Here is a 1,153,433-nt window from a genome sequence, read left to right as displayed (position 1 = left end):
CATGCTTTGATTCTCCTATGTATCTAAGTAGTTTTGATGGTTATTTTTAATGTGCCAGCCTCAGTGGGCTAAGGATGGCCACACACCTGGTAAAACATGATCTCTGGGTATGTTGATTTAAGTGTTTTTGGAAGAGATTAACATTTGAATTGCTAGACTGGATAAAGAAAATTGCCCTTTCCAATCTGTTGAGGGATGAAATAGAACAAAAAGGCTAAGGATGGGTGAATTTGCTCTCTCTATTGATCTGGGACATACAACCTCTGCCCTGGGACATCAGCACTCCTAGTTCTTGGGCCTTTGGACTCAGACCAAGACTTATAACATTTGTTCCTCTAGTTTCCAGGCCTTCAGGCTTGGACTGAATTAAACCACTGGCTTTCTTGGTTCTCCAGCTTACAGAGAGCAAATTATAGGACTTCATGGCCTTCATAATTGATTGTGCAATAAAGCTATTTAAAAATTATAGGAAGGTAGGTATATAGATGATAGATGATAGATAGATTGATTCAGAGCCCAATGCACTCTTTATGCAAATGACTACCTTCATTGAATGGAAGAAAGCCCTAAAGTAAGTAGGGTTGGGGGTTGGTCACCAGATTAAAGCTAGGCAAAAAAATATGAAATAACCTTCACGAAGTCCTAATGATATGCATTGACTAACTTTTTATGAGTCACAATTAGACTAGAAATGCCAAAATGTCATTCAGGTGCAAATTCATTTTATAAATACACAAGGTATTTATTTTTAGGTACCATGTTTAAGAATGCAGGGTTAGAGGAATAATAGCAGGAGTTGAATAGTGTTATCACTAAAACAGCCAGAATGTCTACATTACCTAAGCCCAAAAGTAACACTACCCTTCAGCAGATTCTGTTGATGATGGTGACCTGGATAATAAAAATAATTAGAATGGGATGCTAATGCCTGAGGCAGGGTACCTCCAGGAAATCTCCGTCCAATTGATCCTTGAAGGGACTGATCTGGAACTAAGGGGATGCCAACACATTCTGACATGCAGGCCTGCAAGCAGAGAGGTTTGACTTCTCTCCCAGCTGTCCAGGGGACTTTGCCATTAAATGATTCTCAGACTTCAGGGATTGAAGGACAAGCCACCTTTCATTAAGCTGTGACCTCCTCTGTATGCTTCCTGTAAGCACTGACACGGGAATAAGTCAGGTGTGCAGACAATTTAGGTAAAGCCTGTTTTACAGGGAAATGTTCATGTTGAAATTTCTAGCAAATCTCCTGGTGCCTGCTTAAGAGGCTTTTCCCAATTACACCTGGGGAATAATTTAAAAGATATTGGTGGGTAGAAATGATGTTATGCAGCAGCACAAAAATATTTAGCAAAATAAGCACCTGCCACTGAGCTTAAACAGAGGTGAAAATGCTGCAGAGTTTTGGGGTAATAATGCGTTCTGGCTTTTACTCTCTGCTTTTAGCAAGGGTTACAAGAAAAGATAAACTTGGAAGAGAACGAGTCTATTTATATGAAGAAATGAAAGTAAACAGGATAGTAATTTAGGGCTTTGAAGTGTTGGAAAAACGGATTGCCTCTATACTGCAAAAGAATGAAATAAGTTACAAGCAGCTTTGTGTGACAGTCTTATTAATATTCAGGCTGTGACATATATATGAACATGCTCTTTCACTTAATGCCATTATTTTTAATAACCTCATGATAGCTGCCTGTATGTGGAGAGAAAAACTATTGGGCCAGTGTGGGGAGCCGCTATAGGGTTAAACCTCGGACTGGCCTGTTGGCAAAGTCACAAACAAGTCCCAGCTTAGAGGGCACAGTCCTCTTAAGCATAATTAGGCTTGAGGTTATGACCTCCCTAGATCTTATCTGGGAAGCTAATGGGCTGAGGGAAGTGCAGCAAGAACAAGAACAAAAACAAGTGAAATTCACAAGAAGAGTGTAAACAAGTGAAACTCACAAGAACAGTGTAACTTTGATAACCACTACCTTGTTTACCTCTGACTATAAAAATAAAGGCTCAGCTTGCCTCAGGATCTTTCTCTGTGGCCTCCGCCAGGCACAGGAAGATCCACAGAGCCTAAAGAGAGCTAAAGAGTTCTGAACGCTGTCTCCATGTAAAACATTCTTCGCCGACTCCGTCCACACCTTGGGGAACCCCTGGACCTGCTGGGGCTGGACCCCAACAGGCCAGGAACTACAAGAAATAAAAAAAATTTAGTTCAATTACACTATCCCTGCTTTAATAGTCTGTGTTGGGTTTATAAGAATAAAGGTGGGGGAGGGCTCATAGTTTAAATCTTTAGTTTATAGGTAACTAGACTTGGAAGTTCCATATCTGGGGCCAATGAAACGGACTTGCATCCTTCAAAACCTTTGATCTGTGGTTGGATATAGGAATGAGGTATAGCCCCTATGAGTAGAAAGAAGGATGAAATGGTATTTGTTACCAGACTATGAGTCTCACTGATGTCTCATCAAACAAAACTGTCTATCCTTCCTGTACATAGAGCTAGACTAAACTTCTCGGCCTCATTTGCTGTTTAAACTGGGTAGCCGATTGATTCCAGTCCAATCAACAAAAGCATAAATCATGTGAGTTTCTGGCAGGCTTATCACATGAAAAGGTCCCATGAGTAATTCTCCATGTTTATCATCCTGAGGAATAGATATGGCTTCCAGGGTTACACAATGCTACAGACAATTGTTTGACCTGCCAAAATTATCAAGATTCTTTTATGTGACCAATAAGTTCTAAAAGGCACATTTTAGAGCAACTACTATGGCTTAGATCATAATTCTCTTTTCACGTGTCTTGTAAACTTCATATGTAGTCATTGGAATTGGAATTGTCTTAAGTTTGTAATATGGCCAAGAGGTTTGAGCAGAGTTGTGCATGCATGATCACATACTGTGACCTAGTTTTGTAGATAAAAAGAGAGTTAAAAGTCATTTTAATCTCATTTGATAAGCAGGTCAACATTCTCTTGGAGAAAGCCATGGGCTTCCCAAAGGTCATTCAGGTGCTAAATAGTGGAAATAAGAGCTGACGCAAGGTCATCAGGCCCTTGATTATTTCCCTCTAACTTCGTTATAAGCCAAAATATTACAAAGTAATACTAAGGCTGTGAATGTTAAAAGTAATATTATTATGGCTCCTACACAAGCAAAACCCACAATTCTGTTAATTGAATTGGAGTCATGCCCCTGATAAATAATGCTCTTAGAGCTAAAAAGACTACTTTTAAAAAGCTGTACTTCTAAAATATCAACACAATACAAATGATAGTTTTCAGAGCAACTACATTTCTACTAGCGCAAATTGCATAAACTGTGCTTTGGAGAAATAAAAGATTCATTCTAATACCCTGCCCACAAGTGACTGGATTTCCAGTGTGGTCATTTCCAAAACTTTAGATTAAATATTAAAATTTTAAAATTATTTTGGAGAGAAAAATCAAAGAAGATACAAAGCTGAGGAGTAGATGAGAATTCAAAAATAATTATTGATTCTTTTTCAAAACTAGATAAATTTCTGGCCTGTCAAGCATTATATTAACATGCAGATAGAGTAAATTCTCACTTCTCTAATTATTCATCTGTGCATTTTCCCCTTTCCATATCTGTAGTAAAAGTTGCATCCAAATTTGGATTGTTTTAGCCTCTCAGGACTCTACATAGAGACTTTCTTGGCTTCATCAAGTGACTAAAGAGAGGAAATGTAAAATATGTTAAACATTACCAGAAAGCTCGGCAGTAGGCAAATCTGCAGCAAAAGGGCCATATAATGATTTCCAAAGACAAAAGTTGATGCCTTTCCCATGAACTTATACACTTTCATTAGCCTGAGTATTGGAATATTTACAACCTAGACTCATAACTTGATACTCATTTTAAATTCCTGGCTTGTTTATCAGAGTTGCAAAATGGAAACATAGGTCTGCAGTTTTAGAAAAGCATGTGATTTGCAGCCATTCGAAACATTGGCAACATCAATGCAGCTGTTTAATATTCAACAAGGTGACAAACAATCATGTACACAGTTGCTACACTTCCTTCAACAACATTGTATCTTGTGCAGAACTCATGAATTGGACCCAAGGTAAAGGTGCATCACTGAATTCCTTATTAATTAAATTAATATGATACAACACACATAAAGGTATATTGACTATTTCATCTAGTTTTAACATTTAGACATAGCTATGTAGCATTATATTTTATCATAGAAATTTAGAGTTAGGCGAAATCCAGAAAATAACTAAGGTCATGCAAAATTAAGAGGATATCAAGTTATGAAATTGAAATACAATTTGTTATTTTAGAGCAGATAACAGCTCTTTTTAGAGAGAGTGCCAACACCATAGTTCAGGAGATTTGGCCACTTTATTGCACTTGACTTATAAAGCCAAAATTATGAGAGCCTGCAACCTGGGCATGTGCCCTTGACCAGAATCAAACCCAGGACCCTTCAGTCTGCAGGCCAATGCTCTATCCACTAAGCCAGACCAGTTAGGGCTAGATGATGCCTTTTATAACTTATGCCCTTCAGCATGCCTTCCACTGTGCTGTGCACACACAGGATGCCCATAAATACTTCTGGTTACTTCACAGATATACAGTTTAAGTCCACATCAAAAAACTTCGTTACATGTGAAATTTGACCTTCGTCAGAACACATAGCTCAAACTTAGTCTTCTAAACCTCACTGCTATTTCAATTATTCTAAAGCAGTTCATTTATAACAGACACTAGCCACACTTAATCATTATGACTGAGATCCAATATAGAAAAATATTTTTACTCAAAGAAAACATTAAAACTATTATTGTTACCTTTAATTTTTAATCAGGATAAAAGTCCCTTTGGGACAATATAAAGCATTACACTGATTATGTATTTCATTATTGTTCCTGGTACAGGGGGCAAGAGTTGGATTCATTTTTAAAACAGTAAGAAAAAAACAAAAACATTGAAGCGTGAAGCAACAATAGTAATTCAGAATAAAATGAGAAGAATGTAATTGGAAGACATAAGCCTCTGGAAAACAATAATCCAAAGGTGAAACCTATTTAAAATTATTCCCAACAAACACTGATTAAATGTACATTTTCTTATTAGAGGTCAGAAATTTCCATAGTTTGAGAGTTATGAAGAGGAAAGAGTGAAGTGATTGGTTCTTTGACCCACCTATTCTTGCTCCCAGCCATCTATATACAAATCAAGATCACCTAACAATTTCACCTGTGGCTTTTCTCATTAGAAAAGTGAAAACAATTGGATCACTATATGGAGAACTAATTGAAATGTTGTCAAACCATGAATGTCCTTACTGGAAAACAAAACAAAAAAACATAACTGTGTGCTATTATTGAAGCTTAAATATGCAGTTACCATGTATAGGAATCTCAGTAATAGAAAGGCAAATTCTGTCACTTGAGAACAAATGAAAGAAAAAGCAATGACACAACTGCCTAGACCTGATCTTTTGGTACATAAAGCAATTGAATTGGAAGAAAATTTAGAGATTATATAAACCTGTCTCTAATACACTTTGGGAATTCTTACTTGAATAGCGGGTAGCTAGTTTTTTCTCTATTTTCAGAAATGGGACACTCAAGGCTGTTACTACATACAATATGAGAATATGAGTCACAATGAATACTTATTGAATAGCTAGCTTGTAAAATATAGTAAACTATTGCATTAACAGGTTTTAATACATTCTAACAATAATTTTAGTAGTTCTATAAGGTAGGCAATGCTTCTTAAAATATTTTTGGGGAAATACTGTTTCTTGCTAATTTTCCAGTCCAACTTTTCTCATGAACATAGATGCAAAAATTCTCAACAAAATATTAGCAAATTGAATCCAGGAATGTTTAAAAAGAATTATATACCACGACCCAGTGGAATTTATTTCTGATGGGCAAGCCTAGTTTAACAGCTGCAATACACTAGTATACTAGCTATAGTATGCAAGATTGATATATAAAAGTCAGTCGCTTTTTTAAATGTCAGAAATGAACTTTTGGAATTTGAAACTAAAAACACAAATTATCATTTGTATTAGCACCCCCCCCTAAATATTTATGTGCAAATGTAATAAAATACATACAGCGTCTATATGAGGAAAACTCCAAAACTCTGATAATAGAAATCAAAGAAGATCTAAGTAAATAGAAATATATTCTATGTTCATTGATAGGAAAACAATGTTGTTAAGATGCTGATCCATGCAACTTGATCTATTGTTTCAGTGTTTCCTAACTGACATCCCTACAATTTGTTTTGTAGATATCAATAAACTGATCCTAAATTTATATAAAGAGGCAAAAGATCCAGAATACCAACATAATACTAAAGAAGCAAACAAATGCAGGGGACTCACACTATCCAAATTCAAGACATCCTATAAATCTGTATCAAGACAGAATGATACTGGCAAAAATAACAGATAAATAGGTCAATGAAACAAAATATAATGCTTAGAAAGAGGCCCATGCAAATATAGTCAATTGATCTTCACAAGAGGAGCAATTTAAACTCATGTACTGGAATTTCTAGTCAGTGCAATAAGAAATAAGTAAATAGAAAAGTTCAAAATTTGGTCATATATTCAATTAAATGTCACCAAGTTTAAAAGATTAAAATCATATTAACTATGTTCTCATACATACCACCACCAATTTAGCTAGTGATATATAGCTAAATTATATATATAACAATCCAATAGTTGGAAAAATTTATAGATTATAAATTAAGAAATATAGAGGTCAAAATAATTCATTGTTCCAGGAAGAAATCACAATGAAAACTGGTAACATGCTTTACTAAATGATAAGTGAAATGTAATTATTAACACTTGTAGGATGCAAAGCCATACTTAAAGAACATTTTACAGTCTTAAATGCATTCACTGAATAAGCAAACAAGCTAAAAAATTAGCTATACATCCTTCTGTGATTGAAAATAACACATTGCATCCACATGAAATAAAAAGAAAGATGATACTAATAAAAGTAACAGAAGAAAATAAATTTAAGGAGCTCAACCGAAGAAATACTGGTTTTTGAAAAGGACAAATAAACTTCATAATTTTTTGGCAAGATCAATTTCAGGAATTAAGGGAGACTTCACTGCAAATCCTATGGACATTAAATTAATAAAATTTGAAAAACTAATAATTTATAGAATATATAATTAAATACCTTCCCACAAACAAATTCATGGTCCAGTTGACTTTGTTAATGAATTCAACTGTTCATTTCAGAAATTAATCATGTCAATCTTAGACATCTCTTCAAGAAATAGGAAAACAGAAATTACAAATAGCTCTTTTTTCTAGCAAACACTTGATACAAAATTCTGATAGAAGAATTGGAAAAGAACTATGTGTACGTACATAATTTTAAGTGTTATAGGGGAATAAGTTATGAGCTTGGTAAATAAATGATTTAACACAAGGAACATTAACAATACAGAGAAAAATAGTGACAAATTAATCTACCTCTAATAGGAAATTCTCTCTTCATCAAAAAAAAAAATATTTTAAACAGATTGAAAAGGCAAGCAGGACACTCACTGAAAAACAACTTATGACCAGAATAATCAAAACACTGCTGGATAATTTCTTAAAACACAGACAACCCAATAGAAATAAATGCAAGGAACTTGAACAGGGAAGTGAACCAAAAAATTATGAACTCAATATCCGATAAGGATTTAACCCAAATGCTATCAGTAAATTCTACAGGAGTTATCATTATATACCCCCTGATATGGTGAAAGGTAAAAAGTTGTTTCCTATACCTTGAGCTGTCCAGGCTGTAGAAGGAGAAAACGATTCTACATGTCCGGTGCCAGGACCATTGGTACAAACACATTGGGTGACTGAGGGACAGTCCATACCATAAACACGTTGTGACTCAGCAATTCCACTCTTCAGTATCCTAGTATTTTCAACAGAAATGCATGCATGAGTACATCTGATTCTTACCAGAATGTTCAGACCTTAATTATTTTTAACAGCCAAACGCTGGGAACAATTAAAAGGTTAATCAGCGTGGTAATGAATTGCCTACTAATAAGGATTTGAAGAGCAAACAATAGCTATATGAAACAATTTAAATAATCTCAAAATCTTGTGGCAAAGAAGCGAGACACAAAACAATTCCAGTTTTATGTTTTAATTTACTTCAAGTCATAAACAGGTAGGAATTAGTGATATTTATGTGAAGAATTAATGATAGCTGTTTTCTTTCGAAGGAGTGAAGGGTTAATGACTGGGGGAGACATAAGAGGCTCCTCCTAGTGCAAAAAGGTTCAATGTTATGACCGGCTCTTGGTTACAGGTGAGTTCGCTTTGTGGTAATTCACTGAGCTGTTAAGATTTTTCTCATTTCTCTGTGTTTAAACTTCAAGTAAAGTTTAAAAACAGAAGAAGGATTTGCTATCTACTTCAGAATATCAGAAGACATTCGCTTTGCCCCTTTTTTACTAGAAAAAAATGTAAAATATTCTTTTAAAATTCTATATATTTTTAAAGAAAGAAGCAAGAGGAAGAGAGGTAAAAGGAAGGAGAGATAGAGAGAGGGAGAGGGAAGCATTTGGTATTTGTCATCCCACGAAATGCATCTGGTAGAAAAATTATCTCTGATAGAAAAATAGGCATATTATATTTACTTCTAGTAAGAAAATTAAATCTGACTCCATAGAACGTTTATAAGCAAACTATTTAAGGCATTGCTTTCTAAGCTAGACTTTATAAATGTAAAGTAAAATGTAAAATGTAAAATTTTTGAGATGTAGTTTGTTTTGAAAGCTTATTATTATTACTTTTATTATTATTCAGACTGGCATATTAGAGCATATACAAAAACGAATCTATACATTTTCTTGTCTAGTAAGAAATGGAATTATAAATAAATGTGTTCTGGTGAAAAACTTCTCATGAGACAACATATGCCATCTGTACCTGGTATGAATATCTATATATAGATCTACTTGTCTCCCTACCTGCCCTTTTACATATACATATCTATCATTTGTTGAACAGAAGTTCCTATTAAAATTATGCCATATTTTGGTTATATGTGTGTTTCTTTGTTCTTTCCTATTCTGGCAAATAATCAAATAGGGGAAAAAGACTAATTATTATAACACTTATTGGACATTAACGGAGCCAAACGTAAGGCTAGGCAAATTACTTAGGTTGACTGATCTAATTCTCACAATGACCCCATGGATTAGATAGCATCCTTATGGGAATTTTGCATGCAAATATTAAAATTTAGTCAATGTTAGAGCCAGGATTCCCACCCTGCAGTCTATATCTGAAGTCTGTGATTCTAAAGGAGACACTATTAGAATGTGCCTTAAGAGGAAATCCCTCATGCCTGAAGTGTCTTTTCCAATTTCATAAATGTAGTCATGTTTGTTTCTGGCGCTCTCTGCACTGTGGGAGGATGTGGTGAGCATATTTTCAGTTTATCACAGGTGTAGGTGTGTGTGAGCGCATGGGGGCATGTAGTTAACCTCATCCCCTATTTCCACCAGGAACAAGCCTCCTCCAACTTTTTTTGCATTTTAATTTCTCCCTTTCAAGATCTACTTCACTAATGACTTCTGTTTACAAGTGAAATCTCTTAATTCTTTACTCTCACATGCCCTTGCATTCAGGATGCTGCTGCAAACTGGCCAAGTTTAAGAACACTTGCTGAAGCAAATTTCTAGAGAGGCATCCTCAGGGAGAGAGGCTCATAGTCTGACCAGCCACCCAATCTTGCTTTTGTTTTGAGGGTGCCAGCCACCAAATCATGCAGTGTCATCTCAATCCCCTAAGCAAGGGCCACCTTGTCTCCACAGCCCTCCCCAAAGACATTCGGCCTACCTCCACTCCATGGCGGATGCCTGGCCACTTGGAGGGAAAGGAAGTTACAGCAGCAGCACCTCCTCCCCGGTGCAGGCACAGCTGATTTCTCTGAGACCAGAATGCCCCCATCCCAGGGCAAACCCCACAGGTGAAATGTCTTTTTCCATGATCAGGGCCCAATCTACCCTATACTTCTTTAACCCAGAGTTAGTTCCCTTCCAGTATTTTCAAACTTTCTAATGTTTCTCCTTTAAATGCTATGCCTGTAAATAGACTATTGCACAGGTTGTTTGAACTACAGAGATTTTTTCCAATTCATTCTTATCATTATATTGATTTGCCTGATTGTATTTCCATTATCTTAGTTCATGTTCTCTAGTTGTGCTTTCTAGTTTACTTTTTCCTTATTATGTTTTTGATTTTTTGGAACAAATGTTCTTTGTTTCTCTTCATCTCACATTTAAACATATATCTTAAGCATAGTCTGGAATTAAAATGCAAATAAAAGTTGGAGGAGGCTTGTTCCTGGTATCTGAATCTTACCTCTGAATAAGAAAATAATTTTAGGATATTTTCACTTTTCTCCCCTACCACTTCCCATTTTGAGATTACCTGGATTTCTTAGATTTTTTAAAAATATGACAATGATTAGTTAGACATATACTTAAGTATAATTGTATTACTATTAGTATTACTCCTTCAGTACTAGTATTTCTTCAGATGAAAATTTTCTTAAAACTATTTTTAAATCATTCTTTCCTAGAGATCCTCTAGTTAGTAAGAATTTGTGAACCTCTGAATATCAAAAAAATGTTTTCATTTGTCTTTTGCCACAAATTATAAAATGGTGGGGCGGAGGAATCTAGTTTCAAATTAATTTTTTTTCAATATTTATTATGTTTCTTTGTCATCCCACATTCAGCATATTAGTGAAAATTTCATTATGAATCCAATTCATATTCCCTTTGCTAAGCTAAGCCTTTTCACTCTGCTTTTCATCCTGTGTATTATATTTTTTTTCATTCTTAATTTGTTGACAGTAATGTTTTAAGTTTTGACAATTTTTTTCTATTTTATAAAAACGATATTTTTGGAGAAATTAGATCATGACCAATGTCTCTACACACATTTACTTTCAATCTCTAGATGCTTTGGGATTGTTCCTGAGCAGTCCTGGGTTAATTAATCATTCCGTTGCTAAAAGCTTATGGCTGTTTCAGGTTCCAGCTTTTCTTCAAGTTATTAGTGAGGTTTGCTTTTTTTACTTTTAGTTTGATAATATGTTCCTTTGTCTTTGAGTACAAATGCTATTGATCCCAGAATCTTCTTTCTTGTGTTTGAGTAGACTGGGAAAGGCACTACTGCCTATTGGGGTGAGTTGGCATCTTCATCTCTGTTCCTTGGTGCTCTCCATCTCCTCAAGGTGGTACTATCTTCCTGAGTCACCTCCTTGACTCTGCAACCAGTGGTAGCTGCTTTACTTCTTAAGCCAATACACCTGCTAACCTCAGCGTCTCCAAGCAGTGCTGGGATGCAGGCGAGGGAGTATCAGCCTCCTTCTCCAGATTACCTTTCTGATTAGTGTCCCTCATGCTTGTTCCCTGGCTTCCCATTCTAGTCCATCCATTGACTCTATTCTTAGACACGGCCTGAATTTCTGCCCCCTCATAGCTTTACTGTGTGTGTGTGTGTGTGTGTGTGTGTGTGTGTGTGTTTATATTACTTAGAGTGTGATCAGAGAAGCAGAACTGTCAGTGACATGCAATAGGGCATTGATTGTGATGATTAATCCTTACACACTGTGGTGGTGAGCCTGGGGCCAAGAAAACAGCTGGGTGTGCAACAGGGAACAGCAAAGACAAACTCAAATCCCTGAGGACACACCAAACCCCTCAAGAACAAAAGAGAACCCGTGTCAGTCTGGCAGTGCCTCCAACCTTGATCTGCAGAAAAAGCTGGCAGCCTACACACAGGTGCCTGGCTCCGGCTGTGGAGAACCTGAAGGCAGAGCACCTGGTTGGACTAATGAGCCAGTAGATCAGAGGATGTGTGTGAGTAACAGCCCCTCTGTGTCGCACAGTAATCTTCACACCATAAGGACTGCTGCTCCAGTTTTGCCTTCAAATCCTGCACAGCTTTCTCTAATCCAGTACATACAATAAAGATAGTTCTGGGAAACAAAGCTCAGTTGGCACAGCTCAATGCTACCAGTCAACCTCTTGTCTTGGCATCTGTGCATATTCCTTTTAAGCACACAATTTTCAAGTAAATAAAATCATGCTTTCACCTGCAATGGTTCTGCTTTTTCTCATACAGGAAAACAGTCTCACTGCTCCCAGAAGGGAATACACTGCTACACTGTCCACCTGTATGTGAGGTTCACTCCACTTTTAGATGAGTTATACACCTTTAATATGATGTAGCCCAAATACTAAGATATAAGATGACCGACTATTCACACTTCTATGTGAGATGACAGATGTATAGGAGAAGGAGGAAAAATGTGATAACCCTGTACTAATATATTCAAATCAGAATAAGGAACTATAGCATAACTATTACAATCTTAATTTCCACAATGGTCACATGGATATAGCTTCTACTACTTTGTCCTTTCATTGTCCATACCTTATTTCTTCACTGTCTGCAAGCAACTTGGCTGGTTGTGGTTCTTTGGTGGGGTGAGCCATATTATCATCATGTATAAAGGTTTTGAGCCATTAGCAGTCCAGCCTTGGCTCTTTTATGTAACTACTAGAGGCCCAGTGTACGGATATTTGTGCACTCGAGGGAGTCCCTCAGCTGGGCCTGCGCCCTCTCACAGACCAGGAGCCCTCAGGGATGTCCAATTGACAGCTTAGGGAGGGGGCCTAAGCCGAAGTCTGGCCTCACTCTGCGGGAAGCAACCAGTGGGCCAATGGGGGGATGGCACTGGCCAGTGAGCAGCTGACCCCACCCTTGATCACCCCTCTGCCACCACGGGTCGCCACCACCCCCCCTCTTACTGTCCCCTCCCTCTGCCCACCCGCCTTTGCTGGCCTGGCACCACCCACTTGCCAGCCTTGATTCCCACCAACCAGTTGTTCCGCCATTTGGTCGATTTGCATATTAGGCTTTTACTATATAGGATAATTTTCCACTGATTGTCATCCAAGTCATGGGAGAAATATAAGGTGTCGCAGAGGAAATCTTACATTCCCAATGTATGCCTCCTTACTCTCACTGTGTAGTAGCAACCATATTTTTCTTTGATAGGATCGGATTTATTTCTGTATTCAATTTAGTAACCCTTTCATCAGCATGAGAAGCCGAATGTTGCCAGGTGTCAGTGTCATCTTCCATTTTTTATTAAAATGAACTTTTTATCTTAGAATCCCTTTACATTTGTGAAAAAGTTGAATAGATAGTATAGAGTTCCTGTATACCACACAGTTCCCCCTATTGATAGCTGCTTACATTAGCACGGTACATTTATCACAACTAATACTCCACTATTGATGTGTTGTTATTAACAAATTGACTCAGAGGTCCCTGGTTTTTCCCTCACGTCCTCTTTCCTTCCAGGTCCCCATCCAGTGTACTACATTGCATTAGTTGCATGTCTCCTCAGCTTCCTCTTGGCTGTGACAGTTTCTCATTTTCCTGGTTTTATTGACTTTGAGGAGTCACTTAATGGCTTTGAAGATTTCTGGTCAGGTATTTTGTGGAATGTTTCTCAGTAGGTATTTGTCTGAGGTCTTCTCATGATTACAGTGAGGTTATGGGTTTTTGTGAGGATGGCCATTTTGGAGAAAAGACCTTCCACTTTAATGGATATCGTCCCCTGCTGGCATGACTTCTCCCTTGGGAATAAGACCTCCAGACAACAGATGTTGTCTTTTAAGCATCCTATTCTCACAATGCTATAGTTGGGACACATTAACATAATGTCAAAGTCCCCCTAAGGAATCAACTCCCTTCCATTTGTGATGAAAATTTAAGCATAAATATGTTCCTTTCCTACAAAGTATGCAGAATTTATTCTGCTGAACCAATCATCAAAAATCTAATCTGAAAACAAGTTTTGTGTCAAGTTCATATTTCAAAGAGGAAACTAACAAAAATAAAACCATAACCTATTTTAAAAGAAATGTGAATGTTTTCAAGATTTTAGCACATCTGAAAATTTCTTTAAACATTAAATTTGGTTAGAAGATGAAACATATTGATCTTGGTTACGAACTTCATTTATACAAGGAAGTACACTGTACAGCAGCTCAAAGGTAACTTTTTAAAATAAACACACTGTTACGGGTTGAAATATGTCACCCCACAAAGATATGTTGAAATCCAAAGCCCCAGTACCTCAGGATGTAGTTATTTGGAAACAGCATCTTTACCAGTGGTTCTTAACCTTGGCTGCACATTAGAATCACCTGGGAATCTTTCTAAAATCCTGATTTCTGGGCCTCATCCTCCAGAAATTCTGTTTCTTTGTTGCTAATGTTGTGGCCCCACCCCATAACAAAGAAACAGAATTTCCTGAGGATGAGTCCCAGAAATCAGGATTTTAAAAAGATTCCCAGGTGATTCTAATGTGCAGCCAAGGTTGAGAACCACTGGTCTTTACAAAGGTAATCAAGTTATAAAGAGGCTATTAGTATAGACCTTAATTCAATATGAATGGTGTCCTTATAAAAAGGAAAAAATGGGGCAAAACAACAACAACAACAAAAAACAGGCACAGAAAGAAAATGATATAAAAGTATTCAGGGAGAAGATAAGCATTTTAGGAAAGTGATGCAGCTAAAGCCAGGGAATGCCAAAGAATGTAGAAAACACCAAAAGCTGGAGAGATGAGAAAGGCTCTTCCCCTGGAACCCTCAGATGAAACATGGCCCGCCTGACACTTGATTTTAGACATCTAGCCTCCAATTTCTATTGCTTCAAGCCACCAAGTGTATGTTACTTTGGTAAAGCAGCCCTACCAAACTAGTACACATATTTAAGCAGAATGTAAGGATTATATATATATTTATATATACTAGAGGGCTGGTGCATGAATTCGTCCACAGGTAGGGTCCAATCGGGCCGGGCCAGCCGGGGGGAGGAGATGCAGGAGGTTGGCTGGCTGGACCTGCCCCTGATTGGGGTTGGGGGGGATCATCAGGGGCAGGGCCAGCTGGGGGGAGGGGACACGGACGGCTTCGGGGAGGGGCCACGGGCGTTTGGCTAGCTGGCCCCACCCCTGGTCGAACTCCTGGTCAAACTCCTGGTTGAGGGGACAATTTGCATATTAGCCTTTTATTATATAGGATATATACTAGTATATAAACATTTTCTAATAATATAATATCTATCTATCTATCATCTATCTATATAACTTATAGTTTCTCTCTTGTAAATGGTAATTAATAATTCAAAATATATCCAAACCAGCCCATTGGCAGTCAAATACATAAATCTGCTGTTGAGAAATAATTAAAAATTTTCCTGTTTATATTTTTGCCTTGAATATTCAAAATAGGTGTGAAAAAATAAAACATACAGTATATATTTATTGCAAATAGTTTAGATCTCAAACCGTGTATAGATGCTGCAACTTATTTTATATGAAATAATAAAAATAATATTTGAAGTAGATACATCATTCCACAAATACATTTGCTTCAATTTTGTAAAGCTGTGTACAAAGAACAACTGAATCAAATAACAATGAAAAATACTATATATATATGTTGGACATTTTAGATTTCACAATGATGGTCTGGTAAGTAGGGCTTCCAAGGGCTATGTCCTAATCATTTTTTATGCCCAAGAAATATGTAAAATTCCTAATGTAGACTGAAAGAATAAAAGAAATTAGAATATTTCAGATTCTGGGAAATTTTTATACAATACTAGTAGCCCAGTGCACAAAATTTGTGCACTGGGGTGGGGGGGGGGGGAGGGACCCCTCAATCTGGCCTGCACCCTCTCCAATCAGGGACTCCTCGGGGAATGTCCGACTGCCTGTTTGTGCCCACACTTTTAACAGATGACAGCACCATTGTTGTTTCTTTCTTCTCATGCTTAAAACCATTGGAATTAGTAGGTATTCAAAGTGTGTAAACATTTTGGGGGACACCCTATATATCTCTAGTCAGCAGTGAAAGGAACCAACAGTGGATTTGGAACCCCCAGACAGGGAACCTCGCTCACTCCCCGCATGTCTCCCCAATTCATTTTCCACCTTCATGGGCAGCGGGAGAATCAATGTGTTCTCTCATTAATTTGGAAAAGCACGTCCTGTCACCTGATGCCCGGCAGGAGTGCGCAAGGCCCCAAGCAAGCGAGGCTCAGTCAGGGTAGCCTTCGCTCATGGGTGCTAGCATCCAAAGTGCACATTCCTCCTCTGCAGTCGCCCTGACTATCCCACTGTTTCACTGAGAGGACGGAATTCCTCTCAGCCTCTGGGTTCTTGATCTTGAATGCTGACCGAAGGCACCTCAGGGAGGGCTGCCCACACCCACCAGGTGTGTCTGTCTGCACCTGCTCCTGCCTCAGCACCTGCATTAGCCCCACAGAGGTGATCTCGTCGCTGCACTGGCCTCCACAGGAACAGGGCGTCACCACCCCGCCCTCTCACTGTCATCTCACAGGCGCCCACCCTCAGCACCCAGAACACCCAGACACTCTCCAAAGGACGTGAGCGTGTCGGAGGGGATGTGTGCACATCCTGTGGGGGACTTAGGCATGCTGGGGTTGATGGAAGTGGGGGGAACTTGTGTGCCCCTTGGTCTGCGACTGTTGCAGGCGCACGAGGGTGACAGCATGCTGGGGGATGTTCACACGCAATGCGGGGAAGAGAGGATGTGTGCACCGGAGGCCTGTGGCTTCGCAGATCCGCAACCCCCCGTGGTGTGGCCAGGAGGACATCAATCTGGCCCACCATAGTGGCTGTCCCTGTGATCCCGCACCTTCTGGGCCAGGAGGCAGGACTTGGGCAGCCACTCCTTGGCGCTGATGGCCTGCAGGCGCTACTTCAGTTCGGCCCGCAGGCTCTGCTTGATACACTCACGCTGTCACCACCACCATGTGGGGAGTACAGGCTGCCCTCTGCTGGCCCACCTCCCCTGCCCAGAGGCTCTCCGTGCATGGCCCACAGGCTCAGAGCGGCCTGGGTGGGGTGAGACAGCGCGCGCTGCTCACCTGCCAGGAGTGACGGGGCGGGGCGGAAGCCAGGCATCCCACCCCGCCCCAGCCTCTCTTTGCCTCCACATGCTGAGCACTGGTCTGGAGCGACCAGGGCTGGGCAGAAGCCAGGCATTCTGCCCCGCCCAACCCCAGCCGCTCCGCCCCTGTGCGTGCTGCCCACTGGCCAGGATTGGCTGGGGCAGGGTGGTGCAGGACACCTGCCCCCAGCAGCTCAGGCGCCTGTGCACATGCGCACTGCCCACAGGCCCACCATCTTTGTTGGGTTAATTTGCATGTCACTCAGATTGGCTGGTGGGCGTGGCTGGTGGGCGTGGCTTGAGCATAGCAGAGGGATGGCTAATTTGCATATTTCTCTTTTATTATATAGGATTCCTTTATGATTTTTCTTTCACTTGTCAATTAAATCAACATGATTTAGCAACAGTTTAGTTATTCACCCATCTCTTTGCTAGCAGGTAGGAGTGTAATACAGTTAGGAGTGAATAAAACACAACAGATATAAAGAACAGCTGCACAATTCTTTGAGCAAACTTCTACCTTGTGTAATCAAGAATATTTTCTAAAACCAGTGGAAGATATACTAGCTTACCAGAAGAGGGTGTCACTCAGGGATTTTAACTTGGTATTTAATCATTTTATTTTCCTTCATGAGGGAAAAATTGTCTTGGTGATGGGTATAAACACAAACAAAGAAAAATGCAACTACCCATAATGAGTTCATTGTTCATCAAAATAATAAATACAAAAGGACTAAATTAGAGGGCTCATTTCAAGGCTAAACATTTTCAATCAGTAATCAAAGTTAATATTGTGGGTTAACTATGAAATAAACTGCACTAGCTGATTAATCTTCAACACTCCCCACTGAGTTACTATTTTTAACAATATTGAAATTAGGTGATTGAAGTGGTAGAGATTAAATAAATTTCCCAAATTTCTAAGGCATGTAAGTGAAGACCACCTGCCATGAACTTCACTTATAAGTAAATCAATGCCATAATCAACAGGTGCAAAGAACATTGTTTTTATTATATATCAGAAGATTAGTGAATAAAAATGGAGTGTCAGAATTGTCATTATTTGTTTGTTTTGTTTTTCCTGCCATTATTATTGCCTAGATATCCTAACAGATTATTCTGGTTTTGTTTCATAGATTCTATTCCATTTTAGGTACTATTTTTTCCCCATTTTCTATTTGTGGATTATAAATATAACTATTTCAAGTCTTCCCTGATACATTCAATTTCTTCATTCCTTTCTGAATTAAGCTGTGTTTGCTTGTTGTCTGTGTTACATATTGTTAGTTTTCTGTGTACATACAAATATGAAGGGAGAGGTTTTGTATTTATATTTGAAGATAACTTTGAGGATGCTATTTCTACTCTGATTGTTTCATAGTTATATTCTCCAGATTGTATGAGTCCCACAGTTCAGGGGTGGTTCTAAGTTAGCAGCTTGGGTGCTACAAATTCTACAGGGCTGGTTGAACTGTGTCCCCAACACAGTGATACCTTGGGTCCAGTCCCCGGCTGGGGGCAGTCTCCACTCCTTCTGCAACATCATTATTTTCAAGGTGAGGACTCTATTGCAGTCCCTGGCATCTCACAAAGGTCCTCTCCCAGAGTAGTCTTATTGTCCTTCCTTTCTTTCTGTTCATAGCGCTACTTTAATGGAGAATGTATATTGCTGTTGATTCATTTAGACAGAAGTTGGTATATGCATAATATATGATATATAATACATAGTGCTTATTAAATATTTATAGATCAGACATATGATGTTGCTAATGCCTTCATACACTTCATCATTTATTCATCACAAAAACTATTCTTCATAAATGAAAAGAATACAGTTTTGAGAAGTTAAATACATTCTCCAGTAACACACTTTTAATAATTGGCAGAGTTAGAGTGCTATGCTCCTCCAAGCTACTCTTAGTTTGGTTCAATTATTAATTTAATTATGTAGACTAAGGATTACTTGATCATTGGTTTATTTACTTGTGATCAAAATTTTATTATTACTTATAGAATCAGTATAAGTCACCTATCAATGAAAACAATCACATGACAAGTATTTCTTTAAGCAATAAATGGATTGATTAGCCTGGACCAGAAACCCTCATATCTACCATGTGACTGAGCAACTCAATCTATTGTCAAGAAGAAAAACCAATAAAAATGCCCACCAGGATTTCAGCTGCCTGAAAACACTATATACTCAGCTACTTCTTTGCAGTTTTCTGTAAATTATTCTGAAGCAATTTCCCAAATATAGTACAGTAGAAGAAATGTTTATTTATATATTTGTGTATGTGTATGTGTGTGTATTTATGTGTGTTATATAACACATATATCTATATCTTTGACTTCTCAAAAATGCTATGAGGCAAAAAGAGGTAAAGAAATTGCCTGGAAACCAAACCAAATATGCAGGATCACACCTATTGAAATCAGAGTAACTCTCTGCAATTGGTAGATAATGCAACAATTTCTTCTTAGAAAAATAGCAAGAAATTTTTTGCATTGTTATTCCTAGATAGAAAGCAATTTCTCTAAGAATAATGATAGTTTGCAAATTTGATAGATGTCTATACAAAAATTTCAAGAATAGGACCAAAGAGAAAAGGATACACACACACACACACACACACACACACACTAAATATAATCACATAATAAATCTTAGTTACTATGTGATGAAGCCAATTAAATACTTCTATCGATAGAGATATATGTGGGGATAGATAGATAGAAGAATGAATACACAAAGGAGAGAAAGACACAGTGAAAGAGAAATATAAAGGTATATTTAAACATATTTAAATATATGAATAAATGTAATATTTATTACATTAAAATAAAAGTATATATCATCTATAATAATAAAAGTGTAATATGCTAATTAGACCAGACATCCTTCCAGAAACCTTCTGGATGAAGCCAGGGCTACAAGGGAAGCCCGGGTACTGGGTGCCAGGGGGAAGCCAGTGCTAGCAGCTGGGAGAAGGAAGGCCTACTCTTGCACAAAATTTGTGCATTGGCCTCTAGTTTTAAAATAAAGACCCTAAACTTAAAGATTACATAAATCCTATCTAATAAAAGAGTAATATGCAAATTGAACATCACTCCAACACACAAGATGGCTGCTCCCATGTGGTCAAAGATGGCCACCACAAGATGACTGGCAGGGGAGGGCAGTTGTGGGCAATCAGGCCAGCAGGAGAGGGCAGTTGGGGGTGACCAGGCTGGCAAGGGAGAGCAGTTCGGGGTGACCAGGGGAGCAGGGGAGGGCAGTTGGGGGTGACCAGGCCAGCTGGGTAGGGCATTTAGGGGTGACCAGGCTGGCAAGGGAGGGCAGTTAAGGGTGACCAGTCTGGCAAGGAAGGGCAGTTAGGGGTGACCGGGCCAGCAGGGGAGGGCAGTTAGAGGCAATTAGGCCAGCAGGGTAGCAGTTAGGTGTCAATCAGGCTGGCAAGGGAGAGGGTAGGGGGTGATCAGGCAGGCAGGCAAGTGGTTGGGAGCCAGCAGTCCTGGATTGTGAGAGGGATGTCTGACTGCCCGTTTAGGCCCAATCCCACTGGGGTCCCAAATTGGAGAGGGTGCAGGCTGAGCTGAGGGACACACCCTGCCCCCCTGTGCACGAATTTCATGCACCAGGCCTCTAATGTAATATAATATGTAGATATTATGGTAAATTAAGGAATGTTTGAACTTCAATAAATGCTTCTTAACCCAAAGACACATTGTGTTGCAACAATTAAAGGTATCTGAGTTTCCCCAGTCTAACCTCTTTGAAATCAGAATGCCTCATACCATCAAGGACATCTTATTCATGTGTCATAGTTTATTCACAATCTTTATTTATTTATTCATATTACATAAAATAATGATGCAGCTCATAATTAATAGTTTCTTAGTCTTAATAAAATGTAATGTTAGCTATGAGGAGATCCCTTTAGAGCAGCGGTTCTCAACCTGTGGGTCGTGACCCCTTTGGCAGTTGAAAGTTCCTTTCACAGGGGTCGCCTAAGACCATCCTGTATATCAGATATTTACATTAGGATTCATAACAGTAGCAACATTACAGTTGTGAAGTAGCAACGAAATAATTTTATGTTTGGGTCACAACATAAGGAATTGTATTTAAAGGGCCAGAAGGTTGAGAACCACTGCTTTAGAGTCAAGGGAAAAATCAATTATGAAAAACATCAAGAGATGGGAATCTCTTCTGACTTTAATTTAGGCACTGTTTAGTGACCAGCTCCCTGTTTGCAATTATATTTCTTTTGATTTTTTTTTTTTTACTTCAAAACTTTGTCATTAGTTTATTGTCATTATTTGCAGTCTTAATATTTTACTATATAAAAATATTTCTTATAATTATTTAACTGTAGTTCTCCATATAAAAATGTAATGTTTTTCATTAGTCATTTTATAATTTATTTATAACTTAAATTAATTAGAAACAATATATGCACCCTCATGTTCATAGCAGTGTTATTTATAATAGCTAATATCTGGAAATAGCCCGAGTGCCCAACAGTAGATGAGTGGATAAAAAAGCTGTGGTACATTCACACAATGGAATACTATGCAGTGGTAAAAAAAAAAAAGAAAGAAAAAAGAAAAAAAGAAAGAAAGATCTGTTACCCTTTGAGACAGCCTGGAGGGACCTGGAAAGTATTAAGCCAAGTAAAATAAGCCAGTCAGAGAAAAACAAGTATCACATTATATCATTTATATGTAGAATCTAATGAATAAAATAAACTGACAAACAAAATAGATCCATAGACATGGAAGCATGGGACAGACTGACAAATCTCAGAGGGAAGGAGATGGGAGGTGGGAAAATATTAACCAAAGAAGTTATATGCATACATGCATAGCCAATGGATACAGACAACAGGGCAGTGAAGCTGGAGTGGGAAGGGCAGAGGGTGTAGGGTTGGGGTGGAGGGGGTCAATGGGGGGACATGTGGGGACACCTATAATACTTTCAACAATGAAGATAAATTTTAAAAATATTCTTTATTAAGTGTCCTCTAAAATCTTAAAAAGTTCAGGATATATCTTTTGACTTTATAGTTAAGAATATAAACCTCTTTGGACATACTTTCTTCATAAACTTGTACACATATCTCTAATCTTTTAGTATTAAAAGCTATTTTGGAAAAATCTGAGGCCATACCAATATTTCCTTAAAAGTTTAGATTCCTTACAGTCTAGCCATGATATGGCTTCTTTTTATTTTTAAGATATTTTTATTGATTTCAGAGAGGAAGGGAGAGGGAGAGAGAGACAGAAACATCAATGATGAGAGAGAATCATTGATTGGCGGCCTCCTGCACTCCCCCTATTGGAGATCGAGCCTGCAACCTGGGCATGTGCTCTGACCGGGAATCAACCAGGAACCTCCTGCCTCATAGATAGATGCTCATCCACTGAGCCACGCTGGCCGGGCGATATGGCTTCTTATTGAAGGTCTGTTTCAGAACATACCTTCCCGTCCCTCACTCAACCACCCACACCTCCTGCCATATGATAAGACTTCTGATCTTCACATTCAAGTCTGCCCTATTTCAGGAAGGTTTTTCTCCATCATAGGTTTGAATACATGATGACATTTTCTAATGCTTGGAGTGCAGTATCCCCATTTGGACCCCTTTTCTTTTGGCCCATAGTCACCGAGCTCTGCACAATTGCCTCATATTCTTGTTCTTTCTACAAGAAATAGAATTTCATTTCCCTTGTTATCATATCGCTGACTGTGTCATCTGTCATGATTATGCCCTTATGTTGTTTCTAGAGTGCTTTCACTTTGTGAAGGATTTACTATCTCTTTCTATTTTAAGTCAGTGCTCAATTTTTCTCTCCTTCTGTTGTTCTATATGATTTTTTGAACTCTTACACCTGAATCAGATCTCTCTTGTTTTTGTTTTAAGAAAAAATATGTTGTTTGTCATTTCACTAAAATTATGAAGCAATGTTTCTCTACACGTAAGTCCTTATGCGTATCTTAGTGAAAGTCCCCTCCTGACAATGTTTTCACTGGCCTTTTGCTAAAACTGTTTTCCTCACTTTTCTTTGCTTTGGATCTTCAGAGCAGATATGAATAAGCATGACAATTTCTTCTCTGACACACATTCAACTTTGATTGGAAACAAACAAACACATGGGGATGGTCTTGGGAAATGAAACTGAGCAATCCATCAATTAAAATCCTGTTTTGCTGTCCTGAACAACTTACCAAAACTCTTTCCTTTAGCTTACACCCTTTATGTTTAGTGTGGGATATTTAAGCAATCTGTATTGCTCATTGCAAAATGCGTATGGTGGTGGTTTTCTTAAAAAATATTTTTTTTATTGATTTTTTAGAGAGAGAAGAGGGAGAAGGATAGAGAGAGAAACATTATCATCAGTCGGCCGCCTCCCACACCCCCTCCTCCCACAGGGGATCGAGCCCTCAATCCAGGCATGTGCTCTGACCAGGAATCAAACCAGTGGCCTCTTGGTTCCGGGCTCAATGCTCAAACACTGAGCTATCGGCTTGGCTAGGTTGTAAGTTTGCACTGCAGTATGTTGACCTGTTTCTCCTTTTATGTATCTCTCATCTGTCAGTATTCGTAGACATGGATGGCAGATGTTTCAAAAGGTAAACAAGAGTCAGTCTGCTGTGTCTTTCCCTGACCACCAGCTTGGATAAACTTAAACATTTGTTTATATTTTAACTGGAGGCCTGGTGCACAAAATTCATGCACAGGTAGGGTCCCTATTGGAGATCGAGCCTGCAACCTGGGCATTTGGCCGGCAATCAGGGCCAATCTGTGGGGCAACTGGCAGGATGATCAGGGGGCCCCTGCTGGTACCCACCTTGGCCAGCCTGGTGCCACCTATTAACCGGCCCCATCCCTCGCTGCCACCAGTCGCCTTCCTCTGTGGGGTCCCCTGCTGGCACCTGCCTTGGTCGGCCTGGGGCCTGTGGGCTGGGGGCAGCTCCTGCAATGAGTGTCTGCCCCCCTGGTGGTCAGTGCACATCATAGCAACTGGTTGTTCCACCAGTCGTTCTGCCATTCAGGTTTTTATTATATAGGATATTTTGGAACTGAAAATTTATTTAAAAGCAGTTTACAGTTTTTCCATTTTACTGCTTTATTGAGGTATAATTTATATATGAAAAAATCACATAATCAATGTATACAACTTTATGAGTTTGGATATATGTATATATCCATGATGCCATCACCACAATTAAGGCAATAAACATATCCATTGGCTCTGAAAGTTTACTTGTGTCCCTTTGGGTTTTATTTTGTGCTGTTTATTTTTGTCTCTCTGTGTGTTAAGAACATTGAACATGAGATCTACCCTCTTAACAAAAGTATAAGTGCATATGACCATATTGTTATCTATAGGCACTCTGTTGTACAGATCCCTAGAAAGTATTCACCTTCAATAATGGTAACTTTATACTCATTGAACAACTCCCCATTTCACCCAGCTCAGATTCCCTGGTAACCGCCGTTCTATTTTCTGCTTGTATAAGTTTGAGTAATTTAGATTGCTCATGTAAGGAGAACCGTGCAGTGCTTGTCATTCTGTGACTAACTTATTTTATGTAGTGTAATATCTTCCAGATCCATTCATGTTGTCACAAAAGGTAGAATTTCCTTCTTTTTGAGGCTGACTTACATTTCATCAAATTCTCCTGTCAATGGACATAATGCTGTGAAGGAAATCAAAGTTTTGCCATCCTGAAGCTGCCTTTTTTGGGGGGTATTATTAATTTTAAGTTATTTGTTAAGAAACAGGACTCAGAGGGAACCTTTGACCCTTCCCCTCTTTCCTGCCCAGGAGATTTAGACAGAGATACCTGCTTCTAGAAGGAGATCTTAGGATGTCACTTCAGCCTAATTTGAATTAAGTCTGGTAAGTAGAGGGTCCCACTGTTTCTGAGTCCCCTAGCAAGAGTGGCCCTGCCATGTATGTTTCCCTCTCACTAAACTAAACAGCCCAATCTTACTTCTGAAATCTAATACTCCATTTCCCCCATTTTCTCCTTTATCTAAAAACGTCTGATATACCCAATGCTGCTTCCCTGTCTTTGGAATTTTCATGTCTATGTGAATTCCCCATGTGTATGTATTAAAACTGATTTTCTCCTGTTAATCTGTCTCTGTTAATTTGATTAACAGTCCAGCCTAGAATAATTTAAAAGTTGGGAGAAAAAGTATTAGTATTTTTTTAGTTTCCACAGCTACAATGAACATGGGATGCAGATATTTCTTCAAGATAGAGACTCCTTCAGATGCATATATAAGAGTGGGATTGCTCCCTGGCTCATATGGAAGTTCCATTTTTGGTTATCTGAGGAACCTCCATATGTTGTCCATAAGCAGCTACACCAATACATTTCCACCAACAGTGTACAAAGGATCTAATTTCTCCACATCCTCATCTACACTTATTACCAGTGGGCAAGTGGGAAAGTTATTCAGCATTCCGAAACAGCATTTTCTCATCTTTAAGGAGGGTAAACTACTTTCCTTATCTTGCAGGTTTTCTGTGAGGATTAAGTGAGATATTGCAGAGAAATCACATTTTCTGACTTCCAATAGGAACTACAAAGTTGTAGCTATAACTATTCTACAATCTGAGACGTGGCCCTGTTCAGTGTGAAGAGCAGAGACCCTGGAGAGGGGTAGCCTGGGTTCAGATCACAGTTGTGCCACTGATTTGTGTGGCTTTAAGCAAGCAAATAAATGTCTTTCTCTGCCTCTGTTTCATTTCTTTTTATTTTAATTATTTATTGTTGAAAATATTATATAAGTCTCCTTTTTCCCCCATTAACCTCTCCCTGCCCACGCCCACCCCCAGCACAAGCCCTCATCCTCATTGTCCATTGGTTATGCTTATGGACATGCATACAAGCTTTTTGGTTGATCTCTTACCTCCTCTCCCACCTTCCCCTACTCTCCCTTTGAGGTTTGAAGGTCTATTCGATGCTTCTCTGTCTTTGGATCTATTTTTGTTCAACAGTTTATGTTGTTCATTATATTCCACAAATGAGTGAGATCATGTGATACTTATCTTTCTGGGACTGGATCGGTTTCATTTCTAATGAGGTGATCGCCATGGTCTGTTTCTCACAGTGCTCAGTGGGTTTGAGGAGTTAATGTGCTCAGAACCATACCTGACACAAGTTAGCCTAAAGGAACCAAAAAGAAAATCACTACGCTATTATGGGTCAAGTTAAAATATGTATTTTATTATTAAGTTCAGTGCTCACATTCTGAATATAACAAAGTTAATGTATGCAAACCCATTTAAAATGCAGATCTTATATCTTATATAAATACTAATATGTAATGTTGTTTATTTAATATTAGTATAACACTAATATTTATTGTTATTTCAAGTATAAATCCACACCAATGAAGACAACACCCAATTCAGGATAAAGAAGGACATTAATTCAAAGATGCTATGATGCCCCTCTAAAACACATGCTACTTCTTTCTAAATCTCATTTTGCTATGTGGTATCATGTTTTGGTTTGTGATGTTAAAGCAAAAAAAAGAAAAAAACAAGTAGAAAGAATAAAGTCATTCAGTCCTTATATGGTGGCCTTATTTTACCTAATTAATATTTCTTAGAAACCTTTATAATGTTAAAAAGATGTTTTACCATATTAAAAACAAAGCTATTGGACATAATTTTCTGCCATTGCTTTGTAGATTTTATTCTAATTTTGGAGTAGAGATAAAACGATGAACCATAACATCCTAAAATGTTGCTTGACTTGTTATTCACTCTTTTAGACCAAATTTGAACATTTCCTTCAACTTCACACCTCATGGCAACCCTAATTGCTGCAATTTACTTACTTGCACCTTTCACAGAAGTCGCTGATTTTGAGTTAACTAAGGGACAAGAGAACACTGTTGTTCTCTGATATTCCTTAAGCATAAACAAGTTACTTTCTCATACATGGAAGCTAAGGGTAAAATAAAAGCTGCAGGAAACTTCCCAGGTTATTGGATTGTTCAATACCTTTTAGAACAGTTTAAAACTGTTACTGTTGTCTAAAAGTTGGCAGTGGGAAAATTAACTTAATAAATTATTTATACATAATGTATACATGCACAAAATTGCTTAGCATATTTCCTAGCAGTTATGACTATTTATAAAACAACATTAAACAGTTTAAAGAAAACAGATTGTGTGGGGAAAAAATATCAGTTTACACTCTGGCACATTAATTACTCTTTGGGGAGAAGGGTAGTGAAAAGAAAAATAGGAGGGCAACTTTGGGGGCTTATAGCCTAGTTCAGTATCTAGTTAAACAGTAATCTTACTGCCCCATTCTAACTGACTTGGGCGGAGCTGCAAAGCCCACCCCCAGGCGCCTGCCACAAGAAGATATATATCAAAACCTCCCACACTGGCAGTTCAGGCTTTGGATCAGAGTTCCCTGAACTAGCAGCGCTATGTAATAAGGTTTACTTTCCTGATTCCTCTGGGTGCTGGCTTTCCTTCTCCTGGGCCATTGCCACAACAGTAGGATTTTAGATTTAATTTTTTATTTTGGGTTAGATTTAATTTTTTATTTTGGGATGACTTGTTTTGTCTGACATTACCTCTTTTTTAAAAAATATATTTTTTTATTGATTTCAGAGAGGAAGGGAGAGGGAGAGATAGAAATATCAATGATGAGAATCATTGATCAGCTGCCTCCTGCAGGCCCCCGAGTGGGGATCAAGCCCACAACCCAAAATGTGCCCTTGACCAGAATCAAACCCAGGACCCTTCAGTCCACAGGCCAACTATCTATCCACTGAGCCAAACCAGCTAGGGCTGGCATTACCTCTTAAGAGTGAATTATTATTATTTTATTTTATTTTATTTTATTTTATTTTATTTTATTTTATTTTATTTTATTTTTTCCACCACCATTTATCACATCTATGCCCTCTTCCACCTCCCCGCCTACCCCCTGCCTCACAGTTGATATGAGAATTTTGGACTGGAACACTCGGCGTTCCCCCTGGGCAGGATGGCTTCCCCAGGCTCTTTGTCCGTTGAAGTCATGAATGAAACCACAGACAGAAGATGGTATAGCAAAGGTGGAAATTTATTGAAGAACAAGCACAGACTCCGGGGAGGGAGAAAGAGTCCCAAGGAGTTCCTTTTTCCAAGGTTTATAAAGGCTGCAGTTTTTTTGTGCCTTGCTATCCCCTCTGATTGGTCGCTATTCCCCTTTGATTTGGTTACTGTAGTAACTCCTGAGATCAAAGGTCAAAACCTCACATGGGACACGTGAGGCCCTCCTCCCTCATTGTTCTCCAATTCCCTCTGGGCTTTCCTTCTCCTTCCCTTTATTCTGTAAATGTGTACCTTTTGCTACTCCCAGTTCCCTTATCTTATGGAAATGTAACTTCTGCCTCTCCCAACTTCCCTGCCTTATGGAAATGTAACCTTTTGCAACTCTGTAGCCCTGTGTTTCTTCCATGGACCACCTTAATTTTAAAAATTCCTAAACCTGCCTATTTCACCCCTAAAATATCTTATTTCACAATCACCACACTGGTGTCCATGTCCATGAGGTCTCTCTCTCTCTTTTTGTTCAATCCCTCCACTGTCCCCAACACTGCTCCCCTCACAACAACCAACCATCTCTGGGAGTTATACATAGTCAATGAGTCAATACAGTTTCCTTTTCAATTCTAAACCATTAAAAAGTAATTTAGATCTCTGTTATATTTATTGCAAATTATTTCAAAATATTCTGTAATAAGTGTAAAGAATTCTGTATGGAGGTCAGTGACATAGGTATGCTTCAAGATAGTCTGAAAGGCTGAAACCAATTAGAAACCATTAGCTTGTCGATTGGAAGGATTAAAAACAGCATAGGGACAGGTGGACCCAGAAAAAGATGAAAGGAATGAGCAAATCCCTGTGCTACAGATAATTTTTCATATTATGATAATTTATCAAGTGCAAGAGATAAATATTACTATAGCCTCTTTTTCATGTCTTAAATGTCAGTACACCCATTTCCCCCCAAGTTTATCATTATTCTAATACCAACCCTTTAGTCTGGTTAATTTCTCCAAAGACTATATGTTCCCATCAAAGGCCGGATATCTTGTCAGGTTATGCAGGTTGCTTACTACATCAGTAGAGAATTCAACACACAGGAACAACAGCTCAAGTTTCACTTTTTACAAATTAATTAAACTATAAAGTCCAGGTTCTAATCCTATAAATTCAGGTTGAAGTGGATCATTACAAAATCAAACAGATTTGAACTTTGCTTGTACCCGAAGAGCAATTCAAGTGAGTGGCAATAAAAAGAAAGTATATTTAAATTAATGGGAGAAATCATTTCAACCCAGGAAAAGGAATACTAATAATGTCACTTAATTTCCAGTGGTATAAATGTTCCACCACTAAAAAACATATAGGTCATTTAAAAAGCAATGTACAATTCAAAGGAAGACACAGATCTGCATCAAAGCAGTACCTACACTCTCAGTATCCACAATAATGTTCTTCTAGGACAATAAATTATGAAGAAAACAAGCAAAAAATACAGTTTTGTAGTTGGAGAAAAAAGAGAATAGGCTGGTGGAAGGAGTGAACGCCTTTCTTAGCATATCAGCTTAGGTAAAATAAATGGCCAGTACACCTGGCATCTCATGGCCAAATAGCCCTTCCCATAGCCCCTGTCCTGAGGCCAGGGCAGTAGGACACTGTTCACCAAGAGGAGACTGTCTATGTGTCCAGATGCTGACAACTTAGCGACCTTTGGAGGAAGAGGAGAGGTTGACATTGTACGAAGAATCCAGTATCACACTAAGGGGAGTGGAGAGAGAGTGAGCCTCTGAGTGATACTGTGAAAATGGAAATGGTCATTCTATAGTTCAAGAAAGGTAACCTTATCGCTTTCAGGTTCATGCTCTACGTGTTTAGAAAAGTAACCACCGAATGGAGAATCATGGACAGCAGTCCTGCCACTGCCAAGGACCTCAGCGGAACTGGTCTCTGTGTGATCCTGGAGAAGTCTGTATTTAAAAGAGCATGGGAAGTGGTTATTTAACTACAAAAAGCTTCTCTCATAGTCTTCTTAGTTCCACTTTGCTGCCCAAATCCATTTTAAATAGGTAAATGAAAGAAAAATTAAAGTTGTCCCAGGGATTGCAATCATTTTGTATTCTAAACATGTATTTCAGATTACAATGTACATATGAATCATAAAAGTGACCAGAGAATCTCCATAGACTGACTCCCTGAGTAGGGAGGACATTCACAGGAGACGTCTGGCCATCTGTGCAGCAGTGCCTGCAGAAGTGACCACTGTACATTCCAAAGTGACATAAACAACCAGTCCTTTCTCTCGAAGGACAAGGGTAGGGCCTGTATGCACAGCCTTGTGTATACTTAAGTTGAATAAACAGTTTCACATTATATCACCTATCCAGGACCTTATATAATTTTTAAATGATTAGGTATTTTTTAGATTCCTGCTGTGCAGCTACCAAAGCTCATAATTTAAAACTCTGACTTTGGGAATCCCCAATAAATATTTATTAAGTGAATAAAAGAAAATAAAAAGACTTTACTCAAATGCTGCACCAAAATCATATAGTGAAATATTTTGAATCACATAAAGGGTTTCTAATAGGAATTCATAATTGAATCACATTATTAAGCGCCCAGGTGTGCAAGGCAGTGTGTCGGGCGCCAAGCAGAGCATAATGAAACCAGTCTGAAATCAGTTCAATGTTGTCTCAAAAAAAAAAAAATTAACTCACATTTGCAGAAATAAAATTCTTACAGTCCACCAGGTATGTTCCTTAAAGAAGTATAACATATACTGTTAGGAGCATAAAGATGCAACTTTCAACTACATACCTTTAAAATATATACACTTCTAGATGTGTACCCAGGGAGAACTTGATTTTATACCAGACTGATCCAGTTGAACATAAAGTCAATCTTAGGTTGTCTGTGGAAACAGCTGCTTTTATTGCCTTACTTAAAGCTCAATCAGAACAAGTGGCAAAAGCTCTAATTTTACTTGCAAGCACTTCACCACCCAGATGGCATCACTCGCCCCTTAAATCTGAGTGCTCTTATAACTACAGTGCAGAAGTAACACTATATGACTTCTGAGGATCCGTCTAAAGTAGCGGTTCTCAACCTGTGGGTCGCGACCCTTTTGGGGTCGCCTAAGACCATTGGAAAACACATATATAATTACATATTGTTTTTGTGATTAATCACTATGCTTTAATGATGTTCAATTTGTAACAATGAAATTGGGGGTCACCACAACATGAGGAACTGTATTAAAGGGTCCGCCGACCTGGTTGCCTCTTACTGCCCCCCCCTGCTAGTCTGGCCACCCCCAACTGCCCCCCTCTGCCAGCCTGATCACCCCTAACTGGCCCCCCTGCCGGCCTGGTTGCTCCAAATGCCCCCCCTACTGGCCTGGTCACCCCCAACTGCCCTCCCTGCTGGCCTGGTCGCCCCTCACGGCCCCCCTGCCAGCATGGTTGCCCCACGCAGCCTGCTGTTCAGTTGTTTGGTCGCCCCTAACTGCCCCCCTCTGCCAGCCTGGTTGCCCCTCACTGCCCCTCCCTGCTGGCCTGGTCACCCACGCAGCCTGCTGTTCAGTCATTTGGTCGTCCCTCACTAACCCCCCTGCCGGCCTTGTCGCCCCATGCAGCCTGCTGTTCGGTTGTTACTGTGAGGGTGTCCTGACCAATTTGCATATTACCTACCCTTTTATTAGTATAGATGTGTGGGTATCAGTATACGCATACATGCATGTGAGAGTGTGTGTCTGTATACATAAATGAATAGATAGATGAATAGATACAATACATACACATACGAATGGGATTTTTCTTTTGTTGAGGGTTAAGAGAGTTTCTGTTCATTATCACCTGGAGAACAGAGAACAGTCCTTACAGGGTATTAAAAAAACGAGAAACATAAATAATTAGAATGTGGAAGAGGCTTTTCTAAATTTCCACTAATGATTTCAAATTCCCAATCTTTCCATTTTTCATTCAAAGTTCATTGCTATCTTCAAAATGTTTTGTATTCCAAGAATATTACATAGATCAAAAATTTTTACATTTCAACAGTCCACATACAGTAGAGGTGGCTCAAGATCAGACTAATGTGAACTGTAGTTTTAATTCGTCCATTAACTAGCTGTGCAAAATTGCAAATAAATTAATTTCACCAGTTTCTCTTTATAAAACTCTAAATGGACATAAAGATTAAATGAGATACTATAAATGATAGCCACAATTATGTAGGGGGGTGTGGATAATCCACTATCTGCATGTTTTAATTAACTAATATGTTAATGAAATAAATTAGAAAATACTGAATTAAGAAAACATAAACGTCACATGAGAGAAAGAATTGTGTAACACTTTAATGTAAAAGGATGTCCCTCTTCAATTCATATTCAACAATACTATGATAGACAGAAAGAGCCAGATAACCAGAACATTGCTGTAATAATCATCTTTCCATTTCTTCCCCAAATGTGGGAACTTCCCCCACAGTCTTTACTAAAATCTCATTTAGGATCCTCAAGATACTTCAAATGCTACCAGTACTTAGTTGAGGAATTTTATTCCCAGAAATGTCTCCATGAACATAAATCAATGAAATCAAAGATTTATATAAGCACAACTTAGAAAAAATTACATCATTCATCTTTTCAAAACAGATTCCTAATTTATCAGTGAAACCGCTTTCATATGTCTTAAAAAATAACTTACTATTTTTCAAAAGAAAATATCACACAGTGTCAGAAAATACAGAAAATTTATTTAGTGTCTAATCAAAAAGTGATAACTTCTAAACTTGATATTTTACCCTCAATTTTTTAAAATGCTGGGTCCATTGGGGATAAAGCCTGGATGAGTTTAATTAAAACAAAGAAGAAAACTAAATGCAATATCCCTATATCTACATTAGTGTTTACCCAGAGGGATTCTTAATTTTTAAAAAAATATATTTTATTGATTTTTCACAGAGAGGAAGGGAAAAGGATAGAGAGTTAGAAACATCGATCAGCTGCCTCCTGCACGCCCCCCACTGAGGATGTGCCCACAACCAAGGTACATGCTCCTGACCGGAATCAAACCCGGGACCCTTCAGTCCACAGGCCAATGCTCTATCCACTGAGCCAAACCCGTCAGGGCAGGATTCTTAATTTTTAATTCCACTTTAGATTGTTTTCTTAATTTCACTTGTTCTCCCACGATAAACTAAATATTTCTATAGACAAGTTAGCTCTTAAAATTTTCCCAAAATCTTTCATAGCATTTAAAGTGCTTGCTTTCTCCTTAATATTCCGGACCTGCATGGCACACCTAGAGCCATATATAGGCCACTACCCTGCATGATCGTTCTTCCTGGATGTCAGCATTCCAGAGGCAACGATGAGAAACTGTTTCTCCTTTGGTAGCTACTGAATGATGCTTAGTATCATGGACTGGTTTATGTGATTCCATGTGAGGGCGGGGAGAGTATAGAGGATGTGAGCAGCACCAAACTTGAGCAGCATAATTAAAGAGGGAAAAGGGAAGGGGGAAGGCTGCTATTTTCACACCTTAATTTGGCTGCTGACACTAATGCCACTTTGCTACTTGGCTGTTAAAGAGAAAGTGACTGTAGCTTTTCTCTCTTGGAAACCTCAGATCAGAAGTTAAAAAACTGACAGACAGAGAGACCAAGATGGCGGCGTAGGTAAACACCGGAGACCGCTGCCGCAAACAACCATTTCAAAAATACAACTAAAAGACTGAACGGACATCACCCAGAACCACAGGAAGGCTGGCTGAAGAGAGACTCTACAACTAGAAGGAAAGAGAACAGCAAATCGAGGCTCAGAGGCGGCGCAGTGTGGAAAATACAAAGGTACCGAGGTGCGCGCGCAAAGCGGGCTGGTGGCTGAGGGCGCGGTTGTCGTTTTCTGCCGGGAGTGAGTCTCAGACTCTGGGCTCCAGATCCGGGCGAGTCTCTAGGGACCCAGACTCAAACGGGAGAAGCGGGACTATCCGGCATCAGTTGGGACCTGAGGGCAGCTTTCTCTCCGAGGTTTGCAGTGGCTGACGGGGTTCTGAGAAGCAGAGCCTCTGGGAACGGGACTGAGCGTGGCCATAACTGCTCCCTCCGCCCGCCCTGTTGATCCCGCCCCGCCCAAAACCTGCGCACAGCCATTTGCCGATTGCCTCAGGCAAAGGCTGGATTAGCACCTCCCCAGAAGGCAGACGTTTTCCACACAGCTGATTTCCACAGCCAGCCGGCCTGGTGGTCAAACCCCTCTAGTGTTAACTACAACAATTAAGGCTTGGCTAGAACAAGACTGCGCACAGAGACCACAAGGGGGTGCACCAAGAAAGCATAAAAGATGCGGAGACAAAAAAACATGACAGAAATGGAGGATATGGAGCTAAGAATCGCAATTTTGAGGGCTTGCCATAAATTTGTGCAGAGCCTCACGAAAACTAATGAGACCCTCGATGCTACGATAAAGAAATTAGAAAGTAAGCATACACGGACTGAAATAAAGAATATTATACCCAATAGCAGACCAGAGGAGTACAATAATCAAACCAAAGATTCGACAAAAAACACCCAATTGGAAAAGCAAAATGAAAAAAGAATCCGAAAGTGTGAAGATAGTGTAAGGAGCCTCTGGGACAGCTTTAAGCGGTCTAATATCAGAGTCATTGGAGTGCCAGAAGATGAGAGACAGCAAGATATTGAAAACCTATTTCAAGAAATAATGGCAGAAAACTTCCCCCACCTGGTGAAAGAAATGGACTTACAGGTCCAAGAAGCGCAGAGAACCCCAAACAAAAGGAATCCAAAGAGGACCACACCAAGACACATCATCATTAAAATGCCAAGAGCAAAAGACAAAGAGAAAATCTTAAAAGCAGCAAGAGAAAGAGGCTCAATTACCTACAAGGGAATACCCATACGACTGTCAGCTGATTTCTCAACAGAAACTTTGCAGGCCAGAAGGGAATGGCAAGAAATATTCAAAGTGCTGAATACCAACAACCTACAACCAAGATTACTTTATCCAGCAAAGCTATCATTCAGAATTGAAGGTCAGATAAAGAGCTTCACAGATAAGGAAAAGCTAAAGGAGTTCATCACCGCCAAACCAGTATTATATGAAATGCTGAAAGGTATCCTTTAAGAAGAGGAAGAAGAAGAAAAAGGTAAAGATACAAATTATGAACAACAAACATGCATCTATCAACAAATGAATCTAAGAATCAAGTGAATAAATAACCTGATGTACAGAATGAACTGGTGATTATAATAGAATCAGGGACATAGAAAGGGAATAGACTGACTATTCTTGGGGGAAAAAGGGGTGTGGGAGATGCGGGAAGTGACTGGACAAAAATCATGCACCTATGGATGAACACAGTGGGTGGGGAGTGAGGGTGGAGGGTGGGGTGGGAGCTGGAAGGAGGGGAGTTATGGGGGGAAAAAAGAGGAACAAATGTAATAATCTGAACAATAAAGATTTAATTTAAAAAAATAAAAAATAAAAATAAAATAATGATAGAATTCAAGACATTGAGGCAGACTATGTAAGAAGATGACTTTAGATGTTAGGCCTTCTGTCATTATACATTTCACAGGTTGTTGTTTTTTTAATTTAGCAAATATTTCTATAGACCTACTACACATAACACAATATTCTAAGCACTTTACAAATATTAATCAACTTAATCACCATAATGAATGACAGGACATGACCTTGGGAGGTCATCTAATGCAGCCCGGTCCCCTCAGATGAGAACAGTTATAATCCTTTTGACTTATGAGGTCAACTGAGTCCAAAGTAACCAAAGTAACTTGCCTAATAAAAATTAAACATGATGATGATAATGGATATTCTTTTGCACTGACTATGAGTCAGGTCCATTGAAAAATGCTTTATAATTTTCACACTTATTCACAGAAAGAGCAGTTATCCCATTTTACAGATGAGGAAAATATGGCACTACAAAGGTGAAGCAGTGGGCCCAAAGGCATGCAACCAGGATATAACAGAGCCAGGACTCAATCCAGGACTAGTTTTAAGTTAAAGCCACAACCCTACACAGTTTCCCAAGGTCACGTAAACTCATTGTGTTATACAATCAATATTAGTTTCCCATCCTCCTGGGCTAGGTAGATAAGAGCAACACAAGGGCTCATGGGTAATTGGCTTCTGGGGGTGTCTTTCACTAACTCTGGCTGCTCTTGTGTCCTCTTGCACTTGGCTCCTATTAAACTGAGGAGGTGGAGTGAGAACCAGTCTATTGCTTTTCTCCCCACAAATAGATCACCTATAATGAAAAGTATAGCAGGATAACTTGATATTGTGTGTTATGAGAACAGATTACAAATACCTGTGGAATTGATTTCTATTATCTATTCAAAGCAGCTATAAATGACTTAGAAGTTGGATGACCTTTCCATATACTATGTAGGTTACTGGTTATCACCGGTTACCTATTCAATGTTCCCATGCATTTTAAGGACATATTGATGAAGATGAATTCATTATTCAACCTCTAGTGCTTACTTATGAGATGTCTTATATGTAGCCAATTGCTAACACTGAACCACTAACTTAGAAGTTATAGCATAAATTGAAAAAAAGTAAACACTCAAAGAGCTTTATGGTACGTTAAGTTTTTAAAGGCTAACAATTTGTATTTTTCTCAACTTTATGAGAATGTGGTTTTTATTCATACAAATATTAGATGGATTTTAGAAATGATTTCACACTTTTGGATACTGGAACATGTGAAATAGTCATAAACCCAAATATTGCATATTAATATATGAAACATATATGTATGTATATATATACAAAAGGGCTGGCATATAACTTTAATATTAATTTATTATGGAGCTATTATTTATACCATGTGCTGGACAGAGAGTTCTAAGATACAGCAAAAGTAAATTGCATGTAAAAAACAAAAAAAAAAACAAAAACAAAAAAAAAAAACTGACAGACACAGCAGAACTGATTCTCTTCACACTGCTGTTGTTTACATTACTCTTTCTCTTCACGTAATAGATGCTCATTGTAAAAACATTACAAAACACATATGAACATAAATAAAGTGAAAAGAACCTGTGACCTCCCATACAGAGATCAGTACTGCTTTCCTTTTGGGGCATGGTCTTTCATGTTGTATGTGCACACATGGTATGCCAATGAAACAAAACAACACACATTTCACATTGTCTTCCTTTTTTGACATCATAATTTATGCTCCTTTTCTAAGTACTATCATCCTAATATATATAAAGAGCTAGGTGTCGTCACGACCGAATGGGTGACCGGTCACCATGAAGTGCATGGAGCACCTCTCGGTCCCCCCCCCCCCCCCCACCTACCCCGGCCCCTGAGCCGCTCACCATGAGGGGGGCTGGCAGTGGGGCAGGGCTGGGGACTGTTGAGCGGTGGTGGTGGGTTGCTTTGCGGGGTGGGCGTGAGCTTAGCAGAGCAGTTACCTGGGCAGCAACAAGTTTCACAAAGCAGTTGCGGGGTGCGGGGAGCCTCATGGAGTAGTGGCAGGGCGGGAGGAGTTTCGTATAGCATCCAGTGGCGAGCTTCACAGGGCAGCAGAAAGCTTTGCGGAGCAGTCAAAGGGCGGGGAGCGGGGTGTGTGGGGGGAGCCTTGTGGAGCAGTCGAGGGGCTGTGAGCATTGTGGAGCATCCCGGGGTGGGGAGCTTCACATAGCACCGCAAGGCGGCAGAGGCCATGCGACGGAGGCCAGGCTAGGCCTAGGTACCCTAACCGCGCACAATCTCGTGCACGCTGGGCCTCTAGTTTTTAAATAAACATGCTCTACCATATCATTATCAACAGTTGCAATAGTATTTCTTTGAATGGAAGTGCCACAATTTATTGTATGAATATTGGTCTTTAAACGTTCTTATTACCCCCTGGTAGAACTGAAGCTGATTTAAGGCTCTGTAGAAATGCTATAAAGAATTTCGAGTCCTGTGCTCTGAATGTGAGGACCAGGTGTCCCTATCAACACAAGCAGAACTCAGTGTATTGTCTGTGACCATGTCCAACTGTTGTGCATGTGCCACAGAAACCGCACAACATGCATAATCCACCAAAGCCAAATTGTATACAATTTTAATCCCACTCTAAGGTACCTATAGACCCTACACCTCTTTAATTCTCCCTAGAATTGATCTTCTGTCATTTTTCACATTGTTTTCAGTAACTTCATGTTATTTTTTCCCTTTATGTAGTCTCTGTCTTCACTTTCATCTCATTATTCACTGTGATGAGGAGCAGAGACATGGCTACAATGAGCTTTCCCACACAACACACACCAAGTAGTGCAGGTGGAGTGACATGGGGGTCTCGCTCTATCAAATTCGAGTGAAACTGGGGGTTCTAAATCCTCTTTCTCTATATATTAGCAGTAATTGTTGTGAAGTTTCAGTTAATGGCATGCAGCTATGGAAGAACACTCATGCTCTACATTCTTCACAACCACACTCTCTTCAAGACTGAATCTCTGGATAGTAACACAAGTTGGAAGAGTCTGTGCTTGCCACAGTTAGCAATTGAAGAATGGCCCCCATATCAAACCTCCCTCTCAACATAATTCTTCTAGCCACAAAAATGTGATACCCCCCCCCCAAAAAAATGTATTCTATGATGGATTTTTATAAGGTCCTAAATTACTTGAATATACTTGATGTAAAACTTAAAACCCATCTTATATACACCCAGAACATTGTATTTTACCTATTGAGTTTCACCTCTCTCACTATAATTCAAGCATTTTCAGTTTAGGTAACTTTTCTTACTATCATTTTGTTTTGTTTTTCAGGATCTAACATGAAAATAAACACACAGCAATAAGTAAAAACTGCTGAATTTATCAGCAAACTCAAATTACAAATCAAATTAGGCTATGTAATTCTCACATTTAAACTTATTTATGTAAAACATTCTAAAGATGGAATAAATAATCAAAAGGTTAATTTAATAAGACAGTTTTATTAATGATATATATTTATGAATATTTGGGCTGTAAGAAAGTAAATTATTCAAACTCTTCCAACTTACAAAATGTAGGCTTGTTAAAGAAACTAGAATATGAATTTCTTTCATTTTAGCCAAAATGCTGCTCTAATATATCCATAAGGTAGTCACCCCTTATTTTTTGGACCTTTAGAGTATTTAAACTCTTCCTTTAGATGATTATTTTTGTAAATGATACAAATTACTGACTGCTTCCCAAATTTGTGGTATCCAAAGAAGGAAACAATTGAAAAAAATTACCTGGAGATATCACACAAAGAACTGGTTTGTTTCCATCGTAACTGGCTAGCAAATATCAAAATAGGAAGAGAGCATAGGTGAGGACAGACATTATAAGCATGGTTATCTGGGCAGCTTCACCAGGAAGCTGAAGTTTCACACTCCCAGGGAAACCACGAGTCCATTCCCTGCAGATCACTGGGAGAAGGGAGATGGGCGAATGCACAGTGAGGTTGGGGTGACATAGGGAAGGTGCTTGCCTGTCAGTGTAACCTGGAACAAAGATCATTGGCTAGAAGGGTGAACTCCCAGGCAAGCCCACAAACATTGGGAATACATAGTCTCCAGACAAAGGAATATTTTTGTGCCTTTTGCTTTCCCCCTGCTTCCTTGTACTCACCTGTTCTCCCCCCCCTCCCCCCCCCCCCCCCCCACGCATTGCAATGTGGCCCTAGAAGTCACATGGCCCATGGCCACCTGGACCATACATGCATTGGACTGCAGCTGGGAACACAAGCTAACCTGACCACATGCTGGACTGGACTGTGCAAATATGGAGTGGAAACTCTGGGCAATGCTTTTAACCCTACCTCTGCTGAAGACAAAATGGGACTTTTCCCATGGCAGGACGGAGGGAGCTCGGATCTTGAAAACTCAGGGGTTGAATTCCACAAAAATAAAGCTTTCCATCCTCCCATCGGGCCCTCAAGAAGTTCTTGTGCCTGTGGCACCGCAAGAAGCCCACTTCTACCCACAACAAGTGGTGAAGCAGAGGACTCCCCAGCGACAACAGTTGAGCTAAACTTTTTTGCTGTGATGCAACTGCTATTTTGTCAAGATGAAAAAGAAAAGCAAGAGTTTGCTAAAAGTCTGCTCTCAGGTAGAAAATATTCTAAATGAATACTTTCTCTCTTCTTACTAGTTCAATTTGGAGTTTTCATGTTCTTTAGATTTCCTCATAGCTTTTCACTTTCTGTTGAAGCTGGATGACAGAAGGCATCCATTTAGAACCAGTACAGATGAGTGGAACCAAAGCTTATAAGAAAGGCAAGACACTTAGACTTGCTTTGTTCTCCCTAAATCTCTCAAAAGGAGCAAAGTACACTTGGGCAGGTGTTCCACCATCTTTTCTCTTTCCAATGAAGAAGTGGATTGAAACCCAAGGCTCATGCTAATTCTCATCCACAACTGGGTTGCCAATTTACATAGATCAACCCTTCTGATTCTTGGGGCAGCTCATTAGCATATGAGCTCAGCAAGGGTGAGGCATTCAGATTTGTGTTGATTGAGTGAACTTCAGGAGCAGAACAGGGGGGTTCATTAGCATAGTGAAGGAGAGCAATTAGATTCAATTAAGCACTTAAGAACTGCTTGCCCTTTGAATTACTTAATTCCTTTATCCCTACTTATCAGTTACTATTGCCCACATATTTTAGTGAAAGTAAATAGAATAACATTTATGAGGTGCTGAATACATAAAGGCTGCAATTTGACTAAATAGTATATGTTTAGTGATTGTTATTTCATTATTGTCTCTTATTATTAAAGACTAGTAGACTGGTGCACGAATTCATCCCTTGGCTTGGCCTATGGGATTGGGCCAAAACCAGCTCTCCAACATCCCCCGAGGGGTCCCAGATTGTGAGAGGGCGCAGGCCAGGCCAAGGGGCCCCACCGGTGCACTACTGGGATCGGGAAGGGATGCTGGAGGTTGGCCAGTAGGGAAAGAACCGCAGGAGGGCTCCAAGGCGTGTCCAGCCCATCTTGCTCAGTCCTGATCAGTCAGACCCCAGCAGCAAGCTAACCTACCGGTCAGAGTGTCTACCCCCTGGTGGTCAGTGCACATCATAGTGACTGGTCAACTGGTCAACTGTCTGCTCCCTGGTGGTCAGTGCACGTCATAGCGAGTGGTTGAGCAGCCTTAGCATATCATTAGCATATTACGCTTTGATTGGTTAAATGGCTGACTGGTTGACTGGACACTTAGCATATTAGGCTTTTATTATATAGGATGTTTCCATACATGACAGAGTATAAGCAATGTAAGTTAAATTAAATTAGGCATAGAATATGACTGACTATCTCAGGAGATATAGGAACTATAACTTGGATACTTGCATGCGATATTTGGTGAGATAATCTTTGAGATGTTTCAGTGAATTTAAGGTGGACCTAATACCTCTGAGAAAAGGTTTTCCATGAGGCTACAGGAAGAAGACAAACTGTTTTCTCTTGGGGTCAGAGACTAGGTGTTCTTTCCCAAAACATAAATGCAAGGGGAATTGTCATTTAATGAAATGTATTCTTTTTAACCAAATAGAAAAAAATATATAGATGTAGTTTTTACTGTTAGCAGTTGCTGACAAAAACAAGCTATGCCTGTTTTCTTAAAGTAATATACAAATACTTTGAAACTCTGGATCACTAAACTGAAGGAAGGCAAACATTATATTTATTTACTTAAGTGGAGAAGGCATAAACACAGGATCTCAAAATACACTAAAAATCTGACACAGCGGCAGAATAAGCTGTAAATCAAGAGTAGACAGCAGCAGAGGATTGCTTCTAAGGCCAAATAGGGTGAGGCCATGAGGCCCTTCTAACAGCTGGCAGAACTGTCAGGCAGGAATAGAAAGGAGTCTGAGCTGGTGGGGAGATTTTACTGAGCGACACAGTGAAACCTCAGTGGACATGCAGTACAAGTGGTTATTAAACAGGAAAACCTTATCAAGGAAAAGAAGACTGGTCACGTCAGGCAGCAGGAAGGAAGATCCCAGGGTAGCTCAGAAGAGGTTGCAAGTGTGAATCCTACTGGGCAGTGATGGCAGGAACTGGAGAATGTGCTGCTGGTTTGGAAAGTTAAATTATACATGGTCCTCTGGTAGAATGAATCTTTCCCTCTGGGTGAAAAAATAATTGTGTCCATCGATCAACTACTCTGAGTTCATTCATTCAACCAATACAGGGTGTGGCAAAAGTAGGTTTACAGTTGTGAGTATGTGAAACAAGTTTATTCTTGTATTATTAATTACTAGAGGCCCAGTGCACAGGGTGGAGGGGGCGGGGGGAGGATTGGTCTCTCAGTCCGGCCTGTACCCTTTTGCAGTCCGGGACCTTTCAGGGCTCTCACAGTCCGGAAACCCTCGCTCCTTACCACTCCACCTGCCAGCTGCGAGCCCAGCTTCTGGCTGAGCAGTGCTCCCCCCGTGGGAGTGCACTGACCACTAGGGGGCAGCTCCTGCATTGAGCATCTTCCCCCCGGTGGTCAGTGCACATCATAGCAACTGGCCGTTCCACCATTCGGACAATTTGCATATTAGGCTTTTATTATATAGGATTGTACTGTTTTCCATCTGAATAACTTTAAACCTACTTGTGCCCTACCCTGTATTTTCTGAGTACCTAACCAGGTTCTGAGGGTACCAGAATACAACAGAACCAAGAAAAAACCTGGCTCTCCTACTGCATACTTTCCAGTTTGGGAAGACAATGATAAATAAGCAAATCCATATGTAATGTGCAAGGTGGCTACAAGTGCTGGTATGAAAAACCAGGTGTGGTAATAGGTGGGGTAATATTTTATTTTATTTATTTTTTATTGATTTCAGGGAGAAGGAGAGAGGAATAGAAACTTGAATGATGAGAGAGAATCATTGATAGGCTGCCGCCTGCACACCCCCTACCGGGGATCAAGCCCACAACCTTGGCATGTGCCCTTGACCAGAATGGAACCCAGGACACTTCAGTTCGCAGGCCGATGCTCTATCCACTGAGCCAAACCTGCTGGGGCGGGGGGTTGATATTTTAGAAAGAATTGTCAGGGAAGCTCATTCTGCAAAAGTGAATTTGAGCAGACCCTTAAATAAAATGAATCAACTTCTAAGGAGAGGCTGCACCCAAGGAATTCTGCTGATGACTGAAGATATGAGGGTAACCATGGCTTGCATGAATACTAGTAACCAAGACAATGGCACATGAATGGCAAAACTAAATTCTAGAAAATAACAAGAGGGGCAGGCTCTAGGTTTTGTTCCACTACTTATTTGATTCTTAACCCATGAGTTTACATACAAATATACATAACCATACACACTTAATTTGTCATCCGGATATAATATTTTTATTCAGATTTTAAAGCAATATCTTACTGGTAAGCTTGAAATGTGTCTCTCTTTTCTCTTAAAACTTAATAATCATGCAAAAATAGTTACTGGCTTTGTAAGTGAATTTTTGTTAGCTATGATCTAAAATAAGTGCAAATAAATTGTGCCTAGGCATTTTTGTTTAGAAACTAGAGGCCTGGTGCACAGATTCGTGCACATTGAAAGGAAATTAATTAGAAGGTGGCTGGTGGGACGGGACTGAGCTAGACGGGCCAGACATGCCCTGGAGCCAACCTCCCAAGGTGTCTCCTGTGGCCAGCTGCACCTGGGGTGGCACAGGGGCTCAAAGGATGTCTGTGGAGTGAGCAGAGTCCCTCCGGAAGGTGGGGTCCCTCAGCCTGGCCTGTGGGGACTGGGCCGAAACCGGCAGTCCGACATCCCATACAGGGTCCCGGAGTGCAAGAGGGCACTCTGCAAAGTTGCTGTCACTCAGCAGCTCCTGTGTTGAGCATCTGCCCCCTGGTGGTCAATGCACATCATAGCTACCAGTTGGTCAGCCAGTCAGCTGGTTGCTTAGCCTTTTATATATATAGATTTCTGATTATGTTAACAGTTAAAGCTGAAGTTTCCAATAAGTTTTAATAATTTCCTACTTATATGCACAGAATGTCTTTGAGTGAGATTCCAATTGTAACTTATCTGTATGTGAGATGCAAGCACACACTACCTTTTATTTACAACAGTTAGAAAATAAATACATTTTATAGAGTGTTATAATAAACTAAGATCACAATAAAACATTAAATAAACAACAAGTTGATCCATAGCGAACTTTTGTTCCGCTAAATCATAAAGAGGCTATTCCGGTTGTGTAGCATACATATTCAATGACAACTCTAAAAACCATTTCAGAAAGAAATATGATGTGATTCCAAAATAGAATGTTCTGCTGGAATGTGATTTTAATTTATGGTATCTGATCATCTTTTCCTTCATATACATGCAGAGCCCAACTCCGAGTGAAAACTTTATTTTATAGAGACTAAGATTAGAATGACTAAATTATTTTCATCATCTAAATTCAGTGTATGCTTTGAATTATATTATTTGGTAAAGTGTAAATTTAAAATGGGCTGATTATTTTTTGCCTTTACTTAACAGGAAAAAATATTTCCAAAAAGCTTCAGTATACACACAACTTCATGATGATGAAAAATTGTGTCCTTCAATCAACTACCCGGAGTTCACTCATTCAACCAATACAGGGTGTGGCAAAAGTAGATAAAGTTCAAATTTGCTAGTAAAATGAAGAAAACTTTGCAGACATGTCACAAATGTCTTAATCTCAGAGGAAGGCAGACTGGTTTCCTTTCGGTTCTGTGTGTGTTCTCACCCTCTCCATGAGCCTGTGATGGTTCAGGAGAGACACAGAGAGGACAAGAGCAACCAAGAGGATTAACGTGCATTGGACATTTTTCCTTTGACCCTCATAGGTTTGATTGATATTTTCAGCACTTTAATTGCTCTTAATTATACGATTTTTCTAATGAAAAAGAATAATTTACACCTATTAAAACAGAGTTTTAATGTAAGTAATCATTTGGTTTCAGCAGTAAAATTTACGATAATACTTGTGCCATGCAAAAATGTTCTCTAATACTTCGCCCACACCTTCTGAACAAAATCTTGATATCCACTTTAATAAAGAAAACCATTACCTAGAGTTATCCCTGTTGGTGGTGTATTCCTACTGAATGCTGAGAAAGGAATGTGAGAGAAATGTTTATGAAACACTGCACCTCCCAATTGTAGAATACAGTCACTTTTCATATTTCTATGGTATGTTCACAAAGATGGACCACACAATGTGCCATAAAATAAGAATTTAAAAAAATATTAGGGTTAAAATAGTATGTTCTCTGAACAAAAACATTGAAGATATTTAGAAAAACCTCAAATAATTGGAAATTTTAAAATGCATTTCTAAATAATGCATCATTGGTGAAGGCATAAAACAAGGGATTAGGAAATGTTACAAACTCAATGACAATTCAAATGTAACATACAGAAAGTGTTAGGACTGTAGGGCAATACAATCCTTAATAGCCATTTGTAAGCTTCCGGCCACCGGAGAACAAAAGACCAGGAAAGATTTGCTGGACACCAGGAGTCAGACCATGTAAGGAATGGAAACGGTCCTAAAGACACCTGCTCGCACATCTACATTCCCTCCACATTCCAAGCCCACTAGCTCGGCCCCCAGACCCACTAACAACAACAGTTTCCCCCAGTGACTGCATATAAGGGTGAAACTTCAGCTTCTGGGTGCTGCCATCATCGATCCAATGTCCCCTTGGCTTGGTGCTGTGTAGCCCTTCTCTTTGGGTATCCCTTCCCCCAACCCCTTTATTTAAATAATTTAAAATGTTCTTCATCACCCTCTGAGCTGGCTATTTAACCTGCCCACATGCACCACCATGCTAGCCAACCATGTTAACCTTTCAGAAAGATGTTGAATTCAGCTAAAACCATACTTTTTAGGGTATTGATCACTTTAAATACTTAAATTAGAACTGAAAGTCTTAAATAAGTTATCTAAGCTTCCATCTTAAGAACATAGAAAAGGAGAGCAAAATAAATCCAAATTAAGTAGAAGAAAGAAAAATAAGAGCAAAGACCAGTAAGTTAGAAAAAAATACAGAAATTTAAAAAAAAAAGTTTGAAAAGACCAATAAAGTCTATAAAAATCCTAGCTAGACTAATCAAGAGAGATAGAATAAATTATAAATATTAGAAATGAAAGAGGAGGTTATTACCATAGGCACTATAGACATGGAAATAATAATTATAAATAACATTATGATACTGAACTTGATGAACAAGCTGGATGAAATGGACAAACAGCTTATCAAAGCAGACAGAACATGAACAAAAAATCAGAATAGCCTTACTCTTTTTTTTTAATTGAATTTGATTTTTTTTTTTAAATTTCCTACAAATGAAACTACAGGCACATATAATTGCAATTGTGAATTCTGTAAAGCATTTAAAAAAAGAAATAAGACCAATTTACGCAAACTGAATAGAAAGAGGAGGGAAACCATTTCACTTTATGAAGCCAATATAAAACTGACACTAGACATTTCAAAAAAGAAAAGAAATACAAATAAAGTATTGACTGATTACAGACCAGTATCATTTATGAAAAAAAAAAGGAAAAACACAATATTTGGTATACTAATATATACCAATATTTGGGTATATATATATATATATATATATATATATATATATATATATCAATAGTCAATAACCTGTTTATTAATTAACAGGAAAGGAGTAATGGAAGGCCAGATAAAATAGGCATGCCATTCGTATAGCTTTGCCAGGAAGCTGCAGTTTCACACTCTCTAGGTCTGTTACCAGCAGATCTCTGTGGGAAGGGACTGGACAATAGATGCATGCCCAGTAAGGTCTGGGTGACATGGGAAGGTGCTAGGCTGGCAGTCATATCTTCGGGAGCAGGGCATTGGCCAGAGTAGGCGTGGCCACTGCAAGGTCACAGAATCTGAGATACAGAAACTCCTGAACAAAGGGAGTTCTCCCTCTTAGCCCTCTGCCCTCCTGGTTCTCTTGTTGTAGGGGGCGGGCTCCCCTGCACTCACCCACATGGCTCATGACCATCTGGGACTCACACACAATGGACTAATGGATGACAACTAGCCTGATGCTTTGGCCATGGAACAGAAACTTTGGACAGTGGTTTTGCTTTTAGCTCTACTAAAGCCCCGGCTGTATACTTTCCAGGTCTGGTTTAAGGGAAATGGAACTTTGCAACCCAAGAGATATAATTTCATGGGAATAAATCTTCTTACCACATCTCATTCTACCGTGCAAGTCTTAGAAAATTATTTTTCTCAAGATATCGTAAGAACCCCACTCCCACCAGCAATGGAGGAATTTCACCCGTGCAATCCTCCAATAATAAAAAGAAGTGACTTTTAGAAGTATAGTACATCGTGACCTAATAAGTTATTCCAAAGAATTCAAGGTTATTTTCACTTCCAAAAATCAATCCCTATCACAAAGCATGCCATATCCTGCATGGATTCTACCTGCATGACTCACCAGCACGCTGATTTATCACTTTTATATTATCCTAATCTCTAATGACTTTCGACTGCACTCAATTCAGAACCTATTTTTAGTTACTTTCTGAAAATTTTTCATCCTCTGAACTATTTTGGATTTGAAATGTTTAAGACCATGAGCCAATTAACCCATTCAATTTTTACAAATCTTTTTACCCTATTAATTTTAGTCTCTAACTTAGTGTCCATAGCTGTAATCTCATCACTCTGTTGAGGATAATTTAAATTTGATTCATCTGTATTCATTCATGTTTTCTGGCAATATTTCCATTCTAGAAAAGCCAGTGATTTAATCGGTTCTCACACCCAGTTTTATACAATAAAATTTTATACAATTGTGATTCTCACACAATCACAGAATGAATGTTAATACCTAAATTCATAATCACTATCCTGAGCAGGACCCTCACCACTAATCAATACATTTTACAGGCAGGTAAACAAAACTCTTGGCATTCTATGTCAAAGAAAACACAAATAATCAGACTGTTATTTCCTTAACTGTTTCTTACTAGATATAAAAAAATTAAAATGCATCATCCCCCATCATTTCTCTCTCCATAAGATCCTATCTAATAAAAGAGAAACATGGTAATTAGCCGTACATCTGCTACCCTTCCCATTGGCTAATCAGGGAGATATGCAAATTAACTGCCAGTCAAGATGGCGGCCAGCAGCCATGCACTGAAGCGAACAGGGAGGCTTGCTTGCTCCAGTGACGGCGGACTCCAACGTTCCCCACCTGACTTGCCAGCCTCTCAGCTGCAACTCTAAGCAACTATGTTGCAAATATAGAAGCTAAACAAAACCCCAGAAACCTGCTTTAGTCAGCCGGGCTTCAGCCAGCCAGGCCGCAACACTGTATCAAATACAGAAGGTAAACAAAGGCCAGAAACCTGCTTTCAGCAGCCGAGGCCTCAGAGCTAAAGCTGGCCCAGAATAAAAAAAGAAAAAAAAGAAAAAAAGGAGCAGTTGGGAGCTTCAGTCACCCGCCAGCCTGAAAACAGCCCTGAGCCCCTCACCCAGACTGGCCAGGTACCCCAGTGGGGACCCCCACCCTGATCCAGGACACCCTTCAGGGCAAACCAGCCAGCCCCCACCCATGCACCAGGCCTCTATTCTATATAGTAAAAGGGTAATATGTCTCCCAGCACCGGGATCAGCAGAGCAGCGAGGCCTCCCGGCACCGGGATCAAGATGACAGGGGGCAGCGCCCAAACCCCCTGATTGCCCTGTGGCTCTGTGTATGACAGGGGGTGGGGTCACAACCTCCCTATCCGCCCTGCTCTGTTCATGACAGGGGAAGGTGCCCCAACCCCCTGATCAGCCCTGCTCTGTGCCTGATAGGGGGGAGCTCTCCAACCCCCTGATCGCCCTGCGGCTCTGTGTGTGACAGGGTGCAGCGCCCTAACCCCCTGATCGGCCCTGCTCTGTGTGTGACAGGGTGCGGAGCCCCAAACCCCCCCACCCCCCCACGGGCCCTGCTCTGTGTGTGACGGGGAAGAGCCATAACCTCTCCATCGGCCCTGCCCTGAGTGTGACAGTGGCGGCGCCCCAACCCCCTGATCCGCCCTGCTCTGTGTGTGACAGGGGGTGGTGCCCCAACTCCCCTATCAGCCCTACTCTGTGAGTGACAGGGGGGAGCTCCTCAACCCCCTGATGGGCCCTGCTCTGTGCATGACAGGGGGGAGTTCCCCAACCCCCCGATGGGCCCTGCTCTGTGCATGACAGGGGGCAACACCCCAACCCCCTAATCGGCCCTGCTCTGTGCGTGACAGGGGGTGGCGCCACAACTTCCTTATCGACCTTGCCTTGAGTGTGACAGGGGGCGGTGCCCCAACCCCCCAATCAGCTGTACCCTGAGCGTGACTAGGGGTGGCATCACAACCTCCCGATCCACCCTGCTCTGTGCATGACAGGGGGCTGTGCCCCAACTCCCCAATCGGCCCTGCTCTGAGCCCGACCAGGGGCTGCACCTAGGCATTGGGCCTGCCCTCTGCCACCTGGGAGCAGGCCTAAGGAGCAGGTCGTTATCTCCCGAGGGGTCCCAGACTGCGAGAGGGCACAGGATGGGCTGAGGGACCTCCTCTCCCCCCAGAGTGCACAAATTTTTGTGCACCAGGCCTCTAGTAATATAATAAGATCCTGTCTGTGTATTACAAAAAAGCCAACTCCACCTTCTGTATGCTGCTTTCCCACATCCCAGTGACCCAGGAAACTATGTTTTTCTATATCCTGCCTTCACAGTATTTTTAATCTGGCATAGTCTCTCTCATGCCTCATGTTCTGCCAAGAAACTCAGATGACACTTAGAGCTATTCATTAGGCTCACTGAGCAGTAACGTTGGTAAATGTGCATGGTGAAAAACAGATGGGCTCCAGCTGCAATTTGCCTACAAAATCCCTTTTTTAACCTTAATTATGTTCCTTATCATCTCACCATCATTGAGGAATAATTGGTGCACCGAGAGAGACAGGACCTAAGAATATTACATAACATGGAATTCAGGTAACATAATCTTTCCATTTTCTTACACCCTATGGTAAGGTTGTTAACTCACCCCATCTTCTTCCCCTTGCTTTGCTCTAAGAAATGAATTAAATGAAGCATGTATTGTTAGCATCTTACTCTAGTCTGTTCCATGATCTCTAGAATAGCTTGCTTAGCATACATGAGAGGGTACTAGGTAAATTTCCAAACAACATTCCCCTGTCATCTTCTTGTACTTTCTGTCTCTCTAAATGGCACCAGCATTTCTATAAACAAGTCTTCTTTAGAAATATTTCCAACAATGGATGTGATTGTTGAGTTCAAGGATTTATCTTACTTCTGTTTGGCATTATTGACTGAATCAGGACACCTTTCAATTTTCATAACCCTTAATTTGTTAGGCATTATGTCTGAGTGTCTATGTACCAAAGTACTCTGTACATTCTATGAGGCAGGAACTAAGTTTCCATTCCCAACATTGTATTTAAACATCCAGCAGAGCACTGAGAGATGCTCTCTATGTATGTCCGTTTGCTAAATAAACACTCAATAGAGTTCCTTTCACATAGTAGGAATTCATACTGTGTGCAGAGAGGCTGGACCAGAAATAATCTTTAAGAAGAATTTAGAGTACAGTGGCAATGTACCTTGAAAAAAAACGCATTGGCTCTATGATGGGACACATTGATAATAGTAACAGAAGTTGAAGAACAGCTTATCTTTGTTAAAAAAAAAAAAAAAAGCCACCTCATCCTTTGAAAACCCGACATGCAAATAAATGTACCAAATTCACTGAAAGTTCAACTTTAATCTATTTAGAATATTGACTCAGATGGCTGAGGGATTTTTTTTTAAAAATCTTCCCTTTTGTAGCAAAATAAGCTAAAAAATTACTAAAAATTAATCTTTTGCTTCATTTTTTCCATTGTATAACTGATAAAATATTCAATAAATTTATGTTATATTTGTATATTTAATTAAGATAAGATAAAACTGTGTGAGGAAGTTTCAGTGGGACCACGTATTCTTCCATTTTGAAGTAAAATTTTTTTGCTGCATATACCTGTAAAGGGAAATCTATTTCTACATTGCAAATCTTGTGCCAAAGTAATAATTTTCAAAATAAGACCTAATTTGAGGCAAATGTTAGATGTTTTCTGATGTTTCATAGGAAATTTATCATTTCAAAAATCAAATAAAATTAAATCTCATTTTCTTTCTTTACTTTTCCCTTTGGTCTGTTCACTATCTAATATATGATCTATTTAACTTGTTTTTTTCTTCTGTGTCATCGCTGATTCTCCAGAGTTAGCACAGTGACTGACACGCAAAGCAGAGTAAGAATGTACTCAAATCCATTCTCTTTAATAAATAATTGAATTAGTTAATAAAAAGAAACAAAATAAAGTTAAGATTGGAAAGCTATTAAGTAGAATTCACTCAAACTATGTCAGAACAAATTAGGAGGTTTACGAGCTGCCCAAATTAAGCATGATTGAAATATAAAGAAAAGGTGGTAATCAGCCATATAACCTTATGATAAATACATGCCTCCATACATATGCACACATGGGTACCAATTTTTCAAGGGAACATAGCAAATGCCTGATAAGTAACAAAGTCTGAAAGTTAACTTCAAGAAGCAGAAGAAAACTCCCTTAAGTCTCTTTAAAATAGAACTTAATAAAAATATAAAGCAATAAATCAATAAACCAAGAACTTAAAATTATGATAAAACAATGGAATGTGAGCAAAAGGAAATTGTTTGCCAAGAAAAATAGTTAATAACTCACATTACAAATCCATAAAATAAATTAGGAGCAGCAAAGAACAGGATACACAAATTTGAAAGGAACTTGAATCAACATAATATTAAAATTACTTTGAATTAATTTGACAGGTCTCCAAAGGGTTGCTTATAGCTAGTATGTAATTTCTGCCTGAAACTGACAGACATTTAGAACTTGATATATTCCACTGTTGAACATAATTCCTCCATGAGAACACATAGATGATCTATTTGCATTTAGCCCTTTTCTTCTTTTCATATTATTGTTGTCTTAAAGAAGCCTTATGTGAACTATTCAAGATGTCTATTTATATAATACTAGGGGGCTAGTGCATGAATTTGTGCACCTTGGAAGGAACTGTGGACCGCAAGGCTGCAGTGGGCACAGGGGTGGGTCTCAGCCCATCTCCTGCACCCCCACCTGGCCCCTCCCACTGTGGCCCCAGGTCTCCTCTCTGCCAGCAGCCTCGCTCCCGCCGCCACTCCCACACACTGATGGCGCCAGCCCTACTCTCACCCGCTAACAGCGCAGAGTGATTGCGGCTGGCGCCAGCAGTGGGTACAAGCAGTGCCAGCGCCATCAGTGGGTGCAAGCTGCGGTTGCTGCCCCAATTGCCCCTCAGGAGCAGGGGGAGGTGGAGAAGCCCTCAGGGGCATTTGGGGCCAGTAGCTACTGCTCACACCCACTGATGATGCTGAGCTATTGGGGCTGGCGCCAGGTGCTAGCAATGGGTGCAAGTGGGGCCAGCACCTGCAGCAGGTGTGAGCGTCGGGCGGGACAGCGGTGCACAGGAGCAAAGAATTTTCAGTAAGCACCACTGGCTCACCCCGATGACAGTGACCGTTGCCCCACCTCGGTCTGGCGCCCCCCCCTCGCCTGCTCCACCATCCTGCCACAGCCAACACCACCATGTTCCGCTCTCTGCCACCTACTGCTGATGTCCACCATGTTCTGCATATGCCCCCTGGTGGTCAGTGCATGTCCCAGCGACTGGTTGTTTGGTTGTTCCGCTGTTCGGTCTATTTGCATATTAGGATTTTATATATATAGATAAGTTGGTGATTTTCCTTGGTTATTCAATATAATCTTTACTTAAATATATTTTCTTTTAATTTGATTCTTCAAGTTCATCTTGTATAAATCAGAAGCTTTACTGTAGAATTATATAAGAGCCTTGTTATTTAATTTTTTTGATAATTAGTCACTTTAAGAATTATTTAAATCTAATTTTTTATCCGTGATTTTTAACATAAATTCAACCATTTGGAAAATCAGAATGTAGGTCAAACTTAGTACATTTAAAATAAATTCAAAATGTTTAAATAAAACGTCAACAAACCAAGGCATTCCATGTCTATGGTAACCAGAGTAATCATGTACTTAAACATGGTATTTAATTGAACATGGCATTAAACTGGCCAAAGCTTGGATTACCAACTTCATGCTGGTATCCTTCCCACCTCCACCTATCTGCAGTATCCTCTGACAAGAGCAATTCCTGAATATCCCGGAATTTTTTTTCTTAAGATGGATGAAGAGAATGCGGACGATGTACCATATTATTCTGCTTAGAGAAGCAATATAGTCCCAATATTAATAAGAAATTGCCTGAGACTAAGAAGTTTAAATATGTGCTGCCCTTCATTTGTCAAAACATATTTAACAATGGAATCGAAGCAGTACTCTTGAAGTTTGCTTAACAAATCTGCTAGAACACAGTGCAGGAATTATTTTTCTTATCTTGTTACCACAGGATCTCCAACACTTAGAACAGAGTCATGAACAAGTAGGCACTCTGTAAATATTTATCAAATACTATGTTTTTGATGTATATATGTAAGACATTTGTTTTTATTATTCCAACAAGTGGAGGAATGTTCTCATGAAATCACTGATGATTTTTTCTGGTTGTAGGAGTAAAGAAAATATTAATTTTCTTTGGGTAGCAGATGGGGATTTTTCACAACAATTTTAATCATCCACAATGTAACTATATTATAAAAATTTAATATTAACTTCTAATTTTGTTTTGCCTGCTAACAGAAAAATTACTTCTTTGACTCCAGGAAAACTTGGTGAATTGTTTTTTGATAGTGAAATTCTTTCCATTGAAAATGAAAACTTACTAGTAAACTCCTCTGAGTCCCTGTTCACATTTATTGCACTGTTGGCTGCAATCCTTGGACCCTGGACACTGTGTTTCATTCATCCACATGGATCCCCTAAGCCACTGCCGCCATATTGCTCACTTCTTCATAGTTATTCTACTTTCTGGCTCAGGATGGGACTTGCGGCTTCTGGGAATTACCCCTTGTTGCCTGTTGGTTACACCAGCTGAAGACAGGCAGGAGACTGAGCACTCTTGTATTCCACCAAAAGAACTTGGTGTTTCTTTGTCTAATCTGCCCCGCCAAAGTTCTGTCCGGAGTGAGTAACTTCAGAAACTTCCATCAGTAATTAAATCTATGGCTGCTTCTCCCAGTTCTCTATACTTAGCCAGCCATTTAAATTTTCCTCACTTGGAGCTGTGAACCAAAGTTCCTCATTGTTGCATAGTATTCCCAAAGCTAGCATTTAGTCTCCAAAACAGGACACTGAAAATGAACTCCATGTGAACTTCTACTCCTATTTTTCTATTATTTTCTTTATAATTGTATTTTTGGTATGAAAATGTCAATGTAAATAATATAATACTATGAAATATGCATATTGTTTATAGATAAGTGTATATCTACATTAGCATTGGTGCTCCAAGCATCAATAAAGTTGGGCAACTCAAAATATGACACTTGTGCTTTAGGGCACAGCATGTATGTATCAAAATCATAGCATTTAGGAATAAAATATAGTGAAAACTCAACAAGGAGTTTCCCAAAATCAAAACATTCTCTCCAGCAAGAGAGAGCCTTTTTCTTTAAGACCAATGTCTCCCCTATGAGTTTTAAGAGCCTATTTTACAACTCAAAGACTTGAGTTCTATTTTTTGGTTATGTATCTGTTTTACTAAACCTGGAAGAACAGTATCTAAATAAGCTGTTTTTGTCATTTTACTTTAGAAAATGATTATTTCAGCAGTTTTGTCTATAATGTGCTAACTTATTTTCTCTACTTATGGTTTTGAAAAATTTCAATGTTACAAAGGAGTTAAAAGAATAGTAAAATGGCTACCATTTTACCTAGATTTACCAGATTATTAGCATTATTAGCATTGGCAAATTTATGTTCTCTCTCTCTCATTCACAATTCTTAAAATTGAAGAATATATTCTTCAGACCATGTCATTTCACAAATAAATATTTCAAGATGTTTTAAAAAACAAGGACTTCCTTTCACATAACCAAAATACAGTCATCAAGTACAAGGAATTTAACATTGATATATTGTCAAAACTTCCCCAATTTTCCCAATGATATCCTTGATTACTGCCTCATCTCTCCCCAGGATTCAACTGCCACCTACTACACACATTTTGCAGTTAGTTACCACTTTCTCAATCTTACAGTGAACCCAAATTTGTATCAAAATCACTATTTCCATAACAGTACTAACAACAAAGCAACTAAGAAAAATTCAATATTACTTTGCAATTGTTTTCATGCTTAGAATACACCCCACTGAGAGTGAACAGTCAGAGCACTGAGATTAAAAGGTTCCTGGATGATCCTTTGCTTTCTTTATGCAAATCAATTCGATATATATCTAAGTGGTAACTAAGCCTGCCTTAATGTTCCCCTCAGCCTGACCTCCCTTTCCTTAGTACTTAACTTTAGAAAAATCATAATTATAAATTCTTCCTCTTCTACATCCCAGGAATGTCTTTATCACAGACCCTTTGAAATGTAATCATCAAGGAGATAGGGCTCCTATCTGTAGGTCTCTATGGGTGGGTAAGAACCCAACTTTCCAAGTTGCAAAGCTACTTCCTGTCAAGAAGGTGCAAGAAAGCTGAGTTTTCCTAGGCATGCCATTTGTGCAGCTTTGCCAAGAAGCCGCAGTTTAACACTCCTGGGAAACTACAGTTTAGGTGCATGCCCAGTAAAGTCTGGGGTGACGCAGGGAAGGTATATTCTGGAAACAGGTCATTGGCCAGAGTAGGCCTGGCCACTGCAAGCACAGGAAGATTTAAGACATGTAATCTTCTAAACAAGGAGTTGGCTCCCTTGGTTTGCTCTTGCTTGCTCACCCTCGACTCCTGACTTATAGGGCTCTCAGGTTCCTGCATTCATCCACATGGCAGCCATGTGGACCTCACACACAATGATCTAATAGACTGCAACTAGCCTAATGCTATGCTGGACCCAGCTCCAACATGGAACGGAAGCTCTGGATGCTGGCTTTGCTTCTAGCTCTACTGAATCCCCAACTATACATCTTCCAGGACTGGATTTTAAGGGAAACGGGACATTGCAAACCAAGGGATATAATTCCATGCAAACAAAGCTTTATACCACATCGCATCCTCCCATGGGGACCTCCAGAAATTATTTTAGCGGTACCCCAAGAATCCACTCCCATTAGAGGAGAAAGGCAATCCATATATTTCTCCAATAACAAGATGGCTCCTGAATCTTGTAGCATTTAATACGTGTCAGTCTGAATTTTTCCTGATATGAGAATTAAAACCCCTACTTCCTTACTATTTCCAGTTTTCTTTGTATCCCCTTATTCTTTTTCCCTTTCTGATTGCCTTCATTTTAGGGTTATCTCTTTTATACAGCATTTTAGAGGTTGTGTTTTGCAGGCTGATTGGAAATTTGATATTTTAATGCTTGGATGAAGCCCATCCACATTTATTTCTATAATTAATTTGATTGTTCTTACTCTAACAAGGTATTTTTGTTCATGTGATTGTTTTTAAATAATGAAGCCTTGAGTTTACTTAGTTATTCTGCTTTCTATTGAGTCCTAAGGGATGTCTGTCTTTTGTTCCAGAGGTTCTGTATATATACCAATGCAGTTACAAGGCCTTCAGTCCCTTTTCCCTTACCATGGCATCTAATATTGTGTTTCAGTTCCATGTGATTTATTTGACTCCCACTTACTAAAACTGTGACAATGAATAAATTTACATTAATTTTTCTGTTTACCCTACTCGTCACAGTTTTTACTCTGTAATATTTCTGTGTTGTTATACATATTGTCTTTTCACACATGAATCCATGTTTGTCTAAGTATGAGATCTACAATTTTATATATTCAGTTCTCTCCATCAATCCTTTTGGAAATTATCCATTTTAATTCTTGATGGGATAAACCAATCTCTGAGTGAGTTATGTGGTATTTTCCATAAATGAATGTTCTCTGATTTTTTTTGCATATTGAAAACTTTTCTAGCCTTGAATTTTGGATTTCAGCTTGGCTGGATATGAAATCTCTCTTCACACTTTCTTTCCTTTATTTTATTGAAAATGCTGAAGTTTCTCTGATTTGTATATTTAAGTCCAATGCCAAATAGATTTTCATTCCACTGTAGCTGACTTGTTTTTTTTTGCCTAAGGCCTTGAGTATTTACATTTATTATTAACATTTTTTCATAGTATGTCTTGATTTTGAAAGCTTTAGATCAATTTTTCCAGGTACATAGTGACCCTTTAAAAATTCAGGTCTTCTTTTATTTCCAGAAATAATTTTTGGATTAGAGTATTAAAAAATTTTATGTAGCATTGTTTTTTCCTTGTCAAAGTTTCATTAAAATATAATGAATTCTTGTCCTATCTTCTAGAGATAGAATTTGTTTTCTGATCCATTTTAAATCTTTAAAAATTTTTGTTTTCTTTATTATTTTTGTGCCATTATTATTATTTTTGGTGAAATCTAATTTCCCTTTAGTAATTTTGTATTTTTGTCCAAAATAATATACATATTTTAATTTTACTCCACTTTGTTATTCTATTATTAAATCAATCTTTCTTCAATTAATTTATTGGTTTGTTTAATTTTCATTTTGTTTTTCCTGATATTTTATTTATTTTGTTGTTTTCATTTACTTCCCTAGTTTCTCAACACTTCTAAATAGGGAATTTTATCATGCCTGCAATTGCTTAATTAAGGATAATTAATTCTGGTTCAGAGAGTTTGTCAAAAATTTTTCTTTATTGTGATTAGTGTTTGTGGAGAGTTTTTGATTAGCTGGGTTTTAATTCTCATAGCCTATTGTCTTCTTATTGTAGATACCATCTGCTAATTTCTACTTGCGTTGTAGCATCTTATTTTCCTAGATCAGTAAAATGGCTCTGGTTAGTTGGGGTGGAGGGGGCTTCTTGCCAGCTACATATCCACTGACTTTAGCCACTGGACCTTGGTTTGAAATTATTAAAAAGGTTTTATTCGTGATATAATGTGCTCCACAAATCACTTTATTTTACAGTAAAAGATGCAAAGCAGAAAAAGAGCACACACCCAAATAGTAGTTTCATCAGAAGTTTGTGAAAAATATCAGGTGTAAGTTCCAGACTGTACCACCCCTCCCCCCTCCATCCCCCCTACCCCGCCACATACACACACACTCACACAACACACACACACACACACAATCATCCTCAGCCACAAGAGGGTTAGCCTTGTAATACAGCTACCAACTATCTAGTAAGTCTCATTAGTAATTTTTATTTTTATATCTGGATATAGTTTCCTTGGTACTACATGAACCAGTGAACATAACTCAGCCATCTTACCAAATACATTCAGCAGGCAGTACTGCACCCAGGTAAACCCATAGTCATGTATGTGCTCTGCCATAAATTTGGTGCAAGGTTTAGGTAGTCAGCACTTTCTGAGAAACCTAAAATTTTCTTACCTAATTATAATAGAAGAGGATTTGTGCTTTAAAAGTAATTACTGAGAATGCAAACCTATTAAATATTATTTCAAAATATTATCCAGCAGTCATTACATTCCTCTGTTTTACTGCAACTTTACAAATAGACAAGCATCTTATCTATAATTAAAATTAATTCTTAACAAAAATAAACTTACTCTCAATATGGATGGCTATAAACCTGCCATATGGTGATACTCTTAGGTAAGTAATGTTATTTCTTGATAGCTTCTATAATCTTTATAAGTCTGATTGATTATAAATCAATCATTATATTATATTAATTATATTATTTATATTATTTATCAATATTTGCCTATGGTCAGGCATATTACAAACATTTAACACAGTCCCTTTACTTCTAGAAAAGAAAATTTCTGTTACTGAACTGCGTGAAGGTAAGTGTTTTCCTCTCTTGGGCTTACTATTGAATTCTGATTCTCCCAGACAGGCGACTGAAACATAGGCTTTGCTCACGAATCTTTTTTGTATGTTAAAAAAATAGTTGAATTTAATCACAATATATATATATATATATATATATATATATATATATATATATATATAGTCAAAATTGATTTTTTACAGCTATTAAAAAGAAAGGAGCCCTGACCAGTAGCCCAGTTGGTTAGAGCATCGTCTTAATACATCAAGGTTGTGGGTTCAATCCCTGGTTGAGGCACATGCAAGGAGCAACCAGTGAATGCATAAATAAGAGAATGTTTCTTATCTTTCTTTCTCTCCCTCTCCCTCTCTCCCATCCCTCCTCTCTAAGGATCAAAAATTTAATAAAGAAGAAAAAGAAAAAAAGAAGAGTCTGGATCTTGCCAATATCAATATACAATATCTAAGTTGGCTTAATAACTATTTTAGCTTTATAATATCCTTAGATGATAACCCAAAGGAAGTTTACCAACACAGCTGCATTTAATATTGGATAGAAACTGAGGGGAAGTTTAACTAGTTTACCTAGATAATACTCATGTAGTTAATATCTAACCCTTGAATTTAGGCAATCTCTCCACCACCAATTAAGAGTATAGTGTTAGAAAAAAATGAATTAATAGGAGAGTAAATATAGACATGAGTTGACACAGGGAGCTGTTCCTATAAAATAGTACCCTATAATCTAAAAGTTACACAATGCATAAAGAAGCACAACACAGGCTCCAGAGGACCTGAGTGAGTCACTGGAGAAAAAAAATCTAAAAGACAACCTGAGTAACATTCCTGAGGGCCTGGCAGATTAGGAATCAAATCCTTCCAAATGAAAATTACACAAAAGCTAAAATGAAAAGCTGTAACCTTACTGGTATCAGGAGGCTGTTGAAAATGTTGAAGGAACAGGCACCTGTTATAGGATTGTTCCAGGGGTAGGGGTAGTGGGGGGTGTCAGGTTAAAAATATCTCCCAGGCATGCCATGTGCTAAGATCGTTGTTACAGCTTTGGATGACTTACACTGGTGACACGAATCAGTTAGAAGCACTTAACAGCCAAGAAAAGTGATAGTTCCTGAGAACACCTAGTGCAGCCAAGAAATTCATTCTTCTTTCACACACGCTGAGACATTCTCACACACAGGATCTCAGTCTTGGAATGCCCTTTTGTGGATTGTCAAGTTTAAGAGAGTTGCTTTTGTTATACTGGATAAGCTTCACATGCAGAAGGAAACTATAAAAATCTCTTGTTGAGCTGCTGGAGGAAGGAGTATGCATTACAAGGTGTGAAATTTAATAACAAATTTGATATTCTGCTATGTATAGTTTGTCCTGATGACTATTAAGAACTGAAAAAATTTGTTTTTAGTCACTAAATATGCATTATATGTCAGTTTAGTCCACACACTATCAAGTAATTTAAACTGAAGAAGTAAATTGATGATACATACATGATTGTATTTTTGGTAGTTTGACATTGTACCTGTCTTTTTTTTTTTTTTTTTTTTTATTAGGAAACTTTCAAGCCATGTAAAGTTACTTGTCAGTTTCAGGCATTGGTGGGGGTGAGGGACAGCTTGTTTCAAGAACATTCCCAAGATGTCCACTTACCCTCCAATCTTTTCTGTCTGTTGTATCTTCTCCCACCATGTGCCACACTGTGCTGGTGGGCAACGCTGGGGATCACAGGGACACAGTGCCCTAAGTGAACGCTACTCTTCACCACAAATCTCAGCAAATGACTTGGTGCAGTGGTTGTGGTAGACTTCTCCCAGCCTCCTTTGCTTGCCTTGGTGATAATCATGAGCCATTAGTGTTCATAGAAAAGGAAGGAAACACTAAGAAAAGAACAATTTTAGATGGTATGCTACAGTTAGAATATGTGGATGGAACTGGTACGGGAAATCAGAAAGGAGAAGTCTGACACCAGGGTTGAGGGTCCTGCCTCTGGAGTCAGACTGTCCAGGTTTGAAACCACATCCTGGTGCTTACCATGCTGTGTGGTCTTAAGAAATCTACTCACTGCTCTGAAATGCAGTTACTCGTTTATAGAAGGGACTTCAAAGCACCAAAATCATGATGATGATTGAATTGTTGTGAGGATTAAAGATCATAAAACAGTGAAACAACTTTTAGCAAAATCTGGGACATACACAGTGATAAAGACTAATTATAATTACAACTAGAGGCCCCATGCACAAAATTCGTGCAAGGGGGCTTGGCCCTTGCAGCCACGGTGTCTTGCCTAGGCCCTCACAGCGCTGGCTTGCTCCAGAAGGTCATTTGGCTGTCCGGTCTAATGAGCATATTGCGCTTTTATTATTATAGATTATTATTATAGATTGTCCAAGGGGAAACATTCCCCGGTCCAGCATCTCTGCAGCAATAACTCCTTCAAGCCTCGACAGCAAGTACCTTTAACCACCACCACCACCACCACCACCCCCCCCACCACCCCATTTTGAGCGTATTTCACCTCATCACGGAGGTTGCTTTCCTGTAATCTGTTTGGAAGAATAGATGCCAAACTCTGGTTGTTCTAGACCAACTCTCCGGTGCAGCTGTATCAAGAGAGTCCAGGTATTTTGCTCTATGAATCCAGTGCAGGTTTCGCCAACACAAACCTGATACATATTTGAAGTCTCCTGCCAGAATGACAGAACTTTACTCACTTCAATTTCCACAGCTGATGGAGGGGGTACTTCTCAGTCGTGCATAGGTTGGGAAAATGTCTCTCCTCACCATGCCTGCCCCTCTCTGCTTTGAAATCTGCCAGGTCTTCCCCCTAGTGAACTCACATTGTTCAGATACACTCTTCTTGACAATTTCTCCTGCACACAAAACCAGGCTAAAAACTGCCCTACAAGCTCACTCGGCTCTTAGAGAAGTGCCCCTGTGTCCCCTGAGTCTGCCTGGGTGTGTGTGGAAACATCGAGCAGTTTTGAGGCGGTTGCTTTTTCTTCCAGCCTCAAACTTTTTTGAAAAATAAAAAAAATCACTTATTTATCTAATGTCTTTAAACAAACTGTAAAGTATAATATAGTAGTCCACTGAGTTATATAATATTTCTTAGATTTATTTCCTTTTGTGACTCCATTATCCACTCTCAACACCCAGTAAGGAAAGCAGGGTCTTATTATCACATTCCCTTACTGGAGAGTAAGGGAATTTTCCAGTGTCAGAGATACTCAACTCTGGCAGGAAATATTTGGTTATATAAACATTTAGTTTAGGGGTATTAACTAATTACTAATAAGTTATTTATATATGTAAATATATTGCCATTTTATGTTATGGATATAAAATCCAATAATAATAATGCATCAATATGAACAGCAAAGTGTCCCTTATTTGCTTTCTGGTTCACTGTGATAATTAAAACATTGGTATTTATCATTTCTTTATGGTACATCTTATACAATTTAACTTTTATTACTAAGTATTATGTTGAACCATGTGAAATTGTCATTTGTGATCATCCTTAACCTACATAAACTGCAATTAATAATGATTCAAGCTAATAATAATACTAAGATTATATAGAGTATACAAAAGTTAGACATCTTAGTATAAAATACTTCATTTAGGTGACACTGTGCAGGAGGAGAGAATGGACAAAGAGAGATAATTTCTCATTATAATTTTGCATCTTCTTTCACCCCAAACCTGCATCTTATGTGTAGATCAATTATAAAGGTTAGGGATAACATACATCCCTCAACATATAATTATTAAAGAGCTAAATATGTTCTATTACAAAATACCCACCAAAGAACAATAGTGAGGCCCAATGTATGCTAATTTACTTTTTTGAACATGAAAAATATCTTTGTCTTCATAGGAAATATATTGAAATATAGTTTCTGGACTGAAGTGTCAATTTCTTATTTTTAAATATATTTTTACTGATTTCAGAGAAGAAGGGAGAGGGACAGAGAGATAGAAACATCAATGATGAGAATCACTGATCAGCTGCCTCCTGTAGGCCCACACTGGAGATTGAGCAACCACTGAGCCACACTGGCTTGGCTGAAGTGTCAATTTCTTTATAGAAAAATAATTAAGTGTGAAAAGTGGATATGCGTTCTCAATAGTTTTATATAGAATTCAGCAAGTCAAACTGTTTTTATGACTTACATTAAAAAATACAGGGGAGATGTTAATAAAAGTCTACTTGATGACCACACTGGGTCTGGATGTAGGTAAACATTAGGAAGACATTTCCGACAGTGGTTGCCAGCTGTGCAGACCATGTGGGGAGGACACACTCCATGGGCCGACATAAGGAGAAAAATCATAAGGCCTGCTGTAAAAGTAGAAAAACAGCAACGTGGCTTTAAAATACATCTGGGAAATACAAGCCCAAAAAGTGAACTGTGATCCTTTGCAGTTGTTAAGTACTGACTGCAGAAAATGAATGACATATAGTTGAAGTCAGCAAAAAAAGGTTGCGATAGTAACTGAAACAATTACTGAAAATGGGAAGGTGAATCCAGAAAAACAGCAAATGGGGAAGATTGTCATTACGTTTCCCATTTCCTCCAATTTTTCATTCTATAAATGCTGTTTACAGACAGTCCTCAGCTTGCTAAACGACTTCTATCTAGAGAACAGAGAGACTCGCATTCCCAAACGGAGAGCCCACATTTCTTTACAAAGACAACAGCCCAAACTGATCCTGAGGGAGTAGGGTGGGGAAATGTACAAAGCACTAAAAAGCATAAACAACTTAAAAGAACAGAGAGCAACACTGTAATTCGTTGAATTTAAGACGCCATATATTTTACAGACCATCATTATTTTATGTAGCATTAAGGAGAAAAAAAAATCTAAGATAAACTATGGCCACAATGTTTCCTAATAATTTAGCTTTAGTTTTGTTCTTATTAAAAGAGCTCTTTCATAATTATTTAGACAGTGAGTTTTATCACTTATCTATGTCATTCATAGACAAAAATTAAAAATACCAAATAAATTAGATTTCTTTAAACCCCCAAAAAGAACAACAATGGAAGATAGTCTTCCTCCAAAGAATATTTGTCACTGAGAAATATTTGTCCATGGCTCTATTTCTGTACATAATAACTTTTCTTTAGTACCGAGTCAGTGTTGTCTTTGGAATATATTTCAAAAGGCAATTAAACTCATGGCATGAAGTTTACTTAACTGCAACTAAAGAAATGACGGTATGAACCCCAGGGGCTGAGTTTATCATTGCACAGAAGCTATGACAACTATAAATAACAGCCACCTATCTATCTACCTATTTATTTTTAAGGTTTTTATATTCCTTACAAGAGGCCCCGTGCACTCGGGAGGTCCCTCAGCCCGGCCCGTGCCCTCTCGCATTCTGGGACCCCTTAGGGGATGTCCATCTGCTGGCGTAGGCCCGCTCCCCGGGGGATCGTGCCTAAGCTGGCAGTCAGACATCCCTCTGGCAGCCCGGGAGCCCTCGGGGGGGATGTCCACTTGTCATCGGGGAGTAGGCCTAACCTTCAGTCGAACATCCTAAGGGCTGCTGAGGAGGCGGGAGAGGCTCCCACCATCACCGCTGTGCTGGCTGCCATCAGGCTGGCTTGTGGCTGAGCAGAGCTCCCCCTGTGGGAGTGCACTGACTACTAGGGGGCATCTCCTGCATTGAGCGTCTGCCCCCTGGTGGTCAGTGTGTGTCATAGTAACCAGTCATTTCCAGTCGTTCTGCTGTTAGGGTCAATTTGCACATTACCCTTGTATTATATAGGAGAAGAGAGAGAGGAAGGGATAGGGAGAGAGAGAGAGAAACATCAATGTAAGAGCAAAACATCAACATCCAATCGAACCAGCAACCTCTTGATGCACATGACAGGATGATGCCCAACCAACTGAGCCACACCACACTGGCCAGGGCAATGTGTTCTATATCTTAATCTGGTTAGTAGTTACCTGTGTACATAATCATGGACTGTACACTTCAGATTAGCATACTAAATATACTTTACCACAGGTTTGTTATCCCTTAATTTAAAAATATTAAAAATAATATATTTAAATAGTCTAACATGGTTTATTGGTGACTCAATTCAATATTCTTCACTTTGTTCCAGTTCTCAGATATATTTAAGTCACTTATTGTCAAAAGTAACGCTCCCAACAGACTTAGTCTGGTATAGGTCATTTACTCTTCAGTGGACTTGAGTTCAAGTGCATTGTTTTCCCTCCATCAGCAAATTGACATCAACAAATTAGTTACTGTTTTAGGGTCAATGAGCAGAACGATATATGTTCAGCATGAAATCAGCTGTGGTATTTGAGGTTTCAGAAGAGTAAAACAGAATCACAGAAAGAATTACAGAAATGACCTAGGAAGTTGTGCATTTAAAATATATGTTACCAGGATAGCAATAGAAGAAGAGAGATTTACCCACCTCCTACTATTCACTTTTGCAAAATTCAGTCTACTTTGAATACACTGGCTTAGATATATTATGAATAAAAATAAGTTTTTCAGAATGATACAAAAACATAAGCAGAAAGCATTAGGTTAAGTGCATTATATGAACAAATTAATTATTAATTTCACCCCTTCCTCCCCAAACAGCACTTTACAGTGACCTTTTTAAAAGTTCCTTGTAAAGTAGGGACAATACTGTACTAAAATACAGTTATTTCAAAGTAAACATGAAGTGTTCAAAGGGATTTTTGTCTGCATATATTATGTTGGTTGCAATGTGTGCAGGTCTGAATTTCAAGTTGGTCCTTGGAGAAATGTGTAAAAGGCAAAACCTATCCAGAGAATAATCGGGGATGTATAAAATTTGGAAATGTGCAGATGCTTTGATTTCACAATATAATTTTCAGAATATCTATCTATCTATCTATCTATCTATCTATCGAACATATAGTATATGTACTATGTATAAAGTATTTAAAATTTTAATCCATCAGCTAAAGTTTCTGTTGAGGAGTTTGGAGTAGGTTATCATGAGGACCACATTTGAATTTTAGAAAAGTAACTTTGACAGTAGTGTAGTTCAAATGTGGAAGGCCTCTGGTTAGACAGATGTTGGAAAAATGATACCTATTCAAGGTTTGAATCAAAAAGTCTGTATCAGTGATGTGACCACTGGAATGGAGAAGAGGAGTCTGAGCCAAGAGTATGGGGTAAAACAACCTAAATTTTGTAAGCAATTGGATGTAGGTATGGGAAAATAGGATACCTATGTTGACTGTAAGTCTTCTCTGTAGATTCAGTGGATGAATGCTCTAGTCACTAAATAAAAGTTATAATAGGAGAGAGAGGATTAAGAGCTTGTCTTACAAATGCTGAATTTCAGGAAGCTATGTCACTTCCTGGTAAAAATGATCTGTAAGCAGGAGGAAGTGCAAGATTCTAAATGCATATCTGCAGTTACCAGGAACTTTTTTTGAGCTGCAGCAAGATCTGCAAATAGAATAGGCATAACCCCATAGAAACATGAAGATATACTCGTAGATAAAGTATAATTGGTTGTGGCAAATTTTGTGGTTGACTCAAAAATCTCTATTTCTCATCATGGTCAGTCTAAGCAAGGTTTAGACCTGAGAGCATAGACCAGAAATGAAGAAGTGATTTTATTCTGTCTACTGAGCTGTGTGGAGAAGTTAGATGGTAGGATTTTTGGAAAAGCATTTCTTTACCTTAAGTAAGAGACAAAAAGAAACAGTTTTTTCTCTTCTGTCTCTGGGATGCAAGGCTTCAAAGTGCTGTAGCTACATTACTATAGGTTTTAGAATAAAATCAGCATAGAAAAACAACAGATTGAAAGGACAGAAAGAACCTGGTTCTACCAACACTGGGGTCACACTGGATTTCCTTGATGTGAGGTAATAAGTTTTCTTACTATTCAAGCCATTTGAATTTAGGGCTTCTGTCACTTGAAATCTTAGTTACTGATAGTGATAGTTAATTTTGTGTTAACTTGACTAAATTGTGGTGACAAAATGTTTGATCAAACATTTGTCTACATGTTTTTATAAAGATTTTTTTAGACATGATTAACATATACAATCAGTTAACTTTAAATAAAGCATATTATTGCCCAGCTGGCGTGGCTCAGTGGTTGAGTGTTGACCTATGAACCAGGAGGCCATGGTTCGATTACCGGTCAGGGCATATGCCCAGGCTATGGACTTGATCCCCAGTGTGGAGCATGCATAAGTCAGCCAATCAATGATTCTCTTTCATCATTGATGTTTCTATTTCTCTCCCTCTCCCTTCCTTTCTGAAATCAATAAAAGTTATATTTAAAAATAAATAAAATAAAGCATATTGCCTTCCATAATGTCTGTGGGCCTCATCCAATCAGCTGAGGCCTGAAGAGCAAAAGTGAAGGCTTCTTGAAAAAAGAAATTTGGCCTCCACATTGCAAAATAGAAATTCTGCTGCAGTTTCCAGTTTTCAGACTCAATACTGCAATGTCAGCTCTTACCTACATCTTCAGCCTGACAGTTTGCCCTGTGAATTTTGGTCTCTCCTATTCACATTCCTTAAATCTCTTAACATATTAGTACACAACTGATGCTGTTTCTAGGAAGAAATTGACTAATACTACTTTGATGCAGTAGCTTGATTTTATAGTTATTATTTCCAAATTATAGGTAATAATGATAATTTATAGGAAATAAATATAATTACATAAAATCCATCAATTGATTGTTTTTCTTTTAAGGAAAAAAATCTACACTTAGTATGTATCTGGAAAACTAACAGATTTAAAAAAATCTTAGTTTTAGGTTCATTTCATTAAATTTTTATTCATCTAAAACTAGTGTTTTCAAAAATACTAAGTGAATATTTTTATGATTATTTTTAACTTGAATTGGACATGGCCTATTTTACTTTGCTCCATTTCTTTTGTGTTCTCTGGATCTGGGTAAGTTTTTCATTTATTCTTTTATAATGGCAGAATTATCTTACTTTTGTTTTGTACAAGGAATTTTCCCACAATAAGATTAAAAACAATGTGAATACTCATCAAATTATGATGCCCATGTGAATTACTAAAATGGTAGGTTTTTTAATGCAAATGATTATTCTGTTTTCACTTTGTATGCTGCATTAAATTAATCATTGTAATTTATATTTGATGATACAATTTTAAAGTGTTTGCCAATAAAACACATGAAAAATGGAACACAAATCCAACAGCAATTGCCATGAGATAGGCATCACTATGAGGGAAAAAATCTATTATCCATAAAGTGAAAAATATATGAAAATAATTATACATTCTTGGTAAAAAAAAAAAAAAAGTACTATAAATTTAAGTGAATAATGAGATGTGGTGTTGTAATATGCTATATGAGTTAAGTCTCAAAGGAGGTGAAAACAATTTTGCCAAAAAATGATGAGATATAAAAATTTTCCAGTAACTACAGAATATAGGCAGTTTTATTATTTTTTTGCCTTAGGAATCATTAGGATATTGTAAATTCCACATAGAATCAGATGTATCTTTCATTTTCCTGATTGATCTCAATCTGAAATACCATCAAGTATATACTGAATGGGATTAATAACCAAAAGCCTCAAAAATGTAAGGCTAAACTACAAACATTCTAAATATCCATTAATGACTTTTCATGGATTTATAGAGTTAGTTTTTAAGTGAAAGTAGGTAGATATAATTAACAGGTGTCTATCGGTGTACTTTAGCCCGAAACTTGCTGGTGGCAAAAATGATGGAAGTGAAGCTGTCCTACTTTGGGCACATCATGAAAAGTCAGGTTCCTTGGAAAAGACATAATGCTGGAAAAATAGAAGTCAGCAGGAACAGAAAAGGACCAAATATGAGATGGATTGACTCCATAAAAGAACTGAGCAGGGAAGGAGAGGACAGGACATGTGGACATCATTGAATCTATAGTTGACTCTACTCATAGCACGTAACAGTAGTAACACAGATGTAATGGGAGCACATACTTAAAAGATATTGTGGGAAGCTGCAAAATCTTGATTGCCCTTACTTAATTGGCCAACATTTTCATTTTTTGGAAGGGTATTTATTGGCTAAATATATGCTAGTCGTCTAATTGTGCTGAACATTATGCTGAAGGGCAAAGTAATGGAAAACACACGTGTGCCTGCTTTCCCATGAGGGAGCCTGCCATTCATGATTGCGGATCTGGGGCTAAAAAACACATGGACATGCAGACATTGCAACTTTATGACAAATAAACGAGCAAAACAATAAAGAGGATGAAAATCAAGCAATTTATTTGGCAACAAGGGGCAAAAACTGGGTAAAAAATACCCTGGATAATGATATGTATCACTAGAGAGAAATAATGACTAAGCCTTCAAGTTCATATGAACACACATGCATATTCAAATACACCCAGAGAATCATGGACACATACACACTTTGATATTTCCCAGCATTAACCAGCCATATATGTGTTGGGCTTTTAATATGCCTATCTATTAATTTTGGCCTGTTGTGCATGTGAAGTGCTCTGAATCGACACAGATAATTATTTACTTTAAAAAGTGACCACATGTTTCCCCACACTGAAATTCTTATCCTGGGTAACACAATAAAAGCCAGGTCAAATGTCCTATGATAAAAATTTGATGTCTGTACCATAAGTAAGGAATGGGGTGAAATGAGTTATCTCCACTCACAATGGGGAAAGAGGCAGCTGCTCTTTTCCTCTCCTAACGGGGTCTCCTTGGAAATGTTATGGGGCTGGGTCCTCCCTCCAATTCTTTAGAATAGGAATACAACTCTCCAAGAGTTCAGTAAATTATGTATCTCCAATATCCCTGTTGTCATTCCTCCTTGAAAGGTGGGAGTTTTCCCAATTTCTAGAGTTGTAAATTAATTTTTTATTTTCAGGAGAAATAATTAGAAACTTATTCTTAGCCCAGGAGCCCATTTCAGCAAAATTAGTTCAGAAAACCCTGTGTAGAAAAAAAATGAAGACATTTTCTCCATGATGCCACAATAATTAAACAACCTAATTCATTACACCTGATAATAAAAATGGTAAAGAAAATTAATGGGGTGCTGGGGCGAAAATTAAAGGGGCATTTTTAAATGGTTAACAGAAACATGCCTGAGGAGGTAAATTTTAAACTAATACATGAAAGTGGAAAGGAGCAGACTATGAATTTTTAGGCAAAATTAATAGCAAATGAAAGAACTTCCTGAGACAGGAAAAAGTTCAGTATATATAAAATTAAAATAATAGTAGTAATAAATAAGATTATTGAAAATGAGGTAAGGGAAATATGTTTAATTTCCATAGTTTATTTTCTGGATGAATTTCCTGAGTTTTGACCCTGTTCCTGTGGGAGTATCATTGAAAATCTTTACTATCCTATATAATAAAAGTCTAATATGCTAAGTGTCCGGTTGTTCAGTTGGCCGTTCAACCAATCAAAGTGTAATATGCTAATGATATGCTAAAGCCACTCAACTACTCACTATGATGTGCACTGACCACCAGGGGGCAGACACTCCAACCGGCAGGTTAGCTTGCTGCTGGGGTCCGGCCAATAGGGACTGAGCGAGATGGATTGGACACACCCTGGAGCCCTCCCACAGTCCCTCTGGCTGGCCAACCTCCCGCATGCCTTCCTGGCCCCGATCATGCACTGGTGGGGTCCCTGCGGGGAGGAGACCTAAGCCATCAGTCGGACATCCCCTGAGGGCTCCTGGACTGCAAGAGGGCTCAGGCTGAGCTGAGGGCCCCTCTACGCCCCCCCCCGCCCCCCCTGCCCTGAGTGCACAAATTTCATGCACTGGGCCTCTAGTATTGTATAACAAACTAAGTTATGAGGAAATACTGTATGTTGGCTAAGAATACAGCTATTAGAATATGTTCTGCCATGAACACTGGCCTCCAGACCACCATTGGTATAAATCAAGTATAAGAAAACTGTCCCTTTAGGAACTTGTGCTTTAAGATACCTGTTCTCAAACAACTCTTTGCGTGCACCAGTATCACCTGAAGTACTTTTAAAACACAGGTGACTTGGCCCCACCCCAGAGCTTCTTATATAGTAGGTCTGGTTTGAAACTCAGGAATTTACATTTCTAAGATGTTTCCAGGTGTTGCTGCTGATGTTGCTGGTGGTGCAGAGACCACATATTGAGAGGGAATTCTAGATTCAAGAATTTTCCGAGTTTTGCATTACTGGCAGGAAGAATAAGAAAGCTATGGTATTTTCCAAGGTCCAGGAAAATCCCCATTGCACACTCTCCTCAACAATCACAGTCTTTTCATCTCATGTGTCATAAAGAGACCTTGCAGATTAATCATAATCACATGGGCATCGTGATGATAAGTCCAGGACACCAGATAAGCTCTCATCTCCTACACTGCAATTCTCCTATGCTTCTACACTTCTCTGTTTCACTTTCCTTAGCCTATCTTTCCATATAGGTCCCAAAACCCTTCCAAAGTGTCCTCTGAAACTCACTGTTTATCATCAACAAAACATTCTCTATTCTCAACCGCTTCTCTTTGACTTCATGTTTAACTAAAATTGGACTCTTCTCCACAGCCATTGCGTCCCCTGCAGTCCCCTCAAGCAAGAGATGTTTTGTCTTCCAGACCTCCTTCTATTTGGCATAGAGGTAAAGTAGATATCTCTGTTTCTCTTCATTGCCATTTCCAAACCCTTCTCCCTTCCTTTTTCCTAAACTTTGTCCCCAGCTTTGAATGTCATGTCAGCTGCCCACTCTGTTGCATCATTTCCTAATCAGCTGTTTTGATGAAGATTTTATCACCTGGTTCACTTGGTCTCTGACAAAAATTTTGACTTGATTCATGATCATTTCAGTCTATGAACCTTTCAGAATAGTTCCTTGAGAGATTGTACCCTCTATACACTCTCAGTCATTCATTCTCGGGACAAATCCCATATTTTGTTACTGATTCTGTTGAATTTAATTTTCTAAACAAAATGAAAATACATTCCTTGTATACCCCCCAAATAAAATAAATATTCTTTCAGATATATGGAGATTTGGAATTCAAAACTAAGCCATATTTCTAGATTAATGAAAATATCAGTATATAACATCATATAAAGAAAAGTCAAAGCAAACTGAAGGTTATTGAAGCTTAATAGGATCCTTTTCATAACACTCAAAGAAATTTGTTAATAGATAACTTTTTTATTGAGTGGTTGCATTCAATTTGGATAGCATACACACTTTATACTGCATATCAGAGACAATAAAATGGCCAAATACAGATGTTTCAGCCATCTGTTAGAAAAGAAAAAAATTATTTCAAAACTGTGATTAAAAGGATAATTAACAAATGAATAAAATGGAAATAGAGTCATTACTATTAATTTACGTTTAATTCCACATGAAAAATTGGCAGATTTCAGGTCTCATTAGTATTATTGAGACTGTTAAAACAGAAAAAAAAATCATTTTCTCATGAAATATTAGAAGACAGTCCCACTCAATAAAGAAGCAGGCTAGATTAATCTACTCATTTATTCAACAATCTCATCCAACAGCCCAGTCTGCAGCATTAGTCCTAAGTTTAGGCAAAGCTCCTGTTTCTGAACTTCCGACATTCACTGTCTAATAGTAGAGTGGCCCTGGAAAACACTCCTTTTCATTCATCCATCCATAAGAAAAGCAGTGGAAAATCTTCACAATTTATGTTTAGGTTTTCAATACTTTTCAGTCATTAAGATTTGCCTATTTTGCACTATGATATTGTGATTAGTAATAAGAAATAGATATTTGCTCCTCATTCCCAGTTCTATCTCAGAGCTTCTGAAACCCTTGGAATATCCTAAGTGAAGTGAGTCATAAAGGAGTGTTTTTTTATTATTATTATTTATGAGGTGACTTTTGTAATGCACCTACGAATGGGGGCAGGTTGCCAGAAGAACCAATCGGGTGAGGGGGGGGCTAGTGGTAGAATCAATTGCAAATGAACAATGATTTAAACAATCAATTTTATGTAACGATGTTGCCTCTGGTAACATCTAGAGATTTGGAGAGGGTGGCTTGCTCATAAAAGTATGGATGCTCCAAGCTCTTTCCCTATACTTTGCCATAGTCATCTCTTCCATCTGGCTGTTTCTGAATAACATCCTTTAATAATACACTGGTACTCTATCAGGTAAATGTTTCTGAGTTCCATGAGCAGCTCTAGCAAATTCATCGAACCCAAGGAGGAAGTCACAGGAAACTTGGATTCCTGGCCAGTCAGTCTGAAATGCTGGGGTGGAGTGGGTACACAGGCTTGTAGGGCTGAACCCTTAGCATGTGGGATCTGACTCTATCTCCAGATAAACAGTGTCATAAGTGAGCTGAATTTAGGAGAACCAGTTGGTGTCTCAGAGCATTGTTTTTTGGAGATGTAGGGAAAAATCCCCTCCACCCCTGCCCCAGTGATTAGTAGTTTAGCAAAGATTCAACAAGAATCTGTAAAATGGGGAATTCTTAGAAAACTGTAGTAGGCACTGCAGTACTACATAGAAAGATTTGATGGAAAGGGAAAATAAATATGTAAAGATAAATGTTTCTTTGTCTTACATTTATATAAAGCCAACCCTGTTGAAATACATAGCAGAAAACAATGCAAATAAATGTTTTGTGCCTTTATAATTTAAAGACCAACAACAGTACTCACCAATTTCAATTAAGCCAAGATTATATCTAAAACTGAGTTCAACTTGTATCTACAATAATCATAAAGTTGGCTGAAAATAATGGGTTTTAGTGTGAGGATTAAAATCTCTTTGTTACTGTAACAATCATAAGAACATAGTAAATTAAAACATAATTATAGAGTTTGATTAATAATACCAACAATTTCAATGACTGGATATATAAAAAAACAGAAATTCCATTTAGGTAAAATAATCTTATAAATACTTCATAGAACTAATATATTCTTACCAGGGTGCAGCTAAGAAATTTGTAGGAAGAAACAGTGCAACAAGAATTCCAATCATATTACAAAATTAAGCCAAATTAAATAGAAGCCTTTCTAATAAGACTTTTTTTTAAAAAAGTATGTGGGGCTAGATGACTGTTAAAGAACACAATTCAGAGACACAGACCCTGACCGGGGTAAGGAGTTCCTCGGGTTTGCTGGCGCCAGGAGATTTGAGATTTGGATTTTGTGATTGCGGAGAACTGAGACTAAAGGGGGCATCCTGAGGAACTGATCAGACCATGCAGTGCCCATAAGAGAGGAGCGTTTTCCAGACCATGCAGTGCTGGTAAGAGAGGAGCGTTTCCGCGGCCGGCCGGCGTTTGTCTGTTTCTTTGTTTTCACTGAACCCTGCTCAGAGGACAGTTCGGATACAGACACTCACCTGTGCTGAAGAGAGGGTGAAGGTGCAGACGAGGGGAATCTGGGGAGAGGCTGAGGAAAGAGGGGGAGCCGGAGGAGGTGGCAGCGAATTGAGTGCTGAGACCCCCCTGGGCCCAGGACTGGGGCAGCCATTCCTCCAGAGGGTGGAATTCCTCCCCCCAGCCCCCCAGGCAAGGAGCACAGCCACACCCAGATTCCACCCTGTATGAGATAAAGGATTAAAACAAGCTGATTAGTCCCTGGGAGTTACCAGGGTCTGGCCTATAGAGGGATTTTCAGTCCCACCAACAACACAGAGCAGGGTAAGGATTAAAAAAGGATAGAGAAGCTGTATAGCCTCAGAGGCCAACCCAAAAACACTGCCACCCAGAGGCTGAGCCACAAACTGACTCTTAGGGGAATACAAATTAAGGCAGAATGGATCACAAATACGGCCTGCTTTAAAATCAGGACTGTGATTTACAACATGGAGGAACAGTGTAATGCAGGCAAATTCAACACTCTCCTAAATACCTGGCAGGACTAAGGCGAACCAGGCTGAAGAGTAGAAGAACCGAAAGACCATCACTACTGCAAATATTTTCTTTTTCTTTTTCTTTTTAATTTTTTCACCTTTTTACTAAGAAACCAATTTTTTTTTCTCTTTTTCTTCTTTTTCCATCACCTGATTTTACCCTTTCAATTACCACATTTTTATTTTTAACCAGTATTATTACTGCTACCATTTTACCATTTTTTAAAGTGCCATTTTATTTTCTCTTTATTTTCTTTTGGGATTAGTGTTCTCCATTCTATTTTCATCGTTCCTTTAGCATTAATTTTCCCTATCTCAATTTCACCTCTTTGCTAAAACCCTCTTCCTTACTTTTCCCCTTTTGGTGTCCTGTTTCTCTTACCCTATTCCTGCTCCAGACTTTCCCAATTCCCTCTTTTTACCCCCTGTCTAATTCCACCCTACTTATATATCCTATTTCCAATCTACTGCTCTAAATCCTAATACACCTATTCTTTATCCTTCTTCACTTTCCAAACATTTTTTTCTCTCTTATCTTTCTATTGTTTTCTTGATTGTTGAATATATTGGGCTTTTTTTTTTTTGTTTTGTTTTGTGTTTTTTCTTCTTTTTTAGGACTGGTTGTGAGGTTGTTTTTCTTTTTCTTTTTCTTTTTCTTTTTTTTTTTCTGCTGGTTTTTCCCTTCCCTCCCCCACCCAACCCCGGTTATTTTTGTGCTTCTGTTTTCCCTTACCCCTCTGGATATTATTGGTGGTTTGTAGTTTGCATTCATCTCCAGGGATCTGTTGCTGGAATTTGTTGAGATTAGTGGCAGTTCTATTGGAGTTTGCTCCTCATACCAATAGTCTCTTCCCCGCTTCTACTTCATTCTCTTTTTTCGCTCTCTTTTTTTCCCCCCTCTTTTTTCCCAATTCTATTTTTGCACTCCTTTTTTGTTTGTTTGTTTTTCTTATTTTTCTTTTCTGTTCTCTCTTTTATCTTCTTCTCTTCTTTCTCCCTTATCCCCTAATTCTCTTAATTCGGGTGGTCACCTTTATTTGGGGTTATTAATATTGTGAATATACTTGTGTTCAGTGCCTGGTACGTTGTGCCTTGCTCTGTTGTATTTTGTGCCTTTAAATCAACGCAGCAGATCCAAGCAACAGCAGCCCCCTGATCACCGCAGCCTCCTGATCACCACAGCCTCCTGATCACCACACCCTCTGTCTGTGGAACAGCAGCTGTACGTGAAGCCCCCCCCCACCAGCCAGAAGAGCCAACACAGCTGTGAACAACAACCACCAGAGGAGCTGCTGCCAACTGGAAAGCAGCTGCTACCGCAACCGTCTGAGCAGCAACCACAACCCAAGGAGCCCCTGCCACCCAGGGAGCAGCCACTGAACATCTCAACATCTACATATGTCAGCGAGATCAAACATGGGTAGGCAAAGAAACCCCCAAAGGAAAGAAAAGGAGGACTCGCCAGAAAAGCAGCTAAGTGAGACAGAGATATGCAACATGACGGAAAAAGAATTCAGAATAAGGTTCCTAGAGTACATGCACCAGATGTTCAAGAAGCAAGAAGAAACAGATGAAAAACTCAACTACTTATGCAAGAAGCTAGAAGAAACAGATGAAAAAATCAACAACTTAAGTAAGTCCCAAGAAGAAATGAAGAGTGACATAGCTTCAATAAAAAACTCCATTGAAAGTATCAACAGTAGACTGGGAGAAGCGGAGGACCGAATTAGTGAATTAGAAGACAAGGAAGCAAAACACACTCAAACTGTACGGCAAATGGAGAAAAAAATTAAAAGACAGGAGGAGAGCCTAAGGGAGCTTTGGGACAACATGAAACGAAACAACATACGAATAATAGGGGTGCCAGAACAACAGAAAGATGAACATGGATTAGAAAACCTATTCGAAGAAATAATATCAGAAAACTTCCCTGAGGTGGGGAAGAAAAAAGTCACACAAGCCCAGAGAGTCCCAAACAAGGTGAACCCGAAAAGACCCACACCAAGACACATCATAATTACCATGGCAAATGTTCAGGATAAAGAGAGAATCTTACAGGCTGCAAGAGAGAGACGGAAAGTAACATACAAGGGATCTCCCATTAGATTATCAAATGATTTCTCAACAGAAACACATCAGGCCAGAAAAGAATGGACGGAAATCTACAAAGTGATGCAAAGCAAAGGACTGAATCCAAGAATACTCTATCCAGCAAGGCTATCATTCAAAATTGAAGGGGAAATAAGAAGCTTCACAGACAAAAAAGGGCTAAGGGAGTTTATCACCACCAAGCCAGCCATGCAAGAAATGCTAAAGGGACTGGTGTAAAAAGAAGAAATATCAAGCTCAGAAAGAAAACAGCCACACACACACACACACAAAGAAATGGCTACAAACAAGTACCTTTCAATAATAACTTTAAATGTAAATGGACTAAATGCTCCAACCAAAAGACATCGAGTGGCTGAATGGATAAAAAAACATGACCCATACATCTGCTGTCTACAAGAGACCCACCTCATTAGAAGGGACTCACACAGACTGAAAGTGAAGGGATGGAAAAATATCTTTCACGCAAATGGAAAGGAAAAGAAAGCTGGGGTAGCAATACTTATATCTGACAAAGTACATCTCAAAGTGAAGGCCATAACCAGAGATAAGGAAGGCCACTTCATAATACTAAAGGGATCAATACAACAAGAAGATATAACCCTGGTAAACATATATGCACCCAATGCAGGAGCACCCACATACATAAGAAAACTTCTGGAAGATATCAGGGGAGAGATCGACAACAATACAATCATAGTAGGGGACTTTAATACACCACTGACATCACTGGATAAATCCGCTAGACAAAAACTCAGCAAAGAAACAGCAACCCTAAATGACTCACTAGATCAGATGGACTTAATTGACATCTTCAGAACACTTCACCCCACAGCTGCGGAATATACATTCCTCTCAGGTGCTCATGGGACATATTCAAAAATAGACCACATATTGGGTCACAAGCAAAGTCTCCACAAATTCAAGAAGATTGAAATCATAAAAAGCTTCTTCGCAGACCACGATGGCATAATGTTAGAAATAAACTACAATAAAAACAACCCAAAATACTCAAACACTTGGAAGCTGAATAGCATGTTATTAAATATTGATTGGGTTACCGATGACATCAAAGAAGAAATTAAAAACATCCTGGACACTAATGACAATGAAAACACAACAATCCAAAACCTCTGGGACACAATGAAAGCAGTCCTGAGAGGAAAGTTTATAGCTCTACAGGCCTATCTCAAAAAACAAGAAAAAATGGTAGTCAATCATCTAACTCTACAACTCAAAGAATTAGAAAGAGAGCAACAAGAAAACCCCAGAGTGAGCAGAAGGAAGGAGATAATAAAGATTAGAGCAGAAATCAATGACATAGAGACCAAAAAAACAATACAGAAAATCAATGAAACCAAGAGCTGGTTCTTTGAAAGGATAAACAAGATTGACAAACCCCTAGCCAGGCTCACCAAGAAGCAAAGAGAGAGGTCCCAAATAAACCAAATCAGAAACGATAGAGGCGAAATAACAACAGACCCCACAGAAATACAAATGATTGTTAAACAATACTACGGGCAACTCTACTCCAACAAACTAGACAACCTGGAGGAAATGGACAAATTCCTAGAAAAATACAACATTCCAAAACTCAATCAGGAAGAATCTAAAAACCTCAATAGGCCAATAACTATGGAAGAAATTGAAGCAGTCATCAGAAAGCTTCCAGCAAACAAAAGCCCAGGGCCAGACGGCTTCACAGGGGAGTTCTACCAAACATTCAAGGAAGAACTAAAACCTACCCTCCTCAGACTACTACAAAAAATTCAAGAGGAAGGAACGCTTCCAAGCTCATTCTATGAAGCCAGCATCACCCTAATACCAAAACCAGGTAAAGACATCACAATGAAAGAGAATTACAGGCCAATATCCCTCATGAACATAGATGCCAAAATCCTCAACAAAATCTTAGCAAATCGGATCCAGCAGTACATCAGAAGGATCATACACCATGACCAAGTAGGATTTATCCCAGAGATGCAAGGATGGTACAACATCCGTAAATCAATAAATGTGATACATCACATAAACAAATTGAAAGAAAAAAACCACATGGTCATATCAATTGATGCAGAAAAAGCATTCGACAAAATCCAACACCCATTTTTGATAAAAACTCTCAGAAAGGTGGGAATAGAAGGATCATACCTCAACATAATAAAAGCCATATATGACAGGCCCACAGCCAACATCATACTCAATGGACAAAAACTAACACCATTTCCCCTAAGAACAGGAACAAGACAGGGATGCCCACTCTCACCACTCCTGTTCAACATAGTACTGGAAGTATTAGCCATTGCAATTAGGCAAGAAGAAGAAATAAAAGGCATCCAAATTGGAAAAGAGGAAGTAAAACTGTCCTTATTTGCAGATGACATGATATTATACATACAAAACCCTAGAGACTCCATCAAAAAGCTACTAGACTTAATACATGAATTTGGCAATGTAGCAGGATACAAAATTAACCCCAAGAAATCTGAGGCATTTCTATACACCAATAGTGAACTTTCAGAAAGGGAGATCAGAAAAACAATCCCATTTACCATCGCACCAAAAAAATTAAGATACCTAGGAATAAACTTAACTAAAGAGGTTAAAGACCTCTACTCAGAAAACTACAGGACGTTGAAAAAAGAGATAGAGGAAGACATAAACAGATGGAAGAACATACCATGTTCTTGGATTGGTAGAATCAACATCATTAAAATGTCCATACTACCCAAAGCAATCTATACATTCAACGCACTTCCCATTAAAATACCAATGACCTTCTTCAAAGATCTAGAACGAACTCTCCAAAAATTCATCTGGAATAAAAAAAGACCCCGAATAGCTGCAATGATCCTGAGAAAGAACAAAGTAGGTGGGATCTCAATGCCAGATATCAAGCTGTATTACAAAGCCACTGTTCTCAAAACTGCCTGGTACTGGCACAAGAACAGACATATAGATCAGTGGAATAGAATAGAGAGTCCAGAAATTAGCCCGAACCAATATGCTCAATTAATTTTTGACAAAGGAGGCATGAACATACAATGGAGCCAAGATAGTCTCTTCAATAAATGGTGTTGGGAAAATTGGTCAGACATATGCAAGAAAATGAAACTAGACCACCAACTTACACCATACACAAGAATAAACTCAAAATGGATAAAGGACTTAAATGTACGACAGGAAACCATAAAAATTCTAGAAGAATACAAAGGCAACAAAATCTCAGACATATGCCAAAACAATTTCTTCACTGATACAGCTCCTAGGGCAGTTGAAACTAAAGAGAAAATGAACAAATGGGACTACATCAAAATAAAAAGCTTCTGCACAGCAAAAGAAACCATCAACAAAACAACAAGAAAACCCACCTCGTGGGAAAACATATTTGCCAACGTCATATCTGATAAGGGCTTAATCTCCAAAATTTATAGGGAACTCATACAACTTAACAAAAAGAAGATAAACAATCCAATCAAAAAATGGGCAAAGGATCTAAATAGACACCTTTCAAAAGAGGACATTCAGAAAGCCAAGAGACATATGAAAACATGCTCAAAGTCACTAATCATCCGAGAGATGCAAATCAAAACAACAATGAGGTACCATCTCACACCTGTCAGAGTGGCCATCATCAACAAATCAACAAACGACAAGTGCTGGAGAGGATGTGGAGAAAAAGGAACACTTGTGCACTGCTGGTGGGAATGCAGACTGGTGCAGCCACTTTGGAAGGCAGTATGGAGGTTCCTCAAAAAATTGGAAATGGAACTCCCATTTGACCCTGTGATCCCACTTCTAGGAATATATCCCAAGAAACCAGAAACACCAATCAGAAAGGATATATGCACCCAGATGTTCATAGCAGCACAATTCACCATAGCTAAGATCTGGAAACAGCCTAAGTGCCCATCAGTAGATGAATGGATTAGAAAACTGTGGTACATCTACACGATGGAATACTATGCTGCTGTTAAAAAGAAGGAACTCCTACCATTTGCAACATCATGGATGGAACTGGAGAGCATTATGCTAAGTGAAACAAGCCAGTCAATGAAGGAAAAATACCACATGATCTCACTCATTCATGGATAATAAAGACCATTACAAACTTTTGAACAATAATAGATACAGAGGCAGAGCTGCCTCAAACTGATTGTCAAACTGCAGTGGGAAGGCCAGAGAGAGTTGGGGGGCAGGAGGGAGGGGAGTAAGAGATCAACCGAAGGACTTGTATGCATGCATATAAGCATAACTAATGGACATAAGACACTGGGGGGTAAGGGAGGGTAGGGATTTGTCAAGGGCGGGGGGGAAAAAAAGGACACTTATGTAATACCCTTTGTAATACTTTAAGCGAAAAATAAAAAAATAAAAAAAAAAAAAAAAAAAAAAAAAAAAAAAAAAAAAAAAAAAGAACACAATTCAGCCCTACCTGGTTTGGCTCAGTGGCTAAAGCGTCAGCCTGCGGACTGAAGGGTCCCAGGTTCGATTGTGATCAAGGGCATATGCCTAGGTTGCAGGATAGATCCCCAGTAGGGGGCATGCAGGAGGCAGCTGATCAGTGAATCTCTCTCATCATTGATGTTTCTATCTCTCTCTCCCTCTTCCCTTCCTCTCTGAAATCAATAAAAAATATTTAAATTTTTTTTTTAAGTAACACAATTCAACTTAGTAACTGAAGATCTAATTGGCTTTTTTAAACAAGTCATGAATCAAGCTTCATCCCACTTAGCAACTAGAAGGACATTCAGAGAGGTTGTATAAAATGGGAGGTTTTATAGAAAGGAGAGTGGGGCAAGGGAGCTATTAACCAAAGATAAGAAGGGATTGTTTTTAGATCAGGACATCTTTTGAGAGGAAGGAAAAGGGTAAAGGTTTTACCATGCAAATTGCCTCTTACTTCTAGAGGGATGGAGAGGGCCCAAGTGACAGATTACCTCTTAGGTGTTCAGAAAATTCCACACTGGTTGGTTAAGATTATATTTCTAGGAAAGGCTGAAACAGCAAGCAATTGGATCAGGTACTAAATCTGGTTTGGTATCATGAGCTTTAACTCAACTGAGGCCCTGTAGGGTCTGTGATTTTCTCTTTAATAATACTATATTGAAAAATTCAGAAATATCATAAAATGTAATTAAACCCATAATATAAACTCAGTAAATACTTGAAATAATGAATTGATTTACTGTTTCAAACTAACTAGAGATTTTTACATAAATTTACTTAAATCAGAGCCACTAATCAAAATGCTTCATCTCTGGATGCAGGACCTGAGTTACATCTGGCTTTATGTATAACTCAGAGCTAGACCACTATAATCCCTTCGACAATAAACTCTGAATTACTGAGTTTCCCTCAGTAACTGCCTCCTAAGGCAAGTCATTTAAGCTTATTGATTCACAAGTTCCTCATTTTAAAAAAATATTAAGAATATTAGCCCTAGCCGGTTTGGCTCAGTGGATAGAGCATCGGCCTGTATACCAGAGTCCTGGGTTTGATTCTGATCAAGGGCATGTTCCTTGGTTGAAGCCTCCTCCCCAGCCCGGGTCCTGATCAGGGCTGGTGAAGGAGGGAACCAATCAGTGTGTTTCTCTCACAGCAATATTTCTCTCTGTCATTCCCTCTCTCTTCCGCCCTTGGAAAAATCAATGGAAAAATATCCTCGGATAAGGAATGAAAAAAAAAAAAAAAAACACAATAAAATAAAGAATATCAAAGTTTTCTTATGGGTATTAAATAAGATAATGAACTGAAAATTTTTTTCCTGTTACATAAAGCACTAATTACTATAAAAAATCATAGTAATTATAAATAAGGTGTTAAGAACATACGTAACTCACCCCAATCAAATAGCCTAAAAAAATCTCTCCTCTCAACTCCAAAAAATTATCCAGAACAAATAAAGATGATCCACCCAACGAAACTAATTAAAATTTGTTTTAATCAAGTCCAATTGAGAGGCGTTAGAAACAGGATTAGGCAGGCAGGACAAGGGGTGAAAGGAAGGAGGAAATACAGATGTGACCTTTGGAGCCAGCTAAAACTGTTGCAGGATTCCAGGGCAGGAGGAATAGGGAAACTGAGACAAGAAAGTTAAAACAAGGCCAAACAACATGGGCAATTTGCAGCCAGCTTGTAACTAACAAACCATTATCTTCCCCAGCCAAGGACACCAGAGCAAATGGTTAAAAAAAAAACAAAACAAAAAACCTACTTGAGAGAATGCAGAAAGGGAGGGGAAAGAGGAAAGGAAACAGGACCCTTTTACCCACTAAGCCAGTGGTTCTCAACCTTGGCTGCACATTAGAATCACCTGGGAATCTTTTTAAAATCCTGATTTCTGGGCCTCTGGAAATTCTGTTTCTTTGTTATGGGGTGGGGCCACAACATTAGTAACAAAGAAACAGAATTTCCAGAGGATGAGGCCCAGAAATCAGGATTTTAAAAAGATTCCCAGGTGATTCTAATGTGCAGCCAAGGTTGAGAACCACTGCCCTAAGCAGAGAAGCCAGCAGTCTCAAGGCTTGGCAAGATAAAGTTGCCAGGTGTTTTTCATGAATTCTGGGAAAGCCACAACAAAGCAAAAAAGGAACCTTGAGAATTAATCTGTATCAAAAGAGTCAGCAGAGGAATTTTGAAGCCTATGGACAGGAGGGTGTATGATGCCTCGGACTCCCACCCAGCCTGCTCTTCAGATTAGCCAAGAGCCTGTCTGTGCTTCTTGAGCCACAATATAAACTGCTTGCTTTGCTTTGCTTTTTCAATAAAGATGCATGCTTTAATTGCTTTAATAAATTGGATTTTCACAACAGTCAGGGTCTCTCATATAAATTCATTTATATGAGAAGACTAAGAGCAAGGCTGGGGACAGCCCTCTCCCCTTGGCTCAGGGGGCTGCCCTGTCCAGTAACTCTTCTCTGGTGTCGGTGAGAGGTGCCTATAACAAAACCACAGAAATGCTGGTCTTGCAGAAAAACAGAATGCCACAAGACAAGAATGTTTATCTTACACGTGCAAAAGGTTGCAAGAGATAGGGGAGGAAGAGGGAAAAAGGAGGGGGAGCACCAGCTGGGTTTTAAAATTGTTGCTGGACAAAGAAGATAGAGGAACCAATCAGAAAGTGACCCGGGTAGATAAAGAACAGGCTTTGGGTAAATATAAAACCCCTAGACCAGTGAGCCTGAGTGGCAACCCATTAATGGGACCCATCCCCGTGTGGGGAGTTTGTATCCACTTACAATAAATGTCCACACTTTTGCTTAAATCTTCTGGTCTGTGATTTTTATTCTTCAATTTCGTGAGACACAGCCCATGGAAGAACATTGACTCACCATTCAGGTAACACAATGACATAAGCAGGAGGCAGAGAATACTCCAAACACCTAAATCCAGCAATTCCAGCTTGAGAGTCCATTCGGGGGCAAATTGGACAAGGAGATACTCTGTAGAAAACAAGGCAAGGAAGAAAGAACTAAAGATGCTCAGGTCACTAATCATCAGAAATGCAAATTAAAACCACAATGAGATAACACCTCCCACCTGTCAGAATGGCTACCATCAATAAAACCTGTAGATTATTCATCACAAAATACTTTAACAATAAAGAAAACCATGTGATCCAACTGAATGTCACCAGGTGTTGGTACAAACGCACATCATGTGAATCTAATCATGAGGAAACAGACAAAAGCAATTGTCTGACAACTGACCTAGGTTCTTCCAAATTATCAATGCTATGAAAAAAAAAAAGGCCTGGAGCATTACTCTAGATTTTAAAAAGTTAAAGAAAGATGAAACCTTAATATAGTGCATATTTAAAACGGATTTTGTATTAAAACAATGCTATAAAACCTATCAGGAAATTGAGCAATTTGAAAATGTTATCAGTGCTAAATTCTTTTAATGTGTTCATTATACTATTGTAATATCAGAGAGCATCCTTGTTCTTTGAAAACTCATGCTAAAGTACTTAGCAGTGAAGTGTATTATGTCTACAACATTTTCAAATGGTTCATCAGAGAAAAATATGAATACATATATTTATCTAAAAGAATAAGAAATATAACAAAATTTAAATAATTTTGGTATAAAGGATCCAAGGATGCTCATTAAACTATTCATTCAACTTTTCTGTGTATTTGCAATTTTTAGCATAAGTTACAGGAAAAAGTATACTTGAATTCTTACCTGGGCTATCCGACATCATAATACAATGTTATTAGGCTGCTCAATATATTCAAAACCAACTGGAAAGGTACAATAAATTTCATATATCATCAACTTTTCCAAAATAATAGTTGTAAAATTTGTCATTGGTTACAAAAAGTATTTTGAAAATAACTTGTTAAAATAACCCTTAAATTTCGTGGATTTATTTAGTTTTCTCTTAAGAAAATCACAACATAAGAAAACAGTATTATCCCTATCCTATATATTTTATAATGTTAACTGAAAACATGGATCCTGTCCAAAAAATATATATCTGGCAAAGGAAACCGCCATGTACAATAGTGAAGGCAAGGTCTTTGGATCATGGCTTAACTAAAATGTTGATGGGCTGTGGCAGTGGCACTCCCGGGGACTCAGCTTTCCTCCTTGCCAGTACCATCACCATGACAACCTCAATTACATGTACTCATCAGCTAATTGATACTTCATTGGGTTTTAACATCTTGTTCCATGTTCTTCACTGAGAACATCAGAAAGGACTTTCACTCTAGAAAGATCACAGCAATAAAAGGCCTTGACCCTGGTCAATCTGATGCTAAAAGTCCAGGGTACTAAATAACCAATCTGGCTTCTCTCCCAGCACAATAATCCATCAAAGTGTGGACCTATGTTAATACATCAATTTTTGAGTGAAGAATAAAATAAATATGGCCAGAAAAAAGTTCTAAAAAACCTATCAAATACATTAATTTTGGTGCACTTACTTCTCTTCTTCAATGTCAATTTTTGAAAGTACAAAAATTGCTACTGACATGGCATTCCTCCTTTGCTGTTGATCACAACTTGTCATATAATTTTTACTGGAATATTTTCATAATAATTTTCAATTTCCTAATTACTACTAACTTCTTAATGTGAACTATCTAAAATATATTTATTATACTTCATTCATTTTCCTTTGTGAAAATATTAGTAACTATTTAAGTGTGTATTGTTTTTTTCATATAAATTGCATTTTGTCCTATATCACCTTGCTAACATTTATCGAAATTCCTACTAGACTTGAAGTCCAGTCAGGGTGCCCAGCCTTTCTTAGTTACCATGGAAAGCCCAGTTGATAGCACAAGTTCAGGGTTGCCAATTGTGGCAGGATGAATGATAGCCCCTCCAAAAATGCTCGTGTCCCACTTTTCAGAACTTGTGAATATGTTGTCCTATATGACCAAAAAAAAAAATTGTATATCAGATAGTTAAGGATTTGGGGCTGGGGAGATGATCCTGGATTATCCCACTGAGCTCTGTGTGACCCCCTGGGATTTTATAGGAGGAAGGTCAGAGTAAGAGATCTGAAGAGGCTATGCCCCTGATTTGAAAATGGAGGAAGGGGCCAGCAGGAAGGCAGGTGTGTGGGAAAGCACGGGACTTATTTGGAAAGTCTGTAAGGAGCATTCTCCAAAAGGTCAGGGGCCTCTAGGGCAGTGGTTCTCAACCTGTGGGTCATGACCTCTTTGGCAGTTGAACGACCCTTTCACAGGGTCGCCTAAGACCATCCTGCATATCAGATATTTACATTACGATTCATAACAGTAGCAACATTACAGTTATGAAGTAGCAACGAAAATAATTTTATGGTTGGGGCACAACATGAGGAACTATATTTAAAGGGCCAGAAGGTTGAGAACCACTGCTCTAGGGGGACCTTGCTGAAGGCAACAGCCCCTGCCTTGACTTCTACAAACAAGTTCGAGCCCCTGGGTGTTTTACTGGAATCTCTATGTTTAGTCTTTAGACACAATCTTGTAGAAACATGTGCTTTCTCAAGGATGCTTACCCTACTGATAGTATTTAATAGTTAATTTTAGTTCAAGCTGTTGTTACAACAAAAGCCTAAAGAGGCAGGTGAACGGGGCTGCTTGGTTGATATAGCCAAGCAGTCCCTTAGCCCTCTCTTTCACAGAATCATGTGTCAGAGTAGTCCATTCATCCGGCGCTCAGGGTCTGCTGGTCAGCCCCAGCACAGGTGGACTCTTAAAGCTGAAAAGACAGGAAAAGAATTCTTCCCTAGAGCCTCCAGCCCTACTGACACACTGACTTTAGTGTGGTGAGACTGATTTTAAATTTCTGCTGTCCAGAACTCTAAGATAATAATTTCTGTTCTTTTAAGTTATAACATAATTTCTTATAGTACAAAAGTTAATTCCTCAATAAATAATTTTTGGGGATTTTACTGTTACAAACTCAGCTTTTATGCATGAAGACAATTCTTCTTAGATCAATATGTAAATAGAGTCAGGATCCAGATGAGATTTTTCTGACAATAAACCCTATGCTACTTTTATTAGATTTGCTGAATTATGACAGTCATTCCCACAAGACAGTTGTATGAAAACTGGACTCTGCATTTGGTACTGAAATATTTTTCCACATTAACTTTTTTCATTTTAAGTAAAATAGAGAACAGCAAATAAATGAGTTTTAGTATGTTATGATGATTAATATGCATTTCTGGATTGAATGTGGTAGAATCAAAATGTTATCTATGAAATATATTGGTACCACTTTTTGGTATACTTGTAATTTATGCAGAATGTTTGCTTTCAGATAAACATAATTAAAATGGTGGAATGAATGTTAAAAGTGATTTCATATATTAAGTAGTCATTTTGAAATAAGTTTTAGATCTTCTCATTTATAATCATTTAGTACAAATTCAACTTCTCTCAACAATTTCCATAATGTAAGGCATCAATTTTGGTGTTTAATGTTACAATTAATTATATATGTTCCAGCATCCACATCATAAAAATGCAAAGATTTCTAAAAATCCAGTTTATTGAAGTATAATTACTAGACAACACACCCTTAGAATGTGTGCTGTTTGTTGAGTTTTGATAAATGTATACTGTTCTGAATTCACTTCATTACTGCTGTGTATGTGCTCCACATGAGTGACGTAGGTGCTTATGTAGGTGGGTTCCGACTTACAGCAAAAATCGCATCATGTAGGAACAGATCTCAGACGTAACCTGAGGACCTACTGTAGATTTTCTTTGTAGATCCTTTAGGTTTTTTATATAATAACTAGAGGCCTGATGCACAAAATCCATGCAAGAGTAGGCCTTTCTTCCCCCAGCTGCCAGCACCAGTTTCCCTTTGGCACCCGGGACCCAGGCTTCCCTCATAGCCCAAGCTTCATCTGGAAGGACATCTGGTCTAGTTAGCATATTAGGCTTTTATTATTATAGAAGTCATCTGCTAATAAAGACAATTTTACCTCTTCCCTTCCAATCTGTATTTTTAAAATTTTTTTATTAGTCAGTTGTAAAGTATTTATTCCTCCTGTTTTTCAAGATTTCATGTAGGTTTGGTACTATTTATTCTTTAACCATTGGTAGAATTTATCCTTAGAGCCACCTGAACCTGAAGTTTCTTTGTGGAAGGTGTTTAGTTATATATTCTATTTCTTAATTTGATGCAGGTCAATTCATATATTTACTTTTTCAAGGTTTTGTTGTGGTAATTTTTATGTTTCAAAGAATATGTCCAAAGTTGTCAAATTTGTTATCATAATATTTTGATATTACCTTGTTATCATTTTAATATCTGTAGGAATTTAACTGATGTTATAACATTCATGAATTAGATATAATATGTGTTTTCTTCATAGTCAGTTCAGCTATAATTTTATCAATTTTATTGATCTTTCATAACTTTGTATTTCTTGGATTTTCCTAATTATTTGCTCACTTTTTTTTTTGCTTTAGCTAATATATTTATTATTTCCTTCTTTCAACTTTCTTGAGAATTAATTGGTCCTTTTTCTAGTTTCTGGATATAAAAGATTAGATCATTATATGAGATTTCTCTTGGTTTTTTTTTAATATAAATATTTAAAGTTATAAATTTACCTCTGAAACAGGAACTTTTGGGGGTGAAAAAGACAGGTTTTAGGAAATGTTGAAAATTAAGGGGACCATGGAGGAAGCACAGGGCTGCAGAAAAACAGAAGGTATATTTCCATAAAATAGGGGATCTGGAAAGCTGCAACAGGTACATTTCCATAGAATGAGGAAGCTGGGAACAGCCAATGGTCTACATTTACAAAATAAAGGGAAGGAAGCCCTTCATCCAGAAGAAGAAGAAAGCCCAAAGGGAATAGGAAAACAATAAGGAAGGAAGGGGAGTTACAATAGTAACCAGTCCAAGGGAATAGTGACCAATCAGAGAGATATCAAGGCACCAGTATCTTCAGCCTTTATAAGCCAAAGGGAAAAAGAACTCAGTGGGACTCTTTTCCCCCTCCCCACGAGGGAGTCCATTCTATGAGACTCCTCCCCCTCCCTACGAGGGAGTCTGTACTTGTTCTTTAATAAATCTCCACCTTTGCTATACCATCTCTGTCAGTGGATTCATTCTTCTACTCCGGCGGACAAAGAATCTGGGTTCCAGTCCAAAAAATTCATTTCACCTCTAACCACTGTGTTAGGCAAATACCACAAATCTTTTTATTTTCAATTACTTGAAAATATTTTAATTGAACTTTTCATTATTCAAAAGTGTATTTTTACTTTCCAGATATTTTGGTGTTCATAGAGATTATTTGATCTCTAATTTAATTCCTCTATATTCAGAGCACATACCTTGAATTTTTTTCTCTCCTGTTTCCCTTCACCTGTTAAATCCATCCAATTATTTTTGCTTTATTTCAGTTACTTAAATTTTCAGTCCTAGAATTTTTGTTCCTTTTTTATTGTTTCTAATTCTCTGATAAGAGACTTCCTGTTTTTATACATTTTTTTGAAAGCTAAGTTTCCTTTACCTTTCTGAGTAATTAATCACAGCTCTCAAAATCCTGATTTTCTAATTCCACCTTTGGGCCATCTCCAGACTGATTTCATTTCATTGTATTTTCAATTGATAATGCTACTTAATTTCTTGACCCTTTTCATGTTAGGAAATTGTTTCCTATATTTAGAAAAAAAATTGTATTTCAATGGAAAACTACGAATTGTCTAGAAGACACTCTCCAGGTTATATTCTGACTCTAGTTTTTCGTCATTGAGCTATTTTATAATTCTGCAAGTTTGGGGTAATTTATAGATCTACAAATTCTATTCTATCTGTTGAAAGTTCAATTGACTTTCTTCCTTGCTGTAGAAAAAAAAAAGTTTTGCCTCCATTTGGGAACACTTATTACAATATTCCTGATATGTATCTTTGGAACTGGTTGTAACATCTACCTGGTCCCTTCCTTGATGAGTGAATGAAATAAAATATTTGACATGTGTTCATTTTTGTACCTGTATAAGGCTCATAATTTTACCTTTTCTTTTTTGAAAATTATCTTTGACAGTGTCCTAGATATTATGAATGTTAAGATGTGGAAACTCTGAAATCTATTACTATTCTCTATAAGTAATGTTTCTTTTTTTTTAGCAGGCAATTAACTTGGTTCACCACAAAATGGAAATTGTTTCTTGGACAGTAGCTCTGGCCTCAGTTCTGACCTGTTGCCTCTGAGTCTGCTCCACTCCGGTGTGGTTCAAAGATCAGCCATAATGTGGTCAGACAGAAATCTGAGATCCCTTCTCTGGCCTTTCAGAGAAATGACCAGTCGTTGTGCTAAGTATCTTGCCCCGTCTTCACTGTGACTGAATTACCCTGACCTCTAAATGTGACCCTGAGGCGAGAAAGATGCCGGCCTTCTACCATGCCCATTTCCCGGCTCCATGTGAGCCCACTACTCGTGGACGAGAAACAATGGAAACAAACTCACTGCACAGCGTCCCTCGGAATCCGCGCTCCACACCGGCCTGCGTCTGTCCATTGCCCAGTGCTTTCAGACAGCTGTGTAGTATATCACGTTCAGATTTTATCATTGCTCTCTGTGGCAATGTTTGTCCACCTGGACCTGCTCAGTCATTATGGAAAGTCCCATTCTGAATGCGCTAGGGCTTTGAACAAATGTAGGTCTGCTATGAAAATGAGCTCTGTGCTTAATAATGTATCAACACACTTAAGTTTATCATATGCTTCATAATATTGGGATACATGTACATATAATTGGAACACATACACTGAATATATGTTATATTTCCCCACATTATAAATGCAGACAAATATTTGGATAATAGTGCAATTTTTATAATACAAAGAATTAAAAATGTAATATTTTTTCTTTAAATTGGCTGTAGTACATATTATGTCTAAAAAAATAAAATAGGTAAAAATTCGAACTTTTGAAGTTACATTCTATTGTGCCTTATTGAAAGAAAGAAATAGAAAAAAAGAAGACAGTGATTAAAAATCATTATAAATGAAAGCCTTGATATAAAAATAGAATCAAATTTTCATGAGCTGCTCATTTATCTTCATGCACTTTCGTTATCATCCTTTCCAAAATGCTCATCTTTACCTGTGACTACATCTTTTATTTCCCTTTCCTATAATAGCTTTGTATTTATCCTCTAGATGGGATTTTGCACTCATAACTCTCACACTCCTTATTTCCATGATGTAACAAAACACGGGCTGTTGCTATGGCAATGATCAGCATCTTGCAGCCTGAGCCACTGTGATTACAGGTCCCTAGTGCTAGACTCTTTTTCTTTCAATCAACTGCAGAGATCCCTTTTGTTCCTCCATACACTCCAGATTCAGTGCTTAATGTGCTTTGATTAATATTTCAAAGTTTAACCAGTGTAGGAAGGTGTTAAGTGGTAGTGCTTTATCTGCATTTTTCAATAACTGCATTGCTCAGCCTATATGATTATTTCCCTGAATCGCAGTAAACGAGGTGTATCTGAAATTTGAAAAAAATGTATTAATCAGTCTTGAAAAGGTAAATGTATTTTACAATGTATTTACATTCGATCTGGGTAGTCAGACTCGAATCTTATACATACAGATTGAATTATAAGGGAAATCTTTTTATTCAGTAGTCAGGTCATGACCCTGAATGTCTCCCTGCCAGAGGACAGGAAGGCTATTCAGGCCACATGGAGAAGTCAGCCCAAGCTGACACTACCAAAACAGTACCTTGCACTTATCAAGTTTCAGCCAAACATCTAGCTTGCAAGGTTAAATATGGGCATGAAATTAGACATAAATTCTGCCTTCTTTGCTAGGTATGTTCACAAGTGAAAGGCCCCTTCTCCATGGTGTAATATACATATTTATTGTAAAGATGTTTGTTATATAACAATAGATAACTAATACAAATGGAAAGCTCATTTTATGTTCATCATTATACTGTTTATGCCACTTCAGTGGTTGAAAGATGAATAGAGATTCATTGCAAGATTCCATGGAAAAAGACCTCTTACCAGCTAGAGATCACAGTCAGCACTGTTTCTAGGTCCTGGCATGTTTGGTATCTTTCCCTGCTCACCTCACATCTGAGGTTAACTCAAGGACTCAGTGTATATTACGAGGAGGATTATTAATGTTTATTAGAAGTAGACAAAACAATTTTATGGGCATAATCAATTCTGTGCCTATAAATGGTGAAGAAGAAAACAAAGGTTGCATTCACACTGCCCATTATTCCACTCCTCAGAATTAATTCTGGGACTATGATTGTGCTATTATTTTTAACCATATTTCTATTAACTCGCTTAACCAATAGAATACTTCATGGGTTAAGTATATGCTACAACTTGAAAACTGTTTTGAGATATGTAAAGGAGTATTATCACTATGCATCAGTAAGAGAAAACTTTTAAATAGTAAGCTTATTCAGATTTTCAGTGGGATGTACCAAATTTAGGTGTCAGTTTTAACTCCCTTTTCCTAACCCTAATGGGAATATGTCTTCATATCTTTCTATCCTTGGGAAAATATTTTTAATATATATTATTGATTTCACAGAGGAAGGGAGAGGGAGAGAGAGAGACAGAAAATCAATGATGAGAGAGAATCATTGATGGGCTGCCTCCTGCATGCCCCCCATTAGGGTTCGAGCCTGCAACCTGAGCATGTACCCCGATTGGGAATCAAACCATAACCTCCTGGTTCATAGAGTGATGCCCAACCACTCACTGACCCACGCTGGCCAGGCAGGAAAATCTTTATGGAATATAACTGTTACTGAATTGATAGAAACTTACCACTAATTCTTCTGAATTGCAGGGTAAATTTTCAAGAATTTCTATTTCATTTAGAAATAGATATATCCAAAAGATCCTTATATCAAAAAATATCTTCATCAACTGTTCAAATTTGGTGGAAAAAGTAATAGCAGCAAAAACCATTCTACGTTGCTGATTCTAGCAAACAGCAAGTTTAAATATATCCAAAAGGGAGAAAAAAATCAGTATTTTTGTTCAAAATGAAAGCCGAAGTGTAGCAAGCAAGTGAAGGCATGTTTATGAGGAATAAATATGCATGTGGCAGCTTAAAATGGTGAAAATGAAAATGCAATCAGTTCTCTAATGAATTAATAGGTACAGCCGGGACTCTCATGTTACTTTATGTGAAATAGCTAATGAGCAGAAGAGAAGTTGCCCAAACCAGGGTAGTCAGCACATTCCAGAAATCCACTTGCATTTTAAAAAGCAGTATAAATAGCATGTGGCTACAGCTTCAAAATCAATGTATTTTCCTTTCTCTTCTACATGTAGAATAGGTTGTTAATTTTTAAAATCTAGAGACATAATAAAAACAGGAAAAGCTTAAAACTACACATTGCATACATCGCATTTGCACTTTCTTTTTTTTTTCTTAATTTGCATTGTTCTTTATACATGAAATGTATAACTAGTTCCTCTTAAAGAACTCCTTTGTCCATCCCAGGAGAATGATACTTCTAAGAACCTCTTCGCTAACGCGGGTAGAAGTAGCACATGTTGGCAGGACCAGGTAAGTAACGTAAAAGACTGGAGTTCCTTATCTGGCACACTTGAAGGGGTAACCCCATCAAAAGGCCAACTTCTCTTGACTTAAGTCATTTGTGGACATGTGAGAATAAAAAGATAATATTGATTGATTAGGGAGTTTTCCAAGTGGGATTCAACTGCTTACTTAGAACCTCCTGTTTTTTAAATATTGATACCCAGGTCAAACAATTTAAAATATTGGGAAAGCTTAGTAAAATATGTCAGGTTGCAGGTGACTTGAAGTAGTTATAAGGCAATATACACTGCAATACTTCCCCAGTGGCCCAACCTGAACTCCCCCCTGGTTCTCCAGCTCAGAGAAGTAAGTGAGATGCTCATGGCCAAAACCGAACCAACCACACTTTCTGCTGGGGAGTTGACATATAAGAGAAACCGAGATAACTACTTTGGGGACAATTCATTTTATGAAGGATCAACAAACATAGTAAGAAGGCCCCAAAACTCTAGGGAATTATTCATTTCTAACCCTGCTTCAGTCTTTTAGGAGAGTTCCAGTAGTTCTGATAAATACATTTTCACTATTTCACCCCTCAGGTAGCCTGATTTGGGTTTTGTTGCTTGAATGGGAAAGCAAAAAAAACAAACCACCACCTACCACTTCCAACCAGAAAACCTTAATTGAGATGGGAATCAGTCATTTTCTTTACATACAACCCCTTTTTCTATTCAAGTGGTTTTCAACCTGGAGAAAGACTTAACTTCTAGGGGTGTTTGAAGGAGGGGAGCAGCATTTTTTATTGTGCCTGCAATTATGGGAGGCAGGTGTTTCAGGGGGTGGAGTTTGCAGACGTCCCAGTGATGGTAAACATCCTGTAATTAGAGGCACAGCTCTACACATAATGTTTTGTTCCATTCAAACACCAAAAGAAATATTGCTTTGTTTCTAGAGGATTCCAGGAGGAATGCAATGAATGATATATCAAATAACATCAATAATTTGCTGTTATCAATAATTAACATCAAAAATCCAAGATGTCAAATAACACCTTTTTATTTGTCTTCACAAACTTTACTTTTGTTCTTGAGTGGGTAGAATATGCAACAAGATATAAAGTGGCTTGGAATACGTTTTTTAAAGAGGAAGAAAAAAATAAAAGATATATAGTCTTGAGAATCTTAAAGCCAAAGATTATACTTTCACACTTATCTGTCTGCCAGCTTTTACAGAATGAAATCCTCTATCACCCATCTTTCTCTCTCATGTGATCACTAGAGAGAAACATGAAAATTTCTTCACTTTTCATTATCATTTATATTTGGATTCCCTACTAAAAGAAAATCAAAGTTTTCCCCTAAATGGCATCCACTTATTATTTAAGTAGAAAGCTAACCATTTTTACTGCTAAAATAACATGAATCCATTAGAGAAAGTATTTAATATATCCCTTTGCAGAAATTAGGTTATATGCACTTTTTGGTTCAGAACTCCTTGAAAACTTTGATGAGTATGCAAAGGTTGTGAGAAGTATGTTGTGTTGTAGGTTGCATTGTGATAAAGCTGAGTAAAGCAAGAATTGTTTACATTTCCTTTAGCCTCAGTGCATTCTCCTTTGTTATTCAAATTAAGCTACTTTCTTTAAATCCTTCAAACTCCTTCAAGTACATTTGTCATCCATATCAGATCTGGTGAACATGTGCTTACTGAACATCTGCCACATATCAGAAGACACCTCTCCAATGCAAGAGTTGTTGGTTATAAATAGAAGCACAGTAACATCACAGTCACAAAGAAACTGACAGGGTAGTATTTTTTAAAATATGTTTTTATTGATTTGAGAGAGAGAGGAAGAGAGAGGGAGAGAAAGAGAAACATTGATGTGAGAGAGAAACATTAACAGGCTGCCTTCTGCATGGCCCCTACTGGGGATCGGGCCTGCAACCCTGGCATGTGCTCTGACCCGGATTCGAACTGCAACCTTTTGGTGCACTGAGCCACACCATTCAGGGCATGATGCGGGAGTATTTTTTAATATGGTTGTGGGGGAAGGGGGGATATTTCAGGCAATCAAAACTTGATTTCATTAAATATTGTATAAGTCTCTTCTTTTTTGCTACAATTCTATTGTAAATACTCGTATATTTACACAACAGCAACTTCACAATATTACTAGTTGCCCAGAGCAGTCACCATCTCACAGCTTATAACTACATGTATAAGTAACTTGCCTGGAATATTGTAAAAACTAAATGTCTATGAATAAATATATGAAAAATTCTAAGTTATTGTTTTAATCAAGTTTCCTTCTAAATCATTGACTTCTCAAGATTTTGTACTGTATTTGGAGCACTAGGTAGGTGACTGCCTGGAAAATATATCTTTCACTAAAATAAAGAAGGAAGGAAGGAAAAAAAAGAAGGAAGGAAGGAAGGAAGGAAGGAAGGCAGGCAGGCAGGCAGGCGGGAAGGAGGAAGGAAGGCGGGAGGGAGGGAGGGAGGGAGGGAGGGAAGGAAGGAAGGAAGGAAGGAAGGAAGGAAGGAAGGAAGGAAGGAAGGAAGGAAGGAAGGAAGGAAGGAAAGAAGGAAGGAAGGCAGGCTAGTTGACTTGCCATTCTTTATCTAGTTAATTGATAAATGAGAGTTAAACTTGAAGACTATGCTCAGGGCACTCACGATATCATTCCTTAATTCTGAGAGCAAGAACTAGACTGTGGTAAATGCATGGGAGGAAATATATTCATAAAGACAGGATGATTTGTTGCTAAACTTGGTGTGAAATTCTAAGTGAAAACCTGAGTCAAGCCCAGAATTGTGTGAAAACAGTTGACATGAGATCCCTACACTTCTAACTAGAATCACAAATACAATGTTCCCACTTGGAATATGAGTTACCATTTGTTACTGAAAGATAACTAGGAAGGCATTGCTAGGAACTGCAAAACAGCAGGTGGTTTGGAAATGGATAAAACTGGACTGCTTTCTGATTCTGTCACGTATAATCTACAGAAAATCTCCTTAATGTTGCAGAGTTTCAAATTACTCATTTGTAAATATGTGAATGATTATAATATATATCTTAAATGATTTTTATCTTAAAGGATTGAAAAGTGCTTTGCCAAGTGCCTGACACACAATAGGTGCTCGAATATATTACTTCTGTCCCCCCATTGAAATCAGGACAGACCCCGCCTATCCAACTCCTATATATTTTTTAAAATTCAGCAAACATTTGTTGAGGACCACTTTGATAGGTATTATAGGAGATATAGGGCTGAAGTAGATAACAACTCTGGCCTTCTAGAACCTTAACAACTTGAGTTCAGACTCAATCACATATATAACAAAGAAGGTGATGACTGCAATGTTAAAGTTCAAGTAATGTGGTGGAGAGTGAGATTAATGTGAGCTAGACAAATATCCAAAGGTTCCTTTGAGAATGTGTAGGGCATACACAGCCTAAAGCTTTGCATCTTGTGTTAAGCCTTCCCTAGTCAGTGCAACCACTAGGGAAATCTATTCTTTTTATACTGTTGCTTCATGTGTGGTAGTGTCAATTTAGTTATTGGATTAAAAAAAAAAAATCTTGTCTGGCCAATGTCGCTCAGTGGTTGAGCATCAACCTATGAACCAGGAGGTCAAGGTTAGATTCCCAGTCAGGGCACATGCCCAGTTGCGGGCTGAATCCCCAGTGTGGGATATGCAGGAGGCAGCTGGATCAATGATTCTCTCTCATCATTGATGTTTCTATCTTTCCCTCTCCCTTCCTCTCCAAAGTCAATTATATATATATCTTGAAGTTAGTGATTTACATCAGGGTTATTCTAGTGCTGAATTACACAATGGTCTAGTGCTGAATTACAAAATGGGTTAATAGCAGGTAAAAAACCCCTAATTGGTTTGAAATGTATATGTAACATTGTTCATTCTAAGGATGCTTTTATCTATAAAATGTAGTGCCCATCTTGCTAATCCCAAGAATTGGTATGATTTAATGAGAAAGTATCTATCGTGACTGTCAAAAATTATAGAAATGGAGGTTATTTTTATTGTAAGTGAGGCTCAACTAGTAACTGTTGATTGATTAAAATTGTAATTATATGGATTTTCCATTCTCTAAGTGAGTCACCGAGATGTTTCATTGAAGACATCTAAATGAATTTTTAACATCCTATTTTAAAATTAGTCAACCATACAAGTGATATATCCAGACAACTGCTAGAGTGTATTGAAAATAGTAATATTTTCATTGTTATAGTGCTGATAATAGCTCAACTTTTGCTGTAGTAAAATGATGCAAAGCTTTGTTAAAATAAAAATGAAAATCTTATCTTCAACTCCATAGAAAACACTGAATTGAAAATTTTGAGAAAATAAGTTTTTACCTTGAAAAGTTCATTGTGATTCAGATTTTTGGGCAATGGCCTTGCAAATAAATGGAATTATAATTTTTTTGCATTGTTTTCATCATTTCCCTAATGAATCCTGTACCTCCTCATTCCTACAGCTGGAAAATTTAGAACACATAACTTTAAAAAGTAACTTAGTTTATCAATTGAGTTTTCATTGATTTGATATTTTTACTTTATTAAGACAGAGGCAAGCTGTACTTAAATATCAGTCTACAGAAAAGCAAAAGGTGAGATTTAATTTAAAGTGGGGGCAGGGGAGCATTAAGGAGGACAATGTTTACCTGAGCCACAACAAGTGGGTCTACAATATAGGTCTAATCTACTGGACTATATTACTTTGCAAGATGTACATGATTACTTTGGCTTTAATTGTTTTTTCATTAAAATGAAGCTTGATAATGCCATCTTTGTAGGAAAATTTCAAGTGTCAGTAAGACTCTAGTTACAATTATATTTTAAATGTTTATTGAAAGGTACTATTTATAATTCAAACAATAAGTTTTCAAGCTCCTTAAAAGTTTCACATGCAATTTCACAATAATATTGTCTAGGAAACACTACTTAAACCATCAATTTGCCGGTTACGAACTATTTATTCATTAAAACGAGGCCTAACAAAAGCCCTATTTAAAAACAATAAAATTAGGTTTCAAAGTGTATTTTTTAATGCCAACCTTGTGCCAAATATAAATCTCTGCTAAGGCACAGTTATTAATTAAAAAAATAATTTGTGGTTTTTACACTACTTTAGAGTTTGTTCAGAGTTATGTTCACATTTTAAAATCTCTGAAGGAACACCAAGGGTGGGCCTAAATGGAAGGCTGAATGAGGGGAGGACTCAGGAATCCAGAGACCATTGGTTCTAAGCTCAGCTCTGACTCAGTCAACTGGATACTAGGCTGAGAGCCACCCACCCTCTTCTAGAAAGCTCCTTTCTTCTACAACCATGAGCTGGATGAACTAGATCATCTCTACATTTTGACAGAGCTCAAAAAATATATTTCTTTAACTAATGGAGGAGTGGCAGTAAGGAGATTAGTCTTTATATATAAAATACAATTCAATAGTAATAAGTCCCAAGCATTTAAAATAAATTAATATAAAAATTAGCAGTTAATTTCTTGGAGCCCAATATTACATCGTTAATAAAAAAAATCATTTATCACAATAGTCATTTGAAAATAGAATCCCACCCTACCCAGTTTGGTTCAGTGGATAAAATATTGGCCTGCAGACTGAAGGGTCCCAGGTTAGATTCCAGTCAAAGGCACCTACCTTGGTTGCAGGCTCCTGGCCTTGGTTGGGGACATGCAGGAGGCAACCAATCGATGTGTCAGTATCACATCGATGATTCTCTCTGTCTCTCCCTCTCCCTTCTACTCTCTCTAAAAATCAATGGAAAAAATATCCTCATGTGAGGATATTTTAATTATAAAGAAATCTTCCTTCTTTTGGAATACCTTAACCAGGATCTGGACTAAAGGATTGGAATTCACCTAGCCAAATATTCACATCTTTCCAGACACACTATAACTGCCTCACTTCCACAAATCAACTGGTTTCCCACTTGAAGTTCTCTATACTTTTCATCATGTAATCATTCATAGCATACTTTCTTGTATTTGTCCCTAATTGCCTTCTTTAAAAACTTAAATGATAGTAGAAATCACTGAGATGATGAGAAACTTGAAGTTTAAATTAGGTACATTGTTCATAATCAAAGTAAAATAAGAGAATTTATCTAGTGGAGACATGCTAACTCTATATGGATAGTTTCAAAAATGTAAAATATACGAAGCTGCATATGTGATGCCTTCCTTCATGCCATTAATACAGGATGTAGACAATAACCCTGTACTGATGCTAGAGAAAAATTGTCACACAGTCTGTGCTCCCAAGGACTTTTCCCTCACATATGACCTTCATTTTCTTTGCAATGCTACCATCTTGGTTCATACCACATCGCTCAACACCTGGATTACTGTAATTGTTTCCTAAAAGTTCTTCCTGCTCTGCCCTAACCCCACCCACTGGTATTTTCTTTACATCTATTTTTATTGATTTCAGAGAGGAAGGGAGAGGGAAAGGAAGAGAGAAATAGAAACATCAATGATGAGAATCACTGATTGGCTGCCTCCTGCACGCCCTCTACTGGGGATGGAGCCTGCAACCCAGGCATGCACCCTGACATGGAATCAAACCCTGATCTCCTGGTTCATAGGTTGAAGCTCAACCACTGAGCCACGCCGGCTGGGCCCCACCGGTATTTTCTTTTTTTCTTTTTTTTTAAAAATATATTTCTTTATTGATTTAAGAGAGGAAGGGAGAGGGAGGAAGAGATAGGAACATCAATGATGAGAGAGAATCAGTGATTGACTGCCTTCTGCACAGCCCCTACTGGGGATCAGCTTGCAATCCAGGCATGTGCCCTTGGCCGGAATTGAACCCGGTACTTTTCAGTCCACAGGCCGACGCTCTATCCACTGAGCTAAACCAGCTAGGGCGTCACCGGTATTTTCTTAAGTCAGCTGGAAAGATCCCTTTAAGAAGACAGTGAATTGTGACCCTGTTTCCCTCAGAGTTTTTGTTTTCTGGGATGTCTCTGATCTCCTCTTCCAGTTACGGCCCTCTTGCTCACATTACTCCATCCACACTGTTGACCCTGCTTTGCATTTAAAACTCCTATCATGTTCCTCATTTATAACCAGCTCTTTCTTTTTCCTGAATTATTCTGCACCCAGGTAGCCACGTGGTGAAAGCCCTCCTCTGCTTCAATTTTTGTTCAAGTATTACTTGTCAACAAAGCTTACCCAGATCACTTGATTTAATAGCGTCACATTCTGCCCTCCTATGCCACTGCATTCATGTCCCATCTGTGCTGCTCATCTCCTTTCCTCAGTATCATTTCACCGAATAACATACCAGATTGTTTGCATGTTTATTATAAGTATAGTTCTTTGTTTGTTGCTTCCATTCATTCCCTGCTGCTAAAATTCAAGTTCCTTTAGAGTGGGGATATTTGTCTGCTTGGTTCACTGGCATTTCACAATCCCCAGGACAGTGCGGAGCCATAACTGACACTTAGGAAAAAATTGCTGAGTAATCAAAATGCAGTGAAGTTTATATGTAGGTACACGGTTAAATGCAAATATCCATTTAAAAGTAAGTCAACAATATTCACTATCAGATATAAATATGTAGCTATCAATGGACTCTCTTGAATAAAGAGAAAAAAATAGTGTTTTCTTTGAATTTCCTACTTAATAAAACAGGAGTTTCTCCCTCCACCCTCTTCATTGAATAACAGATAATGAAATATAATCAGTGTCCAATTTAACTCTATCAAGTTAAATTAAGCCTCTAACAGGCATAATAAAATGAAGTCATAAATGATAATCCTTCCACTAGGCATACGATTTTTGCAGGATTAAAAGTTTTGGTAGGATTGCAAATTTTATGGTTTATTTCAGATGTTTGCCAATTTCTACTAGGTATGTGATAATATAATGAGTTTTTTTCTTTAATGAAAAAGATGTTTCTGTCTTAGAAGGTAAATCTCACAATTTAGGGCTGTGTGAAGGCTCTAATTTTCATGGCCTACAATAAGTTTCTATAATTGATTATCTCTGATTTTGAAAAATATAAGCTCTTTTTTGCCTACTTTTGTGCTTCTACAGCCAAAATGTGTGGTGAGGCAGAACGCCAGATAGCAGATTTATTTCCTAGGACCTTGTAGTGGCCAAACATTATGACATAGACTTCATTAAATAGTGTTTTTTTAAAAATTCAGAAATATTAAGTTGATAATATGTTCTATTTTGCCTATTTTATTTGTATAGGGTCACCTATGATAATGACTAATATAAAACACTAGAGGCCCGGTGCACAAAAATTTGTGCACTCGGGGGGGAAGAGGGGGTCCCTCAGCCCGGCCTGTGCCCTCTCGCAGTCTGGGACCCCTCGGGAGATAGCGACTTGCTGGCTTAGGCCTGCTCCTGGGTGGCAGAGGGCAGGCCCAATCCCTAAGTGCAGCCCCTGGTCGGGCTCAGAGCAGGGCTGATTGGGGAGTTGGGGCGCCGCCCCCTGTCATGCACAGAGCAGGGCGGATTGGGAGGTTGCGATGCCACCCTCAGTCACGCTCAGGGTAGGGCCGATTGGGGGGTTGGGGCACCGCCCCCTGTCACACACAGAGCAGGGGCGGGGGGGGGGGGGGCGCCGCACCCTGTCACAGAGCAGGGCTGATCAGGGGGTTGGTACACCACACCCTGTCACACACAGAGTCACAGGGCGATCAGGGGGTTTGGGCGCTGCCCCCTGTCACGCTGATCCGGTGCCAGGAGGCCTCGAGGCTCCGCTGATCCGGGTGCTGGGAGGCATATTACCCTTTTACTATATAGGATAGAGGTCTGGGGGCCAGCTGGTTTGCCCTGAAGGGTGTCCTGGATCAGGGTGGGAGTCCCCACTGGGGTGCCTGGCCAGCCTGGATGAGGGGATGATGGCTGTTTGCAGCTGGTCACATACCCTTCAGGGTGAGGGTCCCCACTGGGGTGCCTGGCCAGCCTGGATGAAGGGATGATGGCTGTTTGCAGCTGGTCACACACCCTTCAGGGTGAGGGTCCCCACTGGGGTGCCTGGCCAGCCTGGATGAGGGGATGATGGCTGTTTGCAGCTGGTCACACACCCTTCAGGGTGGGGGTCCCCACTGGGGTGCCTGGCCAGTCTGGGTGAGGGGCTGAGGGATGCTTTCAGGCTGGTGGTTGTTGACTGAAGCTCCCAACCGCTCCTTTTTTTTCTCTTTTTTAAAATTTTATTCTGGGCCAGCTTTAGCTCTGGCTCTAGCTCTGAGGCTTCCGCTGGTTTGTTTGCGTTCTATAATCAAAACAATGTATAACTCCAGCTCTGAGATCCCAGGGTTTTGTTTCGCTTCTATATTTGTTACAAAGTTTCAAACTGCCAGCTCAGAGGCCAGCAGCGCAGGCAGGGGAACGTTGGAGTCCTCCTTCACTGCAGCAAGCAAGCCTCATGTTCGCTTCCAGCTGCCTGGCTGCCGGCCGCCATCTTGGCTGACAGTTAATTTGCATATACTCACTGATTAGCCAATGGGAAGGGTAGCGGTCGTACGCTAATTACCATGTTTCTCTTTTATTAGTGTAGATTATTCTTATGGTACAGTTAACAAAACTAGAACTATAAAATAATCTAGACACTTTTAAAGCATTAGAGTTATTTACTCAGCATGTTTTTCCTGCAAAATATAACTTCATGGTCCTTTTCTTGTCATCATTCCAAGGATGGAAACCAGAATCTCCAAGTTCAATGATATACTTGCCAAGAAATGGCATTCTTATTTCCTGTGGGGCTGAATTCTGTAAATCCAGAGTAGCAACACACCCTTTTAATAGGAGGAACTGGCAGACATAATTTCCATGTATGAAACCCAGCCTTTATTTCCTTAATTGTGGGATGTCATATCTAATCAAATGGCATTTTATTTTGAATATTACATCTCTGGCATGGCCATGGTTGAAAATTTGATTGTTGTTTCCCTATGCAAATAAGTATTTTGCCATAAAATTAAAGGACTCAAAAAATCACTTAGATGAATAGTTAACAGTTGTTAGATAAGAATTATGAATCTAATTCGTATTTTCAAAAGAATTATATCTTTTAGCAATTCTTTGTTCATTTATACTACATACACAATTTCCCTAAGGTAAGTTTTCATGAATTCTGAGTGATCAGCTAGAAAAGTCACCTTTAAAAAGTGTGTCATTCCCATTTTCCCAAGTAAATCCTTTGAAGCTGGAGGCTAGATTTTTTTTTAAGTTTTTTTCATAGTCCTACCAGAAAATAGAACATTAAAACAATATCAGCAATATTTCAAGGCAAATAAGTGCAGTTAAACTTTTCCTCTTTAGTTTCATCTTGACCTACATAACTAATTCTTATTCCCCTGATCTCTTGAATCAGCAGTTCATCTTAAGAAACCATCTGTTTCAGCAGAAATCTGGAAGCCATGGCTCAGTCATCTCAGAACATGAGATGTCTTCTGCTTACAGAGGCAATGCCATCTGAGCCCGAGCCTGAGCCCACGGTCCTACTTCCTAACCCAACCATCAACCTGTCACAACCTTTCCTGATAACATTCTGAGAAACTGGTCTTTTTTGTTATTTCTCCCATGAGATTTAATTTCTGATTTATAAGCTGTAGCAGGAGTTTTAAAGCAATAACAAGAGAATAATGTTGATAACCTATTGAGATAAGACAAGATCAGAATGGAGGAAACTAGCCCTAACCGGTTTGGCTCAGTGGATAGAGCGTCGGCCTGCGGGCTGAAGGGTGCCAGGTTCGATTCTGGTCAAGGGCATGTACCTCGGTTGCGGGCACATTCCCAGCAGGGGGTGTGCAGGAGGCAGCTGATCGATGTTTCTCTCTCATCAATGTTTCTAACTCTCTATCCCTCTCCCTTCCTCTCTGTAAAATATCAATAAAAAATATATATTAAAAAAAAAGAATGGGGGAAAATAGAATTCCTTATTGTCGCATGAAACACAACCAAACTATATGGAGTCAGTTACCCTGAGGAGAAGAAGATATTAAGACCAGTGAAGGCATTTTCTAAGTTTCCCAAACTTTCCAAACTTTTATGAAGCATGTGTTAAGATTTTCAACACTTACACGTGTATTTTATTTGTAGAAACAAAATTTTCTTAAAAATCAAATCACTAACAAATACCGTGCTAGAGTATGCACATGCATTATGATGAGGATATATTTATGTCAATTATAAAATATAATATAGCTGAAACATTTGTATTAAAATTATGGCAGTGATAAAGATAAATTTCCTTGCCTTATTGAGCTAATTCAAAATACAGAAAAATAAATGTTCTACATAGCTACTTAATTTAGCATCCCCCCTTACTCACGAGTGCCATGCCTCCCAGTAACAAGGGTCTTGACGGGGCACTACCCAGAAGCCACTTGTAAATCAGGGATTTTAGAAAGGCAATAACAACAAGCGTTATCAGAGGAGAGTTACTATGATGTCAATAGTTGGGTACAGTCATAGGTATCTCAGACAAGCAAGAGGTGCAGTCTTGTTTACATGGTTAATGTTAGCACTCTTCATCTGAAGAAAACCAGCATTATTACAAATTTTATCTGTGATTAAAGTTAGAACTTTTATTAAAAACAACTCAAGACCATGACAAAATCCAAAGCAAAAGCACAATAAGTTCATGGGTTCTTAGGAAATAAGAGTGTTCCGCTAAAAATATTTGTTTTCTGGGAAGGATACACTGATGATATGCACTGTTTCTGTCTAAGAACAATTTCCTCCTGAGTATTTCATTCCTCTTTACTATTATGTATTTTTAATTATTTACTTAATTTTTGTTATTAATAATTATGATATGCATATGCATGTTAAGTTACATAAACATGTAATATAACATTAGCTTTAAAATATACTAACTTAACATACTATAACTAATATATTACATTATTCAATATATATTACTAGAGGCCTGGTGCACAACATTCATGCACTGGGGGGGGGGGGGAGGAGCTCAGCTGGGCCTGCGTCCTCTAAACCAGTGGGTGGACATCCCCCAAGGGGTCCTTAGCGCTGCCATGGAGACAGGAGAGGCTCCCGCCACAGCTGTTGTGAGCCCAGGTTCTGGCTGAGCAGCACTCCCCCTGTGGGAGCTCACTGACCACAGGGGCAGCTCCTGTGTTGAGCATCTGCCCCCCTAGTGGTCAGTGCATGTCATAGCGACCAATCGTTCCACTCTTTGGTCAATTTGCATATTAGCCTTTCATTATATAGGATATTCAATATATATTATAATATATCACATTATCCTCTTATTTACAATTTACTATGTTTTTAAAGAGACAAGAAAAATAAGCAAAATGTTGCTTTGTGACTAATTACTTTGGTTCCAAATAATCAAAGTTTAATCAATTTTTAAAAAGCCAAAATGTTGTAAATTATACTTTGGTTTGAAGTTTCAGAGTAACACAGTCACTGAAACAGCAGTTTTCAGAGGGAATTTACCGATTTTGCATTGTGACTAGTTGCTGGAAAGGCGGTTTCTTTCACTTGAGAAGCGAAGGAAACAGGAGGAGGGCTTGAGGACATCCTGGAGGAGGTCTGAACTCCTGATGACCCTGAGCTGAGCCCTAGGAAAGAGGGGCGCCTCACTCTCTCCCCTGTCCTTGGAAGGTGCATTCTACCCACTGTTCCCACAGAGGCAGCCACTCTCAAAGCTGCGGCCTGAGAGAACGAGGTGTAATTGGGATCACCTGACGGTCTATGTGACGCAATCCTGCTACGGCCTCCATATGGAGCCAAAGAAACCCCAAACACTGAATTGAAGATACTTGCACCCGCACGTTCATTGCAGCGTTCTCCACAATAGCCAGTGTGTGTAACATTTAAGGTTTGGCGGGTGGGTGCAGAAAGCTACCCTTCTAGGTGCTCCCAAGACAAGCCTCCTACTGAAGTTGCTTATTAACCCTGCCACCTACCAGCCTGGAGTCTTCGTCGTTGTCTTTCTCCATCGTCCCCTTGCCCTCCCGGATGGAGGCCGCCTTTTGGAAGGAAACTACACTTGACCGTTGGACAACACAGGTTTGAACGGTGCAGGTCGGCGTATAGGCGGATTGGTTTCCAGCCAGCAGAGCAGACCGTGCATCCCTGGGATTCGCATCGCTAGATTCCACAAACCGCGGATCAAAAACAGTATTTGGGGTTTCGCAGCTGCAGTTTCTAAGCCGTGGACTCCCAGCCACAGGTTTCTAATACTGCTTTCACAAATCCGCGAATGCTACCGGTCTGACTATAATTAAGTTTGGATGAGTCCAATGGTGCACGGGGATTTTTGACTGTGAGGTGCCCCTAACCTCAGTGTTGTTCAAGGGTCGGTGGTAATAAACTGCTTTATCAAGCCAGGTATCAATGTCGGTCAGAGGAGCATAATTCTGCAACTTAATTTCAGGGAGCCAGTGGAAGGCACATGCCTCTGTGTTATCATATCCAAATCGCATGTGAGTCAGGTCAGGTGGGTGAATTCTTGGTGGGACCTCCAAGTATTCTATAAGAGAAAAAAAATAGTGTAAAAATAAGAGAAATCTCTACTCGCAGGTATAATGCATGTAGAGGGGGAGTCCAATTTAAAGAGCTACTGGCATCCAGAATGTAAAAGGAAGTTGTCACCTATAATTCAAGTCTTTGCATGGCGGTTGAAAATTTTGATTGGATAATGCCAGTTTCATTAAAAACCAGTCCTTACTACTTATCATGGCATATTTCAAAACAGCTTTTCAGGTACTCCTGTCGCCCAAACCTTCAAAAAATCGTGTTACTTGTGACACATCAGAATGCAAGGCTGTTAGAAATTTGTTTTCTGGGTTAGATAATATGCTAATATAATCCAAGTGGCTAAGACAAAGGGAAACATTAATTTTGCTTTATCATTTTCTTAATAATGGCAATATAGTCAAATAAAGTATACAATTGAAATGTGATATAAACATTTACATGAAATAGTTTTATATCAGTGTATTATTTTAAAATATTTTAAGTATCATAAAAGGTTAACATTTAGCTTAATATTAATGCTGAAAAGGTACTATCCATGAAAATAACTCATTTGAATTATGAGAGGATGAACAAATGCGTTTATAAAGATCTATTTGGCTTATGACTAAATTAGCTCATGCAGGAATACTCTGAGTATTGTAAGTAACTATTCTTCTATCTGTAGATAATAAAGTCATTTTGCAATTATATTAATAAACTAAATTTACAAGTTCAAATGATAAAGAAACACAAAAATAAAACAAAACTGCACTTCTAAGCATAAATATAGTAAATACACACACTTCACCTAATGTGATTTTTTTTAGAAACTGCATTATGTGCCAATCCCTCATATGTTCTCAAAAATTTTGCCACACTTAGATTTCTTAAAGATAAGCATTTTAAAAACAGATGAACTGTGATGCTGGGAGTTGGTTCTCTCTGGCTAAAATATTTCTTAAAGCAAATAAATGATTTATCCTGAAGAAATGAAAAAGTATTTCAATGCCATCTTTCTCAACAAATGAATAAATGGGTTGATTAACAAACGAAATTGTATAGGAACACTGATTTGAGCTTTTTAAGGAGGCATGATCAGTGCTCTAGAAAATCAGTCATTGGCAAATAATAAAAAATAGAAAGAAGTATTTTGAAGCCCATTGCATTTTGTTTATTTCATTTGATTTCTCCCTCTCCCTTTTCTTCCAAGGCAGAATTGAAAAGCTCTTTTCCAATGTCAGCCAATATCAGGCATTTTGCCAGACAGGCAAAAAAAGTGAAGGTAATATCATAAAGAGTAATGACTAAATTTATTTTAGAGCCTCTGCTTCTGTAGCTTTGCAAAGACAGTGATTCATTGCCAGGGAATCAGGATAATATAATCAAAAATCCCTGTGGTACCATTTTTGACCTTTGGAGCAAACACGTGTTTGCAGGATGGAAAGCTGAGCAGGAAGCTTGTGTTCAAAACGTAGTGTAGTAATGCTTGGCGTTTCACCTGCTAGACAGTGCTCCTCACCAATATGTCAGTCTGTGGAGCAGGTGCCCTTGTAACCAAAGGTCATATTAAGAACTGAAAAATAGAATGGCTTGAAGGATGTCATATCCAGTAGTACTAATCCTAGCTATCAAAGAATGTAGAAAATAATTTGAAAGGAAATATTTTTGGGGAAACATTTCAGAAATGGTATTCCTACTGCTAGACTTAAAGCAGAAGCTTCTAAAGCTAAAATGCTAATATATGTATGGGTTGGCTTATGACTAAATTAGCTCATGCAGGAAAACATATATATATATATATATACACATATATACATAGTTTAAACACATAGATGATTTTATAATATTGTAGAACTAGAAAAAATGTACATCCGAGCTATGTGAATCTGGAATTAGAAAGTGAGAAACTGATGCCATCGCTTCTTTTTATCTGTCTCTGACTGTATTATCTAATGCACTCTCCTACTTCTCTCAAAACACAAATTTGCTGATGAGAGATGGAGGGAGGAAGCTAAGGAAAGAGGGAAGAGAAAAGAGAAAAAGAGAAAAACAAAACAAAAGAAGGGAAAATGGCCCAATCCCTTTCTTAGAATCTGAAGTCAGATTAGAAAATACTTTGGCAGGAAAAAAAACAACACACGAGGCATGATGGAATATGAAATTCCAAGAGTTCCTGATGCACATAGGAGTCTGTGAATCCACAATTGGAGTCTGAGTGACTTATGGATTTACCAATTCTCTTAACAGAAGTCCATACTCCTGACTAGGGCCTACAAGGTCCTTCACCATCTACACCCTGCTAACTCTGCAACTCTAACATCTCCTGGCTCTACTGATTTATTTACAGGTCCCATGCAAAACATCCTCCTGCCTCCCAGACTTGGCACACCCTACCTATACTTCCCCTTCTGGATGAAGAAGTCCTGGCCATCTCTTCAGGCCTCCCCGTCTATAGGAGATGTTCCCTAACTCACACTGAAAGACCTCAATGACCCTTCATCCATGGTTTTCATAGTGGATTTTACATAGCATTTAGAAAACCATGATGTATTTCATTCTTGTATCTTTATGTCTCCCTGATAAACTGAACACACAGAATGTAAACTAGATGAGGTGTCATCTGTGTCCATATAGTGTAATAGTTTACAGCTGCTAAAAAATAACATATATGTAATTATAATATAAAATGCTTAAAAGACATTGTCTAATTGGCAACTGCAAGAATCAACAATAAGTAAAATAGTAAAATAATGGTTTAAATCTTCTCCAATATCAATGGCGATTATCTTTCAAGAAATTCCTTTTGAACAATTTGTAATTGGTTACATAGATAAGACATACAGTAAGTGTTAGATTGCTAGCAAAAAGTGCTGCTTCCTCTGCCCTCTCACCGTTGGTGACATGACTTTGGGATTCTTCCCTTTGAGTCTGGGCCGACCCTGTGACCTGCCTTAGCCCTAAGATGCTGATTCTGCTATTTTTCGTAAAGCCCCGCCCACATGAGAAGCAAGCTGGGCTGACCTCCTGAACCTGAGGGACCATGTGGAGCTGGGCACAGTCAAATAGACCCAGCCTAGATCTCCCAGACCAGCTAGATCCCAGAAAACCAACACAGGAGCATGACAACTCAGCCCAATCATAAGACCATCATAGCAATATACCGGTAAATACATATAAAATAATAACTTTTTACTGTTTGGGGCCTCTAAGTTTGGGGGGTAGTTAATTATTCAACAATATAGTTAACTGACACAAAACAACACACAATTTTAAAAGAAGAAAAATATCCCCTTACCTTAGAATAGGGAGCAGACAAATGCAGCTAAGATCAAAATGATAAATATTGAAATATTTTACATAGAATAACAGATAAATGAATCAGTACAAACCAGTATCTAAAGTAGGTTAAATAGTGTATTACAATTATCCTTTTTCATAGGAACATTTTTGTCAGATTACTTTACGAAAAAGTTATCACTAGCTCAGGTTTTTATATTCACATAAAATAATAGTGTCATAATAAAATAATTGTATTCATAAGAACATAAATATTTATATCAATTCCTATTACTATATTGCTGTCTGGAATCTAATATTCTTGTAAGTTATATAGTTAGACTAACAAAAAAAGTGATTGAAAATACGTCCTTCTTATTTGATTGCCTAGCTTTGCCATCACTAAGATGGAGAAACTGAAACATTAATTTCATTCTACTTCATTCCATTTTTTCTTTTTAATCTCTTGGATGAATGACTGATTTTTATCAATATCATGATTTATTAAGCTATTTCATTATCTGGAGTATTTAGATGAAGATTAATAATCTTTCTATTAAATAACTACTGTCTATCAATAAAGGTTTGGAAAAAGATATATCTTGTAGGTAAATGTCACCATACATATAATGAAGAACATAGTTCCATTTGAATCATGCTTTTTATCTCACAGACCAAAAAAAATCACATTTACCTTATTCTGTATGGGGATTTCAATATTGATTTGATTAATTTTGTGCATAAGTCCTCGTGTTTTTAAAATGAATCATGATGCATCTTTTCTTCTTTGTCCTAAAGAGTCAGGAGAGTAATTCAAGGGCCTTACCAAAGTTTTAAGATTAAGGGTTTTAAAGCCTAAGGACTTCAAACTAGATATTTGTGTTTAATAAATGTGTAGTTTATACACATTGGAAAATTCAGAGCCATGTATGAAAGAAAAATGTGGAAATGTAGAAAATTTTACAATGCACTTAATTTATCCTCAAGGCTTCAATCACAGGATCATAGAGCATATTGCTGAAGACTATAATAATATCACATATATGTTGAATCTAAAAAAGCCAAACTTATACAGACAGAGAGTGGTGGTTACCAAGGGCTGGGAGATAGGAACTGGAAGGAAACTTACAATTTGGTACATATTCCTAATATCTCAGGTGTGCAGCCGGAGTCCAGGAAATCACCTGAGCTCTAAAAGGCTACACAGTGAGCAGTTGGAAATAGCATTCATATCACCCACTGAAAACATGAGATCAGAGTTCTATTTTTGAGTGTGTGTGTTTTTTCTGCACAATTTATTGTTTAATTAAATACTATAGCAGTCACCTTCCCCCAAAAGAGTATATAAATAATATACTGCCTACAGAATGTATTCTATCCACTAGGTAAAAATTAAGAAGGTTCCTTGCTATATACATCCATTTTTACCACTGTCTGATTGTTTCCCTCAATAAGTATTATTAGTCTCTTAAGTTTCACTAGCAGAATTAACCTGCTGAAATGTCGTTCTTCTCTAAATGCCTAAATCATTATATTAACATGGCAGTGATTGGCCAATATAAATCTAAATAATAAAATTTTGTGTTAATAATTAAAGTCTTTCTGAGAAACCTATTTTTACTTAACTTTTAGAGAGAAAGCAGTAATTGAGGCATTATATTTCCTGCCAGCACTTTGAAAGCTGACTTATGGCCCACACTTATTTTAGGCTTGGGGGCTGAGATAATGTTCATTTAAATATAAAAAGTTTGCAATGCTTCACCATAAAGTTGCAATATATAAGCTTCAAGAGCCAGATAATACTCCTCTGTGGTAACAGAATAACTGCCTGAGAAAAAATTCTGGATTAGTCATTGCTTTGAATCTTTCATTTTCTTGAGCACTAAGCCACATTTTATAAGACTAAAAGGCATTTCAAACAATGAAAATGCTGTTGACTGCCATGCTTACTAATTTTGTTTCTCTATAAAATCGTAACAATTAAAAAAGTCATTTTTTTTCTTTTCTCTTCTTGTTTGTTATTGCTTTTGATAGGTAGGGAGAAAAAGAAATAAAAATAATTGTTTTCCTTTTTCCCAGTAATCCAAAGAAATTCATGAGACATTCCATGAACAGAATTTATGCCATAATTTTAATGAAATTACAGCCGTAGCTAGGTGATTGTCAGTTGTATTTTATATAAAGCCACTCCTGTATTTATGGCCTTTAGGGCATCTGTGTGTATATCACTTGAATATGGCTCAACCAACTTTCCCCAAAGTAAACAGACCCATGACACCAGCACCCAGGTCAAGAAATTAAAAATTACCATAATACCAGACACACACCTACACTTCTGGGCATTACTCCTACCCACAAGGCAACAATTATCCTAACTTCTAGACCCTAAGTACCTTTTGCATGTTTTTTACCTTCTCATAAATGGCATATGATAGGTTCACTTTTGTGCTTAGCTGCTTTTGTTCAATATTAAGTTTAAAATATTTATCTACCTGGGTGTATATAGTTGCAGTACATTCTCATTGCTAATTAGTATTTTAATTATGCATCTATCTTGGTGTATATAGTTGCAGTACATTCCCATTGCTAATTATTATTTTAATTATGCAAGCTTTAAAGAGTTGAAAAATCAATATAGTTTATATATAATACATATATTTTGTTCTACATGGGTATATTCTATGACAATAATGATATCTGCCAATTGACAAGTTTTTAAAATAAAAATAATTATTGCATTTTCCAATATTTTAAAATGTTGGCACTATTTTAAAACAGTGCCACTGTTTTCCTATAATGTTTTCCCTTTGCCTTTTGATTTGCTAAGGAGAAATATGGAAGAAATGTAGCAAGAAAGGACAAGTAGAAAATATAGGTTACCATCTCCACAGTAAATATTAAAATTGCTCTATCCAAAATAATTACATTTCAAATATGTAAGTTGGTTTGCATTACATCTATGTTCTTCAATATAATGAGATTTTATATTTTACGTTTGCATGATGCTTGAGATAATAGGTTTTTTCCCCATTTATAATCCATGTGACTTAGAAAGAGCAGTTATATGACTATCTCTTGTACAATACTGTGGTGGAATATTTTAAAAAATAAATATCATCTACAAAATAAGACTTGCTATCACAATTATGATCTTAAGGGAAACCGTTTTGGGACCTGAATATGAGGAAGGCAGGTCTGGAGAGGTAAGAGAAGCAATTAATCAAATAGGAAGGATGCAATAGTCCTGTTTTCACAATACCTTTCATTCTTTTTCTCCCTTTTGAAAATGTCAATCTCACATCCTAGCTTTTCACATCCCCTGCCTCTCCCTCACAATCATCTACATATGACTTTGAGGTTGAATTTGAACATGATATAGGCAGAACGTGATCATTAAGTTAGGCAATTATAGACAACACCTTTCAGGAGGATCTTCAAACTCAAAGACATATTTCTCTGTGATAACTGTCTGTAGGCTGTATGTCATTTACGGCATTTCCTTAGCTGGTAGGGGAGAGCCACATCCACTTCTGGGAGGGCTAGTGCTGGCCACAGGGAGATCCACAGAAGTGGGAAGTCTTTCTAGAGGAGTGAACTCTCAAACCAGATGGTTCGGTTGCCACCATCTGCGAGTCTAGGGAAGTGGTATGATTCAGTTATGGGGAATGAGAACCAAGGGTCCTTCTACAGGCCATGCAAATTTGTGAGAAAGTCAGGACCCATGTTCTAAAGGGCATTATGCGGGAACACAAGGAAACGATTTAGGTAATAGGGGCAAAAGTCACACATCCACTATTTTAAAAGCAGGGAATTGGCAAAGGTTAGAATTCTAACACTCAGCTGCTGGTGGATGGATAGTCAAAGTTTCAACATTAGAAATTCTGATTTTAATCTGAATTATTCAGTGCTTAGTCTACGATTTCTCATTCTTCTGCTGACTTGGGATACAATTGGCCTTGGACCTGCAGTTCTGCTGAAGGGAGACTTAGAGGATTTGACAGCCAACATTGGACAGATACAAGCCTAACTGTTCTTTCTCCACCTTCCTCTTTACAAAATTAGAAGGCTTATTAAGATCCTCCTGTCTCTAAGGTGTTTTCTTGGTCTGCCATCCTCAATTTTTTCCCATCTTTTTAACATCCCCCCCCCCACACACACAATCTTTGTAGAGGTTAGCATTTCTTAAATTCACCCCAATGATCTGATTCTGAAAATTCAGACTCATTGAAATAGCAGAATTAATCTAGCTATAAAAACAGACAGAGGTCAATAGTATCTAAGGCCAAAGGAAAAACTGAAGGAGACTGTGATGAGAAAATTATGCCCAACCTCACCTTTTTATTTCCCTTGGCTTTGGTTTTTATTGGATGCCATATTTCTGGGGGAACCATTTGCATTTGCTGCAGGTAAATGCTTACGTTCAGAATTTATTGAGACAGGCAGCAGAAGGCCAAGGTATAGGCCAAGGGTAACTAAAACAGGGAAAGAGCATTGGGGAATGATGTATATGAATATAAACTTTGTGGATTAGACAAGCGTTGGCATAAGGAGTGATAAGCATTTACAGAAAAATATAACAGACGTGCTTTTAAACAGATAGAACAAACGAAAGGACTGATCCAGTTTTTGGTTGTTTTTTTTGGGGGGGTGGGGCGTTATTTTCATTTTCTTCATTCCTAAAGCTATTCTGAGTTGCTACCAATAACTTCAAAAAAGAGAAGGTCCTTAAAATTGTAATGCATTGCATGTAGAAAGAATTTTTGTTATAGTCATCTAATAAGTTTTAAGGGGGGGGAATATAATTTATACTTAATATAAATCCAGTCTCTGGATCAAACTCTTAGGCAACACCTATGTAATTTACCCATTAGTATGATACCATTTCCCCCAATATAAATGCTCAATGATATTTTCCATTTGCAAACCTATGGGTTTAACTGAACACAAATATTCTTATGAAAAATGAATAAAGGAGAAGAAAAAGCTATGAACTAAACATATTTTACACAGCTTCCTTTATCACAGGTATATTCTGTTAGCACAGATTAACTATATCCTCTCCTGAATAAGGGAGTTACTACAGAAGTCACCAGACAGGGTCAAAACAGAACCAGGGAAAAACTCAAATGTCTTCTTCTCAATGAGGCTTACACCGACCATCCTATTTATAAATAGTACCTCCCATGCCTCTTGTTCTCTGTTTCCCTTGGCACATATCCCTTTTGATTCACTATATGATTTTCTTGTTTATTTTGCTTATTGTATTTTTCCTAACTTTCCAAGATAGAATGCAATGCACTGGATCAAGTTATTTTTCTTGGGTCAGTAGCATACCCAAAAAAACTATAGAAGTTGAATAAATGGATGAACAGTTTAATTAAAATAGAAATTGTGGAGCCTGGCTCCGGGCAAGCAGCCTGTATAATGATTATTCTGCTTCACCTCTGAATCCAGTACTGAAGGTAACTCATGAGAGTTAACCCTTTTGGGTGAGGATAAGAGTGAGGATGTGTCCCTGCTAGTGGATTATTTTAGGGAGCCTTCTCTCAAGCTATTTTTTAAAAATATATTTTTTATTGATTTCAGAGAGGAAGGGATAGGGAGAAATAAATAGAAACATCAATGATGAGAGAGAATCATTGATTGGCCACCTCCTGCATACCCCACACTGGGGATCAAGCCCACAACCCAGGCATGTGCCCTGACCAGGAATCGAACAATGGTTCGATTCCTGGTTCATAAATCAATGCTCAACCACTGAGCTACGCAGGCCGGACTTATCTAGAGGTACTTAATCTTGCTGCCTTGCAAACAAGAGTTCAAACATATCTGAAGACCATGATAGCCACCTGAGAATTACATTTTTCCTCTCTAAAAAGCCTCTGCCTTCTCACAATACAGCCTGAGGTTTGCCTGTGAAGAATAGACCTGCCTTGGTAGCACATGAGGGCCTAGGCCACTGCCTGACTAGACACAGAAGGGGACACAGCTCAAGGATATCCTGAGAGCAGTGCTCTTGCAATAGAGGAAACCTCTGCTCACTGGTGCCTGGCCAACCCAATTTCTAAGCAAGGTTGAATATTGGGGAAAAAAAGGAAGAAAAGAGATGCAGAAAGTAGAGAAACATACATTTTATAGATGTTCAGTTTTCCACATAAGGCTTCTAAAATTGTTTTAGCAATTATGCATGCATTGATAGACCTGAAAAGGTGAAATAATACGTATTTGCCACCAAAAGACATAAAGGATATCAAGGTTATGTATAACAATGTAATTATTTGATATTCTCTTACATTTGCAAACTGTTACAATAATTTTCACTGGCAATAAAAATTCTCTCACATTCTAGAATCAGATATAATTATAATAACTGCCATCAAATGTTAGCATTGTACCTTAGCAATTACAAAGAACTCCCTAGTATATTGCTGCATTCAAATTTAAGGGAGAAATTGACTGTGAACTTTGAACCAATTTTAAAGCAATAAATCATTTCTTTCTCTTTTTTTTCTTAAAATAAAGGATATCCATGGGAGTAGATGGGTTGCCCCAGTGTTCACTGCAGTAGTAACTTTATAAACTCAACTATTACAGTAATTTCAAAGTTAAAGAGATTTACCCTTCACCTTGAAAGATTTATTAGATATACTAGCATCAGATCCCATCTCAATTCTACTCCAGAAGTGCCTATATTTCAATTTGTGAACTGTTTTAGCGATCTTTGGTTGACTACACACATGATGTGGAGGACTGTGTATTGCATATAAAGTATTCATTTCTACCAGTTTCCACTATGATTGCTATTTCAAGTAATTACTTCTATTAAAAAAGATTTCATATATTCTCTTTCTATTCCATTTTTATAACATGGATGCAGCATTACTTACTTTGTATTCCAAGAAGACATTCAGTTTTCCCAAGGGTTTCTATGTTTCCTCCCACTTACATTGCAACCATATTGAGGACTTCAACAATTCATCAGGACTCTGACACCTTGCCAATCTGTCAGGAAAGGCAGCCGTTTTTTAATCAGCAAAGTGTGAGGGAAAGGAGAAAGAGAGGGAAGGTGAAAGAGAGTGAGGAAGGGTGAGAGAGAAAGATTTACTTTTTTAAAACAATTTATTTCAGTCACTCCAGAATTTATAGATTATATAAGAAATTATATGTGAAATCTAATGAACAAAATAAACTGATGAATAAAATAGAACCAGAGGCATGAAAACTTGGAACAGATGGAGGAATCTCGGGGGTGGGGTGGGGGGTAGGGGGGAGTAGGGCAAGAAGAGATTAACCAAAGAACTTATATGCATATATACATTGCCCATGGCTGCAGACAATAGGATGGTGAAGGCCTGGGGTGGGTGAGAACTGGGTGGAGGGAGGCACTGGGGAGAAAAAAGAGAGACATCTGTAATACTCTCAACAATAAGGATTAAAAAAACAAAGCTTTTATGAATTTGAAAAAAAAAGAAATACATTAGTCTAATAACTAACATGATATTGAAATAAATGAGGTTGCAATTTGTACACTAAGGATTTTCAGTGCTAATGTGAAGGAAAGGACTTAATTTTGTATTCATGACCATGAAGTATAGCTACATAAAAGGTATACTTATGGTATAATTGTTTCTCTAAAATTAAAAAAGATATCTAGCTTATCCTATATAATAAAAGGCTAATATGCAAATTGTCTCCTCAACCTGAGTTCCACCGGAAGTTTGACCAGGGGGTGGGGCCGGCATCTCTTCTCCCCCTCCACCTGCCCCCCCCACTGGCCCAGCCCGATCAGCCCCTAAAAGGGCCAGCCAGCCAGACCCCACCGGTGCCTCTAGTTAAATATAATGAATAAATATAATGGATATTTTTACATATAGTTATAATGGAGATGACAAAGAGAGTAGAAGAAAGAATAGCATTTTACTTTCTTCCTTATCAATCTTTGTTCCTTACTCCAGTCTAGACTCTAGATTCTTTTATTGTTTTTGTATTATTGGGGGGAGTAAAACAAAGCTTTTTAGTTAATTTTTGGTAAGAATGTATCCTGTTTTCAATAAATTAGAGATCAACCCAAAGCCGTGATACACTGACAAATTTATTCTTTTTTAAAAAAAAATATATTTTATTGATTTTTTACAGAGAGGAAGGGAGAGAGATAGAGAGCTAGAAACATCGATGAGAGAGAAACATCGATCAGCTGCCTCCTGCACATCTCCTATTGGGGATGTGCCTGCAACCCAGGTACATGCCCTTAACCAGAATCAAACCTGGGACCTTTGGGTCCGCAGGCTGACACTCTATCCACTGAGCCAAACCGGTTTTGGCTATATTGACAAATTTAAAAAACACTCTTGGTCCACCAGGCTGATTTCTAACAGCACTTTAATTCACTGCTGTTCTCTGGACACCAGATCATATATGTTTTCTACTCTTCTTTATCTCATTTATGAAAAGGTTTTAAGCAAAGCCTTGTATTATTTATGTCAACAATTATTATCCCTAGTCAAGGCTTCTCTCAAATGAAATGTATTAAAGATTTCCTCAAATAAAACCAGCCAGATATATTTAAATGAATGTTTTTCTGTGTCATGTGTTTATTACAAATTCTGGTCATTTTTGATAATTACTTTAATTAAATATGAACCATCCTCATGTGCCTTTGAGGCAATTATAGCTGAAGTCTCTGATTAGAAAACAATTACCATATGAAATATCCAAATGACTGAAGGGTGTTTGTCACCAACCATTTGCCTGGGAAGGGCTGGGACGTGAGTGTGCTGACGCAGTGGTGTTCCTCTGTATCCTCAGCACGCTGGTGTGTGTCGGGAGCACTCTGTCGTTGTGTGTCTCAACATTTTAAAGTTTTCTGAGAATTCCACCAGAAGCTCTAGCTTCTCTGATATAAAGGACACGTGAGAGCAGGTGAAATTGTCAGTGTACAGTGGAGTAACCTCAACGTGTGTTTCATTTAAATGCAAAGAGGAGACATTTGTTAAAGATGATTTATTAACACATTTATATAGTATAAATATGTTGGCCAAATATGAAGAAAATAATTACAGAGACAGGACTTGGCTCTAATGTAAGTTTTAAAGATCCACTCAACTATTCAATTCTGGGCTTTCCTCCATAATGAATAGCAGGTCTGATAAGTGAATATTAAACTAATGCATAGTAATAACAGTATTATGGTATACTTATTACCTATATATCTTATGTCTAAACTTGTCTTCTTCTAAATTCTTAGCTTCTCTGAGTCTTTTGAAATCTCCCATTGCCAGCTTTAGGACAGTTTCCAGAATTTCCCTAAGAGTGATTATTTTCTAAACCATTTATTTCACTACAATAACTGCAATTATCATATTTGGCACATCGACCTCCAGCTGAGAGCTGTCCACACTGATTCTCTTATAGTTTTCCTTTTCTAAATGGACTTTTTTATAATTTCTGTCACTTCAAGGTCATATTCTAAAACTCATGTAATTTAAATGGATTGTCCAAGCTATTCTTCCTAGTTTACCACACATAGGTTTTTCACAGATAATCAAGTTATTATTGGGTTAAAACAAAGTTCTACCAAAATGGAGGATCACAATGCTTGGTAGAATTTAGGGAGGACTCTTTCTAGAGTCCTTATATATTTTTTTCAGGTGAGCATAAAAATATATACTTCATTTCCGAAATTGTTTTCATAGTAAGTCACTCTTAATCCAAAATAGTAAAACTAAATTGGAATACAATTTATTCATTATTTTCAAATAACAACATTTTTTTCTATGTATGCTAAGTTTTTAGATTTTTTGTGCCTGGTTAACTTAGATTATATTGATCTAAATAACTTTTTCATGTTTGGACATCAGTTTAAAAGCATGAACTATCTGTTGAACTTGAGTTTTGTCTCTAGGAATTTCCAGCAATATTATAGAAAGGCAAAGATCACTGATATGCATGTTTTTCAAAGACCAGTTCCATATGATTAGCTAACATTTAGCTAATGAAATATTGGTACTTCAATCATGTAAAAAACAAAACAAAACACTGATCAGGAAATGATGAATCAGAGTAAAAACCTATATAAGTAGTCACTATTAAGCAATTGTCGAATATTTTATCTAAATGTTAAGGGCTTTTCTGTATAATGATTACAAAGTCAGAAAGGTTACCACTAAATTGCAGAATCTTAATGGATAAAGAACTCTGTGAAGTCTTTCTCCATTAAAAGGAAGAAAGACTTCACAGAATTCATAGATACCTCCAACTGGGATTTTGTTGAATTCAGGAAACACTATCACCTTTACCTTCTACCCAGTAGATGCCAGTGGTGCCCCTTCCCCAGTTGAGACAAACAGAATGTTTCCAGTCTTTTGCAAATGTCTCCCAGTGGGCAACATTTTTGGGAAACGTCGTGTTTTAGATGAAAGTCAAGAAAACTTTTCTAAATTCCTACCACGTGCTTCATGTTCCATTTGTTAACTTATCAATTCCATTTGTTAACTTATCTAATAGTAAGATATTTGACATTTTTAAACCTGTGCCTATAAAAATAGGGAATTTATCTAACACATTGAGTGTATAACTGGAAAAGTCATCCAGTACTTCCTGCCTGCACCAGCTCCTGCTCCAACAATGATTACCTTCCCAGAACACCAATCAGGATTTCTCCCGTGACCCTTGTTTACCACAGTATCCAGGTTTTACTTATTCTGCTTGTTTCAGAAGATATTTCCATTTAATTCTACAACTCATCTCCTGAACACTCTGATTCCCTATGCCAACTTCAGGAATATCTGCAGCACCTCAGAAGGCTGTTTCCCTGTTGTGTACTCCCTAAGCCCTGAATTTATACCCCTAAACTCAGGGCTGAGGGAGATTCACCTAAACTGTGAACAAGTGTACTGTTATCTTAGCTGGACTGTAACTTATTTGAGAACAGCTGCCGTTCAGTATTCAATAATATGTCCTTTGATGCATATCACATATATTAGGACATTATTTTTTAATAGAGGAATGAAAGAGAAGCATTTCAAAGAGTATAATAAAACACTCTAATGATTTTGTGCTTTCCCCTTACGCCATAAATTGTAGTCCTAAACTCACCTTTCCTGCTCTAATTCAAGGCCAATTGCCCATTGATGGGTAAGCTAATGCTCACCCTCAGGGCCACTACTGCAGTTTCACAGGGGATTCCCTTCCTCGTGGGTGATGCCCCTGGAGCTGAGTCCCTTGGTTTGGTCTGAAGATTGTGTGGTGGATTTCAGCTCCCACTGACTGCATAGGCTTGCCAGGTGCCCTGGTGGAGGGTAGTAACTGAACAATCAGTCTGAGACCTTTTACACCCTTATATAGTCCCCAAGGACAATAATATCTTATCATCTTTATCTCCATCATCATCATCATTTTGTGGAAATTATGCTATTTTAATGAGGGCATATGATATTTATGTCCTTCTAAATATTCCACTTGAGATAAAGCCCCCAGTTATAAGCATTACATAGTCCTCATGACTTAAAAGAAATTTTAATTTTGTATTAATTAGGAAATAAAGTTTCTTTAGTATCTTAAGAAGTGTATGTGATAGTATATCAAAACAGACTTCATATTTAGGTCAAGATATGATCTGTAAATAGATTCAAAATAATCTCAAACTTACTTTTTGCCTTTGCATTATTTCTTTTGGGATAAGTCAAAAAATGCCACAATCATCTGGAAATTCTATGAGATTAGAAAGAATTCATGCTTTTTCAGAGACCTACCATGCTGGGGACCCAGAATGCTTCCACATGCCTGTGTTCCAGGCCCCAAGCTCCATGAGGACAGAAGCTTCCTAGTTCAGGACCTTGCCCTCTGTATCTCTTCATTTGGCTATTAATTAATGTCCTTTCATACTCTTTGTAATAAATCATTAATCTAGTGAAAAAAGAACAAATCGTAAGTGCCTAATGTCTAATGTTCATATAGATTTAAAATCTGGGTCTTCAGACAGAATTGAAAATCAAAAGGACAGATTTTGAATAAATATAACATCACATCCTATTTTTATTTATTTTTATTTTTTTTAAATATATTTTATTGATTTTTTACAGAGAGGAAGGGAGAGAGATAGTCAGAAACATCGATGAGAGAGAAACATCGATCAGCTGCCTCCTGCACATCTCCTACTGGGGATGTGCCCGCAACCCAGGTACATGCCCTTGACCGGAATCGAACCTGGGACCTTTCAGTCCGCAGGCTGACTCTCTATCCACTGAGCCAAACCGGTTTTGGCACATCCTATTTTTAGAAGTTGGTGTTAATAATTCAACTGACTATAGCTGAATTTTATGATGCTCAACTCACAACAGTCTCACAGGTGTTAAAGGAGTTCCTGTTGTGATGCTCTTTAGATTATCAGAATTGTCAGCCCTGAAAAGATCACCAATTTAATTGCGAAAAGCGGTGCTCCAAAGGGACAGCCGTTGTGACTGTGTAGGCCAGTGGTTCTCAACCTTCTGGCCCTCTAAATACAGTTCCTCATGTTGTGACCCAACCATAAAATTATTTTCATTGCTATTTCATAACTGTAATGTTGCTACTGTTATGAATCATAATGTAAATATCTGATATACAGGATGGTCTTAGGCGACCCCTGTGAAAGGGTCATTCGACCGCCAAAGGGGTCGCGACCCACAGGTTGAGAACCTCTGGTGTAGGCTCTCTTATGTTTGCCTCAAGGATAAGACATCTGCTGAAATCTCCTTTCAAATGGTTCTTCTGAACATACACAAGTACCTGCTAAAACCTACCTTGTGTGACCACAGTGAGTAATAGCCCTTCCATACAGAAAGGTTCCTCTAAGTAGAAAAACATATTTGGATTAGTTATAATTTGAGAACTTATAATTTCCTACACTTGAATAATTTAAAAGTTTCAAAGTTCACTCCTATTTACCATGATTTGTCAAGTAACTGGCACTTCACATGAAATCAATCAAAGCCTTGGTGCCGCTCCCTTGAATTGGTGGCTATGATCAAGAATTCTTAGTCATCCTCAGGTACTGAAGGGAACAGTGCAAAGCACACTGCTGGCAGGCAGCCTAGTCACCTTTGATAATCATCTATGAACACCAAACGCCTCCTCACCTTTGTAATTTAAGACCTGAGCAGGCTACGGAAGCCTCCTTTGGGGGTACTAGTCTCCCCATGTGCCTTTATGAGGTCAAACCTTCTTAATAATAGGCAGCAAGGGAAGACAAAGTAAAAGTAGAGAAGAAGGTCACCAGCAGCCATCACTGCTCTTCTCCAGTGGCATCTATATAAACCCTACACACCTCTCAAGGAAAGCTCTACCTTGTACTACAAAGATCCCATCAAATTCTTAAGAAGTTTATTTTGTCTATGAACGTCATCTAATTTTTTTTTCTTTTTCAGGGTAACATTAATGAAGAGAATTTCTTAAACTTTTTGATAGGCAAAAGAAACGGGCTGTCTAAAATGGACATATAGATTGCATATAAAGGCCTGTTGATGGACTGTTAATATGAGCTTCTGACCCAGAATATAATTTTTCCCTCATGACTCATCAAAAAGACCTCCAAAATAATATACATATATATAAATACATATGTATATCTTGATATGTATGTATCTTATAAAATCAAGTTCATTAGACACTGCAGCATCTTATTAACAGATATCAGTAGTGTCCGTTAGGGGAACATAAGTGGAGTTATTTTTATATCTTGGGGGGTTGGTCAAGCAGTTTAAGGCAGGATTTTCAAGGTGGGGAGCAGACTGTCATTATTTGTGATCTAATCATATAGGATTGGTAACCATAGTGACTACATTCTTACAACAAATCTGATTGTTTGATAACTCAAGTGTTTGTTCACAATCTATTAGAATAATCTATTAATTTTATATGAGAACCTCTGGCCCAGATGAGCTGACTCTTGGCCTAGAATCAGTGTTCAGCAAACTCATTAGTCAACAGAGCCAAATATCAACAGTACTTCTTCGAAATAGACTCGCCCAGGCCGAAAACTGACTTCTGCGCATGGGCCACGAAGTTTCAATCGCACTATACATGAGAGCCTGCACGTGGTATTTTGTGGAAGAGCCACACTCAAGGGGCCAAAAAGCCGCATGTGGCTCACGAGCCGCAGTTTTCTGACCACGGGCCTAGATAAACTGTATTGCAAACTCTTCCTGAGTAAAAGTGATTTTTTCCATGAGATGATGTGTGGATGGATAATAGAAAGTACGGAGGTAATATTGGGGGCTGGGAGACCACTGGTTGTATATAGATCAAGGGTGTTGACTTGAAAAGGATGTTGATGGAGATACCAGTCAGTGAGCAGATGTGAAACACGTCTGAGAAACAGAATCAAGAGAGTGAAGATCAATGAGGGAGGTAGAAGGGCCAAGAATGGCTTCTGGATTTCTAGCTGGTACTCAAGATGGATGGTGATGTCATTCACTGAAATGAACACGGAAAACTTGAATCACCAACTGTTACAGAAACAGTTCTTGATCTTCACTAGTAATAAGACAAAGGCAAATTAATAGGAAAAAGAGCTATCCCATCATTTACTAACAACAAACACCTAACTTATAATTGGTGAGGGTGAAAAATGAGAACACTAATACTAATTGATAAAACCTCCTGGAGCCGTTTGCCAACTCTTAGTAAAGTTGAAAATGCAAACACTCTGAGACTCAGCAATCCAGTAGTGTGACTAAAGAAACTGCATTTGCCTGAGGACACTCATCCTCACATCTTCACTGTAGCCCTGCTTTTTTTGTTGCTGTTGTTAATCCTCATCTGAGGATATTTTTCCATTGATTGTTTTAGAGAGAGTGGAAAGGAGAGGGAGAGACCCAGAGACAGAAACATTGATGTGAGAAAGACACACATATTGGTTGTCTCCCACACAGGCCCTACCAGGGATTGAGCCTGCAACCAAGGTATATGCCCTTGACCAGAATCGTACCCAGGACCCTTCAATCCACGGTCCAAGGCTCTGTCCACTGAGCAAAACCGGCTAGGGGTAGGCCTGCCTTTTATAGCAAGTGAGGGAACCTGCAGAGTTCCTTCTCAGGTATTAGTTATAATTATTTTCGAACATTGAAGTATTCTGTAACAGCAAAAAGGAAATAAATTGTACCTATATGTACTAACATGGAAAAATAACTAAAATGTGAAGTTAAGTTCAGAAATTGCAAAAGGTTATGTACATTGTCATACTGCTTATGTAAGTTTTAAAGGCACAGAACAATACTATAAATTGCTAATAGTAATACAAATTACAAAACAATAGCCACAAATTACTAGCACTATTTGATGGCAGTGACTCCCTCTGAGGACGAAAGACGTAGGGCACCTTATATATGCAATGCTAAACAAACCAACAAATTCAAAATAATGATTTATCATGGGGGAAATTATCAGTGAATTTTATTATAATTTTCTGGGGTTTGGGGGACATTTTAATGATCAATAATTTTAATAGTTAATAAAGGTATTCACTAAAATCATTTAAATTATTCTGATTAGATCATAAATATAGCCATCCCTTACTATACTCAAATTATTTGAATATGGTGTTTTCAAAATAAGACATATATAGATAGAAAGATATATATATATATATATGTATATAGGCACCAGTATATGAAATGCCATGAATGTTAGTATTTGCCACTAAGCATTCAGAAGCTGCACACTAATAAGTTATTGTCTCACTTAGTCTCACTTGTTTCTGTTCACTTCCACCAGCTCTTCAGAAATGACCATGAAGAGTGGTTGTCTCTGCATTGTCAACTCTGAGTTCCAAATCTGCAATCTATCATTACATTGTAGTTTAGAAAACCAAAGGCAAGAGGTCGGGACTTGCCCAAAGTCAGAATAACAAGTCATCTTGTAATGCCTTCGCATTTCGAAAAGGGTGGCCAGCGGTAGACAACCCTGGTTTCCTAGCATGGCTCTGGCCTTCAGCCCCTGTGTGATTTTGCAAAAACTGAGAGCCTTGGCAAGTGCACTTTCCTCCACCAAAGTTTAGAATGCATCTCTGTGCTCTCCACGTGCTTCACATAATTTTTTTCTCACTTAATTCCTGAGCAACTCTGAGAGGAGATTTTATTGTCACCGTTTAATAGACTAAGGTTCCCAAGTCGAAAAGTGACCCAGCCAACACTTCCAAGATGTTTTCTGACCCTCTGACTCCCTACTTATCATCAAGACAACCTTTAGTGCAGTGGTTCTCAACCTTCCTAATGCCACAATGCTTTAATACAGTTCCTCATGTTGTGCTGACCCCCAACCATAAAATTATTTTTGTTGCTACTTCATAACTGTAATTTTGCTACTGTTATGAGTCATATTGTAAATATCTGATATGCAGGATGTATTTTCATTGTTACAAATTGAACATAACTAAAGCATAGTGATTAATCACAAAAACAATATGTAATTATATATGTGTTTTCCGATGGTCTTAGGCGACCCCTGTGAAAGGGTCGTTTGACCCCCAAAGGGGTCGCGACCCACAGGTTGAGAACCGCTGCTTTAGTGGGTTGAATGCACTGGCATAGATGCGTTTTGTGCAAAGAAAATAAAAGGAGTTTTCAAAAATGAGAACTTTAAAGCACACAATAATGATAGTATTCTAATGACAACCAGAGAAAATCAGCCAACTCCCAGGCAAAGCAGACAGTCTGCAGTTAGACTGGAGCCTTCTTCACTCGCCTCCCATAGGAGCCCTTAAATTAAAGCAATGTTTCCATGTCGTGATTATTTATTTAGTTCCATCTAATTTGTCTCACCCACTTCCTCATCATTTTTCCTCTCTTTCGTTTTTTCCTCCCTATAAATGTTTCTATGGAGATGTGGCTGGTGGAGGAATTACACTTAGAAAATAAAAGACTGTGATAAACGATAAATTATTTTGTCCTCTAATAAGTCTGGAATCATAAAACTAGCTCTAAGTTATACAAATAAAAAAATTAAAATGTATATATGCATAAGTACTGAGGTGTGAGAGCATCGAGGTTAGATGAAAGACACTTGGCCTGTAACTACGCTGAATACCTAGTACTAGGGGAAATCCCAAATGATTAAGTGTATTATATATACTTTAATCACTGAATGTGATCTTAAGGTTTCCTTTGTAAAAATATATGCCGTTAACACTTGTAAAATTATACATCTTCCTAAATCACCATAGCTCATTTCATGTCTGTATTTTAAGAACTTTTTGCCTTGTGTTTTGCCTCCAAGAATCTTTGAATTTTTGAAGATGAGATCAGTATGTCTCTGTAGAGTAGATCTTCATAATTTATATGTTTTTGATAATTTCTAAGCAAACAAATTCCGCTGTAGGGCAGACATCATGATGAATTTCATGTCCCAGAGAATATTAGTAATTTAAGCTCTCTGCACACTGAAGTTCTTTATTGATTTTACTTAACCCTTAGGATCTAATTTAAACTGAAGTTTTCTTCGCTTCTAATAGAGATATGGAAAGAGTTTTGAAATAAAGTAATCATGGTAGAACATGCCAAAATAGTATTTCAGTTTTTATTTCTCAGTTCTTTCTCAATCCTCTCATCTAGTATTTCTTTTGTTTTAGGCAGGAATGGGACCCGAATGCCATTTCAAGGATCTTGAAAAAAGTAGAATTAACATAGGGAACCCATCCTGTTCCCAAGGTTCAATCCTGATTTCAGTAATTCTCAAGAAGTTGGAGGATCTAAGAAAAGTCAGTACATTTGGGGGTTTCTCAGGACTGAAGTTATTTCTAGAACAGAAGGGAAGTCCTTGTTGATTCCTCTTTATATTGAAATTTATTTTTTGAATTTGGAATAAAAATGTCTCCACAATGCATTTTATTTATGCTTATTTAACAAGGACTACATAGGCATTGTTCTAAGAGCTTTATGTATAAGAACAACCATGGTTATCCATTTTTGAGGTAGACGCCGCTATATCCCCATTTTGTAAATTAGAATGGTGAGGAGCAGAGAGATTGGGTCATTCACCACCAGGTCACATAAGTGGTTAGAATGGATCCCAGGTATTCTGCCCTCAGGACCTGGGCCCCTGACTACATGTGATGCTGGGACAGGCACAGAATCTTATCTGAGCTTTTGGTGCACAATGCTGTCTACCATATTGGAATGGCTGTTGGAATGATCTAAAAATAAAGTGCTCTCCATGTTTTAAGAATTTTTAAATTGTACTTAATTTTGTCCCATTTATTAAAGGGATATTTTCTCATCTGCTAAGAATATGGTTACCTGCCTCTCTGTCTTTTTGGACTATAACACTGTCAATCCTCCCATTCTTTGTCAGGATCAGAGCAGGAGAAAAAATGATGCCTGCTCTTCTACAATGTGTTCAAACTTCGCCCCTTTGTATTTATTCCTGCTGCCCGGTATTAGTTCTATTCATTTTATTTTTCTCTTAGCCAAGTCTCCCTCCATCTATCATGGCTCTCTCTTGCTCAAAAAACAACTTTAAATACCAGTGCTTGGTTCCCTATCACTTCAAAAATGATTGATTTTTCCTAACAAAAGCCTGGAACATATCTAGACTCCCCTCTTATTGTTATTCTTAGTACCAATCCTGGTGAAGACAATGCTACACAAAGAAAACTTACCTGTGAGACCCTTCACCCTGACCCAACTCCACTTCCGTGGAAACACAATCCTCTAAACATGGTCTTATTTTACCTCGTCATCCCATCTTATCAGTCTGTTGTCTGACCTTGCTAGGCCCACTGTTTTTCTAGCATGACCTCAAACTCATCCCATGAATGTGTAAACAGTGGTAAAACTTACACCCCTTTAAATCTGAGTAGAGCCTTTCTTCTTTTCTCAGAATAATTTCATAAATACATGAAGTTGGAGAATTCTGACCCACTTTGAGGAAGTGTGCCTTTCTTTTGATGTATATTTAGTTACTAATTCATAAACAGTGTATATTTAAAATATCTCTCTATTCCATTTCCAGATTTTATTATGCCTCTCCTGAACTATTAGAATTGTTTTTAACTGACTTGTTTCAAGGCATTCTATCTCAACCCAACCATTTAATATTTTAACAAATATTCTCAATGCGTACTTATGCTTATATCCAAGCAAAGTTTTGGTAAAACGAAGTCAAATTACATATTGTTTCTTTCCTTTACAAAGCTCGATAGCCTAATTATGTGTATGTGTCTGTGAGTGTAGGTGTGTGTGTATGTGTGCTCATCTTTCAACATTGCAGCCACATTAACTTTCCTGACCATAGATTTGATTATTATATCCTCCTGCTTAAAAGGTTAACCCACACATATGCCATCAACTAATCTTGGACAACACTGCCAAGAATACACAATAGGGGAAAGGACAGCCTATTCAATAAATAGCATTGGAAACTCTAATATACTGTTGGTGCAACTTTTCAGGAGATCTGATTCCACTAGGGCCAGTGAACATGCAGGGGCAGCTTATCAGCTTGCATAGTGAAGGGCCCACACTAAATTGTCTAATGTTTTCAGGTGCCTCTATGTGGGGAAATTGTCAGCAGCTTATCTTTTCAGGTCTCCTTAATTACTGAAATTGAATTTCCTATAAACTTTATAGTATAAAGGCTCTTCTCTCTTTCCTACTGCATGCCCTGGCCCTCTGCCTAACCTACATCTTTTAAAATTCTGTGCAAATGTTGATTTGTATTATGTGTATAAAATACCCCCCCCCCCCCAAAAAAAAACCTCTACTTTGACTTGAAATTTTCATGTAATCAGAAATAAAATCCAATACATAGCCCTAAGGTCAGAGTTCCTGTCAGATATATGTGGATATGAGGCCAGTTTCCCATACATCCCTTTATAGACAAGCTAACCACCTCTACTTCCCACCCCCTGCATGCACACACATCTCTGCACCCACACATAGATAATCATGTACACACAGGAAACTTACTTGGGTTTTATTAAGGGGTTGAAAGCACTAAAGATCACATAATACATGCCAGGTAGCTTGTCATTGCTCTCTCATTTCTGGGTTGTACATGGATAAATCACAAGTATCTCCATAACCACATAAAGACATGCATGAATCATTAAGAGTATGTGTGTTTTTCTCAACAATTATAATTGCAAGTCATTTATATAGACAATCCCATTTAGAAAGATTTTCTTCTTTTTCTTATGTAACTTTTAAAATTCATTAAACATCTTTGAGAATAACTAACTAGTTGTATAGTTATAAAGAAGAAAATACACTATTAACCCATGTTACTGAGAATAACAGTCGGGTTGTATGTTTTGGTTGTGGATGCAAATGAGTAGTTCCTTGCTGATTCTAACCAGCCATCTGTAGCTGGCACTAGGGTTTAGAGATAACAATCCAAAGAGAGATTTTATCATTAATTTGACCATAAAATCCACAGAATCTTTACAGCCAAGCAGAATAATACAGCCCAATCTTCCCACTTTATTGGGAAAAACTGTAGCTCAGAGACTGAGGTGACTCAATTCAACTGGAATTAAATCTAGGCTAGCTGACATTCTTTTCCATAGTCAGCAATGTCTATAAAACAAGATTAACTACACATTTAGGCTGATTCATATGCATTTCTATGCTCTGCATAATTACTAAATTGTTTTGTGAATGTTTTTGATGTACATACACTGAATTTTCCATAAGTGTGATCAGAGATTTACTCTGCAATCTGCTACCAAAATGGTATATAAGACTTGTACTTCCTTTCAAACCTTGGAAAACTTTCCCAGTTGTATATGGATGGTGTAATGTCAATCATATTTTAAAACAGAGATATCTCCTCTCTGAATTTTTAAATATTCTGCAAGCAGAAGAGGTTTCATTGTTCTGGAGCCAACTATCTGAATTATAAATGCATTATCAAAATGTACAGTCACTTAAAAAACAAATTGTGCTTAAAACCAGGTGAGTTGTTTGCCTTGCAGATCGATAAAGTAACGTTGGTGATTGCATCGTGAAAATTACAAAGGAAATAAACACAAGTTTAAAAAAACCTAAGTGCACTAAACAAAGAAGCACCAAGCCAAAATTATCGAAATAAATGAATTATAGACATATGAATAACCACATATGTTTCACACATGGGTGTTTCCAGTTGCACCAGTTTAGAGTGGCTTTTGTAAACTTTTAATGGGAAAGAAGTTTAAAATGATATCATATTAGTTTCCTATAGATGCATTAACAGATTACCAAAAACTTGGTGGTTTAAAACACACACATTTTGTGTTACAGTTCCCAAGGCCAGAAGATTGCAGTCAGTTTCGCTGGGTTAAAGTAAAGGTCTTAATGAGGCTTGTTCTGCCCCAATAGAGGCTCTGGAGGAGATTCTGGTCTGGTTTCTTCCATTTCTAGAACTGCCCACATTCCTTGGCTCCTCGCTGCATCACTACAATTTCTGTTGCTATAGTTACACTGCCTCCTACTTTGCTGTAGTCAAATTTACCTCTGGCTCTCTCTTTTAAGGATACCTTTTATTGCATTTGGATAATCAAGGATAATCTTCCCATCTCAAGATACTTAATCACATCCCTTTTGTGGTAGAGGGTAACAGGTTCCAGAGATTAGGGTGTGGATGTCTTTGGGGCTATCATTGAGTTTACCATGGAAATGCTGGGATTATTTCTGATGAACAGGTTAGCAAATGCAGTTAGACTTTCCTTAAATCTCTAGACTAGTAAGACATTAACCCTCTTTGTCACCATCAGTCATCAATAGGATTGATGTTGGAAATCTTACCTTCAGTGATGTCAATAATTTATTGAATCTGTACCATCACAAGAAACAAGTTTTGTCCAGAAAACAGATAATTTATCTGTGAATCTTTTCCTAGACAAGCCTTGGAGAGGAACTTTTAAACTACATTAAGAGAATGCTAACATTGATCCTTGAAGCTATTCATTACTGCATTATTATTGGCATGTAACAGTCCCCTAATGAAATAATAAGCCCTAAATGCTGGGCAAAAATAGCCAAGTTATAACAAAGATTGAGCGATAATCTAGGCTTTGGATAAATAGGTCAATGGTAGATGCCTTATTATTTTGCTTTTTTAAAATTAAAGTATCACCTAATTATAATATTCGATCGTGTGAAAGGGTGAGAGATAAAAGGCATTTATTCCATATACTTATATACTACAAAGTAAAGCAACTATTTGAATAGTTCAGAAATTATGTATTAAGTTGAGCTTTTTGGTAAATATAATTTATTCAAGAGAAATATAACTGTTTTTAAATAGTTGTTTGTTTGTTTTGTTTTTTGCCTAAATTTGCTACACCTCATCACTTTCTCATGCAGGCACAGCTTTAGCAAGACACATTGACCTTTTCCCCAATTAGATAGGAAGTTCACATTTACAGATGCAAACTCAGTGTAAATTATTTTTCTAAGTTCTCTGTGCATGGACCTGTCCCAGCACCTGCAAAACAACTGCATGTAGTAGAACTGAGGTCCGGTCAACTAAACACTCATAGATGTTTAAAAGAAGAGGAAGAGGAGTAGGAGGAAGAAGGGGAGGAGGAGGAAGACCAGAAGGGGGAAGAAAGAGAAGGGAAGGGAAGGAAGGTTCATGATTATGAAATTAACTAAATTGGACTCCTCCAAACACAATTATCTGACTCATTCAAAAATGATGGCATCTTTAATGACTTCAGTAAGCCAAATCCCCAGAGAGTGGTAGATGATTCTGCTGATGGTGCATCCTCCCAGATTGCTTAAAGGCTTCAATAGCATTATCTATTTTCAGCATAAAGCACTTATACAAATGTTTTACACATACTGTGAGACTTACGCTCACTTTGTGCTGCTCTCGAGAAGATGCTTGAAAAGAAAAACATTTTGGTACTTTCTAATGGTTATTTCTGGGATAAAAATATTAATAATTTTTGTTTGTTATCTGTTTCCATATATTCACTGAAATCACTTTTAGTATGCTGTACAATTTCTTGAATTTTATATCATTTATAATTCCATTTTAATATTTTACCTCCTATTTTTCTAACATAATTTTGCTGCTAATATTTTAATAATTTAAATAATGGATTAATGTTTAATAATGTAAAATAGATATATTATTAACTATTAGATATTAAGCACAGTTTTATGTTTCTGACTTTAATGAACATGCTTGTGTTTTTCAGCACAAGTTTATCCTGTAGCACACAGTCATCTTGAGAATATCATGGCATTATTTTTTGAAAATTATCAGAATTATTTATATTTTTATTCTTATTTTGAATATATATATATATATATACACACATATATACACTGAGTGGCCAGATTATTATGACCACCTGACGTTTGTAGGTAAATTAGCTATAATTTCGCGCTGAAGTTATTAGAGGGCCAGACCATTATAAATAGGGAAGCAGGTTGTTTACCACAACAGTAGAAGTGATTTTTTTCTGAAGATATGGGTAAACAACGTGACTTAACAGCCTTTGAATGTGGGATATGTATATGTGTATGTATATACATATATATAGTATCCCAAAGAATGTATACACACTTTGAATGATTATAAAGTTAGTGTTTATTAATATTGAAAAGGAATAAAAGTTAAGTGAGTTATCAGCTATTAAAGTGTGTATACATTTGTTTGGGACACCCTATATACGCTGCAATAAGAAGCTTGTATCACACACCTTAAGTAACACACTGCTTACATTTTTTTCTATTCATTTTATAGATGTTATCTAGAATAAAATGTTAATTCTACTCAAAAATGCATGTCTATATTCATTTAGAACATTTCATTGATTGAGTTCAATTGTATCTTTTCCCACAAGTGTTGTGCCTTAGGCTTTGTTCAGATCATGTAAGATTTAATGTGCAAACAAATATACTGCCTGTATAATATTCTGTGCTAAAATGACATGCTTTTTCAGATTACCTAATTATAGCACTACAGTGACAACCTGTAGACAAAAAGAGCCTATGGGGTAAAAACCTATGCTATCAAGACTCCCATTTCATTGCTTCCAGAATGGAAATGTGACACCCTTTGAATTATAACTATTCTTTCCGTAAGTACAGTACATAAGCAATTTATTCAAATATGCTCACATAGAATAGCATTTTTAAGACACAATGTGTGAGGAGTTCCTAAAAGTGATGCAGCATTTCAATTTTAAACAATGAACAACTAGCCAAGATGTATTCTATTCTGCATGATAAAACATTAGTGTCTTAAACATGTTAAATTGCTTTTGAGACGCTTCAGTGGTCTTGATGATACCATCTACCCTACTAAACCAATCCATGTCTAGGGAATAAAACTCTATTCAGAATTCTCCTTTCAATATAAATATGATGATATTGGCCAAAGTAAGATTTCTATGTAAGTGAATTTAGATTATAACTCAATTTCAAGATTTTAAAATAGTGGTATTAAAATGGAATGAAATAGCATGCTAGAAAGGGTTTTCTGCTCCTACATGTGAAACAATGTTAATTAATTTTCAGAATAAATTACACAATTATTTAAATGTATAATATTTAACAAAAATATGTATTGTTTAATTAATGTCTAAATAACAAAGTTTAAATTCCATTTTTTTGTCCAAATTTGTTTTTTTATCTTTATTTCCTTTTCCCTTTTATTCTAGCAAACCTACAGTCAATTAAATATCATCCTGGAACAATTTCCAATAAATTCCTGTCTGTATTTATTTGCTCCCATTCTTCCCTTCACCAAAAATAATTTTCTTTTTCCCAATGTTTGCCAGACAGGGTTTACCCAAATGTCATATTGTCCTCTGAAAATACATTGCATTTATGAACATTTATTAACCAATTTTATCAGGATTACTTACTTGCAAACTACTTGAGTTCAAATTTTAGTAAATAGTAGATATATGCTTACATTTTATTTTAGAAAATATTCATATGAATTAAGAGCTTTATTTCCCCACAAAGATACTCAAGTTCCTTTCACTTACATCATTAGGTCATTTTCTTCTCATTCTCAGCCAGTCCCCTCTGGTTTTCATTGACCCCAAAGTGACCTACCTCTTAGTCAACCCCGGTATCTCCCAAGAGCCCACATCTCTATGTGTGCTTCGTTGTTGCAGAGTTTCAACCGAATGTGCCCCTGGAAACACTAACTTAATTAGTCTAAGTCTGAGTTCACAGTTCTTCTGCCATTATGATATCTGCTGTTGGTGGTACCACTATATTTTTAGTAACCAAGCCCAAAACTTGGACATCATTTTAATCTTCACTTTCTAACTTCCTTTGTTCACTTCGCCACCAAACCCTCAGCATTTTTCTTCTTGTCTAATGATCTCATTATTATTCTTTTTCTTCATTATCACTATTGCCACTGTTTAACTCAGAGCCAGAATATGTTATGTGACCACAGTAGCTTTTTACCTTCATTTTATCTTCCACTCTATAATTATCTATCCTACAAACTGCTTTTAGTTCAACCTTTTTCCAAGATGCCAATCTGTCTTTGTAGAGACCAGACTCAAACGATTATTAACTTTTTTATTGTCCTCAGAAAATATTTAACCTCTAACTATTACACATGGCTCTTTAGAATCTGACTTCTTACTTTTGCTAAATGTTTTCACAAACACACATAACCAGTAATTTTTTCAACATTTTAAAATACAACTTGATAGAAGTTAGAGTACAGCTTAAAAATCATGTTTCCATTCAGCGGTATGAAGTGAAGACCATCAGTGTTGCTGGTTAAGGATAATTCCTCCTCTGCTTAATGTCACAAAGAAGTATAGTCAATAAGGTTGGAATTATTTCAACAACAATTAACAATCATAACTGTGATTTCCAGATAAGTAGATGATCCTCTACATATCTTCAGTAGTGAGATAGACAAATGACCTTTCTGGGCCCATAGAAACGAAGTAAATGCCTGAAATCCCAATGGTTTCACACCTGACACCACTACTTAGAGCATTTGAGCCTGGAAAACTTCCCAGCAGGCAAAAGCTGTCAAGAGACCTGGTACTAGAGCAATCTCATTAATGATCTAATTTAAGTTCTGATTTTGCTCAGGATGGCTGGAAGAGTAAGTCAGCAGTGTAAAGTGGGGCAACGTTTCCAATGCTGTTCCTTTGGGGTTCGTTCATTTCAATACACACTTGCTGAAAATATTTAAATCAAGTTAGTTATTGAGGCCATTCCTCTCTTATCAATATATACAATCAGATTTATAATTCCAATCCCTATGATACTGGGATGTACAACCACATAATCTCAAGCCATTTTCAAATGATAAAGATACATGCCAAAAAGAATGTAGGAGAGATGGGTGTTATTACAGCCTTAAGATAATAAAGAAAATATATTTACCCTTCCCCTGTCTGCAAACAATGAAAACTAGGAAGGAATGGAAAAGAGGGAAACCTATAACCAAAACTACAATATCTATGTAGAGGAACTGCCAAGGGTGTTGAATATAAGGGCAAGGGGTAGAGAACAAAAGAGAGGATCCCTGGCTTAGAGAATCCAGTAAAATCTCAGAGCAGAGAGCTCCCCCGTAGGTGGCCTCACCCTCATCCTAAGGATAATAGCAAAGAACTGTTGTCTGAGACAAGACCTGAATAGAGAGAATGTTATGTGACCTACCCTGAACCATGTTGGATAGCGTGGCATATTTAGGGAGGCGAGTATGAGTCTAGAAATCTCTGGATGAGTCAACTTTGCAAACCACAAGGCAAGGAAGACCCCAGGTGGTTGTGCACAGCACTGCACTACTAATCTCGGTCAGCTGAAATGTACCAAAGCTAACTCACTTCTTTATTCACTCAATAAATACTTATTTGAATGCGCATTATGTGCCAAGCATTCGTCTTTTGGGTGTCATGAATGAACACAGCAGACAATATCTCTGCCTCTATGATCTCTCCGTCCCATGCCCCCTCAGCCTGACCAATCACGCAGACACACTCACATTATAGTAGGTTTTCATGAGGGGCTTGGGTCCTTCCTGCAGGCATTCCTGTACATTCTTATTTTTTGATATCTGTTCTAATAAGAATTCCTCCCATTTAAATACAAATAATGAAACAGAAATTAGACTTGAAGCTTAGTATAGGTATTCTGTAAGGAAGAAATGATAGTGAACAGAAAAAAATAAAAATCAAGGCACATTTGAAAGAAAAAGTGTACTTTGTCAGGGAGCCAGACAGATTGCTTAATCAAATCCTCATAGAGTCAAACAATAATAAAAATGACTTCAGTAAACAGAGCTCAAAACAAAGGCTCATGTAGGACATTATAAAACAACATAAAGGGATTTTTAACATAAGAAGCCAGAGCTCAGGAAAGAAGTCTAATCAAAATATAAAACCATCAGAAAACTTCTAGTCACATTGGAAGAGTGACAAGGAGAAAGGGTGCTTCATTTGAAAAAGACCTGGCAGAGGAGAATAAGAAAGTCTGTGGAATACAAAGAAACACACAAATAAAATAGGTTCAATATATGCTTAACTGTGTCCTTAGTGAATACAAAATAAATAAGACCAAATGATATAATTCAAAGAAACTTGTTTAAAATAAAGAAGACTTGACTCCATAAATTGAAAGATACTCCAATATCTGTCACACAATTAATGCACCATTATCTATATGGAGTCATGTCTCGTGATTTTATGAAATCTCCAAAGTACTTACAATAACTGGGTAGAAAAGTGTGAAAACATTAAATGATAGAATGCTAAGGTTTGTAGCAAAGTGTCAGAAATACAAGGCAGTTAAAAATAAGTCTTATGACATGAATTTTTTCACTCTATTGCATATTTAATTATGTAGAGATTTTCTGTGGATCCCAAATGCCCCTGTTACACCTCTTCCTCCTGTTTGTCATTTACACATTTCATAGTTTCTCAGCTCCTTGAGGATGAAGGGGCTCAAAGCAGTGGGTACACTTTCCTAACTGCCAACAGCTCTAGTTAAAGGTTAGGAAGTAGAGACATTTAATATACTGAGCTAAATGTGACTAGGGAATCACTTGTGAATTTCAATTCATTCTACTCTCGTATCTCATCATCTTGGATAATTAGAGTTAGCTGTGTTTATGTGATCAAGGAGAGATTCTGGCTGTGTTGTTGGTAAAGTTATTATTGAACAAGAGATAGCTACTAATAGAATTTGAAATTTGTTATATAATCAGTACACTTACTATTTTCTGAGCATAGTGTTCTTTACATGTATTTTTCAAATGTACCAGTATTGCTTACCTGTTCATATTATGCTGAAAACTACTAGTACGTCTCACAAAATGAAGAGTTGAGAAAACAGATTGTTCATTGAGATGAAGATATAGAAAAGTGAACTACCATTTATTCAATATCCACTTAAATTTTATTTAGCTTCTCCTAGATACCAAGCACTCTTCTAGGAGGTATGGATACAGCCCTCGATTAGAGACAGTCTCTTTAGTCATAGAATGGACATTCTGGTGGAAGCAACATGTACATAGATTGGATAGATAGATAGATGGATAGATAGATGATAGATAAATGGATGGATAGATAGATAGATAGATAGATAGATTTAGGAATCATTTTTAAATGGTTATTATTTTTGTATTTTCATCTATTATGGAAAGTAGTGTTCATTTATTTTCTAAATGTTTTCAGTCAAATTTGTTTAATAGATTTTAATACCCCCACCCCCCATTGAATACCTTTGGTATTTTCATATTAAAAACATGAAATTAGTCATAGCCAGTATGGCTCAGTGGATATAGCATCAGCTTGTGGACTAAAGGGTCCCAGGTTCGATTGGGGTCAAGGGCACATGCTCTAGTTGTGGGCTCGATCCTTAGTGGGGGGTGTGCAGGAGGCAGCTTATCAATGATTCTCATTATTGATGTTTTCACCTCTCTCCCTTCCTCTCTGAAATCAATAACAATATGTAAATTTAAAAGTTCTAAAAACAATACCCCCAAAAAAACACATCCATGAAATTACAAGTCTGGATCCATTTCTGAGTTCTCTTTTCTATTTCACTTATTTGTCATTTATTATGCCAGTAATACAGTCTAGATAACTTCAGCTTCAAAATAAGTGTGAGGTCAAATAGTATAAGGCTTCAACTCTGTTATTTTTAAAATTGCTTGAGATATTCAGGCCTTTTGCATTTACATATTAACTTTAAAATTAGCTCATTTGTATCTAAAAAAAAACCTCACTGCTCCTTTGATTGAGAGTGCATTGAATGAATCAAATTGCAGAAAAATGACATTGTATATTCTGATCTGTGAACACAGCTTATTTAATTTTTAAGTCTTTTTAAAATTCCCATAAGCAGTATTATATTACTTTTATTGTACAATGTTAATTTTATTCCTTAAGCATTTTATGTTTTTGAAACTATTTCATTTGCAACAGATTATTTAATTTTATATTCTATTTTTTGCTGTTAGTTTACAAAAAAATTTCTTTTTTACATACTAGTTTTGTATACTGCAACTTTATACCTTAACTTACTAGTTAGTGCTAATAATTATTTTATAGGTTCCTTAGAAATTTCTACATAAACAATTGTGTCATATGCAAATAAACAGTTTTATTTTTTCCTTTTTCCTCATTATAACATTTATTTTGTTTACTTACCGAATTGTAATAGCTAAGACCCAAGTACAATATTGGTCATAAGTGGTAAGAGGAAGCATTTACCTTGTTTATTATTTTAAGTGGTAAATACTCCACTATTGTTAATCATGTTAGACGTTGGGATGTCTTATGGCCTTTATTATATTCAGAAAGTTTGCTGCTTTCAGTAGTTAACTCAGAGTTTTATTATTATGAAGAGGTGTGAGTGTTTTTTTCCAAATGCTTTTGTACTTTTATGGAAATGATTTTATAATGTCTCCTCTTTATTTTCTTAACAAAGTAAATTGCATTGACTTTCAAATTTTATATCAAGCTTGTATTTCAGTGATAAACAATATTGACTTGATCATTATGTTATTAACTTTTTACATATTTTTGAATTCAATCTGCTAATGTTTTGCTGAGTAACTTTCAATCTATCATCTACTTACTCCTTTAACCCTTTCGCTTTGGCCAGACATTTTTTTTTTTTTTTTTTTTTTTTTTTTTTTAAATATATTTTATTGATTTTTTACAGAGAGGAAGGGAGAGAGAGATAGAGAGTTAGAAACATCGATGAGAGAGGAACATCGACCAGCTGCCTCCTGCACATCTCCCACTGGGGATGTGCCCGCAACCCAGGCACATGCCCTTGACCGGAATTGAACCTGGGACCTCCCAGTCCGCAGGCCAACGCTCCATCCACTGAGCCAAACCGGTTTCGGCATGGCCAGACATTTTTTAAAAATCTTATTAGGTGCTTCTATATTTATGATTGCAATGGACAGTTGACCCTTTTATCACTATTCATCTGTCTTTCCATTTTTCTATTTACATAAATAAATACCACCTTCTATGTGCCAGGCACTGTTTTAGTTGCTGAAATACAAACAAACAAAATATTAGAAGTGAGGCTTTCTCTAAGTAATTCACAATGTAATTATGGAGGAAAACAGCCAAACCAATAATCAAAAATTGGTGTAATAAGTCCTACATTTTAAATCATACATCACATAATATGTGAGCACAGAGGAAAATGCACCTTTACAGAGGAGTTGGCTCTTGACCCATCTGTAATCATGCAGTTGCATGTGTGCACAATAATGCATTTCAATGTGTCACTGTCCCTGATAAGAATAGCTACATAGATTTTGAGTAAAGATTTTATGATCTGCTTTGCTGATGTTAAAAGATTGATGCATTGTCTTAAACTCTTGTTTAAACACAACACATTTGCCTAACTACATCATTCTTTTAAAATATTTTTATGTGCCTGTAACCACATTGTGCAGTTGATTAATATGAAATTGTTCCGAACATAATCGTTTTCCTTCTTTAGGTTAGGATCTTTTGACTGAATTAATATTCATCATAGGTATTAGGCAGAAGAGAACTCTAATCTGGTTATTGGGTAGCAGTAATCTTGTACATTTGCCAATGCAGTGACTAGTACCTCCAGGACTTACACATCCAATAGGTAGTAGAGATGTTTTCACCGAGCAGCAGACAGGCTATTGCAGGCCCATAGGTATCACTGTAACTTATCAAATAAATGGAATGTTGGATGAAAGAGTTTCTCTCACAATTAATAACAAGAATACAAGCTTATTTCCGTATTGAGAAGCAATGAGAGATTGTGTCTACCTTCTCATGTGGGATTTCAATTTATGTCTAACCAACTGCAGAAGTATATTGCAAGTTTCATTGCTTGGAAAAGAAGCTGATGAGTATCATGTTGAAAATTTGTGCTGTCTACAGGCAGTTATAAGCTAGGCAGTAATATAATGAGTCTGTCACCCAAAGTCATCTATCACCTGTCTCATCATTAAGATAGCTTAATTTCCATAATTGCTAAATTACATAATCACTTCTCAATGCATAATTATTAAATGGAGTTAAGCATTGCCTAGGCAGTGTCTGGATCATCAGCTTCAGGTATTTCAATTCCTTAAAGATGAAGCCAATGGCTGTGTCACACGCATCTGCATGTTTCTAGAAAGAATTAGTAAATTGAACATATATGATAAATTGCATGGTTTTCTGTGAGCTCCAAATTGGTACATTTTGGCAATTTTACACATCACGTCCCCTTTTTGTGATCATTAAAATCCACTGGCATAATCATTCTATAAATCCCTGGAAATCCACAGCTCTCGCCTTCATGAAAATTTATGTAAACTTATTTTTTGAAAGTTAAAAAGCAGTAATAAAATATGAAAACTATACATCTTTGAAACTTTAGGAATTACATAAATATGATTATTAAAGTAGATTTGTGATAATACTATGCTCAAAATATACACTGTGTCATAAATAAGCAATTTGCTTAAAAGTTATGTGGTCCATTTCCTTTTATCATGGGATCATCAAAGATCATAAGACTAACATATGATGTTAAGACATGGTAGTTTACAGCCATTACTTTGCAGGACATCTCTAAGTTATTACATTTCTAATGTAGACTGTCATTTCTTACTAACTTTTGATGCTTTATGAGTAAGAAAAAATTATTTTTCTTGATTTATTCTGTTTGTCTAATATACAACACTAACTCTGAATTTTCATGAGTCTTGCTCAAACATCCATTGATATAGTGGATGATGAGCTGGTTTTTAGGTTAATAAATTTTTATGTGGGTTTATACAAAATGATTGGGTTCTAGAGTTTTCCATTTGGTAAAATACTGAAATAATGTTCTATATAACAATTTGGTGGGGTTGGAGGGAGCTGGTTTAAATTAAAAACATCAATTAAAAAATGCTGTAAAATTCATGTTCTTCCTCAGTAGTGTGTAAAACTCCTTACATACCAGTAGATAACATCTGGATGTACCAACCCTAATTAAGCAAAGACAGCAGGAAAAGACCTCTTTATTGTTACCCATTTGACACCTGCATATTCCTCATTAAACCATACATACCAAAGAAAAGTTTCCAGGACTACCAAAACCTACCTCTACCCTTCACTGTTAAACCTAAGACAAATCAGTAAAATGAAAAATCAACTCTGTATTACAATTTAGAGTCTCAATTGCCTTGCTTAACTTTAAAAGTTAGCACTTGCCCTGGCCAGTGTGGCTCAGAGTTTGATTCCTGGTCAGGGCACATAACCAGTTTGCAGGTTTGATCCCTGGTCAGGGAGAGTACAGGAGGCAATTGATCAATGTTTCTCTCTCTCTCTCTCCCTCCCTTCCTCTATCTCTCTCTAAAATCAATAAAAATGTGTCCTCGGGTGAATACATTAAAAAATTTTTTTAAGTTAGCACTAATGAATCTCAGAGAGAATGCAGAGGCGGGTGGTGGGTGTGTGGGAGGAGACTAACCAAATAACTTATATATGCACATATGCATAACCCATGGACATAGACAATAGTGTGGTGAAGGCCTGGGGTGGGGGAAGGGAGCAGGCTAGAAGGAGTCAATGGGGAGAAAAAGGGTACATCTGTTTTACTTTCAACAATAAATATAAATTTTCTAATTGAGCACTAACTCAATTTTCTAATTTTTAATGCACAAAATTCACCATAATAATTTGCATACTAATTTTATTATGTAACTGTTAAATTCAGTATATAACTTTTTATTCAAATATACATGATGTATTTTAGGCTTTGAGTTTTAATAACACCAGAAATAAGGCCAATTATTTTTTCCTTTCAGAATGTGTTATCTTTCTTCAAGAAAATAGGCCAAACAGGACCCACATAACTCTGTACTTGAGAAATATTTCCTGGGGGGGGGAAATGTTTTATCTACAAATAAGGTTTGGTAAACACTAAATTATTTTCTCTGTCTTGAATGGTCATGTTTCATACCAACACACTGCTGTCTCTGAGAATTGCTACAGCAAAGACTCTCGTTTTCTTTGATGATAGAACCTTTTTGTGTCCCACTGAAATCCCTATTAGTATAAACTCTTGTGCAGCCTATCCTAGAATAGTCTCTTAGTTTAATTTAGTATTTGTGAAGAAGAATCTCATGCCAGAAAGCTAAGTAGCTCCCCATGGGATACCAAGGCCCAATCCACTTGAAAGTTTGGCTTGCCTGGGACAACATGCCAATATCTGGCGGCTGGAAAAGTAGTGGGAAAAGTCTGAATCAAATCAGGCCATGTCTTTCAATCCCTAAGCCCTCTTCTCTTCACCTAAAAAATAAAAAGTTTGAAAATGCCTTTTAATCAAATGTTTTTCTGAATAATCACAGGGCCGGATAGAATAGCAAGTCTCTCGGGACCACCAGAATGCTATCGTTCCCATGCATTGGTTGGGTTGAAAAATGGCAGAGGTCCCTTCAGAGCTACTTCATTTATTCTACAGAGGACGCAATGACCTGTCTTTGTAATTCTTCACAGTTGCACTGTCCTTTGTCATGTCACCACAGTACTTCCTTTGATGGAGCACACAACTAAAAATTAACATTCAACATAATTTCATATTTTTATTGATCATTTTCTCCACATGATAATTTTGAGTGTAATACACAGTTCTTGAGTTTGCCATTCAATCAGTTTTGATAAATTAATACACTCACATAAACCACCCTCCTATTTTTTTATGTCTTTATTAATTTCAGAGAGAGGAAGGGAAAGGGGAGAGATAGAAACATCCATGATGAGAGAGAATCCTTGATCAGCTGCCTCCTTCATGCCCAGAGGGGATCGAGCCCACACCAGCCTAGGCATGTGCCCTGACTGGGAATGGAACCATGACCTCCTGGTTCATTGGTCAACACTCAATCACTGAACCACACTGGCTGGGCAACCCCACTGCTATTAAGATAAAAAATTATTTTGGGCTGTGCCAGGGGTCCCCAAGAACAACCCTCCCCCCAGGTTAATGGTTTTCTTGGAGGACCCCAGGACTCAGAATATAGTCATACTCACAACAGTAACTTATTACAGCAAAAAGATATAAAGCAAAATCAGCAAAGAGAAAAGGTGCCTACAGTGATGTCTAGAGGAAACCAGGCAAATCTTTCAAGAATCCTCAGTCAGTGGAGTCTCACAGGATGAGATTCATTCCCCCAGCAGCAAGTTCTGAGGATACATGTGGAATGCTGCCTGCCAGGGAAGCGCATGGCAAACTCAGGGCCCATGGTTTGTATTTGAGTTGTTCCTGTAGACATGATCTTCCCAGCATGTATGAAACGATTACACTCTGAGAAAGAAAGCAGGTCTTCAGGCATAAATCAATTATTTACATAAACAGTTTAGGCCAGTGAATTATTCTTATTAGAGATTTGTGAGAACCCTCCAGAAATACAAATTCTCACATGTCAGTCAAGGGCCAACCTTGCAAACAGTACTTGCTAAAGTTCAGATAAGATTCAAATAAATGAATGACTTCTCAATATTTTAGTAACTAAAAAGTACTATATTTAAATAAAATGCTTTGGCATTTTGTGGAAAGTAAATATGTTAAAATGAAACATTTCTGCCCTGCCTGCTGTGGCTCGGTTGGTTGAGCATCTCCCCTTGCACCTAGAGGTCACGTGTTTGATTGCCAGTTAGGGCACACGCCCTGGTTTCAACTCCATGCAGAAGGCATCCAGGAGACAGCCTATCCATGTTTCACTCTCACATCAATGTTTCTCTTTCTCTTTTCCTCTCCCTTCCTCTCTCTCTAAAAATCAATTTAAATATATATATATATATATATATATATATATGCTGTATATGGTCTAGAACAGTGATGGCGAACCTATGACACGTGTGTCAGAGGGGACACTGAAACTCATTTTCTTGGTTGATTTTTCTTTGTTAAATGGCATTTCAATATATAAAATAATTATCAAAAACATAAGTCTTTGTTTTACTATGGTTGCAAATATCAAAAAATTTCTATATGTGACACGGCACCAGAGTTAAGTTAGGGTTTTTCAAAATGCTGACACGCCGAGCTCAAAAGGTTCACCATCACTGGTCTAGAAGAATCATTTTTATCATATCTACTATTATAAAGTATTTGACATTGAGCAAGATAACACAGTTATTCTTACCTCTAATTAATGATGAAGAAACCAAGGCTTACTCACTTGCCAAGTTTATAAATTCCAGAAACAGAGCTCAAACTCGGTCCTTTGAACTTCAGATGAAATGTTTTTCCCCTTTATCAAATTGCTCCTTGTTTGATAAATTCTAGAAACACCACAGCTAATCCTTAATGTAGAATTAATTCATTATTGAGATGTCTAGGCTGCCACATTTCATTAACTTTCTGGGTGAGCAGGAAGGAGTGGTAAAATCTTAGAATGCTGATACTTTTAATTTTTAATGTAGCTGGTGCTTTTCAGGGCCTTAAATTGATTCTCCACAAGATGCAATATCTTGATGTCAAGGGTAAACAGCTTAGGTAATCCAAAAATCTAAAGTAGGAATTCTTTTTTTATGATATCTGCTTTTGTTTTTCATTTCCTAGGAAATTTAATATAACCCCAGTATTTCTCTGTCAATTACACATATGTACGTATTTGCAGTTAATCAAATGTATTAAATTGAATCTGCATATTTTAGATAGAAGCTTAAGTACTAGTATACTGTGACACCGACTGTGTCCCCAGCCCGGCTCACCAAATCTGTTCCACCCCAGCCTTCCACATCAAATCCAATGGAACTGATTAGGTTATTTTCCTGCAGCAAGTGTTGGCTGATAACAGCCTCCTTACCTACGGGGTTTTCTCTCCCTCACCTCAGAGGCTGCACACTCATCACATGTAGAGCTTGGCCAATGGTGACTGACACGCAGTACACATATCTGCTCACCTTGCACCAACCAAGGTAGGATAAGGAGCACTTCAGTCAGGTTCAGAGCTCCGTGGGATTAGAGCGAAGCCAGCCTTCAGCTGAGACCACATTCTGGCCTAGCTCCTCTCTCTAAGCTGTTGCACTGCCCTCATCCCCCCTCTGAGAGCACTCCCTCAGTACATCACTTAGAATAGAATCAGCATCTCAAGCTCTGCTTCTAGGGAAGCTGGACTAGAACAGCATTCAGTAAAACTCTTGTGAGTGAATGACTATGGAGGAATTGCCCAGCGAGCCCTGTTCATGAAGGCGGTGGGCTTCCTTCTACAAAGCAGAAGAAAATCTGGAGCATAGGATACATTGATTTGACTCAACTTTTCTGAAAGTCTCAAAAGGCGACACTATTTTTGAAAAAGGAGAAAAGTATAGAAAGGAGAAGGGGGAAAAGACAGCTTTTCTTGTTAAACATTCTTAATAAACATTACATGTATCACATCTTTATCCAGTCCTCTCTGGACCTTGAGAACATTATGCTAAGTAAAATAAGTCAGTCAGAAAAAGCTAAGAATCCTATGATTTCACTCATATGTGGGATATGAAACATGTACACAAACAGCGGTGTGGTGGTTGCCAGAGGGAAGGCGATAAGGGAGAAGGAGATCCTAATATAAGGAGACAGGAGAAGATTTGACTTTGGGTGGTGGGCACAGGGTGCAATATACCAATCTTGTAACATAGAAACCCACACCTGAAACCAACATGTCCATGTTGACCAATGTCATCCCAATAAATTTAATTTTAAAAAAAGCATTACATAACCTAATCATCCCACAAAAATGCATAAAAATCATTACAACATATTAAAATAGCTAATTGTTTACTAGTAAAGGCCCTATAAAATATCCACATACTAATTCCTGGAGTTTGTGAGAACGCTATTTGGAGAGCAAAGGAAATTGCAGTTGCAGATAACATTAGGTTTGCTAATCAGCTGAGCATAACATAAAGAGATTATCCTGGATTGCCCAGGTAGGCTGAAGGTAATCACAAAGATCCTTTAGAGCAGAGGAGGAAAGTAGAAAGGGGTTTGAAGTTGGAAAAAGATTCCCTGCCTGCTACCCTGCCTTTAACGATGAAGGAAGAGGCAGGTGCCCTAAAATGCAGGTGGGATGCCAGGAAGCTTGGAAACACAGAGTGAATTCTCCCTTGGAGCCTCCAGAAGAAACACAGCCCTGCTGACACTTTGATTTTAGCCCAGTGAGACCAGTGCAGAACCTCCGACCTCCAGAAATGTAAAATACCAAATTTGTATTGTTTTAAACTACCTTTGAAATAATTTGTTCCGCTGCAATATATGTGAAATAAATATATGCAGTAAATAAGCTGGTTAGCTTTTGTTGAATGTTTTTGAAATATTTTTATTGATTTTTCTGGAGAGAGAGGAAGGGGAAAGGGAGAGAGAGAGAGGGAGAGAGAAACATTGATGTGAGAGTGAAACATAGGCTGCCTCCTGCACACCCCCTACTGGGGATGGAGCCTGAAACCCAGGCATGTGCCCTGACCAGGAATCAAACCAGAAACCTTTCATGCACGGGATGAAGAGCACCAACTGAGCCACACCAGCCAGGACTTACTTTTGTTGAATTTAATGTTCACCAAATATATTGCAAAAATTATATTTTCCTTAAATACCTATTAACATTATTTTTTAAATGCAGGTTTAATAAATCCAATCATTATTATTATTATACCTAAATTCAGAAAAGTCATTTTTTACCAGATAATCTTTCTATTTCTATAAATTGTCCACAATTATATCACAAGGAAGAGTAACATTATGATTAAATATTTAAAGGTACATAGAGCAAATCTTGGTTTGGTGTAAATAATGAAAATGTGTTTATTGTTTCATGTCTTCTAAGTAAATGAGAAGTTGCAGAGTAGCCAATTAGAGCACATTTATACTTGACCAATTTTTTAAAAAACTTAAAGTGAAACTGCGTTTTTATCCCATTGATCATTCCTTTAATCAATTTTTCTTGGTGAAATAGCAAAATAATGACTTGAATGAAATTTATACTTTAGAAAACTTTAAACATAACTTCCAATTTCATGAGAAAATGCTCTAAGATCAAAATTATTGGTGTTATTTAATGGATGTTCTTGCAAAAGCCTGAGACATAGCCAGTCATGTAATTTGTCACTTTCTTGCTCAAAATTAAAAATTACATCTCAAACCTATTACACCTTTCCCACCAACATATTCAAAACAAGCTGTAAGGTCAGAATACCCAAGCAGTCACGCTATATTGCTAACAGCTTTATTATTGTTTAACCTGAGTTCTTATTTTTCAGCTAAGAAAGTCATTTTAGTATAAAATAGCTAACATTATTGTTAAAAACATTTAATACCTGTATTTATTACCAAAAAAATAAATAAGATTCCATATCAGCATATAAAAGTTTTAATATTTATGGACATTTTAATCTTATAAATGAAGACATGAAATTAGATGTGTTTTGCCCTAGCCAGTTTGACTCAGTGGATAGAGCGTCAGCCTGTGAACTGAAAGGTCCCAGGTTCGATTCTGGTCAAGGGCACATGCCCAGGTTGTGGGCTCAATCCCCAATGGAGCTCTTGCAGGAGGCAGCCAATCCATGATTCTCTCTCATCATGGATGCTTCTATCTCTCTCTCCCTCTTCCTTCCTCAATGAAATCAATAAAAATATATTTTTTTAAAAATTAGATGTTTCAAATATATTCCTTCTTTTTTATCTGAAAATATGATACAATGAAACTGGAACAATAATTCCATTTTCTACGGTTTGAATCAAAAACATTTTGTAGGAGTAGCTGAATGAAAATGTGAGGTGTCTAAACCAATAAAATTTATTTAATAATAATGAAGTTGTAAATATTAGTATTTTTCTAAGTGACAGTTGTCTTTTCTTATTACTTTTACTAGAGGCCCGTCGCACGAAATTTGTGCGCGGGTACGGTCCCTAGGCCTGGCCTATGATCAGGGCCATCTTCCCCAGCTGCCAGCAGCCACCGGCACCCACTCCTAGGTCCCCCTTCACCATCGGGGGATCAGAGCCTACCAGCCAGAGGGAGGGTTCGGTGTGCCTCATAGCAACTGGTGAAGCAGTCGTTCTGGTTGTTCCGCCGATTTGCATTTTAGTCTTTTACATATATAGATAAGTAGTGACTACTTGGTTAGACATCCTTTAAGCTGGTAATGTTACTTATAAATATTTATATAACTTTTGTTTCCAAAACCTTTTTTGAAAAGAAATTGTAGAGCAGAGGAAATATTCAAATCACACAAAAAGAAAATGAGATTCCAACCACAAATTGGAAAGTATAAAAGTTTATAATTGAGAGATTCCTAAAGAAAATGTAAAAGTGTGTTTTTTTCTGTAAGTTACAGAACTTTGCAATTGTATTCCTGCTGAGCAGAAGGTAAATTGACCTAAATTTTATATACTCTCCAATCTGTGTAGTAGAGAAAGGCTTGAGGAAATAAAGTTAGAGAATTATCTTTCAGTTTCTTGAAGGAACATGCCTTCGATTGCTGTATTTTATTTATTAATATTGATTTCTGTAACAACTTCACAAAGACACATATTTATTCTTCACTTCAAAATAAATTATTCTTTTTGGGGGGAGGGGAATGATATTTTAAGTTTTCCAGATGAAATGTTATCAACAAAATATTGAGCTCACAGCTTATGAAATCTATACTATTAGGCCGTAGAGAAAGAAAAGAGTAATTTCCTATCAAGAAGCATGTAGCCCAGCCGGCATGGCTCAGTGGTTGAGCATCGACCTATGAACCAGGAGGTCACGGTTCAATTCCCGGTCAGGGCACAAGCCCAGGTTGCAGGCTTGGTCCCCAGTGTGGGACATGTAGGAGGCAGCCAATCAATGATTTTCTCTCATCATTGATGTTTCTATCTGTCTTTCCCTCTCCCTCTCCCTTTCTAACTGAAATCAATACAAATATATATTTTTAACGAAGCATATAAATTAAGACAATATGAAGAGTGAGAACAAGAAATAGCATAGGTACCACTGTCCAGAGATAGAACCTGCTGGGATGTCTGAAGCAGATGCCTATGCAGTTGTAGGGTGAGTGTTGGGAAACCACAGGCTCCTGCACCCATTTTTACATCTACTCCAGCTTTCTACAGGTCCCTGGGCCTCTTTTTATCAGGCTTCACATCCTCAAACTACTTTCTTCCAAAAATCCCATATGTGGAGTCTAAAATGCAAACCCATCTGCAATAACTATGCCTCAGAACAATGTGGAAAATTAAATCATGTGGGGGAAGATGAAGAGAATAAAGAACTTACACCTTTCCCTCTGCCTCCATTTTTCTATAACAGTAGCCAAGGGATCTTCCTTCCAGGAGACCACCTTTCTGGCTGAAAGTTACAATGAGACAGAAAATGCCATCTAGGTGACCGGCCATTCCCTGTGAGAACACACCATCTCACAGGCCTCTCAGCCAGAAGTCCAGTTCCCTGGGCTTTGCTGGCTGAGGAGAATTCATCCAGCTAACTTACGTAATCAACCAGTGAAATGGCCAAAGTTTCAACATATTGGGACTAGGAAGGTAGCTGCAATTTACCAAGGAATACAATAAGAAGCAAAGCGAAGGAATGGAAAAGGAAAGGAAAGGTTGAGAATGTGAAGGGAAGACATGACTGTGGAATGTTCTCTGTGCAGACTCGGTGCAGAAGGTGGAGGTCCAGGCATTATAATCCAGATTCAGCAGGCCCAGCGCAGTGAGCCTCAGGGGTGAACTCTCATTCACCATAGCAGCTGACATCTGCCTTCTATCAGGAGAAGGATACCTGTATGCTTGCATGGGACAAAGAAGTCACCTCCTCAGGTTTCTCTAAGTACATATGGAATGTTAGGTTCTTGGTTCTTAGAAAACTTTTAATTTTTTTAAGAATTGATAAAGTTTGCATTTGATATAAATAAGGTTAGTAATATTTTTTTAAAAAATCTCAAGTCCTGGCTGGGTGGTTGGAGTAGCATCCTGTACACCAAAAGGTTGCTGATCCATTCCCAGTCAGGGCTCATAACTAGATTTTGGGTTAGATCCCTGGCAGCGGTGCACGCAGGAGGCAACAGGTGGATGTTTCTCTCTCACATCCATGTTTCTCTCTCTGTGTGTCCCCTTTCTCTCTATATATAAATAAATAAGCATATCCTTGGGTGACGATTAAAAAAATCAAATTGAAGATCATTACTATTTGAATAAATATAATTTAATGTATGATTTCATATGAGGTCTTTATATAGTGTCAACCTTAAAATTTGTTCTCTAATATGTATCTAAGTCTATCTTAAACATTACTTCAGTTTAATTGTACTTTGTAATGTTATGGAAAAGTTTTTATTTAAGTATTAATAGTGCACAAGTAGTTGGTTCTTCCAGATTTTCCATTTGGCCATGGGTAATGTCAGTCATAATGGGAGGCAGTGAAACATCACTGTTGAGAATTTCAAAATCCTGAGATGCCCTGAACAAAAGCTTGACAAAGGAGAAACACAGCAATAAAAATTTAGATGCTTGAAAAGCTACAATACAACTTTCCTTAATGAGAAGCGTAAATGATGTCATTAAAACCCTGGGATACATTCTTCATAATTCATATCTAGTTAATAATGCAACAAACTTTTATTTATACCAGATAGACATATGTGCCACAAAGAAGTGCCTACTAAGCCAATTAATGCTAAATTCTCACTACTGGAAAGGCAGACTACTGTACCAGTAATGATAATTATATTATTATTGTAGATAATATATAGCATTTGCTAGTTGCTAGTCTAAGTACTTGATATATGAGTTCACAATGATACTATGAAGTAGGCAATATTAGTGTCCCTGTTTTCAGTTAAGAAATTGAAATTTGAGAAGTTTAATTTGCTTGTCTGAAGTCACATAGCTATTACGCTTGCCAGGATTGGATTCCAGAGTGTCTGGCTTCTAAGTCCAAGCTACTAGACGATGTGCCATTGTGCCTACACTATTTATTTTTCTATTCAAAAAAGTTAATTAATTCTGCTATCCTTTATTTATATAACAAATTAAAATACAAATTACAATTTTAGAAGAGATTATTTTGATGGTATCTCTCAATAATAATGATATTTTCTTTCTGAGAAGAATTGATGTAATTACTTTTAAGAGTTTTGGATGATAATCATTCACATAAATATAATTTAAATTTAGAAAGCTAAATCTCATAGATTACAAGTTTATTCATGAGATTTCTTGTTAATACTGAATCAATATTCCTTTTCTCATCTAAATCAGCATATTATAATGGCAGTTGCTGATATTCATTTATCCAGGAATATTACTGAATACTTTTTTATGTACTAAGATAATTTCTAGGACTATCCAGCTGGATCAGACAATGAATCTTTAAATATATGGATGGAGAGTAAAAGACTTACTGAGAATTTAGAGGAAAAGATAAATACATCAATGCATTGCCATTCAAAAATCACTTGCCATAAAATTTAGACAAACATATTTGAGCTAAGTTTCACTTTCATTTCTCAATGACAACAGAAAGCCATGCGATGAGATTTCAAAATGCAAGAGTTTAAACAAACATCTCATTGTCCTCCAGAGGGTGATACTTTCAAAACTCCTGACCAGACGATATAACTGTAATTCTTTCAAAAGGTGCTCCTCATTCTAGTTATTTATAATGATTCTTGTTAAAATTCAAGAATATTGGCCACGCCCTAAGGTGCTCCTTTGTTCTTAGATGGAAGATATCTATGTTGTATCCTCAGTTTTCACAAAAGGGTGTCAATTCTACCTTAGTTCAACTAGTTTTTAAAAATGTGTTGTATACCTATTAAGTACCATATAATATCATTTTAGGTGCCTGTAAAGGGAATATGATATAGAACTGACTGCCATTCTGTATCTTCAGAAAGTTTGGTTGAGACAAACATATATGAATATGATATGTGAGATTAATAAAGACATGAACTTCATTAGATTTTACATCGCTAAAAGTATATAGAAAAATATCTTGCGTAAGTGTTATATGCCACCTTTCAATGTTCTCCCATAAAATGCTGACCTTAATTTCTCCCAGTTTTGTCCAAATCATGTTTTAAAACTTATTGATGCAACTATTTCTTCATGATTCTATGTCATGAAGCAAAATTAAGTTATTCCAGGCACAAGAGTTAATGGGGTCATTCTTCCACAAAGTCTGGAAAACTTAGTTATTCAATATTACTTAGAATTTATGTTTATGAGCACACTGATACTGGTATTGAACATTTGTCTTTTGGATTGAAAGGTAATTAACATAATCAGGTATGGTATTAATTTCTAAAACTTCTGCCCTACATTGAAACAGAGTAAGGAGAAAAAAAAGAAATATATTCACAGGCCTTCACTGATACCTTACAGAAAGGATATCTATCTATCTATCTATTTATTTTTATTTTTATATATTATTTATTTTTTTATTTTTATAATTTTTCTGAAAGGATATCTAAAAGCAACCAATATTCTATCACCATCCAAATGTACCAGTATGCTGATCATAATAGAACTGGAGTTCTGCACAAAATAAAGTTATAAACAAAAGATATTCTCTCCCTGCCTCCTGAGCACCAGCTCAAATAAATAATTCTTGAAATTAATGCCAAACTGGCTTTAATTTAATCATTACATAGGTAGTTTATAATACAAGGCACCAGTTATCTTTCATATGTTTAAGCCCCAAAGGGATCTAAGGATCTCGGTCAAACCAAAGAATCTATTTGTTCAAAACAAGAATATAAAGAAGTAAACATGTCTATACAAAGATGTCAAAGATTCTCATATTTTGTGATAATATTTTCCAGCCCCTTCAACTTAAAAAATGTCAGGGTAGTTAAATTTAAATTATTTTTTCCATATGTTCTCTACCAAACTACTCTTAAGTAATTAGAAATCCATTAATGACATCAGATTTTTCTTTACCCAGTAGAGGGCAGTGCTACATACAGAAACCTGTATATTAACTAAGTTCTCCAGACTTTGTGGAAGAATGACCCCATTAACTCTTGTGCCTGGAATAACTTAATTTTGCTTCATTAAATAGAATCAAATCCAGAGGAATTAAGAGGTAATCACGACATGAAGAAATAAAATGTACACATAGCTAAGCAATAACAAACCTGGCCAGAGTTGATAACACTAATCTTATTGTTTAATATGAGTTATGGAGGTGTTTTTGAATAATGGGTTAAATAGATATGAACATGAGAGTCATAAATTGGACAGTTTTTCAAAATTAATATTCAAGAGTACTAGGAAATATATAAATTATCTTTGTTTTCCTCCTGTTTATTGGAATTAAGATGGGAAAAGTCATTGAAGACTAATGTTCTGAATGACATCATATTTTGGTATGATGTAAATTCTAGCTGTTGAAGCTTTTACTACATTTGGATCCCCACATGAGTGACTCATTCCTTCAAATTGAAAATCCCAAATTTGTGATCTAGTTTTATGTCACTATATATCTTGTGATGACATCAACATACTAACACCAAAAATTGAAGTAATATTTCCTAACAAACCTCCTTCTCAAAGATATGGAAAGAAAAACAAAAAGATCATTTTTAGCCTTTGTGCACCTTCTTTAAAAATCCAGGAGATGCAATATGTGTGTCTGATCCTCAGGGGAAAATAAAATCTAGTCTTTTCTACTATCTATAGTTTTATTTATTTTTACTCAATATAAGTGTCAAACCTGTTCCTAAAAATTGCTACTGATTTGTCAATTATACAACTTTGATACATCTGGAGTGTAATGTTTACCTTCAAACATTTCCACAATATTTCTTTCCTGAAATATTCTTTTTAAAAATATATATTTGTATTGATTTCAGAGAGGAAGGGAGAGGGAGAAAGAGATAGAAACATCAATGATGAGAGAGAACCATTGATTGGCTGCCTCCTGCACTCCCCTACTGGGGATCGAGCCCACAACCTATGCATGTGCCCTTGACCAGAATTAAACCTGGGACACTTCAGGTCACAGGCCGACGCTCTAGCCACTGAGCCAAACCAACTAGGGCTGAAATTATTCTTTAAAACTTTACTTTATTTGTAAACTTTATTCTGGATGTTTCGTCTTTAGACTTACCTCTCTCTAGACTACGTTTACGAAGAAGGAATTTTATCTTCTTAATTTTGTGAAGTGCTTAGAAATATTTGATGATGAGGATGCTGATGACCATGAAACTTCCATGGGATTTCTTCTCTCCTCCATTATTTAAATCTCAGCTAAAAGGAATGTCTGAAGAAAAGATTTAATAAACAGGAGTGTGAGTTAGACATTCACAGCTAATTTATGTTGCAGCACCTAAGTCAACACTGCCGTATGCTGCCTCTCCTATTAAATTGCTCTGCGGGGAGGAGACGAAATTGGTAATTTGACAGAAAATTACTATTCAAAAGAGTTACTTTAAAAAGAAGACACCGTCCACCAAAATCTCCAGGAACCAACTACGAGTTGTTTTATGTTTAATCATTTGACCTGAAAAATATGAACCCATATTATTCTGCTATCATAAAAAATTCATTGGCATAACTATTAAATGAGGAGACAAGAAGCTAATGTGAATGAGAGGAAACTATCTTTTGACACAGTGAAATGCTCTTAGTTTAGTTCTAAGCTCTGTCACTTAGCTGAATTAACCCTGGTTCTTATATCATTTAATTGGTGGCAGCATTACTTGCCTTGGAAGATTGATGCTTGCATTGCAGGCAAAGGGAGACAGAGCACCTATCTTACTGGCCAGGCTGTGTTTGTTGCTTCGTAAATGCTGATGACTCTTATTAGCTCTGCAAATCACTTTTTGTTTGATGTTGGGCAAATTACTGACTTCACTGAATCACTTCTGCCACCCTCAAATTGGAATTATAATTCCCACCTATCTTACCAAGGAGTTTTGTTAATTTGAAAAGAGGTAATAAATGAGTAAGTGTGAAATCATTTTGCAAGCGATAAAGTGCTGTGTAAATATTAGGATATATAATTAATTGAGAATATATAGAGGAATTAAACTGGCATAAGAAAAGCTCTTTTGCATATTCCATCATCTGGGGAAATTGTTTAGAAAGATTATTGTCAATGAGAAATTTACATTGGCTCATAGAGAGCAGATTATTATTTACAGCACTGTTAGAATTTTTGTTTGTTTGTGGAAATCATGTTTATGTGTTTCAGACTTTAGCCTGAATACTGATGGATTGATTTAGGGGACTGGAACTAACCATGTATCAAGACTCCCAAGATACACTTGCAATTACCCTTGTAAATAAATTTTATTCTATAAATAGGCAAGTTCCATATTTTCACTCAAGAAAAGTTTTGTTACTAACATTTTACTGATAAGAAAACCCTGGTCAAGATTACAAGAATTATATATCCAGAATTGCTGATTATATCTATTACTTGGGAGTTCCTTAAGGAAATAAGGACATGGATGCCTTAAACCTATAGTCTCTGAAAGAGCAATGCAAATGAGAAAAAAATCCAACCTTAGGTCACTGTGAGGAGGGTCATTACATAACAAGCATCATCAAGAGCTAAGACCTTCTGAGGACCATCGTAGAAGGAGGTGTTGGAGAGCGTTTCAGCGCCTCTTCCTCCAGACAACCATGGCTCCCTTGTGTCTTCCAAATGCCCATTCACTCTGTCTTACTCATTGGACAGGAAAAGACGATGTCTATGCTTAAACAAACATTACTAGTAGTTGTGAGACTATTGTTAATACCTAATTTATCTGTCCACTAGTTTATCTATGATTCCCCAGCCTCCTAAACACAAACACTGATCAAACTAACATTTAGATATTGATAGATAGATGATAGATAGATAGATAGATAGATAGATAGATAGATAATTTGAAACTTGTGGAATTGTCAAGCCAAAGGCTTTATTTTTATCTAATAAGTGGTAACAGTCCATATTCATAAGAACAAATGGGGTATGAGAGAGGTGTATTGTCCACTCTGATGAGAAGATACCCTAAACAATGGTATCTTTAGAGATCTGATGTTTGAATCGGTTTGCCAATAAATACATAGATGAACATCATTTTCTACGGCAAGTCCAACTGCTTAATAAATCAGAGTAACATCATATTTTGTAGTTTCCCCTCTTTTATATTTACAAATCCTCTTTTGCCAGTTCCTAAAACATACCATGCTACTTCCTACCACAGGCCCTTTTCACATTCTGCTTGTTCAATCAGGTCAGGCTCCTCTCTGAGACCCTTCCCTTAGGAGTACCTACCTGTAACATGAATTGTGTGACCGTTATGTCTATCAATATGTATTTCCCATAACAATGGAAAAGACTAGAAATGCCTTCCCACATGAAAAGCAGGGCTAGTGTCTATTTTATCATTCTTGTGCCTAGAGACCCTTGTACAGTGCCATACTCATAGTGGATGCCCAGTCAATGTTACTGGATAAATGCAGTTGAGAGGTGTAAGCGATTTAAGCAAAGTAGGCATTGCATTCACTTTTACAAGACTTTTGGGTTATTATGTCTCATTTTTTAAAAAATATATATTTTTTAATATATTTTACTGATTTTTTACAGAGAGGAAGGGAGAGAGATAGAGAGTTAGAAACATGGATGAGAGAGAAACATCGATCAGCTGTCTCCTGCACATCTCCCACTGGGGATGTGCCCGCAACCCAGGTACATGCCCTTGACCGGAATTGAACCTGGGACCTTTCAGTCCGCAGGCCGACGCTCTATCCACTGAGCCAAACCGGTTTCAGCTTTGTCTCATTTTTTAATGAAAAAGATATTATGGGCTGTTTTATGGTTAGACTGTGGCAAAAGGAAAGAAAATCTGAGAAATAAAGAGGTACTGGAAAGCATCTCTTGAATGCCGTGTGTAGCAGCATCAAATGTCACAAACAGGGGGAAGAGTATGGCCACTGAGGGAGCTAATGATGTGGCAACATAAAGGACATTCTGTGGAGAACTTTCAAAAGAGCGTAAGGAACAGAGAGTACATGGAAAGTTCCTCCTTGAAGAGTGGGAGGTGATTTGGGAGTATTAATGGGCCCTTGTATACTAGGGAAGATGGTAGCAGAGGGTGATTATATAAGAAGGATGATAAAATAATGCTTGCTAGAGGATCCTTGTGACTGTGAAATCATGGACATTTTCTCATAAAACTAGATAGGTGCTTGTTTGATATATGTTGAACCAATTGAAAATAATAACATGATTACACCTGAATAAGATGGAACAAAAATATCTTCAATTGTATCCATGGAAAGACAGCAACTTCAATTCCTACTTGTTACAATGAGGAAATGTAGTGTTTTCTTCCAGAAGTGCGACTAGAACAAAGCTCAACATTTTTCACCAAATTTTACAAAGACTTATTAGCATTATTGAATTATATTGTAATATGAATTTCAGCATATGATAAAGGAATGCAAAGTGAAATGCCCTTGTTCTAAAGAAACTGCTTCTACTAATTAAACCATCATTAGTGAAAACCATGTAATTCCATTTAATTTTGATGATATGATATGCCTTTATTCTTCAGAGCAGAGAGAGTGTTTCTATAGCTATGCTCACATTTTTCACTTGGTAGGTATCCAAGTACAGCTCTTTGAAAGTTATGTACCATATAAGCTAAGGACAATGTCTGGGTGTTTGTTTCAGAATAGAAGCAATTCTAGATTAATGTGACAAGTGGCACTCCCCCAACTGCACCCATAGTGATTCCATTTTAGTTTTACAGTCAGCTCCAAGACTAGATGGAGTCCAACATGTCTATCTTAATGCACTTTAAATTTGTAGCATTCAGAAATTTAGGAATGGGAATACATTTGCTTCTCTGTGCTTTAATTCATAAGCATAATGGTAAATTCAACCTCATTTTCTTCATTTTATTTATTTGAGCAGCAAGTGAATGGTCAACAGCCAGGTGCAAAATAGGAGCCATGGGGAAAATTTAAAAAAAAAAAAAAATATATATATATATATATATATAATAAAAGTGTAATATGCTAATTAGACCAGAGGTCCTTTCTTCCAGACAAAGCCGCGGGGTTGGGGGTGGGGAGTGGGGGGCGGGGCAGAGGCCCTCGGGCATGGCAGCCAGCCAGAGCCGGGGCCAAGGGCCTTGCATGAATTTCGTGCCTCTAATATATTTTGTCTTATAGTCCCGTAAGGGAGGATGCCATGCTATACATTTTTTTCCATTTAAAAAATTTATTTATACTCCCTTGAAACCCACTTAGATATTGTTGCTATGCCAAGTAAGAGTTGAAAATCATTACTATTTAGCTAAAAATTCAATAACGGTACAATTACATTATTAATGGTTATAATTAAATTATTTATTTTCAATATTTTCTTCCACTAAATAATGTTTTCAATTAGAACCACAGGAGTAATTTTTAAATGGTGAATATTAGATTCAAAGAATATCTAAAAAAAAAACAATTAAAAATGTCCAAAAATTCCATTCTCAGATCCATGCTTTTAAAACATTGTTTTTCCCCAAAACATATATTTTCCACAATTTAAAATAAATCTTTCCAGCCAGCCCAGAAGTATTTCATTATCTGCAAGAAGAGTGAGCATTATTGTAGCACCCTGAAATATACCATCTGGGGTGTCAAGCTATGGCCAATAAATGGTTACTTATTTGTACCAAATCCCTGGGGCAATAGTGGGGACTGGTGTTGAGTAATCGCTGGCAGTGATGAAGAGCTCTACCATCATTTGCTGACTGTGACAGGGGCCTGGTCCAAAAAAAGAATATTTTACTTTTGGCAGGAACTCACCTCTGAACTAGCAGCCCATGGATATTCATTAATTTTAATTAAATGAATTGAATGTCCAGTCTAGATACAATGTTTCAAACCCAATTAATTAGGCACTTAAGGTGTTGGCAAAAGTCACCACAAGGCTTCTAGCTATAATTTTAAGAATTTAAAAGATGGGCAAGATGGCTAGGAATTATATGGGAGTCAATGCAGTAATTCTAGTTGAAATGGGGAGGGGATGGTGGTGATGCTGTATGCACTAGAAAGCTCAGCTTATTTATATACTTGTGCACAAGAAATTTAAATTAAAATGTCAGTTTTAAAACAACCAGGGTGAAGTCAGGGTAGTAGGGAACAAACAACACTGCCTAAAGAAAGAAAAAGATGTCAGATGTATTTTATTTCTCACTGTGAATAGGAGCCAAGTTAACATCTTGTGCTGGGAACACCTTTTATCTTCTCAAATCATATCTGACTTGTTAAGAATATTCATAATTTTTCTTCTTTTAGCAAAGTTTTAATATTTTCTCACCTAAATTGACCATCACTTACGTGTAGTCATGATGCTCCAAGCTACATTTTCCTGAAAGAGTGACTTTATACACTGTGGCACTCATTTTTAAAACTTCTATCACAATCCATGCCAATGCTGCCTGATATACTATCCAAAATACATACATTCGCACTGATCCTCACAACGTTCCCGCATGGAGAGCAGTGTTGGTTTTGCTAAGCCCGTTTTAAGGAAGAGACGATTCTCTGGGGGAAGAAGGAGGAGCAGGCGTTGTGGCGAGTTCAGGAAGATTCGGGGCTAAGGCCTCCAGGTGAGGGATTGATCCGGAGCTGATGCAATGAGGTTTGAGGAAAGCCGGAAAGACGGAGAGCGCCGATGTAGAATGAGGAGACTGATGCACTGTGTCAAGTCCAAAAGGCAACAAGATGCAGTAAGGGCAGGACGGGTCCCGCTGCCGAGACTGGCAGCAGATCAGGACGCTATGTGTACAATAAGTCAGAGCGGCATGCGGGACTCACGTGGAGAGTGGTGTGGGACAACGGCTGTGACTAATGTAAGGGTACAAAATAATTCTTTTAGGTTGCCCTGGCTCTAGGCTTTAGAGTAGAGTTCATGATCTATGAGACCCTCAGAGGACAGACAGAAATGGAAGCAAACAAAAGTGAAATGCTAGTGATTAACTCATGGGTTTATGTATAGTAGTTAATATCTATTACTGTATGTCATTTCAACAATATATTTTATATATTCTCCGTATGGAGACATAGAGACAGAGGGGCAGAGACAGAGACAGGGCCTGCTGTGTACATAGGAATGTGTTAGATTCCGATCACTTAAAAATAAAAGCCTACATTTTGGATGCATAGGTCTGAAATTGAATCTAATTAAAAGCCCTTTGAGAATGAAAGCCAGGCGGTGTATAATGAGCTCAGCCCTCCTGCTGTGGCCTGAGCAGAGCAAGGGAACTTTATAAGAGGAGAACAGGTGTCTCCGGGACTCAACGGGAGGGGGCAGCCCGCCTCTGAATGGGACTGGAACAGGGTTTTCCTCCTCCCACCTCAGCTCATCTTAGCTTCATTTATTTAATCTTCATCAGGGCTTGCTTCTTTTTTTCCTGCCGTACGGAATAGAGAACCAATGTTTTCTCCATTGCCGAACTCTGAGACGCAGGTGAAGTGAATAAGTAAATGCCTGAGGAACACATTTTGCTCAGCTGAGCTCAGTCCAGGCAGCTCTGCAGTGGGCTGTGCTCAGGGCATAACACCCTGCCTGTAGCCTCTGCTAAGTTGGAGGAGGAGAGAATTGAATAAAAACTGGAAGGGCCAAGTTTTAAAAATTGTTTTGATAGGGGTCTCACATGTTGTAAATTTTGCTCAGTATCTTATATGTCTGGATTGTGAAGTCATGTATATAACTCTGAAGGGTCAAATGCTGCTCAGAAACTTGTGGTAACTGAGGTGGGGGGCGGGATATGTGCTTTGTCAACTGCCACCCTAATAGGGACACAGTAGCAAAGATACAGGATCACTAAAACTATGGACGTCTCTATTGGAGGTTTTCCTTTTTCCTGAGTGAAGGCACCTGACTCCTGGTGTTTGTGAAAGGCCTGGGGCTGGAGGACCCGTGGCCTACACTTCTTTACTCCAAGTTCTCCTCCAGGTTCTCGTGTTATTGCTGCCCCTTGTTCCTGGCACTTGCCAGTCCTGAGCTGTCTGGGGAGCCAGAGGGATCAGCACGGCTGTCACTCCTGCCTTGCTCCGCACTCAGCTTTCTCCACCCTGCTCTGCAAGTGAGCCTCGTCTGCACGCTTTCCTCCTGCCAAAGCAGTGTCCTGTTGCTCTTCTGTTCACGTGCCACTCCCAGGCCCTGCCTTGTCACTGCGAGATGGGACCTAGTTTACACTTCGACTGTCACTTTAACAGCAGTCAGGTGGTGCTCAAGGGTCCCAGATATCAACCTCCCTTGGGACAATCACTGGAGGTGCACACAGGACAGCTGTCCTTTGTACCAGGGGCAGCAAGGGCTGTGCTTTATCACCGCACAGAGAGTGCGCACCAGCATCAGCAAAGGAAAAAGGGACTGTTGGAATGGTCATCTAGAAGACAGGGCACCTGCGAGCTGGACCCTGAAATCACAGGCCCCTCTGTCCACCCCGCCCCGTCCTTACACTGTGTGCCTGCCCACTGTCCCCTCAGTGGGCACTGCTCCCAAGGACACCGCCCCAAGGGAGCAGAGCGCTGTGGGGGCCATCTGGACAGGATACATGGCTGAACCCAGTTAAGGCCTCTATATAAACCAGTAAGATTCTGGTTGCTGGATGCAGAGATCGACTCGTCCGCAGTTGCCCATGAGTAAGGCTGGTGCTGCTGCTCCCTAGGGAAGTAGGGGTGAGGCTTGGGGTTCACTCTGGACAGAGCTGCCCTCTGACCTTGGCCTAGGAAAGGCAGCGTAGGAGGCAGCTGCTGGCAGATAGCACAGGTGTGGGTGCCACCCTGGTCCTGACAGGCATCCCCTTCTTTCTTCAGTCTCCCCTTGTCCTCCTCATATGGACAGTTTCAGTGTTTACCCAAGAGTCCCTGAGGTTTGCTAACCAACAGAGACTGGAGAAATGCATATCCAGGTCCCATGTCCTCTCCCCTCTGTGGGGAGCCGGCACGGCCATGGCAATACTCATGCCAGCTCAGCCTGGTTCAGTGGCCCTGAGTGGGGGCGATGAAGGATTAAGAAAAGACAGACAAGAGAATGAAAGCTGGGTCTCAGTGGGACGCTGCCCCTCTGATGGACAACGCCCGCGCCCACAAGCCGTGTCTTTATTTTATAGCAGATGCTGCCATGAGGCAAAGGAAGGGCATGATCAAGTTGTTTACATCATTCTCGTGGGTTTCAGTCCCACTCAACTATATGCACCTGAACTCTATCACTCAGGCACATGGGGCCACGTGTTCGGACCACAGGTTCAAGGTTACAGCTATAGCTGTTGGCTATAATTGTGCTGGGAAGGCTCTGCCCTCCAGCTGGGACTTGCAAGTGGCAATGAGAGGACTGTGGCCTCTCCTCAGGCCAAGGCCTGAACCTGTCCAAAACACTGTAGCCGCGCCCCACACCCCTCCAGCATGAAAAGTGTCCCAACAAGTGTGCTTTCTCCGGCAGTGAAAATGCAGCAACACCTTTGCCCTGTTTCTCCCAGGGGTCAGTTCAAGAGTCAGAGCTCAGGATTTTTATTAGGAGCTGGTCCTATAGGCACCCTCTGCCCACGTGTACACCATAAATTACATTGTTTGGACAAACAAACCAGGCACAATGAAACAAATTTATCCATTAGGAACCGAGAGACCATTCTGAGAAACAAGTTCCCAGAGGCCAAGCACAGGCCAGACCTGCAAACAGGACCTTTTAAAGTTCAACCCTGCCATGTTAACTTAACTCTTTCCTGCACAGCTGATAAAGGGAGGTACATATATGTTAGGAAACAACATGAGTAACAAGACTAAAATCCCTTTTGACCTAGGCAGCCACTCAAAAGGGAGGTTTATGCTATAATAAATCCATGCTAAAACCTGATTCAGGTAATAAATAATATTGGAAGTCAGAGAAGTAATTATTTTTTCCTTGGCCAGCTGAGTTAAATCTCAGATTTTTATTTGGATTTTGAAGCATGGGTGGAGGGTAAATGAATTTAGAAAAGCATAAAACAGCATGAATTAGCATGTAATTTTCTAAATAAATGTACATCATAGGGCAAAAAATAAAAGCATCCATTTCTCTAGAAATGGAATCACACTAGGAACCATATGGAGGTAAGAATTTATAGGTACAATAGTGGACAATGTTGAGCAATAAATGTTGACATTCTGCTATAAGCCAAGAGAGCTATGAAGGCTTTTTCAGGAGATGGACATAATGCAATTGATATTATTGACAGAAGCACCTGTGGCTGTTTCCTATGATGGTTCTCTTGGGTGATTCCGGAGCCTTATGTTGGGAACGAGTGCAGCCACCTGAGATTAGGTTGTTAAGAATTAACAGGTAACATATTATTCTAACGTCAATGCTAGAATGAAAGTATGCATTCAAATAACCAGCTATACCTACAGTGTTAGGGGAGGAGAGGAAGTGGTTGAAAGTAAATAAGAGCTTTTGAAGGGATGAAAATCAGAGTAAGTTCCAGATTTTGGTTCTCAGCGTCCTGACTACACAGTGAAAGAGAGCTGCGGAGGGTTGCTTGTTTAATTCTCAGAGTCACTGAAGAGAAAATATCTTCAAGCAGAAAAACTGTCCCTGGAGTTATCTTGATATAACTTTCTCATCATGGGTCTCACGTGAGAGTGGCATGATGTGTTCACCGGCAGACCATGCAGTAAGTTCTCACGGTGCTGTTTCCTACAGCAGCGCCTCATGGGAGTCCAAGGAAAACTGCCCCAGGGAGCTGTCATGCCGCAAGAGTTCAGGACCAAGTGTCCCAGATGCAAGGCTCAGGTGACCTGGTTTAATAAATGAGGAAATCTCAGGGGCTCCGGAGTCAGCTTGGTCTTTCTTCCCAGATCATCCATAGTTTATAACTTCTTCCAAATCATCCTACGACAATGCTAGACAGAGACAGTCCCCGGTTGTGTTCTTTCGTGAAGAATTGGGCTGTAAGTTCAACGAATCTGCCCACTGATAGTTAGCTTTATTTGATATAATTTAAAATTATTTTTATGTTATAATATGTATAAAACTGTATCCAAGATAGCATGGTTGCTTCCCTTGAAGGTGAGTTCCATAGTTTTTCTACCAAGGTCAGCAATTACGCCTTACCCTTTCTCATCTAGGTGTATCCCTAACCTTGCTCTGGGGGTGTACCCAGAGTGGTCTCTGGCCAACTCTCTGGATCGAACTACTAATCTCGGGGTAGAAAATTCAGGGTACAGAAGAAAAAGCTACACAAAATCACAGCCAACCCCAGATTGTGCTAAAATGTATAGCTCAAACAATCTGATTTCTTCCAACCAGTAAATTGCAGGATAAATAAAATTTAAAAAGGGTAGAGACTGAAAAAGGAAAAACAAAACTGTTTTATTTGCAGATAAAATGGCTCCCTACATAGAAAATCCAAGAGAATCATGGATGCTTGATAGAATATCAATAGAAAAGTTGTATTTCTCTGCAAAGTAATAAACAGAGAATCTAATTAAGAAATGCCTGCTTGTCATAGCAACAAAAATACAGTGTTCTTAGGAAGAAATCAAACGGAAGTTGGCCAAGGATTTTATATAATAACTTGAAAAAACAAAACAAAAGAGGAGTTCTCTAGTCAGAGGTTAGATTCAATTTTTAAAACAAAACTCAAAATGTGTTAACCATGAGCCATTCTGATTGTAGCTTGAAAGCAATTTTGACTCAAGTTTGAAGTAAAATTTGGAGAGCAAGTTCTAAAATAAGTATGAATATTCAAAAGCACACAAATGGCCTAGATACTTCTAAGGGAAGCAAGATAGGTGGGTTTGCCTGTCAGACACTAAAATATACTACAAATCTGTGGTCCAGGGATGAATATGTAATAACATAGAGTACAGAAAGAAAACATGAAATACAGAAACTATAAGAGAGATCCAGCATTGCAAATACAGGAGGGTGTGGAATTCTATACAAAAAACAGTGCTAAGATGATGGGCATTTGAGTTATTCCATCATTTTGCGTTATACATAATGCTGCTATGAGCAATTGTATGCATGTTTTTGCATGAAGATCTATATATATAAACACCTAAGCAACCGTTTGACCATTCGAACATTTGACCAGTAGTTATGATGTGCACAGACCACCAGGGGGCAGGTGCTCCAACCGCTAGGTTACCTTGCTGCTGGGGGCTAGCCCATCGGGACTGGGTGAGACGGGGCCAGACACACCCTGGAGCGGTCCCTCCCCAGTCCCCATCGTGCACCTCAGCCTGGCCTGCACCCTCTTGCAATCTGGGACCCCTCGGAGATGTCAGAGAGCCACAGGCCAGGCCGAGGGATCCCACCAGTGCATGAATCCGTCCACCTGGCCTCTGGTATGTAATACATTCTCTTGGGTATTTACCTGGGAATGCGATTGTTGGGTCCTATAACTCTATGTTCAACATTTTCACTTCTAACATTGATAAATGAATAAGCAAAATCTGGTATACCCTCAGTCTGGAGTATTATTTGGCAATAAAAAAATGAGGTACTGATAGACACTACAATATGGATGAACCTTAAAAACACTATGCTCTGTGAAAAAAGCCAGTCACACAAGACCACATTTTGTATGATTCCCTTCACACAGCATGTCCACAGATGGCAAATCTTTAGGGACAGGATACACATTAGTGGTTCTGAGGGACTGGGGATAGTGGGAGATGGAGAGTGACTACTAGTGAGTATCAGATTTATTGGGGGTGTTGAGAATGTTCTGAAATCAGAGTAGTGATTGTACAAGTCTGTGAGTGTACAAAAATCCCCACCAAGTTGTACATTTTTCAAAGACAACTTGAAGTTATGTGAATCTCTTAGAAGTTAGACTAAAAAGCATATTATCCCTGCTGAATTTTTAGATCCAGAGTGGGGCTTCCTTATCTTTTCATTTACTGAATTGCCCATTTTAGAATTAGCGCTCTTTGAACTGAGATAAATTATGTTTTTGAAGATGAATGAATCAAAGTCAAGTGAAAGAAATTAGAACTTTTAAATGATGTCCAAACTTTAAATTATAAAATGATATTACCCATTTAAAAATATATTTTATTTTCATTTCATGTTATTCCACTTTCCGATTACTAATAAGGCTAACCAGTCAAGGAAAATACTAATAATATATATTTCAACAGAAAGAAAAAGGAGAGAGTATCCTGTGCTGCTTGTACAATGCTAATTATAACACAGTCATCTTTTATAATCATGCAAATTCTAGTTTTTATTAATTAACATTAGACAGATTCTGCTCTCTTTGATTTATTAGAATGTTTTACATAAGGATGATCTGCTCACTGCACTATTTTTTTTTCAGCTAGCATAGGGTAGAAGTTTAAAATAGATTTCCACTTCATCTTTCTCAGTTGTAAATAAAATTCAACACAGAATAACTGTACTGCTGGAATGATGAAAAACAAAACACACCAAAACCAAAAGTATCTTCTAGAAACAAAGAAACTTTCTTACTGATGAAACAAATGGCACCTTACATAGACTGGGATTGTCTTTGGGATGATTTATCAATATGCTTAGAGATAACTGGGATGTTTTCAACATGAGTGCATTATATAAAAACTAGAGGCCCAGTGCATGACATTCATGCACTTGGGGGTGTCCCTCAGCCCAGCTTGCACCCTCGTGCAGTCTGTTAAGCCGGCAGTCAGACATCCCCTCGAGGGGTCTTTAGTGCTGCCTTGGAAGTGGGAGAGGCACTTGCCACCACCACTGCACTTGCCAGTCTTGAGCCCAGCTTCTGGCTGAGCGGCACTCCCACTGTGGGAGCACACTGACCACTAGGGGGCAGCTCCTGCGTTGAGCGTCTGCCCCCTGGTGGTCAGTGTGCATCATAGTGACCGGTCGTTCCTCCGTTCGGTCGATTTACATATTAGGGTTTTATTATATAGGATAATGGGATATACAGTTATATAAATAAAATCACTGTTGAGGTTTATTATATTTAAATTCCCTTTTGAAACCATCATTTTATAGTTGTTTAATTTGTATATATAGTTAAATAAATTGAATGATGCTCCCACCATGTTTTATTGACTTCGGATTTTTTAAAAATAACTTCTAACTGGGGGATGCTACAATCAACATAATTTTTTATTGTTTTCTTTTAATGTTGCTTTCTATTTTCTTATGTATTTGCTTCTGTTTGTTGTGCCTTGGAGGGCCCATTGATAGTCTGAGTTTTATTATGTGTTAAAGCATCTACTTAGTGCATATGTTATATTAGACTAATATCTTGGCCAGGATAAAAATAAATATTTCTGTCTTTATTGTGTGTTAGCTGGATTAAAAATTTGAAGGGTCATACCTTTTTCCCCTCGGAATTTTAAACATTATTCCATTATTTTTGCACACCTGAAATGGCTGAGTGGAAATCCTTTTATGATGAAAAACAAAAACACATCAAAACCAAAAATATCTTCTAGAAACAAAGAAACTTTCTTACTGATGAGAATTATTAAAGCATATATTATACTTAATAATAGCAAAGAACAAGGAGACTAAGAATAAATTTAATGAAATATGTGCTAGAACTCTATGGAGAAGATTATAAAACTTTATTGAATGACATTAAAGAAAGCCTAAATAAACAAAAAGCTAATTTCTCAAAATTGTTCCATTCTTTGCATAAAAGGAGTGGTTTGGAATCCCAAGCAATCCGGCTGATTCTAGGACATTTTGCTCGGCCTGTGCTGAAGAACTGTTTATTCTAGGGTGAAGGAGATTGGCACAGGAGTTTGAAAGAAGGCACAGCCTCAGTCAAGACTGCATAGTATGATTTTTAAAAATTAACTAGGACATGAACTGCCAAAACACCAGCCCTAACATATTCCTGATGCTCTCAAGAGCCTTTGCACCTAATACCTCCCCTCTCCAGCAGGCTGGGTTATGACTTGGGCACCGTATACGCATGTCAGTGTGTGCAGTAGTGACCGAGTTCTGCTCTGCTCCACCAGGACAGGCTACATCGAGGGCAAGAACCCTTTTGTATTTGCCTCGCGAAGAATAGGTGCTCAATAAATAGACGTAAAAAAAAAAGTGTCCTGGATTTGATCCCTGTCTTAACAACTACGTATGTGAGTTAATTACCAAAAATGTAAATGTAGATTTTTCTCATTTATAAGATGGGGTCACTGATCCTGCTGTCCCTACACTGTAGCATGGGTTAAAGAATCGAATGGGATCATATGTGAAGGTGAGCTACAGACTGCAAGTCACTCCCCAGGGCAGAGGCAAGGTATTATCTATCAATTGCAACCTTTGTATTTTAGTTAGTTAGTTAGTATTTTCATCCTCAGCTGAGGATATATTTTTTTGTGATTTTTTTGTTGGTGGTGGTGAGAAATAAGGGGAGTGAGAGTGAGAGCAAGAGCGAGAGCAAAAGACATTGATGTAAGAGAGAAACATCCATTGGTTGCCTCCCCTATGCACCCAGAAAGGGGATCAAACCCGAAACCTGGGTACATGCCCTGACTGGGAATTGAAGCTTTAACCCATTGGGGCAGGGAATGATAGTCCAACCAAATGAACCACCCAACCAAATGAACCACCCCACCCCAGTAAGATAAATGTACTTTATTTATCTTACAATTTTATTAGTGTCAGTTTTATTGTTATTATTGATATGCATTCCAGTGATTAAAACTTACATAAACATTTTGATAGTTTTTTTTTACAAATGATTCTTTTAAACATGAATTACTTCTAAACTTTTTAAAATGTCATGTATGTTATGATTCCCTCCTATTGTGATCTCCCAAGTGTGACACATTTAAAAAGATATACAGTGGCATGTGGGACAATATTGAGACATGCCAGACACTATCAGGACAGGCAGGCCAGACAATCTGGTGACATGCCTGACAATAGAGAGATAGCAAGCACAACACAGTACAAAAGGAGAAGGAAATGTTGAATTTCACTGCAAGACTCTAACAGCACAATTAAGGAATCAGGCAGAAGCAACCATTTCTCAAAGAATGGAATTAGGTATTTATATTCAATTGGGATTTTTAAAATCATTTTTTAGTTTCAATTAGAGTTGACATACATCATTATATTCATTTTAAGCTTTAAAAGTCCAATATAAGGAAGAAAGAATGAGGGGAGGGGTTCAGCTTATCTACAATCACCAAAAGACACACACAAAAAAGCACACACACACACACAATAGTTCAACCACATGAGAAGTGGAGGTTAAACCTGCCTGCATAGCCAGCAAATATTAAGAGCAAATGCAAGGCAGTCAGGTCTAAGTGTTGATGTCACAACAGGCTAAAAAGGCGCTTGATTCAACCATCAGCTGTGCATGGGACACACAGCTACAGGCAGGACAATATCACCATACACAGCTACAAGGGCCATGTTCATGAGAGGTAATAATACTAAGGAGTAAAAATACTCACAATATAGTCTCAAATGGAAAGAGCCTAATTGGTTTTTAACCCAATATTTTTTTATTTATGTTATGTTCACTACACTAATGCATAGCAAAAAGTTTGTAAGAAAATGCACAAGAAATGTTAGCCATATATTCAATAAAAATTTACAAAAATAAATTAGGAAAAGATAGAACAACAGGAGTGAAGGGTCATTGATAAAATAGTATAAACAATCTGAGTTTTGCCTCTTGTATTTAGTAATTCATAAATTATTATGTAAAGAGAATCAGATGTTTGTGTTGGTTCCAAGTCTTGAAATTTCACTGCTACAAAAGAACTTGGAGCATGTTCTAAGAAATTAACATCTTTATTTTCATTTACCACCAACTAAAATATTCCATTTCCTCAATTACAAACATGGGCAACAAAGCCCAGCGGTATCAGTAGTACTCTTGACTGTCACACAGAGAAATCGCTGATATTTTCATATCCTACTATGAACTTCATACATCTCAAATTATCATTATTGTGAAATTACAAAAGCTATTAGACACAATTGTTAGGCCTTTATACTTAATGTGTTAATAATAAAACACACATATTACTAAATAGTAAACTGTTACATAATAGTTTAATACAGATATTTATAATGCTTATTTTAGAATCTTATGTATTTTATGAACTTTCTTCTATTACTAGAGGCCCAATGCACAAAATTCATACAAGAGTAGGCCTTCTTTCACCTGACTGCCGGCACTGGCTTCCCTCTGGCACCCAGGACCCAGGTTTCCCTCAGGCCGCTGGCAGGCACCAGGGACCCGGGCTTCCCTCACAGCCCTGGTTTCATCCAGAAGGTCATCTAGAAGGTCATTCGGCTGTCCAGTCTAATTAGCATATTACACTTTTATTATTATAGACTAGAGGCCCGGTGCACGACATTCGTCACTGGAGGGAGTGTCCCTCAGCCTGGCCTGCGCCTTCTCCCAGTCCTGGACTCCTTGGGGGATGTCCCTGGGGAGCGGGCCTAAGCCAGCATCAGACATCCTCCAAGGGGTCCCTAGCACTGCCATGGAGGCAGGGGAGGCTCCTACCACTGCCACTGCACTCACCAGCCGTGAGCCAGGCTTCTGGCTGAGCGGCACTCCCCCTGTGGGAACACACTGACCACCAGGGCGCAGCTTCTGCATTGAGCATCTGCCCCCTGGTGTTCAGTGCACGTCATAGTAACCGGTCATTCCACCATTCAGTCTATTTGCATAATAGGGTTTTATTATATAAAATTTTGAGAAAATCCCATAGGCTTTATTAACTTCTCAATGGAGCCTATGCATCATATTTTTTAAATGATTGAGAACCCTGCCTTTGAGGACATCATATGCCCCATCCTCCTAGCCTTCCTCCTCCAAGGGGTGCCAGACACATCCACATCACCCGGTAAAATGCAGCCCCACCCTAAAACTGCTCAATCAGAACCTGCATTTTATCAATATCCTTGGGTGATTTTTCAGTGTGTTATTCTGTAATATTAATATATTTCCTATACTAGGACTCCCTTTAGCACATATACACTTTTTGTGATATTACCTAAACATTAGTCAATTCACCAGCATAAAAATAAAACAGAGAGACAGAGAGAGAAAGAGACAGGAAGAGAGAGAGAGAGAGAGAGAGAGAGAATAGAAATACTCATTCTATTGCCAATAAACGATGAACATTCTGGGTTTAATTAGAAACAGACACTATTTACCTGAAATAATTATATTAAACCCATGGAGGCAATAATATTTCTAGGTTCCAAAAGATAGGACTCTGGAATTGTCTAAACAAAAAAAAACAAAAAAACCACCTTGCTTCTTTTTAGTCGAGTTTTGGAATTTAAAAAAATCTATGAGAATATGTGCTTATCTTGAAGGCAGGGAAGAAGGAAAAAGAAATAAGTCGCTAGGGAACACTGGGTGCATGTGATGAGCAATAGCATCTATATTTAAGGTTTGTGAAATGAGGAACAGGAGAGGAAAGAGATGACTAAAGGAAAACAGACATGGGCATTTACTACACTTTATTTACCATCCAGTTTTGAAATTTAAACAGATATCTTAGCATCTGCATTAACTTGAAGGGTGCTTAGAAGTAGTGGTAATACCTACATTGATTTTTCAAAGAACTCCAAAATGATGCTGAACTTTCAGAATTCCAAGTTCTTAAAGTAAATGATGCAATATCTTTCTTTGAAAATTTTGACTCAGTAATTTCCTGCCAAAAACCTTTTTAGAAGTACAGCCTTCCAAGAATATAAATAAAATGATTAAGCACAGAATACTTTCGAAGTATGAGATAAGGCAACATGCTTATGTAATGACACTTTCTGCAATAAAGTTAAATGTGCATTTTTATTATTCCTTTTCAGCAATATTTATTGACTACAATGTCAAAATTCTGAGCAGCTTATTAAGAAATGAGTGGGTGAGCAAATACTAATGCAGCAACTTCACTTTTTAATCCCATTGATTACAGTTTTAAAAGCTATATTCAGCCAGTAATTTTTTAAATAACTGCAAATGTAGCACAGGAAAGAGTATATTATACCTTAAAGAGAACATTTTTCCTAAGAGAATCATAATTTATCATATCAGAAACTAACATGAACTTTTTCTTCATAAGAAAAAAAATGAAAAATATAGGTGAGATAAAAGATATTTGCAAATAAAATTGAATATTCATTGCCAACTTTACTATTAGAAAAACAGCTGCATAAATAAACATAAACAATGAGTGATTGAGTTACAGTTCTTTCCAGGGACAGAATTCAAGATTCCGTGTCACAGGAAATGGGCTTGCATTGTACACAGGCCACTTGGAAACAGGGCGGTGAGACCAAAATCACTCATCTTTGAGAATCAAAGAGTGACTACAATGGTGGGCTCTTCCCCACCTCACAGTGGTACCTGTGCCTTCGGGCAGGAAAGCGTCTCCTGTAGTCTGCCATCCTGAATTCTCTCTCCATCCCTGCTCCTGTCTTCTAAGCACACAATTTTATATCTCATTTCCTTCACTAGTCAATCATTTTGCTATAATCTGTTGACTGTTTACTGTTTTCAAGAGTTTGAAACTTAATGAGGACACAAGACAAGTAACCTGTGTGCTTCTGGTGCGATGTGGCAGCAGACTTCCTATCCAGGGAGGACTTTCCCACAGGGGGTGTCTGGCTAAGACACTGTGCTGAGAGCCCTTCAAGGATTATCTCAGCTACAGAGTCCTCTCTCCCAAGATTTTGGCCACTGTGCGCTGGTCTTTATTCAAAGACTTAGGTGGCTGGGCTTGAAGGCCTGACCACATGGAACAACTCTGCAGGTCCTTGTAGCTCCAGAGCACCTGTGGGCGTGGCCAGGATTTTGTCTGTCTCGGTGGCACCTTCACCTCTCCCTCTGCACAGCCCTACCTGCTTCCTCTACTGTAGGTGACGTTGAACACATGGAAACTCCCTAAGGAGCACCTTGCTGCTTGGCCAAGGCCTTTGTCTGAGACCCGGTTTTCTGGGACCCCCACTGAGACGCTGCTGCTTTAGGAAAGCAAATAGGCAAGACTGGGCTTTGTTCTCTCTCCCCCTCTCTCTCCTATTAAATCCTCTTTGTCTAGAAGTCTATTATTTCAGATGTATTTCAGTTATCTGCCAATTTAGTTGATGCTAAGCACCTCCCCGGAGTGTATTTTAATGAGGAGCTTTTTGAAGGTGACATTGCCTTGACAACCCAAAGGAATGAAGCAAAGATGCTAGACAAAGAGGTAGGGGTTAATATTTTAATCCAGGCAACTTTTTAGCACAAGGCAATTATACAATTAAGGGACCATTGCTTTAAATTCTAGGAAAGCCAACGCTCAGGAGGTCTCCGGCCTCAAAATTAACTCCTATGGAACCAACCAAAAGCACTGTCATGGAGCACAAAGCAATGCATTAATGAATCTCTGAGGATCATTTGAGGATCCACTTACCTTATTCCTTAATTGTTTCTAAAACCTCCCACACCCTTGCCTCCTCCTGAAACACACTTATAAGGATGTTCTATTGCCTGTTTGGAAATGTTAATGGATCACAGATGCTAGAATGCTTGCTGACTTTCCAGAATTGTCATCAGGGAGGGCCAGAAATCCAGGCCAAGGGAACAAGTTAAACGGGGCCATAATTTGGCCTGTACCAAATGCCATTTATATGAATATCTTGCAGGATCAGATATTCTCATCAGCACCTTACATAAACCATTTAAAAATCATTTACATAAATGATTCGGGATTTTTTCAAAAGCTTTTCAATATTTCTAAATTGTCTAAAAATCCTTAAATTCATGAACATGCTAACAGATCTGTTTAAAACCCAATCCTGGGTCACCGTGAATCAATAGTAAAAAGCAAACTAACTCCAAACTACTGTTTTGCTTTGCTTTTTAATTTACAGCTTCAAGGCAGTAGGAGTGGAGGGAAATCTAATTTACTTCTGGCAAATCTTGTTCCTCCTCTGAACTAGAACATGCGTCTCTTGAACATGTTCCTTTTTTTCATCCTTTTACTTTTCCCCCTGTTTTTTCCTCTTTGTCTTTTCACTTCCTTCCTACTAAGCAGAGATGTTGGGGAGTTTGAGTGTAAAGAAGCAGTTCAGACTTTTTTCATAACCCGAGTGTATTTACACACGTGTGGACAAAAGACACGTCTGTCTTTCCTTCATGCTCCAATTAAATACATATATTGTAAGTTCCTAATTCAATTAAGCATTGCATAGGTTGTTCCTAAGTACAACAACAATCCCCAAAGTTTTGCCTCTCTGAAACTGGCTTCACAAACAAGGTCTCTTGCACATTGCTTGTAAAGGACCACTGACATATATAAAGAACTGTTACTGGAAACCCTGGCTGGTTTGGCTCAGTGGATAGAGCATCAGCCTGCGGACTGAAGGGTCCCAGGTTCAATTTCAGTCAAGGGCACATGCCCGGGTTGTGGGCTTGATCCCCAGTGGGGGTCGTGAAGGAGGCAGCCAATCAATGATTCTCTCCCATCATTGAAATTCTATCTCTCTCTCCCTCTCCCTGCCTCTCTGAAATCAATAAAAATATATATTTTTTAAAAGTGTAGATGAGCATTAACCTGTTTGGCTCAGTGGATAGAGCATCACCCTGCGGACTCAAGGGTCCCAGGTTCGATTCCGTTCAAGGGTATGTACCTTGGTTGTGGGCATATCCCCTGTAGGGTGTGTGCAGGAGGCAGCTGATCGATGTTTCTCTCTCATCGATGTTTCTAACTCTCTATACCTCTCCCTTCCTCTCTGCAAAAAAATCAATAAAATATATTTTTAAAAAATAAAAAATAAAAAAATAAAAGTGTAGATGAGAATCTGAGAAAAAACAGCAATTTTTTTTAAAAAAAGAACTGTAACTGGAAAATGCATTTGCAGTTATCTTGTAAGCAATGGAATCACAATAGTGGAAAAGAAGAAATCACTCTTTACTAAGGTTATCTTATAGTACACTGGGTTGTGTAGTAACCTTTCTATAACCTGTTATAAAATTCAAATATTGCAAATTCACAAAAACTTTTTTTACACCATCTGACACCAGAATTATGAATATTATTGTTAGCAATATAATTAGTTGTATTTCTTGCTAATATAAAGAGATAATAACAAAATTTTATTCTTTATTCCTTGAGAATTCATGGATAATATTTAGTAATGAATTTAAATAATTATTGGAATTTTGATAATACATGTAAAAGCAACAGTAAAATATTTTATACATTTATGTATGTATTTAATGTTCATTTATGTATGTGTTTAAGCAATAAAGCTTAAATACCATAGATGTTTGAACTTGGTTTGTAACTTCAAACTGATATATATCCAATAATTTTTACTAATAGTAAAACATTTACTTTAGTGTAGTCAGTCCCATTATGTTATAAATTATCATTAAAATATGCATCCTTTTTTATAAAAATGTATTCATGGTAATAATTAGGATGTTACACACTACTGAATACTTTAATGAAAAAAGACAAAGGCTAGAAGTCCAAGTATTTTATACATAAACTCTCAACAGGACCTTAAAAATGTCTCTCCCACTTCATCTTTAATTTTTGCAGAATCAGATATTCTCATCAGCACAATTTAAAAATTTAAATGAATTAAATGAGCTCCAAGTCCCGTTGGTTGCTCCCAAAAATGTCATTATTCAAATGCATTCATTTTTAATCTATTTTGAAATATTCTAAATATCTATTGTTTCTCAGACCTATGAAACATGTGAAATAGAGCAGTTTATATGTTACATGATAAATATATATATGTGTGTGTATATATATATATATACATATATATATATATACACACATACTCTTCAGGAAAAGCACCCTGGTTACATGGAATAAAAAGCTTTTTTCAGCCTTAACTGGTTTGCTCAATGGATAGAGCATCAGCCTGCAGACTGAAGGGTCCTGGATTCCATTCTAGTCAAGGGCATATACCTTGGTTGCAGGCTCGATCCCCAGTAGGGGCATGCAGAAGGCAGTTGCTGGATATTTCTACCTCTCTATCCTTCTTTGTTCCTCTCTGTAAAAAATCAATAAAATATAAAAATATGTGGGGTTTTTTCAAATTGTAAAAATAGTTATGTTTCTTTTATTTCTTATTGAAAAGACTATATAATAAAGCAATATAAATTCATTATATCTAACCATTTAATTTTTCATTTAATATTTGTTAAAGCTCTGAGCTTTTTATACTGACTGAGAAGTGAGTCAATAGATTTCCAAGTCCTCTCATAACCTTATATGCAATGTATAGGTGAGAATTAAAGCACCAGATCGTGTTGAAAGACTATGCACTTGATCCTAGTTCAATAGGGGTTTTAAAAATATGTTTAGTTTTATTAACTTTTAACTTGAAATAAATTTAGACTTACAAAACAATTGCAAAGCTAGTTCAGAGATTTCCTGCAAACACTTTACTTAGATTCCACTTACATTTAATTCATCATACAATTATTAAAAGTAAGAGGTAAACATTGACACCACATTGTTAAGTAAACTACTGATCTTATTCAGATACCCCCAGATTTTTCACAAATGTCCTCCTTTGGTTCCAGAATTCAAGGCCAGATATCACATTGCATTTAGTTGTCCTTACTTCTTGGTTTTCTCTAGACTGTGACAGTTCCTGAAACGTTCCTGGGTCTTATCAATTGCTACTCATTGTCTGGAGCCTGAAACTAAACTCTATTGTGTGATTTTCGGATTTAGAACTTGGCTGTTGGCTAAAAAATCCATATAGATATGCACTCAACCACTTCTTCCAACCTACAGCAGTTATTTTTCATATCTGAGCTTTTCTTTGATTTGCATTGTTTGCTCACTGGCTCAAGGATTTGCAAAATTGGTCCCATGGAATATCATACTTGTTTTTTTAGCAGCTATCCTACTTTTCATTTCCCAAGTCAGCCCAGCTACTAAAAAAAGGAAAAAAAAATGCTTCCTCTACAGAACCAAGAATACATAGTCCTTTGATAAATTTCAGATGTTTTTCATTTGTTTGACCCCAGAAAGTTTTGCTTATAAGCTCGCCTTATTTTTTTTTTTTGTTTTTCCCCCCGTATTCTGAGTTGCCAATAGCCTTATGTTCCTCTGCAAAGGAAGTCCTATGGCTTAAGGCACCGCATGAAATACATAGATAATGGTAATTTTTCTTCCAACTATCTATTGGCCATTGCCATGTTAATAGTGGGAAAGATTTTCTCCATAAGAAAATCTTTTCTTTTCTTTTTTTATTTCGATATAAGAATTAATGTATTAAGATGAGTAGATTTAGGTAAAGATAACTTTTTTTTTTATTTTTTGCTTAAAGTATTACAAAGGGTATTACATAAGTGTCCTTTTTTCCCCCCCGCCCTTGACAAGCCCCTGCCCTCTCTTACCCCCCAGTGTCTTATGTCCATTAGTTATGGTTATATGGGTGCTAGGTAAAGATAACTTAATGGAAATCATGCTTTATTTCTAACTTATCCATTATGGAATCTTAAGTATAGAGCATTATTCAGTTTCTCATTTGATTAAACTAAGAACCACATTCATATTCAGTTTACTTGGAAACAATATCATTTATTTATATATCTCTACCTTAGAGTTTTCTTTTTAAGTTTTACTTTCCATATTATTTTTTATAAAGATCACAATGTTCTTAAAAACTTGCATAGACATCACTTTGGTTTTATTTTCCCACGGAAATAACAGAAGGTCTGAACCCTGAGATACATAGATTTGCTCTCTCTGCCTGTCACTTCTCTGACACTTTCTGAGGCTTATGAGGAGCTGGGTCATGTGCCATTTTTCAGTTGCGTCATGTGCACTACCAAGCTTGTCATGTGCCATTTTTCAGTTGCGTTTCATAATATAACACCATTTTCTGTATTGACACTTAACTGTTGAGACATTACTCAATATAAGCAGGTTCCTCCAGCATAAAACTCTCGCTCCCATGTGCAGTTTAAATCAGCAATGTCAGGTGTGGGGGCCAGGGCTTGGTCTAGATAAGAAGAGGGAAATAGACATGCACTCAAACGTTCAGTATTAAACCATAGCTTGAATCAATCATAAGAATTATACTTGCATCCCAAAGCACACTTGGCAAAATACAATTTTCTGTTACTCTTTCCAGAATCTCCCTTTCCATAGTCACAGCCCACTAGAGTTCTGAGTTATTTGCAAAACAGAAGATTTAGACCTATGATGTGACTGTCATTTAAAGATGTTATTTTGCTCTTCAGAGTCCCCAAAGCCTATATAATTTGTGCATGCAATTAAATGCTTACCATCATCATTTAATCATCACCCTTTCAAAGCCATAAACACTTATATATTATCATGTTTGTGTGGAAGAAGGGAAGTCATTTGGAAAATCATTATTATAAGAAAGATCAAATAAGTCAGCTTGCCTCTGTAACATCAGCATGTTGTCCTGGAAATTTCTATCCAAACTTCTTCTTTTGATCTCCTAGCATTTAATGACTCACTATCAGCAACAAGGTCTTTCCTGACATGTGGCACCAAATATTTTGGATAATTCCCATATCTAAAATCATCAGACCTAATTAATAGTAATGTTTCATACATGAAGCCATGGGGGGAGTACAAGTACTATGATAAAATAAGAATATAAGGAAAGAAGTTACCATACAGACATTAGATAAGAAAATATAAAATGATGTCCAACTCTATTAGAGTTGGACTATTATAACTCTGAACTTCTGAGGCTAACAAGGGACTCTCAGAAGAATGCTACAACCCAGTTAAACCATCAGTACTGACTGTTCTCAAAAACAGCACCAGTCAATGATCTCACTGTCCAGGAAACAGTGATACAGAAGTCACAAACAGCAGATGGCTTTCAGAGATTAGTGAAGCCCACTAGCGACACTTTAGCATGTATATTACAGTTACATCTTACTCCTGATTGAAAAAAAAAGACAGAACAGTGCAAGACACAGGGAAGAGAAAACAGTAGCCTCTGGAGAAGAAAAGTATAAAACTATAAAAAGGAAGGGGGGTGATGGGAGCTTGTAAAAATGAATAGAGCATTGAAGCTAAGCAATAACACAGAAAGATAGTGAAATTTGATATATTTTGGTCAGCGATGGAAGTTGGCTTACTGAGGAAGAGATGAAGATGGCCTTGGGGAGTAATAGAATCAAAGAAGCAGGGAAAGAAAAGCTGCTGTGTATAGTCTCGTCATTTGGAGGCTGAGTTTAATTTTTTAAAAGTCAGGTTTCATAGGACATAGATGTACAGAAGCAAATAAAATAAAAATTTCTAACATACAGTGGAGTGTATCTACTGCTCTGTTGTTGTTTTATTAAATACAATATCAAGTTAGATATAATACTAGACTTTACTATACAACACAAATTTTTAAAGAAAAAATAAAACCAGCCCTCAGCATTTTCCTGAGGAAGACTTAGGAAAAGTATGCAAAGACACTGTGTAGCTATTCTTAATAATATAATGCTGATAAACCTGAAGAGAAATGCAGGAGTGAATTGTCCACTCACTTTTGTTCAATAATGTCAGGAAATAAAATCTGTAGGCATTCTTAATAGAAAATAACCTTTATGTTCAGATTTCCAGTTGTCATTCCCTAAAGTACTGTAGGTATATCCATCTCTGCTCTATGATTCCTACATTCCTACTACTTTCCTCATCCCCAAACTCCACACTCACCCTAAATACATTTTCTTCGATTTTCTCCTGCTGACAACTACATTTCCACTCCAATTGCATTTCCTATTTCAGGCTTGGAGCACCCAGTTCTTTCTTGATGCTCTGCATTGACAATAATGGCCAGACACTTTACAGGTGAATGCATGGTAAATATTTAGTCCAGTTCAGATAGTGGAACAGGGACCAGTATCCTATATCATCTGCCCCCATACAAAAAGAGTCGCCTTAACATAATAATTTTTTACATATATTTTTATTGACTTCAGAGAAGAAGGGAGAGGAAGAGAGAGATAGAAACATCAGTGACGTGAGAGAATGAGAGAATCATTGATTGGCTTCCTTCTGCACACCCCACACCTAGGATTGAGCCCACAACCTGGGCATGTGCCTTGACCAGGAATCGAACTGTGTCCTCCTGGTTCATAGGTCAATGCTCAACCCCTGAGCCACACCGCCCGGGGCCAGAATAATTTTTTTAATGTTCATTGTCCACATGAATTTTGAGTCATTATACAAATTCTTATTCAGTGTTCCATAATATTGTAAGTAGAATGTCACAAGCCACACTTGTCCTTAATGATACATCAAGAATATTATTCCACTTTTGTAAGGTAAATTTATTTTCTTATCACCTATGTAAGTTATCTATTGCTGCATAACAAACTATCATAAACCTTAGCAGCTGAAAGCAACAAATATTTCTTATAGCATAGGTTCTGTGGGTCAGGAATCTGGACACAGATGATCTGAGTGTCACTGGCTCAGGTTCTTTCACAGGCTGTAATCAAGGTGCCAGCAGGGGCTGCAGTCTCATCTGAAGGCTCAACTTGGGGAGGATCTACTTCTAAGCTCAGGCACATGGTTGTGGGCAAGATTCATTATCTTTTGGGTTTTGGACTGAGGGTCCTAGTTTGTCACTGACTGTTGATTGGAGGTCTTCCTCCTTATCTGTGGGACACTGACTAGGGAAAGGCACAGCCCGGCAACAGCCTTCCACCAGAGTAATTACTGAACAAAAGAGGGTGAGCAGGATGTCTCTTTATAACCCAATCCCAGAAGAAACACTCTATTCTTTAATCCATATTCTAATTGTTAGAAGTGAGTCACCAGGTACAGTTCACACTTGAGACAAGAAGATTACAGGAGGGCATGAATATTAGGTGATGGAGATCTTGGAGGCCATCTCAGTGGCTGCATACTGCATCATGTTTAACCACTGATGTCCCAAAGCCACGTGAGAGACAAAAACTGAAATGGTCCAATGCCTCTGGCCTGTACAACCTCCTTTAAGAGAGGGAGGTTATCTGCATGGACCTACCTGAATCACACAAGCCCTTTCATAGCAGAACACTTTCTGCATTTGGTGGCAGAAGATGCACTCAGAGAGAGTAGATGTTTGAGAGGGATACAAAACAAAGGGGGTTATTTATTGTTGACTTTGAAGATGAAAAGGGTCACATGGAAAGAGACAGAGAGCAGCCTCTAAGACAGTGATGGCAAACCTATGACACGCGTGTCAGAGGTGACACGCGAACTCATTTTTTTGGTTGATTTTTCTTTGTTAAATGGCATTTAAATATATAAAATAAATATCAAAAATATAAGTCTTTGTTTTACTATGGTTGCAAATATCGAAAAATTTCTATATGTGACATGGCACCAGAGTTAAGTTAGGGTTTTTCAAAATGCTGACACGCTGAGCTCAAAAGGTTCACCATCACTGCTCTAAGACATGGGAGGAACCCCAGGCTCACAGCCAGGCAGGGAGCAGGGATCTCTGACTTATAGCCACAAGGAAGTGAATTTTTTCAACAGCAAGCATGAGCTTTGAAGCAGGTACTTCCCCAGAGCCTCCAGATGAAAACTTAACGCAGCCAACGTTTTGATTTCAACCTTGAGGTACCTGCAAAGGAGAATTAACGCACATCCTGCCAGACTTCTGACTTACAGAATGGGAGATGATAAATGGGTGTTGATTTAATTCACTTAGTTTGTGATAATGCGTTATGCAGCAATAAAAAAGAATATACCCAGATAATCAATGCTAGCCTTCTGAGGCAAATTCCTCCCAGAGATTCTTTGGTGTTAAGGGCATTTTATACAAACATAAGCATTTGTGTAGTAGTTCTGCTTTTATGGAATGTTAAAACTATATTTAACAGTACGTATTACTAATACAGATCAATATAGTATATATTACTAACACACACATATATAGAAGCATCAATGCATATGTACATACATATACAACAATATATTAAATATCTTATATAAAGAAATAGATATCTAATTTTAAAAATTAATCGCTGAGTATTGTTTCTCGTTTATCGCAGCATGGCCATTCCCCCAAGTTTGTAGTCAATATTCCCAATCAGTATTTCTCTAGAGTTGTGGGTGTTTGACAGCAAGCTCAAAATATTTTCATAATAATACTAAGACTTTGGTTACTTCCTCATTCTCTCACAAGTACATAGTATATTTTTCCAGAAGCTATAGAATATGTGATACCACAATAGTTGGATAGAGAAGCATATATGAAAATTCAGGTATTTTCTATGAAGAAATCCAGTAAAGAGATTTTCAAAATGAAAATAATGCCACTTCTCTGTTATTTTTCATTTCTGAAAATGGTATTTTCCATAAAATTTTTGTTTATCTTAACAGATTTATTATCATATTGTAAAATTAATTAATACATAATGATTTTGCATTTTCTCAATATTAATTATGTATATACTCAATAATTTTTAAAAATGTAAAGTAAACCTGAGAGAAAACATTTAAGAATTCCTTATCTAAACCTTTCCTTTTTGTAGGTGCTTTAATAGTTCACTGAGTGAATGAATCACATTTTATACTGGGATATTTGTTGACTTTGTGAATATAAGATCACAATTAAAAGTAAATTTGAAAAGCCAAATAAAATAGACCCTTAAGGAATAATAAAGAATAAAAATAATCCATAGAAATAATAAAGAACAGAATCAGACATCCTTCCCTGAATTATATAATTCAGATGATGTAATTTTTGAATGACAAATATAAATGTGGAAAATGTTTTTAAAAATCATAAGGAATCAAAAGAATAATGCCTTAGAGGAGTGATGAAAATTGAGCAAGTGTTTGCTATGGTACTTGAGTCATTCCAGCATCAAGTGTGAAGTCCAAAGTTTTATCCAAATATCATCTGAATCAGGTATGGGTGAGACTCAAGGTATGATTCACCCTTAAGCAAAATTTCTCTCCAGCTGTGAACCTGTGAACCCAGACAAGGTATGTGCTCCCAAAAATACAATGGTGGGACGGGCATAGGAAATTCATTTTCTCCAAAAAAGGAGAAATAGTAAAGAAGGAAAAGGTGATGGGGTCCAAGCAAGTCCCAAAGCTAGCAAAGCAAATTCCATCTGGAGCTCAAAAGCTCAAAACTGAACCTCTTTGGTTCAGTGTTCTGCCCTCCAGGACCACTAGGTGGCAGCATCTCCCCCACAGCTTCAGCTTAACAAGGTGCCACCCCTGTGTCTCAGTGAGGGCCTTGCCTCTGATCTCTGGGTGAGGACTCCCTGGCCCATCAACCTCAAAACCAGAGAGGCTGCCCCACACTTTGAAACCAAGAAGGAACCAGCCCCACTTCTGGTTCTGTGATGGGAATGCCCCGAGGATCTGTGAGTCCTCTTAGGCATCATTCTGCAGTTTTATGGTGCAGTTCAGAGCCAAGAAGGGCTAGGGTCCTATCTCTGAGAATCCGAGAATCCAAAGTCCTCTTTTCATTTTCTCCCACATTCTCTGTTCCCTTTAGTTCAAAATGGCAGTGTCTCTGCTGATATAATCACATTTCTACTCCTGGCTTACAACAACATAAGTATAGGGAGAAATAAAAGTTTAGAAGAAATACATTTAAAAATTTGAAAATCTCTGTTACCACCACTTCTATTTAACACTGTTTTTAAAATCTCAGGAAGTGATTTTAGTGGGGAAAATAAATAATATAAAAATGGGAAAATAAACCTGAAGTAACAAATTAGCATTATTTACAGATGTTCAACTGTTAAACTACTCAGAAAATGCAAGAATTTCTAAAAACAACTTAATAAGTAAGCAACGTTGTTGGCTAAAAAGGTAAATATGCTATATGTAAGAGCAGATTCATAACCTGGAAGAAAAATTAGAAGAAAAGTATCAAAATAATAGAATTTTTAGAATGCCACTTACAATAGCAATAAAATATAAAATACCCAGGAACAAACATGACAAAGGTTTGCATGAATTTTATGAAAATTAGTTACATTTTAAAAGAACTAAATGAATTGCATGATTGCCATAAGAAAAGATTGGAATACTAACATTTGTTAAGATGTTGGTCAAGTACAAATTGATTCATAATTATGGGCAAATTTCTGAATAAATTAGATGACTATGAAGAACTTTATATGGCCTTAGAAAATGTATTTTTAAAGAAGACAAAAGCAAAATACTAGTATGAATAATAACAGTAAAGATTAAAAACTGTTTTTTACCTCAAAAAACAGTTCTTAAAAATGAGAAATGGAGCTTTCCAAACAAAATATTTTTACTATTTACTTCAACAAATAATTTACTTTTCAAAATAATCTAGAGCTCCTAAAAATGAAACAACCAACCAATCCAATAGAAAAGACAAAATACATAATCAGGCAATTCACAGGAGAAGATATCCAAATAACCAATAAACATTTGAAAAGTTATTGTTCCACCCCTTAGTAACCAAAGACCAGCCAATTAAAACTAGAGGACAATTAAGTTAATGTTCATTACAATTTAATGCTAAACAGATTGACAAATACCAAGTCTGAAGATACCACGTGCTACTGAGGATATAAGCAATCAGATTCTTTATATCTACTTTTGGAAGTATTCATTGGCATATGATCTTTGAGAACCAGTTTGACAATATCTAGAAATAATAAAATAAAAGAAAAACTCAGAAATTCCAGACATTGGTATATCCTAAAGAAGCTATCAATCATGTGAACAAGTGACATGCATACAAATGCTCAGAGCAATATTGGTTGCCTTTGGAAACTATCAGAAATAATATTCATGTTCATCAGCAGGCAACTAGGTAATCAACTGTGATACATTCTTGCAAAATAATAATATACAGTGAAAATTACTACATTCCAGCCGCATGCACTCACAATCTATAATAATAAAAGTGTAATATGCTAATTAGACCAGACCAGACGTCCTTCCGGATGACCTTTCAGATGAAGCCAGGGCTGCAAGGGAAGCCCAGGTCCCGGGTGCCAGAGGGAAGCCGGTGTTGGCAGCCGGGGGAAGGAAGTCCTACTCTTGCATGAATTTTGTGCATCGGGCCTCTAGTAATGAATATAATTTGAGTGGAATAAAAATTAGGATACAAAAAACAATTTTGTAAAGCTTTAAAACATGCAAAAATAAACATATTGTATATATGAAAAATTAACACCAAGTAAAGGAACTGTTTGTCTGTAGGAAGAGAGAAGGGCTTCAACTTACTTTGGTGTTCAGTTCATGTTGAGGCTGAATTATTACAAAGTATAACACGACATAAGTAAATATGTTACAACCTACATAAAATTTAAATTTGTTTTCCCCCTTCCTTCAACATATTTTAAATATATGCAAGAATTTAAAATTACTTGAAATAGGTAAACCCTGAGTTTTAGAAGTTGCCTTAATTTTCATTATTACTATTGTTTTTTCTAATAAATAAAAATCTCTTGTCCTTTTCCCAAGGATATCCAGGCATTAAAACAGTAAAATGATTTCACTGCAAGCAGCATTGAACATTACTAAAATCAAGCTGTACTTCAGCTACCTGGAAAGAAAATAAACCATGATTTTGACAATTGTAAGTTAAGAATTTATATTTTCCTGGAAACGAATTAATAGTTATAAATTAGTGCCACTTTTTGTGCTAAATGAAATTGGGTATAATTTTTATTAAATTTACATTGACATCTATAAATTACATAAATAGTGATTATTTATATCTAAATTTGAAGTTTAAAGTAATATATGAGAGAAAAACCTGAAAGACATTAATCAAATGATATAATATTCAGTTGAACATGCATTCCTGGTTTTTCAGCCAGACATGGTAAATATAAATCTGTTTCTCTAAAATCAGTAAAACACCAATGAAATGATGAGGTATAATCCCAATTAATAGTAATTCAACAATATATTTGAAAGCAAATTGGTAAATTATTAACTTTGTTTTTAAATATGTATGTGACATTTTCTCAGATTTAGTAGATAGAGAAATGAGAATCAACTTACAGTATAAATTATAGCTCTTATGGATTTATTGTTACATTCTATTTTATTGCATTTATTCTCAATTTCAAATATTTTGAAAACAATTAAAAATCTTGATAATATATGTTCACCTTTATATTTTCAATAAAATGTGTGTTATTCCAAATTTATTCATGTAACATTTACCATATCCCATCTTAAAACTATTTATTAATTCAAAGTTTTTAAATTATCTCTAAAACTTGGGGCAAATAATATCAACCGACTATTTCCTCATCACTAAACATCTACTAAGCATGTTGTATCGTTTTCAATATATAAAAAAAAATTGTGCACATTTTTAGACTGTTAATGTCTTAGACTTGTTTATCTCCAGCACACACTTGTGACCTTTTCAAAAAATGTTCAGAGCCTCCAATTAATTTTGTAAGTAAAGACATTTTCACTCCTCTCTCTGAACAAAGGAAAGCAATAAAGGGCCTGCAGCATAGAAGAGGAAGAGGAAAGCATATAGTCAGTGTAACTAGGAAACACTATTAATTTTTAATTGTGAAGCGGTCCTCCCAGTGCCCAGTGGGAATAGGTTAAGAGAGCGTGCCACAAGAGCACAGTGACCTCCTCACCCCTGTTTCTGCGTCACTTACAGCTGTGGAACAAAACCCCTGGGCTGGGGTCTCTGTCGTAGCTTACTGACTGTAAGCAGGAGCTGGAGAATGAGGAGTTGAATGAGAAACAGATAACATTCTTTTCAAAAAAATAAAGGCTATTCACATGGCCATGTGGAGAGGGAAGCTGGAGTTCTGTGGCTGCTATTTGGGTTAGCTGAAGAGGAGTAAGGAGAGAGAGAGAGAGAGAGAGAGAGAGAGAGAGAGAGAGACTTTATTGCACAGTGAGCCAAAAATGACCTCCTTTTTTCTCAACTACATTCATATCTACCAGTGCAATTCATCATATTAATACAGTAAATAGAAAAAAAACTCATGAAAGTAATAATAATAAAACCCTCAGGAGAAGTGGGAAAATTACTTGTAAATTTTCAACACATTTATGATAAGAAAATACACTAGGAAAGTTCCTTATAGTGATAAGTGTATTATTAAAAATCCACAGCCAACACCACATTAAATGGAAAAAAAGAGAAGCATTTATTTAAAGTCAGGAACCAAACACAGGTGACCACTATGGCCAATAGTACAACATGAAAACATGACGAAGAGTATTATGTACAAGACAAAGTGATGAAATATTTGAGATTGCAAGGAAAAAATTAAACTATCATTGTTAAGAGGAAATATGTGTATTTAGGAGAGTATTACATACAATCTGTATTAGGAGATTACGGAGACAAAAATCCATTATATATTTCAACAATATTGCTAGTTAAAAGATCAATATGTAAAAATAGGTAGTTTTTGATGAAACAACTGTAACAATTAGAAAATTTTTTCAATAAAATAAAAATTTTGTTTTGATAGCAAAATGAAATAGAAGGTACCTAAGTATAAATCTTAACAAATGATGTATAACATTTCCATGAAAGAAATAATAAAGTATACATATAAATAAAGATGACTATACCATCAGAATTTATAATCTTCTATTCTGTGTTCTTAGAACTAGAAAATGCACATTTAAAAACCACACTACAGTCCTGGCTGGTTTGACTCAGTGGATAGAGTGTTGACTTGGGGACTGAGGGTCCCAGGTTCGATTCTGGTCAAGGGCACATGCCTGGGTTGTGGGCTTGATCCCCAGTAGGGGCATGCAGGAGGCAGCTGATCAATGATTACCATCATTGATGTTTCAATGTCTCCCTCTTCCTTCCTCTCTGAAATCAATAAAAATATATTTACAAAAAAATAAATAAATAAAAACCACATTATACACCTTGAGCTAGGTTTTTAAATATCTACTGATGCCAATATCCAAATAGTTTAAGATTGAAAATAATACTACTCTTGAGGTAATAAATTAAGTAATTTTTTGTCTAATATATATTTGATATATGGATTTATATGAAACAAGTTATTCATTTTATGGGTGTCATTAATGGAGAACTTTAAAAGCAGCCCAAAGACTCTACAAAATGTTTTCTAACAAGCAGCTCATTGGCCCTAATTTTAGATCCAGGATCTGATTCCTGAATATTCCAAATCAGACTGACAGCTCCTGTGATATCGGTTTTATTTTCAGCATGCAAGTGGAGCGTCCACTATTCTGTGGTCCTCCTTCCTTTTTACATTTTGTCTTTGCTTTTTTTTAAAAAAAAACAAAAAACACAAAAACCCCCAAACCATTGATTTCCCCAGGGTATGCCATTTGGCAATTTGGCTACTGTCAGAATCTTCTCTCTGAACTTTTGTCTCCAAATTGAATTCCACAACTAATGAGCAAAACTTCCCAAGGCTTAAATACTCAAGCTTCAAAGACCATTTTCAGGGAAAACATATAGAGATATAACCATTGGATTAAAAGCACAGGGTTCAAAGGTAGCCAATAAATATATATATATATATATATATATATATATATATATATATATATATATATTTGATTTAAGAAAGGAAGGGAGAGGGAGAGAGATAGAAACATCAATGATGATGAGGAATGAGAAAGAATCATTGATCAGCTGCCTCCTGCACGCTCCCACTGGGGATCAAGCCCATAATCCAGGCATGTGCCCTTGACCAGAATCAAACTTCGGGACCCTTCAATCTGCAGGCCAACACTCTATCTACTGAGCCAAACCAGCTGGGCCAAAGGTGGCCTCTTTAAAGGGACAGTACTTTGGATAGATAAGGTGACTCCAGGTCAATAAATACTTTTGGAGTGCTTCCTGTTGAAAGGAAATAAATTCTCCACCTCTGCCCAGTATAATCATTTTAAACACATTATTTTAGAGTCACCATTGATTTTTAAATTTAATTCATATGTAAATATTTATTAACATTTCATTGGCATCAAGGTGTGCTTATTTGTAATATTTTATTTAACTGCAAGAAAAACTCATGCACCTGGATATACAACTGTGATATTCTTACATCCCAAGTCAACTTGGACTAAAAAAAAAAAATTATTACAGATTAAAATATCTAAAATAAAATGAATTCCAAGATTGTCATCCATATTCATTTTGCCATCCAATTCAACCCTTCTGGATTATTGAGATATTTAGAGGACCAAGTTTAGCTAACAGAAGGCTTTGGAGGTGATGAAGGACCGACAAAAGTCCCATGAGGCTCCTTCACCAATAGGAATTGATGAGGTCCTCAAACCATTCACCTAAGGGCTCTGTCCTGAGAAAACTGTTTCTCAGCTGCTCTTTCTGCTATTCCTTTCAAAACTCCTTCTCCAAATTAACTAAAGAAAAATGGATACTCTAGTTAACTGGGTAATAATAAACAATATCCTATATAATAAAGATGTGATATGCAAATGGTCATTATGCCATGAAGCGTAACAACCAACCTCGTAACAACTGAATCATAGATCAGCAGGAGGGTGGGGAAGCAAGCTACAAGTGGGTGGTGGAGAGCTATAGGAGGGGGCAGGCCAGCAAGCTATGAGAGGGGGTCAGGGGGAGCTACAGGAGGGCGGGCAGTGGGTGGAGAGCGCCTGGAGGGTGGCAGCAAGCTATTGGCAAGCTACTGGCACATGGATTCGTGCGCAGGGCTACTAGTAGAACAATAAAAATCGAAATAAGTGAACTATAAAGGAAAAAAACAGGAATAGGTGTGTGCTTTTAGACCAGTGATGCCTCCAGTTTTTAATAGTCCATTACATGCTTTAATGACAATCCAGGAACTCATTTATTGGGAGTGGGTTTTTACAGGTTTACATACTTGTAATTCTATCAAAAAAATTAATGATGGTAGGCTAAAATATAATGTGAAGTAGAAAGTAAAGTTTATTTGTATGTACAAGTCTTTATATACTTGAACACTGATACAGTTTTTTTACACGAAGGCAAGCATGGATATTTAACGTGTGGTAAGGCAGGATATTTTCAAATTATTTCAAACCAATTTGGAATGCCTTGGAAAAGAACAGTCATTTATAGTTAAAGTGATTTCCTTATTTCTAGAAGAGAACAATTCACTCTTTACCACCATCACAGCTAATATTTCTGAATAAATAGGTCTGTCAAGAAATGAGAAGTCTCTAAAAAAAACCTCAAAAATGTTCAGAATGGTGAATATTCAGGAAAGATTGTCAATGATTGACTGTCCCATTTACATAAATTACATTTAAGACTCCTTTGTCATCTTCCCCTGGTGGTACCTTAATGTGCTCCCTCCCTAAGTAATACGTCATCAGTATGAAATTCATCAGTCTCAAATGCTCTTACTCAAAATTTACAAATGCTATAGTAGCATTACTAATGTTTTATGTTCAGTTTCCTTAATCATGTGAAAATTATTTTTAAATCCATAAAAAACAAAACTTCACCATAAATAATTTACTTTTACTTTCACAGATAACCTGAAATGATAGTGAGAGATAAGTGTACATAAAAGATGCATACCTTACAAATGATTCTGGTCAATTTCCATTTACTCAATTGGTTTATAGTTCTCTAATTTGATGTTTAATTAAGAGACAGTGTTGGATTTCAAGAAAAGAAATAAAGAAACATGAAGCCTATGATCTATTCTATTTGTTACATGTGACTTTTTAATTATAGCAGAAACGAAATATTCTAAAATATTTTAAGGAATTATAAATCTTAAAATTCAAAACATTCATGTCCCAGAAATCTAAAAATGGTGACCCTCAAGTATAGTACCCTCTATGTAAAGGAGTGGGCCATGGTGCAAACATCAAAATGATATGAAAACAATTACAATCAGGTTGAAGATACATTAAAAGATGATGGAAAATTATATCTACAGGTGAATCTACAGAAAATAAATCTTGTGGAGATGCTTTAATCTCCAGTCTTGAAGAATATTGTGATAATTCCTTCATGACCCTTCACATGAAAAATGTGAAAGAAAACTGATTCCCTCTGTCTTGAAAATTTGTTGGTTTGTCTTAATCATCGAATGTATCATTGCAGGAGCATTTATTAATCTTCATATGTGCAGAATTATATTAAAATAAGCTTAGAATTTTTTAAAAGTACTAAAACTGTTAAATTATTTACAAAGACCATATAATAGAGTTCTAATGATTAAACATGGTATCATAAACCTAAAGACAGGCATTGTTATTTTAACAAGACAATATTTTGTATAATAACAGTATAGAGACCAGTATAGAAATAAAAACATATATGATTCTGATGGATGAGCAGAGATGGAAATTGAGAGAGTATAATGAGAAATTAAATTTCGTGAAGAGAGGGTTATTCACATATTTTAAAACTTGAAGTAATGATATATCATGTTTTTTAAGAAATTACAGAAAAAGAGCTATTTTTAATAAGTTGGCATCTTTACAATATTAAAGTAAAATATTATTGCCAAAGGAGAGGGCGTGGAGTTGGGTATTAAAAAAGAAAAAAGAAAAACTATACATCAAAATACCATTTCTCATCTACCAGCAAAAATCCAAAAGTCTGAAAAAAGATTCTGCGGACAATGTTGTAGAGAAATAGGGTTGTTCATATATTGTTGTGCAAGTGAAACACATACATAATAACAATAAATACAATTTTTTAAAAACTCTACCTATAGAAATTGCTAAGCAGAAACTCTATAAAACATGCCAAAATGATCACTAAAATGTTACTCTGCCTAGCTAGCTATCTGGGGTGAAGAGACCTGCTCCCATGCCTAATTCACACTACTGTGTTCTAATTCCTGTGAAAACTCTTCAAATTCTTTCCTGTGCTGCCCGATTGTTTTGGGTGGGCAGACTCTACATGGCTGGCATATCTGAAAATGTAGTGCTCCTTTCACAACCCAGAAACAGAAATCAATTTCTTGACATGCAGGAAAGAGTGCCTGCTTTAGCCTCCCCTAGCTTATGCTGCTTCAGTGATTACAAGCTAATTGATCTTTTCTCCTCTGAAAAACCAGCCTAAATCCATGGTTCTCTCTAAGGAAGCGATAATGAGAAATGTTCTTCTGTCTTTGGAAGCACATATTTTAAGCCAATCTTCTGGAACAGATTTTTTAAGTGTAGAAGCCCCATCATTTCAAGAATACAGTTGATTTTCCCAATGATTTTCTTTGAATCAAAACCTCACAAATATTCTTCTCACAGGGTACTTAGGTGACGATGTTTCTAAGAGAGATTGTAGGGGGAGGGGAAACTATCCACAAGAGTATACAACTTAGAATTTTAGTGTTTTCTTTCATGTTTCTTTTGTGGAAAAGAAGTGAAACGGAGGTGGTAGAGAGTTGTTCTGTTGAGAGTTTGGGTGTGAGATTTATATATTTGTTTCATCCCTCTGAGCAGTGGCAATAGAGGAAAAGCTATCAAAACCTTCCTTGTGCAAGGTTTCGTGTGAGAGAATTTAATCTGAGTAGCAGATAGCATCAGGCTTGCAAGAGTCTAGACATTTCTGCCCCAGGGCTATTTTTAAGCAATTTCCCCTTTTCCTGTCAATAAAATTTGGCATAGTTCTACATGCTCCCTTAATAAAATAGGGGGAAGAGTAAATGGAAAGCCATTCTCCCATCTAATTAGACCTCAAAGGTGAAATCAACCAAACAAATAAAATTCTGACTTCCATATAGAAAAAAATGACATATTGCTCGTATTAAGTTTGTGTTATTCAGACTCCCTTTCTTCATCACATTTATATAAGTCACCAAAATCATGGATTAGGATTGTTTGGTTTTCTGTGAATTACCTAAGTCCTGATATTTTTCTTTATAAAAACATGTGAGCATTATCAGTTTTAGGATTTCTCCTTTAATAATATTGTGGGGAAAACAATTTGAATTTCATGATTTCTGTTAAGATAAAATAGCACAATGGAATTGTACCCAGAGCCATTAGTGAAATACACAAATCATTTTTCAGAAATGATGCCAACTGAAATGTTTCTTATGTTTTAAATATGGTCCTTAAACAGAAAATGTTCTTTACATCCAAAGACACAAACGTCTCTGATATTTGTTTAATAATATTTGTATTTGTTTATTTTAATAGCAGATTGAGGTTTTCTAAGAAATGTCCTTTTCATGGAAGCATGGAATAGAATGCGGAACCTCAGGGGAGGGTGAGTGGGTGGGAGGTAATCAACCAAGGACCTTGTATGCATATATGCATGGCCCATGGACACAGACAATGGGGTGGTGAGGGCCTAGGGCAGGGGATAGGGGAGGGCTGGAGAGCGTCAGTGGGGGGGGTGGGGGGGGGGAAGGGGACATATGTAATACTTTTAACAATAAAGAATTATTTAAAAAAAAAAAGAAATGTCCTTTTACCTATTGATGTAACTTAAATTATTTTCTAATAGCTTTGCTTTTTATTAAAAAGTGTTTATACCCAAACACCATACTAAAGATGTGTGGACAGAAATGCTGCCATAAAGACACTTGGAACTTGGGAGATTGTTGAATCTTAGAGGGAAGGCGGGGATGGGTGGGTAAGTGGGAAGAGATCAACCAAAGAACTTTTATGGATTTATGCATAACCCATGGACACAGACAATAGGGTTGAGAAAGCCTGGGGCAAGGGTGGGTGCAGGCTATATGGGGTCAATGGGAGAAAAAAGGGGACAAATGTAATACTTTTAACAATAAAGATTTTTTTTAATGCTGCCCTAAAACTGTTATTTTATTGTTAAAAAAACTGAAGCATAAAGTTACCAAGTGACCTGAATTTGTAGTAACAGACTGAAATATAACACATTTCTAGTATAACGTTCACTTGATTGATCAATGCTAATGGCGGTTACCAATGAAATACTTGCTATTTTGGTAATAGTTGATAAGTATTAATGAGAATAATCATAATAATTTGTTTCATGCTATTTACCTTTTGTATTTGTTTTGCTTCAAAGTACTTCACAAACACCCTCGAAATGAAAATACACATTATCTGATGTCAGAAATGGGGAAAAAATACAACAGGGAGAAATTTGAGGAAAGAGTCAACAGTAACTAAAGACTCAAGTCAGAATTACAACTTAGATATCTCAAAAAGAACTATAATTCTAAGCTACCTAGAAGGCAGGGTCACTATCTACCAGGTTACTTTTTTATTTTGCATCTTCTCTGTGCAGGAACCTCATTTACCAGATTTGCTTAAGGTCGGGTACAATAATAGATACAAAGACCATTAAGGTAAACATTGCTTCTGTTTCACTTATTTATTTGATAATCCTGTTTATGCAAGCCAGACCATGTAACCTTTCTTTAAGTTAAAAGTATAAATCCACCAAACACACTGACCCCTTTCATGAATACTAGCATAACATTAATATAATTCCTGGGGTTGTTTTGGGATATTATCATAGTGTTCATAAAGCAGCACATATGACAGGAGGTCACAAAGAGCTAAAAATAATAATTGGCAATCAGTTAAACCATTCTTAGAGTCCCAGGTGTAATACTGCAATATCTTCTGACTCCAAATCCTGAAGGGATTAGGACACATTTACAGCAATTAAACAACACTCCCTTTTAGCTCATGAAAGGGTCAAAATCTATTTTTGCAATCAACTGCAATTATTGGTCCATTATCCACTTACCCTCCTAGGATGGTATACGATCCTGGACCTCCTTAAACACATGTGCTCCCAACACATCAGCCTCAAGGGAACAGTCATCCAAAAGTAAAGACTACTCAGTAATGGCCAATCATAAGATAAAGTTAGAGCACTCAAGACAGGTTGCCTGAGAATATTCAAGTAAATATGCAAAACTATTAGAGGCAGAAATAGAATATTGGGGACCAGCTATAATTGTAAGAAATATTGATCAGGCTCCGTTAACCGTGATTGTTTTGTTCTGATTAAAGAAGGCACATTCTAAACGGCTGGGAGTTGCACAGGGGACCTGAGAGCTCGCCTGGAAATGCAGCCCATCCTCCCCATCAGGGAGCGGCCTAATACCAGGGAGAGATTAACAACCTTGTTGCAGAAACCAGAGCTGCCAGCCCTTTGAAGACCCCCTGCCTTTGCATATCTGCAGGCCTTAGTATTTGGAGAGTTGTGAGAAAAGTCACAAGAATTAAGATTTGGCATTTCAAACACAGAAACCATAGAGTGTGCCTGTCATGTGCAAAGCAAGGTGCTGGTGCTGCCTTCCTCTCCAAGTTAAGAGCAGAACTCTACCTGCCAAGAGATTTAGTGAGGTCCCACAGGTGATGACTTTGAGGTGAGATGTGGTTAACATCCTATCAGTGGTGCAAACTATGCTGGACCGCATAGCGACTTAAATCACTCCTGGCTGAAGTAGCCAGGGAACATTTAATTAAAAAATATATTTATTACAAAGAACATTTCATCTGATTGTCATCCTTTCTGGGGAATCTCAAAGTTATCTGGGCAAGTTAAACTTATGCCAATGCATTTTCTGAGCCAGGGAGGGTGGAGAGGCATCCCTAAGACCTGTACCCCTCTCTGTGTCAGGCTAGTATGACAGAGTATGAAGACATTATTCTAAGGAAGCATGCATAGCTCACTTCTCAAGCCAGTAGGTGGCAAATGACAGGGAATCCTTTGGTTCTGACAGAGCCAAAGATTGTTCTGTCCCCCTGATATGCTGTACTGCTTGACCTTCTTTGGGACAAAGCCAAAACGATTTGAAGTTCAGTGGCTTAGAACCACTTCTTACCTCTAGGAAAACTGACGACATTTTTATAAAAGAAATGGAGCCACGTGGCTAAGTGCTGGCTGAGTTCATGTGAGTCACAGCCATTTCCACATTTCCTGGAATATGTTTCCATTGGTTAAAGATTCCCAAGATGGGAAAACAATCTGCGATATCACAGCTATGCATTTTGTTTTCACCCAAGAACTTCCTCTCCAGATATTGATCCGCTGGCTGCTCATCTCTCCCCTGAGCCAGCTTGGTTAAAAATCATTACAGGGCACAGTGACAATGGTTTCCAGCACACACGAGGTAAAGCAAGTATTAGGAAGGCTAAAAATTTCCTATTTTCATTGTCATATCAAGTTTACCCATTCATTTATGAATTAATATTCTGGTTAATCAAGGTTTAGTTAAACAATCCTTGGGGATATTTCCTTCTTACCAAATGAAAGAAGAAAGAAAACGGGGCCAATCTTACATATGTATTTTGTTTATGCCAAAGTAAAACACAGATCTCATCAGAAAGTTTCTAAAGCAGTAACTTAAAAGCTCTTCCTTACCAAACTTTCCACAGTAATCATGTTTTTACTTCATTCTGAGGTCAGGAAGAAACTCATGTCTTACGTCAGCTTTATTCTCTCTTTGTCCCTGTCAACTTATAGTTATTTTTTACAACTTTAATTACTAATGTTTCTCACATTTAGTGCAAAGTATTTAAATTTGAATTACATGTTCAAATTATTACAACACTTTATTTACAGTTTATTGAAACTATAAATAATTGGATTCTCTATTATTTACCTAGATTAAGATGCTCATGTAACTGATGTCAAAAGATTTTCTGAAGTATTTCTTCTCACTAGCATGCTACTTTTTCTTGTTCCTGTGTAGAAAACCCTGCAGTTCATTCAAGATTCATTTCAAATCCAAACCTTGTTTAACATCTTCATTATAGAAATTAACCACTGTGACTCCAGGGCATAGAATTTTGCCACAGTTGCAACATTTACCAGATTTGCATTTTGCCACTATCCTTGCATTTTTATGACTTCTACATAAATATTTGCTTATTGACTCAGTTATCCAATGTCTATTGTTTAATAAATGCCATCAAGTATTCTAAATTTTTCAAAGAAGAAAAGATGACTCAGACATGGATATGTTACTCATAAATCTTTCTGTTCAGCATGAAAGGTAGGACAGTTACACAGATACCTTTGGTGTGGAACTGAGCATATAAAGGAACACGAGAGGCACAGATTAAGAGTTACAGGAGCTCATAAATAGGAAAGGGAACATCAGAATAAGATGAGGAAGAGTGCAGTGACCACATGTCTGGGAAGTTTGGGCTTTACTCTGTAAAGTAAAAGGAATAAATCCAGTTTTTCAACAGGAGAGTGAAATAGTCAGTTGTAGCCTTAAGGAGAATTAATCTGACAGCAATGTTATGTTGAATCAGACTGAGGATAGCTAGGCTGTGGGAGAGCACTATCCTATGTGAAACTTAAGAGAACCTAGGTTAGGGAAGCGTCACTGGAAGTACAGCGAAGAAACAGATTGAGATATATGTTAAGGGTAGTTAGCTACACCCCGGTACTATCAGTTGATGAGTTGTTGGAGGTATGGGTAGGAATCAGTGGTGTTCCCAAGTTTTTGGAAATGAATGACTGAAAGGTTTGTGGGAAAAGGAATGATACATACAAAGAAAAAGAAACCTAGTCTGGGAAAGATGGGAATTTGAGATGGTTCACTCAATGAAGGTTAGCAAGTCATCATCTAAATTTTAGAGGGCATGCATGCAATATGAGCAGGAATCTAAAGTCTATTTAGAGATATGTGAAATCATGATATGATAGAACTTCTAGGGAAATGCATAAAAAGAAAGACAAAGACACCCTTCTTTTTTAGGGAAATTCCACAAGGGAATTTACAGAAGGCTGTGGTTATCTTGGTTTGAATTCCTGGATAGAGGGGACACACAGTATTGACTTTGAGAGATTTTTATATGGAGACTTCAAACCACATTGATGATATGTAATCATTTCAAAACCTGCCCCAAGGATTTTATGTACTGCAAAATAAGAGGACTGGATTATGTGATCCAGACGTTTCTACTCTAATATTTGCTAGTGGCTTGATCTGTATGCACTTTTCCAAAATTTACTCTAATCATGGATCTTGGACTTTCATAAGATGATAAGACATATAAGAAAGACTGTACCCTAGAGTGCATAACCCCAGAGACCTCACCACAACTGCCTTCTTGTCTTTGGGGAAACTTCTTCTTTTACTGACCCTCTTTTTCTTTTCAATCTGTGAAATGAAGATCTTGGGATAAATAGGTCTTTTTTTCTTTTATTTCCTTTTTTTTAAAACCTCACCTGAGGATATTTTTCCATTGATTTTTAGAGAGAGTGGGGAAAAGAAGGAAAGACAACACAAAATATCAAAGTGAGACAAAGACACATGCTCTTGACCAGAATCGAACCCAGGGCCCTTTGATTCCTAGGCCAACACTCTATCCACTGAGCCAAACCAGCTAGAGCATAAATAAGCCTTAAGACACCACATGTCATGGGTCTAAGCTAAACAGCACCATGCCTACCTATGCTACCAGCACATTTATTTACAAACTTTCTATCACTTGTCAACCTGTAATTCTCACTGCTGATCCATTAGACTTATGCAACTCACATAATCTCAGTTTAAACGGGAAAAGATGAAGGTCTACACCAGGGATTTCAAAGAGAGCCTCAGTCAGCACAGGGAGCTCATACAAAGGAAAAATGACTCTCAGATGAATATTACTAATTAGATATAAAAGACAAAATGGAATCAGACATAATTCTGCCCGATAAGCCTAACATAATAATATTTGAAAACTATTGTATTTTTAGTAATAAATTAACTTTTAATATAGGTTTATAACACAATTATCACATTAGTATTGAAATTTTATTTATTAAAATAAGCTTGAGGCTTGATATTACCCAGTGTGTATTTTAATTGTGTAAATGTTTCCCATTTATTTACTGTTCACTGGTATTAAAGATTGCAAAAACCTCTTACAAAAGTACTCATTTTCAATTATTGTGACTACTTTTACCAATTTATATTAGAACCATAAAATTGAAAGCTGAAAATAATTTCATGTGAAAAAATCAGTTTAATAACTGTCATAGTTTTATAAACCTTGGTTTCATATTCATGTTAATAACAAAAATCTGTGTCAGATATTTCCTTTGCTTTCAGTAATCAGATTGCTATAGAATTGAGAGCAAAAGTACAACACTAACATTTATGATTTGTTCCAAGTGTTCCTTTTGATTATGTTGCTTTCTGTGGTGATGCATACTAATAAAAAATAATACTCAAACTAATTTTTTTTTTACTGGTTGATTTTTTAAAATCTAACCCAAAAGCATATTTTAGTCTATTTTAAAAGTATAACCTCCATTAATAATAATAAAAAATAATACATGTGATCTAAATTATTTTTCATATCAAGATCAAGTATGGAGGGCCCTAGCTGGTTTTACTCAGTGGATAGGGCATCAGCCTGCAGACCGAAGGGCCCTGGGTTCAGTTCTGGTTAAGGGCATGTACCTTGGTTGCAAGTTCTTCCCCAGCCTGGGACACAACCAATTGATGTGTTTCCCTCACCTCGATGTTTTTCTCTCTTTCCCGTTCTCTTTCACTCTCCCTAAAAATCTGTGGAAAAATATCCTCCAGTGACAATTAACAACAACAAAAAGATCAAGCATGGAGGGACCTGGAGAATATTATGCTAAACAAAATAAACCTGTCAGAAAAAGACAAGTATCACATGATCTCACTCATATGTGGAATCTAATGAACAAAATAGATCCAGAGACAGAGAAGCATGGAACAGACTGATGGGATTTCAGAGGGAAGGAGGGGAGGGTGAGTGGGTGGGAAGAGATCAACCAAAGAATTTGTATGCATATATGCATAACCCTTGGACACAGACAATAGGGTGATGAAGGCCTGGGGCAGGGGGGGCAGGGGTGGGCTAGATGAGGTCAAGGGGGGAAAAAAGGAAACCTATGTAATACTTTCAACAATAAAGATTTAATTTTTTCAAAAAATCAAGTTCAGCCCTAACTGGTTTGGTTCAGTGGATAGAGCCTCAGCCTACAGACTGAAAGGTCCTAGGTTTGGTTCCAGTCAAGGGCACGTACCTTGGTTGCGGGCACATCCTCAATGGGAGGTGTGCAGGAGGCAGCTGATTGATGTTTCACTCCCATTGATATTTGTAACTCTCTAGCCCTCTACCTTCCTACCTGAAGAAACATCAATTTTATATATATAATATATGATCAAGTTCAAATACATGAACTTAAAGTATGATCTTTCAGATTCCCACAAAGTTCGGAACACTTTGAAATTCTTACTTCCAAGCCAATTTATATGGAAAGGCAATAGAAACCAATAAACACATTAGGATCTTATAAATAATTCCTTGATAATGAAGGAATAATATCATTGATAACTTTTAAAACCACTTAAAGGGCACTAACTATAAAGCACTGTTCAAAGCATTCCATTGTTACTGAATCAATGGGGGGAAAAGGGAACCCCCTTTTTTGATGCGATCAGGTCAATACTACTGCTGTCCGTAGTGGGAAAAGGAGAAAACTGAGGTCCAGCAACATTTTTGTTTAGTTAGTTGCCTGTGGTCATGCAGCTGGTCTACATAATCCAACTAATTTCAGTCTGGCTAATTATAATTAAGGGCAATGCCTATTATATCTACTGGGAAGCATATTTACCTGTAAATTTTATTTTGAGCTTCACACACACACACACACACACACACACACACACACACATATACACACAAAAACAAAACAAAACAAAAAAAACCCAACCATAAATTAGATGAAATCTTATAAACATTAAAAAGGTTAGATTCAGTTTCAATAAGTTTGTCACCCACGCTATTAAGAGGCTTGTTCAAAATTAGACTATTTGTTATCTCTTTGTAGACTAGTTCATTTTAGATTTAAAAGAAAATATCCTGATGGAATGGGATTAAGGAAATTGGTACTTGTAAACTTTTTTACCACTTATTTTAGTTCTACCTACCCTGGGACTTTCACCTCTTTCTGAAATTAATTCAACTTCCTCATTATTAAAAATAAACCAACACTGAAATTATTAATTTCTAAAGTTACTTACCAGTGGCAAACCCTTTCTATTTGTATTAAAATCTAAAAAATATTTTTATAAATAGTAGCAAACTATAAGATAATTTCTGATTATGTTACACCTAACAAGGAAAATAATTGTATTCTTTTAACTATAGAACATTAATGCATCGAATTTGCTTTACACAGCACCTGCTACATATGAAACAAAAATATAATTTAATTGTAATATTTACTTCCTATAAGTGTATTATAACACTTTAGATTTCAACATAAAATCTCCTGACACAGGAGTAGAGTTTTGCTTTTAATTATAAATTGTCCAAGAGAACCATTAAACTATAGTGAAAAAATATCTTATGGAAACAATTTTGAAATCATCATTGCTATAAAACCACGATCTTTCCCAAGTTTGATACACAGCTTGTTTATGGACCACCTTTCATTCTCCTTCTCAGGGCCTCGTATCAAACATTCCCAGCTGCCTCTTACCCCGGAGATGGCAGCTCAGGCACAGACCAGGGCTGCACTTGGGCGAATCTGGATTCCTCTTTGTCAGTATCCCCTGGGAAGAAGATGCTCAATGGAGAAGGGAAGGGAAGAGGTAATTTGATTATATAGGCCGTGATTGCTATATAGGCCGTGGATACCAACTTTCTTTTAATACAGACCCATTGAAATGCACCGCCGCAGCCCTGGTGTTATAATTGTTTTTAAAAAACAGCTTTTGATGAGCACTTGTGTTGCTTCCATACCATGGCTGTTGTAAATAAGGCTGCAATAAATATAGGGGTGCACATATTCTTTCAAATTTCATGTTTTGGGTTTCTTTGAAATCACAGGGTCATAGAAAGGTTGTGGTACATATATACAGTGAAATACTACTCGTCCGTAAAAGAGAATAAAATCTTACCATTTGCAACAGCATGGATGGACCTAGAGGGTATTGTACTATGTGAACTAAGTCAGTCAGAGAAAGGCAAATTCCACATGATTCTATTTGTATGTGGAATCTAAAGAACAAAATAAAATTGAAACAGACTTATAGGCACAGAGAACAGACTGATGGTTGCGAGGGGAAAGAGGGGTTGGGGGCCTGGGTGAAAAAGGTGAAGGGATTGAGAAGGAAAAATTGATAGTGACCAAATAGTCAGGGGGATGGAAAGTACAGCACAGGGAATGCGGTCAAAAACATTGTAATAAGTATGTATGGTGTCAGGGAGGTTCTGAAAATATTGGAGGGAAGACTTTGTAAAGTACATGATGTAAAGTGTCTAACCATTATGCTATATTCCTGAAACCAATACAAAATAATATTGAATGGAGACTGCAATTGAAAATAAATTTTTAAAAGGAACAACAAATAAAAATATCTTAAACAGCCTCATTGAAATATAATTGACAAGCCATAAAATATAATCATTGAAAGTATAAGGCTCAATGGTTTTCAGTATGTTCAGAGAATTTCATCCCCTCAAAAGGAAACCCTTTACTGTCACCCTCCCCCAACCCTTCCCAGAACCCTAGTTCCCAGCCTTAGGCAGTCACTAGTCCGCTTTCTGTCTGGGTAGATTTGCCTGTTCTCCCCATTTCAAATACACGGCATCGTTGTTTAAAGCACAACCCCTAACTTTACCCTGTCATCTAAAGCGGATCCCAACCCTGAAGTCCACTTATTACTTATCCTAGTGGAAATCACAACTTTGTGACACTGAAGTCTTCCTCATTCTCTTCAGTTCCAAGAGCGTCTGATATTAAACAACAATCAAGCCCTCGTTTCCTATAGCCAGCTGGCCATCCATTCCTGCTCACGTCACGTGCTTCATCGGATGAGGACGGCCAGCCTGCCAGCAGCTGACTGCAAAGTGAGCTGGAGTATCCCTGACTCCATTAGCCCCAGAGCTCCAGGGGGAAACAGTTTACCCATCCTTGCTTGCCAAGCCAGTTTACCCATCCTTGCTTGCCAAGCTGAGGAGAAGGTGGACCTGCACAGTGGAAAGTGGGTAGATGACCTCTGAAGAGTTAGTAAGTTGAGTTAATATGTTCATAAATTCACGATTTCAGGTAGCAGATCAATACACAAATTAAATAACAATGCCCTTCGATGAGAATTTCCAGCAACGTTAGCCAGGTTTTGAAAAGAAAGGCCTCTCTTTTCAAAACCTCCACTTACCTGTTAGTTGAAAATGCAAATCCAAGTCCCTGATGTTTTTTATTTTGCTTCCTCTCGCCTATGCTGTGCTGCAAAACCCTCTTTCTGTTGTTCACCATCCACTGTAACTCTATTTTCCTGTTTCAACCTCCAAGTCATAGTTTTCTAGTTACTGTTACATTCTAAATGAATGGAATTCATGAATTCTAAGTAGGAGAAAATTACACTTGGAAGAAAAACTTATATTTATTGCTAAATGAAATATTATCGATCCAATTGCTCTTTTATTCTGAATAGCCAGAAAAAACACTGGTATCAGTCACCTTGGGATGTTATAACAATACCACAGGCTGGGGAGCTTAAGCAATCAAAATTAATTTTTTCATAGTTCTGGAGATTGAAAGTCCCAGATCAGGGTCCAGAAGAGTCTGTTTCTCCTGATAGCTCTTTTCTTGAGTAATATCTCCTTGCAGTGCACATTTATGGTCTTCTTTGGTTCATGTGCAGGTGTGCATGAGAGAGAGAGAGAGAGAGAGAGAGAGAGAGAGGTCTCTGGTTCCTCCTCATCATCATATAAGGTCATGGATCTCATCAGATCAGGGCCCTACTCTTATCATTTAACTGTAATTACCTCTCTAAAGTCACATCTCCAAATAACATCTCATGGAGATTTTAACATATGAATTAGAAGGGGACACAATTCATTCCTAACAAAATCCAAGTTGGGGTTGATTATACATAATAAATTTTCTACCTTATTAATCACACAATATCAGGGAGATACACAGTAGCCTCTCCACATTCTAACTATCTAGTTGATGTGACTTTCATGCATGATGATACATTAATATTCATTAACCGACGTCTGCATTCCATGGCATTCTATTCCAATTTTTAAAACTAGGATTAATTAAAATAAAATAAACTTATTTCTATCAGATCATAAAATAGAACTGAAAAAAAAACCACCCTTTTGTGTGTTTGAGTCCCACATCATATATGCTTAAGTAGGTTTAAGAGTGAGAATATTGGGACTATATTAAAGTAAAAAGTTTCTACCCCATAAAGGAACCCAACAACAAAATGAAAAGGCAGCTTAAAGAAAGAGAGAAAATATTTGTAAACCACACATCTAATAAGAGGTGACTATGCAAAATATATAATTAATTCATACAACTCAATAGCAAAAACTTAATAAATAAAATAACTCAATTGAAAGATGAGCAAATGAACGGAATAAACATTTTTCCAGGGGAGATGTATAAATGGCCAACAGGTATATAAAAAGGTTCAACATTATTAAACATTAGGAAAATTAAAATCATCACAAGATATCACCTCACACATGTTAAGATGGATATTTTCCAAAAGACAAGTGATAACAAGTCTAGGCAGGGTAGATTTTAGGTGGGATTATGAAAAACAGCATGGAGTTTCCCCCAAAATATCAGAAATAGAACTACCATATGATCCAGCAATTCTATTTCTGGGTGTATATCCAATGGAAATGAAATCAGGAACTTGAAGAGATATCTGCATTCCTATATTCATAAAAAAGCTGTGGGACATATGGAATACTATACAGCTGTAAAAAAGAGCAATCTCTTACCCTTTGGGACAGCATGAATAGACCTGGAAAATATTATGCTAAGTGAAAGAGGCCAAACTGAGAGAGACAAATATCACATGATCTCACTTATTTATGGACACTAACGAGCAAAATGAATTGACCAACAAAATAAGACCTGAAGCATGGAGGCATTGAACAGATTGACATACTAGTACTTCAATGTCGGGTTGGGGGGACGAGGAGAGATAAACCAAGGAACTTATCCTATATAATAAAGAGGTAATATGCAAATTGACCCTCACAGTGTAATGCTGTCACAAGATGGTGGCCGCACAGCGGGGGTGGGGCAATGGGGGCAGGGCCAGCGGCCAGTCTGCACGGCTTCCACCAGGGTTCCTGCGGCCCCACGGGGGCGCGGGGGTCCTGGCAGCCACTTCGCATGGCTTCTGCCAGGGTTTCCGTGGCTCCGCGTGTGCGCCATGGGGTGGGGCCCTGCAGCTGCTCCACTCGGCCCAGAGGCGGGGCATTGGGGCATAACTCCAGGACTCAGGGCCATCCTGTGGTGCTCCGGCCACACGGGGTGGGACTCCGGGACTCGGGGTGGTCCCATGGCATGGGGGGGGGGGTATCTTGGGTCCGAGCAATTTCATGCAACGGGTCACTAGTATACTTATATGCATAGCCCATGGACACAGGCAGGAGGTTAGTAAGACCTGGGGGACAAGGAGGGGAAGTGGGGAATGGGGGATGTCTGCAATACTATCAACAATAAAAATACATGTTAAAAAAGAAGTTTGGCAGGTAAAATATTTGGCAACTTCAAATATTGGTATATATATATTTAAATGGGATTTTGCCCAAATTTAGGGTTAAAAAAAAGGACTCATATTTGTCTCATGGAGGTGCTACCAGGATTCATGAGAAATGAGGCTAAACAGGCACAGAGCAAAGGCACATTGATGACGGTTCTTTCATTCCCATGGTGCAGTGAGTTTCCAAGATGGAAATTCATCTCTTCTTACTGTGGGACAGGTGCCCTCTCACACCCACAGACAAGTTCAGTCCATTGCCTCCCACTGACACTGGAGGGGCTTCTGACTCCCCAGACGATGGAATACAACAAAGTGATAACACTTACCTTCTGAGGCAAGGTCATTCATTGAACACAGGTTCTTCCTGGCTCTCTCATGGGTGTGTTCTTTCTCTCTCATTCTCTCCTGCTCTCACCCTCACTCTATCAGAGACAGAGCCACCATTGTGAGAGGAACCCCAGTCTACATGAGAGACCACTTGGATGTATCCCAGCTGACAGTGCCAGCTAAGGTGTCAGCCAACAGCCAGCATTAAACCCAGATCCATGGATGAATAAGCCTCCGATGGTCTTGCCCCACCTTCAGATCTTCCATCAGAGGCTGCACACCTGCAGCGGAGACTAGATGTCCTCACTGAGTCCTTCAATTCCTCACCTGCGGACACTGTGACGGGTCAATAAAGGACTGCTGTTGTTTTAAAGCCACAGAATGTAGTGGGAATTTACTATACAGAAAAAGGTAGCTACTCCAACATTTTCATATTCATTGATAGAAGTTTTAAAATGGGTAACTCCTCACCCCTAAACACCACTGCTACTTGTATTGACTGACTCAAATTAAAGCAAATTTCATTTCACAAGCTAGCCTAGGGTACACCCCACAAATTGTGATCAGATCAAACTCTGAGATGGTGATAGTTGTAATAGTGGGCAAAAACAACCATAGGCCCAATACAATCAGACAACTAAAGTCATGATACATGTCTTATATTTGTTGTCAAATCTCAATGAAAGTATACATTTTCTAAAAATCATAGTACTTTATTTAATTTATAGTGACAGGAAATAATAAATGTAACATATTTTTAAATGTAACTAAATTTAATATAAATGCTTCATAGCTTGTATTTTGTTGTCATTGTCACTGAGCCTCTTCAGCCAATATCACAGTAGCAGCCAGCCCTCTCACATCACACAGTGTCCTGCCAGGGCATCCACTTTGCAGAAAAGGAGGTGGAGGAGTAGGCCCACCTCCATGGGACCCACTCGTCTTATCACATTCCTCACCACTCAGGGGCGGCTGGTAGAGGCCCAGCTGGTGTGCCAGCTCAGAGGTGACCTGCTCCCAGGACACAGTCTACATTGGGGTCAAAGGCCTTTATATAGTGCTGTGTCCGTGAAAAGAATACATGGGTCAGGAATCAAGGGGTATGAACAGGATAATCCCGTTTTACAAATTATGCTTTCTGTCCCTGTAATGCTGGACTCTTCAGGTTTAGAAGTCCTGAAGAAGGAACACTTTTACCAGGGGACACCACCAGTTGTCACTGTCCCCCAGGCTCTTTGGGCAAGGAGAGAAGTTTATTGGTTCCCTAGGTTTGCCCTAACAAATCACCACATAGGGGAGGGGCTTAAAATCCACAGAGATCTCTTCTCTGGCAGTTCTGGAGTTTGGACATCTAAAATCAGAGTTTTGTCAAATCAGCAGGGCCTTGCTCCCTCTGAGGCTCAAAGGAAGAAACGCACCTTGCCTCTTCCTAGCTTCTGATGGCTCCACGAATCCCTGGCTCATAGCTTCATTGCTCCAGTTTCTGCCTCCATCTTCCCCATGGCCTGCTTCCTTGTGATTGCTGTGTGTTCCTCCCTCTTCTTTAGAAAGGTGACCATCATTGATTTTAGGGCCTCCCTAGCCCAGTATAACCTCATTTTGTCTTTTGCTTCCATCAGCAAAGGCTTTATTCTCAAATAAGAGCACATTCTGAGGATCATAAGGTCACATTCTGGTGGACATAAATATTGGGGGACCCTATTTGACTACTATGAGGAGGCCTTATCCTGGCAGGGGTCACTAATTTTGGTCATAAGGAGGTTAATGGCTATGTTACAATGGGAATAGGAAGGAACATAGGGAATATTACTAAATCCTTAAATATATAAACTATGATTTTATTAATACACTAGAGGCCCAGTGCACGGATTCGTGCACTGGTGGGGTCCCTCGGCCTGGCCTGTGCCCTCTTGCAATCCAGGACCCCTCGGGGGATGTCGGATAGCCGGTTTGGGCCTGATCCCCAAAGGCCTGATACAGACAGGAGGGAGCCAGATCCTGTGCATTGAGCATCTGTCCCCTGGTGGGCAGTGTGCATCATAGTGACTGGTTGACAGGTCGGTCAGTCATTCGGTCATTTAGGCTTTTATATATATAGGTGATTAATACTGATGTTTTCTCAGATATATTCAACTCTATATTTTTCTATTGATATATAATTTACAGTCAGCGAAATTAATTTGGGGCATAAAAGTATATGCGTTTTGACAAAATCATTGGAAAAATTTGTTATCTCAAAGAAAAACTTAATTCCCAGGATTATATAAGAGAAACACAACTTTGTCCTTCGAAATCATCTTTGCAACCCATATGGTGTTTACTCTAGCTACACATAGTGTTTCAAGGCAGGAGGCTTATTTATTTACTTATTTATTGTTGACAGTATTACAGATGTCCCCCATTATCTCCCCATTGGCCCCCCTCCACTCAGCCCCACCCCACTCCAGGCCTTCCCCTACTAGTATTGTCTGTGTCTGTGTCTGTGGGTTATGTATATATGTATATATGTATGTCCTTAGAAGACTCATAGTTCATATTGGTAAAGCCTGAAAAAGCAGTTCTCCAAATTACAGAGAATTGGTATTAGAAACTGCATCCACACATGGGTCAGGCTGCCATATCATACTTCTACAAGTACGACTAGTTTATCCTCTTCCTTTAGCACAGCTATGAGTTTCAATGCCTAAAATACACTACCCTTTGCCCACAAATGGAAGCTTTGTCAACAATGGCCTGACCCCAATATCTTCAAAGTAATGTGAATCTCCTCCGGCACCGGTCATATTAGTGATGTGCTCACAGTCATCGATGTAACCTTGAAACCAACCCCTTCCAGTGCAAAGCATGGGAACCAGTACACCTACAAGTCAGTCTTATAAACTGTCGAAGGTACAATATAGCAGGATTATCAATTATTTATAATATTATATTTTATTATTTTTCATCCTCACCTGAGGATATGTTTTTATTGATTCCTGAAGGAGAGAGAAATATCGATGCCTCCCATTCCTGACCAGGGATCAAACCTGCAACTGGGTATGTGCCCCTGACCACAAATCAAACCTGCTACCCTTTGATGGTGCACTGATGACGCTCCAACTAACTGAGCCCCACTGGCCAAGGCTATTCACAGTATTATAATTACTCATAGATGCAGGATATGACTAAGGTTTGAAGAGTAATGTGTCTTTAAAAGAATTTTGTAGGAAAAAAAAGTAAGACGAGTTCGTGGTTACTAGAAAACGCATAAGGTTTTTTGTCTTGTTTTGTGTTTCACCTCTGAAAAACCCAGAGTTTAATTTTTTAAGTCCAAAGAGAAATGAAAGCAACAACAGCAGGTCTTGTTTCAAAGTCCCTCTCCCCATGAACTTGAAAGGCACATACCACCTATGATCCTGATTAGCCTGAGTATTGAACTCTCACTCCCAATGTGCGGTGCTGTACACAGATTCCTCACTTTCTCCACTCCACAAGTGAAGGGGCTGTCTAGGATTCTAGGAACATGAACATAATATGTGTAGCATATGTTAAAATATTAATATATATTTTAATTTGTTAAAATACAGGATTTTCCTGAAGGCACCAAGAAATACTTTGCTAACCCTAGCTGGTTTGGCTCAGTGGATAGCACATCGGCCTGTGAACTGAAGGGTCTGGGGTTCCATTCCGATCAACGACGCATGCCTGGGCTGCAGGCTCAATCCCCAGTTGGGAGTATGCAGGAGGCAGCCAATCATTGATTCTTTCTCATCATTGTTGCTTCTATTTCTCTCTCCCTCTCCCTTCCTTTCTGAAACCAATAAAAATATATTTTAAAAAGACAAAAGAAACACTTTGCCAAAGAAGGGAAAAATAGAGCTTTGGCCTGGATCTGAAAGAAGCATAGGTGTTGGCCCAGACAACCAAATTGGGTAGAAGAGACACTAAGTTGAGGAAGTAAATTCCATATAAAGAGAAGTGATGAAAAAAAATTGTGGCCCCATAACACAAAATTTCGTAGGAAAATCTTATGTGGAACATCATAGTTCATGGTAAAATTTTAGAAGTATTAAAATTCAGTGCAACAACATAAAAAAAGTGTATAAACTTTCAAAAAGGAAGACACCAAACAGGGATTATTTGTTGACAATACAGTTGCCTACCTAGAAAATCCAAATGAAAAATCCACAAGCTAGTAGAAGTACTGAGAGATGTTATCCAGGTTGCTGTCTCCTGCTGTTACTGTGTGAGTCATGATTCTAGGTAGCATTCCCTCTCCTAATCCTAATCCTTCCTCAGTTCACTATTTCCTCTCCTGACCACATTGTCTGGTACCTTAAGCTTAATTTTCCCATTTAGATTTTTATTCTGATATCACCATTAGTCTAACTTTCTGTATATCAGGTAACCATTCATAGGAATTATGATGCCAATTTTTCTCTTATGTGGAAGTGAAATTATCATGCCCTAACATATAAAGATATATGTGTCATTTACATGACTTTCTCAATAGTTTCTGCCTTGTCTTTTATGCCAGATACATTTAATGGGTCACCCCAGGGACCACAGCTCTGCAAATTCTACATTTCACTGCAGTTGGGGAAAGAAATACCCTGGTTAAGATTCAACTTGACAACTGAACCAGGCCTCCACTCCTAAGTGGGCAGTACTGCCCCACTCCCAAAGGGTCAGTTCTAATCTCAGAGGTTTATCAGAATGTTCCAACCAGGTGAATGACAGGCTGAACATTCAGTATTTAAGAATAATCAACGATCTTATATAAAAAACCATACTCCATCTCCAACATCCAGTGATCTCAGTCTTGTTTCAGGAGTCCTGAACTGCTCCCTGTGCATGGAGTTCAGAATCCTTGTTTCTTTTTGTAGGGTTTAGTGACCAACAACTGAGAAAATATAACTAGATTGGTACACAGCATATTTTCATAGGCACTGTCTTTGTTTACTAGGGCTGCCCTAACAAAGTGCCACAGGCTGTGGGTCTTAAACAACAGAAACATATTTTCTTACAATTCTGGAGGCTAGAAGTCTGAGATCAAGATGTTAGTAGGGATGCATTCTTCTGAGGCTCTCTGCTTGTCTTGAGATGACCATATCCCCCCTGTATCGTCACATGGTCTTTCCTCTGAATGTATCTGTCCTGCATCCCTACTAACATCTTGATCTCAGATTTCAGGACACTAGTCCTATTGGATTAAGGCTCAGCCTAATGACCTCACTTTAATTTTAATTACCTCTTTCAAGGCCCTATCTCAAAATACACTTGCTGGTGGTTTGGATTTCAACATATGAATGGGGTGAGCACAAATTCAATCAGTTTCAGACACCAAGGAACCATTTCCCAAAAGTCTTGTTTTGTAAATGAAATTGTCATAGATGGTCTTGACTGATTCCTACACAATATGCTCTGCTGGATGTTTCCCAGTATGTTTTGTTATGATCTCTGGAAAAGAACCAATAGTGATTATAGATCTTACTATGCCCAAGGCACAACTAACACATTACAAGCATTTTGCATTGAGAATGGTCCCCATTGACCCTTCAGCACTCCCATCCAATTTGCTAAATTGAATGTGGCTTCACGTTTCAAAGTTTGATGCTTTGGGGACATTTCAATTCAGATAAATCACCATATGAATTAGTTATGCTTTTATATCTATAGTTATTTATCCTGACAAGAAATACAAGGTCCGGGTAATAAAAAAGAGCAATCTTAGTGCTGGTTCCCCATGCCCAATTCCCCCAGGGCAATGCAATATTGCCTGTTATCACCTGCACACATGTCTATAGTGTAGACACACTGGACAAAGGGGTGACTTTGAGACAGCTTGAGATTTCACCACACTATTCAGAACAGCATGCAATTCAAAACTGATAAATTGTTTATCTCTGGAATTTTCCATTTAATATTTTTTAACTACACTTGTTTGTGGGTAACTGAACCCCAGAAACTGGAACTGCAGATAAAGGGAGACTTCTGTACTTGGCATATAATATTGTGTAAATTTAAGGTCCAATATACACATTCGGGGGAGATACAAATATTTAGTCCATTGCAGCCACTATGCTTCCATTAATCTTAGCACACTTTTGAAGATTCCATCAAACACAGCTCATTTTTATGGGGGATTCCTGAAAAATGGCACTTTTCAACCCGAAATTATCTGCCTCCATCTGTAGGACTCTCATCCACACTGCCATCATCTCTGGCTTGGTCTGACACAAGAGCATCTTGCCGCCATTGTTGCCTCCCCAAAACCAAATTTCCACAAAGCAACCAGTATTCTCCATTTAACTTTTAAATCGGATCGTGTCTTCCTTTTGGTCCAAACTCTCCAGTGGCTTCCCACTACACTTAAAATGCAAAGGTCTTCCATGACCTAAAGGCTCTTCATAGTCTCATCCTTGGCTGCCACAGTGGCTTTCTTGTCAGTCTTCACATTTGCTCAGAACCCTCTCCCAAGGCCTTCACTGTTGCTGCGTCCTCTGCCTCAAGGCAAACATTCTTCTAAATACCCTTAAATCATTTTTTTCTCACTGTATTCAAATCTACACTCAAATGTCGCCTATTTAGAGATGTGTCACCTGGACATCCTTTCATAAGTAGCACTCTTTAAAACTCTAGCACCATTTTCTTTGTTATTTTTCTTCAGAGACATTACCACTTACAAACTGATAGTATAACATGAAAGGATGAGATTTGGTGTTTACTGACTTTCTTTCCCATAGAAATATCAGTTCTATGAGGGATGTAATACTGCTGTCGCCTCAGTACCAAGAACATGACCTGCAACTGAATTGGCTTTTAGTAAACATTTGATGAACAGATGAGTGAGTGAATGATTGAATGAATTCGCAGGCCAAAAGAGTGAAATTAGAGGGTGACTGACTGAAAGAACTAAACCCCAAATTATTGGTAAGTAGCTAAATTAGATATGCCAAGAATTAGCAGTAAAGAAACTTATTTAGAAATACAGAGGCAAGCACAGTAAAAAATAACGATGAAGGAACTAATGTTTGATGTATTAAGTATTTACTCAAAATTTAAAATCAAGCCTGAAAGACATTTTAATAAATAGGGAAATCAAACTTATGACAATATTTTATCTGGAAATAGGTGTAACTTATGTTTCTAAGTAGAAGACATTTAAATTATCTATTGTTAATTTTTGCTGAGAACTAGAAAAAATTTTAGCTTTAAATAAAGCTGATTGAGTGAAGCACAATTTGGTTGAATATTTCTGATTCAGAGCAACAACTTTTGTAAATTTACTTATTGAAGTTGAAATTAAAAATTTTGTATGATTTTAGCATATTGATAGTTAATCAGTGTAAACAAATGAGGTTAATTTATGCTTAATGAAAAACAATAATAAATTATATGGAAAGAGTGAGAACTAGGAAACTTGAATTTAAAGATACATGTCAACCTTGAAATAGGTCTTTTAAAAATTGGTAGTGCAAAATCATGAATGTTAATAATAAAATTAAAACTAATTAAAAATATAATTGGAAAAATAAAAATGATTTAAAAAAACTAATTGAAAATAATTTAGGAGAGTTTAACTCTGTGAAGTCAAAAATTCCAGGAGAGAACACAGAGTTGTGAGAGAGTGACAATTAATGAGAAGCAAAGAGACCAGAATTTTAGGTGGCAGCTATCAGCAGCTGTACTGAGAGTCACAACTAGGGAGGCTCTAGATGAGGTACCAGGTGTAATTGCTGCTTAATTTTCATGTGCAATGTTACTAGGATGAGGTAGCTGCCCACGCAGGTGGGGGATTAGATTAGCTGGTGTCACCAATGCTTGCCTCTGACTAGAATTAGCAGCAACTTGCAATAGTAGCAAATTAATCTTCCCTTGAAGGCATTAGAAGGAAATTTCCCTAAATAGATCCAGTGAAGTGGGAAGCAGTTGGTTCCATGAGCACTAAACTTCTCACCATCTGGGAGCAGCCAGTGAGTGGTTTGCTGTCCAGAATCTCTGGCTTGCCTGGCTAGCATGGCTCAATGGTTGATCTTCGACCTATGAACCAGGAGGTCATGGTTCCAGTCCTAGTCAGGGCACATGCGTAGGTTGCTGGCTCGATCTCTAGTGGTGGGGGAGGGCGCGCAGGAGGCAGCCAGTTAATGATTCTCTCTCATCATTGATGTTTCAATCTTTCCCTCTCCGTTCCTCTCTGAAATCTCTATCTCTAGCTCTAGCTCTAGCTCTAGCTCTATCTCTATCTCTATCTCTATCTCTATCTCTATCTCTATCTCTATATATCATATCTATATATCTATATCTATATCTATATCTATATCTATATCTATATCTATATCTATATCTAACAAACAAACAAAAAAACAGGATCTCCAACTCCCCAGTTGGATTTATTCATGCCATGGTATTCACCTAAGGGAAGAACTTCATGTTTGTCTCCATTTAATTTCATTTTGTTAATGTCAGACCATTGTGCTCATCTCCTGAAATATGTTTTGAGGCTTTATGTTGCCTTCAATTCTTTGACTTTCTTTTCTCTTTGACCTTTTTCTACTGTCCAACCTGATATTAGGCTTTCTGTACCTTCATTATATCTATCAGCTGACAGGATGACACACAGCAAGGCCACTTACAAACTACTGGGAGGCCTTTTTTCAGGTTGATATCTATCCCTTAAATAACCACAGAAATCCATTTCACAAAATTACTCTGCTCAGAATTTTTTTTTTTTTTTTTTGGTCTGGAAGTTTTTTGCAAAATATTTTATGTCCTATAAAAATAAAGATAGACAAGCCCTAGAGAAGTCTCCTGAACTCTACCAGTGCAGGGACTGTGTTACAAAAGGAGGAAGAAATCTTGATAGTGTGTGTGTGTGTGTGTGTGTTTGTGTGTGTGTGTGTGTGTGCATGTCCAGCTTGAAAGCAGAGTCACTCAAGTAACCCATGTAGATAAGATAAACTTGTGCTTGGTAATGGCTAAGTGTTCAGAGAACAGGGTCATTAATATGGGGCAAGAAGCACTGTAATGACACCTGAGACTATCATGGTATCGAACTGCATTAACATTTATATTATTGCTCTGAGTTACCAAAGAACGATTTAACTGTATTTTCCATGCTCTGCTTAATAAACCGAAAACGAGTCTTTCACAAACATTTTACATGAACTAGAGGAAGGTTCGAATGCTTTGTGGAATCTTGACATATATTGCAAGCTAACCACTAAAGCTGATATGATGATGTGTATTTCATTAGCCTTTCTCCATTCCAACCAACCAAATATTATATGTGAAAAAGACTTAGCAAATTTGATAGGGAAATATTGACATTGCAAAGCTGTTTAAATTTTTATGTCTATTATTATTAAAATTATTTTAGTGATTACATATTTCATACTTTTATGTTTTTACAGATTTATATTTAGATATTATAAATATTCCATAACCACATGTATAATCAGTAATTTTAATAGTAAATCAAGAGATAGCTTAGTATAAGTTAGAAAGAATAAAATGGCAAACTCCATTTACTTACCAGTCAGCTTAAGAATGGGTACCTGAAAATGGCATGGAAGCTCTCTGGGTAAACCAATAGTCCCCACCTGGGACATGTTAACTCCTGATGGTACCATTCAGTTTAAGAAAGTCACTTAACATGTGACCAAATTTATATATATATTCTTCCCCTAAAATGTATATCCTCCATGACATGTCTGTGATAACAGGTTCCTTCCTTACTCCCCATTCAAAATTTCCTCCTTTACCAAGCTTATTTTTATTAAAGACATCACTAATACAATTATATTCTTTTATATCCTGATGAAATGTTCCTCTTTATCTCAACATATACTCTTTGTCTTGAAATTCATTTTATCTAACATTAATATTGACACTTTAGCGTTCTTTTGCTGATTTTTGCATGGTAGATCTTTTCCCATTATTTACCTTCAACATATTTGTGCCTTTGTATTTAGCCTCTGGTAGGCATCATACACTAGGATCTTGTTATTTCCACTGTCAATATCTGCTGTTTAAATGTCTGAACTATGAACATTTAACCTAATTATTAATAAGGTTTTAGACCTACCAACATATTCAATTTTTCTTTGTTTCTTCTTTTCATTTCCTCTTTTGCTTGCCTTGCTTTGAATTATTTGAATATCTTTAATATCCTAATTTGATTAATCTACTGTTTTTCTAGCAATATCTCCTGGTACTATTTTTACTATATGTTGCTAGAGGACATAATGCACCACATCAATGAAGTTACAGAAAACTTGCAACTATATGAATCCCTTTACCTTACCACCAACTGACTGACACATATTTTATCCTTTCATTTGAGGATGTCTTTAATTTGTCATCATACCTGAAGTATATTTTCAATAAACTTCTAATTCTGTGTTGACATTTCTTTCTTTCTGCATTTTAAATATTTTGTTTCATCCTTTTATGTGTTTATAAATTTCTTCGAAAAAATCTATAATTTCCCCAAATTATTATTTTCCTGTATGCAATGTGTTTTTTTTTTTATCTGCTTTTAATTTTTTTTTCAATCTTTAGTTTTCAACAAACTTATTGATCCCTTTTCCTTCTTTTTTGAATGGTTATTCTTCCGTTTTTCTTTCCACACCTAATGTGTTTTTTAATGTATTCTGAATTTTTAAAATAATATCTTGAAGAGGCCCTGGGTTAGTTATTTTTCCTCAAAAATTTGACTTTTATGTTGGCAGACAGTGAAGTATCAATGGAAGACATTGACCTGTCAGAACCTGGTTTTAAGCTTTCTTCAAAGAAGTCTAAGACAGCTTTCCACCCATACTTCTATGTTGGAGCCCTCAAACTTAAACTGTAGCGAGCCTTATTTTTTGTATTAGTTTGCTTGTAACTCCACACTCTAATCTCTGCCTTTTCTGCCCAGTAAACCACTTCTCTTGCTTGCATTCTACATAAATGAACCACACCCAGATGTCTTTCCTAGGAAAAAAGCCTGTATAAAAGTAAGGCATCCTTTGCCTGCCTCCTCTCCCTCAAGGATAGCAGCCTCACATTGGCAGTTCTCCAATGCCTGCAACTTATTGCAGTTATATTTTTCTTACTTGACATAATAGGTACTATAGATACTGTTGTTGTTGCATATCACAGGCTTTAATATGTGTATATTGTTTATCTTTTATGTGAAAATAATTCAACTTTCTTAAGTAGATTTATATTGAAGTAGTATAGGCCAAGTTCATAACAGGAAGAATATTTTATTTTCTATATCTTCTGAGTTACTAATTTCTGACTTAATTCTACTGTTGTCTAAGAATATACTCTTAAATAATTCTATTCATTTTAAAGTTGTGGCTTGTTTTCTAATCCAGCATATGGTTGATTTTGTCAAATGCTACATGTGCACGTTATAATAATTTATATGTAATGGGTTAAACAACATGTATTAATGAAATTAATTTCAGTTATTATATTTTTAAGTTCTGAAATTCCCAATAGATTCTTTCTAGATTCCAATTCTGTGGTGAATTTCTTCATCTTTTCTTTTTTCTCTATCATTTCCTACATTCTTATTTTCTTTTGAACATATTGGTCATTGTTATTTTAAACATCTTGTCTGCTAATTCCAATATCTGGGTCACGTATGATTGTAATTCTTTTATATATTTGTTGATTGGTTATTGGCCATTTGCTCCATTTCTTGCATAATAAATGTTACTGAATGTTGGAGACTATCTATTTTATAAAACGCCAGTGGCCATAATGCCGTAACGCCAGAATGACCAAACGACCAGTCACCAAGAGATGCATTGATGGGTCCCGTGGCGGCAGCAGGAGGGACTCTGGGTCTTGCATGATTTCGTGTGCTGGGTCTCTAGTATTACATAATTGTGGAAGTTTGCCTGCAAGAGTTCACTCTTTCTCTGCTCACCCCTAATCCAATCAGGGACTTAGCTGAATTGGGCTGGGGTAATGCTTGCTTTGCAATCCTGAACAGAAATTCACAGATATTAGTGACTTTTAAGGACCTACACAATACTCCAACATAAATATAAAGAAGAAATAAAAAGAAAGACACCTAAAATATTATTTTTCTTTGTGTAAATTCTTGATCACAATTACGTAGCAGCTAACAAAGTACTCATATACTTGTTCCTATGGGTAGTAACACCCCAACAATAATGGCTATACAAACAGACTGAGGTAGGAGTGTTCTTTGGGTGAGTTGTATAATACTGCTGATGTTGCTCTTAATACTATGCACAAACCTGGATCAATTTCTGAGCAAACCAAAGTTAAATCTTTTTGTAATTTATATCTTAGCAGCATTCCTGCAAAATTCAATGTACATAAAATTCATGCAAAAATGTTTCTTGCTTATATGTAAAATGCAGTAATGTAACCTTAGACACTTGCGAATAGGTTAACAATTATGAATGATGGGTAGAAGCCGTCCAAAGCCATGAAGGATACAGGCAACTTTTCCTCCTGTGGGACTGTCCATGTACTGCAGAATGTTTAGAATATGTGGCTTGTGACCATGAAATCCTTGTGACAATTAGAAAATACCCTCACACATTTCTAAAATGCCTTTTAAAGAGGCACTAACCTTTCCATTAAGAACCATTGACCTAGATGTTTAGTATAAAAACTAAAATTTTGTTGGTGACATTTTTAAAAAATATATTTTATTGATTTTAGAGAGGAAGGGAGAGGGAGAGAGAAATAGAAATATCAATGATGAGAGAGAATCATTGATTGGCTTCCTCCTGCACACCCCCTACTGGGGATCAAGCCTGCAACCCAGGCATGTGCCCTTGGCCGGAATCGAACCTGGGACCTTTCAGTCCGCAGACCTACGCTCTATCCACTGAGCCAAACCAGCTAGGGCATGTTGGTGACATTTTTGTACTACATCAACTGTGCCTTAAAATTGAACTAGAAAGTCTAGATGAACCCTGATGAAAATTCCCTGGTCTACTCTTTGGATCTCATTTTATGCAATTTCTCCTTCCTCTTCTTAAGTGTAGACATCAAGGCAGTCAATTTAGGGAGTCAATACCTTCATCCTCTAGAAGCCTGGTAAATCTATAAGCATTGCTGATAAATCATAGCATAGAATTTATTTTTCCTTCTGCCAGTGTCTGTTATTAAGATTCTGTGCCAAGCATCACACTCCATTATTTGATGCCTTCTTTATCTGTATATGCAATTCATCAATGTCCGTCAACCTAGACTTCTGACCCACTGTCCAATTCTGATCAATAATGTTGAACCTTTTTTCTCTATGCCTAACCAGCCTACATTGAATTTCGATATTTTAGTACCAGGTTGTGACTTCTGATTCACACATGTGGGCCTTTACTCAGACATGCCACCTCTCTCTGATTGCTTCATTGAGTCCAAGTTCCATTGCATCTCTAAGAACCTCAACCACTGTGAGTACACTCTCTCTATTCCTCTCCTTGCTTTGCTTCAGCACACAAGGTCCTCTTTCCTCATCATGCTGCCTCTGTCCTGGCATAAAAAACAAAAGCCCTTGGAGAGGAAAGACATTGAGAAAACATGGAAGGAAAGGAATTGAGTAAAAGAATTGTCAACACCTCATAGCACATAGATAATTAGAAGGAAATGAGGGTCTCTGAATGTGGTTATCTCCTCAGTGGCTTCCTTTTCTTCTATCATCCAAGAATCACAATCCTATATAATAAAAGCTTAATATGCAAATCGACCCAACGGCAGAACAACTGGTCACTATGATGCACACTGACCACCAGGGGGTAGATGATCAACGCAGGAGCTGCCCTGGTGGTCAGTGCACTCCCACAGGAGGAGCGCCGCTCAGCCAGAAGCCGGGCTCACACCTGGCAAGTGCAGTGGTGGTGGAAGGAGCCTCTCCCGCCTCTGTGGCAGCGCTTAGGAGCAGTGATCTGAGTAGTAAGGAGCAGCGAGCAGGCAGGCGGTAAGGAGCAAGGGGTCCCGGAAGTCCCCTGAGAGCTGGGGTGAGGGATCCACTCCCCAGTGTACAAATTTCATGCACAGCGCCTCTAGTTTATACATAAACGCTACAGGATAGGGATTTTGTCTTATCTATTGTTCACTATTGGTTCTCTAAATTTTGCCCAGTGTCTGAACCACGGTAGAAGCTCAATATACATTTGCTGGTAAATGAATGAATGAATAAACAAATGATACCATCAGTTGTATTAAGAGCTAGTTTGTGGGAAAGTGTGAAGTTTTTAATCAAACAGTGAAATGACCCGAACATTGATCTTATCTAACATGCTTAATTCCAATTAGTTAACTATCTGGAAAGTCTTAAAAAACAGAGTAGAATTCTCTAGTAACAAATGCGTATCTTTTATGACCAATAACAGCGTTAATTAGCCTCCCCTACATATATGTATATACATGTATAACATGGATAATTATTATGACACTACTGAGCTATTATTCTAGAGACTTTGGTTTAAAATTTAAATTGTATATTCTAAGGGAGTGTCATTACTTTATTTAAATGTGGGCCATCAACAGTGATCACTAGCATAATTTATATCTGAACTTGAGAAATTTCCATTTGTTTATCAATGGGTAATTCACATTAATCATTACAGAAATATTATCTTCTATTTGAACTTCAACAGTAAGATGCAGTTCTTACTTTTAATTGAACAAGGATCCACTCTCCTAACATTGGTATATTTTAAACTATAAAATGATACATAAATTTATAAAAATATTTTAATTATTGGGTTTTATTCCTAAAATTAATTAAAACTTCCATATAAAAATATATTTGCCTCAAGTTTTGGAAAGTGATTTGAAAAATCAAGAGATACAGGAGTTAGTATTTAGATGTGATTTCTGTATCACATAAATGTATTGACATATAAACAGAAGAAGAAACAATAAAGATTTCTCAATTAGTATTGAGATCCATAATTTGAAGAGAATAAGCTAATAATTTTCTGATCTCTTAATGAACTGAGGAATTCAGAACATTCCTTTTTACAGGAATTAGCAGAAGTAGGAGGCAAAAGATGGCAGTAGTGAGTCGTTCCAAGATCTAACACTATACATGATCTTTTTACTTTAATTTTTCAATATTACCTATTTGTGCATTTAATAATATCTTAAGTTACAAGTTATTTTAAAATAATAAAAACCACAAATGTCCCAATGGAATCAGGCACAGAATAAAATAAATCAAAGTAGTCAAGGGCATAACTGATTTCCTTAAATACCCACCTCACCCTCCCTCTGAAGAAGTCTATAGGGACTATCTATGGGTTATTTCCAAAGATCACAATTAAAAAATCAGGTGTATGATTGCTCATCTCAAAAACTGACTCTAAAAAACTTCGGTAAACAATTTTCTTAACTTAGATCTATATAGGCATAAAAGATATAGACTGTCTGCATAGTATCTACGCATCTACTTCAAATTTAGTCCAAAGTGTAACTGATATGTGACCCCCCACCCTCCGCAAATGACTTCTTGAGTTAAAAGATGCAAAGAGGAGTGTAGATTTAAAAAAAATCTGACTAAAGCTAAGGTGGGAACAGAGAGCATCCTTTAAAAAGTAATGTGGCCTAATGGATACAGTGCTGCTAATTCGTCTTGTACCAAGTACTCCACAGTAATTGAACTGCCTTTCTGACAACTAAAGTAACAAATATAGTTCAACATGTGCTGAAAAATGGCCCTGCAGTGTCTTCCCTCACAGGAGTCGGGGCTGTTTCAATATGGAGAACTACTTTGGGAGGCGAGACCAAGCCAGTACATACAGGTCCAGCCTGGGGGGAGGAGGATTAAAAATAAACATTTGCACTGCTGACAAAAGTCCCTGGTGTAATTTGCTGCTCCTTGCTTTTACCTATTTAACCTGTCTCAAAGTTTCCTCATTTGCTCTTAAAGTTATATTTTAACTTACTTCAAAGTATAATAAAGAATAGCCCTGAATAAATATTCACGTCATGTGCCTTTGTTGGACAATGTCTTCTGACACAAGAGAAGTACTTTGTTGCCAAGACTCATCAGCGCCCAACTCCCTCTGATAACAATTTCCTGCATTCTGTCTGCTTATCTGGGTCTCAGAAACCAGCTCTGGGGAGGGATGGAGTGGAGAGATCACAACCCCAGACAGTCTTGTCTCTACAGGATCAGGGATAGTGAGCTGTGACCTAATTTGGGGGCCACTTGTCCTGGCCCCTGGGCAGGCTGTGCTCTGCCTGGGTGAAGGGGCGGGTGAAGGCCCACAGGACTTCCTTGGCACATGGCATGGGTCCTGTTTCCTAAGGAGACGTTCACTGTTCACTACAGTGATTGTACTTGCTGTATTTCTCAGCAGGAGAGGCATGGATGGAGTCAATGAGCTGTCAAACCATTTCTCCAGATTGGAGAAAACCAATCTGAAAATTAAGAACGCAGTCCAGGGCATATAGAAAGACTATGGGAAAAGAACAGGCGAGGGTTTCCATTTTAGCTCGGAGAGGGGAATGGGGAGGAGGAGGAAGAGAAAGGGGCAGAGGTGCGGAAGTAGAAAGAAGGACGAGTGGGAGCAGCAGCAGGAGGAGAGCCCTGTCCTTGCAATGTATCCCAGGTCCAGACTAGACGAGGGTCTTTCTTGCAGAAAGTTTACATCCACTCCAGATTCAAAACCAGAGGGATTTTGTTTAGGGAGAAAGTCTTTCCATCTGTGAAAAGCATGTTTGATCTAAGCACTGGAGGTGACTGTAAGATTGGACGGGCACTGTGGGGAAGACTGTGTGGATGCACGTCCTGCTTTCTTTGCTCTAGAACCATAGGATTGGAGAGCATCCTCTCCACCCAGCAGCATGCACATTCACAACGTATTCTAGAACCCCTCCGCCCTTGTCCCTTTGTTTGCAGGCTGACAGTTGCCCCCCCCCCCCCCCACAGTAAACAGTCAGCATCTGCCAAGGAAATGAGGGAACTGGCCCTTCGAGAACCGGTCCCAGGCCTTCCCCGTGTCCCTTCCAGCTCTAGTCGGGCTCCCCAGCATCCTCCCATGTCGGGACCAGGGCGTGCGTTCCCAAGGATGCTCGGCCCTCTCCCAGCCCGCGTCCTCCTCCCCTCTCTCCTGCTGCTGCCGCTGCTGCCTCGAAAACCAGGAGAAGTGGAATGCGCACGGAGAAGCCTCGCGCTCTCGCGGTGGCACTGGGCATGCTCGGTGCCCAGGGCAGGTTTGGGCGGCGGGGCGGACGCTTCCTCAGTCGCCGGGCGCCCGAGCCGGCCGCCGAGGCATAGGTGGAGGTTGAGGCTGCCGCGCGCCGCGGGAGGAGCCTCGCCCTCGGCGGCGGCGGCGGCGGCGGCACAGGTGGCGCGGGCCGCGCGCTGGGCGCAGCTCGGGAGCGCTCGGCGCCGGGCGCCGCGGCGGCTGCAGGCTCGCGCCCGTGGCGGCAGCCGGCCGAGCGGAGCGGCGGGTGCGGCGGCGGCGGCAGCTCTCCCAGCCCGGCCGGCGGCCGCGGTGCCCGGAGCCCAGAGGAGCCTCGAGGAGCCCCGAGGAGCGCCGAGGAGCCCCGAGTCCGCGGAGCGCGCGGAGCCGGGCAGGGGGCGCTGCGCTCGCCGCGCTCGGAGGGGCCGCCGGGCCGGGCGCCGCGCACTCGCGTCGGGAGCCGCCTCTCCCCCGCGGCGCTCGCCCCGGCTCCCCGCCAGCATCCCTTGTCCCGCGGCAGCGCTCAGACAACAAAAGCGGACGATGCTGCAGTTGGGCAAGGTCAGGACCTTGCCCTGAAGCCGGGCGGCGGCGCGCACGCCTTTCCCCGGACTGAGGAGCTGTCGCTCGTGGCGGGTGCATGTTCGCGAGGAAGAAATCGGGCGCCGCGCCGTTCGGTGAGTTGCCGGCGCCGGGCTGCTGGGGCCAGGCGCGTCCTTCCCCGCGTCGTCCTCCTCCTCCTCGCCGCCGGTTGGGGTTGGTCCTGGGCTCCGACTGGCGGCGGTGGCGGCTGCGTGGTCCTGCCCGCCGGGGGAGGACCGCGATCGCTCCGGGTCCCCTCTCGGAAGACGGCTCTGCTGGGAAGGGGGGCCCGGGTTAGTGCCTTTCTTTGGCGCGTTTACCAAGTGGCTTCTCGGCGTGCTCCCCCTCCCTGCCATCCGTCTCCCCTGGAGGAGGCGTATATAGGGCAACACCAACAATACTGCTCCCTACCACCGTCCACAACATACACGCTGCATATATGACGTCCCTAATATAGAGAAGAGGACGGGGTGGGGGCGGGGAGGACTTCCCTCCAGTCTTTTGCCCTTATGTTCAATGTCATTATGATGTTTGGCTAGAACAAAATGGAAATACTTAGTCATATGCATCCATGGCCGTGCCTTCGGTCTCCCGCCGCTTGCCAGCCCCACAGCCCCCCTGGGTCTATATTTAGCGGCTTCCAAGCGAGCATTTTCCGCCCGATTCACCGGTTTCGGGGGGCTTCTGCGTCCTGACAATAGATAGCGAGGTTCTGGAAGGCGCCACCTGAAACCCAGGTTTGGAGAGCTCTGACTGCGTGCGGGAGACTGCGATGCGATATTTGGGTGACCGGTAATTAATGGCCGAGAGGAGAGCTGCTGCTTCCTTTTGCAGACCTTCCTCTTCCTCTGGTGTGTAATGTGTTTCCATCGATTGCTGCTCAGCTGCTTGGAGCCACTATCGTTCAGAATTAAGTCGTTAGACGTGGTGCAGCCTCCCTGGTCTGCATGGTAGGAACACAGTCTCAGGGATTGTTGGCGTGTGTGTGTGTGTGTGTGTGTGTGTGTGTGTGTGTGTGTGTTTCCCACAAAGAACAGTTACTTCCCAAACGCCTAAAGTTGTGTTTCGCAGTAAATGTGGGGGCAGTGAAGGGTGTGGGAGAAGAGAAAAAGGGAAGCAGGTCGTGGTGCCAAGGTGTTTCCCCCCCTTGTGTGCCTCCGCTGCACGATCTGATTTGCTTTGGCTCTGAAAGGTGGCAGTCACATGCATGCCTAATGTTATCAAGTAGATATGTTGGTTTAAGAAGAGGGGTCTGCTGGACACGGAGTACTGGGCCTGACAGGCATAGGTGATCACTTTGAGGAACTATGTGACCAGTATTCTAGACGCTGGGCATTTTCTGCAGGGACTTCCGTGGAGACAGGGAGGTGCTGAAACTCCCTAAGAGTTACCTCATTGTGCATCCCTCCAGTCGCAGCTTGGGCTGCTGCTGGTAGTTCAGTTCGTCTCTTTGCTGTTACTAATTCACCTGCAGGACCAAAAGGTTTTGGAGCTGCACCACTTCTAAAAATCCCATGAAGTGTTTAATACGACCATGATCGAGTTACAGGGATGAAATTGCATGATTCTGAGGGCTCGCTCTAGAAGTGTGACAGATAGGGGTGGGGGCATCCTCAAATACGGACTCGCTGCTTTAAACCGCTGTAAAATCTCTTTGCCACACGCAGAATCCATTTTCCCTGTTTTGGGGAGAATGTTAAGTGGCATCCGTACTGGTCTGTGGGTTACAAGATCTGAGGGCTTGAATGGAGATGGTTGCATTTGGAGTCAGATGTTGAAATCTTGGAGTCCTGTAGTCATACAGCTCACACGTCTCAGCATTGCAGAAAGATTAGGCAGGTTTGTACAGCGTGAGTTAAGTGGATAGAGTGATTAGGTTTACCAATGTTGCGTTAGTTTCACCTCTGCCCACTCGAGAACTTTACAGGAGCACTTTGAACATGCTGTTTTGCTCATTGCGTTGCTTTAATATAAAATTTCTTTCAAAAACAAGCAGTATGTGAAGTAGATGTTCATTTTTCTCCTTTTGAGTCCGAGGTTACGGTAAATATTGTTCTGTGCCTATGTGTGCAGACAGAGAGCAGCTGAGAGGCATGGGAAAAACTACATGTACTGTATACGTGAGTTTTATGGTATGTTATGGATTGAAAGTGAGAGTACCCGATTGAATGGCAATTGTAGTAGCTACATGAGGTTGTTGCTTTAATGAAATTGTCAGAGCCTTGTGGAATGAAGTTATTTAATTTGGTGTATGTTTGTGTAGTCGTATAACCTAATCATTATAGATGTCACTAATGTTTTCATTGTAATAAAAGTCATGCACTGTCAAATTGCAGTATTTCCATCAACCTCACATCTTTCACAGTAGAATACAAGCCAATTCCTTCTCCCAGTGAAACAATTCATCAGAGAGAAAAATGAAATTCAAATGATATTAGTTTGAAAATGCAGTTCATATTTTTGTTACATAATTTCTAAGGGTAATGTCACTATAATAATGACCTTTAAAATGAAAAAAAGAAGTAATAATATTCTCAAATATAACATTACTTTTGACATATAATTGAATACACAGTGCTTTTCCTGAAAATGTTATAGAACTCGCTAGTCACTGTTGTCTTTTGGGTAGTATGCATGCATGTGGAAGAAAAGAGTTCTCCAGAGTAATTTCATGAGGTTGTCCTTATGTAAGAAACATTAAACTTACATTTAAAGTAATTTGTAGTAGTTTGTCCATAAAGCCAGGTATACTTTGTATGAACTAATGCATCCGGTTGTAATCAGCCAGTTGAACTAAAATGGGAACTCTTGCGAAGTGCTCTTTGATTTTTCTGATGATTAACCATAAGAAGATAAGGAGCACCCATTTATGCTTGTTTCTCTGTGAACATTATTTTCACTATTTTAGTAGGGAATTAGTGATGCTAGTATCACTCTTTCTAAAAAGTTTCAATTTTAAAAAAATAAAGATTGGTTGAGAGTCCTTTCACTTGAACACTGTAATTCAGAGGATACAAAGATACCTAGAGAAAACAGGCAGATCCCTTTAAATCCTGTACTTCAGTAGATGGTTTGGTACAATGGGTCTTTGCTGGCTGATTTACAAGTCAAAGTCCTCCCTTGGTTTCCATGATGGGTCTCATCATCCATAATGTGAAGGTGTCCTCAGGGCTAGATACTCTAATGGCTTTGTGATACCTGGTGTGTGGATGTGGGAGAAAAGTTAATTTGAGTAGGAAGAGTTCATGATACTTGTTGCTGGCTTCAAGTTTATCTGATTATGTGCCAAAGCAACAGCTTTTATATTAATGTAAAATATTAAACATGTCATAGATAAATAGTTTCTATCACATTGTCTGCCAATCTAGCTTACTGATTAAATAAACTGCCTGGTTGGGTTTAATGAATCCAATTATATTCACAAACAGTACTTTCAACACAGGAAACTCACAAGAAGTATTTTATCACACTGTGCTTTTAGTCCATTAAAAATGTTAAGACTGATAACAAAAATATGCAGTTATGACACCTCTAGTTGTTTATCTTTTGATCACATAGCAGTTAAGTGTAATTTCAAGCTCTGTATCATGGTTAATTGATTTGTAGGAAACGTCCTAGCCATATTAGGATATTGAAGTTATACTCTGTATCAACTAGTTTTTGACAAATTGGAAAAAATGGCTAAGTAAGTGAAACAGTGCTTTTTAGAAGCTTCCTATGTGAGACAAATATTCACCTGTATCCCTTGGCGAGATTTTTAAAAAGTTATCTGTAAAAAAAAAATTACATATATCAAAATTTATTATTCCATTAATTGTAATTTTAAGTCACAGATATATTTCTAGAGAAAAGTTGAGCTCTGCTTTACAATGAATATATATAATATTGTAATATATATTAAAATATTGGAATATATATAAGTGTAATGCTGGTTGGGATTCTGCTTCAGGTAGGTGCCGAGATGTGGAGAGAGCAATGGCTTTGGATGGATGGATCCTAGCTCAGTCTCTTCTTAGCTCAGCCCTTGGCCATTTATGTGATACTCAGATTTTAGCTCAGTATTATTAGCTATAAAATGGGTACAATAAGACAAAAGATAGGTTTTGGGATAACGTAAGTGAGTATATAAGGAACTTGTAAATTATAAACATTTGTAGAAACACAAGAGATCTATATACACATATTAAGATGGATACTACGCTTCATTTATGTATTATAAAAATATGTTCTATAGGCCACCACTCTGTAACAAAGGCTATTAAATGGATATATTCTCACCCTACCCCTATTTTAATATTATTTCATTATGTATATTTGCATATAAAATATGTCAAATGTTCTACTCTGCAACGTAACAGTCCTTTATGTATATCCTATTTAAGCTAAAAGAGAAGTAAATGATATGTCCCAGCATCATTATTGAAAAAGATTCCAACCTAATCGTCAGAAATGGCAGAGCTTTGATATTCTTTTGTGTTTTCAACCCTCATCCAGGGATATGTTCCCATTGATTTTAGGGAGAGAGGAAGAGTGAGAGAGGGAAACGTAGATGGGTCGCCTCTCGCACGCGCCCGGACTAGGGATCAAACCCGTAACCTTGGTATGTGCCCTGATTGGGACCAGAACCCACGACCTTTTAGTCTGTGGGTCTATGCACCAGCCAACTGAGTCACCCAACCAGGGCAGAACTTTGATAGTGATTAAGATAAAATTTTCTACAATAATTAATATTGTACAAAGGATATTATAGACAATTTAATAAGCATCACTCTTGGTTGAGGTCAGATGTTAAATATCTGCTCTGCTTAGAACCACAGAGCATGAGTTCCATCATAATATCATTGTGACAAAGAAAAGAAACTATTTGTTTACCTAATAACTAGGAGGCCCACAGCATCCCATTCCACTCCACTCCACCTCCTGTTAAACTCAAGTTCTTAAGAAAATAAAGTGTGTGCATTGGTACCTTTTTGAAATAAGTGGTCATTTTCACATATCATTTCACTCGTAGCAGCTTCAGTGAAATACTCAACTCCTCTGGGCTCTACCAGCTCCTGCGAGGTAGAGCTCTGATCTTCAGCAACGTGATTTTATGATAATAATAACGCTTGGGTCTACCTTAGAATTTGCTGTAGACTGTGACCTGTGGAACAGTTGATAATTTATCTTCAGTGAGAAAAACATTTTGACAATGAATTTGGTTATTTATATTCAAATTTATGTGTCGTTGTAGGAACTGCCAATTATAAGTTACCAGAGTAAAATACATGCTATAATAAAATACCTTTCTGTTTTTTTGGATGAAATAGGCAGGTGAGCCAATTATGTTTGACTAAAAGAAAATGTAAGTTTCAAAATTTCTACAAGTTTTGAGTGATACAGAACAGATTAGTAAATGGGTTGTTTGGTTTATAGTGTTGGATTACAGCAATAGTTAATTCTGTCATTAAAATTAGTATATTTGTTCTTTATAGGTAAGGGTGGAATTTTTCTTATTAATAACAGTTTTGTCTAATGTGGTTATCACAACTGTCCTTAGAAATTCGATCAAGTATATATGTATTAATAAACATGCATTTAGTAACAGGATTTATATAATTTATTCTTTTGGTTTAGGAGCCTCTTTGTAATCTTATGCTTAGTGTAATCTTTTCTCATTTGAATATGCAACAACATAAACCACAGAAAGATATATATTTACCTTAAATTATAAAATGAACAGAAATGCGGATTGTTTGGTATTTTTAAGGACCTCAATAAATATCACCCCCACTAACCCTTCCAGGTTTTGAGGAAGTTGGAATATTGGAAGAAAAAAATATAAAGGAGTGGCCATCAGAGGTGAAATGTTAGTTTTGATTAGATGTAGTTTGGTATGATGCCAAAGGACATCCCCAGGACACCGTGGCCCCCCCTCCCCCCCGCCACGCAATATACACACACAGGGACAGAGCTGCTTCTGAGCCCTAGAGCCCAAGCTTTGCTCTCTCTAGGCAGAGAGACCTCCAGAGGAAGAGGAGCCAGCCTGGTCCCCTTATTCTTCAGAGGCAGGGAACGTGGAGGGCTGGGGAAGGCCAGAAGTATTTCGTTCAGTAAGTTCCCTTCCCCTGGAAGGAAGCATCCCAAGTAGGGAAGAAATGTTCCTCAGTGACATGGTGTACAAAGAATTCTAGTTGTGGACCTTGGGATATGATAGCTTTCACAGTATTTTGCTTAGTACTTGAGCTTTTTAAATATTTCATGCTATTTTGACACTATATCAGGAATTATCAGGGGAGTGTCTAATGCCCTGGCTGATTTATAGAGAGTATGGTCCATGAAATTCAACTGATTTATGTATTGCCAGCTTTATAATAACTCACTCTCAGTATTTCTTCCTTACTGCCCATGCTAGAGTTTGACTGCCAGTAATTGGATGGCTTTGGAAGTGGTGAGAATTAGGCATAAAAAGGACAAAGTCAAAATCTGACTTCCCAAACCATATATAAATGATGATCCATGCAAGCACTTTTCTCCCTCAGTGTTGATAATTAGAGTTTGGCTGTCTTTTAACATTTTAACTTTTAATAGGAGCAATCATGGATACCGTCAATAAAGAAGAAAGAATTGAATTTCCAAATAGACATGATGTTTTATTTGACTCCGAGCATGGCTACTCAACCAAAAAAAAGCTCACTTCTTAAAATAAATTTTATTCTTCTCTCTCAAATATTTTATTTGGACTTTCAAACATTAGAGTAACATAGCAGTTATTACCTTCAATAACACAGAATAATTTAATTTCCAGGAAGAGCAACTTCTTTGGAAGCAAACCGTCTCCCAAATATAAAAGAGCCAAAATTCAGTCTCTCGTCTCTAACGCAGTCCTTACTGGTGCTGAGCATGCTTCTGTTTTGGAGTCCCTGGATGAGGGAAGCGGTGGGGAGTCCTCCAGAAAGGCACACAGGTGTAATGGGCTGTCTCAGAGACTAGAAATCATGTCACATTTACCCAGGACCTGAGGTGGTGCAGGAAGTCGGGGGCACGTATTATGTGGATGAGATTATCTGGCTTGAGTTGAGTTGGAAAGAATAATGTGAAATCCGTAGTACTAGTAGGTGCATGGATATATCAGGGCACCTCTATCCAAAGAAGTGTTATGCAGCTATGAATTATCTTTTCAAATAATAATTATAGGGGAAGTATTTATGGTACTGAAGGTTAAGAAGAAAGTCAAGGCTAAATACTGTATTGAATATGATACCCAGAATACATACCCACACACGTATCCACACAAACACTAGAGCATAGCATTTATGGCAGGGTGTCAAGTGTTTTGTTCCTTTTAGATGATATTTTAATCAAATATATCATAGTTTGATATCTATTGCTCAGGAAAAAAGCGTATCTTTAAATTTTTGAAAATAATGTATATTTGCTTTGGGATAAATTTCATTAATTAGCTGGGTGTCTACATGGAGTGCATCTTCTGCATACTCTAATCAGGCCTATACCTAGATTTTCTTTTTTTAAATTTGAGACTTATTGAGTAAATTTAGCAAGCTGATGGCTTCTTGAGAACTCTATGGCACTTGAGTGAACTATTCTTTTTTAAAAAAAATTCTCACTCGATATTTTTCCATTGGTTTTAGAGAGAGTGGAAGAGAGAGGGAAAGATGAGAGAAATATCGATGTGAAAGAAACACATCAATTGGTTGCCGCCTGCACACGCCCTGACCAAGGCCCAGGCCAGGGAGGAGCCTGCAACCAAGGCATGTGTCCTTGACCGGAATCGAACCCAGGACCCTGCGGATTGCAGGCTGACGCTCTATCCACTGAGCCAAACCGGCTAGGGCAGTGAACTATTCTTTTTCAAAAAAAATGTGTGTGTGTTTTTTTCTGATTTCAGAAAGAATGCATGCTCATTAAAAATGTGAAAATATAACCCAGCCAGTGTTGCTCAGTGGTTGAGCATTGACCCATCGATTCCAAGTCAGGGCACATGCCCAGGTTGTGGGCTCCATCCTCAGTAGAAGGTAGACAACCGATTCAGGAGGCAGCCAACCTATTTGATGTTTCTCTCTCATCAGTGTTTCTATCTTGCTCTCTCTCTCCCTTCCTCTCTCTAAAATCAATGAAAACATTTAAAAAAATTTTTGAAAATATAGAAATGATAAAAAGAAGTTAAAGTTTATGCATAAACTCAAGTTCCAGAAATGACTATTTTTTATCAGAAATGCTAACCCTTAGACATTTTTTTATTTAAAAGACTTATCATTCTGTTTTGTTACTTTTTAACATGTAAGAGGACTTTCAGTTGCTATTCATTTTTAGTGTTTGGGTTTTATACTTTTTGTAACATCATTTACTTAAATAACTTGCTATTTTGGGGTATTTTCTGGCAGTATATATATGATGCTGTCATTGAAACTAAATAGTTTTCATCAGGTTATTTCTGCAGATTAATTCCAAGAACTCTGTTTTCAAGCCTGCAACCCTGGCATGTGCCCTGACAGGAAATAGAACTGGAGACCTTTTGGTGTATTGTACAACACCCAATTGACTGAGATGCAGAGTCCCGGGCTATTTTTTTTTTTTTTGTATGAGTTGGAGTCAAAGATTTCCTTGTCTGTAAAACTAAATCTCTGACCTCTGTTACTAAATGGTTATAAAATATCCCGTAGTTGTAAAGATATGCCATTGGATGTTGTCCATAGGAAGAATTCTCCTTTATTCATCATTGGAAGTAATTCCTGTTAACTCTTTATACCACTTCAAAAATTGTCATACCAAATAGCTCAAAAAACGGTTCCTCTGTGTTTTTGTCCCTTTTGCACAGATATTTGCTGTTTAAAGGGGGAGTAGAACGGAGCCCTGTTGTTCCTCAGAGATTGAAGTCTGCACAAATGTCCCCAGAATATTATTTTCTCCCCTGGTGGGCTGCTGAGTCTGGCACCTGGAAGGCTTTGTCAGAACAGTTTTAGAAGCATGAACTGTAGCTGGCTTCCATTTTCCGAGCATGTTTCCTTAAATACTTTGAACAGAATTTCAGAGAATTCTGATCACTCTAACTAGAGCCTGTCAATAGAAAGAAATCATGTGTAAGTCATGAAAAACAAACTTTAATTTGGTTCTTGTTCTCAAAACCTTTGAAGGAAGTGCAGAAGGGAAGTTGCTATCCCTCATTGTGTTTCCTAATGAGTAGCTAAGTGCGAGCCATTCAAGAGGAGATGCTACTCATGCTTATAGCAGTTTCAGATATGGGTCTTTTTTTCTTATACACCTAAAATCTTCTTTTTGTGGCTGAGGGCAGATTGCATGATACATTGTAGAGTGAGTCCACAGTTCTTGAGCAGTTGAGCAGATTCATGGGTGCCCTTAGCTTGTCCATGTGAAACCAAGGAAAGAACAGAGTGTGAGAGGAGAGCAGCAGGAGGATGGCTGGGGAGGTTGACACTTGCTTGGGTGACGAGTGACGGGTGACATCCCTTCTTCCTTGGCAAGTACAGCCTGTGGGCACAGAAGACTGTGTTCTGCTGACTCTGATAGAGGGGGTGGGAGTTTGGTTAACACCTAGTGAAAAGTGTGGACGTTTGAAGTAAGAAGAGGCAAGTAGCTTGAATTAGTTTTGGCAACAAAATTTTTTTAATGGGCTGGTCGATTGCTCATTGATTAATCCATTCACTCAATTAGTTGTGCTGATGATAAGTTTTGAAGAAGCACTAAGTTATAAACAGTAGCAAACAGCGTGCTACTCCAGAGCTAGAAAATCTGTCCCCATCCGAGTAGTTTAGCCATTTCCTCTGGCTGAAGGGTAGTGAGCTACTTCTGTTCTTTCCAAACTAGGATTTCAAATGCAGGTGGCTAGTTCCCATCACAGGTCGGTCGTTCTTTCTTTTCTTCTATGTGTCAGCTCTATTAAAATGAAGTAATTGCTACTAGAACTCGAGCTCTTGTAGTACTCTACACAAACACTTTACACAGTGTAATATATGTGGCTTCTTCCTGGTGGCCTGATAGATTATGCATTTCACAGGGGTGCAGTTATGCCTACAGAATGGCAGGTGACACACAGCCGCAACTGGGGGAGCAGGGTGACAGCTGATCAGGTGCTGCCTGGCATTGAAAAGGGTGTGGGAGGAAATATAAGCAAAGTGATTCTTTTGAGTTTTATGGCATGCTAGTTGTTGCAAGTGTTTTCCCATATGTTATCTTCTGAAAGTAAGGCTCAGAATTTTGAAAACAGCATAACAGATTTTTGAACCCAGAGTAGCATTTGTCATGTTCGGTTATTCTGAGAAGCTCCTTAGTTGATATTCACCTGAGTTTAAAAACACATGCTATTTCTCACAGTTAATCATCCTTCTAGCTTAATTGGCAGGTCCAGGATTTGGTGGCTAGGTGCGTTTTTCAGTCCTGACCCAAAGTTGATGCTCTTAAATGCAGCTACTTTCACAGTTGCTGTCAATGTCCTCTATGCTTACACCACTATATTTGGTGCCCGTGGACTTTCCTTCTTTTTACTTTTTGGACGGAATTGCTTGGTGGTCCATAAGGGAAAATTCTATTACTTAGATAGATGCTCATATACTATTGGAGTAATTTCAGTTTTTCTGCTGAATAGTTTTAGTATAAGTAGAACATTATTACCTATATGTTTCTTGCTAAGGTATCTTTGATGATAGATATCGCTGGTTATTTGGCAAAAGGTAGGGTTGCTTCCACATCCAGGAGGCATTGAGAAGGGCAGTCAAGGCAGGTGGGTTATCCCTGTATATGCACATGGTCATCAACACTTTGCATGTGGAAAAGTTTGCCGTCATCCTCAAGAAGCTAAGCTGCATGTTAATCTAAATATAGTATGAGGTTTCAGGTGTTGCAATGTGCAGATGTGTGATGTTATACAGAATATAATGTCAGAAGAATTTATGAAGCTGTTTGTGGATCACCAGAAGAAGATGATAGAACATTTTGACAGCAGGTCTATAGACTGCTCTGTAGCACTGAGTGAATGATTAAGTACCATGCTGTATGGCATCAATACTACCTCATTCCAAAGGTGAAAATATGCCATGTTCCCCTCAGTCACAGAAGTTAGGAAAATGTTCACTGGCTTGTCTGTTGTGATGGTGCAACCTGACTATGGAAGGAAATGAAAACACTCTAAGGGATGGTTTTAGTTCAGGCTGCCATCACTGAATACCAGGACTGGGTGGCTCAGAAACAGATACTGTTTCTCACAGTTCTGGAGGCTGGGAAGTCCAAGGTCAAGGTGCCTGCTCATTCGGTTCCTGGTGAGAGCCATCTTCCTGGCTTGCAGACAGCTGCCCTCTTTTTATGTCCTCGTCCAGCATTTCCTTGGTGTGTGTCTGTCTGTCTGTCTCTCTCTTCCTCTTATAAGACCACCAGTTCCCTCATGAAGGCCTCATCTCCTGACATGATCTAATGCTAATTCTCTCCACAGGCCCATCTTCTCTTTGAAGGTTGGTCATTAAAATTAATTTAAAATTCATCCTATACGGATGTAGCACAAATAGGAACTCACAAATATTAATACGTATCTGGCTTCTAAGTGGATGCCCAGGCAGGATAAAATTTTAATATAGAATAATCATTGAATCATATAACAGAATATGTTGAAATGGGAAGATGGAAGACAATCTATGGTTGCTTGAATGTCAGAGATCAGTGTGATTGGTTAATAAGCTAGTGTGTTTCCATGTACAGATGGAATAGGATGCTTCTCCCTATCAGGCTGGTTGTTGCATGATTTCCTGGTGTCCTCAAGTGTAGCAGGCTATTTTCAAAGGCCTATTGTCTCATATTAAATGAAATACAAATATGCCAGCAATTGTGCTGCTGGAGGATATTAAGCTTACTTTTAGAATAAAAAATAGACCTGTACAACGTTTTGTGTTTTCATAGAACAGTAATTATCATCGTAAAGAAAAATAGTGGGCTATAAAATAAAGGGAATGTTGATTTAAATGATAACTTCCCAGACTTTTTTAAAAAAAATCAAGACATACATCATCTTAAGAGAAAGTATTGGTATTAAGGGAAATTTGTGAAAAATATTATATATAATTATTGGTATTATTAAGGAAAAATATTATATATAATTATCAGGAGTGGATTTATTTTCTCAAGATGAATTTATATTACATTTCCCATTATATTTAAATTGAAGATGACATTTATGATTTGGAATATTGCCAACTGAAAGAAACGCTAATTATTTGAAATGAATACAAAATGATCCAAATGTCACACTTGACATAAGACCTTGAATGATATATGTTGAAAATTTTGTTATTTGTTTTATAAGGAGTAAATATTAGTGTCAGGGATATGGGATTTTTTAATGGCTACATAAAAAAATATCAGACAATTTATGTGATTTCAATAGTGGTATTTTAGTAATTACATGTTTACTGTTATTTCATCTCATACAAGAAATAGTTAATATTATCAGGAAAAGAAGTATCTTGCTTATATAAACTTCCATATCTCAGATTTGGATGCTGCTATCATAAAAATACCCCCCCCCCCCATTCTTTTGATTTAAATTAGCTATGCCTTTAGTCAAATGCAGGAAATTCTTGCAGTTATTGAACTAATATCATTAGGTTGGGGAGGCTCCTCTTACATAACAGGAGTATTTTAAATAGGTTCCTTTGGTTCTTAATTTATTGCCACTTACTCAAGCAACAATGTGGATTAAGTTGTTTCTTGGAGCACTGTGTTGGCTACATATTTTGGCATTTTTAACTCTGAATCTGTCTGTAAATCATGTCTTAAAATCACTGACATTGATTAGTGTTGGAGAGCAGTTTGGGGATTTGTCACTGAAAGTGTGTCATCTGTGTGCATGCCCAGATGCTGGTAACCCCATGAGCTCGGTGGAAGGTGGCATTCTGGCCCCTTCTCACAATACTCAACCGCACTGTTGTCATTCAGCATGATGTCTAATAACTTCAGCTTTTGTCTCTAACTCTTATGCAAAGAAGGAAATGGGAACTTTCACACCCGATTGTTTATCAAGGGTAGTACATGCTTCGAAAAGCCTTTTATTTACAAGTCATTTTGGGAAATTGAAAAACACAGACCCAGGTCTAACATAGCTGTGTTGTTGAGAGTGTTGGTTGGGAACCATTTGAAATTGCTAACATGCAACTGCCTTTGACCTACAAAAATGGCAATCTAAACTTAATCACTAATCTCATTAATTGAGCTAATTAATAATTGCAAAATTACATTTATACTTTCCCCCTGATATTCACCAGTTAGTGGGTTAATAACAAATAAGAGATTCAAATTCTTTTGTGTTTCCAGTACTATGGGACATGTGCCAACTCCTGGGTCATGGGGGAAATCATTGATTGGATTAAGGTTGGCAAGTCTGGAAAGAATTAACTTACATCCCTGAGACACTTAAAGAACTGTCAGCTGGTATGTTGGCCCTGGGCAGCAGGATGCAGGCTGTTACTCTGTCATAGGTTAGCCGTGGTCGGCAAACTGCTGCTCGCGAGCCACATGCAGCTCTTTGGCCCCTTGAGTGTGGCTCTTCCTAAGCCTTAGGAGTACCCTAATTAAGTTAATAACAATGTACCTACCTATATAGTTTAAGTTTGAAAAATTTGGCTCTCAAAGGAAATTTCAATCATTGTACTGTTGATATTTGGCTCTGTTGACTAATGAGTTTGCCGACCAAGTAGGACACTACTCTGCTTATCTACATCAGTGATGATCTTTCCTGTTTTCTTGGCCTACCTCTAGGCTTGTAACTTTGGTCTTTAAGCTGCACAGAATTCATTTAAAGGACAAATAAATGTAATGTTCTAATATTTTCACGAAACTCCTTTTTTCCAACTTTAAAGTGTCATATGATTGTTCTAAATGATGCCAGAGCCCATATTTGAATGTCATTCATTTATATGATTGAAGCTCCCAAGTCTTGTTCAGACATTTACTTTAGGCTAGATGTGCCGGTAATACTACATTGGGGTTATTAAAATATACCTTAGTTTCCCAGAATATAAGGAAGCAATTAATAAAAAGTGTCAATTAGAAAATCTGGTTTATACCCTTGATATTATGTGTTGAAAATGGCAGTTGATGTTTGTGACTTCCTCCTAAAAACCTGTAGCCCATTCAGTTATGAGAAAAACATCAGGCAAATCCTAAATAAGAGACCTCTAGGACTGATCAGCACTCTGCAGAACTCCCAAGGGCATGAAAAATAAGGAAAGTCAGAAAAGGCCACTCAGAGGGAGTCCCAAGAGACTTGAGGGCTACATGTGATTTGGCCTGGAGGGGGGGGATCCTGGAACAGGATAAGGACTTAAGGAAAAATTAAGTAAATATGAAAACAGTATGGCCTTTAGTTAATAATAATATGTTGCTACTGGTTCATTAATTGTAACAAATGTGTTATACTAATATAAAGTGTTTATAATAAGGTAAATTGGGTGTGGAGTATATGGGAATTCTCTGTATCCTTTTTGCAACTTTTCTGTAAACCTAAAACTATCCTAAAAGATAAAGGTTATTTTTTAAATTTAATTTTCAGCTCTAGAAGTTTTTGAAACATATGTTTAAAGTTTTCAAAGATCTCAGTAAAGGAGAGGACATTTAAGTTTGATTTTAATAAGCTCGAACTGTCATTAAATTGATTTGTTAATTAATAAATAGCAGGTAAGCAGTAACTATCTTTTTTTATCATTCATCTCCTGGATTTATGATTAGGGTGAGGAAAGGGAGAATCATTTCTCAAAATTACAAAAAAGCAGTAAGAAAGAAAACCTACTCCATTTTGTCTGATGATAGCTTATTATCTTAAGATATGGATACATTTACAAAATTTCTCACTTAATGCATTTTGTTTAATATGTGGCTTTTAGAGAAGTAAAGGACATTTTCATCATCTGCTTTGAAAATATTTTAACAAGTAAATGGGAGTCTTTACCTTCTTCAATTTACAAAACCAATAAATGCAATTGATTTTTATTTTATGAATCATCTTAGTGATAACTCTAACGCCTAGCCACTAGCCAGCTTACACAAGCCGTGCTATCCCCAGGTTACAAGATTTAGCAAATGAAAATATAGGACACATAGTTAAATTCAAATGGCAGATAAGCAATAGTTGTTTTTATTTTTTCAGTGTAAGTAGGTCACGATTCAATTCCCGGTTCAGGTACATGCCCGGGTTGTGGGCTCATCCCCAGTGTGCAGTGTGTAAGAGGCAGCCAATCAATAATTCTCTCTCATCATTGATGCTTTTATCTCTCTCTTCCTCTCTCTTTCTCTAGGAAATCAGTAAAAATAATATAAAGTAATAATAACAGTAATATTTGATGAGCCTTTATTGTATGTCATAGACACACCTTACTTGTAGTAGAAGGTCTTCTTGATTTATTAATTCTTCAACATCACTATTCTTAAATGCTACTTTCTTGCACTTAGCCTCCTAGTCTTAATCTCAGCCCAAAGTGAACTCTTACAGAAATTTTATTCTGTATTCACTATGGAGTATTTCATATATTACCTTTTATATTAATCATATGCTAATTTGTCAGACTGTGACCTTGAAGAGAAAATCTGTCATAATTCTCTAGATAAGTCATATGAATGCACATAATACCTTAATTACATATTTTGCGATTGAACCAGGAGATTGTATATACACTAAGATAAGCTAGGTTATGCTGCTTTAACAAATAGACCCCAAATTTCAGCAGTTATTGCATTTCCATTGCTATGATCTTGCCTTTTCCATCTTAAGCCCTTCCTTGATTTCATTGTCCCTAGCTTTCATAAATGTACTCTCAACATGAAAATTAAAAGGGGTGGACATTGGTACATCCTCAGTATGCGTTGGTGGAAGGTGGAAATGGAGGCTTAGATGATACCAGTCACTGAGGGCCCAGGCTAATGTCTCCTGCATCTTAGTACATTCTTCTGTGATCATTGAGGTAGAGAAAGGGAAGGGGAAAGTTAGGTCATCTGTCACTCAGTCCTATCCAAGAAGCAGAGTGAATTATGAGCATATGTCCATGCTCAACTTCAGAGGGAGAGGGAAGCCCAATCCTACAGTATGTCTAGAGCAGTGGTCGGCAAACCGCAGCTCGTGAGCCACACGCAGCTCTTTGGCCCCTTGAGTGTGGCTCTTCCACAAAATACCATGTGCGGGCGCACACGTACAGTGCGAAGTTGACTTAAAACTTTAAGTTAAGTTTATTAAGTTAATTTTAGGGAACGTTGTGGAGTGAAAGAAGATGTAGTGTTGAGGATTGAGAAAGGTATGTTGAGATAGTTTGGGCATATAGAGAGGATGAACGAAAGGAGAGAGATGAAACAAGTATATAAGACGAGTGTGGATGGGAGAGTTGGAAGGGGTTGACCTCAGCGAACGTACCTCAATCAGATTGAGGATGTTTTTAGCAAAGGCCAGATTATGAGTACCCTAATTAAGTTAATAACAATGTACCTACCTATATAGTTTAAGTTTAAAAAATGTGGCTCTCAAAAGAAATTTCAGCCGTTGTACTGTTGATATTTGGCTCTGTTGACTAATGAGTTTGCCGACCACTGGGCTAGAGAATGGGGAGAATGGGATACTGGTGAACAGCCCTAAGCACATCAGAGAAAAAATTGTTGGTGGAACCTTTGAATGCGAGTTGGGCAGCTCACAGTGAACTTTAACTTTATGGGTTAGCCTTTGTGAGCCTACAGTTTTTATGAGTAAACAAAACTTGCTTCAGAATTCTTGTACATAAAAAAACAACAGGATTTTGTATAAACATAGGAAGAAATGAATAGTAGCATCTCATTAATGGCACAGAATAAAGTGTGCATCATGATCAGAAACAAATATCCTGATAACATGCTCAACTAAAATGGTTGCACACTCCAAAGTCATCTTGCTGGTTTTAGATATTTCCATGAAAATTAACTTTACTAGTAATGCTGTTCCCAGATGTGAAGAGAAGATCAAATTTTCCCATACTAACACACACATGCATATGCATGCGCATATAGCGTTGTTTAAATAAACTTGAAGACCTGATTGCATTTCATTTTGGTGGAAGCATTGCATCCTATCCAGAGACACTTGCCAATTTTAAACTTCTTTCTTTCTCATCTCAGTCATTTCCTTGTTCTTCTTGACCTGGTTGCTAACACCTCCAGGACCTCAGGAGCTAGGATGTTGTGGTCAGATCAGGCTGCTCCACTTGGCATTCTCCTCTCCATCCCCCTCCATGTGGGCACCGTCTCCATGGAAACCGCAGGCTGCTCTGCAGGCAGCTCGGTTGCGCCAGGCGGCTGGTGCTGGCAGAGGCAATCAAAGAGTGAGAAGGCCTTGAAGAGCCCTGGAAAAAGCTTCCAGTGTAATTGCTGAGACAGAAATGAAAAATGTTATTAATTTGAGACATCCATGCTAGTGATGAAACTCCCTGAAGGCCGCATCTCTCCTTGCACCTTGCAGAGATGGTCCTCCCACATCCACGTGCTGCCTGCTCCCCAGGGCCCCTGTTTTCTCCTGGGTTCTGAGGAAATTTTGGGAGGCAGCATGGAGGTTGGGCAGGAGACAGTCTCAGTGCCAGGCAGCTGCTGACATGAGGGAACCTGCCATGGCTCTTAGGAAATAATATCTGGGAAAAAAAACATAGACACCAAATGTTGTGGTTAGTCATTCTTAAGCTGCAAACTTCAGCTCAGGGTCTGGAAATAACTCCCAGTCACTTTTGCAGGTGCACAAGCTTTAGAAGAGTTTTCTGATATGATTATACACAGTTTGAGATTTGAGTGATAGAACACTGCCAAACACTTGCTTCCCCTGCATTCTCTGAGCATTGTCCTACCCTGAGATGGGAATAAGCAGAAGTACAAATGCTGTTTCTCAGGAGCCTCTGAACCCTGCCTAACTTGGACCTGACCTCCTCTCGGGGGAGCTCATCCTGGAGACAAGTGAGCGAACTTTTACAATAAATGGCACATCTTGCTGAGGAGAGAGAGCAAAGAAGACAGGGAAGAAATTCTTTAGGGAACAGAAATTAGAAAAAAAGCGCAGTGTTTATAATAGAATGTTTTATAACTCTGTTATACCATGTTTGTTCATACACACTAATGTAGTTTTTTAAAAATTGAATTTATTGGGTGACATTGGTTCACAAAACCATAAAGGTTGAAAGTGTATAACTCAATAAAACATCATCCACACACTGCATCATGCACCCATTGCCCCAAGCAAAGTCTATTTTTCTCCCCATCTTCCCCCACTAATGTAGTTTTTCAAGTATAAAATGAAAAACAATTCAGAAAAGATATAATCGCAACTCTGAGCATGTTTTTTATTGCTTCCAAAATTTCTGTTTCTTTTGTGTCCCTCCCTCTTAGTGTGTATGAAATTAAGTTATTCCGTAAAGCTCCTTTAAAAGAAGCAAGCTTGAATAGAAAGCCTCTGCATGTCTTTTCTTATATACAAGACGTATTGATTTGATTCTGCCATACAAAAAGTCTAACAATTTTGCACGCTGCTCTTTGGTGCTTACATATTTTTGTTGTTAGGTGGATTTATATATAGTTCATAGAATTTGATGTTTATAATTTGAAATTGTATTTTTTCTTTCCCTTGTACTATAGCACTTCTTCCCAAGTTAAATAAACGTTAGCCCTTCACATTTTGATTCTCTCATGTCTTTCTAATATAATGTGATTATGATGATAATTATTCTTATTGAAAGTGAGGAATGTTCCTTCAAACTTATTTTCCAGCTGTGGATTGGGCAGTAATATGAAATACAAACTTCTCATTCTAGATACCATAAGCATTGGGGAATGTTTCCAAGCATATGCAATTATTAGTAATACTGAGAGTTCAAAATTACTTCCTTATATTTTGAAAATTGCTTTTTTTTCAAATTGAATATGGATTATTTCTTTCTTGCTTGATTTATAAGGATAGTTTAAATTACTTTCAGAAGTTAACTTTGAAACATCATAATCAATTATAGAAAGTGATTATAACTGAATAGCAATTAAAACAGCAAATGGCAAAACTCAAAGAATGAATCTAGTATAGTATATAGAGACTAATATTTAGCATTTCATTTATATATTGGAAAAGAATAATAATTGATTATTAATAATTGATGTGTCCATCTCAATAAATTAGAAAAAATGGGCACTGAAGTAAAATGAATAGAAGCAGATAAAAAACAGCTATTACAAATATGCATCTAAAGTCAGTCCTAAGAATCCAAGCATGATTTAGTGATAGGAATTTGTTTTCTCAGTCCCAGATGACTGCAGCTTTTCCAGCAGAAGAAATTTAATGTAGGGTATTGGTTATATAGCTGAGAGAAAAGCTGAGAATTCAAACAAGAGCAGAGAAGTAACTCAAGAACAACAAGGAATTATGTGGCCCCCACATGTCAGTAGTGCCAAGATTGAGAAATGATGGCCTCGAGAATCCTAGCTCTGGATTTTCCAGTGGGAGAGGCCCATCCAGCAGGATACAGAGCCATGGAGAGGGTGCAGCAGCTGGCAGAGGCTGTGGAGGTGAGGGGAAGGGTGGGTAATACTCTGCAGTCTCCTCCTACTCAGCCTTCAGCCTACTCTCAGGGCCTCTCATTGGCTCAAGTCAGCAGGAAGCTTGGTGCTAGAAAACTGCCTGCAAGGCAACCCCATGATATAGGACAGAGCTGGGAAGGTAGAGGGTGGACCTGAGGACACCATTATGGACCAGCCAGCAGTTACTGTAATTGCTTCATGTAACAAATGAGGGAAAGAAATAAATGGTCATTTCAATCAGTGTTTTAAAAGTTTCAATAAATTTCAATACTAGGTCATAATTAATAATTCTTAGTAAACTAGGAATTAAAGAGATTATTCTTAACCTAAGTAATACTGAATATATAGGTTTATAGTGTTATTTTAATCATGAAAACAAAAGAAGAGGTGTTCTCACCACTTTGTCCTCAGCCAGCACAATAAGACAAGAAAAGACAGAAGAAACAATGAATTGGAAAAAGCAAAATGTTTAAAAATATTAGATAGCATGAATGTTTACATATAAATCCTGAAGGAATTTTAGAATTAACTATCAAAACTATAAAGAGAATTCAGCATGTTTTCTGGATCAAATATCAGTATGTTCAATATGGCTTATTTCTTTCATGCCTAATGTATAGTGACAATTCATTACTTTAAAAGTTAACTTAGAGACTTGATAACTAACTTTAGAGAATGTTTATAATTCAAGGTCAACTAAAATGGTAAAAGAGAAAAGCAAAACAGTGTTAGGTTTAAATACTTGTTTCAATCCATAGCATTATTAAATGCTTACAAATACATGGTATGTTTTTAAGATAATCTTTTATCCAAATCACAATCTTAGGCTGTTTCTCTCAGCTTCATATTATATGTAAAGTTAGCTTATTATTTTGCTTAAATATTTATATGACTTTAATATGTATGTGTGTATTGAGAGTCAGTTGAAGGAATGTGATTAAATTAATTTTAGTTCTATGATTGCGTTAAACTTGTACACTTTTAGAAATAGAATTCTCTGTGAAATGCATTTGTGACCCAGGTCACCTTGTTGAAAGATTATATATTACAATCTAATAAATATATGTATGTTTGTATATATATGTATAGATATATATTTACATATATATAATCATAAACATGACATAGTTTTTCTATTTTTTCAAGAGAATAGAGCTGGCCATTCAGCTCTGCCAGAAATTAAAGAGATGCCATATTTTTAGTCCCATCCAATCTTTCTTAATTGTTTTAGAATGGAGAGGTGACTTATATGCAATACGTTTATTTTTAAGTTTATGATTAGATGGAAAACTCATAGAGAGTCAATGAAATAGCCTTGTGACCTAATTCACTTTGAAAGATAAAAATATAGCGGTTTGTGAGAAGAAACCTTAGCTTTCTCAGGATATGTCTCTGTCCACGCCCTGGTTGTGGGAGCAGGTGCACCGTCGTTCACTGTCTGCTGGCTGCCTTGTTTGATTGGGAAAGATGGTCATGGGTTAGAGTAACTGTCTCCATGTTAAAGTGTCAATTCAGGTCATTTCAGGCAGTATCACGATAATCATAAATTTTTAAATATCTGTGCACAAGTGTGCTCTGCCTCACACATTATAAACTTTTTAGAACTACCTTTTACTTTTTATGTCATTGCATAGGAGTTCTGTACAGATGGGCAAGAGACCATTGAATAACTACTGAGGAATGAATAGGTTTCTGCAGAACATATCTAGAAATTATCAAATCAAATCATACTACTTCTTTTCCCATCTCCTCTAAAAAATGTTTAATCATCTCTTCTTCCCAATAATAAACCAGGAAAATTTCCTACCGCTTTGACTTTTATTCTTATTTCACCTCAAGTCTCATAAGTTGTGAATACTTGTTTCATTTTAAATTACTCAGACATTAAAAACATCACAAGGAAGAACAAAGTGTTCCATGGAGATCATTCAGACACACAAGTTGAGCCTCTAGAGCAGCGGTTCTCAACCTGTGGGTCGCGACCCCTTTGGCAGTCGAAGATCCTTTCACAGGGGTCGCCTAAGACCATCCTGCATATCAGATATTTACATTACGATTCATAACAGTAGCAACATTACAGTTATGAAGTAGCAATGAAAATAATTTTATGGTTGGGTCACAACATGAGGAACTGTATTTAAAGGGCCAGAAGGTTGAGAACCACTGCTCCAGAGGGTACCAGAAAGTCTGTCTTTGGTACAGTTTATGAGAACTTGGTAAATTGTCAGATAGATTTTACCATATTTTCTTTTTAAAAAAATAAGATTGCTATAAATCAGATAGTTCTGAAAGAAGTTAAATGGTAAACAGAAAGGATGGAATCCATGGAATAAGCCTTCATTGAATGCATTTTCATGGGTTTGCTTCAAAGTAATACAGAGAATGAGCTATTTCAGGAGTTTGAATATAGATCAGCAGTTATGAAACCAGTCCCACAATCAAATGACTAACTTAGTCTAGTCCTATTACTTTATAGTGTCACATTCACTCTTCTTGTGGGTTTTAGAATAAAGGCTATTATTTGATTGTAAACTTTAGAAATACTACTTTGGCATCGATAAGCTTAATTAATTATTCCAAATTATAGTGGGCTGACCACTGCGTATAGATTACATGCAATATGAATATTTTTGACACAAAGTGAATAACATTTTTAATGTCAAAATATTGTCTCCCCTTAAGACTCCCTCTCTCTCTCTCTCTCTCTCTCTCTCTCTCTATATATATATATATATATATATATGTATATATACACACACACATACTAGAGGCCTGGTGCACAAAATTTGTGCATGGGGGTGTGTGTGTCCCTCAGCTCAGCCTGCACCCTCTCCAATCTGGGACCCCTCTCACAGCCCAGGACTGCTGGCTCCCAACTGCTCGCCTGCCTGCCTGCCTGATCACCCCCTAACAACTCCCCTGCCAGCCTGGTCCCCCCCCAATTGCCCTCCTCTGCAGGCCTGGTCACTCCCAACTGCCCTCCTCTGCCGGCCTTGTCACCCCTGACTGCTCTCCCCTGCAGGCCTGATCCCTCCCCACTGCCCTTCCCCTGTAGGCCTGGTCCCTCCCAACTGTCCTCCCTTGTAGGCCTGGTCTTGTGTGTTGGAGTGATGTCAATTTGCATATTACCTCTTTATTATATAGGCAAGAACATTTTTGTGCTATTGAGTGTTTAGATTGTAGCTACTCACCATTTCCATTTTAATACTGGCCTTAGATAATCTAGTATCTCAGGCATCACAGTGAACTTTCTGAGCCTCAGATTTCTTCTCTAAAATGGTGGGGTTTGCAGCCTCTAAGATTAAGTACTATTTACAGTCTGATAAGAACCAATTTTCTGGTTCATAGATGGCCATCTTCTTGCTGTGTCCTCACAGGGCAGATGGGACAAGGGAGCCCTCTGGGTTTTTTTTTATAAGCCCATTTCATGAAAGCTCCACCCTTATCACACAATCACCTCCTGAAGGCCCAACCTTTAAATATTATCACAGTGGGGGTTAGGATTTCAACATATGCATTTTGGGGGCGGGGGGGGGGGGAAACAAACATTCAGTCCATTGTTGATGGCTTAGAAGGAAGCCTAATTCCCGAGTCTCCACTAAAGGTTAATTTTCTTTTTCAAAAAATATTTTTATTGATTTTAGAGAGGAAGGGTAAGGGAGAGAGAGATAGAAATATCAATGATGAGAGAGAATCATTGATTGGCTGCCTCCTGCATGCCCAACACTGGGGATTGAGCCTGCAACCCAGGCATATGCCATGATTGCAAATAGAACCGTGACCTCCTGGTTCATAGGTCAATGCTCAACCACTGAGCTGTACCAGCCGGGCCAAAGGCTAATTTTCTATAAGTTAATGTAACAAACTTAGGTCTTGATCAGGCTGTAGTAAATTTGACCTTTATACCTCGTATTTGACTTGGAATTTGTGGAAGTTCCCTCCTGGTACTGAGCTTCTCTGTCCTGCCAGTTCTTGCCCCAGCAGGTCCTGGGGCCAGTTCCCCAGGACTGGATGCTGCAGAGGCGTCAATAGCATCAGGCGGTGAGAACTGTTCTCTGCTCCTCAGAGATGTGGAGATGACAGGTTTTCTTGCTCTGTCTTGTCAAAGCCAGCCTAGTACTTGATGCATTTTTAACACATCCTTTTTATAGGAAATTGAGCTAAGGGAAATTTTAGTTTATCACCAAGTTTATTGAATTCAGGGAACTTTGCTAAAGCAGGTACATGGTTAGCAGATCTGGGTCTCTGATATTTCTACCTGCATAGCTAGGTCATGAGGGTCACTGTCTTTCCATTTCAATGGCTGGATAGACCACCAAGCAGGGCCAGCTTTCACGTGGAGCAGGGTTTCTCTACCTCAGCACTGTTGGCATTACAGGCTGGACAACTCTTGCTTGGGGGTAGCCACCCTCCTGGCCCTCTCCATGAGGCCACTGTGATGGGTGCAGTGGACTCCAGCATGGCGCCTTTCCCACTCATAGTCACTCTGCATGTATTTGCCCAGTGGTCATCATGCCCCAACATTCTAAATGCAGGCGTCCTGAGGTTTTCATCCTAATATCGATTAGCTGCTGTGTGAGTATAAATATCAGAGCCACTCTCCATCCTGGGAGACTGTTCATGCTGCTCCCATTCTGCACAGTTGGTTTTTCTTGAGACCCTGCAGATGGTACCAACTCTGTGGTGATTGGGGAAAAGACTCTCACGTGAGTTAAATCAGGACATGAGGAGAAATTTTAGATGTCCATCATGGTTTGGATTCTATTTCTGTTTTTAATATGTTCTTATGACATATAAATAGATTATTTTCTTAAGTCACAATATAAGTTGACATTGCTCTGATCTGTGCAAGTTCTTGGATTAGGATCACAGCTTTGCATCTGACTGGCTGTGTGGTTCAGAAGTCCTTGTCTGACTATTTGTTATTTGCCCAGGCCTTATTGAGCATCGATATTGTTGTTCAATGCACGAGTGATTGAAAAGAGTCTCCGTTTCTTTCACTAAGGGAAAAGTGATTGGTCTTCCAAGTTGCTCTCAGTTATAATACAAAATGATTCTAAAAGTGAGGATTATTTATCTCTCAGATAGTAACCTCCAAGTTTCCTGCTAGAGCGACAGAGCATCCAGTTAATGCAACAGAACTGCCATCTTCAAGGAAGAGAGAAAAATCTTAAACAACTCATTAAAGTTCTGATTGGCTGATTATACTAATCTGAGTTGTTCTTCTTCATCTGTCATGTTTTATGGTGATTTTGTATTTTCTTCCCGCAAATAAAAACAAAAACAGCAATTATTTCTCGCCTCAAATAATTATTGGATGTTTTTTTCTTCTGAAATCGGTCCAAAGTCTGAGCAAAGGGCAATTTTCTTGGCTAGAATTCACATGGTATAAAATTAGCACTGCAGCTTCTAGCAAGTTTGTGCTTCTCTGGAATAACAACTTGTTGACACCGCCCCTGGCTTCACCATATATTCTGCACTAGCCAGCCAGCTGGATGTCCTAGGCAAGGTCATTATGCCTTGGCAGTCCAGAAGGCATTAAACTGCGAGCTTGAATCAGCCTTGTGGTATTCCATACTGACTTGTGATGTTCAGAGGAGGCTGGGTAGAGAAAGTTGAATGCTGTGTCATGCATTTGTCACAATGATAGATGTGCTTGCAGATACTCAGAAAAATTGTTACAGCTTATCTGCTGCTCCTGATAAGGTGTCAGGGAGGCAGAGACTTGGAGTGAGTTCATGATGACTGGAATCATGTATCGATTGGGACCACACAGAATGGCACGCAGTTATTGATCATTCTCAGGATTCTAAGAGAGACCTAATGACACGTGATTTCTCTCTCTCCCTGTGCATTTTGCATGAGAGTGGTGTATCTTGTTATCAGGCCAACACAGGAAAGATGATTCCATTATAGCAAGAGCTCTTTTACTTGTTCGCAGGGAAAATGCAGTATAATATCCGTGATGAACATTTATTGAGCACTTAGGATGTTCCAGGCACTGCGCTCCACACTTTATATTCAAAATGTCTTTAACATCTCCCAGTGAGTCTCTGAGATGGATTTATTTTGTAATTTCCTGTATCATCGATGTCAGCTAGAGCCTCCTGATTTTCGTAGCTGGTTAACCTTGGCCTGTACTCCCATTTATATGGTCATTGGGCTATGGGCGTCTTCCACTGTTACAGTTCCTAATAGTTTACTTTCTTAGGTTTCCCTGTAGCCAGGCCCTGGGCCCTCACATGCTGTATCAGTGATAACCGATTGTATTAATTTTCTGTTGCTGCTGTAACAAATTACGGTATCTTTAGTGGCTTAAACAACACAAATCTATTCTTTTATAGTTCTTTAGGTTAGAAGTCCAACATGGGCCTGACCTGGCTGAACTCAGGGTGTCAGCGGGGCTGTGTTTCTTTCGGAAGCTTCCAGGGGAGGGTCCATTTTTTGCTTCTTCCAGCATCTAGACCAGTGATTCCCAAAGTGGGCGCTACCGCCCCCTGGTGGGCGCTGCAGCGATCCAGGGGGGCGGTGATGGCCACAGGTGCATTTGTTTTAACTTTTTTTGTATTACCTTTCTATTCTGCGTTCAATAAATAGTTTCATAATTTCAAACTTCAATGTTTCTAATTTACACCTTTCTTTACTATTTTTTACGAAAAAGGTAGAAACATTAATACATATGTCTTTCTGTTTAATTGCTATTAAAATTAAAAAAAAATAATTTCCAGGGGGCACTGAGTAATATTTTTTCTGGAAAGGGGGCGGTAGGCCAAATAAGTTTGGGAACCACTGATCTAGACGCTGCCCACACTCTTTGGCTCGTGGCCCCTGCCTCCATCTTCAAAACCAGTGACACCTGGCTGACTCCTCATATCATATCCTTTTGACCTCCTAGTCTGCATCCTTTGTTCACTTTTCAGGACCCTTGTGAGTTGCTTGGGATAATTCAGGATGATTTCTCTAATTCATCAGCTGATTAGCAGCCTGTATTCTATCTGCAACCTCAACTCCTTATTGCATATAACATGAAATAGTCACAGCTTCCCAGGATCAGGATGTAGACATCCCTGAGGGGTATCTCTGCTTTTCCATACTGATTCTCTACTAATAAGCTGTTAACTTCTTTGCTGGTCTATTAATAAGCTATTTATTTCAAGTATGGTAGGAGTTTATTTAAGTTTATTGAAGGCTAAAGAAGTTGATCATTATACCACTTTCCCCTCATTTCTCTTTTTCTCTGGCGTTATTGGAAAATTTCCCTCCTTTCTCTTCCCATCTCAGGCCCCTTGAAATCTCTCTCTGTCAGTGACAGATGGGTTACTAAAACACCAAAACAAAACAAAACAAAACAAAAAATAAAACAAAACAGAACAGAAAGGAACTTCAGAATGATAGAGTATTCTTCCTGAAAAGAACCTTAGTGAGTATGCCTTTCTCTATCTCCTATTAATCCTATTTACAGATTATGACCACCACCAACTGTGCTTACACATGTTAGGGGCCCCTTGACACTGATTGGAGACATGTGCTCTTCGCAGCTAGGGGAGGATGGGTGGTGGTGCTACCTGCATCTAATTTCTAGAGTTAAGGGATGCTTCTAACATCCTTCAGTGCACAGGCGGGTCCCCCACGAAGAGTTATCTGCCCATAATGTTAGCAGCCTCAGGATTGAGAAGCTCAGCTGAAGATAATGGGGCTATGAGATGGGACCAGGCAGGGGTCTGCCTGAGTGCCAGGCCCAGGACTGCAGACAGCCAGGCAGGGCTGAGACCAGGAAGTAGAGCTGTCATTAGAGAAGCAAGATGACACTTTTAGATAAACTTTTCACTTTTCTTGGTTATAAGATTATGCATTTGTTTTGCATGAATCATATTCAGAGAATTTTTAAATATCCAAATGCAATCTCTTGCCTATGTTTGGCTTCCACAGTTCTTGGTGCTACAACAATGTTTTCTACTAAATAACTGCAAAAATGTTTCTAAGAAGAGAGGCATAACTTGTCTCCCTTTAAAATTAAATGATGATTGGTTACTGTGAACTAAGATTTTTTTCTTGACTTGGATGTCAGTGAAGACCCTTGCTGGTGCATCCCTGAATCAGCTGTTAGAGGCCCACCTCTCATTGTAGAGTTCTGTGTTCCTTGTTTGATGGAAACAAATCAAATCAACGAATAATTAGGAAGTGGAGATGCTGACTGAGCAATTAAATAAAAATTTGCAAGTATTTATGATCCACTTGTAGAGAGCCAAAAAAGAAGGCTCAAACCATTGGGGAACTGAATTTTGTTTTTAGGTGGACCACAAATGAGACCTTATGTAAGAAGATGTTATCTGAGTAGACACCTACCGATCTCAAATATCTACCATAACTATTTCATAGAGAATGGTGGAGGGAATTCTAGAATTCAAAGGTATAAAGCCATGCCTTTGTCTCAGATAATTGTGAATCAGACTATTCTTCATTGTGTGTTAACTTCTGTAGAATATGTTAACTTGAAAAATGTGAGTATATTTAGACAGAAGCACTGTTTCGGTAGAAGAAGCAAGTTCTGGATGGTGATTACAATTTTATTCTGCTTATGTACTTGTAGCACATTGATATTTACCTAGATGTTGTTAAGTTGTGCTTCCAGTGCTCAGGTTTTATTATTTTCATAAAAATCTGCACTAAAAAGTAAGAGCTTCCCTTCCCTCCTGCTTTACCCATGTAACACATATACAAGTACCTATTGTCCTAATAATTGAATTTACTGCTGGAAGTTATTAATGATTTCATTGCCCTGGTAGCATCCTTCCATGTAATGCTTTTATCAATCAAAAATAATTGGTTTGGAAGCTAGGGCAGCTATTGTGCCTGGGATCCTGTTGTGATATACCTGGTGCCATAATTTGATTTATTCCCATTGAGTAAAATCCTTGTGATCCACAGCCCTCAAGTTCTGAAAGGTAATGTTTTCAGGGTATATTATTGACGCTAAGAAACAGGAATTGTTTGGTAATCAACAATTTTATTATTGAATATCTGTTTGCATAACAATGTTGAGTACCATGAAGAATGTGTTTGAATATTAACATATGACTTATTCTGTTTAAGAGAAAGCTTTCAACTTTATTAGGAAGACATGATTTAAACACATGAATATTTTCACATTAGTTTAAGGGTTAAATGAAAAATGAGAAAATAGATGTGATCAGGTTGTATTGCTAAAACAGGGATCGCTAAACTGGGCAGAGCCTCCAGATTGTATCTGAGCTGCATAACTGAGTCTTGAAGTCTAATTAGTCTTTATATTTTATTTCACCCCTGTGGGATACAGAAGACTATTTTTATCTTGTGTCTTCAGATAATGTTCACTGAATACCATATTCATATTCAATTTTGATATTCAATTTAATTTAGCTATTTATTTCTATCACCTTATTTGTATTCAAAAATGGATTGGCAATAAATATGAAGGAGTTTGAGAAATGTCAGGAGGCGAAAAATGGGAGAGATGGCCAGTGCAAAAGGAAATATACTGAAGTATAACCAAGAAATGATGTTTTAATAATTGTGATAAAGTGAAGACTCCTTTTTGAGGGAAGGGTAGTAACTCATCAAAATTCATCTGTTTAGGATTATTTAACACATTAAAACTTCTACTTTAGTACTGATGTTAAGAAATGCATCATTTTTTTCACTATCCTAATGATACTATACAAATGGGTGTTGGCTCTTTGAATAAATAGAATATAAGTTTATTTCAAAACTATAGTGCTTTTAAAGTATAAAAGGTCACATTAATGAATATTTGGATGGATTCCATGATTTATAAGAAAACTTCCTCAAAATTTGACCAACTGCCCTTAAAGTACTATAGCAAACATTAATTATTGTAGCAAATACCATCATACTTACTAGTTTCTATTGGTTAAAATAGAACAGTCTGAGCAGTTTCATGACAATTGGTACATATTTATATGGTATAAATATAGATATTTGGTTAAATCAGCACTTGGAAAAAGTCTTGATTTTTAAAAAAGAATATTTTTATTGATTTCAGAGAGGAATGGAAAGGGAGAGATAGAAACATCAATGATGAGAGAGAATCATTGATTGGCTGCCTCCCTCACAACCCACACTGGGGAGTGAGCCCGCAACCCAGACATGTGCCCTGACCGGGCATTGTACTGTGACCCCTTGGCTCATAGACCAATGCTCAACCATTGAGCCAAGCCAGCTGGGCAATTCACATTTTTAAAGAATTCTCTCATTGCTCTGTCAAATTGTGTTTGGGTGAGGGTGGAAGCTAAAGCTCAGTTGGGGGGGCTCCTGTAGGGATCCATACAAGAGATGCTGGACTGAAGAGTGGTATAGAGATGGTGATCATATTTTGGGTATGTTCTGAAGGTCAAAGGATTTGCAAACAAATTGGATGGCAGTGTTAGAAACAGAAGGGTAAAAGATGACTCCAAGTTGTTGACATAGCATTGCCATCGGTTGAGAGGGGAGAGAGTGAAGTTTGAGAGGGGAGTTCAGTAGATCACTTTGGTTTTGTTATTGTGTTGCAATTATGTTGTGTTATGCAGTGTCATGTGAGAACAGTTTATTAGTCATTGAAGTGGAGGTGTCTGGAGCTGATTGGAGAGGGCTGAATGGGACTCTACAATGTGAATGTGGTAATCATATCTACACTAATCTACACTAATAAAAGAGAAACATGCAAATTAGCCATCATTCTGTCACTCTGCTACATCCACCAGCCAATCAGAGCGACTATGCAAATTAACCCAACAAAGATGGTGGTTAATTTGCATACGCAGGAGCAGAGCGAAGACTGAAGACAGCTGAAGGTGGTAGTGACCACGGAGCTGGAGCGAGCAGGGGGCTTGGGTTGCTCCTGGTGACAGAGGAAACCAAGCTTCCCCCCAGCCCTGGACTCTGCTCAAGGAGTGGCTGGGGGCCTGGATGGCCGGGGGCAACCCAGGCTTCCAGCCCACCCTGGGCTCCACTCAAGGATCTGGAAAAAAAAAAGGAGGGGCTGGGAGCAGCTGGAGCGGAGAAGCCAAGCCTTGCTGCTGTGGCTGGACCAAAGGTCTGGGTCCCGGATGCTGGAGGAAAACTGGTGCCGGCAGCCAGGGGAAGGAAGGCGTATTGCGAGAATCTTTGTGCAACGGGCCACTAGTATATACATAAAAGTGGACAACATGTGCTGAGAATTGTGTGTTGTACTTTGTTTTCTTTTCAAGTCATTTTCAGTGGTTTACAACATAGAGGGCAGTAACAGGAAGAACATCCCAGTACCTTTGGGAAACTATTCTTCAACAATGCTATTTAATTGTGATTTGCAATAGAGAGATTTCTGAAGACATGATATTTACCCTTTAACAACAAAAAGAAACCTTATATTTTATGGGGAGAACATTTTTACTGACAGTACTTATAGGCATGTAGTGTTTTATGGGCGATCTTGGAATAATGGGGACTTGCCAATCTCCTTCAAAATCTCTGATATTTAAATGCCATATCACAGTAGTTGAGGTCACTGCTTGAACTGAAATCAACGAAAAGTTCTAATTTGTATTTAAATCACCTGGTTTAGCTTCTTTATAAATGTGCTGTCAGGTAAATTACAGCACTTCTTTAAGAAATGGACAACCAACCCAGCTCTGGCTTCCATAGGATGTAATTGTTTCAAGTGGTAAAGTTCTGTGCATGTTTTTAATTTTTCCTATTTTTTTTAACTGCAATACAGCTTATGGATATCATAGAATTTTAGATGGAATTACCGGAAACCCAATTAAGATGCTAAAAAGCATCTTAAAATTTACAGATGAGCTTAAAAGTACTTAGCTCTAATAGAGAATTGGTTAGTAGCCTCTGTGTTAATACGTTATTGATCATGTATCATTTGAAATTTTGCAAAATATGGTATTATTAAAACAATAGCATTCACAACTATGCTTTAAGATTTACTAAGAAGGGAGTTGTCCAAAAATGATTACAGAATTGACCAGCAGTTGAGGCATTAGTAAAGCTGTAGAAAGTCATTGCATAGAGGGAAGTGCAAATGCTATTTTGCTTGGAATATGTAATGCTTCTCAGCAGATAAATTGAACATGAGATTGAAATATTTTTATATCTAGTGAGCCTTGGTTACAAAACATCCCTATTAAAAAAGGAACTTTATTACAAATACACCGTCAATACATTCATATTCTTTATGGATTCACTTTATAATATGTAATGAAATCACTTGCTAGTTAATTCCTGTATGAGCGAGCAAGTATAATAGAGTTAAGAACCCTGCTTAAAAAGTAAGCTTCAGAACCAGAATTGATTGCAAGAAGTAGCAATTTTTTCCTTCTCATACTTCTGCACTTTGTATTTTTGTGGGAAATTGAAGTGGAGGTGCTGAAGTACTGATAGAATCAATGTTCCTCTGGCATTACCTGGCAGTTTGGAAACCCGGGACATATAAAGGAAAGTCCAGTTTCTGAATGAATTTACACTTCAAATTCCCTATCCAATAAAGTTGTTGAGTTTTTACATTTTGTACTGTAGCATCATTGGATGGAACCAGAAATATTTTAAAGATTTAACCTGGTTGGTTGTGATTCATGAGTTGAACCAACATGCGATTCATGAGATGAACCAACATTGACATTTGTATAAAAATAGAGCAACAATTCAAAATGGATTGTTTTCTTACTGTAACTGTTCTTTGCATATATGGTACATTAAAGACGGGGGTATAACTAACTTTCTGGCAGTATCTACTGCACTTTGCTATGGTAAGAGCAGGTATTGAGGACAGAGTGCTTAATACAAATAGATAAGCTACCTGCTTTCATGCTGCGTGGTCTTATGGGGGGTGGGGAGATGCGCTGCTGAGTGAAAGGCTAAGTGGGACAAAGTCAGGATGCTGCGAGAGAGAATATTGGGAAGAGACTAATGTTGCGTGAGGTGCACATGAGTAACAGACACCTAAGTGGGTCTAAAAGGTGAACATTAATTATCAAGGGAATAAAGAGGTTGTGGAGAGGGTGTGTGTGTAAAGACTCTGGGACATGAAAAGTGTGGATCCTGAATTGAAAGGCCAGTGAGAAGCAGGATGGTGACCAGGACAAGCCCTCCAGGTCCATGTGGAGATTCAAGGTCCAGATCATACGGGACCTGAGAGTCCCCTTTTATCTAAGAACTGGCAGTTTATTCTTCTGTAACAATTTCGTGATCATGGGTCTGCAGATTAGTGGAAAGATGTTTTAATTATTTTTTGTCATTGCCGTTGTTGTTTAGTATATCTTGTTTTTCCAGACTTGTAGCCCTCTGAAGGTGTACATGGGGAACTTAACTTGGGTGGAGATAGGGCAAATTGCAGTCCCAGGCACTGTGTGTAAATATAACATGCTTGGCCCAGAAATGAACTGCTTCCATCATTCATAGGAAAGGGATGTCAGTGTTACAGGAGAGAAAGGATTCCACACAGGATGGAGGTTGGTCTGTGTGTCAGCAGAGAGTCCTGAAGGAGACACTACTGTTTCAGTTTAGAGTGTGGTCTAGAATCAGGCTGGACACATTAGCTTTGCAAACTTGGAGACCCTCTAAGTCTTAGCTGTGAAACAGGGACCATCACTGAACTACTTCATTAGGTTTTTCAAATAAATGAGACAATGCATGTACAGCATGTAACCTGGGGATGGCATATCTAAGCTGGCTGAAATATTAGCTTTTATTTTTGCTGTTTCTACCACTTTTGTTGTTGTTATTTGATTAGATTAGTTACAAGTAGAGTGGACAGGCACAGAGTAATTAATGCTTTGGAACTAAAGAATATGCACCTATTATAAATAAAAAAACTGGATACAGGATTCATGTAGAGCAGTACTAGAAGGTCAGATTAGAAAAATAGGACAAATATTGGTGTTTTAGTTCTTATATTGTAAACTAACACTTGCAGACAGCAAGTGGAAGCAATTCTGGGTTTATTCACTTAACAAACACTTCAAGTTCTCAATGTCACCCAACTTTCAACCATCTCACTCTACTCCTATCAACTGGGTATTTGACTACCTGTAAAATGTGGGGATTTCTTTGTGTACCTCCATACTGATGTATTATCCAGAGGTACTTAGTAAGACCAGTCATGCCATCTATTTATGTTATTAGACAGAGTCTAGGGTTGTTCTGGAAAATGGTTGAGATGGCTTATAGGGATGCATTGGTAATAAAGATTGAATTAAAACCAGAGGGAAAAGAGTAGAAAATAACCATGAGCAAATCAAGTGTAAAGTTACTTTAGGAAGAGTATAGAGCTGGGTCTGAGCCCCATTATCTGTAATTTCACTCTATTGCAATTGTTTTGTGGAAGAAAGTCCACCAAGAGCATTCTGTAAGGGGACCCAGACTTGTGTGGGCCCCAAGCAAATTCCTCAGGAACCCACAGTGGACATGCCTCCCATCAGGAAAATTCTCCCTCCTCCAGCCTGTGCTGACCACGAGCAGCCCTTGTCAGACTCATGGATCCTGGTTGGAATATTTGCGTTGAATTCGTAATATTTTACATTTGTATTCTTCCTTGTACTGTATGCTATGTGCTATTTCAAAACACATCAGAGAGCAGGGAGGCATACTCTCCCATACTAGCATATGGAATGATTTTTCTTCTTTAAATAGCATAGGTAATCATTGATTAAATATATACATGTGTAGCTTAGTTCAAGCTTATTAAATATGATATTAAATGGTTTAACCCATAATTAATGTATATTAGCTCTTACGCTTATTGACCCCAAAGATCAAAGATAACATCTTTATGAGTCAAGAGCTTTTTACATTATTCTGGACCCAGATGATAAGATTCGCGTTACTCATTAGAATACAAGTATAAATTCATTAGCAAAGTGGTTGGATCATATTATTCTCCTGGGTACCACCATCTCAGCAATTCCAGCTACTAGGAAGAGCATCTTTACCATGGTCAGCAAGGACATGCCCCTTTGACCTCTGTACTCCCGCCGTGCATAGACCAGACATGTCCCTGCCTCAGTGCCTTTGCAGCTGCCACATGTTCCTTTGTAAACGTTTTGAAAGAACTTCATACCTTGATACAGCTGGCTCGTCTTTATCATCTTGTGCCTTATTTAAAGGTTTTTGTCTATAGGGAGGCTCATTCCTATGTTTGTTTCCTTATATAAGATTTAAATTAATCATGTGAGAGTAAATAATATAAAATATGAAAACAGATTTTAAAAAATTATTTAAAATGAACTTTATTAATTGTTATATATAATTATTTTTATTGATTTCAGAGAGGAAAGGAGGGGGCGAGAGAGAGAGAAACATCAATGATGAGAGAGAATCAATGATTGACTGCCTCCTGCATGCCCCTTATTGTGGAGCAAGCCTACAATCCAGGCATGTTCCTGACTGGAAATTGAACTGTGACCTCCTGGTTCATAGGCTGACACTCAACCACTGAGCAACACTGGCCAGGATAAAATAAATTTTAGAATTCAGGAATCAAGTCCTGATGTGAGTACAATAAGAATGGTTTTCAAGTACAGATATCTAGTGAAGGATGTGATATTTTTAAAATGAACATTTTAAATCAACTAATTGGGCATTAGTATATCTTTATCACTGACTAATTTTAACTATTTAGGGGGCTGTTTGGAAATTTGATAAATTCGAGAATAAACAGTCTTATGTAGTATTAAAAGGATTTCGATAATCATGTGTCCATTTTGGTTTGACATTCTAAAGTGTTGTGATTGTGGTTTTGTTTCTGTGAGAATAACATCGTATAAAACTCAAATTTATTCTGTCTGAATATACATTTTAATCATATTATTTATAACCCAGTTTCAGCCACATTATCAGTAAAAGCATCATATCCCATACTACATACACATTGAAGGAAGATAAATATAATTAGTTTTAAACCTGGAACCACATTACACTCACCCATTAATTCATCCTGCAGATCTAGTCACTGATGCCCTGGTACAGTCTGTCCTAACCATGCTTTCTTCCATTTCATCCTCATCACTTCTCTTTTCTGCATAATTGTCTGTTCTTTCAGTCTCCATGTAGCCTCTTTCCTTTTGGAAACTAAAATTCTTGCTAAACCATCATCCTGAGCCGAGTCTGGTGGATAGAGAGAAACGCAGCCTTTCTCTAAAACCTTCAACAACTTTGTACTGAAAAGTAATAAAGACTAAACTCCTCACAGTGACACTCATGTCCCAGTTACATGCCCAGCCTCTTTTTCCACAGCATCCCTTGTTACCTCCTTTCCTCTGGCCGTGCCTGACCAACTGCTGTTGAGATCGTTCCTTGCATAGCTAACCTTCCAGAACTTTACTTAGCTTCTCCTCAGTGGTGACAACTGGAGCTACATTTGGCTTCATATTTTTGGTAGTCTTGTCAGGTCTGAATACCTCCCAGTATTATAAACTCCAAGGAACCCAGCCTCGTGTTTTATTCTTACTGTCTTTCCCAGTTAATGGCATGGTGGCTGACACACAGTTATTGCTGGGTAGATATTTGTGAGTTGAAGATTGTGTCCTGCCAAGCACAGTACAATTTACCAATGACCACTCTATTTACTCAGTGTTTTCTAAAGACATTTTATTGCAACCAAACACTAGAAACTAGTCACTCAGACAAAGCAGCAAAGAATCAAGTTTGATTCTCCATCCGTATCTTTTCTCTTGGGAGTCAATGGGTTTGGCAGTGGGTCTCAGATGTTGGGTCATGTCCCCACCATCTGGGGGCTTGTTGTAACTTAGACTGCTGAGTCCCAGACCAACAGTTTCTGACTCCATTAGTCTTGCCGAGGTCCAAGAAGGTGCATGTCTAACAGGAATCCAGGGGATGTGGTTGCTGCTGTACCAGCACCTCACCGAGAGAATCGCAGGTTTTGCGGGAGCAGCAATGGCTTGGTACTCTGTCCTGAATTACTGAGTCAGAGAATGCACACTCGGTGGATAATCAGGTCATGCATATTTCATGTGCCCCTTTGGTTTTTTAAATTAAATATTATTGGGGTGACATGTGCCCCTTTGGTTTTAGAGTTTCTTTACCTAATGAGAAGGTGCTTCCCCACCTCTGCTCCTCTGGACTTGACCTTATTGGCAGGGCGAATGTTTTAACCTACTGAGTGCATACATGGAACGTTGCTTTTGTTTGTTTCCCCATGCTTGATTACCTAAAAGAATTTCTGTTGATCACAGATCTTCTCAGTGCTTCTCAGGTGGGAGCTCAGTTAATCCTCATGGTATTCCTAGGGGTTGATTCTATTTTTCCAATGAGGGCAGGTTAGGCCATCGGTCTGAGGCCATATCCACAGTAAACGTAGGTGAACCAGGGGTCTCACCGGGGCACCTCGCCACCTCCTTTGGTCTCTCTTTAGGTAAAAAGAGCTGCTGTTGTCCTTGTTTCAACTGTGGCCTGATGCCTTCTCCACAAATCCTTTTGGCATCTCCTGTTAACCCCTGGTTTAAGGTGCCCTCCGGGAATCACAGGATTTTTACGCTTGAGTGCAAAAACCCAAGGAACCATCACTCTTTAAGAAAGTGTGTCTTAATCAGATTTATTTTGGTCTGTGAGTGCAGCTGCACATTACCATTACAGTATATTTTTACCACTGGCTTTATAAAAAATGACAGTGCACGGCAAATAACCCTGTTCTGAAGAAAAGAGTGGCTCCTCTGATCATATGATCTTGCACTTTTGAATTTGTAGTTTTACATGCATCATCATCTTCGATTTTAAACATAAAAGCAACAACAGAGAACTGTGAAACATGGTCCTGATTTTACAAAGAAGGAGCTGAGTTTCAGGGAGGTGGTAGAAATTATTTAAGGCCAAATCATAAAAGCAGAATCCAGGTTTAGCTCTAGGTTTTTAGTTCTCAGTTCAGTGCTGATGTTCCTTCATATTAGGAAGGGACATTAAAATGAAGTGTACATGCTTTCTAAAATTTAGGGGAAATTTTGCAAATAATGAATACAATTTTTAAGTTAGATTTCTTAGTATTCACCTATTAAACACATGTTTACTGAGCCCCTTCTTTGAACCAGGCATTCTTCTAGGTGCTTGGAATATATTAGTGAGCAAAACACAGAGACACTTATTACTCTGGAGTTTATACTGTAATGGTGGGAGACTGACAATAAGCAATAAACATAAACGAGTAAACTACATTATATGTTAGAAGCCAACATGTTTTATAGAACATAAAAGAGATGTATAACAAGGCAAGGGAGAAAGGAGAGCAGACAAGGGGATGTCACTGAAATTTTACTTTAGGTACTTAGGTAGAAGTGCCCCTTATGCAAGAAGTAAAGGAGGTGAGGGAGTGGACCATTAACCTGTCTGGGAGAAGACTGGGCCAAACGCAGAGAGCAGCAGGGATGATAAGGGACCACATATGGGGGTGGGATTTGTGAATAGCAAGAAGGATGATGTGTCTATGGGGAGAATAAAGGAGAATACTCTCAACCATAAGAAGAGATGAAATATTGTTATTTGCGACACCATCGATGGCCTTTGAGACTATTATGCTAAGTAAAATAAGTCAGAAAAAACTAAGAACTATATGATTTCACTCATATGTGGGCTATAAAACTGAAACTCATAGGCACAGACAACAGTATGGTGGCTACCAGAAGTAAAGGCTAAAGGGTGCCAAATATATGGTGATGGATGATGATTTGACTTTGGGTGGTCGGAACACAATGCATCATATACTGAGTGGCCAGATTATTATGACCACCTGACGTTTGTAGGCAAATTAGCTATAATTTCACGCTGAAGTTGCTAGAGGGCCAGATCATTATAAACGTCTGAATAGCACAACATACCTAAGTATCGTTGCTGATCAGGTTCATCCTATCATGTTGATGGCATATCCCAATGGAGATGGCTTCTTCCAACAAGACAATGCGCCATGCCACGGTGCTCATATTGTGCAGGAGTGGTTTCAAGAACATGAGGGAGACTGTACCTTGCTTAGGTGGCCTCCACAATCACAAGATCTCAATCCAATTGAGCATTTGGGGGATGAGGTTAAAAGAGCCATCAGGCAGCTGGTTCCATAACCATCAAATCTCCCAGAACTGGACAGTGCTATTCATCAGGCATGGTGTCAGATTCCTCGAATCACCTTTCAACATCTCGTGGAGTCAATGCCAAGAAGAATCGCCGCAGTATTGAAGGCAAAAGGTGGCCCAATGAAGTACTGATGGGGTGGTCATAATAATCTGGTCACTCAGTGTATACAGATCATGTATCATAGACATGTACACTTGAAACCTATATGATCCTATCAACCAGTGCCACCTCTAAAAGGCTTTTTGAGCATCCAGATGTCAGTGTTGAGTCTGCAGGGGGAGGAGGGCTCTAGGTCCAAGCTGGAGAGAATGCCTCCATACTCATCAGCATGTGCATGTTGCTTAAAGCCGGGAGACTGGATGAGATCCCCAAGGAAGTGAGTGTGAATGGACAAGAGGACGTAGGGCCACTGAGCTCTGGTGCAATGTTGTGGGGAGGTCAGGGAGAGGAAGAAACAGCAGATGAGTGGGAGGAGTGGCCAGTGAAGTAGAAGGAAAACCAGCCAAGTATGATGTCCATGAAGTCAAATAGGACTAGGCAAGACCTTGGTTGTAATGAAGACTGCAATACTGTGATAGCTAGACCAACCAGGCTTGAGAACTGGCCGTGCGTTTGGCACAGGTATGGCCACTGTGGGTCCTGAGAAGAGCAGTTGTCATGGGTGGCAGGAGTACACACACAGTGCAATATATAGGTCTTGTAATATAGAAGCCCACACCTGAAACCTGATGTTGACCAATGTCACCCCAATAAATTTAATTTAAAAAAACTGAATGGAGTGTTCTCCATAGAATGTGAGACACGAGGTTGGGGAACGTGGATTCTTCATGGAAGTTTGCTCTGAGAAGTAAGTACACCAGTTTTGGGCTGCATTAGTTAGGTTTCCCTGATTCAGTTCTTGGGGGGGTGGTACAAAAAGAAAGACACACACACACACAAACACAAACCAACATTGAAAAAGAGACACAGAGAAACAGCTAAAACAAAGACAGGAGAAAGGAAGGAGAGACACAACAGAATGGTTGACTCAGAGAGATCACTGGGGACACAGCTGCGAGAGAGCACATGTTAAAGACAGACACATTATGAAATCTGTTCATTTCCAGCTTCCTCTTTTCTTTCTGATGAATAATTAATTGGGTCTTCTGTGAACAAGTGACTCAAATACACATTTTTAGCTGTCCATTATATTTTTTTACTGTGGATTTCAGAGATTCCACGGGCTATTTCCAAAAGCTCAGTGTAATTTCAAGATCAATTTCAGAAAAGACTGTTTTCAAACACCATTTAAATAAAAATGTTGAGGTGTTAAAATTAAAATGTACAGTATCTTTGCCCTAGATGTGTGTTGTGTACTCAATAGTATGTGCATCACCCTGATGGTGGTTTCTCTGGCGAGTGATGCAGCCAGTCTTCTTTCAGGAAAGGGAGCTGTCAGCGGTCTCCTTTGCACAAGGCTGTGCCCATGTAAATAAGTTTTCTCACAATACAGTCCTCAGTTCGTTACTGATTCTTGCTGTTGTTCTTTATTTCCCTTAGACCATGATTTAGTGTTGAAATAGGAAAATAATGGTTCAGAATAATACTAATCATGTCTTATCTATCAATATAGAAGAAATATTCCAGTATTATTTTTTTAAATTTGAATAATGTACTATTTAAACCTCTTTTGGACTTTAAAACATCACCTTTGAGTGTAATGAACAGCTTTTCTGGGAGCGTTTTGAGGTTACATGCTGGGTGACATACTTGGGCTGAGCACAGTGCCTTTGACCACGATAGGCACTGAGAAATAGGAAGTCAGTAACTGAAAGGTAATGAATGAAAAGGGGGAAGGATGGAACAAACGAATGGCATTGGGTATGGATAAGAAGGGAGCAAGGTTTAGATACATATACTAGTAAGTAAGCTGATTTTTAAGGAGAACAGACGTAGATGGAGAGGGAAAGAAAGCATGGGGCTGACTTGAGCAGAAAGGAGAAACTACACCATGACTGTTTGACCAGAAATCATACTCTTCTCAAAACCTTTCACTCGTCCCCTCTGGGAGCCTGGAATGCATTCAGCTGCCCTCTGTCCTAATCGGCTTGTCTTCTACTGAGTAACATGTAAATAGCTTATTCTGGCTAAGTTTTTGGATCTGAAGACTTAGATTTTTTGAGATTACCATCAGCACGTTATGAAACGTGTGTCTACCAAAATCATAAATGGAATTGTCCAATGCCAAAGTGGAGACTTGGCAGCGACACTTAGGCCAAGCAAACTCCCGGCATTATAAACACTATTTCTTGTTTATTTGGTACCACATGCAGGACAGTGCTTCTGTGAGAAGGTCCTGCATACACTCTGTTGAATGACTTGAAAATAGGATCACCCGGCAGGCCCGTGTTGATTAACAAGGCTGCACAAAGCCAATTGCCCCTGTTGACTTTGGGTGGGTGAAACCAATTACCATTGGGCCTAGGTTGGAGTCAGGAAATATTTTTAAGAAATAACTAGAACTAAGAAAACAGTACAATTTCTTCCAGTCATACAGAGTAAAGACTTTTCTCCTGAAAGGTAGACTTTAGGCAAGGATCTTTTTGGTGGCATTTAAATATCATTCAAATAAATGAAATCCACTCCACGATAAACCATCTGAACAGAAATGCTGCTGTTTTCATCTTAAAGATGACATTGTTATTGGTACATGTATTAGAGTTTTCTTGAGTAACAGACCCAGTAAGGCAGAGAGAAAGAGAGAGAGAGAGAGAGAGAGAAAGGGAGGAAGTGAAGGAGGGTGAAGGGAGAGAGAGAGATAGAGATAGGTAGAGAGAGAGAGAGAGAGAGAGAGAGAGAGAGACTGAGAATGTATTTTAAAGAATTGGCTCATAAGATTAAAGGGACTAACAAATCTAAAATCTGTAGGGCAGGCTGGCAGACTGGAAATTTAGGTAAGAATTGATGTTTCTATCTTAGTCCATTTGGGCTGCTATAACAAAATACCACAGACTGTGTAGCTTATAAACAACATACATTTCTTTCTCACTGTTCTGAAGACTGGAGGTCTAAGATTAAGGTGTCAGCGTGGTCAAGTAAGCAAGTCGCTGACTTGCAAACTTCTGTGTACTCATATGGTGTATGAGGCAAGGGAGCTCTCTTAGGCCCCTTCTATAAGGGCATTATTCTCACCTGTGAGGGCTTTGTCTTCATGACCTAATTACCTTCCATCGACCCAACTCTTAATGCCATCATATTGGGGGCTAGGATTTCAACATGTGAAATTTGGGGAGATGCCAATGTTCAGACCAAAGCTGTTATTGTCTTAAGCCCAAAGTCTGCATGGCAAATTAGGCTGGGTTCTCAGGATGGGTTTCTATGTTGTCCTAAGGCAGAATTCTTTCCTCTTTGAGACACCACAGTCATTTTCCTTAAGGATGATTGAATGAGGCCCTCCCACATTATGGAGGTAATCTACTTTACTTAAAGTCAACTGATTGTAAATGTTCCTCATATCCACAAATACCTTCACAGAGATGTCTATACTCATGCTAGACCAAAGAACTGAGCACCAGAGCATAGCCTAGCTGACACTTAAGATTAACCAAAGTAAATGGGAAAGTTTAAGGTATTAATTTTCTTTATAAAAAAACTAAAGGCCCAGTGCACGAAATTCTTGCATGGGTAGGGTCCCTAGGCCTGGCTGGCGATCAGGGCCAATCTGTGGGGCAACTGGTGGGATGATCGGGGGGGGCCCCCCCTGGCACTCACCTTGGCCAGCCTGGCTCTGCCTGCTCACTGGCCCCACCCTCTGCCACCACAGGTTGCCTCTCTCTACAGGGCTACTGGTGGGGTGAAAAGGGGGGGGGGGGCCCTGCTGGCACCTGCTTTGTCTGGCCTGGGCCCTGCAGGCTGGGGGCAGCTCCTGCATTGAGCGCCTGCCTCCTGGTTGTCAGTGCATGTCCTAATGACCAGTCATTCTGATGTTTGTTCTGCTGTTCGGTTGATTTGCATATTAGGCTTTTATTATATAGGACTAGAGGCCCAGAGCATGACATTCCTGCACTCGGCGGGGGAGGGGGGGTTCCCCCTCAGCCAGGCCTGCACCCTTTTCCAGTCCGGGAGCCCTCTGGGGATGTCTCACTGCTGTGGCTGTGGAAGATACTCCCTCCACCGCCATTGCACTCGCTGGCCATCAGCCTGGCTTGTGGCTGAGCGGCGCTCCCCCTGTGGGAACACACTGACACCCAGGGGGAAGCTCCTGAATTGAGTGTCTGCCCCCTGGTGGTCAGTATGCATCAGTGACTGGTTGTTCTGCCGTTTGGTTGATTTGCATATTACCCTTTTATTATATAGGATAATATGTTTAAGGAAGTTTAGCTCAGACAGTACCAAGGGGTATTGCATCTATTTCAAATAGAAACTTTTGTTCTTCATTAATGAGATGCAAATGTGCATAAGTGAAATACTGTGATCTTGGATATGCACCCCAGATACTATTTTCTTGATCAGTTCTCAGTAGGAGAATGGATTTGAAAATAAATGACCAAAATAATTGCCATTTACTTTTAGAAAAATTATGTTTTTTTTAATCTTTATTGTTGAGATTATTACAGATGTCCCTCTCCCCCCCTCCCCCCATTTTTTCCCCTCCACCCAGTTCCCACCCCACCCCAGGCCTTCACTAACCTGCTGTCTATGTCCATAGGTAATGCATATTTGCATATAAGATCCTCATACACCATCCTCATATTTTTGGATTCTATTTTCTTTTGGCTCGTCTGGTTGAATGTTTTTGCTTCCTCATTTTTCAGACTGTTGATTTGATTCTCAGAATCCTCTAATCTACTGTTAAATCCCTGAAATGTTATTTTTTTATTTCAGTCAGTGTATACTTAATTTCTGACTGGTCCTTTTCCATGTTTTTTTTTTTTTTTTTTTTTTTTTTTTTTGTGGGGGTTTCTAGCAGATTCTTGAGTAGCTTTATAACCATGGTTTTGAACTCTTTATCCAATAGTTGCTTTTTTCTATTTCTTTCATTTGTGACATGTTTCTTTGTCTCCACATTTTGGCTACTTCCCTGTGTTTGTTTCTATGTATTGGGTAGAGCTTCTATGCCTCCTTGAGTTGGTAGAGTGGCCTTGTATAGTAGGTGTTTTATAGGGCCTAGTGGCTCAGCCTCCCCAGTTACCTGAGCTCAGCACTCCAGGTGCACCCCGTTGTGGGCTGTGAGCACAGTCTTGTTGTAGTTGAGACTTTATTGCTGTTGGTATTACTGAGAGGAATTGACCTCCAGGGCAGTTGGCTATGAGGACCAGCTGGGACTATATTGGGAGAGCTGCTGTGCAGGACACACCTCTATAGAGCAGGACTTGCTTCTATGGGGCTTTGGTGCTCACTGAGTCTACCCCTTGAGTGTGTCACTTATGGATGTGAAGAGTTGTAATCTGGTATGGTCTGACACTGACCACTGGGTACACTGGCTCTTAGATCTCCAGGGAGGTGTAAAATCAGCTACTGCCTGGGGCCACCCAGCAGGAGCTACAGAGAGATCAGGAGATTCCTCCTTTTTGTATCAGGTTTGGAAGTGCCCAGATGAGGCCCAGTTATGAAGCAAGTCAGGCTGGTGTTGCTGCTGGGTCTTGGGCCTTTTATTGACCCAGCGTCAGCTTGTTTCAGAGATTTTACCTGAGCAAGGAAAGGCCATTCATATGCGAAAGCTGCTGCACACAGCTTGGGTGGGGTTATAAATTGGATGAGGCTGGGTCTTAGGGAATCACCAGAGCAGACCAAACAGAAGTGGCTGCCAGTCAGCCCTGCGATCGGAAAGTCCCAGCATAGGAACAATGATCCCTGGGAGCACATCTGCCTGGGAGAAAGCCACCCTGAGTTCCTGCCCTGAAGCCAGACAATCCAGTTCCTCTTCACATGTGTCTGTGTTGCCCAGAGCCTCACCCTGGTGCTGGAGCTACTAGGAAGCAGGACCTTGTAAGTACAGTTCATGGTGCTGGCCTTTTAAGAGGAACAGTTGGGTCTCTAGCAGTCTCTATGTCACTGAGCCCCAATTCCCACTGGTTTTTATTGCCCGTAGGGACTTCTTTTCGCAGCTCTGGGACCCTGGGCTGGGGGTCTGGTGTGGAGCTGAGACCCCTTGCTCCTCCGGGTGGCCTCTGCAGAGACGATCTCCCTCCAGATTAAAAAAGCGGCCTATGTGGGTGCTGGTTCAGCCTGTTCCATGCCTCTGCACCTCCTACCAGTCTCAGTGCGCTCTCCTCTTTACTTCTGTAGTTGTAGGGTTTCCATTCAACCAGCTTTCCTGTGGTTCTGGGTGATGGTTGTTCTGTATTTTAGTTGTAATTTTGATGTGGTTGTGGAAGGCGGTGAGTACTGGCGTTTACCTGTGCTACCATCTTCATATCTCTATCAAAATTATGTTTTTTATATAAATAATATTGGCCTTCTTTCTCATTCCTCAATATTCTGTCAATTTATGCATTAAAATGTATAGTAGGGGTAATACTAATATAAAAAAGTACATAAAGTGGTATATTTGGTATAAATAATGTGAATGAGTCCATGCTTTCTATATAAATTAGTTGTTTGTTAGCACCTACTTTATTGCCAATCTGTTCACCTTAGAATTTCATATCTGGGGAATATATTTGTCTTCACAAAACAATGTTCATCATTTTTAACTTGACATGAAATTTAAGCCTACCTTTTCCATTTATGTTTCCTATTTCCTTAGTTTCTGGCAAAGAGGAGTGAAACATCTTTTTATGTTGATACTCTCTTGTCTTTGTATGTGGACTTTAAATGAGATTTCTCTATTAGCACCTTAGCTCATCTTGTCCCCATCTCCTTTCCCCCAGCTGCCCCATGCATTTTAAAGCATGTACTTGTAGCCAGACTTCTGGAGAAGACATGCGACACTGGCCTGGACTTGGCTTTTTCAGCCCTGCAACACCCGTGGTTTTCTGACTTGTCCATCCTGGGTTGCTGGCCATGGACAGAACTTGGCCCCGGGGTCCTAAGTTTAATGTCTGCTCTCTCTGTTTCCCACTGTACTAGTCTGAACATAAGATTTCCTGGGAGGACTTTCCTAAGGGCTCTGAGAAGCATCTGGCACATCCCATCAGGTCGTCTGAACCTCCAGCCTCAGGTCTGAAGCTGCTTTGCTAACAGGAGTTAGATAGCTGCCTTGATAGCAGAGAGAAATGCCTTCCTTTCCAGTCAAGGATAAAACATCTTAATTACAGAATCCCTCTGCCCAGATCAACCAGGTGTGGGCGTGGCAATGACTGCTGGGGCTGGATTGCTGATTAGTTGGCACACTTTTTTCAAATTACAAAAAACCAACTTAATATGACCTAATGAGAACCTAATGGGTTTTATTGACGCTCAAGTGAAAGTTGTAAAGGCTTGTTTAGGTCCAGGCACTCTCCTCATGACATGCCTCTCTTTCCATCTCTTAGTTCTGCTTTCTTCTTTATCTTCAGCAGTGCCAATATGCCAATGGGAGTTCCAAATTTATATCCCAGGAGTTGAGCAATGATAGGATAGAGTGTGCTCGCTCCTGGTGATTCCAGAAGGCTAAAGATGGACTCTGCTTGGTCCAGTTGAACTTTCATGGGCATCACACTGGCCGTGAGGATGGAATATTCTGACTGAGCAGTCCTGGGTCAGGATTTTACTCACAGGGCATGCACACCACATATAACATATGACCCTCGCAGTACCTGGGTTCATTATGGGTGGAGACAGATATGGAAGCAGTTGGTAGCAGAAGCTTTGGGTGTGAAGACATGACCTGAGCAAAGAAAAAAAGAATGGCATGGTGTAGGACTGAGGTGGTTCAGTACTCAGAGATCAGATAGGGAAGGATGACCTGGCAAAGAGAGAAGGTAGGACCACGAGAGAGGAGGCGGAAAACCAGTAGGATGGGGCATGCCCTTAAAGCCAAAGAGAAAGTATTACAAGGGAAGCATTTGAGGCACATCTGAAGTTGCCAGCCGGAGGCGTAGAAAGCATTAAAATGTGTTTCTTAGGTTTAGTGGCATGGGGCTGAACAGTGTTCTCAGCAAAAGTCATCCCGTGAAGTGGTGTCAGGGGAAGCCAGGCAGAAGTGGGCTGAACAGGAGTTCACGCTCTGTGTTTATACCAGTGTTTATAAATACTTTTTGGTTGTTTTTGGCAAGAACAAGGATGGGCTTCTGTACAATCATACGGATTTATGCAAAGTGGAGGCTATCTGTCTGTAGGAAGTAAGGTTTGGCATTGTGGAAATAAAGTAGGAGGAAAATTGAATGATCCTATGACACAACAAATTCGAAAAGATTTACAACCTACTGATCAGTCCTAAATTTATGGTGTGAATGGTAACTTATTTTCCTAAGCAGCATGGCCAGACACACTATATTGATGCTTTTAACTTGAACTTTATTTATTTTACAATAGTTTATATTTATTTTATAACTTTAATATATATATCTCTCTCTATATATAAAATAGTTGTAAACTTAAGGAATTTTAGCCTTAGTGGCATATGGTCTTTATTAAGGTAACTTTACAATAAATGTAATTTAAAATTGGATATCCTTTTTTTTTTCTTGAAAGCTATACCCTTTAAGGCCAGGTTTTGTTTATTTTTCTCCCATAGGACCTAGTAGTGTTTGAACACAAGGAAGCAATTTGATAAATAGCTTATCATTCACTTTTGACCAAAATAAATTAAAGGTAGAAAGACAGAGGGCAGAAATTTACCTTGCGTAGCATGAAATCTGTGAATGTTAGTAGAAGTAAGGAAAAATCTTATTACTATCATGTTCTTACTGGTATCTTACCATATTTTAAAGATAAGCATAAATAACTTTTTTACAGAATTCTAAGCAGTGGCCAGGTTTGTCACAACTACTATTGTTATTGAAAGATCTTCATATACTATTCAGTACAACCCACAAATAATTCATTAAGAAAGGTATCTATGGATATGTTGGCATAATTATGTTTTTCATTTAAAAGTTTCAGTATCTATCTCCACATTATTTCCAGCCATCCCTTAAAAACACAGCAACTTTGCCATCTGCACAGCATGAAGCAAAAATTTGATAAATAGCTTAAAATGTTGAAGTGTCATTTTACTGATATTTTTCTCAAGCTGATGACATATGGTATACTTCTAATTTTTATACTAGGATTTCCTTTTTAGTCACTGACATATATTTGATTTAAAAAAAAAAATCACGATATTCCTCAGGTAGAACTGGTTAAAAAAACAGTTGCTTTTTTTTTAAAAATTGCTCTTTATGTAAATCTATTTCTGGTCTGAATTTTTAGTTTTTAACATTTTATTAAGCATGTTCACCAATTTGCTTCTGTATTTTAAGTTATACAGGGTGGGACAAAGTAGGTTTACAGTTGTTTGTATGCAAAATAATACAATAATTAATAATCAAAGAATAAATTCTGTTTCATGTACTCACATTTTAAACCTACTTTTGCTCCACTCTGTACTTCTCTGTATTTCCCATTCATTCATTCATTCATTTAAAATGAGCTAGGCTATATATTTTAGGTATTGGGGATGTGTCAATGGAAAAATGAAAGTTTCTTTTTTCAAAGGGCTTATGTTTTAGATATTTAATTTAGTTTATCTGTATATGCCTTTCTACATGCAGACGGAGTACAATTCTTAGGGATCTAAACATTAAATGTAGTCATAACACCCCTTGAAAAGCCATTTCCAAGTTTTAATATTTTATTTTATGGGGATTTAAACTTTTCATTTTTTGTTTATAAATATCAAGTCATAGGTTGTCTTGATTACTCTAAGTTTGCTAGGCTTGTTGTAACAAACTACCACAGACTGAGTGGTTTAAAGAACAGAAATTTATTATCTAACACTTTTGGAGGCCAGGAGTCCAAGACCACGGTGTCTTACTGAAGGCTGCGAGGGAGAATCTGTTTTGCATGACACCATGCCTGTGGTTGCCGGCAGTGGTTGGTGGTCCTTGGCTTCTATTGCATCACCCCAGACTGTATCACAGGCATCCTCCCTGTGTGCATGGCATTTCTTCACATGGTGTTTCTTTGTGACGGCGGCAGTAACATTGGATTAGAGGCTCACTGCACTCCATATGGAGCCTCATCTTATTACTTCTGCAAAGACCCTATTTTCCAATAAAGTCATATTCTGAGGTTTTGAGGGTTAGGTCTTCAACATATGAATTTTGGGGGAGATGCAATTTCATCCATAATTGCAACCATGGAGTGGATGAAAAATTATTCATTCAACAAATATTTATTATATACCTACTAAATGGTAGTACTGTGTTGAGGATAAGTGATGAAGTTATTGTGATAAGTGATATAGAAGTTATTTTTTAAAACCACATGTTAAGCCCCTGATTTTAGAAATCTGACTGGCAGGTCAAACTCATAATGGTGATAAGACCCGTGCTCTCATCCCTGGATGTTCCACGACTAAACATTGATGACAGAAAGCTACTTTCCACCCTGGAACTGCTCTCCTACAGCTCTAGCTCCCTGGCCATCCTCAGCCCTGGAGCCGCTGGAGAGTGAGGCCCTTTGCCATGTCACGTTAGGTGACCCAGTTCAGGGCATATCGCAGCTCCTTTCACTAAGTAAGGCCACAGCTTCCTGGGCGCCCAGTCCTTTAGGGGATTTCTCTGATCCTCGCCTTCTGCTGCTCCTTGTGATGTGGGAATTTGACCCTGACACTGCCCACGAATCTTGACTAAGGGCACTAATAAGATTTACCATACATAGATTTACTCTTAAAAAAGTAGCTTTTGAGGTGAATATAGTGATTAACAAGAAAAAGGACCTAGCTTTGCAGATTTTCTGAAAACTCATCAATGCATTAAAAACCTGGCAACAGGATATGCATGGCCTCTATGAAAGAGATGAGATTAAAGTAAACAGCATGTGTTCTACGAACCCATCAGTTCCACAGTTAAAAACGCAATGATAGTCGTTCTGGGCTATGCTACTTTACTCCATAACAGATTTCCCAATTTGGAGAATGAGTGAAATAATTATTGCTTTCGTTTTAATGAGAGCCTGCAAATGCAAATCCTAATTTGCTTCAGGAGTTGATTATTAGACTTTAGAATCTGGCAAGGAATGGCATGTTTGTGTGCACACACATGTGTACATGTGAATGCGTGAGCCTGTGCGTGTGTGTGTGTGTGTGCCCGCACACGTGAATACTGATGTATTTCAACCTATACATCCCTTACTTAGAAGTACTCATAATGCATTCAAGATAGACGGCTTTATAAATTTTAAAAAGCCTTTGGGGAGCTATTACATATCCTTCTTAGAAATATGTATTAAAATATTTCTGTAAGGATGTTCATTCTTAAATATCACCTAGGTTTTATTTGGAAAAATATGGATTTTCTTTGGTTAAATAGAAATTCCCTTCCATTTACATAGCACTAGGGGATGTGGAAAGTTAGAGCTGGGAGGCATGGTAGTGCAACAGCCAATGCCCTCATTAAGTGCTGAGCAAACGAAAATCTCAATAATTTGACCATGATGAGAGCAAGAACTGAATTATTTTGAATCTAAATCAGACAGCAGTGTTTGAATCACTCTGGGCCAGTGATATTTCATAATTTGAAGATAGACCCAACTACTCTTAAGGTTCTCAGTGCCAGATCAAATGATATAATCTTTTATTTTCCTTTAAAAAACCTGGTTCTGTTAAAACCAAATAAACAATCCTCGAAAACATTTATTTTTTGAGATGTTATTGATCCAAATAGAGTCAGAGTCAATCTCTTAGGACCATAAATAATTGCTGAGCATCTTTAATGGACATTTAGAAGACAAACTACTTGGAACTACTGAAGTATGAGCCAACATTGTGTAGTTTTATCTTGGAATCAAGACATGATAGTTATTTTCTTGGGTATTATCTTCAATATCATAATGGTGAGATAGATACTGCTTGCTAAACTGTTGTCAGTCTTGATTATATTTTGCTGAGATCAGGTTAATGGAAACGAGGAGGCTTCATTTGTTTACTTATCCTTTTCTCCTGCAGTACTGAAGCGGGCTGGCTGGGAAGCTTGACAGTTTGGGTAATATTTGTTCTAATGGATGATGTGCAATTTATCCATGAGGACGTTTAGCAAGGGTAAGTGGCACCTTCAGGAAAATATTCATCTGCAAGCATGAATGTCAGTTCCTCTGATCATGTTATTGTCTGCCTGGATTTCCACCATTCATTCTCTAAAGAGAAAATGAAATGTTGTAATTCTTTTCTGAAGGCAAAGAGAGAGTGCATTGGAAACTGCTCATGAGGCAATGTTTTTTTTTATAGGGTTTTTTATAGGGTTTTTTTTTTATAGGTGGTTAGGCTTTCCTGTTTCTTTTTCGATGCCATATTTCCAGATTATTCTGTAAGATAAGAAATACAACCTTTCCATGACTCTTAGATTCAGTGATGAATCTGTGGGAGTGATGCCATTCCCTGCTGGGCTATCTTGGAAAACAAGTGGAGATTCTTTACCTGCCCTCGATCACATAACATTAAGGCCTGGCTCCAATCCTGGCTTCTGGACTGCGCCAGGTTAATATTTCCTCCATACAGTGGTGCTCCATATGTTTGAGGAGAACGACCATGCCCACTCCTGGTGGTCTCTAAAGCAGAACTGTCCAGGTGAAATAAAATGAGAGCCACACAACTAATTAAAACTTTTACGGCAACCATGTAAAAAAAGTGTGACTAGAATTAGGTAAAATTAATTTTAGTAATATATTTGAGTTAAACCAACACATACAACATATCATTTCAACATATTTAAAATAATAGTTATTGAAGCCATACTTCACATTTTTTTTCTTACTAAGTCTTTGCAGTTAGGGTATCTTTTACACTTACAGAACAACTTAATTTGGGGCAGCTTCATTTTATTTTAATGCTCACTCGAGGACATGTTTATAGATGAGAGAGAGAGAGAGAGAGAGAGAGAGAGAGAGAGAAAGAGAGAGAGGAGAGAAACATCTGTCAATTGCCTCCCATACATGCCCTGACCAGGGACTAAACCCCAAACCTAGGTATATCCCCTGACTGGGAATTGAACCCACAACCTTTTGGTTTACAGGACGATGCTCCAGCCAACTGAGCCACCCAGCCAGAGCAGCCTCATTATTACTGCTAAATGTTCTCATGTCGCTGGTTACTGGCTGCCTTGTGATAGCACATTCTGAACTAAACATCCCCAGTGTCTTTGGATGACCTTGATAGTCTTAGATATTCGTGTTTTCACCATCTAACTGATCTCATCTCATTAATGTGAGATCACAGGCACCCCTGTGTTGCAGATGTGGTCTTTTTAGACAAGAATTGAGCTTTACCTGGTCTTATCTGGTTAAAAGCCTCGGGTGATGCTTCCCAAATTTTGATGTGCATAAAAAATCACCTAAGAATCTTTCTGTCCTCAGAGTGAGATTGTGTAGGTGTGAACTGGGTGTTAAGATTCTGCATTTCTAACCAGGTGCAAGGAAATGCTGATAAAGCTGGCTCAGAGACCATGCTTTAGATAGCAAAAGCCTAGGACAACTTTTTGAGGGAAACTCTTATTATCAGCTATTCCAAATTATACATATCACTGCCGAAATGCCTCCTGAGACTTTCTTCGTATGTTTGCTACAAGACCTCTCCATGCTATTCTTGTTCATTTGGTTTTCTAATCCACAGTATCAAATTTTGCATTTGTTTCTGCTATGTCTTATAGATTCAGCCCATCAAATTGGGCATAAGAGGTGCTGTGGATCCTAGTTCTTCAGTGATGTATTTAGAGTCACCTCCTCTATGCGATCCCTACTCCTGATGCCACTTACTCAGTATCATCCTTCATGTCATAAAAAAGGTCAGGTTTTCTGCATTGAAGTTTATTTCATTTATTGGTATTTTTTAGATTATGAGAATCTGAGTAGTAAATAATTCAACAAATTAGTTATTGCTATCTGATGAGCAAGATAAGCCAATGTGGAATCCTGAAAATTTCTTGCTGATGTTCAGAAAAATTGCGTATATTGTGTCTCTTCATTTATTGAAAGAATAAATGTGTTGGGAAAACCAGAAAGCCATATGCAAAAAAATGAAACTAGATGACTATCTCATACCACACACAAGAGTTAACTCAATATAGATTAAATACTTGAATGTAAGCCCTAAAATCATACAACTTCTAGAAGAAAACAGAGGTGATATGCACTTTGACATCAGTCTTGGCAACATATTTTGACTCTCTTAAAGCAAAGGCAACAAAAAAAAATAAGTGAGACTACATCAAACTAAAAAGTTTCTGTATAGCAAAGGAAATCATCAACAAAATGGAAAGGCAGCCTATGGAATGGGAGAAAATATTTACAAATCATATATCTGATAAGGGGTTAATAGCCAAAAGATAGAAAGAACTGACTCAACTCAATGGCATAAAAACAAAAACAACACAGAACAAATTTGGTTAAAAAAATGGGTAGATGCCCTAACTGGTTTGGCTCAGTGGATAGAGCGTCGGTCTGAGGACTGAAGGGTCCCAGGTTCGATTCCGGTCAAGGGCATGTACCTGGGTTGTGGGCACATCCTCAGTAGCGAGTATGCAGGAGGCAGCTGATTGATGTTTCTCTCTCATCGATGTTTCTAACTCTCTATCTCTCTCCCTTCCTCTCTGTAAAAAAATCATTAAAATATATATTTTTTAAAAAATGGGTAGAATGGTCACCAGGTAGGGTGAAAAATGTGAAATGATTAAGAAGTATAAATTGACAATTATATAATAGCCACAGGGACATAAAGTACAGCATAGGGAATATAGTCAATGATAGTGTACAAACTATGTCTGGTATCAGATGGGTACTAGAATTATGGGGCAATACTTTGTAAAGTATATGATGTGTAACCACTATGCTGTACACTAATACAAAATAATATTGAATATAAACTGTAATGAGAATAAAAAATAGAAGATCTGAGTATTTTTCTGAAGAGGACATACAGATGGTTAATAGCTACATGTAAAGATGCTCAATATCACTAATCATCAGGGAAATGCAAATCAAAATCATAGTGAGATATCACCTTATACCTTTTAGAATGACTATTATAAAAAAAGACACGACATAACAGATGTTAATGAGAATGTGGAGAAAAGGAAACCCTTTTGCACTGTTGAAACCACTAAAGAAAACTGTATGAAGTTTTCTAAAAAACTAAAAAGAGAACTACAATATGATCCAGCAATACCACTTCTGGGTATTTATCTGAATAATTAGGAAACACTAATTCAAAAAGATATATGCAACCCCTTTTTATTGCAGCCAAGATGTGGAAGCATCATAAATGTTAATCAATGGATTAATGGATAAAGAAATGTGGTACATATATACAATGGAATATTATTCAGCCATAAAAAAGAATGAAGTCTTGCCATTTATGACAACTAAGATGGGCCTGTGGCTATGTGAATTAAGTCAGAAAGAGAAAGACAAATACCTTATGAATTACCCTATATGTGGAATCTAAAACCAACCAACCAACCAAACCACCACCACAAATCAAAAAACAAGGTCATAGATACAGCAAACATGGTGCTGGTTGCCAGAAGTGGTGGTTGGGCAGGGTGGTGGGGGTGCATGAAGGGGCTCAAAAGGTACGCAGTTCTGTTATAAAATAAATAGGTCAAAGGGATGTAACAAAGAAAAACACAAACAAGTGAAGGAAGAAAGAGTGTGTCTATTGCACAGCAACTTTTATTAAACAGCCTTCTTAGCTTCAAAAGAAGAGAGCAGACCGAGCCTCTAGAAGGGGAATGTTGGGAAGGAAATGAAGCATCGTGATAGACTCATAGGCTTGGTTCCAGGCTCAGAGGTTCTTCAGATGAGCTGATCGAGCAAACTCCTCACTGTAAGGCTTTCTTCTGAATGAAAGGTCTCAGAGTCACAGGACTTCAGAGCCTGAAGTTCTGTTAAATGCTGTTCCCGTCCAATTCTTAATTTTACAGAGCAGGAAACCCGGACATAAAGAGGCTACCTGATTTTTCCAGGGAAAGCAGGGCAGTTTCTAGACAAGATCTAATGCATAATGTGCCCTCTGTGGAAATGCCACCACCCCAGAGAGCCGTTCCCTGCCAGGGTCACTCTGCACACCTGGCCCTGCTTCATTTTTCTCTGGTACTGCTACCGCTTTGCTATTTGTTTCCTGTCTAACTCAACCTCTAGACATGGAAGGTCCAAGAGAACAGCCATTGCTTGTTTCCCTGGTTTTATTCCAGGTCCCTGACACAGAGCGTGTGGTCAGTATTTGTACTGACTTAAGCAATGTAAGGCTTAAATTCAGTGATCCATATTTCAAGTTTAATTCTTTAACGACAGTAATTTTTGGGGTGGGAGAGTTGCAATGTCTCTAGAGGGTTTTTGTGTGTGTGTGTGTGTGTGTGTGTGTGTGTGTGTGTGTGTGAGAGAGAGATATATTTTGTCTGGGACTAGTTAATTGCTGATCTGGGAGGTGCATGTCCTGAAAGGCTGGTGGTAATGCTATGGTGACCAGCATGAGAAAATCTGGTTTTAAAAAACAGGCTAGTGAGAAAGGAGATGAAGAAAATTGCATGGTGGATGCTTATTTTTTCTTTCATTGTTGTTTGTTGTGAGGAAATGATTCCTTGGCCATTTGTAGAAAATTGGGTGATTTTGACTATAGGTTTCTCAGATCTAAAATTGAAGGGATATCATCAGGCTGAGAGGTTTGTGGTGAGAATTAAATGAAATAATATATTTCGGGTACTCATGATGGTGTTTAAAATAATTTTTATTATGTTAATTCCATTAACATGAAAATGTAATTTAAGTACATATTTTATGTAATCTATTCCTCAATTACGTTGGAAACATATTTTTAAAACTTGTCAGTGGCTGCCTGTTAGGATAGGTATGGACATTTAAAAACTGGAGTTTCTAAATTACTCCATCACACATGGACAAACAGACAGATTTGGAGTGTTTCTTGTTTTAAAGTTGAATGCACAATTTCCCAACATTCCTACCTATTAAACCTATAATGTCTCCTTGTCCCCACTTCCCACAAAAATTAACCTCAGAATGCTAATTCTGAAGACTCTTTACCCCGAAGAGCATGGAGTCCTATGCATAGGCACTCAAGGTACTTAAGTAATATGAAGTAACACAGAATTACTTCGATGGGTCCAGCTTGCAGCATTCAATCCAAATGTGAAAGTCTTTAATGGTGAATCCATAGAGACTAGGCATCTGCTCATTTAACATTTATTTCATTGAAACATACACAGCAGAGAGCCCATGTGTATTGTTTTGATGATTCAGGTCACTAGGCTTCACATTTCTCTGGATGCAGTTCATAAATAAGAAATAAAAGCATCCACTAACCTGAGATAATTAATTCTGAGGCACACAAATCCTTTTACAATGCATTTTTAAAATGATCTTCAACATATGGTAGTAAACAATATTTCATAAAGAAATATCATTTATACTATTTTAAGCAATGTTGTTGAGAGATTTTTGTACTGATTCCATTTCCTTAGGAAAGACATGCATTGTATATCGGTGGCGGTTTTTTGTTTGTTTGTTTTGTTTTTAGTTGTTAAGAATTCTGTCTGCCTCAGCAGAGAACTTACATGTAGTTATGAATTTTTCTTACAAATAAAAATATTGCAGTAATTTGAATAAAAATTTTAATTAAAAGATCAGATTATTTTAGTGATTAAGTTTCCCAGTAGAGGTTATTTAAAATGGAAGATGACTTTACTGTTCAAAGAATGATCACTTATATTTAAAATGCCTCTTTATGGCAGTTTTAAAACATATCCATAAATTTAATTCTTTTTCCCTTGAATATAGACTAGCATTAGTAACTGGATTCTAACAAGTATGATACAGCAGACTTGTGACTGCTTAGGCTGGATCATAAAGGGCTGAGCCGTTTCCACTGGCTCTCTATGTCTCTGTCTGACTTTCTGTCTCTGGAGACACTCACCATTACAGCGCTGAGCCTGCCTGTAGGAAAGCTGGCTACGGTGAAGAGACCCGATGAACAAGTCACACAGAGATTGAGAGAGGTGGCCAGCGTCCCACATGTTCCAGCCCCCAGTTGTTTGTGTCTTATTTGAGGCATTAAACATGTGAGATGCCTCTAGTCCCAGTCACTCGTGATCTGATTGCAACCACATGTAAGACCCCCTAATGAACCTCACTTAGCTGAGCCCAGGTAACCCTTGGAGCCATGATAGGAAGCAATAATTTTTTTAAAATGTCATGTTTTATACCACTAAACATGGGATAGTTTCTTACACAGAAATAGCAACTCTGGGACACTTGATATCTTCTAAAAGGTTCTCATGGTGAACCTGAGTTTGGTGACACAAGTCAAGAAGTGCAAAACTGGAATGGGGACCCTGCCTCCCCTTTCATGGCTCCTGGAAGGAAAGACCTCAGTTTTTAGGCAATCTATATAATAAAGCCCAAGTGACTGTTATGATGGAACAACCGGTCGCTATGATGCGCACTGACCACCAGGGGGCAGATGCTCAACATAGGAGCTGCCCCTGGTGATCAGTGCATTCCCACAGGGGGAGCACCACTCAGCCAGATGTTGGGCTCACGGCTGGTGAGCGCAGCAGCACTACCGAGCTGTGGCAGCAGGTGCAGTGGGCCGGGATGAGCACAAGTGGTGCTACGCCTGGTCCTGATTCGGGCTCCTCCCTGGCCACCAGCCACTTGGTGCACTGCTATATGCCCCAAGGGGTCCGGGTCTGCAAGAGGGTGCAGGCTGGGCTGAGGGACCCTCCCTCCCACCCCATGCATGAATTTCGTGCACCAGGCCTCTAGTTAGATAACAACACACCAAAATATCAATTCCTGTTTTCTGCTTTCATATGTGAATATTCTGGACTTGAATTAAATGAATCATATAAATATTGTCATTCTATCACTTTACTTCCATATTAGAATAAATATTTGGTCATAGCTTCTCTTTTAAAGTTAGATTAGGATTTCTTACCTTTAAGTTTTATTATAAGATGACCCAGTATGTCAGATGCCATTGGAAAAAAAAATGCTGACAAATATTTTTAAGATGAAGATTTTAAGGTAAAATTTACTATTAAAGATGTTAAAATGTGAAAAAGTGTATACAATAAATGGATGCAACATAATATTTGATATCAATACTCTCATATTCTAGCAAGTAATTTTATCAGCAAAAAATTAAGACAGGCACCATGGAATGATGCTTGAGTTGGGTGGATCTGTGTTCTAGGGTCCGATCAATCTAATCTGTGGACAGCAGAATCATATTACCCCAGTTCCATAGCAGTGTAATGCTCATGTATATCTGAATCTAAAACTGGGGAGCTGGCAGGAAAGGAATTACAAGAAGCATACGTAAATCCCAGGAATTGTGATGTGTTGTGGAAGCAAAAGGGTGGAGTTGTGGAGAATTAGGAAATTCTCCTATGGGGACAGGAAACTATGTGAGCTACGAGACTCCATCTGGGATGTTGGGAAGGGCAGGTAACATGAAGATACAAAGGACAGAAAGCACAAAGAACACGAGTCGTGTTTTCAGAACAGAAGCTGTGTGTGCAGTTGATTGTCCCAGCACAGTGAGAGTCCTGAATCAGGAAACCCGTGGTAAGTGCCTGGTGATACTTCATGCTCCAGGTAGTGAGAGTTTGTCATAGGGTAGTGGCTATTCTGATGGAGATGAGTAAAGGGGCTGGAATATTAATAAGAGCATAAGCATATCTATTTGACTGTTTCCAGAATTGATTTCTTCTCAAAATGTGACACATAAATCTAATAACCAACTACTTTGTGGATATCTGTGACCAGAAATTGCGTACCTTATTTTCTTACTGACTTACTCTTAGAATCTAGAGTAAGTCAGTGGTTCTCAACCTTCCTAGTGCCGCGACCCTTTAATACAGTTCCTCATGTTGTGGTGACCCCCAATTTCATTGTTACAAATTGAACATAATTAAAGCATAGTGATCAATCACAACAACAATATGTAATTATATCTGTTTTCCGATGGTCTTAGGTGACCCCTGTGAAAGGGTCGTTTGACCCCCAAAGGGGTCGCGACCCACAGGTTGAGAACCGCTGCTCTAGATTATATGCCAGAGTCTTTGAGATTGAAGAAACAGTCAAAAGTCTTTGATCTGAGAAAACAAAAACAAAAATTTCAAAGTTCTTTTCCAAAGTAGCTGATTGGTCCTCAAAGATACTCATAGTAAAAGAGCTGAGAAACATACAAATCCAGTTACTCAAACCTAACAGCTAGGGCCATGGCATAACTTCCAGCTATGAATTGAGATTCCAGATTGCCACCTCTTACAGTGACCAGTCTTCCCTGTCCTTGACTGGTATTCCCTGCCTTATCATATGCTAGTTAACCTCCCCCACCCCACCCCCCAAAAAAGAATTGCTAAACATTTCATAAAACAAAAAATAAAGATTTGCTAAAAATGTAATAAAAGCACTGGAGTCATGAGGCCTTATCAGTTCTGTTCCTCAGATTTTGATCACTGGCAATAATGTATGTTTGTGTACATTTATTGTATATTTACACTTCATAAAGAAGCCAATCTCCAAAGGTTACATATTGCATGGTTTCATTTATGTGGTATTTATGAAAGGATAAAACTGTAAGTGACTGAGAACACATCTGTGGTTGCCAGAGCTTAAGGGTGAGAGGAGGGTCGACTGCAAGGGGACTGGGAGTATTTTGGGTGCTGGGTATGTTCTGTGTCTTTACTGTGTGGCGGTTACACAAATTTATACATGTGTTAACATTCATAGAACTGTACATTAAAAAGTTAATTTTACTGTTTGTTAATTTGAAAATAAAATTTTAAAAATGTGAAGCCTACAAGTAAGGGAGAAGATGGATTCACTGACCACCAGGTAAAAGCTAAACAAAAACTTACTCTACAGAGAGGATAAAGGGTACTTGGGTGGCGGGGCGGGCGGGGGGGGGGGGGGGGGTTTCCACAACAGTGAATTTCCAAGATTCTTCTCTTGACTTACAAAAATAGTATATCATAGATAGATGGATAGATAGATATGGATATGTGTGTCTATATATATGCTATATATGTGTATGCATACACCTATGTATGCATATATGTATATATTTTTATAGTTGAACTAGAGGCCTGGTGCACGGATTCATGCACATTGAAAGGAAATTAATTAGAAGGTGGCTGGTGGGGCGGTACTGGGCAAGATGGGCCAGACACGCCCTGGAGACAACTTCCTGTGGTCCCTCCCCAGCTGGCTGCACCTGGGGTGGCGCCGGTATTCGAAGTGCATCTGTGGAGTGAGTGGGGTCCCTTCGGCAGGTGGGGTCCCTCAGCCTGGCCTGCGGGGATTGGGCTGAAACCAGCAGTCCAACATCCCCCAAGGGGTCCCGGAGTGCAAGAGGGCACTCTGTATAGTTGCTGTTGCTTGGCAGCTGCTGGGTTGAGTGTCTGCCCCCTGGTGGTCAGTGCGTGTCATACCTACCAGCCAGTCGGCCAGTCAGCCTGTCGGCCAGTTGTTTAGCCTTTTATATATATAGATTACAATACATGAAAATGGTGTTACTTCTAAAATAGAAAATTTTACAATTGGTTTCATCTAAAGAAACGTCTTACAACACTACTGAGATGATCATACGCTTTATATGTTGTTACCTGGGAATGGGTCTGTGGCATGAACTGCCCTATATTACCTGAGAAATAGTCAGATAAACCTTTTACACTAACCGGGAGTGACAATATAAAGAGGAAGTGCTGCTGAAGTTCTAGCCATTGGCTTTGATTTTACTTCTGCACAAGTACACAAGCTTTCTTCACTGATTTCTATCTTAAATATTGGATTAAGTTAAATTAATTTAAAGGAGCCCCTATTAGATAACCTGTCAGAACAATTGGTTGGAAAGAGATTGTTTTAAACAGATAAATTAATTTATCTTCCAGTGGTGGTGTTATCTTTTTATTATTATCAATTACCATTATTAAACTGTGATTTGTTATGTTCAGTGCATGGTATGTATTGAGTGGATTCTGTGAGTGTTAGAGCTTCACCTGAGAGCCAGGAGGCTCAGGGCGGCGCTGAGACACCGCACACAGGGTGGAATGAACTGGGAGCCCAGCATAGCTTTGGTCTTTCCCTTTCCTCAGCCATGGACTTTAAAATGTTCTTTAGTCCTATGTCTCCTCAGGGATATCACCTTGAAAGGGGGCAACTGGAAAGGCCTTGCAGTTAGAAGATTGGGAAGGTTTTGTATTTTGTAGTTGTGGTTCCTCCAAGGTGGGAGGCAGGATTTTTTACTCTGTGATGTGATAAAAGGTCATTTGTAATTGTATCCAACTCAGGACCCAGTCGGACACAAGTGTGCAGGTACATATTCCATTTAACTGAGTGCTTTCAGATCACCTTTGATCTTAAATTTAGAAATCAAGGCGGGCAATTACTTGTTTTGACTTCTCATGTTATCTAGTGAAGGCAACTCAGAATGCACTGGAAGACTGTCTGCAGATGCCGGTGTTTGTAGCTGTTGTGGATGAAAGTTAACATGGGTGGAGTGGGAGAGAGAGAAGCAGAGGGAAAGATCATGATGTCATTTTGTAAAGCATTTTTTTTTTTACAAAGCATATGTTTACGAAAGCAGCTATCTTATTTTTGCAACCATTTGGTGGTGCAAGTAATAAGAGTGTTAGTTTTTTGTCATTGGATGTGTGCTTTCATTTTATTCCTTAAATTTCTCTTTTTCTTAGATTTCACCTGCTTCCTGGCTGCTCCAGAACACACTACTCCCATCCCTCCTCCTAGCTCATCTGCCTCTCCCACAGATGTTTAATTTGTCATGACATTAGTCCTTTGGTTCTGTCAGATGATTAACATTTTTCAGGATTCAATTTGTTCCAGGGTGCTTTGAAGATTTGGTGTATAATATACATACAATTTAACAGGTACGTTTTTTGGAAATACCTTCTTCCAATCTGTGACTTGTCTTCATTTCTATGACAATACATTTCAAAAAGCAGAAATTTTATATTTTAGTGACATTCTGTTCTTTAATTTTTCTCTTTGATGATTCATACCTTTTTTGAGCTTGAGGTCTTTGCAAAACGCAGGGTTACGAAGAGTTTCTCATGTTTTCTATAATTTTTACATGTTATTTTACATTAGGTCTGAGATCCTTTTGAGTTGATTTTTTTTTAATATAGTGGGATGTTCTTTTTGTGCATATTTTTACAAATATGTCCAGTTATAGCATCAGTTGTTGGGAAGACTTTCTTATGTCCAGTGAATTGTGTTCGTACATTTGTCAAAAAGCAGTTGACTTCCATATACGAGTGAGCATATTTCTAAATTCTTCTATTCCCTCATCCATATGTACATTCCTAAGTCAAAAGGCACTGCCTTGATTACGGTAGCTTCATATTATGTTTTTAACAAGGTGATATAAGTCCTTTAACTTAAAAAAAAATTTTAAATTATTTTTGGTCTTCTCTATACCATGCAAAATTTAGTCAACCTTTCAATTTCTGTAGAAATTACTGTTGTAATTTTGATTAGGATTGCATTGATTTAAAGATTAATTTGGATACATCGACATAATATTGAGTCATCCAATTCATGAACAAAATATATACCTTTCCTTAAAAAAAAGATTTTTATTGATTTCAGAGAGAAGGGAGAGGGAAAGAGAGAGATAGGAACATCAATGACGAGAGAGAATCATTGATTGGCTGCTTCCTGCACACCCCCCACTGGGGATCGGGCCCACAGTCTGGGCATGTTTCCCTGACCAGGAATCAAATCCTAAATTCCTTGTTCATAAATCAAGGCTCAACCACCAAGCCACCCCGGCCAGGCACCTTCTCTTTATTTTCTCAGATCATCTACTTATAATTTTTACTGCATAAATCTTGTGACACACCTACATATCTCATATTCTTTGATAATATAAATGTAATTTTATATCAATTTCCAATTGTTCACTACAAGTATACGTAGATATAGAGGAAAGTGCTTAAGACAGCAAAAGCTTTCTTTATTCTACTTAAATTGTTTACCTTCATACTCATGTGTATATTCATAACAATAAAGGATTGGATAAGGATGCTGGTAACAGAGTGTAGCTGCGTAATCTTTGGAGTGTAGTGCTTAGAAGTGCCCACATTGTGTATTATACTTTTCATGTAAGCATTTCCTTGGATGCCATTGGTAATTTTCTACTAAAGTTTTGTGTGCACAGTAAAATATGGCACTATGTGATATGTAATAGCCTGCAAATCTTTTATATATTATCATGAATAATACCTTCCCCCAAATTTACCACTAATATGAGATTATTGTTCTTATTTATGAAATTTTTATCATGTAAAGACATATAACATCAATTTGGTTAATGAAAATTAGCTGTGTAACAGCTAAAAATGCAGTGTTTTTTTTTTTTTTAATGACTAATCATTACACTGAAGATATGAGACTATCCGCAGTGACTAATAATTTGGGTAGGCCACGAGTGTGGCTGTAATGTTTTTAGAATCAAGCTAAAAATAATACTGTTTCCTTTGAAAATATTTGAGAACAAAATTGAGTCAATAGAATTCCTGATTGACTGTCATCATCCTTCTAATGTAAGCCAGCCCAAACTTGAAAACACAGTCATCAGGAAAAGCTGCATGCATCATTGGTGGTTTCTCTTACCTCGATCTTTTCATCTTTTTGGAGGGTACTAAGTGTCCATGTTTGAAATCTTCACTGCCTGAAGCTCTTTAGCACTTTTCATTGTAATTAGTATTTTACTTCTGGAAAGAATTCTCATTAATTTAGCTCAGTATATATTTGTATCTTTGACACAAGTATTAAAATTATGCTCAGAATATGGACTCAAGGAAATGGGAATGAAATATAGATAATCAGTGATTAGAATAATTGAATCATTTTAACATAGCAATATTAAGTGTATTATTGTTTTATAAAACAAAAAAACTGGACTTTAACAACTTAAAGCAATATACATTTAAAAAATTTTTAACTTTTGTTGAGGAATTGTATTTTATTTTATTAATTATTTATTTTTTAAAATGTATTTTTCAGTTACAGTTGATATACAATGTTATATTAGTTTTAGGCGTACAACATAGTGACTAGACACATCTAGTTTATGAAGTAAAAAGGCTAGTACCCATCTGACGCCATACATAGGGAATATAGTCAGTAATACTGTAATAACTATGTTGTACTTTACATCCCTGTGACTGTTTTTATAACTGGCAATTTGTACTTAGTAATTTCTTCCACCTTTTTAATCCAGTTTTCCAAACCCCCCTCTCCTCTGGCAGCCCCTAATTCATTCTCTGTATCTTTGAGTTTGTTTCTGTTTAAAGCAATATTCCTTTATCACCTACTAGAGGCCTAGTGCACAAAATTCGTGCACAGGAGGGGAGGCCCTTAGCCCCGCCTGCACCCTCCAATCCGGGACCCCTCGGGGGATGTCCAACTAATGGTTGTCCAACTAAACCAGCAGTTGGACCTCCCTCTCACAATCTGGGACTGCTGGCTCCATACCACTCACCTGCCTACTGGCCTGATCTCCCTAACTGCTCTCACTTGCTGGCCTGATACCCCTAACTGCTCTCCCCTGCCGGCCTGATCACCCCTAACCACCTCTGCCTCAGCCCCTCCACCATGGCTTTGTCCGGAAGGACATCCTGAAGGTCGTCTGGAAGATGTCCACTCTAATTAGCATATTACCCTTTTATTAGTATAGACTAGAGGCCTGGTGCACAAAAATTTGTGCACTCGGGTGGGGGGGGTCCCCCAGCTCAGCCTGTGCCCTCTCGCAGTCTGGGACCCCTCGGGAGATAACGACCTGCTGGCTTAGGCCTGCTTCCGGGTGGCAGAGGGCAGGCCCAATCCCTAGGTGCAGCCCCTGGTCAGGCTCAGAGCAGGGCCAATTGGGGAGTTAGGGCGCCACCCCGTCATGCACAGAGCAGGGCGGATCAGGAGGTTGCGATGCCACCCTCAGTCAGGCTCATGGTAGGGCCGATTGGGGGGTTGGGGCACCGCCCCCTGTCACACTCAAGACAGGGTCGATGGGGAGGTTGCGGTGCCACACCCTGTCATGCACAGAGCAGGGCCAATCAGGGGTTGGGGTGCTGCCCCCTGTCACGCACAGAGCAGGGCCCATCAGGGGTGTTGGGGCTCCGTACCCTGTCATGCACAGAGCAGGGCCGATCAGGGGGTTGAGGAGCTCCCCGCTGTCACTCACAGAGTAGGGCCAATAGGGGAGTTGGGGCACCGCCCCCTGTCACACACAGAGCAGGGCGGATCAGGGGGTTGGGGCGCTGCACCCTTTCACACTCAGGGCAGGGCCAATGGAGAAGTTATGGCTCTACCCTGTCACACACAGAGCAAGGCCCGTGGAGGGGGGTTGGGGTGCCACCCTCTATCACCCACAGAGCAGGGCCCTGTCACACACAGAGCAGGGCCGATCAGCCGGTTGGTGCGCTGCACCCTGTCAAACACAGAGCTGCAGGGCAATCGGGATTGGGGAGCTCCCCCCTATCAGGCACAGAGCAGGGCAGATAGGGAGGTTGTGGCCCCACCCCCTGTCACACACAGAGCCGCAGGGCGATCAGGGGGTTTGGGCGCTGCCACCTGTCACGCTGATCCCGGTGCTGGGAGGCATATTACCCTTTTACTATATAGGATAGAGGCCTGGTGCACAGGTGGGGGCCGGCTGGTTTGCCCTGAAGGGTGTCCTGGATCAGGGTGGGGGTCCCCACTGGGGTGCCTGGCCAGTCTGGGTGAGGAGCTGAGGGCTGTTTTCAGGCTGGTGGGTTGACTGGAGCTTCCAACTGCTCCTTGTTTTCTTTTTATTTTTTTTATTCTGGGCCAGCTTTAGCTCTGAGGCCTTGCTGCTGAAAACATTGATACAATGTTGCTAAAGCCTGGCTGTATGAAAGCCGGTTTCTGGAGTTTTTGTTTTGCCTCTTATTTGCAACATAGTACATAGTTTCTTAGAGTTGTAGCTCAGAGGCCAGCAGCGCAGACGGGGAACGTTGGAGTCTGCAGTCCCTGCAGCAAGCAAGCCTCATGTTTGCTTCCAGCTGCCTGGCTGCCGGCCGCCATCTTGGCTGACAGTTAATTTGCATATACTCACTGATTAGCCAATGAAAAGGGTAGCGGTCGTACACTAATTACCATGTTTCTCTTTTATTAGTGTAGATGGTTTCTGTGGGCAAAGTGGGCCTCATGTTGCATAGTCTCTCACAAGGCCTAAATCATGTTCTGCAGGATCATCTGAAGGTTTGACCGGGAAGGATCCGCTTCCATGCTCACTCAGTTCTGTTAGTAATATTGATTTCCTTGTAAGTTGCCAGGGGTAGACAAAAGTCAGTTTACAGGTGTGAATATGCAAAACACAGTTTGTTCTTGCATTATTATTTATTAACTAGAGGCCTGTTGCAGGAAGATTCCTGCAAGAATAGGGCTTCCTGCAGCCGGAGCAAAGCAGAGAAGGGAGCAAAACCCGCTGAGACGGGCTTCGCTCCTGCCTCCGCCACCTTGCTTGCTTCCCTCCCGTCTCCGCCGCCCCGCTTGCTTCTCCGCAGCTTCGCTCTCTTCTGCAGCGCTTGGCTTCCTTCTACCTTGTCTTCAGTCTTTGCTACGTGTTTGCATATGCAAATTAACCACCATCTGATTGGCTGGTGGGAGTAGCGCAGTGACTCCAATTTGCATGTTTCTCTTTTATTAGTGTAGATTATTGTATTTGTATTACCGCTATAAGCCAACCTACCTTCCATATAAAGTGGCTATTCTGGAGCTGCCATCAGTGTGTGGAGGATGGAAGCAGAATCTTTCTACTCTCACAGGTCACACCAAAACCTCCATCATTTAGCAATTCTGGGAGGAGGACTCTTACAATGAGAACCTGCTGAGGGCCTTTGCTGAAATGCCTGACAGCAGGACTTGCTCCATTCCTTGTCCTGTTTCATTAACAACTGCTGGCACAAGCCCTGTTATGTGGGTGGAATACCTCATTTGACCAAATGTGTCACTAACACTGCTTTCATGTAAGGTATATACTTACCATTTAACAGAATTAGATTTAAAAAATTGGGATTGTATTCCAGCTAATGTTTATTATGCAGCTTAAAGAACAACTGATCTATAATCGGAAGACTGTTTGAGTCTCATAAGGATTTTATAAGATAAAAATCATTAGTAGTTGTCAATTGCTGAAAATACAATTTGTCAAATGACATCTTCCATTTAAGCACTTGCTATTATTAGCATAAGTATGTAAGTAGGTATAAGATGACAGTATTTTCTCCAACTTTATTATATAGAATAAGTAAAATAATATAGGTGAAAATTCTTCATTAATGTTAATTTTAAGTAACATTAAATTTTAATTTATTGGTACAGAAACTTTACATTGCTCTGTACTTTTGAATTGATTTAAATTTACTTATTTTCATTTCATTCTTGGCAATCTTCATGTCATTTCTTTATCTGTCTGTATATCACTACTTAGTGAAATCTGTCCTCTCTTAATGAGCCTGCATTTTGCAGGGATTTTGATATTTAGATATAATTTGAAGAGATAATTCCTTTAGCAAGCAGGATCCTGACATCCACAAAATTTTCATGAATGAGAATCCTACAAAATCAGAGGAGAGTTTAAAAATTAGTCCTTCAAATAGTATTTACTTCTTGTAATATACTAATAAATCTATTAAATCAGTCCTGAGCAATTATAATTTAGCACCAGTTTATCATAATAATGAAAATACAAATTCACTACTCATGCTTAGAAAACTTAAGTCTATATCAGCGGTTCTCAACCTGAGGATCACGACCCCTTTGGGAGTTGAACGACCCTTTCACAGGGGTCGTCTAAGAAATTTGGAAAACACATATATAATTACATATTGTTTTTGTGATTAATCACTATGCTTTAATTATGTTCAATTTGTAACAATGAAATTGGGGTCACCACAACATGAGGAACTGTATTAAAGGGTCACGGCATTAGGAAGGTTGAGAACCACTGGTCTATATAGTAACCCCACAACCAGAATTGCATCATTCTCTCTGCGGTACTTTTATTTGATATTTGTTTTATTTTGATCCAGTGGAGAAAGCCTTTTATTTGAGTGACATTGCAGAGTCCTTCAGAGTGAGGCATGGGCATTTCTAGCAAGATCCTTGACATTTTCCCATTAAAACTGCAGCCTGGATATGATTCAAAGTAGCTTAGTCTTAGCCATCAGTGGCTCATCCTTTGCTGTGTAGCTCTTCCTTTCCAACTGGCTGGGTGCCATTCACTTGGCTTTTCCAATATACCTTGCAGCTCTCCATCCATCAGCCCACGTGCTGTCACTATTACTTGCAAACTTAAAGGTACTTAGGACAAACCTGTCTCACTGTCCTAGAACTATTTAAGTCAGCAATCTATTACAGTGTTAATGCACCCATCAGTGAATTCCCACGCACAGAGACGTGAACTGCTATCATCTACCACATATTTTAGTTAAATGCATGTCCACTGGGAACTCAAGTGTGCTGCAGTGTCAAGGTATCATCACTACTTATATGTGAGACTCCTAATTGAGCTGTGTTGGTATGCAACAGTACATTCTGTTTCTAAATATACACACATTTTTAAATCTGCATTGGCATACTTTATAATGTTTTAGGTACCACCCAATGAATTTTTAAGTACTTACCTTTCATCATTGTTAAAAAGACATATGATGGAAAATAATAGATATGTACAGTATATGTAAGTGATGAAAATATGTCAAGTATAAATAAGTAAGCAAGCACATATAAAAAAATAAAATTAGCATAATAGTTAATTCTATTAGGAATTTTATGGTAGCTATAATAGATTATACTTCTCAAATAATTATGCAAATTCTTACACAATTTACCTGGAGCAGTAAATGTGCCCATCAATGACTTGTGATAAAGCATAAAAATTATAGCTTCATATTATAGTCTTGTTAACATTTCAATTAAAATACTTATGAAAAGTGTTTGTTCTAGAACAGATGCAGACTATTTTAGAAAGTGGATGATGACTTAAAGGAAATTTATGTATCACCAAAAATATTAGTTGCTAGGGAAATATTTGGATATGTATATGAATTCATTCCAAACCCAATTAAAAGCAGAACTAGTTGAATACACTTCTGTAACAAGTAGTAGGGAGATGAGAGTTATTCAAGCTATTAAAATGATAAATTAACAGAACACTTCAAATTGTGAAAACATTCCAAGGTTTGGGCAGTTGAGGCTGACCTATACTATTTCACTTCATTCTAGAAGAACATAGAACAAATAAGATTCTAAAAAAGCCCAATTATATGGCTTCATGAAGATATATATCTGAGCATGTGTGCACGTGGGGAGATGGGTGTTTAGATTGCTTTGGTCCCATAAAGCATGAAAAAAAAGTTAAATAATCATGGGATTTTATTTGACATATCTTAAAAATCTACTGATAGAATGGGCTTCAGGAATGGTTTGATCAGGGTTTCATGTTTCATAACATGTCTATGTGATTACCTTCACTTTATCCTCTCCTAAGAGGAAGCTTGATCCCAGACTATCTTCCATTATCATAAAAACAAAGGCTGCAATAGTTGTGGGTTTCACATCTCCAAATACATGATCCAGATGAAGGAATCTTCTTTTTCTTCTTCTCTAAATGAAAGCGCTCAACTTTGCTCTTATTTTCCTGTCTTAGGTTTTGCCCACATCTGAGGTCAGTAGAATGACCTGCTTGGATATTAGATTTGGGAAACTGATACATCCCTATCCGAAGTTTTGTTTTAATGTGGTGATCAAGGCAGTTCAGTAAAAAGCCCAGGACTACTGAAAAAATGGGCTAGAAAATTAATAAATGCTGGGGTGATTCCACAGTGTTTGCTATTGGGGGGAATGTGAAATAAAAAGCTGGGGCGATAAATAAGGGCCTTATCACGTCAGCCTCAGGATAGTTCCAGGCTTGCAGTTATACAATGACAGAAGGGACTTGGACCTATTTCTAAACCAACCTTTTAACTAAAGAATATATTTTCAGAGAAATAAAAATGTTCTACTATAACCTAATAGTAAAATAGGGCTAGAATATCAAAGATTGCAAACATAGAGTAATGATAATGATATGTGTTTGTAATTAACATTCTTTTTTTAAAAATATATTTTATTGATTTTTTTACAGAGAGGAAGGGAGAGAGATAGAGAGTTAGAAACATCGATGAGAGAGAAACATCGATCAGCTGCCTCCTGCACACCTCCTACTGGGGATGTGCCCGCAACCCAGGTACATGCCCTTGACCAGAATTGAACGTGGGACCTTTCAGTCGGCAGGCCGACGCTCTATCCACTGAGCCAAACCAGTTTCGGCTGTAATTAACATTCTTATTTTGATTCCTGTCCCTCTGGTGAACCTCTCATCTTTATTGATGTCAGCATTCTCATCTTGGTCCATTCCATATAAAAGAGAAATATCTTACCCAACACTTTCAGTTCACTTTCTCTGTTCGATTTCCCCTCCGTGACTGGCCATCTGTCATGTACTAATTTTACTTTTGTGTTTGGCATTTATGTCTCGTCTCTACAAAGAAACTCCATGATGGCAGAGATTTCAGACTATTTTGAACATTGAGTTGGAATCACTATTCCATTTGGTAGGTGTTTAAGAAATAGTTGATGGATACATTGCCATATATCCTTATATTATGTTACAGCAACACTTGAAGTTTATGAGGATGGCATCTTACTAAAGATTTTTAAAGAATGTATTGTCTGAAAGCACTCACATATCTTTCTCGGGACACTGTGTCTGATACTGTTCTTAACTTTCCTCTGACCATGAAGGACAGTGTATTAGTCAGCTCGGGCTGCAATAACAAAATACCAGTCAGGGCAGCTTAAACAACAGAGGTATATTTAGTCACAGTCTGGAGTCTAGAAGCCCAAGATCAAGGTTCAGGCCAGTTCAGTTTCTGGTGCAAGCTCTCCTCTTTACTTGCAGATGGCCACCTTCTTGCTGTGTCCTCACAAGGTTCTATTCTCATGAACTCATTTAACCTTTATTACTTCTTTCCTTCAAATGCAGCCATACAGGCTTTAGCATACGACTTTGGTGCAGAGCATGGAGATGAACATATATATTCAGTCCCTAACAGACAGCTTATCTGTAGGTCCAGTGTCTAGAAGGAGGTTGGGCTACTAAGCCTTAAATTAGAGAATGACAGTGTAACTAAATATCATGTGATTTTACTGAACAGATAACTGCTATTATTGAAATGGGGGAATTCATGACTAGTTGTCCCCTTTTATCTACTAGTATAAATGCCAAAATGAAAGTAAATCAGAAATTTAAATCACCTTTTAGCCCTTAAACCAGGGGTCCTCAAACTTTTTTAACAGTGGGCCAGTTCACTGTCCCTCAGACCGTTGGAGGTCTGGACTATAGTTTTAAAAAAAACTATGAACAAATTCCTATGCACACTGCACATATCTTATTTTGAAATAAAAAACAAAACGGGAACAAATACAATATTTGTATTTGCATGTGGCCCGCCGGGCGTAGTTTGAGGACCCCTGCCTTAAACAATGCACAGCATAAAACAAGGGCATCCGTTGGAACCTGTCTCCTACAAATTGAGAGAGGGTGCATCTGGCTTTTAAATACACAAAATGGAAACTTTGGCCACTTACATCTTGACTTATGCAGAAAGAACTTCTGATGATCTTTTAGATTTATTTATGTTAATACATCATCTTATTTTATTATAGTCCTTTAAAAAAATTTGAATCTAGGATCATTCAGGTAAACAGACCCCAAGAGCACCTGCTTCCTAGGAAATCCAATATACATGATTGTGATCTGAAAAATCCTCATTTTTTTCTAGCAATGTTTCTTCAATGCAAACTTTTCATTTTTAAGAAGATCCTTTGTGACTTAAATTGTAATGAGCATATCTAAGTCATAATACAAACTACAGTGAAATTCAGATGATTTGTATAAAATAATACTATCATGGATACAGATATTACAAATCATTTTTGCTATTGCACATCATAAAGCATATCTTTCTTTAAAAATAGGTCCATAAGTTCTGACTCCAGGTATTGACTAATTTACCCTGGGATTTGAAACTCACATTTAAGGTGGTACGATGATATTTAATTAGCTGATTTAAGAGGTTCATTGCTTTTCATTTTAATCAATAGTATACCTGAACAGATACACACACACACCCACATACAAACACCAGTAATTTGTTTGCTCTCCAAATTATAATCATGCTGTACACTAAGCATTAGAAACAAAGTTGTCTTTCACGTTAATGAATTTTCTGACATAGTACAACTGATGTAATTGCAAATTATTTTTATAGTAAGTGGAAAATATGCTCATTTTTAACTTAGAAATCAACATTTGTTAAAAGTAGTAATCTACACTTTAAAATTTAATGCAATGCACATTTACTTTTCAAAACATTGCTTGAGGCAGTTGTTTGACATTTCTTATAATTTATCAGATTGCTTTTTAAGATTAAGCTGAAAAATTAATTTATTATAGTAAATCTTTAAAAAAAAATTACGAGTATCTTCCCAGACACCACAACCATCCTTAATGAAGGCCTTTCTTTGTTTTCATCATCAGTGTCACAGTTATTGTTAATTGCTTCTTAAGCTTATGTCATAATCTTAGCAATTTAACTCCAATTAACATGATAGCTCAGATGGCATCTTTAGCAAATGCTTAGGCAATGTACATCACACCATTTAAATTTGCGCTTGATACCAGATGCAGATTTTCCTTATAAACATGGTATATTATATGCAAATATTTCATATATTGAAGAATATGAAGTTCAAATTGGGTGCATCTGCTCTTACATTTACTCTGTATGTTTAGGATGCCAAGGTTCTCTGTGCACATGATTTTCTCAGTATTTAAAAAGTAGAGTATTATCAGGTTCCATGCGTTTGCTTTGTAGACTGACACTGTCTTTGCTCCATTTACTGGATCATTAAGGACAGTATTCAGAGCTGATGAGTTTCTCAAATTCTCCTCTTCATTGAGAACTGGTGCGAATCCACCCTCCCGACGCACTGTTGACAGGAGGGCTCCAGTGACCTCCTTCACACCCTGCACCCTTGTAACTGTTATTGATTGAACTGTGTATGCATTTGCCAAAGATTCTATTAACAGCTGTTTACAGTTGTCATTTTGTTTCTATCCAACTACATGGTGAGCCTTCTATGAGCCATGTCCCATTCCTGTGTCTTGGTATAAAATGGAGTGTTACCCTGTCACTGTACACCGGTGATAAATCAATATTTAGTGATGAGGAGGAAGTGTCTCTTGATGTCGGAGACCCGTGAGTCCATCCTGCCTCAGTTAGTCCTTTCCCTGGTACAACATATGAACTTCTACCACGGATTTATCATATGTTAGATTCATGCTTTAATGGTATCTGATGGAGGTGGGTAAGTTCAAAGTCAGGCAAATAAATTAGTTCATGCATGTTCCTTGATTTATGATATAACCTTCTCAATATATAGTCTAAGGCAGTGGTTGGCAAACTGCGGCTCGCGAGCCCCATGCTGCTCTTTGGCCCCTTGAGTGTGGCTCTTCCACCAAATACCATGTGCGGGCGCGCACGTACAGTGCGATTGAAACTTCGTGGCCCATGCGCAGAAGTCAGTATTTTGTGGAAGAGCCACACTCAAGGGGCCAAAGAGCCGCATGTGGCTCGCGAGCCGCAGTTTGCCTACCACTGGTCTAAGGAAAGAGGACTAATTTAGAATCCTGCCAACTTATTTTGAGACACATATACTTTATTGTGTTATGTATGGCTTTACATCACTTTAAAGATTATGTAATTATATGGAATGCTAGAATAAATAGCACTAGGATTCAGTTGTACTAAGAGTCTTAAAATAACGATGCTATAGTTAAAAACCGGGTTATGAAATACATCTAGATTCCCCACCCCATCACAGAAAAGTTTGTGCTTTCATGGTTTACATAAACATTTGGAATTCAGCTCAGGGATCAACCTGCCCCCTTCCCAGGGGGTTGCATCCTGGGAATTCTCTTTCCCTGATGAACACAGATTGAAATCTCCCCCAGCAGTCTCAGTGGTGACAGGCGTGGCAGCTTTCCCTGCTTTTGGGGCTTGTGTCATTAGTGGATCAAGTTAATTTCCTTAGTATCTTCTTGAATGATTTATCAGCAATTGGCAATACTCTCATTTCCACTTTCAACATCTTTTATAATGATATGTAGAATGAAATTTATTTATAACCACTAGTCTTCTGGTCACGTAAGTATGATGGTGAAAATGTGCTGTGCCTTTCAGTACAAATTAGTTCTGCTGAAAGGTTTTTAGACCATGGATCCAGGTTCTGATGGACTGGAATGAATAATTGAAGAAGGATAAAATTGTGTTAGAGAAGAAATCTTGGTATAAGAGTTAACATGTCTGGATGATTGTTCAGAGGCCCAATAGTGTGATGTGTGCAAGTCCTCAATGCCTAACCTGCAATTTGGATATGGAAAAATAAGGCTCTGAAAACCAGAAGCTCTTTATGTGTTCATGGGAAAGTCACTGGTGGCAAAATCTGACCTGGCCTGATAACACAGTGAATGCGGGCATGGTTCCTCCCACCTAATGGGAATATTCATATTTCTGCCTCAGAAATATCACCATGTATGGCTACAAATACCACTCCAGACGGTGATGGTAGGTCAATCTTTTTAAATCCAAGAAAATTTTATTTTATTTTATTTTTTTAAAAATATATTTTATTGATTTTTTCACAGACAGGAAGGGAGAGGGATAGAGAGTTAGAAACATCGATGAGAGAGAAACATCGATCAGCTGCCTCCTACATACCCCCCACCGGGGATGTGCCTGCAACCAAGGTACATGCCCCTGACTGGAATCGAACCCGGGACCCTTAAGTCCGCAGGCCGACGCTCTATCCACTGAGCCAAACCGGTCAGGGCTCCAAGAAAATTTTAAAATAGAAATACATACAATTCCCAGGATCCAGATGACCAACCGAGGAGCCTGAAAAAGATAAAGGTGAATTGTTTTTATTAAGAAAATGCTGAGGTCATGATCAGGCATAGAGAAATGTTGCCACCGTTAGGAAAATATCGGTTCATGTTGCTAAGCTGCAGGGAATGGCTGTGACTTTTAGTGTCATTGATGTTGGTGCCTCTAATAGAGAGATGATGGAAGCCAGATCCAGGTGAGCCCAAGGTGGTGGACAGACCACCCAGGAGGGGGAACCTATTAAAACGGGAGCTGTCTGGTTGTAACAGAGATGAACTCCTGGCGGCTCTGATAAGCAGTTGGCATGAAAAGCCCAGAGCTACAGAAAAGCCCTGAGAGGATCTGATTCTAAATTAAGGAATTCCCAGTGAAAGTTAGGGTTGGTTTAGGAGATAATGGATCTTTGTAATCATTGAGCTGCATTATTATTGCCTGTTAATGTCTCTGTACCCCCTCTAGACCAAGGGGGCACATCTATGTTGTTGAAGGAGGGGTCCTCAGCTTCAGGCGCATGGCTTGGCAGGAGGTGAATGTTCGTTAAATATTCGGCAATAAGTGAATGAAATGTGTGTGGCTGTGCTTCAGTGACTGTCTGTCTGCACATTATGTTTCAAATCTACGATGTTTGATGTTTGGTAGTGTAAGGCAGGGGAAGAAAGGGGCCACGTGCTTCCAGAATCCATTGGGATGGAGAAGTGGGACTTATATTCAACTGCGGGGTTCATGTCATCCCATCCAAATTCTAACATGTCATGGTACCCTCCATCTGTTGAGGATTTTCCCATTTTTCTTTATACCAAAGTGAAAAATAAGGGTGACAGCCACCTTAGCAAACAGCACATAACTTACTCAAATACAACTGTGAATCAGACGTGTCAATTTATTTATAGGCTTAGCAGTTTGGATACTAATGGCCGTTTTAATATATATTTCATAGATGGCATGCATTTCCTTTGAGTTAAGTAAGCCAACGGGAACATGCATGGGTGGTCTTGGTACGTGCAAATTGCAGACAAAGTGCCAAGGAGAGATGTCTAGTGTTTTACAGTTGGCTTTGCCACATCTTTAATGATCAGACAGTTTGCAATTCTCAAGTTATATTGAGATTAAGTCTGCATTTTCCAAAATTGTCAATAAACTGCACCATGGAAATCGCAACAGTGAACTGTGGATTATATGCGCCCAATACCTTGGTACTGTATCTGCTAAAGTAATACTAGGGAACATTAATGGCAAAGGAAACAGAGGCTGATGAATATTATCTATAATAATAAAAGCGTAATATGTAATTAGACAGGACAGCCGAACGATCATCCGGATCTAGATGATCTAGATGACCTTCAGAAAGAAGCCGGGGCTTTGAGGGCCGAGGCAAGCTGCTGCGGCTGCGAGGGCCGAGTCCCTTGCACAGATTTCATGCATTGGGCCTCTAAAGTCTGAGGAATGCAGGGACTTAAAGTTATAAGTACCAAATACTGGGAAACAGATGATAGTAGGGATAGTTTAAATTGGCTAAATTCTCATTTATTAAAGTAGGAAGTCAAAAGGCAATGTCTAATTTGCTACAACAAACATTCTTGATACATTATTTCAAGATCTGGAAATAACCACCAGGAGAAGCACAAATAGAAAAATGTTAAAGTCACCAACACTGAGTGAGGAAATAAATGTGGAAGGAAATGAGGAAGAAAAGAGTTGCTTTACAATATAAATCTTACTGAACACTTGACATTTTTAACGTACATGTATTATCTTAATAATATAGAATTTAAAAAGAGGTGATAGAAACATTCGCTTAAGATAGCACATTGATTCAGGATTTTAAATATTTTATCACAAGTTAATGCATATTTCTTAGCAATTTAATAAATACAGAAAAGCATAAAGAAAACTAAAATAACCTCTGATCCATTCATTAAAAGGTAATTTCTACTAACAATGTAGTGTATATCTTACCAAATACCCCATCCCACACACACAACCCACATGCACAGTACTAGTATACTTAGTACAAATGAAATTAGGAGGGCAATTACTGATCATCTTTTTAAAGGAACATTTCTTCATGATAATAAATAATCATAACTGATATTTATATTTGTTATGGTAAATATTTTTATGTGGTTTATATATATTAATTCCTTTTATTTCCTGGTGTCCTATAGGTGCTTTTACACTCTATGTTAGAGATGACAGAAATATAGAGTGTTAAGAACTTAAACAAGACACACTGCTAGTAAATGGCAGATTCAGGAAATGAACCTTGGGTGTGAATAAGCAAAAGCTTGTCTACAAAATTATTATTGAATGTGTCCTACCTTATGAAATGTAAATTGGATATTAAGATACCTTTGATCTTCAAATTCCTTCAGGTATTCATTCAGTATTCACAGCATAATGTAGACTCTGGTTATCAGTTCTTATTGCTTTCCTTTGCTTTAAATTTTAGAGGTATAACATTTTTATTTTTATTTTTTTTATTTTTTTAAAAATATATTTTATTGATTTTTTACAGAGAGGAAGGGAGAGAGATAGAGGGTTAGAAACATCGATGAGAGAGAAACATCAATCAGCTGCCTCCTGCACACCTCCTACTGGGGATGTGCCCGCAACCCAGGTACATGCCCTTGACCGGAATCGAACCTGGGACCCTTCAGTCCGCAGGCCGACGCTCTATCCACTGAGCCAAACCGGTTTCGGCTATTTTTATTTTTTTAATTTAAAGATTATTAAAATTGGTTTATTGTAAAAGCAATTCAAGAACACCCAGTTAAAATTGTATCCAAGTGATATCCAAAAACAACCAAGAAGAAGTTAAATGCTTTTACATTAGGAACAAGGACATAAAACAAGAAAGGCTACATTGAGGCTGTGATTAAACTCTGGAGGAGAAAGGACTCAGGTCTCTCTCAGGTCAGTACTGAGGGGATGATAAGATCAAAGTGCTGTGGGTCAGGTACCTCTGCTAGAGCACTGTGGTATACCTGGGCAAATTAAAGTGTAGGGGAAATGAAGTCCATATTCTCATCTTGTGGCTGTGCTTAAGTGATTGAAATTTTAGGAACAACTGCCTTTAATGACAGCACAATGCAAGATAAGTATTTTTTGAAGAAAAAGAAAGTCATAAAATTGTCTATCAAAGTCCCACTAAGTTTTTACAATCCCCCTCCCCACCCTGTACCTTACTTAGAGCTACTCTGCTGACATGTAAGATATGATCTTGATTTTTGGCTTACTGGGAAATTGTTGACACTCCTTCTGAGTATCTTTGATCTTCTGCACATTAAAAACCCAGCATGCTATATCCATATACTCAGTTATGCATTCTAGGTAGAATTTCATTATTACTCTAAAAAAAATCAATGCATCCTCAGAGTGCCCATTTTCCCCCAGACTTAATTCAAGATTTAATCTTTTTGCTGTTTTCTTAATAAAAGCCTTGGAGTTAATTATTATGAGTGATATAGCAGTGAATCATTATATACAACAAAGTGATTTCATTTTTTGAGCACTGAAAATACTTAATATATAAAACTTCTTACTCTCAACTTTTTGCACTCCTCTAAATTGAAGTGTCAAAATACTTAGATTTTGTAATTAGGAAAAAAATCTATCTTCCCTAGCTGAGGTTTTACATGGCAGTTTTAGACTTGCTCCTACTTCTGTATGCTGATTTTTGACCCTGGACAGTATAATACTGTAAGGTCATGCTTTAGCTGGTAAAGTGATCAGGTAAATAAATGTATATTGGTAGTTGCATTTAGCAAACCACTGATCTTTTTATGCTCCCTATAGTTTTGCCTTTCCCAGAATGTCATATATTTTAAATCAGACAGTATGTAGCCTTTTCAAACTGGCTTCTTTCACTTAACAATAGGCTTTTAAGAACCATCCATTTCTTTTCATGGCATGATGGCTCTTTTATTATTGTTTTTTAAGTGCAGAATAATATTCCATTGTACCACAGTTGATTCATCCATCTACTAAGACAAATCTTGGTTTCTTCCAGTTTTGGTAATAATGTATAAAGCTGCTATAAAGCTTCACATGCAGGTTTTCCCCTCAGCTCTATTGAAATAAAATTTACATACAGCATGTAGTTTTTAAAATTTTTTCTTTATTAAGGTATTAAATATGTGTCCTTATCCCTCCATTGCCCCCCCAACCCCCAACTCATGCCCTCCTTCCCCTCCCCCCGGTGTCTGTGTCCATTGATTAGGCTTATATGCATGCATACAAGTCCTTTGATTGATCTCTCCCCCTTACCCCCACCCTCCCCTACCTACCCTCTGAGGTTGGACCATCTATTTGATGCTTCTCTGTCTCTGGATCTGTTTATGTTCATCAGTTTATGCTGTTCATTATATTCCACAAATGAGTAAGATCATGTGATATTTATCTTTCTCTGGTTGCCTTATTTCGCTTAGCATAATGCTCTCCAGTTCCATCCATGCTGTTGCAAATGGTAAGAATTCCTCCCTTTTTACCGCAGCATAGTATTTCATTGCGTAGATGTACCACAGTTTTTTAATTCACTCATCTGCTGATGGGCACTTGGGCTGTTTCCAAATCTTAGCTTGCTGAATTGTGCTGCTATGAACATAGGGGTGCATTTATTCTTTCTGATTGGTATTTCTAGTTTCTTGATATATAGTCCTAGAAGTGGGATCACTGGGTCAAATGGGAGTTCCATTTTTATATTTTTGAGGAAACTCCATACTGTTCTCCACAGTGGCTGCACCAATCTGCATTCCCACCAGCAGTGCACGACAGTGTGTATACTGTGATTTGGACACAGTGTCTTTCAAAGTGGCTGCGCTTTTTTACATTCCCATCAACAATGAATGTGGCTGTTGTTCTTTATCCTCAACAGAAATTGGTGGTGTTTTTTAAAGCTGTACTAGTGGCTATATAGTGGTTATCTGATTGTTTCAATGTGTAATGTATTTTTTTAAAAAGAAACCATGATTTCTACTTGAAATAGCATCTACCAAGAAGTCCCTCAATCAGTCTATGCCAATCTTATTCCAGAAAGTGTCGAGACTTTGAAAAAGTGGGGAACTCATATGAATGCTCAGAAGAAAGAGCAGGAGTTATAATTTAGTTACTTTTTTTCTGGTTAGATTAGGGCACCAATATGAGCAAAAAACAAAAAACAGACAGTATAGCAAGAACAGAGATGGGGATGAGTGGACACTTGCGATAAAATGTTGATATCTAGGAGGAGTGGCATAACATTGTATCTCCCTTGGAAACAGTAAGAGAAACAGGCTGTAGAATAAGAAATCAACGCATCTCAGACTAGACAGTGACAGCCTGCAAAAGCCCAGAAGATGAGCCGTGTAAGTCAAATGGCAGGAGAAGGTTTAATTTCCTTATTATTTCACTAGCCTGAAATTCACGGGCTCTTATCTTTCTCTCTCCCCACGTGTTGAATCACTAAGAAGTCCTATTGAATCCACTTCTGAAAAAGCACTTGGCGCCCTAATTTATGTCACCCAATCATAATTGGATAATGTTAAAGCAGACAGCTCTATTCAATCTTGTATACGCCAGGTCCATTTTCCCCATTGGAATTAAAATAATCTCTTAAAAACACAAAGTTAAATATCTCAATAGCTCCTCTTCCTCTGAGTGTTGAGTTATTTAATTTTGTTAAAAGCCTTGTGTGGGCTCATTCCTTCTTAATAAACCTTTTCTACATCAAGATTTCCACTTCTTTTTATGCTCTAAGTATCTTGAAATGTGTCAAGGTTCCTAATGTTTGCTGTTTTAGAGCAAATCTAGGACACTGGAGTATACAATTTTGACAGCAAATATTGTATTTATTAGCTAGTTGCTCAAATATAGGATTCAAGTATTGTTAGTTGAATAGATACATATTTGCTAAAATAGTGTTTATTATCATGCAAGGAATAGTTAAGTTATCCAAGTAGGTAATAGTAGGAAATTGTTAAATAAATTAGGCTAGAATCATGTAGTTAGTGGACGGCTCTGTATTATTAAAATCATGTTTGGGTTGTGTCCAACCTGGTGAAGTATTTGTACTGTAGCAAACAATAAATAAAGCTATAATTGTAGTATGATTCTAATATGTGACACATATACAGATGAGTTTGGAAAAAGTATATCAAAACATTAATATCTAACGAGTGTCAGGATTATTTTATTTTTTATTCTTTTTCTGCACTTTCAAATATCCTATAATTAGCCATGAAATTGCTTCCCCCCCCCCTCAAAAAAAAATCACTTAAAATACCTTGGTTAGTGACTTGCTATTATAATGTTACTTTAACTTTGACAATAGAAAGGTGCTGGTTTTATACTTGCACACACACACACACACACACACACACAACACCCACAAAAAACAAACAAACACAAAACAAAATAAAACAAAAAGGAATTGCTGCCTATGGAGATTGCTCAATTATTTACCTGGGATGTACCAGCCATTCTCATTTCAAATGCTGTGCGATACAATGTCCCCCCAGAAGTATTGCTACAATGGAAACTATAATTAGAGAATTATCATGTATAAGAAAAACCCAGCGTTGACTTTAAGCATCTCTGTGCCCACTCAAATTAGGTCATTTACAACTGAACAAAAGCCCAGGTTTTGTTACTAAACACAGAGCCAAAAACAGATGTGAGTTAAAAGAGATTCCCAAAGAAGCTGTATCATCACTTCAGTGTTTCGCGCTTAGAAAATGCAGCTAGCACTGTTACTCACCCTAGTTGGTAAGAGTTTGCTCATTATTATATTTGCTGTGTATTGGCTCAGAAAATAAAACCACTGTGCAAACACATACAAAAGCTCCATGCTTGACTGGTACCTCTCAGCTACCAAGACATTTGCCAGTGTGCTAGTCACTTAACCTGGGGAACAACTGCAACAAAATAATGTGTTTATTTTATAGGGTAACATTTTAAAAGATCATTATGGAAGAACACGCCAGATATTGTCCAAGCCATGTTTACTCTTATAGGAAATGAGTTTCTTAAATACCTTTTCCTTGCTTTTTTTTTTTTTCCTTTTTAGCACTGAAAGTCAAGAAAGTATGAGAAGTAAATTCTAAAACGTATTTTTATGATTTATAAATACTGTAAAGTGTCTTTAAAATAAGACTTAATTTTAAATAAGAATGATTAGATTTCTCATTAGCTGAAGCTACTATGACCAAAGGTTATTTATTATTTTGCTGAAAGTAACTGTCTCTGCCTCATTATCTCAATTGATTCCATTTTTATCAATTGTTATTTCACATATGCAGAGGGGTCAAGTGAAAATATTGTTACACTAGAGGCCCAGTGCATGAAATTTGTGCACTTGGGGAGGGGAGCGTCCCTCAGCCCGGCCTGCGCCCTCTTGCAGTCACGGAGCCCTTGGTGGATGTCCGACTGATGGCAGTCTGACATCCTTAGCGCTGCCATGGAGGTGGGAGAGACTCCTGCCACCGCCACTGCACTCGCCAGCCATGAGCCTGGCTCAGGGCTTCTGGCCGAGCGGCGCTCCCTCTTTGGGAGCGCACTGACCACCAGGGGGCAGCTCCTGTGTTGAGCGTCTGTCCCCTGGTGATTAGCGTGGCATAGCAACCAGTCGTTCCCCTGTTTGGTTGATTTGCATATTAACCTTTTATTATATAGGACAGGCTTCTTTAGTGGACTGAAGGTGATGTCATTTTCTCCACTGTCACCTGGGTACTCAGCAGAGTGTCTGGCACACAGTAGGACCACAATGAATATCTGACACGTGGATGAATAAATTAAGGAATGTATGCTGGTCGTTTTCTCCTTATTCATTCTGCTATTTAGATCACCAGACTCAATAATATTCTTCATATGTATTATATGGTTCTGTGATGACAGTACTGAGTATATCACTTCTACATTGAATTTTGAAGTATGTCTCCAGGTGTTTTATGTCATCAAGCATTTTGTGTTTTTGTGTTTTATTTTTTAATATATTTTTTATTGTTCTCAGAGAGGAAGGGAGAGAGAGAGAGAGGCAGAAACATCAATGATTAGAGAGAATCAATGATGAGAGAGAATCACTGATTGGGCTCTTCCCGCACGCCCACCACTGGGGATCGAGCCCGCAACCAGGGCATGTGCCCCTGACTGGAATCGGACATGGGACCCTCCAGTCTGCAGGCCGACCCTCTAGCCACTGAGCCAAACCAGCCAGGGCTGTCACTAAGCATTTTGAATCACACAGGCAGGATCCAGTGTTAGGAGCCCAGATATCTGTATGCAGTACCACATTGCATCCTCTTTGCTTTCAGTTCCTCTCAAGAGTTCTGTATATTTTGAATAGGTTGCTACACACAGAAAGCCAAAACTAATACTCTGTGACATTAGTAATTATTTGAAAATTTAAATTCCATTCAAAGCTCAACATCTATTTCTATCAGGGTTTTCCACATAGTTTACATATTCCGTTGTCACAATATGTCATTGTTATGGACTAAAAGCTTGCTTTCAGTCGTTTAACCGTATATTGCTTTTAAAAATCTTTTTTGAGGATAAAATTATTTTTCTGTGGCAATGGGTTTCTAAAATATAAGCCTGCCTGAAATTATGTTGTCCAGTTTATCAGGCACAACTCTCATGCATTTAAGACTTCTGATGCAAACTCTTTTTAAAAATTTGGCCTTTTCCTCTGAGTTATTCTCTAAATTTCTATACTTTAAAATAAATTACTTATCCAGATTCTTCTGGGTAAAAATCATTTTTATTCAAACCTACTCATTTGCTATTTGATTCATATAAAATTGTGTTGTTTGTATTTGCCAGTGTGTACATATTTAAGATGTATTTTTCACAAAAGTATTGAATTGCAAACATAATTTTCTATTCAATATAACACATTAGGATAATGTATTTCATAATTCATATTACCTAGAAATTCTCTCTTTAAATGGTTTTACATTATTATTCAAATTTAAAAATAAATGCTAGTACTATGTTGAAGATTTACAAAGAAGTAAATTGAGGTTTATAGAAGTTAACTTACTAAAAGAACGCTCAGAAAGGAAAAATATTGAAAAAGCAAGATTTTGCATCAGGTATTAGATTTCTGAAACAGCATTCTTATCTACGAATGGAACTGCCAGTTGCTTGCCCTAAATTCTGCAGATGAAAACAATGATCATTTATACCATGAGAGGCATATTTTCTAACCATGATTTATACTATATTTTATATGCCAAATAGAATGTATCCAGTATGTTTTAATGCAAAACCTTTTTTTTTCATGTTAGCTTTCTACGGAATACTTGTTCTATTATATTTGCAGAAAACATCATTAAAGCATGTGCTGTTACTTTACACACATGCATGCACACACAGGCATGCACACACATCAATTAGAACAGGAAGATTCTAATGTGCAAGAAAATAGTTTCCAGTGAAAAAAGCTAGTATTTCAAATACTTAAAGAAGTAAGTTAATATCTTGGTTTGAAAAAAAGTAAGCTATTAAAACACTTTCTCTTTTCACTTTGGTATATTTAAACTACATCCAAAGTTTTTAATAAAATTTACTGATAAACATACAGGAAAAATATTGCATATTGCATATTACATGGTTACTGAAGGAGAAAGGCAACTCATGACATCATCCTATATAATAAAAGGGTAATATGCAAATCAACCGAACGGCAGAACTACTGGTTGCTATGCTGCGTACTGACCACCAGGGGGAAGATGCTCAATGCAGGAGCTGCCCCCTGGTGATCAGTGCACTCCCATAGGGGAAGCACTGCTCAGCCAGAAGCTGGGCTGACAGCTGGCAAGCGCAGTGGCAGTGGCTGGAGCCTCTCCCGCCTCTGTGGCAGTCGGACTGACATCCCCCGAGGGCTCCCAGACTGTTAAAGGGTGCAGGCTGGGCTGCACCGGGCCTCTAGTCTATATATATAAAAGGCTAAGTGAACATCTGACTGTCCGACTGTCCTACCATCTGATAGGTATGATGTGCACTGGCCACCAGGGGGCAGATGCTCAACACAGGATCTGCTGAGCTGTGGTGACTTGGCAGCGGCAGTTCTCAGGTGAGGCACTGCGGAACCAGAGAGGAGGGAGCCCGATGCCTCGCGGGGCCGTGTGATTCCACCTTCAGCTGTGGGTTATGTTGTTGCTGGGGCACTGTTGGCCCTCAATGTGCTTTAGTGCCGAGCTGTGATGACTAGGCAGTGTTGGTTCTTGGTTGGCGCATCCCGGGACCAGAGAGGAGGGAGCCCAGGTCCTCACGGGGACGCATGATTCCACCTTCGGCTGTGGGTTATGTTGATGCTGGGGCACTGTCGGCTCCAATCTGGTTTACTGCACACTTGCATTTACATTTCATACCCTGTACAACAGCGACTTTGCAGAGTGCCCTCTCGCACTCCGGGACCCCTCGGACTGCTGGTTTCAGCCCGATCCCCGCAGACCAGGCTGAGGGACCCCACCTGCCAGAGGGACCCTGCTCACTATGCAGACGCCCTTCGAGCTGCAGCGCTGCTCCATGTGCAGCCTGCAGCAGAGGGACTGCAGGAGGTGGTTCCAGGGCATGTCGGGCCCTTCTTGCTCAGTCCCACCCTGCCCCATGGCCACCTTCTAATTTCCTTCCAATGTGCATGAATCCATGCACTGGGCCGCTAGTCTTTTTATAAGTCTGGCAACTATACTATAAATTTAGACTATTACAATATATAGATATAGGAAAAGTAAGTCTAAACCTAAAAATCAGTCTCACATTTTTATGGTATAGCAAATATTTATTACCAAACACATTTTAAAACAGTCTATTATTTTTATAATTGTTCTTGTATAAAAATTTCACATATAGTTCTTTTCTCCCTCCCTCTCTCCTTCCCTATCTTCCTCTCTATCTCTAAAAGTAACCAATAAAAATTTAAAATATTTAAAAATAAAATCCACATTCGGAAATATAATTCTATGCATTTATATTTAGATTATTCAAGTAAATAATGCGGAGACATAAATTTAGAGATGAGTTTCTTGAGAAGAACATATTCCATACTGAACGTTCAATTTAGGGTAGGATGTTTGCAAGTGATTATTACATAAAATACTTCTGCATTTTTATCTTTGGTCATAAGTTTTTCCTGTGACAACCATGCCATGGACACCTAAATCTTGAGCTGCATTCAAATGGAGTAAAGATTCGTCCCTCTTAACCCTGCCCATTTCAGTTGCCCTGGCTGGGGACCAGGCCGTTCTGCAGCTTGTGCAGGAGCAGGCTGTGAGGATGACACGAATGCTGTGGCCCTCATGCCTTGTCTGCAGCCAGGGGGCTTGCACTGCAATGGTCAGTGATCCTTTTGTTTTTCAGTTGTGGTGAATGGAGGAGACTTTTTAATATCTCTTCACAGTTGTTTCATCCAGAGAGCTCATTTAAGAAAAATATTTGGCTTTTTCACCAAGTCCCCTAACCCACCTCCCTCTGACAGTATGCTTTCTGTATCTATCAGTCAATTTCTGTTTTGTTTGTCAGTTTATTTTGTTCATTAGATTCCACAGATAAGCAAAGTTATTTACTATTTTTCTTTCTGACTGCCTTATTTCACTTAGCTTAGTACTCTCCAGGTCCACCCATGTGGTCGCAAAAGGTAAGATTTCCTTTTATTTTAATTTATTTTATTTTTTTACAGCCAAGTAGTATTCCATTGTGTAAATATGCCACAGCTTTTTAATCCACTCATCTACTGATGGGCACTGGGCTGCATGTGAAAAGATGTTTAACATCACGAAACATTAAACATCTGATGAGAGAGATTCATATTAAAACCACAATAAGATATCACCTCAGGCCTGTCAGAATGGTTATCATCAGTAAATCAACAAACACCAAATGTTGGCGAGGGTGCAGAGCAAAGGGAGCCCTTGTGCACTCGTGCTGGGAATGCAGATTGGTGCCCCCACTGTGGAAAGCCGTACGGAGTTACCTTAAAACCTTGAAAAATGGAACTGCCTTATGACCCAGCAATTCCACTTCAGGAAAACATATCCGAAGAAACACAAAACACTAATTCGAAAATATATATATATATATTCCTGTGTTCACTGCAGAGTTATTTACAATAGCTACACTATTTTTTTTTCTAAGTTTAGCTCAGCTACCTTTTCAACATGTGTATATATTAAAAGATATTGAGAAATGATAGTGCTTAGTAACTTCCTTTGCCTTATTTGCTCCTGCAAACAAGCATTGATACTAAAACAGTATTAATATGGAAAGTTTAACTGAGTAAAGGTGACTAGAGTCTAGTGTTGGATTATTGAAGCACAGCCTCTCCGAGGTGTGTTGACCTGCAGCAGGGAGACGGGCTTCCCTGTGGTCAGCAGGTGAGGGTGGAGGCAACAGCACAAGCTTTACACCTTTTACAGCATCCATTATCAGTCCTTGTAAGTAACTCCATGATATGGGTATTGTAGTCAAGGTGAAACTAACACTATTTCTCCAAAAACTGCCTCACAGGAAATAAACCTGGGAATAATTCTAGTGTTAGAAGAAAAAGAGTTCCAGGTAATTTCATAGGTATATAGAAACAATAGAATTGGCTGATGGATTGAATATAGATTGTTAGGGCCACTGTGACCAAATACCACAAAGTAGGTGGCTTCAAACAACAGAACTTTTTTTCCCCACTGTTCTGCAGGCCAAGACCGATACCCAGGAGTCAATAGGGCTGTGCTTCCTCTGAAGCAGGAGGGAAGGATCTGTCCAGGCTCTCCTGTAGCTTTTGGTAGTTTCTTAGCTGGTGACAGCATAACTTCAGTGTTCACGTGACATTCTCCCTGTGTGCCTGTCTGTGTCCCATATCTCCTTTTCATAAGGACCACAGTCATATTGGATTGGGAGATCACCTTACTCTAATATGACCTCAACTAATGACATCTACAGTGACATGAGTTCCAAATAAGGCTACATTCTGAGCCATTGGTTAGGGCCTCAACAAAGGAATTTGGGGGACACAATGTAACCCATACCAATGCTGTGTGTGGAAATAAGAAATGAGTCCAGATTTGGGGGGGCTGGGCAATCAGAAAAATGGAACTGCCATTCTCTGAGAAAGGGAAGACTGAGAGAAGCAAGTGGGTGGGGAAAATCAGATGTGGGGCCCAGGAAAGACTGAGGTGTAGGTGTAGAGTTAGGGTCAGTGTTCCCAAAAACCTGTGGGAAAAGAAAAAATATTCATATGATTTTCTATCTATGGACATTTATATCAATAATTCATTATGTGGCCCAGCAGGCATAGGAGTTCTCTCAGTGTTTGAGCATCTACCTATGAACCAAGAGGTCACAGTTCAATTCCCTGTCAGGGCACAAGCCCGGGTTGTGGGCTCAATCCCCCATACGGAGCGTGCAGGAGGCAGCTGATCAGTGGTTCTCTGTCATCATTGATGTTTCTATCTCTCCCTCTCCCTTCCTCTCTGAAATCAATAAAAAATATATTTTAACAAATAACTCATTGTGTGAAAAAATATGATGTTCATTGCATAAGATAATTTTTAATTATCCAAAGCATCTATAATTTAAAAAATAGTTAATCATGGTATGTATTAAAGAGTTCTGTAAGTGTGGACTGTTTCCCCCCCTAAACAAATGTCGCTTATGCATTTGATCCCCGAGTTGGTTTATCATTTCAAGTCTTTGTTGGCAAGAGTTTATTGGCTGTGAATGGGATCTGGCAAGGAAGCTTTCCTTAGGGGATGAGGAAGTGGAAGCAGAATAGGAGCATTGTGCACTGCTAGCATATTTTTCTTTCAAGAGGACATTGCTGTTTTATTGGTGGAAGTAACCATGGAATTTGATAATTAAAAGAAAGAATAAGCAAAACTCTAGGCGACAAGAAGTGAGAATTTTATAAAAAGCCATGTCAAGCATGAATAATATCTTGAACACTCTATTCATTGGCCTTGATATGCTTCCCCACAGACCCCTGCTGTAATCATATTTGAGTTTCCGAAAGCTTTCACGCTTGCGCAAAACCACACAGGGAAGAAGTCTCTCGGAGTTTCTCACCTCCTTATAGTAACATACATAACATGTGAGGATAAAATATTCATTGAGTTAAACAATATTTTTGAATTAATTGAAAACGGAAAGCAAAACATAAGGTTCAGAACTAATTTAATAGTAACAGGTCTGTGCTAAGATCCATTAATGATGGATTTTTCAAATATAACATATTTAGATAATAAAAATGTACATGCATAAATGTTTTAAAGAAAATTGGATCTTGGCAACTAAATCAATCATCTTGCCTGATAATTTTGGGGGGCTTGGGCATTGCAATAATCATTATCAGTCCTTCCTTACTGTGTAATTAGAGCATTGAGTTTGGCAGGAGTTCTCTCATTTTAACTGATTATCATCAGAGAATAAAAATTTTTGAGACTGCCTAGTCTGGAGCAGAGAAAAGAGAACTGATGGTGAGAAATTCTGGTTTCATTCCCAGATTTAGAATAGCTCCATCATATGACTTGGAAAGCAAGTAAATTAATTCTATTTGTAGAATGTTAAATGCAGTCACCCACTTTCTTGGCATGGCATCCACATCTTTAATCTTGTTTGACCAGAGTGAAACCAGAATGCTGATTTTTGCTTGCCTAGAGAATCGGATCAGATGATATTAATTATCAACTTAGTTTTATCAATCAGAAAATATGGAGTGACGAGGAAGGTGAAATTCTAAAGATTGAGGTTGGCACTATCAAAGAAAGGTTGTGGATTTGAACGTTTGGCGGTAATGAATGGAGGCCATAAATGTGAGTTACAAGGCAAGAAGGAGTCTCAGTGCCCAAGATGCTATTTCATCTTTGGTGATAAAATAACATTGGAGAATGTAACCTGTCTAGTGTCACTATGCCCCAAGAAATTGTGTTTCTATGGCAATGTTTCCTAAATATATTATCAAATGTATTCCAGCAGTTAAAATTGCACCCATTACCAATGAAGAACATCCTAGACAATGTTAGTGATTCTTTACCACAGTTAGTCATTATGGTGTGAATGGCTGTTTTCTCTGTCCCTCTCAGCCATTGTTCGTTTGTTCTGGTTGGTGGACAGTTCAAAACATGTTTCTACTTCTGCCCTCGCTGAGAGTACATTTGACTTAATAGCAGCATTTCCCCATTTCTGGCACTGTACCACCTTCCTCTTGGTGTACTTCACTGACAACCTGCATCTCCAAGCCATTCCCTGGATCTGATCCATCATATCCTCCTAGGGCTGCCTTAACAAGTTACTCCAACTGGGTGGTTTAAAACAACTAAACTATATTAACCTAGAATCTTGGAAGCTAGAAGTCTAGAATGAAGGTGCTGGCTGAGCCATGCTCCCTCTGAAGCTCTCTAAGGGAGGACCCCTCCTTGCCTCTTCCAGATTCAGGAAGCCCCAGGCATTCCTTCCCTTGTAGCTGCATCACCATCACTCCAATCTCTGCCTCTCTCATCACCTGGCATTCTTTCTGTGTGCCAGCGTCTTCACACTGTCTTCCCTCTTTTAATAAGGACACCAGTCAATTAGGAGTAAGAGCCTGCCTTACTCCAGTGTGACCTCATCTTAACCAATTATATCCTGAGAGATCCTATTTCCAAGTAATGTCACAAGTAAGATACTTGCGATGGGAGAGTAGAGGCCCTCAACATATCTTCTGAGATGATGCAGTTCAACCCCAAACAATTGCTACTTGGGCTGCTATTGCTACCAGTTGGTTTTCATCCCCTCCACTGTCAGACTGCCCAAGATCTGGCACCAGTTCATTCTCATAAGCCTACCAGTAACCCTTTCTTTTATGAGTGATATGTATGCATTTCTTGTGTAAATCCTGTGCATCACTTGATATGTAGAGACCAAGGAGACATATTCAAAGAAGCAAATGTTTATGTCTGTGCTCATCAAGAAAAATCATCACCATCATTATTTATAGAAAACCTTGCGTACCAGATACTCTATGACCATTAACTTAGTCCTTAAAGCAGTTTGCAGTGTGTGTATCATATCAGTTTTACAGAGAAGGACATAGGTCTCAATTTACACAGTAATGGGTCACGATGGGCCACCAGATGACTCCAAAGCTGGTGCTCATTCTGCAACTATATGACGTTGCCACTGTAACCAGAGGGTTTTATTAAATTGTTCTTTGAACAAGCGGTGACAGCATATGGTGGGCACTCAATGGGTGAAACATAATCTGGAGGGATGGCGTTGCAAAGGCTGACAGGCCAGTGACATCCTGTAATTTGAGTTGGTTAACCAAGGGAGACTATTTTAGAGAAATTGAATCATATAAGCCAGCGGTTCTCAACCTGTGAGTTGTGACCCCTTTGGGGGTCGAATGACCCTTTCACAGGGGTCGCCTAAGACCATCAGAAAACATATATATATATATATATAATTACATATTGTTTTTGTGATTAATTACTATGCTTTCATTATGTTCAATTTGTAAAAATGAAATTGGGGGTCACCACAACATGAGGAACTATATTAAAGGGTCGCGGCATTAGGAAGGTTGAGAACCACTGATATAAGCAATATAGGACCCTATTGCCCAAACTAGAAATGGAAAGCAGGTTAAGAATTATAGGTCAACCTTCCTTTTAAGCATTCAAGCAAAAATTCTAAATAATATAAAGTTATATATATATATATATATATATATATATATATATATATAATCATATCAAAATCAGTTTCCTTTCAGATATTCAAGAATGGCTCAACATTAGAACACTAATTAATGAAATTTCATATTTTGTTGTTGTTAATCCTCACCAGAAGATATTTTTTCCATTGCTTTTCTGAGAGTGTAAGAGAAGGAGAGAGAGGAGAGAGAGAGAGAAACATTGATGTGAAAGACACATTAACTGGTTGCCTCCTGCAAGCATCCCTACCAGGGGTGGGGAGCAAACCCACAACCCAGGTATGTGCCCTTGACTGGGAATCAGACTCGCTACCCTTCTGTCTGAGGGCCAATCCTCTAATGACTGAGTAACCTGCCAAGGCTTAGTGTTTTAATATTAATAAGGGGGGAAAAAGCCCATGGTCATTTCCACAGATGCCAAAAATATATTTGATGAAGTGTTATACTTTTAATCATAATTTAAAAGTATCATATATGTTAATCATAATTTAAGAAATAATTCTTTTGACAGGCCTTGGTCTTTACTCAAGTTGAAGGCAGTCCTCTGATAAATTTGAGGAGAGTACTAAGGGTACCTAAGGTATTTAGCACTGTCTTGAGCATAAAGTTATCAGGCTGACTTAATGTGCAGAAATAACTTTAATAGCTAGACCAGGAAAGTCCTGAATACCACATTGAATTGTTTAAAATTTAAATTGTTTAAAAAAGGAATCATCAAATCGAGCAAAACCAACTAGAGTTAAGTTTAGATGTGGCCATTCATGTAATAACTTCAAGTTTGAAATCTGGAAATTTTGAAAAAGACAGTGAGAACAAAAGAAATAGCATTGGATTTTTTTGCATATCTTTTGTATTTTTTGGGAAATCTGACATTAATTTATAGAACTCTGTCACTACATATTAACTTCTGTACACGTTCATGGAAAAGTACATTAAAAACTGAACTCATTCTTAGTAAAAAGTGAAGATGACCTCCCAACTAAATGCAGCTGTATTTTAAAATTACTTTCACCTATCTTATTTAAACTCCAAAAATAGCTGTATTAAATGATCTTCCCAGAAATGCCCTTCCTAACTCATCTTAAATTCAAAATCCAGATTGTTCAAGCATACACTCACACAGATGCGCGCACACACACACACACACACACACACACACCAAGAGCCCTGTAATAAGTGGTGTGGTAATGTGAACAATGTCCAATTATTTTTAATATAAATCACAGAAATTTCAGATGAAGTTTCAATAATCCTTTATGTTCATTAAACATTTAAAAATGATTCAGATCCACCCCACTAATAACTAGAAAGCAAACTTTACAGTTCTACATAATTAGATCAATAGCAGATAAGATTAGAATAGTCCTAACTGGAGAATCTATTTCATGTGTGGCTACAGTGGCTACACGGTGGCATACACACAAGTCCTGAGAAACATGGCTGAAATATAGGATTTAATCCATCAGCAATTACAGTTATTAGCATTGTTCCATATATTTTAACTATGATTTATGTTCATTCTCAAATCTTTTTCCGAGTTGGTAATGTAGTTGGAATCCTTCCGTATATCTTGATTATGAACAGACGTTTCAATCTAAGAGTACAAATGCATAACAATTTTGCTTGGGTCTATTTAAGCAGAACATTGTATAAAGATACCATTGTTCAAGTTAAGAAAATTTATTCATATTAATGAAGACTTGCACTAAAAGAAATTTTAGGAACTTTAATAACTTGCCCACTGTTGCATAGTCCAGAAGTCCTATATCAGGGGTGCTTCCAACCAAAGCATGTCAGACCCAGAGCTGATTTCTCTATGAGGACACCTAAATTGTTGCTATGATGTAACTTTATTACTTAAACATCATCATCATGGAGGACAAGTATTAGGAGGGTAAGGATTCCCTTCCTCCAACATTTTTGTGATCTGACTTCTGGTACCCAATTCAGTGCCAGTACTTAGAAAAAATGAAACTCCTGTGCAATAATAAAATAAAATGTAGCCCTAGCTGGTTTGGCTCAGTGGATAGAGTGTGGGCCTGAGGACTGAAGGGCCCTAGTTTCATTTCCGGCCAAGGGCACATGCCCATGTTGCGGGCTCGATCCCCAGTGCGGGGCGTGCAGAAGGCAGCTGATCAGTGATTCTCTCTCATCATTGATGTTTCTATTTCTCTCTCCCCCTCCCTCTCTCTTCCTTTCTGAAATCAATAAAAATATATTTTAAAAAATACAAAAAATAAAATGTGGGCGAACCCTAAAGTATCATTGGGTAGCACAAGCTCAGTCTATTAGCACACTGTGAGAACTTTGGAAATTGAAGATGGATGTTTATTTATGAAAGCTATTAAGGAAAAAATGCCAAACTTAGAAGGAGAGAGAGCTTAAGGAAAATTTCATTTTTTTTACTTCAGTTTCTTTAGTCCTAAATAAACTAATTTACATCAATGGTCCTAGGACAGTTTCACATCACCTTTGTCACTTTGTTTTTGTTCTGTCTAGTATCTGAAATATCTCATCGTTCTTCTTGCTCCAGCCTTTCCTAACTATAGGCAAGAAGTGGATTTTCAACATCACTTGTTTTTATAACATCTCTCTGGAAAATCAGTAGCATTTACTTTTGTGGGCTAGGTACCACGGGACTTAACATTGTAATGCTTTGTTTATAATCACCTCAATGATTTATTAGACAGATATCACCCTGGGAAGCTGCATCACTTTAAAAAGTGTTAATAAATTGAGTAACAGAAAAAAAGTCTCCAGGAAATAAGCAAATTGAAGAATTTCCTTCTTACACTCCACTTTTCTAAACTACAATTATGACAGCTATGGAAGTGGCTTGTGATTACTGATAAAGAAAAAGCAGCCACTGTGGCCTGGGAGCTGGCCTGGTGCCCAGAGCTCTGCCTGGGTACTCACCTGGTGCTCACCTGCTTCTAGAATGGATGCTCCGGTTTAGTAGGGTGAGGCATGCGGCAGTGATCTGGGCACTGGGGATGCTCCAGGGACCACAGGTGCTAAGGGTGACACCTACGGGACATCCATTCCTGGCCGTCCAGCTCTAGAGGCTAGTCATGCTGCAGGAGCGGTTTCCTTCCCTGTCTGTTAGCTGAGAACCACGGAGGGGCTGAAGTTAAAACACCCTTCTTATCCCTCTTACCAGCATGTCCTCTGTGAACTCTGCATCCATTTGTGGCTAGGGTTTAAGGTCTGGAGAAGGAGCTGACGTACAAATGGATACACTAGACAAGAAATATAAATTTAGAAGGCATGGGAACCAGGCAGAGACCTTACTCTCTAGCAGAGAGGCTATCTGAATCCCTGGACCCATTAGCTCTTATTCACTTTAATACACATTTGCCCTTTAGCAAAGCAAACAGGCATATCAATGGTAAAGTTTGGTAATCAATAGAAGGATTATCAGGTTAGGGCAGTGGTTGGCAAACTGCGGCCCACAAGTCACATGCAGCTCTTTGGCCCCTTGAGTGTGGCTCTTCCACAAAATACCATGTGTGGGCACGCACGTACAGTGCGAAGTTGACTTAAAACTTTAAGTAAAGTTTATTAAGTTAATTTTAGGGAACGTTGTGGAGTGAAAGAAGATGTAGTGTCGAGGATTAGGAAAGGTATGTTGAGATGGTTTGGACATATAGAGAGGATGAACGAAAGGAGATAAACGAAACAAGTATACAAGACGAGTGTGGATGGGAGAGTTGGAAGGGGTCAACCTCAGCGAACGTACCTCAATCAGATTGAGGACGTTTTTAGCAAAGGCCAGCTTAGGAGTACCCTAATTAAGTTAATAACAATGTACCTACCTATATAGTTTAAGTTTAAAAAATTTGGCTCTCAAAAGAAATTTCAAACATTGTTGATATTTGGCTCTGTTGACTAATGAGTTTGCCGACCACTGGGTTAGGGGATTGCCTTCAGCCATTCGGCCAAAAGCAGGGCAATATTATACTGATTTTCAGCCCTGCGGAATATCAAAGTCCATCAGCCTTCTAATGTACTTCTCACATTTATAATTGCTTGTTGGTCTTAGCCTCTAGCAGTCCTCCTTCCTCTATGGCAGCGGTTCTCAACCTGTGGGTCGCGACCATCGGAAAACACATATAGCATATCAAATATTTACATTACGATTCATAACAGTAGAAAAATTACAGTTATGAAGTAGCAACGAAAATAATTTTATGGTTGGGAGTCACCACAACATGAGGAACTGTATTAAAGGATCGCGGCATTAGGAAGGCTGAGAACCACTGCTATGGGGAGTAAGGGTGGGGCACAGAGTTCTCCTCTCCTCTTGAGAAAGTTGGGAGCAATCCTAGTAGCCCATCCCCCAAATTCAACCAAGGCACTTACTTCTCTGCATAAATGCTATACTGGCTGCTAAGGGTTTTTTCGCATATAACCACAAGTTTGAGATACTATTATACATTCTCTTTTGCAGTTTCCTTTTAATTCCATTAACAGTATGTCATTAGCATATTTTCATTTCACTCCTTCTCTTGACTGTGTTTAATAATTTAGATTATTTTGGTAGAACACACATTAAGCAACCAATTCATATTTTATTCACTTTGAAGTGAAACTGAACTTAAAAGAATAGCTTTTAATAGTTGATGTTCAAGTGACTGAAAACTATTTAGAATGGTTATCTTGTTAAAAACCATGATGATTCGCCTTTCTCTACATCATCATTATTTATGCTATTTCTTTTAAATATCTCTACTTATCCTACTTCCAGAGAGCTGGCTTGTAAAATAATTAATGATTGTTTTTGACCAACACTATCCTCTTCTAGGTCTATGTGGATACTATAATATCGGCACATGTTAATTATGGTTCACTGTACTACAATTCTCAATATACATGGTAACTCCTTTATGTGTTTTTGTGAGGAAAATTATGTATGCATAAGTTAATGCGACTAGAGAAACAACTTTAATCAAGAGGAATTTTTCATTTTTAATGTGTGTGTGCATCTGAGCAAGTCAGATATACATATAGTCACTTAATTTGCTTTAACATTAGATGAAAAGTACGGTGCAAATTATCCCTGTATCAATTGTATACATAAAGCTGCATAACAAGTACCACAGAGTTAGTGACTTGAAACAATGCTCATCTATTATCTCACAATTTCCATAGGCCGGTGTCCAGGCAGGGCTTAGCTGGCCCTTCGCTCAGCATGTCACCAGGCTCAGGTGATGGCATTGACCAGGCTGCAGTTCATCTTCAAAATCAACTATGAAATGCTCCACATTCAAGATATTTCAGATTGGTGGCAGAACTCATTTCCATTTGACTGTAGGATTAGGAGTCTTGCTTTTTTAAAAAAAAAAATATTTTTTTAATTGATGAGAGGAAGGGAGAGGGAGAGAGAGAGATAGAAACATCAATGATGAGAGAGAATCATTGATCAGCCGCCTCATGCACATCCCACACTGGGAATCAAGTCCGCAATCCAGGCATGTGCCCTGTCTAGGAATCAAACTGTGACCTCGTGGTTCATAGGTGGATGCTCAACCACTGAGCCAAGCCAGCCGGGCTGAGTCTTGTTTCTTCAAAACCTGTAATAGGGGATAGTCTTCTGCTTTAAATCTCTCACTCCAGACCTGCCTTTAAAAAAAAATTGACTTAAAATTGTTTACAGTATTCTTATACTATATGTTTAAATTATCTGCACTAGACCTGTTTTTAAAAAGCTAACCTGATTAGGTCAGGCCCACCAGTATAATATCCCTTCTGATGAACTGTTAGTTAGTTGATTAGAAACCTTCTGCCTGAAAGAAAAAAATCACTTTATAGTCAGTGGAGAGTCGTTCACTATATTTACAAGCCTTGCCCACACTGAAGAAGAGGGCGTAACAAAGGGCCTGAATATTTGGAAGTCATTTCAGAGTTCTGACTTCCATATCTCCATCCCTCAGAAATACCTCCCAAATTCTGTGATCACTGTTATTCTTTGAGTCACTAGAATATGAGAAAACCTATATTATTTTCATTAGTTAAGCATTTAAAAGCAAGTTTTTTTCACAAAATTTTTAATGTTACATATTTTTCATTTCTTTTTCCCCCCATTGTCCATTTGAAGTCCATGAGCATTTGTTTGATTTCCTGTACGTTTTTTCAGCTATTATTATCATTTTGCCATAGTGTAGGTCATTTTCAATGAGTCAATAATAATCTTACAGTATGAAGTGTGTGTTTGTCCACTGATTCCCAATAGAAAGTCTACTTATTCCTTAGTTGTTTTTATAAACTGTCCATGTTTTGGTTCTGCTTTGCTTTGCAGCAGCAACTTGAGGAAAATAGTAGGTAGTCCATCCACTAAACGTGGCTGTGACTTTCTGCTGTGTAAGTGGATTTACAAATCTTCTCCCTGGCCCTTCTAGCTTCTCTGCTGACTGCTCAGGCTGCCCTGGAGAGCCAACACCCAGGACATCCTGGGAAGGGGACCTCAGCTCTGGTGATCAGGGCCTGACCTTCCCTTGGTGGACCTGGAAGGAAACTAGGGATTCCCTGAGCTGTAAGGCAGGATTATGGTTTTTAGAAATAGAACAAGTATCATGGGTTTCTTTAGATATATTCCCAGAAGTGGGATCACTGGGACATTTTTACTTTTTTGAGGAAACGCCATACTGCTTTCCACAGTGGCTGCACCAGTCGGCATTCCCACCAGCACTGCATGAGGGTTCCCTTTTCTCCACATCCTCGCCAGCACTCATTGTTTGTTGATTTATTGATGATAGCTATTCTGTCAGGTGTGAAGTGATATCTCATCATAGTCTTACTATGCATTTTTCTGATGATTGATGACATTGAGAACCACTGATTCTAAAGAATATATGTACCTCTGTTCATTGCAGCGTTATTTACAATAGCCAAGATTAGGAAGTAGCCCAAGTGCCCATCAGTAGATGAGTGAATAAAAATGCTTTGGTACATTTACATATGGAATACTATTTAGCTGTAAAAAAAAAAAAAGAGGAAATCTTTTTCTTTGCCACAGCATGGATGGAACTGGAAAGCATTATGCTAAGTGAAATAAACCAGTCAAAACAAGACATACCTTATGATTTCCCTTGTGTGTGGAATCTAATGAATAAAACAAACAAACAAACAAACAAAACAGAACCAGATTTATAGATCCATAAAACAGACAGCTGTTAGAGGGGACGGGGGTTGGGAACTGGGCGAAAAAGGTGAAGGGATTAAGCAAAACAAACACCTCATGGACACAGATAACAGTATGATGATTGCCAGAGGAAAGGGGGAGGGGGGAGATAGAAGAGGATAAAGGGGAAATAGTGAAGGTGGAGACTTGACTTTGGGTAGTGAACACACAATACAATATACAGATGATGTATTATAGAATTGTGCACCCGAAACCCATATAATTTCATTAACCAATGTCACCTTAATAAACTCAATAAAAAAATAGAGCAGATGACATAATTGCAGGTGGCAAGTGGGAAGAGCTGCCAAGAGGAAATAGTGCACTTGGCAGTTCCTAGTGGGGATCATGACCAGGTCTGCAGTATATCTAATACATCCATGCAACGTGGCAGAAACTTCTTTTGCCTGGCTCTCTCTTGCCACATGGAGGTACACCAACTAGGGAAATCGTCTTGACTTCTCTAAACCCCTTCACTCATCTCTCCTCAGGTGATTGGGGGAACCTGGCTGTGTATGATCTCTCTCTCTCTCTCTCTCTCTCTCTCTCTCTCTCTCTCTTTCTTCTCTCCATTTCTCTATTTTGTAATTCATTAAGTTGGCCAAAGGCAGCCTCAATCAGTTGGTTTATTTATGTATGTGCTTCAGTGTCAGGATTCCTTTTGGCACACAGCTATGAGCCACAGTCTTCAAAGCCCACTAGACCAGCATTAAAAGTAATTTTTTTTATGTCCACTTGCCTGAATCTTGCATCAGTCTTTTCCTTGGTCCTAAACTTGGCCCCTAAACATAAGTTTAGAGTAATATTTTAGGGGACTGAGCAATGTACTAAGTCCCCTAAAATATTAGCATCATAGTTCTTGGGAAATTGGTTATAGTCATGAGATAGATCAACATGTAGCAGATAAGTAAAATCCTAAAATCATAATGCAGTATGATAATGAAATATGATTGCCCTTGTGAGTCTTCAATCTGATTTCTTAAAAAGGAAATAGTAAAAATAGTAAGTTTACAAAAGATAACTTTTTTATATTTAGTATTTAGTAGAAAAATGATTTTCAAACATTGCTGCATATGAAAATTATTTCCAGTCCACACCCCAGCTGAGTTCCATCAAAATCTCTTCTGGACAGGGACCCAAGTATTAAGATACATTTTATAAAACCTATAAAACTGGTTCCAAAGTATAGACACATTTAAGCATCATTGCAGCCATAATTTAAAAGTAGTATGTTGCAAACAGTGTTTTGAAATGAGAAAGAGATGGTAGATAGCAAATATATGGTGATGCGATCCAATGTAACAATTGTGATGCTTTGTGAATGGCATTCAGTGTGGAGAAATGCAAAGGAAAAAAGATTGCAAGTATAGTTTTTAAGCACAGATGATCAATCAGTTGTAAACGTGCATAAATTATCTATTGGGTAAATTATCTGTTAATTCCAGGAGAAGCTGTGATAACAGCTGACCTCCATCTAAGTGACTTGCATGGTCTAACAGCCCATAACCAATGTCATAACTGCAGCCATATCCATGTTCAATTAGGACTGACACCAGCAGCTTGTTGGACACTCTCCCTACGAGGCAGCCTATGATTCTCCCTTCACAGGGGAATTGGAGTCAAGAAAGCTTGTTTCTATACCTGTTTGTGTCTGTTGTGTTATCGCAAACAGGTAATTTAGCTAAATAGCATCTAAACCAATGGAAAGGGAGGGCAACGTGCAAGACTGTTATTGTTTAAAGGAAAAGTATGCTAAATGCTGGAAGGTCAGAATAAAAAGGTAGCTGTTGGATTAGGATGTGTGAGAAAGCAGCTAAAAGTATGGCAAAAACTCATAAACATACAATAATGGTCTGCTGTCCTATTTCAGTTTTGTTTTTAATTCCCCTCCTTCTTTCAGTAACCTGAGACAGGGGTCATGGAGGAAGTGCCATGTGTCACCTAGCATGCATGAGGATGATGCGGGCTTTGCATCCAAGGCCCAGAACCTTCCAGGCGCAGACCCAAAAAGGGCCTGTTCTGCCATGAAAAGGTGGGAGTTTGAATGTATATCATGTTCTGTGTTTGAAAAAGAAATGAAGGGATATATCAGTTTTTTGTCATTTTTTTTCTTTAACTGTCTTTTTAATAATTTTGTTCGAAAAACTCTCTTATTTTAGAACAGTTTTAGATTTACAGGATTATTGTGAAAATAGTACAGAGAGCTTCCATATGCCTCACAGCAAACTTTTTCTATTATTAACATCTTACATTCCTATACTACATTTCTCATACTTAATGAACCTATGCTGATATGTTACTACTAATTAAAGCCCATGGTTGATTTACATTTCCTCAGTGTTTTTCCTACTATTGCTTTTGGTGCCAGGAGACCACATTGTATTTAGTAGTCCTGTCTCCTTAGGCTCCTCTGGGCTGTGTAGTGTTTCTGACCATCCTTATTTTCAATGACCTTGTCAGTTTTGAGGACTACTGGTCAGGCATGTTTTTAGAATATCCTTTTACTGGGATTTGTCTGATGTTTTCCTCATTATTAGACTGGGGTTTATTGGTTTTGGAAGGAAGACCACAGAGATAACCTGTCATTCCCATCACATCATATTAAGGTTGTGTCCTGTCAACATGACTTATCTCTGTTGATGTTGACCTTGATTCCCTGGCTGAGGTTGTTGCTCAGAATCACTTGGATAACTGATTCACATCCTTGGGTCTGGAGATTTTGATTCTAAAATTAAAAGGTATAGATTACAGGTGGTTGGTACAGATAGTGCATGGGCTGGCATCTTTGGACTCTGAATTTTTTATTTTTATTGTGGGCCCATCTTGGAACTGAGGAGACAGAAGGAAGCTAGGTAGGCAGGGGCGGGGCCATGGGAGGAGGTAGTAGAACCAGGAAACCAAGCTAGGCAGAGTTACTAAGACAACCCAGTTGGGTGGGGAAGGAAGGGCACATGTAGGAGACAAACTTTAAAATATATGGATGTTGCTTAGCAAGACAGGCAGCTTGCAAATAACCAATCACAAAGCAGTAAGGCATATAAACCAATCCCAAGGACGTTGCTAAGGGAAAATTCCTTGAAAGGACCAATCAAAAACTAGCAAGACATGTATTTGCCCCTAGATTAAAAAGGGCAAGCTTTCTCACCCCACTCTCTCTCCAAGGCTCACAATGGTTCCCTGACATTGTGAGACAACGAACTTGGACTCAAACACCCCACTTTGGTTTCAGAACTAAATAGGTGCTGAAACTTGTAAGTGTATGTCATAGACCAATGGTTCTCAAGTGCTTAGGATTGTCAAATCACCTACGAAAGCTAATAAAGAACACAAGAGGGTCAATGAAAGAGTCAGCACCAAAGTGTTTGTATTTTTTTAATCAAGTTTTTCAGTAAATTCTGATATGACTGATGTTTGAGAACTAAAAATAAAAAAATGTTGGATATGGGATCATTTTTCTGTGGCTGATGCCTGCTGTTTTGTTTTTTTTTTCCCTAACAAGCAACCAATTCCCTACCTCAGGCACAGTCCCTAACACTTTTAGAGAGCCTGCCCTTCCCAATTTTATGGTGGCTTCTGTTCAAGATTCAGGGAGCTAAGCTTTGACCAACACCTGGCCAGTCAACCAACTCCATGTTCCTGGTGTCAGATCTTGACCCAGAGCTGGAAATATGAGTCAAGTCAACCTCGTTCACTGGAGTGCAGCATATGAATGGGAAATAGGAATATAAACATTGCAGTAAGAAAACTCAATGTATTGAATGCTGACATAAGAAATGCCATGGACAACTTGACTCAAGAAGTGTTTTGTAATCAATAGTCAATAAACTGATTATCTAGTCATGGGTAACATGCCATCTTTGGATGAATGATGGATGGGTATTGTTAAAGTAATTGTGTACAAAAGCCATGTTTATTGAAGAGAAAGGTGATTCATTTGTAGCTGAAAGGCAAATTCAGATGTCAAGAGATGTTCTTTGGCATTTTGCTTCCTGAAGGTCAATTATGGTAATTTATTTAAACAATTCATTGAGTATATTAAAAAAATGAATTGAAAGGGAGAATGTGGCTATACAATTAATTTTTTTGAAATGACAAAATTATATCACATCCCTGTGTCAGGAATATTGCATATTTGTTGAATCTTTCTTAATGAAGATGAAAATATTTAACAAGTAATCATCCTATAAATTACCCTTTTTGAAATCTAGGTTTTATATACTGCTTTTTATTGAAAGCACTGACAGCTGATAATATAACTTACCTAATTATTTATCATAGAATGCTTCTTAGGTCTCAATTATTTTGATCATTATTATTAAAGACTTGTAACTACTGAATGTTTAAAAATATTGCTATCCTCTGGTGTGCAAGATTATGCCTTTAAAAAAAAAAAAAAAAAGGAACACGCTATTTTTGTTTGCTACATGATTAATTTGGTAATAATTCCCTGGGCTAAAGAATCATGTAATAGCTATAATCACATATATTTTATGTGGAAATCCCAGATCAGTCTCTCATCAGCTGTTTGTGATGTTGAGTATGTTAATTAATCTTTCTAAGAATTCGTTTTCCTATCTATAAAGCATTTGGCATTTTGATATTTCTGATTCTGTGGATAAAAATAATTTATGCAATAAGCCTAGCATGCAGTACATATTTAAATCATGGTGCTTATTTCAGACTCTCAAAGATTGCATCTGTTACTTTTTCCCATCACTGTCCCTGCAGAAAACTAGAGGCTTATGATTAGGAATTTAATTCACAGAAAATATTCTTTAAAATGCATTATTAATAAATATCATATAGAAGTTGAAAATTTCCGATTCCAGTGTTTTCAACATTTTTTGCCTTTCTTCCTGGTGGAGGAGATGGAGGTCTTAGCCCCCTGCTCCCCAAACCCACTGCTCTGCATCCTCAGGACCACAGCAAAACCAAGACTTGGGTGCCCTCCTGCTCCCCAAGTGTATTTGATTCCTAAGGCTGCTGTAACAAATTACCTCAAACTGAGAGGCTTATGACAACAGGAATTTATTCTTCTAAATCATCGTGTCAGAAGGGCCAGCCATGCTTCCTCCAAAAGCTCGGAGGAGAACCCTTCCTTGCCTTTTCTAGCTCTAGTCGGTGGCCGGCAATCCCTGGTATTCCTTGGCTTGTGGCAGCATACACGGATCTCTGCCTCCATCATCACATGGACAACTTCCTTGCATGTGTGTCTGTGCCCACTTGCCCTCTTCTTCTAAGGATACCAGTCATTGGATTAGCTCCACCTTAGTCCAGTGTGACCTCTTCTTAATTTGATTGCATCTGCACTGACTCTATTAACAAATAAGGTCTCATTCACAGGTTCTAGGTGAACATACGTTTTGGGGGACATGATTCAAGCCAGTACAGCAAGGCTACAGCCATATGCTTCATCCCTAGTCCCTTCTGGAAACCGGGGCTTCTCATATGCTTTTCCTCTCTTACTCCTCGGCAATCAGCAGTACCATCAGAACAACCCATAGCCCTCCGTGAAATTCCAGGGGAACGGAAGGGGCCAAGCTCTCCTTGTGATATTATCCACGTCATCTCATTACGTAAAATGTCACAGCTGTAAATCCTCCATGAGAGATATTCTCCGTGAGAAAGTGATGTCGAATAACAAGAGAGTTGGGGACAATGCAATGGAGGGACAGGTGACAGTTTTTGAATGGTCACTTCTGTGCTGATCTAAATCCTCGTGTTTATCTCAGGATACAGGGTGGGGCAAAGGTAGGTTCACAGTTGTGAGTATGTGAAACACAGTTTATTATTGTATCATTTATTCATTACTCTATTATTTTCCGTAGCAACAGTTGTAAGCCTATTTTTGCCCCACCCTGTGGTATTGTGTTATCTCAATTTTACAGATGAGGAAATGGACATTTAAGTTACATGACTTCTCCAGGGTCCTACAATTAATACTTGGCAGAGGAGATTTTTATGTCCGATTTTCTCCAACTCAAACATCCACGGACTTTTCTGTTCTCCAAGAACTTAGGATATTTCTTTTTCTCTTTTGTTTAACTGCTCACTGAACTTCTATCATCTCTTCTTACCTGAAGTCGGAATAGTGGGATGCTCTGAGAAGACAGTGGGTAGAAACTGTGCTTTTCCCCACTCCTTGAAAGAGGTATGTGGCAACCACACATTGACTTGTGCCTGAAGACACATTTCCTCTACATCCTCTTTACTTCTTTGTCTTCTTAAGTCAGACAAGATGTGTGTTTTGAGAGAGAAGGAAAAGTAGAGTAGATGTAAGAAGTGAGGAGTTGGTGACTGCTTTCCTGGCTCAACAGTATGGTAGGTGGAAAACCACCAGCATACCAGAAGGACTGTCTCTTCTACCTGCAGAAAAGCCTGGTTAGCTGGACTGCACATTAGTTTGGGTGTTTGGATTAAGGACCACAGCCATTTTCATTTGAATCCTTGAAAAAAAATTAAACAGTATCAATGAGTTAACACAAAATTGAGCCATATTCTACAGTTGAAAAAGTACTCTCTTTAGATCAACGCTGAGATATATTTTTTTCCATTTTGCAAATGAAAATTTAAGTGACTCCAATAATCAGCACCACTAGCATAAAAACCAGTGTTTCAGACAAAAGCCAGTATTATTTTTTTCTCTATCAACAAATAAGCAAATTGATTTAGGCCTGAACTATATTCCAGTGCAGTATTCTGTATATTTCTTGAATAATAAATGACACAGTAATTTTAAGGTCTAGTCAGCTTTGCTTTTTTTTTTTTTTTTCAAAACTACTACTTGAATTTCCTTCAGCTCAACGTTATTTGATAACCAGTTTCCATCCTACAGATTAATGTACTAATTAATCTCTTCTTGTTTGACAACACGTTCACTATTTTATCTCCTCTAACAAATTGTTCAGAACAGCAAGTGCAAAATTTAAAAGATAATGTCTATGAATCAACCCTATTGTTCATTCTCTTAGTATTAAAAGTCGAATTTAATGGCTTCTACATGATGATTTCCTTTTAAAATTGATTGGGTATAAATTGGCATGTTTTTTTTCCTGTGCTTTTTTTTTATTAGGTTCTGATATATGAAAACTAGTTGTAAATCAAAAACAAAATTATTAGTGTTCTGTTCTTAAATAGCTTCGGGGGCTAAGGCTCAGCTTGACATAATTAAATCTGCATCACAATAATTTGTAAATTAATTGGCAATATTCATTAAATAAAAATCCACTGTTTTGAGCAATATGATTAATACTGCATAAAATATGAAAGCTAAAAATAACAATTTGCTGCTTGAAAAAAGTCATTACATTTGTGTGGGCTTCCAGACATGTTTAAATTCATAGGCAGATGGATTTTTTTCCTGCCCCTTTTTAAATGTGTTAATGAACATTATTGAGAGGAAATTTGGGTGGTTAGTGGCCTCCACTGGTATTTGAGACTGATTTCATTGTGGGCAGTCACCATTCAGCACAGAAAGCTCGCTCCGTGATACCACCAATCCAACTCATGCCAGACAGACTGATACAAGATGGTGACCTGGGTCATCTTATATTCAGCTCTTTGAGGCAAGAGCTCATTTCCCTTAACTAGTCCACTATGTAATTTCTTTTTCATATTCTACAATCATCACAAGTCTGAGTTCTGAGGAGTCATTCTGAGAACTTCTGCCTGAAAAGGTAGAAGATATATTCATACGACATCTATTTTACCCCCTTGAACCATATTCTAAAACAATATTTTAAAATTCTGCTCCAAATTTTCAGGCTCCCTGACTCCTGCTTTAACAGAAGAACTTTGCTTTGATCTGTTGGGCTTTGTGTGAAATTTCATTGGGACAAAAGACTCAATAGGCAGAAGATCAGACAACTCTGTCTGTTCTTCTTAAATTGAAAGGGATTTGCCACCTTTTAACGAAAGGGACCCCTGTGTGTTTTATCCATATTTTACTCTTTAGAGCAAAGTCCTTCACCATTTAGGATTCATGTACCTCTTTGAGAATTTTATGTCTGTTGAAGCTTCTTGGTAAAATTCACAAATGCATAGGCATCCAACTATTCAGAGGCAATTGAAAATATTACAAATCTACTGTAAGCCCTTGGACCCCAGGTTTAGAATTATTATCTAAATTTTGTGTCATTATTGTTATTAATGCCACCAGGAAACCTGAGACAAAAAGTCTTACCACTTGACTTTATAGTCTTTATCAAAATAAACTCAGTAGAGGTATAATTTTAATCTAAAGAGAAAAGTTTACACATAGTTACAAGAAAATATAAGTATTTATAAAATATCAGAAAATCAAAGGCAGAAATAATTAGGAAAAGAGTCAAAGATTGAATCAACGTTAAAACTTCCAATTTCTAAACTGCAAAACCAATTGTAAAATGTACAATAATGTGGCAAGGAATAATTTGATGCATTCATATGCTAGTTAGAGAGTTAATCTCTCACCTATGTAAGGAATAATCTATTAAGGAAAATCACTGTCCCACAGTAGAAAAATGGGCAAGACCATGAATGTGCAAATAGTAAGGTAAGGAATAAAAATGGCCAGGAGGAGGGAAATATTCATTTTCCCTCCTAATCAAAACTATGAGGTAACTCTTTGTCCTTCAGATAACAAACTTGACCAAGAACTCCTGGTATCTAGCATGGCATTCTGATGTGCCTACTGAGCTCATAGATTGACCAACCTCTTTGGAGTGAAATTCTTCAATATGTTTCAAAAATCCTAACATGGTCTAGGGCTTCAGGCACGAATCCCACACCAAATAACTTAATTAAGAAAATGGGCAAAGAAGCAAAAATATCTGTTACAATCTCTTAAAATAGTGGAAAATTGTAGACAAGTTAAATATTCGAAACAGCAGATGGAATGGATAAATTACAATGCATCAGCTAATTAGATATAATGAAGTCATTAAAGTGACGCTGAATAAATTATTTCTGATATAGAAGGGGATCAGGAGAAGATAATCATTAAAGATTGCATGTTACAGATTAACATATAATCTTATTTGTAACTATGTGTCTGCTAAAAATATCACATTCATACAAATATAAATTTTTTAATACTGATTTTCTCTAAATGCTGGTGTGTTAAGTATTTTATCTCTATCTATTCCTTTTAAAATATACTTGAGGCCTGGTGCACGAATTTGTGCACAGGTGGGGTCCCTTGGCCTGGCTGGCAATCAAGGCCGATGGGGGAGGGGCGGCTTGCTGCGGGGAGGGATCACGGGAGGTTGGCCCCAGCAGCAAGCTAGCCAACAGCCAATTTCGGGAGGTATCGTGCTCCCTCCTTATTCCTGTCTGGATCTGGGGTGCGGGTGAACCAGATTCAGGGCTATTAGGGCCCCAGCAGCAAGCTAACTGATGCCTGATTCTTCAAGGAATCGGGCTCCCTCCTCCCTCCTGTCTGGGTCCTGGGTGTGGGTGAACCAGGTCCAGGGCTGTCAGGGCCCCAGCATCAAGGTCTGGGTCAGTGCGCATCATAGCTACAGGTGGTCATCCTGTCGTTCTGGTCATTCGGTTGTAACTGTCGCTTAGGCTTTTATATATATAGATTGCTTCTCTGTATTTTATATTTAATAGTCCTGCATTAATGGGATAAATTTAAAATATTTAAAAAAGTTTATATCAAGTCCTAAAAATAATGCTGAAAATGTGCACCTGTGAAAATTGTACATATTTCCAGGGTGGAAAAATCCAGATCCCTTTTTTTTATATTATAAAAATTTCTAATATTACATATAAATGTGTACATGTAATTTCATATATGTATATTCATATATAGTGATGTTATGAGTACATTAATAGGAATATTTAATTCTGATAGGACCCAACTCTCATACATGTTGAAGAAAAGAAGTGGTTTGTGTTTTGTTTATAAGGATATAGTTGAGTCTCCCATAACCCAAGAGGAACATGGCTGAGTCTCAGAAAATACGTGAAGCTAATCTTTTAGGGCACTTGCTGTGTTTTTTTCTCTGTCTCTCTCCTCCTGTTAACCTCCCTTTTCTGGTCCATATGGAGGGAATACAAAAACTCACTACTCTAAAAATCTAACAATTTATAGCTGTGGCCATAAAAAAATGGGTAGTCTCCCTGGGTCCCAAATTCAGTAACCCGAGGCCAGGCTCTCTCTGTCAGATGCCATGTACAGAGAGTGGCTCTGGGGTGGGATTTAGCATTGTATGAACACATGTCAGCTCCCTCCTGGATCACAGGGTGCACCTGGGTAGTTCCCTCCATACATTAGGAAAAATTCAACCAAATTGAAAATGCACCAACCATATTAAAGTGTTTTTCTTTTGCATAACCCTTGACAAACTAATTCTGAATTTTCATTAGTGTTTCAAAACTTTTTACATATTCTAATTATGCTCTCTTGATGCAATATTAGTTCAGTACTGAGGATCCCAATTAAGAATAATACGCTATTGTCCTGGTCAGGTAGCTCATTGGTTAGAGTGCTGTCCCAATAAGTCAATGTTGTGGGTTAAATCTGGGGTCAGGGAACATTTGAGAAGCAATCGATGAATGCATAGATAAGTGGACAACAAGTTGATATTCTCTTTCTCTTCCTCTAAAATTAAAACAAAGAATAACAAGTTGCTATAAAATTCCATGATTACCAGTTCTGTGTTTTGAAAAATATGGAGACTTGGGGACCTGGTTTCCGTGTGTCTCTGAGCCTGTGATGCTGGTGAGGGCTCCTAAGCCCCAGGGCATCTCTGTTTCTTCCTCTCTAATATGTGACTCTCCTTTCAGAAGCCTCTCCCACGCCTAAACGCATAGGCTATTCTTAAAAATGGAACCCATCGTGGTAATTGACTTGAATAATTCTCACAGGCTGACTATATTCCTTTGAATTTATTAGCTTTTTTGAATTTCATAAGTTTCCCCAGAATTCTAGCAGAATATAGTCCTAAATAACAGAAAGTTATTAAACCTGGAATTAGACTGCCAACTTATTTTCAAATTGAATGTTTAATTTCATAATTGGAAAATGATACATCTGTCTGCAGAAAATCAGTGTGTTTGGAAAACAAATTGTGTGTCAATAGTGTTGGTACAGAAAAAGTGTACATCTTTATGAATGGCCCAATTATCTTATTCCAGGAATTCGAAAGTATAATTACCAATCGTTTACAAGGTAATGATTTTAGTTAAATTCCTTATCTTGGGGCAGGTAGTCTGTGTGTGTGTGTGTGTGTGTGTGTGTGTGTGTGTGTGTGTGAATTTACGTATATATGCTGTCGACTGTACAGTATCGCTAGGAACTGTCTGCTTTGATGTTTAAACTTTTATTAATGTAATTCAGATAATGTAATTCTGATGCGAGGCAATCAAATAGCTACTTCAGTGCTGCAGGTAAATGGATACTATATAAAGATTAGGAAAATAAATTGCCATTTTTAAGCTCTAGAAGAATGCTATGTTATATAGTATTTTAATATTTATGTATAATGTACACTGTAAGTACCTTGTATGAATTATTCAAAGACCATATAAAACTAAGTTCTTTTAAGGATTTAGTTGTATAGCCATAAACGTGAAAGGATTGTCTTCCATTAACATGTTATTATTGTAGTACCTTATAAATATAAGTGGGAGGGGTCCCCTCATACTGGCCTGCATCCTCTCACAGTCCAGGATCCCTCTCACAGTCCAGGGCTCTCACAGTCCAGGACCCCTTGCTCCTTACTGCCTGCCTGTAGCGGAGGCAGGAGAGGCTCCCTCCACCGCTGCTGCACTCGCCAGCCATAAGCCCAACTTCTGGCTGAGCAGTGCTCCCCCTGTGGGAGCACACTGACCACCAGGAGCAGCTCCTACGTTGAGCGTCTGCCCCCTGGTGGTCAGTGTGCGTTATAGCGACCAGTCATTCTGCCGTTCGGTCAATTTACATATTAGGTTTTTATTATATAGGATATGGAAGCCAAAGAAAACACTCTTCTTTCCCCTTTAAGAGAAATTGACTTTATTATGTTAGCTGAGTGAGCTCTTTCCTACAGAAGCAAATCTGGGTCCATCACTGAGTTCTCCAAGTGTCTGTGGATCCAGGATCCTGAAGACATGGGACTCAGTGTACTTGGGGACAGTCTGTTTTTCTTGGGAGCATCTCAGTGATTTATCTGTGGCCCTGGTTTGTCCTTAGAAATGAACTTCAGGTAATGCCTGTCAGGCAGCCAGAGATAGGATGTGTTTGTGAGAGGCACAGTGCCCTGTTGCTCAACCCAGTCAGGCAGCCGGGTTCTGGGTCTCCTTAGTCACTCATTGCTTATGTAAGCTTCAGAAATGCTTAGGGTCCCAGAGGCCTTGGCTCTTTAATTACATCCTGGGGAGGAGGCTCTTTGGGTTCTGGGTGGCCCTGCCTGCCCCTGATTTATCCTGTGTCTATGCTGTAGGACTGTGGTTGTCTGAAAGGCCACAAACTAACTGAGACCACAGAAAACTTGGCTCATTCAGTTTTGTGAAGCTTCATGTGAGAGCTTTTTCATGCTTATCATCATAATTAGAAAAAAAAAAAGGTTATGACCAGGCATGTCAACCCACATTTTTTTGTTTGTTTGTTTTAAAATATATTTTATTGAATTTTTACAGAGAGGAAGGGAGAGGGATAGAGAGTTAGAAACATCGATGAGAGAGAAACATCAATCAGCTGCCTCCTGCACACTCCATCCTGGGGATGTGCCCGCAACCAAGGTACATGCCCTTGACCGGAATCGAACCCAGGACCCTTGAGTCCGCAGGCCGATGCTCTATCCACTGAGCCAAACCAGTTAGGGCCACATTTTGGATTATTGATAGAAATGAAGGAGTCTGTCATTTCAACCTAGAATTTTTATATTTTAGTTAAGAAGTTAGTGAAACATTATTGAAATATTCTCTTAATTGACCAATAAAATTATGAGGTATTATGCATGATATTTGTATTCACATATTTTTTTTTTACTTAATTTGGTTAATATTACCCAAAGAATATATGGTGAAGTAGCCAGAGGTACAACAGAGACTCTGTCAACAGAACTCACAGTGCCATTTATCAGATGTTTCCAGGTAACAAGCTTGCTTCAGGGTGCCTTCATTCCTTCAAAAGTGGCCATCCATACTCAGTCAATGGGAAACTAATGCAGGTGCAAGAAGAAATGTCCCCTATGGCAGTCTGCCTTGCTATGCATAATCCAGGAGTCCAATTCAATATTCTTACTGAAAACATTATGCTGCATGTTTACCAAAAGACAGCAAGAGAAAAGCAGGCATTCTTCTGACTCACTCTGCAGAGGGGATGTAATTCTTGTCTCACTTTTCAGTCATCTCTTGAGTGTACTATATGCTTGATGGTCTTTGTCTTAGAGGTGCTCAGGCATGACCTCTGAATCTCTGGGAGTGGAATTGGAGAAATTCAGTGGTCAGTGTGTATATATGAACAGACAGCGATATAGGCAGAGCACACTCACACTCTCACACCTGCAGGCCTATGGTACCTTAGTAATTAACAGACATTGTAGGCAATGGTTTTCTTGCCATCAAAGCAGTATTGAAGTGGTATTGGTATTGAGGCTGCCATGTACAGCTGTATAGGTTTACGCTGCTCAACTCTAGGGGACATTATTCATCTATATCTGTGCTCCTCAGGTGTGCTTACGATCTTGTTACAATGCTAATTCCATTCAGCTTCTGGATGATATCCAATGCTGCTTGTGTACTGACCTAATTAAGTAGCCAGTACCCAGATAACAGCATGCATGTGGCCCCCTAGAGTTGTGCTCTGGGTTGAGTTAGGTTGTCAGTGAAACACCACTCTCCTGGCCACAGCTATGTGTTACATTGATTGACAGGTATCTTGGTTCTCCTCACCTCTAGTTCCTATAACTGTGAATACTGACTCACAAACCTTGCCCTCGAATACAGGGTTAGTATGAGATTTATGTTACCATACTTTAAAAGCAAGGAAAGGAGAAGAGAAGTAGAACTTATTACACATCAGTCCATGGGTAACAGGACTAAACAGCTTTACTTCATGACTTGCATGGAGCTCACAACAATACCCTGGTCTGAACCAAGGGTCAGTTAAGTGTCCAGCAGGCTACCCCTTCTGAACATCAATGGCTCCAAGCCACCAACACTAATATTATTGTAACTTGCACTATCCCTATGCAGTGCTTTTTACTTATTCTCCCTATAGGATGTGCATTCACTCAGTCAGCCAATGATGTGGTGAATACACAAGTATCCTATAAAATAAGAGGGTAATATGCAAATCGACTCAACGGTGGAATGACCGGTTGCTGTGATGCGCACTGACCACCAGGGGGCAGCCGCTAAACACAGGAGCTGCCCCCAGCCTGCAGGCCCCAATCTACTGATGGGGAACTGGGGGTGGGTGGTGGTGGACGTGGGCGGCACCAGGCCTAGGCCCCGCCCTGTCAGTCACCCCACACACAGAGGGAGACCCACAGCGGGGGTGGGGCCAGTGAGTGGCGGGTGGGGGGGGGGGGGGAGGAATGGCCCAGCTCTTGGTTCCTCCCCCGAGCCTGCCAGCTTGGATTGCCTGATGGTGAATGGGGAACCGGGAGTGTGTGGCAGTTGGGGGGGGGGGGGGGGGGAGCGCAGCCAGCTGCTGGCAGCTGGGGAAGATGACCCTGATCGCAGGCCAGGCCTAGGGACCGTACCCATGCATGAATTTCATCCACCGGGCCTCTAGTCTGTAAATAATTTATTACTGGAATGTGATTTAATTATTAAATTTAATGGAAAAATAACAACCATGTATAACTTGAGTTCTCATTACAGGAGTGAAATGGTTAAAATGCCTGGTGTATATGCCATGGGATTTCCCAATATTAAATTTTATAGTACTGGCTTTATGGTACATCTTTTAGAAAATCTAAGCCTTTCTGTCTATCTCTTTGGTATCTATAGTTATTAAGAAATCATACACAATCTATAAGGTATAATGGATGTATTCTACTGCAATAAATGGATAACAATTTAGTATTTCAATAATAGTTTTAATTGAAAGTTTAAATAAATATTGTAATAACTCTTTATTAATAAATTATTTAAGTCATGATCTGATCCTAAGAAGTTTTGAGTCACTTTGACAATCCTGTGACCATCTTGATCCTGATTGCTGGCATCCCTCGACTTTGCCCTGTTGTTACCTCCTTATCTGAGCCATTTGTACACAGATGACCAGAGGAGTCTTCTAACAGGACTCTGTCTGAAGTCCTACACCTTTTTAAAAATAATTTTTAGACTGCACTTGGAAAAAAATGTTCAAAATGTTAAAATCTTAAAGGTCATTACTGCATGTACGAAATCCTTTAATTCATCACTAGGTTCTTCAGGATATCTAAAGAATGCAAATTCAAAAGTGTGGACACAAGACACACCCTCTCTGGCCTGGACCTCCCTTTCTTTCCAGTTACATCTTCTAGGTTCTTTCTTTAGGTTTCTGCTCCGCTTTTCTGATCCATTTGGAAGCCTTGCTGTTTGTGTTACTGCCTCAGGCCAGCATACATGCGCCCTGTAACAGGAGCTCACCTTTAGTCCATCCTCCTGCTGTTTACTCTGCCTGTCCTGCAGGACTCAGCTCAGCATGGTGTTCCCCAGGCACGCTCCTGACCTTCCTGTCCCTGCCTGGCTCTGTCAGAACATTAATCTCACTGCAGCCACTGTCTATTCTTCTTCGCCACCTATCCCCCTCGGAACTCCTCACCCCCGCTCTGTGACTTTGCTCCTATGCCTGGTATCCCCTGTGCTCAGTGCATAAAAGAGGGGCTTCATGAACACCTGTTGTGTGAATAAATTGAAGGAAGAAAGAGAGGGAGGGAGGGCCATACCTGAAGAGAGATTTAGCGACTCACTTCTTGAGAATAGATTTTACAGTATTCACAGTGCCCCAGGGTCAACAGAATCTTCACAAATTTACAGTCTGAGTTTGTGCTAGTGAGATGATGTTCCTTGCTTTATATCTAGACATATTTTTCATAGTAAAACTTTCATTTCTGTGAATTGAACCTGCAATCTTGGCTACTAGAATGTAAGCACTTTGTAGTACACACTGATTTTCTCATTCACTTCTTGATTATCAGTAACTAACTCATTGTCTGGTCCCTGGAAAATAAAGATTTTTAATCACACAATGAACCAAAGGCATCACTTACAACCAGTTTAAGTAGCTAACTGAACGAACTGTATCAGTTAACGTCCTTGGTTACAAGTCTAAGAGCCACTGATTCACATAAGGAGAAAAGGTTATTTGTTGGAACAATATGAGATGCTCATGAAAGAAAAGGAAATGACCAAAAGCCAGGGCTTAAGAAGGGCAGGACCCAGGAGAACGATAGGAATATAAAGAGACTATTACTCAGTAACTACGGGGTGTCGCCTTCGGCAGAATTACATGCAACTTTTTTCTATCTTTATGTTGTTTCCTGAAAATTCAGATCTCAGGAGGAGGCCATTCAATTAGGACATGCTCACAACTGGCCAGGAAAGCATGGTATGTTAGTTCCTACCACGACTCTACTATTACCACACGGTTAGTGTCTGAAAACAACATAAATGTATTGTTTTGTAATCTAGAGGTCAGGAGTCTAAAATGGATCTCACTAAGCTAGAATGAAGGTGTTGGTAGCTGCATTGCTTCTGGAGGCTCTAGAGATAAACCCCATTTCCTTCCGTTTTCCAACTTCCGGAGGTTGCCCACATTCCTTGGCTCATGAATCCTTTCCATCTTCAGAGTCAGCAACTACATCACTCATTTTCTTCTGTTGTTACATCTCCTTCTCTGACTCTGATCCTCTTGCCTCCCTTTTCTACTAATAAGGATCCTGTGATGATAGTAGGCCACCCAGATGACCCCAGATAAACTTCCCCGTGCAGGGCAGCTGCTTAGCAGCCTTACTTCCATCTGCACCAATTCCCCTTTGTCATGTTACATAACATACTCATAGTTCCAGCCAGTGATGGCGAACCTTTTGAGCTCGGCGTGTCAGCATTTTGAAAAACCCTAACTTAACTCTTGTGCCGTGTCACATATAGAAATTTTTGATATTTGCAACCATAGTAAAACAAGGATTTATATTTTTGATATTTATTTTATATATTTAAATGCCATTTAACAAAGAAAAATCAACAAAAAAATGAGTTTGCGTGTTACCTCTGACATGCATGTCTTAGGTTCGCCATCACTGGTTCCAGAGATTGGAGCATGGATGTCTTTGGGGAGCCTTAGATTGTGAGCCAGCCCAAGAAGCTTCATACACCCTATGATGGATAATTCCTTTTAGGAAAGTCAAGTTCAACAAACAAAAGCAGGGAGAGGGGCTACTGGCCAGACAGAAACAATAGATTTCCCCTGCACATATTGAAGTTTATAGTGTCCAATTTTAACACTAAAAATTTCATTTGAAAGATGTTTCACCTTGTAGTGGTGTCTGAAGTTAGATGAGTGAATTTGCCAATATGAATGTCTAATGTAGTATTCAGGTAAGCCATTCCCCACTTCTTCATTACTCACTTTGAAAACTTTTGTGATGCCAGTTGACCACAATTAAAGCCAAACTAGCGTTTCTTCTACAAAAGAGTTACCCTAGTTGACCCATAGGCAGGTGGGATACTAATAAGTAAAAAAGACAACACAAAAACAAAATCAGAAAAACAATAATTATTACAGAACAGGTCACTTTCTCACAATGAAATAGTCTAAAGGATTTTTAGTCAGTTACCTTGTTTTCATAGGATTGGGTTGGCTGGAGTAACTGGAGAAAATGTAATAGCTCTTAAGGAAAATGTGTTTCTCCCATTTCTGTTGCCTCTCTCAAGCTTTACTAGCAGCAAGTGGAAAGGGGTTCTGTAGCTTCTATTAAGAACAATTGTCCAGGCAAGAGTCAATTGATGAATTCTCTTTCTTTTGCAAAGTCAAATGTGTGGTTTCAAATTCAAACCCACTGAGAAGCAGGAGAAAAGAGGACACAGGTCAGTGTTTTGGGTTGACTGGCCCGTGCAGAAGATGTACTTCCTGTCTGGAGTTGCTCCTCGCCATTCCAAGACAGCTAATTCATATTGCCCTAGATTAAACTCACAAGGTCAATGCAGAGTACATGAAGGAAGCAAGCAAAGAAGAAATATGTGTGAACACTGTCATTTATCTTAAAGCAAGCTCTCATTTGGAAATTGTAATGCACCTTATTTCGTCTTTCATTTACTTTTTGAAATAATTCTTTTTTGGATCATTTCTTGTCTTGGATAAGCAAGTGTTTCATATTATACATAAGAGGGCTGTCCAGTGCCGGGTTCTTCCTTTTGGTTCATTGTGCAGGATTGGAAGCTTGCTCTAGACATTATAGTATGTATCTAATAGCCAAAACTTATGGTTTTATTCTCTGCTCTATTAAAGATGCAGGGTCTGACCTTGAAAGCATTACTTAATCCCTTTATGCTTCATTACCCTCCCATTTATAAAATGTGTCTGCAAAGAGTCCTTGCTCTCCTCCGGGCTGCTTCTGTGTTTCTGGGGTTTTGCTCTGTGCCAAGAAGAAACAGAATGGTTGTCATTGCAGAGGTCTGGAGGTTCAATGAAGTGAATTGAAATTTTACTTAGTTATACCAACAAATATATTTTTCTTATTTTAAGGGTTCAGTTTACCTTCCACATAACTACAACTAAGCATAGTAGAAATTACACATAAATGTGAATAACAGGTTTTCTTCTTACTAATTCAACCAATACTACTTGCTGTACATGATTCAGTCCTTTAATTTTTTTAGTTCCCACATTTTTCTAATCATGATAGAGTCCAGTTTTCCAAAATTTCTTAATTTGTAAAGTAATCTTAAATCAGAAGTTTTCTTGGTGACCAATATATAAGCTACACTTTTTTTTATGAGAGTGGGCAAGGTATAAAATCATGTACCTAGGAGACTTTGGTTTTCGATCCTGTGTGTGCCTAAACAGCAACTGGGTGAGGTCTGATCCAGCCAAAGCAGAGTTACTCTAGTAACTTGAATTTAATGACAGAGTGTGTGGTATAATATCCATTTAAATATGTAAAATTAAAATGCATTACTTTGTTATTTAGTTCTCTCTAGTTACCTATATAATGAGTAAATTATGACTAGTTACATATGATCTTGAAAATAAATCTTCAAGTTAATTTAAGATTAATGTTCTTCACCCTATCATTTGTTCAATTTGTTCAGTATATCAATGAAACTTTAATCCTGTGCTCAAAGTTTAGAGATTAAAAAACACAGTTAACTGAGAGAGATTTTTTTCTCAACTGTGCACATTATATGTGTGGTACACAGAAGTTAGATAATGATTTTCCAATAAGATGATGTGTAGATTTGTTATTCTAAATTAAAATTCAGTCACTTGAACAATTTAATTTTAGCATGGTTATCAGAGTAATTACTGTTTCATAAAAGTAGTCTATCAGACAGCTTTGCCTCCTGCGGATGCCACATACAGACACAAAGTCAGGGGAACTGAGTCAGGATCTGTGTGAAATAAAAGGTACTTTCTAAACCCACCATTTTTTCCTTGTGGAATTGTTGTCATCAATAAGCACCAGTAGCCACTTGTTTCTTAAATAAATTAATAAATGACTCATGGATCTCGTAAGTAAATGATTCCAGGCCAAACAAATGATTATACAATGAAAAGACCAGCTAAATAATCACATAATAGACAGAATAGGTTAAACGTTACAGTTCATTTAATAGTCATTTATTCATTCATTCATTGACTCACTACATAAGTATTGAGGAACTTACTGGTTTTTTTTTTTTAAAAAAGGAATGATAAAAGAAAAAAGAAAAGAAACCAAAAATCTCTTTAAACCAAGAAGGCAGGGGAGGGTAGTGAGGTTCTGGGGTGGGGGAGGATGGGAATGGGCTGGAAGAGGTTAATGGGGGGAAAAGGAGGACCTATGTAATACTTTCAACAATAAAGATTAAAAAAAAAAACAACTAGAGATTGAGACCACTCAGTAAAGAGAAGTCATTTAAAATTTGGCAGTCATTAAGAAATACATAAAAAGTGTATTCATTTGATTTTTAACTTAATTGTACCTGTGTTCACTAATTTTACAGGACCTAGGTCATTTATTTAAATATGGGTCTACCCCGAAGAGTGCCAGATAAACATTTTTCAGACCCCTCCCTTACCCTGATCTCCCCTGATTGCATCCTTTACAATTTCTATAATGAATCTAAGACACCTGTGAAGCATTTTTAGGGAAGAATCCTTCTAGATGTTTATAAATTTTCCCTAGCCTCTTACATTAATCTATAATTAATTCCACAACATTTTAAAATGGGTTATCTTAAAGGAGTCTCCCCAGAGCATTTATAAAGAAACATAAGTTCTTATTCTTGATGCAATTATGTCCAATGGTTTACATGTGTGTAACTGAATAATATAATTATAGCTTAAACTGGAATGAATGGATTTGGATACAAAACAATGAGCTTCTGGTAAGCTGCTCTGTAACTGGTGAGGGCAAGAGAGCCTCATGCAGCTGTGGAGTGGACAGCTGACCAGAGGTGCAGTAGGGGCCGGTCACTGCAAATGGAGCCAATTAAAAGCACTCCTAGAAAATATGCTGGTCATTGTGCTAGGCACTGGGACACCAAAATAATAAGTGATCTGAAGACAGTCCGACTTTTAAACTTTCCCTCTTTGCAACAAAGATCCACAGTTTAGCTTCAATGTCCATGTTTATTATTTTCCCCCAGAGCACCCCCTAAGTGAGAGGAGACCATATACTATTTATTTTTTGTATGCAGTATTCAATGCCTATTTCTGGCCTAGCATACTCTGTGGCCAGTGAATTATTTTTAAATTAATGAACTATTTTCAAAATTGGTATCAGCATTGAGGAATTCCATAGATTAACACAGCATAGTAGTTGAGAACAACAGGCTGTGTGGCTTTAACAATCGCTCTTCCCTTGGTACCTTAGGGAGGTTAACTTCTCCAGACCCCAGTTTTATCATCTGGAAAATGGGGATAATAATAGAAGTGCAGTTTAGGGTTTTAGTATTAATTGAGTCAATATTGGTGAAGAGTTTAGAAGAATGCCTATTGAAGAGTAAGTACACATTAACATTTTTATTTTATAAAAATATTTGTTCAATTGTAACTTAAAAATTTAAATATAACATCATCGCTATTTAAATATAACTTCATAGCTATTTCCTCATTTGCACAAGAATATTTATAGCTAATACTTTTTAGTAATACCTGCTAGGATTGGTATAACAGTTGTATGCCCTTTTTATTGCTTTTTCACCTAAGAACTATAGAAATTAATTGATAGAGGAAAAATAAATACAAGAGAAAAAATTGTAGTTGACTATGTATAAGTTTTCTAATCAGAAACTTGTATTTACATAATTGAGATTTTAAATATTTTAAATAAATATCTTTGGGTAGTATTTCCGTAACACCACTGGACATTAGTATTTAAAAAGATCAATCTCAAATGCTAATTACTATGCTTTTAATAACCCTTGCATGTTAATAAGATTTTCGCATTCATTAGAAATTAAACCTTCCCCCCCTTTTTGAAAAAAAAGCCATTTTTTAAATCTTTATTGTTAAGATTATTACAGATATTCCTTACCCCCCCATTGCCTCCCTCCACCCAGTTTCCTTCCCACCCCAGACCTTTGCCACCCTATTGTCTGTGTCCATAGGTAATGCATATATGCATATAAGATCTTTGTTTAATCTTTCCCCCCTCCCCCTTAACCCCCTTCCCAATGAGAATCATCAGTCTGTTCCATTTCCATGCCTCTGATTCTATTGTATTCACCAGTTTATTCTGTTCAATAGATTTCTTATTCATTTATTTTGATTTTTAGATTCAATTGTTGATAGGTATGTATTTGTTGCCATTTTGTTGTTCATATTTTTGGTCTTTTGCTTCTTCTTCTTCTTCTTCTTCTTCTTCTTCTTCTTCTTCTTCTTCTTTCTTCTTCTTTCTTCTTCTTGTTCACTATACTTCAACATTTCATGTAATATTGGTTTGGTGATGATGAACTCCTTTAGCTTTTTGTTGTCTGTGAAGCTCTTTATCTGACCTTCAATTCTAAATTATAGATTTGCTAGGTAGAGTAATCTTGGTTGTAGGCCCTTGCTATTCATCACTTTGAATATTTCTTGCCACTCCCTTCTGGCCTAAATAGTTTCTTTTGAAAAATCAGCTGACAGTTGTATGGACATTCCCTTATAACTAAGTGCTTTTCTCTTGTTGCTTTTAAGATTCTCTCTTTGTCTTTAGCCCTTGTCATTTTAATTATGATGTGTCTTGGTGTGGTCCTCTTTGGGTTCCTCTTGCTTGGGGTTCTCTGTGCTTCCTGGACTTGTAAGTCTATTTCTTTAACTAGGTAGGGGAAGTTTTCTGTCATTATTTCTTCAAATAGGTTTTCAATATCTTGCTCTCTCTCTTCTTTTGGCACCCCCATAATGTGAATGTTGGTATGCTTGAAGTTGTCCCAGAGGCTCCTTATACTCTCTTCATATTTTTGGATTCTTTTTTCTTTTTGCTGGTCTGGTTGGTGTTTTTTGCTTCCTCATATTACAAATTGTTGATTTGATTCTTAGAATTTTCTACTGTTGAATCCCTGTGTATTATTCTTTATTTCAGTCAGTGTATGCTTAATTTCTGACTGATGCTTTTCCATTTTTTTGGAGGTTTCTAGCAGATTCTTGAGTAACCTTATAACAGTGGTTTTGAACTCTATATCCAGTAGTTTGCTTTCTTCCATTTTTTTCATTTGTAACATGTTTCTTTGTCTCTGCATTTTGGCTGCTTCCCTGAGTTTGTTTCTATGTACTGGGGAGAGCTGCTAAGTCTCCTTTAGTTGGTAGAGTGGCCTTGTGTAGTAGGTGTTCTATAGGGCCCAGTGGCTTAGCCTCCCCAGTCACTTGAGCTGGGAGCTCTGGTGCACCCTTTTGTGGGCTGTGAGCACAGTCTTGTTGTAGTTGAGACTTTATTGCTATTGGTGTCATGTGGAGGAATTGACTTCCAGGCCAATTGACTGCGAGGACCAGCTTTGACTACGGTGGGAGATCTGATGTGTAGGAGACACCCCTATGGAGCAGAACTTGCTTCAGTGGGGCTTTGTTGCTCACTGAGCCTGCCCCTTGAGTGTGTTGTTTATGGATGTGTAGAGTTGTAATCTGGTATGGTATGACACTGACCACTGGGTACACTGGCTCTTGGGTCTCCAGAAAGGTGCAGTCAGCCACTGCCTGGGGCCACTCATCAGGAGCTACAGAGAGATCAGTAGATTCCTCCTCTTTGTATTGGGTTTGGAAGTGCCCAGATGAAGCCCAATTATGAAGCAAGGCAGGCTGATGCTGGTGCTGGTGCTGGATCTTCGGCCTTTTATTAATAGGTTTGGGACTCCCTGACCCAGCTGAAGCTTGTTTGAGAGATTTTAGCCTGAGCAAGCCCAGGGCATTCATATGCAAAAGCCACTGTACCCAGCTTGGGTGGGGTTGTAAATTGGATGAGGCGGGGTCTGGGGGAATCACCAGGGAAACAGAAATGGCTGCCAGTCAGCCCTGTGACTGGGGAGGTCCCAGCTCAGGAACAATAATCCCTATAAGCACCTCTGTCTGGGAGAAAGCCACCCCTGAGTTCCTGCCTTGATTCCAGATAATCCAGTTCCTCCTCCTATGTGTCTATGTTCCCCAGAGCCTCCCCCTGGAGCTAAGAAGAAGCAGGACCTTGTAAGTTCAGTTCATGGTGGCAGCCTTTTAAGAGGAACAGCTGGTTCTCCAGCAGCCTCTGTGTCACTGAGCCCCAATCCGCACTGGTTTTTACAGCCCATCATTCTTACTGCCTGTAGGGACTTCGTAGGGCACTTCTTTTCCCAGCTCTGGGACCCTGGGATGGAGATCTGGTGTGAGGCTGGGACGCCTTGCTCCTCCGGGCCAGCCTCTGCAGAGACAATCTCTCTCCAGATTAAAAAAGCGACACTTGTGGGTGCTGGCCCAGCCCGTTCTGCGTCTGTGCACCTCCTACCAGTCTCAGTGTGCTTTCTTCTTTACTTCTCCAGTTGTAGGACTTCATTCAGCCAGCTTTCCAGCAGTATGGATGATGGTTATTCTGTATTTTAGTTGTAATCTTGATGTGATTGTGGGAGGTGGTGAGTGCAGGCATTTACCTACGCTATCTTCTTTTTCAATATTGTCATTCTTGATTGAAATTTTCATATATCAGTCATCTTTTGGAGGTAGTAAAAAAATTGACAATAAATAGAGACACAAAAAGATTGATTATAATCAAGTTTACTCTTGCGCTGTTTTCTTCAGAAAGACCAACAATAGCACCATAATATTGCCACATAAGACGTATGAATTATTTACTTAATTGGCAGAAACTTTATTGCTGTCTCTAGACCTAAAGCCACAATTGCTTTTTTTATAAGGGTTAGGCTTATTTCTTTAAATTCTTTAAGTACTTGAAATCTTATAATTGACTGATTTTATAAGAACTGAATACCAAAGTATATGACATTCTATTCAGGGATAATTTGTGTGTTAGAGATTGGCCATTGCTGATAATGAGAGATACAAACATTTAGAAAAAGAAAAAAGTAGGAAAACCAATGTTGGAAAGAGACTTGTCCCCATATATAGAACACTTTAATTGTGAAAGAAATTATCTTTAAAAATACAGTAGATAAATGGTATCTGGAAACATATAGAGAACACATATACAATACTGGAAACATATATAGAGAAATTTATTTTCAAACAACTTTCCTGAAGTTTGCCTTTGGGAGTTTGAACAAGTCTGGCCTCAGAGAAGATAAGGGGTTCATAACATATTAAAAAATGTAGGCATCAGGATGACTTAAAAAGATGACATTCTATCTTCAAGATTTAGGTTTATTTAAAATTACAGTAATAAAAATTATTCCCCCATACTGATGAATATTGTTTTGTAATTATTTTTGTAAAGTGTAATAAAACTTATTACATTCAAACCTTGAGAATCTTGAAGTCTAATGAGAATGATTTATGAGATGTCGGATGTTTGGTTTAAAATCCATGATCACTGTTGACTTCTGACTTCTGACACTGGACTTGCTATTCATTTTTTAAGTCTCATTATTCTTTTATGAAATGAAGTTTCTAGTAATTACTTTATACATTTGATGTGAGGGTCAGAAGATTTTTATCTGTAATCTCAGTAAAGTGGATAAAGTGCTGTAAGAGAAACAACACTCACTTGAAAAGTCATAGAGTGAAAGATGACATTTATTTTTGTGGTTGGAATTGGTGTTTTATCTGATGTATTCTACAGTTTAAAACGTCATTTTTATGGACAGCGACACTGTTAGACATTTTTTTCAAGGAAGACATATAAGTAGCCATGTATATGAAAAGTGCTCAGCACATTAATCATCAGGGAAATAAAAACCACAATGACATATCACATCAAATCTGTTGGAATGGGAAAAAACAAGAGATAAGTGTTGTCCGGGATGTGGAAAAAGGGGAATCCTTCTACACTGTTTTGGGGAATGTAATTTGGTATAGCCACTATGGAAAACAGTATGGGGGTTCCTCAAAAACTTAAAAGTAGAACTGCCATATGATCCAGCAATTTGTGTTCTGGTTACATATTGTAAGAAAATGAAAACAGCATATTGAAGAGATATCTGCACCCCCGTGTTCATTGCAGCATTATCCACAGTAGCCAAGATAGGGAAGCAACCTAAGTGTCCATCAATGGATGAATGGTTAAAGAAGATATGAATATACTAGTATCTTCAGCCTTGAGAAAGAAGGAAATTCTGCCACTTGTGGCAACATGGATGGACCTTGAAGGCATTAGGCTAAGTAAAAAGTCAGACAGAGAAAGACAGATACTGTATGAACTCATATATATTAGGGATCTAAAAAAGCCAAATTCATAGAAACAAAGACTAGAAAACCTGAACACAAATTGTCAAAAATTGGGTTAGGTATTGATAATCTCTTTTCATAATATCCAGTTATAAATCCATTTCAAGTTATTTATAGATCAAATGAGATATTTGACCTCCCAATGTGTAATATTTAATGAATATATATGTACAAGACAATAAGAGGTATTTTGCTGCATAGCCTTTACAAGTACAATAAAACCTCTTGTACAGATATAATTTAGATTTAACTTGCTAAGAAAAGAAATTGTGGGTTGTAACATGCTAATTATATCACTTAAAATTTCAAAATTTCTTGTCTGTGGGTAAAAAATGTCAACATATCTTGGCAACTATCTGAAGTTATTCTGGCTCTTACTTAGTTTGTTTTTATTCTTGTCCTTTTAAGGCCAGTGGAGATATTTATTTTAAAAAGTTTCAAATCACTGGTAGCAACTGAAGTTCTTTAAGAATAGGAAACTCTGTGTTCTACAGTTAGATGTAAAGCAATGGCAATTCCCCTGTTGTGATGGGCTATACATATTGGCTAAGGAGTGAGGATATTTCCAGTGTGAGATTTTGTTCTTGAGTGCCCATTGATAGTAATTTTTGGGGGAGTGATGGGGGAGGGGAGAAGTGTGGTTGAGCTCCAGTATCATGAGAAATTGTGAAGTGGCAGGCAATATTTATAATCAATATGCAGGGCAAATTCCCATAATTTGAGTGGACACTTTCAAGTACTATGAAGTGAGAACGTGGTGCAGGCCAGTGTGTGACTGGCATTGGGGGCTTTTTGTCTAATAGATTGTGACAGTCAGAGTTGGTACTTTACAGTAGTTAAACTGTGGACTGGCTTTAGAGAATTATTTTTGAATTTATTTTATTTTTTGTTACCAGACTTTGTCCTGTCAACTTATGATTAGTAGAGGAATATAAAGTAAAATAAAAACTGCATACTTATTTAAACTATTATGAGGAAGAATATTTGGGAAGACAGGTTGCTTTTCATTTATAAGCTTAAAAGCTGTAGTTCAGTGATACAGTGTAGGAGATGGATGGTGAGTCTTTAGAAGCTGTGGGAAGGGCGACTCCAGCACCGGGGACATATGGCAGCAACAGTGTGTTCTGGGCAGTCAATGTGTGTGAAAGCATTGTGTTAGAAGCTGTACTAAGCATGCTTCTCTGAAGTTCCAGCCAGAAGAATAGTCAATCTACCACTGAGCCTCTTTGTTATAGAATGAATTAGAAAACTCCTTCCTATTTAGGGAGAGTAAAAATGGATGGTATTGTGCCTATGTCAATTTCTGTTCAACCTGCCATCATTGTGATGGGTCTCTAATTGCAGCATCTTAGACTTTATTTCTCTGGCATAAGAAGAAATGCTCCTATAGCTTACTAAACTCATGAAATCAGCTGTTAAAACATTCATGGAATCTAGGGGGGTTTGGATGGTTATTGATTCCAGAATTGGGTCACTGTCTTTTTTATTTTTAGTAAAGATGAGCCCTGAAATTATATATTGTTATTATCACAATCATTAATTTTGTCCAGATATATTTCCCCCAGAAATGTAGACACATGTGTGGGTTGGAAAATTATACATGGTTTGGCTACTTTAATAGTATATATTCCCCAAACTCAATAATTTGAGCATTTCTATTTTATAAACTTGGGAAGATTCATAGGACATTTATGTACCAGTCACTGTTGGAAGTGTAAAACCCTATGATAATTTTAAGTAGAGCTCATGATGAATTATAAATGTTCCTTCATTAGAACTTATTCAGTAAGCATTTAATGATGCCACCTCTTTGCCAGCCACTACTTTAGTCCCTGTGGCTATAGATATGCATAAGACAGTTTCTGTGCTCAAAGAATTAATAATCAATTAGGGGACACATCATGGAAAATATATGGTGTTTCCATAAATCTAAGATAGTGAGTGATATACCATTGATTTAGTATTTTTTTTAGTTGTAAGTGACAGAAAATCCATCCCAAATGGCTTAAAGGAAAAGGGTACAGTAGTCACATTAAGAAACATCCTAATTTCAGCAACATCAAGAGGTTTTCAAAAATCCTGAAAGAAGTAAGATTATTACAGCTCACAATGCTTGAGGAAATTTAACAAAGGTAATAAAAGGGGAAATGATTTGTCGGATTATTCAAAAAGGCTACAGAGAAGAAGAAATGCATCTATGGCACCATGAGACAGGAATAATTTGACAGCCAAACAAGTCTTGGAGATGATAAAAGCCTACAGGAAGGGAAATTTGACTCACTAAGGTGTGTTTGGAACACTTGGAGGTTGGTGCATCACTAGTGTAAGGTGTTAGGGGAGGAGCAATGGGACTTGAGAGTGGAGTTTATGTCAGTAAGAATAACAACTCAGGTGGTCTTAAGTCTGTGGTGATATTTAGGTTGGTCCCCATTTTCTTCAGTGATTAATAGCTGACCCAAAATGGATTTCCTGACCTTCCATGTTAGTAAGGTTCAACCTCTTAATGTTCCCAGAACACACAGAGCAATCATCCCGTGTTGACCTGTGAACTCGGCACTCAGATTCCATAGCTCTCCACCTGCCATCATATCTTCCACTGCACAACCAAGAGACTTGGGTCTCTGATTCCATGAATAATATCGCCTGTCTCACCCTCACCTTGTCTGATAGAATTGAATATTTCTCTACCTCCTGGCTTTGCCTGCTGACACCTTTGTAACTGTATATTCCAAATATGGCTCAGTGCTTCTTCCCATCCATGCATTGTGCTCTTCATGGATTTTTCCCAGATTCTGTTTGCAAGTTACGAGTTGCAAGTATCAAGTCCCAGGAGCCCCAGAGCCTGCTTGATTGATGGCTCCATCTTAGAAGCCAACAACCCAGGGAGTATATATTCGGGCAGTGGACTAAGGCAAAAACCTTATACTAGTCCTACAATTTCAGAAAGCAGCTTTCTTGATTCTAAATAAAAAGGTGTCATCTCAAATGCTATTTAGAGAAATGCTCCTAATGCAAAGCCCATTTTACTTATGTTACATGCTCTACTAAGCAACCATTATTGATTTTACAATAATGGTTCATACATTAACTCAACAAGTATTTATTAACTGGGTGTATAATAGATAGTGGACTAAGTGTGGGGAATTGAACGTAGAGCAAGAAAGATTGAGTTTCTGCCCTAACTGTATTTAGTTATGACAACCATTAATTATTATATTATGTATATTATTAGGAAAAGCTGTAATTTTTAATTTCTCTTTGAAAGGAAGAAGTAGGGATGGATATTTTTTGTGTGTACAATGAATGATGCTGTGCCATTTCTCTTGGTAGTGACATACTAGTTAGAATACAGAATTGCAGTTTTGGTGAGCAGAATGATTGCACAAATGAGGTATTCAATATTCTTGTTCATGTTGCTAATTTATATTAATCTACACATTCTCTGCACCCTAATATTAATAAGGTGATTATGCTTATTCTTCAATTTTACATAATTGTGGTCTTTTAAATGTCCTTGTGGAGTGGTAGGCTATAAAAATCCATTCAATGTGTTAAATTATTCAATTTTAATACATTAAATTGCATATGTACATAGATATATAAATAACAATATTTGAAGTATTCTAATGACCAATCATTATTATCTTGGGCATGAAGTGATGACAAATTATGAAAGTGATGCCTAACAATGGGAGCAAAACTAAAGGTCAGTCTACTGTGCTAACATTTCTGTATTTTAGAAAACAGGTTGGAGAACTGGGAGGGGGATTTTTCTTAAAGAAGATGGGAAACCTGAAAGAAGGAGATAAGGCTAGGTGTGGCAGCACACTGGGTTTACTTGTTGGTTTTGTGTGAGGGACAGGAAACCAAGGGTGTTAACACCAGAGAGTCTCCAACTGAAGCCATCAGCTAAAAGGAAGAAGAGATTTTAGAAGTGTCTAGCAACTTTAAAGCAAAGGATAAAAAGGGACCTGCCTAAAGAAAAGAGAAAAAATAACATTTAATAAGTAGTGTTTAGAAAACCTCAATCTTTACATTCTCCCATTCACATCAGAGTCTAGTTTCTGTCTAGAGTTGCTATCAGCTGCCCAGATGTTAGCAGCACAGGCGAGTCATAGATATATGCTGGGTTGTAGGTTTACAGGCCAGGTTACCTTTACCTGCCCCAAATCTGTTACTCCGACCAAACCCTGGAATTATCTGGACTCCTTTTCGTTTTTCTCAGATGCCACATGCAAGCCTCACAGTTCTCCCTTTATATTATATTCCTAATCTGACTATTTTTCACAATCTCTCTTGCCCACGATTAAAGTTACAGATGAAAGATTGCATGAAAAAGTTGAATACTGGGTACAGATCAGGGCCATCAATAGAACTTCCTGCACTGATTGAAATTTTTACATTTTCACTGTTCAGCATATTCGCCACTGACCACATATGGCTATCGGGTAAGTAAAAGGTGCATAGTGCAACTAATGAACTGACTTTTTAATCTTATTAAATGTAAAGAGCCACATGTTGCTAGGAGCTACCATATTGGACAGTGTAAATCTAGCTCGGGTAATATCTATTCATTCCCATAGTGTGACAGGAAATTGGATATTCTGGAGTTTGAAGCAATTAGGATTTGTTAATCTGGGATGAAAAAGAAACAAGTCTCGGTGTCAACAGAGCATGAGGGCCCTTGGACTGACAGAATGAGAATAATTGAAAGAATAAGAGGCCATTGGAGTGGACAGCTCAAGAGGAGCAAAGACCATATCATGGCCAAAGGAACTTGTTCTGAATCAAAGAGGAGATCAAGTAATGGTGGCACAAGAATGCTGGGTAGGTGAATTGGATGATTGCGCAATACAAGAACTCATCAGTTCTTTTGTTGACAATGGCTATATCTTGATGCTAAAGTTATCAGTTTCTGGAGAGAAGTGGCTAAATAATTAACAAATTTGAATTATTTAATGCAAAATAATACTTTTATTTTCTTTCTGTGTGATAGAGGTCAGTAAAATATAACATTGAATGTAGTCCTTGAATTGAGAACAAGAGTTTGGCCTTCCAAAACATAGGTACGATTTTTTAAAAATATTTTTTTATTGATTGCAGAGAGGGAGGGAGTGGGAGAAATAAATAGAAACATCAATGATGAGAGAGTATCATTGCCTCCTGCACAACCCACACTGGGGATCTAGCCTGCAATCCAGGCATGTACCCTGAATGGGAATGGAACTATGACCTCCTGGTTCATAGGTTGGCACTTAACTCTGATCCACACCAGCTGGGCTAGATATGATTTTAACATGTTACCGAGTATAATGTAAATTTATAGTACTCATGTTTGGGAAATAAAAATTTAGAATATTCATGTGAACCTCATAATCTTATTACATGTGAATATAAGAGTTCAAATTGAAAACGAGCCTCACTATATGGGGGCTACCTGCTTTTGCTAGTATTGTCATCCCAGCCAATTTCTCTAAATGTTTTACTGTCTCCTGTCTGAAAGTGGTGGTAATATGGATGTTCTTAAGATTGTGTTTTGTCTACCAGGATTATTTCATACCAGTGGGCATTTTCTGTTGTGAGCTTGGATTTACCCAGGTGTTCTGATTTGAAGTAGCACGTGCCTTTTCCTGATGCCAACAGTATATATCCAGTGAAGGTGTCAACAGAGAGCTGTTTTAAATACTTTCACCCTGCTACTCTCCTCAATTAGCTATCCTCTCAAGCCACCGCCTGAGGGGATTCAGAGGATGAAGCTGAGAATAATCTAATGTTGCCCATACTCGTCTGCTTGGGCTGCCATAACAAGATATCATAGCCTGGGTGGCTTAAACAACAGAATTGTATTTTCTCATAGTTCTGGAACCCAGAAGTCCAAGATCAGTATGCCGGCAGGGCACATTTATAGCGAGTCTTCTTCCTGGCAGCCACCTGTTCTCTGTGTCTTCACAAGGTGGAGAGTAACACCTCTGGTCTCTTCTTCTTCTAAGGACAGCAGCCCTATGGGATTAGGACCTCACCCTGTGACCTCATTTAACCTTCATTACCTCTCTAAAGGCCCCTTCTACAAATATAGTCACACTGGGGACTAGGGCTTCAATTTATGTATTTGGGGGTGGGGTGGGGTGGGGATGAAGGTGGCGGTGGGGAGCAAGGAATTCGGTCTATAACACTACTCATGCATGTGAGGGCATAGAACAACATGACTTGGAACTGCTGGGTTTTTGTTGTTGTTGTTCTGTATTTTCTAGACATAGCACTTGTAAGTTCTGCTAGAGAATTACTCCCCCCCCCCCACCAAATTTGACACTATTCTTTCCTTATCATTGTCTCTTTTCCTCCTGTTGAAGATGGCTTTGTCTAAAATGCAGTCTCGGTGTTTGTAGATTCCCATTTGACTACAGATAGAAAGACTTATTACACAGTAATTATATAAAGAATATGAAAAGGTGTTGTGTGTAGGATGGGAAATATGTAGGTGTTGTATGTGGGAAAATGTCCACTGTGCTCGTCAAATAAAAACAAAATCAAAGGGATGAATTTTTCTCTGTCAGTTGGTGAAAGCAGGACAGGATGTGAGGGGGGACGTTCTCAGGGCACTGCTGGTGGGCAACAGGGCAGTTTGTTTTGGCTCCTCAAAGTCTGAAGTATGCACAGCTTCCTCATTCTATCAATACCAGATCTAGAAATTTATCTATTAAAAATGTCAAAAATGTAAAAATGGAATAAAAATTGCAAAGAAGAGATAAATAAATTATGATACCTATGGTTATTGAGTACTAAATATTTGTTACATTACTATAGAAAAATTTTTGTTGATATAAGAAATAGTTCATCCCCTAGCTGGTTTGGCTCAGTGGATACAGCATCGGCCTGCGGACTGAAGGGTCCCAGGTTCGGTTCTGGTCAAGGGCACATGCCCAGGTCTGGGCTCGATCTCCAGTGGGGGGCGTGCAAGAGGCAGCCGATCCATGATTCTCTCTCATCATGGATGTTTCTCTCTGTCTCCCTCTCCCTTCCTCTCTGAAATCAATATATATATATATATATATATATATATATATATATATATATAATAGTTCATGATATTTTGCTGAGCAAAATAAATTTTTTAATTAAAAAGCATTGTGTTGAGACCCCTTATGTAAAAGTTATAATGCAGAATGAGTCATTTCAGAGAAAAAATCAATAAAATATATACCAAAATATCAAAGTGCATACACTATCTGGGGTGGCGGGTTTACTGCTGATTGCTATTCCTTTGCTGTGTGTGTGTGTGTGTGTGTGTCTACATTTTTGGATTTAGCATAGATTAACTTCTAATTTTTAGTGGATTATCTCTAATTAAAACTGAAGTACTTACCCATAGACTGTGAAGTCAGGAGGCTTAAGGCTGTTTATGTTTACCATTCAGTGATCCATAGCTCGGTTCTGGCAGACTTTGCATAGCCCTCCTGCTCCTCCCTGTGCTGTGAGATAAGGAGATCGGGAGTGGAGGCTGATAGGCTTCACCATCCATACATAGTGATGACCAGTGGTTCAATGAACTCCGGATGTGAAAAATTATGAACCATGAAAATTATTCCAAGCCATTTTTGTTCAGGCACAGAGTTTGCCTTGGATCACAGTAGCTCTGTCTGAGGGGGATAAGCCTTGTGAATTTAACTTCTCTTTCATTTATTGCTATAGGAGAAAGGGGGCGTAGATAAACAGACTAAATTATTATTTATATTCTGTGGGTCAGAATTGTCAAGTGCCTAAGGATATACCTTGATTCATTGCCTATTAAATCACGTATTTTATTATGACAGGTTACTATCATAGTTTTAAGAGTTGCATTTCATATAAATTGGTGTGTAGACGAGCATTTAGGAGGCAGTACAGGTTATGCGAAATAGGTTGACACATCAAAGAACACTAAAATAGGAATGAAAAGAGAGAACATCTGGGTTCTAGGTCTACTTATGTTACTTAATAACTTTGGGACCTCATATAATTTCTTTGTCAAAAAAAAAAAATGTGTTGATGATAATACTGGCCCAGAGCCTGAATTCACATAGGCCCAATAACATTTAGAAATCACATGTTAGAAAATAATTTAAAATATGTGACTCCTCTTTTCTCAGCTTTGGGCTGTCCTTAGATAGAGTCCCCTTTGGAAGCCACAGGCATGGCTATGGGTGCAGATGCAAAGCCAAAGGTGGATCTTCCACTAACCAATGGCGACTTAGCCTTTTTCTTTTCTTCTTACTTTCTGCCCCTGCCCCCTTCCCTCATCTCCCAAACCACTTCTAAACACAAGGGCATGGCTTTCAGGCGATTTTACCTGGACACAGCATTTGTTCATCTGTTTATCTACATCTTTATAATTGAGACTTGAACAAATAAAAATAACAGGTATGAAAGCAAGTTGAATACACAACTGCACTTTATTGTCTACCTGATTCCACCACCATAATTATTTAAATCTGTTCCTTTAATCCTATTGGCATCCATCACCTAAACTACTTTCAATAGCCATGGTTGCATTTTACCAAATTATATTTACTTTGATCCTTACTCTTTTTTCAAACTCTGCTTCCTAGTATTATTTCCCCAACCCTCTCATATATTGTTTGTAACAGACTTGTTTTTCCAATGCTGTTCCAATCCCTATTGGTAGCAGTATAAAGAATTTGCTTCTAAAAAATTAAAAACGAGTTAAAACTAAGTGGAAATTTCCAATGAGCAAATTAGATGACCAGTTTTTTTTTATTATTATATATTTATCGGCCTAAGAAAAGGCCAAATCTATTGAGAATTTTCATGAGTTTACTTGAGTGGCCACATATACTGGGTGCAAGATCTCTGCTCTGAAGACTGTTTTGGAGTGTCTTTTATGCATTGAAATTAAGGAGAGGATATAGGAAAACTGGAGAAAGCACAGTGAGGATTGGATTACAGGGGAGTTAACAAGATTATGTGTTCCCTTGAGGGTTAATATTCTCATCAAGGGGTAATACTTTTGGTATTTCAAAGGCATGTTAACCTAGATGCACAAGAACAATGGACAAGGCTGGCTTAAAACCTTTTACTAAAGTTTTTGGCTTAGGGCATTGACTACCCACCATGGCCTGCCCAGTTAGTAATTTATAGTCAGTTCACCCTGTCAGGTTACTTTCCCTAGAACTCCTTTTTTCCCCCTACACATATTTTAAGGATAATTTGTAATGGAGCCCCTTGGGTTTGCATGTCCCTAAATTATTAGCTAATAATATAGTGTTAGGACTGCTATGAAAATTATGTCACTTAGTGTAAAAGCCAGAATGTACAGACACAGTGTAATAGGAAATACCTTTTAGCATTCACAGAGCACAGGTGCCTGGAGGGACATGGAATATGATAGCTTTAGGTAAGAAAATACCCTTTATTTAGTCCTAGCCTTTTATATGAATAATTAGAGGCCCGGTGCACAAAAATTTGTGCACTGGGGGGGGGGGGGGCTCCCCCAGCCCGGCCTGTGCCCTCTCGCAGTCTGGGACCCCTCGGGAGATAATGACCTGCTGGCTTAGGCCTGCTCCCGGGTGGCAGAGGGCAGGCCCAATACCTAGGTGCAGCCCCTGGTCATGCACAGAGCAGGGCGGATCGGGAGGTTGCGATGCCACCCTCAGTCACGCTCAGGGTAGGGCTGATTGGGGGGTTGGGACACCGCCCCCTGTCACACTCAAGGCAGGGTCGATGGAGGTCGTGGTGCCACCCCCTGTCACGCACAGAGCAGGGCCAATCAGGGGGTTGGGGTGCTGCCCCCTGTCACTCACAGAGCAGAGCTAATCAGGGGGTTGGGGCGCTGCCCCCTGTCACTCACAGAGCAGGGCCCATCAAGGGGGTTGGGGCTCCGTACCCTGTCACACACAGAGCAGGATCGATCAGGGGGTTGGGGAGCTACCCCCTGTCACTCACAGAGTAGGGCCGATAGGGGAGTTGGGGCACCGCCCCCTGTCACACACAGAGCAGGGCGGATCAGGGGATTGGGGCGCTGCACCTTGTCACACTCAGGGCAGGGCCAATGGGGAGGTTATGGCTCTACCCTGTCACACACAGAGCAAGGCCCATGGAGGGGGGTTGGGGTGCCACCCTCTATCACCCACAGAGCAGGGCCAATCAGGGGGTTGGGTGCTGCCACTGTCACATTCAGGGCAGGGTTGATGGAGAGGTTATGGCTCTACCCTGTCGCCCACAGAGCAGGGCCCATGGGGAAGGGGGGTGGGCGCCGCACCCTGTCACACACAAAGCCACAGGGCGATCAGGGGATTGGGGAGCTCCCCCCTATCAGGCACAGAGCAGGGCTGATCAGGGGGTTGGGGCACCTTCCCCTGTCACGAACAGAGCAGGGCTGATAGAGAGGTTGTGGCCCTGCCCCCTGTCACACACAGAGCCACAGGGCGATCAGGTTATTGGGGAGCTCCCCCCTATCAGGCATAGAGCAGGGCTGATCAGGGGGTTTGGGCGCTGCCCCCTGTCATGCTGATCCTGGTGCCAGGAGCCTCGCTGCTCCGCTGATCCCGGTGCCGGGAGCCTGGCTGCTTCGCTGATCCCGGTGCCGGGAGGCATATTACCCTTTTACTATATAGGATAGAGGCCTGGTGCATGGGTAGGGGCTGGCTGGTTTGCCCTGAAGGGTGTCCTGGATCAGGGTGGGGGTCCCCACTGGGGTGCCTGGCCAGTCTGGGTGAGGGGCTGAGGGCTGTTTTCTGGAAGCAGGTGACTGAAGCTCCCAACCGCTCCTTTTTTCCTTTTTTTTTTTATTCTGGGCCAGCTTTAGCTCTGAGGCCTCGCTACTGAAAACATCGATACATTGTTGCGGTCCTCGGCTGAATGAAAGCCGGTTTCTGGGGTTTTGTTTAGCTTCTTATTTGCAACATAGTACATAGTTGCTTAGAGTTGCAGCTGAGAGGCCGGCAAGTCAGGCGAGGAACGTTGAAGTCCGCAGTCACTGAAGCAAGCAAGCCTCCCTGCTCGCTTCCAGCTGCCTGGCTGCCGGCCGCCATCTTGGCTGACAGTTAATTTGCATAAGGATATGCTGATTAGCCAATGGGAAGGGTAGCGGTCGTATGCTAATTACCATGTATCTCTTTTATTAGTGTGGATGATTTTGTAATGCCTCGTTAAAAAAATGTTGTCAGTTGCCCGGCCAGCATGTCTCAGTGGTTGAGCATTGACCTATGAACCAGGAGGTCAAGGTTCGATTCCTGGTCAGGACACATGCCCAGGTTGCAGGCTCGATCCCCAGTAGGGGATATGCAGGGGGCAGATGATCAGTGTTTCTCTCTCATCATTGGCATTTCTATCTCTCTCTCCCTTCTTTTCTGAAATCAATAAAAATATATTTAAGAAAACAAAATAGGCCTAGCTGGTTTGGCTCAGTGTATAGAGCTTCGGCCTTTGGACTGAAAGGTCCCGGGTTCGATTCCGGTCAAGGGCACATGCCCTGGTTGCAGGCTCCACCCCCAGTAGGGGGGTGTGCAGGAGGCAGCTGATCAATGATTCTCTCTCATCATTGATGTTTCTCTCTCTTTCCCTCTCCCTTCCTCTCTGAGATCAATAAAAATATATTTTAAAAAAGAAAACAAAACAAAAAATGTTTTCAGTTAATTATTATTTCCTATACTGATGAGCATTGCTAGATAACATATGTAACAATTATTTTGGTCTTATTCATTTGTTTAAGACAAATGCAATGGAATACAATATTAGTTTAACCTGTGCATGTGTGTTCATTTATGAACCGGGTTGATGTTATGAGTTTCTCCTTTCTTTCATATATGAACTCAGACAAAACAAACTGTGGCAAATGAGCTTTGCCAATTTAAGGAGCTTTGTTTGCACAGAGTAAGAACTTGGTAAATATTTGTGGAGTGGGCTAGTTATTTACTATATTTTACAAAGCCAACTAAATTTCTTATGTAAATTGTGCTATTTCTTAATTATTTATAAATTATTAACCATTTCTTTCTGTGATTTCTGTAGAAAGGGGAACTTAACATAGTTTCTTTTTAGGTGGAAATGTACCAATGCCCAAGTAATAAATTTACCTAACAGATATGTAAAGGTGGTTCGACTAGCTTCCTTTTAAACTCAATATTTCTTTATATCTTTACTCTTTCTTGTAATCTTATTTTCCATTTTCCTTCCCCCACTTATCTCAAAGATGAAACACAAAGTTGTGCATGTATTGTGGAATTTGGTTGGGGTTGCTATAGGAGAAACTGTTTTATTTATTTGTTTCCCCTTCTGCCATTTTGTTACTGGTTTTCTCTCTAGTTCATAATTTTCATTTTGCCAAAGTATATGGCTTAGAGTTGCCTGATAGTTGTGTTTGTTGACAGTGACAACATCAGATTGCATTGAGCGTGTCCTCTTGCATTGCAGGAGCTATGCCTGTCCCCGACCAGCCTTCGTCAGCCTCAGAAAAAACCAGCTCTCTGAGTCCTGGCCTAACCACCTCCAACGGGGATGGCTCAGAAACAGAAACCACCTCTGCCATTCTTGCCTCGGTCAAAGAACAGGTAGAGACATTCCACTTATACTTATGGGAGTATTTAAACAAAAAGTTCTTTCCTGTGGAATAATGATCTTTGGAAAAAAAATTCATGATTTACTAGTGGATTGTTGGCATTCATTATCAAATTAATATAAAGATATGATTACAATTGTTTTTGACTCCATGTTTTTTTCCATAATTCAGGCAGATATTCTTGAAATAATAGCCTATGAACTGATGGGTCTTGGGTTTGATTCCCAGTCAAGGACACATACTTTGGTTACAGGTTCAATTCCTGGCCCTGGTCAGGACTCGTGCAGAAGCCAGCCAATTTCGAAAGCCAACCAATTGATGTGTCTCTTTCACATTGATGTCTCTCTCTCTCTCTGTCTTTACTCCTTCTTTCCATTCTCTCTACAAATCAATGGGAAATGACGATTTTAAAAAAATGAAGAAAAAAAACCAAAGTGTGCCACCAGTTCAGGGGGTGTGCAACTAAGTAGGTAAACAAAAAAAAGTTAAATAGCTTGGTTGGATAATCTAGTTTGTAAAAATAGTCAGTAAGCAGGAGTTTGATTTGAGGCCTAGGCAGTATTGCTTGATTAGTTTACTTTCAAGTGTCAACCTGGGAGAGTTTTCTGATTATTTTTAAGGAACAATGGAAAAGGTGAGCAAAGGTTCATGCCACTCGTCTCCATACACAGGGTACTGTTTGTAATGGTTGGATTATGCCATGCTTTCTTATTTTGGTATGATTTGGAAGCCCTGCTAGGCCAGTAAATTCAGAGTAGTGACAAAATATAAAACACAATACATAACTTTAACAAGAAAAATCCCAGACCTGTCTGATGACAACTATAACATTTTGTCAAAGGATATAAAGGGATTCAGAATAAATGAAAAGTCATGCCATAATCCTGTGTAGGAAAGCTTAATATCATAACCACATTACCCACTCCCAAATTGGCATATAACATTTAGACAGTCTGGTTAAAAAGCGGTGGCCAATGGTTCATTTCTTTGGCAAACTGGATCAGAATATATTAAAGATTACATGGAAAGTATAAACATATGAGGCCAAGGAAATTTTTTATAAGAGAGATTTTCACTTTACCAAATATGTTCATCATAGTAGTGTCCAACTGCCCACATATAGAAAGAATGATCTCTAGAAGATATAGCTGCGGGTTCAGAACAGGTTCAAATATGTATTCGAGTTATATGTATTTGAAGTATTTTTGTTTTAGTACAAAGCAGTAGTTTAGATAGCGTTAACATAATTGGCTAACCATCTGGAAGAAAATTAAAGAACATAACTCAAAACATATACAGAAATAAATCTCAAAAATAAGCAATGTAACTGTATAAAATAAACTATAAACACAGTAGAAGAAACATTGGGAAAAATTTATAAATTACAGATGGAGGCAACTTTTAAGTATGAAAGGAAATTCAGAAACCACACATGAATGATTGCTGCAAGTTGGCAAAGTGAATACCAAAAATAATAACAAGGAAAAACTCAACATAAAATGTAGAAAAATGGGCCAAGAGAATATATGAGCCACAAATATAGGCAAAGTGTTGAAATCATTAAAATAATATTTCCGGTATTGATTAAAGATAAATGAAAGAACAGAAAACTAGGCAAAAAATATGAACAGACAATTCACAGAAGTAAAATGCAAGTAACCAATGAATATTTTTCACCATAATGTGCTAATCAGGGACATAAATTTCAAAATAATATGATTTTCTTTAATCTACCAAATAATAAACATTAAAGTGTAATATATATTGTAAGCGAGCCAAGGGTTAAGGTTTGACGGAATTCACGTTATTTTTCATTAAAAATGGGAATGTGCATTGTTGTTATATTTCTGAAAATGATATTTTCCTATGAATTAGTATTTGAAATGTTCAATAGCCTTTGATTAGTCTAGCTTAGACTGATATGTTTTATAAAACTGAGTGAACTAGAACATAAGATGTTTATGCATATGAGAATTTACTGTAAAATTAGTTGCAATAGAAAAAACATAAAATTATATTGATTGATGAAGAGTTGAAAATATGATATATGTCTTTTATGTAAAATACTTCATATGAAATATAGCAAACATATATTCTGAGCTGACTGCCATGTAATAGGTTACATAGTTGATTTGCTCATTCATTAAACATACAGAGCAACTTATATAAGCAAAGCACAATAAAGGGTAATAAAGGAAAAGTATATATAAAGAAAACTATCTGATGGGAGAACATATTTGCCAACATTATATCTGATAAGGCCCTAATCTCCAACATTTATAGGGAACTCATACAACTTAACAAAAGGAAGATAAACAATCCAGTAAAAAAATGGGCAAAGGACCTAAATAGACACCTTTTAAAAGAGGACATTCAGAAAGCCAAGAGACATATGAAAACACGCTCAAAGTCGCTAATCATCCGAGAGATGCAAATCAAAACAACAATGAGGTACCATCTCACACATGTCAGAATGGCCATCATCAACAAATCAACAAACGGACAAGTGCTGGAAAGGATGTGGAGAAAAAGGAACACTTGTGCACTGGTGGTGGGAATGCAGACTGGTGCAGCCACTATGGAAGACAGTATGGAGTTTCCTCAAAAAACTGGAAATGGAACTCCCATTTGACCCTGTGATCCCACTTCTAGGAATATATCCCAAGAAACCAGAAACACCAATCAGAAAGGATATATGCACCCCTATGTTCATAGCAGCACAATTCACCATAGCTAAGATCTGGAAACAGCCTAAGTGCCCATCAATAGATGAATGGATTAGAAAACTTTGTTACATCTACACGATGGAATACTATGCTGCTGTAAAAAATAAGGAACTTTTACCATTTGCAACAGCATGGATGGAACTGGAGAGCATTATGCTAAGTGAAATAAGCCAGTCAATGAAGGAAAAATACCACATGATCTCACTCATTCATGGATAATAGAGTCCATTATAAACTTTTGAACAATAATAGATACAGAGGCAGAGTTGCCTCGAACAGACTGTTAAACTACAGCAGGAAGGCCGGGGAGGGTGGGGGGGGGGGCAGGAGGGGGGGCAGGTAAGAGATCAACCAAAGGACTTGTATGCATGCATATAAGCATAACCAATGGACATAAGACACTGGGGGGTAGGGGAGGCCAGGGGATTGTCAAGGGCGGGGAAAAAAAGGACACATATGTAATACCCTTTGTAATACTTTAAGCAATAAAAAAATTAAAAAAAAAAAAGAAAACTATCTGATAGAGGTCATTGGAATAAGTTGTTAATGAGACTAAGTACACAAGTTCTTAGGCAGGTTAACTGCATAGAAATAAATTCTAGTTTATCACTATATAATGAAACTTAAGTCATGCAAACCCCAGGTCATGAAATGCATCCCACATAGCATTGTATGGCATGACTAAGATATTTGTAACTTAAACCTTAGTATCTTTGCACTCAGCAGCTATGGATTGCTCAATGAAGAGTTCTTCATTGATTTTTTCCTTTGTTCTAATTTCCTGTTTTGATTGCTTTTTAACTGGTAAATTTTACACTTTTATATCAACATAAATAGAACCATGAATTCTGCTACACCCTGTGGGTAATTTCCTGTGTTTCAGACCATCTCATTTCTGACTGTTCCCAAGTCTTTCCTCATATAGGGATTTAAGAGAGAGATAACTGGTCCCCATTTCCTGTCCTGTAAGTGAATGTCTTCCACCAGAAGAGGAGGAGAGGACAGAAGTGGGGTGTGTGATATCCCGGTCATATTATTTGAATAAATAACTGACAAAGGTGATTAATAACCATTTATCACAGATGTGGAGGCTAAAGAGTAAGACAAGTTGAGGGATTTATTTTTAAGGATGGGAAATATTCCTATGATGATGGCAATGACCAAGAAGATAAATTAATGATGCTTGGGAAAAGGGGGAACAGTTTGATAATTTCAGGAGAAAAGTCACTGAGTAGGTGAAAGTGAACAGGATCCAGTACAACAGTGGAGGGAATAACGATAATTCATTTGTGAGAGCAGGAGAGAGGCCACAGATATGGTTGCAGGTAGGCTGATGGCTTGCAGTCTGTGTAGTGTTGGTCTGAGCCAAGGTGAAGAGGTAGAGGCAGTGAAGATGAAGGATGCAAGAGTGATTATTATGATGGATCTTGGAATGACACTGATTGAAAGGGAATAAAGACAGAAAAATGGATGGGGGTGGTGGATTCACAAAGTGAATGCATACAGATGGTAATAGCTTGAGAACCTTGGGCTTGAAATCAAGAATTTAAAAGCAATTATAATTAATGTCAAGACCTGGGTTATGCCTCTGGGAAATGAGATCAAAACAAGAAATGAGAGAGAGAGCTTTTTGTGGACTATGTGCAAGCCCATGTAAGAATAGTGACAAAGCAGTGGTGATGAGAGAGAGTGAGCTGAGGCTGAATCACCCATCAGTGGAGAGACCCGAGGTGGCCTCATGACCCTGAGAAGTACAAACACATCTGCCCATGATTGGCCTGAGCACAGTCATCCTGGTCTTCATTTGTATGTTTATACTCTTTAAAAAATTGTTATAATGTTGGACAAGAATTTGCATTAACTCATGCTATATAGCTTTGGTCTTTGTATTTTATCTTAAATCAGCGGTTCTCAACCTGTGGGTCGCGACCCCTTTGGCGGTTGAATGACCCTTTCACAGGGGTCGCCTAAGACCATCCTGCATATCAGATATTTACATCACGATTCATACCAGTAGCAACATTACAGTTATGAAGTAGCAACTAAAATAATTTTATGGTTGGGTCACAACATGTAGAACTGTATTTAAAGGGCCAGAAGGTTGAGAACCACTGTCTTAAATAAATGTTTACTGTATTCTTAGGAAAAAAACCATGACTCTCTGAAAAATATACTTGTTTCATAATAATATTTCTTTACCTTCAGTTGATCAATGTTTCATCTGATCATCAGTGCTTCCAAAGTTAGCATCGAAGGGGTCTTCATACATAAGCTAAAAAAAATCCTGGGGCATTTTTTTAAAATCTTTAGAGTTCCTCTAGTTCATTGACCTTTGTAAATTATTATGGCTTGGCAAATGTTTGTAATAATTCTACTAGCCAGGTATATTCATGAATAGATTACATAGCAAATGTCTGGGTCTGTACCAGTATATGCAAATGTGTCTATTCATCGCATTTATTCAATTGTGTTAGTCAGGTGTCTACTTACTGTACGCCTGGAACTATGCTTCCTCTGGGTGATACATGGATTTAGAGTTTACCTTAAAGTAGTTATCAATGGAGTTATAACTAAATATATAAAAAGAGCCATAAACTCTTTAAAATCTGTACATAAAAGTTTAAGAAAACTCTCTAGTCCTTAAATGATCAAACTGCAAATAATTTATGGTGATAAAAACATTCTTTAAAATTGACAGCATTTATAACCACAGACACACTATTTCTACAGTAATTTCTCTTGCTGTTTAAATTCCACACAGATTGTAAATCATAGTCTTGATTTTAGAGTAACTTTTCAGTACCATTATTTAGGATTTTGGTAATTGCTAGGTGGTAAAGCAGAAGTTCTCTTGCTTTTAATCATTTTTATTACTGTATTTGCTACAGGGAAGCAAGGGTAAAGGCCTTGCTGAGCTTTCACTATTGGCAAAACTGTTGTACAGAGCACTTTACATAGGCTATGTCATATGAATGAAGGTAGTAAGCATTTAAATAGATGCCTCATTAAAAATCTAATGAAATCTTGATCTTTTACATGGATTCATGTGATGCTAGCATGCCTTTATTTTTATTTAGCTTCTACACTTATAATTGTGAAAACACATTAGCTCTGTATAACAAGAATATTATTGGAAAGGAACACGTTATAAACTGCTTCCTTGATTAGTATTCTTCCAGTGCCACATATCACTGTAAGATCTTTCAGCATTATTAGTGTTACCATAATGTGCAGCAATAGTTTCTGATAATGGAATGTGGAAAATGACCTATAACTATTAATCAAATTTCAGAGTATATTTTGGAAAGCATCTTATAAAAGTAATGGCAAAATTATCATCCATGAAAAAAAGGAAATTAAAACACCTTTAAGAAAGGTCAAGAAGATAGAGACTGATTATGAGCAAAGACTAGTGAACTTTATATTCATTTAGTCAGAGAAGAAAAGAATTATACATATCACAATGCCACAGTTGAGGTTTCTTTGTATATCAAAATTATAATGAGAATTACTTAATTGATGATCTTTCACCTTGTTTCAAGTCACATGCCCATTGAAAATATTTTAAGAAGAGAACCTAGATACAGGACTTGGCTGGAGCTCCTACACAGAACCTAGAGACAGGACCTAGAGACAGAACCTAGCGAGAGATCATGGCACCAGAACTTAGTTGGAGATCCTGACCAGAACTTCGCTGGAGATCCTGGAGGGAGAACCTCGCTATGCTGATGAACTGAAACCAGTTTCCATGTCATTCATTCTTCGCCGACTCCGTCCACACCTTTGGGGATCCCTGGACCCGTTGGGGTTGGACCCCAACAACATGCCAGTACTCCCAGTCATTCATACCTTAGGATCAATTACATTAACCAGGTCACCACTTAAATGTAACCAGGCTATGGGGTGTTAGATAGTAAGAAACAAAGATCGCTAAATGCCAATTGAAGAAAGAGCTAACTCCATTTGCTTGCCTGGGAAGGGAGAGCCACATCATTCAGTGTGAGTTCTGCGTGTCTCAGAGACAGATCGAAAGGGCTAAAGGTCTAGATGTGGAGCAAGAAGGGAGGGAACAAGCAAATATAAGGCAATTCTCTGAGTGCAGGTCTCTGGGTGGTGGACGAGGAGGACTCTTGAACTCTTCTTTGGGACCTCCCAGGTGTCACATCACTGATTCCAAGATGCGTGGATTCAAACAGATCCAGGAGGGGTTCTGTAAGGTGTTCTGGTGGCCTAGGACAGGATTCAGCAGGCAGGAGTGTCAGGAGATGGTCGAGCCCGGCCAGTGTTCCTCAGTGGTTGAGCGGCAACCTATGAGCCAGGAGGTCACAGTTCGATTCCCGGTCAAGGCACATGCCCGGGTTGTGGGCTCCATCCCCAGTTGGCGGTATACAGGAGGCAGACAATCGATGATTCTCTCTCATCATTGATTTTTCTCTCTCTCCCTCTCCCTTCCTCTCTCTGAAATCAATAAAAACGTAGTTTAAAAAAGTAAAAAAAAAAAAAAAAAGAAAGAAAATATTTTAAGAAAAACATAATTTTCCTGAATTTTTATTATAGAACATAGACTGCATTAGGATCAGTCATTGTTGGTTTCAAGACGGATTGAGATAGGAAGGCACAAGGTAGAACTCAGCCAGAAGCTGTGGAACCAGGTTCTAGTTAATGGTGTAGCTCATATCAAGGAAGGGGCAGAGCCCAGAGTCAGAAAATATCAGAAAGCCTTGTGAATATCCTACACACAGAATGGCAGGCAGGGGTAGACTGACCACATTGGGTGTTCATACTTCCAGCAGGGCAAAGAAAGACCAGGGCTTATGTCGAATTCCGGAGTTCAGAGTAGGAAGGAAAGACTGATGAGTCTTACTAGGCTTGATGTGAGTCTGTTTCTTTATGGATCTTTTTCATCACAAAAATAATGGTAGGGACTAGAGATCAAGGAAAAACAAGGATCATAAACCACTTGTATAAGAATTAATTTAAGAGTTCAGTCATGAGTGAGTAATTCTGGGAGTGGATAATCTTCTTTCGCAGCCCCCACCACCATGCTCCCTTATGTGTATTCTATTCTTGCTGGTAAGTTATTTTGACTTTTCTCCTAAAACATAATTTTCCCCTTAAAATTTTAGTGTGTAACTCAAGACACATATGCTTTAATCTATCTTTATAATCAGCCCAAACTCTCTTCTAAGTATTAATTTATTTCCTGTCTGCTCTCTCCCCTTTGAAGGTATTTTTTCTAGAGGCTATGATGGGGAAAATATAAATGGACTAAGCTTTCATATGCTAAATTAGAAGATAAGCTTTTAGTATGTATGGCTTGTAACATGACATTATGGTGTATTTCTAATGCTTCATTCACATGTATCATTAGAATTATTTGTTAGATGTTTTTATGTGAAATCACATTATTTTAAATGTGATATTTTAATATTTTAATGAATTTCCCATTATAAAATAATTCATGCACATTGTAGAAAAGTTTAAAAACTCAGGGAGGAATTAAGTTGAAAAGTTTATTTAGAATATTACTGCAACTAGAGGTTGTTGCAAAGATTTAGGGAGCTTTCCTTCTAAGATTTATGCAACTATATAATTATTTGTACAATGTTATATTTTGCTTTATAAATATTTATACTTGATATAGTTAACATTATTTTAAGAGTAGTTCTTCATATCATTAAATATTATTTGTAAACATTTTCCTAATGGCTGTGAACTGTGATTCACTGTGAATTACTTAATATTACAATGTTATTTAACTTTTCTATCTTTGTTGATCACTTAGGTTGATTCAGTTTTCTCAAAATGAGAAAAAAAAAGACATGTCATGCTTTCTGGTACATAAATCATTGGGTCTACTTTGACAGGAGCTGCCTGGGGCAAAGTTTTGAGAAAGAGTTTTAAAGACCCTTACAAACTCACTGGGAAAATATGTCCTACTTAATTACTGGGAGCCACAGGCAGGACCTATGAAGCAGGAGATCCTGGGTGTAACAGTCAGTGCCCTACATAGGGTTTACAAAGTAGGAAATTAACAGACAGAATATTCTAGAAGGAGTAAATGGGGAAAACATGTTCAATATTCAGAGAAACTAAACCAAGTATTTTAGGAATTATCATAGAAGAAGAAATGATGTTAAATAGTATCTCAGAATAGCAAAAACATTTTTAAAGTATACATATTAAATTTATTTACAATTTATATTCTTTTCAAAATACATTATGAATATCTATAAAATAGAAAATATAGGTAATATTTTCTATTTATGATCAAGAGTTTGATAATTTAAAAAAATATATTCAGTTTTCCTACCTAAAGCCACGTAGTAAATTGTTGTACAATTGAAATGAAAAGTTAGATGGTTTTACTCTGAATCCAGTGCTCTTTTCATTATGTTACATTGTCTCATAATCTATAGTAATAAAATCATAATATGCTAATTAGACTGGACGTCCTTTGGGCATCCTTCTGGATGACCTTCTGGATGAAGCCGGGGCTGCAAGGGAAGCCCAGGTTCCGGGTGCTAGAGGGAAGCCAGTGCCGGCAGCCGGGGGAAGGAAGGCCTACTCTTGCACGAATGTTGTGCATTGGGCCTCTAGTTTATATATAAAATGGTTTATGATACATTTACTGTCTTATCCTTTTATAAGAGAAAGGTTTTGCTGATTTCAAGTTTAATGGTTCCCCTGCCTGCCTAAGTCTTATTTAACTAAGAAAAGGAAGGTGTGTAATTTCACACCAATTTGATCTGCCTTATATTTTTGGAGTCTGAAGGAATTGTTAATGGGAGTCCAAACAAAATGAATTCAAGGAACTTAGATACCTCATTGTGAATCTCTGCAGAGAAGACAGGGTAGGAAGGGAGTTCTGTGGGTTAAACCACAGCATTGCTTTTCTCCAACATTCCTGTTTCTGAGAGGCAGTGGCTTAGGTGGAAGTTATCTCTAGCCTACATCAGGGGCACAGGTAAACAAGCCCCAGGCAGCCCATCGATCATGTTTAAGTTGCTATCACTCAGCTGCTGTCATTAAAGGAATGTGCAGATCCAAACCATGGGCTCTAAAGGAGCTAGCTATACGGACCGCTTCCATAGAAGAGTGAAGGCCAAAACCCTCCTTTTTGACTAATGACAAGTCCTGACTTTCACATTCTACTCAAGGCCTCTGGAAGCAGCTGGACCCCTTGCCTAGTTATTAGGAGAAGAGCCACAGTATGAATAAGACCAAAACTAACAAATATAACCTTTGAGATGTATTCTTCAGCATTTAAAGTAGCCAATACTAAATAGATCCATTCACCAAGTCCATATGTAGTTACCTGGGGATGCCTCCTGAAGCTTACATGTCCTGTAAGGTCTGCGGGATGAGGAAGTTATGTACATAATTAAAACTTAGAATTACAAAATAGTTCATCCAAGATGATTCCCTCATTGTTTTAGGCAAGTACAAGCAATCCCATGCACATTTTGAGATTTGCCATCTCTTCTGCTCTGGGAAGTAGAATTCTGAGATCTCAGTTCAAGGTGTTTAAGTCTGAGTTGATTTGCAGTTTTTGAAGTACAGTTGTAGCCCTGTTGGCCTGTACCCACACCCACTGCCTGAACAGAGGAGAAGCCCCCATAAAAACAAAACATCTGCTTTGCATCCAATCCACCTATTAGCTCACTCAGACACTTTTCATAAATAGTACCATGCACTGCATTACTTGTCAGGGACCTGAAATTGCCTGCTGTAGACCTCCTGTCAAAGGCCAGAGGCAACTTATTCTTTTTTTTCTTTTCTGTGTTCTTTTTTTTTAAAAATTGTTTTATTGCTTAAAGTATTACAAAGAGTATTACATATGTCTCCTTTTTTTCCCCGCCCTTGACAATACCCTGGCCTCCTCTACCCCCCAGTGTCTTATGTCCATTGGTTATGCTTATATGCATGCATACAAGTCCTTCGGTTGATCTCTATCCCCCCACCTCCTGCCCCCCAACCCTCCCCGGCCTTCCCGATGTAGTTTGATAGTCTGTTTGAGGCTGCTCTGTCTCTGTATCTATTTTTGTTTGTGTTCTTATATTTAAAGTTTATTTCTTTTTTAAATGTTTTTGCTTGTTTATTTTTTTTTAATTTAAATTCTTTATTGTTTAAAGTATTACATAAGTCTCCTCCCCCCCCCATTGACTTCTCCCCAGCCACCCCCATCCCCTAGCACATGCCCTTCCTCCACTCTCCCCTGCCCCCCCATCTGTGTCCATTGGTTATGCTCATCTGCATGCATACAAGTCCTTTGATTGATCGTTTACCCCCTTACCCCCTGACTTCCCACATAGGTTGGACAGTCTGTTCGATGCTTCTATAACTGTTTTATTTTTGTTCATCAGTTTATGTTGTTCATTATTTTCCACAAATGAGTGAGATCCTGTGATATTCTTTCTCTGACTGGCTTATTTTGCTTAGCATAATGCTCTCCAGTTCCATCCATGCTGTTGAAAATGGTAAGAATTCCTTTTTTTAACAGCATCGTAGTATTCCATTGTATAGACATACCACAGTTTTCTAATCCACTCGTCTGCTGATGGGTACTTAGGCTGTTTCCAAATCTTAGCTATTGTAAATTGTGCTGCTATGAACATAGGTGTGCATATATCTTTTCTGATTGGTGTTTCTGTTTTCTTGGAATACATTACTATTAATAATCTAGAGTGTAATATCTGTATTTTTGGAATTCTGTTTATATCAGGAACAAGTTTTCAAACCTCTACTGAAACACCTTCCAACAACTCAACTTTAATAATGATGTAGTTATATGATGACTCAACTTTTATGGGGACCCAAGATAAGAAATGACCAGACTGGGAGCTTTTCTGGATTGTATGGAAACCTGATACTGAAAACCTTTCCCTCACTGTTGTGACTTGATTTAATAGAAATGAAATGTTTTAGTGCTAGGTATATAACACTGCTGTTAATATTAATAATAATTAACAACTACATCATTTTCTGAAAAACACCTGACTTTATTGAATTATTTATGGAGTAGGGTTATGGCCAAGGGAGCCTCCTAACATTTGGTTGCCAGCCTCCAGAGCAGCTCCAGACACAAAAAATATTTCCATATATTTGTATTGAGGGTATGAGTTTATAAATTAATTTAGTGTGTTTTCCTATTCTATTTTAGCTCAAAAGTAAATGTCTTACTAAATTGTGATAAAAATCCTTGGCTTAGTTGTGTGGAACAAGGGTCTCGTCTTCACTGTTATATTGATTATGTTCTTTTGCCCTTTTTTAAATAGTTGTATTGGATCTCTGTCAACCCTGTGAGCTACCTTCACATGGTTCAGAATTAACCCATTTACATTGATGAATCCCAGGTCCCTGGAACTACAATTTCCTCTGTAAACAACCTGAATCGAAACTCATTTAATTGGTTGGAATGAGATATTTTCAGCTTAAAATTAGGTACATTAACTTAAACCTATTCTTCATTAATAAAATATATAGGTGATTGTCTTTGTCCTCAAACTAGACTGCATGCCTTATTTCAGCAAAAGGGAAAAAAAATAAACAATTACCATGTTAGCACATGAATCATCAACTTCACATAAAAACACACAAATACCCAGTCCTTTTTGTTTATATGCAATTATGCCAAATATTTGTTGATTATATTTTTTAATAATTTTAAACTACCCTTTGAAAACATACTGTTTCCCCAAGTATTGAGCGATCCAACTATTTGCTTATTATTTGCTTATTTTGTATTTCCCTTGTATTTTGGATTTTTTTTTCTTATTTTTACTTTATTTATATTTTTGAGTGCATACACAGCACCATCTGTATTCCTGGCTGACACCAGCACCAACTTGCTAGCATTTCCAATGAGCCATCTTCAGTTGAGCCTCTGGTCAAGTGGCCACAACTGATGTCATTTGGAGGAAAGGCAATCTGTTCTCACTGTTATTTGTATACTGATGACAAAAATAAACAGTTATTATAGTTGTAAGCAGTAAGTTTTCAGGTAATTTTCTGTATAGAAGTTGATAACTGATTTACTCATTTTTCCTTGTTTATAAAAGTCAGTCGGTCCTAGCCAGTTTGGCTCAGTAGATAGAGCATCAGTCTGTAGACTAATGGGTCCTGGGTTTGATTCTGGTCAAGGGCACATACCTTGGTTTCAGGCTTGATCCCCAGGCCTGGTTAGGCATGTGCGGGAGACAATAAATCAATGTGTCTCTCTCACATGGATGTTTCTCTCTGTCTCTTTCCCTGTCTTCTGCTCTCTCTCTCTAAAAAAAAAAAAAAAGCAATGGAGAAAATATCCTTAGGTGAGGATTAACCAAAACAAAAAACAAAATAATAAAAGTCTGTTGTATTAGACCATCCCTATAGTTTTCTCTACTACTAAATCTCATGATTCTACACATCCTGAGGTAACTTTCAAAACCAGCTTATTGAAGTAGAACTCACATATTATACAGTTCATCCCATTCAATGGTTTCCAGTATATTCACAGAGTTGTGCATCCATCACCATGATCTAATTTTGAAAACTTTTATCCTCTCAAAGACAAACTCTGTGCCCATTAACAGTCTCTTCCCATTCTACTCAAACCCCACAGCCCTAGGAAACAACTAATATATTTTGTGTTTCTATAGATTTTCATTAGGCGGCCATTATATATCAATTAAATTTTAAATATATCTGTGAATGGCCCTTTTCACTTATCATACATAATGCCTCAGGGTTCATCCATGTGGTAGTAGGCATCATTAGTTCATTCCTTTTTATTTCCAAATAATATGCCATTATATTGCTATATCTCATTTCATTTACCCATTCATCTCTTGATGGCCTTTTGGGTTTTTTTCTACTTTGGGGTTGTTGGGAATAATGTCATCATGAATAATTGTGTACAAGTTTTTGTGTGGACATATGTTTTATTTCCTTTTGATAGAGACCTAGCAGTAGAAATGCTAGGTCATGTGATCATATGGGCTTCACATTTTGAGGAACTGCCAAACTGTTTTGCAAACATGCTGCACCTATGAGAGTTCCAGTTTCTTCACATCTTTGCCAATACTTGTTGTCTGTCTCTTTTGTTATAGCCATCATAGTGGGCTGAGGTAATTTTTTGAAATGGACTGCTAAACCAGAGCCAAAGGAAACATGCCAAAAATCCTATGGCAAATTAATATATTTTTTAAAAAATTGAAACATTACATTAAAAGTCTCTATCAGTATATTTACATTGCAGACAAAATAAGCTCCCTAATGTGAGTTGTTATAAGCCTCAGTATTCTTGGTTCAGCCTACCCATGCCTCTGAAGAGTTTAGAAGACAAATTATACAGGGCGGGGCAGAAATAGGTTTATGGTTGTTTGTATGGAAAATAAAACAATAATTAATAAGTGATACTATAAGAAAAAACTATCATATACTCACAACTGTAAACCTACTTTTGTCCCATCCTATATAAGTTTCAGATAGAATAACCAATGATATTTGGTGTGCAAATTGTGATGGTAAGGTGGGATAGATGGGTAGGATGGGAAGGAAAGCTAGAGAAGATATCTCTAAATATTCACTATGGAAAAGGAGTAAACTTCTATTGGTCAGCTATTAGACAACTGAGAAGGGAATTAGGTAGGATAAAGGAGCAAACTTAGGGAGAGGCAGGTTTCAGATTTGTGTCAGGAAGATTCTTAGTTGCAAACTTAGGCAGCTTCAAGCAGAAATGAAATAATTGAAAGACTTAGATAAGTACAAAATAATTTGGAATGTCCAAATAGTCAGGTTTGGGGTTCATATTGCTAAGGGCGATGGCCAGTGTATTGGAAGTCCACTTTGGGGATGGGTTCAAAAGGTGGAAATTTTCAAAAGTGAAAGAAATGTTCTCAAAGATGCTGGCAAGTGACAAATTTAGGAAAGTACCAAAAAGTATAGCTGGTTACTGCTTTCTCTTCAGGGAATCCACTAACAATCAATGATCAACAGAAGGCTTTAACCAGGGGGTGGTGGCACACGAAATGTGCAATGGCTACCTGTACCTGTGCTGATTTGTGATCCTTGCAGCTCAGGGTGGTGCTGGGTGGGGCCTTTGCTGCCAACTTCATTCATGCCTTTCCACATCATACTACAAAATATAATTTTTTTTCTCCCTAGGTTATGAAACTAGAACATCAAAATGAGTTGGGAAGGATATGTGCTTAGTGTTACCTAACTTTTCCCCATTCCATCCCCCCCTCAAAACCAAAACTGCCCATAAATTTAAAGAAAGAAAAAATGAATTTGTAGTCATTAGAATTAAATAAGGAGAATCTGAATGAAAATTATCAAGGACTCACATTAGATAGAAGGTAACTAAATGAACTCAGGTGTCCTCCAAATATTAAATATTTTTGAGTCTGGCATTCACCTTGTTAAGTGAAATCTGCTTATTAGTATTCCATCACTAGATATAAGTTTTACAACTCGTTTTTTAATATTGGTAAAGTTTAAATATAGGATGGGACCAAAGTAGGTTTATAGTTAGTTGTGAGTACATGAAGCATAGAGTTTATTCTTATATTCTTATTTATTAATTATTTTATTATTTTCCATATGAACAGCTGTAAGCCTGCTTTTTCTATACCTTGCATATACAGATTTCTTATACCTGTTAGAAGTGTTTTCTTAGTGGTGTGTGATATGCATGCATTTCTAAATGCTTGGCATCTATTAACAGACCAGTATTATATGTAGCATTAGAAGCTATTGCCTCTATAATGAATCCAGTTAAAGACCTGAGCTAAGATATTTGATGAACCTTTGATAATTAGGGGAGAAATCAGTTGCCATTACTGATCTGAAACATTTCTTCCAGTTTCAAGGATAAGTTATATTTTCAGATCTTCTGCTATGACACAAAGTAAGCTAGTAGTGGCATTTGAAGAAAAGGTGTCATCATGTTTTAAGGATTTATTCTTAAGTAGATATGTGATTTGGGCCAATATTCAGCATGGTGGAAAAAGTGATATATATGAGATGAGTAGATTTTGTTTAAATTACTCCAGCATTTTCTTACTGAATAGCCTTGGTTAAGGTGACATCTCCCAGAAATTGATTTTGATTATCTAATAAAATAAAGGCAATCAAATCTTAGAATACAGATAACACATATTAGTTAATTAGTTGATTACAATCAAATGGGAATCCATGCTCCTTAATTAGTTTATATAACTTGATGAGTTGTTCTTCACCAGTCTTTCTTAGAAAATTAAACATATACACAACCTTAAACTCAGGATGAATTCATGAAACCCAAAGGTAAATAGAGTTTGTTTGTTTGTTTGTCTGTCACTTAGGAAATTGGGAAACAGGAAGAGGACATTTGGCTGAGATAGAACCATAATACATTAGCCTTTAGAATTTTATTTATTGTCAGATTCTTACATGAGATGGTCTATAAATATAATGTTGAAGAAAGAGTGTGGGAGGTTTTTGAAGCTCCTTGATTTACACTTAACTATGTTAAATTTCAACTTTCTGGGAGGATATGTAGATCATTTTTTCTCACTTTTCTTAATTAAACTCTTCATAAAGAAATAAATAAATGTGTCTAGAAATCAGGGCATTTGTGTTTATGTGATTTAAAATTCTCTGAAATCACAAGTGTGTAGCCAAGTCTCAGAGCATGTCTGATACCAGAAGTCTGGGGGTGGGGGGGACGAAAGAAAGCAAGTTGCCTTCTTATCTTGGTCTGCACATGGGACAGTTGTGTTTGAGAGAAGGGAAGACAGTTCCTACAGAAGAATGAGCTCAGAGCCAGAGCAATTTAACCCATGTAAATCAAATCCCTTATTTACTTAATTAGCTGTGTGCATAACTAAATTGCTACTCTTTTTTATTTATTTTTATTTTTTGATTAGGATATACATTTTTTTAAGCCTGATGACTTTATAATAATGTAGGGTCCTTCAGACCTGGTATGAAGGACTCCAGAAGTATACCACGAGAGACATAACCTCGTAGGGGTGGCTGCCAGGCTCACCCTAAATTCCTACTCTATGTACTGTCCCAGACACCCAGTGTGTGTTCTGGCCACAGAGAACTGAAGCATATTTCTCTGAGTCTTTTAGTCTCAGCAGTGTTTATTGAGTGAAGTCTGACAGTCTACTGTACATCATTTGGATAATTGGAGACCTTGTTTTCTGCCCAGTGAAGCAATCTAGAGTGGTTGGTTCAACTTTTTGAGAGATTCAGTGGGATATCCCAATATCCTCCCAATAAATTATTTTTGTTGTTTTGTAACCAATGGACCAGGCTGCCTATCTATACTTGAGCCAGTTAAGCAGAGACAGGGTTGAATCATATATGAGCATTTATTCCAATAATGCCAACAGTATGGGAGAGCAGCAGGTCATCCACAAAATTTGGCTCCGCCCCTCCCCTTAAGCCAGATGTTTATATTGGGTAGAAGGGCAAAGGTTACGTGGGAAAGTTAAAATTATAGGCATGGGGAAGAGGCAAGGTATAACGGTTTTAGGTTACAGGCAATGTAGGCTGGGGGAGGGTCGCAGAAGGTGGTTGCCTCTGGGCACCTCCAGGACCAGATTACAGGAAGTAAGGGTTGCAGGGGTTTTAAAGGGTATGTGCCTCCAGGACTAGATTGTTTCAGCCATGAGGTTGTAAGTCTTTCCATAATGATTGGCAGCTCTTGGGAAAGGAGGAGGGACTGACTGCATTCTGTTGTGAACTCCCATGCCCCAGGGCATACAACTCTCAGCCAGGTTAGAGTGGGCTTTCTCTAACCAGAACAGAACAATCACGGTTAACAGAGCATGATTAATATTTCTTACAATTATAGCTAGTCCCCAATATTCTCTTTCTGCCCCTGTTTTTCGTCGTTATTGTTTTTTGCTAAACTAGTTCAGTTTGAGTATCTGTGACTTACAACTGAAAGGGCGAGGGCTAGGCCCTCCACCTTGCCCCAGGGTAAAGGCTACGCCCTCCATCTTGCCCCAGGGTAAGGGCTACGTCCTCCATCTTACCTTGGCCACGTGCTTGGCAAGGAGCTTCTTCCCGGAAGTCTAAGACTCTGCTAGACTTGCGCCTGGCCAATCGGCAGAGCACAGTCCTTTCTCCTCCCCTTACTCCAACCCCCGCTTTAAAACCCGTCTCTAGGCAGGGTTCTCTCTCTCAGCCACTTGGTTTGCCGTTGTGTCAGTGAGTCTGGTGGACGGGGATCTCAAGCTAGCTTGAAATACAGATTCTTATGCTTTTGCATCGGATTGGCTGGCTCCCTGATGTGGTTTCTTGGGAATCTTGAAATCTGGGCATAACAACAACCAAATGTGTCTTAGCTAAATCATGTACTTTGGACTTGGAGGGTAGCTTTTTAAAGGAACACCATGACTTTCCCTTTTTTAAAGATGCATACAAGATGCTCTTTAAGAGTGATCAATGAGTTGAAGCATTATAGGACATTGACTCCTGGCAAAATCAGAAGAACTGAATTTCTAAAGAGCAGACAGAGAAATCTGCTCCCCCCATGTGATTTGGGCAACATTCTGTCGTTGGTTATAGGATCTTTTCCTTAGGTGAAAAGACTTGACTGACTAATAAGAGAGTTCTGGAATTAACTATTAAGTCAATTATTTGGAATACTTATTAAGAAGTCATCACAAGGAGCCAGTTTCCTAAGAAGGAACTATCACAACTTACCTTGTTCCTTGTTGCTGTTGTTTTCGATTACCATACGGATAAAAGCTGTGACGATCTGAAGATAAAGGCAGTGTCTGGTGACGCTATTCTTGTGTAAAATGAGTAAATCCGGAGGTTATGCCTGATAGTACAGCTCACCTCTGCAGTGGTCAAGAAAGAATAAACTTGCTCAGAGAGTATTGAATATTAAGTTGGGGCATGTTTTCTTTTTCTATTTTTATATCAGTCTGCCTGGACATAGGCAGTAGAAGGAAATTCAATCTAAGACAGAAATCATGCTTCCCTCAAGCTTAACATATTTTATTTTTACATAACTACTATTGTTGTCCTTAATAATGATAATCGTAATAATAACAGCTAAAAATTATATACTGTTATGCAAATAAGTTTTCATTCTTTATCTTCCTGAATTCTTACAACTTAGATATAAAGAAAGTTGTATTATCCTCATGTTAAAATGAAATAAGACCAAGAGAAATTCTAAAGCTTGCTTTTTCAGAGTGGGATCCCAAACCTAAATTTTCTTGCCTTTAAAGTGAGTTTGCTTCCACACTACTCTCTAAATGTATGTGAATGAAGCGACAAATGTTTTGCTCTACAACTAGTTGAGTAAGGTATTTTAGAGAAAAAAAAGAGTTCAGGCAATGATCTTTAGAAAAACAGAGTTTTTCCTAGCAATAAGTCATTATCCCTGGGACGATAAAAGCATTTAAAGATTTGTCGAGGCGTTTGTTTCTATCTCTGGAAGATCAACTCCCAGTCAATTTTGCTGGGGTTTTCCTTTTTCATTTTCTACCAATTTTAGCTCCACAAGAGCACTCCACCATCAGACTCATTCACTCTGTTTTCAGATACAATCGTGAGGAAAATCTTTCAGGTTCTCTTTAAAAATAAATTAAGCCACCACGCACAGTAAACAAACACAGCTCATGCAACAAAATTAAGTATGGGGGGTAATTTACAATTAAACTAAAACTTAACTTGCTGTTAAAGCTACAGTCTTGTTACAGCCATGGGTGTAACATGGAATCCTCAGGGTACCCAAATCGCCTTTGCCATACTTCTAGGAGAACAGTAGATCAAGACGGAAAGTTTAGGTTTTATGGACTTTTTCCAACCACTAATGTTGGTCTTCAAATGCATCACAATTTTTCTTGTATTTTTGTACCTTAAAAAAGATTCAGAATGGTAGCCTTATATTAAATTTTATAACTTCCTAATAAAATGGAGTTGACCTTGCCCTAGCCATTTTGCTCAGTGGTTAGAGTACTGGCCCAGTGGACTGAAGAGTCCCAGGTTCAATTCTGGTCAAGGGCACATACCTGGGTTGCAAGCTCTATCTCTCGCCCAGGTTGGGAGAGTGTAGTAGGCAACCAATCCATGTCTCTCTACAATTGATGTTTCTCTCTCTGTCTCTCCCTCTTTCCACTCTTCTAAAAATCAATGGAAAAAATGTCTTTGGGTGAGGATTAACAAAAAATAAATAAAATAAATAAAATAAAAATAAATAAAATGGAGCTGACTTTAAAATTCTCCAATGATACTGAGGTTGTTGGTGAAGGGTCTTAGCTTCCTGGTGAAAGTACTAGGAAAGGAACTGCTCTGTGTTTGTGTCTATTTGCATTTCTTATGTGGCTGAGTGCTAAATATCTCTACAGAAAATAAGTTTATAAGCCTTTATAATTTTCACTATGGAGTATAATTAATAAAAATATTAACATTATACAAACGTCCTTCTCATATTAGTATATATTTTTAATTTAAGCCATCAAGTATAGTGATTGTGGGATGTTCCTAAACTTTAGTTTCAGAAATTAAAGACTGTTTAATGTTATTTTACTCTCTGTTTGCTATGGAAAAGCGAGTAAAATTATATCCCAAATTTATAAAAATGTTATTTAAATTATACCCATTTGCTCAGCATTAATTGTTAATTGAGTTTCAAATAGATAGGATAATTTACATTTCATTAGAGTTTGACCTTTATTAGCACTATGATATTCTTATTTAAATTATCTTCATAAGTTAATTTTATCTTAAGAGTGTTCTGTGTGCTTTTAGTGAATTAAAAACTAACACTGAAAATGTTTTAACATTTTTCTGAAGTCTTGGTGTTATTAGTGGGAATACTAAATTTACTGAGTTTCATCCATATTTATTGAAGCAAAGTCTATGATAGAGGGGCCTGTATCCCAGAAAATCTATGAGAGTTCCTTTGTTTAATATATTCCCAAAAGCAATTTTTTTTAAGTCACCTACCACTTTGTCATTAAAAAAAAATGTAGTGAAAACATTTAGCTGCGTGAGCTCAGAATCTCTTTCGCAAGTGGTAATTATAGAATAAAAGGTCAAAGCAATTTTCTTCTAGTTGATTTTTAAAAAATGATTGTATGTGGATAGCCTTTTACAATTTACTGACTTCTTCTGAAAACATATTTTGGTTTAATCTTGCACTACATCATGTGATTGGCAGGAGGCATTTAGTTAATTTCACCCCCACAGGTAAAGAAACTGGGGAAACATAGGGCTTAAGTGTCTTCTCCAACATTACACAAATTATAAGCTCCAGATCCAAGATTAGAATTCATGTTTGAATTTCTAATAGTCCTATATAATAAAAGGCCAGGGACCATAAGCATAATGACCAGAATGACCACTCGACCAGTCGCCATGAAGTACATTGACTACCTCTCGGTCCTTCCCCTCCCCCACTTCCTTTACCCTCCCACCCCTGCCCACAGGCAAATGAGGAACCACGAAGAAGCGGGTGGGTGGTGGTGGGGCAGGACTGGGGACTGTCTAGCTGGTGGAATGGCTGACATCTTGGCCCCTCCCCCAAGCCCGCAGGCTCTGATGGTGAATGGGGAACCAGGCTGGGTGGCAGGAGGACCAGGCTGGCTGTCAGGCCATTGGTATCCTCAACTCATTCCCGCTGCTCTGGGGCTCAGGCCAGCGGGAAAGCTGGCGCCAGCAACTTCACCTCCATGCGTGTGCGCAGGGCCGGCCACTGATGGAACGCACTGCCATCGCTGCTGTTGCTGCTGCTGGGGATTGTGGCGCTGATGGAACCTGCGGGGCATGCCTGCAACCTACCTGCCCTGGCAGTGGAGGCGGCGTTTGGCCTGGGGACTGGCAAACAGGCAGAAGATGGCCCTGATCGCAGGCTAGGCCTAGGGACCCTACCGCACGATTTTGTGTGCTGAGCCTCTAGTAATAATAATAATAACTAAAAATTGAGAACTTACTCTGAGCCAAGTACCTGTACTCCACACATTATCTTACTAATCCTTTTCACCTAGAAGCTTATACAATTGCAATGTTCATCTGATACTTTAGTAAACTGAAGTTTAATGATAGGAGTTTCCTAATGCCATCTGGATAGTATGTGGCAAAGAATGAATGCTTAAGATATGAAGGTTATTCATAACTGAGAATTTTACAAAATATATCTTAGTATATTTTGAAAATTCTCTATGCTTCAGTTTTGTTTTGTTTTTATCTGTTAACATATGGTTAATAATATTATCTACCTCACAGGGTTGTAAGAATTTCAAAATTAATGTATGCAAAGAGCTTAAAACAATGCATGATATGTAGTAATGTAGCATGATAAATATTAGCTATTATTTTTATGTGATATTAGCCTAAGGATATCTGCTTAATGTTTTATTTAAAAAGCAATAGTGAAAGCTGAACATTTATGTAAGATAGCTTGGTATTAAGCCAATTGAAACAGAAAAATACATTTCACATATAACTAGCAAGTGGAGGAGGGAGCAGGCTGAGGTATTTAGTGAGACTAGATACATAAAGTTAAAGTTTATGTTGATCTTCATCAATTCCTTCTTCCTAGTTCTACCTTGAGGGCTTGCATTAATACACCTTCAATGAAGAGAAAGTTTAGACATCCTTTCATTGCATCTGAGATAAGTGTGCAGGAAAACGATTTTTGGCTTCTTTCTCAACTATTTAACCACTGACTACATTTATTTTTAACTTCCAAGAAGTATTTAGTTTATCACATATACACAGCCTTGGATTCATGTCTCAAAGCTGGAGAATAAATTCCTTATAACTATTGGAGGCCCCACCCAGTTAAAGTTAGACATAACCCCTATATCTCTTCATATATATTGGGCTGGGGTTTTGAGAGCATCTGTTGAGGAGCATTGCAAGAGATGTGCTAAATGAGGTCATTTGCATCATATTGTGGGGGCAGCAAATTAGGTATACAATATCATCTTGGGAAAATTCATTCATTTGTTCATTCAACTAGATATAGATTTATCCAATCAACAAACATTTATTGCACTATGATATGCCATAACTGGAAAGATTAATGAAAAATTGTGCTGTTTCAAGAAATTTAAATAGTAGAGCAGGAACATATGGAATGACTGACAAAATTATAGGATAAAAATCATAGCAGATGAGCTGTATGATAACGTAGAAAGAGAAATGGTTAATCCTAGTCTAAGAATTGAGGAGAAAAGAATGCCACCATGTAATCTGGCTCTTGAGGACTTAGTACAAGCAAAAAGTAAGGGAAGATGAGAGATAATGTAGTGAAGATGCCTTCCTAATGTGTTTCTTCTCTAGTCGCTGTCTAGACCATATAGAATGAGTTTTCTTCTCAAAGGGTTTGCTGAAATCAAAGAAATAATCCTAGCCATGCTATTGGAGAGAAGGTTTATTACTTTGATCTATAAGTGCACCTGTTACAACAATAAATCCATATGTGTCACTGATGGAAAATGTCCCTCTTGAAGTTGGTTGACTATGAAAGTTTCCCCAAATAACTCTTTTGGTCAATGAGCAGTCATTAAGGCTGCCTCCAGAACAGAGGCATTGGATCTAAGGATAAAGTCTATAGTCCCCAGGCATCAGGCGATTCCTCTGAAGTTGCTAGCAGTTGCAGGTGGTGGGGGTGGTGGAGGATAGGGGAGGGTTGGGAGGGGGAGGGGAAGTGTTGCCATCCACATCTGGGGAATTCTGGGAGCAGGTGATGCCACTGTGGTGTTCCATGGTGTCACCACAGGCACAGAGACCAGAGAGGAGATTACCCAAGAATACTAGCAGAAGGCTTGGGACCACTATTCATTCATATTGTGTATTACTTTTCTGGGTCATCCTCTCTATCACTCCAAATTGAAAACTGTACCATTTCCCTAGTGATACTAAAAGGCAGTGTGTTCCAACAAAGAGAGTTTTGATTTTGTTCTGTAGAGAGTGGAAAATCACATTAGAAGGTGGAGGTGGTGGTGGTAGTTGTTCTGATGGCACTGGTTGTGTTTTAAAGCAGGGAGATGCTATGATCAGATAATCCTTTGAGGAAAAAAAATGACCCCAGCAGTCTTGTTGAGAAGTTAGGAGCTTTTGCAAAACTCCAGGAGAGAGAAAATGGTAGCCTAACCCAAGCAGGAAGCCTGGGGAACGGACAGGGGTAGGAGTGAGCTGGAAGGAGAGGATTTGGTCCCTGGTTGGATGTTGACAGTCACAGGCAGGAGTTAGTGCATCCATGAAACCCTCATGTGATTTAGGAAATGGAGACAAAGCAAAGCAGATCGAGAACCGAATTAAGTGTTCTTGGCTATACCCTGCCTACAGCCTCCCCAGGGAATAGTCACCTCCTTTGCCTGCACCTCTCTGGGGATCCTTAGTACCCTGTAAGTGGTATTAGAGTTAACTGTGTGTGCCTTTTCTCCATAACTACATTGGAAGGTCCCTATGGGTTTAAGTTAATTTATAAAATGAAAATGTGTTTTATATTCCATGTATCACAGAATACATTGCATTCATGGATTTTAAGTGAAGCACTGCAGGCATTTGCCTAAATAAGTACCTCTTGGTAATAATCTACCAATGAGACTTTTATAGTATCTACATTTAATTTTCTTTAAATGGGCGTATTTTCTGTTTTTAAAATATACTTAGATGACATTTTCACTATAGTATGTTTTCGCTAACAAAACATGAGTTTAATATTAAAATATAGTTCTTTACAAAATATCTCGGTATGAAAAATATCCCAATCTTGTGTTTACTGACAACATCATTTGTATTCTTTTTACATAATCTGGATACTTTGTCTACCATTTTAAAAATGATGGAAGCAATTCTCTCTGAGATGCGTCTTTGCTTTCTGCACATAACTTTGGACTTTGGACATTGTTTCTGCTGTTCATCATATGTTCTTAGTAAACAGGAAAAAATAAAATAACTCAGAAAGTGCTTGGCATTACTGTGTACAGTTTTAGCATGCAGTATTAGTTCAGCAACTTATTTTATCTGACATTTTGACAAGTATCTTAATAGATCAGAGAAAAGAGAAGAAGCTTTTGCATGATTAAATTATACTATGAAACACACACACACATCCTGTCGCAGTGTAGTTGAGACTTCTCCCAGAATCTGTAATCACTAAGAGATCACTGGCACCTCTGTTTAACTGGGCCAGGAGTTAACTCTAGCCACTAATGCCCTTAAAGAATAATGGCTGCAAAAGCACTTTGAACTCCTAAGTCTCTGCCAGACACTGCAGATTGGCCAAGTTCAACTACCTTCTCCCTCTTCCAAACTCTGTTCTAAAAATGGAAGAGGTGATTTTATCTTTCGGCGTCTTCTGTAGCCAGGTGTGCCCAGAGTCACAGATCTGACAAATAAAAGCAGAAACCAACTGAGATTTTTGAGACAGTTCTTGCTTTTTTGAAAATGGTCAATGCATTGTGATTCCCCATGATCTCTGCCTCAAAAGTAGACCCATGCCTGGAACTACATCAGCAGCTCATGGCCCTGAGCTGGCCAGCAGCACACACCCAGGCAGGGGAAGCATCAAGAAAGATGGAGCTGGGGTCATAGCATCCTGGCTTTACACACGGAAGTCCTGGACTGAATACCTCCAGCCTCTCGTGCAAGAAAAATAAGCCTCTAGTGTTAGATGTACTTATTCAGATGGTACAGATGGACATCCTAGCAGATACAATAATAGCATGTTAAGGAAAGAGACATTGTTAGTGCTATTATAACATGACAAGTACTCGAATCTCTCTAATGTCTAGAGAGGACCCCGATTAAACCCTTTGCAGAAGGATGAAATCTTTTCTTGTTTAAAACCTTTCAGCCCCCTTTAGTACTGTTTAATGGCTCTCTTTAATAAGCTGGGGCACATTTTACATTATTCTAGAAACAAGATCCAGCTGATTACTCTCCACTGGATATTTTCATATTTTACCACTGATGAATCTACTCAACTATTCTTTAGGTTTAAAAAATCACCTTTAAAACATATTTTAATCATGTCAATATATTCCCTACGAACATATATGAGCTACTATTTAAGGATAACAGACACCTCTGAAGATTTCTATAAGGAAGAACCTGCAATTCTAAAAATGCAGCGAAAGCTGCCTTGAAAGTATTGGGAAGAAATAAATCACCAGCTATTGATGGGATACCCATAGAATTATTGTAAGGCACAGAGACTGAATCTTTTGAAATCCTGACAAGAATATGTCAACAAATATGGGAAACAAAACAACTGCCTGTAGACTAGAAGCATTCAGTATGCATCTCAGTCTTCAAGAAAGGAGATGCCAAGGAGCACAGTAACTACAGGACCGCTGCTCTATTTCCCACTCAAGCAAATTCATCCTCAAGGTGATGTAGCAAAGGCTACCCTATATGGAGCCAGAAATGCTGGGTGTCCAGCTGGATTCAGAAAACAGGCACTTGAGATCCAATTGTGAGCACTCGCTGAATATTGGCGTGCTCCAAAGAATTTCAGAAGGTTACTCTATGCTGTATAGACTAAGTAAAGCCTTGATTATGTGGATCATGAAAAGCCATGGGTCGTTCTGAAAGAAATGGGTGTGCCTCAGCACTCGATTATCCTGACGCAGAACCTGGATTGTGAACAGGAAGCTGATAGGACAGAGTATGGAGAGAGAGATAGTTTCCCTTGGGCAAAGGTGTCAGAGAAGAGTCCACTTTATCTCCCCTTTTCATCTGTGTGCAGAACATACTGCAAGAAAAACTGGAGTAGGCTCGGAGAGGAAGTTGGAGTGAAAATTGGTGGAAGAAATATTATTAAATTAAGATATGCAAATTACACCATCTTTCTGGCAGAAGTTAGCAATGATCTGAAATGACTTCTGATGAAAAGTGAAAGAAGAAAGTGCCAAAGCAGGGCTGCATCTGAATATCCAGAAGACAAAAATCATGACCACAGAAGAAACGTACAACTTTAACAGACAATGAAGACACTGAAATTGTTAAAGATTTTACCTACCTTGGTTCAGTTATCAATTCAAATGCAGATCAGCCAGGAAATCAAAGGAAGTCTGAAACTTGGAAGGGCAGCAATGGAAAAATTAAGAAGATCACGGAGAACAAAGATGTGTCATTAGAGACCAAAGCTAAGGTCATCCATAGCTTCCTATTCCCATTTACTATGTACAGATGCGAAAGCTGGATAGTGAAGAAAGCTGATAGGGAAAAAAATGGATTAGTTGGAAATGTGGAAATGTGCTGTCGAAGGAGAACTTTGAATACCCTGGACTGCCTGAGGATGAACAGATGGGTCCTAGAGCAAATTAAACCGGAAACCCCTGGAAGCCAACATGGCAAAACTGCAGCTGTCCTACCCCAGGCACATCATGAGAAGGCAGGGTTCTTTGGAGAGGACGATTATGCTGGGAAAAATAAAAGTAGCAGGAAAAGAGAAAGACCAGATATGAGATGGCTTGACTCCATAAAAGGAGCCATAAGCACAAGTCTGCAGGAGCTGAGTAGGGCAGGTGAGGACAGGACATTGTGGCCACCACTCATTCATGGGGTCACCAGGAGTCGGAGCTGACTGGATGTCACGTAACACACAGGTTTAAAGTCCCACCTTTTAAAAAATATTTTTAACCGTGTTAATGTATTTTTCCTGACAATATATGAGTTACCATTTAGTGTCATAAATAATGTCCTAGAATTAGCAAAATACAGAAATTTAGAGTTGAAAAGTTCTTAGAAATATTTAACTGTCTTTTAAGATGTAGAAATGAAAGCTCCAAAAGGTTAAGGAAAGTCAAACAGTGAGTTATCTACATGGTGACATTGAAGGCCTTCAAGGCTTTTTTGAAGCTATTTTCCCTTGGGGAAGCAGAGGAAATTTTAATTTATGGGTTTTGTAATCATAAGTTGTTGCTGTTCTAAAATTTTGCTTATAAAATGCTATTTCCATAACAGAGAGAGTAGGAAGAAAACATTAAAATTTTTATTTCTATTTAGGTTCTATCTAAAAAGTAATTGAACTTCTATCATTTACTCTGTACGGTGGCAGCCACGTGTCCTTTGGTCCTGGTTTGGGCATGGTGGATTGTCACTCATCATCTGTTGTAGCCTTTTTTTTTTTTTTTAAAAAAAATATCTTTCTTGACTGGAAAGCCTGGAAAAGTAAAAAACAACAACAACAACAACAACTATTTTCCAGGCTCCTTTTCATTTTGACTTTTGGATTTGTTTGAGGTTTTTAAGGGTTGGATCACTTGCAGTATGCATATATGCATAACCCATGAACACAGAGAATAGAGTGGTGAAGGCCTGTGGTGGAGGGGTGGGGATGGACTAGAAGAGATCAATGGGTGAAAAAGGGGTCGTATGTAATAAATTCAACAATAAAGATTTTTAAAAAAAGAAGGCAAACATCGCCTTAGCCAGTTTTGTCAGTGGATAGAGCATTGGCCTGCAGACTGAAGGGTCCTGGGTTTGATTCTGGTCAAGGGCACCTACCTTGGTTGTAGGTTCTATCCCCAGCCCTGGTTGGGGAGAATACAGGAGGCAACCAGTCTATGCATTTCTCGAACGTGGATGTTTCTCTGTGTCTCTCCCCCTCCCTCCCACTCCCTCTAAAAATCAATGGAAAAAACTCCTCAGGTAAAGATTAACAAAACGAAACAAAGGCAACTATCAGATGAGGTCTTCCTCTGCCTCTGAATGGAGGCTAGGGAACACCATTAGGTTTGTGAATGTCAAGGAAAGGATGGTTCTAGCAGGCCTGTTCTGTTTCCGAAGTCACAAATTGTCAAAATTCACAGTGATGGGATGCTTCGTTTTCAGTCTTTTACTGTAGTGGCTACCCTGGTGAGCAAGTTCAGAAAGTAAAAGGAGCTAATTATGCAATGCCTAGATGAATCTCAAAAACATTATGTTAAGTGAAAGAAGGTAGACAGAAGAGGGTACATAGTCTCTGATTCCATTTATAAGGCATTCACACAAAAACAAAGCTACAGACAGATATTTCAGTGGGTACCTGGGGATCAGGGGCAGGGCTTGATGACAAATGGACAGGAGGATACTCCTTGGGGTGATAAAACTATTCTATATCTTCCTTGTCATGATGCTTACATGCTTGTAGACAATTGCCTAAATTTGTTAAACTTTATACCTAAGAAGGGTGAATTTTACTTAATGTAAGTTTTGCCTCTATAAATTTGACTTTTAAAAAATGGTTGGAGAACACTGGTCTCTCCCCTGTGTGTGTTTTACCGCCATCGTTCAGATCACACCCAGGGAAATGATTTTGTTTTGGACTAAAACAGCACACATTTATTATTTCACTGTTTCTGTGAGCCTGAAGTCCAGGAACTGTTCATCTGGGTTCTCTGCTCAGGATCCAGATGTGTCTGGGCTGGGTTTTTTTCTGAAAGCTACCTGAGAAGGTATCTGCTTCCATGTTCACCCAAGTTCTTGGCAGAATTTATTTCCTTGCACCTTTAGGTCCGAGGGCCCAGGGTTCTTGCTGGTAGGGGCTGGAGGCTGCCCTCAGCCTAAGAAGAAGTCTGTGGGCCCACAGTTCCTAGCCCTGGGGGCTTCCCAGTGTGGCTGCTTACCTCCTCAAGCCAGAAGAAGAGCCTCTCCAGTGAGTCTGTTAGCCAGATGGAATCTTAGATGATGTAGCGCAATCACAGGTATGACATCCCTTCACTTTGCCATTTTCTGTTTGTTAGAAGCAAGTCACAGCTCCTGCCCACACTCAAGAGGAAAGGATAACACAATGCTGTAAATGCCAGGAGACAGACACGTGTGTCTATGGGTGGCGGGGGAAGGGGGGACAACCTAAAGTCTGTGCACCACAGACAGGAGGAAGCTATAGGGGAGCTTGCTGGTTACTGATGGGGAGAATTTCAGGGTATGGTGGACACAGGTGGGAAATGGGGGAAGGAGGGAGGAGTGGGAGCTGAGTCAAGAGCAGGGGATTCCTGAGCATGTGAGGATGAGGGTTTGGCAGGAGGCGGATGGAGCAAAGGTTCAAATTTGACCCTACATTGCAGTACTTCCCTGAAGAAAGTTTCAGTCTCTCTAGATGCCAGCTCAACTCAGATTAAAAAACAACAACACACCAACAAAACGATATTTCAAGAGAATCAAAATATATCTGTATGAATAAAATAGAGAGTAGAAGTTTCACATTTCTTCCTCTAACTCACAGCTCAGCCTCAGATGTCTTATCCCAAATATCACTTTATATATATCTATATATCTATATCTATATATATCTATATATATATGTATATATGTATACTTTTACATAAACAGGATCTGCCTTTTGCCTTTTCCATTTTATACTACTTTTCTTTTTCTAGTAATTATTCGAATTATTTTTTAATAGCAGACTGGCTCAAGATGGGCTCAAGCATGGAACTGGGTGGGGGAGGTCCTTTTGGCTGGTATACTGCTCTGATGTGATCTGTTCCCACATGTACAACGGGAAGCATCCTTGGACTGGAGGAAAAAGAGTATATCAGCCTGGCAGAGGTCAGTGTGGTGTGTGCCCCTCATAGGTGTTTGATTATTTGATTATTTATTCCTGTACTACTGACAAATATCAGTTCTTCAAATGCTTGTAGCCATTTTCTTTCTTTACCCTCTGGCTTCATCTTCAGACAGTTTCTCTATTTAACTGTCAGAAAATAGATCATTGGGTAAGACAGTGAGAATTCTCTTATTTAATTCCAGAGAAATCTGCCTTCTGCTCAAGCTCTGGAGAAAAACACATTGGCCTTGATTATCCTCAGTTGGGTGTCACTGGGTTTGTGTTTGTGTTGTAGATATTTTCCATGTTTCTTATTGTGATTGCATCAATTATTTTCTTTAATTCCAGCCAATTTCAGGGAAGGGGGCCAAGGAAATATCCTTCCCGGAGGTAGCTTTTCCCTTTCAACTATGAGTCACAACTAAGCTGTAACAGCTATGTCATCATTAGGCCTGACAGAGAGTCTCCAAAGGAACAAGCCGAGTGTATAGTCATTGAGCCTGTACGCTTAAGTGTATTTGTCTTATTACGGATTAAAGGTTGGGATGCATTCGTTAGAGCTGATGTAAATGGAATCTCTGGGACCAGCGCATTCAGTTCTAATCCTTACTGACCTCCCCTCATGTTTGCTATCACCTGGGAACCAGAACTTGAGCTGCATCCCTGATGCTCAGGGCTTGAGTCTGGGATCCCTGTGTGTGATGGACGTGCCTTTAGCCCTTGAGAGTCAGTCACTCATATTTTCATCAGGGCCATGTTAAAGTTAACCATCTGCTACTTTCTGTCATCTGTTTCTTGACCTAAGTGAAAAATGGTATGTGTCACTTCAGTTCTCATTAGGTAGGCATCTGTATGCTGAGAAGGCTCCGTAATTAATCTTCATGTAGTGAATGTCAGCCAAGGCCATGCGTGGAATTGTTCTGAAGTGTGAGCTGTCTTCACACCTTTGTAGGTGGTCCTTTGAGGTCAAGCCTGAACAAGATTGATAGGACGAGCACCATTGAGGATTCTTAGATAATTAATTTCAAAGAGTTTGACTACATTTAGTCTTTTATCATTGTGATTAAAACAGCATATTCAAAATTTTTGTTCAAAAGTCCTTTTTTTCTTCTTCTTCTATATCCTCCTCATGAAAAATGCAAAAATTGTAGGATGTAACTAATGATGCCTTGAGTTAAAGATCCTAGTACACACGCTGAGATGCTACATAAAGATTTCAGGAGAACCTCTCAGACAAGGGATGATTTCTTGAATCTTTCCCTCCAGGATAATATTTCCTTGCTCCTTCTTCATATTTCAGCTACTAATTGGTTCTAATCAAAGACATTTGGTTTTGATAAAAATATATTTTGTATCTTTATTCCAAATTATTTGGAAAATATATAAGATATCTAGATAAATAATTAAAACCCAGTCTTTTAAAAGAACTATCTTTTCTTTCTTTTTTTTTTTTTTTTTTTGCCAGGGCCCCTGTGGCTCAGTAGGTTGAGTGTAGCCCCGTGCACCAAAAGGTCGCCAGTTTGATTCCCGGTCAAGGTACATGCCCAGGTGTGGGTTCAATCCCCGGCTGGGGTGCATATGGGAGGCAACCAATCGATGTTTCTCTCTCACATCAATGTTTTTTTCTCTCCCTCCTTCTCCCTTCTTCTCTCTCCAAAATCAATCAAAACATAATAAAAAATCTTTTTCAGGCACAGAAGACTGAAAGTCATTTTTATTTATTTACTAAATACCTCTGTGCAGTTATCTTTCTGCTCCCTGAGGAAGAGGAGATGGGTGATTTGGTAGGTAGATAGAAGAATTAAATGATATGGAAGAAGAAGACCAGAACAGATCAAGGACAACGACTGGTCTACACATGAGGCATCATGTTGGCAGGAAACACAGTAAAGCAAGTGCTCTCGAGTACCTCCTTCATGACATGGAGATGTGAGTCTGAAACTAATTTTAAATAGTGTCTGTCAGAACGGGGAAATAAACTGGGAGCTACAATCAGATACTGAAGGATTGACAGCTGTGTTAGTTATCCCTACCACAATAATGCTGTATAACAAACAACTACAAAATCTCAGTGCTACACAACAGGAAGCCTTTATCGCTCACAGCTCAGCTCTGCTGATCTGGACTGTACTCCCTTTTGTGTCGTCTGGGGTCAGCTGGATGTCAGCTGGGACAACAGGATGCACAGTTTCTACTCACTATGTTTCATCCTCCCCTAGGCATGTCCTTGCATATTCTCTTAGCAATGGCTGAGGCATGAGACAGAAGACACACCCAACTGCACAGTGCTTTTTATGCTTTTGCTTGTGTCATTTTGGCCATTACCAGTTACATGGTCAAGCCAAGAGACGGCATGCAAAATTCATTCTTATTAAATTCTTATTCAGTTAAACCACTAATATTTTTGGGTGTTTTTTAAAAATATATTTGTATTGATTTCAGAGAGGAAGGGAAAGGGAGAGAGAGAGAGAGAGAGAGAGAAACATCAATGATGAGAATCATTGATCGGTTGCCTCCTGCACAACCCCCTACTGGGGATTGAGCCCACAATCTGAGCATGTGCCTGACCGAGAATTGAACTGTGACCTCCTGGTTCATAGGTTGAAGCTCAACCACTGAGCCACACCAATTGGGCTAGGGTGTTTTTAATGCAGCATAATCCAGCCTATCTTGACTGATAAAATCATGAAATATTTTCTCAGCATTATTTTTGTGTGACAGATGACAAATTATACAGATAACAAATACTTACAGCCATATGTTTTCTAAGGCTTTATAAAAGAAATTCTATACTTACACTTTAAGGGGCTTATATACTTTATAAGGGGTCATAATATTTCTTTCTTTCTTATACGTTCTTATAGTTTCATTCTTATATGCATGTATAAGTATATATTTTTGTGAATTATAATATACAGATTGTTACAGTTAATGATGTGGATGAAATTGCATCCTCATATATTGTCATTGCATATACAATCACATATGAAACTCATCAATAATAATTCTATATCTCAATATAATTTCAGTAGGTTAGCTTAATGTAAAATAAATATAAATATTTAATGTATAAAAATCCTTTGAGGTGTATGTATAATCACTTTGTCGAAGATGTCTATTGACTGAATTTGATAATATCATTAGGCTGTCAGTTAACTTCTATTTGGATTCACTTATACTTTACACCCTTTTATCGCGGGCATTCAGCTACCAGTTCCTCTTATCTGGCCAGCAGACTGGTTAAAATGCGGCCTTGTCTCTGATATCCAGTGGCAGAATTCTTCGCATGGAAGGTTTTTAGCTGAGGGTGTAGTGCTGGGGGCTCCTCTTAGGAGCTTTCCTACTGAAAACTTTGGTCTTATTAAAGCAGGAATGGATACTCAGAAAGCCTGTTGTACCTTCAAAGAAAGAGGAAAAATGTCCACCTGTGGCCCATGAGTATCTTAAAAACCCCCTTTCAGGATTCTGAGAATTCAGTTAGACACCACAGAAGATTATTTAATGTAGAATGGTTTTAGATGATCACAGAATATTTAACCAAAATGAGCATCCTTTTAATAAAGCAGCTGCCATGTGATTACATGTGATACCAATGAAACAAAATTAATCTTTTGAGAGTAATCCTGAGTTTGCACAGATTCTGTCATCACTAACTTCTTAAGTATTCTCTCAGCAGAATGTTTACTTCTTAACCCCAGTCCCCTAAATTTCAAGTACATCGGTTGTTTTAAAGTGGCCCTTTCTCTCTTTAGCTCAGTTGTTCCATCGGACTCTCATTTCAGGATCTCTTGGTTGACTCCTAGTTTGCTGGGCTCTCATACTCCTGCTCCCTTGCATTCGCTCACATGGCCCATGGCCATGTTGTCCCCACACACGATGAAGTAATGAGGTGTAACTAGCCTGATGCTGAACTGGACTCAGCTGCAACATGGAACAGAAACTCTGGACACTGGCTTTCCTTTGATCTCCACCGAATCCCCAGCCGCACTTCTATGACTAGACTGAGGGAAATGGGCTTTAGAAACCCAGGGATGCAGTTCCACACAAATAAAAATCACTCATCCTCCCATGGGGGTCTTTTTCCTCGAGATATCGCAAGGATGCCATCCCCAGCACTCAGTGAGGAAAGGGATACCCTGCTTCCACCAATAACAGGACAAAATTTATTTTGGAGGTTCCTCCTTCTCTTCTTGTTTTTTAAATACTCTTTTCATCTTGGCCCTTTTCTGTTCCTCTCACTGTGCCTTTGAAGAATGTTATCTTCCCCTTATTTTCACTTGCATTGCTGAAAATTTACAGAAGTTTTACTCAATACTCTTTTCATTGATTTAGAGTTTTTCACTCAATTGCTTTGTGCCCCAAGGACAATTTAAACTTAACACACCCATAGCTAATCTCAGTTTTTCTTTGTTTCTAACCTTCTCATCTTGTCATCCTTGCTCTGGTTCTCAGATGATTCAGTCATCCTGCCACTTCCAGGAAAAAGCCCCTTCATTGCACACAGCCGATTAATTACCAAGCCCTAATTCTCCTCTTACCTCTTTAACATCTGGTCCCCTCCATCCCTATCTCCACTTAGTTCATGCTTTTATGACTCCCTACTCTCTACTCTGTCTCCCAGTGGGCTCTTGGCGTTTACTCTGATTTGTGCTAGCCTATTCACACAATGACAGAGCAATGTTTCTAAAATGTAAGCCTGGCCATATTGTCCCAACACTTAATAGTAAGATTGAGTGTAACAGACCTTTTCCACAGATATTCACTTGATAAATGTTGGAGTAATTTGTGGCGGTTTTAAAAAGATTGCTCTTGTGGGTGAGTGGGAAGAGATCAGCCAAAGAACTTGTATGCATATATGCATAACCCATGGACACAGACAATAGGGTGGTGAACATATGTAATACTTTCAACAATAAAAAATTAAAAAAAAAGAAATATAGTCAAATAGTCAGCCCTAAAAAGCATATAATAGTATACTTCTAAATAAGGCATAAGTCAAGAAAAAATATCAAGAGGAATTTTTAAATGTTTATAACTAAATGAAAATGAAACCAATGTACCAAAATTTGGGGAATACAGCAAAAGCAGTGACTAGAAGAAAATTTATGGTATTGAATGCATATATTAAAAAAGAATGATCCAAAATCAATAATCTAAATTTCCATCTTAGGAAAGAAAAAAAGGAAGGAAATTAAGTCAAAGTAAGCAGAGGAAAATAAATAAAAATAATTGGAGTAGAAATCAATGAAATTAAAAACAGTAAATCAATACAGAAAATCAGTGAAACCAAAATAGTTTTTTTTAAGAATCAATAAAATCGATAAGCCTTTAGCCAGAATACCTAGGAAAATAAGAAAGAGGACACAAATTACTTATATCAGAAATTAAAGAAGGGACATTACTATAGATTCTATGGAAATTAAAAAGATAATAAAGGAATACTATGAACAATTCTATGCCCACAAATTTGACAATCTTGATGAAATGGACCAATTTTTTGAAAGACACAATCTGCCAAAACTCAATCAAGAGGAAAAGATTATCTGAAAAGATGTTGTTTCATTCTTTGTAATCAATAATTAATAACATTCAAACAGAAAGTCACTGGCGCATGTTGGTTCACTGGTGAATTCCACCAAACATTTAAGGAATTAATGTTACCAGTTCTCTACAATCTCTTCCAGAGGATAGACACTAAGGGACTACTTCCTAACTCATTCTGTGAGGCCAGCATTCCCCAAATGCCATCATCAGACAAAGACATTACAAGAAAAGAAAACTACAGACCAATATCTCTCATGAACATAGATGCAAATATCCTCAACAAACTATTAGCAAGTTGAATAAAATAAAGTATGTAAGAATGAAACACTGTGACCAAGTAATGTGGTCCCTCACATTAACAGACTACAAAAGAAAAATCACATGATCATATCAATAGATGCAGGAAAAGCATTTGACAAAATCCAATGCCCATTGATGATAAAAACTAAGTGTAAACTAGGAATAGGAAGGAGCTTTTCTCAAAGTGGTAAAGAATATCTACAAAAACCTACTGCGCACATCATATTTAATGGTGAGAAACTTGAAGCTTTCCCACTAAGATCATGAGCAAGACAGAGATGTCCTGCTTACCACTCCTTTTTAGCAGCTTACTGGCAGTCCTTGCGTGTTCAACATGCTTTGTTTGGGAATCTGGCTTTTTGTCATGGGTGCTTCCTTCCCATCCTTCAGTTTCCATTTAAATTATCTCTGCTAAGACAGGCCTTCCCTGACAGCCCACCTGAATAATGCCCACTCTTCACCCAAAGTTAACTCTACCACACATGAAAGTTACAGAGGTGAAGAGCACAGACTGGCCTCAAATTGGCCAGGTTAAAATTCAAAACCAAGATTCCTTATCCCTCTGTCTCTGAGTTTCCTCATTTGAAAGGTGGAGATAATATTATGAGGAATAACTTACCTGATAAAGTTGTGGTTGGGGTTTTGAAAAGGTTGATGTTCTCAGTGATGAAAACTTTGTCCAGTTCTGCTACTGACTTTAAGTGATGAAAAGGTTGATGTGTGTCATGCACTAAGGATAGTACCTGGGACATAGAAATCCCTCTGTTAGTGATTATTATAATACTAGAGGCCTAGTGGATGATATTTGTGCATGGGTAGGGTCCCTAGTGGCTTCCAGCTGCTGGCCGGGATGCCTCCCTTCTCCGGCTGCCTGCCACTGCTGCTGCCAGACCCACCCCCTGGTCGAACTTGTGGTCGAACTCCCAGTCGAGGGAACAATTTGCATATTAGGTTTTTATTCTATAGGACTAGTGACCTGGTGTACAGATTCATGCACATTGAAAGGAAATTAATTAGAAGGTGGCCAGCGGGGCGGGACTGGGCAAGACAGGTTGGACACACCCTGGAGCCATCCTCCCGTGGTCCCTCCCTGGCGGGCCACACCTGGGGCGTCACTGTGGCTGGAAGGGCATCTGCGGAGTGAGCGGGGTCCCTCCAGCAGGTGGGGTCCCGTGGCCTGGCCTGCGGGGATTGGGCCAAAACCAGCTCTTCAACATCTCCCAAGGGGACCTGGAGTGTAGAAGGAACTCTGCAAAGTTGCTGTCATACAGGGTGTGGAATGCAAATGCAAGTGTGCAGTAAACCAGATTTGGGGCTGACAGTACCCCAGCAACAACATAACCCATGGCCGAAGTTGGAATCGCACAGCCCCGAGAGGAATCTGGCTCTCTCCTCTCTGGTTCCAGGGTGTGTCACCTGAGAACCGCCACTGACAAGTCACTGCAGCTCAGCAGCTTCTGCGTTGAGCGTCTGCCCCCTGGTGGTCAGTGCTTGTCATAGCTACCAGTTGGATGGACACTTAGCATATTAGCATTTTATATATAGATATTAGCATTAGCTTATAAAATGGAAAATAAAGTTTAATACATTTTAATTGCTTATTTTTTATTCCCTCTTCTACAATAACACTGTCAGGGCAGGAATCATATCTGCCTTTTTAAAGACTATGGCCCCAGCTATTTCTGACACATAGGAAAACCTTAGCAAATATTTTCTGAAAAAAATGAATTCAGATTAGACTTTTGCAAATAAATTAAACTATGTTGCTGAGACAGAAATGGTTTTGTGAGGGCAATGGAATGACAGCTGCTAATAGAATTGGGTGAGGCTTTGTCATTTCCAACCTCTACATAGCAGCTAAAAGTGAAAGTTCTCAGAACAAATCCTGCTGTGATGGCAGGCATTTTTAAGGCAAACATTGATCCTCAAGCAGGCACAAAGGAGTTCATACCATTGTCTGTGGGATCATAGAGAATCCTCTTAGACATGGTTGATCTTCAGCTGCTACTCATTGGCACAACCGTATAGGCTGCTAAATAATCATCCTTCATGCTGGTTGGTATATAATTCCTGTCTGGGTTCCCAGAGTGCTTCTGACCTCCCTTAGGATCTGCAGGAAGTCAGCTTTAATGTCCCCCAAAACGTTATTAGCTGGCACTTGGATGCCATTAGTTTCAACCATGACAGGGCATTTCTAATATCTGTTATGCTAACAAATCACTAATTTCACCCATCCAAATTTATTATGATGCAAATTATTAAACTATCTGCTATTGGTTGTATATAAAGATAGCTGAGACTCTGGCAGGAGCCTCCCTCTGGAAGAACTGGCTTCTGATTGGAAAGGGACTAGATCAGTCCTGGAGTAGGAACTCCTCAGGAGGCCACGTGATCATCTTTCAGTGTGGCTTAGACCAGGACTGCAAGTGCAGCCCCAGCACCAAATCCAGCTGCTGTCTGGTTTCCTGGGACCTGTAAGCTAAGAATATTTTCCAATTATTTTTAAATAATTGAAAAATATTCAAAAGAAGAAGAATATTCTGATATGAAAATTATGCAAAAGTCAACCTTTAGCATCTATACAGTTTTAGAGGAGCACAGCTTGCTTATTTGTTTATTCACTGTGTATCCCAGCTGTGGCAGTGACGTGGCAGAGAGGACTAGTTGGGACAGAGACCTTATGACCCATAAATCTGAAAATGCTTACTGTTTGTCCCTTTATGGAAAGAGTTCATTTATCCTTGTTTAATATAAATGTGGGCAGTGTTACACTGTCCATGCTCATTGTTTTAAAGTAAATTATAGATATCCATAAAAAGCATAAAATATCTATAAAAACTGTGGTAGATGTTTAAATAAATTAGACATTGCAGGTGATGTGAACTATCTTCTAAGATTGTTTAGTGATATTGGACAATACTTAGCATGTACTAAATATTTAAAACAATGCAAGACAAAATCTATACTAATAATAGAGGAATATGCAAATTGCCCAGGATGCTATCACAGTAACAGTAATGACCAAATAACAGTCTGTGTGGGGCTACGAGTCCAGCAGGGGGGTTAGTGAGGGATGACAAAATGACTGAACAGCAGTCTGCGTGGGGTGACCAGGCTGGCAGGGGGGTTATTGAGGGACGGACAAATGACTGAACAGCAGGCTTTGTGGGGCAACCAGGCCAGCAGGGGGGGCAGTTAGGAGTGACCAGGCTGGCAGGGGGGGAGCAGTTAGTGGCCACCAGGCCATTAGTGGGGGGGCAGTAAAGGGCAACCAGGCCAGCAGAGGGGGGCAGTTGTGGGCACACCAGGCCGGTAGGGGGTGACAGTAAGGGATGACCAGGCTGGCAGGAGGGGTAGTTGTGGGTGACCAGGCCAGCAGGGTGGGGGCAGTTGGGGGCAACCAGGCCGGCAGGGGGGGCAGTAAGGGGCTATCAGGCCAGCAGGCAGAGGCAGTTAGGGGTGATCAGGCTGGCAGGGGGGGCACTTAGGGGTGATTAGGCAGGCAGTGGTCCCAGATTGTGAGAAGGCAGTCGGACATCCCATGAGGGGTCCCGGATTGGAGAGGGTGCAGGCTGGGCTGAGGGGACCCTGCCCCCGTGCATGAATTTTGTACACCAGGCCTCTGGTACAAATTATAACCACAGTGTTAATATTTAATATATGTATGTAATGAGAAAGAGATGGACCAAATTAAGGGATAATGGGTAATAATATTTACTTTGCTGTATTGCCTTAATAAATGTATATTTATTCTAATAAAAAAAACTTGCATCAGTTTTAAAATGGCAATCCTATATAATAAAAGCCTAATATGCTAAGTGTCCGGACAACTGGTGTGTCATTCAACTAATCAAAGCGTAATATGCTATGATATGCTAAGGCCACTCAAATGCTCGCTATGATGTGCACTGACTACCAGGGGGCAGACACTCTGACTTGTAGTTTAGCTTGCTGCTGGGGTCCAGCTGATTGGGACTGAGCAAAGCAGGCTAGACATGCCCTGGAGCCCTCCGCAGTCTCTCCCTGGCTGGCCAACCTCCTTTGTCCCTTCCCGGCCCTGATCGTGTACCAGTGGGGTTCCTCAGCCGGGCCTGTGACCTCTTACAACCCGGGACTCCTCAGGGGATGTCAGAGAGCTGATTTCAGCCCTATCCCACAGGCCAGGCCAGGGACCCCACTGGTGTACAAATTCGTGCACTGGGCCTCTAGTATATAATAATGTAGAACATCAAACTTATGCCAAATCTAAGGAAAAGGAAGTCTGCATAGTCTTCTTCATTAGTGAATGAAACATGAATATGCCATTGTTATGGAATAAAAATATTCCATTATTCTCAAGAGATAAGAGAGAATTATTATAATACATACTTAGGAAAACATTACTTAATGTTTATCCATTCCATTGTAAAAGAAAAGAAAGAGGATTGGTGGATTCTTTGTCCCTAGATCAGTGGTTCTCAACCTTCTGGCCCTTTAAATACAGTTCCTCATGTTGTGACCCAACCATAAAATTATTTTTGTTGTTACTTCATAACTGTAATGTTGCTACTGTTATGAATCATAATGTAAATATCTGATATGCAGGATGGTCTTAGGTGATCCCTGTGAAAGGGTCATTCGACCGCCAAAGGGGTCGCGACCCACAGGTTGAGAACCGCTGCCCTAGATCTTAGCGATTCTAAGGTGGATAATTCTACTCCTGAACTACAATGGATTGAGACGTCCTAATCTAATAGGTAGGACACAAAGCTGTCAAGAAAAAAATATTTTCCCCTTAGGGCTTGCCACTGAACAAGAACTTGGATGGATTATGATGGGATATTCATTTCCTCTAAGGCCAGTTACTAGACACTGGTCTTGAACAATAAGTGATGTGACAGGATATGACAGAATTGGCATTTTTAGTAATATACTATATAAACCATCTTCCTCCTTTGTGTGATCCCTCTTCTTCAGGCTGCCTCTTCCTGATCTGACCTTTTTATGATTATAATCTGCCTGCAGTCCTGTAATTCCTCAAGCCAATAATGTTCACTGAAGGCCATACTTCTTTAGGTAACATCTTTCAAAATGACCTGCTGTATACCATAGTTTTGGAGACTCCCATGTCTATTTAAGGTGACAAGCAAAGTTGAGAGGTTCTAAGTCCTATTTAGTTTCCATTGGACTGAGAATCTCCAAAAAGACTTGATTTTCCTATTCAGCCAGCATTGATTGGGTGTTTACTTCTTGAAAAGCAGTACTCAAGATACTGCCAAACAGAGGGAGAGGGAGCAGGGGGAGATATACAGAATTAGAAATTGCAATCCTTATATGAGTACTTTCTGTTCTCTGTTAGATAAACAGTCAATCCTCATTATTTGAAGACTCTACATTTTTGAGTTTGGCTACTTGCTAAACTTTGTTGGGAACCCCAAAATCAGTATTTATGTTTCCTTGGGTCATTAAGCAGAGTGGTGATAAATGTTAGTCACATTTGACATGCACATTTCCAGCTGAGATCAAACAAGGTGTGATGCTTTACCTTCTGGGTCCATCTCTCACAGTATAAACAAGTGTTCTTTTGGCAATCTACTCTGTGACGTTTTTTTCTCTTCTTTGGTTTTTGTTTGTTTGTTTTGTTTTGTTGGTGCTTTTGCTGTTTAAAATGGCCTGGAAGCATAGTGCGGAAGTGCTGTTCTAGTGTGCCCAAGTGAAGGAAGGTTGTGATAGTGTGTTAGGTAGGCTTCATTCAGGCTTGAATTATAATGCTATTGGCTGTGAGTTCAATGCTAATGAGTCAAAAAATATGTATTAAATAAGTGCCTTTAAAGAGAAACACACATAAAACAAGGTTATGTTGATAGGTTGATGACAATATTATCATCAGGTTCAATTTTCAGTGCCTCAGGGCTCACATTGACTTTGTAGAACATAGCTACTATGAATAATGAGATATTGTATTGTATTATGCTTAGGCTGGCACTTTAAGGAAAATTCTTAGAATAATAAGTCTTAGAATCATTGATTCAACAAATATGTATTGAGCATTTCTGTAGGCTGACTGTGTCATAGAAATGTATAGTTTAAACCTATATATCTTATTAATCAATGTCACCCAATAAATTTAAATTTAATTAAAAATTAAAGAAAAATAAAGAAATGATCAAAAGACACAAATATTTCTGCCCTCATTGAACTTCCATTATAATTAAGATTTATGAATTTCTAGGTGCCTGTGCTTAGAAATTCACTTCATGTATTATAGAATACACTTTCAACAACACTACAGAGTAGGTATTTTTTAGCCTCATCTTAAATAAACTAATTCAAATAATTTAAATAAGTTACAAGATAAAATACAGTATCTTGCAAACTTAGATTTCAAACTCAAGTTGACTTGATCTACAGTCTGTTCTCCTAAATGATCAACAACCATATACTGAGAATATAGTCATAGAAAATCCACATGACTCCTGAATATTTAAGTTTCATATACTAAATGCCACAGGAGAGAGCAAGACTTCAGGTGTATTTTGCCTCACGGTACTAATTTAGTCTTGCCTTTGGTAGACTATCATTTTGCTCTTTGGAAATTAGACTTAACTTTTGGAAATGTTCTTGGTTTCTGGACTCTGTGAATTTACATGCAGCAATATATGAAAATGGACAACCCAGCAACTTTTAGGATTAAACTTTGAAGAGGTATGGAGATTTTTACTAAAGTTTTGGGGGAGATAAGAAGAGATTTTAGCAAAACAATTTATTTTAAGATATTTTCTTATTTTATTTTTCTTTGTCCTTATCTTTTGGAGACTCACTGTCTGATGGAATTTTTAAAAAATCAAAACAATTCTGCTGTTTCCTTGGCCGAGATCATTACATTTTGTTAACAAAAGCGTTACTTTTTCTTTTCAACATGTTTTTATGTTAGTATGCTGTGATTCATCTGCATGGATTTATTGATTTTATATGAACCCATAGTGCACACAGCAATGTTTTCTGTCAATTAAATGATCAAGTTTATTGTTTTGTAAAAGGGGTGTATTGCTGACAGCACAATTTCTGAAGTGAGAGACCCCACTTGCTTGAGTGGGAAGAGCTGGTGAGCCAGTTGTTCCTTTGAACTTTATTTCACTTCTAGGTGTTCCTGTAAAAATGAAGAACCTTTTGAGGACCGTGCAGTTTTCACTAAATAATGCTTTTTTTTATTAGTTTGTAACATTGTTTGACAGATTTTTTCCTTATTTTCCTGGTTAGTTGTACATTTAAGATGCTGAGTTGCTGTGTAAATATTTGTCAACAGTTACATGGTTTAGAAGCCCTGTGCCAATGGCTGGTACATGGGATGCCTTCCCTTCTGGCTCACTCCTGGCACGGATTTTATTTCCACATCACAATGCATTTTCTTTGATTTTTGTCACTTTCACTTTACAAATGTGACAATTTGAAAATTGCCAAACTTGGAATGATACCCTTTTAAAACTCATACTCACATTATTGTGTTTAAGAGAAACAGACAGATCCCTGATGTTTGGCTAGTGCTAAGTTCTCCCGATTTTGTGTAAGGAGGGAGAAGAGCCGAAACCGGTTTGGCTCAGTGGATAGAGCATCGGCCTGCGGACTGAAAGGTCCCAGGTTCGATTCCGGTCAAGGGCATGTACCTGGGTTGCGGGCACATCCCCAGTGGGAGATGTGCAGGAGGCGGCTGATCGATGTTTCTCTCTCATCGATGTTTCTAACTCTCTATCTCTATCCCTTCCTCTCTGTAAAAAATCAATAAAATATATTTAAAAAAAAAAAAAAAAAAAAAAGGAGGGAGAAGAATGGGATTCATTCACATTGTCCATTTGCTGTCCCAGACTCAAGGCCAGGCATCATAGTGCTGCTATGGCAAAGTGACTTTCTCTACCACAGTTACTCTATTGCAAAGCAATGAGAGGATCAGTAAGCCTCATATTAAGTTGGAGGAAATGAGTTTCTTTACTTAGCTTTCTAGGTAATTTGACGTAACTTATCCCTTATTTCTTTATGATCACAGACTTTTATAACTTCTATTGTCAAATGTCACAATATCATCATAAACTATGGAAGTTCCATTTTTTTAACTTCTTGACCAAGTTTTCTACTTTATACTATAAAATTACTATATTTCATGAATGTATATTGTTCTGTAATATTAAATATTATATATATAGTCATAATAAACCATGTTGTGGAATATTTTAATGTGCTAATAACTAGGCATGTGTTACCCTCATACAATTCATTAGTGAGAGCTGTGGGTCACCTGTCTGGAGCTCACAAATGCTCCTGGAAGAGCCCTGGGTCAGTGTAGCTAATGTACTAGTAACTGTGATTTGAAAGGCATCTTGACATTCATAATTTGAAAGGACCTTTCTGGAAGGGGTGGAGGGGGGGATACCTATCTGTCTAAGCACTAAGATCACAACTTCTTTCTGAAAGCAAAATCACTGTGAAAGGCCTTCCATTCCTTGGGACATAGGAACGTGGGCCAATGTGAATCAATCAAACACAACCAACCAAACAAAAGCAATATTCCTTTGTCTGTTTTTCCCAAGAGCTGGCACAGCTGCAGAGACCTTTTAACAATGCCTGGCTCTTCTCTGAAATGCTGCAATCCTAGCACTTTTGCCGGGGTAACATTTTAGAACCATTGAGAGCTCAGAATTCATTTCCTCCAAAGCCTTCATGTTACACATGGGGGCATGGAGACAAAGGCAGAATTTTGTGACTTGGAGCTTTGACCTAGTCTGTCGCTCAATCATCATGATGGAAATACACCTTCGTGCTGCCTGCAGCTCCGTATGCTGTTTCTCCATGGGATTTCAACAGAGATTTCGGATTTGCCCTCTGTGATTTCAAGTGGCTTTTTGAAGGAGAGAGACTGAGAACTCATTGCTGCTGATTAAGGTATCTGCCCCCTGGATCATTTTTAGCCATGACATGTCCACTTCCTGGTGTATATTTACCTTCCTTTAAAAGTTTACGAAGATATACATTCATTTTCTCTCTGAGCACTTTATAAAGAGCAGTCTTTAGAAAAGAAAGGAAAATACTGATTATTGGCGAAGTACCATGAAATGCAAAGATAGTCTTCAGTAACAATGGGACCATTAACTCAGGTTGTGCTATGAGCCATTAAAAAAAGATAAATATGGGTTTGGAAGAAAATCACCTTTATACTGGATTATGAGTGTTGTATTGATGATTTTACCGTGGATTATAAATCAAAGTTCATATAATTGACTTTGGAGAAAGTAAATATTAAATGCAAGTGAAACCTGCTGAGCATACTTACAATTGTTTTGGTGACTTTTTAACACCTCATTGGAGTTTACATTTTGACACAGAAGCTTAATATTCTGGTTAATACACTGCATTTAAAAACAACTGTTCCTTATTTAAACTCCTTGAGGCTCCACTATGTGTCTATAGATTTCTAAGTGATATGCAGAAACTACTTACAGAGATAACCCAGAAACATATGGTAAGTTAGCAGGACAAACTGGCCCATAAAAACAAAAGTGGCATTATAAATCAGTGCATGAATGACTGGCAAATAAATGATGTTCCAAGAAATTTAATAAGCATCCTTATTTAATTATTATGCTTTCCACACATTTAGCATGTACATCCTAATTCCTTCTCCCTTTCTTTTCCTCCTCATTCATAGGTGTTTATTTCTGTGATATTTCAAGGGACAGGGTTGTTTCTGTTGTTAGTTTTTAATCTCATTTTGAACAGCAGATGACAGGTCAACATGTTTAGTGTTTTAGTCTCATTATTTGTTTCATTTATAAGAACCAGGACTCTGCTTTACCTGCACTTAACAGAGTTCTTGATGCATTTTAGTTGGTTAGTAATTGCAGTGGTGCCACGGGCTATATTAACTGTCTCCGTCTACTGTTCACCTTCTGTTTGTTGTGAAATGTTAGGATTTACATAGCACCAAGTCTATTGACCTTTATGAATATAGCAAGAGGATTATTAAGAAATAAATTAAAGAAGAACGGTTATATTTTTTCTTCAAATTGACACACACATGTCCTTCCGGGGTACATTGCATGGCACCTTTTTATTTTGAGCACTCTCACCATTCCAGTAGGCATGCTCACATTTTAATGTGTGTATACAGATGTCATTGGCACACTGTGCAGACAGTTCTTAGTAAATTGGTTTTGGATCACCTGTAGAATATTGCACGTTAGTGTACAGGGCAGCCCTCAGCACCTGGGTCTGTCTCTGTCATCTTACTTCCATCTGCTGGTTTCTGATCAATATTGTCCACAGCTCAGGAGAAGTGCCCAGGGCTCAGGTACAGAGAATAACTTCAATATAAAGATCCATGTATCTCGGAAGAGAATATGAAATTGCCATATGTTAAACCAGACTGCAGCCTCCTATGTCTTCTTCATAGAAACCAGAGAGAATTCAGATGCTACATAACTTTGTGCTATGACTCAACCACAGGGAGTTACAGATAGGCCTTGGGCTGTTTCCAGGTCCCTGGGGGCGAACAAGCCGTGCACTTACCTGTACATAAGGGCAGCAAGCTGTTCCAGTCATTTCATATGTGGACAGCTTGTATGCTTCTTACTATATTGTGATAATTGCTTCAAAGGGTGGCCAAGAGAATGCCGCTGAGAAATAGTAACCCTTTCCTGATAGGTCAGTGGGGCTTCATAACGGGTAATTAGTAAACTTGCGGGTACCTGGCAAGATCTTTCTTTTTGATGGATATAAGCTGATTTGGTTTCAGGAATTAAGCATGAAATTGTAGCATGCATCTACATGGATGGCCACTGTAATTGCCTTGTGATAAATGCCTCTATAATTAAGATTACTGTGTACTAATAAAAAGGGTTGGCTTGTGCAAATAAATTAGTCTTTCTACTTTCTGTTCCGTTTATTCTCCCATCATTAACTTTACCAACTGGAAATGGAAAGGGAATATTTTATTATCTTAAGAGCCAGGAGAGCCCTTTAGCAGGTACATGGTAGAAGCCCAGTGGAATAGTAGCAGGGTCACATTCATTTAAAAAGCTAAACCAGTGCTGTATGGTACCCTTATATGTGGGATCTAAAAAGCTGAACTCAAAGAAGCAGACACTAAAATGGTAGCAGAGACTGAGTGGTGAGAGAAAATGGGAGATGAGCTCAAGGAGTAAAACTTCCAACTACAAGAGGAATAAGTTCTGTGATTGTATGTACAGCCTAGTGCTTATGCTTCATGATAATACAGTATATGCTTGAAAGATGCTAAGACAGTAGATGTTAGATATTCTCACCACAAACAAGAAATGGAAATTATGTTATGTGATGCAGATGTTCGCTAACACTACGGTGGTTAATCATTTTGCAATATTTAGGTATATCAAATCAACACATAATACACCTTAAACTTACCCAATATTATAAGTCACTTATATTTCAGTAAAGCTAGGATGACGGGGGAAAAGAAGCCAAACTAAGAAAGAAGATGATAAACTGAAAGGGCAGGACTTAGATGTCAGTGTGGACATAGGCTTTTGACTTTAAAAAAGTAAAGTTTTTATTACATTCCCAAGATGTCAATCTGCAGCCACTTACTTATTCATCTGCGTCTAAATCTGTGGCCCTGTTTTTTTTTTTTTTTTCTCATTTTACTTAATCTCCAGACTCCGTTCATATATTAACAGTATTCTACACAGTTGAACAATCCATCCTTGTTGAAATACTTCCCTTGTTCAGTACAAATATTCTTCTTCTCTGGGTTTCCTCTTACTCTTCTGCTGTTCTGTTTTCGTGACCAGCTTATTCCTTCCTATCCACCTTTGAATGTTAAGTAGAATAGGGCTCAGCTGGAGCCTTTCTTTGAATCTCATCCTGTCCTTCCTAGTTGAGCTCAACCTTGCCCATCTCTGACATCTTTAATGACAGCAACAGTCCAGTCTTCTCCACTGTCTCTAACTTTCTACTTCACTGCCTCATAGGCAATACAGACCCAACATGCCCACAACTGAATGTGTGGTTTTCTCTCAGGAACATGGTCCTCCTGGAACATTCCCCTTGTTGGTGAATGGCATCTCTACTTACCCAACTGCAAAGCTAAAACTATGGGAGTCATTCTTAGAACCTTCTCTTTCCTTGCTCCTCATGGCCAATTATGAACAAGCCTTAGCTGTTGGTTTTTGCTCCATAATACATATATTATTGATTTCAGAGAGGAAGGGAGAGGGAGAGGGAGAGGGAGATAGAAACATCAATGATGAGAGAGAATCATTGATCGGCTGCCTGACTCCTGCATGGCCCACACTGGGGATCAAGCCTGCAACCCAGGCATGTGCCCTGACCAGGAATCAAACCGTGACCTCCAGGTTCATAGATCACTCAAACAATGAGCCACGTTGGCTGGGCATCTCCATGATATTTCTTGAATGTGTCCATGCTACTCACCTCTACAGCTACCCCATTCATTTGTGCCATAATTTCTGTATGTCCTCCTGGACTAGTTCCCTGTTTGACATCTCTACAGCTATAATTACTCTCCTGTTCATGTTCCTAGCAGGAGTGTTAGTATTTTGGCTGATTGCAGTATATATTGTGCATATTTTAACGTGGTCCTTCTCTGCTTAAAACCTTTTTAACTCTTCCCATTGTTTAAAGTAGATTTTTTATTAAACCTCAGCATTATTGACATTTATGCCAAACAATTAATTTTTGTGATAAAGACCTGTGCTTTGTAAGATATTTAGCATTATCCCTGGTCTCTAACCACTAGATGTCAGTAGCATCCCGATCCCTATAGTCCTGACAATCAAAAATGTCTCCATTTCATAGTAAATGTCCTGGGGCCAGGGAGGGGGTGAGGGTGAGGGTGAGGGATAGGGCATGGGAGGGATTGTGGCAAATTTCTCTGCTTAAAAACCATTCCATATGATCTCACTAATATATGGAATCTAATGAACAAAATAAACTGATGAACAAAATAGAACCAGAGGCATGGATACCTGGAACAGACTGACAAATGTCAGATTGCTGGGTGAGATCAGTTTGCATCAAAAGGAAAGAAAGGAGAGATATTCATATTAAAAAAATGAAGTTTCTATGCCATTATACAATGAGGACAGGCCCTGCTTTTTTTTACCCAGTGCCCAGAGCAGATGATGTTATAAGTATTATTAGATAGAATTCAACAAATCACTATCAAATGTGGTAGACTGAATAATGAGCCCTCCACCCCTTAATATATCCACACCCTAATCCTCAGAACCATGAATATTAATTTATATGGCCAACGGAACTCTGAGAATGGGATTAGGGATCTTTTGATTTTGGTACCTACTCATTCCATGTGGTTTCATTGGGGTCCTTGATTTTAGTACTAAAGGATAGGGATGTGACTTATGCCTAGCCAAGCCAGGGCCTGATCTCACTGATAAGTGATAAGACCTTGGGTGGGCATTATTTCAGGAAGGACCAACCAGAGTCCCTCCATGGAATATGGATATAAGGATGCTGGAAAACTACAGTCTCTCTGCTATAGACTGAATGTTTATGCCCTCACTAAAATTCATATGTTGAAATCTAACTCTCAAAGATATCCTATTTGGAGATGGGGGCTTTAGGAGGTGAGTGGGCATGAGGATGGAATTCTTATAAATGGAGTTAGTGCCCTTATAAAGAGATGGCAGAGAGATCCCTCACCCCTTCCACCATGTGACGACACAGTGTGAAGATTACTAACTATAGACTAGGAGGAAGCAATCCTTGTCAGACTCTAGCTCTGCCAGCACCTTGATCTTGGACATCCCAGCCTGCAGAGCTGTAAGAAATATATTTCTTTTGTTTATAAGCTACTTAGTCTGTAGTATTTTGGTATAGCAATGTGAACAGATGAAAATATTATCTCTTTCTCTGAGATCTCAAACTTTTAGGATGATGTAACCCCAAAACCATTGGTATTCATCTTGCTATTACATGGAATATGCGTATCTGTCAAGGTGACCAAGCACAGAAGGGCACTGAGGGATTGGGGAAGGGAGAATCACACACACACACACACACACACACACACACACACACACACACACCTCTCCTTGGTTTCTAGAGAAAGCTGTGTCAGAAACTCACATACTCTGGACTTAGCACTTATATGAGCCAGAAAATTTTATTTTTTTACTTAAATTAAGCTGTAACTTGCCATAGTCCAAACATAGTACATTAAAATTGCATCTGTTAATTTTTACTAAAGGAAGGGTAGCCTTACTCTGTTCATGATCTGCATGGCTTGCATTTTTTTAGCCCAATTAATTCGTGGGGTGATGCAAAGGATGCAGAACCTCATGTTAAACTTAATCCATGGCTAGTATCAATGGTGACTGGTGCCAGAGGGCTTTGCCTTAGTAACATTTAAATTCTGAACCAAGGCTGATGGTTGTCACAGCATTAATGAATCCTCCTAATTTCATTTGAAATCTTTCAAAAGCTCTGCCATCTGCATGGTGGCAGCCTGGGCTATCCAAATGAAAGACCACTGGGTGAGGAGTTTTGATTTAACTCTTGACTCAGCAGGTGCACAACTCTAGCCCCTCTGTTATTTTAAAATAGATTCCTGAAGTTTTGAAGTCGCCACTCACAACACCCAGTCTCTTCTAGTTAAGCTGCTGCTGTGTAATTGGTAAATGAAAGCTTGTTTCTGTCAAAGTAGGATGTAACTCCAAGTTGGCACCCAGAGGATTGGTCTGATCTTTAGTTCCCTAAAATATCTGCTCAGATTATTTTTCTGATAGCGAAAGGAATACAGACTTTATATATATATATATGCATGCTTATCGTCAAGTGCCAAGTAATGTTAAATTGCTTATTGTCGAAGTTCTGATTTGATATTGGTTATTCTCCAAAGGTCTGTGGTAGAGTGGCTATTTTTCCTACAATGATGGAATGTTTTCCCACTTTTTTGAGTTCACTACCTATTTATAGGAAAATTGGACCATAATAATATTTGTAAGGGTAGAAAATAAAGACAAAAATACATTTCCAACCTTAGTAAGACCATTGGATCAGATTAACTTGACCTCTGCCACAAAGCAAGACTTCTGGTTAGAAATGTCAATAATATCATTGGATAAACATGAATGTTTTGTGAGGAAACGACACACACCAATGGTCAAAGTAGAATTCACTTGTATGTTCCCTTTCACGTTGTTGAACAACAGCAAGTGGGAAAATACAAACTTGAATGCAAGGGTTTGTCTAAGACCATATGTACATTTTTGAATTGCCCACATTTCTCAAATACATTATTATGCATCAGAGGTTTAAGTATTTCTACTCTAAGCCATTTCATTTTCTGCCTCTTAACATGTTTTCGTATTAACCTCCAAATCTAGGGAATGGAATTCACTGTAATAGTCTCTCTGGTGTTTATTTACTGGAAAACCACTTAGAACCCAAAAGTAACCATAGAATCCATTAGGCAAGCCAGTAGAGAAAGGAAGGTGGGTTTACAATGGCAGCAACGAATTGAGAACTAAGCTTTGGATTATCCTTTAGAGAGAATGAGATAATTTTGAGAAAGTGAAATATTTGATATACTTAAAATTTACTGCTAATACATAAACATGATCAAAGTAGTACATTTCATAAGAAAATTCTGAGATTAAGAATCAGAAGCCAAGAAGAATACTAGAAAACCTCAACAGAACATAAAATATAGTTTATTTGCTCCAAAGAGGAATGGCTCAATAGCTTTCTCACCTTGAGATGAAAATTCTGTGAATGCCTGGTAAATATGGCAAAATCATCTGTGATTAAAGTTTTTTCAGTTACTGAAAAAATAAATAGCTCTGAGAGATTTGGAAGATGTCCATCTTTTTTTCTGTCACTGTAGTGAGCATCCCAAAACAACATAGAGAGCTCAGTATTCTACTCGCTGTTCTAAAACTTGGGAGATTTACATCACTCATAAGTACCCATCCAGTTTTTGTTTGTGAGCTCCTCTCTACTCGATATAATCACAGAATTTCACCTCACTCTTCTCCTTAACTCTTCTTCCCATTAATTGGGCTCTAAACCCTCAGGATTGACAATGGTGAAGATGTGTGAAGAATTTATTTCAAGGCCATGTTTCATGACTCTAAGAATTTCTTACCTCTTTTCTCAGTAATTGTAACCCAGTTGAGAGTAACAAAAAAATGGTGACAATAATAAGCTATGATGTAGAATTTCTTACTGCTTCTAATAAGGCCCTTCTCTTTAGAAAGCAAGGTGATAAATAAAGCTGTTTTTATAGCTGAGAGGCAATAGAGAAAAACAGAGAAATTATATGTAAGTAATTGAAAAAGGTTATATATGTAGGACTGCCATTCTTAAACTATATTCAGTGAATTTATAAATGTGTCATTCACAGGGAACAGTTTTGATTATTGTTACATTAAAAAAATCTCCTCAGACCTGGCTGATGAGGCTCAGTTATTGAACCAGGAGGTCAATTCTTGGTCAGGGCACATGTCCAAGTTGCAGGCTCGATTCCCAGTGAGGGGAGTGCAGGAGGCAGCTAATCAATGATTCTCATCATTGATGTTTCTATCTCTTTCCCTCTCCCTTCCTCTCTGAAATCAATAAAACTATATTTTTAAAAATTTCTTCAAGATCACCTATGATTTGAAGGACTGACAAAGGCAAAGTGCAGGGGAAAAAAGGAAGAGAAAAACGAAAATATAAAAATTGGAGAGGGGTCTGGTTACACAGAGGTGGTGAGAGAAGGCGGGGTCTGAGAGGAGCAAGAACTAGCCCACTGCACTTGCTCTGCAATCACTCAGGTTTCCTTCCCCTCTTGCCCAGTGCTGTCCTAACCAGCATCCATCTGCTCTTGGATTCAAAATGTCTGTACTCACCTGGCGAACACAGGTTCCATTTAGATCAATCTCTGTTGGCTATGTCAGTGGATGTTTCAAAAATGGACTAAAAAAATTGTACTTTGTTTTACCCTGGTTGGTTTATTTCCCATTTCAAGTAGAAGTATGGCTGATGAAGGGCTCTCCTCCTCTTCTTCCTCCTCCCTTTCTGCCTCCTCCTTCCTCACCTTTTTTGGTTTGTTTGTTTTTAAAGCAAATGCTGTGCTTTCTTCAGTGCTGTCTTACAGATTAGTTCCATCTGAAATATTATTCTGAGTATTTGAATCAACTCAAAAATTCTGCCTTCCCCAAGTAGTTTATGAAGCACTTAATGAAACTAGGTACATGTTGTATCAAATTGGCTCTTTTATACTTACTATCATTTGGAAAGCCCCTGGATAATTTCATGAAGATCAGCTCTCTAGATAGTATTTCACTTTAACATCTACTCATGTGCCTTATATTTGACATTCAAAGTACACTGAAAGACAACATCTAAACTAAACAAACTGTGTAGTTGTTTAGAACCCAAAAATTCACTACATTTACTCATTTTAATTTTCAGATAACTTTTTCTGGTAATTGCACACTTATATCTATTTTCTAACCTCTGCAAATAAATATGCCCCCCCCTTTTTTTAAACGGGGATGAATATGCCTAAGTCAGGTCAATTGTTTTAAATTGAACCGATCTTCCTTATATCTTGAACTTCTCCGGTCATAACTGGACTGCGGTGATGCACAAATCAATAACCTCACTCTAAGCCAACACCTGGGATACTTCATTGCCCCTTTTCCTGGTTCTGATTTAGGATTTGTGTTGATCAGTGACAGCCTTCAGCTAATGTCAAGTTACAAATAATTTTTTTCAGTTTTGTACCCTATTTTTTCTCTTATCTGAAGTCAGGAATAAAGTCTTGCCTAAAGTGTCTTCTCACTTTTAATGTAAAAATCAGCTAAATTCCTAATATTGAATAAGTAAATCATCACGCTAATATTACTGGAATCCTTGATGCTTTGGGCTTGAGGCCATTGCAGAACTTCCCAAACAATAAAACACTTTCTTTGTAATAAAATTTTAAACTATGGCAAAAAGAAGATTAGACTGAATTTCCAAATGTCAAGTAACAACATCTCAAGTTAATTTTAACTAATAAAAACTGAAGCATCTGAAAAATTATTTACTGTAATTTGAAATGTCTTCACTCAATGTTTGAAGCAGCTTTTCATAAATAAAAAAGAGATTGCAAAATCTACAAACATGCATTCATAATACAGTGGCATTTATATCTGTATCTATACATAGAGTGAGAGCTATATCTATAAATATATGGAGAAAATTTTTATAGAGAGATAACTACAGACAGTAAAAATCGACAACACAGAGCTTCTATCTTCCTGCTCCCTACTTGGGTGGGAAAATTACATTGATCTCACTTAAGTTACAGACTTTCTGGAAAATTTGGAAGGAGTGATGTGTTCCCAAAATGGAGTCCCTGGACTTCATGATTGTATAACCTGTCAGTATTGAAGTGACCAGCTAAAACATTAGATTCAGCATTATTTGTATCCCAAATTTGTGGACTTCATCTCAGTTTCATCGAAATCAGATTCTGTTTGAAGTGGAAAAAAACCGTTCACTTTACATGACAAAGGAGTAGTTAAGACTCACCAGTGCTTTTTATTTTGTACAGCACAGAAGTGGGCCAGGCAACAAGCAAAAAGAGAACAATTTCAGTGATGAGGCACAATCAGTTCCATTTTATGTTCCCATGACAGTGCACTTTTATTTTCATCCAAACATATTCCTCCAGCTTAATCTTGGAAAAACTTTTTTTTTAATTTTGTAAATTCTGACTATTCAAAGGATCCCATCTATGAAAATGCTTTGTAAAACTTCCTCTCTGAAGGGTGTGTCAGTCTTTCTAGGCAAAAACAATTCTGTCTGTAGTCTTTGTCCTCTTCTTAAAGTATTGTTCCATTCTGGGTTTGTAAGGTTCGGTTTTCCCTTTGAGCTGATTCAAACCTGCTGAATTCAGCTGTTCTTTCTGGGAAGACACAGACCAGGGTGCATAGCTTAACCAGGTAGTGAGGGGCAGATTGCAACCTCTCACAGCCTGCCTGTCCATTGCTTTTCTGACAGTGCACATACTGTGCAATGGGACCTGGATGCTGTTGCAAATTATCTACAGGCTCTCATCCCCGTAAAGCTTCTGTTTGGAACTTAAGTCTCATCTTTCCTCTCTATCCTTTTATAATACAAATTCCAGTTTGTTTGACGTAAATTTAATAATCGTATGGTCACATGCTCAGAACTTTGGAAATTGTATTTCTTTGCTCATAATACATGTGATTCCTAAGTGGTAATTAAGAAAAATATGCTGCGTTTTACTTCCTCCTGACGTAGCATCTTAAGCATGTCCCTGTTTTTGTGAAGTAGGAGAGTAACTGGTCCATTTGGAGGGACAAAAGCCAAGGATTCCTACAAGGTGAGGTGGGCAAGGCTGAGGGCAGTGACTGCCAAGAGCCGTCACTTGTCATTTAGCTGGTCTTTGAACACATATCTTACTCATTTCTCACTTCTACATCCATAATAAGATGGAGAAAAGAATAGGAAGTTGGTGATTTATTTAATACTAGAGGCCCGGTGCATGGGGTTTTTTGGCCTGGCCTGTGGGATAGGGCCGAAATTGGCTCTCCGACATCCCCTGAGGGGTCCCAGATTGCGAGAGTGTGCAGGCCAGGCTGAGGGAACCCACCAGTTCATGATTGGGGCTGGGGAGGGACACCGGAGGTTGGCCAGCTGGGGAAGGACTGCGGGAGGGCTCCAGGGTGTGTCCAGCCCATCTTGCTCAGTCCTGATCGGCCGGACCCCAGCAGCAAGCTACCCTACCTGTTGGAGCGTTTGCCCCCTGGTGGTCAGTGCACATCATAGTGATTGGTTGAGTGGCCTTAGTATATCATTAGCATATTACGCTTTGATTGATTGAACGGGTCACTGGACAACCGGACACTTAGCATATTAGGCTTTTATTATATAGAATGTGTGTTGTTATGTAAATCTGCCATTATGGAACGTTAAAACTATCCAGGAAATAGCCATGTTCGATGCAATATCCCATAGAGAATAAAATATAAAACCAAATTATATCACCTGAAAAGAGAGAAAGCCCTTTTGTCACTAAGTTTACTAGTATTTTCCTCTAAGTGAAATCCCTAAAGAGAGCAACATTGTGTTTGAGGAAATATAGTAAGAATTACAAGCAGGTCTCAGGAGTCCTGTTTTATTAAGTAATTGGCTTTATGCTAGGACTAGATGTGTGCAGAGCAATTTATATCACCCTCTACAACAGTTCTTTAATACATGTGTCATTTCCTCAATTCTACAATAAAACAACCAGTTGGAATACCTTGCTCACTATCTCAGAGCGGTGGAGCTGAGATTCCCAGGCAAAGTGCCCACTGCCTGTGTACTGGGCACCGAATCTGTGATTTACACATTTCACTATTGAACTCTACACTGACATACACTATGCACCAATCAGAAATACATGCCCAGTTATCTATGAGCTCACCCAGGACGTTAGTTACTCAGAAAAAAATCTGTGTGGGGGGAAATCAACTTCCAGTTTATCCTCATACTATCAGCTAAAGAGGACCAGCACCTTGAACACTAAAACACCAGGTGACACCAAAAGTAAACATTTCAGGGATTTCTCATTCAAAGGAGCCGTTCCTTTAACTGGAGTTCTTCCTTCAAAGCGATGATTTCACAAAGCAATTAATTTTCTTTCATTCTGTAATTACATACTTCATATGCCATTCCCTGAACAAGATCTATTGGAGCAGTTCATTCTGTGGAGAATGAAAAACTAAGTTGTCAATTCCAGCTTTCCCCGGATCAGTATCCATGGGGGCAGGTAGCAAGTCACATGAATTAGAGCTGATAATTTGGAGGAAAGTATTATCAGCCCATCTGAGACTCAGGAAATGAACAAATGTTTTCCTGGTCACGAATTTAAGTTATGGAACATAAAGTAAGGTATCTATTTTGATTTTTAAAATCTTCTTAATACAATCAGGCCTGAAAAATTCCTTTTTTATGTTTCTCAAAGTATGGCACAGCAGCACTTTTCTTTGCAAATGCTGTTTTGATAATAATATGGTATGTGCACAAGTATTTGATAGACATATGACATTTTGAATAAAGATATCAACGTTGGCAACTGATTTCTATTATTATAGAGTAGCATTTTCATTAGCAGCTTAAACTGAAGCATTCAGATATGAATGAATTTCAAGACTAAACCCTTTTAATTAACTCCTCTGTAGCTCTGAAACATGTTGGCAGCTACTGGAATTTGAAGATGGAATAGCATCTGGTCTTGAGATGGTTTCTACCTCCTTGGCTCACTAAGAAATGCTTCTTTGGAGTATTGCCAATCAAATATCTTCTACCATCATTAACATTAAATTGACAAACTAATGTAATTCAAGGGCATAATAACTTAAGTTACTTAATGCTATTAGCCATGAATGCAATGGTAAAAATAAAGAATACTTTTAAATAATGTTATACATATCTTAACATTGTATAATTATTATCTAACTAGAGGCCTGGTGCACAAATTCGTGCACCAGTGGGGTCCTTCGGCCTGGCCTGCTGGATCGAGCCAAAACCAGCTCTCCAACATCCCCTGAGGGGTCCAGAGTTGTGAGAGGGCACAGGCCAGGCCAAGGGACACCACCAGTACGCGGTTGGGGCTCGGGAAAGACGCAGGAGGTTGGCCAGCCGAGGAGAAACTGCGGGAGGGCTCCAGGGTGTGTTTGGCCCATCTCGCTCAGTCCCAATGGGCCAGACCCCAGCAGCAAGCTAACCTACTAGTTGGAACATCTGCCCCCTGGAGGTCAGTGAACATCATAACGACTGGTCGACTGATCGACTGTCTGCCCCCTGATGGTCATAGTGAGTGGTTGAGCGGCCTTAGCATATCATTAGCATATCACACTTTGATTGGTTGAACTGCCCACTGGACGACCGGACACTTAGGATATTAGGCTTTTATTATATAGAACTAGAGGCCCAGTGCACGAAATCCGTGCATTTGGGGGGGGGGTGTCCTTCAGCCCGGCCTGCACCCTCTCTAATCTGGGACCCCTGGCTCCTAACCTCTCACCTGCCTGCCTGCCTGATTGCCCCTAACCACCTCTGCCTGCCAGCCTGATCACCCCTTACCGCTCCCCTGCTGGCCTGACTGATGCCTAATTTCTCCCCTGCTAGCTTGATCGCCCCCAACTGCCCTCCCCTGCCAACCTGATCGCCCCCAACTTCCCTCCCCTGCTGGCCATCTTGTGGTGGCATCATGTTTGATACCATCTAGGCTTTTATATAGGATTCTTCCTAGGTCAAGTTCTGAATCCCTTCTGGATTATTTTATTAGAAACTAGGGGCCCAGTGCACATATTCATGCACCTTGAACGGAACTGTGGGCCTCGAGGCTGCGGTGGGCACAGGGAGGGTCTCGGCGCATCTTCTGTGCCCTGGCCTGGCCACCAGTCCCCTGTCTGCCAGCAGCCCCGCTCTCGTTGCTGCCACTCCTATGCACTGATGGCACCGGCCCCGCTTGCACCGTTGATGGCATGGAGTGTTTAGGGCCAGCACCAGCAGTGAGTGCGCGCAGGGCCAGCACTGTCAGCAGGTGCAAGCAGCACTGCTGCCCCGATTGCCCCTCAGGAGTAGGAGGAGGTGGAGAAGCCCTTAGGGGCATTTGGGGCCTGTAGCTGCCAGTCTCACACGCTGACAGCACTGAGCAATTGGGACCGGTACCGGGCACTGGCAGCGGGTGCGAGTGGCGCCTCCAGTGTTGGCAGCGGGTGTGAGCAAGGCTGGCACCAGCAGCAGGTGCAAGCTCTGGGTGGGACTGCCACGCACAGGAGCAAAGAATTTTCAGTAACCACCAGAGGCTCACCCCGATGACAGCAACCAGCACCCCGCCTTGGTCTGGCACCCCTGCTCCACCATCCTGCCATGGCCAACGCCCTCCATGTTCTGTGCTCACCCACTGGTGGTCAGCGCACATCATAGTGACCGATTGTTCGGTTGACCGGTTGTTCTGCTGTTCGATCTATTTGTATATTAGGGTTTTATATATACTTAGATAATCATATTTATAGAGAGTCTTTGAATTAAATACACATATTTTAAGACTGTGTGAGTTAAAAATCTGGCTTTATTAGTTTCCCATTTCTAAGACTTCATTAGAATTTAGTACTTGAAATAGTCATTGATCAAGAAGGATTGTTCTTCTGTAGCAATTGAAAACACATACATTTTTATATACAGATGTAATACTAATTTAAGGAGGGGTACTTCATGGTTCATGATTTTTTTCTGGTTGTTATTGTAAAGAAAAAGACAATTTGGTTTGCCAGCACTAGATGTCTTTTCTTTCAGAAATACTTCTATATTACTCATTAATCACCTTAATAATTTGACTCTGTCTTCTGCTTCCTATATTGACAAGTGATATCAGTAACAGTGTACATTAAAATATTAATTACAAATAGGAATGGAAACTTAAGTTCATGGTTGACTATTTCCTTTTTAATGGGAAATGTGATTTTATTTTCACTATAGATCAATATGTAGACAAGTGGAGAACATTAGGATAATCTAATTTTCATTAGAAATTTATATTTCAAATCAATTATGCAGATACACTTTCAACAATGCTATGGCCATTTTATTTCCAAAATGTCCAAATGCATAGAAGGCCATCTGTATGACTTGGTGGGTACAATGTTTGAGTCTTGCCTTTCTTAAGACCCTGATTTAAGGCATTTATTTGAAATGAAAATTTTAGAAGTAACTAGGAACCATTTGGTGCCTTCCTTACTTCCATAACTTCCTTTAACTCATTACTTAATGCAATCCTAATTTTGACCTAATTTTCTGGTGCTTTTCTTCTGAAGCGAGTGCAGGCTGGAAATATTTTGGCTACTTTATTTGCTGGTAGCGTTTATCTAAGCAATTGTCTGGTAATCATGTTTAAGCTGGTAGAATGAGTTAAAATAAAAGACTGAGTTTGCTTTTCCCATTATCTACATTAATTAGGGCTCACTCTTTACTCTGAATTTATTTATGTCTCTGAAAAGTAATAAGGAAAAGAAAATGTATTTATTTCCATCTCTGGGCCAGAAATCTAAACTTTTTTCCCTATTTAGTCTTTCCAGTCAGAAAGAAGTAATGGCTTTCCAAAGAGGAGGGAAATAGCTTTTTCCATTTTTGGCATCCACAGTGGCTCTCTCAATGCCCTAGCTAAGATAAAATTTGCCAGAAGCTTTAGATATGTGTTTTCATGAAACTCTTCTCTACATATTTTAACATTACATCAGAATAATTTTAAGATGATTTAGTCAGGTTAGGAAAAGCAAATTTTGAGAAATGTAAACTTCTGAAAAGATAACTTTAAAGAAATTCACATGATTAAAAAGGGTTGAAATTTCAAGTGCCTTCATTTAACAAGTCAGGTACTATGTTTTTTAACGGTCCAAGAGGCAGTTATTAAATGGTGAGAACTGTAGTTCTGGTTCTGCTACCTTTATTCGTGCAAACTTTTCTTACCTTTCTGAACCTCAGATTTCCATCTGTAGCATGAGCGATCTCTAAGATGTCTTCAAAGTAATATATTAGGATCTAAATGTGCCAAAACATAGAGCTTCTTGGCTTTATCTAGTACTAATTTCAAATCTAGAAGTTCCTGCTTATATCTAATCTCTTACTATTGATATATATAAAGAGGTAATATGCTAATTGGTCCTAACAGTGTCACAGTCATGACCGCTAAGGAGGAGGCTGCCTGCACATGCACGGTGGGGCATTGCTCCCAGAGACGGGGTGGAAGAGGTGAGGCGCCCGGAGGAGGCCCGTGCCCGGAAGAGTGGGGGTGAGAGCCCATAGTGCCCCCCTCATCAGTCCTTCACCCACCGCTCACACTCAGAGTGCCCCGCCGCTCACCTGCCTGGGGAAGGAGCACAACGCAACAGGCGGGAGGTTTCCACACTCTCCTCTGGTGCCATGATGGAACAGAGCCGCCACATTGCTCCAGAGATGGGGCGGAAGTGGGGAGGCTCCCGGAGAAGGCGGGACCAGCCCCAGGTGACTCCAGGGGCTGAGGGCAGGGGTTGAAACAGCCAGAGAAGGCCAGACGGGTCAGGGGGCTGGGCCAGGCGCACTGGAGCTCTGCATGGAGAAGTTTGGGTGTCAAGGAAGGGCAGTGGTGGGTGGGCGGGCTGCGAGATTTCATGTGCTGGGCTCCTCATAATAATTATAATCGATCTTTTAAAAAATCATTGATTTGTAACAAACTGCCTTCTGGGGTGGAGCCGGCGGGGGGGGGGGGGGGGGGGGGCGGTTGGTAATACAAACGACCAAAAAGCAATCTCCATACATTTGTATTTCAATCCCTAAGAAATTATTTTTCAGAAAAACTGGACTGACTTTTCTTTTATGTTTTCTTCTTTCTTAACACTACGGTGTCGGGTGAATTTCCCGCCAAAATATAAGATGGCGCGGGCAATTATTTAGGTTTCCCGCGCAAAATCAGAGTTAGTTTAAAATGCCTATATCTTTTGAAGTATGGGTTCGAAGTATGGGTATGAAACGGTTCGCATACGCAGGTAGGTATCTTTGTGAACGGCAAACAAACAAATATTTGGTAATACGCAGTTACAATCGGCCCGAGTTTACACGTTTCCCGCACTCCACCGCAAATCTATATGAACTGAGTTAAGACGGCTCCCGCGGAGTACGCGCAATTCACGCGAGCCGACTTAACTCGTTTCCCGCAATCCAAGTGTTTAAAAATATATTTTCATTGATTTTAGAGAGGAAGGGAGAGATAGAAATATTAATGCTGAGAGAGAAGCATTGATCGGCTGCTTCCTGAAAGCCCCAAACTGGGCTCTAACTTTATTATCACATGGATAATTTTGTGTCATTACAACCAAAACAGTTGCAAAATTTAATATGTCAACTTGGGACACACTCACATGCACAAACACTCAAACTAGATGAATACTTTAAATATGCAAGTGTTCAATAGTCCCAGACAATGTATGAATAATGGAAACAGTGTAAATATCACCCTCTTCTGTTTCCCAATTTGGGTTTTCCCCCATTGTATAACTCACTCTTCTCCTACATATATACAGATATTCTCAAATTTCTGTGCAAAACTCAGCCCTATCTAGAGGCTCTAGACACATGTTTTTACATCTACTGGTCATTTCCATCTGGGTATCTCCTCTTTCAACATGTTATCTTGGCAACTTAAGATGATAGAGTGATACAATTGTTCCTGAAGTCAGCTACTATTTTCCAAATCCCTTATTTCTAGTGATTGTACCTCCCATTATCCCCAAATCAGGGAGGCTGCAGACCTTTGATTGTTCTTTGATTTATACATTCCTTGCACTGCACTAATCCGGTAGTAGATATTTCTAACATGATTAACTCCTGTGCTTGCACTAAATTCTAACATAACTTACTCCTGTGCTTGCATTAAATTCTAACATAACTAACTCCTGTCCTTAAATTAAACTCCTCACTGCCTCCATTATTCTTCATGACCTCATTGCTTCATGTGGCAGCATCATGACTGGTCTCTCTAGGCAGAGAGCATCCCATTCCCAATCACTTGTTCAATTAAACTTCCTCAAGTACAAGCTGCTGATCCCATCTCATCAGCTCAGAGTTATCCAAAGCTTCTCCATTGCCAACCTCATACTCTTTATTGGCAGCTCAAGAAGTCCAAAATCCAATTCCTTCCATCTTTTTACTACTTCAATACAAGTACCCAGTATTCTAATCTGTTTAGTATTTACTAGAAATACTAGTAAGGGTTCCTGAAAGGGTTCCTTAATGTTAGTTAAATACTATTACTACAACAATATTAGTTATTCTTAACTTGTATTGACTGAAATTCTGTTTCTGGTCATAAAGAATTAACTGGCAGATGATGGACTCTTCTGACATAAGCAACTAAGACACTGAATACATACCAGAACATGAGGCATTTGTTTTCAGACTGGAAAACAGCTTGTGCAAGCTTGACTCTTAAGAGCAAAGAAGGATCTGAGGAGTCCAGCTTTCTGCCTAGGTTTCCCAGTACTGACATGGAGGGGAAGTGGAGGACTAAATTAAGGAGCAGATAGAGTTTGGTGTTGCTGAAGAACTGAGGAATTGAACAGCAGGCTATCAGAGAAGAGGAAAATGTAAAATTTGCATGGGTCGGTTCCTCAGGCGCTTGGCTGAGGGCTGAGTGCTCATGCACGGAATGAGTCCCCAAAAGTCTCAGCTAGAACAACTCATGGAAATCAAGAAAACAGTTCACTTACTTACAGTTACTGGTTTACTAAAATGGCCACAACTCAGGAACAGCCAAGTGGAAGAGATGTTTAGGATAAGGTATTTGGGGGAGAGGAGTGTATGGCACTTCCATGCTCTCACTGGGTGCACCATTCTCCCAGCACCTCAGTGTGCTCACCAACTGGGAAGCTTTCTGAACCCAATCATTAAGGGGTTTAGAAGGTGTATTGGAGGTACCATTGCATAGACATCATTGTTAAATCAACAGCACCTCTTCTTCCCCTCACCCTCAACTGGAGCTAAAATCCCAAGCTTCTGATAAAGGCTTGGACTTTCTAACAACCAGCCCCATCCTTGTTTCAAGAACAAGAAAAACTACTCTGTGATGACAGAAATCAGATACTGGTCAAGCACTGAGTAGAATGGGGGTACAGGGCAACTTTTAGAGGAGGTGGAAATGATCTATACCTTTATTCAGGTATGAATTACCTGCTTGTATATACATAGAGAGAGAAATGTATCAAATTATATTCTTACTAGAGGCTCAATGCACGAGATTTGTGCAAGGAGCTCGGCCCTCGCAGCCCCTGCTGCCTCGCACCCTGGCTGCCTCGAAGCCCCACCCCCCACCCACTGGTCATTCCGGAAGGTTGTTCCAGAAGGTCGTTCTGGAAGGTCATTCTGGAAGGTTGTTCCACCATCTGGTCTAATTAGCCGATTAGCTCTTTATTATATAGGATGTTTATTTCACTTTCAGCAGATTTTATCTAAAGTTTTGAAAAAAAATTAACTACTTCAATAAGTTCAATGTGAACTGGAACAACAAAAAAGAATAAGGAAAAATACCTCTGAAGTTCACTTCTTCTGCTTTTTTGTTTACTTATTTTTTAAATTTATTTTCTCCTACTTAAATCTCACTAGTCTCCCAACCCCATTACAGATAGTCTCTGGAGGAATTGCCCTCAATATAAATGCATTTACATAGCAACTACCTTATAGCTATTTGTGTAAATAATATACCTGTAGATATAAATGTGCACTGCCTAAGGCAAATAATATGCCTGTTCATTCAAGAAAATAATGATTGAACCAGGCATTAGGCTGTAAAATTAAGAAAAAAGATATTATCTTCGTCTTAAAGGGTATTTTTGTTTTGAATTATTTTGTTCACTGAATGAGTCTATTATTAGACTTCAACATTTATTTGACAGGAAATATTACCTAAGACACTCACTAAAATCTTTTCCAGGCCTTAAAGATAACAATGTTGTCCAATCCATTGTGACTCATGACTTCAAGGACCTCACAGATAATGTTCAAATCAAACAACTGAATAAGTAACTTATAAAATTCGGACAAGTACCAAGTGCTCTATGAGGCTAAAAGAAGCAGGCTAAGGAAATGCCCTGGAGGGAGGGACATTTAACTAGAGACATGAAGAAAGAATATTAGGTTCAACCTTACAACCTTACAATATTGCAGAGATCCCACCCTTTTTGACCTGCAGAAATGGCAGTTACATATGGCTCAAGCTAATATCTACAAGAGCAATGTTTTTTGGCAAGAGAAGGACATATGGAAAGGCCCCCAAAGAAAACCAATTTGTGTTGCATTCAAAGAGCTGAACAATTTAGTTCAGTTCCGGGAAGGCTAAGCCCTAGGGTGAGATTTGAAACTGGAGCGACATACAAGATAAACATTATAGAATCAGATGCCCATTATTTCAGAATGGCAATGACAAGGAACAAACACTGGGCTTGTGGGGAGAAAGAGAAAAAGACAGCGAAACAGAGAGAGCCCTGACACAAAAAATAATGGTTATCATCAAAGCTGTATTTGGTCTTCACATTCCTAAGCTGAGTTTTGGGAGGAGCCACTACACCTGTGTGGGGAGAGTCCACTCAGGCTCCACCAGTCTTTATTCCCATGTTCGCTGTTAAGTCCTGGCTATAGGGCTGTTTGCCACCCGGTACACTTGCAATAATATACCTGCTAACTCTGGAAAGCTATAATGCACTAGAAAATATGAGAATTATGCTTGTATAGGTATAGTCCACAACTAAGCTTATTCTTCTATAGGAATTAAGGATTCATTCTAAATACCATCCTATATAATAACAGCCTAATATGCCAAGTGTCAGGTCGGCCATTCAACCCATCAAAGCGTAATACCCTAATGATATACTAAGGCCACTCAACTACTCGCTATGATGTGCACTGACCACCAGGGGGCAGACAGTTGACTGGTCAACCAGTCGCTATGACATGCACTGACCACCAGGGGGCAGATGCTCTGACTTGTAGGTTAGCTTTCTGCTGGGGACCAGCCAATCAGGACTGAGCAAGATGGGCTGGCCATGCCCTGGAGCCCCCCCGCAATCTCTCACCAGCTGGGCAATCTCTCGCATCCCTCCCCAGCCCCAATCATGCACCAGTGGGGTCACTCGGCCTGGCCTGCATCCTCTCGCAATCCGGGCTGAGGGACCCTCCCCCCCACCCCCGAGTTCACGAATTTCGTGCACTGGGCCTCTAGTATACTATATTAACAATGTTTGTAACAAAACAACCTATTTGAGCCCAGTAGACTGAAATTAATTTTTAAAATTTTTATTAAAATTTTAAATGTTTCCTAAATGTTATCTGGTTATACTCACCATCCTATTTAATAAAATCCCAGCAACCAAATGGCAGAATGACCAGAACAACCAGTTGACTAGTTGCTATGATGCACACTGACCACTAAGGGGCAGATGCCTAATGCAGGAGCTGCCCCCTGGTGGTCAGTGCGCTCCCATAGTCGCAGTGCCGCTCAGCTGACTGGGATGAGCAGTGCTCACACAGCAGGCCCATCCCCGCAGGCCACGCCCCCTACCAGTGCACGAATGCTGTGGGCCTCTAGTTTTATGATAATATTTAATTCATTGTAGATGTCTAAATTCTTTTCACTTATCCTTTGTACACTAAATAAAAATGTGGCCCACCTGACATGGCTCAGGGGTTGAGTGTCGGCCTATGAACCTGACTTCCAGTCAGAGCATATGCCTGGGTTACAGGCTTGGTTTCCAGTGGGGGGCGTGAGGGGAGTGAAGGATGTGGCCAATCAATGATTCTCATCATTGGTGTTTCTTTCTCTCTCTCCCTCTCCCTTTCTCTCTGAAATCATTAAAAGTATATATTTTTCAAATGTGACTTGTTTGTAGTACACAAATCCTCGATATATAAAATTTCAAGTTCCGTAACTCTTTTTGAAACACATTTTAGCAGCCAATAATGCTAATTGTCAGGAAATGCATTCATATAGTGCAGTGTAAATTTTTAATTCACTCATTTGTCACTTCCTCCTGTCAGCACTTTCCCATCATTTATGGAGAGCTACCATGCTGAGTGCTCCGAGCCAGGGGCTTAAGGGACTTCCAGTCATTTATTGTGCTGTGTTTAGGGCCTTGACAAAGATGAGGGATGTCAGGTTTATCAGTTTAGTGAGTTTCCCACTGAATACAGCAATACCCAGTAGCATAGGGAGTCAGGAAATAAGGGCTTTTCAGTAATGGATCCTGTTTATTTGTTGGTTGTCAGTAATTTAACTTGACTCCTTCTGAGCCACCCTCTAAAGGCGGATGAACCCAGAATGCACCACCACCATCAAGCAACCAAATGTTGCTGATATTCAGACCACTTTCCTTTTTGCATATTTCTTTCTTTCTTCTCTTTGCTCTTGGTCTTGAAGGGATGAGTTGAAATAAATCTTAAAATGTGTCTATAAGACTGATGCCATATACAGATGATGTATTATAGAATTGTACACTTGAAACCTATACAATTCTATTAACCAGTGTCACCCCAATAAATTTAATAAAGTTTTCCAAAAGGAAAACAGAAGAGCTTTTTGAATGAAACACAGAGGGTCCGGTTTCCTACATATGCAGGGCTTGAGAACTGTGTGTGACATGACTACCATCTGCCTGAAAGGGATTGTAAGAGGCTGATTTTAAGATTTTAAAATGTGAAAAAGTGTGCATCTCAAAATTATTGGAATGTACTATTTTACCATTCACTTCTTTTGTTGGTATTACTGAGCTTGTGTAGTTAATTCAAAGGAAGTAATTGTTTATCTTATGGGGCTCTGCTTTAAAGCTCATCCGGCAGTTGAAAGCTTGGAGGCTTTCTCTCATGTAGATTCCCACCTTCCATGGGTCAGTAGGAGCAAGTTAGCTCTTGAGGTGGGGAGCTGGTGGGTTTGTTGGAATCACCTCTGCGATAGTTACTGGAATAGAGAATCTGGATAACAAATAAACTTCAACAAATACTCTGAAGACCAAAAATGTGGTTATGTAATCTCTCCGTCCACATTAATATGGAATTTTTCTCTGGCCATGCACAGCAGACAGTATAGAAGCAGAGATAAGAAGTAGAGACATTTTGTAGTGAAAGCTTCAAAGGAAAGGTTCTAAAGGCCCACACTGCCCTTACTTTCTTGAGTGTTGGATGCGGTCATTGCAAAGGGTGACAATGCAAACAGAATTATGCAAAGAGCAGAGACAAAAAGCCACTTATGGATTTTATTTCTTTTTTAAGAAAATATTTTTATTGATTTAAGAGAGGAAGGGAGAGGGAGAGAGAGACAAAAACATCAATGATGAGAGAGAATCATTGATTGGCTGCCTCCTGCATGCCCCCTCCTGGGGATCAAGCCTGCAACCGGGCATGTGCCCTGACCTGGAATCTAACCATGACCTTCCAGTTCATAGGTTGATGCTCAAACACTGAGCCACACGGGCCGGGCAGATTTTATTTTTGTGTAACGTGTATGTGAATTAAAACTGAAGAAAACAACACATACATCATAGAGATTAAAAACATCCAGGTTCATCATGCTTGATATTCTGGTCTCTCTGACTGCAGTTTTTACTCCCATGCCAATTTATAGGTGTGCATCTTTTGTGTAATTTGCATCGAAGTTCTAAAATCCTTAAAAAAAAAAAAAAACTTGGAGTGGCATGCAGTGGTTCTCAACCTTCCTAATGCCGCGACCCTTTAATACAGTTCCTCATGTTGTGGTGACCCCAAATTTCATTGTTACAAATTGAACATAATTAAAGCATAGTGATTAATCACAAAAACAATATGTAATTATACATGTGTTTTCTGATGGTCTTAGGCGACCCCTGTGAAAGGGTCGTGACCCACAGGTTGAGAACCGCTGATTTAGAGCTTTTTTAAAGCTTAAATGATATACTTTTAACTAAGTCAAAGATTAACTTGCCGCAGGTATAACCTTTACAGTTCTGTTACAGAAATAAGTCAAAGATTGTTGGCTCAGCACCTCCCATAGTAAAAACCAAATGAGTGTATGTCATCATCAAACAAAACATGGGAACCTTGGAGCCACTTTAGTGTCCATTTCAGTTACTGAAACCACAAGTGTGTGTAATGTGTACTTCCTGGGTAACCATACATGCAATGTCTGAAAGCTACTTAGGGCTGCTTCTAGCCCATTTGGGTTGATCTCATTTGATTCCTAAGCCTGAATGAAAATGATCAATGCATGTAGCAAAACTCTCTGCCATTTGCATTGTGACTTATTTAAATAAAAAGCACAGGGCTTTGAACCGAACAATGCATGTCTTCCTTAAAATTTACCTTTTATATTTCATTCGGAATGCTTTCAAGTGAACTTGGAAGGATTAATCATGACCAGAATAAGAGGAATAAACCCTTTCCCATGCTTCTCAATTTTACTCACAAATACTAGTAGTATATCCATATTGTGGAAAGCAGAGTTCTACTTGGTGATGCACATTCTCAATTGAATGTGTGTAGCCTATTTTGCAGGATGTGGAAGAGCTCTGACACACTTTAATAATAAAAGATCCAGGAAATAAGAATCAATAACTGACTGAATGTCAGAATCTCAAAGGCCAGTGTTTCTTTAACAGGTTATAATACACACCTGACAAAAACAAATAGCAGAAGCTCTCTTACTTAGCAAAAATTAGAGGCATTCTCACTAAAGGGGAATATTGGACAAATATGTCTAATGAAAAACATATTTATTTAAAATTGCTCAGAAATTATTAAACAAAAAAATTTTTTAAAAAGGATGTAAAATGATAAATTTGGATATTGAGAAAAAAACCTAGATTTATTTTGATGACCTCCCTAAATAACCCAGGCTAATCAACAAGTAAACAATTGGAATGTATAACTTTTAAACAGTGTAGAAAGATAATATACAAAAATGCTTTCCTGTAGACTAGTAATAATAAGATAGAAATAGAATGAAAAGTTCCCATTCACAGATATCAGTAATTATGAATAGCCAGAAATACACTTTCTCTATGATTTGAGAGGTAGACTGAGAGCTTAATGACCAAATGTCATGGGTTCTGAAGCCAAGACAGTGTATAAAAATACAAGCTTTGCCACGCATTGTCTATGTGATATGAAACCATTTTAAATTTGAAGAGACATCTCTTTGCCTGCGTTCTTTGTGAAAAGAAAATAATAATGTCAATGCCGTAGGGTCATGGTGAGAATTAGTTAATATTTGTAAAGCTTTAAATTATGCCTATAATGTAGTACTCTATCTATATTAGTTATATTAACAATATAATATTTGAATAAAAATGTAAACAATAATTGGATAAAGAATAATCGTAATACACAGGAAGGCTTAGTAGTCAACACTCTCAGTTCTTCCAAATAAATATGTATATATTTTTCCAAATCTGAGCCAAATCTCAACAAGAATTTTTTTGTTTGTTTTGTTTTTATGATAGTGATAATGCATGATAATCATACTAGAGGCCCAGTGCATGAGATTCGTGCATGGGTAGGGTCCCTAGGCCTGGCCAGCGAATCAGGGCCAATTGGGGCCTTCCGGCTGCCGACCAGGGCTTTACTTCTGGCTGTCAGCTGGGGCCTTCCTTCCCTGGCTGCCGGCCTCTGGCCAGGGCCTTCCTTCATTCTGCGCTGCCCCCTAGTGGTCAGCGCATGTTATAGCAAGTGATCGAACTCCCGGTCTCCCGGTCGAACTCCTGAGGGGACACTTTGCATATTAGGCTTTTGTATATATAGAGATTGGGTACAAGTTTCAGAATCAGACAACCTGGGTCTCTTAGTTAATGGTTGCAGCCTTCATTCTCCTAACATAATATGATTAAATTAAATTATCAGTGTCTATAAAGCTCTTAACTTCATTCCTGACCCATAGAAAACAATCCTTAAATAATAGTTGGCTGATATTATTAATATTTTGGGGGAAAGTATTTACTAAAAGTTAATTGCACAAAAATAGCCAAATTGTTATTAAACACAAGAAGTGGGATGTGGGGAGGAGAGGGTTGATGGCTCGGGGGATTATTGTCCTAGATATGGAAACCTGTTATCCTCTACAGCACTTAGCACAGTGTGGCACAGGTTCAACAATGAAAAGGTGACTGGAGCTGAAGATAACGTATAAACACAGATGACAGCGATAGTACACAGCAGCACATAGAGGTCTGTTTTATATCTGTCCTCCTTTAAGCATTTCACATAGAAATTAACCACAACCGTGAAAGACAGTGACTGTGGTTACCCCTGAACTACAGAGGCACCGGGAGGCTAAATGACCTGCCACGAGTGTTGGCCTGGAATTGAATCTGGGCAGCTGGTTGTAGATTCCAATGGCAGTGGGAGATTTTACTGTTTAGTAGAATCAAAATTATAGATCACTGAGACATATTTGAAGAGTTCATTAAACAGTGCTCAGGTAATTAGCCAACTGGAAAATTATATATTTCCTTACTTTCTAGGAATACAAATTCCAGATCCATGAAATATTTCATTCTGCTAAATAAATCAAAATAAACCTGAGTGAAATAATCATGGGGAGGACTTTTCAAAGTGTAGCAAGGTGTAAATCCGGACCCAAATGGATCCATAGATGATTCTTTTCTGAAAAATGGTTGAGTCTGTGGCTTCATTGGCACCAATCAGCAAGGCTTGATCAGCTTGGTGTAAGGGCTTTTGAGGAAGATATCTGTGCAACCATGCAAAGTGACAGCTGAGACCTGGAGGTTAACAGGGCAGGACAACAGCCTGGCTCTGGTGACCAACATATGAAGAGAGAACCCAGGCAGATTATATTCTGTTCAGTTCATTTCAGTAATAGAAGCACCCGCTAGGTGCACTGTGCTATAAGTATTGTCAATACAGGAGTGGGAAAATAAGGAGTGTTTTCTCTGTCCTCATGGAGGCAGTTTACAGTCAGCTGACAGATAGAGAAAACTGCATAAAAATTATAATACAGTCCGCTAAGCACTATGGTAGATGTCAGGCTACTTACTGTAGGGTAAGAGAGGCAGTTGATACAGGCTGAGCACTTACGGAATGCTTCCTAGACAAAGCACTATCTAGGCTAAGATCTAAAAGTTAAACAAGATGTAGCCAAGAGCTCCTTCCTGCTCCTCTTCCTGTGTCTGTTTGTGAACACAATTATATTCCATCCAGGTGGTAAAGTGAAAAATCTGGACTTCTGAGGAAGCCGGCAGCTAAGCAATTAGAAATGTAGGTTCGCAATCAGGAGCAAGAGCTTGGCTGGATTTTCTCTTCTGTTATGTTTTTATAAAACCAGCAGAATTTTTTAAAATACATTTCTGGGTATCATCCTTATTTAATGGTGACTGTTGTTAGAATCAGTGATTATAGCTGTTTGCCTAATACATCCAGCCGAGCTCTCGCTCCTGATCCCAAGCCTACTACATGTTCTAGAGATTCAAAGCAAGGAAATAAATTAATTTATGGCCATACATATTACATAAAGTGACACTTCCGTATCTGGCATGACATGTTCCTATCAACCTTTAAAATCCTATTATCGAGGTTGTTTTCACTTTTTCTTATTGATCCACTGATTGATTCGGTTATTAATGAAACTTTCCCACTGTGGAGAAGAGCTGCCAAAGTAATCAAGCCAGCGCACTCTGGACTAAGTGATTTGGTTGTGCTTCGTGCAGTAAATATTTACGAAACAAAATCAGGGGGCTGCCCGACCATTGGCCTGCCCTGTGTATTTGACAGCTGGAATGGGTCATTTTGTAGCATTCCCTCCTCTGTACAAAAAGTTGTTCTCTATAATAATTATGAAATCAAGTCCATAATAATGACCTGAAGCAAAAGTGAAATGAAATTTTCTTTGATTTTACTTTGTATGCATCTTTGGGCTGATAGAGACAAACAAACAGATATTACAGTACAAAAAAGAAAAGTAATGGCTTAATAGTTCTTAGTACATTAGTGGGGGGGGGGATTAGAAAAAACATTTTCGGCATCTCATAGTAATGAGTAATAACATTACAATTTAATAAGAAGTTACATTATAAAAGATGGCTAACAGCCATTTTTTATTCTGAAGTTGTAATTGGAAACAAGTAAAATATTACATGCATGCATTAAAATTTGCATGTGTATGCACAACATTACAGTTTCCGGTTTGCAGTCTCTTGCTGTTTCAAATTTGAAATGCAAATAAAAGGGTACATGCTTACATAGAATGTAACTCAAGGTGTGTTTCTTTGCGTTACCGTCACTGCACTATCCTGACTGAATCTGAAGTCAGGACTCTAGTTCCACAAGGGGTTGCAGACACTGACTGCAAGTTCAAACATGCTGGACCACCGCAAAGTCCCCTTGAAGTGAATGCAGGTGGCTGAGTCTGTAAGGTTTAGGGAGGTCGACTGTATGGCAGGAAGATATATTATGTATATTACATACAATTAAAATTCCACAGTAACCACAGCAATTAAATAGAACTTAGACCAATAGAAACTTTAGGGTTCAAGGAGTATTTGATCTGTGACATGACTTAGAGATGCTGAACATTGTGTGAAAGAAAACCCCAGGAGTTTCCATTGGTTTCCTAGTATCATTCTCCAAGGACAAAGTGTACCCTTATTGCCTGCCCCCAGATGCTCTGCCCCCAATGCCCCACCTATGGGCACCCTGCATCCTCTTCCTTTAAGACCTGGCAGTGACAACTGGTCTCCTGTTAGCACCCTGTCAGCATGGGAAGGGGTAGGGATAGGAGACATCTGTAATACTATCAACAAAAAAAAATACGTTAAAAAATTAAAAAAACATTAAAAAATAAATAAAAATGCATTATGACCAGCTTCCAACTGAATATGTAATTTGTAGATTTATTCCAATACTCATTATTTTCTGCCTCCTAATGTTAGAATCTGAGTTCCATGAAGACAGGGATTTCTGTGTGTCTTCATCACTGATATAGTCCAAACAGCCGGTCAGTACCTGACATGTAATGGGCGCTCAATCAATATTTGTTGAATAGCTATATCTAGAGTTTTACTATGTGTCATTGGGTACAAAGTTTTCAGAACTTTGTGTGTTTTTTTACACTTTAAAAAAAAAACAGTTTTCCATCATTTTTCATGTCAAGCTTGTACCATTTAATATTCATGGAGAACAACAAACAATTACCCTAAGCCTTGTGGGAGAAGTGTGATTATGTTATGCACCATAAAGAAAAGGCTATTGGGAATGTAATGGAATCAATGAACAGCTTTATCATTTTTAAACATATAAATTGTTTTATATTACCTAAATGAATTATTTCAATAAGCTGTGAGCGAGGCAAGAAAAAAATCCCTTTTACTCTTTTTCTGTGAAGGGGATAGATGCTAAAATAGATTCAATGACTTTTCCTATGGGACACGATAATCATAGTAGATGGAGGTTGGAGTGCAGTTTATCTTGTTTCTGGACCAGTGATGTGTCTGGTTTACCTATTTAACTCTTGCATTGCACACGTTAGATTGAATTAAAAGGTACCTACTTGATGTTCTTATATCATTAAAAAAACAAAAACTATTCCATAATTTTACAGGGAATCACAAAAGGAGAGGATGGCTCACCTTTTCTAAATTCCTGCACTGAGAGAGGGGCCTTGAATATATGCATGACAACCTTTAGAAAAAGACCTTTCCAACACCTGGAGCTCACCCTGTGTCTCATAGTAAACCCCGGAGTTTATTTCATTTTTTCTGAATGAATGTTACACTCAGTACAAGTGAAGTACTTTTAAGGTATGCTCCTAACGGATGTGGCTCTGGCATTTATCGTTCTGTTGATCAGCAGAATTGATTGGGCCTATTATTCCTTTATCACACCATTGATTGGCAGAGGTTATTGGGCTCATTATTCCCTCAGAAGCTCTGTCCAAGAGAATAGCTTTGATAAAATAAATGACTGTTTTTTAACCAACAATGTTTGCGTAGCTCGGCAGCCTTAAAAATGTAAATATTAAGTATAACAATAGGAATTGCTGACAGTGATGCCTTATTAGATACTAGACCCTGTGTTCTGCTTTTCACATGTCACATATCTCATGCCACATCTGCACAAGTGCTTGAAGAGAAAGGTACAGCCCTTTCCTTTCTGTTGCTGGGGACACTGGGCATGGGGAATTTTCAGGCCTGAATAAGTGGGGGCTGTTGAGGTTTGAACCCAGATATGTGTGACTCTAAATTTTGTTTCTTAATTATTAATCACAGTTATAAATGTACACATTTTTCCCTTGATAGAATAACACTATATTTATAGATATCTACATAAAATTAAATGCCAGGGATTTGAACTCAGTCTGTGCCAACCCTAATGAATTGTTAATTGCTGAGGAAATGTTCAAAGTTTGCAAAGCTGTCCACATCATGGTGATTCTATTCATTAAGTGAATCTTAAATAACCCTTAATATAATTAGCGATGAAAAGAGACAGTTTGTGACTCCATATAATTTATGTGCATAATAAAGTCACCATTGGCATTGAATTACTTGTTTTTTCCCTTTTTTTTTGCAATTTGCTCTCAATAATTTCTTGTTAAATATTTTCCCCCCTTTACATATTTAGTAAACTGTTATATCACTAAAGCAGTAAGATAATATGAGGAAAGCATGTGTCTTTTACATGATTTCTGAGTGAGGAGTTCTGATACTTTATCCCCAGCCTACTAGTACATTTGGTTTGACCTTTCAACATGCTACAGTAAGTGAGGAGTTCTGAGACTTCATCCCCAGCCTACTAGTACATTTGGTTTGATCTTTCAACATGCTACAGTAAGTGAGGAGTTCTGAGACTTCATCCCCAGCCTACTAGTACATTTGGTTTGATCTTTCAACATGCTACAGTACCCAAGAGACTTTTCTGTATTTTTGTATGTCAGGAATTCCATTTGCAAGATTCTACATGGGCATGGACTTGATAAAGGTTTGCTCTTGTTGAGGTTCTACAGGGTTTTCAGGCGACTTTCATTGTCAAGGTAGGCCTTGGGTTCTGCATTTTGTTGAAGTAGTATGTATCTTAGGTATTAAATAATTCAAGACTCTATTGAGAGAGATCTGAAATTTAATCAGTTCTTCTTTAGTTTCCATGCTGAGAAAGGGAAAATGTGTTCTAAGAAAACTTGGGTCTATTAAATAATCTGAGGAAGAATAGATTCTATAGTTAAATAATTTGTGAAAATGGTACATATGATAGCCCTTTTGGGAGAGATTCTTAAGGTGCATTAGCCCATTAGAGGTCTCAATGCATTTAAGTTTGCCTGACGTAGAATTTTCCATATTATTGAGCAATGGATTTTCTTATATGTAACAATTACTAATATCCAATGGAACTCAGGGTAATGATGATAATATTGTATTAGAGACAGGATGCTGTAACAGTGAACCTGTTATTTAAGTTGAGAGTATTATTTTGGGCTATAAGACAGGTGATCTTTTAGAACACTTAAGTATTGCCTACGTGTTGTATAATCAGTGCTTGTCAAACTTGACTGTCCACATGAATTACCTGGCCATCTTGCTAGTATAAATTGATCCCGTAGGCCTGTAATGGGGCTCAGGTTTCTAATAAGCTCTTAGAGAAGGCCAAAGCTGCCAGGAAGGAGACAACACTCTGAGTAACAAGAATTTAAATCAGGGTTCTCACCCTTGGCACTATTGACATTTTGTGCTGGATAATTCTTTGTTGTGTGTGGCGTCCTGTGCATTGTAGGGTGCTCAGTTACAATGCTGGCCTCTACCCACTAGATGACTATATAGCGGTAGGCAGCACCTCTTCACCGTTTGGCTACCAAAAATGTATCCAGACCTTGCCAAACGTCCCTTGGAAGCAGAATCACTCTCATTTGAAAACCACCCATTAAAATGCTTGGTTGACTTCTAAAGTATTCCTTCTCAGTTCTGATTGGCCAAAACCAGAAGGATATTTAAAATGTCACAAATCATGGATTTTTTTTTTCCTTAAAAAGCAATAAGAAAGTAGCCTGTTCCCAAATTGAGGTTACTGGAATGTAGTGGGTGTCTATGGTTCTCTTCAATTTATAGGTATAGTTGGTGTGCACTTATTGACCTTTTTCCAGGGAACGTATTTATAGTTCAAAAGGACTTTCTAGAACCAGAGAGTGAATGGGCTTCAGCGAATTGAAGGGCTCATGCAGAGCCAACGGGTAATTTAATAAGACGTCCAGTCTGTTACTGGAGTACCAGTTATTAGACTAATGTGAATGTTGTTTGCGATTTACTTTAAGTAAAAGTAGAATTAAGGCATAAAAAAGATTAGTGAACATAAATTAAAATGACAAAAATAAATGTTGCTAGCTTTCTGAGGAGTGAATTCTTTAGTGAGAGAGCCAGGGGCAGAATGTGTTTGAATGGAAAGCTCAGTCTGGAGGCATTTGCATTATAGCTCAGAAGGCAAGAGACTTGCTTCAGCCAGGCCTGGGCACAAGTCATTACTCTCCCATAGGGGCAGCTGGGAATAGGAAAGTGCTACCCCCTCGTCTGGTTCAACTAATCTAAAATTCTTAGAATGTATTAACAAAACTTTAGTAAATCTGAAACTAATTCATTTGACTTTAAAAAAAGAGGCTATTATCTTTTCTCATTACAAGCAAAGACTTTGGAGACCAGTTCTTTACATTAAATTTTACATCTGACTTGTTATACAGTATTACTTTTCTTAGGCAGATTAAACTCATGTTCAATTTATATCACTTCCAGGGCCCTGATGGCTTTATCTATAAAATGAAGGCTTTAGATTAGATGATCACTATGGTCTCCTTCGTTCAGGTTCAAGATAACATGTTTTAGTAATTCTATAATAGGTTTTGAATGGAGGGAGGAGAAACCAAAGTGGCTGTCAAAATGAAATGTAAATAATAATTTAAAAACACATAAATATGTATATTTTACAAACAGTTACTTTTTTGGTGCATAGATTGATGGGCTTACAGTATGTCTTTTTTATGTTGCTAACAAAATTTAAAGGTCATTATCACTATTTTCAAACTGAAGACTGAGGCATTTATGTGAATTAGAAATTGATACCACAGATGTTGTGTGTCAGTTTAATTTTTAGTAGCATTGTTCTGAGGCTAAAGAAGTGGAATTCTGTACTAGGAGATTTTGATAAATAAGAAGCAATTCAAATAAGAATAACTTGTCATAAAATTTTACAAGAAAAAGAATTGGGAGAAAATTAACCACAAGGTGTATTGACATACAAATTCTCAAGATGAAAATATTTTTAAAGTACATTATGTTTGAGCAAAAGCCAGCATCTCAACTGGCTTTGGGTATTTGTACTGATATTTTTCAAGGGAGCTATTAGCAAGACAGTCTTTTAATACACCTCTGTACCCCTGAGTTGTGTGTTTTATTAAAATGCTTTATTGGCAAGAACTCAATTTATTGGGGAGCATATACTTTCCCTCTATTATTTAAGCAAAACTCATTGGGCTTTTACAAATAGAAAACATTAAGTAAATATCTCCCAAGATCATGATTGTATTATGAAGGTGACAATTTTCTTTTAAAATTTTACAGCTGCTAAATGAAATGATTGTCTTGTCATTCAGAAATTGACATCTGTTGTGGTAGTAACTTCTTTTTCTATAGTTAACTTTTTTTAATGCTTTTCTGGATCATGATATTATTTATTCCTAATACAATACACCTATACCTTGGCACCCAGAGAAATAAATTCTAAATCATAAAAGCCCATGTGAGGAATTGCCTCCAACCACCAAAGGAAGGTCATTGGGTAAAATTTATGTGGTCTCCACTGCTCTTTTTTCATGCTCCATTCAGCACCAATGTGCAGGTCTGAAGCTTGCTCTCTGTGTGCACTGATAAATAGATCTGCTCCAAATGGTTGCACTCCAGCTGGTTGTCAGGATGACACACTTTATAATGTTTCAGAAGTGTCTTCCAGACTTGGGCCTGATTTCCTTTGATTAACAGTGTTCCACTTTTTCAGGCAATGGAGGTAGCTAGCTTGCCAAGTTGTATCAGAGGCTGCAAAATTATCAAGAGGGAATAGAAATACTCACTGAAGGTGGTCTGGACTATTGTAACTGCCTCCTATTAGTGTCTATTAGTCACTTGTACAGCTCCCCTCAACCCGGGCCTGCATTTTATTTCTAGTAAAAGTTTCATTCTGCTCTTACTGAGGACATGAAGCCTCTGCTATCACTCAAATCTGCATGGGCATAGCAAAGCACTATATATACTGCTTCCCAAAATTACTTCCTAATTTAATAGATATTTTATTCCATAACTAGAGGGCTGGTGCACGGATTCATGCACCAGTGGGGCCCCTCGGCCTGGCCTGCGGGGGATCAGGACAAAACCAGCTCTCTGACATCCCCCAAGGAGTCCCGGATTGCGGGAGGTTGCAGGCAAGATCAAGGGACCCCACCGGTGCACAATCGGGGCCAGAGAGGGACCGTGGGAAGGCTCCAGGGTGTGTCCAGCCTGTCTAGCCCATTGCCTATTGGCCAGACCCCAGCAGCAAGCTAACCTACCGGTCAGAGCATCTGCCCCCTGGTAGTCAGTGCTTGTCATAGTGACTGGTCGAACGATTGAATGAACGGTTGGACACTTAGCATATTAGGCTTTTGTTATATAGGATAGGAGAATGGGAAAGAAATGCTGATATTTCCTATAGAATGATCCCAGGCAAGAATAAATTTGAGATTGGCTGTAGCTATAGTTATAAAATATTTTATAGTGAACTTATAGACAGTTTGTATGTCTTAAATTTCCATTGGAAATATGTGCTAAATGGGATGTGTTTCAAAGGATCATTTGTGGTGCTCATTTAAAGGGCAGGCTTTTTATTTTTTTCTTTCATCCACTGAAAACTTCCATTAAAAGGTTGTAGAATTGGGAATTTCAGTCTGCAAGGCAAGACTGGTAAAGTGCCTGCAAGCAGGGTGAGCATAATAGCCTATCTACAACATTAAGAATAAAGGATGCTCTATTCTATGGGAAATGCAAGGCACTGATTTACTCAAATACAGTCATCAAAACCAAAAAAAAAGTGAAGTTAGAAATAAGACATGCAGAGTGTTGAGATGTGGTTGAGAAGTTGTGGCAATTCTGAAAAACTATCAGAGTAATTTTGAGAGCTCTAGAAGTTAGTAATAGAACTGTATTATCCCCGACATCCCTCAGAAAGTCTGAATTTCTGTCCTTTCGATCTCTTCAAGCTCCTATGACATTATTTCAAGAAAATGATAACACAATTCATAGGGAGCTCCATTTCTCCTCCTTCATGTCTAGGTTTTTGTTTTGTTTTGTTTTTTCCCCTCATGTGTAGGAAGTGACCTTCAGACTCCACTTTCTCACCCTTCTGCCCAATTATTACCCTGGCCTCAAAAAAAAAGGTTGTCTTCTTTATTCCAAAGATAACATTTAAACACACTCCCCCATATTCTCCTGTTCCATGTTCTTCTGAATCTTACTTCATAACCTATTCTCTTCTTCAGGTTTTTAATAAATTCCCAAATGCTCTATATTCTTAAATTTTCAGGGGGAGAAATTATTGCTTTACTTTTTTCCTTTTTCAAGCTATCTTTCCCTTGCTGCTACCAGCAAGTGTTTTCAAAGGGTGCTGTATACTCTTTGTGTTCGATTCCTCATTTTCTATTTATCTGTCAACCTATTACTATGTCTTATGCCCACAATAGGACATTAAAATTGCTCTAAATGCTCATGATCTCCAGGCTTACAAAATAATAGCCTCTTTTTTCGCTAACCTACTCAGTGTATTCACAGTATCTGTTACTATGGGCTGCACACTTAGCAAACTGGGCTTCAGCCCAACTGCCTAGCACCACTGTCCTTGTTCTCTCAGGTTGGATAATCTCTATGGGTCTGTCTGTAAGTTCACTGCATCTTTATTTTGCCAGATCAAATCTACTATGGATTCTCTCTAATGAATTTTTCATTTCTGTCATTGTACTTTTCAACTCCAGGATTTTCATTTGGTTCTTTTTGAGAATTTCTAGCTATTGATATTTTCTCTTTGATTAGGCATTGTTCAGACATTCCTTTCATTCTTTAAGCATGATTTTCTTTAGTTCTTTGAACATATTTCTAATAGATGCTTTGAAATCTAACTCTACCATCTGGGTCCCTTTAATGGCAGCTTCTAATATCTACATTTTTTGTCCTTCCTATGGGTTATGCTTTTCTGTCTCTTTAAACAATATATATATATTGTTTAAAACTTGACATTTTAGATAATATATTGAAGTAGTTCTGGATCCTGATCCCTCCTTCCACACACACACCTGAGCTTGTGGTTTCTTTTGTTTGCATATTTATTTCTCTAGTAACTTGGCTGGACTAGTTCAGTGATGTTTGTTTTCTCTGTGTAATATCAGAGGGTGAATCCTTTGTCATGAGCATGGTCTCCCCAATGCCCTTCCTCTGCCAGGCTCTCTCTTTCATGGTCCTTTTCTGTGATCGCCCTAGTCTTTGATTTGCTTCAACTTCCAGAGCTGTCTTCATGGCCGTCTCTTTCCTGGACTCTCTGGTTAACTTCTAGCTAGTCTACCACTTCATTTATTGCTATTATGGTGCTGCCAGCCTTCTCTTAATGGCTCACCACCAAGGTCTTCATTGTTTTCAATAAAACTGTAGGCTCGAACTTCCTCCTGCTCTGGTTTAAATATAGTCCATCCCATTAGGGAGAGCACTGGGGCCCTCTGTTATTTCACCTTACCTCCCCCCTGGGGTAGAACATCTGCACCACTGCTCTAGAGGTGAGGGCCAGGGCAATGACCTATGTCTTTTGGAGTGACACTCCTGCTTTATGAGCAAGGCACTGAGCTGGGATGGTAGCTCCTGGTCTCAGCTTGCATCTCCCAGCATGGAAACTTCTCCTAATCAGCAAGCTGGTGCAAGGCCAATCAGAGCCAAACATTGTTAAGTACTGCAGCTGGGCTAGTGCTTCCAACCTACAAATAGGATGGGCAGAAGAAGAGTGCCTCAGACTTCTCTACCACATCTGCCTGAAATCAAGCTCCTGCAACATAGAGCTGCAGGGGATAAGTAATGCTGGTAGTTTGTCCCTCTTGAGAAGAAGCCATTGTGCTAAACTTGTAGGTGGTTATAGCAGGAGCCCTAGATTCATGCCCAAGCCATTCCCAGGAGAGCTTCCATCCTATTTGTCAGCAAGGAGGGGACTATGTTTTGGTTTAAATGCTGCAGATTCTCGTCTTACTGAGATGTAGTCGATTATCTTGAGTAAATGTTTCTTCATGTGCTATATACTCTTAAGACAATTTCCAGAGACTTTAAAGGGTTGTTGTTTAATAATTCTTACCAGTTACATTTCTTTCATTGATGAAAGGAGACCGGAAGTTCCTCATACCTCCATTCTTGTAAGTGCTTTTCATACCACAATTCAGTTTTAGAATCTCCATTACCCTAAAATATTCTCTCATGCCCTTTTCCATTGAATCCGTTACCAACCGCAGCTTTAGTCAGCTACTAAACTGCTTTCTAACTTTGTAACATTGCAATTTCTAATCATTTCATTTAAATGACATCACACAATATGTAATCTTTTGCCTCTGGCTTCTTTCATTCGTCATAATGCTCTTGATAGTCATCCCTGTTTTAGCATGTATCAGTAGTTCATTCATTTTCATTGCTAAATAGTATTCCATTGTTTGTATATTCCTCCTCCCCTTTTTTTTTTTCTCATTTGCCCATACATGAACATTTGTATCGTGTGTGTGGGGTTTTATTTTTTTGGGGGGGGGCGGTTATTAAGAGTAATGCTTCTTTGAACATTTGCATGCATGTCTTTGTGTACACATAAATTTTCATGTGCAGATATATAGGAATGTATTTCAGTGTATTGTGAGTTTATGTTTAACTTTTATGCAACTGCCAAACTATTTTCCAAAGTGGATATATGTGTCATTTTACATTTCCACCAGCAATGTACGAGAGTTAGTTTTTCTATGTCCTAGACAACATTTGTTATTATTTGTCTTTATTTCAGATATTTTGAGGAGTGTGTAATGTTGTCTCACTTTAAATTTGTGATAACGAAAGTTATATAAATTCCCCTAAGTAAAATATTTTACATTTTTCAAAATTACTGTAGATTTTCTCTAAAATATCTGAAGAAACTCTATTTTGTCCAAAAAGAAAACTGATGTTATTGATATTATCTTAAGTGATATTACATATAATATTATTAAAATGATATGTACCAAAAATGATGAGCCATTCTTCTCCTGACATTTCACAACACAAAGAAAATTTCAGTAACATGTGCCTATATTATTTAGACATAGGGTGTCTTTTCGTACTTACATAAAATTGATTCTTAAGGACATTATTTGGACAATACCATTTTAGATATACGAATTTTATTTCATGAGGTACTTCTAATCCTTTTAGCTCATATTTTATTAAATTTCTCAACTTCATGAAGCATGGTTTATTACTAGGTATTAATTTTACATAAAATTTCATTGTTCTATGTTGCTTTTGCTATTTTTAATTTCTAAATAACCACCTTGGACCAAAGGTTGTTTCTATATCCTCAGTTGGTGCACATGTGGTCTTATGTTTGAAAGGAGGTATGAAGGTGAAGACACGAGGAAAGTCTACCTTCTAGGAAATTTGTCCAGAAATAGATATGGAAATTGCCTTTTTTTCACTGAAATTTCTATTTGGGTGGTTTTATTGGCTCATAAAAATTTTTAGAGCTTACGCAGACTTTCAGCAGTATCTTGTCCATTCATTTTATTTTAGAAATGAGAAAACTATGGCTTGATATCTGATATAAGCTGTAGAAAACCTTGAACATTATCCAACTTTCCCTTATATTAAAAATTAACATTTGTTCTTAAGAATAAATAGGGTGAAGTGAGACTTTATTAATGATAATAATGGATGTTTTTGTGGTAACTTAACACTATGTCTCAATCTAGTTTGAATATCTTTAGTGACTTAATGTATTTATTCTATTTTGTAAAATACAGAATGCAGTGTTTTTAAATTTGAGCATCTTATCTTCAATATATATTTCAACTAGTAAGGCCTGTCTTTGCCAAATAAGTATAACCATTTCATAGTAATGAAATCTGTGTATCCTTGTTCAGGAAAAGAGAAACAGATCATGGCTGCAGAGGAATCCAGAAGGAATTCCCAAGAAATATGTAACTTTGATATGTGATAAGAGTAGTATAACTTGCAAGGATCTTAGTTTACTATGGGCAGAGGATATAAAGCTTCAATATTTTAAAGACCTAAATGTGAAGATAATCTGTAAAATGTATAAAATATGAAATGTATAGAATAACATGTTAGAGAATATATTAATGACATCTGGATAGGAGAAGCTTTCATGAAGAAGTTTTGTTTTTGTTTTTTTTCTAAAAAGCAAAAATCATAAGGGAACACATTGACATTATGTCTTTATCAGAATTAATATTTCTAATCAGGGAAGGCCAACATGGAGAAAGTAATGCATGAAATAGGTGACTGGGAGAAGACGTGTTTATTTACTAGCAGAGAATACTGAAATTTATAAGGACATAATCTAAAACTTAAAAAGGAAAAACTTATTCTATTAAAAATGAGTAAAGCATGTAAGTGGACAAATGGTAGAAACTGGAAACCTCTTTTAGTAACTTGTGAATGAAATTTAAGGAAATGATTACCTCTTTACACTGGTCATTTTGGCAAGAATGGATTCTGTGAAGCGCTATCCAAAGTAGAAGCGGGGAGGGAAGGGAAGCATCCTGCCGGTGCTCTTGGTTGGCATGAGTACTGCCAGCCCCTCCGGAAGCCAGGGGAACTAGCTGGATGAAATTTGGTCTGCATGTTGCCCAGTGCCCTGCACTCCACCCAGGCATGCATTACCAGGGATATTTTCCTAGTCCCAAGGAGCCATGTGACAGGCAAGCATCACAGCATTGTTTGGCTGCAGAGTGGCAAAGCTCTGTAGAGGAATGCATAAGCAAAGAGTGACGCGTGGAGAACTCTGCATCAGCCCAAAGTAATGAATTAAATTTCTGAAGAGACACAGGCACTTACGAGCAGAATGTTGGATGAAAAAATAGGAAACAGAATTAGAATTAGAATACACAATATATCCTCTTCAAAGATAAACCTATAACTAGATACTCATATGGAGGTGGGATTAGAAGAACGTATATTATAATACACTTAGTGAGTTACTTTGGAGACTGAATTGAAGATAGAAGATGAAGAGGAGGATGGCCAAATCAAACAAAAACAAACATTAAAAAAAAGACTGACTTTCCGTAGACCAAGAAGAAGATTTTCACTGGGGAAGAGGGAGTACACAGATTTCAATTTTTTCTCCTATTAAAAAAATAAGATATTTTAACTTACAATTAATTAGGTTTTTTCTCAACAAGTTAAGTGTGGCATCTTATATCCTGTTTGATTGGGGGAACAACTATGTTTTAAAATAGCAATTGAACAAGTGTTCAGATTTAAACAGTGTGTGGCTACAAATAAAACATACAATGGATAACACTCTACATGGGCATATCAGCCAGTGGTGTTAGCTCAGTACTTGGTCACCAAGGCATAATGTCCCCTAATTGCTGCTAGTTTTTATTTGGTAAGTTCAAGTTGCTCAGTTTCAGAAATGGCAATACTTAGATGTGTTCTAAACAAATACCATTATTCACAGCTGTTGATAGTTCACCACACAGATCTGGCCCATCTCCTTCTGTCTTCATTGGCTTCAGGCTTATTGACTCTCATAGGAGTACTTCTACTTTTCTGGATTAGGAAATAGAAGTATAGCTATAGTTCAGTAATTCAGAGATGCTTAACATGCATTTTTCAAAAATATTGACATGGAACTTACTTTTGAATCATAACTTTTAATATTTTCATGCTAATTAGATTGACTAATATCAAATTATAGCTACTTAGAGTGGGAAGGCAACTTTGTGGTCACCTGGTCAAACCTGCTGCCCCGGACTAGCTTCCAGGACTTGCATCAGCCACCTTCCACATAAATGCTCTCCTGCATAGAGGAATTTCTCATCTCACAAATTACCCTGTTCTGTTTTTGGACACTTGCAATTGTTAAATAGTTTTTCCCATCAGCTTTTGTCGCACTTTCTGGAGCTATGCCAAAAGTAAAATTCAATTTGCAAATAACAGTTCTCCAGACATTTCAAGATGGCTGCCGTGTCCTTCCAAGTCTTCTCAAAACTTGTCATCACTCATTCTTTTATGGACCCTTTACCACCCTAAACATTCTGTAATTTGAACAACCATAAATCTATAATAATTAAAGTGTAATATGCTAATTAGACTGGACATCTTCCAGACGACCTTCCGGACAAAGCCAGGGCTGCAAGGGAAGCCTGGGTCCTGGGTGCCTGCCGGCGGTTGGAAGGAAATCCGGGTCCCAGGTGCCAGAGGGAGGCCAGTGCTGGCAGCCGAGGGAAGGAAGGCCTACTCTTGACGAATTTTCTGCATTGGGCCTCTAGTTTATAATAAGTAGAAACAGTGGTGAAGAACAGTCAACCTCCTTAGTCTGGTCTAAACACATTACTAATGCAGCATAAAGTCTTACTGATATTTTTAGGGATCAAGTCATGCCTACACCTCCTCCTATCAGTGTAGTGAGTTGGTCAACAGCCTGGCTTTAGACCCAGAGAGCCTAGGATCTGTAGCCTCATCTTTTACTTGGAGAATTGGGTATCAAAACCTTTTAGTGTTATAACGATTGAGTTAACTGATATTTGCAAAATGCTTAGCACTTAAACTAATGCAGAACAAATACTCAATAAATATTTCCTATGAATTTATGCTCTTCTATGCATGTTATTAAGCTTCAATGCGTTTATCCCAGACTATAAAGTATTTTTACCTGAAATTGGAACTTTTTATTTTTCCTGTTTAAATGTCATCATTTAGGATTTAAGTCATTATTCCAGCATGAAGAAAACTCATTGATTTCCTCTGTCCTCCAAATAATAGCTACCCCTATGCAAGTCACAAATTTAATAATAAAGTCAGTTGGGTGCTGTAAGATAACACCCTTCCATTTGAAATAGTAAATACTATTTTCATGTTGTCATTAAGCATCTACCTATACATACTGTTACCCATAGTAAATGTTTTCCATTTTGTCTGCAGGACTTCATCTACAGCTTCCCCAAAATATTTGTTGATATTTTAATGGAGGCAAACATTATGTTATATTAAGGACCACATTCAAGTAGAGGAGGGAAGTGTTAAAACATTGTTAGAAGCACTGTATGCACATCTAATAAAATGGCACAACAGAAAATCTGTTCAGTGGAACTACTGAACAGCTGCTGGTGACTCTACCTGGATTAACTAGGATCTGCTGTGCAGAGCTGGTGACACCTGGATAGGTCTTGAAGAATGAACAGATATGATGAGAGTTAGAAGGGCATTCCAGGATTCTGTGGTCCCCCCTCATCCTCAGTTTCATTTTCTGCGCTTTCAGTTTCCCTTGGTCCACTATGATCCAAACTATTAAATGGAAAATTCCAGAAATGAACAATTTATAAGTTTTAAACTGTACATCTTTCTGAGCAGTGTGATGAAATCTCCAGCCATCCCACTCTTCCCCCTCCCAACATGAATCATGCCTTTGTCGAGAATGTTTACACTTAGTAACCATCTCGTTAATCTGATTTACTGTCTCAACATCACTGTACTTGTGTTCAAGTAACCTTTATATTACTTAATAATGGCCCCAAAGTGCAGGAGTAGTGATGCTGGCAATTTGGATATGCCAGAGAGAAACCATAAAGTGTGTGTATGTCTAGGAAAAACCATGGTGTGTGTGTGTGTGTGTGTGTGTGTGTGTGTGTGTGATTCGATACTATCTGGCATCCACTGTGGATTTTGAAATGTATCTCCAGTGGATAAGGGGGTACGGTACTAGGAACAACCTTCTCAAGTTCAGAAGCTTTGTTTCACAGAATTTCCTATTTCTCCCAGTTCTAATAAATCTATCAAAAAGACAAAAGATCTGTCTTACGGGATTTGTTCTAGATGACCCAATTTTGGAACCTAGTGGTCATAAGTAATTTTTCAAATGTTTTCCAAACATCTCTGCAAATTAACTCAAATTTTATTCACCATCTGTCCTCTACCTGGCAGCTAAAATAGATGAAACCGGCTTAGCAGAAATAGTGAAAGAGCTCCCAGCACATCAAATAAGATACAAAAACACTTTTGCAAGATTTTTACAGCTTAGATTAAAATACCAGTGCATTGGTTCTTCAGATCTGTGTGTATGTAAAACTCTTCCCATGCTTTTACTTTCCTACTTGCATGTAAAGTTTAATGTGTAGTCTGGAGTACATAATTCATTTTGTAAAAAGCATGAGCCAGTGTGTGTGGTGGGTGGGATTGGGGTGTCATATATCAGTGGTAAACTTGCTGTCTTAGCTCTGCCACAGAGCGAATATTAATTACACAGTGGCAGCCACCAGAGACAAAGTTAGAGAGTTTAGCAAAATGGAAAACACATTTCAAGACCAAACCACTTAATGACTTAAGTGACTTGAACACCCTGACTCTTCAAGTTGTGATGGTTGAACATAATTTTGTAATTAGCAATGTGTATGTTTCTAATACATTAGTGTTTTATATAATTTCAATGAATTATGTAAATGACTTACCTGTAAGCTTATGTTTTAGTTTTTACCTCATTACTAAATATCATACATGCTATAGTGTTCATTTATAAGACAATGCAATTAAAAATTTTAAATGAGGTAATCAGCAGGCTAGAATAAGCAATCAATCTGAAATATGCAATCAAATGAAATAAGAGGTCAACACTGCTTGGTGTTTGCGGGGATATAGACAAGTTGGTGTCACCATGTAACAACAGACTTGGGTGGAAGAAACGTCCTTTTGCTGCGCTTGCAAACAAACGCTTCATAACCAGTGCTTAGATTTTACTTGGATAGTACTTCCATTATGGCCTCAAAGCTTATTTTAAATCAGATATCTGATAGATAGTAGCAACCCCTTATCTGCTTGGGATATGTTCTGAGACCCCAGTGGAATACCTGAGACTGTCGATAGTACTGTACTAACTAATTATCTATCTATCTATCTATCTATCTATCTATCTATCTATCTACCTACCTACCTATCTACCTGTCTATATGGCTGTTTTCTTCTACATACATGTACTTTACGGATTCCTTTTGGCATATCCAAATTTCCAGCATCACTACTCTTACACTTTTGAGTCATTATTAAAGAATATAAGGGTAGCTTGAATATAAATACTGCCACACCAGCGCAGTTAATCTGATGACTGAGATGACTACTGAGTGACTGATGGGTGGGTAGCATCTACATGGAATTGCTGGTCACATCCCAGGCTGGACAAAGTGGGAGAATAAGAGACTTCATCACTCAGAATGCTGCATAATTAAAAGTTATGAATTGTTTATTTCTGAACTTTTTAATTTAATATGTTCAGACTGAGGTTGTCCTCAGCTAAGTGAAACCATGGAAAGGGAAACCATAGCTAAGGGTACCATTGTATCCAGTACTTTGTGCTCAGTCTTTGAAAGAGGAAGATAATACCATTTGATACTAGTCAGAAGATTGTTTTTAATTTAGTCATCATTTGGCTTCACGTTGTTTCTGTATTACTAGGTTTTGGCTTTGAATTTACATTTTTTTATGACTTCTTGGTATCACCCATTACTTCATGCCATAAGCATCTTTGACTCAAAACGTCATGTGTAGGGCTGGTCTGAAATAACTGGTGTTCTTGGAATTGTGTCTATAGTAAAAGTCATATATATGGTGGTAGGAGAAGGACGTCATTGACTGATCTAAGGGTTACATGCTATTCATGGTTGGATTTTTGCGAGATCCATTTGACCACTCAGGATTTTTGTATTGTATCTCAGATAGCGTCATTCAAAGCAGTGGGCTGGTAGCAAAAATCTCCAAATGGGATCAGTTTATCTTATTTCAAAAGTTACTTGGGATGCCTAGTTGATTCCTATAGTGGAAGCTTCCTCAAATGAAGAGGGCTTGGGGAAGATAGACTGACTCACAGCTTAGATGAGGACAGTTTTTCCTGACGTAGTGCCATAAGCAAACCCTTGAACTCTAAAGATAGACACCTAGAGATGACAGTTCTTTAAGCAGACCTATCAAGAGATGGGCACCAATATTAGAGGTTGGTAAGGTCCTATTGTAACGTTTTAAAACATCTTATTCCTGAGGTAATCTTGCCAGTCTTCTCACCTCCTCATTGTGCTCATCCTTCCACATAATCACAGAATTCTAAACCACCTTTCATGTCCTCACCTGGGACCCTGCTGCTGGCACTCACTCTGCATAGGGGTGAGTCTGATTGACTCCCAGGGGGCCAGCGTACTCATCTTCATCTCAGTCTGTGCTTTGGTGGAATTATAAATCTGAGGCACAATACTTTGAGAGGACTGATTCCTAGTCCTCCTAATATTTTTACTTCGTTCTCCTGTATGCTATATTGCTGAAAAAAGCTACATTAACTTCTCATATTGCCCTTCACCATTGGCAGCAGCTGACTGACGAGAAGATACATCCACCGAGGAGAATTTAGATGATCCTGTTTATGTTCACACAAATGAGTTTCACTCAGAATGCACTAAACTGAACTTGTACTCCTCTGGAATAGGTATTAGCAGTGAAAAGTATATGCTAATAATTTTAAAGTTTAATTTATTGTTTGTATATAATCTCTGTGGGAAACACCAATGCTATTAATTTTTTTGTTAGCTTTATTTATTGATTTTAAAAATATTTTTTTTCTCTATTTATTAAGGTATTACATTGTGTCCTTGTCCCCCCAACCCCCCCACCCCACAACTCATGCCCTCACCCACCTGGTGTCTGTGTCCATTGGTTAAGCTTATATGCATGTATACAAGTCCTTTGGTTGATCTCTCCCCCTTACCCTCACTCTCCCCTACCTTCCCTCTGAGGTTTGACGGTCTAATCGATGCTTCTCTGTCTCTGGATCTGTTTTTGTTAATAAGTTTATGTTGTTCATTATATTCCACAGAGAGTGAGATCATGTGATATTTATCTTTCTCTGACTGGCTTATTTTGCTTAGCATAATGCTCTCCAGTTCCATCCATGCTGCTGCAAATGGTAAAAGTTCCCTCTTTTTTATAGCAGCGTAGTATTTCATATTGTAGAGGTACCACAGTTTTTTTAACCCATTCATCTGCTGATAGGCACTTAGGCTGTTTCCAAATCTTAGCTATGGTAATTTGTGCTGCTATGAACATAGGGGTGCATTTATTCTTTCTGATTGGTGTTTCTAATTTCTTGGGATATACTAGTATTCCTAGAAGTGGGATCACTGGGTCAAATGGGAGTTCCATTTTTAGTTTTTTTAGGAAACTCCATACTGTTCTCCACAGTGGCTGCACCAGTCTGCATTTCCACCAGCAGTGCACAAGGGTTCCTTTTTCTCCACATCCTCACCAGCACTTGTCATTTGTTGATTTCTTGATAGCCATCCTGACAGGTGTGAGATGGTACTGCATTGTCATTTTGATTTGCATCTCTCGGATGATTAGTGACTTTGAACTTGTTTTCATATGTCTCTTGGCATTCCTTATGTCCTCCTTCAACAATTATCTCTTTAAGTCCATCACACATTTTTTGATTGGGTTGTTTATCTTCCTTTTGTTAAGTAGTATGAGTTTCCTGTAAATGTTGGAAATTAAACCCTTCTTGGTGATAACATTGGCAAATATGTTCTCCATGCAGTGGGATGTCTTGTTGTTTTGTTGATGGTTTCTTTTACTGTACAGAAGCTTTTTATTTTGATGTAGTGCCATTTGTTCATTTTATCTTTAGTTTTCATTGCCCTAGGAGCTGTATTGGTGAAGATACTGCTTCGGCATATGTCTGAGATTTTGCTGCCTGTGAATTCCTCTAATATTTTTATGGTTTCCTGTCTTATCAAAAAACTGACCACTTATAATTTAATGAGTTTGACAGATGTGGCCAGTCATATAACCACCACCATGATCATGATAGGAAACCTTTCCATCACCCCAGAAAGTTCCCTGTGCCACTTTGAAATCAATGCCTTCTTCCCTACACTCTCTTACCCCTGGCAACCCTTGAGTTATTTTCAGTCACTGTACTTGTGTTCTTCCTAGAATTTCATAGAGTATTTAGTCTTTTGTCTGATTTCTTTTAGTTAGCACAATACTTTTGAGATTCATTTTTGTTATCAAGTGTATCAGTGATGTATTTCTTTTTTTATTTTTGACCAGCATTTTATTGTATTTGTTTATCTAATCCCCATTATTTATATTTTTTGTGTGATTATGAATAACATTAAAGTCCAAGACTGTATTTGGTCATATGTTCATCCTCTTGAGTAGATACCTAGATGTAGAATTGCTGGGTCATATGCTAAACATATATTTTTTTTGGTTTTTGTTTTATTTTTAATATATATTTTTTATTGATTTCAGAGAGGGAAGGAGGGAGGGAGGGAGAGAGAGAGAGAGAGAGAGAGACATCAATGATGAGAGAGAATCATTGATTGGCTGCCTTCTGCATACCCCCTACTAGGGATGGAGCTCGCAACCCAGGCATGTGCCCAGGACTTTTCTGACACTCTATCCACTGAGCCAAACCAGCTAGGGCTAAATGTATATTTTTTAAAGGAAACCACCAAACTGTTTCCCAAAGTGCCTCTCCCCTTTGCTTTCCCTGGCAGTGTGGGAGCTCCAGTTTTAACACATTCTCACCATTTTTTATCAGTTTTTTCCCACTGTAATATTTCTAGGAGTTGTAGTGGTATCTCATTGTGTTTTTAATTTGCATTTTTCCAGTGACTAGTCCTTGAATCTTTTTATATACCTATTTTATCATCTGTATATTTTTCTTTTTTGAAATGCTCATTTAAGTCATTTGCCTGTCTTTTTGAGACTTCTTCATTATAATAATTGCTATTACATTTATTATTAATTACTAGGGGCCCATTGTATACCTTGAAAGGAACTGTGGGCCTCGAGGCTGTGGTGGGCACAGGGGCGGGTCTCGGCCCATCCTCTGCACCCCCCCGCCAACCCTTCCTGACACGGCCACCAGGCCCCTGTCTGCCAGCAGCCCCATTCCCGCTGCCACTGCTCCCAAGCGCTGATGGCACCGGCCCCACTCGCACCCACTGATGGCATGGAGCGATTGGGGCTGGTGCAGGCAGCGGGTGCGGGAGGTGGCCGCCGGCCCCAATTGCCCCTCAGGAGCAGGAGGATGTGGAGAAGCCCTGATCGGGGCTGGTGCTGGGCACCGGCAGCGGGTGTGAGCGGCAGCTCTGGCGCTGGCAGCAGGTGTGAGTGCCAGGCGGGACCACAGCGCGCAGGAGCAAAGAATTTTCAGTAACCACCAGAGGCTCACCCCACGACAACTACAGGCGCTCCGCCTTGGTTTGGCGCCCCCGCTCACCTGCTCCACAATCCTGCCTAGGCTGATGCCCACCATGTTCTGTGCCCGCCCCCTGATGGTCAGAGCATGTCATAGCGACCAGTTGTTTGGTTGTTAAGTTGTTCTGCTGTTCAGTCTATTTGCATATTAGCCTTTTATCATATAGGATTATATTGATGATGGTGATGATGATGATAATGAGTTCTTTATAAGAGTTCCATATATTTTGGAGGCAATTCATATATCTGATGTGTTTTTTACAAATATGTTCTTCTAGTTTGTGACTCTCTTTTTCACTTTTTTAAACAATGTGTTTTGAAGAGCAAACATTTGTAATTTTGATGAATTTTAACACATACGTATTTTTATCATGTAGTTCATGTGTATATGTCATTTAAAGAAACCTTTGTCTAACAAAGATTTTTCTCACTTTTTTTGTAGGGAATTTATAAATTATACATTTAAGTCTATGATTGATTTAAAGTTTTTGTGGGTTTTTTTAATAGTGTAAAATAAGGGTCAGGTAGAAATGTGATTTTTAAATGCTGTATTTTTGGATTACAGTTAACATACAATATTATAGTTTCAGGTGAGAAATGTATTTTTTTTTTTTGGGTATAGTTCCCTATTTGTTTCAGCACCATTTGCTAATACTTTATTCTTTCCCCATTGAATTAGGATGACCCTTTGTTGAGAATCATTTGACCATGTATATGTGACATTCTGTTGCCCTTATCATTCTAACAAGAAAGTTGGTGGAATGAATTTTTGAGGACCAAGTCCTGTCCCTATGAAGACTAAAAGCAAGACACAAAAAACATACTGACTCATAGCTATTTTGTGAAATGTCATTAACTAAATATTCTTATCTACCTTTATGCTGTAACACTTTCAGCCATGTGCTCATTGTTCTATATGCTATTTACAATGCATTTTGTTGATGATTATTGTAATTTTGGTTTTTCTTGTTGCTGTTGTTAATGCCGGATTTAAATTTTTTTTTTTTTGCAGTTAACTGCCTCTAAAATATAAACCACAACTTGCAGTAGATTGCATGCAGCTTTAAGCAATGGTGGGAATTAAGCAATGTATTTGCTTTTTGTCAGCTTAAGTGCTAATTCCTCAAAGACTTTGCTAGATTAGACCTTTCTATTCCAGATCAGAGTCATTTAAAGACTTTCTCCATACAGTTATTCAGATGTGTAATTTTAAAACTGTATTGTATATTATTTTCTGTCTCTTCTAATAAAATATAAGCTTCAGTAAGGCAAGGACTGTTTCTGTCTTTCTGGTTTTATATGGCCTTCACATAGAATTGTGCCAAACACATGTAGAGTTTTTTTTTTAAGTATTAATTAATGAATTAAAAACAAAGACATACATTTTCTGGTCTCTAGAATCTTCATCTGGAAAACAGAGAGAACAATAGACTATGGCATAGTCACTATGCTCTGAGCATCCAATGAAATCTATATATAGAATCCTCATCAGAGGATATGCTTGGAGAGAGGAAGGAAGAGAGAGAGAAACATCTATGTACATAGATCGCTTGCCTTCTGTAGGCCCCCGGACCTGGGAACCTACAACCCAGGCATATTTCCTGACTAAGAATTGAACTGGCAACCTTTTGGTGTAGAGGACAGTTCTCATGCAACTGCGCCACTCCACCTGGGCCCCAATGAGATCTATTCTAAAGCCCTTAGCACTTAATGTCAGTTTGTATCCCTTAATTTTATACTTCTTTATCAGCCTATAAAGGAAATAAAAATAAACTAGTGCAAATTCATGAATGCATGCTTCTCCTGGTTTGACATTTTCCCCTATAAAATAAAGAGCAGTCTGCCTGGAGGTTAGAAGTCTCATACATTATATGGAGGAAGGAATAATTCAAAGACCAGCAGGGCAATTTAAGTACTATCTCATTCTCATCCAGTGGGAGTAGTTTGCCAGTAAATGTTCTTATGGTGCCAAAAAGAAGCATGCCATTTCATTAATGTTACTTTGAAGGACATAGTAATAGGAGGTTAAAATATTAACAATGAACCAAAAGGTTTTAAGAAGTGGAAATCTCACATGTTTGGGAGTAAAATGGCCGAATTAATCATTCTGAATGTAACGTGGAAGATATTAGTTTTATTTGCTGGTTTGCTCTTTTATCCCTTTCGGTTTTTTTCTCCCTTGATATACCTTTTCAACTCAGTTTGAATGTAAATACATGCTTAAGAAGACGTTGTATGAAGGTGGGAAGCGCTCAGATCCCTGCCTTTGTGGGGACAGATTTGCCTCTGTCAAAGGCATGGCTTTCTAGAAAGAACTGGGCAGAGCTGCAGTCAATATGATCATTTTAGCCATTTTAACTGCATGGCCAGTCTAATCAATGGTGCCAGTTAGGATGATTGAAATAAAACCAGATCAACAGAAATTGTTCGATTCAAGAGCCAACATAAATACAGCTGTGATCTCTATTTTTGATAGGGGGCTTTTTACAAGAAAACAGTCCAAACTGTCTTGTATATTATCATTATTGTGTTTACTACAGAGTTCCTTAGATGTAGCTGCTTTCTATTGATGTTTTATATTAAGCTGGCTAACCTTTATCTCCAATCGATGGTATAGTCATCATGCTTTACATTGGTAAGAAAATAAATTCATTTAAGAATTGCAGTAAATCTTCCCATGGGAGATAGAATCTATTTAATACAAATTCCTATAAAAATCATAATTTTAAAGTATATTGAGAGCTTGCAGAACACATTACATCATTCCTAACCAAAATTTTATGTTATATAATTATTGGCAAATATGAAAGAATGCACAGGTGTTGTTCTATACTCTAAGTAAGCATATGATTTAAACCGTATATTTGGGGCCTAGTTTCTCATACTTAGAGACTATTGCATTTTAAAGTATCCATTGAACAAATTGGCATTTAGTTTTATATTGAAATGATGATGAATACTTTATTTTTGAAAGAGTATATCTTTCCTGTAGTATATTTAGAAATAATATATCTCTTCTTTCTCACAAATGTCTACTCTATTGTAAGAAAGAAGAAAGTCAATCCATAATTTCACCATTATACAAGCTACTTTAAACAGGATAATTGCTATATAAATGTCATCTTGACATTAAAATAGAAATATCTTCAGAGTAAAATGGATTTTGATTAATAAATTTTGACATTGGCAAAAATTTATTAGAAAATATAACAAAGAGGCAAATGGTATGACACTCCACATGTATATCATTGACAACATTATTCAGTTCAAAGGGGAAAAGGTTGTCTCAAGAACTGATGCCATACCCAGGACAGAAATTCTGTGACTATCCTATATAATAAAAGTCCAACGACCGAAAGGCGGAATGACAGATCAGTCAACCAGTCGCTATGACGCACACTGACCAACAGGGGGCAGATGCTCAATGCAGGAGCTGCCTCCTGGTGGTCAGTGCACTTCCACAGCAGGAGCACCTCTTGGCTGACCAGGATGAGTGATGCTCCCACAGCAGCCTATCCCCACAGGCCACGCCTTGTGTACTGGTCCTCAAGTTACATATGGGAATTAATGTAAATGTTGTTAATGAGCCTGAGTGCACTGAAAGTTTTTAATATTTTTTTTGTTTTTAGAGGTGGGTTGCACCTTAGTCTTATTAAGCAATCTAATCTCTTAAAACCATGTTATATGTGAAGAGTTTTCATTTGCATTTAAATTTCCTGTATAACAGGTAACTTGAAAAAATAGGAAGGTGCACAGCTGGAATTCATTGTACCTTGGCATAAATTGGTTTATTTAGGTCATTAGAAATTCATATACATTTCAAGAATACTGAATATATATATGTATATATATATATATATATATATGTATATATATATGTATATGTATATATATATATATATATATCTTTATTTTTGAGATTATTACAGATGTCCCTCTTTTCTCCCTACCCCCCACCCAGTTCCCACCCCACCCCAGACCTTTGCCACCCTATTGTCTGTGCCCATAGATAATACATATATGCATATAAGATCTTTGTTTAATCTCTTTCTGCCCCCCCATCCCCTTCCTTCTGAGAATCGTCAGTCTGTTCTATTTTCATGCCTCTGATTCCATTTTATTCACCCACTGCCTGGGGACACCCAGCAGGAGCTACAGAGAGATCTACAGATTCCTCCTCTATGTATCAGGTTTGGAAATGCCCAGATGAAGCCCAGCTATGAAGCAAGGCAGGCTGGTGCTGGTGCCAAGTCTTCAGCCTTTTATTGATAGGTTTGGGGCTCCCTGACCCAGCTGCAGCTTATTTGAGAGATTTTAGCTTGAGCAAGGACAGGCCATTTATATGCAAAAGCAGCTACAAACAGCTTGGGTGGGATTATAAATTATGTGAGGTGGGGTCTTAGGGAATCACCAGGGTGGAGCCCACAGAAATGGCTGCCAGTTAGCCCTGCATCCCACAGGGGCAGTCACAGCATAGGAACATTGATCCCTGTGAGCACTTTCATCTGGGAGAGAGCCACCCCGAGTTCATGCCCCAATGCCAGACAATCCAGTTCCTTCTCATATGTGTCTGTGTTTCCCAGACCCTTGCTATGGTGCTGGAGCTCAGAGGAAGCAGGACCTTATAAGTTCAGTTCTTGGTGTGGCCTTTTAAGAGGAACAGATGGGTCTCCAGCGGCCTCTGTGTCATTGAGCCCCAATCTGCACTGGGTTTTAAAGCCCGTAATTCTTACTGCCCATAGGGACTTTTTTCCTAGTTCTGGGACCATGGGCTGGGGGTCTTGACTGGAAACCCTTGCTCCTCCAGGTTAAAAAGCAGCATACTTGGGTGCCAGTCCAGCTCGTTCTATGCCACTACACCTCCTACCAGTCTCAGTGTGCCTTCTTCTTTACTTCTCTAGTTATAGGACTTCCAATCAGCTAGCTTTCCAGGAGTACTGAATGATGGTTGTTCTCTATTTTAGTTGTAATTTTGATATGGTTGTGGGAGGCGGCGAGTATAGGTGTTTACCTATGCCACCATCTTCCTTCCTCCCCTTTATAATATTTTAAGGAGATGATTAATATTATTTCTGAATATTTTTGTTTCTATAAAAATAAAACTTCCAAATCAGAAGGCATGAGTAATAATATACTGAAAGATAGGGATTATCATCAAACAAAAAAATTTACTTTCAAAAGTTTCTTTTGTAAAATCACATCTCTTACTACCCAAAGTCAGTGCCACTGAAGAGATAGAACACAGTGCCTGCTCTCTGGTATTAGGGACTTCCTCTCAGACTGCTTTTACATATACATATTGATAGGTTTAAAAAGTTATACTCTTCACCTTTTGTAACTTTCCTTTTCAATTTAGGGTTTTTAAATACCTAATATTGGGATTTTATGTCAACAGAAATGAAAAGGATGTGATGTTTTGATTTTAGTGGAAAATATTTCTTGACACTTATTTGAGTTGGAAATACAATTAGGAGTAAGATACAGTCCTTGTGTTTCAAGAGCTCAAAGTCTAGAGAAGGCTGAATCTGCGAGGTGCCTGTGAGCACATGGTGATCCCTCTTTGTGAAGTGAGGAGCAAGGAAAGCGTCCTCTGACAGTTGACCCCTGAACTAGAGCTGAGCAAAGGTTTGCCATAGTGGCAAGGAGAGTGGTGATTGGTAAGGATTCCAATGGAAAGAACCAAACTGCAAAAGGTTGCAGTGGAGTAATGAAGAGCTGAATCTTTGTGTGCATGATGCTGTCATTGTAGAGACACTGGGGGTGCTCAGGGCCTGTTTGCCAAACAGGACACAGGAAAACAGGACCTGGTTGGGGTGTCTACCTCCTCTTATCTGGGTTCAAGAAGACCTTTATTATTGCCTCCTGATAAACATTGTATAGGCTGCAAACCCAAAGACTCCATGATTAAAGGCAGATGTACCAGGATGGTCCTAAATCTTGCTTCAGATGAAATGCTTATAAATTCTACTTGTAGAATTGACAGGTTTTTGCTGTCCAGGGAGAATTTTTCTACTGACTTAGACCTTAGATTTGTATTCCAACTTTTGGTTCCAAATCACGGTCTACCTCTAGTCTCTTTGCCTTAGGTAGAGTGTCTCCTCATTTCAGCAGAGAAGAGCTTCCTTTAATAGTTTGCAATAGTGTTTTTTTCCCCCTAAACATATATGCAGTTAAATAAAATTCAACAATTATAGCCAAATAAGTAATATATCATTTATATTGGAAATATGAAATTATCACAGTTCTTTAAGATAAATAGAACTCTGGATGATATTTTTGGATCAAAATTTTTGCTATGATTGATGTAGGCAACATTCATAATAATGTTTTATCACTAGTTATGTATCATTAGATAGAAACCAGAGGGGTTTTTTTATAAGCAGAGGAAGAAAAGTGGCGTATTGGAAGGTGGGTATCCTCCTCTGAGAGTAAAATTCAAGCATTAAAATTTAGTGGTTTATAAACCTGGGGAACTCAGGTCTTCTCTGGGCCTCAGTTTCTCACTTTTGAAATGGGAATTCTATTGTTCTCATGCATGCCTTCAGGGATTGTGGTGAATATCACATCAGATTATCACAGGCTTATCTTTTACAGTATTTCGAATGCTCAGCTATTCTTCAACAATTTCTCAACTAAACAGTTTAAAATCTCTAGTATTTTTAAATAAATCTACACAGAAAAAAATGAAGCTTTTGAATGTTATTTCCTTGATGGTACAAACCCAGTATTTTTTCCATTCCAACCTAACAAGGAATGCTTTGTTTGTCTTGAGTTCCATTTATAAAAGGCATTGCTTTCCTCTGGATTAGCTGGGCTTTTAGTAGCTCTACTCCAGTGGAATGGCCTGTAACTGTCCTCTGTGTGTTTAGAGAAAACTCAGTGTATGGAGAGCTAAAGTCAAACTTTGTATCTGGATGTAGTCATAAAATTCTTTGTCATGAACACTTATATTGTTATCATAAATCAGCATAACAAATACTAGGACTCAAACCAAATTGCTGTCAAATAAATCAGTTCTAAATTTCTCCACATGTTTAAAGGAGGTCATTGTGTAGGTTAAAAGATTCTCATTGTGATTTTGTAAGGAAGAAACTATAATGACAAAAGCTTGATATAGGCTGGTCAAGTGAAGGAAGTTTATTATCACTGAATTGTAAGGTTATGATCCCAACCTTGCGTGTGAAGATGGGGAGCTCTCATGTTCAAGCTTCCCCTTGAAAGTTGGCCTCAAACCTCAGGACACCTGGATTCAAGGCCAGACTTTGTCTAGATACATCTTCCCAGGACTCAAACACAGGTTGACAAAGCATTTATTTCTTCCTCTTATATCACTGGTCAGTGTTGGGCATTATTAGTCTCTATTGGACCAAAAAATAAGTTTTGAAATCTTGTTCATTATTGATATTATAAAATATACTATTGCTCTCCCAAAAGATTTAAAAAAAAATCATTCTTCTGTTAGTGGTGAACAGCACCAGATGTTAGACCTCAGTCATTGAGTTCTGGCTAAGAAAGAATTCAGAGTTAAGATTCTTATACAAGCAAAAGTTTATTTAGAAAGTCACAGAGTAGTAAGTGAGCCATAGAAGAAGGAAGCCAGGTGGGCTGTGTGGACTCAGGAAACAAGTTACAGAGGCAAAAGCAGGGCCCTTGGAGCTTAGTAGAAAGAAAGGCAAAGAGAACACTCAGGGGGGATAGAGAACTGGAAAGGCACTGGCATGCTCGAGACAACCTGCACTGGGTCCTTTATCTTAAGGGCTTTTATCTGGAGGTCTCAGGGGAGGATCTCAGTAGATTATTCATCAGCTTTCCAGGTGTGTCCCCTCATCTCCTCAGGGTCGTGGCCTCCTCTGATTGGTTGGCACCAGGGCGGTGGGATCATTACTCATTGTAGCTGGTCTTGATGTCAGCTATGGCATTGTCCCATCTGGCTTTGCTGATTTTCTGGGCCTGGAGCTGAAACACAATTTAGGCCTAGATGTTATCTCTACTTTGACCAAAACTTTGTCTTTGTCAACAGACCTGGGGCTTTGTTCCTAAGAATATCTAATGTTGGTCAGAGTCTTAGGGGCTTAAGGGGGTGATTGTGCAAGGGCTTGTATGGAAGTCATATGAGGCTTTTCTCCTGTCCCCCTTTTCTTCTCTAAGGGGGTCTACCACATGACTAGTGACATGCCAGGGCAAGAAACATCAGGGGAGGCAGTGCAGGCAGGCAGTTTAGCACAGAGGCTTCTCCCTTAAGTTAAGAGAGGACCCTGTGCAGAAAAGGCTGCCAGGCTCAGCTTTTTCTGCTTTTCCTTTTTGAGCCCAGTTACCCACCAGGAGCCCTCCTTAGCCATCAGGGTTCACAAGGTACTACTGTGCCAGTGCTTTATGTACATATAAAACACAAAAATAGAAATATAAAAAGATGAATGAATATTAACGGAAGTTCTAAATCTTTTTTTCTTGCAACCTAATGGATTGTTTGTCATAGCCCTTGCTGAAGTGTGTGTACCCATCTTTGAATTAGCTTATAATAAGAATAATGATAACAAAATAAATTTTAATGTAAAAAAAAAAAAAGAAACATCAGGGGATGGTCCCATCCACATGACCAGTGATTTGAAAGGTCAGGGGTCCTAAAACTGCATGACCAGTAATATGCTAGGGGAGGAAAGGTCACCCTGGGGAAAGGTCAACTTACAAATGTCTGTAGCTAGGCACCCAAGCCTTTCCACCCTGATGACCTTTCCTACTTGGTTTCTCATTCCTCCTCTGCTCATGTCTGTCTAACTACCTACTACACTTCCACTAGGGTATCAGTGAGTGATTAGTAATTCTGCCTCATTTAAGGCCGACTGTCACAGTCACTGAGGGTCAACGGAGATCCACTGATTTCTAAAGAAATTCATACTCTTAAAGAGCATACATTTTCTGTGTTTGATAGAAAAAAATAGTTGCACCCCTAGGTCAACTATTCATAATTCATCAAAAAGAAAAAATAGCTTCATGTTTTGTGAAAAGTAAACAGAAACTAAACCATACTGGCTTTCTGGGGGAGATAAACAATAAATATGTAAGAATAAACAATAACCAAAGATAAAAAAACAGGTAAGAAATACATATAATGTTAGGTAGTGGTTGGTGGTATGAAGATAATAAAATACATGGGGCAATGAAATTGAGAGAGATTGGGAGAGGGGCTGTCAAGATTAGCTGAGGGAAGGCTTCTCTGGGTAAGAACCATATGTGCTAAGGCTTAGATGGAGAGCAGGAGGCAGCCAGGAAAGGGGCTGGGTAGAGAATGGTTCAGGTTATAGAAATTGCTTCAGATAAGTGAGGAAGAAAATGCCATATGATTAGAGCTTAGTAAAAAGGAAAAATGGTAGAGACAACATCAGAGAAGTAGGCGGGCATCAAATCCAGATAAACTATGTTGAGATGACAATGATGGTGGTGGTAAGGATGATGATGATGATTGTTTTATTGGAAGCCATTTGAATATCTTCAGCAAAGGAGTGAATGATGTGATTAAAATTAGAAAAACTCTCTGGCTGCTCTGTGGAAAATAAAGTCTAGAAACAGTGGAGGTGGGGCAAGAAGGGAAACTGGGAAACCAGGTAGATGCTGTTGCAGAAATTCAGAGCTGAAATGATGGACTAGTTGGCATGAGTAAGGATGATGTGAAGGGGTAGAGTTCAGGGTATAATTTGCAGGAAAGCAGAACCAACAGAAAATCGCAGATACCTTTTTTGTGGGATATAGAAAAAGATTGGTCCAGAATCCTATTTATGTTTTTGTCCCCAAGGACTAGTGGTTCCATTTACAGAGATGAGGAAAGATTTGGGGTGATGGTATGGGGATAATGGGAGAAATGACAAATTCTATCCTTTATATGTAAACTTAGAGAAATAAATAATACCCATTGGAAATGGGAACTAGGTAGTTCCCTGGCTGTGTCTGGAGCTCAGTGGAGAGGGCAGAGCTGGGATGAAAGCATTGGGAATCATCAGCATATAAATGATGTTTAATGCCTTGGGCCTGGACCAGATAACATGTATTAATTTTCTCCTTCTAGTCATGTGCTTTCTGAGTGTCTGTGAATGATTGTTTTCCCGAATTTAACAGGACTCTATAGCTTCCATTGCTCTGGGTGGGTTGACAGTACATTTAGCATCATACATTAATTTCGCAGATTCTATTTTTAGGTTTGTTGCAAATTGTTGATAAAATTTACAAGTGCTATACTTTATAAGAGTATTTCCTGAATCTTTTTTATGGTTGATAATGAACTTGAGAGTCGCTTATGATGCACAGTGTCAACCGTAAGCATATTTCTTGCATATATTGTAGTCTTCCCTTAATAGAGGGGGGTTCTTTTCAAGACCCCCATGGAATCCCTGAAACCACACAGATACTACATCTACTATTCTTTCTTGTACATGCACACCTATGACAAAGTTTAATTTATAAATTAGGTGTAGTAAGAAATTAACACAGTAACTAATAATAAAATAGAATATACTGTAATAAAAGGTATGCAATTGTGATCTTTCTCTCTTTCTCTTTCTCAAACTATTTTATTGTACTACTAGAGGCCCGATGCACGAAATTTATGCAAGAATAGGCCTTCCTTCCCCCAGCTTCCGGCACCAGTTTCCCTCTGGCACCCGGAACCTGGGCTTCCCTCCCAGCCCCAGCTTCTTCCAGTCTAATTAGCATATTATGCTTTTGTTATTATATATATGCCCAGCTTGAATACTCTGGACATAGGGTGTAAGATTTCATCACAGAACTCAGAATGGCATGCAATTTAAGACTTATGAATTGTTCATTTCTGAAATTTTCCATTTAGTATTTTTAGGTTGTAGTTTACCATAGGTAACTGAAACAAGAAAGTGAACCATGGATGAAGGGAGGACTGCTTTTGGAATTTTCCTTAAAACAAAAGGCATGTGCCTTTTGAAGTTGGAGGATGTTATCAAAACTGCCTTGTTCATAGATATTCAATTCAAGTTCTGAGTTTTTTCCACTTAGAATGTGGATAGTTTGACATTTGTAACAGGTCTAAGTGAAATAAAACAGTAGTTGAATAAACACAAGAAATGCCATGGAGAAGTGGTTTTATAATTAAGACTCTTGAGCTACTTATTCCATAATTTTGTATGGAGGATTAATGGGTCGAATAATAGTAATTTGTGTCAATTGAATTGCAGTAGATTTTTAAATCATCTAATAAAATAAAACTTTAACTTCTAAGTGACTTTATGCTTGATAATTAATATGTGCTTGCTGTTTCTTTAAAACTATATAATTAAAATTGTATGATTACTGTTTCAGTTATTTTAATAGGTCATTTTTCCTTGCCATAGGTTCATCTATTTTATTTTAAATGGCTGATAATATTATATGTGTGAGCCAAATAGAGTGTATTGCTCAAAATATTTCTGTGCACCTGCCTCAGAATATTATGTGTGTGAATTAGTTATGGCCACTGTAACAAAGCATCACAAACTAGGTGGCTTGAAGAACAACAGAACTTTATTGTTTCTCAGTCCTGGAGGGTAAACATCAAAGTTCTGGGTGTGCTTCCTTCAAAGGCGTGACAGAGAATCTGTTCCATGCTCCCCTCGGCTTCTGGTGGTTTGCTGGCCACCTTTGCTGCTCCGTGGCTTATAGACACATCACCCTTATCACTGCCTTTAGCTTTAGTGCTTGTTTCTATCCAAATTTCCCCTTTTTATAAGTCGTTTTGGATTCAGAACCAACCTAATGACCCCACTTTAACCTGATTACATTTCTAAAGACCCTATCTCCCATTACAGTCACATTGACGTCTTCTGGGAATTAGGATGCCAGTATATCTTTTTGGGAGAATACAGTTCCACCCATAAAAGTGTGTGATCTCTTGTCCTTCCTAACATTTCCAATTTTCCTTAGACACTTTATGAACAAATCCTGAAGGTGTTCTCTCATATGTGTATTTATAGAAGCACACATGTAGCCTGATTTATGTGTTTATGACACATTTATGAAGCTGATTTACATCTCTAGCTCTGACCACCCTTCTGCGCTTTGAACTTATATTTCCACCTGCCATTTAGTCACCTCCAACCAGAATAAAGATAGACATCTCAAGCTTAACATGTTCAAAACAAATTTTTGTTTTCTATTTCCCTCCTCAAATGTTCTTCCATCATTCTTTTCCATCTCAGTAAATGTTCCCTTTATCCCTCTAAACTCCGTCCAAGGAGCTGAGTCATCTTGATATGTCTCTTTCCCTTATTATCTTCTAATATCTATCCCATTGCTGTATATGTTTCGTATTTCTGCTGTAAGAAATCACCACAACTCAGGCTTAAAGAAACACAGATGTATATATCTCATTGTCTCAGAAGTCATCAGGGGTCGGTCTCATTGGGCTAAAATCAAGGTGTCAGCAGTCCTTTCTTCTTTTTTGGAGTTGCTGGGGAAGAATCAGTCTCCACATTTATTCAAGTTGGCAGCCAAATGCAGTTTCATGCAGTTCTTGGGCTGAAATTTCCATTTCTTTGTGGGCTGGTGTCTGTGAGTCATCCTCAGCTTCTAGAGTTCACCTGTGTTCCTTGGCACACGGCTTTCTCTCTTCTTTTTCAAAGTCAGCATTTGTGGCTTCGAATCTCTCTGATTTCCTCTTCTATCTGTCTGGCTTGAGACAGAGAAAATTCCGAGCTTTTCAGAGTTCATGTAACTAAATTGAGCCAACCTGGGTAATCCAGGGTAGCCTCCACATTTTTAGGGCAACTTATGTGTGACCTTAAGTCCATGTTTAAAGTCCCATTACAGTAGAACTTACTTGAATGTTTGGTTGAATAACTGGAGCATGGGATTTTGGGGGGCAGAGCATATTTTTAGAGTTCTAGTCACAACTATCATGTTATTATCATGTCCTGTTAGCTCCCATTTTTTAAATATATATTTTTTATTGATTTCGGAGAGGAAGGGAGAGGGAGAAAGAGATAGAAACATCAATGATGAGAGAGAATCATTGATCAGCTGCTTCCTGCACACCCCCCACTGGGGATTGAGCCTGCAGCCCAGGATGTGCACTGACTGGGAACTGAACTGTGACCTCCTGGTTCATAGGTCTACACTCAACCACTGAGTCATGCTGGCTGGGCACTGTAGCTCCATTTTAGCACACTTTTGCTTTCCTTCCTCCACCACTACCAGCATATCACCAGACACCATCACAACTTATCCTCTTCACTGATCACTTTCATGATGTCTATGAATGGTGGTTTTTCAGATCCAAACAGAACTATTTCTTCATAGCTTGTATTGCTCCAGCTAGTTTCCTGTTACATTAAGCATAACATAATAAGTTGATCTTCCTAAAAACAATCTGTCAGATTGTCACTTAAATACCTCCAATGACTTCCTTTAACACCAAACCCAAACCTTGAAATTATCTACAAAGCCCAACCTTCCTTCAGAAGCTTGATCACTTTACCAGACTATTCTGTTTTCTTCATAGCATTTTTTCATGTGAGAGACCATCCTTTTCATTTAGTGTAGGTGTTAATTGTCTGTGATGCTCCCTTGAAATGTAAGACTTGTCTGTTTTCTTACCATCAAATCTTCAGCTCTTACAACACATTTACATTGTCATTATTTAATATGTTTATATTCCTATAGAATTTAAATTGCTTGTTCATGTACACATTTATTTCATAGCATGTGCCTGTCTGCTGTGAGAGGGTCACTGTGCTGGGTACACTTCCTGACACGGACACTGTGATGAGTATAAATATGTATTAGACAAGCCCTTAAACCCACAGAACTTGTAGTTTTAATCTCATTGTGCTTTCTATCACCTTTGACTGAACTAGCCTGTCTGTAAAAATGTCACTCTAATTTTATAAAGAAAGGACCTTCATTTATGACAAGTTGAATGACTTCCCCAAGGAAACCTGGTGCTGTAACTAGAACTCATAGCTGTTGTCCCTACTGATTCCTTTATGAATCACACCACCATTGTAATTTATCCCAACGTTCTTGGAGTACGATAAATAAATTAATTAGTCAATAATTTTATTCCAAGAGCGAATATATATCATCATCATGCTTTTGTTTTATGTCTTCTCCTTGTCATTTTTATTCCTACCAAATGAACAGTTATATGGGAGATGCCTGAAAAGAAGTGACAACATAATGCTACACAAAAGGAAAAGTTTGCAGACCAAGAAAGAAGGAAGGATAAAAAGGTGAGATGATCTGCTAAAGGGTTTGGAGTCACACCTAAGGCTAGTCATTCCTTCTCTAGTTCCGCTGGGAACCCAAGAGTAAGCACAGACTCATTCCTTTACTACTTGGGACCCAATCCTGACTGTGACTCTTGATTCCCCATTGTGTATTTCCTAGTCCCTGGAGGAACAAAGGCAAAAGTATGTCTGCAAACACTAAAATGAAAGCTTCCAAAAATGCTCATGAAAAATCTCCCTCTCATTCTTCCACTGATATTCTTGGGGATTATAGATGCTTCATTAATTTCCCTCTCAATGCAATCATATCAAAGCAACTCTTTTAATAAGGTACTTTCTGAGATATTGGGGTATGAGTGTTTAATTATGGTCCAGATAATTTTAGAGCATGTTGAGGAAGGTGACCCCAGGCTTTCTAGGGGAGAGAGGAAGAACTAAGTTTTGGAAAGCCAGAGAACATCACAGCATGGGGCAGGAGAATAAAAACTGCATACAGAAAGGGGGACACACAAAAGTGGGGTTAATACCCTGCAAGGGGGGCCCCAAGGCTTAAGGACACGCTTGTGCTCAGATCCAGGCTCCGTGAAACACCAGCTTGGTGCCTGACACAGTTGCTCCCATTCTTGAATCTCTCTCATCTTTAATGAAGGAAAATAGTACTTGACTTGCAATGGTGAAATTTGCTGTTGATATAGATAAAGAACTCTACACAATGTTTAGATTGTAGTTACTGTCTAATCCATGGTAACAAGCAGAGCATTTGTAAGTTTCCCAGGCTAACTAGATGGCTATGGGGACACATGTTGCCTTAGCCAAATGCTGCATAAATGAAGTACTGCCTTTATTCCAACAGCTGACCTCCATAGACCACTTTCAAAGGTAAAAGGAGAAGCAGCCTATGAATATGCTTGCTTGCCAAAAATGCAATAGTAAGTTTCTGTATTCTATTTCCACACCTATGTGTGATAGTAAACTAATAAATACTTTTGAACTTTCAGAATATCCCCTAATACTATACATTTTTAGTTACAACAGAAAATACTAATCCATCTGTCAGGCCATGACTGAATGCTTACTATGTGCAAGTCATTGTAAGAATAAAAAAATCTGAATTGTTTAAAAGGGATAAAATTGAGTTTCTAGAATAATCTGGGACAGATATCACATATTTAGTATTTTCAGCATAAAGGTGGAGGACTGTAAGCTATGTGAGGGTGGGGCCACTTCTGTGTTTTTCACTACCCTTCAGGTTAGTACCTGAAGGATAATAGATGTTAAATAACTATTTGTTGAATGAATGAATGCAAATAAAAACAAGAATCTTCTCAAACTATCAAATAATTTGTTATGCTGATAATTGACCTGTGTGTAGTATTTACCATCTGTCATAAACTCAGCTGCTGACCATCTACAATGGCTTTTATTTTTAGGAAAAATAATCTTCCTGGGTTTTACATTAAAATAATATTATTACAAAGCTGAATGCAGCACTTCAATAATTAGCCATGTACTGTGGATTATTTTGGGGCCTTCAGTCTATTTCACTTTCAAAGCATGTATGGGGATGGGTAATCTTGGTTTCTTAACAACAGACGGGTGTTTCAAAAGTCCTGGTGCAACCCATGAAGTACTGGCAGTAACATAGACAAGGGATCCTAAAGTTGAAAACTATCAACTGCTGCAACTGTGATATTTAAAATTATAATGTGTATAAACTCATTATGTTTATGGCATGGTATGGTTCAGGTTAAATGCATATACTTAGAATCTATTTTGGAAACTAGAATGGACAACTTCCATATTTATTGAAAAGTAGATGGCCACCTTTTTAATATAGAAATGCAGATGAAAGTTTGTTCAACAGATTTATGCAGCTGTGACATTTATACTTATATGCTGATGGTGAGTACATGTTGCATTTTATAGGTAAGGGCATAAAGCAAACATGTCAAACTCACCGCCCTCGGGCTATATGCCTTGTTTATTTGGCCCGTGTTAGTCTTTGAGTTTGACATGTTTGGCATAAAGGGTCAGCAGTTTGTTTGGTAAGATACATGTTGTGAAATACCCTCCTCTAAATGCCTCTTTACTCTGTAATAGGGTATAGAAAAGCCCACGGGGCATTTTTACTTTTTAATTACCCAGTGATTAATATAGGTCATATTTATCAAATAGTTTAAGAAGTCCTCTCACAGTGTTGCAATGTTCAGGATTTATCCACTCATTGATTCTAGGCTACCACTGGCACGGGAGAATTCTAGAACAAGGATTATTTCAATCTACTATTATACATCAATATTATTAACTTGGAAAATGAAAAGCAGTATTTTACATGGTTGGCTTTGTTTTGGCTAATATTTACAGAGAAAGTGGAACTGTGTCTTGGTTTCTGTCGTTTTCAAACCGAATGCTGTAAGGTTATTCTATTAGTGCCCCCTCCCCCCGGGCTAATTGTGTCACTGTCCCATCTGGACAGACCCTGGGTGAAGTGCTCTGGTCTCCATGGCCAAAGGGCAGGGCCCTGGTTTCTTGTTCTGACTGCCAAGAAAGTGTTTGACTAGTGCTATCGAATGTTATCATGCTTATTGTGCACAATGACACATGTCCATGGGGAACTTGCCTAGAAAGTAATATTCATTGTGTTGCTTTGGATTCTGAAATCTTCTTAGATGACAAAAACCATGGAGCTATTGTTGGTACCAACAGTGAAAAAAAAAACCACCCCTAATTTTTCTCTACCTATTATTCTCTAGTTATATTAATATTGAAGTGGTGATGATACATTGTTCTGAGATATTTGCAGTGTTAAGAATAAAATTATGCCCTAGGGTTTGGCTCAGTGGATAGAGCGTGGGCCTGAAGACTGAAGGGTCCCAGGTTCAATTCTGGTGATGGGCACATGCCTGGGTTGTGGGCTTGATCCCCAGTAGGGGGTGTGCAGGAGGCAGCTGATCAACGATTCTCTCTCATCATTGGTGTTTCTATCTCTCTCTTCTTCTCCCTTCCTCTCTGAAATCAATAAAAATATATTTTAAAAAAAGAATAAAATTATTATGGTGGCATATGTCCCAATAATGAAATAGATTTTTTAAAAAGAAATTATAACAATTTCCATAACAAGAGAAACTGAAGCTCATAGTGCTTCATGTCCCCTTATTATTGAAGGGCCTTAATTACCACACCCTTGGAGGCGTGTTCTTGCCTGCCTGCACAAAGGATCGTAGGAACAGGTCACTTTGTTCCTTTTGGCAAAACTTCCCAGAGAGTTGGGTGGGAGAGAAGGGTTGAAGGGGTTCAGTGCTTTCTTTAATAAGCATTACCTCAATATAGTATTTTAATATCTGCCTGAGTATTTTTTATAATTAGCTTGGTAATTTAACTTCCCAAATAAAAATTTTGATATAAATTATCTCTCTGTTATTAAAGTCATAATAGCTTTCTGGTTTTAGATATTACTATCTAATTAAATGACTATTAAGATCAAAAGTGATAATTTATATAAAATCATTTTGTAACTATGTGGCAATAGATATATTTATGTTATTATTATGATATATTTTCTCATTTAGAAAAGTATGAGTTATTAAAATCTTAATGAGTTGTGAGAAGTGAACAATTAAATATTAACAATTAAATCTAATGAAATAATTTTAATAAACTCACAATGACCAAGGATATTCAAAGAGACCACATTAGAATTTAGAAACCCAAGTTTTATTTTTAATGACTTGAATTAAATCTGTTCCAATTATTTATGGCTTATTATGATGCCACTTCCATTCAGGGAAATTTTCTGCACAAGGGAATAAAATTCATATTATAGCAATATACCATTTTCTATAGCATTCTAAGAAGGAGTCTGAGAAATGGACCATAGTGGGAGAGGACCATTTCAATTACGTCATAAACCTGATGAAAATTATTCTATGGAAAAAGGAAGCAAAACATTTGTAAAACTAGCTTTCCTGAAATTGTCATATTATCTGTTGCTCAACATTATGTGTATGTGAAATGTATGTATGTATGTGTGTTCTTGTTTATATATATATATATATATACACACACACAAATACATAGTCACATAATTTACCTTCTTTTGTTTCATTGATGAGATATTCTAAAATATTTCTGCATCCATATATAGTATCACTAAAATAGTGTATTACTCATAAAAGATGTCATTGTTGCTTTATAAAAGTTGAATTACTGTGTTTGTTAGATTTAGAATTCTTTACATTCTTTCATTTAATTCAGCTATTTATCTGTGAGCTTTCATTCTCCCCAGTAGACAGGCCCTCATGGATGCCCTCATAATATTGTTCTTATTGCATGTTTATCACCAATACTCTCATTACCTCCAACTTTTGTGCTATTCCTGCTGGGCTAATTGCTGACATTTCTTTCCAGGTAAAATCTTTCATTACCAGCATCATTGTCTGAAAGTGTTCTGCCCAATAATTTTGAAATACTACTTACTGCATTAGTCTTTATTTTAACAGATATGTCATAAAAATATGTTGACATATTTTTTTCAACTTAGAAAAATGAAATATACAATGGACTTAATATATTTGTAGAACATATTGATACATATTATACATAGATAGATATTTTTAATACTTTTTGGATGATCCAAATCTCACTTAGAATTTAAATATCAACAAATGCTTTTCTCACACTGATCCAAAAAACAATGTGCTCACATATTGATATACTAGAGGCCCAGTGCATGAAATTCATGCACTGGTAGAGTCCCTAGGCCTGGCTGGCAATAAGGGCTGATCTGTGGGGCAACCAGTGGGGCGCCGCTGGCACCCGCATTGGCTGGCCTGGGGCGTGTGGGCTTAGGGCAGCTCCTGTGTTGAGCATCTGCCCCCTGGTGGTCAGTACATGTCATAGCAACTAGTCGTTCCACCAGTGGTTCCGCTGTTTGGTTGATTTGCATATTAGGTTTTTATTATATAGGATTAGTATAAATATATATGCAATCCTCTTAGTAGGTAAACACCTCAGTGTTTGTCTTAGATATCTAACTACATCAGATGAGGGAAACATTGGTGATTGATGGAGAAGTGGAAGTTGGAATCATCATGTGTTTTAATTATGGGTCATTTTTGCTCAGTTTATATCTGTGATTCAGAATTGGATAACAAACATTTATGGTTCCAATATTTGGGATTTCCTGAAAGTAGGTACACCGATGCATTTTTGAGCCACTTCTTAATTTTGGTATTCCTCAGCATGTAACTGAAGTATCAATTTGGTGGCAATAGAATGTCATCAGAATATCAGAAGAAACTTATACCTTTGAGGTTCCCATGTTACAGTAAGATCCTCAAGAAATTGGATAGTTATTTCCATGCACCAGATCTTATGGAAATAACAACTATGTGGCCTAGGAACCCCAATGGGATGTCTAAACTACATTTCATTAATCCCTTTCTATTGTCTCTATCCATCACCAACCTGTACTCTCAGGCAAAAAGGTCATTTTTGATCCATGTTGACCTCATAGATAAGCAGAGTTTCCAAACTTTTTGTTTTTTAGGAACTAGCAAAAATAAGGCAAAAACAACAAGAACAAAAAGACTGAAATCTTTTATCAGCCATACATAACACATTTTGGAGAAAATACCATATTTGGTAAATACATGTGGCAAATTCAAGATTTCATTAACAAATTGGGTTATGAAGAAACAAAATACACAAAAATGTCATTAAATAAGTGTAATTAAACATGTTTTGAACTTCTACAAAAAATGTTTTAGAAAACACAAGCTTCCAAAAAGATATATTAGAAATAAACTACTCATTTGAGATTAAACTTGCTGTGATAATTAACTTTCCTCCTTTGGCACTTATTTCTTTCATTTTTTCCAGGACATTGCTGTGGCATCCTGATCTATTAAAGCAAATGGACCCTTGAATGTTTGTTATTGTTATAAACGCTGTACTTACTTTTGATGTTTATGAGCCAGTCCTTCATGTATATTAACTTTAATGAATATTAAAGTTTTCCACTTGTACTTATTGATGAAATGTTTTAGTTAAGTTCTGTACTTTTTATAAATTTTCATGGTGACTGAAGATAGACGTTTTCAGCTCTTAGTCTTCACTCCATTTGTTAAAAGGCTGTAAAAGTAATAGTAACCACTTGCTCTCTCCCCTCTACCTGTAAATCTTCCCATTGGAGGTTTAGTGAAGGGGAAAGTGACTTGCGTTTCCTTTCATTTAAGGAAGTGCAACTAAATCATCCAAATGTAAGCAGATAAAGGATTTTTAAATCTCTGTATACAACATGGACCTTAAATGACCTTTAAAATAATAAGTAAAACCATAGTTGGTGGAGGATTACTTTATAGGTGGATTGTATGGGGACAGCTTTGGAGGGCTAGCTGGCCTTGGAACCTGGCTGATTCACAGTGCTGGAATTACTCTTCATCAGAACTTTCTTCCTTGGTGTAGGGACAGGGGTAGACCGTCTGATTTTCATAGTTGTACAAACTCCATAAGAACACGATGTTTTGGTTTTTAGGCATGATTCCTGGAAGACACACTTAAAACCGCGTAAATGATCGCTAGTGGTTCAGAACACCATGTATGAAGGCAAACTGTCTAGTTCAACTTCTGGTTCCACTACTTATAATCTGTGCCATTTGGAGCAAATCACTTAATCTCTCTGAATGTCTTTCCCCATCTATAAATAAGATACAAATTTTCTCCTTTCAGATATGTGCAGAAACAATAGTAAAATTCCATTCTATGCTTTTTTTTGTTTTTTTTTTTTTTTTTTTTGTAAAATAAAAAAGACCTCTATTCCTTATTACATGAGGATGTGGACAAAGGCAGTTCAGGGATGTGATAAGCAAGGTCTTGTTATCCAATGGTGAGTTACCTACACAATATCATGCCAGCCCTTCTTAGTGTCATTATTTTTCATATTCCCCAGTCCTGAATGCTCAACTGTGAAGTGAGGAAAATCACATCATTGGCAGAGACCAAATTATGAACTTAGAACAAGAAATAGGTAACATAGCATAAATCAACAGAGCCTAGTGTTAAATGTTCCTCCAGTCCATCAGATGACATGAGAAGTTGTGAAAATGCCAAGGAAATATTTCATTCCAGGTGGGCAGTTATGGAGAGCAGCCTCCTTATATAGGACATTTTTTTACTTCATTTTTATTTTTATTTAGGAGATCTTAAGAGGTGTAAGCACAGCCTATAGCAGTGATGGTGAACTTTTTGAGCTCGGCGTGTTAGCATTTTGAAAAACCCTAACTTAACTCTGGTGCCGTGTCACATATAGAAATTTTTGATATTTGCAACCATAGTAAAACAAAGATTTATATTTTTGATATTTACTTTATATATTTAAATACCATTTAACAAAAAAAAATCAATAAAAAAAATGAGTTCGCGTGTCATAGGTTCGCCATCACTTGCCTATAGGTATCCAAACAAACACTAGTTTCAAATATGCAATATCAATTCTAGAACCAGCTTCAGTTGTGTCATAGAGACAAGGCCTCAATCTTCTGGATTCCGTATTTGGGAAATGTGTAGAAATAGAGATGTTTTCCAAATGTCTTGTAGAAAATTCTTCAAAATTCTCTAAAAAGAATGAATTATTTTAACAAATGATAAGGCACTGAGTCTGTTGTGATTCACATCTGTTTCATATGCAGTGTTACAGAACCTACAAGCACGGCTCTTTTATTAAAGACTAGTGTCCTGGTGCACGAATTCGTGCACACTGAAAGGAAATTAATTAGAAAATGGCCGGTGGGGCAGGACTGGGCAAAATGGGCCAGACATGCCCTGTAGCCAACCTCCCGTGGTCCCTCCCTGGCTGGCTGCTCTTGGGGTGGCTTAAAGGGCGTCTGCGGAGTGAACAGGGTCCCTCCGGGAGGTGGGGTCTCTCGGCCTGGCCTGTGGGGATTGGGTCGAAACTGACTCTCTGCCATCCCCCAAGGGGTCCCAGAGTGCTAGAGGGCACTCTGCAAAGTTGTTGTCATACAGGGTGTGCAACGCAAATGCAAGTGTGCAGTAAACCAGATTCGGGGCTGACAGTGCCCCAGCAACAATATAACCCACAGCCGAAGGTAGAATCATGCTGCCCCACAAGGAATCGAGCTCCCTCCTCTCTGGTTTCGGTGTGCATCACCCAAGAACTGCCACTGCCAAATCACTGCAGCTCGGCAGCTCCTGTGTTGAGCATCTGCCCCCTGGTGGTCAGTGTGCACCATAGCGACTGGTCGGATGGGTGGAGGGACACTTAGCATATTAGCCTTTTATATATAAAGATCAGTTTGGACTTGTGAAGGCTTGCTCCCTAACCACGCACATCCAACCCCAACATAGAACAAAGAACCAACTCAGAGATTGTCCTGAGGCATTCAAGAAGAAATGGAACAAATACGCTAGGATTCATAAAAGTTTGCTGACCAAATATTTCAATACTGCTTTCAGTTGAAAAAAAATGTTGACAAACAAAAAGCATGAGGAGAGCGGTAGAGTGTAGAGTTACAGGAATGCCAGCCTATGGAGCCTGTCCTTCTGTAACCCCTCTTCTATAACAGAGTACAGCAGCCACCCTCCTTTATAACTCCCTGAGACACAAGTTAGATATTGAAAATAAGAGGACAGTGTTCCAGAGGAAATGTAAGAAATTGTGATACTACCCAAGGAGAACTTATCCTACAGGGAACCATTATACCAACATATTTATGTAGTTATGATTGGACATATTGAAATGTCTCACATTTTTAAGAATATACTCATGTTTGTTTCAAATGCACCCCTGTGATTTCTTTGAACCTTAATATTTTTTTAAAGAATATTTTTAAAGTATTCTCTTTGGCTAGTGGTTTAGCCAAACACATTGTGGGAAGGACTTAAAATGCTTACTCATGTGCACTTTCTTATTGGTATTCCTTAGCTGTCTCAGCCCAGGGCAATGACATAATACCTAAGTCCTGCCAAAGAAACAGGGCCCACTCTGTTTTGACAGAGTATTATTCATGATCACCACTTTACATAAATGTTAAAGAATATCAAATAAAGACATGAGCTAATTATGCAAAAAATGAAACAAATGCTTCTCTTAATACTGAGATTAAGATGCAATATTCTTAGTAGTCAGATAAAATGAGTTATGTCTTACAAGACAGTGTCTTCAATATGGGATTGAGATATGGAAAAGGGTAAAATATGATAGACATTTTCCATCTGAGTTCTGCCATAAGGAAACCCTCCTTTGTAAGTTAAAATTTTGCATTCTGCCAAGGCATTTGAGAGAGAGAGAGAGAACTTTAAAAATCTGCATTTGATATCGTTAATATTATTTGGAAAATGCATATATTCATAGTAACACTGATGCATCGTGGCATTTTAGGGGTACTCCATAGAACATATGTGCTTCAGCCTCTGATTAATGCATTTTACAAATCATGCCCTATATTCATTCTCTTGTAATAATTGCTATCATGTAATTGGTAACTGGTGATTCCTGCCTTCAATCTTTGTTTATGCCAAAGATACACATTCATATGATTGCTCGTTTATATGGTCAGAAAGCCAAGGAGTTTGCTGAACTGTTGCCACATGGTCAACTACATATCCTATTTCAGAAACCAAGGGTGCTCTGAGTACAGTGAAATTAATTTCATGCCAGGTTAGAGCACTGCCCCTGAAATCCTCTGGTCTTCTTAATCTGTCCTCGCATGAGCTTTACTTTAAGGCATAGAGTGAATGAAAGTGAGAAACTTTTCTGGTGTAAAGCTCCCATATAAGAAGTTTATGCCCAGATAGGGCAAATGAAAACTAAAATATATTTCATTAATGGGATTTAGTATAGCCTATACTCCTAGTTACAGGGTTCAAACTTATACTGATTCAGGAGTGAGTGCTAATGTATGATGTCATGTGTTTCCCCCCTCTAAGTACCAAATGTCCTATTGCTGAGTGGATTCGACACTAGGTCATGTTTAGCAGCAGCAGGCAGCACAGGGCTTTTGGTTTTATGGGAGAAGCTGTCACTACCAGGGCCCCCAGGCAAATGTCCAGCATTGTTTGTTTGACTTCCTTCCTCTAGCTTTTCTCCTCTTCTTTCCTCTCCCACGGCCTGCAATCCATTCTCACCATGGACAGCAGAGATAACTGCGGACTACAAATGAAAAGCTGAGCTGGCCCTAAAAATATTACTCCTTGCAGCTATTTAATTGCAAAAGAACCTTTGCACTGGAGCTCCACTGTGCCCCTTGGAAGGCAGACTCAGTAATTTGACTGTCAATCATTTGTAATTTTATACCTTAGAGTCTGGAGGGATAATAAATAGAATTAGAGAGTTTTTATACTGGAATGCTGATTCTTAGAAAATGAAAAGCCAAAATATTTGGAGAGTCAAGGCTTTAAAAAATAGTTTGTAAAGATAATGTTTTATGAAAATAGCAAAACCAAACTCTTCACATTAAACTTATTTGGCAACAATTCTGAAGTTGGTCACTTTTTTATAACTAGAGGCCCGGTGCACGAAATTCATGCAGGGGGGGCGGGGGAGAGTTCCCCTCAGCCCGGCCTGCGCCCTCTCGCAGTCTGGGTCCCCTAAGGGGATCAGGCCAAAGCTGGCAGGCAGACATCCCTCTTGCAGTCTGGGATGCCTCGCTCCATATCGCTCACCTGCTCACTGCTCCTTACCACTTGGCGCTGCCGCAGAGGTAGGAGAGGCTCCCGCCACCACCTCTGCACTCATCAGCCATGAGCCCGGCTTCTGGCTGAGCAATGCTCCCCTTGTGGGAGCGCACTGACCACCAGGGGGCAGCTCCTACATTGAATATCTGCCCCCTGGTGGTCAGTACGCATCATAGCAACTGGTCGTTCTGGTTCTGCCATACTGGTCGCTTAGGCTTTTATTATATAAATATTAGTGGTTTCCTATATTAGTGCTACTTATTCTTCTACCTTACTGTCACTGTTAGTAGATAAAAGTGGCCAGTACATTCAAATGCATTTTTTAAAATTTCTTTTTAAAACTTTTTTTCAGCAATTGGATTATTTGTTCAAAAGGACCACAACATTGTGAATTATTTTAGAATTGATGATGCCACAACAAATAGCGATTTCTTCATCCTCCAGTTCTACTTTTATTTTGTAAGAATTAAAAATTCTTTACTTTCTTTTAAAAGAAAAATGGTAAGGATATTGCTCAACACCTCTGAAGTTAAAATGGTACATATTTATTTTTAAATCACAAACATTAATAGCTAATTAATGTTCCTATTTTCATGTATGTCTGTTATAATTTCCAAAAATCTAGGATTGTAAATAATTTAGAGTCTGTTTTTTTAAGTATAACACACATAAGGAAAAGGGCATTTATCAAGTATACAGCTTACTCAAATTATGTGTGTAAAGATAGCTATAATAGTGCATTTGGTTATTAATTTATTTTCTTACAGAATAGGATTTCATTTTGCACATCATACTACCATCCATTGTCATCTCTGGGTATTTCTATAGTGTCCAGTTTGGGTTGATATGAATATTGCTGGTATGAGCATCACAGTAGATGTCTTCGTGTATACTTATGTCCACATTTCTCTTGAGTCTATGTCTAGGAGCAGAATTGCTGAGACAGAGTATGCATATAAATAATTTCAAAAGCGATTGACAAACATCAAATTTCTTTTACCATTGTACATCCCCACACAAAAGGCAGAGAATGTATAGCTACAGAAAAAATAAAACACCCCTGAAGTAACACAGAAGTTGTTCTAGGTAGTGAGTCGCATACTTTGTTTTCATAGCCTAAAGACATTTAAAACAAAGAAAATGCATTGAATCAAAGAGAGACAAAGGATGCATCAAAGGAATAACAATGAGCTGGCAATGCTCATGGGGAAGTGAGAACAGATAAAACCATTGCTGAAATAAAATCATATCAGAAGCATCAAGAAGAAGAGATAATGCAGAAATACAGAGGACTGCTAAGATGAAGTAAAACAGAAGAGAGGGGGAAAAAGACAAAAAAAACTAAAAAGAAGGCAGTAGATATAGAAGAGAGAATGGATCTAATGTATAGGTGGTAGCTGTTCTCACCTGGAAGAGTAATTCTCCTAAAAGAGTAATATGAGCCTGGCTATTTAGTACTCTTTTTCAATGTTCAGTGTCAGAGACATGTGAATGATTTATTCATAGATATTGTATAATCATTTAAGTAGGGCCATGAGTTCTCCAACTCCAGGATTGTCCTCATGGAAAATGAGTGTGGGCTGTATTTTTGGAGGCAACCTTTTAGTTGAATAAAGTGTCTGGGGTTGTGAAGCAGGGGTATTTTCTTATCTTGCAGGCAACAGAAAATCTTATCAAATGTGCATCGACAGGAAATACAGGCACCCATGAGTCTTTCTTACCTAATTGTCTTAGAAATGACAGACTCAATTAGGACCTAGATCAAAGTACATGATTTAAGTTTAGTCATGCAACTGTATTAAAAGAGAGTGGGACTGGTGTGGGGAGATATGTACTGTCTGAAGTTTTAATAAAAGCTTGTATTGTTTTAAATATAATCAAACCTAATTTTAAAAGTCTCTTTGTTCTTATTTGAGTTAACACTAAGTAGGATCCTTTTCAAATGAGAACTAGTAATTTTCCTTTTCAACATCATCAAATATGATGAAGAAAACATTTCTTCAATAATATATCATCATATTAATAGCTATGATAGCCTAATTACTTTGGGGGGTTATCTCTGTTTTAAATAACTTGCTCCAGGTCATCTAATTATAAAATGTGGATCTGGGGAGCACTTGGTACATGGTTCAATAAAAAGTGTCTTGCCTCAGGCTCTGGGTTTTAGGTGGGAAAAGACCCAAGAACCTGAAAGGGAGGAAGGGGTAGCAGGTGAGTTCCTAGGACTGGGAGGTATAGCAGTAGCCTAGTGTGGTCCCTTCTCATCAAGACAAACCAATGGTCCTCCTGGGTGCCTACCCAGTGTGGTTGTGTACAAAAGCAAGGGAGTCTATTCTTGTGCATGAGATACATCACACTTTCCTGTGGGGCCAATATTGTGGAGTGAGTTTGAGTTGTTTACACTGATGCCTTCCCTGCCCACCACAAGTTGTGTACATAGTCTTCTGATGATACCATCCCTTCCCAGCTCTTAACCATGAGCTGGCTCCAGGCCTGTGTTATATGTTATATTAGCCTTTTTATATATGATCTTGGATTTCTGTTGTTTGTATTTTAGCACAGTGTGTACACCTTCATTTAAATATATCTGTGCATACATATATATGTATACTAGAGGCCCAGTGCACGACATTTGTTCACTGGGGTGGGGGTCCCTCAGCCCGGCCTGCACCCTCTCGCAGTCCAGGACCCCTTGGGGGGTGTCTGCCTGCCGGCTTAGAAAAAAAAAAAGTGTCTAAAATGCTTTGCTCAATTTATGTTTTTTAGAAGTCATGGTTAAAAGAGATAATCAGGTAAAAGACTCAGAAGTTATTCAAGATACTGTAATAGCTGGGGTGGCTATCAGTTTAGCTTCAAAGTCAGCATCTAGACAATTTCTCTTTTCTGTGAGTCTTTTGGGTTGTTCAGATTTTGCCACATTTTATGCCTTTTTTGAATTACAATGTCATTTTAAAAATTGAAATAATTTTAGGAAACTGGTGTTTGTCACCCTGTCTGTCTTTGAGATAAAAACTAGATTGGTTTTGAATATGAACTTCAAACAAATTTGAATCTGTCTCTTGCCTTTGAGTTCACCAAGGGAAAAAGAAGTCCAGATTCAGTTTGAGAAAATTTTATAATTCTGTGGGATTTCTTTTTTTTTTTTAATTTTCTTTTTGTTATTTTTATTTTTTTCACTGTTAAGATACAGAGCGGGAAGGATTCAGATGTACCAATTCAGGGCAAAGGAATGGAAGATTAGAAAACTAGAATTTGCTAGGCAGGGTAGTGGGAGGGTCCTTTTGTGATGAAATGTTGCATAAATAATGCCAATGGGGGTCTAAATTCACTGTTGCCATGGAGACCTTTGTGCCTGGCTGAACTCAATGCTTTTCTCTTTTTAAGAAGGCAACCACTAGGCTTGTGGTATCTCTGATGCGTCTTGCTTTGCTTCTTCTTAAACTGCTTGCAAGAGAAAGCAGAAATTAAACTATGAAAATTTGGCGTCCCGACTTTTTCAAGGCTGTTCTTCCCGTCCTTTCGTGATTTTTGAGCTCTTCTGGGTCCTTTGGAAGCCCTGGCGCGGGGAGGGAGGAGCAGGTGGGAGAAGCCTGGAACCGCCGGCACTGCTGCCTGGGCTGCAGGGAGAAAGTCGCCCCTCATCTCTGTGACTAGGCGACTTGTTTGCCTAGACTACAGTTTTGAAGTGTTTAAGGATCATTTGTTTCCAAAGGTAAAAGAGAAAAAGTGAAAACTAAACATATCTTTCTTTCTTTTCTTTTTTTTTCAATTCTTTCATTATTGATGTTGCTTTTGTGATGTTTTTGGCTAAAGTTTTAAAACTGCAGGTTGAGTGTTCTGGGCAGAAAACATGGGTGGGATTGATTTCTGGCCTCACGGTTGTCAGTTTATTCAGTGCATTGATGTTGAAATTGTAAATGGCAAGTAACTGAATTAAAGGAAAGCAATTGCAAGGATCGATGTGCCATTTTCTATCAGCTAACGGTTATAACTGCTTAATAATTGTTCTAGTAAGACTTAAGTTGTCATAGATATAGCCTTTAGATTTTGTGAAAGTTATGATTGCCCATGTAAAGAGCCATTTATATTTAAGTAGTAAGTAATTAAAAGTTGATTTGGAAACTGTGGGCCTTTTTTCTCATTGGGTATACAATTCACTAGTTACCTCATCCAGAAAGACATTATTCATTGAGAGTAAAGGCATAAAAATTCCCTGATCAGTGTTACTGTGTAAAGCCACTGCAAAAATTCAGTATTGGACAGCTAACTTGTTGCATCAGCTTCCCTTTCTCACAGAGATTAGTTGGTTCTCAATGATCAGCTTTACATTGGAAATATAATACAATAATTACATGTTTTAATAATTCTAAAAGGTATAAATGGGTTGCACACATCCAATAGTTACGGGAAAGCTTTACCATACAAATTTTTCTAGATTGCTTTTATTCAGATAACTCATTGAGAGAATCATTGACCCAAATTTAGGACTTCATAGATACCAACTGTATCGCCTTTAGAGTTAACAATATTTATAATGCTTGATAGATTTAAAAAAAATTGACTTCAGCATTTCAGACAGCTGGTGATTATAAAGATGAAAATCTATGGGAGTTGTATATTCTATTGTTAATGTATTTGTAAAACAGGTATACATTGGAGAATTGTAGGTAATACGGAATGCCTGAAAAGTCTTGAAGTTTTTATCTTTTGAGTGTTTCCAAATGAATGACAAATGACAGAGAATAATTTTCAAGTGATGTCAATCACAAGATAAAATTTCTACTTGATTAAAATTATTTGAAATTTGAATGACTTAGTAGCTCATGTACTAAGTACAAATAATGACCATGTTGACACAAAGAAATTATTTATTTTTATCAGAAACATAGCACATGTTTTAGAATTTCAATCCTCTAACATGGATAAGATTTATTTTGAAGATACTAACAAGGGAGTCTCACATATTTTCTAGGGGTACCTCTTAGTAAATATTTCATTCAAAGTAATTAGAAGTTACAAGTTTATGTTAATCCTATTAAGGCTCAGAGACCTTTTCATTTTTAGTGAATGAAAGTAAACCTTAATGATTATAGATTGAAAATACTGAGTTAAGAAAACTTTAACTGTTATTATTAATAATACTGCCAAAATGTAAAGGTAAATGATTGTGAAGCTCTACTTTAGGAATATAGGGTCTAGGCCAGTGATGGCGAACCTTTTGAGCTCAGCGTGTCAGCATTTTGAAAAACCCTAACTTAACTCTGGTGCCGTGTCACATATAGAAATTTTTTTATATTTGCAACCATAGTAAAACAAAGACTTATATTTTTGATATTTATTTTATATATTTAAATGCCATTTAACAAAGAAAAATCAACCAAAAAAATGAGTTCGACACGCGTGTCATAGGTTCGCCATCACTGGTCTAGGCATTCATACTTTGTGTAACATTGATGTAATGGGTTCAAGAGACATTAAGTCTTCATTATAATGCATGTTATCCAAATAAAGAGTTGTGTGTTTTTTTAAATAAAGGATTAACTAGCTAGATAGCCCATTACCCCCACATTGCCAGATAGAAATATTTTATATGGGAAGGAAATTTAAACTATTTGCAAGTTTTGTGTGTGTGTGTTTTTTTTAATTCAGATATGTATATCATGTGGGTACATCCAAAGATTCTTCTGGTTGTAGTCTAACACATAGCAGAAAGACAAACAAAATTTGACGTCAAAGAAATATGCATTCTAAGGATTTCTAAATGCCTCATTGCAAAATCCTTTCTGGGTTATTAAGTTTTATGCACACATTAAGAAAAATAGTTTCAGCTGTTTAAAAAATATATTTACCCAAACAATCACAGATTGGGTCCAACTTGGTTAATTACATTGTCAAGTTGTGGGATTATAGCTAGAAAGTCTAACCAAACGTTCTAGTTGGCATGATTTACGTACACAGATTTGTGTTTGTATTTTCACAAGTAGCTTACCAACTTGGAAATTCTGATTTAGAGTTCTGTTTTATAGTTTTATGATTCTTATGTTTGCAAAACCTTATATTCAGCAACTTTTGTTGAGTCCCTCCTGTGTGCTAAAATAAACATTGCATGAGGTGCTGTGTACAAAAATAGAAAGAGGTATTCCCTAGGGTCCAAGAACTAAAAAATCAGGTAGGGATGCAGATGTGAGAACGAGTGACTGTAATGCAGTAAGATAATTGCTATAATGGAGGCATGGCCAAGGAGAGCATGAAAAATGCTCTATACAGTGCCTTAAAATACGCTAATATGCTCCTCCCAGCTTCACTGAGATAGAGGTTAAGTGACTTGCGTGAAATAACTGGTAATGGATGACTATGAAGATTATTTCCCGGTGGCAGCCAGAGAAATCCTATGAAAATGTAAATCCTATCATGTTACTACTTTATGCAGAGTAAATGCAAAGGACATACAAGCCCCATTGTGGCCTGCAGCCCTGTCTATCCCACATTTCCTAAGTTTTCCTTCCCTCTTTCTCTGCTCCAGCGTACAAAACTCCTTGCTTCTAGATCATAATCCCAGCATATGGCCTAATCATTTGCCATTTACCTATGCTTAAAACACTACCTCCCTATTAACCAGTCACCCCAATAAATCTAATAAAAAAAAAACCACACACACCACCTCACCTCCCCAAAGCCCAGCCCAGATAGGCACATGCCTCACTCCCTCATTTCTTTCTGATCTTGGCTCACATGTCACCTTGTCAGTGAGTTCATTCTTGGTAATCCAACTTAAATTGCCTCCCCCATCTTCTTTTCCTGCATTATTTTCCTCCATTGCCTTTCCCTCCAGTGGATCTCTCTCTAATCATTGGCCCACTTGGTTTAACATCTGTTTTCTCCACTAGAAGGTAAACTCCAGAGGGCAGGGGTTTTTGACTGATTTTTTTGGTCAAATACAAATAGCAGAATAGGAGTTCAGAATTTCCCTGTCTATGGCAAGATCTGCGACCACTGATGGTCTCTTAGGGAGAAGACCCGGCGTCTTCTCCCCTCTTATCACTCTCTAGCTGTAGAAACTTGACCAATGTACTACTCAGTCTCTGGAGCTGTCTATTGCCTCCACCAAAAGAGGTGTGCCTGTTACTATAACAGTGTAGTCAATCTCTAAAATAATAAGTTATGTATTTTTGTAATTTTTAATATACATTGATGTGAAAAAATTATGCAATAGCCTATATTATTTATGTGGTCATATTCAGTAAGCAGTTCTGTTAAATTTCTACAGAAAAAAACACACAAAATACATTCTTAGGATCCTAAAAATCACCAATAAATATTAATCATGTCCATAGTGGTATTTTGTAGATTTTGGCCATATCTAATGGCTTACCTCAAAATTTGTGGATCAGATCACTGGCCTCTGTCCCATTAAATTCATCCTACATTTGACAAATTTAATTAAACTCAGCACATGTAGTTTTAAAAATAAACTCTGCCAGCTCTAGGAATAAACACTTTAATGTACCTAATTATATAATGACCTCCAGTGTGTGAATATTTTTCAAAGCCATGAGGGCCACTTCTTCTAAAAACCAAAGTATGGAGTTAGTCTACAGCTTCCAATGGCACTAGATTGTTTTTGAAGAAGAAAAGCTAATGTTCGCTGTTGGTGAACTGTCTATTCAGTATGAAGCAAAGAGATTTTAAAGCCTTTCTGCATCCCATAAGCCTCAACTGCCATTTCACTTACAGTGTAACATTTAAGTACACACTCTCAGAGAGGAACTCTGAATACAGTCATATATTGCGTAGCCTCCACATCAATCACATGTCCCTTCTTCACGAGTTTCAACTGCTTTCGCTCATTTCAAGCCTCATGCCCTTCTGAACCAATTTCTGATCATTTGCATTAGCATTAATAGAGTTTATGTGGGAGATCCTATACTCAGCACTGTAATGGTAAAGGTAATAAAATTTAGGTGCCGAGGTTGGGGATCACCTGCACGCACGTTATCCATGGAGCACTTCTGCCAGAAATTAGGAACTATAAACACAGAAGTGAAGATGAAAAAGCCTTATAGCGGGAACCTCTGACTCAGTTGTGGGGGTGTGCTGCGTCATCGCAGGCCCATGAGTTGTTGGGCCTTTTTGCTGCTCCTGGTTCGTTTTCAGCACAGGTAGCTTACTTGACACTATTTTGTAGACCCTGGCACATACCAGCATATATTTGGCAAGTTCAGTTCACACATATTGGCCACATGGCATACATTTTTCATGTAGGGTATATGGAATTAAATAGGAACTTTGCATTTTTCATTTAAAAACTTATAAATCTGACCCTATTTTTGTTATTGCTCTGAAATAATAACTGGTACACTTACTGGGCAGATCCAGTGCCATCCTGATTATTTGCTTACAACATCTCACAAAGTCCCTATGTGTCAGATAGTATCTCTGTACAATAGCTGAGAAACATTAAGCTGAGTAATTATTTTGTTAGGCAGTATGTCTACGATTCCAGAAATTAGTGCAAGAGTTAGGACCCACGTATGCTTAACTCTGAAGCTCACTCACCTTCTGCCTTCTAACCGCAAGCACTGATGAATTTAAGCACGTCACTTCCGTTTTGGAAAACTTACTTAGATTTGTTTCCCATTTACAGATATCCCTTTTACATCTCCCCATCCCCATCCTGCCTCCCTCAGCCCCACACCCATCTCTCCCTCAGTTTTTCTTTACTCTTTACCTCTAGCCAGAAACTCCAGGCTGTTCTCCCAAACTGTTTGACCCACTAATCAGTGTGTTCCTGTTTGGAATCCTGCAGGGCCTGGAGCTCAGGGATTGGTAATGGGGTGCAACTGAATATCCATATTAGACTTACTTGAGCAGCTGTTAGAAATGCAGCTTCCTTCTCACTGTCTCAAAGGCTGGATTTGGACATCTGCATTTTTAATGGGTTCCCTGGAGGATTGCTAGACCCATGAGCATTTGGAAACCAGCTATCTGATTTTATAGATTCAGAAACTGGCTGTGAGGGAGGAGGAGAGGGACAAGTTCAAGGGTGATCTGAGAAATCTCTGTAGAGAATAGGCGGCTGGATAGATTAGAGCAGTCCTGTCTGACACGTTGGAGACTTATGCAGGTGTCAGGTTCAAGGTGATAAGAGATTAAACGGGTCATCATTGGCATGTAATTGATCTCAATCTTGTATTATTCTAGGCCTACTTTCTTCCATACTGTATGTGTGCATGCACTCATAAGACAAAGAGAGAGGGAGATATGTGATCTGAGGGAAGGTACAGTTAGCCTGGATACCAGGATGGGCCTTTTAGTGCTAAGAAGGTGAATCGTAGACATGTGGGTGATGGCCTGATCTTACCATGTCCTCCCCATTCCTCAGGCCACTTCTTCATTCTCTCCTCACTGCTTTCATTTGCAGCCATTGTGTTGCTTGTTTTATTGAGCAGCTTTGTGTATCATTTTTATCCTATCCAATAAGCCTATGGATGCTAATATTTCCAAATCATCTCATAAGGATGTTTTTAGTTAGATGGCATAACAGAGTTATTACTACGTTACAATTTACTGAACTTGTACCCAGTCGCTGTTCTAAAGCCAGAAATAAAGAGATCTAAACCCACTGCCTCATGGCGCTATCAGTACAGAGGATCAATCAATGACTATTATGACTATTATTCCTCCAAACAACAACAATCTAGGAATCTAGTGTGTTATGATGACATGGAGGCTACATGCATCAAATTTATCACTGTCAATGTTCTGTAAGCTAGACAACTTTCTTATCACCCTTGTTTGTAAAAAACATTGATATTGGGGGGAAACTTCGAGAACTTGTGAGTTTTTATTGGAGACAAAATTTTTATAGTATTTATCCAGGTTTGAAATAGGTCCCTTAGCTGTGGTGTAGTGGGAAAAAATAGGGGCCTGCAGGTCACAGGCTTGGTTTTATATGCTCCCAGTACAGTCCAATTGTAGGACTTAAAGAAAATGTGGATGTCTTTGTGCATGACTTTCTCTCCATAAGAACTGTGATATTCTTAAAATTGTGGTTCAAGTGCAAAGTGATTGCCTTTATAAAGTGTATGGTAACTTCCCCTTTCATCTATAAAAGGACATTTTACTGGATCAAGATTATGGGTGGATGTTCCTGTATTGTACCAGTAGACCTTTATTTTTTGGTAACATGCTGTTCACCTTAGAACAATGTGGATGTTCACTACTTTTGAAGGCAGAATTATTAAGGGGCTTAACGTTAGAAGATGAAGGTGCTGCCCTGCGGAATGCAGTCCATGTTCAGAAAGTTCACTGCTGGTATTAGCCCCCTGTGCTTCAGGCTGTCAGCAGAAAATTGGTCAATGTAAGGGCGGTTCCAAAAGATGCAGTTGGGTGACTCTTGCCTTCTAATTCCTTCCTTTTCTTTCTTTGTCGTTGTTTTTGGCTTTTGGGAATTTTGTTTCCTTGTTTGTTTGTTTCCTTATTGGGGTAATATATTTGGAGGAAGAACAATGGAGTGCATTCAGGTCCAGCTCTGGTATTAACTCTACTTCATTTTGCTGTATTTCCCCTTGGATGTCCCCGAAGAGCTTTGAAGCGGCTCAGCCTAGTCACTTAATCCCTCTGCACCTCAGTTTCTGGACCTGCAAAATTAAAGGCTTCACCACTGTGATCCCTTCCAAATGAAGTGAATAGATTTTATTATTTCTTCTGTAGGGCATCCCAGTGCGAGTTAGGGGCACACTTTTTAACTTTGGAGCAGAGCAGGATGGCTAAGGCGGGATCTCACCTGGGTCCCTGGCCCAGCCTGTGTGGGTTCACACCCAGGGGTCTTCAGCCTTTGTTAATGTCACTCCTCAATCAGGAAAAGTCTTTTGAGTAAGAATATCCATTACTGCTCATTTATTTTTACATTGATATAAATATACCACTCTACCAAAAAAATTATATTTTAGAAAATATAGGGTATCCCCCCCAAAATATGTATACACACTTTGAATAATTATAAAGGCAGTGTTTTTTAAAATACATTTCATTGTGAAAATTGAGCTGTCAGCTGTTAAAGTGTATATACATTTTATGGGGACACTCTATATAATAATAAACTCATTTTAATAGTGAGAACAGTAAGTGTAAAGTGTAAACATAAATGAAACTTTACTTTCCCTACCCCAGTGGATCATCTCATGTACCCCACTTCGGAGATGACTGCTGCCCTCATTGAGCTGCACAGCTAAGCAGAGTATAGGGAAGTTAACAAATTCAAATTCAAAACCTGTGATATAAGAAATGGGTACATTTGTTAAGCTCAGTTATCTGTTCTTGTGAGACTCTCTGTCTTGATTTAGGGGTCACTGATAAAGATGATCACATCATGGTGAATGACTGTTCATCATTTGTAAAATGAGTGCATAATAAGTACCAGCCATTCTGTTCTGATTGGCCCAGAAAGGGGGCCAGTAAGACAAATGTAGTTGTTACTAAGAGACAAACCAAGGCTTAAGCTGATCTTTGCATGCTGATGACATGTATTAGGCATGTGTTTATACATCTCTTTGGATCCACTGTTTAAGATTATTATAAACATGAAAATGAGTCTGTGGTGGAAAAGCATTGAGGTAGGCACTTTCTATTTAAAACTATAATTAGCCCTGGCCAGTATGGCTCAGTTGGTTAAGCATTGTCCCATGCACCAAAAGGTTACTGGTTTAACTCACTATCAGGGCATATGCCCAGGTTTCAGGCTCAATCCCCAATAAGGGATGTCCAGGAGGTAGAGCCAAGTGATATTTCTTTCTCACGTGGATGTGTCTTTCTCTCTCTTCCTAAGATAAATAAAAACGTATTTAAAAAAAACTATAACCAAATAATTTGGCTCATGTCTTTAAAGCAGTCTTATAGAATTTTCTGACTACCCAAAACTAAGAAAATTACATGTGTGTGATAAAGATTTAGGTTCCAAGAAAAACCTAAAATTCTTTAAAAAAAAACATGAGGTTTCAAACAAAAAGTTAAAATTTAGTGTATATGTCCAGCCTTGTCTATATGTTCAAAGGTATAAATTGCAGATGTATATCATGTGTGGATGTATGGTTTGGCAGCAATTCGGGAAGAAGGTGCTAAAGGTTTACTTGAATTCAAGTTTCATATAAGGTAACTGTTAGAGGCAAGGTTAAGAAAGCTAATCCAATCCTAGGTTACATTGATGTTTCAATGCAACATGCAGTTTCAATGCTACAAGTCAAGCTTAAGTACTTGACACTTTTCAGACTGAGTTTGGAATAGTGTATGAAATGTTGGGTATTTTGAACTAAGATTCGGGGGGCATCAACAAATGAGAGATAATGCAGAAGTGTGGCCAGAATGAGGAGACTCCTAAAAGCAATGCTGAGACCTCTGAACAGCTCCTGTTGAACTCACAGAAAAGAACATGTGGTTGCCCAGACAGCATGGCTCAGTGGTTGACTGTCAATCTATGAACCAGGTCATGGTCCAATTCCTGGTCAGGGCACATGCCCAGGTTGCTGGCTTGATCCCCAGTGTGGGGCTTGCAGGAGGCAGCCAATCAATGGTTCTCTCTCATCATTGATCTTTCTATCCCTCTTTCCCTTCCTCTCTCTGAAGTCAATTATATGGAGAGATTGATGAGAACAAGATGCAGTTTGGGTGTGTAAAAATCTAAAAAAACCCCACCATGATACTGGCAGCACCACTTTCTTGCATGCTAAGATTTCTGGAGATAAGAGGAGGGGTTTCAATTATGAAAGCACTGCCCAAATGATTCATGTATACCCATTGTTTAAGGTAGAACAAGAATGGGAAAGTTAAATTATTCACATAGATATTTATTCATTGTAAACCTAAAATTCCATGGGAATACCTTAAATTACATACCAAATGCCTGTTCCTCTAACTTAGCAACCAGTTATCCATGGACAATTTATTCCATTGTTTCCTGATATGTAAAATAGTAATAATAACTATTATTAAATAGTGATATTATTTTCAGAATCCCCATGGGTATCCACCACAAGAAGAGAAGGAAGACACTACTTTTTGGGGGGGTTGGGAGGAAATGGCCTAGGTTTATCAAAAGAGAAAGGTTCTCCTTGCTGAGTTTATTTAGTAGGATACAATTTAAGTCTTTTGGCTTAACTAAATACAAGTTCTACAATATTTATTAGATATGCATGTCTTGTTGACTACTTAATTTCTGGTTAGATTATTGATTTTCCCACTTGAATAGCAAAGGGAAATTGTTTTGCGGAAAACTGGCCTAGTATGTGCAAAACAGCTGCTGGAACCCCAAGCAGCCTGCTGCCCAGCTCTGCAGCCAGGGGGCTCTGCCTTCTCTAGCAGGTGAAACTCTAGCTGATGGAAATGACTGTCCCTCCTTTGGTTGTTCCTAAGAAGGCATAAACAAAATATTGGCTGAACACAGACAGATGTTAAGGTTATACTCTGCAGATGAATTCATGCACTAGCATTCACTTTAATGGAGTCGAGCTTATGGTGTAAGATCTTGGAGCTCATTATAACTAAGTTGTTATGGGCTGCTAATTTGCTAGAAGCTGCTGTATCATGAGATAGCCCAACTGCCTTGATGGGTCTCCTGGTAGTTAATCTGGATTAAATGTGAGTCTTTTATTTTTTCCCCTGTGGTCTCACATAATGATGTTAGCTTGTCTACAGTGTGACAAATTCAGTGTACCAGGAACATCTGGTACACTATTCTTTATGAGTGAAAATAAGCCTGCAAACTTTGATAATGCACATCCATTAAGACACTTCTACGTATTGGGGAGATGTAGAAGGATGGTGACGATAGAAGTGATTTATTGGTCACAGTTCATTTTGCTTCGACATACAGAAACTCGTTCAACAGCGGCCTATTCATCAATGCTACATTTCAGCAAGTTCTTGTGTGTTTATCGGGATGCAAATATGGATATATGCCTTGTTAGGCTGTATGTAATTCATTCCAAGCAGAGAAATTTCAAAAGGGAAAAATAAAATTAAAGGGAAAGAAGACTAAAACCTTTACAGCTTGAAGATAGGTTTAAATTCAGTCTTTTGAAGTTGATCTGAGAACGGATCATGCTGAAATGTTCCATGAAGCCACTCTAGTGAAGAGGGTATTTTTTAATTGAATGTGTAATGTTATAAGAAATGAAAAGTGGAATCAAATCCTGTCATTTTCATTTACACAAGTGGATATAATAATGTTTTTAATATGTTACTACGTAAGCAATGGGGAAATATATTTCACAGACAAAACAAAGGAGTTGACAAGAGTGTGCACATTCATATATCTTATCAAGAATAAGAAAGGTCACTGGGATGGCTGTCACTGTGATATTGTCTCTACTGTACCACCAGCTGAGTAATCTTAAATTATTCACTTAACCCCTCTAATTGCCAGTTTCCTCCTCTTCCCACAAATGGATTATATTTCTTAGACTTAATCTTCCACTGGGTCATTTGAAGATAAAATAGATGAACAGTACAGCTGTTATTATACAAGTAGGAAAACCATTATATTCACATATTAGGGTGCAGTGATAATAACAACTCCCTCTTACTTGATGTCAGCCCCATAGGTTCCCTGAACAGTAGATGTGACAGTAGCAATTAAAAACCACTCTGGAGGCAATGAGGAAGGGGGGCTCTGAAAGATACACACACACACAAATCACAGGAAAGAAATGTCAACAATATAAATGAAGCAGAAGAGAAATGAGACTGTTTCTTGGGCTGTAGGGGCTGATAGCTGTCTGTGACCACAGTGCCAGGGGACTTTACTCTGTCCGCCTAATTATGAAAAGCGCTACAGTTGACAAGGACAGTTAGAGATAGGCGAACAAATACCCTACATTATATCCTTCTAATGTAGTCTCTGTTAACACTGTTGACCTTCACATGTCAAAAAAATACCACAGTAAAGACCCTGGCCAGTGTGACTCAGTTGGTTGGGTGTCATCTTATGCACCCAAAGGTTGCTGGTTTGATTCCCAGTCAGGGCACATGCCTGGGTTACAAGCTTGATCCCCAGTAGATGGTGTATAGGGGACAGGTGATTGATGTTTTGCTCTCACATCCATGGTTTTCTCTCTCTCTCCCTCTTCATTCCTCTCTCTCTAAAAATCAATAGAAAAGGAACCAGTTAAGTTTTATTAACTATTTTCTTGTCAATAAAACAAATGACTTCAGTAAATTTTCAAAGGTTTTCTGACTCGGAGTACAGAAATAGATGAGATGGTGCATCACATTCAATGACTGAGGATATCAGTTCATTGTTGAATAGTTACCTTTTACTTAAGTCAAAACTTTCAATCTACTTTGTCTAATATTTAATCGGGCTCTACACTCCAATCAAACTGAACTAAAATTACTATGTGAAACAACACATGCACACATTCTGCATTTGCCTAATTCAGTGCCTTCACTCATGCTTTTTCAGCTGTCTGTAATGCTTTTCCTCCACCCTTTCACATGGTCAGAGAGTGAACTTCCATTGTACATCTCAGATGCTTCCTTCTGCAGGTGCCTAATTTATTCCTTCTCCCCACCCCCTTCCAACATCCCTAACTTGTTGTCATCTTTTAAATCCATTTATGTCTCTCTCATCACAGTTTAGCATTTTACTTTGTATTCCAGTTAATGGTGTACAGATTTCCACTTGTTTACTACACTTAAATACTACCAACGTGGTCTGTATTAGCCAGGGTTCTCCAGAGAAAAAGAATTGATAGGATATATAGAGATACAGAGAAAAAGAGTTATTATGAGTGATTGGATCAGGCAATTATGGAGAGCGAGAAGTTCCACAACCTGCCATCTGTAAACTAGGGGCCCAGAAAAGCTGTTGGTGTAGTTCCAGGCCAAACACAAAGACCTGAGAACCAGGGGAACCAATTTTGAAGGCACAGAGAACCATTGAGTGCTGATGCCTGGAGGCAGGAGAAGATGGATGTCTGGGCTCAAGCAGAGGGAGCAATTGCCTTTCCTCTGCCTTTTCCTCTATCCAGGCCTTTAAGGAATTGGATGATGCCCACCAGCATTGCTGAAGGTGATCTTTACTGAGTCTACTGATTCAAATGTTCATCTCTTCCTGAAACATTCTCACAGGCACACTGAGAAATAATGTTTTATCAGCTACCTGAGCATCTCTTAGCTCAGTCAAGTTGACACGTAAAATTAACCATCAGGCCCTAGCTGGTTTGGCTCAGTGGATAGAGTCTTGACCTGAGGACTGAAGGGTTCAGGGTTTGATTCTTGGTTGCAGGCTCCATCCTCGGCCCTGGTCAGAGGAGTGCAGGAGGCAACTAATCAATGTGTCTCTCTCACAACAGTGTTTCTCTGTCCCTCCCCCTCCCTTCCACTCTTTCTAAAAATCAATGGAAAAATATGCTCTGGTGAAGATTAACAACAACAACAAAAATAACCATCACAAGGTTTATACCTGAAATAATTTTGTACCATGTCTTTTCTACCTGTCATTCAATACCTTGTAGAACGTTTCACACATAATATCTGTTGCCCTATTGTTATTTTATTCATTCATTCCCTAAATGTTTATTTGACATCTGTAGTGGGCACTACAGATGTGGATGAAAAAGGTAGCATAGTCCTTGCCTTGGGATCAAACATAAAAACTCCAAAAATAATTGTGACTTCTGGTTCGCTGCCAGACAAGTAATCATGGGTGGCTCAATCCCCACTTATAGTTTCTGTTAGTGAGAAGGTGGTGTTCATTTATGTACCAGATAAATTTGGTACTGTAGTACTGAAGAGCATAAATTATGCAGAAATGTCACCATTCTGTTGGGGAATAATTTTGCTTTCCAAGGATCTATTTTGAATTTAGATCCCCCTGAAGAGATTTGAGACATCTCTTTTATCCTGAAATACTGATAGATGCTCAGCTCTTAAAGAGCTACCAGTAAAATACATTAGAAAATTTTATGTTAGGAAGATGGTCTATCATAGGAAAATTGATTATTCTGCCAGCAAATGATATAGCCTGAATGTATAGGAAAATGTCACCTTTACAATTGAGTTGGTTTTTTTTTAATGTGGATTTCTTGAGTATAATTATTCCTATGGTTGGACATAATAATTCCACTATTTTATTTATAGGAGGCAAGGAAAACTAAAAAAGAGTGTGTGAAATGGTAAGCAGTACTCATTCCTCATTAAGGAAATTTATGTTATTATTTTGGCTGTAATTTTACAGGTTCTGTAGCCTCTCTTAAAACAGTAAGAGTAAATAGTCCTAGAGTTTTGAGTCAATGGGGTTCTGAAGAGTTAGTCTGAGTTAGATTTCCTAGTTCTAGTCCCAGCTCATCTTTTGGGGAAGCTACTTAAACTCTATATTTGAGATATTCAGACAATTAAATGCCTACCTTATTAGGTCAGTGAAAGGAATGAATAAGCTAAAGCACTCAGACAAGTATATGATACATGCTAAGTAAATACTTAAAATATTAATTTACTATTGTCATAAATAGTCATTCCCAAGCAGGTGTAGGCATACACATTACAAACGGAAATGTTTCAAAAAGTGTGCATATCAGGTCCCCATTACCTATGAAATTTCATTCTGTAGTTCAGGCATTAAAATGAGTTTGTGAGATTATCATGACATAATTAAGAGTCACTAATATAATAGTATCACTAAATTATTTATTAAACCTAATGGGTTTTTACATCATCTTAAGCTACCAGGAAATGCTGCCTACTTTATTCCATTGAGTCTTTATTTTATTTAGATGAATTAAATAAACTATTGTAAACATGTTTTATTTGGGTAACAAGGCACTTGGCAAGATAAAATGGCAGAACAAAGCAGACCCAGCTTAAAGGATTGGGTCAGAAAGATGTGTTTTATTATATTTTCATTTTATTGAAACTGTTCTGGAAAGGGGCCTATGATTCCACTTCAGAGCGCTGATTCCTGTCATCTTCTGTCTTGCTAGGTGACCCAGGATGACATTGCGGTTGTTTAAAACATTTCTCTGTCAGTTTTGTGAACTTTTGCAGACAGCTCTTTGCCTCTGTTTTTGACTCTGCAGTGAGGGCTCCGTTGTTGTACAGTTGACACTGATTTGTTCCGTTCCATCTTGACATCATGGCTTGTTCTTTCCAGATTTGTTGGACACTTTGCTGTAGGGTTCCTATTATTACCCCGTCATTTGTGCCACCTTCCCTTCACATTTGGCTTCACAGCATGTCTCAGTGGTATGAAATTAGCGCTGCCAGGAGTTTGTGGTTACGAAGTCAACTCATTCATGTTAAATGGAAATGAAAGTATTGTGGAGGGAAAAAGGCCACCCGGGATCAAAGCCTTGATGAATACAGGTATGAGAGACACCAGGAGCAAAGCCCATCTACACGGTGGAAAACTGGTCTTTCATCTTCTCTGCAGTGCCACAAACCAGAGGACAGAGAACCACAGCCCTAGACTCTGATCCTCTCCCAGGTAGAATAACATCTGAGGACCACAGATTTAAACAATGATACCAACCATAGTTCTCTTTGTAATAAAATATATCAGAACACTTGCACAGTCATGGAGTCAGAGTCCCTACAGTCATTGACTCTTAAAGCCTGAAGAGTAATAGCAGAAATGGGCCTCCATTCTCTCATTTTACATAGAACTGGCATGATTGTGTTGCAATTGGTGCTTCTAAGAACTAGGTCTTAGAAGCTGATGTGGGATATGGTTTTGCTTGGAGGGAAAGTAGGAGGACCAACCTGTGTAACAGAGTATACTGGTTTAGGGCGTTCGACAGATGGGACAAAGGCCAAGGGCATTATAGGTTCACTCTTAATCAGGTATGCACTCCTTCTTCTGAGAATTCCAAGTTCCTTTCAAAAGTGACCTGACCTACAAATAAAGAAGGTAAATTGGACTCTTAGATGAACTCCTACTCCCTCTCGGAAATGGCAATGTGGTAATGAGACTTTTTTAAAAGGGAAAACACCATAAACCTAGAGAGTGGATGAATAGTGAACTGTATTTCACCAAGTTTGAAAGGCCATAAAGTTAGTTACTTTGTGTACTACAAAGAAAGCAACAATGCTTTTTAAACTTTCCTATATAATAAAGAGCTAATATGGAAATGGCCATCATGCCCTCATGCCGTCACGCCGTAATAGCTCAGACACTCAACACTGGGGAGAGAGGAATGGGGACAAGCGAGGCACAAATGAGCTCATGAGAGAGGAATGGGGATCAGCCAGGCTGTGGCCCGAGAGAGGGACAAGCCACCCGCCATGTGGTCCCAGGCACCAGTGACTGTCCCTGCGCCTGCGCCTGCGGCCCGAGAGAGGTACAAGCTGCTCGCCCTGTGATCCCAGATGCCTGCGGCTAGGGCCCGGGTGAAGCTGCCTGCCCATAGTCCCCTGCAGCTGCGGCTGGCCCCGGTGAAGCAGGAAGGACGGGGGAGGAGGGCAGGTACCATTTGTATTTGGGGCAATGACCATGGATTCTGGGTCGGAGAGGCCTTTGTAGAAATGATCAGCTTCCTCAACATGAGGTACTTGTGCCTGCAGCTGACCAGAGGAAGGGAAACCCAGGTCTTGGGTGCCTGCAACCGGCCAGAGGAGGGAATCCTGGGTCCCAGATATGGGGCAAGGCAGAGGTGGTTAGGGTCAATCAGGCCAGCAGGGTAGCAGTTAGGGGCGATCAGGCAGGCAGGCAGAGGTGGTTAGGGGCAATCAGGCAGGCAGGCATGCAAGCAGTTAGGAGCCAGCGGTCCTGGATTGTGAGAGGCAGTCGGACATCTCCCAAGGGGTCCTGGATTGGGAGGGAAAGTAGGGGGAAAAACCTGTGTAACATAGGGAAGGGGGTCCCATATTGGAGGGAAAGTAGGAGGCCCTACTGTTGCAGGAGGCAGGTGACTAATATTGGAGAGGGTGCAGGCCAGGCTGAGGGACCCCCCCCCCCCCTCCATGTGTACAAATTTTGTGCACCGGGACTCTAATCTATGTATATAAAACCCTAAGCGACCAGTAGACTGGTCGACCATTTGACTGGTTGCTATGATGCGCAATGACCACCAGGGGAAGATGCTCAATGCAGGAGCTGCCCCCTAGTGGTCAGTGTGCTCCCATAGCAGGAGCACCACTTAGCTGACAGGCACCAGAAGCCAGGCTCACGGCTGGCAAGTGCAGCTGCGGCAGCACGAGCCTCTCCTGACTCCACTGCGGAGCTACCTGGCTGTGGTAGCAATGGAGGTGGCGGCAGTAGGCGCAGTGGGGCCAGGATGAGCAGCACAGCGCCCGACCTGGGCTCAGGCTCCTCCCCAGCCACCTGCCGCTTCACGCACTACTACATCCCTCAGGGGATATTGGACTGCCAGTGGGGTGTGCCGAAGGTAGCCAGTGATTCTCATCATTGATACCAGCAGTCCGACATCCCCCAGGATAAAATTAGTCTCAACTCCAGGATAACTCAGAAGAGTGTTTAAAGCAGCGCATTGCAAGTTGAGAGTGGGAGAAAGGGAAATTTTACTTATTAAATTTTGAGCCCCTCCCTGACCCTGGCCTCTACTCCACACAGTTTTTAATATAGGGGCAGCCAAATGTTTACACTTAAACCTGGAGCTTGGGAGAATCTTCTCTAGGAGTTTTGCATGCACACCTGGTGGTTCTGCAAGAGCATAGCTAGCAATTCCCACTTACGCTAAGAGTCTGACAGCTCAATAAACCTCACTCTGCCTCTCCAAATAAAAGCAGGGAACTTAGATGTCTCAAAATGCCTATTACATGAAAGATAGATTCTAAAACAAACAAAACCATTATAAATAGTAACTATGCTGAGAGAAGGAAACAGAACAGTATCATCATTGAGAGAGAAAAGAGATGGCTTCACATCTATAGCTTCACATCTATAAATTGAATCCTAGATGAAAAAAAGAAATGTTCAGAGGAAAAACCATTTCCTAGAAATTAAAAGTATATTGTCCAGCCGGTGTTGCTCAGTGGTTGAGTGTCGACCTATGAACCAGAAGGTCACAGTTTGATTCCCTGTCAGGGCACATCCCCGGGTTGCAGGCTTGATCCCCAGTGGGGGGTGTGCAGGAGGCAGCCAATCAGTGATTCTCTCTCATCATTGATGTTTCTATCTGGCTTTCCCTCTCCTGTCTTCTCTGAAATCAATAAAAATATATTTTAAAAAAGTTTAACAACAGCAATGAACCATTTTTTAGTGACCTAAATAAGTAAACAGAGGAAACTTTCCAGAGAGTAAAGCAAGAGGTAAAGAGCTTGAAAACTAGAAGAGAAAAAATACTAAAAGAAGACTCTTAAAGAACTGATGCAGATTTTAATATCTGAATGCTGAGTTAAATAAAAAAAACAATAGAAAAATATTTAAAACAAAGAGGAGAAAAGCATAACTTTTCATTTCAGTAGAATAGACTAGGATTGAACAACATAACTTTCTAAAATGTCCAGAAAATGTTTAAAAATATATTTATGTCAAGACACATCACAATTAAATTATAGAACAGTAGGGACCAATAGAAGACACAAGTTTTTTAGGAGGAAGAAAAGGCATACAAAAATAATAAAAGCTCAGAACGTTTTGCAGTTCTCAACAGTGACACTGGAACTCAGAGGATAATGAAGTAGTATCTCAAAACACTTGAAGAAATAATCTGTCCGACTTAGAATTCTCTATTTCTCTACCCAGCCTTAGAACTACATGAGAGCAGAATAAAAATAAAGTCTCAAAAAACTGCCTCCCACTTAGTCTCTCTCTGAAAAGACCTTTTCGACTAGAAAAAGAAAGTGATATAGGAAAATGAAGACAACAGGTCCAGTAAAGAAGGAAACCACAGAAGAGGAACAAAGGAAATCCCCAGCCTGGAGGTGAAGGGAGGTCCCCTGGTGACAGCTGTAAGGAGAGGCCAAATTAGAACAAATTGGAAGGCATCAGAAGAGATTTCCTCTGTGGGTGGAAGTGACATATTTGATTATGTTGAGAGAAGTTTATACAAATTGAGGAAATTTTTTGGTTGGATTCATGATAAGTACATAGACAGTGGAATAAATGAACAATAATAATAAAAAAGACAAGCTGCTCACATAGGGAAAACAAAAATTATGTATTGTTGTTAAAGAAATCATGTAATAAAACATTTTCAACATGATATTGTTCTACCTAAAATTGCAGGTTATTCCTATGGGGAACCTGTGGGGAGATGAGAAATGTGTGTAGGCATGATGACAGATGGAGAAATGGAGCTAAATTCTCATCTTCCATTGTGAGAATTCAATTGATGAGGCCTATAACTAAAAATTTAAGGCATAATAATATTAGAAAGTTAATTGAGATATGGAAATAAAAGTCAGAAAGTGGAATTAAAAGCACTTGCCTCTGAAGAAAGTAGGGATTGCTACTGTTTTTCAAATAAACTTGAGACATATTTGGCCCATTTCAATTTATGTATGTACAATGGGATTTAAAAATAATTACAGCCTGGCTGGTGTGGCTCAGTGGTTGAACAATGACCCGGGAACCGAGAGGGCACTGGTTTGATTCCAGTCAGGGCACATGTCCTGGTTATGGACTCGATCCCCAGTAATGGGTGTGCAGAAGGCAGCCAATCAATGATTTTCTCTCATTGATGTTTCTACCTCTCTATTCCTCTCCCTTATTCTCTCTATAAAAATCAATAAAAATATATTAAAAACAATTATAATTTTTCTTTATAGAGTGAAAATATGAATGACTGTGATATATAATTTTATATGGGTATTTATGTATTTTATACTTTATATATTTTATATGTATAGATGTGATCAAGTATTCACTGACTCAAAAGAAAAAAAGCAAAGAAGAGGAAATTCCAACAAAAAAAGACACCACCAAATAAATCTTTAACAGTTCTTTCACACACTTTTATTCTTACAAATGATTAGAATGATGAATTGAAAGAATAACATGATGATGAAGACTTTTCATAGAACTAGTGATTTTCTTAAATTTTTGAGAAGTATTCTCTCATGCAATTGGGGTCTTGAAATACCTTCTTTGAAAAAAATTATTGCATAACCAATCACTTGGCCATTCCATTCCAAGAAGCTGCAACACCAGGACCATTCATAAACAATCACTTACCTAGCCAAGTTACATATCAAGCACTTTGCTTTCAGATAAAATGATGATGTGTGGCCTAATTCCCTCAATAAATTTACAACCTAGGAGGACTACAAATGCTTGAACAGAAAGTCAGGATAAAATACATAAAGTACAAGGATAAAGGCATAAACTGATTATCATTGGATCACAAATAATAGTATTGTACACACTTGAGAAATCATTAGAATGGTGGTCCTTCTATTGCTCATTGATAGAATTCCCTTTCTCATTTAACTTAACTCAGCAGGAGGAGCATCCAGGAGAAGCCTGGAGCCTTCACTACAGTGGTTAGACCTAGGAAGTCCCATGCCCCCTTCTGCTCTTGTCCCTCATGCCTTTCACCATTCGAAGACTTTGCACAGGACCACTATCTTGTGTCTGAGTGGATGCTGGTCATCAATATTCCTTTTTTTTTTTTTTTCCCTATGGAAGGAGGGTTTGACAAAGAAGCATGGATGAGTCCACACAATCTCGGGATATGTTATGGGTCCACTTTCCCACTTCGTCTAGCTGGCATGGGCAGTTCGAATCCTATCATTGGATTCTAGCAGTCAGATCCACATTGGATTCCAGCAACCAGATCCTCATGGGATTCTAGCAATCAGAGCCACACTGTGGAATCATGTTGACTTCCAGTGTCTACCATCTCATCCATCTTCTCCATTATCCACTCCTGTCTAGTCTCTTTCCTACCTTCTCATATTAGAGAAATCATGGCAAGTCTTTATTTACTTAATTCACTCTTTAGTCTGAGGTTTTATATTTTCTCAAGTCTAGCTTGTATGATCCTAACTGATGTTATCCCACAATGTTAAATTATTTATTGAAAGAATTAATGAAACCATGAGTATGTGTTTTCTGATTTCATTTTCATACTGAGTTAGCTAAGCCTCTGTAAGAGATTTACATGCTTTTATCCATTTAAAATATTTAATAAACACCATTTAATTAAGCCAAATTAATGATTCATTTAGTCTATTTAGGGCAAAGTTAGAAAACTGTATAATTTTTTTTTTCTTATAATCCTAATGTATTATGTGACTCAATGTGCTATTCTAGGAGAGGTGATCATTTAAATCTGGCTCCTCATAAATTTTAATGAACTTTGGCGTCATACATTTGCTACTTTTATAAATTGTTATGATCTCTAAAACAAGACAATTTCTACATAATGGGGAGATTTAGGTTAACACTACTTTGTGTTTTCTTACAACTTCCTTTACTGCAGGCTGTCCTCTCTAATCCACCCACTGCTTTTCATTCCCATGAGTTACCAATTTCTCTGGGTAGTTTCTGAATCATATTTTGGAGTGGTTTGAAAGCAATTTTATTTAAGTATACCCGATATACCAAAAAAGGTTCATATATTTAATGTGCACAATTGATAAGTTCAGATACACATATCTACGTACACTCACAATAATCATCATCACTACAAGCAAGGTAAGAAACACATCCATCACCTTCACACATTTCCTTGTGTCCCTTTTACATTTTTGTCTTTGTTTTTGTTATACAAATGCTTAGTATGAAACATACCCTTTGACAAAATTTTAAGTGCACAACACTGTATTTTTAACTATAGGCACTATGTTGTATGACAGATTACCTAGAACTTCTTCATCTGGTATAACTGAAACTTTATACCCATTGAACATCAGTTCTATATTTCCTCCAGCTCCCAGCCCCCGAAGAGCACCATTCCATTTTCTGCTACTATACATTTGACTTTTAGAGATTTCTAATATAAATGGAATCATGGGATTTTTGTCCTTCTGTAACTGGCTTATATTACTTAGCATAATGTCTTCCAGGCCCATCTGTCTTGTCACTAGTGGCATGATTTTCTCTTTTGGAAGGCTGAATAATATTGCATTGTATGTATGTATGAATGTAGTATATGTTTGTATGTAAATATATTTTTCTTTAATTATTTTGGGGGCATTTAAGTTGTTTACATATATTGGCTATTGTGAAGCATGTTGCAGTGAACATGGGAGTACAGATACCTAGATCCTGATTTCAATCCTTTTAGATATGTACCCAGAAGTGAGATTACTAAGTCATATAGTTCTATTTTTAATATATATATATATATAATATATATATATAAAAATATGTATACGCAGTTTTACTAGTGGCTACATCATTTTACATTTCCACCAACATTGCACAAAGCTTCCAATTTCTTTACATCCTTGCCAAACTCATTATCTTTTGTGTTTTTATTATAGCCATAATAACAGATATGAGGCGAAAACTCATTGTGGTTTCGATTTGCATTTCCTTGATGATTAGTGATGTTGAGCACCTTTTTATATGCCTATTGTCCATTGTATGTCTTTTTCTTGGAGAAATGTATATACAAGTACTTTGCCCATTTTTGTGTTTGTTGTTTACTATTGAGTTGTATGAGTTTCTTATGTATTTTAGAAATGAGCACTTTAAATATCTTCTCCCATTCCATAGGTTGCCTTTTCACTCTGTTAAAAGAAAGGGAACTTAGAAAATAGCAGTTTTAAGATGTTCACACAAAGTAATATATGTAAAGCACTTAGCTCAGTGCACATACATTTCTTTAACCCTTTGTACGCCATAATTTTTAAATTAAATTCAAAATATTGTGGCGTGTGGGGATTGTTCCCATTTTGGACACATGGCAGTTAACTGGTTAACAGATATTTATTAAGCACCTACTATGTGCCAGGGCCACTCTAGACCCTATATACAGTAGCAACCTAGCAGGAAAAATTTCTGCCATGTATACTGTCCTAGTAATTAAGCACTCAATAGTCAGCACTCAATAAACATGTTAGCCTCCGATTTTCTTAGGTATTGTGTTATTATATTAATAAAATGTAGTATTTCAAGTGAAGAAGAGAAAAAAGTACTTGCTCCTTAAGGGCCTTGACATTTACTGTGTACTCCTTAGCAAAGCACAGAGGGATAATTCACTTAATTACTTGCTTGTTTCATATACGCAATGACAAAGTAAGCATTTAATGAATGGACATTTTTAAAAGGCAGCACATTGATTCGGTTCCCTTAATAAAGAAAATGTCAATTCAATTAAAAAGTCATCCAGCAAATAAAAGAAACGACCCAAAGGTAGCCTCGAATTTTAATACTGCAATAGTGAGCAACATTTTTTAAGTATAAAAACTTAAGTACTTAGCTGGTTACTTGTTCATTTTGTGTTCATTTTTAAATATGATGGAAAATATTTATTTAAAAATCAAGCATAGAGGAAAACCTGTTAGTTCTTTAAAAATTATACAGCTTTCAACAAAGATATAGTAACAGGATTGGGAAATACTTTCAACAACAAAAACATACAGACCAAAAAAATGAAACACCAGTTATTAAGACCCTGAATTTTAGACACTGAAGGATGGTGATTCCTTAGAGACGTGAAACAGAAAAGGTGAGCTCTGCAGTTGTCCCAGCTTACTGCCTTGGGAGGCTTTCTTCCGGAACGTATAGAAGGGGTAACCCAGACAGAGCCAGAGAACTTGCTGAGTTGGAGAGACAGCACTAAGAGTCCAGGAAGCTAAAGGTGGCTAGAATTTGCAGGGAAAAATAGAAGAAATGATATTGCTACTCAGAGAACCTCTGAGATCTGCAAAGGTTCACCTTCTCCTATTCAGTAGAGAACTGAGCAGCCCATGTATGTAAGGAAGCCAAGAAGCTGGAAGAGCACCATCTGAAAGAATGGGAGGAAATAACACCTATTGCTCACACCAGGGCTAAGATATGTGCTGGCGCCCATCAGCCCAGCTGGGAAACCCCATGGTTCAAGTGATGCTGAGTAGAGGACGCCAAAGGGACTGCCTAGGCAGTGTAGGGTAATTAGCCCTACACCGAATGCTGTTCGGTTGTTCCTAACAAATCAATACAAGACTCAAATGTAACAAATTCCTTCCATATAACTGTCCCCTTGAACAGATCTTAAGATATCTGTAGGAATATGGAGACAACCAGGACAAAACAAGGTAACATTAAAATGTTTTATGTTCAAAGATCACCACATGTGAAGAGGAGTGGAAGTGGAGCTTCATACTAAGGAGAAACATCAAATCAGTTGAAACTGACACAGATGCTAGAATCAGGACATTTAAACAGTTTTTACATGTGTCCCATATGTTCAAAAGTTAAATAGAGCCATGAAAGATATAAAAATTTCACCAAAGAAACTTCTGGAGATGTTTGATTCATCTGAGATAAAAAATATACTCGATAGGATTGATGGTAGATTTGGCATTGCACAAGAAAAGTCTGGTTAACTCAAAGACACCAATAGAAATTATTGAAAATGAGATACAAAGGGAGAGAAAAAGTTTTTTAAATGGGAAAAGAATTTCTGAACTGGAGGACAATTCCCAGTGACCTAGTATACAATTAACTGTACTCACTGAAGAAGAGGAGACAGTAGGGAAGATAAAGAATTCTTTGAAGAAATAATGGCTGAAAATTTTTTGAAATGTGTAGGAAACCATAAATCCACACATTGAAAAATCCCAATGAACCCCAAGCATAAGAAACATGAAGGAAACTACTCCAAGGAACATGAAAATCTAGTTATTCAGCACCAGTGAAAAAGAGAAAAATCTTAAAAGGAGTCAGAGGAAGAAGACATTATATAAAAAAGCAAACAAAGATAAGTAATACCATAGATTTTTTTTCTTTGTCAGAAGCAATGTAAATTAGAGGACAGTGGAGCAAAAATGTCTTTAAAAAATGAGGGGAAATAAAGACTTCTGTGAGCCATGTAAAGCTGTAAAAATTTATCACCTAAGGAGCCACATACAAGAAATATTGAGGGAAGTTGTTTAAACAGAAAGAAAATGTTGCCAGATGGAAATACAGATCCATGAAAAGTGATGAGGAGCACTGGAAGTTTTGACTATATTTGAAAGGCAGCTTGCAAATGAAAAAGTGTCTCCTATCACCTCCAATTGATAAGAGTGAAATGGAGAAAGTATGCAGTGATGTCACAGCCTTAGAGCAAGCATAGGCAAGACAGTGTCTGTCCCAGGACTCAGAATGCTGAGCTGTCTCACCCTATTGGACTATTTGTAGCATATGCAAACATGCAGCAAATTGAAGTCCTTTAAATTATACAAATAAGGAGTTCTCTATAGCCCTTAGGTATTGTGTTTTTTAAAGTGTTATCAATTCAAAGGTATGAGTTGGTTTCCTGTTATACAGAGAAATTTAAGATACTATACTATACAGTCTGGAAATGAAGAATCTTCTAGAACTTTCACATTTTTATGGAAAAAACTGTCAAAAAAGAACAGAACTTGAAGGAAGAAGAAGGGAAACTTAGCTGCACAAACTACGCTCAGCACAAGTCTTGGTAGTCACTCTTTATGAAGAATCTTTGCTGTCCTGGATTTATAAGAATAAAAGTTTGATCTCATGCCCTAACCGGTTTGGCTCAGTGGATAGAGCGTCGGCCTGCAGACTGAAGGGTCCCAGGTTCTATTCCGGTCAAGGGCATGTACCTTGGTTGCAGGCATATCCCCAGTAGGGGGTGTGCAGGAGGCAGCTGATCGATGTTTCTCTCTCATCGATGTTTCTAACTCTCTGTCCCTCTCCCTTCCTGTCTGTAAAAAACCAATAAAATATATTAAAAAAAAAAAGTTTGATCTCAAACAACAGCATGCTTCCTAAGTTTTAGCACTCCAAAGGAAAAAGTTGAGCTGTCATATGTAGAGTGTCTCAAACTTAGATCCCCTAAATAATGTCAACAAAAAAATTCTGCTCTTATGGAAAAGAGCAAGGATATTTTTAATTCATGTAGAGGACACAGTAGTAGATCCACTTTTTAAAGGTCTCCCCCAAGAATGTTCCAGGGTAGTACATATAAATAACTCATCTTCTCCTGAAAGACAGATCCTTGCAATGTTGGGAGTTTTAGTTTTCCCAAACTGACCTCATCCCTATATTTCAATATTTTTCAGCATTCTTGTTTCTTAATCACCAAAATATAACTGTGCAGATATTTTTAAAAGAAGTTAAATGTGACATTATAAAAACATTTCTTTAATTAAAACATGTAATTTGCTTTCATTATATTTATTTAAAAACTTAAATGCATGGGAAAGTAAAATATAACATCTAAACTATGGTACAAAGTTCAATATTTGGAACAGCCAAGATTCTTGATGTACTCACGGAATCATTTTTCATTCAAGTTAATCCTTTAACAGTGGATTTGGGGCTGCTCTGTAGAACCATTCTTCATTGGTTTAATTGGCTATTTTAAAAAATAATACAGCAAAATGTCAAAAGTTATTTCCTCAGTAACTAGCCTGTATAGAATCAGTATCATTGCCTTTATGCTTACATTTAAACCATGAAGAAGTATGCTGGTAGGTTTAAGTGTTGCTTTTATTCAGTCTACAATAGGTAAGTACTATGAAAATCAAATTAGTATATTGATGCAACTAAAAAGCCAGTAGGGAATAAACACTATACTTCAGATCACAGAAAAATTAAATGTTCCACTTTTAGTATCTGGGGTTGCTGGTCATCTGCCAAGCATAGCATAGGCTAATTTTTCATGGACACTGTCTCAGTTAGTCCTCACCCAAACCCATTTTACAGATGATACAATTGATATTTAGATTACATAACTTATTCAAGGCCCTGCAGCGAACGGGTCCCAGGACTCTGATATAAACTTGGGTCTGTCTGAACTGCAAATCCTTCTTTGATTCCACATCAACATTCTCTACTTCTCACATTTGACATCTTGGTAAACCAGATATTTCCCCTCAACTGTCCTGTCATTTGGGTCTAAATTCCACTTTTTATACAGATGACAGAATTAATCTTTTTGGTGGTTTTCTTTCAGGAATTACAGTTTGAAAGACTGACTCGAGAGCTGGAGGCAGAACGCCAGATCGTTGCCACCCAGCTGGAGCGATGCAAGCTGGGGTCAGAGACGGGCAGCATGAGCAGCATCAGGTACTGGGAACCCCTTCCCCGTGGTTCTGTGCCTCGAGTTGCCAGGGAAAGTAAATGGTGGGGTTTATCTTCTCCTTACAAACCTGGCAGTGGAATCGGAGCATTCAGTCTGAAGTTGGAAAGGAATTGTAACCGACCTCATTTCAGATGTTCAAAAGAAGTCTGAAATGGCCTGGTTTGTACTTGAAACTCTTTTAACAAAATTACTCTCTGCCCTGAATGCAAAGTATGCATCATTTTGTACAAAAGAAGGCTTTTCGTTCAGGCAGGTTGCTTGAAAGCAGGAGATGCCATATCACAGTCTCCCAGTTTGTTGTTCTTTTCTAATGATCTAGAGTTGCAGGTTCTGGAAATGAGAGAGAGAACATTTCTATGCAACCTGTATTGTCTGCTAATATATGATGCTAAATTATAAAATTGCTCCTCTTGTATGCACCACATATTCAATTGCCATGTGTAAAAAATATTTCAAATCCATAGATAGAATGATTGATTATTAAATCAGGGGTTGGTTTGATGTTATGAAATATTTAAGAACAAAACAAAATATAGTCATTTGGCCACAGAATAAATACCCCACCTAGGGCCTTGTTTTTATATTTAAAAATAAAAGTAAGTTGTGTGTGTGTGTGTGTGTGTATGTGTGTGTATGAAATTGAAATAAACATACAGTTCTATAAGTCAACTTTCATTTCTCAGAAATGCATTGTACTTTTCTGTCATCTTCTATGTTGTGTTCGATACTACATTTTTTATGGATATATCTTGGTTAATGAAATGATAGTTACTGTGGCAAATAAACTTCAACATTATAGTAACTTTACAAAATAGCAGATTGCTTTTCATTCATGCCACAGATGGAGGCAGGAGATGCTGGTCAGGGAGCTGCTTCCTTGCTTCCCTCTATGCCAGGAGCAAAGGCCTAACTCTTGAGAACCCCTATGGCCTCATTGTCAAACACATCGCTGCACCCACAGCCCATTGGTGAGAACCAGTCACATAGCCTCTCATAGATGAGCTGGGCAGGGATTCCTAGTCCTGGGGTCAACAGGAAGCAGGAGTTTGAGTTTGGTGAGCTCTTAGCTACCTGTTGCCACAAAAGAATTAAAACACCACTATATCCATTGCTCTAAAGCTTTTATCATTGCAAGAGTAAATCTGTGGTTAGAATATTTCAATTTGGAGGCACCTGCCATTAGTCTTTTAACATTTTTCTTGTGTTCGTGGAGCAGTGGGTACACTTTAAATAGAAGCCATTGCGACTCTTACTGTTACTTGAATGGATAGCGTTTTCAATTGCAAAGCTGTATATGGGATGTGTGGAAACATATCCACTTCTATAATACCTCAGTAGTAAGAAGCAGCAAGTAGATAAATTGTGATCTCTTAAACTCATCACTGATTTGTCTGAACACCCAAATTAATAGAAACAGGATAGACAAGAAAAAGTGATTTGTGTCCATTTGAAATTGTGTTCAGAAGGTTGACTTGTGGAAGGTGGCGAGAAAAATATTTATAAGTGTAGATTTTTATTACTGTATGTATTGAAGTGCTGATTATTATTGCCGAACACCTCCTCAGAAGCTAAGCCTGTTTTGGGGGTTCATGAGCACCACTGAATTGACATCTATTTGGCTTTGAAACCAGTTGTTTCCCAATTGGTCAGATTACCTATTTAATGCATATTCTTAATCTTTCTGTGTGATATTTTTGCATACTATACATCTTTTATTTTGTTCCATCCACCCCCAGTCCCTGGTAGGAGAAGGTCTGGGGGACCATGTTGTACCCTGTGCCTTAATTTCCAACTTATGATTGGATCAGAAATGGACGTCTAACCCCAGGGCAATACGTCCAGTGAATAGCCTGAAAGAAATTGGGCTCTTACTCTTGAGAATGTAAAATAAGTGACCCCAAATCTGTGACCTCCAGTGGCGAACGCTAAGAGATGGTGGCCATGTGGTTTGTGTGCCAGTGGAGGAGCCTCTAGTGACAGAGACCATCTTGTTTCTGAATGTTACAGAGACCAGTTCAGTTATCACTAAGACTGCTGCATCTCTGATATTTCATTTACATTCTTAACCCCTCTCCCCTCATTTTATTGGATTGAGTTGATTTCTTTTCTCAGGTCCAAAGTGTCTTAGATAGAACACATCATTGAGCTACCAAACTAGACAGAAAAATTACCCATGATGGTGTTCGGTTCTTCACCTATAACTTGTATCCTTAGCTCGCAGCTCATAGTACATTAGCAGTAATTCTGTGTTAAATGTGTATTAAGTAATAGTGTTAGGTGCAGCGGACACTGCCTAATGATTTCCCCTGCTATATACCTCTATAATATTCGGACTTCATCAAGCTTAATTATTTTGTATTTGGGAAACCTCTTATGTATGAATCTGCATTTGAATGGTACAAGCAATTTACTGATATTTCACTGGACAAAATCCAATACATAGCTTCCATTTTTTTGGTGTGTTTAGTCATAACCTAGTAGTTTGCTCAGCTTCAGAAATGCACCTTTGGAAATCCAAGTCTTTATAAAGGTAATAGACTAACCTAGTTAGCACATCAAAAGGGATATTTAAAAATAAAAAATAGAATATAAACAATTTTTGAAAAAGGAGGACAGGTAAAGAAGTCTGATCATTTAGATGTCTCATATTCTGGAGGGGTAAGAGTTTTATAACAAAAATAAAACAAAATTAAATATTTTTCAGACTTCTTACATAAATGATAAAAATGATAATTCTATTTTGGTTTTCCTCTGCCTTTATTGGTGATAGGAAATTGCTTCATCTGATTTCTCAGACCTCATTTCTGGTAGTCACAATGACAGTTTGAACTTTTAGAAAAATGTTATTAGTATGCATTTAAACAGTCAACTTTATAATAGTCGATCAAATAAAAAATGAGAGCACTGAGAATTTGGAGAAGGGAGAATCTGGATCCCGTGTTGTAGCATATCAGCTTCTGCATTCAAGTGTCTACAGTAGAAGTAACTACAAATAGGACCAGTGTGGTCTCTTAAACTCTTCACAGACTTTTCTAAACACCCAAATGCATGTTGTAGCTTCCAGAATCCAGATCATTTAGTGGTTGTCTGGGTGTTGTCATTCTAACACCAAGAAATTATTAGTGCTTCTCATGGCAGCTATACTCCCACCATTTCTTCCTATGTTGGCTTTCCTCACTCTGCTTCCAGGCCAAACCTCTCCGATCTATTGGATACTTCTCCCATCCTACAATTAGTTTGGTTCCATACCTTCTCTCTGATTCCTCAGGACCATCCAGACCTGAAGCTAGAACATTATTTATTCTGATGGCTCCCTTTATTTAGGGTCATGATAAAATCCCTCTTGCTAGTAACCCACTCCCACCCTCCGGCCAGTTGAGATTACTTGCCTCATACGTGTCCCTCAGGCAAAGGTTTTCCCAGGAGGTCTTGTCTAGCAGCCCCATGATCCATTTATTCCCTCCCAGACTTGGGCCCCATGGGTTTTTAGTGCCCATGAGAATCAAGGGGTTTAAGTAGACATCAATTTTGTTGTCATTAAATTTTACCTGTCCTCCTTTTCTCATGGGTTTTATAAGCCCAGTGGTCTGAGAACCTTCCTGTGTCCATGCCCTTGTCATGCTCTACACCCCTGTAACAGCATTCTAACTCACCTCTTTGGTTGCCATCTTCACAAATCTACTCTCCATGTGGTGTGAGTTAGATATGCATATGCATAACTCAGAATCATGTCTATAAAGGACCTTTCCCCCCACTTCTGCTAGTTCATAAATATACCGTATTTCCCAGTCGATGCCTATGACCAAGGAATCCCTTCCACCTAGAATACCCTCCCTTTTTTGCCTTGTCCCTTTCTCCTGGGGATCTATATCTTCAGCTGAGGGCTCACACCCTTCTGAATGCCCTCTTGACCAGTCCAAACTGGGCCAGGTATCCCTTTCTTGGGAGTCATTAGAACTAACAACGCATTGAGGATGAGCCTCTGTTGACCCTTCTAGAAGTTCCCTGCTACAGAATATTTTAACCTTCATTCAGAGGATGTGTAGGGATTTCTTATGTGCTGCTGAAAATTTAATGACAACAAAATTGATGTCTACTTAAACCCCTTGATTCTCATGGGCACTAAAAACATAATGGGAGAGAAATAGATTAAAATCACAGTTGGACATATCTTACAAACTCCTCCTAAGGAAGATCTGACTCTTGAAAGGCATGATGATGATGATGATGACGACAACAATGATGATAAGATGATGAAGATGATGATGGTTGATGATGGTCTAGAGCTAGAGATGAAGGAAGTCAAGAAATTCATTGCCGAAACCGGTTTGGCTCGGTGGATAGGGCGTCGGCCTGCGGACTGAAGGGTCCCAGGTTCGATTCCGGTCGAGGGCATGTACCTGGGTTGCGGGCACATCCCCAGTGGGAGATGTGCAGGAGGCAGCTGGTCGATGTTTCTCTCTCATCGATGTTTCTAACTCTCTATCTCTCTCCCTTCCTCGCTGTAAAAAATCAATAAAATATATTAAAAAAAAAAAGAAATTCAGTGCTAGAGATATTTGACACCTGATAAAGTCTTCCGTGCCAGTGTGGGTAGCAGTGCACATGGCTCCTAAAGGCAGCGGGCGATCCCTGACTTACAGAGAAGAGGACCTCAGTCCTATAACCAAAAGAAATTGATTTCACAGCTTGAATGAATTTGGAAGTAAATTATTTCCCAGAATTTCCAGAAACAAAAGTAGCCCATGTGAAACTCTGGTGATAGACCTTGCAAAACCGTGAACAGAGAACCCAATTATGCCATGCCTGAACTTTACAAAACTTGCAAAACCGTAACTTAAAAAGAAAATAGACATTGTTTTAAGTTGATAGTAATTGGTTACAATACTTTTTAATAGATTGTGTTAGATATTCAGGGTGAGGCAAAAGTAGGTTTATGGTTGTTCGTATGGAAAATAATACAGTAATTAATAACTAATAATACAAGAATAAATTCTATTTTGCACACTCACAACTGTAAACCTACTTTTGCCTCAGTTGCATATTATAACAAGTTGAATTATGAAAGGTTTTTATTAGAGAAAATACATTCTACTTTGTGACTGTATTCCATTCAAAAGTTTAATTTGTATATCCAATTTTATTGTTCATGCATATACACATGCATTTGAATTTACATATTAAAAACAACATACCGTTTTGATTCTAAGAAGTGGAAGTATTTGAATGTGGAATGGAGTCGTTATTTAATGTAGAATAAGGACAACTGAATAAAGCAATCAGTTTAGCTTCACCATTTTTTAATGTAGATGCCCATGACTCTGATTGGAGTTATATATATTTAAAATGACAAATGTAATATATACATGAAAACATCTTGCTCTCTTTTTCCCGCAGGTGAGCTATTGAATTTCTTGCAAACACGTTTTCACAAATATCTGCCATATTTTGGACAGTGGAATGCAAAAGGAATTAATGTTACAAGTGTTATCAAAGGTTGTTCTCTTTATTAACTAACTCCTGTGAGCCCAAATGCCAACAATTCTATAAATAGAGTACAGATCTTCATTCCTACAAAGAAGCCAGGCTCATTTTAGAGAAAATGCTGACTTCTGGTTTAATTAGTTACTGGTGAAGAAACACAAGTCAAGTAGTCCCATACATTTATGTCACAAGGAAATGTTTATATTTAAAAGCATGGTCACTGAACTTTCTTAAGGAAATAAATCATATATGAATATAATTGTTTCTCAAAGTCAGACATTTTGTGCATTTTTAAAATTTTTTTATAGGATATGACATCCTTAAACAAGCAGATACTGACATTTATTCTTTTATATGCAGAAGGAATAAATTAATCAAAATATTTTATTTTGAAGACCAGACATCTTAGATAATTTAATAATTTTAAAATTTTTAGTTTTTTAAGCATTTTATTATGTAATTTATATATATACATACATTTCCAAAAAGAGTTATGTAGCCGAAGATTAAAAATTACTCATAGTCAGAATTCTAGATTCTTACCATGCTTGCAAATAAAAAATAAATAAATAATCACTTTCAAATAAATTATTTTTTATTAAACATTTTTTTATTTTAAAATTAGAGGATAGCTGTTGATTTCCATAATAATTTCTCATGTGGTTAAAATATTGCTCTTCCAACAAAGTCATACAGATTTATTTAAATGAGACATTTAATTTATTGAATTGGTAATCAGAAATAACATTGCAGTGGCATTTGTGAAGTCATTTAGAATGTCTGCTTCATTATAAAAACAGAAGAAAAGAACAAAATATAAGGACTATAGACATACTTTAGCGTTGTTTTCTGCATTGCCAATTTTATTTTAAAACAAGTATTTTTCTCTTGTTTTCTTCCAATCTAAATTCCAGAGCAGAAACCTCCCTCCAGAATATTCTCCATTTTCTTGATTGTCTTCATGAACCCCTGTTCTTCTTGTCTTAATATATTTTTTCAATTGCTTGTTTTTAATGATGAGATAATTCTTTTAGGATTTCTTATTATAGTTTTTCCCTTTTCATACATAAATTTGGAAGAACATTCTAGAATACTTTCTGGGACCTCAGGCTTCATGTTCATGATTCCCAGCACCATCACATTTCTGTCCAGGCCTCCACTCAGAACGCTTTCTCCTTCAGAGAGAGCATTTATAGCTATTGCTTGTTTAACTGGGAAGCATTTATTTCTCTAGTTGTTTTATGGTGTTTTTTTTTTTTTTTTTTATCTCCCAGTTGTCAGGCCTCTGAGCCTTTCCCACTTGCCTGGAGTCCAAGGTCCCTATGCTGAGCCATCGCTATAGTACCCTAGTGCCTTTGAACTTCTAATCCTGTAGCAAAATTTACAATCTGGATTACAGCTGCTGCCTTCTCCTCACCTACAGGGAGTCATTGTTTAGCCTTCTCAGCAACTAGAAGTAGGTGCTGTCCCTCTCCTGTTTTCTCCCCTACTCTCTAATTCCCCAAGTGCAGGGACTGGGAGTATATGCCCAAGAATGGCCATCACATGATAACTGTTCAGTCAATACTGAATGAATAAATGAATGAATGAGTATACAGTACTTTTATTATTATAATTATTCCATTACTATTGTTGCAGAAAATTCACCAGTTTTATTAATCTGTAAATTTACCATCTCTCTATATTCCAGAATATATTTTATATATGACACATATATTATATAATAGATTATAATTCATATCAAATACTATACATTTTTTCTGACCAAGCTGGATCAGAATATTATGTTCATTATTCATTCTAGTCAGTTTTCTTTTTGAAATAGTACCTGGATACCAGGGCCTGTTGGTTTGATGTACTCTGTGTGTGAATCTGTGGTTGATTTAGTCTCATACTTTCACTCTGATCTTAAGAAGATGATGAGAATAATGATACAATATCAATAATAGTGCTAATTTTAATAATTATAATGGTAGTATTTATTGAGATTCCTATAGGCCAGGCATAGCATTAACTGGCTTATATACATCATGCCATTTACTCCTAGTCAGCCCATGAGTTAAATCTTATTGTTAAATATTGTAGAATGGAGAACACTACAATTCAGAGAAGAAAATTCACTTTCATAACATCCAACAGCTAGTGACCAGTTATTGATGTTTGATCCCAGGTATCTTTATGTCTCAAGTATACATGCTAAAATGCCTCACCACAATGCTTGTTCTTGAATTATGTTGTAAATGACCATCTAAATAACCCCAGTTCATTTTTACTCACTTAATTTTGGGACTTATTTTCTGTTTCTTTTTCCTCCTCCCTTCCCCATACCAATGATTATTATTATTTTGAAGTCTTTATTGGAATATGTTTCTGAGATTCATTCTTATACAAATGAAGTAAAGGGTGTTAATATATGTTATCATTGCTTTTAAGTACATCCAGAGTAATTATTCATTATTCTCTTGCATATTTCCAATAAACAAATTATACTAATACTTGTGTCTATAAGATGCTCATTATCCTATTGTCTTAGTCTCTTCAGGTCACTATAAAAGAACACTATAGATTGGGTGACTTATAAACAACATAAATTTATTTCTCACATTACTGGGGACAGGGAAGTCCAAGACTGTGGCACAGGCAAATTTGGTGTCTGCTGAGAGCCTGCTTCCTGGTTCATAGATTTTGAGATAGTTTGGCTAAATCCTGGGGTAAAGATAGGGAACTGGAACAGACTGTTGCACACTGAGCAATCATGTGGAGTGGGCCTTTTAAGAAATAATCACTGGCTCCATTTAAACAAACGTGATGCCGTACTTCTGAGGGTCCAGCATGTTAATCAACACTTCTTGTGCTCCGGGCACGAATATGATGCAGCTCCTGGCCTCCAGGTGTTCACAGAGAGAGACATCTAAACACAGAAAGGATGAGACAATTCTTTGGTGCCGTGAAGAGAACAGGAAGTCATGAGATGGTTTCACAGACAGATGTGTGTGTGTTAGTCATGTGAAACATTAGCAGGGAATGAATTGGGATAAAGGCACTGCTCAGAGGGAGAATGCAAAGTCAGAAAGACAAGAGTCAATTTGGGAATCAGTGTGGTTGGAATAGCAAGTCCAAGGGACAGAGTGGTGTTGGATAAAGGTACAGACCGATATAACCATTCTTGTGAGCAGCCATATAGGTCAGGCCAGAGACCTAGAGACTGCGTTTTGTTGACTGGGCAATCAATAGAACGTGAAGATGGTTTTACCCAAGGACGTGATGAGGCCAGCTCTGGCTCTGCCAGCTGCATGGAGAATGAATGGGAGCTTGTGGAGGCTGGTCGTTGCAGCACAAGTTGGAGATGGTAGCTCTTATCCAGGAGATAGGTCAAAAAACTTCCAGCAAGGTCCTGAGCACTTACATTGGTTTCATAGAGCTGGCAGGGTCTGCGGATTCATCTGTATTAAAAGAGACAGTGTAGGATTGCAAAATTATTTATTTCAAAAAAATGTAAACATTTGGTAGGTGAGGCCAACACTGTGAGCTTAGTTTCTACCACAACTATTGCCCATTTTCAAGAAGGAAACTTGGATTTTCTTATTTCATGTATGTGAATGTATCCTAATTCCCCTTTATCCAGGAGAAGCTAAGATAGAATTTTACATTTAAGAGATTGCTGCGTTAGCAGGAGGCAGCAAAGATGTTACCTAATTTGTTGACAGTAAAGCTGTATTCACAAGCCTCAGCCTTCTCAAACATCTGTTTGTTTAGTACCTCAAGAGCTGAGGAAGTTTAAAAAAATCTTCACACATTGTTGCTTAGTCTTACGCACTTATTTGAGAACTTAACTCTCAGCAAGATTTTATTGGAAAGCTCTGTCCAAATGAATGACTGCCAACTTTTCCCAAAACTTAGCAATTAACCTCTCTCTAACGTGTAAATGATGGTCTCCACCTGTGGAGAGCTCGCTGCGTGTCTTGACATTTCTCATTTAAGGCAATGAGTTTCATTCTGTCTTTTGGGATGTAGGTACTGCCTGTCATACCATAATTGCCCAACAAATTCGGAAGCTCTGATTTTAGGAGGTGGCACAGGGTGCTATTTATGACAATGGAGTTTGGAAACTATAAGTTTTGGATTAAAATCTTAGCTCTGCTTATTGCTATCTTAGTGACTTGGGAAATATACTGGTCCTCCAAAAACTCCATTCCTCTGCCTGTAAATTGTGAAGAATAGTACTTACCTTGGAAGTTGGTTGTAAAAATTACATGTTAAAATGTGTTTAGAACAAATAACAGTGTTTGTCACTGAGAAACTATTCGATATTTGTGGGTTGGTCCTCATTCTGATTAGTTAATTAATTGCCATGACTATTACAGTTATGACTTATTTTTCACATGTACAAACAGATGGGAAATGCTATTATCTTCATAGAGAGACGCTATGTATTTATACCTTCTCTTCTTTTCTTTTATTTAGTGAGTGGTTATGATGATATCAAGTTAACTGAAGACAGTGTATTCTAACTATTGCTGTTCTCTGCCAGGGAATACCACAGTAAAGAGGTGTTCTTAAAATAATGGGTGAACAATATGTATGTAATAATATAGACATGATTCGCTGAAGCATCATACTGTTTAAGATATTTTCTTATTATCACAAAAATTGTATTTGCCCTCAAGTGGATAAGTTGCTCAAAGGCTCTGTGATTTTGAGTGTCTATGTCCTACTATTAGTAAATTTCACTTAATGCCTTTGTAACCTGGTACTAGAAAATAATTTTACCAAAGAGATGAAGGTGGGGATAGAGAATCCTCAACATTACCTAATCATTGGAATGGTTAGCATTTTTTAAGGCATTGGGGACTTTGATGGGCTTAAGGGCTTCCCTTTGGAATTTGTGACTAAAAGCTGAAGTCTGCCTATCAGGCCCCTAATCCAGGGAAGCATTGCCCATGGTCATATGGTGGGTTGCTGGGGTCAACAAAACAAGGAAAAGTCTATAGGAATGTAGGTTTGCAAAATCCTCCCTTTGTGAGTGTGAGATTGCATTAATCTACTCATTCATTCATTTATTCATTCATTCATTCATTTACTTATTCAACGTATAGAGATCATGGACCTATTATATGTGTGTAATAGGCACTAGGAGTATAGCTCTGAATGAGGAAAGCAAATTCCCTGACCTCATGTAGCCTTCAGCCTTAATGCTGCCTTTAGGATGTGACTTTACTTAATAGGGATGTGAACAAGATCTTTCCCTTCTTAAAAATGCCCTCTCTTTAAAAGCATCACATGATCTCACTCATAAGTGGACTCTAATAAACAAAGTGATGAACAAAATAGATCCAGAGACATAGAAGCATAGGACAGACTGTGGAATTTCAGAGGGAAGATGGAGGTGGTGGGTGGGTAGGAAGAGATCCACCAAAGAACTTGTATGTACATAATACATAACCTATGGACACAGACAATAGTGTGGAAGGGCTGGGGCAGGGATGGGGGCGGTAGAAGGGGTCAATGGGGGGAAAAAGGAGACATATGTAATACTTTCAACAATAAAGATTTAATTTAAATTTTTTAAAAAAATAAATAAGACTAAAACTGCTCTTTTTAGTGTCTATAACAAAATGTTTTAATCAAGTTAACCTTCATGTGCATGATCAACCACCTAATACTAAGAGGACGCAGCAAATGCAAAATCAAATTTCCAAAGAGGGAATTAAATGAGCTCAATTCTATTTAATCTGCCCTTTGGGGTTGGGACGCAGACATGTATTTTAAGCTTAAATCTGGCCATTTCAAGTACTTATTATATTTGGCTAATGGACTAGCATTCCAGAGGGAAAAAATTAATCAGAACTCAGTTCCATGTGCAACTCATGGAGTCAGAACAAAGGAATCAGAAACTAATGAAGAAATGAAGCTCCATAGAATATTTGAAAGTTTTTAAAGAAATAGTAAAAAACTACAAAACAAGGGAATTTTAGGAAGTAAGTTTATAGAGGAGATGGCAGTCTTTCTACCAGGGGATTGGATTCACCATTTTTCACAGAAGATTTAACTTGAATTATTATTCCCAGGGAGAATTCTTTCAGTTAGAAAAATACAAAATCAAGTAAAATTCTGAGATGCTATTTGAATACAATAATGGAACAAGATACTTCCAAATAAAAGTATTCTATTAAAATGGACTGGTGGCCTATTTTTAAACTGCTATCATTTATTAATAGAGCTTTAGTAATAAAGAAAGCATTTTAAGCTTATGCTATACAAACATAATTTTTGGAAACTAATCTTTTATTGTAAGATAGTGGTATGTAGAGTGTTACAGATACTCTATCTATGATATATACAGTGGAGAATATGTGGTATTTTTATGCGTGTGGTTTAAAAATGCCGTAGCCCTGCTGAGGAATAGAACTTGATCAGTAGTTGGAGACTTTTCCTTGCCATTCTCTCCTGGGATCTCTAACTCTGAGATCAACACTTCACTGAATCTGTGTTTATTCTTTCCCTTGGATTTCTTTATGTTTCCCTACATATATGCATCCAAATATGCAAGATATTATTTGGTTTGCTTGTTTTTTTTTTTAATCTTGTATGATTATGTTCCATAGTCTTTGCAACATGCTTTTTTAAAACTCAACTAATGTTCTTCAGATTTTTTTTCATGTTGATATGGGTGCTTGAGGATTATGCTTTCTTTTTTTTTCACTGATGCCGCCTAATTTATCATGTGAATATGCCAAATGCATTTATCTTTTCTCCTGAGAAGAACATTTGCAGACTTGCAGGTTTTGCTTTTAGAAACATATGGCTTGGGACATAATTATGCAGGACTCCTCCTGAGAGTGTGTAAGCGTCTCTCTTGGGTGTGCATGGAAAAGCACTGGCTGTCTTGTAGGATATGAATATCTGCAAGTCCTCTGTAATGCCAAAGAGCTTTCAGAAGTAGCTGTTCAAACTTACATTCCCATCAGCAGTGAATAATCTATTGCTCCATGTACTCAGTGAAACTTACTCTTTTCAAAGTATTTGTTGGTGCTGTTGGTGCAAATATGGTGGGTTTGAAGTTTGCATCTCCCTGACTTCTGCAGCAAGAGCATTTTAAATAAATTTATTAAATATTAATTATTAATCTTTCATTAAATGCCTGTTCATGTCTTTTGTACATCTCTTGATGGGTGGTTTTTCTTATTTTAATTCTCAATATATTTGGATACTAATCTTTTGTTAGTTGAATGTTACAATTATCTTATTGAAACTTGTTCATTTTTTTCTGATGTCTGTTTCCTTTATGATTTATGTTTTTGGAATCTTTTTAAAGAAATCTTACCTACTAAAACAACATCAAAACAATGTCTGCTATTTTAATAATTACAAAGTAATACCTTTTGTTCAGTAAATTATTGAATTCATTTATAATTGTGTTTTGTCTGGGGTTTTTTTTTTAACTTGCAAAGGTAGAGATTCAGTTTTCTTGCATGTAAATAAGTGGTTGTTCCAATACCAACTATTAGTTAAGATGCCATGTCTATCATGTATCAAATTTTCACATATCTATATTATACTTTTGGGAAATTGGGGGAAAATTATAACTTAATCATTTTTATTGATTTTATATTTTTATTGATTTTAGAGAGGAATGGAGAGGGTGAGAGAGATAGGAGCATCAATAATGAGAGAGAATCATTGATTGGCTGCCTCCTGCATGGTCCCCACCGGGAATCAAGACCTCAATCCAGGCTTGTGCCCTCATGGGGAATCAAACAGTGACCTCCTGGTTCATAGGCCGATGCTCAACCACTGAGCCATGGTGGCCAGGCTACAGCTTTATTATTTTTAGTCTTCCTATTTATGAACCTGATGTCAGTCTATTTTATTTAATGTCTTTCAATTAAGTTTATAAATTTATTCTCAAAGCCTTGCTCTATTCTTTGTTTCATTCATTCTTAAGTTCCTTGGTGTTTTTGTTGATCTTGGAAATGTTATCTTTTTTATAAGGTACAACTGCTAAGAGTTTCTTTTTTATATAAAAATGCAATTGATTTGTATGTGTTGATCTGATAATAAGCAAACTTGCTAAACTCTCTCATTACTTTTGTAATTTGTTCCTAGAATCTGACAGGGTATTTGTGTGAGTAATCTGTGAAGATTATAGAATTATGTCTTCTTTTAAAGTCTTGTTAACTTTGCCCTAGCTGGTTTAGCTCAGTGGACAGAGTGTTGGCCTGCAAACTGAAGGGTTCCTTTCTGGTCAAAGGCACATGACCTGGTTGCGGCTCAATCCCCAGTAGGGGGCGTGCAGAAGGCAGCTGATCAATGATTCTCATCATTGATGTTTCTCTCTCTTCCTCTCCCTTCTTCTCTGAAATCAATAAAAATATATAAAAAAATAAAAAAATAAAATAAAATATTTTTAACTTTCACTTTGTTTTGTTTTCTTTTTGTAATGGTAAGAAGTGGGGTAGAAGAGTAGGCAACCTTATTTTTTTTTAATGTAATTCCTTTAGTCTTTAGCATTATAAGAACTGCTTCGGGGTTATTTTTTATGCTTTATTTATTTGTTTAATTTATCTTTATTTTTGAAAGTATTACAGATGTCCCCTTTATTTTTTTTTCCACTATCCTGCACCCTCCCCTCCCAGGCCATTACCACACTATTGTCTGTGTCCATGGGCTATGCATATAAGTTCTCTAGTTAATCTTTCCCCACCCACTTCCACCACCTCACCTACCCACTAAAAGTTATCAGTCTGTTATTTTTATATTATTCAATTCACTCATTTAAAGTATAAAAGTTAATTATATATGAAATGGTTTTATAGATATATACAGTCTTGAAACCATTGCCACAATGAAATTTAGAACATTTTCATCATCCCAAAAAGAATTCTCATACTATTCCCAGCCTTTTCTGGTCATTTCATATAAATGGAATCATGCAATATGAGGTCTTTTATGATTGACTCCATTTACTTATCATGTTTTCACAATTCATCCATGTTGAACCATGTATCAATGCTTCATTCCTTTTTATTGCCTAATAATATTCCTTTGTATGAAATAAACTATACCACAGTTTATTTATCCATTCATTTGTTGTTGGATCCTAGGTTATTTCCTATCTTGGACTATTATGAGTAGTGCTGCTTTGAAAATTCATGTGCAAGTCTTTATATGCATATGTTTTCATTTCTGTTGGGTATATAGCTACAAGTGGGATTGCTGGATCACTTGCTTAATGTAGTTTTTTTATAGATTCATTTAACCAAGTTAAAGTTATTCCTTTTAATTTATTTGTGTTTCATCACAAAGAATTATTAAATTTTAGTTGTTATAGGTTTCAATAGCTCATTGCTTTGTGTGGCTTAGTATTCCATTGTATGGATGGATATACCACTACTTGTGTATTCAATTCAATGAGTGAGTAAAACATTAACAAAATAGAGTAAAACCAGCCCATAAAAAGCCTTCAAACTATCTAGTTGTTACAAACAAGTAATAATATATCTTCTTCCCTAAACCCCATTGTCCTGCTACAGCGTCCTTAGATCATGGAATGACTGTATATTTGTAGAATAATTACTTGGAGTGGACAGCACAGTTCATCACTTTTCTGATCAATTCCTCTTATACTTCAGCATATAGAAACACTTTTTACTGCCTGGTATGTTTACAGACTTAATCTACATAGAAGATGATAAGAAGACCTGCCCATGCCATCTATCTCTGAATAGTTTTCAGAATTAGACCTGAGAAGAATTCAGTGACTTTAGTAGTAATCGTTTGAGCGGATTCATAGGCAAAGGTTCATTCCATTTACTTCCAATACCTTATTGTGACCCCAGTGTGCGATTAGAGGACGTACACATGTGTTTATTGAGTTCTACATATGTCAAACAATCATATATCTTGCTTACTCTGAGATTTTTATGTGAAGACCAGTGTTAATAAATGAGAGTACTAGAATCAGAAATGAAGTTCAGGGAGAGCCCGTGGTGCTCACCCCAAATGTTTAGCCTCTGTTCCCTGCTGTAGGTGTTGCAGGGCCCACATAAATGGGAGGTAGGGTAATGCATTAATAAGGCTTTGTGGTATTCCAGAAGAGGCTTGGGTCTTGATTTACACACCATTAAAAGTAAAAATGGAAGCCATTCTCTTTCATATGTTTACTGAGAAATTGCTTGAGTTGAGTTGTATAGCAAGCTTTTCATTTCTTTCAAAAGTATAATTTTAATAACTTGAATGGATTATATGCTTTCTTGAGTTTATTATTAAATACATAAGTCTTTCACCACCTTGCCATTATTTAAATAATATAATGTATGCAAAAAATTTAAATGGTAAAGTACAATGTAAATGGAAGTTGTTGTAGATAATAATAAAATATTTTGCAATACTAGATGCTGTATATTACCAACTTATGACAGCATCTGTAGCCATCAAATTGTTTATTTTAACACTAAAGAAAGTTAACAGAATTATCATTCTGAGAGTTCACTCAAATAATGAGCAGAAAAATCAGCAATGTTAAAAGGATGTTTGAAATCATGAGTGAATAGAGTCATTTTAAAATTTTACATTTTCTACCTGTTTTTCTTTTCCTCAAAGGAGGGTTGCTTTTACCAGACATTAGGTCTCTGCAGCATGATACAGGGCAAGTGGTTAGAACTTGACACAGTTTGTTACTGACTGTGAGTCTTTACTGAATCTAAGCTTTGAGAAGTATCCTCTTAAGTTTCCTCTGTAGCAACCCCTCCCTCACAGCTCATGCTCTCAACAGATAGAGCCTTTTAAATTGCAACAAACATTCTCAATAGGGGGCAGTGATGGCTCCAAAGGGGCAGAACTTGTTTTCTGTTGGGAAGGGCAAAATCACCTTAGACATTATAGTGCTCTGTGGTCCTCCAAAGGTCACAGTACATAAACAGATATTCAGTGTATCTGTGATGTTAAAATTGCATGGGGATTGGAGGTTAGAGGGGGGAAAGTCTAAAAAGACTCCTAAGGGGGCTAATAATGAAGAAAGGTAGGAAATGATGGCTCTGAGAATCTTGAAATGTCTCATATAGAACTCAACTGCTGAGGCCTGGTTTGCATTTGGATTCCTGTGCCCTAAGGAAAGTTTATTGTAGTCAAATAATAGAATCCATTTACTGTAGGTGAAGTATATAAATGTTCCCTTGTCAAAGATAAAACTATTTCCTGTCCATTATCTCTAGCCCTTTATAGAAAAATGCAAGTGTGCTTGTAATTCTCTAAGGCTAGAAGCTTAGTTATACTTTTTCCCTGATCCCTAAACTCTTGTTACTAAATTAAATTTGGGAAGTGTGTTGTATTTTTTGATGTCCTTTAATGGTGGTGGCCACAATTTGAGGAAATCAAAGTCAGAAATTGATATTTTCCTAATTGGGGTGTGGGGACTCTTTTCTATAGTTGCTTATCTTCACGAGATCTAGTATCAAACTACTAAAAGTAATAGTTAAGTGTGGTCCAAGGGTGTTTTACGTTAGCGGTTCTCAAGTCTGGCTGGACTGTTAGAATCACCTGGGAAACATAAAAACACTGATGCCTGGGCCCCAGCCTCAAGGAGTCCGATGTCACTAGTTGGAGAAGGAGCCTGGGGACTTATAGCTTTTAAAGTGCCCCTAGTGATTCCCTCATGCAGCCAGGGGTCATGGCCTCCTCTTTGAGCTCTCCAATAGCCTTTTTTCATCATTAAAGATGCCCAAGGCTGTACACACCAGGCTTCAGATCAGACCAACAGCTTGGTATTCTTTGGTCTAGTCCTCAGTCTCTCTATGGAAGGGCTGGACTCTGAGTCTACAGGAGACTAATTTGTAGCATTTGTGATTTTGAAATAATAATAATAGCAGATATTCATTGAACCCTTGCCTGTTTTAAGCACTTTTTGAGGAGTTAACTCATTTAATTTTCCTACCAATCTATGAGATAAGAATAAACTATTATTATTTCCATTTTTAAGTGGGGATAAACTTATAGGAAAGAATTACCTTGGGATTTAAACATGGGCATTATGACCACACATCCAGATAATAACCATTTTCTCTACTTCCTCTGGGATTCTCAATGACTCTTGCAAATAAAGTGTGAGCACTTACTCACATGGAGCAAAGGGATCTATAAATACAAAGGTGAAGGGGAATGGGAACAGCCCTCAAGAGGACCCGTCCTCAACAGCATAATGGTGAGGAACATGTCATAAAGAGCTATGCTGGCCACATGAAGGTGCCCTAAAGAGGGACTTTGAAGGAGACAGAGATTTCTTGAAGCTGAAGTGAGCAGCAAGACCATACGTGTGCATGCAGTTCATTTTCAACTGGAGCCATGTGGAATAGTGTGTAGATTTATAGAAATATTAGGTCAAATGTATGAAATTTATAATAACCAGCCATGCAACCTTTATCTCTAGCAATTTCATATGGTTCTACCTATGAGAGAGGGCAGTTCCAGTAGAGAGACACATGACAGGGCCATGAATGTCTCTGTGGAGACTGATGACCTAGCATCAGCTGGAGAAGGGCTGTGGATTCCACTGGTCATTGGAGTCACCCATGCCCTGCTCATTGCATCAGTATTACATGGAGTCAACTCTTGCAACTGAATGACTTGCTCATCTAGACCATAGACCTGTACTAATGATTCTTCAAAGAACAGCAGCACAGAGTGACCCCAGTATCCTGAAGCCACTTGTAAATGACAAGGTGATTAGAAGACAGGTGCAGACATATTTCATTTGGGCTGACACCGCTTAGCTTCAGGAGGTGTGGGAAAATCTTGCTGAATGGTAGACCAAGGACTGCGCCCTGGGCCACAGAGACAAGTGAGCTCTCCCAAGACACCAGTCACTGGGAAGGGGTAAGAACTCAAATGTGGATGCACTCTGTAGTCAGCCAGAGTGCCTTCTAAGTCAAAGAACAACCTTAAGTGTCTTCACACGTACACACTGTTTGAGGAATCCCGTGTCTCGCATCTGCCATGGAGTGCACCTGGAGAGCAGCAACCCTGACATGTCCATCTTCCAATCCCCCACACACTGAACGCAGGGCACCAAGACCCATTTTACACTTAAAAGTTGAATTGATCTGAAGTATACACCACACATCTAAGAAGCAACAAATTAATGTTAATAGCAATACTTTTAATTAATCTTAATAACAATAATTTAGGGATTTAAAAATTTAGTGTACATGCTTCATATAATTTCTATAAGAATTATTTATGGCTTTTGTTGATGTCACTTAACTTTTATTATAGACAGCCAGGTGAAAAATCTTAGCCTACTGGAAAACTATGTAGAATTGTTTATAAGAACTTTGTCATTAAGAATAACATCCTGTGAATTGTTTGAGAGCCCTACAAAACAGAAAGCATCGACCTAAGTGTTCCCAGCCAGTCTGATTAGAAAAGAGCTCTTCAAAAAAATAACTAACAAGGAACCAAGCCCTGGATTACTTCCTTTTCTCTTTATTAAGAGTCTGTATATTGAGTAGAATGTCATTGAGTAATGATGGAACATACAGAATAAAGTAGTTCAACTGCCACGTTACTTACTGGGTTTCTTTGCATCCAGAAAGTGTTATGAAATTAGCAGAAGCAGCAGCATTAATGGTAGGATTAATCTTTGAAATTAAGGAAGAAAATCATTATAATGAATAAATGTCTTTGACCTGTTTATACAGCATCCCTTACTTTGATGTGATAAGAATGCTCTTAAGCATAGTGGCCCTTGGTTAAATGAGAAAGCTATTAGGTTGATGAAAGTGTTGAAATGAGTACAAGTTATAACTGTGCTTCCTTTTGATGAGCAGAGATTTTTGGCAGAAAATTATTACATGATTGTCATAGATTTGTATGCTTCACTGCATGTCTGCAAAAATTCATCATTTTTTCTTCCCTTCTCCCACCCTTCTGTTAGGTGGAAATCCTTACTTCTATACTATTCCAAATAATTGGAAACTGAGTCTGTCTAATACTTAAGGGATTCGAGTCTGTGCTCAATCTGCTAGTCCCAGGGAAGGGATTGGTTTATAAACACCTGCTACTTTGCTATTTGGAATAAACCAGTAGGAACATGGATATAATCTGCTCCAAAACAGTAATCATGCAGGAAGAGTTTCTTCAGATTTCCTCCATGGTGAATCCACCACATGGCAGATGGGCTCTTGAGTTCCTTCAGGATATTCTAGGAATATTGTGTGTGAGTGTAGAATCTTAAACTGGTGATTAAGGAGCTGGGAAGGAGCACTTACTACTCAACACTTTATAATATTATTTTACAAGATAATATAATGAAGAAATATATATAAAGCTTATGAGTATGTATTTTATTCAGTTCTATTTACTTCTTTTTTATAAAGGATATTAAAAATATGCTTTTCCTAACCCTATTGCTAAAGCTAATACCACGCTTTAAAGCTATACTCCACCCTTCTTCTTGCTCTTGGGAGGAGTCCTCCCTTCTGAACCCCATCCTACAAGAGCGTCCATTCCCCCAACCTAAGCGTATCTTCATCATTTGTCATTGCTTTTCTTCCCCACCTCAAAACAGAATAAAAAGGAAATAACATCTTTAAGGTAACTATTTATTCTCTGCCTGTAGGATACTGATGCCTAACTCTAAAGAATCATATAATATCTGAGAATCAATGGATTTTTCAAAGCTATGATCTGTACAATGTATATAAATTCTATTCAGTCCCATAATGTTTTTGATGAAAGGTTTTAATGCCAATATTTGCACTTAAGTTTGTATTGAGTTACACCATAACAAAACAGGTAATTTCTACATTATCTTTCAGATATTTAATTTATTAACCTGCGGACAAATTTTGCTTCAGAATATTGGAGTGTCAGAAAGATCATAACTATGTTAAGGTTAGCTGGGTCATCTCTAAGTAGTGCTTTATAGATGTTAACCAGCATTTTCCTCAGCAACTCAAATTAATTCATGCATAAGGAACCATTGGGAATGCTTATCTGTACAAAGGGTCAATGGTATATTCTGCCTTTATTCCAGTGGTTTGTGAACTTGAGAGTGCATCAGAATGACCTGGAAAGCTTATTAAAGACTAATTGCTGTGCCCGCTCTGCCCACCCCTCCAGTTTCTAGTTCAGTGGGTCTCGGATTAGGGCCAGGAAGCTGTATTTCCAAGTTTCCCGGCAATGCTGATCCTACAGGCCCAGGACCACACTGAGAACCACTACTCCAAATGATTAAATGCATTTTGAAATCATAAAAGCTGATATTTATTGAGTGTTCACTCTGAATCAAGGACTTCTTTAAGCATTTCACTATAGGATTGCATTTAAATCTTACAGCAAGCCCATCAGGGTAGTTCTGGGGTAACCCTGTTTTACAGATGACGAAACAGAAGGTGACAGTTCAGGGTACTTTTCTAAGTCACCCAACTGGTCAGGGTAGCCCTGGGATCTGAACTCAGGAGTGGAGGTCCAGAGCTCATACTTGTAACATCAGGGGGGAAAACAGCCTTCCTAAGTCAACCATCTTATAAGTTTCATTAATTGTATAATTTTTCCACTGCACATTTTTTTTGTATTTCATCAATTCCATATTTCATGAGATGTGTTGAACATGGAAATACCATATATTTTTATAATATCTGTGAGATTAAAGATGCAGTAATGCTTTTAGCTTCCTTCAATCTGTAAGTACCCAAGGAATGAACAAAGAAAAAGCTGCATCATACAAGATTACACTTGTCAAAATGCTCACCTTTTAATGGAGAGTAAAGAAAGCATGGCAAGCAATTTCACATGATACTACCTAAGGGAAAAATTATGTATAGGAAACAAACAAACTGGGGAATAAAAAATACAGCGCAATTCCATCGCACGCACAAGAGGATGTTCTACATGGGCATTTTGAAGCACACTCTATGCCATATCGCAGGCTGTTTCTTTGACAAGGCAGTGCAGTTGATAAAGTGAATCATTTTATTAGAATTGCATCTGTATTTTAAATTAATGCAGATTAATTAATGTTTCATAAGAAGAAAATGTGGTTGTTTTTATTTTTTAAGTGTTAAGTTAGAGCAGGACGAGTGGGTCGTCAGAAAAGTATTTGAGAAAAAACTAGCTTATGTGTTTCTCAGAATATTTAGCTCACAAACAGGTCCCCTTACTCCAATGCATTTTATTCAGATAAAAACTCTCTAAAGAGGAGGCGTCGCTCGCAGTTTTAGACAAGGAGCCTGAGACTCCAGTTTGAAATGCATGCGGCAGGTCCCAGGGTGGAGTTTCACCCCTGGAGCGACACTATTCCCCTAGTGTCCTTCCAGGAAAATGGAACTCTAGTCCTGCAACAACCTGGAGACCATGGCAGTCCAGTCATATGCGACAACCTTGTGGTTTTCAATGTTACCACAAGATGTTCTTACTCATCAAATTAATTAAGAAGGTAGGAGGGAGAAAGGCTGTTTGTATTCCTGCCATTTGAGAAGGGAAGGATGGATGTTGATTTTTGAGGTGGGGGTGGAGGCGGGCTAAGGAGGGAACTGTTTGCTTAAGATGATCCTGTAAGTCACCGTGTACAGAAGCCGGCATTCATTCCCTCAAACAGGGAATGCAGGGCGCACTCAATGATGCTGTGCAAGCTTCTCCTCCCTCTGCTGTCTAGATCACCAGGCCCTGTCTTCTCAAAGTGAGGTACCAGGCCCAGGAACATCATCACCTGGCAGCTTGTTTGACATGCAGCATCTCAGGATGCCGGGGTAATTTGAATACCTGTCAGGGTTTGAGAGAAGCTGCTTGAGTGCCCCTCTAATAGTAATACTTGTGTCTCCATGTAGCCAAAGAGAGGAGCTGCCTTAGGTGAGGATGTTGATGTGGGCGGGGAGGCCTTTGAAGGAAGTTCATGGGCCACCAGGGACCGAGGGGCTATGCTGGATATCAGGGCTTAGCTGGGGCCGGGTTCCCCTGTGCGTCCAGGCTCCATCTGGACCACTGGCCAAAGGGTGCTCACTACCCAAGTTCTAAGCAGCTTTTGTTCACGATTCCCAGTGACTGCTGGGAAAGTATTTTCTCCCTGGGGTAGCTGTGGGCTCCCAAGTTTCACCCCAGGGGGAAGGCGTAATGAGGTCAAGTCCCTATAGGACTTCAAGGAACCATTCTTGAGTATGATTTATTTAACAGAGCTGTTGAGGGCCATTAACTGATGGCTCGGAAATACAAGCGCAACCTATCGCGTTGTTTCCTACTAAAAATGCTCCTCTGTTTAGGAATTCAGTCTCATATTTGATGCAAGAATTAATGCACATTCGATACTTTTAGGGAAGACGGCTGACCTCTTCTGCACATAGATGTCAGCTCTTCCTGACTCCTCTTGGCTGGAGTGTCTCTGTGAACTTGCATTTCCACCTTTCCCCTTCTCAGCCCCCTGGGGCTGCCACTTCATGTGAACACCAGTGGCTGGTGTTAAAGTTTCTACTAATTGCCTTATCATTTTAAAAGAGGCATTAATTGCTCACATAATTTCCTCTTTTCCTCTGAATCTCAGATTCCTTTTATGCAGAGTGACTACTTCAAGTGCTTTCTCACTCACTTCCCCCTTTTTTCCCTGTCAGTGGGGCAACAACAGGCACCCCTTGGGTGAGTTAGGAAATCTTACCTCAGCAATTAATGTAAAAATGTATGCTATCAAATATTGCTTCAAGTTTACTTTCTGAGCTAGCAGATGTCTAGTTTTCTCCAAGCCCCCTTTTTATTTTCTTGAGCCTATAGAAATAATTGAAAATGATAGAAAAAATATTTTAGACACAGTGTTTTTCTTATTTCCCACTAATTTCACTGATTTCATACCATATTTAAATAGTTCTGTTCTTTGTAGATTGCTCACCCCAACTTGCATATGTATATACACCACACAGTATACCACATATCACCCACAGTAACTCACATGCACGCACATACACACACACACAGAATTTACACGCACATACACACACACACACACACACACACACACACACACACAATTTATACATCAAGGGCGGTGCATCAAGGACTATGCCTGTTTTAGTCATGTATTTCAGCCCCTGGCAAGGCCGATGGCCTACAGTAGATGCTCAATAGCTTAATAAAAATTTGCTTTATAGTTTAAAGACCTTTACATCCTTTTGACTAAAAAACTACTTTAAAATTTTGAAATTGAAATTATCTTATAAGTGCTGTCTCAGAAACAGTTGGAAATCAAATACCTTTTTTTTTCTAATAAGTGCTAGTGTTTAGGTTGGGTTCCCCAAGAAGCCCACTCTATATGAAGAGTGGCACATTGGAAGTTTTCGGGGTGCTCTTGGAGTTGGCGCTGTAGAAGGAAGCAGGACTGGGCTGAGGGAGAAGTTGAGCTATTGGGTCCTCACGACAAATGCCCCAGTTGAACTACAGGACAACTGCAGGGTTTGCTTGGGGCAAGGGGACTGAGCCTCTATACCCCAAAGTCAACAGGTCATGGGATGCAGGCTGCTCCAGGAAGGGAGAGAGAGTCTTCGGCTGGGTCCCTGCACAAGGGGCTGACAGCTGAGGTTGTCTGGTGGGTGTTCTAGCAGCTTGGGGAATTGGCACTCCCTTCCTGAGGGGTTCTGAGCAGAGCATCGCAGCACTCACTGCAGTTAGCATGTCTTGCAATAATGTTACTGGACTTTGGCAGACAAGCCAAATCAATGATCAAAATAATTGTTAAGTGATGCTTAGTGTAAAATTTGGTGTAAACAGCAGACTATAAATATCTATGTGCAGTATATCAACTGTGTAAAATATTCATAGACAGGAAGACTAGGAAAACATATCAAAATGATAGGTGGCTTTTATTTTGTTCTTTACTCTTTTTCAGAGTGGTCCTATTTTAATAATTAACATTGACTACCTATGGTAATAATCCCCATGCATTGGCTCATCTTAACTGTTTGAATTTACCCCAGGGGCCATGATCCCATTCTGTTCCCCACTTCCTTATCTGTCACACACATAGTTTTGATTACTTTATTTAGTCCTTTCTTGTTTGCTTCTGTTCCAACACTTGCTGTGTTGCCATTGCCCTACTCCCATTTTTCTTGGCTACCCTTACTATTTTGGAGACAGTAGTTCACACTGGATCAAACCCTTTAGTAAATTCAGAATGAGCAATTCTAATAAGGTATTGATGTTTTCTATCACTCCTCTCCCACCAGCGAAGTAAGCCACTAATGATGGTTATGTCTATAGCATGTTATTCTTACTGCTTGCAGGAGAAAAAGCCTTGTGTTCTATTGCTCCTGAGTAGTTTATTTTAAAAATTCTTCAGTGTTAACAGGGTGTGTGTTTGCAGGTTAACATAACTTTTTACCCTAAGGATTATAATTGGCAGTTGAGAACCTGAATTAGGAATGGTCACTGCCTTCAAAAATGAGTACTGTGACCCATCCCAGGGGGCTGACCAATCAAAAGGAGTGATGGAGACATGTAGTCATGGATGAGGCATGTTGTGAAGACATACATGTGGTTCAAAATGTTGGTTAGGCCCTACCACCCTTGTGTGGTGTCAGACTCTGGAAAATCTTGCATTCTAGGACTTTGAGGGCAGTGCCCTGTGGGACATCTCCCCAGCTTCAGAGGACTGGGTCTTGGAGACTGGCCATTCCTGCCAGGCAAATGCTGCTGTGTCCATTTCGGAGTGAGCAGTCCTCTCACCTGGAAAGTTCTGGCCCCAAGGCCTGAAAGCAGAGAGTGACTCCCCCAAGCAATAAACATAGGCTCTATGACTTTTGTGTCTACGTGGCCCAATTGGGTCTAAAACTGTATTCTTTTAAACCATGTAATGGTTGTAGTGACAGGATTATTCACCATTTTTTTACCATCTTAGGATATTGATATTTACCAAAAGAAGCTTTCAGTTGTTTATTCATTATGAATTTAGATAGTATGAGCCACTCTGGAATCCTCATCTCATACTTGATTACCAGATGGAATTATACTGACTGCTTTGATGATGCAAACTTTGAGGTGGGCACTTAGAGAGTTAAAACCAAAGGGACAGTTGTCAGGGAGAATCTAGGATGCCCATTTGATAGAAACATTTTGGTATTCTCAACTTAGCAAATGACAGGATATAGTATAGCCTAAAGCTCAGGAAAAAGTACAGCTTAAAAAAGTAATCTTATAGCATACAGTATGTAATTTTCAAGATAAATTGCTATTTCTAAATAATACAGGAATGATGGAGTTATCAGTGCAAAAGGATTTTGATAATTCTCTTCTAGATACCTAAGTGCGTATTGTTCTGAGTAATTTTAAAGATGATAAACCAAAGAAAGATCTTTCAAATCCATGATTTTAGATTGTTTGAAAATACCATTAATCTCTTTCTAGCCCTTTTTTATGAAAATATTTCTAAATCTATTTGAAATTTTGCTCTGAATAAAGCTTAAACTAGCTGCATAATCTTGGGTTAACTCTGAAGTCCTCATTCATATTCATGGTTTTTCTAGAGATATAGTAAATCCATTGCATGCTTTGTATTTAGGAGACTACAAAACCAATTTCCAAACTAAACTTTATTTGATTATGCTCCTGTGAGGATATTGCTGTTTTTGTTTGTTTGTTTTCTTTTTAAAGTTTACATTACTTTACTTTATTTATTTATTTTTTATATTGCTTTTTATTGAATCTTTTTCTTTCCCTGTGAGTTTCTTGTGAGCTCCAAAGCAGAGTTAAAAATAGATCAGAGCTGGCTTGTGTGATGTAGAACCATATGTGTATTTCTTATTTATGAGCTATAGAAGAATTTCCTTTCTCATTCTCTCCTTTTCTGAATATCTACAAATAACAGATACTTCATAGAAAGAGGGTACTGGCTTTACAGAGCATTTGATTTTTTAAATGAAATTAAATAAATCAGTTCTCAAACATAACAATATCTCCATTAAAAAAAATCTATGTGTTTCACAAATGGATAGAACATTAGAGCTGAGTCTATCCCAGCCTCTGGTAGTGTGTTCATAATTAACATTCCTAGGTTCACTTGGGAAGACTTCTTATAGGATGGAAACGGTGCTGCCTTTGGGTCAAGCCTTGCTGTCCATCTCCCTTTGGTAAGGGGTCAGCAACACCTACTTCCCCAGATTTCTCAGCCATGAAACCAAACATGGCCAGGCTGCCTTGGTTTAAGCATTGCCACTTCCTGCAAGCACCCATCTGCCCAGGTTAGCACAGTGGGATCCTGGGTTTTCTCTTCCCAAATATTTTTATAGCACCACAATGTCCACACAAGCCTTCTGACACCTGTCAGAGGATCTGAAACTTAGGTGTATCCCCTGAAGACAAAGACATAAACTGCCAACCCCAGAAAGCTCTGATTGGTCCTATAGCAGCGGGGGCCACTTGCTTCTGATGATGACACACAGCCTTCTGTCCCCAACTGAGATTAGGGCAGACAGGGATTCATTCAAAGTAATGGCGGCCATACTGTCTGCCTGCTTCTGTTCTACAGGTGGCAGTGCTCATTTCCTGTGTGGTCCTGGTCCAGACTGGCCCAGGTGTCCAGCTGGGAATGGCCAGCAGGTTCAGTTCTCAGTGGCCATCTCCCCTGATGCAGGCTCAGCCTGGATTGGGCGGGGGTTGGCATCTGTGTGTACTGGACATTTGGTATAGAGATCCCCGAGGACTCAGAAGTCCCTGCCACCAGCCCTAGATCCTGCATGTGCCTTCTGGTGGATTCATAGAGACCTTGTTCCCTATTCCATCAGGGCTGTCCCAGTCCTTCTCCTATATTTCAATTACTTTGACTTTCTAAAATCTCTAGTGAGATGGAGGACTAACTCCCAAATATATATAAGAAGAAATTTCATTTTTAAGTGATCCATTGGGAACAAAGATTATTTCATGGGTTGCTGTGTTTTACTTGATGAATTCAAAGTATGCATACCAATGAAAAGCTGGCCAGTCATTCTTTAAGAGCATGACTTTGAGGCCCCAAAAGTATTCCAAAAAAAACCTCTGTGCATGCAGCCCAAGGCAGGCTTGGCTTGAATTTACAGTGATGCCTTCTTGATGGATGATATTGTCATTTGGCACCAAGTACAATTGCAGGAGTAACACTATGTTCATTCTTTCTGAACCCTATATGAGATGTCTGGGCTTAGAGACCAATTGTGAAAATGACATTGATTGATAAGTCTTCTGGGGGATTTTAAATGTGCCTCTCTTTGTATGTATGCCTATACTGAATGAGGTTGGGTTTTTTTAATTGAACCTGTTAATGTTGTTGTATTACTCTAGTTTATTTAATTTTCTGGAGGAATCTGTTTATACCTGTTTAGAAAACCACTCTAGAATCATAATGCATCTCAGTGTCCAAATCATAGACTTTGCCATTATCTATAACACCTTAGGGTCCCATTGGGATGACATTCATTACCCAAATGTTTATTGTGTATCTCTGTGTCTGTTGTTCTCGGTTAAGTGCCAACAGAAAAATAAAGCATAAGATCACCCTCTCTTCTTTAAGACTATAAAGTAAAGTTTAGAATACACTAAGCTAAGAAGAGTGTTATTGGTGACAGAGTTATTGGTGAGAAACTATCATTAGAGGAGCAAATAATAAATTCCTAGACATACATACTGGCATGTCTTAGAAAGGGATGTTGTTGGGACAGCCATTGACTCATCTGTGCTTCTATTGATCCAAAGTGAAACATGTCAGAAATAGGAAGGATGATCTGTGGAACATGGAGATAAAGGGAAGAGGCAGAGGGGAGGAGCTGAGGCAGGGCGAGTGCTGGAGATACAGAGTCTGGTCCAAGTTGGAGGTCCATTGGAGGGAAGGTGAGAGCCATGGGCAGCCTTACAGATGGCCTTGTTGGGGTCTCTTGGAGGTTTTGAGGCTGTGCCAGTGTGAATGGGAGTCAGTCATGAGTATCTTGGTCCATTCACACAACTAGCCCTGTTGGCAGATCTGGGTGCTGGTGTGTGGGTGGTCTTAGGTGCCAGACTGCCTGAGCTCCAGGCCAAGCTCTGCCATTTGCAAGCTCAATGATTTGGAACATGGCATTCTACTTTTTTTTTTTACAGCTTAGATTTCTCTTTTTAATTTTTTTTTTTTTACTGTGGTAAAATATAGATAACAAAGTTTATAATTTTAAGTGTATAATTCAGTGCCATTAAATACAGTCACAGTATTTTGTAACCATCACTACTATTCATTTCTAGAACTTTTTCATCTTCCAAAACGGAAATTCTGTGCCTTTAAGCAATAATTCCCACCCCCCTCCTCCTAGTCTCTACTTTATCTCTATGAATTTGACTCTCCTAGGTACCTCCTGTAAATACAATTATATAACAACATTTCTTCTGTGTCTGACTTATTTCACTTAGCATATTGTCTTCGTCATGTTGTAGCATACATCATAATTTTATTCCTTTTTAATATGCCACTGTATGGATATATCCTATCCTGTTAATCCACTCATCCATCAATGGACAATTAATCGTTTCCACCTTCTGGCTACTGTAAATACTGCTGTTGTGAACATGTGTGTACAATGATCAGTTTGAGTCCCTGCTTTCAATTCTTCTGGGAATGTATCTAGAAGAAAAACTTGTTGGTTCCAATGGTATTTCTGTGTTTAACTTTGTACCTTAGTTTTCTTATGCATGGAAGGGGGATAATGATAGTGCCTAATGAGCAGAATTGTGAAGATTAAAGATTGGTGCATATGAAGCGTTTAGACATGTTTAGAGAGGAACTGGTGTATGGGAGCTGGTGGATTTTACCTGGAGACACTTTCTTGTAGAGCCCGCCTGGCAAGCACCTAGAGGTGGGGTCTGAGCATCAGCACTTTAACCCAACAAGGCAGCTTGCCTTCCTAAATTCTTTGGAAAGTCAAATATGATTTATATTTTCTAATGTGAAAATTTTATTCATAGTATAAAGCGACAGTGTATCTGTTTGTGCAGTCTATCATGTTAACTTGGAAACACTCTGTGTATTGGCTACAGCCTCCTGGTAAAGGGGGTTATTCAGAGATGCGTTTCCTGTTGACAATTCAACAATTATTGATAACTGATCATCCAATAACCAATTCTTATGGCCAGTGTTCTCTGAGTGCTGTGCGTTGAGCTAAGAATGAAAACTCTCCTTAGAGATGCTCCTCCAGGGTGGACACTTGGCCATGGCTAAAGAGCACTAAAGCCCTGGACAGCGTATTTCCCATGCGGGTGTTAGTACCATGGATGTGTTTGCTCACGGTCATTGGGAAAAGGTCATATTACAATAAATACCCAAACCGCTTTCAGCTTCTTTAGCCAACCTGCTTTTCTAAATCCGTTGAAGTTATTCTGTTTAAAGTCCTGTGTCAAATAATATACAAAGCATCTTGAGAATGTGAGTGAGCGATGGATCAATGAAGGTAGCATCTAAAGGACTCCGGTAAAAGGACAACAATATAGTCTTTTTAAAAAGAAATCCGAGGGGAAATGAAGGGATGTTTTGCGAAATGAATTGATTATACGAACAATTTGATGTATGATACCAGTTCCAGTGTGTATTGCCATTGGAGAATGTTCATACTTCACTTATTTTGTTACGAATAATACTTTTATTGAAGTGTGTTGGTGCTTTGTTGAAAAGAGAAAAAGTGGACTTTTTTAGAGAGAGAGATACTTGCGAAGGAACAGACAGAAGCTCCTCACCCCGATTGTCCTCTCTCACCAATCTTCAAATCGCCTAAAATCCTTTTGGAGAGGGCTTTGTTGGGGAAAGTGTGTGAACAGAGTTCTCCATGCATGGCCTGTCACTGTCCATACCCTCTCCGGGCCCACTGCTAACGCAACAAGGACTTGTGTGCCCCTTCACTGGTCCTTCTAGACCCCAAACAACAATAAAAATCCTGTTTACTGATGCTTGAAGTTCTGTTAGCCAAAGAACAAAAGCTTTCACTCTGCAACTTACAACAAGAATACTTTCGGTTGAATGTTTTAATGTGCTTGTGTTGAAGTCAGGGTGTACTAAGTCAGGGAAACCATTAAAAGGGCTCTGTTTTGTTATCAGGTGAAAGGGCAGGCAGACAATTGACTGAGTGCTGAATTGGAGGGGGAGTCTAACAGAGTGGGGATGGCAAGGTGGAGACCAAGAGTGGGGCATAGGTGGGGTGGGATGCCAGAGCAGTGAAGGGATCGGAGATTCCAGCTCATGGCTTTATAGCTTCTCCTGTCTGCAGTCTTACCTTCCACTAAGACAGTTGCAAAAGAAACTGCCTCTTAAGGGATTTTTTCCTGAACAAGCATTTCTGACCATCATGATTTATGAGGATCACTTTTTAAACATGGTTGAACTTGTATAACCAGGGGATTAATTAGCTAAGGAATCAGTGTGACAATAGCATAGATAAAGCACCAGGACTCAGGGCCGTGGGTAGAGACCTGGCTTTTGCTCAGGCAGTGCCTGGTGAAAGGGAAATGAGAGATGCAGGAGATCTGTGGCCCCCGATTATAGCAAGGAGGGGTCAGCAGTGCTGACCGTGCTCAAAAGGGCTCATCTAGAGAGGGAGTAAGTAGACCTGCTGAGAAGGGGGAGCAGGATTTGGAGATGTTTAGAAGCATTTCAGCCAGAGGAGGCCAGGTTGGGGGTTTGGAGAGGCAGGGTGTATCTTCTCAGACACCAGTGAATGGACCAGTCCATTCTTCTCAATGTATTCCACTTGGTGATGACCCGTCACTATTGTATATTTATCCTAAGTTCCTCTCTCAAGATATGTGGACTCCAGCACCTGGTAATCTGCACCTGAACAGTTACTAAACCTGTGGACACCTGAGAAATGTCCTTATAATATAGAGGGTTGAGATTATCTTGGTATAGAGTTATAAAATATAAATAAAGTATTAAAGGTTTTTGTTTTGGATATTGATGTGTAGGATCATTGATTGTGGGAGGGACTTGATGGTTATACAACTCTATGCATTTATGTCTACTGGAAAATTATTTTTAAAGGCATAGCAACAACTCCAAATCAGAAACTATAAGAATTTTAAAACAAAGTCTCATGTGATTTTAAAACACCAGTATTACACATCCACATATTACTGCAGATATTGTAGAATGATTTGCTTTAGAGTTAGAACAAGTCTTGCAGAAAACCTAATTTTTTTCTTCATAATTGTATTATGTATTAAGTCTTGAACAGGGCCAGTGTGTGTAGATTAAGTGTGAAATTAGTACCAGTTATGTACTTTTTAAAAATATCTACATATTCAATAACAAATGACATGGGAAAGCCAGACCATGGCATATGCTCATGCCAAAATGTCCTACTTTTCCCACAAAAACTTAATTTTAAAAGTGATTAAGATGTATGTGTGCTTCTGTACAAAAATATATGTGTATGTGTGGCTTATAAAGACATTATTTATTATGTTAATTTTTTTCTTCTGTTCAGAAATGCCTGTCTTCTTTTTTAATCACCAAGAATGGTCTCTGTGTCTATTTGGAATAATGGGATTTAATTAGTCCTGAGTACTGTGATCTGATTCCTGCTATGGCCCTTATCACCTGCCGTCTTGTCACGGGCAGGCTGTGATTAGAATAAATGGGACCCATTGGTTTATGATGTCTTTGGACTGTGTGAGAGATTTTCATTCATGTGGAGAAGGAGCTGGCTGGCTGCAGCAAATCTGCATTGTGAGTGCTGATTGGATATTGTCTCCCTGAGATAGAGCCGGGATGGAATGTTGAATTCTAAGGTGGAAAATGGAGTTGATTGTAGTCTGTGGCACTGTTTCCGGAAGATGATGCTAACAAAACCCCAGATTGTGATAATGGGTTATTATTGGAAACTTAGAATTGTAGGATTGGAAGAGAACTGCCACGTTTCAGAGAAAAACTAAATCCTGGATGTAAGGTGACTTATCAAAAAAATCACAAAGTCAGGACTAGACAGGGAGAATTTGGGGACTTCCAGTCCAGGGCTCTTTCCACTAAACCATACAGTATAGGGATTGGATACTAAACTGTATCTCCATTGTGTGGATCATGCAAAATGTATGATCTTTATTCCAACAAGAACAAACTTAAAAATCTTTTTAAGTGACAATATTAAGTAGATTGCACTGTATTTAACATTTGTTTGCTATTTAATGGTTTTAATTCGTACATTCTTTGATGCCAGACAGAAGAGCTAATGGGCAGGCAGTGTGCCTGCTTGATTTGTGATGCATCTTTCCTCACTCTGTTTTAACAGTATCATGGAAGCTGGTTTCAGCCAGCTGGTTAGACTGGATAGGTTGCAGCAGTGTTCTTCCTACATGTAATCAGTAATCAGTAACGAGCAAGACAGAGAGTTTGTACTTTTTTCTTATTGAGAGTGTGCTTAGTGTTACTGTCATTATAATGAATATGCAGCTCTCTCAGACAGTTCCTCATGTTGTGGTGACCCCCAACCATAAAATTATTTTCGTTGTACTTCATAACTGTAATTTTTCTATTGTTATGAATCGTAATGTAAATATCTGATATGCAGAATGTATTTTCAGGGGTTGCAACCCACAGGTTGAGAACCACTGAAATGGATTGTTTGTGATTGGCTGTGCGCCCTTCAGTCATGGAGCATCTATTGTGTCCTCTGTCCCTAACACTGTGTCCAGCCTAGGAGGGATGCTGCATGCTCTTTGCCTCAGTGCAACTACAGAAAGGGGGTAATACATGACCAACACACAATATGCATTTACTAAATGCTTAATTTCTGCCAAATACTGTGTTAGGACCAGAATGCTAACAATGCGTGGCAGACTATTTTAAAAGAATGTTAAGAAAATTCAAAGTATGTGGGTTGATTGTACATTTGTTTAATGGTGATGGTAGTGAGTATGACGATGGATGCACATGCATCGAGCATTTACTATGGGGCAAGCATTGTGTGAAATATTTTACTTGGATTATTTCATTCAATTTTTAGAACAACTCTTTTTTAAAAAAAAAAAAACTCATCCAAAGATATGCTTTCTTAAAAATTATTTTTATTGATTTCTTAGAGAGAGAGGAAGGGAGAGGGAGAGAGATAGAAATATTGACGAGAGAGAAACATCAACATTGATGGACTCCCTCCGGCACCCCCCGCCCCACCACCACCACCACCACCACCACCACCAGAGATTGAGCCTGCAACCTAAGCATGTGCCCTGACCGAGAATCGAACTGATGACCTCTTGGTGCTTCGATTGACATTCAACAACTGAGCCACACAGCCAGGCTAGAACAACTCTTTAAGGTAGAGCTATTCTTATTCCTTTGTGAGAATGATAAGGAAATAGAGCAGCGGTTCTCAACCTGTGGGTCCCGAGACCCCTTTGGGGGTCGAACGACCCTTGCACAGGGGTCACCTAAGACCATCGGAAAACACAGATATAATTACATATTGTTTTTGTGATGAATCACTATGCTTTAATTATGTTCAATTTGTAACAATGAAAATACATCCTGCATATCAGATATTTACATTACGATTCATAACAGTAGCAAAATTACAGTTATGAAGTAGCAACGAAAATAATTTTATGGTTGGGGGTCACCACAACATGAGGAACTGTATTAAAGGGTAACAGCATTAGGAAGGTTGAGAACCACTGAAATAGAGGCTTAAATAGATTAAATTAATTGCTCAAGAATAATCAAGCAAAGTTCAGTTAGAGAGAAGGACCCTCCAATATATGCCTGATGGTAGATATGATTCACTTGGCATTGCAGTTACTAGGGAGGGGGCAAAATTAAAAGAGCTATTGAAAAGTAAATAGCATTTAAACATGTGTGACCACTTTAACTTTGAAAAAACATGACAAAAGTTTGGGTACGTCATTTTTCTGGAATGCCCAATTTTTCTTGGATACCAAATGTTTACTTCTAAGTAGTAAGTACATCATCGGCTTGAACATTCTAATTACTCCTCTACTTCTCCATGAAATAAAATAGGAAAGATAGTAAATAGGAAAACAATGAAAATTGCATTAAGCAAACTATAAACCAAACCACACAAAGTAATAATTTCCATTTGTTTCTTTAGGTTCATGTAATCACACTTTCCCATTGTGAAATGTAAATTGTTATCATCATTAGCATTTCTTCTGAACAGAAATCCTGACTGTACTAAGTCTATTTATTGCAGACTGCTAGGTGCTGAGCTCTGGCATATGGTAGATGAAATAACACAGCTTCCCCACAAGAGCTGCTGAGCATCAGCTGGAGATCAAGAGTGGGGGCTGCCCATCTGATGAGCTGTCACTGGATGAAGGCAGTCAAAACTAGGAGGGCCACACTTTAAGGCCAGTCTAGACAGCATTAGGCAGGACTCAAAGGAAATTAAATAAGGCCTTGGAGAGTTCTGTGGGTGACAGCTTGCTATGACTGAATTCAGGCCTGATGCTAAACCGGAGGCTTCTCAGAAACACCTGTAAGAGGTACCCTGCTACTTACTATAAGCTTAATCCCCTTCGTACAAGCCTCACTCTGCCCCCATGATTTTGGGGATCCCTCCTTGATGAGAGGGTGGTTAAATCTAGCCTGATTTCATTCCCCAGTGGAAGACTTATACTCCTGGTAGGTATCAAGACTGAACTGGCCCTTCTTTTTAATCTAGGTTTATCTTAAGAGTCAGTATTGCAGGTTAATGATAGTACTTGGAGTCAAAAATTATGATGCAGATTGACCTAGGACAGTGATGGCGAACCTATGACACGCGTGTCAGAGGTGACATGTGAACTCATTTTTTTGGTTGATTTTTCTTTGTTAAATGGCATTTAAATATATAAAATAAATATCAAAAATATAAGTCTTTGTTTTACTATGGTTGCAAATTTCAAAAAATTTCTATATGTGACACGGCACCACAGTTAAGTTAGGGTTTTTCAAAATGCTGACACGCCAAGCTCAAAAGGTTCCCCATCACTGACCTAGGATGTGGGAATCAATGGGTTGCAAACTGCAGACAAAACAAATCCAAACTTCTTCAGAAAAGAGAGCCCCAAAATAGAGATCTTCTACAGTCATTCCTTACCAGGTTAAGTAAGTTCTTCCAGAAAGAGGGGATTAAAGTTTGTACCAGTTCCTTCCTTCTTTCCTTCTTTCCTTCTTTCCTTCCTTCCTTCTTTCCTTCCTTCCTTCCTTCCTTCCTTCCTTCCTTCCTTCCTTCCTTCCTTCCTTCCTTCCTTCCTTCCTCCCTCCCTCCCTCCCTCCCTCCTTCCCTCCCTCCCTCCCTCCCTCCCTTCCTCCCTTCCATTAATCATTAATCCATTCATCATCCTTTCTTGGATACAGAAAACCCTTATTAAATACTCTTGGAACTTACATTCTAGTGTGGGAAACAATACACCAGTAAATAAGAAAATAAAATCCAGATAATTTCAAACAGCTTGTGTCTACCTCTGGAAGTGCACATACAGAAGCCAAGTTGCCAAAGGCTCAGGACTGAAACACCCTAATATGTATCAGTTAAAAAAAAGAAAGAGCCCACAGAAGAGAATGAAAAGTAGAACATAAAAGCCTGTAAGTCACAGCGGCCAAGAAGAGAGGATTTCAAGGGGAGTCTGCCAGGCATGTTCAATGCTGCTTAGATTAGAAGATGTGTAAGATGAGTTAAGACTAGTAGTTGTCGGATGTGTTAAAATGGAAGGCCTTGATGATGTTGGCCTGGTCAATGTCAGAGAAATGGTGGGCATGAAAGTTCAATTAAAGTAGGTGAACAGTAACAAAAGAAGTGGAAGCTTTTTTGAAAAGTTTAGCTGTAAAAGGGAGCATTAAATAGTGTTGCTGGGCCCTAACCGGTTTGGCTCAGTGGATAGAGTGTTGGCCTGTGGACTGAAAGGTCCCAGGTTCGATTCTGGCCAAGGGCGTGTACCTTGGTTATGGGCACGTCCCCAGTTGGAGGAGTGCAGGAGGCAGCTGATCAATGTTTCTCTCTCATGGATGTTTCTAACTCTCTATCCCTCTCCCTTCCTCTCTGTGAAAAATCAATAAAATATATTTTTAAAATAAATAAATAAATAAATAGTGTTGCTGGTAAGAATGTAATGATCAAGTGTGTGGTGTGTAAAATCAGACTGAGCTGAACCTTCTAGCTCCAGTGGTAGCCAGCCATGATAGAACGAACTCGTTGCTTAGCCTTACTGAGCCTCAGCTACTTCATCTATATAATGAATTTAATACTTGACACATGGGTTAATTTTTTTCTTTCCATATAGTTACATTTGAATGTATGTTTGGGAGTAAGTAGAGGGCATAGAAATAATTTAAAAAAGAAGAAGAATCAGTAGATATTTTGTGGGGAGTAAAACTTATATTATCTTAAAATTACTTCTGTAATATTATTACTTAAAGTAGTATTACCCTATCCTAGAGAGAAGAATTTAGACATGTTGAGAATCACTTTAACTTGATTTTGCATGCAAGTAATTTAGTTTCGGTGAGGATAGATGTAAAGGCTTGGCCTTTTTATATTTCTTCTTAGATTTATTAATACATTTATGTTTTAGAGTAGTTAGTAGATGTAAAATTATAGAAGATCAAATTAAGTCAGTGATTGAAGGAATAAGTGGATAATTGAATGATGTGAGTGTATTTTGTGCTGAGTTCTTAGCACTGTGTACTTTACATATCTCATATGGGATTTATACATAGCAGTCAAGGGTTACTTATTCAGAAACTAGAACTCCCTGATATCTGAAATATTGAAGTTTCTTTTGATATTGAGAAGCAATTATAATACATTTGCCCAAGAAATATACATTTCCTTTGCAAGATTTATTTTAGGCAGAAAGAACAATGCACATCAACAATGCAATAGTTATCATTATTAGTAACTATAGTTACTGTATTTACTTAAGAAGGCAGTGCCTCTAAATATATCTGGTTTTAAGTATGCAACATTTTTTTGGAAGCAGGAATGGGAAAAGGAAATCCTCACTTTCCAAATGGAAAGACTTGTTAACTTGGTGTGATCATTTGAAAGTAGACGAATGACTAAATGCTGGGCCTTCTGGTAGTCAGTGTGGTATATTCCTATCTAGTGAAGCCTCAGATAATTAGATTGATGCTATGCATACAGGAAAGTGTCAAACACAGTTCATACCTTCTGCACGTAGCTGGTCTTCATTCTACTACTTCCTAATGGCCCCCAAAACATCTCTGGCTCAATGAGTACAGCTCTTCAATGAGTGAAAATGAATATTTTAGCTATAGGTACACATTCCTTCGTGACAAAAAGGAAGTGGCTCTGTGGCTGAGAAGATGATGTGTTTATGAACAGCTTTGTTGAGAGGAAGTTCACATGCAGTAATAGGTAAAGCTCACTTCAGTGAGTTTCACTTTATGCACACAGTTGTGCAGTTATCACCGCTATCTAACGTTAGAGCATTTCCATTAACACCCCAAAAAACCCTATATCCATGATCCATTATTCCCTAGTCTCCTCTCCCCCTCCCTCTGCCAACCATTGGTCTACATTTTGTCTCTATGTTTTTGCCTATTCTGGACCTTTCATATAAATGGAGTCATACAATGTGTGACCTTTTGTAACTGGCTTCTTTAAGTTAGCATAATGTCTTCGAGGTTCATTCATTTTGTAACATATTAGTACTTCAATCCTGTTTATGTCTGAATAACATCCCATATCCAACTTTATTCCTTTGCATGTATATACCCAGTTGTTGAAAAGAGTATTATTTCCCCCACTAAATTATCTTTCACCATTATATAAATCAGTTGTCTTTAATTGAAGGATCTATTTCTGGATTCTCAATTCTATTCCATTGATCTACACTACACATCAATCCTTATGTCAGTATGGCACTGCCCTGATTACTGCAGCTTTTTAGTAATCTACACGGGAAAGTATGAGTTTTCCACATTTGTTCTTCCATTTTAATATTGTTGGGCTATTCTATCCCCTTGCATTTTTGTATGCATTTTAGGAATAGCTTGTCAATTTTTATAAAAAAGAAAAAAACTGAGATTTTTTTCATAGAGACTGTATTGCATCTATAGATTAATTTGAGTATTGCCATTTTAACAATTTTCAAATTTTCATGGAATGTCTGCATTTTTTGTGTAAGATCTTTTGTGTAAGATCATATCATCTGTAAACAGAAAAGGTTTTATTTCTTCCTTTCCAATATGAATGTCTTTTAGTTATTTTTCTTATTTAATTGTCTTGGCCAGGATCTCCATTTTCATGATCAGTAGAAATAGTGATAATGAACAACTTTGTCTTGATTCCAATTTTAGAGATTGTAATTTAAGATGTCATTCTATATAATAAAAGTCTAATTGCTAAGTGTCCGGTCGTCCATTCAACCAATCAAAGTGTAATATGCTCATGATATGGTAAGGCAACAAAACCGCTTGCTATGATGTGCACTGACCACCAGGGGGCAGACAGCTAACTGGTAGGTTAGCTTGCTGCTGGTGTCTGGCCAGTCAGGACTGATTAAGATGAGCTGGACACGCCCTGGAGCCCTCCTGTAGTCCTTCCCCTGCTGGCCAATCTCCCACATCCCTCCCTGGCCCCAATAGTGCACTGGTGGGGTCCCTTGGCCTGGCCTGCACCCTCTCGCAATCTGGGAACCCTCAGGGGATGTCAGAGAGCTGGTTTTGTCCCGACCCCACAGGCCAGGCCAAGGGACCCCACTGGTGCACAAATTCGTGCACTTGGTCTCGTTTTACTTATAATTAGCTATATTGTCAGTGAATTTGAAAATTGTTACTCTTATTCACTTTCTTGTTTAATAATAATGAAACTATTATACTTAATAAGTTAAGTAAGTATTTTTACCTGAATCGAACTATTAACAAGTTTTCTTTTAACTATATTAAAATATTTTATTATAGAGTCTATAATTTTAGAGCCTTTTAACAGAAAAGTGTACCTTTGAATAGTTAGATTTTCCTTGTAATTGAAATTGTAATTGCAATAGTAATTTCTGCTGAAATTCAAACATAAATTTGTTATTTTTAAAGCCCAATGTGGTGCTATGTTCATAAAAAGACATACTTTGTAGTGTTGTAAAAATTATGTATTTATAACTTTGTGGTTTGCTTTTATGTCCAGAATTAACAGTTACAAAGAAATTCAAGGGTACACTGTGGTATAGAATATATTCTACTTTAACTTAGATCACCCCTTGGTTATAACACGCTAAAGCCTCTTACCCATAAATTAAGTAACTATATGCACTTGTATATGTTACCTAGTAAAATGGAGCCCTGCTAGTTAAGCTACACCATGAATTGGATTTCATCTGAGACTCTATTCCTCTCTTTTGACATTGCATTTACTGTGGTCTTGTCAGCAGAACGAGGCTAGTAGCTTCATTTTGTCTGCAGGGTTTCGCATCATTAACCTTTCAGTGTCATTTTTATTATATGAGGAAAATAAATGGACTAATATTTGAAGAAAATCACTGTGGTATTCCCCATGCAGAGAAAATGCACTTTCAGAGTGAGATGACCATGATGCTTCAGCAAAGAAAAGCACCCCCTTTTGTTAGGGAATTGGTTTTGTTGGTGCGGATTAATGGGATACATGTTTTTGTTTGTTTTTTTGCCCTGCCTTTAAGGAAATTTGGTTGATTTCACATTCCCATTATGGTATACAAATGTTGGAGCATATTCTTTTCATTAAGGCAACGCAAAAAAATGTGACTATATTCTATAGAGATATCACTGCACACGATTCTTTGAGGTGTGTGTGACCGTGTGTGTGTGTTTGCAATTTTGGCAGAAGTAAGGTTAGAGTTTAATCAAATGGGTACTTTAGAGGTTTGTTTTAATATTTCCTGTGCACATGACTTAAATACCAACTCTTGTGCATAACTGTCACTGAACATTCATGCAGCCTTGCTGTTTGAGGTCATACTGTGACATTTAAAGATGAGACAATTTTTTTTTTTACTGCAGGGAGTTTAAGGGACAGTAAAATAAGCTTGACAGCTGATCATGCTTGAAATGCATTGTGCAATTATATAGAGGAAAATAATTTTTAAATATTTGTATTATATTCATACTCTTAAATGTATTAGTTCAAAATTCGTCATGTGAATACAGCAAGGGAAAGAACATAACTATCTTCTTTTTAGAACAAGAAATATTGATACAGCATCAATTCAAAACCCTAGATTATCTTGCCTGTATTGCCAAGTAGTAGGTTTTATCTCAAATTTTTTAATACAGGATGGGCAAAAGTGAATTACAGTTGTTCATATGGGAGAAAACATGCGGACTAAATAAATAATAATACAAGAATAAACTCTGTTTTTTTTTACTCACAACTGTAAACCTACTTTTTTCCACCCCTGCATATATCAATCAAAACAAATAGCTAACTACTGGTTGATATCTTTAGTGATTTATTTATTATAAATACACTAGAGGCCCAGTGTATTTATGACATTTGTGCACTGTGGGGGGAGGGGGGGTGGAGTCCCTCAGCCCGGCCTTAACCCTCTTGCAGTCTGGGACCCCTTGGGGGATGTCCGACTGAGGGTTAGGCCTGCTCCCCCAGGGATGACTAAGGATGTCTAAGCTGGCAGTCAGACATCCTTTGCGCTTGCCAGCCGTGAGCCCAGCTTCTGGCTGAGTGGTGCTCCCCCTGTGGAAGCGCACTGACCACCAGGGGTCAACTCCTGTGTTGAGCGTCTGCCCCCTGGTGGTCAGTGTGCATCATAGTGATAGGTTGTTCTGCCTTACAGTCAATTTGCATATTAGCCTTTTATTGTATATTTGGATGGTAGTCTTTTCTCCATCACATTGACCAAACATTTTGCAGCCTATCTTATGAATTAGATGTGGGAAGATTCAAGAATAACAGGCATGACCTATGCTGTCTAGTCTTTCACTGTTGATTAGTTGGGGGCCAGTTTGTAGAACAAGTGTAGTGTTAGGTTGTGCTTTCAGGGGCATGTGTCCAGGTCCCTTATTTCTTACAGAGAGAAAAGGAAAAAGAGAGGGAATTTTAGCAATTGAGTCCTGCAACTCATTGAAGGGATGAGGTGAGAATGAGTCATGCACACAGCTGAAGTGTAGCCTAGTGGAGCTAGATTTCCCTTGACACCATTCTGCAAGTGTCCCTTTATAACCACTCCAGGGTGCTTGGAAACAGGGTTCTTCTACAGACTAATGTCTTTGTGGGGGGCGGGGGCGGGGAGCCACGTAAACTAAGTAGGCCATTATTAGAGGTGAATGAGTTAGTGCCATCTGCAGGAAGATCTGGAAGGAATTAAGGGAGAGTTTTGTGCTATAGAGAAGCAATGAAGTCAAGAGAGGAATGATTTGGAATTAGTGTGAAAACACTAGTTTGAACTGGAGAGAAGATGTGGTATGGGAGCATGTTTTTGTTTTTGTTTTTCCCCTGCTGATTTTGGTCAAAGCCAATGTAATTAATTATGTGCCCAAGTTGTCTCACTTGTTCTTGTCATTAGCCTTGCTTTCAGAAGAAATCATGGACCGGAAGAGTCATTCCTCTTTCCCTTGGTACCCTGAGTCAATCAACTGGTAATTACTTCCTGTACCTACTGGGGGAGGGTGATGAAAGGTGAAGACCACATTAGCAAAATGGGATCTAGAAGGATGAGTAGAGTGTGTCAAAGATAGGAAAGAGAAAATGACTTTAAGTCCTTGTGATAGTGACACAAATACATAAAATCTGGGGTGGGATGCAGGGGTAAAAATGCATGAGAATTTACGCTGGTGGGTTAACTGCAGTCAGGGCCCAAAGACATTTGTTTTAATTTTACTCTTTGGGAAACTGATAGCAGAATTTTAGCCTTAAAAATAATTTAACGGAGGCACTAACTGCTTGGATTTGATTTAGGAAAATATTTCAGCAACAGTGTGTAGGGACGGTGTACAAAGAGAGGTGGGGCACTAAAGGCAGAACTTACAGGATTTGGGGACAAGGTCAGTCATACATAAATCACAGAGCTCAATTCAAAATGAAAATGTGGGACTTTTGTTCAAAAAATTGTTAAGAATTTTAGGATAGTAATAGGAAAGCATTAAACTAAGCACAGACTTCTTCTAAGTGCAGGACTCTAAGCTACTGCACAAGTCATGTGCCCATGAGGCCAGCCCTGATTGGGGAATAAGTGGGAAGTGAGATAAATACAGGACACTTGTGGATTTATATTTGAATGAATGAATGTGCCATTGTTCCATCAAATGAGAGTGAAACTCAGACAGAAAATAGCTTCATAAGAATGCAAAGCAGATTTATCCTGATGATTTTGAACTGACTTCAAAAGAAATTTTTGGTAATGTCCACAGGCAGTCAGAAGTATGAATGTGGAGCTCAGCAGAGAGGTGAAATCTTGAAGAAAGAGCTAAGTATTAGCAATATGCAGGTGGCATATGATGCCCTCGGGAAAACTACGTAGAATGAGAGTGCACATGACCTAGGACAGAAGTCCATGGATCACCGGAATACAGAATGGGGGAGGATTTCTTATGATGTCTTTTCAACTCAGTATCCCAGCCTCAAGCTCAGTGCTTGGCATATAAAGGGGAAATTAATGGGCAGGAGAAAAATAAGAGATAAAACAATTATTTAGGACAAGATACAAGTTTTCACTACAGTTCTAGAAATTACATGATCATCTTCCAGATGTCCCCAGATGGACTTGTTCATCACCCTCTAAATTTGAGGAAAACTGAATGGAAGGGGAAGTCCTGGAAGTTAGGGCTCCTGGGTTTCTGTCTTGACTTCCTGCTCACTAACCTCTGCCAGCTTACCCTTCCTTCTGGAACCAGACTTGGTTCTGCCATCTCTAATCTTCCCTACAGCCACGGCTCTGGATCAATTATTCTGATTTCCTGACACAGCCTGGGTTAAAACTTTGGTTTTGATCTTTGCCTACAACAGATAGAAACCAAATAGAATGATATGTCTGCGACTCATTAAATGTTAGATATTTTTTCTTAGAAAAGTGAAGTGACCTTTAACATTTTCTGAGAAAACATGATGGAAATGCTGAGAATAATGATTCCTTTAAAGAATAGCTCCAATCATCTCTCAGCAGGACAGCGTGAAATGCCACAGGGCTTTTACTGTGCAAGGCCTTATTATCATAAAGTTCAAAATCTTGGACATACTACCGCATCATCCAAGTTTCCTGTTTTATCATGTAGAAACTCTGCTACATTTTCCTTTGTATGATATGCTGATGAAAGCAAGAGAGAGAATGTCTATTCAAATGCATTTTAATGAGTCTATTTACTTTTTAATTTCTTTGGTTTCTTACATAATTTTTAGTGCCAGTCACAAATATGTGCAATTAGAGAGAGTCCTCATATTAATTAATAAAAGAAAAATACAATTTTAGATTATTCAATTACACAACCATAAACATAAAATACAGTTGTCATAAATGATACCTATGCCCTGGCTGGTTGCTCAAGACACATACCTCAGTTACAGGTTCAATCCCTGACCCCGGCCTGAGGAGGGGCACATTCAGGAGGCAACCAATCTATGTGTCTCTTTCACATCAATGTTTCTCAAGACAATGTTTCTCCCTCTCCCTCCCTCCCTCTCTTTCTCTCCCTCCCTCCCTCCCTCTCCAACTCCTTCCCCACCCCCCAACACATACTTTGTAAAAAAATAAATGGGAAAAATATCCTTGGGTGAGGGTATAAAAAAATACCTAAACAACTCAAATATCTCCATTCTTTAATCCTCATCCTTTTCTTACTTTTCCCCATTATTTACTTTATTTTCTATTTCTCCCCCCCCCCCCAAAAAAAAAAAGTCTACTAGATAGGAGAATCAGGAGAAATGTAAAGCTTTGTCATATTAAATAAATGTCAGAAAATCTATGGGGTGGCTTTTTAAATAGATTTTTTTTATAGTTTCATGTGTGTAATTTCTGGCATCCTCTATTTGTTTTATAAGCACCTTTTATAAGTATAAATGCCTGTATTTACAGAGAATTGTTCCCATTAGAGAATAAAACTCAAATCTGTTCAATGATGCAATGCCTCAGGGAAACCAACAGAATGCCAGACTGGAATTACTGTGAATGTGGTCTTTTTTATTAACGATTAATTATTTTATCTTTGCAATACTCTTTTGTATTTTAAAGCAATTGATGGATTTTGTCTTAAAAACATCAAAGGTATCAATAAGTTACCCATGTCAAAGGCAAGTTATATAAACGTCATATTAAAGTCACCCCAATTTTGCAATATTTCTAAGTAATTCTCTTCAATCCTGCATTCATATTACCTGTTCTATAGTTTTATGACAAGTTGGAAACCTTGCTGCATCCTGGAGAATATTTTTATATTACATGAATTTTTCTGACTCTCAACATTTTTTTATTTCCACACGAATATTAAAATTTTTTTTCAGAGTGCAACAGACAAGAGATTATTTCACTTAATAATGTGTTGATATATGGTGTTTGGGGCTCTATTAAAGAAAACCAATTTTCTCTTTTGCTTTATCATATCAGAAGCAAAAGGGCAGTCCTTTCTCTCTACCACTGCATCTGTTGTTTCCACCTGAAATCTCAAGAACAAGGTAATTGCTTAGCAGGCCGTCAACATAAATGCTAGGAAAAAAAGTCAGCCTAAAGCTTGTATTTATATGAATATGTGGAAGAGACAACTTTGGCTACAAAACAGACTCCTGGTTTTCCCCTCAGAAAAGCAAGTAAGCAAAATTCTCCTGACCCAAGGAGAGACCGGCTATTACTAGTAGCTGCATTATTGCCTTAGGATAACTCCTCAGAGATAGAATATTATTTTATATGCTTAAAGTAATTCTAAATCATAACAGCCATAACATAAGGGACCAGAAGACAAAGAGATGTAGTAAATAATGTCACCTTCCTTAGTAGCGAATGCTGACAAAATAAAACTCCACTGCCTTATATGCTTAGTGCATCCTGAAATAACGCTTATCTATCCTTATTTGCTGGAGGTTAGCACACTCAGAGTCACCCTAAGTATTTCTGAGCATTGCATGTGGGCCTTCCGGGCCTGGTCATGGAATGTGCACTTCATTACTTGTGATGGGGAGAAAATTTTTTTTAGACCTTTCTAGGTTCTTCTGGCTGGTCTAATAAATTAACACAAGACAGATTAAGAGGAGAAAAGCAAATTTCACTATGTGCAAATGAGGGCCCCACAAAGCCAATGACACTCAAGGCCAAGCCAAGATATTGAGGCTTATATGCCATCTTGAGCTAAGGAATGGTATAGGGGCTTGGGACTTCAAAGGACAGGAGGGTAGTTCACTGGACAGTAAAAACAGATGTATAGTAATTAGATGCTTGCCCTTCTATACAGACAGGTCATTTATATAAAAGTTATCTCATTCTGGGCCAGGCCTCTGTCTAAATTTTTTAAGATAGTGAAGGGAGAAGTGAAAGTTTTTCTTGAGTCTGGTGGATCTTGATTACATTCTGCTCAAAATAGTTTGGCAATCTAACCCATGTTATGTGGGATCAAAACTCAGTCCATTTTCTAGTCATAGATTTTCCTTTAATGGAAGTTCAGGTTAGGAGCAGACCGCCCTTGTTACCTGCTCTCCCATCCACCCCCAACCCCACCTGAGAACTGTTTGGAATAAATGTGGACATCACTTAAACACAGACATAGAGCACTGCTTCCATGCTTCTGCATAAGCGTAATCTGGCTCAAAACACACTCAGTGCAAATTATTAAACATTACTGAAAGTTCTAGGCTGAAGCACCTGCAGGGTTCATATGTACCATCTGTGTGACCGAAAGGACTCCCCAAAGTAATATCCTCACCCAAAGAGGAAAGGCTTCTGTAAAGTCAAATTCCATTTGCCAGTATCAAATGCAAGACCTGCGATACTTCAGATAGCACAATTCTGGCTTCAGAAATTCCCCAACAAACCCCCATCATGACGGAACCTGAGCACCATAATTAGCTGGAGATATTAATCAACCATGGCAGGAAAATGACTGCAGTTTCCAGAGATACCTAACATCTCCCCCAAATATAAAGTGTGGGGGTTCTGGAACAATTTTCAGGATAAAGAATAAGCAGTTATTTTTCAACTTAATGGATAATCATTTAGATTGAATCGAACTGGGATTCTTTCAAGCAGTCATTCCACAAACATTTAAACTGATGATCTGTGCTGGGGATTTTAACTGCAGTAGAAGCTAGATATTGTTAACCTAAAAGTTGTCTCTCTAGCCTCTAAGCACTCAAATGCCCCAGTGGTAGAGAAAGTCAGATGTTCAATGCATAATGAGGCGATAAATATTTTCAAAAGGTGAGAAATAAAGCATGGGGAAAGGAGCGTCAGGGTAGGTTGCAGATGACCTTAGGAAGACTGTCTCATGTGAGTGTTGGAAGGTAAAAGTTCTCCGGTAAGCACCATGCTGACTTCATGGTACATTGATTTGCATGAAGGGAACAGGTAGAAATAGAGAATCTAAACATCATATATATCCCTGTACTCTAATGAGGTATTGAATGCTTACTGAAACTTGGACACAAATGATAGTTAGACCATTCTTTTGCAGAGATCTCTTTTTAATGAGACTCTTGATACCGCTTTAATACGTCCCTTTTGGTGAACAAATAAGCTAAACAGTGCTTATTTTTTTCTTCTCAGAAGAGAAGTGGCTTTTTAATCTGATTATCCTTTGTTACACATGAAAGGGAGATTATTCCCTAACAGTAGGCTGTTTCTTCTCTCACCAGAGACTTATGTCAGGTTAACAGGTGGTAAGGAAAGGATATCAAATTCCAGGAGAGAATTTGTTCTCTGGGAATTTTGGTTGGCACAATGTGGCTGTTCTAGGTGCATGGTGTGTGGAAGCAAGAGGATACATCTAAAACAAAGGCCAAATAACAGCGCCAGGTGGGCCATCACCAGAATGTGCACCTAAGGGCCCACGGAGAAAGGAAGAAACTCTCAGAAACCCAACAGGCCTGGGAGTCCTAAGACAGTGAATGATCCAAGTGGAGAGAGAGACACACACAGAATAATTCTCTAGTTACTAGTCGGCACCAGGATAATTTACATGATTTCTGCCCTCTAATGGGAAGATGTGAATGATCTAGCACATAGTGAGCCCAAGTCAAACTCATATGAAGTCTGATCTTGATTTTTTTCAACCAAAAAGTTTACTTAGATTGTGACAAATGTATAATAGGTAATAAATAAGCCAGCGTTGGCTAACAACTTTTGGGATTTATTTCATATGATTTGGAAAAATGCGTGTTTCCTGCCACATATTTCACAACACATTTCAAAATACCATTATTCATAATTAGATTTATATATAGTAGAATACATTCATGATTTTTTTCATTTCTTTTCAACCCATCCATTACTGTATTACGGAAAATCCATAATGAACATATAGTCTATTTGAAGAGAGAGGTGCTAGATAGATATAGATATCTACAGATATATTTCTCTCTCTCTCTCTCTCTCTCTCTCTATATATATATATATATATATATATATAATATATATTCATATTTAACATGGTAAAATATGTTTTTATAATAGTTTTGAAAAAATGTCATGAAAACATGGAGAAGGCACTCTTAATTTCAAAAACGTTTATTAAGGAGAACATCAGTTAGTGATGGACCTTGAAACAGAGGTAGGACTTTTATGGTCATAAACGAGAGCAGAATCTCTTCTGCACCAAGGGAATACAATGACTGGAGTGCTGGAAATGTGAAAAAGTGCTGTGGACAGCAAATCACAGGTACCTGCCTCCCAGTACCTGGGAGAGGAAATTGGAAAGGTGGGTTGAGGTCAAATCATTAAGTGCTTAGAAGCCTGGATTGATTCTTCAGGTGGTAAAGAACCATTGTACGTTTCTGAGCCATTTAGAAACATTATTATTAGGTAAATAATTGGCAACCATATAAGAGTGATTTAAAAGCAAAGAGGAACTATTATGGGTTAGTACTCTGCAAGGCAATTCATGTACAATATCCTGGCGAGGGGCCTACTGCGGGGGACCAGATGAAAGATGACCAGACGTAGGTTGATAACCATGTGAAAAAAAAAGAACACAATTTAACTTAAGACTAAATCTGTAGATGTGTGGCAGGATTTGATAACTGATTGGATGTGAGGGTTAAGAAGGAAGTAAAAGTGACTCAGAAATCGATTACTAGTCTCAGTGTCTGGAGCTGTGACAATTTTGTTACTGAAGTTGGGCACAGAGCAGAAACACTCTTTGAATTTAAGGTAATGGATTAAGTTTTGGACAAATTTGAGGTGACATCAGTGCATCCATATCTAGCAAGCAGGTGAAGCTACCATTTATGTAGGGCTTGCTGAGTTTTGAACTTTGCTAAGCCCTTGATATGCATCATATTGTTTATAATATTGTGTTTATCATTTGATTATCATTGCTGATATTTGATCACTTCTGTATTTTTAAATAGAGGAAAATAGTCTTAATTAAGTAACTTTTCCAAAGCCACACAACTTGCTAGCTTTGGAGATAAAGTCTCACCCTTGGCCCCCCTCCCTTTGGTCACTGCTCCTAGTACAGTCCTCAAACATGTAGATTTGGAGTCTGGGCGAAGTCAAGGTAACGATGTACTTTAGAAATTAATCATTTATTCACAGCTTTTGCTGAACTCCTGCCAGTGGCCAAGTACAATGCTCTGAGCTATGAAGACCCAGACATGACCAGTACCACCCTAGAGATGTGAGTTGAAATAATAGGCTAGAATTAAGGAGTTGTGAGCAAGAGAAAGGTAATTTTCCAAAGCACAGGATCTTGGGTTGGGCCAATGAACATACCACCAAAGAACAGGAAACATAAGTAGTCAGAGAAATAGGAAGAGAAGCTAACCCAGTTAGCACAGACACCAGGAAAAGGGTATGTCAGTACTCGAGAAAATAACTTGATGAGAGAAGATTGTGAGGAGCTGTTGACTTTTATAAATTGGCGGTAATGACATAACTTCTGGAAACCTGCCAGTAGTGAACTTTTGAGGGCATGTGAAGTGCATACGTGGAGATAGAAGGAGACTAACATTTTAAGAATTTTGAGCATGAAGGAAAACATAGAAATGGGAGGATGGCTTAAAGGAGAAACCAGACTGAGAAGAGGGCTTGGTTTTTGTTTTGTGCCTCAGAGTTTTTTGTGTTCTGACCCCACAACCTGAGAAATGGGGACAATATGGCAAAATGGAAGTACTCTGTTCTTAAAAAGTCAACAGTGGTGGGCAGATGGTCAGGCAAATGAAAAAGCTGGCGGTGCCCTGGCCTGGTTGGAGCCTCATCCCATACACCGAAAGGTTGTGGGTTCAATTACAGGTCAGAGCACATACCTAGGATGTGGGTTAGATACCTGGTCAAGGTGCTTAACAGAGACAACTGATAGATATTTCTCTCACACATGATGTTCCTCTCTATCTCTATCTCTATCTCTATCTCTCTCCCTCTGTCTCTGTCTCTACTTCTATCTCTATCTTGCTCACTCCCTCTCTCTCTCTAAAATCAATAAACATTTCCTCAGGTGAGAACTAAAAATAAATAAATAAAAGCTGATTCAAACAGAAAGTCATAATGATGAAATGATGATACATACTTACATTAAGCATTTTATTTTAACATAAGCTGTACAAATATTGATTCCTTTGCTACACTTTGTGTGAAGCTGGGCCTTTTCTTCGAATGTGGGCGGGCTGATTTCCCGTCCTCCCATCCATCCTGCACTGTATAAACTGCACATCTAACCCAGCCTCGGCCTCTTCCAGTTCTGATTTCGCTAAAGAGAAGGGATCTTAAAGTTACTTGCAAAGCTATTTGAACACAGAAACCTCCTTGACTAATTTTTAAAAAATGTATTATTCTGTTTATCCTCTGCCATTTTTTTCATTAGTGATTCAACAGTTTTTAATAATGGCTTTCTGGAGCATTCAACCTATTTTTCATAGAAACATCAACTTTCTTTTACAGAAATATTTTACCAGTTTATACTAGGACACAAGCCTACACCAGCCTCCAGGTGGGAAACTAGTTGAAGTCACCCAGGGCAGCAGAGGGGAGGGCCATGGAGAGACTATGGCCTTTGGACCACAGGGCAAACAGAGAGCAGTTGTGGCCTCTGTGGGTGGAAGTTCAGCTGGATTGTTTGGGAAGGAAGCCCAGGAGCAGGAAACCTCAGCAAAGGAGGGTGCAGGGGCACTGCCAGGTCCTAAAGCTGTTCTTGGGTAGATCTGAGTGAGAGGTGTTGTCCGGGTCCCATGCCCAGGAAGTGGTCTTCAGATGTTCCCTGTAGAACATCTTGCCACAAGGGAAAGACTCAGCTCTCAACAAATGTCTAAGAAGAGAGCATGGAAGCCAGGCCATGATACTGGTCCTCAAATCAGACTCCTCCATCCCCACTACTCACCCCTCACCAAGTTGAACATTGACCTTGAAGGAGTGGGAAGTCCCGGCCAGCAGGCTCAGGGTATAAAGGGAAAGAAATGCAAGGCAAACAAATCAACAAGAAGTGAAGCACATCTCCACTTTAATAGCAGAGGCTTCCCAACTGAAGCAGGTCCCAGCTCAGGAAGAGGCTTGGTGAAATGTTACATATATTGTGGAATGTTGACTTCTAAAAGAGACTGGACATTTTAATTACTGATTTTATCTTGCTATTGTGATTGATAGTGACCAAAGGACTTCTGAAATTATCATTTAAATAAGTATAAAAGATGAATAAGACTAAGAATAGAAAGGCAGAAAAATAGAAAGAAGAGGGGGGGGGGGCGGAGGAGATAAGACCACCTGCTCATGACTTTATCCGAGGAGTGGAAATGCCCCTACAGAAAGGGTGGGGTTGGGATTGAAGAAGCAAATGCTCTGTTGATACTTTTTGTAGTTATCCTATGTAATTTTAAAAATTACTAATAATGACCAAAAATTCAGTTTAGCTTCCAGATAATGTCAGGCATAAATGCAATGATTCTTTTGAACTCTCATTCATATTTTTGTGCTTTAATAATTATCTTTCAAAGTGGGGTAATAGTAAAGTCATTTAGATGGAAATCCTGATCCAATATAATTCTGAAAGAATTTTCTTTCTGGGAGTGAATTCCTGTCATGCTGCTCTTAGAATGGCTCCAACTCCCAAGATCAGAGATTGCAAAAGATCTAAGGATACATACTTAGGTTTAGATACTTTTTCTACCTCTTATTTTCTATTACATTCTTATTTGTCCCATAAATAATGATCACATGGCATGTATGGGCATTGTAGAAGGTACAAGCAAATATAAGGCAGTTTACAGAAAGAAAAATAATGCTCAATCTAATTGTAAAATATGTAAAGGTCTTCAGCTCTCTCTGGCTTGCCTAGAGTTTGGGTGAATTCTTTTTGTGTTTCCACCCTCATGACTAAAGCTGTCTATGTATGAGGTTAATAATCCTGCACAGAATATTTGCTTTTGAATACAAACAATATCTTAATCTACCTCCTTATGCCATTTGAATCCTTAATAAAGATGCATTTATTTATTTATTTGCTTATTTTTTTAAAGCATATCATCACTGTTTAAGAAATATGTCCAAAATGAAAGCTGGGAGCAAAAGTTGACAATCATATAATAAACACCTCAAAGAAGTCACCTGGGGCCCTTTGAGGCCACCTAGATTACTAATCTCTCCATTGATTTCAGTATTTCTAAGCTAAGTGTAATAGCCCAGAAGAAGTAAAGGATTATAGTCATTGTTTCTATCAGAGTAGTGAATGCCAAGAAAGTAAGACTTGCCAACTCTTATTAATCAGGAAAATACCTGCCTTCTTCGGACACTTGCCCATGCAGGAGCTGTGATAAGCTGTGCTCTCCCTGCCTGCTATGTGCACTTGCAGGCTGTGTTTGTGTGACTGCGGAAGGGACAGGTGCCTGCTGACCCCTATGGAGTCATAAATCCTATACTCCCTTCCTACAATTTCTAGGCTTATTTTGGCTTCTATGTTCTGTTTCATTCATTTATACTATTTCTAATGTAAATGTAATAATCTAGATGGCACTTAGATTTTCATACACTAACTATAGGCATTATTAAAATGTGCATTGGAGCTCATATTTTATTTTAAAATCCAAATTGCACACTTATACATGTATTTCCATTTCCAATTCTCTATTCATTGTGTTTCCTTTGTGTAAAATGCACTTTGCCTCCATTTCAGACTGTAAAATTTCTACCTGTATTTCAAGGTCCTCTCTTTCAGGATGATTTCTTTAACACCCTGCTTTGGGATTGAGAGCCTCCTTCTTCATCTTTCATGAAGACAGGATGAAAAAGAACACAGTGGAAAGATTCTGTTCCCCCCAATGGAAGCCTTGAGTTTCTAGTTTCTTTGGAAAAAAGGTATCAGTTTGTTCAGTCAGTTCCTAGAAAAACTCCTGGCACTTCATCATAGTCACATAATAGATATTTGTTGAATTGGACTGAACCTATGAGTGTAACTGTGAATTTCAAATTGTGTTAGAAGGCACTCTCTGTGTTCAGAGATAGGGCTTCGGTGGCTTTTGCTTTGGGCATGCTCGGGTGGTCCTAGGTCAGGAGAGATCTAGCAGTCGCTGCCCATTGGCAATGGGTGGCAGCTCTTGCCAGGAGCACAGGGTTCTAGAGTGTCATCCTCATTCTGGGGGTATAGGGCCCTTATCTGGTAAGAGTTAATCTTGGAGGCTCCTGCCTTGTTCTTGCAATGTGTGAAGCTCCAGGCTTCCCCTCAGCTCTCAGGAATCCGCTGAAGATGAGCTCCAAGACACAAGTCTGTTGAGGACAAGAGCTGTGCCTTTTTCATCCTTTTATTTAGTGTTAGTTTATTTTGAACTTGTAACCACAGTGCTTTAACAAGTTAATGATCAGTTAAGCCCTGTCTCCCTAAGTGAGTCTGCTGGAGTCCTCTGATTTCTAGGAGTTTCAAAATATGCTTGAGAAGCACAAAAAGTTAAACAAGAAAACTCAATGATAGAGATATTACAAGGCAGTTGTTGATTAATTGCAAATTAAGAGGCGGTGACGGCTGACATGCTTACGTTCTTCCAAATACCATCCTTATATCAGGGATCATTAGGTTTTGACTACATAAGTAATAACTATCCTTTGTTTTCTGTGAGTAGTAGATTTTGACTCTCCCTGAGACAGCATAAAAAATCAATTCTAGTTATGATCTTCAGATAAGATCATAGTCTGCTCTGAGATGCATTTAACATTGCATACTTCACAGCCTAGAGTTCAATATATTTTTTATAATATGGAGCTATTGGAATAACGAGCTGGTCAATATGTGCAGTGACAGTCTGGGATAATTACGTGCAGTACTCATTTTTCTTGCAGACAGACAAGCATGACTTTGAGCCCCAGCTCTAGAGTTAAGTAGGCCTCCTCCTTCTCCAAGTGGCCTGGCATGTCTGTGTGCACCACCTCTGCACTCCCCCACTCCGACTACCTGTTTGAAGAGTAGTGAGAGAGCAGATGCAGGGCCCCTGGCCTTGTGCAGTCACCCTCAAGAATTCAGGATGGATGCTGTCTCTCTCCTCCCCAGAGTGTGGGGCCAGTCCCACTCACCTACTGAATCACCAGCATTTCAGAGCCCTTGTCACACCCCCTGCTTAGTGTGGTCCAAAGAGTGCACTTAGTTGTTTTAGTAAAGTAATTTGATGAGTGGAATGTGGAACTAGTGGTCATGTGTAATACCATTTCTATGAGAAAACGAATTTCAAATTCAAAACAACTGGCTGATGAAGGGCTTTTGGAATATACTACATAAACAGAGGCTTCTAATCCTGGACATTCCCTTTATTGACAATAATGAGGGAATTCCATGTCTTCCCCTAATTACATAGAACTCTCCCCAATCCATCACGTAGATGTGTAGTGTTTTATCCAAGTTCCTAACTTGGGGGTGGGAGGAGGGGAACTCTGAAAACCTTGTATGCATTTTTTGATGGAATAACACACAGCCAGCACCACTTCCCCAGAAGAGCTCTATTTTGTACATCATGTGCCTAAAGAACAGCTCTACTTGTACTAGCCCCATGAAGAAATCTGGCAATCAACCAGTGATGACCTGAATCACTTGTAAGATGGAAACCAAATGTGACAGTACTGATGTGAACTGCTTGATAATTAGGGTGCCCATTACTTGCCCAACAGAGAAATAAGACTGAACCTGGCCTGGTGGTTCTGAAACCTGTTTGTTCCCAAAAGTCCCTGAGGTTAACACACACACTTCCATGGTCTCTACTATTTATTCATGCCTTACAACAATGTCAATAGATAACTAAACTTAAAACATAGCCTTGGCAGGCTATCCACGGTGCTATTTTATCCAGATAAGGGGAGACAAATGAGGAGGCATTCTGAGGATTATTTAATGTAGCACTCTCAATTCTGAATAATTATGGATTGAGGATGCTGAGTAAGTCAGTTAATTAGGAGGGGCCATGAGGCAGGATATGGGATGAGGATGGCAAAGGAATTGCAATAATATTATAGGAAATGACTTGAGACACTGCCAGCCATACAGATTCTCTTGGGGAAGAAACATCCTTGGGGCTATTGGGTTGAGGCAATGTGCAGTATGTGTGTATGTGTTGGGGTGGGAGGTTAGAGGAGATAGAGAGGGAGCTGGGAATGGCTCGGTGTGTCCCCAAACATATTCAGCCCTCTGCAAGGGAGACTGGACTCTGAACTTTGGCGAGATTATGTTGCAAAAGTCACCTAAGGGTTGAGCTTCATGACTTGGTCTACAAGGGATGGGAGAAAGGTGGCAGCAGGAAGAGAGAAGTCCAAGAGCCAGGGATGAATGCTCTGCCCTGTCTGCTGGACTGTGCAATATCCAGTGAGGGCCTGGGGTGTTCACCCACCCACATGATAAAAGGCTCCAATGCACCATGTTGTACACTTAAGAGGCAGTGATGGTCTCAGCTTATATATAGGTTTTACACTCAAGGGCAGTTCAAGGTTAATGCTAGCATAAAAACCTGGGTTAAATCTGTTACTTGAGTCCTTTGGACTTAGCCCATGTCTCTCTTGGTGGGCCACTATGCCTTAGGTTGCAGGTGCATTTTGGAAATCCTTTAACTCTTTGGCATGTGAAGTCACTGATTGAGTAACTAATTATTATAAAGAAATGGAAGAAATAATATAAATATTAGCAATGTTACTGAAGTCCTTAAGACACCTGTCCAGTTTTTAAAGTGAAATAATTGGCATTTAGTATGCCCTGATTAATATTTCAATTAGTTAAAATATTTTGATGAGTATTAAAAATAGTTATTTGACTCAAAAATGTTTCCATTTTCAAGACAGAGTCAGTTAAATAGGTCATTAAAACATTATAAGTCCTACTCGTATAGTTTTTGATCAGACAGTAACTGCAGGAACTACAGTAGGCAGACTATTGTCTTAGGGGCATCTGTTCCTTCAACTCTAATGCAAATTATATTCTTAGGGATGAAAGAAACTTTAATGAACTTTTTAAGAAAAGCAGAGAAGCCCCACCGGTGTGGCTCAGTGGTTGAGCATCAACCCATGAACCAGGAGGTCACAGTTCGATTCCCAGTCAGGGCACATGCCCGGGTTGTAGGCTCGATCCCCGGTGTAAGGCATGCAGGAGGCAACCCATCAATGATTTTCTCTCATCATTGATGTTTCTATCTCTCTCTTCCTCTCCCTTCCTCTCTTAAATCAATAAAACTATTTTTTTAAAAAAAGAAAAGCAGAGAAGATAAACTTTACCCCTCCTGTACTTAGAGAGTGGGTTTAGTAAAATATATTAATATGAGAAATAATCAATGATGAAATGAGACTTGGAGTCTAACTAGCATGCTGAGAATGGAATGTGTAAGTGATCTTTTATTGTCTTTTGCTCAATACAATAACTATTGCTTTTTATTTCCTCGATCCGTATCATATGCATAGTATTAAATATGCCTGACCTCAATAAAATATGGAACATTTCTCCATTTCTGAAATGGAACTTTTCTATTTTATTGCTATATTAACATTTGAAAAAAATCACTTCATATCATTGAATCTTTCTGAAACCTATCAGAAATAGTGGGAGCCATCTAAATAAGAAATACGAACATAATGGAATTGCCTACAGTTCTGACACATTCATGGCCGTTTCACTGAGCACTTTGCGTGACTTTGCAAGCTTGCAGGAATGGGTGTGCATTTCACAGAAGAGCAACCAAAAGGTGGCAGCACCTCTTTGAAAATTATTTATATTTATTTCATGCCAACATTTTTTTTTTTTTTCAAATTCTTCTCACCCATAGTTGAGCCATTTTATAATTGGCATGTATACATCAGAAAGCTCCCTTTCTTTGCAAATAAGATGAATGCAGTAACAGGATTGAGCTTTAAAAAATGTTTGCTTCCACTGAAAAATGAGACTTGTCTTCTTTAGTCAAATGATCCGTCATGTATGATGATACAGCAACAAACCTACTCCTCTTTCAGAGTCAGAAAATATCCATAAAGTCATCTAATCATTAGCAATTATTAATTATCCCTGGAAGATTTAGAATCTTGCTTATGAGGATGAAAACAAATATATTATTAGGGACCAAAAAGAGATCTTTTATTGTAAATTGAATTAACAATCTTTTAAATCTAAATATTTTTAGGCATAAATTCTACCAGCTTTTTTTCATAAAAAGCTTTTTAATCACTGTGATATTTGACAACTCTTTAATATTATGTATGTTAAAATTGTCAAAAAATATTTCAGACATTTATAAATCTAACTTTCTTCAACTATCAATTTGCATTTATACTAGACTAACATTTTGGGTATCCTTAACCTTTTTCATATACTGAAGGGTTATAGAGAAAATTAGCGAAACTGAACTCAAAATTATTCCCCAAACAATAGCTTCCTATTCTGGAAAAAAAGTGTTATGTAAAACCTCATTGATTCAGGTAAAATAAAGTCTGGAGATTGGCATTCTGTTTAATGAAAGTTTATTATGAGCCTTTATAGTTAACCTAGATTAAGCTCGGTAAGGCTATAGCTTGTGTTAGTCTTGCTTTGATAAATACATTTGTGTGTGTGTGTGTGTGTGTGTGTGTGTGTGTTTCTTTTTTTCATATAAATTTTAGGTAGATGTAAATGGCCTCTAGGCAATTAGACTGTCAGCTCTATTAAAGCAGCCATATGATAATTTTCTGTATTTGGCATATCTAGATGTTTAGAGAATGAAGATGCCATTCTCTATAGGATTGTAATAAATTTTAACTTTAATATGTCTCTTTGAGGAATTAAGTGACAAAAATATACAGTTCTAAGCCATCTTAAAGATCAGAGGTTTCACATCTGCTTTTAAAGATCAGAGATTTTCATGTTTTGATCTAAAATTTCTGGTGACATCTTCCTCAGAAGTGCAGTCTGTAAGTCAGCCCAGATGGGTGAAGTTTTAAGTTGCTTGGTAGGTATGGAGCCTAGAATATCATCTCCTTCCCCCGTACCCCAGTCAGCATGAGAGACCTGAAACCAGGGGATTCTGTAGACCTCAGGCTAAAAGGCAGGGATGTAGTTCGAGGCCTTAACCTTTTGGTTTAGTGGTGGTTTTTGTTGTTGGTGTTTATTTCTTTTAGTATAATGTTATTTATTTACTTATTTTCTCCTTAAATGGGATTCCAGCATTTATTTGTTAATTTTTATTAAATTTATTGGGGTGACATGGGTTAATATGATCATATAGGTTTCAGTTGTGGGTTTCATTATTACAATATCTTTATATTAAAAAAAAGATTTAAAAAAATCTGTATATTGCACTGTGTGCCCACCACCCAAAGTTAAATCTTCTCCCATATATTAGGATCCCCTTCAGCCCCCCAGCCCGTTTCCTCTGGCAATCACCACACACTACTCAGCCATAAGAAAGGATGAAATACTGCAATTTGCAACCCTTTGTTTTTTCAAATGGCTAGTTAGGATTTGGATCAGAGCCATGAAGACTGTTAAATCAAACCCAGTAAATTGAATAATTGTATCAATAAAATATATATTTTCTTTTACAATGTGTTAGTCCATTTTTTCACAACACCCAAAGAAAATCAATGCTGGTAGGAGAGAGAAAGTCTAGGTATAGATACAGCTATAGAAATGTATCTGAAAATTAATTCACAGAAATTATATATATAATGAGATATATAGACAGTTTTCTGATAATTACACATACTTATAAATATGTGTAAGACACACCCACACCATTGTCCTGGCAGCAAGACATCAAAATTTGAAGAATGAACAGCCTCTTCTAAAGGGAATAATCCTAGTCTATAAGCTAATTTGTCACATGTTTAGTAACACTAGTTTAGCATCTAAACCTCCTGGAGCCTTGAAGACCTTTTCTGAGAAAAAGCAAGTAAAATACCTATTTACCCAACTTACCCGGTGGCTGTGGAGAGCCTGTGAATAGCACTTGCAAGTCTGTTTTACTCACGTAAAGCGGCAGATATATGGATGTGTGCAAGATAGTATTATGTGTTATGAGATTTAAGGTAAATATTCAAGTGCAGTACCCAGTTTCCATTTCACACATAAAGATATCCAACAGCTTATTTCATAATTCAAAGGTTCTGATCATTTTTGACAGCTGTTCTCGCTCTTTTGAAAATATTTTTGCTAAGCAAGTTCTCCTGCATGAAGTAGTGTGTTGGTGACAGCAGAGTGTCTAGAGAGAACCAAATGTTCAATGGTAATTAGAAAGAATTTGTCATAAGTGGTGGCTGAGTCGCTGGATTCTGTCTAAAGTGTGTTATTTAAGACACTGACTGGGTATCTGCTTGGAAATCAGACTTGACACGTTAGCATCTTCCCATTGTGGCATCAGCGACTGCTTCATGGGTCCCAGCTCTGACAGGGAACTGGAGCACTTGCCAAGAGGGGGTGTTATGTGATGACTGTTTAGGGGCGTCTCCAGTCTTTCCAGAGCATCCTTATAGAACTGGCATCTGTTCTTAGGAGGACGATCTGCATCTCTGTCGTAGGAGGCAGGATGGGGATAAGATTGTGGACTCTGGAGCCAGGCTGCCTGGCTTGGAATCTTAACTCTGCTTCTTCCTAGCCCTGGGAATTTAAATAAACTCTTTAACTTCTCTATGCCTTAGCCTGCTCATCCATAAATTGGGGATGGTATCAAAAACATGCCTATCTCCTGGTGTGGTTGAAAGCATGTATGGAGAGCACTTAGAAAGGTCCCTGGTGCCCAGTAAGAGCTATTTAATGGTTTGCACTTGTTCTATAGCAAGTGGCCCATCCCATCACACATTCCAAAGTGGAGACCTTGCCCAAGAACCTGGAGGGAGTCATGCATCACTGGGGAAGCAGCGCAGCATCAGGGCAGGTGGGTCCCAGGCAGTGGTCATGATTATAATTGCATAGTGCGTGGAATTTGAAAAGCGTCAGGCCTTATAAAAATTCACTCTGTCTACCTCTTCAAAAATCTGGAAATTGGCAGTCACATTTATCTTTCTTTTTGATTTCTTTATAACGGCTATAGTGTCCATCATAAGCAGTCTTTCCTGTTGTTATTGTAATGTGTCTTCTTTGACATATTTTATTTCAAGGAAGGAGTTGACTAGAAATTACTCAAGACTTGTGATTACTTGTGGTCATGCATCCTGATATATTTATTAACAGTTACGAATGTGAGGTTGCAGATTATCTAAGCAATGAAAACACAGTAGGTGTGTGTCCATCCATGCATTGGTTCTATCTTTTTCTTAAAGCCAACATTTGTTGTCAGGCACAAAAACTGGAATATAAAATTCAAAATGAAAAGGCTTGAGATATTTAAGTAATCCTCATTAAATGACATTTTGAGACTCTTTCGGGTCTTTTAGTTAGTGCCTAGGCCCTGTTCGCCCAAGAGAAAATGTGTGAAAAATGTGCATTTAATTTCCAAAGTAATGAGTGAGTTGAAAGCCATGGAGGCAAACATCTATATTTTTTTAATGTTTGTGTTTTATAAATAACACACAAAGGAAAAAACTCAACAGATTTCTCAAAATGTATTATCATTTTCAATAGGTAAAAAACATAATTACGAAACATTTTTCCATTCTTTGTTAATATCTAGCTTCAAAACTGCATGCATCATTATTTTTTCATATGGAAATTTTGGAAATCTCATAGACTGGAGTTTTAAAAATGGTGTTGCAAGGTTCTTCAGCAAAATGTCAAATTTTAACGCAATCAAGATACAAAGGGAGACTGAGCAGAAGTTTAGGTTTTGCTTTATTTTGAGGTTTGCTTCCCACCAGGGATGCTATGGGCCTTCAGTGTCGGCTGAGGCTGCCACTGGGCTGCCTGGTGAGCACTTTCTAGAATGTGAATCCAAGCCTTTCCTACAGCAGGTGAAACTGGAGGCATTGCAATAAACACAATAAACCTAGAACAAAATTTGCAGAAACTGCCTCGTCTGCATTCACTAAATTGTCATTTCACACACAGCTGTGCCTGCACATGATAAAATTGTTTTCCTAATAACAAATCTAGTTTTAAAAAAAACTATAAATAAAATGAGTAACAATTGAATGTGTGTTAGGACACCTCAGTGAGCCAGCACAGAGAGTAAAATGCGAATGTAAAAGTTATGTGGGCAGCCGTGTGCCAGTTGCTGACTGCATTATTGCTCATTAACTTTGTTCTCCTTTGCATATTTGGTTACATTATCCAGAATGCATCTCTCAATTCATTCTGTTCTCATTTCACTGGAAGGAAGTAGAACCGCGTGTTGAAAAGCTGCATTTTCACATATTTATTTCTATTCAGTGATTTGCAGAGCACATTTATTGAACTTATAAAAAGAAAATGAGTCGACAGCATAAAATATTCAAATAGATTGCCTAATCCAGCCATAATTTTATAGCTTATACATTTTATCTAGAAAAGGGACAAAGTACCTCTGTAGTTTAACATAAAAGGGTACACTGAGAATGTGAACAGAAACTTTGAGAAAGGGGAGAAAGGTGGCAAATAAGCACTTGGGAAAATGCCCAGCATCATTAACCACTGAGGGAAGGCAAACGAAAAGCCTCTGCATACTTACTTATCAGAATGGCCCAAATTTCTTAACAAAGACATTTTTAACAGCCCTGGCAATCAAAGTTCTGGTGAGAATGCAAAGGAACTGGAACTCTTATCTGTTGCTGAAAGGAATACAAAATGCTAGACTCTGAGAACAGTTTGGCAGTTTCTTATAACATTGTGCACTCAGGGGGGAGACGGGGTCCCTCAGCCCGGCCTGTGCCCTCTCGCAGTCTGGGACCCCTCGGGAGATAACGACCTGCTGGCTTAGGCCTGCTCCCGAGTGGCAGAGGGCACGCCCAATCCCTAGGTGCAGCCCCTGGTCGGGCTCAGAGCAGGGCCGATTGGGGAGTTGGGGCGCTGCCCCCTGTCATGCACAGAGCAGGGCAGAACGGGAAGTTGCGATGCCACCCCTAGTCATGCTCAGGGTAGGACCGATTGGGGGTTGGGGCACCGCCCCCTGTCACGCTCAAGGCAGGGTCGATAGGGAGGTTGAGGCACCACCCCCTGTCACGCACAGAGCAGGGCCCATCAGGGGGGTTGGGGCTCCGTACCCTGTCACGCACAGAGCAGGGCCAATCAGGGGGTTGAGGAGCTCCCCCCTGTCACGCACAGAGCAGGGCCGATTAGGGGGTTGGGGCGCCGCCCTCTATCACCCACAGAGCAGGGCCGATCAGGGGGTTGGGGCGCCGCCACTATCACACTCAGGGCAGGGCCGATGGGGAGGTTATGGCTCTACCCCGTCACACACAGAGCAGGGCCTGTGGTGGGGGGTTGGGGCGCCACACCCTGTCACACACAGAGCAGGGCCGATCAGGGGGTTGGGGCGCCGCACCCTGTCACACACAGAGCCGCAGGGCGATCAGGAGGTTGGGGAGCTCCCCCCTATCAGGCACAGAGCAGGGCTGATCAGGGGGTTGAGGCGCCTTCCCCTGTCACGAACAGAGCAGGGTGGATAGGGAGGTTGTGGCCCCGCCCCCGTCACACACAGAGCCGCAGGGCGATCAGGGGGTTTGGTCGCTGCCCCCTGTCACGATGATCCCAGTGCCGGGAGGCCTCCCTGCTCCGCTGATCCCGGTGCTGGGAGGCATATTACCCTTTTACTATATAGGATAGAGGCCTGGTGCACGGGTGGGGGCCAGCTGGTTTGCCCTTAAGGGTGTCCTGGATCAGGGTGGGGGTCCCCACTGGGGTCCCTGGCCAGCCTGAATGAGAGGATGATGGCTGTTTGCATCTGGTCACACCCCCTTCAGGGTGGGGGTCCCCACTGGGGTGCCTGGCCAGTCTGGGTGAGGGGCTGAGGGCCGTTTTCAGGCTGGCGGGTGACTGAAGCTCCCAACCTGTCCTTTTTTTTCTTTTTTTTTTTTTTATTCTGGGCCAGCTTTAGCTCTGAGGCTTGGCTCCATCTCTGAGGCCTCGGCTGCGAAAGCAGGTATTTGGTTTGTTTGGGTTCTATAATTGTAACACTGTTGCAGTCCTGCTCACTCCAGCTCTGAGATCCCGGCTGGCTGAAAGCAGGGACCTGCGTTTGTTCTATAATTGAAACAATGTTGTGGTCCTGCTGGCTGAAGCCCGGCTGGCTGAAAGCAGGTTTCTGGGGTTTTGTTTAGCTTCTATATTTGTAACATTGTTTCTTAAACTGCAAGCTCAGAGGCCGGCAAGGCAGGCGGGGAACGTTGGCTTCCTCCGTCACTGAAGCAAGCAAGCCTCCTGTTCGCTTCAAGCTGCCTGGCTGCCGGCCGCCATCTTGGTTGGCAGTTAATTTGCATATCGCCCTGATTAGCCAATGGGAAGGGTAGCGGAGGTACGGCTAATTACCATGTTTCTCTATTATTAGATAGGAAAGCATAGCAATACTTAATCATAATCCAGAATCAAACTTCAGGGTATTTACCCTAGTGAAATGCAAACTTACATTTATACCAAAGCTGTGTATACACATTGTTCATACTAACTTTATTTGTGATGGTCAGAAGCTGGAAACTACCCACATGTCTTTGACAAGTGAATGTTTAACCTAACTGCGATAGAACCACTCCATGGAGTACTACTCAGCAGTGTAGAAGGACAAACTGTGACACCTGCAACCACTTCAGTGACCCCACAGATATTTGCTGAGTGAGGAAGACCATGACATCAGACAGAGTCATAAAAGGGAAAACAGATCAGTGACCCTCAGGGGCTGTGAGTGGGGAGGGGTATCCAAAGGGGTTGCATGAGGGAGGGTTTTGGGGGCCATGGAACTGTTCTGGTCCTGATTATGCTGCTGTTCACATGTCTATGTCTGTGTTAAAATTCACAAAACTATCCATCACATAGAAAATGACCGATTTTATTATGTGGTCACTTCAATATTTTTATTACAGTTGTAGGTTGGCATATGTCTAAGGTGCTTAAGTAAATTCAAATATAAAAAAGGTAAAATCATTGGCAATTTGAAAATGTTTAAGATCTGGAAGGAAATTATATTTTTAGTAAGCATGTCCACTATAGCCTTTATGGAACAGAAGTGCCTGCATCCCAGGCAGCACTTCCTACATGGGGGGAGTGAGGTGGTGGAACATTTTCATGTTAACGGGTATATATTTATTTCAGTGGATACTTAAAAAACATAAATAACATGCCTGAGCCCCAATGTCATGGGTAGTGTTGCTTAAAAACAGGCTAGCTGTAAAAATGATGGAATGAAGTAAAGCCATTTCAATAAGTTATATAAATAATGGTTGATTCAAATATAGCCAAGAAAATTGATTCAAAATTATGAAATACTGAGCAGGTCAGTATTTTTGACATAACCAGGCTTTTTTTAGATTACAAGCAGCAAGAAAGAAAAAGTTATAAGGAAATGACCATGTGGTCAGATTTTTAAGTTACAGTAAAAACAGTAGTTTGTTTCTGCAAAAAGAACAAAACACTATACTGAGAATTTCTGTTGTTTAAAAATAACGGTGTGTGTGTGTGTGCAAGTGTTATAAAGCAAACTCTAAAGTGCAGAACAGGCAAGAGAAAACCAGTTTTACATTTCACAAAATAAAAACTAATAATACAGGTAAAATGAAATTCAAAAAATGTGTTGTATCGGTTTATTTCAAATTATTTCTGACATGACCATTTAAAGCCTGGATTCTATGTTTTGTTAGGGGTGTTTCAAGAAAGAAAAGACGATCTTATTAACATACAAATACACAAAAATACGTAACTTTTTTCGTATTTTAATTGAGCCAAGTAAAGTATTGTTTTTATGTGAACCTAAGTATGGACATTAAAAATAATTGAATAATTTTTACATATTGTCCAGGGCTTTGGATTATTATTATGCATGTCACCTGCTTCCAAATAAACTATCAGTATTATAAACTATATTTAGAACTATTAATAAACAAGTAGGAAACCACAGTTCTTCAGCAGTTGATTATGTCTATTAAATTTTTAATTATTTGGGGTAGGATTTTCTTAAGTTTGAGATGAAAATGAGTTTCACATTGCAATACTACTATGCAGTTTGTTTAGGTTTGGGATCATTGGAGATAAACTGGTGATGGTTGTTAAATTGCTTTTTACTCAGTAAATCTCTCTTTTATCCTCCTTCATCCTCATCCTCCTTTTTCTTTTCCTTCTCCCACCCTCTTCCTTCCTCTCCATCTCCTTTGCTTTTCATTCATTCCTCTCCCCTCTTTACCTTCTACCTTCCTTCCCTCACTCCCTCTTTTTTTCTTCCTCTCCTTTGTCCCTACTTTATATCTTTCTTCCATCTTATTACCTTCTTTCCTTCCTTCCTGGACAGAGAATTTCTGGATCAAAGAGTAAACACACTTTGTTCAGTAGTTACTGACAAACTGATTTCCTGAAAGGTTTTGCCAACTTAAGCCAGTATTGTGAGTGAGCATGTCTACCCACCCCCTGCCACGCAGGTGAACAAGGCATTATCATCAATATCTGATTCTCATGTAAATTTGCATTTCCTGGATCACTCCTGAGAGTAAGCATATTTCCTTCTGTTTTTAAGCAATTTCTGTTTCTTCTCCGCTAGTGAGTTCTCTACTTATGTATTTTGACCATTTGGGGGTTTTTGCCTTTTTCTTTTTTAAAATATATTTTTATTGATTTTACAGAGGAAGGGAGATGAAGAGAGGGATAGAAACATCAATGATGAGAGAGAATCGTTAAGCTGCTGCCTCCTGAATGCCCTACACTGGGGATGGAGACCAAAACCCCAGCATTTTCCCTGAGACTGGGAATGGAACCTCGAACCATGACCTCTTGGTTCCTAGGTTGACAATCAACCACTGAGCCAGGCCAGCAAGGCTAATCTTTATTTATTTATTTATTTATTTATTTATAACTTGGCTTTCTTTTATACTATTTTTAATAACTTTTTAAAATGTATTTTTCTCTTTTTCACCTTATGACCCCCTTTTATCCAGTTTTTTCCTCTGATACTCAACACTTCACCTCTGACAACCACTAATCTTTTTTTTTCTGTATCTATGAGCTTGTTGTTTTTTCTATCTACATACAACTGTGATCAAATGTTGTTGTTGTTTTTTCTTTCTCTGACTCATTTCATTTAGCATAATACCTTCTAGGTCCATCCACATAGTCCCCAATAGCAAGATTTCATTCTTTTTTATGGATGAATAATATTTCATTGTATATCTATACCACAATTTTTAAAAAATATATTTTATTGATTTTTTACAGAGAGAAAAGGAGAGGGATAGAGAGTTAGAAACATTGATGAGAGAGAAACATCAATTCAGCTGCCTCCTGCACACTCCATCCTGGGGATGTGCCCACAACCAAGGCATATGCCCTTGACTGGAATCGAACCTGGGACCCTTCAGTCTGCAGGCTGACGCTCTATCCACTGAGCCAAACCAGGCAGGGCTATACCGCAGTTTTTAATCAGTTTTTATACCAGTGAGTACTTAGGTTGTTATAGTATTTGGGTATTGTAAGCAAAGCTTCAATGAACATGGAAGTGCATATATCTTTTGGGGTAGTGTTTTCATTTTCTTTGGATAAACATCCAGAAGTGCAATTGCTGGGTCATATGGTAGTTCTAATTTTAATTTTTTGAGGAACTTCCATGCTGGCTGTACCAATTTACATTCCCATCAGTGATGAACAAGGGTTCTCTTTTCTCTACATCTTCGCCAGCACTTGTTATTTCTTGTCTTTTTGATAAACCTATTCTAACAGGTGTGAGGTGATATGTTGTTTTTTTTTATTTGCAGTTCCCTGATGTTTAAGGATGTTGAGCACTTTTTTATGTACCTGTTGGACATCTATCTGTATGTCTTCCATAGAAAATTGTCTATTCAGGTCTTCTGCCCATTTTTAATCAGATTCTTTTCTTGTTTTTTGCTGTTGAGTTGTATGACTTAATATATTTTGGATATCGGCCCCTTAGCAGACATAGGGGGAAAGTGCCTTACATGCCTTTTAGAAATAGAGAGTATATTTGTCACCAAATATTTATCCTCAGTCAAAGGTGGTCATTTTAGTGTCAGGTGTGAGAAGTTAAATTAACATTCAAAAGATTGCTTTGTGAACATAAAATTTAGAGGGGGAAAAAAAACAATCAAACACAGGGGCAGCAAGGATCCATGGACTGTGATCTGCAGGGTATAGATGCTGCTTTTCCTAGTGAGTAAAATGTTGCTTCCCTCTGGACATAGAACATTCCCATGAAAGACTCACCCTTTCTCCTTGTCAGCTCTCTGTTTTTAGATCCTGTGCTACATCAAATGTAACACACATTTACTCGTTCTCACACAGGCATTGTGCTACTGTCTGTACACAGTCTTCTGTGTATGCTTTGGTATATGTGAGCCAAATGATCAGTTCAGACCTGAAGTGAACTCTGCTCAACACCATGTGACCGATTCTAAAGTTTGTATGCAGTAGTGATGGGAGATGTTAGAGAAGCAAAACTCTTGATGAGAGCTTTCCATATTCAGTGAGTCCACAGGTTGCACAGTAGGGGAAGAGCATGGGGAGGAGTACAAGCAAAGCCAAGGGTGTGTGAGAGCACTTGGAGTGTTTGCGGAATGTGGAGTGGTCCTCAGCATAGCTACTAGAATATGGGATGTGTGGTTGAGATGCCATTGCAAAAAGCCTGGCTGGGGAGAGCCAGTTGGTGAGGCCAGCAAATTTGTGCCACCATGTTGACCCAGGCCTATTCTGATTTCTAGTTCTATCCTGTTTGTAATTGCCATTCTCGTGTTCTCCCTCTTAAGTCACTTGTATTAGCAATCTAGTTTTCCTTCCCCAAGGTCTTTCGAGGCTGTTTCCTGCCCCACTTTGTAACCTTCCAATATACTTCTAGGAGTTGACTCCCCTGTAGCCTTTATTGAGCAGTTTGTTTTCAGTACCAGAAATCATTCATTTGTTTGCCAGCTATTTACTGAGAATTGACACATGCTAAGAACATGCATTACTCAACCATAAGGATCAAGATCCCTTCTCTTTCAGGGAATCACAGACTTTAGACACAAGAGAAGCAGGGCACCTCTAGGGCAGCAAGAGTGATGGCCAGTGTAGAAAACCAGAAGTTACATGCTCCATCTAACAGCATACAAATTCCCCCTTTTAAAACACTGATCAGCACAATGAACCAAGCCTGCCAGTTGGGCCTACTCCAGCTTTAAATGCCATCTGTTCTCTGCCAACTGCCAAATATCTAAATCCAGCTCAGAATTCTCCCTTGAACTCCAAACAGCCCAGAATTCTCTCTTGAATTCAAAATTCCTTGCTCCTAATTCTCTTGACCACTTGGATATCTAATAAGCACCTCACACCCATCATGCCCAAAAGCAAACTTTTGATCTCACCCATAGCAAACCTGTTCTTTCTGCACCTTCTTCTCCAAGTCAGAAAATAGCAATTTCATGCTTTCAGCTGCTCAGATATGAAAACTCAGGGGTTGTCTTTGACTCACTTTTTATCACATCGAGTAATTCATTAGACCCATTGGCTCTTACTTAAAAAAAAAATCTATAATGCAGACAATTCTTTTTGCTCATCTGCAACCACCTTTGTCCCAGCCACTACTATCCACCTATTTCCAAAGTTGTTCCCCTGCGAACTCCTATCAATAGCAGATAGAGGGAGCCCATAAACAAGTCAAACCTCTTTGGCCCACACCCCTCTATGGTTTCCCATCTCAGAGAAAAGCCATAAACCTTACAGTGGCCTTAAGGACTACATACACAGTTTTCATTTTCCCTCTTCTCATTGCTTCCTTCTTCACATCCCACCCCCACACAAGGCACCCCCCTCCCAACACTTTTTGTCCAGCACTTTCATCTCCTGGTTGGTTGATAAGTCTTTTAGATAATCTCCAGCCTCAGGGACTTCACATTTGCTGAACCCCCACCCCTACCCCCGACACTAGTTAGTCATTCATTTCCTCACCTCCTTCAAGTCTTTGTTCAAATTTGTTTTGTACCTTCTCAGTCACTTTTTGTAACCAAACTAAAATGACATTCACACACCCAGGCAGCCTCTGTCCTCCACTGTTGTTTCATTTTTCTCTCCTGTCTGTTTTACTTATGTGTCTCCTTTTTGGCACCTTCTCCCCTGGAAAGTTAGTACCTTGAGGGCAGGAATTTTTGATTCTTTTACTCACTCCTTCACTCCTGGCCCCTAGAACAGTGTCTGACACATGAAAGGCACTCAGTGATTCCTTATATAAGGAATGGGTAAATGAATGCATTCAGGAAGGCTTCTCTTCACTGAATCTTGAATATTCTTGAGGTCAGTGCTCAGAATACTTACCATTCAAATGTTGTAAGCCTGGGTCCACATGGCAGCACAAATTCGCTGACATTTCATAAAGGGGCCTTGCTCTGCAGACCTCTCTCTATAGAGACCTCATATGAGGATACAATCCCCAAACTGAGGAGCTGCCAGAAAGAGGTGATGCAGCATGCAGAGGAAAGGCCCTGGGAATCCGGACAGCGCCAGTGCCTGCTGTGTGGAGGTCAGTGCCATAGAGGCCAGAGCATAACCATGTTCATGTATGAATCTGGGCTTCAATGATGGGAGAGGGTTAGACTTCACAATACCTTTTGAACTGGTACAAAGACCTGTTCTTCAGACCCAGGGAAGCAATGGCAGGGGGTCAGGCACTTCCCTCACCCCCTGATGCTGTGTGCTATTCTCTCCCCTTACAGTCAAAAGACTGCATAGGAATGCAGATAGAAACAACAGAATTGCAAACATTCCAAGCAGTGCATTCTGAGCCCTGCACATGCTGCTTATGCCAGTGATGCTGATTTTGGTCTCCCTTAGCCAGTGACTTTTCAGCATGTCTGAGACTTCATAAGGGAATACACTTTATAACCTAACCCTGCCCATGCAAATATGACTGTTAAAAAATAAATAAGGCTTAAATTTTATATGCTTGAGGCACCCAGATAATTCCATTTTTTAAATTTTATTTTCTTAATTATTTTCTTAATTATGGCTGACAGGGTAAGGCAGGCGAGGAACTCCCCAAAGTCTTGAAACTTAATGGAGAGCCAAGTAGCACAGTCAATCTAGACAAATGCTGTTTTCAGGCAATCTTTTTAAAAATCCAGATTAAGCTAAACAGCACATGCTGAATAGGATATGGAGATTATAAGTAAACACAGACAGTTGTGTGTTCTATGACCCTGCATTACCATGATCCTGTAGGTTAGCATGTTCTTTACAGTCCGCCATACTGGTGCCTGGTGGGTTTCTGAGGATTGACAATGGCATGCAAAAGATTGGGTGACATGGGACTTCATAGTCATGCAGTTTGATTGTAGAACCTTGATTCACTTTTTCCATTGGTTCAAATTTGAGAGTGTACCTTGATGAGGGGATATAGGGCATATTTCTCCTTTTTGCCTCGGTTCCAACGTGACTCAACACAGCTGGTTGACTGCCCACTGCATTTGTTTCCCACACTGCTGGATGGAAAACACAGTCCTAGTTCCTGCCTTCTTAGGGTTCTGGCTTCTTCCAGCACAGAAAGCTTCCCCAACATCAACACCTTCCCCACCCACCTGTCTTCCAGACAGCCCACCCCACCCCACGCACCACAAAACTACTGACTGCATGAGGACTCCTTATTTTCCAAGTTTTTGAAATATAATTAATCTTTCTAACTATGTCTACAGATAGACACACACATATACAATAAACACACATATTGTTGGCTCATAGAGAAGGTGTGTTATATTTTAGATTTAGTTAACAGGAACGTGTCTAAGTAGTTCATCACAATGAAGAGCTGTTACTGAGCTGGCATCAGACATGCTACTGGGAGTCTGAAGGGAGTTTTCAGTGTTCTTCATCTAAGCCCCTAACATCATGGCAGTAGCATGTGGGAGAAGGAAGTTTTGTAATCAGTCCCTTAAAGTGATAGCACAGGAGACACAAACTTCGTGTGGTCTGTGCTTTGCTGGTGGAAATCTTAAATCAGGAAGCAGTCATTACCCTGCCCAGTTGCTCAGAGTGGCATTGGTGAATTTAGATTCCCAGTTTGTTTGCTCCTCTGGTGTTTAGTGTATAGAAGATCCTCCAGGATTTTTTAAAAATATGTTTTTGTTGATTTTTAGAGAGGGAAAGGGAGAGGGATAAAGAGATAGAAACACTGATGAGAGAAAAGTACCATTGATCAGCTGCCTCTTACTGTTGATCGAACCAGCAACCCAGGCTTGTGCCCTGACAGGAATCGAACCTTGACCTCTCCGTTCCTGGGTCAATCCTCAGACACTGAGCCCGCATGGGCTCCAGGAATTTTTAAATGCCTTCATTGCTAAAGTTGTTATGACAATGGTTAGATTTTAAGTGAGGTAGACATGGAGCATAGAGTCTCCATCTGACCTCTCCTAGCTGTAGATCTAATCCTGCATGCATTTTTTTTATGTTCAGATTTAAGCTCCTGGGATTGACTTTGTTAAACAGTTCCAAGTTCACAATTAATTGCAGTGGTGATGACTAGCATTGCTTTCAGGGAGCAGGAGTATTCAAAGACCAGTGCAAATTTCAAAGGACTGTGGAATAAAATGCATAATTAGCTTGGGCCAATGGCTAGTTCAGCTCCTCTAGAGGAACAATGGCATATACCTTTGGGAGGAAATCAAGCAGCAGCAATATGCTTGGTTTAAGAAGATCTTAAAAGAGAGGCTGTTTTCTCCGGTTCAAATAAATGAACAGATGTGGCTGGTATGATGTGTTTTGACAAAGTGCTCCAAAGATATGGTGCTTAAAAGACTGAAAAGCCACTGTTCCAGCAATTTCCATCGTCGAAGAGCCACACGGCCAGATTTCACAGGTCACACACAGGAAATGAAAGCAGTTTATGAAAGTGCAAGGGACAGGGGCAATTTCAGAGCCACAGGTAAAATGCAGGATTTTACATTCAATCAGCTGCATTACAAAAAATGCTTTTTGTAAAATAGAGATCAAATTCAGAGGTCCTCTAAGCATAGCAAAGGCAGTAGACCCATGACAAAAAGCTACAAGTTGATAAAATAGGGTGGGAGAAATTTAAAATAACTTTGTCTTCTATGAAATAAAAGAAAAATATGACACACATGTTTATATATCTCTCCATTCATACATATGAAAGAGAAAGGCTAGTTGAGAGTCTAGTAAAGGCAGATAATGAAAAATAATTCTGGTGCACTTGTGAACAACAGGCAAGTTCAATTTTACCATAGTCATAATGGTTTTTTGACTGAGTCAATGTGAGATAAAACTCTCTCATCTCAAACTGGCTGATTTAGGGTAATATCCCACTACTTGACATCAATCATATTTATTTGCTTGATCTTAAATCCCTAAAAATGAGGCAGCACAATAATACAAGAATCAGTGGGTCACTATTTATACAATGTTTTCTTCTTTGTCCCTACCCAAATGTTCTAAGGAAAAGTGAAAGCCATCACTATGAGAAGAAATTTCTCATAGACCATTGTAACCATAGTGTAAAGATACACTTGTAAACTGGGGTTAGTGGCAAGATAGGCAATTCATATTCAACTCATAAACATTTTTCCTTGGACTGAGTCTACCTTCCTAATAGGAGTATGTCTACTCTGTCCAAGATTACCCTCATATAGTGAAGTTGTTAGAAAAAAGTAAAAAAATACAAAAGTTGCCTTTCAAAAATAGGTCTTTTACAGTTGAGAGTTAATAATGGTTTGTGACAGTTAATAATTATGATAATTATGGTATAAATCACAACCTGTTAATAAAACAATGAGACATAAGAGATCTGCTTATAAAGCTGTGAGGCTGAATTCATAAAATAATCATTCAATGTGGTATCATTCTTCTGATATTCGACTTATTCCAGTCAAGGCAGAAATAAACATGACTGAGGGCCAAGTATTTCCTTAGTCAAATAGTATTAAATGTTAACTCCACAATGTTCTATGTTAAAATGAGATCTTATATAAAAAGGGGAAAGTTTCATCACAAGCCTTTCAACAATAACTAGGACTCATCCATTCCTGTGTGATATTATAGCTTGGAAGGAAAAGGCAAACAAATAAATAGCTAATAGCACAACAATTACTTCAGCAGTACACCATTACATACTATTGTTTTTAACTATAGAGAGTGTGAAAACCTTATATTTATGTAGGACTTTATACTTTAATGTTTTGGGCTATATAATAGTAATCATGTGAGTTGAGTATATATTTTTTGTTCTACTCAGAAATAACACCTTCTGGGTATATCTACATTACTGGATAGGAAATGAATGTTATTTACAGAAAAAGAAACTTGTGGAAAGATGTTATGGGAAATATTGCTGGGTGAGTGGGTGTGTGGAGTTTTTAATATGTGCAAGTGGTATGGAATCAGCCGCGTTTGTGTTCAGTTCTGCCTCTGTCTGCTGATAGGATCACTGGGAGGTTTCCTTACCCATCGGAGCCCTCCATTGCCTCACATAAAAACATAAATAAAAATACCTATCTTGCATTATTATTGAGACGTTAGAGGGAATTTGCATGTAACTCACGAATATGATGCTTGGCACCCAGTAAATTGTCCAAGTAATAACTCTTATTTGCAATTATAGCTGAGCACAGAATGGTCAAGTGGGAATTTAAAGACATTCAAAAATTCTGAAAAGTCATTAATAATGTAAGACTATTGATAGAGTTACAAGTCCTTAAGTGGTTTTCCAAGTTAATTAGTTTTTGGAATCATTTGGTTTGAGTCCAGTCAGGCTTGACAACAAGAAGTAATCTATTTCTTTTCTTTGTATGAATATAGGACATAAGATGCCCAAAGCAGCCCCAGATTTAAATATAGAAGTAGAAGAATATAAAGGTTTCACTGTACCAGCCTCTACTTTTCTCAATCAGTTGACTTTGTGCACCACTCTTAGATTTTTTGTGTCTCAGGTTCTCAGTTTGCCTCAGTAGCACTGGAAATCTTAACATATCAAAGTTTGGACATTTCTTCTCTCTTGATTGGAGCTTAATCTTTATATGTATGACTTACATAAATTCCTTCAGAGCAAGAGTCTAACCAAAGGTTTTACACACCAAAATTAGGCACATGGGACATCCTATTGGACACAAAGTGATTCAAAATTATGTACTGAAATTTTTATACAATTAGTTGTTCACTTTTAGGTTCTAAGGTGAATAAAAGGCAATAAGAATTAGTTGTTCACTACTCCTTGAGTATCTGGAATCCTAAATTTAATTTCTGGCAATATGGCCACTTGAGCAAGCTGTGACAAGTCATTGAACCTCTTGATCTTACTGGACAAAAAAATGAAAACCAAAAACTCATCAATTCTAAATTCTTTCACTTTCTGCCCATATTCAGTATAGCTCACAGGCTATACATGTGAAATAAAGCCTGTGAGCTAAATGGTTTTGTTTGCAGTGTGAAGATAGAAGGGTGGTGATACCCGAGACTTGCTTAATGTATAACCTCTACTTTGAAGCCTTTCCATAGAAGCTGGGTTGGAGGTTCAGAAAATTCTCCCTATAAAAGCAGCAAGACTTTTCTGGTCACACCTCAGCTTTGCTAGGCAAATACAACAAGATGTCACAGTAGCATGTCTCTAACATGCAGAGCCTTGAGGGACAAGTGGGTGTACACAGTGCCAGCACTGCAGACACTTCAGGGGCCCCATGGGAGTTAATATGTAATAATGAAGACAAGAGCTGAGAAATAGGCATAGGCTACTTGCTGAACTAATGGGACTCAATCTAAGGAGTTTGGTTTGAATGCATAGAATGACTTCAAGACCGAGATATTGCTGTTATCGTGGCCTTCAAAAATACTTTAAAAGAAAAATAGTAATTTTTCCCATCCAATATTCACAATGGTGCTTCCATGATCTTTGAGCAGACACATGTGAGGGCCACTTCTGTCTTAGTGCTGTCTCTCTGATTAGTCTTCCAAGAAAACCTCCAATCCCCACTTCTGTTTTCTGAAAGCTACCCAAGGCCCAAGGCCAAGGTTATATACTACTTCCTTCAAGGTGCTTTTCTTATTCTCATGTATTGACCAATTTCTGTCCTAGTCTGTTTGAGCTGCTATAATAACAATGCCATAGACTAGGTGGCTTATCAACAACATAAATTTATTTCTTACAGTTCTGTAGGTTACAGGTCCAAGATCAGGGTGGCAGCATAGTCAGATTCTGGTGAGGGCCTTCTTCAGGTTTTCAGACTGCCGATATGTGGCAGAGAGCAGAGAGAGAAAGAAAAATCTCTAAGACTCCTATAATGGCACTAATCCCATTCATGAGGGTTCCACCCTCATGCCTTCATCTAATCCTAATGACCTCCAAAGGACCACCATCTTTGGTGGGTGGGGGAGTAGGGTACAACTATTTTTCTCTTTTCTCTGTATTATAATATTTAAGTGATTTGATATTCCCCTTGAATTCATTGGGAGAGCCTTAATGAGTCTTGCTTATTTGGGGGAGAGGAGGACACAATACCTTACCCAATACATGGATTAGGGGTTAATAATTAACAGGGTTATTAAATAAATAATAATTATCTAGATTAATAATTAAGTCTTAACCATACATATCATGTTGGATTGTTTTTCTAATTTCACATAGCCAGAACGCAAAAATCTGGAGTTACCAAGGTTCAGAGTTTTTTCTCTGTGTGAACTAAATGATCATGTACAGATAGCTCTCATTTTGTGACCCTATTGGTAATAGCAGTGGTACCTGCAGAGACTTTCATTAAATCCTCTGATCTCAGACCTTGCCTGCTATTCCTGATCCTGCTTTGCTAACTTTCTTCTCAGTTCCTCACCTCATCCTCGGTGCTCTCACAGCAAGTTGACTGTACAGACATCTGCTGTGTCCTTTCCTTAGTGCTCCAGGGCAGGTTTTTAACTGTCCCCTTATAGGAACATCTTCCCGGGCTTGGTGACAGAGCCATTTGCCGCTGTTGGTGAGCACACCAGTGAATTCTCCTCTTTAGCAGTGAGAGCAAGCCTGCTTGGGCTCCTCACTCCTGCTCTAGAAGGCACTGTCAGTGCTGCCCCATCCAGAACTCCAACCCCTTCTCAGCTGAGTGGATGCCCTTGGGGTGCCAGGTGTTACTTATGTCTTCATTACATGGGAGAGGGAAAGCTTATTACTTTCAGTAAACCACATGGATAGTCAATGCCAGGATGGGGCTAGAAGTTGCTGCAGTTACAGTTGCATCTTATTGATTTTGCATTTGCTCTCCTCCCTCTTTCCCACCATTGGCTTGCCTAGGGTGATGCCATAAAATCTTTGGGAATGTAATTATCATTCATTCTCATTAAGTCTGGTACTTGAAGGGTCTGGGTATAAAATGAATCCCATTATGTTAGCTCCTGAGGTCTGGCAATTCCTTTTCTATTTTCTGCTAAAGATTTTGACCTGCCACTAAATTTTGAATACAGGTGGCACTGCTAAAACTTAATCAGTAGCGGTCTCTCGTTGTAGATGAGAGGAGGACACATTTTGTTTTATCCATTTTACTCTCTGTACTGAAATTGATGTCATGTAATTGTTGGTTGGTCTAACACTTTTATACTGTACATCTTCCCAAATTAGAAAATATACTGTAATATAGAAATCAATAGCAGTCCTAGCTATCTGTAAGAACCTGTTAGAAAATGTAACAGTATCAGATTTCAGATTTATTATCAGCAAAACTGTAACACTCTTGGAAGTTATTTCAACAAAAAATGCTTGGAATCTAAATGCAAAAACAATGAAATGACCCAAAGTATAATCAGTTGAAAGACTTTATATATATACTAAACATTGAAAAGATATGTCCTTCCAAAATACATATAGATTGAATAAAACATCAGTTAAAAACAATCATTAGGGATGAGGTAAGAATATAGAATAGAAAAATTAATCGAAAGTGAATCTGTAAAAATCAATGGCTAAAGCTAAAACAATTTGTTTAAAAAAGTAGTGAGAGGTAATTTTTTTCTTCAATTATAAAAGCCAAAACTTAATTAATTAGACCCGCAGGGTACTAGTGTTAAGCATGTGATTCAAAGCAATGGCAAAGCATGATAATTCTACTGATATTGCTGGTTTTCCCATCAACTAGAAAGTAAGAATTAACACAGCAGTAAGAGTCTAATAAGTTAAATGTTTTTTAGCAATCATAAGGATTAAATGAAAATCTACCCTAAATAAATCAGGGTGAATAAGTACTCATATAAAATGAGAACCTCACACAGTGATAGCTTTTGCTTCCTCAGCACATAAATTTAAAAGCAAGAAATTAAGCAATTTCAGGGAATATCTTTGGATAGTATAATGCTATCTCCTGAAAATAAATTGAAGACTGAATTGTTTTACATGTGGTAACAGGAAGGTCAAATGGACTTGCCAGCCTGTGTTATGGACAAAATGGAATCACACAGATTTATTTGCCTTAACAATTTTAATATTTAAATGGTACCCCATTCCAGTACTGTGGCTTTACTTTGGGAACTATGTTAAATTCCATCTAATATCTATTTTTCTTGACAGTGATATTTTCTCTTTGGCCTTCAGAACTCCTACTTTGAAATTAAGTCTTTACAATGACAGAAAGTTCCCATATCAATTTTTCTCAAAATTATTTTGACACAGTATTTAATGGATTGGCTTCTGGCCTTTATGGAATGATGTGTCTGAGCTTCTAAAAGTCACAGTCACTGTGTGTCTGTCAGATAGAGAGGGACACACAAATCAGTAGCATGTACTCCCAATTTGTTTAGCATTTGCTTTTGGTAAATACCTTTATCTAAAGCAATATTTTTTTCCTGGAATTTGATATTTACAGACAATGATAACATCACTAACTATCCTTCAAAGATAGTAAGAAACAATGCATTCTGAGTATAACCAGTCCTTGTTAAAGGGAAAAAACAAAACTTTTCTTTAGTAGAAAACATTCAAATGTGTTAAATTTTATTTCTTAGATTATAATATATATATATATATATATATATTATATATATATATGGAATAGAAAGAAAATACAAAACTAAAGGCTAGAAAATACTTTAAAATTATAGACTTTGTACCAAATAGTAGTTAGAATAGAAAGATTTGGAATCTGAGAAAACTGGGTTGAAGCCCAGTTCTGCCTATACTAGTCGCATAATTTGGGGAGTATTTTTGAGCCTGGCAATTCTCAGTTATCAGGGATATCAGTATTTACCACATCAGAATGTTATGAGTATTGAATGAGTTAAAGAACCCAAGTGCTTAGTGTAGGGCCTTGCAAAACAATGTCAGCCCACAATACCAAGGAACTAATATTGTTTCTTTGCTTTTGTTCAGATTAAGATAATACATTTCCTATTTCTCATGGAGTATGTTATCTATGCTGTCACAAAGCCACTGGATAAGCTGAGGCTTTGAGATATGTTGCCCTGTATTTCCTAGTTCAGGAGCTGGGCAAATAAGAAATTCTGATCATTGAAGTAGGCACCTCACAGACTTTGCCTTGTTTCTCCCCATCGTGCTAATAAGGGAATATAGCATAATTAATAGCAGGCATGCAGGTTTTATCTCTAGACATCCTGTGTTCAAATCCCTGCCCTCCAGCTTACTTAGTAGCACTTCAAGTTAGAACTTGTTTCAATTTTTGTCTATAAAATGAAGGTAATAAGCTAGGCTACTTCCCAGGGCTGCATTAAGGATGTGCAATAAATACTAGTTAATCCTGTTGTTTTATTTTGCCCTGTAAGCAGAGGAAACCATGGCTCCAATGGGCTTTGTAATATGCCAGTGGTCATGTAGTGGTAAAGATTTTACCCGGATGTCCAAGATCAAAGTCCTTGCCCTTTTCTCTGCATTTTGCTAGCTTTCCTGGGTTTAATGTTACAGGGGATATGAACATGCAGTGAATTAAACAAATTAAAATGGGTAATTGGGAAGAATCCTCAGAAAGGTTGGATTTTGAAAGACAAAGTATGGATAAAGGAAGAGGGAAAACATAAGCTCATTGAACTATAACTTATATAATTATGGATTTTATTACGACCTACATTGAGTGTAGCGAATATTCATGAATGACTAGACAAATAACCCAGCAAACAGACTAGAGTCTGTTCTCAGGCGTGGGATCTTAAGGGGATTTCGTGGTCTCGGCATCATAAATCACAGGCTAGCGGAAGAGTAGTTTAGTGCCTGGTGTGGAAAATTGGCTCACTACATGGAGAAAGATTACTTTTATCTCAATATTAAATTGTATAATTTTATAATCTAGGACAATATATTGGTAACTATGAGAAAGAAAAATATTTCTTAAACAAAATACCCAAAGACGGAAGCATAAGCAGAGAATTTGATGTATGTAACTACATCAAAATAAAAGACTACTCCTTTAAGTAAAGACATCATAAAGGTGAAAGCTGAGGCAAGGTAATCGCAACATGAAAAAGGGACAAAATATTCAATTATTTAGGGTACACAAAGGTTAGCACATTCACTAGGAGGGCCAAATAATAAAATACAAAATAAAAAATGGACAAAGGAAATGATCAGGCCGTTCACAGTAAAGCAAATGCCAAGACGTGTAAAAGTAAGATAGACATTGCTAATTGTGATCGTTAATTTTCTGTGTCAGCTTGACTGGCCATCGGCTGAGAGAACCCTGACGAATACATTAGTAATCAAAAAATGCAGATTAAAACAGTAAGGATGTAATACTTTATGCCCATCCATGTGGAGATTATTGGAAAGTCAAACAATATTAAATCCTGGCTGGGATGTGGGCAAAGAGGCGCTCACATCCCATGTATAAACAGGCACACCCACTCTGGAGCCAGACTGCGGCTAGCCCAGCAGCCAGCATTTTCACCAACAGGTATATACAAAGGAGAAATTGTACAGCAGGACCATAAAGAAACTCATCTCAGGTATCAACTCCAGCATTTGGTATGGATACAGGAGCTGGAAGCATTTCAGTCTCCATCATTTGAGTCATGGACAAGAAAATGTGGTTGATGTACCCAAAGGGCTATTAGGCAGCAATGAACTGGATGGTTCCCAAAAACAGAATGTTGTGTACAAAGAGATTATTTTAAAGGTATTAGAACATGTATGTGTTTTTAAAATTATTCATGCTAAAATACTACATTTTATCTGATAAACATAGAGAGGATAAATAGGAAATGTTATATATTTAATATATTAGAGAGATTGTGTTGGGGTTAGGTGTGGAGATAGAGGATGAAGGGAAAAAATAATAAAATAGAATTGAACAACAGAGGAACCTTGCAGAAAACCTTCTTAAGCGTGTGCCATGAACCAATGTTGACCATTAGAAGTCAGTATACCACAAGTCCTGAAAAGAGAAGCAACCTGACAAACGCCACCTCAGCCAGGTGATCAAGGTCACCATCAACAGTACAGTTATGTTGGTGCCATGCACCTTGTTTGATGCAATGAAATTGTCACTTTACTTCTGTGGCCTTCCTCCCCAAATACATCATCACAGTCTTCTCATGAAAAAACAAGAAGACAAATCCCAATAATGAGACATTTCACAAAACTGCCAAGGTCATCAAAAAACAAGAGAAGTCAGAGAAACTGTCACAGCAAAGAGGAGCCTGAGGTGACATAGCAACTACATGTAATGTGGAATCCTAGAGGATGGATTCCTGGGACCAAAAAGGACATTAGATAAAAACTAAGGCAATCAGAATGAATAACATAGAATTATTATACACCCTACAAAATTTATTTTGATAGTTTTTGGGAACCTCTGAAGGATTGACTTATAAAATATTAATTCTAGAGCCTTGTGAATGCTCTTGTGCACAAGGAACAGCAGATCATGGGACTTTATTTATTTTTTATTGATTTCAGAAAGGGAGAGAGAGAAATAGAAACATCAGTAATGAGGGAGAATCATTGATCAGCTGTCTCCTGCATGCCCCCTACTGGGTCTCGATCCCGCTACCTAGACATGTGTGCTGACCAGGAATGGAAACATGACCTGCTGGTTCATAGGTGGATGCTCAACCACTGAGCTATGCCAGCTGGGCAAGATGAGGGGACTTTAAAGAGCCAGAGAAGACAAGGCTGAGTGCCTGAGCCAAGGGAATAGTAGTGAGAATGAATACGAGGCAGGTGGCAAGTGCATAAAGCATTGGAGCTAATGGCACTTAATCCCTGATTAAACAGGGTGAGGTGGTGAGAGGAGGGAAAAGTCTACTATGATGGTTTTCAAGTTGAAAATAGAATGTTCAGAAAAGTTTACAAAAGAAAGGAAAATGGTCTGATTATTTAAAACAGTAAGAAAAAAAATATGTGAGAAAGTCACGAGTGAACGTCTAAGAAGGTGGAGAACTTTCTAAGGAACTGGCCTTAAATGTATGGCTGTGGGTTTTCTAGTCTTACCCAGACAACACGTAGAGGCTGTCATTTGTCAGCCACCATGATGTGATCATTTCTGTCTGTAAACAGCAGTGTCAAGTGATTGACTGACTTCTGTGAACATGAATCCAGGTTTCAGTGCCCTGTTGCTCCAATAAATGCAGCAGTTTTCCACCTGTCTGGCTGGGAGTGAATTAAGAGGATCCTGGGCTTACTGTGATTCCTTCTATATTGATTTATTTGACTTTCAACAACATGGATGACTGAGCTGATGTTGGCTGGTCTTCCTTCTGTGTATGATAAACTGTTAGGAATTATCCATAAAATATAACCAAAAGATGCTTCACACATAGCTTATCTTCAGGGAAAAAAGGGAAATCTTTAGGAGAAAGATGGAGAAATCAAAGGATTGCCATGTAAACTCAAGGCTTTAAGATCCAGATACAATCCAAAAAGAAAGAGGACCAGATACTAATGGCCTACTGCTATAGACTCAATGTTTGTGTCCACCCAAAGTTTATGTATTTACAAATACCTAACTCCCAGTTGGTGGTATTTGGGGGTGGGGCTTTTGGGAATAATTAGGTCATGAAGGTGGAACCCTCATGAATAGGATTAGTGCCCATATATACAAGGCCCCAGAAAGATCCCTCACCTCTCTGCCAGGTGAGGACATAGCAGGAAGCTGGCCCTTTACAAGCCAGGAAGAGGACTCTCATCAGAATCTGGCCATGCTGGCACCGTGATCTAGGACTTCCAGCCTCCAGAATTGTAAGAAATAAATTTCTGTTGTTTATAAGCCACCCACTGTATGGTACGTTGTTATAGCAGCTGAACAGGCTTAGATACCACCCACATAGGCTGGATGAGGAAGGGGCTAGAAGAAGGTGTCTGTACAATGCCTGGCAACTGGAAGGGATCAACAGAGCAACTTGCACATTCAGTGCCTTGGGTGTTCTCCCTTAAGAAACCCAGACATCTTTGAAGGTAGGGTCTGAACTTACACTGTGTATGTTGTGCAGAAAAGATTAAACTGAAAACTTGTCTTCACAGAGGACCCCAGCATAGGCAAATGTCATACTTCTCTGAAGGGCCCTTCCACAAAGCAGATCTTACAAGAATTCCACAGAAAAGAAGAGAAAACCCCACAGAAAATGTGCTCAGAGTTAAAAATGTCAAGTGACAAGAGGAATGAGTCACTATGAAGGAGTCACCATTTTGAAAAAACAGAATGATTAACAATCCAGGAATGAGTTACTAGAGCAAGATGAAAGGAACAATAATTACATGACTATAAAATTTGAAGAAGGACCAAATAGAGTTTCTAGAAATGAACAAGTATAGTCACTAGCATTAAAGCCTCATGGGAATGTTTGAGTAGCCCAAGTATGTCCATACACTCCTTGGACATTTCAGGATAGTGCTCAAGAGCCTGACAAACTTCTTGGATACTGTCTCCAGAGGGTGATCTGAAAACGCGCTGTTCTTTTGATGGGTCAGCACTTCCTGTGGTTTATGCCATAGAACCATTGAGATGGTTTCTTTCTCTCCCCACATTTTTATCCTGAGTGGGTTTATTTTGTTTGAAAGGTGGCTCATAATCCCCCTATTTTTATACCAAAAGTGTCATAGTGGGTTTATTATTCATCTTAATGATTTTCTATTTTATGATCACACAATGAAAAAATCACTCTTCCCCTCTCCCCATCATCTCCATTGGCCAAAAAACCTGATTGATACTTAGGGACTCTGATTCCAAAGGATCGGATTACCTATCAGATTGCTGATTCTCCTTCATGGGCTGAGAACCACCCTAACCCCAGGATACCTGGCACCCTGGAAATATCTCAGCAAAACAGTCTTCTGTTAATGTTAGTTGTGCCTCAGGCCTCATTCTTCCTGCTGCCTTTGCCATATCTTGGTGTAGATTTGAGTAATGATTCCAGCTTGGCATTTTATAGTGAGACATTTTTAACTCTCTAATTTGAATTAATAAAAGAAGAAAAAACTTACAAGTGCTTTACTTATATGAGAAAACCTATGCCCAGCCAGCATGGCTCAGTGGTTGAGCATTTCGATTCCTGGTCATGGCACATGCAGGGAAATTGTGGGTGGCACTTGGGAGTGGGGCCTTTGGAAATGATTTGGTCATGAGGTTGGAGCCCTCATGAATAGGATTAGTGCCCTTATAAAAAAGGCCCCAGAGAGATCCCTCACCCTAACCTCCCTGCCAGGTGAGGACATAGCAGGAAGCTAGCCCTCCACAAGCCAAGAAGAGTATTCTCACCACATTGTGGCCATGCTGGCTTCCTGATCTGGGACTTCTAGTCTCCAGAACTGTGTGGGGCTTGCAGGAGGCAGCTGCTCAATGATTCTCTCTCATCATTGATGTTTCTATTTCTCTCTCCCTCCCTCTCCCTTCCTCTCTGAAATCAATAAAAATATTTTTTTAAAAAAAGGAAGACTAGCACCGTATCACTAAGAGTCAACACATTATTTCATCCTATTCTTTTTATAAACTAAATGTAAAGGCAGGAAATTTTTCTTATTTATCTCCTTGCCCATAAATGTCATGTGTATGTATTAGCTACTTAAAGACACTTATTAGAAGTTTTAAGTATTCTATCTTAAAAATAGAATATTAGTCACACAATACAACTAATTGGTAAGAATTCACTGGGACTAAATCCCCAATAATTTCTCCTTAAATAACACTTGAATTTTTGTAAATACATAAATACCCCCCAGGAGCTCTAACACTTTTTTTAAAAAATTTCAAAAGTCTAGTCAAAATGTGCTTGTTTGTTTTCCTACTTATTTTTATACATAAATACACACATGGAGAGAGGAAAAGAAATTACATTTCAAAGCCAGAACATGTCCCATATTATTTGCCATCATGAATATTCTGGGTAGGGTCCTGCACCAGCCCACCTTAGAGAACAGGAACTGACAGAGTTGTCACTCAGCCCAGAGACCCTCACAAGTGTCAAGACCCTCCTCAGCCTTGGGCATGTACTAAGACATGGCCGCAACCATAGAGAAGGAGAGGGGCATCTCATGGATGGGCTATTGCAAATAAAGCCAGGACGAGGGGAAACCACGCAGGAAGAGGAAGGTGAGGAGTGAAGGAGGAAGTGATCACATGTGCTAGCCGGCCTGTCCTGTCCATGAGAGGGACAGGCAAGTGGGGGATCCTAGCTCTCCTCACCCTCTTGATGGAACCCACAGCCTGTGCAGACTCCATGGACACTTTCTGCACATCTAGGCCACGTCGAAGACTTGGCTTCTGCCTGTGCTCTTGTATGGCTTCCGTGAGTGACCTGTGAGCAATCCCACCCTTGGGCCTGGGCATCTGGGCCCTGTCTGGGCTCTGTGCCTTTACTGTGTCATCCCCCTCTCCCTTCCAGACCACACTCGCCATGCCTGGAACCCTGGAAAGGGTGGCATAGCAGTTTCCTTTCATTGTTGATTCTACCTGTATAGCATTTCTGCTGCAGTACATGTGTGTGCCGAAACCCGACCGTCATGTAGAACATCATTTCCTTCAAGAATTAATTTGTCACAAGGAACTTATAGGTGATAGAGGGGCAGGCATGTGGATGAAAAAGTCTCCATCACTGTCATACAGATTCTTCCAGAATCAGCACTCACAGGGGCCTTGGATATACTGTCACCTCGTCGGTGTCTCAGCAGTCTGGGGTGGGGATGCTCTTCAACAAGAAATTTCTTGCTGGTCATTTTTAGAGGCATTCTTTTTTTGTAAGTGCTTCCAATCAGACTGGAAGACGGTCACTGGCAATATTTAACACTTTGGAAAAGGGAGAGACAGCAGACCAAATTTTCTGACTATTCTTAGTAATTTTTTTTACACTTAAATCTGTAGACTCCTCTCTAAATGTGATGTGTCATAATCAGGCGTTGATTTGATTGTAGAATTTGGAAGACACTAGCTAGTCCATTTTGTCATATATTGTTTTCAGTTATTTTTCAGAGACAATGGAATTGAAGGAACCCATTAGCAAACTGACAATTGAAGGTCAGGATACTGACAAAAGGGCTGGAACTCAGTAGCTCTTCCAAAAGAGGTGAACGGCTATATGAGAGAACATGTCTCTTTTAAAAATGTCTTATCTGTTTAAATTACAAAATAGAAACTTCCATCATCAATTTTAGTGGTGCCCCTAGTCTGTTTCCATAAAGCCAGGGAAAGGGTATCTCCAACTGGCCAACTGCACTTGTGGACTGGGGTTGACCACAGCTCTGAGGGAGCCACCCTGCACTGTGGGAGCACCCACATTTTTATCATGAAATCCCAAGATATAACAAACTCCAGATGGATTTGGTCATCTTCTCACTGGTATTTTTGGAAAGGCGAAAGCAGACCAGCCTGCTAAATTTATTTAATCTGCTTAATTGGTTTTCATATTTTCAAGATCTGAACCATTTTGGAAGGAGAAGCCGCTGTTGTGTGATAGCTCTGAGTTTTTCAGGAGCTGCTGCTGCAATAATTACAGATCTGGAGCCACACAGTCAAAGGTGATCTTCTCTTCCCGGCAGTTCAGCAGAAGGGACGATGACCAGAAAACTGTCTCATTTTTGTTTGTCTGCTTAACCCTCTCATTCCAAAATTGGGGCACAGTTCATGTGAGGATGCCCAGGTGCACAGTTGCTGCATTTATTACGTTTCAGATATTTACCACTTGCTAAAACATGCTTACCCATCCACAGTGATGGAGAGCAACCCATTAACTGTACTCACTTTGTGAAAGTAGCAACACAGGCTGGAAGAGAATGCAAACGAAGAACAGGCTAGCATTGGGTGCTTTGTACTATTTCATGAATGTGCATGTGTAATGAATGACTGGGTTTTTTAAGAAAAACTTTAATACAGCAAATGGGGAAACTTATGCAGATTAATAACAGACACCAGTAACTATGTGAAATTATAGAATGGTTTTAGTAATTTTTAACATAATTATTTAAGAAAAATATGTCCTCTGGAAGACAAATAGTTACGATGATTATGAAGTCTAAAAAGTATTTTGGAATGAGAAGAAAGAAATAGCCTTTTACCTAGGGAAAACAAAACAGGCAAGGAGAGATCATTCTGGGATCTCTACCTATAGTCAGGGTAAGTAGAGAAGGTATTTCCTCTTCCATGTTGTCAGGAATTCTTAATAAATATGGTCAAAATAACTGTGAGCACCTACATCAAAGCCATGCTTGAATATTCCTAGAATTTTTGTTAATAAAATATCTGAGTCAGTCTCTGCTCTTTTTATCTCTTAAACCCCATCTTCTACCCAATAACCAGTCCTGTCACCTTCCTTTCCTAATTCAAAGAGGATCAAGCAAGTGCCTCACCACCTCCTCGCCTGCCTGCTCCACTGCCCTGTTGAACCTGAATAGTTGCCGGGGCCCCATCACTGGCCTTTTCAGGTTGATTTCCCCAACAGTCTGTTCTCAGCAAGAGTCAGCGTGATCCTTAAAAGCATAAGTCAGAGCTTTTCACTCCCGAGTTCAAATATTTCTGTGGCCTTTCAGGATGCTTAGGGTAAACTTCAAAGTCTTTATAGAGACTGAGCTCATCTTCTGAAACTCCGCCCCTCTCTGGGCTTCAGGTGCACTGCCCTTGGGGTGCTCTCTCCCCTCCCCTCCAGGACATTGAAAATGCCCTTCCAGGCCTGGGACTTTGCTCCATTTCATCACCTGCTTGCTCTCAACACCTGCTCAGTGAAAGCCTCCCAATCCTGTCTTTAGAACTGACCCTTAGGTACTGTGTATTCCTGTTTTCATTTTTATCGTCTTCTCACATGCTACATATTTATTTACTTCTTTATTTTATTATCTTTCTTAAGTGTAAGTGAAGGATTTTTTAAAAAATTGTTTGGTTAACTGTTGACTTATAGCAGCCTAGGAATGTTGTAGGGAATCAATAAATATCTGATGAATGCATAAAAAATCCAACATATTTACAATTTAGTTTCTTAATCACTTAGTTATTTAATCTCAAAAGTGAATTTTAGTTGTCACACTAGTTAACAAAAGTCAACTGGAGATCATTAAAGCTGCTTCTAAACTTACATTAATTTTGGCCATCTTTGTAGCACTTGCCTTACCAATTACTTGTGAATGGAAAAGAAAACTAGAAATCTGTCTCTCATTTACATATAAAATTATATTTATAAGGAACATTTTCCTGGTAGCCAAAGCTTAGCTGGACCTGTAATTCATAAACACCTGCCTCTTTCCCCAGTGATTTCTAATTCACATTTAAAAACAACAACGAGGAATTGAGTTTTTGCTGTTTGCATGCCAAAAGGAAAAAGGATTTCTAAAACTCCATATATGCTTTCTTGAGTATGAATACAGCGATGGCAAGGGGTTTGTGCTCTGAATTAATCCTGGTAAAGAGAAAGTCAGAAGTCGGGAGAGTGGAGAATGGTTCTGGGAAGTGTTTTCCTCTCTAACTTACTAGGATTGAATAACCACAAGTGATTCCTGAAACCACGTAACTGGGAACCCTGTTCCCATTACACTCCTGTTTATCAGCCTGAGTAAGTCAATGATGAAGGTCCCCTGTGTCAACGTATTACTAAAGTCACAAGTGTAAGATAGAAAAGTGGTTGTACAAAAACCCAAAACAGCCAAAGGATAAACGATAGTCCCCTTATAGATTTATGGATATTTACATAATTGTACAATTTAAGGAATAGATTCCCTTATGAGTATATTTTCAAGTTCTGTGCATAGTTAACAGGAGGAATAGCCCTGTTAATGTACCATATACCAAAAATAAGATTATTATTTGAATGTGTTTTCTAACTTGGCCAGAAGCAATATAATATAATTACAGTACACTTGAAATGAAATGTTAAAGCAGGAGCATTTAAATCGGCAAGGCTATTATGTTAGACTTGTGCGATTAATCTTTGAGAGGAATGGCAAACAGATTTTTAATGAGGTTTAAATGTAGGAGTAAGATTGATGGATAGTCCACACTTGGCATCAAGACTGAGGAGTCTGCCAATGCAGGGAAGGGGGCACCACACAGATTCCTCATGGGGCAGAGGCAGTCTCTCGATGGTTAATTTTGCTGTCCTTTGGCTTGTTTTCTTACTCTGTGATCGTTTATTTACTGTAGACCAAAGTGAAGAAACACAGAGATTGGAATTGTAGCAGCTCATTTCTTTGTTGACATCTGTAATAATTTAAACAAAATACTGTTTCACATAAAAGTTAGTTGCTTTCCGAGATCCCATTAATGGAGTTTAGTTCTCATTTATATTTCTAAATGTAATTTTTATTTTTATTTTTGCTTCAGTTTTTGTGTTGACATTTTTCTAATCATAGCTCATTTCAATATCCTTATTATTCTGCAAAAATTAAATATAATATTTCACCCATAAATGCATCTGTAATATCTCAAGACTAGAGCCTGGTCACAAATAATGAACATTGACCAACACCATGCCAGGCAATGGGCAGTGAAGAGCTGGGAAACCAGGGCACAGTGAGGCCTGGAGCCAATCTGAGAGTCGACGTCTGGCAGGCATCAGTGCTTTGCCTTGGATCAAATCCAAAATGAATGCTAAGAAGACAGGCCATGCCTGAAGGAAAGGAGGAAGATCACCTGAGTCCTCTGATGGAGATAAAAATTATCTAGACTCTAAAATTAGAACTGTGATCTCTCTAGTCCTTGGTTCTTGGTCAGAAATTATGCCCTCTGCTGGTACAAGTCGGCACAATGTACAGATGTGTGTTTAAACATCAGTGGAGTATAGTGAGGAGAGGGGCAATAATTCATCAGTGAGAACAAATCTCTGTGACCTTCTGTGGAGGCCTTGAAACCACCTGCTATGATTGGAGTGTTTGTGTCTTTGTCCCCAAATTCATATGCTAAGGTCCTAACCCCCAGTGGGATGGTATTAGGAAGTGGGGTCTTTGAGAGATGCTTAAGTCATGAAGGTAGAGCTCTCATGAATGGGATTAGTGCTCTTATAAAAGAGACCCCAAAGCCCTCTCTCCTCTTTCACCTTGGGAGGATGCAATAAGAAGTCTACAACCCGGAAGAGGTTTCTCACACAACCATGCTGGCATCCTGACCTTGGACTTCCAGCCCCCAGGACTGTGAGAAATAAATGTCTGCTCTTTAGAAGACAGATTGTCTATGGCAGTTTTGTATAGCAACCAGACAGATGAAGATATCACCATTCCCCGGTCACCACCTGGCAAGGGATGTCAGTCAGCTCCTACCCTTGTTTTCTTCAGTCACCTTTTGTTAATTCAGTTCAGACCACAGGACTCAGTATAATCTGGGTATCAACCATGAAACAGCCATACTTATATTGCTTTATTCTGGTGTGACTTTTTAAGCTTTACTGAGAATTTATGTAGATGGTACACAGCATCTCTCAGAAGCAATGACTCAATTCTTCTTTTTCTTATCTAAAATTATTTCTCAGAAAATAAATTCTCCAAATTTTGAGTGTAAACATTTAATTTTTTTAAAAAAAATATCACTCAATTGTTTCCTTATTTATAGGGAGTGTTGGCTCAACTATGCAAAAATTAATTCCAGCTTCGAAATTCAGTAATTTTATATTTGTTTATTAGAGCTAGAGCATGCTTAGAGTGAGTTAGGTCAACCACATTGAGGGGACAGGAGTCTCAGGACCTGTTGTCTCTGGGCTAGTTCACCCCAAGAAAAAGTCAGTCACAGAGCTTTGAAGCTAGGCTACCTTGAGACACACCTGGTTCTAAGAGCAGAGAGGCTCCTGGGCAATCTCTGATTCTAAACCTTAGTGGATCTACCTGGACCTGCTCACCCCTTGGCTTTATTTCTACATTTAGTCTCTTGTGCTTATAAAAGGGTTGAGTGTGGACTGAGTTGGGGACTGTTATGCCTTCTGAACTTTGATGCATATCCAAGTTCATGTGCAGATGTGATTTCATTTATTTATTTATTTATTTATGTACATTTACCCAACACATACTTATTTAGTGAAACCTTTCTATATAATAAAAGCATAATATGCTAATTAGGATGTCCTTCTGGACATCTTTCCAGACAACCTTTCAGATGAAGCCGGGGCTGTGAGGGAAGCCTGGGTCCTGGGTGCCAGAGGGAAGCTGGTGCCGGCAGCTGGGAAAAGGAAGGCCTATTCTTGCACAAATTTTGTGTATTGGGCCTCTAGTATTTCATAAACTTCTAGAGCAGTGGTTCTCAACCTTCCTAATGCCGCAACCCTTTAATACAGTTCCTCCTGTTGTGGTGACCCCCAATTTCATTGTTACAAATTGAACATAATTAAAGCATAGTGATTAATCACAAAAACAATATGTAATTATATATGTGTTTTCCGATGGTCTTAAGCGACCCCTGTGAAAGGGTCGTCCGACCCCCAAAGGGGTTGTGACCCACAGGTTGAGAACCGCTGTTCTAGAGGCTTAAGCTTCAACAGCAAACAATCTTAACAAAATATCTGCCTTTATGAAGTTCACACCTAGTGGGAGGAGAAAGAAATTGAAAAAGCATAAATAACAATGAGAAAGAGCAGGCGGGGGAGAGTGAAGAGGGGAGTGCTATTGTATAGAAAAGGGTCAGTTAAGGTAACATGATATTTGGGCAGAACCCTATGGAGAGAAGAGAGGGAGTAACTGAGCCTTGTCTGCAGAAAAAGTACCAGGATTAGCAAGTGATAGCACATGAGCAGCCTGAGTGAAGGACAGACCCAGGAACAGGTAGGAAAATCCAGAGGAGCCACATTTGGGAGTAGAACGTTATTCAATTAATAGTAGAAAATAGTAGAAAGTGCATGTTTTGGGTTCTCATGTACAAACATGTTTCTCAACATTACAAGTGAAATCTAGCATCTCAACATTTAAGCTATTCCAATGTAAATCGAATTCAGAAATTGGCTGGACATCTAAAGAAACAGATGGCAAAGCTTTATTCTTTGCATTTCTTCCACTGGATTGTTTTCTTAGGCCACCCATGCTCTATTCCTTCCTAGACAACTCTTTCCTGAGATAGCGCATGCTCTGAGCAAGGTGGGATGCCTTCAGCAGGCTGTGGGTGAGGGGTGCCATGGTTGCACCTGTCTGAAGATGCCTTCTGACTGTATTTGTAGAATGGACTGTTGGGGACAGAATGCATTAGAAGCAAGATCATTAAATTTGCTCTCAGAAAGACCCAAGAATTCTGTCCATTCCAAGGGGGTGATCTTTCAAAATTGTGGTAAATATTATTTGAGAAGGGTTCACCTTCATCAAAATTCTAAGCATGAACTCTATAATATAAGAATATCATTTTGTCAGGTGGCTGGCGGCATTAACCCTCAAGTTCTTTACCTGTACACAGACCACAAGGTTTGTGAGAGGTGAGCAAAAGAATTATGTTGAATCTGAATACATATGTAGGTACTTGCAACATGATACTAACCTTAGATATCAGAATTACAATATTGACCAAACTCACTCTGGCAAGTTTACACATAACCCCTTCCATGCAGGTTTGAAGTGATATTAGCAAATATTCATTTTGCAGCTTTAAATGAAGTGTCTCTTAATACCTCTCTGTAAGTTCTGGTTTTAGTGATAAGGGGAGAAGAGTTACCTTTCTTGTCTTGTAGAGAAATAAGAGAACTATCTGGAAACAGTGTCCATCCTGAGAGCAGGGGTATTTAGCAGTGTATGTTCAGGAAGCTCTTGAAAGTCTAACATCATGATATTTCTCCTCTGGGCTTTTAAAAAGTACAAAGAAGATGAATATCTTTGTCTTTCTATAAGACAAAGAAATACCTTTTCATTGACTTGCCAAATAGAACTCTTTATGGTGTGGTTTTCGAGCTTAGGGCGCTACTTATTTTTCTACATAAAGTGACAAATTGAAGACTGACACATCCTTTAAAGAGATAAGATTCAAATGAAAATCTAGGACTCTGGTTATCATATTTTTAGGATAGAGGTTTTTTTTTTTATCACCAGCAGCCTTTATTTCTTACTGGTAACACATCTTTGAGGTAGACCAGCACCGTCTACTGAACAGATGAATAAAGTGAGATGGAACAGTGAGGGGGGCCCATCCCCTAGTCTTTGGGTGAAGAGCTGGTTTTTAGAACCTAGAAACATTTCCACTATGCACGTGACTCACCAAATCCAAATGATCTTTGCAAAACTGAAGTTCCTGGAATTGTACACTCAGCCAATATTTTAAACATGGGCTTAGATCACATTCTTTATTTTCTCCATGGTGCACATCTCAGATCTGATCTCCTGGATTTAGGTGAAGGTAAAGTAAAACTAAGACAAATAAAAGTTAGGAACAAGAAAGCCAGCATTAAAAGAAGTTAAACCCACTGGCTTGCAGCAGGAATTCTAAAAAACTTCTCCTATATGTTAATGTGTCTGTGATTCTCCAAGAGGAAAGTGGAACCTATATAATGTTTCCCAAGTGCACATGGCCAAGTCAGGGAGCAACGATTAGTGTCTTGCAGGATACTTTCCCCCTGGTTCCACTCAGAGAAATAATGAACTGAGAGGCAGGATTTGCTCTCTCTGGTTCCCTTCCCAGACTGCTCAGGGACGTTCATATCCACAGATCTGCCCCAAAGTCTCCCATTCGTGATGCTTGTGTGGAAATGCACGTCAAGATAACTCATCCCTGCTGATCTTTCCTGGGTCACATTGTTTCCAGTTTTGTTATGTCACTCAGAATACAACAGCTAGTTTATACATCCTATCTGTGGATGTATAAACTATACCAACCATGCTTCCATCCATGCCTCCACGTGGGTATAGAACAGCTCTCATAGAGCTTACCCAGTAGGTTTCCACAAAGATGCTCTCTCCTTCTCTTACAGATCCACAGCCACATGTTTTAGCTTTGAAGTCAACAAATCCTCAGGGATTTCCCTGAGTTTACACATTGGGGAAGACTAGAGAGAAGGAAGGGGTCAAAGGTTGAAGGGCTTAATAAAATGCTGTTTATTGCACACTAACTAAATAATGCTAGGCTGTTTAGCTCTTTAGATGTGTTAACTCATTTAATCTTAAAAGCTCTTTTAAGTACATATTCTTATCATGACACAAATACGTGCTCAGCTAGTAAATTGCAGAACTGGAATGGAGGTGAAGTCCAGGGATCAGATTCCAGAATCCGTGCAAACAACATTGTGCTGTTTTGCCTCCCATCAGTTAGCATGACTGTTAAGTTTCTAAGGGAGTTAGGAATATAAGGGGTTACAATCAGAGAGGTAACAGTGGACTCCAGTAGGCAGCTGAAACGGGATGGAAGCAGATGTCCCAGCAGTGGAGATGGGCAAGAACCTAAAGGACAATGATTTGGGGTCCTGGAATCATTCATAATGATGGCAAGAATCTTTTGAGGAATGTTAGGAAGTGTGCCATTTGCATGAATAGGGAGGTGGCCCAACATGCCTGTATTTGGGAACAATGAAGCAGGACCCTCAGGAGCTACAAATGCTTTACCCTTTCTTTACCAATGAAGAATGAATGAGTGTTTAAATTTCTTAAGAAGATAAAGTGGAAAGAATGTTGACTATGGAATCTACAGTCGTAGCACCAGCACTAACTATTTCTGTGACCTGGAACAAAGAATGTTACCAATCTTGACCTTAAAAGTTTGGCCAGTACCATATAGGATATCATATGAATTCACGTGATGACATTTCAATTGTCATACAAATATAATGTGGTGAATTAATATTATTTCTCCATTGTGGAGCTGATATATGTTTTGAGATGATCTGTACAGAATACTTTCTAGACCTTTACTCTGGATAATAGTTTAGAAAAAGGAAACTTATGATAAAGTTTTAATTAATAGAACAGATGTGATACTGCCCCCTCCCGGTGTTGGGGTTGAAATGTAGAAGTGTACAACTAAGGGCAAAGAAGTGTTTTCTCTACTCACATGTGATATAGTTCGCTGCTGGGTTGGGCCATTGCACCTGTGTCTAGACACGCTGTCAGACCATAAGTCTATAACTTCTAGTTCCTATGAATACACTATCAAGTGAAGCTGGAGGATTTCCCTAACGTGAGTGTCTATCACATACTCACCATGTCCTATTTTGCACAGCAAGCATGCAGAGCAAGCATACTTCTGCATGGGTTAAAAACCAACGCTGTCTCCTTGATGCAGGGAGAAAAACCAAACACAATCCTTCTTCCCTTGGGGCACATCAAGAAGTTGCAGAACCTATTAAAATCTATTGCCCTGATGATTGAATTTGTTTCTAAATGAATGATGGTAATGTGTGCTTTTGCCCAAGTGGATAAAGACTAAAATATAATTTGCTGTCTCGTGGATGCTGTACTGTGCAAAGACTAATTCCTAATAGTGGATAAAAAGTCCTATTGCCTTTAATTGTATTAATTTACTAGCATTCATTTTCCTGGCACAACAGAAGTTTCATTTTTCCAAAATAAATAAGTAGGTAGATAGATAGATAAATAAAAGTCCCCAATGCCAGCGGGGAAGATTTATGCTGACAGCTCTAATGGCATAAGTAATCTTGTGTTGTTTCTCAAAGGTGCCTGAGCAAGCGGTCTTGGTTTGGATGGAAAGCAAAATGCTAAACTCCTATTATGTATGATCACTTTAATTCTGAGCAGAACAAACCTTCCTTTATAAGCATTAGTTACCATTATTTAAAGTAAGAAGTCATATTTTCTCAAGCCCTTATTTTCTCTCCTGGTGGAAATGTATGATCATTCCTTGAATGACAAAATGATTGATTTTTTTTTCAACCAACACATTAAAAACTGAAAAGCAAAAAGGAGGATGGAAGGAGGTAATGATTCCCACAGAACTTCCTAAGCTGTGTCTAGAAAGAGACTTTAAAGGTCACCTCTTGCTATTTAATTTGAAAGTCCCGGTGGATTCTTGGAAATCTAAATTAAGATCAGCCTTGTCAAGAGAAAGGAGGGACAGGCCACCTCTGTGGCAGGCATTGTGCTTCCACAAATGTGTGTGGTTTGGATAAATCATTTCCACTAACAATGGGAGAATCATAGTCATAGTATGTGTACCCTGTGGTAAAGTGAGCAAGACACAAATGATATTGGATCCAAAAAACAGTAATATTATCGCTATATCTGGTGAAACAAACAGGGTTCTTTGCACCAGGCTTCACCTTGGTAATGAACAGAGAACATAATACTGACTTTCTCTTTCTTCTCTTCTGCATCTGAATAAAGCAGCTTTTAAGTCCACTTCATTTTCCAGTGACCCACTTCCCTTTCTTTACTACCAATATTTGAATAGTTTAAACTAAGGACCTAGCACAAGTGTTCTTCCTACGCCTACCAAAAACATAGACAGACAGAAACAAAACACAGAAGCTAGTCCCTATCCTGTTCAGCTTAGGCCTTGTACAGGTTGAATTCTTCCAACTTCAATGTCATGATGAGAAAAGGGGAGTTGAATTATTTACCAGCATTCAGTTTCCAAATACTCAGAAAATTTCTCTTTGTAAAAAATAACATGAAGATTACTCTTTTCAAAAAACCCCCACTATAGCACTAAAACTTTCTGTCATAGATGTTCTATTACATTATGTCTTAAGAGTGTTTGATATGCAGCTAGCAGAGGGTTTCTCTAAACAAAGAATACATTTGATTTGAATATATATAGATTGATTTAGAGTATATAAAAACAAAATAAATATTATGCTAATCCTATTTTATTCATTATATTTTTCTAAATAAAATCTGAATGTCATCTAAGATGTGTTTTAGAGAATATGGAGAGGAACAAATTAAATATTTCACTTCAAAGAGCTCCTTTTAAATATGTTAAAGCCTATTACTTGTGAATGCTGATAAGGTAAATTTTTATTTATAATAGCAGTTCATAGGAGAAGGAGTCTCAGTTCTCTATAAAACAATCCTGTTTCTATTTATTTAAAAAGTTACGTCTCATCATATATTAAATAGCGTTCAAGCAGAGTACTATAAATCTGGCAGAAACACATGATCTTCAAACGGGAGAGAGCAAGTGCCTGTGGAAGGAAAAAAAAGAGCCGTGTTATCATTTTACCTAATGCAAAACAAAATACCTATTCACACAAATGCATGTTGAGTTTGTTTTCTGTGAGGTTTTCTTTTTTTGAGGGACAGGATGTGTCATAGCTGCTAATACTGGGTTCTGTGTTCGGTCAGTATAATAGAACCAGAACACAGCCTTGCATTGATGGAAAACTCTTAACTACTTGTCATAAATAATTCCCGGGCTCCCTGACTTTCGAAGCCTAGCCCTTTTGGTTCAAACTGTATTTGATTTACCATAAGCCATGCCAGATTTCCCAGTGCTTAGAACATCCTATGCAGTGGGAAAGAAATTGCGATTAGGTCCCAATAAATTTAGAAATGATATAGTTATACATTCTTATAGTGCCCTTTCTCCAAAGGTGTTAAAAAAATTTTTTTATAAAAAGTTGAGTGTTGTTCTGTGGCAGCTGATGTCATCGATTTTAGTGTTAGGAATCAGCTGTGATATTAGCTATCACCAATACTGGCGCATTAACTCATGAAGGTGGATTCACTAGTAGGGTAGTTGTGGCTAAATAAGAAGCCGTGTTTCAGGAGGGAGGCACAATGGAGAGGGCACAAGGCTTGAAATCACTGAGATCTGGGTTTAAACTTCAGCTTTCTGTGGAACTGCCCAGCTCCGGTGAGTCACTCCAGCCCTCCACCCTGTAAAGTGGAGGTGATGACACCTGCCTCTCAGGGTAGTTGACAGAGTCCCTGTTGTTCATGGGAAGCACCTGAAATGCCAGGGACTCATCATTGGTGGCTGTGGATGACGGGGATGTAAGATTTTTCTCCAGGAATTTCTTCAACCTCAATTTGATAGATTTCAGATGCACGGCAAACAAATATTTACACATATTCTGTGTATCTCAAACTATAAAATTTCTCAAATGTTCATTTATATGAACTGTTTCAAATGAGGTTTAGGTTTTGTGTCTGAGCTTTTTTTTTTTTTTTTTTTCCTTCCTGGAAATCAGCCAATATTGTATAAGTTACTAGGTGCAGGTCAAAATGTTTGTTGCTATAAAAAGCTACAGAGAATAAATAGGTAGAAAGAACAGAACCCCAAATTATCTCATGTCAGCCAGCATTTAGCTGTATTTTGCTTTTTTGAAAAATATCATTAGATATTGGTGTCTAATGGCATTCATTACTGAAACCCTGAACAAAGTTCTTTGTGTTAGCTGATCTGAACTGTAGAAAGTGAGTTTCCTATGGGAGGCAGCAACTTTACAACAGTTTCCAAGCTACTCCCTATGCATAAGTGTCTCCATTCACATAATTTATTTTTTAATTCTGTAATAAAATTGTTTAAATTACATGACTTAAAATATTTGCATTTCTGAAAAACTTGAGACCTGACATTTCAGAAAGGTTTAAATCACATTAATTTGGGGGGGGGGGGGTTTAGAAAAAACATAAACTTTTATTTTTATTTTGGCATATATTTTTCCATAGCAACGCAATTTCCCTTGGTACAGCATGAAATGCATTTCTATTTACCAATATATTCTCTTCATTAATTCAGAGACTTGCAATAAAACTGTATTGGCCATAATAGTTGAAAGACCGGGATACAAAAAACAAATATTGAATTCCATTTTCTCTTTTTATTGATGTTCTGTAGTCTGGCTCTTCATCCTGTTTATGCCAGCATCGGGTACTTAGCCCAGGGGGATGTAAAGTGTAACATCATTAAAATTAGCTAATCCATTATTTTTAAAGTTTCTTCCTGAAGCATGGTTAGACTTAAAATGTACAATTAAGCTTGGGATTATCCTGGTAATCACCATGGAAAGTATCACTAGTGGGCAAACAGCAAAGGGGAGCAATTTTTGCAATGCTGTGGCTGCCAGTGGTATTAATTTGGATATAAATAACAAAAGGATAATGCTAAGTAGAAGGAAATGCCATTATGTTCATTTTTTAAATGAAAGAATATGTCATTCACATGTATTGTTCAGTCTGAATAAGACTTAATCAGTTTTCTGTTTTGAATTTAAAATAGGCATATTATAGGATTTATGCAAACATTAGATCTTTAATGTGTGAAGGTTATAAATAAAAATAATGTTGAAAAGGACTTTTATAATAAATAATGTACCATTAGGATTTGATATTTTTGTCAGATGTTATTATAATGTTACCAATTCTAAGATCATTATAATGGGAAATTTTTAAAGAATATAAGGGCTCTCTGTGTCTTTGGCACATATAGTTTGGGGAGAAGAATTATACTGCACTTGGTATGTTTCTAAAGCCCCTTGTTCTAGCTATGACTCTGCAACTAAATGAGGGTAATGTTGGGGGGGGATAGAATGCCTCCAGCCTCCAATTTTTATATAAAATACTAGTGGCCCGGTGCACAGAATTGTGCACTGGTGGGGTTTCTCGGCCTGGCCTGCACCCTCTTGCAATCCGGGACCCCTCGGGTTGATGTCGGACTGCTGGTTTCGACCTGATCCCCACAGGCCAGGCCGAGGGACCCCACCAATGCATGAATCTGTGCACCGGGCCTCTAGTATGCATATAAGATCTTTGGTTAATCTCTTCCCACCCTCCCCCATCCCTCTCTCCCTTTGAGATTCATCAGTCTGTTCCATATTTCCATGCCCGTGCGTTGAGCATCTGCCCCCTGGTGGTCAGTGCGCATCATAGCTAGTGGTTGAATATTTGAATGGTCAAATGGTTGGACGGTCACTTAGGCTTTTATATATATAGATGACTTTTGCATTAGATGAGCTACAAAGCTCTTTTCCTTTCTTTCGGGGAAATTTTTATTTAACTTAAATTTATTGGGGTGATAGTGGTTGCTGAGATTATATAGACTTCAAGTGTACAATTCCATGACACATCATCTGGATATTGCATTGTGTGTCCACCATCAAAGCCAAACCTTCTTTATTGACCAGCATAAGAGCTTATATACTGCAAGACTGTGATTATTGTACTTAAGAGATATTACTAATTCAGAAATGTTTAGGTACCATATGTATAACCCTAACCTGTCGTGTACAGGAAACTCTGGTCTAAAGTTAATATTTTCGTCCTTTTTTTTTTTAGTTTCTATAAACCACAGAAATTTTGCAACAATAAAGTACTCCTTTATATTAAAGACCACTCCTATATCGCCTTCTATGTCTACCCTATATGACATTATGTAGTTGTGAGAATATTGTATTAAAAGACAAACTAGACATTTGAAATGAGGATAATGGATTGTTACTATGATTAATAAGGAAAGAGTACTTACAAACAAGAACAGAAAATACTAAAATCCTAATGGAAGATTGTACAAAAACATGAGCATATCATTACCAAGAAAAGAGAAAATATTTACAAGATATATAAAAGTGGAGTCAAAGTTGTTGAAAATCAAAGAAATCAAAATAAAAGAAATGTTATAGACTGAATGTTTGTGTCCCCCCGAAATTCATAGATTGAAATCCTTACTCCCAATGCAGGGATATTGGGAGGCAGAGCTGTTGGGGGGTCCTAAGAGTGGAACCCTCAGAGTGGGGTTAGTACTCTCATAAAAGGGACCCCAGAGAGCTCTCCAGTGCTCTGTCTGCCATGTAGGGATATAAGAAAATGCCCCGCTGCATCCGGGAAGCGGGGTCTCTTTGGAACCAGACCATCCTGGCAACCTGATTGCTGATTTCCAACTTCCAGAATTGTGAGAAATAAGTTTCTGTAGTTTAGAATCCACCAGGTCTCTGATAGTCTGATAGTCTGTTTTAGCAGCCCAAACAGACCAAGACAAGAAGCTATACCACTTTTATCTGCAGTGAGCCCCACCCCCAACCCTTATAAATTGCAGGCAGAGAGAGAAAACTGTCTCAAGTTTTCTTTTAAAAACTGGCAATATGTATGGCACCTTTAAAAATGGTTACAGCCACTGACCATTCAATTCAATTTGCAGAAATCAGTCCTAGGAACTTTTAAGAAAGACTCTGCACAAAAGTTTAGATATAATTTAATAAAAAATATACAAAGTTAACTCTCTGATAAAAGGTGGATAGTTAAGAAATCATGATACTCCATTGATTAGAGCATTATGCAGTCTTTAATTTTTAATGTAATGCTATAGGAAAACTATGAACAATAATGTTAAGAGACAGTACCACACATGCCAATTATAATACACACATGAAAAACATGATATCTATGGTTAAGTTGTATATTAATCTAATGTTATATTTACAGCTGTTGGTTGTGGATTGTGGTTAATTTTCATCTTAAATATAAATTTATTGTTCCTAAAATTTCAACAGTGCAAATATGGATTTAGTAATACAAAAAAGGAGACAATCTGAAAAAATTTGCTCTCTAATGTTGATAAATGAATCAACACATTTTTTTTGTGTGTGTGTGCAATGACAAATAAACCTGTCCATAAAATGGCTGCTTTGGAACATATTTTTTAACTTTGAGTTCAGTCTTTTTCCAGAAACTCATATTTGTCTTGAAGTTTTGATAATACACAGCCCTGTGAATAAGCTTGCTGTGGGCTGGACATTAGTGGAGCAACCCTGGGGAACCATTGGCTTCCTCTCCCTGTAAAATATTGGATGAATGGATGTGGCAGCTGACAATACAACTCTCTCCAACAGTGCTAGTCATTTTAAGAGCTTTAAGTTTTACCCACCGACACCATCACTGGAGGCAGGACTGTCCCCTTGCAGGGCACAACACTCCCATCCTAGAAATTTTTAGGCTGACATATGGAATAATGTCTTCTGTAGATTTTATGACAGAACTTGCCAACAACACTTTTGACTTACCCAGGTTGGACATGTATAGGAAAGAATCTTGTTAGTGAAATTTATAATACATGTCACAGAAATGTAAAAAGCAACCCATTATATAAAAGTGATACCTAGTTTGGGAGAGCTGTTGAAGCCCTGATCTGCAGAAAGCATCTTAAGAAGATGTAAGGTTCATTATAGACAAACCAGCATTTTGCTAAGTCTTTTATCACTTGGCGTATGCTGATTCTATTAAAGGAAGGCCTCTTTCCAAATTTCTTGGAATACAACTGTAGCAGATCATACTATCTGGCAGCTGTGAAGATGCTGAATTCCTTGGAATGACATTCTACTCAGTGATTCAATGAATACTGTCTCATGTTCAGTCAACCTTTACTGAGGGTCTGTGTGCCAGACGGTTACAAGTGAACGAGACAGAAACGATCTTCCCTCTAGAGGAGAGTATTTCTAATGAAGGAGACAGATACTAGGAAACTGGCAATAAGTAATGTACTTCCATATCGAACTCAGGCATATCTAAAAATGAATAATAATGCCATATCAGGATGCTTTCAGATGTAACAGAAAAAACCAACACAACGAATTAATTTAGTGTCTCATTTCTCTTACAGTGACCATCCAGGCTGGTTGTCACTCAGCAGAGTCACTAGGGACCAGATGTTTTTGGAGTCTGCTCCCCTGTGCCTTATCCTATGGATGTGCAGCCCCTGCCTTCACTATCTGGTCCTCAGATGGCTCCTGCCTCTCGAAGGCCATCTGCTATTACTCCCTGTTAGATAGAAGGGACTAGCTTCTTGATGAAGGGCTGATCTTGTTGGCATCACAAAGGCCAGTAACCATGTGGTGTTTGGCTGGGCTAATGAAGTCTCATGTTTATTGACAAAGCCTAAAGATGCTAATTCTTCCAGGAATTCACTATTCATTTGAAACAGTTGATCAATTAATTTGCTTTCAAATACAGGAGCAATGAAATGTTAGTGAGACAAAGCGTAGGTTTCTCTTACAAACAATCAGTTAGCTTTTTTTAGTTACTGTTTCTGAACTGAGTTAATCAAAGCCAATATCTGCACTACTGGTGGAGAGTAATTAATCACTTTATTTATCCCTATGTGTGAATGAAATGGTGCCATTGTTAAGCAGCCAATAAACAGTTGGTGTCAGGGTGGAATAAATGGATTAAGCAGAAGGAAGCTGATGTTTATCCAGTGCATATTTTTTGTTATGCCCACCCAATAACGTTGATATTATAATGCTATCTTGGAAAAGAAACCTGAAAACTCACAGGGTGTTTAAAAATCTCAACTTTAGGCTACTGAGAAATAACACATTGAATTTGAACCTGATTTTATGTGGTTTCCAAATGAAAACTGTTTCCTCTGTAGTACAGGTTTCTCATTGTTTACAGTCCTGGTAAATATCATGTTTGGGTTAATATTTTTCTTTTACGCATAACAGTGTATAACTTAAGGGTCTTAAAGACAAGTACAAAAAAAAATTAAAATAGGGAGCAAAATAAAGATAAAAATTTGGTAGAGAATTTTTAACTAGAGCATTTGAATTAATCTGTAGCTATATGCACATGCTTATATATATAAAGATGTGTGTGTGTGTGTGTGTGTGTGTGAAGAATAAAGAGTCCAGGTGTAGATTTGTTGGTGTAAAATAGAAGAGTCCTGGATTGTATACAAATGCCATGGTGTCAGTGTAATTTCATGTGTGCCATCAATGGCTTTTCTTCAGATCACTTGTGGTAAAATGCAGATATAAACCAATATGCTGTTTGCTTATTTACTTCATGGTGTATATCATCATTGTAATCCCATAAGATGGAATGTATTTCCCCCCAACTATCACACTGATGCAAGTCTTTTTCTATCCTTAAACTTCAGGAACTCTTTAGATTCAAAACCAGAATACAGTACATCTTAATTTACTCTGGGTTCAGCCCATGAGCACTAAGAAAGCCTTTAACAAATGAAAACGTATTTCCCAAAACTAATCCATATTCACAATAAGGAAATCTAGTAGTTTTGTCAAACTATCTCTTCTTTCTTCTACCAAGGGTGTATGAATAATCTGTTTAAGTTATTGTGTCAGATATTTCCATTCAGCATTAACAGGGTTGACTTTCTGTTGTCATAAGTTGAGCCACTAAGCCAAATCGATAACACACTAATTGGACACTATTTGTGTTGGCACGAGGGATTCTAATTTTGTCAGTCTACCCAGTATATATCTATATCTATATCTACATACTTTTTTATTACAAAAATGAGTAGTGAAAAACATATAAATGTTCTGTCTCTACATTCTATTAAACAGAATAGAATTTACCTGTTTGGTAGATATATAGTACCTTTTTCATGGTTATTTTTTAGAAGCTATAGTGGAATATTACATGGATAGCTCTTCATTAAAATAAAGAAAAATTGAGGTTTTGTTAAATAAAAGATGAGATTGGTGAGGTTTTTACGCTCTCAAAATCTAGATTCAAATTTCAAATACTATAATCATAAAAACATAAAAGATTTAATAATTAATGGTATTATGTCAAATGTTTATCTGTAAGCATTATTATAAAGAAAGACAATAACCCACTGAATAATCTAGTTGTTCTTTCTTGGTAAATTAAATTGAAATTGATCAGAACCAAGGAAATTAACCCTATTATAGGTAAGTGTATAGAGTTTTAATATTAGGAGAATTCCTGTAATAATTCTGTTGAGGAAAATAAGAATAACAAGAAGTAGATTTATTGTGTGTTTTATAAAAGGGCAGAGTGTTTTTTCAACATTCTCATCTGTTTGGGTGTAATCTGTGTATAATTTATGGATCTTAAATATTCATATAAGCTATGCAATTAGGAAGTTGATTTTATTGAAAATTTCCTGTTTCTCTTTGACTGTGTCATTTTTTTTAAAGCCTTATATTAGACTTGAACTTTTGTCAGACTAGCTCTAAATGGTGTATTTTGGAAAGGAATTTGTAAAATTAATCAAGAACACTAAAATAGTTTCATTATGTGTCTCCACAATGCCACTTTCAGAAATCAGTTCAAATAAAACAACCAGTCTTATATAGATATTTATTATAGCAATATATACAGTTAACCATATTTACTAATATACATATAATTTATTTAAATAAATAGATATTTAAATGAAAGAAATTGGAAGTAAACTAAATGATCAAAAACAAGTTAACAGCCCTAACCGGTTTGGCTCAGTGGATAGAGTGTCGGCCTGCGGACTCAAGAGTCCCAGGTTCCATTCCGGTCAAGGGCATGTACCTTGGTTGCGGGCACATACCCAGTAGGGAGTGTGCAGGAGGCAGCTGAATCGATGTTTCTAACTCTCTATCCCTCTCCCTTCCTCTCTGTAAAAAATCAATAAAATATATTTAAAAAAATAAGTTAACATGCCCTACTGGTGTGGCTCAGTGATTGAGCCTAACCTATGAACCAGGAGATCATGGTTCTATTCTGAGTCAGGGCACATGACTTGGTTGCAGGCTCAAACCCCATTGAAGGCATATAGGAGGAAACCAATCAATAATTATCTCTCATCATTGATGTTACTATCTCTCTTTCCTTCTCCCTTCCTCTCTGAAATCAATAAAAATATATTTAAAAAAAATAAGGCAACGTGAAATATTGCAGTACATCCATAGTGGCCTCATGGATAGCCATGATGAATTATTTTTCCACGGAATAAAAGTCCGGGGGAAATGCTTACGAAACAGTGGCAAGTGCAAAAGTAGTATGACTTTAATTTTCTAAAATAATAAAATAAAAAAATAAATATGTTAATGCATAAGAGTAGAAGAAATGCAAAGTTTACAATAATCATCTCTTATGTTATTAAAACTAATTTTTAAACTTTACTGAATTTTTAGGTCTTCACCATCAATATGAATTACTTTTATTTTTAAAAAGTCTTAAGAAGTAATCAAGAGAAAATAGATGAAAAGGCACATAAAAGAATGTCATCCTGGACAAGTTTGGAAAAAAACTGGATTAGAAAGCCACACAGGCCTATTTGCTACTGCAATTTTATGTGAGATATTTAAAATCGAAAAAAGCATAAGGCAATTAGGGCTTGGAATTATGCTAATGGAAGCACATATTGGTGAAAATATCTGGTTAATAGTCACATTAACTGATGATTAAGGGAGAAGATGTTTGACTGATGTACTTTCCCCCAGACACGGTAATGGAGCTGAGATGCTGCCCAGCAGCAACCCGAGTGCACTTGTAGACGGCGCCCATACCTGTTGGAGACCTGAACAGTTTCTTTCTTTTAATTGTAAATATAATGAACTCAATCATAAAATGGCTGGATAAAAATATCAATATAATTATAATACATTATATTTTCAGCTCCTTAGATGAACAGTAGCATATTCTTTAAATCCAAAAGTCTTGTCTTTCTGGCAACTCTGGATATTTTCTATATAGTTTATTTTTTTTTTCATGAAAAAACATCATGCATTGAGAAATATATGTTCTCCCTCTATCTGATTGTATTCATGTTATATTTAAGTTTGCATATGAATGTACTTAGCCTATTAGGACTAAAATAAGGTTTGACAAGTTCATAGAAAATAGAGCATCATGAATAGCTTTATTTTTGCTTTCTGGAAGTTAACTTCTGATTTTCAAAAGGAATATATCTGTTTGTGAATTACCTTTTCCCAAAATACACTTACATTATCATAAATATGTAAAAATATACATATTGACACCCTAATGTATTCTAACATTAAATATCAGTACTTATATTTTATAATGCTGGTATTGTGAGCATTCCCAAATAGTAGTTGCAAGTCAAAATACATTTTAGTCTTCTCAATTTCTGAAATAAGGCTCAATTCTTTCCCAGTATTTCTCATTTGGGGATTCTCTGAAGTCAACATGTTCTCATCCAATAATAGTACATAAGAATTTGGAAGTACATTTTATTTGCTCAGAGCTTTTCCTGGGAATTCCAGTATACTCAAGGTAAATTCCCTGTCTTATTAAATAATTTTCCAAAACCCACACACTAGGATCATAACATATCACAGGTAAAGACCTATGCTGCCAGTTGACTAGGAATGTAAAACTTAAGCTTGAGGAGAATAAAAAACCTACATGATTTCTTTTAAAGTTTGCAGTAAGATGAAGCGTTGATCACAGAGAATTTTGATGCAGGGAACCATGTTCCACTACAGACTGGAGTAGTTGGAAAGCCACTATTTAGCATACATTAAAGTTAATGAGAGACTATGTAAGGATGAAGGGAAATATGTCATATTGAACAAAGAATCAGCTGTATGATGTTTTTATTTGAATATTAACAATGGCATCTTTGAAGTTCTGTTAATTACAGAGAGGAGACCCCATTCCTGGATTGCCCTGACAGCCTAGTTTATGCCAGTTGTCTGGGTATAACTATTGATAGATACACACACACACCTCTTGATTTTATTTCAGAAATTGTCCCAGTTAGAACCATAAGTCAAACTATTCAGGAGGAACTATTCATATGTATGTATCCCATCTTCTTCCATAAAGTCAATCCATTATTAAGAAATTAAAGGAATGAAAAGGAAAGAATATTTGACCTTCACTTCTTTGCTTACAAGAGTGCCCCGGAACTTCTGAATAACTTATGGACAGAAGATGAACTCTTTGCAACTATTACAGTCTCTGGGGACCCTCCACCACCCCCATCATCCACAAGTAATCTTCAATGCAGTGTAGGCCTTTCCCCAAGAGGAATGATTTTGATGCTCATTCAAATATACCTAATGGCGCTTGGGAGAAGCATTGTGTGGCTTGACCTTCCAGTTCAACAGTGTGAATGTGGGGCTGGTGGCAGAGACCTGAGAAACCCATGCTTTGGGCCCCACGCTTGGTTGGCACAGGAATTGAGACCTCATTATTGAGCTGGCTGCCCTCTCTGCCAGGTAAATAAATTTCACATGTGGAAAAGGTGTGCCTGCTGCTAGTTGTGGGTACACGCCAATTGTGGTGGTGTGATTTACATCTCGAATCAACACTACTTAGCCCATTCAGAGCTATTAAGTAACTGAACATGTATAATTTTAAGTTGTAACCACTCCTAGCAGCTATGTTCACTTGCTCTGGGGAAAGGACTAAAGGATAAAGAGAAGATTTACATGTGTATTAGATTTTCATGAAAGGAAGTAAGTCCCTTAGCACAGGACTATGAGCTGTATAGCTTACAAAGATAAAATTGAAGCATGTCTTTTGGAAAGAGCTAAATCATGTTGTTGGGTGTGTGTGTTTTTTTCTCTAAATGCTGATTAAAGCATCTGATCTCAATGGGGCTATGTAATAAGGACATCAGTGATAATGCAAAGAAATTATTTATCTTGTATGTGAGGCCATCCATATTTCTTCCTTGATAAACCCATAGATCACTAAGATTAACTGTTGTATTCATTCTTGGTAATTTGCTTCTTCTTACATTGCTTGAATCTTATAACTCAGAACTCTTTGTCAAGTATAATGGTGAAATTGAATATACTTCTTTAATATAGGACTATATGCTTTTATTAGGACCATTTGTAGTTCATATACAGTATTAGACCTCAGAAACTCACTAACTCCTCCTGGAACCTTTCCCAGGCAGATCACCCTATATATCCATGTGCATTCTATCTTCAAGGTGGTACCACCGTGTATGTTCATCATTGAACCCTCAGCCTCCAAAAGAGTGCTTGGTTCATTGTGGACACTTACACATATTTATTGATTGAATGAATATAAAATGAAAAAAATGATTAAATATACTTTTGTAATTGCATATTCTCTATGATATTGCCTTTACTACTGAAAGTGCTTTGCAAATGAAGATCCGGCTTGTACATCCAGTCCAACAATAAGCAAATGGCCATTTTGTGTACCTTTGATATCCTCTTATCAGCATCAGTTATGGTCAGACTTTTGGGTCTTCCTCCATGTCTCATACACTGCACACACACCCTGAGATTGACTGAGTTGAGATTACCACATAACAGCCTATGCTGAACCTGTGGGAAACCACTGGTGACCTCAGAAGAGGCCCAGCCACCCGTAAGCTTGTGATACCTGTGTGAAGATACTTGTATAAAGTTCTTCCCACCTCCTTCTTTGACCAGGCCATCCTATTGCTCAGACTATTGCTCATAAATCTCCAGTGATCCCCAGGTCCTTCCAGAATAAATGGTAAGTATTGGCACTTGGGATCTCTCACAAACTGGCTCCAATTTATCAGCTGAGACCATCTCCTACTACACCCCTTCACTTCTTTCTTGAAGGCACCTCCTTTGCTTCAGGCATACCAGGATATTGTCTGTGCCCCAAATATACTCTTCAGGTTCACATGTCTTTATTCAGACAAGCGCTCTCACTCACCGCACCCAGTCCCAGCTCTAATTACACTCCCATTATTTGTTTACTAGAGGCCTGGAGAACGAAATTCATGCACGTGTACAGTCCTTAGGCCTGGCCTGCAATCAGGGCCAAATTCCCCAGCTGCCCACAGCAGGCCCTGCCCCATGCCACCTCCCACCCCTGGTTCCCTGTTCACCACCAGGTGATCGGTGCTTGACAGCCAGGGGAAGGGACTGAGAGGTCAGCTGTTTCCGCCCACTCATCGGCCCTGCCCCCACGAAGGTGGCCATCAGGTGATCGGAGCCTGCCAGCCGGAGAAAGGGACCAAGAGGTGGTCAGTGCACCTCATAGGGACTGGTCCAGCGATTGTTCTGGTTGTTCTGCTGTTAGGGTCAATTTGCATATTACCCTTTTATTATATAGGACTAGAGGCCCCGTGCACAAAAATTTGTGCACTCGGGGGTCCCTCAGCCCATCCTGTGCCCTCTCGCAGTCTGGGACCCCTCCGGGGATGTCCACCTGCTGGCTTAGGCCTGCTCACCGGGGGATTGTGCCTAAGCTGGCAGTGATACATCCCTTGGGGGATGTCCACTTGCCAACAGGTCAAAGCTGCAGTTGAACATCCACAGAGCTGCTGAGGAGGCAGGAGAGGCTCCCACCATCGCCAATGTGATGCCTTCAGCCTGGCTTGTGGCTGAGCAGAGCTCCCCCTGTTGGAGTGCACTGACTACCAGGGGGCAGCTCCTGCATTGAGCTTCTGCCCCCTGGTGGTCAGTGTGTGTCATAGTGACCAGTCATTCCCAGTCGTTCTGCTGTTAGGGTCAATTTGCACATTACCGCCCTAACGGGTTTGGCTCAGTGGATAGAGCATCGGCCTGCGGACTGAAGGGTCTCAGGTTCGATTCTCGTCAAGGGCATGTACTCTGGTTGCGTACACATCCCCAGTAGGGGGTGTGCAGGAGGCAGCTGATCGAAGTTTCTCTCTCATCGATGTTTCTAACTCTCTATCCCTCTCCCTTCCTCTCTGTAAAAAATCAATAAAATATATTTGGGGAAAAAAATTGCATGTGCACATTACCCTTTTATTATATAGGATAGAAGCCTGGTGCACAGGTGGGAGCCAGCTGGTTTGCCCTGAAGGGTGTCCCAGATCAGGGTGGGCAGGGGACCCCCAGCTCCCTACGATCACCTACGCCACCCCTGCTCGCGATCGCTGGCTCTGCCCATGCTCACGCCTAACACCTCTGGCCAAGGCATTAGGCCTGGGCAAGAGACCCCCAGCTCCCCACCATCATCAACTCGGCCCCTGCTCCCTGCAATTGACTGCTCCGCCCTAATGCCTCTCACCCAGGCATTAGGCCTGGGCAGGGGACCCACAGCTCTCCAAGGGACCTCCTGCTCCACCCCTTCCCAGGCCTAACGCCTGTGGCCAAGGCATTAGGCCTGGGCAGGGGACCCCAAGCTCCCACCATCAGCGACTGTGACCCTGCTCCCCATGATCACTGGCACTGCTCCTGCCCAGGCCTAATGCCTCTGGCCAAGGCATTAGGCCCGGGCAGGGGACCCCCGCAGCTGCAGCCTCCCAAGATCATGGGCTCCACCCCTACCCGGGCCTTACGCTTCTGCGTTGGGCCCGGGCAGCGGGGACACCCAGCTACAGCTGCCCCTGCCCTGGCCTAACACCTCCTCTGGCCGAGGCGTTAGGCTGGGCTGGGGACCCCCCGCAGCTGCAGCCGCCCCCCCGATCGTGGGCTCCGCCCCTGCCCGGGCCTTATGCCTCTGGCTGAGGCGTGAGGCCCTGGCAGTGGGGACCCCCAGCTGCAGCTGCCCCTGCCCAGCCTAACGCCTCTGGCCAAGGCGTTAGGCTGGGCTGGGGACCCCCGCAGCTGCAGCCGCCCCCCGATCGTGGGCTCCGCCCCTGTCCGGGCCTTACGCCTCTGGCTGAGGCATGAGGCCCAGGCAGTGGGGACCCCCAGCTGCAGCTGCCCCTGCCCAGCCTAACGCCTCGCTAACGCCTCTGGCCGAGGCGTTAGGCTGGGCTGGGGACCCCCCGCAGCTGCAGCCGCCCCCCCCCCCCATCGTGGGCTCCCCCCCTGCCGGGGCCTTATGCCTCTGGCTGAGGCGTGAGGCCCGGGCAGTAGGGACCCCCAGCTGCAGCTGCCCCTGCCCAGCCTAACGCCTCTGGCCGAGGCTTTAGGCTGGGCTGGGGACCCCCCGCAGCTGCAGCCGCCCCCAGGATCGTGGGTTCCACCCCTGCCCGGGCCTCACGCCTCTGGCGGAGGCTTTAGGCTGGGCAGGGGACCCCCGCAGCTGCAGCCGCCCCTGCCCCGGGCCTTACGCCTCTGGCTGAGGCGTGAGGCCCGGGCAGTGGGGACCCCCAGCTGCAGCTGCCCCTGCCCAGCCCAACGCCTCTGGCGGAGGTGTTAGGCCGGGGCAGAGGATCCCCCAAGCTGCAGCCGCCCCCTGATGGGCTCCACCCCTGCCCGTGCCTAATGCCTCTGGCCGAGGCGTTAGGGCAGCGGGGACCCCCAGCTGCAGCCGCCCCCCCACCCAGCTGCAACCGCTCCCTGATCGTGGGCTCCGGGCAGCGGCTGCAGCCACCCGGAGATCCCTGGCTCCACCTCTGCCCAGCTCCCATTGCTGGCTCCACCCCTACTTCCTGCTATCACTGGCCAGAGCGGCAAAGGCCAGGATTCTCCGATCATGGCCGGGGGGCAGGGCAAAGGCGGCCCCTAGGGCCGCCTTTGCCCTGCCCCCCGGCTCTTAGCTCCCCCCTGGGTTTCCGATCACTGTCAGTGCCAGGGGGCTTCTTCTGTGCTTTCCATTTTGCCTCCCTGCATTGTGCCTACATATGCAAATTAACCGCCATCTTTGTTGACAGTTAACCGCCATCTTGGCTGGTGATTAATTTGCATATCTCGCTAATTAGCCAATGGGAAGGGTAGCGGTCGTACGCCAATTACCATGTTTCTCTTTTATTAGTGTAGATACTCCCCTCCAACCTGTACAGCCAGAATTCCATACCATCTCTCTGTTGACATGTCTGCCATTTCCTCCTTCACATGCAACCCTTCCCAAGACAATGCTGCTGATGCTGTCGTATCTTAGACTTGGTTCTCCTGCCAGCCTGTCCTCATTGCTGAGTCCTGCACACCTGTAGGGCAGGAGTGCAGAATGTTATCTGTCCTTCCAGTCCCTGGCACAGTGGTGGGCACAGACTGGACATATTAATATGATGATCAATGATCTGAACTCTTATTTGTTTCCTCTTTGGAAAATACCCTTTCAATGGAAAGGTATAAATCTTAAATCCAACTTGATTTTCTATACAAGGAATTGAGAATTGCTGTCATCAATTCACAGGAAGCAGTGCAATTGGCTCAATCTTTAAAGGGCTAAGAAACATAATACTAATTCTGTTCATTTGCCGTTGCATAGATCAACAAGTGCATTATTTGATTATTGTCAGTGCTTCAGTATTTCCTTTGGTACTCCACTCCATTTCTTACAAAGTGATGAGTTTATTTTAAAATATTATGAAAAAACATATGGCTTCAAACGTGGGTAGCTTTAATGAAGTTGGCTAGCTCCTATTGTTAATATTCATCATTTCCATTTAGTTTGAAGGTGTGACTGATGAACTAATAAATAAAATACAATAATGTTAATTAATGGAGGTGTTCTAGTTATTTAATTTTCATTACTTTTACCTTTTAATTCATATGGGACTCAATATCAGGGAATCAAATGAAATTAAAAGCAATCAAAAGCAATTTTGAAAGTGTTACCAAAAAAATTAAGTTTTTGTTGTTTTATTTTCTAAATAAATCACTATGTTTAACCCCTACTTTTAAATGAAAGAATAGGTGGTTTACAATTTTTTTAATTTTATTTACCATCTTTGGAAAGGCACTGACCATTGCCTTCTGCTGAATTTTAGATAAAGGAAAAGTAAGAACAGGTAAAAAAAAATTGAAATACGGTACCAAATGAGTAACAAGTATGATTTATATAATTTAATATTTTCTCTCTTCCCATAGTAAATCAAATTTGTTAACTGCTGCTTTATGCATGATATTCTGGATTTAGTCCTAATTGAGGCATTGCTTTAATAAACATGCCAGACTAGAGATCACACTTCTCTTTGATTACTTCCAGGGATGATGAGCTTCCTAGATGTCCAGGTACAAAATTCAACCCAGGTAGCTCTCATTACAGAAAGGTCTTTATAATGGGTGAATTTTTCTCCTCTTCACCTGTTGCCCACTTGTCCTGTCCCACAGGTTTACCAGTGTGTGCTCCTGAAGGACAGGAACTGTGTCTTGGTAGTGGTTGGTTCTCCCACCTCACCAGCACCTACTTGGAGCTCAGTAAAGACAGCGTCTCAGCTGGGTGGACAAGCTCTTCACATATTGGAAGGCACTTAACTATCTCTGCTAAGTTTTCTTTCTCTACTCCAGCTCTCTCAATGCTCCTCTTACTTGTATCCCCACCTATCATTTTATCCTCATCATTATGCATGAATGCTAAAATCCCAATTGGTAGGCACTCAAGGAACAGAAACTTGACTATTTAACACCCAATGAATTTGAAAAGAAGACTTAGGCACCAAAGCATCTCCCAACCAGAAAATCATCTTGTAAAAAAGTCTTCAGATAATAAGAGCTATGTCCCTAAGGTCACTTGAATTGCAAGACTTGAAAAAATAAGATTGGCATACTAGTTGAATATACTATCTGCAACCAATATGCACATTATAAATACTGTAAAATTTATGGTGTGAGGTTGCAGAGTAATTCAATTATGAATAGTCTTCAGATACATAGGAGTTGGCAAACTAGGGACTGAGGGCCCAATCCTGCCTGCTGTCTGCTTTGTTAATGAAGTTTTATGGGGATATATTTGCTGTTGCAGAACACACACACACACACACACACACACACACACACTCTTATAGCAATAAGTCCGAAGCAATGTATCTCTGCAGTAGGTCTTCACTACTTTGTATTTTTTTTTTGCTGGTAGGTAGGTTGATTGGTTGGTTGATTGCTTGACTTTTGTTTGTTTGGTTTGGTTTATCTTCTCACACTCTCCTTTCGTTCTATCCCAAATGTCACTTCTCAGTTGAAATAACCTCTTGCCACCCAAGTCCTTCCCTTTTATCAACCACAAGAGCATTGAGAGAAATATTTCGCAGGCTAAATTATACTCTGCAGAGCTTAGCTAGAGTGTTGTCTAGAAATGTTAAACTGACTTAAGTTATTGATTTTCCTTTTTCTTTCATCTTTAGCTCATATTAGTAATCTGCCATGTCAATACTTGTGTGAAATTCCCCTCCATTCCACTATCCAATTTTACCCAATATTTTTGTTCAAGATTTGGTTCAAACCACATTCTGCCCAAATATCTCCCTGGTAAAGTTCACTTCATTTTTTTTAGTTTATGTTGTCATATGCCCAGTTTATTCAAATGTGTAATATTTTCTATGTAGCCCAATATTAATTTCTAGTTTTAAACATCATTTCCATTTCAAACTACTTTGCTCAAGGTAACAAACCATAAATGCTTTACTTTTTAAAAATTATCTCAACCCCAGAAACATACAATATGGAGTATATCTAGTGTTTTCATTTAAATTCATTGAAGAATTGCATTAAATAAAATATGAATTTACTCAGGATTCAATGAAACAGGTAGTTAAATGTTTAACCCTGTGTTTCTGCAAGTATCTTTCTCTTCAAAATAATATGCAAAAATACATTATCCCTTGTAAATTGAAAAGTCATTCATTAGATCATTTCCCTCTAAAATTGCTGGCTGCCAAGGAGTGTTCCATGCAATGCACACTATTGTGGCTGTCTGTTACTTCCAGTGAACTAGGCCGGACCCTCTTGGCTTTAACAACACTGTTTTTACTTGCTTAGGTTCCAATGGCTCAAGAGTCCAGGAAGGGTTGATCACATAGGTCTGTTGCATATGGCACTACTTGGGACCATCTACTCTACCCGCTGGTCTCAGAAGGAAGCACTAAAGAAGCTTCACTCATGTGTCAGTCACCCCAGTGTTCACTCTCCACGTGGCTAGCTTGGGCTTCCTCACAGCATGGATGTCACCAGTAGTCAGACTTCCAAAAAAGGAGCATTCTGTCAAGGTGTCTTACAGCTGTAGATCTCTTGAGACAAGAAAGATAGAAAGCATCACTTCTGCTGCATTTTAATGGGCTAAGCAGGTCATGGCCAGGCCAGATCCAAGGGCAGGGAGGGGAATAAACATCCCTTCTCAATGGCTGAAGTAGCAAGAATTGGTGCTAACTTTGATTCGTCATATGCATTTGTGACATAAATGTGCCTAGTTTAACTGGCTGGACCAGCCAGGATTAGCTGATGCATTGGAACTGTAGCATATCAGTCCAAAAGCTACGGGCTGATTTCTGATCCCTCTGTGGATTTATCGTGGTTTTTTCACCAAAAAAAAAAGGCTCAGGAAAAAGTAGAAGAAATTGCATAACAGTTCTCTACTAAATGACATAACCCCAGCAAAGAATAGTTACCTAATGCCATTTTATTTTATATAAAGGTATTTCTACTGACCTCTTCTCAATGGGTAATATATGTTGTTGTTTTTCAAATAGTGATGATACTTTTCAAGGACCCAGGCACATGAACCTGCTCACATTTACAGCATGACAGGCTAGAATTTTTTCATTGAATCTCTAAAAAGGAGAAGAAAGAGAAAATATTAAGTATGACCCTTATGCTTTGTGTACACAAAAGTTACATTTTCCTTATATAAAACTGAAGGCTAAATACTGGACATTTCTGTTCTCTATTATTCCCTGACACAAAATGCTCTTCCAACTTCCAAATTAGGCCAAAAAGAATGTTGTCACTATTGGTGGTGAGGTGTGTGTGTGTATGTGGGAGCGGGGGGCAGGGGGGGGAGAGGTATGTGTGTATACTTGCATGCAAGGCAGTCTAAATCGATAATATCAAAATAATGAAGCACATATATTCATCAGCTTATCAAATTGACATTCTGAGTCTAGCTCATCTAGGGGGAAAATGAAGTCATGTCCCAGGACAGTGCATTAACTATATAAAATTCTAGGTTGGGAGGGTGAATTTGATATTGGTGGTAGTTTTCCACATTTTGAAGGTCAAAAAAGACAGAGCAAAGGAAGTGGGGTTTTTATTCTTGTTTTGCCTTTATGCTTTTTCAAACAAATTTAAATCGTCCTTACTTGCACTATTATTTTTGAACTATTAATCATTTATAAATAGAGCAAGAGAAGCATGTCTTCCTTGACTCTGGAGGAATCAGTTTATTCTATTTTAAGCCCCATTTCAACATTTTACTCCTTTTCATGAGAGAGAAGGAGAGGTTTAAGATTAACTCATAATAGTAAAAGTAAAGTCACTTTATTTTTCTTTAGTGAAAATGGAGATCAAGACTACCACTTATAAATAAAACCAATATTACATTTGTTTGCCTGGTTTTTCTCTGTCTGAATAGGAAAAGAAATGAAAGAAAATCTCTCCTCCATTCGGGGTATTATTTTCTCCTTGGTTGAGAATGACCTGTGTTTTGAGGGGTGATAACCCATGTTCTAGAGACTCTTTCATCATTTCACTTTTTCAATGCTTTAGGAAAATTTTTACAAATGGCAAGGTCTGGTTTCTGTGGCAAATTTTCTGTGAGAAGGGCTCATTAGAGTAAATTTATGGGGGGCTTGTATGACTTTGAAATGGGTCCAGTAGGGACAAAACCAACACCATCAACTCATTTCATTTAGACCATTAAGCACATTAGGTGACGAGAATTTTGTCAGTTCCTCTCTAGCCAGATTAAACCAACAAATTAAAGATGAAAGATGTCCTCGCTGCCTGAGAAATCCCTGAGCTGCTTCATCAAAGCTCCCTCTGGGGCCCTGCTCTGCCCTATTGCCTTAAACCAACATGGAGCCCTCAGAAGTAGATCAGGGGCATGCTAATAACAACTGCCACTGACGAGCTCTGATTTATCTTTGTATAATTGTCTTCAATTAGAAACCACTAGGAACACATCATGGAACATTTATAAGTGAAAATAATGTTTCATTTAATAGGAAGCTTGAGTGAACGGGCTTAATTAAGGGGAGGAAAATTACTTTGTTCAAGTCTATAGGATGCACAGAATTTAACATGTGAAAAAAAGAGTTTACTAAATATTGGCATAAAATGTAGTGTTTTCTTGAGAAGGATGGATTTTCCTTATATATGTGAAACCACATGATTGTCTCACCACTGTGCTGTACATCTGAAACTAATACACAATAATATTGAATGTGAAAAATGTAGAGTTGTTCCTATGCCAAATTGAAAAAGAACATCAATACTACGTTGGCCCTTTTTGTCACAGTGCAATTGGTAGGAAGACAAAATTCAGCAAAATAAATAAAGATTGTGTTGACAGTATGAACTGGAAATTCTTCCTTGTGCTAAAGGTGCTGATCTTCATTCCTGAACAAACGTTTCAGGAGTATTAGAAACAGAGCTTCATACTGTGGAATACATGTGAATGCTATTTGGTCTCTGTCCCCAAAGAGCTCACAGTTTGACAAATATTAAAAAGCAAAGCATCATAGCATGTTTTGATAAATGATAAAGCTGCTCTGGGGACTCAGAGGATGCAGAGTCTCAATCAGCCTAGACATCTAAGGCAGGCAGCTATGGGTCCTCACAGTCGGTCAAGGAGGTCCTCACAGACCACGCAAGTTCTGCAAAGGAGCTTGGGTTTCATGAACTTGCAGGCAATGGGGAACCACTGAAGACTTTTGAACTAGGGACTTCCTCTGGCAGATGTCTGCTTTAGGATGTTGATTTCAGTAATATGGGGGATAATTGATTGGAGCAAACAAAGGCTGCAAGCATGAAGAATAGGAGGGAGGCTGCTAGAGTGAATCAAAGAGAGGTAGGGAAGGACTGGTTGATACTCTGTGCCTGGGACCTTCATCTGCGTTATCATTTAAACCCCACAGTGGCAAGCTGAGGCAGCTCGTGTTTGGAGTAGGCTACAAAATCGGCAGTGCCCAGTGAAAAATGAAAACATGAACCTGTTCCAAAAGCAGGGGCAGGGAAAATGCCATTAAAAGTACTAAATGATACTAAAGCTTTTTTCTTTCTTCATGGTCTCTCTCTTGACTTGTCATGATGTATTTTTATTTACTATGAAATGTCATTCTTAGTAAGTAAAAATTAACATTTTAAGTTATTGACATGAAGTTCACCATTTATCTTTATATTGTGCAGTGCCAGATTTAAATGCAAATATAGGAGCATTTACTTATACACAGAATCACTGAAATTAGGCAATTCATATTCCATAGCTTATATATGCATATGTATTTCGTTCTTATCAGAGCGGTGAAAACACTGCACAAGCCTACTTCAACTGTTTATATTTCCCTCTGCAAAATGCAAATATTCTACCAACATTCTCTTATTGAAGAGAAAGAAGAACTGAATTAAAAAAAAATAGATCTGCCGGCTCCCATGTCTTTCCCTTTCCTTCTAGGTCATCATTTCCAGCATAAGTAGTTGGCCAACATAAGGGAGTAACGAGAGTAAGAAAGGATATGATAATTATCACTCATGTTTTGTAGATAATCATTGCCTTCTCCATTTAAAGCAAGTTCTACTTTGAAGGGAAAACATAGCCTTCTCAGTCTGTTGGTACTACTGCCTATACTGTCATAAACATAACACACCTACCTTGTACTGGCCTTTAGTCTTGCTGGACTCCCACAGTACATCACGGGTCCTGCAGGACATAGCAAACGCTATATATGAAAGAGGCAGCAAGGAACAGAGAGCATGCAAAGTGTGTATATCTTCTCCACTCATGTACATGTTCCATTGTCTCACTGAATTTCACTTGCAAAAGTAGTCCAAAGGTAGAATTATTGAGTTTCAAGATGGCAACAGTAGAGCATTAAACCAAGCTTGGGGCTCTCTGGGTATGGGTCATATTTAAATTTGGGCAGCCACAGGTCTCAGTCCCATGAAGCTCACCCTGGAAACATTATGCCAGTACCTCTGAGGGGACTGAGAATAGAGAGGGCCTGTGACTTCATCCATGTTTCTCTGGGGCAGTGGGGAAGCTGTGATGATGTTTAAAAAATTATTTGGTGATACTTGTTAAAGAATGGTAAGGCAGACTTTATACAAGAGGGGCTATACAATGTGGTTTTGTAGTAAGGGAGAGAGATTGGGCTCAACTCTCAATACAAGGAAAAGTGGGGATTTATGGCCAAGTAGATGGGAAATTACTAGGAGGGAGCATCAGGAGAAAAGGAGGATTTTGGCTAAACCAACCTAACAGGATTCTTGCTACCCAGCCAGGGTGAGTAGACACCTCCAGGGGGGTGGTGGAGGATGAAGAACCCTGTCAGATATCAAGAGTTATCAGATGTGGAGCGTGCAGGATTCTGGTTATACTGACTTAGAATGACTCTTGCTAAAACTGAACTCTAAAGATTGGACCTAGTAAAAATGAGAGCATAGAAGAGCCAAACAAAACTTAGATCAAGGAGGGAATCTTTGTCCATGGAAAGAATTAACTCCTGTTCTCAAGGCACAGAGCTATTTCTACCACCAGGCAAGAGATGACAAAAAGTTCCAACCACATCATTTAAGGGGAGTAGGTTTCAAAGGACATTTACAAGGGAGAATGGATGGTAGATGCTTAGGATCTCAAAAGTGATGTTGCAGAAGATATGCTTTTAAATATCTTAGAACATTAATAGATATTTCAGTTCCTACATTTGTAAATGATTTTATCCATCTGATTGGAAGTGCAATTGCTTAGTGAGACCTCCCATTCGAATCCTCATTCTTTCACGGAGGACTTCAGTACAAGCGCAGCTGCCATGCGATGGGGAGATGGGGAGAACATGAGGCTGACCCAGCTGCTCAGTTTCAAATATCAGATATTAAATGCTGGAAAAAAGTGATATTTTAATGTAACATTTTCCCATTGCAATAAATATGAAAAGAAACAGATGTAATCAAGTAGACCAGCTTCCAGGAGTTGGGGCCGTGGGAAGGCGGCCATAGAAGCAGATTGGCAGGGCCGTAGCTCCCCTGTGAATTATCAAGAGCATATCTGCCCGGCAAAAACATAACTTTCATGAACACGTGCCCAGAGAGCCGATGTGTACTATATGAGGTCCTGGACTCACACAGAATGCATTAGGACTTCTACTTAGCACTGTAAGCCAAAATGCCATTTTTTATTTTCCCTGTAAACATATGGCAATGCAAGTGCATGCAGGGCTCTGATGAGCTTAGCTATAATGGATGAGTTTTCATTCAGAAACAGCACAGTTCTTGCATCTGATTTGCATTGGCCAGTGTGATTGGTATATTATGTTCCAGGGCTAATGCCTTCATTCACAGAACAAAGCAGGACTGAGCTCAGGTGGTGTCACCTAAGCTCCAGTGGCTAAGACTGGAGAACAAAAAAGATAATCAGCACTGTTTTTCTTTCTCTCTCTCTCTCTCTCTCCCTCTTTCTTCTCCCTCCATTCCTCCCTTCCTTTCTTTTTATTCCAATTTTTTTTTAAATTCTACTGTAATTATTGCTAGGAAGTAATTGAGAGGCACATTGGAGAACCAGTTCAGGGAAAAGAGTAAAGTATATCCAACCATACCTTCCTATTTTTTTTTTTTTTTGCTTTTTATTTTGAAATGCTTCTAGATTCATAAGAAGTTGCCAGGTGAAATACTTGGAGAAGTTTCCTGTAACTTCTCCCCATTCTCACAATAGAAACATCAGGCATAACTACATAGTACAGCATTAAAACCGGGAAATGAACATTGGTACAGTCCATAGATTTCCCCAGGTTTACATGCATTCATTTGTGTGTATGTGTGTGTGTGTTTCTATGTAATGTTACTGCATAAATAGCTTCGTGTAACCGTCACCACAATCAGTATACAAGACCACTGCATCACCACAGGCCCCTCATATTACCCCTTTATAACTGCACCTTCTTTCCTATAGCCCAGGCAAAAACTAACCTATTTTCTATAATTTTGTTATTTCAAGAAGAATGTTCTTTATCTTTTGCAGTCAGCATAATTTCCTGAGATTTCTCCAAGTTGTCACTGTAGTATATATCAACAACCCATTTTTTTATTGTTGCATACATCTTTCTTTTTTTAATATATTTTATTGATTTTTTACAGAGAGGAAGGGAGATGGATAGAGAGTTAGAAACATCTATGAGAGAGAAACATCGATCAGCTGCCTCCTGCACACTCCCTACTGGGGATGTGCCTGCAACCAAGGTACATGCCCTTGACTGGAATCGAACCTGGGACCCTTGAGTCCGCAGGCTGACGCTCTATCCACTGAGCCAAACTGGTTAGGGCTGCATACATCTTTCTTGTATGGATGTATCCACTTGTTTAACCATTCACCTGTTGCAAGACATTTGGTTGTTTCTAGTTGTTGGCAATTAGGAATAGACCGCTATGAACATTTGGACACCCATTAAACTGAACCTTCAAATTGTTTATAAAGCACTGCTGCTCCAAAGGAAGTGATATAATACCAGGAGAGTCGTTTATGAATATTGCATAGTTTCTGCTCTGTAAGGACACTAAAATTGAAATTTATTTTTAAAAGCATCTGTTGGTATTCAAAGTCACAAAACAAAAGATCGCCTTTCTCTTTCCTATGAAACAGAAGTGGTTATTTGCATAAATTCCATTAAACATATGAGGTGTCAGCTTCACATATATTAATGAAATCAATTTCAGTTCAGTTCAGTACCATAATAGACAACACACTTATGAGGTAAGAGCAATTGAAAGAAAAGCTTTGAGGAAATCTGTGTGTTGTAGAGAAACAGAAGAGTGAGGTAGGTACACACACGTATACATATTCACAGGCCATATGCATAAACATACTTCTTACACACACACACACACACACACACACACACACACAGACATATACACACACAATCACAAGAAGCTAGAAAAACATAAACGTGACGTCTCCTTTTGCCCAGAGATGCCTCCAAGGTGAAGGAGCTCCCTTCACAGATAGGACCATAACAACAGGGACCATTCTGGGATATTCAATACAAAAGACTAAAGCTAGAACATCTGAGAACCTTAGTATAGATGCCACCTCTGTCAGCCAACACACCAACTGCTCTTCTCCTGCCTGAGAAATTAGCTGTGAATGATCAGACTGCAAAACACAGTGAGCTCTCTTTCTGCCTCAGGATCAGCCAATGAAGGGATCAGGTTAATCAAAGGTCTAACCATGAGGTATCATGAACACCACCGGAAGTCAGTAATATAACAATATAGAATGCATTTGGCACATAAACCACATGAACTGTTCAATTTTTGATAGTTTGAAGGCATTTGAGATTATTGTAAGATCTGAGTCATCGAGGCACAGTGTTTCTGGTCATCTGCGATTGTAATTCACCACATTCCAATTCATGCAGTGCTCACAGACAAAGGTATTTTGGCATTTATTGTCTAATGTGACTGGCATTCAGAAACATTGCTTCAACTACAGTAAAACTCTGGCATATTGTATAAGCAGTTAAATAACAAATGCCCCGCCCTAGCCAGTTTTGGTCAGTGGTTATAGTGTAGGCCCATGAGTGGAAGGGTCTTGGGTTTAATTCTGGTCAAGGGCATGTACCTAGGTTGCAGGCCGCATGCAGGAGGCAACCAATCGATGTGTTTCTCTCACATCAATGTTTTTCTCTCTCTGTCTCTCCTCCTCCCTTTCACTCTCTCTAAAAAAAATAAATGGAAAAAATATTCTTGGGTGAGAATGAACAAAAATACAAAAAACAAAAACCTAGCCCATCATGAGAAGTCTCCCAGAAAACTATGGAGGAGGGTATAATGTGAGAATTTTCTAATTTATAATTCACCATTTGTTCCTTCTTATGATATTAAATTATATATATATATATGGATATATAGATATAGATAGATAGATATAGATATATAGATATATATATAGATATATAGATATGTAGATATATAGATATATAATTTCTCTTGTAATATAAGTACAGAAAATTGAATGCATGTCTTTCCCATAGTAAGAGCTTGGCTTTTGTGTAGCTAGCACATTTTGGGTGATTGAGCCTAGGACTTAATTCTTTGTGTTTGCTGGAAACTGGAGTATGTATTTTGAAGGAACACAAACAGAATTCATGTTAATTCTCCCTCATTTAGCTCTAGCTGGCCAGCTCACAAACCCGACAGTGTGGTGTGTTTTGTGATAAACATTGGAACCGTGTGTATCCAGGCTACAGTGTGGGAGCTGGTACCTCTCTGCAGTATCAGTCGTCTGCATAATTTGTCCAACTCCAACGAAATTAGTTTAGAATGTGAATTTCCTCTGCCTCAAACCAAAAGGAAAATTCATAATAGCAATTTTGGTCTGATTTATTTTCTCCCGAGGTTTTGAAAATAACAAGTGGTCTTTAAGCTTTCACTAAGGCAAGACCAGTATCAGTTGCAAAGAGAAGCATCCTGTGTGGGATGGATTGGAAAACTTACACTTTCAAAGAGAATCATCTTTCCTTGGTGAGACAGCATTTGTTTTTCTTCCCCAGTTCAGTGTGGGAAAATGGATAATTTCAATTCCACAAAGCCTGTAACATATTTTCATGATAATATTTATTGGCCCCAAACGCAGACATGTTGAATTCCATGTTGTTGACCTATTGGACTTTCTCTACTCTGAGCTGGCTGTGCTCTCTCAGGCCTCTGTTCCTGTTCTTGTGATAACAATAGCTTATTCCGCCCCCCTCCCCCCCACTTTAAAGCCTCATATGTTCCCAGCACTGTTGTTTGAGTTTTACATACATTACAGTCTTAGCTTTAACATGATTCCCAGGAGGAAAATTCTAGTTATATCCACAATTTCCAATTAGGGAAACTGAGGCTTGGAGAAAAGTATGTGATGTGCTCAAGGTCCCATGGCCTGGTGTGCAGGAATGCCTTGAATGCACCTCTTGTGGCCATGATGCTCCAGTACTGTGCGCTTTCCTACCCACACCCCTATTAGACTGCAGTCATGGGTAGCTCTCTCTGGGTCTCTCTGCTCTGGATACGAAAAACCAAAGGGAGATGTCACCAAGAGTTTGTGGTGAGCAAGTCTTACCATTTTCTCCAGGACTGGTTGTGACCAACAGCCTAGCCATAGAACCCACCTTGCCTGGGTATTTTCTTAAGGTTTGCTCTTCCCATTTCCCCATATCTGCCCCCTTTGGCCCTCCCACAATGGCCTACAGTATACTCCAAGAGATGAAATAGATTAGCATAAGCCATAATCGATAAGCCATATAATAATATGTAATAAAATAGGAAGCAAATCTATACTTGGTCAAAAGGTGCCAGGCCCTGATCACCTGATAAGTCACTTGAGATAAACTAATTTATTTAATCCTCCAAATGCCTGTGATATATATATAGATAGATATCTATATCTATATCTATCTATCTATCTATCTATCTATCTATCTATCCACACACACATACTAGAGGCCCAGTGCATGAATTTGTGCACAGGTGGGGTCTCTCTGGGTGGCCTGTAGGGATTGGGCCAAAACCTGCAGTCCAATGCTGCCCGCAGCTCCTACCTGCGGCTTCTGCTCATCCAGACCCCACTATGCCTGCCTCAGGTTCGCGCCCAGTCAGTCCCGATAGGGAGAGTTTCACGCTGTCGCAGCAACGCTCACCAGCCATGAGCCCTGCATCTGGTGCCATTCCAAGGGGAGTGGCCTGCGGGATCAGGCTGAAACCTGCTCTCTGACATCCCCCAAGGGGTCCCGGATTGCGAGAGGGTGCAGGCCAGGCTGAAAGACCCCACGGGGAGGAACTGCAAGAGGGCTCCAGGGCATGTTCAGCCCATCTTGCTCAGTCCCGATCAGCTGGACCCCAGCAGCAAGCTAACCATCCTACCGGTTGGAGCATCTGCCCCCTGGTTGTCAGTGCACAACATAGCAACTGGTCGACCAGTTGACCGTCTGCCCCCTGGTGGTCAGTGCAGGTCATAGCGAGCAGTTGAGCAGCCTTAGCATATCATTAGCATATTACGCTTTGATTGGTTGTTCTGCCATTTGGTCTATTTGTATATTACCCTTTTATTATATAGGATACCATATATAGTATTCAGTCAGTATTGTTAAAATTCCCATTATGTAGTATCTCATGCAGTACATTTCTTATGTGTAAGTTGCACTTTCTACTCTATTTTTGTTTTTGAGAACTACCCATATTGATATATATGTAGTATCTGGCTAACTTATGTAAGAAATAAGACGAGCCCCCAAATTTAGGAGTCCTGGTAGAACACAAAACAGACCCGGGAGCCAGGCAGCAAGGCAAATATCTTCACTTCTACGTAGAAGGGTGTGCAGCACATGGTCTGGAAGCATGTTCACACTGAGCAGGTGGTCTGCTTAGCATTTTAATCCTGCCGCACGTAACCTGTCCCTCACTTTTGATTGGAGCTCAGGCACACAGTCTTTTGCAATTGGCTAGTTTGAAGGGAGGGGTTGACCTTTGCCGTTTCAAGATGGCAGCCTCTTGGGGAGCTGCAAGCCATGCAGCCAACATGGCAACTGCCAACTTACACAGTCCAAAATGGCTGCTGCCTAAACTGTTCTTTGACAGAAAAGATGACTTGTTTTTTTCTCACACTTATTTCACCTGACGAATAATTTAATCTAGATGTATGTCATATGTGATATATAATCATATCAGTATATTTTTCTATTCCCCTATTGCTGATCACTTAGGTTGCTCCATTGTTGTGTTACTGTGGACATGAAGGCATGAACAGTCCTGTACGGTCTCCTGGGCTCAGGTGCATGGGTTTCCCTGGAGGCTCTACCCAGAGCAGACCGCTGGGTGGTTGGGTATTTGCATGTAAGACATTGCCAGGCATTGTCTCATAGCTCACCCAAGTGTTTCCTTAATTTACTCCCCGATGTACAATGTATGACAATTCTTATTTCCCTCCCTGCTCCCAACACTGCGTACTGTCAGACTTTCTAATTGTTAGACAGCGTAGAGTATAAAGAGGTATCTTGTGGCTGATTTTCATTCCTCCGATTCCTAATAGGGTTGAGTATTTTTTAATGTGTTCAGTCGCCATCCCTTATTGATTTTTCTATGCCTCAGCTATACATATATTTGTTGACCTCTCTTCTATTTGATCTTTTAATCTCTGTCTCATTACTTTGTAGGAGTTCTTTGTATGTTCTAAAAAAGAACTCTTTGTATGTTAATTGCATTGCAAATAGCTTCTCCTAGGATGTGACTTGTTTTACAACTTGATTTCTGGTGTTTATGTTTTAGTTTTTATCACCTAAGAGTTTACTTTTGATGCAGCCAACTGTGTGGATAGAATAGCAATTGAGAAAATGGCCTCTAGTAGCAAATGGCAGCGTCAGAATCCATCCTGGCTCTACTACTTGCTAGCTTTGCAATCTCCAGCAAGTTCCTTAACATCTTTTTACCTCAGTTTCACTATCTGTAAAATAGGAAAGTATTACTAGTACTTCTCTTAAAAGATTTGGCATGAAGATCAACTACCATATTGCCTGGTATAAAGTGAGAGCTATATAGGTGTTAGCTACTAAAATTGGTCCTTTTCATATTTTGTTTTTGAAACTCTTTCCTAACATCACTGATTTATGTACATATTTAGGTATATGGTTAAAGGTTAAATATTACTTATGATAGTCTCTGTTATACATTTTTCTCAAATATTTGGATCCTGGAACTTAAACATAGTTATGATTAAATACATTTGGAATGATCTAAATTAAATTACATTTATATATTTCTGTACAATGACTTCTATTTCAATAAATAGCATTTTGCAATAAAAGCCAACTTTATTTCTTGAAATGGAACATGAATGTAGTTACAACAGCTTCAAAAAATGACTTTTATGTTATAGTAAGTCGGATAATATTATTGGGAGAAAGTTCTCCATGAGTAATTCCTAAACACATGAAATAAGAAGGTCGGAGACACAGGCATAATCCATGTTCATTGAATGCATAAATAGTCTGTTTGCTTTTTAAAAAGCACCCACCTCTGAGCAGTTTTTAAGAGAAGGGATTAATGCGTAAACTATGCAATTGCATAGAAACCCCTAACAGACAGAGTAAAGTGTACATCCAGAGGAAACGAAATCCAAACCAGATCTCTCTTGGGACTTCCATTTTTTGTAACCATTCATACTTTTAATGCATTTTAACTGCACCCAGGGAATCAGGAAACCATGTATGTGATTAATGCTCTTTGACTGCCCCTAAGGAATGCCTTCTGCTTGGAGAGGATAGTTTCATAGTCACTGCCAATGGTATTTTCTAATTGTAATAAAAAATGTTTCTTCTTTCTTCTGTTGCATCTTAAAATAGAAACACTTTTGAAAGAGATGAACAAAAGTAAGTATTATGTAATAGTGGGATGTGTAGTCCTGCACATGATCACCCATTATTGTCGATGAGGCTAAATCTCAGAGGATGGGTACAAGACATCTCCCAGCTCAATGTGTGGAAATGGAGAGAGAGAAGCAGGAAATGCCTCATGAATACAAATGATAGCACATTTCTTTTTTTAATATATATTTTTAATTTATTTCAGAGAGGATAGGAGAGGGAGAGATAGAAACATCAATAATGAGAGAGAATCATTGATCAGATGCCCCTTACTGGGGATCAAGCAGGCAACCTAGGCATGTACCATGACCTCTTGGTTCATAGGTTGATGCTCAGTCACTGAGCCACGCTCGCCAGGTGATGGCACATTTTTATGTTATTCAGTGTGACATTTATTCTATTGAAACAACCCTCCAACATCAGAGTTTTAACAGAACAGTGGTTTGTGTCTTACTCATGCTTTCTCTTGTATTGAGTTGGCGGAGATCTTTCTTTCACATGGTTACTCAGGGACCCATCTCAACACAGGGCTTAACAGGGAATGAGAGCGTGAAGATCTCATTCCTGCCTTTCTCTGCCTGGAGTGGGAAGTGGCACTTGTCCCTTCTTCTCAGACTTTTACGTGGCTCCATCTCTGTGCAAGTGGGCAGGAAGTGTGGTCTTCATTGTGCCTGCAAGGAGAGGAGGGTGGGACTTTGGTGAGCCCTGGGAGAAGCTTCCAGTGACTTGCTCACTCTTACTGTATTGGGTGGGAGTAACCTTAGTGTGTTTCTCTCTATAGCTTTAGATTAGGAGGTAGGAATGTGAGTTTTGGAGTTGAATAGATTAGTTTAATCCCCTACTGAGTTCCTTAAAATCCCTGTGGTCAAGTTATTTAGTATCAATAAGCCTGTTATTCTCCAACTGCCAAAATAAATGTGTGATTGATGTGAATTAGCAGAGACCTGGTATACAGTAAGTACTTACAAAAGGGCTGCACTGGTGAAAGGAACATAGTAGTAAATCCTGAAGGATATAACAGAACATTTTTATTGTATCAGAAAAAATAATGTCAGTTTCCTGGGACTGCCATAACAAATTACCACAATTGTGAGGCTTAAAACAAAGAAACTTATTCTTTCACAGTTTGAGGGGGAGGAGAAGTTCAAAGTCAAGGTGTGTCAGCAGGGCTGTGAACCCTATTAGGGCTCCTGAGATGGATCCTTTCTTATCTCTTCACGGTTCCCATGGCTCCAGGCATTCCTTGGCTTGTGGAGGCATAACTCCAATCTCTGCTTCCATCCTCCCTGGCCTTCTCTGTGTCTCTCCTCTTCTATCTCTCATAAGGACACTTATCATTGGATTCAGGACTATCTCATCCAAAGTTCTTTAATTAAATCTGCAAAACTGTTTTTTTCCAGTAATGATTTTTAATTTCTAGGGATTTGATGTGGATGTGTCTAGAGAGGGACATCATTCCACTTGCTATAAGTATGAAAGTATTTTCTACTGCTATATTAGCATCACTTATTAAATGATCATATTCTGCAGTTTTTAAAATATTGATTATAGGATGACAATTCTGTTTTAAGTGTTAAGCTTTGTAGATAGATGATACTGCTATATAATGTTACATCTTTTTAATGCAAGAAAAAGTTACATCGGGCTGACTTTGTAATGTTATCAGTTCATATATCTAATGTCTATAGCTCTCATCATTGTAAAACCATTTTCAAGTTTGCTCACATGCATTGGCTTCAGAGCAATATACCCTGTAAAAGTTGTATGTTTCTTAAGGGATTACTCATGTATTCATTTATGTCAATCATGGGTTTTCTGAACCCTGATTTATGCCAGAATTCCTTTTTCCTCCGGTAAATGTATTCAAAAGTCATCTCCAAGGTATAGATTAGAGTTCTAAAACCCACTTGCTTTTGGGAAACTGATGAGCTATTCATAGAAGCTACTTGATCAGAGTAAAAGATGCAGTGGAATAAGTGTAGAAAATTATTCTGAAAGTGATGCCTGTAAGTGATTGGCATCTAGATTTCTCAATTATTAACATATTAAATGGGCATATTGGAAGTATTTGTGTATATAATGAATTTTTTTTATATTTAGACATTTTAAATTTATCTATATATTTAATAGAGCATTCAAAATCAATCTATGTTGCCTACATAGTTGCATTCTGCACAATATCTTTGGCATATCATGAATATGAACATATCATGCATACTGGGGTCATTTTATAAAATAAATGTATACAGTGAGAATTTGGGAACTGCATATTCAATTGGTGGTAAAGTGTTATAATTTTCAAATTACTTAATGTAAGCTATAATAATCAACTTAAAGGAACAGTTCACCTGATATGTCTACAAGAAGGTATAGGTTCATTTTATGGTCCTTATAATGAAAAAGGGGAATATTATTTCTTTTTTAAACTACCTTACAGAGTCTACATGAAACTTTTCAGACTTGTATTTTAAAAGCACTAAAATTGGATAGAACTGCATGTATATAAAAACTATTATAAGGAACAAGTGTAATAGGTCTGGCTTTGTGAAAATTGAGCTGTTCTTCTGAAAATTACTGGACAATATCCATTTATAATCTGCTAATACCTGTGAATTAAAAGAGGTATACATCAAATGGATTAAAGTTAAGATTGTATCAAAATGAGGTCTCTTTTCTCAGTAAGAAATTAAAGGAAGTGCCAGGCAGCCACCATTATGACCCTAATGCCTTTGAATCTTGTGGTGTAGGGTCCTTTTGTTTCTAATCCATGCATTAAACCTCTGTGTTCTCTTTCTTACAGTTCAGCAGAAGAGCAGTTTCACTGGCAGTCACAAGGTAAAGTAAGCCTTCTTTTTAAAAAAAAAAATGTTTTTATTGATTTATTGATTTCAGAGAGGAAGGAAGAGGGAGAGAAAAAAAATCAATGATTAGAGAGGATCATTGATTGGCTGCCTCCTGCATGCCCCACACCAGGGATTGAGACTACAACCCGGGCATATGGCTCGACTGAGAATTGAACCATGACCTCCTAGTTCATAGGTAGATGCTCAACCACTGAGCCAGGTTGGCCGGGCCAAGTATGCCTTCTTGATGAACACTTACTACATGTATCTCTATTGATTAATTTCCTTGTGAACTTTAGAAAGAGACTTATGAAAGTGAACATGACAAACACCATAACACTAAAATTAAATGAAGTTGTTGTGATAGCTCACAATTTCATGGGATCTAAGTTCTCACAGTTCTCTAGTCACTTTCTGTTCTTCATGGACACATGGAATTGAGGGTGGGGGGTTATTTAGCTTTTAACACTTATTGATTGAGGATTACACTATGATACCAAGTGAGAACTTCATAGAGGTCATATGTTCATCTGGGGAACTTTTGATTTTTAAGTGATTGCCTTAAGTTTTAATATCATCTCATGTTTATGACTTTAAAATAATGCAATTTCAGATGGTCAAAAAGATATTGAAGATGAACTCACAACAGGTCTGGAGCTGGTGGACTCCTGTATTAGATCGCTGCAGGAATCAGGAATACTTGACCCACAGGATTATTCCACAAGTGAAAGTAAGTCAAGTGACAGTTATACTCGAAGACAATTAAAAGAGTATCATGCCATTGTTTTCTAATATAATTAATATTATGGATATATCGAATAGGACTTCTAGATGTTTATACTTATTTTATGTATTTCGCTTTACTCTCATCTACTTCCTTCCCACATTACCCCTCCCCAACCCACATGAGATTGCAAATGCTCTTAAATCAGTAATTGGCATCTAAATTTTTCACCAATTACTGATATAATGATTATTTTCACCAATTACTGATGTTCAATAAATCAATAACCAATTCGCTGATAACCATTTTAGCCTCTAGTCTAGACCAGCACATTGTATGAACATATCATATATGTGTTTAATTAACTCAGTGTCTGCTTTAAAATTAATTGACAATGTTTTACTTCTATTGGTTATTGTTGGTAGAGATTTTAAACTGTACAGTAATTATATAACAAAATAGGAAGAATGGATGTAATATATGCACTACTATTTAAGGGTAATACACTTTTTTACATTTCTATATTTAGCAATCTTATATTGCTGTATTAATCTCAATAGAGTGTTTAAAGATTTCTTTACCTTCACTTAATTACATATTTTTCAACCAGAGTGCTTGAGATAAAAGTTCTGAATTAAAATGAGCCTCACATTAATAAATCATAAAATTATCTTATTTCAATAAAATCCCATAAAAAGCTAAAAATTAAATCATTAAAACTTACATTATCTTGATAATTTCTACATTAAAAATCAGTGGAGCATTTTATTCTTAATTTATAAAAATAAAATTTCCTTGAATATTCATCAAGGTTTGCCATAGAAAAAGAAAATATAAGAATAAATAGTATAGTGATCTTGAACCATTTAACTTACATATTAGTTTATTTTCTCTGTAATCTTTCTAATACCACTACTCTTATGGCAGTATCATTATGAATACCCAGATTTATTTAAATCCATCCCCTCAATAAAGCTTCTAAAGTAAGATGCATGATTTGTAATATCCTTGTTCTATCTATTTTGTATTTTAAAGTATAAGATTGTGTTGTTGTTTTTTAATATATTCTATTGATTTTTTTACAGAGAGGAAGGGAGAGGGATAGAGAGTTAGAAACACCAATGAGAGAGAGAGAGACATCGATTAGCTGCCTCCTGCACACCCCCCACCGGGGATGCGCCCACAACCAAGGTACATGCCCCTGACCGGAATCAAACCGGGACCCTTCAGTCCACAGGCTGACACTCTATCCACTAAGCCAAACCAGTCAGGGATAAAATATAGGATTGTTACCTCTTCTCTCTGAGTCAATAAATATATTTCCTTTGTAGGGGCAGTTGTACTTAAAATATATTTTATTAATATTTGATGTACTCAACTCCCCCTTTATTAGAGAGGAGGAAAGCAAAGATAAAATAATGTATCTTGGGTGGGGGGTTATATTGGATATCTCACTTTTTGACACGATAATAAACATATTTGATTATGAGGTTAGAAGAGGGGATAAGTTTTAATACATGGAAAGTATATAAAAATAAGAAAGTAAAATTAAAGTGAGATGAATCAACTCTACCAATCTAGCTCTACATGTAAGCACAGTGGATTCTTCTTTGAAAAGAATAAAAATTCAAGTTTGTAGTAAACAAAAAATATTAAAAATAATAAAGTTGATGAAAAATATTATGAATATGTCAATACCTGTTTATAAATTAGACTGAATACTAGAGGGAAAAGCCAAAGAAATTCGAAACAAATAATAAATTAACTTATATTTGCTGAATAGTAATATACATTTGTTATATATGTCCAAGGAATAATTATAAATATTGACCTGCTACCACTTGGTAAAGACAATCCTATACATTAAAAAGTATAGCCCTAGCAGGTTTGGTTGGTGGATAGAACGTTGGCCTGCAGACTGAAAAGTCTCAGGTTTTATTCCCTTCAAGGGCACCTGCTAGGATTGCAGGCTCAATCCCCAGTAGGGGGCATACATGAGGCAGCCGATCAATGATTCTCTTTCATCGCTGATGTTTCTATCTCTCCTTTCCCCTTCCTCTCTGAAATCAATTTTAAAAAGCATAGAAAGGTCACATTTTTTAATAATAATTCAGTAAAATTAAATAATTAAAAATAAGCAAAAATATAATTATATTAAAATTAAGAACCAGGCTTTTGGATCTACTGAAACAAATTTGGTCACTGCTGAATTTTTGTTTTTCAGAAAGATTAGTTATTCTGTACTGAGTTAGCTGTCAGAAAACTCCTAGGATTTTAATTGATTGTCCTTTTTATAAGCCTACACTTCCTTGTTTGAAGATAGAAAAGAAATAAGGCAAACACAATAACAGCCAAAGAAAGAAACAGGTGGTGGAAGTGCCACCTAAAAGTTTTATGCCAAAGGATCTGAACCACAGTGAAATGTGAAATATTGTTGTTCTTAACATTTTCAGAGTCAGTTTGAGAAGAATTAATTGGTTAAAGTTTAGGAAATTAATTTTAAAGTATTGCGTGGATAACTAATATTTCGGGTGTTAACTGTTGCTAATGTTAAGTACTTATCAAATAAAATCCCAGTTTTTGTTTGTATCAGTGTTCAGAATGGAAATAGATTCTTCTCAAAAGAGTTGAACTGAAGGGAATTTGAGGTGCTATTTACAAAGATTAAGGGAATAAACGATGGCTGCTGAGGTTCACAGGGAACAGCAACAGACAGAAGCCCTTACCACCCTCAGTCCTGAAGGAAAGGGTAGGGAATAGTACCAGCAGAGTCGAGGCATGGCAGGAGCAGAGGAATAAATAGGACCTCTCTCTCCTCTCGCCTTCTCCTGCCCTTCTTGTGCCTCCCAGTAGCCAAATCCTATCAGAAAACAAACAGAAGGGACTCTCGTGATACAGTCCATATGGGGTAAAGGGCAGAGAGTGAATATGGGGAGCAAAGAGAATAGGCAGCAGAACCTTCTGCTAAAGGCTAGAAGAAGATACCATGTTTATATTCTTGATATATAAATTCAACACATAGACATGTGGTGGCTCTATGGCACATTTCATCTAGTTATTATGAGCCCATCGGATTCTGCGAGACCCTTGATTTTGTGATTATTCAATCAATGGACTCATTAGCTAGAACAGATATGAAGTAGCTAATGCGCAATTGGACCTGGCACACTGCCCTTGAGAGCCAGCCTCTCAGTCCTAACTCAAAAAAGACAACACTAAATACAGTCTAAAAGCAGCTTGGAACAGTTCTAAGTGGCAACCAATCTCAACTCCTAAGTGCATAGCACTTAATTTGTTGTGTTTAAAAGCTTTTTTTATATTTCTTTCCAAGGTCTGATTAAAATAAAATTTGAGTTTTAGTCAACCCATCTTCTTGACCCTCAGACTAGCAATAACTGCTCTACTGTACTAACTATAGTATCATACAGTTGCAGTGTTTCTCAACACGTGGCATTTTTTTAAACAGTGCCATCTATCCTAAACAGCATGCAAATCATGTATACAACCTTAGCCACCGCCACTATGTTGTGACTGCCAGCTGTGTAATTTCAATTCCAGCAAATATATGTCACAGCGTCACTAGGAGAATTGCTGTTGGTTTTCTGGAGGAAAAAAGTGTTACTGACAGAAGCTCGGGGCCATTAGCATCTCACATAATGTACAGCTTGACCCAAACTGCTATGGACAAGCTACCCTATTTAATCCATGCATCCTTGGAGAAATAAACTCAGAGAAAGGGGTGATTATACCAGCCAAAAAGTAACAAAAATATGTCAGTCAAAATCAGAAATTGAATGGACAACTTGGGAAAAAAAGGACTTAATATGCTTATAGAAATTGTTACTTGCTTTAAATATTATATTTTGAAATAGTAATTATTTCTGTCTGTAGCAAATTAAAGTTCCACTATATCCTAAAAAATACCAGCATCCAGTAGCAAGGAAATTTTAGGAGCTTAATATATTCTGAGTGTTATGGCAAAGAATGGAATGTTATCTTATTCTGAGTTTTCAAATCAGAATATATTCAAAAAAATCAAGAATCAGTCATAGAAGGTACCATCCTGAGCAGGTGAAATCCAAATAAAACAATCATATGTAGTTTGACAAAATGAATATATCATGTACTCTTGATTTATAGTCGATCATTTTCATTTAGTTACTGTGCATATACTTAATTCTGTGTAGTGAGAGATTTGTTGGGAGATCATGTTATTAAAATGCTTTAAAATATAATTCCATATATTCTTATGCAATAATAATAAAGATAAGAGACATCCTTATGAGGTGAATATTTGCATACTTCCAAGGAAGCCTGGCACCAAATGTTGCTGAAGTGGTTTAGGAGGGTAGGGTTTTTATAATAATTAAGCAAATCAAAAGGAGAAATATATTGATTATGTGACTCACATTATTAATGTCATACTCAGGGAAAGAGGACTTACTGACTTGTTTGACTTTCTATTGTGGTGGCAGCTAAGTGCTTAGTTAGACCTGACAGGGTGGAGAGCCTCTGGGAGGGGGCACAGGTGGCCTATCCTCCCCTTGGAGCCAGGAGACTTGGATTCAGGCCCTACTGCTGCCTCACTTACCAATGGCTGAGGACTGTCACTGGGACTCTGGAGACCCTGAGTCATTTCCTGGAAGCGTTTATTCAAGTTAGTTGAGTTTTTCCTCAGATTGTTCATTCCCCGTGAAATCACATCATCATATGCCTTTTGGTCCAAGTTTTGAAATACCAATGAGACAGTCTCCTTTCCAGAAGATTGTTATTGTTCCAAGTCTTTAGATACCAGATTTTCTCACACCCACTTCCGCCACTACCTTTCGTGTTCTAGAGCCCACGGGAAGCCAGCAGTGGCAGAACAGGAAGGTGTGATCAAAAGTCAAGGAAAAACCCAGTTGTCACACAGGGTGCCATTTTGTCTCCAGGGAGCTATAATTATATTTCTTTCCAGATATTGTCACTACCTATTTTTTTAAGCTAATGTTCAATTTATTTTTCTTTGACATTCTTCTAACACATAGGTTTTTAAGAAGGATGTTATACCTTCTCCAAAGAGGTCACCAGCTCAGAAGCAAACCTAGGAATCGAGAAATAGGCAAAGACATAAACTACCAAATGCTCCTTAAGCAAGAGAGAACAATGTAGAGTTCTCATGAAAAACATCACTCTCAGGGTCTTCTGGGATCAAGTGAAAAGTTAGCACCTGGTGGAAATTTCTAATGAAAATATAATTAGATTGTCAAGGCACCATAGATGCCCACAACTTTAATATGAGCACCAGGTGCAAGCTGGCAAAAGCGAGGACAGTATCACAACTGGTATGACCATGAGAAAAAGTAGAGGCTGAAAGCCCTCATTAGAAAATCAGAATAAGCAGACTTTCCCCCAGAGACAGCGGAAGGCGCGGTCTCCTGGTAACACCTTATGGAGATGTGTTGTGGGATCCCTCAGAAGTTAAAACACTGAAACTGCCTCTGATCAAATAATAAGTCACTTCCACAGCAACTGATGTTAGCAAATCTTAATATACTGAGGTTTTATTTTGTCACTATAGGCCCAGGTATGTGTTACAGTCACTCATTTTTTTACATATGTGTTTTAAACACTTATTCACAGTGGTACAGAGTCTCTGCCTTGTGGTTTTTATACTCTAGTCAGGAAATTCTGAAATCAAGCCATCTAAATACTGTAATTTCAGGTGATAATCACTGCAAGCAATGTCAGAGCTGGTACTGGGTACTTGGAAATCCTGGGGGTCCCCAAGACCCTCTCGGGGGCTCTGAAAAGGCACCAGTTTTCACAATAATCCTCCAATGTTATTTGCCGTATCCATACTCACCCCCACACAGAGAGAGTTAGGTGAGAAGGAGGGTCTCACAGGATGAGAGCACCACAGGGAATAAAAGCATCATTGTTCAGGGGCTCATGGAGGGTGTTTGATGTATCCTCTTGTTTTAAATATTTTCCAGTTTTTATACACTAAGTAGCATTCTTTATCACCCATAGAAATAAAAGCTCTCTGGGGTCCTCAGTGACTCTCAAGAGTGAAAGTTCATGAGACCGGAAAGTTTGAGAGCCTCTCTTGTTTTGAGAGAATGATCAAAGGGCCAGGAAGTCTTCCACTGTGAGAAGGTGTTTGATCAAGGACCTGAGTAAATGGCACAAGCAGGCCATGCGGGTATCTAAGGAAGAGATTTCCAGCAGATCCAAAGCTGGTTTTGATGCTGGTGTAAGTCCACAAATAAAATATAGTGTCGTCAGGATGGAGCTTTTAAATTTAGTTTTCTTCTAAATTTATTTGTATTAATTTTCAATTCTTTTCATAATTATTAATAACAAGAAATATGAACCCATTACCTTGGACAATTAATTTATAAAGAAATATATATAATGTTTTATGACTTTGTGCTATATTTATTTTTTTAATGGTAAATAATCTGAATATAAACTTTTATAAGGAAATACTTAGAGAATGGAGCAAACTATAAAAATACCATTCTATGATTATACAGGTCATATATGTCATGTCAAATCCAGTGCACAAAATACATTCTTGAACTATACAATTTTATTTAAAGTTGTACATTTGAACTTCAGTTTTTGCTCATGTCCCTCCATTGTGCACAGAAGTAAAGAACTAAGTAAGTTATTGCATAGTGTGGACACTTTATCAATGCTCAATTTTCTATACATGGTAAAACTTGAAAGAGCAAATTAATTAAGCCAGTAACATTGGTTGAATCTAAATCAGTTTTAAAAGCTAAGTGAGTACTTCTCTATTCCTGAGACCATTACAGCTTTAATTTTCACATAAAGCATTAAACATGGAAAGCAGTTGACCACATGGAATCGATCTTCTGGGGATAGACTTTGAAATGAAGTTTAAAAACACACCTGCCCTAAGCAACCACATCACTCTACGTTTCCTGGCATAACAAGTTTCCCCCTCAGTTAATTTTAGGAATGGTAGCTGGTTCAACCACTGTTTTCAGGGGATTCCTTGGCAGAGCTTGTACTATGAGGTTTTGGGGTTACTAATGAAGACTTGGGGGAAGGAACCAGTTTATCACAGCTAGTGACTTCTTATTCCAAGTTAAGTTTGTAAATTGACAAGTTCATCCAAAGCCCATAAAGAAGAAACTGCTGCTATAAATGAAACTTATTAATAGGGCAATTTAAGAAAAAGTCAATATTTCTACTCTATAGAGTTAACTTGTAGTTAGGTATGACTAAAGTGCTTTGAGCTTGATTAAAATCAATTTGATAATCGTACAAAGAATTGGTAGTTTTTCTTATTGATTTTGTAATTTATAACAGTTCTTTTGTGTGTGTATATATATATAATTTCCACCCCCTCTTCTTTTTATTCTCACTTAATGCTTTCTATAAAGAGATTTCCCCTTTCTCTTTATTTGATCTTGCTCTAACAATTTACTCTCATTTAAAATAAAGTAACACTTAACCTCCAAATTATTCTTAACCTTTCACAAGGATTGAATAGCAAGCAAGAGAGTGGGAATGAACGCAAATTCTCTGTCAGTTACAGATAGCTGTGAATCTTCTTGGCATTATCTTTCAAGGGCTACATAAAGATTTGATATCATTTTGAAAGAATCAGTTTAACCTAAGAGTAATTATGGGATGTTTCTAAACTTCCTGACAAAGGTAAATCTTAATGAAGCCGCCACTGTTAAGTGTCCAGTGCTCAAAGCGTCCACCTCAATTTGTAGGGTTTTTATTCCTCTGACTGTCCTGATTTAGCAGGCTCACAAAGCACTCATGAGCACCTATTTCAGACATTGCCTGGATCTCCTACCTGTTTAACGCATTCTTGTTAACAACACTTTTCTTTTAATAGTAAAATGATCCCTTGGAATTCAATTGATAACTCCTCTTTAGAGAGCTTGTTTTATTCATGTGGCTTCAGCTTCCATACTGATCATTTTGATAGTTTTATCTCTGTCCTAAAATTTCATTTACACGTAATCAAACGTTGAACTTGGAAATTATTTAAGTCCTAAAAAGATTAAATTTGTCGGATTATGTTAGAGCCAGTATTAAAATCAAGCCCAGGGTAGCTTTCTAACTACATACTAGTAAATTCCCACCATCTCCTCCAAGTAATTTCAAAACCAAGTCCATCCTTCCCCAAAACACTGAGTTGTCAACACACACAATCTCCTGCCAATCTTTCCCTTGGGAATGCCAATGGTGGGAGTTTCTGCTTTTTCCATACCCATGGAGTGAATATATGTTGTATTCCGGGACAGATGTTCAACTGAAGCAGACCAGAATTAGCAACTCTCGATAAATCACCTTAAAACTTGTGGAAACAGAAGGTGCGTGGCTGATTGTCACAGGGCAGTTCTGTCTGCTCAATTTTCTGGAAGGACTCACTCTACAGTGCGGGAAACTCCTGGGACTCATCGGAGTGTTGGCAGTAATATTATCCTTCCAGTGGTCGGCTGAAGACTGTCCAGTAACTTTTGGCTCTTCTTCATTTCCTGTCTCCACTTGATCACCATGTCTTCATGAGCTTTTCCTTTAAAATGTCTCTTAAATAAGCAACTTTATCTCCCTTCCCAATGAAGCCACTACCCCCGCTAAGATTACTGTAGGTTTCCTTTCTCTGCACAGCAAAGCCCTGGTGCTGGTCTCTCCGGTATCTAAGCACAGAGCCCTGCTGCCTTTACCATAAATGTTCAGAATCTCTGCTCTCATCCTATCCTCCTCCTTCCAGATATGTAATACTGTGCAAAATCCCTCTGCTAAGCAATTAAAATCCCCAGTCTAGTCTGTTCAGAGGGTTAAGGTAACATAGAGGGATAGGATTAATATTCCCTGGACGGTCAGACATCAGGGCAGGCTACATGGAGGTGACATTTAAACAGAACTTTAAGAATGAGTTTGAGGTTGACAGAGAATGGAATTTCAGGCTGAGAGAACAGAGAGAGAACTTTGTTTTTCTTATCTCGTTGCCCTGACACTAGATTTTGTTTTTAATATCAAGCAGGCCATTTTAATGATCAATGTCTTGAAAGTCTCATTTGTAAAATGAAAGCTCACAGGGTGTTGAAAGAAAGCACGAAGTGATATATGGGACAGTACTGTCATAAGGTTTTTAGGACAAATTCCAATCAAGGATTTATTATTCTCAGACCATGTGGCTATGCAATTAGATAATTAGATAATAATACTAATAACTAATGTTTATAGAGCAACTTATATTTTTCTAAGCATTTGCACATCCATTATCGCATTAGGTGCTCAAATTTGCAGAGATTAAATTTGTAGAGACAGAAAGCTGCAGTGTGGTTAAGAACAGACACTCTGAAGCCAGACTGCCTTGTGAGCACCAAGCCCCACCACCAGCTCTGTGGTCTCAGTGAGTGGGACCTCCAGGTCTGTCACCACAACTAGGGATGAGGGTACTTTCCTCACTGGAGTCTTGTTAAGATTCAATAAGTTAATAGAAGTCAAGTGCCCAGGGCAGTCCATGGAACTTAGGAAGTGCTCGGTGGAGGTTAGCAGGTATTACTAGCAGCAGCATCTTCATCATCATCGTCATTATCCGTACTTTCACCAACGGAAGGTGGACTAGAGCCCAGGACTGCTGAATTCTAAATAATGCCTTGGGAATGCCATACTGAAGACCTCTAGCATTTTCTGTATTATTGCAAAGAATCTAGTCTAGTTAAGGTTTCCTGTATTCTGGGACTGGTGTTTGGCTAAAGAGGAAATAATTAGTAATTCTAGATGAAGTCTCAACAAAATGAGTACACATGATTATGAAAACTCTAAAATATCTAGTTCCTTTCGGAAGAAATTGTCTTTCTCAGTTTGGCTTATTTCACTTAGCATAATATTTTCTAGGTCCATCCATGCTGTCCCAAAGGGTAAGAGGTCCCTCTTTTTTACAGCTGCATGGAACAGACTGACATACTTTGATGTGGGGTTGGGGTGGGGGGGGATGAGAAGAGCTAAACCAAAGAACTTATATCCATATATACCTAGGCCACAGACATGGGCAGTAGGGTAGTGAAGAGCTTGGGGGTGGGTAGGGACTGGGAAGGGGGGCAGGGGGGCAAAACTGGAGATATCTGTAATACTATCAACAATAAAAATATATTTAAAAAGAAAATGAGAAGAGATTGTCTGTACATGGTAGTGTATGTGTTATTACAACCTGCACGTGAGTCTCAACTTCACAGAAAATTAACATGGCGATCTTTTCATGGGCCGAGGTTAGTCTCTCCCCACTGATGATGAACTCCAAGCTCCTAGTCAGCACCCAGGTTCTCTAAGGAGAGGTTCCTCGGGGGAGCCCCACAATCTGAGGGGTGAAGATTTCTCCTGCAAACAAACTGACTTCTATGTAGGGATGGATTTTTCAACCTTAAAATGCTGATGTGTGTATATGACCTAAATAGTGCTTTGATGTTAAATGAAAACAACTTCTGGACTTGGAGATAGAAGATGAGGATCCAAGCCTCATCTTCATTTTACCAAGTGTGGGACGCTGGCTGACTTCGCCACACCTCTGACAATAAGGGAAAGATACAAGGGCAGTCTTTTCACAGGTTGCTATGTGGTCTGTAGTCACTTCATATATTTGAAAGCATAATGAGATATTAGTGTTTCACTCCAGCTTTGCCCCAGGTGTCTTTCTAGGATCATTGGAAGATTCCATGACCCTCATCTCTTTAGCACCCTTAGAATTTCTCCCCTCTGTCCAGTTGGGACTAGTGTGTCTTGATCAGATCAAGGATACATGCTTTCTGGAGTTTTATCAGTTTATTAAAAAATGGTTTCACTTCCTCTTCCTGGCCCCTGGGCTGAGTTATCTTGAGTAGATATTGAGTTCAGCTTTGTCCCATGAGGAGCAAGGTGCAGAATGGTCCAAGACATCACTGTGACCAAGTCAATGTCCTGGAAGTGTACATACCGGAGTGTGCCCTCTGCTTTCTCTGATCTCAGAGGACATTGTGACCCCCTGTTCCTCATAGTTGAAGTTTCTTCTGGAGCAGTTAAGTGCAATGAAGACAAGATTCCATTTCCCTGGTTGGAGTTTCAAGTCTAGGTCTCTTTCTCTCCTCCCACCCTAAGTGTTCTTGCATTGCCTCCATCACCTTGCAGATACAGTGCGTCCTCAAGGCTGCAGCCTAATTTTACCACTGGCCCAAAAGCAAGACTTGATGGAAACCCTTAAGTTTTAGAGCGAAAAAAATCATGATTTACAGCTAAAAGCAATAAATGCTTTTGAAATCTATGGAAAATTGGCATTTTCTACTTCGATGAACAGTAATGTTGGTAAAGCTAATCAAGTGTTAGTTATATGTAAATTTTACTTGTATAATAAAGTAATTATGACTTGTTCTATCATATTAGCTTTTTCCATATTCTCATGTAGCTGTTCTTTCTAAATTGGAATGAATAATGCTGTTGATTTGAAACCTAGTGAGCGATGGTAAAATCGTTCTAAAATTTTTGCCTGTTGTCCTGACTGTTTCGTCCTTGACAGGTGATATGTCACTGTTGTAATATTATGACATATTGCTCATTACTTCAATTACCTTTGTCAGAGTACATTGACGTTTTATGCTAGAGATGTGTGAACAAAGTAATGAGATGGAGAATTTTGGTTTGTTTTCATTGAATATTGATCAAATACATGGCTGATTGTATAAAAGATGAACAAATCTGATTATTTCGTGATGTATATTTCAGGAGCACATAAATCATATTTTTAACTGAAATACCTTTTGAAAAGGATTTTCAATTGTCACCTTAAGATCCTACAAGGAAAGCATTTGTAGGTTTCTGGAGCTAGTTTTATGAATCTATTCAGAATTTATAAATCGTTTCGCTTGCTAACTATATCTATAATAAAGTTCATCAGTGTGAAGTCACATGGTTTTTCTTGAAAGGCAAATAACCAGGACATGCAACTCTTCTGCTTTATAGATTGTGTTAAACTATTTATATGAGAGTAAATATTTTATTTTATTCCATTTTATTGACATTTCCAAAGGTCTGTGCACTGTTGTATCTGTTTCAGTTTTCACTGCCCTAGAGATGCTCTATCTTGGGGCAGGAGATGTGGCAGGGCTTGGGCAGAGAAATAGCCCAAGAAAGTCTAGTGGGAAGGTACCTGTTGTCAGTGACCACTAGCCTTAAAGGGCTTTGGCTCTTCCACCATAGCTCATTCTCTCCCATTAGGTTGTGGCTTTCAGGAAGGTAGGGACCAAGGAGAAAACCCTTGGCCAGAATTCGTCACCATCCTCCCAGTGCTTACTATACGTTCTCCTCTGGCAGTCAGTCCCCACCCATCCCTGCCCCCATCAATGGTCCCCCTTTCCCTTCCCATCTGTGGTCTCCCTTCCCTTCCAGGAGCTGCCCCATACCTCAGCCTGCCCTCCCCTGGGCCTCAAAGACCACTTGTTGCCTCTGTCTCCCTTTCTGGCAGTTTCCACATCAGCAGTGGGGGCAATATGTTCCTGGCGTCCAGAATGAAACACTCAGAATATGCACTCCCCATAGAGACATCATATAGCTGGTGATTGGGCCTATAATACCATCAGTATGGATTAAACGATTTTTTTGCAGGCTATTGCAAACTTCGCCATCTGGTATGTGCTGTTTTCTTGGGACTCTATTTTCTAAATTAAAAGAAAATGGATTACAATTGTACTTTTGTTATGCTCTTCATGATGACATTGGGTTGGATGGAAATGTTTTTATTTTCTTCCTTGACTTTTTTTCCAGGAACTGTACAGATTCCAAAATACCAAGTCTTTTTTTTTTTTTTTTTAAATATATTTTATTGATTTTTTACAGCGAGGAAGGGAGAGAGATAGAGAGTTAGAAACATCGATGAGAGAGAAACATCGACCAGCTGCCACCTGCACATCTCCCACTGGGGATGTGCCCGCAACCCAGGTACATGCCCTTGACCGGAATCGAACCCGGGACCTTTCAGTCCGCAGGCCGACGCTCTATCCACTGAGCCAAACCGGTTTCGGCTAAAATACCAAGTCTTTACCATGTTAGTTAATTGGCTTATTATTTAATATCGAATGATGAAAAAATATTTTTACATTGTTCAGAATGTCCATCGGGGTATCAGAGGGGATGGGAGGGTCTTAGATGGTAAAAATTAAAGAGCACACATTATTTCATAAAAATAAGGCTTATGCCACATCATATTTGCAGTCTTGGTTGAAATATAAAGTTACGTTCTATTCTTTAAAAGAAAGAAATAAAGATCTTGAAATTTGCTCACACTTATTAGAAAAGATTCTATTGTCTAAAACAGTCAGAGAGAGAGAGATATAAAGGATGAGATAGCAATTATGTCTTAGTCTGTGTGTATGTAATTTCCTTCCATCCAAAAAGAAGTAACTTGCTCTATGGTTAACATAACATGAGAAAATTTGTGTTGCCAAATCCTCCTCCTCCCAACTCACTCTACTTACTCCAATCCCTTTTCAAACATACACAATGGAAATTGACAAGTACACTTCCACTCCTCTATACTTCTTTTTTAATTCCCTAAGTAAATATGAAATTTGATTAAAGAAATTTTGCTTAAAAAGAACATGAACAAACTATTGCAAGGATCCCATCTACATGAAATGCAAGGAAATAAAACAGTTTCTTTTGCAAAGTATAATTTAAGGATGAAGCCAGGAACTTCTTCCCACTGCTCCATCACTTGCACTGTCAGCCATGTTAACATCACCATTTGTAGCACTATGTCCTGTCTTTGTTCTCCTGCTGTGCACAGATGTGATGGCAAAGATTACTATCCATCAGAAATCCTCTGAGAAAGAGCGAATTCTACATTGTAGGAAGAGCTATTAATATTTTAAGCACTGTCAACCCTTCAGGGGTTGAGGTATTACGTCACTATTTATACTATAAAATTTGTTACTGATTGGAAGGTTTTGAGGGTTTTAGCAGCCTGATAATTAAGTAGGAGATATAATTATATTAATGCAATTAATATGTATTAATAGGTGGACTCTTAAATGTTTCTGATATTGTCTGATCCAAAAATAACTACTTGATTAACTAATGTGTCTCATAAGAAATATGTCTATGTAGGTCAGGATGAGATCATTTGAAAAAAAAAAAAAAACTACTCATTTGAGAAGTCTAAACCTCAAAAAAAAAATCTCATTTAAGAGCTGGAGTCAAATTATATGGTCATTTTAGTTCTCAGAATTCAAAGCATAGATGGCTGGAATCATGTGTGTGATAATTCTAGGCTACTCTCAATAAATAATACATGTCATTTCTGCTTCACTGAGGCTGTCACTTACTGCTCTAAATGACTTTCAATGCAGGGCCCAGCCTGCTCTCCCAGAGTGCACTTCAGCTCAATTCCAAACCTGAAGGGTCCTTCCAGTATCCAGCCAGCTACCATAGCAACCAGACCCTGGCCCTGGGTGAGACAGCCCCATCGCTCCCCGCCCGCAGCACACAAGCCCGAGGTGCTGGCCAGAGCTTCAGCCAGGTATGTGTGAGAATGGGGCCCTCTGCTGTGTTGATCTGTGGGGTCCAAGGGGACAGTCCTGGAGCAGAGCTGTGAGAAAGCCACCGTGACCCCTCCTGCCTTTCTGCGACATGCCCCACAACTTCCTAAAGATGCCTTTGGTGCTGTGAGTGAAGGAAATGAATAATAAAATACCATTATGGAATAACACTGAGTTGTAAACATGTGTTCTTTAGGAATATCTGTGAGTTGCTCATGCTATATTTACACTGTATATATTTATCTGTATGGGTATGTGAATGTGTGTCCTTCCTATTTCTGTGTCTATATGAGATATAAATATGGCATGCATTCTACTTTTGTGTGTGCACCTGAAATAATTTTTATTCTTCTAAAAAAGCATGAAATTATTCTTTGGGGTGACTCATATAAAGAAACATAATGCCAGTGCATAATCAAGTATGTAGAACTATTCTGAAGATAATTGTGATCATTCAGGAATAGTTACACTTTGTCAAGTTTTTTTGAAATGTACCCTTAGTTGTTCCTTTAAGGTGTATACTTGTTCTTATAGTTTCAGTGCACAGATTCATTAGCTGCCATTCAAACCAGCTCCAGGTTAGTAGACATTAGAAGTAGCTACTAATCTGAATTTTTTTCACAAAAAGTGTAAATGTTGTGCTAGATCCATAGATGGATGGGTGGATGGATGGATAGATGGATGGATAGGTATATAGGTAGGTAGGTATTTTTTTTTTAATAACTTTAGAGTTCAAGATATATTCTATCAACCTAGATGTATTGTATCTTGTTTTAAGCTATTTTGAACTTATTTTCAGCAGCATAAGTCCCTTTTAATCCCTTGATCTTGGAATGAAGAACCCACAGCTCCAAAAGCAATCCCTTCAGCTGGCTAGATCGATTTCACCCTTTCTGCATTTATTGGCTGGTACATATGCTATCTGACCCACCACTGGCTCCTATAACAACCAAACATATCTTTGTCACCAGTTTATTGTCATTATTTCATCCATGTGTCTTTCCAACTAAACTGAAAGTTACTTGAGGGCAGGATCATTTTCATCTTAATCAGCAGCTTCTTGCCATCCACATGGCCCCCAACAAAGGTCTGCTGACAGAGAGGAGGCAGGGCGACTTAGAATGGCTTAGTACAGTCCCTACGAGAGGCCTACTTAAGGAGACATGGATATACATGAAACAAAACCTGAAAAGTCTCAGTGCATTTCTATTATTAACTTATTGCCCAGCAATATATTTAAAAAATGATTGTGTTCTTCAAGCAAAACCCTTGTCCATCATTGCTTTGTAACTTTTACGTGGTAATGCTGAGCTATAGAATTTGTGGATAAAAGGGAGTGGCAAATAAAAGATTTACTGAGAAGATAGGCCTGTCCCTTTTTCTTTATATGAGTAACCCCAAAGAATAATTTTATGCTTTTATCGGAGAATAAAAAATTGTTATTTAATTTTTTGAAATAAACAAGTGAGATACAGCCATTTTTAACCCTGATATCCAGCCATACTTCTTAGTGGAAGAAGCCACATTCAGAAATAAGGCACATTTTTATACTCAAATTAACCTATGACAGCTATGGACTTAGCTTTTACCAGTTCCTAGACATGTACCTAGAAAAACCATAAAATTCTACTTTTCTCATAAATATCTGAGACCCCTGTAATTTGAGTTGAAAACATTGAGTCAACTTGAAAAAAAAAATCTGTATTTCCATATAAATGAGCATCATAAAAATGGAAATATCAATATAAAAGGCAAAATAAGTTAACTTCAACTTACTCACTTGCCAGATAAATGAGTAATGCCAATGACCTTTACCTCCAACTTATCACCTTTGTTATAACTAAACTGTGAGCATCCTGTAAACCTGTTCACACAAAGCTATGCAATAATCAAAGCTTTCTTATAAAATTAATAGTTAGCATTTATTGAGCACCTAGAAATAATCTGTTTTACACACATCCTCATATTTAATTTCCCCAAAAGGGCTGTATTACTATTTACATTTTAGAGACTTGGAAACTCAAGATCATCACATTTAGACAATCTGTCATGTCCCCTTTTAAGGCAGCAACAGTGAGAATAGGAACAGAATCTTGACTGAGTTGAAATCTGATCATTCTAGAAGAAAGTGTTTCATAGGTTTTTTTAATTAATTAATTTATTGATTGATTAATTAAATTGATTGGGGTGACATTGGTCAAAATGAATATACAGGTTTTAGGTGTGGGTTTCTAAGTCACAAGATCTGTATAGTGCACCATGTGCCTACCACCCAAAGTCTAGGCTTTAAAATATATATATATATCACTTCAATCAAATGAATCTAGAGTTTGAACCTATTAAGAGGTGTATAAATGCAGACAAGCAATGTGGCGTGGTATCTGTTTCCATGCTGAAGGAGTCCCTCCTTATGGGAGTCTATTCTATCTTCCACTAACTGCCATGGAGTAAAACAGTAGAAACGCTAAACTGACAAGATTGGGCCTCACATTAAAAGTCTGCTTTAAAGTTTAATCAGAAAGTATATCTAAGTTGTAAAGATACCAGAGCTCTCTATTTGAAGTCATCAGGGTTACAGTTTGAAGGCATCTATAAATGTGAATGTTCAAGGTGATTAGTTGGAGGCAAAGGTTATTGGCATTACTCATTTACCTGGCAAGTGTGTAGGATCTAATCTAAATACTGAAATCTAATTCACCCAGTTCATAGGAGTGAGGCTGTTGGTGACTATCTGAGCTCTGTTTATTTCAGCTAAGTGGTGGATGGATATCGGTACCAAGATTTATTTTCAGCTTTAGTGTGCTGCAGTATGAGAGGTGTGTTTTATTGAGTTATAGGACCTGTGACTTCCAAATTGCCAGAGAAATGCTGAACATGTAAGCCAATATTTTCACTCAGCAGTTAGCTTTATACCTTGAAAATTCCAGTAAGATCTCCTTCATAGGATTGTCTTGGGAATCCCTTTATTCCAGTGGTTTTTGCAGAGTCCTGTGTCTCATTCTTTTCAATATTCTGACGGGTGCTAAAGCTCATTACTTCAAGGCTAGATTAATTTTCAGAATATCCTGTAGTCATAAAGTCCCAAAAAGGGCTAGTAAATTTCAAATTATGGCAGTAGATATCAGACCAATTTAATAAGGTCAATAATCAACAGAAAAACATTTCATTGCTTGGTCTTGAAGAGAAGGTGTAATTCTAAAGCAAGTGATTTTTCAATCTCAGTGATTTTCTCTCATTCATAAATCAAATTGGAATGTAATTTCAAAGCAATATCACAAATGTTCAATGATCCTAATTTCAATTTTTAAAAATCTAGTTTATTCAACATAATCATCGTTTCGGTTATCAACACCAGGCTCTATGCCAGGCCCTGGCAATATGTGTGCAGCCTGCATTGCCCCATTGTATCAGTTTGAATAAAACTGGGTCACAAAAATTGTCATAAAATATTCGCTCTCTTGTATTTCCCTAACTAAAATCCTTGAAAGTCATTCTCCGTAGGCTCTAGGATGAGCTTGTGGGGCTTGGCTGGAGGAGAGAGAATATAAGATTCTTCCCAAGAACCCCAAGGCCTTTTCGGGAAGTAACAGGAGTTCATATATAGCTACTCCTCTCCTTGCTCTCAGCATTCTTCTCAGCTACCCTGCTCCAGCATCTAACAGTCTGTAGGTTACTCCTCCATTCTTCCCTTCCTCCTCTAGGCCAACCGTGACCTTTGTGTGGCTGTTTTGAGGTGCCTCCATGAAAATAGATCTAGTCTTTCCATTACATTTACGTGTCTCTGGGTTATTCTTTAAAGCACTCAGGGTGTTTATTGTGTGCCTGCTGTATGCCATGAGCTGATGTATCTGCTTGGTATGAAATAGTAAAAAAAAAATAGGACCCTGACCTCCAAGAACGATTCTAGAATCAGTGGTAGGGACTCAGAAGATCAGCACAATAAATAAGTCAATTGCATAGTTTTTTAGATGACAGTGATTCCTATAAGGTTTGCAGCCTTTCGTATAAGGAGGAAATGAATGCAGTATAGGATGAGTGGGACTCAAAGTGCTGGTTGGGTGTGGCATAGGAGGCCTTGTGGAGAAGGTGACCTTTGGGCGAAGACATGAAAGAGAAGAGGGAGGAAGCTGGGGACAGCAAATGCATGGCTCCTGGATCGGGTGGCCTGGCTTACTGACAGGACAGCAAGGAGGTCAAGGTTGTTACAATGGGTGCAGGAATGGTGAGGGGATGGGAGATCCAGAGTAGATCATTGTGTGGAGCTTGTGTTTTTACTCAGATTGAAATGAGGAGCAGGTAGAGAATGTTAGGCAGAGGCACAACATGGCCTGGTGGATATATTGAAAGCTTCATTCTGTCATATCACATATAATAATACCCTACAGCAAGTTGCATGTAAGCCTGTTTCTTCCCCTCAGATTGCCTTGCTGTAAGAGCGGAAACTTACAAAATTAATCTCCGTATCCCAAGTAACTGGCTCAGGGTTCACCAAATGCACATCAGGTTCCTCCAACTCCAGTCTTACTCTTTATAATCATATTGCAAAAGGCTGTGGGTGGTGAGACGTTGAGAGAGTTGGCTCTCCTTCAGGCTTTGTCTGCTTCCACTCACATACCATTTCCTACGGATTACATGAAATTCTGATTGTAAACGTCTGGCATACAGCAGTCACTCTAAACATGTTGGTTTCTCCTCGTGTCCAAACATCAAGTAGTCTCATCAAGCATTTCGCCCTTCAAGGAAACCAAATATGCAAGATGTAAGAAAGTCTCACAGGAACCTAAAGATTTTAAAGCCACTTTCATGTTCCCCAGCAGAACTGAAGAAGTGTGTGCACAGGCATAATCCTAGGGAAACACCTGCTTGCTGCAGGAAGTTAAGAATTGTGTGATAGTTCTGTTAAAGAAAACTGAACAATAGCAGAGACTCTAGGAGAGCAATAAACTTTCAAGAAGCAAAATTGCCATTTCCTTTTTATCCGGCCTATTTAATGTTGCACTGACTTCTGTGTCTTAAAAGTTCTCATTGGGCCCTAACTGGTTTTGCTCAGCGGATAGAGCGTCAGCCTGTGGACTGAAAGGTCCCAGGTTTGATTCTGATCAAGGGCATGTACCTTGGCTGTGGGCACATCCCCAGTAGGAGGTGTGCAGGAGGCAGCTGATCGATATTTCTCTCTCATTGATGTTTCTAACTCTCTATCCCTCTCCCTTCCTCCCTGTAAAAAATCAATAAAATAAAATAAAATAAGTTCTCATTGATGCTATATCATAATTATAAATATGCTGTGTGCTCACTTCTGCCAGAGGCTGGTGTGTTCGTTGAGTTTGGAACATTATGGATGGTGAACTCTCACATCAGGCAGTTGCGAAGGTCAAGGCCTGGTAGACACAGAGACCCACAGAGTGCAAAGGATGAGCAAATCCCCAATAAACACCTACTTATTGATCGTTGAATGATGGGGGTTATACCGAAAGACTAGTGTAACATCTCTCCAGTTTGCTTAATTATGATACAAGCTGTTTACTTGGAAAACACAAAATCGCAGAGATATGTTTAGTGGACATCATGCAGCATTCGGAGGAGAAGTCATATCACTTTGTATACTTTTCTTGGCATATCTTGAGGAAAGCGGAAGTTTATATGCTTTTGAGAGAGTGTTCAGGTGCCTACCTACTGGAAATACTTTGTCATTGTTCTGCTTTAAAATCTTCTCCCTCCCCTTTCTCTTTCCAGCATAAGTATATTTAATCTGACTTTAATAATTGAAAACGTTCTCATGGCAGGGAGAGCCATGTATGCATTCTACTATAACATTTCCTGTTCTTAGCAAATATTTGAGCTATTGAAGTCATACTAAATGAGCATCTTGCTGAAATAAAAGTTTTATGCAGTGTAGTTTTGCCAAAGCTCATGTGTTTTGTTTGTTTTTTTAGAAAGAGCCGCCATCAAGAAACCCCTCCTTATATATTCTCAGAGATAAAATTTTATTTTTTCTTCTAAATGTTCTTTCCCCTGGCAGACCCTATTAGTGACCATACAAAATACTTTCAGAATACTCGTTCATAATTTTCCTAATCATACTTTTATTAAAGGGAGGCCAGCAAGAAGGCAAACCACCCAGGATACAAAAGCCTACAGCACTCTGTTTCCTGGGAAATGGATCCACTGCCACCTTTGTCCAGCTCCACTGACAGGGACAGTGTGGTTTGCAAGATCTCTCTCACCCACACTCTCCACCTCTTTTGTACTTTTGGGACAGTCGTGCAAAGAGAAAGCATTTGGGATAGTCTCCCTTATTGTCTCCAAAATCATAGCTCTCCTGGTTCTTTGAAATGAGATGTTCTCACCAGAGAAAGGAATTCCTTCCAAGTGCTTTGTTTTTTCAGTTGCTCAAGTGTACTTTGCTCTGGGCACGTTCAATGTTAGCAGGATGTCACTGCCTGGTAACCCCAGCCTTTCCTCATCTCAGCAGTGGTGACTCCAGGGACAGTCTGTGAACTGTGTACGGAGCCTCCTTTTTACTTTGTTTCATGTTTTTACCAAAACCAGCCCTCCTCAAGGGAATTTCTAGAAAAGGTCCTTGATGATTTTACTTGGCTATTTCTGAAATCAAATGTTTCTCACGGTATCAGGATTTTCTACCTTGGGAATTATTTTAGAAAGTGGCACTTTCTGAAGACAATTTCAAAGGAGAAGTAAAATATAGGAAGCGATGATAGTAGTGTTCAAGCACATTTATCCCAGGGAGTAAGTTCAAGGGCACAAAACTTAGGTGGGGATGTAGATTCATTTTAATTGCATCATATTACAGGACATTTCATCTGACACCTAAGTAAGACTGTTTACATTGTGGAGTTGCTGATTTCTTGTTTCCAAGTTGTGAGAGTAAATGTCTTTGCTCATATACAAGTGCAAGCTTAATGCCCTATGCAAACGCAGCCTAGGAAAGCTCAACAAATCCTCAGATGTTTTAATCAGCATACGTAGCTGATAGTACTAAATCACCCTACCAGTTTGTTTTGGTTTAGAGTGGATTTCTTCAAAGATGGTATTTTAAAGCATGTCCTGTTTTGGGGTATTTAAAAATTGTTCAGGCTTTTTAACTTATGGAAAGAAGTCTTCCATCCTTGTTTTTACTTTCTCACAGCCCTGTCACCACTTAACGCTCTCTTCACTCCCTCTAATACCCCACCCCACTCCTTCCTCACCAAATCCATTGCCTGTTCCTGTGTTCTGGCTCTTCTTGGCCCTTCCCTAGCCCCCACCCTTTGGCTCTGCCGTCCTTAGCAATGTGCTGGCTGCCTTTGCCTCTCAGGACACTGTTTTGCCAGGACTACTCTTCCCAGCAGGGACTTTAGTCACCACAACCAGAACTGCCTACAAAGGGAAGACTCCATGAATTATTAAACTTGCGATCTGATAGTAATTCCTAAAAATGACAAATGATAAATATGGCTGAAGGGGAACACACTGCTTACCCCAAGTCACTAAGCTCCCTTCTGGGAAGCCACAGGGATCCTGGGTTCCCAACCCTGTCACTGTGGGCCTGGCTGCCCAGCAATCTGGGCAAATATCCTTCTGTCCCCAAGTTGGGGCCTGCCTGACAATTCCAGGAAGCCTGGCAGGTCTCATTGCGTCTTGGTGAGGGACCTGCTTTCTGAATGCGGTTTTGTGTATTGGCCTGGGTGCATGTGATTTGCAGTCAAGATTCCTTAGAATCCAGGCTGTCAAGGCTCTTGCTGACTGGCTACAAGTAGCGGTTTGGTTTGGTTTGGTTTGGTTTTCACTGCCAAATCCCCAAAAGGTGAGGATTACATGAGTTTTCAAGTGCAGAGAAAATTTCCCCCTATCACCCCATGCCATCCCCACCCCTTTACAAAAGATACAATGAGAAGGAATCTGGAAACAGCTGATGCCACATTCTGGTCCAAGAGCACCCTAATTTCAGGGGCTCAAACGCTTGGAAAAGAACAGTGTCATAATTGTGAGGCAGATAGTATTCTGTACAAACAAAAATACAACAATGACAGATCAACAAAGTAATGTCAAGGTGCAGTACTCCCTGTGAGAGGATACTAGGGAGACCTTCACAAACATCTCCTCGGTTGTACATGGAATATAGTAGGCTCTTATTAATGGTTTATTGACTTAATGGGAAAATTAGTGCATGGAACTTGAGTGCTGTTATTTAATGGGAATAATGTAAATATTGCCTAAATTTCCATTTCATTATTTTCCACTACACTTTGAAAATACATCCGCCCTTATACACTTGTATAAAATAGTTATAAATGCACTCCACAGTCACACAGGAGGACTCAATGTACCTAGTGTGCACATGTGAAACTTGCAAACATCCTATACAGTAAAGAGGTAATATGCAAATTGACCACCACGCCCTCACAGTATGGCTGCCTATGACCAGGCCAGCAGGGGGGTTAATGAGGGACGACCAAATGACTGAACAAGCAGGCTGCATGGGGCGACCAGGCCAGCAGGGGGGGTTAATGAGAGATGACCAAACAACTGAACAGCAGGCTACGTGGGGCAACCAGGTCAGCGGGGGGGCCGTGAAGGGCAACCAGGTTGGCAGGGGGGACAGTTGGGCGTGACCAGGCCGGCATGGGGGACAATTAGAGGTGACCAGGCCAGCAGGGGGGGCAGTTGGGGGCAACCAGGCCGACATGTGGGGCAATGGGGGCGATTAGGCTGGCAGGGGGGACAGTTGGGGGCGACCAGGCCAGCAGGAGGGCAGTAAGGGGTGACCAGGCTGGTGGGGGGGCAGTTTGGGGTGATCAGGCTGGCACATAGAGGCAGTGAGGGGTGTTCAGGTCAGCAGGGGGGGCAGTTAGGGGTGACCAGGCAGGCAGGCAGGTGAGCGATTAGGAGCCAGCGGTCCAGGATTGTGAGAGCGATGTCCGACTGCTGGTTTAGGCCCGATCCCTGTGGCAGTTGGACATCCCCCGATGGGTCCTGGATTGGAGAGGGTGCAGGCTGGGCTGAGGGTACCCCCCCTCCCGTGCATGAATTTTGTGCACTGAGCCTCTAGTATAATATAAAAACCACTACTGTAGTATATTCTAAATCTGATCCCTCTGAAACTTACACGTAAACTATCATGCAGATGAAATATTTAATATGACAGAGCTTTATTGAGTTAGGTGTATTGCTCCTGTTTCATTAAAACACAATTCCTACATGTTTTAAATCTGAGGTGTAAGCTACATATGGCATTCATAGAAATTGAAAGTAATGTTTTTCATTTTTCTCTTGATGAAGTTCCCATAATAGGAAGCAAGAAAGGAATGACATTTTATGTTCACAAAACTCTGCCTGTCAGAGGCTATTCTGTCAGGGCATCTGCTGGCAATGTTCTACTTGTCAATTTCACATACCTGGTCCCCCATTTTGGAGGGGTGACAAAGTAGCCCTTCAAAGAGCTGAAAATAAAAACACCAACAGGAACTGTTCCTGCCAAGAGCTCATGCTGTGATCCAGGACAGTTTTGGAGCCCAATCTTCTCCAAATCTATTGAAAAATTGTTATATCGTCTTTTCTCTTCTAAAGGTCTCATCATCAGTGAAAATAGTATTTTAATTCCCATTGCTAGTACATACACATGCCCAACTATCCTCAGGGATGAAGGGTGTGGTTGTCTTTTTTTTTTATTTTTTAAGTGAAGTTTTGCAATTCTAACTTTAAAATTGGATTTACAGTTTAGTGGTATTTACATACATTTAAGGTAGAATTGAGCTTCCACGACAGTAAAGTGGATGCAATTCTTTGTGTGTCGAAATGTGTATATATTATATTTAATCCAATGAGCTAGGTAGTAATAAGCCAGCCTATGAATTGGGCAGTAGGCTTGAAGTGCAGCCTTTTGTATCCCTAACTGGCTAAGAATTGCTAAATGAATTACATAATGGAACAAAAAAATAAACACAAGAATGGAAACAAGCTTCCTAAAGATTACTGTTTTTGTCTAATTCATGTTAAAAACATATTTCTTAGTTTAGCCAAAGAACCATTCTTAGACACTTTTTACTCCATAGGCCACCGAACGGAGTGTAACACCCCTGGATTATATATTGTGAACTGCAGAAGGGCTTATACAACTGTGTGATCCAGTAAGGTCGCCACTGGCCACACTTGAGTACTTAAATTCAACTTAAATCAAATAGTTCAGATCAAATGTGTGTGAAAATCCAGTGCACATGTCAAGTGCCCACTAGGCCCCTGTGTCTATTGGCTGTCATATTAGACAGTGAAAATTTTAAACATTTCCAGCCTGAACAATATCAATCTGAAAGAGTATATAACATTTTAGTGGTTGTTTTTCTCTTCTCATGTAAAAATTATTGGCTAAATTTCACCAATATCTTGCAATATTTAGAAATATTTTTGATTGGCTGCTACAGCCTGTCAAACTTTGTGGAGCTAGTGTGGCAGTTCTCAAAACTTCGGCAGATTTGCGGCTATTTAACAAACCTTATTAGACAATAGTATCCAGCAGAGTTAGCATTCCTGAGACTCAAAGTTCCAACAAATTAAAAAAAAAAAAAAGTTCCAACAGATTAAAAGAAAAGTGTTTGTAAAATTTATTCAAGGTTTCTCTAGGATCTGTGTCATTCTAATATTTAAATATCAGAATAATTTTTTTATATTGGTATCGAATTTGTGCACCAGTGGGGTCCCTCGGCCTGGCCTGTGGGATCAAGCCAAAACCCGCTCTCTGTCATCCCCCGAGGGGTCCTGGATTGCAAGAGGGCTCAGGCCAGGCTGAGGAACCCCATCTGTGCACAATCGGGGCGGAGAGGGACGTGGGAGGGCTCCAGGGTGTGTCCGGCCCATCTTGCTACCTCCCGATTGGCGAGACCCCAGCAGCAAGCTAACCTACGGGTTGGAGCATCTGCCCCCTGGTGCTCAGTGCACATCATAGCAAGCGGTTGAGTGGCCTTAGCATATCATTAGCATATTATGCTTTGATTGGTTGAACAGATGACAAGACACTTAGCATATTAGGCTTTTATTATGTGAGATTCTGCTACTTGGCAATAGCACCATTAATGTCTTTTATGGTTATTATGAATATCGTATATCCAAGACATAAGGAAAAAGTGTTTGTTGTGTTGTAAGCAAGGGGCTGTCATCACACCCTCTGGAATTCTTTCTCCTTGTGCTCCTGCGGGAAGACTTCACAGAAATCGCTGCCTGAGGCTCTTCTGTCCCTTGCCAGCTGGGTCCTGTGCTGCTGAACATTGCTCAGGTCCCAGGAGAGCTGCAGAAGTAAAGGGAAGGCAGAAGCTGACTGCCTGCACCTTAGCAAGTGCTTCCCAGACCAGCAGCAACTGCTAGAAATGCAGACACTCAGTCCCACTCCATCCCCTGCATTACAATCTCTTCTAGCTCAGTGGCTTGCAGACTTTAGGGATCACCAAAATCCCTGTGATCTAGAGAACTTGCTAAAATGCACACCCTTGGGCCCCTCCTTCTGAGTTTCTGAGTCAGTAACGAGGGAGTGATGCCAGCACTGCTCTGGTTGCTAGCTGCTGGAACAGGGACCACACTTGGAAAACCACTGCTCTAGGCATAACTTTCTCACATTCGGTTGCACATTGGAATCACCTGGTGAGCTTCCAAAAAGCCTGATGGTTAAGCCTCACCTCCAGAGATTCTGAGTTAAATGGCTAGTGTACAGCATGGATACTGAGACCTCTTCAGAAGCTCCCCTGGCGATTATAACATGCAGCCAGGTTTGAGAAGCCCAGTCTGTACATTTCATGCTCAGAACTTCTTCCAAGAGGAAAGCAAGAATTGGGTCTAAACACCCCCATGCTCTGGATGCTGCTGGAATATCTCTCGGGGGTTCAGGGTAAGCACAGCAGTTCTGCACAGCTTCTCCACCTTCCTCTGTGCATGACAGCCCTCATTGCCAAAGCCTCGGGACCAGCTTTACTAACAGTTTTTTCATTCATTCCGTAAACATTCGTGGCATCTCTGCTATGAATCAGTCTTTGCTCTGGTTTCCGGAGACACATCATTGAACAAATCATGGAGCTTACATTTACTTCCCACCGATTGTTAAACTCAAAATACGTGCTCTGTGGTGTGAGAGGAGAATCAGACTGAAAAATAAACGATTGCAATAGAGGAAAGAGACCTCAGTCTAGACTGGGTTCAATTGCAAATATAACAACAGAAAAATGGGAATTTATAGCTGAAGACCAGGGCGGGATCAGTGGGCAGAAAGTTGCTAAGAGGAAACACCATGGGGAAGGGGTTCTGGTTAAAGTGACCCGGCAGGATGCTTGCTGAAGGCAGGCCTGGGTGCTGAGATGCCGCCTGGGGACGGTGGCAGATGAGGAACTCTGTCTGATAGGGAGGGTGAGCGGACATGGGGGAAGAGGAAGGGATTCTGTAGGATTCTTGCTAAAACTGTGCAATGCAGAGATGAGCACAGGGCCTCGTTCAAAACAGAGGGGCTTGACTAGAGTTTGCTCAAGGAGAGAATCTTTGTCAGTGGAGAAAGAGAGAGAGAGAAAGAGAGAGAGAGAGAGAGAGAGAGACTTACACATACATACCAAATATGTATATGTAAATAAATACGCACACACCCCTCACATGGAGAATGTCTTTCAACAGTTTGATTCCCTGTCTTTCCATGCAGCTCTTACTAGAGGATTTTGATGTTGCTCCTTTAATTCCCTCAGCTTTTCGCATGAGTCTGACATCCCAGATAAAATTTGGAATGCTGTGGATGTGGGGATGGAAGAGCCCAGTCTGTTATTTGCCAGTTGCCATTCCAAAACGGGTGGAGAGGCATAATTGAAACTTTTAATGGATAGCATCTGTTCAGTCTCTCTCACCCTTCCCTTCATCTCCTCAGCTTCATTCTCCCCACCCAATTCCCATCCCTAATTTCAAAGCCTTCCTTCCCAGCGCCTCTCTTTCTGTGTGTACAACCCCACCCGACTTTTCACACCAGCCTGCTCTCAGAAACCTCTCTGCTCCTCGGGGAAGCCAGGATCCTCCCAGACCTCCTGCCCAGAAGAGGTTGACAATGTAGTGTTTTCATTCGAATGCAAATTTGGCTCTGGATGAGATTCAAGGAAAGTGATTTCCCCTCCAACTGTCTCCGCCCCAGCCCTTGTGGTCTTTTGTGTTCTTGTATAGGAAGGGGGACCACTGACTTTCCAATGTGAAGACACAGCTGCAGGGGGCTCTTAAAAGTGAGCCATAGAAAGAGAGATGCTGAAAGATTTGGAGCCCAGCATTACAATCTAGAAAAGGGAGGCTTTTTAATTTGCAATTTCTCTGATTCCTCTAGAAGTGTGTGTGTGTTTTTCATCACACTGAAAGACCAAGCGTCTTTATTGCAAAATAATACTTTACCTTCCTTTTTTGTTAACCAAAAAGAATTCGCAAGACACTAGCAAAGAATAAACTCTAGGAAGTATGCTCTCCTTGCTGTTCTCCCGATAAGTATGCAGCTTGGCCAGTTTCGGAGGCAGAAACTGTTTCCAGTGGAATGCCCGTGGGGGCGGGGGAGGGGGGGGGAGAAAGATTTAATGCCTGAATTTCTCCTTAACACTAACAAATCGTGATTGCCCTCAACTAGCTCAAGGTGGCCCTGTTGGGTGGCCTTTTAAAATCCTCATGTGACTACTGCGATGCCTCTGCTATTCCAGAAACATCTTAGCCCCGTAAGCAGAATACTGTCCCCTTTACCACACCTGCTGCCACTGTCAGCCTCCTTTGCTAGTTGTTTTTTTTCTTTCTGTTGGAGAAACACCTGCCTGACGCTGGAGGGCCGTCGGGATCCCACACGCCGTGGTGCTCTCGGGCGGCAGGGCGCCACGCGTCCCTCCCTCGCCGGGCGGGGGGCGGGCGGGCCGGGCGGGGCGCCGAGCTTCCCCGGCTAAACGCGCGTGTTCTCTGCTCTCCCGCGCACAGGGCACCACGAGCCGCGCGGGGCACCTGCCGGGGCCGGGGCCCGAGCCCGCGCCGCCGCCGCCGCCGCCGCCGCCGCGGGAGCCGTTCGCGCCCAGCCTGGGCAGCGCCTTCCACCTGCCGGACGCGCCGCCCGCCGCGCTCTACTACTCCAGCTCCACGCTGCCCGCGCCGCCGCGCGGGGGCTCCCCGCTGGCCGGCCCGCAGGGCGGCTCGCCCACCAAGCTGCAGCGCGGGGGCTCGGCCCCCGAGGGCGCCGCCTACGCCGCGCCGCGCGGCTCCTCGCCCAAGCAGTCGCCCAGCCGCCTGGCCAAGTCCTACAGCACCAGCTCGCCCATCAACATCGTCGTGTCCTCGGCCGGCCTGTCCCCGATCCGCGTGACCTCGCCCCCCACCGTGCAGTCCACCATCTCCTCCTCGCCCATCCACCAGCTGAGCTCCACCATCGGCACGTACGCCACCCTGTCGCCCACCAAGCGCCTGGTCCACGCGTCCGACCAGTACAGCAAGCACTCGCAGGAGCTGTATGCCACCGCCACCCTCCAGAGGCCGGGCAGCCTGGCAGGTAAAGGGCTCCCTGCCCACCTTCCCTGGCTCCGCCATGGGGGCACCTGGGCACATGGTGGGGTGGCTGGTGGGCAGGATGGAGACATACAGCTGGGTTTGAGCCATGCTCAAGCTGGGCCTGTCTGTGGGCCAGGGTCCAGCATCTGCAGGGCGTCCCTAGGCTGTGTGAGGATCTAAACGAAAATAATCTGCTTCTTTTTAAAAAGTAAAGCAGTCTCTCAAACTCTAATTCCTCCCCCATCAGAAGATTTAGACATTCGTAAAACTAAGTCAAATTTAATGAAGAATCTCATAGACCTGTTGATTGTATCCAGAAAAAGACCAAAGCAAGTAAAGCTCACCAAATTTATATGATTACCTATAGTGATCTACACTTAGCTGTAGAAGAAAGTATTGGATTTTCCCCAAAGTTGACATTCAGTTTACATTGATTTCAATAGTAGTGAAAAAAAGTAACCAGTGATGAATTGCCTTGAAATTTTACTACTTGGTTATGGCTGGAATGTATTGTATTTTGTCTAAATTTAGTCACTGGGAACAGTAAAGGGCTCCCCCCACCTGTCAGTGAATTTACATGGGGGAAGGGTGACAATAATGAAGGCCCTTGAATTTGTACTTGTTTATTACAGGGAATGAGGGGCTGGGGTTGGGAAAGAAAGCTGCTTTTCCCTGCCCATACAGAGTAGGTAACATGTCTGTGGTTGGTCCTTTTGTCCATCAGAAACCAGGCTGAGCAGGTGACTCTGCTGGTAGCACCATATGTTCAGCTAAACCAGACATGATGATTGAAAAACTAACGTGTTGTCTCCCAAACACCTGACAACTCACCTGGATTTATTGGCAACTCTTTTCTTCCTATGAAAGTGCTAGGGGCCCAGTGCACGAATTCATGCACCTTGAAAGGAACTGTGTGCCTCGAGGCTGTGGTGGGCACAGGGGTGGCCCCTCCCGCCACAGCCCCTGGTCCCCTGTCTGCCACAGCCCTGCTACACCACCACTGCTCCCAGGTGCTGATGGCACCAGACCTGCTTGCACCCACTGATGGCATGAAGCCATTGGGGCCAGTGCCAGCAGTGGGTGCGGGTGGGGCTGGCGCCATCAGCATGTGTGAGCAGCGGCTGCTGCCCCCATCACCCCTCAGGAACAGGGGGAGGTGGAGAAGCCCTCAGGGGCAATTGGGACTGGCACCAGGCTCTAGCAGTGGGTGCGAGTGGCGACGCCAGCTGCAGGTGCAAGCGGGACTGGCGCCGGCAGTGGGTGCAATCGGGGCCAGCAGCCACCGCTGGCATCGCTGATGGTGCTGAGTGATCGGGGCCAGCGCCAGGTGCCAGCAGCAGGTGTGAGCAGGGCCGGCATCAGCAGGAGGTGCAAGTGCTGGACGGGACCACGGTGCACGGGAGCAAAGAATTTTCTGTAACCATGAGAGGCTCACCCTGATGACAGTGACCAGTACCCCGCCTTGGTCTGGCGCCCCCACTTACCTGCTCCACCATTCCGCTATGGCTGACGCCGCCATGTTCCACACTCTGCCACCTGCTGCTGATGCCCACCATGTTCCACACATGCCCCCTGGTGGTCAGCGCATGTTATAGCAACCGGTTGTTTGGTTGATTGGTTGTTCCACCATTCGGTCTATTTGCATATTAGGGTTTTATATAGAGAGACTAGAGGCGCGGTGCATGAAATCTGTGCACTGGGGAGGGGTCCCTCAGCCCGGCCTGTGCCCTCTCGCAGTCCAGGAGCCCTCGCTCCTTACTGCCCACCTGCTCTCTGCTCCTTACCGCCCGCCTGCTCTCTGCTCCTTACCACTTGACTCGCTGCTCCTTAGTGCTGCTGCAGAGGCAGGAGAGGCTCCCGCCACCACCGCTGCACTCCCAGCCATGAGCCCAGCCTCTGGCTGAGCGGTGCTCCCCCTGTGGGAGCACACTGACTACCAGGGGGCAGATCCTGCATTGAGCATCTGCCCCCTGGTGGTCAATGCGCATCATAGTGACCGGTTGTTCTGGTCGTTCCACCATAACGGATGCTTAGGCTTTTATTATATAGATTAGGTAATTGTGTCACTCTAGTAACAGATGCTGTGTTCATAGGTTTCCTTTCGTGATGTAAATAGATGACTGTGAAGATATCCTATATAATAAAGAGCTAATATGCTAATTAAACCAGATGGCGGAATGACCTTCTGGAACAACAGTGGGCAGGGATCAGGGCCATGAGGTAGCTGGGGCTGCGAGGGCCAAGGCAGCCACAGCTGTGAGGGCCAAGCCCCTTGCAGAATTTTGTGCATCGGACCTCTAGTATAAAATAAAGAAAGGGACCTGGTGCATACATGAAGCAGGTGTCCAAGGGTGTCTTTTATTTCGCACAGTGAGTGCTGGAAAGTACTGGTGTGACATTACAGGGTGAAGGTGGCAATCCCCCTGCCCCCAATTATGCTAAGTGTGTTTACTGAAGTGAACATAGTGTTGTCTCTCACTCACTCCTTTCTCTTTAATAGAATTTTGGAGGTAGACCATTATAATGCCAACCCGCTACTAGTACCAAAATATCTTTCAGGCAGGAACTAAGTAAGAAGCACTCTGGTTGGAAGAGAGGGCTAGGAAACATGTATGGACACTTTGTATTATAAGTTTACAAATAACTAGATCATGTCAAAGGGTGGGGAACTGGTGGAGCTCTTGGGAGACTAAAACTCCATGACATTCTTCCCATCCACCACCAAGAAGAGGAAACTGAGGCTCAAAGAGTACAGGTGACTTGCTAATGGTTGTTTCATTGCCTTAGCTTCCAGCTCTGTCCCACTGGTTATACATGCTAAGTGTGTGCATGTTCTGCATTATTTTAGTAAGAATAGGGAGTGTGGTCTGGTGGAGAGGTTGGGGGTGTGCCAGTGGAGCAGTCCCATAGCTCCTTATATCATGAATTAAGGAAATGGTTGTAAAAGTAAGTATGTTGTGAAAACTGATCCCACTCTAGTATCTAGAGTGAATGTTTCTGAGGGTCTGTGTGTGTGTGTGTGTGTGTTTGCATGTGTATGTGTGGGTTGGGAGGCAGTGTAGAAGGCTTTGGCTAGAAAGAGAACTGCCATTGGTCAGCACAGTCTCTTGTGCTTTCTCTTCCCTCCCAATGTTCATCTGTTCCTCAGATTCTCTGACCATATTTCATTTTTGCTACCTGGTGAAAAAAATCAACTTGTCATTTAACATTTTTAATTTTAGAGTTTCAATGAACACTTTTAATGTTTGAAATACTTTGTTTAAAATGCATGCTTTTAAATGTTCATTTAAAGATTCTTTTTTGTAAATTGCTGCTGGTGGTTTTGAGTTTAAAATTCCAGGGTGGAGCAAAAGTAGCTTTACAGTCATAAGTACACAAAACAGATTTTATTCTTGTATTATTATTTATTTATTATTGTATTTTTTCTTTTTTTAAAAATATATTTTATTGATTTTTTACAGAGAGGAAGGGAGAGAGATAGAGAGTTAGAAACATCGATGGGAGAGAAACATCGACCAGCTGCCTCCTGCACATCTCCCACGGGGGATGAGCCCGCAACCCAGGTACATGCCCTTGACCGGAATCGAACCCGGGACCTTTCAGTCCGCAGGCCGACGCTCTATCCACTGAGCCAAACCGGTTTTGGCTATTATTGTATTTTTTCTATATGAACAATTGTAAACCTACTGTGGCCCCACCTTGTATTTTATAACTCCACATAAATACTTGGGTTGCATAAGATCAGATACCCCATTCAGAAATTAGAAAACTATAGCTCAGGAAAGGTGTGGGGACAGACTCATGTTTGTGACAGACCAGGAGTATTGGAGCTTTTGGACCCCATGCCTAAATCGGGGTGCCTGATAGCATTCCAGGTGTCGTAAACTCTGGAGCCACCTTGTTTGCTAACTGAAAGTACCATTACAGTCAAGACTGAAAAATAGCTTTCAGATTTTCAAGGCTGTGACTTTGTAGATTTGTCACTGATAACTAGGACATATAAATATGGAATAGGTACTGACTTTCACTTTTGAATGAATTAATTTATTCCATAATTATTTATTAAGCACCTCTGATTTACTGGCACTGATTTAGAGCTTAGAGAGTAGTGATCAATATCAACCAATATCTCTGAGCTCCTTTCAAAGGGAGAAGACAAAATAATCAAGGTAAATATTTTTTTAATATATTTGTATTGATTTCAGAGAGGAAGGGAGAGGGAGATAGAAACATCAATGATGAGAAAGAATCATTTACCGACTGCCTCCTGCATGCTCCATTACTGGGGATTGAGCCCACAACCCAGGCATGTGCTCTGACCGGGAATCAAACCGTGACCTCCTGGTTCATAGGTCAGTGCTTAACCACTAAGCTGTCAGCCAGGCAAGGTAAATATTTTTGATAGAGTGGCCAGGGAAAGCTCTAATTCAGTGATTCTCAACCTTCCTAATGCTGCGATCCTTTAATACAGTTCCTCGTGTTGTGGTGACCCCCAACCATACAATTATTTTTGTTGCTACTTCATAACTGTAATTTTGCTACTGTTATGAATTGTAATGTAAATATCTGATATGCAGGATGTATTTTCACTGTTACAAATTGAACATAATTAAAGCATAGTGATTAATCACAAAAACAATATGTAATTATATATGTGTTTTCCGATGGTCTTAGGGGACCCACAGGTTGAGAACCACTGTTCTAGATACACTCTCCTTGCTGTCCTGCAAACATATCAGACATGCCCCTATTTACCAGCCTTGCACGTCTGTTCCTTTTATTCAGAATGCCCTTCCTCTAGATCAGCAGTTCTCAACCTGTGGGTCGCAACCCCTTTGGGGGTCGAACGACCCTTTCACAGGGGTCGCCTAAGACCATCGGAAAACACATATATAATTACATATTGTTTTTGTGATTAATCACTATGCTTTAATGATGTTCAATTTGTAACAGTGAAAATACATCCTGCATATCAGATATTTACATTACAATTCATAACAGTAGCAAAATTACAGTTATGAAGTAGCAACAAAAATAATTGTATGGTTGGGGGTCACCACAACATGAGGAACTGTATTAAAGGGTCACGGCATTAGGAAGGTTGAGAACCACTGATCTAGAGAAAGAGGGCATAGAAATGACATGAAGACAGTGAAGTGACCAGCAAGGAAGGTCTTGTAAGTCTTGATGAGGATGCTGGCTGTGCTAAATCCATGTGAGCCACTGAAGATTTCAGCAGAGGGGTGACATAATCTGACGTAGTGTATATAACAGTCACCCTGGGTACTTGTAGAGAATACACTTTTGGGGGTTAAGGGCAAAAGCATGAATAACAGTTAAGGGTTATGGCAGTAATCTAAGCAAGAAATGATTATGATGTGGGCCAGGATGGTGGCATTGAAGGTTATGAAAAGTGGTGTAATTCTGGGTGTATATGTATGGTAGCGCCCACTGGATTTTATCACGGACTAGGTGATGATGATAAGAGAAAGAGGACTAAGGCTGTCACTGAACCAACAACCAGAAGAATGGAGTCACCACTGACTGAGACAGGTGTGCTGCAGAGGGATCTGGTTGGGTTTGAGGACAGTGCTCGTAAATATTAAGATTTTGGTTTTGGACATGTGGTGCCTATCAGAATCAAAATGCACATGTGAAGTATACAGTTGGATGTGCAAGTCAGAGTTCAGGGGAGAATCTCAGGCTGGTGATAAAAATTAGAGAGTGGAGTCATCGTCAGGTAGATAGTATTTAAGACCAGGAGTCTAGAAGAAATTACCCTGGGAAGTAAGTATGGAGAGAATAGGTCCAAGGACTGAGGAGCCCTAGTGCCTCCCACAAATGTATCAGTCTGATAGTTGAGAAGGTCAGTGCCATTTCTTAGAAGCCAAAAGAACAGCATGTCACAATAAACTATGTTCAGTACAGTTAAAAAGTCAAGACAAAGGAAGACTGTTGGCTGACATTGGTTTAGCAGAGTGTATTCATTGGCGAGTTTGAAAGAGTAGTTTCAGTGAAGGGTAGTGGTAAAATCCTACTGGAAGTGGGGATCCAAAAGAGAATGGGAGGAGAAAAACTAGAGATCAAAAATGTGCATAATGTTTTCAAGAAGTGGTTCTTGTTTAGCTGCAAATATTTCCAAATTTGTAGAAGTTCTATTTGAGGATTTTAGGTCAGCAGTTGTGTGGACACTTGGTGAGGAACACACACCCACACGTTCCACTAGACCTTTCTGATGGCCAAGCTTTCTAAAGTCCTGTCAGTGATCTCAGAGTTCCACCTCTCTGGGAAAAAAGCACACTTCAGAGTCAACCTAGAACAGTATAATTTCTCAGATGTTAAGCCATCAGACTCCAAAGACCTCTTAGAATTTTTTCTTTCTTTAGATTGTCTCTCTTCTCATCATATAGTGATGCCTTCCTGGAAACCCAGCTCTGCCTTCCTGTTAAAGGTCCCTAACCTAGGTGCATGACTTGCCTGCTTAAAATTGTTCCCTTATCTAGGTTTTTACAACAATATGTATCTCACAATGTCAGACAAATATAAGGAAATACATATAAAATTCTAGTACATTGGCCAGCTCAATAGAAGATAACTTTATAACTTAATAATACCTGCCATACCAACTTGGATGTGCAAGGAAGAGGTCATTTGTTTTTGTTTCAGACACAAAGCAGGTCTTTTGAGTCCCCAAACATGCCAGTGTCTGTGTTGGGCACACAAAGATGAGTGAAGGATAACCCCTGCCCTCAAGAGACCTAGTTGGTAATGGATATAAGAACAGACTGTTTGAAATCCAGTGCTCAGGTGAGGCAGGTTGGTTACTATGGGAACATGCTAGAGGGGCCTGTTATAGTGGGGATCAGACATGTGCTGCAAATGCTTCCTTAGTGCGGTGGCTCCAGAGCTAAGCACCAGCAATAGAACTAGTAAGCAAAGGTAGCTGGAGCAAAGTCAAAGAGTAGAGAAGGGGTGTGATGCAAGGTGCGGTGGAAAGGTGTAGGGGTGATCAGCCAATCAGGCTTTCTTGAGGCAGAAATGAGTGATGGGCTTGGGGGTGGAGATGAGGGAGGAGATGAGAGGTAAAGGGCTTATAGTGAGTGTCACCCTTCCAAGAGGACTGACCTGATCATATTAGAAACCTCATTCTGGGGGCTGTGCGGAGAAGGGATTTTCAGTGAAAAAATGGGCAGGGAAACACCTAGAAAGGCATTTGAAGAGTCCTTCCCTGCTCCCAGATCTAGTTATTAAAGCTTTCACCCATTTATTTTGAAATGGAACAATTCAAAAATTATCACTCATAAATAGTACAGGAAGAAGAAGGCTAGATAAATGACATAAGTAGTTTTAACATGTTTCTCCTGACAAATAGGTTAATTTTATTGTTTATGAATTAAAAGTTAAATGTATTCATTTTATTCACAATGAATAAAATTAGGTAAAAAATATAATTGCGATATAAAGCATTTGCAAATGCCAGGCATTGTGCCAGACACTTAACAAATTGTATCTCATGTTTTTTCCAGTAACTTATGTACAATTTTCACCCCTATTGTACAGATTCAAAAACTGAGACTGATTGGTGATAAGTTTCTTGCCCAAAGTTATGTGTCTGGACCACAGAGATGTAATTTGAACCTCAATTACTTTGAGTCCATCTTCTCTATATCTTAAATATACATGATATGTGGGTAGAAAGTATATTGTGTTATTGAAGAAAAACACCAAGAATGTAAAAATGCAATGTACGTTTTTAACTTTTGTAAATGACTAGTGATTTTAAAGAAAGCAAAAGTTTGCCTACCATATGGCAACCTTGCTAATTAAAATGAGGTTAGCAGGCTTTCATCATTCTATTGAATATAACTTTACCAATTTTTGTTCACTTCTGTAAGAAAAATAGCATGATCCTCTCCTTTTCTGGCTTAGAGCAAAATTAATCCCATTAAAAATAGAAATCTGAGTTATAAATATGCATTAAAGTTAAGTCAAACATCACAAGCATATTTTGAGGCAAACTTGAAATGGATTAAATGTAGATTTGTACATTTAATGATTGCAAAGAAAATTGACCTAATATGGAGAGGAATTTAGTCAAGGCGTATCCACCTTGTACCCCAGCCAGATGAATATAAAACACAGTATTTTGAGTGGATCACATATTATAAACCCCAAATTTCACATATTTTCAGATTTCAGACTTGCTAGTTCTGCCAGGTGCACCTGTTATAAGAAAGAAAAAGGAGAAAATAAAAAGCCTAATCCTAGAATAAAGCTTTGCCATCTCTGGTGGCAGGTTCTCAAAGGAAACATGAAGTCTCCCCAGATAATGAGCCAGTTTGTTTAACACACAGCACTTGAGATATGGTCCGAATGCAACAGGATATGTGGCTTCCACTCCTCCTTTACATTGCATTTCCTGAAGGTGAAATTTGCCTGCAGGGCACAAATGCTCGATCAGTTCTTGTGAACCTCCTGCTCACCCAGATGTAAAAAATAAAATAAAACAAAGTCATAGTTTAGACCTGCTAATTAGAATGTGATCAACCAGTGAAATCAATCCACACTTTAATCTTCTTTCAAAGGTTGTTAAAAAAGCTGACTCTCCACCAGAATGTCCGGGTTTTTTTGAAGCTAGACCCCTCCCCCAACCTCAGGAGCTCTCTGGCATTGCATAGAGGCTGTGCCTCTTAGTCCCAGCCCCTTCCCCCTGTGCTCTTGCTCTGGGAGCCAAACCCATCCATCCTGTAGATTAACAAGCTTGAGGAGTGCAGGTCTATTCCCACACATGGACCCTTCCCTGCTTCCACCATCAAAGTGAACATTCCTTCAGCTTTTTGCCCCCTAACTTCTGGGACCCCATTTTATAGCAGAGAACCCTCCTCCGAGTGGTCCCATGGAAGCCCCCTATCTCTAGGCTCTCCCTACCTAGAGCATGGATACTGCCATCTCTTCGACACACCTCCTCTGCACCTGCTGACTCCTGCCTAACAGCTTCCATCTGCTCAGCAACCCAGAAACGGTGACCAGGCATTCCTCTGTAGTCACTTGACACAGCATCTCATTCCCAGTTTTATTGGTATCTGATTTCCGTCCAGTTGTGTTTGGGTCAGACTGCAGCAGCGAAAGGCTGTTTTAACATCCGGCTACTGTAAGTGGTGGCTGCTTCTGAAATTCAATATTTGGGATGCTAGGTGGCCCCAAAGGCCTTCCTGATGTCTTTCTTTTTTGTTGATTCACAGAAATTAATACCTCCCCTTCCTGCCTACCATATGGCAATCTTGCTAATTAAAATGAGGTTAACAGGCTTTCTTTTGTTCAGGTTTTTGTTTGGTAGGAAAATGGTATTTTTATGTAGAACTCTATCAAAGCTTTTGCAATATTATTGATGCTTATCTGATATTGATCATGCTTAACTAGGAAATGTAAATTTAAAAATGAAACTGTATCTTGGACAAGAGTTCAAGATGGCATATTCTAACCACTCATGTCCCCTCTGTCTCAGACATCTTCCCTATGTCTCAGACCCCTTGAAAAATAACATACAGGACTGCAACCGAGAATGACGTCGTTAAGAAGACAAGAACACAGAGGCCTGAGGCCAGGGGGTGGGTGTCACCAACAAGTAAGCCTTTTTAGGAACTTTCTAGAAAGCAAAGTAGATAGGAGTGGTAAGCAATTAAAAATGTACAAGTTTCTCCCAAGAATCTGCTCTGTCAGCACAGCGGAGGTGGACTGGCTGCCTTCAGTGAATTCTTGGACAGGCTCAAGGGTCAGAGTTGAGTTAAGGGGCTGGGAGAGAAGAGAGGCCTCAAGATGAAGGGATCCATTGAAAGTCAGGGCTCCAGGCATTTCTAAGTTGGCTGCCTCCTCCCACTCATGCCCCCTCTCTCCTACCAAGATGTTGCCATGTAGCCCATGCCTACTCCAAGGAGAAGAACAGGGGTTGACTATTGAAGAAACTGAACAAACTGAGAAAGTAGACTTTGGTTATGGCTGCCCATGGTCTACTACAGTCTATTTCATACCGTTCTGTGGGCAGTGAGCTGGTAGGTGGCTCAGGACTGCTCCTGACCTTCTCTTTCAGAAGGAAAGTGCCAGCCTGGATGTCCCACCTTCCCGTCCCAAATTCTCCCTCAGGAACGCATAATGGGAAACACCTGCATTTAGAAATGGGAACACTTCTCTTTAGATTGTAGCACAAGAAGAAGCTACCTCCGGGATTTTCTTTCTCAAATGTGATATGTTAGTAGGGATTACTGAGGAATTCGGGAGAATTAGAAGCCTAAAAAAATAGAAAAAATGAACTGTGCCTCAGCATAAAAAGAGATAATTTACAGAATAAAAGATATTAAAAGAAACAAGCAATAAGTTTAGGTTAAGTACTAAGAAGGATCTTGGTACTTGGTAATCTTGTGTTTATTAAATAAGAACTAAATGATATGTAAAAGGATCAAATAACAAGAAAATCTTATAGGCCACAAAAATATAACTACCCAAATTAAAGATTTTATAGAAAGACTGGATGTGAGTCAAGGAAATCAATGGGAAGGGAGAACATAAAGGGGGAAAGACAGAAAATATCAGAATAATGCAGGAAGAGCCTTGCAGGACAAATCCAGGAGATCTAGCATTACTAGAGTCACAGAAAGGGACTGGAGAGAAACAAGTTATCAGTGAAGTAATATGGGAAAATTCCTTGGAGCAGAGGGACCTGTGCCTTCATAGGAAATGCCCTATGCTTGGAATAAAAAGTTGATGCATAGTCTACATCACAAAATTTGAAAGCACCAACATAAGAATACCCGAGCACCCTTGGGGAGAAATGAAACAGATGCCACCTGACTTGCAGTAGTGATAGTACATGATAAAGAACAACCCAGTGATGCTCTCGGAATTCCAGGGTAAAATAACTCAACCCAAAATCTATATGTAGCCAAATTATCCATCATCATACAGGGAGGACCAAATAATTTCAGATTCACAAATATTCATAAAATCTATCTCCTGTGTATCCTTCCCTAGAAAGTTACAACACTTTGATGTATTCTAGCTATATAAGGTCATGAAATGAGAAACATAGTACCCAGGACACAATGAACATGACTAAAGTGAAGGCCCAGGGCAATGAAGAGAAGGCGAGAGCGGGGAAAAACGGATAGATACATAGGAATACAGATACTTGGCAGTAGGCTAGCAAGTAAGGAAAGGTGGGACTCAACACAAAAAGTCCACAGTCATGAATGTAGACATAAGTCTGAAAGAATCTAGGTCATTTTAATATCTAAGGGCAGAATAATTAAAAGGATGAGTAGGAATAGTGAAATTAATTGCGGATGAAGAAGAAAGAATTGTGTTGCATTCCATTGAGCTAAACAAATATAGGAGACTGTGATTAAGAGAATGGATTTAGGAACTAGACAGACATGGGACTTAGGAACTAGACAGACAATATTTCTAAGAGTAATGTCCAAGATTTTACTGCCTATGTTTTCTTCTAGGAGTTTTATGGTTCCACATCTTATATTTAAGTATTTAATCTATTTTGAGTTTATTGTTGTATATGGCATAAAAAGGTGGTCTAGTTTCTTTTCTCTTCTTTTCTTTTCTCTTCTCTTTTCTTCTCTTCTCTTCTCTTCTCTTCTCTTCTCTTCTTTTCTTTTTTTGAATGTATCTGTCCAATTTCCCCAGCACCATTTATTGAATAGACTGTCCTTGTCCCATTGTATGTTCTTGCTTCCTTTGTCAGAGATTGACCTCATAGGTGTTGGTTTATTTCTGGGCTCCCTACTTGCTTCCATTAATCTGTGTGTCTGTTTTCATGCCAGTCTCATCTGCTTTTGATTACTATAGCCTTGTAGTATAGTTTGATATCAGATAGTGTGATACTACCCACTTTGTTCTTATTTTACAAGATTTCTGTTGCTATTTGGGGTCTTTTGTGTTTCCATACAAATATTTAGATTATTTGTTCTGGTTTTGTGAAATGTATCATTGGTATTTTGATGAGAATTGCATTGAATCTACAAATTTCTTTGGGTGGTATAGACATTTAAATGATGTCAATTCTTCTTGTACATGGGCACAGTATATGATTCTATTTATTGGCATCTTCAATTTCTTTCTTCAGTGTATCATAATCTTCTGAGTATAGGTCTTTTACCTCCTTGATTAAAAATATTCCTTGGTATTTTATATATATATTTTTAAATATATTTTATTGAATTTTTGCAGCGAGGAAGGGAGAGGAATAGAGTTAGAAACATCGATCAGCTGCCTCCTGCACACCCCCCACTGGGGATATGCCTGCAACCAAGGTATATGCCCTTGACTGGAATCGAACCTGGGACCCTTCAGTCCGCAGGCCGACGCTCTATCCACTGAGCCAAACCGGTCAGGGCGGTATTTTATATTTTTGATGCAGTTGTAAATGGGATTTTTTTCTTAGTTTTCCTTTCTGATAGTTTACTATTGGTATATAAAAATGAAACTGATATCTGAATATTAATTTTCTATCCTGAGGCTTTTAAACATTTTTTAAAATTTTTATCAAAGTACCTGGGATTGTGTGGAGACCAACTGTTTTAGCAGATGTACAAATAACCTTAAATAATAACTTAAAATTTCTCAAAATGGAGTTAATTCGCATCCAAGCCTACATTAGAATCTTTCCTACACTATCTTTAACCAAGGTGCATCTTGTAATTTTTATTACAAAATTATTTGTCATATATTTAGTCCATATTTTATATCATACATATATGTAAATAGATAGGTAGATAGATAGAGATGTAGATACAGGTGTGGCAAAAGTAAATTTACAGTTGTTCATATGGAAAATAATACAATAATTAATAAATAATAATACAAGAATAAACTGCTTTGCATACTTACAACTGTAAACCTATTTTTGCCCCATCGTGTGTGTGCACGCACGCATTTGCTATGGAATAACTAAAGTGAAAAGTCTAGAATCTATGAAGGCTAATCACAAATGGATCAATTTGTATTTATTGTGTTGTGCATTAATTACCAAAGCACTGACTGCCTTTGACACAAAGAAGGTATCTTGAATTTTCCTATAATCAAAAGAGGCAGGGTACTTGAATAAGTGGGCACATGGGCTCCCCAAGGGCAGCTGAGAGCCCTGCATATTTCAGAACTCCTCATCACTCCTTCTCTAGTAGATAGTCAACAAATATTTCTGACTGACTATTATAAAGTAGCTGGTGGGTGAAGTGTTATATCCCCCTGAGAACCGCAAGTCATCTGTAGTACAGGGAGAAGCATGGACACAGAAGGACCAGGTTCTCCCCAAAGTGATTAAGACATTAAAAAATTACCATCCACTACCAGAAAGACTTGGCTCAGTGGGTATTGAAAATCTGTAAGGTAAAGTGTCTTCTCCCTCATCTCTGAGTTTCTCAGTTCTTTGGAAACTGGCTTCCTATGTTTTAGGTCTGAGTTGTAGTACTAATAGAGGCCTACACAGCGGTCCATGGACTACCAGAGGCTCACCTGTGGAATTAGCAGCTCACTCTAGTGCAGTCTAGAGTTTATAAAGAAGTTAATAAATTTAGAGAACATAAAACAGATGATGCCTATTCTATAGTGTCTGTATCCTGAGCACCTGCCCAGGGACAAGCAGCTAGAGACTTGGTAGCAAAGGCACCCAAAGAAAACCATTAATGATTTTGACCCAGTGGACTTGGTGGTTCCTCAAATGACTGCTTGCTATGCAATATGTTCAAACAGACTCGGTAGCATTGATTATTCCCGTTTGGCTTGCTAGATAGTACCTGGCCCATTGTGCTGTTATTACAGAGAAGAGCCCACACTTAACCTTAAATGATATCTGATATCTCCTGATGTTTCTGTCTTCATCCTTAGTTCTCCTGAAATGGACTGGCAACATGTTAAAGAAGTCAAAACCTCCCTCAGAAGATAAGCTTCTTTTTAATAAGTGATGTAGAAAAGGGAAATCAGTACATATTCTCTTTAGAATGAAAGCATACACACACACACTCACTCATTCAGATATGGTGTCCAGAAGCAGGTAATACCTCAGTCCCAGGACCTCCATGATTGAGTCAGTTAGTTGGTTGTTGTTGACATGGCCACAAACAGCCCGCTTCACCTGGACAACCTTCTAGCAAATCTGTGGGGTTTGTTTTGCATTGGAAGAGTCAACAGACATAGTTTTGTGTACGAGAAAAGCATCACTAGCATCATTACCAGTTCAACTGGTGGTTTACTAGTAATTTCTTTGGGTGAAGACAGATGAAAAATGGGGTAGGAGAATTGTAGCTATATATGGTCTCATCGGTGGTGCATTGCATAAAGAAATTATGTTTTAATAAATATAGCTGGTATTCAAATAATTATAGTTACTGATTAGATTCTAAAACACACACACACACAAACACACAAATATTAAAGCTTTAACTAGGAAAGAATCAAGGAACATTTTTAGTCCTCCCAGAACTGTTTATTTATACAACATAATTCCTCTCTTTTCAAACTCTTTTATTTGCCAAGTATTATGTTGAATAAAAGAATAAAAATTTAATAAAGTGTTGATATAAAGAATTTATAAAATGTAAATAGAGAGAACGACTAATCCTTGAAGCAGTTTATTTGCCATTTCCCCCTATAAATTATGCTGAGGGTTAATGGTGTATTTTTCTTCTGAAATTAGCACCAAGGCCACGGTGTGGGTGTTGGTGAAACATATAAAGCAGTAGAAAAATGAGACAGGGAGAATACTTTCTAAGTTTGCGTTTTAGAAGCTAAATGTCTAATTTTGAAAATTAGATCTTTATATTAGCTATATGTATATATTAGATATATGCAGCCAATCTTTATCTGATTCAACCTGAGTAAAAAGGCCTGTGTTTATTATGATGCTGAGATGCAAAACACCTTAGTTCACATATTTTTCAAAATACTTAAAACTATATATGGAGAAAACGGCATACTGAAGCCTACTTTGATCTGATAAAACCCTCTGCTTGTCCAAACATTGACAATATCACCTGTGCTCTATGATGGGCATAAACCACATAAACAAGAATGAAAACTGAGCTTCAGTTCCTACAGCAGTCAGCACCTCTGAAAGCAGGCTGGGGACTTCTGGTCCCTCGAAGAGGAAGCCTGTCTGTCTATCCTGCTGTGTGTGTGTGTGTGTGTGTATTAAAGATTGGTCAGGAGCACCTTGTTCTGTATTCCTTCCATGAAAATATTCACAAGTACCCTTAGCAAATAGGTCTGGAAGTCAGACTCCAGATGTAGTGTTCCCGTATTTCACTAATGGGTGAGGGGCATTGAGAAGCAGCTGCTGAGAAATCAAATGGCACTCATTTAATTGAATCCACCTTGTTGATAAAGAAGAGTCCCTGTGTGAATATGAGACTGGCCTTTAAAAACTCTGATAAATAATTAATAAAGCACCAAGTCATGGATTGCTCTGCACCGGTCTTTGGGACAGTAAGAAGATCACCTGAGCCAAGCGCCTGGTTCCTTCTACCCAGAATGCTGCTGCCACAGCTGCTCCCAGGGAGGAGCTGGGTTTGGCAGCAACTTTTAACTAGGAGACCACTCCCAGTTAAAATTAACACTCACAGATTAAACTTTCTTACAAGCTTATGTCAAAAGGGTTTAATTACAAGTCTAAAATCAAATTAGGTTGCCCTTCTGTACGAAAGGATATTACAGTTCAAAATTGACCCCCCTCCAATTTCTGACTCTGCTCAGTGTCAGCTGAGGATTTGGGGTGCCTGGATAGAGTGTTTCTGGGAGTCCTTTCACCAGCCTCCTCAGTACTGTCTCTCACTTGAGCGGTTGTGATGCCACTGAAGTTATCTGTAGAACGACTCCTAAGAGTTCACAGAACACATGATTGTCACTGCAATGACCCCACCCTCCAATGATAGAGGAAATCAGACATTGCCCGAGAACTTGTTAAAAATACAGAACCTCAGCCCTTCCCCCGACCCGCCGAGTCAGAACCTGAATTTTAATCAGGGGAATGGGATGCATAAGGCATTTTGAGAAACACTGGAACTCATGGCTGGCATATTCAGAGCTACTCTCTACCTCCCCTGCCACAGGAAACCACAGGTGGGTATCGGGCACAGGCGCCAAACCACCACAGTTTACCCATGCATTTCACTAGTGCCAATACCATCTGAGACAGGTAGGTTCCGCAGGCCCTTCTTTAACTCAGAGCCGTCCCTGAATGCTGACACAGCACACCCTTCACCGCAGCATAGGTGCAGGGCCGCATGACCTTTGACTGAAAATAAAAATGGAAATGGCCCATCCTAAGAATGCAGACAGCAGACTCCACAGAGCTCATTAGACTCCATTACCCCTGTCTCATCACTTTCCACATGCTTGCCTGTCACAAAAGGAGCTGAACAAAAGAAGCCTGTTTTTCTAACAGCCTGGGGAGAATTGCTTGTGGTTAGAAAATAAAAGAACAAGGGGTGCCTGCTTTTCCAAAGGATAAGGTCACATGGGCACCCTTACTGCTGCATCCAGACCAATGACTCTGGCCTTTACGTTTTTCTTACTGCAAAGTACATGACTCTCAGTAGAGTACATTATTCATTTGGTAATAGGTGTGGTGAAGCTTCATAGGAAATAATTTAAGATTAAAATTAAGTTCTGAATTAACATAGGTGTAGGATGTACATTTTGGAATTTTGATTTGAGTCAAAAGCAAAAATACCAAGAAGAAAACAAGTAAATTTTTGTTGTGGAGAGGTATTCCTCAGATCCAAGATGTGATAGTTGCCTCTCTCAGCAATTAGCACACATTTATGATATAATAACATTAACCAAAATTGTTATATCTTGTATTTCTGAAAGTGCTTATTTGTTGATGTCATATTTCCCCCTCAAGTTTAATGAAAACATATATTTTATTGATTTTTTACAGAGAGGAAGGGAGAGGGATAGAGAGTTAGAAACATTGATCAGCTGCTTCCTGCACACTCCCCACTGGGTATGTACCTGCATCTAAGGTACATGCCCTTGACTGGAATCGAACCTGGGATCTTTCAGTCCGCAGGCCAACGCTCTATCCACTGAGCCAAACCAGCCAGGGCTGAAAACATATATAAAACTACATCTTTTAAGAGGCACAAAATAACTATTCAAAGCCATAAACACCACAGAGGGAAGGCGACCTAACTGCACGGGTCATGCTTCCTGGACACATTGCTTAGTAATGGGCGGGGAACATACCCCTGAAATCAGCAAGGTTTTAGCAAGGGGAAGAGTTACAGCTGGGCTATTTCAAAGGGAAATCTGCTTCTTTTCTAGGCTCTGCACTTTTCTATAAAAGTTCTATTTTGCCCTTCAAACATGTAATTGTGTTAATAAATATCAGTGTGCAATTTTTAAAAAAAAAACCCACAAATTCCTAGAATTTACTTTGGATTTACCTTCATAGCACAGGAAATGTATAGCTCTTCTTCCGAAGACAGCTCTTTATCTCAGAAATGAGAGTGCTTATCTCTGGTGCCTGTTCACAGAGGCCTCCGTCTGCTGGCTCTGCTGGCTGACCCTGGCCACCCTGGCATTTGGGCCCTTCTTTCCTCCTTCCATTTCTTTGCAAATGACCATTTGAAACTGGCTCCCAAATTTGATGTGAAGAGATCAATGGCATTTTTTTTTCTCTTTAAGGACCTTTTGATGTTTCTAAGTGAAAGCATGTAGAAATTTATTTCTTTGCATGGAAAGCAAGTTAATTTGCATTAAATTAGGGAGTCATCAATTACATAGGATAGAGATTAAAAAATGTGAATGTGTAATAATGAAAAACGGAATAAATTTGTTTCATCCTATTCAGTGATTTGGCTTAACATAGTAGTAAATTATATTATTTGAAGAAATCAAGAAGTCATAAATTGAGGATTGTAACACATTAGATATTCTTTTAGCTATGCCTGTCTCCTATCTCTATATATACTAGTAATTATGAGGTGTGGGTGCCCATTAAACACACAGTGCCACTCCCCACTCAGGTGGACTGAGTCTAATTCTTTTGGAGGTTGTGTTCAGGAGTCTCCATTTCAAAGAGTCCCCCAGAATATTCTTTGGAGAAAAAACAAAGATTTGAGAATTAATCATATTCTCAGGAATGAAAATTCTAGTGTGTGTGTGTGTGTGTGTATTTGAGCTGAATCTTTAGTCATGAAATTCTCATGAGTTTATGTGTGATCTTCTGTTGAATATTTCAAATCCTTTTGATAAAAATGTAGTTACTGTGATTGTGACATTTTGAGTTAAGAAAATATCTGTTCAGTTCTTACCGTCAACTCAGTATGAACATATTTCTTTTACAACACAGTGGCTTAAGTAGGTCCTAATAAAATCACTTCTGTGAATATTATGAAATGAATCTCTACAGAGGGCCTTTGCTCTGGCTGCTAGTTCTCTCTGGCTGAGAAGTAGGCATTGTGCTGCTGTGACTCCTCTGGTCCTATTAAGTTTTCTGCTGAAATGTCAGATGCTCAGAAGTAACCTCTTGACCCCACTATCAAAGCAATACCCCTAACACTTCGTCTCCTCTCCCCTACCCTACTTAATTTTGCTTCAGCCTCTATGTCTATACCTACCTGAATGTGATTTCTTACTTATTTCCAAGGCCAGAGACCTGGTCTGTCTTAAGCACCTTGGTGTCCTCAACTGCTAGAAGTTGCCCGGACACTCAGTAAATATGTGTTGAATGAATGAAAATATAGATCAATATAGATTAACTGGTACATATAAATGATACAAGCAATATCGAGCATATAGAGATTCATTTGCCAATCAATCTAAAAAATGATAAATGTTGCCTGTTGCTTGTCAGTTGCAAACAGAGCCTGTTGGATTCCCTGAGCCAGTGAAAATGTGGTGTTGAGGATGAGACAAGCAAGGCAGTGAGAGATACTGCAGCCTCTTCAGCTCCTTAATTATTTTCCATGTCAACGACTCCCTACAAGTCTGTTACTGGCTTCCTACTAGATTAGCAAATGTTTGTTTGTCCTCAATGTGCAGGTTTAATTTATACCATACCCCTTTCTAAAAAGGATTCTGCCTTTTCTTGGTCATTTTAATATGTCTTTCCCTTTTGGACTTAATTCATTCCTGCATTCTTCACTGTTATCCATTACAAAGCAACCCTGATGTTGTTTCTTTAAGAACATAAAAATAAACTGTATGATTTACATTTTGTAATATTTTACAAAATTATCAAATTTTTGTCAGTTATATTTCCAAGTTAAATCTCTGTTTTGTTTTTGACATTTTGAAGGTTTTTGTTAAGAAGTGCTTGCTTTTCTCCCAATCAAAAGATGTATTTCATGAAATAACATAATTTGACTGAGGTTAAATGACATGGGGCTACCCATCGTAGGCTGTTTTAACATGTATCCATTTTCAGATGTGATCACTCTCATCTTGATCCTCCCACTATTTCATGCCATACAAATGCATGCATTACTATCTGGATTTTTACACTGGAGGAAACCTGGGCTCAGAGAGGCTCAGTGACTCCCCTTGATTCACCCACCTGGTTAGATACGGATCTGGAGCCCAAATTATGTCTTCTTATTTCAGGTTATTTGGGCAAACTTTACTTAAGAAACAACAGTAGAATTACTACTTTCGATGCAATTTATTTTTTTTAAACTGTTGAACATTATACATCCACAGTCATAATGCCACCTTTCATGTGCAGAACTTTATGGTGAGCCTACATAGGACTTGCTCATGTATATGGTGGTGCTGGTGTGAAGATGCCTACACAGAAGCAGGGCATATCAGAGGTCTAGTGTCCTCTCCAGTGGGTCAGTCTTCCCACCCCTCTGAGCCCCTAGAACTTGTACCTCCCTCACTGCCACAGGACTGAACCCTCCCCTTCTGTCCTCCCACCACCAATGCCACAGCAGAATGGCCAGGAGTGAGCAGGTGATGAAAGTTTTATGACCAAAGGTAGCTCTTGTATAACAGCTGTCTCGGGCCTGGTGCTACATCAATTTTCAGGTTCTCCCCTGTCCTCCAGGGCTCCTGAACCTCCCTCACAGAGCACCCTCATGAGTCACAACCTTTCTTAGCCTGCAAACCAACCACTCATCTTCCAGATGTGAGCCCTCAAACCCATTAATTTCAGAATCACATTACAGATGAAAATTACCAGTGCCTGAGCTCTCTAGATCCAAATTTTGTCTTGTGAAAAGATGTAGGAAAAGTGAAATATGGCAGCATTGAAAGGTGGACATTGGATGAGGTAAGCATTGTTGAGAAAATTGGTCATAAAGTGCTATGTAGACACAGGTATTATACCTGCATGACCTCTGCCTGCAATAGTGGGGAGCCTTTTGCTGCAGTTGGTCTGGCCTGTGGGGTATGCTTTCCTTTTCTCTCTGGCCACTTGTGTTTCACTGCACCTTGTCATGCTGCAGTTCTGAACCCTCATCTCGGCCAAGGTGAGGCTCTCAGAATTGTTCTTCATTGCCCTGAACATCTGTGGTATTTGGGACAGTCAGTTTCTCCAGCATTTTTCCTTGCTATGATAACATCTTTTCAGTTCCTGTCAAAGACACAAATGCTTACTAATGGTATTCTGAGTCCAGAATGCTGAGGACTTGTTGTCAAATAGACCATAATGGTGAAAGAAATTACTGCTAAAGAAAAGTACATTTTCTTTGGATCAGCAAATATATTCACCACCTCGTGAACTTTTGCAGCATATTCTCAGAAGAGGTTGTGTGAGAATTTTTTTCTTGGAATTACCCAGAATAAAATAGGTTTTGTTAGTATGGGTCTTACTTGAGCCTGAGTGGTAGAAAGCATGAATTCCTGAACTTACACCTTTAGCCTTTCACTCCCTGCCTCTCTTCTTTCTTCTAGGTCTCTCTGTTTCTCTTGCCAATAACTATGCCCACCCATGAGCAACTGAAAGGATCACAATGGATAGAAAGGCGTATAAACAATGCTCCTTTTAGAAAGCCTTATCTCATTCAGTGCTATGCATAATGCTTAAATATGCAGATGGATTTTGCACAAATGTTTCCACAGGGCAACACTGTGAACTTTAGTTTTATCAAGAACATGATAATTAAAAATATAGTATGTTGAAAAAAAAATAAAAATATAGATGTTGTTCAAATATTTAATAATTCTATTATATTTTTCTTACTGTCAGCATATAGTAATCGTGATATCCACAAAGGTAGACCTTATTGTAAGATTCATGTCCCTTGGTCATTGATTTCTGATTTATTGTATGCCAATAAAAATCTCCTAATGCCCAGTAAATGCTTTTACTAAGAGGATTTTCACACACACCCTCAGATCATATCACCACTTAAAAGGTCAGCAGGTGCTTTCATTGCATACCCTTAGATGTTTTCAGAGGCTTAGAATAAAGAACAGTGATAAAATTACATCTCTAACTTTACCAGTGATGGGTAACACGCTTATTTAACTATAAAAAATTTAGGTGTGTTTAACCCTTGAACAACACAGATTTGAAATGTATCGGTCCACTTATATGCAGCTTTTTTTCATCTTGTAAACAGACAACATAAACTTATGGTATCGATAAAAGCAGTACTGTAAATGTATTTTCTCTTTGGATTTTCTTCATACGTATTTTTTCTCTAGCTTACTTTATTGTAAGAATACAATATATAATACATGAAAACATGCAAAATATGTGTCGATCAACTATTTATGTTATTCCTAAGGCTTCTAGTCAGCATTAGGCTAGCAGTAGTTAAATTTTGGGAAGTCAGAAGTTACACAGGGATTTTTGACTGCGAGGGTTAGTGCCTCTAACACACGGGCTGTTCAATGGTCAATTGCAAGGACTGTTTTCTTGCTTTTAGACTTGTAAATTTTTGGCAGTATTACTAAAACTTCCAAGTAGTACGAAGAATTGACAGCAGGAATACAAGGATTATCACACTTAAAATATATTCTTGGAAAATATCAAAATGAGATAATATTCAGTGTGATGTTGGCATGTGATCAATGAGATGCAATGAACCCAATTATGCAAAGCAGTTATTTTGGACCTATCATTCATCTGCATGCTATCTGAATCAGGATTGAATTAATTACTAGCAAAGGGAAAGGTAAGGAACTTGCCTTTCCTCAAAACAGTCAGTGATTTTTAATTAACACTAAATTCATAGAATTCTTAGCACTGCTCCAATCATTCGGAAATCCTGTTTTCTGTTTGTTTGTTTGATTTACAGCACCCTGTATAAAATATATATTAGGAAAACATTTATTGCCAATTTAAAAACATTTGAATAGTTTTTTTCTCTCAAATATACTAGACAAGAATATTGAAATCCTTGTGGTTAAGGGATCCTCAGGAAGCAGGTTTTAAGGTGGTCCCCAGTGAAGGACTTAGACCAGAGGAACAGAGGTAAAGCTGTCCACAAATAGCTCCGAAATCGAGGAATTGCAACACCCTGTTGCTGTAGGTTTGAATGGGGAGCTCAGAATTGGGGCTGTTCAAAGGCAGTTGACAGTTAAATAAATCCCAGTGTGCCATTGGGTATTAGCTTTGGAGATTTAGCTAAAAGGTCTTTCCTAACATCAGCTGCAGCCTCATTTGGCTCTTGTGTGTTCTCTGCTCACCTCATTAGATAACCATTTATCCTTGATGCCCACGCCCTTCATTGTCCCTAGGTGTCCTTTACTCCATCTGCCTCGATGGAGATGATTCTCCTGCCACTCTGTCGCTGTGATTCGTTCGTACCTCCCATGAAATACTGGCTCTCAATCAACGTCCTCTTTACCTTGTGTCAACTCAACCGCTTAGCCCTCATAAAACTTTATTTCCCAATGTGCAGAGGTTCACAGCATGGCTTCAAAGCCACACCTCTTCCCACACAATGCAAGGAAATGAAACTTACAGTGATTTACAACTACTATAAGGCGAGTGATGTGTAGCCTCAATTTATAAATTAAACCAGTTATTTGTACCTTCTTCAGAGCAAGGTGCACTAAGTGCAGATGCTCCAATTTAGAGGGTAAGGATAAAGCAAAATATAACTTAAAAACATTCTTTAAAAACATCTGCTTCTCTTAGAGACTTGGGCTGTTGTAAGTCTGAACATTTTGGTTCATTCATTGTCCAGGGAAAAACTGCTGATGAGAACAAATTCGGGTTCACTTTTCAGAAACAACATAAAGATGGCTTGCCATCGTGGCTTATTCAGTGGCTCATGACTTTAATAATTTGTTGCAAAATTTAAGGTGCAAGGACTATGGGATAAGAGGGTTTTAGGTTTGACTGTCTGCCTGATCCCGTTAGTGAGGAAGCCAAGCAACATTCCTTAGACTGAGAAAACTGATGTTTCAGTGGCCCTGTTCGGTGTGGATTTATCTCAAAATCATTATCCTTAGAGGGAGATCAGGTTTGGGAGCAAAGCTAGGCAGCTGGGTGATGCCGATAAGCTGATTAACTTGACATATTTCTGCCATTTCATGTTATTCATTTGATATTCTGCAGATTTCAACATTTTTGTAAAAAAAAAAAAATCAAATATGCCTTTGATAAAACAAGTTCTGTTTGGATATTGGTCGGATCTTCATGTCTGCTGTTATTTTATTCCAGCTGGGTCCCGGGCCTCATACAGCAGCCAGCACGGCCACCTGGGCCCAGAGCTGCGGGCCCTGCAGTCCCCAGAGCACCACATAGACCCCATCTATGAAGACCGCGTCTATCAGAAGCCCCCTATGAGGAGTCTCAGTCAGAGCCAGGGGGACCCTCTGCCGCCAGCACACACCGGCACCTACCGCACGAGCACAGGTGTGTATTCAGGACCCCACCCTGTGCCCTCTCCAGGGTGGGTGGCATGCTTGGGAGCCCCACAACTCTCCCTCATGAAAGGAATGTGTGTGTGTGTGTGTGTGTATGTGTGTATGTGTGTGTGTGTCCTCTCTCCTTACAAGCATTATGATGCTTGTATGATGGTGATGATGGAAACCAAACCTGAGTCCAGTTTACCTCCCTCAGTCTGTTGTAAATGAAAGATATACCATGGAGGGTATACGATTATTTTGTCAAACAGGTAAATTGAAGGAAGCAGGATTAATTCCTTATTCATCCTTACTAATGTATTTAATGAGTATAAGTCCTCGAGAAAGCACGGTCATTATATGGGATGTAAAAGGCATATACCTAATTCTGGTAAGTAGTTTTTAAATGATATAGTCTACCTACTTGGCAAGCTTGGGGAAAAAACGTATTGACTAAAAAATATAGCATACTTTGTAAGGCAAACTGAGAATTTATTTCATACACACTAATAGGCTGAATTATATGAAATTATTATTTAAAGATTGGATGTTGGCCATTGCATGCGGTTCAGTCAACTGTATAACTTTCCTGGATTAAATCTATATTTTGAATTGAATACCAGCAGAGGCCACATGAAGAAAGACATGTGTTTTCCCAGAAAGTGCAGCCATTGGCAAAATAATGGCCAAATGTCATGACTCAGGGTGCCAGAGAACACTTAACTATAAAATGGATATAATTAAGATGTTGAGAATTGCACTTATTATAAAGCTGAGCATTGATAAGTAATCTCAGAAAATATTCTGTAGATGATTTGCAGAGAGAAGCACTCTCTCCTTCCTTCCTAATGATCCACATTGGCCTGGACAGGGGCTGAGGCTGGGAAAGCAAAGCCCTGGTCTACACCTGGGCACACAGGTCTCTGCCTCTTCAGATGGTTCCTTCTAGTTACCACCAAGTAGAGCGAAGCAATTTTGTTAAACTGCATTATGATACTAAATTACACGTCTTGAAATCCAGTCAAGCTAAGTTGCTTTTATAGTTGATTATTGGTATTTACATTTCAGTTTTTTACAGCATCATAGGCAACGAGGGAAAAAATACTCTTTATTTTATTTTTGACATTGTAAATTCCATCCAGTGTTAATAATACCTATCTTGGTTTAGAAGAAAAAGAATACCCATTTATTCTTCTGTCAGAATCTCTCTCACCTTCAGCCTGCTAAACCCACACCCATATGAGTTTGGGTTGGTTTAACATTTAGTTTGTTGCATGTTATTAAGGTAATTTTATAAAAGATGGTGATAACAACCTCAGAGATGTTCAATATCTAATCTGAATAAACACAACCAAAGGGATTATGTTCATTCTCAGTTCTATATTCATATGCTCTTAGAATGATCTCATTAACAAACTTCTGGGGAGTTAATGAAAAATTAGCTATAATAAGAAATAAATACTTCATGCCTGTATGTCAGATTAAAGACAAAGAAAGATGCTTGCACTTCTAAAAAATAAACGGAACTGTAGAGTTTTTTCTAAGGCAGGGGACCTGGGCCAGATCCCGCTGGCCGCCTGTTTCAGGAGCCCTGGTGAGCTCAGTAGGATTATTACATTTTTAAATGGCTTACAATGAAAAGATAGAATCTGTTTTGTGATATGTAAAATTTATATAAAATCCAAATTTGAGTGTTCGTAAACAAAGGTCTTGGAATGTGGCCGTACCCATTCATGTACTATCAACTATAGCTGCTTTCCCACTGCAGCGGCCGCATTGAGTAGCTGTGACAGAGACCAGATGGTAAAGCTGAGAATCCTTACCTTCTTGTTGGGGTCCAACCCCAGCGGGTCCAGGGGTCCCCAAAGGTGTGGACGGAGTCGGCGAAGATGGAATGACATGGAAACTGGTTTCAGTTCATCGGCATAGCGAGGTTCTCCCTCCAGGATCTCCAGCGAAGTTCTGGTCAGGATCTCCAGCGAAGTTCTGGTTAGGAACTCCAACCAAGTTCTGGTCAGGATCACCAACCAAGTTCTGGTGCCATGTTCTCTCGCTAGGTTCTCCAGCCAGGTTCTCCAGGTTCTCCAGCCAGGTTCAGTCACCAGGTTCTATCCAGGTTCTTTTGCCATGTTCTGTCTAGGTTCTCCAGTGAAGTTCTGTAGCCAGGTTCTGTCCAGGATCTTTTGCCATGTTCTCTGGCTAGGTTCTGGTTAGGATCTGACGAGGATCTGATGAGGATCTGATGAGGATCTGATGAGGAGCTGATGAGGAGCTGATGTGGATCTGATGGTTAGGATCTGATGAGGTTCTGATGTTTATTGTCTTGTTACATCCATATTTATACCAGCTGATTTTAATCCTGTCAATTTCTATTACAAAGGTTAGGGCGTTTCTTATCTCCATTCCAGGGAGTAAAGATTATGTAGCTTAACTACCCGCCTGGCACTTAATTAAGGGGTTGTATCCCCTCCCTAACCTCAGGGAAAGATCCCCACCTGGGGAAACAACCTTTCTCGGAGAGGTGACCTTGGTTAAAACACATGGCGCTAAAGAGAGCAAACATATTAAGAACAATATGCTATATATGCCAGGTCCCTTGAAACATATGCTGTGCAGATGTCTTTCCTGCAGCGACTGTGTCAAGCAGCAAGGATGGACCGGCTCCCAGCACCTTCTGGCACTTTAAGGAGAAAGTTTGCCAGCCCCTGCTCTCAGCCATTGATGGAGGATGGTGCTGGATGAATGCATGAATGAGTGCTTTCCTTTGGTCCCTCCCATAAAGGAAGCAGCAGTGTCCTCTAAGGGCTTCACAGGGGAAACCTGTTTGTCTGGCTTCTGTAACAGTAACCTCTGCCCTGGAAAAGATCTGAGGCTGTGACAACCAGCTGTCAAAGACGCCACCTCAGCCTGCACCTTGCAACTTGGGACACTTTTGAGGAAATATGCTGACTTAATGCAACACTAGGGACATTTCCAGAAGTGCACTGGAAATCTCACGGGATGACATGTGGGGAGAACCATCTCCTCCAGCTCCTAAGCATAAAACCATGAGCTTTCACCCACCCTGGTTACTCGCTATTTCTACACTTAATTCCCTTCATTTAAAATCCTTACACTTTCTCAGCTAATCCTTTAACTCTAGGGACTATCAGAACCTACATGTTTGAGAAAATGCCTGTAAGATGGGCATATCATTTACTCATAAATTTTATACATATGATACAATATTATTAAATGGTACCTAGTAAACATCAAGATTAAAAATTGACATAAAGAAACATTGTAGGATGGCTTTCCCATTTCCAAGAGGACATTTTTCATATCCCCTGTGCTGTACATTCCACTGGAGACACTGGGTCAGACCTTTAAGAGGCTCCAGGGCCAAGCGAATGCCCTAACTCTCTGGGGAAAGAGGACATGCTCTTATGGGCCTGTCACACTTGAAGTGTTCAGGCGCCACTAGCTTTTGGCTCAGATTGGTGGCCGGGTGACTTGAGGACCAGTGTTATCTCTGCCCTTAAGTATCAGGCCCCTGGCTGGAGTTCCTCCGGTTTAATTCCCAAAGCATTTGCACATGATGCTTCAGGGAGAGCTGGGCGGGGGAATTGAAGGCTGGTTGCCCCTCTTCAAGAAGTCGGCACTTGGGAATGAAGACAAGTGTACTTGTCTACACAATGAGGGAATCGCCAGATGGTACCATAGTTTCAGGCAGGTGAGACCAATGGCAACGTATATAGCACGCCACTACTTTCAGGGACTGTTCTAAATGCTTTGAATGTATTTACAAATCCCCAGAACCACCCTATGAAGGAGGTGCTATTATAATGCTCACTTTACAGATCAGAATACTGAGGCATAGAGACCCTGAGTAATCTGCCTGAAGTCATACTATTTGTATAGAGCCAGTCCCCTCCCTCCCACTCTTCCTCCCTCCCTCCCTCCCTGCCTTCCTCCCTTCTTCCTTCCTTCCTTCTTTCATTTATTTATTATTTTAATTTATCTTTACTATTGAAAGTATTACAGATGTCCCCTTTTCCCCCCATTGGTCCCCTCCATCCCACTCTCGCTCTCCCCACCTTGGTCTTCACTGCATTATTGTCTGTGTCCATGGGTTATGCATATATGCATATAAGTTCTTGAGTTAATCTCTTCCTGCCCACCCTCCCCCTTACCTCCTCTCTTCCCTCTGAGATTCATCAGTCTGTTCCATGCTTCCATGTCTCTTGATCTGTTTTGTTTGTCAATTTATATTGATCATTAGATTCCTCAGATAAGTGAGATCATGTGATACTTGTCTTTCTTTGATTGGCTTATTTTGCTTAGCATAATACACTCCAGAAATTTATAAACAACTCATACATCTCAACAAAAGGAAGACAAACAATCCAATTAAAAAATGGGCAAAGGTCTTAAATAGACATTTCTCCAAAGAGAACATACAGATGTCCAAGAAACATATGAAAAAATTCTCAGTCGCTAATCATCAGAGAGATGCAAATTAAAATGACAATGAAGTAACACCTCACACCTGCCAGAATGGCTATCATCATCAACATATCCACAAACAAGTGATAGAGAGGATGTGGAGAAAAAAGAACACTAGTTCACTGCTGGTGGGAATGTAGACTGGTACAGTCACTATGGAAAATAGTATGGAGTTCTCTCAAAAATTAGAACTGCCATTTGACCCAGTGATCCCACTTCTAGGAATATATCCTAAGAAGCCTGAAATACCAATTAGAAAGAATATATGCACCCTGATGTTCATGGCAGTGCTATTTACAATAGCTAACATCTGGAAACAGCTCAAGTGCCCATCAGTAGGTGAGTGGATAAAAATGTTGTGGTACATTTATGCCATAACTATGCAGCTGTAAAAATAGAGCCAGTCTTGTCCAGCTTTATGGCTCAGTGGTTGAGTGTAGACCTGTGAACCTGTACGTCAAAGTTCGATTCCCAGTCAGGGCATGTGCCTAGTTGCTGGCTCAGTCCCTACTAGGGGTTAAACAGGAGGCAGCAGATTACTGATTCTCTCTCATCATCATTCTCCCTCTCTCTCTCTCTCTCTCTCTCTATCTCCTCCTTCCTCTCTAAAATCAATAAAAAATATTTTTTAAAAAGAGAGCCACTCTTTAAACCTTCACACCCAGGCAGTCTTGCCTTAGAACCTGAGCTCTTAATAGCCATCTTGGTTGACTGACACTGCATTTATAAAAATCATCATTTAAAAACAAAATAAATGTATATTCCTTCTCATCTATAGAGCTTCAGGACTTTCTATATCTTGTTATTCAAATAGTATCTGTTCCGGACATATCATGTGCTAGATGCACTGGCCCATTCAAAGAAGCTTAAATAAACTCCTTGTCCTTGAGCATGTTCACTTTCATATCACAGAAAATCACAAAAATTAACTGGTAGTGGATGGTAATATCTTCAGGGCTAAATAAATATTCTAGACAAAATTGAAGACAAAGTATTAATAAAAACACTAAACAACACATAGTGTCTTTCTTTCCTAGACAACATGTGACTCAATATTATGTAGTATGCAATCCCCCTTCCTGCTTATCCCGAGACTGCCTTCCTCTATTTTCCTGGCAAGGAGTCGGGCTATACGGGAAGGTGTGGATTTTTCATCCACATCCACCTTGGTCATTCAGGGCAGCGGCTGTGCTCCCTACCACCTCAGGTCCCCGACATCACTCTTGGCTGAGTGGTCACTTTCCTCTCCCTGCCCTGCTCAGCACTAGGCTGGCCCATCCCTGGATCTCCTTTGCCCCAAATACCACAAAGGCTTTCTTGAGTCACAGACAGTTCTAGAGCTGAGAGATACACAGGAGATGACTGCACAGCAAAAACCAGAAAACAGCTGTAGATACTGAAGATGAGATGTTAAAGCTCCCTACACTTCCCACCAAAGGGGATTTCTCAGCGTTGCCCCTTGGGCTCAACCTCCCAGCATCTTTTCTCATCTGTCCTCTCGGTCTTCCTTCTCCATCTATCCTGTTTGATTGCCATACTAAGCCACTCACCCTGTGACTTTATTATAAAGGCTAACGCAAATCTCTGACATCAAGTGAGAGGAGGAGCACAGTCTACCTTTGGGTATTCAGAAAAACTTTCCTAGGCTTTCCTAAAATAAATCTCCCTAATGATGGAGATTTACCTACGAGTATTTATACTCATTTAAATACATGTTAGAGCAGTGGTCGGCAAACTCATTAGTCAACAGAGCCAAATATCAACAGTACAATGACTGAAATTTCTTTTGAGAGCCAAATTTTTTAAACTTAAACTATATAGGTAGGTACATTGTTATTAACTTAATTAGGGTACTCCTAAGGCTTAGGAAGAGCCACACTCAAGGGGCCAAAGAGCCGCATGTGACTCGTGAGCTGCAGTTTGCTGACCATGGTGTTAGAGGATCAGGGTATGTAAATCCTACTTCTCACCTCTCTTTTGCTCCAGGCTTGTGGATGGTGAAACATACAAATAAGTTCACTGTTCACATGAAAAATTAATAAGATTTTATTTAACTGAGCAGGCCCCCTTTTGGCCACAGCTATGCAAGAGAACATGGTCTAAAGAGGATTTCCCCCCAGCCCCAGACCTCACTTAGACACTTCAGGCTCAGGCACCCCATCCACTGCAAGACAAGAACCGTAGACCTCTTGCCCACCAGGCCAGCAGAAGGGAGCAGGCTCTCAGGTGGCCCGCTGGCCTCCTTGGGCCCAGATGTGCTCTTACTAGGGAGGCAGAGAGAAGTTGAGACAGAAGCCAGCCTCACAGCCCCAGAGAAGGTAAAATCCTTCTGATTCAGGTAAAAATTACTGAATCTGCAGTGGTTCATGGTCAAGAGGGCTCCCCAGAGGGTGCCATCTCACCAGACATGGCAGTCACTCCTGTCTGTGGGGCCAGTAAGTGAGGAGAGAGAGGCAGAGGCAGGCTGGCATTCATGCCCTCTCCCAGGGCAGGGAGGCAGAATCGTGTGGACGGCATCAGGAAAAGCAGGCCTGTGAGGAGGACTGTGGTGTGAACAAGCCCACATGCTTTTTTATAGGACAACCAATCTAACATCCTGCACGATGAAAATCTAAAGAGGCACACTCTTAACTAGGGTGTCTGTTGAAATAAAACATACCTTTCATCTGGGAAAAGGCTTCTCAAAACCAGAGTTTGTACAATAGATAGCCAGACAAGGAATATGTGAGCCTCGTGAATTTGCTTATGCTGAAGTCTATTAAGCAGAAACAAAATAACACAAATTTGTATTTCAAACTCAAGACGTATTGATGACTGTCAACTTAAGAGTCATTTTATTAACACAAACTCTTGCCTCTGACAACCCCGCGAACACATCTCTCTAAACTAGTGAGAATGGCCGACGTCTGCATCAGTGATAGACACATGAATTTCCCGATAGATAAATGTGATTCTAAGTGAGTGGAGAAATTGAGCTTTTGGTAATGGAAGTGTCAGCTTGTAATAAAGAATGAATTATTGCCCTAACCGGTTTGGCTCAGTGGATAGAGCGTCAGCCTGCAGACTGAACGGTCCCAGGTTTGATTCTGGTCAAGGGCATGTACCTTGGCTGTGAGCACATCCCCAGTAGTGGGTGTGCAGGAGGCAGCCGATCGATGTTTCTCTCTCATCAATGTTTCTAACTCTCTCTCCCTCTCCCTTCCTCTCTGTAAAAAATCAATAAAATATATTTTTTTTTCAAAAAAGAATGAATTATCACAGACACATTGCAAGGGGAAAACATGCTGAATATTCTTATGAGGTTGACAAGTATTGCAACATAAAAAGAAAAAAGAATGTGGTGAATGCCTGGCCAGTGTGCTCAGTGGTTAAGCGCTGACCCATGAACCCGGAGGTCAGGGTTCGATTCCTGGTCAGGGCACATGTCCAGGTTGCGGGCTGGACCCCCAATGTGGGGCATGCAGGAAGCAGCCGATCAATAATTATCTCTCATCATTGATGTTTTTATTTCTCTCTCCTCCCTTCCTCTCTAAAATCAATAAAAAATACTTTAATAAAATAAAAAGATGTGGTAAAAATATTTGCACATGTAGGCAAAATATTTTTAAAAATCTTTATTCTCTGCAATACCAGCCAGTGCTTAATAAAGTTATAGAAGAATTACATAGAACCTTCATATTCATAAAATTTTATTTTTATTCTTCAATGATACATAAATAACATTTTCAGTTAAAATTATCAGTTAAGTCCAGAAAAATATGGATTATTCACAGTTTATTGTTTGTGAATGCTGTTACTTCAAACTGTAAAAATGATTACTTCCCATTGGAGCAAGTCAGATAACTTCTTAGTTTAAAATTTTACCTTTTTTTAATCTAAAAAGACAGGGGCACATTATCACCCAAATGGAAATGTTTAATAAGCTCAATGATAAATAGTGTCTTAAAGCTAGGAAGAGCTTCCAGATGCTTACCTATATCAACTCATTTTATATGTAAAATGGTGTAAATAAAAAATCTAATTACAGCTGAAGGAAGACAGAGTGTTTGCTAGTAGAACAGTTCATGATAAAATTCAGAAACATCAACTCCAATAATAATGATTCCACACTACAAAAATTCTGCATTAAATGCCACTCCCCACAAATGTAATAATATCTGACATTAAAAGATTATCTTAAATTTACCTTGGGTATTTTCCATTGCGTTTGGCATGGATCAGCCTGTGCAGAGTGCAGAAAATTGAAAGACCTTTACGGTTAATTCTAAATGATAATCCTGTTGAAAATGTAGTGGCTTTGATGCTAAAGGTCCTTCATTCCTAAAGTAACAGAATTAAACTCTCTTGAAGAGTGTGTAGGCCTTGTTCTTGGACCCACTGTCACCTAAGCCATCTTTATTTTCTGAACTTGCAGAGGGAATTCATAGCATTTAATTAGCTTACTGAATGCTATTTATATAACATATGTAAATGTGTTTTTTTATGTTTTCATATTTCTGTATATACACATCCACCCATTTTATTCTGTTCTTTTTCCCACTGTCAGTAAATAATACATATAGCCATCTATCATCATCAGAGTACCTGGAGAATGTTTGATTTTATTAAAAAGGATCTATCTTCCCCTCTTTCAAATATAATGTGTAAAACATCTCTCTTTTTACACGCTAGACCTTTATTTGTGTAGCTCTATGGAAAACAGATAATTTCATGAACAACATAGATGTCGGGTGAAGTATCAAGTAACCTGCTGAAGAGGCGAATTCTAAAATCTCCTCAAAGAGGCCAGTGTGATGGTTCATTGAGTTCTAAGAGCTTATTGAGGGAGAAGGGGCTGTTTGCAGGCCAAGTGAAAAGAGGGGTGCTTACAGACCCGATGAAGCACCTTCCACTTCAAGTGTTTGCCACAAGAAGGTTCAATTGAATAGAGTAATCTTACCAGACAGGTGATTTGATCAACTGAGCTCTAAAATTTAAGTAAAGAAAATGTATAACAGGACAGGAATTAAGGGAAATATTGTATTAAAAGAAAATCTTCTAATAGTGTGGCCAACATCTGCTTATCCATGAGAATAAAGAGCCGTGGTTTGCATAAACCACACCAGGTCTGCACTGCAGAAAGGGAGAATTGAATCTTTATGTGTTGAAGTCGTTTTTTTAATGTCATGTTTAAAAGCATAAGGCAGTACATGGTGGCATTACTGATGGCTAATTTGAGACCTGTTAGATTCTCACACGTGTTTTTTGTTTTTTCCATATGGTCCTATAACCTTTCTCCACATTTGTATTGGTATTTTACATTATTTTACTGCATTGATCAGTTTCTAATTTATTTCAATTTGGAGTTACCAACTTGAATTCTGATTTTATAGTTTTAAATTATCACCACTATCGTATTGATTGTGACCTAACAGACATAAAACAGATTTTCTGGTTGTAAACTTCATGTTTATTAGTCTAATCTGATCATTATGAAACTTAATCCATCAGAGCAGTCCTCATTTCAAAAGTCAGCTCCTCTGGAAATGTACATACTTTTTGTTTAGAAAGTTGTTCTTAAATATTTTTCTAGTTTTCACTGGTGTCTGTTCCCAGAATTTTGGTTATTATAAGATTAAGTATTAGAAGCTTTGGAAATAAGAAGTGCTGATCTCTTAGTTAAAAATCATTTTTCAGTATTAGAATGTGTTCCTCCAGTTCACTTTGTGAATCTTTGGTCATTTCTACATGATTTCCTTAACTTCTTTTAACAGTTGTTTTCTTGATATGACATAATTTCTTTTGTGTTTGACAAGCCCTATATCATTTAATGTAAGAGAGGATAAATAAACTCTATCACCATCCACTAAGAATCTCAGGAAGTCAAAGTTAATGCGGGGGAGGGGGGGGGGCAGATTTATAATTGGAACCTAATGCCATGTAGAGAGCATCCAAGGAAGAAATGGGCATACTAGACACTGGCTACCTTTTGGGTATATTCTAATGTACAAGGCCAGGAAGTAAATACCCTGCCTAAAATTGATCATGGCTATTCATTGTTGCAGCAGTTAATACCTGGTCACATTCTATTAATATGAAAGATGCTTTCATTGTACAGGTCAACTAAAATCTTAGGTATCAAATTTTTTGAGACCCAGAAAAATCTCAGGAATCATGACATGAAATGTACTGAAAAGAATCCAGGAAGGGAACAAAAAATTGAAATTCAGTTTAGAAATAGTCATACTGGTTTTGGTAACTGGTGCAATAATCTCCTCAAAATAATTTAGGCACATTGAAAAGATGCAAATGCTTTGAGAAAGCCAAGAAATCTCATTGTTTTGTCTGGGTTACAGTTGGGCTGGTCTTCCCCTTCTCCTGCACGCCAGCCCTTCTCCTAATCTATTTGTTACTCTGACAGCTTTGGTTGGAAAGAGATCTATGGAAATCTGTAGCAAACAACTTAACAGAAACTAGAGCAGTCCTGCATTTTTTGCCGTAGTGCTAATTAGGGAAACATGAGCCCCACCTGCACCCATGCACACATTCCCTCACTTTTCCTTATTTTTTAACTCAGGAAAATTAACTACGCTCCTAAGTTTGTTTTGCACCCTTCATGAACTTAGCGTAACATCACATGAACAAACACTTTCTGAATTTTCTCAACATGAACAATAATTAACTGTCCATGATTTCCTATAAAATATTCCCTCTTCTGGGTTTGTTTTTACCTTAGATTAACAAACCTTCTCTTGGATGTTGGTAAGTAATAAACAGACAATGGATGCCTTGTCCTCTAGAGCTGAAAGATGTATTTCTGAAATTGCATGCTAATTATCACTGCTGGATAACATTGAATATATTGGTTCAGATATGACCAATTATTTTTTTTTATTCTTTCAAACCCTTGTTTTATGTGTGTAATTTTCCCCCTTGCTTAGACCTGGTTAACCATTTCTGTGAGCAGGTCCTCAATTTTTTACTTTGTCCCTACTTTCCTGTCCTAGCCCCATCTTCCCCTGGTGTCGACTCCGTCCCCTTGCAGCGCACAGGCAGCCAGCATGGCCCACCAAACGCCGCCACGGCCACCTTCCAGCGGGCCAGCTACGCCGCCGGCCCAGCCTCCAATTACGCCGACCCCTACCGACAGCTGCAGTATTGTCCCTCTGTTGAGTCTCCATACAGCAAATCCGGCCCTACCCTCCCGCCCGAAGGCACCTTGGCCAGATCCCCATCCATTGATAGCATTCAGAAAGATCCCAGGTGGGTACGAACCTTTTTCTTTTCCCTACTTATGTCCAAGAGGCTCTCTTAACCAGTCATTGTATGAATGGCGTTATTTTATCCTGCATAACATTACTGCATTCATGTCATGGGCTGAGTATGAAAGGGTTGACTTTGGTTTTATAATCTTTTGTCTGATTTGGAATGTGGGTATTGGTCATGGTTCAATAGCAAACAGTATAGGTGATCTTTGGATCAGAACATCGGTAGGTGCTTCAGCTACTTGATGAGATCTAGAACAACTATCTCTTTAATGCTCAGGAAACTGAGAATTGTGAATGATCTCAGTTGACTTCACATATCACTGACTAGGTTTTTACTGTTTCAGTGGATGCATGTTTTGTCACTCTGCATGTCTCTATCAGTGAGTAAAGTGGTCCATATACCAGGCTATCCTAAAAATTGAAAAACTTAGAAAATGAATATTATCTTCATTTTTCTGTGTCTGAAAGTAAACATGAGGTTAAAGTTGTCTGGGCATTGATAAAAAACATGCGTGTAATGTAGTAAAGAAATTGTTACATTGAGATATGTGGGGGGGTTTTTTGCTTTCTTTTTCAACATTGGCAAGGGATATAGCGATGCTTTACTTCTGAAGTTGGAATTGAATTCCTGCAGAATTAAATGATGTTTTATTCATAGCCATTTGATGTATGCTGATAGAGTCCCATAAATATATATCTGCATCTGTGAATACCATCGACATGTCAGATTTCTGGTATTTCTGTAGAGCAGGGCATGTGACTTGACTCTGGTGGCATACTTGAAATTTGTCTCCAGGAATTTTCTCTGATGGAGCACACAAGTGCTTATGTACTGTGTCGAGGGGTTTGCATAGAGTATTTTGTAAAAAGAAATCACTTCCACAAACATAAAGGCAGAATGGGATTATTTTATGGTATTCTTTGAGATAGCTACTTCAGCACAATTGCGCCCCGCTGGAGGGTTCATGCCAAATATTATATTTGATAGAACCTCCCTGGTAAAAGTGAGCTGGAGTAAGTGTTCACTTCACTGTTAACTACTAGAACTAAGAAATATGCTTACATTTACATTGTGCCGCATCCTGCATATTCAGGTTTTCAATATCAACAACAATCTCTAGAGTATTGGTCTTGAAATCTGTCCCCAATCCTTATATGTTCTGGTCATGTGTGGATAGAATATTCTTCAGATTAACAGCTCAACATGCTATTTTAAAATAAATTTTCTTGACATGCAACTGAAAACATATAGAAATAGAATAACTGCACACTCTTAAATGCTAAGTAGAATATTGAATTGGCATTGCTTTATTTAACATTGCATATTTAAATTAAGGATAAGTGTCTTATCTCCAATGGGAAGGTTTTAAATGTTCATATTAAGGGAATTTGGCTTAATAAGAAACCAAATTTATGTTTCTCTAGCTACAGATAAGCTTCTTTATTTTTTGCTACGAGCTAAATGCATTTTATTTTACTAAGTGGCATATCCTTTCCATTTTATATTACTGTCACTTGTATAGCTTTTTTTCCTCTTTCAGTATATTGTCATGGCTCTTAGCTTTTCAAGTTATGGATTATGTCACTTATATTTGTTGGGTGCACTCTATAAACCAAAAAAGAGAAACACCAATAGGAAATATTAGAATGAATAAGAGAATGTTGGGCACTAATCTTTTGTATGTGTAAAATTTATATGCAGATTAGCATTATATGAATTGCAGATCCAGTATGTTATTTTCAAGAATGCTAGGCATTGGCCTTAATGTGTTCACTTTGAGAAAGAAAATCATACCACCATTCTGAGTCCAGCTGCACAAGTGAAACAGACAGAACCAGATCTAGAACCAGAACTGGCTTGTTGTGATTTAACACAAAAGGAACTAATACCCTGGCATCATGCAAAATGAATGGGGTATAAAATACAACAAGGCCTTGTAGAGTTTTCTTAAAATAAAGGACTAGAGTTAAGTGTTCATATTGAATTGAGATACATCCCAAATCCAAAATTCAAGTCTAAAACCTAATGCTATTTTTATGACAACATTTTTACATTATCCTTCAAATAATGAATTTTTATTTTCCCCAAGTGACTGTTACTAGAACTAATATATTTAATTTCTAGGGTTCACAATTATTTATTTTGGCATTATTGCTTATGACTTAAGCTTTTTCAGTCTTTAGACTTCTTTCAGGTCTCCTACATATGTTTTTAAAGAGAGTGTTAACGTTTTATTTATCATTAAATACCAGACCATTTAAGCCTCTGTGCTGTTACAAACATGCCTCCATAGCACAATTCCATAGCAGTTTTATATACATCTTTGATGTAATTCTCCTTTGTGGGGGAAAACTAATATCTCCATATGCCTTAAATAAAGGGAAAACTGGAGTGTAAATGACTTATGAAGATCACAGTGCTGACACAGGGGTACGCAGCTAAAATTCACACTCATGGGTACTGTGAGACATATTGGCATGAACATTTTTATTTCCTTATAAAAAATAAAAAGGAAAAGGAAAGAATATACTCACATCTTTTATGATTTTTTTGGAGGATGGTAGTACGAGGTATCTTTATGTAGGAGCTGGGAGAAATGAAGGAAAGGATGCAAATGGTCTGAGTAGATCTACTCTCTGATAATTGTTTTTTTTTTTTTATGTATGGTCATTGTTTTATTTCTCCTTTCTTTTCTAATATCTGTTTTATTTTTCTTATTGCAGACCAGTGTCTTTTCACTACTAAAGAGTTTTAGTATTATTCAATAAGAGGTTTTCAGAGTGTGCATTTTAAAATAAGAAATTGAAATTAAGATGTCCCAATTCGGTCGTTAGACTTGAAACCAGAGACCCCCTACTAACCCTTAATTCCTCTAAGCCAGCGGTACTCAACATGTGGGTCACCAACCTGTGGGTTGCGACCCCTTTGGGGGTCGAACGACCCTTTCACAGGTGTCGCCTAAGACCATCAGAAAACACATATATAATTACATATTGTTTTTGTGATTAATCACTATGCTTTAATTATGTTCACTTTGTAACAATGAAAATACATACTGCATATCAGATATTTACATTACTGATTGAAGGGTATGTACATGGGTTGTTATGATTCATAACAGTAGCAAAATTACAGTTATGAAGTAGCAACGAAAATAATTTTATGGTTGGGGTCATCATAACATGAGGAACTGTATTAAAGGGTCGCAGCATTAGGAAGGTTGAGAACCACTGCTAAGCCCTGGGATGTGAAAGGCTTGGTTCTGAAGGGTTGGGGTTTTCTAGCTTGCTTGCCTCAGTCATATAGATTTTTGTTGCAAAACTTTGGTCTTTCCACTGTTAACTGCCCTTACTCTGTACTTCAACAAAGGATGTGCAGAAACCTTTTTATACAGGAGATGGTAAACTCTAATTTCCTTTTTATAGTCAGAAGTTACTTTGAAAATGTTTATATATATGAATTTTTCTTTACAGCCACATTTGTGAAGCTTTTATTTCTTCATTGCATGTTATCTTCCATAAAATGTGAATCTCTTAAGAATTATTGTCATGGCTAATACATTTTTTGATGCTGTACCAAATATAGCATTATATACTGTTGTTTTTAAGTATATAGGTTAAATATAAATCTTCAAATCAAAATATATGCATGAGGTGTCAGTGATGTTAGGAGTGAGAAGACATAGCATTTTTATTTTGAAAATGTGATTAGTGAAATAGCTGGAGAAAAATAAAGCAAGACTGATATACCCGATAGACTAACGGTACTATAAATGTTCTCTATAAAAGGAGAAAAGTTTGGTTAGGACATTTATTGACATAGCTTAACATATAGGTAATACCATCTTTTCATCATGTTTGATTACTCTCTTCTCAAGATATTGTATTCGTTCATATACACTCTCAAAAACAATTTTTCAGAAAAGCTTAATGAATCTAAATTATTGTAAACATAATTTACAGTAAAAAATTTGTCTTGTTTTTTTTTTTTACTCAACATAATAGAGAAATAAATACAAGGGCACATCTTCACTGCTGATGTGGTTCTGTCAAACTTATACAACATGTTTTGTTTCAAGCTACATTTAAGATAATAATTTTTTCATTATTGGATATTATTAAATATTATTATAAAATAATACTGCTTATAAATACCTTATAATTAGGTAAATCTGTCTTAAGAACATTTCCACATGTTTTTTTCTTCATTGTTTTCCTACTCAGTTAAACAAATCACAGAATGTGTAGTGAATTGAGGGTTTAGGAAACAAAATGTACTCCAAAAATGATTTTTGAAAGGTAAAGTTTCAAAAAATATTTTTAAAAAATCTTTATTAAATTTTAAAGTACTATTATTATGTAACCTAAGTAACATGGCTGAACTGTTTGCAATGAAACAGTTATATGATAGTCTTCATAGTTTAGTTTTCTTTTTAAAAATATGTTTTTCTTGATTTTTTTTTTTAGAGAGGGAGGAAGGGAAAGGGATAAAGAGATAGAAACATCCATGAGACATCAATCATTTGCCTCCTGCACACCCCCTACTGGGGATTGAGCCTGCAACCCGGGTATGTGCCTTGACCAGGAATGGAACTAGTGACTTCTTGGTTCATGGGTTGATGCTCAATCACTGAACCACACCATCCAGGCCAAAGTTTAGTTTTCTTAGGTGGGGAATCTCTGGGGAATTTGACTCAAAATGCCCACTAATTAATTATTTATTTAACTGGAGGATTGTCTGGGGGTGGGAGGAGGATAAAGCATGCGCAATCTGAAGACCTTCAGAGTATAAAGAGTCATGGGAAGGCATTTATTCAGTTAGGCGAGTGGTTCTCAACCTGTGGGTCGTGACCCCTTTGGGGGTCGAATGACCCTTTCACAGGGGTCGCCTAAGACCATCGGAAAACACATATTGAATATATAATTACATATTGTTTTTGAGATTAATCACTATGCTTTAATTATGTTCAATTTGTAACAATGAAAATACATCCTGCATATCAGATATTTACATTACGATTCATAACAGTAGCAAAATTACAGTTATAAAGTAGCAACGGAAATCATTTTATGGTTGGGGGTCACCACAGCATGAGGAACTGTATTAAAGGTTTGCGGCATTAGGAAGGTTGAGAACCACTGAGTTAGGCTAAAGGCAAGTCTGACAGGTGGCCATTCATTCTATGCTTGGATGCCTCTAGCAACGAACAGGCCACTCACTATCTCTGGGAGAATTTTATGAATTATTTGAATAACTCAAACCTTGAAAACTAATTTATATTGATAGAAAATCTGTATCTTTTGTACGCTTATTCCCTGATGTTATTTCTAACCTCCGAAATCACATGAGAAGCACCCATCCCTTCTTCAAAGGATAGCCTTTGCACACAGATACTAAATCGCCCAGCATTGCCCGGCCTCCTGCACCCATGCAAGCTGCAATCCCTTTGCACATTGTCATGTCTAGGGCTCTTCTCTGGGCATCCTCCAGTGGCCAGTCTCCTTCCTAGTTCTGTCTTACATGTCATCGACATGCAGGAAGAAAACAAGCGATACCTGTGGGCAACCTGGGTTCATACTAGGTTTTCTTGATAGTTAAGATGAGAAAAATGTTTATAACAATGATGATAGCAATGATTATTAAAATTATTTAAGTCATGCTTTGGCTGGCATTGCTAAGTGGTTAGGGCATTGGTCTTTCACAACGAAGGATCTTGGGTTCAATTCCCAGTCAAGGCATTTACAAGGCAGGCTCTATCCCAGCCCCATCGAGCCACATGTGGGAGGGAACCAATCAATGTGTCTCTCTCCCCCTTCCTTTGTCCCTTCCATTGTCTCTAGAAATCAATGGAAAAAAATATCCTCAGGTGAGGATTAACAACAACAAAAATTATTTAAGTAATATGTTTCATGCTCAGCATAAAACTTTTGTGTTCATTATCATATTTAACCCTCCCTAAGTCCCTCCAACATGACTTTTTATGGTCCCCATTTCACATATGGGGGAGCTGAGGCACAGAGAGCTGAAAACTGATTTCAAATCCCTTGTTTTAACTACTGTGAAGACTGATAGGAACATAACTCTACAATCAAATAAAATGCCCAGTCTTTTCATATGTGACTCCTGCAAAGCTATGAATCAATTATCTTTACCTTGAATGTTTAACTTTCTTTTTATCTAATTAGGTATTTTACATTCACTTCTTGTTAGGTGATTCCACTTTTTTGATACTACAGAAATCTTTTCTCGGTCCTAGCTCTCTCATCCAGTGTGCTTACTGCCCCCACTGCTCCTTGACACTTGGAAATGTGACAGGCATACACATATGTCTTCAGTGAGGTTTTATTCAACCATGCTCAGAGCTGGCCGAAGGCCAGAGCCCTGCAGCTCTCACTCCTTTGGGCTGCTCCCTCCACGTCCATCCGAAGGCATCAGGTGTATTCTCAGTGGCTTTTCTATGGAATATTCTCGGGTAGGCTCTACAGTGTGATGAAGGCATGGAATCAGCTTCATTCTTTAAAGAGCTTTCAGAATTATGGGAGAGAAAGATGTATCCACAAATGACAGTGATGCATGAGTAAATTAGACAGATGTGGTTAAGTATGGAGGAGGCATTGAGTGTTTGGCACAAACTTTGAGAGGTAGACAATGTTTCCACATGAATAAAAAATGGAAGAAAAAGCTTTATAAGCAGAGAGAACAGTTAAAAAGAAAAGAGGGCTGGAAATGGAGTGGACAGGGCCTGTTTGAATTACTCAAAGCTGGTTCTGCTAGGTAAAGGGCCGCTGTCTGAACCTCCCTGCCCACCCACCCAATCAGAAAAATGTTAGTTCACACCACCATATGTGGCTATTTTTCACTTATACATTTTAAACATAGTGGACTGATTTCTTAAGGCTTCCATCACAGACTACCAGGAGCTGGGTGGCTTAAACCAATAAAAATGTATTCTCTCACAGTTCTAGAAGCTAGAAGTCCAAAATCAAGGTGTGGGTGCAGGGCCACATTGCTTCAAAGGCCCTGGCAAGAATTCTTCCTTGTCTCTTCCAGCCCCTTGTTGCCCCAGTTGCTCCTTGGATTGTGGCTGCACGACTCCAATCTCTGTCTTCATCTTCACAGGGTCTTCTTTTGGTCTCCGTGTCTCCTCGCCTCTTCTGATCAGGACACCAGTAATTGTATTTAGAATCCACTCTAATCCAATAGGACCTTGTGTTAATCAATCTGCAATGACCCAATTTCTAAATAAGGTCCCTTTCTGAGCTTATGAGTAGACATGAATTCTGGGGAGATACTAGTCAACTAATTACATATGCTTTGGATACAATTTACACTATATAATAAATGTACACTAAAGATAGAACTGAAAACAGTATGTTAAAGGTGGAACAACATCATTAAAAGTTTTTATTTCAATGTACATTTTAATCATAAAAACTTTTCTTTTGAAAGAGTAATACAGTTAAATATGTTAGACCTGAGCAGATTATTACTATTTTTTCTGGTTATGATGACTGGTGTTCAATCACTCCAGGTATAGACAGATGTGTGAGTTTGGCCATTTCTTGGCTTTGGACCTGTGAGAATTGTTAGTGCTATCTTGTTCATATTGTGAGAGTTAGTATAAAGATAGATTTAAAAAAAAAGATAGATAATATAATCCAAAATTTTGCATGGACTAACACACATTAGCAGCCATAAGGAGCCCTAGGTGAGGTGCCCAAATAAGCAGAGATGTCATTATCAACCGCCATGTTGGAACTTCCAATGACAGGCATGCTGTCATCTAAAATGTGAGCCCAGTGAGAGGGCCAGTGCCAACCCATTGGGTAAATATGACAGCTCTTCATTTCCTTGTTTTCTTCAGGTAAATGAATGAGTGGAAATCCAATGTTCTCCTCTCCTCCCCACCCCACCCCCATGGTGATCTTGTTGCAGCCCTACTGTGCATACTCTCACCCTCCAGGGGAACAGAGGATGCCTGGGCTGTGGAGGGTGTCCAATTTATGGTGAAAAGGGTTCTTAGCAAATGTTGATTCCAGCCAGGATGCTCCTCAGCTCTGCCCTCAAAGTGCCTGTAGGTAAATGGGTATAATAACAGTCTTTTCCTCATATAGTCATTGTGAAAATGCAATATTTTAAGTCTTTGGGCCATTTCCTTGCACAGGAAGAGCCCATTATTAGCTGAGATTCCTACTCCTGACTTCCTGCTGCACCAAGCACTCCTGCCATCAGGAGCACCTGCAGACAGAGTCAGGCTGAGAAAGGCACTTGGAGTCAAAGACATGAAAGAAATGGGAGAAGGCAGAGGGGCTGGAAGCTGTCTAGTTGGAAAGACAAAGAGAGGCCTAGGAGCAGACCCTGGGGAATGCCCTGCTGAGAGGCCAGTGGTGAGAGGGGATCTCATGAGGCCACAGCACAGGGAGGAGGGAAGATTGAGAGCTCGGGCCTCACAGCCAAGAAACAGAATTAAAAGATGGAAGAGAAGACTTCACTGCAGAATAATTTTTTTGTTTGTTTCACAGAAGCCTCCTTTTCAGGATTCCTTTTATCAGTTTAAAGTAATGTTCACACACAATACTTGTCTGTACTAATATTGATTTTCCTGTAGCCTGGAATACTCCCTTTGTCTCCTGCCTTCAAAGTCACTTGTAGAAGTAAACACTTGCATTTCTAACACAGTGAATCATTCTAACACTACCCTCACCTCGTTTTTACTGAAGAGTGTTCTGGCATAGGGTAGGGGCCACCATGACACTCCTCAGTTAAGAGTGATGGAACATAGGCAGTCATGACTGAGGAGTAACTGTACACAGAACACTAATTAGTTAACTAATCGTTAGCAAATAGTCTATCAGATAAGATGGTGGAAATCTTCACTCTGTGCTTTTCTGGTATACAGGTGTTCCTCTTTAGAGCCAACTCTTCTTTTCCCTCAACCCACGTGCTTTCAGTAAAGCAGACATTTTAATAAAGTTTAATAAACCGCACATGGCCCAGGAGCTAACCACCATGGGGCCCCCACCCACTAGCCAGGCCTCCAGGTGTGCAGAAGAATCTGAGGAACTCAAGTCCTACCTCTTAAAAGTGGGCTGTGTGCATTCTGGATTTTCCTACACATTTGGGGCAAAAAAGCCAAATCCAAGTTAGCTAGAGCCAACATACAGAAGCAAAGGCTATTGCATACCCTGTTCTTCTCAAAAAAGTCCTCTCCCTAATGCTCACAGTTGTTCCCTCCCCACCCATCCTCTGGAGGTGGCCATGGTGGTCTTAGGTTTGGTCTCTGGAACGAAGCCAGGAGGAATATGTATTTGTCCTTCGTCACTTGAGTCTCAAATGATTTTCCTCATACAGTCTGTCCAGAACTTTTTTTTTAACCCTTCTATGTAAAACCAACTACACTCTGTGTCCTAGGAACAAAGATATTGTCTTTCCCCCAATTAATAGCAACTAAGAAGTTCCACACAATAACTAAATTATCATGGATTCTTTACCAGATTGTCTAGACTGAGTCTGGTGTTAGGGGAGACTGAATCTTGTGACACCCTTCAGCATCAGGGTATGTTGGATCCCTAGAAATCAGATAGTGTTAAAACTAAAGTATCTTTAATCTTAAGGTCCCCAATAATGAGAAGTACAATGATAATAGATAAAAATAATTGGGGGGGTTAAAGAAATTGGGTCTTGAATTGCGAAGTAAGACAAATAATTATTTTGGAGTATATTTTTATGTTCTGAGTACATTTTCCCACTAGTAAGTCATATTACTTTCTGCTTCATAATCTCTACTTTCTCATTAAAAACCAGGTTTATGTGGTTAATGTGTATGTCTCTTGTATTAGATATTCTTATACTGAAAAGAGAGTGAGACTTGCAAATGAAGTCATTCCTTATACCAGTCATTTAGGATGAAGCAGAGCTCTGAGGCAGGAAGCTACAAATGAGAAAGGAAGTATATCTCTCCCCCCATTTTCATTGTGGAATGAAAGATCAGAATATTTAAGAGCACAAAGTGTGAATATTAAAAATGGAACCCCTTGGAAATAAGCTGAGAGCCCATCTCCCTGGAATCTCATAGAGAATTAGAGGCCTGCAGACTCAGACAGGAAGCTCCAAAATTCAACTCCATGTTGGTGCATGGTTTCTATTTCATGTCCATGTGCCCCTCGCTCACTTCCCACTTTATACCTTTTAAGGTTCTGAGAGGTGGTTTTGTGCTTCAAAAGAAATCAAGGGATAGTTTTGTAGGTCCAGATCATAATAAAAATAAGATTATAAAAATGGACAGTAATACCTTTCCTCCCCCAAGGTTGGTCCTTATGAGTGGAAGCCCTCACCAGGAAAAGAGAGACCAAGAAAACTCAGGAAGACAGAATTGATTCACTCGTTCAATCATTCCTCAAGGGCTGAATTCTTCTAGGGGGAATCTTGACAGCCCTAGATTTTATTTAAGAAAAGTGGCATCTGTATATATGTGCCACTTAGATTATATGTGTGTATATACATACATTGTGTGTGTGTGTGTATATATATATATTAGTTATATATATATATATATATATATACACACAGATTATGTATGTGTATATACTTAGAGTATGTGTTTGCATGTATATGCACATAAACAATCTACCTACTTGTTTATTGGCTTTACACACATTTATCTAGAGATAAGACCTATAAAACTTGCATAAGCACACTGTTATTAAGTTGACAAAGGACACACAATAACAAGTATTGATTTTTCTTCTTGCCTATTAATCAGTCTTCTCTCTCAACTCTTATGCTTTGCTTTTATTTTGTCTGACCACTTAAAAATAAGTCATTCTAAACAGTTTGTACTCTTTAAATCGATATTGAGAGAATGTTAAAAACTAAAAACATAAATTCACAAAATTAGAGAAGTACAAGATTTGTTTCCCTTATGGAAATATGGATCTGTGAGAGCAGTAAAAGGCATAGGCTAGTTGCTAATTTATGTGTTTTATAGGCATCCACATAGCTATGCTCAACCTCTTGAAATTACATGCTGTTTGAAGTGCTCCATGCTTGTCAGAGAACTTGACCAGTTCTGTTCTTAATTAAAAGAACTGTCTTCTTCAACTTATGCTGCTGTAACTATGGAAGGCCAATTTCATTTTTAGCAGATCTCAATTCATCCTTAGAACCTCCTTGTTTATTCCACCACAAGCAAAAATCTGAAGTAGCTTTTATCATTTTATGTATAGTCCATTTATAATATTTTTCTTGGTGTCATGTGAGTTTGAACATTTACTGGAGGACAAAAATGGGGCATTCAAAACTTTTATTGTCTTACATGGCAGGTGGTAGTGGACTGTCAGTTGGTAACGAATGGAAATTAATTTCCATTGCATCTTGAGATGCTGTGCAGCTGTATAATAGCACGTATTAATTTGGAGATAGTGACAACTATGGAGAGAAAATTCACATTTTATAGGAAGAAAATTAACATTTTTGAACATACTTTCCCATTGCATGTGATACGTTGCAGCTTGAGAAGTCTAGTAACTTAAAGTATTGAATCTAGTGAGGGTCATAGTCAATTACCTTAACTGAACTGCTGAGCCAAGAGTGTTCTAGAGTCCAGGTAATTCTATTAGAAAGAGTGGGAGTCTGAGGGGGAGGAGAAATAGAAAGAAAAGGAGGAGAGACAGAGAAGAAGACATTGAGTGGGAAATTCAGTGGGAAAGGTTCCTGCCATACAGAATATTTTATGCACTTAATTGCATCTTGAGTGAGATGAAGCATGTGTCCTCGCTTAAAATTTTATACTAGAACGTGGCCATGGACCACCAGTCCTCTTTAGAGGCGAAGTAAGTCACCACACCGAGGAAACTCTGATTGTGTTTGACAACTGAGCCATTTGCAGAGAAGCCCCTAAAGTGAGGGCCTCCGTCTACCTTCAGCTGCCCTGGCCGGAAGCTTGCTACAGGGCAACTCCAGGGTGGTTCTTGCTGGCTTTGAAGCTTAGCACATGCTTGCCCACACTTTTGGAATTCAAACACTAGTTACAGGACTCTTGACGGCCCTAGATTTTATTTTACTAAGGAAGAGTGGCCAGTCTTTTACTTTGTAAATGATCTCCTCCAACCACTGCTTAGTACATGGGACAGGCAGACATGAAATACCCCTGGAATATAGGAAAGCCTTTTCAGTTGCATGAAAAGGGCCTTATGGAAAAAGCAAAGTTGGTTTCGGGCAGATGTTTGGAAACCACTGGCTTAGAAGCCACAGTTGGGCAGAAATCACTTCTCTGAACCCAGTGAGTAATGTACAGTTATCTTTTTTTAAAAAAAATATATTTCTTTATTGATTCAGAGAGGAAGGGATAAGGAAAGAGAGATAGAAACATCAATGATGAGAATCATTGATCAGCTGCCTCCTGCACACCCCCTACTGGGCATCGAGCCCGCAACCCAGGCATGTGCCCTTGACCGGAATCGAACCTGGGACCCCTCAGTCCGCAGGCTGTGGCTCTATCCACTGAGTCAAGCTGCCTAGGGCTAGAGTTATCTTAAGATATCCATATATGTCCCGTAAATGTGAAAAAGAAATCCTGGCTTTTTATCTTGTTTACTTTGCCTTATATGCTATTTGAATGCATTTGCTGAATGAATGACTAGAATTAAAATTTTTCTTTTGATTGTTTCCATGCATTTCAAAGCAGTAGTAAATTCTAAAATCATAATTATTTCTAAAAAGTCTCCATATAATTAGCTCACTCTGCGAAATTAACAGTAATAAGGTTTGTGGTAACCAGTGTCCTGTAACCTCAGTGTCTAGGTGTTCCCACCTTTGTGTGCACCCACCCCAGTGAATAGGGCTGGCCTCTGTGACCAGCAGGAGACTGCTGAACTGAGTGTGTGACTGCGGTAGGTAGGGAAGCCAGTTCAACCCTCTCAGGCACTCCGGCAGCCCCATGGAGAGGTCCATAGGGTGAGGGGCCAACCTGCCCACCCACCTTCCGAGCAAGTCCCCCAGTGCCAGTCAGGGCTTTGGGTCTTCCAGCTTCGATTGCAGACCTTGTGGAGCAGAGATAAACCACCCGTGCTGGTCCCTGTCTTGAATTCCTGCACAAAGGAACCGTGAGATCATAAATGATGATGACTGTCTTCAGCTATTGAGCTGTGAGATGATTTGTTAGAACTAATCTGCCTGGTCATCTCACCAAGCTATCATCTTTCCTCCCAATATCTCCTGGGAAATTCCTTTTTTTACTTTTCTCACTTAAAAGAAAAAAGCCAAAAAGTTCAAACAACCTACACATCCATTGATGGACAAATGGATAAACAAAATGTGGTCTGGACACACAATGGTGTTGTCATTAATACTTTGTCTTCCGTTACTCAGCCTGAAAAAGGAAGGGCATTCTGACACATGCTACAACGTGGATGAACCTTGAAGACGTTATGCTGAGTGAAATAAGCCAGTCACAAGCAAGGACAAATACTGTATGATTTCACATATAGGCAGTTCTCCGAGTCATCAAAAGCAGAGAGGCAGAAATTAGAATACTGGTTATCAGGGGATCGGAGGAGGGGGGGTGAGGAGTGGGGAGTTAGTGTTTAATGGAGTTTCAGTATAGGCAGATGAAAAAATTCTGGACAGCAATGCTAACGGACCTAATACCAGTGAACTGTGCACATAAAAAATGGTTAAAATAGTAAATTTTATGTTACGCATATGTTGCTACAATAAAAACAAAAAGCAAAGAAAGGAGAAACTAAAAGAGCCAGCCAAAGGCTGCTCAGGCCCTGCTCTTACAGGCAGCAGCCAAGGTCAGATGGAGGAGCAGTGGAGGAGGGTCCCTGGGATGAAGAGTGAACAGAAGTGGGACGTGGGTCCTGAGCGTTACCCTTTGCAAAGCAGTGCTTTCTGCTGCTTTGTGGGCAGCTCCAAGGCCCATTTTTCAAGGAGAACATGCACCTTCCTAGCCCGTTTATTATTTGCCAATTATATCACCTGAGTAAGTCCTGTAATCTCTTGCCTACATTTTCTTATGATTAAATAAAAATAATAATATATATTACAATAATATATAACCTAATATATTAGCGATTAGACTCAGTTAAAATAATGAATGTGAGACTGCTTTTTAAAACTGATGGCACGATATTATTCTATAGAATAAAAATATTTATTCACATTGTTTGAGAAATGGTGCCTTATGGTGATCCGTTTTAAATATATTCATTCATTTATTTAGCAAATATTTATTGAGTACCCAGAGCCACCAGGCACTGTTCTGGACACTAGAAATTTTTAGATAGGAGAGATGAGATAGGAACATTAACTAGGAAATAATCTCATTTAAAAATCATATAAACTTTAAAATAAATCAAATTTAAACTGAAACTATCCGCTACAGTTTTATTAAAAATTGCTCTTAGTAACTGATTATACCAGCTACCCCACAATTCTGCTGTAATAACCTCAGAGGCGCCTGCCGTGCTTTTGGCTTTCGGAGCCAACGTTCTATTCTATGACGTGCACGGAGTGTTTCCCCCTCACACTGAAGATGGAGGCAGCAACTCCTCCCTCTAAGACCCCAAATCAGAACGCCTTCAACCAACAGGAAGGTAGCAGACAGGATAAAACACACCCCATCTTTCCCAGGAGCCAACAGAACTCCTATCCCTGTCTTTGTGACCAAGATATCTGCTATATTTCAAGCCAGGTTATTTTATATTTGAAAAGAACTCATTAAGATAAGTGGCAATTAGCATCTATACTGCAGTAAAAGTGCTCCTGACATTAAGGAGGAAACTATGAAGCAGGGGCTCTGTTAGACTGAAATGCTTCTGCAGGGGGCCATCCAAGGTATTTGCTGGGCTTTGTTTTGAAGATTATGGAAACATTGCCAGATTTAAATTTAGCATAAATCAGCCTGAAAGTAATAGGCAATACTGCTGAAATGGTAAAAGTAGCCCTTAGGAACACAAACACTGGACTTGTCTGCTAGGCAGTGTGCATGCATGGTCTCACACACACGCACGCACACACACACACACATGCTCAAGCACACACATACACAGACCAGACCTGCTCTGCTTAAGTAACCGTGAACCTTTGATGACGACAAATTTTCATTTGTATCTATTAGAAAAGGGTTTGTTTGATTACCTTGCACTGTTGCTTTAATAAAAATGAAGACAAAGCTTGCAACGTGTAACAGGAGACCCCCATGTTCATCTGCATAGAATGTGCATGTCATTGAAGCCCATGCTGTCTACAGAAGCACTTGTATGTAACATGTCACATTTCCTCATTCCCGGTAATGAGCACTTACCAATTGCAAGGAATAAAGATGCACCCTGGTCATCTCAGTCAATGGGAGCTTGTTGTAAGTTTCCAGAGGGTATGAAAGGGACAGGAAGCTGCCGCAGCAGCCTGGCCAGGCAGGTCTCATTGAAAACCCGATCACGGTCCTGGATACAAAAGCTGCTTTGGGGCCATGGCAGGAACTCCGAGTGTGGTGCTGAGAACTGAGCGTTTGTGGTGTGGGGCGTCTGCCCCTGCCCCCTGCTTCCCTCCTTCTCCCAGCACTGCCAGCCAGGGCTGCTGCTGCCGGCTTCTGCCCTGTTCTCTTGCCTCTCTCTGGTCATGTGTCACTGTACAGTATTTTGAATTCATACTGGCTTAGGAGAGCTGCTAGGGCTGAATTGTGTCTCCCCAAATACATGTGTTTGAGAACCAGTCTCCAATATCTTAGAATGTAACTGTATTTGGAGAGAAGGTTTTTAAAGGGATACAGGGGCTCAACCTGTGGGTCGCGAACAATGAAAATACACCCTGAATATCAGATATTTACAGTATGATTCATAACAGTAGCAAAATTACAGTTATGAAGTAGCAATGAAAATAATTTTATGGTTGGGGGTCACCACAACATGAGGAACTGTATTAAAGGGTCACGGCATTAGGAAGGTTGAGAACCACTGAGGGTGAGGCCCTCATCCAATGTGACTAGTGTCTTTATAAGAGAAAAGGCCATGTGAAGACACAGGGAGAAGGTGGCCATCTGCAAGCCAAGGGGAGAGGCCTCAGGAGAAACCCAACAGCTGGCACCTTGATCTTGGACTTCTCGCCTCCAGAATTGTGAGAAAACCCATTTCCAGCCTATGGTACTTTGTTATAGCAGCCTTAGCACACTGACAAATGCAAGAGGCTATGTTTGGAGCAATGAGTGGGTATTCGGGATAAAACTTGCTGGACAGAGCTCAGGCTGCCTCATCTGCCACCCCTAGGCAGGGCGGCCTTTGGATCCATGGGAACCCCAAGGCATTCAGCTGCTGTGGAATTTATAGGAATCTACACCTGTGTATCCTCAAAGGAGGCCTTTGGGGTGTAGCAGCCGCTCTCAGAAGGTCAGAGTGAGGCAGATTAGCTGGCTGGTCATTTTGCTCATATAGACATTCCTTTGCTGAAGGGGAATTTGAATAGTGTTTAAAATGCAACATTCAAGTGAACATATGTACATTTATCCTCTCTACATTTGAAAAGATGTGTGACACATGAGAGGCAGGATTCTTTGGAAAAGACAACAATGCTGGGAAAAATAGAAGGCAGTGGGAAAAGAGGAAGGCCAGATATGAGATGATTGACAGCATAGGCATGAGTCTACAGGAGCTGAGCAGGGCAGGTGAGAATAGGAGATTGCAGACATCACTCATTCATAGGGTCATCAGGAGTCAGAGCTGACTCAATGACATGTAACAACAACAGGTTATAGAAAATGAGATTACAAAAAAATAGAGTAGTTTTTACTAGTTCCACACATAACTCATTAAACGTATGAAGACATCAATCTAATATAATAAATCACTATTGCTTTGATAAGCTGGATATACCCACTTATGAAAATGGAATGATTTCTACAAAATAAGAAACGCTATCATTCCTTTCATTCCTTCAGTTTTAAAATCATTGAAGCAATGTACTCAGTCAACCACATTCTGAATTTTACATCAAAATATGTTGTTGTACTTAAAAAATTACAAACACTAGAATGACCAGAACTTTCTAGCACCTTCTCTAGAGCCTTGCTATCAAAGCGTGGTGTGGGACCTGGGTGCTGGTTGTAAGTTATAAGTGCACTCCCTCCCTGAGAGTCTGCCCTTTGACGGGACACCAAGAGGGATTCTATGTACAAGAAAGTCCTAATCACTGATGGCTTGTCAGAACCTTCTCTCAAATGCCATGTCCCGTTTATTGCAGAAGTTAGAAATCAACCTATGATATGAAGTTGTTAATCATATTTGACCTTGCAAATGTGATTTTTATTGTATTTAATTTTAGCATCATAATAAGGTACTAGGGTCATTTGACTGTTGCAGTCTTAGAGTTTTTCCTTATTTTATCAAAAGTCTGAATTATTTTGGAAACCAAGTGTTCAACATAATTAATATATAATTAATAACAAAATTCAGACTCACTTTTTAACATGTTTCAGAATGGATTTTTCAAGACATAAGTTACTTTAAAAAAATTCTCACAGTATATATTATCTTTATTTTTGCAATAATTAGAATGTACCCTTATTATTCTGCAACTTTATTTTATTTACATCATATGATGTGGGAACCTTTTCTGCCAAAATATGTAGACTGACTTTGTTCGTTTAAGCACTGCATCCATAGTATAGATGAACACCATTTACATAATTATTCCCTCATAGATTGCTCTTATGTGCTCTTTTCCGGGAACTCTTTTCTTTGATTATTTATTATCCAGGGATTGTAGTTTATGAGATGGTGTTATTCCCTTTAAAACTGTTAAATTTTTCAACTTGCCTTTTATAGATTTCCAGCAATTCTCCGCCTTCCCTGTCCCCAGCTCAACCCTCCGAATGTCTCTATTTTCTCTTAGTGAGCCTTTCTCAGCTAGCCAAGGTCATCTGAACTAATTGTGCAGAATTGGGCTGGCTCAGCGCTGTAACCCCTCTCTCTGCCCTTACCTGCCTGCCCTTGGCCTCCTTCAGACCCAATGTAATGCACAGCCACATCCAGTCATTCCTGGTTAACTTCAGCCCATAGCATCCTGCTCAGCCTGAGACCCTTCACCATGAACGTCGGCACTTGGTGCTCTGTTGTGATTCGGTGCTGCCTTTGTGGGTGCCTTGTACGTGTTCCTTACAGATTAGGTGGGTGTTCCTCATCACCTCACCAGCATGGAGGCAGATGCAAGATCATTCTCTCCAGCCGAAGCACATCCCCAGAGGTGCCTCAGACCCACCTTAGAGCTTGGAGCCTTTAGAAACACAGAATCTCAGGACCAGTCCAGACCTTCTGCCCAGAATCTGCATTTTAGCAAGATCCCTTTCGATTCATTCCGTATTAAAGTTTAAGAAGCCTTGCTCTGCAGGTCAGTGTTACCCAGTCATTCCCCTTTGCGTCACTATTAAAAGACCTTAATATTTCTTACACAATGTTGTGGATTTTGCACCCCCAGGGAAGAATCTGGGGTGAAACTGTCAGGAAGCACAGGTTCTAGAGAAAGTAAATTTTGGACCAGTGGCTTCCAGAAGGTGGCAGGTCGCAGGGTGAGGGGAACCAAGCACTCTAAGGCAGTCAATGTCAAGACCATTTGCTCCAGTACCTATTTGCCCTCTACCTATTCTTTCCACCTCCCTTTCACAGTGTCTCTTCCTTTTTTACAAATAAAGGCCAACCTCATACCCATCCTGAGCCTCACCACATATTTATGTGAACAGTTTTTTAATAGTTGTATCTATAAAAGTCCAGTATAGAAATTTTGGTACTGACCTGTCTTATTTGGCAAAACATATAACACTTTTGCATGGATTCATAAACTAATTTTGAATTCCCCACATCCATCTCATCAAGGGATGCATTTTCAATAAAATTATATTTCGTGTTTCATAATGGCAGATCAAAATGTGTATGCTTAATTATCACACCTATGTTGATAACTCAATCCAAAAGAAAATAAAAAACTAAGTTATATCTACAAAGGAAGTAAGGATATCTGCATAAGCGTGGATGAGTTGATGTGTTGTTTTAATGAAATAGCAAGTCACTGCCTTTGATCCCCTATATGTGATTATTTTAAAGGGAAAAATCCATGGAGGTTCCTTCAACAACCGAGATTGCTTCATCGTCTAAATTTTATTGGGTCAGGCTTGGAGCCTTTTATTAAGACTGCAAAGGAAAACAAAACTTCTGAAGAATTCCATTAGGCGTGACCTTTGAACCAGTTTCTCAGAAGTGAGAAAGGAAACACAGAGTGTCGTTTCTCTTAAACACCGTTCAGGCAAAGAGGGTCAGTGCTTGCGCTTCAGACTTTGATTTCCATTTAAGGCTTTCACTCTTCAGAAAAGAAGGATAATGGGTTAGGTTGAAAGCTGGAAAAATTAAACTTGGCCTTGAGTTTTCTGAGAAATCAGCACCCATTTATCTAGCAAATTTCAGAAGCAAACTATTCTAGCCACAAAACCAATAGTGTCTTTCAATTAATACACAGCAAATAAGGATGTCTGCAGCCCCATTTAAACAATGGGCCAACTATACTCTTTCCCATCCTGTTCCCCTCTCCATGGTCAATGGCACACTGTGCAGCAATGGCAGGCTGCCCTCGGGCTGGGAAGCCTTGGGCGTTTCATCTTTTCCAGAGCCAGGATTCTTCCCTGCCAGTAACCTGACGTGCCCCCAACCCTGTTAGGAGCGACACCACTTCGTTTTTTCACCATTATTAGAAAAAGAGAAGGGAAATATTCTCAACTACTCCCTAGTTGTTACGCAAGCGAAAAGCGTGCTTTCTTTCAGTGATCATTGCAATGATCAGAAAGGCTCTTTGGTTAAGTTTCAAGGAGAAAAACAAGAGAGCATGTAATTCCTTTTTGCTATATGCCCTTTAATATTTTTCCTGCTCTCTTCCAACTGGTAACACGTGGAGAGCATGTAGGCTGTGACTTAGAGAATGTTCTGCACATGAAGGAAGCATGTTGCACGCTGGTGTTACACGGCAGGAGTTCAGTCTGACAGGACAGTCTCACCTGTGAAATGGCATAGGCATTATTTTTTAGTTGTGTTGGATCATTTTGGCACTTGGCATAGGAACATAAGAAAGGCTTCACTGGGCGTCCAGAATCGCTTCTGCCCGTCCTCCCTCCCACGAGCAGGTTTAGCACCCCCTCCAGGCATTGGAGTCAACCAGACTACATGAAGGCCATGTAGAAGGTCAGAAAACATGAAGGCCATGTCAGTCATGTTCCAAGAACCCAACATCAGGCTTAGGCCGGTCCCCTTTTCACCTCCAGTGGTTCTCAACTTTCCTAATGCCACCACCCTTTAATACTGTTCCTCATGCTGTGGTGACCCTCAACCATAAAATTATTTTCATTGCTACTTCATAACTGTAATTTTGCTACTGTTATGAATCATAATGTAAATATCTGATATGCAGGATGTATTTTCATTGTTATAAATAGAACATAATTAAAGCATAGTGGTTAATCTCAAAAACAATATGTAATTATATATGTGTTTTCCGATGGTCTTAGGCGACCCCTGTGAAAGGGTCATTCGACCCCCAAAGGGGTCTCGACCCACAGGTTGAGAACTGCTGACCTAGAACCTGCCTTTTCTAGATTGCCAGTTTCCATACTTCTGGTGACCAGATGAGGGCATGCTTCTCTGGGCCCACCTTTAAAACACAGCACCTCATCAGCTCAACACCCCCAAGGCATGGTGCTTACTCTGTGCTGGTGATTCCCATTCTTTCCTGGAGGCTGGAATCCTGTCCATGGTGAGGACCTTGTTCCTCACTGGTCAGATTTCCCTGCTGCCATGTGCTTACCTGCTTTATGCCCCACCTGCCCAGCTAGAATCCCCAATACCAGGCTCCTCTCCTGAGTGCCGTATTTGCATCTATTGGGTAATTATCCCAGACATCTCAAAAGCATTGTATCTCATCTCTTAAGACTCTAAGTCAGTTCTGCTTCCTTGAGCTGGTGCTCTGTGCAGCCTAATACTTCTTAAACTAAAAATCTTGACAATCTTCAACTCCTTCTCCTCTTCACAAATTACAAAGCTGTCCATAACTTTCTCTCTGAAATTCGGCACCCATCTAGACTTACCCCCCTCTGCTTTTCTCTTGTCATCACTCTCGTTGAAAGATGCCAAGCCTATCACCTGGTCCCACTGCCCCCAGCTCTCTCAGTTCTAGGCATCCTCGTCCCAGCCACCAAAAACATCATCTTCAAAACTACTAGTAACTTAATTATGCCATTCCCCTTCTTAGTAGCTTCTACTCATGCTCTGTTGCCTATAGAATAAAATATGAATCTACATTCTGAAATAAGACTGCACAAATTTGCCCCACCTTGAGTCTCCAACTCCATCCCTACCATATTCCTCCATGTGATCCAGCTGCTGTTGTAGGAGCTGCCCTGCCCTTGTAGGCATCTGTGCTTTTCACAGGCTCTTCTCTCAACTAAAAGGCCCTTTCCCCTTTGCTCTTCTACAATATTCAAATCACTCTTCCCATTTTGAGAATGATCTCTTTTGCTTCTCTCTGTGCTCCCCCTGGAGGGTCTGCAGAAATCTGCAGGTCTGTCTAAAGAAGGGAAGGGAAGGGAGAAGGGGAAAGGAGGAATGAAATAGGGCCCAACTACTATGAGAAATCTTAATGTGAAACAATTGAGTCAGAGGGTTGGAACTTTGGCAAATAACCAAATTTCAAGGGCACGTACGCGTGCGCACCACACACACACACACACACACACACACACACACACAGTTTGATTCTGGACACTAGAGACCAGAATGCTTGAGATGTATCTTTTAGAAAAACAAAATAAAGTCAGGAAAATATTAATAAAATTGCCAGCACATTGCAAAGAAAGTAAGAACCATTAAAAGGCATCATATTTTTACCACAATTGAGTAATGACAAGGTAATGTCATTTAGGTTTTGAATGCTGGCACAGTGCTGGAACAGTGCCAAGGCCATTAATGCTGGCAAGTTATTTAGACATTAGGGACTATTCATTGATACGATATATATTTATTTTAAAAAAACACCTTGAAAAAGTTTATAATGTTGTTGTACAGAACATGACACACTGGTTGATTACCAGTTAGATATTTCAAGAGTTTGTTTTATAATTCTTGAAATGACCACTCTCTCCTATGGGAATGTATTTCTCACCCCTGTCTGAGTCCCTTTATCCCTGGTGCAGGCGATTGTATAGCCTCTTTATACTTCACTTTTATTAATCTTTCATTTGAAGCCATTCATAGTTTTAACAATAGAATAATGTGGAGAAAGGCTGACTCTCTCCTCTGAATTAACCAAGCTTTCCCTAGACATGGGAAGTTTAAAAGACGCCAAGACCTTTGTGGCACAGTTATTTCTAGTAGAGAAGAAAAATTGAGTGATGATTTTCAAGTCTTGGACTCTATAGAGCAGCAGTTCTCAACCTGTGGGTCGCGACCCCTTTGGCGGTCGAACGACCCTTTCACAGGGGTCGCCTAAATACATCCTGCATATCAGATATTTACATTACGATTCATAACAGTAGCAAAATTACAGTTATGAAGTAGCAACGAAAATTATTTTATGGTTGGGGGTCATAAAATGAGGAACTGTATTGAAGGGTCGCGGCATTAGGAAGGTTGAGAACCACTGCAGAGGATTTTCTTGGTTGTCTGGCATCTTTTAAATTTATCCTGAAGATAAGGGAAAATGTAAACATGAAGTGTGACGTACTTAGAGAAGACAGGAAATGAAGGTGTCAGTCATGAGCCTTGTTAGTTGCTCTCAGTGGGTTGTCAGCACGTGATGTTTCCTCCTCTGTGGGGAGAGTTCAGAAATGTGGGTCAGAACTTCTTTTCAGGATGGTGTCTCTTGGAGGGAAAGGCTGCGCAAAGTGACTCACCTGGTCATCTGCTTCTTTGGGATGAGAGTGATGAGTGCCTTCTCCACCAGGTTGTCTCCATAGATCATGTGGCTCACGGACTTCCAGATGCGTTGAATTTAAGAGTTAGAGTGTGTGGGGAAAAGATCAGAAATGTATCACTAAAGTGGTGCCTCATGTCAGTGACATAAATTGACTGTGCTGTGTACAGTTTTTGACAAATGATTGCCTCTGCTCCCAGAAGTAAAGACCATGTTACTTTTTGCTTTCTAAACTCTAAGTTTACATGATATTTTTTAAAAAATGCCCTATAACCTTCTCTAGAGTTCATGTGTTTCCATACACAGAATAGGTCCACATATGAGCTTTTTAAAAGTTAAGTCATTAAAAAAAAATACATGGGCTTTGTTAACTTCCAAAGCAAAACACCCATACTTTAATAAAAACTTATTTTGACTTTGAATATAAGTTTTCTTCTATACTATACACATCTTAAGTCTGTTTGTAATAAAAGATTTTTTATCCTATAACTGTCAAAATAAAAGAGCTTACATTGTGTATGCATTCAAGAGGCCACTGAAAATACATATAATTGAGCAATTTCATAAAATATTAAAACCACAAATTATTACAGTGCAACTTTGCTGCATATATATATATACATATATATATATATATATATTAAAAGCATAATATGCTAATTTGACCAGATGGCCAAACAGCGGAACGACCATCCAGATGACCTTCTGGACGACCTTCTGGATGAAGCCAGGGTGCCAGGGTCGGAGGCAGCCACCGTAGATGCAAGGGCCTAGGCAGCCACGACAGCTGCAAAGGCCGAGCCCCTTGCACAAATTTCGTGTACTGGGCCTCTAGTGTATATATAAAACACTTCAGTGAAACTCTCATGTGGGACAGTGCATTTATGTCACTAATCTTTTTGAAGGCAATTCATAAATGTTTATTATATAATATCATGCAAATATGCCTTCATAATGTCGACAGAGAGTCCCTGCAGCAAATGCTGTGATAACATTAACATTCCAGAGATGAGTAAGATCTACCCATGTATTCAAGAAACTTTGGGATGTGTGTGGAAAAGTGACAGTTTAAGTCCTATGAGAATGCTAAGCTATTGGCATCTGAGGCGAGCACTTAATGAGAACGGGAGGTGGGGAAGGCTTTCCAGAGATGTGGCATGGAGAAGAGGCAGGGCAGTTCCCAAATCAGGTTCATGATGATGTGAAAGGAAAAGTGTGATGTGTGTAGGAAGCAAAAGGAATCCAGCCTGGGAGATGCTGATGCATGGAGGGGAGGGCAGCCCAGGTCACCACCAGGGGGCGAAGTGTGCGAGCCTTTCCATTGTTCTGAAGGGCATGGAGGTGGGAGATGGCAGAATTAGTTTTCTTTATTGTGTCTTCAATCAAGACCACAGAGGGTGGGAAAACATAAGGCTGGATCTAGGAAGCTGGCCTCTGATTTAGAATCAGACAGGGGAGGATAGTGTTGTGAGCCAGCCTATCATGTTCAAAGGACCACATCTTGACTGAGTGGTTGTTCAGTGTGTGTGTGTGTGGGCAGGGGGGTTGGGGGGATGCGGGGGAGTGTCCTTTTTTCTCAAGTGTTTTTGCAACAAGACAATCTGGTCCCTCACACGTTTCCCATCTTTCTTTTTCAACTGTGTTACTTTCCATTTCTTACAAACTTCTCAGAATTCCAACTTTGCACTGGTATTACAGCATTATCAAAATGTCTCCTGTTGATAAGGCCATAATATAGGATGGATGTTACAGTGAAGGCAGGACTTTCTTAAATGGCAACATGGGCGGGGGGCATGATGGAGAAGGGTGTCATGTCAGCAGTGAATCAGAGCTATTTGTTCCTGGCTTGATGGCTGCGGTTTGAACCTTTAAACCTGTATCCATTTACCACCATCACCTGGCAAATGCAGTGGGTGTTCCGTGGAGTGTAGTATTGATTTGACATAATAATCTTTCTTATCATACACAACTCCTGCAAGTGACAAGAAGGGAAAAGTAAATACCTTTTCAGTGTTTTAATGTAGAAAATCACTGTTTTGTAAAATATTATTCATTATTATGTGAATTTTTCTGATAGCTTAAACGGTTTTCATTCTCTTTTGCTGGTGGATCCATTTCCATTTTAGTTTTATGTTAAATGTATTAAAAAGGTGATAAAACTCATTTTTAGAATGCATTGCCACCTTCTGCATTTATTTGAGAAAAAAGGGATAGTGTGCATGATTTTCAACACAGGAGACATAATTTATTACATAAAATTATGAAGACAACTCTATATTTATTAAGCTGAAAAATAGGTTCCATAAAACTATGTTAAATTATGTTTTTTTAATCTTAAGAATTGGTGCCACTTTTTAGAAGTTTGGAAGATTATTGAGTATCCCTTTAGCTTTGTTTTATGATACTTGTTTTCAATTTTTGGACTAATTAAATGTTTAGTATTCTGTACTTTTTCCTCCCTCACAGATATTTTTTATTTTTATTTATTTATTTATTTATTTAATTTCTTTATTTCACAGATGTTTTTTTAAAGCCATGATTTAGTTGCTGGTTTCAATGAGGAAACCAATATCCTATATAATAAAAGCCTAATATGCTAAGTGCCTGGTCGTCTGGTCAGCCATTCAACCAGTCGATCAGTCACTATGACATGCACTGACCACCAGGGGACAGATGCTCTGACTGGTAGTTTAGCTTGCTGCTGGGGTTCGCCCGATCTGGAATGAGCGAGATGGGCCGAACACCTCCTGGAGCCCTCCCACAGTCCCTTCCTGGCTGGCCAACCTCCTGCATCCCTCCCTGGCCCCGATCATGCACCAGTGGGGTCCCTCAGCCTGCCCTATGCCTTCTCGAAATCCGGGACCCCTCAGGGGATGTCAGAGAGCCGGTTTCGGCCCAATCCCTCAGGCCAGGCTGAGGAACCCCACTGGTGCACAAATTCGTTCACTGAGCCTCTAGTCTAGATAAATAAAAACCTAATGCAAAAAAGTAAAATAAGAACTGAAGTAACATTACTTATTTGAGCAAAAGAGATACCCAAGGAACTAAAACATGTCAACTGTCAGTTAAGTTTATAAACACTAAAAAAAAAAAGTTACACAAAATGTTGTATTTGAACAGCCATGCATTTCCTTTGGGTACTTGCTTCTCTTGTAAGTGGTCTATGGCAGGAATGTGCCTATGACCAGTAAGCTTGGTTGCGAGCTCCAGATTGGATGGTACAAAGCTCTCAGCATCATTTCCGTGTCACTGTGATTAGTGTTCCTAAATACTGGGTCAGTGCCTGTGTGTGTGCAGCTTCTGTTTGTGAGGCTGCAGGCCCAACAGCTTCATGGAAATAGGAAATGAATTCTCCATTTTAGAGTAAAATAGGATACATCAAAATATTCCCATCATCATAGAAAATCCAAATATGAGAAATTGAATATAACTGTGGACTTATTCTGTGCTTTGTCATGCAAAAATAATTTTGTACATAACTTGACAGGATTACTTTAAATATATCCATGGAATATACATTTTAATTTACAAATAATTATGTTGTTTATTCTTCAAGCTATCTATCTTACACAAAGTCATGGTGTAAGTATTTAACATTCTTTATTCAACAAATACTAATTGGCATCAACCATGGCCGTGGCACTGTTCCAGATATTGGAAACAGACACCGTTTCTATTCTGTTGGAATTTACACAGTAGTGAGAGGGAACGTTAAACAAGGAAATACAACCACAAATAGGCAGAATGTGCTGAAGAAATAGAGCAAGATAAGGAGATGTAGAATGAAGCAGTATGCTACTTTACCCACGGTGGTAAGGAAAAGCCTTTCTATGGAAGTGACATTTGAACAGAGACCAAAATAAGAGGTGGGTGTCACCCAGCAGAGATATCTGGGAGAAGAGTCTGAGGTGGAAGGAACTGGAAGTGCAAAGGCCCTGAGTTCCAAACCCACTTGGTATATGTGCATAAAAGGATCGTGAAGGTGGAACCCACAGGATTTGCTGATTAATTAAATTTGTGGTTTCAGAAAAAAGGAGGAGGCAAGGACAACTGCTGTGGTTTTGTCCTGAGTTCTGGGAAGAACAGGGGTTCCATTTCCTGGAATGGGAAATTTCAGGAGATATGCAGGTTGGGATGCAGGAGGAGAGGAAGGTGGAAATAGTTTTGGGCTTGTCCATTTTGAGATACAATTTTATATCCAAGTGGAGAAGTAGGAGACACAGGCAAGTGCTGTGTTCTGGAAGGCAAGAGAAGAAAGTGGCTAAAGAAAGCAGCTGTTATCCCAAGTGCCATGGGCTGCTGAAGACTGAGAATGAACCATTGGGTTTCACATCACGAGTTTTGGGGAGTGGGGTGCTACGACCCTGATTTGCTGGATTCACCAGAATATGAGTGAGGAAATGTAGACAGTACTGTGGATAAAAATCAGAGAGACAGTATGTTGTGCAGTCGAGGACATGAGCTACCTTGATTCAAACCTCAGCTCATCTGGGGCCTGGCTGGCATACCTTGGACCAGTCACTAATCTCTCTGTGACTCGTTTCAGTTAAATATGAAATGACGACAATAACATCCCTTATTTTATACTTACCATCATAGGATTCTTGTATGGAGTAATTAAAGGTGTTTGCTGGAGCTTTCAGTCTGCTCCAGGAGGGTGTGGTAAGGACACAGGGGTTGGACTCCACAGGCGCTATCGGGGCCTTGTAATTCTCCACAGAGAAAACGAGTCAAAATAGATTCTAATGGTGTTTTGATTTGGAGATAAAGGAATTCTGGAAGGGTAAAACACCAAAGCAAAAATTTATTTAGAAAATAAACAGAGTATGTGAAAAAAAAAGCCAGCTGTCTAGTGTAGTGTGGGAGGCTTTGAGTGTGGATAAGTGTGTAAGTGTGCATGTGCATGAGTAATACGTGTGTGTGTGTGTGTGTGTCTCAGAGGGTAGGAGGGGATGAGAGGAAGGGGACATTAAACCTGGACCTCATGGAACACCTCCTCATGAAGAGAAGCACAGCCTTTGTTTCTGAAAGTCAAGGATGACTCCCCAGGTGTTATGAACAAGGATTGACAGAATCAGAACTGAGTTGTAGGAAAATTAAAGTGATTATAACATGTAGGATGGAGTGAAGGGATGGATCCATGAGCTGTCACCAAAGATGACTTTGGGGATTTAAACCTTAGAAAACAATCTTATAAATAGAAGCAGTGAAGGCAGAAGGAGGTATTAAGTTTGAGGGGAAGCTAAGGATTCACTTTAGATGTGTCAAATGTGATGCAGCAGTTCAGTCAATCAGCAAAGATGTTTTGAATACCTACTAGGCACCAGGCCTGGCCCAGCACTAGGTTTGTAATGAACAAGGTACTGAGGGCATTCAGACTCCACGGGAGCCTGGGGGTTAGCTGGGTTATTCTGTCTAGCCACTGCCTAACACAAGACCTCACCCATTGGAAGGGCTCAAATATCTACACTAATAAAAGAGAAAAATGGTAATTGGTGTACGACCACTACCCTTCCCATTGGCTAATCAGCGTATCCTTATGCAAATTAACTGTCAGCCAAGATGGCGGCCAGCAGCCAGGCAGCTGGAAGCGTGAGGCTTGCTTCCTCCAGGGACTGTAGACTGCAACGTTCCCCGCCTGACTTGCCGGACTCTGAGCTGGCAGTTTGAAACATTCTAACAAATATAGCCGGCTGGGATCTCAGAGCTGAAGTTATACATTGTTTCGATTATAGAACGGCAAACAAACCAGCAGCGGAAGCCTCAGAGCTAGAGCCAGAGCTAAAGCTGGCCCAGAAGAAAAAAAAAAAAAGAAAAAAAGGAGTGGTTGGGAGCTTCCCGCCAGCCTGAAAGCAGTCAAAACCGCCAGCCTGAAAGCAGCCCTCAGCCCCTCACCCAGACTGGCCAGGCACCCCAGTGGGGACCCCCACCCTGATCCAGGACACCCTTCAGGGCAAACCAGCCGCCCCCCAGGCCTCTATCCTATATAGTAAAAGGGTAATATGCCTCCCAGCACCGGGATCAGCGGAGCCGCAAGGCCTCCTGGCACCAGATCAGCATGACAGGGTGCAGCGCCCAAACCCCCTGATCATCCTGCGGCTCTGTGTATGACAGGGTGTGGCGTCCCAACCCCCTGATCGGCCCTGCTCTGTGTGTGACAGGGTGCAGCACCCCAACCCCCCCCCCCCCCACGGGCCCTGCTCTGTGTGTGACGGGGTAGAGCCATAACCTCCCCATCGGCCCTGCCCTGAGTGTGACAGTGGCATCGCCCCAACCCCCTGATCGGCCCTGCTCTGTGGGTGATAGAGGGCGGCACCCCAACCCCCTGATCCTCCCTGCTGTGTGTGTGACAGGGGGCGGTGCCCTAACTCCCCTATCGGCCCTACTCTGTGAGTGACAGGGGGGAGCTCCTCAACCCCCTGATCGGCCCTGCTCTGTGCATCACAGGGGGTGGCGCCGCAACCTCCCTATTGACCCTGCCTTGAGTGTGATAGGGGGTGGTGCCCCAACCCCCCAATCAGCCCTATCCTGAGCATGACTGAGGGTGGCATCGCAACCTCCCAATCCGCCCTGCTCTGTGCATGACAGGGGGCGGCGCCCCAACTCCCCAATCAGCCCTGCTCTGAGCCCCACCAGGGGCTGCACCTAGGGATTGGGCCTGCCCTCTGCCACCCAGGAGCAGGCCTAAGCCAGCAGGTCATTATCTCCTGAGGGGTCCCAGACTGCGAGAGGGCACAAGCCGGGCTGAGGGACCCCCCCCTTCCCCCCCGAGTGCACAAATTTTTGTGCACCGGGCCTCTAGTTTGTTAATGAATAAAGACAGACACAATCCAGCCAATGTGGCTCTATGATTAAGCATGGTCCCATGAACCAGGAGGTCACAGTTCGATTCCTGGTCAGGGCAACTGCCATGGTTATGGGCTTAATCCTCAATAGGGTATGTATGGGAGGCAGCCGATTAATTATTCTCTCTCATCATTGATGTTTCTCTCTCTCTCCCTTCCTCCCTCTGAAATTAGTAAATATATTTTTTTAAAGACACATACAAACATACTGTGGCACATCCAAATGAAAAGATCTGAGCAATTAAAAATATTTCCCAGGTTGACATCAATATTAATTGCTTCAGATTACTTTTGCCTCAAATGAAGCTAAATCTACTTTTCAAAATAAAAACAAAATCAAAACATATTTAAAAAATTAACATAGGCTTCACATTGGATGTAGTCTATCACTAATTTAAAGTTTGTGATTCATGGAGCCTGGGGAGCATGGAACCTACATTTCCTAAATCAGGGTTGGTTGTAAATCAGATCTGTCCCACAGCCTGTTTTGTAAATAAAGTTTTATTGTAACACAGTCATGCTCATTTGTTTATGCACTACTTTTGCACTACAACAGAGGAACTGGGTAAGTGTGAGACACTGTCCCGCAAAACCTGACTGGCACTGCACAGAAAAAGTTTGCTGACTCCTGCTTCCAAACCAATCTGTGAAAAGTTATATCTAATACTCTCAACAATAAAAAATATATTTTAAAAAAGAGTAGATTTATAAATGCAATAGATTGACAGCTTCCTTACAAAAACATGTAATCCAAGCAGAGAGTAATGTGGCTTAGGCATACAATTTAAAAAACTAATTATGCAACATTTCTGCTTCTAGGAATTAAAGCAAAGCTTTTAATAGGCAGCACTATGAATACAATTTAATGAATGTACTTAGTAATAAATCTCCCTTATTCTGAAAATTATTTTTATAATTCACACTCTTTATGTAGTTAAACCAAATGACTGATGTTTTCTTATGGAACCATAATTTTTTTCCTAGAAAACTCTTAGTGAGCACAAGTTAAAATGAGCATAAACTGATCTCATTAGACAATGAGTTAATAGAATACAAATTATTATCACTGAGAACGTATTAAAAAAATACAGGCCATGCTCAACCACTGGCACTTCCCTCAACCCCTTGAACTGTTTATTGTTTCACAACACATCCACACAAAAGCCATCTCACATGAGCTGCCTCCTGCTGGGGATAAGGAGGCTTCCCTTCCATCAGCTTGCCTCCAGCTGTTGGACCCTTTGCTTTGTGCCCTGAGCCCATGAACACTTGGGAACACACACACTCACATACACACATACACACACACACACACACCGCTTTGTGGTTTGCATGTTATCTGAAGGGCATAGACCTCTGATCTATACTCTCTTCATTATTGCCTCAAAAGCAGAGAAAGAAGGAAATAAACACTTAGCATGGAAAGAATTACGATCGCTATAAAGACTAATTTGACCCTGAGGACTGATACAGGACTCCGGAGGCAATTCAGAGAAAAAGCTTAGACATCAAACCCCAAGCAAAGCAACCCATCTACTAGCACTCGGCCTCCCGCAGGGACCACAATAAAGGACAGCAGTCACACCAGTGGGCACCTCCCTGGACACTGGTTGGAGCTCTGCCTCCAAGCTGCAGGGGGAGCCTGCACCCAGGCCTCCAGCCTTCTCCCAGGGCAGCACACGGAGGGGAACAGAGGCCAGTGAAGGTAGTAGTCCTCACTGAGGCACAATGTGGGAGCTAACACTAAGGACAGAGACTGGGTTTTCTGAATTTAAGATCAAACTTGGTTCTCCGTGCCTTTAGCTGGGCACAATGCAAGCCAAACCTTTGAGGCATGTTGGCATTTTGATTCAGCAACACGGTCAAAGATCAAAGCATCCAACAGTCCTGTGCATACATGGATATGAAAGCAGCCCGTACATTTTAAAGATAGCTGTGCCTTGCGTAACAGGCCCAAGGTGAACCTGTGTGTTCTGAAAAGATAGCAGATCAAGAAAGCTAAATTCTGTTTCCAAGGCAACCAAATGACAAATAGCTTGATTCTTAATCCAATGGATGGTGTGGTAACTCTGGCACATTTCAATTAGAAAATGGCTATAGGAAAACATCCCTGGCCCCACCCCATGCTGGCCCAAGGAGCCTATTTTTCTAATAATAGTTTGAAAAGATTCCCTAACAACATTGATGGAAGCAGCATTTAGCGTCTTATCTATTGAGAAAAACAAAGGCAGAAAAACATAGAAGTCATGAGCGTGGGAAAGTCAATTCAAACCATAGGAACTGGTGGGTAAGCCAGACAGAGACCCACTGCCGTTAAGGAAAGAGGCACGTGGAAAGAGAACCTAAAGAGCTGACTGATATGCGTCACTATCATTTTATCCTCTAATAAAACAGTTCACTAACGAGACTGTCCTCAACTCGTGTTGAGAGTGAGCAATCCTTTAGAGATTGTCGTACTGTTGTTAAGGCGTGAAGTTTCGATGACTGGATGCAGAGACAGTGGCGTAGTCCCATCTATAAAATGCATGACATGCGCAGACAGTCAAGAAAGGGGCCCCTGCATGGCTGAGCTCACCACCAGTGTCCCTCAGCACTGACTGCCCAGCGTGAGGTGCTGTTTGGTATTTTAACATTCAGGTCACTGTGTTTTCACTTTGTCTTGATTATCACTGTGAATTTTGAAGTGAAAATCACTAAAAATGGGGTCCCTCGGAAATTTGTTAGAAGACGGTGGGTGGCATACATTTCTGCACCCTGGGATAAAACCCAAACGCGTGCTTACTTCGGCATTTTGTTACATAGTCCCCACTCCTCCCTCTCAAATCCTCTGGGACGGCAGTTCTCAAAGTTTTTGATAGACCCCCTTCCCTTATGTGCTTAAAAATTACAGAAAAAGTCAAAGAGCTTTTGTCTCTGTGAGTTACATCTTTTAATATTTACCATATCAGATATTGAAATTGATAAGTGTTTAATATTTAATATAGTCATTAAATATTCATTTCTAATAAGCTTATTAAATTAACAATTTATTGAGTTTATTTTAGTAATCGTAATATACCCACTATATATTGATAAAAATATTTTATTTAAAAATAACTCTGTTTTTCCAAGTATGACATTCTTTTATAATTTTGAATCTCTCATGTGTATGGCTTCAGAGAAGGCAGCTATATTCTTATATCTGCTTCTTTGTCAGTCTGTTCAGTCTGTAATACATTTTGTTTGAAGTACATGAAGAAAATATGGCCTCATGCAAATACAGACTTGGAAAAGGGATGAGTATTTTCATAGCTTTTTAGATAATTGTGAATATTCTTTGATACTTTACCAAAACTCTACAAGTTGTAGTTTCTTGCAGTGTAGTTGAAATAAGGAATTTTAATATATAGCAATGAACTTTTTATACTGTGTTACTTAAAATTCATTACTCTGCCTTGAATGGACCTCAAATGCTTTGAATGGATCTTTCACTTACGCATGGGGTCAGCATATATTGCTCTGACTTATGCAAATATTCTAAATGTCGATATATTTTATTGTACGATTTATGTTCATAGTCACTTTTTAAGGCCGTATGTGTTAGTGTCCCCAACACTCTTCAGCAGAGAGTCTTTAAGTGGTAGGAAAATTTTAAATTCAAAGTGACGGATTCAAGGTTTCTCATATTCTAGTGCTTTCATGGAAGTTTGAACTTTGTCGTTGGCAACAAATACTGTCGGTTATTACCCTTGAGGTCAGAAGCTCACTCTGTTCATTGTTGTCCTTGAGGAAAGGCCTGCAGATACCCAAGACTAAGTAACCACAGTTTGTCTATCAGTCTTTCCTTCAAGTAAAATTCATGTCCCCTGAAAAAGGCAGCTGGTTCACTTCACAACTCAACACACAGCCAGTGCTTTTCCAGGAGCGGACCATTTTGTCACCCAGAATATTAGCAAGATGTGCAATCCAGGGTCAAGATTTAGTAAAAATTAATCATTTTTACCACTACATCAAAGGCATTCTTAATTGGAACTGGAGTGTGTGTGTGTGTGTGTGTGTGTGTGTGTGTCTGTGTCTGTGTGTGTGTGTGTGCGTGACATTGAGGAGTGTAAGTTTGGTCTCATTATCATGATTCTGTTCTGGCACCGCAGTTTCATCGCCATTGCTTCTGCAGCTTTAGTGCAAATGTCAACAAAGCTGAAAGGGCAACTAGCATTGTAATTTCATTATGAAAATAGTCATAACCTTGTAATGTCAGAGAGGAGTCCAGGGTTCCTGGGCCAAACTTTAAGAATTGCTGCTCTAGCGTGGCTGGCGTGGCTCAGTGATTGACCTATGAACCAGGAGGCCATGGTTTGATTCCCATTCAGAGCACATGCCTGGGTTGTGGGAAAAATCTGCAGTAAGGGGCGTGCAGGAGGCAGCTGATCAATGATTCTCTCTCATCATTGATGTTTCTATCTCTCTTTCCCTCTCTCTTCCTCTCTGGAATCAATAAAAAATATATATACTAGTATGTATTTTTAAAAGAATTGCTGCTCTAGGTTAGCCCTGGTCTGTAATGATTCAATGACTACTTCCAACACCAGGAAAATGTTATAGAGGAACTCACACCTCTGCCCTAAAGTATTTTTTTAAAAAACACGTTTCATTGAATAGCATTTACCTATGGTTAATGCTTAAAGAAAGGCGGTTATGGTCTGTGTTCAGTGGTATACATGATGCTTTGAATTCACTGAGTAATGTGTGGGTTGTTGATTGCTTTTTCATTCGGTTGCACACTACTTATTAAGAATAAATACATACTTTGAAATGTTTTCCGAATTTAATTTTCATTATTTATTCACAGCGTGATGCTACAATTTTAATTTCTTTTAGCAGTAGTAATATTATGTTGGCATTATAAAAGAAACAGTAAGAAGTATGCAGCCAAGCATGTTAGATTTGTTTATGTATCATTTTATTTTAAATAACACATCTGATAAACTAGATAAAAATAATGTCCCCTTTGGGCCTTTTTGTGAATATGGTCTTGTCTACAATAAAATGAATTATTTTATTCAACTGTCTTTTTCCATGGAGAGCTTGAGGAATGTCTTAAGTGGAAACTCTGTGGTATGGTGCACTGGGATTGTGTGAGGGCCACCTGGGTGACCTTGTCCCAGCCTGAAGGTGTCAGGGGAGGTCCTCCAGAGGCTTAGAGCAGATAATCATGAACTTGGGTTTTGGAATCATAGTCACTTTGGTTTGCTCTTCCCTTTATTATCTGGATGACCATGGCCTTTGTTTTCAAAACTGTAAAATGGGGTAATGGTTGTATGAACCTCTAACTCAAGATGACTCAAATGCTATGAGCATTTGATGACTGTAAATCGCTAGAGGGTTTTAGCCTGTTGACCAGTTCCTAGTGAATTCGTTTGCTAAGTGCCATACACTGAGTGGCTAAACAATAGAAAATTCTCACCCCAAAGTTCTGGAAACAGCAAGTCTGAGATCAACGTGTTGGCAAGGTCACACTCCTTCTTAAGGTGCCGAGGGAGGATCTGTTCAGGCCTCTCCTGTAGCTGCTGGTGGCTCCTTGGCTGGAGGCAGCAGAGCTGTAACCTTCACCTGGCCTTTTCCCTGTGTGCGTGTTTGTGTCCAATTTCCCCTTCGTATGAGGACTCCAGACACTCATATTGGTTAAGGGACTCACCCTGCTCCAGGATGTCCTAGTTTTAATTAATTACGTTTGCTGTAATTCTATTTCCAAATAAGGGCACATTCTGAAGTACTGGGGGTTAAGACTTCACATAGGAATTTTGGGGAGATACAACCCATAACCTTTTGTAAACCTTCCATAAATGTAAGGTTTTGTTATTGTTGTTTTGTTGCTATATTGCAATAAAACAAGGATGGGCAGAGAATTCTCTGGTCTCTAGTTTTGACAACCGAGTAAATACATAGGCTGCAATGAACTAAGAAACTCAAAGGAGCAGGTTTTTGGGGAGAAGGGAGGATAAGTCAGGATGTGGATTTTAAAAAAAGTTATGGATCTTTATAAATCTGGTTGCTATATCAAGTGAAAGTTATAAATGCAAACCAGAATAGAATGGTGGGATGAAGATGCAGTTTTGCTGGTCATCAGAAAATAAAAGTTTTGCCTGTATATTACCTACATATGCTTTCATTCTTTCATTCAGACATTTATCAACTCCTTGTTTTGTACTAGACCCTGAGGTAATTTTTGTTGTAAGTATTTGTGTATTTGGGAAGTTTGGGAGCTAAGTCATTAAACCAGAGATATGTTTGGAGAAAAGTAGAGCAATTTGACAACAGGCACAAGAGAATTCCAGGAATTCCTCTGAAGAGAGAGACTGGTGCCAGGTAGAGGAGGACCAAACTCATTTTCTTTACGTTCATTGCTTTTCCTAAAGGCAATGGGAGCAATTGAGGACTTTGGGCAGGAGACAGGCACGGGCAAGGCTGTCTCTGAGGAAGACTAACCTGGAAATAATTGCGCGATGGATTGGAAGTGGCGGGCACTGGTGCAGCAGGTGCAGAAGGCATTTAGATTCACCCACAAAAAATGGATGAAATTGGGGACCAATGACTAGGAGAAAACCCACGGAGGAAATGATGATGGTAGTTGGAGACTGAAAGTAAACAATAAGAGGGCAATCGAATTTACTCCAAAATCTTGAGTCTAAGATAATGAGAAAGTGTGGTATTACTGGAAAAAAATAAAGGGAAGTGTAGAGGGAAACGGATTTGTGGGAAGCGGTGGCATTGGGGTTTGAATGGCTAGCCTTCAGTTGATAGCACATGCGGGGTGGAGGGGTCCCAAGTGGAACCAGACCTGGACCTGGGTCAGGAGCAGGCACACCGTGATGCCAGCAAACACTCCATTCCCTGAAAATGATCAGTACAGCTTCTCTGCATGTGTCCAACTTCTCTTTCCTCAGTAGCTTAACTAACTCTAATGCAGCAAAATGTTCATTCCCTAGGACTCTGCTTAAATCAGCAGTTTAGTTAAACTTCAACAAACCAGCTGCCTTCACGTGTCTTTTATCAGAGTCCCAGTGTACCCTGCTCTACTATATTGAGGTAAGGAAACAACTAAGGTTACTCTGTTAAACTCAGTAGGGTCTGGAGAAGACTCATTTTGATTCATGCATTTTAATGTAAAAGAGGAATCAGCGCATGAGACTCAACCAGAGCACCAGGGTCACCTTCAAAAGTCATGGAGAAGGACCAATAATGGCTAATCCCAATGCCCTCCATGAATCAGAACCTTCTATATGACCCTTCTACAGTTTTTAAAAGCCCTCTCTGAAGGTCGATGACAGTTGCATTCAAAATCATTTGTTTCTCTGACACCATGAAATTTGGGCTGTTTATTCATATGAGTTCATTTGTATATGGAGAAGATGTAATTCTCACTGTAGAAGTGACAGCTATTTAAAGAGCAGAGACATGGTGGAAGTAGAAATGGTAAAAGACAAGTAATCGTTTTTATTGCTGAAAGTGAAGGTGAGTGCAGAATTCACTGTCAACTTTGGGAGCAGCATATCACAAAGAAACAATCGCGGGTATGTTTAGTGTAGCTTTTCTTGTGCAATGAGCTTCCTATTAGATACTTCGTAGTTAGTTCTAAAAAAAACTAAAAGCCTACTTTGTTCTCATGTAGCTTAAAATCTAGTTTAAGAGGAAATGGGATGATTTTTTAAATTACTTAAAGAGACTTATATAGTAAGTTTAGTATAGATCCTTGCTCATGAGTGGAGAGGAAATTGCTACAAATTTATTTGGTAAACCATGTAAAAATGGTGATATTCTCTAGGAATGTGCAGTAGGCATCTCTCCATTTATGTGCGCAGGTAGTAGCTTTTTTTCTCCAGAGGTCAGTGATCATAGTATCCCTCCTTCTGGGAACAGTGAGTTCTTCAGGACTCAGTTCCTCACCCAGGCAGAACCCATGAGAGCCCTTCCCTGGAACTTTGGACTTGGGACCAAATAGGATGATCTGCATTCATCTCTGGTGGTGAAGAGTGAGAAACCACCCCTGAGAGTGGCCATGGACGTGATGAGGGGCAGTATTTGCAGACAGGCAGTGATGGGACCCGGAGAGGGGGACCCTGAGGCTCCTTCTAAACCGGCTCTTCGGAAGGTTGCACAAGCCCAATGATAAGCTCCCTGGGTCCAGAGAGCCACTCACTTGTTGTTTTTTCCTCTTGCGTTGCTGTCACTTACAACCAGAGGATCCCACTGATGCAGTGGATGCTGCAGAAACTGAATCTGCAGAAGAACAAATCTGTGCTTGTGATGCCGACCACCAGTTTGAGAGCGAGTAGATGCTCTGTTGTGAGTAGACTGTGAATAACTTTCCCAGTGTGCAACTGCTGTTCTTTTGGCCAAATTCAATTTTATAAGAGAAGATGCCATATGCGGTCTAGTTAGACAGTGTGGAATGTCTTCATTTGTGCTGCCAAATAGTTGTTCTTGCACTGGGAAATGGTATCGGAGCGTGACATTAGGATAGGGGTAACTATGAACATCTCAATAAAAATTGGAAAGACATGATATATTTTGTTCTTATAATGGACATTCCATGATTCCCTGCGTTGTGTTGGGTATTGTGTTAGGTACTTTGAGTGCTAAGAAGAATAGTACAGGTTCCCTGCTTGAGGTGCTCAGAGGCACAGAAATAAATGATGGTACTACGACCTGATAAGACTTTGCTAGGGGTGCAGCCGTTGGCATGGGGACACAGCCAGGAAGATGGGCAAGCTAGAACAGGCTCATGGGTGAGGGGGACATCAGAGCTGAGGCTGATAGAATGTCCATAGCTACATGAAAGGACCATTAAGTACAAAGTCGTGGTGTTACTTTCAGGGCAATTGAGCAAGAAAAATGTGATGTAAGAAGCAGAACTCATGATTTTGGAGGGGAAAAAAGCTAGAATATATATAAAAGATAAAAAATTAAACTTATATCTTTGCAACTATCTTGTGACTTTATTTATATCCTAATTCTGAACATGAAAGTATAATATTCCTAAAAGGATATGCAGCATCTTAGTGTAAACATATTTTCAGGAGAAAACACATGACAATTTTTTATTTAAATTGTGTCTCCTTTTAATTACTTTTTTAAAAGTAATTATTTAAATTATTTAAATTGTGTCTTCTTTTAATTACTAAAATTAATGGAAAATTGAGTATCATATCTGACATTTAAATATGCATTTGACATAGAATCATAAAATTCTTTGGAAGACAGAAAGAATACCCATCATCATTTCATCTCCTCTTCATTATTTTACCAAATAAAACAGTAAGCCACAGACAGGGATGGTTCCTTGAAGTACTTAGGAAGACTAGTCTAGACTAGTGATTTTTAAACTGCAGTTTGCAACCTATTGGTAAGGGTTGTGGAATCACTTTTGTGAAGCATGTTGAGTGTTAAGAGACAGAGAAGGAGAGAGAGAATGAATATGTGACAGAATGGAAGGTGTCAGGTTGTATCACATGTAGTAAAAATACAGTGTTATGACTTCTTTATTTATATATTCAATAAATAATAAATATAGATAGACATATGTGTATGTACACATGTACATGTGCTCTCACTGCTAAGCAAAATGTATTTCTACATTTGCAAAAAAGAAAGTGGGGGACCATGATGGTCAGGGCACTGGGACCAGGGTCCCAGCAGAAGTGAGGATCGCTTGCTGTCCGCTCAGCTACTTGGGAAACGCCAGGATTTTTTGGAGTCCAGGCCTCTCCTTAGAACACAGGTCCATCGCTGACTTCCTCACCTCCAGCCTCCCTCATCTGCTTTCTTGGCTGGGCTTTTTCTTCCTCCTCCCCTCCAATACCCCCCTTTCACCATGCAGCCTTGAGAATTGGATTTGGTGATCTTTCTTTTCTAACTCTGTCCTAAATTTGGACCCCTAAAAGCAGAACCTGAGATAAGGACTCGGGTGCAGGTCATCTATTTAGGAAAAAATAACCTAAGGGTTCATTATCAAGGTCACTGCCATAGGCACTGGGTTAATCAGCCAGTCCTTCTAAGAAGCATGCAGAATGCCTGCCCCAGTGGTCCAGAGAGAGGGCGCTGTTTATCCACAGTGGTTGTGGGTTCCCTGGGTCATTAACTTTCCTGTACTTCTTGGCTCTGAGAACTTAGCCAAGTGAGTTGGCATGGTTCTGGTGAAGGACCTAGGCGGAAAACAACCAGACCATGGCAGGTACTCAAGTGTCCATCCAGCTCACAGGGAAATGTCCCCTGCAGTGGCGGCTGAAATTAGAGGTGGTCAGAGGCACTCGAGAGCTTCTGCTGTGTCCCTATGGCACTCGTAATGCCTGTCACACAATTTGGACTCGGGTACTTTCCGTCTAGGGAGGTAACAGAGTCAAGAGTGGAATCAGGACCAGCCTGCTAATCCACTGTCGCCCATTGCCACCACCACGGATTTATTCTTAAAACTTTCTGGCATATTCTTCTTCTGCTAATGTAATTTCTCTGATATTCCCTTGAGTGTCCACATTTTTAATACAGAAAATCATATTTACAAGTGACAGTTATTTGCTTTCTACACAGAAAAATCCCTTCTTTCATTCTCATTTGAATTATTTATTTTTCTTTGAAGAACACTGAACATAAAAGTTCAGTTACATCCAGGAGAAAAGGTCTCCTGGAACTCAAGCATGCTAATGAGAGGGGCAATGAATCACCACATCACCACATGCTCGGTCCCTCACACAGGAGAGGCCCGTGTTCCGACGGGCTTTTCCCCAGCACACATGGATCAGGCTTGTCTGCCTGAAAATGAGGGTGCAAACACACGTGTTTTCCTAAGTGGAGAGGAGAGTTAGCGCCTTAGAATTTGCCTTTGCTTTTGATTAGCTTTCAGCGTTCTTTCCTTCCCTGGGTAGAATTTAGAAGTGGCGAAATCCTAATTATAGACTTTTCAGATTTATAAGGAAATATGCGCCGTGTGTGGTTTTCCAGAGCTCACATGTTTAGACGTAGATCGGCTCACTAGCTGGACGTATATTTGAAGAAGCAGGGGAGTTGTCCTCATCCTAATTAGCCTCCCTGTCTCATGGGACTCATGACAGGCCAGTGCCCTGCACTGATTTCTGTGGTGTGTGTAAAAATAAGCGCTTTTGCCATCCGATTTGATCCCTGGTCATGTAAATAAGGGCGAGCTTCTGGAGGTGCCAGGCCTCTTCCCATTCTGTCCTCCCTCTGCACCATGAGGATGGCCACTTAGAAGCTTGAAGCCAGATGTTACTTTTCTCTAACCTAAGGGCCTTTCCTGCCTAGCAAATTCACTCGCAAATAAAAGAGAACTTTCAACATAAAATATTCACTCTCCATAATGGCCTCAAGCCCAGTCAGGATCTTGTTCCTTCTTCTCTTTCCAACCTCGTTTTTTATGAACCCCAAGGTTAAGCTCTACCCCAAGGGTAAGCTCCAACCACAGACTACGGCTAAACCTCTTCCCCCAATTAATTTATCTCTGTCCTTTGGGAGGTTTTAGGCATGCTGTTTCTCTATGTGGAATGCCTTCTCACCCCCCATTTGTCAATCTTCATATCATTTAGAGCCGTGCTCAACTGCCACCTCTTCCAGGAAGCCATCCAAGGTTCTCCGCCTGGATGAGATGCCCCGTCATAGGACGACACACTCTGTATCACACTCTCTGGTTGACGGCTTCCGGCCCTGTCAGGCAGCATCCTGCTGTAAGGCAGGGTCTGTGTGTTGTCTAGTGGTGTCCCCAGAACCTAGCCCAGGGCAGGCTGGTAATTCGGACTGAAATGAAAATGTGCATACTTGTTTTACTTGGGTTTCCACATTTAGCAGCAATTGAAGTTACAATATCCTGCACAACCCCAAAGAACCCTTGTATCCTACAGCAAAGAAGTTGCTGTGATTTTCATATATATTTTTCATTGTACCAATCGCTTGTAATCAATCTGAACTATGACAGCTAACATCCCAAGTGTCCTATCCTCTGCTCCCTATTCCAAAAACAAAACAAAAAAACTAATTCTGGCCCTGGCCAGGTAGCTCAGTAAGTTCAAGCGTTGTCCCAATATGCCAAAGTTGCCAGTTAAATCCCTAGTCAGGGCACATACAAGAATCAAGCAATGAATGCATAAATAAGTGAAATGAACCCTTAGGTTATTTTTTCCTAAATAGATGACCTGCACCCAAGTTCTTATCTCAGGTTCTGCTTTTAAGGGTCCAAACTTAGGACAGAGTTAGAAAAGAAAGATCACCAAATCCAGTTCTCAAGGAAGTAAGTGAAATAACAAATCAATGTTCCTCTCTCTCTCTAAAAATCAATAACCATAAAAAAGCTAGTTCTTAACTCTTCCTGCCTCCTGGGTTCTTTCATTTCCAGAATGAGCCATCCTTGCTGTTATCTATGGTACTTAAATAGTAAGCTCTCTTCATTAATTTGCCCAGTGCTTATGCCAGGTAGAACTAGATATGTCAAAAGATCCACGTACAAGCCCACTGTTTAAGTTCATGATAAAGTTAATAAGCATCTGATAGCTTACAGCCTAAATAATAATTCACAAACAGGTATACTCATACAACACACAAAGAAAGACTGATTTACATCACAAGGATTTTAATTAGAATTTTATTAGCATAATTGACATGCTGTTAAAATTAATTATCAATTGGTTTTACCAAGTCTTCTTTAAAGAAATTACTTGCAGGTACATTGGAAAACATTTTGAGCCATTTCTATACAAAAAGAAGAATATGAATGTATGCAGATGATTTTCAATATGTCAGCATCATTTAGTGTTTGGGTTTCTTTTGGAATCATCATCTCATAGGATTTAACTATACAGCAGGAGCTCCCATGCCACATCACCTTCATATATTGGCACATAATTTTGTGCAAAAAGAAAAATAACCTGCAGCTATGCATCTGTCTGCATAGCGTAATAGCTGAGAAGGCATTGAATTATTTAAGTGTCATACCTGAGTGATGTCTGACATGGTCCAGAAGCTAGTACAGCATATTTTTCTCTAATTCATAATAAAAATACACATTGTAAATTATAATACACATCAGTATATAATTTATTTTCTGTTACAAAATAAAAAATAAGACATGACAGCCCAGGAGGATGGGTAATGTGTATTTATTGCATCCACTGAGTGATGTGGAGTTTTTATACTGATATAACACTTCCGTGTAGTTTTCAGATTAGGTCCATTGATTCCAATTATAATTGAGGAAGAACAACTCTTCCTATGCTAGAAAGGGAGGCATAGTCACTTTCCTGCATAATGAAACTCTCTTTAAATGCAACTCTCAGAATTGTCTGTCTGTTCCTCAGCACTGTCTACATGTTCATATGATGCTGAAACCACCCTTGACAGTTGTGCAGGTGGCAGATGGACTACTATTCAAGCATGCTGAGGGTTGAGGAGATCACCACCTTGCACTGCTCCAGGGATGTCATTCACATATGTGTGTATCCGTAAACTGCTGTGTGTGTTTTAAACATTTACATCATCAGCATGTCTATTGGTCAGACTTTTCCAAAGAAACAGAACCAACAGGATGTATCGATAAGATGAAGAGTTTTCTTTCAGGAATTGGCTCATGCAATTGTGAAGTGTTGACAAGTCCAAAATCTACAGGGTCGGCCAGCATGCTGGAGACTCAGGGAAGAGTTGTGGTTTGATTCCGAAATCTGTCTCTTCTTCCCAGAATGTCAGTCTTTTTCTCTTCAGGCCTTCAGTTGATTCTACGAGGCCCACCCACATTATGGAGGGCAATCTGCTTTATACAAAATTAACCAATTTAAAGTTAATCTCATCTAAGAAGCACCTTCACAGAAACATCGATGATGATGTTCAACCAAATATCTGAGTATTGAGGCCTAGCCAAGTTGACACATAAAATGAACCATAACAGCTTCATAACAAAGATAAAAAGTAATACTTTGTCTGTATTCATTTACTCACGGTTCATTTTTACAACACCAAGAGAGAACCTTACTGTAAACTGTGATCTTGGGTGATAGTATCCTGTCAAAGTAGATTTATCAGTTGTAACAAATGTCCCACTCTGGTGGGGGATATTGTACTGGGGGAGGCCATGCATGTGTGGAGCAGAGGGTATGGTGGGGGTGGGGGTGGTCTCTGTACCTCCCTCTCTGTTTTGCTATGAACATAAAACTGCTCTTTTAAAAAAAAGTTTATTCAATATTAAAACAAAAACTTAACCGTCGGTACCTCAGAATGTGACTGTATTAGGACATAGGAACTTTAAAGGGGCAATTAAGTTTAAATAAGGTCACAAGGGTGGGCCCTAGTCCAGCATTACTAGTGACCTTATAAGAAGGAGAAATTTGAACAGACAAGACACATCAGGGATTCTCATGCACAGAAGAAAGACCACATGAGGACACAGTGAGATGATGGTCTACAAGCCAAGGAGAGGAGCCCCAGAAGAAGCCAAATCTGCCGACACCTTGATTTTGGGCCTCCGGCCTCCAGAACTACGAAAAAACAAGTGTCTATTGTTTAAGCCACCCACTGCGTGGCAAACTAATACACATGATAGGAAAACAGAATCAGTCTCCGGGTGTTGACTGCATTCTGTACAACTCTTCAGATTGTTGCTCTTGTCTTTCATTTCCTTTTGCTCCATGGAATGCTGTTTCCTGGGATTGTCTGATTTCAGTCGCGTTAACACCTCTCATGGGATGACAATGTTAGCAGTTAAAGGAACCTTTTTATAAAAGCTGATGGATTTCATGGACTTCTAAAACATGGTTTACCCAAACCCCTTTTAGTCAGCAGTGTAAACACACATGACCTTTCCTTTCACTCACTGAACTTATCTCCTCTGGCATGTGCTGGGCTCGTGTAGTTATTTCTGAGAGGCGCAGAAAGCTTTCCCCCAGGAGCAGAGAGCTGCTGGGGAAAGGCCAAAAAGGTGAAATGTTTGATACAATTTTTTTTTTTCCCATCGACTAGCTACGTGTTCATTAATTCTGATTTATCTTGAGGATTTTGCATGTGGTGAATGTGTTACATACTATTTCAAAGAAGATAAGTACTGATTTATCTTAGTTTTGTTGTTCTTTTGCCACTGCTCTTGGGGCCATGCCAAGCTGTTGCTCCTGCTCCCTCCCACCTTGGTCAGGACTGAGCGTTTCCCCACCCACCACCATCCACATCGCTTCCCTGTTTGCTTGTGTGCAGGGAGTTGAGACTCACAGTTGACGGGGGTCTGCAGGAGGAGGAGACTGGGCTGGTTAACAGTCTTTGGGGCTGTGATTCTTAATAGAGATCCTATTTCACATAAGATCCTATTTTCTATTCACAGGTACTGGAGGTCAGGGTTTGAACATATCTCTTCAGGGGCCATTTCACAGCCTACTATACATAGTTTTGTAATTTGAGATGTGATTTTTTTGGGGGGGGGTGTTTTTTTATATTGGCCATTATTTCACGTTCTGGAAAAGCACATCACTTAAAATAGTTGCATAGCGTAATACAGTAATTTTTACTTTAAAAGAAACAACTAAGGCCATTATTTAATTGCATTTTGTAGATCCTTGCATAGGATCTATGCAAGTAATGGATGATTTGGGAATTAAAATCAGATATTCAGCAATCTACAGATTGTATGTTTCTCTTGCTGACATTGAATGGATTAGAAAATACCATTAGTAAAATGTTGTCTGAAAAAATACATTTTCTTCAGTGCATTCCCCCACAGATTAGCCAAAACAGAATCCCAATTAATTTGAAATCTTGTCAATTAGTTGTTTCAAATGTTTGTTTCTCTGGAATATAGAGCTGTAGGTGTTTATGAATAAGCAGAGAACAGAGAAAAGTTGAAGGTATGAGTTGTAAGGGAGGGAAATGATGTTTATTGAGCATCTGTTTGGTTAAAAATCTGGAAAATCATTCGAATCAATGGAACCTCATTTATTACCAGAGCAACCCAGGGAGGTGGATCAAGTCTTATCTGCCTTATAGCTGAAGCCACTAAGAAGCAAGAGGCATTCATCAAATGGCCCAGGACACAGCTAGCAATCAACAGAGGCAGGATTTGAATGTGGTGCATCAGTTTCATCCTGTCTGAATGTGTTCGTCCAATGACTTGAGTGTAAGGATGATTGGAGTGAGGCTCAGAGAGCTGGGTTCCTGTTCTGACTTCACCACTAGCCCGAGACAGTGCTGAGGATCAAGTGCACCGCCTCTGGCACAAGATGCAGGGTTTGCATAGTTGCTAGCTATGTGACCTTGAGTTGAGTCATGTACTCCTATCTTTGGCCTCAGTTTGCCCTCTGTAAAGTGGGGATGATATTAGCACCTACCTCATACGGTTGTATGAGGATTAAACTGAGTGGTTTATGCATAAAGCACTTATAATGGTGCCTGGCACTTAGAATCCCTATTGAGGACACCTGCTCTCACCCTTGTCTTACCCTGTAGGTATTTATCTGTTCTCCACCAACCCTACACCATAATGAAATTGCTAAAGATGGTGAAACACCCAAGGACAAAATGTCCATTAAGCCCAAAATGTACTGTTTATTTCCAATTTGAAAGATTTTTGAAGTGTGTGTTAGCTGAAGACAAAGAATTATTTAATGATTTTTTAGAACTTTCTTGTATCTGTTGTCGTAGACCTGCCTCATTCTTTATCCTTGAAAATCAACTCTCTGTTTAACAAAACAAAACAAAAAAAACAACCTTTGTTTGGATGAAAACCATTATTTTCATCAGAATGTTAAGAGCAAAAATAAACTACAATATTACACAAGGAGAAGATAATAATTAATTATTACACTTGATTATTTGAGTTTATAGTTTATTTCCAGACAGATGATATTTAATTTAATCTATGTGGCAAAAGCACATTAACTAATCCTTGACTAAATCTTTTTCCAGGGAATTTTTTAACATGTTTTGCTTTTGTCATTTTTTTTCAACTAGCCTTTTGTGGAAGTTGTTTAATTTGTCTCTGCATGTTTGTTTTCTAATTACCCTCCAAACTGTGTTTTTAATTTGATATTGAGCATTTGTTTTCCTACCTTGGGCTTGTCTAACATTTATTTTGATGAGCCTCACTGCTAAATGAGAACTTAATAAGATGGTAGTTTCATAAGAAAGGTTACTAATTATTCGTAAAACAGACATATAACCAACAAAAATTTAATAAGGGCCCAAATTGCCATATGTATGGAAACCCAAAGGTTTTAAAAACAAGGCGTGGATTAAAATGCATCATGTGCACATTAAGATTTCCATTAAGTTGTAAAATATTGCCTGTAGGACAGGTAGCACCATCAGTGATTAGACCAGTGAACTCTACCTTGGCTCACTTCCTAGCTAACATGAGAACGAGTGGTGACTATTGATAGAGGTTGTTGTTTAAGGCTTTTTGTTAAATGTGTTCAAAGAGAAGTATTGATGGGGTGGGAGAGAGGAGGAGAATGAAGCAGGAGCAGGCAAGGTGTAAAACACGGTAAAAATTAAAAGCAGCAACCGTATAACTATTCCCTCGAAAATCTATGTGTTCATTCAAAATGTGCTTTTCCAGTGCTAAATTTTAAAATCTTAATACTCAATAGAGCAAAACATCTTTTTAGGGAGACTAACTGTGTATTAGGATAGACTACAATTTTTTTTTCTATTGGAAAATATACGCAGAGGGAACTGTACCATGCTGCTTCATGTCAACCCAAAAACAAATTAGAATTTCTTAAACATAATGAGCATGAGGCTGCTCAATAACACCATTTATCTGGGCCCATAAGTGGCACTTATTCAGAATGCAGTTGCCGTTGCAAGGAAGACAGGAACTGCTTGCATTTTACTGAGATGCTTATTAAGTAGAATGTCTCCCACTGCAGCTCTGTGCACCTTTCCATGACATCGTGGGAATTACGTGAAAAGCAATTTCATTGAACCAAAAGCCCAATTTTCCTTTGAGCTTATGGCTCTTAATAAACCAAAAGCAAAGTTATTTATAACAAAGACATCTGAGATTCTTGGCTAAAGAGAGGGCCTGCTCCTCAGAGAAACAGTTTCCCCTGGAACCAAGGGGACAGTTTTGTACCTGGAGCACAGGAGGGGGCTCCTGCATGTAGTCCGTGATATGCTTGGTGCGTGTACCTGTGTGCCCCCTGTCACCAGAGCGTGGTTACAGTTGCAGTCAGATCACTGTCTGGGTCGACATGTGTCTACATTAATTAAAAACTAATATTCTAATTAATGCATGGGTCATCAAACTTCCTGCAACAGGTTAGATGACGTTTTAAGTTTCATAAAACAAGAGGCAAAATCAAGAATATTATATTGATGCTTAAGTAATAGAGGAGGAAACAAATTTCCACAAAATTATTATTAATGAAATCTAAAATATAATAAAATGTTAATAATGATAATGTTTTGTAAACAGATCTATTGATAAGGATAGGGTTATTGTGGGGAGATAACATTTTGCCTAATTGGAGTTCAAAATTAGTGTTTCCTAGCACCAAATCTATTGTAAATGTTCATCTTTAAAAACTGGTTGTAGCTCATGGGCCACACAAAAGCAGAAATTGAACCAGATTTGGCCCAGGGGCTGACCCTGCTCTAGCAAGGTATTTGTTTAAATGTTCTCAGGGGTATAATGCTAGCATTCTTCTCTGAAATATGAAAGTAATACTTTGCCAAAATATGTTTTAGTAAGGTAGCCCTTTTAGTCTGATTAAAATCAATGTCTATGATATTTTTATAGGATCGATGCATTCTACTATCTCATAGATAACATTTAAAAATCCACACCCTGGCTGGTGTGGCTCCGTCGTTAGAGTGTCACCCTGTTCACTGAAAGGTCCTGGGTTTGTTTCCGGGTCAGAGCACATACCTAGGTTGCAGGTTCCATCCCCTGTTGGGGTGTGTACCAGAGACAACTGATGAATATTTCTCATGTTGATGTTTCTCTCTCTCCTTCTCCCTTCCTCTCTCTTTAAAAAATCAATAAAAACATATTCTCAGGTAAGGATTAAAAAAAAATCTGGGGTCTGGGGCCTGATTGGATTAGCACAATTTTCTTTTTCAGCTGTGGACCACCCATGAATGAGTAGTAAAATCAATTTAAAGGGTTTGACCAGAATTTTAAAAAGGTTGAGTAGAATAGAGTAGATGAAATACAGTAGAGTGGAATATGGAGGGGAGGGGAGGGGAGGGAAATAGTTACATTTTCTATGGTACAGAAAGTTTGATTTTCTGTTTTGAAAAAGGGATATCTGACTTGTATGTATGTGTTTGCATGTGCGAATCTAAGATATATTTGTACTATGGGTCTTGATGTAGAATGCAAAACACTGAGAAATATTTACCTTTTTTGGAATAACAAAATAAAAAAAAATGTCCTAGATGCTGACAGAGGAGCAATATTATCAAACATCTCCAGCTATTTGATGTTAATAAATCATGTAATAATTGATAGGTTTATAAATTGAGTGGGTGAAAAGTGAGTGATCAGACAAAGAAATGACATAATTTGGTCGGGAAAATGATCTCACATTGCTGTGTTATCTGAATTAATCCACAAATTTGAGTGCAAAATAATCTAAACTCTTTCTCTGTTTATGTCTCAGGAATTGGTATTTTAAAAATTATAACTGCATATCTTTATTAGAAATAGACATTATAGTGGTAGAGAAAATATTTTATAATATTTTAGTTTGCATTCTGCAAACAGCTTCAGCATGGTATTTTACACAATTTGACTCTTTGCTAAAGAGTTTTCTCCTTCTATTCAGTGGGGTGGTTCGTATCTCAAAGTGAAGTCTTTCTGTCTTTTTATTTCAATCTCCCTTTCATTTCTCATTCAGCCAGCCCTTGGTAGGGATGCACCTGGTAGTTGGAGCCAAATTGCAGATGCCATGAGATACTCAAAGGGACAACATGATCTTTCCCCCATGGATCATCGAAACCTGGTGTTCCCTCTTTATTTGAATATAAAATATGTCATAAGGCCTTTGGTGCCCACCTGAGAATTGAGATTAGTGTCTAAATGGAAGTGGCCAATATTATTAATATCACTGTTCTCATCATCTTCATGTGTCACTGAAAACTGTACCATATGTCTCTGTGGAGGAATGAAAGGGGAAAAATAGTGAGTAAACCAGGAATTTAAATAAAATTAAAATCACAAAAGAAAGCTTTCTCCTTAGGTCTAAAAAACTAAGTATTTAAAGGTAAATATTACCCAAATTGTCAAACAATATTTTATATGTACAATATTGTATATGCGATGAGTGGGTATGTATAATTATCTAGCTCTCACATATTAATATGTATATACCTAAACTGCTGATTGTCACTCATTAGTGGGTGGTAAAATATTTTTATTGGTCATGTTTTGAAAATAATTTAATGGCATAGAACAGAGTAGACTATGATGGAACATAAAATAACCTATCAAAATACACCTACCTTAATAAGGATACTTTTTTTCCCCATTCCATTATGCATACATTTATGTGTGTGCTTTGGTGTATATGAACTGAGTTGCAGCGTAAATACTCCATATAGTGGCTCATTGCTAACATTTTTTGAAAAATAGTGCTAAAGTCATAGTGACAGCAATGATTAGCATGTTTGTTTTATTCTCCTACATAGTTGGTATTTTATTTCCAAATGCCAATTCACAATAATTACTAGATTATTTCCTGGAAATGCATCATACAATTTAATTTAGGTAAATATTTTAATGTTCGGTTCCACATGGCATTTACATAAACTCACTATTATTTGGTTAGCTTTTTCTATCTACTGGTTGTTGTAGCTTTCTTATGGGCTATTTTAAGCTTTCTGATATTAAAGCTAACGATTGGGTTGCAGTAGTCCAATAATGCCAACCGAAGAATTAAGAGATGTAGCCTAGAAGTATAATGTTAAACCCTGGGCCCTGAGACAGGGACTCTTAGCAGCCTTATTGTGTTGTGCCAGTGTGAAAGTGGGGAGGAGCGGCAGAGAGAAGCCTGTTTTGGAGGGGAGTAGGGGACAGTAGATAGCATTCTGATTCTGAAGCCAAAGAGCTTGGCTCTCTACTAGTAAGTATAATGGGAGAAAAGAGCTTGGTCCTCTCTCATACTGTTTCTAATGGCACCATGTGTCCAAGGAGAGATCCTATATTTTTATGTAAATTACATAATCTATTGTCTCCCTGTTGAATAAAAATCAGTCCAGCCAGAAATCTTACACTGCAGAAGTGTGAGAATTCTCACAGTCCAAATATTAACAGTGGCTGGATTATTTTCCCCATGTTGTTTTCCTTTGAATAGGCTTATGGAAATACAACAGTGTTCTTATGCATGGTATTTCACCAATCATTATTAGCCAATGCGTATAAACTATATATAAAAATATTACTTAAGGTGTGGGTCTCTGGACCTATGAATTAGGAGTTTCTTGTTAGAACTTGAGAAATTATGTAGAAAAAATCCTACCATGCTGGCACTTCTTGTGTGTGAGCAACATGAAAATAACAACAACTCCACAATGGGGAAGTTCAGGAACAAATTCAAGTTAATTCCAACATTAGCGTAAAGTGAATTCGAAATTTAGGGTTTAGATACAAATTACATGTAAGTTCATCCTGAAGATTTTGTTTACATCTTGGAATTCAGAAGTGGTGAAATATAATGTTTGTGAATGTCAATGGTTTATAAACGTGGAAGCTTTTGAATGTTATGGGATTAGTCTTCCCAAGGTTACCATATCATGCAATTGAAGGTTGCGTATTTTATCATGTTTAATCACTAGTATTACTTTTGTATTCTGTAGCTCATAAGTAGACATGTAACGCTCCGAGCAGTTCTGCTCTGGCTGATGTAATGTGAATGTGAATGTTGATGCTGTCCTGCCTGTTCTGAGGGGGAGGGCTTACTCCTGTAAAATCATTCTGCAGGGTTCCAAAGGGCAAGTCTAGCGAGGAACTCTGGCAGCAATTGCAAAAAGAGGCACCTTTTTTGTAAGTATTTACATTTATGCCAAACGTATATTGTGAACTTCGTGTACATGTAGTCTTTGTTGAGACCAGAGCCCTGACTTCTTACATGGAACATGTAACTCTGTGTCAGTTCATAGGCCCTATTATAGAACTATGTGCTAAGTATGACCAGTGAATGTGAGGTATGGACACAACATGCTTTTTTTGAATGCACATTGCTCACCATTAGGAAAATCCTATTTGAAAATTAAAAAAACGTATCCATAATTGTGAAATAAATACAGATTTAATGGTTGAAAAGTGACTACCAAAAAATACAGATTGTGATGACATGAATGAACCTTCATTATACAATTTTGATCCCATTGAGTGTAAATAGTGTGATGATGCCTTACATACATTCATTGTATTATTTTTCAGTTGAACTTCTGGTGACTGAGAAAGTAAATGGGTACCTTGCTGAATTGACTCTAAGCGTTTGTTTAGAAACATGCCTTCAGTTTCTAATGTACATCTGGAAAAGAAATGTGGAAATATTTGAGAGAGAGCAAGCACATGTGTCTCATGGAACTACCTGGATTTTCCAGAAATGACATGATGTCAGACATGTAAAAACCCCCACTACATGCAAGGCCCCTGAGTCACACCTTCTGCCATCAGCACTTTTCATTAGACGCAGTGTTTTTCTGGGTTTCACCATTGTTGGTTTGACCCGTCTGCTTCCTTGGTAGTTTTCTTACTTTAGGCTTTTCTGCACAAGAGCAACATTTTCTCACTCCCTTCAAGCCTCACCTTCATATCCCTTGTATGAAACTGTCACCTCTCTATGTGGCAAGCTCAGAGGAAGCAGGAGTGCTTCGTGAAAATGTTAACACCGAAAACACTGACAAACATCTTTTGGTGAAGTCGTTTGAGTAGATAAGTGCACATGTAAAATATATTGAGCTACTGGAACTGAAGATTTTCCTTTCACTCAGACAGTTTGGTTATTATCAGGACAAATTTGCAATCATTGCAAAATGTGTGCGGTGCCATTAAATCACACTGTAGGTAGTGGCCATTTCAGTGCCAGATGAGTAGTGTGGCTCCCTTTTTTTCTTTTTTTTGTTAATTCGTTTCCTGAGCAGGAGCTTTGGAGGGAAGACCAAGTTGCTTAGGGTCTTTTAAGTTACTAAAAATCTCTTAAAGGTCTCATTTATCTAGATGCCAGTTAATACCTGATGACAGCTAGTTGAGGCACTCAAGTGGCCATCCCCTGGGGATACAGATCCAAAATAAACTATAGAGATGTTTCCAGACCTCAGGCTAGACATTTACAGACTGATGAGGTCAAACCCCAGCCCACGTAGCACAATCGACAGATCACTCATCATCACCCACGCCACACTCCCCCCAATAATTCTGGAGGGTGAGCCCCCTGCTGCTCATGCCCTAGTGGACGATGGTGGTTTGGGAGATTCCATCAGGTCCCCTCCTTGAGAGGCATGCCCTTCCCCGCAATCGTCATTCATGGAAAGAAGGCTTCAGACATCTCCGTGCATTTGTGGCAATTCGTGAATAGGAGGCAATTGTCTCTCCTTATGATGTTCCCTGGAAGAGTTCCACATGGGGAGCCAACCCATAATGCAGCTTCTTTATTAAAATATGTGCAGTGGAAATTATGCTAATTTTGTTGCAGTGTAATTATAGACTAGAAAGATTCTTTGCACTCTGAATTAAATTGTTGTAGATAAATGTGCATTAACTTAATAGTGTGCAGCTAATTGTGAAAGGTGAAGGAGAGAGAGATAATCAGTTACAGGATGTTTTAGAGATGCTGCTGTCTGGGCATACACTCCCATCAAAGCCCATGTAACCCTGGGATGAGAATTCTTGCAGCATTTTTCTATGATTTTTCAGTCCTACAATGAAAATAGTCACTGGTGACTAAGTAACTCATTTAACTCAATTTGGCTGTGGCATTTACGACAGCAGAGAGTTAAATGTGGGGACACTTTGCAGCTTTATGTCCTATTCCAACTATCTTTGTGAAGTTAATTCTTTATTCTTCATTTATGCTTGTGTGTGCATTTATGATCATTATGAAAATGAGATAAGGATCTATCATCCCAAAGTGATTTGGCCATGCTCAACAAAAGCTGTATCCTGGGAAATAAATTCTTTTTACTTAGAAGTTTTCAAAGCTCAAGTAGTAGTCATATGCCTTTTGTTCCAAAGCTATCAGTTCAGAGGATCTGAGAGATACTGTCATCATGCTGTGGTTACATGAAGAAAATGTTATTTAATCCCTTCAGCTAAAGAGTTCTAAAGCCTATCAGTAGGTGGGTTTTCTGTGCTCATTGATCAAAGTCACCTGAACCAGCTAAATGAGAGGTACCTTTAAAAAACAACAACATAGAAAATACATTCAGGAATGCTGAGTGATCTTTCAACTAATATTGGCAAATTTAATGTTCACTTGTCATCACAGCAGAATGCCTTGACACCCCATTGAACAGCACTAGAGAGCTCAGAGAAATTAGGATCCAACAAAGCACTCGGTGTTAAAAGGACATGATGTAGAGTGGTCCTTTAGAGTGGATGTGACCGTCCCATAAAAGATTGTGACGAGATGTACAGAGGTCCTTTGCAGAGGGTGTGACAGCTTGGAAAAAGGAGCGGGCTTGTTTTGTGCCACGTCACAGCTCACTCTTTCTTCTGTGTTTCCAAGGAATTTTTAAAAATCCCTTTCATACTTTCTTCAGCTGGAAAAACAACAAAAGTGTTGAGATGTGCATCAAGTTTTTACTGATTCCCTTGAATTTCAATTGTCCCTCTTCTCTATTTACATTATTGCTATGGTGTTACCTATAGATTATTTTAGACACTAACAACCAATAGCCCTGACGTTTAATTGAAATTTTCTAAATCTTTTCTGACACACCTCTGTGTTCTTTACATTTATAGAAATTCTCTTTTGACTTAATAAAATTTAGCCTGTCTTTGTTTTGCTCCTAACATGTCCTTACATTGCTTTTGCCAAGGTAATTTTGGCACAAGATTTTTAACTTTCAGCCTCAGTTTCCTCATCTCTGAACCAATAAAAATAGTATGTTCTTTCTCAAAGGATTATAGCAAGGGTTAGCAAACTATAGCCCATGGACCAAATCCAGCTCACCACCTATTTCTGTAAATAAAGTTTTATTATAACACAGCCACATCCATTTTTACTTTTCACCTGTGGCTACTTTTGAGCTATAGCTGGAGACTTGAGTAGTTGCAACAGTGCCTGTGTGGCCAACAAAGCTTAAAATATTTATTTTATGTCCCTTAACAGAAAAGGTTTGCTGCTCCCTAGATTAAAATATTAAATTTGTATGTTTGTAGATAAAACATATATAAGCATATATGTGTGGAATATAAGTCTATGTATGTGTGTGTAATCATGTAGCATGGATATAAAAGTATTTTCTAAAGTAAAGGTTTTGTTTATAATGTAAGCGGGTGTTGATTGTAAGAAAATATATCATGGCACTTTTTCTTACATATTAGTTCCCTAGAACTGCCATTAAAAATAACTCCCAACTTGGGTGGCTTACAACAACAGAAATGAATTGTCTCAGTTCTAGAGCAGGACCGTAAAGATTTTAAGTGACATCAGCTCACACATCTGGTTCCATAGGTGGGTTGATGCAGGCAGGGGTTGACATTTTCAACATGATACATACTACAGTCATGTATGTGCATGTATGTACTTATACTTCACCATGGCCCAGAAAGAATTTAGGGTGATTTCCTTCCCCCTAATATAAAATTAAAAGTCTACATATGGAAGCAAAATGACCCCTTAAACATTAGAAACAGGGCCACAGGTGTTCTCAGAGCTGCCTTAAGAACTATGTAACAAAAGCTATTCCTACATGCTGGAATTATCTATTCCCATATAACAAACCACCTCAAAATTTACTGGCTTAAAATAACAGTACAACATAACCTCTTGCTTCTCAGGATACATTTGAATTAGCTGGAAGATTTGAATTTTTCTCTACCCTTCAGTTCTTTTGGCTGGTCTAATAATTTAAATCTACACAAGACAGATGAACATACAAATTTAGTTATATATGTATGTATGGGAATCCCATATATAGAGAGAGTTATAGATCCCCACATACATGAGAGGTTCAGAGACAGAAAGGTAAAATGAGGTATATGCAACATCCTAAGCTAAGGAATATAGAAAGAGGTCAGAAGCTTCAGTGGGGAGGAGAGCAATTCTCAGGTTACTAAGAAGAGCAGATGTTCAGTAATTAGATGTTTGCCTTGTCATATAAGTGGGTCATAAAATGTTATCTCTAGTGATAGGTCTTATTATGAGTGAGGTCCCTAATTTAAATTCTTCCAGGTACTTAAGGGACAAGTTTCTCCTGAGACCTCAGGGTTGCCTTCAGCTCAAAATAACCCACATGCCAAAGAAGCACATATTAGGGAGGTCTGTTGAACCTCTTCAGTCTCCTCATCAGGATGTGGTGAGAGGTTGGTGGAATGCAGTCATGTACCAGCCTCTCAGGACTGGACATTGTAGGGCAGTAACAGTAATTCCCCCCATCCCTTCTTAGTTATTGGCTAAGACACTCCCAGGTCATAATAAAGGACAGATTAAGAAGAAAAAAATCAAACAAGTTTATTAACATGTGTACTTCGTGTAAGCATGGGAGTCACCCAGAAAAATGAGTGACTCCCTGAGAATGGCCCAACACACCACTAAAATACTGTCTTCAGCCAAAGACAAAAATGATGGTGGGGATAGGGGTGAGGGAGAGGGTGGCCAGTTATGGGAAGGTAGCAGGGAAAGCCTGTTAAACACGGGTTAGGCTTGTTATGTGGATTTAAGGCCAGGCCTTCTCCATTGCTGAGTTTCTACTAATTGAGTCATCCTTCTCTCCCTAAATGGAGATTTCCTTTATAAATGTAATTTCTATTCCATTTTCAGAGTTTGTCCTATCTGTAGTTTCTCAAAAATAATCAGCTCAAAATAATCCTGATGCCAAAGAGGCATATTATAGGGTGGCATATTCTGGTACCCTCCAACGTCCAGGATGACACACTCTCACCTAGGCAGTCGATGCCAGTTACCCACTGGGAGCTCAGCCGGGGCATTTGCCCAGAAATCCTAATCCATGTGGCTTGGGATTCTCACAGCCTGTGGCTGGGATTTAAGAGAAAGTGTCTAGGAGTGAATATCCAAAGGCTAATGTGGAAGCTACAAGGCTTCTTATGACCTGGCCTCAGAGCCACATTGGGTTAGTGCAGGCAGATCACTTAGTCCAGCCCAGATGTGAGGACAGGGCACGGAAGGAGCTGGCAGCTCCTTTGACTCCCTGCCACACTAAATACAGCCACCATTATGGATCTGAGAAGAGAATTTTTATTATTTTTGTTGTTGTTGTTAATTCTCACCCTAGGATATTTTCCCATTGAATTTTTAGAGTAGAAGGACAGAGAGAGAGAAACATCGATGTGAGAGAGACACATCAATTGGTTGCCTTCCACACAAGCCCCGACTGGGGTCAGGGATGGAGCCTGCAACGGAGGTATAGGCCCTTGACAGGAACTGAACCTGGGACCCTTCAGTCCGAGGGCCTATGCTCTGTCCACTGAGCCAAACTGGCTAGGGCAAGAGAATTATTATTTTTTTTTTAACTATGTGTGTGTGTGTGTGTGTTTACATACATATATACATTATACATACACACACACTTAGAGAAAGAAAGAGAATTTAAGAAATTGTCTCATGTGATTATGGGGTTACGAAGTCTGAAATCTGTAGGACAGGCAAGAGTTGAGACTGCAGTTCTCAGATAAAATTTCTTTTGGAAACCTCGCTCTTTACTTTTATGGACAATCAACTGATTGGATGAGGCCCACACACATTATTGAGGGTTGTCTCCTTTTTATAAAGTCAACTGATTAGGGATGCTAACCACTGTGCAGATACCTTCAAGGCAACACCTAGATTAGTCTTTGATCAAATAAGTGGCTAGTGTAGCCTAGCCAAGTTTACACATAAAACTAACCATCACAATGTGTATAAAAAGGATAACCTGGTTCATCCAGTGGAGATGGATGCGCAGGAAGGAGAAAAACACAGGAATCTTCTCATTGGTTAATCTTTTCTAGCAGAAGGAAATCAGAAGTAAAAATAATAATAAAATAATGAAACGGTTAGAGAGAATGTGCAGACCTTTTCTGTTTAAATGAAGCTTGGTCAAAACTTTATGAAATCTAAAAATAGATATGCTATTTAAAATGACCTGAAATTCCTGGAGTTGTTTTCAATTATTTTTTTAAACTTAGGAAACATGATGTTTTTTGTCTTCATCATGATGAAGCTTATCTTTCTTCTTTCTATAGTCTTTATCTCAGATGTAATGACCTTTTATTCCAAAGATGAAAAAACTACAGTGGTTATTTTTTTTGGTAATCTCTTCTGTTAAAACAAACAGCTAAAAACCTTTTTACTGAAAAGATTAGACGAAAGAGAAACTTACTAAGTTTGGGTTGAGGAGTTGCAACATGGAAGTCTTTTTCAGCTTTTGTAAGATTTTTGTGTGTTACCTTGCATAATTTGCCTGCCTAATTGGTGCCTCAGCATACACTTGTTTTGCAAGGTTGACAGGTGAACGCTTTAAGGGTTTGGGGGTGAGCAGATGGAAGCCACTCTGTTTCCGGGGAGAGACAGGTAAAGAAAACAGGGTCTGAGCCAGCCCCTGCAAATGCCTTCAGTTTTTGCCAGCTATGCAGTGAGTGTCTCTGCACCGGGCGTCTGCCTCTGAACCTCGTTACAATGCAGGCATATGCCGAGTTCCCTGGTGGGCAGGGTTTTATTAGAGGAAATCCGTTAAACCTCAGATAGGAGGCTGGCTTCCTACCATCACAGTGCTCATGAAAGCAGCGCACAGACCATCTGACTTTCAGCAAAATCTTAGACTGCTCACCAGGTCAGCCGAAGAGCATTATTCCCCAGGAAGGTAACAATTGAAAATGCCAGGGTGGTTCCATTAGTTAGAGCATCCTCCATACACCAAAAGGCTGGGGGTTTGATTCCCAGGCAGGGCTCCTACCCAGGTTTCAGGTTCAATCCCCAGTAGGGGCCCATATGGGAGGCAACTGATTGATGTTTCTCGCTCTCCCCCTCTCTCCCTCTTCCCCTTCCTCTCTCTCTCAAACCACCAAAATGTCCTTGGGTGAGGACATACATACATACATACATACATACATAAAATTAAATTAAACAAAGAAAATGCTACCCCGGCTCCATTCCTTGATGGAAGCGGGTCTGGCAGGATCTGACGATAATGTAAAAATACACGAGAAGAGTTATTTAGTATGTACCCACCCCCAGACATCTTTCCTTGCAAATATGTGCAGAAACTGCCCAATTACCTATAAGGAACCTACATAAAACAGACATTCATTCCCCAAAAGGTTTTCTGTGCACTAAGAAGGCACAGTGTGCCATCAGGCTGCCACGACAGTGGCTAATGAACTGGCATATAGCTACTTCACCTGCCACCTGGTCACAGGTGGTTCCTGGGACTCAGGCCAGACTGACAGTTACCCATCCACTTAGGTGCCTGAACCAAAGGAAAGAAGAGGTGAGGTTTATGCACCTTCCTCAACTCTTTCCTTCATACCCACATCTCTAGACCAGACCCACTGAAATGCAGTCAGGGAAGCCTATGCTATCTTTGGGCTTCATTATCAGCAGGAAAGGAGTAGGTGGAGGCCCAGGCATTATGACCAGAGCCGATTAGTGTCCTATGATGTTTCTCTGGGGACATCAGAGATCTATCTTCCTTGCACCAGTGTCTCCCAACAGGGACTGATTTTGCCCCCGTCCACTCTCAAAGGGCTGTTTGGCAATATCTGGAGACATTTTGGGCTGTTACAAGGAGATGGGGATGCTGCTGGCATCTTGTTGGTAGAGGCCAGGGATTTCGCTAAATATCTTACAATGCGATGAAGCCCCCCCGTTTCCCCCAAACAAGAATGATCTGCCTCAAAACATCTGTGGTGCCAAGGTTGAGAGACCTTGACTTACCCTTGTTCCTTCTCCCTCCTAAATCCCCTCTCAACCTCCCAGAGGAAGCTCCTGGGGCCCAGGGATGGAACAGTGTTCACTCTGCCTCCTTAACACTCAGTAAACCTTCAGTGAATGAATGAATGGGTCATGGAAGTGTGATATGCAAGGGAGCAAGAAACTATTAAATTACTACTCATGTGATATTTGCATTTCTGTGGATGCTAGTGTTTTTATCTTTGAAATGTTTTTATCTTGGAGTGTTCCAATTGTTCATTGTGTGCCTACTCTATATAAGCTAGCAAATAGCATGAGGAGCATTAGGGTGAGTTAAAACTAGCACAGCCCCTGCCGTGGCTCAGTGGTTGAGCGTTGACCTCTGGACCAGGAGGTCACGGTTCAATTCCCGGTCAGGGCAACACCTGAGTTGTGGGCTAGGTTCCCAGTGTGGGGAGTATAGGAGGCAGCCAGTCAATGATTCTCATCGTTGATGTTTCTATCTTTCTCTCTCCTCTCCCTTCCTCTTTGATATCAATAAAAATATACTTTAAAAACAATAGCAGGACCCCTACTCACTGGCGTTTACTTCTCTAGTCAAGAGAAAACTGTCATTAACCAATTACACACTTAAGTGTAGAATTTCAGTGCGACGAGGGCTGCATGCTCTGTGTGTGGCCACAAGAGAAACCGGGGAAGTGTCCATGGTGTCAAGAACTAGGTAGTATTTTCCCCAGACTGGTGTGGCCCTCCAGGTCACAAATGTCAAGCTGATATTTCAGGAGTCTGTGTACACATACCAACATCACCTATGGATAGTATCAACTTCTTTGTCATCAGGAAAAAGCTTTTGCAGGTGCTGAGTGCTTGAGCAGACCAGCATCTGCCCAACAGATGGGAAGTGGGCCAGGTTGGCAGTGGAGGACGTGACACTGTCAGGCTCTGCAGGAAACTACAAAAGTGCAGCAGAGGGAGGAGGCCAGGCCACCTACGGGGCCACTCTGAGGCAAAGTGACAGAGCACAAGTAGAGAGTTTGCAGAAGCTCAGGAAGATATTCCAGTTTGCCTTTAGCAGCATTGCAGTGGGGATGGCGTGGAGGGAAGACGGGGGCCTCCAGCCTGGAGGGAGGGAGCCTATTAGAAAACATCAGGAGATAAAGAGGCCGAGGGGCCGTGGCTCCCCCAATGGGACTGTGATGAAAATTGAATTTATAGTCCTTGTGTCTGACTGCATGCTGTGTGTTCAGTGGGATAGAGGAGCTTCAAAACCACTCTTTTATTGCAGTCATATTTTTTCCCAATGGTTAATGAAGAAATAGTCCCTTACAAATATTTGTGTTTTTCCAAGATAAGGATGCCCGTCCCCCACCACCCCCCCAACCCCCCCCCCCCCCCACCTTCATCAGCATCCTGCTAGATGGGATAGCCTTTATGTTCTTGGCAACTTTATGGATTTTGCATTTCAGAGAAAATGAGGCAAGATTGAATTTTTATTTGTTATAACGCTATGGTGATTTTAGTTCTAAAAATCTTTTTCCAAAAATATTTGATAGCTCCCCAGCTGCTAAATGAAGATGAAAATGCTAGGATCCAAAGATGCTTTTTTGGTGTGTGTGTCACACACTTGCTTGCCTAACATCCTGGTTGGGTTGTGTGGAAAGCCAGTGAGTACACAGCCTGCTTTCTGGGAAAGGTGCTCTGAATTAGCTGGAGGCCCAGCCGTAGCGGAGAGGAGCCCAGGCCTGGGGTCCTCGCTGCATCTGGGATGGCCCATGTTTTCCATAAAGTAAGGTTTATGTTTGTCCCCCCGCCCCTCCCCCTACACACAGTCCATTCAAGCCTTCTTCCCTTCTTCTATTTAACCACAAAACAAGTATTAAATCACACAATAGGCAATACACTTAAAGTATCCAATATTGCTGAGACTTAAAACATAACTAGGTCAAGGTATATTTAGAAAGATTCATAGATGGCATGCACCTACTTAATAGGGGATGGAAGAAAGTTGTTTAAAACTTATCCCTAAACTTTTAGCTCTGGCACCATCCAGAATTCAAATTTTAAATAACAACAACCCAAACCACTGGGCGCTACTCTGAGAATGAAGAGACTCAGTTTTCCACCTTAAGTCATACATTATGCACTTTATGTCTGGACTATCAGAATGGGTTTAATAGTTTAATCAATCATAAGTTTTCAAACCTGCTTCTCCTAACTCGGAGACATAGTTCATAGATCTTACACACTTCTATTTGAAGTTATAAAAACAAACATCCTTAACTAAATCTTCTGCTTTCTTATTTTGACATCCACTGACGTAGAACAAATCTGAATGCTCTCATAACTGGAGGAAATATGCATGTTCTGTAACCTAGTGGAAGAAAGTTGTCTTTGAGATCTTACATCTGAGCACAGTCTGTAACTTAGTGAAAGGAAAGTCAAATACTCCCAGAAAACTACTGGAAAAATTGAGTTGGTTAAGTCTATCCCCCAAAATAGGAACAGTGTTCTTTGCACTACCTGTGAGTAAATTCCTCCTTTGTGCCAACACAGATTCCAGCTTTCTTAACCATCCCTGAGAACCAAGGCCCTGAGAACCAAGGCCCTGGGAGGGGTGGGCTCTACTCCATGTGACCAGCGCAGGGTATGGACTCATTGAAACCCTTGGGACTTCCTCTCACCAACTTTGGGCAAGTCACTCAATCTCTCTGAACTTCCATCTCCTCATCAATAAAGTAAAGAACATTATAGACCCTACCGCAAAGAGTCATTGGGAAGAAAACTACAATTGCTTTTTTAAAAATATATTTTTATTGATTTCAGAGAGGGAGGGAGAGAGAGAGAGAGAAACATCAATGATGAGAGTGAATAATTGACCACTGCCTTCTGCATGACCCCCACTGGAGATCAAGCCCACAACCCAGGCATGAGCCCTGACCGGGAATCAAACTCTGACCTTCTGGTTCATAGGTTGATGCTTAACCACTGACCCATACTGGCCGGGCTACAATTTCTGATCACTCCATTGCAGTCAAGTCTAGAAAGAAATGCTTGTTACCTTCACCTGATAGCAGAGCTTTCTGAACTGTGGCTCTTCCGTCCCTCACGTGATTTCCTGTTCTGCACTCAAAGTCCATAGATCCCAACAAAGACCCTGGAGAAAGGCAGGAAATTGGCATGAGGAGGACCCTCAGAATCAAGCACAAGAAGGAAAACTTTAACAGCAATTTGAGACAGCGAAGAGCATGCCGAATATGATGTGTTTGCAGTTATTCCGCTGCCACTAATGTGGTATTTTGTCATGAGCATGATCCCTTTGTACTATATATATATATGTTCTTGCTAAGGTTAAAAGGGGAAGGCAATTTTAAGTGTTGGTCTATTCCCCAAGGTCTGTCATAATCATCTTCTCAATATATAAAGAACCATTAAGGATTGTTATGATTTAGATCTTTAAAAGTCATAAATAATCCATTTCAAATATTCACCAAAGGAAAAATTGTTATGCATGAGGAAGACTATTTTCCAAAATGACAACTATTTATGTTTCATTGAACTTGTTGACAGTGTCACTTAGTTGAAATTCTAAATTTAAATCTTAACAATATAAATGTCCTACTCCTATATACATGAGCTCCCCTTTTCCCAATACTTATTCATTATGTAAATTCTTTAGGTTTAGGTCACAGCTACCGGAAGGACCTTCATTTACCACTGTTCCCAAACTGTGTTCCAAAGTGTCCCAGAGTGACACAGAAAACCCAGAGGGGCCCCTCAGGATAGTTTTAAGTTGTCAAGGGAAACACAACTTCTGTCGGACACCAAGGGAAGCATGAGCTCAAATTAGTTTGGTTTCAAACTTCAATTGTGTCACATTTATTTTGATGATGTAATAACATTGCACAAGCTTTCTGTCATGGAAAGCAAAGACCATTGAAAATCAATATGAGAGGAACAGAAGACAGCAATGTCCGATTCTAAGGGTTGAGAAGTTGTGCAGTGCCCCACGAGACACTAACTTGTTAGGACATAGATACTTCCTAAGTTGTTCAGACCTGACCACTTAATAAATGCAACCGTCAGGTATTTCTTTGGGTCCAGGGGCACTGTGAAAATCTTACAGATGGCCCTGTGAGCCAATCCAGTTTGGGAACCTCTGCAGTTATATAAAGTTAAGCTCTGCCCATTTATTGTGTTCAATTCTCACAAAGAAAAAATAAATCGGGGAAGCAATTATTGAATTAACCTTCTTTAAATCCAAATGATATTTTTCCTTGTGGCCTTAGTTTGCTGCTGTGAAGATAGAATGTAAAATGTTTTTTCTGGTGAATAAAACATACTTAATGAAGAAACCATAATTCTTAATTAGTGAAAAAGATAAAAGAAATAATGCATGCTTTTATTATTTGCATAAATAAAACTTATCTATAAAACTATATTTATCTGCCACTTGCTCATTTTCCTGTAATCACACCTGTTCCCTTTGTCCTGTCCTCCCATCTATCCCATTTTAAACTATAAAAATCTGTGGCAGCAATAACAAGAAAATATCTTTAAACTCATTGCAAACTGTACAATTAATTTTCAAATTAATCATAGCCACTCTACTGAGAGTTAGGTTACACAAAGGTAATAAAAGCCTAGTCTAAGACTTTACCATTGGGTAGAAATTAAAGGTAATTGGACACTATTATCTTGAAATGAATACCTTCTTTTTTTGTTACTTCACTTTAAAAAGAAGCTTATTAATGTATTCAGTTGCACAGATATGGAATTTCCCAGTATAATGGCATATAGCTTTCCTGTTCCTGCACCTTTCACCCAGGATCTGGAAGGACTACTAATAAATATTCATTGTTGAAAATTTTATTCAAAATGAAAGTTGAATATATCCTCTACATTTTATATTTAGAAACATCCAGATACCAGAAATGAAGGGTAATTAATAGTTTTATAGCAATGAAATATGGTAAAAGAAATACTATGGATAGATTTTTTTTTGCATTTAATGTCTAGTAGTGAGAAGTGATTGTGAATGGCCACTTGGACAAGGTAGTTCTTTTTATTTAATATTAAGAAATGTGCCCCAAAAGATTCATAGCTTCTTTATAACTCCTTTAAGGGCAAAGTGAAACAATGGACCTAGACAAATGTGTTTTTGACCTGGGCACTAGTAACTATAGACCTACCTAAATGTCTAGTTTATTGTTGTCACTTTTTGTTGTGTTTTCCTTTTCTAGCTGCTAAGCAACAAAACCAAAATATTTTCTTCCATCCCTATTGCATTTTAGGTAACAACAATGACCAAAAAAATGCTAAGAAGATAATCAATGAAGTCACTAATTAGTTACATGCAATGTCAAATAACCAGTCAATGATGCAGAAAAAGTTAGACAGTGACTTCATGGAGATACCAATGGTTTCTTCCCTTCCATTTCCTTTTATTTTTACTTGTAGTTTGGTATCGTGTTGACAACGCTTAATAACACCATTTTAACCCCAGATGACACTTCCACAGAGGCAGCCAGTTGTAAATGTATACCTTTAGCACCGTCCCTCTTTCTGGGACCCCTGGGTCTTCTAGCTAGCAGCTCTATGCCTTGTAGCCAATTGAAAGAGAAGGGTAGCCTAGGCATTCGGCAGCTGGCCAGGCAGACACAGCCAGGTCTTGATGTTCTTCTTTTAAGCATAAACAAGCAACTTCGCACAAGGCATCTCATTCTGATGATGGATCAAGACAAAAGCAAGACCCATCCATAATTATGCCTGAACACAGGCAAAACATGAATGTTTTCTGAACGACAGAACTGGTGAAAATAACCACGTGTCCTGGCTTAACTGCAATGACTTCTGTTTCTTCATGTTTAAACCTTGCTGTATTCTTCCCTCCTTTGAAGAATAAGTGTTCTCTTCCTTCTTAGGTAGCATGCATTTTATATTAGATAATTCTGCTCCCACATCATTGCCTACAGCAAACCAAAGACAGGAACTGAAGTTTGAAACTAGAGGCTGGATGCATGCAGAGCAGACTGATAATGAGATATCTTGGCTCAATGTAACTTTGAATAAGTTTTGAACCTATACAGTTGACCACCAGATTCCATACACTGGCTTACTTTTGATATTGGTCAAGTCACTAACCTGTTTGACTTGACTTCCCACTCTACACAATAAGCATGGGAAATGCTGGGTAAGGTGCCTTTCCATTCTGCAGTGTAAAGAAGATCAGATAAAATGCATGTTAAAAACATCTTTAAATACCTTTCTCAAGTGGTGCCTTTCTAGACCATATTTTGTTATAAAGGGTGTCCCAAAATTCACGCGAGAAGTAATTTTGATAGTAAACACAGGTTTATAATTAAAATTGTAAATTTTTTATTGATTCATAAAGTATACAGTATAGGGTTATGTATGGAATAGCATATCGGGTAAATGGCCTCCACAGCTTTGCTGGCACATACGCACTCTTTTGTTGGAATTTTCCATGACCGTTTTGCATAAATGTGGCTGAATTTCGATGAGGCTCATTTTCATCTTGATGGCTTGGTTAATCGACAAAAATGTCACATTTGGGGTTCAGAAAATCCACGAGTGATTGTTGAGAAACAAATGCATCCACAACGTGTCACTGTTTGGTGCGGATTTGGGGCTGGAGGCATCATCGAACCATTCTTCTTCGAAAATTCGGCTGCTCAGGCAATAACAAAAGAGTGCGTATGTGCCAGCAAAGCCATGGAGGCCATTTACCCGATATGCTATTCCATACATAACCCTATACTGTATACTTTATGATCAATAAAAAATTTATAATTTTTAATTATAAACCTGTGTTTTCTATCAAATTACTTCCTGCGTGAATTTTGGGACACCCTTTATTTTACTAAGACTTTCTTTAAAAGAAGTATCTCTGGTCAGTGTTGTCTGAAATCAGTTTAGTTGTGATTCTTTGGTGAACTAAGATGACAGAGATGAAATCATGTATCTAGAACATGCTATAAGACATTTGTAGGACTAAAATCGCTAAGTGATTGCTAGCCAAGACTGGACTATGGTTAGCAATCAGCCCTCACAACTTACATTTTAAAGACACCATGTTTGGTGTGTGGGACGGGTTCTCACTTCCAGAAACATGGAGCCTAGCATGGAATCTTAAGAGATGGTGTTCTTGCATTTAGAATGTACTACTATGTAATTGCGACCTCTCTCAGAAGTTCAGGATGTTTTCAGAAACCAGATAATTAAAAGCACTATATTTTCACAGAGAACTGTCAAGTGATACAGTTACCTAATTTATAAGAAAATGTGCTGTAGTCTGGGATTTATACACAGTATATTTCCAGTCCATTATTTAACATTAAGTTCCTTTTTATGTACATAATGTATGTGTACACACACACACACACACACACACACACACTCTGAAACCTTTGAGGGTGATCAGGCCCTTTTCTCAAATTCTTAATCTAATCCTGAGCCAAAATCCTGATCTTCTTCTGACATTGACAAATTAACACTGTTGCTTAAACAGGTTCGAATTATGCATCCTAACCCGGATCTTGGCCACCAAATAGCCTTCCTTCTTGCTCCCACTAAAGGTTCACAAGTTCAGGTGATTTTCTAAGAAGCATTATGGGCAATTAATTTTAAAATAGGTATATAGTCATAGAATATAAACACTTTCCATACAGGGTAAAGTTTGTGGGTAATAAGTTGTTGGGTTTTTTTCCCCCCTCTGTGCTTTTGTCAGCAAACAGAGCCTGTTAGAATTTCCAGGGCAACTAAATTCTTACATGTATGAAATTAGTTTTTTATTGTGGGGTATATTTTTATTGAAAAAGTCTAGTTGCATCAGTTAATAAATAAATAGTATTTTAAAGTTAATTGCTTATGAGGTGGTTTTGGGAGTTACATCTTCTCAAAATATTAAACTTGGAGAAAGCCATTTCTTTCTAAAATATGTAAAAATTGAGCTTTCTTTCTAGACAGTCATCATTCTAGTGTGACTACTTATATAAACACACAGGATATTTTTAAATGGGATTAACCATATAGGGCAGCTTTTTTGTTTTGGTTGCAGAATCTCTACGAATGAGGATTAAGACATTAATGCTTCCACATGTTTATCATTGGGTAGGTTCTCCTTGTTCAACAAGAATTAAGACATCTTGCCCTGGCTGGTTTGGCTCAGTGGATAGAGTGTTGGCCTGCAGACTGAAAGGTCCCAGATTTGATTCCAGTCAAGGGCATGTACCTTGATTGCGGGCACATGCCCAGTAGGGGATGTGCAGGAGGCAGCTGATCAGTGTTTCTCTCTCGTTGATGTTTCTAACTCTCTATCCCTCTCCCTTCCTCTCTAAAAAAAAATCAATAAAATATATTTTCTTAAAATCTCCATTTTGTCATTACAAAAGATCCACTAACATTTTTATGACCACTCCCTGTAGATCACCCCTCCCACCCCGACACCCACTCAGCCCTGTCAACAAAAACAAATCAAAGGCAAGGCCTGCCACCTCATGGCCCTGGGTGTGAAAATTAAAGCCAGTATGGTCTTTAAAACTTTTTGTTAGAGTTCAAAAGTTTAGAAATGATTGAGATTTTCATATGTAAACAATGTCCTTACAGCCCTGCCCCAGTGGTATCCATCAACATGAGCATTATCCCTCCGCCCTAAAGCTTTGCCCAAAATCACATTCTGGATCCCGAAGGCTCTGGTTGTCCTGGGCTCTCTTCAGTGCAGAAGTGGATGTGATACAATGTTGTGACAGTACATCAGCTCTTTTGTGTCAGTGCCAGCATAACAGACACGAATTTCAAACTGTTTGCTATTTAGCTCTGTGCTGAGCACGTTGTAGTTTTAACAACCCAGACAGTCCCTATAAGAGTGAGGATTTAGTCACAATATTGTTGGTCTGTGTGACAAGTTTTAATGGAGAAAAGGTTACATTTGCATATTCTCCAGTTCCATTAACATTTCTAAAGTGAAGCCCAGTCAGGAATGAGATACGAGTTTGGCATCTTTAGGAAATCTTAGGTGGTTCTCATTCCTTATTCTTTTCTTTTGCATCTAGTTACATTTAATACTTGACATTTCTTGAGGGCCCACTCTATGTGCCAGATAGCGCTCTAAGGGGCTCATGTATATTATTTCTAATCATCCCAACAATTCTCCCAGGTAGGGATCATTATCTCAGTATGACAGATGGACCCGATGCACGTGTATTCCGAGAAAACCTCGCATTCCAGCCCATAGAGATTCGGCAACAAGAGACTTCTGAGTTTTTAAATTGCTGACTAAGACCTTCCTTATCCAAATATTATTTTTTTAAAATCCTTACACCATAATGGATTTGACATTCTTTTATTGTTGACACTATTAGAGATGTCCCCCAGTTGACTGCCCTTTGGCCAACCTCTCCCCCCCTGCCCCCCCCCCCCCACCACCAGCCTTCACCACTCTGTTGTCTGTGTTCAGGAGAGCCTTTCTTTTTACCTGTGATGCAGGAACTTGGGTCCTTCCTTTGATTCTTTGGAGTATCCATCTATTCTGAATTTGGGGTGTGTGTGTGTATACATTCACACAAGCGCATTTTCATGTATGTAAGCAGGGAGTCCCTAAGACTGTTCCCCTAGAGATCTTGCTCCAATGGTGTTCTTGATGTATGCCATGTAAGCATAATAGAACCATTACCACCTGGTTAATAAAACAGGCTAAAATGAATTTTTTACTAATCACTTCCCAATGGCACAAGCCTGCCTGAATTTATCCAAGCCATCTAGTGTCTTTACATGGCACTTCTCATTTTCATTTACAGGTATTCTGTAGATTTTTTAAAAAGTGTACAAGAATGTAATTTTAGGAGGTTGCTATTAAAAGAAGAGGGACTGTGCTATCTCGATGTTGCAGAAGTCGTTTAGAGTCATGCAACAAAAGGAAATTAAATTAAAAAGAAAAATAGGCTTCCTGTGTTTTAATCCATAATTGTTCTCCACTGTGATCACATCGCCAAGAAAACGTCAATAGTTTGTCCATTATCAGCAATCATTTAATTATGTTTTGTAGCAAAAGCATTACTGTACTATATATGTCCTTTTGAAAATGTGTGTGCGCCTAAGATTTCAGGGAAATTTATTAAATGCTCACTGCATATTAAGTTAAATGTTTTATCTTTCCAATAAAAATAAACTAAGCCAGTTCAAAAGGACTCCTATTCCATAGTGTCTTTAGTAGCTGTAAGGGAAACACCAACGGGTTCCAAGATTTGCTTGACAACCTCTCCCAGTTGTGATAAAGGAAAGATAAAGAGAACAGGTTAGAATCCACGAGGAAACTTTTAACCTCTGTCTGTTCCTTTCTCTCTCTCATTTTTCATGATACTTATTCTCGGATGGCAGCCCTGACCTGGCATCAGCAGGATGTACGCTTTTGAGCCGTTTTTCCAGGAGTAGAGTGGTTGTTGCAAAGCCTTCTCGTTTCTCTTCCTCCCCATCCTTCAGATAAATAGGACACTTTTGTGGCTCCTGGGGTCAAGTTTTTATCTGTGGTCTCAGAGGTTGCTTTTTTTATTTCTCTGTTTAAAAAAAAAATTGGCTTCCTGTTAGATGAATAGAATCCAAATAGTTGGCCCTCTTAGCTTGATATTATAATTGGTGGAACTGACTGACTTTAGAGAAATATTTATTTGTTTAATGGTGCAATCAACCTTATGTTTTAGAATGGATTTAAATATCTTAGGGCATTTTTCTTAAAATTATACAAACAATCAGCTTCTTGGAGTATCTAAGATATAAAAAGAAGAATACAGGAAAAGAACGTACAATGCATTAAATGTGTTAACATCATATGACTAATCTCAGCTCTTTAAATAAATAATTTCCTTCTTGTTGATACACATTTATCCTCAGAGAATCATTTTAAAGAAGAGGCAATAGCAATAATGATAACCATAAAAATAATGATGACATTAACTGCTGTTATGACACTGTGGATTGTATCCATTCAGTTATATTTCTTCTTGTCTGATAATTTAGCTAAACACTGTCCTGGAATCAGACTGTTGAAATACTATATTAGAAAATAAATGTGACCTTGTAAATTATCCTGTTAAGCCCAAATTCAAAAGGTATATATTAATAAAATCAGATGCTATTTTAAGTCATTTTTTCACAATCTTCATACACATGTAACTTTAGTTGATACATGTATGATAGTGTATGTAGACACACACATGTAAGATAGAATATGTGTAAAACGGTTTATATATATACAAACCATTTTTTTAAGGAAGCCTTCTTAATTGGGTTCATGTGTAAGAAAACCAGCACAATTGTTTGTGAAATATTCCCGTAACTGTGAAGATAACAGTGTGGACAGTGTGGCAGGATTCCTCGCTCATGTTCTCCTGCTTCCTTCCGTTCAGAGAATTTGGATGGAGAGACCCAGAGCTGCCTGAAGTGATTCAGATGTTGCAGCACCAGTTTCCTTCGGTCCAGTCCAATGCTGCAGCCTATTTACAGCACCTCTGCTTTGGAGACAATAAAATTAAAGCCGAGGTAAGCGCTACTGGTTTCTCCAATGACCAGTGCCAGGAGCATCCTCAGTGAGGTTTTTAGAATAACATTACAATGGGAAAGAAACAAGAAAAGTGAAGCTTGAAAACTTTGACCCATTTAAAAGACTGAAACATAGCACTTTCATTTAATTAATTGGCATGCCTACCATTCGCACTTCTGTTTTAATATCTGAATACTGGGGAGTAGAGGAGCAAGGATTCATGTGTTAGTGTTAAGAAAGGTAAGATTGTCAACCGCTGTATTTTGGGTGTGATTTGCCTTTCTCTTCCCAATTCCATCTCTGGAGTTGTTTCTGCCTTTAAATCCTACAAAAATACAAAGCATCCTATGTTGGCTCCTCAATTTTCAACAAGATCACTACACTCAATCTATGTTATCATCTGTCCTCCCTGGAAAACTCATTAATAGGATGGGAACTTTAGGCAATAAACCAGCTCTGTGTTATAACCAAGAATTTTGAGCCATTCACAAAAGTACCAGCAGATATAGTACACATATGTGTTCCATTAAGGAGACTAATGTCTGTGGCCATCATATAAACAATTAGCATGCTTTGTAATTCAGAAATACTTTAAAGTGTATAAATTATGGTGTGTGATATTTCAGGAAAATCATGGTGGTCAGCACAGCTAACTCTGATTTTTTAGAGGAGGGGCAGACATTTGCATATAAGCAGCTGAGTAATCATTTAAAATAAAGATTTTGTAAATTATGAATGTAATTTCTTGCATCCATAGCATGTAAGCAATTTTTAGGATGAGTCTAAATTAGTTTAAGAGAGGAAAGAAAGTTGAAGACAGAATTGCAATTTATTATAGGTTTTGCTTGCTTGCATTGGATATATATAGCCTAGCAGCTTTTCATTTTTTTCTGACTCTTCCGCTGGGACTCAAAGGACTTGATCCATGCTCATTCTTATCAGGACAGTCAGATTTGTGGAATAAATGCAGAGCAATGGTTCTCAGTCAGGTGTGTCATTGCCCAAGGGACATTTGACAACATCAAGAGCCATTTTTTTAAAATATATATTTTATTGATTTTTTACAGAGAGGAAGGAGAGAGATAGTTAGAAACATTGATGAGAGAGAAACATCGATCAGCTGCCTCCTGCACATCTCCTACTGGGGATGTGCCCGCAACCAAGGTACATGCCCTTGACCGGAATCGAACCTGGGACCTTTCAGTCCGCAGGCCGACGCTCTATCCACTGAGCCAAACCGGTTTCGGCAAGAGCCATTTTTTTATTGTCATCATTGGAGAGGGTTGTGGTGGTGCCATTAGCATCTCAGCCAGGGATGCTGCAAGGCATTCACAATACACAGGACAGCACCCACCACAGAGAATTATTCAGATCCCATGGCCAGCAGTACCAAAGTTGAGATAAAGAAAAATAGTGTCCATCTAAGATAAATTAAAAATGTCAAAACACACCACCTATTGAACTGTCCTACAAATAAATTAAGCTTATGTGTGCCAAATGGAAGTCATCTTAATCTTTCTCTGTTTTTAATTTTTAAAAAATGGCCATTCAAAATGAAGGATAGATTTCTGCTTAAGGGACCACATACCATCATTTTTTGAAGATTACAACTTTGAGGGTTTCTCTAAGGGTCACAAAAGTATTTCATTCCATTGTTGATATAAAGTTAGTTCAGGAGTATGTGTTACCCCCACAAAAGCACGATGCCTTCCATCTTGAAATTTGGTCTCATGTCAAGACCAATGACAGGACACACATACCACAAGGGTGAGTTACTCATATAATGAGGCTTAATGGGGTGAGCAGCGTGGCTCTCAAGCAGGACCCATTAGGCTTCTGAGAGGAAGAAAGGAGGCTGGCTCAGGATTTCCTGGTAGTTATAGGGGGTGGAGGGTGAGCAGGGTGAGGTTCCCACATGTGGACAGGGACTTGCAGAGTTTGAAGTCCCTGCTGATGCCGCTGGAGAAAATACCGAGCTCTCTCATCAGCTTGCTCAGATATGGACAGAGAGGCAGAGGGAGAGTGAGGCTGAAAGGCTGTCAGAAGTGAAACATCAAAAATTGGTGTCAGACTCTATTACAAGGAGTCATGCTGTTGGGAAATACAGACATCGTGGCCTGGGCAGTTCACAGTCACTGGTCTGGCTGGCTCGGCTGTATGATCCATGGACTGGCCTTGAAGCCTCTCAGTGGCAGTGAAGCCTGGCAGCTGGCTGTGGACATGGGTGGCCACAGCAGAAGCACCCCAGGGCCCTACGGTGGACAAGAGGCGGTGCAATGAAGCAGTGACCAACACACACATCAGTGTCAACAGATGCATCTTCCGATGGCACTTCCCTGATCACCAGCTGTGTCTCCTGAAACAAGCAGCCTCAAATCCAAGTTCATTGGACCAGTAGGAAAACCTAGGGACAGGGCTTTGGTCTGCTGATTTATGGAAGTGAATTCTCGGCTTCGTTTTATATAATCAGACATAATTCTGAACAAAACTGAATTTCTAAGCTTCGTTATGTGAAAGCTGTACAAAGTTCTGTAATAAGGAATGAGAAAGATATGATTTATGACTTTGCAAGCCTCTTTTTTTAGTTTTTAAAAGAGAGCTGCTGCTACCTCCATTGTAGAGTCTTTGTAGGGACTAAGTAACTTAATGTATGCAAACTGACAGGCTCCAAACACTGCCAGGACCTCATGATAATGTTTCCCTGGCACCTGGGAGTCTGGGATGAGAATAAAGGAAAGGATGATATAGTCTGAAACCAAGTTGACAAAGTGAAATGGAAGTTAGTAAAATCCAAAAGAACAGGAAAAGTGTAAAGGGCCTAAATAAAATACAAAATAAGTCATCTGGAGTTTCCCTTTCTCCTTCAGTCACATAAGGAGTACACATGTGTTCACATGTGTAATTTTGTGTAGACCGATTCTGTTCTCTCATCCTAACTCAGGGCCCACTTCATTAGTAATAGTCCTCTGTTTGTGACAGATGACTGCCAATCATGTTTTCATACACAGGTATTGATTTTTGTAATTACCTGTTGTCCAAATACTAATCTTGCAGGCTCTAGCCTTTTCAAATTCACTCAGTCTTCTAGTTTTTCTATTGCATTTTATTCCATTGATTTAGCTCTTCAGTCTACATTTCATTATTGGTATTGACTTTGCTCACACAATGGATAAGCCATGGAGCAAAAAGCAGGATTAAATCTCCTAAATGTGGAGGGTCATAAATCATGTCTTTCTCATTCCTTATTACAGTACTTTGAACAGTTTTCACATAATGAAGCCTAGACATTCAGTTTTGTTCAAAATGATGCCATATCTAATGAGAACAGAGCTGAGAACTCACTTTCATAAATCAGCAGAACAAGTTTTCCTGCCGGTCTGGTGAACTTGGATTTGAGGCAGTCATCAGGGAGGTGGGACTGAGAGAGAGGACCCAGTGTGGTCAGTTCGGAACCACCTGTGACTAAGGTAGAGTCTGCAATCCACTGGCTGCCCTGACTCAGTCAAGGTAGAACACTCAGTTATACATACTTTGAAGATCAGCGAGTGTCCAAAAATTGGGATGGGATGGCATAATGCAAACAGGAGATCCCAGCCAGACTAAGATCAGAAGAAAAGCAGTTGAAGAAAAATTGAAACAAGTGTGGAAAGAGGAAGCAGAAGGAGAGGGTCTGGGTCATTCCCACCAATGCACCAAGTTTGTGCAGTGCATTTTCATGAGCTAATGAATATCTGATGTGTTGATGGGTCTTCCTACTGATTTCAAAGGCAGAGCCGCGATTGGATGAATGTCAATAATAGTAGAACTATGTCTGCCATATTCTATCTTCAGAATTGTTGGGGCTGTCACAATAAATTGAGCTGCAGATAATCTAGAGAGTTATTAATATGAAAACTTGCTCATGTGTCTGTACTGTAGGCATTTTTAAGAAAATGCCTAACCGTTGATAATTTCTTAGTATTTTTCCACAAGTCTTTCTTCATTCTATCTGGGAACTCTTCCTCAGTTATGAATTTTAAGGACACCCCATGGATTTGGGGACAATACGAGGTGCCTGTTACAGGTTGTAATGGTTTAAGTTTATTCATGCTCCTCCCTCTTGCATCTCCCCTCATTTCTTCTCATGCACACATTAGAGCAGGTGTGCTGCTAGGCACCCATAGTCACACCTGGACAATCATACACAAATGGGAGCATATATGTCTGTGTGTACGCTACATGGTCACATTCAAGGTGATAAAAAAAAGTATTTGCCCATTTTCAAATGACAAGAATGGATTACTTTTAATATTTAAAAAATTTAAATATTTTTATTTATGTTATTATAAATTTAAAAATTCAATTAGAGTTTTAAATTAATACAATAAAAATTTTAAACTTAAAATTTTAAATAATTTCAACATGTATATTTTAAACATAAGACCATCCACTTCAATAACATGCCTTTTTTAAAAACTCTCTTATGTGATGTGACACGTGGGAAGGACTAAACTATGTTTACTTCTGTGTGATGGAAATGACTGGTGACCACCACTGATGAAGATTTAATTTACTTTTTTTGAACTGACTTCCTCTTTTTCCATGAAAAATTAGCTTCTTCTATCAAATATACAACCAAAATGTTCCAAGTGTTTGAATGTCTTATACAGTAAACTTACACAGTTTGAAGATGAGAACAATTTATCTGGAAAACCATGCTAATTTTATCTTCCTAACTCCTAACAAACCTCTTATTAATTGTCTTACCATCTTACTTCAAAAAAGCACTTTTTGTTTTTAAAGAAATGGAATTTTTAGTTCTAGTGGGAAAAAGAGTTTTGTGTTTAATAGGGAAATCAAATATTAAGAATGTATAGACCAGTGGTTCTCAACCTTCTGGCCCTTTAAATACAGTTCCTCATGTTGTGACCCAACCATAAAATTATTTTTGTTGCTACTTCATAACTGTCATGTTGCTACTGTTATAAATTGTAATGTAAATATCTGATATGCAGGATGGTCTTAGGCGACCCCTGTGAAAGGGTCGTTCGACCGCCAAAGGGGTCGAGACCCACAGGTTGAGAACCGCTGGTATAGATCCTTTCTTAAGGCATCTACAACTACCTGGAAAGACAGAGCACTATCACATCAGGTGTTCAGCCCCTGGTAGGGCAGGTCCCCAGCCTGTGACTGCTTAGCACAGCTCCAAACCCAGCCTCGTGGAGTCAGAGAGAGCTTCCCACTTCCTCTAGTGATTATGACACAAAATTTTAAATTAGAAGTTTCCAGAATAATATAGCTAATCTATACTCACTTAGAATTGACAGAAGAGGGCTCAGATTTAAGGGTATAGGTCCTTTGGAGTGTGTGTGTGTGTGTGTGTGTGTGTGTGTGTGTGTGTGTTTGCACATGCATTTCCATATACTTTCAATATATTTGTACCATTTACACAATTTTTTCCTAGATTGGCATTATCTTTTTTGGTGATGTTGACTAAAACATAGAAATTAACTTCTGTGTATAAAAATGTGCATACCTTCCCCTCCCGTCCCCCCCCCCCCACACACACACTTTTTAGAATATTCCATAAGCGTAAAAAAAATTCAGACTTGTTCCTGTCTACTACACTTAAAGTGCTTCATAATTTTTATTTTATTCTTGGTTCTTTCCACCTCATATAGTTCAAGAGAAGATGCTATCCATCTTTTCCGCTGATTACCTTTGAGCCATTTCTTCTCTTTCCTTCATCATAAATTGTTTAGTATTTTTGCAGAGGAGTCTGTGTCAGTTACTAGATGTCAGTAGAGAGTATACTGTCGAGCTTACAGCACTGGCTCTGGAGCCAGGCTCTCTGCCTTTGAACTCTACTCCTTTCCAACTCTGTGATCTTGGGGGCAAGTTTCTATACCTCTCTGAGCCTCAATTTCCCAGACTGTGAAATGACAGGGGAGTCCACATAACTTCAGAGAGAATACACATTGACTGCCAGCCAGTGTGAGAGGTTAAGAAATGTGGGTTATGGTCAATATATGTCACAAATGTAAATTAAGGAAATCTCTTCCTAATAGTTCAGTATAAAACCAATCTCATAGTGTTGTAGACAGAATGTCCATATTCTGCTTTACTTGTACTGTTCATCATTCACATTTTGAAATTTATTATCAGCTATACGACGCACTAGAAGCACGCATTGTTGAAACAAGTAGAATCTAAGAGTCATTCATGCATACAACATACAAGGGCAGTAAATATGTCCAAATGCTTAATTCACTGATATCATGGGAATGTGGAATTAATGAATACATTCATTCAACGATATTCACTGAGCAGCCCAAACGTACCAGGCGCTGATGATACAGCTGAGAACAGACTAGACCCAGATGACTAGACAGGTTAAGACCTATATCTATCATATGTCAGATGGTGTTAGTGGTCCAGAAGGAAACCCAGCACAGTAATGGGGGTAGAGAGTGATGGGGGTGGGGACCCACTGCTATTCTACATCAGGTGGGTCAGGAGAGTCATCTCTGGGAGACGGTGTTTGAGCAGAGCTGGAAGGCAGTGACAGAGAACCACAGACTGAGTTCTCTGAGGAGGAGTGTCCCCATGCACAGAGCAAACTAGCAAGTGGGAAGCAGGGGTGAGCTTGTCTGTGCTCCAGGAGTCTGTTAGTTTCCTGGGGCTGCTGTAACAAAGTACTACACTAGGTGGCTCGGAACAACAGACATTCACTCTCCCAAGATTCTGGGGGCCAGAAGTCCAAGACCAAGTTATCAGCAAGGCCAGGCTCCCTCTAGACCAGTGGTTCTCAACCTTCTGGCCCTTTAAATACAGTTCCTCATGTTGTGACCCCAACCATAAAATTATTTTCGTTGCTACTTCATAACTGTAATTTTGCTACTGTTATGAATCGTAATGTAAATATCTGATATGCAGGATGGTCTTAGGTGACCCCTGTGAAAGGGTCGTTCGACTGCCAAAGGGGTCGCGACCCACAGGTTGAGAACCATTGCCCTAGACTCTGGTTGAATGCTTCCTTGCCTCTTCCTAGCTTCTGGTGTGGCCCTAAGTCCTTGGCTTGTAGACAAGTCGCTGCTGCAGTCTCTGTGCTTTGTTTTGTTGGCACATTTCTGAATGAGATTGCCTATGCCATATTTTTTAAAAGACCTATACCTGAGGAACTAATCCCTCCTTCAGGGGTATAGTCCCATTTTACTAGTATATCCAATCTAAAGTTCTTTAGCTGGTGTTTCCATCCACTTCCTTTCCTCCAGTCTCCAGAGACAGCAGAACACCCCTGGCCTCTGGCCTCCTGCTAACACTTTGCTTCTTAGTACTGCCCATTCACCACCATTAAACCTTGTTTCCAAGTGACAAATTTCTAAATTGTTGAACCAAAGAAGAGACATCTTGTTGATCTGTCATCCTTTTGCTTTTTCCCTTTCAGTCTTCATGTTTTCCTGCCCTGCCACACAGACTAGAGAGAAAATTTCATCATAGTACTGATGGAAATGACACAGGCCCTGGCCCTTGTGGTTCAGTTGATTGAATATCATCTCATCCACCAAAAAACTGCTGGTTTGATTCCCAATTGTGCCAGGTTATGGACTCAATTCCCAGTAGAGGTTGTGTAGGAGTTAGCCAATCGATGTTTCTCACGTCAATGTCTCTCTCTCTCTCTCTCTCTCTCTCTCTCTCTCTCTCTCTCCCTCTCTTCCTCCCTCCCTCTCTCTCCCTCTCTCTCCCTCTCTAAAACTAAAAAAAATTAAAGAAAAAATAAATAACACAAAGAGCCTCCATATCATCTTCTATTTATACATACATTAAAATGCATGCTTCCCCTATTTATGGTTTCTTTGCAGTTCTGTGCCTTCCTATATTTCTGCAAGCACTTTCCTTAATCCACTCTAAGTAAATGATCTTATACTCACACCTCTTGATCCTCTGACCATTTGTTTTTCTAACTTCTCCAATGTTATTGTTCCACTTCATTCTAGATTCAAAATTTCAGATCTCCTTAACCTGATGGCACTTGTAAATGTGTTAATGACCATGGTCTCTGCTCTTATGTGCTCCATCCTGGAAATGTTTCACAGAGCTGGAGCCAGGTACTATAGAGGACTACAGCCTCCCTGACTTGAACTAGAGCCTCAATTGACCCATTTAAGTGTGTGTAGATTTCTAGCCCAGCCACACTTCTGTCATTCAAAAACAGATTCTTTTTAGAAAAAAATGTCTCTATTCCAAAACTATCCCATAGATGTTTTGACATATTTCTTCCTGATTAGGGCACTTCATCATTGAAGCTGGTTTTTAAATGTTTCATGTAAAGCTGTAGGTGATCATTGTAGGATGACTATTCTTGTCTGGTAGCTCCAGTGCACTGTTTAACCAAACCTCTAATATTAAAGTGAAAGAAAAAAATCTCTTTTGTTAGAAGAGCACTTCAAATTGCTCATCTACGTTTACAATCCATCTTAATGAATTTGCCTCTTGAATACAAACTAAAACATTGAGTAGACATTCAGTTTTATTTATATTAATTTTATGTATGGAACAATTTCTGCATTCCCTTTGGATCTATGCAGGCTATCTTCAATTTCCAAAGATTTTTTTGGAAAGAATCTTACTATTGAAAGTGTGTTTTCCCTGAAGACAGTTGTATATAGAAAGACCAGCTTTCCTAAGACAGCTCACAAAAGCCTCACTGAACCAAAACATCCCTGAACTATAGCAGTGGTGAAACTATAGCAGATAATCCGGAAAACCTTGCACCTCAAATTCCTTAATCTAAGCACAGCAGCTAAATCTTTTCTGCTGTGTAAAGAAATATATTTACAGGTTTCAAAATTGGGATGTGGACATCCCCAACGGAGGGGAACTATTTGGCATACCACAGAAGTCTTTGTTCATTGAAAAAAAAAAAAAACACCACTTGAGTACCTTGGAATTTTTAAAAAATCAGAATTGATGTTTTCCCTCCCCTGTAAAATTTCAAGTATTTATGCTTAACATCACTGATTTGAAAAAGATGTTGATGAATGCTCAGAAATAGATGAGGCACAGTGAGCTTGGAAAAAGTTTTGATTCAACTCATGTAATGATAGAAGGAACAGATCAGTGTGGCCCAGGTAAGGAAGAGCAACCAGGTAACCCTCCTGCATGTGGGGAGGGCTGGTTATTCTTATAACCCTCCCAGCAGGAGAATTGAGGCCACACTGATGCTTGTTGGATTGACAAGAGGCTGGGAAATGGCAATTTCTGGGCTTAATCAATGTAACTTGTACTAAAGAATTAGAGATTATTTGGGGAGGGAATGGATCGGTAGCTGTTCAAAAACAAAAGGTAATTTTTCGTACCAACTGCCCAGACAGCACATGTACAGACCAGTGAATACATGCTCCTGTAACACATGTGGACACAGATGTGGTGAAAGTGGCATCATAAGCCAGCTGTGATTGTGTAAACTAAGTGAGAGCCCCTTGGCCAGCCCAAAGCCAAAATTCTCAAAACTACAACAAAGATAGATTTCCTGAAAAAATATTGGCAATATCTGAATTAACAGTGGTCCCCTGGCTCACAACACCTCTTCAAAAGTAGTCAGCTTTTCTAGGTTACTTTATAGATCATCGGGGTCTGAATCGATTGGCTCTCTCTGTGGCTTTGACAGTGTCCAGTCTTATTCAAGCTAAAAAAAAGAGATGCTCCATGGACACTGGGATTTCAGTGCTGTTATTGGTAGGGAAAATTACTTTTTTATGTTTTTAAATTTTATTTTTATTGTTGAGAGTATTACAGATGTCTCCCATTTTTTTTTACCCCAATTTCTGAGAAAAAGTCAATCACTATCTTAAACTAAGAGACCATACAATCTATTTAAACAGTTTTCACACAAAGATATGCTAATTCCCTTACCTGTGGCAAAAATTCCTTTGAAGAGACTAAAATTTACTGATGGTAAAAGATCCTCTGAAATACAACTTTGATGATTGATGGTTATTGGGCTTGCAAATAAGCATGCTGACAGAACTTGGAACTAGCATGACTCATAAGAAGGTGAGATTGGTTTGTAACTTCTGCAGATAAGGGGAGACCCAACATGGACAATTTGAAGAATCAGGGATATTTCTCTACTGATGAAAAACATTTCCCTAAAATGAATGTCTTTTCTCGCTGAAGGTATCTGAAAAGAGAATCATGTAATACTGATTAGTGGTCCTTGTAGAACTCCTAGGGTCCTGAGAAATCATATCTCATATTTGGGGATATTAAATTCCATTTAAAAAAAGAAAGGAAAGGAAAAGAAAGGGAAGAAAAAAAGAAAAGAAAAGAGGAAAAAGAAAAGAAAAGTTATTTTTGAAGGTGGTTCCAAACAAAAAAAAGTTTTTAAGGTCTTTGGTGTAAGATACTCTCAGGTGCCTAAGACCCGCAAGCTTTTTTTCCATGACTAACACCTAGAGATTGGAGTTCATGGCAAAAGCCAGTAGGGGCAGCAGAAAGACAACCTTAATGCTGACTGCCATACACTATTAGGTAGTTTTTGAAAGGCCATGAGTGGCTTGCTACTGGGTACTAGTAGAGACTGTTTGCATCCTTAAAGGAAATGTGAGACCTAAAATTCCTCTTAGACCCTAGAGATTGTCAGAAAACACTGATATAAGAAAGGAACTACCTAAAAACTCTGATCAAGTGCAGGGATTTGCTCAGTAACTCTACGTTTGGTTAATCCAGAGGTGTCTACTAGATGCATGAACAGGATGTCTCCGAATCTGGCTTTCCCTGCCTTTTTCCCTCTGATGCTGCATCCTGTTCTATAGAGAAATCATAGCCCCAACCTATGATTCCTTATCAGAATGATGGACAAGGAACACTGTTGGAAGACTGCCTTCCTCCCACCTAGTCTATAGGAAGGTTAATGTTAACAGGACAAACACCAATACTCCAGAGCGCACCTTCACACTTGTTCAGGTTGTATTCCTTTGAATGATCATTTGAGAAGATACTTATAATAGTGAGTCATTCATTACTTGTATAGACACGGTCAGCCATCCATTGTGCAACCTGGATGTCAAGAAGACTTCTTCTGTCTTTCTCACTGAAGGTATCTGAAAAGAGAATCATGTAACACTGACTGGTGGTCATTGTCCAATAGGCTAGCCATTGAATCAACAAAATGGGTAATGAGTAACTCCCTGTCCTTGGCACTTCTTTATGGAGAGCAGATATTGAAATGAGAGTGCCTTGGTCCTACCGGACTTCAGTTTGATCAGGTATGGAGGTACATCTCAGCCAGCAGCAAGGAATAAGCTGGTGGTTAAAGTAGGAGGTGATGGACTGTGTGGCTAGGAGATCTGAATGCCACCCAGATAACCCAGGATAAAAATTCATTTTAAGGTATTCTGGTTAGCAGCCATAATTCCATCTGCAACTTTAATCTCCTATGCCATGTAACATTCATATTTACAGGTTGGGGGATTAGGGCAGGGACATTCTTGGGGTGGGGTGGCGGCATTAATCTGCCTATACCACCTGTTAGAGGAACGCAGATTCTCACTCAGCACTTAGGAACCCTGGGAAGCACGCCTCTGACTGAAGGGTGCCTCATGCCTCTTGCTCTGTGGGGCTGCAGATAGGATTCTGGAATTGTCCCACTAACAGGCCATTTTCCCCTTGACTCGGTTGGCTTTATCACATCAGGTTGCTCCATCCAGAGGACCACATGGTCTCAAAGTTGGTTCATTAATCGTATGTTGGACAAGTGCCAACTATGGTTATTAAAATCCCCTTTCAAAAATTTCAAAGCTAATCATGATTTCCTTAATTCGGTCATTCAGATTTGCAATTTCCTCACCCCTGTAAGCATGGATATCTACATTAACAAATATTGCACAATGTTTTGTATGTCTCGGAGTTTTCAAAGCTGACGTTTTCCCCCTTTCTGCTAGTCCTCCAGGCTCTAGATTTAATTTTTCTGCAATAAACACCCTAAAAAAATGAATCAATAGATGATCATTTGTTTTGCAATTTAGATTTTTTCATTTTAATGTCTTAAGCCCTGAAGGGCAACAGCAGAATATGAAGATTGTGAATTATGAATAATCTTCCTTATTGTTCTGACTTCTCTGTGCCTTTACCATTTAGCCCACCTCACCTAATAGAAATTAGGTGTTCAACCATGAGCCAGGGCACTATGCTAGTTCCCATGCTTTTATATATTTTTCGCATTAAGGAAAAACAAGATATCTGCATATCTATAATTAGCTAATATATTCAGCATTGGCTCCTGTAAACAAGATGCAGGTGTGTGTACCGCAGAAGCATTTTTTTTATGTAGTATTGGCTTTTCCTTGTGGGAAAAATCACTCTCCCTTCATGAAATGAAGAGATGAACCTATAACAGCGGTTCTCAACCTGTGGGTCTCGACCCCTTTGGGGGTCGAACGACCCTTTCACAGGGGTCGCCTAAGACCATCAGAAAACACATATAATTACAAATTGTTTTTGTGATTAATCACTATGCTTTAATTATGTTCAATTTGTAACAATGAAATTGGGGGTCACCACAACATGAGGAACTGTATTAAAGGGTCGCGGCATTGGGAAGGATGAGAACCACTGACCTATAAGAAAAATATTTTTATTATGTGCACAATGTTTGCTGGGCCAGTGTCACTGTGTTCACCATTATATAATACTCTAAGCTTCTAAGATCTCTTCTTAGGCACCAGAATTCTTTGTTCTTAAGTACCAATTTGCTTGGCATTAGACGTTTCTCCTGCAGGGTGGACTGTAAACATTGGTTTGATTTCAAAATTTCAAAGTTCATAGTCAAAGCTGCATTGTCAGAAAATAATGTGGAGCACCTGCTGTGAGCCAGGGCCTCCCCGCGGCGCTGGGGATTCAGCATTGAAAAAAATGAGGCAAGATCCCTGTCCTCCCAGCATTTACCTTGCTCTGGGTAGGCATGGGGCAGAAAACCAGTATGAATGTGACATATATCAGGTGGTAAATGGGAGCAAAGGCTGGCTCTAATGAAAGGGAGGTGGACTGAGAGTGGAGGGGAAGCGGGCGGGGCGGATGTGTTATTTTTGATGGTAAATCAGGTTGGGTGGACACCTGAGTGATGGAAAGGAAGCCACTTGGAGGAGGCCAGGGCAGCACGCTGGATGCTCAGGATCTTCCAGGAGCCCAGGGGAACTGGAGCCAAAAGTGAGTAAAAGAGAGAACTATGAGCAATGGAGACAGAGAAAAGACAAGGGCAGGTCACACAGGACCAAAGGCCAATGTTAATGACCTTCTGATGGTGATAGGGATCATTTGAGGATTTTGGACAGACACTACCCGATTTGATTATGTATGCTTTAAGAAACAGAAACAAAATATTACTTTTTAAAAAGTAAGTTTTTATTGACTTTTAGAGAGAAAGGAAGAAAGAGGGAGAGAGAAACATCAACATCATTGGCTGCCTCCTGCACACCCCCTACTGGGGATTGAGTCTGAAATCCAGGCATGTGCCCTGACTGGGAATCAAACCATGACCTCCTGGTTCATGGGTCGACGCTCAACCATTGAGCCATAGTGGCCAGCAAAAAAGAATATTCTTAGTACAGTGTAGGCAGGATTTAAAAAAACAAACAAAACAAAACTCTTCCCTGAATCCCTGCTTCATTATTAGTCCTCTGCATTGACCAGCCTACTAAAAACTGAGAGTGTAACCATTGCCTTTCTACTAGGCTGGGGAAAAAAAACTTTATTTAATAACACAATAACGTATTTGAAAATTTTAAAGAATTAAAAATACAAACCAGGACATTTATGTATCAAGTATTTTTTAAAGGCATAATTAGAAAATCAAGAAATAAGACAGAAAAATAAGGAAACTTGATTTTTTTTTAGCCTGGATTTTATATGTTGAAGATATTTTAAAATAGTTTATTAATAAACTGTGCTGGAAGCTAACATCTGACAGTGGAGTAAAATCAGAGCATTTGTGATTTATAATTGGGTCTCCAGTCCTCCAATCTGTTTCATTCCAGGACTAAGAAACTTTGAACAGAAGTTATTAATTTAAAGAAATGATCTTCTCAGTCTCTGTGACTATTTTAATTATTGGAAAGTAGACTACCTAAAGGACAGGTCCTTTGAACCCACAAGTGATGGGTTATAAGAAAAAAAAAATCATACTACAAAATTTAAATTGGAGAAACAGAATGAATAATTGAAGGAACAGAATGAATCACATTTTGAAGGGGAAGGTGACATTTCTGAATTACTTTCTAATTTTAAAAATGTTAACATTTATACACGTATTTATTATGTATTTATATATTGTGACACTATAGTATATATGTACATAACATTATAGACATGTGGGTCTGACTAAAGTTACTAGGACAGTTGTTATGCCATCAGAATCTCTGGGCTAACTATTTATCATGATGATGAAGTCTAGAATCAAGCCCTCTTTTCCACTAAGATGACACGTGACCTAGGTGCGCTGCATTGCACTTGATGGGATTTCTTAGAACATAGTTTGTATTATCTCAAAGGTCAGGGATGCACTCTGCAAGTTTGTATTTTTATTATACCACGTTCCAAATGTGTAAATGTTCTACTTGGGTTGATGGACAAAACGAAGAGTGAATAGTCTCATAGAATAACTCATATTTCAAGATGCTGTGCTACAGACAAAGCCCTGGTAACAGCTTGCTTTGTGTTCAAGATAAACATGCTAGAGAATAGGGTTGACATGTTCCAGTTTGTGGATTCTCAAAAGAGCTGGTCACAGGGGTTGAATCCACCGGACGTATAGGTACTCTGGGAGCCTGAGTGGAGGAGCTCATAGCTTTCCCTTTGCTCAGTCTCTGGATGCCCTGCATCCTCAGCTGTGATTCTGGGGACAGTTAGCTGGGAATCACAAGGTGGTCTTCTCCAGGCATCTTGCTGGACCTCAGAGCACAGAGCTGTCAGAGTGAGAAAATCAAAGTTAATTTAAACAAATTATTGAGAGATGTGGGAAACCCATGCATATTGAACTATTCATAAATTCCCAGTTGGCAGGCAAATGGCTGAGAATGTTTCATAGCTAAGGTGTACTTCTGCACTAACCATGTGCCTTCTTTGGTACTGTCTTACAGATTAATTCTCTTACCACATTGCCATAACTTCTTCCCCTGTTAGTCCTCTGCTCAGAAACCATGGGTCTCCATCCTAACACCGCAAGTAGTTTCTTATGTGGTGTTCAGTGCCAGCCCCAATTTGGTCTTTGCCTGGCATCCTACAGCACCCCCTGCATCCTGCCTCTGCAGACCTCCAGATGGGCAGATACCTTTCTCCACAGGCCTCACATTTTCTACTCCATAAATTGTCCAAGTCTGATCGTAATAATCATAATAACACCTACCCCCACAATCTTCGAGTCAATTTAAGGGCCAAGAAGATATGGCACCGTCTAATGCAGATACCCACTCTTTCCCCTCAACCCTACCACATGTGTACCCCACTTTAAAAATCATGGACCTGCTACGCCCCAAACATTTTGGAGTTTAATCATGGTCTGCATTATGTGGTTCACCAGTCCACAGTGGTCTTTAAACAAGTGTGATAGGTCCATTCTTGTTCCCATAATCCTCAGGGTGAACCCAGTGCCAACAGTGGCTAGAAGCCCCCAGATCTAGGCCGGCACCACCTTCCATTTGCTCTCATCTCTCTTTGCCTTTGCTCCAGCTACCTTGGTCTCCTGTCTCCTCCTTAGGACCCTCTACCACCCCTTTATGTCATTTGTCTCTATTCGAATGTCCTCTGACAATGGTGCCCTGGCCAAACCCTCCCCTGCAACACCTTCCCTCATCTTCCTTCTTTTCTGATCTATCTTTTTTATGGTTCTTTTTTTTAACCCAGTACCATTAATGTGAAACAAAGGGAGAAGGTGTGCTGATTAGAGGTAACAGACTGCCTGCATGGGCCTCTATTATGCTTCTGATCACAGGGGAGGGTCCGGGTTTTGAGGGGCTTCAGCTTGTGCAATTTTGCAAATCCTCTGTAAGGAGCAGAATACCAAATAATAACTAAAAATTGCTAAGTCCTCTTCCACATAAAGCTGTCTCTCTGTTTTTCACTATTCAAATGACTTACTGGCTTCTTTGTTGTTGTTTTCACTTATTTTCTCACTACTTCACAGGTACAGGGGCTTGGTGCATCTCACTCACCTCTGAACACAGTACCTGAGCAGACTAGGCCCACCATAAACATTGGTCAAATAAGGGAATGTCCAATTCATACAAAAATGATAATATTTGTAGGCTTAATATATATTCGTTCTGAGATGTGTTAATAATTTTCAGGTAGTTACCTGTCTACCTTACAGGGCTTGTGTTTCCAAAATGTATGTGTGCTCCTCTAAAATTCTTATGAGATGTATATGAATTTAGCTTTGCCACCTAAAAATAAGTTAGATTCTATATTTTCCCAATGAAGAGGTACAAGATCAGCTTAGTAATTATTCATCTGAAAGTAGGTATTAGTACTTAAGGGAGATGACTGATTCATTATTTTAAAATTTAAGACCAGAATTTGAAGAGCACTTGTTTTTACTAGATCTTTTATCTTGCTTTAAGTTTTCTAGATTAAACTATTCAGTCTCAGGCCAGCCTCATTTATGGATGGATGGGAGGGGATAAAAGAGAAAGATAGAAAAAGAAGTGAAAATCCGAACCCTTGTTAGATGAAGATGTATCCTAACTTCAGCATCTCAGTGTGATCCCGGTGAGGATGTATTAAACTTATATTCAAACTTCTAAAATCAGTATAATCAGGATATTAAAAGCTGAAGCAATATCTTATATCTGTATACAATTATTTTTAGAATGAAGTTATTTCCATTCTTGTTTGTGTACAGGACTCTTGCTAATCCTTAAATCATATAGATATTTACTTCCATTATTTTTGTCTTTAGTTGGCATATTTAGTTTTTAAATTCTTGGAATTTACATGATGTATAGTCAGCTTCCTTAAGCTGTAATTCAATCCTTCAACATTAGTTTGTAATTCTTCTTTTTATCACATTAACTTCTAAATACACTAGGCTCTGTTTCTTGCTACCATTTTCTTCTTTTGAGCCACCTGACTCTTGCATCGCTGTCACAATGCTTTAATTACTGAGGATTTATGTAATACTTATATATGAAATGCAGTAATTCCCTCCTTGTACTTTTCTTCATCAAAAAGGTATTCTTCATCAACAAAGTGTTCTTTGTTTTTACTGCTTGCTTAAGACTCCAGATGAAAGAATCTTTTTATCTTGTTTGAAATAAAACTCTTTTGAATTTTGATTAAAATTATGTTGAAACTGTGTACATTTTGGAGAACCCCCTAACCTTTTCAATATCCACTTTGTTTCATTCATAAAGAAGGAGGTGTTTCATTGTATTTATGACTGGTTTTGTTTATATTGCTCAGTAAAAACTCTAAATTTATTTAAGGAGATTCTGCATGTCTTGGGTACAGAGTTTACTACGAGACTCAACCTCACTAGTAACAAGGGAAATGAAAATTAAAACTAAAAAGAGATATCATCTCTTATTCAATCTAAAAGAAGTCAACAATTTCAATTAGTGCAAACTTGTGGGCCACATCTTGTAGTTGAATATAAACAGAATCTAGATAGACCCCACCAATCCCAAGCATCTATCCTAGAGAAAGTCTTTCACGGTGCACACAGATGTACATGGCACCATTGTTTGTGTAAGCAGATCATTGGAAACAACCAAATCGCTACCAACATGAGACTGGTAGAATACACAGTGATTGGTCCTACAAAGGAATACTTCCCAATAACAAAAGTCAATGCCTAGATGCCATGCCTGTTGACTTGGATAAATATCACCAATGGAATGCTGTGTGATAAAAGCAAGTGAGAAAAAATAGGTGCAGCATGATACCACCAACATACATCTAAAAATGTAAACCATGCTATGGACGGTTGGGAAGAAATACCTACAACGTGAGACAGTGTTGTAGGGGTTCATTGCACAGACCTGGGCATGGGCTTGAGTCTTCACTCAGCTCCTGCTCCCATGTGACATTGTCAGTCATATCATCTCTGTGTCTCAATTTCATCATCTGTAAAGTAAGGACATAAGCCTTTTGTCACACACTACTTACATTTGTTTCTAATGTGTGTGTGTAGCACTCTTTTTCATGATAACTTCTGGCTTTGTTATCAAAAGTAGTTCTTTCTATCCCAAGTAATACAGAAATGTTCATTGATTCATTTTCCTAGAATTTTTTTGTTTTGGTTCACATTTTAATTTCTAATCCATATGAAATTTATTTTGTGTAAATGTGAAGACATCAAGTGTTATCCAACCTCCCTCTCTGTTTCTTCTGTGATTTCCCCCCCAGGTTTATTGTCCTATATGAAATTTAGAGTCATTATGTTCAAAAACAACTTCAACATATATTGGGTTTTAAATTGGAACAGCTTCTGTTGTTAAATTAATCAGAGGAAACAGAGATGTTTATAATACTGCATTTTCTCATACAGGAATATGATATACTTCCACATTTATTCACATCTGTTTTTTTGTACTTCAGTAAGTTCATATAACTTCCTTCATAGAAAAACTACTCAATTCTTATTATGTTTATTTTCTTAGTATTTTATATACCATACTAGAGGCCTGGTGCACAAAAATGTGTGCACTCAGGGGGGTCCCTCAGCCCAGCCTGTGCCCTCTCACAGTCTGGGACCCCTCGGGGGATGTCCACCTGCTGGCTTAGGCCTGCTCCCCAGGGGCAGTCAGACATCCCTCTGGCAGCCCTGGAGCCCTCGGGGGATGTCCACTTGCCAGTGGGGAGCAGGCCTAAGCTGCAGTTGGACATCCTTAGCACTGCTGAGGAGGCGGGAGAGGCTCCTGCCACCACCACTGTGCTGGCAGCCATCAGCCTGGCTTGTGGCTGAGCAGAGCTCCCCCTGTGGGAGCGCACTGACCACCAGGGGGCAGCTCCTTCATTGAGCGTCTGCCCCATGGTTGCCAGTGTGTGTCATAGTGACCAGTCATTCCCAGTCGTTCTACTGTTAGGGTCAATTTGCATATTACTCTTTTATTATATAGGATATATATATATTTAAAAAAAGAAAGCAAACTTTTGAGTTCAGTTTGGAGCACAGTAAGGGAGACCTGTATTGGAGGCATTCTTTCTATTTCTCAGTACTTCATGATTTTGTATTCTCTATGTACAAGGACTGCTCAAACGTACACCGGGTAATGGAAACTGCTAGACTTATTCGGAACACGTTGAGTGTGTCTGAAGGATGCCTTTAGAAAAGGAATGTGTGGAATCACTTGAAGTTCTTGTTAAAAAGAAGAGAAAAGAGGGGTCCCTTCCTGAGTGCTCTTAAAGGTAATGGACCTCGTCTTTGGCGTGCAGCAGTTCTGAGCACCCAGTAGTGGTTGTGGAATGTCAGCTCCCAGCCCCCAGAGGGACACTCTGAGGCTCCTTTGACCTCCGTGCTGGCGTCATTGCTGGGCAGTAAGATTTTCAATAGACAGCCTGACTGCCACTGTGCATCCGCTTAGATCTGTCCTGAGACAGGGGACCATCTAGGAAGCTTCCCTGCCTGTGATCCCAGTTAGCAAGAGGAGAATGAAAAGGACCAGGCACTGTGGTGTATGGAATCTGTGTGCCGTGTTTCAGGTGCTTTGTTCCTTTTAAAGTGTCTTGCAAAATGCATCGCTGGGTGCATTTTACATTCTGACCAACTTGAAGGGCTTTTCCCAACTCTTATCTTTATCTCTTTAAGTTATGGGATCGTGAGGGTGAGGAGAACTTGAAAGTTTGAAATGCCGTTAAATAGGTCATTTCAGAGACTTTCATGGGAAATAGTTTCCTTTAGCCAGAGTTATGGGCAGAAACTATTATTAATACACAACTAGTATATTATCAGCTACTTCACTTAAATTGAGGGTAATAAAAGAAAAAAACGTTCAGATTCTCCCTTTCAGCTGTTCATTTTGTTCTAAGTCAATGCAGTTCCCTTTGTGATGGTCTTCAGTGACAGCGGAAGGCTTGTTCAGGGGGCGGGAGCTGGGTTTGGAAGTCTGTACAGGGTGACAAAGGTTCTAGGAATGCTAGGACTGCAGACTGGAAAAATAAGGGAAATCAAGTAACAACGCTAATGTATGTGCAGACATTTTTATCTTTCTATATGAGTTTCAAAAACCAAATAGCTTTCTGCTAGACACAGATAGAGATGAAACCAAAACACCTACACATCCTTCATCGTTGCACATGAGTATTTCTAGGAAGAACTACATGAGTCTAGAACCTTCTGAGTCATTTAACTTGTTACTGGTTATATCTTTTGCTACTAGTTGCATTTTATGTCTGTTTATTAGAAGCTAATTTGATACTAAAAACATGGTCCTTCTCTCTTCTTGCCTAATGATTCACTCTATATTTCAAAAAATTTGCTTTTCTTCAAGAACTAGTATTATAGATACATACCTTATATAATATCATTAGTTACATACCAGCTTGAATTAATAATATATTAAATAATATATATATTTTACATACCAAATAAGATTTATAAAGTTATAACTTTGAAATAGCTGCTGTCTACTGATTCTATTATACATTAGCATAGTATTAAGTTAATTCACATATTGACCAGATAATAAGTCAATTCGGAATATCCTTTAACTAGATGATATAGTGGGTAGTTTCTTAACAAATACTACTCATTGAGTTCTTTGGTAAACATTTCACATGTGAAATTTCATTTAATCCTGAAAACAACCCTAGGAGACAGGTTTACATTTTGTTCATGTTGTACAGAATTATGAAGTTACTTACCTCAGGGAACACAGGTTTTAAGAGAAAGAGGAATGATTTAAACCCAGTTGCTCTAGCTTCAAAGCCAGTATCCCCAAACACTGCACTATAGCCCCTCTCTAAAACATACTTTTAAAAGAAACATAATCCATCTTGGTTTACCTATTGAGTGGAGAAAATAGATTATTTTCCACAACCATAGAGAGAGAGAGATTTTCTCTCAAAATTCTCAAAAATAATTTCTACCATAAAACTAAAAAAGGTTTTGGCCTTTATATATTGTATTTCTCTTTTATTCAGAGGCAACTATGCATACATATATCAATTCAAATTATATGGGAACATTGATTATTTAACTATAAGGACAAGGGATGGAGGTAAAATATGTATTTTACAAACTGATAACTTTGCAATTTCTACATTAATGTTGAGAAGTGAGATTCAGTGACCTCTGGTTAAGCCCCTAGTGGTGGAGCCAGAAACTTTGTATCTTCCAATAGCCTTTTAAACAGAGAAAATTACTTAATTTGTAAACAATAAGGCATATAAATATATATAATTTTTTAAACCAACACCAATGAAGAGTAACAGTTAACTGGAAACTTATTAAAATCACTGAGTCCAATATACTTCTTTTTAGTTAGATTTCTATAAGCCATTTCTCAGACATTATGACTTGGTTTTTCATAAATATCTAAAGCAAGAGAAGTGCTGTATATTATTAGTGCTGCAGACTACTACTTAAATTTACTCGGAGTCTCAGGTCCAGGCTAGTTTCTTTCAGCACTAAACCAGAAGCCCGAAGTTATATCCCTTTTGCTTAAGACCAAATGGATCCTGGAGAGGTATGGAAATGTCTACCCAGGACTTTAACTCTTCAAAGTCCTTATCTCACCTACCGATAGGTTAACAGAAGGCCACTCAGCCTCTTCTCTCTTCTCCCCTCAGCTCTACTCCCTCCCCCTTTCAGATGCAGAGTATGTGAGCTACTTCTCATTGCTTGTTTATTGCTACGAACACCTACAGCCCAGGCCTTCAGGGTCTCACTTTCCCTAAAGACAGGTACCCTGCAAGGGGAATTCTATTTCTTGTCAAAGTAAATTTTAACCCACTAATACCTCATTATCATCATTATAATTTTGTGACGACTGTCATGAACTTACAAGCATGGTTGTAACTGGACACGTTATAAATTATTCACTGAGGCTGATATCAATTTAATGAGAATATCTAATTCATTGGTAAATATATTTTATCCTCCATACATGCAGATAATGTTATGAGTAACAAATTTCGTAAGTGGTAAGGCCTCATTTTTTGCAATGGGTGATATTATATTGCATTTTTCTTGTATTTAATTCAGTTGTCTACCTATTTGTTTTCCGATTTAAACTATATATATATATTCTGGCTTCTAATGAAGGGATAAGGGGGAAAAGCATTGCATCCTACTCTTGAATGATTTTTAGATACATTTAGTTCTAAAGTTTAAATTATAAAAATACTTTAAAGCAGTGGTTTGCATGGCAAAGGTGTGGAAGCCGATTTCATTCTCCCTCAACACAAACTGGGTGAGCTTCAGTGATTCTGTGCACACACATCCCAGCCTTTTCCCCAAAAGACTGCATCAGGTTTAAGAACACCCTCTCTGTAAACACTGGGGAGGACAGGCAGGAGAGCATAGTTTTGCTTTGTTTGATTTGTTAATCCATTTTTAAATTCTTTCCTGGGTATGGAATCCTTCAGCCCCCATCTTTCTCTCTGTGTCTAGATCCCTGAAGGTCATAGCTAAGTAGAAAAATGAAAGCTATTGATATAGGAACAATTTACTAAAGTGGACCATTTGTCAGAGAATCATATAGTAAATGAATTTAAAACTGTCTACTCAGGTTATGTATGAAGAACTCTTTCTTATCATTCCCTGAGCCTATTAAGTTCAAGGAAGTAGCAGATATAAAATTTGTTAATTTCAAATCCAATTCAAGCTATATCTCCCTATGTGGACCTCAACATTGTTTTTATCCAATCATTTATATTAATGTAAATAAACCTGAGTCACACAGTCCTAAAAAAGAAGAAAATGCAATGCGCTATCACTTCAATCTACCAGAATGGCCAAAACCCTGAACGCTGACAAAACCAAATGCTGGCGAGGAAGTGGAGTAACAGTGACTCTCATGCATCGCTGCTTGGAATGTAAAATGATACAGCCACTTTGGGAAGGAGTTTGGCAGTTTCTTACAAAACTATACACACCCTTACTGCACAATCCAGCAGTCGTGCTCCTTGGTCTTTACTCGGAGAAGTTGAAAACTTTGGTCTACACAAATACATGCAAAGGGATGTTTATAGCAGCTTTATTCATAATTGCCCAAACTTGGAAGCAACCAAGATATTTTTTAATCAGCGAATGGATAAGTAAACTGTGCTAGCCCTAGCCAGTTTGCTCAGTGGGCAGAGCATGGGCCTGTGGACCAAAGGGTCCCAGTTTTGATTCTGGTCAAGGGCACGTACCTCTGTTGCAGGCTCCTCTCCAGCCTGGGCCCTTCCCAGGGTGTGTGTGGGAGGCAACCAGTTGATGTGTTTCTCTCACATTAATGTTTCTTAAGTCTGTCTTTCCTTCTCTCTTCTACTCTCTCTAAAAATCAATGGAAAAGTATCCTTGAGTGAGGACTAAATAAAAGAAAAGATCAATAAACTGTGCTATATACAGATAGTGAATATAATTCACTACTATATCACTCAGTACTAAAAAGAAATGAGCTATCTATCAAAACATTAAATGCATACCACTAGGTGAAAGAAGCCAATCTGTAAAGGCTACATACTTTATGATACTTTATGAGTTCAACCATATGACATTCTGGAAAAGGCAAAACCATAGAGGCAATAAAAAGATCAGTGTTTTCCAAAGGTTAGGGAGAAGGGTGGGAGGGGTGAACAGGCAGAGCACAGAGCATTTAGGATTGTGAAATTATTCTGTATGATACTATAATGATGCATACATGAGATTAAACATTTGTCTAGACCCCTAGAATGTGCAACACCAAGAGTGAACCCAAATTTAGACTATGGACTTGGGTGATAATGATGTGTCAGTGCAGGTTCTTCAGTTAGAACAAATGTACCCCTCTGGTGGGGGACCTTGATAATGGGGAGCCTGTGCATGCATGAGTACATGTTTAAGAACTGTACTTTTTGCTCAATTTCACTGTGAACGTAAAACTGATCTAAAAAACTAGGTCTATTTAAAGAGAGTAAAAAGGAGAGTCAGATAGAAGGACACTAACAGGTGAAAAACAACTGCACCATTTTTCCATTCATTGATAAATATTTATTAATTTACTATCACATGCATTTTATTTTGTTATGTTTTACATGTATTAGATATATAGCATTTTATTGATTTGTTTTACTAATATTAAACCTAGAATTATTTACGATTTGATTTGAAGAATTGTGCATGATGATACTTAGGGGCGTAGGGGAAGAGGGCAAACTGGCTAAAACAAGAGCCCGCCTGCTGTATGGGGAGTGATCAATGGAAAGGATAAATGGGTGGAGATTGCTTGCCATTTAGTGGGAGAGGGAATAAAGGTGCCATTTCAAAGAATAGAATTTTCCCTGATAGTTTTTCAAAGAGAAGCTGTACCTCATTAATGTTTAAAATAGGTTTAGCGTCTTATAAGGGTTTAAGGTTGGATATAAAAGGAAATTAGAAGAATAGGTGTGAGGAAAAGTCAAAGGGAGGGAGGATCCAGGAGAAAAGCAGAGGGGAAATGCGGAGTGCAGCATCGGACCCCTCCACAGCCACCCAGAGTCCCTGTAAGTATAAAGACCCTGTAAGAGAATTAGAAGTCTGCCTCATGGCTTCCTTCTGGTCCTGCTGGGAGAGGGGAGGTGGCAGGAGAACGAGGAAGAAGCTAGGACCCAACGATGACATTTCACATCCAGTGAATGTTTAAATATCAGCTCTGACTACTGTTTGGCCTATTCTAAGTGCAAGGCTGGGCACAGAGTAGATTTTCAATAAATAATGAATTAGGAGGGAGAGTATATTACTTGTTACAGTAGTGTTTCTCAGATTAGCTAACACTCAGCTTTTCAAAACCCAGTAATATCCCTCTTCAAAAGAAACAAAAGACCAGACCCTCTGTGACCAGGTCAGAATATCTCTGGGAGCTATAGCAGACCTTCCCACACCAGCTTACAAATGAAATGATATAAGATGGGCCAGCTGATGACTCAGAATGTGCCTGTAGGAATTCTTTTCATCCATCAATAAAATAAAAACACAAAAAGGTTGTAATACTTAGAACTCACAGACTCCACATCTATGGAAAGCATGAATGTGTCAGAAAAACTAAAGGAGGATTACTACATTCTTAGATAAATTTAACCCCAGGAAAACAAAAGTTTTTGATATTGATGATCTGGTGACCACCCCCTCCCCCCTATAAAAACAGCAGAAAGAAAAGTTTATTGTCTTATTTGTGTTTCTCTAAGTAGATTAAAATAGAATTTAAGATTTTGCTATAAATTTGGATATATGGCATTAATTAGGGTCACACTGAATACATTGTGTTCTCATTATGCTGTTAAGAATTGATATTGCATTTGTTTTGAGTTCATTTTCCCTTTAGTACTTTGCAATAATATTTTAATAGCTTGATTCATTATGTTGTATTAATAAGAATATATTATCATAAGTTAAGAATATTAACTATAATAAATAATATAGCTAATCTATAGATAAAATAGATTTACTATACCATCTGCTTTCAATATATAACCAATTGGTTAACTGTGAGAATAGCTTTATTGCCTCTTTTTCATGGTTTCATCATTATTAAGATAGCTAAACCCAGGGAATGTTTAAGTAAAGCACACACATGCAAATACCCACATAGAGAAAATGACATTCATAGTTTAACTTTTTCATAAAACTGGAATATCCCTCCTGAGATATTATAATAAAGTTGATGTTATTTTCCAGCTGTATGTCAAAGACACATGTATACAGTGGTAAAAACTTTCATCTCCCTTGGATGGGTGCCAAACAGGTCCTTGGTAAAACTGTAAATTGGTAAAAAGTTGTTTTCTGATCCTTTCTCTCTGTTTAAAATTAACCCAATAACCCTTTAGTCACCTTCCCTGGGTGCTGTCACCACCATAGACTGTGCAGGCACCTCAGGGAAATTAATTCCCTTGACAACCAGGTCCTCCCTCTTCCTTTCCTTGTTCTGTTCTTACAGGAAGTAAACACATCCATGCTTTCCAGAGATGTGGAGTCTGTGAGTTCTAAGCATTACAACCTTTTTGTGTTTTTATTTTATTGATGGATGAAAAGAATTCCTACAGGCACATTCTGAGTCATCAGCTGGCCCATCTTATATCATTTCATTTGTAAGCTGGTGTGGGAAGGTCTGCTATAGCTCCCAGAGATATTCTGACCTGGTCACAGAGGGTCTGGTCTTTTGTTTCTTTTGAAGAGGGATATTACTGGGTTTTGAAAAGCTGAGTGTTAGCTAATCTGAGAAACACTACTGTAACAAGTAATATACTCTCCCTCCTAACTCATTATTTATTGAAAATCTACTCTGTGCCCGGCCTTGCACTTAGAATAGGCATAGAGTTTATGAAACAGAAACTTGCTCTCCAAGAACATACTTCTAGCAGAAGACAGACAATAACAATAACCATAACAATGAAGTTAGAGCATGACAGGTGCTATAAAGAATTCTATAACAGGTTAAGTTAAAACAAGAATGCTGGATTGGGGTGGGGGGTATGGTTCAGATTGCAGTGTTAAATACTGTGGTTGGAGTAGCTTCATAGAGACAGTGGGATTTGAGCATCTTTGAAAGATTTGGGTCATTGAGCCACGTGCCCCAGCACACATGCGGGATGAATGGGTTTTCTATAATAAGAAAACTAAGCAGGGAAGGTGCCATATTATACGCTATCATGCCAAATTATAATTCTTCAGTTTCTGAGGGATATTGAAGTTAAAGAAAGAAAACAATATTACTGAATGGATTGTATTATTTTTTTCATATAAATGCAGAAATATTTAAGTATGGCTTTGAACAAAATAGTCAGTATGTTAACTAGCCAGTTTTTTGCTTTAAATTTTTAAATTGGTCTAAAAAATTAAAGGGTAACACCATCTAGAAACATATTGCAATATATGTATTTATCAAAACATCAAAATTTTCTTTGGGTAAAAAGAACACCAAAATTGATTTTGTTGTTGCTATTAATCAAATAACTAAGTTAAGCATAACATACCTAGGTCTTAGTGTTCTGACTAGCTCTCATGGTGAGTGACTTTATTTTCCAAGTCTTCTCAGATGAAAATCCTTGTATGAAATCTTCTGGTTTCTCATTTAGCTTCTGGATCCTTTGAAATATTGGGAGCATTTCCCTATTAAGCATAATTTTAACATTTTGTACATCAGTTCTGCAGGCCTTTAAGACAGTGGTTAAATGTGGTCAGTCTTGCCCTAGCCAGTTTTGCTCAGTGGATAGAACGTCAGCCTGCGGACTGAAGGGTCCCAGGTTCGATTCCGGTCAAGGGCATGTACCTTGGTTGCGGGCACATCCCCAGTAGGAGGTGTGCAGGAGGCAGCTGATCGATGTTTCTCTCTCATCGATGTTTCTGACTCTCTATCTCTCTCTCTTCCTCTCTGTAAAAAAATCAATAAAATGTATTTTTTAATAAAAAAAAATGTGGTCAGTCTTAGGAGTGAGAAGGATTCTTTTGGTCTTCTATCTGCTTCATGCCTGCGTTGTGGGCATATTTTTACAGAGAGATGGGTCTGAAATCCATTAGAAAGTTAAAATCTCCTTTCCAAAATTCCATAGCTTGAAAGGAAATGCATTTGAATGTTTATCAGTAGGATATTAAAGCAAGTAAATGTAATAAAATCTAATGAGAGCACACATTTGTTTTCTTTTTTGTTTCTGTGCCTTAATTCAGTTCAGTGCAATTAATTGTAGCAGCTACTTCACACGAAAAAACCATTTTGATTGAAGAACCGAAAGCGTCCTCTCTAAGGCACAAGGTATGTCCTTTGCTCTTGCAGATACGGAGACAAGGAGGCATCCAGCTCCTGGTGGACCTGTTGGACCATCGGATGACAGAAGTCCACCGTAGTGCCTGCGGAGCCTTGAGAAACTTGGTGTATGGGAAGGCCAACGATGACAACAAGATTGCTCTGAAAAACTGTGGTGGCATCCCAGCGCTGGTGAGGCTACTCCGAAAGACCACCGACCTGGAGATCCGGGAGCTGGTCACAGGTTAGAATCTTTATTAACAGCATGACTGTCTCTTAAGATCAATTTCCATTCTCCAGCATAATAGCAAATGTGGAGAGTCTTGACCTCTCCGGGGGCTAACAGCCATAGGCAGTTCAAGTAGGTGTTTGCAAATGACGAGTCAAGTGACTAAGAGCATATTCAATGTAACACTCAGAGATTGATCAAATTCAATAATTATAATCCCATAAACATAATCCTCACTAAAATTCTGTGGCCATATTTCAGTCTTTGTCATTTGACTTAGTACCCACTGATCATCATTAGAATGGCATTAATAATGATTAAAGGGACCATAGCATTCCTCACTCAAGCTCCAAGGGCCCTTCCTTTACCTCTATAACTTGTTTCCTAAGCCCCTTTCTTCTATGAATTACTTCTTCTACCTCTGATTTTGTAAGCAAATGTTCTCTTATAGTTTGAAAAAAATAATGATGATTAAAGAGCCTGGTATCTGAGTTATTGCTAAGAAGGTATATATTCTGGTTTATACTGTGGTTAACAACACAGAACTTATCGTATTTAACAGTTCATTTCAGTTATAAAATATTTATGCCTACAAAGTCCCAAGGTTATATGGTATTAAATATTAAGGAACTTTTCAATTGTGAACATGAGAGAAAGCCTTTCCATAAACATAGAACTTTTGAGTTTTGTAAAATAGAGAAAATTGTCAAAGCCACCTCTTAGAGCCATCAGGATTAATGAATTAGAACATGTAAAGCATTTTGCACATCCCTTTCTTGGGATACATATGGGCACAGTAAACATCAGCCATTCGCTATCATCCCTCACTTTTAAAGCGTGCAGTTTTACTTGTTGGAGTGCTAACAACATTGGTGTCCTCAACATGGGATTTTAGATTGCTCTTCTTGATTATACACATGGCTGTTCTGGGTGATATTTGGGTTCATCAAACTTTCCCATTCAAGCAAATATTTTGCCAGTGGTTTGCAAGGTTGGCTCTCAAAAGTGGATGTTTTAATTATCCAGGATTCCACTGACCTCTGACTTGGCTCTAAAATGTTCTTGTCGCTATGCTGATGAAGTCTGTGTGAATTTGTCTATTTAAGGAAGTGCAGTACTCAAGCCAGAGTTATAAATATTTGTTCAATCTTGGTTCACGACTTGCAGCATCAGCATCTTTTCTTAAAATGTACCTACACCCTTAAAGATTATTGTCATGTCTCTTTGCCATGATGGATCCTATTGAAAAACAGAAAGCACTTTGGTCAAGCTCTACCACTCTAGAAATGGAAATCAGAAATGAGCATCTATAAGAACAGTCCAGTGTGAGACAAATCACTTTAAGTAACAAAGTAATGACAAAGCCTTCAAAAATATCAGCACGGCAGAAATCTGAGGGCTCCTGGAAACCGCAGGGCTCTGCTGACTTCTGCTTAGACACAGCGTCAGCGATGCACATCTAGCCAAAGCTGACTCCACTGCCTGATGCAAAGGTAAAATGAGGCAGATGAATGCACCTCAGAGGGCCTTAGAGAGTCATGTTCATCTTCTGCACCAGCCCGTGGTCATCTGCCAAAGTGAGCTATTATGAAAGCTTGGAATCAGAGAACTCCCACAGAGCTGGGGGAATCTAGTGTTTTAGTACAGACAAGCCAATTTAACCTCAAGGTCATCCTTAGTTGTCTTTTCTCAAATGCTTTTGCATTTCTACAGGGTCAGGTGTGTGCTAAGCTTTAGACTTTTGCATGTGCAGGGTTGGCGTTAGCTGACCACACCCACACAGGCATGCTGATAACTAACACCCGTGCCCACTGAGATGGGTGTGCCCTGTTCTGAATTGTCGAATCGTATGTTCCTGGCAGCTAGATATTAAAAGGGAAGTCCCTGACTTCCAAACATGTTCACATTTTGGAAACTTAACTAAATGAGCAGCAAGGGGGTCGATGGCTCTGGAGGGAGGAGCAGAGCATAAGAGTGAAGAGGCTTTCTTCATTTCTTCATTTCTGTTGTCACAAGCCCCCCACCCCCTTCCCCAAATCCTTTTGGGAATTAGGCTGTATATGTATGCAAAAAATTTAGAAAGCAATGGTTTAAAAGTAACAAATATCACTTCCTTTGTAATTCTCCAGTGGAACTAATACAGAGTTCAGCACGGAGTAAGTACTGAGGACAGTACAGGAGCCCCATTAAGACACACTGTGTATTAGCAAGTGCATGAAAACAAATGTGCTGAAAACATTATAGGGGGATAATGAGCTTTGAATACCTTTCTGGATATTTACAAACTAGGGTATTTTGTAAACAAACATTCAAAAGAACAATTTTAGTGTTTTTTTTAATTAAGCATGTTTATAAACCAGATTTTAGATTAGATCTAGGTTCTATATACAGAGGAATCTAGAGTACCAAATTATAAGCAATAAAAGAAAGGAATGATATTGCATAGCTTTAAATTATTTACTGAGTATTCTTTGGCAAACTGTTTGAACAATAATAAAATATTAAAATTGAAGTATTTACATATATTTACATTCAACACAAACATGCATGCTTTAAAAAACAGCTGCCTGTTTGCACTGCCGTATCTGTTCACAGTAGAATAGATAGTGCCCGTTAGGCCTTGCAATAAATAACTTTCTTCCTATGCCATAATTGCTGTGAGATGATGATCAGAATTTTATTAGAATCCAGTTGAAGCCATTATATGCTAGCCATTACTTGAAATGCGCCAAAGCAAATAAACTTTGATTAGAAATGCTGCATGTCCTTTGGGCTTGACTAATATAATTTTTCTCTCTGTAAATATGGAAATAATCAACCTAAATTTTGAAATGCCCAACTAAAGATTTCAGAGTGCTTTACAAATCATAATAAAATGGGTTTTATTGAACCATAAAACTTAATAAATAAGTTTTATTTTAGTTGAAAGCAAGAGTCCTTATGATTTCTGCTTCGTCAAGAATGGAGTGTATTCTTTGATCTTATGCTTCACAGACCCAAATAGTCTTTCCTTTAATTAAGGAGCCAGAGCTCACTTTACCTACTTCACTTAGTAGTTTTAGGTTAGTTGTTTAGTCTCCAAAGGGTTCTGCTATAAGTTGAACTATGTTCCCCCAAAATTCATAGGTTGAAGTGCTAACCCATAGTCCCTCAAAATGTGACTCAGATGTAATGAGTTATGTTAGCATACTAGAGGAGAGTGAACCCTTAATCAGATAAGGCTGGTGTCCTTATGGAAAGGGGAAATTTTTAACACAGATACGTACAGGGATAATGCCATGTGAAGATGAAGGCAGAGATCAAGGTGATGCTTCTACACAGCAAGGAACACCAAAGATAGCCCGAAAACCATCAGAAGCTCAGAGAGATGCATAGAACAGATTCTCCTCACAGCCCTCAAAAGAAACCAACCCTGGTGACATCTTGATTTTGGACTTGTAGCCTCCAAAACTGTGATACAGTCAAGTTCCTGTTGTTTAAGTCATTCAGTCTGTGGTACTTAGTTATGGCAGCTCTAGGCAACAAATACAGACCTAAATCCAGACTGTGCCTTCTCCTTTTCTCAGTAGTGAGCAAACACATTTACTGGTCATGGAACTAAAGCAATGCAAATAAATGTAAAACCATGCTGGTTTAATAGTATCACTGTATTTAAAATAAATGGGTCCCTATTGGTCTGATTTCTTAATTCATCTTCTTAAAGCAACTACTTGTGAAGGAACGGAAACAGCAAAGGTGATAATTAGATACATTGCCTTCTTTTACTTTTTTCAATCAAAGTAATAGACATATATGGTCCAAAAATAAAATAGTATGAAAATGCTTATAGTGAAAATAGCAGTCCCCTTCCTCATCTGTCCTCCCAGATTCCTCACAGGCATTTGGCCTTAGTTTTTGTTTTGTTTACCTTTGTGGGTTTTTTTTTCATGGTTATTTTATATACTTAAATAATATGTTTATTTTACTCTAAATCAATTATCATGGGCTTTTCATATTGATTTTCTATTATGATAGAGGAGAATTTTTTTTCATTTTCATCATTCATGTCTTCTATTTCTTCTTACCAAAATGGTGGGATCATTATCTCTGGTCCTTTTGCAAATTTAATCAGTAACTTTAAAGGTAAGTCTCCAGTTTTTTCATCTAACTCAGACTTTATCTCTTATCACTTATTTTGTAAGATAAGGGTGTTAGTTCTCCTATGTTTTCACCCTTCATATTCACAACCTCTGTCATCATACTTGACCTTTATATTGTTATGGTTTACTGCATTTGCCATCTCTTCTGTGACAATTGTCAATCTTCCAAGATTTTCTGTAGCTTAATTCAAGGGCTTGAAAGCCAGAGACAAGCCTTTGCATTATGGTAGAAGGGCAGATCCATGTGGGACCCAACAGTCACATTTCCCCCAACCACCATGGATCCTGTGTGATGCCTGACAAAGGAGTACATTTCTAGCATCATATCTGAATGGATCCTCCACCAACTATGATGCCTTTCAACTCAACTTTGTCCATGATTTCAATCATCATCAATTCCAAAGATTCTCACTACCAGAATCCTCTGTTTGGGGCAGATTTGGCTGATTGCTCTCTAAACTTGCTGCACAGCTCTCCTGGTTTGGAACTTCTGTCTCTTAGATTCCATACCCTCCTCTTTCTTGGTTTACTCTCTTATGAGTTTCTTTAAAAAGGTGCTTAGAAGATGAAATTGTGAAAATGTCTGTATTGCATCTTCATACATGACTGGTATTGGATATAGGTGGATAGATATTTATTTTCTAGTGAATATTTTATATAATTTAATTTTAATCTTGATACTATAAAAAGCCTGTGATGATATACCTAGGTTTATGCCTTTTAAAAAGGTCATTGGGCCGAGACCAGTTTGGCTCAGTGGATAGAGCGTCGGCCTGCAGACTGAAAGGTCTCAGGTTCGATTCCGGTCAAGGGCATGTACCTGGGCTGCGGGCACATCCCCAGTAGGAGATGTGCAGGAGGCAGCTGATCGATGTTTCTCTCTCATCAATGTTTCTGGCTCTCTATCCCTCTCCCTTCCTCTCTGTAAAAAATCAATAAAATTTATAAAAAAATAAATAAAAATAAAAAAAATAAAATAAAAAGGTCATTGGTATCAGATACTTCCAACTTAAAGAGTCATGGCCTTCAGTGTCAGAAAATTATCTTGTTATTTTGTTAAAAATTTGTCCATTTTTTGTGTACTCTCTGGAATTATTGTTTGTTAGATTTTGAACCTCATGGATTTTTCCTCTATTAAATTTTCTTATATAATTTGGAGCCCTTTGCCTTTTATCATACATTCTGAGAGATTTTTTAAGTACCCAACATTTTCCTCAATTTATCTATGAGGGACTTTGGGAGGAATCTAGGGAGATATCATCATCATTATTTCTGTACTTCTAAAATGCTATGCTATTTTTAATAACCTCTGTTCTTATTTTGTGAATATAAACTATTCTTGAATTTCTCTAAGGATGTTATTTAGAACTGAGGTTTGTTTTTCTCTTTATCATGGATCATCTCACTTTTCTCTGGTGTCATTTTTTTCTATTTGGCTTTATAGGAGTCTTTCTCATTTTTGCAGGTTTCTTTTAAAGGTGTAGAGACCCTCAGTTCTCTACTCATTTTTAAGACAAGATAAATAGAGGGTTTGAACTTTGTGCACATTGGTGAAGTTTGTTAACTGTGAGCTCAACTCCAGGTGAGCAGGTAGGCGAGCTTGTGTGCTGGGGAGTCCTTGAAGTATCCGAACGAGGAAGACTTTTCTCTAATGCTCAGATGTCCACATAGCTTTTTACTTCTCTCCCAGTGCATTCAACCTCTTTGGAAATATTCTTCTGAGTTGTTTATTTGTGTGACTTGGAGCGAGGAGTCAATAACTTGCTGGTAGCTAGATGTTCTTGCCACCTAGGTAGGAGGAGAGAATGAAAAGGTGGGCCATTGTTTGCTTCAATCAGTCACCCTTCCATAGCCTCCCTTCTCATTTTTACATACTCATGCCTGTCTTCTCTGAGCATGAGTCTTTCCTGGCCACCAGGACAGCCAGCCCTCATTGGGTCATCAGGACAGAGGCTCCTCTCTGCATATCCTGAGCCGTATTGCCCTCCTCTCAGTTTACCTGCCAGCTCACCTCCCTCTGTTTTTATATCATGCAGAAATGTGATGAAATTTCTCATCTGCTGAATTATTCCTTCCATTGTCTTCTTTATTCCATTATGTCCCTAATAAAGAGTATATTCCCTGCATGAGTTTTGAACAGTTTGATAAGACAAAGTATAAATAGTACTACATACTACCTCTGTTGCTGATAGAAGCCCCTTTGGAGGCATTGCTTTAGGGCTGCTAGCCAAGTAGAGACTTACTATTTCAAACGGAGTCCTGGGTGTAATGTTAATGAAATATCTTCCATGGAAGGAGACGTTGGAACAGAGAAGCATTTCCCCACTAACATCTTCCAGTCTGTTTTTCCCCTCTTATCCTATTTGCTATGATTGCCCCAAGGCCTGGCTCACATCTCCAAAGCAAGAGCTCAGCATTTTGTCAAGATAGGCTTTCCTTCACCTTCCTGGGGCCTCTTGGTGATGACCTGGAGTCCTGGTGGGCATGTTGCTTATTATACCAAGAGGTGCTGAAGTGGGCCAAAGTAGCACATTATTTAAATCAAGTCCAGGGTCAATGTGCTCCCAAGATTTAAAATTTAAAACCCAAATATATTTCTTATCCCAAATGTCCAACATAGCATATCAGAGGTTCTGCAATAAGTTTAAACAGCATGATAAAGATACAAATGACTAGAGACAACCAGTAATGAAACACCAGCAATGTAGAGATGCTCTGAATTTTATTTTATTTTATTTTTTATTTTTATTTTTTAAAATATATTTTATTGATTTTTTTTTTTGATTTTTTTTTTTTACAGAGAGGAAGGGAGAAGGGTAGAGAGTTAGAAACATCGATGAGAGAGAAACATCGATCAGCTGCCTCCTGCACACCTCCTGCTGGGGATGTGCCTGCAACCAAGATACATGCCCTTGACCGGAATCGAACCTGGGACCTTTCAGTCCGCAGGCCGACGCTCTATCCACTGAGCCAAACCGGTTAGGGCAATGCTCTGAATTTTAATGCAAACCCCACCAAATATCAAATTTCCAAGGAGGAATTAAAAATCAAAGTCCAAATCCACTTTTATGTTGAAGCTCAAAGACATTAAAGTTCAAAGGAATTAAAGTCTAAAAATCAATATCTCTTCGCCATTGTGTTTAAGTTCAAAGTCCACAATTTTTAAGTTAAAAAACCATTTTCCCGACTATTTTATTCTGCACAGTCTTTACCAGAAGGATTCTCTGTGCCTCTTTGAGGTCTGATTTCTTTCAAAAATGGGGCTGCCTCACACTGAAGTTGGTGCCATACTTTCAGGGCCTCAAAAGCTGCATTATTTCAGAGTCAACTCCCACTTAACTCACTGTTCAAAGTTATTCAGGAACCCTGGCCCATGACCATCACCTTCAGAAAAGGAGCCATTCCAAACCCCAAGAGCAGTTACCCTAGACACAGATATACCCAGAGACCAGCCTTAGCTGAGGCCATGGCAGCCACTCAGCTACGTCTGCATTGGTTACCTATTGCTGCTACACCAAATTGCCACACATTTAGCAGCTTAAAAAATGCAAATTTATTTTTTCCCAGTTTTGGAGGTTAGGGTCCAACACAAGTCTCACTGGGCTAAAATGAAAATGCCAAGCAGAGCTGTGTTCCTTTCTGGGGACTTTAGGAGACAGTCCTTGCCTTTTTCAGCCTCTAGAGGCTGCCCACATTTCTTGACTAGTGACCCTCTTCCACTGTCTTCCTAGCCAGCAACATTGGTCTCTGATAATCTTCCATGGTCACATTTCCCTTGGACTGCTGCAAGGAAGGGTTCTCTGCTTTTAAGGAGCCATGGGATTAGATCGGGCCCACCTGGAAAATCTGGAATAATCTCCAGGATAATGTCCCCATCCCGCCATCCTTACATTACATCTTCACAGGCCCTTTTGCTCTATAAGGTAACATACTGACAGGTTCTGGAGATTGGGATGGGGACACATTTGGAGGCCCATTATTCTGTCATCCACAGTATCAGCGGGAAGATGAGTAAATGGAGATCTCCTTGGATTTAGTCACTCAGGTGAGGCCGGTCTGATGGTGGCTGGATTCCAGAGTCCACAATCTGTGAGCTTAACTGAACCAGGAGAAAGAGTCCCAGCAAATAGGTATGCCTTTTGGTATTAGGCATTCACCAGGTACAGAGAAAGTGAGTCCGTCCATGCATATTGTGTATTCTTTAGGAAAATGGAATCACAAACATTGTTGTCATCTTGCAACATTTAGAGGCTGGCACCCTCTTTGCTGCAGGGAGTGTGTGACACGACTTCCACTATTGCCTGTTAACAGGCATCCCTCCATCCTGTGTTACAACAGCTATTTCTCTGCTTTGTACTGTGAAGTCATGAGATCACCTGACCCTACAAAGGCTGCAGAATCACCTCAAAAGTCCCGAACCTGAGGCTGCTCTTGGTGTTACAGAAACCGGTGCTTGTTCGTGCTCAGGCTCCGAGGTCCTCATCTTCCAGTCGCCCCTTTTCACTGCTGTGATGGGATGTGTTTCTATGGCTCGTTTCCCTCCACTAGTCCCCTGTAGCTTTCCAGAAGGCTCAGTTGAGTTTCTACCTATTGAACCCTCTTCCTCAGGTAGACATTCAGCTTTTGAATGTATGTAGGGATAGCAGTTTGCTGGAATGGAGTCCTGCCTGCCCTTCACTTTCCCCTTGCTCTCCTACCTGGAAACATTGGTCTAGTGCAGCCGTGGGCAAACTACGGCCCGCGGGCCAGATCTGGCCCGTTTGAAATGAATAAAACTAAAAAAAAAAAAAAAAGACCGTACCCTTTTATGTAATGATGTTTACTTTGAATTTATATTAGTTCACACATACACTCCATCCATGCTTTTGTTCCGGCCCTCCGGTCCAGTTTAAGAACCCATTGTGGCCCTCAAGTCAAAAAGTTTGCCCACCCCTGGTCTAGTGGCATCATGCATTTCTAACACCCCTCAGGATTCCAGATGGGAGCTGGCAAATTTTTCTGGGTTGAGTCAGATGGTAACTATTTTAGCTTGCTGGCCACGGGGTCTCTGTTACAACTCAGTTCTATCGATATTGGGTGAAAACAGTAGTAGATAATATGTAGACAAATGGGTATGGATATGTTTCAACAAAACTTTTTGTATAAAAGCATATGGCTGGCCCCCAAGCCATAGTTTATAGAACCCTCTATTGCACCCTCTCTTCCATAGCCTAGTTCTGAACAAAATGAAGGTGGAAGCCACATTATTAAACCGTTCCAGTAATTACTAGTACTGTTGGAGGCCAGTTTTTAGGCCTGTTTGCCAAGAATTAGGCAGAGGTATTCACCAATGCACAGGCGGCAGTTGGGTCAGGGCAACCCCCAGGACACATCCCATGGATATCAGGAGAACTGGTGTTCCTGGGGGCCACTCATCCCACGAGGAGCAAAGACAGAGTTGAGCCAAGCCATGCATGCCCACAAATGACTTGGGTAAGTCCCTCTATCTCCCAGGGGAAGAATGAGGGAAGGGGTGGGCGAAGCCTGTGTTACATTAATTATGCTTCATTCACAGGAGGAAACAGCAGGCCTGGGGAAGAATCATTCCCCAGCAGCCAAGTGCTGTTAATTCTAATAGATCCCTGGAGGGGGAAAGAGAATTGTTTGTGTTTGGCCTGCTTCTTGGCCCCTATTCATCTTGTAATCAGCTATGCATTTCACACATTCTTTATAGAGATGTCTGTGTTGGGGTTATCTCTTTATAGCAGATAGCCCAGTTATGCCAAATGCAGAGGGCAAAAACCAACAATCCTCAGCACTAGATCTGATTCTTAATTTTCTCCCCAACCAGGCCAAGTCTAATCAAATTAAGAAATTCAAACCATTAACTTCCTGTCCACCCCCACTCTTTTTTAAAATTATATTTCTTTATTGATTTCAGAGAGGAAGTGAGAGGGAGAGAGAGATAGAAAAATCAATGATGAGAGAGAATCACTGATCGGCTGCCTCCTGCACGCCTCCTACTGGGGATCAAGCCCAGAACTCAGGCATGTGCCCTTGGCCAGAATCAAACCTGGGACCCTTCAGTCTGCAGGCCAATGCTCTTATCTACTGAGCCAAACCGGCTATGGCCACCCCTACTCTTAATCCTAGAGATTGAAACAGCTCTAGGCTGTGTGTCTAACCCATTCATTCATTAAACAAATATTAGTTGAGTGTCTACTATGTGGCAGCGAGTTTGAGGTGCTTAGAATATAGGAATTGAATACCCAGGTACCTTCTAGCTGTAGACCACTCCTAGAAACCTCTTCCTAATTGCCAATGTGGTGGTGCCTGTGCTCCAAGGAGCCAGATGGAGAAAGTGAGAAAGAAAGGGCACAGTTGGGAGGGGTCTTGGATTTCAATTGACTTATATAAAAAGAAGTGAACTATATGAAAACATGAAGTGTAATTTCAATATCCATTAGCAGAACCATTGTGGAATGTTTCATGTTTAAAACTCAGAGACCTGCCTTCCTGGAGGTTGTGTGCGGTGGACAAGATTGACAATAAATCTGTAATTTCAAGGAATGGCAAGTGCTATGACAACAAATGAAGCAGGCTAAGGAGATTAGAAAGTGATGGGATTGAAGTTCAATTTAAAAGAAATGAAAAGACCTAAATAATGGTGCGCTAACTTAGATGTGAGTTTCTTTCTTTCTCCCATAAATAAAGTATGGAGGTCAATGTTCTAGGGTGGTAATGTCTCTCTGTCCCATCGTCAGAAACCCAGCCTCCTTCCAGTCACAGATCACACTTCCCTAGGGCGTGGCTCTCTCATTAATGACCAAGATTGTGGCACCTGTGTTCCAATGAGCAAGACATTTTGATATAAAATATTTTTAAGGGAGTTGTAGTTTATGCTAGTTTATACTAGGATTCTTGTAAGAGACTTGTTGACTGTGTACATCAATCTCGTAAGCCTTCTTGACTACAGCTGCCAGAGAGTAGGGCACCGGTGGATGTTTCTAGAACTGATATGTCACATTATTTCCTGTCTTGTATATTCTTACTAGAGGCCCGGAGCAGGATCCCTCAGCCTGGCCTGTGCCCTCTCACAATCCGGGACCCCTCGGGGGATGTCGGACTGCCAGTTTTAGCCCCTGCCACTACTCAGTAGCGGTAGTGCTGCTGTGGAGGCGCCAGTCGTGAACCCGGTGTCTGGCTCCCGTTGGTTATCTGAACAGTGCTCCCGCTGTGGGAGTTCACTTACCAACAGGGGGAAGTTCCTGCATGGAGTGTTTGCCCCCCTGGTGGTCAGTGCACATCATAGCAACCAGTCAACCAGTTGTTAGGTTGTCCGTTCGGTCATTCGGTGGCTTAGGCTTTTATATATAGGTTGTTCCCCAACGTGCCTAACCTGAGAATCAAAGTGTTCTCTGCATTCTTAAGTACCAAGAAGGGATAAACAAACATTCATGAACACCCACCTTTTATCAGCCATTGTGCTGGGTGCCCCGAATGCAGATTTAAAGGAAAGTGCTCAGTGTTTCAGCTATTGTTTGGTACATTCCCTAAACCAGTTTCCTTAGCCTGACTGCCTTACACAGTGATTTTCCAATTCCCCCTGATCAAATCCCAGAGTTCTGGGCCTCGAATCTCAATGCCTAGGAATCTGTATTTTATCAAGGCCCTCTTTCTGTTCTCATGACCATGCTTGTTTGAAGAACATCACTTTTTATTTTCTCCAGGACAGCAGTAACCAGGGTAGGCATCTGAGTGGTGAGGGGTTAGGAGGCATGGATGTGTTTTTGAGAGATGCCTAAATAATTTGTTGCTGATAGTAGCTAAATTATCTAAAAAATGTGACTCATTCATCATATTTACATCTTAGAATGAATTTAAGGTGACCTCTTATTCAAATGTGCTTGTTTAAATGAGAGATAAAAAGTGGAATGACTTCTAGCAAATGTGGCAGAAGTTGCCTACAACAATCCCCTAACTGACAGCCAGCAGGAAGCAACTGTTATTGGTGGTACAGTTCACTGGGGTGGGGCTTGCAACCATCATAGTCCTCATCTTCCCTACAGCCCTCTTGGGGTTTCATCAGAACCTCAGTACACCCATCCCAGCATATTAAATGTGGTGTCATCAGGTTGTTTGAGGCCATCTTCATTTTTACTCTCCATGATCACTGGTGCTGGCAATGTGAAGTGTACCTGTGCTTGCCTACAATTAAGTTCAGAGTGTGCCAAAATGTTGTAAAGGTTCAAAGAAAAGTATTGCCAAGAGCGTTTTGTTCTGTTTTGTTATTTGCCTGTTGGAAATGCACAGCGCATTTTACTTGTTAGATCTGACAATGCATAGCCGATTTGTAGTTCTACTTTGTGACTCACTAGTTACAAGTTAATTAAAAACACTTTTCCCTAATTATGTTTGAGAGTTTGCTCTATTTGCCTTACAATTATCACAAAAATTACATTAACTAGTGTTAACGAACACAAACATGGAAATCCCTACTGGATCCTGGAGGAGAGAGGAGAATTAAAGAATGTTTGCCTCTCCTGTCCAACACCTGGTTTCCTTTCCAACAGATGTTTTTATTTGTTATTCCTGATGAAATGTTCAAAATAATTTTCTTCCTTCGAGGGTGAAACTCAATGTGGTGGGAAGAAACCAGCTTTGTTGTCTTCACTCAGTGACTCACTCTTCCAATGGGCTGTCCATCATGACTGATGGTATATTTGCCATCACAGCAGCTGTATGTCAATAGCTAGGTGTCCTCCCAAAGGAATTCACAGAAGAAGAATCTCCCTGAAATGATTTATTTATTGACACGGGTATCTGTAGCATGTAACTGTTTTTAAAATATGGAAACTTGAGCATAAGGACATTCAGCACTGCACATCCAGCAGTCCCAGGACAAACACATGTAGAACCTATAATAATGGTACACATGATCCAGGGGATCCACTTGCCCTACATATCATTTGGCTTTCATGCATGTTGAATTTTTTTTTGAGAAAGTGGATTTTAATTCATGAATTCAGTCCCATTTTCAAGGGGCATATCTGTCTGCTCACAAATATATAGGGTGTCCCAAAATTCATGCAAGATTTGAATTTTGCGTGAGCATTAACAACAACAACAACAACAAATAAAAGCCTAATTTTACTTGGTTTATTGAATCAGATTCTAATATCTGTTGCCCTTTGATTTCAATCCCTTCAATTTGATAAGCATTACCAAGTACCAGTTATTCCCCAGGAGCAGGGACAATGAAGACCAATGAAGACCATGGCTTTGTGTATGTGCCAGCAAAGCTCTGGAGGCCATTTACCCGATGTGCTATTCCATACATAACCCTATACTGTATACTTTATGAATCAATAAAAAAATTTACAATTTTTAGTTATAAACCTGTGTTTTCTATCAAAATTACTTCTTGCGTGAATTTTGGGACACCCTATAGTTTCCAAAGCTTATCTTCACAGTTACTTAATTAAGAGCAAACATGAACAGGCACTCTGATGTGGTTTCCTAATACGGGTGGCCCCCGAATTACAGTGGTTCGACTTAGGATTTTTTGACTCTTTGATGGTGTGAAAGCTATATGCATTTATAAGCAACCATACTTCGAATTGTGAATGTTGATCTTTTCTGGGCTAGCGATATGTGGTAGATACTCCCATGGTGCTGGGCAGCAGGGAGCCTCCGCTACAGTAGGACTCGTGATCATGAGAACACACAGCAGGTGCTCCAGGGTATGCTCGCTTGCCTGTATTTTTTGGATATTGTGTTCGGAGCACGTTTAAGGTAGGCTAGGCTAAGCTGATGTTTCGTAGGTTTGGGGTATTAAGTGCATCTTTGACTTATGTTATTTTCAACGTAGGATGGGTTTATCAAGATGTAACCCCATCGTAAGTCAGTGAGCATGTGAGTATTTATTATTTAACCATATTTATATTCATAAGTATCAGTAGTAAAAAGGCGACTTCCATCCCTCATCTTTTATGTTTTGAGGTTTTTAAGATTAGGAAACATTGTCCTCCATCTCTTATTCTTCATCCAAAATTCTTTCCATCTCAATTGAGTGAGAGGCAGTAATATGCTTGGAGATCTAAGGCTGAGAAATAGGGATTCCAAGGTCAAAAAGCAGTTCAGTGATACAAAGAAGTCTTGGACATTAACTGCAGCAGTTTTTGTTTTGTTCTAGTTCTTTGCTTTGTAAGTGCTTTCATAGTCTGGATGGAGTAGATGTTTAATTTTATATTGGTTTCAAGCATGGTTAGGGCGATAAAAGAAAAGAGTGAAAAGGAGAGAGAGAAGAAACAAAATACAGTTGCTTTTCTTTGGCAGTAGAGCCTCAGCTTCAGGCTACTTTTCCCAGACAGAGGTGAGCGGAGATGCCTTTCTCTTTGCTCTTGTCCCTGAAGGCACCTTCTGGTACATGTGATCACATATCCACACCAACAGGTGCATCATGAGTTAAGGACATTCATAGGCAGGATGGTGTTAATTTGTTTTACCTTCCATGCCACTTTCAGGAGACTTCCTAATGCCTTGTTAAATAAATGAACAGGAAGTAGAAATTTGTGTTTAACACACAGTTGTGGTTATGCGATGAACACGGATCATTTAGGATTTTCAATCAGTTTGTCAATTTAATAATATTCTGCAAAACAGCCCTGGCTATTAACTTGGCTATTGGAGTGTGTAAACACAGATGTGATGTTTTATTGTCATTTATAAACTTCACATTGAGCATGACTAGGCATTTTTTTTAATCCTCACTCAAGAACATGCTTAGAAGAGGGGAAGGAGGGAGAGTGGAGGAAAGAGAGAGAAAGGAACATTGATCAGTTGCCTTCAGTATGTGTCCCAACCGGGGATCGAAGCCACAACCCAGGTATGTTCCCTAATTGGGAATTGAACTGGCAACCTTTGGCACACAGGACGACGCTCAACCAACTGAGCCACTCTGGCCAGACATGACTAGGTATTTTTAACTTGAACCTGATGAGAATGAGATTGAAAAGGAATAGCCATGTGATCCCAGGATGAGAACTCTCCCAAAAGCAAGCCATAGCACTGCTTAAATAAGCCACACAATTCTTGAAAGGAAAGGAATACTTTGCAGTTTGCTGATGAACCTTCAAACACCAGGGTCTTATTAAAAGTCCTTTTATCCATTGGCATGTCTACATAGCTTTGCTAAAGCTTCCATTAGGGCTGTGATGTAATATAACACGATTTCAGTTGCTATGGAAACAGCTATATCTATGCAAATTACTTTTTAAAAAATTATTAGGCCACAAAAAGTCTGCCTGACATGAAATTTGCAAGGCCTCCAGCCCACAGCTACTCTTGGCATTGTGTCTCCCCTCTAACCATTCCCAATTTATTTTTTTTTTACTTTATTAAAAATTTCTTCTTTAAAAATTAAGTATATTGGGGTGACATTGGTTAATAACATTATATGTTTCAAGTGTACAATTCTATAATACATCGTCTGCATAATGCATTGTATGTTCACCACCCAAATGCTAGTCTTCTTCCATTACCTACTTCACCCTCTTTACCCTCTTCTATGTGCCCCATCCTTCCCCTTTGGTAACCACCATACTGTTGTCTGTGTCTATGAATTTTTTTGTTTTGTTTCTTCATTTGTTGCTTTCTGTTTTATATCCCATGCATGAGTGACATCATATGGTTCTTATCCTTTTCTGTCTGAATTATTTCACTTAGCATAATAGTCTTAAGATCCATGAGGTTGTTGCAGATGGCAATATTTCATTCATCTATTTGCCTGAGTAGTATTCCATTGTATAGATATACCACATCTTCTATATTCAGTCATTCATTGAATGACATTGAGGTTGTATCAATGTCTTGGATACCATGAATAATGCTACAGTGAACATAGGGTATATATATCTTTATAAATAAATGTTTTCAGTTTTGGGGGTTGGTACCCAGGACAGGGATATCTGGGTCATATATAACCCAGTTTATTTTGCTGTTTTCTGTTTTATGCAAATACTGTTGAATCCTTGGGAGGGAGTACTTGCAGGAGGTAAGTTGAAGGAGCTAAGTTGAGGGCAGTCACCTGCATCAGAGTTTTGAGGCATCTCTGTGCTGTAGAAGAATAAATTTACCTACATGTGGATGGGGAGGAAAGAGACTGAAGTTAAGGAAAATCTACTTAAAATGCCAACTATCTCCCATTTGTCTCTCTCTTCTGAAAAATAAAAGGCACTAGCATGCACACACAAGCATGCACACCCACACATAGGTGTGCACAAGCTTACATAGGCATGCTTACATACCCCCCACACCCACACACACACACACACACGCCAACATGCACACACACACAGGCATGCTTACATACTCACATCATTCAAGGAGCCGCTGGGTTTGTCAAACATTTAGGTCCCTCACACAGCCCTGCCCACTAGGCACAGGTCTGCATTAGAGTTGCTGTGCCTGGTTTCCTTTGTGTATCTGTTACACACACTGGGCTTAGCATGAACCTCCACGGTGCTCTCACAGGCTTTGCAGTTCTGCTGGTCACCACTGCTCCCCTGGGCACGGCGTGCATTGCTCTGATGGTTGTTATGGTCTCACCTGCTGCTCCCTGGGCAAAGTGCCCCCACAGGTGTCTGCCCTGAGCCCCCAGGAGGCTGTGCTAGGAGGCAGTTTGTGGCCCAGCGAGGGAAAATGGCCCGCTGCCCTTTGCATTACAATTCGTTCTGGAGTCCCTGAACAGTGCTGCTTATGCCCCAGGCATTACAAAAATAGCTTTTTCCATCTTTCCCTGGTGCCTTTCTGGTTGCTGGGCTGGAGACATATTCAAGTCATGGCTCCCATTCTGGCCCTTGAGGCCACGCTCCCCATTACTGCATCCTGCTCACGGTACCTGCGGCTGCTTTTCACTCACTCAAGGCAGTTCTCTCCTTGGAGATTTCCTGCCCCATTTGTCAGTCACTGCCTAGCTCTCCTCCCTCGTCAGACACATGCAGGTCCCCACAGTGCACAGGGCAGTAGTTCCTCCCCAGAACTCCATTCTGCGCCAACATACTAACCGCCTCTGCCAGCCCATGTCTCCGGGCTGCCAGGAGAGCTCGGTCCTGTCCCAGCTCAGCAGAGGACAGAAGTGTCAGCTCAGACGTGCCCCGGCCTCCCCGCTGCATAGGAACTCCCTTTGATTCGCCAGTTTACATCCTTACCGGTGTGCACATTTCACTTTGGTTATCTGAGGAGCCAGCTCACTCTCCATGTGAACTGGACCAAAAGGTCATCAAAAGTTAACTGGTTCAATTCCAGGTCAGAGCACATGCCCAAGTTGTGGGCTTGATCCCTGTAGGGGCCATGCAGGAGGCAACCCATCAATGTCTCTCACAATGATGCTTCTCTCTCTCTCTCTCTCTCTCTCTCTCTCTCTCTCCCCTTCCTCTCTCTCTAAAATCAATAAAAACATATTTAAAGGAAAAAAGAAAGTCTGCCCAGCTGAGCCCTTGGGGACCAGACTTGGTGAAGGGACTCTTGTTACCTGCCTGGGGGTCGGGGGCATTGAGAGATGGGCCCACCCCCTTGCAGGCACCAGGATGCAGAGGTCGCCCGCTGTGGCAGGCACACGAGCATCATTTATGCTCCAGTGTGTAAAATTTAAAAGTGAGTTCTCAACTAGTCACAGTTATCTTTTGTCTTTCAATGCTTAAATATTAAGTTAGAATTCTACCTTCACAATCAACATGTTACATTTAAGCCCCATTATCCTACTTTCTTTGCTAGTAACATAATTAGTGCCCTATGCTCAGCCTTCTTTCTGTGGTCAATGCTCTAAGTTATTTCCTCCAGGAATAGAGTCCTTAATTCACTATTCCCAGCAAGTGAAAGTGTCTCATTGTCACTACCCTTACATTCATGTTATAAAGCAGAGATTTGATATCATCTCCCTTTGTTGTGAACATTAACCCATCAGCTCCTTAAGGCAGAGACAGTGTCATAGTCATCTTTGTATCCATGATGCTTGCTTGACCCAGCACATAGTTGGAGCTCGGTAAATCCCTCCTGGTTAATTCGTTGGAAACTCTATTCCAGCCTCCCCCTTACTGAGCTGCATATCTACTAGTAAGTCTCAGACATACTCATCGGCTAATAACCAACCACTGTTCTGTCTTCCTTTTTGTTTCCTGAGAGGAGGATTAGAACTGTGGCAGACTTGCTTGTCTTCACTGACAGCTCATTCGTCCCTGACTTCATAGTGAGAACTTGCTGTTTGTCATCCAGGGTGGCAATCTGTTAACACCTCTGTAGTCAATACCAGGATACTATTGCAAGGATTCCAGTGGCAATGAGATATCTCGCTTCCATGTCAAACAATTAAAACCCAGCTTGAATTCTAGGCCAACTTTTGTGTTTTTCACTTCTTTCTTTTCTGCTTTATTTCCTTCACTACCACCTCTACAACTTCCACCACCACCACAACCTCCACTACCTCCACCACCATCACCACCACCATACCAGTAGTTACTAGGAATTAATGTGTTACCTTATCTACATCTATCTGATATAAACAATGTGACACAGTTTTCAAATTAATTTAAATATGGCTTCCTATAATGGAATTGAGGATACTTCCATCAAATGATATGATTTTGTCATCACAAACCATAATTCATCCAAAGAAATAATTAATAGTGCTATCTTATTATTGTCATTAAGAACTCCATATCAAAGATTACAAAGGGTTTTTCTGCAAGATATTTTTCAGAATTTAAATGGATGATATAAACATCTCCATTTAACAGTAAATTTTATGTAGTTTAATGAGGGCATATTATATATCTAATAGCTCTGAACAAAATTAAAAGAAATGATACCCCATAAAATCTCACTTTCCCTAAATATAATTTTGGTCTCCTGGAAACAAAAAGTAAAAGCTATTCTTAATCATTTGCAATGCATAGATTTTATACATATATTATGTGTATATTTTGATTAATTTTTCTTTACAAAACTTGAGTCTCAAATAAGTAGTACCTTAGATCCTTGAATAGATGAATTTTTAGCCTGGTTTGGGATAAACAGAGGTGGTAAGAAGAGTTAGTTATTGTGATACTTCAAGCTGGGAATGATGTGGTATTTTAAGCTAGAAATAATGAATCTGAGTCATGACAATAGAGACTAATTAGGATGCTACCAATCCTGAGTTCCCATTAGTGCAAGTGGGGCTTCACAGAGTGGTATGGAGAGGGGTAGAAATCACTTGCTCGGTAAATAGGAGCTCATTCCATGAGAGTTCATCCTGCTTTTCAATCACATCCATGCAACTGCCCTCAACCTACAAACATAATACAATGGATATATTTAGTCAAGTGGCTGTCTAGCGCTCTATGCCCTTAGACTCTGGCAACAGAGAAAAGAGTTTGCCATTGAAATAGTGTGTAAATGTTAATATCCCTTGTCAACAATGTGTATGTCTGTTGGCTGCAGGTTCCCAAAACCTGTTTACACATTCTATTTATAACTGTTAAAGCTTGCTCCCTACAGGACACAAGGTAGGAGAATCATGTCAGTGGGAAGCTATAACAAAGACAGATGTCACCTGGATTTTAAAAAGAAGGATTGGTAATAGAAAACAAATGAATTAAAAGATGACATTAAAAAATGAAAGGGGTTGGGGGCTGGATAAAAAAAAAAGGTGAAGAGATTAAGCAAAAAAAACTATATATATATATGTCACAACACACATAGTCATAGACAACAGTGTGATGATAGCCAAAGTGAAAAGGGGGTTGAGGTAGGTGGAAGAGGGCAAAAGGGAGATAAATGGGGATGAAAGAGACTTTTCTTTGGGTGATGGGCACATGGTGCAGTATACGGATGATGTTTTATGAAGTTGTACACTTGAAACCTGTATGGTTTTGATCAGTAATGTCACCACCAATAAACTCAATTTTATAATAGTGAAACAAAGGGATCAGTAGACTAAGGGTTACAAAAAAATAAAGATTGAAAGTAAGAAAAACAGATAATGATTGTAGTCATTAATGCTAGTTCTGATGGCTTCTAAATTTTTCAGGGTCTTCACAAGTTTGCAACTTTTAGTAGCTTCATTTATGTGTTGAGTACCATGCATGGCCCAGCTGGGAAATAAAATATCAAAACATGTGAACTGGCTTTTCAGGAAACAGCATGCAAGCAGCTAATGTGCTCACAAGGAGTTTAATTAAGAGGAAGAGCAGTGGGAAGGAGACAGCGTGTTTGGGCTTAGTCTCTAAAGATGAGCATGATTGCTGGCATGCACTGCTGGGCGGGGCCACAAAACGGGCATTGCTGGTGAGGGGGCCAGGGCCTGGCTTTCGTGGAGAGCAGCTGGCAGGCTGCCTCACTTTTCACCCAGCCCTTAGGGTTTCAGGAATGGGTATTGAGGCGCTATTTAAAAAATCTTCAGAGCAAATGAGTTGATATGTATTGGAAAACATTTTTAAAAATCACAGTAAGAGCCACTGTTATGGAAAAAAAAATGCATTAGAAACAACCTAAATGTCCATCAGTATGCAATTGGATGAAAACACTGCATCAAAGAGAACATTACGAAGCATTAAAAATTAAGATGCAGCTAGACATCTGTTGATACCAAAATACATCCATGACACACAAATGCAAAGAGCGAGTTAGCCAGCACGTGCTGTGGTTCATTTCTGTAAAGTGACACGTGATTGTATGATAAGCATAGAGATGTACAGCAGCTTTCCCCCCAAACCTGATGATCTTCGGGTGGATTTTTTTTTACCTTATTCTTTGTCCTTTTTTAATAGACTGATGGTTTTCGGGTTGCCATGTGTTAATGCTATAATCAGAAAAGACACTATTATTATCTTAGAAAACTTTAAAATATGTACCGAACCATGCATTGGGGGGGAGGGGGGGGTGGAGGGGAAGCTTAACATACGATAACAATGAACTATAATGTAAAAGGTAATTTATTTTATGTGCTATATATTTACATGGAGAAATTGCTAATTTCAAAAAAAGAGACACATTCTGAAATTTGGTTTGAGATAGACAAAGCATAGAAATTCCTAAGTGTTGGCAGGAAGACTCAATGACAGTTGCCTTCAATTCTCAGGAAATAATGTACTGTGTATACTAACCTAAGGGTTAGTCAGCAGGTAAATGCATTACACGTGTTCAGCACATGCAGCAATGTCTCTGAAAGTCACTTTATCCTTTCTGTAATTTTACCGGAAGAAGTACTGTCAAATGTCACACAGCATTTGAATAAGCAAGATTGTCGCTTTTCCTAAATTGTTTTCTGAAAATCCTATTACCCTTTACATTCCAGTCATAATAGAGGCTTTGTCATTACGCATGCTTTGCCACACTCTGGTTATGTTGTGACTGCCTTGATTCTGGAAATACCTAAAATAAGTGATTTTATTCCCTCATGTAGTTCGTTCTGCTTACAGCTCCTGAATGCATGCCATAATGATCAGCCGAATGACTCGTTTTTATTTGTCCTCAATCAACCCAATGATGGGCCTAAAACAGATGCTATTAAATGAGAACTGTGGATAGGTTTTTCATTAACGACCATAATAAAAGGAGAACTTTAACATTCAGATTACCTGTGAGATATATATATTTAAATAAAAACCTCAGCAACTAACAGAAGAGGCACCAGCTCAGACTCAAAAGGAGTCATGCTTCCCAAGGTTAACAGTTTGTGCAGCTGAACTTTTTATAGTGCTTTTCTTCTTTGTGCCAAACTGCCTTCTCCACTAGACTCTAGGTGTAAGCGTGCTCAGGACCAGCCCTGGGCATTCAGATCTTTATTTAAACTCTATTTCCGTGACTTTCATCCAGTCCTGCAGCTTTAAATACCATCTCAATGCAGAGGGCTCTCAATCTGTCTCTAGTGCCGTGCTCCAGACTCATACACCGGCTGCCTCTGGGCATCTCCCTTGGCTGTCTCCCTGGCAACTCAAAGTTCCCACATCCAAAACTGCAAGGCTCATTTCCCGCCAGGCCTCCTCACCTCTGTAGTTCAAGGCCAGAATGTCTCCATTTCCCCCCACCCTATAGCTAGTCCATCTGCCTGGCCAGACATGGTGTGCCAGACTTGACCACTTCCATCTCTGCTGACCTGGTTATTTCTCCCCTGGAATTTGGAGGGAGCCTTCTAACTGGTCTGCTCACATCTTACCTCATCTCAGCCCATTGTCTGCTGGAAGCTTCCAGACTGCTGTCTTTAAAAACCAGCTGTCCTTTTGGGGTGATGGAAGTGTATTGGAACTAGATAGACATGATGGCTGTGTATCATTGCGAATATATGAAGTGCCACTGATTTGTACATGTTAAATGGTTAATTGCATATTATGCAAATTTCATCATAATTTTAAAAAAAGATTTTAAAAAGTTACTCTTGTAATTGGGTGAGCAATTGGGAATTTGTCTGGCACTTTGTTAGTGCTGTGGATGCACCAGGAAGGAGTGAAGCATTATAAAACATGTTATGACAGTTACCTGCTTAATGATGTCCCACTGTCCTTATAGATAAAACAGAAACTTTGTAGCATGTGCCCTCTGCTTACACACCCTATTCAGCATTTCAGAAGGACATGTAGGGCACACTCAGCTGAGATTCTGGGAGTATTTAATGAAGGGCCTTATTCCCAAGGTGTGGGCAGAGCTAAAGCACTGAGCCCATGCAGTCAGGTGGCTGGTGACTGTCATCAGTGGAAATAGTGGAAGGACACAGTATTTCCAGAGCCCAGGAGATCAGGAGCCATGGAGAGTGGGGGTCAGCCCAACAGGTGTAACGGATGTGGAGCATCAGGACCGAAAACATCCCAGTTCTCTCTCCTCCTGTCCTGTCCTGTCCTGTCCTGTCCTCTCCCATTGACTCCTCCATTGGCTGAACCCAACTGCAAGCTGGAGGGGTTTGGTGCCTGGCGGATTCAGCACAAGGGCATAGCATTTTATCAAGGGCAATGAAAGTCCTCACTACATAGAATGAGACATCATAGTATGGTAGATATGGAGGTGGTAGGAAACAGAAAATTGAATGCCTTGGATTTATAATGGAACATCAGTTTTCCTATCTAGCCAAGTAGAAACAAAAGCACAGGGTTTCTCCTGAGTCTAAAGCTGGAAGAATGTGTACAACTGACTCTCTTCTTGAAGTCATAGCTTCAAATATATAGTTCTTGCTGAAAATTCAGCTAAGCCTGGAGAGAGAGGGTGGTGTGCCTGGTACACCATGCCAAACACTGTCTAGCCATACAGACCTTCTTTGCATTTTTCTAAATAGGATGTTCTTTCTGCCTGATTTGACTTTTACGGGAGCTTTTGACATCCTGGTCTTTGTAGCCCCATTAAAGCTTCCAGGGGCTGGAGACCACCACTGTCCTTTTCTCACCACTGTCTCCCCAGCTGTGCAGAGGGATTGCACCGAAACTGCCCAAGGTTTGAGGACTTGAACCCTTAGGTGGCTTGCTCATACTAAGTCTGGAAAGAGTCCTGCTAAACCAGCAGTTCTCAACCTGTGGGTCGCGACCTCTTTGGGGGTCGAACGACCCTTTCACAGGGGTTGCCTAAGACCATCAGAAAACACATATATAATTACATATTGTTTTTGTGATTAATCACTATGCTTTCATTATGTTCAATTTGTAACAATGAAATTGGGGGCCACCACAACATGAGGAACTGTATTAAAGGGTCGCGGCATTAGGAAGGTTGAGAACCACTGTGGTAAAGAGTCAAAGTGTGTCTACTGAATGGATGAATAATCAAATAAATGAACACCCAAAGGATTGAATGAAGTTGTTGGGTCGTGATGACATGAAAGTATAAAGATCTCTGTTATGAAGCTCACTAGTTACTTTGATCATAACAGATAATTTTTCTGTGTTCATCAGAACAAGTCATAGTAGAAGAAGCTGACATTGATGAACTCACTTAAATTCACCAGGGCTAGGATATAATAACTGCCACTGGTTCTTCACTTTGGCTACTCAAAAAACACACAAAAATACTGGTGACAGAGCCAACTGCAGACCACTTACATCAGAATTTACAGAAATAGAGCCTATGCAGATGTATTTTTTCTTAATTTCCCCATGACTGATAGGATGACTACCATTCTAATATAAAATGACGATTGCACAAATGATGAGTATCCTTTTGATTATTAAGAAATATATTTTTTATTCAATTAACATGTTAGGAGGCATCTACTTTACTACTGGACCCATTGACATTAGCACTATCACCTGTTGCCTATTCATATCTGCAAGCCTTTGCTCTCTCTAGATGCCTCGGTGCCTCAGTCCCATGCCCTGACTAATTCTTCTCATCCCTCAGGGATCAACCAAAGACCCTTCTCCCATATAGCCTTCTGTGATCCCCTCCCTTGGTAATCTTTTGTTACTGAATGTCATGGCACATCATCGCTGACAGTTAATGTATTCTATCATATACAACTCTATAGTGTAAGTGTTATCTTTCATCATGCAAACATGTTCTACCTCCCCAAGTAGATTCTTCTTAATTCACTACATATTACCCAGAGCACCTAGCAATACTTTGTTTTCATAGGCACTCACAAAATCTCTGCTGAAAAATGAAAACTACAAAAGTGGCACAAGGAAAGGAAAGTTTCCCTAAATCTCTGATTTGGGTAGCAGATTACCTTAGGGAATATGAGTGGGAAGAAAATATGTTTGGAGGAAAATATGCAAAACAAATGTACAAATTTGGAGTTGTTAGGGAAATGAAACTCAGAAATATCAATTTGAGAATGATCAGCAGAGATTACAGTTGAGTCTTCCTGTTCTTATCCACTATCATCATATTTTCCATGAAAAATAACCTCTGAATAGAGTGTCTCTGAGAGACAAGATAATGTGGAGTGTGAGAACTTGTATTTATATCCCAGCTGTGTCTCTTATTTGCTACCAGTCCTTGAGAGATTTTGCAACCTCACTAAATCTTCAGTTATGAATCTGTAAAATGAAATCAATAGCAGCACCTCTCTCCCAGGGTTGGGGTAAGGATTTAATAAGACAGTGCATGTGACATGGTGATGGCTCAATAAATGAGGGTTATGATCACCATTGGTATTACTATAGTGGAGCAACAGAATCAGACAATTTTGATTCAACTGAAAATAATACCTAGTTTTAAAATTAGTGTGGTAGCTAGAGGAAGGATTTCGTTTTTAAATTACCCTGCATGTCAATCTGGTTTTTGTCCAGTATTTTCCATGGAAAATTATAGCTGTATATTTTTTAATATTTTTATTGATTTCAGAAAGGAAGGGAGAGGGAGAGAGAGAGATAGAAACATCAAGATTGAGAGAGAATCATTAATTGGCTGCCTCCTGCACTCCTCAAACTGATGATTGAGCCTATAACCCAGGAATATGCCCTGACTGCTAATTGAACTGTGACCTGCTGGTTCATAGGTCGACACTCAGCGACTGAGCCATGCTGGCTGGGCATAGCTGTGTATATATATTTCTTTATTGATTAAGGTATTACATATGTGTCCTTATCCCCCCAATACCCCCCAGACTCATCCCCACTCATGACCTCACCCCCCTGTTGTCTGTGTCCATTGGTTAGGCTTATATGCATGTATTCAAGTCCTTTGGTTGATCTCTCCTACCCTACCTTCCCCTACCTTCCCTCTGAGGTTTGACGGTCTGATCGATGCTTCTCTGTCTCTGGATCTGTTTTTGTTCATCAGTTTATGTTGTTCATTATATTCCATAAATGAGTGAGATCATGTGATATTTATTTTTTAATAGAGGTCAGCAGAATTAAGTGTTTGCAAGAAAAATTTATTGGTAAAAGTTGTTTCAAAACTTTGTTCTATTAACTCAGAATGTTCTTTGTTCTATTAACTCAAATGAGTTCTTGAAATGTCTCAAGCTACCTGACCTGAGGCTAAAGAGAAACTGGCAAAAGATGAAAAGCAGAACATTCTGTATTCATCTATGCTGCTTCTAAGCTCTGCCAGCCCATCAGCTCTCTCTAATTTTAAGTAGCAAGTTTATGTGCCTGACATTTGTCTGATTGTTCATATGCGTCATGGTCAAACTCTTGTCTGACCTTCATTTTCACCTACACATGAAATGCCATTGCACAAGTGGCTCAATTCTCAGTTTTCTCATCTGTAGAATGGAAGTGGTAGAAGGTTTACATGAGTTAATGCATGCAAGGTAACTAGCAGAGATCCCAATGTACAAGAATGCAGAAATGTTAGATAAGTTGGGCTGAGGTTTCTTTGTTGTTTGTTTTTTTTCCCAATGTGATCTTATTTTGGACACCCCGTAGAAATTTGAGATCCTTGACCCAACAATTTTATTTGTTTGATTATTCATCAATTCAGTCAGCACCTTTTTTTAATCCTGACTAAGTGAGAGCTGAGTTAGAACCTTGGTCTCTGATTTCCAGCTGTCACTCTTCACTCTGTCGCCATGTCTTCATAAAGGCTGCTTTTCTTTGAGAGCTACAGGGACCAAGGGTACACTTTAAAATGGCCCTGGTATGTAAAAGTGTCCCCAACTCTCTTCTTTTCAAGGGTTCTAGTTAGCGATACTCCCACAAATTCAATTTGAATCCTGATGTTGCCTCCCATAAGAAGGATAAGGAGGATTTGCTACCAACAGTCTGAGAAAGAAATCCCCAAGGTGATAGCCTTCCCTATCTTCATAGGGGTTACAAGCAGGCCTCCTCACCTTAGGCCCATCCAGAGAGTTTACTATGAGAAGTGTGTGGGCTGTGTAACTTCTGGGTTATAGTACTTACTAGAGCTGCAAACAGCTTAATAACCATTATTGCTCACATGAAGTTATCATGGTTAATGGATGCTCTGCAGATTCAGGCATTTGCCAGGCTCTGTGTTCACCAAAGATGAAGTTAGCTATTGACTGATTTTTAGTAATTCACATGGTTGGTTAACTGCCAGCTCCCTCAAAGGCCATCAGAAAAAGCTGTAGATCTAGATAGGTTTATTACTTACTGAAGTATGGGAGAATGCTACCTGGAAAGAGGCAATGGTGATAGTGTTGAAAATTAGGCAGGGTTATTTATAAGGCCATGGGTCCCTGGCTGGGTGATTTTAAGATGGGTATTGCAATGTAGGAAACAATTGGGATGGGGCAGAGTTTATAACATGCTAGCTGTGCACCCATGGTACAGTGAGGCAGGCGTCTTGGCATGTGTTCTGATGAGCAAACTTACTTTTGGTAGACGAACTAATCTATTCACAGTCTGAACTTCAGAGGCAGGTGTTTGCTGGAGCAAACAGATTAGTCAGTCCCAGTATCATTTAACCCAGGGCCAGAAACTATGATGGTTTTTTCTTCCCATGCTTTTTTGTTTAAATCATCAGATAATCGGAATGTTTGTCTTTGAATCTCCTCTTCCCCTCCCTCCCTTTCCTCCCCTCCCCTCCTCTTCTCTTCTCTCTCTCTCTCTCTCTCTCTCTCTCTCTCTCTCTCTCTCTCTCTTTCTCTCTCTCTCTTTCTCTTCCTGCCTATCATTTATGAAAAGGACAAACTTAGTTACTTTATATAATACATATAATTTGGAAAGCACAGAACTACTGAGAAACACAACCAAAGTATAAGTAAGCATTCATTTTTGTTAGCACATATGAGAACATGTCAGTTGTCAAATAAAAGGACATAATCTTTAACTGCAGTCACTTTTAGGAAGAATTTCCAGATGTTATAAAACTCAACTTGATGCTTTGGTGACATATTTTTTCAAGGTTCTGGAATACCCAAGGTCATTGAAGGAAGGTATAGTTTCAAGCAAACCCAACTTTATATTCCTGACTGTTGATCCCTGGGGAATTGAGAAATACAGTATTCTATGATTCATTTATAATATGCTGTGATCAAACACGAACCCATGACTTTCACAGATGGTTGCTATCAGACATTGACATCTCAGTAGGGGAGGAAAAAAATGTTTTCCTCTTCCCATCTTAGGTTCTCCAGCTGGGCTTCTGCTATTTAGACAGGCAAGAGACAAATGATCACGAGAAAAACAAACAGAAGTTTATTCATACGAGCATTGTTCACATACATGGAACACCCAGTGAAGAGGACCCCAAAGAGGTGGCTGGATTTGGGCTTGATTACCATCTGAGGCAAGTTATGGGAAGGTGACTGGAGAAGTCTGATAAACAAGGATTGATTAGTAAGGTTTGTTATTTAGATTTAAGTCGGGAGAGAGAGATACACCCTCCAAGTAGCTTAGTTGGTTGAGCACTGTCCTGATACAGAGAGGCTGTGGGTTCCATCCCTGGTCAGGGCACATACACACGTCAACAAATGAATGCATAAATAAGCAAAACAACAAGTTGATGTTTCTCTCCCTCTTCCTGTCTCTCTCAAAGTAATCAATAAAAAATGTTTAATGTAAATTTCCTTTATAAAAGGACAGCTCATGCCGTTTTTAGAGCTTTTCCTTCCTCTGTTGATGCTCATGGCCTTTAGCTCAAAATTATTCATAAACCAAAGAGTTATATTTAGCGATGGCATATTCTGGTACCCTTCACATGCAAATTGATTTTTAATACAATTTACTTTTCTAAAAATTGCTGTAGCACAAGCTTCCCCCTCTTAGATAGGAACTGCGTTGCCTTATCCCAATTGAGACAAGCCTTGTTTCTCATAACTGGAATCCTGCCTGATAGCCTGTATTGTAAGCATTTGAAAGAAGATATCTAATGAAACTAGAATCTGCAGACTCCAACTTGGAATGGGACAGAGATAAGAGACACACTTGAGTTTTGATTCTTTCTTCAAAAAAAGTTTAGTCATCATCTTTTTTCTATAAAATTATCCAACTCTAAATTAAATTCACTCAGGCCCTGAAAACAGCAGTGAAGATACTTTTTTGAAGTACTAATCAAAAATGTAAGTGAAGATGAGCCTCTTGCTTATACTAGTCTGTACCAGCGAGGTCTAAACTTCTGATGTATGATGCTTCTGCCAAAACTTGAGTGTCAGCGTGCTGTGGGATCAGTTTTGGCTGTGGAACAAGGCAGCATCTCAACGTTGATGGCTGTATCTTGTCACAAAGTTATGTAAAAATGTCAAGAATTAAAGTATCTCATGGAGGCCCAGGTAGACTTAATCAACATAAACCAGAATTTGCATGGTGCCTGTTAACAAAGATAAGACCTGCTTTCTAATGTAAAGAACAGCTCACTCTTCACCCATTCTGGAGTTAACCAACTTCTGTCCATATTTCTAGCAGTTATTGACTGTGACGATCCAATTCTTCTCCGGCTTGCCCCACACATTTCCCAGCCTACAGCACTTTCATAACCATCTCAGGGAGACTCTCAGCTTAGGAGGATCCAGTGAGTCCAATTCTGAAAGGATTAACCTTCATCTGAGTCTCAGGGTCACTGCAGTGTCCTCTTCTGGAATATTCAAGCAGGAATCTTAGAGGTCATGTGTTCTGGGTAGCTCATTCCTGGCACTCCTAAAAGAAAACTTGAGTTTTGGACAAAGAACTACCCATTTTTTAATTTTTAATAGAAGTCTTCATTTAGATTTATTTTAAATTGGGTGGTGGGATCAGTTATTGTCAAAGAATGAATTGCTCTTGAGGGAAGGTTTACAAAAGTAAGACAAAGCTTCAAATTTTAACATAGAATTTATTTTCCCCCCGTACATGCTAGAAATACTGATATTCTATTTACAAAATTCATTAAGGCTTTGTCACAATAGTCATCATTCTATTTATCAGTGGAAACAGAGTTCTCAGGGTGACATGAGGGAAAGAATTTCCTGAGCCCTCATAGGAGGGTCGGGTTATGTGGAAAGCTTTATTGATTACGTAAAATTAAGGGAGTTTCCCTCTAAGTCCCAGCTCTGTCTATGCTGCAATGGAAGAAGTCCAATCTTGTCTTCAGCAGGGTCATTGCCCATAGTTTCTGCTCCATATTAAAGTCCAGTCCAGTCCAGCATCTGGATAGCTTAGCTTGTTTTCCCAGCTGCAGTCCATTGTGTGGGGCCCACATGACCACATGGCTATGGAGAGAGAACAGGTGTTCTCAACGTTTATCAACATTTTGGTAAACTTTAGCATCAAATCAAGATCACTTTTACTTTTAAATAAATGACAGTTTTATTTTTAAAAACATTAAATCAGTGTGGTTCTGAATCTTTTTGAAGTTTTCACAAAACAATCCTAATTTACAGTTGCACTTTGAGGGTCATGACTTCTCAAGGGACAAATATTTGGGAGTATTTATGTGATGTACTCAAGTATACACATGCCCACACACACATAAACACAGATGCACACATGTGTGCGCACACAGTACACATATGCACATGCACCTGTGAATATACTTGCACATAGGCTAGTGCTTACATACATACATAGAAACACATGTACATGCATGCGTACACTGCACATGCACACACATACACTTTGCATGAGTTCAGGATGTCATGGGCCCCCAGATTTTGATCAGCCACCCTCTACCCACCCATGACTTAAGGTATGAATGGGTATAGATGGGGAAGGTAGTGATGGATCCCCCAAGTCCCATTCCATTCCCACCCCAACCAGAGCTAACCTTGACTTTAAAAAAAATAAACTTGTTTGTCCCCATTCTTCTTCTTCTCTCCCTTCCCCAGGTGCACAAATTTCCACTGTCAGAATAAAATAAATGATATATTTGTTTAAAATAAATCTTCATATATACATTAAGTTGATTTTTAAATAATTTAAAAAAATTTGAAGCATTCATTTAAAATTAATTCAGCCCAACTTTTCTTTTGGTTTTAGCTTTACCATGTTCAGGGATTTAATTTTAGGTCTAAAGATTAATAGCAACTGAGGGGGTCATAGGAAAGTCTTGCATAGCCACAGGCAGTGTTTGATTTTATCATGATTTAAGGCTTGCAATTATTAAAATACTTCCTTTTGTCAATCTCAGTTTCTTTTTTTCATGATAGCCTACATCTCTTTTAGGAAAAACCCCACAACCACCCTCTATTAAAACAAAGTAAAGAAGCCTATGAAAGTAATTAAGATTTTATTAAAGAAATTTTAATAAACCAATTACTGCTCATGAATATGGATAATCTCAAGAAAAAGAGCCATCTTGTGCCTGAAATAATAATAAACTATATTTGAAGTAGTTATTTAAATGTCTCCTCAACTAAGCCTACTGTCAAAATTATATTTGGAAACAGTAATAATATTATACTGATAAAGGAAAGCTATTGAATACATATAATTTAGGGAAAGATGTAATAAAAACAATTTTATTACAGATTATAATCTGGAAAAATTTAGCATATTTTCATCGGGCAAATTAAAATTTGTTAGTGATCATCAACCAAAATGCTAAAACATTGTTATGTTACTTTCAGATAAGAATAAATGGGGTAGCTTGTTATGGCTGCTGAATACCACTGTGAATTCAATTTACTCCACCGTTTTTCCACGAATTGAATTTTTTGTATTGCTTTGGCTAATTTGAATTATGAGAGAGTTAATATAAGAAAATTACTCAAATGAAGCACTGAAGATAAGCCTTCTAATGCTGAACTGATTAATGTTTTTCAGTGATGTAAATTCTTTTCTACTAGCTAAATGTAGAAGTTCTGTAGAGTCAAAGATTACAATCCCCTGAAATGACACTTCTGTATTCTCATTTGGATTTATTATTTGTAACATTACATCTCGAATCTGTATTTTATTCTTTCACTTTGTTTTGCTAGCACTCTGTTTGTGTTCTGTATGCTGTGAACACTCGGACAGGGTCCTTGCTTTCATTTCATGGCTGGGACCTTGTGAGGAAGAACAGTGAGCGAGCGAAAGACAGAAAATCAAAGAATGAAAAAGCAGAGGAAATATGCATTCATGCTGAGGTCTCTGCTGAAAGTTAAAATAGGATATCTGATAGCAAGTGGCTGGGAAGATAGTTTAGACTGATCCAGAAAAGTTTCTCTGAGTTTGGCACATTTAAAGGTGCCAGGATCAAACTTGGAAAGTCCTGGAGAAGAATGGTCCAGACAGAGAGCAGGAAGTCCAAGAGATCTGCCTTACAAACGAGCCTGTGTGCTCAAAGAGAAGAAGTAAGGCCATGATGGCCAGAGCATAGGGACTAGAGTTGCAGTAATAAAAGGCCATGATGGCGTTCACTAATGTGCCCAATGTATCCAACAGAGCCTGGCCCACAGCAGCAGGTCCTTAATACGCATGGAATGCACAAATGGGTGAATGAAAGGATCTGATTGAAGATAAATTTAGGGAAAGTCCTGATCATGAAGCTACAATTAGAGGTTTATTTTAAGCATAACAGAATGCTTTAAGGCAGTGGTTCTCAACCTTCCTAATGCCGCGACCCTTTAATACAGTTCCTCATGTTGTGGTGGCCCGCAATTTCATTGTTACAAACTGAACATCATTAAAGCATAGTGATTAATCACAAAAACAATATGTAATTATATATGTGTTTTCCGATGGTCTTAGGCGACCCCTGTGAAAGGGTCGTTTGACCCCCAAAGGGGTCGGGACCCACAGGTTGAGAACCGCTGCTTTAAGGGGATGTGTGGTACACTAAATAATGGTCCTCGAAGGATGTCCTAATTCTCAGATTTTGTGAATGTTTTCTTACATAGCAAAAGGGACTTTGCACATGGGATTAAGTGATGGATCTGGAGATGGGGTGATTGTCCTGGTTATCCAGGTGGGCTCATGTCACCACAGTGTCATAATAGGATCAGAGTCAGAGAAGGAGAAGTGATGTGGATGCTGAGGTGAAAGTGATGCCAGCCTCAAGCCAAAGAACCCAGGCAGCCTTTGGAAGCCTAAAAAGACAAGGGCATCCTCCCTTAGTGTCTCCAGAGGAGCACAGTCCTAGGATCCACTGGAGACTCAGACGTCTGGAAAGCTAAGATAATAAATCTGTGTTGTTATGAGCCACTACATTTGTGGAATGTTGTTACAGCAGCAGTGTGAAACTAACACAGGATTATTCCAACTTAAAGAAAGTGTTCAGCCATTTATAAATTTCAAACATAAAGAGGACACATTTTTAAAAGTTAAATATCACTTGCAATCTAAGTTAAAATTCATTTTAAATGTAGTTACAAAGTTGAGCTGGATCCTCCTTCCTGTGTCTTCTATACTCTCAGGATAGACTTCAATAAGAGGATAGGGGACTTGTAAGGAATGAAGGAACAAGTGGATCTAAGTTAGAATGAGGAGAAACTAGGGGATGAACGTGTTGTATGGGTAAGAATGAGCCCCATAGACAAAGGGAACAGAGAGGGCAGGAGAAAGGAAAAAAGAGAGTGGGAGGTTGAGAGGGAAGGGAAGGGACATTAACTACTGTTGCTGCATAACAAATTACCCCAAATTGTAGCAGCTTAAAACAGCAAACATTAACCGCATACAGTCGGAGTGTCAGGAGTCCAGGAGCAGCAGATTTGCCTGGTTCTTGGTCAGGCCCCTCAGGAGGCTGCCATCAGCTGAAGGCTGGTCTGGGCTGGAGGATCCATCCCTCATGTGGCTGTTGGCTGGAGGCCTCAGATCTTCTCCACTTGGGCCCATCCATTGTGATGCTTTGGGGTTCTCACAGCAGGAAACAGGCTGCCCCTCAAGCCATTTGCAACAGCTCAGAGGATGCTATGACCTAATCTATGACCTAATCTCAGAAGTCACTCACGGTCACCTCCACCATATTCTGTTGGTCAGAGTGAATCACTCATGGGGAGAAGGATTGGGCTCCACCATTTGAAAGGAATGTCGGAAATGTTTGGGCATTTAAACCAACACAGAAGAAAGAGAAAGGAGTGAAGACAAGTTTGAGCGAAGCACCTATTTCTCATCTGTTCACAAAGAATGTCTAAATATGTTCATTTTTGTCCACTAATCTTTCTCTGGCCAATACTAATGGTGTGTGTGTGTGTGTGTGTGTGTGTGTGTGTGTGTGTGTGTGTGTCTGTCTGTTTCCCACCTTTGACTCCTGCCAGACATGTTGCCCATTATCTCAAATGTCCCCTGAGGCTGCTGATTCTACACGCAAGCTTATTTCTGGTGCCTGCATAATCTAATCAAAATTCTAAGTATTGAGGGCCCCCTGCAGCTAGTTTGCTGAACTCCCCCCAAAAGAAAGTCTGCCACTTTACATCTATTTTGCCAAGTCCTCCTCCAAACAGAGGTGGTAAAGCTGTCGGTGATCAGAGATCCACCTGTAGTACTCATAAGTTCAGGACGTACTGTGGGCTGCAGATAGAAATGAAGCTGGAAAGTTTGGAGATATGGGTCAGGCATTCTGATAAGTTCATTGAGATGTGAAGCACAGATGGAGCCAGCCTGCAAGGTGGAATGAATGTGAACTAGGAAACATCTGTCCATGCACGATTCTGAATTAGGTTACTCTAATTAATGAATTAATGAGAAAGGAAAGGAGTGAAAAGCCCAATAAAGAATTACCTTGGATCCCATCTTCTTTTCCAACTTTTTGCCTAGGAGATATTAGGCCTTCACATATTTTTTTTTTTTCTTTTCCCCTCTTCTGACCTCTTTTCTGATGGTTAGGAAATAGTGAAAATTGCTTTATTATCATAAAATCCCTTTACAATCCTTTACATTTCCTGCATGTAAAATTATAAAAGTCTCCCTTTTTACTATTTAGTTTTTAAAGGGAGTATGTTTTTTTAGCACAGCATATCAACCATAATTTAAAACATTTGCATACCTCAAATTTCATGTATTGGTATTTTCAGATCAGGACTTTGGAATCAAAGAAACTTCTGTTTTGTTTCTGTATGCTTGCATTGTATACTTAGAAGAACAGTCGCAAACTCTTTAATGTGATATTTTACAAAGTTATCCTCTGATTCTAGGGTAGATATTACTTTCATTTTAATGTGCTTGTTTAAAAATGAAAAACTAATTACATAAAAAAAGAACATTTTTGTGTGAAACTGCAAATGAACAAAGATAATCATTTTGATTACCCAAAATTTCATAAAACGTTTCTCAATGGGATGAATAAAGAAACAGGTTCATATAGTATTTAAAACAAAATAAATATATATGATAATATTTCAAATCAGTCCAAATCCAAATATATTTTTAAGCACCTTCTGTGTACCATTGAGTATTTTTTGCATACTCAATTTAGGATCTTACTAGCAATGCAAACATGCAACTCAGAAATGTAGAGAAAATATTGATGCTAACGCAGAGGTGGGCAAATCTTTCTATCAAGGTAAAAATCTTTCTATCATGGTAAATTATTTAGGCTTTGTGGGTTCTACAGTCTCTGTACCTAAAACTCAGCTCTTCCCTTATAGGAAAAAAAGCAGCCATAGACAATTTGTAAATGAACAGGCATGACTGTGTTCTAATAAAACTTCATTTACCAAGAACAGGCAGGCAGGAATTGCCCTCAAGCCAGCCTCTGTACTGAAGGATTGATTTGTACATACAGGGCACCATTTTGTTTCCTTTTCATTTACTTTAATAAAATCCCCAGCACGCGTTACTTTGAAAGATAGTTGGAAGAGTTTGTCTCTAAAGTCACATGTTTATAGAATTAATTTAAAACTGTTAGCTACGTTAGTTATTAACAATCTAACACTATTGACTTTCAGATTAGTATTAATATGCTTTGACAGGTCAATATGCGCAATGCAAGAAACTAGCAAAGCAAATTTCAGAAGTAAGTGTGGTCTGTTCATTAGGAGTAGAAAAAAATACAATCGCATGTTTAAAATTATTGAAAACTTTTTAAACAAGTAAGTTCGAAGATGTGTTTCTCAAGGCAACTGTGCTGTTTTTCCCTAATATCTGCAATGATGATGTCTATTTATGTTAGTCTTGAGAGAGAATGCAATCTTTTTTATAGTAAAATGGAGTAGCACTTTCAGTTTCTTCTCCCTTTATGTATACTGTTTGAACAACAAAAAGAATAATTATTTTAAAATCATTTTCAAGTGATATTATTATATGTATATTCAGCACTTATGGCCTTTCTAAGATTAATGCCATTTTAAAGTCTCTTTTTAAAATATGTAGAAACCGGAAATATTTCATCTGTTCTAAAAATGTTTTATTTTGCTTGGCCTGCATTATAACTGTTATACTCTGTCCTTGGAAGACATGCCCTACAGCTCTCTTTGTTGCTATATAAGAAAGAACGATCTGTAGCTCCTCCTTAAGCATTGCTTTCAGGGAAAAGCTGACAAAACTGTCACAAGTGACAGGAAATTTAGATTTCTTGTTGAGCCTTTCGTCATCAGACCTGATGCTGGATTCTCATAAGGTCATGCAATGATGGTTGGTTCTCCGTGGACACTGAGTGAATCAGACAGACCACATGTGCATTCAGAGGGCTTGGAGAAGACTAACATACCCTGGTAGTCCGATTCAGACAACTTTCACTGCTCTTGGGTCCATTATATTAATAGTGAAATGGAAGCCTGATTGGTATCCTCAAGTCAATCAAATCTCTCAACCTTTTAGCCTCCCTGGTGGAACAAAGTTAATCATGTCACAGTTTCTCTACCCACTTGTCAGATAGTCACAGCACTCTTTTTTTGATAAATATTTTCTATTTATTTCAGAGAGGGAGAGGGAAATAGACTCCTTCATGCCCCACACTGGGGATCAAGCTCGCAACCTGGTATGTGCCCTGACCAGGAATTGAACCATGACCTCCTGGTTCATAGGTCAACGCTCAACCACTGAGCCACACTGGCCGGGTCACAGCACTCTTTTTATGGGTTTACATAGATGTTCTAAAATTAAAGGTGCACTTTAGCACACACTACCTTAATACCTCTGCTCATGCTGTTAACCGGAATAGGGAAAACCATTTTGAGATGAGAGAAAACAGTGGCCATCCAAAAGCTCTGTTTGTGTCTATCTTGCAGGAGTCCTTTGGAATCTCTCGTCTTGTGATGCTCTCAAAATGCCAATCATCCAGGACACCCTGGCAGTGTTGACCAATGCCGTGATCATCCCCCACTCAGGCTGGGAAAATTCACCCCTTCAGGACGACCGAAAAATACAGCTGCATTCCTCACAGGTGCTGCGAAATGCCACTGGATGCCTAAGGTGAGTCCCATGTCACTGCCGCCTCCTGCTGTCATCATACATGTTCACTGTTCCTGTAACTTTAATTGTTTTACTCAAGATCAGAGTGTCTGAAAGGATGACTGCTGATATGGCAATGGAGTACGAGAAGTTAGTGAACACATTTCTAGTAAGGTGCTGATGAGGTGTAAGCATCTCCCGCTATCCTGTACCTATACCAGTATTCAACTTATTTATCATATTTTCTGAGGTCTTGGGCAAGAAAACAAACATTTTCATTCCAACCAAAAATAGTTCATTTTCTCTGATGGAAAACAGTACTTTCCAGTAATTTCCCATGTTATGGCATATCATGCACATAGGATAACCAGGCAGGTCAGCTGGTGGTTGGGGGCAAGTCCATGACCTATATACATAGGGATCTAGTTAATTGTTGCCAGTAGCTTTTTTTTAAAAATTTTCTTTGTGATTGCAAGAACCTATAATTCTTACAATAGCTATCTTATAAGGCCTATTGTATAAATATTTTAAATAATAAAAGTAGTAAATGTGTTTTAATTTTCTCCCAATGCATTTTTATAAAAATCATTTTCCAGAAATCTCTTGAGGTATCTTTGAATCATCCTTATGTTTTGGTTAATTTTTGCTCTTAGAAAAGAATATAATAATCAAGTTCTTCCAAACTCTAGATACTGTGCTCCCAAGGATGTTGCATTGTACACCAGAGTTGGAATTCTCTGCTGGATAAGATTGATGATGAGGCAGGGCAAAGCATGACTCAAAATATCTAGTCAAATAATCTATATTTCAAAAGTAAAACGTGCAGGATTGCTCTTGTTGGGCTGGCGCAAAGCTGCCATTTCTCCTACAGTTGATTGGTTTCTAGGTGCAAAAACCCGTCTCTATTGAGAAGCAACAAAATCACCTTGGTGACATTAATAATAATTACCTCATGAATATTTATAGCAGTGCTCTCGGCCTCCAGTCTTGAAGAGGGGCGTGTGTGCTTGTGTGAAATGTGCATGCATAGAGGGAGATAAAGAGAGTCTGCCTCCATAAACATCGACATGCATTCATGGGCAGGAATAGGAAATCCTCTGGCGAGTTTGCTTTTCCTCAAGGTCACAAAATAATGATCTTTGGACACGGTCTCTCTGGATAGGCTCCATCAAAAGCCAAATGTACAGCTCTCCAAACCCCCCTGTTGAGCCATCTATTTTATAACTTCTTAAAGTCTATTATCATCCTGAAACATCCTGTGGCAGCATAAGAAATAAAACTTTCCCAAAGCTAAAACTGCAGGCACTTTTGACCCTTTATACCTGATTTCAGTTATTTGCAACTATTCAAGTTATCTTTTCCTTCAGAGCATTCCTGACTTGTAGACTGTCGTCATTCCTAACGAAGATCACGGGAGTGCCTCGGAATCAATTGTAGAAGTACAGTCAGCAAAGACCTGGTTAGCGCCATCAATTAAAATTCTCCCTGAATAATAGAGCAACATAATTAAATATTCATGATGGTTGAGATAAGGATGTAGGCCACCGCCAATTTGAGCATACATTCAACATTATTTGATGAAAACTCAGGTGGTGAGCTAGACCAATGTGGGTTCACGGATCCCTTTCGTAGCTCATCTGGCTGAGCTTAGGTTCTGGGATGTGACCTAGAGCAAAGAGGTTAGAATGGGATGCCTGTCCATTCATCTCTGTTTATGCACACAGGTGCTGCTTCTGCTACTGGCCAGGAGTGACCACATCATTGGGAGCAAAAAATGAGGACATCTGATTTAGATAAGAGTTTCCTATAACCACACTGACTTTCCTTAGTGTGGATGCAACCTAGGTTAGGGTTTTCCCACTTTGAGCCACAAAGCCAAACTCATCAGTGTATGGTGAATATTTCACTTCCCCCTGAATTTAATTTCTGCCCTTCTACAGAAAGAAATATAATTTATCTTCTCTTATTTGAATGTGTTTATGAATCATCCCACATTGATCAGCAGGGTGGACAAAGAGAGGAAGAAAACAGCCCTGGTAAGGGGCTACAATTAATTTATCAAATTAAGTCTCAATAAATGAAAGGTTTCAATAAATTTCTACTATTATTTTCTACCTACTTAGAACCAATGTTGGCAACACACCAAAACAGTCGCAAATGTTTATAGCATGATGGAAGGTTCTAGATTTCAGTATGTGAGGTATTTACATTCTTCATTTTTCAAACAAAGCCCAGAATTTATTTACATTAAAGAAATTTCTTTGTGTGCTGTGCCTGCCTTTCAACGGCCTATCTGTAAGGATTTGCTGAGTCCCTGCTGTGTGCCCAGAGAGGCAGAGATAAACATGGAAGTCCCAGCCTTTCAGAAACTCATAATCTACTGCAAGAAAATGGCACCCATACAATAAACCCTAGTGTAATATCTTAGGGTAGTTGGGAAGGAAAGGCTGGGGAGAGGGTGATGAGCTTAGCCAGTGTGGTCAAAAAGTCTTCAAGAATCAGGGGGTGCTGGGCCAGACAGAGAAAGGACTTCATCAGTCAATGCAGTGGTTGAGCACTGTGCCCAGAAAGAGTGGCAGGCGTGCTCTGACACGGACACGGGGGGATTCCAGGATCTGCAGGTGGTCTATAACCCTAGGGGACTTCAGGAAATGCAGAGTTTAGGAACATAGACCTGAGTCTATAGGAGTAGAAAGCTATGGTGAATCTTGACCAAGAGAACACAATGGTCAGCTGCATGTGGGAGTGATTGTGCACGACAGAGTGGGGACAGGTGGGGAGAAGTGACAGGAAGAGTGGAGCAGTGAATTTACCAGGATACCCTGTGCACCTGATTGTTAAGATACTTCCTGTGGACAACAGTGAATATCAATATTTTGTTCCGTACGATTAAATTTAACTGTCACTGATTTGTAGCTTTGTGAACTATTTCCATAGATCCTTACATTAAATACACCTAACCTACCACACATCATAGCTGAGCCTCGCCCACCTTAAACATGCTCAAAACACAATAGCTTACCACTGGGCAATTCTCCTGAGTTTCATCTCAAGAGTAATTGTCTTTCTCTTCTTTCTCACCAGAAGCAAAAGACACAGATGGGCATTTTGTAGATGGGATGCAAAAATCACAAAACATAATGTCTAAAATGTGCCGGCAATGCAGTACACTGTAGAGCATCAGCTGTTTACCCTGGTGATTGCGTGGCTGGAGCCTTGGCTCACTGCTGCAGCCCAGCATCAGGAGAGAGTTTCTGTACTTCGTATCACTTGCCTGAGAAAAGATCAAAATAAAAAATGTGAAGAACAGTTTCTGTTGAATGCATATAGCTTTTGCACCAACTTAAAGTCCAAATACCGTAAGTTAAACCTTTATAAGTCAGGACTGTCTGTACATTGTTTACTCTCAAATTTATTATAAGTTCAGTAGCTCCTCCAGCAACATCTTAATTCTCAATTTAGATGATCAGTCAGAGCAATGGAGGGTGGGGGGGTGCCTTTCTTTTTGAAGATAACATTGTATTTTAAGCAGATCCTAGATAATAAAGTTAACATTATCTGTCCAATACTTTTTAAGATAAGGCTATATTTTAAGGCATATCCTAGATAATAAAGTGACATTATTTGTCCAGTACTTTTTAAGATAAGACTATATTTTAAGGCATATCCTAGGAAATAAAGTTGACATTATTTGTCCATATCCTTCATTCTTTTATCGATGACTCAAAATGAGTTAATATTTTTGTCTTATAGTTTCTGTAACTGTAGTTTCAAGGATAGGTAAAGAAAATATGTAAATATTATAATATGTAAAAGAATATATCAAAGATATGTTTACAATAATATGTTAGAGAATGTAAAACTTTTCCTAACATAGTGTGACTCACAAGGCCAGCAGAAAGAGCTTATGGTAGGTAATTTATCAGATCATTATCAGAAAGCATTACTCTTGGTTTTGGTTCCTAGCAGGATTCAAACTTGTTAATGTACTTTTAGGGTGGGAAGTGGAGGTTCAGATTTAAAGCAATTACTATTCTAAAGAAGATCACCTTTTGAATTTTCAGAAAGAAAAAAATGTTATAAGGGCTAATTTTGCCACTTTTACATATCCAAAAGTTTATCAGAGTGAAATGTAAGTTAGAAAAAAGGCCAAAGCCTTACTTAATAGCTAAAATCTGGATGCTAACACTGTGTAATCCTCCGACAGTTTGGTACAGTCTTTTACCCAGTTTCTCAAGCCTTCGGTTTGACGATAGATATTGTACCAACATCAATGGCGGTGCCATACCCCCCAAGCGCGGAGCACATGGCAGGCTCATAGGGACATTCTAAAGGGAAGAGCCTCTTGCCTTACCTTCTCTAAAAGGCCTAGTAAACTTTCAGGGGAAGATGTCCTATGTTGACATAGCAAAAATTTAAGCATATGTGAAATATAAAATGAAAAGTTAATGCCCCTAGCCCTTTTTCTTTTAAAATTTATTTTTTGGGTAGAAAATGGAGTTTTTCAAAAGCAGATCTATTTGTTCCTGAACTATCTATCTGTCACTGAGGAAACAGTTTAGAAATATAAAAATTTTTTTAATCTCTTCCATTTTGTTGGAGGAGCATGTTGATAAAATGATGGTGGCTATATTGTGGGATTCAGGAAGCAGTGTCAGATGGGGACAGTGGACCTCAGAGCCCGGGGTGATTAGCAGGGGAGGGGGCTCATCTCCACAGGCATCCTTCCACCCACACCCTCCTCCCCCCACCTCACACCTGCACTAATGCTCACCATCTCCCTCATTTCTCTCCCTTTTCTAAATTCTATCTTTTGCTCCAATTCTGCCTGACTAAAGCTTTAGCTGTTAATAAAAACCATTTTAAATCATGCCCTAATAGAAATGTGCTAGACCTGAGAAAGTTGTAGGATGTGGTAAGCATGAAGTTGTCCTGATAGTCTTCTTCCTCTTCGCTGTGACTGAGGGTCCCCCAGGGAAACTGCTTCCCTGTGGCCTGAGCCGGGCCATTCAGCCCTGAAAATAGATTCAGTCTTGTACTCATGATTGTTTCATTGCACAATGTATAACCTAATTCTTAATCTGTGGACAGAATAATAATCACCTTCAACCAAAACCATGTGTTAACAACCGTGGCCTGGATGCTGCCTAGGCAAGGTTAGTCTGGCTCAGCCTGTGGACAAGCTTATCTTGGCTGAGGTCGCTGTAGGGGTTGAATACGTGTTCTCCCAAATTTTATATTCACCAGAAACCTCAGAATGTGACCTTATTTGGAAGTAAGGCCTTTGCTGGCATAATTATTAAAGTGAAGATGAGGTCATACTGGATTAAGGTGACCCTAAGTCCAGTGAAGGTGCCCTTACAAGAAGAGGACATGCACACTGAGACTCACAGAGGACGTAATGTGAGGACACAGGCAGAAATGGGAGTGATGCAGCCACAGACGAGGATGTCCAAGGATTGCTGGAAGCTCCTAGGAAAAGGGGTAGAGGGTTATTCCCTAGAGCCTTCACAGGGAGTGTGGCCCTGCTGACCTTGATTTTGGACACCTGACCTCCAGATTAAGAGAGAATAAACTTCTGTTGCTTTTAGCCACCTAGTTTGTTTTATTTTGTTCTGGCAGCCCTAGTCCCCCTACTACAGTCTTGGCGAACCTATGACACGAGTGTCAGAGGTGACACGAGAACTCATTTTTTTGGTTGATTTTTCTTTGTTAAATGGCATTTAAATATATAAATATCAAAAATATAAGTCTTTGTTTTACTCTGGTTGCAAATATCAAAAAAATTTCTATATGTGTCACGGCACCAGAGTTAAGTTAGGGTTTTTCAAAATGCTGACACGCCGAGCTCAAAAGGTTTGCCATCACTGCCCTACTAAGTAACCCAGAGGGGGCCTGCAAAGCCAGGGAGCCACTGGAGAACATAGCACAGGGAGAAAAATGAGGTAAATAACTCTAAGAAGTTGCCTGTCCTCAAACAGTGGCCACACACTGGAATGAACCCAGATAGGGAGTGGTTTTTCTCCATGCACCAGAGCGTTCCCCTCCATGGCTCAGGTGTAAAGCAAAACATCACCTATAACGGTATTGAGCTCTGCAGCCAGATGTGCCCGCCCTAGCGAGAGAAGGTTCAAATCCAACTCCTTCACTGGTGGCCGGGAAACAACCTTTCCTCGTGTGGATCCGATGAGCGTGTTCTGCCCCTGTGGGTGAGCCTCCCTTCCCCTCCTGCCTTTGAACTAGCTTCTGAAAGTGGCATGGATTTGTTCGATACACCCGAGGGCTAGAAGTCATTGTAGGGGCTCATGCAGGGCACGTGACATGATGTCAGTATCATTTAAGGAAGCTGGCTCCAGCCGCTGGTCACAGAATGGATGCTTTCTCAATTTAATGTGAAGCATGACCATGCTTCCCAATTACAGTATCACAAATCAATATCGTAAAGATCCCTGTCTCAGCCATTATCATCACTTCTGAGAGAACTGTAGGTGAAGCCCTGGCTGAGCACCCTTTTCACGTTTTAATCTGGCAGCTCAGTAAGACAGCTCCGCTCTCTGGGACTGTAGAGGCGGCTTCCCTTTAGTCATGCATGCTTAGGACTTATCTCCAGCTGAAGTATTTGCATAAGGCTGGCTTTGCTAACTTCCACAGCTCATTTCCTGCTGCTGTTGAGTCATTTATTTATTTTTATTATTCTGTTCCCACTTCGGCATCTTGTCCTGAAGGACAACAATATACAACCCTAATTTTTCCCATCGATCTCTGTGTACATGAGAATGTTATTAAGCCTGTCAGAGGAGCTGCGCTATGCCTTTGCTTATGAATATAATTAAACTCACACCCTCAATTAGTCATTTTTACCCATATAATGGATGAGTGCTTGGTCCCATGGAACCACTAATTCCGGAGTGACCTTGAGAAAACACTGTCACAAAGTAATACTAGTGATCATCACACTCTGGCTGGAAAGCCCCGAGGACATGTATTTTATGGGACTCAACCACAGGTAAGAAGAATTATTATTGTTTTTATATTATGTTCAGTTGGTTGCCAATATTATTCATCTAAGAAGGATCTGTTTTTAAAAATATTTTTTAAGTCTTGTATAATGAGCTCTGGATGTATGCCAGCTGAATTGAACACTCTTATCCAGGCCCTTCAAAAGGGAAGGACCTGGTGTGTGGGGATGCTCTGAACAGAGGAGACCCCCTCACCCACTCACACCCATTTTCCCACACCTGGCCCTACAGCAGAAGATGCTCCTCACCTGAGCAGCTCTCCACTTCTGGTCAGTTGTGTCTATTATGGATGCAAAGTGAATGTTTGGGGTTCAGGGGGCCTGACTCAGCAATGAGCATCCTCTTCTAAGGAAGGGAACAGAGGTCGGGAGGGCAAAAGGAGTAGGAGGTCTTATGACCCCATCAGAGAGGATGGATGGGCTTCCCCCTCAGCAGCTCCACTGTTGACAAGGGCTCTGACCTCCCAAGATGCACTGCTCTAGCTCACTTCCTCCCAATCAGAGGAGATGGTGGTTGATATGAATTCATTTGGTAGGGCTGTCATTACAAAGCACCACAGATGGGGTGACTTAAACAACAGAAATTGATTGCCTCTCAGTTTTGGTGGTTAGATGTCTGAGATCAAGATGTCAGCAGGGCTGGTTCTCAGAGGTCTCTCTCATTGGCTTGTGGACCACCACCTTCTCGCCATGTCCTCACATGGTCTTCCCTCTGTGCATCTCTGTCCTAATCTTATCTTCTTATAAGACCCACACTAAAGACCTCAACATATGAATTTGGGGTCGGGGTGGGGGGTACAATTTAGACTATAACAATACTATAATAGTTGGCTTTCACTGTTTGTTTTTGCTTTGGGAAATAATTTTTAATAAATTAAAACATTCTTGCAAGGTCATGTTGACCAGTATGAAGCATATTTTGATTCATTCTATTATAGAAACCAAAGTATACTTATTCTCTAATTTTAACTATCATTAATTTTCAGTCTCTATTTTCAAGTAGAAGTAATACTTTCCTTTCCTTACCTCCAAGAAAAGGTAGTCACCCATGGAACTTCAAGAAATTCTCTATATAACAGCATAAAAATTAAGACCAACTACTAAGTTTGTTCTTGAAATGAGGTTTACATAGTTAACTATTTTAAAGTCTTGTAGTTTGATGAAATTGTTAATGATTTAACAATAAAGGAAGGCTCTTGGAAAATCTCTATACATATTCCTCTTAAAATCTAAATATTGAATATATTTGAAATGACCTTTCATCTGGAATTAGATCTATATTTGACCCCCAAATTTGATATATCTTGGGGGGAACTAGGCCACATGACCTTGGCCTCAAGTTCCAGGGCTGTGGGGGAGAGGTCTGGCCTAGATGTCCCTGATTAGATGTAAGAGAAAATGTAAAGCATGGTTAGGGCATTTGCTAGCTGACTCCAATGTTCTCTTACTTGATCCCTAATTGAGGACACCCGAAGTGGGGCATCACCCTTCTTGTATGGCTTGACCTTTGACCATATCTGGTCATAAATTGGACCTTGAAACTGCAATACTATTAGGAGGAAATTAGCCTTTGGTTTAGCATTATTATAATGCTATGCTTCTTTAATATGCATGCTGTTTAATGCAGTTATCTCAATAATCCAGTAAGGTAGGAGTTTCTATTCCATTTTAGAGATCACAAAGTGATGCTCATCAGGGTAAAGTAGCTTGCCTCAAGTCATAGAGCAAGTAAGAGAAGGAAGGGTGACATAAATGCATGGTTGTGTGATGCCACAGCTGGGCTCCACCCACTCCACCATGTTCCATTAGGCAGAGGCAAGAAGCAGCCCAAGAACATGTGTGCTTATTTACACTGAGGACAGGATGCTGCCTCAGACAGATCCTATGAGAAGCAGACACCAGGAGAGAATTAGCAATCCATGCAGGATATTTCATTAGGGCAACACTTGAGAGGAAAAATGGAAGGGAGCCAGAGGAACAAGGAGAACCATCAAACCATAATGCAGGTCCAACTCCCAAGAAGGAAGGAAGGAAGGAAGGAAGGAAGGAAGGAAGGAAGGAAGGAAGGGAGGGAGGGAGGGAGGGAGGGAGGGAGGGAGGGAGGGAGGGAGGGAGGGAGGGAGGAAGGAAGGAAAGAAGGGAGGGAGGGAGGGAGGGAGGGAGGGAAGGAGAGGGGAGGGGAGGGGAAGGGAGGGGAGGGGAGGGGAGGAAAGAAAGGAAAGGAAAGGTTGTGTGAAAATGTCTTGGATTTCAAGGATGTTCAGTAAAACCATTGGAGAGTTCTTGAGCCTAAACAATCCTTCCAAGGAGTCCTGTATCTCCCCGGAATAGGTTGCCTTGTCACTGCTGCGAGCTTAGTCACTGGCTGGGAGCCTCAGTGAGAAATGAGGCCTCAGCAGGAAGACAGATACAATGGCAGGTTTCAGGGCTCAGCAGCAGGACCATCAGTCAGTGACATTCCTGCACTCAGAGGTTTGAGTGGGTGCTTTTTTATGGACAGTCCATAAGCCCAATCTTTCACCAGCACTTCCATTCTCTATCGACTAACCACTAAAAGTCGCATTATCATCAGAAAGCTGCTTGGTGGTACCCAAATAAGAGGAGTTAGTTATATTGACTGAAAGTTTTATTCTCTCAACATCTATTCTTTTGAGTCCTTACTATGTGCTTGGACCTATGGTAAGCATGAGTGTTATGGTGAAGAGCAAATAGACACAGTTGCTGTTGAAAGTAACACGTAATGTCATGAAGACAACCTCATGTACCCTAAGTCCATTAGACTGCCCCAAGACTAGACAAATTGAAGTGTATTTTTCCTAAATAATGCCTCAATAGGCAATATGCTTTTTTCAATATTTTCATGGGCTAACCAACCTCCCTCTTACTGATATATTCTTTCTTTACATATAAAAAGGTGTTGTTTTTTTACCTTTATTTGGTTTACTGCCATATTTGCAGGCCTGAAGCTTTCTATCACTTCAAGATTTTTCATTTCTAGTATCTTTTCTATTAGGAATAGTCTGAAAAAAAACCAAAAAACTTATTTTTCAGTTCTTTCAGAAGACCTTTCTGTTTGCCAAGAGGACTATTTATAATTTTGCATATTCTTCCTGGCGATCATATTCAATTAAATAGTAATTGGTATCATTTCTCCCCAAGCATTTTGTTTTCCTAAGTAAGGAAAAGTGAGAGTATAATGATTCACCTAAAATATTAATGATTAATATAAAATATCCCATCATTCCATACCTCCCTAAGTTTCCATCACTTATTTCTGCAAAATTTGATCTACTTAATTATGAAAATGTGCAGGATCTAACTAAAACTTGTTCTAAATTATTTATCTTATAATTTGGTTGCAAATATTGACTTCTTCTCAAAGGATAGCAAATATTAAAGTTTATCTTTTCAATATGAATAGTCTTCTCCCTATTAGAGTATGAATATTCAAATATTTCCATTAGTGTGAACAAATTACTTCCTCTGAAAAAAAGATTAAATGAAAAAGCTCAGTTAATTCCCAGTTGGTACACAATGGAGTTTAATATTTATCTCTATAAAATATTGGGATGTAAGATGTTAACTCTCTGATAAATAAAAAGTAAATTTTAAGAGATGGTTTACTCTTAAAATCCTTCATAATTTCTTTATATTAAAAAATATAATTTTTCCTCTTGCTGCCTTCCTAAGTATATTACATTGTATCAGAAATAGTGTCCCTGGAGAAGAAGCAAAGAAATAAGTCTACTAACCATAAATTGAGGAAGAAAGAATTCGCCAGCAGTTTCACTTATTGCTTATGTACTAAACTTCTCCAATATTTTAACACATCTGTTTTCATACCATTTTTACTTTCCCTTTTCAAAGCAGCACTTATTTTAAAATAAATAAAGCCAGCATTTACCAGATTTGGGACAATCTAACCAAGGCGATGGATACAACTCATCAGAGAATACGCAGAGCACGTGTGGAGGCTAGCCCAGATTCATTCACGTTAAATGAAGGTCTCCAACTTGCAGCTGTGATTGCTCTGAAGGACAGAGAAACATAACCAATGAGAGCCACAAACAACATTTTCCAGAGGCACCAATTCAGAGAGCACACCTCCTGCCCACCTTTGTGTGAATTTAGAGTGGAGAGCTGGCTGCCAGCTCTGCTCTGCACAGCCTGTCTCAGTTCTATTACCCGCCTCATTCTCTTTTTCTGGAGTCCAGTTCCTTACTTAGCTGAGAATCTACATATATAAAAGTCTAAGCAACCTTTACGACCAGTCGCTATGATGTGCACTGACCACCAGGGGACAGGCACTCCCGTGGTTCGTCCCCCCGCCACCGGCCAGCTACGACTGGGAGAGACATCCCGATCCCCCTGATCTCCTGCCAGGCTGAGGGACCCCACCCGTGCACAAATTTGTGCATCGGGCCCCTAGTATTTAAATAAATTTCATCTCTTCCTTAGTTGGCCAAGAATATTTGAAATAAAACAGTAGAAAAGGTTCAATTTGTCATGCTGGCCTCATGGACCATTTTCTTGGGTTGATGACTTCCTGTGTCATGCAGAGATGCCCTAAGGGCATTCGACAGCCCGCCATGGGGGAAGGTTGAGTGAGACACCTGATTCCCTGGGTTTATCTCCATCAGCTTTTGGAGCTGTGATAGGGAGGAGTGAGAAATGGGGTCTATGAACCCAGAGAGCTATGGAGGCAAGAGGATCATAGGAAGAAGGGGTACAGGTGGGCTGAATGGGAGAATCTGTACTTGCTTTTCTGCTCTGCATCATGGAACTCCCAGTGGCCTCTGTGTAATGGGATCCTCATCATCTCATAGAATTGCTCCTCTCATTGCTCATTCTGGAAACAGGGAATTGGGGAAACTACTGAAAGTAAAAAATATTCCTTTGCTTTTGTTAGAAAGTTTTTGTTCTGAGCTGGCAGAAGCTTCTACAAGTACCAACTAAAATGTTTTCCCAAAGAGAGGGCAGCTCTACTCAGATGTTATGCTTGGTTGACATTCTTGACTCGAAAGGTTTAAGCACCAGAAGCAATAGTAATAACAGGTGCCACCAGATTGACAGCCTTCAACACTGGCTTTTTAGGACACTCTGCTTTTCTGCCTGTGTCAGAAATTCATTTCCAGTTTTTCAGTCTGGTAAGTAAAAGGACAGACATGCCAGGACTTCAGATTAACCCTACGTCCTTTGGTATTGTCCCTAAGAGGTACAAATACACCATTACTTCCCATTAGCAAGCACTCAACCAGCAAGGAAGATGCTGTTCCATGGATGTACTAACTGGAGCTAATGAATCCTAACAACTAATTACATTCCTCTTAAGGTAACTTAGGACCAGAGAGTAGCTATGTTAGCACAAAGATTTTATGTGGGAATGGCAATACCCAGGAAGAGGCCAGCTGATTAATCACTTCCCATAATTCTCCATAATAGTCCTGTCTGGACTTTTGTATCCAGACCATTGTTCTTACCTGGGTTACATTGTGCCTGACCTTATTTTGGACCAACAATGTAACTGGTAATTGCAGACTAATTTATATAAACAAACAAGGGTCCTGCTAAATGAAGGCATTGTCACCATGATTGGTACTTGCAGCTCTAAGAGCTCTCTATTCTGTACAAGTTTGTGGGTTATGTGGTTGGAGCCAACGAAGCTTGCTGCAGAAAATAATTATTCCAAGTAAGAAAATGTATTATGTCCTTTTAAGGCTGCCAGTGTGTGCCCCCATGTTTTGGAAGAAAATGGTTTTGGGTCTTTGCTTAAAATCTCGATAGGACCTGAAGGGCAGTAATTCTCCTTAGCATGTATAAGAGCAGTGTTGATAAGCTTCTTTCTAGAACATAAAGGAACCTTACTTATTTCTCCTCTGCAGGCAGCACTGCCTTCCTGACTAGCAAACATGATGAAATGTCATTTGTCCTTGACCCCTGTCACCCTTAAGCAGCTGAAATAGATTAAAGCTAGTACTTCTTGAATAAGATGGAGCAGAATGGCTCAGCTAGGATCTGCAGGAATAGGCTCACAAATTAACTTGTACTGGGATTTTTTTTAATGATTTTTCCAAGGCTCATTCCTATTTGAAGGGAGATAATTGAGGCAAATTATCATACTGTTCCCTCTGGAGCACCCAGCCAGAGTCCCCTTGGAGCTTAAATAGAGATATTTGTGGGGGACAACTGACTAAGCAGCCTCCTACAGAGACCACAGGGACATTAGCTCAGAAAGGCAGAGCTGTGTGGGGACAGGAGCACTGTTGGAGAAAGAGCCTCTCACCTCACCTCTCATACCTCTTTCTTTAGAAACGTTTTACACTCCAAGGGCTTTAATTCAAATGTAACCAAAGATTAAGAAGCACAATGCACCACGGAAATAAGATGAACCTGATCATGTGTCAGTCTAACCAGCAGCACAAACGTATCCTTCTACCGAGTGGACACCTTCAACTTGGACTCTAGCATGACTACCCACTCCTCAGTATTTCCTTCCTTACCCATTTCTTTCATTTTAAAAAAGTTCAGATGAAATAAATTCACGTGACATAAGAGTAACCACTTAAAAGTGAACAATTTTGTGGCATTCGGTATATTCACAACATCGTGCAACCACCTCTATCTAGTTCCAACATGTTTTCATCATCCCAAAAGGAAATTTTGTACCCACTAAGCAGTTACTCCCCATTATCCCTCCTGCAGCCCTGGCATTTACCAGTCTGCTTTCTGTCTTTATGGATTTACCTACTTTGGATATTTCATTTCATTTAAATGGAATCATGAAATATATGAATTTTGGTGACTGGCTTCTTTACTTAACATTTTTAAGGTTGTAGCATGTATGAGTACTTTGTTCCTTTCGGTGGAGGGATAGTATTCCATTGTATAGATAGACTACATTTTGTGTGTCCAATTCATCCATCGATGGACATTTGGGCTGTACCCACCCTTTGGCTGTTGTGGCTGATGCTGATATTGACATGCGTGCACATGTATTTGGTTGAGCACCTGTTTTCAATTCTTTTGTGTACATGCTCAGGAGTATAATTTCTGGATCATATGGTACCTCTGTGTGTAATTTTTTGAGGAACTGTCAACCTATTTTCTAGAGTCCTTCTCTACCCATCTCCACTATATTTTCTGGTCCAGACTAACTTCTTTTTCTCACATTATTGGCCTTTTATCTTTTCATTACAAACAAGTTTTTTCTCCAACTTTTGGATTATTAAGGCCATTTGTCATTATATCACTCTGCATGAGTGCTCAGAAGAAAGAGACTACCTGAATGTTCGAGTTTTTATTTCAAAACTCTGATGACTGATATCAACTCACTGCAACTATGTGGACAGACTCTTTGAGTCTCCAGCCCCATACTGGGCCCCTCTGCCCTCACTGTTTGCAGTACTGGCCTCCTTTTCGTTACTCTCTACACCTAGACCTCTTCTACTTCAGGACCTTCACACATGACTCCCAGTGTCTGGATGACTTTATTCTCTTCTCTTTGTCTTTGTATCTCAGCTGCAATGTCTCCTATTCAGAGAGACCTTCCTCAACACCCTCCCTCACACATAAATTAGGCCTTCCCTAATGCCTTTCAAAGCATCCTGGGCTTTTGATCAGATCTTCTGACAATTTGCAGTGATGTCCTTGCCTGTGTGCTTGTGCGTTTAAGGCCAGTTTCTCCATGAGCTACTTTCTTATCTACATGAGGATCATCATAGATTTCCCAACCTTAGAACAACATTAGGCACCTGATAGGCCCCTGATAAATAGCTCTTAACTGAATGAGTCAATGAATAAGTCAATCAGTGGATGGCCCTTCTCTTGCTGTTTTGCTGGCTGACTAATAATTGTCCTGTACTAATTTTCACCAAAATAAGGAACCTTTTTACTCTCCTGGGTGCTCATTCAATCTTCCCAGTTGCAGAGGTAACGCTACCTGCATGATCACTAGTTTTTGTATGAGATTAATTTCTTGGTTAGAAATCCATTGCTAACTTGTTTTTTGCTGTTTGATGTGTTTGTGATATTTCTGCTAGATAAAATGAACACATCAGTTAGTTTTATCAAACAGCAGAATATCTTTCTCTTGGACAGTCTTCTCTGGCCTGGTTAGTACATTTTGTCCTTGGAGTTTGCTCATTTTGCCCTTGATTCTTATGATACTGAATCCCTCATTCATCTCAAGTGAAAGAAGCTGTTGGTCTATCGGCTTATCAGCACAGTTAAATACGCAAAAAGAAAATCACTGTAGTGCTTTATGGGTAAGAAACTCTTCAGTACCTCTAATCATCACTTAATTCTCATGACAGCTTTGTAAAGGACAGGTTGTTACATTCTTTCCAATTTTAAATAAGAAAGTGAAACTTGGGAAATTGAGCAATTTGTCCTAGAGCTCATGGTGGAGAGTGAACTCAGATTCAAACCTGTGCTTTCAGGATCCAAATGGAATGCTTTCCTGTGACGTTGATGCCTTGGAATGGTCTATTAGCACTACACAGTGCAGTCTGTCTCTCTGCTTGTCACTAATTAAAACAGCCATAGCCATCTCATCGTCTCTTCTTTGGCCAAGTGCTAAATCAACAGCCAAGATAGAATGAATGACACCTCTTATCCCATACAAACATGTATTCAATTTCTAGGATGTGCCCAGAACTCTGCTAGGTACCAGAGGGAAAAAATGAATGAGACATGATGTTTATAACCTAAAAGATGGAAGGGAATCTGAGCCATGGTGCATAATGTATGTATTTAGTGCTGTAAAAAAAAAAAAAAAAGTCTAGGCAGAGTTGCTGGAAGGCCTCTGAATGAGAGAGTCATGAATTCCACCTGAAAGACTCCAAGAAGACAGCCCACAGGCTGCACTGAGATGAGGGAGGGTTTGCAGGCAAAGGCGCAGAGGAGATGTGTGACCCACAACCAAAGATCCATGTGCATGTTTGGGGATGGGCAAGTGTGGCTGGGAGGGACCCAAGAGGGAAAAGGTCTCCTGGGAGCTGGTTGTTAAGAGTGTTGGGTGGGGCCCAGCTGGCGTGGCTCAGTAGTTGAGCATTGGCCCATGAACCAGGAGGTCATGGGTTCAATTCCTGGTCTGGGCACATGCCTGGGTTGAGGGCTCAATCTTCAGTAGGGGGTGTGCAGGAGGCAGCCAATCAATGATGTTTCTCTCTCATCAGTGTTTCTATTTCTCTATCCCTCTCCCTTCCTCTCTCAATAAAAATATATTTTTTAAGAAAGTGTTGGGTGGAGGGAGGTGTGGAGGATGGTATGGGAGGGAAAAATAGTGATGGACGGAGATTTGACTTGGGTGATGCAAACACAATGCAGTGTACAGGTGGTGTTTTGAGAATTGTACACTTGAAACCTGTATACTTTTGTTAGCCAGTGTCTTCCCAATAGAGTCAATAAAATGGAAAAAAGAGTGTTGGGGAAGAAGGGTCATTTCCAGGAGATTTCTTTGTCTTTGTTGGCCACGTGGAACCATGGGAGCTGGGTAAGCAGGTGGAGACGCACAATTTCCTGTGCCATAGAGACACAGTAGTCCCCGCAGGTCACGGAGCAGGCAGAGGGCATGTGGAAGTGGTGGCAGTACTGGCTGTGTTTGCCGATCCCAGACTGCATCCCAGGCATTACACTAGGACCGTTAGATGCTGTCTTTGTGAGGACTGTGATGCTGTGATGGGGATGTCATTGTGAGTGCAAAATCCAAACCAAGAGGAGCTGGCATTCAAGTCCAGGTCTGACTGGAGACCCACTAGGTGCATGATCTTGGATGATGGCAGTCGTCTCTCCAGCCTCAGTTTCCCTGCCTTTAAATAGGAATGGTAGTGGTAATGCAGGGCTGGGACGAGGGTGAGGCAGGTGAGACTGAGCTGTGCAGGGATGGGCCCTGCCTTTACTTACAACTTTCATATTTTGTTCATAATGTATTTTTCCATTATTAATTCAAATATTATTTAGCACAATAATTGAAGGTTCTTACCACTACTGAACAACTATACACTGAAAATTATCAAGATGGCAAATTTTATGTTATGTATATTTTACCACAACTTAAAAATGTATATTATTTATGATAATGAATTTTATGGCAGCACCTTCTATTTTGTACTAAGTGAAGGTCTCACCTTACCCTCATGCTGGCCATGTGGTCATGCACATTGATTGTCACAGCACCTGGCCCACAGGGAACTCCTTTTACCTGCTGGCAGCTAACTCTGGACCACTGCCTTTCTGCTGAGGCAACCATCTCGCAGTTGTAATGAAAATCTTGAGTGCTGCTGGGAGTGACCACAGGAGAGTTAGGGCTAAGCACTGCCTCCCCTTGTGCATCTTGGACATGGGATCCTGCGGACATCTCTCTTTTTGGGAAAATCTGTTCACCATCACGAGCCAGGTATCCCCGTGAAACAAACTGTTTGTCACCTTGATCTCTCCTCTCAGGGAAAGAGGAAGAGGCCCTCCTCTGAGGGAAACATAGCTTCTTCCCACCACTTGAAGGACAGCTGGTGTTCCCTAAGACCTCATCCTCCACTTCCATTTCTTTGGCACAAAGGATGAGCCCCAGAGTTTCAACATCTCATGTGTTTGTTACCTGCAGTAGCCCTTATCTTGACTCACTCAACCCTTCCTATCCCAGACACAAGGAAGACACCAGCTGGGCTCAGAGAGAAAGCCACAGTCAACACATCCCAATGGGGAGAACTGGGCCTCTGTCTGGCAGCCTGAATTTGGACGAGAGGCAGTGGGACCTCTGGCCACTTCCTGAACCTTCACAAGCCTTCTCGAGCCTCTGTTGCCTCTCTCATGCCTCCTTGCAGGCTTTTGTTAGGATATGAATGCCCAATAAGCATAAATTTTTTAACCCAACTTCATAACCAATTGGAAAATTAGACAAAGTAAACTGATGGGTGGATGAAAACCAAATAGTCTTTTTACCACTGACAACACCAAGTGGAGATCATGGCTTCTTGTCTGCAGCCAAAAGGCAGGCTAAGGACCAGCTCATTGCACTGTCTTGCCAGTGTATGGTAGGCCTTGGGACTGCCCCATGGAAAAGTTGGGATCTGTAGAGCTGACAACCCACCCTACATCATACCTCCCACCCCCCGACAGTCCCAGGGAGACCTATTGATGGATTAGCTCTAACAGATGAGAAATAACCAGTGGATGGCAGAGCTTTCTCCCCTGCCAGTCAGACAGTTCATTCTCCCTGTTGGGGGTTCTACTATTTAAAATTATATGCTCCCTCAAATTCATATATTGAATTTCAATCCCCCAGTACATTAGAATGTGACCTGTGTGGAAATAGGGTCATTGCTGATGTACTTAGCTTTCATGATGTCATTAAGGTGACTGTAATCCAAGATGACTGATGCCCGCATGAGAAGGGGAAATTTGGACACAGGTACACACTGGGAGAACACCACATGAAAGTAAAGACAAAGATGGGTGTTGCTTCTACAAGAAACAAGAGATGCCAGAGATGGCCCCAAAACCACCAGAAGCACAAGAAAGTATGGAACAGACTCTTCCTCACAGCCTAAGAAGGAACCAGCCCTGCTGACACCTTGGTCTTGGACTTCTGCCCTTCAGAACTGAGAGAATGCATTTCTGCAGTTCAAGCCCCGCAGTCTATAGTACTCTTACGGCAGCCCTAGCAGACAAATACCGGGCGAAAGCATGCAAGACGGGGAAGGAAAGTTCTGGAGAGTTCTACGGAAAAAAGAAGCCAAGAAAATAGGTTCACCTCCCCAATTGATTGAATTAATATAATAGTTTTCTGTGTACTGCATTAGGTTCTTTACATGTATTGTTCTCATTTTCTTTTTGTTAAAATAGGTCCCTCTGTCCTTTGCTCAGGCATACAGGGGTGGGCAAAAATAGGTTTATAGTTAATACAATAAACAGTAAAATAATAATAATACATGAATAAACTCTGTGTTTTGTGTACTCACAACTGTAAACTGACTTTTGCCCAACCCTGTATATGCCCAGGTGAGTAGATGTCAAGAGGGAAAGAGTGAGGTGTGACTATATATCTGGTTCCCATGTATTTCACAGATTTTGTCTCATCTCATATTTCCAAAACATTAGCCCACTTTACAGATAGAGAAACTGAGGATTGGAGAGGTTAAATGTGTTGCTGAAGGCCAGACAGATAATAGCAAAGTTGAAATTTGACATCCAAGCTTTTCTACTCTCCTAGATTATCTTTTGGAGTATAAAATACTTTCGTTCTCTACAAATGAATGTCAGTACCTGCCAAAGTAGGGGTGTGGCGGTATTCCAGGTACATTTTCATTGTTCATATATTTCTCTCCATGAGTCACCATTGCCTTCAACTACATAGTCTCTTGCTTGAAATTCCTTGGTCATGCTTGAGATAAGAACATCATCTGGTCTGCCCCTGAACTTGCAATGGAATAGGGCTAGAGAAGGAGAAGGCGGTAGGAGGCTATTCAGTTGCTAGCTTTCAATATTATTTCCTTTCTGATGCTAGAGTTCATTAGCATTGGTGTCGCTTAGTCCTGTTGTTTACTTTCCATTCTAGCCAGTTATCATCTATGTGACAAGCAATGAAATCAATTACAAGCAGCCTTGCATATTTAGTCACAGACCAAAACCGGCCCTGGATGGAGATGTGGGACCATTGAGGGCTGCCTGCTGCCAGCCTGGGCTCCTGAGCATAGATTCAGCTGGCGGGGCACCTGCCTGGTTTCTCCTAACTTAATTGGAGTTTGTCCTCACTTTGTCAGCTTGCATGGCTGCCCATCGTCCCCGCAACTTGCCTTCTTGTAGGCCAACTGCACATCCCCCAGTCTCTCCCCAAAGCAGCCTGATGCTCTGTGACCTGAGTGTGGAATCCTGGTGGAAAGTAAACGGGTATTACAAGTGGGGTGAGAGTTATGAACAGGAACCTTAAATGAGCAAGACCAAGTGGAATTAACCTGCTTAGGGGAACAGGAAAGCCTTCTAGTGAAAAAGACATGAACAATGAGTAGGATTGGCCAAGTGAAAAGGAAAGAAGCGTCCTAGGCATGTGCCATGGACAGGACCTTGATACTGACTGAGAGAAATGGGAGGTCTTGGACTCTTGACCTGATGTACATTTTAGAAGAATCACAGAGCTTTCCTGGGAGGTGGAGGGAATAAGGGCAGAAGCCAAGAGATCCATTAAGAGACAGGAGAAGGTGGTGGTTGTGGACCTGGCCGGGACCACGGAGGAGGAGTGTGGATGGAGATGCTTTGACGTTGGAGCCGACTGGATGTACTAACTTGGATGTAGGTGTGCAGGAGAGATAGGAGTGAAGGATGAAGGACAACATATTTATAGGACAAGTTAATCAACCTGTTTTGTGCACAAGAAAATACCTTTAGGGAAACCCCTGAAGCAGGTTCCAGTTAGCACTGCTTTTCCTTTTCCCCATTTTAGTTTTCTCTCTTTTTCTTTTTTTCTTTGCTTGTTTTTTTTTTTTTAAAAAAATGGTCATTTCCTCCTGTTTACTTCTCTTGCTCACTCTCATTCTTTCTATTTTATTCATCCCCAATATGAGTTAGGATCTCTGTGGTAATGGAAATTTGTAATTAAAACCAAACAAGGAAAAGCTAACCAACACTAATGTAGAGGTAAGTGTCTCCACCCACCCGCTCCGATGCAGACCGGATGGAAAGCAGGGGTGAGTGGCCAGTTCTGATGGGAGAGTGTCAGTCATGGGCACACTATCCTTGAGCTGTGTCATGTGGCAAAAAAGAGGGACTTGCTCTAAGATTTGCCAATAGAATGAACTGATACTACACATGTGATTTTTAGCACATGCTGTAATGGTTTTTGTGATTAAAATATGGTGTTTCTTGGAGAATTTTAGGGAAATATTGGACTAGTTGATCCCTCTGATAACTGGTCTATTTGTATGATATATAAGGATACTCTCCATGCTTCTCTTTTGTACAAAAATGGAATTATTCCACTCTTTTCTATACTTGTTCTTCCTTTTTCTGATTAACAACTCTCTAAGACCTTTGCATATTAGCACATATAAAGGGATTGATATTAAGAGCAATTGTATTAAGATGAGAGTTAGAAAAAAAATTTCCTTCTAGATTGTATTTTCTGGCTTATTTTTCTGGTGCATTTGTGCCTGGAAATTCTTACCATGAGATTTGCTGTAGTTTGTGGCAGAGTTTTATGAACCATTATCATTTACAAAGAGCAGTGAAGCCAGAACGGCATATGTGCCCTGGGCCAGTGACGGAGGGCACAAGTCTTCTCTTTTCTTTTCCAGTTATTCTCAGGGTGGCCACTGAGCTGGTTCAGTGAACAGTTTTTAAATAAAACCCTAACCCTGGCTCAACCTCAAGACTGTGACACACATACCATAGCAGGTGAGAATCCCTTTGATTTCAGCACTTACTTAGCGTGACAGAAGAAACAATGAAACGAAGCTCTATGTGGACAACTTGTGACCCGATTTTAATGAAGCTCTGTGGCTCCTCAAAGTGCCTTTGTTCTGTGACCTTTCTATGCATCATTGCAATTCTTGGATTTTTGAAGCATTGCCCCTTCACAGGTAAAGCAGTAAGAGGAAATTGTGCACCAAGTGATGCCATTATCCTCCACACATGTTGAGTGCCAACCATCTGGTAGCAGTAAACCAAGAAAAGCCACCCTTAGGTTACCTAGAATTGGTGAGAACCTCATCCAGGTTACCATTCCTGCAACAGGAGGCATCTGAATATTCTAATGCCGTCATCTCATCATTAAGAGCGTCTAAAATACCTCCACTTGAAGATGCAGAAAGTTTATCTAAAAGTTTTGAAATATTTTAGCAGTATTTCATAAAATACTTTTATGAAAAATATTATGATAGGTTTTTTCTGTCTTATGAGGACATGTGAATGTAGTCATCTTCCATTGCTGCTATAATAAATTACCTATTGGGTTCGAACAACTCAAAATTCGTAACTCAGAATTGTGTAGGTCAGATGTCCGGGGGACTGGGCTGGTTCCTCCTCTTGAAGCCTCATTATGTCTAAAATCAAGGTGTCTGCCAATGGACTCTTTCTTATCAGGGACCTCTGGGAAGAAACTGCTTCCTGGCTCGTTCGGGTTGTTGGCCAAATTCTGTTCCCAGCATCTGTAGACTGAGGGCTTCGTTTCCTTGCTGGCTGCTGGCGGGGAGCTGCCCTCCACTCCAGAGGCTGCCACGTGCTCTGGTTCCTGGCCACCTTCCTCAAAAGCAGCAATGCCAGGCTCTTCCTCTACAGCCACGTCTCTCAGACTGACTCTTCTCCCTTCCTCTTCACCATGAGGGGTTTATATGATGACATTGGGCCCAGCAGGGTAACCCAGGATCATCTCCCTATCTTAAGGCCAGTTGGTTGGTAACCTCAATTCCATCTGCAAAGCCCCTTCACAACAGTGCCTAGGTTAGCATTTGATTGAACCGCCAGGGGGCAGGAATCTTGTGAGGACCTCTTTCAAATTCTCCCTACCACGTGAAGAAGAAAAAGTCCAGTCCTGATGGTAATGGGGGGAGACAGGGGAATCTGCATAAGTGCTGTAGCAGCTGAGAATTTAAAAGGCAACGACTGTTAAAAAACTCATCCCTAATATGAATTAGGGTCTCTGTGGTAATGGAAAGACATGCAAGTTCAGTAGGATTGGATATCAATTTTTCCAAAAATTATGGCAAAATTGTGATAAAGACCACATTAGTACTTCTTACAGAAGCCAATTCCTGCTTTCACTTAATAAGTCAGAATTTTCCCCAAAAATGTAAAAACATATGTTAATAATTAAGATTAAATGTATACTTTCTCCCTTTCAGAAAAAAAAAAGTGAAAAAGGCCAAGAGATCTTAGTTTTACTGAGTTTTCTGTAAACGTTTTTTTCTTATACAAAGTATATTTGTATTCTTATGATTTCTCCTCCTTCTTCCCACCTCCCCAGCACTCCTACCCTACATATTTCCATTGTAAAACAAGATGAGAAGAAGGTAGCCTACAGATGCCCTCACAGTTTTAATTGATCTTTAACCAAACAAAGATTGGCTTTGTTCATCTATTTCACCTAGCCAGAACCACACAATAATCACTAGCCAAATCAACTGAAGTCTGGATTTTCTATGGCCCCAAAAAAGACTACCAAGTGAGTCATCACACGTCTAAATTTATGAGATAACAATTAGGAGAGATGGGTAAACGAAGAGATTAAAGGAAATGTGGTTTTTATTGTTAATCACTTCCTTCCCATTTGGACATGGAGCTTAAGCTGTTTGGATCCAGGGACTATTTTTATTAGCATTTTCCCACAAATGTAAGGAGACTTTTTTCCAAGGAAGAAATGTAAGAAGACGGGGGGTGGGGGGGGGGGCGGGCAAAGAGGAATGGACAGGTGGCTGATCAGGAACAGCAGAGTGACAGAGGTTTTCTCTTCTTCCTTCCCTACCTGGTGGCTACCTGTTTTGTCACTTAACCGTTGCATGCTGGGCAGGGTTCATGAGCAGGCAACATAGAGAAATGTTGATGGCATCAGTATGACAGTGACTACCCAGAGTAAAACCATCTGGGAAGACCTGGGGAATTGCACAGAGTATCCTGGGGTAGAGGAAGAGAGTGATAGGACACTAGAGCTGAGGCAGTTCTTTCCTCTGAAGCCACTTTCTCGATTGTTCTTACTGGTGTCTTGTAAGGTATCAGTAAGTGATCAAAGCAATCATGAAAACAAGAAATTGACCCTGGGGAAATTTATCACCTGGATAAGTGAGTTTTTAACAGTCACACAGATTCCCAGCTTCAATAAGTCTTTGAATATGATTTGTTAAAAGTTCATGCAAGTAAAAACATTGAAAGATTACATGACTGCATGTGGGGAATTAGGCGACGAATTGAAATAAGAGTTGGAAGGGTTGTTTGAATAATAGCTATTAATAATCCAGAACATAAGGCCAAATCTTGAAATTCTTCAAACCCACAATCTGACATTTAAAAGACAAGTAGGCAATTACCTACAATGCCTTGATTAGTCAGCTTTGTTCTCCTACTTCTTAGAAGACAGAGGACTGGAAATACAAGGAAGTGGATGGCCTCAATGTTGCTCCTTTTTTATTTAGCCACAATGCTTGTTTTCCTGGAAGCTGCCTGCTTGGTGAAGCGAATATTGTGTTTCTGTTTTGCAGAGTTTTCTAGCCTATTAATTTATTATATGTATTTTATATGTACACTGACTTATGTCTGGTTGATAATAATTCGGTGTAGCCAGGAAGAAAGAAAACACTCATTTTTATTCATTTTTGAACTTAAATGGCATTTTGACCTATAACATTTTCTTTTTGCTGCTGTTGCATTTGTAATAGGGCCATGGGCAGTGAATGGATTTGTTCTAGGGGAGCGCTTGCGACAGTGGGGAGACTGGAGGGGAAGCCCCCTTGCTGAGCAGAGGTGCCAGGTGGGATGTGGCCGCTTTCAACATGAGATGCACCGGATTCCCAGTCAGCACAGTGGAAAGAAGAGCCCACCCCAGATGTGCTGTAGTGAAATGTTTTAGACGTTGATGGGACACGGGCCAGGTGGAGAGCAGCCAGGGGGTTGGGCCACATGGCAATGCTCTAAGCCTGAGATATGGTCTGGTAACTTGAGGCACAGTGAGCACAGCTCACTCCCCGAGCACAAGTTAGGAAACAACAACTGTGGATGGTCACGGAGCACAAAGAGCCACCAGCACAATTAAGTTCAGTTAACGGTGGTAGGCACACAGCACTCACCCTTTTCTTCCCTGTGATTTCCTTGTAATTTGGCCTAATGGGAAACGTTCAGCAGACATTTCCTAGAGCAGTTAACTCTGTGGCGTCCATCAATTTTAATTGGAATCGTGTAGCTAAAACCCTAGGCAGTACTTGAAAGCGATAGGGTGTGTTTTCACACAGGTATTCTGGTTGTGCTCTGGGCTCCTCTGGAACAATGTGCCCTGATGCAGAGCTGACTCCAGAAGGCACGGTCTGTGCAGAGCTTCACGGGGCCAGTGTTGCCTAATCAGCAGCAGAGGAGCTTATCCGTCTCTCTGCTGGTTTACATTCCCCAGTGTGGGCAGGCTGGCGTAGGAGCTACCGATCGGAGGACAGCATGCAGCAGTGTTCGCTTCCGGCCCAACGAGGTAGCTGGTCTTTAGGCCACTGAAGCATTCTGTCCCTGCAGCTCAGCAAGGTAATTACCAAGCCATCACTGTCCTGATTTATAAAGAAATTACCTTCCTTGGGAAAAGACAGTAAGGTGCACAGCAAGAATTCAAACAGAAGAGTGTGCTAATCTTGAAAAGAGAAGAAGGGGAAATTTTTCTGCATTGGCTGTAATGAAGGACCAGTTTTAAAAAAACAAATGTCGAGCCCTGGCTGGTGTAGCTCAGTTGGTTGGGTTCTGTCCCATGCACAGCAAGGTTGCCGGTTAGATTCTAGATTAGGGCACATGCCCAGGTTACGGGCTCAATCCCCAGTAGGGGGCGTGCAGGAGACAGCCGATTGATGTTATACTCTCAGATTAATGTTTCTCTTCTTCTCCTTTCCTCTCTCTGTAAAAATAAATGAACTATTCTTTTTTTTAAATTAAAGATTTAAAAAACACAAATGTCAAGAGAGAAGTGGAGAGCTTTTCAAGTAAATTCAGTCTTCCTTTATTTGTACCCAATAAATGTTTCCAGAGGTGTGGCTAATCTTACTACTGGTCACAGGATGGGGTCCTTATGGGTGGTGTTTCCAGATGATGTTCCAGAAAGTCACTTAAAGTCATGAGGCCATAATACAGACTTCACTCCAGCAGAGCTAGGAAACTGCCTCATTCCTCTCCCTTGAATCCCGCGTCCTCACTTCCCACATTATAGAATCCCAACCCCTGCACTTTCTGTTCACTGGCAGCTGTGAAGACTGAGCTTTTCAGGGGCCTCTTCTGCTTGAAAGAGGACTGGCAGGAGTGCAAGATATTAGCCAGTCAGGAGAGCAATCCAGACCAAGGTGATGGCCACACATTTGGAGGTACTCACACAGCTTCATCAGATTAGCAATGGGCCAAAATAAAGCAAAGGGCATCACCACAACACATCAGTGTTCTTTGCATAGTTGAGAGAAAATGCTTCATAAGTCACCCGCCTCCTCTACACACATGCCTCTAGGAAAAATTTTAATTTTCTTATATATGTGCCAGTTTGGTCCTGATCAAGTTAATACAATTATTTGATCATCTAGAAATATCTTCTAAAATCTTGCATGAGCCCACTGTAGCTAAGTAGTTTCTAGGAAAGCAGTGGCTTATGAAACATTTAGGGACGGTGTTGAAAAAAATCCACTTACCCTTGAGTAAAACAAGCTTTGTATTTGTTTCCTTTTGCTACTGTGACAAATTACCACAGACTTAGTGACTTAGAACATGACAAATGTATTGTGCTACAGTTTCTGTCAGTTCCAAATCAGACACCAGTCTCACCAGTTTAAAATGGAGGTGTCAGCAGGCTGTGTTCCTTACTAATGGCTCTTGGGAGAATCTGGTTCCTTCACGTAGGACTGAGGTCTCTGTTTCCTTGCTGATGGTAAAATGTAAAAGAAATGTTTTATTTTTCATCGGTTAGATAAAAAGTATATAGAATTTCCCAGCTGGCATGGCTCAGTGGTAGAGCGTCGACGTCTGAAGGTCACGGTTTGATTCCCAATTAGGTCCACATGTTCAGGCTGCGGGCTTTATCCCCGGTATGGGGCATGCAGGAAGCAGCCAATCAATGACTCTCTCTCATCATTGATGTTTCCATCTCTCTCTCCCTCTCCATTCTTCTCTGAAATCAATAAAAATGTATTTTTTTTAAAAAGCAACACCTCTTTCCTTTAAAAAAAATGTATATAGAATCTACTTTAAGCAGAAATTTCCAAATGACATATCTACTGACATTTTAATACAGATTATAAAGATTATTTCTAAGGAATAGATATTATAGCTTCACTGCAGTCTTTATAAATAACCTACAAGTATTTGTTTTAATGTTATATTAATGCACAGAATTTTGCTGCACCAGTTTCTAGCTAGACATGGAAACCACCTCCTCAAGACAGGTGTAAGGTGGTTAATGTACAAAGGGAGGATGGAAATTTTTAAGTTACACATTAGCTCATTGTCAAACACATAGGACCAAAATTACAATAACTGCACAGTGACCAGCACACGATGTTATTGGCTTTGTAGAAATTTTAAACAGTGAAGCATGCATAGCATGGTAGATCTTGTGTTTGGGGGAAAGGGGAGAAAAAGAAAGCCCATCTCTACTCCACAATGAAAAACCAAAGGTACTCACCACATGTTTCACTCATTCAGGAATAGGTGATTAAGAGTAGAAGCCCATCTCCAGAGGCTTGTAGGACACTGCAACCCATTGAAAAAGAGACATATGCATACTTCACTCTGTTTAAAAATTTATATTAATCCTCATCCTGCCTTCAGACACTGTGGTAACTCCATCCTACCTGCTGTATCAGAGGGGTGTGTGTGTGTGTGTGTATGCGTCCACCCCAGTCATTTCCCCTGTAGGGACCCTAACTTATAAATCTTTCTCATTTTCCAATATCTTTAATGCTTTAATATAGTAGCCAGTTAATAACTTTTTTTAATTTTGGAGAAGACTAGACTAGACTGGAATCAAACAAAAACTAGAATAAAGAAAAATGCTTAGATTAATATTGGCAACTTATAATGTTGACAAAGTCGTTAATTCCTCATCTTTCCCATTGGTTCATTGGTTGGCCCTGCCCATTCATTGATTACCAGTAAAAGACAGGCTGAACATTATAAAATTTATTTCTGAATCAGGAGGCATTCACTGTCCCCATGGTGAACTTATTGAAAGGAAAGCGGTGTTCATGGGTACAGGAAGAGTACAGAGGATTTCAGACCAGGGTGTACATGCGCTGTCCTGAGGTTCTCTGAAGTCTAAATTCCATCATTCTCTCTTTGAAGACACGACCTCCCCAGGGACAAAGAGGCAAGATTTCAAACACAATCACACATTGCCACAGCATTCTTCTGGCCAAAGAGGTCTGATTGGAATTTTTGAACAAACCTATCACTGTAAAGGCCTCAAAGCTTGACCTGATGAAATCTCTTCGTGGAGGAATGGTCTAAAAGTTATCTCAAAGCCCATGCTTCTGGTCAGAAAGAACGGTTTGCCGCCCCAAGGCAGAATCCATAACACTTTACATAAAAACACTGTCAATATCTGTCCAGTTGTATTATCTAAGGAACCGGGGAATTTTGTTTATATTTTAAGATCAGCAAATGCCAAAAATACTAATTTGAATTGAATAACCTTTCCCAGTATTACATTAAAATGCTGGTAGATCCTATTTAATACATGTTCCACAGAACTTTTTAGATATCAAAGAAAAAATTTATGTTCAGTAGCATTTTAGCATTAGGCCTATTTTATTTTATTTTAATTCCTGAAAAGCATAGTCCATCTATATTGCACATCAAGCCCTGGGTTTCTTTCAGCTTCTCCACTTGCCACCCATGTGGCTTTTGATAACTGCTTTGAGCCTCAGTTTTCTCATATGTAAAATAGAATGAAGTGTCACAATGAAGTATGTTGTGAAAATGAAATGAGAATGTATGTGTCATTTACAGTGTGGGTGTGGAGATGTACCCTATTCAACTTTTGCGGGCTCTGTCCCAGGCCACAGATTCTTGGGAACTGCCAGGTGGCTGCCTGGGGCTGTCAGCAAAAAGCGATATCCTCCCTAACAAACTCTCCCCCTAGATTAGAGCTAGAGCAGTAGAAATTATCAGCACCAATACCCCCAAATATGCAACTGAAGACACTTTCTCAATTTTTTGAAAAAATCGAGAAAGTAACTTCAGATCGACTCCACCAGAGACCTTAGGGTGGGGTCCAACAATCTACATGAACACCCTCCAGGGGCTTCTGATACCAGCCAACTTTTGAGAGCCATTGCTCAGCCCAGATCATTCTCTCTCTTCTCCACAGCTTCTAAAATCTTTCAGTCCCTTTGAACCTCTTTCTATAAACCCACCTCCTCCGGCATCCCTCCCACAGGCTGTGTTGTTGGTAAGTCAGTCACTGCAAAAATTCTTACCTGGAACCCAATCCTCTCCATGGTTAGGAGACCAAGAACATACTTTCAGATGGTGGAGTATGAAAAAGCATCCCAAATGTGCGTCTTTGACTAGGGTTATCTCCTGCTTTTTATAGGTCTGGTAACTAGCATTGTCTCATGGTTTTTATATCTCTCTGCTTCCCACCTGTGCATTGCATTACAGCAGGCTCCTTCTGTTGGCTGTAGCCCAGCATGTGCCAGTCCAAGAAGGAGTTTGGTTAATTCCTGCCTCTACAGGGGGCCATGGGCACCTCCATGGCTAAATTTTCACAGAAACCCCTCGCTATGTTCTTAGACTAAATTTCTAATTTACTCTGGCTGGACCAATGTAGGTATATTTTTGAGGCAGGTAAAATTAGCTCTCAAAAGTATTTTAGTAAGTTGGAAGCTCTGTCTTTGAAAAATGTTTCACACTTCTTAAAGAAGAAGAGTCCTTTGAATCAAAGAGCTCTGATTCCTTCATCGATGGTAAAGGAAGGAAACTTTGAAGACTTTCCGAAAGTCTCCCATCCTCAGTGATCACGGGACGCTCACGGATCACATGTTTGAATTCTATGTTCTCCATTTCTCTGGTTGCATTACAGCTATCTGTGACTTCCCCAGTTTTAGGATGGATTTGATGAGTTAGTAGAGGTGGTTGAAGCCATCCCTACTCAATAAAACTTCATTTTTGATAAACATTCTGAAAAGGCAAGCAAAGCGTTTTCTTTGAAACTAGGAGAGGAGGCGTGTGTGCAAGAGCATTCTTTTGGTGATCACCTTGAAGGTTGCTAACAGGTCCTTTTGCTTTGCAGGAATGTGAGTTCAGCCGGTGAGGAGGCCCGCAGGAGGATGCGGGAATGTGAGGGGCTCACAGATGCCCTGCTCTACGTCATCCAGTCTGCGCTGGGGAGCAGTGAGATCGATAGCAAGGTTTGTTGTATCCGCATAGATTAAGCACCTTAGACAGTAAAGAAGCCCGAAGGACTAAGCAATGACTGACAACAGCAGCGAGCTATGTTAATGCTTTCACTCAGAAGTACATCTTGGTCTTCTTGTATGAATCCAACATTTCCAAGACAGGGCCTCTAAGCCCAGCCTAGAACTACACTTGACTCTTGATTAGCCATGAGTAGAAATTGATTGTTTTAAGTTACTCAAACCATAGGTGTTGGGGTGGGGGGTGGGGGGGGGGGCACAACACAGATGAGTGTATAAACTTTTGCATACCACATTACTCTCAAACTTCTAGTTTTATATCATGAAATCAACTTTCAAAAGACAAAGATATGTTAAAACTACCTGAGATATGAATAATCCTATATTCCTACAAGTTAGCTTTTTCACGATCGCTAATTGTACCAAAGGGCATTTAAAAAATGCCGATGAAGTGTGAATAAATGCTGTCAAAATGCTACATAAATGAGGCTGTCAGCACATTAATTAATCATCAGTGTCTGTGCAGTTTTAGTTCACAAATCAAAATAGAACTGGGTGGGCTATTCCAGTGTCTGAGCTATTTTTGTTTGTCTTAATTTGTCTTTGTGTTTACTGCAAATATAAATTTATACTTTCAGAAGATCCCGATATAAATACAGACTTTACCGGCACGTTTTAAGTAACAGGTGTGATAAATGTGATCCTCAGTAAGAGTTTCTCCAGAGCCACACTATTGACATTTTGGGCCGGTTAATTCATTGTGGTGGGGGAGAGAGTCCTGTGCACCGTAGGACGTTGAACGCATCCCTGGCCTTTACTCATAGATGCCTGTAGCATCCTCCCCGCTTCCCCACTTGTGTTCCACAGAAAAATGTCTTCAGATGTTGACAAATTGGGTCCCATGGGAGGCAGAATTGGCCCTGGTCGTGAACCACAGCACTAATCCCAGGGTTTCCAATGCTGACTCATCAGAATTGCCTTTGGAACGTTTAATAAACACATGAGTCCTGGAGCCCATCACAGACCTCTGAATCTCAACGTCTAACTCTGTTCTCTGATCTTTGCACCTTTAAAAATTCACCAGTGATTCAATGTGCATCTTGGATTGAGAGCCCACCTTAGTAGATAAAGCGTTAAACAGGCTCTAAGTGGGGTATGGTTTAGTGTAATTCAGTTGTGAAGTCATAAAGAACAAATAATGGTGATTTTATCCATTTAATTACTAACTGGCATGGGGGGTGATTTAACATAGCCCTTCTCAACATAACTACACATGAGAGTGACTGGGAAATTTAGAAAATTACTGCTGCCTGAGCCCTCCTCCCTACGCTTTGGGTGGACAATATCTTCTGGGGCTCCAACCCTTTGAGTACTAGTTGACTCCAATTATGAATACTGCTTGTCATCTCATTCCTGCCACTCAGTCATGTTTGCATCCTTTTGTTTACTGTATAGATGTTAGCAATTCCCAAGACAGAAGATGATATAATAAAGATTTAATTATCCCTTCTTGTAAACACCCTTAGCGGCCACTTTAATATCATTGATATGAATACTGAGTTTCTAAAGAAGTGTCCAGTCAAGATGTCTTGAGTATTCACAGATACCTGTTAACCTAATGGACACGTGTGTGTGTTTTTAAGCTACTGAAGTTCATTCACTGAAGCCACAATGCCCGGGATCTTAATATTCAGATCAGTAAATTCTAAGACATTGAGACACTAAGCTTCTTGCTATACTGGATACCAAAAGAGTTGTAATACTGTCTGAGCCTTGCAATTGATAATGGAAAGTCAGCAGCCTCTTGCCTTGGCCAGGGGCCATGCCACCATTGCCGGTGGGGATAGCAGCCTTCGGGAGCATGTCCAAATCCAGAGTGCTGCAACACACTCACCTTTTTCCTGGGGTAGCAGATGACTAAACTCCTGAAACTCTTGGAAGACTGTTGAGATTTTCCTTTAAATCCCTTATTTCCCCCCAAAGAGGAAATTGGAGTAATTGGGACAATTAAACTACCTGAGATTTGAATAATCAGATGTTCCTGATCAAGTAGCAAGAGCACTGGACTTGGCACCAGGGCATGCTGGGGGGGGGGGGGCGGGGGGTTGCCATCCTTACCTTGCACTGACTAGGGGGCCATCCCCAGTGTCCTCAACTTTGTGACAAGGAGGATCATCACGGCTGCTAAAAAGATCGCATGTGATAAATTGTTCGGCCGTGCTCTGCTGGCCAGAATGTGCTATTGAGTTTTGACATATTATTATTATTGTCCCATAATTCCCCACTCAGCCTTCCGCTTGGCCACCTCTAAACTTTCACAATGACAAGTTAGAAAGGGGAAAAAAAATGAGTACACATTCTCTTTACGGCCAGCCACATTAATGAATACAAGAGCCTGGATTCCATGCTCACGCTCAGCCTGGCTCCTGTAATTGGGACAGTTTGTTGAATGGGTAACATATGGTAGAGCAGTCTCTGGACAACTTCCAAATTAGCCCTTTCTAATAGAAAATAAGGAGTCAAATGACCCTGGTGACCACGAGGAACTGCTAAAAGCACTGTTGACAGCAATGGATGTCAAAAGCAAAACCACCAGCTGCCACTCGCCTTCTGCTGGCATCCCCGAGAAAGGCAGTGGCTGTCTGTCTTCTTTTTGCTGTCCCTTTAGAGAAAAGTGCTTGAATTGGTAACCCTCCCGAACCAAACCTAATGGGAGAAGGAGGGAGAGAGACAGAGAGAAAGAGATTCAGTCCCTGTGATATCCCTCACTCCAGTCTTCTCTCTACACCACCTCCTTTCTCCCCTCCCACGCTCCCCCTCCCAGGTTCTCTCTCCTGTTCACCTCTCCCCAAATCATCCCCCAGCCACAGGTCGATTATAAAGCATTTCCCGAAACTGCTGCAGATGTATTCCCCAGTTGTCATTTGTTAAACAGAGGCCCAGAGATGCCCCGGGGAAGATGAACAGGAGGATGAGAAAGAAGTTTATTCTCCCAAGTCTTTGATCTAAGAAAAACTCAGTTTGAGCTGATTTGAAAATCATTCTGACTTAATGCCGCAACATTTTCCTTCCAGGGAGGGACTCTCCTCTCTTTCATGAATCATCCTGTGTTTACCTGCTTTCATGCTGGTGCCTTTTTTTTTTATGCTGAGAGGATGCTTGAAATGGAAAATCGAGTTGACTCAAAGCCTGTGGGATTAGCAGCCATGAAACCTTGAAAAGCTGACAAGAAAGGCCTAGAATGGCAAAGGCTCTAAAGACAGATCCTGAAGATCAGTTTCCCTGGTTGATTTCCATGCCCCCACCGACAAGTCAAAGACATATCCTGCCTTTTACCAAATGTCAGGCTCAGTCAGGAGAAGTGCTGGGCACCCCCTCCAGCCCTGACCCAGAACTAGAAAGAAGTGACACAGTCCTCTGTGAGTTAGTAACAGCTTCAGATCTCGTTCCCTTCACCTGTACAATGGAACTAGGTTCTTTGCCTGAACTGTGGCTATCACACAGTAGGTGCCTGAAAAATAATGAAATAACACTTACTTCGATTATATTTTTTCCACTATTATTCTGTTCTTTGCTTTTACATTAGGTATTTTTTCCCCTTAGCCCACAGTTCCTCAAATCCATAATGAAGGCCAAAAGACTGATGTTTGGGCTGAATGTATCCTCACCAAATTCATATATTGAAACCTAATCTCCAGTGTGATGGTATTTGGTGGGGGGGCCTTTGGGAGGAAATAGAGTCACAGAGAGGTTTATCCCTCTGCATACAGCAAGGTCACAGCCCGTTAAAGGGTAGAGCCAGGACACAGATGCAGACGGACCAGCTGTAGGTCATATGCCCTGGGCCTCCCCGAGGTGCTGTCTCCGCCACTGTTTTTGGTATGAGGCCTTGTGTAGCCTCTACTGTGTGCCAGGCACTCTCCTCAGTATGTACGCAACGGGTCTGTTTCCTGTTGCTGCTGTAACAAATGGCCACATACACAGTAACTTAAAAACACAAATGTATTGTCTTATCATTTAGGCCAGTAGTCCAAATGGGTCTTGTTGGGCTAAAATCAATGTGTGGACAGGGCTATGCTCCTTCTGGAGGCTCCAGGAAGAAGCTGTTTCCTGGCCTTTCACAGCTTCTGGAGGCTGCAGGCATTCCTTGGCTCCTGGCCCCTTCTTCTATCTCTACAGCCAGCAATGGCAGGTCATGTCCTTCTTACCTCAGTTTACTCTAACTCCTCTGCCTCCTTCTTTCGCCTACAGGAGACTCATGATTTACACAGGTCTACCTGGATAACCCAGGATCATCTCCCCATCTCAAGGTCATCTGAGTGGCAACCTTATTCCGTTTGCAACCTCAATCCCCACACCACATAATCTAACATATTCACGGGCTCCAGAGACTCAGATGTGGACACCTTGGCGAGACATTATTCTGCCTGCCTCACTTACATCCTCTAGCTCACCTAATCCACACAGCAAACTAAAGCGTGGGTATAATGATGACCATCTTACAGAGGAGGTTATGGAGCCATGGAGATGCTGGGTGCCTTGTCCAAGTCAAACAGCCAATATTCAGAGACCTAAGGTCTAGCTCTGCAACATGTGTCCTTAGCCGCTGTTTAGCCCCTTTGCTAAGAAAATAGGAGCACTGGCCATCTCAGAAAAAATCAGTAACTTGATAAATGTATGGCCCCAGGTGACCACAGCACCTAGTGTGCCTGGGACAACTCTGGTTTGCGTCTCCTGCCCCATTCTACTCCCAGAAAGTGCCCTGGTAAATATTGGTGTCACCCTCCCAGAGCTGATGGAAATCCGATCATCCATGCATTTGGTGATTCTGAGCCCCAGTCCCCAGATGTCTGTTAAGTGGACAACATCTGGGTCCTCTTGTGATTGTAGGTTCTTTCTCACTCACAAGCGAATTTCAGTCATCAGTGACAGCTAACTGTAGAAGTAACTATTCTTGATAACTAGTTTCTTTGTGGGGAGAAAAAGTCTTAAGACCTCTCTAAGCTTCTCAAATTCTTTCCATCGTGGCTGTCAAGGGAACTTTAAGAGCCCACAGCTAAATGCATCTAAAGAGAAGTGTGTGTGTGGAGACTGATGGCTTTTTTGGATGGAGTGCTAGCTAGTTTTTATTCATCCCTCTGTTTCCTTTTTCCTGGGTTCTGCAGACCGTTGAAAACTGTGTGTGCATTTTAAGGAACCTCTCGTACCGGCTGGCGGCAGAAACGTCTCAGGGACAGCACATGGGCACGGATGAGCTGGACGGGCTGCTCTGTGGGGAGGCCGGTGGCAAAGACGCGGAGAGCTCCGGGTGCTGGGGAAAGAAGAAGAAGAAAAAGAAGTCCCAGGACCAGGTGATGCACGACTCGCAGCTGCATGCAATTATCCTCTTCCCCAATTGCAACATTAATATTTCGTCTGCGTGTATAGGTACAGGGCTTTCAACGTGCGGGAACATCACTAATGCATCGGCACAATTTGCCGGTGGGAATTTCACAGCTGAGACAGTGGCACATTAAATGACTCCCCCATGTCCTGCCAACATAGGGAATTTCCAAAGGAGAACAGGTGGACTATAGGGTGCCAGCTCATAAAGCCAGACCCAGGAGCTGCTTCTTCCATGTGTGGATTCCCACATTTATAGAGGTCCCTGGGGGATCCAGGTGAGGTACCTCTCAGGTGGTTCCGGGGCACAGAATAGGTGTGGCCTAAAGAAAAGAAGCTGAGGGAGAGAGATGCATGAAAATCCAGCATGCATTTCATGTAGCGTTTTGAAACGTCAGGGCATGTGATCTTACTCTGGAAATGGGGGTGGCAGCCTGAAACTCACAGTCCTTCCAGCAGAATGACATCAGAAGCTTGGCTTTGGGGGTCAATCCCATGAATTCAGAAAGCTGCCTAGCTGGAGAGGCCTCTGCAAAATGGAGCAGCCTTTACCTGTGAGTAGGTTGCCCTGTAGTGAGGTCAAGGCCAAGAACAGCCTCTCTTCCCTTCCCCGGGAGCCTCAGGGAGGCTGAACCCCTCACCTACCAGCCCCCCAGGTGAGGGAGTATGTGGAGAAGTGCCCATCCTGCAGCCAACCAAATACCCCTGCCACCGGGCTTCCCCATCTCCTCTTGGCACTGTGGTCATGTGTCCAGCTTTCCCTGGACACTGTGGTCACTTGTCCAACTTTCTCCTGGACACTGTGGTCATCTCCCAGCTCTAAGGGTTGTACCCAAGGTCTGACCGTTCCTGGGCTCAGATGCCAGAGAAAACGGAACAGAGCCCACAACACTCTCTCTTGACAGGTTAATCATTCAAAAGAAACATGCTAAGTATGTTTAGATCACGCCACATCATTTTAAAAGTATTTTAGAAACCATTTCACCTTGAGCAAGGGTTAAAAGAACTATTTTATTAAGAGTAAGGATTGGTGGGAATGCATTCTTAAATAGAATTCCTAAGTTTGACTTGAATGCGTCAGCATTAGCATTTTTGTAGATCCCAGGTCTCTAGCTGTGCGTGGGCCCCGAGGGCTGCTCCAGGTACTTCCACAGGCAGATCTGTACGTTCCAGTGTAAACACACCTGTAGTTGAGGAGGTACATGTGCGCTGCTTCTTTGATGATGACCTTCTGTTCTGAGCACTAAATTCCCAGCCTTGCATTTTCTCCTGTTGTGGGTCAGTGCCCAGAGTCTTCTGTCCTTGCCCTGCATCAGAGGAGCCTTTTAAGAGGATTGAGCCCTGGCTCTTAATTCAGCCCCTTACAGCCGGAATAAAATGAGGGAATAAAATGGCCAGCCAGCAGGTATTTATTGAACATACTACGTGATGTCAGAGACCTCAGTTTTCCTACCTGGTACTTAAGAGAGCCAGGCCATTGTGGCTTCTGAACATTTTCAATCTCAAGTAAACCAAACCTGGCCTTACAAAGGTATAATGGTTCTCAGCACTGTGATCCCATGGGGCCCAGGCCCTGCTCTGCTTTGTTCTGGAAAGGGAGCAGGCACCATAATGATTGCAAGGAAGAGCAGCAGGCGGGCAGGAATAGGGTTCTTCCCAATCTGCCCAGAGATCACAACCCCTGAGGCCCTCACACCACCTGAGGACTCAGAACCTCTGGACAGGCCCGGGCAACCTCAGAAGGCATATTTGGGAAGTCGCCTTAATACAATTTTTGCCTTGACTAAAAACACTTCAAACTGAGGCTGAAGTCATTCTGATTACAACAAGGCTTTCTCTCCAGTCTGTTGCTCGGATTCTAAAGTGCTTCCTTCTGATGTCCCTGGTGCCTGTCACCTGGTGTCTCATTTAGTAAGACTTTGCCTTGAACTCTGACCCCTTTCTCCACTGTTGCCAAGGTGCGCTCACCTGGCTTGAAGTCTTTCAAGTGACAGGTGAGATTAGGGGTTCACTGGGTCCAGAGGAATCAGAGGTCAGAAGAGAACGTTCCTGGACTTCACCCCGAAATAGACCCCTGCTTTCAAGCTGTTAGCTGCGTCCTGAAACTTTGTGGTGAGCAATTCTCTAGGCTTAGAAAGCTGTCCTTTGCACCGTTTTATCACATCAATGAGCTCTTTCCTGAGTTGAATAAAGTGGCATAATTAATACAATTTTATGATTTTTGTCAGTCTAAACGCAAATTTATATGGTTCGTTTGTCTCATTTTTTTATTACAGTATTCTTTAAGAAAAAAAAGAAGGTTTCTGTTTTTAAAATATTTTTATTGATTTCAGAGAGGAAAGGAGAGGGAGAGAGAGAGAGATAGAAGCATCAATTATGGGAGAGAATCATTGATTGGCTGCCCAATGGGAATCGAGCCTGCAACCTGGACATGTGCCCTGGCTGGGAATCAAATTGTGACTTCCTGGCTCATAGCTTGACACTCAACCACTGAGCCTCACCAGTTGGGCAAAGGAAGGTTTCTTTAATGAGTTTTGCTGAAACTACTGTAAGTTAAATACAGTGGAATACTGTTGTTTATAAGGAAGTTTCAAAGTTACAGTTTCAACCAAGTGATAGTTTTTTAAAAGCTTTTTAACTGGGTTCTTTATAATACAGAAATTTTGAAGTGCCCAAAACTTAAGTATCAAGCTTGATGAGGATGTAAACAGATAACAATTATTCTTTTTTTAAAGACATTTGAGTATGTATTGTCCAGTTCAATTTATTTAAAGACAGTCGAAAATAAAAACTCTTTTGCCTTTAAAGACCGATGGAAGGGAATAGAAGCCTAAAGGCCTGGGCTTGGGAGGAGAGTGTAAGGACATAAGATGATGTGAAGAAGGAGGATTGGAAGGCGCCATCAAATCCAGGGGGCCTCCTAGCAGGGTGGCCCATCCTAGGGAGAGAAGAGAGTCAAGAGAGCGCCACCTGCTGGCAAAGATTGGCATTTGAGCCAGCTTAGGGTGTCTGCAGGAAACAAGTGCTTCACCCTAAGGATTTCCTCCAGTGGTTTGCACTTGGGGAAAGCAGGCTGCCATTCCAACAAAGGAGCCCGGGAGTCTAAAGGACTTAAAGTCTGGCTGCCTGGAGTGAGAGATGGAGCCCCGATTCACCAATGTTAATAGGTTGCAGCAACATGAGAAATAGATGTGTCCCAGGCCTCCCTGGGACAGCCCCATCTCAGCCAAAAACCAGACCAGCAGGTTACCTTCGGAAGCTGCAAAGTGATTTATCTCTTCTAGCAGCTTCTGGAGAGATCTAGGTTTACAGCTTCAAAGATGGTCAGATATCATCCATCCCCTGGTGTCTCTACTCCTTGTCAAATCAGGTTTTTAAAAAACTTGTAGTGAATTAAAAAAAATACAATACAAAGTGAAGAAAGAATACAAAAGTAGGTGTGTGCACAGGTATAGATATGATGTAGGTTAAACACAGCCAGTTTTGTAAAATAGGTGACATATGCAAATATGAAATATATGCATGTGCAAAAAAAAAAGTATGTTTCTAGCAAAATTGTAGTAGCATCGATGACAGGATTGTGATTGATTCTTTCTGTGCTTATGTATTTATAAGTTTTCTACAATGGGCCTTCAAACACCATTTAAAAAAATAATATTCAGAAAGGCACTAGCTGCTTAAGTCAGTGTAAGCTTGTAAGAAGGTAGAAGTTTTCTTCTCTTAAATGTAAGATGCCTCAGAGGAAGGCACAGGGGCTATGTAAATGCAAAGTGGTCTAATCCGTAACAAAGACTTCCCAGGACATAGGAGCAAGAGGTTTCACCAGGAAGCAAAAGTGATGAAAATCACCACTGGTTTAATGACTGCCTCTGGCGCATTCTGTATCCCAGGAGCGTATGTTGACTCTTACCTTTGGCGTTGATGTTCTGTGCATAAGAAAAATACTATACCATTCTTCAGGTTAGATTTAGTTTTAATAAAAATCTCAGAAACATTTTCATTAGATCCCTGATACGGACAATTCAATATGTGAAACAAATATATGCTTCATTCGTACTTTATTTCAAGAATGGTTGCTGTTGAAATGGACTAGAATGATTAGGCTAAGGGCCTCTGTGTGTGAAGTATTTGACAGTTCTATGCATCATATTCTAGTCCAAACGGGCTTTGCTAATTCATTAATTCTCTAGTCTGTGTTTAGAGCCTATTGCTGAATTATAACAAATTGCTAGTTTCTCTAGCCCTTTCTGGGCAGAACCTCCGCCAAAGCAGTCTGCATGGCCTGTGCCAGGAAGCGCATCTCACCTGGCAAGGCGCTCACTGCCTAGCAAGGCTTCGTGCCAGCAGCCTGGGACAGCAGTGCAGGCGTGGCAAGCCAAAGATTCAGGTCCAGGGAAATAGAAATAGACAAAACGGATTTATTTGCTTTTCCACATTTTGTAGAAATAAACATTTTTTGTTTTTCACTTTGGGATCTGGCCAAGGCTCCTGTGATGGGGGCCTGGGATCAGTGGTGCTCAAACACAGATTACAGGTGCCAGGACACTGCTGGCTGCTGGCCAGAGCAAACCTGGGCCTTCAAGACCCACTCAGTGTGCACTGGACAGTGTGTGAACGGACAGTGTACAGAGAATCCGCTGGGGGTGGGGGGACAGAACAAGCGAGATCCCCCAGAACTCGAAACCTCTTTTTTGTTCTTGAATATCACTTGTGAATTTTTTTATTCACACGGGTATATATCCCTCTCCATGGGTGAAGGCATACACCCATCAGAATTCTGATCCAGGCCTTTTACATGGTAGACTGTCTCTCCGATAACCTCTGCTCCACAGCTCACTGAGTTGTGGTCAGTTGAAGAGTGTTATTGTCCTTTTTCATCTTGTTTTACATTGTAGATTCCAAATTCATAATTAGCAGCAAGTTTCACTTATAGTATCACCATGATACTTTATATGCAAAAGCAAGAGCAGTATGCCTCTATACAGCCTTTGTTAACTTAAAAACAAAAGGTCCTCTCAAGGTGAGAGGCAAACAAGCATTTATTTTAAGTCAATAAGATTAACTATTTGGGAATCATTGATTCAGGCTGAAGCACAAATAATGTTCTGATTAGGAGTTAAAGGCAATAGGTGTTTATGAGAAAGGGACAGGGAATGATTACATCAGCGGTTCTCAACCCGTGGGTCGCGACCCCTTTGGCAGTCGAACGACCCTTTCACAGGGGTCGCCTAAGACCATCCTGCATATCAGATATTTACATTACGATTCATAACAGTAGCAACATTACAGTTATGAAGTAGCAACGAAAATAATTTTATGGTTGGGTCACAACATGAGGAACTGGATTTAAAGGGCCAGAAGGTTGAGAACCACTGGATTACATCAACAGAAGGCATTTCTATCGGTGCAGTTAACATAACATGGTGATGCTACTTCTAAGCAATGTTTTTAATTTTAGGTCTATTAATCATCAGTCCAGGAGTATAATAACCGCTTTCTTGTTACCTTGGCAAACAGTTCTTTGGGACACACTGTTGTCTTAGGCCCAGTCAATGATTATTTTGCCCTTTTTTTAACATTCCAAAAGTTTGAGGTGTAAGCCATGCCAGGCAGTTCCTCTGGCATGGCAGCTCCAGCGTCATTTGAAAGTGGCTCCATTTATAGTATTGTTTTTGCCTCCAACGCCCCCTTATTGTTTCCATGATAATAGACACATCTTGGTAGAACCGAGGAAGCCTTTTCCCTGTACACATTCCTGACTTAGCTCAGCCTCCAAGCTTTTGCTCCTGCTGTTCCTCCGGCTGGCCTTCTCCTCTCCTTCCACTACTTGGAGAATTATCCTTTCAGACCAAATAAAACATTATCTCTACCCTTAAAAGACTTCCCTCATGTAAAAAAAATCACTCTCCAGCCCACTTCCACATGGTTTTACTTGAACTTCTCTAGTACTCATCACACTATGAGTTATGACAGCAGTTGACCCCCATAGAGGGGGAATTTTCTGAGGGAAGGACTCTGGGTCTCCTTTCTGTCTTTAGCTTCTCGCCCAGCGCCCAGCACCACCTGTGCTGAATGAATGACGGTCAGTCTGGGGCACTGGGTGGCCTTTAGCTCTAGCTGTTGGGGGTGTTTTGAATAGATGTTTATAGTTGTGATTTGTCCCAGCCTCGTCCATTTCCTTCTTAGTGACTCTTTGCCTCCAAGGGCTGCTGTGAGCCAAGAATATTCACCAGATCTCCTCTTTCTGTTATGGTTCAAACTGTTCTTGTCCAGCTACTCATGGCTGGGCTGCATTTTATTCCATCATCAGTCAACATTCTGAAGTCATCACCAAACCCAATGATCATTCTTTCTCACAGTTGTCATCTGAGAACTTACAGTTTGCATCAGCAAGTGGATATGGGCATCTAAAGGACAGTACTTTTGATCATGTCAGACTTAAAATTGCTTTGTTCTGAAGACTTTAACATATGACGTATATAGTGGGATCACATGTCACAAAATCTCATCACCGTGAAGGTTTCCTTGGGTTTTCAGAACTTTGTTTTGGGTATCACTTCCTCAAGAGCCTCATCCATTCCTCACTTTATCAGATGGGTGCTATTGGGCCAGAAATGAGACTCTGAGACTAAATAGCAGTCAGTGTGCCAAAGCACAAAAATGAATTTCATTGCAAATCACCACATTAGAGATTTGAATTTTAAACTTAAGTTTTAAATAAGTTTCTCCTTATTTCAGACAAAATGGATACTACTTATACACACACAAACACACACACACACACACACACACACATGCACACATGTAAATATTATGTGAGTAAACATAATTCCAGAATGTGGAAGGGATACCAAGAATTCCATTGTGGCGCTATACCATCATGTGTGAACCGATCCCAATTGTCAGAAAGTTAGATTGCTTCTAAATTTTAGCTAATGCAAAGTATAACAAACATCTGTGTAATTAAATCTCACCTACATCCTTAATCACTTCTCAAGGATAAATTCTTAAAAGTGAAATATCTAGACCAAATGAATGTTTTTAAGGCTTTGGATTCATCAGCCAACATTTACCTTAATCACTCTAGGTACCAGCGAGAATTGAAACACATTTTGATTTGATTTATTATTTCTTGATGGAGCTGTCCTTCATGATATTCTTGATGCCTTGCCTAATATTACAAGTTGTTTTTCTTTCTTTGAGACAGTTTTCATTTTCTTAATTAGTAACCATCCTTTTACTTTTGCTGCTTAATACCATTTCCTTTCTCACCATCTGCTGTGTCAGCTACTGCTCATTCCTCACGACCAGTTCCAGTAGAGTCTCACTCACCATATGCCGGGAGCTTGGTGAGTCAAGACATGGTATTTCATGTCCTCAAAGCAACAAATCGCAGGAGCCTGCAAAGACCATGGCTGCACATTTCCATGTGGTGTCTCTCCTTTGCCATGCCCAGGAATGAATGAGATTCTTCTACTTCTTCTGAACCATATAAAACATAACCTACCAGCTAAAATTGCTGCTATCCTAATTTCAATGAGTTTACAGACTTAAAACTTTATTCCAGGTGTTTCATTTAGGTTCCTTATTTACATTTTACAATGCAACACTTTCCCCCCATTAATAAATACTCTGTCTTGTACTACTAGACCATGGCTTCTCAACCTGGCACCGCTGACATTTTGAGCTGGATAATTCTATGCTGTGGAGCTTCTCCTATGCATTGTAGGATGTTGAGCAGCTGTCTACCCAGTAGATGCCAATAGCAACCCCTCCCCAGTTGTGACTACCAAAAACTGTCTCCAGACATAGCCAGTTGTCTCCTTAGGTGGTAAAATCATCCCAGTTGACTGTATTAGATTATCTTTAAGGGACATCTCACCAAAGATATAAACAAATGAGACTACAAGATTACCTGAAGGAGGTCAGGAACAGAGCCCCCTTTAAAAGGCAGGAAATGGAGAGGGCTGTGGCCCAAGTGGATGGGAAGTTGGGAGCAGAGGGAATTCTAGGTGAGCATTACTGGTGTTCCAGTAGGTTCCATCATGATGACTTGGGGAAGGGGCAGGTGAGCTCCATGATGTGGACCAGCCTGATAACACTCCTCTGTGAGGGACAGCACGGGGACCTAATTATGCCAGTGTCTGGAGTAGGCACACTCCCAGCCTCCCTCCCACCTCTTCCTAAGGGAAAGGTGTGCCCCTTAGCAAAGCTATCTCTGAGGTTTTCTTGTTTTGTTTTGAGTGTGTTTTCTTAAAGCTTTGTTCAGAAAACACATCCCTGCCTCTGCTTTAATACAGGTTTCTAATCTCGCAAATGCAAACCCCCTCCTATCTTCTGCAAGCCAAGCCTAGAGACAGTGTGTGCCCCAGAAATACAGCTCATTGGCCATCCTCTCTCAACTGCATCCTTCACTGCTCTGCACAGCTCACCCCCCTGTAGCTGACAGTTTCTGAACAGCCCGAAGGGGAATTCAGACACCTGAGTTACCCTTTCCTTTGAAATCCCCAAGAGTCAACACAAGAATCATTATTTATTCTGTCTTTTTACAGTTGCTTGGAGTTTTTTGTTTGTTTTTTTGTGTGTTGTTTTTAATAACCATCACTTCTATTCCCTGTCTCCCTCCCCCCAACCCCATCTGAAAAAGCTGGAAGTGATAATGAAACACTGTAAAGACAAAATCAATTCTTAACTCTGCTGTTCAGACCAAGTGAAGCAAGAATGGCAGACGGTGGATGAACTTGTGTCTAGGTCATTGCTTTTTAATGTACTCAGTACCAACTGCAGCCTAATTCACCCAAGCCCTGCATGAGAGAAATCCCCTGACAGTGTACCTTCCTAGAGCCATCTCACAGCCATCCTCTCTTCCTGTGACATGTGGCTTCTCCTGGGAGGAAGAGTAGGATTTAAAACAGGAATGCTTCCTATGACTGCAGAACCACTCCCTTTGTCTTGCAATATCACCAGACCCTGGTTTATCTCACTGAAATCTCTGAAAAATAAAAGCCTGCCCATGTGTATTGATTGCAGTGGCCCCTCCTTGGTAGAGAAATCTAGGCAATAGAGATGCATTCTGCTGATGAAGAGGCCTTTTTGTTTGTGTTGTGGGATACAGCTCAGCTGTAAAAGCTCTCTTCTTTGCATAGACATGAATGGCTGTGACATGTGCGAGGAGCAACGTGTTTTAGCATTTCTCCTGGACTGTAAAGCCTTCTCCTGATCAGGAGAGCTCTTCCTGTTGGTACCTCCAAGGTACCCAGCCCAGTGCGTTGGAGATGGCGACTGGAGCAGGTGTAAACTCCTTCTCAGGAGAGGAGCTGAAGTCCTCTTGTTAATTCTCATTCATTAGGGGTTTTGATGAATGTGATCATTCAAGTGGTCTCGTGAGCTACCATCCCTTAAAGGACCCCAGTGTACAAAGCCTCATCGTAAAGTGTATGGACATCTTTACTTTCTAGTTTTTGAATTTTCTGATCTTTATCCCCAAGTCACATCTTTCTCTTCCTATAAGGAGCAATGACTTCCACTATTCCATCCTCAAGCCAACTAAGATAGAAATCTTTTAAATGGAATTTAAGCCCTAAAGGGAAGCAAAAGCATTAAAAGCAAATCAAAGGAAAGCTTTTTCCTTTTCTTTTATTTTTTTAACCCACACATTGAACACATCCCCTCACCTATGTGATTTTCTTCCTAAGCAGACATTTCTTGCAGGGGCCAGCGTGTCTGTCCCTCCGTGCCTGCCTGGGACCATATCAGAAAGCACCGCATCCAAATTTCAGCAGCCCCTTGGCTTCTAAACTGGGAGCGTGTTATTCTCTTCTTTTCTAATAAGGTTTGAGCATTACCTTCTTGGAGAGATCATATATATTCACAATTTTATACAACTTTAGAAAGTGAGTGACATACACTGTTCACTGATTGGATTATTGACACTTGTTATACAGTCATGCATTGAAAGCCAGTGAAAAAAGTACTGAGAACATGTTCTCGAGGGTGGCACTATTTGGGAAGACAAATCAATCTGTTGGTTTGCTCTGTGCTCTACTGGCAACACAATCCTGCCACCCACTTTCCTTGTTTTGCTTCCATCCTGTGCCTAAGAGAGCACCCTGACAGAAGTCATGGTGTAGCTAGAGGACCCCCCTAATACCAAGATTTCTTAGTCCTTTCTGTGGTTACTGTCGCAGCCAGCTTGGGCTGCTATAACAAAATACTGTAAACTGGGGGAGCTTAAACAACAAGCATTGTCACAGTTCTGGAGGCTGGAAGTCCAAGATCAAGGGACCAGCAGATTTGGTGTCTGTTGAGGGCCTTTTCCTGGTTCACAGGTGGTTGTCTTCTTGCTGTGTTCTCACAAGGCAGAAAGGGAAAACTCTGGTCCCTTCATCTCATGATAAGAACACTAGTCCCATCGTGGGGGCTTCGCCCTCTTATCCTCATCTAAACCTAATCACCTCCCAAAGCCCCACCTCCAAACACCATCACATTGGAGATTAGGGCCTTGGCATGTGAGTCTTGGGCAGGCACAAGCATTCAGGCCATGGTGTTATGCACAAAACATCTGAATCTTTAGCTTCATGAACGCTAACTGTATGCGCAAAATTTAAAATTCCTATCAACAAGAGAATGAAGAAGGGGAACTTTAAAGCTAAAGTGTGTTCTGTTATATTTTCCTACCTAACAACATAGGAATGACTTACACAAAATATCATTTGAACATTGAAGTAATACCTTTAAGAATCGAGAACAGCTAGAACTTTTGCAAATTTTATCTGTTGGAATATAGCAGATGAAAATGAAAAATGTGTACAAATTGAGGAACATTTATTTACAAAGTCTGAAGAGTAAAACTATGAGAAGAAAAGGGAATTTCCACTGAAAAGTTCCCCCACGCTAGAATAAAACTTCTTAAAATCACAAATGCCTTTCTCCTTTTTTGTTTGCTTTTACTTTAATCTCAGCTTGATATCTCAATTTAAACCTGATAAATGAAGATAAACACACAGCCATATGTTTATGTGTAAGGGGGGGGGGGGGGTTTGTATGCCACAACCTGGCAATAGTACAGATAATATAATCAAATATACTCAGCCAGCATTGCCCCTGTTGGTTTTTTGGAAATACTTTGTCCTCTTGGTTGTGCCCTGTCTTCCTTACATAGAACATTCTCTCTCCTGACTTGATGACATTTTGCTTCTTTATATGTCACTTTCATATTTCAAGCTCTTAAAGAATTTGTATAATATGCCCTCAAAATATAGTCTGAAATAAGCAGTTTGCGTAAGACTCACTGTGTTCTTAGGACCGGTGAGCTGGATGATCAGTTTTGACAGAGTTAAAGGTTTAGCCACTGCTTGCCTTAGTCCATGTGCCCATTCTGTAGAAATTTCAGGGTGGGTACCTCTTCTGTTTAAGTTTATAAATGACATATTTCCTCTCTGGTAGAAGAGTTGCGTAGCCGTGATTTCTCCAGATCCTCACTCTAGAGGAAGGGTACCAGTGGAAGTTTGCATGTGCGGAACTGTTTCACGCCTTCATTCCAACCCTGTCACCATCGATCTATAGTTCTATTATGTTGATTTTCTAGGCAACATAATATCAAGTATGTTAGCACAATTCTTAAGATTCTATTCTTTTTATGGGTAGTGAAATACAGTTTCTTAATGGGTAGTTGATACTTCTTAGCTCAAGAGTCTGAATAAAGTACCCAGACGAAGGCCAGATCCATTGACTGATTTGAAACCGTTCTTTTTCTTCAAAGTTGACAGGGGCCAGAGTGCCATCAACGCTGTGAAATAGCAGAGAATCCCCTTTGAATTCCATCTCTAGCTGCCATCAAAGATGATCCCTGTCATATTGGTTTTCCTTTTATTTCCTTCAGGTTCTCTATGTAACCCTTAACAAAGGATTGTAATGGAAGGTATTTAAGAGCTACATAGATCGCATGTCAGAGCACAAGGAAATTGTGTATGGTTTAGCCATTTATCCTAAATGACTAAATAAAACTTCCATTTTATTGCGCAGAAGTTAGAAAAGTAGAACAAGATGGAACCCAGCAAACACAACCCAGCTGCCTTTTGCTCTTCGTAGAGTTTGACTGTCACATATTGTAATGAGCATGCAAATACTGTATATCTTTTGCTACTTTTATGTTAGCTCTGACATGAGAGAGAAATTTCATCTATGTTAGGCTCTAAATTCTATAGTCTGACTTTTCTCAATATTATTAAATATTTGTATGAAAAGGATATTTTAAAAGATAGAAGATGATAAAATAAAAACCCAAATGAAGTAATTTTCCATTTCCTGTTGCACTAGCAAATAGATTCAGTACCCCAAGCTGGTTTCATTTAAGAAGTCAGTATCACCCCTCTTTCATCATCAATATCAACAAACCTACTTTCCTTGTGCTGTGTTTCTATCCAAAGGAGTGGGCCAGTCTCAAATAGTGAACCACGTGCACTGTTACAAGACTGGTTCAGTTTCATCTTTTAAAAAGTGCATTTAAAAGACATGTGCTGGTTTCATTGATAGGCTGTGCACAGATGCAAATTCATCTTTGAATGGTTTAGAAGTGGCTTTGGTTAAAAACAACAACAACACAAGAAGATTCCTACATTGAGTATTCTTGTTAGAAAGTTGAAATTGAGTGACATTCTTACTGAAAAAGACCTTTAATGGGATGTCCAACATCCATCTGTGGGATGTCATTCATCTCTGGGATTTAGCCTTGACTTAAACTAAGCTGTATCATAACTGAGAAATAGAAAGGTTGAGTTTTCAGGGTTGTTTTTTTTAAAATAAATGATGAAACTATTGAAATTATTTATGACAGTGAAATAACTTTACATTATCTCTATCAACACTTCCTTTTTTATGTTACAAGGATATGAAGTAAGCCTATATTTTCTTCCAGTAAAATTTTCAGACCTTACACAGATTCTGAAATAGGGTTGTAATTTTGTATTTATACGTACATGTATATATACACTGCACACATATATGTACAGAACATATCTGTGAGAAAGCGTAGTATATCACATTTAGACTATATTTATTTTAGGCATCATCAATAAACACAAATAAAGCAGTTAACTTAGTACTTCACCCTAAAATTAAGGGTTATTTTGTTTTACTGTGATTCTTCTCAAAAGTAAACATGGGAATATTTTTTCTATACATAGAGTTTATTTCATGTCTACCCTCATTATACTCGTTGCCTTTATTTTTCACAAAAGACAAAGGCTGTGTATAATCAAAAATCAAAATCGATAGTACAGTTTTTTATATTTTAAATAAAAGTAACACAACAAAAAATTTTAAATGTAGAAAAAATGAAAAACAGTTTATTAATAAGTCTTTATTTCATTACATGGTTTTTATGATGCATTTTACATGCTATAAAGCACAAACCCATACCAATTTGTATACTGCTGTGTTCATTTAACTGTTACTGTAATCATTTGCCCAAGTTGCTACAAGTTCTTTAAAATTATTCTTTTTAATGGTCTACTGATATGCCTTTGTGCAATAAGCTATAATTTCCAATTTCTTTGTAATTAATTTTCAACCACAGATTTTTCTGTTATATATTAGATTCAATTCAAAGCAAACTTAACTACCAGAATTGATATAAGATCTAGTGTGCCTATACTATGCTAATGCATCTAATAAACCATAGCAATGTTCTCTTTTGTTTATTCTGTCTTTTGATTGAAGCCTATAGATACAGTGATAGTACTAAAAATAAAACAAGTTATGTAGGAATTTATCAGAGTTCACACTTATCCATAAGAAGTGAAGGCATTTGATTATTACTAACTATAGTATGTCAGTGGTATGCTAACTATAAAATAAGCCACCTTGATCTGTAGCCTTCTTCTTTGCTGCGCACTCGAAATCAATCCATCTCTTCTTCCTTCCTGTAGCAATGGCCTAGAATTGTTCTCAGGGAGCTTATCCATTCTACTGCCAGTTACGTTCACTTTTGTCCAAGTTCCAACCCCATTCACCCTCCATCATAAGCTCCTCGTGGGCAGGAATGGCTCTCCACTTTTTGGACAGCTAATGCATTACCCTACATGCCAAACATGTTCACCAAATGTTATGACACCCTGGTTTTGTTATGGTCTGTAATGTTTACAGAGGCAGTATTGGGAAGTGTAATGGTGTTAAAGATGTTTACTCTCTTATTTTTCTTCCTCCAGTGGGATGGAGTAGGACCTCTTCCCGACTGTGCAGAACCACCAAAAGGGATCCAGATGCTGTGGCACCCATCAATAGTCAAACCCTACCTCACACTGCTCTCTGAGTGCTCAAATGCAGACACGCTGGAAGGGGCGGCAGGCGCCCTGCAGAACTTGGCTGCAGGGAGCTGGAAGGTATGACTAGTTCATTACCATAAAAAAAATCTGGGATTATGAGTACGACCTTAGAAAATAGCAGAAGTCCAGTTTTGAGGAATGCAATTCTAATGAAGTTTTTGAGGATGTGAGAGAAAGACCAGTTACACTGAACTGATGGACTTAGAAAAGGTATTCCTTTGAAAAATTCTCCTTAAGGGCTCAGGGATCCTTGAAGATCAGTACAAAGCACAGGCGGCTAGATGTAAGTGTACTAGTCGTCATTGAAAATGCCGTGATGTGCTCTCCATTCTGCTTGTGCAGCTGAGCTACTTGGTTTTCAGAGGAGACTGGGACATGCTGACACTTTGCAAAGCACTATTGTTGGCTGTTAAGGGAGCTAATATCCAAACATCTTGTATACAAACTCATGTGATTGCTGTAATGTTATATAGGTGGTCCTATTCCCAGAGGAAAAGAAGGTCTTGAATTTTTAAATTATTGGCTTTCAGAGAAGAGTATTATTGCTAGTTATCTTTAGTAAAAATGCTAAAGTGAAACAAATATTTGATAGGGAATATTAGAGTCCTTATAAACACACACTGATTGGTGTTCACAGAAAATGTCCATGACCTTCATTTTGGGTAGGAAGAGATTCACCATAGCAAAGAATTCTTGAATTTGATCACTAATTATTAAATGAGCTAACTCACCTTATTGCATAAAAAAGTGTAACTTCTTAGAAGAATGAGTGCATATAGGGAAAAATATCAAAAGAGGAAGTTTGGGCGTCTGCCATCCATTTTTCATTCATATACTATTAAAGCCTTAGTTTGAAATATGCATAATCATTCTTTTAACATTTTATTGAAAACAATGTTAATATAGACACATAACTACAGATATTTCTCAGAAGCTTAGTACTATAGGCACCACACATACTGGCTTCAGCATTGTCATACAATCACACCCTGTCTTCTTATTATACCTTCCAATGTCTGGCTTCTTGTTATCTCTCTCTCTCTCTTTCTCTCTCTCTCTCTCTTCTTGTCATCTCTCTCTCTCTTTCTGTGTATGTGTGACAGAGAGAGAGATAGAGAGAGAGAGAGAGAGAGAGAGAGAGAGAGAGAGAGAAAGAGAAAGAGAAAGAGAAAGAGAAAGAGAAAGAGAAAGAGAAAGAGAAAGAGAAAGAGAAAGAGAAAGAGAAAGAGAAAGAGAAAGATCCTTTGTTTCCATTGCTTCAGTTTTGGCATAGCACTGCCTTCTCTCTCAGGTGTGACCTCCCAACTTTGGGGGCCTAGTCTCTGACAGTATTTCCCAGGATCGCTACTGATGCCTGGGAGGCTCACCCCTTCTTCTTTTGAGAGTCTTAGTAATGAACATATTATCCCTTTCCTCCCCTGCTCATAGGCATCCCTAATGTTGTACTGGGAGAATTTAGGTTGGGGGAGAGGAAGTGAAGTCATCACTTGCTTTCAACCATAGAAAAGTTTCAAAAGAGTCACGTCAGGCAGAATTCTAGAGACTAGTTTTGTGTGAGTAGAAAAGAGATAATAATGGAGATCATTTCCTTGAACTAACCCTTAGATTTTATCTCCCTCTAAATTTAGGAGGCTTTAACTCAAGTCTCAATTCAAACATAGACTCTACCTCTTCTGATCTTTGTGACCCTTGGGCAAATTGTAGCACCTCCTTATGTTCTCAGGTGTGTCATCTTTGAACAGAGAAGATTGTGGATGCTTCACGTCACATCCTGCAGGCCAGTCACGACACTGGATGCAAAGAGGAGAGCAGAATGTCATTGGCCAAGCAGTTCTCAGTATATACAGCCAAGAGCACTTAGTGGCTACAAGTCCCCACCCAGCTCCCAAGTTAGAACTGACCAGATGGGCATGAGAAAGTGGGCTCTGGCCCATAGCCATGAGTCTAACCTAAACCACACAGCATCTAGGTGGTAGCAAATCAAGTATGCCATCTTGAACCTATGATATTTTAGTGAATTATTATTTCCTTTAAGAAATACTTAGGTTCTTATGACAATTTAAAAAATGGAGACATACCTTTGAGGTCTAGAGGATTTTAAATGCAAGACTACAACCTCTGCTTTAAAAATTAAAATCTATGTTCCACATATTCAAAAAGTTAATTGGAACCAATGGAAATATATTAAAGATCCAAATAACTTCTAAAGTTAATGTACAATGTTTGAAACAAAAATGCATGGAAATGGCAATTAACAGCATATAGACAATGCAGAAGAAAAGATTAGTGAACTAGAAAACATCAGTGGAAACTATACAAAATGAAACACAGAAAAAAAATGTACAGTGGCCTGTTGTATATGTAATTGTGGTCCCCAAATGAGAGGAGAGATAAAGGAAGAAGAAAACAGAAAAAAAATATTTGAAAATTTAATTACTGAAAAATTTTTAGATTTAATGAAATCTATACACTCACAGATTCAAGCAGCTTATGGGACACCAAGCACAAGAAATATGAAGAAACTGTATCAAGTTACATCATAATCAAATTGTTCAAAATCAGAAGTAAAGAGAAAATCTTAAAAGCAGCCAGAGGAAAAAAAAGAAATGTTATGCACTAAGAACTGCACCACATCTAACATCAAAATTAAGGATCAGTGTCACCAATTATTCGTTTAGGTATAGAAGTCTTTACCGAGCTACTAAGACTGTCCTGTAGAAAGGAATCTGGTCTGTAAACACTTTAAAGGCAGAAGCCAAGTCCCATGTATTTCTTTGTACCTGTTCATCCCTGTGACAGAAAAGTGTTATGGGAAAACTATGTTCTTTTCAGTTTCCAAACTCATCAGTGCTTTGCAGGCTGCAGGTTTTGATAGCATTTCCCAGTCCCACAGCTCCTGCAGGTTGAACGTTCTGTTTAAATTACCAGGCTCTGTGTCATAGCGGAGGTATGTCTGGGTCTTTAGGTACTTGGAATAAGAAAATAATAAGATTAAAAATTTTATGCTATTTTGATATTCAAAAATTCCTACTTTGGATTATAAAATAAGAATTATGGATGAACTATCATAAATTTTTTTCAATATTTTCTGGTAATAATATCCTGCTGACTGTTTTCAGTGCATAAACCTGCCCATTAGTTCAGCACAGTTATCCCCAGTGTGAAATGTATCCCCACATATTGAGTAGACATTTATTTGGTAATTTTTTTCCATTACTAATAGAGACTAGTAAGGAGCAGATGAAGTCAGTATCACAAAAATTATTCTGCATTTTCAACAGAGTTTAACAACTATGGCCATCAGATTTCCCCGTCCACATCAGATTTAAAAAAGCAAGGAGTGCCTTGCCTTGCATAAAGATCTGCCTAAGAAGAGAGAGTAAATACTCTAATGGCAAAGAGAAAAGACAAAAGAATTAGAAAAAGTAACTACAAGGTAGCAAGAGAGGAAAACTGCCAGAGGCCATTCAGTGTCTTGGCTGTTGCATATATTCTAATAACTGATACTCCTAATGCTGACCCTCTGAAATGAAAAAAATGTTAAATTATTACTAATAATTTTAAAAGACAGAAATCATTTTAGAAATATTTCCCTCCCAATGATTAAAGTAGAATTTTGACTCTCAGAATGTCAGCCTTACTTATAAAGCACTAACCTTCCTTATTCTGTAACTTTAGTCAAATGGAATGGTCCTCAGGCAGAGCAGGGGACTGCTAAAGAATATTTGTGTACAGTTAAAAGTATATGTGCTTCCGTAAGAGCTTTACTATAAAAATGCAAATACACAGGCATGCATAAAAGACAATTACATTATCATCATCTGTTGTGTAATTTATTAATTTATCATATTAAATGATAAAGGATTATGTGGGTAGGGAAGATAATCCATAGGGATGATTTGAGAAAATCTTCATTAACCAAACACTGATAAATTGTTATAATTTTTAAATGACTGAGAACAACTTGTACAAAAAATAAGTAAATCTTTTCTTTAAAAAAAAGATTTCACTTAAGAAAAAATATTAAGTAAAAGATTAAATTAGGATACACAATAGCCTCAATTTTTGTATAGACAGTGTTACTATCTGAAACCTAGAATTTCAAGAATGTGATTTCATAGCAACTGTTGAAATTTAGTGACTTTTTTTTAGTGTCCTTAACTTTTTATGACCCAAACGAAAGCAGAAATGTGAAGGTAAAACACCAGTATTTTGCATAGAGATTGCTTTTTATAGACCTCATCTCCCAAAACAATAATTACTCTTTATGGGGAGATCATGCACAGTCCTTTTATGTGACAAGTTGACTAGCAAACACATCTTCATAATGGCCCTAAATACTTTTTACACTTTAAAACCCTCATTACTTGGTTTATGAGCATCAGAAAAACATAATAGCATTGTGGCAGAAGCAAAGTGATAAATGTTTTTCATAGCCAATGTGGAATTCAGTTACCTTTTCCTCTCTTACAGTACAATGATGTTTTGGTCACAGAATAATAAAACTATTAGATATAGTAGGTTAAAGATTTGTAAAAATGTGACCAAATGTTCCTTGAACTCTCATTTATGGGTTATTTCTATTGTAATTGAACTTTGTGAAAACCCAGGGTTTGACCTGTAGAAATATATCTGCACTTGCTATTAAGCCAAACATTTTAGATATCTTTGTTTAGTCAACTTTCCCCCTAAAATGTGACTATTGTCAAGACTATTATTTCCTCATTTACTTTTAAAATAAGGTAGACTAAATAGATATTTGAATATTAATTTTTAATATTTGATGAGCTAACATAATAGCAACATAGATGTAGTGAAAACAGAATCTTCTGCCATGTGGCCCAAATGAATAAAAAAATAAGAGAACTGAGAAATTTGAGACTCCTCCCTAGAGACCCTGGTCAGCAGCCTCAAGAAAGATGCTGAATTGAGCATAGCTTAGTTGTTCTCAGGGCTGAATTGAAATGTCCAGGACTTCCATTGCCAATATTCAAGGGTGTTTAACTCGGGAGTTTAGAGGAGGGCCAAATGAGTTATTGAAACACTAAAATAATAACATGAGTTATTAGACCAAGATTAATTGTGAATTTGCAAAGAATTATATCGCTATGATTGCAGATGTATGTAATTTACACTTGTCTTTTTGAGAAGCAGAAGAGAAGGGTAGTCAGGCACACCGACTCTAGGGCAGTGCTTCCTGGGTTCAAGACCCGGTCAAGCAGCTGCAGGCTGAGGGACCTTGCTCTGCCTCCCTATTCTCATCTGTAAAGTGGGAATAACACTAGCACATACTTCACAGGGATGAGATGAGGATTACGTGAATTAATACATGTAAAAAAATAGAACTGTGCCTGGCATTTGGTTAAGTGTTAGGTTTCTTATAGTTGAGATTGTTATGAGGGCTTATAACTCTCCCGAGGTCCTCATTGGGAAAGCATTTCTGCAGGAGAAATTTGGGTCACATTTTTGTGCTGTTTTCTCCCGGACCAGCTCTTTTTTCTCCATCTTCTCTTTGTCATTCTCCCCCCTCCCCTTCCTACTCCTCTTCCTTCTCATCTTCTTGAATCATCAAGCATCCTCTCTTCCACTCGTAGCCGTTCTTCTCAGAAGCATCCTGGTCCATGCCTGATAGCTCCCCTCTCTGTACACATGTGCTCAGTGCACAGTGCTCTCATGTTGCCCAAAGACTTTCACTTCAACTGCAATGGGTTATGATACACGTTTCTCTCTTGTTCATGTTGTTATGCCAGTGGTACTCTTACTTTTGTTTAGATTACAAAACACTTGGCAACCCATGCACCTCTAACCACCACAGTGGATGATTCCAAGGCAACTGACTTCTCTTTTGGGAAACTCTATAGGAACCACATGGTTCTGTATTGAGTGTACCTGAAACCATACCTCATTTCCCAATAACTCTGTCTGGTGACTTTCTCCTTTCCACCTCTAACTGGGGTTTACTCCTTTTTTGGTGGATTACACTTTGGTCACACATTACCTCTGAGACTGGCCGATTATTTGGCTGCTACTTAAAAGGCATCACTATCACCGATTTTTGCATGTCAAGAAATCTTGTGGAAACTTCCAACATGTTTTGAGTGAAATGTAAGTAGTTTATTCTGAGTTGTCCTATTCTAAACTGATATTGGGAATTTTCCATACCATACAAAACTAAAACTAAAAGTTTCAAAATAAAAGTTATTTTCTATGCAGCAATTGTAATAATACGAGTTGAAATCTGTTGTCTGGTTATCCCTTTTCACTTAGGGAGAACATACCACTGTTGACCATTTTATGATACCAAAAGGTGTATCTGTAACATTCTGGGCCATAGATAGCCTCCTTTTTTTACTCTCAAATAAGTTCTCCACAAAGCTGAAGGACTCTCATTTATTTTCCAAACACTAAATCATCTTTCCATCCCACATGGGCAGGATATAATAACTGGACTTCTAAAATTATACAATCATAAATTTCCCTTGGCTTATTTCAAATATGGCCAAGTTCTTCTCTATCAATGTTTAGAAGGATGGAGGGGAGGGGAGAGCAAGGCAGTGTCTGGGGGACTGAACACAGAGGATTAGGGGAGAGAGAATGAGATGCTGGCAGAGGAGGGAAAATTGTCAGCATCATAAAGAGAAGCAGATTTGGAGTAACAGGACTAGGGGTCAGGGGCACAGTTGACCCTGATGAGCAGTTACTTAACAATGTTGTGCCTAGATTTCCTTGTCTATAAATAAGAATACTAATGCCACCTCCAGCGTCTTAGGGACTTAGAAGAGGTCACTAATGTTCAAACCAGCATCCTCAACTGGAATGAGGTGGTGCCGGGGAAGAGGCCATCTCTAGGACCCACATCAGCCTGCCCAAGTTGCCAAGAACATTCCCACTATCTCCCAAAGAGCCAGCACATCTCCCCAGTATAAAGTCAATTGTTGATGTTCATCTCACAATTGGTAAACATTAAGCCTACCTTCTGATTTCCATTTTCTTCCTTTCTCTCACCTCCCTTCCTAGTTTTAAGGACGAACCCAACAATGCATGTGCTGCATAAGCTCTGGTTCCCCTGGGCCCTGGAGACCAGAGGTTTACAAGTCTAGTGGAGGCGGTAGATGAAAATCGTGTCTCAGCATTTCAAATTGAGAATTAAGTTTCTAGTGGACATGAAAGAGGTTCTGTACTATGTTCACAGAGCACCTCCCTCCAAATTGCAAGAAACAGCTTTCAAACCTGGATGTTTTTCCATGTCTAAGACTCCCTGACCACCCATTTTGCTGCTCCCTGAGAGCAGGTCTGTGAAATAGTTCATCGCAATAAAGAGATGCTTTAGTGATTCTAGCTGCTTCCCATCCCCTCAGGCTTTCCTGGAGTGGGGGCAAGGGAAAGATTATGGGACAAGTTGATGGTGACAAGAAACTATGTGAATGTGACTTCTAACGTAGGATGGGATGAAGTTGTGTGTTTTTTAATCTCATATTTCATGCAGGGCTGGGCTGAGGATGTGGCAGGCATGGCGTATGCCCTACGTTCACTACCAGAGGGGGCTCCCTGCCTGCCACAGGTGAGAGCCAGCTCTGGGGTGTCTGCCCCAATGGGGAAGGGGGGTGGAGGGGCCTGGCGGGGGGGTTGGGGACTTTATTCCACCTTTGGTGGTCCCCCAGAGGACTCAACCACAGAATCCAAAACTTCCTGTCATGAATGTCATTTTCTTACATCCTAAATGAAAATGTGACTGATTAAACCCTATATGGGTTGATTTTTATAGTGCACGCTCTTCTTTGGAACACTGTAAAATAGTATAAGGTGTATAAGCAAATGTCGAAAGAATCTGGCCTTCATACATTCTGTGACATGGATTGGAATGCTTTATCATTCTGAATATTGCAAGTACATTTTAATAGTAAGATTAGGTGTGCCTCATTAAGATCAATAATCACCAACCCAAAACAAATTATATATCTTATATTATAGAGTAAACATGGAATTATGGCCCTAGACCAGTGATGGCGAACCTTTTGAGCTCATCGTGTCAGCATTTTGAAAAACCCTAACTTAACTCTGGTGCCATGTCACATATAGAAATTTTTTGATATTTGCAACCATAGTAAAACAAAGACTTATATTTTTGATATTTATTTTATATATTTAAATGCCATTTAACAAAGAAAAATCAACCAAAAAAATGAGTTCGCGTGTCACCTCTGACACGCGTATCATAGGTTCGCCATCACTGCCCTAGACACAACACATTTTGATCTAAATATTTTTTAGTTTATAATCTTTACTATTGATTTTTAATGTCATATTTACTTCTCCTCACCCCTACCTTTTTCTGACTTATTTAATCTTTATTATTCAGCAAAGAACTTACTGATGATATGTTTGGCAACTCATCTCTGTGCCCCACCTCCAAATTAAATCTCTGTTTTTAAACCAATCACCCACACTCAATCTTTTATCATTTTCTACTTTTTCCAGGGTTCATTTTATTATTCCTCTGAATGTCAGTAGCCCCCCTTTCTGTCCCAAACCTTCACATCTCAAAGCATCAAGTATATACATCATGCGAATGGCTACAAATGGCTTTCCAATCTAAGGAAAGGAAAGACTGGTACCAGAGAAGCAAAATGTGGCTAGCTGACTCACCCTGAAATCTTTCCCATATGTTGAAGGCAAAATATAACATGAAAACGTTTAAATACATGTCTAACCTATTCAACCTATTTTACAATTAGGTCTTGATAATTCAACCTTTTTGGTTCCTGCAAAGGACAGTCTGAAAACTGTACGTGCTATTTGCTCCTAGGGTTTGCCTCCTTCATTCCTAAGGTCTTTGCCTTCATCTTTTCGCAGTGGTCAGTGTACATCCGAGCTGCTGTCCGGAAAGAGAAAGGCCTGCCCATCCTCGTGGAGCTGCTCCGAATAGATAACGACCGTGTGGTGTGCGCAGTGGCCACGGCGCTCCGGAACATGGCCCTGGACGTCCGAAATAAGGAGCTCATTGGTATGTTCTCTCCGATTCTCTCACAGTGTCTCAGTTTTTCAATGAAAATATTTCCTGGCAGGGTCCATGTGATTGAATCTACTCGCAGAACATATGTGCATGCAGAAATAGTGCATTTATTAGGGGCCACATTTTTCCTAGTTCTCCTAACTTAAATCCAATGACCCGAATTATCTTTTAGAATTCAGAGGAAAATACAACGTTTGTTGGCATTTCTAATCCTTGCAAATTAAAAACTATGCTCAGCACCAGATACCATCTTCCTGATCCTTTAAATCCCTGTCAAGCTCTTTATTTTCCATGTGGTGGGCAGGAATTGTAATGAGATCCACGCCACTTAGCTTCTTCTCTCAAATTTGTCATTTATTTTGGATGAGACCATACTGGCTCTTTTATTGTTTACTGAATCCTTTTCCTTTAATTTGGTATTCAAGAAATAGGGAGGATCTTTTATTAATGAACATTAAACAGGTCAGACATTTGTCTATATATTCACCAAATATGTATCATGACCTATGTTGCCCCAGGCCTGTTCGAGGCCCAGAGATTATTACATTAATGAGCAAAGAAGACAGGAAGCCTGCCCTTGTGGAGTTTCCATCGGGAGAGCAGAGATGTACCATAAACAAGATGCACACATGAATCCCATTGTGTGTTAGGAACATGCTAGGGGGAAAATGGACCTGGGTAAAGGAGACAGTAATTAATGAGATTGCCATTTTTTAAACTGTGGTTAAATTCACATAACATACAATTAACCATTTTAAAGTATACCACTGATACCAAATTTCAAAACACTGTCAGCGCCCTGAGGAAAACCCTGTACTCATTGAGTAGTTACCCCCACTTTCCCCTCCTCCAGGTGCTGGCACTCTCCAATGTGTGCCCTGTTTCTATGGATTTTCCTACTCAGGAAGTTTCATGTAAATGGGATCATAGAATATGTGAGCTTTTGTGTTGGCTTCTTTCACTTAGCATAAGGAGTTGTGATTTTAAATGAGATGTCAAGGTCAGGATGGGAGCTGTTGGGAAGGTAACATTTGAGCCATGACTTGAAGGAGGTAAGACTGGGCCATGTGGATATTTCGGGGGGAGGGGGCGGGTAGAGCATCTACATTGCAGGAGCTGCCTCTGCACAAGGCCCCCTAGAAGATCTGGAAGCAAGCCAGAGGGGTCAAGCCTTCATGGGACCTCGTGTGCCTGGGGCAGTGAGTGGTAGGAGCCTGGCTGGAGAGGCCTCCTTGTCCCTCCTTTTACAGTGGGTAGATGGGAGGCCAAGGATGATTGATGCCTAGAGAACCAAGGAACCACAGAGATCTACCTGGGAAGAGACACAAGTCTACCAAAGACCATCTTCCTAATGTAGGCATCTTGGATCAAAGACATCATTCTAGAGGTCATTGGTCAGTCAGTGCAGCAGGAAGCCTGGCAAGACTGAATGCAGGTAATAGGTGTCAATGAAGGTCAAGCAGCAGGGAGCTAGACCACCCACCATGCCAAAGGCTCAAGGTATATAGCCTCTGGGAATCTGAGAGAAAACAGGTGAGTGGGCCAAAGGGCAAGATTTTTTTTCTGGGGCAGTTGGAATAGGAGGTGTGGATCCAAATTTCATACACGAATTTTACATAAATACATAGGTTCATTTTTGCTATTCAAATTCCTGAGCATGCCACACTAGGCCCTTTGCAATTTTTTCCTCCATTTCACAGTATCCATTATATCTTCCAATAAACATCAAATTTGTACAGTATGTGTTTACTTATAAGGAAACCAGACTTCAAATCTGTCTCTAATACATGCAATGATTTGTTATACTTGCAGTACATTATAAGGCATGAAACAAACATAACTTGATGTTTATGTTTGAATTTAATTTAAGTATTATTTGTGGATTTTGTAAAGTATTGAAACTAACCCATTAGCTCAAAAGGTCAAGGTACTCTCTCTCTGCTTGCTTTCCTTTTCTGTACATAGTTGTTTCCGATAAAATCCCGCTGCTCCTCTAGAAAATGAAGGAAAAATCAATAGCTAATCAGTCTACTGCCTGGATACTCACCACTCAGTATTGTGGGTTTGTGTGTTTTATTTCTTTTGGTGGATTAAAATATAACAAAATAGGGAACTATTAATTGGTTTTCTAGCTTCCAGGCATCCCTTCTTCCTTGGAAGCCAGTTATCTAGCACTCTGTCTGAGGCAGGAACATTTGGAGCTCCATATTGCCCATGTTCAATTAAGCCTTTACTATCTAATGTCACCAGACAGGAAAGGGAGCCAATCTCTTAAAAATAGGAGCGAAAATATCGCAGTCACAGGCTTTACGGAATCAATGACATTTTTCTCGAATGAAAAAAAAAAGGCGGAATTTCACAAAACAAAACAAAAAGTACACCATTGTATTCTGTCTTGGAGAAAAGACCTTTGCTAATTCTCTTACTTTAAATAGTGTATCAAAGTGGTGATTTTTATAGAAAAATGCTACATAGAACTTTACATGTTGAAAAGAAAGTGGCAATGATTTTGAACCATGAACAAAACAATAAACTTCTACATCTTCTCTTTTCTACCAAATCTCACTCAAAGCTTTGGTGACCTGCTTCATGGTGTTGAAGATCATCCATATTCTGACCCAAATAGGTATCTCCAGTATGAATCCCACATCTCTGTATCCAACTGTCTGTGTATCTCCACTGGATATCTAACAGGCATTTCAAGTATAACATCTCCGTACCTGAGTTCCTTATCTTCTCCCCAAGCTCGATCCTTCCACAGTCTCCCCACAATAGCCAATGGCAATTTGTCTTTGCAGTGGTCCAGGCCAGGCACCTTACAGACCCCTTGGACTCCTCATCCTTCATATCTAATCCATCAACAAATCTGGTCTTCTGTGTTTTCTCAGAATCTGACACTTCTCACCTTAATTGCTTTTCCCCCAACCTCCCATCATCTCTCACCTGGATTATTACCATGGCCATCTACCTGGTCTCCCTGCCCACCCTTTTTTTTCAAATATGTTTTTATTGATTCCAGAGAGAGGAAAGAAGAGGGAGAGATAGAAACATCAATGATGAGAGAGAATCATTGATCAGCTTCCTCCTACATGCCCCGTACTGGGGATTGAGCCCACAACCCAAGCATGTGCTCTGACCAGGAGTCAAACCATGATCTCCTGGTTCATAGGTCAATGTTCAACCACTGAGTCACATCAGCTGGGCCTGGTCTCCCTGCTTCTACCCTTGCCCCCTACAGCTACTCTCAATGCAGAAACCAGAGTGGTCTATTAAAACCTTAGAGCAGGTCATTTCTCCACTCAAAACTCCCAATAGCTCCTCATCTGTCTCACTATAAAACGAAGGCTTTTACAGCACACACAACTCCGTACGATGCAGCTTGCTGTCCCTCTCTAACCTCACCCTCTCTCCTCCCTGTCACTAACTTTGCTGAGGCCCACTGGGTCACTATGGTTCCCACAGGACATGAGCACAATCCTGCCTCAGGCCTTTGAACTTGCTGTTCCCTCTGGCTCGAATCCTCTTCCTCCAGGGCCCTATGCACCTCAGCTCTCATCCCATTCAGGTCTTTACCCAAGTGCCAGTTTCCCAGCAGAACCTTCTCTGGCCTCCGTTTCTTTATTCTACCACCAACTCTTCTCCCTGCTTCACTTTTCTCCACCGCACTGATCACCTTCTAATATACAGCATGTTATTTATTTACCTGGTTACCTGTCCATCTCCCCACACTGGAATGGAAGCCCATGAAGGTCAGAAAAGTCTGTCTCATTTGTTCACTGATGTAGCCCATGTACCTAGAGCAGCCCTCAACCCACAGTAGGAACATCATAAATATTTGCCAAATGACTGAACTAAATATTTTCCTGTCTGACCATCATTTTGAAATGAATTACAAATCAGCAAAACATTAAGTAAGCACATTAAGTAAAACAACAAAAGAAAATGATTTTATACTAATAAAGAAAGTCATCCAAAAGCCAGTTCATTTTCCTACTGAGGTTTACCAGACGTATACAGGCTCTCCGGAGGTCAGAAGGAATCCAGTTCCTCCCACCACTGGTTCTGGGGGTTTGTTTTAAATTATATCTCTCCTTAGATCATTCTTTTAGTTTGGGGTGGGGAGAGGAGCTGCTACCACACTCCGGTCAGCAAATGCTTTATCTTCCTCTGACTCTCTTATCAGAAAAACTCCAGATAAGCTATTGAACAACCATCACCCTACTGCATCAGCTCTAATGAGGGTCATATAGTAGCACCAAAAGGAACGTCACACTCTGCCCCTCCCATGTCCCACTCAGGCTGTGCCCATGCTCCTGAGATGTCCCTGCCCCCGGGCAGGCAGTGCGTCTATAGCTAGATCTTTGTGTTCTGAGGGACTTGGTGCAGTCGTCCAGCTTAATGAACATCCATACATGCTTTTGCAATCTTTTGAAAATATTAATTATCCTTCCAAGTGTCATCTCATCATTCAAAAGGGCATTTTTTATTGTTTTTTTTTAATTAATGGTAAGATTTCCCTTCAGTGAAAAGAGAAAACAACATTATATCACTGTAACCAGGCTGCACATTGCCCAACATTTCAGCAGGTTGACAGTTCCTGATGAAGATGACAGATACTGATTTTAGCCAAATCCCCACCCCTCTCTGCCAACAGAACAAGCCAAACAAGACTCCAATAAAAATTTAAAAGTACAGCACACACAAACACTAGAGAGGGGAGATGTCTAGCACTTGGCAAACATTGGTCCTTAACCCATGGCTACTCATCCATGGAAAATAACTCTGAAGAGAGTTATTTCCTCTGCGCTGTTTTGTTTTGCTGCATTTCTAGACAGCACAGAAAACCAAAAGGCTGTATCAAAATAGTTAGAACACAGGCACCACACGTGTATATTTCCCAGTATGAAAGGTTATCTGTTCCGTGAATGCCATGGCCTTACACTGGAGGCACTGCCCACGCTCCTCCCAAACTGCCTCTTATCTCTAACTACGCTTTTCATGAATTCTTCAGCCACACCAGTGTCTGCACCATCATTCTCATGCACACACCTTTGCTGCAGCTGTTTCTTCCCTTGGCACACTCCTTCACAGTCTCTACGCCCTGACCTCCACCCATTGCTCAATGCCCAGCACAAGGTGGCCTTCCCACTGAGGACTGCTCTTTTAACTCAGAGTGGAGGTGGGTAGCACCTACTTGCTTAGGTTTCCATTGTGTAGTTTTATTCTTGTATTGTCTTTTACTTTTATGTGCATGCATCACGACTTCTCCCGATGACTTCATAAGCAGGGATCTGGTACCCTATTTGTTTTTATTTCCTGCAGTGTCTAGCACTTTGCTACACCTGTAACAGGCATCAGTACATATGTGCTCCGATAATTCACTGCAGGAATGAATAACAAAGGTTAATTATTCTGAAGAATGGATCTAGAGGAGGTTTGGGGAACCCCAAATAAAGAGAGGAAGGTGTGGAGGGGTATCTGTTTCAGCTTCTTCCCACAGCATCCAGGGAGTGGAGGAAAGAGGGGCAACTTAGGTATTCACTGAAGTCAAGGACTCTACTCACACTAGCTCATTCTCTGCCATGTGGCAAGGGCTTTGAGACTGGGTAGGAAATAGTAAGGCTTTCTCCTGTGTGCCTCCATCTTTGCCCAAGATTGGCAGAGCTGCTGCTCCCTGCGGGTGGTATTGGCAGAGCTAACTGAGCAGCCTTCCTTCCCTTCCCTGGGTGGTGGCTCCTTGCCACACTGTCTGGTAGGCAAGCCAGGGCTGGGATGCTGAAGCATTCTTCCCATGCCCATACCTCACCCTGGACCGCAGAGAAGGGCCTTCCCTGCCACGTGGACCCGGCCTGCCCCAGTTTGCCTCCGTCCTTCCTCCTCACCCTCTCTGTTTTGCATGACCCTCTCCCTGTCTCTGTTCTCATTTGGATGGTTGAGTCTCCACATTTGGAAGGACCTATAAGAACCCTTCTTTGATGCCCCCACACGTTCAAATTATATAATCCATTCTTCCCACTTGCCTGACCTTTTCACATTGACAGCTAGCTGAGCCTCTGTCCAGGCAACACCTTCTCGATCCATTCCAGCCTCAAAGGGAGCACCACACAGAACCTGACTCTCCGGGGTCAGGGAGGGGCCGTTTTCTAGGGGAGTCAGCTGGCTCCTAAACACTGCTAATCCCCCCAGGAGAGATGAAAGAGAAAGGAGCCCCAAATCTCCAGGTGTACCTAGCAGTGCCCATCTCATACTTTCCCACACTAGTGAATCATGAACAAAATACGGGTGGTTTTGACCTGGGAATTAGTTATGATTTAAGCAGTAAATCCAGTACTAGTTCTCTCACCTCACAGGGTTTTCAGTCATCCCTTTCATTCATTCTGGGAGTACAAGGTTAGAGGGATGGAGGACATTCCCAGTTCTTGCCACAATCTGTTTTAAATATTCAGATGAAAGATTCCATCTGGCCATTCTACAGACAATGATTGCTGGTTATATTTAAAGAGCAGCGTTCTTTAATAAATAAATCAATAAATGTTCTTAAATAAATATAAATGAGTAGTCTTGAAGTAAAAATAAAGACTGTATAAAGGAAAAAATAATGTTGTTAATAGAATGACAGTTACCCCTGCTGTCCCCCCCATGTCACCCCCACACATGCCAATCTTTATTTAGTGAGAAGTATATTTTTTCTTTGGAGAAATGGAGGGGGAAAGCCTTCATTGTATCCACTCTGTTCTGAATGTTACATTGCTTTGTAAGCATCCTCTCTTTTTTTAAAATATTTTTTCAATTACAGTTGGCATACAGTATTATATTACTTTCAGGTGTACAACCCAGTGATTAGACATTTATATAATTTACAAAATGATCACCCTGATAAACCTAGTACCTACTTGGGACCATCCGTAGTTATTACAATATTATTGACTATACTCCCTATGCTGTACTTTACATCCCCATGACTGTTCTGTAATTAACAATTTGTACTTCTTAGTCCCTTCATCTTTTTCACCCATCCCCCCAACTTTCTCCCATCTGGCAACCCTCAAAATGTTCTCTGTATCTATAAGTCTGTTTCTGTCCTGCTTGTTTATTTATTTTGTTTCTTAGATTCCACCTATAAGTGAAATCATATATTATTTGTCTTCCTCTGTCTTACTTATTTCACTTAGCACAATATCCTCTAGGTCCATCCATGTGTTGCATATGACAAGATTTGATTCTTTTTATGACTGAATCATATTCCACTGTATACATGCACCAAACATTCTCTTTCACGTGGTGTTCTCACAACTGCATATCCATGGAATTCTAGGCCTGTGAATACTGATCTTCATCCAAACTTTGGGATACATTTTTACTCAATCTCTAGTCATAAGTGTGTGTTCTCTGGGGAATAGAGTGATGCCACCATCATCATATAGCAGCATTCCAAATGCTACTCAGGAGATAATTTCTCAAAATTTTGTCTAAATTCCTCAGCCTGGGATTGAAACCCATCCCAGTCATCATCCTTTGGGCACGCAGAATATTACTTTGCACCCACAGTGTCTCCTTGCAAAACCAGGAAATAGGGGGCTCTACTAACGTATGGCACACCCGTCAGTTAAAATATAGATGTGTGTGTGTTTTGTTATTGTCTCATCTCATGCCAGTGGCACCCCGTTCTGGAGAGCAGACGTCTCCCAGGCCACTCATCACATAGCTCTGTGGGCACCTTCTCTAGCTGGCTTATTGATCTTGGGCACCTTCTCTACCTGTCCTGTGACTCTGTGCACCTTCTCTACCTGTCTTGTTGACCCTTGGAACACATTTTCCCGCCAGTGCCCAGGGACAAACTGAGGTTCTGGGACGTTTCTCAGAGCAACCTGGGGAAGCTGTATGTTATTTTTATTCCTGGGAATATGAAAGCTTCACTTTATTAATTCAATTTGAAGACCTTTTGGTGACATACCTTCTCTGCTTTTCAAAACATGTTTCTTCAGACCCTAGCAGATGTTGTTTTAATTAAAACACATGCAATTTCAATTAGTATTTTAAAAGGAAGCCTGGTTTCCCAGACAAGGTGATGTATTGGAGCACTCTTTGCCAGCCCACTCTCATAACTGGATTTTACAAACCAAATCGTGGGCGGTGGCAAAGCTGTGTGCTTTGGCCAAAACTTGGTATCTTCAGATTAAGTTCCTGTGTTCAAGCTCATATCTCTCAAACCCAGGCACCTTAATCTCATGAATGCTGCCTCCCTTTCCCACGCAGCCATGGGTTCTTCGTTAATTAACTTCAGACACCTGTTGGGGAATTTTGGCGGCTGGCTCTGGCAGATAAAAATTCCTTGGGAAGGGGACTTGTAAATAAATTGAACAGCCAATAATTATTTTATTAAACGAGACAATTACTCACCCCTTGGAAGTACTCCATGTGGGAAAAAGGCGAAACTGAGAGATTTCCAGTTGATTCAGAGTCCGGACTTTTTAAAGATCTCAAAAAAAGAGAGAGGGAAAAAAAAGGCACCACTTACTTTAATTTGACTTTTAGGTATTCATTTTATGCCTGGCCAAACAGTTTCAGAAGAAAAGCTTTAGAGAGAAGAAGCCATGAGAAATGAAATACCCCAAATCTTGAGATTCTAAAAATAGAAGAGTTTTTTAGCAGGATAATGTTTTTAAATTGTATTCCTTCTATGTGTTAACTGCCATCTTCCCCCCTTGCCAAACAAACAAAACTTGTAATCGTGGGAAGAAATTGTTCTTTTCACTCTCTGATACTAAAAATAATGGATTAGAAAGTAATTGAAAAGTTTACAGAATACTCCTTCAGCTACTTAGGCTTACATTTGGTTAAACGTATTATGCTGGACCTTGAGGAATTACAGGGCAGGCAAGGATGGCTGTATTGGGGGATTCTGCTTAAAAAGGGGGTGTAGGCTGACATCATAACTTGAATGAGCCAGTGGTTCTGACCTGGAGGACACCTGAGGCAGTAACAGGAGAAGAGGAGGCATGACAAACCCAGGCATGAGGCCAGGGAGCCAGGAGGCGGATGGAGAGGCCTAGAGGCCTCGAGGCCCAGCCCCCTGGCATCCAGGCAGCCTGAGGCAGGTACCAGGGGCTGACCTGTGAAATGGCATGAGCAGCAAGAGCAGATTTTTCTCCTGGAGAGGAAGAAGCCGGTCTGTTCATCCAGCCAGACTGGAATCAAAGAGATTTGGGGTAAGAGGGGAGAGGGACACCTCTTGACATCTCCTCAGCAAAATGTTCTTAAAGTTCTTTCAGGAAACATAGTTGAAACTCAGAGGTTTCTTCTCTTATAACCAAGATACTTCATGAAAATGTATTGCCAGGAAAGCCTGTTTTTCCAATTCAAAATGAAATTTCCCTATTCATTGTTGTATACTATAAGCCTTTGAACAGTGTCCAGGGAAATAAATGGCTTTGGAGTGGAATGATGACAGACAAGTGGCTTGGTTCCTAAAGCACATACTATCCTTTGGGTCCCGAATTTTATCATCCTGTGATTTAATACAGGCAACTGAAGCCGAGGCATACAAACCAGGCTGGTGCAAGCGTACAGTGAAGTGCAACGTGTTGCTTTTAAGTTGGAGTCACAAATATTCCGTCAACATTAGAGGGTGTTCAGTATGAAAGACAGACCAGAGGATAAAAAATGCCCATGGTCCTCACCTTGAGCCTTGAACAACCTAATTTACTCATCAGCACGGAAAGTTATAGCCATGAAATGGAAAATGGTGATGTTAAACTTTTAAATTGAATATTAACTCCACAGACTAATACTGCTTTGTGTCTGCGTGAGAGTCAGGTCCATTAAAACAGTGACCTTGCTATTCTTAAATGTCGGGATATAGGTGCATGTGAGAGATGACCCGCAGTCTTCTCTCACAGCAAATAGTTACAAAGGGCCACCGCGTGCCACAGCCACCAGGGATACTGCAGTGGACAGGCCTCCTTTAGACCAGCATTCCCTACATGGCGCACCATGAATGAGTCACAAGTGTGCTGAAATGTTAACACCCTCAGCCCTTAGGAAGGTCTGGGGAGCATCTATTCTGCCCTAGCACCTGGATCTACGGCCTCCAACAGGGCACAGCCCCTGTCCCAGGACACATCACTGGTGTTACCGTTTTCCACGCGTGTCATGCTGAGGGCACGATGTGGAAGTTCTGCCCTAGACAGGCCTCTCACTTACACTCCCCGGTACAAAGACATCTTCACTCTGTCACTCTATCTGGAACTCAAAAGGTGGACTGACTTGCAACTCATCGTCTCCTTTACAACTTCCATACTCAAACCATTTTTCACACGCCCTCATTTTCATTTTTCGAAGGAGAGAAGTGGATGGAAACTTTGGGGCTTTTCTTCCTCTTCTCTGCCCTTGTACAGTAAATCCATTGTGATGTCTTGTTGATACTTTTTGAAGGAAGTTCTTCAATTATCTGTGCTATTCATGTGCATTTCACCTTTTCATTTCGGCCTGTAGCCTGGCAGGTGCAGGACACACAGTGCTTCCTACCTGGGCCACTTTGCCCCTCGCCCTTCCTGCACTCCCACCCCACCCTGTTGCCACCCTGACCTTCATACAGGACTCCAGTAAAGGAATATTCAGTCTTTCCATGATGTGAATGACACAAAATGAACTCTGCTGCCTGATTGGTTTTCAGTGAACCATTTTCAATAAGGCCCCAGGAGTCTCCGTGCTTCCTAGAATGGGCATGTCTCTCTTCTAAACTTTCTCAAACCTCCCAGCAGCATTTGACATTTTCATAGATCGTGGTTTCTCAGATAAAACTTCCCCAGTTTTCTTCCCTTTTTGCCCACTGGCTTTTCCTCCTCCACTTTGTCTCAAAACTCTATCCAGGGTTAATCTCCATATCATATAAATTTTTTATTTCTGATATTGTATTTTCCAGAATTTCCATGTGCTTCCTCCCTATCATTTTCATTTATCTGCTGAATTTGTCCATGGTTGTTCTTTTTTTTCATGCATGTTGTCCATTTATTCACTAGATAGTTTAACATGTATTACAGATAAAGTCCCTATTTGCTTATTCTAACATGTGGATTATTGTGGATTTCTCTATATTGACTAACTTTTCTCTTAAATTTTGTTCACTTTTTCCTGCTTCTTTGCATGTCTTGGGATTTGTTATTTGTGCCAGGCATTGTGTATTAAAATATTAGAATTGATGTAAGTAGGTAATACATGCCTCAGAAAAAAGGGGAGCACCCCATTTCTTCTATCAGATTGCTAAGGTGGAGAGCTGAGCTCATCTAACATGTTTTAGCTATATCTGGGCTTTAGTTAAATTCAACTTAGTTGCAGCTTTAGTTAAATTCAGATGTTTTAAGAACATGATCAGCATTAGCCTACAGTTGGGCTTGGAAGCTAAGCGCCTACAGATTCCAGAGATCTCTCTGTGCATTGTAGCCCAGTCATCAGTTTTCTGAATCTAGGAACTCACTCTCTCTCCCTCCCTCTCCTTTACCCTTCTCTGCCTCTCCCTCCTTCTCTCTCCCTTTCCCTTCTTCTACTTCCCTCTCCCTCCCTGAGAAGCTCAGCTGCCAGCTGTTTGGATCACTGCGTGACCATCATTTTTCAGATAATTTTACTTGAACTTTCTCTGTCCATCCTCATTACTTACTATTGAAGTTTACAGCCTTCCTTCCAGTTGGGCACTCTTCCCACTGTCCCTGCTCTTACCACTCACTTTCCAACATCGTCCCTTCACCCCCACCCTCCCCAGTTATCCTTTCACCTCCTTTCTTATCCACTCCTTACCCATCTTCCTTGTCTCTGTGCCCCCAAATTTAGCAGGTAAGGAATGCTGTGTACAAGACCCATATTAGTCCATATGCTTCAGAGGGAGTACTGTCATCTCCTTGGCCAAGCTGGTAGCTCTTTAGGAACAAGAACATCTTTATCAAGTTTATAGGGGGTTTTTGAAGGCCCTGACAAGGCCACGTGTTATGTGATTGTGATGGCAGTGGCCATAGGTGTTGCACTGTTTCTGTCTTGCTAGAGTGTGAACCCCATGGGAATAGGAAAAGGATCTTCCCTGTTTGCTACTGGGACTCCCTCAACAGTAGATGCTGTTTGGACATCTACTAGGTACTTCTGAGTCTTATTTGAACGCATAATAGGTTGGAGTCACAGTATTGTAGTTACATAAACCAAATTTCCATCATCATATATAGATTTTCCTAATCATTCAACATTGGGCATAACCTGGACCATAGCATCTTTAACAGGTGAGCTATCCCCGCATCCTCCTTCTGCACCCAGAATGCAGCACCACCACTACACCTCTAAAACCAAAACTACACGCCTTATTTTAATTTGCAACCCAAAGCAGGTATGAAGCACTTTTTAAAATATAATTCTTTATCTCAGCTATACTTTAGAATCACCAGAGCCCATCCCCAGAGATGTTCAGGTGTTAGCCTTTGTTTTGAGGCTCCCTGAGGGATGGATATGTTTTATGCTTAAACATCTCTTATTGGTCATTCTTTCTACAAACAAGATATATACAAATAAAAACTTATTTTTTAATATTTTATGGCATTAGACTGTAAATTAAAATTGTCATATGGATTAAGTTACTACTATAGTTATTAGTAGGTTGCAATTGATCAAAATAACATATGTATCATACATCTTGATTAAAATTTTAAATATAAAAATTAATGCTGTATTGAAAATGTATTCCTTAGATGGATGAGCCCTTTCATTCCAATCAATTTATATAGTCAAAATTAATATTACTTAGTGCTTGGATGAACATGATTCTGTACATCCATTTCTCAATTTTGGGGTTTTATAGATTTAAATGCTGAGAAACATCACTAACACATATAAGCTGAAGGAAATAAAAGATCTTTCCTTATAGCAATACCACTTGGTTCTTTGAACTTATGCATATTATTTCCAAATCTCTTTGGGATCCATTATCAGAAGTTATTTTTAATTATCTACCAAATGACACTTTGATTCAGTTCTCCTTCAATGTGGGAGACAGTAAAGAATTGGAAACCACTTAATGAAGGGGGGGTGGAGGGAGAGGAACTGCTCAGCATTGGAGTTGCTTCCTTCTCCGCCCAGACGCTAACACTTTTCAGAGCCTCGGGTTGGAGTCAGAGGCCGATGTCCACGCTGGAGCTGGGAGGTACTGCACTTGGTTTTGCAGTCAGAGAAGGGAGGCCATGAAAGTGCACATGGGGTGTTTTCAAGCAGGTCAGTTTTGTTTTCAGACTGCATGGGAAAATTGCGGATGTAGAAATGGATTCCCTTAAAACCCCAAGCCCTGCATCCCGTGACAACTCTTCAGGTAGCCCCAGGCGCACGGAGTCAGTTTGGAGACAGCTGTCCCAGGTCCACCTGACCATGAAGGAACAGTACCTATGACCTCTGTGTTGTTCCCACAGGCCAGCAGCCGTTGGTAGAAGAACATGTTTCTCTGGTGCATGTGCTGTGTTTTTTTTGTTTTGTTTCTAAATATATTTTTATTGATTTCAGGGAGGAAGGGAGGAGGGAGAGAGAGATAGAAACATCAATGATGAGAGAGAATCATTGATCGGCTGCCTCCTGTACACCCCACTCTGGGGATTGAGCCCACAACCCAGGCATGTGCCCTTGAGCAGAATCGAACCCGGGACCCTTCAGTCCACAGGCTGACACTCTGTCTACTGAGCCAAACTGGCTAGGGCTGTGCTGTACTTTCACACTCCATTTCCACATGTACCATTTCTGAGCTGCAGTTCCTCAGAGGGAGCTCGCCACATAGAGAAAAGCAGCCGCCCTCGTGGTGAGAAACACCAGGCAAGATTTAAGGATTACATTTGAATCTCATTAAGACTACAGTATGAATTTTATGCTAGATCATAATTTCTTATCTACATATAAAGTATCACTATTGGGACAATGAGTAGAGGATTTAAACCTTTCCTGGGACTAATTAAATAGAAAGAAGTCCAGCTTTCAGACTAGAAGTTCCACAATTCAGTTCTCATACCATAAAAATCTAATGTGATTGTTTAATGCTGTTGCCAAGATATTGTACTAAGAAATAACTGGATAGTTTAAGGGTTTAGCATAATTTTTGTCTTTTCTATCAGTTTCCAAGGTGTGAAATTATTTCATTCATTTATTCATTTGACCAGTATTTATTGAGTGCCTACTGTGTGCCAATCTCAGGAGAGCATTAGTGTTTCTACTTCCTGGCGGGTAATGGTCTAGTGGTGGAAAGTTTCAGAAGAAAGCAAACCATATTTACCCTCTGCTTTGGATATGAATAAAATAGCTTAAGGGATTAGAAAGTGACAAGGGGAAGGGCGTGCTTAATGCGATGATCCGGAAAGGCCTCTCTGAGGAGGTGACATCCAACCAAATCCTGAGTGATGGACACTAAGCACACATTAAGAGGCAGACATGAAGCCATCTAGCGAGCTTTCTGGGCACATGGAGCAGCAAGAGCAAAAACTCCAGTGCAGGAGGGATCTTAGCATGTGGCAGAAACAGTGCTGAGACCAATGGAGGAGACAGGGGAAGGTTGGAGGTCGTGGTGGTGAGGGAGAGATGCCTTTAAGCCTGGATAAGGACTCTGAAGGTCTTGGCTAGGAAGAGCAGGATAGGGTTTACATTACTTAAAGTCCTCTCTGGCTTCTGGTTGGAGACTACACTGTCGGGAGGCAGAAAGGCCAGTGAGGGCTTGACTTCAGGAGTCTGGGAAAGAGAACACACTGTGCTGGACCAGAGCTGTTGCAGAAGGGGTTGGGAAGTATTTTGAAGCAGGGCTTGCTGATGGATGGAGTACAAACTGCTGCGAATAGGAACCTGCCAGAGGAGACAGGCTGGTAGAATCAGGAGTTGGGTTTTTGACGGAAATTTTGAAATGTCTATTAGACATGAAAGGGAAGATGCCCAGTAGGAAGTTGAAAATATTGGTTTGAATCTCAGGACTGATATATTAATCGGTGTAGCATCAGTGAGGGGAAAAAATACTTAAAGTCATGGTCCAATTATTTTAATTCTCTAAATACAGAAACAACATCAGAAAGCCTGATTTTAATTTAAAATGCCTAGCCACAGGTACACAAGCATTTCTTGGCTCATTAACCAAAGATAGGTTTCTTACATAGTTTTCTTCTTAATTTTGTTCCCTTTGAATAAAGCAGACAAAAGACAATGTTGCTTCTTTGTGTGAGCCCTACTGGAAAGTAGGACACTATTGTGAAATAATTTTATAATTATCTTTAGGTCATCTTGTGAAGCACTTTTAAGTTTGTCTTGTTCAGTAAACAGCAACTTATGCATATACTACAGTTGAGGCATCGTGCCTGTTGATCCACCCCAGGAAAAAAACATGGGGTGGGTGGCGAGGAGGCCATCGGATGAGCAGTCTGGATTTCCATCCACTGGTCTAGACTCTTTTGTTGGCTATTATTTGTTTTACTTTTATTTCCTAAGTCTCATCATTTGGCATCATCACGTTTTACTACTGAAATCTTCGTCTGTCAAGTCATTTGTGTGTGTGTGTAGTCATCCCTTCCTATAGTGCTCCCGGGAATAGATGAATTTCTATGAACAGGACAGCATACCTAGTCATTCTGTCTTGCTCAGTTCTCCATGAGGCAGAGATTGTTTTAGGGGTCTATGCGTGAAGTTCCAGGTTATTTACCCATGGAATATATTATAATGAAAATAAATGGAAATGCTTCTTTGCTAGTCCATTTATGAACACAGCAAGGGTAGCTACCTCCCCTTGACACCACTCATACAAATGCTCTGGTAGTGAACTTATCTCCCATTTCTCAGCTGTACGCAGGTGTTGGCAGGAGACTTTGTCAAACATTTAGAAGTGAGAGAATAGCCTGCGGTGAGGCAAATGCTTCAGGAGATATAAATCTAATTGATAGAAGACCATTAGAGACACCTTGTAGTCAAGTTCTCCTTATTTTGCAGAAAAAAAATATTTTTGCTTTCTCCTCCTTTTTCAATCCTAGGTAAGGCTCAACAAAATTACAATTCTATTTCTATTTATAGTTATGGGTACAGATATAAATATAGATGTAGACATTGGAAGCAGAGAATTTCTGTAATACTTTTTCTTATTAATTGAATACTTTTTTTCCATTGGAATTTTAGTTGGCTATGAATGAATGATTTTCTTAATCATATACATAACTGGATCTCTGTATGCCACTGGCATTTTTATAAGCAATGTGATTTTTGTCCCAAGACATTTTTAGAGATGAATATGATTCACGTGAAATGGAAAGTCATGGTGGTTCTGCCTTCAAAGTCCCATATTTTTTTTGCTCATAACTGAGACCAAGTCTGTAGTATTGATGATCCACACAACCTACCCCATTAAACAATCAATATTCCCCCTGCAAGCTTCCTGTACCCTCAAGTTTCCTAGCTTCTCTATCAATGAAGCCACTTCCTGGTTTTGATGTCTGTCCTGGGACAGCTGTCCTGTAATTAGAAGCATTTGAGTTAGAGGAAGGATATGGCAAAGGCATATGACTTTCTATAACACAGATTAAAGGACAGGCATAATTATATAGACAGACATATGTCTACAGCAATATGGCACAAGGCAGGGGTTCCATACAAATAACTAACTGAGATGTGCTCAGTATGGAATCAAATTCAAACGTATTTAGAAAAACACATGTCCCACCTTGATGCCAAACCTCTTGAGTCTGGATCTCCAGCATAGGGCCTAAGTATCTCCATGTTTCCATTAGGTGATTCTGACACACAATCAAGGTTGGGCATCATATAAATTGTTGTGCTAGTTCTTACTAGGTCAGTCTTTTCATCTCATGAATGCACGCTGCCCTTCCACTCTTACTGGGCTACTTCTTACTGAGCTTTAAATTGTTATTTACAAAGGGTATTAGCCCCCAGAAAAGGCTCAAGTGCCATTTAGATTGTGCAATGAACTCATGAATTTAAAATACATAAGCAACTTGGAGGGGAAAAGATGTCATTATTTTGAAATATTTATATGAACTATCAGGCTCTGTTATATACTAAAAATAGGAATAAAAATTTTTCCCAGATTCATTTAAATTTATTTATTCTACACCTCCCTTGTCAATATTTCTTCAGTAATAATTTAAATTAATTCAGTCAGTGAACATTAACTGAGTGATTACCATATTCAAGGCATCATACTAGGTGCTATGATTCAATGACGGGTATTTATTTAGATTCTCAAAAGATGATCCACAAATAGAATTGAGATGTGAAGGACCTATTGTCAGAAATGAGAGCTGTTATTCAAACATCTAATTTTTATGCAAACATGTACCTAGCAAAGGTCCAATGGTCCAGGATCCCAGCATAGAACTCAGTCATCATGACCCCATGCTACATGTGGGCTGTGAACATGGGAGCTGATCATTCTTGCAAACAGGAAACTAGCTCACACTCAACTTTGTATTGTAGGTTAACCCCCAAACCCTGTCTTCAATGCGCACAGGTAACCCACCTTGAGCCAATCCTCTCTGGCCATGTGACTTGTGCCACTCTCACTGTGGTTCCTGTCACACAGCACCACCCACCACAATCTCAAGTCTAAGCCAATAGCTGTTCAACCCGTTCTTTGCTCTTGCCTACATGTGTCTTCTCTCCCTAAAGCCAAAGACCACTTAGTACAGCACCATCAAGCACAGCTTACCTCTCAAACAACCCATCACCGGCTACCTTGAGCCATGCATGTCCTGGAATACCCAGCTCCTAGTTTCATATTGTTGAGAGGAAAACTTTTCTCCATGAACTTAGGTCCTAGTGATATAGTGATAGTAGTGGGGGTGAAAATTAATTGACAATAGACGAATATTTTTTTTATATTTTATTGATTTTTTACAGAGAGGAAGGGAGAGAGATAGAGAGTCAGAAACATCGATGAGAGAGAAACATCGATCAGCCGCCTCCTGCACATCTCCCACTGGGGATGTGCCCGCAACCCAGGTACATGCCCTTGACTGGAATCGAACCTGGGGCCTTTCAGTCCGCAGGCCGACGCTCTATCCACTGAGCCAAACCGGTTTCAGCGACAATAGACAAATTATTAGGGGGCGGGGGGAAACAAAGTTTATTCACATGCATGCAGGATACTCAATAATCTGAGTAATTCACTGAATAGCTAGGAGTAATGGTTTATATAGTAGTTTAATAGGAGGATAATGAGGATAGGGCTTTTAGGGGACACATATGAAGGGCATGGCAGCTTCTGTAAATTTTATTTATTTGATTTCTCATCCCAGTGCTAATGGTCAATCTCCTTTTTGGCTGGAAGTTCCCCAGAGAGAGGATTTATGGCATCTTCCTTCTCAGAAAGCTCCGCCTTTAGTCAGATAAGGGAAGCTCCCAAAAGGCTTCTCTCCAGTCCGCTGTATCTCCAGGGCCTCCAGGTTAAAGTCATCTTCATGTCACTCTGCTGGGTCCCTTCAACATCTCAGGAGTACTTGTTCAGCTTCACTTGTGTCTACAGCTCCCATGTCCTTAACCCTATTTTCTCAGGCCCTTTTACTTTTTTCTCTCTGCAAGCCTGTGCCATAAAAGAAATGATTTTATACCTCAAGTCTGTGGTATGAGAGAAATTATTTAGGTCTTGCTGGGCCTTAAGCAAGCATTCACAGGACAGGTGGAAAATTGGCCCCTTCGCGTCACTAAGCTTCAGCCAGGCAAACAGCTCTCATGTAGTCCATGCCTTGTTCTCAGAAAGCACGCCAAGCTCTCTGTCTACTGTTTGACATTAGAGAGTATATTAAAAGGAAGGAAGCAGAAATAAATAGGCAATCCTGGCGGATGGAAATGTAGCTGCTTTTTGTATGCATATATATAGAACTGTCTGGGACCCCTTTGTGTGGGGCAAACAGCCCTTCATGAGAATATAAGTATCATACAGAAAAATAAATGATAACCCCTCAAAGGCCCTGAGTCATCCAGAAAGTGTTTAATTATATTGACTGTAGAGCAAGCCTTCAACTATTACAGTGAAAATGCTCCAAAATGCCAGTGACAATAGTGCCAGGCAAAAGGCAGGTGCTCTTCTCAAGGAAAAGCTGGAGGAGTGAGTCAGTGAGTGGGAGGCAAGGTTTGGGAAGAGCCAGGAGGTTGGGGCTGAGAGGTGACACAAGTGGGTGGGAACTCTAAGTTGGGGTTTACAGGGAACCACTGACAAGGTCACAGAAGGTGTGGTTTTCACCCCGCCCTTGGTATCTCTGATAATGCTTTTAGCATCTTTTCCCCCCCGTTTACCTTTATCTCTGATGCGTGTGTTGTGCATTTTCTAGCTTGGATCCTTTAAGCAAATTATTTGCCTTCTCTATGTCTTTGTTTCTTCAAGTATGAAACAGAGATAGTGTTGACCTCCTACGAGTATCCTGAGAAATAAATGAAGACAGACCGAGTACTTAGGACAATACTTGGGACAGGGCGGGCCCTGAGTTAATGTTCACTGCTGCCATTGCCCTTATGCTCCACAGCAATAGTAGCAGTTCTAGTTCTAATACTAGTTCTAGCAGGAGTTTCTCACTTGTTTCTGCTCCTTTGTAGATTGCTCCTGGCTCAGTGGAGGCCTCTGTTCTGTGAGAAAGAGATTAAAAACTTAATCAGTGTAGTATTTAAAGTTATCCCTAGCTTATTGTAATGAGGCCTGTTTTCCCCAATCACATTTCTTGTTTTATGGCAGGCACAAATCTTTTTTTTATGCAGATGCTTAATTTTTCCCATTAAGAAATGTACTTCTGTCACCAAGATTCTTTCTTTAGGCATCATATCTGTAGTCTTCCAAGAAGCCCACTGATAAACACTGGAACAATGGGGGAAGGTGTTGGCAATAAAGAGCTATCTGCAAATGACATGAGTAGCTGGAATCCCAAGTACCTATAATTATATTCTACACACGTGTAGAGTTTGATAAAAGGAAAGAGCCTGTTTTGTTATTCCTCTTAATTTAAAGAGGAAAAAACTGCCAAGAACTCTCGGCTTTAATTACCGAAACAAGCTCGCCTGAAACCAATTCAGACACGTGAACCCAAACCAGAAGATCAAATGCATTTTGTGACCCAGAGCATGTACACTCTCCACGGGGCTCTGTCTTTCCAGGTGAGCGTATCTCCCCTTGATGTGCCACTAACCCTGCACTGGCTAAAATGTGCGCCCAAAAAAGGGCCATCTCAGGGTGTCTGCAGGGAACCATAAAAAAAAATCTCAGGAGAAAAGTACATTTTAAGGCAAATCCTCTGAGATGAGGATTCTCAGGAAGGATTTGAGCACATTAGCCAGTGTAGTTGAATTCCTTCTTTGGTACTAAATATGCTTTGCTTTATACCCAAGAGCTCAGCCTCTTCCTACAGACATTGAAATTCATCTATTTCACTCATGGTACCATTTAAGCTCCCCCTTCCCCCCCACCTCTGGAACTTCTCTGATAAGCTTGCCTCCACTTACAAAAACATCAAAGCCTGGAAAGAAATTATTAGAGGAGAGAAAAGAAAAGCACCTTTGGTTTAAGCTTCAAATGAGACCAAATTGATGAGTCATCTGAGATTAAGTTGGCCTGGCAGTAAGCTTACAGCAAGTCATCATCCTTTTCTTATTCTAATTTATCTTTGAAACTTTCAATAAACTGCCTGCATTCAGTCATCTTTCAGAATGGCTGATTAAATCTAAAACTAAGCTAGCCATTGCCCTATTTGAGTCTTGTTTATTCTAAATAATAAGAAATAAAGTAACTCATGGGAACAGAGCATTATAGGCACAGACCAAGAATAATGCCGTCTTAATTAAAATATACAAACCTTAAATGTTCTGCAATGACTTCTTATAGCATATCTGATGAAGGACAAGCACAAAAGGCTTGCTGCCTCACATGCCCTTGAATGGGTTCAGAGTGAGTCTCCCCAGAAAGTGCCCCTTGAGTATATGGACTACTTTGAGCTAATGACAATTGAAGCCCAAAGGACCCAGGAAGAGCTTTTTCCTCCTCCTTAACTGCCTAACAGAATTTAGAAAGAGGGCGTGGTCCATGAAAAGAGCTATTGCCAGAGAAACTACAAAGAATGTGGGCCAGGTGTGGTGGACTGGGTGTGGGGAGCTCAGCAGCCTGTTTGTTCACAGCCCTCTCTGTGACTGTGTCCCCTTGTCTCTGCATGGCGTGACAAACATTTGTATATCAAACATTTGCTTTTCCCATCTCCCTGTAAATTGTCTTCCTCCCCTGTAAAATCGCAGATTCCTAATCCCTTCTCTTTAGCTCAAGATGGCATATAAACCTCAATTGCCTGACTGTGGTACTCATATTCTTATGGGGGCCCTGTACATATGTAATTAAATTTGTTTTTCTCCTGTTAATTTTTCTCATATCAGTTTGTTAGAACAGACAGAAGAACCTATAAGGGTAGAGAAAAAATTCTTCCTCCCCAACAGCCTTCTCTACTCAAATTTCTGGTGGGAAAATAATGGTCCCTGTGGAGTGTAACGCTGGCTCCCACACAGCCTGCTGCTAAAACAAAGCTGTATGATTGCTCATCAGGGTTGAGGGGACTGGGGGATTCTGGCTGGATGAGGCTAGATCAGCCGTGGGCAAACTATGGCCCGTGGGCCGGATCCGGCCCGTTTGAAATGAATAAAACTAAAAAAAAAAAAGACCGTACCCTTTTATGTAATGATGTTTACTTTGAATTTATATTAGTTCACACAAACACTCCATCCATGCTTTTGTTCCGGCCCTCCGGTCCAGTTTAAGAACCCATTGTGGCCCTCGAGTCAAAAAGTTTGCCCACCCCTGGGCTAGATGCTGCGGGGACTGGGTGAGGCAGGGCTGAGGGAACTGGGGGACTCCAGCTGGATGAGGCGAGGCTGAGGGGACTGGGGGACTGAGGCTGGAAGAAGTGGGGCTGAGGGGACTGGGTGCTGCCATTTTGTGAGGGTGGGCAGTCAATTAGCATATTCTCTCTTTATTAGCTGTGGGCACTGCATCGTGTGAGAGCGTGATGGTCAATTAGCATATTCCCTCTTTATTAGATAGCATTAGATAAGTTTCATATATCCTACAAACTTCTTTATTTGTGTCAAATATGTATATTTTTCTATTTCTTCTTTCTTACAAGAGGCAGACATGCCAAGAGAAGTTTCAAATGAGCCGAGATTGCATCGTGTGGTAACAACTGCTGTCAGTTAAGATGAAGGTCTGGTCAATTCATTGCCACTCCCTATCAAGATTAGTGACGTTAACCAGGAATCATCTTTCCTGTTTTCACATGTTCATTGCCCTGGCCAAATTTTAGTATGGCTGATTGCTTGTCCTTCTTCCAGAATTCTCTTCCATTTCAATTAGCTCTTATATCTGCATGTTCTACTCTTAGTGAGTGCCCACCAGTGCTCTTAACCACTGTGCAGGTGCTGTGCTCAATCCTAGAGATGGGAGCATTTTCTAATAAAGAGCCTCCTTGAGAAAGAAAGCCACTAGCCAATCTGGGCAAGTTACTTAAGAATGCACATGTTCTCATGCTGGACCATGGTGCGGGTGGTATGGGAATAAACAAAGACCAACCAAATGAGAGCAAAGGCTATCTATTCTGAGCTTCCTGTAGCAAGGGAGTCATCCACCAGCACTTGTGTTTGGCAGAGACTCATAGGCAGGCAGAGGAGATGGGCAGTTTCATAGCAGAGAAGAGGGGAGGCTCAGGGCTACCCTGAGTGGAAGCTGTTGGCCTGGGGAAGCTGGTGGAGGGCTAACTGGAAGCAGGGCATCCTCTGTGATTGGCTAGGGGAGCATATTTAGCTTTCTCTGGTTGGTCCTAAATTGGTTCCTAAATTAGGGAAGCTGCCAGATATTAATCAAGTCCTGGCCAATATTTACAGAAGTTGTTTAGCTTCCTAATATGACTTGGTATTTTATTGGATCTACTTTCCAGTGGGACCTGAGTTGGTGGATACCTAAGTGTGTTTCTTTCAAGGAAATATTCATGAACTCTAGGTCTAAAGGTCCAGGGACCAGCAGATCTGAGTGGAAAAAGACAGCGGTTTGAAAGAGGAAGGAAATATATCAGATTGATAAGGAGGGAAGGAAAAGAGCATCTAGTTAAAATTCCAAGGGGGTAAATATTCAAAATTCTATAGTCTAAACTTTTTAAATAACAAATGGCTAAGACTAGATTATTGAAGTGGCTCTTTACTCAACTCAATAGACTTTTTCACTGAACATTAATTAGGCCCCACTGTGAGCGTAGAGCTAGAAATATCCCCATTATTACTTGTTAACAGTTGTCTGCAACCTCACAGGGAAAACTGCATATCTTCACTAAGACAATGAATAGCTTGTGGCTTACACATGTAATACTTAAATAATATGACTACGAATATTTCCTCCTTGTGGAAAGAGTACTCTGTGTGTTACTTTTGAACAAATGGGATTGAAACCAATTTATTGAGCACATACCATGCACAAGGGACTGGGTTGGTGTCTGGAAAACAAAAACTATTTCCTGACCTGCAGGAATTTCGGGAAACCTTATAGATAAGGGATAGACACACACACCTGCAATGCATCAGCAGATGGCAAACACGCCTCCTGAGTGGTATAAACTTGCCAGGATCTCCTTGGGGAGGGCGCTATTTCCTTGCTGCTGGTGAGCAAAGAAGTTATCATAACGCATTTGGCAAGTCTTACATTTTCACTTGTCAGGTTGAAAGTTACTACACCGTCCCTGCCAATGCATGTTTAGACAGTTATTGTTCTCTGCGTGCATGTTCCCACCATTGCACTCTGCAGACAAGTAAGAGGGGAAATTTGACAAGCAATTTGTACTGTGTCAGTTACACCAACTCCCATCCCTCCTCTGCCCCTCTAATCACACAAAAGCCTCCGAAAGCCCATGAGGCGTGAAGTTCCCAGGGCTTACGAGGTTACTGAGGCGAAGTGAGAAGTACAGAGTCGACATGAGGAGACTTGAGCAAAAAGAATCTTGCCTTCAGCTCCTTAACACAACAGTCCCATGACTTTCAGAAAGTGGCTTGCCTTCACCCGTTTCTAGTAGCTATCTGCTGTCTAGTAGCTATCAAGGGGCAGTTTGGCCCTCCCGCGCCCCCCCCCCCCCAATTTATGTGGTGAAGCTCTCACCCCAGATGTGATGGTATTTGGAGGTGGAGCTTTTGGAAGGTGACCCTCACAGAGGTTTCCTCTTCTTGGAAGAGAGATTTTTCTCTCCACATACATGCACCAAGGAAAGGCCACATGAGCGCACACGCAGAGAGTGCTGTCTACAGGCCTGGAACACCAGGAACCCAATGTGCCAGCGCCTTGATCTTGGATTTCCAGCCTCTGAAACTGTGAGAAACAAATGCCTGTTGGTTAAGCCACACAGGCAGTGGTTTTTGGTTATAGCAGCCCGAGCTAAGACACCTGACCTCTCCTTGCTGTGAATCTCTAGGGCAGTGGCTCTCAACAAGGGGCAGTTTGTCCCTCCCGCCACCCCCCCACCTCCAGGGGATAGTTGGCAATTCTGGAGACTATTTTTCTCATCACACCTGGTGTGGGTGGTGAATCTGCCACTGGCATGTAGTGTGCAGAGACCAGGGATGCTGCAAACCACCCCACAGTGTTTAGGCCAGCCCCCCACAACGAAGCAGGATCCAGCCCAGAATAGCAAGAGTGCCAAAGTTGAGGAAACCTGCCCACGTCCTGTGCAGACACCTCCCGAGAAGTCCTGGAGACCTGAGAAATCTCATCTCCCCCAGCAGCTTTATTCTTTCCTCTTTTTCTAATGGGTCTGAACATCATTACATCGAAGAAACCCATCAAAGCACTACTCTTAGTGGCTGATGGAATTAGCTGGAAACACACTGGTGTGACCCACCTACAAATGATCGCACTGTGCCCTCTCATCTCTGCTGGAGTCACCTTCTTCTCCCTGTCGGCTCACTAGGGTGGTAGCGTGGGGTGGGTGAGTTCCAGCAGCTCAGGTGTGTGCGATGTGGGGCGGATGCCTGCACCATGAGAGAATGGTCCAGAACACTTCTGAGGCCTGTTCTCTCCAAACCACTTATCTCTTGCTCTACACAGACCCTCTGGTTTCCCCGGCAACCAAATGCATTACTGAAATATGTGTTCATGCAAGATTTTATGGTGAAAATAAAACAACATAACATTAAATTTAGGACTGATTAATGTTAGAGACCTTCAAATCTCTGAAAACAACTACCTCCACTTGCAGAATATAGCTTATCCTTCAGTTTTAAATTCTATCTTGGGATGCTGACTAGTGTGTGCAGTGGTTGGGGTTGGGTGGGGTTCTGGTTTGTTTGTTCATGGCTACTTTTTAGGTGTAGTGTTTGGAGGAGTCATCATTTAGTGCAATGTCTGTGGAATGGCTACCTTGACCTAGGCCAGCCTCAGGTACTAGGAGCTCAGGTGACAGCACCAGTCTCCCTTGCCTCAAGGGGGTTACTGAGGTGAGCAGGCCCTCCTGTACATGCTGCTAGAGAGACATCTGCATTTGGGGGGTGGGGGGGGGGGGCAGCTAAAGCAGCCTCCAGAGGAGGGGGAGGGGATTTAGGACCACCCTCCTAAATGCTGTGACCCATGAGCTGAGCCTGGAGAAATTGAAGTTAACCACACAGAAGAGTGAACAACACAGAAAACATGAACAACAGGAGATAAACCTCAATGCCCCAACTCTGTGCAATATTTACAAAATTACAAGCAGGGTCGATGAGTAGGAAGACAGAGGCCTGCAGGGCCCTGTTCACCAGCCCCAAAGAGCCTGTGTTGTATCTGTTAACTGACGGGAGCCACGGATGTGGTCGACAGAAGGGTGATACACTGGGTGCATGATCCTAGTTTGATTGTACAAGGATAGCAATATACCTGATTGGCATTTATGAAGGCATCTGCAGGCCTATATTGTTACCGGAGGAGGACCAGGACCAGGGCAGATACCCCAGCGCATTCCGGAAATAGGATTCTTCTCTGGTGATGCAGGAAAGGAATTTCAGGGGCACACACCTAGGAGGATTTTAAGTGATAATGGCAAGATCTATTAGAGTGGGAAGAGATAGTATGCCCTCAGAGAGACAGTGAGCCAGCAGGCTATCGCAGTGGCTGCATGGACTCAGGAAAGGAAGTCAGAGGCACAAGGAGCATCCTCTGCCACTGCTCCCTGCTCCCCTGGTTGCAAGTCTTGTTGGGACCCTTAGAGTTTAGGAGAAAAAGCAAACAGTACATTCCCAAGAGAAGGGCATGGGCATGCTCCAAGGACACGTGCTGGGTTATTTGTCTAACTTCCATGTATTTCCTGGGGTTGGGAGAAGAGCAGGCTTTCTTTCAAACTATCCAGTCTCTTTCCTGGCTTTTCCCGTGGGCTATGCCCGTGCCCTCCCCCCATCCAATCCCTTTTCTGGGTCTTTCGGGGTTTCCATGCCCTTATCCTAGCTGATCTTTTCCCAACATTTCCCCAGGCTAGTCCCCTCCCTCTTTATGCTCACCATCTTGGCTTCTACTGTGCATACCCCAATGAAAGGAATTTCCCTGCACTGTTTCCTCCCTCCCTGTTACTCTGGCAGAACAGAATGGTCCAGTTGATCCCTGGGGTGACTGGAAGCATCTTTCCTGCCTACTCAGATCCCCAGAGTGACTGTGAAACTATCCTTTCCTAGTTAATCTGGTTGAATCAGAAGTCTGTCTCCCTTTGCTGCCTTCCTAACTGCCTACTGTAACAATACCATGGAACCAGGCAGTGAACTCGATTGATTTTTCTGTTTTTTATTGACCTCCCAATGAATCAAGTCATAGTATTTATGTATGTTTTCCAATTTTTCCATATACCTAAATATACATGTGTATTGCCTCTCTCTCAGTTAGACAAGCCTTTGGTGGGTGATTGCTTGCCTTGCTGTAAACCCAGAGCTCTGCACAATGCCTTTTACATTAAAAAAAAAAAATTTGTTGTTGCTACTGGAGATAGAATATGTGTGAGGTCACTCATGTTCTGTATTCCTTCAGAAGCAATGTCCTAGCTCCATGGTTGTGACATCACCTTATTGGGCAGGTATGGGTGGGTCCTGGCAGTTGTATCTGATTCTCTGAAACATGCGAAGCACTGTGTGCAGGCAATCTTTCATTTCCAAGGTAGGGATCCTGCTCATGCACTCACTTCCCTGAGAGAGTTGCACCTTCCCCACAGAGGTATTAGCGGTAATGATACCTGTCTACTTAACCCTCCTAAAATTCATGAAGTGACCCAGTGACAGGAGTAACTTATGATCGAATTTTAAACTTTATTTTCTGTATTTCATGTAGAAACACCTGACTTTGTTGCTGTTTAGGACTTCCTAGAGAAATTGATATTGAGCTTGCCTTACAAGTGTCCATGCTGGGTCTTTCCTTTGTAGACTCTGTGGAATGCAAAGTGACTTTTCTTTCTAACAGACTAGGACAAAGCAGAATCCAATGGTGATAAAAGCAATGATCCCAGGAGATGTTATGGTCTGAAAAGTCGTCATTTTATTTAAGTAATCTTTTTGCTTTTGCTCATTTTGTCTTAAACACTAATCTTCAATTTTGGAGACTTAGAAGGTAGGGGTGTCATTCAAGGACACTTCTAAGTGTGCTAAAAGTGGAATGACAAATAACATGGAATTACATATGACTGACAATATATGAATATCTGTCAAATAAAGGAAAAGATAATTAACTGTTATTTGTGGTTTTCTCTTCAAAGTATCTGCTCTACACATGGACCTACACCCAAATGCTGCAGTGTATTTATTTGCTAGGGCTTCAGTAACAAAGTACCATTAAGTGGGTGGATTAAATAGTAGGTATTTATTGTCTCACCGTTCTAGTGGTTAGAACGTGCTGGCAGGGTTGATTCCTTCCAAGGTTCCAGGCTCTTCCTGGGGGTTTGCTGGCCATCTTTGTCATGTCTTGGCTTACAAAACCATCACCCTGATCTCTGCCTTCATCTTCACATGGGGTTCTCCTTGTGTGTGTCCATTTCCAAATTTCTCCCTTTTATAAGGACACCAGCCATACTGAAGTAGGGTCCTACTCTGCTCCAGTATGACCTCATCTTAACTTAATAGCATCTGCAAGGACCCCATTTCCATATAAGGCCACACTCTGAGGTAATGGGACCAAGGACTTCAACATATGAATGGGGGGGAGAATGGGTTAGGGACACAGTTACACCTATTAAACAGCAGCCTTTCCATTTTCACCCCATTCCACCCAAACAGTCCCATGAACTAACTGTAACCAAGCAGCCACTCTGCCCTTCACCACACAACTGGGGTCAGCCACGTAGTTTTTCAGATTACAACCAGCAAGGATGACAATCCTGAGTCTCTAATTAGAGAGAGGAAGGAACGGAGAGAAAACAGAAAGGAGAGAGGGACATGTTTTAAGAAAACTCAATGGCAGGGAGAAGGAAGGAAGGTATAGTGAATTGAATGGTGGCCCCCAAAGAGATAAGTCTGCACTCAAACCCCTGGAATGTGTGAGTGTGACCTGTGGAAAAAGGGACTTTGCAGATGTAATTAAGGTCCTTGAGATGAGACCATTGCGGATTCCCCAGGTGGGCCCTAAATCCAATGACGAGTGTCCTTCCAGGAGGCCGGAGTGGAGATGACACAGACACACCGAGGAGGCCATGGGAAGATGGAGGCAGAGATCAGAGAGATGCAGCCACAAGTCAATAAATGCCAGAAGCCACCACGAGCTGGAAGAGGCTTCTCTCTTGGAGCCTCCAGAGGGAGCACAGCCCTGCTGACACCTCGATTTCAGACCTTTAGCCTCAAGAACTGTGAGAAAATAAATTTTTAATTTTTAAAGCCACCCAGTTTGTGCCAATTTCTACAATAGTCACAGGAAACGAATGCAGGAGGAAAGAAAGAAGCACCATTGCAGAAACGCGAGTGTCACCAAAGGTGGCCAAGGGGGCACTGCCATGCAGTCCTCATTCCCTCCCCAGCTCCACCCTGTCCTGACTCCCTTGAGGAAGAACAGAATGACTAGTTGATCTGTGTCCTTTCCCAACCCTCATTCCCCTCCTTGAACACGGCTGTCTATCCCAGTGCCTGCCCACCTCTCAGCTCCTGCACTTGACCTTTGCCACTTGTCACTGGGAGGAAAGTAGCTTCTGGAGACCTCTGTGTGGCTAATGGAATCATGTCAGGCCAAACAAACTCCACTGAATCTTCATGCTGTCAAACAAGCCCACACATTCCCGGAAGCATGCCCAGAGATTCTGTCAACTTTGAAAGTAAGGTAGCAGAGACAGCTCGTACTGGGTTATGAGAGGTATGTAGAAAGCATTCCTCAGATATGAAGACTCCTACTTGGTTTTGCTTGGTGCTGGGTTTGGGTCCACGTGATTTGGGTTGTTTTGGTTTCATCTGATGGTGCTGACTGACCAGTCATCGCATAATGATAACTAAGCTGTTAGCAGACCAGTGTGTAGGGTTTGGGTGATCCTCTTAAATCACAGTGAACCGGCCTTGACAGAGACCCAGGACAGAGCCTGAAGCGCATGCCCGATGTCCCCATTTTAGAAGGTGACACTGCTAGGAAGTCATCCTTACCCAGGGAACGGACGGCCCATCACCAGACCTCACTGCAGCGAGAGCAGACAGCCAGGGAACAGACTCCTGCGGGCAGAGGCTGCTGTCACCTCCGTGCAACCTGGGAGACCACGCAGGGCTGGTGCCTGCACCCAGGGTGACTACTCTTCAGGCCAACGTGGGTGACTGCTGCTCGCCTGCCTGGGCTCCACTGTGGGAGAGGTGAATAAATGCTTCAAGTTTTCAAAAACTGCGACTGTATAGATAAGAACAACTCAAACACCAAATACTTTATTGGGATTTAGGGCAACTGATCTACAGAAACTTGGTGTCTATACTTTCCTGCTTTTTAATCTTCCATGCCATCTCACCTACTTATTGTATCTTTCTCCTCTGCTACAAGTAAAATCCCACTACAATAAAGAAATGGCCAAAGGACTGTCTAGCTTTTTTTTTCTTTTCCTAGATTTTTACAGTTATATTAAATGTTGCTCATATTAAATAGATCATCATTTGGGCTCAGAGCTAATATTTCATCATTTTGACTGAGTGGGATTAGCAGAAATCAACTTTGGTCTGTTTTTTGGTCTTCTAGACTCATTTTTTACTTCTGCTTTTATATCTACTTGCTCTTTCTTTTCTTTTTTATTCTTCATGCCTTATCTTTTTTTCTATTTATCACCCTGTGAATAGTCAATAGTCCATGCGTTACATAACATTTCAGTCAATGCAGACCACATATATGATGGTTGGTCCCATTAGAGTATAAGGGAGCTGAAAAATTCCTATTGCCTAGTAACATTCTTCTCATGTTTGTGGTGATGCTGGTATAAACAAACCTGTTGTGCTGCTGCTCATATAACAGTACTGTAATAATAACAGTTATTGATTTCTTTTTAGTATAGCATAAACACATTCACCAAAGTTTCAAACTCATTAAGGATAGACCCTATCAGTGTCAGTTTAAAAGGATAAGCCTACAATATAAACACTGGAATAAACAATGGATTTGTTAATAATGCCAACAATTTCATATGAAATGTCCACTGTGGTTAATTAATAAAGAAACAGGCAATATTATCCAGCCCCAGATATTTTCACGGTTTATAGCAGGAATTTTTTCACTGCCTAGGGAATTTGGAGAAATATCTAAAACACAAACCAATTTTTATTAAAGTAATTTGTCATCTCTTGAGTCTGTGGAATTCTGTGTACTGTAAAAATACAAAAGAAATAAAGAAATACTGCATTTTTTTATTCTGAGGAAAAAAAAAAAAAGACATCCATCAGCAGAAACTAAGCTGTGACCTAAACATCAAGTTTTCTAAACTAATTTATAATACTACTAAAAATTAATCTGAAAGTGAGGACAAATGATGAAAACATTTACTTTTTAAAGAGAAGATATTATTAGCTTTATTAGTAAGGCCTTCTCTAAATTCTCTTGTGTTTGGGGAAGGAGATTTTCCCCAAAGAATAAGGTAGAGATGGATATTGCAAAATGTGGAATCTGATCAGGCCCCTGGCATATAATTTAGGGCCCCATGATGTGTGTTAGAAGGGTAGATTGATAGATGTTCCAGGCTGACCCAGGATGCCTGCAGTTACCTGCCCTCTGAGGTTTATTTCAGCTGTGAAGATACTAGTACATCTTCCACACCCAGGTTTTGTATAGGCAAAGTCCGACTCTGGGAAACCAGTCATCCAAAGCCAGGCAAGACCCATTGGTATTCTGAGCTCAGGTCAGTCATTTAAATTAGAATGAGAATTGCCTAGTGAAAAACAATGCTTGGCTTGGCTGGTAGATAGTAGAAAGAATCAACTTGGGAAACAAAATTGAGTGAATTTCCGTCAATGAACTTCTTCTCTGTGAGAACCTGTAGTGGGACTTCCTCCATAAGCAGCTGACTGGTTAACAAGGAAGGTGGAATTGCAGGCAAATAACTGTACATCCTTCTGTGAGATTTATCTCTCTGGTTTATGAAGTCCTCTGTGAGCAGAGCATGGGAGCGGAGGCAAGAAATCAGAGCGAGACAGATGCATTTAGGAATACGGTGTATTTAGAGCAAGCCGTTCCTGTCAGTCAATGCTTAAAATATAGTACCACACACACTCTCCAGCCATCAGTTTTGCAAAATCGGAGCACTTCTTTTGGTGCTGATTTTTATCAATATTAAATCAAGCTGTTAAGAAATTAAGATTTCTTTGGTAGGAAAGATCTGTGGGTACTGGGTGATGTGTAAGCATAGTAACAGGAACAGAACATAGCTGCCCTTATTCATCAGGGCTACCCAGAGGGAGTCCCTCAGAACCCCAGTTCTCTGGGAAGGGCATGGGTGTCGTGCTCAGAAAGGTTTCTTTCTGCAGATGAATTTGGGAAACTCTAGGTTAAACTAAGTTCTCTGAGTGGTTTTATTTTATCCAACTGCGGGACTGTGAACAGACTTTACTTCGCTAATATGCATTGTAAATCTCTGAGTGCCAGGTGCAGCGTTTCCCACACTTAGGCTACACTGAACCTCTCGTTAGAATACAGCATCCTGTAGGAGTATCCCAGAGGTGGGTAACAATAGCAGCGGGATGATGTGGATGCAGTTCTCATGGAAGGGCTATTGTTGCATCTTCTTACATTGTGTAGTCAAAGAGCCCGTGTAAATTGCTTATTGATTTATCAGTAAACATAAGGTTATCAGATGTCATCCTGTTCTCAGTTTATATTATTGTTAGAAAGATCAATTATATACAGAAGGTATCTGGACACAACTTCAGTGAGTGTCTAAGAAGGACTGAAAAAATAGCTTACAAGGTAGGTGTCATATAGGTGGTAAAGATTATACCTGTGAAAGAGCTCGGAGGAGGGAGTGAAGAGGGCTGAGTTGGAGAGAGGAGTTTCTGGCCCAAAGACTCACAGAAGTGTACCAAATCCAAGAGACAGTGAGCTCTGCGACCTTCCATACTTCGTTTACTCTCATTTACTTGTCTTTGTGTAGTAAATGGGAAACTGTACCTGCCTTCTTTCCACCCCTACATTCGAAGCAGCAACTGAAACAATAGATGTGACTTTCCTTGAAAGAGTTAAACCACTCTGTAACGTAATCTGTGAGTAGAGACACATGAAGAAAACCTATAGTTGATTCCCTCTCTTTGTGCCCTTTACTGAGACTCATTTTTGTTTTGACGGAGAGGTAGATCCATGTGGGAAAGCAAGACCAGGGGAATGCAAGGTTGTAATTCATCGTTAGACTATTTGCATTGCTCGATGGATCACTATTATTCCAGTGTGCTAACATCAGGTCAGAGGACAAACTTCAGGTTCTGTTCCTGAAAACAAACTTTTCTTACCAACATACCCATCTCATCTGTCTCTAACAGACTACTCTGTCTTATAATTTTTGTTCTAGGAGAGATCTTGGGTCTTTGTTGGATAACAGTCTTGACCTAAAAATAAAAAACCTTCCTAGGTTTCCTCCCTGAAACTGGAATCAGTGTTTAAGTTTTTACCTTGTCTTCCTTTCTGCTAAAATTAGGCAATGAATTGAGATAACTTTTTTTGCTATCATGCTTAGTATTTAATCAAATTATTTAAAGACTTTTAAAATGTATCATATCAGTCGCTTGTCTCATTTTCAATATTTCTCAGAAATCAATTTATTCCTATTTCAAAAAGGTACTCCGCAAACCTGTTAATTAACTGCCATTTCCATTTTTAGATTGATTCTCATACAAATTAAGTATGCGTATTTTAGCCACCTTCTTGCCCGTATTTCTATTCATCACCTTAGTTCTTGACACCTCGACAATATGAGAGTTTCTCTGAATCTAATTCTGTGAAATCCTCTGGATAAAGTCTCATGGTGCCAAAAACACAATTCCTTCTATCTGCCAAACAGATGGAATAGGTTATTTATTTGGAGGTAATAACTCTTGAAGGAATCGCCTACCATACATTGTAAACCTGTAAGATTCTGCTTTCTATGATTTCTATTTGGAGGGCTGAGCTACTATTTGAATCATTGTCTCAGACCAAATGCTTACCAATTCTGGCATGTGAAATAGGATCCTCTATGTGTTATAAGGCTGTACGTGTTTTTTGTTGCTGTTCTTTATTTGGTTTTTACATCATAGTTACTAGAAAAAAGAGCATAAGGAACTTTAATGTTTCTTCTAGAATTTGTCCTAACCTCCACGGACAGCTACCAGATTCCTGGGCTCCCGTGGATCCTGTCTTACTATACCTTTTTTTCCCTCTCCTTCTCTTTCTCTATTTAGATACATCTTTAATTAATTAAAGACAATGGCAGATACACAAAAGAAGGTTCATTGTTTTTTAAAATCAGTTAATCTCATTAGATGTTTATTCCACTGCAGCAGGAGCAAAGGGATATGGAGACGAACGGGTCCCAGGTTGGGAACAAGGGACAGGCATGGCTGGACCAGATGGTTGGTGTCACCACAACCATTTTCCAATCTGTGAAAGGAAGACATGCAGACGAAAGCATCAACAGAAAGGGATTTTCCACTTATAAATTGTTGCAAGGGATCCATACTTAAGAAATTGGCAAACAGCAGTTTCTTTCACAAGATAATCATACTGTCCCTCACTTCTCGGTATTGCAAATGTCAGCGATAAAGTTGATTTGGGAGTCAGCAACTGCTAGGAAATGACACAGTGATTCCTTATTTGGGACTAGAGCTAAAAGGGCAATCCTGTGTGTCTTTTTCTTTTTTCCCTCTTTGGTTTGTTTTCCTGGGCTGATCCTTTTCTTTGTTCTGCTTTCCTGACTCTGGGCTGTGTCGAGTATGTGATACACACACGGTCATGATGGAGGCAGAACAGGGTACCAATTATCCTTCCTGGCCCCTCCCCGCCCAATGCTGATGTTCTGCTCCGATGATGCAGATTTAGCCACAAATGTTTGTTTAGCAGTTTTCTTATTTGTGGCTATTAATTTATTTGACCAGTTGTATAGACATAGATAGGTGTACTAAGCAGTGTGGATTCATCTACAAAGACTTCTTTTCATGGTTATTAAAACTAGAGCTATAATAATAAAAGCATAATATGCAAATAGACCAGACAGCCGAACAGCAGTACAACCATCTGGACAACTTTCCAGATGACCTTCCGGACGAAGCTGGGGCTGCAGCCACCATGGCTGCAAGGGATCCAGACAGCCAGCAGGTGCCGGGGCTGCGAAGGCCTAGTCTTGCATGAATTTCATGCATTGGGCCTCTGGTCTATATATATAAAAGCCTAAGCGACCAAATGACCAGTCACTATGATGTGCACTGACCACCAGGGTGCAGACGCTCAATGTAGGAGCTGCCCCTTGGTGGTCAGTGTACTCCCACAGCGGGAGCACCGCTTAGCTAACCAATGGGCACCAGACGCAGGGCTCACGGCTGGCCGCTGCAGCCCAGAGACTGCAGTGGAGCAGCAGCGAGCCTACCAAGCAGCAGCAGCAGCAGGCGCAGCTGGGCCAAGATGAGCAGGAGTGGCAGGCAGGAGCAGCAGGCGGCATTGGACTGTTGGTTTCAGCCCAATCCCCACAGGCCATGCCTCTGGTATGATAATAAATGCTGAGAGTTAACTTTTGTTTTATTGGTATAGCTCCTAGGATTGTAGTTTTGGTGTCTTTATGTAGCAGAAGTATTTTGTTCCCTTTTACCTCATCTTCTGGGATCAGTGACCCAAGACTCAGGCTTCACTTCCATTACCTATAATTCTGAGATTACTCTATCCCTCTGAGCTCCAGCTTTTCAGTATTACTGGCCATGGTGCCTGTAGGGCTGAGCTTCCCTGAGTCACACAGCACAAACCTCCTCAGTGTCCTGAGAGGATTTGCAGCATTAGTTCCACATAGGAAATGCACTGGTTTTCTAATAGGCTTGTCAGGCCTAATTAAATTATTTTCTCTTTAAATGTGGCGTCCATGGCATAGATAAAGATTTGATTTTTTTCATTGTTCTGTTTGAAAGGAGGACAAATTCTAGTTCAGTCTATTAAACCTGTGGCAAAGAAAGTAAGCAAATTAGTCAAAACATTTTTATATGATTTAAATAACTCCTCTTTTAAGTGTCTAGATAAGACCAATCAACATTTGTTGTTATATTTACAGGATTATTATTATTAACCTTTCCCAATAATTTATCATCTTATCTATTTTAAGAACATTCAAAGGATTTCCTTCTTATGAATTATGAAGGATCAATTAGAACAAGAGTCCATTTAAAGTTGTTTTATTCTAGTTTTTATAAACATAACCTATTGAATCAAGCATTAAAGACAGATGACATAGAAGGAACAAGGTTTTTATAACATACTCAATTCAAAGTAGAAGGTTAACCACAATTAAATTTGTTTTATTTAGTCCAGGTAATTAATCCTTGCTCTGTTTATATTGGATTAATTAGCAGTCTAGATTCTCAAAGTGAATGACTTCTGGAAATTGGGTTCGACCCCTTGGTCATCTGAGATGTTCATTTGTGGTGAGGCTATCAGCTTTACAGGAGTGCCCGTAACCAATAACCTATTTTCTATAGTGTCAAATATTGAGTACCTGTTGGAGTTCTTTAATCAGCTATTTTGATGTTTCTTCCAACAGACCCCAATTACTGATCTGTGCTGGCAGGGGTCTCAAGGTGAGCCTGAGAGGAAATTAGAAACCACCTATTGATGATAAGGCTGAATAGCTCTGAGAACTTACTCATCTCAACCAATAATAGCAAAACTGAGACAAGAGACAAGTTTAGCTTTAGAAGGAGTTAGTCAGTGACTACCATGAAAGTAAGTACATAGTATGGACAAGGAGGGCATTGGGAAACCTTGAGGACCTTCTAATTTGCTCCATAAAGAGTGTGTTAGGATTACTACTAAGTAAAATGTCTCCTTTAAACCTAGAAATGCAATCTTTCTTTTAAAATCTTGACCATTATGGTGCCATTCTTTAATATGAAAGGGAGCATGCTTCTAAGCAAATGAAAAGGTTCATAACTGAGGAAGCATAATTGTAAAACTTGTCATAATTAAGTGGAGGTTGAACTTCTCTTTTTTCATTTGCCAAGTCTTTTCATATCAGAGACTTGATAAACAGGACAGCTCTCACAATAGTATTAAACCAAGTAAAACCCGCAGAATGCCAAGCATACCTAGTTAGTGCTAGCATCCTTATTTCATAAAGTGCAGAAGAAAACTCTTTGATGTTACCTAGCCTCAGTCTTGAAACCTCCGAAGATGGTTTAATGTAAAAGACACTTTTTAAGTTTGGATAGTTTAACTATAGAGTGTAGATTTGGGGAAGGCAATTTCAAATAGAGTTATTGGGGAACACAAAATGTAAGTCCTTCATGCCTAGAGGAATCCCCAAGTAAACAAAGGCTGAGGGCGTTTGTTATCACTAGACCTGTCCTGCAAGTAAAGGGAATTTTGTAGTTTGAAATAAAGGACAGTAACTAGAAGACAAATAAAGAAATATTTATCTCAGTAAAAGTAAATACATGGGTCATTATAAAAGCTAGTGCTATTGTAAGAACAGTTTGTAACTCTACTTTTTGTTTTCACCATGATTTAAGAGAATAATGAATGCATTTTTTTTAAAGTATTAGTCTAAAAGCTTGTATTATTGTAACTTTGGTTTGTAACTCCACATTTTGTTTTCTACATAAGTTAAGAGACTGATACTTTTACAAAAACAATTATTTTATGTTTTCACACATACAACATACAGGGATGTAATTTTGGGACATCCATAAGTGAAAGGAGCAGGGATGGAGCTATAACGAGCAGAGTTTTTGTATGTTGTTGAAGTTAAATTGGGATAGATTTAAACTGAGTGTTATAACTTTAGGATATTAACTGGAATTGCCATGGTAACCACAAAGAAAATAGTTATAGGATATACACCACAAGAAATGAGTAGGGAATTAAAACATTTCACTGCAAAAAAGTCAAATAAACACAAAAGAGGCAGTAAATGAGGGACTAAAAAAATACAAGACATATAGATAACAAATAGCAAGATAACACAAGTTTCTCCTTATTAATAAATATTTTAAGTATAAATAGATTATTCTCTGTATTTATATGTTGTTTCTGTTACAGTTTGTGTTTTCTTTATGTTCCACATATAGGTTAAATCATACAGTATTTATCTTTCTCTTAGCATATCACTTAGCATAATACACTTGTGTCCATCCATGTTGTCACAGATGGGGAGATTTCATTCTTTATTATTGCTAAGTGATATACCGAATCTTCTTTATCCATTCATCTGTCAGTGAACACCTAGGTTGGTCTTATATCTTGGCTATTATAAATAATGCTGCAATGAAAAAAGTGAAAGTGAATAAGAGCTACAAACTTCCAGTTATCAAATAAATGTCATGGGGATGTAATGTTAATGTAGTTAATGATATTGTAATAACTTTGTATTCTGGCAGACAGAGTTACCATGGTGATCACTTCATAAAGTACATAAATGTTGAATCACTAAGTTGTACACCTGAAACTGATATAATATTGTATGTCAACTATAGTGTATTAAAAAATAAATTTAAAATACACACACACACACACACACACACACACACACACACACAGCTCTGGCCGGGTAGCTCAGTTGATTAGAGCATCATCTTGATATGCCAAGGTGTGGATTCGGTCCCGCCCCTTCCCCCCATGGCCAACTCTTTGTAGTTGCAAGTCCTTGTTTTTGTCCTGAAATATTACAATCACCTACTCAGTCATGTCATTGGCATGAATCACTCCCTCACTTTTGGTCTGTGTCATATAATTTACTTATTTATAAACCAAATTAAATTCAGAGGAAGGGGGAGTGGTAGTCAGTCTTCCCTGGTTGCTGGCACCACTGCCCCTTTTGTGGATCTCACAGTTTATTCTAAGACAGGAAGCTCCTTTGCCTCATGCCAGCCTCAACCACAGGGTGAGGCCTGTGCTTACCACTGGGCACTGCTGAGCTTCAGGTGCCCTTGACGTTCCTGGGACAGTGCAGAATCTAAACTTGTTTCTCCTCAAGGTTCCTAAAGTGATAGCATCCTGGGGGTGAACCCCAAGATGAAACGTATCTCCATCCCTTTCTCGGTCTGAAACCAAACCAAAACAACAACAGTTGGATCACCTTGATGGTGTTAAGCTCTGAAAATTCAAGTTTGGCTCACCAGCCTTACAACTTTTCCTTATCACCACGGTGGCAAAGGAAAAGAATTGACTCCAAAAGTTAGTTAACTACTTTCACATCCAAAGAAATCTCAGACCTCAAATCTCACACCGAAAACCTGATGGAGGTGTAGCGGTGGGGGTGGGACAAGATTCCTTTTACTAGGTAACAAGAGTAGCTTTCTCACTCTTTCTGCTGTTTAGAAACTTAGGGACAAAGAAAATAGGGGACATAGAACAATTATAACACAAGGTAATGCTTATAATTGCAATAGAAGTTCCAAGAGAGAGCTTCATTGTCAAGAAAAAGACTACTAGTATCTATTCCTTCCACCTTCAGTAACATTATTCTGAAACCTTCCACCTTGATGCACAAGAATCTTCTTTGTAAAATATTTTGTTGTCCCCCTGATCTATGGAACAAATTCTAGATGCCCACTTCCCATAGCAAACCTGCCATGGCAACCCAGTCCAATCTACTTTCTCTGAACTCCTGTTATTAGCATGCCACTCAAGGTCACTTGTGGCTGAAATTATTCTATGGTCCTTATTTTCTCCCCACCCCCCACTCCCGCCAATAAGCTTCAAAGTTCCTATGCACAAGGAAAAGCTAAAAAGCTATTCTTGCTACCCAAATTTCACGTGAAGATATGATTCCAGTATGAGAAGATGGCTTTTCTCAGCAGCATAGTCAAAGTCTAACACAATTGCATGCCCTTAAAAGAATTAACAGGTTCTTCCCAGCGGTCTTCTGCCCTTTGGAATAATTTTACTTGATTTGTTTCTCCACTTGGATGGTCAAAATGTAGTCTAAAATGTATCCCTTCAAATAGGTTAATACATAGACTGAATGAAGAATCTTGAATTGCCTAGTAAAATGTCAGTGAACTAGATTGGAAGTAATAGAAATAAAATCTTCCAATGGGCTTCCTCGACAGCTTGTGGGGGTTATACACGGCAGTGGCTCCTGCTGTCTTCCAGGCCGTGGAGCACATGGAAAATGATAGTGTTTACTCAGCACACGGGCCGTTCTGGGGGAAGTGACTGTCTCTGCCACCTGATCCTTTCAGGGACACCTTGCAGCTCATTAAGGGCTCACTGGTTAGAAAGCCGTGCAGGATGAAACCACATCTTCCATTTATCTGCTGTCGTTTAAAAAAAAATGACAGTAACAACAAAAATGTTAAAATGCCGCAGCCGAATCCTCTCCCTCTCCTTGTTTTTGTTTTCAACCTTGACAATGTCCAAGGTCACAAAACCAGTCTTCCATACGCCATCAGGAGTGTGAATGCCCTGTATGCACAATAATTGAAACAGTTTTCTGATTCGTTCCTCCATCTCTTCCTTTATAAAGAAAAAAGAACTCATCCATCTTCTAGCTACTACAGAACTGAGGTTTGTCTTACAATGGCTTGTGGGTTGTGGGGGTTAAGGAACTGATAAAGTCATCAGCATGCTGAGCTCCACATGGTAAACCGTTAGCCAGAGTTGAATGTGACTTAATGTTAAATAGATAAAGCAAGTTGCTCAGAGGAGTGCTCAGGTGCAAAAGATCTTCTCCAAGCAATTTTAAGTGCTGTCATTAGAAAATAAATATGCTGTCCGGAAACTGGTTCAGAGGTCATTGGTTCAATTCCTGGTCAGGGCACATACCCAGGTTGTAGGCTCAATCCCCAGGAGGGTGTGTGCAGGAGGCAGCCAATAGATGTCTCTTTCTCATCAATGTTTCTATCTCTCCCTTCCTCTCTCTCTCAAAATAAAACAACAACCACAAAAAAAAATATTAAAAGAAAGTAAATGTGCTACATTTAGGGGTTTTCAGGCAAACCATTTTGTCACACATTTCTCAGCTATCATAAAGTGAATGAAGACATTTTCCTATTTCAGTAATTTCGACATCAGCATTTTTTGATCCAAGCTAAAATAAGTCACCTATACATAGATAGGACAAGAGAAGATACCAAAATTACAAGGGCTTATGTTTTATTTTTTACTGCCTGGAATTAAGATATCGTTGCTTCCTCCCAAGAGGTTCCTTTTCCTACCCCCAGGCACTAAGTACAAGAGAATTAGACAGCTAAAAAGAGGCTATCCCTTACAGGCATGTATGGAGGGAAAATATTTCAAATAGTTTTTAGCTGTTAGCTAAACATGTCTAATAAGGGATAGGAAGTAAGGAAGGGATTTAACTTTGGACATGTGCCAATTCTAAATGAAAAATTTAAGAACAGCCAACTTTGCTGCAGGCACTCATTTACTTAGTTCCAGGAGTAAATTAATGGAACAGAATTGGAAGCTGCAGGTGGGATGAATTAATTGTCTTGCGGGGTTATTGGCAATGCCTAAAGTGCTTTGTAAACTAGAAGTACTCCATAAAGATGTCATTATAAGTACCTTTGTCATTGGGAGTGGCAAAATTAATAATGATAAAACAAATTAAGGATGGAAAGTTGGATTTTATTGTATTTTCACATGAAGAAAAACATGTCAAATTAGGAAATGTTATATGGTAGAACCATACCAGGAAATCCTATCATTGAGACAAGCAGATTATCCAGTTACTCTGGTTCAAAAGACACCTAGTTATATATTATTTGTAAAGCTTCTCTCCATCACCTTATATGTTTCTCTTTGCTTCATAGGGGCCAGAACACAGAAGTAATATATCGATCATGCTCTTCACATATTTGCGGTGTGACTCTTGTAAAATAATACAGGTCCCAACATAGCTCCCATCAAAGCATTTTTGTGGTTACGTTAGAATTACTGTGTTTTCTTGACTTCTGTGAATGCCAAGTAGTAAACTACTGATTGTTAACATCTATCCATGCCTACGTCCTCAGTAACCCTTGTGTGTTAAAAGCTTTCCACATATTTACTAACTTAATCTTAACAAAAATCTTGTGAGATCTATCCCACCATTGTTCTTGCTTTACAGATGTGAAAAGCTGAGGTTTAGAGGCAATGAAATAACTTGCCCAAAGGTTCAATCTAAGACCATGCATTCACCATGAGGAAATACTGTGTTCTCTGTATGTGTTCATAGTTACCCAATGGAGACTAACTCAGTAACGGGAAACAGACAAGATTGCATTAATCTTATCTCTTGTGTTTCTTTTTCTCCCCTGTTCCCACCTCTCCCTCTGTCCTCTTCCTCCATTTTACCCTCATTTTAACTCTTCCCTTTATTTTTTTCTTAAAGGCAAATATGCCATGCGAGACCTGGTCCACAGGCTTCCAGGCGGGAACAACAGCAACAATGCAGCAAGCAAGGCCATGTCGGACGACACGGTGACAGCTGTCTGCTGCACCCTACACGAAGTGATCACCAAGAACATGGAGAACGCCAAGGCCTTACGGGATGCAGGTGGCATCGAGAAGTTGGTTGGCATCTCCAAAAGCAAAGGAGATAAGTAAGTCAGATGGTATTGGTAGAATGGGTTCTCAGTGTGCCCGACAGTCCCTGGTAATGGGTAATACTATCGAATGTCACTGGAAAGCATTTGGCTCTGATAATCAAGAGAACAAAAACAGCAAATGGTTTCCAGTCTTCCCACCCAAGAGTGAAAGCTAGTCTCACTGGTAATTTCAATTTGATTAATGACTCAGTTGATTACTGTGGTATTGGGAGGTTCTTTCACTATAGATTATCCCAGAAATGTTCTTTATTTGAATGAAATTTCTTTATGGAATAGTCACTTGTTGCATCTCATTGTTCCTTAATCCTTTTTTCCCCACAATGTTAACAATCTGGATTTACATGTTTAATAAGAAGTGTTGCACTGAGTTGAGTCGAGCATCTTCCAAGTTATAGTCAGTTTCATCCATTCTTTCATGTGATTTATCTCCTGTTTATATAGTGGCTAATTTGGGGTTCAAAACAGGTTTTTATAGCTGCAGATATCCTCCTCTCTCACATTTATTTGGTTATTACCTCTCACCGCTCTTAAAATGAATCCAGAAGCATTGGTCTGAATCTTAGCACTAAACTCACCATTCATCATTCAGCTGTTACAACAGTAGTCAGAGAGAGACATCCTGTCCTTCTAGACAGGCTTTAATAAAATAGAATTTCTTTATTGAAAATAAAAGTTTGGGAATTGGGGATGATTTTATAATTGGAAAAGGGAGGAATATCAATTTACTATAGTTACTTAATAAAATGCTTGCAAATCTGTCTGCCTTATATTGTCCTTTAAAAAGCATTTATAGAAATAAGTTTAATTCAAACCTGGTTTTTAAACTTAATATGAGAAAACACAAATAAAATAATGGACCTACCTATGGTTTTCCATGTTACGTATCTATAAGTTTTATTTTTAAACTAGAGGCCTGGTTCACGGATTTGTGCACCGGTGGGGTCTCTTGGCCTGGCCTGTGCCCTCTTGCAATCCGGGACCCCTCGGGGGATGTCAGACTGCTGGTTTCAGCCCAATTCCCTGCAGGCCAGGCCGAGGGACCCCACTGGTGCACGAATCCGTGTACCAGGCCGCTAGTATATGCATATAAGATCTTTAGTTAATCTCTTCCCACCCTCTCCTTCCCCCCCATTCCCTCTGAGATTCATCAGTCTGTTCCATGTTTCCATGCTTGTGCGTTGAGTATCTGCCCCTGGTGGTTAGTGCACGTCATAGCTACCGGCTGAACAGTTGCTTAGGCTTTTATATATAGATATCCACAGACTTAAACATGGATGATATTAATGAGTCACACTGTCAAGGTGCCAATCACAATCTGTTTGAGCTGCACAACACACTGTGTCTTGTGAACACAACCCTGGGAGTGGTGGTCTGGGTTCCTACTGCTGGAACGGCTGTTTCAAACACCCACTATCAACTGAACTAACTGAAATCTTCCGCCACCCTAATTTGACACCTCTGGTGAAGATCAGACATTGTGTAATTGTTAATGACTCTTACAGGAGCTGTATACATGCCATTTTGCAGTCTCAATAACATATGTTATGCTGTTCACATCATTTTAAACACCCATTATGGACATCCTGTCACATCCGTCTGTTTTAAAAGTACATTTGTTTTTTTCCTAATTTTAACAGTTATATAGGAAATAGTGTTGAATGTGCCATTGTATTTTGTCATAAGACAGAAAAGCCACTAACACACTCAACTGCTACTTGTCAGTAAGGAAGTGTGTATTGTGGCTGAGGTTAAAATCACTTGTCACATTTAAAGCACTCAATTGTTCAAGTCCTTCAATCAATAGGTATAGTTTTTCAAGTAGAAGTTGCTATGGCACCACTCTAGTGGATGGATTTATGTTAAAGGCCTTAAGAAAGCAATGATTCTTTAACCTTCGCATGTTATTATAACACTGAGCTGTATTGGCATTTTAATTGAAAGGTTAAAACCTGCTATCATTACACATGCACGGACTTTATTTTGTAACTAAACAAGAAGTAGAAACAAAAAATTACTCTGTGTCAGAGGAAATTTTGCATAATTAATACATATGTTTCAACTACATTATCACTACCTGAATATTAATGTTTCTCTAGAGTTGTTTGATTATTGTCATGGATAAGTATCTAGCTAACAATGATAAAACACAGCAAAATATAGGATTTTATCTTTGTTCGGCATTAATTGTATGAGATTAAAATGTACCTGTATCTATATCCACGTAGAGATCTAAAATTCTCTGCCTTTAAGTCAAAGGAATTTAATATTACATTTAGAGCATGGTACTGGCATAAATTATGAACTCATTTAGCAATCATCCATTTTAGTTAGACGAAAATATGTCTGTTACTTAACTATAATTCATCTCTCATAGAGGAACATAATTTAAAATTTATAATAACTCTATATTTTTTCTTTTAAAAGTACATGATATAACTAATAGATTTACCAACAGCCAATACTGAATTCCATCTCAGTAATAATAATAGTAGGAGTGATTGTTACTGTTGCCAGCGAAGAAACCTTAGACTTAGTTGGTCTAAATTGCTAATGCGAAGATCCAGGAAAATAGCACACATTTAATTGACCATGTATTAACATCCCATACTTTCTTTACAAAATGCTTGTTCTCGCAACATCGATTTTACTCCGGCTCTCAAATCCAACCTCAACCTGGTCCCATCTAACCATCTGCTCACATTCTATTTCAAAGGCATTTGTGGTCTCGATTCAGATATTCTCTCTCAGGGTGTCGATGGGCCACTGCCTCATGGGTCAGCTTTGGGAGTGGACTTTGCATTGGTTCTAATCTGTGCAGCTCCAGGAGTCACCATTCAGATAGACCAGGATGGGCAAACTATGTGGCTCCTGGGCCAGATCTCACCCACCACCTGCTTTTGTAAATTACACTTGATTGGCACAGCCATATCATTCCGTTATGTATTATTTATGACTCCTCTCATGCTACAATGGCAGAATTGAGTAGCTGCAACTGAGACCGTATGGCCCCCAAAGCAGAGAATATTCGTTATCTGATCCTTTATAGAAAAAGTGTGCCAGCCCCTGATATGGGCATGAGGTCAGTGGCAGCCATTAGACTTGGATTGTAGAACCAGCCTGTTAGAACAAAGAATCCGCAGGTAGCTAATAGTTTTCCCTCACCACTAGTCTAAGTGACTTCCAAGAAGTTGATAGAAGTACACCCACATGGACATATTGATCTGTCTGTTTTGAGATGCAGAGTGGCAGTGAACCAAAAGGCAAAATATTTAGTTATAGTTTCACAGGGACTTCAAAGCCATGACTCAAAAAAAAAAATGGTAGCCCTAACCGGTTTGGCTCAGTGGACTCAAGGGTCCCAGGTTCGATTCTGGTCAAGGGCATGTACCTTGGTTGCAGGCACATCCCCAGTGGGGAGTGTGCAGGAGGCAGCTGATCGATGTTTCTCTCTCATCGATGTTTCTAACTCTCTATCCCTCTCCCTTCCTCTCTGTAAAAAATCAATAAAATATAATTTTTTTAAAAAAATGGTAAGAACCACTAATCCAAAGGTCTAATGTGACCTTACTTTCTCACTATGGCCCAAAGGATGGAACGTTAATCTTAGGAAGGGTTGTCTTGTAGATGCTTTCTCTTCTTCTGTGTGCCTGTGAGAGCACACACGGCAGCGTATGCCCACTGTCTGTGGCTCTGCCAATCTCTTGCTCTTGGCATCAGCAGCAGGTGAAGAGCAAGTCCCTGCAGCCAGGCAGGCATGTAGAGACAACACTGGCTATGCTCTCACGCTTCCGCTGAGAAGATGAATATCGTGTTCATCTAACTGCACAGGTGCTGTTAAAACCCCCGAATCTGGCCCTTCCTAATCGCTATTTTTCTCTCCTGTTTCATAGTCAGATGCTAAACTTGTGCCTTCTGACTCTTCTGTTTGCATTTTGGACATTCTTTGGCAAACTGTGGTGTGCTCCTGTCTCCCGCCCTCAAGGGTGTGTTGAGAATGAGGCTGGAGACTGGTGAACTATCCGCTGTGCTCCCCAGGCTGAGAGGGACAGCCAGAAAGTGAGGAGGATGTCTGTTCTTGCTACATCCTGACAATCGTGTGTCTACTCACCATCTTGCATGTCCTGTCTTTTCTTACCAGACATTCTCCCAAAGTGGTCAAGGCCGCATCTCAGGTCCTCAACAGCATGTGGCAGTACCGAGACCTGAGGAGTCTCTACAAAAAGGTAAGGTTTGCTTTACCCTCTCGGCTCATGAGCAATACACAGCCCTCAGCCAAAGGACACTATGCCTGGTCCTAGCACGATGCATCCTAGATGTGGAGGTTACTTGTCCCAACAGTCTGAGTAATGGAAGCAACTGAAAGGGAAGAATTGATGACGAAGCAGAAGAAACGAGTCACCAAGTGTCCCCTGGACATACACCAAGACCCAGGAACTTTCTGGATTGGACAGATCCGCACTCATAGGGCCTTAGCCTAGCTCTTCTGACAAGAAACAAAATTAGCTTTTTTCCCCTGAGCTTCCATATTTTATGATCAACTAAAAATTAATGAACTAAGGGATTTTGTAAAAGAAATTTAAAAAAACAGACAAACAGCAAGCATCAACAAGTAATTGTGGAGAGGAGACAGAAAGAAATAGAAAAAGCAATTCAGGAAGTCCAGGAACACTGGGTGGAAGGCCCAACAGTCTGACCCATGTTCCCAGCCCAGCCCTCACCAGGTTCCTGCCGCCAGCCAGCCACGGAGCGTGAGGAAGAAGCTGAGTGTTCAGTGCCCTCTCTCAAGGCAGGCAGGAAATTTTTTAAATACATTTCAAAGAATTCTTCATCCCCAAAATGGTTTACAAATAAACCTGAAGAGAAAAATGTTGCATCTAGAAACTTAGATTCTACACCTCATTTCCAAATGCTACTTAAAAGGTATGCATAGCTTCTCCTTTTTTTGCTTAGGAAGGGAGAATTCTTCAACAAGGTTTCCCAGAAGTTGTTGTTTTGTTCTTACCAGACCAGCAAACATGGGTAGTTTAAATGACTGGTGATTGCACAGTAGGTTTGAGTTAACAAATAGGGGAGGAAAACATCAGTGATTTCTGTGGGGACTCAGAAAGCATAACCTGGGCTGGAGGAGAGGCATGGGCTTCCATCGACAACTGTCCCCACGCCTCCTTGCTGCCCCTGGTGGCCGGCATGGCGGAGGAGCAGGAGAGAGAGCCCCCATGTCTTCGCCTGCCTCCCCAGCCTACCAGTTCTGGGCTGGGGCTGATGTTCAGCAGCAAGAAGCCCACATCAGAGGACACAAAGCCCATCTTGCCAGAGGGAAAATTCGTCCTTTGTTAAGCCAATGGGAAAATATAAATACTTAATATAAATACTTAATAACTGGCTCTACTTCTGTATAGTCTATTTCTAGATTTCCCCAAGGCCTTCCTATTTCCCTTCGGGGTTCATACTTTGCACTTTAAATTTATGAAATTTAGCCTATGTATTTCCCTTTCAAGATTTTCCTATCCCCTGAGAGGAAGCTGAAATAGAGATTGCAAAATGCAGTGTGAAAGGAGCATTCTAGATAAATTATATCCTCTCCTACTGAGTATGCATATTAGGGTAAATCAGCGGTTCTCAACCTATGGGTCGCGACCCCTTTAGCGGTCGAACGACCCTTTCACAGGGGTCGCCTAAGACCATCCTGCATATCAGATATTTACATTACGATTCATAACAGTAGCAACATTACAGTTATGAAGTAGCAACGAAAATAATTTTATGGTTGGGTCACAACATGAGGAACTGTACTTAAAGGGCCAGAAGGTTCATCTCACATGTTGTGGGTTCCATTTTGGTTTGCCTGAAGCTCATATCCCAGCATCTCTGGTAACTGCCTTCTCAAGCCCCTCCAGCAGCCGAGTGAATTCTCTTGCAGGACAGGATCCTTCAGCTAAACAGGCAGCGAGACAAGAAGGACTCGCCATAAGTTAGAGAGGAGTCAGTCATTCTGAATCAGTGGTTCCATAAGCTCCTAGAAATATTAGTGCCTCAAATAAACTCCACTCTACCTCCAATCCTTTGCTGAAATAATCCTCCTTGCATGTGCATTGGAGGGAAACTGCTTTGGGAAACTCAAAAAGTTACTTGTTCTTGAGTAGTATGAGTTTTCAATCCTTTTTTTTTTTTTTCTATGTCAGTGGTAGAGCTCAAAAAGTATCATTGTCTTTCTGTTTCCATGTTAAAAAATAAAAAGGAATGTGTTGACAGGAATTTAATGGAGCTAAAACTTGAAAGTGAAAGATGGTTTAAAATGTGTTTCATGCGAGGAGATTGGAGAAGCATGAGCTGGAGAAACTGTCGGTGATGTTTTTAATTGACCCGTGACAAGAAAGGATGGAGAAGGAGCTGATGTTAATAATTCTCAAGTTACGCAGATGTGAAAGGAAGTGAGGACCTCTGTGCTCAGTATCTTAAGTGCTGCTAATAGCAAAGCTCAGCATTCACAAAAGCATTTCTTTTGGAAACTCCCATTTGGGGAGAAAACCGAATTCATTCATCCTCGGGAATTGTTTTTATTCAGTGGGGGAATAGACCTCTATCTTGTTCTTCTTTGACAATTTTCATATCATTAAAAAAATGATCCATATCTTCTACTTATCTGTGCGTCGGATCTCTTTACTAAGCACCTAATATAGACTAAGAACAGGCAGTTTCAGAGAAAACACAAGAGCTAGAGAGTAGCTACCCTGGGTGAAAATGAAATATGGAATAATTATTGGCAACTTTATTCAGTTTGGAATTATACACCACAGACATTAAGGGATGAATTAAGAGTAGGAAAATCATCAAGCAAAATCTTAAAACATTCATGGAGTTTGCATAAATTGGGAGAAAAAGGGTGAGGGCATTATGGATAAGAGGAAAAAGATGAGTGAAATATGAAATTTGAAATTAAAATGGCAAACTATGGGACAGAATTAAAGGCCCATCTGTCCCTGGCTTATTTCTTCCTAGAACCCAGGCAGGGAGGCTGGCATCTCATTTTATGAGCTCAACTCCTTCCTTTTACTTAGAGATGTATTTAATACATCAAAGTATTCTTCTGGCCGAGTGTGTCGACCAATACAAAATGATGTTCAATTCCTTAGAGCGAAAACATATTTGTGTTATCCAGACCTTCAACTTCAGGGAGGCCTGGACTTCGGGTTCTCCCCAAAGGGAAAACAAGAACAGGAGAATGTTATCACACACCGTCTAAGTGATGCATTGCTTTAGAAAAATAAATAAATAAGCCAGTCCCCACATTTAGATAACCACAAATAGAACTTTAACATTTCCTTATCACCTGTGTCATTGCAGAAGATGTTTTCTAAAGGAAAAGAAGATGAGCCTTAGGAACAGGCCTGACATGGGGATAAAAGAGAATCAGGAGATCAAAAGTTCTTGACTTCTTTGAACCTTGGTACCTTAAAAAACGAGGCCACTGACCTACTGGAGTACCTATGTTTGACTATGTTGAGGACTGTTGGGACAGCTGGTTTGGGAAGAAAGTAGATAAATTTTTTTATTGGGGGGATGGACATAGAATTATAAAATTACAGAAATCATTGCTTACAATTCCTGATATAATACCTTAATAATCTGTACATGTCTAAAAAATAGTTATACTAATCTGAACACAGCATTCTAGCAGAGGGACTCAAAAATACAGAAGCCCAAGCTACACAGGTATCTCTTTTCCTCTCATGATATCTGGTTAGGCAGGTGGCCTGGGACCAGTGTGTGATCCTGGGATTGTCCTGTTGCTTTGCCTGGCATGGGAGTGCTGTCCTTGCCTGTGTGGGCAAAGCCCCCTAGCCCTTCCCCCTCTCACTGCAGCCCGTAGGAAGGGAGAGGGGAGAGAGGGCAGGTGATGTCCTTTTAAGCAACTGGTACAAAAGTTGTCAGATTCACATCCCAGGACCAAGAACTCAGTCATACCACACGTCCTGCTGGGAGGGAGGACGGGCAAGGTATCAGCGAGGCTTTTGTGGCAGGAGGAAGGTAGTTACGTTACCAGAGGCAAAAAGGCAGTATTGGCTCCTTTCATTTTGTTCAAATACCTTTAATATCAATTGCAATTACTACCTAATGAGGCATATTATTCCATTTCAGAATGGCTGTGCTTACTCAGAGCTTCTTACTTGCATTAAGCAAAAATCTTTATCTGACGCTTCTGCCCTTCAACGCCATTCTGCAAAAGTCAAATTTCTCTTCCTTCTGAAAGCCTTACCCTCTGTAACATAGCCATCCTGTCCCACAAGGCCGGCCCTTCCCAGGCCCGACATGCTCAGCTCTCATACACGGGCATTGCCATGGCCTTCACCATTACGTTCCCTTTTTCCCACATGCATGCAAGTTCAACAGCACCCCTTCTGCAATGTAGCTCCCAAAATGAATCTGTCCCTACAAAAGTTTTTTTTTAATATATTTTTATTGATTTCAGAGAGGAAGGGAGAGGGAGAGGGAGATAGAAACATCAATGATAAGAAAGAATCATTGATTGGCTGCCTGCTGCACACCTCACACTAGGGATCGAATCTGTAAGCCAGGCATGTGCCCTGACCGAGAATCGAACCATGACCATGACCTCCTGGTTCATAGGTCGATGCTCAACCACTGAGCCACGTGGGGGTGGGACCCTCCAAGTTTTTTTTGAAGCAGAAGAAAGAGATGAGCTGATCCTTCCCTGAGGCTGAGACTCCCACTACTAACAAAGCTAGGGAGTGAATAGTGTCTGAGAGGCTCATTACACTATTTGGTGAAGTACAAAGAGCAAAGCACTTAGAATCAAATGGCCAGAGGTTAAAGGCACCTGCCTGCCACCTACTAGCAGTGTGACGCTGGGTAAGTTTTCTTGAGCCCCCTTTCCCATCAGCGTAGAATTGACTTTGGCTGAGGGGCAACAAGGAACCCTCTGATTCACCAGGCCTCTCGGTCAGCACGCTGGACTTGTTCTCTCTTCAGTTATTCAAACCTGTGAGCATCCCTTCCTACTGGTCTCCGGGAGACCAAATACCCCCTTAAAATGGCCAGTTCTCCTATCTGGCACAATGTTCTCTCCAGACTGCTGGACATGACCTCAGGGCCGTAGGGGTTTGTGCACCAGAGTTGAACATTCCTGAACCCTTGCATCATAGAACCTTTGCATCCTTTCATGGAGATTGCGGCATCTCTCTGTCAGTCCAACCGCAGTCTCTTGGGTTTCTCATCCATGAAGTGAGTAGCATAACAGTGGCTTTCCAGGATTGCTGATTGTCCCCAATGTGACAGCAGTCAGCAGAGAGCTCCATAAACTGGAGAGGCATATACCAACAAGACCACTGTTGTTAATTCTAAAACATTTCTCCATGCTGCTTGGCTGATAGATGCTCCTTGCCATCCTGTCCACAGGCAGCTGGACATGTGGATCCAGGATTTCATTTTGTCATCATCACCATCATTGTCATTCACTTCGACCTACATTTTCACAGATTGCTTTCTTCTTGGTTCCGTCTCCTCCCAGCCCCTAGATGCCTAACCCAGTGTCCCCTCCCACAGTCATTTTCCTCAGCAGCTGTGTCTGCCTAGGATATTTGCATTGAAACAGTCCCAGAAGGAAGAGTCTTGCACAGTGGGGTTTAGTTAAAACAAATTAGGTTTTGTAGGAAGACCATTAATGACAATGAGAGCTACCAGGGTTTTAGAAGTGGTTAGAGATTTTATTTCATTTTAGTGATGAATATGGCAGGTCAAGTATGTTGAAGACTAATGTTGGCTTGAGGACCATGGAGAAGTCTGGGGTTGGGATATGAAGATGTGAGTTCCAGCTCATTAAATAGCATGCATGCCATATTTCCCCGAGAAAAGGCTGTGCCATGATCCTGTTCATTTCTAGGTTGAAAATGTGGTAAAATAGCATGACCCACAACAATCATCTCCTGACCCCATGACATCGCCATCCCTGAGTTTCTCCAGGCTCTCTGGGTGCTACTTCTCCATCCTTAATTGGCTCCTCTTCCTGTTCATTCTGTAAATGTTGATGTCCCCAGGGTTCTGTGTTTAGATCTTTCTCACCTCATGCGTGGCCTCTTCCTGGGTGTCCCTAATGCTCCCTGGGTTCAGTCACCATCCACATGTAGTGGTCTCTTGAATGTTTCTCCAGCCTAATCTCTCTTCCTACATCTAACCCCATACTCAATAACCTACTCAGATGCCCGCAGCACCTCTAACAAATCAGATCTCAAACAGACCTACTTCTCCTGGACTCCACCCCTCTCCCTGCACCTCTGATCACTGATTAGCACAGCCCTCCACCCATCACCCAGGCCACTGCTAGGAGCCATCTGGCTCTTTCTTCTTCTTCACATGTCTACATCCAACCATCAGAAAGCCCAGACTTCCACCTCCATTCACTTCTTTTTTTGTTGTTATTTTTTTAATTATTTATTTTTTAAAGTATTACATAAGTCTCCCTTTTTCCCCATTGACCTCTCCCTGGCCACGCCCACCTCCCAGCATATGCCCTCACCCCCCTACTGTCTGTGTCCATTGGTTATGCTCATATGCATGCATACAAGTCCTTTGGTTTATCTCTTATCCCCTCACCCCCGCCTTCCCTCATAGGTTGGACAGTCTGTTTGATGCTTCTATTTCTGTTCATCAGTTTATGTTGTTCATTATATTCCACAAATGAGTGAGATCATGTGATATTTATCTTTCTCTGACTGGCTTATTTCACTTAGCATAATGCTCTCCATTCACTTCTTTCTACAATCATGGCCACAGACCGCTGTCTTCATCTGCCAGATTATTGTCACATACTCCTCACTCGGCCCCACCTTCATGATTCCTTCTGTCCAGTCCATTCTCCTCCAGAGGGTGGTAAGGGTGAACTTTCTAAAAAACAAATCTGATTAAATTAGTCCTCGGAGCAACATCTTTCCATGGCTCCCATTGCCCTCAGGGCAGAGTCCAAACAGCTTAGCTCCCTAGCTCATGCCTGCTCTCTGCCCGCCCTTGGCCACCAGATGTACCTAACTCCTGTGTTCCCAGCTTACACACCATCCCTTCCCCCTCTACCTTTCCACAAGTCTATGCTCCATCCTCTATACTCCTTGCCCATCTAAATCTTCCTCATATCCCTCAAGTTTTTTATATCACCTTCCCTGAGAAACATCTCTAATCTCTTTCTCAAGTCTGAATTAAGGTCATTTCTTACTAATCTGAAATAATTGTAGGGTAAATCAATTTGAATGAATAAAAAATTTTTAATTCAAACTTTTAAAGAATGACTTTTAAGACACACAAATAGCTTGGGCCTACTGCTTAAAGTATTGCAGCATTAGGTGCTATAATATTTAATATCTAGATAAGATTTATTTGTACTTTTATAGAAAACCACTTTCTTTCTTGGTTCAAATATTAATTGTGGGAGGATTTCCATTAGGAATTTACATTAAAAGTCATTCCGTCAGAGAAATTACAGGGAAACTTGCCTCCAACTGGAGTCCAATTAATATCAACTCCTAATGAACAGAACTCTGAATTAAGGGCCACCATAAATGTGTGTCATAAAATATACAAATGCTGCTTGAAAGAGGCTGCATTACTCTGAGCTAGAAAATAAGAATAAAGTGAAGAAATAAGTGAAATAAATCATCTCTATATCTTTGGTAAAAATAAAGTAGATGGTTTAACTTTTTAAAAATTGCAATTCTCAGTTTACTTAAACTGCTTGATTTCTGCTTCCCAAAGTCCTAAATTCCACTTTTGTCCACCAGTGTCTGTGAAGCTTCTGATGTAACCCTCAGCTTAATGACTAAGAAAATGGAAGTGTATCCAATTCCCAGCCAGTACAGACCACTGTTTTATTGGTCTTCATGATGCATTAAGTCCCAGACCAATTCAGTGGAGCTTCCTGAACACAAACTCAGTAACAGGCCTTGGTTTTAAAATGTATGCGGCCTATTTTGCTTCCAAGTGCTGTTTACATAGCAGTCACTTAAAATGTTAGCTTGTTTATCAATTGCACTCAGACGCAGCCAAGATTGAACACGTAGTTTTTAGGCTATGGATCAAAATCTTTCTTCAGTTATAGTTACATAGTCCTGTGTTAATGTTTAGTCATTAATAATGCAAACAAGATCTTCACGTTTCCTCTCAAGCTGGGGCCCAATAACTTCTTATTAAAGGATTACCACCAGCATGCCTGACTGTTTCTCCTGCCGGTGAGTATTCCTGCCTTTGGGTGCTTGGCCCCCAGGCCACAGTGCCAGCAGGAGACTCCCTGTCAGCTCCCATGACATCAGCCTTGTGTGGGACTCAGTTCTAGATTCCTGGAGTAAACACACCAGCTCCTCATGATTCCCCGACTTCCACCTGCCCAGCAAAGCCCCCAGAAAACTCCAGGCTACCATTGAGGTTTCCTAGAAAAGCAACCTGGAGCCATCCCAGCCCATTCCGTGTGATGCCCTGGGATCATGGCAGTTGATCTGTAGCAATTCTCAGAGTAATTGATCTAAAGGAAATCACGGAGCGCCACATCCCCTGAACCTGCTCTGTCCCCTTAGGCACAGGCACGTCCCCACATGGAGTAGCAGAGGAGCAGGAAGGCTAGGACACCATGATGAAAAATGTCCCTGAGCATTGGGCATTGAAAGAAGGCCCTGAGAACTGAGGGAAATCCTCCTCTGTCCTCCCATTTCCTCGCTTCTCCCTGGGCTGCTTGTCTAGCAAACACCCAGGCCCTTAAAGCAGACCCTGTGAAGTTACCATGGAAATGGACAGGCCAGTCCCTATTGTCAAGTAGGAGGAGAGGATTTTCCAGTGTTTAGCTTATGGGACTGAGGCTCATTATTTTGCTCTAAGTATTTCAAAGGGCTTCAGAGAGAACACCATCTACTCAGCTTCTCCGTGAGTCATTAAAAGCCTTAGTTCATAAATGCAGGGATCAAATCAAAGACGAAGCAAATGTCAGAGCCAAACTCCTCTTGATAGGCAGCAAGGTTAGGAACCAGACTCATTCTCCCGCACCAATGTTCACAGCCAGCGTTTTTTTCAGTTGTGTCCCAGTAGTACATTCACCCTCCCACCCGCTCCGTGAAATATCAGTATCTTGCAACAATGAGCTGGTGTCTTACAGAATGCCAGACCACCTGTGCTTGAAAATGAATTAGGTCGTGTTCCTCTAGGTAGAGATACTGCATTCACTATTGGCATGTGGATGAGAGAAACAAAACATAAAACTAATCTTTAAATGTCCTTCCTTTTGTTGTCGGGAAATAGACTCTCAGGTTGCACGTACCATTCCACCAGTGAGTAATGAGCAAAGATGGGGAGGAGTCGTGCCCTTCTTGTTTGCTTCATACAGGGCTCTCTTCTTACTGCTGTTGTCTTCATTGCAATGGCTCTGGCCACCACTGCACTCACAAAACAGAAATCAATAAGTAATTATGGGTGGGAGAGGGAGGCCTGAAGACTTCCTCAGATGTCCAAGCCATGTGGGTGAGAGAGTGAACACAGCCCTCACCTTGTCCTTCGCTGCTTCCAGGATGCTGGCCACTGACCGGTGATGAGCCCAGAGTCCTGCAAATTGAAGCCCTGGGCTCATGCTTGCCAGCCCTTCGTCACCCTCACCTGCTGGACATTCAGTAATCAACACAGGACTCCAGTGAAAGCTGGAAAGATAGTTTGAAATGCTGTGAAGAAAAGAAAGCACAACACAGTCAACATTTTAAATTTTTTATCTTTAAGTCTTACAGTAAGAAGGGCGAGAAATACTTTAATACTTACATTAACATGTTACCATTTTGAAAACTAATAGATTTTTTACTTTGCAATATCTAAGAGGATGATAGAAAAGCAGTAAATCCTCTACAGAAAAAAATGAAACTACTGAATGTAGAACTGTCATTGTATCGAGGAAATTACTTCCCAGGAATTTATTAACTTATTACTGTGCCAGAAAATTCTTCCCAAAGAAATGACTGGAAGGACAGAAGGACGTTTAGCCAGATTCTAAAACCGCTCTAGTGTCCTCAAGACTTACAGTTTCAGCTTCTCAGGTTCTTTCTTTTCTAAACCACTTGATGCCAGGTTGTGTGGGGAAAGGAAAAGGCGGAGGTTAACTCAGATATGATACTGTCTCCTCCACAATCCTAGGCGTTTGTTCGTGGATGTTTGTATTGACAAGTAAGGGCTTCCTTCATGAGGTCCCCTGACCTCTCTGAGACAATTCTCAGACACTCATCATATGATATCTGTCCAAAAACAGGCACAAATGGGAACAGAAGCAAAAATCAATTGTGCAGAAGTGGAAATCGATGCACATGGCAGCTGCTAAACCAGAAGTGACTAAGTTATAGCTGTCGGTGGGATGGATCCCCAAGTCCCTAGCAGAGCCCAAATTAAACGTTTCCTCTGTGCCTCACTCCTTCACGAGGCTTTACACATCACATTTTAAATAAAAACCTACAAAAATACCCCAGAGACGAAAGCAGGGGGAAGGGGTGGGATCAGAAACTAGAAAGCTCCCTCAGTTTAATGCCAGTTCATCACCATTCTTGTTACTTCACTCCACCTTAGCCCTCCTTTCTCAGTAGACGGATGATGTTCCGTCTATGAGAGTCTAATTCACTTGGCAGGAAAAGCCTGGTCCGTTTCTTCTCTTTCCATCTCCATCTCTTCCTCCTCTCACAAGCTGTTCCTTCTGTGTCTCAGGGCCCCTCACCCACCAGGCTCTAGCAGGGAAGGGGGAGGAGAGGAGAGCCTGGCCAGTGCTGTGCAGCCTGGCATAGGTCCCTATGTCTGTGGGTGATGCCCACGCTCTAGCTCCTTCTTTCGTGGGACAGTGGTGTGTTTGCTCATTGTTACAGCCCCTAATTGAGGACCACTGGCAGGACCTGGCCTCCTCCGGTAACTCCTCTGAACTCTCCATCACCTCAGGCTCTGCTGCTCCATGGCACATGGACCAAAGTGGATCAGAGTGTGTGCCCCTGCAGCTTAGATCATTTTGAAAGTCCTGTTTAAGAAGAGTACACTTTAGGAATATAACACTTGGCACAGGCCTCAGAGGGGACGTAAAACTTAAGCTTCCTGAGCTCCAGGGTCAGTTTATCCCCGGCACCGAGTCTATGAATCAACCTGCTAATGTCACTCAAGATACAGTCCCTGCAAGCCCCAAACTCTAGAGAACCCGCGGTCGAGCTGAGTAAGTGGTTCGCGTCCTCGGCCCTGGAGCGGGAGGCGGGAATGCCTACCCCCCACCTCCAAGGACGCTCTCACCACCAGCCCTTCCACCCTCTGGACAAGTTTCAGCCTAATCTGTAGACACTGGAGCTGGGTCATGTGCTAATACTTGAGAATTCTCTTTTGTCCTCCACCTTCACAACTATGGAGGGATATCTGGTACTTTCCTTAGAGAATGTGGAGCAACCAACGGGGCATCTATCATTCCCTGCCTTATTCCTTAGCCAAAATGGAGACAACAGAGGAAAGTCACATGAGCAACCTGTTGCAGTGCCTTCTCACAGGTATTTCATTAAAGCAAGTTGTCCACAGCTCTAATCAGTTGTATCTAGTATGCATGGCTTTTAAGAAGTTAGAAATGTGTTGTTCTCTGTGTTAGTTTTCTGTTGCTGCATGAATACATTACGATAAACTCAGCGGCTTAAAAAAAACACAAATTCATGATCTTACGGTTCTACAAATCAAAAGTCCAATGGGTTTCAACACTCTTCGCTAAAGCATGCTGGTATGGACGGGCTCCCTCTGAAGGTCCCAGAGAATCCCTTCCCTTGCCTTTTGCAGCTTCTAGAAGCTGCCACTCTCCCTCCACAGTCTGAGCCAGCAGCCCAGCATCTTTGAATATCTTTCTCTGCTTCCACATCCTCTTCTCGAGACCCTCCTTCATCTCTCTTACACGAACCCTTGTGATTACATTGGACCCACTCAGAACTTCTCAATTATCTCCCCATCTCAGCATCTCTAGCTTGATCACACCTACAGAGTCCTTTTGCCATGAAGTAACATTTTCACAGGTTCTGGGGAGTAGACAAGGACTTCTTCAGGCAGTGGTCCCAGTCTGATATCACACCTCCAACCATGATCTCGGCTCCGTCTCACTCAGTGCTCTGGACTGTCGCCTCCATCTGCATCTCCTCACTGACCCTCAGTCCATCCACATTCCAGGCATTTGGAAGGGACAGGGGCAGGGGAGGATGTGCTTTTTTCATTTTAGAAGCATGCCTTTGGAAATACTTTCAGATCTTAGTGACGTGGCCAAATAACCCTGCAGGGGAGGCTGAGAAATGGGCCAGACTGAAATGCAGAGTTTTCACTAAGTGGAAAAATGAACAAAAGGCTACCGAGATGCTTGTGCCCATGACATTCCTGCTGTGTGCGCACCAACACCAGGTCTCCTTCTGAAACCTCTGCCCATTTTTTATAAGAATCGCTTTCTTGAGAGCCCACAGTACTTCCCCGAATTGAAAATGCTTCTGCAGTAATTACCAGTTGGCTTCAATTTTGAAAAGTGCCCCGAGTCCCTGACCCCTTAGTCTCATGCAGAAAGGCCAGCTCAGTGGGAAAAGAGGATGGACTATAAATTTCCAGACTCTCTTTTTGTAGCTCCAGCAACATCAAGACCATTACAGCACCTCGGGGAAGAAGTGAGAACAGCCTAGGCTATGGACACAGCTCGGTGCTGCCTGCTGTTGCTCCTTGCCCTGTCATAGCACAGTGCCCGTGCCAGGCTGTCAGCCGTCCCCATGTGAAGCCTGGGGACCTCACAGTGCCCACACACTCCATGGAGAGCTAGCCATGTTCTGCTCACTAGTAAAATATGTAGCATCAAAATATGAAATAAAACACATCAGTTGGGACTTACCACCTTCAATCTAGCATTCAGAATACACTTTTATAAATCAAAATCTTACCTTGTCAGTCCCCTGATTAAAACTCTTCAGCAGCTTCCAGTTCTCTTATGATAAAGTCCTACCCATCTCTCCAAGCTCACCTCCCTATGGCCTCCCCGTCTATCACTTTGTCTCGGCAGCACTGGCCTCCTCGAACCTCCTTGCCCTTCCTTGCCTTCCCTCTCCTCCCACCAGGCCTGGCTGCTCCCAGCTCAGTATAACTGTCACTTCCTCAAGGAAACCTCCCTGACTCCTGCCAACTCTCCAAGGCCAGTAACCATCTCAGAGTAGCCTGTACTTTTCCTCCATGGCTCTTACTACCAGATGTGATGTGAGGGGATCATTTTTAAATGTCCATCTCCTGCTCAGGAGCCGTGCCTACCTCTTTCCCTATTCTTGCCTCTGTGTCTAGTACAGTGCGAACTACTTATTAATGCTTATTAAATAACTGCATCGGTGTGGCCACACCAGCATTTTAGCTTCATTGACTCTGCTTCCATTCCCATGATCTGAAGCATGTAAAAATGGGGTGGAATGTGGAGACCTTGAGGTTAGGATCCAGGGTGAGCTTTGAACTTATCGGCTGCTGTTGAGTGTATATGTCAAATACCTGGCTTTTCTAATATTGAAATGACTTTTAGGCTAAAAGCCAGCCATTTGGATCAACAAACCTGAAGACTGAACTTCGCTTAGTTTCACCCTGAATTTCACTTTGCAGCCCCACTTGGAACACAAAGGCCATTGATAATGACCATTATGTCAGACCTTTGTTTAAAGATCTCAAAGGTGAGGCCCAGAAAACAGGAGGACTAATCTAGTCTTATTTCAGTTTTTGGAGCAGGTTTTCTGCATTGCATTGGTACCAATTAAATACTTTGCAGTTAACAATGGTACATTTTCTTCAACCAAATTATATAAAATTTCTTTCCAATTCGTCAGATCTTCTTGTTGATATTGGTTGTTTAGAATTAGGCCAATGCAGTAAATTAAACTTCTAAAGTGGATTTACTCAGTATTTGCTTTTAAAATATGGTACTGCTGGAGAGTCTTATCCTTATACTAGAGGCCTGGTGCATGAATTCATGCACGGGGGGAGGGGGGGTCCTTTGGGGTGGCCTGCGGAGATCGGGCCCCAGCTTGCGCCCCCAGCCTCACAGCCCCACAATCCTGCCTGGCACCCCGCCTTGGCCTGGCACCACCCCCTCACCTGCTCCACCATCCCGCCTGCACCTGTGGGGCGATCAATTGGGGCCAGGTCCCCCACCTAGCTCCCTCAGTGCCTGGGAGCCAGGCGGCGGCCCTGCCCGCTGCCGCAGCTGCTGGTCGCCGTCTGCAGGGTGATCAGTGGGGTGATCAGGCCCCCCCTTGCACCCACCTTGACCTGGCGCCACCCACTCACCTGCTCCACCATCCTGCTGCTCTCATCAGGGCCCATTAGGGCTGGCAGCACTTCCACTGCCACCAGCTGCCAGCGCCGGGTCGCCCCCTGGTGGTCATTGCACATCATAGCAAGCAGTTGAACTCCCAGTCAAAAGACCACCCTAGGGGACAATTTGCATATTAGGCTTTTATTATATAGGATATACTGTAACTTTAAGTATCCAAACTAATTTGATTAAATTTTATTGGGAGCACCAAAGCTGAACAAACTAATGAAGCAACTGGTATGTCAGGTGGCGTTTATTTCTGCATCAAACTGCCAATACTCCCTTTTGGCACTTACAATGTAGTTTAAATATTTAACTCTAATAGCTTATGGAATTAGTTTTAATGACTCTTTAACAAACAGTTTGCCTTAAAAATAGATGGAAGCTTGTTTTATTACAACAAAGAGGAGCTGAGGGTTCATTGACATGTAAAATCTGGCTTGGTCTTCAACCACACAGACTATGAATATTCTATGTCCGTTGTCTCTATACTATTGATGTAAGAAAATAGAAACTCAGACACCTATAGAAAATTTTACAAGAGTTCATTTGAGCCAAACTCAGGACATGCCCAGAAGCAGGATCTCAACGGACTAAGAAAATGCTCCTGAGAATGGCAATCTCGCAGTTCTTTTATTCTTTTGGAATCAGAGTAATGTAGGGAAAATGATATGAAATCTACTGGTTGTCGATTAAAGAGACAGATAGAGCAAGTGGGGAAATCTCTTTGATTGGATTACAAGACAGTTAACATTTAGCATTCACAATAAATAGGAATAGTATAAGGGCAACAAGCCCATGTGCTCCCTTGAGGGTGGTTATGCCTCTGAAGGGGTCTGAAAAAGAGACATATTCTGGCATTTCAAAGGTATGTTAGCCTAGATATACAAGAACAATGTATCTAGGCTTGCTTAAGGCAAAATGGACCTTTTGCTAGGAAAGTTATAGGCCTGAACATCACTACCTACCATGAAATGCCTGGATAGGAATTTATGATCAAATCACCCTGTGTGCGTACTTTTGGTCACTGACCTTGTCTTATTTATTACCGACCTACTTTTACATCCACAGTAAAATACCTTTTACTGAAATAAGGAGGATGTATGGAAAACTACCACTACTTTGCAATCTTTTCTTTGCTTCATGTCATTACATTAATGCGTTTATCCCACTTAAAAATGACTGGAAAACTGGCACAATAGTAGTATCTTAACGAGGCACCATTTTTAGTGGATGGCAACAATTCATGTCTTGTCTTTCGATTGAAAAGTAGGTTCCTGGTGAGGAAGTCCTGGTAGTGAATGCAAATAACAAGCTATAAGTGCTCTGAGTTGAATGAGTAGATGAACTTGGGTTGCTAAAAGCCCAAAGGACTTTCACCACACTTGCCTTATATCTCAAGTCACTCACAGCAAATTAGAATTGACAAGCTTTATGGGCTGTGAGCTTTCAAGGACAGCTAAAGCAAAAAACTTGTATTTGTTACTTCAGAACCAAATAGTCCCTGTGTGCCTACTGAGAAATCTTTGTTTAGAGACCAAATAAATCTTATCAGGTTCAGAGCTGTTTTTAAAAGGGAGGAAAAAAACACCATTGACTATATACTACTAACTGTGTGTTAGAATATATGTTGAGTTCTAACTGATATGCCCATGGAAATAAACTAGTCTCCATTTTCAGGGTTAATTCTTTAGTAAAGCTTTTGTCTGAGTCAGAATTGCCACTTGTCATTAGAAAATATTTGTTAAATCTACATTCTAAGTGCGTCTTAGAAAACATGCTTTGGAATCACCTGTAAAAGGGAGCATCGCCATCTGACTTACCATCAGAGCTGTGGGTATTCACTCACGCTGCCCCCCTCCACCCAATGGCTGGCGGTTCTCTAAAATGGGCCTTCTTCCAGAGGTCAGGGGTCACAACAGAAATGATGTGAAATTCCAGTTCCTGTTCCTCTCATCTCCTGAAGCACAGTAATGAGGATTTGGTACTTAACCCTCTTCTTTCTCCCTCATCACCAGATCCTCCAATCAGCCCTTGAGATTTCCCTTCCTGGTTACCTTCTCTCTCCCTAATCCTCTCCTTCCTCCCCCAGCTGGCACTGCCCCTCATCCTGCCCTGATTCCGCATTGGTGGGGGTAGGGGGTGTGCCCCAGTGGTCAGCAGGTGGTGATAGGATGCCCTGGGCAGTCAGGGGAGGAGAAAGTCTGTGAATACCCCCAAGGGCTCACTTTCCTTCCATCACACCAGATGCTCTGCTCACCTGCTGGCATGCACTGCCCTACTCCCAACACCACTGTCCCCTGCCCAGTAACCTTCCCATAGGTGACCCTTTCAGAAACCAGCCCCTTCCGTCTTGTGGGCACATTTCAGAAGTAGGTATGTGTTCCAGTGCCCAGCCCTAAAAAACATTGGAGCATAGCTAATGAGAAATCAATGCACTCACCCTTCTCCTTTCTCCTGGCTCTCCTAAGGTTTGTGTTTGGGGAGAACTTGGTGTATCCTCTATGGACAGGTGCATGAACATCTGAACTGCCGGATGCAGGGAGTAGTAGAGATGGGCCTGGGTGGTGGGCAAAGCTGTGCTCTGCGAGCTATGGAAGGACTCAGCAGCAAGCCAGGACCAGATGTGCCCAGGCATAATGATGCTTCAGAATTATTTACAAGATAGGTTAAAGGGGAGGCAGTTTTATATACCTCCCATGGAAACACGGGCAGCTGAGAAATTATTTTAAATGGAGCAGGCAGCCATCGGCCTTTTTTTGTCTTTTGTACCATTTTACCTAAACTTACACTGCCTTCAGCGTAGCTGCAAGTATATCATAAAAGACAGATACCAATAGCAGAAGATAATACTGATGAGGTTGCTCTAGGCTAACTTTTTTTTTTTAAATCACAAAGCTCTGATGACCTTCATTTGTTATAGAACAATAAAGTATAAGAACTTAGAGGCTAGCAGTAAAGCCCATGACATTGGTCAGCATTTCATTTTACAATAATTAATGCAGTCATCTGAAATCACTGGATGCTACTGGCATATATTAGGCACCTCTGCTAGGGACCAGGGCTCCAGAATTCAGCAAGGCTTTCTGTACTGTGATGTCACATTTCTTTGTTCACAGCAGGAGAAGAAAATGATGCTGAGTAGCCTTGCTCATATAGCTCCTCCGAAGCTCAGGGGCATACTTCATTTAGCGACAGTGGTTTGCTAAACATGTATTGCCTGCCTCCTGTTCCCCTAGCACAGAACTGGGCAGCAGAAGTTAGACTGGACAGGTATTAAAAGGGAAGGTGCTGTGTCAGGCCGTAGGGCTGACCGATCTGAGGTGTAGACGTGTGAAATGGAATCACACAGCCAGTGGACACCAGGTCATGAGGTGTGATTGGGGCTCAGTGTGTGTGTGGCACCTCTCTGCCCTGAGGTTGGGACCTATTTTTATTCCTGTGTAAGTCAACCTGGAGAATGCATTATCTGACATCCCCAAATGAAGTCCGTGACCTCCTAGGATTTAGCACTTTAAGAATGCATTCGGTATCCCTATTAGTCACTGCCACCTCTGCATAGAAACTCCAAGCCAGTGGTTCTCACCATGTGTTCATTAACATCACCTGCGGGCTTTGAAAAATCCTGGTGACCAGGGCCAGCTCAGAACAATGTAAATAGGATCTCAGGGCCGGTGGCCCAGGCATTACTATTTTTAACACTCCCCAAGCTGATTGAGTCATTTTGACCTTTATTTATGGAAAAGCAACTGACACAGAGCTTACCAGTAATTATGATACTAGTGTAAACTGGAGAGAAGCGCTGACTCCTGACAGCTTTCTAGTTTTACCTCTATGGACAGAGAGACCCAAGGCGAACAGTTTTGAGCCTTGACTTGACAAACAGCGTTAGCTCATCTTTGCACACAAACCTAACTAATGTGTGTGCTGATCTTCATTGAAGATCCTACACGGTTTCCATAATAAGCTGTGGTTATCCTAACCTCCCATATACCAGTCTGAAAGCCGCTTGCTTAGACCTTATTACAGGATGATAAAAAATATATAAAAATGGAGATTGTCATAAATTCAGGGATCTCAAAATGCTTAAGGGGAAGGCTATAGAAATTAGAGTGACCACCACGTAGACATACCATGAAGATTGATGGTTGTGAGGCTGTGAAGAACATCACCTTTATGCTCTTGCATTCTGGACCATTGAAAGCACAATATGGATGATAGTAGCTTTGGAGACTAATACAGTGTCATAAAGAAACACATCAGGAATTTTAGCAGAGAAGCTGAAACTGGTGGAAGGACAGGAAAAGGGAAAGATAAAGAAAATCAGATTATTCCTCGTGGCAATTTAAAGTTCAATGACTTTGAACTCTTCTTCTCTTTTGGATTTCTATCTCTATATACTTGGAATTTAACAACCTCCAGTTTTAAGTTTAATGCATTAAAAATAAAAACCAATTTGAGGCACCGATATCATATCACATTTTGACAGTTTGGCTGGGTCTTGAGCTGAAGGGCACAACTTCTGGGTCGTTCTGCTGGAGGTGACCAATAGACATTAAAAGAGTTTCTTATCATCGATAGTAAGGATTTACCGGCCCTTCCCTAGTCACTGTGGCTATTCTTTATCTATTTTTCTTCCCTGGGCTCTTTTATTTAACCCCTAGAAGCCAAAGGGTTGATGCAAAAGGGAACTATGGTTAAGCACCCAGTAAAATAGAATTCAGGAAAAAGCCTCTGAGGTCTACAGTGAGTTAAAACTTTAAGGAGAAAAGGTAGCAATCAAAGAGATAAATAAGGATTTTAAAGCTACATGCCCAATTGTATGTGTTTACGTAGACCACTTTTAAGCTTTCTGAATGACAGTGGGAAGTAAATGAGTAACAAATCGATTGCAAGCTGTCTAGGTAACAAATATTACATGGCTATTTGGTTAAAAGGAGTGTTAGCTTAGCAATAACTCCTCCTCCTTTAGAAAGCAAGACTTTTTTTTTTTTCAAATGAATGATGAAATATTTCATGCAGTAAAAAAAAAAATGTGGAAGGGCAGGACCCTTATCCTCAAGGTAATTGATTATTCAGTATAACTAACACGGGTGTTGATTGATCTGTACCCAGGTCTTCAGCATCCGGTGTTGCACTGTTTTCCATGACGTTTGGAAGTATATACCACCATCACAATTAAAACTGTGAGGTCCCTTCTAGGCATTGTTGACTGTAGTGATGTTAGAGTTCTTTGTTTCGGTCATTGCATCTCACCTTTCACTGCATCTGTGAATGAGAGGAAGATGGAGAAGTAACCAGAGCTCCTCTTCTTGCACCTCCAGGAGCTCCCAAGCTGTGACTTGGAAACTAATCAAGAGCCTTGGTTGGGTTAACCATTCTGCCCTTTTCTCTAAGCTCTTTCTCTCCCAACTCCATTCAGAGCTTCTGTGCCACACGCATACCATTGCTGACCATGTGCAGAGAGGTCTGACTCAGGATGGCAGTCTTGGTGCCTCTGACACACTCATCATCCTCTGGTCTCTGCCAATCCCATCACCCATGGACAAGTAACCAGCAAGATCACATTTCTGTCATGCATTAGTGTTCTCAGAATTGGGTCTTTTGAAGTATTGGAAAGCTTTGGGGTTGTATCCTCATAAGACTCCCTTCCTTCATATAGTTTTATTATTACATCCACAGTCTTGTCATTTCCAGAGATGTAAGTACTTACATGGTCCCATAGTAATCTAAGCATTATGAAATCTGAACTGCTGAGCAAAACCTATCTCCAAAAACCCACATAGGACAGCAGTGCTGAGTAAGCCATTGATATTGCCAATAAAACCAAGCCTAGGGTTGTGCCATACTTATATCCAGTTGTCCCCTTCAGTCTTAGAACATATCAAATATTAGCTGACTTTCATATCATAAAGTACATTGCTGGCTCACTTTTAATGACATATGCAATATTATTACTTATTCATGACCAAAGAAGCCAAACTTTTGACTAAAGCAGTTTCCTGAGCTACTACTTATATAGCCCATCAGATGTCTAAATATTTTCAGAAAAAAGAAAAAGCTAAAAGACTGAAAATAATGGTTGCCTCTGTGAAGCAGGAATTGGGGGTTGGGTGGGTGTCTGCATTTCTTTGTTATACCGCCAGTGCTATGTGACAGATTACTCTGATAGAAGTAAACCTGACTTTAAAAAGAGAGAGGCCGGAGGAACTATCATAACATCCTTTCAGGACATCTCAGGGAAGGTGGGAGGAATTGTTCGCTATTTTTATTTTTTTCTTCTCTATGCTTTCTAAATTCATAAAATCCTCCATAATGCATTTATATGGTTTTTAGAATGAAAAAAATGTATATATGCTTTTCATATATTAACTAGATATTTGAAAGCTTCATGGAGGGTTAATGTGGTAGGATGCATTCTGCATATGCTCTAAATTGAAAAATACAATTTCTGTGGCAAAGCAGAGAAGATATGAGTCTAGGCCTGAATGCTCAGTGGAAGGCGAGAACACTCCGTGTGAATATATGCTAAAGGCCTTGAGCAGGTGGGGATCGGGCATCTGTGGCAGAGAAGGAAGTTCAAAGCAATGTAAGGGAGGTAAGCCAGAAGGGGGGATGCTGCTTGGCACCTGTCCGCTGTGAACAAGTGTAAACACTTTTAGAAGGTGGTTGAAAGAGGGCCAGAGAGAGTTGGAACCAGGTAGGCAAAGAACAGACAGCTTCAGGGCCTTTCCACATTCTGAGCAGGATATTTCCATTTAAATGAAAGCTGGCCAAAGCAGGTTTGCCAAGAGACCGTTTATCCCGCATTTGGGAAGGAAAGCGAGCACTGAAAGCAGGCCCTGCCCTGTCAGCCTGTCTGGAGGGAACAGGAGGTGGGTCTCAATTCACATTCGTCTGTTTTCACCTTGATGATCACAGAAATGGTTTGCTAATTCAGACGCTTGGAACTTGGGAGTGTCAGGAAGGGAAGAATCACTCTGCCTTCCCCACTTAATAAGAGCGTGCTATCTTCACAGGATGGATGGTCACAGTATCACTTTGTAGCCTCATCTTCAACCATCGAGAGGGATCGGCAAAGGCCCTACTCCTCTTCCCGCACGCCCTCCATCTCCCCTGTGCGTGTGTCTCCCAACAATCGCTCAGGTAAGAGACGCCCAGAACCAGCCAGGCCTGAGTCCCCTCCTTCCCAGCCCCGTAACTGACCCCCACAGGGAAGAGAGCCATCCCCTTCCGGACGTTTGCTGGAAATATCAAATGATTGCTATCTTTTTATTGCAGCGGCAACTTTGGGTTACTCAGACTCAGAACTAATCTCTAACAGATTTCTAAAAATCTCTGACAAGTGGCGTGTCATGAAATGCATGTCACAGGCCTACATTCAGTGAGGAGCAAAGATAAAGAAAACTGCCAGGTGTTTGCAAATCAGCGTTTTCCAGGGATGTTTTTCCAACTTAAAATAGTTTGAGTTGCATTTTATTAATTGTAATTGGGATACAGAGTAGGGGGAGAGAGGACATGCTATTTCTTCATTCAGAATGACATATATCTGAACCACATCATTGAGGATTTCATTACTGTTCAATATCTGATTAGTTTTTTATTATTACCTTTCAACCAATGAGTGAATCATTGATAAATTCTTATTACTACCAACCATAACTTTTAAACCATTTATGTTTTGCTAATTTTGTCACCTGCTCATTTCTTTACTTTTATACCCTTTTTCAATCATGTCATATAATGCCAAAGATGAGAGAAAGAAATTACAGGCAAAATATGAGCACAATGTTTAGTATATACATGGCATAGATTTTATTGTGGTTTTACTCAAAGTATAAGTCTTTAAAAATTTTGTTTTGATTTCTGCATTTTGGTTTTTGTGGTGAGAAGGGTGGATAAAGAATTGTATGTACATATATACATACTCACACATGCTCATGCGCACATTCACACACACACACACACACACACACACACACACACACCTGCATAGGCTTCTATTTAAGAAAGTTTCTCCTGCTCCTCACTGCCCTCTCATTGCTGAGGAAATAATATTTCCTGAAACTGCAGCTCAGCGGGCATGACAGAGAGCACACACCGCAGAGGCCCCTCTGTCCTTGAGAACGTCTGTCATAAAACTGCACCACACAGAACTGTCAGGATGACGAGGAAAATCAGACAGGAATGGGGAATGTGTGCCTAAAATAAATGACCCGCTCCTGGCCCCGTAAACGCTTATATTTCTTAGTGTGGTCTTACTGCTTGTAACGTTTAGTCCCACACTAGATGAGTCAGGACCCCACCCCGTGTGACCGGAGAAATTCCCGCCTGTCTCAGAAGCACGGAAAAGGCCTGTTCTGCATTCTTTCCATCATTCTTAGAAAGATAAAGAGCAGTGAGCAGAGTGTCTTTGTAAAAGCTCTAATTACTCAGTGTTAGGATCATGAAATGACATAATGCCTTGGAAGGTGCTGGAAGGAGCAGCAACACCCTATCAGGATGTCAACATCCCAGCCATTCAGCTTAAGGTGTTTCCCAGGCGAGGCACATCAGAGACACCTCATGAACACTCATTTGCATGATATGATCTTTCCAGATATCAGGTAGGTTTATGGACACCACTGTGCGTGAGGTCTCAGGAGATAATTACACACTTGACATAGTTTAATAAGGCCCACCATCTGTGCAATATTAGATTCTAATTTTAGAAGCTTTGGTCAAGAGGCTCCAAAATATTGTCTCTTTGTGATTGCCTGCCACTGGCTAACAAAAGGCTCCCTTTGATGTAGAAAGGCCTAGAAGCAAAGGGGCAACGGCAGGAAAGGGTCTCTCCCTGGAGGGAAGGTGTCTTCCCATTGGATTTACACCCAGAGGTTCTGGTCCAACTGGTTTTGCGTGGGACTCAAGCAACTGTATTTTTTAAAGTATTCCAAGTAATTCATTCTAATGGGCAGCCAGGACTGGCAGCCTCTGGCAGTTCCAGGAGCTGAGCAGCGAGCCTCGATTTTATTTGATAGGTTTGGGAAGTGGGAGACAGGAAGCGATGGGAAGGCCCCTTTGTTTACCTTCCTAGCGTTTGGCTGTGATGCCCACAGCGCACCCGGCCTCTCATTCTGCTTTATTTGCACGTCCATTTCCTCACCTGACTGAGCTCCTCTGGTTCAGAAGTTGTGACGCATTCATCTTTCTGTCTCCCAGCGTCTGGCACAGGGGTTTTCACATAGAAGACACTAAATTTGATGAAATGGAGCAAAGGTTCAGACAGTGAAAAGAGGGGTACGTTCAGGGACCAAGCTTACCCAGTGGACTGGAGCTGAGGGATCCTGCAAAGGGTGTGAAGGATAAGCTACAGGGTAAACTGAGGCCTGCTTGGGCACTAGCCAAAGAAAGAGGATTTTATCCAAAAAATCAAAGTTCCCAGGCTTCCCCAAGCCTTAATAATCACCAAGTCTGCTTGTTAAATATGGATTCCTCGAACCATCTCCTGAAAACTCGGACGCAGAAGGTTCAGGGCTGGGTCCTGGGATCCCTAGGTGCTCAGGTGAATCTCAAGGTTAGGCATGTTTCTGAAGCACTGCCCAGAGCACAGGAGGCTGGGTGAAGCATTGAGGCAGAACAGTACTTTGCTGAGCTCACACTGAGTAGATGCAATTGACTAAGTTCCGGATATGAGTAGCGTCTTATGGAGCATGGAGACCAATATGAGGACAACCACAGGTGGGCTGCACGCCAGCTGCCTCATTGCCAGCACGCACAGGTATTACTCTACATCCTCCATGGCGTCTCTGCATGGACAGGGCTGTTTAGTTCCACCCAGGTCATCCCATCTTTCAAGAAAACTAAACTTTTTGTTTGCTTCTTGACCTCCAAGTTCAGCCTTTTCTGTGTTCTGGGACCAGTTTGTTAAAGAATCATGGGGACTCTTTTAGTTACAACCCATCATTATAGAAATGGAGACACAGCCCTAACCGGTTTGGCTCAGTGGATAGAGCGTCGGCCTGAGGACTGAAAGGTCCCAGGTTCCATTCTGGTCAAGGGCATGTACCTTGGTTGTGAGCACATCCCCAGTGGGGGGTGTGCTGGAGGCAGCTGATCGATGTTTCTCTCTCATCGATGTTTCTAACTCTCTATCCCTCTCCCTTCCTCTCTGTAAAAAAATCAATAAAATATATTTTTTAAAAAAAAGAAAAAAGAAATGGAGACACAGAGGAAGACAGGGCTCACTCCCTGGGGTCCAATAGGCAGCGAGAGTCCAAGGTGTAAGATGTGGGTGCAGGATTGTTGGGGGCATTCATCCAAAGAGCTGAAGCAGGACACCGAATCAGGAAGAGGGAGCTGTCCTCACACCCTGCCCCAGCCCACCCCAGCAGGCTGCTCTTTGTAGGTTGGGTTATGTTTGCCCCACAGATCATCCTGTGTGGAGAGCTGCTTCCTTTGCCTTCCTTTAGGGAGTTGCTGGGTGACTTGGTAGTTAAGTAAAACTGTGTTTATTTTCATCAGAGATTCTTCAATACTAGTAATAGCTCCTCTGAAACACGTCTAATTTACAAAAAGGGAGGAAACTAGAAGAGAGGAAGGAAAGGAGGGAGGGAACGAAAAGGAAAGAGAAATAAAGAAACTAAGATTCATCTCATTCTTAAAACTGTCCCATACACCTTGGGCAGGTCATGTCCCCACCAGAATGTCTCTCTAAGAAAGATGGCCCCAGTATATAGTTCTTAATTACTTGCCTTCAAGCCATGTGTCCCCTCAACTATAAAGCACCAGGTGACACAGGGTAAGGGAATGGGTAAAGACAAGAGCCAAAGAACAAGAAAATCGACACGTCCACGTACAACATATTGACATATGTTGAGCCAGGTGTGTTTTGACCTTAACTGTTTGTGTGAAACGCTGTCTGTGCTATGGAACGAGACTCAGAAAGTCATCCTTTTGATTTCTTTATGTAGCAAGTGCCCCAGCTTCACCTCGGGAAATGATCAGCCTCAAAGAAAGGAAAACAGACTATGAGTCCACTAGCAGCAATGCCACTTACCACGGGACTAAAGGAGAACACACTTCCAGGAAAGACACCATGACAGGTGAGCTCAGCTTTGTGCGTTTCCCCCTTGGAGCTGGTGACTCGATCTGGGGTGGAGCAGAGGACTGGGGCGTCAGGCTTCAAGCCACGCTTGGCAACTCAGCAGGACTCAGCAGTTAGCAGGTCACTGGAGAGTTTGACAGTGAAGACCTCCAGGAACTAGGGATGAGGAGATTAAGCCAGAAGTATAAAAACTTAGCATCGTACTCCTGAAAAGAGCGAAGAGAAAATGTCCTCTACACACATTATCCTCAGTCCTTCTTTGCCTGCCCTTCCCCTCTCACTTGCCCAGCTCACTTCTCTTGCATTAGAAAGAGAAGTCATCATAGGTTTCTCTTTAGTTAGCATATCAAGTTTTGCCATTAGGAATGGAGGGAGGAAAAAGAGAATAAGAAAAGAAGAAGAGAAGAGGGAGAGGAAGAAGGAGGAGAGGAAAGGACTGGGATGGCTGAAAAGGAAGAGGATTTAAGGAAAACCCACAGAACTTCTGTTAAGACATTTTCTCCTCTTACCTTGAAACCAAACTCCCAAAGAGATTCATTCGAACAATGACCACAGTTTCCCTAAGGACGAATTGATCTTTTATGCTCCTCATCTTTCACTACCCCAATCATACCCATTGTCTTTCCTTTCTCATCAGCTAGGACTCTGTGGAGGCCAAACTTGGTGCCCTTCACCAGCCCTCCAGGGTGCCCTGCACAGCCTGTTTAACAATCAGACTTGACATAACTCTCCTATTATTCTGTACAACTCTCTTTGGGGCAGGGTGTGCCTCTCACATTCATCATCCCCTCCAGGCTCTCCACACACCTACCCTCTGCCCCCATTTGCCCCTCCTCCAAGGACTTGGAGTCATTGATGTAGAGAGGGTTATGTCTTAGAAACAGAGCTGCCAGCGTCGTCAGAATCTCTAACTAAGGAGTCCCACCCTTCTTTGCCACATGGATATAGAGATGGGTCCCTCCTGAAAATTGGCAATGAGGAACAGGGCCAGACTGGGCCAGTCATTAAACTGGGGTGCAAAGAGCACAGTCCTAAATACACAGTGAGACCCTCTTATCAGAAAAATCTTAAAAGCATGGGGTGCATTTCTCTATTATTTAGGTCTGGCCTGCAGGGAAGCAGAACAGACAAATTGGATGATTTATGAAGATTTCTTCCAGACCAGCATATCTAAGAAAATTTTTCTGATGGTAAATGTATTTACCCCAGAGGCAGTGTTTCCATGGTAATTCTGCACAACTGCATAACGAAAAGCATAGTAAACAGTTGCCCATGATCCCCACTCCTAGGTCAGCACTCTGCCTCCACACACAGACCCTATAAGGGAATGTCTACCCTCACTCTTGAAACATCTCCTGAATGAGAGGACTGAGCTCATTACATAGGACGTACTGTATTATTCTCATTCACTGGCTTTCCCCCCATCAATGTCACCCTGGTTATAGATGAGCATAAACAAAGGAAGTTGTGAATTTAGATGCCGAGTCCCTAGAGTCAACACATTCAGCAAAGAATCTAATTTGTCCTGATTACTCCAGAGTAATAGTGACACCAAATCCACCTGACCCATTCATTTTGTGATTAGCCACCTCACTGGCAGTCTGGGATGATAAATTGAGATTATAATTACAAGAAAAATTGTGAAATTGACTGCATTGTTGTTTAAGTGTAACTGTTCTCTTTAACTTTCTTGCCCAGTGTAATCATTCAAAGGCTTTTAAATGTGGATGTTTGTGTTGAAATAATTCCAATGGCACATGATCATGCCATGCACACATAATGAAATAAAATAAAACCTAATGTGCTTCTGATCTTTAGTCTTCCTAGAAAATGGCAGGGATCTTGACAACTCCAGGATTGAGATATGTATAAATTTTCAAACTCATATAGAGGCTTAAACAGTGTTGCTCTAATTTATTAAAAACACAAATCAATACTACACTGTCAGTCATGTAGCAAGCCTAGAAGAACATTGAGATCTTCATTGAATAGTGTGTTTATACTGGAAGGTTCCCTTTAAGCCAACAAGTACTATGTAAAAGACAGTTGTTGATGGTAGTGGTGGTGATGTTGATGGCAATGGTGGTGATGGTAGTGTGCAGTGATAGTAGTGGTGATGATGTTGATGGCAATGGTGGTAATGGTAGTGTGCAGTGATGGTGGTGGTGGTGGTGGTGATGGTGATGGTGGAGGTAGTGGTTATAATGCTGATGGTGATGGTGGTGTGCAGTGATGATAGTAGTGGTGGTGTTGGTGGTGGTGGTGGTGGTGGTTATGATGGTGGTGGTGGTTATGATGGTGGCAATGGTAATGGTGGTGGTGATGGTGATGGTGGTGTGCATTGATAGTTGTGATGGTGGTGGTGTGCAGTGATGGTGGTGGTGATGGAGGAAGTGGTGATGGTGATACTAGTAGTGATGATGATGGTGGTGTGTGGTGATGGTGGTGATGGTGGTAGTGATGGAGGAAATGTTGATGGATGGGGTATTGGTAATGAGGATGATAGAGATAATGGTGTGCTGAGACTGGTGGAGGCACGCCACTTTCTATAGTGGTATGAATAAGTCCCCAGTCAAGCCAGGTGAGAGCCAATAAATCATATAGGAACGGAAAGAATGAATTGCCAACCTCCACTTGGCAACACTTCAGCAAGTGCCCATCGTTCCAGCATTTACCGACAGATCAGATGTCTAGCGACCTCTGCATCAATAGCAGTACTTTTTCTCATTCACCAATAAATCCAGGGGACATGTAAAGCTCAGTGCATTGAAACTGCCCCTTCTTTGTTTCTAAGGCATCAGAGGATGTCCTACCATTTCCCCCAAATGAAATAATCCCTCTGCTGTGGTAAAACAAGAGAAATTTCACCCTCAAAATGCAACCTGGGAAAAATTAAAAAGTAAAAGCAGTTTCTTGCCTGGGTTATAATCTCATCTATTAGGTCTTAGAAATACAGATCCACTTAGGATTTTATCCCAGGCTTCCCTCCACCCACCTTTTCTTGATTCATTTTCCACCTTAGATGGAGTCTCTTAAAATGTATCTGTCTTTAGTGTTTCTTTGCCACTGAGGAGCCTTTAGAAGGCCAAAGTCAGCTGTTCATTCAGGCTTGCAGGACTGATAGCTTTTCCTGGTGGTCATGATCCCTGGGAACATTAAGTGTTCAGAAGCTCGCATCACAGGAGGCTGTGCGATCCTGGCAGCTAGACAGCCTGACCTGAATCTTCAACAGGGGATTTTGCCCTTCCTTCTAAGCTTCCCAAATGCCTTTACATCAAATGGTCTATCCTGTTTTTGTCAGTGTCTCTCGTATGCCTTTTGCAGCCATTCTAATCTTCATTATGTTGACTCAGTTAGAAATTGAGGCTTATAAAGAAAAGGAAAGGCATTTTCCGATGAGTCCACTCTGAGCTCCACATACAGAGGAGAAGCATTCATGAAAACATCTGTTTATGTGTCTGCAAAGGCCTCAAGTTCAATCTCAGCTACGCACACTCTTCTAAACAGGTGAAGGGGCCAAAGAGCAGGAGGAAAGAACTTCCAGTAGAGACAGCTTTAGCTCAGAAGCCACAAACACGACAGGGAGGGAGGCCAAGGCTATCATAGGGCATTGTCTACCAAATAAAATTACATTTAATTCTAATAGAAAACATGTTTTCACCTTATTCATGGAGTGATAGGTTCTATCAGCAAATTATGCCTCAGAAAGCAGGTTTTCTTTGGTTTACACATTCATTCATTCATTCATTCAGCAAATAAAGCACTCATTCTGTGAGCATCCCCAAGGCCAGGCACTGTCCAGATGCTGGGGATACCTGCAAAGGTGTCAGCTCATGGAGCTTTTGTTCCCATAAGGGAAGGTTGGTAATACACAAGGTAAACAATAGAGCAAGCTCACCAACATGGTAATGGCACACGGTTGTTGAGCATGATGGTGAAAATAAACAGGGTAATGAGATAGAGGACTACTTTAACTGACAAGGTCAAGGAGGAGACACTTGTGCCCAAACCTAACCAGCATCAAGATGAGGCAGTCCAGAGTGTGCAAGCAATATCTATGGAGGAGGATCAGCAAGTACAACATCCCTGAAGCAAAACAAACTTGGCAGGTTGGACCAGCATAGCTAGGGCTCACCACATAAGGGAAGAAGAGTGGGAGACACTTCAGAAAGTTAGGCAGAGGCCAGATCATTCAAAGCCTCATAGACCATTAAAAGGAGCTTGGCTTTTACCATAATCCAGTTTGTCTAACAAGATGATTGCTCAGCTTGGGAACAGGATGGATGGAGGAGCAGGTTTGGGCAGAGTGGAAGCTGGGCCTTCAGGGAGGATTCTGTAGCTGTGGTGCAGCCAAGAGATGGTGGTTTTCACAGCAATACGGAGACCGGAGTGATGTGCATTCAACCAGAATCTATCTGGGTGGTGTTTCACATTGAAAATAGGCTCTCAGCCCTCACTCCTCCAGTAAAATTTCAGAAGAGGAGTTTTATTGCACAGCTATTGTATGCTTTTAGTAATAATCAGGGGTGAAATAGTAGCTTACGCTGACTTTGTGTCTAGAGTGGCCTGTCTCTATGACAGAAAAGATGGTGTGTCATCTTATCTCATTATCCCGTAGATACTGGAAGCAAAAGATAAGCCCTTCTTTATTTCTAGAGTGTTTTATACTCAATGACACTCTAGAAAAAAAAAAGCTTTTCGAAATCTTTCTTTAATCATGACTTTATAGTTGCTATGAAGGGAGCGGTGCCTGGGGCCTTTCCTCTGGGCTTGTGGCAGGAGCCTCAAGGGTTCCAGGTGAAGAAGTGGGCAAATGAGCACCCTACCCAGGCCTTTGGAAGCTGCTGATAACTGGAAGAGACATTCCTTTCTTTCAACTAGACCAGGGGTGGGCAAACTTTTTGACTCGAGGGCCACAATGGGTTCTTAAACTGGACCGGAGGGCCGGAACAAAAGCATGGATGGAGTGTTTGTGTGAACTAATATAAATTCAAAGAAAACATCATTACATAAAAGGGTACGGTCTTTTTTTTTTTTTTAGTTTTATTCATTTCAAACGGGCTGGATCCGGCCCGCGGGCCGTAGTTTGCCCACGGCTGAACTAGACCTTGGGCTGCTCACAAGACAGAGTGGGGCTCCTGTATGTGCCTAACAGGATTCCAGAGCCATGGCCACCCAGACGCACAGGGCACCCGCAGGTGATGCTTCCCACCTGTCCTTCTGGCCTTTGAGAAACAAACAGTCTGAACGATGCCCAAGCATTTCTGTGAACTCAAATTAGAAATTTCATTCTTGTCATTCTCCTGCTAAAAACTAAGCTGCTGATACCGATTCCGGCATGCTTCAGTGCAAGTGACAAGCTTTTATTACCCGCCCGTGTTCACCAGGAAGGAAGGCCATAAAACTTTCAAAATGACCATCTGTCTGTCGCACCTGCCCTGACCCTGTCTACTATCTGAATATTACTGCAGGAGGCTGACATGCTATGGGGATTTTATAGAAGAGCTGTGCTTCTTTCTTAATTTCTGTATGCAAAGTGAGGTGTTCGAGGCCAAAGAATTTCTTCCACTTGGAATGGTCCAGGAGAAACCAAGCATGTTAGGGCAAGAACTTGCCTCGATAACCATTAGTCCTCCATTTGAAATCTTACTTTCTTTGCTAATACATTTGTTTCCCTTTGCTTTCAGCTCAAAATACTGGAATTTCAACTTTGTATAGGAATTCATATGGTGCGCCCACTGAAGACATCAAACATAACCAGGTAAAGGAGATACAGAACGTTTGTAGTATTCATTTTCCCCTTCGACTCATGTCAGCTGTCCTGGAATTGTAAAAATACATTAGCTTCTTTCTCACAGGTGTAAAGAACAGCAATGAAAAGGAAGTACTGTCCCCTGCTGCTCTTCCCTCTGGCGTCACCCAGCCTCTATGCGGGTGGTATCAGTCATTAGAACAGCCACACATTTGGAAAGAGTCTTAGATTTCATCACAACCACACACTTTATTTCATGGCAGAAAGCAAGTTTCCTACTATGATGCAAAACTAAAAGAAATAAGGCAAGCCCCAATTATACGAGCATAAGATGCTGGTTTCTAGACAAATTGTCTAACTACTAGACAGGAATTAAGTAACTCCTATAACCCAGCCAACTCTCATTCAGAAGAAAGCATTCATTATGAGTGATAGTTACTAATGAGATAGACACATCAACTTCAATAGGACAACTAAATAGGATGCATTTTAATGTGCCTTGCAACTCCAAGTCCAGTTAAAGAACCAGCAGTCCCAACATCACTGGGGGCTTGTGAGAAATGCAGAGAAGATTCTTCTCTGACCTTACCCCAACCAAGGGTTTGTCTGCATCAGACTCACATTTCACCCAGATGGCCAGGTGATTTTGTGTCTGTTCAGGTTTAAGGAGCTCTGGGATGGTCAGTACTTAAAGAACTGATCTAAGTTTGTATGTATGTGTTTTATTCTACAAACATTCATCAAGGCCCCTTTTCTCCATGGTTCTATGGGGTCTATAAAAGGCAAAAGGCACAGCCTGTGGTCCTTCATTGATGGACAACTTCATACTTTTCTCCCCCTTCAGCGGTCGTTACGGAATGAATGACATGCTTATAACTATTGGATACTAATATCTGTTGTGAGAACTGGCTTCTTGCTGATGCGCTGGATTCCTCTCAGGCATCAGGAAAGCTGGGCTGAAAGGATAAACCTGAAACCTGTTTGCTTGATCACAATATCCAGATGAAAGCCAACATGGAAGGCCAATGGGTTGTTTGTGGACATTTCTCAACACCCAGCAGGGCAGCATCTCTGAAAAGGGAAAAGGCCCCTTCTAGCACGTAGAATCTCCTATGCAGGACCATTTCCAAGGAAGAAGAAGGAGGACATGAAAAGTATCTCCTACACCTGAAATTATTTTTTGCTCTAATCAACCATCAACAGGAGAAATGAGAGTGGGTAGAGGTGTTATCCTTTTGCCCTCAATTTTCCAGTTCATGCACAGCCACTCCTGAAACATCTGGTGTTGTTTGCAACCCCCCAGTGAATGCCTGGACCCTCCAGCCTGCCTAACACATGGCTAATATCGACTCGAACTCCCTCAGTTCTAGCCTTTGCTAAAAGCAAAAAAAAAAGCCAATGAATAAGCTGAATAAATAAGTCAGGGTATGAGCTCTAGAGGAGAGGTCACCAGGGGCTTCCTCCAACTATTTACATGTCAACATGCCTGCCCCAACATAGAGGAAAATAGAAACAGAATATATTGGAAATGCCAATTCTGTTTATGGAAATCAACCCTTTTTCTTTTAGCAAATATCAGGTACAGTGAGCAAACTGTCCTCAGCTTTGAAAGATGCGTGTAGGATGTGATAGGACCCTGATTTGCATCCAAGAGTGGAAGGTTAGTTTTTACTTTAGGTAGATCAGGAGAAGCTGGTCACCAGAATCCACTTACTCTACACCAGCCATTTTCTTGTGGAATTCTGCTGTTGTTGGCAATGAAGAAACACCCTCATGTGGCCCAGAGATCCTTAGCATCTTTCAGTGTGGCTGCAGGAGGCTCCAAAGAACTGCTTGCAATCTACCTTTAGAGGATAGTTCATAATGATTCTGGGGGCATGTTCTTTTCACCTAAGCCTCTTCTGAGCACTTAAGCCAATTACAATTAATGTGCTAAGTTGGTATCTCTTCTACAAGAGAGAGCACAGCCTACTGTAGCCCTTTCCCCAGAGTGCCCCAGAGTGTACTCAACTCAGCCTCAGTGTGAATGTCAAGGCCACAACAGCTCAGGTGAATGCTGCTGAAACCCAGCAGGGATGGATACCAAGTCCTGCATCACTTGTCAGCCCAGAGGAGATGTTGTCAGCAGGCCACCAGCAGAGCTAAGTCCCGTGGCCATAGTTTAGTGCCATCATTATTCCCTGAGCAGTTCAGCAAAGGGAAGTAGGCAATTAGACTGTTAACAGCATTCTAATATCAAGAAACATTATAAAATGTCAAAGAAAGTTGTTGTTTTTCCTTAAAATTTTTCAAGGAAATCATTGTGACACTCCAATGAAAAACTTGAGAAAAGAATAAAGTGTTTTATTTCTTTCAGACTGCTATGGAAATAAATTTTGGCTGTACCTGCAGTTCCCACTTGGGAACTAAATTAAGTTTGACCATCCTAACCATTTGAAAGAGGAGACAACCTGGTTCTCTTCCAGTTGGGTGGGTCTAGAGACCACCTGTAGACATCATCCATGATGCGGTTTCTCTGGCCACGTGAGCATCGCTGGCCACTCCAGATGGAATGCTTTCATTTGAGGAAGTTCCCTGAGCCAAAAGTGACTTCACAACCTTTCAGCTGGTAAAAAGCCAGCTTGAACCATTTAAGCAGGAGAGACACTCTGGGTTCATTCAGTTTCAGTGTCAAACTGCTGAGCATTCTAGTCTCCTGGGTGTCCTAGGCACCAGCTAGACCTCATGAGCTTCAGAGGTGGCTGCACAGTGACTCATCTCACAGAAGAAATGATTCCCTAGTGCAGTGGTTGGCAAACTGGGGCTTGCGAGCCACATGCGGCTCTCTGGCCCTTTGAGTGTGGCCAAGAAATTTCAATCGCACTGTACGTGCGCGCCCGCACGTGGTATTTTGTGGAAGAACCACACTCAAGGGGCCGCAGTTTGCTGACCACTGCCCTAGTGGAAACTGGTTTTAGGTGCATCTCTAAAATAAAGCAAAAAACAATGAGAATGAGGCAACAGCAATGCATGGCCCGGTGGAGTCAGGGCCTGGGCAACCACTGTGAACCTGGCTCTCCTGTCTAAGAAGAAAAGGAGCCAGGCTGCTACTCAGCTATGACACTCCCCCTGTGACTACCTAGGACTCCAGTCTCATTCTCAGGGAATTCCAAGCTCCTAAAGAAGTACCCATTGATGTGAAATAAGGTTTGTGATCCTTGGTTTTTATGTTTGGAGTCAACAGGTTATGGACATAATTTTAAGAGTTAACTACTGAAACACTTCAAAAATTCTACTGCGCTTTTAGCAGTCCATTCCATCCTTATAAAGAAAACTAGCAGACTTAACTGCTATATCCAAATAGCAACAGCATTTTTGTTCATAAACTAGAAACCAAGGGGTTTGGTGTTTTGATTCAAATTATTACTGATGACAACAAAACAGCCTCTTGAGTTCCTAGTTGGTTTCCCCAGTCTCACTGCCAGGTGGGAAGGACAAAAAATATTGTCCTCTGAAATGAGGAAATTGACATTCCAGGTGGGTAAGGTTTGCCTTTGGTCACCCATCTAGGAAGAGGTAAAGACACCAACATAGTTCTCCTGCCTTCTTATTCCATTTTTCCTGCTCTGTGCCAATGGTGCTCTAATGTGAGCCTGTTCGACACAGATGAAGGAAGAAAAGGAGGGAAAGAGGGAGGGAGGGAGGGAAGGAAAGAGAAATGGAGGAAAATTGAGAGAGAGCTAGAGAGAGAAGAAGGGAGGAGGGGAGGAGCTACATATAGAAAGACATAAACATACATATATACATACATGTTTATGACTACTTGAAGATTAAACAAAGAAGATTCTGTTAAATATTGAATATAGTGCGCACTGAAATAGCAACAAGCAACACAGTAAATTCTAGTTCCCTCCCAACTCTAACCCTTTGAATGCTCTATGCTTGGGTAGCAGCACAGTGTCGGAGTAGAGAAGCTCAACATCACTTCACAGCTCTTCAAAGAAGAGCTTGTCCAAGTCATTTGGTAGACCTGGTCTTAGCAGCATTTAATCATATATATTTATGATTAAACATATCCTGCAGATTCGTTTCCAATGTCCTCTCATGGCCAGACTTTTAGATTCACAAATGTCTACGCCTTGTGGACTTTCACAGGTGGACAGAAATCTCATTCATCCACCCCTCACTGGAAGTGTGGCAGGTACTGGATGGCAGCTGTGATGAAGTTCACCCCTTTGAAGAACATGTTGATTACTAGAATAAATCAATTACATAGAAGGGGGAGTTTTGTGTGCTTGAGAGAAGAATTATGTGCAGGCCATTAGAAGCATTCATTTACACACAGCGTGCTAATTGCAAATCATTATCTATTAACTAAGACCAATTTCTAGAGGATGTTTCCATGCTAAACCTTAGTTAAATGAATAGGGAATTACTGAATTGGCTCGAAAATGATCAAATTGTTTCTTTAACAGTATTTTATCATTTACAGCAGACCTCATCCCTGATTATTGCACGTGAGCAGAGCTTTGTGCATGCCTGTGTGCCATGGCTGTGGGTCTGGCCCTCACCCCACGCCCTGGGAGGTTCTGCTTACTTCAAGGGCATGGTCTTAGAAAGGGACCCCAGCAAGGAAGGAGGTAGCTAGGCCCCACACATACAAATGCTGATTATCAACCTATGAATGTGCCAAGCAGAGGGAACTAATTCTTGACTTCACATATCTCAAAGTCTCCTGTGATCCCTTTAACCTTAACGGTCCCCTAAATCAGACAGTAACCTCAGAGGACAAGAGTGAAAATGGGGAGCATTGAACTGGCAATTCTGAAGATTCCTCCCCACTAACCAAAGGCTTCATAATTCCACAGCTTTCTCGAGTTCTATCAGGTCTTAATTGAACCAAGTTAGAAACATTTTGGTCCTGCAGAGCATAATATATTTAGAGTGGATTCTTTCTTTTCATTATGTGCTTCTCTGTGTTTCTTTTTAAAGCTGTGGTATTGGTCACTTAGGCAGGTATGATGGAATGGCCCTACTATGAGGAAGCTTATTCCTCCAGAGAAGTATTGATCCCAGCCCTCTGCCCTGCCAGGAAGATGCCTGAGTATCATGAGACCTTGTACTGACTCTGTCTGGGATTACAACTCCTAGGAATAATAGAGAAATGCAGGGAGGATACAAATCAACTACTGTGTTCTATAGCATCTCATGTATACCTCTGTAATTTATCAAGCTTTTCTAAAAAAATGGTATAGCTGTGGAAGTTTGGTGATTCCTCAAAAAAGTAAGCAGAATCACTACAAGATCCAGCAATTCCACTTCTGGGTACCAAAAATCCTTGAAAGAAAGGACTCCAACAGATTCTGGTACACATGTTCATTGCAGCATTTTGATAATAGTCCAAAGATGGAAACAACCCAAGCATCCATCAATAGATAAAGGGATAAACAAAGGTGGTATCTCCATACCTGGTATATCACTTAGCCTTTAAAAAAAAATGGAAATCTCTTCACATGCTACAGCATGGATGAACTTTAAGGATATCATGCTAAGTGAAAGAAGCCAGACACAAAGACAAATATTACATGACTCCACTTTTATGAGACACCTAGGATGTTCAAATTCCTAGAGACAGAAAGTAGAATGGTGGTTGCCACGGGTTGGGGGAGTGGGGAGTGGGGAGTTATGCTTAATGGGGACAGAGTTCCTGTTTGGGATGATGAAAGTCAGAAATGGAAGGTGGCGATGGTTGCACAACACTGTGAATGTACTTAAGACCACTGAAGTATACATTTAAAAATGGTTAAAATGGTCAATTTTACGTTATGTATATTTCACCACAATTATAATTTTTCAAACTGAAGCTCTAGAATGGTAGCATGTGGACCCTGTAACCAATATTTTTAAAGAAGGGCAATCAGTAGTTGGCAGTATTAGGGGATGTGCCATGCTGGTTACTGCCTGGGTGACTGACGTTCCCAGCCTTGACCTTGAAGGAGCATGGAGTGCCTTGATCCAGGAGGAGGTTGGATCCAGGGGAAACGAACTAACCCAGGTGGGTCTTGTTTTCCGGGCAGGTTTCCGCACAGCCAGTCCCACAGGAGCCCAGCAGGAAAGATTACGAGACCTACCAGCCGTTTCAGAATTCCACTCGAAACTACGATGAGTCCTTCTTCGAGGACCAGGTCCACCATCGCCCTCCAGCCAGCGAGTACACCATGCACCTGGGACTCAAGTCCACCGGCAACTATGTCGACTTCTACTCGGCTGCCCGTCCTTACAGTGAACTGAACTATGAAACGAGCCACTACCCCGCCTCCCCCGACTCCTGGGTGTGAGGCGGGCGACACGAGGCGCTCCGGGAACAGTGCATGTGCATGCATACCACGAGACATTGCTTCTTTTAATTTCCCCCCTGCAAGTTTAGTTTGCTAAAGCCTGTTCCGTAGGAAGGCTGTGATAACCAGTAAGGACATACGAAGAGCTATTTTAGAAAGCTAAACGAATCGAAAGTTAACGTGGACGTCAGTAGAAAGCTAAAGCGATCCTAAAGGTGACGACCTTGAGCGACACCTTTCTAGTTTGAGCTGTAGGGTATGGAGGGTATTGAATGTGGCTGGAGACAGCACAGGAGGCGGTCCCGTCGGGGCGGTGGGGCGCGAAGGTTTTAAGCACAGAGGCAGGCAGCACGAGTCACACACTCTCGAAGGACGGCTTCTCACACTTTGTTTCCTCTCTCCATCCGTTGTGATTCTAGGCTTCCGGTTGCATTGGGGTCCCTCTGTACAGCAAGATGTTTCTTGCCTTTTGTTAATGCATTGTTGTAAAGTATTTGATGTACATTACAGATTAAAGAAGAGAAGCGCGTTGTGTATATTACACCGATGCCGCAGTGTTTCCTCATCTATGGTTCTAAATATTGCTTCAATCTCAAACGTTTGAAAGATGTATGGATTTCCAGTTTTCTTTTCTTTCTCTCGGTATGTTTTAACCAAGAAAAAAAAAATGGAGAAAAAGGAATATTTAGCAGTATTGTTCGTTCTGATATGTGAACTTGTTTGTGGCAACTAAGCAAGGCATTCAGCAGTTTCTGACAATTAACACACATCATTCCACACTCCTTGTCAACAAAGTGCTTTTTCACTGCCTAAAATTTTAGATGTAGATATTTGAAATAGATTTTTTCATTTATACCAGTTTTCTTTATGATGATACAGTGTTAAAAGAAAATAAATTACAATTGATCTGTCATCCATATTTGCTAAGAATGTCTATTTCCAAGGACCTATCTTACAAAATACACATTCTTGCTCGTGAGTCTGTGCGTGTGTGGGGTGTGTGTATGTCCATGTATGTACAAAAAAATGACCTGTGTGAGGATTTATTTTGACAGAAGCGATTTCATTTGCTGTTCATCTTGTACAAACTGTTCCTGGTTTTCAGTATAAATGTACATCAGTTTGTTCCTTTCATACTCTCTCTATTCTTCTGACCATCTAGTGACTCAGGACATTAGGCCAGTTGAAGTGAAGTTGTAGGATTTTCACACATTCACACGTTCTCCAATGCCAACTCTTTCTACAGGTCCATTTCCCTCCATGTTTTATGCCCTTAGAACACTCTAAACCATGGCCAACTCAATAATTTCATGTGGGGGCCAATTACTTGAAGTATCCACAGAAAATGTAAACTGCTCGCCTTATTCCTCCCCAGACTCTTTCTGTTCATGTCACAGGGAGCAGTAGACAATGATGGATTAGATTATTAAAAGTGAACTTGAAGCAAATGTTAGAATAGTGGTTAACAGAGCTAAGAAATAAGGCTAACCATTTAAAAGAACACGGGCTGTGGGTAAATTAGCTTTGCTCTTTAGATGCAAGTGACTGAGGCCAATAGGTGCCTAGTAAATGTTAACTGTTCTTGGAAAAAAAAATAAAAAATTAAATAACAAAAGAAATTGGCTGCCATCTTCCTTTAAAACTTGCTCCCCTTCACTCTACCTAGTTTAATTCAGCTCAAAGTCTAAAATCACAGTTCCTTCTTCCAAATTTAAAAACAACCAAAAGATTCTTTTGTTCCTGCCTGTTTTTGTGACTGAAAAGCTAATTTCCAGAATATAGCAGTAGACAAATTTCCATATGAATTGTTCTACAAATTGCCTACATGCTGGACCTGTTGGGCTGTTTACTATAGGACTCTACATTTCTGGATTCCCTCCCAGGAATGCTTCAGTCCCTACAGAGAGAGATAAATATGTAGCATCAAACACAATGTTTCCACTTCGTCCTTGTCATAGAATGAAATAGTAAAGTTCATTGAGGTAGAGATTGTGGTATAGACGTTACTGTCAATTACCGAATAGCTGGTTTAACTTTTCCAAAAGTAACAATAGGACACATTCCCTGGTCCATGCATGTGTTAAAAAGTCCTCCTGGCAAGAACTTCCTGTTCCCTTTATGATTTTGAGTACCTGCATGCCTTACATTTGCAACCCCTTGAAGACCAGGACATCTCTACTGTCGGTGATGCTCTGAGAGCATTGTGCCAGGCTGGGATGAGCTAATTCAGTCAGGGGCCTCTGGCATCAAAGCTACAGGTAGAAGAAACAGAATTGCATAAGTACTGCCTTCTCAGTTTCCATAACTCCCAGCCCCACACCTCCTGAGAAACTTATTGACATTGGTCCCTGGGGCCTGTTGAATATAAAGAGCATCCAAGCATTTGTAGCAATCGCTCCAGCTTCTAATCACCAGGTGTCCAAGGCCAGGTGCTGTAAGGGGTTCTTCAACAATTGCCCTACTGGTCCAGGCACATTCATGAGCTCCATTAGGGAACTATCCCAACCAGATACTCTGTTCACTCAAGACCTAAGATTCCGAAGGGCAGCTTTACTTACCTTCTCAATTTTTAAACTTAAAAAAAAATGTTGGCAAGAACAGACCTGGTGTCAGAGTGTGTTCGTGGCATCGAGTGTGCTGTTAGGACCTAGCAGAAAATGGCTGCTAAACTGTGTCATGAAAAGGACATAAATGGACAAAGAAAACTGTATTTTTAAATGGTTCTATTTTGTTTTAGACTGTTTTTAGAGATGTCTAAAAAATCAGAAAGGAGACTGGCAATCTCTTTTAGGTAGAATTTCATTGGGAATTCAAAATCACTAGCCCAGTTACTAGGTGATCATAAGCAATTTTATGCAATTAATTTTGACCCTAGTAAAAGTTGAGAGAGCTGAATACAGTAAAGTGGTAAAGAGAGAGATATTTTTTAAATAATAGGGCTAAAGCAAGAACTCTTCCTAATTGTTAATATGCAAACATAATATTTCCTTGAGGTTGCCAGACTCAGCAAATAAAAATGCAAGACATTCAGTTAAAATTCAATTTCAGTGAAACAGCTAATATTTTTAAAATATAAGTATGTCCCATGCAATATTTGGAAACTTTTCACACTAGAAATTTTTTGTTTTCTGAAATTCAAATTTAATTGGACATCCTGTATTTTTCCTGGCTACCTTTCATTTAACCTATATTTCTGCCATTACTTTTCTAAGGAGTAATGATTTATAGAAAAAGTGAAAATCAATTCAAAAATTCATTACTTGATTAGTCTCAATTATTGTACTACTATTTGATCTTAGCCAAAAGGCTGAGAAGCAATTCAATTACCATAGATGTGACATACATGTAAAATGGTGGAAATATGGGGGTTGAACCCAGAAGCCTTGTTTGGGTAAGCTAGGTAACTTCTGGGTCTCTCTTTTCCTGTTAGGAAATTGGGGGTAAGAATGTCATCTGACAGTTTTTGTGAAGATCTGGTTAGGTTTATGACCAGTGTTATACTAGTAAATGTTTAACAACTGACTCAGAGAAAAAATTTTATTGGTTTATAACATTTGCCAATTTCTGTGCTGTTAGTGCACACACCAAGTTTTCAAGCTACCAATATGTCACTAATTCAGTTAGAAGTGATGGTCAGTAACAGACATATTCTCTTTGCAGGATACAGATAAAATAGATGTAAATAACTTCAAGAGCATAGGTAATAGTAAAATGCAGTGAAATAATTAGGTTGTGATGGGTTCTGAATATTTATTACCTTTATTTTCACTATCATTCATTTCATTGTAAGTTTATATAATTTAACTAGAGGCCCGGTACACGAATTCATGCACGGGTGGGGTCCCTTTGGATGGCCTGCAGGGATTGGGCTGAAACCTGCAGTCCAACACTGCCTGCAGCTTCTACCTGCCGCTCGCGCTTATCTTGGCCCCACTGTGCCTGCCGTGGGCTCACGCCCAATCAGTCCTGTGCCTGTTGCCCTCCCAAGGGAAGTGGCCTGCAGGATCTGGCTGAAACCGGCAGCTGTCCGACATTCCCCAAGGGGTCCCAGATGGCGAGAGGGCAAGAGGGCACAGGCCAGGCTGAGGGACACTACCGGTGCACAATTGGGCCAGGGGGAGACCGAGGGAGGGCTCCAGGGCATGTCCAGCCCATCTCGTTCAGTCCCAATTGGTCATACTCCAGCAGCAAGCTAACCTACCGATCAGAGCATCTGCCCCCTGGTGGTCACTGCACGTCAAAGCAACTGGTCGACCAGTTGACTGTCTGGCCCCTGGTGGTCAGTGCACATCATAGCAAGCAGGTGAGTAGCCTTAGCATATTATTAGCATGTTACACTTTGATTGGTTGTTTGGTTGTTCTGCCATTTGGTCTATTTGCATATTACCCTTTTATTATATAGGACTAGAGGCCTGATGCACAAAAATTTGTGCACTGGGGGGGAGGGTCCCTCAGCCCAGCCTGTGCCCTCTTGCAGACTGGGACCCCTCAGGGGATGACCACCTGCTGGCTTAGGCCCACTCCCCAGGAGATTGGGCCTGAGCTGGCAATCAGACATCCCTCTGGCAGCCCGGGAGCCCTCGGGGGATGTCCACTTGCCAGCAGGGAGCAGGCCTAAGCTGCAGTCTGAAATCCTTAGTGCTACTGAGGAGGCGGGAGAGGCTCCCACCACCACCGCTGTACTGGCAGCCATTAGCCTGGCTTGTGGCTGAGCAGAGCTCCCCCTGTGGGAGCGCACTGACCACCAGGGGGCAGCTCCTGCATTGGGTGTCTGCCCCCTGGAGGTCAGTGTGTGTCATAGTGACCAGTCATTCCCAGTTGTTCTGCTGTTAGGGTCAGTTTGCATATTACCCTTTATTATATAGAGGCCTGGTGCATGGGTGGGGGCTGGCTGGTTTGCCCTGAAGGGTGTCCCGGATCAGGGTGGGGGTACTGCTGCGGTGCCTGGCCAGCCTGGGGAGGGGCTTATGGGTGTTTGCAGGCTGGTCACACCCCCTTCAGGGTGGGGGTCCCCACTGGGATGCCTGGCCAGCCTGGGTGAGGGGCTGAGGGCCTTTTTCAGGCTGGCCAAGCCCCCCGGCGACGGAAGCTCCCAGCCTCTCCTTTTTTTCTTTTTTTTTTATTCTGGGATTTATTTACCTTCTATAATTAAAACTTTGTTGCCTTCAGTGGAGCTCAGAGCCAGCCACAGCAGGCAGGAAGCTTGGCTTCCTCCATCACTGGAGCAACAAAGCCTCCTGCTTGCTCCAGCTCCGTGGCTGCTGGCCGCCATCTTGGTTGGGTTAATTTGCATATAGGCACTCTGATTGGCTGGTGGGGGTGGCTTAAGGCATAGCGAAGGTGCAGTCAATTTGCATGTTTGTCTTTTATTAGATTAGATACTTAATAATGACTATTTAACAACCAACTTGCAAATTCCTAAAAATTTATCAATCAGTTCTTGCAGTTCAATAAAGGCAGTGCTAGCACACCACTGCTTATGACATTGTAAACTGCCATACAAATGTGCAATTAATATTCACTCATTCAACCCACATTTATGGAAATTATCCTGTAAAAGGCACAATACAAAAATTCTTGGAAAACAGGTATAACAAAGAAAAAAGGGCTCTTCCTAAACACCGGTAGCTTCCCAAGGGGTGTGGGGTAGTGCTGGCCATCACCGCTGATCCTGGGAATCCAGAACAGCCCAGAGCAGGGGAAGGCAGCCACATAAATGACCTGTACTGCATATTTTATTTTAGAAAAATGAAGAAGTAGAACACTGCTTGCAACCTTGGCTGCACTGAGGTCATTGTTCCTGAGTCCCTGCCATAATGTTATACGGTTGCTTCTGGCTGCTTCAGGTAAAACCCTGGTGTATCAGTTCCTAGGGCTGCTATAACAAATTACCGTCAATTTAATGGCTTAGAAAACAGAAATTTAGTAGCTCTGAAGATCAGAAGTCCAAGATGGGCCAGCAGAGTTGTGTTCCTTTGGGGCTTTAGCAGAGAATTCACTTCCTTGGTCTTTCCAACTTCTCTAGGCCACCTGTATTCATTGGCACCACGTTTAAGGCCAGCAGGTGCATCTCCAATCAAATCTCTCTATCTCTCTCTCCCCGACTCCCCTCTGTTTTCTGCTTCCCTCTTTTCTCCCACAAGGACCCATGTGACACATTGATAATCTCCCCATCAAGCTCCTTAGACTCTAAGGCTTAGAGTATACTATCACATCTGCAAAGTCCATTTTGTCACGTAAGGTAACATGTCCACCAGTTCCAGGGATTAGGACATCTTTGGGGAGGCCTCCACTCTGTCTACCACATCTGGCTTTTGCTTTAGCACTATCAGAGTCCAGACAACAACAAAAAAAGAGTCTTAACATAGCTGTTTGCTGTATCTATATCTAAATTCCTAGAGTAAGGTCCTAAAATAATCTAGCTTATATTAAATTCTTTGGGGGGTGGGAATGAAACTCATTTTTTCCTGTAGTAATATCCTCAAGAATCTCTGAACAGGTGGCAGTTTTCATGCATATTTCTGATTTTTAAAAAAACTTCTTTGCTACATTTATTTTTTAACTAATAATATTTATGCAACTTGAGGTGGAGGCAGGAAAAGATTAAGTACACATAAAACAAAAAGAATAAGAAGTAGAAGGAATATGTGTAACAAAAGGTCAAGAGTTTTTCAGCTTTATTGAGGTATAATTGACACATAAGATTGTAAGATTCTTAAAGTGTATGATGTGACAATTTGATATACCAATACATTGTGAAAGGATTCCCCCATCGAGTTAATTAGCATAGTTTAGATTAAATTCTGCTCACTAACTGGAATTACAATCATAATGCGCACCTTTCTATTGTTGTCTCATACAAAGAAATTATTTTATTTGCAACCTGGTCTTCTTATGTCAGAGGTGAATGAAAGTTCCCAGTGTTGGTGGAAGTCAAGGTGTGAATGTCCAGAGGGGACCCCTGGAGACCGGGATTCCCTGAGGGAAGATGGTGAGAAGCTGTTCTTATAGTGCCCCAGCTAATCCCACTGCCCCCTTCACCATTCATGTGGCCCACACTTTCTGAATTGAGTCACCATTCTGAGGTCTTATTCTGGCCTTGCCTCGGGGGCCTCCTGTTCATGTCTCAACACTTCCTTGAAAGATGGTCATAACTTTCAGAGAGAGAGCAATGCGCCAACAAAGGAGAGCACATGCTTTGCTCAGTCAGCACCAAGGTGTGGAATGGATTGTTTGGGGCTGAAATATGACCCCCAAATCCATCAATTGAATCCCTAAACCCCAGTTTTGAAGATAGGATTGTTTAAAAGGTAATTAAGTTAAATAAGACCATTAGGGAGGACCCTAGTCCAACAGGACTGCTGTTCTTACAACAAGAGAAAGTTAGAGCAAGGACATGCACAGAGGGAAGATGACATGAAGACACAGAGAAGATGAAAATCTACAAGCCAAGGAGAGAAGCCTCAGAAGAAACCAGCTCTGCTGACACCATGACCTTGAAATCCCAGCCGCCAGAACTGTGAGGAAATAAATCTCGATTGGTTAAGCCACCTGGTCTGTGCTACTTTGTTATGGCAGCCAAAATAGCCTTAGAGAACTGTATTTAAAGCCCTGGCATCCACCCATCTTGAGGCCCGGTAGAAACAGAAAGATCCCAGCTCCCACACTGGGCTTGTGCCCGCCCAGCTTTCCTGAAAGTCCTCTGAGTGAATGATAAGCCTTCTCTGAAATTCTCTGGTACATGGAGAATCATCAACCTCAATATTTGAAGCAAATTTTGGATGGGGGTGCTTACAGAGGAACTCTACAACCCCTACCAGAGGGAGGAGGCTCCTCTGGGGAAGACACCAGCGTTCAATGACTGACGTCTACAGAATCCAATAGGACCTTAAAGCTCTTCCTCAGGCACCTACACCATCAACCTTCATGTTCAAGTCAATCAGCAGAACCGCCTCTTTCCTCAGAGTTCCCGAGAAGCATTCCAGAGGTCTGTAGACAAGCCGCCATCTGAAAGAGCTAGCAGTGACCTTGACAACCTCATCAATCATAGCAACACAGATTTGATGTCACCTTACTTCAGCTTAAGCCAATTTTTCGCAGTTTGACAAGGTTAATGTAATTAACAAGCAGATGAGGGTGTCACTATTACATTGAGAGAGAGAGAGAGAGAGAAAGGAAAACTCCTGTGAGCATTGCTGTTTTGGTTACAACTTTTGCTTGCCATAGGACCCAGACCAGGCATTTACCTCCTCAGGCCAGATGCTAAATTAAGTTTGAAGACATTTGAGGTGTTCATTATTGATCAGGCTTTTGGCACCTGGGCGGAGAATTAAAGAAGAAACAGCTGGGGTTTAAAAGGTACTGTCTGTAAGCTGGGAGCCGCCAAGAATAACAAGTAAACTTTTCAGGTCAGGGCCTCCTTGATGTGTCACAGTTGGCTGTCCTGCACTCTACGCAGAGATGATGGAGGTAAGCGGTGCTCTCAGTGGCTCCATAGCTTCATGCAAGGAAGATAGGAGTAGCTGCCTGGTAGAGTCTTCACATTAAGCAATAATAAGAAATCTATAAAGATGTGAGACTGTCTCTCTTCAGGACTGCATCTGCCCCAATACTTGGGTTGCAGGAGGCTAAACCTGACCCAGACTGCAGTTAGTCAAATGGAATTAATTTACTATGCAAATGAAAAGCTCAGAAGCCAGCAGGCTTCAGGCATGGCTGGATTCAAGATTCAGATAAAGTCATCACAAGCCTGTTTCTTTCCATTTCTCAACTCCCTCTCCAGCTGTCCTGGCTGTGATATCCAGGTTCCGAGGTAATAGAATCTCCAGGAAGTTTGTCGTCTCAGCTTAAATCCATTAAGCAAGAATAACTCCAAGAAGCGTCTGCCAAAGTCTCAGGGCATCTCAGTAGTCAACATGGGGTCACATGTGCATCCCTGAATGAGTTATACATGGAGGAAAGGAAAGCTCTAAAGACACAAACTTTTTAAAAATGTATCATGTACTAAGCACCACACAAGGAGCTTTGCTGTACATTTCTTAAGTTGATTTCTTTAACCCTGATATTAAAAAATATTTTAAAATATTTGTTTTTAGAGCCAAAGAAAGACTCAGAGAGATCAAATATCTTGTCTAAGGTCACACAGTAAGCGATGGAAATTGAAGAGTTATGCTGGCCTTTGGACTCATACACTTTAATTAAAGTGAGGCTTAGGGGCCGTTGTCCAAAGCAGAATCAAGTTTACAGCATCCCTGACACCCTATCAGAAACACACACCAAATTAAGAAAACCCTGTCTAATACAGTAATTAGCAGAAAATTTCCCTCTTGTATTGAACTTGTACCTGTTCACCCTGGATGTTTATTTCTCTAGGTCTCTTGGACACTGAGCCCTGATTAATTCAACCTAAGTTTTCTTTTAGTTGATTCAATAGTCACATCACACTCTTGTCAATCCTAAGCTCAATCAACTAAAACGCTAGGTTGTTTTTGCTTTGGAGGATTTTGCTTGTTTTTGTTTTGGGAGATACGAGTTACTCTTATCAGGACCCTCTTTTTTTGCATCAATGCATTTGATCTTTTCAATTGCACTTGGACTTCATCTCACTGGTTTCAACCCGCCTTTCTGAATCGTGATTCAGCAGCAAGGCGCCCATCAGTGCGATCAGCCGGATGCTGCAGGCCTTCCTTAAAGTCCCACGTTTAAGAGGAAAGTGACTGTTCAGGGCTATGGAAACGCAGGCAACTTTTCCGAGTCTAACAATTCGACTAGTGGAGAATAGGGTTCAACTTGCTGTTTGCAGCCTAGGGGAGCCAGGTTGTCCTTGGCTTATAAAGTATCTTCCAGATTTTACTCATCGCAATGGACACATCATAGAAGTGTTAGCATCTCATTCTTAATGTTGTTACAGTGCTCTGTCCTTTATGGGGCGACCTCCTAAACTTGCACGCTCTCACTACCTAATAAGTAACCTTGAGGGCCTCAGTTTCCCCTATTGGCAAAGTGAGAGTATTGCACTAGATGGATTGCTAAGGTCCCTGATACCTACAGCTTTGCTTCTCACAGGACAAAAAGCTCAACAAAGCTTTCACTTCTTATAATGGCTTGGTTTTGAATTTGGACACTGTTTTTAAAACAACCTCAATTTGCTGCCAGGATAAGCAACAGCTCGTTCAATGTCTCACCTCTTGTGTTCATAGCCGTTCATTTCTTTGCTTGTTGATTTTTTTCATTATCTCTCAGCCCCTTTCATAGGTTTGTGCAACACAATAGCTTTTTGCCTGTCAGTTAAAAATCTCACTGGGATATTCATGGTGATGATGTGCCACCCAGACATTTGCAAGTATTCCTCTACTCTAAGCAATTCCCAGCAGAAAGTCCAAAGTGATATGTTTTCAGTTAAGGCCAGGAATAGGTTATTTTTTGTTAAAAAAAAAAAAAAAAAAAAAAAGAGTTGATGGTACTTTATTAAAACAGCATTCCCTGTCTCCCATGACCCCTTCTTATCTAGTTGACTCCTGGGAGCTGCTTTTTCTGCTGGCATCTTGGCTCAGTAGATACACTAAAGAGTCTATCAGGATTCCCAAAACTCACCACTCCCCATGCTCCTTTTAAAGCATAAGCATTTATCCATAAAAATCGCCCTCGTCTCTGCACCATGCCAAATGTGCTCATGTTTCAAAAGGATGACTTACAAGTGTAGTGGGGACATGTGTAGCTTATGAATGTAAAGCAATGAGAAGTTATAAAATTAATGAAACCAGGTGCTATTTCCAAGTCTCCTATTAGAGTGAACCATTTGTCAACTGAATGCATTCTATACCTTGATTACAAATGTCCTTCCATATAAATGTTGATGAAGCCTGAAAACTTACTCAGACTTACAGTGGCAACACAGGCCATTAATATATCCAATAACAATCACCAGACTAAGAGGAGATTTTATTTCAAACAGGAAAATTAATGCAGTTGACAAGAGTGAGAGAGAAAACCCAGACTAAATAATGCCTTCACTTTTTTCTGGTCTTCAGCATCAGGCCATGACATACACAGGTGGCATATAAGTAAGGACTGATCTACTAGGAAGAAGCTACTTGAATTTAGCTTTTCTTTAATTGATAATGTTCCATTTTTCATGTACTTCTTTGACGATAATCTGCTACTCAATCATAATAACACAACCAAGACAATGAGTTTTCCAAATAAGAGTACTGACTGACTGATTAGGGAGAAGAAGGTGGTATTTACAAGGAGGGCTAGTGAAACAGAATTGAGGTTAGGGCTAGAGGCACAATGCCTGAAACCTAGCCACAGGGCTGCCTGAGGAGGAACTGGTACTTCTGCAGCTGCCTTTGGGCACAGAGGAAACAGCCCCGAGGTCACCCCACTGCACCACTGCGGCACCTGGGAGAAATCTGTGCTGCCATCTGCTCTGGGAGGTTGAATTCTACCCAGAACCTCCTTCTTGGAATCATTCACTTCTAAACTGAAGGATCCCATGGCAGAGGGTGGTGGGTTGGACCTAGGTCCCCTTCTGATCAGGGACCTTAGCAATCTATCTGCATTGATGCCTCAGAGACAGCTAAGGATCCAAATGTTGCAGTCTTTGTCTTGGGAAGGCCGGACTTAGACATGACAAATACACCCTAAAACAGCGGTTCTCAACCTGTGGGTCGCGACCATCGGAAAACACATATAGCATATCATATATTTACATTACGATTCATAACAGTAGCAAAATTGTTACTACAGTTATGAAGTAGCAACAAAAATAATTTTATGGTTGGGGGTCACCACAACATGAGGAACTGTATTAAAGGGTCGCGGCACTAGGAAGGTTGAGAACCACTGCAACATCCTCAGGGATTAAAATTACATATAACCAATGCCTGTCATCAGAGACCAGAAGAAACAGTGAGCAAGACATCCAGAGGTCAGAACTCCGTAGCCAATGAGATTCTCTGCTTCCTCTGTCTAGTCCCATATGATCTCCTTAGGTCCAACCTCACTCCCAGCCTCACTCCCAGTAAAGGTTGAGGGCCCGAGAGAGTAACGAGGCCAGGTTGACCCTCCCATTGTAAACACCTGGAAGAATAAATGCAACAAGGGTTTGGACAAAAGGCTGCATGGGATTATGGTCCATAAAAGGAAAGAAACAAGATGAGCCTGGCAATTGCACCAGCACCGCCCCAGGGTATGCAGGGAGCGGAGCACAGCCTGGTGGAGTTGGGAAGAGCTAGAAGTTTGGGAAGGCAAGGAGGCTCGAATTTGTAGGATCGATACAGGAGAGAAGGAAGCTGCACAGAGTTAAGTTGGACAAGACCCCTCTCTCACTGATCCTGAAAAGTTCTTGCCCTGTCCTCCCTTCCTGGGCTCCTCCCAGAGGGATATGAAACTACACTTCTTTTCACAGAGTCTTCAGCATGGTAGGAAACAGCTTTTCTGGTACAGATTTCCTCAGTTAGCACAGTGTGGTCCAGAACACCTTTTGAATGGACATGGGTGCTTCACAACATCCCAGGACAGATGTTTAAAAAATATCATCCTTTGATTTACTTCTGCAAATGTACTAATTAATTCCGTCTAAAATAGTCTTCTAACCAGCCTTTCTGCACCAAGCACCATGCTAAGTGGTGGCGAGATTGAAATAATGTCCTTGACCCTTAAGGAAATCAGCCTATTAAGGGACATAGGTCTGATTCGCACTCCATGAGGCAAAAATTTGATGATCAGATTTTCAGAAAATAACCTTCCCTCCAGGTCCTGGGAACATCTTTCCTTTTTCTGCTGAAGTTTAAGTTGACTTTCTTATCACTTGTTATTAAAGGGCCAAGCCCCACCTGAAGCAAACCTACCCTTACGTTTTTAATAAAGGAACCTATAATTGCCCTTCTTCTGTCAAAGTTTGAGTTATGTTTTCCAGTACTTGATGTTAAAGTCCTTCTAATAGATATGCCAGCTGAACAACTTCTCTTTACTGCCTGCACATCGCTGAGGAAGACAACTCATTTTTTTAAATCTATATTGTTGAAAATATTACATACTAGTATGTCCACCCCCGCCCCCCCCCCCCCCCCCCCGGCCATTGACCTCTTCTAGCCCACCCCCACCCCAGGCCTCACTGCCCTTTTGTCTGTGTCCATGGGTTATGCATATATGTTCATTTTTTTTATAGATTCCTTTTAGAGGGTAAGTTGTCTCAGGTCATTCCTGTTTCTGTGAACACAATGATAGGAAATACTGAATGACATTAGATAAGTTATCTGGGATGTTTTGTTTTCATTCGTGCCAATGTGCATTACGAATTTCCAAGGTTTAGTTGGCAACTGAATGTATCTTTCATGTAGCAACTACTACCTGCTAGGAAACTTGTATCCTAAAGAATTTTAAAGCCTTGTGTTTCCAGCCATCCAGAGAGAATAACAGAATAAGGGTCCTTGCCGGAAGCCAATTCCAGCATGTCAGCAGGGCTGAATCATCTGGAAATGGCTGAGGGCATTTTCCCAAACCTGAAAAGGATGCATAAATGATTGCTTGCTGCCAGACAGCTGAGGGCATTTTAATCTAAACTTTTTGCCTCCTACTGGCCAAACACCTGAACAGCCGTAGGCAATTCCCCCAATCTGACAATGGATTCTGTATACCAAAACTTACCCTTTGATAATGTATATCTACCTTGCTTTAGGACAATTTGTGTGGATAAAAAGCAAGAGGGCCTGAGACAAAAAAGAAATTAGTTCCTTTAGCTAAGTCTTCTCTGGCTCCCCAAAATGGTTTCCAAAATTATGTTTGGTCTCTGGACTCTTGATTAATTTACACACAGCGCCTTCTCCAGATTCCTGTACCCTTCTAGATGTTAGATCAAGAACCCCAGCAGGTCCTCAGTGATAACTGGAAGGAATTTAATGACATTGCCCTCAAGAAAATATTTTCAAAGTTTCATGGCAGATGCTGGAAGGCAATCGACGGGTAAGGAGGGAAAGCCCAGGTGAGGCTCTGTGCCAGGGGTCTTTGGAGAGTCCGGGAACTAAATAGTAACATTGGGCACCGAGTGAAGTGGGAAGTAGGATGAGCAAAGAGTCAGAAAGGGCAGGACGGGGGTGGGGGGGTGGGGGGGTGTACAAACACTTCACAATGTGCTCAGAACAACCTTAGAAATAACAGATGAATGGAGATGTACTCATTCCATAAAAATTTATTGATAATAGGACAAGCATATGTCAATTTGGGTTTAAATGACTTTTTAAAGAAATATATTTATTAACAGAGGTTTTCTTATTCCAATAGAAACTCTTGTCAAATAGTTGGTACATTTAGCCAATCACTGTGGGAAGAAATTCTCCTGGTATCAAGCTTTTACGTGATTTAGAAAGTGATTGTTCTTAAAGTGGACCAGAGCACTTATATTGTTTACTAAGAGATGGAGGAAATAAGATGGAAAGCTGAGAAGTCAACTAATTTATAAATAAACTTGCAGTTCCACAATTTGCTACAGCTTTTTCAATATATCGTAGGACTCATTTATGTCTGTTGGAGTTTTAACTTATTTTGGTTGTACTTGTAACATTAACTATGCTACTTGAACAGATGAGACTTTTAAACATAAAAAATAATCAATAAAATGCATTTGCTCTGGGGCTACAATGGAGACACGGAGTTATGTTACATATCATGCCTGCTGCCCAGCACACAATGGGGCATTTTTCAGGCTGCCAGGATCCCTTGTGTTCTCCCCTATCTTGTCTCATAAGTCATCCAGAATTGAGAGCTCATGTTATCATGTACAGGCTGTATATGCCCTTGATATATTAAAGGTATATAATCATTCCTCCTGCTTTGGTCCTTTAAAAATGACTGTGTAAGGGTCGGAGAGGGTAAAGGGGGGATATATGGTGATGGAAGGAGACTTGACTTGGGGTGGGTGAACACACAATACAATATACTGGTGATGTATTATAGAAGTATACACCTGAAACCTATGTAATTTTATTAACCAATGTCACCCCAATAAATTCAATTTAAAAATGATTGAGTAAGAATAGGATATGTGCAAAGAAGGCCGAAGAGGAGAGGCATGGAGAATAAACTTGGTCTCTAGAAGCTAGAAAAGGGAAGGAAATGCATTCTCTCCTAAAGCCTCCAGAAGGAACACATTTCTTCCCTATAAGACTCACCACAGGCTTCTGACCTCCAGACCTACAGGTAATAAATTTGTGTTGTTTTCAGCCACTAAGTTTGTGGTGATTTGTTATAGCAGCAACAGGAAACTAATACAGACTCCATCCCATCTGGGCCCATTAGACCTCCTCTCATGCCTGCCCATTTTAATAAATAATTCACTTAGATGATGTTAAACACACAAAGTCATTGCAGAAAATATTCTTACATCTCTATTTCAAATTTTACTTAATTCACTCTGTTTAGGATAAATATGTCTAAAGGGCAAGTTTTCTGAAAACAAAGAAACTATTTTTAAAATAAGACAGCTGCTTAAGCCAGTTCTCTATCCAAAAACAATGTGTTTCAAAGATGCAGGTCAACATTACAAAGTGTTTGAAAACAACCAGTGACAGTGAGAGAGAAAACCTTATAACAATTAGTAAAATTTGTGTGAGACTCCTTTCTTTTTATACATTTTTTAAAATTGATATCAGTGAGGAAGGGAGAGGGAGAGATAGAAGCATCAATGATGAGAGAAAATCACTGATTGGCTATCTCCTGCATGCTCCCCCCCCCCCCCCCCCCCCGGCCCCCAATTAGGGATCAAGCATGCAACCCAGGGATGTGCCCTGATGGGAATGAACTGTGATTTCCTGGTTCATAGGCTGACGCTCAACCACGGAGCCACACTGGCCAGGCTAGGCTCCTTTCTTATTGGAAAGAGATCTTCTCAAGATATTCACATAAAACAATTTTATTTTAGCATATAATTTTGTTATTCTATTTCTGCTGGGTCTAAAAATGAACCAACTATCAGAGAGAGTTGGAATCTTGGGAAGGCAACTGGTCGTTTTCCTGATATGTTATCAGTCAACTTATCAATCAACTTACCAATATATATCCATTATTTCCCATAGAGAGGGTTAAATAAATACATAGAAATAAAAGAATGGTGCCTGTTCTCAAGGACTTTGTAATGCAATGTAATCAGAGTTACCCCAATATACTAAACATTGGGATAAAAGAAAGGTTAGGAGAGAATTGACACCTGGGAAAACTGGCTTAGGATCGTTCAATAAAAGACAAGTGCTGAGAAATAGTCATATCACAGTGACAGAATTCTTCATAAATGTGTGAAAACAAGTACAATGTTAAGCAGTGATTGAGGAAAGTTATCTTGGACACCTAAGATAGGAAAGATTTTAAGCAAAGTATAGATCTATAAAAAATGATGATTTAATATGGTGGTTCATTTCTTTTGGCTCATTCTCCATTTTACTCAAACCATTGATCAGAAATTATCTGAGGAGATAACACTAATAAAAGTGGACTCTATTCTAGGGAGTGAGTATTGTAAAAGACTCTATAAAGTAATAAATAAATCCTAGATGAAGTCTTCTCAAATCAGCCCCCAAAACTACTATACCTCTCTTTGGGGGATATTGACCTCTTTTTAAAGACACAACACCTCTCCATTGAAATATTCCTTTTTTTATTTTTACTGTTCCATGACTTACAACCCATCGTCATCCTTGAGATCTTTATTTCCTCTGGTATAAGCATTTATCCAAGAATATCTCAATGCACCTAAAGTATGAAGAGACAAAACAAATAAAACCTAAAACCCTGGGTACCCATACAGGTTCGGTAGTTTAACTATTTCTCATTTAGTAAAGAAAAACTTACAAGCCTTCCACCCTTCCAGGCATTTCCCAAACTCCAATAACCACCGGGATGCCAAAGCCATTTGTTTTATACAGTTGGTAACCTTACACATAGGAATGGAAGAGTTCAGGCATTAAAACACCATTAAGATCACTTTGGTTGTAAGATTCCCACAGGCTCAGCAAATCAGGGCCTAGTAAATGCCATCTTTAATGTGAAAAGAGGATATTCTGAAGTCGCTTACAGGAAGGTCTTGCACAATTAAAAAAAATGAAAGTCAACAGTGAGACAGTGGACAAGTTTAACTTAATTAAAAAATAGCTTCTGGTGAGAAAAGCAATGTACTCAGAATTGCTGATATAGAAACATTGAAATACCTGAAGTGGCCTGATAATTAAGCAATCAAAGCTCTTAGCAACCCTTCCTCCCTTTACTGCCATCATAGGAAAGTTATGTGCTCCTCTTTAAAAAAATGAAAAAAAAAAGGGAAGAATATGGCCCCAGGAAAGTGAGTTTTGGATAGGAGGGTGACCAGGAAAAGGACCTGTGACAACAAGTGTGACCCTTTTTGAGGCAGACCAGAAAAAAGGTCAGTTCCTCTTCAACCAGCAACCTTCTTCTTTAGTCTCCCACTGAAGACCGTCCTTTTCTTCCATTCCATCGCTTTCTAATCTCCACTTGTGTACTGCTCTGTCCCTTAATTCACTCTTCTTCATTCCCTTTCCTCTTCCATCACTATTTGTGATACAAATTGGAAGGTTGAGAGATGGGTGCAGAAGTAAATTATTATGGGTTTTCCCATATTGATGTTGCCTTGAGAGGAATAGTAACAGCTTGAGTCAACATTCTCACAGGAGCAATTCTGTCTTAGTATAATTGAAGTAAATTGTGCTGTGAATTGATATTAAGTTGGATATACAAAAATGGTTAAAAAGTCATTTGAATATTGTATCAAATCTTCTTTATAAGATACCTCATTTCAGTAAGCAGGGAGAGCTTACAGGTTTGGGAGAATATACAATCCCTATGCAATCTGGGGGTTGCTAAAGGAATTTTGATCTTCTCTCCCTGCCCTTGAGCCTCCTGTAGACCTTCCCTGTCTCCCCTATGTGCAACTCACAGCTATTGCAAACAGCCACGCAAGAGTCCATATTGCAACTCACCCAAGGAGCCAACACCCTTCTATCCTATTTGTTCTTCCAGAACCTAAAAGGATAGTGCATCCTAGAAGGCCTGTCCTTTCATGGTCCACCACCCCAAAGCCAGCACATTAGACCAGTAAGTATATAGAGACAGATGACCTTATCCATAAGCTCAGGTATTCAAGCACTATAACCTAATTTCTATGTAAAGCACCCCTCAGTTCCTGATGGGTGGTGGTGGAGGAGGCCTCAGTTTTCAGGCTGCAGAACATCTCTCCTCTGCTCATCTTGGGGACAGGTGCAATCAGAGGCAGGAATTGAGGTGGGGGTGAAAATACCACTCTAGATCTAGTCCCATCTTCCCAGAGGTGAGAACTGCCTGCTGGCTCATGCCCTTTCCGATGATCAGTAAAGTAAACAGAGCCTACAAAGACTAGACTGAGGTTTCCAAAGCACAGCAGTCCAATCCTGACTCCACCTTGAGGGATGTCCAAGGCAGCTTTGGCCACAGGTGAAAACTGATGCCACAAAGGGGAAGGAGATGGCAGGTGGGAGAAGGAGACCTAAGCCATGACTGAACTATTCTTTATGCTAAAAGCCAAAAATGATGAGCAATATGTGCCAGGAGAATAATGAAAATGACAAGTCTGCATTTCCACCTCCTTATTAGTTAATAATTAAAACTGCCTTCAAGTAACTGTAAGAGTAACAACTGTCATACATCTACAACTTCACCTGAAAGTAATATGTTGGTGAGTGTTTCACTCCTAGCTCTTGAAATTAAAAAAAAAAAAACACTCTCATTATTCAGAAAGCTTCTAGCAATATTCTAACATATGAATTTCAAGTTCATTCTCAAAAACCTTATTTTATTGGACATTGTGTGAGGCTCAATAAAAGGTTCATAAGAAATGGAATAATAGGGGTGGAAAATATCTAAGTCATGAGGTCCAGCCCCTTTCCTTCAAGTAAGACCCATTTTAGTCTCTGTGCACACAGGGATGAACTCCATGTGATTTTAAAGACCTTCAGAGGAGAATGTGTCACCATTCTCTCCCAGCGCTCTTATAGTTAGGACAATGCTTCTCGTATCAAAGTCCATCCCAACCATCTCTTTTGGCACAGCCCTCATTGGTTAATGCACCATAATTGGTCACAAAAACTCCAAATGCTACCAGACTAGGGACATCCATTATTGTGTATTTGAGACACTCACTAGGACTCAGTAAGATTCCGCTACAACATGGTTCAGAATCAGAGAGACTACAGCCCAAGCCTTAGATTCCGAAACATAACAGTTCCAGAATAGCCTAATCACACACATCCAGACGTCAGCAGTGTCCAAAGTCTCAGTGGGAATTCGTAAACGTTGGTCTGCCACAGCGGAATCATTGATCTCCAAAGAGTGAAGAGAAACAGCATGGAGGCTGATGGCTGATGGACAAATCCCAAGATTCAAGGCTAACCGTCAACTCTGAGCATAATGTGTCCACAGACAGAAACAACAGGCAGGTCACCTCCTTCTTCCTTTCTCCTGGTTTTACTGTCCTAACCACCTCTGGTCATGTCTACGTAAGATATGTCTAAGTAGCTCTAGAGAAGCATTACCTTTGATAAACCAACTCCACTCTGTTAAAAAATATAAATACAAGGAAGATTTCTTTAAATTTAGCCTAAACTCTCATAACTTCATGTCATGATATCTTTGTGTCCTCAAATTAAAGAATCAATAATACATTCCATTGCCCTAATTGGTAGTCATGGATCTTCAATTCACACAGAAAATCTCCTCTGACATATTTTAAAGTCAGATTTGATAGTTTGCTGTACAATTTGCAAAAGATTGTTTTAGCTTACAATTGTTTTTGCCTTGGTTGAGGCCTTTGTCATATCTCCCCTGCATTCTTACAACTCTCCCATGCTGCTCACTCAGTTCACGTGCTGGCCTGTTCCTATCCTCCATGTCCTCCCTGCAACACACCAGACCCAGTGGCCACCCTGTGCATGCACTTTCAATAGTTCTGCCAACATTTTGGGAGGAAGTTGAATTACCTTATAAAGTTCTTGACCCCCTCGCTCCACCATTCCAATCCTCCCCTCCTCCTCTCCTCCCCTCCGCTCCTCCTCTCCAGCTGTACCAAACACTGACTGCTGCCCTAGATGTCAGGATAGTCCTGGTCTCCAATCCTTTTCAGATGCCATAGCCTCTGCCTAGAATTCTCTTTCTTGAACTTGAAGCCTCGGATTAACCATCATCTCCAGGGATCCACCCTCCACCATGATGCCATATAACATCAGGTTAGACACCCAGAGAAATGATAATGCTTGAATGGCACCAAGTAATGAATGGATTGAGAGGCCACCAGAGGTTTCTCTGGCCAGAGAGATCAGACCCTGTCCCCTGGTCACTCCATACCCCACTCAGCTCTTCCAAAAGTGCAGAGATCAGTGTCATGGTACTCCACTCCACTAGGTGCTCATCATATGTGCACCTGCTCCTCCCCTATTATTGAATTAATCCCACAGAATGAAGTTGTTTAATTATCTACTACAGGTAAGACAAGTGGTATCATGCTGTAGATTCTATGAAGGCAGGAGCTGTGGCCTCCGTGGGCACCACAGTGACCCCAGCACAGGGTCTAGTGCATTGTTGACTCTCAGTGTGTTGACTGCTTCTCCAGTATAAAAAAATGTTAACAAGGAACCTGGTACTATCCCTTTGCACTGATGTGCAAGTGCATATTTATGTGACAGAAGTGATGAACTAACAAGGCAAACCCTGTGGCCGATTGCCTTTAAGACTGGCTCAAACCAATCGCTCTCCTTGCTGCTATACCGAAGCTGGAAGAATTCTAAAGGTCAACAGAGAATGAATAACTGCCATTTCCTCTACATTGTAAATATAGAGTGATCCTTTCTACGAAGGAGTTGATTTTGTTCCTCCTTTTTTATATTCAACAGACTCGACTTCTCTGAATTTGAAGAATCTTCTGTAACTTGCCAGAGCTGGTTGTGATGAGGATTATTATTAGACTACCAATCAGCCAAGCAATTCCAGAGCCCTTCTTGGCACATCCATCTCACTGGGTTCTGCCTGGGAGCCTGCCACCAGCATCTCACGCAGAACTCAAAACTGAAATATAGTCTCATCATAATTACACAGATAGCATCATGTTCTGTCTCATTCGTATTGCCAAAACTAGTCTTTGCATTTTAAGTAACAAAGACTAGATATTATTACTCTGCTCCCTCAGTTCAACATCAACTTATTTTTCCTGAGAGGGTTAATTTAAGAGTTAATATCAAGAGACTCTATGGCGTTCCATGCAACCTAAGCACATCTGAAAAACAGAGCTGAGCGGAAGTGTCAATTTTCAGAAGAGACAGAGGCTTAGTTTTGGGGTTTTTTTACTTACCTCGAACTGAACACTATTTTGAAATAAAATTACAGACTTGCTTTGCTGCAGGCCTGCAGCAAAGGCAAACAAAAGCTTTCCCATGACAGGCCTGTGATCCCACTGCCCATCACTGCTGTGGGTTGTCATCACCACTCTCCTTTTCATACCAAAGTAAACTTAGGTAGGACAAAAATAGAGGCAAGTAAAGCTATCGGCCGTTTTATGTCTTCATTTTTCTGAATAGAATATTTTTCTTGGTCTATTAAAAACTACATGGCCAGTCATTTGAACCTCTTCATTAATGGGACGTGTTAGGTCTAATCCATTTGCCATTTTAAAGCACCGTCTTCTGTCCGTTTAACAGCCTGCTCACATGGTGAGGTTAACACCTACACCTCCCGCACTTTCATTTTGCTCAAACTCCTAGCTTCAGTTACACAAGTCATTTTTATTCTGTCACTAGGATTTATTTGAGAGCACAGCCCATGTTGTATCCAAAAGATTAATATATGCTACAGCATTTTTAGGCTCTAAAAATAAATACAAGCAGTAGCTACCTTTGTCATCCCTTCAACACCTAATGCACAGCAAAGCCTCAATAAATGTCCATTAAATGAACTTAAATGTGAACAAATAGGAAAGAAACAAAGGGAACTATTTCATGAGGATGATAATCAACCCAATATACAGAATCCCCCATGGCGCCAGAATTGATGATTCTATGGTGTTGGTCCAAGAGGACTCCTGAGACTGGATATGTCCCCATGAGCCAATGTGGCTGTGGTCCCTTGAGATCCCCTGCTGCTGACCTACAGTCATAGTCAGTGCTCACAGTCCCCCCAAAAGAAAACTGACTATTCAAGGCATTAGTGAGCAATGATGTTCTACTGAAGATTCCACAGAGAGCCTGAGGACATCCCATCGCACACTGCGGGTGAGCGCTCTTCCCTGCTTCCCCAGACACAGGCCTCCACCACTGCTGCTCCAGTCTGATAACCGCCTGCTCTTGATTCAACACCGTCATCAAAGAGGTAAAAGGCAGACACACTGAATACGCTTATCAAACAGAGGGTTTTCCAAATTGGGGACAGGAAAAAAAAGGTAAGGAGAGACAAGAGGAACAAAGGACATAGCCCATCATGGACCAAACAATGAATAGCTCCAGTCTCACATGTCCTCTCCCACCGCCCTGCCCCAGCTGTGTTAGTAAGCAGAAGTGTGGGTTTCTAAAAATACTTAACCCAGGTTCATGGAAACAACCTGTTTCTCAAATGCAGATTTAACTTTTAAGTCAGTGGTTCTCAAAATGTGGTTCCCATCTCCACAGAATCACCACTGTCAGCTGGGAATTTATTTTAGAAATAAATTATCCAGCCCCACCTCAAACCTGTTGAATCAGAATTCTATATTTGACAAAGTCCTCTGGGTGATTCTGATGCAAATTCAAATGTGAGAACCATGGTTTAAGTTAACAGGTTTTAAAAAGGTAATGCAACTTGTCTAGAATCACCTGTTGAGGTTGATCAAACAGTGTGAACTTAACTGACCCCACCTCCTATCCTCGTAAAAGTAGACACTGCCTCGTGAACTGCATCAGGCAACGTCTAAGGAATGGAAATAAAGGAATGGAAGAAAAAGGGGAGTGGGAGGGAGGAAAAGAAAAAAGAGCTTAGCTTGTTGGGAAAATATAAAACTAGGATTAAAGCAGATCCTGACAAAATATAAGGCAGACACCCTGGCGACTCCCTGTGGGTATGGTCTATGGCAGTGGTTCTTAACCTTCTGGCCCTTTAAATACAGTTTCTCATGTTGTAACCCAACCATAAAATTATTTTCGTTGCTACTTCATAAGTGTAATGTTGCTACTGTTATGAATCATAATGTAAATATCTGATATGCAGGATGGTCTTGGGCGACCTCTGTGAAAAGGTCGTTTGACTGCCAAAGGAGTCACGACCCACAGGTTGAGAACCGCTGGTCTATGGGCTATGAGAAGAAAGCCCGCTTCTGGGTGGACATGTGTGAGAGCCAAGTGGCCACCCTCTAGCTAGCTCCTCTCTGATGCAGCAACCTAGGAGGCCACGTGTTAAGGTGGCAGAGCTGTAAGATGAAAGGATCCAGAGGATCCAGAACAAAGGCTTCCCGGGAAAGTCACTTGATTCCCAGTGGCCTTGAACAGAGCAAGAAACAAACCTTGGTGTTGTTTGGGCACTGATATTACAAGGGTTAATTTGTTACTGCAGCCCAGCCTTGCTCAGCCTAACTAACAGCACCTGAGGAAATCAAACAAATAAAAAGGATGTTAGCCTAAAGCAAGATGAAAGTCAAAGCCTATCTTAGGCTAAGAATTGTGAGGAAGGACTGACTGATTAAGAATCACTAGCCACTGGCCCAGTATAACCAGACACAACCTACAAGAACGTGTAATGGAATGGGTGAGTAATACAAAGGGTAAATTCTATATTGTTCATGGTTGTGTCTGTGCTTGAGTCTAAAGAGAAGCAGGCCTCCTTCGGTAAAGGCTCTGGGAGAAGCTCAGATTCTCTGTTTATGTTGTGTGTTTTCCCCTTGTATTCCAGATATGGGCACGAAGACAGACACCTGTTGAGAGCAAGAGAAACCAGTAGGTCTCCACTGGTACCCCCAGAAAGCAGCGTGCTAACAGTGTGGTAGGAAATACCGTAGTGGAAAAGCAAGTTTAACTTTCCCGGCCTCTCTGGTTCCAGCGGCATCTCCAAACCTAAGTAAGTAGACTCACTTTTAGCGACCTGACAGCTTTTCCAGTAATCAGATTATTTCTTATACAGAAGATCCCTGTGAAACTCTTTCCACTGTCTATGTCAGCCTGTTATCACAGCAGGTGAAAGTAAAACACGGCAAAGCTGAATTCTTTTTCACAGGATCTGAAAAAATTGTATGCTCTGGATTTCCCCCTTATGATATTATTTGTGCCCCCTTTGGTGACCTTTTTAAGTTGGGATTACACATCATTTTAGGTCAGCATGAACTGGCAGTGTTGGTGACATGGCATAATACAGTCAGGGAGGTAAATATGATCAGTGACCCCAGTTTAGAAAACACAATGGGTGTTAAGTGATCATGGATGGGGTCCATGTATCCAAAAAGCCTCCATGTGTAAACATTAAGCAGGAAAAAAAAAATCTCCAAGGGGAAAAAAAGAAATCAAAAAGAAGATTTCAAAGGGAAAAAAGCCAGAGGATTTTATAAACAGAGAAAACAAAAGCCCACCAATGACTGATTGCCTCCCCTGGCATTCTCCCCAAGCAAAGAATTGAAACTGAATTCAAGTGCCAAATTGAAACTAAAAGGCTGAAGCTATAAATTCTTTGGGCCCCATTAGATGGTGGGATAATTTGGCTGGGGTATTTCAGACATCATAATGGCGACCTCAGATCCAACCTTGCTCTTCGATGCCTACTCTGGGTGTGTTTCTGAGGACCCAAAGAGTTGCCTAGAAGACCAGGTATCTCCCTGGCAATAAGAATCCCTTCAGATGTGTCCACAAATTCTGTTGAGTTCTGGGTACCACTGGCAAGAGTCCTGCGGTCTCTAAGACTTGACGTGCAGGGGAGAGAGAAAGGGTGGGAAGACTAGGGTGGCTTGTCCCCACATTTGCACTGTACACTCTGTGCATGGGCCTTTGCTTTCGAAATATGGTTTTTATCACATGGATCAGGGAGGAAATCAGAAATTGGGATAAATGATAAGAACATTTATTAAAATAACTAGCAGACAAATAGGGTAGAAAATCAAGAATTTCTGGTCTACTCATTTAAATCCACCAATTTATGCTGAAATGCATCCTTTTGAGCCATATCTCACTTCCTCTATAGTCTAAATCCTTTTGGTTCATTTTCAAGTGTTTTATGAATTTCTGAAAGAGCTATTTTATAAAGAGCCTTTATATGTTATTTTTCCACTATATCATATTATGGCCACAGTGTTGAGTTGTTTCTAGAAATTGTCAGAAAAATATATGCTTGTATCTTCACTTAAAATTTGTGAAGTTGAGCTGAGTGAGTTTGGGGGTATTTAACAGTTAAGATTGCTGGCTTTGAAAAGTAATACCAATAATGACAATAAATTGTCAAAGTTTTGAGCCTAATTAAAATCAACAGAATAAAAAATGGGACCCTTACACCATCTCCTCATTGCTTGGGGCCTATAAAACATATCAGAATACAATACGTGTTGTGATGAAGGCATTCACTTTGTGAGTCTAGTTATTGTTCAATCTGTCCCACTCTCCTCTCATCCTTCCTGGAGTTAAAGAAAGGGGAGAAATACTAAGTTACAGCTTCACAGTTTGGGTTGGGTATATGCCTTTTCTGTGCTCTCCTTGTGGACTCTCAGCATCTCTCTAGGTAAAGAGAATGAGGTATGGGGACAGATATTCATCTCATGCAATATGGATAGAGACTCAATAGGAAAATACTAGATGCCAAGGGCCTGTGGACAGACCACATCTATGACTCTGGTCACTTTCTACATGTTGGCCACAGCTCTTTATTTACAGTGACCCTATCCCTTATCCCCTTTTATTCGGGTCCTTTTTTTGTGTGCAAGCATTTCAGTTGTTAAAGGTCTGTAGGTATTTCAAGGATGACTAGTGAGTGAGCGAGCTAAATTAGTGAGCTTTGGGGAGGATTAATCGACCAAGTTCAAAGGGAAGGGAAACAGCAGTCTATCTGAGTGTTAGGAAGAGAGACAACATTCCTGGCCATTGTCCCTACAACCAGCATTCTTTGTCTTTGTCTTATTGAAATATGATCAAAGAGACTTTCCAACATTCGGGTTTCTGACACCCAAGGCTGAGTAATCCAAGAGCTTCTGATTGCTCATTCTTGTAACTTTTTTCTTTCCAATTACCAGTCTCTCCTTCATCTTCAATTTGAATTTATTTCTTCTGTATACCTGAGCCAAACACATCATCCATTTTAAATGCTCTTTTGTAAACTCAAGTGTCAATCACGTGTGAGTGAGTGGGGTCTCTGAATAAGTTAGGTATTCCTGGAGTTTCTAAATCATAATCCTTGACACTTGAATAGCAGGTTGCAGTTTGCAAAGTACCTTCACATACAATATGTTATTTGATTCTCTCCATAACCCTGTGAAATAAACAAGGGAGCCACTGGAGAGAGAAAGTGAGGTTCAGGGAGGTTTGTGGCTGCCTGAGGTTACCTGTCCCTGGTGCACTTTCTGTTATGCCAGCCTCCCAACATAATAAGGGAGGACTGTCTGACCATTTTTCAGCTGTTGTTTATTAATATCCTGCTGAAGGCCTAGGAGCAGAGCCCAGGTCTGAGTCCCAGCTTCCAGCCTTAAAAGCTGCCCAATCCTCCTCATGACTATCTCTAAACCATATATATTCTAAATACTTTCCAATACAATTGCTCCACTCCTAAACAATAGAATTTCCCTTTGAATTCACCCTGTGCACCACTATCAGAACAATTATGTCACTAACACTTGCATTATCAACCCTGATAAACATCAACAATGACTCCCAGGAACTGGGAGCTTGCAAATGTCCAAAGATTTCTGGACTGACCCTTTTCATTTTATGTCCAAGATTTCCTCTCAAAACATTCTTTTCTTTACTCTGAAATATTCAGATTTGTTGTTGTTCTGACTGTGCAATATGTGCTAAGGGCTATGTACCATGAGTGATACAAAGATGAATAAGGTAGGAGCTTAAAATAAAATAATGCCATAAAACACACACACAGATAACTGATGAAAATATTGGGTGCTTTGAGAGAGGGAGAGACATCAGACCAATAAGCTTCCAAAAGGGAAGTCATATTTGTGGCTCTGAGGATGGCAGTGGGCTCTGTAAGGAATATCATATTTTGAATATGCTTTGAAGGGTGACTAAGACAAAAATGTGGAAAGAGAAGCAGTACACTCATGTATTGGATGTACACCCTGTGTATATATATGCCTAAGCGACCGCCAAATGGCCAACCATTCAACCGTTCAACCAGTAGCTATGATGTGCACTGACCACCAGAGGGCAGAGGGAAGCCACTCAATGCAGGAGTGGAAACCACAGGAATGGAAACATGGAACAGACTGATAAATCTCAGAGGGAAAGGGGAGGGGAGAGGGCGGGAAGAGATTAACCAAAGATCTTATATGTATACTAGATGCCCGGTGCACAGATTTGTGCACTGGTGGGGGTCCCTCAGCCTGGCCTGCACCCTCTAGCAATCCAGGACCCCTCGGGGGATGTCGAAGAGCTGGTTTCGGCCCGATCCCCACAGGCCAGGCCAAGGGACCCCACTGGTGCACAAATCTGTGCACCAGGCCTCTAGTTAAAGTATAAAAGCATATATGTAGAACAATAAATTCTACACAGTCCAGCTGAGATGAATAGAGAACCTGAAGCACAGGGGTGAGGAACAAGTTTAGGGAAGCAGGTTGGGGCCAAGTCCCAAAGAGCTCCATGCTTGACTTCTAATGGAAGGAGACCAGCGGCCAGCACTTTCATTCTCTGATCAGACGCTTTGCCCAGACCATGCCCAGGGTGTCCTCGGTCTCCCGCTGCTGACTTTGGATCCTGCAGTCTTCTCTAACCACTCTGGCAGGTGCTCCACTGCACCCATCAGTGCCATGTGATCAACCAGCCGGGGCTGCCTCTTCATTTACTTGGGCAATCACTCAGTCTCTGAACCTAAGCTTTCTTATCTGTGAAATGTAACCAAACCTTCCATCTTCAAACTGAGCTAATTGTGCTCAATTAAAATAAATGGGGGCTGTTATTTTCAGGAGTGATATTAAAGATATTTGACAACCAGATTAGCACAGGCACTAATCAGTCAGAAAGAATACCAGCCATAAAGAACCTCCCATGTCTGTAGCAGTGCGTCCCAGGCGCTGTCAGCCCAGGCTGTTAATGTTCTCTTCGATTTCATCATTATTATCAGTACATAGCCACCCATCACTTCTCCTTATTTCTCTAACCTCTCAGTAAACTTCTTTATAGTTTAGCAGTTAAATTACTATTAGGTGACAACATTGTGAGGTGCATGAGGGGCAATCATGTCTTACCCAGCTTTGAACTTTCTAAAACATTAATATAATGTTTGGAAATATTTAGCTATTAGCTCAGGCCCAGGGAGATTCTCTTTGCACAAACATCCTCACTTTTTTCATGTCAATTCCACAATATTTGCCAAAAAAAAAAAAGTTCAAAATGCACACCAAAGTGTTTGTTAAAGTAAAAAATGCACATATCTGTGCACCAGCATTTTCACTTCTAGACATTATCTGTGGGAAATAAAAGAGTCAAACCCTAGCTGGTTTGGCTCAGTGGATAGAGCCTCGGCCCATGGACTGAGGGTCTCAGGTTTGATTACAGTCAAGGGCACGTACCTCTGTTGCAGACTAGATCCCTGGCCCTGGTTGGGGCGCATGCAGGAGGCAAGCAATCGATGTCTCTCTCACAGTGATGTTTCTCTCTGTCTCATCCACTCCCTTCCACTCTCTTTACAAATCAATAGAAAAAATATCCTCAGGTGAATATTAACCTCCCCAAAAAGAGTCAATGTACAGGATGTAGGCAAGTGGGTGACCATTGCAACTTTGTCTGAAATGGCTAACTGGCGACATCTCCCTCAAACCTGGATGACTCAGTGCCCCCATGAAACCTCCTGCCACTGGCTTCTACGCAGCTGTGAAGAATGAGGTCAACAACACATAACATATTCAGAGGAGGCTGTCTCTGCAAGCTCAGGCTGCTGTAACAGAACACCATAGACAGGTGGGTTAAACAACAAACATTTATGTCTCAGTTCTAGAGGCTGGAGGTCTGAGGTCAGGGTGGCAGCATGGTCAGAGTCTTGGTAAGCGTCCTTTTCCTGGTTCACACACAACCACCTTCTGTGTCCTCACATGTTGGAAAGAGAAAGCTAGGGTCCCTTCATTTCCTCATAAGGGCACTAATCATTATGGGGGCTCCACCCTCATGATTTCATCGAAACCTAATTACCTCCCAAATACCATCACATTGGGGAATTAGGGCTTCAAGATATAATTTTTAGGACAACACCATTCAGTCCCTAGGACAGTGATGGCGAACCTTTTGAGCTTGGTGTGTCATCATTTTGAAAAACCCTAACTTAACTCTGGTGCCATGTCACACATAGAAATTTTTTGATATTTGCAACCATAGTAAAACAAAGACTTATATTTTTGATATTTATTTTATATATTTAAATGCCATTTAACAAAGAAAAATCAACCAAAAAAATGAGTTCATAGGTTCGCCATCACTGCCCTAGGAGATGGTTATGATGTGGTCAATTATAAAAAGCAAATTAATGAATATCATGTTTAGTATAATATGGTAAACATAAAAAGATTATGCCCACATGTTTGTGTAACCAAAAAAAAGACTACAGGTGCCGGGGAGGGAGAAATGCATTGAATTGTTAATGATGATTATATCAGGGGTAGAGTTAGAAGGGGCTAAGAAAATTTTTTATTTGACTTCAGGCTCTTCTGCAGTATTTGAACTTTCAATAGGAGCATGTATAACTTTTGAATTTTCCATAAATGACTTAAAACTAAAAACATGAATTAGTAAACCACAACTCTACTGCTCATTCCCAATAAGTATGCATTTCCAATATATACCACGCTGGAGATTTGGTCTCTTGGGAATGTACTTCTTAAAGAGCAGCACCTGTACCATGATGGGGGCCAGTAGACATCTGGTCCTCAAGCCTGGGTGAGAAGGTGCACTGTGATTCCAGTCCTGAGGTGGCCCACCCTCTTTGGGATGGAATTAGTAAGCAGACTGCAGAGCCTGGAGATGTGCTGCACATCTTAAGAGCAGTTCCCTCCAGAGAATGAAAGAGAGCCAGAGATGAGGACTGCCAAAGTAATTACCACCTTCCCAATAAGAGGGGCATAGTAATTGCAGTGGGTGAACCATCCTATTTAGATTCACAACTGAGTCATGATTGAAAATGGTTGGCCACATAATTACAAAGTGTGGGTTCCTGGATGATAAATTAGATGCAGTGGCTTCATTTATGTACGTCCTACATAAAGCCACATTGCCTGAAATAGAGCCCCTTAGAAATGAATTGCTCTGTGCACTAAGAAACTGGAAAAATAGATTACATTGAAAATGAATCCAAAAAAATCCATATCTTTCCTCTGACTGATCTGGCCAAAATTTTAAAACTTGTATTCATATTGGGCTCTTGAAGTATAGATCACAAATCATGCTATAAAATCCTCTTAGGGAACTGAATTCTTTTCAAGTGTGAAGGGCGAGTGTTGACATTTTCCAGATCCACAGAACTAAAGTGATCTTCAGAGGACATCTGCAGGGTCACCTTCCCCAATGTCAACTTGACCTTCTGGCACAGTCACTCCTCAGAAACTCGGCTAGCTAGTGGTCTTCTTTCTTTTTTAGATTTTTAATTGTGGTAGAACACATAATATAAAATGTACCATCTTAACCACTTTAAGTGTACTGATTGTAATGTTAAGTATATTCATATTGTTATGCAACCAATCTCCAGAATGTTTTATCTTGCTAAACTGAAACTCTGTATTCATTAAGCAGCAACTCCTCATTCTCCCTTCCCCCACCCCCTGACAACCACCATTCTACTTTCTGTTTCTATGAGTTTGACTGCTCTAGATACCTTATCTAAGTGAGCTCATATAATAAGTCCTTGCTTATTTCAGTGAGCACAATGTCTTCAAGGTTTATCCATGTTGTAGCATGTGTCAGAAATTTTTTTCTTTTTTAAAGTTGAAAATACTCCGTTGTATATATAGACCACTTTTTATTTATCCATTCATCCACTGATGGACACCTGGGTTGCTTCCACCTTTTGGCCATTGTGAATAATGCTGCTATGAACCTGGTATACTAATATTTTTTTGAGACCCTGCTTTAAATTCTTTTGGATAAATATCCAAATACCCTAGCTGGTATAGAGTGTCGGCCTGTGGACTAAAGGGTCCCACGTTCAATTCCGATCAAGGGCATCTACCTTGGTTGCAGGCTCCTCCCCATCGATATTTCTCTCCATCTTTTCCTCTCTCTTCCAATCTCCCTGGGAAAAAAAAATCAATGGAAAAATATCCTCGAGTGACAATTAACAACAACAAAATACCCAGAAGTGAAATTGCTTGATCACAACCCTATTTTTAATTTTTTAGAGCAACTTTCATTCTGTTTTCCATATCTTCTCCTTTCCTTTAAATTAAATTAGATTTGCTTGTGTTTTATTTTGGCAATGAAACTTATATATGTTCATGGCAAAGCTGTCAAAAGTGGAAATTGACTATAACCCTACCCAGCAAAAACTAATGTTAATGTAGCACATTGCCTTCAGATTTTATATATTTTTCCTAGTTTATTACCTGATTCCTCGTAGCCGACATATTTTAAAAGAAAATAAATATCTTAACTAACAATAACCACAAACAAGTTCCCCAGGTGATTCTAACATGCAACCAGGCTTGAGATAAATGACTAAATGGACTGTCCATGCTCCCAGCTAAGGCCAGCCCACACTGGTCCCTGGACCCAGTCCTCTGGCTGCTCCAGGATGTGGCTTGTGACATCGGCAATTTTCCTCTCTCCACCAGATCATTCCCATCAGTATGACTCAAACTGCTGCTATATCTCCCATCTCCCCCTCCCCAAGTCCTTTCCTTGACTCACTTTTGCCTCTAGATCTGTCTCATTTCTCTGCTTCTCTTCATAGAAACTCACTGAAAGAACTGTCTGCTCTTTCTCCTCTTCCTCTCATTGCAATAAGACCTTCTTCACCTCCTCTCCAGGAATGTTGCCCTTGTCCAGTGACTTTCTGGCAGCCAATCCAATAGCTAACTTATCGATCTTTTAAGCACTAAGGCATCTCTCCCTCCTTCCTGAGTCACTTCCTCCGCTTGGCATCCAGGTGACCACTCTCTCTTGGTTTTCCTCCCTTCGCAGGCCCCTGTGTCTCAGTTTATTGTGTGCATTCCTCCATGTCTCCCAGCCCTGATCCAGACACATGAGTGCCATGGTTGATCGTCAAACTTGTCAGGCTTAATCCTGCCCCTGGTCTTTGCACCAGCTGTCCCCTCTGCCCAGAGCACCCTTCCCTCAGCAACCACAACACTTTCTACAGGCCTTCTCTCAACTCCCAGCCTCACTATTACCCCTCTCCTGGATCTGTTCTCCCTCTGGCACTCACCTGCTCATTCCTACCTGTCTTTCCCTTCTGGAGAGTGAGCTCCAGGTAAGCCTAGTTATGTCCACTTTTTGCTGTATCTTCTGTTCCCACAAATGCTGGCATAGAGTAAGCGCATAATCGTTGTTGCTCATTCACTCTTTGTAGAGGAAATTATGCCAACACAGCTTAGGATTCATTATTTTTGAAAATAGTGCTTAGCTACCATTATATTTTTAATTTGGTTAAAAAAGAAAATATCCAGTTACTCAAAAATTTTATGTTCTTAGTTTTATGACTTTAAGATAAAGTTATGAAATACCTTTCTTTTTTTCTCATTTTTTTTTAAATCCAAAATTTTAGGTAGATTTACATTAAATGACTGCTCTCTAATATCCCTTATCCTGATGTAGCAAGACTATATATTTCAGAAATGTATTGATATTGCAAATGCTGTTCTTAAATTGCATTTTCACTTACTACTATGTCTTAGACAGCTTCCTGTGTCAATAAACAGAATTTTGCATCATCATTTTAATGCCTGAAGGATTGCACAATATGGATAGACCTTAATAGTAATGACAATGACAGTAGTGAAAATTTATAGAGTACTTACAACGTGTCAGGTGTTTTGTTAAGCACTTAACATGCATTGCTTCATTTAATTCTCACAACAACTCTGAGGTGTGATTGATCATATCTGTGGCACTCAGGAAGAAAGTCCTCACCCGGGACTCAAACCCAGGCCTGTGTGCCTGCGGAGTGCATGCTCACACACCACACACTGCTGCCCACACCTTTACTCCTGTCTCCATCTCCCTGGTGAGGAATTTCCAGAAATAGAACTTCTGTGTCAAAGTCAGTGCATAATTTGACTTCTGAAACATACAAATGTGTTGTGATTTTATGTTGCTGATTTCCCACAACTTAGCCTGAGCTTTCCCTCCTGGGTCATCAATCTTCTTCTCTTGCATTAAGCACTGTACTGTTTCAAATGAGTAATAAAATAATTTTATATCTGATAGAACTAGTTGCACCGCCTTTCACTTTTCTTAAAAACAAATCATGGCTTCTTTTCCATTTATATTCTTTTTAAATATATGGGGGAATGACTTTAGGTTTTAAACTTACAGAACAACTTAGGTAAAAATTTTATTTTTCCAATTTAGGTCTTTGCGTCTAAAGAAAGTGTACATATCACTATTTACTTATTCAAGCCTTGTGTGTGATAGACATGTGGATATGATATACATATACTTATGACTGATGTATATATAATTGATGTTGACATAAATGTGAATGAAGTGTGCCATACAATGTATACACTAGTTGATGGGTGTATATTGTAATGCACACATACATGTGATTGGCATGTGTGTAGAAAGTGCATGTCTTGTGTTTTATATCTCACATATTACAACAAAGTAACTTGGTATCTATTTTAACAAGAATTTGGGGTGTGATATATACATTGAATATCATTTCTTACATATAACTTTTCTCATTTTATCTATGACAAGAATCCGCTATATTTGTAAATCCTCTCACATTAAATCATACTTTCATTCCTAATGAAAGAGATTGATCTGTGGGTATTATTTTTAAAACACACTGCCATGCTTTATCTCCAACACCGTTATCGAGGGTGCGTGCATCTACACTCGAAGTGAGCAGGTTCTAAGTTTCCTCACTCGGCTCCCACTGGTAACACAGTGGGACTAACATGAACGAAGCTTCATGCTTTCTGCTCTAGAACAGAGCTGTGAGTCACTGGTTTCTTAAAGAAATGAAAGGATGGATTCTGAGGTGTGGGAGGATGTGGGGCCCTTCTTTGACAGTTTTCTTAATTCACCCCTTTCTCTGATTTTCTTTTCATCTTAGGAAATCTAAAGGCGAGGTTGTGTTATAACCACCACAGCGACAACCATCCACAGACATTCCTCCTGCGCAGGTAAGATCATTCTTGTGCAAACTGAAGACATGTTCCACCACCCCCTACACGATGTGTCTTTTATCTGAGAATCTTTTTCAGACTTTCCTTTCCAAATAAAATAAAACTATCTCCTTCAGTCTTCCTGTTATGATTACTCAAGTTAAAGATAGCAGAGTAGGAAACAATTGCCAGACTTTTATCTGAGTTATGACAACCTCAGGATGGTTAATAGAGCATTTTCAGCTGGTCACAGAGCCTTGGAATGATTAGCTACTTCTTGCTAAGAAAAAAAAACTAACAAAGAGATTTCAGGTGGAAAAAAAGATAAAGTAAAAATAGTCTTCTTTATAGCAGGATTTTAAGAGAGCAACCGTAAGAAATCTCATATTTCTCTCTTAATGTTGATGAGTTGCTGCTATGAGGTAGACAGTAGAGGTCAGCTGAGATTATTGGTTGGAAAAGTTTTAGGCAGAGAAGCAAAAAATCCAATATCTCGGTCATAGCAATAGGGTCAACGTCAGCCTGCAGGAAATTCTGAACACAGGCTTTCTACGCCATAGCAGCAAAATATCATCTATAATAATAAAAGCATAATATGCTCATTAGACCAGACATCCTTCCAGACGTCCTTCCGGACAACCTTCTGGATGAAGCTGGGGCTGTGAGGGAAGCCTGAGTCCCGGGTGCCAGAAGAAAGCCAGTGCTGGCACCAGGGAAAGGAAGGCCTACTCTTACATGAATTTTGTGCATTGGGCCTCTAGTTGTAAATAATTCTTAACTTTTTATGGCTACCTCATATTGCTTTACAATATAGCCTTTATCAACAGTAATTACAATGGCTGTGATTATTTTATAAATGTTCGCAGTCAATATTCACTAAAAGATCTTTCTCTTATTGTTTTAGTAATTCCAAGAAATGATAGTAAGACCCAAGCATCATGCAACAGGAGGTTCATCATTATCACTTTTCAAAAAGGTATTTCTGGCATACTGACTGTGAACCTCTTCAAGCTTGAATTAATATTGGATGTGCTCATAATTGCATGAAGATAGTCAGCTTTTCTCCCTTTGTTTTCATTAAAATCTGGCAGCTTGGCTTTCCCCTGAGCAATGCTGTGGGGTAACACAGTGACTTACCTGCTGGTGGGCAAAGACCTAGAATGGCAGAAGCAGCAGGGTCACTGTGGTCTTTAAAGCCAGGATCATCTCAGTTTCCCTTTGAGGCGTTACTTCTTCCACTGTCCTTACCGAAAGGAGGCATTAAAATGATGGGTCAGAGCAAGGGTTTTGCAGATCAATAACTGGGGAATCTAGGTTTTTCCATTTACTTCAGTGCTTAGCAAATTAACTTCTAAACCTCAGTTTCCCCCTTGTAAAGATGTCCCTACCATAGGTAGGTTCTAAGAATTTTAAAAATACTATTTATAATGGGCTTCGCATGGTGTTCAGCACTTTGCCTGATTCTTAGACAATATTTCAAAGGCCTTGACTAATTATTACAAACATTTTCCACTCTTTTCCTAAATGCCTATAACAACATATAAGAATATTATGGTTTTTTATGTTTGTCATCTATTAAAAAGTAAAGTAATTATTTAAACAATGGAATACTATGTGGCTGTATATATATATATATGAATATTTACCTTTTGTGGCAGCATGGATGGATCTGGAGATTATTGTGCTAAGTAAAATAAGCCAGTCAGAGAAAGACAAATACCATATTATTTTATTTGTATGTGGAATCTACTACATTAAACTATCGAACAAAATAGAAACAGAGGTATGGATTCATGGAACAGACTGACATCTGTTTGAAGGAAGTGAGGGGGGGTGTGGAGGGGAAGGGGACTGGATGAAAGAAGGTGAAGGGATTAGCCAAGAAAATATATTCTTAACCCATAAACACAGGCAACAGTGTGGTCATGGCCAAAGAAAAAGGGGGCCAGGGGCTGAGTGGAGGGGGGCAAAGGAGGAGAAAATGGGGACATCTATAATAGTGTCAACAGTAAAGTAAAAATACATACATACATACATGCATACATATATAAAAAGTAAAAATATCAGTATCTTGGTGATGATGTGGGACCACTTGCTCTTAGTCCACCTGTTCTTGTGTTGATGTCTGTGCTAGGCGAAGGTCAAACCCCCTGGGAGCAGATGGCATGGAGATTTCCAGTAGTTTAAACAGAGAAATGGGAGGCGAGAACTGAGTTGTCACCCAGCACCCAGGAGCATCAGCCAGCCAAGCCCAACACTGCCTGGGCTGCGATAGTGTCCCCACATTCAGGCCGCTAGCAGGTCAGGGCCACCATGTTGGGACAACTCATGGGCAATGAGCCTAATGGCGATTATGCAATAAGTTGACGAACAAAATTTTTTTCATGAGATGACATTTTTACTTTTCATCATTATATTTGGGGGCCACTTTTACATTAATTGGCTTACTGAGATAATGTTTATTATATCATAATTTAAAAGAAACATTTAAAAATCATAATTGAGCTCCAGCCAGTTTAGCTTAGCAGATAGAGCATCAGCCTATGGACCAAAGGGTCCCAGGTTTGATTCTGGGCTTCCCTGGCCTGGGCCCTGGTCTGGGCTCGTGCAGGAGGCAACCAGTCAATATGTTTCTCTCACATCGATATTTCTCTCTGTCTTTCCTCTCTCTTCCACTCTCTCTAAAAACCAATGTAAAAATATCCTCAGGTGAGGATTAAATAATAATAATCATAATCATAATTGACATTCATAATGCATGTGCTTTATACAATTGTACTATACTCTCCTAAGTGCTTTATGTACATCACTTATTTATGTACATAGTTCACATCCTTATTAAAACATTGAAATTCTACAAATTCTTACTAAATTAAAATCCTACTACTGTCTTACCCTCATTTTATAGATGAGGACAGCAAGGGACAGAGAAGTTAACTTTCCCAAATAACTCCTGAGTGGCAACCTCAGGCTTTAACATCCATGATTCTAACCATCACACAGTAGACCTTTTACAATGAGTCACTCAAATAATACTCCATCTTGGGCGAAATCATAACACAAGTTGATAAGAAAGAACCATAAATCTACTCTTCAGTCCATTGGAAGCAATTTAGTTTCAAGAAAACATTACCCATCAAAGAAAATTAAATTATATGGGAATGTTATTGGTTTCATAGTTTAGTTCATATATAATTTATAAGTATGTTATGCTATAATCCTAAGAAATGTTTCTATTTAAATAGCTTTTTAATAAAAGTTGGTCAACACTGCAGGGTCAAAATATTTTTATAGGCTCCATCTATCTCAAGTTTAAGAATACAGTGGTGTCACATTTCTCATCTAGCTCACTCACTTTAGCACTTACAGTGCACCTTCTACTCTAAGGCCCAGTAGAATTCTTTTTCTTCTCGTAAGAAATATGGACGAACACACCACCCTGCCCCAGGGTAAATGCCCAGAGATTTAGATTCCAGGTGTCCCCACGGATTCACTCAATACTCTTCTTTGCCTTTTGATTCACTCCCTTGTACTATATATGTATTCATCTCCTCAACCAAGTGTTCACTTTAGTGAGGAGAGGACAACACTCTCCTTACCCGTTCACGCCTCCAGGCAACACCACAGGCTTCTGCACATAGCAGGTGCCCAGTGAATGTCTGTTAGTTCAAAAGAACCCAACCATAGACCAAGACCACTCTGCATTGTTGATTCATCTATTTTTCACAGCATCTTGGGGATAGAGGGGAGTTCTGTTACATCATTGTGCCGTCTCCACCAAGACCCACCTGGTCTGAGCTTGAATGCCCGGAAGAATGAGAGCTCACTGTAGAGAGAGGCAACACACTTGTAATGGTCACCTTGGATGGTTAAGAAGTCCCTCTGAGAATATACTGGAAAATCTTCCATTTTGTCCCATTCAGTTCAGTTCTGCTGTTGCTGTGGACAGATGTGAACACATTCTACCCAACAATTCATGGAAACACCCATGACAGGTGTTTTTAATATTCATTTCACTGATAAAACTGAAGCTGTCAAAGATTTGCCCAAGGTCACTCAGCTAGTGAGAATGGGAACAGGAATAATGTCAAATATTTCCATGTGAACTTAGCCATCTGGACTGGAAGCTGCTAGAAGATAGGAGCCATGTCTCAAATCTATTTCATCCTCCTTACCTCTTGGCTAGTCCATAGTAGATTTAAAATAAGCGTTGAATTAATAAGTGCATAAATTATTGACTCTGGGGCCATAAATTCAGTCTAAATACTAGGACACTGTACCTTATACTTATCAGTGAATGGTGCTTTGTGGACCAAAGCCACATGGTGATTCATGATACTGTTTGGAGATAATGCAGAACACTGGCAAGATTCTCATAAAAAAAATGAAACACTACAATATGCTTTGAAAGAGGCAGCATTTGGAATGTTGGCTCATGAGGCATACAACATGGGAACAGCCTGAACCACTGCTTGGCTCTGTGCTAGCATTTTTTCCTAATTCTCTAAAATAAATATAGCAAGAACTCCCTCCAAAAGGAGAGAGGTGAGATCTGCCCACCCAGGCTCAGAGTACAGACACCAACACTGCCCCCCTCCCCTAGTTTCTGGGGGATCAAATGGGCAAAAACTGAAATGTGGGTAAGATGACCTTCTGTAACTTGCTCTAGTGGAGGGAAGGAAGAACCCAGAAGAGCAGCGACATTTGGGCAGCCCTGGCCTGTCTACGACAGATGGCTATTATGGCTCAGTGGCAGGAGGGAAAGGGGGGCAGATGCCATCAGCAGCAAAGGCCAAGTGCCCTGGCAGGGTAAGTGCCTGGCCAAAGGTGATGACAATGGGTAGGCAACCAAGACTTGACCATGACCACAAGGACTGTTAGTTTGATGCGCCCTAAAGCAGAACACAAAGGAGTTCAAGAAGAAGGATTTGGCAGCATTTGCTAGAGGTTTGGAGGCTAATGCTCTAGAGCAGCACTGTGTAGCCCACTTCCCGGTGGACCCATAGCCCCTTGACCATGAACACTCTCAGGGCAGCACCTATGACCTAGTCACCCAGATCAGGATCCATACTAGATATGTGGGTAGGCGAAATGAGCTGGGAGAGATCAAACACATGAACCTGTTGGATTCCATGGGGCCATTTGCAACCTCTGACCAAGGCTTCATCAGTGGGATTCTTGAGAGACTGAAATGAGAAGACTGAGAAGTTCTCTGTTTTAAAAAAGATGTCAACTTGAATCTATACTGTTGAAGCAAGTCCTTTGTTCCAGGGTAACCATCCCCAAATTTCTCTTAGCTATGCAAGCACCAAGCATGCCCCCATCATGTGAACAGAGCGGATTGCATGATGGTGTGCTGAACTAGGTGGTGGCTGACCTGACAATCAAGAGAGATTGGGAAAGAGCTAAAAAATTCCTAAGGCTTCCCACGTATACTTGGGGAGAAGAATGGATTTTCATGTAACTGAGCAAGTGATTATAATTTGGAAAGTTTAAGTAGTCTACTGAGACCTGGGCATGAAGAAATATCTGAATCTGTAGCATCCAATCGATTACTTGCCAGATTGGAGACATCCAAGAAGTGTTTGCATCAATAAATGGACCTGTAGTTCACCAGGCTGATGATTTGCTAACCAGCCATTACATTAGACCTAGACCTGAAGAATTTTTGAACAAGTTGAGCAAGCTTTTGTGGAGTCAGGATCACGCAAGGTGGCATTAATTCAGTATCATCAGAAGGAGGGAATTAATGCTTTACCCATTTGGTTGACCTTATTCAATACAACATGCCCATTTCTCAGAAGTAAGCATACAACCCTTGACTCCTATATGCAATTATAAAATAAAGTGTCCTAGTTTACTATCTTTCTAGTTTTCTAAATTTATCTCCTTCATTTACTAAGCAGCTCATTAAATTTTCAATAGTGTCATAAAGATCTAAAAGTCATCTTGAGTGAATTTATCTCTATTAGATGAAGGAAAGGACATTTTTAAATTTTTATTTTTCCTCTTTTTTCTCAGTTTTCCAGAGCACTGTCACACAGATGGCAGAGATTTGCTTATTAGCGTGCATCTAAGGTATGACAAATCATATGACTAAGGCACAGGTGCACATAAAAATCTGTTTTGCGCTTATTTTCTTTTGCCTCGCTTAATTCATCAATTGCCCCTCCCCCTACTAACCTACAAGACCAGTAGGTGGGGCCCTATACAGCAAGATGGCACAGAGCAAGCAGCTGGCTCAAAGAGAAACGTCAGCTTTTATTGGGTGGAATTAATTCCTTTTTCTTACCCTGATCTACTTTTAAAGTGGCTTCTTTCATTTTCTTTTTTGTTTAAGAATAAAACATGCAATTGAACTAAAACAGAGCAGTATTAACAGTCACATCAGAGAATCCTAGACTCCAGTTGAAACCAGGGCTGATCCCACCTGCTGCTCTTATCGCTTTTATTCAATGGTAAACCCATCTCTTTAAGTTCCTTTCTGCAAAAACTCCTTTTATCTTGCTTCTTAAAAGAATCTCATTAGCACATTTTGTCTTTCTCTAAGAATGTTACTGAGTGATAGCCATAGCAAAAGGAACTCTGTAATCAGCCACAATCTCTTAATTATGCTCCAGTGATTTGTAGAGGGAGGGAGATACCAAAACAATCCTTGACCCCAGGAAGGAAACGACAAGCAGCTTGAGCAGAGTTGGAGAAGTGAGTCTGGTGGGTAAGTTTCCCTGAGTCATACACAAATCAATGATCCTCCATTAAAGATGAAAAGATCTGACTGTTCTCCAGATTTCACTGGGAAAGAAAACATTACAGCCTCTTTGCTTGATTTTCAATGGGCCGTTTAAACACACAGAGACAACAGGGAAACATTATTTACAAAGGCTCCATCCATGTGCAGCTGACACTCCAGGGCCAGGTGGCATCTCAGTATTGGTCACAATTTGCAAGGTTCCTCTCCCCGCTCTCCTTCCACTCAATCCACTGCCACCCAAAGGATTCTACAATCAGTAGCTTCAGAGAAGCCCCTCTGTGTGGGAGAGCATCTCTGTCCATTTGTGGGATGAACGGATGACCCTAAACAAGCCCTCAGCTATCGGCAAAGACTATGGGGTGCTGCTATGTCCTGGTGCTTTCTTCCGTGGTCACCTCCAATTCAGCAGAACTCATCTACTGGCAATTAAGGAACTAGAACTCTGATGTGATGGGCAGAGTAATTTTTGTTCTTATACTGCCTGGCTCTAAAAAAAAAAAAAAGGAAATTTTACCCTTTGTGACAGCATAGATGACCTGGAGATTATTATGCTAAGTGAAATAAGGCAGTCAGAAAAAGACAAGTACCAATATTTCCATGTATATATGGAATCTAATGAACAAAATAAACTGACAAAATAGAAACAGAGGCATGGATACATGGAACAGACTGACAACTATCAGATGGGAGTGGGGAGAGGCAGACTGGATGAAAGAAGGTGAAGGGATTAGTCAAAGAGCATATATGCATAACCCATAAGCACAGACAACAGTGTGGCGATGGCCAGAGGGAAGGAGGGGGGTTGAGGGGGGGCTCAGGCTGGGTGGAGGGGGGCAAAGGAGGGGGAAATGAGGGCATCTATAATAGTATCAAAAATAAAGTTAAAAAAAACTTATATGTATGAAAAGTCTTGTGACAGTATCAACTTTTAAGCTTTGCGGCAGATAAGTTTTGTGTAACAGACGAGGGAAAGCCCAGTCCTCCTGTAATTGAGTACTTAAAAGTGCACCCTTTATTTGTTATTTATATAAGAAATATGTAACATGTTGTTGCTGCTAAACAAAATTTTTATAAAATACAGAATTTTATCACCTAAGTAAAATTCTCCCCTCAACCATCTGTTCCTAATCTCATTCCCCAGAGGTAGCCATTGCTAATTAGGAATGGGCTTTCAATGAAAAGAATGAAAGTGCATTAAATCGAGACTGGCCCCTAACTGTGGGCCACGTGGGAAGTAAAAAGAGCTGCCATGATGCAATCATTAATTCACCACCATTATTGTCTGGCTCTCGCTCTCGCCCTCATGCTTAGCACCACAGGGTCAGTTCACTGCCTGGCTCAGCAGGGGTTTTGCCCAAATCTTACCCACATTCTGGTTGAACTCGTTCCCCCTCCTACGTTGGCTCCTACATGCTACAGTTCCCAGGCCAAGTCTTGCCTCCCTGTTAGACACGTCTCTCTAGCTGTGCCATTGGCAACTCAGATACATCCTGAGACTGAAGCCATCATCAGCCCCCTGCCCCCTCCCGATTTATGCTTCATCATGCCTCTGTCTGTCCAAGGTACTGAGCCAGAAAACCAGAAATTATCCTAGGCTCTACCCTCCCCACACTCTTCCTCACCAAGCCCCATGGATTTCCCTTTCTAACCTTCTTTCAAATCCATGCTGCCTCCCACAGAATTGATTCATAGCCTCGTCTCTTCTCATCCAGACTGCAGCTGTCCTGCCAACTTTATCTCCGCAATACATCTCCAATCAGCTGTCTTCCCCACATTTCCAAAGCCAGCACCTCGTCCCTGCCAGGGACAACTGAACCAGCTGCCCAGCTGGTTTCCCTGAGCCCTGTCTTGCTTAGCAGAGGGGCCACGATGAATCCTACTCATCCTTTTGGTCACAGAATAAATGCCACTCCCTTAAGGGAGACTTCCTTTACTCACCCATTGAAATGAAGCCCTCACCCCTCCATATATGCATGTAACATGCTGGAATTTCATTGATCACATTTACTACAATTAATAAATATATATTTAATTTGGTTTCTATTTATTTAAACCCAACTCTCTCATTAAATTATAAACTGTTTTGGTCACTACTATATCTGTAGCACCTACCCTGTCATATGACATCCAAAAAAATATTTGTTGAATGAATGAATGAATGAATGAATGGCATTTTTGACTGGTTTCCCTGTCTTGGCCCATCTAACTGTTATTTCATTCTTAAGCTAGAGAGGACTGTCGCAGATGCATATATGATCTTGTCACTCTGCTGCTTAAAAATTTGAGCAAGGAAATTGCAAGAGTCAGTTCACGTTCTTTTATGCTATCTGCCATTTCCCCAGGCACAGCTCGTGCCATTCCGTACTGCTGCACTAACCCACACTCCACAACTGCCCTTTCTCACATGTGCCGTGCTCTCTCGTGAATCTGTCTCCTTCTCCTTCCTCCAGGTTCCACTCATCGTGTCCTGCTCTAGAAGCCTCCGTCGGTTCTTCAAACACTGCACCCTGGTGCTACTGCTTAGATCAAATTTAGCCGTGAGTTTTTTCTTTAAGTGACTATGTTACCCCATCTAGTTTATATATTTCTTGAGGACAAGAACCACTCATGTTTATATTCCAGTATTTTCCAGGGTGCTTAGAGAACAGGGGTGCTCCACTCGATCAATGGGGCAACCCTCACAATTAACATGGGGTACAGCCATGGCAGCAACAGTCAGGACAGACCCATCAGACATCTGCTGGCTGTAAACACTGGTCACCCACGTGGACATGTGTTGGCCGAATATCAGCTGGGGTCTGAGGACTGAGTGAATGAATGAGTGAAACTGAAAGCCCTCCTTTCTGTGCTTATTCTCTGCACTTCTCCCAAGGACCAACAGCAGCAGCAGAGTGAGGATCCGGTTCCCTCTCACCTCACAGGGGCTGCTCAGGAAAGTTCCCACCGCCTGGCCGTCAGCACCAGGCTCCACGCAGCCCTGTCTGCATGAGTGGTTAGCTGTAATCACAGCATTTGGTGCCATCTGTTTGGAGAGGGTTTCCTTGAAATGCATTCATGCCCCCACGTAGAGTGACCACAGTTCGGCCGCAGGGATTTCTTGTTTGGGGAGCAATGATCAGAACCTCTTGTCAACTCTGCTCTATTTTGCTGAGGGGGAAAGAAAGATGTACTGAGAACAAAACAAGTCCAGGACACAGCACCTGCAGGGAATCCACTGATGAAGGAGAGATAGAAGCAAAATGCCGGCCCACGTGGGGGTTGGAAACCTCAGAGGATGAACTGGAATCAGCCTGTCTCTACATGAACGGGACTCTCCTTGGCGGACGCTCGCTTTGGGCTGCATAGGCAGGGAGCGTGCTTTCTCTCCCTGGGCGTGTGCAGTGTAAACAGGGGTTGGAGTAGCATTTCATCTTCTTCTCTTTCTTCTTTTTGCTCAGCTCAGCCAATGGTCGTGCTGTAAATGTGGTGCCCTATCCCCATCTCCAGGAAAGGGTGGGTTCTAATCTCCTATGCCTGAGGCCCACGGATCTTTGGGATCAATGAACTCTCCATTCCAGAGCAAAGAGGAGAGGTGTGTTTGTCATGCACTGACAAATAGCCAGTAGCTACACATTGCGTCAGAGGGTGGCAAGTGATATATTTGATGTTTGATATATGTCACAGCAGAGATGCCAAGCCAAACCACATCAATTTAAAATGGGATTCTGTAATAAACTCACGAGATTGCTAGTAATTCAGAAAATGCTGGCCCAGTGAGCTGGATAGTGGTGCAGTGTGATGAGTTAACATCGCAGTGTCTGACCTTCTGCAATCCAATTTGACGCCTGAATTGGATTTGATCCACTTGGCAGGAAGGAGAGAAGGTTGAATAGAGATTGGGAGTAGAAAAATTAGGCCTTGTTCGGTCTGCTTAAGCCATGGTCCTTTGCGTCTAATGCTATCTTCCCAGCAATCCACAGAAATCCACACATAAAGCAGGCATCGTTACTCCCAGTTTACAGACTGACAGCACGGGCTCCTAAAGATTGGGGAACATCAGGCAGAGTGGACACTGGGACTGCAGGTCCCCAGTGCCCTGCCCCAAACTTTTTTCCACCAAAGCATGTTGCTTCTTAATAAAAATGGGTGCAGGTTTTCTAAAATAGTAAAAATAACAACAGCAACTAACAGTCATAGCATCTCTGTGCTCAGCATTGTTCTAAAACTACCTGCATTAACTCTCTTAAGCCTCTCAACAAAACTGTACAGTAGCTTCTACCTTACACCCATTCTACAGTTGAGCAAACTGAGGCCCCAGGAGGTTATTCAACTTATGAGTGTCAGTAAGTGGTAGGACTTTGAAACAATGCAGGTTGGCTCCTGGGCCCAGGCTCTGCCTATGACATCATAGATCCTTAAACACAAATTGGTGCTAGACATCACAGTTTCAAGTTCAATCTATCCTACTTATTCCCGGTACCATTTCCCAGGATGAGCCCTGGGCACTGACCCTCATCATTGACCCCTGACAATTTAAAGCCAAACAGTCTGGTTGATGTGATTGCCCACATGGCCCCAGGGAGAGGAACTGGGACTCTTCGGGTCTTGGTTCTGGACACCTATACGGGTAACCTTTGGGAAGGATGGTTCGATCAGATAGAAAGAATGAGGTCATTCTTTGGAGACAAGCCATGAGAACTTAGGGATAATAATTGCAACTTATTTTGCTTCTGCCTGGCTGAGGAATCATGGGATGTCTATTCTAATTTTATTTTTAATGTTTATGTGAGGAGATGTCCCGCCCACAGCCTCAGCATGGCATTATATCTTCCAACCCTTCTAATTCCCAGGAGGAGGGAGGGGGAGCCCTGGGTTGAGCTGTGTGCTTGTTATCCAGGATTTAGTAATAGCCACCTGTGTCCAACAACTTGCTGTGGCGCCTCCAACGTGAGTATAGGAGAGCAGGGAACAGAGTGTTCTTTGGGTTAAAATAAATAAATAAAAAGACAATGTGTGGGAAGTGTGGCGAGTCAGTTGAGGAAGGGAGAGTGTCGGGTGTGTTATGCGGCCTCCTGGAGAAGTAAACAAGGCTCCAGGAAGCATGAATGCCTCCTCTGCCCTGCCAGAGAGACCGCAGCTTCAGGAACTTCTCAACTGCTTATTCTGTGATAGGAGGGGATGCTAGGAATACACATTCTGTTCTGTTTCATTTTGTGGTAATCTCAGATTTCAAAATAGAATCAAGACATGGGGTTGTGGGCTATTTGCAGGTGCCAGGAGCAGTCTGAGAGACGAGGCTGGCACAGCTGCATGCTAGGTGCCCTCAGGCACTTCTGTGGTTTATGGCGATGAGCAAACTGGACTGTAGAGATCAGTAATCAAGGATTCCACGCCAGCATACAGGCCAGCATATGAGTGTTGGATGAACAAAAACAAATTAACCGAAGAAAATAGTACCTGAGTCAGGTACAGTGTTTAAGTGAATAAGTTGGCAGTGTCGATGACAGTACCTAGTATTTAGTAATGACCTTTCTGGTGTAGTATTAGGCTGGATGGAAAGAGATTTTGGAGTTGGAGAGGCTATCTGGATCAATAAAATCATACTTCACTGCCTCACTGTTGATTATATTTTCAGTACAGAAATTAAAGTGAAAAACACTAAGTTGTTTATTATTAATGATAATTTCCCAACTTACTCCTAAAGGAGTTTCTCTTAACTCTTATTTCCATTTAAAATGAATAGATAGCTAAAATGCTGCCCATGGCCACTGTGAGACAAGGAGCAGGTGGATACAAACACACGTGGAAATACATCCAGAAATGATGATGTCCTCATGATGTGACCATCTACACCTCACAGATGAACCCCTTAATTGACAGGGCTTGAGAAAGAATGAAGCTCTTCAGGCCTGCCAGGCGCCCCACTGCACAGACCACCATGGCTGAGGTCTCCAACTTAACCACTCCTGAAGGTCCTCAGGCTTGTCCATTGGGACAAGGAGGTTTTTGTTTTCTAGGACGGTTGCTGATGAGTGAGCTAACACATCCTCTGATTGGTTTGCCTATGAAGAGCTGATTACCTCCCCAGTCTGCTGGAGTTGTGGTCCTTGAACTTTAGGACAAATCAGAAGGGCCACTGCCTCTTAATTGGAGTGTTTAGTCCATTTACATTTAATATTCTTTTTGATGTGATAGAATTTAGGTGTACCAATTTACTATGCTTTCTGCTTGTCCCGTCTGTTTTGTGCCTTCTTTCCTGTGGTTGTTGGCATTCATTGAATACTTATTAGAACTCTGTATAATGGTCATAAATGCCATCCCTGGTTCCCTGTCATCCTCATTGTTTCTGGTTTCCTGATTCTTGCAATTCTTTAGCTTGAGCCATAAAGTAAATCCGATTCCCATAATTGGGAGAAGGGGGTGATTTACACTTTATGTAAGTGATCTAATATATTCTGCTTGGCAGCCTGAGAAATATCGGAGCACCTGCTATGTTCCATGCACACACACACGATCACACAGGATGCTCTCCTCAAACCAATTAATTCAGGATCTTGGGACTGGGCTCAGACAGTGGGTATTTTGTAAAGCTCTCCAGGTTATATCAACGTGCAGCCAGGGTTAGTGACTAGTGAATTCATTAGTCTGGATTCTCAGCAGAGGCTACCACACCCCAGAGTTCATCTCATTTCTGATTTCCTCCCCCATCTCCTTTTCCGCTTTTCTCATTCATCCCAACTTTCTCTGGAGAATTCCACTCAAGGAGCACAGGGTAGAGTATCTACAGTCGTGGTTTTTAACTGGGGACAATCCCCTCACCACTCAGGGGACATTTGCCAATTTCTGGAGGCATTTTTGGTTGTCAATCATGGGGAAGAAGTGGATAAAAGCCAATAGGTGCACTCTGTCATGGAGATAAAAAAGCACGAATGCTGCTAAATGTATTACAATGAACACAGACAGCCCCCTCTCACAACAAAGAATTATTTCAGGCCAAAATTTAATAGTGTCAAGGTTGAGAAACCTTAGTCTACAGGGAGGTACAATGGGCTACAGGGCCTTCAGCCTATGGCTTCTCACCCCGGACACAGCTAGGGGACAGAGGGGCTTATGCTGAAACCTCAAGCTCCAGTCCAATGCACCAGTTGCTGACTATGACCACTGGACCCCATCTACAAAGAGTTTTCTCACACCCCAGGTTGGCTAGTCTATCTGCTCTTATCAAACTAAACCAGATATGAGGAGGGGCTAAGAGCATGAAAAAACTAAAATTCCTAAGAGACTAAGAATGGCAGAGAGAGAGAGAGAGAGAGAGAGAGAGAGAGAGAAAGGATGTTATTTACAAAGTCCATAAACCCAGCAGGTACACTGTGGCTATGCAAGACCATTAGCCCATGAAAAATTAATTCTAGTTTGCATTCAGTAGTAACTGACATTTAAAAAAAAAAAAAGATGAGCAATTTCGAGCGGCATCATCCTGGCCAATGCCAGCTGTTTGACTATCTGGGGGAAGGCACTGTCAATCACTGAGTCTGTGAAGCAGAAAAACAGTAATTTCAGAGAGCTTGCAAATCACCCAAACAGCAGCCTGTTTTCAGTTCTTTTTTTTCCATTTAAAAGCATTTGAGAATCAGCTAGATGGAAAGCACTCCTCTGAAAATTTGAAGATAGAAGGTTTATTGGTTTTCTTCAGACCCGAAGAGGGAAAATAAGGTTGTGGCCACAAAGAAAATGAAGTGTGCATTTCTCTCACTCCATATCTAATGAATGGAATAGTCAGAGAGCCAACCTCCATTGAGAAGGGGAGAATGAGCTGTGCATCACTTGATTTACGGCTGTGAGTAGTGGGTGCCAGAGTCAGAGAAAAGAACCCTGATTCCTCAACAAATAAAAACGCCTGCCTTTTAGTGAAAATGTTTATGTCTGTTAACACAGGCTGAAATTACTACCACGAAGGCAGAACCTTTTCTTCATAACAACCATGAGCATCCAATTGCCACATGGAGTTTGGAAATCAGCAGGAAAAAACCTCAGGTTCTATTTTGAGCCAGGACCTTTCTGGTTTGACAAGTATTAGCAGGAGCCAGCGAATGTTTTACGAGGAGCACGGTGGTTAAGGTGTCACCATTTGAGTTAGAGTGCGAGCCCCTTCCAATAAAGAAAATTTTACAGCGGAGTCAAAGACGTCTTTGAGCTCTTTTTATCTCCATGACGGAGTACACCTAAGGGAGAACTCTGAGTTAGAAACCGCTGGGAGTTTGTGGTGTTTCTGTGTCCAAGTGCTGGTTTCACTTTCTAAAGCTTTTTGTTCTCATTCCATCTTACCACAGTCCATTTGTTCTTGAGACTACAAATAAAAAAAAAGGTAATTGAATATCAGTTTGGTGGTAAAATAGCCATGGTTCTGCACACGTGTAACCATCCTAAAGCTAAAATCAGCGGAAGTAACTGCATCCCATTGATGGCCCCGACCTTGACTCCCCTGCACTGATTCTAAGTGTCTCTAAGTCAGAAGAAACAGGCCCTAGAATTTCCAGGTTCTTAATCTAAAATTCAAACCGAGCATTTCTCTCTCAGCTCCTCATTGGTCAAGAGGGCAAGTGAGCAAAGAAGGTACTGCGGATGGGTTCTTCCAAGCCAACATAAAACCTGACATGAGCCCTGGCCAGCTGGCTCAGTTTGTTGGAGCTTTATTCCATACACTAAAGCAGGGGTCCTCAAACTACGGCCCGCGGGCCACATGCGGCCCGCCAAAAACATTTATCCGGCCCGCTGGGTGTTTTTGCCGCTGCTGCCTGTTGCTTAGCAGCCAACTAGTTTTTTTTTAAACTATAGTCCGGCCCTCCAACGGTCTGAGGGACAGTGAACTGGCCCCCTGTTTAAAAAGTTTGAGGACCCCTGCACTAAAAAGTCCCGGGTTTGATTCCCAGTCAGGGCACATACCCAGGTTGTGAGTTCCATCCCCAGTCCAGGCCTATATGTGAGGCAACCAATTGATGTTTCTCTCACACACTGATCTTTCTCTCTCTCTTCCTCCTCCTCTCCCTAAAATCAATTAAAAAACATACTCCGATGAGGATTAAAACAAAACCTGACATGGGATGACGAGCCGCATTCTGGAGATGTTTTCTGGAATTGGCTGTCTACTCTGTGACCTTGGAACCAAATGAAATCAATCTGATCCATGTGAAGGTCAAATCCAGGCTTAGGCACATATAGGGTTTAGATAGATATTTCTCCCATGAATAGATGGAAGGAGTGTTAGATGAACAAAAACATAAGTAGATGGATGGGCCAATGGACACATGAAAGAATGGGGAGATAGCTAAATGAACGGATAGCTGTGGATAAGGACATAGATGGGGCAATTGTATGGTCACATTGCTAAGGGAACACAGAAAGGAGTGCTTAATACTGTCTGGCAGAAAGCAATAGAGAAGTTGTCAAGATAAAGCCATTAAATGTTATCACAAGGAGATCCTTAGCAGAGAGAAAGGTTTGGAGCTTTTGAAGAGGGACCAATATGAGAAAAAGTGGAGTTGAAGGTGTTTCAAAGACTGATGAGTGCTCCACAGTAGCAAAGGATAAGGGCAATGAGAGATGAGAGTTTGTGCAGGAAAGGAGGATGTGCCAGCTGCTCCATCACTACGTATTGCTTTTACCCCTCAGCACAACTATATTGTCACTGTAACACTGCCCCACTGGATTTTTCATATCCTTCTGTTGGGAGGAAACCTTTTCCTGTGTCAACTTATGTTTGAGTGGTTGGGGCTGCAAATTAATTAACAACAGACAAATTAACCGAAGAAAAACTTAATGTGCATGCAGGAGCACTCTAGGAGGAGTGGCCCCTGAACAGCCAGGAGTAACGGTTCATAAGCCAGTTTAGTGGGACTTAGCTTTGGTGGGAAATATGGAAGGTTCTGACAAGGCCTGCAAAGGTCAAGAAGACTTGCATGGCCTGGGCTCCTTGCTGGGTGAAATTCGTCTCCACTCAGAGAATGCTGAGAGAATTTAAGGTTTTAAAAATTGAGTCGCCAGGTTTTTGTTATCAGAACTGCACTATGCCATAAACTTTATTTCTGTTCATTTCCATTTGGTACCTAAGGGGTATCCAAAGGGCGATTAATGGGTTCCTTGGAATGTTCCCATAACAAACAGCAAACCCACCACTGTCAGCAGGCAAGTGAGTACAAATTATTCCAATTGCTCCCAAAAACTACACCAGGGGGGTTATTTTTACACTGCACACTTGTTAGTAGTCACTAAATAAGAGGATACTGGGGTGGCAATATTTTTTTTTCAACTTTTCAAGTCTCAGGTCATTCCTTCCATTCTGCCAGAAACCCCAGGGAAGAACATCTGTCAGGAGCAAGTGACAAAAATCCCCAAACAACCGGAATGTCCTTCCATATTTGTCTCACTTAACCTGCAACTCAACAGCTTTTCCGAGTAAATCAGCCAGCGCAGGCAGTTGTCACATTATGCTGAAGGCACATGACACCGATCCTGTTTAGCATCTATTTAAAGGGACATCTCATCCGGCAGATGTGATGGTTTGTGTATTCAGATGACGCGGCTTTGTGAGGCCTGGAGATGGTGGTGTTGGCCTGTCCCTCATATTCCCACACCCTCCCTGGTTGCAGGCTTGTTTCCAAAAGGGAGGAGAACGCCAGCGTTGCTTCCATTTCCAGCTAAAAAACAGAGAGAAGTTCCTTCTCAAACCCGAGTTGTCTTCTCCTCACCCGGGTCATGCCCCGCCCCATCCCATGTGAAAGTGGGTCTCTTTTCTGATCCAAACATTTGGAAACATGAAGCAAGTGTTTAGGGCAATCTGACACCAAAATGTTAGAGGCAAAAGACCACCAGGCATCCAAACTGGGGACAGGGCTTTGGCTCCCCTGAAGGCATCAGATCTTCCTGTTTCTCTTCTCCGTGTCCCAAAGCAGGTGACTCCCAGTTGCCACCACTAAACTACCTCCATGCCCACCATTCCCTTCATCAAAGATGAAATATTTATGGATCAACTGCTTTGAGTAAGAGCAGGCCTTGACCTCCTGCAGAGCTGCGCTTTCAGCTTGAGAGACAAGACAAGTACCTTTGAAATATTTAGTAATGATACAAAGGCCAAAACAGGTGATTCAAGATAATAGCAGCCCTTGGTTCAGAGAGGAGGAAGATCAATAAGGCTGCCAGGATTAGGAGAGGCTTTCTCATAGATATCAGACAGGGGATTCACTTTCTAGAGACCAAAAGCAGGGGAGAGGCCTTGGAGAGAGAGGCACACGGAACAAGCCAAGATGAAAATGAACAGATGGGGTTTTTGAAACTGGCTTGGAGAACCATCAGGGTTATCTTGAGCCAGAAAGACATATGCTGGGACACCATAGGAGGAGGAATGCTGGGGAAACAGTCCGACACCCACTGGAAGAGCCTCCTGACTTACTGACAGAGGCCCAGCCCTCATTTCTCTCAGGCAGAAGCTCTCACAGGATATTCTACTCTAAAGCTGTTACTGGCTTATTTCTTCCAATGATCTTGAAAAAGGGTCAGAGAATCTAATTATGACTTAACTTAAGCACTTCATCTTACTGAAGGGAGCAAGAACTCAAAATAACTCTTTAGGCATATCCTGATCAAAACAGAATTATTCTGATGGTGCAAATTTGCTTCAAGGCACTCAGATGAGAGAAAGGTCACATGCTTTCTTTTTCCTAAATCAAATCAAATCTAGTTAAACAGAACAGGGGGTCTAGAAACAGACCCACAAATTGGTGTTCATTTCATTGACAGAGGTAACATTACAGTCATGAGGAAAAGATGGTCCTTTAGTAAGTGGTACAGGGTCAGTTGAATAGTTATATTTTCAAAAATGAATCTTACCCTCTCACATCATACACAAGAGCCGATTCCACTTACATACCTAGAAGATCACATAAGGGGATATCAGTCTGACCTTGAAACAGCAAAGATTTCATAAAATAATACAGCAGCACACTGACAAGAAAAAGTTTGATAAACTGGAATTGTTGAAAATTAAGAGCTTTTGTTAATTAAAAGGCACCACTAAGAGAGTGAATATGAACTCACAGAGAGGGAGTTAATTTTCAATGCATATAGCTAATAAAGAAGTTGGATCCAGAATATGTAAAGAACTTCTTCAAATCAGTAAGAACAAGACAGACAAAACAACAGCACAATAAGAAAAACATGTGACCAGGTAACTCATTCATTGAGAAGATAACCAAATGGTGAGTAAACATGTGAGGAGTCACTCAAATACATTAATGATCAGGGAAATACTAACTGAAAGTACAATGAAATAAATATTATCATACATCCATCAGAATGGCTAACATGGAAAAGTGCCAGGTGTTGGCAAGAATATGCAACAGCTGGACTCTCACACAGTGCTGGGAGGTGGATAAATTTATACAATCCCTTCTGAAAACTATTGGATACCATTTACTAAAGTTGGCCATATTCAAACCCCATGACCCAACAATTCCAATTACTCCCAGTATTTACCAAAAAGAAATGAAAATATGTTCACACAAAGACATATATCCAAATTTTTATAGCAGCTTTATTCATAATAGTAAAAACCTGGAAACAATAAAATGTCTACCAACAGGGGGGAAAATAAGCAAATTGTAGTATATTGCTATAATGGAATGTTGCTCAGCAACTAACTACTGACATATATAAAGAAATACACATATAAAGATGTAGATTACATTGAAATGGCAAAGAAAATTCTGAAACTAATCTAAATGCTTATATATATTTTTAAATGTTAATATATATTTTTAAATAATAATTATTCAATGGAATACTACACAACAGTTAAAAGAAATAAGGTAAAATTGGATGTGTTGACAAGGAAAGAGTTCCAAGATAAAATAACTGGAAAGTTCAAGAACAGAACAACATGTATATCATTTTTCATTCATGGTAAAAATATACACTATATATGTGAAAACTTTCTGGAAGGGCACCTGAAAAACAGGTAACTATGGTTAGCTCTGGGGAAGGGTCTGGGGCTGGTATACAGTGGCCAACTGGCCACCGAGGCCAACCTAGTCTAGAGTGAAAGGCCTTCACTTTCCCTGGCACACCTTTTGTATTGGTTAAATTTTTTAAATCATAAGCATATTATTTTCTTAGTTTAAGAGATTTGATTAAATAAAATACAAAGTTCTCTATAACTCCCTTTCTAATTTAAAAAAAAAAAAAAAAAAGGACATAGTGGTAATCCTGGTCAAACTTAGTAATTTGAGTTCTAAGATGTGGTAAACAAAATAATCCCTGGAACCTGTGAATGTCATCTTCTATGAAAAATGTGACTTTGGAGATGGAAGTTAAGGCTCTTGAGATGGGGCATTACCTGGATTAGCTGAAGGGCTCTAAGGGTGATCACAATATCCTTGTAAGAGGAAGGCAGAGAAGGAGAAAGCGAGGTAATGACAGTCACTGGGACTGGAGCGATGTGCTTTCAAGATGGAGACAGGAGCCACGAGGCCACGGGCAGAGTTGCTAGAGGTGGCCACCAGAACCTGGAAAAGGCAAAGAAACAAATTCTCCCCCAGAGAATTCCTGGAGAGAATTCCACACTTGATCACAACCTGCTGAAACCCATTTTAGACTTCTGGCTGCTACATCTGTAAGAGAATAAATTTGCATCATTTTAAGCCACCACGTCTGTGATAATTCGTTAAAATATTCACAGGAGATTAATGCATAAGATAAGATTTTTAAGTGCTAGAAAGGAATAAGTCCAGTCTTCCTAGACATGGCTATGTTGGCAAAGTCTCACCACACAGAGAATCTGAGCATCTGATGTAAACCAGACTCACAGGCCTGGCTATTGCGAGATGGCGCCACCCATCCCTCCATGATGAGAATTTTCTTTCTACGGCCCATTACCTTCACCGCTGACATTTACTGACTCTGGGTACAAAGTTTTGGAATTCAAAGATTGAATTCTGCAGCTGAATACAATTACTTTGCTTGGAAAACAATCCAACACAGGTTTATAAATCAATACATACACCCTGACTCAAGCTCAAACTTTGGCCAATGTCTGTGACGGTTAAGGTCATTAACAAATGTGGGTCTTAATGAGGTTATTTTTTAATATCAACTAAAATCACATCTGTGTTCAGACTGAGATCTTCTTGTTTTATTACCATTTTCACTACAAGTTAATGAGAAATACATGGCAAGTCTTCAAATATGTGGGAATTAAGCAGTTGTATTAATTACTAAAATTACTCTCCATTTGATAGTATAAACCAATTTGAGGTGTACTAATCATTGTCCAGTTTGTGATACTAATCTTAGGTGACCTTTCACACTAACATAAAGTTGTCCAGAGATGCAATACCTACGTACATTTATTCAAAACATTTTCTCAGGTGTATTGGTATGGGAGGCAGGGAGGTGAATGCATAGACATACTAAGATTATCCTACCAACTTAGTTTGTAAATTCTCTTTTTAAAGTACTATGTTTTAACCTCTCTTGTTAAAAAGTTGAATCTAGGAAAGGGAGAGGCTTTAAAAGCCAGACTTTCTAGTGGTGAATTTTCACCATTGTCTTGGTGATTAATTTTCAAGTTCTCTTTCTCCCTCTCTCCCTCTCTCCCCCTCTCTCGCTCTCTTCCCCTCTCCCCTCTCATGGGTATTTCAGTATTTCAGTCTTTTCAAATTTGTCTGTAAAGGAATGAGGACATGCCGGTTTCTAGGGCATCCCCTCTGGAATGGTTTTGATTTTTATAAAAGGGAAGCAGAGAGGCGTGTGTAAGGTAGGGTTAAAGAGGGAGAAATTTGTCAAGAAATTCACTCCACCCACACTTCTGACATCCACCATGAGGATCAGAACATGTGTGTGCTGACAGGCTTGTGCTAGAGTTGTCATTTTGGTGCAGCTTCCACAGACGAAACAAAGTTCCTTCTCCCGCATCCTTCACCTTCTTAGGTCTTTCTTGTTCTTGCCTACAGCTCAAGACATCTAGACTCTGGCTAAAACCCCATACAGGGCCCTCTGCATTGTCAGCTACCAATCTCCGACTGCGGGCAGGATGGGATGAGGTCATAAAACAACAACAGCAACAACAGCACTTGTATCCTGGCCTCGGGAAGACCGTCTGCTTAACATGCTCCAAGAAGCACTTGTTGACTCTATTTGTGACCGGGAGAAGCATTTTAAAATAGTTCCCTAACATAGAGGGATATACAAAGAAGGAAGAGGAGGAGGAGGAGAAACTGAATTGGGGATAAAGCTGTGTTGAGATAAAGAGTTGTTGTTAATGTTAACTCCCGTTTTCTGACCCAATTCAGCTGAGCATTGCTAGTGGGGGGAATCCCATGTACAGTGGGGGGATATCCCCAGCAACTCTGAACTGCTGACCTTTGACACCTTCTCAGCAGAGGCCATCAAATGATCACCACCCTCTGATCTGGCTGTGGTCTGTCCCCCCACTCCTCACACCCACATCCACACACCCGGTTCTTTCCCAATGATAGACTCCAAGAAATCATTTCAACCCACTTCCAAGAAGACCACATTTTTTAAGCCCCACTTTCCCCAAAGATTTCCTTTTCCTTTCCTGTTCCCAGCCCTAACGCCTTTGTTCATGCGTTTGTCTCATGATGATGCCTGTCATTTATTAAGCTCTGATTATATGCTAGTTACATGCTAGAGCGATGTCTCTTTCCTTTTCAGCACAGGAGGCATAATTATCTCCTTTTTGCACCTGAGAAAACTGAGATTCATGGGATTACATTTGCCCGAAGTCAGACAGTTTGCAATTGAAGGGCCAGCACCTGTTCTCTCCTGAAACTGGAGGCCTTTAACAGCCTTGCCTCCAGCAGGTGAGCAGTGGCTCAGAATGGCTTGCATGGAAGAGTTTGTAGGCTTGTGCTGCCAAGAGATTTTTTAAATTTTTATAGAACTTTTGTAAGTTCACTTCTGAATTCACTCTAAACTTCCAGCAAATTACAAAGCTGTAGTTAAATTCAAGATAGAAAGGGAGGGCTTTTCTGCCACGAAGTTTGAGGAGCTCTCCAGAGACCTAGGCCTCCTCTCAGGCCAGCGCTCACCCAGGAGAAGGCCAAGATCAATTCCAGCACCAAGATTGTGAAGCCCAAAGGCAAGAAGCCAGACGAGTTCGAGTCTGGCATCTCCCGGGCTTTGCTGGAGCTGGAGATGAACTCGGACCTCAAGGCCCAGCTACAGGAGCTGAACATCACAGCGGCCAAGGAAATTGAAATTGGAGGTGGTTGAAAAGCTGTTATAATCTTTGTTCCGGTTCTTCAACTCAAGTCTTTCCAGAAAATTCAAGTCCGGCTGCTGCGTGAGCTGGAGAAAACACTCAGTGGGAAGCACCTGGTCTTTATCGCTCAGAGGAAAATTCTGCCGAAGCCAACGGGCAAAGAGCCAGACAGAGAATAAGCAAAAGCATCTGAGGAGCCGCACCCTGACCGCTGTGCACACCATCCTGGAGGACTTGGTTTCCCAAGTGAAACTGTGGGCAAGGGAATCCCTGTGAAGCTGGACGCAGCCGGCTCATAAGGGTGCATTTGGACAAAGTGCAGAAGAACAACGTGGGGCACAAAGTTAAAACCATTTCTGGGGTCTATAAGAAGCTCAAGGGCAAGGATGCTAATTTTGAATTCCCAGAGTTTCAGCTGTAAGGAAAACTGAGTAAATTAAATATTTTTCTCAATAAAAAATAATAAGATAGGAAGGGAGGGAAAGAGGGAAGAGGAGAGGGAGCTAGAGGAAGAATAGAGTTTAGAGTAATTGTTATTTTAAACCCAGAGAAATTGTGTAAAGGGCCCGAGTTTCTACCCACCTTCCCCTAAAATGGATCACTAATTCTGATGACCATTCCTCGTAATACACTGAATAAATAGAGAATCATCTGTTGTAGGTTCCCCATTGACCTTACATCTCTGAAGCAGAGACTGTCAGCTCGCCGGAGGATCTGTTTTTTATGGCTCATTGAGCCTGGGCAAATGGACCACAGCGAAGGAGGGCATTAAATCAAGACAGTGGCCAACCTGCAACCGCCTGGCACAGCAGCCAGGGTGTTACGTAAGTGCTGAACGACTCCGGGAGGACCAGAGGCGCTCTATCTGATTCTGGCCTCTGATCTCCAAGGGCCAGTGCCAAAAGATAAAATAACCATCATAGAGGAGAAGTTTCTGACTTACCACCATTTTTTCTATATCCACAGAATGGAAAAAGCTGCTTTGAAGAAATTGGGTGTTTTGGGGTGTTTTTTTAAGGGGGGGAGGTTAGGAGGTGGGTTTATAAAACAAAGAATTCTGTAATAGAAAGCAGAATGGTAACATACAAGCTCTGAAAAGTCTCCAGTGGACCAAGTGAAAGCCTTGAATCAAAGAAAGTTAAAGGAATGTTTTGTCACAGAGATATTTAAGCATCTCTTTCCATTGGCCCCACCCACTCTCCCCTTCACTGGAGCCACCAGGAACGTCAGTAAGGGCACTGATGAGCAGGGGGAGGGTGAATGATGCTGAGAAAATTCTCTCAAGGCCTGTACCATTTCTGACGCACGCAGCTGCTGTGGCTCCTCCCAGAATTCTTGTTCTGCTTTATTCTGTCTGAGGTGGGTCCTCCCGGGACATCCTGAGCCAAGGATTCAGGCCCAGTGATTCCTTGAGGTGGGCATGGTGTGGGCGGGGCCAATCTGGGAGAAGCAGAGGTCAAGCAAAGGCACAATTTCAGATGAAGTCTCAGACTCAACCTGATTCCAAGAGGGGCTCTGGAGTACCTCAGGGTTGGCCCCAACTTTCAGCAAAGGCCACTGGTTTTTGTATGAAGGGCCATCCTTGTGGGAGGTAAGGGCAGCTTACACATCCAGGAAGGCACATCTTTGTCTATGGACAAGGAAGGCAGGCACCAGGGGGTGATTGTCTGAAGGTCACTGATAAGCCATAGCTGTGAAGTATGAGATTGCTGACAATGGCATCACTGAGCTGGGTGAAGGTCCTCCCTACTGCAGAACTCCTGCTCATCCTTCAAAACCCTATCCAGGTGCTAATGACACATTCTCTCATAGCTGGTAACCCAACTGGGGAACCTCTTCTTTCATTCTCCTCCTTTGCCTGTCATATCCTTCTAGAGTAGCATTTGTCATTACAAGTAGAGAACTCTTTCCCCAAGAGCCAACAGGGAACAGATTTTTTTCTTTAATTTCAGAGAGGAAGGGAGAGGGAGAGAGAGATAGAAATATCAATGATGAGAGAGAAGCATTGATCCGTTGCCTCCTGCACAGTTCCTACTGGGGATTGAGCCCACAACCTGGGCGTGTGCCCCAACCCGGAATCAAACCATTCATAAGTCAATGTTCAACCATTGAGGCACACTGGCTGGACCCAGGAAACAGACAGTAACACATTTCTCCAAGACCCTAATTATCTTCAGGGAGGCAATGGGGAAAAGCTAGCCCACCAGCTGTGGTTAGTCATTTAATGTAGCGCTAAATGACTGCCAGCTATAGTAAAGTTTGTTTGCCAACTCATTCTTCTGAAGACACAGAGGGAACCATATGAACAAGTCCCTAAGAAAACTTGATTTCAAATAACAAAGAACATTGTTCAGAGAATAACACGTTATGTATCAAGAATCTTATAAAGTTTCCCCAGAACCTGGGCTTTTCTTATTGTTATAGCTAATTGTGTAGTGATAGTATCCATTGTGGGAATGCTCTAGGAATGTTGGGGTTTTCTAAAGAATATGAAACAGGCAAGATTAAAGTAATATCATGGTCAAGAAAATTCTCTCACTTTCACCCCGCATTTAGGTGTATAGTCCACTGATGTTCAAAGAGAAACACATTTAGCAAATAATCCTGGTCTATGAAGAATTTCTTTTCAATTATACCAGGCCAGTTCACAAATGTGTGTTACAAGACACAGAAAAAAAAAAAGATCAGTTCTACTGCTGAGAGAGAATCTGGGTCAATTTTATAGATTCACACTCACATGAAATCCACATAGAAATACATTTTGGGAAAGATTAGTTAAAAGAAAAATCATACCAATTATCAAAATAAGTTAAATTGCTATCTGTTTGCAGTTTGATAAATGGAAAGTATCCTAGATCTTTACCCAAATCAATTTATTTGGCATTTATGGAGTTGTCATGGGATTCTAGTAGTTATATATATATATATATATATATATATATATATATATATATATATATATTTGTTCAAAACATAATAAGCTTCTTTTTTTGTTTACATTGTTGGATCATATTACTTCAGTTTTTCATGGATCCATACTGAAGAATTTCAATAATTTAGAATTATATAAGAACAACAAATGGATTCATTAAAAAGAATTTAATTCCGTTGGAATGAAATGCTTATTGTTGAGAAAATACTTAAGAATAGCTCTATACAGCAAAATACAAACCATGGACTTGTAAACCATTATATCCACAGTGTAAATTTGGCATTAATTACCAATTACATCTTTCTAAAGCATCTATAAAACTTTGGCGTGGAGGAATGAGGGTACTCTCACACCACATGCCCCTCAGGAAAGGAAGTAAAGACTGGTGGCCAAGTTTTCCATTACTGCTCATCAAGAGTTCGATCAGTTTTACTTGAACAAGCAGTTTCATTCAATTCCCACTGATTAACTTGAGCCCAATCACTGAAAGCTGTGTAGGTCTGGGATATGGGTTTTAATTGTCTTCATAATGTACCTGGAAGGCCACCGGGGAAACTGAACACACATTGTCTTCTATGCAGTGCTGACACAGAAAGGCATCTGGACAGCTTGCCCCTCAGAAATCTCAATCTCGAACTGACCTTCTTTGTATCTTCTCTTTCTTCTCAGGGCATGTTTCTCAATATGTTCTTTTCTGTCAATATTTATGTAGGTGTTAGGTATACCCTTACCTATCTCAAAATGCTGTTTTTTTCTAAGGCTCTCACTTGAAGCAAAATTTCAGTCAAAGCTGTGATATTTTTTATCCTCCCTCTATTTGTAGCAAAGAAGGGACTTGCTATGAAATTTATAGAAGCGCAAAATAAATAAATAAATAAATAAACCTCAGTAACCAAGATAAATAATGTCCTATTGCAGTCTTTTTAAAAATAAAAATGAATACTAAAAAAGAACTCACGATGAGTAAAATATTCAGATTTTAAGGACTTAGCCTCACTTGCCTCACCCCAGTCCCTACCCTTTTAGGGTCTCTGTGGTGGTCATAAGTGTTCATCAGTGCCTCCGGAATCATGGTGAGATTCTTTTTCCTAGCTCCCTGGTGGACATGGGGCAGCAAACTGGAGAGAGGAGGTGCTGGGACATGAGTTAGTTGGACATTGGAAATGTGGAACCAGAGACACCAACTTCAGAGACAGAGAAATAGTACTGAAGAGCAGAAGAAACTCTCACTGTCATGTCAAGGGTTGGAGTCATCACATTCCATTGGCCATGTCAGTTCAGATTAACTGTAGGATGTTCCTTTCCATGATCCCTACTTCTGGAGACTTTCTTTATGAACTAGTAACTCGGGAGTATAGATTTCAGAGACATTTGGGGGATCTTCTAAGGTTTAAACCTTGGAAGAACTTCCTGCTCAAAGAAAAAAGAAGTCCAAGTATTTGTGTCCACCACTCTGAGAACCCACTATGTGGGCTTCTTGCAATTGTCCATGTAGAAAACCGTGGTCATCCTTGAATTCTTCTTACTCAGAGCTTCAGCTACCAGTGCACAAAATCATCTTTTGAGATCTCACCAGGAGTCCCCAAAGGAACCCAGTTAATAATAATAATAATAATAATAATAATAATAAACCTTCCTTCCCAGCCCTTGGAATGTAGATCATGCTGTTCAGCATTGTGTATCCACCTGGGCATTGGCTGTAATATTGTTTGATAACTCTAAGAGCAGCAGTGTATGACTGGGGACCTATTGAGACACACACAAATGAAAAGTTCCTCTCAGGAGGGTCTGCTGAGGAATTAAACTCGTGTTGTTTACATTATAGTATGGGAACCAGCTTGGCATGCTAACATGTGTTTTTTGTGAGGCTCAAGCAAGTCAAGGCACCTCTCAAGTTCAGGGGAAAGGCCCACCAGGTGTCCTTGTATATGAGGGATTAAAAAGCTTCAGGAAAAGAACTCAAGCTTGTGGAAGAGAGAGACAGGGTATCAGAGTTGGATTAATGGCTAAGTATGAAAAGTGGGCATGATTGTGTGAAAATGGTCTCTGTAACTCTAATGTCCTTTAACCCATGTCCCTATGGACTCATGCCTGAGTCCTGGTTGGAGAACTGCAATAAAGGACAAGTGAAATATAAATGAGCTATGTCATCAATATCTCTGAACAACAATGAGAGCATAAGGCCGTAGCTCTTAAGTATTTCTACTTAGTAAACAGAGAAAAGATACAGATGGCCCTCTCAAAGAAGATAGTTTCACTGTATAAAGCAACAAGGCATTAATGTCATGAATAAACAAAGTTCTTTTTTTCTTAAGATCATACTTGGTTTAAAAAAAGAAACACTAATAACCAACAAGTATAAGTAGAGATGCTGAGTCATTAGCAATGGAGATGAAAACAATACAATGATGGAAAACAGATATCAGAATGGCAACACATGGAAGGGAAGACCTTCCCTGATGTTGGAGAGGATGTGTGGAAACAGGCGTGTTGCTGCTGGGTTTATGCAGCTGCCCAGGAGCTGGGTGTAGGACCCCGTGGAGCTAAGCCTGAACATGCCTGGGGCTCAGGAGCCACTCCCTGCTGTCCATTCAGAGAAATCATCACAGGAGGCCTCATTCAAGGATATCCATGAAGGTCTTGCCTGTGGCCACGCAGAAGAAGACGCAAGCAAAGAGTTTCTCACTGGGGAGGTGGCCAGTTAAGTGTGGTAGCACACACTATGAAGCACCCTCACGGCAGAAAGAATCAGCAGTTCTTTAAAGAACTTGTTTAAAGCAGACGGGATGAATGAATGGAGAGCAGGAGGGATAGACTTGGGTAGACAGGGCTGCATAGGAAGGAAGGGAAAGGCTGCGAGTTCATAGAGTAACTCTTCAAGTTGCCTAACACACACACACACACACACACACACACAGCAACACTACATATTCTATGTGATACCAAGACAAGATTCAGATGTATGTGATGCTCTAAGAGAGGACTTTCATGAGAAAGGAGGTAAGGAAGTGAAATAGGCAGGGGAAGAAGTTCACCTAGGGTGTGGACTTGGGGAAAGTCTAGAAAGATCCCCAAGGGCTCTGGGACATAAGACACATCCTACATTAATCCCACCTTGAGGCAAAGGACTGACCTTTTGTACCCTTTATCTGCCAGTCATTGGCTGGGACTCCCTACCCCCCCCATCCCCCCACTCCCCCCACCTAGTGTGTAAGTCTCAGCCAGGAACTCCCTGCAGTGAATGACTGTCACCATCCAGAGCTAGGGCAGCGGGAGCTGTCAGCACCCACCAGCACCAGCTGTCAGGTGCACCACCTGGGAAGGGGTCCAGGTAGAGTGCGGTTAGCACCTCCTGCAGATACACTTATTGAGAGAGTAGGAACCTGTGGAGGAGATGGAGAGAGGGTAGGTGAAGAAAACCACATCTCAGACAGAATGATGACGTGAATGTGCTGGAAATAGGAATGTAATTAACTCAGCTCTGAGCTTACAGCCCCTTCTTTGTCACTCGTATAGGAGGAAGCCACACATGGGGATGGATTGGCATTTGGTATATCCCTAGAATCTGTTACGAAAGGGAGAAGGGTGAACACCTGCACCTGCCACCAAACGGCGCAGCACCATGTCGGCTGCATAGAGGTGGTGTCTCCGGGCAGGCGTGTCTGTGAGCATGATCAGAGGCGACTAGAACAACAAAAGCACAGAAGGTTCAAAACGTCTTCTGTGTAATTGACACAGACAAGGCAGAGCGAAATGAAACGCTGGGCTTTGCTGGGTGGGGAGCAAGGCTGAAAAGAGTAAACCCCAAGGAGTCAGGAACTGCAAATCAGGAGGCAAGGGCTGTCGTACAAAAATAGATTGCTGCACAGCAGAGTGAAACCCCAAATAGAAACAAAACAGTGTGTGTGCCTCTGTGTGTGTGTGTGTGTGTGTGTGTGTATTGGGTGGGGCTACCTTGGCTTTTGTATTGGAAGCTGCTCCTGGTGGTGGCTCTGTCTTACACAGATAAAGTGGAAAGCACTCGGCAAGCCCATGACCAAATGAGTGTGTACACAGGTACACACATGCACACATTTAGGTGCACACACAGATGCACAGGCATATATGAGAATGTCCTACTCCTCTTTTCTGAGTCATGCTTTGTCTTCTTTGCCCAACAGAATGGCTTGTAGGACCTCTCTGTCTCAGAGACTTTGGGGCAAACAGTTCTGGGCTTCTGCCCACAGCTGTTCGCTCCTCCAGCTTAGACACAGACCATGGCAGAGACCAACCTTGGCAAACACACCAGCCTGACTCCCTCAACCCATCACACAGACTCTTTCCATTCTTAGCAGAACCTCAAAAGTCTTGCATGAAATGAATTTCCGCAGACCTCTCCTGGCAGGCTTGCCCTCTCAGGACATCAGTCTTGCCCAGACGCCACGAGATCCCATCAATCGCCTAACTTAGGCCAGTGAGTCTCATGGTGTGGTCCTTAGATCAGTAGAAGCCGCACCAGAGAGCTTGTTAGAAATGCCGGGTCCAGTTCTCGGGCTCCCCCCAGAGTCACTGAATCAGAATCTCTGGAGTTAGGCCCAGGAAGCTGGGTTTAAACAAGTTCTGAAGGTTCAGAATCCCTGCCTAGGTCATGCCTTACCCAGGAGGATGGGGAGAGCTGGGAAAAAGTGTCCACCCCTGGGAGTCATAATCTGGGCAGAGGAGGGCTGGAGCGATACACTCTGGAATGGGGAGGGAGGAAGCAGGACTGGCAGGAGGAGGCAGGCAGCATTCTCAGAGAGGGGAGGACATCTGGGCCTGAGCAGCCTGGGAAGCAGTGCAGGAAAGGGACTCAGAGCAGCTTGGGAACCAGGCTAGGAACATCCTCTATTTAGCCTCCCCTGGATTCTTGCAGTGTCCCAGCCTGCAGGATATCTGACCCTAGCACTGAGGAGAGACACATGGGGCAGGAGTGAGGTTTCTGGGTGTATTCCTTTCCCAGGGCTGCTATAAAGTGGCACAACTGAGTGGTTGAAATGGCAGAAATTTACTGTCTCACAGCTTTGGAGGCCAGAAGTCCACGATCAAGGTGTCTGCAGGGCCTGTTCTGAGGGAGGCTCCAGGGAAGAATCCTTCCTGCCTCTTCCTACTTTATGGTGGCCCCCAGCAATCCTTAGCATTCCCTGGGTTGTAGATGCTTCACCCCGGTCTCTGGCACCACGGTCACGTGGCCTTTGCTTTTTGTGTCTGTGTCCAGGAATGTCCTCTCCATTTCCCATGAGAACACGAGCCATAGAGCTTAGGGGCCACGCTAATGTGGGATCATCTCATCTGATCCTTAACTACTTACATCTGCAAGGACTCTGTTTCCAACAAGGCCACCTTCACAGGGACCAGGGGCTAGGGTGTCCACAGAGCTTTGGGGGTCACAATTTAACCCACAACACTGAGGACGAAAGAGTGCCACAGGGGTCACTACACCCCAAGCCACCTCTCCAGGGAGCTTCATGCCGGTTCCTGCATTAGGAAGCTGCTGATAGAAAATACTAGGGCCAACTCTCAGAGGCTAGCAGAATAGTGACCACCCAGGGACCCGTTGGCCTAAAGAAAAAGAACATTTGCACAGCCCAGAAAGTTCCTTTTCAGATGTGCTTCTCAGTACAGTGGGTGGAGTTTGGTCCTTGCAGATGTCAAAAGGCCAGCAAAGGCAACAGCCCATGACCACCGCATGCCCACAGGGGGAGCAAGACCAGGCGCCAGACCAGGTGCTTCCAATGGCTGGAACAACCGCCGGCTCTCACTGCCCACAGCGCTTTTCCTTCCCAGGAATTCCCTTTGTAGTTTTGTGTTGTGCCCTGCAGCACTTCCTCCACTAAAACCACACAGTGAGGCCACAGGGAGGATCTGGCCCCAAAGAGGCAGCCAGAGCAAGTCACCAGACTCTCCAACGGGAGCTCTGGGGTGAACTTCTGGGAATTGGGAGTGGAGACCTGGTCTTGGAAGCCAGGATTTTATGTTGAAGAGCCATACAGGTGAGATAGGACGGATTGTTATTTCAAGTAATAATATTTTACTCATTATTTTAAGTAACATCAGGGGCCAGCCTGGGGGCACCCAGAGCAAAGTACTTGGCCCACAGCACACACGAGGACCAAGAGTCCTTCTTGGGTAGGCCTGGGGCGGGGTGGGGGTGGGGGGGTGGGGGAGGGGGGGACTGTGGAAGTCACAGACAGGAGGCAAGAGGGGTGAGGGGAGGGTGAGGCTCTGAACCTGCTCTTGAGATCAAACGCCCCCTTCCCATGAGGTTTGCAGCCCCAGAGCAAAGCAGATTGTCTGTGAGTCGGGGGTTGGGGGAGGGGAGGTCTGGCTCCCGGAATGCCCTGGCTCCCCATGGGTGGTTCTTGTAACACAGAAATGGGAGCAGAGCTGGTTTAGGGCCACCAGACACTGAGATGTCCCGTCCCCCGGTGTCCCTCACTGCTGCAGGATGTGGACTCCAGTGTCCCCAAATGTTGCGGTGGGATGCCAAGGAGAGCGGAGACTTGACAGCTGATGCACCTGTCGGGGAAACAACTGTGCTGTGGGGTCAGGGACTGTGTGGGCAGCCCAGGCTGGGACCTAGATGGAGGGAATGGCTGAGTTTCTAGGGGCTGAACTAAGAGCTGGGTGTGGCTAGGGCCTGCAGTAATGAGCCGTCAGTGCCAATGAATCAATCAGAAGGGGGGGGGGGGGGGCGTGGGGAGAGTCAGAGGTTGGCTCCTAAACCAGACATGTTGCCTCCTGGCCACACTTGCTAGAACGTAGATCGCCTCCAAGGGAAAGGTTGGGGGTGAAGGGATTAGGATTCCTGAATTAACTAAGTATTTCCCTCAAAAGAAACCGTGTTTTAAACCAGGACTGACAGAATTGCCTGCAATCAGCAAGATTAAGTTATCCGCCATTAGCAGAAATGAGGGCTTGTGAGCTAAATTAAGCTCAATTATAAAACAATAAAGAAAGTTACATTTCTGCGCACCGGAGTTTTATGGTTGTGAAATTTGTACCCACCACACAAGAACTGTAATTGCAATTCAAGGCAATATGTGATACATGCCATATCAATTGTAGAAGCAAAGTGTTTTATGATTTCAAAGAAAGGAGAACGTGTGCTTTCTGGAGTTTTACAACCTGTCTCTGTAACTCAGCCTTTTCATCTAATGGGTTACCGGACACCTTTCCTCAAACCCAACTTCCCATAACTGTATTACTTACGATTCTTGCTTCTGCAGGTGACAAAACCCCTACCTCAAACCAATAAGAAAAGGAAAAGGAATTTATTTGCTCACAAAACTGAAGTACCCAGAAGGACCTTCTGCTTCAGGTATGGCTTGATCCAGGGTCAAATGATTTCATTGGGCTGGAGCTTCTGTCTCTGGATTTCTTAGTTCTGTTTCCTTGGTGTTCAGTCCTTGCTCTAGACCCATGTGCTCATGAGATGTCTACCACAATTCCAGCCCCATTGTCTTTTCACAAAGATGCCAACAGGAAAAGAAAGTACGTATGCTTCCCTGATGACAAAAGCCTGCTGATTGAATCTCCTTAGCTGTGAAGGGCGGAATTCATGTCCTGTGACCATCAGGAAGCCAATCCCTCTGGTTAGAAGGATGGAAGGTGTCAATTGGCCTGTACACATGGAGTTATTCTGTAAACTTTGACCCCAAAGGCAGCCTCAGAGAATGGTGGGGCAATGGCTCCACAGGGCAAGGAGAGGATGTGGGGCAGAAACCACAAGGGCCTAGTATTCTATCTCTGATTATGACACACAATTTAGTCACTTTTCCTCCTAAGACAGACAGACTGTCCTGGGACTGGCAAACATTCCATTTGCTTTTCCACTACAGATTTATGAGCAGAGATGAGCCACTCCGATTAGTTCATTTTACTGGTACAAGTAATATAAACCAATTTCTGTTCATCCATTTGGGCTGTTATAACAAAACTAGAGGCCCGTTGCATGAAGAGATTCGTGCAATAGGCCTTCCCGTCCCGTCTGCCGGCACTGGTTTTCCTCCGGCACCCGGGACCCAGGCCTTCGCTCCGGCCGAGCCTTCAGTCTTCGCTCCACCCCTACGTATGCAAATTAACTGCCATCTTTGTTGGGGTAATTTGCATACTCTCCTGATTGGCTGGTGAGCGTAGCAGAGGGACGGTTAATGTACATGTTTGTCTATTATTAGGTAAGATACTTTGTACCAAGCATAGTTCTAAGCACCTCACTCAAATAGCTCATTTAACCCTCAAAACATTCCATTAAGTGGAAAATAATTTGTAAATGTAGATGTTTTTACTCACCAACAACATTGTAAAAGGCTTTGAGCCTATGTTCTTTTGGGGTGGTGGATGGAGGAGCAAAGAGTTGAACCTTGGATATGGTAGGCTCAGGACAAGTGGTAAGGGGCAAAGTTACCAGTGGAAGAAAACTTTCTCCATCTTCACCATCCCTTTTTCTCTACAACTTTTTATAAAATTTTCACATATGCAGAAAAGTGTAACAAATAGTACAAGATCTAAGTTCTAAGCTCAAGAATGTGTGTGTGTGTGTGTGTGTGTGTGTGTGTTTGCTGAATCACTTGAAAGTAAGTTGATAATATGCTGACATTTCATCCCTAAGATACAGCATGCATGTCCTTAAAATAAGGGCAATCTCTTAGATAACCATAACACTGTTATCACACCTGAGAAAATTAACAATAAAATTGAATATGGCTTGCCTTTTCCCTCCGCTGCTATTTCACCAATAAAAATGCAATAGAAGAAAACATTTTGAACTTGAGTTGTAACAATCTAGTATTCCATATCCTTTGGTTATCTGTAAATGCTATAGGTTAGTTTTCTTCTTATTTCCTGGAAAGCCTTTGCTCCTTTGATGGGGACAGAGATGATTTTTTAGTAAATACTTTGCAGGTTAAAACTCACTCTCTGAATAAGGTAAATGTGAACATACCCCCACATGAGTGGGAAAAGAAAGGCTGAACATTATAGATAAATAGTTTCAGCCTCTATGGATTAGAACTCTGGATTTTTCCAAAAAGTTCCAGTTAAAATGAGAGCTAATCAATAATTCAGAGATGCAACCTCCGACCAGGGGATTTCACAGTTTAATGAACAAGAAACCATACACAGGCCCAAAATGTAACCGTTAATAGATGGGACTTCAACCTCCATTTTCAAGAGTGTGCACTAGGCAAGGATCCAATCACATCAGCGAGCTAGTGACAGATCATGGCTTTCATTTCCCATTTATGAAGAAAATCACGATTTTGCTGACTACAGGAAACTGTAACTTTAAAAATCTTGAAAAAATATATACACCCCTATGTTCATTGCAGTGTTATTTGCAACAGCCAAGATTTGGAAGCCACCCAATTGCCCATCAGTAGATGAGGGATAACAAGGCTGTGGTACATTTACACCAGGGAATATTACTCAGTCGTAAAAGGAAGGAAAGCTTACCTTTTCTGACAGCAACTCGATTTTAAATTCACTTAACTCTTTGTACACCATAAGCATCTATAGACACAAGTGGCGGACCTTCCCTACACGCCAGGCACGTCTATAGCAAACCTCACATATCAAGTCTGGTCGCCCAATTTTAAATCAGACTTGTTAGTGACATCTCTGGGTTTGTAAAGAAAATTATGGTAACTTAAATTCGTAAATATTCCAGCACAAATGGAAGAAATGGGGATGGTTTCCGTTTTGGATGCGTGGCAGTTAACTTTAAAGTATCTCCTGTGAAGCCAGGCTGCTGTGGGTTGAATTGTGTCCCTCCAAAAGCCCATGTTGAAGTCCTCAGCCCCAGGACCTCACAATAGGATCGTTTTGGGAAACAGAGTCTTTGCAGAGGCAGTCAAGTAAAGAGGAGGCTATTAGGGAGGTGTCCTTATAAAAATTTGGACACAACGTCACATGCACAAGGAAAATGCCAGGTGAAGGTCAAGGCAGAGATCAAAGTGATTCTGCCACAAGCCAAGGAATGCCAGCGATTGCCAGCAAACCACCGGACACTTAGAGAGAGGCACGGAACGGATTCCCACAGCCTCAGAAGGAGTCAGGCCCGCTGACATCTTGGTGTCAGACTTCTGGCCTCCAGAAGCGTGAGGCGATAAATGGCTCTCATTTAAGCCTCCTCACTGTGGTATACAGTTTCTGCAGCCCTATGAGACTAACGCCCAGACCAAGTTCTTGAGTTGATGTTTCCCAAATGACTAAATGACAACTAATGTTAGTAAAAAATTTCCTTCAGGGCACCAAATAGTGTTTCCTATATTTACTTAAGGAGACTTTTCTCTTGAGTTCTTTTGGCTATGTTATTTTAAATTAAATCATGCAGACATCCCCATGAAAATTTAATTAAATAACTCAAGTGATTAGCTAGTGGCCCTGAAATATCAGCAAAGATTACCTCTTTCTCTTTGGGTGGTGAAGTGGAATATTCTTGATCTGCTCCTTATCTCATCTCAGACACCTAGCTGAACCACAGTAGAATCTCTGTGCTGCTCTAGTGGTGTTCATACAGCTGATTATGAATTTTAGATAGCCCCGAGGATAGCCAATAAGGGTTTTCCATTTCTCTCATCATTTGTTTGGTTCAGTGATAAGCATATAATCCAAGCTAGACCAATCAGAACATTCCCCAGAACTTGCCAGCATGATCAGAAAAAGAAAAAATGCTCTTTTTATCAGGTATCAGAAGTCCTAAGGTCAGTGCAGACTTGTTTTGGGATGGAAACCTCACTGAAAATGATGAAGCCATGCTGGGTAGGAGATGCAAGGTCAGTCAAAATCTTATTCCCTGATACACTCTACCTGAAATCAGAAATATTCTTTGGAATTTCCACTATGTGAGCCAAAACCTTTTCTTTTGTGCATTAAGCCAGTTTGAGTTGGGTATTTGACACTTGTAATAAAAAGTGTCTTAATTCTCCTGCAAAATGTATTCTTGACTTACGTTTTTGCCCCCTCATGGCCTGTGGAAGCCTTGCATTGGTCCTGTCCTAGAACTTTCGAGAATACAGTGAGCCTTCAGTAAGAATTGATTGCATTTTTTATCCTACATTATCAGAATAAAATTGGTACCCAAATTAAACAAAATGACCCTGGGATGGTTTTCCCTATAACATGGGATGGTCACAGTCTATTCACCAACATCATTGTGGCAGGTGGTGTTTCCAAAAATGGCTGCATGAATATACCTGTTCCCATAGTCTCTTATTACAACACGTTGTCTCCTTTCCCCTGAGGGGTGGCATCTGTGTTTCTCCCCAGTGAAGTTGAGTGACCCTGGGGACTGCTCCAACCAAGACAAAATGGCAGAAATGATCCTATATGACTTCCAGGCTAGGTTATCAAGATAGGGGCTTTCATTTGGCGCTAGCTCAGATGTTTGCCCTGGGAACCCAGGTACCGTTCTGTGAAGGAGGCCAAACAAGGAGACACCTTGCATGGAGGGGAGCTGGGCCCCCAGCCTCCAGCCAGCATCACCCACCAAACATCTGAGTGAACAGACTGCAGATGGTCCCAGCCTACGGGCTTCAGATGAACTGTGGCCGCTATGCTGCCTCTGAATGCCTGACTCACTAAATACATGAGCATAACAAATGGTGGTTTCACACCACTGAGTTTGAGGGTGATTTATCACACAGTCATGGCGAGGTCATTTGCATCATGTCAGCGTTCCCTTCCCTGTATGTTTCCTGTCAGGGTGGGCCACAGCAGAGGTCCTCCTGGAAGATCTGCAGGGTGGCAGCTGACACACATTATTGCTGATCTGCGGGCCCATGGGCCCGAGGCAGCCCTGGGGCCTGCGGCTGCCATTTTGGGCTAGTGTGTATTTAGCTCCACGATGAAGGGTCACCCCCCTCACCATTAAGGTCAGAGGCAACAGGAACTGAGATGTGATGGAATCTAGGCTGTGCTGTGGGTACCAGCTTGACGTTGGTCCCTTCCAGTTTATAACCATCTTCTCTTCCTGACTGCCACTCAGTGGACTTCAAGTCTAACATCAGGCTCTGGGGCAACAGCTCCCACAATTGCATGAGGTCAAATCTTCGTCTGTAATATAAAATGTGTTTTATATAATGCATAATATATAACAGTTCATTATATAATCTATATATATAAAAGCCTAAGCGACCATCGACCAGCCAGTAGCTATGACGTGCAATGACCACCAGGGGGCAGACGCTCAACGCACAGGCATGAAAACATGGAACAGACTGATGAATCTCAGAGGGGATGGGGGAAGGGGAGGGCAGAAAGAGATTAACCAAAGATCTTATATGCATACTAGAGGCCCGGTGCACAGATTTGTGCACTGGTGGGGTCCCTCGGCCTGACCTGCAGGGAACCGGCCAAAACCGGCAGTCTGATATCCTGCAAGGGGTCCCGGGATTGCAAGAGGGTTCAGGCAACAGGAACTGAGGAACCCACCGGTGCACGAATCATAGTGTAATAGATAAAACATAATGTAAAAAGTATAATATATATGATATATGACATGGTATATGGCATAGATAAATGACATATAATATGTAATATTATATATATATATATATCCCAGATTCTGTTTCTTTGATTGAACTTGATTGATACACATAGGACTCAATAGTCAGGCTTTCTTCTTCTGTTTTCATTTTATCGCCCTCCCATTTGTCATTCAATGTTGTGCAGCCACTTGACTCTGGTTATCATCGTTCACAGCATCCCGCACCTGTTCCCTGTTTACATTAGTGTTGCTGCAGTCCTCACTGATTTGCAAATCTGAATATATTTTGATGATGTAAATAACCTTTGGATGCAAGCTGTGTCTGAGAAAGATTTCCCCAAATATGTAAGAATAGATTTATATCCAGATTGGATCCTACAAATATGCAAATTAAGGGAAAAGCTTGCTTCTATTTTTGTCATTCCTTGGATGACCCTTTATTCAACTTTTTAGGCAAGCTGTCGTAGTCTATTCAAACTTCTATAACAAAATATACTGTAGATTTTGCTACTTAAACAAGATCTTTATTTCTCACAGTTCTGGAGGCTGGAAAGTCTGAGATCAGGGTACAGTTAGGTCAGATCCTGGTGAGGACCCTCTTCCTGACTTGCAGACTGCCACCTCCTTGTGTCCTCAAATGGCAGAGAGAGGGGCCTCTCAGTCTCTTCCTATTAGGACACTATTCCCATCATGGGGCTTCACCCTTATGACCTCATCTACATGTAATCACCTCCCAAAGGCCCCACCTCCAAATATCGTGACCTTTAGGGTTAGGTCTTTACCATGAGTGGACACAAGCAGTTAGTCTATAACACAAGATAAGAAACAAATCCAATTAACCTATAAGAACTTCTACAGAAGATTGACATGTTTATGAATGATTGAGTGTGTTTGGAATTTGGCAATTAAAAGTACACTTTGCACACTGGACATGCACTGGGAGGGGCAGACTTGAAGGGATCTGTCTACAGTCCCTGCACAGTCCCTGAGGCTGATGGAAGTGGCCCCTCGAGCAGTAGTATTTAGTTGTACATGTTAGAAATTCCATTGTGTGCCAACTGAGAATCTTCCTCACCAAGAAGGAGGTAAAGGAAGCCAAGAACACTGGTGGAGAACATACTGATGACTCAGAGTAAAACATGGCACCCCTTCAGAGAATGACAGCCATATTCTCTGCTAGCGGAGGTCCCCTCAAGGAGAGATGTACCTTTCACAACCCAGTATATTCTTAGGCCCAGATGTAGCAAGGTTCATCAATACACTGAGAACATAAACTAAGTAGGTTGAATTACTCTTTTTACCCCAGGGGCAGGAAAGGTCGAGGAAGAGATCTAAGCATTAAGAAAATGATTAATTTTACTAAATCTATATCTCACAGAGTCACCTCTCCAACCACCTCAGATGCATGGCAACAAACATTTGTTGCTGTGCACCATGTGGTTGCATGGTTATTTGTTACACATCATTGCTGTGGCAGAGATAAATGTGGTACCAGTGTTATCATTGGGGAGCTCTCTTGGTCCCCACCTGTTGCTGGGGGTGTGGGTTTCTTGCGATGTCCTGAGAAAAAGAATTTTCTGAGACTCCCACAGGAGGATGAGATATTGTAGAATTCTTTATGTTTGTGGAATTACACCCCTGAGTTTCCAAGGTCCCATTTCTCTCCATGGAAGAAGTGTAGCTGTGGCTTCAGCAGAGCTAAGATTAAAGCCATTACCAGAGTTTCTGTTCCAGGTCGGGGCACAGTCCAATCCAGCATCAGGCTAGACTAATTGTGTCCCCAGCGATGACCCATCAGTCCATCGCAAGTGGGATCTGCAGGCTATGGAGGGAACAGGGGCAGGAGCAAAGCCAAAGGAACCAGAGAGCCAAGAGCCAAGACAGAGAACTCCTTTGTCTCAGGTATTATGCACTCCCAAATTTTCACAGGCTTGCATTGACTCCACTCCTTCTAGTCAATGATTTCCGTCCCCAGGTTTAACTGACAGGCACCTTCCCTGCCTCACCCAGAATCATTGCACATGCATCCATCTCCCCCTTTGTTGGGTCCCTTAACTCAGTGATTTGTAGGGAATAGGCCAGTGGTTCCCTAGGAGCATAAAGTGTAGGTTCCTGGTAAAACTGCACAGATGACATGCCTAGAATGTCTGGTCTTCCTTTTCCTCATTTCCTATTATTAATAACTAGCTAATTACAACAATCACCAGAACCTTCCAATGTGTAGCCAAAGGGGAGAATCTCTGCTTTAGGTTCATCTAATCACATCTCTTGAGGTGTTCGGTGTGGTAGATTACAGGGAAGACCCAGGTAGTCAGTCTAGTGGATTACAGGGGAGGCCCCAGATGTTCAGGATGGTGAATTACTAGGGAGGCCCCAGGTGTTCAATGTGGTTGATTATAGCTGGGCCCCTGGTGGTCAGGGTAGTAGATTAGAGCAGTGGTTCTCAACCTTGGCTGCACATTAGAATCACCTGGGAATCTTTTTAAAATCCTGATTTCTGGGCCTCATCCTCCGGAAATTCTGTTTCTTTGTTATGGGGTGAGGCCACAACATTAGTAACAAAGAAACAGAATTTCCGGAGGATGAGGCCCAGAAATCAGGATTTTAAAAAGATTCCCAGGTGATTCTAATGTGCAGCCAAGGTTGAGAACCACTGGATTAGAGGGAAGGCCTCAGGTGTACATCCTCATTGATTACAGGTGGGCCCCAGGTGGTCAGGGTGGTGGATTACAGTGAGGCCTCCGGTGTTCAAGGTGTGGGTTATAGGGTGGGGCCAGGTGTTCAGCATTATGTTCAGGGTGGTGGATTACTAGGGAGGCCGCAGGTGTTCAACATGGTTGATTATAGTTGGGCCACTGGTGGTCAGGGCGGTGGATTAGAGGGGAAGCCCCAGGTGTACATCGTGGTTGATTACAGGTAGGCCCCAGGTGGTCAGGGTGGTGGATTATAATGGGGCTCCAGATGTTCAAGGTGTGGATTACAGGGTGGGGCCAGGTGTTCAGCGTTGTGGATTATAGAGAAGGCTCCAGGTGTTCAGCACCCTAGATTACAGGGGAGGCCCCAGATGTTCAGGATGGTGGATTACCAGGGAGGCCCCAAGTATTCAATGTGGTTAATTATAGCTGGGCCCATGGTGGTCAAGATGGTGGATTACAGTGGGGCCCCAGGTGTTCAAGGTGGTGGAGTACAGGGTGGGGCCAGGTGTTCAGCATTGTAGATTATATGGGAGGCCCCAGGTGTTCAGCGTGGTGGATTACAGGGGAGGACCCAGGTGTTCAGTGTGATGGATTACAAGGAGGCCCCCAGGTGCTCAGTGTGGTGGATTAGAGGGGAGGCCCCAGGTATACATCCTGGTTCATTACAGGTGGGCTCCAGGTGGTCCGGCTGGTGGATAATAGGGAATTCCAGATGCTCAGTGTGGTTGATTACAGATATGCCTCAGGTGTTCAGTATGATGAATTACAGGGGAGGCCCCAGGTGTTCACTGTGGTGGATTACAGAGGAGTCCCAGGTGTGCAGCATGGTTTATTACCTGGGGGCCCCCCTGTGATCAGGGTGGTGGATTACAGGGATGCCCAGGGGTTCAGTGTGGTGGATTACAGGGGGGCTCCAGGTATTCAGAGGGGTGGATTAGAGGGGAGGCCCTAGGTGTTCAGTGCTGTGGATTACAGGGAAGGCCCCAGATGTTCAAGGTGGTGAATTACAGGTGTCCCCAATTGTTCAGGGTGGTGGATTAGAAGGGTCCCCAGTGTTCAGTGTGGTTGATTGCAGGTGGGTCCCAGGTGGTCATGGTGGTGGATTAGAGGGGAGACCCAACATGTTCAGCAGGGATTACAGGGGGGCTCCAGATGTTCAGCAGGGTGGATTACAGGTCCCAGGTGTTCAGCGTGGTAGATTACATGGGAGTCCCCAGGTGTTCAACATGGAGGATTACAGGGGGCTCCAGGTGTACACTGTGGTGGATTACAGGGGAGGCCTCAGGTGTTCAGCGTGGTAGATTACAGGGGTCCCCAGGTGTTCAGCGTGGTTGATTACAAATTGGCCCAAGTTGGTCAGTCTGGTGGATAAAATAAAAATAAAACACATCTCTTTATGCCCCAAACACTCAGGCTAACTCATACCCAATGACACTGCACGCATACCACCCTTCAAGTTGTTGGTGTAAAAATCACTTAGTCTGCAAATATCTTCCCTGATGTCTTCTCTCCCTCAGCTCCTCCCACCCCTGTTTCATTATTTATTTATTAAACTTCTATCTAGAGCACAAAATCCAAGAATTCAAAGCAACACCGTTTTAATTCCAAATGATCCTTCATAATCCTTCAAATAAATAAGAGATTGCCTCATTATCTAGTGTTATAAGACCAAATTTACCACTTTCCAATTAGCTATTGTTTGCACCTTTCATTTTTATGTGGCATCTAATTCCAATCTGGTCTAATTTTCGACCCACAAATATAAATTTCACATAGCATTTTACTTATCTCTGAAATAAAGTTAATGCCCTAGTTCTAAATTCCTTCCTCCAACACATTATTGTTTTTTGAAATATTAATCTTACTTGGAAAATTAGAATATTAGCTTTCAAGTCCTTTACATTAAAATGCCATTTGTTAATTTGCATTAAATAGCTGGCATGATGGGCCCACTGAGAATTAACTTTCCTTCTACATGTTACTAATTATTAACATTTTTTATCTTTGGCCTTCAAATATTTGTTTTGATACCCTACTTTTCTAGCTGTTCCAAGTCATAAGTCATTAGTGAGGAAGCAATTAAGCCACCAGGTTGTCCTAATGGCATTCATCCTGCAACATCATTCACATTATGAACTAGAGTTTGTGTTTTAACAGCTTGTAAAGATCAATCTGTTTAAATATTGAAAATTAATATACAGATACTTCCTGATGTTATGTATGACTATCCTGAGTCTTCCACTGGACTTAGGATTCCTGGCAATGAAGAGAACTGGGCAGATGGAGATGTCTGTTTCTTTCTCAAACACAGAGGAATCTTGGGTAAATATTACAGAATGTTTAAAAGTGCATAATCAAGTTCAAAAGTAAGGGAATCTTTCCCATGTAGCCAGAAGCTAAGAGGGAGCCTGTAGGGACATGATGCTGTGAGATGGACATCCTGGACATGAACACTAATAGCTGAGGGCCACGGTTTTAATGCTCATGTTGGGAGAGGTATGAGGTCTTGGGCCCTTAGGAGCTGGAGGTAAAGGTGTTAGACACTTTGTAGATCTTCTGTCTCCATCAAAAGGTTATTCTGTTATCAGAAGTAGGGTGATATTAGTTATCTATTGATGTGTAACTAATTGCCCCCAAACTTCTCAGCTTAAAATAACATTTATCATCTCACAGTTTCAGTGGGTCAGGCATCTGGATGTGACTTAGCTGGGGTCTCTGAGTCCCCACAGGACTGCAATAGAGGTGTCAACTGGGGCTGGATCTAAGCTCACTCATGTGGCTATTGGCAGGATTTCATTCCACATGAACTGAGAGCCTTGGTCCATTTTGAGTATTGGCCAGAGGTCTCTCGCAGCTCCTCACCACTGGGTCTCCACATTTTCAGCTTGAAACATGGCAGCCAACTTCCATCAGAGCAGGCAAGCAAGAGAGTGAGAGAAGGCTAGCAAGGTGGAAGCCAGACTCCTCCTGTAACCAATCTTGCAATGGCATCCTATCATTTTGGCTGAATTCTATTTCTTTGTTATGTCTAGTTCATGCTCAAGGGGTAAGGATTACACCAGGGCATAACTACCAGAAGACAGAAATGATTGCGAGCCATCTCAGAAGCCACTTAACACACTGTTCCTAGTCTGAACCCAAATGTTCTTGCCCAGAAGTGGAGTTATTAGAACCTAGAACATGGGGTAGATCTTTGCTGACCAAAGACCCAAAGCTCTAAGGAAGGAGTGCTGCCCAGCTTGTATTGGTGTCTTGGGGGTGAGGCTGCCATTAGTGGTGTAAAAAGAAACTAGAGACTAAAACCATCACCATCACTGGGATTATGAACCATTGCGAAGGTGATGCTTCAGGAATAGTGAGCAAAAAGGAAGTAGTCTCTTCTCTCCCCTTCTGTCTTCCATTCTCACTTTTTCCCCCTATTGGCAAATGCTGGAAGACAGGCAGGTGGCTAAGGAAAGATGTGGTTTTCAGAGTCCCAGTCCTAGCATCACAAAACAGAGAATAGAGGAGGGGAGTTAAAGCGGAGAGGCCGTAGCTTAATAACCAACACAAACAGCAATAACAAATATCCTCCCACTGGCCCAAGAAGGTGGCAAGGAGGCTTCTCTCTGCCCAGAGAGCTGGATGAAAAATAATATTGTTCTCCAATAAGGAATCAAAACATTAATTTGTATATAGCATATGTGTGGAGTCTAAACTTGCACCATCCAAAAAATATAGAAATTTCAAAAAATAACAACAACAACAAATTCCAGACAAGGGAACCTCTGTGGTTATCAGCAGGAGCAGAGGCAAAAATCCTCTGTCTATAACTCAGGACATATGGGACTCCCACAGAAAAAAAGATATCTCCACTAAAGATAAGCTCATTATCAAAAATTTTAAAAAGGAAATGATAACAGAAGAGGAAATGATTCACCATAATGGTGAGTCAGCCATCACAAAACCAGAGGAAAAGAAAGAAAACAGAAGCAGCATAGTCAAGGACTTGAGAGATTAGAAAAACAAAGTTCATCTGTTTAAAATCACATTTTAAAAAATCCTAATGAAAGAACAAGAAAACATGGGTGAAAGAGGCATATTTTTCTAACAGGTAAAATAGAATATCTAGAAGAGTAAAATAGATCCATTAAAATTACAAACTTAAACAGCATAATAGACGAAATTGAAGAAAGATTTAGCCAACTGGCTCTAGATCTGAACAAATTACCCAGAATGCAGCATGGAGAGATAAAGAGGTATCTTTTTAAAAAGAGAGTTTCTAGTTAAACATGGCACCTTTAACATAAACATTTATGACCTCTCTTTCCTGAAAATGCCACCAAAGAGATACTGGTAAAAAATAAAACAAAATAAAGACAAATGGAACGGGAGAGGAAGAGATGTAGTAATAAAACGTTAGTAATAAACATTTTGCCCAGAGGAAGCTCAAACCGAAGCCAACAATGGCAAACCTTAAAGCCGGATGTTTTATGCTGGCACATCTGAGAGCAGGGGTGCGTGCAGAATTCTAAGTAGAACTGGCTGAAAAACAATGAGCAAAGACTGAATCCATTCCCCCCTCATCCCTACAGAAAGTTTCTGGACAAGTTGAACCAGAGAGTCTGGATTCAGCAAAACCCTGGTAACTTTGGGCAAGGACCATGGTAACTGAGGGGGTGGAGAAGTTCTGCACACTTTATGATGAGCCCTGCCCCTTCCTGCATTTGGCTTGGGAAACATTAGCAGCCAAGGTCCACCTCTCAGCCAGGAAAGTGCAGTATGTCCCCATTGGGAAACTGAGCACAAGAGAAATTTTCTACTCTTTTTTTATACAAAATACATGTCCTTCACTGTTTGATCATTTTTGGCTAGGTTCATTTAGAAGAGTGATAATTAAAAAGTTGTTTGGAAACTTTGTGTCGAAAAGAAAAGAAAACAGCCTGACCGGTATGGCTCAGTAGTTGAGCGTCGACCTATGAACCGGCAGGTCACAGTTAGATTCCCGGTAAGGGCACATGCCCAGGGTTGCAGGCTCGATCCCTAGTAGGAGGCATGCAGGAGGCAGCCGATCAACAGTTCTCTCTCATCATCGATGTTTCGATCACTCTTTCCCTCTCCCTTCCTCTCTGAAATCAATAAAAATATTTTTTTAAAAAGAAAACAGAAAAGAAACTCTAATGAAAAAGAACCAATGCATACAAGCAGAAGAAACAGAAAAAGAAGCAAAGATATAGGTAGATATCGATAACTAATACCTTCAGTTACAAGAGAAGACATTAAATAAGAACAGAAGATAATTAAAAAAAGAAACAAAAATAATCTTTTGGAAAATAAAAATACGACGATAGAAAGAAAAACTTGCATGACGAGGTTGAAAGATAACAGAAGATGTGCATCAAGGAAGGTATAAACAAGAACTCACTCTTCATCTTGTATAGTAGGAGTCTGCTGGGGTCCAACCCCAGCAGGTCCAGGGATCCCCAAAGGTGTGGACGGAGTCAGTGAAGAAGGAATGACATGGAGGCAGCATTCAGTTGATCAGCAGCCTAGCCAGGATCTCTAGCCACAATCTCTGGCCAAGTTCTGGTTAGGATCTCCAGCCAGGTTCTGTTGCCATGTTCTCTCACTAGGTTCTCCAGCCAGGTTCTCCAGGTTCTTCAGCCAGGTTCTATGTCCATGTTCTCTCGCTAGGTTCTCCAGCCATGTTCTAGCCCGGATCTCCAGTCAGGTTCTGTCGCCAGGTTCTAGTCAGGTTCTCTTGCCATGTTTTCTTGCTAGGTTCTGTCTCTAGGTTCTGTCTCCTGTTGTCTTGTTACATCTGTATTTATACCAGTTGATTCCAATCTTATCAATCTCTATTCCAAAGGTTAGGGCGTTTCTTATCTCCATTCCAGGGAGTAAAGATTATGTAGCTTAAGCGTGATTGTTCATAGTTAAAGTGATTAACTACCCGCCTGGCACTTAGTTAAGGGGTTGTATCCCCTCCCTAACCTCAGGGAAAAATCCTACCTGGGGAAACAACCTTTCTCAGAGAGGTGACCTTGGTTAAAACACATAGCGCCAAGAAGGTGAGCAAACATATTAAGAACGGTATGCCATATACGCCAGGTCCCTTGAAACATATGCTGTGCAGATGTTTCTTCCCTGCAGCGACTGTGTCAAGCAGCAAGGATGGACTGGCTCCCAGCAGGAGTCAGGAGATGACAGCCCAGTGATAGCATCAGCATATTGTAGAAATATGGAAGTGAATATTAGAAGAACAAATAAAAGAGTTGAAGTGATATGCTTGGGAGTTGGAATCCAGTGTGAGGCAGGGACTATTTATCTTGTCATAAGTCTTGTTGAACCATGTGTGTGGCTTTCAAACATTGCATAACTATTACTTCAACAAAAATAAATTTAAAACTACTCATATGCATATATGTGTGTGTTTGTATGCACAGATGAAAGCATCATTAGGAACCACATTACATATAATGAGAAGGACCAACATAGGACTAAGAATAGTTTCAGAAGAAGAAATAGAGAAAATGGGGGAGATACAATATTTTTTAAAACATTGGTTAAGAACTTTGTATGTTTAAAGAAATAGATGCTCATTGGAATAAAGAAGCTCTCTGAGTCACAGGCAGAATAAAAGCTAAGTGCACATATTACAGTAGATCATTTCCCCTGTGTTTTGCACTTTACTTCATTGTGAGCTCATCTTCACTGGGGTGTAGAAACATCCCCACAGAGTGCTTTCGCCTTTGCTTCTGCTGAGCATCCATCCCAAAGGCTCCTACCCTGGAGTCTGTTTCAAGCTCGTCTCTTGGCTTGGGATTCCAAACCACATGGATAGTGTATGTTCAGACTGCATGCCACACTGCTTTATGGGGGAGGTGTGCTTTCTCTCAGGAGTCCTTTACTTGTTTATTCTATCCCCACTCAGACTCCTAGGCTGTGTTTCAAAAATGAAGAGTGAGCAACTATTGAAAACATTGTTGAAACTTGTGGAAAGGTCAAAGAAGAAAGTGAACCATTGGTTTGATCAGACTTAGATTATTGTTGAACTTGTCAAGCAAATTCCTGATACAGAAAGTTTGATAATATATAATATACTAGAGGCCCGGTGCACAAAAATTTGTGCACTCGGGGGGAGGGGGGTCCCTCAGCCCGTCCTGTGCCCTCTCGCAGTCTGGGACCCCTCGGGAGATAACGACCTGCTGGCTTAGGCCCGTTCTCGGGTGGCAGAGGGTAGGCCCAATCCCTAGGTGCAGCCCCTGGTCGGGCTCAGAGCAGGGCCGATTGGGGAGTTGGGGCCCTGCCCCCTGTCACTCACAGAGCAGGGCCCATCAGGAGGGTTGGGGCACCACCCCCTGTCACACACAGAGCAGGGCAGATCAGGGGGTTAGGGCGCCGCACCCTGTCACACTCAGGGCAGGGCCGATGGGGAGGTTATGGCTCTACCCCAGCCATGGGCAAATTACGGCCCGTGGGCCGGATCCGGCCCATTTGAAATGAATAAAACGAAAAAAAAAAAAAAGACCATACCTTTTTATGTAATGATGTTTACTTTGAATTTATATTAGTTCACACAAACACTCCATCCATGCTTTTGTTCCAGCCCTCCGGTCCAGTTTAAGAACCCATTGTGGCCCTCAAGTCAAAAAGTTTGCCCACCCCTGCTCTACCCCGTCACACACAGAGCAGGGCCCGTGGGGAGGGGGGTGGGGGTTGGGGCGCTGCACCCTGTCACACACAGAGCCGCAGGGCGATCAGGGGGTTGGGGAGCTCCCCCCATCAGGCACAGAGCAGGGCTGATCAGGGGGTTGGGGCACCTTCCCCTGTCACGAAAAGAGCAGGGCGGATAGGGAGGTTGTGGCCCTGCCCCCTGTCACACACAGAGCCGCAGGGCGATCAGGGGGTTTGGGCGCTGCCCCCTGTCACACTGATCCCGGTGCCGGGAGGCCTCTCGGCTCCGCTGATCCCAGTGCTGGGAGGCATATTACCCTTTTACTATATAGGATAGAGGTCTGGTGTATGGGTAGGGGCTGGCTGGTTTGCCCTGAAGGGTGTCCTGGATCAGGGTGGGGGTCCCCACTGGAGTGCCTGGCCAGCCTGGATGAGGGGATGATGGCTGTTTGCAGCTGGTCACACACCCTTCATGGTGGGGGTCCCCACTGGGGTGCCTGGCCAGTCTGGTGAGGGGCTGAGGGCTGTTTTCAGGCTGGTGGGTGACTGAAGCTCCCCACCACTCCTTTTTTTCTTTTTTTAAAAATTCTGGGCCAAGGCCTCTGCTGCTGAAAGCAGGTATCTGGTTTGTTTCGGTTCTATAATCGAAACACTGTATCATCTCCAGCTCTGAGATCCTGGCTGGCTGAAAGCTGGTTTCTGGGGTTTTGTTTAGCTTCTATATTTGTAACAATGTTTCAAACTGCAAGCTCAGAGGCCGGCAGCAGCAGGCGGGGAAAATTGGCTTCCTCCATCACTGGAGCAAGCAAGCCTCCTGTTAGCTTCAAGCTGCCTGGCTGCCGGCCGCCATCTTGGCTAGCAGTTTATTTGCATATCGCCCTGATTAGCCAATGGGAAGGGTAGCAGAGGTATGGCTAATTACCATGTTTCTCTTTTATTAGATAGGATAATATAATATAATCTATACTAATAAAAGGGTAATATGCTAATTAGACCAGGAGACCTTCTGGGAGACCTTCCGGACATCCTTTCCAGGCAAGCCATGGTGGCAGGGCTGAGACAGAGGCAATTAGGGCGATCAGGCCGGTGAGGGGGGAGCAGTTGGTGGCGAGCAGTCCTGCAGGGGGGGACAGTTGGGAGTGAGCAGGCCAGCAGGGCGTGGGGGTAATTGGGGGCAAGCAGGACAGCAGGCAGGTGAGTGGTTAGGAGCCAGTGGTCCCGGATTATGGGAGGGATGTCCCACAGGGATCGGGCCTAAACTGGCAGTCGGACAACCCCCGAGGGGGCCCAGATTGGAGAGGGTACAGGCCGGGCTGAGGGACACCCTCCCCATGCATGAATTTCATGCACAGGGCCACTAGTATAATATAATATAATGAAAGTTTGCTAATATAACATAATCCAATATACAACACAATACATAGAAGGTTTAAAAGCAGAAGGGTGAAAGGATATGCCAAGCTAAAAATATGGAAAAGGAAGTTTTCATGGCAATGGTAATATCAGAAAAGTTGCCTAAGCTTTGAACACTCAAGAGCCCCAGGAGATGGGCCATATTGGTAATTCCATCCAGCAAGTGTTGCTGCGGTCTGCAGCAGGAGTGTGCCTGCCAGGCCATCTGAAGAGCCCACTCTTCAATCCAGGCAGGTCTGTCTACTTTCTCCCCTCTGTCTGCAACACAAAAATCTGTTTCCATACGTGACAGTCCCCCGACACTCAACAGAGTGAGTTAGCATTTGCTTCTGCTAAGCATTTGTATCAAGCTAATCTCTTGTCTTGGGAATAAATGCAAAATACAGAGGAAATTATCCTGTAGATAATCTGGCTGGAGTCATTTCAGAAAGTCTGTGATGTTGGGTCAAACGAAGAAAAGTGAAAAATTGCCTGTTTGCCCCCTACCCTGTCCCTCTCTTCTCTTAATTTCATTTCTTTCCAAAATGAGGCCTGAAAGGATAGGACATGCAGGCAGTGTTCTGGGGTCCTGGACATGTGAAGAATCGCTTTGCCATTGGAGCCTGAACTTGCAAAATCAATCATCCCTGGAATCTACCCATTGGGGAGACCACATGCAGGAGCCAGGCTTGTGGAGAATGTTGTATTGCAGGCAAAAGTTGCTGCAAAGTAAACCTGACATACTATACCTAAGAGTTAGTTGGCCTTCACAATAACTAGAAATCTACACTAATAAAAGAGAAACATGCAAATTGGTGTCACTCCACTACACCCACCAGCCAATCAGATGACTATGCAAATTAACCCAACAAAGATGGCGGTTAATTTGCATACGCAGGCGCGAAGCGAAGACTAAAGACAACGTAGAAGGAAGCCAAGTGCTGCAGAAGGGAGTGAAGCTGTGGAGAAGCAAGCGGGGTGGCGGAGGCGGGAGGGAAGCAAGCAGGGTGGCGGAGGTGGGAGCAAAGCCTGCCTCGGTGGGTTTCACTCCCTTCTCTGCTTTGCTCCAGCCACAGGAAGCCCTATTCTTGCAGGAGTCTTCCTGCAACAGGCCTCTAGTAAACAATAAAAATCCACAGTTTAGTTTGTTTGGGACTTTATAATATACTGGCCCTCCAGTTTCTCCAGCTGACAATCTTCCCTGCTCCACAAGATTTCCCAGATTCTGTCCTGGATCCCAACTTCAGCCTTCACATGCCGAGAGCCTCACATCCTTCCTCTTCATTCTCTTACCTGGAGCGTCTTTAATTGCCACCGGTCTTCAGGGCTCCACCACCAGCCCAGAGAATGTCGGCTTTGACTAGATGGATGAAAAGGAAGTCATGACTCTCGGAAAAGGAAGAGAAGGGAAAACCTCAAATATTTGGAGATGCAGAATGTTGATCTCCAATTCTGCCAGGCTACTTTATCTTATGTCTATCCTTTTTCTTCTAAGCACAATGGCTGAAAGTAAACTGAGAAAATGTAAGATACAAGAAATGAAAACACATAACAAGTACCAAGAGCATGGAACTGAGACTCTGATTCTGGAATCTAAGGATTTCTTTGAAAACTGTTTCTCACAATGTTCCTTTTAGACCCAGTGGCTCAGCCACACCACGACATTTAACACACTTCTCACTGAGTTCATCCACATGCATAGGTAAGAGAGAAGGGGGATCAAGTTCATGGCCCAGATCAAGGAAGATTAATGTTCAGGAAAAACAGAAAGTCCGAAAAAAGACTGGAGCTGAATTTCAGGAAGAAGTTTTCATCACTAAAGAGTCAAGTAATCGAGTCTAGGTTTCCTAGTTCTGCATCATCATGACACTTGCAATGACAAGCACGTCTACAGATACTGCCGGTTGTGACCAACAGAAACTTCTAAATAACCAGCAAACAGGACTTCCTCCAAACATGGCTTCCTTCCTCCCGCTTGAAGTAGAATTTCAGTATATCCATTCTCACATCAAGAGAAAAGGATAAAAAAGAGAGAGAGAGGAGGTGAATATCCAAGAAAAGCGGCTACATGCTGTGATGCTTATATAAAGCAAAAATATTGACTCAGTGTATTAATCAAGGGGAGGAGTGGCCCCATGCAATTTCCCGATCAGAAGTAATGGTTGCTGCACTTTGGAGAGCACGAGCGGAAGGAAAGTGTCACTCGAGATAATGGCAATTTAAGTCCAACAACAGCTTAATAAAGTGTCAGCAGCTCCCTCGCAGTTTTAAAACAGATGGGCTTTGCTACCCGGGAAGAAAGAATTTGTAGACGCACTGTGATTTGGAGAGTCTATCATCACCCTTGCCTGACTCATTAAAACTCCAAAAAGCATGAATAAAATGATAAAATCTTCCTTTCACTTCAGAAACTTTGGTGTTCTATGTCTCATATGGTTCACAGTCTAAAATCATCATTAATTATGATGCAGAGAACAGACATTTATATATTTGCAAAATTTGAATAAGATTTTAGCAAAAGTATTGTAGAATCTTTTAATCTTTTTGCTAGAAATTAGCCAGGGTGCTTGCAAGGTGGCTAACATTTTAAGGTTGGACCAATGAATCATATATTATGTGCGTGTGTGTGTGTGTGTGTGTGTGTGTGAGAGAGAGAGAGAGAGATTTTGGCTATCAATATATAGATGTCCTTCCTGCCACAAATGGATGAGCAACTTGTTCCAGTATGTCCAGAACTTTCCTAGTTGTAGCATGGGAAATTTTCAGTTTCCTGGGAATTCCTCAAACCTGGGCAAACCAGGACAGTCAGTTATCCTACCACAGGAGCCTTAGCCTCAATGCTTTCAGATGCTACAACAAATTAGAGTCCTTCTTCCTTCCTTTTCCAACTTTATTAAGGTATTATTGGCACAGCATTGTGTAAGTTCAAGGTGTGCAGGGTGTTGATTTGACACATTCATGCACGGCAATATGATTACCACCATTGTGTTAGCTGACTCCTCTATTACATCACAGTTACTGTGTCTTTTTGGGGGTGAGAATATTTAAGGCCTACTCTCTTAACAAGTTTCAAGTATATATCACAATATTGCTATCTAGCATCCCCATGCTCTGCATTTGGTCCCCACAACCTATTCATCTTCTAACTGGAAGTTTGTACCTTTTGACAGACATCTCCCCATTGCCCCCACCCTCAGCCCCTAGAAACCACCAATCTACTCTGTTTCTACAAGTTTGGCTTTTTGAGATTCTACATATAAGTGACATCATATAATATTTGTTTTTCTGTGTCTGACTTATTTCACTTAGTGTAATGGCATCTAGGACCGCCATGTTACCCTCAAAAAACTGAAAACTACTAATGATCCAGTAATCCTCTCCTACATATATATCCAACGGAAATGAAAACAGGACATCGAAAAGGTAGCTGCACCCCCATGTTTATCGCAGCATCATTCACAATAGAGACTCTTCTCTTGACAGAAGGCCCTGGAACCTTAAAAAGCCGTGAGAACCTATTTCTATCCCTTATTCTAATATAAGACACTGGCATCTTCCTTACTTTCCATTTGGAACTGGAAACCAAACTATTAGAGGTTCACAACACCTGTCCCACTAGGAAACTTAGGAGTTAACAAGACTTACAGTTTTCTGTCCTCACAGGCGCTGCAGGGTATTTAAGAGGAGTGACTACAACATTCCCTCAAAAAGGTGGAAGCAGCTCTGGCCAGTTTGGGAGACCTGGGTTCTTGTCCTGGGACTGCTCTGACTAGCTACTACCCTTGGGTACGTCGCTTCACCTACGTGGTTGACCACCCTGTTTGACCAGCCAGCTGGTGGGTTGGGCCAGGTTCTCCTTCCAGATGTCCAACTCTCTTTATTTTTCCTTCCCAGCTGTCTGGTATTAAGCCCCCCCACACACACACACCCCACCCCCTCTTTAATAAGCTTCATAAGCTGTGTGTCTCAGATATTGGGCAACATGAGGTAATAATGTGAGGACATTTTTCTTTAGGCTACTGATAAGTTTCCACAGGGATAATAAGGTTAATGAACAACATTTTCCTAGAACAGTTACTCCCCTAATAATCAATGTTAACATTTCTCCCCAAACTATGAAAGCAATTAGAATTTCTGCCACATGGAAGAAAGTTACTGAATGACTCTACACCTTTATGTTTAATTACTCAAGGGAACGATACAGCATCATTTAATCAAACCAATAGGCAGTGTGGCTTTATGTAATAGAAGAAACTATGCTACAGTTACAACCTATCTCCTTTAAATGGAGAGATCTCACATATTTTTATTATAATGTTGTGTACTTTTTCCCATTAAAAATTGATCTCATTTTTGGTTATTAATCTCATCATGGCATTTTATTTTTTTAAATAAGCTCTTATCACACAGACATAGAAATAAATTAATAAAACAACATTGCATCCATTGCAGCTCATTATCAAAATTGCAGATTCTAACACAAAAAAAAATTCATCTCCTTCATCTTTACTTTTTGACTCTGGAAGGTACTATCAATAAGCCTAATTCTTTCTAGCTTCACACCTTTTGAGTTAAAGGAAGTATAGGTCAGCATTAATTAACTAAAAGAGTTACTTAAGCAGAAAAGAGAAATTTCCCACTTCTTGATGAAAACTTCATCCTGGTCAATAGTGTAGCCTGAGCAAGTGGCTTTCTTTCTGATTTAACAATAGGGTATTTCTTAGCTTCCTCCTCCTATCTGTACCCATTTGCACAATGACTGAACAAATGCAATTAGCTTGCAGTGAGCCAAGTGATGGTTTTCTTAAAAGACTGGGAACACTTTCTTAGGCTCTAATGCAATGGTTCTCAACCTTGGCTGCACATTAGAATCACCTGGGAATCTTTTTAAAATCCTGATTTCTGGGCCTAATCCTCTGGAAATTCTGTTTCTTTGTTACTAATGTTGTGGCCCCACCCCATAACAAATGTGTAAGGATGCCTGCTGCAGCTTCTTCTAGCCAGGCTCCCATTGGTAGCCACCACATGTCTTTTCCTACTATACCAAAATGGCAAATAATGCCAGGGGTCTGAAGGGCTAGTTGAGAGGGTTAGGGGGAGTGGGGAGAGATGCAGGGCCTCACTGTCATTTCTTGACTGTGAACTCTACCTGGAATGAAAGGAACTCACATACTCATGCACACCACTGAGTGCTAGGCGTGGCACCGATGCCCTATGCATCAGCATTCTAGAACATCACTTCCCACAGAGCAGGGACCTCCTCTATCTTGCTCACCATTGGATCCTGAGTACACATGAGGTTATATACTCATTGGTAGATCCATATTTAAATTCAGTTGCTACATATAAAAAGAGAATTCTAATTTTTAACAATTAATACAAACCTATTTGGCAGGCTAAATTCTGCATGCCTCAAGTGTACTTTATTTTAGGTAGAATTAAGTGAGTTAATATAGCAGTCATATCTGCAGTCTTATTTCTGGAACTTATACCACTATTGCTTATTTTGTAGCCCAGGAACTTGCCCAAACAACTTTTTAGAGTAACTTTACTTGAAATCATTTCTATCTTTTTTGGCTCCTTAGAGGGAAAAAGTTTACTAAGTAGATTTTTCATATGAAATAATCAAAACTTCCTAATTGTAATATCTAATATTGAATCTCAGAGAATTTTTAGTGTATAGAAAATTGATCAGTAAAGAAACTATAGTACTCTAGAAAGCTTCCTCTTTTTTAGACTTATCACAGCAAAAACACTCAAATAGGAAAGCAAAAGGCATAAATATGAACCCTCTGCACCATCTGCCTCTCAAAGGAGAGGGATGGGTGCTGGTTGATAGCAACTGACATGTAATAGTCCGTTAATTAGCCTTTATTCATTGGATGGATGGATGGGTGAATGGATGGATGAATGGATGGATGGATAGATGGATAAATGGATATATGGATGACTTGCATCACCATGTAAGAAGCTGTGATAAGCAAAGGATATGTAGTTCCAGGACTATAGAACATTAAAGAACAGCTATAAGAAGCCAGCGTGAAGATCCACTGGCTAGCAGAACACATTATCTGAGAAAAGTTAGCTAAAATGGAGGTCATTGTCTACTTCCTGTGGGGGTCTCGGATTTCTTCTAATCTGTAGAACCCGAGAGACTGTGCATGTTCATAGAAAAGAGAGAGGCAAGCTCAAGCAGAATATAGGTGGGCTTTCTAAATTGGGATAATTTAAGATTTACAGCAGCCCAAGTATTGCTCTGTTGGCTTCCCATCATGACCCTGCAAGACCCAGATAAAGCTTGTGTGGGTTACTTAGAAAATTAGATAACTTCATGAATCATTGCTTGGAAATTGCACAGTCCCTGGACAGGTTGCAGCAGAGATAGACCCCCTCCCAAGTCCTTGTAGTCTCGGTTTATACCCAGAGCTGATTCTCCTAAAATGCGATGCCTTCCTGAGGCTACAGCCTGAAGGCCAAGGGTACAACTGATAGACTCAAGTCCTGAAAATACCTAATAGAGTGGCCAAAGGTAAACGGGACAGTCATTTGACTCCATTTAGCCCTGTCACATCTCCTAATTAAAGTGAAGGGACAGATTCTATATTGAACATTTCTGCCCACTGCCTTGGAAACCTCCCCATCCTCAATAATGGTTGGGAGGCAGAGGTGGCTCAGGAGTCATCTTGCTTTGACTAATGCTCTGTCACAGCGGCTCAGCTGCCACAGAACTGCTGAGCTGGTTTTTACTTTGCCTCAGGTGTCACTGGCGACAGTCAGTTGAGCAGAGATTGCTGAATCTTTATTCCTGGCAATGAGGCGAGAAATAGCAAGTGCACAGCTGGGTTTTCTGATCACAGGTTGGGTTTGCAAGGCTCAGGGTCAGGAAGGGAGGGAGTCATCTTTTAATGTGCCAACTGAATAGTCAAGCTGGGAATCAAAATCCATAAAATTGAAGAGAGAATCCCATACTTTGTCTGCTTCCACTTCTCAGATAAGGTTGTTCTTTAAAAAGAAGTAACAATTTTCTTTCAGGTGATTAAATGAAACAAGTGACTACTCCCCAAAAGTAAAAACCATTGGATTTAAACAATTTATATACAAAACCTGTCTTCTCTTTACGGTTTGTCTATAAATGTCTTCAGAGTAGAGTCCCTGTTTTCCACTTCTTTTGCTCCTCGCAATATAATTTCTGGTGCCATGCACACAGCAGGGAGTGAATAAATATTGTTAGTATGAGTGAAATGAAACGTACCTAACACAGCATAACTTCCCAACAAGCAGAAAATGGACAGGCCTGAAAGGAGGCATAAAAGGCATGCATAGAATAAAAAATGTTGCAATTGCCCTAACCGGTTTGGCTCAGTGGATAGAGCATCAGCCTGCAGACTCAAGGGTCCCAGGTTCGATTCCGGTCAAGGGCATGTACCTTGATTGCAGGCAGATCCCCAGTCGGGGGTGTGCAGGAGGCAGCTGGTTGATGTTTCTCTCTCATCGATGTTTCTAACTCTCTATCCCTCTCCCTTCTTCTCTGTAAAAAATCAATAAAACATTTTTTTTTTTAAAATGTTGCAACTAATATATTTGGAAGGAAATACCCCTAGAAGGTAGAGTAAGGACTGTAGAATAAGAGGACCTGGGATTAACTCTGTCTCCACCACCTCCTCTCTGTGCGACCATCGGGGAATTGCTCCTTTTCTTGAGCCTGAATTTCTGACTTTGAAGGGTTGTCATGATCCTGTGACAGCATAGCCAGGTCATGCCAATCCTCTGCTCTAAGCCCTCCCTCCAGGGGCTTTCTAGCTCATTCCAGGTAAAAGCCAATGTCCTTACAAGAGCCTTCTCCCCACTATAGCCCCAACTTCTACTTTCTGGAGGAGCTGCACCACTTGGTTCTCTCTTGCAGTAATGAGAAGAAAGGTGTTTTGTTTTGTTTTTGTTTTTTCAGATTTTGCAGGCATTTGGGGAAGGAGTAGTATTTTTGTACTTTGTTTTTATTTTTTTTACCTCTGATTGGGTTCCTCACTCTAATGATGGCCCAGAGGTCAAATGGACAGGGAGCGATCCTATAAATCACTTTGTCTTTGATCATGTTTCAGCAGGTCTGGGTACAACTAATTAATAGTTTCCATGTGTTTGCAGAGCAGATGGCTTAAGGGTGTGTTTGTGCTGGGAAGCACAAGCCTAATGAACACTGCTGCCTGCTTCTTCCAAAGCATCTCAAAGGCAACTGAATTCAGAGCAAAAGGCTTCCAAAGCCCCTCAGGGGCCGCTTTCCATGGCAAAGCTTCTGTGGCGGTGTCTCCAAGGATCACATGTTTTCTTTCAGAAAATATCCAGAACATTTTCCAAAGTTCTATATTCAATAGCCTATTATTTTAAACGGAAGCTGCAGAAGCAGGGGCAGGAGTTAAGTCTTCATTCAGGGTTTCTCCCACCCAGGATTACACGGAGTCTTCCCAGAACTGACACAATTTTCATCCATCTTTCCTATTTTTTAAATTTTTTATTGACTTTTGTTTTGTTTTGTTTGGGGTTTTTTACTCTTTTTTTTTTAATCCTAATTTTCAATCTGGCCTGTCGACTTAGTTCCACTCTCATCTTTGTGACAACATCCTCTATTGCAGATGGAAAGATGAGCAAGACATAGAATTTTACAGGGTGATCAGGAATGCACCAACATAGAATGTAGAGCACAACACATGCCCAGCATGAAGATTTTACAAAGTGAGGCAGAGGAGGGGGAAGAGCGATCCCACTCAACTGCGGGTTTGGGAAAGCACATGGCTTTATGAGGGAGTTGGCATTTGGGTGGGGTTTGAGGAATGGACATGATTTCTATAGTTAGAAATGGGAAGGGCATGATATGGGAATGCAGACATATTTTTCATGAAGGGGCAGCCTGTGCAAAGGCAGAGGCTGGGAAACACAGGTCATGTCCACTCCATGGCAATCAGTCAGTGGAAGTCAAAGCACAGAAGATGGTATATAAGCTGTGAAGACAGTGAGAAGGTAGGTTAGTGGCAGATCATAAGGTCTCTTTTAAAAAAAAAAACAACAATTTTTTTCATTGCTTTCGGAGAGGAGGGAAAGGGAAAGAGAGGTAGAAACATCAATGATGAGAGAATCATTGATTGGCTGCCTCCTGCACACCCCACACTGGGGATCAATTCCAACTGTGCTCAGAGATTGGAAGGCCTTGTGCTTCTGGGGACCAATCTCTCTCTCTCTCTCTCTCTCTCTCTCTCTCTCAAACCCCAGGATGAATCTTGATTGGCTTACACCAGTCACTGCCATTTCACTCCCCTGTGGGTGACATTTAAATTTGGAAAGGGGATGCAGTCATGGTTAAATGCAATGGGCAGGAGCATCTGCTGGAAAATTATTCCCTACTACTCTTCAAAAGACAGATATGTTGTCATCTGTGGTACACCTGGAATTGGTGCAGCCATCTTTAAACCATGAGAGAAGCCAGCCTAAAAGGAGAAACCAAGTCACCAAAGGTAGCAAGGAGGGAAGGTGGGATGCATTGAGTCCTAGACAATTTCCTTAAGCAACTGATTTGACCACTCCTGGTACTGACTCATCTCAGGATTTATCGTTAAGGTGGTAATAATGATCTTAACCTTGTTAGTTTGCCTGTTACTTGCAGCCAAAACCACCCTAATAGGCATAAACTCTCTTTGGTTCATGTAGCAAAGTTTGGCTCCCCTTCATCTGGTACATCTCTCACTGTTTTCTTTACTCAGAGTCAGGGTAGAGTTTCGAGGTCCCTGTGCAAAGCCCTGTTGCCCGGCACTCTCCAAGCCAGAGCACATTCCAGAAGCATCTTCTCCTTGGAAGATCCTGGAAAAACAAGTACAATTTCCTGGTAGCCAAAGCCCACACGTTTCCCACGGACTCCCTCCCAAGCTGGGCCTTTTGTTCTGGAGTGACGAGCATCACTTTCCCTGGACTCCCTCCAATGTTTTCAGCATCCTGGTGCTCATGTTTCTAAACCCCAGTGCAGAATTCCAACTGTGGGTTCATCAGCTTTCTCCACACTATTTTCTCTATGTTTGCCAGGCTCTTTCTCTGATATGAGTCACGATGCTTTTCCTACTTTATCTGCTGGTAAAGAAATGAGTCAGCCTCCTGGTTCTGCAGCCCTGGGCTGCCTGCCAGTCTTCCCAGATCCAATCTCCCCTGGTGGACGTAAAATGGTAGCAATCATAACAATGCCTCACAGTGCACAACAGATTCTCCATAGTTTGCAGAGCATCTCCACACGTGCCACCTAATTTAGTCCTTGCAATGATGTATGAGACAAGCAGAGCAGACAAAATTATTCCTATTTTGCAGAAGAAGAAATACATTTAGAGAGGATGGCTGGTTGGGTCAAGGTCAAACAGCAGATAGCCGGCTGTAGAAAACAAATCAGAGGTAGACAGAACTTCTCTCCATCTAATTCAATTCTACTCCACAGGCAAGTACTCAGCCTTGCCTCTGTGCTCAGCCCTTTTGGGTTCCCCTGGGAATACTGTGAGGATGAAGACTGATGTAGATAACCCTGCTTAAAGAAGCAGCAGTTCAAATACATGCCAAACAGCAGTGCCTGGACTAGAGTCGCCTCTCACTTTATATTTATTGTGTAAATCTAATGTGATTCCAGAAATTTGATGCACCCTGTCCTTTCTTCCACTAGGAAGAGCCCCTTTAGTTTGAACTCTATAATGGGAAGTAGAAGGCAGGTAGTAGAGGGTATTTAGTGTCTATGAGGCAGATGGACACATGGGCTTAGCACGGGGCCTTGGACAAAGGCAAGTGGGGACTGGAGAGGAGAGACAAACGAAAAGGGGGCTCATGATGGTGCAACCAGTACTGATTTGGTGATCTGAATAAAAACCAAAAATATTATCCAGGTTTACCGCTTACTGAGTTCCATGTGTATCAATTAGCTATTGACGAGTGAAAAAAAAAAAAAAAAAAAAAAGCTCCAAAACCTAGTGCCTTACAACCACATCCATTTATCATTTCTGAGTTAGCCAGATGATTCTGAGGATCTGGGCTGGGCTCAATGTTCTAGGCTTGTCATGCTCACGTGTCTGTGATTAGTGGACAGCATGTCTGGGGCTGGGATGATCTAGGCCCTAGATTCTAGGGGAGCCTTGGCTGGGACAGTTTGGCTCTTTTTGCACACGGTCTTTCATCCTCAAATAGGCTAGCCTAGGCATGTTCTCATGGCAAAGGAGAGAAGCGTGAGAAGGCAGAAGTTTTCTGCAGTCCCAGGCTCAGACTTGCCACACTGTCACATCCAATGCAGTTTGTGGGCCAATGCAAGTCACAAGGGTGGCCCACACCTAGGAGTGAGGAAGTGGCTGTCACCTCTTGATAAGCAGAGCTGCAAAGTCACTTGTAAAGGGCTTGGATAAAGGGAGGGGTGGAGAGTGGGACCCATTAGGTATTGAATTTTGAGGACTCAGAGGAAACTATTTATAAGATTGGGTTGTTCGTCCATGTGGAAAAAAATTCCAGGTTGGTCCTACGACCTGTGAATGCTCGCTGAGTGGGATCACCAGAAAAGCATCATTCGAGATTTCTTGGATGATTACAAAGTCAAGGGGGTGATTTTGCCTGAGAGAGGGTCACAGGCCATACACCTGAAAAATGAAATTGCAGACCAAGAATGATGGATGGCTTTGGTCAAGATCAGGACTGTTAGCACCACCTGGGGCAATAAACGCCTTTTGGGAGGTTGGAACACTCAGCATAGCCAGCTGTGTCTCATGCTCACCATGCGAAGAGGGCTTTACACACTGTGCTGGGCACAGTCTCCACAATACCTGAAAGTAAGAAAAATTCTGGTATGTGTTATTGAGGGTTTTTTTCTTTATTGATTAAGGTATTACATATGTGTCCTTATCCCCCCATTGTCCCCTTCCCCCCACTCATGCCCTCACCCCCCTGGTGTCTGTGTCCATTGGTTAGGCTTATATGCATGTATACAAGACCTTTGGTTGATCTCTTCCCCTTACCCCCACCCTCCCCTACCTTCCCTCTGAGGTTTGACAGTCTGATTGATGCTTCTCTGTCTCTGGATCTGTTTTTTTCAATCAATTTATGTTGTTCATTATAATCCACAAATGAGTGAGATCATGTGATATTTATCTTTCTCTGACTGGCTTATTTCGCTCAGCATAATGCTCTCCAGTTCCATCCATGCCATTGCAAATGGTAAGAATTCCTTATTTTTTACCACAGCATAGTATTCCATTGTGCAGATGTACCACAGCTTTTTAATCCACTCATCTGCTGATGGGCACTTAGGCTATTTCCAAATCTTAGCTGTTGTAAATTGTGCTGCTATGAACATAGGGGTACATATATTCTTTCTGATTTGTGTTTCTAGTTTCTTGGGATATATTCCTAGAAGTGGGATCACTGGGTCAAATGGGAGTTCCATTTTTAGTTTTTTGAGGAAACTCCATACTGTTGTCCACAGTGGCTGCACCAGTCTGCATTCCCACCAGCAATGTACTAAGGTTCCCTTTTCTCCACATCCTCGCCAGCACTTGTCATTTGTTGATTTGTTGATGATAGACATTCTGACAGGTATAAGATGGTACTGCATTGACATTTTGATTTGCATCTCTCGGATGATTAGTGACTTTGAACATGTTTTCATATGTCTTTTGGCCTTCCTTATGTCCTCTTTTGAAAAGTATCTATTTAGGTCTGTTGCCCACTTTTTGATTGGGTTGTTTATCTTCCTTTTCTTTTTTTTTTTTTTAATATATTTTATTGATTTTTTACAGAGAGAAAGGGAGAGAGATAGAGAGTTAGAAACATTGATGAGAGAGAAACATCAATCAGCTGCCTCCTGCACACTCCCTACTGGGGATGTGCCCGCAACCCAGGTACATGCCCTTGACCGGAATCAAACCTGGGACCCCTCAGTCCACAGGCCGACGCTCCATCCACTGAGCCAAACCAGCTTCGGCTTATCTTCCTTTTCTTAAGTTGTATAAGTTCCCTGTAAATGTTGGAGATTAAACCCTTATCGGTGATAACATTGGCAAATATGTTCTCCCATACAGTGGGCTTTCTTGTTGTTTTGTTGCTGGTTTCTTTTGCTGTGCAGAAGCTTTTTATTTTGATGTAGTCCCATTTGTTCATTTTCTCTTTAGTTTCCATTGCCCTAGGAGCTGTATCGGTGAAGATATCGCTTCGGCATATGTCTGAGGTTTTGCTGCCTGTGGACTCCCCTAGTATTTTTATGGTTTCCCGCCTTATGTTTAAGTCCTTTATCCATTTTGAGCTTATTTTTGTGTATGGTGTAAATTGGTTTCATTTTTTGCATGTATCTGTTCAATTTTCCCAACACCATTTATTGAAGAGAATCCATCAAAAAATTATTAGACTTAATAAATGAATTTGGCAATGTAGCAGGATACAAAATCGACACCAAGAAATCTATGGCATTTTTATACACCAATAGTGAACTTACAGAAAGAGAGATTGAAAAAACAATCCCATTTACCATCGCACCAAAAAAAATAAGATACCTAGGAATAAACTTAACTAAGGAGGTAAGAGACCTGTACTCGTAAAACTAAAGGACACTGAAAAAAGAGATAGAGGAAGACATAAACAGGTGGAAGAACATACCGTGTTCATGGATAGGTAGAGTCAACATCATTAAAATGTCTGTACTACCCAAAGCAATCTATAGAATCAATGCACTCCCCATTAAAATACCAATGGTATATTTCATAGACCTAGAACAAACTCTCCAAAAATTCATCTGGAATAAAAAAGACACCGAATAGCTGCACCAATTCTGAGAAAAAAGAACAATGTAGGAGGGATCTCAATACCAGATATCAAGCTGTATTACAAAGCCACTGTTCTCAAAACTGCCTGGTACTGGCACAAGAACGGACATATAGACCAACGGAATAGAATAGAGAACCCAGAAATTAACCCAAACCACTACGCTCAATTAATATTTGACAAAGGAGGCAAGAGCATACAATGGAGTGTTACTGAGTTTTATTCAGCATACTTGTGAGAACTCTGATTGACAGAGCAGATGCCAGGTTCCTCTGAGAGGTACTGCATGAGAACACCTCTCCTTCTGAAGCAAAGAACAAAAGAATCTTTCTCCTCCACTCTGTGTGACACAGAAGGAGCACCACTATTTCCAAGTGGGCCCCTGAGAGCTATAGAATATTTTAAGGCTCAACATTCTTCTATTTAAAACGAAACGGTACTGTTAGAAAAATACAGTGTCTGAAATGTATTACTCTGCATATATTTTTGTAATTATCTAAATCCTAATAGTCAAATTTTTATGAGTGCTAAAGACCAGATTGACCTCATACTTATTAGTAGTAAGCAGTTGGGACAAATACAGACGTCTCTCAATGAATCTAACCATGTGGATCCTTCTATTATGAAGAATGTTTTAGAACAAATGCCGCCGGGGGGGGGGGGGGAGATGTGGAATCAGCCTGGAACCCCTACTAACAATCAAAAAACTATGAAATGCATTAACTTGTAAAATTCGAGCATAGTTCCTTTTATTGGCAGGCAGCAAAACAACAGCCCTGTGCAGACAATCAAGGGGTTCCCATGAAGAAAAGGAGTATAACCTCGGCCTGTCTGACCAGTGCTGAGGTTAGACCCTGGAAGAAGCCTGCTCTTCGAGAGGAAGCCACCAAAGACAGTCAAGCAGGTGAGCCATCGACACGCCGCTGTTTGAGCCTCTTTGCTTTGTTCGTCTGCCATCACCCAGTGCATCACCGCGGGGATAAAAATCTCCCTCTAGTCCTGTCATAGTTCTGTAAAGTCTGGGGTCTGTTGGGCGAACAAGAGGCCCCGGTCCCAGCAGTCATGGCTTTTCAGGTCATTGCCCCGATGCCCACACTCACATGGGTCCCCGCACCCCCATGTGCACCTGGGACATTTTTGCAACTGTCCCTAGACACAACCTCTGCTTCTTCTGCAGCTCCTCCTGGTGGCCCTCAGCGATGATCTCCTGTCACCTCTCAAGGGTTCTCCTGCACCCACCACCCTCCACCCCCAGCAGGGCCCAGGGTGTGCCTTCAGGGGGAGGGAGGAGTACGAGGCAGGCCTGGGTTTGCCTGATTTAGCCTGAAGTCCACTCTCCAGGGATCTCGCCCTCTCTCCACTTTATTCCTCAGAGTAGAACAAGGTGAGAACGGAAAAGTCAGTGTTCATGCTGCCTGTTACTACCTGAACCAATAAGTAGAGACCAGCATTGAATCTTTATGTGGCGCTGTATTCAGATGGTGGGTTATGTACCCTAAAAAGGCCGTCTTACATCTCATCTCAAGCCAACTCTCTTTATAAGGAGAAGAAATGTGTAGGTAAAGGGTTTAAAATTCAGGAGAAAGTAGGTAAGGGGGTTGGAATTCAGGGAAAAGATTAATCAGATAAAAGCTGCAGGCCGGTGATTTTCTGAGCATCCCTTCACCTGCTGACCGGTGGGTGAGTCTTCATCTGCATCCGAGCCCAGGCCATTCTCTCCCTGGAGCTCAGTGGCTCAGATACGGTCTTGGTCGCTTGCAGTCCTCCTGGGCCACACACAAGGGTCGAGTTGCTTGCAGGTCTCCTCAAGTCAGGGCAGGTCCTAAAACAATAGCTTTCTACATACATTAATTACCAAGCCTGAAAACTATATATTTGAAGCTAAATTTTATAACTTCTTGAGGTCCCCATCAAAGGGGCTGGGTTCAGGGATGAGCACTGGCCTCCAGCTCTGCCTGCTGAGTCCAGAAGGGGCGAGTTCCTAGATCCAGCCAAGTCAGGGGTGTGGAGTGCAGCCAGAGGTAGACCCCACAGCGAGCAGCCCTGCAACAGTGGATTCCACACCAAGACCCTCACCTGGCCTGGAAGGTAGCATGTTTATAGTTACATTTGAGATTTTCTTAAAAATTGGTTGAGGAGAGAGTCACGTTCGAAAGCACAGAAACTGGCAAATAAACTGAAAATTTGACAAGGGGTGTGGCTGGGAATCTGGAATGTTAGGTTCCAATTCTGCTTCTGCCACTTGCTGGCTGTGAGAGTTGGGGCAAGTTACTTCATGTTTCGGGACCTCAGTCTACCCAGCACTGAAATGGGGATGTGTGGGGCCTCCCCAAGTAGATCCTGTGAGGTTTGAAGCAGCTATGGTGTATACGATTGTAGAGCAATGTAGGGAAACCATAAGCACATGTAAGGCCGGAGCAGCCCAGCCTCAGGGCACAAAGAGGAGACCGTGACTCCTGCTCACTTCTCTAACTCTGGGTGGTGACTCAGGCCTCCACTCATAATAACCTATGTGTAGCTACAGAGGCCAGACAAAAAGACCATGACACCAAGAGCTGGACAAAGGCTCAGGTCCCTGAGGTCAGTCTAAGTCAGGGGTCCTCAAACTACGGCCCGCGGGCCACCTGCAAATACAAATATTGTATTTGTTCCTGTTTTGGTTTTTTACTTCAAAATAAGATATGTGCAGTGTGCATAGGAATTTGTTCATAGTTTTTTTTAAACTATAGTCCAGCCCTCCAACGGTCTGAGGGACAGTGAACTGGCCCCCTGTTTAATAAGTTTGAGGACCCCTGGTCTAAGTCTTCATTGGTGTGTAAGAGGAAGATGCCAGAAAATCCAAGAGATGCCCGAGGCCCTGACATGTGGCCAGTCCATGCACTCCCCCAACCACACTGCCAGGCAGACAAGGAGCATGGGCTCTCCCTCCTTCCTCGTTCCCTGCCAGCCTTCCTGAACCTTAGGTTTACTGGATGGGAAGGAACCGGGGACAAGAGAAGGGAAGGATGTGATAGGAGTTCTGATCTTTGTATCCCACTAGAGAGCCTTTCCTCCCTCTCCCAAGTCACAGACGGCTCAGAGCAGCTGTTTGCTCCTTTGCCCAGGCCAACGAATGTCCAGCTGAGTCTGATGGGCTCAGGTAGGAGAGAAAGATGCATGAGAAGGAAAGAGAAGCTGTGCAGGAGAGCAGGGGCTGCTGTGGGTGCTTGCTGCAGGAGTTTCAGGGCCTACATGCACACACACACACACACAGGTTCTCACACACACAGGTGCACGCACAGTCACATGCATGAATACACACACACATGTATACACAGACACGCACACACATAGGTTCTCACACACAGGTGCACACACATACAGGTACAGCCACAACTGCCAGCTGGGTGATGGCAGAGGCAGTGGCAACAAGGCATGTCCAAGTTACCCATCTGTTGGTGAAGCCCCAGACCAGACTCCGGGACAGTGGCTTTCTGTCCCACATTTGCAGCATGTCTTCTAGGGTTTGTGTCACTGAGATTTGACACCATAGACACTGGAGAATTGTAAATGTTTACCAACGGGCTTTCTAAGTTAGGGTGGGTGGGGAGGCCCTGATGTGTAGAGTTTACCAATTTCCCTTGTGTAAATACTCTCTTAGGGTTGATGTCAAGCCACCAACATGAAGTCACTGAAGGAGAAGTTAGGACAAGACATTGACAATCAGCTCTCGTGAGAACACTAGATGACTCCAGTCCTAAGGAGATACAAGTCAAGTGACTCCCAGGAGTGGCGTTCTTAGTCAAAAGACCATGACACCAAACCCTAGAAAGAAACAGAATGACACCACCCCAGCTCCTGGCCAAAGCAGATTTGTTTAGTAAACAGTGTTTACTCAAGGAAAACCAGGGAGAAATCTTAGGAAGAAGAAACTTCCTTGTGACTTTTGGCAAAATGTTAAGTTAATATAGATTTTTTTTTTCTGTTCAGAAGTTGGCAGAACTAATATTACTGGGTAAACTCTAAGAGACAAGACCTCATAAAATTTTTGTTTATTTTAGTTGAGTTTGGTTTAAAATAATTTCAAACAGCCCTATGTCACACTAAGTCAGAAAAGAACTTAACTAGAACTGCACCCCCATCTAAGTGAGGCCAGTGGGGAGGGATTCCCTTCCTGGTGTGTGTAGGATAGTTTTGCATGAGGGATTAGGGTCATTGAACGCTCAGGAAGGATGTCTGGGGTGGGCAGAAGCAAACTCCGCTCCCTAAGAAATCACTAAGTCCTCTGTAAGCTTGTACCATTGTTCTGCAAAATCCTCATCAAACAACTGCTTTTCATTCCTCTGCTTTCGCCCAATTGTTCGCAGCTCATATTTTATTAGGTTTTCTGAATGTAAACCTGAGATGACTCCCAATGCAAACAGAGAAAGTGTCCGTTACAGTCCATTTCAAAAAGTGCCCACTGGATAGGGGAAGAGAAAACACATTTTTGTATTCATCCGAAGGCAATGGAGCCTCAAACAATAAATTAAGATTATAATATTCTTGAGGGAGGAAAAATCTTCAATTACAATATAAACTATACAATTGGTTATGTCTATACCACTAAGAGAGTGTCTTAGCTGAATGAACTAAATATACTCCGGATAGCCAAGATCCTTTACAGAACAGCCAGGGAAACAAAGCAGAGAGGATATAAAAATAGAGCATCTGCCCCTGACTGTAACCCCTAATCAGAAAACTACAAAGCTATTAGGAATGTGGGTTTAACATGTCATCCTCCAGAAGTTTATTAGTGAAGCTCTGGGACTATCAGAGCCTGAGTTGACAAGACACAGCTTCAGGACTCCCCAGGACACCAGAACACCAGCCACTGCCCCACCCCAGGAATGTGGAAGGGTGAGGACCAAACCTGAGTCCTCGGGCTCCAAGATCCATTATCTTTTCGCCAAGTCAGGAGGGTGTAGGGAATACCACACGATCAAATCATTCTTTCCATCGCATTCCTTTCAAAAATAACTTGCCCCTTGTGAATTTGAAAAATACAAGCTCTCATTCTGTACACTTTCTAGAAACTCATATGTTTAATGAACAGAGGTGAAGGTGCTTTTCCAGGAAACGGGGTTAAAACAGGGGCCAGGAAAGATGCAGCCTCCTGTTCACCAGAAGGCGGGGGCATAAAGATCCCAGAGTCTTCTAGTCGATTCCTTCCTACACCATTTTGGAACTGTGCAATCTTTGGCAAGTTACTTAACTTCTCTGAACCTCAGTTGTCCTCATTTGAAAAAAAGGGAATTATACTAAGTACCATCCTGTGAAATAGGCATCAGGGCTGAAAATATTCAATGAGATAAACTAGGCATGTAGTGAAGGCGCAGTGGTTGTCTGGCTATGGTTTCTGCATTTTGTTGATCCAAAGATGCACATTTCCCCACATCTTAACATTGCTTCAGTGTATCTGATGTTCAAGGCATCCTAGCATTGTGTCAAATCTTAATGGCACATCTTAACAACCAACGGGGCCTTGGTTTTATGAAGTACAGTGTTGTAATTACAGTATAATTATCATCAAAGAGATCTGATGATGAAATAATTATGAGACTGCTTCTGTGATGTGTGGACAATAAGCAGCCTTGTTATTGTATAACAGCACGTCACAGATTTCCCCACTGGAAGACTCTCCAGGGAGTCTCCATGCAATGGCTGAGATGGATGAAGGTTGCCTTCAGGCTGTAATGGACTTCCTATAGATCTGTCTTACTTGAAGCAATTTCAAGGTATAAAACTCTAGATTTCTATTTAAAAAATTAATTAGGAGGTAATACTTTAAAATAGAAGACCTTCGCAAAGTATCCATTGAGCAGTATTACCCAACCTTTTCTCAATCATTGCCTCCCTAACAAGCCCTTTTAGACATTTATGCCCTAATCACTCCCCAATGAAATTTTAATATTAAAGATGTACTGTATCTCTATTTCTGTATTATGTATATATCTGTGCTTTCGGCATAAGAAGCTGTATAAATGATGTATAAAATGATGATATTTTCCACCCCCTTCAGTGCAATATCACCCCATTTGAGAATGCATGTTTTAGAGACAGATCTTAAAGGGCATTTGAAATATCATATGACAGAAAATTTCTATTTGCACTCAGTTTTTCCATGATGCCTCAACTATGAAAAAGTGGAAACATAAGTAGCTTATCTGATAAAATGGCCACGGCAGGTGCCCCCTCCATGTTCATTACCAGCCGGTGTCTGCCTACTTGCTTTTTTGACCAGGCTACTGAGCAACATATCAGTAAGGTGGGGCACCTGCGAGCCAGATTTGACTTTGTAATTGAATAAAACTTGCCTCACAGTTAAGTAGACCTTTTTAAACGTCCATACCTGTTTATCTACCCCATGACAAATAGGCATGGATAACAAATTACTGTGGAAGTAATTTCACAACAACTCCCAACATTTTTTTCTTATCTCACATTTTTATTTCTCTAGTAGCTGGAATCAGCATCCTAGTCAACAATTTTCCTGAATATTCTCTACAGTTTTGCTCCAAAAGCAGGGTTCTCTGCATCCCTAATCTCACTGGCCAGGGTCAGGCTGGAGTGTCCTGGGCCCCAGCGAAGGTCACCTGAAGCAGCACAAACAACTGCTTCCTGCTTCCGTTTATGAACTGGATCTATGTATCATCAACACTTGAGTGAAGAAAGCAAGTTGCAAAGCAATGTACTGTATATTATAAACATATATATTACACAATCATATAGTATTTATATATGTATAGCCTGAAACTACTTCTGTAAAATTTTAAGCTACACAATGCAATAGAGACATAAATGCTATAAATAGTATTAAAGCACAAATGCCAAATTTACAAGAATGTTGACAGCTGGGTGGGAAGGGTGGGCGAGGGGGACAGGATTGATGATGCGTGGGCAAAAGGTGCTTCAACTTAATTGCTTAATTGCTTTATCACTTTTAAAAACACAAATTTGAAGTAGATGTGATAAAATGTTAACAATTGAAAGTTATATGGAGTCCATATTGACAGTCACCATACAAGCAGAGAACAGACGACCTGTCAATTCTCCTGTTGCCTATAATCACAATATAAATTGTGTGACTATTGAATCAATGGTGTGAGGGTAATAAGACCTGAAATTGCCTGCAATCTTGCCTTCCCCATCCTAATGATGAATTTCTACCTAATCATGAACAACAGTGGTGCCATTCATTTCTTTTTAGTTAATGACACACACACACACACACACACACACACACATACACACACAACTGGGCTGACCATGAAAATCCCATCTGTTTTGGGGACACAGTTAATGTGAATGAAAGAAAAGGCTCATCATAATAACTATTAAACCTGAAATGAAGGTAGAGGAAGAGGCTTGGTCATATAGGCTTTCAAGTCTGAGTGCCTGGGAACAAAGAGTCAGGCAAGTCACAAGTTCAAAGAAGTTTGATGAAATGTACATCGTGTAGTCAACACTCCTCTATGGTGTATTAAAACGTTAAGAGAGTAGAGTCTAAGAGTTCTCATCACAAGGAAAAAATTTGTTTTTCTTTTTTTTTCAGTATCTATATGAGATGATGGATGCCAACTAAACTTATTGTAATCACTTTACAATATATGTAAGTCAAATCATTATGCTGTACACATTACATTTATACAGTGTGGTATGTCAATTATATCTCAATGAACTGCCTCCCCCCCCCCCCCCCAAAAAGAAAAGTTCTGATGGAATCTTTTCACTCATCATTCACCCACATAACCAGGAAATATATTCTTCCAAACATCAGGCTGAAGGCTCTTCTTGGCATTTACCTTTCATACCATCATTTACACTGCATTTCAGAAATCCAAACATTTAAGCCCACTGTGCCCCAGACGCAGATTTTCTTACTCTTTAGATGTGGGTAATGGTGGGCAGGAGTCAGCAGCCCCAGAGGCAGCATCACAGCTCCTCTAGGCCTTTCTCAGGACTTGCACGGAATCTGTAATCAGACTCCTATATGGCCTCCTGGGACCACACAGGGAGTTATCTGTAATCATAGCACATGGATATGCATAATCAGTCAACGTCATCCCCTCAGCTGTGATCAAAATTAATTTAAAGAGATTTAACTTTAAAGGGGGACATTGATGTGTCGTTCATAAATCAATAAGCTAAATATTAGTCCTCATAAGTGTTATAAAATCAGCTAATAATCCTTTCTGCAGTGAGCACAATTCTTAATCATTAATGCCATTACGTACAGCTTCTCTTAAAAGGCCTCAGCCAATGCATCTCCACACGGAACAACTACTTTCTGATAAGGAGATATCAGAATTCAGAAAGTGCTGTGGGGCTTTGACTTGCTGGTAGGCTATCGTTCCCTAAAAATTATAGGGGAAATTATATGTTCAGTGGCTCTTAAACTTTGGCATAAATCGGAATCACAACTTGCTAGACCCCAACCCCAGAGTTTCTGATGGCGTAGATGTAGGGTAAGGTGAAAACTTGCATTTCTTTACAAGGTTGCAGGTGATGCAGATGGTGCTGGTCCAGAGACCACACTTTGAGCACCATTGCTCTGGCGAAGGAGTCTGCAAACTTTTGGCCAAGGACCAAATAATAAATATTTAGGCTCAGCAGCTTGTATCATATCTGCTGCAGCCATTCAGCTCTGCCACTGTAGCATGAAAGCAGCCAGAGATGATAGGTGATGAATGCACGTGGCTGTTTCAGTTAAACTTTATTACACAAAGGTGGTGGGCTGGACTTGGTTGGTGCACACCATTGGCCCACCCCTGCTCCAGAGGATGGCATACTCTCACCACCAGCCTTGCCCTAGCTCCCGGGGCAGGAGCAACACCTGAAGGGATTAGGTGTCTGCAAGGCAATCCCTCCCACCACAAGTTTCTTCCTGAAAGATCTTGTCTGTCCATGAACAGGAAACCAGAAACTTTATCTTTTAAAATGTGTCCCAAGGAATTCTATGTAGTATTTCTGTAGAAACAACACACATATTAACATCCCAAAGTTTCAGAAAGTGGGGAGTTAGCCAGCATTTCAGTTTCTTTTAGAGGACAATATTGGAAGCCTACCTCTGTCACTTGCCACAGTTTTGGCCTCCAATAGACCAGAAGCTAAGCACTCAGAAAGCTGAGGCTTCATCTTCAACTTCTAGAAAAGTGCCTGGTATAGAGTCAAACCTCAAAAATCTTTGTTCAGTGAAATAATATCTATAGGGTGTCCCAAATTCACGCAAGAAGTAATTTTAATAGAAAACACAGGTTTATAATAAAAAATTGTAAATTTTTATTGATTCATAAAGTATATAGTATAGGGTTATGTATGAAATAGGACATCAGGTAAATGGCCTCCATGGCTTTGCTGGCACATACACAAAGCCATGGTCGTCATTGTCCCTCCTCCTGGGCCATAATTGGTACTTGGTAATGCTTATCAAATTGAAGGGATTGAAATCAAAGGGCAACAGATATTAGAATCTGATTCAATAAACCAAGTAAAATTAGGCTTTTTTTTTTTTTGATGTTGTTGTTAATGCTCACGCAAAATTCAAATCTTGTGTGAATTTTGGGACACCCTATATAATAGCTATAAAATTATTATTGGTGGAAGTGAAATTCTTGGGGTACCTTGGCAAAAAGAATTTCCTGAGGCCCCCACAGGAGGATGGAGTTCTGTGGAAGGATATTTCCTGCTTCTGAATCAGATCTTCAATGGAGATTCAGGGAGTGAAAATAGCTGTGGCTGAGAGCATTAGGGATCTCCAGAGAAGCAGAGCCAATTATAGATAGATAGATCCATTGCTGTTGATGTAAAATTAAGGGAGTTCCCTTCTAAGGTCCCATCTCCATTCATCCCACCCTGGAAAAGTTCAATCATGTCTTCAGCAGGGCCAGAATTAAGGCAGCTGCCCAGAACCGCTGCTCCATATTAAAGTACACTACAGTCCAGCATCTGGATAGCTTAGCTGTGTTCCCAGCTGCAGTCCCTTGTGTGTGGTGTCTGCATGGCCATTGACCATGCAGCTGCTTAAGGCCACATGGCAAGTGAGTGCAGGTCACAGAGCAAGAAAGAGTAGGGGAAAATGAGAAGGCAAGAAGAAAGGAACTCTTTTCCCGGGGACTTTACCCTTCCAAGAGTTTGCAGGTTTGCAGTGGCTCCACCCTCCTAGCTAATTATCTTTTTCCCAGGCTCAACTGACAGGCAAGCACCTCCCTGCGTCACCCAGACTTCACTGCACATGCACCCATCTCCCCCTTTGTTCAATCCCTTTCCCCAGTGATCTGCAGGGAATGGACCGGTGGTCACCAGAGGAGCATGACACTGCAGCTTCCTGGTGAAGCTGCCCAGATGATCATCTTTATAATGTCTGGCCTCCTCTTTACTCTCTTCCTATTATTAATATTAATAAACTAGCTAATTATGATGACAACAAAATCAATAAACCCCTTCCTAGTCTTGAGATTTCTAGATTTACCCTCAGAGCCCCGCAGCCAACTGTGGCTTCCTCTTCCTGCCACTACAACCCTGGGTGGTAGGAGCAAGACAGAGGCCCCAGGAGGGAGGCTCAGAGCCAACATCAGTCCGGCAGCACCACCTCACATGAGTAGATGGTAAGGCCAGGGTTTCTTTCCCTCTCTCCGCTACAGGAGCAACACCAGCTTGCTACCTGGAACCTTGAGGACCACTCAGTTCTCCAGCAAGCTCCAGTGAAAGGCGGGGAAGCAGGGAACGAACAGCAGGGAGCCTGGGTAAAAGCAGAGCAGTTTGTGGAGAAGGCCTGCAGGGAGCATTGGCTCTGATGGTGCAGAGCAGACTATATATCAGAAAAGCCAGCAAGGTAGGATCAGAAAGGAGGGTGGCCAGGGGGAGAAGGGGAGGGGAGAGCAAGACTTTCCACTGTGTGATGAATCCAGTAGAGGCATTGCTGTTGATTTATGTACAGTTTGCAAGTGCGCAAAGAAAAACTAGACCCACGAGGTCTGAGAAGCTTCTGACAAGCCAGAGAATTTACATAAGATATATAATCTATGGTGGCGAGTTAAATTAATACAAGGCCTGTCAGGTCATTTTGCAGCTTAAGTCATTAATAGGCAGCACGATTTATGAACTAAGACTATCCCCTACAAGGGGTAGGCTTCGTACTTGATGCAATTCTCTTAACTGTATGCTACAACTTGGTGTTACACAGGGAATGGGGTTAAAGGATTACATTCTTAATGAGAAAACAATAGCCAACAGGAGTATCCTCATCTCTTGAAATCAGATTCTGGAAAACGCTGACGAAATGAATTAGTAATGTTTCATGATAAATAACAGAGATAGTCAAATTTAATGTTACTTGATATCTTCTCACACTGATTATTATTTAATTAACAGGGCTCCTCCTTTAGCTCACTGGGATGTAAAGGTTCTATCCACTTCAGTTTATTTATGAGCACCCAGAAAGGTCAGCTAGCGCATAGCACCTGAATTAAAGAATGAGGCCCAAGGATATTTCCTGCTTCTGAATCAGATCTTCAATGGAGATTCAGGGAGTGAAAATAGCTGTGGCTGAGAGCATTAGGGATCTCCAGAGAAGCAGAGCCAATTATAGATAGATAGGTAGATAGATGGATGGGAGAGAGATTGCGAGAGAGATTGAGAGAGAGAGAGAGAGAGAGAGAGAGATCTATAGATCTACAGAAAGATAGAGAGGTTTATTTTTTAAGAAATTGGCTCATGCATTTGGATTGGTAAGTTCAAAACCCTCAGGAAAAGCCTGCAGGCTGGAACCCAGGAAAGAGTTACAGTTAAGAGTTTGAAGGAATCCTGCTGTCAGAATTCCCTCTTTTTCTGGGAGTTCAGTTCTTTCCTCTTGAGGCCTTCAGTGTGTTGGATGAGGCCCATCATGGAGGGTAACCCACTTTACTTGAAGTCCACTAACTTAAATGTCCATCTCACCAAAAGATACCTTCACAGAAACATGTAGAATAACATTTGACCAAATATCGGGGCACGGTGGCCTAGCCAAGTCAACACATAAAATAAACCATCACGGGAGTCCTCCTCTGACAACGAGCTAGAGAGAGAAGGTCAGGTATTGGTGTTTCCCTCCTCTCAGAGGCTGCAGGAGCCCCACCTTAATTTTGTGGGTTCCTCCATTATTTTGAAAATATTCCAGTAAATACTCAGGGTTCTTTTCTCTTTCTGAAAAGAAAGGAGAGAAGAGAGGAGGAGAGGGGAGGGGTCGGGAGGGGAGGAGAGAACATCCTTAAGAGATAGAGAGCAGTAAATAAGCCAGACCCACCCTGCCCTGGCCCAGCATGTTACTCTCAATTATTTGTGGGAGCAATGTCACATCAAGTTTTACCTTTTCCCGCGGCCCCTGCAAGGACCTGCTTAAGCATAATTTCTCTTTACCCAGATGCTCCATGGCTCTTTGTTAAGAGGATGAATAGTCACGTCGCAAGTCTCCTGCGAGTGCTGGCGCTTGTATATTTTCCTTCATCTTTTCCACGGCCGAAGGCAGTTTATTAGTTTATGTTGGTGAAAAAGCTCTGAATGGTGCCGTGGAGGGCTCTTCCAAACCTGAGGGATGGGCCTGGGATTTCTTCTCATCTGGATTAACAGGAATCGTGTTTCTCAAGCTTGAACCTTTTTCTAAAACTTGAGCAAGAACAGAACGGGCTTTTCTGCAAACACGATGAAAACTAAGCTGCTGACCAAAGTCATTATTTACGACCTTCTTTAGCCTGCAACGTCACACAGATACTTCAGCCTGAATGGAATCAATCAATCCATTATGTGAAATCATGAAATCACTTGCCTGAGAAGAAAGATGGTTTACAAAGAAACCCAGATCATTTCAGCAGGGAAAATAAGCTTTACATTTGTTAACAAACATGTTTGCCATCTATAACCCCAGATCAGTGAGAGTAAAACTGAGTTGGGAAGTGCCCAAAGGTATCCTCCAAAAGTCACACTCAGGTATATGCTTGTAATAGAGACCCATCAATTATTAGGCAACTAGGAGGTAGCCCATGTTCACACTGGTTTCTAATAAAATGATAAACACAACAATAAATTAACTCAAATGTATAAAATAGCCATACTTGAAATTCTTTCTAGCAGCAAAGTTATTAAGATTAACATCCTCGATGAGAAGTCATCTTGATGGCATGTCTGTACCCTTAATATCTTGTGATGAAAATGACACTTCACTTCTATGGCCTTCCTCCCCAAAAAGCAGAACCCCTGTTTAACAGTGAGAGAAACATCAGACAAACATAAATTGAGAGATAATCTAAAAAATGAGAAAGTTAAAAAGAATCTTTACCCTTTTTTGGAGGGGGAGCCTGGAGGCTGCATACAAAGAAAGTTGTAAGTGGTAGACTCTAATGCATGTAGGGTCATTGAGGAGCATTGGGCATTGTTATTTAACTCTTCCAAGATGTATTGATTTTGTATTTTTTTTAAATATATTCATAAAAAGTGTTTACTTCAAAGTGATCAAGATCCACATGGCCTATTGATGAAGGCACAACATGCAGCTTTAGAGGGGGGGGCGGGGGAGAGGGTGGGGGGGAGTGACCAACAGCCTACTGTTTAAGATATTTAACCATGCTTTGCTTAAAAATATGTGAATTGTGTGGGGGTTTTTTTTTTCTATTTCTGTGAAAAACGCCAGTAGAATTTTGATAGGAATTGCATTGAATCTATAGATGGCTTTGGGTAGCGTGGACACTTTAACAACATTAATTCTTCTGATCCATAAACATGAGGTATCATTCCATGTGTTTGTGTCTTCTTCAATTTATTTCCTTAAAAGTCTTACAGTTTTCATTGTACAGATCTGTTACCTCCTGTCAACCAAAAAGGAGTCCTGCTCAACCTTCAAGGCTCAAGTCCATACTCCCCCTCCCATGAAACCTGATCACTTCCACCATTCCTAAAGAGCCTTTTGGAAAAAAATTTAAGGGGAAAAGGGTAAAATAATATCCTAGTACCACTGAGTTCTGGATAGATTCATTTTTGGAAAAAGCCAACAAAAATATGTTATTTTTCCATTTCAGATTTCAGACTCCCTAGGGATGATTTTATCTTGCTGAAAGCCTCTTTGTTCTCAATGTTTTTGTCATGTTTATGTGTTAAACTTATAACAATTCATATACTCTTGCAAGAAATTTTATACAAAGAGATAAATGCTAAGACATAATATTGAATAACTACTTGAATCCCATGTATGATTGGTATTATTGCCTCCACTATGGAACTATAATCAGAGAGTGAAAGTAGCCTGCACCAGGTCCAATAATGACTCAGCGAAAGAGCCAGAAATCAAGCGATCCCCATCCCCATTTCTCTGCTAAAGCATATTTTTCATAAATAACTTACATAGCATTTGCAATTCTGCAGGAAATCAGTAGTCATGGTTTCAATACCCTCATCTTTTCTGCAGTTTCTAACTTCCAAATAAAGAGGAATATTTTGCCACAATTAAGACTGGTTATATTTTTCTTCAAATACCCTTAGCTAAAAGATAACTGATCTATGTGACTAAACTTGACCTTCATGTCCATTATGAGGTATGGAATTACTTTTAAAAAATGCTTTAAAAAATGCTTTTCATCAGCATCAGCCCAAGGATTGAAGGGTATCAGGTTCAATTCCAGTCAAGGGCACGTACCAGTTGCAGTTTAATCCCTGGCCCTGGTTGGGGCCCATGTGAGAGGCAACCAATCAATGTGTCTCTCACATTAATGTTTCTATCTGTCTCTCCCTCTCCTTTCCACTCTCTCTAAAATCAATGGGTAAATATCCTCAGATGAGGATTAATAACAAGAAATGCCTCAAGGTGCTTCTTAATTACCCTGTGACTGACTGACAAGGTGAAGCCCAGTGACACCAGAAGGATTGCTTGTGTGTGTGTGTGTGTGTGCACACACACACACACACACATGCAAGACCTGTCTTACCATGTTTTACTTTGGGACATGCATATCCTGTTCAAGTGTTGTATGTGTATGTGTGGCTGTTAAATAAGTTATATTTACTATGACATTATTAAAACTTCCATAAAATAATAAGAAATATCCTGACTTTTACAAAGCAAAGTTGAGAATGACTGCTGCCCTCCCTTTCTGAGCAATATCAACAATGGGAGAGAATTTTGTGTGGTTAATAGGAATGTAAAAATTCCCATCGGACAACAGCACAAGAGAACAGAACATATGGGTCAGCCCGGAATAAGAAAGCAATGTTCATCAAACTGGTTGATAGGTGGGTGGGGTTATTTTAATAAGCCATGGACCAATGTGTGTATTTCATGAATGTTGATGAAAACTCCCTTTGCAGTAAGAACAGTACATTTTATAGTATATTATGGTTTACAAAGCACTTCCAAATGTGCAACCAAGGCGATGGAGAGAGCTGGTTCTCTCTGGTCTCCCCACACGGGCTACCAGACCCTGTGCTTACAGGCTCCATTCCTCCATGGGGGAGGGGGTTGTCAGGGGAGAAGCCCTCATGTCAGGATCTTGTGGGGAGTGAATGGGATGTTGCAGATGAGCTTGTATTCGACACTTAGTCAGTCTTGAATTCTAACACCATCCCTGAAGGAAGAGAAGGAAACTGAGGCTCAGAAAGTTTCAGTGATGTAGCCAAGGTTATGAAAAGAGAATCTGCATTTTCTGTTTATTCTTTGAGTACTTTTTCCAGTGCTTACAGCATTCACATTAAGTAGTAGCTTAGATCCAGCACCATTTGGGGTTAGAAAACAGTCTACATAGAGAAGGGGAAGCGGCTCCCAAAATTCTACTCAGAAGGCAGCCAACAATGGGGAACATGTGGTTGGGCCTTGAAATCCGTCTTCTGGTCCCAGAAGTTGTGTCCCACCTAAGTCCAACAAGCTTTTGTTTTTCTTGGTAAAATGAGTTAATCTGCCTCACTTTCAGTTATAGTGAGCTTCACATAGGATTATTCACTCAGCAATTCTGAAAATATCTATTGAGTGTGCAAATCCACATAGTAAGTTTCCATTGGGTGGTGACTGACATTTATCCTCAGCATCTAGGACTGGTGGTGCTGGACACACCCACGTGCACACACACGCACACTCATGCATACACACACAAACATGCTCACAATGATCAGTGGTCTCCTGTATTAATGCTATCTCCATACTCTGCACTATATTTTTCATTCTCTGTCCTTACTTGCAGCTCCTCCATTAGGTAACAGTGGTAAGAAATTAAATGTACCTGTGCTCCACAATTATGGGGGAGAATATCTACTGAATGTTTCTTCTGTGCCCACTCTGTGTTTGGTTGCTGGGAATACAGTGGAAAAGATGGCCAGGGAGACTGGAAATATGGTTGTTGTTTTTTCAAGCTATGTTCCTTAAACAACAGTATTTTCTTCAATAGGAATGTTCATTAGACAGTTGCTCCACACTGTAATGAGAAGTGTGGGATTTATTCTAGATGGAAAGGTATTTGTGGGTTGGTGGGTGAATCGGGAGTTCTGCTTTGAACTTGTAAAACTAGACATGGCTCTTACACCAGTGTCCCCATCACTGTAGCCCCAGACCAGGTCTCAGGCAAAGATATGGATTCTCTCATGCCTTAGTGCAGCCCAGTGGTGTCTGGGGCTATTGGGGCCTTTCCTTAGCTTGGCTCCTTCCTCAGAAAGATCCTTCTTTTATCCCAGGGTTCCCTAGAAATACCATATGCCATTAAGTAGAAGATGCCATCAAGCATAACCTGCAACTTTATGTACCACAGGGGGGAAATACTGCCAAATAAACAAAAACAATGTTTTCTAACATGGAATTTTTATTTTATACTTCTTAGTAATAGTTTGACTTATTAAGACATGATGTTTTAACCATACAGCACTATTGCACATACATTAAAAATATTCGTAAGATCAGTTGATTAGGTGTTCTTAAAGCTTCTTTTCATTCCAAATCCAGGGCGGTATCTGTAACTCTGCTCCTTCAAGAGTGTTGGCCATGCTGTCTCTCTTAGGAGTGTTCCACTACCGACTTCAGGATTTTCTTCCGAACTACTGATACCTGTCTGCAAGTTTTGATGTGAGTGCATGACAGGGATGACTATTATCATTACTGCCACCTGGCCAACAGCTATCCTGCCTCTCACATTTAGATATTAATTATATCTAAATATTAATTATATCTAAATGTGAGAGGGAAAGTCCAAGATCAACGTATGGTATGCTCATTTCTCTGTGCACTGTGATGCAGAGTTAGCAACGCTGTGTTAGACATACAAGGTAAAGAGGCCAAGGAGGAGGGGTGGGGTGTGAGTCTGGAGCTTAGGGGAGGGGCAGGAATTGAGAAATGGGTTTGCAGATTTGGCATCCAAGAGGGTTTGGATGATAGTCATGCCCCCGGGTCTGCATGTGCCCACTGAGACAGTCTCGAGATAGAGAAGAGAGCTGGTGTTGAGCCTTGGGATACTCAAAGGTTTAGAAATCGCGAACAGGAGCCAGCCAACCCTACTGAGATTTAGCAGCCAAGGTAGCTGCAACACTGGGTGCTGGGTAGCTATGTGGCATCCCAGAAACTAAGGAGAAGGGGGACCGTCAGCCAGGTCAAACGCTGCTGAGATCAGGTGGGATGAGAGCGGAAGGGTGACCATTGGATTGGGCAGCTTGGAGGTCATGAGCAACCTTGACAACAGAAGTGTCCATGGTTGGGGCCAGCCTCTTTGTAGCAACCTGGATGACAGCCAGATGGATTGGACTAGGGGGGGGGGGGGGGGGGGGCGTGTGTGACACGAGTGAGGTGCCGAACCTCATTGGGCAGCTGTACTGTCAAAGGTCCAACCAAGAGAGATAGCGTGTTCCCTTTTCTAAAGACATCAGGCATGTTTGAACTCTGTCCAGCAAGACGAGACTGGTTCAGGGAAAGGATAACTGTCATCGCCAAGTGCTTGAGAAGGCGAGAGGTATGCGAACCAGGTCACAAGAGCAGCAGGTCCGCTTTGGACAGAATCCCCACCCCTGGCAACGGAAAGAGGGCAGAGGGAGTGGGCACAGACTCAGCCCTCCGAGAACTCGGTCCAGGCGTCCAGGCTTCAGAGCGCTGCCCTTCTGCGTTTTAACAAATCCCTGCTACCCTCGGGCCTGGGGGTCATTTCCCACCTATTAGTCACTCCAAGCGGGAGCTGGGCGAGGGCATCTGGCAGGCGGTCCCCTGACCACACACCCCAGACCCCGGGGCGGCCCCTGTGGCGGCTCCGCTTCCACCGCTGTCACCATCTACCCAGCGGGGTTGGTGGAGCAGCCATCCTCAAGCTGGGCCTTTCTCAACCTCCGGTGACCGCCCTCGCCAGCCTCGGCGCCCACCTCCCCCAACCGCACACGCCACGCCACGCCACGCCACGCCCGCCCGCGATCCCCTCCTCCTCCGCCTGCGGCCAAAGGTTCCGACGTGGCGCTGCCGACTGCGCATGCTCAGTACACAGGGCACGCGGAGGCCAGCGGGGCGGGGCGGGGCGGGGCGGGCCGGGCGCGGTGACGTCAACGCGCAGCCGCGCGCGGGCCTGGCAGCGCCACGTCGGCGCGCAGCGGCCGCGCCCCCCGACGGCCGCGGTCCGCCCCCTCCCGCGCGCGGCCCCGCCACCTCACGCGCGCTGCCACCTGGCTCCGGTTCGTGCGCACATCCTCCCGACCCACGAAGCCGCCGCCACCTCCGCTGCCGTCCCAGCCGCGCCGGTCGCACCATGTCTTCGCCTCCCGAGGAGAAGCAAGAGACGAAAGCTGGACACCCGCCCGCTGGTAATGACTCGTTTTCCACTTTCCCTCCCGTCGTGGGTCCCGAGAGCCGGTCCGAACCCGCGGGCGCGGGGCGCCGGGCGGGCGGGCCCGGGCGCCAGGCGCGGGGACTGGTTCACCAGCCTGGGACCTGCTCACTCGTGGCGTCTTCAGTTAAACTGAACCCCGCGTTTGGCAAAACCCATTTCTTGCAAGTTGGGGAAGCATCGCAAGCCTGTGGCAGTTGCATGCAAATGGGAAGGACTTGGATAAGCCTAATTGCACAACTTCCAAAAAATAATAATAATGGGCGGTGAACGCAGCATGTCCAGATGTTTCGGAAAACCGGGTAGCCGACCCAAAAGTTAATGTTTTTAATGACAAGGTGGTGATGGTCGGTTGACGGAAATCATTTTTACCATCAATCACTCAGTATGACTTTGCCCACCAGTTGCTTTCACATCCAGCCTTTTCTCAAAAGTGGGGTTTGGGGGAGTGTTTTGGAGTGTTTTCTTGTTTGTTTGTGTTTTCAAATTCTAAACTCTGGGCCAAGGAAGTTAAACCCAGGAAGGACTTGCATAGAAAATGTGAATCCGAGCCGCCCTTATGTTCACGCCGCCTCGCCCCTTTCCTCGCCCCTTTCGGTCCCAGGACAGACAGTTCCTGTTCGCTCCGCGCTGGGTGCCAGCTGCTCGGCTGCTCCGTTTCCGGGTCTGCTCCCCTTTGGAATGACAGCCGATGCCGGTGCAAGGACCCTGGGGGAGAATGGAAGGTGCCCGGGTCCCAGAGGCCAGGCCCCCTCCACGTGTGGGATTAGGGTCCAGATTGCACACCTTTGTGTTATAAACTCCGTCTCCTGATGCCAGAAGCCTCGGGGGGCCTGGCTGCTTTGTGGGGCACATTAATGCCACCTTCTTCTTGTAGTAAAGACTCCCTGATCTCCGTATGTCCGCCGTCCCCCAGGGTAGGGCCCTCGTTCTCTGCGTGAACACGTGACTAGGGCCGCTCTTCCAATAAATACTCCGAGCTGATATTTGCACTGCTGAAAGCAGCTCTCATCAACCACCAAAAACTGCCTGGAGTAGGGAAGGAAAACGGCTAACCGATGCCTGCGACTTAACGGGCATGGGGTTTTAGAAAGTAGTCCCGCTGTAGTGGGAAATGGGCTTTGGGGCCTTTGTGTTCCATTCGTTTTAAAAAAATAAAAATAAAAAGTACCTCAAAGAGATTTCCTTTAGTGTCTGCCTCAGTGGGTCCGTGCCCATCTGCTGGCTGCTGATGACCTGGCAGCACTGCAGACCTGAACGCCTTTCTTTTACACTCCCCTGTCCCAGGGTAAGGAGTGGCAGTAAAGCGGGTAAGTTGGGATGAGACCAAATCAAGGTAGTAGTAACTAAGTTGCACATAGAGGCATTTCCACGTGGAGATTTTTAAGATCACAGATGTAAACTGTGCATATTAACTCCCTGGAGAAATTCCATGAAAGACTTTGGTTTTCTTCGAATTCTAAACAGCTAGGCCTTGTGAATTACAAATTAAATAGCTCATTTATGCTAAAGGGGAGAGGAGCCAACTTATTTGTGCTGGTGTAGCCATGAACTTGGGTTCTAAGTTTTGAGACCCATCACTTCTCTAGGGCACAGTTTTCCTAATCTATGAAATGGGAGGTGTCATCGTAGAGCAGAGCTACCATTGCAACTGTAACTCTCACTGGAGCTCCCCCCTTCCATTCATCAGAATCCAAGTTCAAGGGCAGTTAATCCCACAGACAACCTCTTCAAGTGACTTCATGGAAGATCCTGTAGCCTTTGGGGTCCCAGTCTCACAGGAACTGCTTAAAGAACCGTCACTGACATTCCCCATTTTCCAAGGCCAGTCATATTTGCCCAGAGTTAGAGGCAGAACCTGGCATCTTGGTCCAGAGGTATAGGTTAGAAGGGGACTTTTTGTCATGTGCAGTATTTTGCCTCAGATCCACTTTCCTGTGGGAAAGCTCTTTTTAGCAAAAAGCTGGGGGTATTTGGATATTCTTATTTACTCTGGCGTGGCCAGAGAATAGGACATACTGCAGAGTTGATGTTAAAAACAAACAAACATAAAGGCAACTCACTATAATAAAGATAAGTATCAAGCATAGCCAAGAGCACAGTTCATAAATCAAAAATAACAGCCTTGAAAATTTTGGGTACACTTTCATTAAGTGCTTAAATTGGATAACACAGACTTGTGCTTAAATCCTCAATCGGAAACAATAAAATTATCTTTTATGACTATCTTCATGTTCTTTTGTGTTTTCTCGTTGTTGCTGTCTGAACCGGTATCCAGTGCATTCTCACAAAATTAGCTGTTTCCTTGTAACCTTTACCTCCACGTGTCTGCCTCTCTTCTTGCTTCCAGGATTGGGTCTTAGTGATATCTTCATCCCCAGGAGCTGGCACAGTGCCTGGTACAAAAATACACAATAAGTAGCTTCTGAGTGAGTTTCTTCAGAGCCTCTTAGCACCTCTCACTTCCCCAGAGCATGCGGGGCCCGCAGTGTTCTCTACCTCTGCGCTGTCTCCAGTGTGCACTAGGGATGCAGGTGTGACTCATCCAGTTTAGATAGCATCATAAGTGCAAGTAGTAACAACATTTGCTGAGTGTTAATGTGCCTGGTATAGGGGAGGGTAAATAATTTTCCCTCTACCCTTCTAGGTTCCTGGCCGAGACACCTCTCTCCATCCCCTGTGATAAAGACAGATTAATAAGAGAAAAACAAACCGAAGTTTATTAACAGGAATACCTCCTCTACACATGGGAGAGACCCAAGAAAACTGAGTAATTCCCTGAAATGGCCCAAGCCACCACCATAAATACCAACTTCAACTAAAGACAAAAGAAAAACATTGGGGCCCTAGCCAATTTGGTTCAGTGGATTGAACATCAGCTTGTGAACTGAAGGGTCCTGGATTTGATCCCGGTCAAGGGCACATACCTCAGTTGCAGGCTCAATCCCCGCCCTGGTCAGGGTGCGTTTGGGAGGCAACCAATCGATGTGTCTCTCTCACATCAATGTTTCTCTCTCTGTCTCTCCCCGTCCCTTCCACTCTCTCTTAAAATCAATGGGAAAATATCCTTGGGTGAGAATTAACAACACCAAAAAAAACCAAACAAACAAAAAAAAACACTGGGGAGTAGGGAGCCAGTTATGGGAGTTTTCCAGAAAAAGCCAGGTAAACCAGGGTAAGGTTGGTATACAGATTTCAGGTTCTCTTGTGATGTAGTCCTGCTTCCCTTTCTAGTACAGAGAGGGAGATACTTACACAGGGAAATTTCCATTACTAATGTAAATGTCCCTTACAAAACGATAGCTTCTCAATTTTCTGAGGTTTTCCTTCTCTGCTGGTTTTAATCAGCTCAAAACAGCCCTTCTGCCAAAGAGGCATATTTCATGGTGGTGCATTCTGCTGGCCTTCACTGGCACTATTTTAAGCCCTTGCCTCTTGTTCACTCATTAACTGACAATTACCTTACAGTTGGGATAAAGAGGACAACTCCATTTTAAGAACTGGCCAAATCATTTGGAGTGTCTTCTTTCAAAGCTAGTGAGTTCAGGGGGACCAGCCTGTAGGTCCTTTGCCTCTTGGAACCTCAGCAGCCCTTTGCACAAGGTGCTCCATCACATGCCCTGTGTCTCTTCCCAGGGTGTGAGATTGATGAGGCCGTTTGCACAGGCTTCTGCAGTGTGTAGGACAGGGTTGTGCAAATATAGAGCACGTCACTGAAGAGTGGGGATGGTGCTGCTCCACGTCCTGGCCTCCTGGCAGTATGCTGTGGAGGTAATCGGTCTTAATCATTTCAGTCCTCTCCACTGCTCTTGACTACGGAACATCTGCAGAGAAGTGGCGGGAGACTGCTTGTTCTATGAGAGCTACTGCAAATGCAGACTAGCAGAGTTAGAATTAGTGAGGTTCTGTCTCATCTAATAGTCCAAGGGTTCCTTGGCAGAAGGAGGACATAATTATAAGCCACACGATTACTCATTTCTTCCAGTCTTCATGAGTTGGTGGCAGTGATGTGGCTAACATCTCTTTATTAAATACATTTTGCTGGCCCCGGTCCTCTCCATTTGCCAGGGGAGCCAAAGCATATGTCAGTACAGTTCTCATAAACCTAATATGTAATCGTGTTGAACATTATTAGTTCCCATAAGGTTATGAAAAGTAGTCCTCACAGCCCTTCTAGACCTGAGTCAAATGGAAGTAGAAAACAATTGTACTTATTGAAAGTAAAGTGAGAAATAGATCACTTTACTCTTTGTAGTGATTTCAAAATAATTCAATTCTTTGTTATATTAATCAGACAGGAGTTAAAGATGCCTTATGGTTCAGCCTATGAGTGGCATGTGTCACTGTGTTAGTTTCCTGTGGCTGCAGTAGCAAAGCATGTTAAACAGAGGCTTAACAGAACACAACTTTATTATCTTACACTTCTACAGGTGAAAAGTCCAAATGGTCTCACCAGGCTAAAATCAAGGTGTCTGCAGGGTTGGTCCCTTCTGAAAGCTCAAGGGAAGAGTCTGTTTTCTTACCTCTCCAGCTTCCGGAGGCTGCCCCATGCCTTGGTGTGTGGCCCCTTCCTCCATCTTCAAAGCTGGCAATGGCTGGTCAAGTCTTTCTCAACTACATACTCTGACCCTGATTCTTCTTCCTCCCCCTGCTGCATTGCAGGACCCAAATGATGATAATGGGTTCACCTGGATAATCCAAAATAATCTTATTTTATGGGCAGCTTAAAACCATGAAATAGCATCCTTAATGCCCCTTGCCATGACACCCAATACATTCACAGGGCCCAGGAACATGAGTGTGGACATCTGTAGGGTGGGGACATTACGCTGCCTACCACGGGTTCTTTTCTCCCTACTTGACCACAACCCAGGCAAATAGCCTCAAACCAACTGCAAGGGAGGCTGGGGTTGGGATGGGTGAACACCTAGCCAGCCCCCAGTGCTAGGCTTTTCCAGAGCATCTCCAGTCATGGATCCTATTTTTCCCTGGATTTCCTGAAATCAGCCTCCCTTAACTCCAGGACAGCCCCACAGCTGCTCTGGGCCCGTCACCAGGCAGTCTGTCCTTTGTGTCACAGCCACATTGTGGAATGGAGTGCACACTACTGTGGAAGACAGAGCATGGCATGTCGAGCTCTGATCTGACACTCCACGGCCCAGGCCCACACAGCACAGCTCTCAATTTCATGGCCACCTCTGGAAAGTGAATGGAGTGCCCCTGTATGGTTTAACAACCTTCCCACCTTGACAAACTATGATTCAAAGTGCAGAATAGCAGTTCCCATCTTCCTCAGCTTTCTGAGACATCAGGGGTACAAGTTCTATAATTTATCCGGGGCTCATCTTTTAGCATAAGCCATGACTTCCACTCGCCACCCATGGACCTGAAAGACCCCACTTGGTCTCGGGAACAGGGTTCTTCTTGGGTTCCCCGTAACTCTTCATCTGGGGTGCCCAGTCTCCCCACAGGTTCTCTCTGCCTCTCCCACTTTCTCTTTGTGGGGCTCCCACCTCAGATCCAGCAGCCCCCACAGACATGAAGAAATGTTTGCTTGCCCAGGAGTCTTCCTTCTCCTGGTAGAGCCATTCTCTGCACTGAGATGGTCCTTTGGCCTTGTCCCTCCTCATCTCACTGGTCCCAGGGCAGGCCAGGTCCTTTCCCCTTTGCTTACCTGCCACTGCATGGCTGTGCCGGAGATGAGTAGGGTCACTCTTGGACTACTGTCCTGATGGTCTTCTGTGTTGTTCCCACCTGAACAGTCCTCTCCTATTTGGTAGATTGGCTTTCCTTTGAGTAACATTCCAGTAGCTCTCTCAGCAAGAACGAAACTGACATACACTTGCAAGTCTACCTCTAGCACCTGAGTCAGTGCTTTGGGGACATTTGTGTGAATTAACAGCCCCTCCCGCTTCCTGCTAAAACCCACACCCTGGTTCATGGGGCACTTACAGTCGTGAGCGGCCCTGGGGAGACCCCTTTCATCCCCCTGCCTGTCTTCCAGTGATGGGTCTTCCAGCCTGTTGAGCAGGAGTAGAGAGCGAGCTATCGGTGACTCCCTTTCCCAGGAGGCACCCCAACACCCGAGGGGCTGCCTGGCCATGGGAGTGTATGTGGTTAGTTGCTTCCTCATTATTTCTTACCTGGCCAAGTCTGACTGAGGAGCAAGCGTCCTTCACTCCCTTTGCCCCTTGGGCAGGAAGCTGCTCCACAGAGAACTTTTAACATCAAAGGCAAGTCCACCCCCACCTGGGCGCAGAGTGCCCAGAACCTGCCCACAGGCCAGCACTTTGTGTTTCTCTGAGGAGCAATGATACTCTGTTTCCTGGAAGGTCTGAGGAGGAAAGGCCTGCAGGGAGGGGTTCAGGGCACAGGCTGCTGGGGTCAGATCAGCTCTGCGGTCCTGGCTCTGTGACGGGGCCACTGGCTTCCCCCACTTCATGTCTGGGGACCTTCTCCCAGGGTTACTGTAAAGTGCGAGGACATGTGGCCAGTGGCACATAGCGAGGTGAAGAGCAGCAAAGTTAGTTATCCAGGCTCTGCAATTCTCCAGAAGCTTCCTTGCTGAGATGGTGCACTGACGCCGTCCTGGTGAGGGGGAGCTGACAAGGTCAGTGGAGAGCCGTGTGTGGAGCACTCTGCAGGGTGTCACTTACTCCTTCACAGCCCCATGAGTCGTGGTAGCATCTGCAGTTTACATATAAGGACACGGCAGTGAGGAGACATTGACATACCAAGGACTCGAAGACTGAAGTCTCTCCAAGTACTAGATGCCAATTGTTAAAACCCATTCAATGAGAGTAGATGACAGATGAACATTTGCCGTGTGCCAAGCCCCACTGGCAATGTGTCACGTGTGTTAGCTCATTTAGTCCTCAGCGAACCCCTGGGGGACAGGGAGAGAGCATTGTCACCCTTTCTTCACACACAGGGGACCCTGTGGCACAGATAGAGTTAGCAACTTGCCCAGACACATGCATGCACGCGAGCACATGGGCAGAGCTGAGACCTGAGCCCAGGAGTCTGGCTCGAGGATCCATGCCCTTAACCTCTGCCTGGCACTTCTGCTAGGAGGAAGCTTGTTATTCTTTAAATTTGAAGCTCTCATTTGAATAACAACCACAACAAAAATCTAGGATTTTTTTGTTATGTCTTTCATAAAAATACTTATATTTGCCAATATTCCACAAAGATTTCTGCAAAAATAATTCTGCTTTTATATTTTCACAAATGAAGAGTTGTAGTGTCAATGATAAAACAATCCCAATAAATACATGCTGTCATATTTTTGGCAGGATTTCAAGTTAAAATGAATCTGTCTCAGCCCTGAGTTATTATTTTTATTGCCACTTTTTATGGCTGCATTAATTACCACACATACTGTGAGAGATGGGTGAAGTTAATTGTTTTTATAAACTAAGTTAAAGGAAGGGCTAATGCAGAGTGATTGAGCTTTGTCATGTGGACTTACTTCAACAGAGGGGTGGACAGGCCACTCCGTGTGAGCTTCAGCTGACGGTTATTTGAAATGTCACCTGGACATGCATTGTTTTCTTTGTAGTCACTTGCACAGCCCTTTTTACTTTTGGTTTCTTGAAAACATCTGTGGGGGGTAAGGTGGGGGGGGCGGTGCTGAGCCTGGGGGCCATGAGTGCAGTTGCTTGGCTCTGCTTTCTCTCATATTCTTGCCTGTGCCAAGGCTACCACACGCCTCTGTCTTAGCCCATTTGGGCTGCTTTGACAGACTACCACAAACCAGTGGCTTATAAACAGCAGCTCTTCAGGCTGCAAGTCCAAGGTCAGGGTGCCATCAGATTTGGTATCTAGTGAGGGTCCGTTTCCTGGTTCTTCTCTGTCCTCACCTGGTGGAAGGGGCAAGGGAGCTCTCTGGGGTCTCCTTATAAGGGCTCTAACTCCATTTTTAAGAGCTCTACTCTCATGACCTAATCACCTCCCAAAGGCCCCGCCTCTAAACACCATCACATTGTGGATTAGGATTTCAATAGCCTCTTCTCATTCAGATTTGTAGATTTTAGGATGCTGCTCTAATCCCCTTTTTGCAGATGAAACAGCGAGACTTTAAGGGGCCGAGTCTGAGACCACATAGGTGAGGACATGGAGGAGCTTACTGACACAAAGCCCAGTCTAGTGACCACATAAGGCTGGTTTTCTTAAACAGGGCCAGCATTTCCAAACTCTATCCTGTGGAACACTATAGTCCTAAAGGATGATAACTTGGGATAAAAGTTCTGTGGTCAACGGCATTTGGGAAAGACAGCACACTGTGCCTCACAGAGCTTCATAATGCACACTAGGGGGCAAGAAATCTGGCTTGAAGAAACCCATTTAATGCTGTTCAACCTAGCATTTCCCACACTTAACAAATCCTAGAGTCCATATTTTTTTTGTTTTTTTCTTACAAAACAGTACTAATATATTAGCCATTGAGAAATGGAAATCAAACTACAATAAGATATCACTTCAGACCCACTAGGGTGGTAATGACTGAAAAGATAGATGGTAACAAGTGTTGGTGAGCATGTGGAGAAATTGGAGTCCTCAGACTGGTTGGAATAGAAATTGATGCTGTGGCTTTAGAGTTTCTCAAATGGTAAATATAGAGTTACTCTGTAACCCAGCTATTCCACTACTAAGTGTATACTCAAGAAAATGAAGGTATATGTTCATGTATCTACACAGAACCTTGTACACAAGTTGTTCATGGCTGCATCATTTACAACAGCCAATGAAGAAACAACCAAATGTGTATCAGCAGATGATTGGATGAACTAAATGTGGTCTACCCAAGCAATGGAATATTATTCAATCATAAAAAAGAATGAATACTGACACATGCTACAACATGGATGATCCTTGAAAACATTATGCTGGATGAAACAAGCCAGTCAGCAGAGGCCACACATTTTATGATTCCATTGATGTCAGATGTCCAGAATAGGCAAATCCAGATGACTGGTTGCTGGGGGAGAGGACGGATTAGGGGGTGACCACTTGTGATTTGGGGTTTCTGTTTGGGGAGATGAAATGTTCTCAAGTTGATCGTATCGATGGTTGTACAACTCTGAATACACTCAAATACCATTGAGTTGTACGCTCTAAATGGATGAATTGTATGTGAATTATATGTCAAGCTGTTTTAAAAAACTAACTTGACATCCACCAGCACTCGGTTTCACAGCACAGTCTGGGGAGGGCTTCAGCAGACGCCTTGGCTGCCACCTGAGCAGCCTCTGTGAATGTGGCAGCAGCTGCCCCATGTCACCTGCAGCTGTGTCACCCCATCAGAAGCATCATTGGAGACAAATGCTGTATGATTTCACTTACAGGTGGAATCTAACAAACAAACTCATAGATACAGAGAACAAACTGTTATTTGCTAAAGGGGAGAGGGTGAAAGATGGGTGGAAAGAGGGAGTGGATCAAGAAGTACAAAGTTCCAGTTATAAAATAAGTCATGGGATGTAAAGTACAGCATAGGGAATATAGTCAATGATATTGTAATAACTATAGTGACAGATGAGTACTAGACTTACCATGGGAATCACTTTGTGTAAGGTTTGTAAATGCTGAGTCACTGTGATGTACACCTGAAACTAATATCATATTGTATGTCAACTATAATTGAAAAATAAAAACTAATGCAGGACTAGTCAGAATTTTTTTTTTAAATCATCATCATTATTTGAGAAAGTATCACAGGGCAGGGATTCAGTAGGATCTTGTTGTGTCAAGAAGACATGCAGGACCTAAAGCAACAGCCACTCTGTCCAATGATTCGTACTCTGGTTACACTACTGCTCTTATGAAATACTTATGAGACCAAAAGCAAACAGGAGCCATGGGGAGTTTCTAAGTGGATCTGTAGTAAGGCTGGGCTGAGTGCTATGTCATAGTGACTCTTCCCCCAACAGCACTAACTTTCTGTTAATCACTGCCATTGATGCCAGGTTATCTGAACTAACTGGTGGCCATGGGGCAACTAAAAACTTTGGAGCTGGTTCCCCTGATCCTCCGGAGGTTCCGTTTCCACACTGACCACACCCTCTTCGCTATCTTTCTAGTGAAAGCTGGTGGAATGCGAATCGTGCAGAAACACCCGCATTCTGGAGACACCAAAGAAGAGAAAGACAAGGACGAGGAGGAGTGGGAGACCGAGCCCAGGTAGGAGAGTGCTGGTGAATCTCGGGCGTGTGACACAAATAACTTATTCAGTTACACATTAATGTTTGTTCTCTGTCCTGTGCTTCTGATAACTCCTGGGCTATTTGGGGCCCCTGCTGTGTATTTTTCCTTTTCTAATCAGCAGGAGGGGTGGGGTGGGGTGGGGGGAATATTTGTGTTCTCAGCCTGGGGAGGAAAGGGGCACCTGGAACACGCCCTCCCTGGCTGCATCTGAGCATATGCCTTCAATCTGTGGGCAGCAGCCTGGAGACCTTGAAAATGCCATATCAGCTGAATCTTGGGTAGGCCTGGTGTTCTGTGCAGCCAGGGGAGAGAACTGTTGATTGTAAAAAGGTCCACATGCATTTGGGCTTTCCCAGTTCTTCAGCCAAATCGAGAATCAGCACAGCCACACCCAGGTGTCCCTAAATGACATCTCTGTCCCAGCCCCTTTGGTCCCAGATAGCTCCTCTCCCTGCATTACAGCTTGTCTCCCTGCATTCCCCCATCTCTGTTAATGAACTATTTTCCTTGGAGGTTCTGATGTCAAGTTTGGTTCAAGGACCTCGGTATCAATCTGTATCCTCCCACCTTATAATAGACATGCACCAGAAATGCATATGCCTCCCTGAGCTTGTCCACATAGAAGAACGTGATCACTGAGCTTTCTACCTTACAACTTGTCGCTAGACGGTGTCTCCCCCAGAGGAGGAAAGAACGTGTAGGAAGGGTGTGGAAAGCAGCTAACCTGTATTCCTGTGGATTAGGCGCATTGTTTAGTTTCAGTCCAGTAGTCCTTAATAGGAGGTGGTATTCTCCTGCTCTACCCATGGGAAACTCAAGTCCAGAGAGACGATAAACTTGCCCACACTGTGTGCCTTGCAAGTGGATGGGACAGGAATTTAAACCCAAGCCTTACAGGGTCCTGAGCAGGCCAGGCTTCCAACTGAATTGCTCCCACAAGCTTGTGCCCCCTAAAAAGGAACATGCATATTCTTGGTGGCCCCATGTGGGCCCCACAGGTCCGCTCATGTATGTGCTGAATCTCTGGATATTTTCTGCAATCTTTGGATGCTATGAGTTGCCCTGCAGTCACTTGAGGGATAGACAAAATTTGGGGCGAAGTTCCTGAGTGACTCTTTCCCATTTTAAATCATGAGATCAGCAACCTGAAGGTCCAGCCAAGTTCCGGTTTTAAAAGAAGTGGTTTAAAGAAAACTAGCATTATCTTCCTCACCAGCTATTTTCACAAAGCTGTGTTTGTAACATAACAGCATCAGTAACACCTAGAGATCCACAATCCTGGGTCTGAAAATCTTGTGGCCTGCTTCAGTTCAGTGAAAAATTTAGGGGTTTTTGGACCAGTGATACAGATTGTAGGAGAATAAAAGAGTGCACATTCCAATCAGAGCCCTTAGTGGGGTTTCGGGCAGTGTATTGTGACCTGGTGTGATGTTCACATTTTCAAATCTACATGCTTGGGTCAGTTCAGATTAAGTTTTGCTTCTGTACGAGTTATAAGGAAACTGAACTTTCAGAAGATCCTTGAATGGAGGATGAGAGCATGTGGGCCTGGTGGTATTTCTGCACTAGAAAACCTAGGATGTCCTTTCTTCATATCCACTTGTTTCCTTAAGAGGGAAGAAAGAGGATGAGAGAGAAAGCCATGCCTGGAAAAAAAATTCCAGAAAGTTCATGTGATTGTAAGTGGCAGAAGGTACAAATAGCTTTTTCCTATGTAGCAGTGTCAATACAGTGAGAGGTGATAGTTTATTATCATGTTTAGAAATGAGGACATAACAGCCCATGTGTTTTCTTTCTATTGATTTTTTTCATGAGGTGGAATGTGGCATTTATGGAAGATGCGCCGTTTAAATAAATATGCCAAAGAATGAATGATTGCAGAGAAGGGAGCGGGCACCCAGGACTCTAGAGTTTAGCATCGCGCTCACCACAAAGGTGTGTTCTCTCTGGAACCAAGGATTGTGTAGCAGGCTGACTTCAGAGTAGGGTTTGCATAGCACATGAGCAAGGGTTCTTTGTTCCCTGCAGCCCAGTGGCTGTCATAGGTTTCCTGTAGGTGTGCTCGCTCTTGTCCTCCTGACTTCAGCTTCGCTCTTGACATACCATGGGCAGGTGGGTGGGGTCAGCCTCCGTGGAGTCAAGCTGTTGACCTATGTTCTGTGTACCTGGTGCTCTGTGTACCGGTTTACTTCCACCACCGGGCTCTCCCCGTGTTCTCCCGGGCTGACTGAACAGTTCTAGTCAGTCATCCTCCCTAATATTTTAGAGTGCAACGAGTCTGGCCCTGTTCCAGCAGCTTAGAGGGGGCAAGTAACTTTTCGAAGCTCACGCAGTAATGATTGGCTGAGCCAGCATCCTAGCAGTGGTGGCTGGGTCCAGAGACCTCACCCTTAGCCACTAGGCTGTGCTTACCAATGGTGTGCCTGCTTTGTGCTGGGCACTGCTGAGTGCTTCACGTTGAGTTTAAAGCTCACACACCTATGCGTTGATATGACTGTGACCATGAGAGAGATGAAGAAACCAAGGCTTAGGAGGCTCTCCAACCCAGTGATACACAGCTGGCAGTGGCCAGGCCAGGAGTCATCCCTCAGTCTGTCTTGACTTGGATGCCCCTGCCTCTAATATGCTACTGAAGTCCCCTGAATTGGCAGAATACTTCTAGGATCAACATAGACTGTGACTCTGGATCCCCTTATAAAATAAACGAATAAATTATGGGGTTGCCCATAACCGTTTCCATATTCCTCAAGCCCATAATCCTACCCGTGCAGCCTCACATCAGTAGGTGGTCTAATTGTCAGGGTAAAACGAGGTTTCAGTGACTAGAAACACTTCACATATGGAAAGGCCTATCTTTACTGCAGAATTTGTCAAACATTTAATTATTCTCTTGGAAACGTCATGGTGTGTGACTTCCACATCACATTACCCTCATCCTGAAGTTTGTATGTTTTCAGGTTTGGATTCAAGTGTTCTCTGGATATGAAAACAAGTACATGGTCTCTGGTGCCAATTTCCTCCCTTGCAAAACACTTGGCTTTTCTTCCCATAGTTTTTTAAACTGGTTTTATGTTTACCCATTCATCTCTGGTGGCTCCCTTCCTCATTAATCTGATAATCAAGTACTGATTACAGGGACAATGAACAACTAGAGCATTAAAGAGGTTGTTCTGTGACCAAAAGTACTAATACCACAGCTTTTACTTGTAATTTTTTATTGCAAATATTTATACAACTCTTAATCCTTTCAATCTTAAGTTTTTCAGAGATTTACAAATAATTTCCCACGTTGTCAAATTGTTTTGAGGTGCTACATGTTTTTTAAAAGCAGGGGGAGGGATGTAGCAGAACTCTGAAAATGTTGCTCGAGAATTTCCATCCAGCAGACTTCTAGTTACCTGTGGCCCTTCACATCCAAGAGGAGTAATAGGCTTCACTGTTATTAACTAACTAGAGGCCCAGTGCACGAATTCGTGCATGGGTGGGGTCCCTTGGCCTGGCTGGTGATCGAGGCCTATCGGTGGGCCGGCCAGCTGTGGGGAGGGGCCTTCGGGAGGTTGGCTGGCCAGCCGGGGAGGTAGGGGGGGCACGGGAGCGCACTGACCCAGGGGGCAGCTCCTGCGTTGAGCATCTGCCCCCTGGTAGTCAGTATGCGTCATAGCGACTGGTTGACTGGCCGTTCCAGTCATTCCGGTTGTTTGGTCTTAATGGTCGCTTAGGCTTTTATATATATAGATACTTTCCTGAGTGGCTGCTGGTTTCTATCTTAGAACTGGCCCAATTAAGGAAAGCCGTGATTTTCCTCAAAGCCTTTTGTTAAGCAAGTTGCATTATGTAAAGAAGTTGCAGACATAGCATGGAAATCAGGACTCAGTAGGAGCCACTAAAGAAAACAGTTTAGTGTCGAACATGTACTGAAGTCCTGTCAAGTACAAAGCCCAAACATGAATCTGGCTTGATACAAGATAAAACAAGATAGGTGACAGGAAGAATGAACTAGAAATGGAAGGGTTTAGGTGTGGACTGGGAGTGGGCTGAGCTCAGTTCTTTACAGCTCTGATTAGGATTGCAGTCCTGTTTCACATAACCCAAAAATAAGCATACAGTTCAAACCACCCGTCATGTGGGAAAGACCTGTATTGGGATACAAGCATTAACAGATGAACCTAACTGTAATACAAATGTTTACATAGTTACTATAACCAATTGAAAGGAGTGAAAAGAAAAAAACCTAACCTAAGAAACTTTGGATACAGTATTTTCATTAAGTACTATAAGGTTAAAAAAAATCATAAATGGTATACTCCAGTTAGTAAATGTGTTTCTTATAGGAGTATATTGGGTTAGCGATTCTGAAATTGCTTGATGTGTATACTAAGATTGAACAAATAAGGAAGTATATTGTGGGTAGTGAGAGCCAAGTTGCTCACTGTCAGAGAAAGAGGTTACAAATAGGCAAGGGAGAAGATTAAAATGAACTTTGTGGTGTTGGGTTGGAATTGGAAGTATTAGTATGAGCTCCTAGTTTTAAATAGATGGATGGATGGGTGGGTGGATGGATGATGGGTGGTTGGGTGGTTGGGTGGTTGGGTGGATGGATGGATGGATAGGTAGATGGATACATGTTTGGATGCATGGATGCATGAATGGATAGATGGATGGATAATAGATATATACTCATATACATACATGCAGAAATAGATCAAGATGGGGAGGATTAGTATGCACACCTATTGTTCCCAGCTGTGTTCACTGAGAAGATCTAAAAAAAACCAAAAAAAACAAAAACTGACACCCATGTACCCATGAGCATCCTGAGGGCCCAGATCTTGGTTTTAAATGCCATTACCCAATCAAGGGAACCAGGGTTTCTTGGAGAAGTGGTTAATTCCAGGGCCAGAGCAGGAAAAATAAATGTAAATAGATTTGCATGTTCCAAGCAGGAATAACGTGTAGTGCCAGAGCCTGAGGAAGTGCACTAAGCAGGATGGGGCTTGTCAGAACAGCACAGGCACCAGCGTGAAGGCACCCGAGTTGGCTGGGAGCACGCTGATGGCATTGGAGAGGCTGCTAGGGAGGGCGAGTCTGTCTGTGCTTACAGTCTGCAGTCCGTCCTAATGGCAGCACCACTCTCCGTGGCTCTGCAAGGGCTCAGAGGAACTCACTCTTACCCCATTTTAGTGGGCAGAGCCTCCTCCTAGTCTAGCTTCCTCTTTAGGAGCAATGTGTCTGCTTCCTGGGGCTGCGTGCAAAGGACCACAAACTGGTGGTTTAAACTATAGAAATGTATTCCTTCCAGCTCTCGAGGCCTGAGGTTCCAGGTCAGGGTGTCAGCAGGGTCACGCTCCCTCTGAAACATGAGGGAGGATCTATTCAGGCCTCTTCTGCAGCTGTTGGTAGCTCCCCAGCTGGTGGCAGCATAACTGTTACCTTCACCTGGTGTTCTCCCGTGCCTGTCTGCATCCAGTTTCCCTTTCCATAAGCACCCAGGCATATTGGATTAGGGGCTCTCCCTACTTTAGTATGACCTCATCTTAACTAATTATGTCTGCAACAACTGTTTCCAAATAAGGTCACATTCTGGGGACTGGGGCTAGGGCATTACCATAGGAATCTGGGGCGGGGGACACAATTCAACCCATTACAAGCAGGCAGCACCTCATGCCACTAGGCATCGGTTGGCAGTCCCCAGCTCCGTTGACAGGCCAGCAGCAGTGGCAGTATAATAATAATTTATTAGCTGAGGCCAGCGGACAGTTGCCCAGTTGAGCACAGTCTGCCTCCTTGGACAGGTGATGCTCTGAGACCAGGGTGGGGGCTCAGGCTTGATCATGCAGCCCGTCAATTTAAAGACTGGTTTGTGTGCCTGCACCCCAATAAGTGTATATTCATTTCAAATTATACCTCATACAATCCTAACATTATATAAATTATAAAATGGATGCAAATGGATATTAATGTGTTAGATAAAGTTGAAATAAGCACTACTTCAATGTTGTGCTCATCATTATGAGTTTATAATATTAGTTACTGCTATCTCAAGGTCCCTGGAGGTGAGGGTTCTCATTGATGATTTAGGTTTAAATCTAAATTTCTAATGACCTTCTTGGTGATTTCAGGCTTTGTGGGGGAGGCAGCTTCTTGTCAAATCTGATTAGATGTGTAATGTGGCTCATGAAGTACTTAAACTAGGACACGTGTAACTTTTTTATTATTGTTCACTTGTGTTTTTATCCTCCAACAGTTTGTTGTGCAGGAATTTTTTTAAGCTACTTGTTAATTTTGTAAAATTTATGTAAAATCCATTCATAATACATTTGAGTACAGTTCTAGGTGCTTGGGATATATCAAGGATAAAACTAGAGAATGTAGTTCACTACCCCATTAGCCAGACAGTGTCGTATAGATGTTGCAGGACATTGGAAGCAGCTGAAGGGGTGCAGGGACCTGCAGGTGGTGCCCCACTCCTTCCTCCAAAGCCCTGAGGACCGTCAGGCAGACAACAAGACAGTCCACATAGTAAATTGGGAGAAAGCTTAATTCATCTGGTGTTTTTGTTAGCTAAAAATAATGTAAATAGATTCGCATGTTTATCTCATTTGTCCTCTCAAGCACAAAGAACTGCCTTGTCCTTGATTGCTTAGTGGTGGCTCCACTACCAGTGTTCCTGTTGAATGCGGTATAAATTAAACATTTCCCCTGAAGCCTGTGGCTATGTATATATTAGGATGATCAATAGGAACACAACCGTGTGCATTTTAAAAAAATGTTTCCCAGAACTGCCCAATGAACACAGAGTATGATGTGTGTGACCCAGCACGTTGTGTCCTAGAAGTCATGGGCTTTAGCCTTGTCAGGAACTCAGTCTCTGAGTTCTTTTTTCATGAAGATGAGCACCAGAGGAAGGCACAAGGCTGACAGGTAGCAAGTCAAAGGCTCGCTGCTCTGCCAAGGAAGGGAGCATATGGGCCTCCATATGTCACAGGCGCCGGGCTGGACGCCTTGGGTTTGGGAGGGAGAAGGAAAGTGCTGAAGGCCCAGCTTTTCTCCAGTGCCCAGGCTGCTGGTAACTAGGTTGGAGGCAGTGTTGGCACAACATCTGGTTCCGGAACAGATGCGGAAATCAGGTGTGATTGATGAGCTTCTGAGCACCCCTTCTGGCTCCCTCTCCCTTCGCTGGCCTCCAACCTCCTTACAAGACTGTCACTCCCCTCCACACCGGGAGAGCTCCTCTTATCAGATGGAAGGAGAGGAGGAAGGAAGTGGAGCTATCAATTTTCCCCTCCAGACACTGCTCTGCACATCTGCCTGGCGGCCTGGCGGCAGCCTCTTGGAACGGATGACTCTTTTGTTTTTTACAGTGTTGCTCAAAGGATTGCAGTATTTATCAACAGTGTTTTCTTATTACATAAACATGTGAACTGAATTTAAATAAACTCTCCAGTGGTTGGATTTTATAGGATGAAACATGTACTAACTTCATAGAATAATGCTGCGTATAAGAATAACTACAGAGAAACAAGAGCCTTTATTGAGTTTATTACATTACAGTTACTATGCCTGAAATTTTTAAACCCTCTATTTAAATAGACTCCATTGACTTCAACTGTCTCAGAATGCAGAGCACTCAAAAAATGCAGTACTAACCCCCCCTTATCCACAGGGGACACGTTCCAAGACCCCCAGTGGATGCCTGAAACTGCAGATAGTACCAAGTCCTAGAGATACTATGTTTTTCTCCTCTACATACAGACTTATAAAGTTTAATTTATAAATTAGGTATAGTGATTAACAACAATAACTAATAAAATAGAACAATTATAATTTAATGTAATAAAAGTTGTGTGAATGATTTGGGGACTATTATTAAGTAAAATAAGGGTGACTTGTGCACAAGCACTGTGATGCCACCACAGTGGCTCTGATAATTGGGGTGACTATAGGTGACTAACAGGCAGGAGCGTCTGCAGCATACAGCATGGAGATGCTGGACAAAGGGATGACTCACATCCCAGGGGGAAATGGATGGGGCAAAACACCAAACTGGTAAAGATCCACAAAGTTTTTTATGTTAAAAAGAAGTATTTGTCCCCTTCTGGCTATATCTCCAAAAGAAATGAAAAAGAGATCTCAAATATTTGCACAAATTTGCAGCAGCACAATTTATGATATCCAAGAGGTAGAAACAGTCCAAATGTCCATTGACAGAAGATTGGATAAACAAAACATGGTATATCCATACAGTGGAATGCTATGCGACCTTAAAAAGGAAAGAACCCTTATCCCATCTACAACATGGATGCTACGTGAGGTAAACTAGTCACAGAGGGACAAACTAGTCAAATTCATAAAGACAGAAAATAAAATGGGAGTTGCCAGGGGTGGTGGGGAGGGGCAAGAGGGAGTGTTGTTTAATGGGCATAGAGTTTCAGTTCTGCAAGACAGAAGGGCTCTGGAGGTCTGTGTCACAGCAATGTGAATATACTTAACACTACTGAACCGTATACTAAAAGTGGTTCTGATGGTAAAGTTTATGTTATATGTGTTTTGCCACAATAAAAAACTTGTTTTAGAAGAAACAAAAAAAGAAGACCTCACTGCTGTGGACAGCAATTTGGTGGTTCCTAAAAAAGTTAAACATGGAATGGAGTGACCCAGCAACTCCACTCCTAGGTATATATCCAAGTGAACTGAAACAGTGTTCAAACAAAAGCTTCTACGTGAATGTTTATCACATTATTATTCACAGCAGTAAAAAAGTGGAAACAAGCCAAATGCCCACCAAATGATAACTGGATAAACAAAATATGGCATATCCATATAGTGGAATATGATTCAGCCATCCTATATAATAATGTGGTAATATGTAAATTGACCATCACACCCTCACATCACAATATGGCCACCCCCACATTCTCACAAGATGGCCGTCCCCATGACGTCACAAGATGGGCACCCGCATGTCATGAGTCACAAGATGGCTGGCAGGGGAGGGCAGTTGGGAGCGACCAGGCCTGCAGGGGAAGGCAGTTGGGGGGGACCAGGCCTGCAGGGGAGGGCAATTAGGAGCAACCAGGCCTGCAGGGAAGGGCAATTGGGAGCGACCAGGCCTGCAGGGGAGGGCAATTGGGAGTGACCAGGTCTGCAGAGGAGGGCAGTTGGGGGCAACTGGGCCTGCAGGGGAGGGCAGTTGGGGGTGATCGGGCTGGCAGGGGAGCAGTTAGGTGTCAATCAGGCCAGCAAGGGAGCAGTTTGGGGCAATCAGGCAGGCAAGCAGTTAGGAGCCAGCAGTCCCAGATTGTGAGAGGGATGTCTGACTGCCAGTAGGATTGGGCCTAAACTGGCAGTCAGACATCCCCCAAGGGGTCCCAGATTGGAGAGGGTGCAGGCTGGGCTGAGGGCCACCCCCCCCCCCTCCCCCCGTGCACAAATTTCGTGCACCGGGCCTCTAGTAAAAAAAGAATGAAGTGCTGACACATTACAACATTGGATGAACCTGGAAAGTATTATGCTAAGTGAAAGAAGCCAGACAAAAAGGCCACATATTATATGATTCCATTTATATAAAATGTCCAAAATAAGCAAATCCAAAGAGATATAAAGCAGATACCTGGCTGGGGAGAGGGAGAGGGAGAGGACTAGGGAGTGACTGTTTAATGTGTTCTGTGGGGATGATAAAAATGTTCTGAAATTAGATAGGGGTGACAGTGGCGTAAGAGTCAGTATATTAAAAGAGCCACTGAATTGTACTTGAAGCTGGTTCAAATGGTGGCTTATATGATATGTGAATAGTACCGCAATTAAAGAGAAGTCCTCATGCGTGAAAGGTTGGGCACCAGGGCTGTAATCCAATCCACGTTTTCTTAGCTGGGAAAGTGAGAGTGAACTCTGGTGGCATGACTCTGGAAGGCCGTGGCTGCAGTACTTGGGGGACACCAGGACCTTCATGCAAAGGTGGGGAAAGGCATACTCTCCGCCGCAAGCAGCAGCACATCTCAGCTCAAACTGGACCTGAGCAAGGACAGGCTGTCTCCTGTGACAAGCCCTAGGGTAGGGCTGGCTGCAGGCAAGTGAGGTCCCTCGGGCTTGTTCAGGTCCACCTCTGCACCACTGGGAGCTCTGCCTTCCTCCTAGAGTGGCTTCTGCCACAGGTGGGTGGTAGGGTGACCACAGCAGGTCCAGCTTTCACATCCAAACATGTGGTATCCAGAGGAAGAAATGGGCATCTCTTCTTGAGTCTCTTTTGGATCAAGAAAAGCTGCCAGGAGCTAACAAACCTATTGGCCAGAATTGGGTCACAGGGCTCTCTCTAACTGAAACATTGCTGAGATGGTCTCAGACCTATGGTTTGAGCAGTGTGGTTGTTGGGGAGTCAGTCACCAGTACTGTAGGCTGTGTGAGCCATGTGGAGGCCAGGCCAGATAAGTCTCCTGGAGTCGCGGGGAGAGCAGGCTCTCAGGTCTACACAGAAGAGGAGTGAAGTCCCAGGAGGACAGCAGAGCCAGAGGACAGAACCTCGGCCTGGAGCCTGGAGATCAAGGTTCTGGACCCACAGCACAGGGTTCAGGATCCCAGGCCAGTGAGGCCAGCAGCAAGAGGTCAGAGCCTAGGCCCAGGGTCTGAATAAGGACTGGCCTCTGGTCAATGCCACAGAAAGATCCCCACCTCCAAGTGTGGTGCCACTCTCTTAAAGCCACACCCAGTCCCCAGAGCTTGCATGTTTGAACCCAAATATGGACATAGTAGTGGCCATACACACTTCTAATGAAAAATGGAGGACTTTGTGAATAAGACAAAATCTTCTTAAAGGTTAGTCCCTACAGGCACCATCAGAAGTAACCAAAGAGCACTGGTTAAGTTACTAGAATAGCATTGTCCCCCATTCTTCTGGTAGATTTTTATGGAACAGAGAATTTTTGTGCCCCAATAATTTTTTCAAACAGCAGCCTTTAGCTGCTTTCCCAGTGCACACACATCCCAGTGTTCACTTCCCTGCTCGTGGCCGTTCATTTATTCACACAGCATCTGAAAGCACCTGCTATGTGCCAGGCACGCTGCGCCACAAATGGGACACAGTGAACAAAACACAATCCCTCTTCTCACAGAGCTTACAGTCGGGTGGGGGCGCCAGACTGTGCACACCTAGGCATGAATGTATGTATGTGCTGTGCAAGTAGAGCTAGCAATGAGCTTACAGTCAGGTAGGGGTGCCAGACGGTGCACACCTAGACAACTGAATGCATGTGTATGCTGCACACGTAGAGTTAGCAGTGCTATGAAGGAAAACAAAGCAGGAAAAGGGACACAAGTGCCCCTCATCTTCTAGGAAAACAGCTCATGGAGGATGGTCCAACAGATGTTCCTAACCACCATTGATGCAGGCAGGGCCTTCTGCACAGGCATTCACAGTGGGGAGGAGAGGAATGAAGTGGGCTGGGGCTGCTGTCCTGGCACCTCTGTCAGACAGTGTCCTCACAAGCCCACGGTGTGTTTCAGCTCGCTTAGTTATGCTCATGCTGATCTCCAGGCGAGCCAAGCACTTTTGCTCCACTGTTGATGTGGGGCCTCTGGAAAGATGAGTTTTCTATGAGGGGAAGCCAGAGTGGGATCTGTGTGGAGATGGCTTCAAGAATGATGGTCAAGCCTGAGGCTAAGGAACTTGCAAATAAGGCACCATCATTATGGGTTATTTGGTGTGCTAGTGGGAAGGTGGTGGGCTGTGGCCTCCTTGGGAGGACCGTAAGGCACTAGAGAAAAAAGTGTGTCTGGGTCTACAAGGATTTGTCCAAAAAATTGGACTGCTAACATAAACCTCTTATTCTGTATAACTTTGAATTTATATGTCAGGACTAAAGATTAAAGGTGTGAGCGTGAAGATTATAAATGACATCTAAGTGTTCCTTGTAGCAAGTTCTCTCAATGTGATGATGAAATTTAGAGCATCTTGGGGCCAGTCTTACTGAATGGAGAGAAGTAATTGCTGGGTACTCTTCGGGGGGGGGGCGGGGGGGGAGTCGTCGTGGGAGGTGGAAAATGAAGGGGAGGAAAGCTAAGATGATAGAATAGAAAATATGCAAGTTCAGATATGGGCACCTATTTTTGAAGGTGGCAGTTGAGTATAAAGTTTGTTTGATTATAGGAGTACTAATTAGTTCCATTTATTTATTTAACAACATTCCTACCTACAGAATAGCTGACCTCTGCTGCTCAGGTTAACTTTTGCTACACATGGATTCAGAAAAGCAGACACTCTATTGGAAAAAGGGTTGTTGATATCCTGCAATATTGTTGAGTTCTGTGGTTGAGGGGGAAAGTAGGACAATTAGCAACATGAGTGTTGTTAACTAACATGCTGTTTAATTAACAAGGAAAAGTTGAGACTCTCTGATAGACAGACATATGGGGAGACTGGACTGGTCTGGGAGAGACGTAAATAGGCATTTTGGAAGGGCAGGGCAAATGTGCTGATGCTGGAGGGAGGGCTGGCTAGACCCCTGCCCCTGCTGCATCCTCTCCATGTCTCCCCTCTCTTCACTCACACTTTGGCATAAGGGCTCCGTGTGGAGGATATCTCTGCATGTGGGTTTTGGCCAAAAACTCCTATCTTCAAGCAACATATGTTCCTCCTGGTTTGCAATTAATTTCAACCTAGGAGTTTGATGAGTATATCCATTTACCTGGACTTATTGGCAGGTCAGGTTTCTAAATAACATTCATGGACCATTGAGACTATAAATCAGTAGCACTGCTTTAGTTTCTTGAACCCAGGATCTACCACTCTATACATCAATTTATATATCATTTCCCTGAAATTCTGAAAAATAAGGCAAAGAAATGGAATATTGGTCCACCAGAGGTCTCCATTGCTATCTTTTCTGCCTGTCCTTTTGTACTCAGTCAGTGAATCTTTTCCCCAACATTTTAAGTAACTCTATACTTATGTGTGTGTTTTTAAAAAATAGCAGGGATAATTATAAACCTAATACAGACTGTGAAAATGAATGTCAGATTTCTATAAAGTAAGCATAGGGAATATAGTCCGTAATGTTGTGATAACTATGTGTGGTGCCAAGTGGGTACTGGAAATATCGAGGGAAACCCTTTGTCAAGTACATGGTTGTCCAACCACTGTGCTGTACTCCTGAAACTAATACAAAATAATATTGAATGTAAACTATAATTGAAAAAAATAAGTAAAAAAGAAGAAAAATGTCAATTTCTCAATAAAAAGAACATGAATAAACAATTCACAAAACAGTGAATATTTGTAAACAAATATTATTAGTAAACAAATACAAAATAAAAGTTTACTTTCTGGTGTCCAAAAGTAAACTGAAATTGCCTTGATATAATGTCTTATTGTCTATTAATTATATTAATTGGATATCTCAATCTATGTTTTTTAAAATGTATGTTTTTTCAAATTGCCTACAGATTTGAACACATCATTTTCTTCCCCACACTTTGATCTCCTGGTTTTTTTAATCTCATTTTTCCCAGCTTCATTGAACTATTATTGAACATATAACATGTACATTTAAGATGTACAGCATGATTTGATACACATATATACTAAGAAATGGTTGGTTAACACCTCCATCCCCTCACATAAATTAACATTTAAGACTCACTCTCATGATAAGTTTCAAGTACATAATACACTATTGTTCATTATGGTCGCCTTGCTGTACATGAGATCTCCAGAAATTACTCATCGTCCACCTGGAAGTTTCTACCCTTTGACTAGCATCTTCCCATACCCCCACTCCCAGCCACTGGCAGCCACCATTTGACTCTGTTTCTGAGTTACTGTATAGAAATGTAACTGACATCTGTATATTGATTTTATATCCTGCATCTTTACTGAATTCATTTATCAGTTCTTACTGTTTTTTGGTGTAGTGTTTAAGATTTTTTAAGATCATATCACCTACAAACAGACAGTTTTTCTTCTTCCTTTCCAATTTAGATGCCTATTGTTTCTTTTTCTTGCCAAATTTCTCTGGCTAGGACTTCCAGTACTATGTCGAATAGGAGTTTTAAGAAAAACACCCTTGTCTTGTTCCTGATTTTGTCGGTGAAAGCTTTCAACCTTTCACCATTGAGTATTATGTTAGCTATGGGTTTGTCCCAGAGATCTTGTCGTCTGTGCATGCAATCTCAATCTCTCTCTCTCTCTCTCTCTCTCTCTCTCTCTCTCTCCCGCAGAGATGGGGTCCAACTCAATTCCAGGAGCCATAGATTTGAGATTGCCAAAATTAGCTGCAAAGAAAGGAAATCGGACCAGAAAAGTATAATAAGAGGAAGTTGGCATCAGTATAAAACTGATGACTCATGGCTACTAAATTCATTAGGACTTTAAGTGGAAAAAAGAAATGTCTTAAATGGGAAGGGTGGTCCTCATGGGTACAAAACAAGTACTGTTAAAGGTTGGACGAGTCTGCTTTCATTTTGCCAGAGATTCCGAAGGTGATTATAGATAGAAACAAATGCACAGCCTTTCCAGCTCCAGGAGGGCTGGACCAACAGGGTGGGTTTGTGTGAGCAATGCTTTTATTGCCTTTGTTGGGTTGGATGGGAGCCAGTAGGAGAGAGCTCAGGTCAGCAAGTGTCCACTGAACCCCACCTCTCCTCCTGGGGGAGGAGGGAATCTACCCTGAACATCTTCTAGGCCAGCCATGGGCAAACTACGGCCCGTTTGAAACGAATAAAACTAAAAAAAAAAGACCGTACCCTTTTATGTAATGATGTTTACTTTGAATTTATATTAGTTCACACAAACACTCCATCCATGCTTTTGTTCCGGCCCTCCGGTCCAGTTTAAGAACCCATTGTGGCCCTCGAGTCAAAAAGTTTGCCCACCCCTGTTCTAGGCCGTTAGAGCTCATAACTTTGTGCCCAGATGGCCATCGTTCTGATGAGAGGGTTAGAAAGCCAGGCCTGGGGTGATTATGAGGGCTCCCCACTCTGAGTCACTGAGTTTGCGTCCCTAGGGAACGAGGAACCAGAAAAGAGAAGTATTTTCCCTTAAAGCTTGAGTCGATTCAATTCAGTCCTTGCCTTAGTTTCTCTGTTAATCTTCTTAGCTTTCTTTTTCTGCATAGACCAAATTTATATCTACGAAATCAAGCAATTTGGGTGTACATCACCTCCAATAATCAGTCTTCCACTGTCGGCATGAAATGTGCGTAAAGTAGTTTAGCATGGGCGAGTGCCAAGCTGGGGGGACAGAATGAGTCCTGCTGAGTCCTGGCTCATGGCTCCTGGGTGGGCCCAGGTAAGGCACTAACCTTCAGGCCCATCTCCTCATCTGTAACAGGAGATTTGCAGACAAGACTACTTCTCTGAAGGGGCTTACAGTAAATACAGAATGAGGAAAAATGAATACCTGCAAGCTTTGAAGAGCTGTAAAAACACACGTGAGTTAGTCAGTCACACATTTTGGAGTTCCTGTTATGTGGCTGGAATGTTGCTAGAGGAGACAACCAAGCATAGGTGAGCCCTAGGGAAGATGGCTCCGTCCTCACTGAGGCTGTCTGCGTTCCTCGGTGGTAGAGGATTCCTGGGTGGATGATTAGAAGTCATCTCAGGATCAAATAGGATCAAAGATACTGCTCTTTTCAAAGTTTTGCCCTGGCCAGGTGGCTTGGTTGTGAGCATCGTCCCATACACCAAAAAGTTGCAGATTCAATTCCTGGTCAGAGCACAAGCCTAGCTTTCAGGTTCGATCCTGGTTGGACGCATATGGGAGGCAACTGATCAGTGTTTCTCATACCAATGCCTGTCTCTCTCTCTCTCTCTCTCTCTCTCTCTCTCTCTCTCTCTCTCTCTCTCTCTCTAAAACACACACACACACCAATGCTTCTCTCTCCCCTCCTTCCTCTCTCTGAAATCAATAAAAATATATCCTTGGGTGAGGATTTAAGAAGTTTAAAGTTTTTACTAAGAATTACTTTGTGAGATAGCACAAGGCAGTGGACTGTCTGTGTGCTGGGGCTTGTATGTCCTCATTTTTCAAATCCTTTTGAAGTTTTCCCTTTGTATTTTTCCTGGTTTTGCTTTTGTGGACTCATATTACAGCTTTTCTTGCCATAAGAAGTGTGAAATCCCGTTATCAAGATGTTAAATTATGACATTTATTTATATATTTATTTCTTCAAAGATTTAATAACAAGATCCCATAATAGGTCTAATCACTGCTGTCACTTTGAAGTAGTGACGAATGTAAACAATATTTCAAAATACCTGCAACAACGGTAATGTGATATAAAGTTACAGGTACTGCTAATGCTTCTGTGGTTTGTTGCCTGAATTCCTAAGGAAGGAGAATGCTAAATATCAGACATTAATGAAAATAAAGTTACAGAGTTGGTGTTTTTTTTCCTTCGCCTAGTTCATGGGAGCCCTGATTTCTGATTCTGCCCCTTGGGTTAAGAACCCTCATCCTATTCCTCTTCGAGCCGTGTGATATCAAACATACATGGCTAAACGTGTGCCGGTTTTACTGATTTTCCACTGCATCTGATCATGTTTCAGGGTCTGGATTCCAGCATGATTCTCACACATGTAAACCCACATGCCCCTCCAGTGTGGAGAGAACACACGGATTGGCGGAAGCGATTCACTGCAAGTCTGCAAGGCTGCCACTCCTGATCCCCCTTTTCCCTTTCAAATGTAATGAGAGCACACACGGCAGAGGAGGCAGCTTCCCCTCCAGGATGCCTGTTCCTGAGGCTCAGCCCTCAGACCTCTCTCTGCTTTTGACACTCATCCTTCACTAGAGAACCTGTGTGCCTCCTGCCGTGGTCACACCCAGAGGGCTCAGCTCCGCTGGCTCAGGGGCAGCACCTGGGGGCGCTCAGCCTCATCTCACCTCTGCAGTGGGACGGGGTGCAGGGAACACAGAGTTAGGGGCAGAAACCTTGGGTTTTAGTCCAGCTTTGCACGTGCTGCCTGTGTGATTGTGGGGAAAATGTAAATTCTTAGAGCCTGGGCTTCTTGAAATACAGTAGGGGTAAAAATAATCCCTCGGAGGCTGAAAAGACACCGACTTGTACAGGGTAAGGCCCAGAGCCACTCTGGCTTTGGCCACATACCTGCACCACCCTGAACCTCAGTTTCCCATCCTGGAAATGGGACAGTAATATCTTGTTCAAAGGAGTGAATGTACTAGAGCAGGGGTCCTCAAACTACGGCCCACGGGCCACATGCAAATACAAATATTGTACTTGTTCCCGTTTGTTTTTTTACTTCAAAATAAGATATGTGCAGTGTGCATAGGAATTTGTTCATAGTTTCTTTTTAAACTATAATCCAGCCCTCCAACGGTCTGAGGGAGAGTGAACTGGCCCCCTGTTTAAAAAGTTTGAAGACCCCTGTACTAGAGGTTGGTTAAGGCTTCTGCATGTGCCTGGCCAGTGCAGGCGCTCAGGGATACCAGCTCTGCTCCACCTAGCGCCTCAGGACCAGTCATTTCAGATGGGCGTCGGGGGAGGAAGGGAGACAGTTTCTGCTGTGTGTGTGCGTGTGTGTGTGTGTGTGTGTGTGTGTGTGTGTGTGTGTGTGTGTGAGAGAGAGAGAGAGAGAGAGAGAGAGAGAGAGAGGGAGAGAGAAAAGAAGAAGAAGAAGAAGAAGAAGAAGAAGAAGAAGAAGAAGAGGAGGAGGAGGAGGAGGAGGAGGAGGAGGAAGAGGAGGAAGAAGAGGAAGAAGAGGAAGAAGATTAAAACTGTTTCCTTGTCTGTCCTAGTCGCCTCAGCATTTGGTAGTGATTTTTCCCTAATCGGGTTCAGGAGGTGGAGGTGGCTGGACCCCCAGTGGGGCTGCCCCTCTCCCCCAGGCACTGCGACCTTGGAGCCCAGCTCCTTCTCAGCCCTCATTACCAGGTCAGCGTCTCCTGGAGGCTGGTCCCTGTTGATTCTGGGTGAGCGGGTCTGGGGTGGGCCCCGAGGGTGTGCATTTCCAGCCAGTTCCCGGGTGAATTGAGGCTGCTGCGTGGGGCCCACACGTTGAGCTACTGCCCTAAAGTCTGCGAGCGAGACATTGATAAATTGTGTTTAGCACAGACGGCTGCTCTTCCCTTTGAGGGCCTCCTCTGGGCCATGTTTCGAGTAGCTAAATGTCAGCTTATTTTACATTGGCCGCATTTTCAATGCCGTGGTGAGATGTGGGAGCTTTTTAAAGCCTGCCTCCTAGCAGGCCTATGAGGTACTCTCCGAAAAAGAGTCCTGTGGTCAGAGAAGTCAGGCAAGTGTCCTCCTGTGGTCCCCTCCGGGGAGTTCCCAGTGCAACCTATGACCTCGCCAGGGAGGCCGTGCCTCAGAGAAAGCCACACACCCCCTGTAACCCGGCGTTTGCCACAGCCATTTGCAGCCCTCTGCGCGGTGCAGCAGGAGGTCATGAGCAACTTGGCTGAGGAGGTGGCGGTGACCCCTGCAGTGGTGGAGTACCTTCAGCATGTGACCTTTCACCCCAGGCCTCCCTGGCAGTACATTCTGTCTGGATCTTGTATCCTGGGCAACAGTGACACTGTCTTAACCAGACTGTTGTGGATCCTGTGAAACTGGACTTTGTATTTGCTATCTGCCACCCCAAGTAATTGGCTGGCTTGTTAAAGGAATGTGTGTACATAATCTGAATAGCAAACCTAAAAGCACTTACAAAGTATAAACTCATGCAGTAGAATTTCAGTTTGTCTTCATTCTAGTAAATGGTAGTGTGATACACTTTTTAAAATTCCAGATTATAAAATATTTATAAAGAGATGTATTGTTACTTCCGTAACCACACTGTACGTCAGACTTGACTAACTAGAGTGAAGCCACTGAAATTCCTGAGAGAAGACACAGTTTAATGCAAAAGTAAAAATTATTGTACCAGTCATTTTCATTGTAGAATGTTTTGGGTTTCTTCCCCAAAACTTATTTTCTTAAGGGGCTCTAATATACTTCCTACCATATTTATGTTGTTTATTTTCTCCTTTCTCCTAATGAACATAAACTTCAAATTAGTCAAATCTGACTAAATAAGGTTTTAGTCCTTTGGAAAATTATTCACCCAGTAACAGACACCAGCCGCCCTCCAGTGCCCTGCATATCTGCTCCGAGGACATCTGATGAAGGTCAGAGCCTTAGCTGTTTATCTCCAAGCCCCTCCAGGAACTGACCTGCAGTGTGGGAGTTTACCTGCGGGACCTGACGGTGACTTTCATGCCTTGTTTATGATCACAGAGAGAAATGGAGGCTCAGAAAAGTTTACTGTTTACTGTTTTCTTAGGGTTAGAGTTAACATTAGGGTTAGGGCTATGGTTTTCCAAACTGTACGTTGTAGCCCATTGATGGGTCATAAAGTTGGTTCAGTGGGTAGAGACAGCATTATTTTTTAATGGAATAGGATCAAGCAAAAAATATTGCGGGGGGTCTCAGGGTGTAAGAGTCAGAATTGTTTGTTCTAGGTGTATCTGTGTGTGTGCACTGAATCACTGTGTTAAATTTCCCAAGTTTTCATTGTAGCTCATGGTCAAATGTGGGAAAGCCATTCAGTAGGAACTATTTTAAGTAGTTTCAGAATACAGAAGATTTCCTAAGTTAAGATTAAACTTTTCCTCCTTAAAGTTGTAATTTGACCTTACCTGCCCCCAGGCCTCTCTGTGTTCTGGCCATGCCTTTTATCATCTACCTGCTAACCTCAGTGGGTGACAGCCATGCTCCAGTTGGCATCCCCCATGGAATTCCTTTATGCTGTTAAAGAATGCTTCAGCTCTTGAGGGTGACATCCAGCTCTTAGAACTAAATGAGAGTTGGAGCCCTTTGGAGGCAGTGATGGCTCAAAGTAGCGATGATCAGACTGGTGCAATTTGTGGAGAATTTACCCCGAGAGAGAAGGGGCTGTGAGGGGCTGGTGCCACCAGTGCCATATGTCACCAGAATTCTACCGCACTTTGATCAGTGCCCGGTGCCATGTTAAGTATTTTGAATATTAAACCTGAAATTGTTCAGGTGCAACCCAATGTGCTGCTTTTTAGAAGACAGAAACTGCCTGGGTCCCTTCTCTGTGGCCCCTACCACCCTATGTGTCTGGTGCTCACTTGTTTTGAAATTCCACTGGACAGATGCCCATCTGTGCTCAGCTAACTTCCCATCTTCCAGCTCCCAGCCAAAACCTCTGGTCCTGCCCATCCCCCTGCTGTACCCACGCCTCCAGCACCAGGTCCTTCCCTGCAACAGCTCTGCTTAAATGTAGGCCTTCGATGAAATTCTCATCACTTGTTTCACATTGGGCCCCAGCTGCCTCAGACTGATTGGCTGCCTCGAAGACAGACCACTGGCTTCTCTTAAAGCCAATCCCTCTGACTTCTCCATGTGGGTTTTGGACTTAGCCTGCCCTCCTTGCATCTTAGAGTTGGGGGGATCCAGGTCAAGAAAGGAGAAATCACTTGGCCAAGGTTATGTGGTTAGGGGGAGACAGGGAGGTTTGCATTGATCCTGAAGAACCAGAATACTCTATGTGCATCGGGGTTCCCTGGCACACTGACCACCACCTCACCTGCTTTCTCCACACCTGTTCTCTCACCTATGGTGTGGGGTTTGCATGCACACGCCTGTCAACCTCTTAGGTGCAACTTATTGTATGAAGTTCAGACAAGCATGTCATGACCCTGGGTACTGTTTTTAAGTTAGTAAAAGTGTGTCTTTAATAAAGATCCCCTCATAATTTTGTCTCACACACTGTTACAAGAAATTCCTCCTAGCTGGTCATTGATTAGTAAAGTGAGTTAGTCTCAACAAGTCTGTCTGTCTGTCTGATTTTCTTATAAACCAAGCATTTGGGTAAATTCACACAATTGTGCCATAGCCATAAATGGTTTGGACTTAGAAAAGCATGAGCTACTGTTAGGGGCCCAGGCTTGTGAGTTTGGACCCTGGCTTCCCCCTTATTAGTTGTGTAGCCTTGTGCAGCTTATTAAACCTCTCAGTGCCTAAGTGTCCTCATCTGTAAATCGTGACTGATGATCAGGCTGTCGTGAATATTACATGAGTTCATGTGTCTGCAGCACCTAGAATAGTTCTGGCAGAGTAAGAGAAAACGGTTAGCTCTTATTAGAGTGTGCTTGTTATTACTCCTTATCTCCTTATTTTACATTAAAGACCTAGAACTAGAAGGAATCCTCAAGCGCTATAAGTAGTGTCATGGAATATTTAAGGCATGATGTGTTCAGTAGCTCACCTCAATTCCTAGTCCAGAATCGGATGTCACTGTGGTGACTCCTGTCCCACCTGATAGCACATTCGAGAAATGCTTAGTTTCCAGGGACCTCACAGGACTTCAAGGGCAATAATTGCCCGAACAAATGTCACTGTGTTGGGGCTCATGGAACTAATGTTCCACCAAGGACACCTGGTCCAGCTCCTTCACCTGACCGAGGGTTTGATCATTTCTAGAATTTCCCAATACGTAGGTACATCAAATAATTCCATGAAAATCAGAGGTCACTTTATTTATAAAGCTGCCTCCCTCCTTCATGACCTTTTCGTGAAAGGTTGAACTGGGTTGGAAAGGAACGTGAGAGTCTCAGACCAAAGTTGAGTTCCCCTTTCTCCATCAGAAATGCCCATGGTCCACCAGGCTGGCACAGGTCCTGCCTGCCGATGAGGGCATTCGACCTTCGGTGGGCGCTCCTGCTTCACCATGAATGACAAGGCATGGACTGTCTCACCACCTTGCTCACAGCAGTGGGGCGGGTGCAGGCTGTGGACCTGGAGCCTCTGTGGGGTCTGAGGAGGTAGAGGAAAAGGAGGAAGGTGGAAAAATGGATTCCCTGGAATGGGTCTCCTGATAACTCATTGTGATTTCTTTCAGCCCCCAGGGTAAAACTCTTTCCAAATGGATAAGCTGCTTTCAACTGGACGTAAAATCTGGAACACAATTGAAACTGGGAAAATCAGTACCCCAGAACGGTGGGTGCTGTGGCAGTACTGGCCAAAGGGTTCCATGCAAATGCACTTAGGAAACATGGGTTAAGCGAAGCTAATCTGGTTTCCTTAGGAAGTCAGGGTCCTAGTACATTTCCGTGAGGAAGATATAGGAAGCAGTGTTTCAAAACTCATTGAGCCGAGGTTACTCGAGTCACCTTGCAAAACGAGAGTTGGGCAGAATGTATTTGGGGCCACAGTCCTGAGGATTGTACACTTGGCAGGTGTGAGGAGGACAGTTGCCAGAGAACTTGAGGACCCAGGTTCTTGTCCTGACTCCACTTCCTCCCAGCCCCGTGACCACAGGCCACCTGGCCTTCTTCACCTGTGTGCTGCCCGCCCTGCACACCTCACCGAGGTCTCTGGAACTTGGACCAGTGAGCTCTGAAATCAGGGGAAGGCCTGCAAATGTAAGACACAGTGATTAGCACACATTTCTCTCAACCCAGAGAGGCTGGGCAGGGAGCCAGCATTGGGGAGAAATTCCCTGTTTGCCTGTTTTATTTTGTCTTGCCAATGGTTTTGCCTAAACGCATGAATCAAATTCTACTCTGTACGGATAAATATACTAGTACAGAGCTGTCCACAGCTTCTCTGTGTAATCCCAGAGTAATGCCTAGCACTCTGCTTGCCCCTTGACAGCTCTGCCGCCTTGTTTGGTTCAAATCCATGTCTTTCTTGGTGCAGATGGAGCAGTAGTCAGAGCCTCAGGGAGGCAGAAGTAGAAAGTGCCCGAGTGCCTGCAGGGCAAGTCATGCCCAGTCTGGAGGGCTGGGAAAGCTGCAAAGGTTTTCATATTTTCACTCTAAAATCCATAAGCTGGCAAAAATTGGACTGATGTGAGGCTATTTATAGTCCTTATTTATCCTGCTTAGTGTCATCTCCATACATTTTGCTGTAGAGAGTATTAATGGGTTTGAATATGGGGTGCTGCCTCACACCCCTCGGGGGGGGGGGGGGTCCATTATACATGATTTTTGCAATATGTTGCCTTTATAAAACTTGAGAAAATCTGAATTTGGAAACTTGTCTGACCCCCAGGGCTCCAGATAAGAAATTGGGGTTCTCATGGAAACGCTGAGGCACCAGGCCCAGGTGAAGGTCAATGTCACCATGCTGGCCCAGCGTTTGAGGAACAGGCTGTTCTGTTAGTGGGTTCAGATGAGAGATTGCCGCACCCTGTGACTGCTGATCACTGTCCTGGCACCTGGCCAGAAGCCTTGGGGTGCTGTGGAACCCCTCCCTGCCTCCTCCCTCCCAGAGACAAGCCAGTGCCTGGCCCATCGCACTGCGGAGCCCTGCTCTCTCCTCCACCAGGGCTCCACGGGCTCCCTAGTACCCCACACCCAGGCTTCCCTGTAAACGAACAATTAGCACGCACCCAGGAAGCTAACTACCGCCAAAAGCCAGCCATATTTTATGAGCCTTAGAAATCTTGTACCAGTCCATTATGAATTATTGAGTTAACACTGTTTATGTATAGCAGGGGTGGGGAATGTCCGGCCTGTGGACCATATAAGTCTCATGAAATCATTTGATCTGGCCCTGCCAAGGCATTAGGGGTGAATTAATTAAATGTTTGGCCAAATATAGCAGGCTAATTTTTAAGTCGATAATTTTGTATGGCCCCAAAATGATACTATAAATATCCAAGTGGCCCTTGGCAGAAAAAAGGTTCCCCACCCCTGATTTTTATAGCAACGTCTTAATAGTTTAATAATTTATTCATCTCTTAAGGATCCTATGCAATATTTTTTTTGAATTGTGAGGGAAGAGTCCTTTTAGAACTAACTTCCCTGGGCTACTCTTCCCGTGATGCTTTCTGAACTCTAAAACAGAATCCCACACAACTCTTCCCAGGTGTGGAGTGCCTGACACACAGCAAACTGGCCAGCCCGCTGGGGCCGGCGCTTCCCTCCCCTGCCCGTGCCCAGGGCCTGCAAGGCTGTGGAAGCCAGCCAGCCCTGAGACGCAGACCTGGCATCTAGTGTCCCACACTGGTTTGCATGGATTAGGAGACAGTATAGAGGCCTAAGCATCATTCATATCGTTTCTAAAGGGAAGCATATCCTACATCAAAACAGGTGACGGCCCTGCTTGGAGAGTGCTCTTCACCGTGAGTGTGGCCTGCTGCCCTGGAGTGAGTCCTCACCAGCCCTGTCCTCTTAGCGTGTGCTCTTAGGTGCCCGAGTTAAGTGGGAGGGAACGGAAGCAGCTCTCTTTCCTAACACTCAACGTGCAGATGACCAAAGCCAGGACTCAGGGTGGCCATTGGTAAGGAGAAGCAATGTTCTAATTAAAGACCTGGATCCTTCAGGTATTGGAGAATCCAGCATGGTAAACTGTCTGTGTTGAGGTGGACAGAGTGGCTGCATAATCTTTATCTTCTCCAAGCTCCAGAGAAGATGCCTTGGACATTAAGTTCCCCTTTGCTTTGCGTTGGTTTTATTGTCATGAGTGAAGTCACACTTTATAAAAAAGGATGTCAGTTTCTTCACCAGGTTGACTGCTTTTGAGCCTGGGCCTCAGTCTGATCACCTGTACTTTTTGAACCATTCCAGATTTTTTCTATGTTTTCAGTGATTTTCAGAGAGAGGAAGAGAGAGGGAGAGGGGAAGGGGGGGAGAGAGAGAGAGGGAAGGAGGGAGGGAGGGAGGGAGGGAGAGAAGGAGAGAGAGAGAGAGAGAGAGAGAGAGAGAGAAACATCAATGATGAGAGAGAATCAATCAGCTGCCTCCTGCATGTCCCCTACCAGGGATGGAGTCCACAAACCCTGGCATGTGCCCTGACCAGGAATCGAACCTCGACCTCCTGGTTCATGAGTCAAGGCTGGCCCCATTCCAGATTTTTAGGAAAATATGCCAAGAGTCCTGCAAAGAAATCCAGCCCTTATTGGTAGTTTCCAGGAATTGCCAGGAAGATGGGAATGTTGATGGGTTTTTTTTCCTATTAAATTTATTAATTCAGACTCTCAAAAGTGTTCTTACAAGACACTCCCTCTCTTTCTCCTTATTTAAGATTCAGTTTGTGGTTCCATCATCATTCTCAAGTTTGACTTGAGATGATCTGAGAAAGTACCTCTTAGCCTGACCTCTCTCTTAAAAGGGAGAAAAACTGTTTACTAGTCTTCAAGTTCAGTCTGGCTCACGCTGGAGCACGAGCCCATTTGCTTGGTTATCTCCCATCACCAGCAGATCCTGCCCAGCCAAATTGCAGGTAACAGAGGTGAATCCACCTATCTCGGATCGCTCCTCTGCAAGCCTTGAGGCTCTCCGTGCACAAGGAGTTACGTGCCACAAACAACCCCAGTTAATCACCTGGGTTCATTCCCTCCCTGCACAGACTGTGCTGCTGACGCTCATTCGGTGCTGATGGCACCTGTTGAGTCTCTCAGTGTTCCAGACACTATGCCAGGTGCTGGGGACACAACAAATTCAATCATTGACCTTGACCTTGAAGGGGAGCTAGGTGTGTCAGAGCCTGCACCATAGTGTGATAAATGGAAAGTTCTTGTAGAAATACAGCTGGGAAAGTCAGTTCATGTCACAGGGTCAGGGAAAGCAATGAAAAGATAACACGTGAGCTCCTTCTGGACTGGTGTTTACCGACTGGCCAAGCTCGAGGCCTACAGGCAAAGAGAGGACCAGCATTTCTTCTCTGCAAGATGAAGCTCCTGGAGCCCCAGGAACGTTGGGGATCACTCTAGAAGTCTGTGTCTCACAGGAGTGACTGTGCAGCGTATGTAAGCTGGTGTGCTTTTGAGAGTGAAAGGAGGCACTGTTAGTAATTACACAGGGTAACTGGTCAAAGAAGAGGCAGCAGGGGTTGGCTGTTTTTTTCTTCCAGGAAAGGACAGGAAGACAAATACGATGCCATATGCTTTGCAGTGATTGTTGAAGACTGCAGTACAGAGAGTGTTTGTACTTATGTCACCGATTCTCGTTTTAGGACTCCCTCACAGCGCTGTTACTAAACCTACAGATGCTGGGTTTGTCTTTATATTCAAATGAGCATCTTTTTGCAGCAAATGCTGAGGAAAAGCAACAGATTGCACCTTGAGCTTAAGAAGAACTCCTGTCTGGGATTCATGATAGAACTTCTTTTAAGAGTGTTCCCGAGTTAGTGCCCCCATTCCATCGCCACCTGCCTCTCTGAAACAGGCAACACAGATGCTGACGGTTTTATCTGGGTGCTTTGTTCACAGACCTCGTTTGAAATACTGCACTCTTGGTTTCCTAGGGAAAGCCTCCTAGCAAGGGAGACCGTGCACCCACGTGCCCCAGGCAGACTCTGTGCCTCTCATCTTCCCAGGTTTCCTCCTGGGTATTACTGGTCCTTAGGGCCCTTCCTTCCCGTCTCCATGGTGACCGCTCAGTCATCAGCTGCTATAATCCAGGTGATTGATACCCACTCCTCCAGAGCAAGGGCCGAGGTGCGGATTTTCTGGAATAGTTCTGGTTTCCAGTATTCTTTCCCTTGTCCACACAAGGCCTTCTGTTTGTCAGGCAGTGTTTTCTGGTTCTGGCTAACAAAATGCAGAACAATGGGGTTATCTTACCTACAGCATGTGACCTGGGAACAAGGTGTGACCTGGGTCCATTAGCAAGGACATCAAATCTGTTGTGAGTACCCGATCCACCCTGCAGAGCCCAGCGCCCTGGTGCCCTTGGGCCCCAGGAGGGCGTTCCCTTCTGGTTGATCACACCGGGTCTCCAGTACCCAGCCCTGTGGCTGGCACTGGTGGTTGCTCAGTAAATATTTATTCAATGCACAGGCACGGGCACAGTGTTGACGTGCAGGGATCCACATATACGGACCTGCCATGCCCTGGGCATTTGGGCAGCTGTGCCAGAATCAGCTCTCTAACTGAGATCTTTTTCCGTCCCAACTAACAAACCACTCCCTGCTGGGGCAGCAGGTGTTAAAAGGAAGAAAAAGGCCCATATCCTCCTTTCCCCCAACCTGAGCTGGCATCTAAATCATTTACATTGGTTGTGGTGCTTACCTGTTGGTCGGTAACCCTGGAGGCCTCTGAAATGTGGCCATGCTGTTCTCACACTTCCCATCACTCTCTTGGAATAGATGGGCCTTAGGTGCAGACTTACTTGCCCATCAGGTAGAAGGAGAGAGGCCCTGGTCTGAGGGCTAGGGAAAAGTGAGAATCAGGAAATATTGGCTCTTCTTTGATTTCTTCGACATTAAGTTTATATTTAGCCCTAACATCCTTCAGAGCATGTCACATCCAGCCTGCTGAGAGATCAGCAGGCTGTCTCCTCCTGGCCACCCTCTCTGTGGCTGTGGTGTACCTTGGCCTGGTAGGGGAAGCCCGGGTCGCTGGGGTTCAGTCCTTCCCTAAGCCCCGACTCGGTGCACCTGTGGTGCTGGAGTGTGGCCTCAGGTCACGGAGGGAAGCCATCCTCCATGGGTAGGGAGGTGCTTCTCTGCCCCCCTTTTTACAAGTGTGATAACCACCTCCAGTGAATGTGGATGTGACCTGGATAAAGCTGCTGCGTTGCACATGCTAAGCCCTCAGAGTTCTCTCCTGAGTCTCACCTTGTGTGTGCTGTGGGCCTCACACATGGGGGTGGGCTGGGGTGGGGCTCTCAGATTGAATGGAAGTCATCCTACCGCACTAGCTGGTTTAAAAAGTAAGCAGAATTGGTAGTGGGGTTAGTTTTCTACATACTTGACATGGCTCCTCTTTTTCTGTTAATTCCCGAAAAGGCATGAAGGCATGGTGTGGTCTGAGGAGGGTCACAGAGCCAGGCAGCACCTGAATTGACTGTCCGCCCGACTGGGGAGGGACTGTGGCTGCCATGTGTTTGGAGGGTGGATTAAAAATATAATCACTAGTGAATCCAGCAACAGAGAAGTCCGGACGATCTTATCAGTCACTCCAGGTACTTGACTTTAACCTAAGCTGTGTTTAGTCTTCCCAGGACTTTTGACTTTTGCTGGATGCAAAGCTCCCTAAGAGAGGCCCCCTAAAAGTCCTCGAGAGCAAATTAAATCTGGCATCTCCTGTGATTGCTGGATTTTCCACCACCCATCCTGGTGATGCTAGTCTCACTTCAGGTCAGCCACCTGGACTTCCAGAGACAGAAGTAGGCCCAGACCACATCCGTTTTTGGTGTCTGCTATTTTATTGAATACTAGAGGCCCGGTGCACGAAATTAGTGCACAGGGGGAGGGATGGGGTGTTCCTCAGCACAGCCTGCACCCTCTCCAATCTGGAACCCCTCAAGGGATGTCAGACATCCCTCTCACAGTCCAGGACTGCTGGCTCCCAACCACTTGCCTGCCTGCCTGCCTGATTGCCCCTAACCGCTTCTGCCTGCCAGCCTGATCACTCCCTAACCACTCCCCTGCCAGCCTGATTAATGCCTGCCAGCCTGATCACTCCCTAACCACTCCCCTGCCGACCCGATTGCCCCTAACTGCCCTCCCCTGTCAGCCTGGCCACCACTAATTGTCCTCCCCTGAAGACCTGGTCATCCCCACCTGTCCTCCCCTGCTGGCCCGGTCACCCCTAACTGCCCTCTCCTGCCGGCCTGGTCACCCCTAACTGCCCTTCCCTGCAGGCCTGATTGCCCACAACTGCCCTCCCCTGCTGGTCATCTTTGACCATATGGGGGCGGCCATCTTGTGTGTTGGAGTGATGGTCAATTTGCATATTACCTCTTTATTAGATCGGATTAACATGTACTTCTTTTTAATAGGAATTCTGCTAGCAGTTGTCTTATCAGATTTTTTTCTATGTATACATTCATTTTCCTTTCTTAAAGCTCCTAGAACAGTGGCTCCCAACCTTCTGGCCCTTTAAATACAGTTCCTCATGTGACCCAACCATAAAATTATTTTCGTTGCTACTTCATAACTGTAATGTTGCTACTGTTATGAATCGTAACGTAAATATCTGATATGCAGGATGGTCTTAGGCGACCCCAGTGAAAGGGTCGTTCAACCACCAAAGGGGTCGTGACCCACAGGTTGAGAACCACTGTCCTAGAAGATATGTCCTTTGTACTTTGAACCATGGACACCCTCCTCCCCAAAATCACCCATTATAAGACATGACTCTTGACCCTAAAGATGCCTAGTAGATCTGGTTTCACAATATACATAATAAATACTCTAATATTTTAGCACCCGTCTGGTCAGCATTAACTATTCATTGGCACTTTCTTTTAATTGAAATTAAAAAGGAAGACACTTAAACAAATGTGTTCAGAATCAAAGATGGGATAGTTTTAAGTGTAAATGTTACTGAAATGAAGTAACATTTAGAACTTCTAATACATATCTGATAGTTGCACAGGTTGTATGATAACTATGCACAGTGTTCTCTGGGTGTGTGGGAGAGCAGGGTTTCCCTGCGTAAGGAGCTGTGAGCAGGCGCTTCGGAGGCAGAGCCTAGGAGCCTCTCTGACTGTCAACTGCTCCATGAAATAGGGATTGTTCCCATTTATCAGGTAGACACTGAGGCTCAGAGAGGCCTCTCGTCTCTGGAAGGGATTCCTATAGCCTGGACAAGGTTTTGTCCTGAAGTCACGGCAGCCTCGGGTCATTAGGTCAGAATAAGGGAGCAGAGAAAGCCACTGCTGCCGCTGACGACTGAGGTTCAGTCCTTTGTTACAATGCCCTTTAACAGAACCACTATAAACTCCGTGTCCCAAACCTAGAGGGAATTGGGGTCCAGATTATTTCCTCTTGGATTTAGAATGTAAAGCACTTAGGTTGTGTTTTATTTTACTTTAGTCACACTCACTGGAGAAGTACGTATTTCTTAGGGAAAAGGGGGACATACTTGTCCTGAGGTGCCAGTAGCCCCTGCCCAGGATGTGGGCTCTCACTGTCCTCGGCCTGGCTGAGCCTGGCCAGCCTGAGCGCCCGGTAAAAGGGCCCGCAGTGCCATCTTGTGGGAGCTCTCAGCCTCTGGAATCAGTTGGAAAAGAGAAACAACCTTGACTGTCAAACTTGGGAGAATGACATTGCAAAGAAATATTGGGTGCAGTCGAGTAAGATGTTCCCCTCTGGTCACCAGCCACACTAAATATTATTTCCGTGTCTAGAAAATTAATAACCCAAATAAATGAACACCACGCTGGAAAGGTATTGCAAGAACTAAAATGACTAGAAAAGATTTGTTTTTCATCTATTTACTAGGAAATGTATTTAAAATCACCGCAGGGGGGAATATATTCTCCCGTGAATTCCATGGAAACACAAAGCCACAGGTTTAGAGCAGAATCTGCTTCTAAGTTGCCATACGGCTCTGTCCTTTCTTAGGGGAGTTGGCAAGAGGATGGTTTTTCCCAGGTGTTCATCATGCTAGCGGCCGCACCCCAAATCGCCCACCCCATCATTGTAGGAGAAGCACCTCCCCCACCTCCGCCCCCGAGACCTTGCTGACTTTGAGCTAACAAAAGCAAATTAAATCGCGCCCCTTCCTTTGGTGCACGGGGCCCTGGCATTGTGTTCCCCTTCCTGTCATACTTGTCGTGAACAGGTGCGTGCACCTGCACACACGGACCTCAGCTTAAACGTCACCTCCCCAGATCTGTATTGGCTCCCCTCTGTGTATTAGGCCCCACAAGTGTATTTAGCAGAGCACCTGCCTGATTCTTTCCTAGCATCATCCCAATTTAAAATTTTAACCCCGACTCCTGCACTGGCGTGAGCTCGCTGAGGACAGAAGCTGTGCTGCCCTCGCTCTCTCTCTGGCCACAGGACGGGCTGGGCCAGCACTGTCAAGCCTGTGGGTGGCATTGTGGCTCCTCCAGGCACAGGGAAGCCCTCCATCCCGTCAGTGGCGGGGTGCACTGTGTTTCCATTAGTGGGGCTGAATTTGGGGGAGGCAGGGTACCTCCCCATCCCCTGCATAGATTCCCCAAAGGCCGCGTGGTCTGGGAGCAGTATGGTGCCGGTTAAATGAGGTGCCTCTGTCATTGGGCATCAGGTGAGAAGGGCCCCTTCTCACAGAACTGTGACCTGCTTGTTGGAAAATGAAATCGAGACTGTGACACAGTTCTCTGGGCCTGAATGTGTATGACAGCCGCTCCCTGACTCACAGGCAACTTGGGCTTTCAGGGAGATTTTTAGGGGGAAATCCCTTCTGAGTACTCAGGCTCTTTCTTACCAGGAGGGGAAGGCGTGCCCCATGATGACCTTCTCCCAGGTCCCCATGTAGCCTTTCTGGGTGCCTCAGTGCTGCCGATGACCACATGGGAGGGAAGCTGGGCTGCCAAGGTCAATTGAGACTGCTCAGAGCTGGGCAGAGAGCGTCACGTCACCCGGGGCCTGCACCAACAGTCCAGGTATGAAGTCTTAGGGCACTCGAAGACGTCAAGTACTATGATCTCAATGATTTTCCTAGTGATTACACATTGGGCTGGTAGTGTTTTAGGTAAGTTGAGTTGAATAAAATATATTGACAGATATTTCAGTGATCACTGTTTTAGAGTTCAGGGGAGTTTTATAAATATGAATTCCGTTTCTCAGCTCTGGGGACTTTCATTTAAAGATGAGATCACCAAACTGGTCCTGAGGGTGTCTGCATTCCCTGGGGTCACCCATTCACAAAGCATTTTCTGGCATTTCAATTCTGCCTGGCTGGAATGCCTATAAGGCATACACTTTATCCGTCAAGGAAAATAAATAATAGGCAAGTTTTGTTCAGGAGAGATGACACTGGTAAGACTTTGGTGTGTTCCTTAACAGGGGTACCCTGAAAACCTACGTTCATCAAACCCTCAGGCCAACAGGCCAGTTGTGGAAGCTACAGTTTCTGCTGATGTATAGGAGGTGTTATTTGGGCTCTAGCCCCCACTAATTCTGCCTCACTGCAGTTTCTTCAATTTTAAATAAGTGTGCTTTTTAAAACTGGGGAGGCCTGAGGATGTGGGAAGGCAGGAGTGATATTTTTCAGTGACTCTGTTTCCTGAGAGAAAGTCATGTTGCATCTTCAAAACAACAGCTGTCAGAATGATTTCCATCAGATTAAATAAATCCTCGGAGCCATGATCACAGTTTCTAGAATCTTGGAAATGTAGGTTATGCTTTGCATGGAACCCTAATGGAATTGAAAATATGCGTGTTTTTGCAAACATGGTTTTGCAAGCAGACGCTTTACCAGGGTTTCTCATTTGTGAATTTTGGTTTAAGCTACCATAGCTCAAGGAGTTGAGGAAGAGTTTTTCCTGTATAGATGTAATAAACAAACGCTTACCAATCTGAGATGCTATTAATTGTAGGTGAAAAAGGCAGTGAAGCTCAGGGCCAAGCTGGATGGAACGCGCAGTGCAGCGCATGCTCTGTCAGCGTGAGGCTGTGTGGTACAGGCAGCGCTGGCGAGTGTTACACAGGAGGCAGCCGCCCTGTGTCCTCACCATCGAGTACGGCCTTTCCAGTTTTAGAAAAGAGAAGAAGACTTTTCTGGGGGGTGGGGGGAGTTTGTGTCACAAAGACCTTGAATGAATGCTCAGTAGAGATTGATATTATTTCTTGATGCAGAAAAGCTTATTCTTAAAATTATCTGTTAAATCTAAACCACAGTGAGATACCACTCACACATTAGGATGAATACTATCCAAAAAAAACCAGGTAATAACAAGTGTTGGTGAGGTGTGAGACACCGGAACCGTGTACATTGCTGGTGGGAATCTGAAATGTTGGGACTGCCGTGGACACCAGCACGGTGGCTCCTCGGGTTAAATACAGGATTAACACATGGCCTAGCAACTCTACTTCTGAGTGTCCGCACGGAAGAATTGAAAGCAGGGTCTCAGATACTGGTACACCCATGGCCATAGCATCATTAATCCCAACAGTCCAAAGGGAGAAACAACTTAAGAGTCCATCACAGATGAATGGATAAACAAAATGTGGTCTATCCACACAATGAAATACCACTCAGCCTTTGAGAAGCAAGGAAATTCTGTCATGCTACAACATGGATGAACCTCGAAGACGTAATGTTCAGTGAAATAGCCAGCCACAAAAAGAGAAAGACTGTATGATTCCACTTACACGGGGTACTAGACTAGTTGAATTCTCAGGACAGAAAGTAGAATAGCAGTTACCAGTGTTTAAGGGAAGGGAGACGAGGAGTTATTGCTTACTAGGTAGAGTTTCTGTTGATGATGAAGTTCTGGAAATGGATCGTGGTGATGGTTGTATAATAATGTGAATGTACTTAATGGCACTGAATTGTACAATTAAAAATGGCTTACAGGTAAATTTTTTAAATGTTAATTAATTGCTGAGCTAGCTGGGGTTTGCAACACACTTGGCAGGGAGGGGAGAGCTTGCGCTCTGAGGAAGGTGGTGTAGCAGAGCAACACAGCCTGGAGTCTGCCCTCCAGCCTGGAGGAGACTCTGCAAGTCCAGCACAATTCTTCAACGTTTTTTAAAAACACCACAGAAATGGTGCACTCTTGCAGCAAGAACCTCTTCTCCAGCCTGCTGGATCCGCAGGACTATTGCCTTCCCTCTGGGACCAACAGGCTCTTCTCTGCTACACTGTCCTTCGAAGAGTAGAATCCAAAATGCCCTCAAAACTCAGCAGCTTAAGTGCTAACGAGTCTGAGTGGGTGCCTCTTTAAGATAGGGGTCAGCGAGGAGAATCACCGTGTGGCCCTGAGGTCTGCCCTCAGTCTCTGACTCCCCTTAGGGACTGAGCTGGGACTGGGGGGGGGGGGGGGCGGGGGGGGGGGCAGTGGGGGGGGGGCGGCGTCCTCTTTAGCCCCAGAGTCCAAAGTGTTCTAGCCATTCAGCATCTTGTTGTGACTGTCTCCTTGAGAGGCTTGCTTGAGGGGAGATGCTAAAGTGGGTGCCAGGAAGGTAAGCGCTATACCTGCCATGGGCATCAGAGGGCAGCAATGAGGCTGCAGCATCTGCCTGCATTTTCTGATGTCCAGGCCGGAGCAGGGTCACTGAGACCTCTGATCATAACCATCCACACACACATTTCCCCAGGCATGCTCAGTCAAGACCTAGGACCCGCCCTGGTCGTGTTTAACGTGGGAGACGCCCGGGGCCAGAGTGGGAAGAGTCACCACTGAGGCCAGGGAGGCCACCGGTGGAAGTGTGGGGCCCCATGGCGGGGTGCCGCGGCTGGAGACCCTTTCTCCGCACACACGCACACAGGGGTGAGCAGGTGCTGGGACAGACACTGCGGTGGGTGCTGCAGGCTGCTGTTCTGCCTGCAACAGAGCCAACCCTCTCCCAGGGGCCAGACACTGCTAATTCAGGTACAATTCTTTATAGTTCAGTTCTGTGCATCAGGGTCATACACATCGTAACAGAGAGAAGTGACTTTAACTTTTTTCTGTTTGTCTGCTTTTCAACAATACATTGAACATATATATGTAGAGAAACAGGATATGTGGCTCTTGCTGCGGGGGGAGGGTGTGCCTCTGTTTCTGCCTCCAGAGGCTTGATGTAGGTTACAAAACCAACATAAACTGGCAATGATGGAAGTAGTCATGGGCTCGCCGCGCCTACAGATGGCCAGGCTTTACTGGAAGGTGATGCTGCATAATTATCAGAACAGAACCATCTCTATTTCAGGTCCTCCTAGATTCTAACATGTTTGGGTTTGTCTGATTCTCAACTATGAACATGTATGACTTTGGCCCTATGTCTATCCCCTCAGTTTTGGTGACAGTGGAGAGCTCAGTAGGATAGAAGATGTTAACGTTGACAATAGCTTCGGAAGGACCTGCTTGGGGTTCCCTAGGGGCCAAGAGTGCATTGGCTCTGGGTCTTGCCCCTTAGCAGCTGCTGGAAGCCAAGGGCCCCACGAGGACTGTGGAAGGGGACCCTCAGCTCACAGAACAGGGAGCTTCCTAGAGTCTCCAGTTCATCCAGTGTGACCCTGATTTACTGCTTCAGGGACGCCTGTGTCTGTAATCTGAAACCAAAACCACTGGGCTTGCCCGTAGTTACAAATTGAGGACTGAGGATGAACCAAAGAACAAAAGGAAAGTGCTTTCCAGCAACTCCCCTGCCTGGCCTCCCTCAGGAGGACTCCACAGGTGTCCTGAGCCCAGCGGCCAGGTGGTAGTTGTGGTGAAATAACCCTCCCACTTCTCTTCCCTCCTCAGCCATGCTTATTCCCTCCCCTCAAACTGACCTCATCCACCTGTTGTCGCTGCCACAGCCCCCTTTTGTGAGTTTTCTGCTAAATTGTCTTTTCCCTTCTTGTCTTACAGCCCGCCTAAACCCACCGTGTACATCTCCGGTGTCATCGCCCGGGTAAGAGCCTTCATCACATGGGCCTCAGCGTGAGGTCTTTCAGTCCCTTGTCTTTGCTAACCCCATTCTGCCATGGGGCCAGTGGTGTTCTGTGGTCTCCTGTCCACGAGCGCATAGTGGGGAACTAGGGACAGAGACGGCGTGGAGCACACAGCGGGGGTGGGAGCAGCTGTCTCTCCTCCTCCTCACCTGTCTCCCTTCTTTTTGGACTTGGCCAGGGACCACAGCCACCCACCGGCCAAGTGCTTCTGGGAGACTGAGCTGAGAATGCTTTTACATTTTTAAATAGTTGAAAAAATCAAAGTAAGAAGTCCATATTCATGACATGTGAAAATTATATGCAATTCAGATTTCAGCGTGAAGTTTTCATGGCACACAGCCACGCCCATCATGTATGCATCGTCTGCAACTGCTTTCATGCTGCAGTGGCCGACCAAATAGTTGAGGCAGAGAGTATGACCCGCAACGCCTAAAATATTTACTACCTGACATATTATAGAAAGTGCTTGCCAACCCCTGGTCTAAACACATGGGCTTTAGTCATACCCTTTACAAAGAGCACCCTCTTGTGGAGAACCCAGTGTTCTGTAACTCCAGCCCTCCCACCAGCTAACTCCCATTGTGAGGAGGACACGCTAACTAACACCACCCACAGTTCTGTGGCTCACAGTACAGCTGAGCACTTAGCATATGATGTGTGAAGAAAATGTTGCTGGGGACAGCTCACCACAGCCGTGCTGAGACGCTGGGACAGATGAGTGGCACGTCTACTACATGTGAGAAAAGTAAATGCAGACACAAGTTTGAGGTCAACCATGGCCAGTTGGTTAGCCGGAGCAGCCCTGGCGGCAGCCTCACAGGCCCTGTGGCACCCAGTGATTCCTCCCTGGAGACAGGTACCTTCTTCAAGGCTCGGCAGGTGAAGACAGGTGCTGTCTCACACCTTACAGCCCTGCCCTTTGGTATCCTTCCCGGCTCACAGCTGTGGTGGCAGATCTGAATGGAAGGCCTGGATTTGATTCTGTCAGGCCCCCAGTTCAGACAATTACAGGAGCAGTTCTAGCAGAAGAAAGACACCCAAACACATGTAGTTTCCAATCTCAGACGTGTGGGCAGAGACAGCCAGATCCTCACCTTCTGGGTGGTGTGTGGGCCTCAGTGCCCCTCCGCTCCCCAGGGAGCTTCAGGGCCCCCACAGGCCAGGGGACAGGCTCCTGCCTGCCCACAGGCCCCCAGTCCATCACCCACGCTGCAGGGACACGGTGGACTCGGGGTTGGGGCCTTGCTCCTGAATGAACCCAGCTAGCCAGCATTGATGACGCCATGCCTTCCTTCTGTGTCTCCGACAGGGCGACAAGGACTTCCCCCCGGCGGCTGCCCAGGTGGCTCACCAGAAGCCCCACGCCTCCATGGACAAGTACCCGTCCCATAGAACCCAGCACATCCAGCAGCCTCGCAAGTGACCGCGAGGACCCAGCGCCCTCCCCTGCCCTGTCTGGTTCCCGACATTTGGTATTTCCCCGGCAAAGAGAACTGCATTTTCTTCCAAACACTTTTCCAGTGGGAGATCTAAGGCAAAGCAACGCGCCCTTCCTTTGCCTTACATTTCCAAATCAAAGCTAGAAACAGACCCCAAACCTTGTTCCCAGGGAGTCCTGTTTGGTGAGGGGCCGTTAGCAGAACCTGCCGAGTTTTGAGCAAAATGAAGTTGCTCAGAGTTTAGCTTTAGAACTATTTGAGCCACTGACTAAAAGTCCTGCCTGTGGTCTTAAAAACAAAGGGGCACAGATGTGGGAGGGTTGGATTGAGATTAGGAGGAAAGCTCAATCGTTTTATGCTTCTGAGCACTAGGACAATCAAATCTTCACACCTAAGGGAGCGTAAGAAATGAGGGTGTTCATTACGGGGGTGGGTTTCAGAAAGACATCAAGAAGACTTAAAACAGACCACAGCAACCCTGAACGTCACTCCCTGTGCGACCAGGGGTCCCTGTGCAGGGTGACCCCAGAAGGACCAAAGAAAAGTTTGCCTCTCTGAGATGGCTCTGTTATTCCAGGAGTCATCTTGCTGAAAAATTAGAGGGCAGGTAGTTTGCCCGAAGGTAGTATCTCTGGGAGGAGATCTCAGTGTGGGTCCCAAGTCCAGCACTGCCCCGCCTTCGAGGCAGCCTGCGCCCGAGCAGTCGAGACAAACTCGTGTTTGTCATCACTCACCTCTAGAGCTGTCTCTGAGTTCTGGAAGTGGCCACTGGCCAGGCAGACGGATAGCCAATTCTGGACACACAGCAAGAGCACAGACTGCATGGGGAGAGAAGTGAACGCAGAGAGAACAGACTGAACTGCCCTTTGTCTCCCTGGGAACAAGAGACACCACATTCCATTAGAGCTAGAAAAGCCTGTGAGCCAGTGGCCCAGCTGTCCAGATGCCTTCTGCCTGTGCACGTTTGCTGGGCCCACCTTCACTTGGGCCCGTCAGATGACCCCGCTTTCTGCTCATTTCCTGCCCAGAGCTGCCCTGGGCTGCTCTCTGGCTCCGGGCTGCAGTGCCTGCTTTTCTGAAAAGCCAAAGGTTCCTTCAGATCTTCCTGAGCAGAGGCCTGGGGAGGGCCCTCCCACCAGCCACCCCACTTGCCAGCAGTGGCATTTGCTGCAGGCCAGCAGTGCGCTGTGAGCAGCATGCCCGCCACCAGCCTTGCGATGCCATTCAGTCCAGAGCTGCGATGAGCAGGGGTGACTCAGACCTAGGCAGACCCATGCCCTCCCCTGAGGGAAAAGCCCTGCCTGGCTTTCTGAAGGCCGTGTCGTTTCCTCCCTCTGGCTTGCAGAAGCTGGAGTCTAACCTTCAAGGTACCATGTGATCACATCTGATATTTCTTAGTCTGAGAGGTTGGTATACACCAAGGCTGGCTTTGGAGAGGCACACTCTTTGGGCAGCATGGTCGTGGGGCACACGGAGCAAGCAGCTCCCCACCCCCACCCCACCCCACAGAGTTGGCATCCCAGAAGGGCGCTGAGAGCAGGCAGTGCAGGTCAGGCCTGTGCAGACCCTTGCACCTTCCGCTACAGAAATGTAGGCGCGTTGTTGATACCTGGGTTTGCAGGCAGGAGCGCCGTGCTGTTTCCCAAGGGGCATGTTCATGTACTTGTAGTTGCACCTGGCATGTATCTGTGGCTCGCTGAAAGCATACTGTTTCCTCAATGAGTACCAATTGTTAACTTGAAGAATAATACTGATTATAATAAAGCCCCTGCATTTCTCCTCATGGCTTGTTTTTTTCTTACATTTCAGAGATTTTTCTCTTACATTTTACTAGGGTTGCCAGATGGTTTCTATAGAAACACAAACATGCATGCATGATGGGTATTTTCACAAACTGTTTCACAGACACAAAGTCGGACTATTGGACGTGTGGCACCTTGAGTCTAATCATCTACTTTAAAACGTCCTAAAATGGAAAAGCTTAAGGCAGTTGATTAAAACACCCTGCTTGGACCTAGCAGCTGGCCCTGTGCTATGGGCCCTTTGGGAACAGACTTAGGGAGGAACAGTTAGCAGGAAGTCTGGGGTGGCTGTGAGCAGCTTTTGACAAGCAAGATATTCGCCTCTCTTCTGTAACCCATATGAGTGGGATGCAAAAATAATCACAACTATCCAACCTTGAGGTCCACAGTCAGATCCCAGACTGACACTGGGAGGTGCCCCACTGGTCAGGGGAGGATCTGGGGTGTGTTAGGATCTGGAACACTGACTCCCCTGCACACAACACACACCCGAAGCGGAACAATACTGCTGCCCGATCACAAGCTAACAGTGGACACACACATGAGCCCGTGTGTGCGTCAGCGTGTCGTGGAGAAGCAGCTGTAAGGCAGGGCTACAGGAGGGTCTGGGTGGGGAGGGGAGACATTGCCAGACCCAGCCAGGTTCTTAATTAATTAATTATTTTGAGAACATCTGCCGCCTGCCCCGGCGGCCTGGGGTGCTCTTCTGCTGTTCCGAAGCTTTTTCCAACTTGACAGCTGCTGTGCTGCTTAAATGCTGCTTCTTACAAACCCAAAGTAAACCTTTTCCCCCCAAGACCTGGCATCCTGCTGGCCTCTGCAGAATCGAAAGGAGACAAAACAAAAACAAGGAAACAGTGCGTTTCGGAGCCCTCCCAGGAGGCGTCTACAGCCATATGCTCCTGGAAAACAGGGTGAGTGGGTGGTGACGCTTAACCAAGAAACTGCTTGGGATTTCTCCTCTAGTTGTGTTAGCCAGGGTTCTCCAGAGAAACCAAGCCGATAGGATGTGGATAGTAGGTAGGTAGATAAATAGATATTTGTTTTAAGAATTGGCTCAGGTGATAATGGAAACTGTCAAGTCCAAAATCTACAGGGTCAGTCAGCAGGCTGGAGACCCAGAGGAGAGCCGGTGTTGCAGTTCAAGTCCAAAGGCATCTTGGGAGCAGGGGCAGGGGAGGTCAGTCTGTTCTACTGAAGGCTATCAACTGACTTGATGAGGTGCACCCACATTATGGAGGGCACTGCAGCTCACTCCAAGTCCACTGATTTAAATATATATGTCAACCCAAAGCACCCTTACAGAAACCTCCAGAATAATGTCTGACCAAATATCTGGGCGCCGTGGCCCAGCCAAGTCGGCACATGAAATGAACCATCATCACACAAGCTCATGGCTGCTCGTTTTTCTCGAGACCCTCCAAGCATCTGGGGTCTGTTCTCCCTCTGACCAGGTTGAAGCACCTGCATGCCTCACAACATGTTGTCCAACGCCTAACTTCTTCCAAACAGACTTTCTAAAATTCAATTAGGGGCACTTATAACGAGAAAATAAAAGTTTTCTCATCTTCCCTTTTAATCCTAAATATTATTAAAAATCCAACTGCCATGCTTTCAAAAATCAAAATCCAATTTGTCGCCTGGAAAAGACCCCACACAATATGAAATAATGAACTGATGTAATCGGAGGAAGCCCTGAATGAGGTTTTGGATTGCATTTCAGCATTGTCACCTAAAAGGCAGAGCCCAGCTTTTTGTTGCACAAAGGCTCAGTTTCTGTACAAATTGCCAGAGACCCGCGTGTGCCATTCTTTAAATAGAGATGGTCTGGGAACATGGAATGTGCTTCGAGTTCTAATGATGATGTTCATTATCTCCAGTGCTCTCCACCTGGGGGCGACGCTGCCCTCAGAGGATGTGGGCAGTAC

At 40.2% G+C, this 1,153,433-nt stretch overlaps 2 protein-coding genes, 1 non-coding gene and 1 pseudogene across 9 annotated transcripts; all 4 read left to right on the top strand.

The window, feature by feature from the left end:
- Positions 1-225,392: 225,392 nt before the first annotated feature.
- On the top strand, positions 225,393-986,388 carry CTNND2 (catenin delta 2). 7 transcript variants are annotated; one of them, XM_070411899.1, is made up of 24 exons: positions 225,432-225,810; positions 362,716-362,852; positions 510,914-511,026; positions 640,932-640,966; positions 641,588-641,704; positions 656,053-656,222; positions 670,195-670,756; positions 694,385-694,579; positions 706,041-706,296; positions 758,020-758,082; positions 777,538-777,670; positions 805,577-805,790; positions 842,826-843,009; positions 872,946-873,063; positions 878,235-878,420; positions 892,659-892,832; positions 900,262-900,336; positions 901,629-901,779; positions 943,758-943,968; positions 948,113-948,197; positions 969,340-969,466; positions 973,273-973,404; positions 979,094-979,167; positions 985,215-986,388. In XM_070411899.1, the coding sequence occupies exons 1-24, from the start codon at positions 225,774-225,776 to the stop codon at positions 985,473-985,475; spliced, it is 3,810 nt and encodes a 1,269-aa protein (XP_070268000.1). In that variant the 5' UTR covers positions 225,432-225,773; the 3' UTR covers positions 985,476-986,388. The 7 variants fall into 7 exon arrangements, with proteins under 7 accessions (XP_070268007.1, XP_070268000.1, XP_070268001.1 ...); XM_070411903.1 differs by lacking the exon at positions 225,432-225,810 and adding an exon at positions 470,125-470,213 and having other exon boundaries at positions 362,812-362,852; XM_070411906.1 differs by lacking the exon at positions 362,716-362,852 and having other exon boundaries at positions 225,393-225,810.
- LOC139009630 (small nucleolar RNA SNORD38) lies at positions 399,576-399,639 on the top strand. The gene has a single exon (XR_011471357.1). It is a non-coding gene; the product is annotated as a small nucleolar RNA SNORD38 (small nucleolar RNA).
- Positions 986,389-1,040,175: 53,787 nt separating the features above from the next.
- LOC139008422 (small ribosomal subunit protein eS7-like) lies at positions 1,040,176-1,043,409 on the top strand (annotated as a pseudogene).
- A 59,180-nt stretch (positions 1,043,410-1,102,589) lies between these two features.
- Positions 1,102,590-1,151,486, top strand: DAP (death associated protein). Its single transcript, XM_070411898.1, has 4 exons — positions 1,102,590-1,102,770; positions 1,112,876-1,112,975; positions 1,148,182-1,148,224; positions 1,149,574-1,151,486. The coding sequence occupies exons 1-4, from the start codon at positions 1,102,716-1,102,718 to the stop codon at positions 1,149,685-1,149,687; spliced, it is 312 nt and encodes a 103-aa protein (XP_070267999.1). The 5' UTR covers positions 1,102,590-1,102,715; the 3' UTR covers positions 1,149,688-1,151,486.
- The last annotated feature ends 1,947 nt before the right edge of the window (positions 1,151,487-1,153,433 follow it).

The sequence above is a fragment of the Myotis yumanensis genome, unplaced genomic scaffold, assembly GCF_028538775.1.
Source record: "Myotis yumanensis isolate MYYU_CA2020_CCGP unplaced genomic scaffold, mMyoYum1.0.hap1 SCAF_4, whole genome shotgun sequence".
Taxonomy (NCBI): domain Eukaryota; kingdom Metazoa; phylum Chordata; class Mammalia; order Chiroptera; family Vespertilionidae; genus Myotis; species Myotis yumanensis.
The sequence above is the reverse complement of the archived record's forward strand: the minus strand, read 5'-3'. Positions and strand labels throughout refer to the sequence as shown.

Coding starts and splice junctions, on each gene's coding strand:
- CTNND2 (XM_070411899.1), top strand. CDS start 225,774: ATGTTCGCGAGGAAGAAATCGGGCGCCGCGCCGTTCG. Junction 878,421..892,658: donor AAAAGAAGTCCCAGGACCAG/GTGATGCACGAC, acceptor TTCTTCCTCCAG/TGGGATGGAGTAGGACCTCT. Junction 973,405..979,093: donor CAGGAAAGACACCATGACAG/GTGAGCTCAGCT, acceptor CTTTGCTTTCAG/CTCAAAATACTGGAATTTCA.
- DAP (XM_070411898.1), top strand. CDS start 1,102,716: ATGTCTTCGCCTCCCGAGGAGAAGCAAGAGACGAAAGCTGGACACCCG. Junction 1,102,771..1,112,875: donor AGCTGGACACCCGCCCGCTG/GTAATGACTCGT, acceptor CTATCTTTCTAG/TGAAAGCTGGTGGAATGCGA. Junction 1,148,225..1,149,573: donor TCTCCGGTGTCATCGCCCGG/GTAAGAGCCTTC, acceptor TGTCTCCGACAG/GGCGACAAGGACTTCCCCCC.